Genomic DNA, 1,153,433 nt, shown 5'->3' with positions numbered 1-1,153,433 from the left:
AGGACAGGGGCCCCAGGGCTGCCATCGCACACCGCCCCAGTTAACAGACCTGCCACCTACCCACCCCCCAACCCCCTCACCACACCCTGGAGCCTGCCCCCACATCCGCCGCCCCAAGAGTTCAATGGGACCGTATGGTGGAAATGGCTAGCTCGCATGCAGAGATAACCTGCGTAGACGGTGGAATGTGCTACCGACGCAGAGCACCAGATCTCATCATGGAGCAGGTCGTCATCATCCTTCATCCCATTGACCAGACCCGCTGATCCAACCAACCCAGCGTCAGCACCATGTAGTGAGGCAGCAATGGAGCTGGGAGGGGGTGTCATAAGTGTGTGGGGTGTGTGTGCAGCGAGGGTGAAAAGGTAAAGGGGTGTTTGGGGGGTGGGGATGTTGGGGGAGTGAGATGGGGGACAGGATGGGAGGGCTGCCGGTGGCCAGGCTCCCTAGTCAGTGAACCTGGGAGCGATTAGATTGACCCTCCCCCGGCGGCCCAGGCACACACGTTGTGCGACCTCCTGTGCCTGCCTGGGCCCCATGCCTTATCCATGTTGGCCATCCTCTGCATCCTCCTCGTCGGATGAGGCCTGGCATTCATCATCCTCCTCCATCTTCTGACGCCTCTGCTGCACGATGTGGAGGACACAGCAGGCCACCACGATGTGGGAGATTCTCCTAGCGCTATACTGGAGGGCATCTCCAGAGCGGTCCATGCACCTGAATCACATCTTGAGCATGCAGATGCACCGCCCCATCATGTCCCTGGTCGGGCATCATTGTAGCGTCGGTCTGTGGCCTCTGGCTAGGCGTCATCAGCCACAACTGCAGCAGATAGACCCGGTCGCCCAGGATCCAACCCCTCACCCGGGGATTGTGCTTTGAAGGTGTCAGGAACCATTGAGTGTGCCTGGATGAAGGGGTCATGCACACTGCCCAGGTATTGGGTGCAGACATGCATGATGTGCAGCTCATGGGCACACACCAGCTGCAAGTTCATCGAGTGAAACCCCTTTCAGTTCGTGGAGGCCACCGCGTCATGCGACAGTGCTGATAGGGGGACATGCGTCCCGATGATCACTCCCTGGACCTGGGGCAACCCAGCTTTGGCAGCGAATCCATTACCTAGGCAACCTATTGGTCTCGGTCCATGCCGAAGTTCATGTATTGTGCTAACAGGGCATGCAGGGCCTCCATCACTGCCCGGATGCACTTATGTACCAAGGTCTGCGACATCCCAGACAGGTCCCTGCTCAGTGTCTGGAAGGACCCGTGGCGTAAAGGTTCAGGGAGACCGTCAGCTTGACGGCCATCGGAAGCGGGTGTCCTCCCCCATAACCCCACGGTCCCAGATATGCCATGATCTGGCAGAGATGTTGTGCAGTCCACCTGCTCAGCTGGAGTCTTCGGCCACACGCTCGGACCGGCAGATCCTTGAGTGACAGACGCTGCCGATATACACGGCGCCTCCTTCCCACCTCATTCATCCTCACTGGCTGGCCCCTGTTGTTCTGCAGCAGGCTCTGGTTCTGTAGCACCCTCCCCGAGAAGCTCCTGCTTGTACAGCCTCAGTGCATTTGCCAGTGCTGTGGCAGCTAAGAATTTTTAAAATCTAAATGATTTTATTGGGTTTTTGAACAAAGTTTATTGACCGTTATGTACACAGAATAAAATATGTATATATGAAATGAAAATCGCTTATTGTCACGAGTACGCTTCAATGAAGTTACTGTGAAAAGCCCCTAGTCGCCACATTCCGGCACCTGTTTGGGGTGGCTGGTACAGGAATTGAACCGTGCTGCTAGCCTGCCTTGGTCTGCTTTAAAAGGCAGCGATTTAGCCCAGTGTGCTAAACCAGCCCCTATATATGAAAGAGAAGAGAACACACACACAAAAAAAAACTGGTAAGGTATTATGCACTCGCTCAAGAACATCAACTCTGTACAATTGGCAATATTATTTTTAACACATAAGTAGGCATCTGTTTGTGTGGGGGGGTGGGAAACTGGGGAGGTACATATACATTTGGGTGCCGGAGAAACAATTACATTGGTTATGTCCAATACAAAGAGGGCAATACGAGAATGGATCTGATGTTGGTGTTGTCACTTGCTTCTCCCGGACGGTTTTCGCTGGGTTGTCTCGCGTTTACCTCTGCTTCAGCCGTTCGTCCATCTCGCCCGTATTTTCCTTGCTCTCTGTTCCTGTATTTGCCAAGTTTGTTATCGTTTCCCATGCCCTCCTTCCGGCTATCATTCCCTTGCCTCCCCCCCACCTCTCTGGTTCCCCTCTATAGTTCCCTGTCTCCTCACTCTTCCCTCTTCTCCCCCCCTCCGTCCCCCTCCGTCCCTTTCCCCCCTCCCCTTCTCCTGTGGTTTGCCTTTCTTTTCTCTTGGATTTAGCTGTTCACCCCCCCCCCCCCTCCCCCCTCCCCTCCCTCGGTTTATCCCTTCCTCTCACGCCTTGGCTGCTTTCCCCTGATTCTTGGCTACCTGGCTATTCCTCTGCTTGTTCGTTGGCCTCAAACAGGTCCCGGAACAATTGGGTGAATGGTTCCCACGTTCTGTGGAAGCCGTCATCTGACCCTCGGATGGCAAATTTGATTTTCTCCATTTGGAGAGATTTGCGGCAGCTCGGATGAAGGCAACATGCCTTGTTGGAGACCAGAATCCATTTTCTGCAGGGGCTAAAGCCAGCATGATGGGTATCCCCATTCCCGATCAGGCCCCATGGGCTACATGTGGCCCTAGCCTGCATTGCAGCCCCTGCCCAGCATGTCCCCCTCCCACCCTCTCCTCATGTCCGATCTCCAGACCCGACCATTCCCCTTGGCACTCTGCCCTCTGCTCAGCACCCCTGGTACGGTGAGGGGGACCTCTGGTCCCGGCACCCATCCCTGCCGGCACTGGTACCAGTGGCTGGCACGACACATACCAGCTGTACACTCTGCAGTCGCTGTGCACCGTCCCCTGTGGGAGCTACTGTCGGAGTCCTCCTTGGGTGGGCTGCGTGATGCCCCACCAGCATTGTGGCGCCTGGGTGTGTGTGTGGGGGGGGGGGTGCTGTAACGCCCATATGGTCGGTGTCAGCCAGCGCTCAGTAGGCGTTCAGTGGAGTGAGCAGCAAAATGGCTGCCTTGCAATCCTTGGCAATGGCGGACCATGCCAGGACACCCTGGTCCAGTGGGGGGGGGGTCACTCCAGCCCCACTGCCCATCGCCTGGTCATCCCTCACTACTCGCCCCGGCCCTGGCCGCCCCCCCCCCCCCCCCCCCCCCCCCCCCCCCACCCCCGCCCAACCAGCGGCTGCACGGCAGCACTAGCAGCCACAGTTGCACCTTTGGGAACATATCCTAACTTCTACCTCTCCCTTAGCAGCCTGCTTCACGATTTTATATATACCACAAATGACTCTCATCGTTGCTGGAGGCCCGGAGAATACCGGGACGGGCTTGTAAATGATATGCCAACACCGTTTACGAGATAACTTGCATGGCTACGCTGACGTAACATTGTAAGACCATAAGACAGAGGAGTAGAATAAGGCCATTCGGCCCATCAAGTCTGCTCTGCCATTCAATCATGGCTGATTCTCAACCCCATTCTACTGCCTTCACTCAGTAACCCCTGATCTCTTTATTAAGCAAGAGCCTATCTATCTCTGTCTTAAAGACACTCAGTGATTTGGGCTCCAGAGCGTTGTGCGGCAAAGAGTTCCACAGATTCACCACACCCTGACTGAAGAAATTCCTCCTCATCTCTGTTTTAAAGGATCGTCCCTTCAGTCTGAGGCTGTGATCTCTGGTTCTAATTTTTCCTACTGGTGGAAACATCCTCTCCACCTGCACTCTATCCAGGCCTCTCAGTATCCTGCAAGCTTCAATAAGATCCCCCCTCATCCTCCTAAACTCCAACAAGTACAGTCCCAGAGTCCTCAACCGCCTCTCATATGACAAGCTGTTCATTCCAGGGATCATTCTTGTGAACCTCCTCTGGACCCTTTCCAAGGCCAGCACATCATTCCTTAGATATGGGACCCAAAACTGTTCATAATAGTCCAAATGGGGTTTGACCAGAGCCTTATACAGCCTCAGAAGTACATCCCTGGTCTTGTAATCTAGCTCTCTCACCATGAATGCTAACATTGCATTTGCCTTCTGTTATGGGCGAGGCCTTTTCAGAACACCAAAATGTATCATGGAGTTCAACCGACTTCTCCCTTTAATGGATTTGTTGCTTTTCCTAGCACACAGCTTTTTCTCTAGGTGTGGTATTACAATTATGGACACGTGGGTTTTTAAACACAAAACACTGTTTATTCCATGAACTCAACTTAACATCTTAAATAAACATTGGATCTCTTAACACCCCTTACTTCAAAGATAACTCAGAAAATATTGCAACAGTAAATAACTCCTTAAAATGTTCCTTCAAACTTCCAAGAAACTTAACACCTTTAAACAGTATCACATCAGGTTAAAGGATATATATATTTTCTGTAGAATGGCAGAGATACATTAGCTTGGTTGATTTCAGCTCCAGCACCTTGCTTTCTTCTTGCAGCTCTCTGGACACACACAGACACACACCCACTGCTTTTTAAACTGAAACTAAAAACCTGCAAAACCAAACTGCAAAATGGTTGAACTGAGCTGAGCTCCACCCACTCTATGACATCACTGTTTTCTTAAAGGTACATTGCTTAAACATCCATGTCTTAAAGGCACTCTCGCATTACACTTCCTAACTGCTGACCGAACCTGCACATTAACCTTAAGAGAATGCTTTCACACCACTGTCGAGAGGCTAGAGCATGCCATTCCGTTTGGCGCCCGGTGTAGCCATGATTTTCAGCTGAAATACAATTCTCCTTCCAATCATGTTTCCCGATTCTAGCGTCGGCTGATGGTGAATCCCACCGACACTTCGAGTCCGTAAGCCTCTTATTCCGAGCTGGATACATGTTTTCAATGTATACGTTGGCATGACCTTATTGAATGGTTAAGACCTGTGGTTAAGACCTGATTAAAGACACTGACTAGTCTTGGTTCTACATTTCGGTATCCACTCCATCACCACCTCTGTAACATCGCCAGTCTATGTCACTGCCTCAGATTATCTGCTGCTAAAATCTTCAATTGTAATTTTGTGGAATAGATTATTCCTTTGTTCTCCTGTACAGCTTCACATCTTCCAATTAAGTTCACTTATAACTCTGCTGCCCAGAACGTAATTTGCAACAAATCCTATTCATCCATCACAGTGTCCTTCCTGCCTCTCAGTAACTCACCAAGGCTCCTTGGGCAGAACCTTCCAAACCCATGACCACTACCATCTAGAAGGACAAGAGCAGCAGATACTTGGGAACCCCACTACCGGGAGGTTCCCCTTGAAGTCACTCACCACCCTGACTTGGAAATGTATCGCCATTGCTTCACTGTCGCTGGGTCAAAAACCTGAAATTCCCTCCCCAACAACACTGTGTATGTACCTACAACACATGGATGACAGCAGTTCAAGAAGGCAGCTCACCACCATCTTCTCAAGGGCAACTAGGGATGGGCAACAAATGATGGCCTAGCCAGCGAAGCCCACATCCGTAAAAAAATGAATTACAGAAACATCTTTTCATCTCATTCATGTTTTACAATCCTTCCAGTCATACCCTTTCCAACCTCCATAATTCCCTCTCACCCTGCAATTCTAAGAGATATCTGCAGTGCTCTAATCCTGGTCTCATGTGCATTTTAATTGCTCTGCCATTATCTGTCCTAATATCTCATGTTAAGGTCATTACAATAAAGGGACTATTTCAATGTAAGCCATTGTTGTTTGTTGTTTACTGATTTTGTCATGACTACAACTCAAGTACAAGGAATTAATTCTAACTGTGGTATGCTAATAAGGCTCAGTGTACATCACCACAGGAAGTGATGCAAAGTGACATGTTCTTCCTCTTTTGTTGTAAAACCTCATGGCAAGTTGAAGCCACAGTAACTTGTTTCTTAATAAAGTTAAGTTTTCTTTATATCAGTATTCTCAGTCATTATTTTTATTAGTATTACAAGGCTGAAAAAAGATAGTTATGCCTCTAGGTGAAGCTACATTTCAGTGTGGAAGAGCCTGTGGTGAAGTAGCTTATTATTGTAATGGCACAGAAGTTGATGTGACATATACGTTAAGGATTGCAATTACCTTCGCTGGCACAGTAGTGGAGTGGAGATGGTCCACTGTTATTTTTGGTCTTAATTAATCAGGTGGTATATTTCAGTTTGAGACTGTTTGCCTGTTGAGCAAAAATGTCACAATATACTTCTTCCCGATGATTCGCAATTATTTCATAGAATTTACAGTGCAAAAGGAGGCCATTCGGCCCATCGAGTCTGCTTTGGCCCTTGGAAAGAGCACTCTACCTAAGTCCACACCTCCACCCTATCCCCGTAACTCTTCCCAACCTTTTTGGAGACTAAGGGCAATTTAGCGTGGCTAATCCACTTAACCTGCACATCTTTGGACTGTGGGAGGAAACTGGAGCACCCAAAGAAACCCACGCAGACACAGGGAGAACATGCAGACTCTGCACAGACAGTGACCCAAACTGGGAATCGAACCTGGAACCCTGGAGTTGTGAAGCAACAGTGCTAACCACTGTGCTACCGTGCCGCCCCTGTTCCAGTTGCAACATTTCAGCTTCCAGGTATAATTCTGTGAGATAAATATTTCCATTCTTGGCTATCATTATTCTTGCTCCTGCTACAGTAAGAAAGAAAAGTTGATCGTTTCTCTTTAATTAAATAGCTCAAACCAAAATCCTGCACGAATACCCTAGAGGAGAGGTCGAGAATTCTAACTTTCCGAACTGTTGTTTATAGACCATGAAGGATGTTTACACTTTGCAAATAGCAAAGGAACCTGAAAGAGGGACATTGCCCAACTATTGAGCCTGTGTCTATTATTCTAAGTAACAAATCATCTTTCATTCTGATGTAGTATCAGAAATATATTCAACCTAATTAATGCTGCCAGTCACCCTTATTAGCAGAAAAGTTCTGAATTCACAGGATGCTGAAAGTATATTATCTTCATTAGCGAACTTCACAATGTCATTAATTCAAAAGCACTTTATATAGCAATTTAAGCTACACTGTTTGGTGAGAATGGTCCCCTGCTGATGTAAACCCTCCCCAACAACGAGACATGTAAAATATGAAGGACTATTATGAATTACTAAAAGAAAAAAACAGCCAACGCTTTTCAGGTTTGTTTGTGTGCAGCTTATAGAAGCTGAAGCCAAATAATTTATCCTGTCCATAGAAAAAATTCCTTTAAACATATTTCAAAAGCATGGAATTTATATATACATAATATACAGGCATATATATATATGTATATATATAATATAAATATATAATATATGGACACACACCATAGATACACACACACACTATTGCTTTTGTTGACAATATGTACCAGTAAATCTTGTGCTCCAGAGGGTCTGGGGAAAGGATTTCTCATTTTTATGTAATATATTCTGAGAATTATTCACCATAGCCAATAGGATTTTTGAAGCTTTGCAAATAAATGTTTCAAAGATTTCTGTCTCCTACTATATCAATTTCTCGCCTTTAAAATTACCATACAATCTGTGGAAAGTAATAAGGTGTTAATTTCATTTATATTTTGCATCAGACTGCCACTTGGGTAGTGCTAAGTAAGAATACAGGCCAAGTCATTTATAGTATAAAGTTTTACAGTACAGCTATAGAGGACAACTAGGTCCCAATGGTGTAGTAATATCCAGAAAATATATCATGCACCTAAGCACTCCAGGTAGTAGCAAACAGCTGTATTGAAATCTAGATATCACTATAGTACATTAATATAGTGCATGATTTAGCTTTAAGTAATATGTAGAAGTTGTTCAACATTTAAATAAGGTCAATAACCACTTAGGTTGTGTGATAATCTTTGCCCAAATGTTTATTGTGTGCATGTGTTTTTGAAATCTTTTATTTTTTTACGTTAATCATTTTGGATTCCGACTCTTCTTGAAGGTGAGTTGAAGTTTCTTCTGTCCTTGAGAGTGTTTTCACGTCTCAGGTAATTAACAGTATTGGTGGTCAATAAACAGAGGGCAGAATTGTACGTATCCCATCAGCAGGTTTGCAGGCAGGGGAGCCTGTAAAATTCTCGAGATGGCCTTCCCACTGCCTACCCGCTCATTCCAAAACTGTCTGAACTTTTACAGGGGCAACAAGCGAGGCCTATGGCCACTGAAGGGCTGCTTTCTGCCCAGCTACGATTTTGAGGCGAGCAGGAAGAGATCAAGAACAGCAGGGGAAGAGTGGGATTTGGGGGGATGTCCTATAGGTTAGCCTGCTCAGGCCTCAGCTGGGAAAGAATTCTGGGCTACCTCATGGGCTCCCTTTTCTGATTGGAAACTCCAACTCAAGATCTGCCTATGTCTCCTTGTTCTGCCTTACCCCAACCTTTCCAACCTGAGCCCCACACAACTTGCACCCCCAATCCCATGTTGAGTGCCCAGGACCAGTAAATGCAAATGTCTCACAGTTAGCATGATTTCCACACTTACTAGGCCTGGGCACCCACAGTTAGAATCTGGGGACTGCTAGTGGTCCCAGCAGTGACCACCCCTCCTGGTGGCACTGCTAGGGCAGTAGAGGTACCGGCCAATCAGATTGGCTGGCAGCTCTCCGAGGGCCGGAAGTCCCATCTCCAGCCAATTAATTCTCCACAGAGTATTAAATGGCTGTGGGGCTGCGGATATTAGTGGCAAGGAAGAAAGGATGTAATATTCAAGTAATCAGTGTTTGTATGTGTCTGTTGACTCTTCTCTGTTCTCTTTGCTCTGTTAGTGAAGCCTGGGTGAGCTTAAAGAGAAAACAAAAACCTGTTCCGGATGCTGGTTGCGAGACGTGGCCTCATTAGAGGGCTGGAACTCAGGGGAGCTTGGTGGACTAGTAGGATGGGCCCAGGTTCCCACCCTCCTATTTGGTGCCCATAGAGCCCAGGGGTCCACCTCAGGATGGTGGGGCAGCTGGTTTGAGCACTAGCTGCCCCTACATCATCAGGCCCTGACAATCCTGGTGGCTCCCCAATGTCTGCACCATATGTCGATGCCCTCAGCGATGCTCCTCAGTGACTTGGAAATGCTCTGCAGTGACTTGGCCACCCGCGGCTGAGACAAGCTCCGCAGTGCCTTGGCCATTCCGATCTGGGAGCGGGACATGTCCCACAGAACCGCATCAAGGTCAGCCTGGTACGGGGTGACATCCCCCAATGAGGTAGACTTTCTGCCGAGGCCCTCACCAACTGCACTACGCCTTGGACACCTTCACTCATGCTGCCGAAGTCATACACCAGACTCTCCACTACGGTTGCCACCCTAGCAGTGTTGGCCTCAATGCCACGCATTGCCGATGACATCTCCTGCACCCGTAACCTCTGGAACTCCTCCAATTAGCTATGGATCTGCTGGAGTGTTGCTGACATCTCCCTCATGTCTTCATCAGCACCGGGTAATCCTGTACCAGAGATTAAGCACAAGCTGGGACCCTGCTTTGTCTTGTGATCCAACAGCCCTCTGATTGTTGCCTTGCCTGGATGTTCCTGCCTTCCCCTGATGTGCATCAGCAGCTGTGTGGTGCTCACTAGGTTGTGCCCCAGAAGCCTTGCCACTAAAGTTGCCCACCGAGGTGTCTGTCCCTGAGCTGGTGGAGGGTGGGGATGACAGCTGTGATTCATCGACTGTGGCATCCTCAGAGCTCTCCTCCGAGGTGGTTTCATGGGAGGCAGGCGAGCGGCCACCCTGGATGGCCTGGCGCCGTCAACTGGAGCACTTGTGGTCAAATGAACATGCAGTCAGTGGGATAGATGGGTCAGTCTTGTAGCATGAACAACTCACGTGTGATAGTTCACTTGGGTGGAGCCCGATGGATACTCAGGTCTGCGGCGTGTGCCGGCCTCCATATTGGTGACTGCTCTGTTCTCGGCCACCCCTGTGACCACCAGGGCATGCTCCTTGAAGGTCGTGAAGATTCTTATGCATGGCACCCATCCGCCCGTCTGGGCCCCCTACCGGTGATTGTGGGAGAGCTTCTCCTGCGGAGACACAGAGAGGGCATCGTTAGCCACACGCGTGGTTCACAGTGGTGCGTGGAGGGGGCGGTGAAGGGTGGATTGGGGTGATAGGTGGGTTGGGGTAATGGGAGGGGGGAGTTAAGGGTGGGTTGGGGGGGTAGATGGAGGGTTGGGGGGTTGCTGGTCGCATTGACAGCTGGGAAGGTTTTGGGGGGGCTGGGGTGGGGGGGGGGGGGGGTTGTTGTCATCCCACCTGTGCTGCCCGGTGTAGGTCATTGACCTTCTTGCGGCACTGGAGGCCGAGCTGACAGCTGCTGCCACCTCATTCCAGGCAGCATTGGCTGCCCTGTGGCTCACCCTCAAGGACCCTCGGAGAGACAGGACAACCCTCCTGGCCTCCACCACATCTAGGAGCCTCCCCCAGGTCCACGTCTCCAAACCTTTGGGCTGGTCATCTCAGTTGCTAGCGAGCACGGTCTCAGTGAATCGGCTGGCAAGGCTTCATTTGCTGCATGAAGCCCATGAGACCTCGTTAAGTGGCACAATTAACGCTCAATAGCGTTGCCGGCCTCGCTGGGCCAAGCACGGGAAACTCACAGCAGTTCCCACTTGCTACCACACATAAAAAGCCTTACGGAGAATCACGCCCTGTAAGCTTGAGTGAAGATATTTTCTAAGTACTTGAATAAAACTCCTGCTTAGACATAAAAACTTGTGTCAACTCTACATATCTTCATAGCATAAAACACAACACATTAGTCTCACTCTTCTCACCCATCCCACCATCAAAACTGGCTCCCTCCCATTAATTCATCCTACTTTTCCTGTCTCATTAACGCATGAGAGCTCACAATTCTGGCACCATGTGTCAATATCTATATCGTGTTGAAAAAGATAAAAAATGAATATATACAGGTGAGGTAAACTCAGTGAATTACTCTGCTCAGCCTGTTGACTTTGTGCCTGCTGTGTGTCTGTCTACAGCTGCCTGAGCATCTCTTACCTCTCCTACCTCTCCTACTCACCCATGTTGTTCTCCTTGTGGTGAACGTATTACTGCTACCATTCACCATTGTATTGCATTACATTGTATTGTATTATGTTGATGCCCTTGTGGGCTCCGCCTATGGCTCCGTCCCCTCAGGGGAGGTATATAGATCTGCAGCCTGTAGGCGGCACTCAGTACAGAGCAGTCGCAGACAGGCACAGTTCTAACTGATTAAAACCACTGTTCACTTCTACTCATCGTCTCGTGTGAATTGATGGTCGCATCATTCCTCACCCAATTTCACCCTATCTAACAGCACTTGAGGACCCAGCCATGAGTGTATATTCATACAATCTGATAGAACTTGCTGTGATGTCTCTGATACCAGTGACTGTCCCGGTGCATACACAGGACCTGTCCTTCCCATTGAACATCAGACCCTGTGGGAGACATAGGAAAAGATTGTGAGAACTATCCTTGGAGTCTAGAAGTCTCTGCAGTGCTAAGACTGTATAATGCAGCTGATTCTTTGCCATGCTGTCACACAGGGAGGAGTGCACTCTACCCCTTCATCTACAGATTGCAATTCCTTTTCACCTTCTCCAAGAATGCCCATCTTTTCTTCATGGTCTACCAACCTTAATATTTCCATGGCTCTCTCCTTCATAATGGTACAATGTACCGATGGGCCGCTCTTCAGGTCTGCATCCTTTCTTGGGCATTGAGCATATGCCCCTGCAATAATAAAAGAGAGAAATAATGTATCATTGATGTCATATCTTTGAGTTTGCCACAATGGGAAAAGATACGTAGGTGCTCACCCTCTGAATTCTTATAAGCACGATGAGAGGTTTTATTTAGGTTTTATTCATACAATCTAAGATGAAGGACTAAAGCCCGTGCAAACATTCTCTGCTCACGTCACTACAAATCATGTGATGCTTTACCAGCAGGGATATATTCTCTGATACATAACAGTTGACGTCTATGTTCAATTCCATGACTATATTAACATAGGAAACTGCATATATCAGTGCTGGTGGGTACTCAACAGAGGTATGACTCTAGGCCTACTGAGGGGTCATGTTCAGGAGCAGTATGCACCTTCAGGCTCCTCATCTGGTGTGTCTGCTGGAGATTCAATACCCAAAGGTCTGCTGTTCCACACACCCTGATGGAGTGAAGGAGCTCATTGAATCTTTTCAAATACTCAACTCAGTTTCTCCTCACCACACTTAGTCTGCTCACAAACTCAACAACTTCTATCCATGGCTACTTTGTTTAGGAGAGTGATAAAACCATGCCATACATTCAAAAACAGGAGTGCAGGTCAAACTCAATATCAACTGAGCAAAGCTGACTTACATCAAAAGGAGTTACATTGCTTCTTTCCAAAGGTACTGAAACACGTGGAACCCAGCGTAAAAATCTTTAAGGTACAAGAAATACTATTTCAATGATTATTTATGCATAGTCTTATAGTTTTTTTCCCATTGTGCATGTGATTTAAATCCATCAAAATAGCACAAAACAGACTCTTGAGAAGACAGTGGAGTTTTTTTGGTTTTCAGATGCAATGGCTATGGTAACTGTATATGTTGGGCAGACTGGCAATTTACGGCTAATGGAATACAAGGCTGACAGTTTTGGTCACACAGACTACAGTTTGTAGCAGTGATAAGAAAAGCAGTGGGAATAAAAGACTATAATAGTGACAGTGTCCGTTGCACGATGAGCAAAAGATGAGGGCAGGTGGAGGAAAGCAGAGAAGCAAGAATGAGAGCAACAGAACGGTAAAGGGACAGATTCTGCCTGGGAGCAGAGGATGGAGTCTGCAGAGAAATAGGGAACACTGGGGAAAAGAACATAAGCTAGAGGAACGGCAGAAAATTTCAGAGTAATAATAAACAAGCCAAGGAAACATGAAAAACACTGGGGAGAATGGAACAAGCTGGGGGAAAAAAGGCAGAAAGTGGCCATAGGGCATGAGAACAGAAGAAAAATGAAGCAGTTCGATGGATTAGAAAGAGACAGAAAGAATCGCTAATGATGAAGAAAAAACGTTTCAGTAGTTGTTCCTGAGATTCATAAACCACTGATGGTAAACTTGCATGTGCAGTGTAAAGTACAATAGAAACAAATAACTTAAATAGACAAATAAAGAATATTTAGTCCAATGCAAATACATTCCTCCCCAAACCATAGATAATGTGCTGTGCAGTTCCTGTCTTGCCTTCATATGACTCACCCCGAGGGCAGATTTAACATTTAAGCGGTCAACCAGCAGACAGAGCCATTTGAGGCTCAGACCTCATTTAAATAAAACTGTTGATCTGCAGGCACTGGATTCAGGCTGAGAAGATCAAGGAAATTTGCTTTTAAGTGCGATGCTCTTTAATTATTACTTCAATTATCCTAATATAGACAGTGGCAATGGGCAGAAACGAGGAAGAGTTTCTGAAGTGCATTCAGGAGAATTCTCTTGATTAGACTCGACAAGAAAGGAGGCATCGCTGGATCTGGTTCTGGGAATGCGATATGTAGTGGATCAAGTGGATCAAATGTCAGTATGGGGAAACATTTAGGGAACCATGATCATAGTATCATGAGGCTTAGATTAGTTATGAAAGATGACAATCCAGAATACAAGAACACATTAAATAGGAGCAAGAGTAATAATAATATAATAATCACTTATTGTCACAAGTAGGCTTTAATGAAGTTACTGTGAAAAGCCCCTAGTCGCCACATTCTGGCGCCTGTTCGGGGAGGCCGGTACGGGAATTGAACCCATGTTGCCCGAGTCTGCTCCGCCATTTAGTAAAATCATGGTTGATCTTGGGCTTCAACTCCACTACCCTGACCATTCACCATATCCCTCAATTCCTTGAGAGACCAAACAATATGTACATATCAGCCTTAAATACATTTAATGATGTAGCATTCATAACTCTGAGTTGTACAAGCATATTCAAGTCTCTTTGAACATCAACACTTGCAAGTTTTATTCCCTTTTTAAAATATTCTGCTTCCCTAACCCTCCAGCCAAAGTGAATAACTTCTCACTTCCCTGCATTATACTCCATCTGACACCTTGTTGCATGCACACTTAACCTGCTTATGCCTCCTAATTGCCTCTCTTTGTCCTCCCATAACTTACATTCTCACCTAGCTTCTATCATGAGCAAACTTTGTTACATTAACTTGCGTCTTAACCAAGTCAATAATATAGACTGCAAATAGATGAGATCCCAGCATAGATTCTTATGGTACCTCTCTATTCATTGCCCGCTAACTTGGAAACACCCCATTTATGTCCACCCTTTGTTTCCTACCATTAACTAATCATCTACCCATGTTAAAATACGACCTCCTACTTCATGAGCACCTATTTGTGTGCCACCTGATCAAATGCTTTTTGGAAATCTAGGTTTACAACAGATTCCCCTTAATCTACCCTATTAGCTACATCTTCAAAAAACTCCAATAAATCTGTTGAACAGGATTTCCCTTTCGTAAAATCATGTTACGAGGGGCTGTTTAGCACAGGGCTAAATCGCTGGCTTTGAAAGCAGACCAAGGCAGGCCAGCAGCACGGTTCAATTCCCGTAACAGCCTCCCCAAACAGGTGCTGGAATGTGGCGACTAGGGGCTTTTCACAGTAACTTCATTGAAGCCTACTTGTGACAATAAGTGATTTTCATTTCATTTTCATTAACTTGTTCTAATCATAATATGATTTTTAAAGTCTCTTCTTTTAATCCAATACTTATCTTCTTAGGTAATCCACATTTGCAGATGACACAAAGGTTGGTGGAATTGCGGAGAGCGATGAGGACTGTCGGAGGATACAGCAGGATGTAGATTGTCTGGAGACTTGGGCGGAGAGATGGCAGATGGAGTTTAATCCGGACAAATGTGAGGTAATGCATTTTGGAAGGTCTAATGCAGGTAGGGATTATACAGTGAATGGTAGAACCCTCAAGAGTATTGAAAGTCAAAGAGATCTAGGAGTACAGGTCCACAGGTCATTGAAAGGGGCAACACAGGTGGAGAAGGTAGTCAAGAAGGCATACGGCATGCTTGCCTTCATTGCCCGGGGCATTGAGTATAAGAATTGGCAAGTCATGTTGCAGCTGTATAGAACCTTAGTTAGGCCACACTTGGAGTATAGTGTTAAATTCTGGTCGCCACACTACCAGAAGGATGTGGAGGCTTTAGAGAGGGTGCAGAAGAGATTTACCAGAATGTTGCCTGGTATGGAGGGCATTAGCTATGAGGAGCGGTTGAATAAACTCGGTTTGTTCTCACTGGAACGAAGGAGGTTGAGGGGAGACCTGATAGAGGTATACAAAATTATGAGGGGCATAGACAGAGTGGATAGTCAGAGGCTTTTCCCCAGGGTAGAGGGGTCAATTACTAGGGGGCATAGGTTTAAGGTGAGAGGGGCAAGGTTTAGAGTAGATGTACGAGGCAAGTTTTTTACGCAGAGGGTAGTGGGTGCCTGGAACTCGCTACCGGAGGAGGTAGTGGAAGCAGGGACGATAGGGACATTTAAGGGGCATCTTGACAAATATATGAATAGGATGGGAATAGAAGGATACGGACCCAGGAAGTGGAGAAGATTGTAGTTTAGTCGGGCAGCATGGTCGGCACGGGCTTGGAGGGCCGAAGGGCCTGTTCCTGTGCTGTACATTTCTTTGTTCTTTGTTGTTCTTGGATGAGTATTTTTCACTGAGTTTCTGTTTTTCAATGGCATGTATTTTTGTTGAAGATTTGAAGTTGTTTCGTTAAATATATCACACTGTTCATTTACCTCCATACCTTTTAGTCTATTTACCAAATTAACTTTAGCCAGTTTGCCCCTCATACATATGTAATTGACTTTGTTTAAGATTCTTGTTTGTGATTGAAATATGTCACTTTCAAACTTAACGTGAATTACAGTGGTATTATGATCACTATTTTCTAAAGATTATTATTAGTAGTAGTAGAGGACCTTTCACCACAACACTACTAATTAACTCTGCTTTGCTACACAACAATAGGTCTAAGATAGCTTAATCCCTAGTCTGTTCCACAACATATTGCTCCAAGAAACTGACACAAAATTATTCTACAAACTCATCACCAATCTTCCATTGTGGTGTATCGTTGTTCCCATTCTGTCAGTTACCTAATAGACTGATCTCGGCTTGTCATTTTTTTGCACTTGAAATAATACTTCCCCAGGCCTGTAGAAGAATCATCCGCCAAAACTATAGTCAGTACATTACCACCCAAACTTACAAAGGTTATAAAGAAAATAAATTGTTTAATCCTTTAAAAAGCACATTGGTGATCCATGTTCCATCATCATTGGTGACCCTGTCTCAAAAGTTGTCTTAAGGGACTCATTGACCTGCCTGAAATTTGATAGGAACTTACCTACTTGGTTCACCATCTCTCAGAATCTTTGAAGCTTAATTATGTTTCTGGGTTGCAGAAATTCTCTTCTGGTTTACATTTTCTGCAGAACAAATGTGATTCCAGTCGTTTGTATTATGTGACCTAGAAACTTACTTTTACAAAACTATTCAGAACTACTAACTAGTTTCTTAGTGAGCTTGAGTAAATTTAAAAATTAAAATGTAATAGCTTTTGAAAGATACCTATTAATGCATCGAGAAAGATTAAAAAGTTTCCTAAAAGTACTGCTAAGTAATGTAATCTGCAGAAACTCACCATGTTGATCAATTCTAAAGAGACACCTTTGGACATGGTTGACCCGATCATGAGTATCGGGTAGTTCTTAGTAGTTCTGAGGTAGTTCTGAATGAAGACATTGTGGCAGCTGGCAACTGTATATAGAATCATTTGGTTAACTTCTTGCACAATCACATCAATCAGTTGTTGCAACACCTTCCTGTTGACAAATGTTTTCTTTCTTTTAGTGCCTTCAGTATCATTTGTGCCCATCTCTGCCACCCTGCACCCTGAGGATTTTAGTAATACTGTATGGCTGCCTCTCTTCACATGTCTGCTGAGAGCAGGCCAATGATCTGTTCAATGGCTGTCATGAACACAGACTGAGTGATGCTGTACAGATTCCCATGACTCTTTGAAAGTATGCAGTGCCAAATAATTCAGGCCTCTGATAACTTTCATTGTGTCAGACAAAGCTGTTCTGGCAGAAGAGTAAGACTGAAGATCATTGGCAAGAAGGTCATAGATATATGTAATGTCAGCCTTAGATAATCACAACCTTCAAACACCAAGCTCCTTTGAGAATTCTTCGAAAGATCTGTGCTGCCGTAGACATGCAATTGAGGGTCGTACCTTGTGATGTGTTAGGCAGGTTGGTTCGATGTGGACTGCACTCGATGCAGGGAAGTTAGAAACAAACGTCTAACATAGGAGAAGGTCCAACACTGTTTTATTCAACTAGATGAACTGCTGTACATATTCAGTTGAGGGTCGACACTATACTGATCTGACTAGTAACCTTGTAGTAGCCTGAACAGACTTACTAGCTACCGCATGGTGTTTGTGCTTGCTAGCTCGTGGACTCCGACTGTCTCAGTAACTGGGTCCCGAGAGAACGGGAAACCTAGCGCCCTCTCGCTTTTTGTGGGAGTGTCCTGTCTGGTGATTGGCTGTGCTGTGTTGTATGCTTACTGGTCATCCTATGTGTCAATCACTGCCTGGCTGCATCTCATTATATACATGAGTGGATATTATGACACCTCCCCTTTTTTTTTGAGTTAAATAAATACTGAGGTGTGTATATATATATATACAAATGGTGATTGAACAAACGTATATACATGGGAAGGCGTCGATAGTGCAGATACATGGCAAACTAAGCAATATTTACAAGAGTTCAGTCGATGGATTCAGTCACAAAAATTTACAAAAGTTAAGTCTACAGATTCAGTCTTTGTGGCGGGTGACAAATTCTTGTCAATCGCCGCAGAGGTGGATCAGGAGCCGCCTGCACGTGGAGAGGTGGGATTGCTGCCATTGCGGTGGTCGCATGGGCCGACAGGATCGCTGGCAGATCGGTGGCCTCGTGGCAGGGTAAGTCTGGAGGAAGCTTGATAGCCGGCGGAGCACTGTGGTCAGATGGTGGGCGGGGAACTCTTTGCAATGCCCGTCTGTTGCACCGTAGCAGGGAGCCATCAGCCATGCGAACAATGAAAGACCTCGGGGCAACTTGTTTGACAACAACAGCTGTGGCTGACCAACCGCCCTCAGGCAACTGGACACGAATATGATCGGCTGGATCCAGCTCAGATAAATCCGTGGTATGAGCATCATATGTGGCCTTCTGTTGGGCCCGGGACTGCTGCACTTTTTGTAGTACCGTGAGGTGGTCAAGGTCTGGAACATGGATGGCTGGAACTGTGGTCCTCAGAGTGCGATTCATGAGCATCTGCGCTGGAGACAACCCAGTGGACAGTGGGGTTGCCCTGTATGCCAGTATTACCAGATTGAAGTCGGAGCCTGGGTCTGCAGCTTTGCACAGCAACCGCTTGACAATATGGACCCCTTTCTCGGCCTTCCCATTTGATTGCGGGTAGGGAGACTGGAGGTAACGTGACGGAAGTTGTAGGAATGTGCGAAATCAGACCATTCTTGGCTATAAAAGCATGGACCCTTGTCGCTCATTACCATGAGCAGTATCCCGTGCCTGGCGAACGTTTCTTTGCAGGCTTTAATGACCGCCTTCGATGTGCGGTCGGACAGTTTCACCACTTCTGGGTAACTGGAGAAGTAGTCGACCAGGAGTACGTAGTCACGCCCCTTGGCGCGAAAAAGGTCTACACCTACTTTGGACCACGGAGAGGTTACGATCTCGTGCTGTTGTAGTGTTTCCTTGGGTTGAGCCGATTGAAACCTCTGACAGGTGGGGCAGTTGAGGACCGTGTTGGCAATATCCTGGTTAATGCCCGGCCAGTAAACCGCCTCCCGAGCTCTGCGTCGGCATTTCTCGACTCCAAGGTGACCCTCATGGAGTTGACCCAGCACCATCGCCTGCATGTTTTGAGGAATAACGATCCTGTCGAGTTTCAGAAGGATTCCCTCCACAACCGTCAGCTCGTCTTTAACATTAAAGAATTGGGGACATTGTCCCTTCTGCCAGCCATGGGTAAGGTGCTGCATCACACGCTGCAGTAAAGGATCCTTGGCCGTTTCCTCACGAATTTGGACCACCCATTTGTCAGAGGCTGGGAGGTTGGTGGCACACAATTGCACTTGCGCTTCTATGTGGCAGATTAAGTCACCTGGTTCACACGGTGTGGTGATGGACCGGGATAGGGCATCTGGAATGATCAGCTCTTTGCCTGACGTGTAGACAAGTTCAAAGTCATAGCGGCGGAGTCGAAGAAGAATTTGCTGTAACCGAGGTGTCATGTCATTTAAATCCTTCTGGATTATGTGGACTAGAGGCCTGTGGTCCATTTCCACCGTGAATTTTGGCAGGCCGTAAATGTAGTCATGAAACTTGACTATTCCTGTCAGGAGACACAGACACTCCTTTTCGATCTGGGCATACCGTGGCTCAGTGGGTGTCATGGCCCTGGAGGCATACGCCACTGGAGTCCAGGATGAGTAGTCATCTCGCTGGAGGAGCACTGCCCCAATGCCGTCCTGGTTTGCATCAGCTTTCTTGGTTTCCTTGGTTGGGTCGAAGAACGCTAGAACTGAGGCTGTGGTGAGCTTTGCCTTCAGCTAACGCCATTCCGCTTCATGTGTGGGCAGCCACTTGAATTCCGTTGACTTCTTGACGAGATGGCGGAGGGCTGTGGTGTCGGATGCCATATTGGGAATGATTTTCCCGAGAAAGTTGACCATCCTGAGGAAGCGGAGGACCGCCTTCTTGTCCTCTGGGGTCTTCAGGGCATTGATCGCCAAGACCTTCTCGGTGTCTGGCCGCACACCCTGCCGCGAGATGTGGTCTCCTAGAAACTTTATATCAGATTGACCAAATGAGCACTTGGCCTTGTTGAGCTGGAGACCATGTTCATGAATTCGCTGGAAGACCTGCTTGATTCGAGCGATGTGTTCCTGGGGCGTTGTGGACCAGACGATCACGTCGTCCAGGTATACTGGTACCCCCTCGATACCCTCCACCATCTGCTCCATGATGCGATGAAACATTTCGGAGGCAGATATGATACTGAAAGGCATGCGGTGGTAACAGTAGCGGCCGAACGGGGTGTTGAACGTGCACAGCTTGCGACCGGACGCGTCCAGCTGTATTTGCCAAAAACCCCGGGAGGTGTGCAGCTTAATGAAGAATTTGGCATGAGCCATCTCACTGGTTAACTCTTCACGCTTCGGGATCGGGTAGTGCTCCCGCATGATGTTGCGGTTTAGATCCTTGGGATCAATGCAAATGCGGAGCTCCCCCGATGACTTCTTTACGCAGACCATGGAGCTGACCCAGTCTGTTGGCTCCGTGACCTTCGAGATGATGCCCTGGTCTTGGTGGTCCTGTAGTTGCTTTTTCAGATGATCCTTGAGGGGCGCCGGCACCCGGCGTGGTGCATGGATTACAGGGGTGGCGTTCAGCTTGAGCAGTATTTTGTATCGGTACGGGAGCGTGCCCATTCCATCGAATACACTGTGGTACTGCGTGATAATGTCGTCTATGTCGGCTTGCAAATTTCCATCAGGCGAGCCCGTCGCCGGTGATGATGACATGGTGTGGACTCACTGAACCAGGTTCAGGAGCTTGCAGGTGCGAGCACCGAGCAGGGACCTGTCAGGTGATTTCAAATCGTAATGTTGCCTTGATTGCCTTGTTGGATACAGCTAGTTGACACAAGCCACTGGCAGCTATGGCATTGCTATTGTAGTCAAGGAGCTGGCAGGCCGGTGGAAGAATGCTTGGTCGGGCCCGTATGGTGTCGAGGTCGGATTGTGAGATGAGGTTCGCAGACGGGTCGGTGTCCAGTTTAAATCGGATGCGAGCCTTGTTAACTGTGAGGACAGCACACCATTCGTTGTCGGGATCCGCACTGAGGATCAAGAGGCGTTGCGCAGGTGTGGTGGAGGCCAGCTCATGTGTGGTTATGATGCCCACCCGATATGGAGACTTGAGGCAGTCAGCATCAGGGTCCATTGGCCTGTCGGGATCAGAATCTGGCATGCCTTGTTGTATTGAGCGGATATTTCTGCGCCGCAGCTGGGATCGCTGGCTGCTGAGCGGTGGAGCGGATCTGCAGAGGGCTGCATAGTGGCCAAGTTTGCTACACTGGAGACATCGGCATCCTCTTGCCGGACATTGCCGCTTTAAGTGGGCAGAGCCACAATTCAGACACGTCATGACGCTGACGTCAGCGCGATCCGTGCGCCATCGCGCATGCGCAGTGTGGTCGGCCGACGTACGCACCTGCGCAGTCGGGTTTTCGGTCCCGTCGTCCACTTGGGCGTGGTGCGCATGCGCAGGGATCCAAGAAAAGCGCGTGAAACGGCCACTCTCCTCGAAGCTCAGGCCCTGCATCTGTGCAATGGCCTGCACCCTTCATGCCTCGTGGGAGGCCAGCTTTGCAGTTTCTGCCGTCCTGATCTGGGAGGAATGATTCTTGGCATGCTTATGGACAACGCACGTCTCGATAGCGACAGAGAGGGTCAACTGTTTGATTTTAAGGAGCTGCTGCTGCAGGGAGTCGGAGTTCACCCCGAAAACAATCTGATCCCAGATCATGGAATCAGCCGTCGAGTCATAGTTACGTGACTGCGCTAGGATGCGGAGATGGGTCAAGAAGGACTGAAAAGGTTCATCCTTACCCTGAAGCCTCTGCTGGAAGATGTACCGTTCAAAGCTCTCATTCACCTCAATGTCGCAGTGGCTGTCGAACTTCACCAGGACTGTTTTGAATTTTGTTTTGTCTTCGCTGTCGGCGAACGTAAGCGAATTGTAGATATGGATGGCGTGGTTCCCCGCAGTGGAGAGAAATAGCGCGATCTTCCTGGCATCCGATGCTGCCTCTAGGCCGAAGGCCTCTGTGTACAAGAGGAACTTTTGCTTGAAGATTTTCCAGTTGGCGCCGAGGTTGCCGGAGATGCGGAGTTGCGGAGGAGGCAGCATGTTTTCCATTTCGCTGGATGGCCAAATGCTGGTCGTTGCTGATTCACTCGAGGTAGGTCCGTCAAGATCAATAGCACTCTGGTACCATGATGTGTTAGACAGATTGGTTCGATGTGGACTGCACTCGATGCAGGGAAGTTAGAAACAGATATCTAACACAGGAGAAGATCCAACACTGTTTTATTCAACTAGATGAACTGCTGTGCATATTCAGCTGTGGGTCGACGCTATACTGATCTGACTAGTGACCTTGTAGTAGCCTGACCAGACTTACTAGCTACCGCATGGTGTTTGTGCTTGCTAGCTCGTGGACTCTGACTGTCTCAGTAGCTGGGTCCCGAGAGAGCAGGAAACCTAGTGCCCTGTGGCTTTATAGTGGTAGTGTCCTGTCTGGTGATTGGCTGTGCTGTGTTGTATGCTTACTGGTCATCCTATGTGTCAATCACTGCCTGTCTGCATCTCATTATATACATGAGTGGATATTATGACACCTTGTGGGCTGGTGTGTTTTACCATGTTGCCTTATTGTCCTCAGCTACTTGCACTATTGTCCCCCTGGACATTGTAGTGTCTGACAATGGGCTGCAGCTCACAAATCAGCAATTTCAAAATTTCGCAAATGAATATGCCTTTGTTCATGTAAGGACTTAATCTCACTATCATCAAGCAAATGGAAAAGCCAGGAGAGGTGTATGAACCTATGAGGAGTTATTCAAGTAAAAGAAAGAGCTTAATCTCGCTCTTTTGAGTTATCGATGCTCACAACTACAAAATGGTTTCTCACCAGAGATACTAATAGGAAGGAGACTGAGAACACAGCTTCCATCTCTGACACAAAAATTCAAACACACGTCACCATGAACGACCATGATAGGATAAAACAGCTTGAGGAAGAACAAAGAAACAGCCAAGCTCGGAACTTTAATCACAGGCATAAAGCGTGTGAGTTACCAGTGCTGAAGCCTGGTGAGAGAACATGGGTCCAAGACGAACAATCATTGAAAAAATACTTCATAACCAGGATCGTACAGGTATTGTTACACTTTCACAGCCATTGTCATAGTGTTATCATAGACAGAACTGGACTATGATTGGGTATGGTTCTGTAAGTGGCTCTTAGTTGAAGGTGGGAGAAAACCTGATTGGATAAAATAGACAGGGAGTGAAGAAGGTATCTCTGCAGCCCCCCATGTTGCTTGGATAAGAATGCAGACTTTACAGTGCTGCAGTGCTGCTTCTGCAATGCCACCATTTTAGTGCTGAAGCGACACACAAAGCCTTTGCAATGCTATGATTGCACAACTAAAGCCAATTTAAATGAAAGTTAACTTTTATAGACCATGAAGGAGTTCACACCAAGTAGTTCAATAAAACAACATTTTTTACAATGAACTATTATTTACACAGCATGAAGGTTCCCTGCCAGGTCATCTCCCGTCAATACCAAATCCAGCAGACTTTATATCAGAGATAATTACAGACAGTTTAGAGTTTGCCGCCCTCTTAATGGGGAGCTCGTATTCAGCGAGGTTAATGGGAATTCTAATTGTTGCCACCGGGTACGTTTCTTGCTGGTTATGACATCCCCCCCGCTCCACCCCACCTCCCCCCCCCCTTTCACTCACTGGAGCGCCATGGCAGAATCTCTTCCTGAAGCTGCTGTGCTGTGGATTCTCCATTGGAGACTACCACCGCCTGCGCTTCCATATCCGAATCCGCGTTGACTATTTGTCTCATATCGATGTCGGAATCCACTTGGGGCTCTGCTGTGGCCCGTTCCAGCACCGTGTTTGGCTTGACAAGAACATTTTGTGGACGGGAAATTTTACATTGTTCTGGTCACCTGGACCGAATGTGATCCAGGTGTTTTCGCTTTACTCAACCTGGGCGTGCACCGGATAGGAAACCGTCTCTGCCTGGTGGATGACGCACCCACTGGGGCTCCATCTGCCAAGTTTTGGATAAACACCATGTCACGTGGTACAAAGAGCCTAGGGGGTTGGCATTGAAAGGGGCAATGCCCTTGAAGGTCTTGGTTGCAGAAAAATCTCTCGCCTACATCGGGGAAAACCATACTAAGGTGGGTGCGAAGTCTCTGGCCCATCAGCAGTTCTGCCCGGGCCACCCAAATCATGGCGTGTGGGATGGTCTGGTAGCCAAACAAGAACCAGGCCAACCTGTCCATCGACCCCGAGGACTGTTTCCACAACCCACGTTTGAACGTTTGGACTGCCTGTTCCACTAGTCCATTCGACACCGGGTGGTACGGGGCAGTACGGATAGGCCGGTAGTCTTCAGGAAATCAGAGAACTCCTTACTCATAAAAGCCGTGCTGTTATCCGTAACTAACACTTCAGGAATGCCATGTGTGCTGAAGGACAAACACAGCTTCTTGATTGTTGCTCTAGGAGGTTGTCGCCACCACCTTGTGGACCTTCAGCCATTTGGAATGGCCAGCAGGAGGAACATGAAATCCTGAGATGGGCTGGCAAAGTTGGCGTGCAACCATGCCCACGGCCACCCTGACCATTCCAAAATGTGGAGGGGTGCGGCCGGTGGGAGATATTGGTGCACCTGACAGATGCCGCATATTTTGTCATACGTTCAATGTCCGCATCCACACCTGGCCACTAAATGTAGTTGCGTGCTAACATTTTTCATTTTTGACACTCCCGGGTGTCCGTTGTGGAGATGTTTCAAAATCAAATCCTGGCCTTTTTCTGAGACATCTACGTGTGTACCCCATAGCAAGACACCGTCTTCCACACTAAACTTCAACATTTTTGATAAGAAAGCCCTCAATTCTCCCAGGAGCTGACGGTGCCCACTGCCATACAGTATGAGCTGCTAAACTTTTGAAAGAACTGGGTCTGTTTGGGCCCACTCACGGATCCTGGGTGCAGTGACCGGAAATGAATCCATAACGTTTAGAGTGGTGACAACTTCGTCCACCCTGGGCGAAATGGCAAGGGAAGCCAGGTCAATGCATCAGCGCTTGCATTCTGAGTGCCCAGCCCATGTTCAAACGAATACTTGTAGGTTGCCAACAAAGCAACTCCCCGCTGGATCTGACAGAAGCGATGGGTGGAATTGTCTTGTCCTCCTTAAAAAAGTCGAGAAGTGGTTTGTAGTCTGTGATGATGGTGACGTGGCGCCGTACAAGTATTGGTGGCCTTTCCTCACCGCAAAAACCACTGCTTTTCCTTTCTGATATGCATGTGCTTTTGTTCAGCCAGCATCTGGGAGGTGAAAGCCATCGGTCAATCCCTGACATCTGCCATCTGATGGGACAGAATGGCCCAATGCTGTATGGTGATGCGTCGTATGTGACGATAGGGAATTGGCGGGATCATTGTGTGTCAACAACCCAGAAGACGACAGTGGGTCCTTCACTTGTCTGAAGCCGCTTCCTGCAAACCACTCCACATGAACTTCTGTTTTTTCTTTAAAAGTAGATGCAGGGGGACCCAGCATCATCGCGTGGTTTGGGATGAACTTGTCGTAATAGTTTACTAAGCCTAAAAACGAGCAAAGTTCTGATGTGTTCGCAGGGATGGAGGCCTGCTGAATGCCACGCACCTTTTCTGTGACTGGGTGTAAGTCCTCACACTCCATGTGATAACGTAGTTACATCATCTCCTTTGCGTGAAAACTGAATGGTCTTGTCCGCTTCTGAGCCGTTGGTGCAGCCCAATCTGAGGATCGCAAGGGCTGGATGACCCCCTCATCCTTCAAGCTAGCTGAGATCAGCCTCCACCTTCACCAGCAATGCATAAGGAACTGGGTGTGCCCTGAAATACCTTGGCTGCACACCCGAGTTGACCTGGATTTTGGCGATGGCTCCCTTTATTTTTCCCAATCCAGGCTGAAAAACTGTAGGACACTTCTCTAGTACCTCACAAAGGCCCCTGTACTCCATCTGGAAGATGTGCTGCCAATTTAGCTGTAGGAGGATCAACCAATCGCGGCCGAACAAGTTGGGGCCATATCCCTTAAATACAATTAGTGGGAAGCACACCAAATGGTGCCCATGGTAGTTCCCGCAATTTCCAGCGATTCGCCAGTAATAATAGCCAGTCGAGCTTTAATGTCCCTTAGATCCAATTTCTGTACCCTTTTCTTTATGTGATCAAAAGTTTGCTGTCCTACAATAGAGGCTGCTGCTCCAGTATTAAGCTCCATATCCAATAGGTGCCCACTCACCTGCACCATGTTTTTTATGGGGGCCACTCGAGGTGCCGCCACACAGTTTAGCTGCATGCAGTCATCTTAAGACGGAAGATGCGGGCCCAAAGTGAACTCTTTCCTCTACTGGGGCGCCTAGATCTTTGGTTGGCCTATGGTTTGCACTACCAACGGGGTCGATAACCACATGTCCCACAACAACCTGGATCCCCCTCTGCCGATTCTGGGATATATCCCATCGGGATGACTTGGTTTTCGACCAACGGGCCTGCATGGAGCTCGGTTCAGGATGGGGTACCGGTCTTGGGTGGGTCACCTGCTGGGAGGAGGCGTGCCCTAAAGCATTAACTTCCATCCCCTGGATTTCCTGTACCTCACGCTCAGTGCTTTCGCAGGACACCAAAATCTGCACTGCTTGCTGCAAGTTTAAGGACAGTTCGGGCAGCAATTTGTTTTGGATTACCACATTATTGATACCGCAGACCAAACGGTCACGCAGCATTTCGGACAGGGAGGGACCATACTCGCAGAACTAGGTTATCCTCCGCAACTTTGAAAACAACTCGGTGACGGACCCACCCGGGGTCCTTTCCACGTATATAATTAAGCAATTATTTAAGTGATACCTCTGCAAAATTACGGATGGTGTCAGTTGAAATATTGCCCCACCAATGTTAGCAGCTGCTCAATGTATGAGTTTCAGGAGCTGCCAGATATGTGAGGACTCGTACTACACCATAGATATGCGTGCCACAGGCCGTTAGTAAAATGTCTATCTGCTGTTCATTCATCGTGACACGATTTGCCCGAAAAAAGCAGCGCCTTCTTTCCGCTTACTGAGTTTGATCTTCCAAGGTGGCATCAAACACATCTAACCTTACGAACAGAGGCATCGTTCAAAAGACAAAAACATTCCAACCTTTATCCAACAGGGTTGGGGAGGCAGCTTAACCGACAGTGTAAAGCATTGATAGCAAACTAGTTGAACATCATTGCTAATTTTTCGACCACAAAGAAGTCCACACCGAGTATTTCAATGAAACAAAGTTTTTTGCGATGAACTATTATTTACACAACACAGTCATTTCCTGCCAGGCCGACTGTGTGGCAACCTGGACATCCTTTGTGTATGTGAGTGTCCCTTTAAGAAAGGTTTAATCTCTTATCATGTGACTGTTTATAGGTCAGGTGAACTTCATAATACAACTTGGAGTTTCAAAAAGCTTGCCCATAACATTTGTCTCTACTGAAGTAAAAGCAAAACCACTTAAAACATAACAGGAGGAAATTCAGGACCCATGTCTTTCAGAAATGTGGTAAAGTGAGTAACATAGGCTGACTTAAGCTTTTGGATATCTTTGACTATTTTATAACTAGCAGAGAGAAAGTCTAGGCTTTATCAGAATAATGCACCAGTAATTGGCCAGCTGAGCTATAGTAGACTTTAAAAAGAAAAGTTTCAGTTCGAAAATTCCAACATGTATTTTACAACTATTACAGCTGTAATTTGGGAAATAAGAAAAATCCAAATGGACTTACTGTTGATATGTAATATAATTTAGAGAAGCAATCATTGAGGTTGAAAACGCATTTGATTTAATTGCTCTGCATTTGAAGATTCCATATTGTCATATAGCTTGGAATAAGATAAGATAGGGGGCGGGATTCTCCCCTACCCGGCGGGACGGGCCATACTGGCGCCGAGGAGTGGTGTGAACCACTCCGCTGTAAGGCCGCCCAGAAGGTGCGGAATCCTCTGCACCTTCAGGGGCTAGGCCGGTGCCGGCGGGGTTAGCACCGTGCCAGCCGGTGCAGAAGGGCTTGGTGCCACGCCAACTGGCGCCGAAGGGCCTCCGCATGCTGGCGAGAGTTGACGCATGCGCGGGAGCGCCAGCGTGTACTGGCGTCATCCCAGCGCATGCACAGGGGGATTCTTCTCCCTGCCAGCCATGGCGGAGGTTGACAGCAACCAGTGCGGAGGGAAAGTGCCCACACGGCACAGGCCCACGGTGGGGCCCCGGGGCCAGATCCCCCCGCACCCTCCCAAGGACTCCGCAGGCCTCCTGTAGAGCCAGGTCCCGCCGGTACGGACCTGGTTTGATTTACGCCGGCGGGACCAGCCGAAAATGGGCGGCCACTCGTCCCATCACGGGGTGGAGAATCGCCGGGAGGGGCAGCTGCCAAAACCCCGGTGCCGGAGAATTCGGCAGCCGGCGTCGGGACGGCGGGGCGGGATTCACGCCGCCCCCTGGAGATTCTCCGACCCGGCGGGGGGTCGGAGAATCCTGCCCAAAGGGGTGAATTGTCAGTTTAAGTGTTGACTCCAGGACAGAATGGGGAATGTTCCAAGGTCCCGGTTGGGGCACCAGTCCCAGAGCAATTCAGGTCTTGCAAATGGGACAGCACTTGTGCCGCTTGAAATTAGTGCCACTTGAAATTAGTGTATCCCAACTCACATCGGCATGGGATTCGCTGAGGTCAGGGTTGGTACGGGAGAATTTAACAGGCTGGAGCTGCATGTAAGCACTCCACTCCCCACACACGCTCATTCCAGCCAAGGTGATGGCTCCACAAGAGCGGCTCCAAGGTTCGCCGGTGCAGAGCTGGACACCATGCTAGATGCCTTGGAGGAAAGGCATGACACCTTGTTCCCTGGGGTGGGAAGGAGGCTGTCACTTGCCGAGGTCAATCAGTCCTGGGCAGTGGTGGCAGAGGCCGTGAGCGCCCCACCGCGAGGACTGGGCAGTAGTGCTGAAAGAAGCTGTACGGGTAGGAAGGGCTGTGTTGAGGATGGGCAAACCCCCAGGGCGAGCCACCACCTCCGTGCCCCTGGCGTCCCGTCTTGCACCCCACACATGCCACAGCCCTACAGAAGCCAGCTGCAATCTCACCATGCATCTTGTCATTTGCCTTGCATGATCACCTCCCGACGAGGCAGGGTTGTCCTAGGCCCCCCCCCCCCCCCCCCCCCCCAGCGACAATCCCACAACTCAGCTGCCGATGAGGTTAGACCATCCAGGGACCCTCACCCACAACCACAACCCCGCAACACCCTGAAGCACCAGTCCGGGGATGACACAACTTCTTGTCACTGCTGTGGCTGGCAATCTCCACTATCCCAGAGACTCTCGCCTCGGTGGGTCGTTACAGTGCAGAGGTTCCTGGCGCACTATCTGGTGCACATGCCACACATTCTGCGGTACATCAAGTGGAGGTGGATGGTCAGGGGGCAGCCCGATCCCAGAGACTAGCTGCCGCCCAGAGACATCTCAGGCTTCTGGAAAGGGCGGGCCCACCAGTGTTACAGATGCAGGCGCAGAGCCGGGGTCTACAAGAGGGGATATTGGCAAATGTCCAGCATCTGGAGGTACAGTTTAAGGAGTTCAACCGCTTGCAAGAAGCGGGGCCGACAATTCACGCTACCCAGGCCAATACCGAATGGGTTGCACCCACAGTGGAAGCCTTCAGTGTGAGGGTCACGGCATGGGTCAAGATGTACAAGGCCTGGGGCACACTGTGCAGGCAGTGGCTGATTCATAGTTCAGGGCAGCCTTGTCACAGGCAGCCATATACCAGGGCCACATGGACATTGCTGCGGCACTCCAGAGCGTACCCAGTTTCAATGGGCCATTGCTGCGGGCGTCGAGAGCATTGACTGGGTGCTGGCTGACCTGGGCCAGTCACAGGGATGGGACACAGACACAGAGGGACGTGGCATAGTACGAGAGGGGCGTGACCCAGTCTTTGTGCTCGATGGCCGTGACTCACAAGAGCGTGGCCAGGACGAAAGCTGGTCTCCAGGACTAGCAGCGCCAGGTGATGGCTGAGCGCCCTGGAGCTCCCCTGTCCCAAGGAGTAGCCTGGGGGCCATCGGACACACCAAGGGTGGTGACTGCCGCAGGGGAGGTGCTGGAACATTGCAGCGCCTCTGACACTGGCACACCTGATGGCAGAACGGTGTGGAACTTTGTCATCTGTGACCTGACAGTCGGCCAGGCACATCCAGGCCCGGTCGCTCTGGAGAATGGCCACCAGAGGGGACTCAGGTCACAGGGTGAGATACGCAGCAGCCCTCCTCCACATCTGGTTTACTGCCTGAGGATCCACTTAGATGGAGCATTAGGGCCCATAAGATTAGGAGGGTAGACATCAGTTATGTTGGCATGGGTGTAGCACATAGGATAGAATTAGGGGCCTGGCACAATAATTGTATATAGCACTGTTACAAATAAACAGCTGTTCACTGACATTCCAAACTGCCTCTATCTTGAATCTGAAGCATGTAGGGAAGGCCAGTAGTCTGGGTGAGGGTGTTGGAGGAAGGCACAAAACAGGGTCCCAAGGGCAGAGCCCCAAGGGCAGTCTGACGTTTCACCAGGGTCGCCCTTGGAGGCAATGGAGGATGGGCCAATGGTGTGTGGGTGCCATATAATAAGGTGGGTAACCCATCATCGCTCATCACTCCCATGAACACCCACCTCCCCCCCCCCCCCCCCCCCACCCCCCCACCCCCACCCCGGACCCTATCCCCACCACCCCTGAAGGTCTTGGACCTGTGAGATAGATTGGAGAGAACGCACACAGGGGTCACGCGGGTGGAAGTGGAATGTGGTACCAAAGGCAGGAGTCATTTGTTGTCAGACCATGCGGAGCACCTGTAGAGTGGGTCATCATCATCCTCCATTAGATGGACCCGATGTGCAGATACTGCCAACCCAGAGCCAGCACCCTGTAATGAAGTTGGTGGAAAGTTCAGAGGAGGATGAAGGTGCTGGGGTGGAGGGTTGATGGAATGCAGGAAGTGGGACAGGGGAGGTGAGGCAGGGAGGCTGGTCTGCTGGTGGACAGGCCCCCCAGTCGGCGAACTTGACGGTTATGAGGTTCTCCCATATGCGCGACACTGGCGCAGATGTTGCGTGGCCTCCAGTCCCTGTGCGGGCCTCATGCCCTGTCCATTCTGTCCATCCACCACATCCTCCACATCGGATGAGGCCTGGGGTTCCTCTTACTCCTCCTCCAGGATGTACCCCCTCTTCAACCCGATGTTGTGCAGGACACAGCAGGCCAGCACAATATGGGAGACCCTCCTAGAGCTACATTGGAGAGTCGCACCAGAGCGGTCCAGGCATTGGAACCGCATCTTTAGAACACCAATTTACAGCTCAATGACGCTCCTGGTTTCTGCATAGGGGGTGCCCTAATAGCAGTTCTCTGCATCAGTGTGGGGCTTCCAGACAAGCGTCATTAACCGCGCCCGCAACAAACACCCCTTGTCACCCAGGAATCAACCCCTGTGACAGTCCAGGAGTATTATACCTAAGATCTTCCCGATTAGTTAAGCTACCAGGCAAAGTCTTGTCAATGTCTAAAGTAAGACTCACTGTTTGGGATGTCTAATTATAGTATCAACAGTGTTCCTTGCGTTCACTACCTTCAGTATACGAGATAGGCTATCACTTAGGGGGCTATCTTATCCTTAACTTCGACTAAATATTTCTAATTCTTGAGAGCCAGGCATGGGTAAGTGACCCTTACGATAGCCTCAAAGGGTGAGAGTATGATGAGCCTTAGTTAAATGTCACTCTTATTTATTCAAATAGACACGGATCTGTATGGTAAAATATATACACAATTTATTTAAAGAATAAATATTTTTGGTAAATGATATAGTTTGACAAATACAGGATATATGATGAGTTAGCCTGTGAGCTTCTTAACTACATATTCGCTTAAGTTATAAACATCTCATACTTACATCGACTAGTAGCCTCGGAATTCAATACTCAATCAATGAGCAGAACTCTACGAGTCGAGACAGCAGCTTGGTCAAATAAACACCCAGCAATCTCTTAAACAGCTCTCCAAGTGAAACTCTAACTCGCAGCCTGTGCTTAAACATTTATATCGAATTTTCTTACTTAGGGAGTTCTAGAGTGTCTTTTGCAGAGCATCTGCTTCTGAAAAATAGATTGACTCCCCAGTTATTTCGAGAACAGTCTCTCTCTTGGTCGGCAAGGCCTTGGTTTCTAGGGAAGTCTAGCAGGGCACCTGTTCCTAACGATACGAGATTGATCCCTCCGGTAGCTATCTCCAGAAAAACACCAGCCGCCCTTCTTGGCAAGGCCTCTTGCCAAGCAGTAGCCTCCCATAGTGGCAAGGCCACTAGACAAGCAATATCCTCCCTTAGTTGGCAAAGCTTATTTGCAGACAAGGCCACTAGACTTAATGAGTTCACTGCACCTGGACCTTTACAAAGATAATGTCTGTAATACATGTTGAAAAACATTATTGCGATAAGTACTGGTTTACAAGAGATAAATGATTTCATCAGTCATCAGTTTTTAATATAGGGTTAAATACATGATTTAATATAATATCAGTTCTGATCAGCTTTAATATAAAGTGAATATATGATTTAATATAAAATCAGTTCTGATCAGCTTTTAATATAGGTGGATACCGCCACATCCTCCTCTTGAGCGAAATAAGTCTGGTGGCTATTATCTTCTTCGAATAGTTTTCTTGATGAATGTCCTTGAGTTTCGCTTTTTATCGTCTTGGTTCATATTGAATGAATGTCCATCTTTGTTGCATTCCTCTTTTCCTTCTAATTGTTTGGAAAAGGGTTGATTCTGCCGCCAGTCCTTCATGAGTGTTTTTCCCATGATATATGCTTCTGATTTCCGAATAGGCGGTTCAGTCCATCTTTTGAGGGTCCATAATAAGAGGAGATAACAACAGAATCCCAAAAGGAGTTTTGCTTTGTAATTTGTCCTCCTGTTAAGTGTGATTCTGGGATTAGTGTTACGGGCAGTTTTCTTTTAGCAAGATATGGACTGTGGTTGGTCTGTTTCGAAGGTACAGTAATCTAAGGTTAATGCATTCAATAATAATGTTACAGTTTCCTGTTATAAGGCAAGCTATTCCTAAGGTTTTCTAATGCTAATTAGGATTAAAATCGTAGATTATAGAATTTCGTAGAATTTACAGGGCAGTAGGAGGCCATTCGGCCCATCGGGTCTGCACCGGCTCTTGGAAAGAGCACCCTACCCAAGCCCACACCTCCAACCTATCCCCATAACCCAGGAACCCCACCCAACTCTAAGGGCAATTTTGGACACTAAGGACAATTCATCACGGCCAATCCACCTAACCTGCACATCTTTGGACTGTGGGAGGAAACCAGAGCACCCGGAGGAAACCCATGCACACACGGGGAGAATGTGCAGACTCCGCACAGACAGTGACCCAAGCTGGGAATCAAACCTGGTCCGCTGGAGCTGTGAAGCAATTGTGCTATCCACAATGCTACCGTGCTATATTATCCAAGAGTAATAAGCATGATCTTTCTCCATGGGCTGAGTAGCCTCCAAGTATATGGAGTGCCTAGGTGGGGTAAGTCCCATCTATCCTATCTCTGGTGGACATCACTGCTTGCTTATCTCATTACTGCTTTCTGCAGCCCTCTAAATCCATTCGTCCAGTTCCTGGCAGCAGGTTTTCTTTGTTTTTTACCCAATCAGCAAAAATCTGGTTTGATGACCTGCCGTCGTTCAGGTAGGTTTGGTAGGTACTCACATGGAGTGGAGAATGACCATACATGGTTAATTTGGCTATTTCCATTTGGCGTATTTTTGGGGCATCCAATTGCCATGGACCAAATTCAATTTTGTGACTTCACAGACCATTTTCAGCGTAAGGTTGGAAAATTTAGCTTCCGTGTGCTCATAGGCCGGGGGGAAAATGGGTTTGGTTGTGTCCCCATCCATGATAGAGGGAGAATTCCTTGAATCCTTTCCTAAATTGATCAATTAATCTGTTCTCATCTCGGGCGTTCTTGGCATAGAGGATATCTTCCCATTCTGAAAGGACTGAAAATATTTCTTGGAAGTTTTGGGTATCAGCTTGTATTATTACTTTATGGACGTCTTCTTGTCCTCCTAAGGGACACTATCCTTTCCAGGCAGACCATCCATCTACCATCATCTGGGTAGATCATATGGAAGGTCTGTAGGAGCTCCGCTAGTGTCATGGTATTTGGGTATTTATGCCTGGTTTGGAGGCAGTTGGCATATCCTCCTGCCCAGATTGTACATATTGGATTGAATGGGAGTTGCTGACCTGTTTCTTTTCCCATGGTCAGTATCTTGAGGGCTTGTTCAGGGCTACATCCTATTTGAGGTGCTGTTTTATAAGAAGTTAATTTCAGGATTATCTTTTCTGCCAGCCTAGAGTCGGCTTCATAGTTGCCAGGTACTTGGGAATCTCAAATTATTTGGTCGGTGGACCTTGGGTCGTAGTTAAAACAAATTTCTATTTCCATATTAAATTCCCATGCTTGGATCAAACAGTGCAGACAAATGGGAGAGGACTTCCAGTAAATATTCTGGTTGAAACTGGTCACACACTGGAATTGTGGATAAGGTGCCTTTGCTTCACGGGATGAGTGTGGGCAAAGATAGGCATTCCTGTGGTTAGATTACAATGGCTAGTCTGGGCTTTCAGGAAGTCCTTGCTCAAAAGTCCTTGCAAAAGGGTTTCTTTTTGTCGCTCTGGGATGTAAGGGTAAGTATAGGAATGAGAAGTTTCTCCTTTAGTTACTCCAACATGGAACTGCACTTTGTTGCAAGTGAAGATGCCATTGTTAGATCTGCAAAAGGTTAATGTGTCTCGATGTTGTAGCCACCTGAGTTGGCCAAGTCCCGACTTAAAATGGTGAACGGCAAAGGCTGAAGGGAAATTCAGCCAACACAGGCAGAAACCAGCAGGTGCAGGTTTGCTGTGTATTTAACTCTGCAAAAGCCCAGACAGCATCAAGTAAAGGCCTGTTAGTTGTAGAAGTAGCTTAGACGTAGAATTTGTGCATGAGTAGCGATTACGGTGTATAATAAACATGCTTTGATATAGCGATTGGTATATCAATTCTCCGCATAAGGGGACGCGATGCTCAAACAATAATTGTTGCAGCTTTCGCAAAGTATAGAGGGTCTCTTGTCTTTGTTGATTGGTTTGGATTGAGGAGTATTGATTTGCTGAGCCCCATTGTTGGAGGACGGTGCAGTAGGGGGAGCAGAAGGTTGGATTGTCAGACATAATAGTTTGTAGATTTGTTTTTGGTTGATCTTCTGCTTTGGTTCAAATTTAGGCTTTGGCAGTTGGAGCTTCAAGGTGATCTGGGCCAATCTAGTATTGATAAGGCGCAATATAGTCAGGGTAAGAGGTAAAAAGGCAAATGCCACAATATATCCTCCTTTAATAATATCAAAGTTCTTTGTTCATAAGGCAATGGAGAATATAAGATTGGGAAAGTGTTCGGTCAATACTATATATTGGGAAATTGGGAAAGTGTGACAGAAAGTGTTGCAGAAAGGTGAGGCAGACTAGGGGGACATAATCCGCAAGTCATAATTCACAAGTTGCTGGTCATATCCTCCTCTTGGCCACCTAGGCTGCTGAGCAGACCGGTGGAAATACTAGTGTCCAAGGAACCAAAAAGGGGAAGTGGAAGGGTCGTAAAAACTGTTCTTTCATCTTATAATTTTTAGTCAGAGAGAGACACATCGAAGTTACGGTCGAATATATTGACATCAACGTCTTCGAGTCCTGGAAGTACATCCAGTCTAAGCCCAATGCTAGGCTCTTCCCTCAGCGAAGAGTCACGATTATCTGTCAATAAAGCAGAAGTAGAAACCACATCGTGAGAGGCGTGTGGCGTGAAAGGCGCAGCGAGTGGAGGGGTAAGGTAATAGCCAAGGATGCTCACTTGTATTGAAGGTGAGTTCTCGAATGCGAAACGGTCAAGTGGGACTGGAAGGGTGTAGGATGTAGCCTCATAAAAAGACTTAAGGGGAATTTTATAAGGATGCCAATTCATAACCTTAGTGTTGTCCAGATGTTGGCAACGCAGGGCGTAGCACCAGGAATGTGCATGGCGTGAGTGGCAAGAGAAAGGATCAAAAGATGGGCAACAAAAGTCACAAAGCGGGCATGAGACCATAAGGGCAGAGGGAACACACAAGTGTCTCACTGCAAGCAGGTTGCTTGTAGTCTGGAGGTCTGGATGTGAGAGGCCTAGTGAGAACCACAATGACAGCCTGACCCGGAAGTAAAGAGTGCCTGGAACGGAACCATTGGAGCTCATATATCGTGAATACATATCTCCTGTGCCGGCGTTAGTATTTAGTGATAGCTTGACAAGAGCTTCTTCATATAATTCCGTTAATGACTGGGAAGAGAAGTAGGATTGGAAAGTGAATTCTTGAATTATGTCCTCGTCTCTCTTTTGGTATTGATCCTTAACTGTCAATTATCTATTGGGGCGAAGGAATCGTATCAGTACTATGCCTGCAACCCCAATCGAACCATATTTTAGGTATTTTCCCAGTCCCAACATATCGCCAAATCAGCTGAGCATTCTGGAGGCCGTGTTGACGGCGAAGTCAATGATAGAGGAGAATGCATGTGGTAGTCTCGGGAAGGCGTTTTTCATGGTCTCGCCTAATACAGTAAAGAATTCTCTCATGGCTCCTGTATAGGAAGTGCCTATTGACTCCAAGTGGGCCGGGAGGTGTTTTATCTGTTTCTCGATGTCCCAATTAGTTTATGTAAGGACTAATGGCTCCTGGATGATGACCATTGCGGCATCCAGTATTTGTGAGATAAGCAGCCTTAGGAATGGATCTACCGCTGGAGGGCAGTAGGTAGACTGCTTATGTAGTGTGACTAGAGGTAATAAATAGCCACAACACCTGGTATGGTTAACCGTTGGGGTAATCAGCCAGGTGCCGACTGGAAGTGAGCAATCCTCGCAAACGTTTGCTGTGGCTATAATGGTTGAGCGGTTGGCCATGGAGAAGTAGGAGCGGAACGCTGGTGTGATGGGCGTGGCTATCGCAGGGCAACCATGTGCGCTGGTATCGCAGAAGTTAACTGGTGTCCAGTCATCAGCGATGTAGAAGGATCCCTGAGGGCGTAATTTAGCCGTGAGCCAGGTAATGTTAGTTGAGGCGTGTAATAAGGCCGTCTGGTTTTTAAGGGGCAGCTCACTTAAACCAACATTATAGTCGGGTTTTATCTGTATCAGGGTGCAGTGCTTGGCCCTGCAGTGGGGAATGCCGATGTTGGCCAAAAAGTAGGTAAATAATGGCACTCCATTTTCATGAAACATAGGTATTGAGAATCCAAGCTGAATCTTATACCGACGTCTTTGATAATATCTAGTTACCATACCATAATATATCCCCAGCAGGATCTTCGGGATTAGAAGTAATGACGTTCTAAAGTTTTACAGTAGTTCCTCCTCTTTGTAAACTAGCCAGGTGTTTGTCTGAAGACATATATTCATCGATTGACTGTTCTAACTCTTCCCAGGGGACATGGCCCATCTGGATAGCGTTAATAATTCTAAGTAGTTGAGTATAAGTTTTAGTAATCGATAGTTTGGCCCCTAAATGTAACATAGCTGCTGCTGAGAGGGCTAGCCCCTGGGCCAAGTGTTTTCCGAGGGAAATAGTATGGTGAGCAATATTTTGCTGGTTGTTCATCAGTTCCTTATTCCAGGATAAAAACCTGGAGAAAAGGTCTACTGAGATTTGTTGTCCCTTAACTATTTTAGCGGAAATAGATCTGCGTTCACGGCTGGCCATGGGCTGAGGCGCGGTGAGATTGTATGCGATATATGCGAGGCCTGAGGGAAGTTCAAGTAGATGAACGTCGCGTTTGAAGTTAGAGATGAAAGAGGGGAGTTTATTCCTGAGGTGGCAATCAAGCTGTTGGAGCCAGGCACAGTCAATTGCTGCAGTCGAATTTCCTCCGCTGTCTGCCAGGGTGGTGTTCCAAAAAGGAATAGGAATTACCGTGTGGTGAAGCGAGTGTAGGAGGGTCTCGCTTTCTAATAGGACGACATAGAGAGATCTGAAGGTGATATTCTGGTTACTGTTATCTGTCCAGATAGAGGCTGTGAGGTTATTAGTCCAACGCCAATAGGGTTTAGTAATTGTGCTGTTTTCTAGAGGACATGTTCCCATACCTTTTCTGTTCAATCTCATGCCAATTGTATGGTTTGATAAGGATTGATTGAGGAGGGTAACCCATAGGGGGTGCCTGCAAATGTCACGAACAGTGATAGGTTGAAAGAAATCTTGGCATGAACCTGAATGGTTGGTGCCTTGGAGGATATGTAGGCACGTATTGGGAAAGTTGTTGTTGGACGATATTTGCGATAGTGACTTGAGGAAATTAATAGAATCTTTAACGGGGTCTCTGGATTCTTTACACCAGGGTCCGTAGAAGGAAGTGGAACAAATAGTATGTTCGCAGCCACGAGTTGAGGGTTGAGTGATTTATGAAATTTTGAATGTGGGCCCTGTTAGAGCCTGGAGCGGAACAGTAGGAGTTGATTCCGAAATTGCGTAAATATGCCATTTGGCACTGCACCCTCTCTGCGTGGAGAGAGAAGAAATTTATGACTGCTCGTCGTCCATTGACCGAAAATGCATATTCATCTAAGGATAGTAGCAGAGTACGTTGGTCTGCTTTTAGAGTGGCCGGTGGCCGGGCTTCGGGCAGCGTGACGATATAACAGTGTGCATACTGAAGGATGTCTTCTTCTGGCTCAGTGAATTGAGCAAGCTTCAGCTGGGGAGAGGACAATTTCAGCTGTCTGACAGCGGATGCCACTGTTTTTTGGAGGTCAAGTTTGTGTCTATATTCTTTTAGCATGAGTTGGGCTGAAATTACATCTGTTTCAAGGACTAAGGTGTGTGGAACCATGATAGTTCCTGCCGCCCTTTCCTGTGGGATGGAGGTCAGTATAGGCAATAATACCATCTTTGACCCATGATCGTTGAACCGATGTCTCTGAAGGTACGGAGACCGGGGAGTTCGGTTCTTTCAATGATAAAAGGTGTCAGTTTTGCCTGTTATTATTGTCATTATTATTCAGTTCTGTATAGTTAAGGTCCTGGCCTATATTAGAGTTGTAGGTCAAATGTTTGCGTTGCAGTGAGGGAGACCGTAATAGTGCCAAGTATGAGGCTAAAAAGGATATGTGAAAAGGTAATGCCGAGTGCGGTAAGGCAGCAGCATTGGCATTTCTGGTTTTTGGACCATCTCTTTTGTGAACGTATGATCTTTTGTACTTTGGCCTTAAACTTTAGAAGTTAATGGTGATCTTTGAGACAAGTCTTCTCAGGTGTAGTAATAACTTGAGTCAGAGGTATTTCCTCTGAAGGTTCATCTAATTCTGGCTCGTTATGGGATCTAACCTCATATCGTGCATACCAACTTGTCATTTTGTTGTTACCTGTGGTTCAAAGGCTTTGGGAACTGGTCGACAGTTATCAATGGATATTAGTTTGGTACCGTTCGTCCCGTGGTCAACTAGAAGCGTCCGACCTTGGACCTGTTTGACACAAACAGAGGGTTTCCATTTCAGTCTAAGTAAGGTATTCTTAGGATTTTTCTTTACTTGTACCCAGTCACCTTCTTGTGGTGACCACTCATTGGGTTCTGGCAATTTAGGAGGCAGCATTTGAGACAATAAGCCAATCATTTCTTGGGCTAATTCTGGGTTGTACTGAGGAATTACTCCTTCAGGTGGTATTCATTTGTACCTTAAACATTAAAAAGTAAGGTGTGATGTGTTTTTCAGGTCCGACGCGATTCAAGGGTAGATTGTTGACTGCCAGCTGTACCTCCGGCACCAATTTGGCAAAACTGAGTTCTCGTGTCATTAGCAGTTTAGTCATGCAAAGCTTCACATCTTGGTTACGCCGCTCCACTGACCCACTTGATTGCGGGTGCAAAGGAGTGCTATGTTCCAATTTAATACCTTTGTCGGTACACATTTTCTGGAATGCCTTTCCAACAAAGGCAGATCCACGATCAGTGTGGAGACATATGGGGAAACCAGCACTGGGAAAAATGATGTTTTCGAATGCATTGACAGTTGAGCTTTCCATACAGCGGGTTGTGGGTACCAACCACATGTAGGTGGTACAGGTGTCAACAACTACTAAGATGTACTGGTTTTGTCCTGTATAAGGAGGGTGCCCAGTAGAGGGTGTAAAGGGTCCCACCTAATCAGCCTGCCACACACACGGTGGGGGGCGTCTGGTTTTGCTCTTGAAATGAATTTAGATCTAGTGACTCCTCCTCCTTTCGAGGTCTGGAGGCACTGAGGACAATTTGCCACTAATTTTTTGCCGTCAGTTAATATATAAGGCCACCAATAGGTGAGCAGTAGTTTAGCCATTGTTGCCTTGGCTCCAGGATGGCCGGAACCATGGCTAACGTGGGCCTCCTGTATTAAACTTAGGTGTTTCTTTGCCAGTGGGATAACCTTAGCCTCCTTTCCTGGAAAAGTAACCAAGACTCTTCCCATTTCATCGCAATGATAGTTATAGTTGGATGGATACCCGCGTGGGGTTTTCCTGGAAATAAGTAGGCGTAACACATCATCCTGATTGTCACTGTACATTTGTCTTGTAATTACCAGGACCTTTACATGTTCTATCCCTAGTTCTTCTAGGGTCACTGCTTGTTTTGCAGCATTGTCTGCCATTTGGTTACTGATGCTGTGGGGGCCTCCTTTTGTATGGCCGGGGACATGCATAATGGTAACATGATGCTTGTTGTCTAATTGCTGGACAATTTTTTGTCACAAAGATATATGAGCTATTGGTTTTCCTTTATCTGTCTTAAAGGTATTCTTTCTCCATACTGGTAAGAAAGTATTAGCAGCCTTCTGGCAATAGTCGCTATCAGTGCAGATTAATGTTTTAGTATCATACAAAGTTGTTTCTTGTAAGGCTAATAATAATGCCTGTGCTTCTGCATATTGGGCATTATGGGGACCCAAGGTCCTTGAAATTGATTAGGTGGGATTAAAGGTTCAATTTGAATGAGAACCTAGTATTATCCCACTACCAACTATCGTGCGCATGCTGCCTTGTCTGTCAGGGATGGGCATTGCCGATCCGTCGCAGTAAATGACAAGGTCAAAGTCCTCTAGTGGAGTTATGGTAAGTTTGAGACTCGGAATATCCGGGTCCTCTTCTTTGTCCAGTTTTTCAAAACCGGGAAAATGGAGTATACCCTGCGAGTATTTTTCATTGTATTCGAAGCTCAAGGAGGTATCATATAAAAGATGGTGCCACTTAGTGCATCTGGCCTGGGTTGCCTTGCGTTCGTTCCCTGGCATTCCTTCCTTTGATCTTTGTTGGGGAAATCATAGATTCATAGAATTTAAACCCGTTTTGATTATAATGCGTGCATTGGCCTGAACCTTCCGCAAGGATCTTACGGCATGTAGGATGAGGACCATGCAGCATTCTAAGACGGTCAATCTCTGTTCACAGGGGGAGTAGTTAAGGGAGAGGTATTGGAATGGCGGCGTGGCCCCCACATCGCAGCAGCTGCACAGGCTGCTTGGAAAGCGATCCTAGAGATAAGACAGATATCTCTGGATGGGTCTCTTGAGCTAAGGTCAGTGGCATCTTTTACTGCAAGAATAGCTGTGTGAGCTTCCTTTGCATGCTCCGGGAAGCAGAAAGATTTATTTGTCGGGGTACAGTACTCATACAAGGGAGCTGAAAGTGGAGCGAATGCTGGTACAAACGTCCGTGCAAAATTAAGCAGTCCCAGTATAGATTGTAATTGTTTAAGGGAAGTAGGATTCTTAATAGCCGAGAGTTTCTCGGAATAGGAGTCGGTAAGGCTTTGGCCAGTGTCTGTGACATTGATACCGAGGTATTCAACTGATTTTTTAAGCAAATAGCATTTCTTAAGGCCGACTATGTATCCATGGATTTAAAGAGGGTAAAGATTTCGTCTAGGGCTTCTAAGTGTTGTTCACGGGTGTCGGTTGTCACGTACACGTCGTCTACATAGACGTTGATATCGTACTTATGACATACGGGCGGTAATGCTGAAATAACGCCGGCTGCGAAGAGCTGAGGCGAATTGCAGAAGCCCTGCGGGAGTCGGATCCAGACGTACTGATGGCCGTTAGGACCAGTGAACGCTTTGTAATCATACTCCTCGGGGAGGATCGGGTGTGACCAGAAGCCATTAGATAAGTCTTGTAGCCAGTTAAAATGGCTAACTCCCGATTTAGAATGGCTACCTCCCGATTTAAAATGGCAACGGTAAAGGCTGATGGGAAAGTCAGCCAACAGGACACAAACAAGCAGCTGCGGGCTGAGTGTGTATTTACCTCTGGAAAGGACAGACAAGATCAATACCAGCAACCATCAGCATAACAAAACACCAGCCATCTGCATATTAATGAGCAATCCCCGGGAACAATGAGCAACATTTAGATACATAAAGCCAACCCAGACTCGTCAGCGCCAGCAGAAGCCTACACAAAGGGAGGTGAACGACCACCTCAAGATCGCCCATCGATCAAGGAATCGCTCCAGCATTGGAGAAAATCGAACCAAGTGATTGGGACAAAGTCCAATCACTTGGAACCAGGTACAGGGTCCACCCCGAAAGGCGGGAAGCCCCTGGGGACTATAAGAATAGAGTCCAAGTTCAAATCGTTCTTCTTGACCGGGTCACTCAGCAACGCGAACCAACCCTTGACAGTGGCCGGTCCAGCCATTGCTGAAATAGAGTAAGTCTTACTTCAATGCTCGCTACGAGATAGGCGCTCCTAGCTCCCAATCTGTACCAACTTCGAATCCCGCAGGCTCAGAACCCGAACGAAAGGCCATTTGTTTCCCTGACCTGGTGGGCCAGTTCCGAGTTAAGTATTGGCCTGTTAGTCATAGAAGTAGCTTAGACGTAGAATTTATGCATGAGTAGTGATTACTGTGTATAATAAGTGTGCTTTGATTTAAATCTTACCAAGCGGTGTATTGGATTATTGATCATTACTTGGACTTGAACCATGTGGCGGTATCAGAAAGATACCTGGCGACTCGAGCAAAGGTGATAAAACAGAGCAATTAAACTAAGGCAAAAGTTAGCAACAATTATTTGGTGACATCCTGACGGGACCCGATCTACAAGTGGAAAACCACTCCGGGAGAACCCAGCATTTGAATTAGAGATCCAATTGGAAACAGAAAACCACAAGTGTTCAAGTAGTTCTGATCAATAGTCATAATTCGGAAGTGTATGTATGCATGCGTAATTAACAGGGCTATAAGGTAAAACTGATAGATTTTTGTTGCGTCAAAACTGTCGGAAGTTTGTATATCGGAAAGTAGCGAAAGCCGTACCCGTATTTACAGCACCACCTTAGCTCCCCTGTTCAAAATTTAAAAGAAGCATTCGGATAGGAAAGATGGCAATGCAGCGCCTAATGAATCCTGAGGAATTTGCGGTCGCAGCGGCCAGCAGCAATAGAGTGGGATAATGTCCGATTTGGGAGGAAGAAATCAGGAAATATCTCAAAGGGAAAGGATGGCCCCTTTGGAATGATTTCTGTGATAATGAGGAATCAGGCCCCGGGGGTATAGGACATACTTGGTGGGAGAACCTGAGCGAGATCCACAAAAAGAGCTTAGGGAAAGCTCGCAAGCCGATGGCAATCGTGTCCTGCTTGGCACAATTGCGAGGCACAGAGGAGGTCGTTAGGACGCTCCGGAAATAAGTAGAAGGCATACATCGGATGAGTAAGGTCGATGTGAGCGAGGTAGACAAGGAGAATTTAGAATTGAGAAGGAAGTTGGCAGCAAAAGATGTAGAGGTGGAGGACGCCAAAAGGGCTCACCAGTCTTGTCTGGCGCACTTAAGCAGCTTCCAGTCTCAATACGAAAAGGCCTATCAGGACACGCAACGTGCAGTCCTGGTACGTGAAGAAACAGAAAAGCAGGTAGAAGCATTACAGAGACAGTGTAGTGACCTAAAGGCAGCATTAAGAGCACTCCATGCTGCCACCACAGAACAAAGACAAAGCACATTAGACCACGCAAAGTGCCGGAAGCAGATTGCAGAGCTGCAATCACTGCTTTCTGTTCAAAAAGGTTTTCAGGAAACCTTTGGAGAAAGATTAGATCAGGAAGACGGCCCTGATTGGGAAGAACTGAATGAAACAGCGCAGAGATATGTTCAGGGAACATGTGCTCAGGGAAAGCCACAAAAGAGAAAAGCGCCCCAACCCCCCACACAGCAGATAGTTCAAGCTCCAATGAACCCAGTAACCACCCACCGCACAGCCACATCAGACGTTGTGGAATTTCTATATTCCACCCCCTTAACAGTGACCCAATTACGGGACACGTGCGATAAGATCACACCGTTCCTCCCCACCTCAGACCCACACCATTTCTTTGCCACAGTTAAACATCAGGCGACCATGTACGGCCTGGATGAGTGAGAGCATGTAAAGCTCACCATTTTAAGTTTAGACCCGTCGGTAGCAGCAGCCTTTCCCGACCCACAGAGCTTAGGAGGAGGCACCCTTGCAGAAATGCATACCGCGATCCTCGATGCGATCGGGTATAACCGGGGTGACCCCGTAGATGGCCTCAACAAATGTAGGCAAAAGAAATCCGAGCACACCACAGCTTTTGCTGGACGCCTGTGGATTCACTTTGCAGCAGTCTTTGGAGACGTAGACCGTGCCCATTTGTCCCCAGACAACATGGCCAAATGGACCCGCACCCTTATCTCCCATGCCACAGAAACAGGATAGAAAGCCTGTACGAGTTTGATCCCTCAGAGGAGGCCCATAACGAGAAGTGGGTGGTGAAAAGATTGTCCCGCGCTTGGGAGCAATCTGTTCAAAGTAAACCCACAGTTAAGAATAGCGAGGAAAAGCAGGCCGCCGCAGATATGCAGGCAGTAAAAACAACACACCACAACCCCGCATGGGTGAATGAGGGAAAGAACAGCCCCCCCCCCCCCCCCCCCCCCCACCCAAGTCACAAGAGTGTTACAACTGCGGACAGTTGGGACACTTCGCAAAAGAATGCAATGCCCCTAAAAACCCACAGAGAGCCCAGCAGACGGGCACTCTGATTAAGAAAAAGACAGAGCCCATTCATAGCGTTAGCGCCCGTTCAGATCAGACGGACTTGACCGGAACGGACTGACGGTGTACGGGCTCCCCCAGTTGGGTCTGCGACACCCTTTGGGATAGGTCCGGACGACCGGTAGTTGCAGCAAAAATTCGGGGACAGCTCATCGAATTTCTCTGGGACACAGGAGCGTCCCGCACCACGATAAATTCCTCCACCCTGTTTCAAAAAGACACGTGGCCCACTACAGCCATTGTCACCCTCAGCGGCTTTACAGGCCACTCACAGCAGGGACACATCACAGCCCCTGTACCCATTCAAATCGGAACCATCACCACCAAACACCCCGTAGTTTTAGTTGACCTGCCCCACACAGAAGAACACATTCTGGGAATCGATTTCATGAATTCCCATAATCTTTCATTCGATCCAGTCAACCAGTGTCTCTGGAAGATGGCAAAATCCGCAAAGCCCCCGCAATGCTCAACATAGGAGAGTACATGAACAAAATTAGCGTAGTAGGCGAATTTTGGTTCAACCCGACCACGCTTAGTACGGACAAGCAGGTTAGGGCAGTTCTGCAAAAGAACAGGACAGCATTCGCGACCCACAAGCACGACTGTGGACGGATGACTGGCTCCGTACAAGTAACAGGACCTGACCCTAGACCTCAAAAACAGTACGGATTTCCCCAAGAGGCAGAGGGAGAAATCTCCAAGGTAATAGAAAGCTTATTAGAGCAGGGCGTACTTCAGGGCGTATTTAGCCTCCACTAATAATGCCCCGATTTGGCCAGTGAGAAAGCCCGATGGATCATGGCAACTGACCATCGATTACCGGGAACTCAACAAAGTCACCCCTGCAGCAGCCCCCACAGTAGCAACAAGTCCCGAGACCATGCTCAAGCAGGTACTCCATTCCCGATTCTTTACGGTTTTGGACGTCAGTAATGGTTTCTGGTCCATTCCATTGGCAAGGGCGTGCCAGTACAAATTTGCCTTCACCTTTAAAGCACAGCAGTACACGTGGACATGCCTGCCACAAGGATTCCACAACTCCCCCTCCATTTTCCACCGACAGCTGGCAAATGGTTTAGCCAAATTCTCTCGCCCCGAATGTCTGGTACAGTATTTATACGACCTTCTACTGCAGACAGACACCAAGGAAGAGCACATTGAGCTTCTGTCCGAACTCCTGGAACTATTACACTCAATCGGTTGTAAAGTCAACCCCAAAAAGGCCCAGATTTTGGAAGAAAAGGTGATATATTTGGGAACAATTATCACGCACGGTAAACGCGAGATCGAGCATAAAAGGATTGACTCGATTGCTAAATTGCCCCTTCCCCAGAACGTTTCAGCCCTCCGGTCGTTTTTTGGACTGGTTGGCTACTGCCGAAACCGCATTGACGGTTTCGCCAGCAAGGCAGCACCCCTCTCAGACCCCCTAAAGAAAGGAGCCCCCTGGGAATGGCTTCCGCAGCATACGGATGCTGTGGACTCTTTCTAACAGGCACTCATAGCAGCCCCCGCACTATAAGTTCCAGACCCGCTTTCCCCTTACACCATAGAGGTAGCAACCATGGACCGCACCCTTTCAGCCATGCTCCTCCAGGAACGGCACGACCAATTAAGGCCCGTAGCTTATGCCTCCAGACTTTTAGATGCTGTGGAGCAGGGATTTTCAGCCTGTGAGAGGCACCTGCTTGCAGTATTCTGAGCAGTCCAGTATTTTTCGTACATTACCGGACTGAACCCCATCACAATTCTCACCGAACACACCCCCACCCAACGTTTACTGGATGGACGACTCAAGGACGGTACCGTCAGTCAAATAAGAGCAGCTAGATGGACCCTTCTCTTGCAGGGACGGGACATCACTGTTAAAAGGACAAAGACGCACACCTATTTAGCCGACAATTTACAGTACCCCAGAACCCCCCTCTGGTCAACCAAGCTCGGGTAGGAGAGACACGGCATTGGTAGCCGTCCTACCCGGGAACTCCACCCAACTCTTACCTGTCGCGGCCCATACGCACCTCATTTTGGCACTTTCAGTTCAAAAATTTTTGTTTTGTTTAGGTAAACTTTAGGTTGCCAACCACATGCTATTTACATCCTGAAACATTTGGATGGTAAATCAGCACTGGTTCATTATTGGGAAGTGTGCCGTGTCCTAAAATTTGTTTTTTGAAAAAAAAATGAGGGAGTCACATATCGTGACCAATTATAAAGGGAGTAATTGGCACTACAGGACAGACACACTAGCGTGCAAGATAGTAAACAAAGATAGTTACAGACACTATGCTTGTTTCCACAGAACTCCAGAAGCTCCAGGACCGGAGAAGAGAAGAAAAGAAAAGGAAAGAGAAGAGCCATGAGGACTTCCTTCACGTGGATCACCCCCATGATTTTGGACATTTGGTTGTGCGTGAATGCGAACCCAATGACTTCAAGCCCCCCAGCCGTTAATGTTTCACTTCCCCGCAGTACCCAGAGCCCAGTCACCAGTGACACTACAGCATCTTGGTGTGCCAGGTTTATAACCTGGTACTCCCTGTCCTATGTAATCGAAACATTACTAGCATTAGCGATACTCTGCTGCATTGTGCAGACTATGCGTCTACAGAAATGGAGAAGGAGAGCCTACCGCGCTCGAACCCCGGTATATAGGATCAGATCCCCTATTTTCAGTTACGACCAGACCCCCGACCCCCGCGATCTATAATAAAGTGCATTCACTTGCGTTTATTGTAAATAAAGAAATGTAAAGAACTGTTCATGAGCAGATTGTATGATCCTGAGCTTGACTGCCAAGCCAGGAAAGACAGTGTATGAAATACTATGATTTTGTTGTATGATTGAGGAAGGTAGGATAATGAAATGTTGAAGTGAGTGTAGTGTATTAAGAATAGTTATAGGTTCCCAGTTTATTGTTTTGTAATGCATGTCCCTGTTTGACATAGCGCCCTTAGAATTGTTAGTTAAAAATGTTTTGCATAGCTATGGTCAGTGCAGAGGCCATGAAGGAAATGTCCCCCCCAGGTCAGGGAATGGAAAGCAACATAGTTATGTGATCCTTCACGCTTCGCGTTAGGATCACAAGGAGGATATGTAGCCAGTTAAAATGGCTAACTCCCGATTTAGAATGGCTAACTCCTGATTTAAAATGGCGAACGGCAAAGGCTGATGGGAAAGTCAGCCAACAGGACACAAACAAGCAGCTGCGGGTTGAGTGTGTATTTACCTCTGGAAAGGCCAGACAAGATCGATACCGGCAACCATCAGCATAACAAAACACCAGCCATCTGCATATTAATGAGCAATCCCCAGGAACAATGAGCAACATTTAGATACATAAAGCCAACCCAGACTCGTCGGCGCCAGCAGAAGCCTACACAGAGGAAGGTGAACGACCACCTCAAGACCGTCCATCGATCAAGGAATCGCTCCAGCATTGGAGAAAATTGAACCAAGTGATTGGGACAAAGTCCAATCACTTGGAACCAGGTACAGGGTCCGCCCCGTTAGGGCGGCGCGATGCCGGACTGATTCGCGCCGTTTTTGGTGCCGGTCGGCGGACATCGCGCCAATTGCGGAGAATCCCGCCCCACTAGTCCCTATTATGGGTCTGTTTAAGGAATGGTAGTGGGCAAATACTTTGTCTATGAGGGGCATTTCTGCCCCAGTATCTAGGAGTAAAATTATCCCTATTGTAGCGGTTAGTAATTTTGGATTAAGATACAGGGTGGCATTTACGTATGGGAATTGAGCGGGAGCGATTTGGGAGAATTTGTGAGCGGACCTGCCTGTTAGTCAATAGTGATTCTTAGAGGCGGTGTGCACTCGGATGTTGGCCGGAACGCGGCCGCTTCTAGAATTTCTACCTAGGCCTCTGTTTTGTCCAGTACTGCCATTAGTTCTAGGCTGATCCTGGTATTGTTGCTGTTGCCTCTGTGGATTTCTATCATCCTGGTATATTCCAGGGGGGCGGATATTAGCTCGATCTCGGAACTCATACCCCCAGTACCCTCCTCAACAAGGATGGTATCGCGGACCTCTGTCCTTGAATAGGCGACGGAGTGCTGCCTGTTGTGGGTCCCTAGGAGGTCCCGGTGGTGTCTGCCTGGGAGTTTGTCTAAAAGGCTGCTGTCTGGGACCTGAGGCTGGGGCCCGTGCAGGAGTTCCTGGGGACCTTGCGGTACTCCTGCCTGGAGTACGAGGGGCAGCTGGTGGTCCTGTTCCCCCCCTGGGTTGTGTCCCAGAGGTGGAGGGGACGTCCCTATGTCCTCCTAGTTCGGTAGCCGACAGCTGGCAAAGTTCCTCAAGGTCTCCGCAAGCCTGAATAACTGCGTGGTATTTAGCAGCCTGGTTTTGTTGACCGTGTGCTGCTTCCTGTAGGCGCAGGCAGTGGGCTGAGTCAGTGACTGATTTTAGTAGCAATCGGCTGACTTGAGCAAAGTCAAATTGTAATTGTAGGGCCAGCTGGAAAGATTTTCTGATGCTCCCTACTTTAAGGGCGTTTAAAAGAATGTTTCGAAAACCTCCTTGCATTCCGTGGCCATAAATCTTCTTATGAGTAGCAGCTAAAACTTGAAACAAGGTTCCACATTCCACTTCTGAGAGGTGGAATCCTGCTGGAGCTGTAACTTGCAGCAGCTGCTGTTTATCTCTTGGAGCTAAGGGTCCGAAGAATATTTCTAACATGGACATTTTTTCAAAAAAACATTTTAAGTGCTTGTTTATCGTCGGGGGGAATTGGTCCGAAGGTATCTTTAAATACGGGCACGGTGTGTCTCCAATTACTGATCTCATCCTGACAGGGATCGCTGGTCCGCCTGCCGGTTTAGGTGCTGTCAGGAGGGTGTGATTCGTCCCTGCAATGGCTCTTCTCGCTATCTCTGTCTGAGCCGGTGTCAGAAGTGTGGGGATATTAAGGTCACTAAGAATAATTAAAGCGTCTCCCCAGGGATTCCCTGGATCGAAAGCAGGGGTTTGTGGGACCGGAATGGGATAAGCATGTACTGTTAACCCCAAGACCCTGCTCGCATTGAGCGGGTCCATATCTTCTGAATGACAGACCACAAAGGGTACTGAATCATTTGGCTGTACACTACAACCTGGTCTGATTAGACGAGTTGCTAATTCAAGCTGACAGTCTTGTCTGTGGTTTTTCCCCGGGAAAAAGTCTGTTATTGCAAGCGTAAATCACTGTCTGTCTGCGAAGAGAGGTTGCAATGCAAGTAAATGATCTACCAGTAATGGTCCTTTTGGAACATTAAATGTTTGATTTGCAAGGGGATCAGGGTTTTCTGGCGGATCGCGCCAGAGATGTGCTTGAACTGCCATAGCCAAAGTATTTAAAAAATATATATACTTGGTCTTTCCTACTAGTAAACACAGTTTAACAATAGTAGTTAAATTCGATTTAATTTTGCTGGTATTAGTGCTTCATTTTATATTGTTCTGACCTTACTTAAGGGTCATATTTGCACTGTTTTAGTTTAGCTTATAAATTAAATGTATTCTAGCAACAGAGTTATTGTGTCTATTTGTTAAGACCCAAGAATAAATCTCAGGCCCCGCGTTGCAGGTGCCAGATGTGACAGTCGAGGAGTTGAAGATCTCCCTAAGATCTTCCCAATTAGTTGAGGTAGTTAGCTACCAGGCAAGGTCTTGTCAATATCTAAAGTAAGACTCACTGTTTGGGATGTCTAATTATAGTATCAACAATGTTCCTTGCTTTCACTACCTTCGGTATACGAGATAGACTATCACTTAGTTGGCTATCTTATCCTTAACTTCAACTAAATATTTCTAATTCTTGAGAGCCAGGCATGGGTAAGTGACCTTTCTGATAGCCTCAAAGGGTGAGAATATGATGAGCCTTAGTTAAATATCACTTTTATTTATTAAAATAGACATGGATCTGTATGGTAAAATATATTCACAATTTATTTAAAGAATAAGGGTAATACAAGTATTTTTGGTAAATGATACAGTTTGACAAATACAGGATATATGATGAGTTAGCCTGTGAGCTTCTTAACTACATATTCGCTTAAGTTATAAACATCTCATACTTACATCGACTAGTAGCCTCGGAATTCAATACTTAATCAATGAGCAGAACTCTACGAGTCGAGATAGCAGCTTGGTCAAATAAACACCCAGCAATCTCTTAAACAGCTCTCCAAGCGAAACTCTAACTCGCAGCCTGTGCTTAAACATTTATATAGGGTTTTCTTACTTGGGGAGTTCTAGAGTGTCTTTTGCAGAGCACCTGCTTCTGAAAAATAGATCGACTCCCCAGTTATTTCGAGACAAAGAACATTCTCTCTCTTGGTAGTCAAGGTCTAGCAGGGCACCTATTCCTAACGATACGAGGTTGATCCCTCCGGTAGCTATCTCCAGAAAAACACCAGCCTCCCTTCTTGGGAAGGCCTCTTGCCAAGCAGTAGCCTCCCATAGTGGCAAGGCCACTAGACAAGCAATATCCTCCCTTAGTTGGCAAAGCTTATTTACAGACAAGGCCATTAGAATTAATGAGTTCACTGCACCTGGACCTTTACAAAGATAATGCCTGTAATACATGTTGAAAAACATTATTGCGATAAGTACTGGTTTACAAGAGATAAATGACTTCATCAGTCATCAGTTTTTAATATCGGGTTAAATACATGATTTAATATAACATCAGTTCTGATCAGCTTTTAATATAAAGTGAATATATGATTTAATATAAAATCAATTCTGATCAGCTTTTAATATAAAGTGAATATATGATTTAATATAAAATCAGTTCTGATCAGCTTTTAATATAGGTGGATACCTCACCGCCCTCCCCCACTCGAGGGAGCGCATCAAAGGATTCAGGCACCATCGAGTGCGTTAGGACAAATACATCACACACGCTGCTTGGGTATTGGGCGCAGACGTGCATGATGTGCAACCAGTGGTCACACACCAGCTGCCCAATCATGGAGTGGAAGCCCTTCCGACTGATGATGTGCACCCCCTCATGAATCAGTTCCCCTAGGCAGACATGTGTCCCATCTGTTACCCCGTGGACCTGCGCCTAGCCAGGGATTGCAGCGAATCCTGCTGCCCGGGCAACCTGGTGGGCTAGGTCCACAATGAAGTTTATATAGTCTGCTGCCCGGACATATAGGGCATCTGTGACAGCGCAAATGTAACTGTGTGTAGACACCTGCGATATCCCAGATAGGTGCCCAATTGGTTCCTGGAAGGACTCCGAGGAAAAGAGTTTCAGAGCGGCCGTCACCTTAACGGCCACTTGGAGCTGCATCCGGGCCCATTCAGGCAGGTCTCCCCAGAAGACAGCTGCCACAGAGGACCCAGGTCGCAGGGCAGGAATCTCAGCAGGCCGCCTCCACTCCTGATGCACCATCTACGGATTCACCTAGGCATGCACAATGTTACAACCTGCCTCGGTGCTCTTTGAGAAGGGTATGAGGGGTGGGCTGGTCTTGGCTGGCCGCAGAGGGGGAGCAGGGGGGATATGGGCGCTCAGTTTAGCCAGCACTCATCGCTCCAGTGTCTCATCTCCATCACCACCCCCCACCCCCGCACACACACACACACACACACACACCTCACATCATCATGACGTCTGTCACCCCAGTGAATTGATGGGACCGTGTGATGGAATGGCCAGCTCACATGCAAGGGATGAGCCAGGTGGACGGTGGTAAGTGCTACCGTGGGCAGGAGTCAAACATTGTCAAACGATGCGGAGCACCAGAGCTCACTGTTGTCATCATCCTCCAACCCATGGATCATACCCGCTGTTACTGTCGACCCAGGGCCCACATCCAGTAGTGCGGCAGGTATATATCACGGAGGGGTTGCAGCTCGTGTGGGGGGCGGGGTGGTTTGCAGTGTCCATGACCCTAGTCAGTTTCCCCCCCTCCCCCCACCCCCACCCCTCCCCCACCCCTCCCCCTTTTACCCTGGTTCTTTGGCCCTGGTGCACACATTTGCCTTCCGGGCCCCAGGTCTTGCCCATTAAATCGTGTCATCTGTATCAGATTTTATGGATAAATGATTGTGAAGCTCATCTCTCGCTACTGTTTACATGTAAATTAGACAGCAACTTGCAGTAACTGTACATGTTCAGTTAAATGCATGAAGTCAAGATGCTCTACAAGATGCCCTGTTCCTCCAAAAGCTGTGCAATAATAGCATCTCCTCACAAGACATTCCTGTGGATTGAACAGAATTAAGTTGCTGCACTTACCTTGCAGATACACACTAAACTCACAGAACATCTTTTGGCTTCTCCATTCTCATGAAAGTACACTTTTAACTGTGTCTTAAATACCTTTCCAAATAATTTAGCTATCATTGAAAATAAACTTTAAAATGTGTGGAGTCTCATGTCTTCATATTTTAATTATTGTTGGATTTGTAAAAAAGGGATAAAAATGTTTTAACTTGCTTTCTCTTTTTCTCTTCGCTCGCTCTTAAGTGAGTCTTTCATCTTTCTTTCCCACTTTTTGGTCAAGATTTGACATTGCATTGGGGTGTCGTCCCCCCCCCCCCCCCCCGCCTGACCAACATTTATTTTGGGGGCGGTGGGGAGTCAGCCTCCATTCCAGTGGGTTGCCCTGCAGCCATTTAACACACTAGGTGAGACACTAATTAGCTCATGCAAGACTTTCATCTCTTTCTGGAGAATAAGTCCTACGTCTGAGAGGGCAGTATTCTGGTCCCACCAGCACCAATGGTTGCAATGGTCACTACTGGCAATGCACCCAATCCCAAATAGAAATTTTCGGTGGAGTTGGATTGGGAGTAAGTGAAGAGATTTTCAGTGTGCCAGGTTAGCAGGCCTGGAGAGGAAGGTGGAGGATGTGGGGTACTGGGATGATCAAGCTAGTGAGGGAGGGGAAACCCAGGAGGGGAAGACCGTGGGTCGGTGCTTGTAAAGGAGGTAATCCATCTCTTTCCCACTCGCAGCCCGAGTTCCCGCCCGTTTGACATGTGCTCCCAGTGGTCGGGAACCCGGAGTGGCGGCTGCGGACTGTGTCCAGCACCACCACCCACAGTCCGGCGGGAACCAGGCTGCCGGTCGGGCTGGGGGATTGGCCAGGGCGTGGCTAGGGAGTGGCCAGGGGTCACTATCTGGCAGGACTGGTGCACGCACGGCCGGCGCTATGTTTTACGGCACGACCGCTGCAGGTCGTCGCCGTGCACATGCGTGGCCACGGACCCGGCCATCCTCCGCCCGTTTATATCGTGGGAGCTGGGGGTTTTACGCGGCGTGGCTGCTAGCCCCTCACCAGTTGCAGGATCGGTGAGGGGGATGACGATGATTTTTCTCATGTAAAATACCACAGATCCTTCACACTTAGCCTCAGAAACAGCAAATCCAGCCCTACATTTTCCCGCCAGAGGTGAATTGCACCTGATTTGCGAAGGGAGCAATTCACATCCTTCACTATGCAAATTTATGCACGGTGAGGGCGACGAGCGATTCCTGCAATCGGGCCACCATTCTGAGTGGGCGACCTGATGGTGAGGTCCCACAGCTGGCCAAACCCCATCCCCCACATCGCAAATCACCCCACTCCCCCGCACATTGCAAATCAACCCCCACCCTCCGATTGTCTGGGTCCACCCCCTTTCCCCAAGTGCGGGTGCGACCTGGCCCGCATGCCACCCAGAGACCCGTAAATAGAGGGACACCCCCCAGAGAACCCTAAATAGAGGTACCCGGGTTGGGGATAGTGTGGGAGGGTCACCAGCTGATCGTGGGTGTGCGGGGTGTCATGTTCAGGGCTTGGTCTGGGTTTTTAAATAGTTACCCTGGAGTTAGAAGTGAATATTTTCTTTTTAACTGTTTCAGAGTAATTATCAGGGGGAAACTGGCAGAACCATCTGACGTTAGTGATTTAAATCACTTTGTTTTATTTCTCCCAGCACAGCACAATTGCCTATGGGAATTTTACATCTCTGGACAATTGTCGAGTAAACCCTTGCCTGAGAACGTCCTCGAGGGTTTCCCCAGTGCATCAGTGGTGTAGCCCCCAAATGTAACATAGGGAACCAGGAAGTTATATAAGTCATGGAACCGCACACGTTTTCTTAATTTACAGTGAGCTGAAAATGAATTCAAATCAGGGGCGAGATTCTCCGACCCCCCGCCGGGTCGGAGAATCGCCGGGGGCTGGCGTGAATCCCGCCCCTGCCAGTTGCCGAAGTCTCCGGCACCGGATATTCAGCAGGGGCGGGAATCGCGTCGCGCCGGTTGGCGGGCCCCCCCGCGCGATTCTCCGGCCCGGATGGGCCGAAGTCCCGCTGCTAAAATGCCTGTCCCGCCGGCGTAAATTAAACCACCTACCTTACCGGCGGGACAAGGCGGCGCGGGCGGGCTCCGGGGTCCTGGGGGTGGTGCGGGGCGAACTGGCCCCGGGGGGTGCCCCCACGGTGGCCTGGCCTGCGATCGGGGCCCACCGATCCACAGGCGGGCCTGTGCCGTGGGGGCACTCTTTCCTTTCCGCCTCCGCCACAGTCTCCACCATGGCAGAGGCAGAAGAGACTCCCTCCACTGCGCATGCGCGGGAATGCCGTCAGCGGCCGCTGACGCTCCCGCGCATGCGCCGCCCGGAGATGTCATTTCCGTTCCAGCTGGCGGGGCACCAAAGGCCTTTCCCGCCAGCTGGCGTGGCGGAAATTCGTCCGGCGCCGACCTAGCCCCTTAAGGTAGGGGCTCGGCCCTCAAAGATGCGGAGCATTCCGCACCTTTGGGGCGGCGCGATGCCCGTCTGATTTGCACCATTTTGGGCGCCAGTCGGCGGACATCGCGCCGTTTCCGGAGAATTGCGCCCCGGAACCTTGTTTTGTTTTGAGTTTTTAAAACTAGAACGTAAGATGGTTGGGGAATAAGTCGGCTTTGTTAATATTTGGGAAGCGTGTAGCATGCTTCATTAAATCACCAGTTTTGAGCGACAGCAATAGTCACAATCATAACCAATATCTTGATTGGAAGCTACTCTGCCACCATTTGATGTAAGAAGTCTTACAACACCAGATTACAGTCCAACAGTTTTGTTTCGAATAACTAGCTATCGGAGCACTGCTCCTTCCTCAGGTGAATCATGGAGTATTGTGACTTTTTTCATATGCATTCATGGGGTGTGAGCATCGCTGGCTAAGCCAGCATTTATTGTCCAATTAGAAGGTGGTGGTGAGCTCCCTTCTTGAACCACTGCAGTCCATGTGGTCTGGGTACACCCATACACCCACAGTGTTGTTAGGGAGTTCCAGGATTTTGACCCAGTGACAGGGAAGGAATGGCGATATATTTCCAAGTCAGGATGGTGTGTGGCTTGGAGGGGGAACTTGCAAGCTGGTATTGTTCCCATGTAGGTGTTACCCACATCCTTCTAGATGGCAGCGGTTGTGCATTTGGAAGGTGCTGTCTGAGGAGTGTTGGTAAGTTTCTGCCCTGGATCTTGTGGGTGGCACACACTGCTGCCGCTGTACGGTGGTGGTAGAGGGAGTGAATCTTGTGGGTGGGAGCCAATGCAGCGGGCTGCTGTGATTCTCCATTAAGGGAACACCTGATTTCCAGTATGGAGACTTGCCAAGTCGAGGCCAATTATTTCCCCACAGAGAAAAATATAAGACTAACAGGTTCATAAATAGTTTTATTCTAACAGAGATCTTTTCATTTGATTCTTAATGTTTCATCAATGGCACCTGTAACAACAAATCTATTGAGGGTTGTCGGCAGTAAATGGTTCCAAGCTGTTTTAGAAATGCAGCAGAGATGCAAGTTGCGGCTTAATTTCCTCTGCTATGTATTACTTAACTATTTTGTTGGAAACTCCTTTTTGCATCATTTTAACATACAAATTAACTAATTTTAAACAACTGGGTTAATAACTACATCGAAGTCGCACCCTGAGGAATTCTGCACAAATATATTAGACAAATGTGGTCCCCGAGGAAATGAAATCCTTTATGTGCTCTTGTGCTAATTAGTGGCTCCATAAGGTGGCATGAATATTATCAATTGCACAAAGAAAGCACATCTTAGAACTTATTAATATTGCATCCATATCGGAGTTATATTAGGCTGATAAGGCGGTAAATTAAGTTAGGAGAATTCTCGGTTTTATCTCAAATAGCATAAGATATAAAAGCCAAAGGTAACAATGAGCCTATATACAATGTTAATAAGACCACACTTAAAACTACCATGTGCAAGATTGGGTTCAACATTCTAGGAAAGATATTTGAGGCATTATTAAGGTATGGCACAGAGGATAGGATCTTACTGCCTTTGTGTTTGGTAGAGGGTCAAGAATCCTCATGTAAGAAGGGGCAGCCCTTCCAGTCGCTATTTCCAGAAAATAATCAATTAAGAGCTCGCCTATGGACTCCCTGATCAATTGGGAAGGGCAGGCAGGATGATTCTGCCATTTTGCCAGAGGGAGGATTTCTGCTTAAAGGCACCAGGTCTGTTTCAGAGAAGCTCACCAGCAATCGCAACACCGACAGGAACAATGGTGAAACTTGGTAAGGCTGGTCTCAGGACCTCTCACTCTTATGTGGAGGTCTTGCCGAGGGAATTGAGGGGCTACAATGATCTGCGGTCTTTAAGAGGTGGAAGAGGTCCCTCTCGAACCAAACATGCCTGAAGGAAGTGACTGAGGAAGTGAGCAACATCAGCGCATCCCCTCCTATTCCACAATGGTAATGCAGCACTAATTTACCTGGATCTTTAAACGGCTTTCAATAAGATCCCCATAATAGACTAATAAAGAAGATCACAGAATGTGGAGTCAGGTGCCAAATAGCAGAATGGTTTGCTAGCTGGCTTCAAAACAGAAGGCAGGAATAGGAGTAAACAGTGGATATTTAGATGTTACAGAAGGTGGTGTTCCATAACATTAAGTGCTAGTCAAAAATTACATTAGTGACATGAACTTTGGAATCAGGAAATACCATCTCTAAATTTGAATTTCACATTACAACATCTCAACCAGAGATATTCTCTCAGTATATCGATGGGAAAAGGATAACCAGAGAAAGAGTAGGGCCCATTGGGAACTAAGGGGGCAATCTGGGTAGAGCCAGAGGATGGGGCAGCATGTTAGCACAGTTGCTTCACAGCTCCAGGGTCCCAGGTTCGATTCCCAGCTAGGTCACTATCTCTGTGGAGTCTGCACGTTCTTCCCGTGTCTGCGTGGGTTTCCTCCGGGTGCTCCAGTTTCCTCCCACAGTCCAAAGATGTGCAGGTTAGGTGGATTGGCCATGCTAAATTGCCCTTAGTATCCAAAAAGGTTAAGTGGGGGTTACTGGGTTACGGGGATAGGGTAGATCCGTGGGTTTGAGCAGGGTGCTCTTCGTAAAGGCCAGTGCAGCCTCGATGAGCCGAATGGCCTCCTTCTGCACTGTAAATTCTATGATTACCAATCAGAACCCCTGTTCTCATGTAGAATGAATTGTTTTTCCCTTTGGAATGTGACATTCTGGTATCTGTCCTGATGAGTGCAAGATAAAAACTTTGAAAGCATGTCAAATTAGTAAAATAAGGCAGGATCTGACCAAGGTAGACTGGGAAGAGTTACTTGTGGTGAAATCCACATAAGAGTAATGTGGGTGTTCTAAAAGGAAATGTGGGGGGTGGGGCGGGGGGGGGGGGGGGGGGGAGCGATACAGGCCCAACATGTTTCCTCTCAGGCAATAGGAAGGAGTAACAAGCCCTGAGAACCATGGATGACCAGAGATATTCAGTATTCGATGAGAAGGAAAAGAGAGAGGCCCTTAGCAAATACAGAGGGGCAAATCAGCGGAGGCATGAGTGGAGTACAGAAAAGCAGGATGGAGCTTAAGAAATAAATTAGGAGAGTAAAAAGGGGATAGGAGAAGGCTCAGGCTAGTAAAGGTAAGGTAAATCCCGAGATATTCTGTAAGTATATAAATGGGAAGAGGATAACCAGAGAAAGAGTAGGGCCCATTCGGAACTAAGGGGGCAATCTGTGGGTGGAGCCTGAGGACATGGGTCGGGTGTTGCTTGAATACTTCACATGCGTTTCACCCAAGAGAATGCGGAAGTAGCTATGGAACTTGGTGAGAAAGACTGTGAGGTTCCTGAACAAATTGACATTGGGAGTGACAAGGTATTGGATGTGTTGGCAGGCTTAAAAGTGGACAATTGTCCAGGTCCCGGTGAATTGTGTCCCAGGCTGCTGTGGGAGGCAAGGGAGGAGATTGAAGGGCCCTGATACAAATTTTCAATTCCTCTCAGATGTGCCAGAGGACTGGAGAACAGCTAATGTGGTTCCACTATTTAAAATGGACTGTAGAGATAAACCAAGTAAATACAGACCAGTGAGTCTCACATCAGTGGTTGGAATACTGTTGTAGAATATTCTGAAGGAGAGAATCCAATACGTGGAAGGCAAGGTTTTTTCAGAGATAGTCAGCATGGCTTTGTCAGGGGGAGGTCACGCCTGTCATGCGAGAGTGCCTTTAAGAACTGGGGGCGTCATTCTCCGCCGGCGGGAGTCTCCGTTCTGCCGGCACCGGGGGGTTTCCCGACGGCGTGGGGCTGCCCCACAATGGGAAACCCCATTGACCGGCCGGTGTTACGGAGACTCCCGCCGGCCGGTCGACGCAGAAATGTGGCGGGGCAGGTAGGAGAATTTCGCCCTGGATGTTTAAGCAATGTACCTTTAAGAAAACAGTGATGTCATAGAGTGGGCAGAGCTCAGCTCAGGTCAGCCATTTTGCAGTTTTGGTTTTTCAGTTTAAAAGTGCCTTTTAAAGGCACTGCTGAGAGCAGTTTAAAAGTGCCTGGCTGTTTTGCTGTGAGCTGATTAAAAGGAGAAAGCCAGTCTGAGACAGCAGCTTGAGAAGTTCTGGTTTGCTGTGAGTTGTTTTCAGGAAGAAAGCAAGCTGCTGGAGCTGAAGTCAACCAAGCTAATCTCTCTCTGCCATTCTACAGAAAATATATATATCCTTTAACCTGATGTGACACTGTTTAAAGGTGTTAAGTCTCTTGGAAGTTTGAAGGAACATTTTAACGAGTTATTTACTGTTGCAATATTTTCTGAGTTATCTTTGAAGTAAGGGGTGTTAAGAGATCCAATGTATATTTAAGATGTTAAGTTGAGTTCATGGAATAAACAGTGTTTTGTGTTTAAAAGCCCACGTGTCCATAATTGTAATCCCACACCTAGGGAAAAAGCCTTGTGCTAGGAAAAGTGACAAATCCATTAAAGGGAGCGGTTGGTTGAACTCCATTATACATTTTGGGGTTCTGAACACCCCTCGCCCCCAACAATTGGGGGCTAGAGGGGGATAAAAGTCTGTCTATTGGATTGGCTTTTGTGAACTGAAAGACAGTGAAGGATTGTTGCTTTTCCGGTGTGGTATTTTAGTAAGTAGGGAGAGTGTTGTGAACAATGGCTCTTTCAGAGGCTCAGAAGTGTTTTGGGGTGGAGAATGTTACACGTAGTACCTTACGGACAGAAACGAAAAGCAGACTGTTAGATTTGGCAAGAACATTGCAGTTAGCATTACCTGACAAAATGCGAAAAGGTGAGGTAATTATGGCGGTGGTTAAGCATTTAAAGTTGCCTGAGATAGAGTTTGACTCATTGGAAATGGGAAAAATGCAGTTGCAAATTAAACAAATGAAACATCAGAAAGAATTAAAGCGGCTGGAATACGAGAGTGAGGGAGAGGAAAAAGAAAGAGAAAGAGAGAGAGAGAGAGGAAAGAGAGAAAGAGGGAAAAGAAAAGGAGAGAGAAGAAAGAGGAAAAGAAAGAATAGCCCGAGCAGAATAAAAAAAAAGAAAGGGAGATACAGATCAGGGAAAAAGATAAAGGGAGGGAGTTTGAACTTCAGAAAATGGCCATGAAGCATGACAATCAGTTCAAATAGGCAGACGTAAAGGGACACGTACAGTTGGATAATGAGACAGAGTGTCATAGTCGAAGACGTGGTGAGGATCTATTTAAATATGTCCAAGCATTGCCAAGGTTTGACAAGAAGGAAGTGGAAGCCTTTTTCATTTCATTTGAGAAGGTAGCTTAACAAATGAAATGGCCACAGGACATGTGTGTGTTACTGATTCAAACAAAGCTGGTAGGTAGTGCTAGTGAAGTGTTTGCATCATTACTGGAGGAGGTATCTGGAACATATGAGGAGGTGAAGAAATCCATCTTAAGTGCATATGAGCTAGTGCCTGAAGCTTACAGGCAAAGGTTTAGAAATTTAAGGAAAGAATTTGGTCAAACATACATGGAGTTTGAAAGGCTCAAACAGAGTAATTTTGATAGGTGGATAAGGGCTTTGAAAATAGACCAAACGTATGAAGCTCTCAGAGAAATTATACTTCTGGAGGAGTTTAAAAATTCAATTCCTGATGTAGTGAGAACTCATGTGGAAGAACAGAGGGTTAAAACTGCGAGATTAGCAGCGGAAATGGCAGATGATTATAAATTAGTTCATAAATCAAAGATTGGTTTCTGACATCAGTTTCAGCCGGAGAGGGATAGAACTGGGGACATGAGAAATACTCAAGTGGTAAAGGTAAAGGTGATCTGATGGGAGACAAAAAAGAGAGTGTACCTCAGATTTTTTTTAAAATCCAGGAGGGTGGAAAAGAAATGAAAAGTTTCAGATGTTTTCACTGCAATAAACTAGACCATGTAAAGTCACAGCGTTGGTGGTTAAAGAAAAGCACTGGGAAGGCTGATGTGGTAAAACAGGGTAAGACAGTGGGATTTGTTAGAGTGGTAAAGGAAAACCCAAGGGAAGCGAAGGAGGTGCAAACGATTGTACAACCTGTTCAAGAAGTAATTGTTAAGAAGGTGCCAGATGTCTTTAAAGAATTTACTTGTGTGGGTAAAGTTTACTCGTGTGTCAGGAGGAGCTGGTAAAGAAGTCACAATTTTAAGAGATACAGGAGCTAGTCAATCTTTAATGGTAAGAGGTGAGGAATTATGCAGTTTGGGAATAATGTTGCCAGAAAAGGTGGTGATATGTGGAATTCAGGGTGTGAGGAATAGCGTTCCATTATATAAGGTAAGGTTGAAAAGTCCAGTGAAGAATGGTGAAGTGATAGTAGGAGTAATAGATAAACTATCTTGTCCAGAAATATAGTTTATCTTGGGTAATGATATAACTGGATCGCAGGTGGGAGTGATGCCTACTGTGGTTGATAAGCCAGTGGAAAATCAGTCAACTGAAGTGTTGAAGGACGAATATCCTGGGACTTTTCCAGATTGTGTAGTAACAAGGTCGCAAAGTCACAGGTTAAGACAAGAGGAGAAATCAAAGGGTGAAAATGAAGTTGAAGTGCAATTATCAGAAACAATTTTTGATCAGATGGTTGAAAAAGAACAAGAACAGGTGGGGGATGAGGCGGATATTTTTAGTTCAGGAAAATTGGCGGAGTTACAACAGAAAGATGTAGAAATAAAACGGATATATCAGAAAGCATATACGGAAGAGGAGCAGAGTATACCAGAGTGTTATTACCGTAAAAATGATGTCTTGATGAGAAAATGGAGACCTGTACATATGCAGGCGGATGAAAAGTGGGCAGAAGTTCATCAAGTAGTATTGCCGGTAGGGTATAGAAAGGAGGTGTTGCGAGTTGCACATGAGGTACCAGTGGGAGGTCATTTGGGAATAAGGAAAACTCAAGCTAAAATCCAGAAACATTTTTATTGGCCTGGACTACATAAAGATGTAGTTAAATTTTATCAATCATGTCACACATGTCAAGTGATAGGGAAACCTCAAGCAGTGAAAAATCCAGCGCCCTTAATACCCATTCCAGCATTTGAGGAACCTTTTACAAGTGTCCTAATTGATTGTGTAGGACCGCTTCCTGAAACAAAAAGTGGGAATCAATATCTTTTGACTGTAATGGATGTGTCTACTAGGTTTCCAGAGGCCATTCCAGTACGTAATATTACAGCTAAATGGATTGTGGAGCAGTTACTTAAATTCTTTACTAGATGTGGACTACCCACAGAAATTCAATCGGATCAAGGAACAAATTTTACTTCAAAGTTATTCAAAGAAGTTATGGAAAGCTTAGGAATAAAACAATTTAAATCAACTGCGTACCATCCAGAATCGCAGGGAGCGTTAGAAAGGTGGCATCAGACATAATGTTGAGGGTGTATTGTCAAGATTATCCAGAGGATTGGGATAAAGGAATTCCATTCGTATTGTTTGCAATTAGGGATACACCTAATTAGTCTACCAAATTTAGTCCTTTTGAACTAATTTTTGGTCATGAGGTAAGAGGATGAAGTTGATTAAGAAAAGATTGGTGGGTGAGAAATCGGAAATTACACTATTGAATTACGTGTCAAATTTTAGGGAACGATTAAATAGAGCAGCTGAATTGACTAGACAACATTTGAAAGTTGCACAAAATATGATGAAACGGGTAGCGGACAAGAAATCCAAAGTTTGTAGTTTTGCCAGTGGGGATGAAGTTTTAGTGTTGTTACCAGTGGTAGGGGAGCCTTTTAAAGCTAGGTTTTGTGGACCGTATCAGATTGAAAGGAAATTAAGTGGGATGAATTATGTGGTACAAACACCAGATAGAAGGAAGACTCACCGAGTGTGTCATGTGAATATGCTTAAAAGGTACTTTGAAAGGGAAGGAGAGAAAAAGGAGGTTTTAATGATTCTAACTCAAAGTGACGAACCAAATCCAGATGACTGAATTTGACATACTTCAAAACTAAATTGGAAAATGAGGATGTTCTTAAAAATTGGGATGAATTGTTAAGTTACCTTCCAGAGGAAAAACGAACTGACCTGAGTTATTGATATCACATGGGCAAGTTTGTAGAGATAAATTGGGAAGTACTAAAATGGCTATACATGATGTAGATGTGGGAAATGCTGTTCCTATCAAACAACATCCATATAGACTCTCAATCTCTCTGTTAACCTGTGCCAATTTTAAAGGATTGAGAGTATGCTGAAGAATGGCATAATTGAAGTAGGTTGCAGCCAATGGAGCTCACCCATAGTGATGGTACCTAAACCAGATGGTACCCAACGGTTGTGTGTGGACTCTAGAAAGGTGAATGCAGTGACAAGAACGGGCTCTTATCCTGTCCCACCATTGAAGGATTGCATGGAGAAAGTGGGACCATCTGCTTTTATTTACAACTTCCAGACATGGAAAACCTTTAAAACATCGAATGGAGTTCTTCGATCGACCTCAGGAGGCGGGTTTGGTGATGAACCTAGCCGAAAGTGAATTTGGAGAAGCCCGAATCACTTTCCTTGCGGAGATTCTGAAACACTCAGGTCAAAGGGAGGCAATGCGATCTCTTAACATGAATGAATTTGATCGAACAGTTGTGCAAATGTTTTGTGGCATGATTACTCCACTGATGGAATTGCTGAAGAAACGAAAAAAATTTCAATGAACAGCGGACTTTCAACAGGCATTTCACTGCCTGAAAACTGTGGTAACCAATGCTCCTGTGTTGGAGAATTGCAAGGGACTCTGTGGTCAGATTGAACTAAATTATCTGATTCTGAAGAGAAATGCCGAGGAGTAGAGGAATGGAAGGATCGTGCAGAGACTTTGTTCAAAGAGACTGTCAATCGAGAAGGTTTTTGGTTGGAGGAAGAAGAGCAAAGAAAAATGGACTATATTATTATGCCTGTTTGCGTGTGTTGTTTTTTTTGTGAAACGTTAAAGTAATTTTACTGTGTGCATTTCTTAATTGATGGTGCAAAGGTGAAAAATGCAACCATCCTGAAGTTGATGGGTTTTTTTTTCTTGGGGGGAGGTGTCATACGAGAGTGCCTTTAAGAACTGGATGTTTAAGCAATGTACCTTTAAGAAAACGGTGATGTCATAGAGTGGGCGGAGCTCAGCTCAGGTCAGCCATTTTGCAGTTTTGGTTTTGCAGTTTGAAAGTGCCTGGCTGGTTTTGCTGAGAGCAGTTTAAAAGTGCCTGGCTGTTTTGCTGTGAGCTGATTAAAAGGAGAAAGCCAGTTGGAGACACAGCTTGAGAAGTTCTGGTTTGCTGTGAGTTGTTTGCAGGAAGAAAGCAAGCTGCTGGAGCTGAAGTCAATCAAGCTAATCTCTCTCTGCCATTCTACAGAAAATATATATATCCTTTAATCTGATGTGATACTGTTTAAAGGTGTTAAGTCTCTTGGAAGTTTGAAGGAACATTTTAACGAGTTATTTACTGTTGCAATATTTTCTGAGTTATCTTTGAAGTAAGGGGTGTTAAGAGATCCAATGTATATTTAAGATGTTAAGTTGAGTTCATGGAATAAACAGTGTTTTGTGTTTAAAAACCCACGTGTCCATAATTGTAATCCCACACCAAGGGGAAAAGCCGTGTGCTTGGAAAAGCAACAAATCCATTAAAGGGAGAGGTTGGTTGAACTCCATGATACATTTTGGGGTTCTGAAAACGCCTCGCCAATGACACGCCTCACAAATTTAATTGAATTTTTTGAGGAGGTGAGTAGGTGTCTCGATCGGGCTAGTGGAGTTGATGAAGATTATATTCTTTTCAGCAAAGCCTTTGACAAGGTCCCACATGGAAGAATTATAAAGAAGGAAAATGCACATGGGATAAAGGGTAATCTGTTAAGATGGATTCAAAATTGGCTTGGTTGAAGGAGACAGGGTGATGACAATTGGCTGCTTTATGACTGGAAGCCGTGTCCAGTGGCGTACCACTGGGATCCGTGATGGGGCCTCTATTATTTGTAATTTATATAAATGACATTGATGACTGTGTGGGGGGTAGGATCAGTTAGTTTGCGGATGACACAAAGGTTGGCTGGTGGCTATCAGTGAAGTTGAATGTCTTGGGTTACAGGAAGATAGAGAAGGGATGGTGAAATGGCAGATGGAATTTAATCCTGAAAGGTGTGAGGTGATACACTTTGGAAGGAGAAATTTGACAAGGAAGTACTCAATGAACATGACACTGGGAAGTTCTGAGGAACAAAGGGACCTTGGTGTGTTTGTCCATAGATCTCTGAAGGCAGACAGGCAGCTTGATAGGGTTTTGAAAAAGGCAAATGGGACACTTGCCTTTATCAATCGAGGCATAGATTACAAAAGCAAGGAGGTCATGTTGGACTTGCCTAAAACTTTGGTGAGGCCACAGCTGGAGTATTGTGTGCAATTCTGGTCTGGTCGCCACGTTTTGGAAGGATGAGATTGCACTGGAGGGGATGCAGAGGCGATTCACCAGGATGTTGCCTGGATGGAACATTTAAGTTATAAAGAGAGGTTAGATGGGCTTGGGTTGTTTTCATTGGAGTAGAGAAGACTGAGGGGTGTCCTGATCAAGGTGGACAAGGTTATGAGGGGCATGGGCAGGGTGGATAGGGAGCAGCTGTTCCCCTTAGTTGAAGGGAAGTCATGAGGGGACATAAGTTTCAAGTGAGGTTTAGGGGGATATGAGGAAAATCTTTTTACCCAGAAGGTGGTGACGATCTGGAATGCAGTGCCCGGGAGATGCGTCACATCTTTTGAAAAGTACCTATGGCCACGTTATTGACAGATTAGATAGGTAGGTCAGGGTTGGAGGGTGGTAGGGGTGGGGGAGCGATTAAGAGGGTAAGATGGGGAGGGTGGGTTGTTAGTTTTGTTACCAGCTATCGAGGTTTGGCTTTTGCATTTTTGTAGATATGGAAATGTCTTCAATAAAAATATTCCCTGAATAGATAGGTAGGTCAGGTGTTTATGTGTCGTGCAGACTCGATGGGCCGAAGGGCCTCTTCTGCACTGTATATTCTGTGTGCACCTGTCTCTTTATTGAGCAAAACTTCAAAATTTGCAGTTGACACAAAATTTGGAGGAGTAGTCAATATTGAGGAAGACTGCAATAAATTGCAGGAAAACATGAATAAACTTGCATAATAATTCATCAATGAAGTTTACCATAGATACATGTGAAGTAGCACAATTTAGTAGGAAGAATAAGGAGGTCACTTATTACTTCAAAGGTCCAGGTCCTGGTGGGTAGAGGAATAAAGGGATCTCAGAGTACAAACACCAATCACGAAAAGTTGTGGCACAGGTTAGCAAAGCCATTAAAACAAAAACCATCCAAGCATGAGGCTTTTAGGAAAGTTGTGCTAAAACGCTATGCAATTTTGAGCATCAAATTGCATATAGAGACTCTGGAGAGGGTGCAGGGAAGCCTTATAACATTTATACCGGAAATGCATCTTTTTTCTCTTGAAAAAAGAAGGCTGAGGGAAAGGTTTTGATTTAAGTGTTGTGTTGTGTTAACTCTCTTCAATGAAACTGAAGTATCCTCTCCAGGGAATAAGTGTAGGAGACATTTATGGAGACTCTCAGCTGCCAAAACATCAGATGAGACTGGGGATTAAATAGTGGGGAACACAGAAATAGCAGACATGCTAAATCAATATTTTTCCGCAGGCTTCACAGTGGAGGACCATCCCAATAGTAGCAGGTAATGCAGAGGTAATAGAAAGAAAGGAACTTAGAACAATCATCGATAGGGAAAAAGTACTAAACAAACTATTGGGATTGAGGGCAGACAAGCCCCAGGGCCTGATGTCCTTCATCCTAGGATCTTAAAGTAAGTGGCAATGGAGATAGTGGATCCATTGGTTAAAATATTCCAAAATTCCCTGGTGTCGAAAGGTTCTGGTGGATTCAAAAAGATTGGGAGGCTGAAAGTAAGAAACTGTAGACCAGTTAATTTAACATCTGTCATTGGGAAATTGTTGGAATCCATTATTAAAGAAGTTATAACAGGACATTTAGAAACGCAAAGCACAATCCATCAGATTCAGCTTGGTTTGATGAAGGGTAAATTGTGTTTCACTAATTTGCTAGTGTTCTTTGAAGATGTAACAAACCAATAATGGGCATCATGTAGTGTATCTGGACTTCCAGAAGGCGTTTGATAAGGTGTCGCACAAAACATTAATACACAAGGTAAGATCACATGGGATTAGGGGTAATTTATTAGCTTGGATGAAGACTGGCTAACCAACAGAAGGCAGAGAGTAAGGATAAATGGGTCTTTTTCTGGTTGGCAAGATATAACTAGTGGGGTCCCAACTATTTACAATTTATGTTAATGACTTGGATCTAGCGATAGAAATAATAATAATATTTATTGTCACAAGTAGGATTACATGACACTGAAATAAAGTTACTGTGTAAAGCCCTTAGTCGCCACATTCCAACACCTGTTTGGGTACACCGAGGGAAAATTCAGAATGTCCAATTCACCTAACAGCAAGTCTTTCGGGACTTGTCGGAGGAAACCAGAGCACCTGGAGGAAACCCACGCAGACACAGGGAGAACGTGCAGACTCTGCACAGACAGTGACCCAAGCCAGGAATCAAACCTGGGACCCTGGCGCTATGAAGAGACAGTGATAACCACTGTGCTACCGTGCTGCCCCACACAATAGCCAAATTTGGAGATGACACTAAAATAAGTAATTTGCAAATGGATACTGATAGATTAGGTGAATGGATCAAAGTCTGGCAGATGGAGTGTGCCATGGATAAGTGTGAGGTTATCCATTTTGTTCGGAAATTGAAAGGAGGGCTGTAGTTGCATGAGAGGCAGTTTAAGTGAGGTTCACGAGATTGACTCCAGAGGGGAGGGGCTGGATTCTCTGTTTTAGGCACTCTGTCCCCACTCCGTCGTAAAAACTGTGGCCTTCATGACAGAAAAACTGGCGTGAAAGGGCCATATACCCATAGCAGGGGGCTAGCAGTGAACCGTCAGGAAGCTCGCAGCTACCACGGAGCTGGACCCTCCAAATAGTGCCCCCGATCGGCCGCGTGCCCGACACGGACCGCCCACCCAAAATGAGCCCGGTGCCATGTAAGGCTCACCCTGCCCTCCGATCGGCCCATCCCCGACCATAGCAGCCGCCACACTAGTATCCCGAATGGCAGGAGAAGTTAGATCCACGCCATTGGGACTTCAGACGGTTGGGGGCATAGAATGGTGGGGCAGGCCTCCAGCAATGGCCGTAGGTAGGGGATGCGCGACGTACTCTCTGAGTACGTCATTTTTCGGGGCCCGGAGAATCGGGGAACAAGCGCCGGTCCCGATTTCGTGCACGGAAATGGATTCTCCACCCCGACGCCGGCTGCAATTTTGGCGTCGGGGTGCAGAGAATCCAGCCTCAGGTGTTTATCTTATGAAGAGAGATTGTGCAGTATAGGCCTATACTCGTTCGAGATTGAGATATATAAGAAAGGAGGGTACCGCAGATAAGCAGTGACAAGTGGGGTACCGCAGGGATCTGTGCTTGGACCCCAACTGTTTATGTAAGATATTAATGATTTGGACGAGGGAACTAAGTGTAATATTTCCAAATTCGTAGATGATACAAACTTGGGAGGGTGAACTATGAGGAGGATACAGAAATCTTTCAGCGAGATTTGGACAGGCTGAGTGAGTGGACATATGCATGGCAGATGTAGTATAACATGGATAAATGTGTGGTTATCCACTTTGGTAGAAAAAATAGGAAGACCGATTAGTATTTGAGTGTACATTGGTGGTCTCGTGCATTAACCGCTGAAAGTAAGTGCGCAGGTACAGCAGGCAGTAAAGAAGGAAAATGGTATGTTGGCCTTAACAGTGAGAGGTTTTGAGTATGGCAATAGGGATGGTTTACTACAATTGTATAGGGCATTGGTGAAGCCACATCTGGAGTAGTGTGTGCAGTTTTGGGGTCCTTATCTGAAAAAAGGATGTTCTTGCTATGCAGGGAGTGCAGCAAAGGTTTACCAGGCTGATTCCTGGGATGGCAGGACTATCATAAGAGGAGAGACTAAATCGGTTTGCATTATATGGAGGGTACGGTAGCACAGTGGTTAGTACAGTTTCTTCACAGCTCCATGGTCCCAGGTTGAATTCCCGGCTTTGGTCACTGTCTGTGTCAAGTTTGCACTTTCTCCCCGTGTCTGCGTGGGTGCTCCGGTTTCCTCCCACAGTCCAAAGATGTGCAGGTTAGGTGGATTGGCCTTGCTAAGTTTCCCTTAGTGTCCAAAAAAGAGTGGGTTGGGTGAAGGTGTGGGCTTCGGTAGAGTGTCTTTCCAAGGGCCGGTGCAGACTTGATGGGCCGAATGGCCCCCTGCACTGTTAATTCTATAATATATTCATTGGAGTTTAGAAGAGTGAGGGGCGACGATCGAGCGAAGGTGAGTATACTTTGAGAAAGGCTTACAATCTTCAAATTAACTGAATGGAAAGCTGGCAGCTCTGAGAAAAATTCCATTTCAGTGCGCATGGATTTTGATGCACCTCACAGCCCAGGTCTGAGGTTGGCATCATTTTATGAATGGCGACGGCGTGGTAGCAAATGGAAACGAGAGATCAGCTGCTCAAGATGATTCCCCAATGGGAGCAAAAGAGAACACTCATTTCAATAATCACCTTCAGCAATTAGTTCCAAAATTCTTTGCAGTTTAGGAACGACTCACAGAGAGGGTCAGTGATTGCAATGGGTATCAGTGAAAACTCCATTGCTGCAACAGGATGTTTAAAAATCCAGTCAAATCCCCTAAGAGCTCAAACAACTGTGGATTCTAAATTTATCTTCTCAGACCGATTTCAGTAGATGGAAGGGCCAGATCCAGATCAGACACAGAATTAGGCATTGTGGACAAAGAGAATTGCATCTGGATTAAACAATAAGTCAGAGGCTGAACAAGTCAATGTACTATTGCACTCAGTTGGAACGATTGCTGATAATGTGATAGCAAGAAAAGGCATTCATGAAATATGAGAAAAATTTGAAGAACTCTTAAAAATAACTTTGATCATTATTTTAATTAGTGGATAAACAAGATTTTAGAACAAAGCAAATTTAGCAGAGTAGTCAAGTCCACTGGTGAGACAGTGCATATGGTTATCAATGACCAGTGTGGTCTGGCTGAAGGTTGTGAATATGGTGATCCAAAAAATATTCTGAGTTGATACGAGACCATACTGTAGTTGGGGTGACCGATCAAGGCAACCTTTCTGAACTACTGCAATCCAAAGAAGACTTAACTTTGGAGAAGGAGATACAGTAAATCACACAGTCTGAGGTCTGTCAGCAAAATAGCGCCATATTAAGAGGGGAAGACAGAGCATGGTTCACAAAACACCAAGAACGACACTACTTATTAAAATAAATGCCAAAGACACTTTGGGGCAAAAAAACCCTTATGCAGCAAAAGCTCAAGTGTAAATGCCCTATAGGCACAGAGTCCTACAAGCACTGCAGAATGCTTTCATTGTAAAAGGTTTGAACACTTTGATGTGCAGAACTGAAACCTTTAGATACATAAGGGATCATGAGAGAATATTCCAACACAAGACCAATGTTTTTTTGAAAGAATTTTCCAGTGTTACGGTACAGATATTGTACTGTTCTGTAAACTGTTTTTAGAGTTCCTTTGCTGCTGGTACAGTACGTACCTGAGGAACTGTGTGGAATTTTGTTTCTAAAATTTTTTTTGCTGTACAATGGTGCTGCCTTGTACTGTTCTCTACAGCACCTGTGTTTAAATGCAAATTACTGCGGATGTGGGAATCTGAAACTAAAACAGAAAATGCTGGAAAATCTCAGCAGGTCTGACAGCATCTGCAGAGAGAGAGCAGAGCAAATGGGAGCAATTCTCCGCGCTGCGGACCAAGTGCCCGCAAGGGGCCAGCACGGCGCTGGAGCGGTTCACGAGGCGCCAAAAGGGCGCCGCGCCAACCCGCGCATGTGCAGTTGGGGCAGCCCAATCCTGCGCATGCGCAGTTGGGCCACGCCATCCTGCGCATGCGCGGGAAACGTCTTACGCGCGCCGGCCCCTCACCAACATGGCGCCGGTGTTCTGGGGCCGCGCACGGAAGGAGATAGGCCCGGGGAGGAGAGGCCAGCCCGCCGATTGGTGGGCCCTGAACGCGGACCAGAGCCCATCAGAGGCCCCCCCGGTGAAGGAGCCCCCCCCCCACCCCACAGGCCGCCGCCCCAGCGTTCCCGCCGGCAGCGACCAGGGGTGGACGGCGCCGGCGGGAACCTGTCGTGTCGTAGCGGCCGCTCGGTCCATTCGGGCCGAAGAATCGGTGCTTGCCATTTGCGGTGATTCTCCGAGCGGCCCGGCGCGAATCGCGCGGCGCTGGTTTCGGGAGGGTGGGAGAATCGCGTGCGGGGGTTGAGGCGGCGTGGCACGATTCACACGGCGCCCTGGCGATTCTCCCCCCCACCCCCCCCCCCCGGCGTGGGGGGGGAGAATCGCGCCCAATGTTTTGACCTCTGATAAAGTGTCATCCAGACACAAAACATTAGCTCTGTTCTCTCTCCACAGATGCTGTCAGACCCCCTGGGATTTTCCTGCATTTTCTGTTGTAAGCTTGGTGCTTTAAATAGGTCTCTGCTCGAATGAAGCCTGCAGGCAAGGCAGCAATTTTAAAGTCACTTGCAGTATCGTATTTCAGACTGTATGGTACACTGTTTCTATTTTTACATTGATTTTCCCAGGCAAAAATGTCCTCAGGGACCTAACTCTGGCTTATCATTGATTCCTATGGGAAACCATGGGCTGGATTTTGTGGTCGCTGATGCTGAAATCGAGTGCAGTGATCGGCCGGAGAATCAGAGTCCACGACCAAACTTGGGGCGGCGCCACTTTCGTGATGCTCCGCCCCCTCCAAAGCGAGTACGCCGTGCAACGTATCGACGGCCTCAGGGCATTGACTGAGGCCCACCCCCCGATGCTCCGCCCCCGACCGGCCGAGTTCCCGACGCCGTCGGTCACGTGTGGTCTCATCCGTCGAGAACTTGGCGTGGCAGCTGCGGACTCAGTCCAGTGCCGCCACAGTCGGGGGAGGGCCAATCCGCGGGCGGGACTTTATTAGTGGCTGGGGGCACTGTGGGGGAATGGTTCGGGGTGCGAGAGCCAGCAAAAGGGGTTGGACACTATTTTGCAGGCTGAGTCCACGAGCGGCCTTCGTCATGTAGCACGACACAGCCGCTGCAAACTTTCGCCGTGCGCATGTGCGGTCATTGACCCGGCAATTCTCCGGGCCATATCGGCAGCTAGAGCCTTGTGCTTTATGCTGCCGGCATGCTAGCCCCCATCAAAATGGGGAATCGGTGGCCATTTTACACCATTTTTTCTGCCGTAAAACGCCACCGTTCCCACGCCGGGGTGGGGGACATAGCCTCAGAATCGGAGAATCCAGCCCCAAATTTCACTGAAAGGGGTTTCACTTAAAGTGGCAATTTTCTGAAAAACAACCACATTAATTGAGGACTCCCTCTCCATCCAGCAAGTGAGTAAGAAGGCAAGTAGAATGTTGTTGTTTATTGCAAAGGGAATGAGCTGCTTTGCTACAATTTTACAGGGTGTTGGTGAGATATTTAGAATACAGTGTACAGTTTGGATCTCCTTGTTTAGGCATTGGTAGCAGCTGAGGGAAGGTTCACTGGATTGATTCCTGGGATGAAGGGTTGTCTTTTGTGCAAAGGTTGGCTAGGTTGGGCTTATATCCATTGCAGTTTAAAAGAATAAGTGGTGAACTTACTGAAACATAAGATCCTGAGGGAATTTAATAGGGTGGATGCTGAAAAGATGTTTTTTCCCTTGTGGAAGAGACTAGGGGATTTTCACAGTAACTTCATTGCAGTGTTAATGTAAGCCCACTTCTGGCAATAATTCTGATTATTATTAGAACTGGGGACATAATTTAAAATAGGGGTCTCCCATTGAAGACAGAGATGAGGATAATGTTTTTCCCTCAGAGAGTCATTAGTTAGAGGAACTCTCTTTTGAGAGAGCAACGGAGGCTGGGTCATTTAATGTTTTTAAGGATGGTAGATTGACTCCATTGTTAATCAAGAATCTAAGGGTGTAGGGGTGGACAGAAAAGTAGAGGCCACAATCAGATCAGCTGTGATCTTATCAAATGATGGAATAGGCATGAGGGCTGAATGGCCAATTCATGCTCCTAAATTGTGTGTTCATATGCATGTATTTATGTTCATAACCATTCTATGATTATAACTTTCAAAAGGAAGTTGGAAATGCACTTGAAAAGGAAAAGAAACATACGGGCAATAAATGAAAGTCAGGGGAATGGGATAAATTGGATGGCTTTTCCTAAGATCCCGCAGACACAATGGTCCAACCTCCTTCTGTGCTGTATGATTCCATATATTATCCTAATTTTTGTACATCATAGATAAATAATTTGTTATTTCCTTCTGTGTGGTACAAACCTTCCTCTTAGTTATGTTTCTTGCTTCAATTTATCGCAGATGCTGAAGTTGGTGTAGAACTGGTTGAAGTACTTTTATCCATTCTGATGTACCTCCACTGACCAGCTCCTGAATAGATGTTTGCTTATTCGCCTTTTATGCTTCCATGGCTGACTGTGGCTGCGGTGTATAACATCAGCGTCAAAGGCGATTCGTAAATTTCTGGCTCCAAAATAGACATAATTCTACTACAGTGATAGATCAAAACCTTCATCTCCAAATAACAACATTAATAGTGCTAATGGCTTTTTAATCTCGTGGCATTTATTTTAATTCCCTGGTTGCTTAAATTTTCGCCTCAATTCACCAATATTTATTGAGCAAATTTTAAACAATTGCAATGCCTCAGCACCAGGGAACCACGTGCGAATCATATAATAAAGGAGAATTCTACAATGAGTGATTATAAAAGAGAAGGAATATAAAAGATCCCACAGGAGAAGCCAAACAATTTGGTGAATTGAAGCTAAAGTTTAAGCAACCAGGGTTTAAAATAAATGCCACGAAGGACAAGGGGAATTATAAATAGACCTCCCTGTGAGCTTCTTGGAGTATAGGGCTGCACGGTGGCACAGTGGTTATCACTGCTGCCTCACAGCGCCTGGGACCTGGGTGCAATTCCAGCCTTGGGTGACTGTGTAGAGTTTGCACTTTCTCCCCATGTCTGCGTGGGTTGTCTCCAGGTGTTCCAGTTTCCTCCCACTGTCCAAAGATGTGTACATTAGGTGGATTGGCAATGATAAATTGTCCTTTAGTGTCTAAAAAGGTTAGTTGAAGTTACTGGGATAGGGTTGGGGTGTGAACCTAGGTAGAGTGCTTTTTCAGAGAATCGGTGCATACTTGACGGGACAAATGGCCTCCTTCTGCACTGTAAGGATTCTATGATTCTATGAACTTCCCTATTGAGCGGCAGGAACTAGTCCAATTGGAAACGAGCAGCGGGAGTTTAAAAAAATTCAGAGGGCAGTTAAGAGCCAACCACATTGCTGTGGATCTGGAGTCACTTGTAGACTAGACCACGTAAAGATGGCAGATTTCCTTTCCTAAAGGATATTAGTGAACCAGATGGGTTTTCACGACAAATGATGATCGTTTCATGATCACCATCTACTAAGATTAACTTTCAATTTGAGATTTATTAATTAATTGAATTTAAATTCCACCAGCTGCCATGGTGGGATTTGAACTCGTGTCCTGAGAGCATTACCCTGTGACTCTGGATTACTCATCCAGTGACATTACCATTGCACTTCCATCTCCCAAAACGCCAAACTGACTTTAAATTAGCAAGTCAGTTAGCAAGACACAGGCAGGCAAGATGGTAGATGAGCATTACATTTATTCTGAGCTGAATTCTTGTATCAGAGTGCCAACATTTGTTTTACAGATCCCCAGATTCAACAGAAATAGTATTTTCTCAGAGCTGAAGAATCCTTGTCGATTCCTCCTTCACCTCTAGCCAAACTGCATAATTATTGCATTTGTTCCAGTCACTGCCAGATGACATGAGCTGCCAAATATCTCAAGATTTTAATTAACAGGGACCGGTACAGGCAGATTAAATGTCAGATCATTCTTTGTAGCTAAACATTGTTTTACTACTCACTTCGTAGTTCAAAAGATTCATTTATTGAAATGGATAAAATGCTGTGCCCTGTTATTGACCCTGAATTTCTGATGATCAGAACACTGTTGTTACATTTTAATTAAAACAATATTACCCTCTGGGCATTCAGTCATATTCACTGCAACGTGGATTAAATTCCTTTGAGAAAATTAATTTGAGGAAATCAACTGCATATGTTACTTACCTATTTTATTTTCTGCTTTTTCTTAATGTAAAGTGACACAATTCACTGCATCACTTTGAAGTTCAAGTGAATGGATATAAAAGTAAACTTTTTGTTTAATCAGTGTTGGGGTTGCTTTGGCACACATATTTGGAGGATATTACCAGCTTTCCTCTTGGATTTGTTTTGAAACATGCACATTCTAATGAGTTTTTTTAAATCGCCCAAATTGTTAGTGACATTTCTTCTGAATTGACTCAAATTTCCACTAGCGAGTACATTTTGATTGGTCACATTTCAGGGTTTCTAGATGGTACCATGGAAATGGAGCCACAAAATGACAATGAAGGCTTTTTCTTCTAAAATACATTGTCCTAACACAGCATGACACTATGGTGTAGCACCATTTTGCAGATTTGCTGGAGGCAGTGGAGGTGCAAATTGGAAACGGGACTATAAACACAATAGTTTTGATTTTCTAACCCATGCTCACGGCTAGTGGAACCTTTCAAAATTATCCCTAATGACCTGATCAAAACCAAATAAACCTTTCTGTTAATGATAGCCAGCGGATTGAAGCGTAAAGCAGTTTGGAGATCTGAATCAGCTCTCACTGGTTTTGCTATGTTTTGCTTGATGAGAATACTAATTGTTCTCCAGTCAGTTTGTTGACAATGGTAGATCATATGATGCGTACCATTGTACAGTCCAGTTGTCACAGACATGGGCCCTGGAGAAAGAGCAGGGGAGTGGAACTAATTGGATCGTTCTTTCAAAGAGGCGGCACACACATTGTGGGCTGAATGGCCTTCTGTGTTGTATGATTTTTAGGCATTGAAATAATTTATATCATTCTGACATTTCTGCAAATTAGCAGCAGTGAAAACTTGCTTTTGCTGTTTTACATCTCGATGGTTTGAGTCCATCTAACTGGTGCTTCAATGGCCGCAACACCACATCAAAAAGTCACATTTCAGAGGTGTAACTGTATTTCTATTTTGCCTTCTAGACAATAACATAGACACTATATTAATATTTTGCCAGTGGAAAACAACTTCGTTTTGTTATTCTTCTCAGATACAGACATGTATCTCAGAACTTTTCAGAGAGAAGAAATGGATACAAAGGAGAAGAGAGTCGGGAACAGGAAGATTGCGATGGTTTAAATCACAGTCAAAGGAAATGTTTTTTCTTAAAGGAGACATTGAAAAATAGGAAAGAAGGCGACAAGGTAATGAGACACAGGTGTTTCGGGAGACAATTCCAAGGAGGTGAGCATAGTGAGTCAAAAAACATTGTAAGTAATCGGAAGCATGAAAAATGGTTATCTGCTACACAGGTCTTGAATTAAAATACATCAACTATTGTCATTGTTAGAACAGCGGACAAAGAAACCAGTGCGTTAAGAGGCTGTACACTAATCTTCACACGCCATATTTTCAAGGCCTCGGAGAATAATAATATTTAATTCCTCAGCAGCTGGTGCTGGCTGGGAGAGGCCCAGCACTGGACCAATTAGTAAATTGAAAAATACAAAGTCTGCTGTCATACAAAATAATAACAGACAGTACTCTGGTCTAGGACAAAGCATGGAGCATTGTACTAATCTGAAAGCTTCCCGATGACAAAATTAAAGGGAAATTAATTAATGACTTTATGCATGATTGACCAATCTTTATCATGTTGGTGAAAGGCCTACTCTAGGTCTTCATATCTTCATCCTTTTAAAGATTTTTTTTCCATAAGCTACTAAATTTAGCTTAGAGCATGAGAAGAATGGAAACTGTCATTTATGACGAAGATTTATACCTTCTACTGATAATTTTCTGCTCTAATCCACGACTAATACTTTCCATCTATTAATAAGCTGAGCTCATATCTGCACCACCAACTGTTCTTCATTTTTCGATGCTTTAGATTCTGTGATTGTTTTATTCATGAAGTAACATTGCTCAGGAAAATAAAATTTATGACTTCCCAATTTTCCTGCCCTTGGCACAGCTGCAGTAAGAGGTATTTTAACCCCCAAAAAACACTACTATGAAACATTTTGTAAAATTTCAAATCCCAACCAAGCATGAATACATCCACTTCAGGTTTTGAACTTGAGTAGCAACTAATCCACACCCAGGAGGTGGGGTTCTCATTTAAATGTTTAATGAGGCTGTATGTCTCACATTTTGTTTCCATTTTAGATTTAATTCTGGTCAACTGGATTTTCTAGCCCTCTGGAAACCTGGCAATTAAAGGGGGACAAGGACTGCTGTGGAGTATTGCATGTGGCCAAGGAGGAGAAAATGACTTCTCCCAGCTCCCCATCTAATCTGCTTCCCCGCTTGCCTGTGAGGTGACTACGTTCTCTGAGCCATGGGCCGGAATTCTCTGGCTGTTAAGATTCTTCGTAACAGCCGGCGGCGCGGCCCGACCCACGGGTTTCCCAGCGGTATGGGGTGGCATTAATGGGAAAACCAGAGAGTAGAGAATGTCGCCGCCAGCGCACATGTGTTACCGAGAAACACATGACTGGGAGACCGGAGATTCCCACCCATGATGTTTCCCAGAGCCACAAAGTTCCACTAATCTGGCCTTTACAATCTTAGACCCCCATCTCCAAACCCAATATTTCCAAGCAATTCCTCTTCTCCATTTGTTAAGTTTGAAGTAATCACATTTGTAAACTCAGATGCATTTCTCAGATCAAAAGTGCTGTGTGATACATTGTTAGTTCGATACACAGATTGCAGCGCAGTGGTGATGAAGTGACACTCTGGATACTGATGTAAACATATGCATGAATATATAATTCCTAAACCAAATGCAAATATATGACATAACATTTGTATTGTTCGAGAAACCTCGAGGTGCAGGTCCCATGACAGCACGGTAGCATTGTGGATAGCACAATTGCTTCACAGCTCCAGGGTCCCAGGTTCGATTCCTGCTTGGGTCACTGTCTGTGTGGAGTCTGCACATCCTCCCTCTGTGTGCGTGGGTTTCCGCCGGGTGCTCCGGTTTCCTCCCACAGTCCAAAGATGTGCAGGTTAGGTGGATTGGCCATGATAAATTGCCCTTAGTGTCCAGAATTGCCCTTAGTGTTGGGTGGGGTTACTGGGTGATGGGGATAGGGTGGGGGTGTTGACCTTGGGTAGGGTGCTCTTTCCAAGAGTCGGTGCAGACTTGACAGGCCGAATGGCCTCCTTCTACACTGTAAATTCTATGATACTATGTTGGTGGGGCGGGCTCAACAGCAACTTAGTTATTCAAATATTGGGGCACCATTTCTAAAAGAGGTCCTGTCCTCTTCTCTGCATTTCTTCGCTAGTTTTCTCCTTGCTCACTGCATTGAGTCTTCTTTGTTCCAGCAGGGACTGGAAGTCCAGGTGAAAGTGTGCACAAACGTAAGCACGCAACAATTTCTGCAGTCAGCAGTGATATGTGCAAGATCTTTGCCCATTATTTATTGTATCGACTAGGCGGTAGAAAGTTCTGGATTTGGTAGTCATCGCACTCAATGATGAGTTGACATACTGTACTGACAATGTAGTGTGTATTTCTTCTGGTGTCGAGTTAAACTTGATAATGTTGAGACGGTGACTCTTACTGGTGATATTGTTGATGTTGCACTGCGTGTTGGTGATGTTGTCGGTGTTCTGTTGCACGTTGGTAATGTTGCAGATGTTGCACTGCATGTTGGTGATGTTGTAGATGTTGCACTGCATGTTGGTCATGTTGTCGATGTTGCACTGTGTTGATGATGTTGTCGATGTTGCTCTGCGTGTTAGTGATGTTAGCGATATTGCACTGCATGTTCATGATTTTGTCTATATTGCACTGCGTGTTGGTGATGATGTTGATTTTGAACTGTGTGCTGGTCATGTTGTCGATGTTGCACTACGTGTTAGTCATGTTGTCGATGTTGCTCTGCGTGTTAGTGATGTTATCGATTTTGCACTGCATGTTCATGATTTTGTCTATATTGCACTGCGTGTTGGTGATGTTAATTTTGAACTGTGTGCTGGTGATGTTGATATTGTACTGCGTGTTGGTGATAATTTTGCATTGCATGTTGGTAATGTTGTTGATGTTGCACTGCGTGTTGTTGATATTGTCGATGTTGTGATGCATGTTGCTGATGTTATAGATGTTGGACTGCGTTGTGGTGATGTTGTCGATGTTGTCCTGCATGTTTTTTTCAAAAACGCATTTTATTCAATCTTGTATCAAAGTAGGTTACAGCAAATAAATACCCCGGGAAACATTCTTACCAACAATCAACTATACAGTTCGTACATATTTTTGTCCTTTTTCACCCCCCCCCCCCCCCCACCCCCCACCCCATCAGCCCCCCCGCCCCCCTGCGACGGACAGCTCCTCAAACACGGTCACAAACATCTCCCACCTTTTCTCAAACTCCCCTGCTGAGCCCCTTAACTCATACTTTATCTTCTCTAACCACAGGGAGTCGTACCGGTCACCCAACCATGCTGCTACACCAGGTGGCGATGCTGACCGTCACTCCAGCAAAATTTGTCGCTGTGCAATCAGAGGCGCGAAGGCCAAAACATCGGCCTTCCTCCTCTTCATGAGCTCCGGCTTCTCTGAAACCCCAAATATCGCCACCAAAGGGTCCGGGTCCACCTCCTCCTCCATTGTCCTGGCTAAGACCGCGAACACTCCCGCCCAGAATCTTCCCAATTTTTCACAACCCCAAAACATGTGCGCGTGATTCGCTGGCCCCTGCCCACACCTCTCACACTCATCTGCTACCCCCTGAAAAAACCCACTCATTCTCGCCCGAGTCATATGCACCCTGTGCACCACCTTAAACTGTATCAGGCTCAACCTTGCACAAGAGGTCCCGTTTACCCTTCGCAGTGCCTCACTCCATACTCCCCAATTGATCTCCATTCCCAACTTCGCTTCCCATTTCCCCTTGATCTTCACCACCCGCTCGCCTCCCTGCTCCCCCAGCCATTTATATATATCCCCAATTCTTCCCTCCCCTTCCACATCTAGAAGCAGCAGTCGCTCCAGCAGGGTATATCCCGGCAATCTAGGGAACCCCTTCCAGACCTTTCGTGGAAAGTCCCTAACCTGTAGAGACCTGAATTCACTACCACTCGGCAGCTCTACCCACTTCCTTAGCTCCTCCAGACTGGCAAACCCTCCCTCCAAATACAAATCCCTCACATTAACCAGCCCTACTTCCCTCCAACTCCTGTATACACTATCCATCCCCCCGGCTCAAAGCCATGATTCTCGCACGGCGGCGTTAGCACCGACATCCCTGCCACCCTAAAGTGCCTCCTCAGCTGATTCCATATCATCACTGTGGACTGCACCACTGGGCTCCCTGAATACCTACTCCGAGCCATTGGCAATGCTGCCATCACCATAGCCCTCAAACTGGCCCCCTTACAAGATCCCTCCTCCATCCTAACCCACTCTATCCCTCCTCCTTCCCATCACCGTCGCGCCTTGTCCACATTCGCCACCAAATAATAATGAAGCAAGTTTGGCAATGCCAACCCTCCCTGCTGCCTCTGCCTCTGTAGCAGGGTCCTTCCCACCCTCAGCACCTTCCCCGCCCATACAAAGCCAGAGATGATTGTGTCCACTTTCCGAAAAAAGGCCTTTGGTATAAAGATCGGGAGAGCCTGAAAGATAATCAAGAACCTCGGCAGAATATTCATTTTCACCACTTGGACCCTCCCCGCCAACGTTAAGTGCAGTGTATCCCACCTCTTAAGATCCTCCCTGGCTTCCTCCAACAGCTTCGTTAAGTTCCACTTATGGAGCCCCGTCCATTCCCTCGCTACCTGAATCACCAAGTACCTAAACCTATCCCTCGTTACCGTAAACAGCATCTTCCCTAAATTAGCCCAGTGTGACAGCTCATTCACCAGGAATACCTCGCTTTTCCTTACATTCAGCTTGTATCCCGAGAACCCTCCAAACTTCCCCAACAGGCCCATAATCCTTCCCATACGCTCCAACGGATCCGAAACATACAGCAAGAGGTCATCGGCATAGAGCGACATCCGATGCTCCCTCTGTCCCCTCATTATCCCCTGGTACTCTGCCGACCCCCTGAGAGCCATCGCCAATGGCTCTATGGCCAGCGCAAACAGCAGCAGTGACAGCGGGCACCCCTGCCTCGTACCCCTGTGTAAGTCAAAGCTTTGTGAGCTCACATCATTCGTCCTCACCCTCGCACTTGGCGCCACATACAGCAACCGCACCCATGCCACAAATCTCGGCCTAAACCCAAACCTTCCCAACACTTCGAACAAGTACCGCCACTCCACCCGATCAAATGCTTTCTCCGCGTCCATGGACACCACCATTTCCGGTACCAGAGCTCTCGACGGATTCATCACCTCATTCAACAACCGTCTTATATTACTTGCGATCTGCCCGCCCTTCACAAAGCCTGTTTGATCTTCTGCAACCACCCCGGGATACAATCCTCCATCCTCCCCGCCAACAACTTAGCCAATACTTTCACACCCATATTCAATAGTGATACGGGTCTACACAACCCACATTCCACCGGATTCTTCCCTTTTTGGGGGATTAGTGTGATGACTGCCTGCTTCATCATCTCTGGCAACTCCCCCTTCTCCAGTGGTCATTAAACGCCCCCAACAGATGTGGTGCCAGGTCCGCCGCAAATTCCTCATAAAATTCTGCCGGGTACCCATCCAGCCCAGGGGCCTTCCCCGACTTCATACCCCTGATACTATCCAGCACCTTCCTCAGTCCCAGGGACTCCTCCAATGCCTGCCTCTTTGCTTCCTCCACCTGGGGAAATTCCAGCACGTCCAGAACCACCCCATGTCCCCCTCCTCTCCTCCTGGGTCTGCCTCATAAAGTCCCTGGCAATACTCTCTAAATGCCTCATTTATCTTCCCTGGCTCTGACACCACATCCCCAGCCCCAGTCCAGATCTTCAATATTTCCCTGGACGCAGCCTGCCTCTGCAGCTGGTGCGCCAGCATGCGGCTCGCCTTCTCCCCATACTCGTATTGCACCCCTCTTGCCCGACGCAGTTGCCCTACCGCCCTCCCCGTTGTCAGCCTGTCAAATTGCCCCTGCAACTTTTTCCTTCTCGCCAATCCCTCCACGGTGGGCACCCTCGAATATTCCCTGTCCACCTCCACTATGTCGCTCACTAGACTGTCATGTTCCGCCCTCCTTTCCTTATTCGCACGAGTGGTGATGTTGTCGATATTGCACTGTGTGTTGATGATGTTGTCAATGTTGCACTGCGTGTTGGTGATGTTATAGTTGTTGTGTTGCATGTTGCTGGTGTTTTAGATGTTGCACTGCATGTTGGTGATGTTCCGGTTGTTGCACTGCGTGTTGGTGATGCTGCAGTTGTTGCACTGTGTGTTGGTAATGCTGTTAACATTGGACTGCATATTGATGATGTTTTTTTTAAAAAATATTTCTTTATTCTCCTTTTTCGCATTTTCTCCCCAATTTACACCTACCAACAATAAACAATAATCAGTACCAAATATGTCAATCCCCATATCAATAACAACGATCCCATCCTCCCACCAAACCCAAAACATTCACCCACGTGTTCACATAAACAACTGACAAAAAGGAATCAGTAATTCCCCATAGCCCCCATTAACGCCCATCGCCCCCTCCTCCCAAGCCAACTAATGTTCGACATTATCCAGTTCTTGAAAGTGCATAATGAATAACGCCCATGAATTGTAGAACCCCTCCATCCTTCCCCTCAGTTCAAATTTAATCTTCTCAAGAGTCAAGAATTCCAACAGATCCCCCCGCCATGCCAGGGCACAGGGTGGAGAGGCTGCTCTCCAACCCATCAGGATCCGCCTTCGGGTGATCAACGAGGCGAAAGCTACAACACCTGCCTCCGCACCCGTTTCCAACCCTGGCTCGTCCGACACCCCGAATATGGCCTCCCAGGGGCCCGGGTCCAGTTTCAAGTGCACCACTTTAGAAATTATCCTAAAAACCTCTTCCAGTAATCCTCTAGCTTGGGACAGGACCAAAACATATGAATGTGGTTCGCGGGGCACCCCCCGCAACGTTCACACACATCTTCTCCTTCAAAGAATTGGCTCATCCTCGCCCTCCTGAGGTGTGCTCTGTATACCACCTTCAGCTGTATCAGCCCCAACCTCGCGCACGAGGTGGAGGCATTCACTCTCCGGAGCACCTCACACCAGAACCCCTCCTCCATATCCTCTCCCAACTCTTCCTCCCACTTTGCTTTGATCCCTTCCAGCGGTGCCTTCTCCTTCTCCAAAATAGCTCCGTAGACCACTGACACAACCCCCTTCTCCAGTCCCCCTGTCGTCAGCACCTCCTCCAGCAATGTGGAGGCCGGCTCCTCCGGGAAGTTCTGTATCTCCTTTCTAGCAAAATCTCGAACCTGCATATATCTAAACATTTCCCCCTGCTCCAGCCCATACTTTGCTTCCAGCTCCTTCAATCCTGCAAACCGACCCCTAAGAAACAAATCTTTTAGTGTCTTAATCCCTTTTTCCTCCCATTTCCGAAAATTTTCATCCCACCTCCCTGGCTCAAATCTGTGGTTCCCCCGAATCGACATTTCCCTTGACCCTGCCCCCAACCCGAAGTGTTGGCGGAACTGCCTCCAAATTTTCAATGAAGCTATTATTATCGGATTCCCTGGATGATGTTGTTAATGCTGAACTGCATTTGGAGATGTTGTTAATGTTGTACATCATGGAGTTGTTTTCCTTCCTCCTGGTCATAAGGAGGGAGTATCTCATTTGACAGAGGTGTCTAGTATTTCTAGTTTTGACCAGCTTTGCAGATGAATTCATGTCAGCTTTGTGAGATATACATCAGAGTGACAATAAGGCAAGGTTTGGGAATTCCTTTGCCAACGGGTCACCTGAACCCAAAACGTTAGCTCTTTTCTCTCCTTAGAGATGCTGCGAGAACAGCTGAACTTTTCCAGCATTTTCTCTTTTTGTTTGGGAAGTCCTTCATGAGTATTTCGTGAGGGTTCTCTTGATGATCTGGATGTGCCCATCTATTAAACTGTGCCCCTTGGGTATAATGTCATGCTGAGGTGTGTTGTTGAACCCATACTGTTCAGCAAATGCCTTCAATTTTTAGCAGATGAAGTAGGTTCCATTATCACATTTAATTTTTTCAGGAATCCCTTGCTCAGCAAATGGAACTTGTGTTGCTGAGATGAATGTTGTCCGTCGCAAGTATTTAACCTTTCTAATAAAAGGGAACTTAGAGTAATAGCCTATGAGCTGTCAGTCTCGATTGTGTATGAATAAATTGGCTCGCACAGTGTACTCGGGTCTGGTTGGTATTTCAGTAGCTATCATCTCCTCTTTCTGCTGTGTATTTCTATACTTCTGAGGCCAACTGCACATAGGTATATATATTTTAATGTTTTCGTTGATGCCTATTCAGTACACCATCAATATGGCTCTGACCCAGCTTACTTCTCTCGATTGCCATCTGACCTCCGTATAACCTCTGAAGAAGTTCTTTTTGCATAATTTTGGTATGATTACCTGGATCCGAAAAGCAGAACAACATCTTCTAGTTTCTTTGTTATTCTTTCTTGGGGCATGGATGTTGCTGGCCTGGCCGCTATCCGCAGCCAGGCTGCCGATTCTCCGGCACTGATGGGCCAAGCGGCCGCGCGGAAATGACAGAGTCCTGCCGGCGCCATCTCCATCTGCTCGCAGCCGGCAGGAACTCTGCGCACAGGGTTGGCGGGCGGCCTGTAGGGGGGGGGGGGGGGGGGGGGCTCCTTCACCGGGGGGGGGACTGCCTCCGATGGAGTCTGGCCCGCCATCGGGGCCGACCGATTGGCGGGCCGACCTCTCCAGCCCCGGCCCTATTTCGTTACGTGGCCGGCCCCTGAACCCCCGCGCCACGTTGCGTCGGGGCCGGCGCATTGAGGAAGTCCCCGCGCAGGTTGACGCGGCGCCCAGTTGGCGCCGGGAAGGGACGCTGGAGTGGTGTGAACTGCTCCACTGCGGTGCTGGCCCCCACCGGTAGTGCCCACACCCGTTTTGCGTTGTCGTGAAACGCGACGCCATTCACGATGGCGTGGACACTCTGCCTCCATTTCAGAGAATCCCGCTCTTCATCTTTAATGATCTCGGGCGAAATTCTCCTACCCGCCCCGCCACATTTCTGCGCCGACCGGCCGGCCGGCGGGAGTCTCCGTAACACCGGCCGGTCAATGGGGTTTCCCATTGTGGGGCAGCCCCACGCCGTCGGGAAACCCCCGGGCGCCGGCAGAACGGAGACTCCCGCCGGCGGAGAATGACGCCCCTCATATCTAACTTGACTTGGTTTCTGTAAGGTTATGTTCACGAGGTGATGGATGTTTATAGCTAGCTTTCATGTTTCCTTCATGGCAACTGTTGAGGCAGAGCATCTGCGCATACCATTTATTTTTCTGGCTTGTATATCGAGTGACTTCATAACCTTAGACAGTAATTTCTGCAGCTTCACTGGTGCTTTCCACAGATTTTTCTTTTATATCTGTTCTGCTGGACTATGATCGCTCTCTCCGAAATGAACTTTCTCCCATTGAGGTACTCACAAAAGTTCTCATATCTGTACACAACTGTCAAAATCTATCTTTCCATATTGCGATATCTGGCCTCAGCTGATGTTAGAGATTTGGATGTGAATGGCAAATATTCATAATTACCTCTTCTGTGATGACAACCCTTTGGAAATGTTAACAAATAACTCTATTGAAACTGCAGGAACAGATGGTATTTTTCTAACCTGCACCAGATGGCATGGTAATCAAAGTAGTCCGGCAGAGGGTTTAAAAAAATTTTAATTGTCTTTATTTGTTCATGCTTAAAGGGCTGGGATTTTAAAAACTTCAGCTCACATAACTTCAACAAGCCTTAACAAATGTTTATATTTACTCCATAAATTTGTGACTCCCACACTGTGGATTAAGGCTCATGGTACAGTGCAATGGGTCTGTTTGAACTCAACATTAATTTCAAATGGCCCTGGAGAGTTTGTGTTTCCTGCCTGTGTGATTCACACCCAAAACCTTTCATGGGGTATGTTACAAAGGGGGCTGGAATTCTCCATCTACTTTTAGAAGCATTATAAAGATAAAGCATTCTTGATATTGGAGAGATAAAGCATTGCTTGGAGAAGCATAATAATGCAAAAAGCTGATGTTCAATTATATAACATATCTGGAGCTGATAATCAAAGAAATGTTTGGAAGAACAGATTAGCTTACACACTGTTCATTTAATTCAGTGTAATTATACTTCAATCTACACAGCTTTGCCACTTGACAATGATTCAATGCAGGACTCATTTTCTGAATTTTTCAATGACTGGGTTATGCCTACAATTATGTTATAAAGGTATGATCAGTAGTAGTAACCGTTTAGAAAGTTACATTTTGAAGAAAGATTACATAAATTTGGATTGTATTCCTTTAATTATGGAATATTGAGAGATATGATAAGATCGATCATCTCAGTTCAGGGACAGCACTGCAGGAGTTCCTCGGGGTAGTTTCCTAGGCCCAACGATCTTCAGCTGTTTCATCAGTGACCTCCCTTCATAACGTCAGAAGTAGGGATGCTCGTTAATGCTTGTACAATATCCAGTGCATTTGCAATGCCTCAGATACTGAAGCAATCTTGGTCTAAATTCAACAAGAACTGGACAATATCCAGGCTTGGGCTGACAAGTGGCAAGTAACATTTGCGCCACACAAGTGCCAAGCACTGACCATCTCCAACAAAAGACAATCTAACAATCTGCTTGATATTCAATGGCATTACCAATGCTGAATTCTCCATTATCAACAACCTGGGAGTTACCATTGACCAGAAACTGAACTGGACTAGGCATATAAATATTGTGGCTTCTAGAGCATGACAAGAGGATAAGAATCCTGCAGCAAGTAAATCACCTACTGACTCACCCAAAGCCTGTCCACCATCTACAAGACACAAATCAGTAGTGTGATGAAATACTCTCCACTTGCCTGGATGAGTGTAGCTCCAACAACACTCAAAATGCTTGATACCATCTTGGACAAAGGCACTCTCTTAATTGGTACCCCATTCACAAACGTTCACGGTCTCCATCACTGAAGCCCAGTGGCAGCAACATGTACCATCTGCAGGATGCACTGGAGGAACTCACCAAGGCACCTCCGACTGCACCTTCCAAACCCAAACCACTGCCATCTAGAAGGACAAAGGCAACAGACACATGGGAACATCACCATCATTCTGCTCCAAGCCCACTTACCATCCGGATTTGGAAATCTGTCGCCATTGCTTCACTGTCTCTGGGTCAAAATTCTAGAACTCCCTCCCTAATAACACAGTTAATGTGCCAACACCACAAGGAATGCAGTGGTTCAAGAAGGCAGCTCACCACTGCCATTTCAAGGGCAGTTAGGGATGAGAAGTAAATGCTGGCCTAGCCAATGGCGCCCACAACCCATAAATGAATTTTTAAAAATGAATGTCTGAAATGAATTTGATGGAGTTAATACATGTAAATTATACCTCTAACGGGGAAATTAAGAATGAGGGCACATGATCTTAAAATTAGAGCCAATCCATTTAAGAAGGAAATCAGGCTGCCTATTTTCACACCTTGGCTAATAGAACTCTGGAATTCCATGCACAATCGGCCTGTGGATGCTGGCACTTTGAAGACAGAGATAGATATTTGTTGCAATATCATGCGCTATGTTGCTAAGACAGGTGAATTGAGTTGGGCTGCAGAGCTGCCATGATCTAATATAATTGGAGCATGCTCAAGTGACTGAATTAATTCAATTCTGAATGCTCTTACATTTTGGCAATTCGTTCACAGGTTAATATTTTGTTGTTGGCTTGGTCCTCTCCCTGGAAATTAAATAACCATGAAACACTGCACTCTCCACAAACAGCTTTACTAAATTATTTGGAATGTTTTCTATTGTGCCGATGCTCAACAGCTTCCCAGTTGCTCAGTTGATAACTGCATTGCCCAGAGTGCTGCTGAATTATACAGACCATCAGGTTGCTAAGTTTAATAATGAGTTAGCTAATTTGAGCATGGTGACAGTAGGGATTGTGATTTTGGCCTGTGGACTACAAAGGGGAAAAATCTGTTGGACTTTCTATTCTGATCACTCTCGAGTGACTCCTCCTGGAAAGTAACAATTTGTGGATCTAAGTTAAGCAACAGTCGTTATCAAAATTTACCATTACCATTCTGAAGCAAGCCTTTTCACACAGAAAATGGTATTTGTCATGAAAATACGTTGATCCCAAAATATTGGACTGTTAAATACAGCTGGAGCAGTTATACATGTTTGGCAATTGCTCAATCAATGGTGGGAGCTGTGCAGTTTTTTAAAAAGCTGAGTGCACATACACATATAACTGGGAAAACACCATAGCTATACAAGGGGCAGGAAAGCAGGTGAGTCTGAAATTTCATTCGACCTACCTTGTTTTGCTTCTGGTTCCTGTGAAAAATGCATAACCATATAAAAATCAGATACAAAGATAGGGTGATGTAAAATAAGGTGGAATGAACAGAAAATATCCATGGCACTATTTTAAAGGAGACCAGGTGAGTTATCCCTGCTATCCTGGCCAATATTTGCACTTCAATTAACATCACTAATATTTAATCATTATCACATTGCTGTTTGTGGAGCTTGCTGTGTGCAAATTGGCTGTTCCACCTCCTATATTACAGCAGTGACTGACTTCTAAAGTTCTTCAAATTGATTTTAAAGTGCTTTGGGATATCCTGTAGTCATTAAAATTCAAAATATATGCAATTCTTTCTTTTTATCAAGGCATGGTCACAGTCAGCACCCCTAGAACAAGGCAGGAGACCAGTAAGAAATCCCTTGAAATGAAGATGAAAACCAAGTAGACACAAGCCCTTAATCATCCAGGAGGCCACAGAAGATCAGAGTGCTGCATTGTGTGAAGAAGATCTAGTGGAATTATTCGTGCCAAAAAGTCTTCAGGGGATAGCAGAGACAGTGTATCTGCTAATAATAATAGTAGGAGTCTTCCATCACAGCCTGTTTCCCCAGCATTTTGTCAAATTAAAAAGTCATTACAGAAGTGGAGAGATGTGGGATAATTTTCCCCTTTTCCCATCTTAATGACCGGAATAAGAAGTATTTTCGAGAATTTTATCCCCTTGAGAGCTGCAAATTTCAAGAACAGACACAAGACAGACTTTCTCATAGCTTTGTTAAAATAAATAATTGTTTATTTTTCTCAACACCCAATATGTAAACACAACAGCAGCCATTCACACAAGACCCATACACACAAGAAAAGGATAATTGTAAAAACATGTAGCATGCACTTAAATTACTTAAATAATCGAAAGTCATTTCTATTATCAGTGGAGAATGGTATTTGGAAACGTTGCAGGTTTGAGGATTCTCTCTTGGTTCACTGAAGGCAGTGGAGGTCAGAGGTTTCTGGTGATGAACTCATAGTTGCTTATGCCGTGCAACAGTAGCTTTCTGGCTTTTCTATTTGAAGTTCTGATCAAGTCCCTTCAGTGAAGATATAATTCTACAACTCCAACATGACCTCCCTGCTTTTCTAATCTATGCCTTGATTGATAAAGGCAAGTGCCCCATATGTATTTTCACCACCCTATTAACCTGCCGTTCCACCTTCAGAGATCTATGGACAAAAATGCCAAGGTCCCTTTACTCCTCAGAACTTCCCAGTGTCATGCCGTTCATTGAATACTTCCTTGTCAAATTACTTCTTCTAAAGTGTATCACCCCACACTTCAGCATTCAATTCGACCTGCCACTTATTTGCCCATTTGACCATCCCATCTATATCTTCCTGTAACCCAAGATACTTATTCTCACTGCTAACCACCCAGCCAATCTTTGTGTCATCCGCAAACTTACTGATGCCACCTTCCACATAGTCATTAGTGTTGTTCATATAAATGGTGAATAATAGGGGACCCAGCACATACCCCTGTGGGGAGCTACTGGACACTGGCTTCCAGTTACTAAAGCAGCCTTCTGTCTCCTACAACTAAGCCAATTTTCAATACACCTTATCAAATTACCCTGTATCCCATGTGCATTTGCCTTCTTTATATGTCTCCCATGTCGGAGGCTTTGTTGAAATCCATATAAAGTACATCACCTACACACCTGGTCACCTCCTCAAAAAATGTAATCAAGTTTGTTAAGCATAGGAACATAGGAATTAGGAGCAGAAGGCAATTCAGCCTTTCGAGCCTGCTCTGCAATCAGATCATGGCTGATCTCATCCTGGTCTCAAATCCACCTGCCCACCTATTCCCCATATCCCTTTAACCTATTTTTTAAAATCAGAAATATATCTATCTCCTTCTTTAAACCGCCGCACTATAGAGCATCGAGTTTCACAAATTTACCATCCTCTGCAAGAAATAGTTCCTCATCTCAATTCTAAATCTACCGCCTATCAACCTATATCATTGACCTCTTCTTCTGGATTGCCCCACAAGGGGGAACATTTGGTCTACATTTACTGTATCAATCCTTTTTAGCATTTTATATACCTCGATCAGATCCTCTCTCATCCTTCTAAACTCCAGTGAGTACAAGTCCAAACTATTTAATCTATCCTAATATGTCATGCCTTCCCTCATGACAAAGCCATACTGACTATGCCTGATCAAATCTTGCCTCTCCAAGTGAAGATAGATTCTCTCCTTCAGAATTTCTCTACTACTGACGTGAGATTCATTGGTCTGCCGTTCCCTGGCTTATCTCTACAATCCTTCTTAAATCGTGGAACCACATTAGCTTTTCCCCAGTCCTCTGGCACCTTCCGCCATGGCCAGAGTGGAATTAGAAATTTGTGTCAGAGCCCTGGCGATCTCCTCCCTCACCTCCCACAGCAGCCTGGGATGCAATTCATCCGGATCTAGAGATCTGTCCACTTTTAAGCTATCCAACACCTCCAATACCTTCTCACTCCATATGTCAATTTGCGCAAGAACCTCGCAGTTTTACTCCCAAAGTTCCATACCTACCTTCTCATACTCTTGGGTGAAGACGGATATGAAGTATTCATCCAACACCCTACCAATGTCCTCTGGTTCCCTCCACAGATGGGCTTAATGGGCCGTACTGTTTCCCTAGTTATCCTCTGAGCATATCTTGTGATTTTCCCTACTTTTACCAGCCAGAACTTTCTCATAACCCCTCTTTGCACTCCTAATTGCCTTCTTAAGCTTCAATCTACCACTAACACCTCTGCTAATTTGCTCCCCTTGTACCTGCTAAAAACCTCTTTTCCTTCTCATCGTATCATGAATATCTCTGGTTGTCATGGTTCTCTGGGCTTGTTACACCTTTCTATCATCCTAGAGGGAGAATGTTGGGCCTGTCCCCTCTCTATTTCCTTTTTGAACACCCCTCCACTGCTGTAGATTTCCCCACAAGTAGCTGTAACAAAGTATAACATACAAAAATATACAGCAAATATCAAACCGCAGGAGGCTACCTCAGACTTTGACATCTGTGACATATTTGCAATTTTTGGATAGCAATTTTGCCAAAGCCAACAGTTTCAGTGGCACCTGCATTAGATACAAATACTAGTTGGCTTCCAGATTACAAACTGAAATTCATTTATGCTAAAGATTAGCTATAGAATAGCTCTAAAAGGGTTGCATCTTTGCTTTCAATAATTTCCTGGAGGCAGCACCACAAACAATGTTACAATCCACTCAGTCAGAATGTCTAATGCGTAGAGGATTGCACTTTCTGCTGGGCTGACAAAATACATCAGATAAACCAGGATCAATGCTGCTCTCATACAGAAAGGCTACGGTCATTGTATTCCCAAGACTATTCTAATGCCTATCCCACACTTACCTGCAAGAAACAGATGAAAAATGGGGAATATATCTGATAAGTACATCATTATTTTTAACATGATCATTTTGGGAATAATATATTATTGGTTCTTGAAAATGTACTCTATAGATTTAATGGCAATTCCTGCAGGCATTCTGAACTGTTGGACCATATATAACATGGCACATGGAATGACATATTTGAAGTGACATGACTGGGTGGACCTTAAGTAAGTGCGCTGTACTTCCATAGTAACAGTACAACATTATTTTGGCATGGCAATCACGATGTATCATTGCAAACAAATACTGAAACCATGATGGCATTTCTCCATTGAGTTATTGCTATTTTGACACAATTACATTCAAATAAAATTGCAAAAAGAATTCATTATTAGCTTTGTTTGCTTATGATTTCTTAAATGCTCCTAACCTAGAGATTTTTCAGCATGGTTTCCCTAGTTCCCAGATTTTACAGTGATTTTGATGTAACTTTTCAATGAATTCCGTTCAGTTCAGTGCAAAAAAAATCCTTTTAATATTTCACATTTACAGACTAGAATCAATGTTGGCAAAGGAAAACAAATGAACTGAATTACATTTGGCTAATTGTTCAAAGAAAACACAAACATGTCTGTATTTTTGGTAAGTAAAATGTAGTACCATTGCAGTAAAATATGCATGAACTAAGGGTGCTGCAAATTTGATTGCACACTCATTACTCTGGGCCAATATGGATTCTTTATTAATCATAATAAATGTGACAGTTGTTGAATTATTTTTTTTCTTTAAAAAAAGGAAAACAGATAATAGTAAAATGTAGACTGTTGTTGCAGAAGCGCTTCGTGACAAAGCAAAGTTTACTGTAGATAATCAGGATCAGATAATTCCACTCTAGTTCTTCAATAAAAACGTGGCAATAGCAGCATGTCCCATGATTAGAGAGTTGAATTTACAGTTTCCAGGAGGGGAGGACCCCTGTGCCTTCTTATGGTGCAAATTTTCAAAATGCCTTTTCTATCATTCCCTGCTGTCTTTCAGCTCTAATGCCTGAACTAATAGACCATAAAAATTAAAATCAGAAATGTTTCAGAATTGCTGCAACAGAAGGAACACATTGATCACCAGAACCTGAGCATTTGCAGTTTTGATGGTGACCTATGATGGTCTTCTTGACTAAATATTGGAACTACCCAAGTTCACAGAATCTATAGCACAGAATCAGGCCCTTCGGCCCAAACTAGTTCATGCCAACCAAACGCACATCTCAGCTAACCCCATTTGCTCACATTTGGCCCATATTCCTCTAAACCTTTCCTATACATGTATCTGTCCAAATGCATAGAATCATAAGAGGTTCAAACAACTCACCTAAAATGTAAATCTGTATGTTATTACATTACTACCAAACAATGTTTAACACAAAATCCCTGAATTACTACATGTAGCCCTGAAAGTAGGCATATTGTCCATGACAACGTGCGCTATATTTGACCAATAGCTATTTGTTTTGGGGTTCTCCTGCTCTGTTCCAGTGAGTAGGCAGAATCCTCTTTTCTATATGTAAAAAGATTTTTGCTGCCGTTGTTGGTAGAGTAGGGGTGGGGTGGACAGCTCTTGCATTGTGGGAGGGAGGATAGCCCTCGGAGGATTTTTGGGGAAATTCGGTTGAAGAGCTACCTCCTGAGCCTACTGCGAGCTCCACTACATCAGGGCCAGGTTTATCAGAACCAGTAGTCATTCTTGCCCACATGATTCCTCTCCCGGCGGACCGGAGAATCAAATGGGCACGGAGAATATGTTGCCGGTACGTTAAGTGGATGCAAATGGGTCTTAATGGCCCATTTACATCTTCCTGCTGGAACGCGGGCATGAACCACGATCCTGACACCAGCCGAGGGCTCCCGGAGCATCGGAAACAGATCAGTGCCCAGCACCAAACCTGTTTCCTCCATGACGCTGGGTTCTCCACCTCATCGGTGACTCCACTACTGTGGTGCGAGGCGAAGAATTCAGCCCATAGAGTTTGACAGAGGAGGAAGAAGATTATACACACAAGATTTGAACTTATAGAATAAGTACAGTGCAGAAGGAGGCCATTTGGCCCATCCAGTCTGCACCCACCCTACAAAGGAGCACCCTACCAAGGCCCATGCCCCCACCCCATCCCGAAACTAAGGTGCAATTTAGCATAGCCAATGCACCTAACCTGTACATCTTTGGACTGTGGGAGGAAACCGGTGCACCTGGAGGAAACCCACGCACACACGGGGAGAAAGTGCAAACTCCACACGGGCAGTCACCCAAAGCCGGAATTGAACTCGGATCCCTGGCGCTGTGAGGCAATGGTGCTAACCACTGTGCCGCCCTTAGTAAGGCTTACTTTGAAGGAATAAAATGTAAGCTGTATCCATGAAATTGTGCTGATTTCTGGTCCTGCCCGCTGTGGAAATCATAGTGGGCAGGACTTAAAGTTTGATAAAGCAGCTAAAGGTTTGGACCGGATTGGAAAGTCCCACCCAAAGACTGGCATTTATATAATACCTTTCATGACTATGTTTCTGAAGTGTAATCACTGTTGTGATACTGTATAAGAAATACAGCAGCCTGTTAGCACACAGCAAGCTCCCACAAATAGCAATGTGACGGTAATTGAGGAATAAATATTTGTCAGGACACCTGGGAGAACTCCCTGGCTCTACTGCCCTGGATTGTTAATGTACACCGGGCCCCCGTTTACTGCTATCTTCGAGGTAATGCTATCACCTCCCCCCCAATCTTGCCAGTCCAGCCCTCTCTCCCTACTCCTTACTCCGAGCCTGTGGTTTGGTTCAGAAAGTCTCATAATTAACATAAAAGCTCACACTGGAAACTTTTTATAAATCACCTGACTGTAACAGCCCGACCCAGGGATGTAAGTTACAGTCTCAATGGAACAGCAATACAAAAGGGAGGAAGGAATGCATCAGCTGTATATGTGCCAGACTTACACCCAAGTGTCTCCCCACTAACGAGGGGGAGTTGCTTTTAAATACTCCCTCATCACACTCCCAGTCAACACACAAACATGGCAGCACGCAGACCTGCTCCTCACTTTGGGGATGCTAACCTAGATAGGATTCCAGATGCCATTGATGCAAGATGGGACATCCTGTTCCCCGAAGGGATCGGAGGGTCACCAGCAACAGTCACCAATACCACCTGGGAGGTAGTGGCAACGGCTGTCAGTGCAGGCAGCATGACCAGAAGGACTAGCATCCAATGTCAGAAGAAGATCGACAACCTCCACCGATCATCAGTCCCTGGACATTTGTCCGCCTTCAATCCCATTAATTTTCCCCAAACCATTTCTTCACTAATATTAATTTCCTTCAGCTTCTCACTAAACCTTGTGTTTCTCAGAATGTCTGGTACATTATTTGTGTCTTCCTTTGTGAAAACAAAAGCAAATTACGCATTTAGTTCGTCAGCCATTTCTTTGTTCCCTGTTTCTTTGTTCCCTGTGATGAATTCTCCCTTTTCAGACTGAAAGGGGCCTACATTGGTTTTTATCAATCTTTTTATCTTTACATACCTATAGAAACTTTTACGGTCAGTTTTTGTGTTCCCTGCTGGTTAACTTTCAAATTGTATTTTGCACTTCTTAATCAATCCCTTGGTCTGTCTTTGCTGAATTTTAAACTGTTCCCAATCATCAGGTCTATAGCTTTTTCTAGCTAATTTGTATGCTTTTCTTTGAATTTAATACTATCGCTAATTTCCCTTGGAAGCCATGGTTTGACCACAGTTCCCTTTCTACTCTTGCGTCAAATAGGAATAAACAACTTTTGGAGTTCAATTATTCGTTCCTTGAATGCCTGCCATTGCCTGTCCGCTGCCTTTTCTTTCAGTAATGTTTCCCAGTCCATCATAACCAGCTCATGCCTCATACCATCATATTTACCTTTATTGAGATTCAGGACCCTGGTCTCAGAATCAACTATCTCACTATTCACCTTGATAAAAAAATTCTACCATATTATGGTCACTCATCCCCAAGGCTTCTCTCACAACTAGATTACCAACTAATCCTTTCTCAGTGCACAATGCCCAGTCCAAGATGGCTTGTTCCCTTGTTGGTTCCTCAACATAGTGCTCCAGAAAACCAACCCATATACACACTAGATATTCCTTCTCTATTGTACTGTAGCTAATTTGAGTCATTCAGTCTCAATGCATAGATTATCATAGAATTTACAGTGCAGAAGGAGGCCATTCGGCCCATCGAGTCTGCACCAGCTCTTGGAAAGAGCACCCTACCCAAGGTCAACACCGCCACCCTATCCCCATAACCCCACCCAACACTAAGGGCAATTTTGGACACTAAGGGCAATTTATCATGGCCAATCCACCTAACCTGCACATCTTTGGACTGTGGGAGGAAACCGGAGCACCCGGAGGAAACCCACGCACACACGGGGAGGATGTGCAGACTCCGCACAGACAGTGACCCAAGCCGGAATCGAACCTGGGACCCTGGAGCTGTGAAGCAATTGTGCTATCCACAAGGCTACCGTGCTGCCCCCTGCAGATCAAAGCCACCCATAATCACAGATGTTCCTTTATTACGTGCATCTCTGACTTCTTGTCTAATGCTATTTCCAACATTAGCACTGCAGTTCGGTGGTCTGTGTACCAACCCTATGACTTATTTTTGCCCCATGATGCTTCTTAACTCGATCCAGACTGATTCCACATTTTCTTTAATAATATCTTTCTTCAATATTGTATCATTATCATTTTTAATCAACAATGCAACTCCACCACCTTCTTCCTTTCTGTCTGTCATTCCTAAAAACTGAATAGCCCTCAATGTTTAGTTCCCATCCTTGGTCAACTTGGAGCCATGTCTCCGTAATCCCACCTATATCATATCCCTTTATATCTATCTGCACAACTAATTCACCCATTTTATTTTGAATGCTCCACGCATTCAGGGACAAAACCTTAACGCTAATCCTTTTAACGTATTTTGTCCCCTCCCTACTATTTTTTACAGTGTAATTATCTGATACAGGCCCTTGCATTTTCTGCCTATCACTTTTCTTATTCTCCTTTCTGACTTTCTCTTGTTCTTGATTCCCTCTGCTCTAAAACCTTACATAGGTTCCCTTCCCCCTGCCATATTAGTTTAAACCCTCCCCAACCGCTCTAGCAAGTCACCCCCCCCCCCCCCCCCTCCACCCCAAGGATATCAGTCTTGGTCATTGAATCATCGAATCCCTACAGTACAGAATCCCTACAGCGCAGAAGGAGGCCATTTGGCCGATCGAATCTACATTGAGCATTCTACCCATATCCATTCACCCAACCAATCCTCCCCACCCCTGTAACCCCAGAACCTAACCTGCACATCCCGGGTCACCAAGGGCAATTTAGCATGGCCAGTCCACCTAACCCTTACATCTTTGGACTGTAGGAGGAAACCGTAGCACTCCGGAGGAAACCCAAGCATACACGGGGAGAACGTGCAAACTCCATGTCAACAAGTGACCCAAGGCCAGAATTGAACCCAGGTCTCCCCCCCCCACCCTCCCCACCCCGCCGGTGTAACCCATCCAGTTAGTACAGGTCCCACCTAACCCAGAACTGATCCCAATGCCCCAGGATTCTTAAACCCTCCCCCTCACACAATCTCTTCAACCACATATTCATCCAATACATCAGATTATTTCTATTCTGACCAGCACGTGGCACAGGTAATAATCACTACCTTTGAGGTCCGACTTCCTAACTCTCTACATTCTGCTTTCAGGATCTCATCACTTTTCTTTATCTATGTCGTTGGTACCAATGATGTGGAGAATATATAGACAAAGTCAAAGATGCAAGACAATGATTTGAATGCGAGCATTTGCAGGTAATTAAATCTTTACAGATCCAGAGAGAGGTGTAATCCCAGGTTAAAAGAGGTGTGAATTGTCTCAAGCCAGGACACAGTTGGTAGGATTTCGCAAGCCCAGGCCAGATGGTGGGGGATGAATGTAATGTGACATGAATCCAAGGTCCTGGTCGAGACCGTACTCATGTGTGCGGAACTTGGCTATAAGTTTATGTTCGGCGATTCTGCGTTGTCGCAGCGTCATTCCTGCCTGGGATTGTCGTGGGATGCCCATTCATCCGTTGTCGCAGCATCTGCATGGTCTCACCAATGTACCACGCTTCGGGACATCCTTTCCTGCAGCCTATGAGGTAGACAACGTTGGCCGAGTCGCACTAGTATGTACCGCGTACCTGGTGGGTGGTGTTCTCACGTGCAATGGTGGTACCCATGTCGACGATCTGGCACGTCTTGCAGAGATTGCCGTGGCAGGGTTGTGTGGTGTCGTGGTCACTGTTCTGAAGGCTGGGTAGTTTGCTGCAAACAATGGTTTGTTTGAGGTTGCGTGGTTGTTTGAAGGCAAGTAGTGGGGTTGTGGGGATGACCTTGGCAAGATGTTCATCTTCATCGATGACGTGTTGAAGGCTGCGAAGAAGATATTGTAGTTTCTCTGCTCCGGGGAAATACTGGATGACGAAGGGTACTCTGTCAGTTGTGTCCCGTGTTTGTCTTCTGTGAAACTTCGGATTTCCAGAAGCTGTAGCTGGAGACACTTCCTGCACACAGGCTGGCCCTGTGCACTGGAAATGTTCCAGGCCTCCCACATGGAGCAAGGGGAGAAGTCAAGGCTTTGGGTTCTCTTGCCGTGACTTACTTTTGTGAGGGCCACAAAGAATCCAGCATGAGTTGAAGGATAAAAAGAAATAACATTTATTTACAATAACATATGTATATGTACACAAAATCAGCAGTAACTCCCCTGCTGCTCACTCCTCTCGAGCTGGTACCAAACTTGCCAGCTCTATTTATGCAGGGAATCTGCTAATGATTTCTCCACCCCCCTCATTGGGGAAGCTCATACTCCCTAAGGATTGTGGGATTGTCATTAATCCCCAGCCAGTGGTAAGCAGGCAGGTTATAACCTCCCCCACCACCCCCCCCCCTCATAGTCCAAGGAATCCACCGAAGACCCTGGCGAAGGTGGGCATCGGACTCGTTTTGCCGCAGGCCGACCACCATTTGCACGAGGCACTGGATTGCGCGGCATGTAACGAGACAGAGAACGGAGATTCTATGATGAACAGCGTAACGGTTGTATGTCCAAGGCCCGTGGGCCCGAGGACTCCCACTCTGAGGCGCCCTGTGTCTCCATCTCGGAGTCGTAGTCCGCTGCCTCCGTCATCTCTGCATCTCTATCTCCACGCGGTTCTGCAACGACCTGCGCAAACTTAGAGTGCGGCACCAGAGGAAGATTGTGAGGAATACTCTCCACTGTTTCTGGTCTCTGTGGCTGTAGAAAAGAGCACCGGGGGCAGGGAATCTTTGGAAGAAATGGTCTTCTGGACCGAACGTAGTCTATATGCTTGCGCTGGAGACGACCCTGGGCTTGCACCTGGTAAGAGATAGGGTCCGTTCAGCGAAAGATAACGCCAGGGATCTACTGGGCATCACCAGCAAAATTTCAAACGAATCACTGGGCGCAAACTGCCGAATCGGCCGATGCCGAGAAAAACCATGTCTCTGCCGTTGTTGAGTGCAGCGCACTTTGCATCAATGTCTGAGAAAACCATGCTAAGGCGGGTGCGAAGTCTCCGGTCCATTAGGAGTTCAGCGGGAGCTACCCCAGTCACCTCATGTTGAGTGGTCCTGTATGAAAACAAAAAACGAGCCAGTCTCGTGTCCATAGGCCTGGAAGACTGCTTCTTTAGGCCCCGTTTGAACGTCTGCACTGCGCGCTCCGCCAACCCATTGGAAGCCGGGTGGTATGGAGCGGTGTGGATATGGTGTATGCCGTTCATCTTCATGAAGCTCGCAAACTCCTCACTTGTGAATGGAGTGCCATTGTCCGTGACCAGCGCCTTGGGGAGGCCATGCGTTGCGAAAAACAAACGCATCTTCTGGATTGTTGCGCAGGACGTTGTGCCTACCATCTTCTGCACCTCTAACCATTTAGACTGGGCATCGATTAATAGAAGGAACATGGATCCTTGAAAAAGGCCGGCAAAATCCACATGCTAGTGTGCCCAAGGCCACCCTGGCCATTCCCAGTGAGTAGGGGCGCGGCTGGCAGAGGCTTCTGATGCTCCTGGCAAATGAGCAGATTTGGGCCGCCTTCTCAATGGCGATGTCAAGGCCTGGCCACCAGACTTGACTCCGGGCCAACATTTTCATTTTGGTCACTCTTGGATGCCGATTGTGCAAGTCCCTTAGTATCAGCTGCTGTCCTTTTTCCGGGACAACCACATGCATCCCCACAAGAGGATGCCGTCTTCCACGCTGAATTCTGACAGCTTGGCGGAAAATGCACGCAACTCGCCTCGGAGCTGTCCATGTTGCCCACCATATAGAACTATGTGCCAAATCTTTGAGAGGACTGGCTCCGTCTGGGTCCACTCACGGATCTGTGATGCCGTGACAGGTAAGGAGTCCATAAAATTTAAGGTTGCAACCACCTCACTGGTCGTGGGGGTCAACATGGAGCCGGTCGATAAAGGCAATCGGCTCAGTGCGTCGGCATTTGCTATCTGCGTTGCTGGTTTGTGCTCCAGAGAATACTCGTAGGCAGTGAGCAACAAAGCCCAGGGCTGGATCCGTGTGGAAGCAATGGGCGGTATTAGCTTATCCTCTCAGAAAAAGTCCCAGCAGAGGCTTATGATTAGTCTCTATAGTGAAGTGGTGGCCATACACATACTGATCGAAGCGTTTCACCGCAAAGACCACTGCCTTCTTCTTGATCTGCGCGTACTTCTTTTCCGCTGCAGTCAATGTGCGGGAGGCGAAAGCTATCGGCCGCTCAGCCCCGTTCTCCATCTTGTGGGACAGGACGGCCCAAATACCATACGGGGATGCATCACATGTGACGATCAAAGGCTTTCCAGGATCATAGTGGGTTAGTAACCCAGACAACGACAATTGTTGTTTTACCCGGCGGAAAGCGGTTTCTTGCGGCTGACCCCAAACCCAGGTGTGATTCTTCTTTAGCAGAAGGTGCAACAGGGCCACCGTAGTCTCCAGATTGGGGAAGAAATTCCCGTAATAGTTTACGAGGCCGAGAAAAGAACGAAGATGCAAAGTATCAGTCAGGGCGGTGGCATGTTGAATTGCGGCACCTTCTCTGAGAGGGGATGCAAACCTTTGTGGTGCACCCGATAACCCAGATAGACTACTTCCTTCGCCTGAAAGACACACTTTGTACGACGGACGGGCCTGATAATACCCAAGGAGTCCAAAACGAGTGAGCCATCCTTCTCCCTTTTCGAGCAAGGCATAAGGCACCAGGCGCGTCCGGAAATAGCACGGCATGGCTCCTGGTTCGACTTGGATGTGGGCTACCGCCCCTTTTATTTTCCCCAAACCGGGCTGGAATACATCTGGGTACTATCCTAGTACCTCCGTCAACCCTCCAGAACCTGTTTGGAGGATGTGCTGCCACTGCAGGCCGCAAATGGCGCAAACAGTCCTGACCCAGCAGGCGCGCCACGGTAAGTGGGAAACGCCCCTCCTGGCATCCATAAACAACAGGGGTCATTGTAGTTCCTGCAATGTCCAATGGTTCCCCGTGTAGGTGCCAACCTGGCCTGTGTGTCAGTTAATGCAAGGTCTGTTTCTCCTGCTTGATGTGGTTGAATGTCCTCTGGGCGATCACGGAGACTGCTGCGCCATTGACCCGTACTGTCACCTTAATGGGGGCCACACGGAGCTGCTAGACAATGCAGCTGCAGGCAGTCATCCTCCATCTCCACGTGCTCGGGAGTAGTCACCGCAGGTTCATCCAAATGGAAGGTACGGCCCCTCGGCTGGCCCAGTTTCTGTCAGAACGACGGTGCCTCTGGCGCTCCCAGGGCCGGCGTCCGCGATGGGGCCGGCGTCCACAAGTCCGACACTGACATGGCTCGTCATCCATTGGTTCTGGAGAAGGCTCCCTTCGGGGAGGAACGTTCGGCGGGCACTGCTGTCAATCCGGACACCACACCGCCCAAGGTACCACAGGGGTGCGGGGAGACGCTTTTGGATGGAAGGGGTTGCGCCCCAAGGCATGCACCTCCATTCCCTGTAGCTCCTGCACTCCTCATTCTGCGCGCTCTCGGGACAATACTATTTGAATGGCTTGTTGAAAAGTCAATGTTGGCTCAGCTAACAACTTTCTCTGGGTGGCCGCATTGTTAATATTGCAAACCAAATGGTCACGTAACATTTCTAACAAGGTCTCACCACATTCACAGCACTCTGCAATCCTGCATAGCCTGGATAGAAACTCTGTAAGGGATTCCCCTGGGGACCTCTCAGCAGTATTAAACCGGTAATGCTGGACTATCGTGGACAGGGTTGGGTTAAAATGTTGGCCCACTAAGTTCACAAGTTCATCAAATGTCTTGGTGTCTGGCGCAGCTGGGTACGTAAGGCTCCTAATCAGCCCAAACTGGTTCCAACTTTACAGCGCAGCATCAAAAACATCCAAACGTCCATACAGAGGCATGGTGTATCAGAAAACAAACCTTCCAACCTGTATCCAATAAAAATCTAAGGAGGTGGCTTCAGCAGCGTAGACAGCTATCCACTTTAACCCTCATTGGCAGTTTTGTGAGGGCCACGAAGGATCCAGCACGAGTTGAAGAATAGAAAGAAATAACATTTATTTACAACAAATCGGCCCCCAAGCAGCTAACGCAACATCGGCGTTTAAGCACTGGCTGGCGTGCTTAGAGGGATTTCTCCGAACGGCCCCCGGCAGACCAACAGAAGACCAGAAGATGCAGGTCCTGCATTCCAGTGTGAGTCCCGAAATCTACTCACTCATCGAGGACGCGGAAGAATTCCCAGCGGCGATCAACTTGCTGAAGGAGATCTACATTAGACCCGTCAACCAGGTCTACGCACGCTACCAGCTCACGACGAGACGACAAATCCCCGGGGAATCGCTAGACAAATTCTTCAATGCTCTAACGATCCTGGGAAGAAACTACAACTGCCCAGCGGTTACGGCGAACGAACATACGGACCTTCTGATCAGAGACGCTTACGTAGCAGGTTTGGCATCGTCGCAAATTCGTCAGAGACTTTTAGAGAAAGACTCTCTCGGACTCACAGAGGTACGGGCCCTTGCAGCCTCCCTCGACGTGACCTCCCAAAACGCCCGCGCCTATGCCCCCGACCGTGCTGCAGCCCCTTGGGCTCCGTGGACCCCCGTCGTGACCGACCCCCCGGCACCCCCCACCCCTCCGCAAGCGTGCGCTGCCAGAATCCCAGACCACCCGGCGGGGCCCCGCTGCTATTTTTTCAGGCAGCCAAAACACCCCCGCCAGCGCTGCCCGGCCCGCTCGGCCACCTGCAAAAGCTGCGGTAAAAAGGGGCACTACGCAGCGGTGTGCCAGTCCCGTGGGGTCGCTGCTATCTCCGGGGAAGAAACGGGACCACGGACTCAACCCCCCCCAGCGACCCACGGGCGGCCAACGAGCGCCGCCATTTTGGGCCCCAGACACCACGAGGTGGGGACGGGCGCCGCCATCTTACTACACAAGGGCCGCGTGCGATCCATGGGAGCAGCCATTTTGTCCAACCCCGGCCGCGTGCGACCCATGGGAGCGGTCATTTTGTCCACCCCCGGCAGCGTGCAATCCATGACCGCCGCCATCTTGGCTGACAGGCAAGGACCCCAGCGTGGACGGCTCCACACTGCCTGAAGACAACGATCTGATGCACCAACCACGTTTGGCATCGGTGACCCTCGACCAGTCGTGGCCCCGGACGCTCCAGACGACAACGACAAAGGTGCTGGTGAACGGGCACGAGACGCCGTGTTTGATCGACTCGGGGAGCACGGAGAGTTTTATTCATCCAGACACAGTAAGACGCTGTTCCCTTGTAATTCGGCCAAGCACCCAAAACATTTTCATGGCGGCGGGGTCCCACTCCATTGCAATCAAAGGGTTCTGCATCGCAAACTTAACGGTGCAAGGGAGAGAGTTCAAAAATTACCGGCTGTATGTCCTCCCCCACCTCTGCGATCCCACTCTCCTGGGGTTGGATTTCCAATGCAACCTCCAGAGCTTAACATTTAAATTTGGCAGCCCCATACCCCCACTGACTATCTGCGGCCTCGCGACACTCAAGTCGAACCGCCCTCCTTGATTGCGAACCCCACCCCGGATTGCAAACCCTTCGCCACTAGGAGCAGACGTTACAGCATCCTGGACCGGATGTTTATCAGGTCCGAAGTCCAGCGGCTGCTGAATGAAGGCATAATCCAGGCCAGCAATAGTCCCTGGGGAGCTCAGGTGGTAGTAGTGAAGACAGGGGAGAAGCAGAGGATGATCGTAGACTACAGTCAGACCATCAACAGGTATACACAGCTAGATGCGTACCCTCTTCCCCGCATATCCGACATGGTCAATCGGATTGCACAGTACAAGGTCTTCTCCACAGTGGACCTTAAGTCCGCCTACCACCAGCTCCCCATTCGCCCTGGTGACCTCAAGTACACTGCCTTCGAAGCAGACGGGCGGTTATACCACTTCTTAAGGGTTCCATTCGGCGTCACGAACGGAGTCTCGGTCTTCCAACGGGAGATGGACCAAATGGTTGACCAGCACGGTTTACGGGTCACGTTACCGTACCTCGACAACGTCACCATCTGCGGCCACGACCAGCAGGACCATGACGCCAACCTCCGCAAATTCCTCCAGACCGCTAACGCCCTCAACCTCACCTACAACGAGGAAAAATGCATGTTTAGCACCGACCGTCTAGCCATCCTTGGCTACGTAGCAATTACGAGATCTTGTATCGTCCCGGAAAGCTGAACGAGCCGTCCAATGCCCTATCGTGCGGCACTTGTGCCAACGCACAAGTGGACCGTCTCCAAGCCCTCCACGAGGACCTCTGCCACCTGGGGGTCACTCGTTTCTACCACTTCATAAAGGCCCGCAACCTCCCGTACTCCGTCGAGGAGGTCCGAACAGTCACCAGGAACTGCCAAATCTGCGCGGAATGCAAACCGCATTTTTTCAGGCCAGATAGAGCACACCTGATAAAGGCTTCCCGTCCCTTTGAACGCCTCAGTTTGTACTTCAAAGGCCCCCTCCCCTCCACCGATCGCAACACGTACTTTCTTAACGTCGTTGACAAATACTCCCATTTCCCCTTCGCCATCCCCTGCCCCAACATGACCGCAGCCATGGTCATTAAAGCCCTATGCACCATCTTTACCCTGTTCGGTTTCCCTGCCTACATCCATAGCGATTCTTCATGAGTGACGAGCTGCGTCAATTCCTGCTCAGTAAGGGCATAGCCTCGAGCAGGACGACTAGCTACAACCCCCGGGGGAACGGGCAGGTAGAGAGGGAGAATGGAACGGTCTGGAAGACTGTCCTACTGGCCCTATGGTCTTCCAACTTCCCGCTGGCAGGAAGTACTCCCGGATGCCCTTCATTCTATCCGGTCCCTGCTGTGTACCACCACTAACCAAACGCCTCACGAGCGCCTCCTTGTCTTCCCTAGGAAGTCCACTTCTGGAACGTCACTTCCGACCTGGCTGGCAGCCCCAGGACCCATCCTGCTCCGGAAACATGTGCGGGCGCACAAATCAGACCCACTGGTCTAGAAGGTACATCTACTCCACGCAAACCCGCAGTACGCCTACGTGGCGTACCCAGACGGCCGACAGGACACGGTCTCTCTGCGGAACCTTACTCCCGCCGGAGCTCCCCACACCCCCCCAACACCAATCACCTCCCCCTCACTCCCGCGGTGCACCCCACAGCCACCCCCGTCCCGGGGGGATCGGTTCTCCTCCCAGGCCCGCCCAGGAGTAAGGAAACAGAGGGGGATAGCGCGATGCTCCCAGAGTCGACCGGACCCGAGCCAGCACCACCACTACCACCCGGGCTGAGATGATCGGAAAGGGCGACCAGAGCACCATCTCGACTCATCGAATCGACTTAAGATGTATATAATTCAGTGGCCCAGTAAAGCGGCATTGTTGTAAATAGTTAACGCTGCTAATCGGGTAAAATGTGAATAATTCAGTGGCCCAGTAAAAGCGGCATGATTGTATATAGTTCAATGGTTAAGGCACCGACCCTGTAAACCTCGACCACCATACCACCCACCACCCCGCCGGGTTCTTTTTTAACAAGGGGAGAATGTGGTGGTATGTATTAGGAGTAATACGGTACACCATGAATGCCGAGGAGCTATTGGAGGACAGATGCTGGGTCCCGATTGGATCTGCCGCCTACTGGGCTCCACCCAGATAGGCGGGGTATAAGAACCCGGTTTGCTCCCAGCAGCTGCATTCTGTGACTGAGCTGCTGGGGAACAAGTCTGCTCAATAAAGCCTCGATTGAAGTTCTCTACGTCTCGCCTCGTGTGTGATCAATGGTGCTACACCACTCTGCTTCAAATTCCCAAGTTTAAAGCTCACTCTGTCTGTCATCTCACTCCAGATGTGGCCTCTCTCCCAATGCTCATGCGCAAAACTTGCCTGTCTGTATCTCATCCAGCCCTACAACTTTCCAAGATCTCTGCATTCTTCCAATTCTAGCCTCTTGACCATTCCCAATTTTAATCGCTCCACCATTGAAGGCTTTGCTAAGCCTTAAACTTTGAAAATCTCCACAAACCTCTCCACCTCTTTTCTTCTCTTTCCCACTTTGGCAGTGCTGAATTTCTAACTCATGTGATCGTTTCCCCCTAAGCTCCTTCTGTGGTTTGATGTCAAATTTGTTTGATAATGCTCTGGAGCAATTTACTAAGTCAAAGGCATTATATAGCTGTAGTGTTGTTGTTGTTGTCCAGCTTCCTGTTATCATGGTTTCAGCACACTCATGGGTCAACAATTAACATTGAAATTGGCTATGTCGATGTTTAAAAATAAAATCCTCCACGCAAGCAGTTTCAAAGTTGACTGTAACTATGCAGTTTCAGGCTGTGACCAAGTATCTGAAGTCACTGCTCTCATTTTGTATACACACATATATATTTATAACCATGTTCATCATCTGACTGTTGACAGCGCCATGGGCAATTTACTAATATCACTGAAAGCATTTATAACCATCTAAATTCTAATCCTATCTGAAATGATTTTCTTCTGTTGAGGCCTTTGCATCCTGTATAATAATCCAGTGGAGCTGCAGTTATATTTTCTTGCCAACATCCTGATTTGCTCATTTATTTGATGTGAGTCAATGATCATTTCAGTGCTTTGCCGACTGAGATGATACTAAATAATTCATTCACTAGGCATTGTCCCTCAGAGATTAACTTGCTTTCCTTTGGGTCATTTAAAAAAAAAAGACTTGTAGCAAAGATTGCAGAAAATGTCCTGTGCATTGCCGTTTGAAATACAAACCGCAGAAACACAAATGTAGGGGATGCAAAGCTTTTATCCAGAACTGACAAAAAAAAAGTTTACAGTGTGGGATGCAATATTTTGCATTTAAGATTTAGTTTCCACCTACATCTTGTTTAATAAAAATATGGCAAATTTTCACACTCTCAGCCAGGATCTTGATTTGATCACGAAAGACATGTCAAAGCTCCTATATGCAGAGTGTTCATAGTTTTTGAAGGCCCAGCTGTAAATTTGCACTTTCAATCTAGCTGGAATCCTGTTCCATGCCACTGAACTAGCTGTTCTCTGAGGGAAGATGTGCCCAGGTAGAATGAATTGTATAAATAGTTATTTTAAATCGTCCAAACTTTTGAGTGATTGCTTCATGTCCGAGATGTAGCTCATTAAAGACATATAACATCGACAAATCCCAGGGATCATCCTTTACCATTTGTTTAAAGATGATAAAGATCATGTTTAGTTTTCTGCAATATTGCTCGGAAATTCTGTTTCCAATTGATTGCAAAATGACACTTCAGTCTAAAACTGAAACACACTGCAACCCTGCAAGTCTGGAAATCTATTGTTCAGAAACACCAGCGGCCAGATTCTCCGTTCCGGAGCAGGATTCGTGGACTTCCACGACAGCAAAACTGGTGCCGTACCTGGACCTATTCAGCAAGCATTGAGTGGCTTGCACCGGCGCCACGTGGAACACAGTCAATTCCAATTAGAAACGGTGCAGGATTCGCTGGGTCCGTGATTGACCCTCGGGAGGCTGACAAGCTACACACTTCACTCCGCCCACACACGCATCCCCACAACAAGATGGCACTGGTTGTACGGGAGTGTGTCCATCCCGCTGATGGGTCAGCTGGAGCCAGAGGGCAGCTAGGGGTGTGCCCTAGGAGGAGTCCTATACGACCTGTGACGCTAGGTTCACAGTGGGCAGTCAGCGGCATGTACAGCTGCATGTCTGCCTTGCAGACCGCGACAATGATCTGTGCCCATCCACCCTGACCCCACAGCCCACATCCTGGCCATCCACGGTTACTCCCCCCCCCCCCCCCCCCCCCCCAACCACCCCACTCCTGCCATGCCACACGGGCAGCACGGTAGCATTGTGGATAGCACAATTGCTTCACAGCTCCAGGGCCCCAGGTTCGATTCCCCGCTTGGTCACTGTCTGTGCGGAGTCTGCACATCCTTGCCGTGTGTGCGTGGGTTTCCTCCGGTTTCCTCCCACAGTCCAAAGATGTGTAGGTTAGGTGGATTGGCCATGATAAATTGCCCTTAGTGTCCAAAATTGCCCTTAGTGTTGGGTGGGGTTACTGGGTTATGGGGATGGGGTGGAGGTGTTGACCTTGGGTAGGGTGCTCTTTCCAAGAGCCGGTGCAGACTCGATGGGCCGAATGGCCTCCTTCTGCACTGTAAATTCTATGATAATCTATGAACTGTCAGCAAACTATGGCAATTCCATACTCCCTCTCTCTCCCTCAGCAGCCACAGCGCATGTTTCATGCTTTTCAAAAGCACAAGTGAACCTCGCCTTCAGGAATTTGCTCCAAGCGAGGTGAAGCATCGTAGAGGCCCTTTGAATACCGGGTCAGGCCCGCTAATGATATGCAAATGGTGTTTACTGTATGTGCATTCTGGAATGCATTGATGCTGTCAAGGCAAAGGAGAACAGCGATTTGGCGTGAAACCGTCAGCGGATGACATTTCAGCATCAGAGCCGATTCTCCACCCAATCGTCTTTCCCTCCCCTTTAAAATTTCAGACAAATCAGGGCCAGGCAGCGGGTAGATCACCTCTATTTTAGATGCCGATGTTCTGATTTCCAAGGTTGTGTTGAGAGTTGTAGCAAGAAGTGTGAGTGTGAAGGTACAGAGCTACATCTGAGATGACCAGTTTAGATTCCTGGGAGGAAAGAATAAATCTGCATTGTAAGATTAATGAGTGAAGGCAGTTGAGATTTTCATAGATGTTATGGGTGCGATTTAAACAGAAAAAAAATCTATGTCTGGCTTTGGATGCGTTTAGCGGGGTGTTTCTTGGCGGTTGTAATGCTGAGAAACAACTCGCTATTCAACGGTACTTTGCCGTTATATTTGACCTCGGGTAGTTTCTTTCCACCGAGGCTGCACTTCGAGTCATTTCCTGCCAGCGAGCCCAGCAGGAAAGGCTCCTGGCAGATCGGGGTGCCATTTTGTCTGGCTTTCCTCCACCTCTTTTCAGTCTACCCACTGTTTTTGACCTCCTCTCCTCCCCGACCTCGGGGAGACCCTCGGAAAAACCCTCTGACCCCCCCCCCCCCCCTTCAGCCTTTGAACCAATCCCTGTAGTGCCAACCTGGCACCCGGGAACCCTGGTGCTACCACTCTAGCAGTGCACCTGCCAGCCTGGCAGTACCACCTTGGCAACTTGGCAGTGACAGGTTGGCACTACCAGGGTGTGCAGGCACCAGAGAGAGCGCCAAGGGACCACCCTGCCCTGTCCCCGACCACCCGGGGGGTCTCTAATGGCCTCGGAGACCTCCTCGGATGCCATTACAACTGGATCATGTTTGTGGAAACCAGTAATAAATAGCACCCTGGTGAGGTCTCCCAGATGTGGCCATTAGGTACTGGGCACCGGGAGAATCCCACAAATGCATATTTAAATGATCGTAAGGCTCATTTAAATATGTTGATCTGTATCTCACCCTTGTTCATTAAATCTTGCATCTCGCGAGGCGTTTTGAGCATCACAAATCACCCGAGGGGCCTCTGGCGAGATTCAACAGCCTCGTCCGAAAACCAAGTCGGGCACGATGAGGCCACTAAATTGTTCCCTTTATGTTTGTTTTGTAGATTATGAAAAAGCATTTGATTGGGTTCACTGGATTAAGTTCTTGACAGCATTGGAAGACTTTTGAGTATAGTGGAGGGCTCATAAAAATCTGAACATGCAACAAACAGCAGCAGTGAGATTAGTCAGTAGGGAGATGGAACAATGTATAATTTAAAGAGGAGATTAACATGGTGTTGCTGTTTCTTGAATGCAGAAGGAATGATCAAAGAGGACACAAAGTCTGGCATTAAATTGTAGTGTGCTTGTGTGTGGGGGGGGAGGTGGCGGTGAGTGAATGATAACATCAATTAGATTTGCAGATGGCAAAGCACTTGTAGCAAGCACGGAAGAAGGATAACAAGAACTAGTGTCGAGACTAGTAACAGCAGGCATGAACTTTGGAATGAAATTGAACATTGGCAAAACCAAACTGATGTATAGCTCAAAATCACCATGAAATATTCAGATATTCGCAGTAGGAACAGAAATTGTACCAGTTCAAAGATTCGAGTATTTGGGAAGCATACTTGCAGATGGAAGGCACAAAAGAGAAGTAAGAAGCAAGAAGAGATGGTTGTTAACTGAAAAGCGAAATAAATGACTCAAACAGCTGGAGTGTTATTTTGTATGCCTGTGAGACCTCACTTCATGAAAGGGGAAGACCAACTTGCTGAGTCACTTTGATTTGTGGGTTTGGAGGAGAATGGAAAGGATCAGCTGGACAGAAAAAATAACAAATGATGATGTGCTGAGGAAAGAGAGCAAACAAAGAAATTTGCTGAATGTAATTAGGAACAGAGAGAGAGTTCGGGTAGAGCACATCTTGAGAGAAACATATTTGTTCGAGAATTACTGGAGGGACGTTTTCAAGAAAAAAAGTGGAAGAAAGAGAATATCATGCTGGATAACGTGAAAATGGAAGGAAATTATTGGCAAATGAAAAGACTTGTACAGACGCAGACCTTCCATTCTCCAGATGGCAGTACCCTGGATGTATCCCAAAAGATGCACTAGCGGGACCCCTTGGAAATCCTAATGCAAGTGCACAGCAGGAATTGCCTAGGAAGTCACTTCCATTGGGCAATTATTTGGGGAGGGGGAGGGGCGGTTCCCGCCATTCTTGCCAGCGGGATCTCCTTGTCCCATTAAAGGCAAAACTCCACCCTGGGATTCAATGGAATATCCATTGAATTTCCCAATATTTAATGGGATATCCCAATGGGAAAGTCACTGACACAAACACCGCGGGGCTGCAAAAACTCCCCCCTTCCTCCCGCCCTGTGCCTGAAACCGTCTGAAAAACAGATCTAAGGTTAGAGATTTTGGATGTTTCCGACTTATTTAGCAGAATAGCTACCCAGGAAAAGTTAGGATTAAAAACAATTCTAACTCCTCGATAACTTTAGTCCTGCCCAGCCTGGATCCCTCAACTAACCGTGCTACCCACATCCCTGATTACTTTCCTAACCCACTGCCTATCACCCACCCCCCAAACCCCAACCGCCTGACATCCCTCATCCCCCTGGCTACACTCTTTAAACCCCCCACCTACTCTTCCCACCCCAGGCGATCCCCAACCACCCAACTCCCCCAACTATTCTCCTACCCCTTGAGAATCATCCCCACACTGTGAACACCCCCCATCACCCTCGACCACCTCTCCCTGATGCCCCGAGCCACCCTTTCCCCTCACCCACATACCTTCTGTCCCAGTTGTCAAAGTGTCTTTGGGACCATTATACCCAACATAAAAGAAGCTAATGCAATAAAAAGAGCACGGGGCTTACCTACCCCTCTCTTTGGGAAGGTCTCCTGGAGCAGGTATGCCTTCAGGCTGAGTACACATGATGACGATGAATGAAGAAATCTATTGGTCCTCCCACTTTCTGTTATGAGTTAATTATGCAATCTATAAATTCTTCATTCAGTCATAATCATAGAGTCATAGAGGTCTACAGCACAGAAAAGGCTTTTTGGCCCATCGCATCTGTCATAATATACACCATCATCGACCAGCACCGCGACGTCTTCGAAGGCATGGGCCCATATACTTACAAGATCATACTCAAACAGAACGCCACGCCTGTGGTGCATGCACCTCGCAGAGTCCCAGCACCCCTCAAGGACCACCCCAAGCAGCAGCTGCAGGACCTCCAAGACCAAGGAGTGATCTCCAAAGTTACGGAACCAACCGACTGGGTCAGTTCCATGGTGTGCGTGAAGAAGCCTTCCGGCGAGCTCAGAATCTGCATTGATCCAAAGGATCTGAATCGCAACATATTGAGGGAGCATTACCCAATCCCCAAGCGCGAAGGGATCACATGCGAGATGGCTCGGACCAAGCTCTTCACCAGACTTGATGCCTCGAAAGAATTCTGGCAAATTCAACTAGACAGATCCAACAGGAAACTGTGTACCTTTAACACCCCTTTTGGCAGATATTGTTACAACAGGATGTCGTTTGGGATCATGTCGGCGTCAGAAGTATTCCACAGGATCATGGAACAAATGATGGAAGGCATTGAAGGTGTTTGCGTCTATGTTGACGACATAATCATTTGGTCCACCACCCTGCAGGAGCATATCAGTCGCCTCCAACACGTGTTCAAACGCATACGGGAGCAGGGCCTATGCCTCAACAGAGCCAAATGCGCCTTCGGCCAGACGGAACTCAAGTTCCTAGGGGACCACATCTCCCAGTTGGGTGTGCGGCCGGATGCGGACAAGGTGGCTGCTATCACAGCCATGAAAAAGCCAGAGGACAAGAAGGCGGTCCTCCGATTTCTGGGCATGGTCAACTTCCTAGGGAAGTTCATCCCTAACCTCGCCTCTCATACCACAGCTCTCAGGAACCTGGTTAGGAAGACGACAGACTTCCAATGGCTTCCTGCCCACGAGCACGAATGGAGAGAACTTAAAACCAAACTTACCACGGCCCTGGTATTGGCCTTTTTTGATCCAGCGAAAGAGACAAAGATTTTGACCGATGCCAGCCAATCTGGCTTTGGGGCAGTGCTCCTGCAACGCGATGAGGCCTCATCATGGGCCCCCGTTGCATATGCGTCACACGTCATGACCCCCAGGGACCAGCGCTACGCGCAGATAGAAAAAGAGTGCCTGGGCCTGTTGACCGCTGTCGTCAAATTTCATGATTATGTGTACGGCCTTCCCCAATTCACCGTCAAGACCGACCATCGCCCGCTGGTCAATATAATACAAAAAGACTTGAACGACATGCGCCTCCAGCGCATTCTGCTCAAACTCCGGCGATACGACTTTCAGCTCGTATACACCCCGGGCAAAGACCTGCTCATAGGTGACCTGCTCACCCCGTGTGACCCAGCGGGATTCGTCTGCCAGGTTGACGCCCATGTGGCCTTCGTGGCCTCCAATCTACCGGCCACGGATGAACGCCTCGTCCAAATTCACCGCGAGACTGCGGCTGACCCTTTGCTACAGCGTGTCATGCGCCACATGACAGTTGGGTGGCTCAAGGGCCAATGCCCGCAGTTCTACAACATCAGAGACGATCTGGTGGTAGTCGATGGTGTCCTCCTGAAGCTGGACCGCATTGTTATCCCGCACAGCATGCGCCAGCTCGTCTTGGAACAGCTACATGAGGGCCATTTTGGCGTGGAGAAGTGCCGTCGACAGGCCCGAGAGGCAGTGTACTGGCCCGGCATCAATGGCGACATCGCCAACACAGTGCTCAACTGCCCCACCTGTTAGCAGTTCCAGCCGGCCCAACCACGTGAAACCCTACAGCCCCATGAGTTGGTCACGTCCCCTTGGTCCAAGGTCGGCATCGACCTGTTCCATGCGCTGGGCAGGGACTATGTTCTGATTGTAGACTATTTTTCAAACTACCCGGAGGTGGTACGTTTGCACGACATTACATCGTCTGCAGTCATCCGTGCCTGTAAGGACACCTTTGCTCATCACGGCATCCCACTCACTGTGAAGTCGGACAATGGCCCCTGCTTCGCAAGCCAGGAATGGTCCAACTTTGCCAGGAGGTACAACTTTGTGCATGTGACATCCAGTCCCCTGTACCCCCAATCCAACGGCAAAGCGGAGAAGGGCGTCCACATAGTCAAAACAGCTCCTCTGCAAGGCTGCCGATGCGGGATCCGACTTCTACCTCGCCTTGCTGGCCTGTCGCTCGGCCCCACTGTCCACTGGCCTGTCACCAGCCCAGCTGCTCATGGGTCGCACTCTGATCACGGTGGTGCCGTCCATTCACGTCCCAGACCTCGACCATTTTCTGGTCTTTCAACGAATGCAACTGTCTCGTGCACAGCACAAGGAGGCTCATGACTCCTGTGCAGCTAATCTCCCTGCTCTGGCTCCAGATGGCAATGTCCGCATCCATCTTCCGGATGGTTGCTGGTCTGCAATCACTGTGGTTCTTCGGCAGGTGGCTCCCCGCTCGTTCCTGGTTCGTCTACCGGATGGTTCCGTTCTGCGCCGTAATCGGCGTGCCCGCCGTCTCGTTCCACGCTCACGACATGATCCTCTGCCAGTGCCACGCCCTCCTGTTGTCCCTGACCTGGACAATGCAGAGATTCCGGTTAATCTGCATCCTCCTCACTCTGACGCAGTCCAGCCCGCTCCTCAGCTGGTGGCTCCTGACCCACTCTTGAGGCAGTCAACCAGAATTTGTCGCCCACCTCAGTGACTAAATTTGTGAACTTTGCACTAATGGACTCTCTGGTCGGTTCTGTTCTTCCGTTTAATCTTTCAAGAGGTTTGTATAAAGTGTTCATCTCGTTATTTGTGTGTGACACTGTTTTTTTCTGCACCAGGCACCTTCCCATGTAAATAGCTTAGTTTTATGTACATAGTCCTGAAAATATTTCGCACACACATAGTCAGAAACATTCACCACACACTATTTGTCACGCAGGCACATTTTTTTATATAAAAGGGGGGATGTCATAATATACACCAGTATATCATAGTGCAGACACACACTGATGGACACACAGTGGGACCAATCAACATACACAACACCGCAGCCAATCACCAGTGAGAGCACACGCACTATAAAGACGGGGGACATCAGAGTTCCCGCTCATTCGAGTAGCAGCTAGCTAGGAGCACAGTGCTCACAGCCTGCAACACAGACATTCACCATGTGCTGAGTGCATCAACTGGTTAGGACAAGGCAAAGGTCTTTAGTTAAAGCTGGTATCGTATTTACCCACAGTTCAAGTATGTTTAAATAGTTGACCTTCTAATAAAATAGTGTTGCACTACTTCAAGTGTTGGTGACCTGTATGTGATCCAGAACACCCAACACATCAGCATCTGCGTCAGACAAAAACAAGCACCTAACTATTCTAATCCCATTTTCCAGAACTTTGCCCGTAGCTTTGTGTGCCTTGGCATTGCAAGTGCACATCTTTTTTTTTTTTTTAATAATTTTTATTAAAGTTTTTACAAAATATCAACAACAAAATGTAAAAAGAACCCAATAGAATTAAATACAAAACAAAACAACCCAGTGTCCCCCTCCCCCCGTACATAAAAAGTAAATTAACACCCGCCGAAACACATAGCGAACATAACAAATATATACATCCCCCAGTATAGACAAACAAAAATAAAATAGAACCCACCCTCCTCCCCCCCCCCGGGTTGCTGCTGCTGCTGACCATTGTCTACCGTTCTGCCAGGAAGTCGTAGAACGGTTGCCACCGCCTGAAAAACCCTTGCACCAATCCCCTTAAGGCAGATTTCACCCTCTCCAAATTAATAAACCCCACCATATCGTTGACCCAGGATTCCACGCTTGGGGGGCCTTGCATCCTTCCACTGAAAAAGAATCCTTCGCCGGGCTACCAGGGACGCAAAGGCCAGAATACCGGCCTCTTTCGCCTCCTGCACTCCCGGCTCCTCTGCAACTCCAAATATTGCAAGCCCCCAGCCCGGTTTGACCCTGGATCCTACCACCCTCGACACCGTCCTCGCTACACCCTTCCAAAATTCCTCCAGCGCTGGGCATGTCCAGAACATATGGGTGTGGTTTGCTGGGCTCCTTCAGCACCTGACACATCTGTCCTCACCCCCAAAAAAACGGCTCATCCCTGTCCCGGTCATGTGTGCCCTATGCAGCACCTTAAACTGTATGAGGCTGAGCCTCGCGCACGAAGAGGAAGAGTTCACCCTCCGTAGGGCATCTGCCCACGTCCCCTCCTCGATCTCCTCCCCCAACTCCTCCTCCCACTCACCTTTCAGCTCCTCCACCGAGGCCACCTCCTCCTCCTGCATCACCTGGTACGTTGCCGAAATCCGCCCCTCTCCGACCCACACCCCCAAGAGCACCCTGTCCTGTAATGTGCGTGGCGGCAGCAGCGGGAATTCCACCGCTTGGCGCCTGGCAAACACCCTTACCTGTAAGTACCTGAAGGTGTTTCCCTGGGGGAGCCCGTACTTCTCCTCCAGCTCACCCAAGCTCGCGAACTTCCCGTCCACAAACAGGTCCCCCAACCTTCTTATCCCTGCCCTGTGCCACCCCGAAAACCCTCCATCTATTCTCCCTGGGACAAACCGGTGGTTCCCCGTATTGGGGTCCACACCGACGCCCCCACTTCCCTCCTGTGCCGCCTCCATTGCCCCCAAATTTGGAGGGTAGCCGCCACCACCGGGCTCGTGGTATACCTCATTGGAGAGAGCGGCAGCGGCGTTGTTGCCAGCGCCTCCAGACTCGTACCCTCACAAGACGCCGTCTCCAGCCTCTTCCATGCAGCCCCCTCCCCCTCCATCACCCACTTGCGCACCATCGCCACATCGGCGGCGCAGTAGTACCTGCAGAGGTTGGGCAGCACCAGCCCCCCCCATCCCTACTCCGCACCAGGAACACCCTTCTCACCCTCGGAGTCCCTCGTGCCCACGCAAACCCCGTTATTCTCCTGTTGACCCGCCTAAAGAAGGCCTTCGGGATAAGAATAGGGAGGCACTGAAACAGGAGCAAAAACCTTGGGAGCACCGTCATCTTGACTGACTGCACCCTACCCACCAGGCAACGCGTCATACCTCTTAAACTCCTCCTCCATTTGCTCTACCAGCCTTGTGAAATTAAGCCTATGCAGGGCCCCCCAGCTCCTGGCCACCTGGACCCCCAAATACCTGAAGCTCCTCTCCGCCCTTTTTAGTGGGAGCTCGCCAATCCCTCTCTCCTGGACCCCTGGGTGAACCACGAACATCTCGCTCTTCCCCATGTTGAGCTTGTACCCTGAGAAATCCCCGAACTCCCTGAGGATCCTCATTACCTCCGGCATTCCCCAACTGGTCCGCCACATATAGCAGCAAGTCGCCCACATACAGCGACACCCTATGCTCCTCCCCACCCAGCACCATCCCCCTCCAGTTCCTCGACTCCCTCAGTGCCATAGCCAGGGGTTCAATCGCCAGTGCGAAGAGCAGGGGGGACAAGGGACACCCCTGCCTGGTCCCTCGATACAACCAAAAGTACTCAGACCTCCTCTTGTTCGTGGCCTCACTCGCCATCAGGACCTCGTACAACAGCCGAACCCACCTGACGAACCCCTCCCCAAACCCGAACCTCTTCAGCACCTCCCACTATTACCCCCACTCTACCCTATCAAAGGCCTTCTCAGCGTCCATCGCAGCCACTATCTCTGCCTCCCCCTCCCTCGCCGGCATCATAATAACGTTCAGGAGCCTCCGCACATTCGCGTTCAACTGCCTCCCCTTCACGAACCCCGTCTGGTCTTCGTGGATGACCTGCGGCCCCCCATCCTCAATTCTCGTGGCTAAGACCTTGGCCAGCACCTTGGCATCTACATTTAACAACGAAATCGGCCTGTAAGACCCGCAAGTGCACATCTAAACACTTCTGAAATGTTATGATGGTCTCTGCCTCTACCATTATTTCATGCTCACTACCGTGGGCAGCACAGTAGCATTGTGGATAGCACAATTGCTTCACAGCTCCAGGGTCCCAGGTTCGATTCCGGCTTGGGTCACCGCCTGTGCGGAGTCTGCACATCCTCCCCGTGTGTGCGTGGGTTTCCTCCGGGTGCTCCGGTTTCCTCCCACAGTCCAAAGATGTGCAGGTTAGGTGGATTGGCCAGGATAAATTGCCCTTAGTGTCCAAAATTGCCCTTAGTGTTGGGTGGGGTTACTGGGTTATGGGATTATGGGGTTGTGGGGATAGGGTGGAGGTGTTGGCCTTGGGTGGGGTGCTCCTTCTAACAGCCGGTGCAGGCTCGATGGGCCGAGTTGCATCCTTCTGCACTGTGGATTCTATGATGATGTGGAGATGCTGGCATTGGACTGGGGTGGGCACAGTAAGAAGTCTTACAACACCAGGTTAAAGTCCAACAGGTTTGTTTTGAATCACTAGCTTTCGGAGCGCAGCTCCTTCATCAGGTGAATGAAGAGGTGAACTCCACAGACCGGATGGACTACACCCCCAGGGTTCTAAAAGAGATAGCTGAGGAAATTGTGGAGGCATTGGTGGTGATCTTTCAGGAATCACTGGAGGAAGAAGGGTACCAGAGCACTGGAAGGTGGCTAATGTAACACCACTGTTTAAGAAGGGAGGGAGGCAGAAGACGGGAAATTATAGGCCGGTTAGCCTGAATTTGGTCATTGGTAAGATTTTAGAGTCTGTTGTTAAAGATGAGATCGTGAAGTACTTGGAAGTGCATGGTGAAATAGGACTGAGTCAGCACGGCTTTGTCAAAGGGAGGTCATGTCTGACAAATCTGTTCGAGTTCTTTGAGGAAGTAACAAGAAAGTTAGATAAAGGAGTACCAGTGGACGTGATTTATTTAGATTTCCAGAAGGCCTTTGACAAGGTGCCACATAGGAGACTGTTAAATAAGTTAAGAGCTCATGGTGTTAAGGGTAAGATCCTGGCATGGATGGAGGATTGGCTGACTGGCAGAAGGCAGGGAGTGGGATAAAGGGGTCTTTTTCAGGATGGCAGCCGGTGACTAGTGGTGTGCCTCAGGGGTCAGTGCTGGGACCACAACTTTTCACAATATACATTAATGATCTGGAAGAAGGTACTGAAGGCACTGTTGCTAAGTTTGCAGATGATATGAAGATCTGTAGAGGGACAAGTAGTATTGAGGAAGCAAGGGGGCTGCAGAAGGACTTGGACAAGCTAGGAGAGTGGGCAATGAAGTGGCGAATGTAATACAATGTGGAAAAGTTGAGGTTATGCACTTTGGAAGGAGGAATTTAGGCATAGACTATTTTCTAAATGGGGAAATGCTTTGGATAGCAGAAGCACAAAGGGACTTGGGAATCCTTGTTCACGATCTCTTAAGGTTAATGTGCAGGTTCAGTTGGCAGTTAAGAAGGCAAATGCAATGTTAGCATTCATGTCAAGAGGGCTAGAATACAAGACCAGGGATGTACTTCTGAGGCTGTATAAGGCTCTGCTCAGACCCCATTTGGAGTATAGTGAGCAGTTTTGGGCCCCATATCTAAGGAAGGATGTGCTGGCCTTGGAAAGGGCCCAGAGGAGGTTCACAAGAATGATCCCTGGAATGAAGAATTTGTCGTATGAGGAACGTTTGAGGACTCTTGGTCTGTACTCTTTGGAGTTTGGAAGGATGAGAGGGAATCTTATTGAAACTTACAAGATACTGTGAGGCCTGCTTAAAGTGGACGTGGAGCGGATGTTTCCACTTGCAGGAAAAACTAGAACCAGAGGACACCATCTCAGATTTAAGGGACGATCCTTTAAAACAGAGATTAGGAGAAGTTTCTTCAGCCAGAGGGTGGTGAATTTGTGTAAATCTTTACCGCAGAAGGCTGTGGAAGCCAATTCACTGAGTGTCTTTAAGACAGAGATAGATAGGTTCATGATCAATAAGGAGATCAGAGGTTATGGTGAGAAGGCAGGAGAATGAGGATGAGAAAATATCAGCCATGATTGAATGGCGGTGCAGACTCGATGGACCGAGTGGCCTAATTCTGCTCCTATGTCTCATGGTCTTATGGTCTTAACACATAAATAGACAAAGTCAATGATGCAAGATGATACTTTGAGTGTGAGTCTTTGCAGGTAATTAAGTCTTTACAGGTCCAGACGGAGCAACTGGAGAGAGTGATAATCACAGGTTAGAGAGGTGTGAATTGTCTCAAGCCAGGACAGTTGGTGGGATTTCGCAAGCCCAGGCCAGATGGTGGGGGGTGAACGTAATGAGACATGAATCCAAGGTCTCGGTTGAGGCCGTTCTCAAGTGTGTAGAACTTGACTATCAGTTTCTGCTCAGCAATTCTGCATTGTTGCGTTGTTGCGTGTCCTGAAGGCCGCCTTGGAGAACACTTACCCAAAGATGAGAGGCTGAATGCCCTTGACTGCTGAAATGTTCCCCGACTGGAATGGAACATTCCTGCGACAACCACTTAAGGGGAAATTTAGCATGGCCAATCTACCTACCCGGCACATCTTTGGCTTTGTTGGGGTGAGGCCCTCGCAGACTCGGAGAGAATGTACAAACTCCACACAGGCAGTGACTTGAGGCCAGGATCGAATCTGGGTTCTCAGCACCGTGAGGCAGCAGTGCTAATGACTGCGCCACCATGCGGCCTCCTTGCTCTACTTTGTTTACTTACATTACTTTATTTTAATGACCCTGACTTACACTTATTTGTGCTGTTTCTCAATTATCACCTTCCTCCTTTTGAAAAAAAAACACTTGTTAAACTCACGGCTGCTTCACTGTGATGCTGATCTGTATTCTGGGCATCAATATACCCTCGTGCCTGGGAGACAGTTGCCACATTAGTCAGCGCCAGCAGCCTGAGCATGAGGACAGGGGTGCAATGCCAAAAGAAGATGAACAAACTACTACGTTTTGCCAGGGTAAATGCTCCCTTGTTCCTCTCTGTACTCCACCTCGCTTTCACCCCTCGGATTGTCACCTCGATCCCACATGCTGCCATCGAGCAGTGCCTCAGCATCCAAACTCATGCAAGTTTCCTCAACCACCTGGCACACGCCTCAACAGAACCACTACTTGCTTACCCGCATTGCCCACGCGCGCCAGGTATCATCGACATCTGATTTGCAGGCGTCCAGTTCTTAATATCCCAATTTGTGTTCCTGCAAGATAAACTTGCCGACAACTACCACAAGGGAGAGAAGACGGGTGCTGGGATGCCTGAGCAAATGACCCCTTTCGGGGAGGGGACCCGAGAGCTCGCAGGGGAGGAGCAGGAGTGAGCATGAGCTGAGGTCGAGGTGGGCTTGTGAGAGAAAAGTGAGGAATCACTGCATGTTCCTCCAGATGACCAATTTCAAGTGAGTTTTGTATATTCCAGACAATTGACCAGGTGATGTACTAATACCATGTTCCTTTCCCTGAGCATCCTTGCTCTTTCTGGTCTTGTTCTACAGGGTCAACCCTTAGTGCCGCCTCATGTTGCTTCTGGAGTCTGTGCCCGATCCAGTACAATCATTAGTAGAATGGCCAGCTCCACCGGCAGGAACATCACCCGATCAGCCTGGCCCATCCACCAACAGAGTCCCACCGTCCACCTCAACAGGATTTCGAAGGAGATGTCAGGAGGATATTGAAGAAGCGTCATGGCTATCACTCGCACCACCCACCAGTGCAGAGACACACACCTGGGTGGGTGATCGTAGCAGACAGGCTTCTGAGTCACTACCTGGTGAGCACCACACTGCTTCTGATGCACATCGCATGGAGGCAGGCACATCCCAGGGATCCGACAGTCAGAGGTCTGCGTGATCCCAGGACACAGCTGTGCTCCAGCTAGGTGCCTTGCCTCTGGACATGATTGTCCCTCAGCTGCTTAGGATGTAAAGGCAGGGCTCGGAATATCAAGGGGGGTTGTCAGCAACACTGCTACAACTGCTAGGCCAAATGGAAGAGTCTCAAAGCCTTCTATCACAGGAGGTTATGCTGGCAATGCGTGACATCCAGGTCAACATTATAAGATGGCGTCTGCAGTGAAAAGCCTGGGGTAAGAGACTATTCCATGGAGGGAGAACTCCAAAGCATGGCTCAGTCCCTGAGGTCCATGGCTGTGGGTTTCAACTGTATGATCCAGACAATGGCGGGCCTCAAGTACTGGCAGTGCCAGATGATGTTGAGGCTTCTGGAGCTTAATGCAGCTGCCCCACCTTCTCAGGTTTACCAAGCACGTCGAGGAAAGAGGATCTGCTGCTGCACAGCCCGGGCCTTCCACTTAAGAAACCCTGATAGTGACGAGCCAATCTGAATCCCCATTCCCTGAGCCCAGTGCAACTCTGGCATAATGGCCAGAACGGGGTGACACTACACCAGTGCCAACCGAAAGTTGACTGGGGCCGCCTAGGTCTTGGACCTCCAGAGGACGCCTAGCAAGGGCAGATCAGGCAATAGAGCTTGGAAGGCAGCAGGCCACCTCCACTTCTGATGTGCATCCTGGGAATACATCTAGATGTAGTGGGAAGGTACACAAGTCTAAAAAATTGTAGCGGCACAGTTTGGGCATGGGTGAAGATAGTCTCTTGTAGTTGGGGACATTGTCGCTTTTAATGTTTGGATATGTCATGGAATTAAATATTATTGCTCTTCACCATCTTAACGCCTCAGAATCTTTCACCCTCCTCCCAGTGGAATGTGGAGAGCACAGCAGACCACACAAAAGTGGAAGAGGCTCTCAAAGCTGTATTGTAGGGCCTCATCGGACCTATCAAGGCAGTGAAACCACATCTTCAACAGGTTCACTCAGTGACAGCTCGTGTCACACTGAGACCCTCATGTTATCTGGCCTTGGCTGTAGTCTGCGGCCTTCGCACTGGTGTCATCAGCTATGACCTGAGAGGATATCCCTTGTCCCCAAGGAGCCAATCCTGAGGCCTGGGGTGCTCCTCAAAGATTCCAGGGATCTGCGACTGGCCAAGGATATTGGTGTCATGCTCACTCTTTGGAAATCGGACACACATGTGCATGAAGCACATTTGTTGGTCACACACCAGCTGGACATTGAGGGAGTGGAACCCATTCTGATTGATGAAGGGGACTCCCTGGTGCCATGGGATGTGAAGAGCGACATGAGTCTAGTCTATTGTCCCCTGCACTTGTGGCAGACCAACTATGTACCCAAAGTTCATAGCCCTCTCATCCTGCTACGCCCATTCCAGGTCAAAATGAATGTAGTCCATATCCTGTGCGGACAATGCATCTATCATCATCTCATGGATGCACTTATGAGTGGATGCCTATGTGATCCCACAGAGCTTCTCCGTGGAACCTTGAAAGGACCTGGTGGTGTAGCAGTTGAGGGCTGCCATAAGGTTGACGGCTACAGGGAGCAGGAGTCCTTTGCAGCAACTTGGCGGCAAGTCCACAGGTGCCGCACAGTCTCACTCATGAGGCATAGTCTCAATACACATGTTGTCCGACAGCTCTATCAGGGACACACCAGTCTGGTCTCCTTCGTTGCCTTTGTGCCCCCTGTATGGCTGGTGTTGCCTCCATTCCCTGAGCATCCTTCCTCTTCCTGGTCTTGTTCTGCAGGGTAAACCCTTAGTGCCGCCTCATGTTGCTTCTGGAGTCTGTGCCCGATCCAGTACAATGATTAGTAGAATAGCCAGCTCCACCGGCTCCATGCCGATATCGATAGGAATCCTGCAAGGAGTGAGAAAGTGAGAGAGAGTCAGGGTGGTGTCGAAACTGGTGCCTATCAGTATCTCCCCAGACTCATTGACCTTCCTAACCTGGAAGCAGCCAGCCCCAGAGGCTGGATGGCAGCGATTGCACACCTACAGCTCAGGTGCCCTCCCACCTCCAGACCATGATTGGCACTGGCCTATGCCCCCACATGCTTAGACTCGCCTGTAGGCTTTTGGCTGGATTTGCCTCTCTTAAGCTCACTACCACTGGGGCTCTGACAGGAGGATCATGTGCTCCCTCATCTCGATTGTCCAAGGTCAACTGAACAGTTATGTCTGCCTTGCTGGGGCTGCTGGATCTGACAGGCTGGCACTGGGGTCCCAGCAGAGAAGCCACCTCTTTGTCTCTTGATCTCATGCCACCCAGCTTTGAGCCTGAACCCTGAGGATTCCTCCTATTCCTTGACTTTGAGACTGTGGGGAGCTGACATTGATCAGGATTAACTCTTGATGGCCAATTAGTGTGATAAGCATTATCTCGGGAATGTTAGAGAGTGCAATACTTTCTGCTTCAGGGAGAGGCAGAGCTATTGGGCATCCTTCTTCCTCAGGCTGCCTAGTTCAGAGATCTCATTGCTCTCATGCCTCAAAACTTAAACCTCCTGGACAGCGATTCCATAGGTTGAGACTCCCACATCTCAGCCCCAGGTGGGCCCTGTGTTTCTTTCTCTTTTGGGGTCTCAACCACCCAGCCCTTTAGGCCCAACTCTTTGACTCTCATCGCACACCACCCCATGTGACCCGCAGCCACCCCAGCCCCAGATTCCTATGCCAGACAGCAGACTCCAGTCCAATGACACCAACCATGACTCCCACCCCACCCCACCCCACGGGTACAGCCTTAAGCCCCCGACAGCTGCCCTCCATTTAACTTGCACCCCACCCCTCCCCGATCCCCTCCTCCCCAATATCCCTAATGCTCCTCTTCGGAGCTGGTCAGTGGCATCCCGTCCCTTGGACTCCACGGTGCTCAGTGCAGAGTGTGATGCTCACCACATTCCTCGCTCTCGGAGGTCATGGTGTCTGGTTTGTCATACTTCACACCAGCACGCTATCAAGCCTGGTTGGTGGGACTATTCAATAAGAGGTGAAGATGCAACATTAACCCTGCTAAGTAGATACTAATGGTTCAAATTCATGTCAATCACGATTGTACTGTTCCTGGGCATGAAACTATTTGCGTCATCAGGGAGGACCTGGGATGATCGCATTCCAAAATCTCACCAGCGTAAATCCCATATTTGGTCTCTCACGATAGCGCCCATTACAGGATTTGCACTTGCGGCTAACAGGCCCGCTAAATCATACCCATTACGTTATTTTTCGACTGCAGTTAGCTGAATGAATACCACTGTTATGGGAATTAATCTCTGAGTCTAACATATCAGAAAAATTCTTCATTGTCCTCACAAAAAGCAGCTAGAAAATTGACAACTTTATTCCAGGACAGGCCAATTAATTGTATGAATCCCATCTGTATCTCGTAAAAAGGACCAACTTTCTTTGTTGACCCTTATATTGTTGTCAACATTGTCTTCAACTGGAGTATAACATTAATGATGTTAATTTGAATACTTGTTTCTGTACTTGAGGGTGGATTTTATGGTCCCCGATCGATGGGTTTTGTAAAATGGTTTGCGAAATGCATCACATGGCATGCTCACCCATCCTGACCTTTTTATGAGGCAGAGTGGAGGTGCTAGTGGTCCACACACCTTGGGCCTATTGAGGTCCTTAAGCGGCTAGTTAAGGGCCACTTAAGTGCCTCATCCTGCCCCCTCCCACTGTCATTTTATTCATGGCAGGTGGAGGCCCACACTAGGTTGGTAGCCTGGTAGGATACTGAGTAAGCTAGTGTCAGGCAAGATGGGGGGGAATTCACTTGAAGGACTCACATGCTCATCGGAGGCACTCACCCACAACTCATAACCGCTTTAACGCTCCCCCATGGCCTCCCACACCCACCTCCCCCATCACCCTCCTAGCTGCAGCCCACCAGCCGGACTCCAGTTTCCATTAGCTCCTCTTCTTCAGGGGCTGCCTCTCTGTAAGTGGCACTGCTGGGATTACAGAGCTGCCAGTCAATCAGATTAGCTGGACTTCTTCCTGAATGAGAGGCGGAAGCCCCAGCGCCAGTCAATCAGAGGTTCATGGAGAGTTAATTGGCGCAGGGCAGCCGGTAGCATCTGAACTGTGGTCTCTGCCGACTCTGCGGATGGCAGGGCATTAAATCCTGATGTGCGGAAATTCCCGTTCGGAGGCCTATACTTTCGCTCCCAAGTTGAGTAACGCTATTCAGGAAACTTTGTGCTCACCACATTCATCTGGGGAGCAAGTGATGCAAACTGCTGGAATCTTCATTCCAGGGTGGGTGAGTGTGGGATGGAGTCAAGCCCACTACTCCTTGACGCAGTGCTGAGGTGTGCTGTTTAAAAAATCTGCCTCCGTTCTCTGGAATTTTGCCCCAGATGTTTTCTCAAACATTAGACCCACTCGCCCTCAACCCTCACACCCCTTACACCGATGTTGAGAATACTCACCAAGTCTGGCATCATCTGTGGAGAGAGGAGCAGAGTTCACATTCCAGGTTGTGACCTTTCAACAGTGCTTTTTCCCCTTCAGGAAGTTGTTTTGAACATGCAACTTTGGAAGAGCTCTGATTGTTTGCTGCAACGAGAAGGTTCATAGGATGGACAACTCCAGAAATCTGTCAGGGAATTTATTTAGATCAGTGAATTTGCTGTACATTCATACTCAAGGCAAAACACCAGGGCAATCCGGTTTATACGCTTCTCCTCTACACAGGAAGGTGACTGAGAGTGCAATAGAATTTTTCAGAAGGTGATTCCTAGGCTTGTGGGCTATTGATTTCTCTCATGTTGCATTGTAAATTAGCAATCATAAAGACTCCAATTTATGTAATGTGCGTTTCATAAGCACGGATTGCAAAACAAGTATTCATAAAGCTGTCTGTTACCTCAGCACTATTTCAACAGCAGGAGCATGCAAGAGGATGACTGCTGGGTGGTAAGAGGTACACCTTACTGCCATCATTCATAATGTTCATTTGCAAAGTCACTGATTCTGAAAGTGATCCAATGAAACACCAAGGCTGCAAAAGTCAGCTGCATTATACAGCTAGTGTCAGCCCTATGGCAATCTGGACATCGGAAAATGGTAGTGAAACAGCTTCTGGCTGCTCATGCTAAAACTACATGGCGTGCCATGCATGTCAGGGCATTGACACAGCTGTGCAAATTGTGACATTGTAAGAGCTGTTCCTTTTCCTTCTTGTTTGTTGCCTGTCTAGTCCCTATTTCCCCTTTCTATTATTTTTGCCATTACATTTTTGATCATAGAATTTACAGTGCAGAAGGAGGCCATTCGGCCCATCGAGACTGCATCGGCTCTTGGAAAGAGCACCCGCCCCAAGGTCAACACCGCCACCCTATCCCCATAACCCAGTAACCCCACCCAACACTAAGGGCAATTTTGGACACTAAGGGCAATTTATCATGGCCAATCCACCTAACCTGCACATCTTTGGACTGTGGGAGGAAACCGGAGCACCCGGAGGAAACCCACGCACACACGGGGAGGATGTGCAGACTCCGCACAGACAGTGACCCAAGCCGGAATCGAACCTGGGACCCTGGAGCTGTGAAGCAATTGTGCTATCCACAAGGCTACCGTGCTGCCCCTTGGATGATTTATGGATATGTGTCTTTAAGACAGCCTGCCACTTTAATTCAGGCAGAAGAAAGCAGTGGACTGTGCCTTTAATTCAAATGAAAGGATCCGGAAGGCTATGCTGATTTAAATTGAGGACTGGCACCAATGACCGAGATTGGCTGGGACTCTGTTTGATTGATTTGGCTGGTGGCCAATGAATGAGCCCAGAAGGCTGTGCTGTGCCTCGTAACAGGTGATGGTTGGATAATATCCCACTGGACTGTTTCTCAGAGCCATGAGGTTCCATTTTGGTTTCCCTTTTGATTCTGGCAGTGGAGGTAATAGATCCAGAAAAATCCTCTCCAAAAAACTGCTGCTATGCCTCCTCAAAAAAGATCCAGTTAACTCTCTCTCTCTCTCCCCAATAAACCTGTGGTTGTTGGATTCATGAGAACAGGGCCTGAAGGCAGACAATGAACTGAGAGCAAAGTCTGATGCAACAGGGACGCTATATCACCAGGAAAACTGAGTATGGGCTACACAACAACGACTCTGATTCCCAAGCTTACTCTGGAGAAAGCCTGCAAGGACCCATCATCTGAAGCAAATATTTTTGTCTCCTTCACTTTCATTTTCTCAAATTTGAAATAAAAGGCACCACAAATAAACCATTCCATAAACAACTTTATCCAGCACCCTTTCCAATAATACATGCAAAACTCAACTTGTCTCACTTGCCAGCAGAGGTGGTGGAGTCAGAGTCATTAGGGACATTTAAGTGACTCTTGGACAGGCACATGGACAGCAGTAAATTGAAGAGGTGTAGGTTAGCTTGATCTTAGATTAGGATAAATGGTCAGCAGAACATTGAGGGCCGAAGGGCCTGTACTGTGCTGTACTGTTCTATGTTCTATATTCTATTACTGCTCAGGGAAGGTCAACATTTTAATGCACAGAACCAGAACCTACAATGACTTCATCACTATAATGGCAGAGTGTCTCAGAAACAAATTCACTAATGAAGTAAAAGATGCCAAATACTGATCCATAATAGTTGATTCAACACCAGATGTGAGTCATGTGGGCCAATTAACATTGATTTTAAGATATGTGAAAGCGATGCTGAAGCTGTAGAACGATTTATTTGTTTTGCCCAGCTATAATCCTACACTTCTGAGTGTCTGGAGACAACTGTTTTGGAAACCATTGCAAATTTTCATTTGGACATCAAAAAATGTCATGGGCAAAGCTTCAACAATGCCGCAAATATGGCAGGAACATATTCAGGTCTGAAGCAAGACTGAACAAAGCAAGTCCCTGTGCTTTATCAATCCCATGTTCCAATCACTCCTTGAATTTAATCTGCAAAGCTGCAGCTGAATCCGGTGAGGGAGCTGTACACTTTTTGACTTTGTTCAAACCGTGTATGCCTTTTTTTCAGTTTCCAATCATCGGTAGAATATGTTGCAATCATGCTTGGAGCATGCAAATGGAAAACATCTTTTATTTACTTTTATTTTGTTATTTTTCTCATAATCTTTATTGTCACAAGTCGGCTTACATTTACACTGCAATGAAGTTACTGTGAAAACCCCCTAATCGCCACATTCCGGCACATGTTCGGGTACATAGAGGGAGAATTCAGAATGTCCAAATTACCTAACAGCACATCTTTCTGGACTTGTGTGAGGAAACCAGAGCACCCGGAGGAAACCCATGCAGACACAAGGAGAATGTGCAGACTCCACACAGACAGTGACCCAAGCCAGAAATCAAACCTGGGACTCTGGATCTGTGAAGCAATTGTGCTAACCACTGTGCTACCATGCTACCCACAGTCAAAAGAATTTATGACACCAGGTGGTCTGCTCATGCAGATGCTGTTTTGGCATTGAAAATGAACATTGCTGATATAAAGGAAAGCTTATTGAACATAACCGAATAAAATCCAGAAAAGAACGTGTGCAGCTGAAGCAAAATCCTTAGCAGAGAAGTTTTAAAAGTGGAAAAATGTGAGGTTATGTACTTTGGACAGAGAAATGGAGGCATAGACTATTTTCTAAATGGGAAGATGCTTAGGAGATCAGAAGCACAAAGGGACTTGGGAGTCCTTGATCACGATTCTCTTAAAGTTAACGTGCAGGTTCATTCAGCAATTAGGAAGGCAAATGCAATGTTGGCATTCATGTCGTGAGGGCTAGAATACAAGAGCAGGGATGTACTTCTGAGAATGTATAAGGCTCTGGCCAGACCCCATAAGGAAGGATGTGATGACCTTGGAAAGGGTGCAGAGGAGGCTCACAAGAATGATCCCTGGAATGAAGAGCTTGTCATATGAGGAACGGTTGAGGACTCTGGGTCTGTACTCGGAGATTAGAAAGATGAGGGGGATCTTATTGAAACGTACAGGATACTGAGTGGCCTGGATAGAATGGACATGGAGAGGATGTTTCCACTTGTACGAAAAACTAGAAGCAGCGGATACCATCTCAGACTAAAACCGAGAGCACAGCTTCAGACTGAAGGGATAATCTTTTAAAACTGAGGAGGAGGAATTTCTTCAGGCGGTGAATCTGTGGAATTCATTGCCACATAAGGCTGTGGAGGCCAAGTCACTGAGACAGAGGTAGATAGATTCTTGATCAATAAGGGGATCAGGGGTTATGGGGAGAAGGCAGGAGAATGGGGATGAGAAAAATGTCAGCCATGATTGAATGGCGGAGCAGACTCAATGGGCTGAGTGGCCTAATTCTGCTCCTATGTCTTATGGCCTTATGGTCTGATGATATTGCTCTTTTACTCTTTTGCGGATCTGTATACTTCAAAGAATTAATGCCACAAGAAATTCAATGCAAAATGTTGATCCAACTTTACTGAATGCTGCACAATTGTTAGCCTCAGATAAAATTGTGGCATGGAAGTTCTAAATGAATATAACTCGGTGAAAGCAGGGGCACTAACATTAACAAAAGGTACAGGTACCTCTAATGATGAGAAGCATACAGGATGCAGGAAATTATCATTCGATTTAACTAGAGACAATGAAATCACTTTAAAGAGGAAAGAGATCTTCATGGTGATTTGGTGATATGTAATGAGATAGACTTGACTAGGGAACTAATGGTGAAGGAACCCGTAGGGGGCAGTGACAACAGTATGATAGAATTCACCCTGCAGTTTGAAGGGAGAAGCTGCAATCAGATGTAATGGTTTTACAACTGAGTAAACGTAATTACAAAGACATGAGGGAGGAGCTGGCTGGAGTTGTTTTGAAAGGAAGCCTAGCAGGGAAGATAGATGACCAGCAATGGCAGGAGTTTTTGTGGGTTATTCACAAGGCTCAACAGAAATTCATCCCAAGAAAGAGAAAACATACTAAGGGGAGGACAAGGCAATCATGGCTGACAAGGGAAATTAGGGATAGCATGAAGGCGAAAGAAGAAGCATACAAAGTGGTGAGGATTAATGGAAATCCAGAGGATTGGGAAGCCTTTAAAAGCAAGCAGAGGACATATGAGTGTTAGCTAACTAGTAATATAAACGAAGATTGCAAGAGTTTCTTTTGATATATAAACGGTAAGTGAAAGACAAGAATGGACATTGAACCACTGGAAAATGAGGCTGGAGAAGTAGTCAGAGAATTTACAGTGCAGAAGGAGGCTATTCGGCCCATCGAGTCTGCACCAGCCCTTGGAAAGAGCACCCTGCTTAAGCACTCACCTCCACCCTATCCCCATAACCCAACAACCCCACCTAACCTTTTTGGACACCAAGGGGCAATTAAGCATAGCCAATCTACCTAATCTGCACATGTTTGGACTATGGGAAGAAACCGGAGCACGCAGAGGAAACCCACGCAGACATGGGGAAAAAGTGCAAAAACTCCACACATTGACCATCTTTACTGTCATTCTGACAAGAGGTAAGCTTGGACTTCAATTCAGCAATTATTCACACAGGTGTGTTTTTACAAATTAAAAGCAGTGATCAATTTGTGTATTTTTGTGGATTCGCCTTTGCGCTCTGTGGGATGAGAGTGGTTGGGGTCGGGAGGGGCATGTGTTTGAGGGGATGCGGGCAGCAATTAAGGTGAGTGCGGGGCCCCACGAACTGTAATTCGGTCTCTGGCTGCGTGAAAATCACCAAGGGCAGTGGCAGTAGTGGAAGGATGAATGCTATAATCCTGAGAGAGGAAAGCGTGAAGAACAAAGATGTAGCATACATCAGAGTCAGTCTACTCCTCCCCCATACCCCCACTCTCTGCCCCTTGCCACAATGCCCACCACAGTGGCAACTGAGTAGCCTTAGTAATATTTTGGAGCACACATTTTAAACTGCTGTGAGATTCCTCCTCACAGTTCAAACATCCCACCCAATTTTGTATCATCTGCAAATTTGGAGATACTACATTTAGTTCCCTTGTCCAAATCATTAATATATAATGTGAAAAGTTGGGGTCCTAGCACAGCTCCCTGTGGAACTCCACCAGTCACGGCTGTGAAAATGTGCATAAGCAATCATTTAATAGTAATACATGACCTCCAACCAGCAGGTGGCAGTAGAGAACAACCACGTAGCACTGTTATCTCAGGGAGTCTGGAGATAGTCATCAAAGTGGATAGTGTAGCAGCTCTTAGATAATTTAAAGTAGTTAGTAGTTTTTGATAATTTTCTTATGGTTATTTAACTCATCTTATTGTTCAACAATAAACATTTGACGAGTCAGGAACTAAACGTTCTTAAGTGCACTTATTCCGACTGGCCAAGCACCAGAACGTAACATTGTACCAGGACTGGTTTTGAAGATCTAACAAAGATACCAGGATTGGTTCTGAAGATCCAAAAAGACAAAGATAACAGAGAAGAAAATGAATTTTTACTAACCACGTAGAGTACTGACAGATATCACTCAATGCACTACTAGGCATCGAAGTCAATGATGGAAGGTTGGAGGGCACCATACCAACTTCGAGTCCCTGGTACTGTCGATGCAATTTGATGCGCTTTTAAACAGCAATTCACACTCTACGTAGCAACTCTAGATCTCTTCAGGGACAGCCTGATGAATGGAGAATAGCATTGCTACTTGCTGCAACAGATCCACAGGCGATAGAAATCTTTAACACCTTCACATTCGATAATGAAGCTGATAAAAATAACTTTGGTGAAGTCGTGAAACAATTTGGTCGGCACTGCACCCGTACACAGTAGGCAGGTGAATTGTTTGACAGCTTCTTAACAGACTTGAGGTTAAAGGCTCAGACATATAACTTTGCAAGCATCGATGATCGGCGTTCAAATTGTGTTCCGGATTAGCAATGACAAAGTTCAGGAGAGATTGTTAAGGGGGGATGAATTCCAGCTCGACAATGCCATTAAGATTTGCCATGCCAGCGAGCTAGTTGCGCAGCAAAGTAGCACTCTAAACCTAAAGAATTTTGCCGCGAAGGTCGGAGATGTGGCCGACGCCATTAGTGTTATAACATACCCTAAGATAAAACGTGGTTCCAGCAGTGGTGGCCATTTTAAATGAGTAACTGAAACCACCATTTTGTGCAAGCGATGCAGCAACAAGCATTTGCAAAGGCAATGTCCAGCATTTGAAAAAATCTTTGCAAAATGCAAAGGCAAGAATCACTTTGCAAAACAATGGTTCTCGAATAAAAAATCAGAGCTACCAAAATCAATCAATGTGATTGACGAGATAAATCTGGAAGACATTTTTTTAATAGATACGATATATATTGAAGATAAGCATTGTAACGGCATGCAAGCAGACAAGGCTTGAAAGCAAATTTGCAGGATTAGCAATGCAAATACAAGTGTTCAAAGAGATAACTGGACAGTTCCTCTGATTAATAAAACATTGATCAATGTTAAACTCGACACAGGATCAAGGGCAAATCTTATAAGTTTATCGGATATGCAAGAAATGAAAATTAAACCGCAGGTTTTAAATAAAATGAGACTTTTGAAGGATTGCAACAAAATAATTAATACTCTGGGAGTATGCGAATTAGAGGTCAGTGTAAAGAATACAGCTCTTAAAGTGAAGTTTTCCATTGTAGAGGCTGAGCATGAATCATTACTGGGAGTGGAAGCATGTGAAGCACTCTAATTAGTAAAAGGAGTATACAGTGCTGACTGTGCTGTAACCACGGAAGGTACATCAATGGATTCAATCATGAAAGCATTTCCAGAAATATTTCAAGGTTTGCAGTTTTGCCATTCACTCATCGAATCCAGTTAAAAGAGAATGCGCAACCAGTCATATATGCACCAAGGCGAGTACCAGCTCTATTAAAGGAACAACTAAAAAATGAACTAGAGCGAATGACAAATCTGGGGGTGATAAAACGAATTGAAGACCCAAACGATTGGGTGAACTCCATGGTCTGCATGAAGAAACAAAACAATGACCTGAGAATCTGAATGGATGCCAAAGAAATATATTTAAACATAGAGAGAGCATTATCCTATTCCGAACTGAGAAGAGATCACGAGCGACATGCTTTAGCAAACTGGGTGATTCGCAGGATTTTTGGCAACTCAGGTTGCTTCAGAAGAGCACAAAGCTATGACCTTTAACACCCCATTCGGGCGGTACTGTTTTGTCAATGCCATTTGGTATTATTTCAGTATCTAAAATTTTCCATAGGGCAATGGAGCACGTCTTCAAAGGAATTCCAGGCGTCAGAGTGTATACGTGGACAGTATTATTGTTTGGGGCTCAACAAGAGAAGAGCACGACGAAAGGCTAATCGAAATGCTAAGAAGCATCAAAAAAGCATGGTCCAAAGTTAAATAAAGCCAAATGCCAGTTGGTGACAAAAAAATTACATTCTTTGGAGACAAACTTTCTGCTCGAGATGTACAACCCGGCCAAGAGGAGATAAAGGCAATCTTTAACATGCCACGTCCAACAGACAAAAAAGGAGTCCTCAGGATGCTGATATGATAAATTTTATAGGAAGATTTATTCCTACTCTATCAGCAAAAATGACATGCTTGAGGGAGATAATCAAAAAGGATACTAATGTTACAGGAAATGTTACAGGATGCAAATGTTACAGGAAGCATTGACAACAGCTCAAGTGCTGACATTTTTTGACTCTACATAGAAGGCAAAACTACCGACAGATGCGTTGAAAGATGGGTTGGGAGGAGTGTTATTGCAGCAAGACAATGATGAAAATTGGCTTCCAATTGCCTATACTTCAAGGTTAATGACTGACACAGAGCGTAGATATGCTCAGATCGAGAAAGAATGCTTAGGTCTGATAAATGGATTAACCAAATTCCATGATTACAGACATGGCTGATCGACATTTTTGTTGAAACTGATCGTTTGTGGCAATAATAAAAAAAAGTCCAAATGAAATGTCACCAAGAACACAAGGAATGATGATGAAGTTACAGAGGTATGACTTCAATCTCATTTAAATGCAGGAAATCATTTCATAGTAGCTGATGCACTTTCTCGAGCTACGGACATGAAGGAAGAACAATGTTTGGATGAGGATGTGTAAGTACACGTGAATCTTGTAACAGAATCCCTTCCAGTGTCTGATGAGAAGTCAAAACTAATCGTAGATGAAACCAACAAAGATGAAACATTACAGAATATAATAAAATATCTCACTGAGGGATGGACAAAATATTACAACATTAGAGCGGAGCTAAGTTCAGCCAATATTCTTTTTTAGAATTTACAGTGCAGAAGGAGGCTCTTCAGCCCATCAAGTCTGCACCGGCCCTTGGAAAGAGTACCCCACTTAAGCCCACACCTCCATCCTATCCCCGTAACCCAGTAACCCCACCTAACCTTTTTGGATACCCAAGAGCAATTTAGCATGGCCAATCCACCTAACCTGCACATCTTTGGACTGTGGGAGGAAACCGGAGGACCCGGAGGAAACCCATGCAGACACAGGGAGAACGTGCAGACTCTGCACATACAGTGACCCAAGCAGGGAATCAAACCTGGGGACCCGGCAGCTGTGAAGCAACAGTGCCTATCACTGTGCTACCATGCTCAGGCAACAAAGGATTGTCATACCACAATCTTTACGGTCCATGATTCTACAGAAGATTCATGAGGGGCACTGAGGCATAAAAAATGCAAACGAAGAGCCAGAGACAACGTATACTGGCCAGACATCAATCAAGACATTCAGATCATAATAAGAAAATGTGAAATTTGTCAAAAATTTCAGTATAAACAACGAAAAGAACCAATGCAAATGGGCGAAATAATAACTATTCCATGGCAGAAAGTGGGAATGGATCTGTTCTATTTGGCAGGAAAAGAATACCTGTTCGTGATCAACTATTTCTCTAACTTTCCAAAAGTGGTACAACTAGCAAACTCATCAGCTAGGTGTATCATCAAACATACCAAACACATTTTTGCTCGCTATGGAATACTTCAAATTGTCATGAGTGACAATGGCCCATGTTTTAGCAGTATGAATGGACAGAGATCGCACAGGGCTATGATTTTTGACATATTACTTCTCGTCCTCTTTATCCGCAATCCAATGGGATGGCTGAAAAAGGTGTTCACATTGTGAAGCAGCTACTCAAAAAAGCAATGGACAGTCGGAAAGGTCCATATCTCACGTTACTTAGCTATAGAGCAGCACCATTAATTAATGGATTATCGCCGTCACAGTTGTTGATGAATCGACAACTCAGAACAACCTTACCATACATTCCACAGGAGCCAACAAATCGAAAACTTGTGAAGAAGCTCACATTTCAAAAAAGGAGGCGGAAGAGGTATTATGATGAATCCACAAGATGTCTGCAATCATTAGCAAAGAAGGACACAGTCAGGGAAGAAGATCCTGATGGAACTGGATAGTTGAAGTGTGCAAAGGTAATACAACAGTCAGGTCCTCAGTCATACATCATCATCACCGATGATGGGCAAGTTCTAAGAAGAAACAGGAGAGCCTTGCTGAAGGTTCAGCAACCCAGTGTTTTGGAAGCACCAGATGATGTTGAAAGCAGTCCAAGGACAACTGAACAAACACTACCTCAGCATACAGAAACAGAAGAAACTGACGATGTACAAAACACAGAAACACAGAAAAAACCATCTTCAACAACAATTGAAAATCAAGCAACTCACAAGTTCAACCAATGCTCAGAAGGTCGACAAGCCACAGAAGAAATCCAGCCAGTTGAATTTATGATGGACTGTAAACATGTAAAGCAGTATGCATAGCAGATATATTGTATATTATTCAAATACTGTATGTAAATATTATACATTTCCAAAGGAAAGGGGCATGATGATATGTGTAAGCAATCATGTAAATAGTGGCAGATGGAGTTTAACCCTGAAAAGTGTGAGGTTGTCCATTTTGGAAGGACAAATATGAATGCGGAATACAGGGTTAACGGTAGAGTTCTTGGCAATGTGGAGGAGCAGAGAGATCTTGGGGTCTATGTTCATACATCTTTGAAAGTTGCCACTCAAGTGGATAGAGCTGTGAAGAAGGCCTATGGTGTGCTCGCGTTCATTAACAGAGGGATTGAATTTAAGAGCCGTGAGGTGATGATGCAGCTGTACAAAACTTTGGTAAGGCCACATTTGGAGTACTGTGTACAGTTCTGGTCGCCTCATTTTAGGAAGGATGTGGAAGCTTTGGAAAAGGTGCAAAGAAGATTTACCAGGATGTTGCCTGGAATGGAGAGTAGGTCTTACGAGGAAAGGTTGAGGGTGCTAGGCCTTTTCTCATTAGAACGGAGAAGGATGAGGGGCGACTTGATAGAGGTTTATAAGATGATCAGGGGAATAGATAGAGTAGACAGTCAGAGACTTTTTCCCCGGGTGGAACAAACCATTACAAGGGGACATAAATTTAAGGTGAAAGGTGGAAGATATAGGAGGGATATCAGAGGTAGGTTCTTTACCCAGAGAGTAGTGGGGGCATGGAATGCACTGCCTGTGGAAGTAGTTGAGTCGGAAACATTAGGGACCTTCAAGCAGCTATTGGATAGGTACATGGATTACGGTTAAATGATATAGTGTAGATTTATTTGTTCTCAAGGGCAGCACGGTAGCATTGTGGATAGCACAATTGTTTCACAGCTCCAGGGTCCCAGGTTCGATTCCGGCTTGGGTCACTGACTGTGCGGAGTCTGCACGTCCTCCCCGTGTCTGCGTGGGTTTCCTCCGGGTGCTCCGGTTTCCTCCCACAATCCAAAGATGTGCAGGTTAGGTGAATTGGCCAATGATAAATTGCCCTTAATGTCCAAATTGCCCTTGGTGTTGGGTGAAGGTGTTGAGTTTGGGTAGGGTGCTCTTTCCAAGAGCCGGTGCAGACTCAAAGGGCCGAATGGCCTCCTTCTGCACTGTAAATTCAATGATAATCTATGATTAATCTAGGACAAAGGTTCGGCACAACATCGTGGGCCGAAGGGCCTGTTCTGTGCTGTATTTTCTATGTTCTATGTATATGACCTCCAACCAGCAGATGGCAGTAGAGAACAACCACATGGCACTGTTACCTTAGGAAGTCTGGAGAGAGTCCTTCCAGGCGCTGTTGCTCTATTAATAATGTTGGTGAACCACAAGCCATCCCTTATATCGATCAAATGACCACATAACAGTTAGTTAGTTCAAAAGATGGTTTATTTACACAGACAAGAGTTATCTCAACATGCAAACACAATATCTACTATGAGTTAAACTACACCTATCAGCTACAATAACGTGTACTTAACTTCAGGGCGACCGGCACTGTGCAAATGGATAAGGCCTTTATTTGGATTTCACTTGGCTGGTTCGAAGAAAGTGGCTCTGTCTCTGCTGGGCTCATCCGTCAGGGAGCGACAGAACACATGGCTGTGCTCTCTTTTATCCCTCTGGGATTTCGCGCTCTTTGGGGCGGTCCTTAACCTTGGATCCATTAGTTTGACAGGGCTCTGATCACTGTCTTCGATTTCGGACAATAAAGGGGCGGGTGGCTGGGCGGGTCCTTAGCAGTCAAAGGGGCGGGTGGCTGGGCGGGTCCTTAGCAGTCATTGACCTTGGCAGTTGGGCTTTCTGAGTAAGGGGAGTGGTGCCGATCAGTCTGTGGCTGTACCGGTTGCTTGATTGGAGTTCTATTGTCCTGGGAAAATGGACCATTAAAATGCAAACGAGCGGGGGTTTCGATCAGGTCTGGTTACCTGTGTTTCAGATACACATAGGCTCTGTATCTGTCTGAGTCCTGGGTTGGCCATAATTCCCATGGTCCTTTGCAGGTGGCCATCTTAGATGGCTACATTCCGTACTCTTGATCCTGAACGCAAAGCATGGTGGATCACACTATTGATCCCTGTTCATCCTTGGTGGCCCGGTTACCCTTGGTCAACGCAAGGTTCTACTCTACTCTATCTTATGGTTTGGGACATTTACCTAATATTCCATTAATGCACTCAAAAATTAATTCATCTCTAACAGTTGCAGCTGTATAGAACCTTAGTTAGGCCACACTTGGAGTATAGTGTTCAATTCTGGTCGCCACACTACCGGAAGGATGTGGAGGCTTTAGAGAGGGTGCAGAAGAGATTTACCAGAATGTTGCCTGGTATGGAGGGCATTAGCTATGAGGAGCGGTTGAATAAACTCGATTTGTTCTCACTGGAACGACGGAGGTTGAGGGGCGACCTGATAGAGGTCTACAAAATTATGAGGGGCATAGACAGAGTGGATAGTCAGAGGCTTTTCCCCAGGGTAGAGGGGTCAATTACTAGGGGGCATAGGTTTAAGGTGAGAGGGGCAAGGTTTAGAGTAGATGTACGAGGCAAGTTTTTTACACAGAGGGCAGTGGGTGCCTGGAACTCGCTACCGGAGGAGGTGGTGGAAGCAGGGACGATAGTGACATTTAAGGGGCATCTTGACAAATACATGAATAGGATGGGAATAGAGGGATACGGACCCAGGAAGTGTAGAAGATTGTAGTTTAGTCGGGCAGCATGGTCGGCACGGGCTTGGAGGGCCGAAGGGCCTGTTCCTGTGCTGTACATTTCTTTGTTCTTTGTTCTTTGCAGTTACTATAATTTAGGTCACTATAAAACATTTAATTTATCCGCACAGTTGATCTCTAGCTAACACTATCTAAGCTCCTCTCATGATGCTGGTGAATATCAAAAGAACTTATGCACAGTACAAAATTTAAAACAGCAGCATCATATTTCTACTTAATCCTAATAAAGTTAAAGAGGTACATGGTTTATTTTTAGCAGCGATTGGTACATGAGTTCAATTTTGTTGAATTCCAAAGAGGGGGGGATCGGACTGTTTATATTGGGGAGCGGGAGGCTTTTGCTTGGCATTTACGGAGTCGGAGTGTCTGAATGACACTGCAGATTATTGCAATTACTAGAAGGGCCGCTACTATGTATGAAAGTGGGTTCCATTTGGCAATGTTTTCGCACCAAGTGGGGGTTTCGATGTCTGTCTTTATGTGTGGTGTAGTGTCGGGGCTGGTGGTGGGCTGTTGTGTGGTAATGTTCGGGGCTGGTGTGGGGTTTGTTAGTTGCAGAAGTCCAGCGATGATCCAAATGTATGTCAGCAGTCCTTGCTCCACCCTGTGTTTTCTGTTTTCCAGGTAATCCTGGGGGTGCAAGCATAGTATCTGTTATTATCTTTGGTTAATATCTCGTTTGTATTAGTATTTCTCTCCTTACTCCAATTACCCATTATGATTGTCACCATGTGTGACTCCCTCATTTTTAAAAAAAAAACATCATTTTGGAGAGACAAGAAATGCACATTTTTAAAGTACAGAGACTCTCGCAGCTTGTGATTGATGCGGGGAGTGGGCGGACAATTTCTTCAACCAGTCTTTTCTTTACTTGCAACCAGTGGTGGTTGAGGCTTATCTTAACCAGCCGAATATCAGGGCGGCCTGTTTATAGAGTTTTGTCCCAGGGTTCAGAGGTAGTTCGCGTGTAGCAGTGTGTATAGCAGCAGTGATTAGCAATCAATTGTGTCATATGTGTAAATAGCAGGTGGGGAGTGACCAGGGGGTCGCGGGAGGTAAAGGAAAGAAGGGGTGAGCGTACGGAACGGTGAGCAGAGAAGGTGAAACTAAGGCCTACCAAAGGCAACGCAGAGTATAGTGAACCATTCCAGAGCGTATGAAGTGACGGGAACATGAGGTACGTGTGGGCCGCTGCAGGATAAGAATGGCTGGAATCCCCGGGTAGGGCGGAGGTCAGTGCCGTTACACCCTACCTGGGTGACCTGTGTTTATAGTTGTAAGACTGGGAGAACAGTGATATGTTTCTCGACAGACTTGTGCTTTTAACTGACATTGGGTATCGTACCCTTGAATTAGAAGAGTAATTTTATGTTGGGCGACATGAATTACACACTTAGTAGAAAAAAGGAGGAAAAAGGCGGGCAAGCTCCATCAGACCTTTGGACACCTTAATACTTAGGCGGTGTCTCTCATCATCTGGACACCTCAGGGTTCTGCACCAAACAGTGTTGTAAAAGCATTACCGAAACGAGAGTCAGTATCGGAATCATCACCATCCCCCAGTTGCCAGACCCATGTCTGCCGTTTCTGTGCCTTGGCCGCGTGGGCCATCGGATAATCCGAATCATCGTGCCTTACTAGTCTGCAAGAGTTGTCGCGGTGCCAAAGAGGGGCTTGTCATGAGGCTTAGGGGCAGTGGGAGTGGAGGGCAAGTTACTGTGGTCAGGCAGTGGCTGTGGGAGGGCAGATAGGGGATCAAAGGTATTTAAGTCATGGTTCCGGGGGCTGGGGTGATTGGGGGCAGAGAGATCGCGCCAGTGTTCAGGGATAATAATCAAATCCAGGAGGCTCTCGCTGTCTTCGGAGTCAAGTTCAAGGTGAAAGTCTGGACCTGTGGGCGGAGACAAGTTCGGGTCTGTGGGCGTGGACAAGGAATAAATGCCGGCATGGCTGGGGGAGGGTTGTCGTAGGGGTTGGACTAGGTTGTCGATGGACGGGGCGTAATCGTCTCCTTTTGCCAGAGAGATGTGGTGGGAGTGGCTACATTGTGATCCGTAGACTTTGAGTTGGTTGATGTGGAACCAACCAGTTTTACCGTTGGGGTACGTTATCTTGTACACGGAGGGGCTCACTTTGTCGGAAATGGAGTAGGGTCCTGCAAGTTCGGGGGAGAGGAAAGAACTGGGGTTGTAAAGTAAAACCATTACTTGTGTACTCTACGGGGTGGACGGTTTTGTCAAAGCTGGCTTTACTCTGCTTACTTCTAGCGCCTAATCGGACAGCTGCAGCGGGTTGTGCTGCTTTAATGCTATCTGTAACCTGTTGGACTGCTTTTTTGTGAGTGAGGGCGGTTACTGTCGGGCTTGCCAGATCAAGGCCTAATAAATATTCAACACCCTTCATGTGCCGTCCGATCATGAGAATGTGGGGGGTGAAACCTGTGGAACTGGAAACGGTGTTCTGAATAAACATGAGAGCAAATGGGAGGACTGTGTCCCACGTGGTATTGTTCTGTTGCACCATCTTCCTAATGGTCGCTTTTAAAGTTCGATTCATTGTCTCGACAATGCCGCTGGATTGGGGGTGATATGCTATATGAAATTACTGCCTGATTCCAAAAATTGTTAAAACATTTTGCATGATTCTACCAGTGAAGTGGGAGCCTTGGTCTGACTCAATGCTGCGGGGGGAGACCCCAGCGTGTGAATATCTGTTGGGTCAAACTCTTAGCGGTAGCCTTTGCTGTGTTTGTCCGTGAGAGAAATGCTTCTACCCATTTAGTAAAGGTGTCGATTACAACCAGCACATACTTGAAACCATTTCTGCAAGGGGGAAGGGGGCCAATGTAATCGATTTGCAAATTTGTCCAAGGGCCATTCACAGGTCGGGTGTGACGTAATTGTCCTTTCTTTGAGTAAGTTCAGGATTGTTCTGAGCAAAGATAAGGCAATTCTCGACATAATGTGTTATATCGCTTTTTAAATCGGGCTACCAACACAAAGGTCTTAAATGGGCAATGGCATTGTCTATCCCCTGATGTCCGTGTCCTTCATGCAATTGGTAAATGAGCTGGTTTCTGGCCTGTGTGGGGACCACATAAATTCCGTTTCTAAAGGTACGTCGTCCTGTACAGTCCCTTTATCATAAGGGGCTGGGAAGTTGCTGTTTAAAACCTGTTTGAGGGTGTCGTCTGCTTTTTGGGCTTGAGATAGATCCTCAATTTTGGTCTGGGAAACCTGGACTGAGTGTATGGGTTCACTTTCGGGTGGCTGCCAGAAGTGACCATGGCGTGATCCTGCTTTGGCTAAGGCATCTGCCTTTACATTACTGGGTGGGGAGGAGCGATGATGGCTTCTTGCTTTAATAATACCGTATGTGCGATCTGAGGCTGTCTTGAGAATGTGCTTTAACAACGGGGCAGAGGGGAGCGGTTTTCCGTCAGAAACAAAACCTCGAGATTGCCAGAGGGGCAGGAATTCTGTTAAACTGTTGCACACACACAGGCTGTCGGAGCGTATGTCTGCGGGAGTTGGAAAAGAGTAGGGGTGCTGAATTACATAGGCTATGGCTGCGAGTTCTGCTGCTTGTGAACCTAGGTGGCCGGGCAATTTTAAAGAGATCTCTTCTAGTGGGCGTCCCTGCGCGTCTTCCACGTAAATTCCACAACCAGTAATTCTAACTCCATTTCCAATTGTGGACGAACCGTCTACATACATTTTTAAAGCATCCCCTGTGGCTCAGTAATTCTGTGTCTTACTGCCTGCTCGTGAGTGTAGTGACTTTGGGATAAAGGGTCCTGTGTGGTGTTCGGCTGCTATGATCTGGCACTCATGTGGGGTCCTTGCATATTGGAGATTATCGGCCAAAAATGTGTGGGTTTTGGTGCGTTTTACCGTAATGTCCCTGCCTTGTAACAGTAGTGTCCAGTGAGCTGCTCTGATTTGGCTGACTGAACTGTCCTTTAATCTACCATCTAGTAATAGTTGCATGGGGGTGTGCTCGGTCAAGATCGTGACTGGGTTGAGGCCTGTAATGTACGCAACGTACTGTACTGCCCAAAAGACTGCAAGCATGTGCCATTCGCAGGCTGAGAATCCTTGCTCTACGGGGTCTAATATTCATGAAGCATAGGCTACGGGTCCTAAGTAATCGTGTCGTTCTTGCAGGAGCATTGCTGATAGGGTTCGGTCGGTGGTTGCGACTTCTATGGCATAGGGCTAGTCTGGGTCTGGAACTTGTAAAACAGGGGCTGTGCCTAGGGCGCGTTTTAAATCATCATTGGCGTCTGTGTGCTGCGGAAGCCATTCCCATGGGGTGTTCTTTTTAAGGAGCTCTGAGAGTGGGGCTGCTTTGGTGGCAAAACCATCTATATGATTTCCGCAATATCCTACCAAACCTAGGAATGACCGGAATGCAGTGACATTTTGGGCAGGGACAATTTAACGATGCACTCGATCCATTTTTGCTCAATTTCTCTCTTCCCGTGGGTGATGATGGTGCCTAAATAAAGAACCTTTTCCTTTAAAATCTGGGCCTTTTTGGGGTTTACCTTACATCCGATTGATTGCAGTAGGCCTAGTAATTCCGATAAGAGCTCTACGTGTTCCTCTTTTGTATCCGTTTGCAAGAGCAAATCGTCTACATATTGTATTAGGCATTTGGGTCGGGAAAATTTAGAAAGTCCGTTGGCCAGTTATCGGTGGAAAATGGAGGTGGAGTCATGGAATCCTTGTGGAAGGCATGTCCACGTGTACTGCTGCCCTTGAAATGTAAACCCGAATTTATATTGAGTCACCCTGTCTAACGGGATGGACCAAAAGACATTGCTGATGTCCAGCACTGTGAAATACTTTGCCTGTACTCCCTGTTGAGCATGGGTGCGGGACTCGTGGCAATAGTGGGGGCTGCTAAAGGGGTTACCTTATTAAGTTCTCGGTAGTCGATCGTTAGTCGCCATGCACCATCGGGCTTTTTTACGGACCAAATTGGGGCATTATTTGTGGAAGCTTCATCGGCCAGGGGCTGGTTTAGCACACTGGGCTAAATCCCTGGCTTTTAAAGCAGACCAAAGCAGGCCAGCAGCACGGTTCAATTCCCGTACCAGCCTCCCCGAACAGGCGCCGGAATGTGGCAACTAGGGGCTTTTCACAGTAACTCCATGACAATAAGCGGTTTTCATTTCATTTCATTTCATTTCATTTTCCTTAACCTTAGCTGCTAACTGTTCCCGGAGTTGCACAATTATCTTCTCGCTGTCATTACTGTTTCCCTCGTTCTTTGCTTCCTTCTCAATTAACTGCCTACGGAGCGTCTTCATGATCTCCTCTGTGCCTCGCAACTGTGCCAAACAGGACACTACTGTATTCGGCTTTCTGACTTTCCCTACATTTTTCTTGTGGACCTCGCTTAGGTTCTCCCACCCAGTCTGACCTATCTTTCCTGGATCTGATTCATCATTAGCCCAAAAATTCGACCAAAGGGGCCATCCTTTCCCTTTGAAGGATTTCCTTAACTCTTTCTCCCATCTGGGGCATTGCTCTGCTCTGTTTGCTTCTCTTATCTCTTTCTCTACTTTTAATTTGGGACAGGGGAATAAGGCGGCGATTTGAACAGCGGGTATGGCTTAAGCTATTTTCCGGCTCACAATCCCTCGATAGTTGTACACAATTCTAACGAGTTTACCTTACTTGGATCCAAAAGTTCGACAGGGGTTTGATCACTGTCTTCGATTTCGGCCAATAAAGGGGTGGTGCCTTGGTGGCTGGGTGGATCCTTAGCAGTTGGGCTTTCTGAGTAAGGGGAGTGGCGCCAATCAGTCTGTGGCTGTACCGGTTGCTTGATTGGAGTTCTTTTGTCCTGAGAAAATGGGCCATTAAAATGCAAATGAGCGGGGGTTTCGATCAGGTTTGGTTCCCTGTGTTTCAGATACACATAGGCTCTGTATCTGTCTGAGACCTGGGTTCATAATTCCCATGGTTCTTTGCAGATGGCCGTCTTAGATGGCTACAGCGCCAAATGGGGACCTGTCTGGGATCTCACAGAGCTCAGTGCACAGGTGCATCAACGCTGTCAAGCAGGCCCTATACGCCTAGTCGGCACAATACATCCATTTCAATGTGGACCGAGCCCACCAGGATGCCCGAAAGTGGGGTTCGTCACCAGTGCCGAGATACCCTGGGTCCAGGGGGTGATTGACGAGATGCATGTCGCCCTACAGGCACCTGCAGATGACAGGCCTCCCTTCACTAACCAAAAGGAGTTCCACTCGATGAACATGCAGCATATCTGCGCCCAATACCCAGGCAGTGTGCACGACTCCTTCATCCTGGCACATAATAATTCCCGGCCTCTTCGAGATGCATCCCCGTCTGGGGGTTGGCTCTTGGGCAACACAGGTTATCTGCTGAGGTCAGAGCTGATGTGCCTAACTGGAGGCTACAGGCTGACGCGGAGATCACCTACAACGACGCCCATGTCACAACCAGGGGCCTGACTGAGCGGTGCTTTGGCAGCCTGAAGATGCAGTTCAGGTCCCTGGACCGCTCTGGAGGGGCCCTCCAGCATGACACAGAGGGGGTGGCCCGCATCTTGCTGCATCCTCCACAAGATCACGCAGCAGTGGAGTGACGTGCTGGAGGAGGAGAATGAACGACAGGCCTCGTCTGATGAGGTTGCGGGGGAGGGCAAGTGTGGGCAGAACTTGGGGCCCAGCCAGGTGCGGGAGGCCACATAACGTGTGCACCAGGGCCAACGTGAACCGGGGCACTCCGATCGCCTCCAAGTTCACAGGCTAGGGGGGACTAGCCAGGGGGATCCCCCCCACCCTCGCCTCCAACCCCTCCATGATGCATACCTGCTGCACTGCAGGATGTAGGCCCTGGGTTGGCAATAACAGCGGGTCTGGTCAATGGGATGGAGGATGATGACAACCCGCCCAGCAATGAGCTCTGGTGCTCCACATCGTTTGACAATGTCTGACTCCTGCCCATGATAGCACTTTCCACCATCCACCTGGGTGATCCCTGCATGCGAGCTGGCCATTTGTCTCACAATCCCATCAAATCCCTGGAGTGGCGGAGTTGGGGAGGGTGTGTGTCGGACACCGGAGCTGTGATCACTGGCTGAACTGTAGTCCCTGGCTCCGCGGCTGCAAATCCACAATTGATGGGACTGACCGTTCCAGAATCCCGAAATCCGTTTGGACAGCGGCGGGTATGAGTGCTGGCATGTGGTTGGGCCGCTCTCTGGGTGGGGGGATGTAGGGTTATGAGTGTGTGGGATGGTGGTTGGTGCCAGGGGCACAGTCCTGCCCACTAACTCTGGCTGACAAGGGTGTGCAGTTCTTTCCGGCATTTCTGGCTCATTGATGGTGTAGCTCGTGGCGTTGACGGCCTCTGCGACCTGAGCCCAGGCACGGCGAACGGCGGTGTCTAGCAGCCTCCTTCCCGGGCCAGGATACAGGGTCGCCCACCTCTCTTCCACGGCATTGAGGAGGGATTCCAACTTGGCTTTCATAAAATGGGGTGCCACTTTGACAAAGGGTCATCTGGACACGAAATGTCAGCTCCTTTTTCTGCCTACAGATGCTGCTAGACCTTCTGCGATTTTCTAGCATTTTCTCTTTTGGTTTCAAATATCCAGCATTCACAGTAATTTGCTTTTAAATAGGAGAGGATCATGCCCAGGCACTACCCCATGACACTGCCCGGGCACGTTTCCTTGTCGCTTATCGCAGCACTGCCCCATCAATTTTGACTCTTTTGTATTTTGTGCCCCCATGCAAAAAAAAAAGCCATAATTGTAGCGAGCAGTGTCTGGGCAGTAAAGGACGTCCCGATCTTTAGAAGACATAAAATCTCTTCAGTGCAGGAGGCCATTCAGCCCGTTGAGTCTGCACCAACCCTCAGAAGGGGCACCCTACTTAGGCCCACTGCCCAAGTTATCCCCGTAACCCCGACTAACCATTTTGGCCATGAAGGAGCAATTTTGCATGGCCAACCAATCCAACCTGCACATCTTTGGACTCCAAGAGGAAACCGGAGCACCTGGAGGAAACCCACGCAGACACGGACATAATGTGCAAACTCCACATAGACAGTCACCCAAGGCCGGGATTGTACCCGGGTCCCTGGCATTGTGAGGCAGCAGTGTTTACTACTCTGCTGCCCGTAAATCAGAGCCTGCCCCGCCAGTGTTACGTTGTGGGAACCCGCCCCCTTAACTTTCTTCAACATTGTGCCTGTCAATACAGCAGAAAAAGCCCACCCACTGCGCTACACTGCTGAAAAATGGGAAAATTCCACCCATGGTACCCACCTTAAAGGGGCTCTTGAATTAAATACCCATGGGAACATTATCTCTGGCCTACTGCATCCCAAAGAGCGGCGTAGGCTGCTTTTAAGAAGTGCAAACTAGCTGTAATTTGTGCTATCCATGCACAGATCTGCCCCCCGCCCCCCTAACTGATTGTGAAGCCAGTCAGCAGCATGTTTTGTTCTGACCTGCTGACCTTCACAATCATGGCGTTGAGGAGGCAATACAAAGTTTGCATAGTGGCTGGTCACCTCAGCTGAGTGCAGGTATCGCAATCTCTGCAGTTGTCAATGGCTGGATTTGATCTTTTAGTTCAAAGTAATGAAATAATTTGAATTGAGCAAGCATTTGCGGTGGTTGAAGAAATGTTTTGGTGCATCAACATGTAGACACCCCAACTTGCTGGTACATCCAATGTCTGGCACCTAGACTGGCAGATGAACCAGGTGAAGGGAAAACCTCTCCACTGGACTGGTCTCAGCTCAGTTTAGGGCCTTTTGGGATGCAACTCCCTCTTTGCGGCATGGGGTCTCCAGTTCAGATGCTCCCCGGGTCATCTGCTGGGAGGCCACCTCCGTTGAGCCGGCAGCCTCTGCAAGTGTCGAGGGACTGTTCTGCAGCTGGCAAGATAGCAGAGCGACTGCAGAATGACCTTTAATCCGGGCCTCAACAATGTTAATTCACTGCCTGACTCTTTTTATTTTCTAAATTTAGAGTACCCAATTATTTTTTTTCCAATTAAGGTGCAATTTAGCGTGGCCAATCCACTGAACCTGCACATCTTTAGGTTGTGGGAGTGAAACCCGAGCAGACACAGGGAGAATGTGCAGTCTGATTCTGTGGAGTGTGCAGCCGATCTGTTTTCCAGCCAGGTCAAGAGAAAGTTCCCTAATGGTAGGAATGCATTAGTGAGCTATCCCAAAGCATTCCTTCCCCGCTCCCTGGATTTTCCCAGCCACACCCCACTCCAAAGCTGGCACCACAGGGCCAGGAAAATTCAACCCTTTTTCACTGTATCATCTGTACTTCAGACTTTGTCAGATCTGCTGAGCATTTCATTACTTTTTTGATTTTATTGTTCAAATAAAATCTTTGCTCTTTAAAACTAGCTATCATATCAATGTCACGAGCTTCAACATAGTACCCATTGCCCAGTGTCCTATGAGACATCTAATCACAAAATAGTCCTTGTATGAATAATTCCAGTGATTTATTACAACTATTTACAAATGCATTACTTAATTTCTTCACTGTGAACTCCCCTGTGGCTGCAGACCTTTTCTTTGCCCTATTTCTATGTGCAATCTGAGGGCCTGGGGTCTAAGATGTATAGGGTTGTTCTAAACTATTTTGAGCCTCTTGTCATGGAGGTAGCCTTGCTGTCAGGGTCTCTAAGTCATGGGCTGACTCTTTGTCATGGGCTTGACGGCAGCCTGGAGCTGCAAAATTGAAGACATCTGCGGGGAGCTTTTTAAAAATTATTTGCAGGATATGGGCCTTGCTAGCAAGAGCATCATTTATTACCCATCCCTAGCTGATAGCTTACTACTCTGTGCTAATGTCGTAAGGCAATCAGCCTCACCAGCTTGCGCACTGCTAGTGCTGAGAACAGAATTGTTTTTACCACCAATCAGTGAGAGAATTCAGTTCGCAGAATCAGAAAAGAGCCTTATCCCTGAGGGTCAATCAAAAATACTTTAATCCCTTTAAGATACTGCTCTGTATATTCCAGTTGAGATAGAGCTATCAAACTGGACCCCAAGATGTCCAGCCCTTCATTTATCACCTTCATTTTCAATGATTAACTGATTTATGAGACTCTCTGATGAAGGCTGGGTCTTCCGGTCCCACGTGTAGCAGGAAGCTTAGTGGGCAGGGAAACTTAATTTGATGGGAGGTCAAAACTCAATTTCCCGATGCTGGGATACACTTTTGCAGTTAAGTTCACAGGACTTTAAAGGCGGTCAAGATTCCTGCTGGACAACCATGGGGAACGAGGCTCAGCTGAATTCTGTTCCCAAAGTTCCAACGCCCAGTATATCGGCATTGCTCCATGAATAATGAATTACATTGCAGCAAGAACCCACCAAGGCATCTGCTGCTGTTCGAGGCCTGGATGAAGGGAGGGAGGTGGATGCCTCCAGGGTGTAAGGGTGGTGGACGACAGCATACTCCCAACTCCAAACCTCCATTCCCACAGGTAAATGGTCTTGCCTGAAAAGAGCTTATGTGCTAGAATCATAGAATTCCTACAGTGCCGAAGGGGGCCAATCAGTCTCCAATGACCCTCTGAAAGAGCACCCTACCTAGTCCCACTCCCCCGCCCTACCCCCGTAAACCCACCTAACCTGAGCATCTTTGTACACTAATGGGCAATTTGTCATGGCCAGTCCACCTAATCTGCATTTTGGACTGTGGGAGGAAACCAGAGCACCTGGAGGAAACTCATGCAGACACGGGGAGAAAGTGCAAACTCCACACAATCACCCAAGGCTGGAATTCAACCCGGGTCCCTGGCGCTGTGAGGCAACAGTGCTAATCACTGTGCCACCATGCCACCTTTCTGTCAGTCCCGAGAGTAATGTAGGAAAACTGAATAGTGTGTGAGGGAGGGTTCTCACGAATGGCTGTCAATACCCTGATCAATGTCTCCATGCACTGTCATATACGAACGGGAAGAGCACTCCTGTGTGTTCCTCCAGGATGCCTTTCACCTGGCAGAGGTGGGGTGGGGATGCCACATCCAGATAGAAGCCAGGCACAGGGCATTGGCTTTGAGCCTCAGAGGTGGCGGATAATCTGCAAAGAATATGCTCACTAGATTGATCACTCACATTCATTCACAGATCCCCACAGGCCGAGATGATACAGGCTCTAGGCAACCCTGGCGTTCTACTGTCACCTGTCTAGATGAAGAGGAACTGACTCAGGATGGCCCAGGGCTAGGAAGAGCAATGGCCTGAGCATCCAGAGGCAGCAGGACCTCAAGAAGGTCAGGATGCTGGCAACCAAGGGTCAGTGTGATGATGGGAAGCATTGGTCTCAGCTCAAGTATTTCGTCGGCGGTGCAGCCACTTGCAGGTGAGAAAAAGGAACTGCCGGACGCACCTCAGGATATCCTGGAATGTGGGTGCTCACACCTGCCAATTTCTCCATGAAGCCTGTGTCCACAAGGACTTGGAAGCAATCCCATACTGTTGACAGTAAAGTTCACCGCCGCTCTAAACCTCTTTGTCAGTGGCTCCTTCCAAGGGGCTTGGATGAGAACCTGCAGGGAGGTTTTGCTGAAATGTCAGGTCACAAGTTGTCTGCTCTGAGACATTCTGTTATCTGCAGTAAATCTCCTCCTTTGGTATAGCAGCCAGGGTGGAGGTGTGGGCTTGGGTAGGGCCAGTGCAGACTCGATGGGCCGAATGGCACCTTCTGCACTGTAATTTCTATGAAATGATGCTCTTGGCTTGCAATTAGTGAATGGCTGCCTGGGAGCCATAGATGGCACCAGGACCTTCAACCCCATGAGGTAACGGTGAGGATGGCGACTTCCTACCCACTCCCACTGTGAGATTCTCACACACGTATACGTAATGAGCTGAACAGTAGAAAATTGCACATGGCCAACCATTCCATCCTCCCCAAGCAGAAATCACTCTCATTTCCATTCCCACCACCAAACCTATACTCCAGCACAGAAGATACCACCTGAAGTAAGAAAAGTTTGTAGGTGTTCCTAGAGCATTCACTTTCTCCAGGATACACATTAATGATTCTGAATGTTAGCAAACATTCAATGGATTCTATTGCTGTGGGGGAAAGCGGGATTAGGCGATTGAGTTGGATGATCAGCCATGATCATAATGAATGGTGGAGCAGGTTCGAAGGACTGAACGGCCTCCTGCTCCTATCCCACCATACAACTGGGAGAGGCTTCAGAGAATTTCCACATGCTTATGTTTTGGTGACACGGGGCAGACATTACAGAAGTCTCCACTGAGCTAAATCCTAGACAATTACTTCATGAATCTGTCATCAGAAAACTAGTAGTTAGAACATAGAACATACAGTGCAGAAGGAGGCCATTCAGCCCATCAAGTCTGCACCGACCCACTTACGCCCTCACCTCCACCCTATCCCCCTTCTCCAATAATCCCTAACCCAATAACCCCTAACCTTTTTTGGACGCTAAGGGAAATTTAGCATGGCCAATCCACCTAACCTGCACGTCTTTGGACTGTGGGAGGAAACCGGAGCACCCAGAGAAAACCCCACAGACGCTGGGAGAACGTGCAGATTCCGCACAGACAGTGATCCAGCAGGGAATTGAACCTGGGACCCTGGTGCTGTGAAGCCACAGTCTAGCCAATGTTCTAACCTGCTGGCCCCTTTGAAGAAGAGATCGAAGTATACGTAGGAATCTTGTGTAAGAAAAGGTGTATGTGAGTTAATTGATGTACGTTGCCTCTCAAATCCTCACCCCCAATTGTCAGATCAGAGTTGATTCTACTACTTGGCAGTGCCTTCTATTTACTTACGATAATGTGCAGTTGTCTGTGCTTCATCCCACACTAGCCTTCCCATTTCCAGGCATTGCGGATCATTTTCAGTTTGGGCGCTGGCAGTTGTAATTTGCCTCTTTTGGGCAGCATGTAAATTGGGTAGCTGATCCATAAATGTCAGTTTTGCAACCGCACCCAGACTTAAAATGATGCTCACTAAGTGCTGTTTTCCCCATTAGAAAAATACATGTGCTAATTGGCTGTAGCTATCTATTGATTCATAAAACTTGTTTCTAGTGAGTACAATTCAAAACAAAGAATTGATCGAGTTCTCTAATCTTCGAAGTAGAAGATTTTACAATCTTCACCTTTATTCACCAAATTCTGACACTTCTTTATGTCCTCTTTTTCCTAGCTCTGTATTTGGTGCCAGGATTGGCATGGTATAGTTTCCTTAACTAATGTGTGAAGATCTTGCTGCTCAGTCGGTAGCAGCCCTGCTCCTGAGCCAGAAGCTCTGTGTTTGAGTTCCATTCCAGAACTTGTTGGCCACAGAAGGATGCCATTCAACAGGTTGATAAACAGCCTGTTAATCCTTCCAACACCTCCCCATAATTTCCCAAAGTGAAAGAAAAATATGTGAAGGTAATAATAACTAGAATCATAGAATCCCTACAGTGTAGAAGGAGGCCATTTGGCCCATCGAGTCTGCACTGACCCCTCGAAAGAGCACCCCGCCTAGGCCCATGCTCCCACCCTATCCCTGTAATCCAGTAACCCCATCTAACCTTTGGAAACAAAGGGGAAATTTAGAGTGGCCAATCCACCTAACCTGCACATTTTTGGATTGTGGGAGGAAACCGGAGCACCTGGAGGAAACCCACGCAGATACTGGGAGAAAGTGCAAACTCCACACAGCCAGTCACCTGAGGCCGGAATTGAACCCGGGTCCCTGACGCTTGAAGTAACAGTGCTACCCACTATGCCACCGATTACTTGTGAAGAATTTAAATGAAAGTTGTTACTTGATTCAGATTATTTTGTTTAACTATGTATTTAATGGAGCATATTGAAAAAGAACAGATTATTGTTAACTGGTTAAAGGGTTGTCCACGTAAACTCAACAATGCTACATCTGTTGTTCACATAACATGGCAAACCCATTGATCAACTTACATGGACAACCTAATGATCACTTTACATGGACAATTCATTGACGAGTTAACATATGAACATAAGAACTAGGAGCAGGAGTAGGCCATCTGGCCCCTCGAGCTTGCTCCATCATTCAATGAGATCATGGCTGATCTTTTGTGGACAATGAACAATCATGGTTCAATTTACATGGAACATATACTGGGCGCATTATATGGAAAATACATTGATGTTTTCACGAGGACAATCAGTTGATCACTTTATAGGGAAACTCCATAGGCACACCTACTTGAGAAACCATTGTTTATACCCAAGGTGGATAATCCAGTGCATTTTACATGGATATTTCATCTGCTCATTTGATGTCCAGAGGATCATGGCCAAATCTTCTCAGCTGATCATGACTATTAGTGCAAATATAATTCAAAAGTTCATAAGCTGAGGTTTTAAATTGCTTAACACAGTCTCAATGGAGATTTATGTACACTATGTTGTGGAAATCTCCTGTGTGTTTCAAGAAAGTTTCTTTTGAGTTGAGGGTTAAGCATAAGCAAATTGCATTGACAACACTTTTACTCAGCAGTGACTATATTAGAAGGTCTAAATTCACTGCAGTAGATGTCGAAGAAAAAACTGCATTGAAGCTATAATACTAATTAACAGCTCAGTGCTTGCTACTGTAGTTCATTATCATTTATCATATATTGTGTCTGTCAAGTTTGCAAACAATAGGGCAGTATATGAAGTCTCCTGGGGTTTTAAATATTAAAGCAGTGTTTCTTTTTGTTACTTCTGCTCACTTAATTAGATCTACATCCCATTTTGCAACTTAATTAGGGCACTCACCTTTTTTAGTATTAGGTTGATTTAAACATTATAGCAGTGTAGTATGCAGAGATGATACTTTGCACTGCTGCACCCTTTTTAGTAGGAAGAATTTTTCCACCATTATTTATTTTGTTGTCTCTCCAGATTTCTCCCATGCCATGCACCTTTCTCCATCTAAGAATGTGGATAGCTAACATGTTACTGCATCTCTACTAATTGCACACCAGAAGATGAATGAGAAATGGTGGAGACTAATTTGTACTCAAATTTTCGTTCCTACAGGAAAATATCTGGATGCCCTCTCTCAATTGCCTGGATGACTGAAAACATACAATGTGGGGATTCACTAGTCCGAACCTACTTCATACTCACTGATGCACAAACATTATGCACCACTGATCCAATGAAGAATGAAGAATCATCTTTAAACAATGCAATGTTATTTGTTTTTCCTTCTGTAATCTAAGATGTAATCATCAGCATGCCATGGATATTTTTCTAATTATCTGATGAAATCATGCAGGAATATTAAAACATTTGAACATCATTGGCATGATTTTAACAACGATTTTAAGATTCAAATGGTATTCTGGAGAAATGATGTTGCATGTCGAAAGAACATTGAAAACATCCCTTGTACCATTTTGACTGTTGTGTAAGCTGTGAACAATGTAGGATTTTTATTTTCTCTTTTATCTTCAGGATGCAAAAGGTGAAGGATCAAATAAGACACTGCAGTTGTTTTCTGACTTTAAATAATTTAATTTGATGTATGACACAACGGTTTTTACCAGAAGGGAAGTGGGAGCGTTTCATACAACCTTTTTAAATCAAACATAACACAAAAAAAAGATTGAAAGTGAAATAAAAAATCAAAGGGCGCAATTTAATGGCCGCGTTGCGGTCAAGCGAGAAGAGGCAAAAAGCGAGAACCGTGCCGGGTGTCGATTAATTTGCGGTCTAAACGGCCGGCTCCCTTTGGCGAAATCAGGAACCCACCGTAGCATGGTGCAAAAAAAATCATCACCACTTAAGGCCAATCTCCATAAAATTAACGGGAGTGATCTCCTATCTAACAGCCTCCCGTGAAGTAACTGCCTCCCCAGCAAGTGGTCACGCGGGCGCCGTTTAGTACACCTTTTTAAAAACATGAAGTGGCGAAGGGGCTGCTTGGGGATCCGAGGAGGTGAGTAGCCATCTTGGCTCCCAGGCAATGAGCCTGGGAGGTATCTGCCCCAGTGCTCTGAGAGGAAAGTGGGGGAGCCACTGGGGGGCCAGTCTCGGTCAGGGTGCCCCGCATCGGTGTTTGGAGGGCATGCGGAGCCGGGGAGGGGGAAATTGGTGTCTGAGGGCCCCGTGTCTACCATACCAACCCCGGATCATGTGGTAAGGGGGCAATCAAAGTGCAGCCAACACCTGAACACCCAGGGGTGCGCCCCTGCACCGGGGACATTCTGTCAACCAGAAGGTGGGTGTGTACACCGGGGAGGGGACCAGCACCTGGTCCAGGTAACGTTACGAACTGGTGTCTGGGGTACAGGGTGTGGGGTCCGGTGAGCAGCGGCCCCAATGCAGCCCGGGTGCGTGCGCAAGGTGTGTCAGATGGCAGTAGGGTGGGGGGACAAGGGAATGAAATGGGAGAATGGAAAGTCCCAGCGTGGAAGAGACGCCAGAGAAGGCGGTGGCAGCTGTAACAATATGTGTATTGTAAGGAATACAAAGTGTTAACAATAAGGTAATAATACATCCCACCACCAGATGGAGACAAGGAGCAGCCGTCTAAATATCATGTGACTCCTGAGATTCTGGGAGAAGGTTGTTAGGCGTGACATAAATTTGGTGCATAGCACAGAGTTGTAAGAGATATCGGATTGTTTTATTTAAATTCTAATTCCTTGTTGACTGGTTGGAAGCTTTAATTTAGTCGTGTAAATAAATCAGCTTTGTTCAATAACTCTGCTTGATGTTCTTTGTTAACACAATGTTTTCAAAGCATCCTGATAGACCCAGCAGAGAACATCACATGGTACCAGGACTTGAGTCAATAAGGTAGTTAGTTTAGTTAGTTCAGAAAGGAAAAAAAAATCTTGACGGAAAGAAAAACTTGCGAAAACAAAATCTCATTCAGATTCCGATTGCGACGAAATCGGGGAAGCCAGTCGCATCAAACAGCAAAGCCCAGTCAAAGCTCAATAGAAGGTCAACCGACTCCGAAGCCATTCAGGAGAATGGGTAAAGTAGATGTGAACAGGAGGCAATTCAAACAACAGTTTGAACTCTACCTCTCAGCCTCAGACCTCGAAGCGGCCAGTGATCAAAGAAAGATTGCACTGTTTTATCTATGGCTAGTTCGCAAGCATTAGAATTGTATATCTCATTCCACTTTGAAAATGATAGTGACAAGAAGAAATCTGATATTATCTTAGCAAAATGCGGCAGACACTGTGAATCGGAAATTAATTAAATATTTGAGCGGTATATTTTCCGAAAACGAATCCAAAAGGCAGGTGAAACGATTGACTATTTTCTAATTTATCTCAGGCTCAAATCTTTCGTTATTAACAGACTCCCTTCTGCGTGTTCAGATTATATTCGGTCTAAAAAATGAGAAGCTGCATGAAAGATTGTTCAGGCAACAGAAATTAACACTCGAAGCAGCTATCAGTATGTGTTGTACGAGTGAACTTGCTAAGAGTCAGTACTCCAAAATGTTAATTCGCGAAAGTGGCACAAAAACAAACAATGTGGCCGACGCCATTGATGCTATGGCGCACTCGAAAAACAGGACGCTACAGACAGCAGGCATCTTGCAAATGACTCAATCAGCATCATAACGAGCAAACATTGTAGTCACGCCCACCCAGTGAAAAAATGCCCAGCATTCGAGAAAGTGTGCGCGAAGTGTCGCAGACAGAATCATTTTGCTACGCAGTGCTGCACAGTAACAACATTACCTTTGTTTACCAAAAGAAGTTCAGTTAATGAAAAGAAAACTGTACAGATGTTTGTAAAAATAAGAATGCACTACAAGTGATCAAACCTAACACTGTTCCAGACATGTACGACCTGGAAGATACATTCTTTTAGTAATAGTAGAAAAGTTTGAAGCTACTTCAAATTGTTTTACACCAAAAAAAAATTTGAAACCAATCTCCACAGTCCACAATGCAGATGACTGGGAAATTCCAATGACAGTGAACGGAACGGACATTGTATTTGAATTAGACACAGGTGCTCATGTGAATCTTATTAACAAATTGGACTTAGGCAAATTAAGTCAACAACCTACCATTCATGACACTGACTGTCAATTACGTGATTATAATGGTAATGAAATCAAGACATGTGGAACATGTAATCTAACATTGCAACGCAAAGACACAAGGATGCATTTGAACTTTGAGGTCCCAAAATATCTTCAATACGAGGTGTGCAGGCATGTGAGTCATTGTGAGTAGTGACAAGAATTCACACCGCTGACCAGACTTCAGTCTGTGCACAAGATGAAATAGATGCTATCATTGAAAGATTTCCAAATGTCTTTCAAGGTATGGATACACATCCATTCCAGTATAAGATTCAGTTGAAAGAGAATCCCAAACCAGTGATTCACCCACCGCTGAGGATCCCATCTGCATTAAGAGAACGCCTAAAACAGGAATTCAACAGAATGCAGCAATTGGGAATCACCATGGAAGTGATAGAGCCCACTGACTGGGTCAGTTCAATGGTATGTGTGAAGAAACGGAATGGAGATCTTCAAATCTGTATAGATCCAAAAGATCTAAATCAGAGCATTAAAAGGGAACATTATTTCATCCCAAAGCGTGAAGAAATTGCCAATGAGATGGCAAATGCAAAAATTGTTTCCAAACTAAATGCCTCAAAAGTTTCTGGCAGTTAAAACTGGATAACTCCAGTGGTAAGTTATGCACATTCAATACTCCCTATGGTCGATATTGCTTCAATAGAATGCCCGTTGGTATTATATCTGTCTCTAAGATATTCCATTGTGCAATGGAGCAGATGACTGAAGGAATTGAAGATGTACGAGTTTACATAGATGATATAATCATTTGGTCATCAAACCGTGAAGAACATAATGCAAGACTTTTGCAGGTTCTACAATGAGTAGACAAATTTGGTTTGAAGCTCAATTGGATCAAATGCCAATTTCGGATGTCCAAGCTTACATTCTTGGGTGATCAAATCTTTGCTGAAAGCGTCAAAGTGGTGAAGAAACAATTACAGGTACAAGCAGGATGTCCAAGCCCAAGGGTAAGACAGCAGTTCTCAGATTGCTAGGTGTTGTTAATTCTGATGAACATTGGCGACTCATAACTTAAGCTTCCAGAGCAATGATGCCAACGGAACAGAGATATGCTCAGATAGAGAAGGAATGTAGAGACAACCTGAGTGAGTGAGAGAGCCCAAGTGTGGATTGAAATTTGGTAATTTGGAGAAGTATGGTAATTCAGTGCAGAGTGGGAGGAAGTGCTTCTTCCCTTTCAATTTGTTTTCTTTCTTCTGGCTTTGTAACTGTTCATCTGCAAGGAGAGATCCAGAGAGCATCCTGGGAAGGTAAGTGATATAAAGGCCTTTTCAAAAATGTTGGGGGGAAAAACTGATGTGAAATCACAGTAAAGCTGTGACCTGATTGGCTGGTAGGGAATCTGTTAAATTTGAAAAAATAACATTGAAAACACTAATTAAAACAAATGAATTAACGAGGTAGAGGAGTAACTAAACCTGAGGGCAGAGATTAGCATTGAGCATTTAATTTTACAGTGAAAATCTAGCGCCAGGGCCATATAGTTAATTGTAACTTAATCTAACAACAATTTAAGTATTTATTTTGAAATAATTAACTCGTGTTTAAATGTCACTCAGCGGTCTGCAGTGCTCTAACTGTGAGATGTGGCAGGTCCGTGATGCTTCCAGCGTTCCAGTCGACGACATCTGCAGGAAGTGTAACCAATGGCAGATCCTCACAGACCACGTGGTTCGGTTGGAGCAGCAGTTGGATGCACTTAGAAGTATGCAGGTGGCGGAATGTGTCATAGATAGAAGTTATAGAGACATGACACACGCAAGGTGTAGGCAGACAGATGGGTGACCACTCGAAAAGGCAGGCAGTCAGTGCAGGAATCCCCTGTGGCTGTCCGCCTCTCTAACAGGTATACCATTTTGGATACTATTGAGGGGGATAGCCTATCAGGGGAAAACAACAGCAGCCAGCACAGTGGCAACGCAACTGGCTCTGTTGCTCAGTAGGGAAGGGCAAAGTGCAGGAGAGCAATACTTATAGGGGACTCTGTAGTAAGGGGCACAGATAGGCACTTCTGTGGATGTAAAAGAGACTCCAGGCTCATATGTTGCCTCCCTGGTGCCAGGGTCAAGGATGACTCTGAATGAACACAGGACATCCTGAAATGGGGAGGGTGAACAGCCAGAGGGCGTAGTACACATAGGCACTAACGACATAGGCAGAGAGAGTGATGGGGTCCTGCAGAAGGAGTTCAGGGAGTTAGGCAGTAAGCTAAAAAGCAGGGCCTCTAAGGTTGTAATCTCAGGATTACTCCCTGTGCCACGTGCCAGTGAGGCTAGAAATAGGAGGATAGAGCTGCTAAACACATGGCTAAACTGGTGGTGTAGGAGGGAGGGTTTCAGATTTCTAGACCACTGTGATCTCTTCCGGGGCAGGTGTGACCTGTACAAGAAGGACGGGTTGCATGTAAACTGTGGGGAGGGCACCAATATCCTGGCTGGGAGGATTGCTAGAGTCACTCGGGAGAGTTTAAACTAGTATGGCATTGAAATTGGCCGGTACAATGTTGTGCGCATCACAGAGACGTGGCTGCAAGGCGATCAGGGCTGGGATCTAAATTTACAAGAATGTGTGTCCTATCGAAAGGACAGGCAGATGGATAAAGGGGGCGGGGTTGCATTGTTAATAAGGAATTAAGTTACATCGATAGCAAGGAGCAATATAGGATCAGGAGGCATAGAATCTCTGTGGATAGAGTTGAGGAATCGCAAAGGTAAAAAGATGTTGATGTGGGTTATGTACAGGCCCCCTAGCAGTAGTCAGGATGTGGGGCAGAAAATAAATCAGGAGCAAGAAAACGCATGTAAAAAAGGCAATATTACAATAATCATGGGTGACTTCAATATGCAGGTGGACTGGGAAAATCAGGTTGGTAGTGAATCCCAAGAAAAGGAATTTGTGGACTGTCTAAGAGATTTTGGGGGGGAGCAGCTTGTGACAGAGTCTACTAGGGAACAGGCAATTCTGGATTTGGTGATGTGTAATGAGGCAGACTTGATTAGGGAACTTAAGGTGAAGGAACCCTAAGGGAACAGTGACTACAATATGATAGAATTTACCCTGCAGTTGGAGAGTGAGAAGATGGAATCCGATGTAACGGTATTACAATTAAATAAGGGTAACTACAAAGACATGAAGGAGGAGCTGGCCAGAGCTGATTGGAAAAGGGGCTTAGCAGGGAAGACAGTGGAACAGCAATGGCAGGAGTATTTGGGGTTATTTGGGAGGCACAACAGAAATTCATCCCAAGGAGGAGGAAACATGCTAAGGGGAGGACAATGCATCCATGACTGACGAGGGAAGTCAAGGACAGCATTAAAGAAAAATCATGCAAAGTGGCGAGCATTAGTGGGAAGCCAGAGGATTGGGAAGCCTTTAAAAGCAAGCAGAGGACAACTAAAAAAGCAATAAGAGGGGGGAAGATGAAATATGAGTGCAAGCTAGCTAAAAGAAGGTAGGAAAAGTTTTTTAAGTACAAAAGAAAGGCAAAAATGGATATTGGACCACTGGAAAATTTGGCTGGAGAAGTACTAATAGGAAACAAAGAAATGGCAGAGGAACTGAACCGTTACTTTAATCAGTCTTCCCGGTGGAAGACACCAGTAGGATGCCAGAGCTCCAGGAGAATCAGGGGCAGAGGTGAGTGCAGTGGCCATCACTAAGGAGAAGATTCTGGGGAAATTGAAAGGTCTGAAGTGGATACATCTCCTGGACCGAATGGATTACACCCTGGGGTTCCATGAGAGATAGCTGAGGAGATTGAGGAGGCATTGGTGGTGATTTTTCAGGAATCAGTAGAGGATGGGAGGGTTCTAGTGTATTAGAAAGTGGCATATGTAACAACGCTGTTTAAGAAGGAAGGAAGGCAGAAGAGGGAAAATTATAGTTCGGTTAGCTTGACTTCGGTCATTGATAAGATTTTAGGGTCCATTATTCTTTTTAAAAATGAATTTAGAGTACCCAATTCATTTTTTCCAATTAAGGGACAATTTAGCGTGGCCAATCCACCAACTCTGCACATCTTTGGGTTGTGGGGGTTAAATCCACGCAAACATGGTAAGAATGTGCAAACTCCACACGGACAGTGACCCAGAGCCGGGATCGAACCTGGGACCTCGGCACCATGAGGCAGCAGTGCTAACCCACTGGGCCACTCTGCTGCCTTGATTTTTTATTAATTTTTTATTTTTTTATTAGTCCTTTATTAAAGGTGAGAGCGCGAGTGCTTCGAAGTCCATGATAAAATAGGATTAAGTCCGCAAGGCTTCGTCAAAAGGGAGATCATGACTGACAAATCTGTTCGAGTTCTTTGAGGAGGTAACAAGGAAGTTAGACAAAGGAGAACCAGTGGACCTGATTTATTTAGATTTCCAAAAGGCCTTTGACAAGGTGCCGCATAGGAGACTGTTCAATACATTAAGAGGCCATGGTGTTAAGGGTAAAATCCTGGCATGGATAGAGGATTGGCTGACTGGTAGATGGCAGAGAGTGGGGATAAAGGGATCTTTTTCAGGATGGCAGCCAGTGACTAGTGGTGTACCTCAGGGATCTGTGCTGGGACCAAAACTTTTCAAAATATGCATTAATGATTTGGAAGAAGGAACTGAAGGCACTGTTGCTAAGTTTGCAGGTGATACAAAGATCAGTAGAGGGACAGGTAGTATTGAGGAAGCAGGGGGGCTGCAGAAGGATTTGGACAGGCTAGGGGAGTTGGCAAAGAAGTGGCAGCTAGAATACAATGTGGAAAAGTGTGAGGTTGTGCACTTTGGAAGGAGGAATGCAGGCATAGACTATTTTCTAAATGGGAAAATGCTTAGGAAATTAGAAGCACAAAGGGAATTGGGAATCCTTGTTCACGATTCTCTTCAGGTTGATGGGCAGGTTCAGTCGGCAGTTAGGAAGGCAAATGCAATGTTAACATTTATGTTGAGAGGGCTAGAATACAAGACCAGGGATGTAATTCTGAGGCTCTATAAGGCTCTGGTCAGACCCTATTTGGAGTATTGTGAGCAGTTTTGGGCCCCATATCTAAGGAAGGATGTGCTGGCCATGGAAAGGGTCCAGAGGAGGTTCACAAGAAAGATCCCTGGAATGAAGAGCTTGTCGTATGAGGAACGGTTGAGGACTCTGGGTCTGTACTTGTTGGAGTTTAGAAGGATGAGGGGAGATCTTACTGAAACTTGCAGGATACTGTGAGGCATGGATAGAGTGGACGTGGAGAGGATGATTCCACTTGTAAGAAAAACTAGAAGCAAAGGACACAATCTCAGATTAAAGGGACGATCCTTCAAAACAGAGATGAGGAGGAATTTCTTCAGCCAGAGGGTGGTGAATCTGTGGAACTCTTTGCCGCAGAAGGCTGTGGAGTCCCAATCACTGAGTGTCTTTAAGACAGAGATAGATAGGTTCTTGATTAATAAGGGGATCAGGGGTTATGGGGAGAAGGCAGTAGAATGGGGATGAGAAAAATATCAGCCATGATTGAATGGCGGAGCAGACTCGATGGGCCGAGTGGCCTAATTCTGCTCCTAGGTCTTATTTTAGGAAGGGTGTGGAAGCTTTGGAAAAGGTGCAAAGAAGATTTACTAGGATGTTGCCTGGAATGGAGAGTAGGTCTTACGAGGAAAGGTTGAGGGTGCTAGGCCTTTTCTCATTAGAACGGAGAAGGATGAGGGGCGACTTGATAGAGGTTTATAAGATGATCAGGGGAATAGATAGAGTAGACAGTCAGAGACTTTTTCCCCGGGTGGAACAAACCATTACAAGGGGACATAAATTTAAGGTGAAAGGTGGAAGATATAGGAGGGATATCAGAGGTAGGTTCTTTACCCAGAGAGTAGTGGGGGCATGGAATGCACTGCCTGTGGAAGTAGTTGAGTCGGAAACATTAGGGACCTTCAAGCAGCTATTGGATAGGTACATGGATTACGGTAAAATGATATAGTGTAGATTTATTTGTTCTTAAGGGCAGCACGGTAGCATTGTGGATAGCACAATGCTTCACAGCTCCAGGGTCCCAGGTTCGATTCCGGCTTGGGTCGCTGTCTGTGCGGAGTCTGCGCGTCCTCCCCGTGTCTGCGTGGGTTTCCTCCGGGTGCTCCGGTTTCCTCCCACGGTCCAAAGATGTGCAGGTTAGGTGAATTGGCCAATGATAAATTGCCCTTAATGTCCAAAATTGCCCTTGGTGTTGGGTGGAGGTGTTGAGTTTGGGTAAGGTGCTCTTTCCAGGAGCCGGTGCAGACTCAAAGGGCCGAATGGCCTCCTTCTGCACTGTAAATTCAATGATAATCTATGATTAATCTAGGACAAAGGTTCGGCACAACATCATGGGCCGAAGGGCCTGTTCTGTGCTGTATTTTCTATGTTCTATGTTCTATGGTCTTATGGTCTTCTGACAGGTATTGAAAAATTCCATGACTATGTCTACGGATTACCATTGTTCACAGTAGAAACTGATGATCGTCCATTAGTAAATATCATAAATAAGAATCTCAATGATATGTCACCACGTTTACAGAGGATCATAATTAAACTTTGTCGTTATAATTTCCAGCTTGTATACACACCCGGGAAGGATCTCATAGTAGCAGATGCACTACCAGAGCTACTGAAGAAGATACACAGATGGATTATATCACACAGGTAGTGGAAGCTCAAGCTAGTCTCCTGGAAGAGAATTGACCTGTATCAGATGCAAACTTAAGTTGATCAAAGAGGAAACCAAAAACGCTCAAACATTGCAACGAGTAATGAAATATCTGAGAGATGGTTGGCCTAAGGGAATTTCTCTCAGTATAGGAATGTTCGTGCTGATTTAAGCGTGATCAATGGATTCCTGCTCAGACAAGATCACATTGTTATTCCAACTCCACTAAAGCAGATGATCCTAAACAAGATTCACAAGGGTCACTTAGGTATCAAAAAGTGTAAAAGGCGAGCGCGACAGACAATAGCCAGGCATTAATGCAGATACCACTATCCTCGTGTTAGAATGTGACACATGTCAAAGCAACCAATCACTCCAACAGAAAGAGAAGTTGACAATGCATGATATTGAAAAGACTCCATGGTCTAAAGTAGACATCGAAATATTCTATTTTCATGGTAAATATTACTTGTTAATCATTGATTATTACTTGCATTACCTAGAGGTGACACATTTACCGAACTCCAGTTTGTCAGTAGTGATCAAGGCCACAAAAGAAGTGTTTGCTCGACGTGGTATTCCGCTCACAGTTATGACTGACAACAGTCCATGCTTCAACAGCTGTGAGTATGATTTTGAACACACAACGTCCAGCCCTTTATATCCGCAATAAAACGGAGAAGCAGAGAAGGTGTTCACACTGTGAAGGGAATGGCCCAAAGTGTTCAGGAGTCGCTGGTCTTTTGAACAGATGACGGACAGTATGTACTGCAGGAGGCTCCACCTGAACAACGAGATGGTGCAGCACCTGTGCCATGTCTTTGCAGACTTGGCACCATGTGGAGGAGGAGGATACCCGCTCCCAGTGGCCGTCAAGGTCATCGCAGCACTGAACATCTATGCCTCAGGATCATTCCAGGGCTCGAGCAGGGACTTGTGTGGCATCTCACAAGCTACAGCCCACAGTTGTATCTGTAATGTCATGGATGCCCTGTTTGCCCAGGCTGCGAATGATATAAACTTTGACAAACAACAGCATACCCGGGTGGCATTATTCTTCACCATTGCTGGGATGGGGTAGTGGATGGCACACATGTTGTCTCACCCAGGCTATCAGGGAGTGCCCTACATCAACAGGAAGGGGTTAAACTCCCTGAACATCCAGCTCTTGTGCAACCACCATATGAGGATTATGAATGTGTATGCATGCTTCCCAGGGAGCATACATCATAGCTACATCCTGGTGCAGTCAGACATCCCGGCCGCTTGGGAGATAAGAGGTACCCTCTGAAGACCTGGCTTCAGTACAGAGTCCGATGACCGATACAATGAGGCCCATGTTGTCATCAGGGCTGTCATTGAGCGGTGCATCGGGCTCCTCAAAATATAGTTCCAATGCCTCGACCGCTCTGATGCTGCACTGCATTACACCACCTAGAGAGACACCTGCTTTGCGGTGGTCCGCTGTGCCCTACACAAACTGGCACAGCAGCGGGGCGACATGATGGAGGTGGAGGAGTAAGAACATGTGGGAAACTGGGACATGCAATCAACGCACTCAGCCATGGCCGTCAATAACTGAGCCATGCCTTGGACACCTCCCACTCATGCAGCAGATGCCGTACACCAGGCCCTCCACTGCGGTTGCCCCCTAGCAGTGTTGGCATCGGTGCCATGAATTGCCAGCGCCATCTTCCGCTTCTGTAGCCTCTGGGGCTCCTCCAATTGGCTGTGAACCGGTTCGAGTGTTGCTGACATCCCCCTCTGAATATCACAGCCGGAATCTAGTGTCTGCATCAACTCTGGGTAAATGTGGTCCAGAGGCTCAGCATCTGACTGCTGTCTCCCCTGGGCATTCCTGCCTCCACCTGATGTGCATCGGCAACTGTGTGGTGCTCACCAGAATGTGCCCCAGAAGACTGTCCACTACTGTCTCCCACCAAAGTGTGTGTCTCTGTGCTGGTTGAGGGTGGGGATGGCAGCTGTGCCACAGATATGGTGGTCTCATGGGAGGCAGGGGGGAATCCCCGATGGGCCGTACCTCAGAAGAGGACCCTGCAGGATAATGTACATGTGATCACTGGGAGAGATGAGTCATTCTGTATGGCATTAACAACTCATGTGTGACAGGTCATTTGGGTGGGGGCTGGTGGGTCCTAACCTCTGCGCCATACGCCAAACCCTACAATGGTGACAGATCTCTCCTTTGTCACCCTGCAACCTCCAGGACCTGTTCCTCTATCCTGTGGACTCTGATGTCCATACCCCGCAATCCATCTGGGCTCTCTCCCGTCTGCTGTGGGCCAACTTCTCCTGTGGGGATGCAGAGGGGGCATCAGGAGCTGTACGCATCATTCCTCTTGGAGGGGTGTGGGTAGATGGGGGGATGGGGCGTACGGGGTTTTAGAGATTATGGGGGGGAATGGGGAGTGTGGTGGGGTTGTGCAGTGTGGGGGAATGGTGAGTGTGGGGCAGGGAATGTGGAGGAGCTGACATGGGCGACACTGCTGGACATAGGTGGGCTGCGTTACGGAATGGTGCTGGGCAGTAGTGGTACCAGCTGCATGCTGAGCTGGGGGGAGTGTTCGGCTGGTGCCTACCCACCCGTGCGGCCCTGTGGATGTTATTGACCTTCTTAGGGCACTGGGTGCCATTCCTCCTGGTGACCCTCCCTGTGCTAACGGCCGCTTCCACTTCATCCCTGGAGGCACTGGCTGGCCTGCGGCTGACCCGCCGAGACCCTTGGGGGAACAGGGCATCCCGTCTGACGTTGACCACGTCTGGCCAGGTCGGCATCCCTGAACCGTAGTGCTGGTCTCCTCGGTGGCATGGCTGCCAGCTCTGTGAGGTTGAATGTGAAGGATCAAAACAGCCAGCGGGACAGGCATTTGTGGTGTGAAGCCTGTAGGGCCTCTGATGCGACCATCATTTCACTCAAAGACATGAGGCGAAGTAAACCGTGGCTTTAATCAGCTTAGAAAGTGCCTGCCTGCGACTGGTACAATACTGGGAACTGCTTGCAGGTCAGCTGCTCTTTATACTTCCTCTTAAGGGGAGGAGCCATGGGCGTAGCCTGTATATGCCCCAACATATCCCCCTGTGGTTGAAGCCACACAATGGCCCATAGGTAGAGCCCACAGGGCTAACAACATAACACAACAGCAGAACATGATACAAATGCACTGGTGAATTATTAGCACTATACATTCACCACAGCCGACTTTAAGTGATTGCATTACCATTTTATAGCAGTGACGGCCGAGCGTCGGGTAGCTCGATGCAGTTCCCGCTCGCGATCACACTTAGAAACATTTTGGTTAAATCGTGCCCAGAATTATGGGAATATTCAGCAGGTCTGGCAGCATTTGTGGAGAGAGGAACAGAGTTAACATCTCTGGGGGCGCCCTCCAGTATCGGTCAGATAGGGTCGGCCGCATCATTGTGGTGTGCTGCGTCCTGCACAACATAGCCCAGCAGAGGGGCGATGTGCCGCAGGCAGAGGAGGGCGGAGTGGAGGAGCAGCAGGAAGAGGCGCAGTTCTCCCCAGATGAGGGGGATGGGGGCAATGGTCAGGGCAGACGGGCTAGACACAGGCGGGTGGCTGTCCACCGTTACCGGCTGGCCCAGCGGGCAAGGGACATGCTGATAGCCGCCCACTTCACTGACTAGATGGACCTGGGAATCGGGTAGTATGGCCACAGACCGCACACCATGGCAACAGCCGACCACCCACACCCCCCACCCATCCACCCACCCAGCACCCTCACCCCTCTCCCCAACCCCACCCACCCCACCCGCATGCACACCACCCCCCCCATTGCCGATCCATCTGCGGCACAACGGCCGGGCTCACACAGTTGCCGGTGGAGGCGTGTCTACTGCAGGCCATGGAGGATGGTGACAACCCGCCCTGTGATGAGCTCCTGGCTCCACATCGTTGGACTATGTCTGACCCATGGCCACAGTACCACCATCCACCCGGACCATCCCTGCATGCGGCTCTGATACTGCAGCGCACGGTCCCGTCCTCTGCACGGGGGGATGTTGATGGCGGCCCAGGGCGAAGGGGCAGACTCACCTGGGGCTGAGGTAAGACCACCCCTCACACACACACACTTGCGCTCAACGTACATGACACCCCCGCACGCTTTGGACAGAGCACAAAGGCAGCTTCTGTAGGTGTAACATTGACTTTAATAACCAAAGGAGTTCATGCACGTGCCCTAGCCCCTAAAACTCATCTGTGCCCTGCACCCGTGCCAACTTACTCAGTGTCTAATTGTTTGGCCTTACGCGCCCTTTGACAACGTCTACGTGGTTCCCCAGACGGAACAGCAGAACTGGAGGTGGACTCCTGTGATTCCTGCCCTTTGACACGGGATCCCTTTGGCAGCCGTTTCCTGGGGCGTCCTGGCCAAGGTGGGCCAGGCTGCGGCCCGGGCGACTGGGATGGCGAGCTGCCAGCCTGTCCTGCCCGTTGCCCACCCGATGCACCTGGGACGGAAGGGGGGGAGTCCGAGGTGTCGCGGTGTTCCGGGACCTCCCCTACAGGGGGACCCGGGACGGACCACACCACCTCCTCCTCCATCGTGGTGCCCGATGGCCTCCAGGCCTCTACATGGGTGGGTGATGCGAACGGACTGGCCATCCAACGCACCCCCGACATCTGGCGCTGCCAGTCCTGGAGGCCCGTGTTGATATCGACAGGGGTCTGCAGGTTTGCAGCCATGGAGCCCAGGGGGTTGGCAAACCCTGTCTGTGACTGTGCGACGCCGGCTCGCACATGGCCACTGGCACCGATGCCCTCAGCGAAGACCTGCTGAGACTGGGCCATGGCCTGCAGAGACTGGGCCATGGCCTGCAGAGACTGGGCTATGGCCTGCTGAGACTGGGCTATGGCCATCTGAGACTGGACTATGGCCTGCTGAGACTGGGCCATGGCGTTGAGCGCCTCTGCCATCTGGCGCTGGCACTGGCTCATGGCCTCCTGTGAGAGGTCAGCCATGTCCTGGGCCACAGACGCCGCCTGCACGGAAAGCCCCAGGCCTCGCAAACCGTTCCCCATGTCTGACACCGTCGCACCCATTGCCCTCACCGCGGACGCCACCCGTGCGGTGTCGGCCTGGGTGGCACGCATGACCGGCACCACTCCCTGCTCCTGGGCGCGGGTGGGCGTCATCTCCCTGTTGCTCCAGGTCTCTCTGTCTCCCATGGTCTCCAAGGGACATCCTGCGGGCGTCGCATGCCGGAGGGTCCGGGTCTCTCCGTCTCCCGTGGTGTTGCGAGGGGCATCCTTCGGGCGTCGCATGCCGGAGGGTCCGGGTCTCTCCGTCTCCCGTGGCCTCCGAGGGGCATCCTGCGGGCGGTCTGCCTCTGCGGGGATGGGTGCCTCGACGTTTGCTCCTGCGATACACAATGAAGCATGCAAGGTTAGACACGCAGGCAGTGATCAGGTGGCATGGGGGATATAGGGGAGGGGGTATATGGGGACTGGCTGTCGATGGCTCACTTGCTAGTACGCCCCCGACCTCTGCATCAGCAACCTCCCGGTCCTCAGGTCCGCCAGACAGTTCCAGGGCCCTTTCCTCGTGTTCGGTCAGTGGCCTCTCATCAGCGGGGCCTCCTCCAGTCCTCACATGCTCCCTGGTGTTGTGTGCGCGTTTCTCCTGTGGCGGGGGGGGGGGGGGGTGGCAGGGGTAAAAGGCAACAGTGTTAGGCAGGTATATGAATGCACGCCATCGGTTGCGCGTGTATTGCAGAGGTTAAGGTTAGGGCTGGATTCACTTGGGGATATGGGAGATATGTGGGAGGGGGGATATGGGTGAGGGGGGACATGGGGAGGGGGGATATGGGAAGGGGAGATATGGGGAGGGGGATATGGGGGAGGGGGGATATGGGGGAAGGGGGATATGGGGGCTATGGGGAAGGGGGGATATGGGGGAGGGGATATGGGGGAGGGGAGATATGGGGGAGAGGGGGATATGGGGGAGGGGGATATGGGGGATATGGGAGAGGGGGGATATGGGGGATACGGGGAGGGGGAATATGGGGGATATGGGGAGGGGGATATGGGGAGGGGGATATGGGGGAGGGGGGATATGTGGGATATGGGGAGGGGGATATGGGGGAGGGGGGATATGTGGGATATAGGGGAGGGGGATATGGGGGAGGGGGGATATGGGGGGATATGGGGGAGGGGGGATATGGGGGTTATGTGGAGGGGGGATATGGGGAGGGGGATATGGTGGAGGGGGATATGGGGAGGGGTATATGGGGGAGGGGGGATATGGGAGCTATGGGGGAGGGGGGATATGGGGAGGGGGGATATGGGGGAGGGGGGATATGGGGGATGGGGATATGGGGGAGGGGGGATATGGGGGAGGGGGGATATGGGGGAGGGGAGATATGGGGGAGGGGGAATATGGGGGAGGGGGATATGGGGAGGGGGATATGTGGGATATGGGGGAGGGGGGATATGGGGAGGGTGATATGGTGGACATTGGGGAGGGGGATATGGGGGAGGGGGGATATGGGGAGGGGTGATATGGGGGAGGGGGGATATGGGGAGGGGGAATATGGGAGAGGGTGATATGGGGGATATGGGGGAGGGGGAATATGGGGAGGGGGATATGGGGAGGGGGGATATGCGGGATATGGGGGAGGGGGGATATGGGGGAGGGGGATATGGGGGAGGGGGATATGGGGGCTCTGGGGGAGGGGGGATATGGGGAGTGGGGATATGGGGGAGGGGGATATGGGGGATGTGGGGGAGGGGGGATATGGGGAGGGGGATTTGGGGGAGGGGGTTATGGGGCATATGGGGAGGGGGATATGGGGGAGGGGGGATATGGGGAGATGGGGAGGGGGAATATGGGGGAGGGGGATATGGGGGAGGGGGGATATGGGGGAGGGGGGATATGGGGATATGGGGGAGGGGGATATGGGGGAGGGGGGATATGGAGGAGGGGGATATGAGGGAGGGGGATATGGGGGAGGGGGATATGGGGGAGGGGGATATGGGGGCGGGGGGATATGGGGGATATGGGGAAGGAGATATGGGGGAGGGGGGATATGGGGGATAGGGATATGGGGAGGGGGGATATGGGGAGGGGGGATATGGGGAGATGGGGAGGGGGAATATGGGGGAGGGGGATATGGGGGAGGGGGGGATATGGGGAGGGGGGATATGGGGATATGGGGGAGGGGGATATGGGGGAGGGGGGATATGGAGGAGGGGGGATATGAGGGAGGGGGATATGGGGATATGGGGAGGGGGATATGGGGAGGGGGATATGGGGGCGGGGGGATATGGGGTATATGGGGAAGGAGATATGGGGGAGGGGGGATATGGGGGATAGGGATATGGGGAGGGGGATATGGGGAGGGGGGATATGGGGGTGGGCGTATATGGTGGAGGGGGATATTGGGGATATGGGGAGGGGGGATATGGGGGAGGGGGGATATGGGAGGGGGATATGGGGGATATGGGGAGAGGGATATGGGGAGGGGGATATGTGGGAGGGGGGATATGGGGGATATGGGGGAGGGGGGATATGGGGGAGGGGGATATGGGGGAGGGGGGATATGGGGAGGGGGATATTGTGGAGGGGGGATATGGGGGTTATGGGGGATATGGATATCGGGCGGGGGGAGGCTCACCCTGCCTGTTCTGACGAGGTCGTTCACCTTCTTGTGGCACTGGGTGCCTGTCCGTGGTGTCAGGGCCGCAGCAGTGACGGCCTCTGCCACCTCCCTCCACAGACGCCGGCTGTGGCATGGGGCAACTCTGCGGCCGTGCCCGGGATACAGGGCTTCCCTCCTCTGCTCCACTGCGTCCAGGAGCGCCTCCACATCCCGTGACTGGAACCTCGGGGCTGAGCGGCGGCCGGCCATCCGGTCGGGTGTTCCGGTCGAGTGTTCCGGTCGGGTGGGGGGGAGCAGCGCGTCCTTATGAGCCGTCACGCCGTGCGGCGTGTATGACGCTGCACGGCGTGAACCACGTGAGCAAGCGCGGATCCCGTCATGTCGCTGCTAGCCCATTTCGGGCCGGAGACTTCGCGACGATTTTTGCGGCGTGACGCAGGTCGGATTTGCGCCGATCGGCGGACTTTGCGCCGATAACGGAGAATTACGCCCCTGAAGTGGCAGGTCGGAGAATCCCGCCCAAAAGATTTGCTCAGAGTGTGTGTGAACGGCAAAATAATGAACAGTTGATCCTGAAAGCTAGAGGATGAACAAGATGGTTTAAAAGGGTTAACAGCCTAAAATCGTTGAAGACAGTATTGAGTCCAGAAGTCTTTAAGTGTCTAATCGAAATTTAGGATGCGCCGCCCCGACATGTCATTTCCGCGCTAGCTGGTGGGGCAACAAAGGTCGTTTCCACCAGCTGGCAGGGCGGAAATTCCTCCGGCGTCGGCCTAGCCCCTCAATGTTGGGGCTCGGCACCCAAAGATGCGGCACCTTTGGGGCGGCGCGATGCCCGTCTGATTGGAGCCGTTTTGGGCGCCAGTCGGCGGACATCGCGCCGTTTCGGGTCAATTTCGCCCAATATGTCAGTCAGAACAGTCCTGTTTGTGGATTTTGGTAAGGAGGCGGAACCTGTTCTCTCATTGAGATCAACAATTTCCAGTTCCCCCGCCCTCAATTAGCAGTGGGGTAGGAAGACCATCCACAAAACCTCCGATTCCAGACTTAATTGTGATGGAAATGGGAAAATGGCATGGTCTCTGCTAAGTGCCAACCACCCCTCCCTCCCCAACCTCCCAACACGATACACGGGAGGACACTAGATTCCTGCCCAGTGAGTTATCTGGCTGCAGCCAGGCTAGGGAGATATGCTCCTGTGCTCGCTCATACAGGGGAAGGTTGCACTTGAGTTCTTTTCCATTAGCTCGGATAAGATCTTTAATCGGGTGGCCTATCGGAGAATGTTGATGGGCATGCATACTGATCGAATTGGTGCATTGATAGATAGGCCTGCCTGACAACCTTCTGTTATATTCATGAAATATGGAGGAGTCCAGCTCTGACATAGAAGAAGACAATGCAGTGTTTAGAATCCATGCCTTCGAGTGTGGAACTGATGGCCAACTCCATGAATGCACTTGAGATCTCAGCATGATACAGCGTCTGATACATGATGCATCAAACTGAGGTCATGAGATCCATGCTTGGAATCATGCAGACTCAGATTGCTGCCATCACAGCACTAGATTTTCACAATTCTTTTTTGGGATGTGGGCATCGCTGGCAAGGCCAGCATTTGGTGCCCATCCTTAATTCACTTTTGACCTGAGTGTCTCACTTGGCCATTTCAGAAGGCATTTCAGAGTCACATGTAGGCCAGACCAGGTAAGAATGGCAGATTTCCTTCCATGAAGGACATTAATGCTCAAAGGCGTTTTTGCACTCTCACAGCTGATCCCCGTTAAGAGTATTTGTGGTGACTCTCCCGTGAAACTGAGCTCACGTTCAGCTGTGAGCTCTGATTGGCAGAAGTAAGTGGTGAATTTGTGCAGTTGGCATTTCAGCAACATGTGTTAAGTTAAGCTGGGATGGTTGATTAACCTCACTGTCTGGTCTCTCCTCATGATAGCACTGCATGCATGGAATGCACTCTCTAGCATTCTGTCCAGGGCTGTGCAGGACACAGAGGAAATGGTTTGTCAGCACACCCCATGATGTCTTTTTGGAAAAAGGGCAGCTAATCACAGTGCTTTCCTCCAAGAAGACGCCGCGATTACTGAGAAACATTTTGGAACGCTGTGCTGCTAGCTCGTGAGCCTGACAAATCCTTACACTTTGTTCCAAAGACAGCTCCAATTCCCTCAGCTTATTTTCATTCAGCCCAAATACATTTGTTCCCGAATCATGGAAGATTCCACCGCAGAAAAATTACAGGTTTCAGCTTTTAACTTTATATCAGTGATGAAATGATCTATGGAGTCTTCTGTCTTCTGTAAACGTGATCAAAACACATAGCACTATGAATTTCATTCTTTCTGGGGGTGCAATGTGTATCAAATCTTCAAATTACTTCCTAAAACTGTTCATTATCTTCATCGTTTGCAAATTTAAACGTATTAAACAGGTCACGGCCCTGCCGCTGTTAGGAGCATCGCTACCTGAAGCGAGTCTGATTGAAAATCTTCAAATCTCTGTGGACCTCGTGCAGGCTTGTTTTTTTTCTCAGGGTTTAATACCATCCAACCCTGGTACCATGTAATGTTCTTGTCGGATGTCCTAATTTACATGACAAGAACACTTGTAGCAAACGCTATTAATGATTTATTAACATTAACTGTGAGCCAAATATATACAAACAACAGATGAATAATAGTATGACCATGCACAAGCAACCACTCTCCCAGCTCTACAGTCAGTATGAGATCACCTGACTCTAACATTAACTTATATACTAATAAGATTCCTCGTGGTCTGTCGGAGAATTATAACACAATCACTATATCACTACAAGGACCACATTGTTACAGCTGCTGTGAGGCAGCAGTGAAAAAACAATGTGACCATCATATGGAACTGGTAAGTGATTCGCCAGAAAGTGCTCAGTGTGTCCTAGGCCAAAACATCTTCAGCTGCTTTATTAATTACCTTTTTTCATAAGGTTAGAAGTGAGATGTTCACTGTTAACTGCACAATGTTCAGCACCATTTGTAATTTCTAAGACAGAAGCAGTCCATGTCCAAATGCAGCAAGACTTGGACAATATCCAAGCTTGAACTGACAAGTGGCAACTAACATTTGTGCCACACAAGTGCCAGATAATGACCATTTCCAACATGAGAGAATCCAACCATTACCCCTTGACATTCAATTGCACTGCCATCACTGGATTCACCAATATCAACATCCTGGAGAATAACATTAACCCAAATCTTAACTGGACCAGCCTTATAAATACTGTGGCTACAAGAGCAAGTCAGAGACTTGGAATCCTGCGGAGAATAACTCCAAACTCCTCAAAGCCTGATCACAATCCACAAGGCAGAAGTCAGGAATGTGATGGAATACTCTCCACTTGTTTGGATAGGTGCAGTTCCAACAACACTCAAGGAGCTCGACATCATCCAGGACAGCGCAGCCCACTTGATTGACACCCCATCAAAAAACATTCACTCCCTCCACCACATTTGCACATAGCAGCCATGTGTACCATCCACAAGATGCACTGCAGGAACTCACCAAGGCTCCTTCGGCAGTACCTTCCAAACCCATGGCCATTACCATATAGAAGAACAAGGGCAGCAGATACCTGGGAACCCCACCACCTGGAAGTTCCACTCCAAGGACTGGACTCTCCATCTCCCACCACCTACAACTAGAATCGCGATCGGGCGGATAATATCAGGCAATCCAAAAAACGGAATTTGTGCTTGGCCCCCACCCTGCACACCCCCTCAACCCCCCCCCCCCCTCCCCACCTATGCTCCCTACCCCGTCTCCCCTCCCCATGTGCACTCAGTGATCCTCGATGTGCTTAGCTTTCCTAGCTCTACCATTACTTCAAGGTGTCTCCCCAGGATGCACATCAGAGGTGAAGGAGCCAGCAGCTTACTCGTCCCGTGGCCTTCAAAGCCGCTGGCGGGCGTCCTCTGGGGGCTCTGGGGCCGGAGGGCCCCGGCGCACTTGTCGGTGGCACATGTGCAGCCATGCTGCCCTGTCCCGTGTGCTGACTGTGAGACTCGGCCTCATCAGAGGGGTAGAACTCGGGGGAGTGGTGGCCACCGTCACCACTCCATCGGCTGCCCCTGCATCACCTGGCTCTGCCAGCCCTGGCGGTTCCCCATGGTCCGCACTGGGACATGCTCTGCAGCACCTTGGCAATGCCCACCTGCGACTGGAACAAACTCCTCAGCGCCTTTGCCATTCCCATCTGAGAGCGGGGCATGTCCCGCAGAACCTCATCAAGGTCAGCCTGGTACTGCGTCACATCCCCCAGCGAAGCGGACATTCTGCGAGACCCTCAATCATGGCCGTCATCGACTGCACAACGCCTTGGACGCTGACACTAATGGTGCTGACGTTGCGCACCAGGCTCTCCACTGCGGTCGCCACCCCAGCAGTGTTTGCTTCAGTGCCACGTATTGACGGCGACATCTCCTGCGCCTGTAGCCTCTGAGTCTCCTCCAAGCGGCTGTGGATCTGCTGAAGTGTTGCTGACATCTCCCTCTGAATGTCCCAGCTGCTCCTTATTGTCTCCATCAGCTCTGGGTACCTCTGTACCACAGGCTGATCATCAGGCTGGGACCCAGCTGGGTCCTAGGATCCAGCAGCCCTCCGACTGTTGGAGGTTCCTGCCTCCACCTGATGTACACCAGCAGCAGTGTGGTGCTCACCAGATTGTGCCCCAGACACCTGCTCACTAACATTTCCAACCGAGGTGTGTGTATCTGCACTGGTGGAGGGTGGAATGACAGCTGTGCCACGACTATTATGGTGGCTTCCTCGGAGCTCTCCTCCAAAGTGATCTCCTGGGAGGCTGGAGAGGGTGCCGCCCAGAATGGGCCGGCAGTGTTGACTGGAGGACCTGCGGGGGAATGGACATGTGGTCAGTGGGAGGGATGGATCAGTCAGTCAGCAAGGCAATAACAACTCATGTTTAACAGGTCCCCCGGGTGGAACCTGGTGATCCTCACCTCTGCGGCGTCCGTCAGCCTTCACGTGGGTGACCGCTCTGTCCTCGGCCATACCGTTCACCTCCAGGGAATGCTCCTCGAAGGTGGTGAGGATTCTTAAGTCTGGCACCCCTCTGCCAGCCTGGGCCCTCTCCTGGCGATTACGAGAGAGCTTTTCCTGAGGAGACACAGATGTGGATCACAGTGGTGGGGGAGGGGGGGATGTGAAGGGAGGGTTTGGCGGAAAAGGGAGGGTTAGAGGTCACATGAAGAGTTGGGGGTGGATGCTCCTATGGGGGTAGACAGGTCACTGGTCTCTATTCACTTGATCTGCCTGGTGTAGGTCATTGACCTTCTTCCTGCACTGGAGGCCAGTTGTCCTGGTCACACTCCCGGTGCTCACAGCTGCCGTCATCTCATCCCAGGGACCACTGGCTGCCCTATGGCTAACCCTTCGGGACCCTCGGAGGAACAGAATATCCCTCCTGGCCTCCATGGTGTCATGTTGCGTCCCTCGGACAGCGTCTCTGATTCTTGGTCTCCTTGGTGCCATTGTTGCGAGCTGGCTGGGTTAGGCTGAGCAAGTACTGCTTAAGTGCTGCTGACCTTGTTCGCAGCAGGGTTCGTCAGCGCGGTGCCGGCGAATCGGCTGGCGAACTTTCGTTAAGTGGACCAATTAAGGTTGAATAACGCTGCCAGCGTCGCTGGGCCAAACGCCGGGAAGGTCGTGGCAATTCCTGTTCGCTTCAACACTGTGAAATCTTGCTGGAGAATTGCACCGATCTCTCTAGGCTGGCAGAGAAATGTGATTATGGAGCCATGAATGCTGAGCTGATTCACGACAGAATCATCGTTGGGGTCCGAGATGAAGCACTACCAATTCTCATACAGAGAAGAGCGGATTTACCATTAGTAAAAGCAGTGCAGATTGTAAGCCAAGCACAAATTAGAAAACAGAGCCGAATCTTTGTTTCTGGGGAAGGAGAGGTTCCATGGATCGAGTGAGGCAATTCAGTTTGCAGGCCGAAAGAGAGAAAGTATGCCAAAGCCAAAGCCTTTCAATACGGAAAAGTGCACTGCAGCACAATCAACCACTCACGAGGCGAGATGAGGTGAAGTCAATCGATGGCTTTATTACGCAAACCTGTTCCCCAGCAGCTCGGTTACAGAATGCGGCTGCTGGGAGGACCCGGGTTCTTATACTCCGCCTTACTGGGTGGAGCCAGTAGGCGGCAGATCCAATCAGGGCCCAGTATCTGTCCACCAATAGCCTCTCGGCATCACAGGGTACCGTAATACCCCTAATACATACCATCACATGCACCAACTGCCCTTTTGAAATGTCTTCGATGTGGTGCCAACAAACCGAACTTTCAAAAAGAATGTCCAGCAAGGAGGACAGAGAGCCACAACACTGGGAAAAAAATAAACCATTTCAAATCTGTTTGTCACTTGAAAATACTGACAACCTGCAAAAAGATGGAGGAAGTTTTAAAACAGAGCCACATGAAGTACAAGAAACACAAACTTTAATGAGGACACGGGAGTCCACATCGAGTAAAATAGGAAACAAAGTTTAATGGCACAAATAATATGTACACTGCCCGATCGATCCCTACCGGGTTCTTGGTCTATTGGTACCTTACTGGCCGACCTTATATACATGGGTTAATTTAGATATCCCACCCCTGGAGGGGGAGCTCGTATTCCGCCAGGAGCACAGGGAAGATGACCGTTTTCACCACGTATGTTCTGTGCCGGATATTACATAAACAAAAAAACTAACCTTCCTGGGGGAGGTAAATGATACTGACAACAATTACTGGAGCATTAAACTCTAATTGGATGGACACCCCACTGATTATAAAACTAAACACAGGATCAGGGGTTTCTTTTCTATCAGGGCAGCACGGTAGCACAGTGGTTATCTCTGGGCTTCACAGCTCCAGGGTCCCAGGTTCAATTCCCGGCTTGGGTGACTGTCTGTGCAGAGTCTGCACGTTCTCCTCAGTTGGGGGCGGAGGACAAACCTTCTGGGACTTATGAGCAAGGGAAACCTCCAGGAAGTACTCTGCCATTTTTCTCTCGTGGGCGCCAGACTGAAGCACAGTGTGTTTTGCGTGCCAAGGAAGTGAATTACCTAGGTTACCGGGTGGGCAGAGAAGGGCTGCATGCAGTCGAGGATAAAGTTTGCGTTATTAAGGGGGCCCCAACACTGTGGAACGACACGAAGCTCTGGTCACTTTTGAGCCTCGTTAATTATTATGGCAAGTTTATCACCAACCTGGCCTCTCTATTGGCTCTGCTGCATGTGTTGTTGCGAAAGGACTAGGAGTGATGCTGGGGCATTTCTCAAAACAAGGTCTTCGTGGTCGAGGCATCTATCATCAAAACTACTCCTGATGCACTATGACCTATCACTGATGTGTGATGCTTCCCCTTATGTCATTAGAGTAGTGCTGCCGCATGAGTGGGATGATGATATGGAAGGCCCCACTGTGTTCGCCTCAAGGACCCTGGAGGATGCCGAGCGCCGTTATGTATTGATCGAGGGTGGCAGGTGGCACAGTGCTTTGTACTGTTGCTTCACAGCACCAGGGTCCCAGGTTCGATTCCCGGTTTGGGTTACTGTCTGTGCGGAGTCTGCACGTTCTCCCAGTGTCTGCGTGGGTTTCCTCCGGGTGCTCCGGTTTCCTCCCCCAAGACCCGAAAGACGTGCTTGTTAGGTGAATTGGATATACTGAATTCTTCCTCAGTGTACCCAAACAGGCGCCATTGTGTGGTGACTAGGGATTTTCACAGTAACTTCATTGCAGTGTTAATGTAAGTCTGCTTGTGACTCTAATGAAGATTATTATTAGAAGGAAGGTCTGGCTATGATCTTTGGAATTAAGAAATTCCATCAGTACGTGTATGGATGGCATTTTGTTATTGTGACGGACCACAAGCTGTTGCTAGGACTCTTCTGGGAGGACAAGAGCATCCTGCCAATTGCGTCGGCCAGGATCCAGCATTGGCCGCTCCTGCTTGCTGCTTATGGATACACTTTTCAACATCGCCCGGGTATCAAGACTGCTCATGCGGATGCCCTTGGCCATCTGCCATTGCCAAGACTCCTATGTTTATCCCAACACTCCTATGTTGGGATAAAAGGTTCTTTTTCGGAATGGCAACCGGTGACGAGTGGTGTCCCGTAGGGTTCAGTGTTGGGGCCACAGCTGTTCTCTTTATATATTAACGATCTAGATGACGGGCCTGGAGGCATTCTGGCTAAGTTTGCCGATGATACAAAGATAGGTGGAGGGGCAGGTAGTATGGAGGAGGTGGGGAGGCTGCAGAAAGATTTAGACAGTTTAGGAGAGTGGTCCAAGAAATGGCTGATGAAATTCAACGTGGGCAAGTGCGAGGTCTTGCACTTTGGAAAAAAGAATAGAGGCATGGACTATTTTCTAAACGGTGACAAAATTCATAATGCTGACGTGCAAAGGGACTTGGGAGTCCTAGTCCAGGATTCTCTAAAGGTAAACTTGCAGATTGAGTCCGTAATTGAGAAAGCAAATGCAATGTTGTCATTCATCTCAAGAGGCTTGGAATATAAAAGCAGGGATGTACTTCTGAAGCTTTATAAAGCATTAGTTAGGCCCCATTTAGAATACTGTGAGCAATTTTGGGCCCCACACCTCAGGAAGGACATACTGGCACTGGAGCGGGTCCAGCGGAGATTCACACGGATGATCCCAGGAATGATAGGCCTAACATACGATGAACGTCTGAGGATCCTGGGATTATATTCATTAGAGTTTAGGAGGTTGAGGGGAGATCTAATAGAAACTTACAAGATAATGAATGGCTTAGATAGGGTGGATGTAGGGAAGTTGTTTCCATTAACAGGGGAGACTAGGACCCGGGGGCATAGCCTTAGAATAAAAGGGAGTCACTTTAGAACAGAGATGAGGAGAAATTTCTTCAGCCAGAGTGTGGTGGGTCTGTGGAATTCATTGCCACAGAGGGCGGTGGAGGCTGGGACGTTGAGTGTCTTTAAGACAGAAGTTGATAAATTCTTGATTTCTCGAGGAATTAAGGGCTATGGAGAGAGAGCGGGTAAATGGAGTTGAAATCAGCCATGATTGAATGGTGGAGTGGACTCGATGGGCCGAATGGCCTTACTTCCATTCCTATGTCTTATGGTCTTATGGTCTTATGGCCACAAGCGCCCCATTCTCACCTGTTGTGGATAAGGTGATTGCGATGTTGAATTTTATGGACAAGTATCAGGTGTTCTGTGTGGCCACCGTCAACTGATATTAGGTTCCTTGAATAAGCTGATCTTGGGCTCACATCTGCTTAAGTATCTTTCTGCCAGCTATTTCAGTGCTCCACACAGTGTCCTTTACAGCTCTATTGCCATGAAAAATCTACTTCCCAAGTTACAAATTTTACTATCCATGTGGGCACCAACATGGAAAAGTACATTTTGTTTGCCTGTCATGTGAAATATCCCATGCATAAATAAAATCATATCCTTTTACTGGTAATCCCGCCCAGTGACTTTTTAAGAACTGTTTACTCCTCAGACTTACCCTCCCACGGGACATTATTCTTGCTGCAAAACTGGGTTGTGGGCCGAGAATCTGCAGCTGTTCCAACAGACTCGTGGGTCTTGTTTTTGAGCTTGTGTCTCTTAAAAGTCCATGAATATAAGAAGGGAGCCTGAATGCCAATTTTTGCAGCTGCCTTTGTGGGACTTTTGCTGAATATCTTGCACTCCATTTTCAGATGTGTCGCTTACCTGGAGGTCCAGGTTGATCAAGGCTCATATTCTCAATGAATTGGCCATAAATGTATTCCTAAATTTTTAAGTGGCCACCTTCATAATCAGTTGGTTGCGGCACCGGCAGGCTTTCTACTGGGAGAAGGGGACCTGGCAGCTCAGACTGACATGGTGTTGCTCTACCAGACATTTTGATTGGGATCGGGGTTTGTGGTGGATTGACTCAAATGCCCCTCCTGCCATCGAAGCCATTTAGATCATGGGGTCTCCTCTAACCACATCGGCTGGATTCTCCACCCCGCCACGCCACTTTTCTGCCTCGACCCGCCGGCGGGATTCTCCATTATGCCGGCCGGTTAATGGGCTTTCCCATTGCGGGGCAGTCCCACACCGTCGGGAAATGCCCCGGGCGCCGGCAAAATGGAGAATCACGCCGGCGGAGAATCCCGCCCCCATGTGTTTTGTAAATATACCAAGGTGCATCATCCTGTAGATGTTTGCAATTATGATGTTCTTGTTCTGTAAAGTGTATGAGTCTTCATAAAATTACTACCTGAATTTCTGCACCAATATTAACATTTGTCGCATGACATATTTCAATTTTACATTGGGTTTTGAATCACCTGTGAATGCCTTTTTTCTAATTCCCAATGAAAGATAGGACACCATCGTTTCCAAGCTCTCTTCCAAGTCACACATTATTCTGACTTGGTCAAAAATGGTAATTTCTTCATTCTTTCTGTGTCAACATCTTCAGATTCCAGCTTAACACCTTTGTGGGAGCACCATGATCACTAGTATTGTAGGATTCCAAAGACCTTCTCATGTCAACTATGGATAGGCAATACACACAGCCTTGTCTCTATGAACCATATCCCAAGTCTAAAAAAATAAAAAAGTGAAGAAACCCTTGCTTTGCAATAAAGTTCCATGTAACGACGTGCCCTCAGCAGCTTAACTACTCCACTATAATGATCAGTGGAAAAGGTCAATTCTCTGAATATTATAATATTCATAAGGCTCATACAACGATATGATTTGAAGCTGCAGACAAAAATTCACATACTGTTTTCATTCTTTAACTGCTGTTGTCAGCTTTGCCAACTAGCAGAAGGGTCTCTCACTAAATTAGCAGTACACCCATTTGCTTGAATGGGTTTTGGACAAGACTTTACATATGCAAGGTCTTATTCTACAATAATTACACGTGCTCTCTGGAGAGATAATAAATAATATTTTCAACACGATTTCCAATTTCTGGCATGACACCTCTGTCAAAAACAGACTACTCACTGTTTGGTTTGGGCCTAAATTATCGCATTTAATTGGTCACCTGGTGGTTAGCCAATAACCTCATCCTACAGGAGGTAATGCTCAGATGGTTGTTAATAGGCTGGAGATATACTGTTCCCCCAGGAGACTCAGCAGTCTGGGAATAAAGCAATTTCCTATGTTGTACTGTGTACCCAGTAGTTAATCCTCTCCACTTATGAAATGTACAGTATTTAGCTCTATGTGTTATTGTTGGCCTACTAACTGCTGGGATGATAATAGGCAGTAGTTCTGCAGTGTGTGGTCTTCTGCATAAAAATCTGCTGCAGCTTACTGATTTCTAATTAAGTTTGTGGGATGACAGGCTAAATCAGTTAGGACTTCACTAACCTTAATATTATTTGGGAACCCATGTCTTCCTTTTATTTTTCTGGGTTTTATTTAACCACAATCTACCCACACTATATTAATCAGCTGGCATGATTATAATGGCCACTATAGTAAACAGAAAAATAGTTTCCAAGCATGTTTGTAATTCTACTAATGGTGGACAGAGGAAGTCTGCGAATGAAGTGAAATATTACAGGATAAACATCAATATTAAAGCTCTTGTCATATGTTTCCATGCATATGTGCTTGCTGTCACAAAGCTAATTAATGCTATACCTCCACTTGGTGCTCAGTGATGTTGTCAGACACTCACAGGTTAAGAATAATACTTATTATGAGCTGTATTGCACTATTTTATTGACCTCTCAATGCACTTTGCCTCCAGCCTCAGAAGGATGATTTTTACAAGATTGGGTTGAATATTTTACTCAAATAATTCACTGAATTTGGGGTATTTGCATGGTGGGTGGGTATTCCTTTATTGGAACAAGATAAAATCAAATATTATTCAAACTCAAGTAACATGAATCCTAATAGATTAGTTGGCATATACTTCAATATCATAATACATTCTGAGAGGATGTTTCGCCCCAATCTAGAAATTGGGGGCACAGTTTGAAAATAAAGGGTTTCTCAGTAAAAATGGAGGCAAGAAGGATTTTGTTTTGCTCAGAGGGCCGTTAATCTTCGAAATTCTTTACCAAAGAGAGCTGCCACTGAATATATTCGAGACTGAGTTGGACAGATTTTTGATTTACAATGCAACAAGGGTTCCAGACAGGAAAGTGGAGTAAGAGCCACAATAAGATCAGCCCTGATAATATTGAATGGTGGAATACGCTCAAGCAGCCAAATGGCCTACTCCTACTCCTATGTTATTATAACCTGGGGGTTACTGAATCAGGCTCAGATGAAGATGAATGGATGGATTATATTTACTTAACATAGGGGGGTTGATACTCCAATATGGAGCCCAAGTGTTTGTGCCATCATGAACGCCGTCGCGTTTCACGATGACGCAAACCGAGTCCGGGTACGCCCGATTCTGGCCCCCATAGGGAGCCAGCACGGCGCTGGAGCGGTTCACGCCGCTCCAGCCTCCTTTCACGGCGCCGAATGAGCGCCGCGCCAACCCGCGCATGCGCAGTTGGGCCGCGCCAACCTGCGCATGTGCAGGGGACTTCTTTAGCGCGCCGGCCCCGACTCAACATGGCGCCGGTGTTCAGGGGCCGGCCGCACCAGAAAGTAGGCCTGGGGGGGGAGAGGCTGGCCCACCGATTGGTGGGCCGCGATCGCGGGCCAGACCCCATCGGAGGCCCCCCCCAGTGAAGGAGTCCCCTTCCCCACCCCACAGGCCGCCCCCCCCCCCCGACCGTTCGAGCAGTGGTCCCGCCGGCAGCGACCAGGGGTGAACGGCGGCGGCGTTGGCGCGGCGCCACAAATGGCACCAATTCTCCGCACCTCGGGGAATCGCGCGCCGGCGTCGGGGCATCGGGGTTACGCCGATTCTCCGGCCTGGTGCGGGGCTCGGAGAATCGCCCCCAGGGAGTGTGAATGAAAGAATGGAGGTAAATAGTGTCCACATAGGAACAAAATAGTTTTCAGTGCCAAATGGGAGAAAAAGATAGTTCCAAATTTTTTGAATGGCCAGGTGGACTGCAATGGTGTTTTCTGATCTTTTTCACAGCCCCATTTATTTTTAAGTTCATTGCTGGAATTGAGAGTGACAAGAAGGAAAATTATCATCTAAGCTACATTCATAGCTTGATTTACGAGCAAAATATTATTGTACTGTTCTATCCAATAAAGAGATGCTATCATTTTTTTAAAAAGCTAAAAATGTTTAGGGAGGTAAAAGAGTTATATCTCAGTTCCACCACAATATCATCAAGTAGAAGCAATGAGAATTCTGTACATTTATGTTTGTTCAAAATCCCCCCAAAATGGTTGGCAAGTACTTTCTTTCAAGACAGTATTTCTTTAGATCCCAGAGGTGATCAATTATTTCCTTGTTTTCACAAGCAGAATCTAAAAGAATAATTTCAAAAGGAATCCCCAAGTTGCATAACCATTGTTTGAATTGTGCAGGAGAAGATAATTTCGAAATCATGTCCCAAGTGTCTTATAACTTGGGAACTTACTTTCCCCATTCCTACATCACATTTGAGTATTCAGCACACCATTGCTGAACAACTCTATTTAATTATGTCTGTAATACATTACATTAACCAATACAATTATCATAAGCATTACCATTATAAGCATAACCATGGCACAAATAGCCTATTTGACAGGTACAATACCAAGAAGCTACTGTCCAATTGGCCTTAAATGTGCCATGGAGTCACAGTTGTTAGTTTATCATTGTTTTCTTGGCTCCTTCATGCTGTTCCTTCACTCTAATACTTTGAGTGTACTTTGAGTGTGGCTAGAGTACAACAGCATTTTCAATTTGCTTACTGGTGTTGCATCAATGAAAAGCCCAAGAACACCAACATCACCCAGAATCCAGTGTGCAAGTTTAATATTTATTGTTGTTATTAGAAAAAAAGAACAAAGAACAAAGAAAAGTACAGAACAAGAACAGGCCCTTCGGCCCACCAAGCCCGTGCCGACCATGCTGCCCGACTAAACTACAATCTACACTTCCTGGGTCCATATCCCTCTATTCCCATCCTATTCATGTATTTGTCAAGATGCCCCTTAAATGTCACTATCGTCCCTGCTTCCACCACCTCCTCCGGCAGCGGGTTCCAGGCACCCACTACGCTCTGTGTAAAAAACTTGCCTCGTACATCTACTCTAAACCTTGCCCCTCACACCTTAAACCTATGCCCCCTAGTAATTGACCCCTTTACCCTGGGGAAAAGCCTCTGACTATCCACTCTGTCTATGCCCCTCATAATTTTGTAGACCTCTATCAGGTCGCCCCTCAGCCTCTGTCGTTCCAGTGAGAACAAACCGAGTTTATTCAACCGCTCCTCATAGCTAATGCCCTCCATACCAGGCAACATTCTGGTAAATCTCTTCTGCACCCTCTCTAAAGCCTCCACATCCTTCTGGTAGTGTGGCGACCAGAATTGAACACTATACTCCAAGTGTGGCCTAACTAAGGTTCTATACAGCTGCAACTGTTAGAAATGAATTAATTCTTATACTCAATGCCCAATGAAGGCAAGCATGCCGTATGCCTTCTTGACTACCTTCTCCACCTGTGTTGCCCCATTCAGTGGCCTGTGGACCTGTACACCTAGTTCTCTCTGACTTTCAATACTCTTGAGGGTTCTACGATTGTTCTTGAAACCACAGCAGGATTAAGATCCCATTTTCTTCACATTATTTTCAGCCTGTACATTTGAGGTTATTGCATAGCTTCTGCATTTTTAAAACAAAAATACTTCATTTTTTTATCAGCCAATTTTTGTTTGATTGACAAATAGAAAATTCTGTGTTCGGCACTCATCTTGATCTATTAATTATAACTATTACAATGCAGGAAGTTTACACAGTTCCTACCTGTGAAAGTTTAAAAAATGTGAATATTATTTAATTATGAATGGAATGATTTGTAAGCCAAAAGGGATTGGAAATTCTTTTAGGCTCTTCTCAGGATTGAAATGGGCACCGCACGTGGAGCCATGCCCATTGGTAGACTTGGTGCCAGAAAAACACTGGGCCTAGGGCCTCATTAACATTATTTGGACCAACTGCCAAAGCCTGTCACTGCTACAGAGACAGTTTGCACCTTTTGTTTCTTATTTATTCTTTTATGGGATGGGAGCATCACTGGCAAAGCCAGCATTTGTTATCCATCTCCAATTACCTTTGAATTGAATGATTGGCTTGGATATTTCAGAGTGTAGTTAAGAGTCAATCACGTTACCGCGGATCTGGAGCCAGACTAGGTAAGGATGACAGATTTCCATCCATGAAGAACATAAAGGACATTAATGAATAATTCCACCCCACCAAAATGGTGTGAGGGTGCTGGGTCATTTGGGAATACTGTGGAATGGGAAACAATATTGCAGTTCCTGGTTCTACAGTAATGATTGAGAAACATTTTAAAAACAAGATTAATTTTTTGTTGGCATCCACTGTTACCCTACAACAACCTGTGGAGAATCTTGAGTTGAAGTGGCCTGGCTTCTCCCTCTGCCCCAATTTCACTGAAGGGGCACTTTGACTCTTCTCCATAAGGGGTCTAGCTTTTGCTTTCGGTGGCTGAATTGGTCATCCTAATATTGAATGGGACATCTTTCAAGTGTACTTTGGACCTGTGACATTGGTCCCTGAAATTAATTCATTTTGAACCTGTCTTGTACCCAGCATTTTGCTTTTTTTTTACATTAGTTTCATGAAGATTATTGCTAGGTAAGTGAAGAGAGAAAAATAAAAATGCCATATAAATGAGATCTATTTCTAAAGTAGCTACAGGGTGGAATTTTCCCATTTTTGACCAAGTGTCTTTTTTGGGTAGGAAAAATGGTGGACAGTCCGCCGGCGATACTACATATTTTTAGGTACTTTTGAAAGAAAAATGTCATGGGTTTCAAGCTGCCTCCATGGCATGCAGACTCTGATTCACTGGCCTTGTCGTGAGCTGAGTGCCTCAATCAGTAGGGCACTCCATTTGCAGGCTATTCCAACACTCCCCAGGACTTGCTCAAAATCCACCAATGAGAATGGCTGCGAAGAAGACGGCCCCAAGTTTCAGTCAGCCATCCCTTGGCAGAATGCTGGATGCTGTGGAGGAGCATTGGCATACCCTGCACCCATGAACGGGGAGCAGACCTTGAGCAAGGTCTCCAACCCCGCATGGGAGGCAGTGGCAATGTCGATAAGCGGCAGCTCCTTGCAGAGGAGGCCAGCCATCCAGTGCAGGAAGAGGATGAATGATCTCCATCATTCTGCCAGTAAATCTTCTCTGTACTCCCCACTTACACATTCACTCACCCATCATACATCCACCTCAATGGACACCACCACTTGCTCTCCCAACTGTTTCATCTCCCCTGTTCCCTCTCAACAACCACACAATCCAGGCATCCTAACACATAGCCTGCTGACACCTTTCATCCCTTTTCATGCAGGACAAGCTGGAACACTAAACTGGTCCATCCCTTCTTCCGTCTGAGATCTCCCTTACTTATAGTGTTCCAGCTTGTTCCCTCAGTTCCAGGAGCAGGTTTGCTGGGGAGGAACTCAACCACTCACGCACCAAGGGTGAGGTGAGCACCAAACCCCAAGTGAGGACCCAGAACACTATCATGTATCACCAACCTAACCTGAGCCCTGTCTCTTCTATCCTTCCGCACCCGTCATGTACCAATGACATCGCTCTTCTCTCGCAGGTACGTCAGGGGAGCAGGCCAGTACCTCCACCAACCAGGCACAAGAGACCACCCCAGGCACCAACTCCGAAGAATTCTTGGACATAGAGATTGAAGAGGGGCCATGGCTTTCACCCACAGCCCCCACCAGTGCAGAGGCGCAGAGCACGGTTTACCTGCCTATTCACACCTGAGTTGGAAAACAACAAGGCTGTTGAATCTCGTGAGAGGCTACTCGTGGGATTTGTGATGGTCAAAATGTCTCGCAAGATTCAATGGAAATGTCTTGCCAACCAACCAACCCTCTCTATCTGAATTCCTTGTCAAATGCTCCTTTCCCCCCAACATGCCACTGCCCTGCTGCCTTGTGCTTGTACGCATAACTGGTCAACCCCCCCCCCTCCAACATTTGCACCTTTAGCTGGCTGCACCTCCCTACAACCTCACTACCATGAGGCCCCCCCTGCTCACGTCTGAAGCCCCTCATTGCCCTGAGGCTCACTCCCTGCTCAAGACTGAACCACCTCATTACCCCGAAGCCCAATCTGATCGAGGCTGAACGCCCCCCCCCCCCCCACTACCCCGAGGCCCACTCTCTGCTCAAGGCTGAGCCCCTCCCTCAACTCTCAGCAAAAATGTCTACTCGAGGAAGAATCCCCCACCTCCGCACTCCCAACAGCAATGCCTTCTCAAGGCTGAAACCACGCAATGCCCCAGCAGCAATGCCTTCTTGAGCCTGAAACCACCCCCTCCACCAAACCCCCGGCAGCAATGCCTTCTCGAGGCTGAAACCACTCCTCCCCCACCAAACCCCCAGCAGCAATGCCTTCTCGAGGCTGAAACCACTCCTCCCCCACCAAACCCCCAGCAGCAATGCCTTCTCGAGGCTGCTCTTCTAGCCCTATCGCAGGCTTCCCCTGATCTTTCGAGTGCACTCTCTCCTCTGAGATTCATCATAGTCCTGTGGCAAACTACACGCTCACCACTGAACGCCCCTCGCAGATCAGCGCGCAAGTTTGTCCTTTTTGAAAAGCTGTTGGGAAAGGCGCTGTCGTAACATCATGCTCCCATGCGGCGACTTCCTAATGAGGGGGGAAGGATTGCTGTGGAGAGGCCGCTAATCATATTTAAATGAATGCAAATGAACTTCCCGACATTGTATGGCAAAAACCTCGTTACATCATTGGCGGGTCACGGGGACAAACTCTTTGGGAAATCGGCGAGATTCTCCACTCCCGCACCGGTTGGGAGAATCGCCTGCCCCGTCAAAATTTCCCGGGACACCGGTCCGACTCCCTCCCGCAGTTCTCCCAAACGGCAGGAACGGCCCCGTTGTGTTCTGCGGGCCGCAGGCCGGAGAATTGCTGGAGACACCCAAAATGGCGATTTTCCGGCACCCCCGCTATTCTCAGGCCCGGATGGGCCGAGCGGCTAGGCCAAAACGGCGGGTTCCCCCCGGCGCCGTCCACACCTGGTCGCTGCCCTCGGGAACAGCGCGGGAACGCTGCGGGGGGCGGCCTGCGGGGGGCGGGGATCCTGCACATGGGGGTACCTCAAATGTGGCATGGCCCGCGATCGGTGCCCACCGATCGTCGGGCCGTCCTCTCTGAAGGAGGACCTCATTCCTTCCGCGGCGCCGGCCAACCCGCGCATGCACGGGTGACGTCAGTTATGCGGCGCCGGCCGCGTCATTTATGCGGCGCCGCCTTTACGCGGCGACAAGGCCTGGCGCATGTAGATGACGCGGCCCCGATCCTAGCCCATTGTCGGGGCCTGAATCGGTCGGGATCAGGGCCGTTTCGCGCCGTCGTGAACCTCAACGGCGTTCACGACGGCGTGGGCACTTCGGCGCGGGAGTGGAGAATCCCGCCCCCAGCCGGTGAAAATCCTGGGCGGGAATCTCCGGTCCGCAGCCGTGTTTTCTGACGTCACGCGCCCTGGCTAGCAGCGGGATTCATCGTTCCCGCAGCCAGCCAATGGGGTTTCCCATTGTGGCCGTCCACGACATCCAGAAACCCATGAGCATTGGTGCACTGCTGGCGGACCAGAGGGTCCTACCGACAGAGAATTCCGCTGCCTGTTTTGAGATCCCCCGACATGTTACACACCCCGTTGCCATTTACACCCACAGCGAACTGTTATGCAACATCCCAGCCATGACGTTTGATAGACATTATCATCTTTTTGTTACATTTACATATAATTTTCTGATGAACTGCAACTAACAGTGTTGGCATCATATTTGCTATAAAATCAAAAGCATAAAGCGAAAGGAACAGATGAATTTACTTTTATTTCCAATACCCTGAAAGGTTTCTATTTATAGTTATATTTTTTTAATAACTGTAATTTAGTCAGCATTGTAGTCTAATGCAATGAAGCTGGTGTTATCAAGGAAATGCCTCACTGAGTCAAGAGAAATGAAGATATTTCAATTTCCTGTATCTCAATGGATGACAGTAAGACTGTAGCTTGTTGATAAAATGTATGGTTTGTCAGGTTTCCCTTCCGAGGGACTTTTTATATCATCATAATGTACAACTGCCTCCTGAATATCAATGTTTGACTTAACTGATACACCGTCTAATTGATAATTAAACCATTTAAAAGGAAGCAAACAGGCTGGGACTCATCTGCACTAGCCTGCTGAGAGTTATTTGATGATTCAATTGCTGTGACAGGAACATGGTCATCACATTATTTGCACATCTGCAGAGATCCTGCTTCCTAAATGCAGTCAGTAAGCTGGAAAATAAAATAAAAATTAACCTTTGTCAGATCAGTAAATCCAGCACAGTTAAAGAACGCTCAGGTCTAACGTTATGTCTTGTAATATCCAGTGCAGTGAATGCACAAAATGGCAAATTATGTAAGTACCATAACTTAAATAGCTTGCAAACATGTAAATATTTAGAAGGCACACGAATATTATAGATGCATGATTGTAATATGATAAAACTTTCCCTTTTTGTGAGAGGTAATATCTGGTGTGAGTTATAACAGTTAAAGTATTTATTAACAATTGCATTGTTATCTACATATTATAGTCTTATATTAAAGTTACTTGTATTTGTTCTGCAAAATGCTGGAATCCATGAATGCATAAGTAAGTGAACAAAGATGGTGCCTAGCAATCCTGCTGTCATCGGCAGTGTTTTAAATGTCACAGAATTTGCATAGTTAACAACCAAGTTATATTCAGGAATGTTCTGTATAGTATAGATGCATCCCTTTCATGATGACATTTCTTCACAAGGGAAGTAGAAACAATAAGACACATACTAAAGATTGGCTGTTTTGCATTCAAAAGCAACAGCAATTTAGCAACATGTTTACATCTACTCAAGATGCCTTATTTTGAAAGAACTATTAAATCAAAAGTTTTAGGTTTTTCTACTGCTTACATTATCTGGTCATGTGCATTCAAGTCAATTGTGAATAGAGATGCATGATTGTAATATGATAAAACTTTCACTTTTTGTGAGAGGTAATATCTGGTGTGAGTTATAACAGTATACCACATATTTAAGGTGAATGGTGGAAGATATAGGGGGGGTGTCAGAGGTAGGTTCTTTACCTAGCGAGTAGTGAGGGCATGGAATGCACTGCCTGTGGAAGTAGTGGGGAACCACGTAGACGTAGTCATAGGGTCCGTAAGGCCAAACAATTAGACACTGAGTAAGTTGGCACGGGTGCAGGGCACAGATGAGTTTTAGGGGCTAGGGCACGTGCATGAACTCCTTTCGTTATTAAAGTCAATGTTACACCTACAGAAGCTGCCTTTGTGCTCTGTCCAAAGAGCACAAGTGTGTGTGTGAGGGGTGGTCTTACCTCAGCCCCAGGTGAGTCTGCCCCTTCCCCCTGGGCCGCCATCAACATCCCCCCGGGTAGAGGACGGGACCATGCGCTGCAGTGTCACAGCCGCATGCAGGGATGGTCCGGGTGGATGGTGGTACTGTGGCCATGGGTCAGACATAGTCCAACGATGTGGAGCCAGGAGCTCATCGCAGGGCGGGTTGTCATCATCCTCCATGGCCTGCAATAGACACGCGTCCACCGGCAACTGTGTGAGCCCGGCCGTTGTGCTGCAGGTGGATCGGCAATGGGGGGGTGGTGTGCATGCGTGTGGGGTGGGTGGGGTTGGGGAGGGGGGTGAGGGTGCTGGGTGGGTGGATGGGTGGGGGGTGTGGGTGGTCGGCTGTTGCCATGGTGTGCGGTCTGTGGCCATACTACCCGATTCCCACGCCCATCTAGTCAGTGAAGCGGACGGCTATCAGCCTGTCCCGTGCCCGCTGGCCCAGCCGGTAACGGTGGACAGCCACCTGCCCGTGTCTAGCCTGTCTGTCCTGACCATTGCCCCCATCCTCCTCATCTGGGGAGGACTGCGCCTCTTCCTGCTGCTCCTCCACTCCGCCCTCCTCTGCCTGCGGCACATCGCCCCTCTGCTGGGCTATATTGTGCAGGACGCAGCACACCACAATGATGCGGCCGACCCTATCTGACCGATACTGGAGGGCGCCCCCAGAGAGGTCCAGGCTCCTGAAACGCATCTTCAGCACGCCAAAGCACCTCTCCATCACTCCCCTTGTCGCTACATGGGCATCATTGTAGCGGTTCTCCGCCTCATTGCGTGGCCTCCGTATAGGCGTAATCAACCACGATCGCAATGGGTATCCCCTGTCGCCCAGCAACCAGCCCCTCAGCCGGGGATGGCGTCCCTCGTACATGCCGGTGATGTATGACCGTCATCCAGGGAAACATGGACATTAGCGGCTTCCGCCACGGCGGCCAACATCGCTGGCTGATCGGAAAAAATGACAGCCTGGGGGGGGGGGAGGGGGGGCGGGCGGGGGACGACGACGGCATGTCATCATTGCCCATACCCCCTCCTCCCCCCAGCCAGGTGGCATGGATCGCATGGGTCCGAATGTTGGAGGCTGGCACCTGGCCAGGTGGACCAACTCACTTGCCCCCCCCCCCCCCCCCCGTCCCTCCCCGGCATGGACCCCGTCCCCCCATCCCCCTCCCCGGCACGGACCCCATCCCCCTCCCCAGCACGGACACCCCCCCATCCCCCTCCCCGGCACGGACCCCATCCTCCTCCCCGGCACGGACCCCATCCCCCTCCCCGGCATGGACCCCCCCCCATCCCCCTCCCCATCACGGACCCCATCCCCCTCCCTGGCACGGACCCTATCCTCCTCCCCGGCACGGCACCCCCCCCCATCCTCCTCCCCGGCACGTACCCCATCCTCCTCCCCGGCATGGACCCCATCCCCCTCCCCGGCACGGACCCCATCCCCTCCCCGGCACGGACCCCCCCCCCCCATCCCCCTCCCCGGCACGGACCCCATCCACCTCCCCGGCACGAACCCCCCCTCCATCCTCCTCCCCGGCACGGACCCCATGCTCTTCCCCGGCACGGACCCCATCCCCCTCCCCGGCACGGACCCCATCCCCCTCCCCGGCATGGACCCCCCCCAACCCCCTCCCCGGCACGGACCCCATCCTCCTCCCCGGCACTCACCCCCCCTCCCGGCACTCCCCCGGAGCGCAGCCCACTCTAACCCCCCCCCCGCCGCACACACACACACAAAACCCTACACACACCTCTCCCCCACACCTTCAGACTGCGGCCACGCCATCGCCTCTCCAGCGGCCAACCCCCCAGGCCGTCACCCACCTCCACGCTGGTCGGCGTAAACCTTGAGCACTGGTTGACGCCGATTGAAAGGTGGTTTGATTTACACCGACGTGACCCGTCATCACGTCGGCGGGACTTCGGCCCATCCGGACGGGAGGATATCGGCAGCCCCAAAATCCATTGCCTTGCGCCCACCCGTGCCATTCTCCAAGGTGTGCGGCGCCATTGACGCCCTGCCAACCTTTCTCCCTTCGGAGACTTCGGCAGGCGGCGGGGGCGGAATTCACGGCGGCCAACGGCCATTCTCCGACCCGCTGGGGGGTCGGAGAATCTTGCCCCTGATCTCTGAGATTTGCACTCTCCCTAACTTGGTGGCCTTCTCCAAAGGCCTGGCAGAAGTTGGGAATCAGGACTATGGAATCATAGAATCATTGAATCATAGATTTTACAGTGCAGAAGGAAGCCATTGGGCTCATTGAGTCTGCACCGGCCCTTCCAAAGAGCACCCCACTCAAGCCCACGTGTCTACCCCATCCCCGTAACCCAGTAACCCCCACTTAACCTTTTTTGGACACTAAGGGCAATTTAGCATAGCCAATCCACCTAACTCCCACATCTTTGGACTGTGGGAGGAAACCGGAGCACCCGGAGGACACGGGGAGAACGTGCAGACTCCGCACAGACAGTGGCCCAGCTGGGAATCGAACCTGGGACCCTGGAGCTGTGAAGCAACTGTGCTAACCACTATGCTACCGTACTGCCCACATCTGTGGAGAGCCACAGATGATGACACAACTCAGAGGACGGCCAGTCTAATGTGGCATTGGCATTCCCTTGTGAACCCTATCTCCTGGATGCCACATGAATCGTGCTGATATTAGTGTGCACTGACAATATACAATCAATGCTGGAATGTTACTTCATTCTGGTTGACTCACAATCAGGAATGGTGAGATGTCACGAGATTGTTCATCATCTTTCTTCATGATTAAAAAGACTGAATTGGCCAGAAACGTACTGGCAATTGGACTTTTGACGGTGAGGTAGAAGCAGCTTTTCCAATACATAAAATGTATTATTTACAGCACAACATAGTCTGGGATCTTCTACAAGGGTGCTGAGAATTGAAGGGCTGAAAATATTCACTAAACATGAATATAAGCTGAAACATTTAACCAACATAATCTTAAACCCAGGCTGTATGTTTACCACAAAACATGGCCCATATATTAAAATATACACTATATTTTAAAAAAAACAATCTATGAAAGATTATTGGTTCAATCTTTGTTTTCAATTGCTAATGCGAACATTAATAATTTCTGATGGCTATCACTTGCAATCACATTGTTAGGGTAGGAGTGATGTTATATGTGTGATTAAGCCAGAGGTGAGGCTGGAAATTACTTTATTGAACGGGACTGATACCTTCTATATGGATAATAAATTTGAATAAGTTGATTTTCTTGTTTAAGTGAATTGTGCTTATCACATCAATTTTTTTTTTTAAAGCCATGTAGTTAAATATATTAATTGTTACTTTACATAATTCAATTTTAGATCATCATCAGTAAATTTGCAGTGAGTATTGTTAATTATTAACAGAGCTGCTTTGTTATCCTAAGCTATATTTCTTTGCACAAAAATCTTGACATTCCACAAAGTCAGGAAGGTTCTATGATAAATGTTACAGAAAATTTTAGGAGATTTCTATGAAATTCACTGGAGGCTTTGACTTCAAGAAACTTGAGGGATTTTGTGCAAACACTGTTGCCCTTGAAAACATACAGAGCTATAATCAATAACGTGGAGCACATTCGCTGTCAACATCCAGGATGATACTTGCTGCTAGCAAGAAATAGTTCCAGAAGACAAGAAAGAGAACTTAACAAGATCTCAAGCACCTTTGTAAAAATAAAAGAATTCAAAATATGATCACAAGCATATCTTAGGGGTCAGGCTATAAAATGTTAAAGGTTTGTCAAACGATTTTCATTTCAAAAAACATTTTGCTGAGTGTGGCATCTGTGTATTTCAAAATGAATCACACTGTTTCTTGTACAATTAATTAGCCTTATTAAATGAAATATTAAGGTACTATTCATTTCCCTCAGTTATTATAGTCTGGTCTATGTTGTTTGCTGCCCAGCAAACTTTGATTTTTCCGATCTCATTTTCACGTGTACCTTTTTCTCTTGTCCTCGTAGAATTTAGTAACCTATCCTAACGTGGTAGGTAACGGGCTACGGTTGCAGTGTGAGATGGTGGCTCTGAGGTGGAGATGGCTCCACCTCAACCAATCATTTATTCTTTATGCATGAGGCGGGTTAGTTAATATTACAAGCTATTTGGCCATAGGACCAGATAGCTGAACCCAGCCCTGTACTTCCTTTTCCCTGCAAATGTTCACTTCCAATGGAGCTCACACAGCAGTAAATAGGACCACAAAGTTATTCCAATTGTTCCCCTTTATCATCTGAGAACATGAACACCTGTTAAGAAGCCCCTACCATCCGATCTAAGGTCAGCTGATTCAGCATAGGCTTGGCAGTAACCTTAGTGTCTTGCAACTTTGATTGGAGGAATATCATGGGATGTGTTCAAATGACTCTGCTGACCTCAGGTTTTCCCATGTGTGAGTCATGTCATGCCGCTGTTCCTCTAGTCGAAACATTACAATTTAAGCCTTCCAGTTCATTATAGATTCATGCTATTGTATTGCCCAAATACTATGAGGTCTTATTTTTTGCAGTAACTGTGTAGCACCTTATTAGATGCCTCCTGGAAATCTAAATACACTATGGGCAGAATTCTCAATTTTTTCGATTAAGTGCAGTGGCAGGCAGCTCAGCCAGTCCATTTCCTGTTGGACAGAGCAGCAAGATCCTGTGCCAGATTCTATGTTTGGAACCTCATTAATTAAGCACAGTTGAGTTCCCTTCCAAATCACCTGGCAGGCCAGCAGCTGATTCATCTGCCCGCCATCAGTTGGTGGGTTTAAAGATCCCGGCACCATATTTAAACAGCAATCCAGCACATTCATATCACTCACTCCAGCCCAACTGTCTTCACCAGACCATGCACAATGTCAGAATCTGAGAGGACAAAGGCCAGCAACCTCAAGACAAAGTCTATTCCTCAATTAAATCTCCCCACTGAGCCCATCACTTGCAAGATGCCCAAGCCCCACTTGTATCTCTACCCACTACATCTGGAGCCTTTTTGCATCTCCTTCCAGTAACCGATGAGGCACAAAATAAGGTTAATGCCTGGACTATACTGAACCAGCTGGCCTTAGGTGGCAGGGGCTTCTTAGCTGGTGTTCATGTTCTCAGATGAGAAAACAGAACAATTGAAATAATTTCTTAGTCCTATTTACTTTATCTCTTTAACCCCCTTGTTTTTGAGCTTTTCATGTAGGTTTTTTTGGGTCCATCTTTCCTACCTCGATTTTCTCTCTGCCTTCCATTGTTCATCTTTTTCATCCACCTTCTTGTTCCTCTGCCTGCCATCTTGAGCCCGCTCCCTTCTCCCTCCATCTTCCACAGCCCTCCATCCACATTGATGGCATTGTCTTTGTCAGACCACCGCCTCCATATCCCACCCCACCTTCTGCCCCCACCTCACACCCGGCATCACTTCGCACTCCATGGCTAGTTGAACTTTGGTTCGGATCTTTGTTACAAAGGCGTCATGAGTGCCACAGCATAGTGCTGTCCAGATAGACACTGCTGTGTGTCACCAGGGCAAGAAGGCCCCTGTACTCCCCAACTCAAGTCCAATACTGATCCGACTCAGTGTCACAGGAGGGGCCATGTGTCCAGCAGCACAGTGCTATCCATGAAGATCAGCTCGGCATGGAGATGGAGGGCAGGTACGAGTCTGCCCCAGCAGATGTACAGTGCATCAGAAGCAACATAGTACTATGGCAGAAAGACTTTGTTGCACTTACCACAAAGTCCCTAGCAAACTGAAGACCAATTTGTCCACTCCATTCTTTACCAATCGGATTTTAGACCAACAGGATTTCACGCTGGCGTGACGCAAGATGAGAAAGCCTGACGGGATTCCAGTGGGCAGCTTTTTTAAGGGGTATTCATAAGATGCAAATGGGATATATGCCGCCAGCCATTAACCCGCCATTCGGAGAATTGCAACAGGATTTTACACTGGTGCACTTCTGACTTTTTGGCTTCTGCTAGATTCTCACTCCTGCTCACCACCAAACCCACCATGGGCTGGATGGGAGAATTCTGCTCTACATCTACAGGATCCCCTTCATCCATCCTGCTTCCAACATAGAACATTAAACAGTACAGCACAGTACAGGCCCTTCGGCCCACGATGTTGTGCCGACCACTTATCCTAATCTAAGATCAACCTAACCTACACCCCTTCAATTTACTGCTGTCCATGTGCCTGTCCAAGAGTTGCTTAAATGACTCTAATGACTCTGCCTCCAGCACCTCCGCTGGCAGTACATTCCACGCACTCTCTGTGTAAAGAACCTGCCTCTGACATCTTCCCTATACCTTCCTCCAATCACCTTAAAATTATGTCCCCCTCGTGACAGCCATTTTCGTCCTGGGGAAAAGTCTCTGGCTATCCACTCTATCCATGCCTCTCATCACCTTGTACACCTCTATCAAGTCACCTCTCTTCCTTCTTCTCTCCAGTGAGAAAAGCTCTAGCTCCCTCAACCTTTCTTCATAAGACATGCCCTCCAGTCCAGGCAGCATCCTGGTAAATCTCCTCTGCACCCTCTCCAAAGCATCCACATCCTTCCTGTAATGAGGTGACCAGAACTGGACACAATATTCCAATTGTGGTCTAATCAGGGTTTTATAAAGCTGCAGCAAAACCTCGTGGCTCTTAAACTTAATCCCCCTGTTAATGAAAGTCAACACACCATATGCCTTCTTAACAACCCTATCAGCCTGGGTGGCAACTTTGTGGGATCTATGTACTCCATAGATGCTTGGGCATCTTGCAAGTGATGGGCTCAGTGGAGAGGTTTAATTGAGGAATAGACTCTGTATTGAGGTTGCTAGCCTTTGTCCTCTCAGATTCTGACATTGTGCATGGTCTGGTGAAGACAGTTGGGCTGGAGTGAGATCTATGTTCAACTAGCCATGGACCCCAAGATCCCTCTGTTCCTCCACACTTGAAAGAATCCTGCCTTTTACCCTGTATTCAAATTCGATTTTCCAAAATGAATCACTTCACATTTATCTAGGTTGAACTCCACCTGCCACTTCTCAGTCCAGCTCTGCATCCTGTCAATGTCTTCTTGTAACCTGCAACAGCCCTCGACACTATCTACAACTCCACCAACCTTCATGTCATTGGCAAACGTACTAACCCATCCTTCCACTTCCTCATCCAAGTCATTTATAAAAATCACAAAGAGCAGATTCCCAGAACAGATCCCTGCGGGATACCACTGATCACCGACCTCCAGGCGGAATACTTTCCATCCTCCAGCAGAGGGAAGTAGAGTGCAGCTGCTGATTGGCTGTTGCGGGGGAAATTTGCATACGTGCATTGTGGTCACCCTAACTTGAAGGTGGTTTGTGGAAGAGCTGTTGTCAAGTGAGCTGTAAGGCAGGAATTGAGGGAGCTAGGGTGGAAACCTAGATCTAGGACAAACAGAGTTATTATCTCTGGGTTGTTACCCGTGCCACGTGCTAGCGAGATGAGGAATAGGGAAGAGATGAGGAATAGGGAGAGAGAGGAGTTGAACACGTGGCTACAGGGATGGTGCAGGAGGGGGGGTTTCAGATTCCTGGATAATTGGGGCTCATTCTGGAGTAGGTGGGACCTCTACAAACGGGATGGTCTATACCTGGACCAGAGGGATACCAATATCCTGGGGGGGAAATTTGCTAATGCTCTTCGGGAGGGTTTAAACTAGTTCAGCAGGAGATTGGGAACCTGAATTGCAGCTCCAGCATACAGGCGGTTGGGAGTAGTGAGGTCATGAGTAAGGTTTCAAAGTTGCAGGAGTGTACCGGCAGGCAGGAAGGTGGTTTAAAGTGTGTCTTCTTCAATGCCAGGAGCATCTGGAATAGGATGGGTGAACTTGTGGCCTGGGTTGGTACCTGGGACTTCGATGTTGTGGCCATTTCGGAGACATGGATAGAGCAGGGACAGGAATGGTTGTTGCAGGTGCCGGAGTTTAGATATTTCAGTAAGCTCAGGGATGGTGGTAAAAGAGGGGGCAGGGTGGCATTGTTAGTCAAGGACAGTATTATGGTGGCAGAAAGGACGTTTGATGAGGACTCGTCTACTGAGGTAGTATGGGCTGAGGTTAGAAACAGGAAAGGAGAGGTCACCCTGTTAGGGGATTTCTATACGCCTCCGAAAAGTTCCAGAGATGCAGAGGAAAGGATTGCAAAGATGATTCTGGATAGGAGAGAAAGCAACAGGGTAGTTGTTAGGGGGACTTGAACTTTCCAAATATTGACTGGAGCGCTATAGTTCGAGTACTTTAGATGGGTCCGTTTTTGTCCAATGTGTGCAGGAGGGTTTCCTGACACAGTACGTAGATAGGCTAACGAGAGGCAAGGCCATATTGGATTTGGTGCTGGGTAATGAACCAGAACAGGTGTTAGATTTGGAAGTCAGTGAGAACTTTGGTGATAGTGACCACAGTTCGATTACGTTTACTTTAATGATGGAAAGGGATAGGTATATATCGCAGGGCAAGAGTTTTCTCTGGGGGAAAGGCAATTATGATGCGATGAGGCAAGACTTAGGATGCATCGGATAGAGAGGAAAACTGCAGGGGATGGGCACAATGGAAATGTGGAGCTTGTTCAAGGAACAGCTACTGCATGTCCTTGATAAGTATATACCTGTCAGGCAGGGAGGAAGTGGTCGAGCGAGGGAACCGTGGTTTACTAAAGCAGTCCAAATACTTGACAAGAGGAAGAAGGAGGCTTATGTAAAGATGAGACATGAAGGTTCAGTTGGGGCGCTCGAGAGTGACAAGTTAGCAAGGAAGGACCTAAAGATAGAGCTAAGTAGAGCCAGGAGGGGACATGAGAAGTCTTTGGCAGGTAGGATCAAGACTAAACCTAAAGCTTTCGATAGATATGTCAGGAATAAAAGAATGACTAGGGTAAGAGTAGGGCCAGTCAAGGACAGTAGTGGGAGGTTGTGCTTGGAGTCCGAGGTGATAGGAGAGTCGCGAAATGAATATTTTTCATCAGTATTCACACAGGAAAAAGACAATGTTGTCGAGGAGAATACTGAGATTCAGGCTACTAGACAAGAAGGGCTTGAGGTTCATAAGGAGGAGGTGTTAGCAATTCTGGAAAGTGTGAAAATAGATAAGTCCCCTGGGTCGGATGGGATTTATCCTAATATTCTCTGGGAAGCTAGGGAGGAGATTGCTGAGCCTTTGGCTTTGATCTTTAAGTCATCTATGTCCACAGGAATAGTGCCAGAAGACTGGAGGATATCAAATGTTGTCCCCTTGTTCAAGAAGGGGAGTAGAGACAACCCTGGTAACTATAGACCAGTGAGCCTTGCTTCTGTTGTGGGCAAAGTCTTGGAAAGGTTTATAAGAGATAGGATGTATAATCATCTGGAAAGGAATAATTTGATTAGAGATAGTCAACACGGTTTTGTGAAGGGTAGGTCGTGCCTCACAAACCTTATTGAGTTCTTTGAGAAGGTGACCAAACAGGTGGATGAGGGTAAAGCAGTTGATGTGGTGTATATGGATTTCAGTAAAGCGTTTGATAAGGTTCCCCACGGAAGGCTATTGCAGAAAATATGGAAGCATGGGATTTGGGTTATTTAGCAGTTTGGATCAGAAATTGGCTAGCTGGAAGAAGACAAAGGGTTATGATTGATGGGAAATGTTCAGACTGGAGTCCAGTTACTAGTGGTGCATCACAAGGATCTGTTTTGGGGCCACTGCTGTTTGTCATTTTTATAAATGACCTGGACGAGGGCGTAGAAGGATGGGTGAGTAAATTTGCAGATGACACTAAAGTCTGTGGAATTGTGGACAGTGCGGAAGGATGTTACAAGTTACAGAGGGACATAGCTAAGTTGCAGCGCTGGGCTGAGAGGTGGAAAATGGAGTTTAATGCAGAAAAGTCTGAGGTGATTCATTTTTGAAGGGATAACAGGAAGACAGAGTACTGGGCTAATGGTAAGATTCTTGGTAGTGTGGATGAGCAGAGAGATCTTGGTGTCCATGTACATAGATCCCTGAAAGTTTCCACCCAGGTTGAGAGGGTTATTAAGAAGGCGTACGGTGTGCTAGCTTTTATTGGTAGAGGGATTGAGTTTCGGAGCCATGAGGTCATGTTGCAGCTGTACAAAACTCTGGTGCGGCCGCATTTGGAGTATTGCGTGCAATTCTGGTCGCCGCATTATAGGAAGGATGTGGAAGCATTGGAAAAGGTGCAGAGGAGATTTACCAGAATGTTGCCTGGTATGGAGCGAAGACCTTGGGCGAAATTCTCCCCCAACGGCGGGATGCCCGCCGACTGGCGCCAAAGCCGGCGCAAATCAGACGGGCATCGCGCCGGCAAAAAGGTGCGGAAGTCTCCGCATCTTTGGCGGCCTAGCCCCAACATTGAGGGGCTAGGCCGACGCCGGAGGGATTTCCGCCCCGCCAGCTGGCGGAAATGGCGTTTGTTGCCCCGCCAGCTGGCGCGGAAATGCGGCGCATGCGCGGGAGCGTCAGCGGCCGCTGTCAGTTTCCCAGCGCATGCGCGGGAGCGTCAGCGGCCGCTGTCAGTTTCCCGCGCATGCGCAGTGGGGAGAGTCACTTCCGCCTCCGCCATGGTGGAGACCGTGGTGGAGGCGGAAGGGAAAGAGTGCCCCCACGGCACAGGCCCGCCCGCGGATCGGTGGGCCCCGATCGCGGGCCAGGCCACCGTGGGGGCACCCCCCGGGGTCAGATCGCCCCGCGCCCCCCCCCCCCCCAGGGCCCCGGAGCCCGCCCACGCCGCCTGGTCCCGCCGGTAAATACCAGGTTTGATTTACGCCGGCGGGACAGGCAATTCCTGGGCGGGACTTCGGCCCATCCGGGCCGGAGAATCCAGCGGGGGGTCCCGCCAACCGGCGCGGCCGGATTCCCGCCCCCGCCCAATCTCCGGGAGCGGAGACTTCGGCGGGGGCGGGGGCGGGATTCACGGCGGCCAACGGCCATTCTCCGACCCGGCGGGGGGTCGGAGAATGACGCCCCTTATGAGGGAAGGCTGAGGGACTTGAGGCTGTTTTCGTTGGAGAGAAGAAGGTTAAGAGGTGACTTAATTGAGACATACAAGATGATCAGAGGATTAGATAGGGTGGACAGTGAGCCTTTTTCCTCAGATGGTGATGTATAGCACGAGGGGACATAGCTTTAAATTGAGGGGAGATAGATATCGGACAGATGTCAGAGGTAGGTTCTTTACTCAGAGAGTAGTAAGGGCGTGGAACGCCCTGCCTGCAACAGTAATGGACTCGCCAACACTAAGGGCATTCAAATGGTCATTTGATAGCCATATGGACGATAAGGGAATAGTGTAGATGGACTTTAGAGTGGTTTCACAGGTCGGCGCAACATCGAGGGCCAAAGGGCCTGTACTGCGCTGTAATGTTCTATGTTCTATGTTCTATTACCACTCGCTGGCTTCTTTTGGCTAGCCAATTCTGTATCCAGAAAGCCAATGCATCCCATGCCCCCTGACTTTCTGAATGAGCCCACCATGGGAAACCTTATCAAATGCCTTACTGAAATTCATATACACCACATCCACTGCCCGACCTTCATCAGTGTGTCTCGTCACAAGGCTTGTGAGGCATGACTTGCCCCTCACAAAGCCATGCTGACTATCTTTAATCAAACTATATTTTTCTAAATAATCATAAATCCTATCTCTCAGAATCCTTGCCAGTATTTTGCTCACCACAGACATAAGACTGACTGGTCTGTAATTCCCAGGGATTCCCCTTTTCCCTTTCTTAAACAGGGGAATAACATTTGCCTCTCTCCAATCATCCGGTACTACTCCAGTGGAGAGTGAGGATGCAAAGATCATCGCCAACGGCGCCGCAATTTCCTCCCTTGCGTCCCGTTGTAACCTTGGGTATATCCCGTCTGGCCCAGGGGACTTATCTATCCTGATGCTTCTCAAAATTTCCAGCACATCCTCCTTCTCAATATCAACCTGTTCGAGCCTATTAACGTGGTTCACGCTGTTCTCACAAGCAACAAGGTCCCCTCTCTCGTGAATACTGAAGCAAAATATTAATTTAGGGCCTCCCCTAAGCACCCTCCAAGCAGTCTAATAAATTTGTCAACCACAATTTATTACCAAGATGAAGGGCCAAAGTGCATGATGCAGGGAACTGCCATGTCGATAAACAACAAAAGAGATGAGATAAGTCTGGAAGTAGTGATGAGGAAGCATTGAGGTTGGATTTCAAAGGTCTGAAGTGTATAAGATGAAAGAAAGATGGAAGAAGGCATGATGGCAAGGTATCTCCTAATTTTGGAATTGAATGAAATGCTTTGAGAGGGGAACAATGATCATACTATTCTCAATGAAATAGAGAAACAGGCAAGAAAAATTATGATGGAGAGAGAGGATGTTTGCAGGATAACGTGAGAGAGGGATCACCTATCACTGAATGGCACTGAAGTCACCTGAGAGGAAACTGGTGTATGAACGTTAAGCATGCTTCAATAGTTCTGCCTCATTGTTCCACCCTAAACTTTAGCCCCAGGCAGCACTGTTAGATAAATTAAATACAACTAATGGGTGTGGAAGGGAGAAAGTATGTGGATAGCAACGAAAAAAATACCATTACGTATATGTCCTACAAATGTATGTTTGCATCCTGAGTTTATAACAAATGCATTTTTCAAGATATAAAGAAATTAGAATTCATTATGTCCACATTCGTTAACTCATGCATGAAATCAAAGTTATTTCAAATGATATGCTGAAGTGTAATACTTTTTGATATTTTATATGTATGCAATACTTGAATAATGATTACTATCACCATCAAAAATATTACAGTAAATGCCAAGCACTGTGCTAACATCACTAAAGTTCAGTTCACTGGAGGCTGTGTATATCATGAACAGAACCACATCACCTGAAATACAGACAGCATATCATTTTCTTTTCTCCAGATTTATGTTTATTTGTTCCACAGGAAAGGGAAGTTTCCAGCTCCAAGCGTGGGAATTTTGCCATTTTTTAAAGAAGTATGACTGCTCAATAATGAGGCAAGCATTATGGCCTGGCTAGTCTGAACTGAAGACATTTTGATTAGCTTAGATTTATGATCACAGAGCAGTGCTCCTGATTCAACCTTTTTTGTGCCATTTTTAGTGTAATTGTAGGCTGCAATATTTGTTCAATGCCAAAAGGTCTGTTACAAATATATAGCTTGTTACTGTGTTAAGCAGTTCTCTTCATTGCAAATCCGCGTCTACGCATTGGCGTAACTTAATCTTTGGGTAGACAAATCACAGGTCTAAACAATATATTTATGAGATTTTGGAGGCGATCATTCAAGTTGTGCTGCACTAAACTCTTTGGATAATTTATGCGGCAACAGACCACAGATAACATTCGAGTGTTCGTGATATATTTTCTGCAAGTGTTGCCAAGCATCTCAAAGCCTCAGCAACCCCACTTTATCACCAACATAATCCAATCGTCGAAGGCTGATCTAGCACAGCTGATCCGGTGTTGGATCACCTCAGAAGGGGCTGCCAAGTTAAAGGAAGTGCTCAAGATATTCCAGAAACACTCCTTTGACAGAGGTAGAATATTTGGCTGACCTGATGTAAACATTGTGCAGTGATAAGCAAACATTTCCACTTCTGATATTATGATGGAAGGAAGGTCATTAATGAAGCGGCTGAAGATGGTTGGACTTCGGACACTAACCTGAGGAACTCCTGCAGTGATGTCCTGGAGCTGAGATGATTGACCTCCAACAACCACATTCACCTTCCTTTTTGTTAAGTGTGACTCCAACCAGTGAAGAGTTTCCATCCAATTCTCGTTAATTTCAATTTTACCAGGGCTCCTTGATGCCACATTCAGTCAATATTGCCTTGTGAGGTAAGTGCGGCCTCGGGGAATTCCCGACTGAGGAGGAAAAATAAACAAAGTCCCATTTGATAGCAGGGTCGTTCTTGACGCTGCAGGCTCTGAGAAATGCCCCAATATTCGCAACTCCGTTTTCTTTTCATTAAATCACGCCCTTCATATATTTAATAAGGCTGGTGGACTCAAATTAATCTGTTTTGCTGCAGCCAGGTGAGGACCGACTTGGAGAGGAGGCCAGTGCTTTCGCAACACTTTTTGTTGACCAGGAGGAGGAGTGCTGGATCCCTAAGCTCCACTACCATCAGAAATCTCCATTATGCAAACTTCCAGAGATTGTACCCTTCCCAACCCCAGGAGTCTGGAATTGACCCCTCCAGCAAGTCCCTGTACTACACTAGGACCCCTTTTCATGATCGGTCAATCACCCAACCCCTCTATAGGGCAGGGATCAGAACGATCTGCTCCTGCAGTCTCCTCCAGGGTGCTCCCACCCAAACGAAGTCTAAACTGTCAATCTGACTGAGTCGATGAAGAACCTGTCAAACTAAAAAGTCACATGTACTTTTAAGTTGGCGGGTGGGATGGGGGAGAGGAACTTAAACTATTTACGTTACCGCGTCCTGGGCTGAGGCACAGTCAATTCCAATCCCCTTTGACCCAGAGTTGCAACATAAGTGAATTTACCAATAATTCTTCTAAAGTCTTTGAGATTTTTGGTCGTAGACTGCTCCAATGACTTACAGGCACCAGATTTGTAAGTAAAAACCCAATAATTCCCCATGAATGGGGACCAGATGGAATGGCACTTATGGGGGTCTCCCAGGGGATCGGATGCCCCCCAGCTGCATGCTCTTTGGGCAGGGTGGTGCCTTGGCACTGCTGGTGCTACCTCGGTACCCTGGCAGTGCCAATTGAGTGCAAGCCTGGCACTGCCAAGGTACCCAAGTGGCATTGCCAGATGGCATGGACACTGCCATGGTGCCAGGTTGGCACTGCCAAGGGCTATGCTATCATTCTTTGCACGCGTGCGAGTGGGCTGGGGTTGCCTGGTGTTGTGGTGGGGCAGAGACTATCCCATATTGTGTTTGGGCTGGGGTAAGGCCGGGGATTATTTCCAGGCCTTGGATGTCGGGATGTGTAAGGGATGGGTTGATTCGGCTCGCTGTGAGGATACGTGGCACCGTTCCAGGGCCAGGATACGTACTGGAACATGAGGCACCAGATGCCCAGACTCAGGCGTTCTCATGTATCTTACTGACTTTCCCCACTGCTTATCTTATCTATTAGACTTATTTGTTGCACTGTATAAATATCAGTTTGCTTATCCGTTGAACTTCACCTCGGACCTGAGTCGTGACAGGTGCCAGGAACCGAATCTCGCAGCCATTGTCGACCCCGGGGTCCCCGATGAGCGGATGGGCACAAGATTCTTGTATTATGTTCTTGTTTTATATTCTTTTTATAATGTATTCTTATATCATATTATTCTTATCAATAAAGTAGAGCAGACGAACTTCTGTCGTTGTTCTCTTCATTACATTGTGTCAGAATCACAAAGAACCCTTGATTCAGGGTTTAAAATGACGTCCCGATCTCGCGCTACAATGGGGAGTTCCGGTGAGCGGAGCTCCCACTGTACCATTCAGACTGTTTGTTCAACGCGAGTCGTGTTGAATCGCCATATTTTTCTCGACACTGCGAGTGCTGGGAAATGCATGGCTAACTGCGGTTGCAAGGGGATTTTGTTCCCTTTTGACAGAATCGCGCCCACAAATTAAGACAACGGGCGGGATTCTCCGACCGCCGCCGGTTCGGAGAATCGCCGGGGGGGGGGCGGCGTGAATTCTCCGGCGCCGTTTTTTTGCCGGGGGTGGGGATTGCGCGGCGCCGGTTGGGGGCCGTTGGCAGTGGCCTCCCCAGCGATTCTCCGGTCCCCGATGGGCCGAGCGGCTGCCCGTTTTCCGCCAATCCCGCCGGCGTGAATAACACAAGGTCTATACCAGTGGCACCTGGCTCTGAGGGTGGCCTGCGGAGTCCTTGGGGGGGCGCGGTGGGATCCGGTTCCGGGGGGGCCCCCATGGTGGCCTGGCCCACGATCGGGGCCCACCGATCTGCAGGCAGGCCTGTGCCGTGGGGGCTCTCTTTCCCTCCGCGCCGGCCTGTGTAAAGCTCCGCCATGGCCGGCGTGGAGAAGAAACCCCCTGCGCATGTGCAGGAATCATGGCAGTGGTTCTGGGAACACACGACGCTCCTGCGCATGCGCCAACTCGTGCTGGCCGGCGGAGGCCCTTCGGTGCCGGTTGGCGCGGCGCCAATCATTCCAGTGCCGTCCTAGCCACCGAAGGTGCGGAGGATTCCAAACTTTCCGGGCGGCCCGACGCCAGAGTGGTTCACGCTACTCTTTGGCGCCGGTACGGCCCGCCCGCCGGACACCGGAGAATCCCGGCAACATTCAGCACAGTGATCATCAAAGAATGTATTGGCATAATGGTAATGACAGAAGTCTTTGTCACTGTCTGGATTACATGGCTACAGATGCAGGGCCCCCTGCTTTTTTTCTATCTCTATGGAAAACTGGATTCCGCTGCAAGTGCAAACATATTTCCACTTTGTACACTGATGTTTATGTAACTGCAGAAATGGCAAGTGATGTTCCAACCAAATACCTCCAAACGCTGCGCACAATGGCTCGGAGATCATGGGCGTCATTCTCCGACCCCCCGCCGGGTCGGAGAATGGCCGTTGGCCGCCGTGAATGCCGCCACCGCCCCCGCCGAAGTCTCCGAAGGGAGAAAAGTCGGCGGAGCGTTAATGGCGCCGCTGCCGCGGAGAATGTCACGGGTCTGCGCAAGGCAGCCGATTTTCGGCCTGCCGATATTCTCCCTTCCGGATGGGCCGAAGTCCCGTCGACGTGATGACCGTTCACGTCGACGTCAATCAAACCTCCTTTTCATCGGCGTGACCCGGTGCTCCAGGCTCACGCCGAGCAGCGAGGAGGTGAGTGACGGCCTAGGGGGTTGGCTCTGGGCAGGAAATGGCGTGGCCGCAGACTGATTGCGTGAGGAGAGGTGTGTCTCGGCTTGTGTGTGTGTGTGTGCGGCGGGGGGGGGGGGGGTGGTTAGAGTAGGCTGGGCTCCGGGGGAGTGCCGGGAGGGGGTCCGTGCCGGGGTGGAGGTTGGGGGTTGGGGGGGCCCGTGCTGGGGTGGAGGTTGGGGTTGGGGGGGGTCCGTGCTGGGGTGGAGGTTGGGGAGGGGGTCCGTGCCGGGGTGGAGGTTGGGGGGGGTCCGTGCCGGGGTGGAGGTTGGGGGGGGGTCCGTGCTGGGGTGGAGGTTGGGAGGGGGGGTCCGTGCTGGGGTGGAGGTTGGGCGTTGGGGGGGGTCCGTGCTGGGGTGGAGGTTGGGGGGGGGGTCCGTGCTGGGGTGGAGGTTGGGGGGGGGGTCCGTGCTGGGGTGGAGGTTGGGGGTTGGGGGGGGTCCGTGCTGGGGTGGAGGTTGGGGGTTGGGGGGGGTCCATGCTGGGGTGGAGGTTGGGGGGGGGTCCGTGCTGGGGTGGAGGTTGGGAGGGGGGGTCCGTGCTGGGGTGGAGGTTGGGGGTTGGGGGGGGTCCGTGCTGGTGTGGAGGTTGGGGGGGGGTCCGTGCCGGGGTGGAGGTTGGGGGGGGGTCCGTGCTGGGGTGGAGGTTGGGGGGGGTCCGTGCTGGGGTGGAGGTTGGGAGGGGGGGTCCGTGCTGGGGTGGAGGTTGGGGGTTGGGGGGGGTCCGTGCTGGGGTGGAGGTTGGGGAGGGGGTCCGTGCCGGGGTGGAGGTTGGGGGGGGGTCCGTGCTGGGGTGGAGGTTGGGGAGGGGGTCTGTGCCAGGGTGGAGGTTGGGGGGGGGTCCGTGCTGGGGTGGAGGTTGGGGGGGGGGTCCGTGCTGGGGTGGAGGTTGGGGGTTGGGGAGGGGGTCCGTGCTGGGGTGGGTGATGGGAGGGCAAATGAGTTGGTCCACCTGGCCAGGTGCCAGCCTCCAACAGTTGGACCCATGCGGTCCATGCCACCTGGCTGGGGGGAGGAGGGGATATGGGCAATGATGACATGTCGTCGTTCCCCTCCCCCCCACCAGGCCGTCATGTTTTCAGACCATCCAGCGATGTTGGCCGCCGTGGTGGCAGCCGCTCATGTCTATGTTGCCCTGGATGAGAAGGAGGAGGAGGAGGAGGAGGAGGAGCGTGCCAGAGAGGCGGCGCAGGCTGCCGCAGAGGGGCAGGCGGCAGCCGCCCAGGCTGGAGGGACACCTGACCGACAGGACGAGGAGGGGGAGGAGGACGTCGCGGCCCCACGGCAACGGAGGCACCCGAGGGCGCCCCGTGTGTACCGGCCCCGGCAGTCATACCAGGACCTCACGGACCGGGAATGCAGGAGGAGACTCCGGATGAGCCGGGAAACCGTGGCACACATCTGCCACCTGCTGGCACACCTGTCACCGCGTGGCACTGGCGGGGGACACCCTCTCCCCGTGTCCGTCAAGGTTACGGTGGCCCTGAACTTTTATGCAACGGGGTCATTCCAGGCACCGAGTGGGGACCTGTCCGGCATATCGCAGACATCGGTGCATCGGTGCATCCGGGCAGTGACAGATGCCCTTTATGCCATGGCGCACCGCTACATCCGCTTCCCCGTGGACCGGGCCAGCCAAGATGCCCGGGCCGTGGGCTTCTCTGCCGTTGCCGGGTTCCCCATGGTCCAGGGCGCGATCGATGGGATGCACGTCGCCGTGCGGCCACCTGCAGATAACAGGGCCGTGTTCACTAATAGGAAGGGGACCTATTCAATGAACGTACAGGTGGTCTGCGACCACCGCATGATGATCCTGCACGTCTGCGCCCGTCACCCAGGCAGTGTACACGACTCATTCGTGTTGTCGCGGTCATCCATCCCCGGCATGTACGAGGGACGCCATCCCCGGCTGAGGGGCTGGTTGCTGGGCGAAAGGGGCTACCCATTGCGATCGTGGCTGATGACGCCTATACGGAGGCCACGCAATGAGGCGGAGAACCGCTACAATGATGCCCATGTAGCGACAAGGGGAGTGATCGAGAGGTGCTTTGGCGTGCTGAAGATGCGTTTCAGGTGCCTGGACCTCTCTGGGGGCGCCCTCCAGTATCGGTCAGATAGGGTCGGCCGCATCATTGTGGTGTGCTGCGTCCTGCACAACATAGCCCAGCAGAGGGGCGATGTGCCGCAGGCAGAGGAGGGCGGAGTGGAGGAGCAGCAGGAAGAGGCCCAGTCCTCCCCAGATGAGGGGGATGGGGGCAATGGTCAGGGCAGACGGGGTAGACACAGGCGGGTGGCTGTCCACCGTTACCGGCTGGCCCAGCGGGCACGGGACAGACTGATAGACGCCCGCTTCACTGACTAGATGGGCGTGGGAATCGGGTAGTATGGCCACAGACCGCACACCATGACAACAGCCGACCACCCACACCCCCATCCCATCCACCCACCCAGCACCCTCACCCCCCTCCCCAACCCAACACACCCCACCCGCATGCACACCACCCCCCCCCAATTGCCGATCCACCGGCGGCACAACGGGCCGGGCTCACCCAGTTGCGGGTGGACGCGTGTCTATCGCAGGCCATGGAGGATGATGACAACCCGCCTCCGATGAGCTCCTGGCTCTACATCGTTGGACTATGTCTGACCCATGGCCACAGTACCACCATCCACCCGGACCATCCCTGCATGCGGCTGTGACACTGCAGCGCACGGTCCCGTCCTCTGCCCGGGGGATGTTGATGGCGGCCCAGGGGGAAGGGGGCAGACTCACCTGGGGCTGAGGTAAGACCACCCGTCACACACACACTTGCGCTCAACGTACATGACATGCCCGCACACTTTGGACAGAGCACAAAGGCAGCTTCGGTAGGTGTAACATTGACTTTAATAACCAAAGGAGTTCATGCACGTGCCCTAGCCCCTAAAACTCATCTGTGCCCTGCACCCGTGCCAACTTACTCAGTGTCTAATTGTTTGGCCTTACGGGCCCTTTGACGACGTCTACGTGGTTCCCCAGACGGTACAGCAGAACTGGAGGTGGACTCCTGTGATTCCTGCCCTCTGACACCGGATCCCTTTGGCGGCCGTTTCCTGGGGCGTCCTGGCCTAGATGGGCCAGGCTGCGGCCCGGGCGACTGGGATGGCGAGCTGCCAGCCTGTCCTGCCCGTTGCCCTCCCGATGCACCTGGGACGGTAGGGGGGGAGTCCGAGGTGTCGCGGTGTACCGGGACCTCCCCTACAGAGGGAGCCGGGACGGACCACACCACCTCCTCCTCCCTCGGGGTGCCCGATGGCCCCCAGGCCTCTACATGGGTGGGGGATGCGAACGGACTGGCCATCCGACGCACCCCCGACATCTGGCGCTGCCAGTCCTGGAGGCCCGTGCTGGTATCGACAGGGGTCTGCAGGTTTGCAGCCATGGAGCCCAGGGGGTTGTCGAACCCTGTCTGTGACAGTGCGACGCCGGCTCGCACATGGCCACTGGCGCCGATGCCCTCAGCGATGGCCTGCTGAGACTGGGCCATGGCCTGCAGAGACTGGGCCATGGCCTGCAGAGACTGGGCCATGGCCTGCTGAGACTGGGCTATGGCGTTGAGCGTCTCTGCCATCTGGCGCTGGCACTGGCTCATGGCCTCCTGTGAGAGGGCAGCCATTTCCTGGCCCACAGACGCCACCTGCACGGAAGGCCCCAGGCCTCGCAAACCGTTCCCCATGTCTGACACCGTCGCAACCATTGCCTCCACCGCGGACGCCACCCGTGCGGTGTCAGCCTGGGTGGCACACATGACCGGGACCACTCCCAGCTCCTGGACGCGGGTGGACTCCTCCACCTGCGACCGCAGCCGCCGCAAGCCGCCCGTCACCCTCTTCGCTCGTCTCCGGGTCGGTGGTTGCATCGGATCTATGTGTGGGTGTGGTAACTGCAGGAACCCGGGATCCATCTGGGTGACAGATGTTCGCTTGGGCTGGGCTGCCCTCCGACCGCCCGGCTCCTCTGCTGCTCCTACCTCCACCTGCTGTACCGGGACGGCTGTGTTGTGCGCACCAGTGAGTGTACCAGACGCCTCATCACTAAAGTGCCCAACCGTGGTGAGTGTTTCTGCGATGGTGGAGGGTGTTGGTGACAGCAGTGGCGTTGTGTCGTGCTCTTCATCCCACTCTGACTCCATGGCACTTTGGGGTGGGGGTTCGTCTCCACCCATCCACTCTGAGTCACTGTCCGGTATTTCGTCTTCCTGGGTAGGGGTGTCCTGGGTAGTGCTGTCCCGGGTAGTGCTGTCCCGGGTAGGGGTGTCCTGGGTAGTGCTGTCCCGGTTAGGGGTGTCCTGGATAGTGGTGTCCTGGGAAGTGGTGTCCTGGGTAGTGGTGTCCTGGGTAGTGGTGTCCTGGGTAGTGGTGTCCTGGCTCGGATGTGACGGGGGCCTGTGGCTTCCCCCCTCATCGCTGGGTGGTCGCTCCCGCACGTGATGGGGGTGTCGTCTCCCTGTTGCTCCAGGTCTCTCCGTGTCCCGTGGTGTGCGAGGGGCATCCTGCGGGCGTCGCATGCTGGAGGGTCCGGGTCTCTCCGTCTCCCGTAGTGTGCGAGGGGCATCCTGCGGGCGTCGCATGCTGGAGGGTCCGGGTCTCTCCGTCTCCCGTGGTCTCCGAGGGGCATCCTGCGGGCGTCGCATGCTGGAGGGTCCGGGTCTCTCCGTCTCCCGTGGTCTCCGAGGGGCATCCTGCGGGCGTCGCATGCTGGAGGGTCCGGGTCTCTCCGTCTCCCGTGGTCTCCGAGGGGCATCCTGCGGGCGTCGCATGCTGGAGGGTCCGGGTCTCTCCGTCTCCTGTGGTCTCCGAGGGGCATCCTGCGGGCGGTGTGCATCTTTGGTCCTGCGATACACAATGAAGCATGCATTGTTAGATATCAGGCAGTGATCAGGTGATACGGGGGAGGGGGATATAGGGGAGGGGGGATATGGGGATGGGCTGTCGGTGGCTCACTTGCTGGTGGGCCCCCGACCTCTGCATCAGCAACCTCCCGGTCCTCAGGTCCGCCAGCCAGTTCCAGGGCCCTTTCCTCGTGTACGGTCAGTGGCCTCTCATCAGCGGGCCCTCCTCCAGTCCTCACATGCTCCCTATTGTTGTGTGTGCGCTTCTCCTGTGGGGGGGGGGGGGGGGGTGGTGGTGGCAGGGGTAAAAGGCAACAGTGTTAGGCAGGTATATGAATGCACGCCATCGGTTGCGCGTGCATTGCAGAGGTTAAGGTTAGGGCTGGATTCACTTGGGGATATGGGGGATATGGGGGAGGGGGGATATGGGGATATGGGGGAGGGGGGATATGGGGGAGGGGGGATATGGGGGGGGTGGGTTATGGGGGAGGGGGGATATGGGGGATATGGGGAGGGGGGATATGGGGGAGGGGGGATATGGGGGAGGAGGGGATATGGGGGATATGGGGGAGGGGGGATATGGGGGAGGGGGATATGGGGGATATGGGGGAGGGGGGATATGGGGGAGGGGGGGATATGGGGGATATGGGGGAGGGGGATATGGGGGAGGGGGGATATGAAGGAGGGGGGATATGGGGAGGGGGGATATGGGGGATATGGGGAGGGGGATATGGGGGAGGGGGGATATGGGGGATATGGGGGAGGGGGGATATGGGGGATATGGGGGAGGGGGATATGGGGGAGGGGGGATATGGGGGATATGGGGAGGGGGGATATGGGGGATGGGGAGGGGGGATATGGGGGAGGGGGGATATGGGGGAAGGGGGGATATGGGGGAGGGGGGATATGGGGGATATGGGGGAGGGGGGATATGGGGAGGCTCACCCTGCCTGCTCTGACGAGGTCGTTCACCTTCTTGTGGCACTGGGTGCCTGTCCGTGGTGTCAGGGCCACAGCGGTGACGGCCACTGCCACTTCCCTCCACAGACGCCGGCTGTGGCGTGGGGCAACTCTGCGGCCGTGCCCGGGATACAGGGCATCCCTCCTCTGCTCCACCGCGTCCAGGAGCGCCTCCACATCGCGTGACTCGAACCTCGGGGCTGAGCGACGGCCAGCCATCCAGTCGGGTGTTGCGGTCGGGTGTTCCGGTCGGTTGGGGGGGAGCTGCGCGGCCTTATGAGCCGTCACGCCGTGCAGCGCGTATGACGCTGCACGGCGTGAACCACTGCGCATGCGCGGATCCCGTTACGTCGCTGCTAGCCCATTTCGGGCCGGAGACTATCGTCCCATTTTTATGACGTGACGCAAGTGGGATTTGCGCCGTTTTTTGCGCCGATCGGCGGACCTTCCGCCGATAACGGAGAATTTCGCCCATGGTTATTCAATCAGCAACTTTCCAGAGACTTGAGACAGAATTTACAAAATTGACCTGATCTGTGGCAGCCATCTTAGTAGTCTTGTTAGTGTCCATTTTAAAATAATAGACAATTCCAGAAAATTATATACTGAATGGCGCCGGAATTTAAGTTATGAATACAACAAGCCTTCACTGGGCATGACAAAGGGCTGGATTCTCCATTCCTTAGGCTAAGTGCCGACACCAATGGAATACCCAAGGGGCGAAATTCTCCGGAAACGCCGCAATGTCCGCCGACAGACGCCCAAAACGGCGCAAATCAGACGGGCATCGCGCCGCCCCAAAGGTGCGGAATGCTCCGCATCTTTGGGGGCCGAGCCCCAACCTTGAGGGGCTAGGTCGGCGCCGGACGAATTTCCGCCCCGCCAGCTGGCAGGAAAGGCCTTTGGTGCCCCGCCAGCTGGCGCGGAAATGACATCTCCGGGCGGCGCATGCGCGGGAGCGTCAGCGGCCGCTGACAGCTTCCCACGCATGCGCAGTGGAGGGAGTCTCTTCCGCCTCCGCCATGGTGGAGACCGTGGGGAGGCGGAAGGGAAAGAGTGCCCCCACGGCACAGGCCCGCCCGCGGATCGGTGGGCCCCGATCACAGGCCCCCGGGGCCAGATCGCCCCGCGCACCCCCCAGGACCCCGGAGCCCACCCGCGCCGCCTTTTCCTGTCGGTAAAGTAGGTGGTTTAATTTACGCCGGCGGGACAGACATTTTAGCGGCGGGACTTCGGCCCATCCGGGCCGGAGAATCGAGCGGGGGGACCCGCCAACCGGCGCGGTGCGATTCCCGCCCCCGCCGAATCTCAGGTGGCGGAGACTTCGGCAACCGGCGGGGGCGGGATTCACGTCAGCCCCCGGCGATTCTCCGACCCGGCGGGGGGTAGGAGAATCTCGCCCATGGTGTTTCAAAACCACCGATTCCACTACTGGTGAGGGGCTAGCACCAGAGCCACGTGAAACACCCGTGGAATACATAAAAAACTGTTGGAGAATCACCGGGTCCATGCTGCAGATGCGCAGGGCTTGCAAACTGCAGCTGTGCGTACGCCTACTCCCCCCACACATTCTCCGGTCACGCCGGAAAAGATAGTGCAGCCGTGCTGGATCTCATACCCATCCAACCCGACCCCGCAGCCCACCTCCTGCCATCCCCCACACTCCCCTGAGCCCTGGCAGAAGCACCCAGGCCAGAGGCACGGATCACGGCCAAATGTATCGCCGCTGGGCACTGTCCGCACGCCCTCTCTCTCTTCCCTCAGCTGGCACGCCAGGCTCCCGACTGCTGGGACAACACGTGGCTTGTACCATCGGGAACCTGGCCCACCGGAGGCGGAGCTTCATGGGTTGGGCCGGCTAATGACAAACCAATGGGGTTGCGACTGCACACGGCGTGTGTCCCGATGACACCAATTTGGAGGGGGCGGAGCATCGCGGCGCGGTGTCAAAAGGCGCCTGCCCAGATTCCGGCTTTGGGGGACATTCTCTGCCCGATTGCCGTTCCTGATTTTGGCATCAGGCTATGGAGAATCCCGCCCAATATTTTTAGCACATGCAAAACCCGTGAGAAATTAAGACCCTTCAAAATAAACTTGGTGTAAAATATTGCGTGGAATTCTCCGACCCCCGCCGGGTCGGAGAATCGCCGGCGGGTCGCGCGAATTGCGCCACGCCGCCCTGATGCCGTGATGCGATTCTCCGCAGAGCAAAGAATCAACACCACTGGGGCTGGCGTGGTCGGCGCGGCACCGGTCGGGGTATGCGCCGCCTCTCCGGCCCGGGCTGGCACGGGCCGGCGCACCGATTCTCCTGCCCGAATGGGCCGAGGGGCCGTCACCAAAAAGCCAAGTCCCGCCGGCGCCATTCTAACATCCTCTGAGCCAACGGTGTTGAAGGGTCCGGGGGCGGCCTGTGGGTGGGGAGGGGGTCCGACCCCGTGGGAGGTCTCTGTAGTGGCCTGGCCCGCGACCGGAGCCCACCAATCGGCAGGCCGGTCTCTCTGTCGAGGGGCCTCCTTTTCTCCGCGCCGGCTCCTGTAGCCTTGCGCCATTTGGCGTCGGGGCCGGCGCAGGGAAGAAGGCCACTGCGCATGCACTAGTTGGCGCCGGCCCATCTGCGCATGCGCGGACCCCACAACGCTGTGTTCAGGCCACGATCGGCAGCTCCAGCGCCGTGCTACCCCACTGTGGCCCAGAGAATCGGGTCTCGGAACGGGCGCCGACGCCGGAGTAAAACACTCCCGTTTTTACGCCGGCGTCGGCACTTAGCCACCCATTTTGCTACATTCTCTACGAGAGAGTCAATTTAAGCCAAATTAGGTTTGCAGAACCACTCACAATAAATTTAGCCCATTTTGAGAATCAGAGAATGGCAAACAACTTAAGGAATTCTTCATATATTATGATTGTGAATTAAATGTAGGTCCAGGCTGAGTTTGTCGTGTTGCAATGTGTACAATGAAACCCAAAGTATTAAATGTCTAGTAGTGAATAATTCAGAACAGATTGTATATGGTTTGAATGAGTAGAAATATGGGACCCTGGTTAAAATTGAACAAGTTCTAGGAATTACAGTGGACAACAGGAACGAATCTTCACATTTGAAACAAAAATACAACAAGAATCAAAACATTATCGATCAATTAGACTACTTCAGAAGAGGGATGATTAGTGTACTATTCAATTATTCGATGTGTCTGTGTTTATTTAATTCATTCATGGGATGTGGACATCGCTGGTTAGAACAAAGAACAAAGAAAATTACAGCACAGGAACAGGCCCTTCGGCCCTCCCAGACTGCGCCGATCCAGATCCTTTATCTAAACCTGTCGCCTATTTTCCAAGGATCTACATCCCTCTATTCCCCGCCCGTTCATATATCTGTCTAGATGCATCTTGAATGATGCTATCGTGCCCACCTCTACCACCTCCGCTGGCAAAGCGTTCCAGGCACCCACCACCCTCTGCGTAAAAAACTTTCCACGCACATCTCCCTTAAACTTTCCCCCTCTCACCTTGAAATTGTGACCCCTTGTAATTGACACCCCTACTTTTGGAAAAAGCTTGTTGCTATCCACCCTGTCCATACCTCTCATAATTTTGTGGACCTCAATCAGGTCCCCCCTCAACCTCCTTCTTGCCAACGAAAACAATCTTAATCTACTCAACATTTCTTCATAGCTAACACCCTCCATACCAGGCAACATCCTGGTGATCTCCTCTGCACCCTCTCTAAAGCATCCACATCCTTCTGGTAATGTGGCGACCAGAACTGCACGCAGTATTCCAAATGTGGCCTAACCAAAGTCCTATACAACTGTAACATGACCTGTCGACTCTTGTACTGAAGTGTCAAGGCCAGCATTTATTGCCCATTCCTAGATGCCTTTCAGAAGGTGGTGGTGATCTGCTTTCATGAAACGCTGCAGTCCATGTGGTGTAGGTACACCAAGAATGCTGTTAGGGAGGGACTTCCAGGATTTGACCCAATGATAATGAAAGAATGGTATTGATGGAATGTGGCTTGGAGGGGAATTTCCAGATGGCGGTATTTCCTTGTATCCGCTGTTCTTGTCCCTGTAGATGGTATTGGTCATGGGTTTGGAAGGTGCTGTATAAGAAACCTTGATGAGTTCCTGCAGTGCATCTTGTACACACGGCTGCTAATATGCGTCGGTGGTGGAGGGAGCAAATGTTTGTGGATGGGGTGCCAATCAAGTAGGTTGTTTTGTTCTCAATGATGCCAAGCTCTTTGTAGCCAAGTTTTGCTACATAGTCATGTGTGTATATGGAGTATAGTAGGGGGCTAAATATGCAGCCTTGTGGGGCCCCGGTATTGAGGACCATCGTGGAGGAGGATGTGGGGCAGAATAGATGGTCAGGGATAGGTCAGAGCTAGTAACAAAGATGTCAGTGACACAAGGTAGAGGGAGTGTTAGATTTAGTGGTGGCATTAAGGGCTAAAGAAGTGCTGATAGCGGCATAAAGGCAAGATGGCATACTGTGCTAATAGGAGAACAAATGTTGGTGGTCAATGAAAGCAAAACTGAAGAAAAGTGACAGATGGCCCTATGATTGGGGGGTTGTTTGCATTGGAGAAAACCAAGGAAACAAAAAGCAAAAAGAAGTAGAGATAGAGGGGAAAGTTCACAGTCTAAAGTTGTTGAACTCAGTATTGAGGCTGTAATTTGCTTAGTTGAAGACTACACATCATTGGCTGTGTATAGCATCATCCACTGTAAAATATCAGGTAATTTTCAGAATAAAGATCACAGGCATCTCACTGTCGCTTCTCCTCAATGATGTGGGGGCAAAGGGATCAATACTGAGCAATTTACACAACTTACTTGCTCTCCTGTAAGAGACAGTCTCCTAAATTACACTGACCCTATTACTCTGGTTTTGGGAACTGTTATGGGCCAGGGTTTAGAAAACTCCAAAGTATATCATGGGTTCACCTGACCACAACTTTTAATAGATTTTGGTTATGGAAAGCAGAAGGGCCCACTTTACAGGTGTGATGCAACAGAGATCTAAAGTATTTTAAAACAAAACAATGTTTATTCTATGAATTCAGTTAACACTTTATAAACACACAGTAAACATCTTATCAACTACAAACACTGACACTTTCCCAAATACAATATTCTATAGGTAGCCCTTAGTAACTTTCCTAACAACATCCATAAGCCCAAAGCACTTTTTAACAAAGACAGCAGATTTAAATTCTCTCCAGAAACAGGTATTACTTTGAAATCATCAATGAGCTGAAGACATTCTTTAGCTAGTAGAGAGAAAGATCAATACACACATCTGCTTGGTTCACATGCAGCTCTCCAACTGAAAGCGAAACTAAACACAGAGCCAAAACCAGCTTTCAGCACAAAACGAAAGTATAAAGCAGAGCAGAGCCCAGCTCCATCCACACACTGACATCACTGCAGCTATTTGATAAACACCCATTTCTTAAAGTTACATCCACCTGACAGAATGATCCCTGGTTGAGTATGTATGCTATGGAAAGGCGACTCTCATCAGGTTCACGTTCTACATAGCCCAAATGCAGAAACCTTATTGGGATAAGGCTGTTTGATAGGCTTGGCTTCAAACTTGCAGATCTCACTGGAGCATACATAACTGTTGCACGGGACACAGTAGTTAACACTGTTGCCTCACAGAGACAGAGACCTGGTTCAAATCTGGCCTTGATGACTGTCTGTGTGGAGTTTGCACTTTCTCCCAGTGTCTGTGGGTTTCCTCCAGGTGCTCCGGTTTCTTCCTACAGTCCGAAGATGTGCAAGTTAAGTGGGATTATATGAATACGGGTATAGGATGGGAGGGTGAGCCTGGATAGGGTGCTGTTTCAGAGGGTCAAGCAGACTTGATGGGCCGAATGGCCGCTTTCTGCACTGTAGAAATTTTATGGTTCTTAAAAAATTTATTTTTATACATTTAGAGTACCCAATTCTCTTTTTTTTCCAATTAGCGTGGCCAATCCAGCTACCCTGCACATTTATGGGTTGTGGGGGTGAGACCCACGCAGATATAGGAAGAATGTGCAAACTCCACATGGACAGTGACCCGGAGCTGGGATCGAACCCTGGTCCTCAGCGCCGTGAGGCAGCAGTGCTAATCACTGCGCCACCGTGCTGCCCAGCAATTCTATGGTCCTAATATGATAGATGACATAAACCACACACAATGTTGTCCTTCCTTATGATGACTAGAAGCAGACAGGATCACTAAGTGAATTGATTCATCATCCTGGATATCAAACCTGGTCATTGTGAACTTAGCCTATGCATTGACCTTAAGGTGGCCACCAAAGCAATCATTCCAGATAAATATGTATTTCCTACAATCAGCATCATTTCAGAACTCTACAGTCATCGTAAAGCTCAACAAGCATCGGAGCTATCTTCAGATACTACAAGCAGAACAAAGCTAGTTCTTACAGCTTTTGCCACTCACAAAGGTGCATCTCAGTGCCAAAGAATTCCACCACCTTCCCCAAGGACTAAGTTCAGGGCCTAGCACATTGCAGAAGATTGTTTCTTCAGTCTTGACAGATGTTGAGTCAATGCTCAAACTAGACAACCACATTATAGAAAGGATGTAATTGCACTGGAGGGGGTGCAGAGAATGTTGCCTGGGATGGAACATTTAAGTTATAAGGATAATAATAAGAATAATCTTTATTAGTGTCACAAGTAGGCTTACATTAACACTGCAATGAAGTACCTGTGAAATCACCAGTCGCCAAACTCCGGCGCCTGTTCGGGTACACGGAGGGAGAATTCTGAATGCCCAATTCACCTAACAAGCACGTCTTTTGGGACTTGTGGGAGGAAACTGGAACGCCCGGAGCAAAACCACGCAGACACAGGGAGAACGTGCAGACTCCACACACACAGTGACCCAAGCCAGGAATCGAACTGGGTCCCTGGCGCTGTGAAGCAACAGTGCTATCTGTCATGATATTCAGATAAACATCATGGTGCAAACACACATACACACTGATGGACAGATCAACGGACCAATCAACACACACGCAACATCACAGCCAATCACAAGCAAGAGCACACGCACTATAAAACGGGGAACACCACAGTTCCCGCTCATTCCAGCAGGAGACAGCTCGGGGCACAGAGCTCACAGCGTGCCACTCAGACATACACCATGTGCTGAGTGCCTCTCAAAGATAGTGTAAGGGCTGGGTCCACAGGTTAAAGGGTAAAGAACAAACCACAGTCATAAGTTTACAGATGTTGTTATTGATGGTAATAAAACAGAGTTGTACCATCTGCAACCGTGTTGGTTCGTCTGTATAACGGAACACCCAACACGACACTATCCACTGTGCTAACCGATTTTTTGGAGTAGGGTGGAGCCTCCCCTCCGGCTGGGTGGGCTGGTGGATGGAGGTTGGATAGGTTTAGAGCAGAGAAGACTGAGGGGTGACCTGCTTGAGATGTACAAGATTATGAGGGGCATGGAGAGAATGGATAGGGAGCAGCTATTCCCCTTAGTTGAAGGATAAGTTACAAGGGGACACCAGTTCAAAATGAGGGGTGGGAGGTTTAGGGAGAATTGAGGAAAAACTTTTTTACCCAGAGAATGGTGGCAGTCTGGAATGCACTGCCTGGGAGGGTGGTAGAGGTGGGATGCCTCACATCCTTTAAAAAGTTCCTGGATGAGTACTTGGCATGCCATAACACTCAAGGATATGGGCCAAATGCTGGCAAGTGGGATTCGATGGGCAGGTCAGGGCCTCTCATGTGTCCGTGCAGACTCAATGGGCCAAAGGTCATCTTCTGTACTGTAGTAATCTGTGATTCTGTGAATAACATTGTCCATGAAAGGGACAAAGCAGAATATGATCAGCAGTGCTCACCCAACTCACATAGCAAGGTTTGACACTCAACAAGGAGAAATGCACATTCAGAGATTTTGAGATTGATTTTCTAGTGAGCAGCTGGAGTGTAAAGCCTACACACAACAGCATCAAAGTCGCTCATGTTCTTCTTGTCATAATATACGACGCAACAGACGGGCGCTGCGCAGAGTTCCACGCTCGCCACCTAACCATGATGTCCCGCCTCACACAATACTTCCTCTGGACGTGCCCTACCACGAGGCCACCGATCTACCAGCAATCCTGCCGACCTCTGCGACCACCGTATTGGCGGCGGTACCGCCTATCCAAGTGCAGGCGGTCCCTGATCCACCCTTGAGGCAGTCAACCAGAATTTGTCACCTGTCGCAGAGACTAAACATATAGACTGAACTTTTGCACAACTGTGTTACCTTATCGTTTTGACCTCTGTAAATATCATTGTTACTGTTTCATCTGCCCTATATCTGCACCAGCGACACCTTCCTGTGTACATAAGGTCATAGATTATCATAGAATTTACAGTGCAGAAGGAGGTCATTTGGCCCATCGCGTCTGCACCGGCTGTTGGAAAGAGCACCCTACCCAAGGTCAACACCTCCATCCTATCCCCATAACCCAGTATCCCACCCACCACTAAGGGCAATTTTGGACACTAAGGGCAATTTATCATGGCCAATCCACCTAACCTGCACATCTTTGGACTGTGGGAGGAAACTGGAACACCCGGAGGAAACCCACGCACACACGGGGAGGATGTGCAGACTCCGCACAGAAAGTGACCTAAGCCGGAATCGAACCTGGGACCCTGGAGCTGTGAAGCAATTGTGCTCTCCACAATGCACAATGAAGGCAAAGAATGTATCTTCATCAGATCATAAACATTTCATGCCACACACAAAAACGTACAGTACAACAGCTGAGATAGGAATGCTTCTCTCACAGTAGAATGACGGAAACGAATGTGTCACATGCATTGTTACAAACAGAAGGTAAATACTGTCGAGGGGAGCAGAAACATTGGGCTGCACCTGCATTTGTGTACATTGCCACATGTATCTCTATGGTCAAAGGTTCCCTTTGCATACCAATCACCAAGTACTGATTATATTGGTAGCCACATCTGGAGCGAAATTCTCCATCCAGCCCCGCCACATTTCTGCCCCGACCCGCCGGCGGGATGCTCTGTTACACCGGCCGGTCAATGGGGTTTCCCATTGTGGGGCAGCCCCACGCCGTCGGGAAACCCCCGGGCGCCGGCAAAACGGAGACTCCCGCCGGCGGAGAATGACGCCCCAGAATCCAATCATCGACCGCTATGCACCTAAAGATGGTCAGATCATTTTCATCAGTACAACTTTGAGGTCAAATATCTTACAGGTTCACGCAACTAAGTAGCGAGCATACTATTATCGCAGACTGTGTTAGCAGTAATAAAGCAACTTGTGACAACGAAGATACATGAACATGGTGATTTCATATGCAACAGCAAATATTGTTATGTGAGAAGTGTTGAAGGCAGAACCGGCAGTAGTGCACTGCAGAAGCTCAGCCAGTACTAAAACCAAGTGGCCGCATGAAATAAGGGAATAATTTGTCCCATACAACTGGTGCACAATGAGCTCACCTTGTTTGATGACAACTATATAACTGTCAAATTGGCAGGTTTATCCCAAAAGAATACAGCAAGGGTATATTGCATCTTGCCCATGAAGGACATCTGGATGTTGTTAAGATGAAATAACAATCCCATGAAGCAGCCTGGTGAAAGCAATAGACCGCCAAATAGAAGGCTTAATTAGAAACCGCGTAGCTTGTACACTCATTGGAAAATCTGTTAAACTGTGTCCCTCACATTGCAACTGACCCCATAGCCAACAAAATCATGGCAACAATTAACTTCATGGAGACATTTTTAGAGAAGTGCAAGCAGCCCCGAGCATTCAATGTTGGCAGATTGCTGCAATTCATCTTATATATAATACACAACTGCCACTGTGCACCGATGGTGGAGGGAGTGATTAATAGTGTAATGGATGGGATGCCAATTAAGTGGGCTACTTTGTCCTGGATAGTGTCAAATATATTGAGTGTTGTTGGAGCTATACTCATCCAGGCAAGTGAAGAGTATTCCATCACACTCCTGGCTTGTGCCTTGCAGATGGTGCAAAAGGCTTTTCAAAGCATGGAGTCTCATTTTTTCAGATTAGAGTTATTGTTAGAATTATTAAAATGTTTTTGAAAAGCTTGTTTTTGCTTCTGTCTTTTCTTATCTCTCTTTTTATTCCATCTTTCTTTCCCCCTATATTTCTCTTTTGGTGTATGTTTTGACATTGGTTTATCTTGTTACATTACACTTCCTTGTTTAAACTTTGGTTTAGATTGAGAAATTTGGTCGCTTTGGGTCAATTATTTCAGCCATTTCAGTGAGAGCATTCATGCGTATGTAGAGTGACTTCTGGAAATATGTAGAGTAAGCAGATTGTGAGGGTAGTGTGCAATCATGATTTGATGCCAGCGCTGTTATTTTGTAGCCCAATGCTCTGTCTAATGCCATCTCTTGACCTTGCACAACTGAATACACGTTCAGCAGCAGGAATGACTGATCTCACCCCCACTAGCAATATATAAAAGGTCATCCACTTCTTTCAGGTCGGTTGCTGATTGGATGTTCTGTGATTATAGAAGTTTCCAGAGCGATTTAAAACTGTTGAGGTCTACAGGGAGTGGTGTGGCATGCGCTGAAGGAGTTTGTCTTGACTTCAAAGATTCTGCACAAATTATATGTTCTCAGACATGGGTGTAGTTATTTGCATCCTCCTTGGAATGCAACATGACTGGGAGAATGAACAGAAGCACCAAACAGTTGGATGAGCTGCTGAAAGAGGGTGGAGGAGGAGAGGGATGCAGGTTGTCAACATCTCTACTTAACTAAGGTGGGCCTTTCTGAAGTCTACCATCTGCGACAGCCACAATTGCAACCTTCGAGCTCCGTGAGGCCAGTATTTTCAGTGGCTCTGAAGGTGGCCATGTGTGTGAATTTTAATACTTTGAGATTCCTTCCAATTGGGACAGTTAATTTGCAGTATCTCCCAGATAGCTATCTATTACTGTATAAGGAAGTTCACTGATAATTTGTATTACAAGGAAGTTGAATGAATGTCATTTTCTCTTGCCTGACAAAGGCGGTTTGAGTCTATTCCACACCAAAGGTGCTATTTAAGTGCAACATATTGCTGTTATTTGTTGGTGAATGACACCATAATCTTCCCCAAAGTTAATACAAGTAAATTAGGGTTTACAGGTTGTGCAGCCTCCCATTCAGAATGAATACACTTAAGTTTTTTAATTTTCAATGCAACAGAGAAGCACTCAGGGGTGGAAGTTATTTGGTTGCTTCAGCCAGTCGGCCAACATCTCCCACAGACTGTGAAATACTAATTGGCCTTCAAAGCCAGTAGAACTGCTCATCTTCACTCACCAAATCTGGGGTGAACAGGTAGAGTCCTGTATAGACATTGCCTCAATATAATTCTAATTAGCTGAACCCTAAACACAACCCATACAGTGCAGAAAGAGGCCATTTGGCCCAAAAAATCTTCACCCACCCTCCGAAAGGGCACCGTACCTAGGTCCACTCCCCCGCCCATCCCTGAAACCCTGCATATTCCTACCTACCTGCGCTTCTTTGGACTGTGGAAGGAAACCAGAGCACCCAGAGGAAACCTATGCAGACATGGGAAGAATGTGAAAACTCGATACAGTCACCCAAGGCTGGTATTGAATCCGGGTCCCTGGCGCTGTGAGGCAGCAGTGCTAGCTACTGTGCCACACTGCCGACTGGTTCAGGCAATATGTATGAAAAATGTGCTATTTGCCTTATTAAGGGTGAGATTTTGGGGCTGGGTGTGAATGAAAATCTACGCGAGAACTGAATATAACAGGCATTTGGTTCAGTCTGTTAATTATTCTGTTAACTCTTTTTTGGGCCTCAGAGCATTTTTAAAATCTGATTTTAACTGGAATGTAAACGAAATCCTAAAAACACTTTTACCAGCTTCAACACCTTTATAGAAGCTAAGTACCAGCAGGAAAGTGCTGGTAGAAATGATTTACTTCGAAGGGTGGCATGTGACGCAGTGGGTAGCACTGGGACTGCGGCGCTGAGGACTCGGGTTCGAATCCCGGCCCTTGGTCACTGTCCGTGTGGAGTTTGCACATTCTTCTCATGTCTGCGTGGGTTTCACCCCCACAACCCAAAGATGTGCAGGTTAGGTGGATTGGCCACGCTAAATTGCCCCTGAATTGGAAAAAATATATATAATTGGGTACTCTAAATTTAAAAAAAAAGAAATAATTTACTTCCTATTACACTGCAATACTTGAATTTTGAATAATAAAATAGAGTTAAAATATTTAATTAGATATACAGTGCAACTTTTAACAGCCATGAGAGTGCATGATTATGATACATTTGAAAATGAGATGGTCAATCAACAAGTTCAAGCAACATAATTAGTATGCTGTGGTATTATTAAAGGATAGCCTTGCAGACCACAAAGGTACAAACAAATGTGAGCTTTATTGGAAAGGTGTTTACTCTACAGGCTGTTAGGATAGATTGGCCATTTGTCGAAGCAAACAGCCAATGATGTCATCAAAACATCATGTGATTGGACTCTTAAAAGGGACCTTGGGCGAAATTCTCCAACCCCCTGCCGTGTCGGAGAATCGCCGGGGGCTGGCGTGAATCCCGCCCCCGCCGGTTGCCGAAGTCTCCGGCACCGGATATTCGGTGGGGGCGGGAATCGCGCCGCGCCGGTTGGCGGGCCCCCCCGCTCGATTCTCCGGCCCGGATGGGCCGAAGTCCCGCCGCTAAAACGCCTGTCCCGCCGGCGTAAATTAAATCACCTACCTTACCGGCGGGACAAGGCGGAGCGGGCGGGCTCTGGGATCCTGGGGGGGTCGCGGGGCGATCTGGCCCCGGAGGGTGCCCCCACGGTGGCCTAGCCCGCGATCGGGGCCCACCGATCCGCTGGCAGGCCTGTGCCGTGGGGGCACTCTTTCCCTTACGCCTCCGCCATGGTCTCCACCGTGGCGGTGGCGGAAGAGACTCCCTCCACTGCGCATGCGCGGGGATGCTGTCAGCGGCCGCTGACGCTCCCGGGGATGCTGTCAGCGGCCGCTGACGCTCCCGCGCATGCGCCGCCCGGAGATGTAATTTCCGCGCCAGCTGGCGGGGCACCAAAGGCCTTTTCCGCCAGCTGGCGGGGCGGAAATTCGTCCGGCGGCGGCCTAGCCCCTCAATGTTGGGGCTCGGCCCCCAAAGATGCGGAGCTTCCGCACCTTTGGGGCGGCGCGATGCCCGTCTGATTTGCGCCGTTTTGGGCGCCAGTCGGCGGACATCGCGCCGTTTCCAGAGAATTTCGCACCTTGTTCCAACTATGAACAAATATGAATACACAACACTTTTTTATCCCTCTTTAAATTAAGGGTTCCTGCAGTGAAACAGAACAACAATCTAAAATTTCAAAATAAACAAATAATAGGCACAGCAGTCAATAAGTTAGACAATTTGGAGAACGTAGATTTGAGTGTGGTTGTCAGCGAACCTCAGACATCTGGCGTGGAATTCTCTGCAATCGGCACGATGTCCGCCGACCGGCGCCAAAAACGGCGCGAATCAGTCCGGCATCGCGCCGCCCCAAAGGTGCGGAATCCTCCGCATCTAGAGCGGCCGAGCCCTAGCCTTGAGGGGCTAGGCCCGCGCTGGACTGATTTCCACCCCGCCAGCTGGCGCGAAACTGACTTTGCCGGGCCCCGCATGCGCGGGAGCGTCAGCGGCCGCTCACGGCATCCCCGCGCATGCGCAGTGGAGGGGGTCTCTTCCGTCTCTGCCATGGTGGAGACCATGGCGAAGGTGGAAGGAAAAGAGTGTCCCCACGGCAGAGGCCCGCCCGTGCATTGGTGGGCCCCAATCGCGGGCCAGGCCACCGTGGGAGCACCCCCCGGGGCCAGATCGCCCCGCGCCCCCCCCAGGACCCCGGAGCCCGCCCGCGCCGCCTTGTCCCGCCGGTAAGAGAGGTGGTTTAATCCACGGCGGCGGGACAGGCAATTTATCGGCGGGACTTCGGCCCATCCGGGCCGGAGAATCGAGCGGGGGGGCCCGCCAACCGGCGCGGCACGATTCCCGCCCCCGCCGAATATCCGGTGCTGGAGACTTCGGCAACCGGTGGGGGAGGGATTCACGCCAGCCGCCGGCGATTCTCCGACCCGGACGGGGGTCGGAGAATGTCGCCCATGTTCTGCCAAATAGACCAGAGAAATTTCCACAGACAAAATGAAGAGGCAATTTTGCTGTCTGTCCATTTGCTTCCACTTTCACGATAATGCATCCTTTTAATGATACAACCTCTTCTGTGTATGTAATTAGGATCATATTTGATGGTATTAGTATTAGTGATATTGATGTGCCCATATCCACTTCCATTTTAATTTCATGATCTTCAAGTTTTGGATATGTCCAGGGCAACATGGTGGCGCAATGGTTAGCACTGCTGCCTCACGGCACTGAGGTCCCACGCTTGATCTCGGCTCTGGGTCACTGTCTGTGTAGATTTTGCACATTCTCCCCATGTTTTCGTGGGTCCCGCCCCCACAACACAGAGATGAGCAGGTTAGGTAGATTGGCCACACTAAATTGCCCCTTAATTGGAAAAAAAATAATTGGGTACTCTAAATTTATTTTTTAAAAAGAACAAAAAAGAAAAAAATAAAGTTTTGGATATGCCCAAAAACATTGTTGATCGCCCCGCATTGAGAAGACACCTGGCTTTAGCTCCGCAATATCTCAGTTATGATGTCTTTTGAATAATCTTCATCCACAAATTAATAGACAGGACTAGATTGTTTAGCTCTAATTTGTTTCTTACACCTTCTTGGTGGTGGAGGGGTTTGCTGAGCCCAACATGCCTTGGCGATAAGACCTTTCTTTCCACAGTTCTTGCATGTATTAGTTTTACTCCAGCATTCCCCCCGCTGAGTGTCCAACCTGTGTACATAGGTGACATGGTTGCATCTTTGCAGCCTTATTCCTTGTGGTTTTCATATTGTGGATATGGTACCGGCTGAGGTTATTAATGAAGGCCCGCATTCTCAACCTTGCCCCTTGCCTGAGGTGTGGTGATCCTCAGGTTAAATCACCACCAGTCAGCTCTCTGCCTCAAAGGCCTCAATGATCACCCAGGACTATGGTGACTTTACTTCACTATTGTGGACCTTCATTCCAGCCCTTATCTTTGAAGCTTCTCTTGTTTATGGCACCATAGATGGGGCAACTTACACAGGAGCTTCTAGTGGGCAGCACGGTAGTACAGTGGTTAGCACTGTGGCTTCACAGCACCAGGGTCCCAGGTTCGAATCCCGGCTGGGTCACTGTCTGTGCGGAGTCTGCATATTCTCCCGTGTCTGCGTGGGTTTCTCCGGGTGCTCCGGTTTCCTCCTGCTAGTCCCAAAAGACGTGCTGTTAGGTAATTTGGACATTCTGAATTCTCCCTCTGTGTACCCGAACAGGCGCCGGAATGTGGCGTTTAGGGGCTTTTCACAGTAACTTCATTGCAATGTAAGCTTACATATGACAATGAAGATTATTAAAAAACAATTAAAGAGATAGATCACTTACAGGAAGCAGCTTCCTCTGAATAGCTTCAGGTCACGAAGAGTATCACCAAGTGCTACACCAAATTCGCAATATTCAGCTAACCTTCTTAAAGTCGCTACGAACTGTAAAATGTAAAATGTTCCTGATTCCTGACCTTCCTGACTCAGGCAATGGAACTGAACCCTTTCTGCAATTAATAACTGCCTATGTCGGACGTATCTCCTGGTTTTGCTAGATGAACTAAATTCTATTGCAGCAAAAACGTTTTAGCCCTACTGAGGTGAGGAATGTCTGACCTTTAGGTCCTCTGATATCTGATTTACCGTGAGAAATAACTGGAATCTTTCTTCATATGAATCCCATGTATCATAATCCTCAACAAATGTATCCATGGCGCCCAATTTCCTGCCATTTTAGGATCCCGGCTCCTAGGCCCTACATTTTCTTCCGATTTTTAATGGAAATTATGGCAAAACTATTCGTCTTTACAATCAACTCAAAAAAAATTGCCATTTTGTCTGACTGTAGTTAAAATTTCCCTCGAGTAGTGGCCCATGCAGAGTCGGCAGACTTCTGAAAACTGCTCCCCTCAGCCTGCGTAGATTTACCACATGCGTGGTCTCTGCAGCCCAGACTCCAATGCAAGCAGGTCTTCCCTGACTGCTGGTCTTCTTACTCACAGTTGCAGTCAATTGTTTTTCAACCATTGTAACCTGCCCAGATCCTACTGGGTGGGGGCAATTGGTTACCACATGGATCTCGAGGAGTATGAACTCCACCGATAAGGGGGGCAATCCTTAAGCTTTTCTGTTGTGTAAATAGAGCTGGTCAGTTGGGTACCGGCTAGAGAGAAGACCAGTGGTGAACATATTTAATGTTTAAATATTATTGTAAATAAAGTTACGTTTCGTTTGAATCACAAACTCGTGTTGGACTCATCGTGGCCCTCACAAAAAAACCTTCAGCATCGCTGGTAGTGCTTCACCCGATATTTGTGCGTGTGTGAGTCCAGTCCCAAGAATCTTCTGTTGCCACCGATGCCGTCTCTACTGTTTAATCAACAAAAATGTTGTTTCATTTGGCCATTTTTCCATCTCAACCCTTATTGCCAGTTTTCTCTTCTGTTATATTTCTTTGTTGCTGCATAGAGAAAAGATGTGGATGTGCCCACACTCTGGATTCTTGTAAAACATGATGAGAGATTTGTTAAGGGTGTTGCTCACGCAATCAAAGATGGTGATCTCCCCAAAGCCTGAGCAAACACTCTGCTGACATCACTACACATCACATGATGCTAAACCAACAGGAATGTATTTTCTAATACATAACAGGTGCCAATAAAACTGCTGCTCCAGTGTCCACATTCATTTTCACTGGTTGTCTGTCCAGTAAAGTTTGTTGCACAGTCTGCACAGTAACGGTTTGTTGCACATGCAGGTGCCAGTATGGTCAACAACAGTTTTTCATCTGATGGTGACTCTGGTCCTGTTCACACCCTTGTTGTATCACATGGATCCTTTTCTCTCTATTCGGTTTCCCATTTGATAGACTTGATCCTCGCTTTTAATGCTTCTTGTTCGGAATTTGTTGTTGCTTTCCCCAACATGTGTGTTTGATGTGCCCCTTTTTACCACAGTTCCTGCATTTTGCATCTTTGCACCAGCAATCTCCTGCTGCATAACCAGTTTTTGCATATTGGTGACAATTTTGAATCTGTATCTTTGTATTGATCCCATTTTGTAAATTCTAGTGCTTGAATATTAGGCTTCCTTAGTTGCTAATTCCATAGAGATCACAATTTCTTTAGCCTTGTTTAGGTTAAAGTTGCTTTCTGCTAACAGCCTTTTTTGGATCGCTTTCCTCTTACAGACAAGTCTGTCTCTAATGGTGTCATTCAAGATATCTCCAAATTCCCTGTGTCCAGCTAATTTTTTCAAAGTAGCTGGGAACTGTGTGATTGATTCACCCTCTTGTTGGTTACGCTTATGGAACCGAAGCCTCTCAGCGATGACCAGAGGTTTAGGTGAGAAGTGGCCCTGCAACACGTCCACAATCTCATCGCAGATTTTTGAACCTGTGTTATCTGGCTTTACAGGAGGTTGAATGTTCCATCACCCCCCCCCATCTCATTGTACTCAGGAAAGTTGGGGCTAAAATATGTGCCACAATTTTATTCGAGAAAATAATCAAATCTTTCAGCATATGAGCTCCATCACTTGGTTTTTTTCATCATACAGTCCGACAGCGCCAAGACTTCTCACCATTTTTACAATGAAAAGGGCTTGCATAAACACGATGTACCACAAAATGTACAGCACTACCTCACTCCTGTTTTGAAAAAAGGTGGGCGGGATTCTCCGACCCCCCGCCGGGCCGGATTGTCCGGCGCTGGTTTTTCGGCGTGGGCGGGAATTGCATCGCGCCAGTCGGGGGCCATGGGCAGCGGCGCCCCGGCGATTCTCCGCCCCGCAATGGGCCGAGTGGCCGCCCATTTTCGGCCAGTCCCGCCGGCGTATATTACACCAGGGGCGGGATTTTCCCCTACCGGGCGGGGCGGGCCGTACCGGCGCCGAGGAGTGGCGTTGGGTCGCCCGGAAGGTGCGGAACCGCACCTTCAGAGGCTATGCCGGCGCCGTCGGAGTTGGCTTGGTGCCACGCCAACCGACGCCGTAGGGGCTCCGCCGGCCAGCGCGAGTTGGTGCAGGCGCGGGAGCACCAGCATGTGCTGCCGTCATCCCAGCGCATGCACAGGGGGGTTCTTCTCTGCGCCGGCCATGGTGGACTGTTGCACCGGCCGGCGCAGAGGGAAAGAGTGCTCCCACGGCACAGGCCCGCCCGCGGATCGGTGAGCCCCAATCGCGGGCCAGGCCACCCCGGGGTCATATCCCCCCAAGCACAACCGAGGACCCTGCAGGCTGCCCGCAGCGCCAGGTCCTGCCGGACGGGCCTGGTGTATTGTACGCCGGCGGGACCCACCAAAAACGGGTAGCCACTTGGCCCATCGCGGGCTGAAGAATCGCCGGGGAGAATCCGGCAGCCGGCGTCGGGACAGCGGGGCAGGATTCACGTCACCCCCCAGCGATTCTCCGGCCCGACGGGGGGTCGGACTGTCCCGCCCCAGGTCCGTACTGGCAGGACCTGGCTTGGTGGGTGGCCTGCGGAGTCCTCGGGGGGGGGGGGGGGGGGGGGGCCACGGTGGCCTGGTCCGCGATCGCGGCCCACCGATCCGCGGACGGGCTTCTGCCGTGGGGGCACTCTTTCCCATCCGCGCCGGTCGGTGTAACGGTCCGCCATGGCCGGGGCGGAGAAGAACCCCCCTGTGCATGCGCTGGGATTACGGCAGTACACGCTGGCGCTCCCGTGCATGCGCCACCTCGCGCCGGCCGGCGGAGGCCCTTCGGCGCCGGTTGGCGTGGCGCCAACCCCGCCGCCGCCGGCCTAGCCCCTGAAGGGCGGCCCGATGCCAGAGTGGTTTACGCCACTCCTCGGCGCCGGTACAGCCAGCCCGCCGGATAGCGGAGTATCCCGCCCGGATATCTCTGGGCTCAGCCTGTTTCCTTCCGGTTTTGGAAGGCCCCTAGCTCTAAACTGTTGTAGCAGGGTGCTTGGTGCTCCCAGTGCTCCCTGTACTGATTCTAGGGGCGGGATTCTCCGACCCCCCGCCGGGTCGGAGAATTGCGACGACCGGCGCGATGCTATGGACCCCGGGCCGGTTTGGCCGAAGTCCCGCCGACGTGACTGGAGGCCACGTAAGCATAAATTAAACCACCTATTTAACGGCATCAACCAGTTGTGATGGTTGACGCCGGCCAGCGCGGAGGTTGGTATCGGCGTGGGGTGGCCGCAGGAGAAGTGACGGTGCAGCCGCAGTTGGTGGGGACGGGTGTGTGTGTCTGTGTGGAGTGGAGTGGGGGGGTGTGGAGTGGGGGGGGGGTGTAGTTGGGGGGGGGTTGGAGTGGGGTGTGTGTGTGGAGTGGGGGGTTGTGGAGTGGGGGTGGTGGAGTGGGGGGGGTATGGAGTAGGGGGGGTGGAGTGGGGGGGTATGGAGGTGGGGGCTGGAAGGGAAGGTGGAGAGGGGAGGGCGAGTGCCAGGGAAGAGGGTGGGGCGGGAGTGTCGGGGAGGGGTGGGCGAGTGCCGGGGTGGGGGGTGGCAGTACTGGGGAGAGGGAGGGGCGAGTGCCGGGGGGTGGGGGGCGACTGCCGGGGAGGAGAGGGCGAGTGCTGGGGTGGGGGAGGGGGGGGGGGGAGTGCCGGGGAGGGGGGGGGCGAGTGCCGGGGGGGGGGGGGGGCGAGTGCCGGGGGGAGGGGGGGCGAGTGCCCGGGGGGGGGGGGCAAGTGCCGGGGGGGGGGGAGGGGTGGGGGGGGTGGAATGCCGGGGTGGGTGACGAGTGCCGAGGAGGAGAGGGCGAGTGCCGGGGAGGAGGCGACTGCCGGGGAGGGGTGGGCAAGTGCCGGGGAGGGGATGACGAGTGCCGGAGAGGACGGGGCGAGTGCCGGGGAGGGGATGGCGAGTGCCGGGGAGGAGTGGGCGTGTGCCGGGGAGGAGGGGGGTGGGCATGTGCCGGGGTGAGGGAGGGGGGGCAAGTGCCGGGGAGGGGTGGGCGAGTGCCGGGGAGGGCTGGGTTTGGGGAGGTTGTCTGCCTGGCCAGGTGCCAGCTTCCAACAGTCGCGACCATGCAGCCCATGGCACCTGGCCATGGGGGGAAGGGGGGGCGTGGGGCAGGGTACGGGCAATTATGACATGTCGTCTATCCCCCCCACTCCCACCCCCTGCAGGCTGTTATATTTGGTCATCACCCAGCGATGTTGGCCGCCGTGACGGGAACTGCACTTCTACATGTTGCCCTGGGAGCAGGAGCAGGAGCGTGCCAGGGAGGCGGTGGAGGCTGCCGCAGAGGGGCATGCCGCAGGGAGGCAGGCGGCAGCCACCCTGGCTGGAGGGCCGCCCGCAAGACAGGACGAGGAGGAGGAGCAGGTGGTGGTGCCACGGCGACGGAGACACCCGATGAGGCTCTGTGTGTACCAGCCCCGCTCGTCGTACCAGGACCTCACGGACTGGGCATGTGGGAGGAGACGCCAGATGAGCCAGGAAACCATCGCCCATATCTGCCACCTGATGGCACACCTGGCACCGCGTGGCACTGGAGGAGGACACCCTCTCCCTGTGGCCATCAAGGTTACGGTGGCCGTGAATGTTTGTGCCACGGGGTCATTCCAGGCACCAAGTGGGGACCTGTCCGGCATCTCGCAGGCATCGGTGCCCCGGTGCATCAGTGCAGTGACAGACGCCCTATATGCCATTGCGGACCGCTAAATCCAGTTCCCCGTGGACTGGGCCAGCCAGGATGCCCGGGCTGCGGGCTTCGCTGCCGTGGCCAGGATGCCCATGATCCAGGGGGCGATCGCTGGGATGCACGTCGCTGCGCGGCCACCTACGGATAACAGGGCCGTGTTCACGAATAGGAAAGGGACCTATTCCATGAACATTCAGGTGGTCTGCGACCACCGCATGATGATCCTGCACGTCTGAGCCCGGTACCTCATTCATATTGGCGCAATCTTTCATCCCCACTATGTTCGAGGGATGCCCCCCCTGGCTGAGGGGCTGGTTGCTGGGCGACAGGGGTTACCCGTTGTGGTCGTGGCTGATGACGCCTATACGGAAGCCACAGACTGAAGCGGAGATCGGCTACAATGATGCCCATGCAGCGACCAGGGGTATGATAGAGAGGTGCTTTGAACTGCTGAAGATGCGTTTCAGGTGCCTGGACCGCTTTGGAGGTCCCCGGGTGACCCAGTACCCGTCAGATAGGGCCGGCCGCATCGTTGTGGTCTGCTGCGTCCGGCACAATATAACCCAGCAGAGGGGCGATGTGCTGCAGGCAGAGGAGGGGGAAGGGGAGGAACAGCAAGACGGGCGCAGACCTCCCCAGATGAGGAGAATGGGGGCAATGGTCAGGATCGACAGGCTGCACATGGACAGGAGGCTGCCCACCTACACCGGCTGGGCCAGCGGGCACGGGACAGGCTGATAGCCGCCCGCTTCACGTACTAGGGGGGCGTGGGAATCGCCGAGTATGGGCACAGACTGCACACTGCGGCACCAGCCGACAACCCTCACCAAACCCACCCACCCACCACCAACCACCCTCACCCCACCCACACACCCACCGCCAACCACCCTCACCCCACCCGCATGCACACCACCCCTCCATTGCACATCCACCTGCGGCACAACGGGCCGGGCTCACACAGTCGCCGGTGGAAGCGTGTCTATTGCAGGCCATGGAGGATGATGACAACCCGCCCTGCGATGATCTCTGGGCTCTACATCATTGGACAATGCCTGACCCATGGCCACAGTACCACCCCCCACCCGGACCGTCCCTGCATGCGGCCGTGACACTGCAGCGCACGGTCCCATCGTATGGCGAGGGCGACCCTGGGGGGAGGGGGGCACACTCACCTGAGGCTGACGTTCTATCACCCCTCACGCACACACTGGCGCTCACCTCACACCACACCCTCGCAGGCATTGGACAGAGAACAAAGGCAGCTTCTGTAGGTGTAAAAGTGATTTTGATCACAAACAGTTCATACACATGCCCTAGCATGCCCATAACTAATCTGTGCCCTGCACCCATGCCAACTTACTCAGAGTCTAATTGTTTGGCCTTACGGGCCCTTTGACTACGTCTAGGTGGTTCCCCAGACGGTATAACAGAACTGGAGGTGGACTCCTGTGATTCCTGCCCTGTGATTCGGGACCCCTTTGGCGGCCGTTTCCTGGGGCGGCCCGGCCTAGATGGGCCAAGCTGCGGCTCGGGCGAGCTGCCGGCCTGTCCTGCCCGTTGCCCACCAGAAGCACCTGGGATGGAAGGGGGGGGGGAGTGCGAGGAGTCGCGGTGTTCCGGGAACTACCCTACAGGGGGACCCGGAACGGGCCCCAGCACCTCCTCCTCCCTCGGGGTGCCCAATGGCCCCCGGGCCTCGACATGGGTCGGGGATGTGAACGGGCCGACCATCTGACGCCCTCACGTCACCTGGCGCTGCCAGACCTGGAGGCCCGCCCTGCTAGCAACAAGGGTCTGCAAGTTTGCAACCATGGAGCTCAGGGAGTTGGCCATGGCTTTCTGTGAGAGGGCAGCCATGTCCTGGGCCACAGAAGCCGCCTGCACGGAAAGCCCTAGGCCTTGCACACTGCTCCCCATGTCTGACACCGTCACCCCCATTGCCTCCACCGCGGGCATCACCCTTGCGGTTTCGGCCTGGGTGGCACGGATGACCGGCAATACTCCCTGCTCCTGAACGCGGGTGGACTCCTCATCCGCAAGCCGGCCGTCACCCACTTCGATCGTCCCTTGGTCCGCGACTGCATCGGGTCTATGGATGGGTGTGGATACTCCAGGAACCCGGGACCCATCTGGGCAGCAGATTGTTGCTTGCGCCAGGATGCCCTCCGACCGCCCGGCCCCTCGGCTGCTCCTGCCTCCACCTCCTGTACCGGGACGGCTGTGTTGTGCGTACCAGTTAGTGTACAAGATGCCTCATCGCTAAAGTGCCCAACCGAGGTGAGTGCCTCTGCGATGGTGGAAGGTATAGGAGATAGCTGTGGCGTAGTGTCGTGATCCTCATCCGACCCAAAGTCCATGGTCCCCTGAAGTGGTGGTTCTTGTCCATCCGTCCCCTGTGTGTCAGTGTCGTGTGCGTCAGTGTCGTGTGCGTCAGTGTCGTGTGCGTCATTGTCCTGTGCGTCAGGGTCCTGGGTAGGTTTGTCCTGGGTAGGTGTGTCCTGGGTAGGTGCGTCCTGGGTCGGCTGCGACGGGGGCCTGTTCCTGTGGCTGCCCCCCTCGTCGCTGGGTCTGGCCAGCTGGCATTGCTGCACTCACACTAGATGGGGGCGTCGTCTCCCTGGTGCTCCGGGTCTATCCTTGGCTCGTGGCCGCCCTGGATCGTCCTGTGGGCATCGTATTCCTGATGGGCCGAGTCTGCCCTGGCTCGTGGCCGCCCTGGATCGTCCTGGCGGTGTCGTATGCCTGATGGACCGGGCCTGTCCCTGGCTCGTGATATGGGGGATATGGGGAAGGGGGATATGGGGATATAGGGGATATGGGGGAAGGGGGATATGGGGTAAGGGGGGGTTATGGGGAAGGGGGGTTATGGGGGAAGGGGGCTATGGGGAAGGGGGATATGGGGGAAGGGGCATATGGGAAAAGGGGGTTATGGCGGAATGGGGATATGGAGGAAGGGGGATATGGGGAGGGGGAATATGGGGGAATGGGGATATGGGGGAAGGGGGATATGGAGGATATAGGGGATATGGGGGAAGGGGATATGGGGATATATGCTGGAAGGGGTATATGGGGGATACGGGGGAAGGGGGATATGGGGAAGAGGGCTATGTGGGAAGGGGGATATGGGGGAAGGGGATATGGGGGAAGGGGGATATGGGGGAAGGGGGATATGGGGAAGGGGAATATGGGGGAATGGGGATATGGGGGAAGGGGGATTTGGGGGAGGGGGGATATGGGGGAATGGGGATATGGGGGAAGGGGATATGGGGGAATATGGGGGAAGGGGGATATGGGGATATGGGGGAAGGGGGATATGGGGACTATGGGGGAAGGGGGATATGGGATATGGGGGAAGGGGGATATGGGGGAACGGGGATATGCGGTATATGGGAGATATGGGGGAAGGGGGATATGGGGGATATGGAGGAAGGGAGATATGGGGGATATAGGGGAAGGGGATAAGGGGGATATGTGGGATATGGGGGAAGGGGATATGGGCGATATGGGGGGAGGGGGATATGGGGGAAGGGGGGTATGGGGATGGGGATATGGGGGATATGGGGGAAGGGGGATATGGGAGAAGGGGGATATGGGGGATGTGGGGGATGGGGGATATGGGGAAGGGGGAAGGCTGTGGGGGATCTCATTTGGTGCCCGCATATCCCCCTTTTTTTTTGTTTTAAAATATTTTTGATTGTTGCTTTGAAGTTGAATTAAATCTCCAGCCCTGTCCTATTTTGAACCTGTGAGCACAATTGTTCAAGTACTGAATTAATGATTTTGTAACAAAAGGAAAAAAATATTGAAGGTTAAATGTTGCTTTTGTGAAAAAAATAATTTGTTAAAGTGTTCTAACCACAGCTCCTACATCAAATGCTGCAATGTTCTCCTCTGATTTTTCAGTAATATCACAAATAGGCGGCTGGTTTCTCCATTCCTGAGACTAAATGTTGATGCCGGGGCAGGATTCATGGAGCTCCGCGACAGCAAAGCTGGTGCCACACCTGGACCGATTTAGCGACTGTTGAAGGGTTCGCACCAGCGCTACGTGGAACACAATCGATTCCAATGAGAAACGGTGCTGGATTTGCCGGATTCGTGATTGACACTCAGGAGGCTGACAAGCTGCAGCCACATATACACACTGCACTCCCCACACACACCATCCCAGCCAACAAGATAGCAGCAAGGAGAGCAGCTCCACGCCTCACGGATGCTGAGTTTGAGACCCTCCTGGACGCGGTGGAGCAGAGGTGGGCCATCCTGTACCTGGCCCAGGAAGGAGGCTGCTGGCCCCACGGTTCGCCGTCCCTGGGTGCAGGTGGCAGATGCCGTCAGTGCCACGAGCTAGACCATCCAGTCCCACCTGCAGTGCAGGAAAAATCTGCACCCCCTCCTCAGGGTGGCCAGGGTGAGTAGGCAACACTGTGCCTCTGGCATCAACCCCGTTCCACACACCCGTGACCCCCTCCCCCCCCCCACCAGGAGGGCTGCTGAACCCCACCCTGCACCACACATGCCAGCCGCAGTGGCTGGGCTACATACATCTGACTGTCCCCCCGCCCCAGCGTCATTGGTCCAGACACCTGAACCGCATCTTCAGGATACCGAAGCACCGCGTGAACATGTTCTTGGTCACTGCATGGGCGTCGTTGTAGCGGGTCTCCAAGTTGGTTTGTGGCCTTCAGTCAGGAGTCATCAGCCATGACCGCAGTGGATAACCCTGTTGCCGAGGAGCCAAACCCACAGCCGGGGTGGAGGGGTCTCGAAGAGTCCGAGATCGTCATGTGTGCCAAGGTGAAGGCTCATACACACTGCCTGGGTATCGGGCGAAAACGCGCATGATGTGCAGCTGGTGGTCACATATCAGCTGTAGATTCATCAAGTGGAATCCCTTTTGGCCAGTCATCTGGTGCTTATAGGGTGACATACATCCTGTCACTCACCCCCTGGATCTGAGGCATGTTGGCGAGGGCGGTGAACCCCGCTGCCCGGGCATCATGGTGGGCTCGGTCCACATTCAAATGGATTTATTGTGTCGACTGGGCATATACAGCCTCCGTGACGGCATAGATGCACCTGTGCACTGAACTCTGTGAAATGGCCTGAGGCACCTCCTTTGCACCTCTCCTCCTCCTCGGCCAGTTGGGCGGCCGGCTCTCCATCATCACCGGCTGCCTCCTGTTCCGCTGCTGCACGCTCCACTGCTGCATGCTCCACTGCTGCAGCTTACTCCTCCTCAAGAAGCTCCAGCTCGTACAGCCACAGGGCATCCCCCACGGCTGCAGCGACTTGGAGGAAGGCCACTATTGCTCATTGACTCTGCCCCCACATGTCCCCACCCCTCCATCCCCGTACCCCTGGCCTCACCGATGCCCGCCCATACTTGCTGCCAGGGTTACCATCAGCTGGCAGTACCCTTGCCAGTGGTATGCTCCTCATCACCCATCTGGTGCCCTCCTAGGGGCTTCAGTGGGCGTTGTCCTTGGGTGCGTCACCTGATGTCCTGCCAGCAATTAGTGGCCTGGTTTGTTGGGGGGGGGGCAGAGGGTGGGGTGGGGGATGGGGGCACCCATATGATCGGTGTCGTTCTGCAGAACCAAGGCCAAGGTGGGTGGTCAGAATGGGTGCAGCAAGATGGCTGCCTTGCAGGCCGCAGCAATGGCAGCCTGTGCCTGGGCACCACCCTAATCCTGTGGGGGGGGGGGGGGTGTCACCCCAGCCACATCACCCGTTCCCCCATCACCCTCCACCCCGGCTCTAGCAGGCTCCCCTGACAGCACCCAACTCCAGCCAGCCTGGCCAGTGTCTGGCCCGGCAGCCCACGGTCATGCCTCTTCATGTCCGACCTCTTCTCTCTCCCTCATCAGCCATGGTGCCAGTTTCACAATTTCTAAAGACAAAAGTGAACCTCACCATCGCAAAATTGGCCCAGTGGAGGCGGAGAATCGCGGAGACCCTGGAGAATATCGGGTCGGGCCCACTAATGATATGCCAATGGTGTTTACAGCACGTGCGTTCTGGAATGCATTTGTCGAGGCGACGGAGAATTGCGATTTGGCTTGAAATCGGCGCCTGCCACGATTTCGGCGTTAGAACCGATTCTCTGCCCAATTGCGTTTCCCAATTCTGGCATCAGCCGACAGAGAATCCCACATCTTTCCATAGTGTATGCAGAAATATACCATCGTCAAATAGCTTAACGCTACTAACAAAATACTGAATAGGAAATTGAATGCCTGAGCAGGAGCCATGGTAAAGGTAGTGATGGAAAAGTGAGCCACGGAATTCAATATCAATGAATTTAAAGTGTTTCTAAGATCTGTGCTGATTCTCTACAATTGTTTAAAAGGGTGATGGACATGTATTTGGAGGAGGATGACATCGCTGTGTTCAAAGGATAAACCTGATAATGGACAACATTCTTTGTGCATGTAAGGGTTGCCAACTCTAGTTGGGTCTTTCCTGGAGATTTTGCTTCATGAACTTCTGACACATTCAGTCCGGCTTTGTTTTCACCTTCAATATTACAAACAAATGGAAATACCAACGTAAATAAATAACACACCAAGGGCTGGACTCTCTGTTGGGGGAATCCTCCGATGGAGAATCCCGCCCCAATTCTTTTAATTCCACGATGATTTTTCTTCTGACCTGTTTGCCACAGTGAAGAATGTAACCTTTAATTCCTGGAGACTTCAGGTCAATCCTGGAGGTTTGGCAAGCCAAGTGCACATTTTCCTCTTGGAACTCATTTTTATCACCTTCGAGAGCCAGAGAGAAATTTCACAGAATTATTTTTCTTGTTGGTTATGGGTTATAAAGTGCTGGCTCCAGTGGACATGGTGCTAAGGCAGGAGAATAGCTTCTGCTAAAAATAAAACCTAGTTCTAATTTCTATTAAGAAAAAATGCATTGATTAAGAAAAGGATATTCCACAAAAAAAAAAAAATTATTAACTTTCTCTGCGATTGTCTCTGTGGTATAAACTACTGTTATATTTGGGTTTTTTGAGCATTCTTATCCTAGATTGTTTTGATTCTTGTAGTTTAGATCCGTGCCACATAATGAATCACAACATTCCATACATTTGTGAATACCTAGTTTTCCAATCAAACCTGGGTAAACGTTTGTGAATGCATTCACGTATGTTTAGGTGCAGGTAATAGAATATTTTAGAAAATGCACAAGAGCCAAATTGGAGCCATTGGAGTGAATTCTAACATGATAGTGCACATGCCATAACTTCCGAGCTCCAGGGTGAGCACCTTTGGAATTTCCCAGGTAAGGATTTGCAAGACAATTGCCCAGAATTGCAAATATACCCCGGGCAATTGTCCTGCTCTGGGAACCATCCCAAAAATTTAATTTATATAACAAACTTCAAATGCATCCAACTGGGTTATGCCAATAGTTACCCAGACAACGTTGGAAGAATTTAAACTTTTTCTAACTTCTGGATAACTATTGTACAGACCCACATTGTGTCCACGGGCATACCCCCACTTCTCCGAAACCCCAGGAGATTCTACTACTCTCCCTCTATCCGACTCCAGGATATGCCCTGCTACTAGACTCCCCACACCTGCTGCCCCAGAGGTGTTCCCTACTACCCAAAACTAAGGAACACACCCACATCACTGACACCCAGGGTTCTCTTTCCACACACCTGAATAGCCTCCACCCCCAAGGGACCACACCTCCCTAACAAGGATATCTCAACGCGCAGGATTCCCCTCTGCCAGGTCTGACTCTCCCCTCACCCCACCCTCTCCGAGACCGTACCTGCTCTGAGGCTCGACCAGATCCCACCTGAGGCCCAAACAGCAACCAAAAGGCCTCAGCCAACACAACCCAACACACCCTTCTCCCAGGCCTGACCTAACCCCCCTGTCTTGAAGCATGCCCTTCATATCCCTGTCCCTCCCAAAGTCCCACCTGATGCCCCCCTCTCCACCTCCCAAGGCCTGATCAGATATGACATGAACCCCTGCCACCCCCCTCCCCCCATCTCCCCCACCGCTTACCCTCTTACAGTACCCACTTAACTTACTGTCTGTCTTATACACTTACCTTCTCCTTGGTCTGTCACGGACCTTTAAATTCTCCTGGAATTTTATCTTATCTGCATTATGACAGCTAGTGGTTTGAAAAAAGTGGCGTGGTTTCCTTCTGTTCAACAGAGCTGTCCTTCGACAGTAAGGCCTGTGGACTCGCAGCGCTACTCTGATCTCACCCGCCTGAGTCAGAAGATCAGGCAAGGCAGGATTTTGGTAAGAAACCAAGAAACTGATGTTGATTGCCACTCCGAGGAAATTCAGGACCATGGGTTTTGGTGCTGGTTGGAGGGGGTCAAAACCAGAGAAATCGAAGGTCGGTCAGGAAACTGTCTCCACCCTCAGTGTTTAACCCGAGTGTGTTACCAATTGCATGCGAGTAATTCCCTCGGAAAAGACAGCTCAGCAATGAACGTACAGGAAGGAAGGTCTTCAATTGACCTGAAAGGTTAATTCTGTGTCCACAGATGTTGCCAAACCTGTGAGTGTTTCCAGTATTTTCTGTATTTTATTTTGGATTTCCAGCACCTGCAGTATTTTATTCTTGTTGAATATTTTTTAATTGCTCAATTAGAGCTATATTAACACAGGCATGTCAGGTTACCATCTGATGTACGGGTTTCCTTGGCTCCCTGAAAGTTACCATGCAGTGAAAGCTAGGTCAGTACACAGAGGGAACTGAATCAATCTCAGGGAAAGATGCCAATACATATTTAGTACTCACAGCTGCTTTTCTACCTGCCAGTAGAAAAAGATTTGCTCACAGGACTTTTGCTGAGAATTGACTCTTAACTCTTTGGAGGTTTAATCTGAGGAAGAGTATTCCATCACATTAGGATGAGTGCCATTTATGCCGATGAGTAATATGACCAGCAGGAACACCAGCACAAGCTGGCTTCTGGTTACAGACTGATGGCTACGCATCCCAGAGAGGGACAGCAGACCAGAGGACCAGGAGAGAGGCTCAGCTCACAGGACGTGATTCCCAACATGTGAGTTACAGAGGTAGCACTTTTTTTCTCCGAGACAGGCTGCCATAGATTCAAGTTTTAATTCAGTGTCTTGCACGCACGATTTAGGCTGAGGTTTTAGTGCGTACTGAAGTAGTGTTGTAGTGTTGGAGGTGCCGTCTTTCAGGTAAGGCCAGGTGTTAAACAGAGGTCATGTCTGAGCCATCAGATAGATGTACATGTTACCACTGTCCCAGAGGATCATAGGCAGCCTTCCCTTGAGAGAGCTGACTGATGGTAATTTAACTTGAGAGTCACCACACCTCAGGAGCCTTCATGAATAACCTCAGCCAGTATGGGAATTGAACCCATGCTATTGGCATCGCTCTGCATCATGAACCAACCATCCAGCCAATTGAGCTAACCAACCCCCACATAGAAGGACCATGCACCGTTCCTCTTGTTGCACTTTACTATTTCTCAAATAATTTTTGGGTCTTTTTCTTCCATCACTTTACTGGGGAGAATGTTCTAAATGTTGATCACACAGTGAGTGAAGAAGAACACCCTGATACCAAAATCAGTCCTACAATAACTCACTCTGATTGTAGTGTATTGAAAATTGCATTGTTTACACTTTTGGAAACAAACTATTAAAATACGCTATGCCTCTTACTTATTTGAGGGCAGATGTACAGTATTGAAAAATACATTGTGAAATATATCCACTTAAGGCTACCATACACTTATACCAGCAGAGGTAGACTAATTCTCCAGAAGTCGAAGAAAGGAATCCATGTTTTAACAGCATGTGAACCTGATTCTGAATGCATCGTGCTGAATCTTACTATTTTTTTCCTGAAGAACTTCACACTTGTAGAAACCCAACCACCTTGCTTGAATTTGTCACTGGTCAACAAAGTGAATTGTGACTAATACTACTTGAAGGGTGCTGCGTGATGGTACCACAGCATAGGGCATGAGAACGTAGAAGCAGATGACTCCAAATATAATTTTGTGCTCTCTTTGAAACATAGCAACTAGCCACGTATGACAGCGACCATTGGCTGCTCAGACGTAGATGCTCCCATAGGTGCAAGAGCGTCTGTCTGGGGACAGAGGTAGGATGGGGACTCTGGAGCGAAACACTGAGCATGGTGAGCTCCACCTCCTCCTGCGCAAGGCTAAACCTAATGTAGCTCAAAGTGGTGCACAGAGCGCACCTGACCAGAACCCGAATGAGCAGGTTCGTCCCGGAGGTGGAGGACAAATGTGAACGGTGCCAGAGGGGCCCGGCCAACCACACCCACATGTTTTGGGCTTGCCCCAAGCTTGCTGGGTTCTGGACAGCCTTCTCCGAGGCAATGTCCAAGGTTGTGGGGGTGAGGGTGAAGCCATGCCCAATAGTGGCAATCTTCGGGGTATCAGAGCAGCCAGAGCTTCACATGGGGAAGGGAGCCAACGCCCTTGCTTTCGCTTCCCTAATCGCATGCCGGAGAATCCTGCTCAGCTTGCAATCGGCAGCACCACCCACAGCTGCAGACTGACTCGCTGAACTTTCGGAATTTCTCCACCTGGACAATATTAAGTACTCCACCCAAGGGTCAGAGGAAGGCTTCCTGGATACTTGGGGGCTGTTCGTCGGCCTGTTCCAAAACCTGTTCGAGGCCAGCAACGAGCAGTAAGCCAGTGAAAAAAAAAGATGAAGAACCAAAGGACTGCGCAACCCGGAGGCCGGGGGGGGGGATTGGGAAAACACAAGAGAAGAGGAAGGGTGCTGAAACCAATGGGGTGGGGGTGGGGGGGGCGGGGGTGAGGAAGACGGGATATCATAGACAGATCCAGAGGGCAGCAAAATGTACGTACAGTTAGTCAAATGAAGGACAAAACAAACCTCTCTGTAAAATAAAGCAAATTAGCGCGGGCAAGAAACATGTAATGTATATAAGTAACAACTGTTTATGAATATGAGAAAAGCCAATTAAAAGATTTTTTTTTTAAAAAGAGCGTCTATCAATTTCATGGGAGACAAAATGTTCAACAAATCTATCTGCAAACCAGGGAATACAATATTTTCTCTTCCAAAGCATTGATAATTGTTGGGACTTTTGAAATGCTAGTCTTACTCAAAGATATTAAAATGAAGGCCAAATTCTGTGTCCTATCTGGAGAATGTGACACACGTAACTGTTCCCACACAGCAACAGTTCTGCATATGATTGCATATGCAATTGATGTGCATACCAAGAATATTCTCAAATTGTATGCTGACTGCTTCACTGACAAGCTGAAAGGTGTTACAAGCAAGCTGCATGATCACCCTAAATACCCCAGTCACACATCAGTGGCAATGAAACTATTTTATGCCAGAAAGCAGAGAGAGAAGTAACTTCAGTGCTGACTTGACCGAGACATTACTGAGCAAGTTGGGGGATGATATTACATCTTTGGTCTCACTCATACAAGTTCTCAAGAAAACCAAGAGTGAGAACCAGGGGCGACATTCTCCGACCCCCCACTGAGTCGGAGAATCGCCGGGGGCTGGCGTGAATCCCGCCTCCGCCGGTTGTCGAAGTCTCCGGCACCGGGTATTCGGCAGGGGCGGGAATCGCGCCGCGCCGGTTGGCGGGCCCTCCCGCTCGATTCTCCGGCCCGGATGGGCCGAAGCCCCGCCGATAAATTGCCTGTCCCGCCGGCGTAAATTAAATCACCTACCTTACCGGCGGGACAAGGCGGCGTGGGTGGGCTCCTGGGTCCTGGGGGGGGCGCGGGGCGATCTGACCCCGGGGGGTGCCCCCACGGTGGCCTGGCCCGCGATTGGGGCCCACCGATCCGCGGGCGGGCCTGTGCCGTGGGGGCACTCTTTCCCTTCCGCCTCCGCCACGGTCTCCACCATGGCGGAGGTGGAAGAGACTCCCTCCACTGCGCATGCGTGGGAAACTGTCAGCGGTCGCTGACGGTCCCGCGCATGCGCCGCTCGGAGATGTCATTTCCGCGCCAGCTGGCGGGGCAACAAAGGCCGTTTCCGCCAGCTGGCGGGGCGGAAATTCCTCCGGCGTCAGCCTAGCCCCTCAATGTTGGAGCTCGGCCCCCAAAGATGCGGAGCATTCCGCACCTTTGGGGCGGCGCGATGCCCGTCTGGTTGGCGCCGTTTTGGGCGCCAGTCAGCGGACATCGCGCCGTTTCCGGAGAATTTCGCCCCAGGTAGAATCCGCATTGATACTAAATCACTAAACCAAGTCAATCAACTAGAAAGACACAACAGTTGATGACATCACAGAGAAAATGTTTGGTACTAAACAAGTCGCTAAGTTTTACCTCATTGCAGGCTACCATCAAATCGAGCTTGCGGATGAATCAAGGTATCTTATAGTGTCCTCCACTCATATTGGACTTGAGAGTATCAGTGGTGACATTCTCATCTACAGTCGCACTGAAAATGAACTGATTTGTGGATTGTTGAAGCTATTGCAAATGCTGTGGCACTTACAGATATGCAGGAAGTCTGGAGTCTGATGGGACTCATCATGTACTGTAGTCACTTCAACCCTGACCTTACTACATTATCTGTCCCCTTGCATGATGTGACAGAAGAATTCACCAAGTGGAAGTGGACTCAGTCACAAAAGCAAGCTGTATACCAGAGCAAGGAAAGGTTGTCAGCAAGTTGCACAAATGCCTATTCCACCCCTGAAACAAAAAGCACCCAGCCATTCATGGAAGCTTGACTGGTTGGTTTAGATGCAGTTCTCATGGAGAAAGAAACAGGTAACCCATCAACCATTGTAATAGCAAGCAGATTGCTAATACCCTTAGAGCAATGTTATTTGCAAACATAGAGAGAAGCACACTAAAACACATGGGTATCTCACATTTTCATGTCTATTTGTAAGGAAGCAAGTTTGAATTAATAAATAATCATGGACCACTCGTAAGCTTGTTCAGCAATCCACATGGCAAACTACCAGCTCAAATGGAACATTGGATACTCAAATTACAAGAGTACTAATTCCATGCTGGGTATCAGCCAGGCAAATTCAACCTAGCAAATTATCTTTCATTATCTTTGTCAACAGTCAGTCCTAATGGTCATGAAAGTAAACGTTGTCAACAATATGTGACCATGTGGTGCCAAAGTCGGTAAAGCCAGGTGACATCAAAGTGGTAACAAAACAATTATGCGTGATGCACATGGAATCACAAGACTATAAGGCGAGATCAAGACAGTGTCCTCAGACAAATTACCCACACACTACAACGTCTTCATAATGTACGAAATGAACTCACCGTTACCACCTTTAAAACCACATCTGACCTTATGTTACGTGACAACTGTATTATAATTCCGCACTCACCAGGTAATGATTTATCGATATAGTTCATGAATATCACCAGGGAATTGTGAGGAGCAGCATTCAACAGCTAAGATTTCAGTAAATTTATGCATTACCTAAGCTTTACTCATTTTGGCCAAGTGCTGATGGAGAAGGCAAGAGATTTGTGCGTAACTCAAAGGAAGTTTGCACTGAGTGCTGAATTTGGTGCATTTGAGTGCTATAGTGAGAATTTGGTGACTGAGGGAGTGCTGAATTTGGTGCATTTGAGTGCTATAGTGAGAGTTTGGTGACTGAGGGAATTAGGTGAGGAGGGAGCAAGGTGCTCCTTTCATTTAATTTCCTACATGTCCTCAAAGATCGTGAAGGGAGCCGGGAGTTTACAGAGAGTGCAGCTGACTGGGAGTAGAGTTCCACTTGGTTCACAGGGCAGCGACATTCTGTAAGGTAAGAGTTGTTTGTTTGGTTTTCTTTTGTTGTTTTTGTTTTCTGGGGGCAGCAAGCTATCTTTGTATCATTTAGCTAAATCACCAATTTTAGAGGGTTCACTTGAGAGAGTGGCAGCAGTAAATATATATATATATATATATATATTTTTTTTTTTTAAGGGCCTAACGGGCGTTTAATCTTTTTTTTCCTTTTCAATCTCTTTGGGAACTCAGATCAGAGGGAATGGAGGCTAGGGCAGTTGCATGCTCCTCTTGTAGGATGTGGGTGGTGAGGGACACCACTGGTGTCCCCGCTGACTACGCGTGCGGAAAGTGCACCCAACTTCAGCTCCTCAGAGACCGCATTAGGGAACTGGAGCTGGATGAACTTCGGATCATCCGGGAGGCAGAGGGGGTGATAGAGAGGAGTAACAGGGAGGTAGCCACACCCAAGGTGCAGGACAAGGGTAGCTGGGTTACTGTCACAGGAAGGAAAACGAACGGGCAGACAGTGCAGGGATCCCCCATGGCCGTTCCCCTTCAAAACAAGTATACCGTTTTGGGTGCTGTTGGAGGGGATGACCTACCGGGGGAAGGCCCCAGCAGCCAGGTCTCTGGCACTGAGCCTGGCTCTGTCTCTCAGAAGGGAAGGGAGGAGAATAGAAAAGCAATAGTGATCGGAGACTCAATGGTTAGTGGAATGGATAGGAGATTCTATAATCGCGAACGAGACTCCCGGAAGGTATGTTGCTTCCTGGGTGCCAGGGTCAGGGATGTGGATTGCTACCGGTGCCACGTGCAAGTGAGGCAAGGAACAGAGAGTGAGTGCAGCTGAACATGTGGCTACAGGGCTGCTGTAGGAGTGAAGGCTTCAGATATGTGGATCATTCGGAATACCTTCTGGGGAAGGTGGGACTTGTACATGAAGGACGGATTGCACCTAAGGTGGAGGGGCACCAATATCCTTTGTGGGAGGTTTGCTCGAGCTCTTTGGGAGGGCTTAAACTAGTTTGGCAGGGGGATGGGAACCAGAGCTATGGATCAGAGGATAGGGTAGCTGATGGACAGACAGAAATAGTATGCAGCGAATCTGTGAGGAAGGATTCCTGTACCAGCCTCCCCGAATAGGCGCTGGAATGTGGCGACTAGGGGCTTTTCACAGTAACTTCATTTGAAGCCTACTTGCGACAATAAGCAATTTTCATTTCATTTCATAGACAGTTGATAGGGCAAAGTTGCACTCAGTGGAATGGGTTAAAGTGTGTCTGTTTCAATGCAAGGAGTGTCAGGAATAAGGGAGATGAACTTAGAGCATGGATCAGTACTTGGAACTACGATATTGTGGCCATTACGGAGACATGGATTTCACAGGGGCAGGAATGGTTGTTAGATGTTCTGGGGTTTAGATGTTTTAAGAAGAATAGGGAGGGAGGTAAAAGAAAAGGGGGAGTAGCACTGTCAATTAGGGAGTGCATTGCAGCTGCAGAAAAGGAGGTAGTCGAGGAGGGTTTGTCTACTGAGTCAATATGGGTGGAAGTCAGAAAGAAGAAAGGAGCAGTCACTTTATTGGGAGTTTTTTATAGCCCCCCCCAATAGCAGTAGAGAGATGGAGGAACAGATTGGGCGGCAGATCTTGGAAGGTGCAGAAGGAACAGAGTTATTGTCATGGGTGACTTCAACTTCCCTAATATTGACTAGAACCTCCTTAGTGTAAATGGTTTGGATGGAGCAGATTTTGTCAGGTGTGTACAGGAAGGATTCCTGACTCAATATGTAGATAGGCCGACTAGGGGGAAGGCCATATTGGATTTGGTGCTTGGCAACGAACCAGGCCAAGTGTCAGATGTCTCGATGGGAGAGCATTTCGGTGACAGAGACCACAACTCCTTGACCTTTATCATAGTCATGGAGAAGGATAGGAACAGACAGTATGGGAAGGTATTTAATTGGGGGAGGGGAAATTATACTGCTATTAGACAGGAGCTGAGGAGCATAAGGTGGGAACAATTGTTCTTGGGGAAATGCACAACAGTAATGTGGGGGTTGTTTAAGGAGCACTTTCTGCGAGTGCTGGATAGTTTTGTCCCACTGAGATGAGGAAGGAATGGTAAGGTGAAGGAACCTTGAATGACAAGAGAAGTGGAGTTTCTAGTCAAGAGGAAGAAGGAAGCTTACGTAAGGTGGAGGAAGCAAGGATCTGGCACAGCTCTAGAGGGTTACAAGGTAGCCAGGAAGGAACTCAAAAATGGACCTAGGAGAGTTAGTAGAGGGCATGAAAAAGCCCTGGCGGGAAGGATTATGGAAAACCCCAAGGCGTTCTACACTTATGTGAGAAATAAGAGGATGATCAGAGTGAGAGTAGGGCCGATCAGGGATGGTGGAGGGAACTAGGGGATGGTTTAGCACAGTGGGCTAAACAGCTTACTTGTAATGCAAAGCAAGGCCAGCAGCGCGGGCTCAATTCCTGTAACGGCCTCCCCGAACAGGCACCGGAATGTGGCGACTAGGGGCTTTTCACAGTAACTTCATTGAAGCCTACTTGTGACAGTAATCGGTTATTATTATTATTAGAGTCTGAGGAGATAGGGAAGGCCCTAAATGAATATTTTGCTTCAGTATTCGCCAGAGAGAGGGACCCCCTTGTTGCTTAGGAGAACAGAGTGCAAACAGTATGATATTAAGTAAGAGGATGTGCTGAAAATTTTGAAAAGCATCAGGATAGATAAGTCCCCAGGGCCTGACGGGATATACCCAAGGTTACTACGGAAGCTAGGGAGGAGATTGCTGCGCCGTTGGCGATGATCTTTGCGCCCTCACTCTCCACTGGAGTAGTACCGGATGATTAGAGGGAGGCGAATGTTGTTCCCTGTTCAAGAAAGAGAATAGGGAAATCCTCGGGAATTACAGACCAGTCAGTCTTACGTCTGTGGTGAGCAAAATATTGGAAAGGATTCTGAGAGATAGGATTGATGGTTATTTGGAAAAACATAGTTTGATTAAAGATAGTCAACATGGCTTTGTGAGGGACAGGTCATGCCTCACAAGCTTCATTGAATTCTTTGAGGATGTGATGAGACACATTGATGAAGGTCAGGCAGTGGATGTGATGTATATGGATTTCAGTAAGGCACTTGATAAAGTTCCCCATGGTAGGTTCATTTAGAAAGTCAGGGGGCATGGGATACAGGGAAATTTGGCTGTCTGGATACAGAATTGGCTGGCCAAAAGAAGCCAGCGTGTGGTAGTTGATGGAAAGTATTCCATCTGGAGCTCAGTAACCAGTGGTGTCCCGTAGGGATTTGTTCTGGGACCTCTGCTCTTTGTGATTTTTATAAATGACTCGGATGAGGAAGTGGAAGGGTGGCTTAGTAAGTTTGCCGATGACACGAAGGTTGGTGGAGTTGTAGATAGTGTCAAGGACTGTGTAGGTTACAACAGGACATTGACAGGATGCAGAGCTGGGCTGAGAAGTGGCAGGTGGAGTTCAACCTAGATAAATGTGAAGTGATTCATTTTAGAAGGTCGAATTTCAATGCTGAATACAGGGTTAAAGGCTGGATTCTTGGAAGTGTGGAGGAACAGAGGGATCTTGGGGTCCGTGTACATTGATCCCTCAAAGTTGCAACCCATGTTGATAGGGTTGTAAGAAGGCGTATGGTATGTTGGCTTTCATTAACAGGGGGATTGAGTTTAAGAGCCTCGAGGTTTTGCTGCAGCTTTATAAAACCCTGGTGAGACCACACTTGGAATTTGGGGCGAATCCCACCCCCGCCGGTTGCCGAAGTCTCCGGCACCGGATATTCGGCAGGGGCGGGAATCGCGCCGCGCCGGTTGGCGGGCCCCCCCGCTCGATTCTCCGGCCCGCATGGGCCGAAGTCCCGGCGCTAAAATGCCTGTCCGCCGGCGTAAATTAAATCACCTACCTTACCGGCGGGACAAGGCGGCGCGGGCGGGCTCCGGGGTCCTGGGGGGGGGCGGGGGCGATCTGGCCCCGGGGGGTGCCCCCAAGGTGGCCTGGCCCGCGATCGGGGCCCACCGATCCGCGGGCGGGCCTGTGCCGTGGGGGCACTCTTTCCCTTCCGCCCCCGCCACGGTCTCCACTATGGCGGAGGTGGAAGAGACTCCCTCCACTGCGCATGCACGGGAATGCTGTCAGCGGCCGCTGACGCTCCCGCGCATGCGCCGCCCGGAGATGTCATTTCCGCGCCAGCTGGCGGGGCACCAAAGGCCTTTTCCGCCAGCTGGCGGGGCGGAAATTCGTCCGGCGCCAGCCTAGCCCATCAATGTTGGGGCTCGGCCCCCAAAGATGCGGAGCATTCCGCACCTTTGGGGCGGCGCGATGCCCGTCTGATTTGCGCCATTTTGGGCGCCAGATGGCGGACATCGCGCCGTTTCCGGAGAATTTCGCCCATTCTGTCCAGTTCTGGTCGCCTCATTATAGGAAGGATGTGGATGCTTTGGAGAGGGTGCAGAGGAGATTTACCAGGATGCTGCCTGGACTGGAGGGAATGTCTTGTGAAGAAAGGTTGAGGGAGCTAGGGCTTTTCTCACTGGAGCGAAGAAGGAAGAGAGGTGACTTGATAGAGGTGTACAAGGTGATGAGAGGCATGGATAGAGTGGATAGCCAGAGACCCCAGGACGGAAATGGCTGTCACGAGGGGACATCTACACAGAGAGTGGTGGGTGCATGGAATGCACTGCCAGCAGAGGTGGTGGAATCAGAGTCATTAGGGACATTTGAGCGACTCTTGGACAGGCACATGGACAGCAGTAAATTGAAGGGGTGTAGGTTAGATTGATCTTAGATTAGGATAAATGGTCGGCCCAACATCATGGGCCGAAGGGCCTGCACTGTGCTGTACTGTTCTATGTTCTATGTTCGAAGTGATAAGTGCAGCTCTAGCTGAGAGGAAGTCATCAAAACATGGATTGCATTGCTTCTGTTGTATTTACAGAGCAACCCCTCATTCGACTACTGGAAATCCTCCAGCTACATTCTTATATGCGCATCCTGAATACACGTCTTCCTGAGCTATCCCGCGGAGCTAGTGATCAACTAGTATATGAAAGAGACTTGAGAACAAAAGGATCGAATGAAAGTAAATTCAGAGTGAGAAATGAATTTCAGAGCTACACCGCTAAATCCAAAAGATAAAGTGCTCGTGAAACATGACATTCATGTTGGAAAGAAAACAATCCCCTATGTAATTCCGCCATTTGCTGTGACCAACAGAAAAGGATCAATGATCACTGCTAAGTGTGGTTTCAAAAATCAGAAATGTGTTATTCTCCAACCCATCAAAACAGCATTCCCAAGCATTGAATCTAAACACAACCAACATCCCAGAGGAAGACCCTGAGTTAAATGAGACCGGACCCAATGCCAGATGATTTGCTACTCATAAGATTATGTTGCAATGTGAACCATTATCAGTTGAACAAATCTTCGTGGGCCAGCTAGCTCATTTGGCTGAACAATTAGTGTGCAGATCAGAATAACGTCAGCAGTGTCGAGTTGCATCCCGATTCCAGTTTGGGCAGACTCAACCGGTAAAAATTGGCCGTACTGTTGCAGCACCCTAGGCTAGTGCGCGGTCAATTCTGGCCCCACTTGACCCGGAGTCGCAATATGGTTGAAATTAAATTTTATTTGAAAACAACCAAAATCTTTGGCTGCCCAATAACTAGTCACCAGGTTTGTAAATTTAAACATAATTAATAATAATAATAATAATAATCTTTATTGTCACAAGTAGGCTTACATTAACACTGCAATGAAGTTAAAGTGAAAAGCCCCTAGTCGCCACATTCCGGCGCCTGTTCGGGTACACAGAGGGAGAATTCAGAATGTCCAAATTACCTAACAGCACGTCTTTCAGGACCAGTGGGAGGAAATCGGAGCATCTGGAGGAAACCCACGCAGACATAGGGGAGAACGTGCAGACTCTGCACAGACAGTGACCCAGCCGGGAATCGCACCTGGGACCCTGACCCTGGCACTGTGAAGCCACAGTGCTAACCACTGTGCTACCGTGCTGCCCTTACTTTTCATTATTAAAACTTTTTTAAAAATAAATTTAGAGTACCCAATTATTTTTTTCCAATTAAGGGGCAATTTAGCTTTGTCAATCCACCTACTCTGCACATCTTTTGGGTTGTGGGAGCGAAACCCACGCAGACACGGGGAGAATGTGCAAACTCCTCACGGACAGTGACCCAGAGCGGGATTGAACCTGGGACCTCGGCACCGTGAGGCAGCAGGGCTAACCCACTGCGCCACCGTGCTGCCCTACTTTTCATTGTTAACAGTAATTACAATTAAATAGGCAACAAATATAGCTGGATAACTATTATAGAATTTGCAACCCCCCTTTTAACTCACCTCAGCCTCTGCACACACACACAGACACAGACAAACAAACACAGAGGGGAAAGAGGGATGTTAAATAATGATGAAAGTAAAAGGATAAGAATCTTTGTTTCAGATGGACCTCTTCCAGTTAGTTTCTTCTTCAGTCTAGGTTTTTAGGTGGATGTTATCTTTTCTTTCAGCTTGTAACAGTTTTCACTGTAGACACACAGAATTATCAGGCGTTCATGAGAAATGAGAACAATTGCTTCTTTCAGGGTCTAGAAGCTTCTGCCTTCTGACAGTAGGCAGCAGAGCAGAGAGAGAGAGAACTGATTCCACCTTGAGGGTCCAGTGAATTCTCTGTGGTTCTTTTTGAAAAACCCCACATGAGCGGAACCAATCACTGCTGGTTGTCAGGCAGAATACTGTCCCTGGCTGATCCATTGGCCACTAGCCAACCAATCAAATAAACCCCTCCAATCCCTTGAATGTCATAAAGTTGGGTACTTCTGCACACAATACAAAACTTTATAGCACAGTGTACTATTTTGACACTTGAGTTCTTTATTTACTCTGCTTGACTTAAAGGTATGTCACTATTAATGATCCATAGACCAATAATAATAAAGACAAATTAAAAACATAGGAACTAAGGGAATCAACAGGAAGGGCCCTTGTAGTGCTTTGCCATGGTTTGACATATAATCATCAACGATCTGCCTTTGGAAGTGAACTCAAGAAGAAGAAAAACAAATCTTTAACCTCATTTTATTTGTCTCAGTGTATTATTAAATTAATACAAAAGTTTACATATACATTAGCGTTATGAGTGAAGTTCGATGATCAAGTTATGCTCAAGTTTTATTTTTTTACACTTTTAGAAACAAGCCATTGAACAACATTATACCTCTTATTTACTGGGAAAGGGTGTTCTATATTGAAAATTGTATTGTACATTTTGTTGACTGAAGGCGACCACACACATAAAAAAGCAGAGGGAATCTAGAAGGAGAATACAGGTCCTTTATCCACAAATCCAAAATAACATGTTCAAAACCACGTTTTTTTGAACCTCATCGACCTTTATCGCAGGAATTCCCGGGCCTGAGTCAACATGACCCGAGCCAACACAAACTCGCCAACCGCACCTGACCTTTAGCACAGGAAGTCCCGGATCCAGGTTGACATGATCTGAACCAACGCGAACCTTGCTGACCACACCTGACCTTTATTGCAGAAAGTCCATGACCTGGGCTGACATGGTTCATGCCAACACAACCCTCCCTCATCGCACTTGACCTTTAGAGCAGAACGTCCATGACCTGGGCTGACATGACCCGAGTCAACAGGAACATTGGGCGGGATTCTCCGGTCGCCGACGCCAAAATCACGTTCGCCGATCGGCAGGAGAATCCCCATTTGCACTGAAATTGGTGGCAGCGCCGCTTTTACGATGCTCCGCCCCCTCAAAAATGGCATACTAGGGGACTACCCGCACGCTGTATGGGCAACCTCAGGATGTCACCTGAAAGCCCTTCCCTGATGCTCCGCACCTGATGGGCCGACATCCTGACGGCGTGCATCACTTGTGGTCAACCTTGCGTGGCGGCTGCAGACTGTATCCAGCGTGGCCATAGTCGGGGGGGGGAGCCGTTCTGCTGGCTGGGTGGGGGGTGGTCCGGGGGTTTGAAAGGGGGGTTACAGGCGGGAATAGGAGAATCCAGCACAATGGCTTTTCTCGACCAATTGCCTGAATCTTCTATTCTCACAGTGTCATCACTACTCAGATGTGTTAAAGCTCCAGACAATCTATCATAAAACGTCTTTTGTTTTGCATTAATGTTTGGCATTTCCTGCAATATCACTGCATTCTCCTCCTTCTTTTCCAAGTATAGAAGAAGCTACACAACCTTCTATTCATGGGTAACTCTGCTGGCGATCCACCATGTGACAATGATAACTCCTTGCAACGCGATTTCGCAAGATAGGGATCAGATTAGCTGTCCACTGCTTTCTGTAATGATTATTTTGCAATATGTACACTTTTTCGTTAAGATCTTTGGGATCCATGCCTATATGAGCATCACCATTTTTTTGGTTCACACATAACATGGAATTTACCCCATTGGTAGGTTTTTCTATCTTCTTGATAATTTGTGGTTTCATATCTGATACGGGTGGTAGGGTAGAAATGAGACTGACATGCAGATCTAGACCTTTAACAATTTCACTACTAATAGTTTATATCTGTTCTGAAGGTAATGCATCTTCTTTAAATTGTATCTTGTTGGCGAATGGTAGTGCACTAAAATCAATGAACAATCGCTGAATTTGCTGATAATGTTTCAGAATCGTTGGAGTGTTCATCCAATCATTTGTGGATGCTATATATCAACTGCACTAGACATAATTCTTCACATGTTTGATCACCTAATAATGAATCCAAGCCCTCACATACAATACAGAATGGGATGGAATAAACTGTGTTCTTCACCACCACACTCAGGTCACAAGCACCATAACATTTAGTGCTTGAACGTTGTTGTGGGCGAGGCGTTTTCAGAACCCCAAAATGTATCATGGAGTTGAACCAACCTCTCCCTTTAATATAATTGTTGCTTTTCCTAGCTCACGGCTTGTTCCCTAGGTGTGGGATTACAATTATGGACACGTGGGTTTTTAAACACAAAACACTGTTTATTCCATGAACTCAACTTAACATCTTAAATAAACATTGGATCTCTTAACACCCCTTACTTCAAAGATAACTCCAAAAATATTGCAACAGTAAATAATTCCTCAAAATGTTCCTTCAAACTTCCAAGAGACTGAACACCTTTAAACAGAATCACATCAGGTTAAAGGCTTTACTATTTTGAGTTTAAATCACCCAAATGATCCAGAGATAAATCCAGCTCACTGCAAACACAGACACTCCCCAAGCTCTTTTTCTGCAAACTGCAGCTCTCTGGAAACACACAGACACACACAAGCTGATTTTTAAAACTGCAGCTCTCTGGAAACACCCAGACACACACAAGCTCTTTTTCAAATTGCAAAACTAAACTGCAAAATGGCTGATCTAAAGCCCAGCTCCACCCACTCTCTGACATCACTGTTTTCTTAAAGGTACATTGCTTAAACACCCATGTCTTAAACGTACTCTCACATGACACCTCCCCCCAAGAAAAAAAAAAAATCATAAATTTCAAGATGGTTTCATTTTTCACTTTTGCACCATCCACGAAGAAATGTACACAGTAAATATACCTTTTCGTTTAAAAAAAAAAAACACATGCAAACAGGTATAATAATATTTTTCTTTGTCCATTTTTCTTTGTTCTTCTTCCTCCAACCAAAATCCTTCTCAATTCACAGTCTCTTTGAACAAAGTCTCTGCACGATCCATCCATTCCTCTACTCCTCGGCATTTCTCTTTAGAATCAAATACTTTGGTTCAATCTGACCACAGAGTCCCTTGCAATTCTCCAATACAGGAGCATTGGTGATCACAGCTTTCAGGCAGTCAAATGCCTGTTGAAAGACTGCTGTCCATTGAAATTTTTTAGCTTTCTTTGGCAAGTCCATCAGTGGAGTAATCACACCACAAAAGTTTTGCACAAATGTTCGATCAAATCCACTCATGCTAAGAAATCGCATTATTTCCCTTTGTCTTGAGGATAACGGAAACTCCGCAAGGAAAGTGATTCGGGCTTTGCCAAATTCACTTTCGTCTAGGTTCATCACCAAACCCGCCTCCTGAAGTCGATCGAAGAACTCCATACGATGTTTTAAATGTTCTTTCCATGTCCAGATGTTGAAAATAAAAGCAGATTGTCCCAATTTCTCAATGCAATCCCTCAAACGTGGAATAGGATAAGAGTCCGTTCTTGTAACTGCATTCACCTTTCGATAGACCACACATAACCTTTGGGTACCGTCTGGTTTAGGTACCATCACTATGGGTGAGCTCCATTGGCTGCAGCCCACATCAATTATGCCATTCTTCAGCATACTCTCACTCTCTCTGTTAACCTGTGCAAATTTTAAAGGGTTAAGTCTAGAGGGATGTTGTTTGATCGGAACAGCATTTCCCACATCTACATCATGTATAGCCATTTTAGTGCTTCCCAATTTATCTCTACAAACATGTCCATGTGATATCAATAACTCTTTCAGGTCAGTTTGTTTTTCCTCTGGAAGGTAACTTAACAATTCATCCCAATTTTTAAGAACATCCTCATTTTTCAATTTAATCTGAGGTCTGTCAAATTCACAGTCATCTGGACCTGGTTCGGCACTTTGAGTTAGAATCATTAAAACCTCCTTTTTCTCTCCTTTCCTTTCAAAGTACCTTTTAAGCATATTCACATGACACACTCGGTGAGTCTTCCTTCTATCTGGTGTTTTTACCACATAATTCGCCTCACTTAATTTCCTTTCAATCTGATACGGTCCACAAAACCTAGCTTTTAAAGGCTCCCCTACCACTGGTAACAACACTAAAACGTTATCCCCACTGGCAAAACTGTGAACTTTGGATTTCTTGTCCGCTATCCGTTTCATCACATTTTGTGCAACTTTCAAATGTTGTCTAGCCAATTCATCTGCTCTATTTAATCGTTCCCAAAAATTTGACACATAATCCAATAGTGTAATTTCCGATTTCTCACCCACCAATTTTTCCTTAATCAATTTAAGTGGTCCTCTCACCTCATGACCAAAAATTAGTTCAAAAGGACTAAATTTGGTAGACTCATTAGGTGCATCCCTAATTGCAAACAATACGAATGGAATTCCTTTATCCCAATAATCTGGATAATCTTGACAATATGCCCTCAACATTGTCTTTAATGTCTGATGCCAACTTTCTAACGCTCACTGCGATTCTGGATGGTATGCAGTTAATTTAAATTGTTTTATTCCTAAACTATCCATAACTTCTTTGAATAATTTTGAGGTAAAATTTGATCCTTGATCTGATTGTATTTCTGTGGGTAGTCCAAATCTAGTAAAGAATTTAAGTAACTCCTCCACAATCTTTTTAGCTGTAATATTACGTACTGGAATGGCCTCTGGAAACCTAGTAGACACATCCATTACAGTCAAAAGATATTGATTACCACTTTTTGTTTTGGGAAGCGGTCCTACACAATTGATTAGGACCCTTGAAAAAGGTTCCTCAAATGCTGGAATGGGTATTATGGTTTTATCACTGCTTAAGGTTTCCCTATCACTTGACATGTGTGACATGATTGACAAAATTTAACTACATCTTTATGTAGTCCAGGCCAATAAAACATTTTCTGGATTTTAGCTTGAGTTTTCCTTATTCCCAAATGACCTCCCACTGGTACCTCATGTGCAACTCGCAACACCTCCTTTCTATACCCTACCGGCAATACTACTTGATGAATTTCTGCCCACTTTTCATCCGCCTGCATATGTACAGGTCTCCATTTTCTCATCAAGACATCATTTTTACGGTAATAACACTCTGGTATACTCTCAGATTCCTCTTCCGTATATGCTTTCTGATATATCCGTTTTATTTCTACATCTTTCTGTTGCAACTCCACCAATTTTCATCAACTAAAAATATCCGCCTCATCCTCCACCTGTTCTTGTTCTTTTTCAACCATCTGATCAAAAATCGTTTCTGATAATTGCACTTCAACTTCATCTTCACTCTTTGATTTCTCCTCTTGTCTTAACCTGTGACTTTGCGACTTTGTTACTCCACAATCCCGAAAAATCCCAGGATATTCGTCCTTCAACACTTCAGTTGTCTGATTTTCCACTGGTTTATCAACCACAGTAGGCATCACTCCCACTTGCAATCCAGCTACATCATTACCCAAGATAATCTGTAATCCTGGACAAGATAGTTTCTCTGTTACTCCAACAACCATTTCACCACACTTCACTGGACTTTCCAACCTTACCTTATATAATGGACGCTACTCCTCTCACCCTGAATTCCACATATCACCACCTTGTCTGGCAACATTATTCCCAAACTACATAATTCCTCATCTCTTATCATTAAAGATTGACTAGTCCCTGTATCTCTTAAAATTGTGACTTCTTTCCCTGCTCCTCCTGATACACATGAGTAAACTTTACCACACAAGTAAATTCTTTAAATACATCTGGCACCTTCTTAACAATTACTTCTTCAACAGGCTGTACAATCGTTTGCACCTCCTTCGTTTCCCTTGGGCTTTCCTTTACCACTCTAACAAATCCCACTGTTTTATCCTGTTTTACCACATCAGCCTTCCCAGTGCTTTTCTTCAACCACCAACACTGTGGGTTTACATGGCCTAGTTTATTACAGTGAAAACATTTTAAACTTTTCATCTCTTTTCCACCTTCCTGGATTTCTTTTTTAATCTGAGATACACTCTCTTTATTGTCTCCCATCGGATCACCTTTACATTTACCACTTGAGTATTTCTCATGTCCCCAGTTTCTATCCCTCACCGGCTGAAACTGATGTCGGAAACCAATCTTTGATTTATGAACTAATTCATAATCATCTGCCATTTCCGCTGCTAATCTCGTAGTTTTAACCCTCTGTTCTTCCACATGAGTTCTCACTACATCAGGAATTGAATTTTTAAACTCATCCAAAAGTATAATTTCTCTGAGAGCTTCATATGTTTGGTCTATTTTCAAAGCCCTTATCCACTTATCAAAATTACTCTGAGCCTTTCAAACTCCATGTATGTTTGACCAAATTCTTCCCTTAAATTTCTAAACCTTTGTCTGTAAGCTTCAGGCACTAGCTCATATGCACTTAAGATGGATTTCTTCACCTCCTCATACGCTCCAGATACCTCCTCCGGTAGTGATGCAAACACTTCACTAGCTCGACCTACCAGCTTTGTTTGAATCAGTAACATCCACATGTCCTGTGGCCATTTCATTTGTTTAGCTACCTTCTCAAATAAAATGAAAAAGGCTTCCACTTCCTTCTCGTCAAACCTTGGCAATGCTTGGACATATTTAAGTAGATCCCCACCAAGCCTCCGACTTTGACGGTCTTTCTCACTATCCTCATCACTATCATCCAACTGTACGTTTCCCTTTACGTCTGCCAATTTTAACTGATTGTCATGTTTCATGGCCATTTTCTGAAGTTCAAACTCCCTCTCTTTATCTTTTTTCCTGATCTGTATCTTCCTTTCTTTTTCTTTTTGTTCTGCTAAGGCTATTCTTTCTTTTCTCCTTTCTCCTCTCTCCTTTCCTTTTTCCTCTCTCTCTCTTTCTCTTTCTTTTTCCTCTTTCTGACTCTCGTATTCAAGCCTCTTTAATTATTTCTCATGTTCCATTTGTTTAATTTGGAACTGAATTTTTGCCATTTCCAATGAGTCAAACTCTATCTCAGGCAACTTTAAATGCTTAACCACCACCATAATTACCTAATCTTTTCACATTTTGTCAGGTAATGTTAACTGTAACGTTCTTGCCAAATCTAACAGTCTGCTTTTCGTTTCTGTCCGTAAGGTACTATGTGTGACATTCTCCACCCCCAAAAACTTCTGAGCCTCTGAAAGAGCCATTGTTCACAACACTCTCCCCACCTAAACTAAAATACCACACCGGAAAAGCAACAATCCTTCACTGTCTTTAAGTTCACAAAAGCCAATCCAACAGATAGACTTTTATCCCGGGCGAGCCCCCAATTGTTATGGGCGAGGCGTTTTCAGAACCCCAAAATGTATCATGGAGTTGAACCAACCTCTCCCTTTAATGTAATTGTTGCTTTTCCTAGCACACGGCTTGTTCAGTAGGAGTGGGATTACAATTATGGACACGTGGGTTTTTAAACACAAAATACTGTTTATTCCATGAACTCAACTTAACATCTTAAATAAACATTGGATCTCTTAACACCCCTTACTTCAAAGATAACTCCGAAATATTGCAACAGTAAATAATTCCTCAAAATGTTCCTTCAAACTTCCAAGAGACTTAACACCTTTAAACAGAATCACATCAGGTTAAAGGCTTTACTATTATGAGTTTAAATCACCTAAATGATCCAGAGATAGTCTTTCATGGCAGAGATCCAACTCACTGCAAACACAGACATTCCCCAAGCTCGTTTCTCCAAACTGCAACTCTCTGGAAACACACAGACACACACAAGCTGCTTTTTAAAACTGCAGCTCTCTGGAAACACCCAGACACACACAAGCTCTTTTTCAAATTGCAAAACTAAACTGCAAAATGGCTGATCTAAAGCCCAGCTCCACCCACTCTCTGACATCACTGTTTTCTTAAAGGTACATTGCTTAAACATCCATGTCTTAAAGGTACTCTCACATGACAAACCTTATAATCTCTCAGGTATTTTCTGATTTCTTTTAATCGTCTTAATTTTTAGATTTTTCAAATCAGTCATGATGATTAAATGGACTTTGCTACCAGTGTCTAAATTCAATTGGACCACTGTACCGTTCACTTCAACTCTCAGGAATATATAAAGTCAGAGATATCTGGGCATGCAGGTCCATAGATCTTTGAAGCTTGCAACACAAGTGGGCAAGGTAGTCAAGAAAGTATACAGAATGCTTGCCTTCATTGGATGGCTCATAGAGCATGAAAACTGGCAAGTCATGATACAGTTGTATAGAACATTGGTAAGGCTGTACTTGGCAGCAGCACGGTGGCGCAGTGGTTAGCATTGCTGCCTCATTGCGCTGAGGTCCCAGGTTCGATCCCAGCTCTGGTTCACTGTCCGTGTTGAGTTTGCACATTCCCCCCCTGTTTGCATGGGTTTCGCCCCAAAACCCAAAGATGTCCAGGGTAGGTGGATTGGCCACGCTAACATTGCCTATTAATTGGAAAAAATGAATTGTGTACTCTCAATTTACATTGACAAATAGGGTGAACAAGGCTGCATTGGAATATTGCGCACAATTCTGGTCACTCCACTACAAGAAGGATGTGAAGGCTTTGGGGAGGATGCAGAGGAGATTTAGCAGGATGTTGCCTGGTCTGGAGGGTGTTAGCTATGTGGGGAGGCTGAAAAGACTTGGACTGTTTTCATTAGAAAGATGGATGTTGAGGAATGACCTGATAGAGGTCTACAAGATTATGAGGGGCATGGATAGAGTGGATGGGCAGGCACTCTTTCCCAGGGTGTAGGGGTCAGTCACCAGGAGGCATAGGTTTAAGGTCCATGGTGCAAAATTTAGAGGAAATGTGCGAGGCAGTTTTTTTTACGCAGAGGGTGGTAAGTGCCTGGAACGCTTTGCCAGGGAAGGTTGTGGAAGCAGATACATTAATAGTGTTCAAAAGGCATCTTGACAAACACATGAATAGAATGGGTATAGAGTGATATGGCACAAGGAAGTACTGAGGGTTTTGGCAAAGGTTGGTATCATAGCCTGTTGCTCTGCTGTATTTTTCTTTGTTCCTGGTTCTTTGTTCTTTGTTCTTTGCTCTTTGTTCTTTGTTCTTTGCTCTTTGCTCTTTGCTCTTTATTCTTTATTCTTGATTTGTTATTTGTCATTCTTGTTCTTTGGTCGCAGCCATTTGCCCTCCTCAACTGTATTTATTTTAAATGGAGCATTAGTTTGCATTTTTTTAAGTGCTGGAAAAAATTTTGAGGTCTCCAAAAATATATTTTTCTCAATTATTACTCCAACAAACAATGCCGTTTCATCATCGGAGACCATGGGCGGGATTTTCTGTCAGCCAACGCCAAAATCGGGAAAGGCGATTGAGTGGTGAACACAAAACTCACGACAGGTGCCGCGACATCACCTCGACAGCGGCATCAATGCATTCTGGAATGCATGCACAGTAGACACCGTTTGCATATCATTAGCCGGCCCAACGCTGTATTTCCCAGGGCCTCTGCAATTCTCCGTCTTCAATGGGCCGAGTTCCTGACGGCACGGTTCTCTTGTGCTTTTAAAAATCGTGCAATCAGTGTGACGGCTGCTGAAGGAGGGAGAGGGGATACGGAAAGTGTCCAACATCGCCATAGTTTTCTCACAGTTGTGCCGCTGGCCATGGGGCTTCTGCCAGGGCCGGGAGAGTAGCGGCGGAGGGTGGCCAGGAGGTGGACTGTGGGGTCAGGTAGACAGGCACAGAACACCATTGCCGCAGCCAACAAGGCAGCCATGCAGCTGCGCAGACTGTTAACAGCCCACTTTGAACTTAGTGACATGGGTCATATAGATGTCCCCCCCAAGGCCCCAGCTGACCATCAGCTGTCGCGGTGCGCACCAGCACAACCAGTGCCATTTTTTTGGCTGGCATAAGTGTGTGTGGGGAGTGTAATGTGTATGTGCCACTGCAGCTTGTCAGCTTCCAGAGTGCCAATCACAGACCCGGCGAATCCCTCGACATTTTTCATTGGAATCGATTTTGTTCCACACTGCACCTGTGCTAGCCCCTTAATAGTAGCAGAATCGGTCCAGGTGTGGCACCATCTTTTCTGTCACGAAAGTCCTCGAATTCTGCGTTGACGTCAATACAGAAAATCCTGCCCTCTGTCTTCCACTGTGTTGACTGATCCAGCCCTGATACCATGTCATGTTCTTGTAGGTGGACTGATTTATATTACAAGAACACTTGCAGCTAAAGCTATAAGTGATTTATGAACATTAACTGTGGCTCAACTATATACAAAACAGCTGATGAATAACAGTATGATCATGCACAAGGAACCTCTCCCTCCCAGCTCTCCAGTCAGTCTGAGGTCACCTGACTCTAACATTCACTTATATACGATGGAGACTCCTAGTGGTCAGACGGTGAATTACAACACAACCATAATAGCACAAGATTGTGTGTGTGAAATAAACCAATCCTTTAATTTTACCTTAACTCTGGTTTGTTGTGTGAGTTAGTCATAGAGGATTGGAACACTCCAAATTTAAGTATTGGGAAAAAAACACCACCACTTACAAAGGAGGAAATAAAAAAAATAAAAAATGCCTTTCAGTTTATGGACGGTAGTGAGAGGACAAATCAGGGTTGTTTAAATTAAACCCCTCCTGCCCCGAACAGTGTGCAAGAAATAATGTCAACCTATAAAACAAAAAGACAAACTTAATAAACAAAAATCAATGTTGTTGAGGCAAATGAAGCTGGAAGAGCTACTGAAGAATGTCCACAAGCAGAGTACATTTAGGTGCCAGGCCTTTTTTTTTTGCGGGGGGGGGGGGGGGGGGCATCTGATATTAAAATGCCGTTGAGGGAGCTCCAACCACACACACCCTCCCCCTCATTCCCGAGGCCTCTGAGCTGGGTGCCTTTTTGGGTTTCCCTCCTTCCCTGAACACCTGCCACCCAGAAAATTGAGGCTGGGCAGAAACAACCCTTGAGTAATTATTAATTGATCACTTCAGGTCCTCAATTAGGATGTGGGCTGTTGGGGGAATGGGGTGCAGTGGGGATACAGCTTAGCCTCACCCTTCCCACAGTAAAACTGCAGAGAGGTCGGCACAGATGAGACCCAGAGGGAAGGCAACTGAAAAATGCTACTGCCACCTTCCATCTGCAAACTGCAGGCGGGGGAGCGTAAAATTCTGCCCAATGTTTTAACAGCATGTGCAGCAGCTTTCTGCTTCTCACTAAGTCATTATGTTTCTTCTCAAGAACTTCACAATGACTCTCATCTTACACTGTCTGTTTAACTTAAAGTAGGGTTTGTAATGATATGTATATAGTCAGGTCCGTGAAGGGTTAATTATTGCATCTCTGTAATTCAAACATTAGAAGGCACCACCACTTCGCTGTATATAAATCAGACCTCAGGGAATGCTGGGTAGTGTTAGTGAAGGAGAAAGCAAGAGAACAGCACTAGGAGAAGATTAGATTAGATAGAGTTAACACAAGGTTAGATTATGGTATTATTAGTGACTATTTAGATTATTGATTACTGCTAGGCAGATTCAATATTACTTTATTATTAACAATAGCTCAGTAGCGTGTGCGAACTTCATTTAATTAGTCGTTATACAATGTATTAGTTTTGTTTCAGTCTAATGATTGGTGGATTCTTTGTAATCAACACAACGGAACATTCGGGAAGAAAAGACAAAGAGCACAATATATTATCACCAAGGGTAATATAACATGGTACCAGAGTGAGCTGCTGAAGCTAGTTAGATAGTTTAACGAGGATTTAGTCAGACAAACTAATATGCAACTCGAATTTCGAAGCACCAAACTGTTACTGCAGGACATCGAAGAATCCAGGACTGATGGAGAAAGCTCACTCTCCACGACAACTCCGGATCACCGGTAAACTTGATGCTAACTGGAAAGTGTTCAAGCAGTAGTTTCAATTGTATCTGGCTGCTTCAGATTTAAATAATGCGAGTAGTGAACGGCGAGTCCCCAACCCATTGAACTATATAACTCATTTCAATTTGCTGTGGTTCAAGATAAGACCAAATTAGAAGTAGTTATAGAAAAGTTTGATCTTCATTGCGAAATTCAGATAAATGAAACTTTTGAGCGTTTTATTTTCAAAAGAAGAATGCAAAACAAAGGTGAATCAATTGATTGCTTCCTGACTGATCTCAAACTGTTAGCTCAAACATGTAGTTTCTCTGTGTTAAATGATTCAATGATCAGGGATCAAATAGTTTTCAGAATAATCGTTGACAAACTCAAGGAACATTTGCTGAGACAGAAAGATCTCAAGCTTGAAAGCATGATCGAAATGTGCCGTTTGCATCAATTATCCAGAAGTCAGTATAATGAAATTTTTCTCCGAGAAAAGGGCGCGAAAACGAACCTTGAGGTAGAATGTGTTAAGGCAGTGCCGCAGATGAAAAAGATGTGGGTTTTGGATGGCAGCCATCTTGCGCACACGCGTTCTAAACCTACACATGTGCACTTCGCAAAAAGATGCGAAAAGAACGAAGACCGATCTGCGCATGCGCAAAGATGTTTTGTGCGTGATGACGTGTACATAATGACATGTGGAAGGTGTGGAAATGCCCACCCTCAAAATAAATGTCCAGCTCGAGGGCAGATTTGCGCACAATGTAGCAAACACAACCGCTTCGCTGCTCAGTTCAGATTTAAATCTTTGAATTTAAATTCAAAACAGATGAATGTTAGAAGTGTGGATATAAAGGAAGAAGGTTTTCAAGAAAATATTTCCAATGATTTAGATGCTTATTCTTTGGAAGACTCATTCTTCGTAGGCATCGTTGAGAAGTATGATGGAACCACAGAAGTCTCATCTCCTTTCAAGATAGTTCACTCTGTCAACACAGATATGGAATGAAACACGGTACTTCAAGTTAATCATTCTCAAATCAATTTTAAGCTTGATACTGGCGCTTCTGCAAATTTGCTCAATAGGCTTGTCTTCTCAAAGTTGAAGCAAAGTCCAAAGATCAATAAATTGACTTGTCAATTACGCAACTACAATGGCAATGCCTTCACCTCAGTGGGATCTTGCTACTTGTTAGTTACCAATCATGACACAGCGATATCGCTAAGATTTGAGATTGTTGACTCAGACAAAGCTTCACGCTTAGGTGCACAAGCCTGCAAGGATCTACACCTAATTCAGAAGATTTTTGTGCAAGTTCATCTCAACCACCGATTCAAGACGACATCCAAAGGATTCTGGATCGTTTTCCGGACGTCTTCGAAGGCATGGGTACTCTTCCCCACCGATACAAAATTCAGTTACAACCGCATGCCAAACCTGTGGTATACCCGCCGAGAAGAGTTCCTGCACCCTTCGGGAGAGATTGAAGCTTGAACTTGCCAGATTACAACATCAAGGCATTATATCTAGAGTTTCAGAACTGACTGACTGGGTCAGTTCCATGGTTTGTGTAAAGAAACCTTCTGGTGATTTGAGGATATGCATCAACCCTAAGGATCTTAATAAGAACATTAAGAGAGAGCCCTATCCTATACCCATGAGAGAAGAAGTCATTAGCAAAATGGCTAACACTAAAAAAATTTCGAAACAGGATGCCTCCAGAGGATTTGGGAAAATGCAGCTAGATGAATCTAGTCGAAAATTAAGTACTTTCAACATGCCTTTTGGTAAGTTCTGTTTTAACAGGATGCCATTTGGAATTATCTCAGCATCAGAGATTTTTCACTGTATAATGGAACAGATGACTGAAGGTATTGAAGGTGTACGTGTGTATGTGGATGATATAATCGTCTGGTCATCTACAAGAGAAGAACGCAATTCAAGATTATTACAAGTATTTGAAAGAGGACATAAATTTGGTTGGAAACTGAGTAGAACTAAATGTAGTTTTGGTATTTCGACTCTGAAGTTCCTTGGAGACCAGGGGCATCATTCTCCGACCCCCCGCCGGGTTGGAGAATCGCCGGGGACTGCCGTGAATCCCGCCCCCGCCGGTTGCTGAAGTCTCCGGCACCGGATATTCGGCGGGGGCGGGAATCGGGCCACGCCGGTTGGCGGGCCCCCCCGCTGGATTCTCCGGCCCGGATGGGCCGAAGTCCCGCCGATAAATTGCCTGTCCCGCCGGCGTGGATTAAACCACCTTATGAACGGCGGGACAAGGCGGCATGGGCGGGCTCCGGGGTCCTGGGGGGGGCGCGGGGCGATCTGGCCCTGGGGGGTGCCCCCACGGTGGCCTGGCCCGCGATCGGGGCCCACCGATCTGCGGGCGGGCCTGTGCCGTGGGGCGCTCTTTCCCTTCCGCCTCCGCCACGGTCTCCACCATGGCGGAGGCAGAAGAGACTCCCTCCACTGCGCATGCGTGGGAAACTATCAGCGGCCGCTGACGCTCCCGCGCATGCGCCGCCCGGAGATGTCATTTCCGCGCCAGCTGGCGGGACAACAAAGGCCGTTTCCGCCAGCCGGTGGGGCGGAAATTCCTCCGGCGTCGGCCTAGCCCCTCAATGTTGGGGCTCGGCCCCCAAAGATGCGGAGCATTCCGCACCTTTGGGGCGGCGCGATGCCCGTCTGATTGGCGCCGTTTTGGGCGCCAGTCGGTGGACATCGCGCCGTTTTGGGAGAATTTCGGTGTGCGACCTGACAATGACAAGATTGCTGCCATACAACGAATGAGAGTCCCTGAGGACAAAAAGGCTGTTTTAAGATTTTTAGGTGTTGTGAATTTTCTAGGGAAGTTCACTCCCAACCTCTCATCCAGAACTACTGCTCTCAGAAATCTCATCAAGAAGTTTACCATGTTTGATTGGACTGACAATCATCAAAAGGAATGGCTCAATTTAAAGTCTCAACTGACGACAGCACCTCTTCTTTCATTCTTTGACCCAGACAGAAATAAAAATATCGACTGCTGCAAGTCAGAGTGGAATAGGAGCAGTTTTGTTGCAGAAAGATGACAATTCGTTATGGTTACCAGTTGCCTATGCTTCCAGAGCAATGATGCCGACTGAACAACGGTATGCACAAATTGAGAAGGAAACTCTTCCTGCTTCAGATGTGAAACTGAACCTCATCCGTGAAGAAACCAAGAAGGATTCAATGCTTCAAAGAGTCACAGACCATCTAAACAATGGTTGGCCAAAAGGGCATTGTAACAAGTTCAGGAATATACAAGCAGAATTAACAGGTGTGGATGGATTGTTACTTCGACTTGATCGGATAGTAATACCTTTGTCTCTCTGACCCATGATTCTCAACCAGATACAAGAGCAAGAGCAGAGCAAGACAAGCTGTGTATTTGCCAGGTATCAATTGAGACATCACTGATATGGGGCGTCATTCTCCGACCCCCCCGCCGGGTCGGAGAATGGCCGTTGGCCGCCGTGAATCCCGCCCCCGCCCCCGCCGAAGTCTCCGGTACCGGAGATTGGGCGGGGGCGGGAATCGGGCCGCGCCAGTTGGCGGGACCCCCCGTTCAATTCTCCGGCCTGGATGGGCCGAAGTCCCGCCCAGAAATTGCCTGTCCCGCCGGTGTAAATCAAACCTGGTATTTACTGGCGGGACCAGGCGGTGTGGGCGGGCTCCGGGGTCCTGGGGGGGCGCGGGGCGATCTGACCCCGGGGGGTGCCCCCACGGTGGCCTGGCCCACCGATCCGCGGGCGGGCCTGTGCCGTGGGGGCACTCTTTCCCTTCCGCCTCTGCCACGGCCTCCACCATGGCGGAGGCGGAAGAGACTCTCCCCACTGCGCATGCGCGGGAAACTTTCAGCCGCCGCTGACGCTCCCGTGCATGCGCCGGGAAACTGTCAGCTGCCGCTGACGCTCCCGCGCATGCGCCACATTTCCACGCCAGCTGGCGGGGCAACAAATGCCATTTCCGCCAGCTGGCGGGGCGAAAATCCCTCCGGCGTCGGCCTAGCCCCTCAATGTTGGGGCTAGGCCGCCAAAGATGCGGAGCATTCCGCACCTTTGGGCCGGCGCGATGCCTGTCTGATTGGCGCCGTTTTTGGCGCCAGTCGGTGGACATCGCGCCGTTGGGGGAGAATTTTGCCCATGATATTTGGATGCAAAATATGTCAGAAATTTCAACCTGCACAATGCCGGCTGGGGCGGTCCTCGGGGGGGGGCTTTGACAAAGAGTCATCAGACTCGAAACGTTAGCAATTTTCTCTCGCTACAGATGCTGTCAGACCTGCTGAGATTTTCCAGCATTTTCTCTTTCGTTTCTGAATTAACTTCTTCTGTCTAATCACCTTTAGGTTGCATCCGCTCCAGGCTGAGAAAGCAAAGTCCACCTGGTATTTCTTTTTAACTCCGATCCTTGACCGTCTCTTTTGTTTCTAGAGAAGCAAAAATGGAAATAGACATCAAGATGTGATTTGACCAATGTGGGTTGCATAGGACCATATCACTATTGAACACGAATGTGAAAGTATTGGCTAAGTTGTTGGGGGGAGGATGGAGGAGTGTATTACGGGGGTGGTTGCAAAAGATCAAACAGGCTTTGCGAAGGGTAGGCCACTCGCGAGTAATATAAGACGGCTGTTGAATGTGGTGATGAATCCGTCAGTGGCTCTGGTACCATAGATGGTGGTGTCCATGGGCGCGGAGAAGGCATTTGATCGGGAGGAGTGGCGGTACTTGTTCGAGGTTTTGGGAAGGTTTGGGTTTGGGCCGAGATTTGTGGCATGGGTGCGGTTGCTGTATGTGGACTTAGGGCGAGGGTGAGGACGAATGATATGAGCTCACAAAGCTTTGACTTACACAGGGGTATGAGGCAGGGGTGCCTGTTGTCGCCGCTGCTGTTTGCGCTGGCCATAGAGCCATTGGCGATGGCTCTCAGGGGTGGTCAGAGTGGCTGGGGGTCATGAGGGGACAGAGAGAGCATGGGTGTCGCTCTATGTCGTTGACCTCTTCCTGTATGTTTCAGATCCATTGGAGAGTATGGGAAGGATTATGGGCCTGCTGGGGAGGTTTGGATTATTCTCCGGAAACAAACTAAATGTAGGGAAAAGCGAGGTATTCCCGGTGAATGAGCTGGGATAGCGGGCTAATTTTGGGGGATGCCATTTACGGTAGCGAGGGATGGGTTTAGGTATTTGGGGATTCAGGTAGCGAGGGAATGGACGGGGCTCCATAAGTGGAACTTAACAAAGCTGGTGGAACAGGCCAGGGAGGATCTTAACAAGTGGGATACACTGCACTTAACGTTGGCGGGGAAGGTCAAGTGGTGAAAATGAGTATTCAGCCAAGGTTCTTGTTTATCTTTCAAGCTCTCCCGATCTTTATACCAAAGACCTTTTTTCGGAAAGTGGACATGATCATTTTTGACCTTGTATGGGTGGGGAAGGTGCCGAGGGTGGGGAGGGCCCAGCTACAAAGGCAACAGGGGGGGTTGGCGTTGCCGAACTTGCTTCATTATTATTGGGCAGCGAATGTGAACAAGGTGCGGCGGTGGTGGGAAGGAGAAGGGGTAGAGTGGGTTAGGATGGAGGAGGAATCTTGTAAGGGGTCTAGTTTGAGGGCAATGGTGACGGCAGCATTGCCAATGGTTCCGAGTAGGCATTCAGGGAGCCCGGTGGTGCAGTCCACGGTGAAGATATGGAATAAGTTAAGAAGACATTTTAGGGTTGAAGGGATGTCGGTGCTAATGCCGCTGTGTGAGAATCATGGGTTTGAGCCGGGGAAGATGGATAGTATATACAGGAGGTGGAGGGAAGTGCGGCTGGTCAAGGTGAGGGATTTGTATTTGGAGGAAAGGTTCGCCAGTCTGGAGGAGCTAAGGGGGAGGGTAGAGCTGCTGAGGGAGAGTGAGTTCAGGTATCTGCAGGTTAGGGACTTTGTGCAAAAGGTCTGGAGGGGGTTCCCTAGGTTGCCGGGATACACCCTGCTGGAGCGACTGCTGCTTCCGGATGTGGAAGGGGAGGGAAGAATTGGTGATATATATAAGTGGCTGGGGGAGCAGGGAAGCGAGCGGGTGGTGGAGATCAAGGAGAAATGGGAAGGGGAGTTGGGAGGGGAGATCAATTGGGGAGTATAGAGTGAGGCACTGAGTAGGGTAAATAGGACCTCCTCTTGTGCAAGGATGAGCCTGATACAGTTTAAGGTGGTGCACAGGGTGCATATGACTCGGGTGAGAATGAGTGAGTTCTTTCAGGGAGTAACAGATGAGTGTGAGAAGTGTGGGCGGGGGCCAGCGAATCACGCGCACATGCTTTGGGGTTGCGAAAAATTGGGAAGATTCTGGGCGGGAGTGTTCGCGGTCTTAGCCAGGATAGTGGAGGAGGAGGTGGACCCGGACCATTTGGTGGCGATATTTGGGGTTTCAGAGAAACCGGAGCTCATGGAGAGTAGGAAGGCCGATGTCATGGCCTTTGCCGCTCTGATTGCATGGTGGCGAATTTTGCTGGAGTGGCGGTCGGCATCGCCACGGGGGTAACGATTTGGTTGGGTGACCTGTATGACTTCCTGCGGTAAGATAAAATAAAATATGTGTTAAGGGACTCTGCAGGGGGGCTTGAGGAAAGGCGGGAGATGTGTCTGCGCGTGTTTGAGGGGCTGTAACTTGTTTTGATGCATGTTTGTAATAAACTACATTTAAAAAAAGATGTGAATTGACCAAAGCAACATGTAGTTTGATCCTGACTTCCACTGACTTTTGTTCCACTGTTTTGACCGCATAGTTCAATATTCCATTGCCATTATAGATTGCTGCTTTGTCCTGAAAGTGTGGATGAGGCTGGTAGTGGCAGAACGGCTAAGGTTGGAGCAGAGCAAACATATGCACCCTGTCTGGACATGTTCAGCCGGAGACTCTTAGATCTGATTTCACTTCACCCTTTTTTTTAAAAACGCCTTTTATTCATAAACACCCTGGGAAACATTCTTCCCAACAATCAACTATACAATTTGTACAGATTTTTCTCCTTTTACACCCCCCCTCCCCAGCACCCCCCCCCCTCCCCCCCCACCCCCCTGCGACGAACAGCTCCTCAAACACGGTCACAAACATCCCCCACCTTTTATCAAACTTTCCTGTTGAGCCCCTAAACTCATACTTTATCTTCTCTTAACCGCAGAAAGTCATACAGGTCCACCCAACCATGCCGCTACCCACGGTGGTGATGCCGACCACCACTCCAGCAAAATTTGTCGCCGTGCAATCAGAGAGGCGAAGGCCAAGACATCGGCCTTCCTCCTCTCCATGAGCTCCGGCTTCTCTGAAACCCCAAATATCGCCACCAAAGGGTCTGGGTCCACTCCCTCCTCCACTATCTTGGCAAAGACCGCGAACACTCCCGCCCAGAATCTTCCTAATTTTTCACAACCCCAAAACATCGCTGGCCCCCGCCACACCTTTCACACACATTTGCTACCCCCTGAAAGAACCCACTCATTCTCGCCCGAGTCATATGCACCCTGTGCACCACCTTAAACTTTATCAGGTTCATTCTTGCACAAGAGGAGGTCCCGTTTACCCTTCGCAGTGCCTCACTCCATACTCCCCAATTGATCTGCATTCCCAACTTCGCTTCCCATTTCTTCTTGGTCTTCACCACCCGCTCGCCTCCCTGCTCCCCCAGCCACTTATATATATCCCCAATTCTTCCCACCCCTTCCACATACGGAAGCAGCAGTCGCTCCAGCAGGTGTATCCCAGCAATCTAGGGAACCCCTTCCAGACCTTTCGTGGAAAGTCCCTAACCTGTAGATACCTGAACTCACTACCCCTCTGCAACTCTACCCTCTCCCTTAGCTCGGCCAGACTGGAGAACCCTTCCTCCAAATACAAATCCCTCACCTTGATCAGCCCCACTTCCCTCCACCTGCTGTATACACTATCCATCCCCCCCCGGCTCAAACCCATGATTCTCGCACAGCGGCGTTAGCACCGACATCCCTTCCACCGTAAAATGCTTCCTCAGCTGATTCCATATCTTCACTGTGGACTGCACCACTGGGCTCCCTGAATACCTACTCGGAGCTATTGGCAATGCTGCCGTCACTATAGCCCTCAAACTAGACCCCTTACAAGATTCCTCCTCCATCCTAACCTACTCTATCCCTTCTCCTTCCCACCACCGCTGCACCTTGTCCACAGTCGCCACCCAATAATAATGAAGCAGGTTTGGCAACCCCAACCCCCCCTGCTGCCTCTGCCTCTGTAGCAGGGTCCTCCCCACTCTCGGCACCTTCTCCGCCCATACAAAGTCAGAGATGATTGTATCCACTTTCCGAAAAAAGGTCTTTGGTATAAAGATCGGGAGAGCCTGAAAGACAAACAACATTAAGTCCAGTGTATCCCACCTCTTAAGATCCTCCCTGGCATCCTCCACCAGCTTCGTTAAGTTCCACTTATGGAGTCCCGTCTATTCCCTCGCGACATAAATCCCCAAGTATCTAAACCTATCCCTCACTACCGTAAATGGCATCCCCCCTAAATTAGCCCGCTATGCCGGCTCATTCACCGGGAATACCTCACTTTTCCCTACATTCAGCTTGTATCCCGAGAACCCTCCAAACCTCCCCAGCTCTCGACGGATTCATCACCTCATTCAACAACCGTCTTAGATTACTCGCGATTTGCCTGCCCTTCACGAAGCCTGTTTGATCTTCTGTAACCACCCCCGGGACACAATCCTCCATCCTCCCCGCCAACAACTTAGCCAATACTTTCACATCCGTGTTCAACAGTGATATGGGTCTATACGACCAACATTCTCTCCATAATTCCCCCAAGCTCCCTTGCCATTCGTACCCTACCCATCGACCTGGGGCTTGATCTATCCATCCTCGGCTCCAGGACACAGTTAAAATCTCCTCCCGTGATCAACTGTTGTGTGGCCAAATCCGGGATTGCTGCCAGCAACCCCCTCATAAAACCCACATCATCCGAATTTGGGGCATACACATTTACCAACACTAATTGTGCCCCTTCCAATATCCTACTCACAATCACATATCTCCCACCTGGATCCCTCACCTCCTTCGCACTCACAAATCCCATTTTTTTGCTCATTAAAATCGCCACACCCCTCGATTTCAAATCAAACCCCGAGTGAAAATCCTGCCCGACCCACCCCTTCCTTAACCTAACCTGGTCCTTCACACGGAGGTGTGTCTCCTGCAAAAGGACAACCTCCGCTTTCAAGCTCCAGAGGTGCGCGAACACCCACGACCTTTGAACCGGCCCATTCAGTCCCCGGACGTTCCACATTACCAACCTTACTGGAGGCTTGCGCCTCCAATCCCCTCTACCGCCCGTCATCTTCCCCACTTAACTCCTGCCCCTTTAATTCCACTCTGTACCTAGCCGATCCCAGGTGGCCCTTTCTTCACTCTTGACCATGTCATCTCTCACCCCCTGCCGTGTCGCAGACCCCCTCCCCCCCGCTTTTCCCCTTCTTCCCCCCCACTTCCCCTTTCCCCCCTCCCCCTGGTCACCCCTCTTGGCCTTCTCCCCCACCACCTCACTTCCGTTCACCAGCATAACCTGCTGGCGCGGCTGCCCCTGCCCAAAGGCACATCCTAATGCCCGCCCCCTCCCTCTCCCCCCCCACTCCTCAGCTCCAAGAAGAAGGCTTTACCCTCCCCCACCCAAACAAGGACTTCTCCTGAACTCCAGGTAGCCTTCTCTAAAAGCAAACAAACAGATGTTAAACACAAACAGTCCCATAAAACAGGAGGGGGGATGGGAACATCCATCCCTACATAAACTTTTCACCCCTACAACTCCTTACAATCTCAACATTGAACAGAAACCCCCTCCCCCACATAAAAAGGCGAAAATCCCCCAATCCCTACACCCACTCCAAACATGCTCCCGACCATTACATAGTGCCAGCACCCAGGTTCACAAGCATTGGCCACTCAGTTCTCCCCCAGTTTATGCTCCTTAATTAAGTCTTTGGCCGCTTCTGGGGTCTTGAAATAATACTCCCGGCCTCCGAACGTCACCCATAATTTCGGGTAGAGCACCCCAAACCTGATCTGCCGCCGGTACAGCACTGCCTTGACCTTGTTGAAACCTACCCGCTGTTTTGCCAACTCGGCGCCGATGTCCTGATGAATCTGGACATTATTTCCCTCCCAGTCGCAGCTACGCTTCTCCCTGGCCCACCGTGGAATTTTCTCTTTCTCCACAAATTTATGGAGTCTCGCGAGCTCTAGACTTTTGCCTCAGAGACCTATGCACTCGGTCCACTTCAGGTGCCTTATCTAGCACCCCTTCTGCCACCAGTCCCGCCAGCATCCTCGAGACGTACCTCGTGGCACTCACACCTTCCACTCCTTCAGGCAGGCCCACTATTCGCAGGTTCTGTCTTCTCGAGGTATTCTCCTGCTCCTCAACCTTTGCCCTCAGCGTTTTACAAAGGTCACCTAGGAGCCCCACCTCCGCCTCCAGAGCCACCAGACGATGGCTGTGGTCTGAGATCACTCCTCCAATCTCCCGAATCTGTGACCTCTGCACCTCCAAACACCCCTCCATCCGCTCCAAAGTACTCTTCAGGGGTGCCACAGCTTCTGCAATGGCCTTTGCATGATCCTCATGCATTTCTTTCCTCTGTTTATGGAATTCCTCCTTGATAAAAGTAATCAGTTCCTGTATCTGGGGCCTTACAGCTTGTCCCTCCCCCGCCTGCATGCTGGAAGAGACTGTCTGTGAAGCATAAGACTGTTTCAACTTTCCAGCCAAACCTCTCACTGTTTTCTGCCGGGTTCGGTGATCAGAAGACATACCATTCCAGGGGTAAACTACTAACATTCATCAAAATTCCACCCGGATCTGGGTAAAAAGAGCCCTTTTCTGTGACTTTCAACAGGTACAGCCCTTTATGTGACCAATCACTCTATGGTCACAAGTGGAAGTCAATTTAATTTCACCCTTGGCTATTTCAGCACCATTCATATTTTCATTCGTCTGGCACTACACTAGTCTGCATTCAATTTCATCTACCATTATTCCATCCACCCATATACTGACCTAACTCATTCTGTGGTTTCTCATCTTCCTTCTTCACTTCCCCTCCTAATTCCATATTATCTGCAAATTTTACCAATTGATATTTATTTTCAGAATTCAAGCCATTGTTGTAAATGAGAAACAATTGTGGTGCCAACAGGCAATTTCATCAATTATATGTTAATTTTGTCATTGTATTTTTTAAGCAGATGATTGATGACAATGTGAAAAATCCGCCCATCTTTCTTCTTTTCTGATGGATGATTCGAACATGAAAATCATATGGATTTTTTCATGACATTGTGAGTGTTGACAGTATGGGATCAATGTGAACTTGGTGATTTTTTGTGCTCTGAATGGAGCTTAAATGAGTGTGCTTAAGTAAGTATTGGTGGACTTCAAGTGATGCCGTTCACTAAAATTGGACAGGTTCCTCAACAGCCATTCTCAGCAATACAATGTGCCCAGGTAAACTCAAAGATCTTCTCCAGTTAAAGGCAAGGTAGTTGGACCTTGGTCTGTAGACATGGGTGATTGAGTTAAAGTGCTTCCAGCAACAACATCTTGGGTGTAAATGCACATTTCTCTCTTAAATCCTTTTCCAATTCAAAATGCAAATATTGAAAATAATTCCCAGCAAGATAACCCTCTTCAGAACTTTTGTTATAGCAAACTAACTTACAGTTGGCAACAAGTCACAGATGAAAAGTAGGAGCTGCAAATAAAATCAAAAATGCAATAAAAAGCTAGGCCTCAACTAAACAAAGAGCAAATGCAATATAAATAATGCAAATGAACCGAAAAACACCCAATAAATATAGCAACACAACAAAATCCTACAATAATAATTCTACTCCCCTTTAAGAATGCAAATGATTACCAAAAGGGCCTTAATGTAATTTATATTTTAACTAGACTAAACCGATGACAACATGCAAGTGACATAATTTGTAAATCATTCATGAGAGCTACACATGAGAAATGTGCATAGCTCTCTGTGTAGAGGCTCAGCCTGATAGCAGAATGACGCTCTTGGCACATCAGATGAGAATCAAGCCTAAGGCCTGTTCGACCAACTGCCTCTCCCAGTTCGCCTGATCAGTGCTGAGGCCACAGGTTCACTTGACTGGATAATCAGCCTTAAATGTATTCATTTTCGCATAATAGAGCATTCTCAAAAATGTTGTTACTACTCCGACCTTGAAATTAAAGAACTATTTGAGAAAGTAAATTTCACAGCACCCAGTTAATGACATATGCCACACGCATCCTCACTGCATAAAGATTTGAGCTTTAACAGAGCTTCAGCAATAAATTTGTTTAACGTTGCTTTTATGTTCAAATGTCAAATTTGAAGATTTGTTGCAAAACCCAGTTCCTGTATGTCTGGCCCCTACTCGCTTCCCCAGTTCACATTTGCTCACTGTGGATTCAAATACACTACTGAACAAAGCTTTGAAGGTTTAGTGCAAGATATATCAAGCATTAAAGCTATGCTGCCACCTAATTATAGAAGGCATCCTACCAAGGCCCCGAGGAAGTGCCAGGTTAGCATTCTACCTTCTTTATTGTTTGAAAAAAAACAAGAACCTTTTAGAAAAAGGTTTACTCTTGGAGGATTAATGGCTTCTTTTGGCAGTGGATTTGGTGGGGGGAGGGGGTGGGTGGTGGATTCTATGTTACAGCCACAAGCTCCAAAGAGCAACACTTCTTCATTTGGGGAGAATAGTATGCAAGTCAAATTATTCCTGTTGCAACTTGAGCACATTTAAAATGAAAACATAAAATGCATCAGAAAATAAGAGGCATCTCAAAAGCCTAAGTAATTATTAATATTTTTCTAAAATGAAAAGTAACTGATGACAATTAATTAGCTTGCATTGTAATTATCCATTTGTGTACTTGATGATTTTAAATTAAATATTTTGACCTTATCTCATGAAACATTGTAGAGACAATGACCTTATCAGTTCTTATCAGTGCAATTGTTACCAAAGTAATGCCAGAGGCAGCCCTGTCCTGTTGTTTTCATCTCAGCCTGTAAGGTCTAATAAAAGTCACCAGTGTAATAGCATATTTAATATTTCACTGGTGGTGTCTTCATTATTTATTCTGTTTGTTAATTAAAACTTCTTCCTTCATTAGAGTGCATGCACTCAATTTTCACAGTGGAGCCAGATATGTTTCCTATGCTTTACTAAAATTTCACACACAAGCTGAACATATTGATATTGTGTGAGGACATTTGAACTATTAGTCTTTCTAGTAGCGAAGACGAGATATTTTACAAACTAATTAAAATAACAATGTGTTGGCATGTTCTTACCTCAGGTTTGAGTACAGAGTCATGAATCAACAATGTTTCTGCTCTCCTGATGATGTATAATTATGCACAAACATATATACATACATATTAATTTTGAGGAATTTGCTCTTCAGGCAAAAATCCTTTGGTTTACTCCTTGAAGCATGGATTGGAGATAAAGCTGCAAACTTTCCTCTTGGATTGACATATTCTGATATAGAAAGTGGCCAACGACTTTAGCTTATAAGGATCAAGTCTATCATTTATTTATTGGTCCCACATTGACTTCAGTATGTGTGTAATGCTATTACCTGCAAGGTTAGTCCAGCATATACTTTTATGACTCCTTCTCCAAGTTAGATATTTGCTTCAGGCCTTTTGCTTTCCACCTCGTAGGAAATCATTGAATTAGCTGCAATGAAGCACATTAAATTAGAGGTTGTCAGTGTCCTTTCTCACTAAAAGAAATTGCTAAATAGAAAAAGTTACATCATTGTTTGAACCTCTATAATATACGATTTTAAAGTATCTATGAATAGAAGTTTCGTACAGTTTCTGCAAATTAGCTGGTAGATAAATATTTCATAGTGGTTGCAAATGAAAATAGTATAGTTTAGTTTTAGGAAATCACAAAAAGCTAACTAGACATACAACTGTAGTATAAATGAATAAAAAACAAAAATAAACCTCCTCCCAGCTCACTACTGTTAGGGCACAGTAGTTATATGGCCTAGATCTATTTGACATAATTGTTAATTAATTAAATGAGCATACATAGGCTAGTGTATCAGATTCCCAAAGGCCTGACGTCATTTTATTTCTTATATTCAACTGGTTATTAGGCTCTTCTTATTATACACCAGCTTCTAGCCAAAGGGGTGCATAGAAAACATCCTCACAACCGTGAAAATATGTAAATTAGAGTCAGAGTGACTTCCTTTTAGTTTTATTCTATCTCTGTTGGAAGTATTTCAGTTCACTGAGTGCTTACGTCTATCAGCATGAGTGATTGCGAACCCATCAGTTATAACAGTTAATCTTTCTATGTATTGGAATTCAGCAGGCAAGTGTACCTTAAGGTGTGACAAAATTCTACATAATTGTTCAAAATTTGAAGACTTTCCCTGGTATAATACAGGTTAATATATGGTTATTCTGTTAACATTTTTTGTGCTTGTTAAGAGTTTGTTGAGCAGCAATTAAGTGGATTTGCACAACATAGCTCAGGCTTGACTGCAATAATGCATCACCTTAATGATGCCATAATAAAGCCTGGTGCCCAAGCAGCAGAAGGAACCAGCATAGGTCCAGAAAAGATCAAGAGAAACTGGGAGCAGTTGTAACTATAGATAATGGTGCAAAATGGACAATATTGTACAGGATACCCCTTATTTCCCCCTAATAATTACCCCTGCTATTGCCTTCAAACGATTCTCTGATGGCTGTTCAGTCAAAGTCTAACAATAAGTTTACGGTGAATTTCTGAGGGCAGGAAGAGCATTTATGTTCCTCCTGTATTTCCTCAAAAATCCGGTTAGCTGTTGCTTGGGCTGTCGCCAAATCCATACCACAATCCACAACACCCCCTGATCAACTTTTAAGAGTGATGTGACAGCCAGTTCTACGTTGGGACTGTTGGATTTCCCACTCTCCTTCCAATTAGTGAGTTTTTTATCGGTGCTGATATTACATGTGAAGTTTGGAACTCCAGTGTTTGGACCTTCAGTTTCTACCCTCCAATGAATGGGGACACAAGAAAATCACCCTGTCAAGTTTGAAAATAATTTAGAATGGGTTGATCACACAGTAAGAAAAATCCCTTTATATTGTACATAGAAAACTTGAAATGTGGTCTTATCCCTCAGTGAAAGCATATATAATGTGTTTTTTCTAAGAAGAATCTAAGCATGATGGAACTTAATTCATCCCTGAACTCCACAAACAGAAGTGATAACATAGGAAACCTGCTGTTTTGAATACTCAAAAAATCGTTTGAAGAACAGTCACTTGCCTTTGAAGTTTGTCTCTCAGAGAAAGTTGGTTGTCTGAACAATAATATTGAAAACATAAGGATAACCACATGGAATGGTGAGGACGATATAAATACATTATATAGGCTAGGACAATGTGACACAATTTCAGCCCAAAGTGGACGGTTTTTGAAATAAAAACAAGAAATGCTGGAAAGATTCAGCAGGTCAGTCAGTATCTGTGACGCGGAAAGAGAAATAACCTTTCAGATCGATGACCTTGCTTCTGAATTGGAAAGGGCTAGAGACCTAAGAAATCTTAAACATACACAGAGGCAGAGGAAGTGGGGGATAGGCACGAAAGACTTTTATTAACCATTCATCCACAGAAAGGAATTTTCAGCGCCAGAAACGGGCAGCTCCAGGCCAGATGGAAGGCGGACATTAAAGTGTTAAAAGTCTAAGTCCTGACCCCAACCCTCCTAAAGCCATTTTTAATGGAGTCAGGATGGTTACAAGTCACTCCAAGGAGTTGAGTTAGCATTTTCAATGTTACGATACGATTACATGCCTCATTTTTATGGACTTCCTGAGCCTCTGGAAATCTGTCAGCTAAATCATGATGAAAGGTTGCTTTATCAGGAGCTGAATACTCTTCGACTTACTTACTAGGCTCAACAAGCCTAGACAACCTTCAGCCTCTGAGACCACTTCCCAAACCTCCAGATCTTCCACACATCCCTGAGGCCTCTGAATATTCCCTTTGGTCACTCAGGCCTCCATTCCCACACCCCTCCATGCCTCCAGTCCCTCAGACCTCCAATCGCTGACAGAGATTGTTTTGCAACACCTCCCAAACAAACCCCAACCAGTATTAGGCCTCCACCCAGCCCCTCAGATTGGATCCCACCACATCCCACTCAGCAGTCGAGGTGTGAACCTGGTCCTGCACCAACTACTCTCCACCTCCCTACCTATTTCTAGATGTTGACGACATGACATGCAAACTGTGGAGTTAAATCCCTTACTTCCAGGGGCGACACAGCGGTGCAGTGGTTAGCACTGCTGCCTAACGGCGCTGAGGACTCGGGTTTGATCCCGGTCCCGGGTCACTATCCGTGTGGAGTTTGCACATTCTGCCCGTGTCTGCGTTCGTCTCAACCCCACAACCAAAAGATGTGCAAGGTAGGTGAATTGGCCACAGTAAATTGTCTCATACTTGGAAAAAAAATAATTGGGTACTCTAAATTTAAAAATTTTTTTTTTTTTAATCTGACTTCCTGGAACTCTGTTCTCTACTGGCCCCTTCACCCAGCACTCCTTTCAGTTGCTCACAAATGTTAAAACTCCTCCCAAAAAGCTTCTGCTAACTTTTTTTTAATAACAAAGTATATTTAACACATTCTTAACAAAGGCAATGAAGCAATGTTAGTATAATTCATTTCAGTAGGTAGCACAGTACAAGCAGTAGCAAATTAGCAGCAGTTTGACACCCCGCACAATTTTCTTTTCCATTGATTTCAATTGTTCATTGAAAGAGCAGAATCCTGTTTTGTTGCTGAATGTTGCTGATGTTCCAGCATCTGTGTGTGACTGCCCAATTTGGAAGATGGCTAATCATCTCCTTGGATCCCTCCAGCAGTCAATTCAGAGTATTTGAAGAGCTCTCAGGCATCAATTCTGCTGAATTTTACGGATGGGCCCAGGTACAGACAGGCCATCCACAAATTCGTGTTTGAGAGAAATATAGGGCACAATCTACTGGCCTCATCACACCGGGCACAAAAATGAGCAGGCTGCTTGGATAGTGGGAGAGGTAGAAATCAGGAACCACGGCAGGTGCCAATTGGTTTCTGATCTAACCAGCCCGCTCCTGTTGGCGAGATCTGCTGCGGCATGGCGAGAAACCAATAATCACCAATTAAGTCCAATCGGCAATCCATTAACAGGAAGGACCCCCTATCTAACGGCCTCCTGTGATCTAACCGTCTCCCCGGCGAGTGATCAGGCGGGTGCCGTTCAGTACACCTAATTAAAAATGTGAAGCAAGTCAATTGTCTGCTGTAGGGATCCAAGGAGATGAGTAGCCATCTTCCAAATCGGGCCGTCAGCCTGTGGCACCATCAGTGGGGGGTCGCCTTTGCCCTGGTGGGAGGGGGGGTTGGTGGGTGCGAGGGACTCAGCACCTGCGGGTCTGGCATGCCACCCCCCGGATTGCATATAGCCATACCAGGGGGACCTTCAACTTCTGCAGGACCGTCACACCGAACACCACCAGGACAGAGCCCTATCCATTGTAATATGCTGAAAGTCACCTTAAACCCCATCGACAGTGCCGACATCTGGCCACACAGCTGAAGGCTATTGCTAATAGAGATCTGGCAATATTAGTAATGTGAGCACTCCACAGCTGTCAAGTGGATTCCTGTGGGTAGACATGCCTAGCATCCCAATCAGACTGTGAAGCCTGGAGAAATTGGAGGCTGTAAAACTGCAGGGGCAGCAGCCAACAATCAAACATCCAAGAGCTGGGCCTCAGCACTGGGGGTACCCTGCGACCAGAGGGTGGATGTGTGCTTGGGGGGGATGTACGCGAGCCCGGTCCCAGTGCTGTTCCCAGCGAGGTTCTGGGGTCCAATACCCAGGGGCCCCTGCTGTGGAAGGGGGGGGGGGGGTCCACAGCACAATTGGCTCATTGGATGTCACCCTAAAAGATGACAGGGAATCTAAGGGTGAGGGAGGCTTGAGGGATTCAAGAGTACCGGGGTGGAAGCTATAACTGGTGTCGGTCCCCCTCCTCTCAATTCCTTACAGATATCACATTATGGATGATATTGTGGACCCCGCAGCAACTGCGGTGGCGGTGACAGTCCAGGTGGGCAGACGCAGGAGAAGGCAATGGCAGCCACGTCGACAGAGGCTCAAGGCAGAACCCATATGCAGTGGCCCACCCTGAGGACCCAGCCGACCATCAGGCCACAGAGGGACCCAGGCGAGTAGGCTGGCAATGGCCCAAGGTGTACAGGCATCGCTGGTCATTCGAAGAGATGTCGGACAGCCTGTGCCACAAAAGCCTCTGCGTCAACAAGAGCATGGGGCCATCCCGGATGGGCCGACACAATCAAATGGAGACCCTGCGTGAGAATGGACATTTGGTCAGTGGGAGGGAAGGATCATTATGTCTCTCATAAACAACTCAGGTGTGACAGTTCACCTGGGTGGGGGTCGATGGATGTTCACCTCTGCGGCACAGGCCAATCTCTACGTCAGTGACTGATCTGTCCACGACGACCTCTGCAACCCTCAGGGCCCAATCCTCATAAAGGGCGAGGAATCTGATGTCCGGCACCCCGCTGACCATCTGAGCCCTTTCCCACCTATTGTGGGACAACTTCTCCAGCAGGGACAGAAAAATGGCATTGTGTGCCACACTTCACGCATCATGGAACTGGGCGGAGGGGGGGGAGTCAGACATGGGCAATGCGCTGCTGGGCATGGGTGGGTGCACAGGTGGATGGCAGGGTGTTCTGGGGCACAGGGGCAGTAGTTAGCCAGGAGGGAGTGGTGCAGTGCCAACCGCAGAGCTGCGGGAGGACTAGCAGGTGGGACAGGTACCGGGGCGTTGATGCCAACTCACCCGTGCAGCCCGGTGGAGGTCATTGACCTTCTTACGGCAGTGGGTGGCATTTCTCCTGATGATATTCCCTGCACTGATGGCGTCTACCACTGCCTCCCAGGTGGCACTGGCTGCGCTGTGGCTGACTCTCCGACACTCTTGGGGAATAGGGTATCCCATCTGGACTGTACTGTGTCCAACAGTCAGGCCAGGTCAGTACCACCTAAACGAGGGGCTGGTCTGCATGGTGGCATGGCTACATGCTGTCGTGGTTTGCTCTGCGAGATCAGTTTAAGAGCTGCTTCCCCGGGGTGGCACGTGGCACAGTGGTTAGCACTCGGACTACGGCGCTGAGGACCCGGGTTCAAATCCCGGCCCTGTGTCACTGTCCGTGTGGAATTTGCACATTCTCCCTATGTCTGCGTGGGTTTCACCTCCACAGCCCAAAGATGTGCAGGTTAGGTGGATTGGCCACGCTAAATTGCCCCTTAATTGGAAAAAAAATAATTGGGTACTCTAAATTTATTTTAAAAAAGAGCTGCTACCCCTCTCTCACGAGGAGCTGCCGAGCACGATCCATGCGAATCAGCTGCCGCTAGTCTTTTCCGGAATGAAGTCCACGAGGCATCATTAAGTGCCCTAATTGACGTGAGATTCCAGTGACAGCCTTGTTGGGTCGGCAATTGGGAAACACCCGGCTGTTCCCTCCCACTACCACACTGAGAAACGTTCCCGTTAGATCGCGCCCATTGTCTTAATTGGTAGCTGATGTAACAATGGCACTTCACAGGAGTGTCATCAAATGAGATTTGACACTGTGCCACGTAACGAGATATTTGGGCAGATCAACAAAAGCTTTTTAAAGAGACTCTTAAAGGAGGGAACATCATAGCCACTAATCTTTTGTCCTCCGAGCACAAGGTGCATTTGTACTTCTGAGCAGGATCTGATGCTTGTAAGCTGGAAAGCCACCTGACCATGCAGAGGATCCACATAGGTATGGTGGCACCGTGCTTAGCACTGCCGCCGCAGAGCTCCATGCTCCCGGGTTCAATTCAGGCCTAAGGTGACGACTGTCTGTGTGGAGTTTGCACTTTCTCCCCATGTCTGCGTGGGTTTCCTCCGGGTGCTCCGGTTTCCTCCCACAGTCCAAAGACGTGCAGGTTAGGTGGATTAGCCATGCTAAATTGCCCCTTAGTGCCCCAAAGAAAAGGTTAGGTGGGTGACCACGATCAATTGGACAAAGACGAGAGTTGAATACAACTGAGGCTTTATTATTCTAAGATGTGTGGCCTCCCACAGCAGCTGGCGAAATGGCTGCTGCACGGAGGACACACATATTTATACTCCGCCTACTGGGCAGAACCAGCAGGCAGGGACTGATGTGTTGGGTGCTCTGGACTCGTGGAACACATACAGGCCACCAACACTTAAAATAGTACAACACTATTTTATTAAGTTAGAAACTGTTGAATATACTTTCACTGTGGGTTAACACAATGTTAGATTAAACTAAAGACCTATGCCTGTCCTAACCAGTCTATGCACTCAGCACATGGTGAAGATCTGTTCTGTAAGCTGTAAGCTCTGTCCTTCTGAGAGGCTGCATCCCGAATGAGCGGGAACTCTGATGCCCTCTGTCTATATAGTGAGTGTGCTCTAACTGATGATTGTCATGATATCCATATTAACATATCATGGTGCAATCACACACACACATTGATGGACAGGTCGACAGACCAATCAACACACATGCAACATCACAGCCAATCACCAGTGAGAGCACACGCACTATAAAACAGGGAACACCACAGTTCCCGTTCATTCTACCAGGAGATAGCTCAGAGCACAGAGCTCACAGCGTGCCACTCAGACATAGACCATGTGCTGAGTGTCTCACTAAGATAGTGCTAGGGCTGGGTCCACAGGTTAGCTGGTGAAGTACGAACCACAGCCAGAAGTTAATAATTGTTATTATACAGAATAATAAAACAGAGTTGTACCATCTACAACCGTGTTGGTTCGTTTGTATATCGGAACACCCAACACGACATGGTACCAGGTTTGGAAACTCCCCAGCAACTGTGAGACCTACCTGCACATCTTCAGAGACCCGCCATCCTGCACCATGGACACCATCAGCCCGCCGCAGACGCTCCAAATTGCAGTAAATATCGGTGTCAACTGGAACCTGTTTAAACAGCCCTTCCAGCTCTTCCGAGAAGCCACAGACAGGGAGAATGCATCGGACACCAGGAAGATCGCCCTCCTCCTCTCCACGGCAGGGCAACACGCCATCCACATCTACAACTCCCTGGCATTCGCGGAAGGCGAGGACAAGACGAAGTACAAGACGGTCCTTCTAAAACTTGAGCAACACTTCAGCGTCAAAGTGAATGAGAGCTTCGAGAGGTGCCTCTTCCAGCAGCGCCTGCAGGGTAAGGATGAGCCTTTTCAATCTTTTTTGACACACCTCCGTATCCTCGCGCAGTCCTGCGGCTATGAGGCCACCTCCGATTCCATGATACGGGACCAGATAGTTTTTGGGGTCACCTCGGGCACCCTATGCCAGCAGCTCCTCAAAATAAAGAGCCTCACCCGAGCCACTGACATCGAAACCTGCGTCCTCCACGAAAACGCGACCAGCCGGTACTCCCAATTCCAGGCGGCCGAATCGGCATGGCAGGGATCCTATGAGGCCGAGCGGGTCCAGTCGATCGAGTTCCTCCCGGCCCCCGAGGGCGGTCACTTTGCGCGCTTTCCGAAGCTTCCCATGCTTGTACACGCCAAAAGAGACGTCGACGCAGAGGGACGTGATGCGCAGGCGCGTTCTACGCAGGTCTGAACTGCGCATGCGTGGTGGCGCAACGAACGCCATGATGTCACGACGTGCGGCAACTGTGCATCCGCACACTTAAAGCGGCAATGTCCAGCCAAAACTCGACAATGCCTCCACTGTGGCAAGATGGGCCACTACGCTGCCTGCTGTCAGGCAGCTCAGCCTGCCAACGCTCCGCTATTCCGCCAGCCTCGCAGGGACGTGCAGGCCATTCAGCCTCCATACACCGAGTCATACCCTGACGACGTACAGACCGGTGATACCGACGACCGGGAAGCCTTCCGTGTTGCGGTAATAGACAGAAATCGGGTGTCCCCAAGTAGGACCCACCTGCCGATGCCAGTGCACAGCGTTAAGGGCGATGAATGGTGTGCCACCCTAACGGTCAACTGATCACCCATCACATTCCGTTAAGACACTGGTGCCTCCGCCAGTCTCATTGCATGGTCAGCCTTCTACACCTTGAAGGTCAAACCACCGATTCGGCCATCCCGCTGTCAGTTGGTCGATTACAACGGCAATGTTATCCCGGCCATGGGGTCTTGCCAGCTCGACGTTGCACTCAATTCATACACAGCCACACTGTCGTTTGAGATAGTTGGACCCTCGAAGGACTACCTGCTCGGCGCACAGGCGTGCAAGATTCTCCACCTCGTTCAGCGGGTACACACTCTGTCTGCAGAAGGCACGTCCGATTTCCCAGATGCAGACTTTAGGGCACAGCTCCACTCGCTCCTCGCTCACAACCAGGAGGTTTTCGAGGGCATGGGCACACTGCCCTACACGTACAAAATACGGCTCAATCCGGACGCCACCCCGGTCATTCACGCACCTCGTAGAGTCCCAGCACCACTCAAGGACCGCCTCAAGCAGCAGCTGCAGGATCTCCAGGACCAAGGAGTGCTATGCCGGGTCACGGAGCCCACACCATGGGTCAGCTCCATGGTGTGCGTAAAAAAGCCCTCTGGCGAACTCCGGATCTGCATCGACCCGAAAGACCTGAACAATAACATCATGAGGGAACACTACCCCATACCCAAACGGGAAGAGATCACGTGTGAAATGGCCCGGGCTAAAATTTTTACCACCTTGATGCCTCAAAAGGTTTTGGCAGATTCAGCTGGATCAGTCCAGCAGGAAGCTGTGTACTTTCAACACTCCCTTTGGCAGGTACTGCTACAATAGGATGCCGTTTGGCATCATCTATGCATCCGAGGTGTTTCATCGAATCATGGAACAGGTGATGGAGGGCATCGAAGGGGTGCGCGTCTATGTTGACGACGTCATCATCTGGTCCACCACACCACAGGAGCACATCAGTCTTCTCCAGCGTGTCTTTGCGCGGATACGGGAAAACAGCCTGCGCCTCAACCGAGCCAAGTGTTCTTTTGGCCAAACTGAGCTAAAGTTTCTGGGGGACCACATATCCCGGTCAGGGGTGCATCCAGATGCAGACAAAGTGACAGCTATTGCAGCCATGCCACAGCCGGCAGACAAGAAGGGAGTGCTATGCTTTCTCGGGATGGTCAACTTCCTGGGCAAGTTCATTCCCAACCTTGCCTCCCACACAACGGCTCTTCGCCACCTGGTGAAGAAGACTACGGAGTTCCAGTGGCTGCCCGCACACCAGAAGGAATGGGAGGAGCTCAAGATCAAACTCACCACCGCCCCGGTATTGGCGTTCTTGACTGATGCCAGCCAGTCCGGCATTGGGGCGGTACTCCTGCAACGGGATGACACTGCATCATGGATCCCGGTCGCCTATGCCTCATGGGCCATGACCCCCACAGGACAGCGCTATGCGCAGATTGAGAAGGAGTGCCTGGGTTTGTTAACCGGCACAAATAAATTCCACGATTATGTGTATGGTCTCCCTCAGTTCACCGTGGAAACCGACCATCGCCCCCTGGTCGGCATCATACAAAAGGACCTCAATGAGATGACCCCTCGCCTCCAGCGCATTCTGCTCAAGCTCCGGAGGTACGACTTCCAACTGGTCTTCACCCCGGGAAAGGACCTTATCATCGCGGATGCCCTGTCCAGAGCAGTAAGCACACCGCCCGAATCGGGGGGGGTTCGTCTGTCAGGTCGACGCACATGTAGCCTTCACATCGGCCAATCTGCCAGCTACTGATGCAAGTCTGGCCCATATTCACCGTGAGACTGCTGCTGACTCCCTTCTACAACGTCTGATGCGACACATGACGAAAGGGTGGCTCACGGGGCAGTGCCCACAATTCTTCAATGTCCGGGACGACTTGGCCGTCACTGATGGTGTGCTCCTAAAGTTGGACCGGATTGTGATCCCACACAGCATGGACAGGCTTGTCTTCAAACAATTGCACAAAGGCCATCTCGGGGTTGAAAAGTGCAGGCGGAGAGCCCGAGAAGCTGTGTACTGGCCGGGCATCAGCGTCGACATTGCCACCATGGTGCTCAACTGCCCCACCTGCCAAAGGTTTCAGCCGGCTCAACCCCCTGAGACGCATCAGGCCCATGAGTTGGTAACGTCCCCCTGGGCAAAGGTGGGTGTGGACCTTTTCATGCTCTCGGCAGGGACTACATCATCATAATTGACCATTTTTCCAATTATCCAGAGGTCAACCGCCTGCACGACTTGACATCATCAGCTGTAATCAGAGCATGTAAAGAAACCTTCACTCGCCAGGCATTCTGCTTACCGTCATGTCGGACAATGGGCCTTGTTTTGCGAGCCAAGAATGGTCTTTTTTTGCCGCTTCATATGGCTTCACCCACGTGACTCCCAGCCCTCTGCATCCCCAGTCAATTGGCATGGCGGAAAAGGGCGTCCATATCGTGCAGCGGCTCCTCTGCAAGGCTGCTGATGCCGGACCTGACTTCTGTTTAGCCCTGCTGGCCTATCGCTCGGCCCCACTGTCCACGGGCCTCTCACCAGCCCAGCTGTTGATGGGTCGCGCCCTCAGGACCACTGTGCCCTCCATTCATGTTCCTAAACCCGACCATGCTCCAGTATTGCGAAGGATGCAACAACAGCGTGCTCAGCAGAAGGTGGCACATGACACTCGGGCAACTGATCTTCCTGCCCTGGCGCCTGGAGACAACGTCTGCATACACCTACCAGAGGGTGGCTGGTCAGCAACTGCCGAGGTTCTCCGCTGCGTGGCTCCCCGCTCGCTCCTGGTTCGCATGCCTGATGGCTCCATTCGCCGGCGTAATCGCCGGGCCCTTCGGCTGCTTCCGCGCTCGCTACGTGATCATGCACCGTGACAACATGCCCTCCTGTTGTCCCTGATGTCGACTTCGTGGAGCTTCCTGCCACTCTGCCTATTCTTCTATCGCCCGTGGCCAGGCCCATTCCTCAGCCGGTGGATCCTGACCCACCCTTAAGGCGGTCAACCCGAATTCGTCGCCCACCTACTAGGCTGGACTTATGAACCTGTTTGCACATTGGACTCACTGAATTGTTGTGCAACAATGTTAATGTGTTTCTCTTTTTGTCGTTCCAGGAGTTCGCTTTTGATATTTGATGATTGCACTTGTTTTGTTTGTGGTACAACCTCGTTGTTCTGTTGCACCTGACACCTTCCTTTGTATATAGTTTAGCCTCATGTACATGTTGTAAATATTGCACACACATATTCAGCCGCACTCAGTACACACCAATATTTATTACCATGTAGGCACATATTCTTGTGAAAATGGGGAATGTCATGATATCCATATTAACATATCATGGTGCAATCACACACACACACTGATGGACAGGTCGACTGACCAATCAATACACATGCAACATCACAGCCAATCACCAGTGCGAACACACGCACTATAAAACAGGGAACACCACAGTTCCTGCTCATTCCACCAGGAGATAGCTCAGAGCACAGAGCTCACAGCGTGCCACTCAGCGATACATCATGTGCTGAGTGCCTCTCAAAGATAGTGTAAGGGCTGGGTCCACAGGTTAAAGTGTAAAGAACGAACCACAGTTCTAAGTTTACAGATGTTATTATACAGAATAATAAAACAGAGTTGTACCATCTACAACCGTGTTGGTTCGTTTGTATATCGGAACACCCAACACAACAGTGATTGGCTGCGGTGTTGTTTGTGTTGATTGGTCTTGCTGTGTGTCCATCAGTGTGTGTGTCTGCACCATGATATACTGGTGTATATTATGACATCCCCCCTTTTATAAAAATGTATGTGTGTGGCAATAAATAATGTGTGGTGAGAATGTTCCTAACTACGTGTGGGGTGCAAAGACATATTTACAGGACTACGTACATGAGAACTAAGCTATTTACATGGGAAGGTGCCTGGTGCAGAGAAGCAGTATGCAACAAGAGTAACGAGATCAACACTATATACAAACCAGGGAAACAACAAAACAAAGCAACGAACCAATTCAGAGAGTCCATAAATTCGTAAAGTTCATAAATTTAGTCTCTGAGTTGGGTGACGAATTCTGGTTGACCGCCTCAAGGGTGGATCGAGAGCTGCCGGTTCAGGAGCGGGCTGGACTACGTCAAAGTCAGGGGGAGGCAGAGTGACAGAGAGCTCTGCATACTCCATGGCAGGGTCAGCTGGAGGGTGGGGCGACACTGGAGGATCACGTGGCGAGCGTGGAATGAGATGAAGGGCGCGTCGATTGCGGTGCAGAATAGAGCCATCCGGTAGACGAACCAGGAACGAGCAGGGGGCCACCAGCCGAAGGACAACAGCGGTTGCAGACCAGCCACCAGCCGGACGATGGAGGCGGACGTTGTCATCTGGAGCCAGAGCAGGGAGATCAGCTGCACGGGAGTCATGAGCCGCCTTGTGCTGTGCACGAGACAGCTGCATCCGGCGAAGGACCGGAACGTGGTCGAGGTCTGGGACATGGATGGACGGCACCGTCGTCCTCAGGGTGCGACCCATGAGTAATTGGGCTGGCGACAGGCCAGTGGAAAGTGGGGCAGAGCGATAGGCCAGCAAGGCAATGTAGAAATCAGACCCAGCATCGGCAGCCTTGCATAGGAGCCGTTTGACGATATGTACTCCCTTCTCTGCTTTGCCGTTAGATTGGGGGTACAGGGGACTGGACGTCACATGGGCAAAATTGTACTGCCTGGCAAAGTTGGACCATTCTTGGCTGGCGAAGCAGGGGCCATTTTCCGGCCTAACCGTGAGAGGGATGCTCTGTCGAGCAAAGGTTTCTTTACATGCACGAATGACTGCAGGCGAGGTGAGGTCGTGCAACCGTATCACCTCCGGACAATTTGAAAAGTAGTCCACGATCAGGACATAGTCTCTACCCAGCGCGTGGAACAGGTCGATGCCCACCTTGGTCCATGGTGACGCGACCAACTCATGGAGCTGCAGGGTCTCACGTGGTTGGGCCGGCTGGAACCGCTGAGAAGTGGGGCAGTTGAGCACTGTGTTGGTTATGTCCTCATTAATGCCGGGCCAGGGTAGCACAGTGGTGCAGTGGGTTAACCCTGTTGCCTCACGGCGCTGAGGTCCCAGGTTCGATCCCGGCTCTGGGTGACTGTCCGTGTGGAGTTTCCACATTCTCCCCGTGTTTGTGTGGGTTTCGCCCCACAACCCAAAGATGTGCAGGCTAGGTGGATTGGCCACGCTAAATTGCCCCTTAAATTGGAAAAAAGTAATTGGGTACTCAAAATTTAAAAAAATAAAAAAATAAAAATTAATGCCGGGCCAGTACACTGCCTCTCGGGCCCATCGGTGGCACTTTTCCATGCCAAGGTGGCCCTCGTGTAGTTATTCCAGGACAAGCTAGCGCATGCTATGCGGGATGACAATGCGGTCCAGTTTTTGAAGAACCCCGTCTACTACCGCCAGATCATCTCTGACATTGTAGATTTCAGGGCATTGGCTTTTGAGCCACCTGTCTGTTAGGTGGCGCATGACACGCTGTAGCAAGCGGTCAGCCGCCGTCTCGCGGTGAATTTGGACGAGGCGTTCATCTGAGGCAGGTAGATTGGAGGCTGCGAATGCCACATGGGCGTCAACCTGGCAGACAAATCCCATTGGGTCACATGGAGTGTTGACTGCCCTGGAGAGAGCGTCAGCAATGATGAGGTCCTTGCCTGGGGTGTATACCAGCTGGAAGTTGTATCGCCGGAGCTTGAGAAGAATACGCTGGAGGCAAGGCGTCATGTCGTTCAAGTCTTTCTGTATTATATTGACCAGCGGGTGATGGTCGGTCTCGATGGTGAATTGAGGAAGTCCGTAGACATAATCGTGAAAGTTAACAACACCGGTCAGAAGGCCAAGGCACTCCTTTTCTTTCTGCGCATAGCGCTGCTCCGTGGAGGTCATCGCACGTGACGCATATGCAACGGGGGCCCATGAGGCCTCATCACGTTGAAGGAGCACTGCCCCAATGCCGGATTGACTGGCATTGGTCGAAATTTTGGTTTGCTTTGCTGGATCAAAGAAAGCTAAGACCTGGGCCGTGGTCAGTTTTGCCTTGAGTTCTCTCCATTCGCGCTCGTGGGCAGGGAGCCATTGGAAGTCTGTCGCCTTCCTGACCAGGTTCCTGAGAGCCGTGATGTGAGAGGCGACGTAAAGGATGAATTTCCCTAAAAAATTGACCATGCCCAGAAATCGGAGGACCATCTTCTTGTCCTCTGGTGTTTTCATAGCTGTGATGGCAGCTACCTTGTCCGCATCCGGCTGCACACCTAATTGGGAGATGTGGTCCCCGAGGCACTTAAGTTCTATCTGACCTAAAGAGCATTTGGCCCTGTTGAGGCGGAGGCCATGCTCATGTATACGTCTGAATACGCGCTGGCGGCGACTAACATGCTCCTGCGGGGTGGTGGACCAAATCATTATGTCACCGACATAGACGCGAACACCTTCAATACCTTCCATCATTTGTTCCATAATCCTATGGAACACTTCTGATGCCGAGATGATCCCAAATGGCATCCTGTTGTAGCAATATCTTCCAAAGGGGGTGTTAAATGTGCAGAGTTTCCTGCTGGATTTATCCAGCTGGATTTGCCAGAATCCTTTTGAGGCGTCGAGTTTGGTGAAGAGCTTGGTGCGAGCCATCTCACATGTGAGCTCTTCGCGCTTGGGAATTGGATAGTGCTCTCTCATAATATTGCGATTTAGATCCCTGGGATCAATGCAAATTCACAATTCGCCGGAACGTTTTTTACACATACCATGGAGCTGATCCAGTCGGTCGGTTCTGTGACTTGGGAAAACACTCCTTGGTTCTGGAGGTCCTGCAGCTGCTGCTTGAGGCGGTCCTGGGTCCTGGGTGCTGGGACCCAGCCAGTTGCGGGCACCACAGGCGTGGCATTCGGTTTTAATAAAACCTTGTAGGTGTACGGGAGCGTGCCCATGCCCTCGAAGACGTTGTGGTACTGGTTAATAATGGCGTCGAGCTGCGCCCTGAAGTCAGTGTCCTGAAAGGCAGACGCGTCAGCAGGAGAGAGAGTGAACTCTCTGAACTAGGTTCAACAGCTTGCATGTCTGCACGCCAAGCAGGAAGGATTTCGAGGAGCCCACGATTTCAAAGGGAAGGATGGCTTTGCGTGACCTGTGCGTCACTTCAAGTTGGCATGAGCCGCTGGCAGCAATGGCATTGCCATTATAATTTAATAGCTGGCAGGCTGATGGCAGGATGGCTGGTTTGACATGAAGGCTTTGGAGGTCAGACCGCCAATGAGATTGGCGGAGGCACCAGTGTCAAGGCGGAATCGTATTTGGGACCGGTTGACCGTAAGTGTTGATGTGTTGGGTGTTCTGGATCACATACAGGTCACCAACACTTGAAGTAGTGCAACACTATTTTATTAAAAGGTTAACTATTTAAACATACTTGAACTGTGTGTAAATACAATACTAGCTTTAACTAAAGACCTTTGCCTTCTCCTAACCAGTTGAGGCACTCAGCACATGGTGAATGTCTGTGTTGCAGGCTGTGAGCTCTGTGCTCCTAGCTAGCTGCTACTCGAATGAGCGGGAATCTGATGCCCCCTGTCTTTATTGTGCCTGTGCTCTCACTGGTGATTGGCTGCGGTGTTGTGTATGTTAATTGGTCCCACTGTGTGTCCATCAGTGTGTGTCTGCACCATGATATACTGGTGTATATTATGACATCCCCCCTTTTATATAAAAAAATGTGCCTGCTTGACAATAAATAGTGTGTGGTGAATGTTCCTGACTACGTGTGTGTGCGAAATATTTACAGGACTATGTACATAAAACTAAGCTATTTACATGGGAAGGTGCCTGGTGCAGAAAAAACAGTGTGTCACACAAATAAGGAGATGAACACTTTATACAAACCACTTGAACGATTAAACGGAAGAACAGAACAGATCAGAGAGTCCATTAGTGCATAAAGTTCACAAATTAAGTCTTTGAGGTGGGCGACGACTTCTGGTTGACCGCCTCAAGAGTGGGTCAGGAGCCACCGGCTGAGGAGCGGGCTGGACTGCGTCAGAGTGAGGAGGATGCAGAGTAACTGGAATCTCCGCATAGTCCAGGTCAGGGACAACAGGAGGGCGTGGCACTGGCGGAGGATCACGTAGCGAGCGTGGAACGAGACGAAGGGCACGTCGATTACGCCGCCGAATGGAACCATCCGGTAGACGAACCAGGAACGAGCGGGGAGCCACCTGCCGAAGAACAACAGCAGTTGCAGACCAGCCACCAGCCGGAAGATGGATGCGGACGTTGTCATCTGGAGCCAGAGCAGGGAGATCAGCTGCACGGGAGTCATGAGCCGCCTTGTGCTGTGCACGAGACAGCTGCATCCGGCGAAGGACCGGAACGTGGTCGAGGTCTGGGACATGGATGGACGGCACCGTCGTCCTCAGGGTGCGACCCATGAGTAATTGGGCTGGCGACAGGCCAGTGGAAAGTGGGGCAGAGCGATAGGCCAGCAAGGCAATGTAGAAATCAGACCCAGCATCGGCAGCCTTGCATAGGAGCCGTTTGACGATATGTACTCCCTTCTCTGCTTTGCTGTTGGATTGGGGGTACAGGGGACTGGACGTCACATGGGCAAAATTGTACTGCCTGGCAAAGTTGGACCATTCTTGGCTGGCGAAGCAGGGGCCATTTTCCGGCATAACCGTGAGCGGGATGCTCTGTCGAGCAAAGGTTTCTTTACATGCACGAATGACTGCAGGCGAGGTGAGGTCGTGCAACCGTATCACCTCCGGACAATTTGAAAAGTAGTCCACGATCAGTACATAGTCTCTACCCAGCGCGTGGAACAGGTCGATGCTCACCTTGGTCCATGGTGACGCGACCAACTCATGGAGCTGCAGGGTCTCACGTGGTTGGGCCGGCTGGAACCGCTGAGAAGTGGGGCAGTTGAGCACTGTGTTGGTTATGTCCTCATTAATGCCGGGCCAGGGTAGCACAGTGGTGCAGTGGGTTAGCCCTGTTGCCTCACGGCGCTGAGGTCCCAGGTTCGATCCCTGCTCTGGGTGACTGTCCGTGTGGAGTTTCCACATTCTCCCCGTGTTTGTGTGGGTTTCGCCCCACAACCCAAAGATGTGCAGGCTAGGTGGATTGGCCACGCTAAATTGCCCCTTAAATTGGAAAAAAGTAATTGGGTACTCGAAATTTAGAAAAATAAAAAAATAAAAATTAATGCCGGGCCAGTACACTGCCTCTCGGGCCCATCGGTGGCACTTTTCCATGCCAAGGTGGCCCTCGTGTAGTTATTCCAGGACAAGCTAGCGCATGCTATGCGGGATGACAATGCGGTCCAGTTTTTGAAGAACCCCGTCTACTACCGCCAGATCATCTCTGACATTATAGATTTCAGGGCATTGGCTTTTGAGCCAACCGTCCGTTAGGTGGTGCATGACACGCTGTAGCAAGCGGTCAGCCGCCGTCGCGCGGTGAATTTGGACGAGGCGTTCATCTGAGGCAGGTAGATTGGAGGCTGCGAATGCCACATGGGCGTCAACCTGGCAGACAAATCCCGTTGGGTCACATGGAGTGTTGACTGCCCTGGAGAGAGTGTCAGCAATGATGAGGTCCTTGCCTGGGGTGTATACCAGCTGGAAGTTGTATCGCCGGAGCATGAGAAGAATACGGTGGAGGCGAGGCGTCATGTCGTTCAATTCTTTCTGTATTATATTGACCAGCGGGTGATGGTCGGTCTCGATGGTGAATTGAGGAAGTCCGTAGACATAATCGTGAAAGTTAACAACACCGGTCAGAAGGCCAAGGCACTCCTTTTCTTTCTGCGCAAAGTACTGCTCCATGGAGGTCATCGCACGTGACGCATATGCAACGGGGGCCCATGATGAGGCCTTATCACGTTGAAGGAGCACTGCCCCAATGCCGGATTGACTGGCATCAGTCGAAATTTTGGTTTGCTTTGCTGGATCAAAGAAAGCTAAGACCTGGGCCGTGGTCAGTTTTGCCTTGAGTTCTCTCCATTCGCGCTCGTGGGCAGGGAGCCTGGTCAGGGAGTCTGTCGACTTCCTGACCAGGTTCCTGAGAGCCGTGGTATGAGAGGTGAGGTTAGGGATGAATTTCCCTAAAAAATTGACCATACCCAGAAATCGGAGGACCACCTTCTTGTCCTCTGGTGTTTTCATAGCTGTGATGGCAGCTACCTTGTCCGCATCCGGCTGCACACCTAATTGGGAGATGTGGTCCCCGAGGCACTTAAGTTCTATCTGACCTAAAGAGCATTTGGCCCTGTTGAGGCGGAGGCCATGCTCATGTATACGTCTGAATACGCGCCGGCGGCGACTAACATGCTCCTGCGGGGTGGACCAAATCATTATGTCATCGACATAGACGCGAACACCTTCAATACCTTCCATCATTTGTTCCATAATCCTATGGAACACTTCTGATGCTGAGATGATCCCAAATGGCATCCTGTTGTAACAATATCTTCCAAAGTGGGTGTTAAATGTGCAGAGTTTCCTGCTGGATTTATCGAGCTGGATTTGCCAGAATCCTTTTGAGGCGTCGAGTTTGGTGAAGAGCTTGGCGCGAGCCATCTCACATGTGAGCTCTTCGCGCTTGGGAATTGGATAGTGCTCTCTCATAATATTGCGATTTAGATCCTTGGGATCAATGCAAATTCTCAATTCGCCGGAACGTTTTTTACACATACCATGGAGCTGATCCAGTCGGTCGGTTCTGTGACTTGGGAAAACACTCCTTGGTTCTGGAGGCCCTGCAGCTGCTGCTTGAGGCGGTCCTGGGTCCTGGGTGCTGGGACCCAGCCAGTTGCGGGCACCACAGGCGTGGCATTCGGTTTTAATAAAATCTTGTAGGTGTACGGGAGCGTGCCCATGCCCTCGAAGACAACGTGGTACTGGTTAATAATGGCGTCGAGCTGCGCCCTGAAGTCAGTGTCCTGAAAGGCAGATGCGTCAGCAGGAGAGAGAGTGAACTCTCTGAACTAGGTTCAACAGCTTGCATGTCTGCATGCCAAGCAGGAAGGATTTCGAGGAGCCCACGATTTCAAAGGGAAGGATGGCTTTGCGTGACCTGTGCGTCACTTCAAGTTGGCATGAGCCGCTGGCAGCAATGGCATTGCCATTATAATTTAATAGCTGGCAGGCTGATGGCAGGATGGCTGGTTTGACACGAAGGCTTTGGAGGTCAGACCGCCAATGAGATTGGCGGAGGCACCAGTGTCCAGGCGGAATCGTATTTGGGACCGGTTGACCGTAAGTGTTGATGTGTTGGGTGTTCTGGATCACATACAGGTCACCAACACTTGAAGTAGTGCAACACTATTTTATTAAAAGGTTAACTATTTAAACATACTTGAACTGTGTGTAAATACAATACTAGCTTTAACTAAAGACCTTTGGCTTCTCCTAACCAGTTGAGGCACTCAGCACATGGTGAATGTCTGTGTTGCAGGCTGTGAGCTTTGTGCTCCTAGCTAGCTGCTACTCGAATGAGCGGGAATCTGATGCCCCCTGTCTTTATTGTGCCTGTGCTCTCACTGGTGATTGGCTGCGGTGTTGTGTATGTTGATTGGTCCCACTGCATGTCCATCAGTGTGTGTGTGTGTGTGTCTGCACCATGATATACTGGTGTATATTATGACATCACCCCTTTTATATATAAAAATGTGCCTGCTTGACAATAAATAGTGTGTGGTGAATGTTCCTGACTACGTGTGTGTGCGAAATATTTACAGGACTATGTACATAAAACTAAGCTATTTACATGGGAAGGTGCCTGGTGCAGAAAAAACAGTGTGTCACACAAATAAGGAGATGAACACTTTATACAAACCACTTGAACGATTAAACGGAAGAACAGAACAGATCAGAGAGTCCATTAGTGCACAAAGTTCACAAATTAAGTCTTTGAGGTGGGCGACGACTTCTGGTTGACCGCCTCAAGAGTGGGTCAGGAGCCACCGGCTGAGGAGCGGGCTGGACTGCGTCAGAGTGAGGAGGATGCAGAGTAACTGGAATCTCCGCATAGTCCAGGTCAGGGACAACAGGAGGGCGTGGCACTGGCGGAGGATCACGTAGCGAGCGTGGAACGAGACGAAGGGCACGTCGATTACGCCGCCGAATGGAACCATCCGGTAGACGAACCAGGAACGAGCGGGGAGCCACCTGCCGAAGAACAACAGCAGTTGCAGACCAGCCACCATCCGGAAGATGGATGCGGACGTTGTCATCTGGAGCCAGAGCAGGGAGATCAGTTGCACGGGAGTCATGAGCCGCCTTGTGCTGTGCACGAGACAGTTGCATTCGTTGAAGGACCGGAACGTGGTCGAGGTCTGGGACGTGAATGGACGGCACCGTCATCCTCAGGGTGCGACCCATGAGCAGCTGGGCTGGCGACAGGCCAGTGGACAGTGGGGCCGAGCGATGGGCCAGTAGGGCGAGGTAGAAGTTGGATCCCGCATCGGCAGCCTTGCAGAGGAGACGTTTGAATATGTGGACGCCCTTCTCCGCTTTGCCATTGGATTGGGGGTACAGTAGACTGGATGTCACATGCACAAAGTTGTACCTCCTGGCAAAGTTGGACCATTCCTGGCTTGCGAAGCAGGGGCCATTGTCCGACATCACAGTGAGTGGGATGCCGTGACGAGCAAAGGTGTCGTTACAGGCACGGATGACTGCAGACGATGTGATGTCGTGCAAACGTACCACCTCCGGGTAGTTTGAAAAATAGTCTACAATCAGAACATAGTCCCTGCCCAGCGTGTGGAACAGGTCGATGCCGGCCTTGGGCCAAGGGGACGGGCTGTAGGGTCTCACGTGGTTGGGCCGGCTGGAACCGCTGACAGGTGGGGCACTTGAGCATTGTGTTGGCGAAGTCGTCATTGATGCTGGGCCAGTATACTGCTTCTTGGGCCTGTCGGCGGCACCTCTCCACGCCAAGATGGCCCTCGTGTAGCTGCTTCAAGACAAACTGGCGCATGCTGTGCAGGATAACAATGCGGTCCAGCTTCAGGAGGACACCATCGACTACCGCCAGATCGTCTCTGATGTTGTAGAACTGCGGGCATTGGTCCTTGAGCCACCCGTCTGTTAGATGGTGCATGACACGCTGTAGCAGGAGAGGGGCTGGTTTAGATCAGTGGTCTAAATCACTGTCTTTTTAAAGCAGACCAAGGCAGGCCAGCAGCACGGTTCAATTCCTGTACCAGCCTCCCCCAACAGGCGCCGGAATGTGGCGACTAGGGGCTTTTCACAGTAACTTCATTGAGGCCTACTCGTGACAATAAGCAATTTTCATTTTCATAGCAGGGGGACAGCCGCAGTCTCGCGGTGAATTTGGACGAGGCGTTCATCCGTGGCCGGTAGATTGGATGCCACGAAGGCCACATGGACGTCAACCTGGCAGACAATTCCCGCTGGGTCACACGGGGTGTTGACTGCCCTGTACAGAGCGTCGGCTATGATCAGGTCTTTGCCCGGGGTGTATACGAGCTGCAAGTCGTATCGCCGGATTTTGAGCAGAATGCGCTGGAGGCGAGGCATCATGTCGTTCAAGTCTTTTTGTATTATATTGACCAGCGGGCGATGGTTGGTCTCGACGGTGAATTGGGGTAGGCCGTATACATAATCATGAAACTTGACGACACCGATCAAAAGGCCAGGCACTGCTTTTCTATCTGCGCGTAGCGCTTTTCCGTGGGGGTCATGGCGCGTGACGCATATGCAACGGGGGCCCATGATGAGGCCCCATCGCGTTGCAGGTGCACCGCCCCAATGCCAGATTGGCTGGCATCGGTCAAAATTTTTGTCTCCTTCGCTGGATCAAAAAAGGCCAATACCGGGGCCGTGGTAAGTTTGGTTTTAAGTTCTCTCCATTCGTGCTCATGGGCAGGAAGCCATTGGAAGCCTGTCGTCTTCCTGACCAGGTTCCTGAGAGCTGTGGTATGAGAGGCGAGGTTAGGGATGAACTTCCCTAGGAAGTTGACCATGCCCAGAAATCGGAGGACGGCCTTCTTGTCCTCTGGCTTTTTCATGGCTGTGATGGCAGCCATCTTGTCCGCATCCGGCCGCACACCCAACTGGGTGATGTGGTCCCCAGGAACTTGAGTTCCGTCTGGCCGAAGGAGCATTTGGCTCTGTTGAGGCGTAGGCCCTGCTGCCGTATGCGTTTGAACATGCGCTGGAGACGACTGATATGCTCCTGCGGGGTGGTGGACCAAATGATTATGTTGTCGACATAGACACGAACACCTTCAATGCCTTCCATCATTTGTTCCATGATCCTGTGGAACACTTCTGACGCCGATACGATCCCAAACGGCATCCTGTTGTAACAATATCTGCCAAAAGGGGTGTTAAAGGTACACAGTTTCCTGCTGGATCTGTCTAGTTGAATTTGCCAGAATCCTTTCGAGGCGTCAAGTTTGGTGAAGAGCTTGGCGCGAGCCATCTCGTATGTGATCTCTTCGCACTTGGGGATTGGGTAATGCTCCCTCATTATGTTGCGATTCAGATCCTTTGGATCAATGCAGATTCTGAGCTCGCCGGAAGGCTTTTTTATGCACACCATGGAACTGACCCAGTCGGTTGGTTCCATAACTCTGGAGATCACTCCTTGGTCTTGGAGGTCCTGCAGCTGCTGCTTGAGGCGGTCCTTGCAGGGTGCTGGGACTCTGCGAGGTGCATGCACCTCAGGCGTGGCGTTCTGTTTGAGTAGGATCTTGCAAGTATATGGGAGCGTGCCCATGCCTGCAAAGAGGTCGCGGTGCTGGTCGATGATGGCGTTGAGTTGCGCCCTGAAGTCAGCATCCTGGAAGGCAGACGCGTCATCAGAAGTGAGAGAGTGAACTCTTTGAACGAGGTTTAGCAGCTTGCACGCCTGTGCGCCAAACAGAGAGTCCTTCGAGGAGCCCACGATCTCGAAAGGAAGGATGGCTTTTCGTGACTTGTGCGTCACTTCGAGTTGGCATGATCCGGTAGCAGGAATGATGTTGCCATTGTAGTCCAATAGCTGGCAGGCCGATGGAAGAATGGTTGGTTTGACACGAAGGCTTTGGAAAGCAGACAACGATATGAGATTGGCGGAGGCACCAGTGTCCAGGCGGAATCGTATTTGGGATCTGTTGACCGTCAGGGTGGCACACCACTCAGCGTCTGGATCGATGCTGTATACCGACAGCGGCTGGTGCCTTTGCTTCGGGGACAGCCTGTTTTTTCATTACGACACCGACTCGAAAAGGCGCCTTCGGGTCCTCGGTGTCACTGGTGTGCGGGAGGTCGGAATCGGACTCGGTGATTGTGGATTGAATTGCCCGAACATTCCTGCGAGGCTGGCTGAAGCGATATCAATTGGAAGGCTGAGCTGCTCGACAGCGGGCAGCATAGTGGCCAAGTCTTGCACATCGTAGGCATTGTCGAGATTTTGCGGGGCATTGCCGCTTTATGTGGGTGGGGCCACAGTTGCCGCACGTCATGACGTCAGCACGTTCGCTGCGCCACCGCACATGCGCGGTGCGGACATGCGTGGTGCACGTCGGCGCAGTACGTTCCTCCACGGCGTCGTCCCCTCGTTTGGTGCGTACAAGCGCGGGAGTCCGTGAAAAGCGCGCAAAATGGCCGCCCTTATCCAGGCTGAGGCCCTGGAGGTGCTCAATCACTTGGACCCGTTCCGCCTCATGGGGACCTTGTCGGGCCGTTTCAGCCGCTTGTATATGGGAGTACCGACTGGTGGCATTTTCATGTAGGACACAGGTCTCGATGGCGGTCACTAGGGTGAGTTGCTTTACTTTGAGGAGCTGCTGACGTAGGGGGTCCGACTGAACACCGAAAACGATCTGGTCGCGTATCATGGAGTCGGAGGTGGGCCCGTAGCTGCAAGATTGCGCAAGGATGCGGAGGTGCGTGTGAAAGGATTGGAAAGGTTCGTCCTTACCCTGCAAACGCTGATGGAACACGTAGCGCTCAAAACTTTCATTCACCTCTTCGCTGCAGTGAATGTCAAATCGGAGGAGAACCATCTTGAACTTCGTCTTGTCTTCACCATCTGCAAAGGTGAGAGAGTTGAAAATATGGATGGCATGGTCCCCGGCCGTGGAGAGAAGAGCAATCTTTCTGGTGCCTGAGGCGCCCTCCCTGTCCGTGGCATCGAGGAAGAGCTGGAAGCGCTGTTTGAAAATCTTCCAGTTGGCCCCGAGGTTGCCGGCGATGCGGAGCGGCGGCGGCGGGCTGATGTTGTCCATGTTGCAGGATGACAGAATGCTGGCAGAAGGCAGATTACTTGCAGGTGAGTTTAAGAAGTGCCAGTATGCAACCAATCCTGGTAACATGATGTGTTGGGTGTTCTGGATCACATACAGGTCACCAACACGTGAAGTAGTGCAACACTATTTTATTAAAAGGTTAACTATTTAAACATACTTGAACTGTGTGTAAATATGATACTAGCTTTAACTAAAAACATTTGCCTTGTCCTAACCAGTTGATGCCCTCCGCACATGATGAATGTCTGTGATGCAGGCTGTGAGCTCTGTGCTCCTAGCTAGCTGCTACTCAAATGAGCGGGAACTCTGATGTCCCCTGTCTTTATCGTGCGTGTGCTCTCACTGGTGATTGGCTGCGGTGTTGTGTATGTTGATTGGTCCCACTGTGTGTCCATCAGTGTGTGTCTGCACCATGATATACTGGTGCATATTATGACAAGGGTGGCACACCACTCATCGTCTGGATCGATGCTGTATACCGATAGTGGCTGGATTCTTTGCTTCGGGGACACCCTGTTTTTTGTAATGATACCGACTCGAAAAGGCGCCTTCGGGTTCTCGGTGTCAATATCGGGTAGCAGGTCCGAATCGGGCTCGGTGACCGTAGGTTGAATGGCCCGGACATTCCTGCGAGCTGGCTGGAGCGACGAGAGTTGGCAGGCTGAGCTGATCTGCATAAAGCAGCATAGTGGCCAAGCTTGCCACATCGCAGGCATCGTCGGGATTTGGCAGGACATTGCCGCTTTAAGTGGGCGGAGCCACAGTTGCTGCACGTTGTACCGTTAGTATGTTCCCTGTGCCACCGCGCATGTGTGGTGCAGTTGTACATGGTTCGCGCCTGCGCAGTACGTTCGTCGACGTCGCCGTTCGCTCGTTCGGTGCGCACAAGCGCGGGAGTCCGCGAAAAGCCCGCAAAATGGCTGCCCTCATCCAGGCTGAGGCCCTGGAGTTGCTCGATTGCTTGGACCCGTGCTGCCTCGTGGGGACATTGCATGTTCATGTAGTGGCATGTTCATGTAGTACGCAGGTCTCGATGGCAATCGCTCGGGGAGCTGCTTTACCTTGAGGAGCTGCTGGCGTAGGGGGTCCGACAGAACACCGAAAATGATCTGGTCGCGTATCATGGAGTCGGAGGTGGGCCCGTAATTACAGGACTGCACAAGAATGCGGAGATGGGTGAGGAAGGACTGGAAAGCTTCATCCTTACCCTGCAAACGCTGTTGGAATACATAGCGCTCGAAACTTTCATTCACCTCAATGTCGCAGTGACTGTCAAAGTTAAGGTGGACCGTCTTGAATTTTGATTTATCTGCACCATCAGTAAAGGTGAGAGAATTGAAAATGTGGATGGCATGTTCCCCAGCCATGGATAGGAAGAGAGCGATCTTCCTGGTGTCTGAGGCAGTTTCCCGGTCTGTGGCTTCAAGGTAGAGCTGGAAGCGTTGTTTGAACATCTTCCAGTTGGTCCCTAGGTTACCGGTGATGCGGAGCGGCGGCGGCGGGCGGACGCTGTCCATTTTGCAGGATGGCTGTATGCTGGTGGAAGGCAGATCACTTGCAGGTAGGTCTAAGAAGTTCTAACATCCCCCAACTACTGGTACCGTGATGTGTTGGGTGCTCTGGATCCGTGGAACACATATAGGCCACCAACACTTAAAATAGTACAACACTATTTTATTAAGTTAGGAACTGTTGAACATACTTTCACTGTGGGTTAACACGATGTTAGATTAAACAAAGGACCCATGCCTGTCCTAACCAGTCTATGCACTCAGCACATGGTGAAGATCTGTGCTGTAAGCTGTAAGCTCTGTCCTTCCGAGAAGCTGCATCCCGAATGAGTGGGAACTCTGATGCCCTCTGTCTATATAGTGAGTGTGCTCTAACTGGTGATTGGCTGCGGTATTGTGTGTGTTGATTGGTTTTGCTGTGTTTCCATCAGTGTGTATGTCTGCACCATGATATGCTGGTGTATATTATGACAGGGACTACCGCTGTACCTGTAGTACAGGGTCTTACCGTACATCTCCTAATATATGTACAACAGTGGTTTACCACAGTGGAGTTATGGGGTTACGGGGATAGCGTGGAAGCGTGTGCTTTAGTAGGGTGCTCTTTCCAAGGGCCGGTGCAGACTCAATGAGACGAATGGTCTCCCTCTGCACTGTAAATTATATGATTCTATGATTCTAGGTAATCTTTGCCCAACAGAATTCTGAGGAAAACTTGTTGCAGCAATGACAAACTTAATTTAGGAGTTGGTACTTACCAGGAAATCCTGGTGAAATACTGATCCTCGCCATGAAACATATGACAGGTCTCCCCCGGGCATCCCATCGGCCGTTGCACATCGCGAGATATAGCTGGGGTTAAAGAACTGTGCCGATGTTGGATCTCACCGGCTCCCGGGATCTACTTGCCTCCCCAGGGCGACCCCAGCCAGGCGCCAATTAGTTCAGGTCCACGTAAACGTGGACCAGGCAGAATGGCACCTTGGGGGGGTCTCAGAAGCCATTGGAGATCCCTGGGTGGTCAGGAACAGGGTTGGGTCAAACTTCGGCTCTCCCCCCAGCACCCAGATACCTCAATGCTGCCACCCTGGCACTGCCAGACTGGCAGGAGCACTGCCAGGGCTGCAGTGCCAGGGTGACATTGCCAAGGGTCAGGACCTGAGGGGGACATGCGCATGAAAAGAGGGATGAGAAGGGTATGAAGGGCCAGGCTGGCATTGTGAGGGTGCCCAGGTGGTACCAGCAGTGCCAGGGTACCACCCTGTCCAGAGGGCATGCACCTGAGGTCCTCCAATCCACTAGGAGACCCCTAACAGTGCCATTCCATCTGGTCCTTATTTGTGGAAACCAGCACTGAATGGCACTCTCCCAAGGCCTCCAAGGCAAACAAATTTGATCCCACGCCTTGGTTAGATCTCGGGAACACATATTAAAGTGAGACTAGCTGTCTCACTCTAATGTGCAGATTTGCCAGACAGTGATCCTGCCCATAATGGCCGTGATTCACATTACACCATCTCGAGAGATCTCACACAATCTCGCGAGGCATGGCAAGCTGGGTGGACCCTGGAAGTGGGATCTCACGGCATCTCCCAGTCGTGTCGTGTTGCACTGCTTTTTGGGTGCAATGTGACTGGTAGATCCTGTCCTAAGTGTGAGCTAGCCCGGAGAGAAACTTCCCAGGGCCCGGAAAAATGACTAAGTGGGGTTAGATAGCAGTGCGGAACTCGCCAACGGAACTAGTGATGAACTCCCATCCAAACCCACCTGAAATATTGAAATTTCCAAGAGATCTAGCCCAATATCTGTTGAGAAAAGCTTTTGTTATGTTGCCTTTAATGATTTTTATTTTCTCGCAGCAATAGATTGATCTGAAGCATTTATTTATGGACCTAAAGTAATAATGAAGCAGGCTGTGTGAACCTGGGATCTTTAAGATAAGCTGCTTGTAATCAAGCAGCCTTGAATAACCCAGACACCAGCTGAAATGGAAAAAGATCAGTTAACAGCATGTACTTCAGTGTACACTTTCTTGATGAATCAGAGTGGCTCCAGAGTTGCTGCGAGGTTATGTAACTGACATTTATACCACACAATCTGCCAATTATATTCGATCTCATTTATCCTTTGTGTACATTATTTAAACAGATAATTTACTACACTAAGGTAATCTCAAAATAGTGAGACCCAAAGGAACTGCAAATTTCTTTGAACAGAGATTGTAAGAGAGCTGGAGAAAAATACATCTTAGCAGGCCATTCTGGACATCACTGTTTACCCACGAATCCTGTGCTCCTCCATTCACATGTTGATAACACAGTTTAAAGCACACAGACCGTTCTCAAGGGATTAGGACAAAAGCAGGTTACTAGAGCGGGTTGCCAGGAGACCAGTGCACACATCACCACTGTCCTTGCAGGCAGTGAATTTGTATGGATTTTCTTGAGCTTAGCAACACACTCAAGCTCTAGTCTAAAAGAAGGCAATTAAAGTAGTGGGAGGAACCTCACTGATGTACATAAGATGCATTAAGAAGTGTTTTGACAAGGTAAATAGGGACATATTATTTTCACTGGCTTGTCAATCAGTAACCCAAGAGTGTAAATTTAAGATCACCACCTAAAAGATGTTCAAAGAATTTATGTTACATGGCTTGCTGCACAAGAAACAATGGTGCAAACGATTTCTATCATAGTCTTGAAAAGGGAAGTGGGTAAATACTTAAACAGGAGGTTATTAGCAGGGGAATTGGACAATGCAGTTGGCTCTTTCAGATAGCAGGCACGATGGACTAAATGGTCTCCTGATTCCAGTTGTGCTGTAAATTTCTGACTTAAATAGTACAGATAGGAAAACCTAAAATCTTACTTCAAATTAAGGAAACCAAACCAAAAGGCATAACAAGAAATACATAAAAAGTAATATTAAAATAGATAAAAGAATGTATTTGCTCAGAGTGGTACTCTTTGGAACAATCTGTGTTGTATGGCAGTAGATACAAAATCAGCAAGATGACTGAGAATAAAAAGACCTTCAGGTGCAGTAATAGAAACATGAGCTTCAGTGGACTGATCAGTCTTTTGCCATGCTTGACTTTTCCTTTATGTCATAACAAATCTTTCCTCCACATCCTTCATGTTGTTGCCAAAGCTTTTACCTGACAATTCTCATCCAATATTCATTGAAATTACAAAAAAGAATAAACTCTCATACCAATATTGCTCAAAGAGTGAAAATTGTATTGATCTCACCACTGTCAATTCCTCAATGAACAGACTGGTGGTATCTTAAACTGAAACAACAAATACTGGACAACCTCAGCAGGTCTGACAGCATCTGTGGAGAGAGAAGGGAGTTAACTTTTTTTGTGAGGGAGTGATCGATATAGATATAGACATAGGTATAGATTATATAGATATATATATTATATAATATATATGATATATTATATATATATATATACAGAGCAGCAGTAGTTCACCGTTGCTTTCTACTCTAGCTGGTACCACACTGGCCAGCTCTATTTATACATGTGTAACTGCTAATGATTTCCCTGCCCCCACACATCACCACTGTCATTTTGGGGAGCTCATACTCCCCAAAATACATCATGGGATAACCACTACTGCCCAGACAATAGTGTTCAGGCAGGTTATAACACCTTTAAAGTCTGAATGACTGTCAAAGCTAGAGAGAACTGGAAATGGAGCCAGATTTATATTGTAGTGGGGGGAGGGGCGTGGAGCAGTGGGGCTGGATAGGGGCCCAGCGTTAGGTGGATATTGACAAATATGTCAAGGACAAAAGACAAAAGGAGTGTAAATGGTGGTGATTACGGCTAAGAAGGGTGCTGATAGTGACACATAAAGAGATTAGAATGTGTGAATGGCAGAACAAAGGTGAGCTGTGTGTTAAAGGGCAATTATGTACAGTTGGCCCAAGTGGAGTGGGAGGAGGTGGAACAATGGTTAGGGAAAAACAGATCAATGGAAGAAATGAAAATAAATTGATAAAAATAAAAGTGGGGTGAAGGTGGAGGAGAGAGTTCACAGTCTGAAGTTGTTGAACGGTGGCACAGTGGATAGTACTGCTGCCTCACAGCGCCAGGGTCCTGGGTTCAATTCTGGCCTCGGGTGACTGTGTGTGGGGTTTACACTTTCTCCTCGTGTCTGCGTGGGTTTCCTCCAGGTGCTCCGGTTTCCTCCCACAGTCCAAAATGTGCAGGTTAAGTGGATCGGCCATGCTAAATTGCCTTCAGTGTCCAAAAGGTTAGGTGGGGTTACGGGGATTGGGTGGAGGTGTGGGCTTAAGTAGGGTGCTCTTTCCAAGGGCCGATTCAGACGTGATGGGTCAAATGACCTCCTTCTGCACTGTAAATTCTATGATTCTATAATAATGTTAAGTCCGAAAGGCTGTAACGTGTCTAATCGGAAGTTGAGGTGCTGATATCTTAAAGTTGCATTGATAACAGAACGCTGTAAAGAAGAAAACGATCTGTAACTTTTACCAAACATTCTTGCTCCTTTCTCATTTATGCAATTTTCTCAGTGGGTAATTGAAGGATTGTTGTAGGGTTAAAAAAATATTGATCATGGGCTATAGGCGCCTAATTACAGCACTTAATAATTAAACAAGAATGAGCTTGACAGTCTGAATTAATTGCTGATTACTGCATACCGCACCAGGATTAGTTGGTGCAAATGGCAAAATCAAGCGCAATAATTAGTCCTGGAGTGCATTAACTATCAATTAATGCATATCTCAAGGCTCAGTGCTCCTATTATACAATGCCTTTAAAATCAAGTTAGACTGAAGAAATATGTTTTTCAACTGTAATAATTTGCATGTAATAATTTTTAAATTATATTGTATAATTGTTAGTGTGGTACCTATTTACTTCAGATTTTAATTCTTCGTAAGTACTAGTTTAAGTAGTTTCATGCTTATTATAGAACAATCTACCTTTCTAAAATGTGACAATTAAAAAATGATTAATTTATGCATAAATAAACGTTTTTCTTTCTGTTATATAGTTGTTGCAGCAAGGAGAAAAAATGTTAGAGGTGCCATGCTTTAAGTTCGTAAAAACATAGTGCAGGATTTATTAAGAGATGTTGCTTCTACAGGATAAGATAGTGAACTCCCCAAAAACCCACAAATTGCTCCGCTGACGTCACTGCATAACACATGACATTTCACCAGCCATTTGAATATATAACACCCCTCCCCTTTTACTTCTTTAGTGCCAATTACTTTTCTTTTGAACTCTTACACAACAGGTCCAACACAATATTCATTACATTACGTCATCCTATAATTTATGCATACATATATCAGTAAGACATCTTTGGCAGATGTTTGTCTTGTTTAGTTAATATCTGACGTTCAGGAATTTGGCTCTTTGAGATCACGAAGGTGTCTTCCTGTTCATTTGTTGGTGGTACTTCTTGAGAAATTAACTCCGCATCTGTCTCTGTTGGTACTGGTGACTATGTAGTGACACATTCAGTAATCTCTGCAGTACTGGATCTCAGTTCGGGTATATCACTGCCCATACACTCAAACGTGAATATTTCTGGTGAAGAATCTGTACATTCACTTTGTGAAGCTAATAACTGGTCAGCGTGCTGATGCTAAACTCGTTCATCAGCTGTGTAAGATATCGGACCTGCCTTGGCTAAAGTGATAGCTGGAGCCCATTTTTCACTCTTGGTATTATGACTAGCTAAAAGACGTTCCTCACAGTTAAAGACTCTACTCTTCAAGATTTGCTCTCTTCTAACCATTTGTGTTTGATGCTGTCACCTGACAATTTCTGAAATTGGAGGTGTTGTCAAGGGGTTGAATTGCATTCTCAATTTCCTCTTGAATAGTAGCATCACTGGGAGGTTTGCGTGTTGAATGCACAGGACTTCTATATGACGTTAGAAAGTTGTAAACATGTCTAGGTAAAGAATCTTGATCTCTTGATGCCTTTGCTGCGTGTTTGAGTGATTGCACAAAACGTTTGCCTAACCCGTTGTTTGCTGTGTGATACAGAGCAGATTTAACATGGTGGATACCAATCCCCTTCAAGTAATTTCAAACTCGGTTGATGTAAATTGAGTGCTATTGTCACTCGTAAGTTTCTGTGACCTTTCGAACCTTGGGAATATCTCATACAGTATCTCAGTTATCTGTTTGGTTGTTGTGGATTTCATGATTATGGCTTCTGGACATTTTGAGTGTGTGTCAACCATCACTAGGAACAAATGCCCCTCAATTGAATCAGCATAGCCAATATGAATTCTGTACCGTGGCTGTGTAGGCCATTCCAACAGATGCAAAGTTTGCAGGGATCGAGTATTCATTAATGTAGCACAGGATTGGCATAGTGTCACCTTCTTCTCAATTTGGGTATCTACGCCTGGTCATCAGAAGTAGCTCTGTGTCAACTTCGTCATCCTAACCTTACCATGATGTCTTTCATGTAGCTGTTCAAGGATTCTGTTCTGTAGCCACAGTGGAATGATCATTCGAATATCTTACTCTGAACTGTCAACTCAAGATGCTTCGTGATGTAGGGCTTGAGGTCTGGATACTTTCGGTATAGATTTGCTGGTTTAAAAAAAAATTTAGAGTACCCAATATATTTTTTCCAATTAAGGGGCAATTTAGCGTGGCCAATCCACCTAGCTTGCACATCTTTGGATTGTGGGGGCGAAACCCACGCAAACACGGGGAGAATGTGCCAACGCCACACGGACAGTGACCCAGAGCCGGGAGCGAACCTGGGACCTCGGCACCGTGAGGCCACAGTGCTAACCCACTGTGCCACCGTGCTGCCGTTGGTATAGATTTGTTAAAGGGCCTTTTTGGATCATATCCATAACCTTCCCCATCACTGGATCAGTTCTTTTATACCTTTGTACTTGAGATGAAGTTACAGGTACGTATTCAACATGGGAGAGAAATAAGAGGTGGGATTCTCCGTCATCCGATGCTGGAATCATGAAATGCGATTGGGCAGAAAATCGGTTGTGACGCCAAATTCGTGGCATGCCAGAATGCCGTGTTCCAGTGCCTCAACAGCGGCTGCAATGCGTTCTACTCCGCACGTACAGTAAACACCATTCGCATACAATTGTGGGCCTGACCTGGTATTCTCTGGGGACGGCGAGGTACACTTGTGGTTTTAAAAATCGGGAAACAGGCGCAGTGGCTGTTGAGGGACAGAGAAGAGGTAGGACATGCAGAGGCGGCACCATGGGTCAGATTTTAGAGACCACTATTAAAGCTGAGATCGCAGAGTACTTGGAAGTGTATGATAAAATATGACTGAGTCAGTACGGCTTCGTCAAGGGGTAGTCGTGTCTGACAAATCTGTTAGAGTTCTTTGAGGAGGTAACAAGGACGCTAGACAAAAGAGAACCAGTGGACGTGATTTATTTAGATTTCCAGAAGGCCTTTGACAAGGTGCCACATAGGAGAGTGTTAAATAAGTTAAGAGCCCATGATGTTAAGGGTAAGATCCTGGCATGGATAGAGGATTGGCTGACTGGCAGAAGGCAGGGAGTAGGATAAAGGGGTCTTTTTCAGGATGGCAGCCAGTGACTAGTGGTGTGCCTCAGGGGTCGGTACTGGGACCACAACTTTTCACAATATACATTAATGAAGAAGGAACTGAAGGCACTGTTGCTAAGTTTGCAGATGATACAAAGATCTGTAGAGGGACAGGTAGTATTGAATAAGCAGGGGGGCTGCAGAAGGACATGGACAAGCTAGGAGAGTGGGCAATGAAGTGGCAAATGAAATACATTGTGGAAAAGTGTGAGGTTGTGCACTTTGGAAGGAGGAATGGAGACAGAGACTATTTTCTAAATGGGAAAATGCTTAGGAAATCAGAAGCTCAGAGGGACTTGGGAATCCTTGTTCACGATTCTCTTAAAGTTAACATGCAGGTTCAGTCGGCAGTTAAGAAGGCAAATGCAATGTTAGCATTTATGTCGAGAGGGCTAGAACACAAGACCAGGGATATAATTCTGAGGCTGTATAAGGCTCCGGTCAGACCCCATTTGGAGTATTGTGAGCAGTTTTGGGTCCTGTATCTAAGGAAGGATGTGCTGGCCTTGGAAAGGGTCCAGAGGAGGTTCACAAGAATGATCCCTGGAATGAACATAGCTTGTCGTATGAGGAACGGTAGAGGACTCTGGGTCTGTACTCGTTGGAGTTTAGAAGGATGAGGAGGGATCTTATTGAAACTTACAGGACACTGCGAGGCCTGGATAGAGTGGACGTGGAGAGGATGTTTCCACTTGTAGTAAAAACTAGAACCAGAGGACCCAATCTCAGACTAAAGGGATGATCCTTTAAAACAGAGATGAGGAGGAATTTCTTCAGCCTGAGGGTGGTGAGTCTGTGAGGTTGTGGAGACCAAATCACTGAGTGTCATTTGATGTGTTGGGTGCTCTGGATCCCTGGAGCACCTACAGGCCACCAACACATAAAATAGTACAACACTATTGCCGTTGGATTGGGGATACAGGGGACTGGATGTCACATGGGCAAAATTGTACCACCTGACAAAGTTGGACTATTCTTGGCTGGCGAAGCAGGGCCCATTGCCCGACATAACCGTGAGCGGGATGCCGTGTCGAGCAAAGGTTTCTTTACATGCACGAATGACTGCAGACGAGGTGAGGTCGTGCAACCATATCACCTCCGGGTAATTCGAAAAGTAGTCCACGATCAGGACATAGTCTCTACCCAACGCGTGGAACAGGTCGATGCCCACCTTGGTCCATGGTGACGTGACCAACTCATGGGGCTGCAGGGTCTCACGTGGTTGGACCGGCTGGAAGCGCTGACAAGTGGGGCAGTTGAGCACTGTGTTGGCTATATCCTCATTAATGCCGGGCCAGTACACTGCCTCTCGGGCTCGTCGGCGGCACTTTTCCACGCCAAGGTGGCCCTCGTGTAGTCGTTCCAGGAGAAGCTGGCGCATGCTATGCGGGATGACAATGCGGTCCAGTTTTAGAAGAACCTCGTCTACTACCGCCAGATCATCTCTGACATTATAGAATTGAGGGCATTGGCCCTTGAGCCACCCGTCCGTTAGGTGGTGCATGACAGGTTGTAGCAAGGGGTCAGCCGCCGTCTCGCGGCGAATTCGCACGAGGCATTCGTCCAGGGCAGGTAGATTGGAGGCCGCGAATGCCACATGGGCGACAACCTGGCAGACAAATCCTGCTGGGTCACATGAAGTTTTGACTGCCCTGGAGAGAGCGTCAGCAATGATGAAGTCCTTGCCTGGGGTGTATACCAGCTGGAAGTCGTATCGCCGGAGCTTGAGAAGAATACGCTGGAGGCGAGGCGTCATGTCGTTCACGTCTTTCAAGTATTATATTGACCAGGGGGCGATGTTCGGTCTCGACGGTGAATTGAGGAAGTCCGTAGACATAATCGTGAAACTTAACAACACCGGTCAGAAGGCCAAGGCATTCCTTTTCTATCTGCACGTAGCGCTGCTCCGTGGGGGTCATCGCACGTGACGCATATGCAACGTGGGCCCATGATGAGGCCTCATCGCGTTGAAGGAGCACTGCCCCAATGCCGGATTGGCTGGCATCGGTCGAAATTTTGGTCTCCTTTGCTGGATCAAAGAAAGCTAAGACCGAGGCCGTGATCAGTTTTGCCTTGAGTTCTCTCCATTCGCGCTCGTGGGCAGGGAGCCATTGGAAGGCTGACGTCTTCCTGACCAGGTTCCTGAGAGCCGTGGTATGAGAGGTGAGGTTAGGGATGAATTTCCCTAAAACATTGACCATGCCCAGGAATCGGAAGACCGCCTTCTTGTCCTCTGGTGTTTTCATAGCTGTGATGGCAGCTACCTTGTCCGCATCCAGCTGCACACCTAATTGGGAGATGTGGTCCCCGAGGCACTTAAGTTCTATCTGACCAAAAGAGCATTTGGCCCTGTTGAGGCGGAGGCCATGCTCATGTATACGTCTGAATATGCGCTGGAGGCGACTAACATGCTCCTGCGGGGTGGTGGATGAAATGATTATGTCATCGACATAGACGCGAATGCCTTCAATACCTTCCATAATCCTATGGAACACTTCTGATGCAGAGATGATCCCAAACGGCATCCTGTTGTAACAATTGATTTGTTATGTTGTAGGTGTAACATAAGCGGCTTCCTTGTGGTGCACTTGACAAAGAAAGGTTCAGACGTAGAGATAACTTCAACACATTTATTAAATTATTTACACTTTTATTACTCGGGTTCGACACTACTGCTAATCCTACTATAGCTACCCAGACTGATTAACCAGTTGCTGCAATCCACGTGGTGGGTGTAATATTGAATCAACCCTGTGTCTCTCCTCACTGACTGTCTCCACTGGGAAGAGGCAGATCATGTGTGTGGTGTCCTTTATATATGGGTTGGTGTAATGCCCCCCTGTGGTTGTGTCACCTCCGTGTGTATTGTGAATGTCCATTAGTCGTATCCTATCCAACTGATCTATTGGTTGAGTGTGTATGTGTGATGTCTTTGGTGCTCCCTCTTGTGTCTAGCTAGCCTACATGCATTTACATTGATGCACATCACCACATCCCCCTTTTTTATATGTTACATGTTTTCTGAACACTTTAAGAAAATTGAACAAAAAACAGGTAGATAGGTTAAGGTATATGCAAGTCATGGGAACATTGCAATAAGTCCAAATCATCCGTGTGAGTCCAAAAACCATCAATCATCATGGTCAAATGTCTCTGTTGGTTATGAATGCCATCAACGTCCCTGTGCCACAGGAACCAAGAAGTGGTCAAATCACTTCGCTGCCTATTTTGGAATCCCTTTCTTTTTTCGATGTTTATGATGGTGCTGTTGGATGGCATCTTGTAGCTGATAAGGTGTTGACGTTGAAGAGATGCCATCAACAGTATCATTCGAGGCCATGGATGTGCCATATGGTGAAGTTGGATAAGACTGCACATTCTGGTTCTGGCCACATGCTGTGCTGGAAGGGTGATCCTGCTGAGAACCGTTGAAGCTTGTCGAATTGGAAACAGAATTGCTGCTCGCATAAATACTTGGTGATGTTGTGAAACTAGAACCTTGCATCTGATAGGAATATGCCGTCTGGCCAGGCTGGGGTGCACCAAATCCTGGGCTGTAACTAAGGCATCCAGACTGTAGTGCAGATTACGCTTGCGGTAGTCCTCCTTCGGTCTTGATTCCATTTGTGGGCAATCCGTAGTGCTGGCCTGTTTGAGAATATGCTGCATAGACTGCTGGCTGCTGCATGCCTGAATACTGGGTTTGTCCAGTATGAGCTATCATTGGCTGCACTGCTGATGTGGAAAAAATGTGTGGATATAGCTGTGGTGAATATTGGTGTATTCCTCTTGGACTGTAGCCGCTGCTTGTTATTACTGATCCAGTGTAATTGTTAAGTGATCCATCTCCTGTCGTTGTGGCATCTGCTGTCACCCAGAGCGTGCCATCACTGAGGTTGGGGCACTCCCTGTCTGGAGTAAAGTCCGGCTTACGTGAATCAGAGTGGGGGTTTGGTTGCTCCCCATCTGGAGTCTGGTCTGTTTTAACTGAGTCAGTGTTGGTTTGCTGGTGCTCCCCGTCCGGAGTCTTAGCAGATTCACTGGGGTCAGCTGAGATTTCTTGAAGCTGCACGTCTGGAGTCGGAACATGCAGGAATGCATTGACTTGTGGAGAGGTTCGAGCGAATGAGGGCGGAAGTATTGTGGTGTCACCGGAGTCACCAGTGGTCTCACAGTGATCGTCAAGTGCCTCTGTACACACTAGCTGAGGTCTGTCACTTTGCACATCTTGCATGGGAAGTGGGATGCTGTCGTCACTCGTCTCACATACCGTGGGTAGATCCTCAGTAGCTGCTTGTTGTTCACTTGGGTTGGGTAAATTATCAGAGTCTTCATCTGGTGGCGCAAACAATGTGGGTGGACTGTCATTGTCTTGCTGTTGTCCTTCATTTGGGCTTGGACTGTCATCATCGCTTTGTTCTTGACTGTAGCATGATAGACCGTCATGGTCGTCCTGCTGTGCACTGGAGCGTGGTGGACTGTCATAGTCTTCTTGCTGTTTACTTGAGCATGGCAGACTTGCATCGTCTGCCGCTAGTTGATCAGAGGAGGTTGCTGGACCCTCATGGTCTTGTTCCTGCAAGGACTGCGCGCCAGAGTCTTGCGTTGCTTCTATCTTGGAGGCTGTCCATGAGCTCGCTGCGGAGGGTTGTGACACTGGAGTCACGTCTTGTGTGTGCAAGGACTGCGCTCTGGAGTCTTGTGTTTCTTCTATCGTGGAGTCTGTCCACAAGCTCGCTGTGGAGGCTTGTGACACTGGAGTCACTACTTGTTCATGCAAGGACTGCGGTGTGGAGTCTTGCGTGTCTTCTTTCGCAGAATCGCAAACACTGAGCGGTGCGTGGACCACGCTCTGTTTGGCAGCAGGCCGCTCTCTGTGGGCTTATACCGCTCTCTGTCTCTTGGTTTCAGGCTGCAGCATCATCCTGCACTCACGAGTTGGGATGTCACATCTGCTGGGCTGAAGATCCTCAAATCCGAAGAACGAATCCGTGTCTGCGTCGGATTCAATACGGGGGTCGCCAATGTGCAACACGTCTAGTTGCGGTTCGGATTTGGTACTGGGGTCGCCTCCCAAGGTGAAAGCTTCATCCGTGCCGTAGTCTTCTAGGACCGTATCATCACTGTTTGCGTTGGAGCTGGCATTGGGCTCGCGAGGTCCAGGGAAAATATAAAGGTCGGTATTGAAGTATTCAAGGTCAGAATCATCGGTTTGGGCATAGGTAACTGCTTGTTGCAGGGTTCTTCAGAGGTTAATTCCATTTCCTGGTTCAATTTGAGGCATTGTGCTGTCATTCCAGGTGAAGGAAGGTTGTTTTATGGCTTTAAAAGATTTTCTCTTTGATTTGGGACATTTCCCCTTTAAATGGGCGTGGTCTGGGGCCTCTGACGTCATGATGCATGTGACGTAGCACGTAGGAAACGATTGCGCATGCGCAGGTCGCTGTTCCTTTACCGATGGCCGTTTTTGTGACTGCGCATGCGCAGCGTCCCGCGCATGCGCAAACGGACCTTCCCGTTCTGTGCGCTTCTCGCAACTGCGCAAGTACAGTCCCTTTAGAAAGATGGTCGCCGATCACAATTGTTCTCTGCTGCGGGATCTCGTCATCGTGGTGAGTACTGGCGCTTCTCTTACCTTTTCTTGCTGGTTGGAGTGTGTTTTCCTCACCGTATTTGCTGAATTTGTCCAGGACTGCCTGGAAGTCGCTCCTGTTTTGCCCTTTGGAGAACTTGAATTTTTTAAAGAATTTATTGCTCGTTTTAGCCTTAGTTTATTTGCTCTAATTCTGTCACCTTTACTCATGAGTCGCCAGGTATCTTTCTGATACCGCCACGTGGTTCAAGTCCAAGTAATGATTAATTATCCAACACACAGCTTAGTAAGAGTTAAATCAACACTCATTTATTATATACAGCAATTAATACTTATACAATAATTCTACTTCTAAACTACTACCTACCACTAAAAGGCCAGTATTTAACTTTGGAAATGGCCCACCAGGTCAGGGAAACAAATAGCCTTTTGAATGGGTTCTGAGCCTGCAGGATTCAAAAGCTGGTACAGGTCGATAGTCAGGAGTGTCTATCTGGTAGCGATCGTTGGAGTAAAACTTACGGTCTTCTTGCAGCAAAGGTCTCGAAGTGTGCGGAGCGGAGAAGAAGGATCGAGTTGAACTTGGCCCCTATTCTTATAGTCCCCAGGGGCTTCCCGCCTCTCGGGGTGGACCTTGGACCTGGTTCCAAGTGATTGGACTTTGTCCCAATCACTTGGTTCGATATGCTCCAATACTGGAGCGATTCCTTGATCGAGGGGTGGTCGTTTACCTTTCTTTGTGTCAGCTCCTGCTGGCGCCGAAAGGTCTGGGTCGGCTTTGAGTTGCTAATTTGTAGCAATTGTTCCCGGGGATGGCTGCTTAATATGCAGATGGCTGGGTTGTTGTGATGTTGATGGCTGCAGGTATCGGTCTGGAATGACTTTCCCAGAGGCGAATACACTGTTTTACCTGCAGCTGTCTGTTTGAGTCCTGTTGGCTGATTTTCCTATCAGCCTCTTCCTTTCGCCATTTTAGATTGGGGTTTGGCCATTCTAATCGGGAGTTAGCCATTTTACATGGCTACACACCCTCCTTGTGATCCTAACGTGAAGCGTGAAGGATCACATCAATTTGTTACTTTCCATTCCCTGACGAGGGGGACACACCTCCTACATGGCCTCTCCACTGACCATAGCTATGCACAAAAAATGTTAACTAACAATTCTAAGGGCGCTATGTCAGACAGGGACATGCATTACACAATAACAAACTTGGAACCTCTAATTTATCCTTAATATACTACCCTCGCTAAAGATTCCATTATTCTATCTTCCCTAATAATACAACAAAAATCACAATATTTCATATAATCTTTCCTGGCTTGGCAGTCAAGCTCAGGATCATACACTTTTTTTTGTTCATGAAAAGTTTTGTACATCTCTTTATTTACAACAATAAATGCAAGTGAATGCACTTTATTATTTTATTATAGATCGCGGGGGTCAGCGGTCTGGTCGTAACCGAATATAGGGGATCTGATCCTATATACCGGGGTTCAAGCACGGTACGCTCTCCTTCTCCATTTACGTAGGCGCATAGTCTGCACTACACAGCAGAGTATCGCCAATGCTGACAGTGCTTCGATCACGTAGGACAGGGAGTACCAGGTTATGAACCTGGCACACCAGGAAGATTCAGTGTCGCTGGTGACTGGGCTCTGGGTACTGCGGGGCAGTGAAACATTAACAGCTGGGAGGTGTGAAGTCTTGGGGTTCGCGTTCACGCGCAACCAAATGTCCAAGATAAAAATGTTGATCACGATGAAAGAGGTCCTCATGGCTGTCCTGGCTGTCCTCTTTCCTTTTCTTTCTTTGAGTTCTCTTTATTTTCTCTGATCCTGGAGCTTCTGGAGTTCTGTAAAACAAGCATAGCATCTGTAACTATCTTTGTTTAATATCCGGTATGCTAGTGTGTCTGTCCTTTGGTGCCAATTATTCCCTTATAATTGGTCTATTGTGTGACTCTCTCATTTTTTTTCCAAAAACAAATTTTAGGACACGGCACACTTCCCAATAATGAACCAGTGCTGATTTACCATCCAAATGTTCCAGGATGTAAATAGCAGATGGCGGGCAACCTAAAGGTTCCCTAAACAAACCAAAACTTTTGAAATTAAAAATGTCAAATGAGGTGCGTATGGTAAGATTTGGATGGAGTCCCCGGGTAGGACGGCTACCAATGCCGTATCTCCCCTACCCGAGCGTGATTGACCAGCGAGGGGGTCCTCAGGCAGGGTGGGTCTCACGCCGTTTCTCTACTGCCTGAGCAAACGTCAAGAACGGGCAAAAATGTAGTCATCGTGGTGAGGCTGCCGTAGTGGTTCTCTCCTTCGAACCAGAAGGGCAGTTACGATCAGGCGTCTGATACCCGAACAAGTATCAGCTGAAAAGCTAGTTCCACTGAACAAGCGTGTGGTGTGTTGACCAGGTATCTGCAGATAAGTTAGTTCTGCTGAACAAGCGTGTGGCAACGGTGGGTCTCTGAGGGCAAGTGCTCAGAAGATTCAGGTGAATGGGCGTGTGGCAGTGAGAAAAAAAATTCTCCTGTCGGACAAACAACATTAAACAAACTTACTAACAACATAAAACATTCTGCAGGTTCCATCAGGAAGGGCAACACTTTTCCCAAGCGGTTCCTTTAAAACATCATGTGGACACCTCAGTTCTCGGTTGCGAACAGAGTTTAAAAGGGGTTGGCGGTTTGGGAGTCAGACCCGAGGTCGTCACCTTCTCCCAGGTGCCAAACTCTGGAGTGGATTAGGGCTGAAAGGGCTGCTTGGTGTGAGTTGGGGTTGCTCTCGTCGTTGCGGACGAGTCTGTAGGAGTTGTCGCGGTGCCAATAATTTGTGTCAAGTTGTGTGGGGACAAAGTCGGGGTTGTCCGTGTGGTCGGTGGTGGGATTTATTTAGAAAAGTGATCAGGAAGGGATCACTTGGATCGTAGTCGGAATCGCTGGGTGTGGGTCCGGTTGCATGGGGATAGTAGGGAGGCGTGCTGTGGCTATCGTCCGAGTCACAGTCGCTGTCTCTGCTGCTCCAGTCTGTGGGCGTTCCGGGGCGGAGTGTGTATTTCGGGGGTGGAGTCGAGGTCGAGTCCGTGGCTGGGCTGGACGTGGTGGGGGTTGGTCGGGTTACGTTGGCTGTGGGCGGGGTGTGGTCTGCTGCGTCAAGCATGACGTGGTGTGCGTGGTTCGACTGTGCTCCATAAACCTTCAACTGGTTTATATGAAACCACGCAGTCTTACCATTGGGGAACTTTATTTTGTAAACGGGTAGGCTTACTTTATCCGCAATGGAATATGGACCCGAGTATTTTGGTGACAGGAATGTGCTGGGGTTATATACAGACAGCATCACTTGCTGTCCGATATCGTACTCCGTTGCATGCACTGTCTTATCGAAACAAGCCTTGCTCTGTTTCTTTTTGGTGCCCAATTTTACTGCGGCTGCTAACTGAGCCGTTTTTACATTTGCAACTAATTGCTCCACGGCTTTCTCGTGGGTGAGGGCCGTTACTTCAGGGCTGGTCAGGTCTAAACCTAACAAGTATTCTGTCCCTTTCATGGGGCGTCCGGTCATGAGAGTGTGTGGGGTGTAACCTGTGGAGGTGGAAACAGTGTTACGCAAAAACATCAGCGCAAAAGGGAGGACTGAGTCCCAAGTGGTGTTGTTCTGCTGGACCATTTTTCTGTGGGTGGTTTTTAGGGTCCGATTCATGCGCTCCACGATACCACTCGACTGTGGGTGGAATGCATGTGGAATTTTTGGGTGATGCCAAATATCGTGAGGACGTTCTGCATGACGCGTCCCGTAAAATGAGAACCTTGGTCCGATTCAATGCTGCAGGGGAGTCCCCATCTTGTAAAGATGTGGTTGGTTAGGATCTTGGCTGTGGTTTTCGCGGTTTTGGTGCGGGCTGGAAATGCTTCCACCCATTTTGTAAAGGTGTCTATGACCACCAGTACATATTTATAGCCATTCCTGCAAGGGGCCAATGGACCTATAAAATCAATCTGGAGGTTAGTCCATGGGCCGTTAACGGGTCGGGTGTGGCTGAGTTGGGCCTTTTTGGCATATCTGTCGGGGCACAGATAAGGCAATTCTCAATGTAATGGCTTACATCTTCCTTGAGATTTGGCCACCAACAAAGCTGTTTGAGGTGGGCTGTAGTGGGATTGATTCCCTGGTGTCCATGACCATCATGGAACAAACAAATCAATTGGTTCCTGTCCTGCTCAGGAACTACATAAAGGGTGTCCTTTAACACCAGACCGTCATGTGTGGTCAGTGTATTTCTGAACCTCTCGTAGGAGGCTGGATACTTTCCTTTCACCATCTCCGCGAGATTGCTGTCCTGCTTCTGGGCCTCTACTAGATCCTCTATTCTAGTCTGTGTGACCTGAACTGCACTCACTGGCGCGCTTTCGCGGGGTTTCCAAAAATACCCATGTCTGGAATCTGCTTTAGCCAGTGCGTCGGCTTTTACATTTCCAGGGGGGGAGGAACGATGATGGCTGCGGACTTTTATGATCCCCAAAGTCCTGTTCTGGGCTTTCTCTAAAATATGGCAGAGTAATGGGGCTGAGGGGAGGGGTTTCCCATCTGCGGAAACAAATCCTCTTGCTTCCCACAGGGGCAGAAATTCTGTAAGGCTGTTACAGACATAGAGGCTGTCCGAGTATATGTCTGCTGGGCTGGAAGGAATCTGGGTGCTCTACTATATATGCGATGGCCGCAAGTTCTGCTGCCTGCGCGCCTAAGTGTCCGGGTAGTTTCAACGCTATTGTCCGTGCTAAGCGTGGTCGGGTTGAACCGAAATTCGCCTACGGCGCTAATTTTGTTCATGTATTCCCCTATGTTGAGCGTTGCGGGGGCTCTAGCAGATTTCACCATCTTCCAGACACACTGGTTGACTGGATCGAATGATAGGTGGTGGGAATTCATAAAGTCAATTCCCAGAATGTGTTCTGGTGTGTGGGGCAGGTCAACTAAAACTACGGGGTGTTTGGTGGTGATGGTTCCTATTTGAATGGGTACAGGGGCTGTGATGTGTCCCTGCTGTGAGTGGCCTGTAAAGCCGCAGAGGGTGATAGTGGCTGTAGTGGGCCACGTGTCCTTTTGAAACAGGGTGGAGGAATTTATGGTGGTGCGGGACGCTCCTGTGTCCCAAATAAAATCGATGGGCTGTCCCCGAATTTTCGCTGTGACTACGGGTCGTCTTGACCTATCCCAAAGGGTGTCGCAGACCCAACTGGGGGAGTCCGTACACCGTCAGTACGTTCCGGTCAAGTCCGTCTGATCCGAACGGGCGCTAACGCTATGGATGGGCTCTGTCTTTTTCTTAATTAGAGTGCCTGTCTGTTGGGCTCTCGGTGGCTTTTTGGGGCCATTGCACTCTTTTGCAAAATGTCCCAACTGTCCGCAGTTGTAACACTCTAGTGACTTGGGTGGGGGGTTGTTCTTTCCCTCATTTACCCAGGCGGGGTTGTGATGTGTTGCTTTTACTGCCTGCATGTCTGCGGTGGCCTGCTTTTCTTCGGTGTTTTTAGCTGTGGGTTTGCTCTGAACAGATTGCTCCCAAACGCGGGACAATCTTTTAACTACCCACTTCTCATTATGGGCCTCCTCTGAGGGATCATAACTATTACAGGCATTCTGTCCTGCATCTGTGGCATGGGAGATAAGGGTGCGGGTCCATTTGGCCATATTGTCTGGGGTCTACGTCTCCAAAAACGGCTGCGAAGTGAATCCACAGGCATCCTGCGAACGCTGTGGGGTGCTCAGACTTCTTCTGCCTACACTTATTGAGGCCATCTACAGGGTCACCCCGGTTATATCCGATCGCATCCAGGATCGCGGTATGCATTTCTGCAAGGGTGCCTCCTCTTACATTCTGTGGGTCAGGAAGGGCTGCTGCTACCGATGGATCTAAACTGAGAACCATGAGCTTTACATGCTCTCGCTCATCCAGGCCGTACATGTTCGCCTGATGTTTGACGGTGGCAAAGAAATGGTGGGGGTCTGCGGCGGGGAGGAACGGTGTGATCTTTGCACACGCATCCCGTAATTGGGTCACTGTTAAGGGGGTGGAATATAGAAATTCCGCCTCGTCCGATGTGGCTGTGCGGTGGGTGGTTGCAGGGTTCATTGGAGCCTGAACTACCTGCTGTGTGGGGGGTTGGGGTGCTTTTCTCCTTTGGGGCTTTCCCTGCACACATGTTCCCTGAACATATCTCTGCGCGGTTTCTTGTAACTCTTCCCAATCAGGGCCGTCTTCCTGGTCTAACTTTTCCCCAAAGGTTTCCTGAAATCCTTTCTGGACAAAAAGCAGTGACTGCAGCTCTGCAATCTGCTTCCGGCACTTTGCATGATCTATTGTGCTCTGTCTTTGTTCTATGGCGGCAGCGTAGAATGCTCTCAAGGCTGCCTTGAGATTACTACATTGTTTCTGTAGCGTCTCCACCTGCTTTTCTGTCTCTTTCCTTACCAGGACTGCACGTTGCGTGTCCTGATACGCCTTTTCATACTGTGATTGGAAACTGCTTAAATGCGCCAGACAAGACTGGTGACCCCGTTTGGCGTCAGCCACCTCTTCATCCTTTGCTGCTAATTTCCTCCTTAACTCTAAATTCTCTTTCTCAACCTCGCTTACATCGACTTTACTCATCCGATGTATGCCCTCAACTTCTTTGAGGTGCGACCTGACGACCTCCTCTGTGCCTCGCAATTGTGTCAAACAGGACATGATTGCCATCGGCTTGCGAGCTTTCGCTAAGCTCTTTTTATGTATCTCGCTCAGGTTCTCCCACCAAGTATGCCCTATACTTCCGGGACCTGATTCGTTATTATCGCAGAAATCATTCCACAGGGGCCATCCTTTGCCCTTGAGATATTTCCGGATTTCCTCTTCCCAAATGGGACACTGTCCCACTCTAATGCTGCTGGTCCCTGCAACCGCAAATTCGTCAGGGTTCATGAGGCGCTGCATTGCCTGCATGGCCATCTTTCCTATCCGCTTGCTTCGTTTAAATTTGGAACAGGGGGCTAAGGCGGTGTCGTAGATGCGGGTACGGCTTGCGCTAATTTCCAAAAATACAGACTTCCGACAGTTTTGACGCAACAAAAATCCATCAGTTTTACCTTATAGCCCTGTTCATTACGCATGCATACACACACTTCCGAATTATGACTATTAATCAGAACTGCTTGAACACTTGTGGTTTTCTGTTTCCAATTGGATTCTAATTCAAAATTTCTTGGGTTCTCCCGGAGTGGTTTTCCACTCCTAGATCGGGTCCCGTCAGGATGTCGCCAAAATGTTGCTCATTTTAGCCTTAGTTTATTTGCTCTAATTCTGTCACCTTTGCTCATGAGTCGCCAGGTACCTTTCTGATACCGCCACGTGGTTCAAGTCCAAGCAATGATTAATAATCCAACACACCGCTTAGTAAGAGTTAAATCAACGCTCATTTATTATATACAGCAATTAATACTTATACAATAATTCTACTTCTAAACTACTACCTACCACTAAAAGGCCAATACTTACCTTTGGAAATGGCCCACCAGGTCAGGGAAACGAATGGCCTTTCGAATGGGTTCTGAGCCTGCGGGATTCAAAAGCTGGTACAGGTCGATAGTCAGGAGTGTCTATCTAGTAGCGATCGTTGGAGTAAAACTTACGGTCTTCTTGCAGCAAGGGTCTCGAAGGGTGCGGAGCGGAGAAGAAGGGTCGAGTTGAACTTGGCCCCTATTCTTATAGTCCCCAGGGGCTTCCCACCTCTCGGGGTGGACCTTGGACCTGGTTCCAAGTGATTGGACTTGGTCCCAATCACTTGGTTCGATATGCTCCAAGACTGGAGCGATTCCTTGATCGAGGGGTGGTCGTTTACCTTTCTTTGCGTCAGCTCCTGATGGCGCCAAAAGGTCTAGGTCGGCTTTGAGTTGCTAATTTGTAGCAATTGTTCCCGGGGATGGCTGCTTAATATGCAGATGGCTGGGTTGTTGTGATGTTGATGGCTGCAGGTATCGGTCTGGACTGACTTCCCCAGAGGTAAATACACTGTTTTACCAGCAGCTGTCCGTTTGAGTCCTGTTGGTTGATTTTCCCATCAGCCTCTTCCGTTCGCCATTTTAGATCGGGGTTTGACCATTCTAATCGGGAGTCAGCCATTTTACATGGCTACAATTTCTTCTGCTCTGGCACCGGCGATGGTGAGGAGAAGCTCTTTTCAGCATCGGCCAGGTCTTCTAGGTCGGCTGCTATCAGGAAGAATTCAAACATTTGCCGGAATACCCGTCAGTTTTCTCGGAGATCGCCGTGGCACCGGAGCTGCTGCGGAACCCTGATCTCGAACATCTTGCCTGGGTATTGCTGGTTGTCACTGTACGCAGGGGTATGGCTATATGGATTGAAACAGTTCAGTCCTGGTACCATGATGTGTTACGTTGTAGGTGTAACATAAGCGGCTTCCTTGTGGTGCACTTGACAAAGGAAGATTCAGACGTGGAGATAACTTCAACACGTATATTAAACTATTTACACTTCTATTACTCGGGTTCGACACTACTGCTAATCCTCCTAGAGCTACCCAGACTGATTAACCAGTTGCTGCAATCCACGTGGTGGGTGTAATATTGAATCAACCCTGTGTCTCTACTCACTGACTGTCTCCACTGGAAAGAGGCAGATCATGTGTGTGGTGTCCTTTATATATGGATTGGTGTAATGCCCCCCTGTGTCAGTGTCACCTCCATGTGCATTGTGAATGTCCATTGGTCATATGTTATCGAACTGATCTATTGGTTGAGTGTGTGTGTGTGATGTCTTTGGTGCTCCCTCTTGTCTCTAGCTAGCCAACAGACATTTACATTGGTGCACATTACCACAACAATATCTTCCAAAGGGGGTGTTAAATGTGCAGAGTTTCCTGCTGGATTTATCGAGCTGGATTTGCCAGAATCCCTTTGAGGCGTCGAGTTTGGTAAAGAGCTTGGCGCGACCCATCTCACATGTGAGCTCTTCGCGCTTGGGAATTGGATAGTGCTCTCTCATAATATTGCGATTTAGATCCTTGGGATCAATGCAAATTCTCAATTCGCCGGAAGGCTTTTTTACACATACCATGGAGCTGATCCAGTCGGTCGGTTCCTTGACTTTGGAAATCACTCCTTGGTTCTGGAGGTCCTGCAGCTGCTGCTTGAGGCGGTCTTTAAGGGGTGCTGGGACCCTGCGAGGTGCGTGCACCACAGGCGTGGCATTCGGTTTTAATTAAATCTTGTAGGTTTACGGGAGCCTGCCCATGCCCTCGAAGACGTCGTGGTACTGGTTGATAATAGCGTCGAGCTGCGCCCTGAAGTCAGTGTCCTGAAAGGCAGACGCGTCAGCAGCAGAGAGAGTGAACTCTCTGAACTAGGTTCAACAGCTTGCATGCCTGCGTGCCAAGCAGGGAGGCTTTCGAGGAGCCCATGATTTCAAAGGGAAGGATGGCGCTGCGTGACCTGTGCGTCACTTCAAGTTGGCATGAGCTGCTGGCAGCAATGGCATTGCCATTATAATCTAATAGCTGGCAGGCTGATGGCAGGGTGGCTGGTTTGACACGAAGGCTTTGGAGGTCAATGAGATTGGCGGAGGCACCAGTGTCCAGGCGGAATCGTATTTGGGACTGGTTGACGGTAAGGCTGGCACACCACTCATCGTCTGGATCGATGCTGTATACCGATAGAGGCCGGATTCTTTGCTTCGGGGCACGCTGTTTTTTGTAATGATACCAACTCGAAAAGGCACCTTCGGGTCCTCGGTGTCAATATCGAGTAGCAGGTCCGAATCGGGCTTGGTGACCTTGGGTTGAATGGCCTGGACATTCCTGCGGGGCTGGCTGGAGCGACGAGAGTTGGCAGGCTGAGCTGATCTGCATAAAGCAGCAGAGAGGCCACGTTTGCCACATCGAAGGCATCGTCGGGATTTGGCAAGACATTGCCGCTGTAAGTGGGCGGAGCCACAGTTGCCGCACGTTGTAGCGTCAGTACGTTCGCTGCGCCACCGTGCATGTGTGGTGCGGTCGTACGTGGTGCGCATCTGCGCAGTACGTTCGTCGACGTCGACATCCCCTCTTTCGGTGCGCACAAGCGCGGGAATCCGCGAAAAGCGTGCAAAATGGCCGCCCTCATCCAGGCTGAGGCCCTGTAGTTGCTCGATTGCTTGGATCCGTTCTGCCTCATGGGGACCTTGCCGTGCCGTTTCAGCCGCTTGTATGTGGGAATACCGACTAGTGGCGTGTTCATGTAGCACGCAGGTCTCGATGGCAATCGCTAGGGTGAGCTGCTTTACCTTGAGGAGCTGCTGGCGAAGGGGGTCCGATTGAACACCGAAAACGATCTGGTCGCGAATCATGGAGTCGGAGGTGGGCCCGTAATTACAGGACTGCGCAAGGATGCGGAGGTGGGTGGGAAAGGACTGGAAAGGTTCATCCTTACCCTGCAAACGCTGTTGGAATACATAGCGCTCAAAACTTTCATTCACCTTGATGTTGCAGTGACTGTCAAACTTAAGGAGGACCGTCTTGAATTTTGATTTATCTTCACCATCAGCAAAGGTGAGAGAATTGAAAATGTGGATGGCATGTTCCCCGGCCGTGGGTAGGAAGAGAGCAATCTTCCTGGTCTCTGAGACAGCTTTCCGGTCTGTGGCTTCAAGGTAGAGCTGGAAGCGTTGTTTGAATTTCTTCCAATTGGCCCCTAGGTTACCGGTGATGCGGAGCGGCGGCGGCGGGCGGACGCTGTCCATTTTGCAGGAAGGCTGAATGCTGGTGGAAGGCAGATCACTTGCAGGTAGGTCTAAGAAGTTCTAACATCCCTCAACTACTGGTACCATGATGTGTTGGGTGTTCTGGTTCCGTGGAACACATACAGGCCACCAACACTTAAAATAGTACAACACTATTTTATTAAGTTAGAAACTGTTGAACATACTTTCACTAAAAGTATGGTAGATTAAACTAAAGACCTATGCCTGTCCTAACCAGTCTCTGCACACAGCACATGAAGATCTGTGCTGTAAGCTGTAAGCTCTGTCCTCCTGAGAGGCTGCATCCTGAATGAGCGGGAACTCTGATGCCCTCTGTCTATATAGCGAGTGTGCTCCAACTGGTGATTGGCTGCGGTATTGTGTGTGTTGATTGGTCTTCCTGTGTGTCCATCAGTGTATGTGTCTGCACCATGATATACTGGTGTATATTATGACATCTTGAAGACAGAGATAGATAGGTTTTTCATTAATAAGGGGATCAGGGGTTATGGGGAGAAAGCAGGAGAATGGGGATGAGAAAAGTATCAGCCATGATTGAATGGCGGAGCAGATGCGAAGGGCCGAGTGGCATAATTCTGCTCCTAAGTCTTATGGGCTCCCGGTCCTGCCACTGGCAGAGCTGACTGGGGAACAGGGGGATACACCCACCGGTCCCGCGATGGGGGTGGTTGGGTGCCATGGGGTGCTGACGGGGGGTGACCATGGGATGGGCTGTGAGGTCGGGGCTACCCCCAAGGAGCCGGGATGTCCAGGCATTGACCACTATTGCCGTGGCTTGCAAGGCAGCATTCTTGCTGTGCACTGCACTGACCGACCATCGCGGCCCATGGTTGTGCAGAGTGACATCGGCTGTATCGGTGCTCCATTCCACCACTCCCGCATTCTACACCTGCACCCCAGCCCCCGCAACCAGCACCCCCCTTCCAAGCCACCAACCCAATGACCCTTCCAAACCGGGTGCCACCCACTGGTGGGGTAGCACGCGGCCCACCCAGTGCCGGTCACCAATAGGGCCAGGGGTGCAAAGGGCAGGGTGCTGGGGGAATGGCCGGGGCTGGGTGTGGAGAATGGGGAGGGAGGAGAGGAGGACATGCAGGGACACAGGCTTCAGTGCAGACTAGGGTCACCGTGTAGCCCGCTGTACCTAGATGGGCTCAGGGGTACGCACCATGCCATCATGTCTGCCTTTCATATAGTGGACTTGGGAATTCAACCAGGAATGGTGGCCTTCATTCTAGTCGCCTCAGCCCTGGGAGTGCACTGAGGCTGTATGAGCTGGAGCTGCTCGGAGAGGACCACGCAGCAACGGAGCTTGCCCCAGAGGAAGAGACGTAAGCCGGTGAGGGTGGAGAGCTGGATGGAGAGCTGGCCGCCCAACAGGCTGAGGAGGAGGAGGTGGGAAGTAGGCGCCACATGAGGCCCAGAGTGTACCGGCATTCAAGGACCTGCCAAACTGGGTTTGCCATCGAAGACTCCAGCTGAACAGGGAGACAGTGCGACGTATCTGCCAAGTCACGATGCGCCTGGCACCACAAGGGTGTGGTCATGGTGACGGTTGCCCCGAGCTTTTATGCCATGAGATCCTTCCAGCTGCCGAGTGGAGACCTGTCTGGGATCTCACAGAACTCGGTGCACTGGTGCATTCGCGCCGTAACAGATTCCCTTTGTGCTGGTCAGCACAATACATCAAATTCAACAGAGACTGAGCCCAGAAGGATACTTGGGCAGCAGAGTTCACCGTCATCGGTGAGATGCCTCAGGTCATGGGAGGCCACTTTTCACAAACCAAAAGTTGTTCCACACAGTGTAGCTGGTGTGTGACCATCAGATGCATATCATGCATGTCTGCGCACGATGCCTGAGTAGTTTGCATGACGCCTTCATCCTGGCACACTCGACGGTTCCTGACCTCTTCAAGGCGCACCCCCGGCTGAGGGATTGGCTCCTGGGCGACAGGGTTTACCTGCTGCGGCCATGGCTGATGACGCCCATCCGAGGCCACAGACCGACTTGGAGACCCACTACAACAACGCCCATGCAGCGACCAGGGGCGTGATCGAGCAGTGCTTTGGCACCTGAAAATATGGTTCAGGTGCCTGGGCCATTCTGGAGAGGCCCTCCAGTTTAGAGCTAGGAGAGTCTCCCACATCGTCGCAGCCTTCTGTGTCCTCCACAACATCGCGCAGCAGAGGGGTGACGTGCTGTTGGAGGAGGATGAATGCCAAGCCTTGTCCAATGAGGAGCATGCGGGGGAGGGCAAGGATAGGTAGGACATGGGACCCGGACAGGCACAGGAAGTCGCACAACATGAGTGCCTGGGCCGATGCACACGGGACGCTCTAATCGTGTCCGAGTTCACTGACTAGGGGCCTGGCCTTGGCACAGACATCCCATCTCATCCTCCGTCTTCCCACTGTCCACCTGGGTGATCCATGCATGGAAGCTGGCCATTCCATGGCACGGTCCCATTGACTACTCGGGAGGCGGAGATGAGGGTGTGGCAGGGGGTATGGGGAGTGGTGGATATGGGGGATGGAGTGAGGAGGGATGGGTGTGGGACACCAGAACTGGCTGAACTGGGGACTCTGGATCAAGCCCACCCCCAATGTCTGCCCATTCCCCCCCACCCCCGGCACCCCTTCTGCAGCCTGCCCAGACCAGCCCATCCCTCACGCCCTTCTGACCGAGCACCAAGGATGGTTGTAACATTGTGCATATGTTTAGTGTGAACAAGCGAATATATATACAGCTTTGTGCCCTAACCCCTAATGCTATCCTATGTGCTGCACCCATGCCAACTTAACTGGTGTCTGTCTTCCTGGCCTTATGGGCCCTAACGTTACACCTAACTGGATCCCCAGGTCGTACAACAGGAGTGAACATAGAACATAGAACATACAGTGCAGAAGGAGGCCATTCGGCCCATCGAGTCTGCACCGACCCACTTAAGCCCTCACTTCCACCTTATCCCCATAACCCAATAATCCCTCCTAACCTTTTTGGACATTAAGGGCAATTTAGCATGGCCAATCCACCTAACCTGCACGTCTTTGGACTGTGGGAGGAAACCGGAGCACCCGGAGGAAACCCACGCAGACACGGGGAGAACGTGCAGACTCCACACAGACAGTGACCCAGCGAGGAATTGAACCTGGGACCCTGGCGCTGTGAAGCCACAATGCTATCCACTGTGCTACCGTGCTGCCCTGAAGGTGACCTTCTGTGGTTCTCGCCCTGTGACCGGGATCCCCTTTGGCAGACATCTTCTGGGGCGACTGGGCCTGGATGGACCAGCTGCTGCCCATCCCAGATGGCATGGTGCTGCCCTGTTCATCGCTGTTCATCAGATGCACCAGGGACAGGAAGGGGGGTGTTTGAGGCAGTGTGGTATTCCGGCAACTCTCCTGTGGGATTCAACGGCATTGGCCCCATGGCTTCCTCCTCCTGCTGGGTGCCAAATGGCTCCCGGGTTAACTCCCTGGGACGGGGCTGTGAGCGGAGAAAACCCCTGTGGCTCTTCCGCCACCTGGAGCTTCCAGTCCTGGGGGCCCACGCCCGCGCCGACCAGGGTCTCGATACTCGCGGTCATGGGGCACAGGGAATATAGAATCATAGAATTTACAGTGCAGAAGGCGGCCATTCGACCCATCGAGTCTGCACAGGCCCTTGGAAAAAGCACCCTTCCTAAGCCCACACCTCCATCCTATCCCCGTAACCCAATAACCCCACCTATGCTTTCTGGACACTAAGGGCAATTTAGCATGGGCAATCCACCTAACCTGCACATCTTTGGACTGTGGAAGGAAATTGGAGCACCCGGAGGAAACCAACGCAGACACAGGGAGAACGTGCAGACTCAGCACAGACAATGACCCAAGCGGGAATCGAACCTGGGACCCTGGATCTGTGAAGCAACTGTGCAAACCACTATGCTACCATGCTACCGTCCTGCCCTCTGGGACATGTGCCATATCATGCTGCGATTGTGCCACCACGTTCTGGGCCTGTACCACATCAGCCAGTGACTGTGCCACCTCCCTCTGGGTCTGTGCCACATCGGCCAGCGCCCAGGGAATGCCGCTGATGCCCTCAGCCATGACACACTGTGACTGGGCCTCTCCAGCAGTTGTGGGCCAACTTCTCCCTGGAGGTGAGGGAGACAGAATGCGCTAGACAGAAAGTGTTAGACAGTTGGACGCATGCAGTGCAGGGATTGGGTTGCTGGTGGCCTTCATGGCCAAGGAACCTGGCCATGTCGACAGGTATGGGGGCTGGCAGGTGGTGCAGGGTGGGGGTTTGGTTGCCCTCCGGTAGGTGGGGAATGGGTGGGATTAAGGGTGTGTGGGTCAGGGGTGTGTACGAAGAGCACAGTGCTGCCTACTCACCCTGGCTGGCCTGAGGCGGTCATGCAGTTTCTTCCTGCACTTCTCGCCCGTCCTGGCAGTGTTACCCACGGCACTCACGGCCCCTCTCACCCGCGCCCAGGTGGCAACCACCTCCCCACCCCAGGTACAAGGTGGCCTGCCTCTCCTCCACAACATCCAACAGTGCCTCCAGCTCAACGTCTGTGCTGCTGTCTTGTTGTCTGTGGGGAGTGGGGTGCTATTATGCGGCTGCAGCTTGTCAGCCTCTTGAGTGTCAATCCTGACTCAGGAGAATCAAACACCGTTTTTCATTGGAATCAGTCATGTCCCATGTGGCGCCAGTGCTAGCCCATTAACAGTTGATGAATTGTTCTGGGAACAGTACCAATCTTGCTGTCATAGAACACCAATGATTCAGTCCTTCAGTCACCACTTCGTTTCTGAAATGGAGAATTCCACCGAATATATTTATGACATTTTCATCAAAATCTTGTTTGACTTTCTGATCTTGTTTGACATGTAGTGGCAGTCAAGATAAAGCATCTGCATTGACCTGCTGTTCTAACTTACAATCTTGGATGTCACAATTGTGTGCCGACAAGATCAAAGACCATCTTAGCAATCGACTAGCTGTAGTTAAGGGTCAATAGTCAGTCGAAAGTGTAAAATGACATCCGTATTGCCATATTAGTAATGGTGGAACATTCTTATGCCAAAATCGATGCTCCAAATTTCTTTTTCTAGTTGAGCATTGTTCGACCCAGCGCTCATTAATGTTTTGGAGGTAAATCATAGAATTTACAGTGCAGAATGAGGCCACTCGGCCCATCAAGTCTGCACCCCCCTTGGAAAGAGCACCCCACTTATGCCCACACCTCTAACCTATCCTCATTACCAAGTACCCCACCTCACCTTTTTGGACACTAAGGGCAATTTATCATAGCCAATCCACCTAACCTGCACATCTTTGGACTGTGGGAGGAAACTGGAGCACCCGGAGGAAACCCACGCTAATGCTATTGGTTGTTCCTATTCTTAGGGTATTATGTGCGAGACAACTGTGCCAACCCATAGGGTGATGCATCACAAGCAAGCTGTAACCTCAGATTTGGATTGTAATGGACCAATAACTCTGACTTCTTCAAAACTTCTTTTTAATTTTGATAAGCATTTTCACATTCTTTGGTCCAGTGCCAAGCTCGTTTGACACAAAGCAAACTGTGTGATGGCTTCAAACCTGTTGCTAAGTTAGGAACAAATTTGCCATAATAATGGAGCAATCTTAAAAATGACCTCAACTGCATCACATTTTGTGGATGCGGAGCTTCTTGGACCTCAGCCATCTCCTTTGGTTCCTTATATAAACCGTCTTTGTCAATGAAATGTCCCAGATAGTTGAAAGAAGACTTAAAAAATTCACACTTTTCTTTCTTGACTTTAAGATTGTGATTTTGCAAGCATGAAATAATAACTTCCAAATTCCTTATGTGTTCTTCATCATTCGAAACTGTAATAAGAATATCATCTTGGTAATATTGCATACCAGATAGCCCACTCAGAATTTGACCCACGGATGCTCGTAAAAAAGCGGGTGCCAAAGCTAACCCAAATATAAATCTCCAATAACAAGAAAGACCTTTATGTGTCACTATGGTAAGTAACGGTTGTGACTCTGCAGCCACATTCATCTGTAGATATGCTTGAGAAAGATCTATTTTGCTAAATTTTTGGCATCCTGAGAGTTCAGAAAATAAATCTTTGATAAGAGGTAGAGGATAATCGTTAGCACACAATACTGGTTGATTATGGCTTTGAAATCCCCACATATTCTCACTGAATGATCCCTCTTTAACAGAGGAACAAATGGTGTCACCCAGTCACTGGTGGTAATAGGCTCAATGACTCCTGTCTCAATTAACCTCTCAAAATCTTCCACTTTTGGCTGGATGGCATAGAGTACAGCACATGCTTTAAGACACTTAGGCGCATTGTCTGTCTTTGTCTTCAGTTTCACTTCCACTCCAATCATGGATCTAAATGACTCTTCAAATACCTTAGCATACTTAATCAGAAGTGGTTGCAGATTGCTTGTGGAATCAATAAGTTGGCTCACAACAACCCAGTTGAGCTTTATCTTCCTTCACCATGATCAACCAAACAAGGCCTGAAAGTTTCCTAAGATAATGTGGAGAGGCAACTCTGCTTTTTGACTGTTAGCTTCCACATTTACTTTGGTACATCCCTTTAGTGGCACAACCTCTTCAGTGTATGTCCTCAGAACAACATTTGAAGGTTGTAAAGGTTGATGTTTTAGCTTCTGACTATATATTGTCTCAGATAGGAGTGAAACTGCAGTGCCTGTATCCACTTCTATCTTGATAGTGTTTCCATTAAATTTTGGATAAACCCAACAGCGTTGCTGATCTCCTTTAAATGAAAAGACACCAAGTTTGAATTCTTTAAGATGATTTGACACATTTTCCCCTTATTAGTCTTTAGTTCCATCGCTTAACTGATAAGCCCGACCAGCAGATGTAGCTGTGTTTTTCTTGGTACACTTCTTTTGTGCTGATGAAGGTTGGCTTGACCAACAGGCCTCAGCGATGTAGTGTACTTTACCAGAATATTTGCATTTATTCTCCTTATGCCAACATTCTCCTGTCGAATGTCCCATCTGAGTACAGTGGTGGCACGGTCGATGTTTCGCCGATCTGCTACTAGAAGTCTCCATCTTATGAACTTTTGCTTGGACTCCAATGAACAAATCCTCTTTTGCTGCAAGTTCCTTGGTAGTAGCGATTTCTACAGTAGTTTTCAGGGTTAATGCACTTTCAGTCAACAGTTTCCTTTGGATGGCTTCATTTCGGAGACAATAAACTAGTCTGTCTCAAAGTGTATCGTTAAGTGTTTTACTAAATACACAATACTTGGCTAATTTACGTAGTGCACATTGATGGAAGTGGAATCTTTCATCCATCAGCAGCGGACATCCTCATCAGACATATCCATGGTGCCACTTTTTCCTGCCATTTTTCAGATCCCAGTTCCCTGATTTGTAGCTTCTTCAGCCTTCGGCTTTTCTCCCTTCTGTTTATTTCCTAAAAGCAAGGAATCTCCAAACCCACAAGCAAACTAGTTATTTTCTTGCCTGAACTATCAGTTCCCGAGCAGTAGGTTGCAGAGTCGGCAGCCTTCTAGGTTCCAGTTTACTGTGCCATGTCCACGGTCTCCACAACTACTACCCATTACAAGCAGTAGTTTATTTTGTTTAAAAAATATGCTCCCATAACTTACAGTTGTGTCCCGATTAATTTTGAAAACCCATATTTTGCACTAGTGGCTGTCACAATCGATCGAGTTGCCAATGCCTCTCTACAATCTTAATTTTTTTTTATTTGCCGCAAACTCGTCAATGACTTTCAGCCTGAGTGTCAACGATGGTTTTCTTCAGGCCTCCAAATCTTCGTTGTTGGATATTTATGGCCTGAAACTCCATTCATTATTTTTTTTGGCTCCAAATCTTCATCAATGGTTGTTTATGGCCTGAATCCTCGTCAATAGTTTTCTCTGGTCCAAATCCTCATTGCCAGTTTTCTCTTCTGTTATATATTTGCTGATGCTGCAAAGTGGAAAATAAATAGCGAAGCTATGCTTTTACGTTCGTAAAAACATAGTGCAGGCTTTATTTAGAGAGGTTTGTTTCAACAGGGTAAGAGGGAGAACTCGCCAAAAGCCTGAAAATTGCTCCATTGGCGTAACTGCATATCATGTGACATTTCATCAACCAATTTGTGTTCCTTGAATACATAACACCTTCACATAATGATAGAACATTGTTATACAGATAGATTTCAAACTTACCTAGAATCTTATATCAAGTAATATAAGATTTACATTATTTGATCACTTGGACAGACATAGCCAGAATCCTATACACACACTTTACATTGCAAAATTGGATACTCTATACTAAACACACAAATAGATTTATGCTTTGGTGGTAATTAATTGTGAAGACAATCTAGGTACTAAAATAACATTCTGAGATTATTGGATATGTGACTAATATGATTTGTTCCATATTATGTGCGTGTCTCCTTAGTTGTTCAATATTATTGACCTCAATCTGAAGCCATCGTCGCTACTAATTCAACAATAAACTTAATGGTTTTTTCCTGTACAACTCTTTCTCAGTCAAGGGTCAGATCATAAGTGCTGATGGCAGTGCTATCTTGGTTACGACTGAGTCATGGGTGAACTGTCATGACTCTTTCATTTATACAATTGGGGAGTTCTGACAGTGCATCTAAAATACTATTCCTGGTGGCAAAATCAAATTTGTGGACACAAGAGTTTCTATCAGCCCTCCCTTTCCAATAAAAGGTGTAGCCCCCTGCATGTTCTTTCAGCTACTGCGACCCAGGTACGCGGGTTCACTAAGGACAGCAATGTCAATTTGGAGCCTACATAGCTCATGTGATACAATTGCAGTTCTTTTTTCTGGACAGTCACACTTGAGATTGTAAGAAGCCTTACAACACCAGGTTAAAGTCCAACGGGTTTATTTGGAATCACTCACCTGATGAAGGAGCTCCGCTCTGAAAGGTAGTGATTCCAAATAAAGCTGTTGGATTTTAACCTGGTTTTGTAAGACTTTTTGCTGTGCCCACCCCAGTCCAATGCCGGCATCTCCACATCATGACTTGAGATTATCCATGAGTGTTCCAGCATACCAAGTTCTAAAATTTTGAGTTTTCTTTCTTTGACCACAAAGTTTGTGACCTTGCAGTGTGTGGCTTCCCAGTCAGGAAAAAATGGGACTGCCTATTTTTAGGGCATCGTCTTCCCATTTGGAGGGAGCAGAGGGTATCTTAAAGAGGATGGTTCAATCACAGATGGTTCAAACCCAGATATCCAATAATCTTTATGCTTCCAGGTTCACAACCCTGTCCCCATTGCAAAATATATTTCACCACAGGGCTTGACAAATGAATCCTGGTTGAAGCCTGCTTCTGACTTTGTTTCACATGGGAACACTGGGGCATGATCATTGTCCATGTGCTAGTGACAAGTTGGTGGTCCAATTTCAGTATCATGTCAACCATGATGACTGGACCACTTTGTTGGTGCAGGCTTCTTTCATCTTACCAGGCAATGAAATGCACAGTCTTCCTTCACCTGTTCTGCCAGTGAAGATGTATTGGAACTCACTTTGTCTGGTACCTTCCCCTGACCTTGCCGCCATGGGTGGTCCTTCCCGAGGAGCAAGGAGCTCTTGGCATCATTGCTGAAGGGATCATTAGAGCGCAGAGGCCTCTCGACCACATCAAGGTAGTGATCTACCTCGGTGAACCAAAGTGACTCCTATGAAGATGATAAGGGAAAGTTCTATTCTGACTTGATGAAGTCCTCACTCCCATTTCAAAAGAAGAAAAGGTAATTCTTCTGGGAGATTTTAATGCCAGGATTGGCCATGATTCTAATATTTGGAGTGGAACCATTGGAAAAAACAGGGTGAGGAAAGCCAATGCAAATGACATCCTTCTGTTGACAAAGTGCACTTAGTATGACCTCATTAAAACAAACACTCTCTGCCACCGAAGGTCAAATACTCAACTACTTTGAGGCATCCTAGATCAAAACATTAGTTCCGTCTGCCGCTTCTGCCTTAGTTGTTTTGGCATCACAGACTAATTTCCATATTCTACTAACATTTATATGGGTGGTGCTAGCTAAGTCAGACATGACCTGAGATGGTATCCCTAATAATAAAAACTTTTAAATGGAAATAACCTAACGATGAGCCTTGAAAATGTCAAGTGATGGGGCTGTGACCATTTCCTTTGGCAGTTTATCCATTGTGCATTGTCCTCGGGAAGAAAGATTGTTGATACACTATCTTGGAAACAAATGGTCTTGTAGTTTGCATGGATGGCTACCTCATATTTTGTAATTGCCGGCGGAAACCAGGTATTTGTTTCCATCAATTTCCATCACTTTATTCCATATTTTGTAGAACATGGCCAGTTTGAATTGACTTGTCCTCTCGTCAATACTTTTCCAAATCTCTGAGAAGGATGTGACACTAGTGTATTTCTCACACTGATTCATGCAGAATTGGGTCTTTAGATCACTTCCAACAGACAATTTGCATACTCCAAGATTGATGAACAAATGTTTGGTAAGTTGGATCTCTGATATTTTACTTGCGGTAAAAAAAAGACTTCTCCAAAGGAATCCAAGAATCCTGTTCGCTTTAGGAGTTATCTGCTGAATGTGACAACCCAATGAAGATATATCATTCTTTTGTTCAATGTTCCAAGTGATGTCTGTATCACTTGATCCATGTGGAGGTTGTTGTTTCCTGGGCAGGTCATCAAATTGTTTGATCAGTGATCAACATCCCCTCGCACAGAGGCATCGCAAAGCCCAAAAGTCCAAAAGGAAGAAAAACAATGTCTCAGGCCTAAAATTCCCAACTGAAGAGAGGATTTCCAAGTGCAGCTCAGGAACAATCGGGAAAATCTTTATACATCCAACTCAATTCCAGAACAATGATCAAATAAAGTCAGTTGTACAAGTATCCTGTGCCAAAATCACTGGTTTTGTATATTGCCATCAGCCGGACTGGTTTGATGAAAATGATGCTGAAATATGTGACCTTTTAGGACAAAATGTGCAGCCTTCATTGTCTGGTCGAACATAACAAGATTACAAGTAAGCATTCCAACTGCTCAAGACTGATGCCCAAAGACAAATCTGGAAAAAAAGGACATATGTGGGAAGAGGAAGCCTGAGAGACCCAACAGTATGCAAAATGTTTTTGCTCACATCAGGCTCCATTCATTCCTCCTACCAACTTCAGTAATGTGACAATTGTAACTATCTCCAACAAAGGAGATACATCATGCTGTGGAAGCTTTCAGGGTATCTCCCTCTTGTCAATTGCAGGGAACCTCCAAACACATATTCTCCCAAATTGGATTGGATTTGTTTATTCATAGAATTTATAGTTCAGAAGGAGGCCATTCGGCCCATCGAGTCTGCACTGGCTCTTGGAAAGAGCACCCTACCCAAGGTCAACACCTGCACCCTATCCCCATAACCCAGTAACCCAACCCAACACTAAGTGCAATTTTGGACACTGAGGGTAATTTATCATGGCCAATCCACCTAACCTGCACATCTTTGGACTGTGGGAGGAAACCGGAGCACCCAAAGGAAACTCACGCACACGCGGAGAGGATGTGCAGACTCCGCACAGACAGTGACCCAAGCCGGAATCGAACCTGGGACCCTGGAGCTGTGAAGCAATTGTGCTATCCACAATGCTACCGTGCTGCCCACTTATTGCCGTGTGTACTGAGGTACATTGAAAAGTATTTTTCTACATGCAGGTCAAACAGATCATTAAGTACATGAAAAGAAAATACGTAATAGGGCAACACAAGGTCCACAAGGTAAATACATAGACACCGGCATCGGGTGAAACATACAGGAGTGTAATATTAATCAGATCTGTCCAAAAGAGGGTCGTTTAGGAGTCTGGTAACAGCGCAGAAGCTGTTTTTGAATCTGTTCGCTCGTGTTCTCAGACTTTTGTATCTCCTGCCCGATGGAAAAAGTTGGAAGAGTAAGTAAGCCAGGTGGGAGGGGTCTTTGATTATGCTGCCCGCTTTCCCAAGGCAGTGGGAGGTGTAGATAGAATCTACTTCCTGTGGCTGAGAAAATCCTCCCAGAGACACAGTGTGGCTTTAGGCCTTCCAGAGGAACCTCCAACATGCTCTTTGTTGCCAAGTAAATCAACAAAACATTTTGAGAACAACAGCAGAAAATTATCATTGCATTCATCCACCTGACCAAAGCATTTGCTTCTGTCCATCACAAGCTCTATGGATTATGCTCCAAAAATTTGGATATCCGAGAAACTTCACCGCAACCTTGCAATTTCTTGATGATGATATGACTGCAAATATCTTGAGTTTGAAATCCAGACTGGGGCCAAGCAAGACTGTGAGATAGACCCCATACTATTTACAATCTACCTGATAGCGGCTATTCACCTCATCAAAGATCAACTATGGATTCTATGCAACGGCCCTCCCACACCAGTGTTAAATACTGCCAAGATGGAAAGCTCATTAATGTCAGTCACCTCTGTACCAAAACTGAACTGACCATCATAGACATACATGATCTACACTTTGCGGATGTAGCACTGTTGTTGCTGACTCTGCAGCACATTCAAAAGCCACTGTCAATCTCTTCAATTCAGCCTACATGAAATTTAGCCTGTCCTTGAATGTTGCCAAAACAAAACTTATATGAACCATAGAATCCCTGCAGTGCAGAAGGAGGCCATTTGGCCCATTGAGCCTGCACCAACACTCTGAAGAGCACCCCACCTAGACCCACGCCCCTACTCTATCCCTGTAACCCCATCTAACCAGCAAAACCTGGACAGTGAGGGGCAATTTTACCATAGCCAATGCACCTAACCTACACATCTTTGGACTGTGGGAGGAAACTGGAGTACCTGTAGGAAACCCACGCAGACATGGGGAGAAATTGCAAATTCCACACAGACAGTCACCTGAGGCTGGAATTGAACCTGGGTCCCTGGCGTTGTGAGGCAGCAGTGCTAATCACTCTGCTACTATGCCACCCATATGTCAACTCCACCAGATCATCTAAATATGCCACCTCCCATGTACATTGAAGATGATGCTCTGGAATAGTTTGAGCACTTCCCATACCTTGGCAGTCACTTCTCTCAAAAGGGCATCATTGGCGAAGATATCCAACACTGGATCAGCTGCTCACCCTTGGACAAACTATGGCAGTGAGTGTTTGACAACAAAGGATTCTGCAAGTCTGGGGCTGGTTTAGCACCGTGGGCTAAACAGCTGGCTTGTAATGCAGAACAATGCCAGCAGCGCGGGTTCAATTCCCATACCAGCCTCCCTGAACAGGCGCCGGAATGTGACGACTAGGAGCTTTTCACAGTAACTTCATTGAAGCCTACTTGTGACAATAAGCAATTATTATTATTATTAAGTCAAAAAAAGTCCTGATGTACAGAATAGTTATTGTCACTACACTCCTGCACTGCTGTGAGACCTGGACTGTGTATCAGTGACACAAAAGGGTCCTTGAGAAATTCCATTAGCAATACCTCTGCCACATCCCTCAGATTCAATGGGAGGACCATCAAACAGAAGCTATATTTCTTTGAAGTTCGGTCCACAAGCATTCAGGCAAAACTGAAAAATCAACTTTACTGGACTGGACACTGTGTCTGGATGGGCAAAAAATACTTTCCCCACCAGGTCCTGTCTTCCCAACTCTTAAATGGCCAATGATCAAAGGGAGAATAATGCAATTGCTTTAAAGGCATTCTAATGCTCTCCTTAAAGTTTGTCTGCATTGACATTAGGGACTGGGCTAAGCTTGCTACCGATCAATCAAAATGGCAACTTCTTCTCCATCAGGCTGCATATGCTTTGTGTCACAATGTCTTAGTGATGAGGCAGAGTGACAGAAGGAAAGAAAAGGAAAAAAAAAGTGCTCCAAATCCCATGACCTTGTGGGACATCCTACTTTACATGTCCAAAGATCGGTGGGTCAAGAATTAACCTTTTCAATCGCATGAAGATCCATGGCTGAAACTAATGACACTGAGTAGACATCATCCTCAAATTGCGAGACAGCCAACGGTGACGACGGTTCTTTCTCTGATTTGGATAGAGTGAGATGACAAGTTGACATTCACTGATTTCTCTGCAATAGCAAAATATTTTAAACTTTTCTTTCACAACTTAATCTCAATATACGTTCTTTTTAAAATATTGTCTTTTGCTGTTGCTTTACAGTATTATTATTTTCCCTTCTTACCGTCCCCTTCCAGTTCTTCAATGTGGCTCAATTATATTACCATTCTTTTTGTGGACATCCCTGCTGTGCCAAAATTATTTTTCTAATTCTCCATAACATAGTCTACTGGGACCTCTGTGGCCCAGTTAGTGAGACTGCTTTTTGAGTTTTGATGCTGAGCCAAATTTGCAGTACTTTTCAGCTAATATAACAAACCTTTAGTCATTTATATTGGGTAAGTGGTTCTTTAGTTCCTTGGAAAGTAGGAAATTATCCAAAACAGAATTGTGCTCCTTTTAATTAGTGGCTTATAAAAGTTTTACATAGAAAGGGTTATTAACCCTTTCAAAAAAAAGAGAAAGTGCAATGACACATCCTTTGGCAGTCAGAGAAATACAGGTGTAAACTGTTCTGTGCATTAGACATATTACATACAGTAAGTATGTGTTAATGTGAAATAATTTTGTGTGTTTGTGTTAGTTTTGTTGCCTCTAGCTTTTATATATGCTTCTAAGATTGCTTTTGGTCATAAAGAGGTGCAAAACCTGTTAATGTGCCCAATACAGCGTTAGCAGGTTATTTGGCTCTGAAGCAATTAACTGAATTTGCATGAAATTACTCAGGCTTAATGTCAAGCACAGAGTGCATCGGTTAGGCCTGTTGAACATTCAACAATAAAGGAAAGACAGGTAGCTGCATATGACCTGAAACAGGCAGTTTCAAAATGAGAAAAAAACAGTAAGCTGAGACAAATGACAAGGGGAGTGTAGAAATAAGGCTGTTCTCATGGCAAAATGTTTCACAAAGGAGCAAACTCTCCCATGCGGCGGTTTAAGAATTGCGTTACCATTGATGTCGAGAGCATTAGTTATACTGCTGTGCTACAACAAATGTACACCTTAGGAGGCAGAGTTGAAAAATAATGGCAGCAAAATGTATTAAATTGTGAACATGTTGCATTACAAACGACGATGTGCTGAGACGCAGCAGGTTATTAAGAAATGCACCTTCATCTATCGTATTTGACATTCAACCCATTAACATAGCAGGATCAAATGTAACTTTAAATAGACTGCAGGTATTGAATTTTTTAATTCATTCATGGGGTGTGATCATCGCTGACAAGGGAAGCAATTATTGGCCATTTCTAATTGCCTTTGAGAAGATGGTGACGAGGAACCTTCTTTAACTACTGCAGTCCATGTGGTGTAGATACACTACAGTGCTGTTAGTGAGGGAGTTCCAGCATTTTTACCTAATTACAGTGAAGAAATGCCAATATAATTCAATGACTATTAGCCTTATGAGGAAGGGTTGAGAGGTTAAGTTTGTATCCACTAGAGTTTAGACGAGTAAGAGCTGATTTAATCCAAACTGTTAAGATCATGAGGGGTGATGAAAGGTTGGATGTGGAGAAGATATTTCCTCTTGTCGGAGAATCTAGAACTAGGTGTCACTGTTTAAAAATAAGGGGTCACTCATTTAAGACAGAAATCAGGGATACATTTTTTCTCTCAGAGGATTGTGAGTCTCTGAAACTCTTCCTCAAAAAGTCGTGGAAGTAGAGTCTTTGAATATTTTGGGCCAAGGCTAGACAAACATTTATGCTTGATTGGATGCAGAGTGAGCACAGGGCTGTTATATTACTTTGTTGTCATAAAGAGAAAAGGTATGGAGGTGTCCGCACACTGGACTCTTGTAAAACACAATGAGAGGTTTATTAAGAGTCAGACAATCAAGATGGTGATCTGTTCTAAGCCCACATAAACACTCAGCTGATGTCACTACACATTATGTGATGATGATGATCGCTTATTGTCACAAGTAGGCTTCAATGAAGTTACTGTGAAAAGCCCCTAGTCGCCACATTCTGGCGCCTGTTCGGGGAGGCTGTTACTCCTTGGTTTGCTTTCAAAGCCAGCGATTTAGCCCTGTGCTAAACAGCCCCTAAACAGCCCATGTGATGCAGAACCAACAAGAATGTATTCCTAGATACGTAACACCCCTCCCTCTTTATGTAATTAGTGAGAAAATTGTAGGTGATGGTGTTCCCATGTATCTGCTGCCTTTGTCCTTCTAGGTGGCAGAAGTTGTAGGTCTGGAAGGTGCTGTTGGAGGAGCTTACTGCAGTGCATCATGTCCATAGAGCACACTGCTACTGGTGTGCATTGGTGGTGGAGGAGTGAATGACAGTGCAGATGGGCTAACTTACATTACCCTTTCATTTACAGTAACTTCTGGTATAATGAAGTGAGAAAAAAAGATTATTGAGGCTGAAGTTTAACACGAATACTAATATTTTGATCGATTTTGAATATTATGGGAACATTTGCTTTCTAGAAATATATCTTTTTGCAGATTTTATTGTGTAATCTATGTTTCCATATAGTCATGCTATAGACTTTTGATCATTTTTCTAAAGAAAGTTTTTGGAAATAAGTTCAACCTAAGTTGTGTGTTTAAAATTCAAGTGAGTTCATGCACATGTAAAATTATCCTACAGCAACCAAGAGGAGAAATTTAGACATTAATGAGCAAGGCATTGAAGATGAATTGGGAAGGTGGTTAATTTGTTATCTTGTCTTGAACTTCCTCCAAACATCCATATCTATTATCATTGAGATGACCTATTCATTTGAGTCCAGCCTTGTACGCCTATTAAATATTCATTTATGGGAAGAAGGCAGCCAGTTTAATTGAAAGGCCTACTGATGAGTCACTAAATTGTGATGAAGATGGAGGAACAGTCACACAGGTCCTGTGGTCAGAAGTTAACAATAACGAGAGGAGAAACACATTCTTGGTCAATCAGTATGCTGAGAGGAGGTTGTTTATTGTAAGGCTACAGTGTCAACAAAGCCAGTGCAACCCTTTGACTGTTTCAATGTTAAATTGATCACAATAAAGCATTAGTCAGCCAATTAACCAAGGGCTGGGCAGCATGATTTATTATTTTTCTTATTCATGAAGAGGGGGTTGAGGTTAAGTGAAATAATTGAATTTTGATTCTAATTTTTGCTCCGTACAATCACATTTAGTCTGTAAATAAAACACCTTAGTAATTCATATCTGACCTCTTCTGACTGAGACTATTTTAGCCCACGTATTGAAGGTTAAAGAGGGGCACTAGTGAAAGACATGTGCATAGAATTTGGATGACATACAAATTGGGATGCAATCCCAATGCAGTTCAAGTACCTAATGAGAGGTTGAGTAGAGTCCCACAGATTTAATGCAGAGGAGGAGCACTCACGCTCCACGCAGCTTCACATTCCATATAAGTAAGAACATTAAAACCTATTTCAAGAGGCAATCTCCAGCTGTTCATTTCACGATGAATAGAGTCTGGCTGTAGTAGCAGACATAGTTCATGCTGTTGTCAGTCACTAACATATATTGGACAGGGGGCCTCAGAAAAAATGTCAGGCTAATATTTGAATATTCAAAGGGTTTAACATCTGCTTCAGGTGTCAGGACGGGAGATTTCCTGGCAAATGGCACAACCAAGCATAGAACGTATGTGGGCAAGCTGCTTACCAATTGGACAGCTAGGTGCTTGTATAACGCAGCATCAGTTAATTAATTTCAAGGGCATGGCAAGCGGCACAATTCACAAAAGAGTCCTATTTCAATCCTTCTGATCAATGGTGTTCCATGTTTAGATATTTAGCAGACAGACACAGCCCTTTAAGATCCTGAGGGGCATTGACAGGGTGGATGTGGAGAGAATGTTTCCTCTTGTCAGAGAATCTAGAACTAGGGGTTACAATTTCAAAATAAAGGGTCGCTCATTTAAGACAGAGATGAGGAGAATTTATTTCTCTCTGGGGGCCCCTGGTCTCTGGGACTCTCTTTCTCAAAAGGCAATGGAAGCAGAGTCTGAATGTTTTTAAGGCTGAGCTAGACAGATTCTTGATTAACAAGGGGGTGATAGATTATTGGCGGAAGGAAGGAATGTGGGATTGAAGTTACAATCAGATCAGCTATGATCTTGTGGAATGGCGGAGTAGGCTCGAGGGGCTTAGTGGCCTACTCCTGCTCCTAATTTCTATGTTCATATGTTGGTATGAAAGTGACGCATCCAGGCCATTTGTGGGAATGAGCAGCGCCACTCAAGCCAAATGATATCTGAGGTAGAGCTGAAAGTTTTGACAATCATTAATTGCAACTTTTTATCTAGAAGATGGCAGAGCTAATCGTTTCTTGCCAGACATATTTAAAGTGTGTAGATACCAATCTTTGATTTTTGATTAAGTGCTGCATTACATAGGATTCTCTCAGAGCTAAATAATCAGTTTGCTCAGAAACTGTGATAAATAACCAATGCACAGATAGTATATGTGTGCAATATAGCAACTTTGCATAACTGGGTCTAACTTAACAGATACATTGAAAATCTAGAGGGCCTAGGTTCTTGGCTGTTACTTAAATGATTATATAGTGCCTAAGCCTAATTGCCAATTACAAGTATAATACTCCACTAAGTAGATACCTGAACAAAATATTCAACTCAAGTATATGTCTATCAGTATGTCTGTATGCTTATCTATCATACACAACTCATTAGCACTGTCACGTTCATAATGAGTAACTTCATTACAAACTCCAGTGTGGACAAAAGCCAGCAATGTAAGGGAAACATCTTCCCCTCTATTCCTTATGTCATTGGAATATAAATATGGAAACTAAGGATTGGGATGCAAAGTTTTGATTCAGTTTTTAAGTTGATTGTGGATGATGAGTGTGGTGTTGGGTGCTCTGAGGTACAGACGAACCAACACGGTTGCAATCGGTACAACGCAGTTTTATTCCAACTAGTTATTTACACATCTGTCTTGGTACTCAGCACATGGTGACTGTGTGAGTGTCTTGTTAATGAGGTCCTGGCCTTGTCCTGTCTCCAGATGGACTGGCCAGCAGGTGTCGTGTTTCTTGTCTTATACTGTGTCTGCTCTTGTCTGTGATTGGCTGTCGTGTTATGTGTGCTAATTGGTCTGTTGGTCTGTCTATCATGATGTGTGTGTTGTGATGTGTGTTTGAATATCATGACATTCCCCCCTTTTTTACAAGATTATGTGCCTACGTGGTTATAAATATGAATGTGTCCTGAGTGCAGCTAAAGGTGTGTGTGCGTGATATTTACAGCATGTACATGTGGCGTAATTATATACAAGGGGCGATGTCAGGTGTGGCATGCTAACGAGGTTGTACCAGAACAAAAGAAGAAAAACGTTGAAATGTGGTCCGATGAAACGAGACCTGGAACGATAAAACAGTGACATGTTACAATACAGTAGTTGCTAAAACTTGATGTGTGAACAGTTTCATAAGTCCAGTCTAGTAGGTGGGCGACGAATTCGGGTTGACCGCCTCAAGGGTGGGTCGAGAACCACCAGCTGAGGTGCGAGCCTGGCCACGGGCGGCGTCAGAAGGGGCATGGTATATGGCAGCTCCACGAAGTCACTATCAGGAACCAGTGGAGGACACGGCGTCTGTGTATGGTTCCGTTGCGAGCGTGGAAGTAGGCGAAGGGCTCGCCGATTGCGCCTACGCATGGATCCATCCGGCATGCGTACCAGGAACGAGCGGGAGCCACGCGTTGGAGAACTTCGGCAGGTGCTGACCAGCCACCGTCTGGTAGATGAATGCGGACGTTGTCTCCAGGGACCAGGGAGGGAAGATCAGTTGCCCTTGTGTCGTACGATCTCTTCAGGCGATCGCGCTGCAGTTGCATCCTATGCAATACCGGAGCATGGTCTATTGTTGGTGCCAGGATGGATGGAAGGCACAGTGGTTCTGAGGGCGCGACCCATCAGCAGCTGTGCTGGCGAGAGACCCGTGGCTAGTGGGGCCGAGCGATAGGCCAGCAGGGCGAGGTGAAAGTCCGATCCGGCAGCAGCAGCCTTGCAGAGGAGCCGCTTGGCAATGTGAACGCCCTTCTCCGCCTTTCCATTGGACTGGGGATGCAGAGGGCTGGACGTTACGTGTGTGAAGCCATACGAGGCTGCAAAGGACGACCATTCATGGCTGGCAAAACAGGGCCCATTGTCCGACATGACAGTCATTGGAATGCCGTGGCGAGAAAAGGTGTCTTTGCAGGCCCTGATGACAGCAGACGACGTCAGATCGTGCAGGCGTATGACTTCTGGGAAATTGGAGAAGTAGTCCATGATGATAACATAGTCCATGCCAAGCGCGTGAAATAGGTCGACACCCACCTTCGCCCAGGGGGACGTCACCAGCTCATGGGGCAGAAGCGTCTCAGGAGGTTGCGCCAGCTGAAACCTTTGGCAGGTTGTACAGTTGATCACCATGTTGGCAATATCGTCACTGATGCCCGGCCAGTATACCGCCTCTCGGGCCCTCCGTCTGCACTTCTCGACCCCCAAGTGGCCTTCGTGTATTTGATCGAGAACCAGCTGGCGCATGCTGTGCGGAATGACAATCCTGTCCAGCTTCAGAAGGATCCCATCAATGATGGCTAGGTCGTCTCGTACATTGTAGAACTGCGGGCACTGCCCTTTGAGCCATCCTCCCGTCATGTGGCGCATCACTCGCTGCAGAAGGGGGTCGGCCGCTGTCTCTCGGCGTATGCGGGCCAGACTGGAGTCGTCAGCCGACAGATTTGCCGCTGTCAAGGCCACCTGTGCCTCAACCTGACATACGAACCCCTCCGCCTCTGGCGGCGTGCTCACTGCTCTGGATAGGGCATCCGCCATGATGAGGTCCTTCCCTGGAGTGTAGACCAGTTGGAAGTCATACCTCCTGAGTTTAAGTAGGATGCTCTGGAAGCGAGGGGTCATCTCGTTCAGGTCCTTGTTTATTATGCTGACCAGGGGGCGGTGGTCAGTTTCGACCGTGGACCGTGGAAGACCATAGACATAATCGTGGAATGTGTCTAAACCGGTTAGCAAGCCCAGGCATCTTTTTCGATTTGCGCGTAGCGCTGCTCTGTGGGGGTCATAGCCCGCGATGCATAGGCAACCGGGGCCCATGACGACGTGTCATCCCTCTGCAGGAGCACTGCTCCAATGCCGGATTGGCTGGCATCATTTGAGATTTTGGTGGGACGAGACGTGTCGAAGAACGCCAACACTGGTGCCGTGGTGAGTTTGCGTCTGAGCTCCTCCCATTCCAGCTGGTGTGTGTGTTGCCACTGGAACTCTAGATTTTTTGACGAGGTGGCGCAGAGTCGTTGTGTGGGAGGCAAGGTTGGGAATGAATTTCCCTAGGAAGTTGACCATGCCAAGGAATCGTAGGACAGCCTTCTTGTCGGCCGGCTGCGGCATGGCTGTGATGGCGCTCACCTTGTCTGCATCCGGACGGACCCCTGACCGAGAGATGTGGTCCCCCAGGAACTTCAATTTGGTCTGGCCAAAGGCACACTTGGCTCGGTTGAGGCGCAGGCCGTTTTCCCGTATGCGGGCAAAAACACGTTGGAGACGACATATGTGCTCCTGCGGTGTGGTGGACCAGATGATGACATCGTCCACATATACGCGCACCCCTTCGATGCCTTCTATCATCTGCTCCATGATTCTGTGGAACACCTCGGATGCCGAGATGATGCCAAATGTCATCCGGTTGTAGCAGAATCTGCCGAAAGGGGTGTTGAAGGTACATAGCTTTCGGCTGGACGGGTCCAGTTGGATCTGCCAAAATCCTTTAGAAGCATCCAGTTTCGTGAATATCTTCGCTTGGGCCATTTCACTGGTGATCTCCTCACATTTGGGTGTGGGATAATGTTCCCGCATAATGTTATTATTGAGGTCTTTGGGGTCTATACAGATGCGGAGCTCGCCAGAGGGCCTCTTGACACACACCATGGAGCTGACCCATGGCGTGGGCTCCGTGACCCCGAATAGGACCGCTTGGTCCTGGAGATCCTGCAGCTGCAGCTTGAGGCGGTCTTTAAGTGGCGCAGGAACCCTGCGAGGTGCGTGAACAACCGGGATGGCGTCCGGTTTGAGGTGAATTCGGTAGGTGCATGGCAGTGTTCCCATGCCTTCGAATGCCTCCTGGTTGTGGGCGAGGAGCGATTGGAGCTGTGCGTTGAACTCAACATCCGTGAAGTCAGACATGCCGTCTGGAGAGAGAGAAAGAATTCGTTGCACAAGGTGGAGAGCCTTACATGCCTGTGCGCCCAGCAGGGAGTCCTTCGATGAGCCAACTATCTCGAACGAGAGTGTGGCCGTGTGTGTTTTGTGTGTCACCTGGAGGTGGCAGGATCCCATGGCCGGGATAACGTTCCCGTTGTAGTCGACCATCTTGCACCGGGATGGCTGGATTGGTGGTCTGACCTTTATGGCATAGAATGCTGACCATGCTGTGAGGTTGGCGGATGCGCCAGTGTCCAGGCAGAAAGTGATCGGCGATCGGTTGACCGTCAGGGCGACACTCCATTCATCGACTGGATTGATGGTGTTGATCCGGTTCACATCAATGACCGCAACCTGGAAGGCGTCTTGGTCATCTGTGTCGTCGGTTTGGATGTCCTGATGTGGAGGCTGGATGGTCCGCACGTGTCTGCGAGGTTGTCGGAGATGTGGAAGATCCACAGGTTGAGCCGCTCGACAGTAGGCAGCGTAGTGGCCCATCTTGCCACAGCGTAGGCATTGTCGGGTTTTTGCAGAACATTGCCCTTTTAATTGTGCAGCTCCACAGTTGCCGCACGTCATGACGTCATGGCGTTCGTTACGCCACTGCGCATGCGCAGTTCGGTCTTGCGTCGGGCGCGCCTGCGCTGTGCATCCCTCAATGTTGCCGTTGGTTTTGGCGCGCACAAACGCGGGAGGCCTCAAAAAGCGCGTGAAACGGCCGCCCTCGTCCAGGCCGCGGGCCGGGAGAAACTCGATTGCCTGGATGCGTTCGGCCTCGTGGGCGGCCTGACTTGCCGATTCGATCGCTTGGGACCCCCTCCGTGCCGATTCGGTCGCCTGAAATTGGACATAGCGGCTTGTCGCATTTTCATGCAGGACACAGGCTTCCACTGCAGATGCTAAGGTCAGGCCTTTAATTTTTAGAAGCTGCTGGCGTAGGCCACTGGAGGCAACGCCAAAATCGATCTGGTCCCGGATCATGGACTCTGAGGTGGTGCCGTAACCGCAGGACTGCGCGAGTATGCGGAGGTGCGTCAGGAAGGACTGAAAGAGCTCATCCTTACCTTGTAGGCGCTGCTGAAAGATATACCTCTCAAAGCTTTCATTGACCTCAACGTTGAAGTGCTGGTCGAGCTTGAGGAGGACCGTGTCATATTTAGATTTGTTCTCGCCTTCCGCGAACACCAAGGAGTTGTATACATCGATGGCGTGCTGACCTGCGGTAGTGAGGAGCATGGCAATCTTTGTTTCGTCCAAGGCGCCCTGTTTTTCGTTGGCTCGCATGAACAGTTCGAATCGCTGCTTGAAGAGCTTCCAGTTGGTGCCCAGGTTCCCAGCGACTTGCAATGGCTGCGGTTTGTTGTGGGTGTCCATGGCTCAGGATGGCAGATTTGCCGGTAAGTATCGATTTACTCACTGGTACCATGTGGTGTTGGGTGCTCTGAGGTACAGACGAACCAACACGGTTGCAATCGGTACAACGCAGTTTTATTCCAACTAGTTATTTACACATCTGTCTTGGTACTCAGCACGTGGTGACTGTGTGAGTGTCTTGTTAATGAGGTCCTGGCCTTGTCCTGTCTCCAGATGGACTGGCCAGCAGGTGTCGTGTTTCTTGTCTTATACTGTGTCTGCTCTTGTCTGTGATTGGCTGTCGTGTTATGTGTGCTAATTGGCCTGTTGGTCTGTCAATCATGATGTGTGTGTTGTGATGTGTATTTGAATATCATGACAATGAGAACCACATAACTATCAGAAAAGTTGATTTTCAATCTCTTCCAAACACAGCCCCTCAAATGGTTGTGTATAAACATTGGTGCATTTAATAATAACTGTTCTGTGTACATCATTGCAACGGTCACAACACAGAACACAACACAAAGCACGCCAGATGTGGTCTCACCAATGCCCTGCATAACTGAAGCATAGCCTCCATACTTGGAATCAATACTCCTCACAGTAAACGATAACGTTCTACCAGCTTTCCTAATTACTTTATGTACTTGCAAACTATCGTTTTATAATTCATGCACTAGGTCATCCAGATCCCTTTGAATTTCAGAACTCTGAAATCTCTCATCATTTAGATAATATGTTTCTTATTTAATCTTCCTGCCAAAATGGATCATTTCACATTTTCCCACATTATACTCCATTTGCAAGATCTTTGCCACTCAATTAACCCATCAACGTCCCTTTGTAGCCTCCTTATGTCCTCTTCACAATTTACTTTCCTACCTATCTTTATGTCATCAGCAAATTTAGCAACCATACTGTTATAACCTGCCTGCTTACCATTGGCTGGGGACTAATGACAACCCCACAATCCTGTGGGAGTATGAGCTTCCCCAATGAGGGGGGCGGAGAAATCATTAGCAGACTCCCAAAGCTGACCAGTTTGGAACCAGCAGGAAGGAGTAAGCAGCAAGTGAAGTTGCTGCTATTGTGTGTACATATGTTATCATAAATAAATGTTATTTCTTTGTATCCTTGAAACTCGTGCTGGATTCTTCGTGGCCCTCACAAAACTGGCGACGAGGGTTAAAGTGAATAGCTGTCTACACTGCTGAAGCCACCTCCCTGGATTTTTGTTGGATACAGGTTGGAAGTTGTTTTCTATTATACCATGCCTCTGTACGGACGTTTGGATGTTTTTGATGCTGCGCTGGAAAGCTCGAACTAGTATGCACAATGGATGCGTTACTATTTCCGGGCAAACAATATCACCGAAAATGAGCACCAGGTGGTCATTTTGCTCACCGTCTGCGGCCCACATACGTTTGGGGTGATTAGGAGCCGTACGTACCCAGCTGCGCCAGACACCAAAACGTTTGATGACCTTGTGAATTTAATGGGACAGCATTTTAACCCAACCCCGTCCACGATAGTCCAACGTTACCGGTTTAATACCGCTGAGAGGACCCCAGGAGAATCCCTTGCCGACTTTCTATCCAGGTCACGCAGGATTGCGGAGTACTGTGACTATGGTGAGACCTTGTCAGAAATGTTACGCGACCATCTGGTTTGCGGTATTAACAACGCGGCCACCCAGGGAAAGTTGTTAGCTCAGCCAACATTGACTTTTCAACAGGGCATTCAAATAGTACTGTCCCAAGAGAGCGCAGAACGAGGAGTGAAGGAGATAAAGGGAATGGAAGTGCATGCCTTGGGGCTCAACACCTTCCGTCCAAAAACGTCCCCCCGCACTCCTGCGGTACCTTGGGCGAGACGAAGTATGGATCGACGCCAGCGGCCGTCGGACATTCCTCCCCGAAGGGAGCCTTCTCCAGAACCAATGGATGAGGAGCCATGTCCGTGTCAGACTTGTAGGCGCCGACCCCGTCGCGGACGCCGGTCCTGGGGGCGCCAGAGGCGCTGTTGTACCGACCGAAACTGGGACCAGCCCAGGGGCCGTACCTTCCATGTGGATGAACCTGCGGCGACTACTCCTGAGGACCTGGAGACAGAGGATGACTGCCTGCAGCTGCATTGTGTGGCACTCCCCGTGTGGCCCCCATTAAGGTGACAGTATGGGTCAATGGTCATCACCCGCTTGAGATGGAGTTAGACACTGTCGCAGTGGTCTCCGTGGTCGCCCAGAGGACATTGGACCACATCAAGCAGGGTATACAGACCATTACATTAACCGACACACAGGCCAGGTTGGTCACCTATATGGGGGAACCATTGGACATTGCAGGAACTACGATGACCCCTGTTGTTTATGGATGCCAGGAGGCGCGTTTCCCACTTATCGTGGTGCGCGGCCATGGGCCCAGCCTGTTGGGTCGGGACTGGTTGCACCATTTGCGCTTGCAGTGGCAGCACATCCTCCAAACAGTTTCTGGAGGGTTGACTGAGGTGCTAGGACGATACCCAGATGTATTCCAGCCCGGTTTGGGGAAAATAAAAGGGGCCGAAGCCAGTATCCAAGTCGAACCAGGAGCCATGCCGCGCTAATTCCAGGCGCGCCCAATGCCTTTCGCCTTGCTCGAGAAGGTAGAACAGGAGCTCACTCATTTGGAGAGTTTGGGTATTATCAGGCCCGTCCATTTCGCTGACTGGGCAGCACCAATTGTACCTGTAATGAAGCCAGATGCCACAGTTCGCTTGTGCGGCGACTATAAACGTACAGTGAATACGGCCTCCCGACTCGACCGATATCCAATGCCTCGCATGGAGGATCTCTACGCAAAGCATGCAGGTGGACTCTCGTTCACAAAATTAGATATGAGTCACGCCTACCTACAGTTGGAGCTGGACCCTGCCTCCCGACCATATGTAATGATTAATACACACCGGGGCCTGTATGAATATACACGGTTGCCCTTTGGAGTATCCTCTGCCTGCGCTATTTTTCAACGCATTATGGAGGGCATTTTGAGAGGTTTACCGCGTGTCGCTGTCTACTTAGATGAGGTTTTGATCACAGGGACGTCGGAGCATGAACATTTGGAAAATCTGGAGGCTGGCCTTAGACACTTTTCGGAGGCTGGAGTCCGTTTACGTCGCACAAAGTGCGTCTTTCAGGCGAAGGAAGTAGTCTACCTGGGTTATCGGATGGACTGCGAAGGTTTGCACCCCGTCGCAGAGAAGGTGCGCGCGATTCAACAGGCCCCCGCCCCGACTGACACTTTGCATCTTTGTTCTTTTCTCGGCCTCATAAACTATTAAGGGAAGTTCCTCCCCAATCTGGCAACTACGCTGGCCCCATTGCATCTTCTGCGAAAGAAAAATCACACCTGGGTTTGGGGTCAGCCGCAAGAAACCGCTTTCCGGCGGGTTAAACAACAATTGTCATCGTCTGGGTTACTAACCCACTATGATCCTGGAAAGCCTTTGCTCGTCACATGTGATGCATACCCATATGGTATTGGGGCCGTCCTGTCCCACAAGATGGAGAACGGGGCCGAGCGGCCGATAGCTTTCACCACCCGCACATTGACTGCAGCGTAAAAAAAGTACGCACAGATCGAGAAGGAGGGCCTGGCAGTGGTCTTTGCGGTGAAACGTTTCCACCATTACGTGGAAGGCTGCCACTTCACTATCGTGACTGATCATAAGCCTCTTCTGGGACTTTTGAGAGAGGATAAGCCAATACCGCCCATTGCTTCTGCACGGATACAGCGCTGGGCTTTGTTGCTCGCTGCCTACGAGTATTCTCTGGAGCACAAACCAGGAACGCAGAAAGCGAATGCCGACGCACTGAGCCGATTGCCTTTATCGACCGGCCCCATGTCGACCCCCACGACCGGTGAGGTGGTTGCAACCCTAAATTTTATGGACACCTTGCCTGTGACGGCATCACAGATCCGTGAGTGGACCCAGACGGAGCCAGTCCGTCAAAGGTTCGGCACATAGTCCTGTATGGTGGGCAGCATAGACAGCTCCCAGGCGAGTTGCGGGCATTTTCCTCCAAGCTGTCAGAATTCAGTGTGGAAGACGGCATCCTCTTGTGGGGTACGCGTGTGATTGTCCCGGAAAAAGGACAGGAGCTGATACTAAGAGACTTGCACAATGGGCATCCAGGTGTGACCAAGATGAAAATATTGGCCCGGAGTTATGTTTGGTGGCCAGGCCGCGACGCCGACATTGGGAAGGTGGCCCAAAACTGCTCCATTTGTCAGGAGCATCAGAAGCTTCGGCCGGCCGTGCCCCTGCATCACTGGGAATGGCCAGGGCGGCCTTGGGCGCGCTTGCATGTGGATTTTGCCGGGCCTTTTCAAGGATCCATGTTCCTTTTATTAATCGATGCCCAGTCTAAATGGCTAGAGGTGCATAAGATGCTAGGCACAATGTCCTGTGCAACAATTGAGAAGATGCGTTTGTCTTTTAGTACACATGGTCTCCCTGAGGTGCTGGTCATGGATAACGGCTCTCCATTCACCAGTGAGGAGTTTGCGAGGTTCATGAAGATGAACGGCATAGCCATATCCGCACTGCCCCTTACCACCCAGCTTCAAATGGGTTGGCGGAGCGCGCAGTGCAGACATTCAAACAAGGCCTAAAGAAGCAGTCTTCCGTGTCAATGGACACGAGAGTGGCTCGCTTTTTGTTTTTGTATAGGACCACTCCCCATGCGGTGACTGGGGTAGCTCCCGCAGAACACCTAATGGGCCGGAGACTTCGCACCCGCCTTAGTATGGTTTTCCCGGACATTGGCGCAAAAGTACGCTGCACACCAGAACGGCAGGGACAGGGTTTTTCTCAGCATCGGCTGATTCGGCAGTTTGCGCCCGGTGACCCAGTGTTCGTTCGCAATTTTGCTGGTGGTGCCCAGTGGGTCCCTGGCGTAATCTTTCGCCAAACGGGCCCTATAGCTTACCAGGTGCAAGCCCAGGGTCGTCTCCAGCACAAACATGTAGACCACGTTTGGTCCAGAAGACTATCCCTTCCAAAGATTTCCCGCCCCCGGAGCTCATTTCTGCAGCCGCAGAGACCAGAGACAACGGAAAGTAGTCCTCACAATCTTCCTCTGGTGCCTCACTCAAAGCCTGTGCAGGTCGTTACAGAACCGTGCGGAGATAGAGACGCCGAGATGACAGAGGCAGCAGACTCTGACTCCGAGATGGAGACACAGGCTGCATCAGAGGGGGAATCCTCGGGCCCACGGGCCGTGGATGTACAACCGTGACACCGTTCATCACGGAAGCTCTGGTCTCCGTCTCGTTACATGCCGGCCGATCCAGCGCCTCATGCAATTAGTGTCCGGCCTGTGGCAAAACGGGTCCGACGCCCTCCTTCGCCAGGGTCTTTGGTGGATTCCTTGGACTTTGCGAGGGAGGGATGTTATAACCTGCCTGCTTACCATTGGCTGGGGACTAATGACAATCCCACAATCCTGTGGGAGTATGAGCTTCCCCAATGAGGGGGGCGGAGAAATCATTAGCAGACTCCCTGTATAAATAAAGCTGGCCAGTTTGGAACCAGCAGGAAGGAGTAAGCAGCAAGTGAGGTTGCTGTTGTTGTGTATATATATGTTATTGTAAACACATGTTATTTCTTTGTATCCTTGAAACTTGTGCTGGATTCTTCGTGGCCCTCACAAAACATACTTTCTGTCCCTTCATCCAAATCATTTATCTAAATTGTAAAGTTAGGGCCCCTGCATTGATCCGTGTGGCAGACCACTCATAACACCCTGCCAACCAGAAAGAAAAATCATTTATGCTAACTTTCTGTTTCCTGTTATCAAATCCTATATCCGTGCCACTATGTTATCCCCTATGCCATGGGCTTTTATTTTCCGCAATAAACTTTGACATACCTTAGCAAATGCCTTCTGGAAATATAAGTACAGTATACCCACTGGTTCTCCTTCATCCATATGTGGCTCCTTCAGAGAATTCCAATAAATTTGTTAAACTTCACTTGCTTTTTATAAAACCATATAGGATCAACACTCACTTTGTTAAATATTTTCTTATTTAAGTATCTCTTACTATCCATCCTTATATTTCTCGGTATCTTTCTCTCATACTCTAATTTTTTTCCTCCTTATTAATCTTTTTGTCCTTTTTGCTATTCTTTATACTTTGTCCAATCTTCTGACTACCGTCTGTCTTTGCACAATTGTATGTTGTTTCTTTAGGTTTGATACTACCTTTAACTTTTTAGGAAACCACAGATGGTTGGCCCTCCCTTGGAATTTTTCTTTCTTATTAGAATGTATCAATTCTGGTCGCGATTTAACTGGAAATGTTCAAACTGTCATAGGGGCCACGACTTCCTGGGTACTTCCCCTCAGCTGGCAAGACCGCAGCCCATATTTAACGGCACTTCACGCTGAAATGATCCCCTACGAGCTACACGACGGAACTGGCTGCCTCGCCAGTTGATTTACCGGAACCGCGCCTGGCAGCTCCCCACGAACAAGGGGGAGCTGCTCATAAACACTCCTTCCTATCTAACTCCGAGGCAGCAGCCGACCATGGCACCACATTGACCTGCTCTACACTTCTGGGTGCTGACTTGGCCAGATTTCTGGATGCAGTGGAGTGAGATGGGACACCTTGTTTTCCTGAGAGGGTCGGAGAACCAGCAACAGGGCCGTCAATGCTGCCTGGGAGGCAGTGGCAGCATCTGTCAGTTTGGGCCGCGTGACCAGGAGGACTGCCGTACAATGTCGCAAATCGATCAATGACCTCCACCGGGCCGCAAGAGTAAGTTAACACCGGCTTCCAGGCAATAGTCTCACCCACCAGGCTCCTGACCTCCACCACCCGCCCTCCAAGCAAGTCAGCAGTTGGCACTTTGCATCCCTCTCCCAAAGCATATCATTGCGCTTGTGCCCCAGCAAATCCAGGCACGCATCAACTCAACCCCTCCATGCCCAGGAGCGGTGCCCATACATGCCAGCTGCCATAGAAACCCCATGATGAATCAAACATGTAGCTTACAATGCCCCCCTCTGTCCCAGCAGGAAAAGTTGGCCCATAATGGATGGGAAAGGGCCCAGATGGGTCGCAGGGTTCTGGACATCAGAGTCCTCACCCACAAGGAGCTACAGGCCCTGGAGATATTGGGATTGGACAAGGAGAGAGCCATCACCAACAGCGAGGTTGGCCTGTGCCACAGAGGTGAGGACCCACTGCCCCTTCACCCAGATGACCTGTCTCATGTGGGTTATTCTTGTCAGACAGAATTATCCATTCCTCTCACTGACCGTATGTCCATTCTCTCCACCTGACAGGGCCGGGCCATCCTGGGTCGCCCCTGCCACCTAAGAGGGAAGCTCCAAGGAGACCACTATCGAGGCATCACAGCTGTCATCCCTGCCTTCCACCAGCGTGGAGACACATGCCTCAGTGGGCGCCATTAGTGGACAGCCTCTGGGGCACAACCTGGTGAGCACCACAGTTGTTGGTACCTAAGGGAGTCAGCAGTAGGAATTCCGCTGGATCCCAGTCAGATGCCGAGCATCTGGGCAAGGTTAGTCCGGAGCTGATGCAAACCCTCGGGCATAGCTGTGAAAATCAGGAGGCGATGTCAGTGGCACTCCAGCGAGTGCGTAGTCGATTGGAGGAATCCCTAAGGCTATGGGCACAGGAGATGATGCCGGCAATGTGTGGCACTGAGGCCAACACTGCTAGGGCGGCGACCGCAGTGGAAATCCTGCAGCACGAGGTCAGTGTCATGAGTGGAGGTGTCCAAGGAATGGCTCAGTCAGCATCGACCATGACTTAGGGCCTTGACGCCATGTCCCAGTCGCTGAAGGACGTGTTTCAGGTACAGTTGGACATTGCCGAGCCACTCCAGAGCATGGCCCAGATGCAGGTAAACATTGGCGAGACTCCCCGGTGCATGTCCTAGTCACTTTATTTATACATGGATGGGAATAGAGGGATACGGACCCAGGAAGTGTAGAAGATTGTAGTTTAGTCGGGCAGCATGGTCGGCACGGACTTGGAGGGCCGAAGGGCCTGTTCCTGTGCTGTACATTTCTTTGTTCTCTGAGGAGCATCACCGAGGGAATTAACACAATGGTCCAGACAATGGGTGAGGCGCCAGGATCGGACGCCACAGAGTCCTCTGGAGCTCACTCCATCTGCCCTCTGTCCCATGGATATGCCCAGGGTCCTACAGGCAACATCTGGGAGGAGGGAGCATTGGACACGGACTCGGTGCCTGCCACCAGGGAGACAACGGCGGTCTCCACCTCACCTGAATCCTTCCCCTCCTGACACTGGTGCATCTCAAGGTTAGCAGATAGAACAGGATGGCACAGTGATGCCAGTGACACCGGTAAGTCGGCCGGGGGCCTCTGGTTCCAGGCTCCCCTGAGAACGCCCAGCAAGTGCATCAAAGGTCACAGTGCATGAGAAGCAGCAGGCTGCTTCCACCTCTGATGTACCTCCTGGGGACAGACCTAGAGGTAGCGGCAGAACACGGAAGATGAAGAAGATTGAGGATTACTGAGCGGGCACTCGGGGGCACTGTGGGAGGTTGGGGGGGGCACCATCTGTACCAAGGGACAATGGGGGTTTTGAATGTTCACTATTAAACCATGTTACACCTGATACATGTGAAGCCTCTGTCACGTTTTTCTTCTCAGCAGCCTGCCTGCACCCCCACCCCCTTCCGGAACCCGCATCCCAGCCTCCCGGGCACAGTGATTCTACAGCAAGAGGGGTCTTTTTCAGGATGGCAGCCGGTGAGTAGTGGTGTGGCTCAGGGGTCTGTGCTGGGACCACAACTTTTCACAATCTGCATTAATGATCTGGAAGAAGGAACTTAAGGCTCTGTTGCTAAGTTTGCCAATGATACAAAGATCTGTAGAGGGGCAGGTAGTATTGAGGAAGCAGGGGGGCTGCAGAAGGATTTGGACAAGCTAGGAGAGTGGGCAATGAAGTGGCAAATGAAATATAATGTGGAAAATTGTGAGGTTATGCACTTTGGAAGGAGGAATTTAGGCATAGACTATTTTCTAAACGGGGAATTGCTTCGGAAATCAGAAGCACAAAGGGACTTGGGAATCCTTTTTCACGATTCTCTTAACGTTAATGTGCAGGTTCATTCGGCAGTTAAGAAGGCAAATGCAATGTTAGCATTCATGTCAAGAGGGCTAGAATACCAGGGGTATACGTCTGAGGCTGTATAAGGCTCTGGTCAGACCCTATTTGGAGTATTGTGAGCCGTTTTGGACCCCATATCTAAGGAAGGATGTGCTGGCCTTGGAAAAGGTCCAGAGGAGGTTCACAAGAATGATCCCTGAAATGAAGACCTTGTCGTATGAGGAACGGTTGAGGACTCTGGGTCTGTACTCGTTGGAGTTTAGAAGGATGAGGGGGGATCTTATTGAAACTTGCAGGATACTGCGAGGCCTGGATAGAGTGAACTTGGAGAGAATGTTTCCACTTGTAGGAAAAACTAAAACCAGAGGACACCATCTCAGACTAAAGGGACGATCCTTCAAAACAGAGATGAGGTGGAATTTCTTCAGCCAGAGGGTGGTGAATCTGTGGAACTCGTTGGCGCAGAAGGCTGTGGAGCCCAAATCACTAAGTACCTTGAAGACAGAGATAGATAGGTTCTTGATTAATAAGGGGATCAGGGGTTATGGGGCGAAGGCAGGAGAATGGGGATGAGAGAATATCAGCCATGATTGAATGGCAGAGCAGACTCGATGGGCCGAGTGGCCTAATTCTGCTCCTATGTCTTATGGTCTAAGAGCCCCCAATGCAGATCCCGTGCAGGTGATGGGTCTGCGCGCGGTGTTAACAGAGAGACAGGAGTCAAATTTTGGCATAGACTGAGGAGCACCAGAGTGCACTTCACAGCAGGTTATCATCATTCTCCTGCCTTGTATATTAATCCACTGAGTGAAGACACAGGCCCATCACCATGGAGTGATGTTACGCAGACCCTGGGAGGGTGGAACATGGTAGTGGGGTAGGGGGGTTATGTGGGAGGGTCGGGAATGGGATGGTCAATGGGGAGAGGAAGAGGGTGAGCTGACGGACTATGTCTCATCCTATGAGAAGCAGCGAGGATGAGGGTGTCCCTGGCACTCTGGGCATACCGGACCTTTGCCGCCGCCTGTTCTCCTTCCTCCAACTCCTCCTCCCTGGGCTCATCGACAGCTTCTCCAGGTCTGGCTCCTCCTCAGGTGAGCCCTCATGTCCCTCCTACTCCTCCAGTATGTTGTCTCGCTGCTGTGCCATGTTATGGAGGGCACAGCAGACCACCACAAAGTGGGAGACCCTCTGGAGGTGCACCACCAGAGTGGTCCAGGCATCGGAACCTCATTTTCAGCAGTCCGATGCACCGCTCAATAACAGAACGGGTGACAGCATGGACTTTGTTATATCGGGTCTCTTCCTCGGTTTCCAGCACTGCATTGGCATCATCAGCCAGGACTTCAGTGGATACCTGTACACCCCAAGAGCCAACCCGTCATCCTGGGACGGTCCTCAAAGACACCGGTGATCTCCGAGTGTCCCATGCATGTTCCCTGGGACGTATGCGCAGACGTGCATGATCCGGAGGCGGTCGACACACACGAGTTGAACATTCAGGGAGCGGAACCTCTTCCTGTTCATGAAAGGCACTCCCTGATGCGGCAGTGTGCACAAGGCGACGTATGTGCCATCTATTACCTTCTGGACCTGGGGCATCCCGGTGCTGACAGAGAATCTTGCTGCCTTGGTATCTTGATGGGCTTTGTCTAGCTGAAAGTTAATATAGTTAGCTGCCCGGGCATGTAGGGCATCTGTAACTCCATGGATGCACTTGTGAGCTGTAGCTTGGGAAATGCCGCACAAGCCCCCGCTCGAGCCCTGGAATGAACCAGTTGCACAAAAAGTCAGGGCTGTGGTGACCTTCACGGCCACCGCGAACAGGTGTCCTCCTCCTTCACAGGGTGCCAATTCCACAAGACATGGCACAGGTGTCGCACCATCTCCTTGTTGAGATGGAGCTCCTGTGGCACAAGCTGTGTGTTTTCTCCTCGGAGGTGCAGTAAAACAGCCTCAGTGTCCAGCATGTTAGACTAATGGTGACATGCTAGTTGACATGCAGCACACACCAAATATTCAATAAAATCACCGGTAATTCACAAAAACATTTCTTCAACACCTTCGTCAAATTGCTCAGTCAGATCAATCTGCCTCTCTCTCTCCCTCCTGCAGCTCTGAGCAGTAGACTCCCTGGCAGAAGAGAGAAAGCAATCCATTTTCCCTTCTCCAGCCTAGGCAGCAAGTCATCTTACCATCCTCCCTTTCCTTACTCCAGGCTACAAAAGCAAAGAGGCAGCAGCAAACAAACACATATCCTCCAGGCAGCTGCAAGCAGCAACAAGCAGAAAACACCATTCATTCAGATCAATCTGCCTCTCTCTCCCCCTCTTGCAGCACCCAGCATAGACTCCTCAGCAGTGGAAAGTCACACCAACCCAGAGCATGCCAGAAGTCAGAAAGACCTTCCCTTCCTGCTCTCCAGCCCAGGCAGCAGGTCATCTTCCCATCCTCCCTTTCCTTACTTCAGGCTGCAGAAAAAGAAGCAAACAGCAGCTTCCTCCTACAGGCATTTGTAGCCCCAGCAAGCAGCAAACATACCTGCAGCATCACTTGAAAATATTTTGTTCATGAAACGGTGGACAGTTCCTTCATACAAAAACCTGAAAAAAACTACTCAACAGTCCATATATCACACTAACCATGAGCCAACAAGGAAAAGGCACTGCACCACACATTTTCACTACAAAATATCAATACAAACATAAAGCTAAAGCATTTATACAAGGAAAACTAAACAGACTTGGAACATTAAACAGTGAACAATATAGTAAAATATCCTGCCCCAGGCCACAGAAGCAAAAGAGGCGGCAACAAACAGCGACATGCCTCCAGGCATAAAAGATTAAACAGTCAACAAACAATAAAGTAACCAGAAATCCACAAAAGCACTTCTTTGAACACCTTCAAAGGTGGGAATAATCATACCAGAAAGTCACACTGACGCGGGGCCTGCCAGAAAAGAGAAAGAGCACCCCTTCCCCCTCACTAGTGCTGGTAGTAGTGCAGAAGAGAAAGAGAGCACCCCTACCCCCTCTCCAGCGCTGGTAGAAGGTCTCGCTCCAGGCCATAGAAGCAAAGATGCAGCAGCAAACGAACACACAAGTTACCAGAAAAACAGTTATTCAACATCATCACCAAGTGGCCAGTTCAGAGCAGTCCGTTCCTCCCTCCCGCCCATGCAGCCCCCAGCAGTAGATCCTCAAAGGTGGGAATAATCACACCAGGAAATCACACCAACGCATGGCACGGCAGAAGAGAGTGAGAACACCCCTTCCCTCTCTCCAGCACTGGTAGCAGGTCACCATACATCCTCCCATTCCTCGCTTCAGGCCACAGAAGCAAGAGGTGGCAGAAAACAGACAGCCTCTAGGTAATAATAATGATAAGCTTTTCTTGTCGCAAGTATGAAGTTACTGTGAAAAGCCCCTAGTCGCCACATTCCGGCGCCTGTTCGGGTGAGCTGGTACAGGAATTGAATCCGCGCTGCTGGTCTTGTTCTGCATCACAAACCAGCTGTCTATTCCACTGAGCTAAACCAGCCCTAAAACATAAAATAGTCAATGGTACAATTAAGTCACCAGCAGTCTACAAAAAACATTTTTTCATCACCATTCTTTTATTCCTGACATATCTACAGAAAGCTTTAGGGTTATCCTTGATCCTACTTGCCAAAGACTTCTCATATCCCCTCCTGGCTCGTCTTAGCTCTCTCTTTAGGTCCTTCCTAGCTAACTTGTAACTCTCGAGCGCCCCAACTGAACCTTCATGTCTCATCTTTACATAAGCCTCCTTCTTCCTCTTGACAAGTGTTTCGACTTCCTTAGTAAACCACGGTTCCCTTGCTCGACCACTTCCTCCCTGCCTGACAGGTACATACTTATCAAGGACACGCAGTAGCTGTTCCTTGAACAAGCTCCACATTTCCATTGTGCCCATCCCCTGCAGTTTTCCTCTCCATCTGATGCATCCTAAGTCTTGCCTCATTGCATCATAATTGCCTTTCCCCCAGATATAACTCTTGCCCTGCGGTATATACCTATACCTTTCCATCACTAAAGTAAATGTAATCGAATTGTGATCACTATCTCCAAAGTGCTCACCTACCTCCAAATCTAACACCTGTCCTGGTTCATTACCCAGTATCAAATCCAATACGGCCTCGCCTCTCATTGGCCTATCTACATATTGTGTCAGGAAACCCTCCTGCATACATTGGACAAAAACGGACCCATCTAAAGTACTCGAACTATAGCGTTTCCAGTCAATATTTGGAAAGTTAAAATCCCCCGTAACAACTACCCTGTTGCTTTCGCTCCTATCCAGAATCATCTTTGCAATCCTTTCCTCTACATCTCTGGAACTTTTCGGAGGCCTATAGAAAACCCCTAACAGGGTGACCTCTCCTTTCCTGTTTCTAACCTCAGCCCATACTACCTCAATCGACAAGTCCTCATCAAACGTCCTTTCTGCCACCGTAATATTGTCCTTGACTAACAATGCCACCCCTCCCCCTCTTTTACCACCTTCCCTGAGCTTACTGAAATATCTAAACCCCGGCACCTGCAACAACCATTCCTGTCCCTGCTCTATCCATGTCTCCGAAATGGCCACAACATCAAAATCCCAGGTACCAACCCATGCCGCAAGTTCACCCACCTTAATCCGGATGCTCCTGGCATTGAAGAAGACACACTTTAAACCACCTTCCTGCCTGCCGGTACACTCCTGCAACTTTAAAACCTTACTTATGACCTCACTACTCTCAACCTCCTGTATACTGGAGCTACAATTCAGCTTCCCAAGCCCCTGCTGAACTAGTTTAAACCCTCCCGAAGAGCATTAGCAAATTTCCCCCCCAGGATATTGGTACCCCTCTGGTCCAGATGTAGACCATCCCGTTTGTAGAGGTCCCACCGACCCCAGAAGGAGCCCCAATTATCCAGAAATCTGAAACGCTACCTCCTGCACCATCCCTGTAGCCACGCATTCAACTCCTCTCTTTCCCTATTCCTCGTCTCGCTATCACGTGGCACGGGTAACAACCCAGAGATAATAACTCTGTTTGTCCTAGATCTAAGTTTCCACCCTAGCTCCCTGAATTCCTGCCTTACATCCCTAGCCCTTTTCCTACCTATGTCGTTGGTACCTATTACATAGAACATACAGTGCAGAAGGAGGCCATTCGGCCCATCGAGTCTGCACCGACCCACATTAATCCCTCACTTCCAACTTATCCCCGCAACCCAATAACCCCTCCCAACCCTTATGGACACTACGGGTAATTTAGCATGGCCAATCCACCTAACCTGCACGTCTTTGGACTGTGGGAGGAAACCGGAGCACCCGGAGGAAACCCACGCGGACACGGGGAGAACGTGCAAACTCCGCACAGACAGTGACCCAGCGGGGAATCGAACCTGGGACCCTGGCGCTGTGAAGCCACAGTGCTAATCACTTGTGCTACCGTGCTGCCCTATGTGGAGCACGACTTGGGGCTGCTCCCCATCCCCCTTAAGGATCCCGAAAACACGATCCGAGACATCATGCACCCTGGCACCTGGAAGGCAACACACCAACCACGAGTCTCTCGTTCCCACAGAATCTCCTATCTATCCCCCTAACTATGGAGTCTCCAATGACTAATGCTCTACTCCTCTCCCCCCCTTCCCTTCTGAGCAACTGGGACAGACTCTGTGCCAGAGACCTGCACCCCATGGCTTACCCCTGGTAAGTCCCCCCCCCCCCCCAACAGTGTCCAAAGCGATATACTTGTTACTAAGGGGAACGACCACAGGGGATCCCTGTACTGACTGCTTCCTCCCAGCCCCTCTCACCGTCACCCATCTATCTTTATTCTTCGGAGTAACTACATCCCTGAAGCTTCTATCTATGACCAGCTCTGCCTCCCGAATGATCCGAAGTTCTTCCAACTCCAGCTCCAGTTCCCTAACGCGGTTTCTGAGGAGCTGGAGATGGGTGCACTTCCCACAGATGAAATCAGCAGGGAAACTGTCGGCGTCCCTCACCTCAAATATTGTGCAGGAGTAACATTGCACTACCTTCCATGCCATCCCCTCTAGATAAAAAAAAGAAGTAAGAGCTTACCTGTTATTCACTCCCCTTCTCAGCAAGCACTCACTCAGCAACCTCTGCGCCCTGCACGAAAACACCTGAGGGAAAAGAAAAACTACTTACCAGTCACCAGCCAATCCCTTACCTGCAGGCTGTGCATCACGGTTCAACTTCTTTCTACTTCTACCTGACCTTGAGCCTTCCTCTTGATCTTTACAGCGATTGATTTTTTTTGGTTAGAGGAGGGGGTAGGGAGGGAAACACTGAAGAAGTGTTTTGGGTTTAAGTGTCACTTGACAACAGCTCCTCCACAAACCACCTTAAAGTTAGGGTGACCACAACGGAGGTATGCAAATTTCCCTTGCAACAGCCAATCAGCAGCTCCGCTCTACTGCCCTCTGCTGGATGCTTGTCTTCACTCGAACAGCTAGGGTCTCTAGCTCAGGTATACCTTCAAGTTAGGGTGATCACGACGGAGGTATGCAAATTTCCCTTGCAACAGCCAATCAGCAGCTCTGCTCTACTGCCCTCTGCTGGATGCTTGTCTTCACTCAAACAGCTAGGGTCTCTAGCTCAGGTATACCTTCAAGTTAGGGTGACCACAACGGAGGTATGCAAATTTCCCTTGCAACAGCCAATCAGCAGCTTCGCTCTACTGCCCTCTGTTGGATTCTCAAAGATGGGAGTAATCACACTGGAAAGTAACATCGATGCAGGGCATGCTAGAAGAGATAAAGAGCACCTTTCCACCTTCTCGATTGCTGGTGTTAAATCATCTGATATCCTCCCATCCCGCACTCCAGACCACAGAAGTAAAAGAGGTGGCAGTGAACATGGGCACTGCCTCCAGGCAGCTGTAGCAATATTTGGATCAGTCCACCTCTCTCCTCCTCCCTCAGCTCCCAGCAGTAGACCCTTAAAGGTAGGAATAATCACACTGGAAAGTCACACCGATGTAAAACACGCCAGAAGAAGAAAGAGCACCCCTTCCCCTTTTTCAGCAATAAGTAGAAGGTCATCTTGCATCTTCGCATTAGTTGCTCCTGGCCACAGAAGCAGAAGAGACTGCAGCAACAAACACATAGCCTTCAGGCATTTACAGTGACCAGCAGGGACAATCAGCAAACAAACCCTGCAGCATCACTCGAGAGCTATGAAGTGCTCACATAACTAACAATTCCAATTACTTATTAGCAATGGTTTATAATAGTATAAAAATACAAACAGCCATTCAAACATCTATTGAAAAAAATTGCCCCTCTTCAAAGCTCATAAAACTGTCAATTAGACATGTAACCCATGAAACTTGTCTTGACAAAACACTCTTTCATCTCAAGTGTTCATTGATCCATCAACATAAACAAACTACCATTCAAAAACATCTTCAAAACATTTACTGCTATTAGTTACTCATGAAACTATTGATTAAACCAAGCATACAGTCTTCTCCCAACCTGTGCAAACAACTCCAGCTGAACTAAACTCCTTTGTGTGGTTTGGAACTGTGCTGTGCATATATAATTGAATTACGTTATATGGCTGTACAAACAACTTAAAGAGCTCATTACAATGGAATCTTGGAAGTTCCTTGAGCAGATCTGTTCCTTTTTTATTTTCCCAAAGGCTCAATGGAGTTTAAATCAAAGAAGCTTGACAACTGTTTATTTTCTTTCAAATTCTGAAAATATTTCTGGATTTTAAATCACTGTAAAATGCGAATGAAATGTCGAGATGACCCATTTAAATCAGGTTCCTGATACTGCTAAATACAGAAGAGGACTTTATCCAGTGGATAAAATATTCTAACACATGTAAAGGCTTATACAATGCTGGACAATTTCACGGTCACTTATCTTTTAAGGACAGAGTTCTATAATCAATCTCTACATTAAAACATACTTAAATCAACAGATACCATTACACATTGATATTTAAAGTTGGCAAAACCTTTTAAACTTACTTCTCAAAAGTTCCCGACTCCATCGCAGGCTTTCCCTCAAGGCTCATGATTTGACTTACCAGACAAGAGGCTGGATTCTCTGCCCCGCCGCGCCACATTTCTGATTCACCCCGCTGGCGGGATGCTCCATTACGCCAGCAGGTCCAATGGGTGTTCCCATTGTGGAGCAGCCTCACCCCGTCGGGAAACCCCCGGGCTGCTGGCAAAATGGAGCATCCCGCCAGCATAGAATCCAGCCCACGGTTTTCACAGCCTTCAGAAACCCACCGGCTTTGATGAAAATAATGATATCATGGAAAATTAGATTTGCAGCAGTCATTTAAATGGCATCCAGATGTCACTTTATATTTGCATTGGGTTGTGACCCACCACCTTTCCCAAACCAGGGAAAACAGTATCAATCAAGAGTAACATTAAAATTGTGATGTGGAGATGCCGGCGTTGGGCTGGGGTGAGCACAGTAAGAAGTTTTACAACACCAGGTTAAAGTCCAACAGGTTTGTTTCGATGTCACTAGCTTTCGGAGCGCTGCTCCTTCCTCAGGTGAATGAAGAGGTATGTTCAAATTGTGGCCCTACACATCTCCAGTTTGGGCTTCCCAACAACGGTTCAGGAGAGAAAAATCCATCTCCTAGGCGTTAATCCTAAGTGGTTCTTTGAAACTAATATATAAACAGCTCCCTGTGAAAGATTCAAGAAATATGTTAATTTTCTCTTGGACCTTTTTGTCTATTATAATAAAACAGTAAATGGGTGGAAATTGAATGAAATTCAGGTAGAGATAATTAAATTGCTTAAAAAAAGTTAAATTCAATTATGCATTAAAAAGATTGTTAATTCACCAAATGGAAAATGTAACTTCTATCACAATGCATGCCTAAGATGGCTAGTAAAATGAAACAAATGATGTTCTCATCAGTGCAATCAGTGGAAAAATAGGAAAGTATAATCTCCTAAATTGCTTCTATGAAGTCCTTTCCTTATTAATAAACCTTTTAATTCCATTTTGATTAACATAGATTGTCATTATTACATTGTATTCCCTATTGTTAATTAAGCAGGATCAATCCAAGACTGATGTTTTCAAGGGTATGATTTTTATGGGAAAAAGTTCAGCAAGAAATTAGTGAAATGGAATTGGATGAAGATGACTCAGCTTTGCAGTCTTGGCTGGGCTTGCAATCTTCATTGCATTAAATCTGAATTCCTTTAACGTTGCTGTATAGAACAGCGGCAGGGGCTGTTCAGCACAGGGCTAAATTGCTGGCTTTGAAAACAGACCACAGCAGGCCAGCAGCACGGTTCAATTCCCATAACAGCCTCCCCGAACAGGTGCCGGAATGTGGCGACTAGGGGCTTTTCACAGTAACTTCATTGAAGCCTACTTGTGACAATAAGCGATTTTCATCTTCATTTTTCATTTCATTTTCAATTGGGAAATCAAATACCTAATTTACAAATCACTGTTGCGCCTGAACTTGCTTCAAAATGCGATGGTTGGAATCCACTAATTTCAGTAAACAGTGGGCGGAATTCTCCACCCCCACACCGGGTGGGAGAATCGCCGGGGCATCGCGCGAGTCCCGCCACGCCGCCCCGGCACCCGCACCCGATTCTCCCACCCCCCCCAAACCGGCGCGGCGAGAATCACGGCTGGCCGCTCAGAGAATCGCCGCTCTCTGTTTTACAACGGGCAAGCGGCGATTCTCCGGCCCGGATGGGCCGAACGGTCTGCCCAACACGACAGGTTCCCACCGGCGCCGTCCACACCTGGTCGCTGCCGGCGGGAACAGCACGGGAACGCTGGGGGGGCGGCCTGTGGGGGTGGGGGGTGGGGGGCGAGGGTGGTTCCTGCAGCGGGGGGGGGACTCAAAAAGGGTCTGGCCCGCGATCGGTGCCCACCGATCGGTGGGCCGGCCTCTCTGAAGGAGGATCTCCTTTCATCCGCCGCCCCGCAAGATCCATCCGACATCTTCTTGCGAGGCAGCCGTGGGGAGGATGGCAACCGCGCATGTGAGGGTTGGTGCCGGTCAACCTGCGCATGCGCGGATGACGTCATTTACGCGGCGCCGCCTGTGTCATTTACGCGGCGCCGCTTTTACACGGCGCCAAGGCCCGGCGTGCATAAATGACGCGGCGCCGCTCCTAGCCCCCCGGGGGCGGGAGAATAGGGGGCTGGGAACGGCCTCCGACGGCGGAGTGAAACACTCCGGTTTTCACTCCGGCGTCGGCACTTAATCTCCCGATGGGAGAATTGCGCCCAATGTTTACCGCAATGGAAAGGAAGAGCAGGTGGGATGGTTGATTTGATACCACTCACCTTCAACAACCGTCGAAAGATAAAATTAATCTTCAAATTTCTAAACAAAATAATCATCTAATTTTTTTTATTCTGTAACTCTTTGAAATCTGATGGTCAACCATTCGTTAGGACAGCACGATAGCACAGTCAATGTGACACTATCATGAACAATATGTCCTCTTTCTTGCAAACAATAGAAGGGCAGAACAGGGTCAACAGGGGACAAGACCATGTCTGGATGTCTAGGACATCCAGAGGAAGAAATTCAACTGTGGCCCTAAAGGAGTATAGGAAGTACAAGAGGGAACTTCAGAAAACAATTAGAAGGAGTATGAAAAAATTGCTTGCGAATAAAATTAGGAAAAACCATAAGCTATTCTATAAGTATATTAAGGGGGAAAAGTTAACCAGGGAAAGAGAAGGACCCATTAGAGACCAAGGGGGCTGCAGGACATTGTTAGGGTGTTACATAAGTATTTTTCATTGGTATTTACACAGGTGAAGAAGGACAGAGGTACAGAATTAAGAATATGGGATTGTGAGGTCCTTGGAAGTTTGACATAGGAAGTGAGGAGGTATTGGAGACTTTGACGGGCTTAAAAATAGACAAATCATCAGGCCCAAATGAATTGTATCCCAGGCTGCTGTGGGTGGCAAGGCAATAGATTGCAGGGGCTCTGATGCAAGTTTTAATCCCTTCTGCCCATGGGAGAAGTGCCAGAGGACTGGAGAACAGCTAATGTTGTTCCACTTTCAAGAAGGGTGGTAAAGATAAACCAGGGAATTACGGTCATTCTCACGTCAGTGGTAGGGAAACTATTGGAGAAAATTCTGAAGGAAAGAATTATTCTCCACTTGGAAAGGATGGGGTAATTAGGGATAATTATCATGGCTTTGTCAGAGGGAGGTCATGTTTAACAGAGTTGATAGAATTTGTTGATAAAGTGACCAAGTATGTGGATGAAGAGAGTGCAGTTGATGTAGTTTATCTGGATTTTAGCAAAGGATTTTAGCAATCTTTTACAAGGTCCCACACGGGAGACTGATTGAGAAGGTTGAAGCACATGAAATTCAAGGAAAATTGTCAATGTGGATCCAAAACTGTCTTAGTGAGTAACTGGAGGCCGGTGTCCAGCAGAGTACCATAGGGATCAGTGATGGGTCCTTTATTGGGTCCGTTATATACATATAAATGATATAGATGAGAGCAAGGGGGAAATGATAAGTAAGTTTGCAGACAGCATCAATTTTTGCATCATGAATATGATTGGCATGGCCAATCACTCACGTTAACGGCTTTAAGGACTCCCATTCTGATCAGCCATTCTAATTCTGCCTCTTCCTTGGGTATAATTGTGTACGGCACTGACCCTGCCTTTAAGCACCTCGCCTGACTTTGTTCCTTGACCTTCAGCTTTACTGAAATATCCTTCATGCTTCCCAGCTCACTATTGAAGAAAATGGCATGTTTCTTCAAGATTTTGGGTAGATCTGATTCGGGATCTGTCATAAGATTTACCTCGGCCCAATTTAATCTGATCTTTTCCAGCCAATTTCTTCCCATTAGTGCTGGACATTTTCCTTTGACTACATGCAAGGACGAATCTTCCCTATGCCCATTTAATTGCAGTGTTATGTCAATACTTCCCGTCAACAGAGCCACTTTGCCAGTATAGATTTGCAAGAGCTTCAAAGCAATATGTCCGAGCTTTTCTTGACAAACAGTTTTTGGGACTGTTGTGGGAAAAATCAACCACTTCAAGAGTCAGACTTGCTGTGATCAGATAAATGCAGTTTTATTGTTACATGAAGCTTCGGGAGAAAGCGTATGTACCCCACAGTACAGTAGCCAGCCTTTCTCTCGGGTTGAATGACAGGCATTAATTTTATACTTTGGGTTCACAATGAGCCCAGATACAAAACAATTATTACCTTTTAATCTTTAAACAGCCACTTCAGGTTCACAATGGGCCCAGATACAGAACAATTATCACCTTGTTATCTTTAAACATTTTATATATTATACATCGCTATTAGTAAGCATTTTGCCATTTGCACATAGCCACAGTCAAAGAGGTTTATTGTCCCTTTGTTTCAGAAAATGGCCCAAGACATTCGTATTAGCATATCATTGTGTACACCTTGGCTGAAGTCAGCTTTATTCAAGTGGTGTCCCGCATTTATGTATTTCTTAATCTTCCTTTGTCCTGGACCTGTTCCTATCTGTCCCACTGGCACCCCGCTGGACTCCAGGCATCAGTTATGTCTGCTTTATTCTCTGTGTCTCCATCTTGTGTGTCAGACAGCCATCTTCTGTGCCAAGTGCCCTTTTGAACCATTTCCCACTTCAGTACCAATGAGGCAACTGCCCCAGTGTCCACCTCTATCTTCACCGGCTGACCATCCAGTAATAGAGTGACCCAGTAATGCCTTGTTTCACCACCAGTACCTTTAATGACAGTTCATTATCAGACTGTGAATCGAGTATTTTTTCACGTCCTTTTTGTACCATGTGAAAGCTTTTTCTTCATTCAATTCCCTATTTGATTTTCTCAGCTCTTGATTTTTGTAACTTTTGTCTGAAGCTTGTTTCTTTTTCCAACCAGCACATTCAATATGTCCATTTCTGCCATAATTCCTGCACATGATGGGCAAGATTCTCCGCCGGCGGGATTCTCCGTTATGCCAGCGCTCGGTGGTTTCCCGACGGTGTGGGGCTGCCCCACAATGGGAAACCCCATTGACCGGCTGGCGTAACGGAGAATCCTGCTGGCCGGTCGGGGCAGAAATGTGGCGTGGCGGGGCGGAGAATCCCACCCCATGTCTTTACATCAACAATCTGCTGCTGAGTACCTGGTTTTTCCACACCTTTGGCAAGTGCGAGTCTGTGTTCCAGTTTTGGCCGACATCTTGTGAATAATTGTGCCCAAACTCAACTGTCGAGCTTCTTTGGCTGCTAATTCCATGGGTACAGCAACTTCCAAAGCTTTCTTTAAGGTAATGTTGCTTTCAGTTAACAACTGCTTTTGAAAAGCTTTGCTCCTGAAACGACAGACTAATCTATCACTGATGGTATCATTTAACACATCCTCGAATTCACAGTGTTCAGCCAGTCTATTCAGGGTTGCTACAAACTGTGCAATTGATTAACATTCTTCTTGATTGCACTTTTGAAACCTAAACCTTTCTGCAAACGCTAAAGGTTTTGGTGAATAGTGGTCCTGCAATATTTCCACTATTTCGTTGTGGGTTTTTGCACCTGGCTTTTCCGACTGTACCACATTCCTCAGGAGGTTAAAGTCGCCCCCCAACCTCCAATTATGCTTAGAAAAGTTGGGGGCTCTTTTGTTTGCTTGAGCAAAATAGTCAAATTTCTCTGTATATGAGCTCCATCACTCTGCATCAACGGTCCCACAGCACCAAAACCCCCCGACATTTTTCACTGTGTGAGGAACTGCGGGTGCATGATCTGCCATGAATTTTTAGCACTACCTTGCTTCCTTTCTCCTCAAAACAAGGCAAACCTGAGCTCAACCTGTTTTCCTTCCGTGTTTTACAAGGCCCCTAGCTCTAAATTTGTTGTTGCAGGGTATTTGCTCCACATGGCTACCACGTTCATTTCGGGCAGGGCATGTGGCGAGCTTCTGTCCAAAGTTGTTTTCTTCAGATTCCTCGATGAAATTGTGGTTCCTCTGATGGCTGCAACAGCTGCTTGGCTCCCCGTCACCAGCTTTCGTGTCGTGCCGATTTTGATTATTTATTTTTCAGGTACCTACAAATGCTGTTTGTGGACTTTGTCGCCAGTTTTTATGTGGTGGTTTTAAAATGCAGTCTGCAAGGCCTCAGAGAGTCAAACAAATGAAGAGCTTTATTAAGAAGATGTTAACAGTACAGGTTGCTATGTTACACTGCCCGTTTGCTTGTGCGAATGCCTGATGACATCATATGATGACGTCACGTGATTGGTCTCTTAAACTGCAAGGCTGTGCATGAGGAAACAGTAGACATGCCCTGAATAGACAACAGTCTCCTCCTGTCACTGTCAAGGACCATGTAGAAATCTGGCTGCAACTTAACAGAGGACATGGCATGGAACTTGCCCTCTCTACACTTATGCTGTATCTCACTGCTGTGCTGACTGAGAGGCATTGCCATTGGTGCACCTCGTCCCATCTATTACAGCCCTTTAATCAGATCACCTGCTCCTTCCAGTTTTCTGCTTTCCCTCTTGGAATGCAGCAACACTCTCTGGCAAATCCACCAAAGCACCTCCAAAAACATTCTAGACTACTTTCACAGATGCTGCAATAGAAAACGTTGCATAAATTTTACTGTGATCAAGGTATTTGCTCTTTAAGGCATGATATTGCACAGCATACCTTTATGCCTGTGGGAAATGTAGGTATGTCTGTGTAGCACTGCTAGAAGTGACACTTTGTGAATTAGCTTCGTGCTGCTATGTTTCTACAGCAGATACAAACTAAACTCACAACATAATGTTAAGTCACATCATTACAAACATAAATTCCCTTTTGACAATAACTGTTATTACCGTCAATACACCCAAATCTCATTCCTTTTGTTTTATTGTTGGTGGAGATTTTAAAAAATAACTCAAATTGATTTTTGTTTACATTTTTCCTTTCTCTATTTTCTCTCTTAATCTAATCTGTCTTTCCCTCACTTTGTTTCACTTACTTTACATGATCTGACAGTTGATTTACTCACTCAAATTTACATTTCATTTTCAGTCCTTGTACTGTTGTTTCACAATCATCGGAGCATAGAAAATAGGAGAAAGAGTTGTGGCTGGCTTCCCAGCTGTCAGGATTCTCCATTTCTCTGGCAGCCCAGGGATTTCCCAACAGCGTGGGGCTGTCCACAATGGGAAACCCCATTGGTTGGCTGGCTGGCGAGATGGAGAATCCCGGCGGCAGGGTGCGGCGCACCAGAAATTGCGTGACGGAGAATCCAGCCCACATTATTTGGCCTTTGAAGCCTGCTCCATCACTCATTATGATCATGGCTGATCATCTGGCTCAGTAATCTGTTCCCATTTTTCCCCCATATCCTTTGATCCCTTAAGCCCAAGAGCTATATCCAACTCATTCTTGAAAACATACAGGGCGGGATTCTGTGATCCTGAGGCCAAGTGTTGACACCGTCGGAAACGCCGTCGCGTTTCTCGAAGGCGTCAACACGGCCTCAGGATCAGCAATTTTGGCCCCTACAGGGGGCCAGCACGGCACTGGAGTGGTTCACGCCGCTCCAGCTGCTGATCCCGGCGTCAACTGGGCGCCCTGGGGTCCGCGCATGCGCAGTGGCACCTGCACCAATGCACGTATGCGCAGTGGCTCCCTTCCACGCGCCGGCCCCAACGCAACATGGCGCAGGGCAACAGGGACCGGCGCGAAAGAAAGGAGGTCCACAGCCAGAAAGGCCGGCCTGCTGATCGGTGGGCCCCCAACAGCTGAAAGCAGGTGTGGACGGCGCCGGCAGAACTCAGCGGGGGAGCCGTGTAGAGCGGCCCCCGACCGACGCCGCGCCAACCATGCCGGCGCCAATGTCACTGAGTCGGGGCGGCGTGGCGCGATTCGTGCCGGTCGTGGGGATTCTCCGGCCCCGGGCTGTGAGAATTCCGCCCACAATGTTTTAGCCCCAACTGCTTTCTGTGGTACCAAAGTTCCACAGGCATACCATTCTCTGGGTAAAGACATTTCTCCTCATCTCGGTCTGAAATGCTTTAACCCATATCCTTAGCTGTGACCCCTGGTTCTGGACTCCCCCACCACCAGGAACATCTTTCCTGCAACTACCCTGTCTAGACCTGTTAGAATTTTATAAGTTTCTATGAGATCTACGCTCATTCTTCTAACCTCCAGCGAATATAATCCTAACCTGACTCAATATCTCCACATATGTCAGTCCTGCCATCCCAGCAATCCATCTGGGAAACCTTTGCTCTACTCCATCTATAGCAAGAACATCCTTCCTCAGATCAGGAGACTAAAACTGCACACAATATTCCAGGTGTGGTCTCACCAAGGCCCTATATAATTGCAACAAGATGTCCCTACTCATGTATTTGAATCCTCTCGCTATGAAGGCCAACGTACTATTTGCCTTCTTTACTGCCTGCTGCACCTGCATGCTTGAATAATAATTAAGAACAATATTTATTAGTGTCACAAGTAGGCTTACATTAACACTGCAGTGAAGTTACTGTGAAAATCCCCTACTGGTCACACTCCGGTGCCTCCGGTACACTGAGGGAGAATTCAGAATGTCCAATTCACCTAACAAGCACCTCTTTCAGGACTTGTGGGAGGAAACCGGAGCACCCGGAGGAAACCCACGCAGAAATGGTGAGAACGCGCAGACTCCGCACAGACAGTGACCCAAGCCGGGAGTTGAACCTGGGTCCTTGGCGCTGTGAAACAACAGTGCTAACCACTGTGCTACCGTGCTTACCTTCAATCTGATTGATTTAGAAGATACACATTAGCTTGCCCTGTCTAACTAATGGTTGATGTCATTCGATGCCCCAGCAAAGTCTGTGTCAGCATATCAGCACCAAATGGAAAACGTTTGAGTCCACTTGAAGAAGAAGTCCCAAGATGGCGATTGTGCTAAGTCTGCAGGACCTACTTTATATTGGCCCCAGATATCTGAAGCTGTTCACGCACTCTGACCACATGATGGAACATGACTTCCTTTGCACTATAATCAGGGCCCAAAGAGCCTTGTGTGAAATATGTGTGCAGGCTCACAGCACCACAGGTATTTCCAATTGCTTTCAAAATCGGAGAGGATACTGAAAAAAGGCTTCAGCATATAGAACATAGAACATACAGTGCAGAAGGAGGCCATTCAGCCCATCGAGTCTGTGCCGATCCACTTAAATCCTCACTTCCACCCTATCGCCGTAACCCAACAACCCCACCAACCTTTTTGGCCACTAAGGGCAATTTATCATGGCCAATCTACCTAACCTGCATGTCTTTGGACTGTGGGAGGAAATCGGAACACCCGGAGGAAACCCAAATAGACACAGGGAGAACGTGCAGACTCTGCACAGCCAGTAACCCAGCGGGGAATCGAACCTGGGACCCTAGCGCTGTGAAGTCACAGTGCTAACCACTTGTGCTACCGTGCTGCCCATATGTTTAAGATTGCTACTGGCATTGCACATTGTATTATCAGACCCAGAGTCTGCAAAACCAAAATCACAAATTGGGGATAATAAACCTAGTTTAAAGTAGAGGCTTTTTAAAATATAAATTTGGAACTGCTCCAGAAGAAAATCCTGCTTGCAAGGAGTGCAATGATAATCAACCTGTGAGTAGAGGTAAATGTAAGAGCTGACAAGCCTCCAGCAATGATGCATACTTGTTATTCCAACTAGTTATTCATAGTTGATACAGACAAGTTCACAACTAATAGCTATATTATAGAGACTGGATACATTGCTGTAAACAATTTCTTTTGGGATTTAAGTTGATAGATGGGCTGTATGACAAGGAGAACAGACTCCAGCTGCTGTATAAATAATCTTCTGTGGATTATTTTCTCACTTTTCTCTCCTCTTTCCCTTCCTTGTTGCTCACTGTTTACTAAAATACCTTCAGCTTTAGTGTTCAGGTAATTTAGCATTTGTTCTCTAGTTGAAATGCGTTAAAGAGTGAAAATTTGATTTATTTTATAAATCCTTAGACTTTGAAGGTCATTTGTGTATTTTCTTCAGTCATACTCATTGCTTTTGTTCTTGTATAGTCTGTTAAATTGCATAGTCTATTATACTCATTACTAGTTCAAAGTTACAATTTTAATTAGCACAGAACTATAGTTTCCAGGTTAACACAAGATTTATGTATTTTTGTTAAATTTAACTATTCTGTTCTTAAGCAACCAGCAGATTATTTATGTACCTAATTTAGCAATAACCTAATCAATTCTTAGTATTTATTCAATTTGTTTTAAAGTATCCAGTTCTGCTGTTGCAATGGCTGAACAAATTATCCATTCACATCTGGAATTAGATTCCAAATCCACTTTTGATTAATGGCGTAAAAGTATCTTTTCTCTGTGAGTTGTAAAGGTTTTATTCCTAAGGTTCTCCAACATAAAAGATGCCTAAAAATGAGCACTAATTTGTCACCGGATTAGCAGACTCACTCAGAGAAAGCCATCGAGATGGCTGATATGCAAAGTGAAAAGAAAAATCATGTTAACGTAACAAAGATGATGCGTTGACATCGAAAGTGAAGCACATTAAGAGTAACAATTCATCTGATTGCTTTGTGTAGTAATATGTTGGGGAAAGGTTTATAGTTTAGTAAGAAGTAGGAGCGAAAACAGTTTTCACAACTATATTTATAAAGCCACATTTGTCACTCGAATTTGTACAGTTCTGCCATCAAGCTAAGACAGCTGTTTTTATCAAAGCAAATATAGGAAACCAGTATTGGTATGTTGATCGTGTGCAGTGAACTACAGAAGGAGCAAGTATAAAAGTTCCTATAGTATTCAGGGCAATTCTTCCCCCATTTTGACAATGAAAAGACAAGCTTACTTTGTGTTTATCCTGATCTAGGTGTATTTGATGCTGTCACGGCATCCAAAAGTGTTCTATTCTTTGAAAAGGAAATATGTTAGGAATGGAAGTGTGACAAACCTACCCAAGAAATGTATTGGTTTTCTGTTTTTCAAGTATTCTTTTTAAAATATCGAAGAGATCAACTTATGTCTGTATATTTATATAGGGGGTTCTTTCCTACAGTGTTTTCCAGTTGAGAGTAGCTGGAAAGATGATCCAAAACTTCTCCCCTTTGGTGTTTGTGCATGTATTATGAACGACATGGGCAAGTTTCTTCGTTGGCCAAAGCAGAAATTGGGAAAGGCGATTGGGAAGGCACCGATTTGATGCCAAATCGTGATTCTCCGTCACCCCAGCACCAAAGTGTACTGGAAAGCACATACAGTAGACACCGTTTGCATCTCATTAGGTGGCCCGACCTGGTTTTCTCCGGGGCCTCCGCGATTCTCCATCTCTGATGGGCCGAGATCCCGACAGCATGGTTCACTTCTAAAAATTGTGGAACTGGCGCAGGGGCTGCTGATGGGGAGAGAGAGGACGTACAACCCAGAGAGGAGCGGATGCGGCCTGCCGGCCCGGAAACAGGTCGTGCTGGCTGGGTTGAGGGGGGTGGGTGTGGTCCTGCTAGGGATGGGGGAATGGGGGTCGGAGTGAGCAGGCTGAGTGGCTGGGGTGACCCCCCCTTTGGGACAGGGGTGGTGTCCAGGCATGGACTGCCATTACGGAGTCTATCGTGCAGCGCACCCACTGATCGCCCACTGTGGCCCGTGGTTGTGCAAAGTGACACCGGCCACATAGGTGCACCCATCCCACCCTACACCCCACCAACTCCCCCCCGCCAAACCGGTCACCACCCACCAGCGGGGCAGCATGTGGCCCACCCAAGGGCAGCAACCACAGTTGCGCCCGCAGGAGGGTGCCAGATGGGGGCTGCAGAGCGTTTCACTGGCATGGATAACACAAGCCACCGGTACCACTGGCAGCAGGCGCCAGAGCCAGAGCCCCCATGGTGCCAGGCACGAACAGGACCAGGGGTGAGGAGGACAGAATGCCAAGGGGAACGTGTGTGGTGCGCCCCAGATAGTGCCCCTTGTCATGATATTCAAACACACACATCATGATGGACACACTAACAGGCAAATCAGAGTACACAACACCACAACCAATCACAGACAAGAACACCAACCACATAAAAAGCACGAGCACGACACCTGGTGGTCAGTAGGTCTGGGGAGAAGGGAACAAGAAAGAGCTGTTGAAACACCACAAGCAGGGAGCCCCCCACGTGCAGAGTGCAAAGACCAAACTGTAAATAGTCAGTTTAAATAAAGAAGCGTTGTACCATATGCAACTGTGTTGGCTCATCTGTGTGTCAGAACACCCAACACCACATGGTACAGGAGTGGATCGATACCTGCCTACTAACCTGCCATTCTGGACATGGACCACACCGGCAAACCGCAGCCGATGCAAGTCACGGGGAACCTAGGCACCAACTGGAAGCTCTACAGGCAGCGATTTGACCTGTACATCCGTGCCACCGAAAAACAGAATGTCTCGGATGACTCGAAGATTGCAATGCTCCTCTTCTACGCAGGCCCGCACGCAACCGATGTCTTTAACTCACTGGTGTTCGAAGAAGGCGAAAACCAGGCCAAATATGACACGGTCATCCTCAAACTCGACCAGCACTTTCAAGTTGAAGTAAATGAAAGTTTTGAAAGATACATCTTTCAGCAACGCCTGCAAGGTAAGGAGGAGCTTTTTCAACCCTTTTTGACGCACCTCCGGATTCTAGCGCAGTCCTGCGGTTACGGCACCACTACAGAGTCCATGATCAGGGACCAGATTGTTTTTGGCATTGCCTCTAGTGGCCTACGCCAGCAGCTTCTTAAAATGAAAAGCCTCACCTTAGCGTCTGCTGTGGAAGCCTGTGTCCTCCATGAAAATGCTACCTGCCGTTTTGCCCGATTTCAGGCGTCCGAGTTGGCACGGAGGGGGTCCCCAGCCGTCGAATCGGCAAGCCAGGCCGCCCACGACGTCGAACGCATCCAGGCCGTCGATTACTTCCCGACCCACGGCCCGGACGACAGCGGCCGCTTCCCGCGCTTTTCGCGGTCTCCCGCGCAGGTGCGCGCCAAAAATAACGGCCACAACGAGGGACGCACTGCGCAGGCGCGCCCACCGCAAGATCGCACTGCGCATGCGCAGTGGCGCAACGAACGCCGTGACGTCATGACGTGCAGCAATTGTGGAGGTCTACACTTAAAAGGGCAATGTCCTGCAAAAAACCGACAGTGCCACAGATGTGCCATGATGGGCCACTACGCAGCCCGCTGTCGTGCGGCTCAACCCATGGATCCGGCGCATCCTCGACAACCTCGCACACGAGTCAGGACCGTCCAGCCCACGCATCAAGACTTCCAGTTAAGTGATGCAGATGACCAGGATGCCTTCCGAGTTGCCGTCATTGATGTCAACAAGGTCAATGCCATCAATCCAGCCGATGAGTGGTGTGCCACCCTGACGGTCAACCGATCGCGCGTCGCCTTCCGTCTGGACACCGGCGCATCCGCCAACCTGATTGCTTACTCTGCAGTCCAGGCCATGAAGGTCAAACCACCCATCACACCATCCCGGCTTAAGATGGTTGACTATAACGGGAACGTTATCCCGTCCATAGGATCTTGCCAGCTACAGGTGACTCACAAGAGGTACACGGCCACACTCCCCTTCGAAGTTGTTGGCTCATCAAAGGACTCGTTACTGGGTGCACAAGCGTGTAAGGTCCTTCACCTGGTACAGCGCATTATGTCTCTCTCTCCAGATGAGATATCCGACTTCCCGGATGCTGAGTTCCACGCGAATCTCCATTCCCTCCTCGCTCACAACCAGGAGGTTTTTGAAGGCATGGGGACATTGCCACACACGTACAAGATTCGACTCAGACCGGACGCCATCCCTGTCGTTCACGCACCTCGCAGGGTTCCTGCGCCTCTCAAAGACCGCCTCAAGGCACAACTGCAGATTCTTCAGGACCAAGGGGTCCTATCCAAGGTCACGGAGCCCACGCCATGGGTCAGCTCCATGGTCTGTGTAAAGAAGCCCTCTGGCGAGCTCCGTATATGTATAGATCCAAAAGATCTGAACAACAACATCATGCGGGAACACTATCCCATCCCGAAACGAGAAGACCTCACCAGCGAGATGGCGCGAGCCAAGATATTCACTAAATTGGATGCGTCCAAAGGATTCTGGCAGATCCAACTGGACCCGGCCAGCCGAAGACTATGCACATTCAACACCCCTTTTGGCAGATTCTGCTACAACCGGATGCCATTCGGCATCATTTCGGCATCTGAAGTATTCCACCGCATTATGGAGCAGATGATGGAAGGCATCGAAGGGGTACGTGTATATGTGGACGATATCATCATTTGGTCCACCACTCCGCAGGAACACATGCATCGTCTACGACGTGTCTTTACCCGCATACGACAAAATGGCCTGCGTCTCAACCGTGCGAAGTGTGCTTTCGGCCAGACGGAGCTGAAATTCCTCGGGGACCACATCTCAAGGTCCGGGGTCCGTCCCGATGCAGACAAGGTTAGCGCCATCACAGCCATGCCACGACCGGCTGACAAGAAGGCTGTCTTAAGATTCCTGGGCATGGTCAACTTCCTTGGGAAGTTCATTCCCAACCTGGCTTCTCATACAACAAATATGCGCCATCTCGTAAAAAAATCGACGGAATTCAACTGGCACCAATCGCATCAGCGGGAATGGGAGGAGCTCAAGCACAAACTGGTCACGGCACCAGTGCTGGCCTTCTTTGACACGACTCGCCCTACAAAGATCTCAACAGACGCCAGCCAATCTGGTATTGGAGCGGTACTCCTGCAAAAAGACAGCACGTCATCATGGGCCCCGGTTGCGTATGCCTCACGAGCCATGACCCCTACCGAACAGCGCTACGCGCAAATCGAAAAAGAATGCCTGGGCTTGTTAACTGGTCTGGACAAGTTCCACGACTATGTGTATGGCCTGCCACGATTCACGGTCGAAACTGACCACCGCCCCCTGGTCAACATCATTAACAAAGACCTGAACGACATGACTCCTCGCCTCCAGCGCATCTTACTTAAACTCAGGAGGTACGATTTTGAACTGATCTACACTCCGGGGAAGGAACTCATCGTGGCGGACACTCTTTCCCGAGCAGTGAGCACACCACCAGATGCAGAGGGGTTCGTGCGTCAAATTGAGGCACACGTGACTCTGACAGCAGCAAATCTGCCAGCTGATGATCCTAGTCTGGCCCACATACGCGCAGAGACGGCGACTGACCCCCTTCTGCAGCGAGTGATGCGCCACATGACGGAAGGGTGGCTAAAAGGGCAGTGCCCCCAGTTTTATAATGTGCGAGATGATCTCACCAATATAGACGGGGTCCTTATGAAATCGCATAGGATCGTTATTCCACACAGCGTGCGCCAGATGATTCTTCATCAACTACACGAAGGCCACTTGGGCGTCGAAAAATGCAGACGAAGGGCCCGGGAGGCGGTATATTGGCCGGGTATTAATGAAGACATAGCCAACATGGTGCTCAACTGCACAACCTGTCAGAGGTTTCAGCCGGCGCAACCTCCGGAAACACTTCTACCACACGAGATGGTGACGTCCCCCTGGGCGAAGGTGGGTGTTGACCTATTTCACGCGCTCGGCAGAGATTACATTGTTATTATAGACTACTTCTCAAACTACCCGGAAGTCATGCCTCTCCATGATCTGACGTCGTCCGCAGTCATTGGGGCCTGCAAGGAAACGTTTGCTCGCCATGGCATTCCAAGGACTGTCATGTCAGACAATGGACCTTGTTTTGCCAGCCGTGAATGGTCGTCCTTTGCCGCAGCATATGGTTTCACTCATGTGACATCCAGCCCTCTGCATCCACAATCGAACGGGAAGGCTGAAAAGGGTGTCCACATCGCAAAGCGGCTCCTGTGCAAGGCGGCTGATGCCGGATCGGACTTTAACCTTGCCTTGCTGGCCTATCGATCGGCCCCGTTATCCACGGGCCTCTCGCCAGCGCAGCTACTAATGGGTCGCTCCCTCAGGACGACGGTACCTTCCGTCCTGGCACCGACAACAGACCATGAGGCGGTTCTTCGGAACATGCAACTGCAGCGTGATCGCCAGAAAGGTCGGTACGACACACGAGCGACGGACCTGCCCCCCCTGTCCTCCGGAGACAAAGTACGCGTCCATCAACCGTATGGTGGCTGGTCAGCACCGGCCGAAGTCCTCCGACAAGTGGCTCCCCGCTCGTTCCTGGTTCGTATGCCGGATGGTTCCGTGCGTCGCCGCAATCGGCGCGCCCTTCGCCGACTTCCACGCTCACAGCCACACAGCACGCCAGATCCTCAAAAGGCTTCCGAGGATGACTTTGTGGAGCTGCCGCACATCACGCCCTTTCCATCGCCACCCATGGCCATGCCTGCACAGCAGCCGGTGGTTCTTGATCCACCCTTGAGGCGGTCAACCCGAATTCGTCGCAAACCCATTAGACTGGACTTATAATACAGTTCACATGTTTAACAAGTGGTACAATTTTACATGATAACCTGTTGTTGTTTATCGTTCCAGATGTCGTCTGACTGGACAACTGTTCAAGTTTTTTTTTCTTCTTCTCTCGTTCGCATTTCTGTTATGTTATGGTACAACTGGATTCATGTGACGCACTCGACATCGCCCCATGTACATAGTTCCGTCATAGACACATGCTGCACACGACACACACACACTCTTAGATGCACTCACGTCACGATCATATTTATTACCACGTAGGCACATATCTTTGTAAAAAGGGGGGATGTCATGATATTCAAACACACACATCATGATGGACACACTAACAGGCAAATCAGAGTACACAACACCACAACCAATCACAGACAAGAACACCAACCACATAAAAAGCACGAGCACGACACCTGGTGGTCAGTAGGTCTGGGGAGAAGGGAACAAGAAAGAGCTGTTGAAACACCACAAGCAGGGAGCCCCCCACGTGCAGAGTGCAAAGACCAAACTGTAAATAGTGAGTTTAAATAAAGAAGCGTTGTACCATATGCAACTGTGTTGGCTCATCTGTGTGTCAGAACACCCAACACCACACCCCTGGAGTCACTTCACTAACCTGCCCAACCAAGGTGAGTGTCTCTGGGATGGTGGAGGGTGTTGGAGACAGCTGTGTCGGGAAGTCAATGTTGGCCCGAACTGCTGCTCCGGGGTGTCTTGAGCTGTGGGTCGAGGGCTCCCATCACTACCCATGACCTCTTCTTCGCTGCTATCCACTTGGGGTGAGGGTTATTGTTGGGTTCAGGGACAGGGGATACCAGAGCGGGCCCGCCTCATCGCCAGAAGATCCTGCAAGACACAAGACATGACACATGATTGGATCACGGGTTGGGGTGGCAGGTGGTGGTGGAGGGGGGCGTGGGAGTGGTGGTAGTGGAGGAGGGTGTGATGGTGGTATGAGGTGGTGGTGGTGGAGGAGGGTGGGGGTGGTGTGGGGACGGTGGTGGTGGAGGGGGTGTGCAGGGGTGGTGTGCGGGTGATGGTGGAGCGGGGAGTGGAGATGGTGTGGTGATGGTGTTGTGGGTGGTGATGGTGGAGGGGTGATGTGGGAGTGGTATAGGTTGGTGGTAGGGGGGCGTGGGAGTGGTGGTGGTGGAGGGGGGTGTGAGGGTGGAATGAGGTGGTGGAGGTGGAGGGGGGTGGGTGTGGTGTGGGGACGGTGGTGGTGAAGGGGGTGTGCGGGGGTGGTGTTGGTGGCGAGGGGGTGGCGACACACGTGCTATGGGGATCCGCAACTCAGCAGGGTCTCACGTGCTCACCCGATGCCGATCTCTGCCCTGGCGAGTGCCCTACCAACTGGGTCCAGTGCCCGCTGCTCTGCTCCTCCAGTCTTTTCAATCTCCCGACGGAAGTGAGCTGTCTTCTCCTGGGGAGGAGGGGGACAGAAAGCACACAGTGTTGAACAGTCAAACACATGCAGCATAGAGGGTAGCTGGCAGGTGGCCTTCGTGGCCAGCACACCAGCCATGGCGGCGGGTATGGGTGCTGGCATGTGGTGCAGGGTGGGAGTTCGGTTTCCCTCCAGATTGCGGGGGAGAGCAGTGGGGTTACGGGTGTGTGGGATGGGGGATGGTGCCAGGGCTCCATGCTGCCTACTCACCCTGGCCACCGTGAGGAGGTTGTGCACTTTTTTCTGGCACTGCAGTCTGGTCCTGGTGGTGTGGCCCATGGCACGCACAACCTCTGCCATCTGTACCCAAGACCGATGGCGGCGTGTGGCAACCTCCTTCCCACCCCGGGGTACAGGGTCACCTGGCTCTCCTCTACGGCATCCAACAGGGACTCAAGTTCAGCATCCATAAACTGGGGAGCTGTTCTTCATGCTGCCATCTTGTTGGCTGGGGTGAGTGTGCGTGGGGAGTGGAATGCTTATATGCGGTTCAGCTCATCAGTCTCTCCACTGTCAATGCTGATCCTGGCGAATCAGACACCATTTTTCATTGGAATTAATCGTTTGATCGTCTTCCATGTGGGGCCTATGCTGGCCCATTGACGGTTGAATTGCTACGGGAGCGGCACCAATTTTAGTGGCGTAGAAGTCCACCGATCCTGTCCCGGTGTCAACACTTTAGTCTCTGAAATGGAGAATTCCACCTATGATTTTCATCGCAGCATGTTTATATTTGTCTTGTTGGCTTATAAATCAGCAACTTTATAGCTCCCTCGTTATCTTCACAGTTAATGATACATGAACGGTAAACATTAATATAAGAACTGGAAACTTAGAATCCCCTGGTTACTTTTATCCAGATAGTGAATAGCCTATTGGGCCTTATTTTATGTTGGTACAACATGAGGTTTTGCCAAGCAACTGAGATTCTGTTCATATACAAATTACCCAAGTTGCTTTATTCACCGATAAACGCCTCTGATATTAGTTTGTGCTGTAGTTCAACTTAAGGAACAATTTTCTGTGCAAGAATACTGTCATGCTTTTAATGAAGTGAAACAATGATTTATGAGGACAGGTTTGAGAGGTTCCAGCAGCTAGCCATTACATGCCTTTAAAATACTTATTCAAGAGAGGTTGACACTGATAGGATAGGATCCTAACTCACCTCAGACTTTAAAAAAAATGAATAATGCAACTGGAACCAAAGCATTGACACTATTTTGATTGGCTTTTAGGGGACGATTTTCCAGCCCCATTTCACACAGGTGCAAATCCCGTTATAGCCAGTAGCTCTCCCGAGAGCGCCAGTGTGAGAATACACATGGGTCAAATTGCCCCATTTGTATCCTATTATCGGGCTGGACACACTCTCCAAGCCTGCGTGAATCTCCGATCATCTGGGCGAGAACGGGTGCAGATATTTCTCAGCGCAGCCCTGAAACGGTGGACCTCGCAGTGTCTCAGGTGGGTCACTCTTTAAGGCAGTAGCCCCCAAAGTCCATCAGAGGGCCACCCCCTCCCGCCCCATTCTTCACTGATGAGAGGGTAGGGTGGCCCTCCGATGGACTTTGGGGGCAAATCCTGTCCACTCCAATCCACACCAGACTTCACATCAGAGAGACCCCCAACAGAAACCCTGCCCCCCCCCCCCCCCCCCCATTGCAGAGACTCCCACCAGAAACCTCCCATGACAGAGACCCCCATTAGTGATCCCCACCAGTCTCTCTTATGGGAGTCTCTGATGGGGAATCAGCGAGGGGGGGGGGGGGGAGTTGGGTCCAGCAAATCTAGAAAAATGTGACATTGAGAAAATAATCAGAGCTGTACTAAACCTTTGTTATGATGATGGATAAAAAACCCTGAATTATTCACAGAAATATTGGAGTTCAAAAAGACCTGAGTTTCAGATTTTAAAATGGACGCAAACACTGAGGATTATCGAGAATTTAGTTAGTGGCTGACAGGAATGGCTGCAGGGTGTTTCTTTAAGGGAGAATGGAACCCTTCCCTTTGTTTCCAGAAAAGCTACTTCAAAACGCATCCAAAGACTGATTACCATTTTCAGTAAAGACAAAGGAACATATTTGTCATATGAGAAGAGACTAAGTCGGTTAGGGTTATATTCATTGGAGTTTAGAAGAGTGAGAGGGGATCTCAGAAATTTACAAAATTCTAACAGGATGAGACAGGGTTGATTCAGGAAGAGTGTTCTCGATGGTGGGGGAGTCCAGAACTAGGGGTCGTAGTTTAAAGATAAAGGGTAAACCTTTTAGGACTGAGGTGCAGAGAAATGTCTTCACCCAGAGAGTGGTGAATCTGTAGAATTCACTACCGGAGGGAGTAGTTGAGGCCAAAACATTGTGTACTTTCAAGAAGGGATTAGATATACCTCTTGGGGTTAAAGGGATCAAGGGATATTGGGTGAAGGTGGGATCAGGAGATTGAACTTGATGATCAGCCATGATCATAATGATTGGCGGAGCAGGCTCAAAGGGCCGTATGGCCTCCTCCTGCTTTTATTTTCTGAGTATCTATCCATCTATAACGGCAATCTGATCTCAAAGACCCTGGGTATAATTGCCTAGCCGGACTCTAGTGTGTACTGGGTTTGCAATTGGAATATGCAAAGAGGGGTTTAAAGCTAGCTGAGAGGACTCTCCATGGCTTGCCTGCCTTGCTGGTCTGACTGTCTGAGTGTGTGTGCTGTGAGAAAAAGCAGCTGGAACTTTTTCACATTGAAGGGGTGTGATACAGTGCCAGAAGCAGTACCCCTGCAAAAAGGAAATAACCATCTTTTGCAGGAATATCTAAAAACATATCTAAAAAAAGGGGCAGCATGGTTGCACAGTGGGTAGCACCGTTGCTTCACAGCTCCAGGGTTCCCGGTTCGATTCCCAGCTTGGGTCACTATCTGTGCGGAGTCTGCATGTTCTCCCCGTGTCAGCGTGGGTTTCCCCCGGGTGCTCCGGTTTCCTCCCACAGTCCAAAGATGTACAGGTTAGGTGGATTGGTCATGCTAAATTGCCCCATTGTGTCCAAAGAAGGTTAGGTGGGGTTACTGGTTACAGGGATAGGGTGAAGGGGTGGGTGCTCTTTCCAGGGGTCAGTGCAGATTCAATGGGCCGAATGGCCTCCTTCTGCACTGTTATTCCATTGATTCAGAATCATAGAATCATAGAATTTACAGTGCAGAAGGAGGCCATTCGGCCCATCGAGTTTGCACCGGCCCTTGGAAAGGGCACCCTACCTAAACCCATTCCTCCACCCTATCCCAGTAACCCAATCTAACCTTTTTGAACACTAAGGGCAATTTAGTATGGCCAATCCACCTAACCTAACCTGCATGTCTATGTCACCTTTCTGACTGTGGAAGTCGGCCAACCAGCAAAAAATGGATTGCAGCTGGAAGAGAGAACTGAAATATCTCAACCAAACCACAGAATACCTGAATCAAAATATCAACTACTCGCCTGCAGAAGACAACTCTACTGGAATCAAGTTGTAATAGCTGCAGTGTTTCATCATCTACTCCTCACAAATCAAGGACTGTTCTGTACAACCTTTGTTTTGTATCTCGGAATATATTCTTTCTAGTTCTGAGTCACACGATATGTACTGAAGTCAGCAGAATGTTTGTGTGGGCGTTGAGCAATTCACCATCGCCTCTCATTGTGTTTTACACCCAGAGTGTGGGCGCCCCCATAACGTTTTTCTCTGAGGCAACAAAGAAGTATAACAAAGGATGATGGAGAAAAGTTAAAATTTACAAATTCCTGTACCTTTCCTCTCTTTGCGGGGACATTCAGCCATGCTGTGGGATTGATGAATTGCAGGGTTCAAGACCTACTTGCTCACTACAAGGATGGGCCATCCGGATGTAGTAGAAACCCACAAGAAGGCAATATGTGCACATTGTCTTGGCGCATAAACCAGTGAATATTGGAGCAACTGACAGAAGTTTATATTTGATACGGCAATCAGTGCACTCAAATAATATTTCAGGCCAAAGAAAATGGGCTGATCGACTGACATGCATTCTGCCAGAGATGCCAGAGAAATGGTGAGTCCATTCATCAATATATGGCAGTGTTGCAGAAGTTGACTTCTCCATGTAAATTTGGTACACGAGTCAATGAACTAATTGTGATCAACTACCTGAAATGTTTCAATTACACAAATTAGGAAATGGCTCTTCATGGAGGATGCTGATTTATCCTCGGAAAAATCCATGATCTAGGGAGTCCAAATCAAATCTGCTATGCTCGATTCAAATAGATTGCCCTGAAATGCAAAATCAGACTCAGGGTTGCAGCCACAGCGTGCCCAAACAACTTACATGCAAGGGTTATGGAAAAGGGACCTTCGGCAGTCTCATAAACATGAGCCTATTCATGGTTAGGTAACTTCAAAACTATGCCTAAATTGTGCAGTTGCTCATAGATTCAACACGCCATGGCCAGCTCAAGGGGAAAAGTGTAACATACTTAAAGTGGAACTTATTTGCAAACTTGTGCCAATTGTTAAAGAAGAAGACTTCATCGGTTCAATTTGTGCAGATCTCTTCCTGGGAGTGAGATACACCATTAGAGGAGACAGTGGCATAGTGATAAATTTGCTGTACTGGTAATACATATGCCTAGGATAATTCTCTGGGGGCACAGGTTCAAATCCCACCAAGGCAGCTGGTGGAATAAAATTCAATGAATAAAATCTGGAATTGAATACTAGTTTCAATAATGGTGACCATGAAAGTATCACTGATTGTTGCAAAAACTTATCTGGGTCACTAATGTCCTTTCGGGAAGGAAATCTACCACCCTTAACTGGTCTGGCCTACATGTGACTCCAGACCCACAGCAATGTGGCTGATTCTTAACTGCTCCCTGAAATGGCCTAGCAAGTCTCTCAGTTCAAGGGCAATTAGGGATGGGCAACAAATAGTGGCCTTTCTAGAGGGGCCAAAATTCCATGAAAGAATTAATTTTTAAAAACACAATCACAAACATAATGCACCTGACCATTTTAAGGAATATTCAGTTGAGGTCCCAGGTGTCGCAGTGATCCTTCTTATTGATATTAGCATACAAATATTTATTTTGTGCAAAAAAAACTCTGCCATTGGTGTTTTTCTCAACTTTACAGCTTTCTCTCACTCCTGCAACTGGCACTCTTCAAACTCTTACGATGACTCGATTATTCTGGTTTTGGGAACGATTGTAGTTCCAGTGTGCGACACAATCATCACTCCAGATAGGTTCCTGTACTATGTAGCCGAAGGCAAAAGGCTCATGGGAGTCAAAACTTTTAGACTTGTGCAGACCCCTGCTGAGCACACATTAATGATTAATGACACTGACTACACATGCCAGTATCCTTCATTATTACCTGGATTCGGGGAAATCAAGGGGTATGCTCATGCTCCTCGCATCCATACATCAATTCTACCAGTTTCGCAAAACCTGAGATGGTTGCCTTTTGCAGTCCATGCTGAAGCATCCCGAAGATGAAATAATATGAAGCAGATTGGGTTATTGAGCGAATTGACTATCGCCCTGGATATTGAACCTACTAATTGCACACCATAAAACTGTCCTTGCTCTTAAGGCAGTCAACAAAGCAATCATTCCAGATAAGTCTCAACTTCCTCTGATCCAAGAACTATCAGCATCATTTCATGACTGTCTCACAAAGCTTCTTATGCAATTGAGCTATCTCCAGATACCTCCAGCAGAGCAATGCCAATATCTTTGAGCTTTTGTTGATCGTGAAGGTTTGGTTTAGTCCAGCTGAATGCTCCACTGAGTCAGTTTGCCAAATAGTGCATTCCAGGAGATCATTTCTTCAGGCTTGCCAAAGGCTGAGGTAATGCTCAACCTATTTGGTGACATATTGTCCATGGAAGAGACAAAGCAAATCACTAACAATGATTATTTGCGGTGCTCACATGGCTTGCAGAACACTGCTTGACGCTCCACAAGAACAAATACAGATTCATAGTACCCAAAAGTGAATGTTTAGGGTACAGAGTGACAGCAGCTGGAGTAAAGCCTTTGAAGTAACAATGTCAAAGCTGTCAAATTCATACCCTTCTGACCCCATCCTGTGGGATAGATTCAACATTGTTTCCTAGTGTGCCCAACTTTTATCACAAATTCCTAGGTTTGCAGAGAATGTGGGGTCGCTTTGGACGTTACTGCACACAGATGCAAAAAGGGGATACAAAATCAGGCAGCATTTGACACATTAAAGGCGAAGATAGCATCTCTGCCTGTCCTTGCATATTTCAACCTACATGCTTCACAACAAATGCATCAAGAGATGCAACTGGAGCTGTACTCGCACACTACATTGAAGAAAATGAATGACAAATCACTTATGCATCACGCCTGTTGTTGGAAAATGAACACAAATACTCTACTGGAAAATGGGAAGCACTGACTTGCATCTGCACTTGTGAACATTGGCACATGTATCTCTATAGTAGAACGTTCACTCGCTGCACCAATCACCATTGTTAACCTCTCCAGGATCTGATCATCAACCTCTAAACATCTACAGATGGCCAGGTTGTCTTTCTCAGTACAACTACAACTTCAAGGGCAAGTATCTCATAGTTCACTCAGCTGTGTTCATCACACAGAACCACAAAGAAACAATGGCCTTGTTGAGCCCAGCTCAACAATCGTGCCCAAAATATCAGTCAGTTAGCTGGAGCTTGGGGTCACACTTACAGAATGGAATGGAGATGTTTCACAAATGGTCACCAAATTTGTGTTTTGTCCCCCAATGTGGCAGGGACTGTGGTATCAGCAGCAAATAATTTGCAAATTTGAAACAAGTTACTGTAATAAGTAAGTTGCTATTTTACCTGAAAGGAGTGTTTGAAGCCTTGGACAGTGAGATGGAAGAACGTAAAAAGGCAGGTATTGCACTTTACTGAGATTACCCATTTTTCAGCTGTCATTCGAGGCCACCTAAAACAAGTATTAGTTTCCTTGAATGTATTAATGATGGGCTTTATAGGATCCCAACTTGAAATTGGTTTACTTTAAACAAAGCAAGTGCCAAGCACCAGGAATGCTCAGTCTTGCTCCCAAAGACGTTTGTTTGAAAAAAAGCTGTATCATGTGAACCTAGAGAAGCAGGAGTACTTCTCCTGTCACCACAGAACTCCAGAGATCTACTGTCAACCTGCAATCACCACATCCCATTCTCTTTCCTTACCTCTGAGCATTCAGCAGAGAGTTAGGCAACCTAAAAGAGATCTGGTAGCTCAACCCAATTCTTCGGTTGAGGTGTCTTCAGATGAGGCGTGACAGCCATTGTTGATTAGGTCTCAGGCCTACCAGATTAGGGTTTGTTATAACCTGCCTGCTTACTATTAGCTGGGGACTAATGACAATCCCACAATCCTGTGGGAGTATGAGCTTCCCCAATGAGGGGGGGCGGAGAAACCATCAGCAAACTCCAAGTATAAATAAAGCTGGCCAGTTTAGGAACCAGCAGGAAGGAGTGTGCAGCAAGGGAAGTTGCTGCTGCTGTTATATATATATATATATATTATAGTAAATAAATGTTATTACTTTGTATCCTTAAACTCGTGCTGGATTCTTCGTGGCCCTTACAAAACTGGCGACGAGGGTTAAAGTGAATAGCTGTCTACACTGCTGAAGCCACCTCCCTGGATTTTTGTTGGATACAGGTTGGAAGTTGTTTTCTATTATACCATGCCTCTGTACGGACGTTTGGATGTTTTTGATGCTGCGCTGGAAAGCTGGAACCAGTACGCTCAACGGATGCGTTACTATTTCCGGGCAAACAATATCACCGAAAACGAGTGCCAGGTGGTCATATTGCTCACCGCCTACGGCCCGCATACGTTTGGGGTGATTAGGAGCCTTGCGTACCCAGCTGCGCCGGACACCAAAACGTTTGATGAACTTGTGAATATAGTGGGGCAACATTTTAACCCAACCCCGTCCACGATAGTCCAGCGTTACCGGTTTAATACCACTGAGAGGACCCCTGGAGAATCCCTTGCCGATTTTCTATCCAGGCTACGCAGGATTGCGGAGTACTGTGACTATGGTGAGACCTTGTCAGAAATGTTACGCGACCGTTTGGTTTGCGGTATTAACAATGCGGCCACCCAGAGAAAGTGGTTAGCTCAGCCAACATTGACTTTTCAACAGGCAATTCAAATAGTATTGTCCCGAGAGAGTGCAGAACGAGGAGTGCAGGAGCTACAGGGAATGGAAGTGCATGCATTGGGGCGCAACCCCTTCCGTCCGAAAACGTCCCCCCTCGCTCCTGCGGTACCTTGGGTGAGGCGACGTCCGGACCGACGCCACTGGCTGTCGGACATTCCTCCCCGAAGGGAGCCTTCTCCAGAACCAATGGATGAGGAGCCATGTCCGTGTCAAACTTGTAGGCGCCAACCCCGTCGCGGACGCCGGTCCTGGGGGCAGCCGTCGTTCCGACCGAAACTGGGACCAGCCCAGTGGCTGTAACTGGGACCAGCCCAGGGGCCATACCTTCCATGTGGATGAACCTGCGGCGACTACTCCTGAGGACGTGGAGACGGAGGACGACTGCCTGCAGCTGCATTGTGTGGCAGCTCCCCGTGTGACCCCCATTAAGGTGACAGTACGGGTCAATGGTCACCCGCTTGAGATGGAGTTGGACACTGGCGCAGCGGTCTCAGTGATCGCCCAGAGGACATTCGACCGCACCAAGCAGGGTATACAGACCCTTACATTAACCGACTCACAGGCCAGGTTGGCCAACTATACGGGGGAACCACTGGACATTGCAGGAACTACAATGACCCCTGTTGTTTATGGACGCCAGGAGGGACGTTTCCCACTTATCGTGGTGCGCGGCCATGGGCCCAGCCTGTTGGGTCGGGACTGGTTGCGCCATTTGTGGTTGCAATGGCAGCACATCCTCCAAACAGTTTCTGAAGGGTTGACTGAGGTGCTAGGACGATACCCAGATGTATTCCAGCCTGGTTTGGGGAAAATGAAAGGGGCCGGAGCCCGTATCCAAGTCGAACCAGGAGCCACGCCGCGCTATTTCCGGGCGCGCCCGATGCCTTACGCCTTGCTCGAGAAGGTAGAAGGGGAGCTCATTCGTTTGGAAACTTTGGGTATTATCAGGCCCATCCATTTCACTGACTGGGCAGCACCAATTGTACCTGTAATGAAGCCAGATGCCACAGTTCGCTTGTGTGGCGACTATAAACTTACAGTGAATACGGCTTCCCGACTTGACCGATATCCAATGCCTCGCATAGAGGATCTCTACGCGAAGCTTGCAGGTGGACTCTCGTTCACAAAATTAGATATGAGTCACGCCTACCTGCAGTTGGAGCTAGACCCTGCCTCTCGACCATATGTAACGATTGATACACACCGGGCCTGTATGAATATACACGGTTGCCCTTTGGAGTATCCTCTGCCTGTGCTATTTTTCAACGTGTTATGGAGGGCATTTTGAGAGGTTTACCACCTGTTGCTGTCTACTTGGATGACGTTTTGATTACAGGGACGTCGGAGCAGGAACGTTTGGAACATCTGGAGGCTGTCCTTAGATGCTTTTCGGAGGCTGGAGTCCGTTTACGTCGCACAAAGTGCGTATTTCAGGCAACGGAAGTAGTCTACCTGGGATATCGGGTGGACCGCGAATGTTTGCACCCCGTCGCAGAGAAGGTGCGTGCGATTCAACAGGCCCCTGCCCCGACTGACACTTCGCATCTTCGTTCTTTTCTCGGTCTCGTAAACTATTACGGGAAGTTCCTCCCCAATCTGGCAACTACGCTGGCCCCGTTGCACCTTCTGCTAAAGAAAAATTACACCTGGGTTTGGGGTCAGCTGCAAGAAACCGCTTTCTGGCGGGTAAAGCAACAATTGTCGTTGTCTGGGTTACTAACCCGCTATGATCCTGGAAAGCCTTTGCTCGTCACATGTGATGCATCCCCGTATGGTATTGGGGCCGTCCTGTCCACAAAATGGAGAACGGGGCCGACCGCACATTGACTGCAGCGGAAAAAAAGTACGCACAGATCGAGAAGGATGGCCTGGCAGTGGTCTTTGCGGTGAAACGTTTCCACCAGTACGTGTAAGGCCGCCACTTCACTATTGTGACTGATCATAAGCCTCTGTTGGGACTTTTCAGAGAGGATAAGCCAATATCGCCCATTGCTTCTGCACGGATCCAGCGCTGGGCTTTGTTGCTCGCTGCATATGAGTCTTCTCTGGAGCACAAACCAGGAACCCAGATAGCGAATGCCGACGCACTGAGCTGATTGCCTTTATCGACCGGCCCAATGTCGACCCCCAAGAACGATGAGGTGGTTGCAACCTTAAATTGTATGGACACCTTGCCTGTCACGGCATCACAGATCCGTGAGTGGACCCAGACGGAGCCAGTCCTGTCAAAGGTTCGGCACATAGTCCTGTATGGTGGGCAGCATAGACAGCTCCCAGGCGAGTTGCGGGCATTTTCCTCCAAGCTGTCAGAATTCAGCGTGGAAGACGGCATCCTCTTGTGGGGGACGCGTGTGATTGTCCCGGAAAAAGGCCAGGAGCTGATACCAAGAGACTTGCACAATGGGCACTTGGGTGTGACCAAAATGAAAATGTTGGCCCGGAGTTATGTCTGGTGGCCAGGCCTCGACACCGACATTGAGAAGGTGGCCCAAAACTGCTCCATTTGCCAGGAGCATCAGAAGCTTCCGCCGGCTGCGCCCCTACATCACTGGGAATGGCCAGGGCGGCCTTGGGCACGCTTGCATGCAGATTTTGCAGGCCCTTTTCAAGGATCCATGTTCTTTCTATTAATCGGCGCCCAGTCTAAATGGCTAGAGGTGCATAAGATGCAGAGGACAACGTCCTGCGCAACAATTGAAAAGATGCGTTTGTCCTTTAGCACGCATGGCCTCCCCGAGGTGCTGGTCATGGATAACGGCACTCCATTCACGAGTGAGGAGTTTGCAAGGTTCATGAAGATGAACGGCATACGCCATATCCGCACTGCCCCTTACCACCCGGCTTCAAATGGGTTGGCAGAGATGTGCCAGAGGAGTGCAGACATTCAAAAGAGGACTAAAGAAGCAGTCTTCCGGATCAATGGACACGAGACTGGCTTTTGTTTACGTATAGGACCACCCCCCATGCGGTGACGGGGGTAGCTCCCGCAGAACTCCTCATGGGCCGGAGACTTCGCACCCGCCTTAGTATGGTTTTCCCGGACATTGGCGCAAAAGTACACCGCACACAAGAACGGCAGGGACAGGGATTTTCTCGGCAACGGCCAACTCGGCAGTTTGCGCCCGGTGACCCAGTGTTCGTTCGGAATTTTGCTGGTGGTGCCCAGTGGGTTCCTGGCGTAATCTTTCGCCAAACGGGCCCTATATCTTACCAGGTGCAAGCCCAGGGTCGTCTCCAGCGCAAACATGTAGACCACATTCGGTACAGAAGACTATCCCCTCAAAAGATTCCCAGCCCCCGGAGCTCATTTCTACAGCCGCAGAGACAAGGGAAGGTAGTCCTCACAATCTTCCACTGGTACCTCACTCAAAGCCTGTGCAGGTCGTTACAGAACCGAATGGAGATAGAGATGCTGACATGACGGAGGCAGCAGACTCTGACTCCGAGATGGAGACACAGGACGCATCAGAGGGGGAATCCTCGGGTCCACAGGCCGTGGATGTACAACCGTTACGCCGTTCATCACGGAAGCGCCGGTCTCCGTCTCGTTACACGCCGCCTGATTCAGCGCCGCATGCAAATGGTGTCCGGCCTGCGGCAAAACGAGTCCGACGCCCTCCTTCGCCAGGGTCTTCGGTGGATTCCTTGGGCTTTGGGGGGGAGGGATGTTATAACCTGCCTGCTTACCATTGGCTGGGGACTAATGACAATCCCACAATCATGTGGGAGTATGAGCTTCCCCAATGAGGGGAAGAAACCATTAGTAAACTCCAAGTATAAATAAAGCTGGCCAGTTTAGGAACCAGCAGGAAGGAGTGTGCAGCAAGGGAAGTTGCTGCTGCTGTTATATATATATATGTTATAGTAAATAAATGTTATTACTTTGTATCCTTAAACTCGTGCTGGATTCTTCGTGGCCCTTACAAAAGGGTTGATCCCTGTACCCAGTTTCTGTCAGCTGAGTAACATGAACTAATTTCTACCACATCTCGTTGACATTAATATTCTTACTTGGGCCATGGTAAAACGAGCTAACTCATGCAGGTCTGACTGTCAAAATTGCAGGTACCTTTATCAGACCTGAGTTAAGTTCTTGCTAGCTAAAGCTGAGCCATTTTGAAATGCATGTTTCCTATTTCTGTGAAATAACTATGAACTTGCATAGATTAAGTGCTCGGGTGGCCAAATGTGATGATTGTGCCAGATTGTTTATTTTGTGTTATGCACAGAAGGCATTTTGGCAGCTGTTGACCGTTGAGGTGGATACTGCTGGAATCAGGTAAACACTACAGAAAGCAGCAAGGATAAATATCCAAAAAGGAAAATCGTAATAAGTATATTTTATTTCAATTAAGTATTCCTTCTCTATTTGGCAGTAAGTATAGTGCTAAATTTAATAATCAGGCAATTCTGTGATAAGTAACAATGTACTTTATTTTTAAATAATTGTAGTTTTCACCTGCTTCAGTGAACAATGACAGGTAGACACAAATAACCCATGGAACATGATAACCAAGAAAAATATTTGCAAATGATAATTGCGAGGTGCAACATGCAGATAAAATAAAAAATAAAAAGGTTTTAGACTCGAACTTCTGTCGTTGTTTGTGTACAAAATTAGTGCAATCTGGCTGAGGATAGAGCATGCGTGTGGAGGTGGGTAATTTGGGGTGAAGCCTAATTCTGTCAGGTTTCAAGCCTTTCTTAGCCATTCTGAGTAATGATCTGGGATAGTGCAGTGATATCACATTCGGAGGACAGGCTAGCAGAACACTCATTTGATTGATGTTAGAAAAGTGATAGAACTGTAATCCAGCAGATCAGCACTGAAATCTACCTCTTGAGAACTAATGGCCAGGCAGGCAAGGTATTCCTGTGCAATTGTCATGCCCCCACAGGCTGGTCGATCAATATTCCATGAGCACTATTAATGACAAGATGAGATTGCTCAAATTCTCTCATTTCCTTGGATTTAGAACATAAAACATACAGTGCAGAAGGAGGCCATTCAGCCCATCGAGTCTGCATCGACCCACTTAAGCCCTCACTTCCACCCCATACCCCAATAACCCTTCCTAACCTTTTTGGACACTAAAGGCAATTTAGCATGACCAATCCATATAACAAGCACGTCTTTGGACTGTGGGAGTAAACCGGAGCACCTGGAGGAAACCCATGCAGACACGAGGAGAACGTGCAGACTCCTTACAGAAGAGATGAGGGAATTAGCAGGTGCGCGTCCCACCCCACTCTCTTCTGGTGGAATTTCAAGGCTTCTTTATAGGACTATACACTGTGTAAAGCCCTAAAAAAGATTCTGATTTAACATCACTTTTCCAATCATCAGCCCATGATCCCATTGTCTGCACTGCAGCAATTTAATGCTGGGAGCAGCATTAATCAGTATGAAGGGAGATTTTATGCCCCTTCCAAGGAAATCCTGCCTTGGTGAACTGCTGACCAATGGTCTGGCCGGCAGCTCTGTCATCCCAGCAGTGTGAGCCAGGAGTGGTGGCTCCAGCTGGGATATCAGGTAGTCCCATCATGCCAAGTAGTCAGGGATGTCCAGGCTCTGGGTTCTCAGAGAGAGGAGTTGAAGAAAGGTGGTGGTGGGGGGGGCGTGGTGGGTTCAAAAGATCTTGTGGGAGGGATTAAAAGGTGGGGTGACCTGGATAGAAGGCTGACTCCAGTTGGCCCAGAGGATCTTCAACGGTGATCCCCCACCTTGACTGACACCAGCCCATGCAGCTAAAGCTGACGGACGTACCACATGGCATAGACCACCCCCCAAGCACGGGAAAGTACAAGTGGCATTGATTGACCATATAAGGGCCTCAATAGACCCAAGGATGAGTGGGAATCCTCTTGCACCCCAGCATTTTCAGATAAATCTTGGGCTGGCTGGTAGATAGTTGGAAAGCCACCCATTCCCGCCTTCAAACCCAACAGGAGAAGAGCATAAAGTCCAGCCCATGTTTCAGCAATGAATTACATTTTGGAAAATGAGAAAAAATTACTTATTCAAATAACTGATTAAAAATTGAAGCTTTGGAGTAAAGAGTGACAATAAATAAATATACAAATAAAGCGCTTCCACCTGAATCAAATACTGAAAACTCAATGTGTAACAGAAAGCAATTTTATTCAAAAGTATATACAATGAATAGTAATGATTGCATATTTAAACAAAGATTATTTAAATTAATTGCTTTCATGCATGTGTAAAGATTTTGAAACATTTGAGAAAGTACGAATGATATTCTGAGACATAAATTCTCCAGGAAACGAATAGAAAGGAATGAAATGAAAATCGCTTATTGTCACAAGGAGGCTTCAAATGAAGTTACTGTGAAAAGCCCCTAGTCGCCACATTCCGGCACCTGTTCGGGGAGGCTGGTTCAGGAATTGAACCGTGCTGCTGGCCTGCCTGGGTCTGATTTAAAAGCCAGCTCGTTAGCCCTGTGCTAAACCAGCCCCTCTGCGCATCTGCGCAATGAGTCTTCACTAATGATATATTTTTAAAAATTCATTCATAGGATGTGGGCATCGCTGATGAGGTCAGCATTTATTACCCATCTTTATTTGCCCTTGAGAAGGTGATGGTGAGCTGCCTTCTTGAACTGTTGCAGTCCATGTGATGTAGTTGATGTCAAGGGCAGTTCCCCTCACTCCACCTCACTTCATACCTACACGGTATATTAATACTGTGCAATAAAATAATAGTGTCAGAGTAAAATAATATTAGCAACATAAACTCGTCAAAAAAATGTTGAGATAAATATTGGGTGGAATTCTCCCAAGCAATTACTAGGAACACGATTCTCCGGAAAGATTTCCAAGTGTGGTAGCGAGCGGGAACTGCGTGAGATCACCGGCGCTCGGCCCTGTAAGGCCGGGACGCTCTTCAATGTTAATTGATCCACTTAATGAGGCCCCACGGGCTTCACGCTGCAAATAAAACTTCGCCAGCCGATTTGCCGGGACCCCGCTCGCCAGCCCCCACTAACAAGGTCGGGTAGCATTTAAACAGCAGTTGCACAGGCAAATCCTATGGTCGCAGATATGGCGCCAAGATGACCGGCCCCAGGATTTGGAGACGCAGATGTGGGTAGACTTCTAGATGCGGTAGAGGTCAGGAGGGATGTCCTGTTCCCCCGTGGGTCCTGGAAAGTGAGCCACAGGGCAGCCTATGCCGCTTGGGACCAAGTGGCAGCGGCTGTCAGCTCGGGAAGTGTGACAAGGAGATCTGGCCTCCAGTGTCGCAAGAAGGTCAATGACCTACACAGGGCAGCATGGGTGAGTTGACACCAACGCATCCCCCTCGAGACCTTTCTGCCCCCTTGCGAGCATCCACCCCCCCAACCCTCCATGAGGCCCCCAACCCTCCTTTCAACCCCTCTCCAACCCTCCCTTCTCATCCTCCCCACCAGTGTGAATCACTGCGTGTGGCTAATGATGCCCACTCTATGTCTCCGCAGGGGAAGCTTCCCCACAATCGCCAGACTGGCGGAAGGATGCCTGAAATAAGAATCCTCATGACCTTCAAGGAACAGGCCGTGGAGATGACAGGGGTGGCTGGGGACAGCGCCATCACCCATGAGGAGGTTGGCAGATGCCGCAGAGGTGAGGATCCACTGGGTCCCACCCAGAGCACCTGTAAAACGTGAGTTGTTATTGCCATGCTGGCTGATCTATCCCTCCCACTGACCACATGTCCATTTTCTCATAGGTCCTCCAGCTGACACCGTCAGCCCATCTGGGATGGCCCCCTCCCCTACCTCCCATGAGACCACCATGGAGGAGAGCTCCAAGGATGCCACGATCGAGGCATCACAGCTGTCATCCCCACCCTCCACCAGTGCAGATACACGCAGCTTGGTGGAAAACATTGATGGTCAGGCTTCTGCTGCACAATCTGGTGAGCACCATACAGTTGCTGATGTACATCAGGTGGAAGCAGGACCTCTAGGTGGGACACCAGTCGGACATCTGCTGGATCTGAGGACTCAGTTGGGGCCCAGCCAGATGCTGAGCCTATGGAAATGGTGTACCTGGACCGGATGGAGACATTAGGGAGCGGCTAGGATATCCAGAGGGAGATGTCAGTGCCACTTCATCAGGTCCATAGCCGATTGGGGGAGACCCAGAGGCTACGGGCGCAGGAGATATCACCGGCAATACGTGGCACTGAAGCCAACACTGCTAGGGTGGGGACCGCAGTGGAGAGTCTGGTAAATGACATCGGCAGCATTAGTGGAGGTGTCCAAGGCATTGCGCAGGCGGTGAAGGCCATGGCTGAGGCCTCGGCAGAATGTCCGATTCGATGGGGGACGTGACCTAGTGCCAGGCTGACCTTGATGAGGTTCTGTGAGACATGTCCCGCTCTCAGATGAGAATGTCCGAAGCGCTGTGGAGCTTGTCCCAGTTGCAGGTGGGCATTGGCAAGGCACTGCAGAGCATGGCCCAATCAATGAGGAGTATCACTGAGGACATCAACATGATGGTGCAGACTTCGGGGAGCCACCAGGGCTGGCAGGTCCACATCTCGCAGGGGCAACCGGGGCTCGAACCAGCTGCCCCTCAATCCCAAGGTGAACCATAGGGCCCTATGTGCACCAAACGGGACGGCGCTGATTACCAACCAAGACTCGTCCCATGCAGTGGAGATTGTGCCAACAGCTCCCCCAAGTTCCACCCATCTGATGAGGCCGGGACAAGGCGGCACAGCTGTGCATGTGCCGCCAACAAGTGCGGCATGGCCCTCCAGCCCCAGAGCCCCCCCCGAGGATGCCTGCCAGGGGCATCAAAGACCACTGGGCATGGTAAGCAGCTGCCTGCCCCCATCTCCCATGTGCATCCTGGGGACATACCTAGACGTAGCGGTAGAGCAAGGAAGGCTAGGCACATTGAGGATCACTGAAAGCATCGGGAGAGGAGAAGACAGGGCGGAAGGTAGGTAGGGGGTGAGGAGGTGGTGGGGTGAGTGGGGCAGCACCATCTGGGGGAGAGTGGGGCATTTTTGGATGCCTGTGGCACATGAAAAACCCTTGATAACAAGCCGTATGATGCCTCTGTCACTTTCTTCTGCATTGGGGGCCGACCTCCGAACTCTTGGCCCATCTCTCTAGACATCCCCCTCCCTGGGCACATCACGTGCAGGTGATGTGTGTGAGCGAGTACTCAGCAGTCAGGCAGGGGTCAGATAATGGCATAGATTTAGGAGCACCAGCACTTAGCTCTCTGCGGGTTATCATCAAGTCCTGCCTTTAACAGTGACCCACTGACGGTGCTGGAGTGATGTTGCACATACCCTGGGAGGGTAGGAAACGGTGAGGGGGTGTGGGGAAGGTAATGATGATGGACCAGGCCATGTCCTAAGTGAAACGGGTATGAGGGTCTCCCTGGCCCTCCAGGCTTGCCGGACCCTCACCGCTGCTGCCTGTTCTGCAGCATCCAGCTGGTCCTCTGGTTCCTCCCTGGGCTCGTCCTCCAGCCCCTGCTGGTCCAGTGTTTCCTCATCATTCTCGTTCTCTTGCCCTTCCTCCTCCTCCTTGACAGAGGTGGGCTCATGTTCCTTATTCCCCACCTTCAGCACATCGCCCTGCTGCTGTGCCAGGTTGTGGAGGACACAGCAGACCAACACAAATCGGGTGAACCTCTGGGCAGTGTACGTCAATGCACCACCAGAGCGGTTGAGACATCGGTACCACATCTTGAGCAGTCTGAAGCACCATTCACAGACAGCCCGCGTTGCCGCTTGGGCCTCGTTGTATCGGGTCTCCGCTTCAGTCTCCAGCCTCCATACTGATTGATCGATTGATATTTATTGTGACATGTACCGAAGGACAGTGAAAAGTATTTTTCTGCGGCCAAGAGAACATATACAGTACGTACATGGTAGACAAAAGAATAATCAACAGAGAACATTGACAAATGGTACATCGACAAACAGTGATTGGTTACATTGCGAAAAAAGGAGCCTAACAAAGCAAATACATGAGCAAGAGCAGCGTAGGGCGTCGTGAATAGTGTTCTTGCAGGGAACAGATCAGTCCAAGGGAAAGTCATCGAGAAGTCTAGTAGCTGTGGGGAAGAAGCTGTTCCTATGTCTGGATGTGCAGGTCTGTGTCATTAGCTCAGTCCTCAGTGGATACCTCTTATCCCCAAGAGCCAACCGCCCATCCTAGGATGGTCCTTGAAGAGGCCAGGGATGTCTGACTGCCCCAGGATGTAGCTGTCATGCACACATGCATGACCTTAATCACATAGATTGGGCAAAATCAAATTAGCCACAATGCCGTAGAGGACAAATTCCTGGAGTGTATACTGGATGGTTTTCTTGACTAATATGTGGAGGAACCAACTAGAGAGCAGGCCATCTTAGACTGGGTGCTGTGAAGTGAGAAGGGAATCATTGCCAATCTGACTGTGCGAGACCCCTTGGGGATGAGCGACCATAACATGACGGAATTGTTCAAAATGGAGAGTGAAGTAGTTAATTCGGAGACTAGGGTGCTGAATCTTTATAAAGGAAACTATGAAGATATGAGGTGTGAGTTGGCCTTGATAGATTGGGGAGAGTTACTTAAAGGGATGACAGCGGATAGGCAATGGCAAACATTCAAGGAAAGCATGGGGGAACTGCAGCAACTGTTCATTCCTGTCTGGCACAAAAGCAAAATAGGTAAAAGGGTCAATCCATGGCTTACAACGGAAATTAGAAATAGTATTCGATCCAAGGAAGAAGCATACAGATTGGCCAAGAAAAATAATAGATCTGAGGATTGGGAGCAGTTTAGAATTTAGCAAAGAAGGACTAAGGATTGATTAAGAAAGGGAAAATACAGTACGAAAATAAGCTTGCAGGGAACATAAAGACTGACACGAAGAATTTCTATAGATATGTGAAGAGAAAGAGGTTGGTCAAGACAAATGAAGGCCTGCTCCAGACAGAAACAGGGGAATGCATAATAAGGGACAAAGAAATGTCTGAGCAATTAAATACATAATTTGGTTCTGTCTTCACAAAAGAGGACACAAATCAGATACCAGAAATGTTGGAGAATGAAAGGTTTAGTGAGAGGGAAGAACTGAGGGAGATCAATATTAATAGATGGTGCTGGGAAAATTGATGGAATTGAAGGTGGATAAATCCCCAGGGCCCAACAATCTGCATCCCAGAGTGCTTAAGGAGTGGCTTTGGAAATAGTGGATGCATTGGTGGTCATCTTCCGGGATTCTATAGACTCTGGAACAATTCCTGCAGATTGGAGGGTAGCTAATGTCACTCCAATATTCAAAGAGGGAGGTAGAGAGAAAGCAGGGAATTAGAGACCAGTAAGCCTAACATTGGTAGTGGGGAAAATTCGTGAATCCATTTTCAAGGACTTTACAGCGGAACATTTAGAAAGCAGTGGCAGGATCAGTCAGTTAGCATGGATTTATGAAGGGGAAATCATGCTTGACAAATGTGTTGGAATTCTTTGAAGATGTAACCAGTACAGTTGACAAGGGAGAGCCAGTCTATGTGGTATACTTGGACTTTCAGAAGGCGTTTGACAAAGTCCCGCAGAAGAGATTATTGTTCAAAATTAAAGCGCATGGGAATGGGGGAAGCGTATTGAGGTGGATAGAAAACTGGTTGGCAGAGAGGAATCAAAGAGTAGGAATTAATGGGTCCTTTTCAAACTGGCAGGCAGTATCTAGTGAAGTGCCACAGGGATCGGTGCTGGGACCCCAGCTATTCACAATACATATTAATGATTTGGATGAGGGAACAAAATGTAACATCTCAAAGTTTGCAGATGATACAAAGTTGGGTGGGAGGGTGAATTGTGACGATGATGCAGGGATCCTACAGCATGATCTGGACAGGTTGGGCGAGTGGGCAAATCAATGGCAGATGCAGTATAATTTGGATAAGTGTGAGGTTATTCACTTTGGAAGCAGATTACTACCTGAATGGTCGTAAATTAGTAGAAGGGAGTGTGCAGCGGGATCTGGGTGTCCTTATGCACCAGTCGCTGAAGGTAAGCATGCAGGTGCAGCAGGCAGTAAAGAAGGCTAATGGTATGTTGGCCTTCATTGCAAGAGGTTTTGTGTACAGAAGCAGGGATGTGTTGCTGTAATTATACAGGGCCTTGGTGAGGCCACACCTAGAATATTATGTGCAGTTTTGGTCTCTTTTTCTGAGGAAGGATGTTCTTGCTCCTGTGGGAGCGCAGCAAAGGTTTACCAGGCTAATTCCAGGGATGGTGGGACTGTCATATGAGGAGAGATTGACTAGGTTTGGATTGTTCTCGCTGGAGTTCAGAAGAATGAGGGGGGGTCTCATAGAGACTTATAAAATTCTAACAGGACTAGACAGGGTAGATGTAGGGAAGATGTTCCCAATGGTGAGCGTGTCTAGAACCAGGGATCACAGTCTGAGGATTCAGGGTAAACCATTTCGGACAGAGATGAGGAGACATTTCTTCACCCAAAGAGTGGTGAACTGTGGAATTCTTTACCACAGGAAGTAGTTGATGCTAAAACATTGAATATATTCAAGAGGCGGCTGGATATAGCACTTGGGAAGAATGGGATCAAAGGCTATGGGGAGAAAGCAGGATTAGGCTATTGAGTTGGATGATCAGCCAAAAGGCGTCCTCCTGCTCCTATCTTCTATGTATCTATGTATGTATGTATCTATGGTGGTCACACTGCTCATCTCACGAGATCTCGTCAGATCCACTGAGGCATTACAAGTGTCGCAAATATCAAGAGAGGCCTCTAGCGAGATTTAACGGCCTGGTCACGTTACCAAGTCGGGACGGGATGAGGCCATTTAATCGTGCCTCAATCTCATTAATGAGATTCAAATGAATGCCAATGAGCTCTGATCAGGATCTCGCCATTTCTGGGCAAAATGCCATCTTGAGTGTGATGAGAGTATCGGAAACCATTTGGCGCCTGCGCAATTCCCATTTTGAGCCACTTCCAGAATTCTCCGAATCGCCCCCATTGGTTAATGTTTGTTTTCAAAATAATAACATCATGTAATATAACAGCATTGTTAGAATAGATTTTCCTCACATGTGCTTGGATGTAATGGGTCATTTAAGCATAGAGCATAGTCGCAAACCAAGCAGGGAAAGCCATATGCACTCTATTCCCTTATTCTGATGTGGAAATCTTTGTCAAGGCTCGCAGGTAGCTGTCTGAGAAATAATAGACCTGCTCCAACTGAATGGCTCATCCCCTTTAGATTGTTTTTAAGATCACTCATACTGGCAGGCTGTTCTCAGTTCCCTCCATGGTCTTACCCCTCGCTAATATCCTCCAGCCCTGCAACCATCAAAGGTATCTGGACTCCTCCACTTCTGACCTCTTGAGCATTGCCAATTTTAGTCACTACACCATTGGTCACTGTGCTTTCAGCTTCCAAAGTCCTGACATCTGGAAATTGTTCCTTTAACCAATCTGCCTCTCTGCCCCTCCTTCCTCCTTTAAGAATTTCTTTAACTCCACCTCGGATCAAGATTGTCCTGTTGTATTTTTATGTGGTTTGTCAGATTATGTGTTACAATGTCTCTCTGATGCACCATGGGCTGCTTTACCACATAAAAATGCTAATTAAACAAGTTTTTTTATATGTCAGTGAGCTGCTGATGCAATTCATACAGGAGGGCTTCGCCAAGCAGAAGCCATCACAAAGGAGAAAGTGCTAGAGAAACTAAGAGGTCTAAAAATTGATAAATCTCTGGGCCCAGATGGACTACATCCTAGAGTTCTAAAGGAGATAGCTGAAGAAATAGAGGAGGCGTTAGTTATGATCTTTCAAAAGTCACTGGAGTCAGGGAAAGTCCCAGAGGATTGGAAAATCGCTGTTGTAACCCCCCTGTTCAAGAAGGGGACAAGGAAAAAGATGGAAACTTATAGGCCAATTTGCCTAACCTCGGTTGTTGGCAAGATTCTAGAATCCATTGTTAAGGATGAGATTTCTAAATTCTTGGAAGTGCAGGGTCAGATTAGGACAAATCAGCATGGATTTAGTAAGGGGAGGTCGTGCCTGACAAACCTGTTAGAGTTCTTTGAAGAGATAACAAATAGGTTAGACCAAGGAGAGCCAATGGATGTTATCTATCTTGACTTCCAAAAGGCCTTTGATAAGGTGCCTCACGGGAGACTGCGGAGTAAAATAAGGGCCCATGGTATTCGAGGCAAGGTACTAACATGGATTGACGATTGGCTGTCAGGCAGAAGGCAGAGAGTTGGGATAAAAGGTTCTTTTTCGGAATGGCAACCGGTGACGAGTGGTGTCCCGCAGGGTTCAGTGTTGGGGCCATAGCTGTTCTCTTTATATATTAACGATCTAGATGACGGGACTGGGGGCATTCTGGCTAAGTTTGCCGATGATAGGTGGAGGGGCAGGTAGTATGGAGGAGGTGGGGTGGCTGCAGAAAGATTTAGACAGTTTAGGAGAGTGGTCCAAGAAATGGCTGATGAAATTCAACGTAGGCAAGTGCGAGGTCTTGCACTTTGGAAAAAAGAATAGAGGCATGGACTATTTTCTAAACGGTGACAAAATTCATAATGCTGAAGTGCAAAGGGACTTGGGAGTCCTAGTCCAGGATTCTCTAAAGGTAAACTTGCAGGTTGAGTCCGTAATTAAGAAAGCAAATGCAATGTTATCATTCATCTCAAGATGCTTGGAATATAAAAGCAGGGATGTACTTCTGAAGCTTTATAAAGCATTAGTTAGGCCCCATTTAGAATACTGTGAGCAATTTTGGGTCCCACACCTCAGGAAGGACATACTGGCACTGGAGCGGGTCCAGCGGAGATTCACACGGATGATCCCAGGAATGGTAGGCCTAACATACGATGAACGTCTGAGGATCCTGGGATTATATTCATTGGAGTTTAGGAGGTTGAGGGGAGATCTAATAGAAACTTACAAGATAATGAATGGCTTAGATAGGGTGGATGTAGGGAAGTTGTTTACATTAGCAGGGGAGACTAGGACCCGGGGGCACAGCCTTAGAATAAAAGGGAGTCACTTTAGAACAGAGATGAGGAGAAATTTCTTCAGCCAGAGAGTGGTGGGTCTGTGGAATTCATTGCCACAGAGGGCGGTGGAGGCCGGGACGCTGAGTGTCTTTAAGACAGAAGTTGATAAATTATTGATTTCTCGAGGAATTAAGAGCTATGGAGAGAGAGCGGGTAAATGGAGTTGAAATCAGCCATGATTGAATGGTGGAGTGGACTCGATGGGCCGAATGGCCTTACTTCCGCTCCTATGTCTTATGGTCTTATGGTCTAAACAGGAATGCTTGGACCCGATTAAGGAGTCGATTGTGCGGCTGGAACTCGGACTGGATGCTCAAGATCGGGCGATCCAGAAAGTGGAGAAGGCACTGACTGAGCAGCAGGAGCACCAGGCTGCAGTGGAGTTGGAGGTGGGGATGTTGAGAGACCAATAGAAAAGGCTCTAGGAGACGGTGGAGGATCTAGAGAACAGGTCCCGCCGGCGGAACTTGAGAATCTGGGTCTCCCAGAGGGATCCGAAGGAACGGACACAGGGGCATACATAGCGGGCATGTTCGAGAAGTTACTGGGGAAGGGGACTTTCACCTGACCCTTGGACGTGGACAGGGCGCACAGAGCGCTCGCGCGGAAGCCGCGTGTGGGCGACCCCCCCCCCCGAGGGCAATGGTGGTGAGATTCCACAGGTATCTAGATCTTGAGTGTATCTTATGGTGGGCCAAATAGACACGGAGCTGCAAATGGGAAAACAGCATCCTGCGTATATACCAGGATCTGAGCGCGGACGTGGCCAGGAGAAGAGCAGGGTTCAACCAAATAAAGTCGACCCTTTTCAAGAAGAAGGACAAGTTTGGGCTGCTGTATCCGGCCCATCATTGGGTCACTCATGAGGAGCAACATTTTTACTTCGAGTCGCCCGAGGAAGCGATGGACTTCGCTAGAAGGAAAGGGCTAGTATCGGACTGAGGTGTTTGAACTGAACTTTGCTGCAGCGTTCATGTTAAAAAAAAAAATTGTTTTTGGACGTTATCTGTAATGCCTTCTGTATTGATTTGGGGCCTGCGGCTGAGCTGTGTGAGTTAAAGCTTGCATTTGCAATGATGGGGGATGGAGGTGTGAAATGTAGATGTGTGGTTTTCTTTTTGATTTTCCTTGTGTTTCTTTCGGGCAATTGAGTTGGGATTGCTTTCATTTGCATATGTGTGTCTGAGCGGGGGGAGGGGGAGGAAACAATAGGTGGGAAAATGTCTGGCACCATGGGCGGGGGTCACCAAGCTAGCTGGGCGGGCTAACTCATGGAAGTGCAGTGGGGGTGAGCAGATGTTATGCTTGTTGAAGGGGGTAGTTTGCATAGTGCTGTCACTGAGGGGGGGAGGGGGTGAAATGTTCTGCTGACGGGGAGGGATTTTTGCTGTGGGACAATAGGGAGGTCGAAGACAGAGGCTGCCTGGGGATGGGCCTGCGGATGCGTGGGGTGTGAGCTGGAGACTGGCCCAAGAAAGGTGATGGCTGATCGGCGGAGGGGAGGGTGAGGGGAGGAAGCCCCCGCTACCAGGCTGATCAGGTCAGATTAAGGAAGGGATGGGTCGGACAGGTTTTCCACTTGGGGCTGGATTCTAAGACTAGAAGGGTCGCGATCCTGATCAACAAGTGACTGTCATCCGAGGCGGGAAGAACAGTTGTGGATGTGGGAGGTTGGTACATCATAGTTAGTGGGAAGCTGGAAGGGCTGCCGGTGGTGCTCATGAATCTGTACGCGCCAAATTGGGATGATGTGGAGTTCATAAGGAGGATGTTGGAGAAGATCCCGGACCTGGATTCGCATAAGTTGTTCATAGCGGGGGGACTTCAACACAGGGCTAGATCGGTCTAGCTCAAAGACAGGCAGGGCGCCAGCAATGGCAAAGGAGCTGAAGGGATTTATGGAGCAGATGGGGGGGGGGGTTGGACCCATGGAGATTTGGGCGGCCGAGGGTGAAGGAGTTTTCCTTCTATTCGCACGTGCACAAAGTGTACTCCTGGATTGACTTCTTTATCCTGAACAGGGCTTTAATGACGGGGGTAATGGACACTGAGCATTCAGCGATCACGATCTTGGATCATGCCCCGCACTGGGTTGACTGACAGGTGAGCAAGGAGGGTGGCCAACGCCCGCACTGGAGGCTGGATGTTGGACTTTTAGCGGATGAGGAGGTGTGTGGGCAGCTGAGGAAATGTATCCAGAACTATCTGGAAGTTAACGACACAGAGGAAGTCTCAGCTGCAATGGTCTGGGAGGCACTGAAGGCGGTGGTTAGAGGGGAACTGATCTCGATACGGGCCCACAGGGAGAAGGCAGACAGAGCAGAGACAGACCGACTGACAAGAGAAATACTACAGGTCGACAGGAGTTATGCGGTGGCCCCAGAGGCAGGGCTCCTAAGGGAATGACAGAGGCTACAGGCGGAGTTCAGCTTGTTAACTACAGGGAAGACAGTGGAGCAGCTGAGGAAGGCGAGGGGGGCGATGTATGAATATGGAGAGAAGGCCAGCAGAATGCTTGTTCAGCAGCTCAGAAAAAGGGAGGCAGCCAGGGAGATTGTGAAGGTAAGGGACAGGGATGGGAACCTGGTCGGAGATTCAGCTGGGGTTAATAAGACGTTTAAGGAGTTTTACAGCAGGCTGTATGAGTCGGAATCCCCAGCTGGGCCGGAGGGGATGAGGCAATTCTTAGGGGGGGCTGAGGTTCCCGAAGGTGGACGAAGGGTTGGTAGAAGGGCTGGGGGCCCCGATCGGGTTGGAAGAAATAGCAGAAGGGCTGAAGGCCATGCAGTCGGGTAAAGCCCCGGGACCGGACGGGTACCCAGTGGAGTTTTATAAAAAGTTTCTCTGGGATACTGGGGTCACTGCTGATGAGGACATTTAATGAGGCAAGGGAGAGAGGGGGGCTGCCCCTGACGATGTCATAGGCTACTATCTCATTGATCCTGAAGCGGGATAAGGACTCGGAGCTTTGTGGGTCCTGCAGACCGATCTCCCTACTAAATGTAGACGCCAAACTGTTGGCCAAAATCTTGCCCTCAACGATTGAAGTCTGCGTTCCAGACGTGATTGGGGAGGACCAGACGGGATTTGTTAAGGGTAGGCAGTTGGCGGCCAATGTAAGGAGGCTGCTGAATGTAATTATGATGGCCCCAGAGGGTAGGGACGTGGAGGTAGTGATCGCAATGGACGCAGAGAAGGTATTTGATTGGGTGGAATGGGATTATCTGTGGGAAGTACTGGGGCGGTTTGGATTTGGACGGGGCTTCATCGACTGGGTCAGGCTGCTGTATCAGGCACCCATGGCGAGTGTTCAGATGAACAGGTTGGCATCGAGCTATTTTAGGCTGCACCGGGGGACGAGGCAGGGATGCTCCCTCTCCCCACTGCCGTTCGCGCTGGCCATAGAGCCACTGGGAATTGCGTTGAGAGCTTCAAGAGGCTGGTCCGGTGGAAGGGAGGTGGAACACAGAGTCTCGATATATGCAGATGACCTGCTCTTATATGTTTCGAACCCACTAGAAGGGATGGAAGAAATTATGAGGATTCAGGGGGATTTTGGCCGGTTTTCGGGTTATAAATTGAAATTGAACATGGGGTAAAGTGAGATGTTCGCGATCCAGGCAAGGGGGCAGGAGAGGCGATTGGGGGAGCTAATGTTTAGAGTGGTAGGGGGAAGCTTTCAGTACCTAGGCATCCAGGTGGCACGGGAATGGGATCGGCTGCCGAACTTTAGTAATTATTATTGGGCGGCGAATATAGCCATGATTAGGAAATGGATGGTAGGGGGGAGGCGGGGGGCGGGGGGGGGGGGGTTTCGATGTGGGAGCGTGTAGAGGCGGCATCATGCAAGGGCATAGTTTGGGGGCATTGGCCTCTGCCATTCCCGCCGGCATGGTACTCCAGCAGCCCCATGGTGGTAGCGGCTCTGAGAGTCTGGGGGCAATGGAGGAGATATGTGGGAGCAGAGGTGAGCATCGGATTGGTCTCCAATCTGTAATAATCACCGGTTTGCCCCGGGAAGGCTTGATGGAGAGTTCCCGAGATGGCAGAGAGCAGGAATCGAGAGGATGGGAGATATGTTTATCGAGGGGAGCTTTCCCAGCCTGAGGGAGGTGGAGGAGAAATTTGAATTGACGGGAGGGAATGAGTTTAGTACCTGCAGGCTCGGGACTTCCTATGCAGACAGGTCTCAACTTTCCCGCTCCTACCACCAAGGGGGATACAGAACAGGGTAGTTCCCAGAAGGTGGGTAGGAGAAGGGAGGGTTTCGGACATTTATAAGGAACTCATGGGGTCAGAGGAAACGCAGACCGAGGAGCTGAAACACAAATGGGAAGAGGAGTTAGAAGGAGAGATAGAGGATGGTGTCTGGGCAGACGCGTTGAGCAGAGTCAACGCGTCCACATCATGTGCCAGGCTCAGCCTGATACAATTTAAGGTTGTTCACTGGGCTCACATGACAGTGGCCCGGATGAGCAGGTTCTTTGGGGTAGGAGATAGGTGCGCAAGGTGTGCGGAAGCACCAGCGAACAATGTCCATATGTTCTGGGCATGCCCGAAGCTTAGGGGATTCTAGCAGGGGTTTGGGGATGTCATGTCCAAGGTGTTGAAAACACCGAGTCCAGAGGTGGCAATTTTCGGAGTGTCAGAAGACCCGGGAATCCAGGAAGAGAAAGAGGCAGACATTCTGGCCTTTGCCTCTCTGGTAGCCCGGAGAGGGATATTATTAGCTTGAAGGGACTCAAAGGCCCCAAACTCGGAGACCTGGTTAACTGACATGGCTAGCATTCTCTGTCTGGAGAAAATCAAGTTCGCCCTGAGAGGGTCAATGTTAGGGTTCGTCCGGAGGTGGCAGCCGTTCGTCGACTTCTTTGGGGAAAATTAACCCTCAGCATAAAAGGGAGTATTGGGGTTTAGTTTAGTTTAGAGTAGGGTGTTAGAAAAGGTGTGACCTGCGAGGGAGGAAGATGGCTTTTGCACTATGTTTATATTTGTATGTACACTGTTTCTTCTGTTATTGTTATAAAACCATAAATACCTCAATAAAATGTTTATTAAAAAAAAGAAGTGTGTTGAAATATTTGCAACTAGAGCTAACAAAGAAATGGATTGCACAGTAAGGACTTTCTGTGAGGAGGAACAAATAGTTTAATTTTCATTGAACTGTGCCATGGAAAGCAATTTGGGGTGAAATGGAAAATGGTAGCTATAAAGGTAATGCAGAGCGCAGGAAGATGGTGGGAACAGTCCGCATCCTTTTCATGCTGTGGTATTTTTCTTCCCGGCCTCCTGTATATAATGGTTGTCTTGCCTCTTCCCCTTGTTCAAGAGGTTTGCCGTTCCTCTTCCCCTTGTTCTTATCCCCTGCCACTCCAGCCAGTACATTAACAACCACAGAAATATCACAACCGCTGGTTCATAACAAATATGGATAGACAGCTGGAAAAACACAGCTGATTAAATGAGAAATATAGCTGCTGAGGACAAAAGTTCACTGGTATGCAGCTGTAAACTGGAAGCAAGAAACACAAAATAAACTTAACACTACAAGCATGATGTTAAGCCAACACCAGGGATATGATACTCCAGCCAGAGGATTCCAAGGTTGACATCTATGAAGTTTCTACGAAGATGCAAGAAAGCAGACAAGGGGCGAAATTCTCCTGAAACTGCGCGATGTCCGCCGACTAGCGCCCAAAACGGCGCCAATCAGACGGGCATCGCGCCGCCCCAAAGGTGCGGAATGCTCCGCATCTTTGGGGGCCGAGCCCCAACATTGAGGGGCTAGGCCGACGCCGGAGGAATTTCCGCCCCGCCAGCTGGCGGAAACGGCCTTTGTTGCCCCGCCAGCTGGCGCGGAAATGACATGTCGGGGCGGCGCATGTGTGGGAGCGTCAGCGGCCGCTGAAAGTTTCCCGCGCATGCGCAGTGGAGGGAGTCTCTTCCGCCTCCACCATCGTGGAGACCGTAGCGGAGGCGGAAGGGAAAGAGTGCCCCCACGGCACAGGCCCGCCCGCGGATTGGTGGGCCCCGATCGCGGGCCAGGCCACCGTGGGGGCACCCCCTGGGGCCAGATAGCCCCCCACCACCCCCCCAGGACCCCGGAGCCCGCCCACGTCACCTTGTCCCGCCGTTCAAAAGGTGATTTAATCCACGCCGGCGGGACAGGCAATTTATCGGCGGGACTTCGGCCCATCCGGGCCGGAGAATCGAGCGGGGGGGCCCGCCAACTGGCGCTGCCCGATTCCCGCCCCCGCCGAAGATCCGGTGCCGGAGACTTCGGCAACCGGCAGGGGCAGGATTCACGGCAGCCCCCGGCGATTCTCCAACCCGGCGGGGGGGTCGGAGAATGACGCCCAAGATCCCGAAAGGGCTACAGATCACAAACCCACTCAAGTCGACCTACAACACAGACTACGCTGAGAGACTCTGCCGGCGCACCTCTCTCACACTCCTCAACCACCTTGTACGCCAGCTCTACAGCTGACGACGCAACCTGGAAACCAAGATAGAGGCCATATTCTCAACTTGCGTTCAGGACGCAGCAGACCAGCTGCGGAACACCGCCAAACAAATGAGACAACAATACTATGCCACCTATATGCATACCAAGAACAGGAAGCTTGAGAAACTCGGTATCACCACCAGCAGCAACCAAGCCACCCCCGGTACCACAGTGGAAAACAATACAGGGAAATCTATTGTCAACTTGTCAGACTACACCCTTCAACCAGACGAAATTGAAGTCCTCAGCAGAGGGCTCAATTTCTGCACCACCACCAAAATGGACCCCATCCGTCTCGCGGCAGACACGGAGGAATTCATCAGGCGAATGAGGCTCTGGGAATTCTTCCACAGACCCCAAGAGGCCAACAGCGAACCCAAGCAGACTACCAATGAACCGGAACAGCAGACCGAGAGATCTGCGGTGCGGCAACCGAAGAGGAAAGAGTCGAATTGGACCCCTCCGGAAGGCCGCTGCCCTAGACTCGACATGTATGCTCAAGCCGTCAGGAGTCGCGTCAATGCCAGATTCAGTCGCATTCACAAGACAGCCCCGAACGTCACCCAAGCACAACGCAATGCCATCCGCGCTCTCAAGACCAACCGCAGCATCGTCATCAAACCAGCAGACAAAGGAGGGGCCACTGTCATACTGAACAGAACGGACTACTGCAAAGAAGTATACCGACAACTGAACAACCAAGAACACTACACAGACAGTTACCCGCAGATCCGACCAAGGAACACATCCGCCAACTTAACAGACTGATCAAGACCTTGGATCCAGATCTTCAGAGCACCCTATGTGCTCTCATCCCACGTACTCCCCGCATTGGAGATCTCTACTGCCTCCCGAAAATACACAAGGCCAACACACCAGGCCGTCCTATCGTTTCAGGCAATGGGACCCTGTGTGAGAACCTCTCTGGCTACATCGAGGGCATCTTGAAACCCATCGTACAAGGCATGCCCAGCTTCTGTCGCGACATGACGGACTTCCTACAGAAACTCAGCACCCATGGACCAGTTGAACCAGGAACATTCTTCGTCACAATGGACGTCTCGGCACTCTATACCAGCATCCCCCATGACGACGGCATTGCTGCAACAGCCTCAGTACTCAACACCGACAACTGCCAATCTCCATACACAATTCTGCAACTCATCCGCTTCATTCTGGATCACAACGTCTTCACCTTCGACAACAAGTTCTTCATCCAGACACACGGAACTGCCATGGGGACCAAATTCGCACCCCAATGTGCCAATATCTTCATGCACAAGTTTGAACAAGACCTACTCACCGCACAGGACCTTCAACTGACGTTATACACCAGATACATCGCTAACATTTTTTTCCTTTGGACCCACGGCGAAGAATCACTGAAACGACTACACGATGACATCAATAAGTTCCATCCAACCATCAGACTCACCATGGACTACTCTCCAAGATCAGTTGCATTCTTGGACACACTTGTCTCCATCAAGGACCGTCACCTCAGCACTTTGCTTTACCGCAAACCCACGGATAACCTCACGATGCTCCACTTCTCCAGCTTCCACCCTAAACACATAAAGAAGCCATCCCCTATCGACAAGCTCTCCGTATACACAGGATCTGCTCAGACGAGGAGGAGCGAAACAGACATCTACAGACGTTGAAAGATGCCCTCGTACGAATGGGATATGGCGCTCGACTCATCGATCGACAGTTCCAACGCGCCACAGCAAAAAACCGCACCGACCTCCTCAGAAGACAAATATGGGACACAACCGACAGAATACCCTTCGTCGTCCAGTACTTTCCCGGAGCGGAGAAACTACGACATCTTCTTCACAGCCTTCAACACGTCATCGGTGAAGATGAACATCTTGCCAAGGTCATCCCCACATCCCCACTACTTGCCTTCAAACAACCGCGCAACCTCAAACAAGCCATTGTTTGCAGCAAACTACCCAGCCTTCAGAACAGTGACCACAACACCACACAACCCTGCCATGGCAATCTCTGCAAGACGTGCCAGATCATCGACATGGCTACCACCATTACACGTGAGAACACCACCCACCAGGTACGCGGTACATACTCGTGCGACTCGGCCAACGTTGTCTACCTCATGCGCTGCAGGAAAGGATGTCCCGAAGCGTGGTACATTGGTGAGACCATGCAGACGCTGCGACAACGAATGAACGGACATCGCGCGACAATCACCAGGCAGGAATGTTCCCTTCCAGTCGGGGAACACTTCAGCAGTCAAGGGCACTCAGCCTCAGATCTCCGGGTAAGCGTTCTCCAAGGCGGCCTTCAGGACGCGCGACAGCGCAGAATCGCCGAGCAGAAGCTTATAGCCAAGTTCCGTACACATGAGTGCGGCCTCAACCGGGACCTGGGATTCATGTCGCACTACATTCATTCCCCACCATCTGGCCTGCGAAATCCTACCAACTGTCCTGGCTTGACACAATTCACACCTCTTTACCCTGAGGTTACCCCATCTCTGGATCTGTAAAGATTTAATCACTTGCTAATGCTCGCATTCCAAGCATTGTCTGGCATCTTTGAATCTGTCTATATATATCTTTCTGGAACATACCTCTTCATTCACCTGAGGAAGGAGCAGCGCTCCGAAAGCTAGTGACATCAAAACAAACCTGTTGGACTTTAACCTGGTGTTGTAAGACTTCTTACTGTGCTCACCCCAGTCCAACGCCGGCATCTCCACACCATGACATCTATGAAGACAGCTACAAGTTTCTGGCCTGCAATTACACTCTTGTTCTTTCTCACTTGACCAATGTGAGGTTAAACCAGGTGTGAGCCTGTGCCCAGGCTGCTCCGATACCTGTTTAAATATATCTTTGGCATATACTGGCACAGCACATTTTGGAGGTGCTGCTTCTATCCAGTATTGGGATGGAGATGTCAGGAAATTGGCTCTATAATTTGGTATATCCTGCAAATAAATTGTTATTATTTTTCAGAATTAACTTCTGTTGGTATGATTAAATGGAGAGAATTTGTTCTTACTGTGTATGGACATAAAGGATTACTTGCACATAGAGGCTTGTTGGTATCTTACTGGACTTGGTACTCCAGAGGCCTGGGCTAATAATTAAGAGAGTATGAGTTCAAATCTAACCACAGAAGTTTGCAAATTTCAATCTGGAAATAGACAGCATCAGGTGATGGTTGACTTAAAAACCAAACTGGTCCATTAATATCTATTGGGAAAGGAAGCCTCAGTTCGTTCCCTGTCTGCTTATATGTGACTCCAGACACCCAACAAAAACAATGATGGGCAGAATTTTACCCAAATTTGCCAGTGTCAGGTTCTCACTGAAAACACTGAAAATCTCTCCAGATTTTCCACAGCACTCCAGTGAGAATCTTGTTGCTGTGTTCTCGTGGGATTTTGGGCACACGTCACCATTTACACTGACACCGAACATGGGCTTAAAATTGGCCACAATTATTTATATAATGCTTCTAATATAATTAAATATCTCAAATACTTGACAGGAATGTTATGAAGCAAACTTCTGCACAAAACCACATATTAGGGCAGATGGGGAAATATTTGGGCCTGAGTTTGCCAGGCTGGCAGTGCCATGGTGCCTGAGTGGAATAAGGGGTGCCAGGGTACCATGCTGCCCTGAGCCCGACGACCCAGGGCCCCCAATCGCCTGGGAGACCCTCCCCAAGTGCTAGTATGCCTGGTCCACATTGGTGGAGACCAGTGCTGAACAGTGCTGCTCAGGATCTCCGAGACACAGGGGTTAGATCCCCACATTGGGTAAGTCCGGAGAGATTTCGGCAGAATTTGGTACAAGCTGGAGAATGTGAATTGGGAGGGTAAATCCACATTTGATATGTGGGAGTCTTCTAAAGATCAATTGATTAGAATGCAGGACAGGCATGTTCCTGCAAAAATTAAGGAAAGAAATGGCAGGATGACATGGAAAATTAGGATACGAGTCAAAAAGAAAAAGGAAGCATACATAAGGTCTAAGCAACTAAAAACAGACAATGCATTTGAAGAATACAGAGAAAGTAGGAACAAACTCAAACAGGGAGTTAGGAGGGCTAAAAGGGGCCTTAAAATGTCATTGGCAAGCAGGATCAAGGAAAGTCCCAAGGCCTTTTATACATATATAAGGAGCGAGTGGGTAGCTAGGGAAAGAGTAGGCCAAGTCAAGGACAAAGTAAGGAAGTTATGCATGCAATCAGAGGAAGTGAGTGGGATCCTTAATGACCTTGCATCAATATTCACCAAGGAGAGGGACATGACAGATGTTGAGGTTAGGGATAGGTGTGTGAATACTCTAGGACATGTCAGCATAATGAAGGAGGAACTGTTGGATATCTTAAAATGCATTAAGGTGGACAAATTTCCTGGGCCAGATGGGATATATCCCAGGTTACTTGGGGAGGCAAGAGAGGAAATAGTTGGGGCCTTAACAGATATCTTTGCATCATCTTTGACCACCGGTGAGGATCCAGAGGACTGGAGAATAGTCAATGTTGCCCCTTTGTTTAAGAAGGGAAGCAGGGATAATCCAGGTAATTATAGGCCAGTTAGCCTGGCATCAGCGGTGCGGAAGCTGTTGGAGAAGATACTGAGGGACAGGATTTATTCACATTTGGAAGTGAATGGACGTGTTAGTGATAGACAACATGGTTTTTGTGTGGGGAAGGTCATGTCTTACCAACTTGCTAGAGTTTTTTGAGGAGGTGACAAAATTAATTGATGAGGGAAAGGCTGTGGATGACATCTACATGGACTTTAATAAGGCGTCTGACAAGATCCCCCATGGCAGACTGGTACAAAAGGTAAAGTCACATCCTTTGTCGGGCATGAAGAAGCCAATAGATCGCGGCCATAGTTCCAAGTCAAACTGGTATGTGGCTTGGAGGGTAATTTGGAGTTAGTGGTGTTCCAACTCATTTGCTTCCCTTGTCCTTCTCTGTGGTAGAGGTCATGGATTTGGAAGGTATTGCTGAAGGAGACTTGATGCGTTGCTGCAGTGCATCCTGTAAATGGTACAACTGCTGCCAAAGCTGGTGGTGGATGGGGTGCCAATCAAGTGGATTGCTTTGTCCTTGATGGTTTTGATGGGATGAGGGCATCACTATCAAGGCACGCCTTCATTGTCAATCCCTAATAACCAGCCCAAGTCTGAATATTGTCCTGGCCTTATTCTATATGGTCATGCAAGATTTGCAGGTGGTGCGGAACATTAAGTAATCATCAGCGAACATCCCCATTTCTGATCATATGATGGAGGAAAGGTCATTGATGAAGCAGCTGAACATAGTCAGGCTGAAGACACAAACCTGAGGAACATGTCTTAGGGGTGAGGTGATTGATCTCCAACAAGCACAACTATTTTCCTTTGTATGACTCCAACCATTGGAGAGATTTCCCTCTGATTTCCATTGACTTCAGTTTTGCTGGAGCTTCTAATGTCATACTCAGTCAAATGCTGCCATGATGTTAAGGGTAGTGGCTCTCACCTCACCTCTTGAGTTCTGTAATAAGGCCTGGGGCTGAGTGGTCCTGGTAGAACATCAATGAGCAGGTTATTGATGAGCAAGTGTCACCATATAACACTGTCAATGACCCCTTGTATTACTTTGCTGATGGCCAAGAGTTGACTGATTAGGTAGTGATTGGCCCGGTTGTACTTAGAACATAGAACATAGAACAGTACAGCACAGTACAGGTCCTTCGGCTCAAGATGTTGTGCCGACCATTTATCCTAATCTAAGGTTAACCTAACCTGCACCCCTTCAATTTACTGCTGTCCATGTGACTGTCCAAGAGTCGCCCAAATGTCCCTAATGACTCTGACTCCACCACCTCTGCTGGCAGTTCATTCCATGCACCCACCACTCTCTGTAAAGAAACTACCTGTGACGTCTCCCATCTACCTTCCTCCAATCACCTTAAAACTATGTCCCCTCATGACAGTCATTTCCACTCTGGGGAAAGTCTCTGGCTATCCACTCTATCCATGCCTCTTATCACCTTGTACACCTCTATCAAGTCACCTCTCTTTCTTTTTTGCAATTTATCTTTATTTTAATCTGTGTAAAGTCAACTTGTTCCTTTGAATGCTGCTTTTGACACTGAGACTGCAATCGAGCATGTTCAGGAAATGCTTACACTCATGTTGCGGAACAAATAGACACAGGCATTTAAAATTGAAAGCACTGCTTAACCAAAAGCCAATGTAGGCCAGTGAGCACAGTGGTCATGGGTGAATATGGCTTGGGAAGAGTTGGGACATGGGCAGCAGAGTTTTGGATGACGTCCTGTTTATGAAAGGTAGAATGTCAGAGGCCACTCAGGAGTGTGTTTTTTTATTCATTTGTTTTTTTATTCATTCATGGGACGTGGGCATTGCTGGCTGACCCAGCATTTACTGCCCATCCCTAATTGCCCTGAAGGGAGCAGTTAAGAGTCAACCACATTGCTGTTAGTCTGGAGTCACATGTAGGCCAGAACAGGTAAGGATGGCAGTGAAGCAGTTGGGTTTTTATGACAATCGGCAATTGTTTCATGGTCATCATTAGACTTCTAATTCCAAATTTCACCATCTGCAGTTGCGGGATTCGACCCGGGTCCCCAGAACAATTCTGGAAGTAAATATATTGGCTCTTGGTCAGCTAATGTTTCCATTTTTAAATATCCAGCCTTGTTTATAAACACGTACCTATCTTTTTAATGTCCTTTAATTCAACAGCCCTCCGAGAACTCAGTATACTGTGCGTCATGAATTCTGACCTCTTGTACACAGTCTGACTTCTGCACTCCACCATTAGTGGCTATGCTGCTGCGTAGGTCCTGAAGCTCCGGAATTCCCTCTCCGAATTTCTATCTCTCCACCTTAAAATTTAGATTTACCACGAAGCCTGTCCTAATACCACTTTGTTAGATTTGCCCGGCGACTGGAAATTCCCGCCCGAGGTCAATGGACATTTACATGAACTGCGTCCCGCCCATGCCGATCTTGCGGTGGGCGAGGTACAGGATTCCAGCCCTTGGTGTCAAGTCTTTTTGTGATAATTGCTCCTGTGAGGTGCCTTTGGACAGTTTGCTATGTAAAAGATCTTGGCACTCAATGCTGACTACGATTAAAAGTGGCATGGGCCTGAAGTCACATGTAGGCCAGACCAATTAACAACAGCACTTTTCCTTCCCTAAAGGGCATTAGTGAACCAGAGACGTTTTGACGACAATAGTTTCATGGTCGTCATTAGATATTTAATTCAAGATTTTTAAATTGAATTCAAATTCCAACAGGAATGGAGGAATTCAAACGCTGACATCCAGAGCATTACCCTGGCTCTCTGGATTACTAGACCAGTGACAATACCACTACGTCAATGCCTCTCCATCAACAGCAGAAAGTGTATCTCATTAAACCAGCAGGCCTGCAGTTTAATGGTGAAGTTTTTAAGGTTCTTAAGAGTTCCAGTGGCAACACAAACACCAGCTGGAATGGGAGGAGCTCAAACGCAAACTCACCACGGCACCAGTGTTGGCGTTCTTTGACACGTCTCGTCCCACCAAAATCTCAACTGATGCCAGCCAATCCGGCATTGGAGCAGAGCTCCTGCAGAGGGATGACATGTCGTCATGGGCCCCGGTTGCCTATGCGTCGCGGGCCATGACCCCCACAGAGCAGCGCTACACGCAAATCGAAAAAGAATGCCTGGGCTTGCTAACCGGTTTAGACAAGTTCCACGATTACGTCTATGGTCTTCCACGGTTCACTGTTGAAACTGACCACCGCCCCCTGGTCAGCATAATAAACAAGGACCTGAATGAGATGACCCCTCGCCTCCAACGCATCCTACTTAAACTCAGGAGGTACGACTTCCAACTGGTCTACACTCCAGGGAAGGACCTCATCGTGGCGGATGCCCTATCCAGAGCAGTGAGCACGCCGCCAGATGCGGAGGGGTTCGTATGTCAGGTCGAGGCACAGGTGGCCTTGACAGCGGCAAATCTGCCGGCTGACGACTCCAGTCTGGCCCGCATACGCCGAGAGACAGCGACCGACCCCCTTTTACAGCGAGTGATGCGCCACATGACGGGAGGATTGCTCAAAGGGCAGTGCCCGCAGTTCTATAATGTACGAGACAACCTAGCCATCATTGATGGGATCCTTCTGAAGCTGGACCGGATTGTGATTCCGCACAGTATGCGCCAGCTGGTTCTCGATCAAATACATGAAGGCCACTTGGGGGCCGAGAAGTGCAGACAGAGGGCCCGAGAGGCGGTATACTGGCCGGGCATCAGCGACGATATTGCCAACATGGTGATCAACTGTACAACCTGCCAAAGGTTTCAGCCGGCGCAAACTCCTGAGACGCTTCTGCCCCATGTGACATCCCCCTGGGCGAAGGTGGGTGTCGACCTATTTCACGCGCTTGGCATGGACTATGTTATCAAAGTGGACTACCTCACCAATTACCCAGAAGCCATACGCCTGCACGATCTGACGTCGTCTGCTGTCATCAAGGCCTGCAAAGACACCTTTGCTCGCCACGGCATTCCGATGACTGTCATGTCAGACAATGGGCCCTGTTTTGCCAGCCATGAATGGTCGTCCTTTGCGGCCTCGTATGGCTTCACACACGTGACGTCCAGCCCTCTGCATCCCCAGTCCAATGGAAAGGCGGAGAAGGGCGTTCACATTGCCAAGCGCCTCCTCTGCAAGGCTGCTGCTGCCGGATCGGACTTCTACCTCGCCCTGCTGGCCTATCGCTCGGCCCCACTAGCCACGGGTCTCTCGCCAGCACAGCTGCTGATGGGTCGCGCCCTCAGAACCACTGTGCCTTCCATCCTGGCACCAACAATAGACCATGCTCCGGTACTGCATAGGATGCAACTGCAGCGCGATCACCAGAAGAGATCGTACGACACAAGGGCAACTGATCTTCCCTCCCTGGCCCCTGGAGACAACGTCCGCATTCACCTACCAGACGGTGGCTGGTCAGCACCTGCCGAAGTTCTCCGACGCGTGGCTCCCCGCTCGTTCCTGGTACGCATGCCGAATGGATCCGTGCGTAGGCGCAATCGCCGAGCCCTTCGCCTACTTCCACGCTCGCAATGGAACCATACACAGACTCCGTGTCCTCCACTGGTTCCTGATAGCGACTTCATGGAGCTGCCATATACCATGCCCCTTCTGACGCCGCCCGTGGCCAGGCTCGCACCTCAGCCGGTGGTTCTCGACCCACCCTTGAGGCGGTCAACCCGCATTCGTCGCCCACCTACTAGACTGGACTTATGAGACTGTTCACACGTCAAATTTTAGCAACTACTGTATTGTAACATGTCACTGTTTTATCGTTCCAGGCCTCGTTTGATCGGTCCAAATTTCAACGTTCTTCTTCTTTTGTTATGGTACAACCTCGTTAGCATGTCACACCTGACATCGGCCCTTGTATATAATTACGCCACATGTACATGCTGTAAATATCATGCACACACACCTTTAGCTGCACTCAGGACACATTTATATTTATAACCACGTAGGCACATAATCTTGTAAAAAAAGGGGGATGTCATGATATTCAAACACACATCACAACACACACATCATGATAGACAGACCAACAGACCAATTAGCACACATAACACGACAGCCAATCACAGGCAAGAGCAGACACAGTATAAGACAAGAAACACGACACCTCCTGGTCAGTCCATCTGGAGACAGGACAAGGCCAGGACCTCATTAACAAGACACTCACACAGTCACCATGTGCTGAGTACCAAGTCAGATGTGTAAATAACTAGTTGGAATAAAACTGCGTTGTACCAATCGCAACCGTGTTGGTTCGTCTGTACCTCAGAGCACCCAACACCACAGAATCTATGTGTGGAGCCAGAGGAAATGGGTGAGGTACTAAATGAATACTTTGTATCAGTATTCACCAAAGAGAAGGAATTGGTGGATGTTGAGTCTGAAGAAGGGTGTGTAGATAGCCTGGGTCACATTGAGATCCAAAAAGATGAGGTGTTGGGCGTCTTGATAAATATTAAGGTGGATAAGTCCCCAGGGCCTGATGGGATCTACCCCAGAATACTGAAGGAGGCAAGAGAGGAAATTGCTGAGGCCTTGACAGAAATCTTTGGATCCTCACTGTCTTCAGGTGATGTCCCGGAGGACTGGAGAATAGCCAATGTTGTTCCTTTGTTTAAGAAGGGTAGCAAGGATCATCCAGGGAACTACAGGCCAGTCAGTGGTAGGGAAATTACTGGAGAGAATTCTTCGAGACAGGAACTACTCCCATTTGGAAGCAAGTGGTCGTATTAGTGAGAGGCAGCACGGTTTTGTGAAGGGGAGGTCGTGACTCACTAACTTGATAGAGCTTTTCGAGGAGGTCACAAAGATGGTTGATGCAGGTAGGGCAGTGGATGTTGTCTATATGGACTTCAGTAAGGCCTTTGACAAGGTCTCTCATGGCAGACTGGTACAAAAGATGAAGTCACACGGGATCAGAAGTGAGCTGGCAAGATGGCTAGGTCATAGAAGGCAGAGAGTAGCAATGGAAGGGTGCTTTTCTGATTGGAGGGCTGTGACTAGTGGTGTTCCGCAGGGATCAGTGCTGGGACCTTTGCTGTTCGTAGTATATATAAATGATTTGGAGGAAAATGTAACTGGTCTGATTAGTAAGAACGACACAAAGGTTGGTGGAATTGCGGATAGCGATGAGGACTGTCAGAGGATACAGCAGGATTTAGATTGTTTGGAGCCTTGTGCGGCGAGATGGCAGATGGAGTTTAATCCGGACAAATGCATTTTGGAAGGTCTAATGCAGGTAGGGAATATACAGTGAATGGTAGAACCCTCAAGAGTATTGAAAGTCAGAGAGATCTTGGTGTACAGGTCTACAGGTCACTGAAAGGGGAAACACAGGTGGAGAAGGTAGTCAAGAAGGCATACGGCATGCTTGCCTTCATTGGCCGGGGCATTGAGTATAAAAATTGCCAAGTCATGTTGCAGCTTTATAGAATCTTAGTTAGGCCACACTTGCAGTATAGTGTTCAATTCTGGTCACCACACTACCAGAAGGATGTGGAAGCTTTAGAGAGGGTGCAAAAGAGATTTACTAGGATATTGCCTGGTATGGAGGGCATTAACTATGAGGAGAGGTTGAATAAACTTGGTTTGTTCTCACTGGAATGAAGGAGGTTGAGGGGCGACCTGATAGAGGTCTCCAAAATTATGAGGGGCATAGACAGGGTGGATAGCCAGAGACTTTTTCCCAGTTTAGAGGGGTCAATTATTAGGGGGCATAGGTTTAAGGTGCGAGGGGCAAGGTTTAGAGGATATGTACGAGGTAAGTTTTTTACACAGAGGGTAGTTGGTGCCTGGAACCCGCTGCCGGAGGAGGTGGTGGAAGCAGGGACGATAGTGACGTTTAAGGGGCATCTTGACAAATACATGAATAGGATGGGAATAGAGGGATATGGACCCCAGAAGTGCAGAAGATTTTAGTTTAGACAGGCAGCATGGTCGGCTTGGAGGGCCGAAGGGCCTGTTCCTGTTGCTGTACTTACCAGGCAGGAATGTTCCCTTCCAGTCGGGGAACACTTCAGCAGTCAAGGGCATTCAGCCTCTGATCTCCGGGTAAGCGTTCTCCAAGGCGGCCTTCAGGACCCGCGACAACGCAGAATCGCCGAGCAGAAACTTATAGCCAAGTTCCGCACACATGAGTGCGGCCTCAACCGGGACCTGGGATTCATGTCGCATTACTTTCATCCCCCACCATCTGGCCTGCAAAATCCTACCAACTGTCCTGGCTTTGATACAATTTACACCTCTTTAACCTGGGGTTACCCCATCTCTGGATCTGTAAAGGTTTAATCACCTGCTAATGCTCGCATTCCTAGCATTGTTTGGCATCTTTGAATTTGTCTATATATGTGTTTCTGGAACAGACCTCTGCATTCACCTGAGGAAGGAGCAGCGCTCCGAAAGCTAGTGACATCGAAACAAACCTGTTGGACTTTAACCTGGTGTTGTAAGACTTCGTACTGTACTCACCCCAGTCCAACGCCGGCATCTCCACATCATGTACTTTTCTTTGTTCCTTGTTCTTTTTTCACCCACTCACCCACTCACCCACTCACTCACTCAGTAATCCACACTTCAAATTCAAATACAACAGCTATTATCTTTTTAAAAAAGTGTATTCTCTGCTTTTCCAACTCTCCTACACTGACTTGTTCAAAATGGGATTTTTGTGTGAACATATGACGCATCTCAATAACATCCTTGAAATGGCCAAAAGAGATTTTGACCAGAAAAGCAATGAGACGTCCATGCTCAAAAATACCATTCTGACTTTGCTATATCAGAATGAGGGGCGAGATTCTCCGACCCCTTGCCAGGTCAGAGAATCGCCGGGGGCTGGCGTGAATCCCGCCCCCGCCGGTTGCCGAATTCACCTGCACCGGAGATTCGGCGGGGGCAGAAATCGCGCCGCGCCGGTTGGCGGGCCCCCCAGCGATTCTCCGGCCCGGATGGGCCGAAGTCCCCCTGCTGGAATGCCTGTCCCGCCGGCGTGGATTAAACCACCTCTCTTACCGGCAGGACAAGGCAGCGCAGGCGGGCTCCGGGGTCCTGGGGGGGGGGGCGTGGGGCGATCTGGCCCCGGGGGGTGCCCCCACGGTGGCCTGGCCCGCGATCGGGGCCCACCGATCCGCGGGCTGGCCTGTGCCGTGGGGGCACTCTTTTCCTTCCGCCTTCGCCACGGTCTCCACCATGGCGGAGGCGGAAGAGACTCTCTCCACTGCGCATGCGCGGGGATGCCGTGAGCGGCCGCTGACGCTCCCGCGCATGCGCCGCCCGGCAATGTCATTTCCGCACCAGCTGGCGGGGCACCAAAGGCCTTTCCCGCCAGCTGGCGGGACGGAAATCAGTCCGGCTCGGCCCTAGCCCCTCAAGGTTAGGGCTCGGCTGGTCAAGATGCCGAGGATTCTGCACCTTTGGGGCGGCGCGATGACGGACTGATTTGGCGTTTTTGGCGCCGGTCGGCGGACATCGTGCCGATTACGGAGAATTTCGCCCGAGAATTTACCACAACGGAGGTCAGAAAAGAAGCTTAAGAATGGAATTACACCTATAGTTAACAAAAAGGACGATTGGAGTATATACTTAAATGAAACACTACTTACTGAGTTAAAGACTGGGAATGGGAGGCAAACAAAATGAAAGGGATGAGTTATGATAATGTTATGATGTACAAATTCTATTAATCTTGTTACATTAATTTTTGTTTTGCTTCCATTCTTATAATTGTACACTATGATGTGCATTTGTGAAATAAGATGAAAGATTTATTTGTATAATGTAATAAGTTATTTTGTTGGACATTCATGATGTTACGTGTGTGCATCAGATGTTAGGCCATTGTAAAGAATGCTTCACGTTTGTACAGCTTTCTTTCGGTTAGCTCAGTTGTGTGGAAGGCTGGTTCGTGATGCAGAGCGAGGCTAACAGTGCAGGTTCAATTCCTGTACTGGCTGAGGTTATTCATGAAGACCGCCCCGCGCCTCCCCCAGGACCCCGGAGCCCGCCCGCGCCGCCTTGTCCCGCCGGTAAGGTAGGTGATTTAATTTACGCCGGCGGGACAGGCAATTTATCGGCGGGACTTCGGCCCATCCGGGCCGGAGAATTGAGCGGGGGGGCCCGCCAACCGGCGCGGTGCGATTACCGCCCCCGCCGAATATCCGGTGCCGGAGACTTCGGCAACAGGCGGGGGCGGGATTCACGCCAGCCCCCGGCGATTCTCCGACCCGGCGGGGGGTCGGAGAATATCGCCCTATAAGTCTGTGAGTCTATCAGTCTAAGCTTACTTAAAGCTATATCTTGAGTTGGATTCTCTGCCTTGCGCCACTGGTAGCAGAGTTACCGATGAAGCAGAGTATCCAGCGTCGGGGGAAAAACAGGATTGACACCAGGTGCTGATCCATTTCCAATGCTCCAGCCCCCCACTGGCGTCGGGATCGTGGTCTGTGTCTTGCACCAGCAGATCTTAATGGCCGATTTGCACCGAAAGACTGGGTCAGGCACCATATTCTCCAGGCCCGCATGATTCTCCGGTCCTCTGGGCCAGAATCTCTCCGGGAATTACTTGGCTGTGAATTACTATTGGTCCTGCCAAACGTGGCCCTGATGCGATGGACCTCGCGGTGGGCCATGGGGTTACCTCTTTAAAGGTGTTGCCCCAAAGTCCATCGGAGGGCAACCCTCCCCTCGTCACAATGCACAACAGAGTTAAGTGCTGTTAGTTTCTAGCTGATCACTGCAAAATCACTCAGCCATTAAGGGAGATGATTGGACAGCTCTTTATTCTGTTTGAAGTGGTCCAGTACCTGTCAATCAAAGCTTGATGTTTATAAACATTGCAGTTACTTTCTCAGCTGACGACTTTAAAGTTACTCAATCATGAAGGGTGCTCAATGGAACAACGCTGACAGCTGGGTCTGTGTGTAGAAGCTGTCTATCACAGCCTAATAAAATCACTATCTAAGAGAAATGAATGAATGGCTTGCAGGTCAAAGATCAGAGGGGGTTTAAACCCAACTGACTGTTTTTCTTTTCCAGGAATTGATAGGTGCTGCTTCCTGTATCTGAGCCAGCAGGTGTACTGCCCAGGTGAGTGATAAAGCAGAGATTATTTTCATTTCTTCTGTCTGGACTCTTCTCCAACTTCCAGACAGGAGTCTATCTTCTGGAGGGGGTTCCTAACAGGGGTCTCTCTTCTAGGAGGCTTTCTGATAGGTGTTTCTGTTCGTAAGAATCTGTGGAGGGGGTCTCCTTATTTATGAGGTCTGTGTGGAGGGGGAATGTCAGGTCACCCCTGTACTGGGGAGGGGGTACCTAAAAATTCCAGTGGGGGAAGAGGGCTGAATTGCAATGCGCCAGGGGTGCTGAATTGCACTGCGGTGGGGAGCGGAAATTGACAAGCCACGGACCTGACTCAGGATTGGGAATCAGAGGTAATTCAGCTCCAAAGGAAGTACAGAAAGTCCCCCAAACGGAGAATCCTGGCTCTTATTTCTAATACCCACAAAGATGAAAACAAATGATTAAAGTTAAATCTATTTCCTAACATATTCCCAATGCCAGTCATGCAGTTGATGTGCCTGCCAAAGGTTGCGTCCTCACATTACAACAGTGCAGAGGAGCATTTCCTCAGGTCCCTTCCAAAGTCATTAACTCTGCTAGGTGAAGCTGTGATGCGTAAGAAATGGGAATTCCCCTGGAGCTGATCCTACTCAAGCACCGGGATATTTTAAGGAGGCTAGCAGAAGTCCCCTGAGTTATGGGTGCAGCATCCATCCCTTGTCACTTGTCAACCACCATGTCCTTGGCTCTGCTGTTGAAATAGTCTGAACTTCGACGCTGGATTGGCAAAGTATCAAAACACCAAAACTTCCAGTGTAACAGGAATTCACAGGGACAAGCTATGCCAAAGTTGCAAATAGCTATCACATTTATGAAATAGAAGTCTTTGACACTAATATAACAATGAAAGTATACATTTGGAGTATGCAATGTCACATTGGCACCATCAACAGACCCCACAAAACCAGGGAAATCTATCAATCCTGAAAAAAGAATTGTCCTCCCAGTTATCCATCTAATACTATTGACAATTTGTATAAATTGAGTCACTGGTTGGAATTTAAGACATGTGCTTTCTGGTTGAAAATCCACCAAATCCTTGGCTTGCTGCAAAATCCTGCTTGTCAATCAAATTTCCATACTCCTTCAAAGCCAGAATTTCAGAGCACTAGAATTTAACTAATGCACCAAACTTGAAAACAACTCTGATAGATCCTTCTAATCCTTTGTTAGAATTCCAATTACCAATAATTAAAATTCATGGATTTAAAGCGGGACGTGAGTCTCCACTTAAATTAACTCTCCTATAATAAGCAACATATATAATCTGTTATCCATTATGCAAGTCAGGCACTCAGTGGCACTACAAAAGCTAGTGGCCAGTGTAATAGTCTACTTCACATCTTTTCAATGAAAAGCCTATGTTACATTTCCCGTAAATTTGAACAAAAGTCTTGTTGGATTTCAGAGGTTATTAATATAAACTTATTTTTCTGACTCATATGAGATCTCAGTGTTTTAAGTGATTAAGTCTCAGCTTGGCTCAATTGGTTGCACTTGTGCCTCTAAGCTAAAAGGTTGGAGGTGGTTCAAATCCCCCTCCAGGATTTCAGCATATCATCTACTCTGATATTTCAGCATACCAATACTGCCTTTCAGATCAAATGGCTTATTTAGGTGTGTATAAAGGGTTCCCACAGCAACACTTAAAGAAAAGCAGTGAGCTGTTTTCACAGATTAGTCATTCATTTTCTTTCCTGTTGTAGCGCACAAAGACTCCATGAGACGAAAAGAGTGAAGTCGATGAGGCTTTATTAAGCGTGTCTGTTCCCCAGCAGCCCGATAGTAAACTGGCCTGCGGGGGAAGGCACCGGCTTCTTATACTTTGCCTTCAGGGCTGAGGTCAACGGCCAACCAGGACCCGGGATCTGTCAGCCAATGACATTAGGGCTTCCAGTCCCACATGACCCCCAATACATACTACCACATTCACCCCTTGTCAAAAATGAACCCGGCGGGGTGATGCTTCGTATGGTGGTAAGGGTTTACAGGGCTGGTCCTGGGAGGATAGAACAGTTACATGGTAGTACAGTATTGGACAGTATCGTCCTGTTACAACTATTTACAGAGGGTATAGGAAAAACAAAATGTTCATTGAACAGTCCATCTTTGTTTTACATCGACGCCACGAGTCGGTCGGGCGGTCTGGTCGTCCGTGTCGATCGCCTCGGCCCCCGCGGTGGTGGTGGTGCTTGTACCAGCGTTGTCGCCTCCGGGAACCGCACGGTTTCAGCTGTCGGTGCAAAGGGGAGGGGGACTGATCCTCCTGGGAAGGGGGCGGTCGCGGGGTGCGGCGGTGGCAGGAAGGGGGGCGGTTGGGTTGATGGTGTCGGGGGGGGTGTGCGTGGTGCCGGCGGGCGCCAGATCCCGCAGGGAGACCGTGTCCTGTCGGCCGTCGGGGTACTCCACGTAGGCGTACTGGGGGTTTGCGTGGAGGAGGTGAACCCTTTCGACCAACGGGTCCGCCTTATGTGCCCGCATATGCTTTCGGAGCAGGATGGGTCCTGGGGCCGCCAGCCAGGTTGGCAGCGACGTTCCAGAGGAGGACCTCCTAGGGAAGGCAAGGAGACGCTCGTGCGGCGTTTGATTAGTGCTTGTACATAATAACGACCGGATGGAATGGAGAGCGTCCGGGAGGACCTCCTGCCACCGTGAAACTGGGAGATCCCTGGACCGTAGGGCCAGTAGGACGGCCTTCCAGACCGTGCCGTTCTCCCTTTCTACTTGCCCGTTCCCCCGGGGGTTGTAGCTGGTCGTCCTGCTTGAGGCTATGCCCTTGCTGAGCAGGAACTGGCGCAGCTCGTCACTCATGAAAGAGGACCCCCTGTCGCTGTGGACGTATGCGGGGTAACCGAACAGCGTGAAGATGCTGTTCAGGGCTTTAATGACTGTGGCCGCGGTCATGTCGGAGCAGGGAATGGCAAAAGGGAAGCGGGAGTATTCGTCCACTACATTAAGGAAATATGCGTTGCGGTCGGTGGAGGGGAGGGGCCGTTTGAAATCGGGACTGAGGCGTTCAAAGGGGCGGGAAGCCTTCATCAGGTGCGCTCCATCTGGCCTGAAAAAATGCGGCTTGCATTCCGCGCAGATGTGGCAGTCCCTTGTGACTGTACGGACCTCTTCTAAAGAGTATGGGAGATTGCGGGACTTGATGAAGTGGTAAAACCGAGTGACCCCCGGGTGGCAGAGGTCCTCGTGGAGGGTTTGGAGGCGGTTAATTTGTGCGTTGGCACATGTGCCGCGGGATAGGGCATTGGACGGCTCGTTCAGCTTTCCGGGCCGGTACAAGATCTCATAGTTAAAGGTGGAGAGCTCGATCCTCCACCTTAAGATCTTGTCATTTTTAATCTTGCCCCGCTGTGCATTATCGAACATGAAGGCTACCGACCGTTGGTCAGTGAGGAGAGTGAATCTCCTGCCGGCCAGGTAATGCCTCCAATGTCGCACAGCTTCCACTATGGCTTGGGCTTCCTTTTCCACTGAGGAGTGGCGGATTTCTGAGGCGTGGAGGGTTCGGGAGAAAAAGGCCACGGGCCTGCCCGCTTGGTTAAGGGTAGCCGCTAGAGCTACGTCGGAGGCGTCGCTCTCGACCTGGAAGGGGAGGGACTCGTCGATGGCGCGCATCGTGGCCTTTGCGATATCCGCTTTGATGCGGCTGAAGGCCTGGCAAGCCTCTGTCGACAGAGGGAAAGTCGTGGTCTGTATTAGGGGGCGGGCCTTGTCTGCGTACTGGGGGACCCACTGGGCGTAGTACGAAAAGAACCCCAGGCAGCGTTTCAGGGCTTTTGGGCAGTGCGGGAGGGGAAATTCCATGAGTGCGCGCATACGTTCGGGGTCGGGGCCTATTATCCCATTGCGCACTATGTAGCCCAGAATGGCTAGCCGATCGGTGCTAAAAACGCACTTGTCCTCGTTGTACGTGAGGTTCAAGGCTTTGGCGGTCTGGAGGAATTTTTGGAGGTTGGCGTCGTGGTCCTGCTGATCGTGGCCGCAGATGGTTACATTGTCGAGGTACGGGAACGTGGCCCGCAACCCGTGTTGATCAACCATTCGGTCCATCTCTCGTTGGAAGACCGAGACCCCGTTTGTGACGCCAAATGGGACCCTTAGGAAATGGTATAATCGCCCGTCTGCCTCGAAGGCTGTGAACTTGCGGTCACTTGGGCGGATGGGGAGCTGATGGTAGGCGGACTTGAGGTCCACGGTGGAGAAGACTTTATATTGGGCAATCCGATTGACCATGTCGGATATGCGGGGGAGAGGGTACGCGTCTAGTTGTGTGTACCTGTTGATGGTCTGGCTATAGTCAATGACCATCCTTTGTTTCTCCCCTGTCTTCACTACTACCACCTGTGCTCTCCAGGGACTATTGCTGACCTGGATTATGCCCTCCTTTAGTAGCCGCTGGACTTCGGACCAAATGAAGGTCCGGTCCTGGGCGCTGTACCGTCTGCTCCTAGTGGCGACGGGTTTGCAATCCGGGGTGAGGTTCGCAAACAAGGACGGGGCTTGCACCTTGAGGGTAGCGAGGCCGCAGATAGTGAGTGGGGGTATGGGGCCGCCGAATTTAAACGTAAAGCTCTGTAGGTTACATTGGAAGTCTAATCCCAGTAATGTGGGGGCACAGAGTTGGGGAAGGACGTTAAGTTTGTAGTTTTTGAATTCCCTCCCCTGTACCGTTAGGGTGACAATGCAGAATCCCTGGATCTGTACGGAGTGGGATCCTGCAGCTAGGCAAATCTTTTGTGCGCGGGGTAGGTAGTTAAGGAACAGCGTCTTACCGTGTCGGAGTGTATAAAACTTTCCGTGCTCCCGGAGTCGACTAGGCATGGCGTCTCGTGGCCGTTAATTAGGACCGTTGTCGTCGTCGTCTGGAGAGTCCGGGGCCGAGCCTGATCGAGCGTAACCGAAGCGAGCCGTGGTTGTAGTAGTGGGGTGTGGTCCGTTGTTGCCGACCAAGATGGCGTCGGGGATGGACAAAATGGCTGCCCCCATACATCGCACGTGGCTGGGGGGTCACAAGATGGCGTCGGGGGTGGACAAAATGGCCGCCCCCATGCGTCGTACAGGTCGGGGGCGGTCCAAGATGGCGGCGCCCCTCCTCCCCTCGTGGTGGTCGGGACCCAAAATGGCGGCGTCTGCGGGTCGCACATGGTGTGCTGGGGGGTCTGGGGAGCGCTAGGACCGCGCGGAGTTCCTTCACTGCGAGCGCCAGGGCCGCGGGCGCTAGGACCGCGCGGAGCTCCCTCTCTGCGAGCGCCAGGGCTGCGGGCGCTAGGACCGCGCGGAGCTCCCTCTCTGCGAGCGCCAGGGCCGCGGGCGCTAGGACCGCGCGGAGCTCCCTCGCTGGGGACAGCGGTGGTCGGGGCCCAGGTAAGTTGCGCCGGCGGGTCAGGCATGGGGCGCGGGACAGGGGTGAGGGCCCAGGTCGGCGGCGCCGGCGGGACAGGCGTGGGGCGCGGGGTGAGGGCCCAGGTCGGCGGCGCCGGCGGGACAGGCGTGGGGCGCGGGACGAGGGTGAGGGCCCAGGTCGGAGGGTCAGGCGTGGGGCGCGGGACGGGGGTGAGGGCCCAGGTCGGCGGGTCAGGCGTGGGGCGCGGGACGGGGGTGAGGGCCCAGGTCGGCGGCGCCGGCGGGACAGGCGTGGGGCGGCGAGCGCTAGGACCGCGCGGAGCTCCCTCACCGGGGACAGCGGTGGTCGGGGCCCAAGTCGGCGGAGGCGGCGGGTCAGGCGTGGGGCGCGGGAGGGGGGTGAGGGTGGCGTTCGGGACGCGAAAGACCCATTCCTCTCCGTGGAGAGTTTTGGCCGGCACCCAAATTGGGAGCGCCGGCGGCGGGTCGTACATGGACTGCGGGGAGGGGGGTTGGGGAGCGTGGGCGGCGTGCAGGGCTCCCAGTTCTCCCGGGGCCGCGGTGGTCGGGACCCAGAGCGGCTGCGCCTGCCGGTCGCACATGGCATGCTGGGGGGGTTGGGAGGCATAGACTGCCTGTAGGGCTCCCTCTGGCCCCGGGACGGCGGCGACCTCGCGGGATCGGCACACCACCGCATAGTGGCCCTTTTTCCCGCAGCTATTGCAGATGGCTGCGCGGGCCGGACAGCGTTGTCGGGGGTGGTTCGCCTGGCCGCAGAAATAACAGCGGGCGCCCCCGGTGCGATTCGGCGTTTGGGCCGCGCAAGCCTGTGGGGTGTCCGGGGGGGGGGTTTGCCGCGACGGGTACGTACGGGGCCCAATGGCCTGCCGCGCGGTCGGGGCCGTAGGCGCGGGTAGCGCGGCGTAGAACTCGTCCATCGATTCTTCGGGAGCTTGCCGTCTCGTCGCGAGCTGGTAGCGAGCGTAGATTTGGTTAACTGGGCGGACATAGAGACTTTTCAGTGCTGCGAACGTCGTCTGGAAATCGTCAGTGTCTTCAATGAGGGTGAAAATCTCCGTGCTCACCCTCGAGTGCAGGACCTGCAGTTTTTGTTGGTCTGAGACCCGGCCAGTGGTCGTTCTGAGGTAGGCCTCGAAGCAAGTCTGCCAGTGTTTGAAGGCTGCTGCCGCATTCACTGCGTGGGGGCTGATCCTCAGGCATTCTGGAATGATCCTGAGCTCCATAGTCCTTTTTAGGCACGCTTAATAAATTGTAGCGCACAAAGACTCCATGAGACGAAAAGAGTGAAGTCGATGAGGCTTTATTAAGCGTGTCTGTTCCCCAGCAGCCCGATAGTAAACTGGCCTGCGGGGGAAGGCACCAGCTTCTTATACTTCGCCTTCAGGGCTGAGGTCAACGGCCAACCAGGACCCGGGATCTGTCAGCCAATGACATTAGGGCTTCCAGTCCCACATGACCCCCAATACATACTACCACACCTGTAAATGGGATCCTTGACACAAATGAGCTGCTGTATTTGTCTACATAATAACAACTTCACATGGAATTCATTCGTTGTGAAGTATTTTCGAAAATACTGGCCACAATGATAGCACTGTTGCCTCAGAGTCTGAAGGCCATACGTTCAAAGAGCACATTCCAGATACTTGAACACATCGGCCTGCAATTCGTCCCTTGAGTCAGCAGTACAGGGTCTGGAAGATTCCCAGCTCCACAAACGTAACAATGGAGAAAGTGCCCCACACAATTGGATTTTTTTCCAGGGTGGGTGTTAAGAGGAGTCTTGGAGGCAGCCATGGGGCTTGCCGGGTATGGAGCCGGGCTGTATGAAAGGGCCACCTTGGTGCTCCAGGACATTGTGAGAGATGTTAGTAAAATAATAAAACAAAAAGGAACCCGCTATCCCTCAAACCCCTCAATCCACACGCACTCTCCCAGCACCATCCATGTCAAGCAATGCCAGCTATTATGATAGCCATGATGTGGAGATGCCGGCGTTGGACTGGGCTGAGCACAGTAAGAAGTCTTACAACACCAGGTTAAAGTCCAACAGGTTTGTTTCAAACACTAGCTTTTGGAGCACTGCTCCTTCCTCAGGTGAATGAAGAGGTATATTCCAGAAACATATATATATACAAAGTCAAAGATGCAAGAGAATGCGAGCATTTGCAGTTAATTAAGTGTTTACAGATCCAGAGATAGGGGTAACCCCAGGTTAAAGACGTGTGAATTGTCTCAAGCCAGGACAGTTGGTAGGATTTCGCAAGCCCAGGCCAGATGGTGGGGGATGAATGTAATGCGACATGAATCCCAGGTCCCGGTTGAGGCCGCACTCATGTGTGCGCAACTTGGCTATAAGTTTCTGCTCGGCGATTCTGCGTTGTCACGCGTCCTGAAGGCCGCCTTGGAGAACGCTTACCCGGAGATCAGAGGCTGAATGCCCTTGACTGCTGAAGTGTTCCCCGACTGTAAGGGAACATTCCTGCCTGGTGATTGTCGCACGATGTCAGTTCATTCGTTGTCGCAGCGTCTGCATGGTCTCGCCAATGTACCACGCTTTGGGACATCCTTTCCTGCAGCGTATGAGGTAGACAACGTTGGCCAAGTCGCACGAGTATGTACCACGTACCTGGTGGGTGGTGTTCTCACGTGTAATAGTGGTATCCACGTCAATGATCTGGCACGTCTTGCAGAGATTGCCATGACAGGGTTGTGTGGTGTCGCGGTCACTGTTCTGAAGACTGGGTAGTTTTCTGCAAACAATGGTTTGTTTGAGGTTGCGCGGTTGTTTGAAGGCAAGTAGTGGGGGTGTGGGGATGACCTTGGCAAGATGTTCATCTTCATCGATGACGTGATGAAGACTGCGAAGAAGATGTCGCAGTTTCTCCACTCCAGGAAAGTACTGGACGACGAAGGGTAATCTGTCGGCTGTGTCCCGTGTTTGTCTTCTGAGGAGGTTGGTGCGTTTTATTGCTGTGGCGCGTTGGAACTGTCGATCGATGAGTCGAGAGCCATATCCCATTTGTACGAGGGCATCTTTCAGTGTCTGTAGATGTCTGTTATGCTTCTCCTCGTCTGGGCAGATCCTGTGTATACGGAGGGCTTGTCCATAGGGGATGGCTTCTTCGGAGCAGTGCTCCGAAAGCTAGTGCTTGAAACAAACCTGTTGGACTTTAACCTGGTGTTGTAAGGCTTCTTCCTGAGCTATTATGATCCCAGATCTGACTCCAACAGTGGTTAGGATACTGGACCAAACCCCCAATATTTTAGTTTATTTGTAAGACTGTGCGGAAAGAATGATTCACTCCAAGAGCGATTGCACGAGAAATAGGGATTTGGTATTTTTCAAACAAAACTTTATTACGAATACAATATTAAACTCGTTAACTTCACACACGAAAAAACAGCTTACAATCACCCTTTAAACACTACTACTCAATTCCACATTAGCAAGGAGGAAATAAACCTACAACTTTCAATCCACTTTAAAATCAACGTGGCATGGCAACTCGCTTTACAAAACAGATTTGGCTCCTGTTAGAACCCCTTCAGACTCTGTCTGAATATCTTCAAAAGCTGGTTCACCTGGCGTGTTTTAGTTTCTTTGTTGTCCTCAGACAAGGCTTCTCTGCTTTAAATATTATTACTCTTGTGCTAACTATGCTATTGTGAGAGAATTGTGAACTCAGTGTCAGACAGGTCCTACTTCAACTCTACTCCAAAACTTTTCCAAAATGTCTCTCCCTCCCTTAGTTCCACTCAGCAAAGGCATCATCACCCCAAGCTGTAAAACAAATGAACTCTGTAGGCTGTAAGCACATCAACTCCCCAGGGAGTTTCCGCAGTCAAATCACAGTGCATTAGCCCAGACTGAAAATCGGATTCCTCTGGTCAATTTCACCTTCTGGCTCCTAATAACTCACAGGTCCTGCAAAACAAAACTCATTTTTAAAAAACATGACCACTGCCGTCAAACACACTGGGCTGGATTCTCCGCCGTAGAGATGCGCCATTTTGCCGGCAGCCCGGGGGTCTCCCGACGGCATGGGGCTGCCCCACAATGTGAAACCCCATTGACGAGCTGACGTAACGGAGCATCCCACTGGCGGGGTGAAACAGAAATGTGGCGGAGCGGAGAATCCAGCCTATTATACGTGCCGGATTTTAACCCTTAAATTGTCCCAATATTTAGAAGCTAATATTCCTAAATTCCTCCATTCATCACACAACTCATGCCTCTTCTCATCCCAATGGTCCTTCATACACTCCATGCCAACTAATACCCTTCTACCATTCCCATGGTCCGTCATACTCTCCATGTAACCTATGCCCATATGTCTATTACCCATGATCTCTCATATCCTCTATGCCAACCCATGCCCCTATCTATATACACTGCTAATGGCCCTTTATGCCCTATGCAATCCCATTGCCCCACCCACCACTCTTTGTTTTTACACCCTCCATACCGATTCACCCAGTATCCACCATGGTCAAACTTCAGGACCCATCATGAGATGTCAGCATCAATGGGGCTGAGCTGGAGATGGTTAGCAGTTTCAAATCCTAGGGGTGCACATCTCCAAAAATCTCCAAACATCTGTCCTGGTCCACCCACGTCGACGCTACCACCAAGAAAGCACAACAGCGCCTATACTTCCTCAGGAAACTAAGGAAATTCGGCATGTCCACATTAACCCTTATCAACTTTTACAGATGCACCATAGAAAGCATCCTATCTGGCTGCATCACAGCCTGGTATGGCAACTGCTCGGCCCAAGACCGCAAGAAACTTCAGAGAGTCGTGAACACCGCCCAGTCCATCACACGAACCTGCCTCCCATCCATTAACTCCATCTACACCTCCCGCTGCCTGGGGAAAGTGGGCAGCATAATCAAAGACCCCTCCCACCCAGCTTACTCACTCTTCCAACTTCTTCCATCGGGCAGGAGATACAGAAGTCTGAGAACACGCACGAACAGACTCAAAAACAGCTTCTTCCCCACTGTTACCAGACTCCTAAATTGATCCTCTTATGGACTGACCTCATTAACACTACACCCTGTATGCTTCATCTGATGCCGGTGCTTATGTAGTTACATTGTGTACCTTGTGTTGCCCTATTATGTATTTTCTTTTATTTCCTTTTCTTCCCATGTACTTAAGCTGCTCACAGAAAAATACTTTTCACTCTACAAATCCAATCCAATCCAATCCAATCCAATGAGATGAACTAAAATAAAATTTTAAGTGTTGTTTTATATGTATATAAAGAGCAAGGGACAGCCAGGGACAGGGTTGGCCCACTCAAGAACAGCGGAGGGAACTTGCGTGGAGCCAGAAGAAATGGGCAAGGTACTAAATGAATACATTAGTATTCACCAAAGAGAAGGATGTGGTGGATGATGAGCCTGGGAAAAAAGTGTGTAGATAGTCTGGATCACAGTGAGATAAAAAGGCGGAGGTGTTGGGTGTCTTGAAAAACATTAAGGTAGATAAAGTCCCCAGGGTCTGATGGGGTCTACCCTCGAATACTGAGGGTTGCAAGGGAGAAAATTTGTGGGGCCTTGACAGGAATCTTTGTATCTTCACTGGCTACAGGTGAGGCCCCAGAGGACTGGAGAATAGCTAATGTTGTTCCTTTGTTTAAGAAGGGTAGGGAGGATAATCCAGGTAATTACAGGCCGGTGAGCCTTACTTCAGTGTAGGAAAATTATTGAAAAGGATTCCTTGAGACAGGATTTACTCCCATTTGGAAGCTCGTAGATTTAGTAGTGAGAGGCAGCCTGGTTGTGTGAAGGGAGGTTGTGTCTCACTAACTTGATTGGATTTTTAGAGGAAGTGATGAAGGTGATTGATGAAGGGAGGGCAGTGGATCTTGTCTACATGGACTTCAGTAAGGCCTTTTACAAGGTCCCTCATGGCAGACTGGTACAGAAAGTGAAGTCACATGGGATCAGAGATGAGCTGGCAAGGTGGATACAGAACTAGCTCGGTCATAGAAGACAGAGGGCAGCAATGGATGGGTGCTTTTCTGAATGGAGGGTTCATTTCTGAATAGTGGTGATCAATAGGGATCAGTGCTGGGACCTTGCTGTTTGGAGTATAAAAATGATTTGGAGGAAAATGTAACTGGTCTGATTGGTAAGTTTATGATTGACACAGAGGTTGGTGGAATTGCGGATAGCGATGAGTACTGTCAGAGGATACAGCAGGATATAGATCGGTTAGTGAATTGGGGGGAGATGACAGATGGAGTTTAATCCGGACAAATGTGATGTCATGCATTTTGGAAGGTCTAATACAGGTGGGAAATATACAGTAAATGACAGAACCCTTAGTATTGACAGGCAGAGGGATCCGGGTGTACAGGTCCACAGGTTACTGAAAGTGACAACACAGTTGGAGAAAGTAGTCAAGAAGGCATACGGCATGCTTACCTTCATTAGCTGGGGCATTGAGTATAAAAATTGGCAAAACATGCTGCAGCTTTATGGAACCTTAGTTAGGCCACACTTGGAATATAATGTTCAATTCTGGTCGTCACACTATCAGAAGGATGTGGAGGCTTTGGAAAGGGTACAGAAGAGGTTTACCAGGATTTTGCCTGATATGACGAGCATTAGCTATGAGGAGAAATTGGATAAACTTGGTTTGTTCTCACTGGAACGACGGAGGTTGAGGCGACCGATAGAAGTCTACAAGATTATGAGGGTTGTGGACAGAATGGATTGCCAGAAGCTTTTTCCCAGGGTCAGACTGGATGAGTCAATTACAAAGAGACATAGGTTTAAGGTGTGATCGGAAAAGTTAGGAGGAGATGTGCGAGGGACATTTTATACACAGAGGGTAGTAGGTGCCTGGAACTCTCTGCCAGAGTCGGTGGTGGAGGCAGGTACGACAGTGATGTTTAAGGTGTGTCTTGACAAATACATGAATGGCATGGGAATGGAGAGATACGGGCCCAGAAGTGTAAAAGATTTTAGGTTAGACCAACAGCATGGTCGACAAAGGCTTGGAGGGCCAAAGGGTCTGTTCCTGTGCTGTACTTTTCTTTGTTCTTTGTCTATTGATGACTGTCTTTCATCAAAACCCATTCATAAATTTACGTTCATTCAAGTGCTCAATCCGTTATAAAATTCCCTTGACAGCTTGAGAGCTCTCTAGAGAGCTTGGACATTGACAGCTTGACTGTCCAATCAGTTTGCCAGTTCCAATGTGTTTATCCACTTTTTATACACATTTGTGCCTAGTTTAAGTAATTTCAATGGGCATTTGACCTCTCCCAAAGGGTACCCGATCGCTATAAAAGGTTACCTTACTTCTTCATATACCTCTGGCAACTTCAGACATTCTCTTGAAAAGTGCAAAGCCCGCAAGTCATGTTTTGAACATCCCATAAGCAAAAATTGGATCTGCTTGAAGGCAGCTCTGATTTAACATGAGCAGTTGCTTCCATGAACCATGGATGTGCAAACGACAACACCCCCCATTTCCACCCCCTCACCCCTGGGCAAAAATGTTGGGGGTCCAACTTCAAGAATCCGGCTTCGGCACCATTTTGGCTCAGTTGCAGTTCATCTCTTTCTCGGTCCTAGCCCTGACTAATATTTCAGTACTGTATAGTCAGACATGCTATCTTTTAGATGAGATTTTAAATTATTTTTAACTTAGTTTCTCTTCAATGCGAATACAAATGATTCCATGATATTATCTGAAGAAGAGCAGGTATCCCTCAGCCAACATCACTGAAACAGATTATCTGGTCCACATCTCATCAATGTTTGTCAGACCTTGCTTTGGGTAAATTGGCTGCTATTTTTCTTTGTCTGACAACAGTAACTACACATCAAGATAAAATAATTGGCTAAAAAGCACTTTAAGACATCTTCCAGTGATGAAAGTTACAAAATAAATGCATGTTGTTTCAATTTGTGAAACATTAATAATAAACTTGCTTTAAACGAATCCTAAGAAATCATGGAAACTGTCTTTATTGAGACTTGGTAGTAAACTGTTCCCCAAGGGAGGTTCAAGTGTGTTGAAACATGTTGGCAATGTATTATTAAATATTGGTGCTGTGAACCCATTTTAGAGCACAACATACATTTCAATAATATGGTCAACACTATCATTTGCGTGTTTCTCCAATGTTCTTTTAAATTACCTTCCTTTTCTCAGTGGAGGGCAATAATTCATGATCAGTGGCATTTTACAACCCTCTGCCACATCACTTACGCAACTATATTTCATTTGTTAGCTGAGACCTTGGCCATTGGCAGAAAATTTGATGGAAGAGCATCGCTGTTGAGTCGAATCCTCTCTTCAGCTGACATGCACGTTGTGGCAGATATATGGGACCGAATTATCTATTTGTGTGCGAAATGATTGTGAAACTATGGTCCATGCATCCAGATTTATACTGTGAAAGGTCATGTTTTGTCCATGTCTCAATGGAGATGATTTTCATGATAGCGTGTATTGCATGTGCAAGAGAAAGGTTTTGCCAGCACTTCACAGTGTTAGTGAACAGACCCTATCGATTTTGGTAAAATGATCTCATTTAAATATATGCAATGGTTGGCAAGAAATAATCACACTGATACTCTCTATGCCATCCTAATCAACATTGTTCCTTTTTTTCAGGAGGCAATCACACCTGTCAGAGTAAGTAGTTTAAATCCTGCCAGTGGCCAGGGACAGCAGGGTGTGACTGCAAGTCAGGCAGGTAAAGGGAACCAGCAGTCAGGAACTCAGGAGCCTCAGCCCTTGACCCTGTCCAACAGGTATGAGGCACTTGCTCCCTGTGTGGATGGCGAACAGGGCTGCAGGAAGGATGAGTCAGCTGACCAAGGCACCATGGTTCAGCAGGCCATTCAAGGGGAGGGAGTAAATAGGCAAGTTGTAGTTGTAGGGGATTGTATTATCAGGGGGACAGATAGTATCCTTTGTGAGCAGGATAAAGAGTCCCGCATGGTATGTTGCCTGCCCGGTGCTAGGGTGAGGGACATCTCTGACCGGCTTGAAAGGATACTGGAGAGGGAGGGGGAGGATCCAGTTGTTGTGGTCCATGTCGGTACCAACAACATAGGCAAGTCTAGAAAAGAGGACCTGTTTAGAGATTATAAAGAGCTAGGATTCAAATTAAAAAACAGGTCCTCAAGGGTCATAATCTCCGAATTACTGCCCGAGCCACGTGCAAATTGGCATAGGGAGGCAAGAATATGGGAAGTTAACAAGTGGCTGAAAGAGTGGTGTGGGAAAGAGGGGTTCCTTTTCATGGGACACTGGCACAGTTTTGGGACAGGGGTGACCCATACCGTTGGGATGGTCTCCACCTGAACCGAGCTGGGACCAGTGTTCTGGCGAAAAGAGTAAATAGGGTGGTCAATAGGACTTTAAACTAGAGATTGTGGGGGAAGGGAAAGTCAGGGAACCAAGAGGTGAAGTATTCAGTGGGAAGGGTAGCTGCTTAGGAATACAAAAAAGCACGAAAAGACAGAACTCAGGAGAGGTTACGATAGTCCCCATCCCACAAAATATGACATAGTGTATGGAAAGGCTCAGTAAACCAAGGTCCACCTCACTAAGAAGACAAAAAGGGACGGTCAATAGAGAATTAAAGATGCTATATTTAAATGCGCGCAGTGTACGGAACAAGGTAGATGAGCTTGTGGCCCAGATTGTGACTGGCAGGTATGATGTGGTAGATATCAGAGAGACGTGGTTGCAGGGGGTTCAGGACTGGCATTTAAACATACAGGGATTCACAACCTATCGAAAAGACAGAGAGGTGGGCGGGGTTGCCTTGTTAATTAGGAATGAAATTAAATCAATAGCACTAAACGACATAGAGTCAGATGATGTGGAGTCTGTGTGGGTAGAGTTGAGGAACCACAAAGGCAAAAAAACCATAATGGGAGTTATGGACAGGCCTCCTAACAGTGGTCAGGACCAGGGGCACAAAATGCACCACGAAATAGAAAGTGCATGTCAGGAAGGCAAGGTCACAGTGATCATGGGGGACTTCAATATGCAGGTGGACTGGGTAAATAATGCTGCCAGTGGACCCAAGGAAAGGGAATTGATTGAATGTTTACAGGAGGGCTTTTTGGAACAGCTTGTGATGGAGCCCATGAGGGAACAGGCCATTCTGGACTTAGTGTTTTGTAATAAGCCAGACTTGATTAAAGATCTTAAAGTAAGGGAACACTTAGGAGGCAGTGATCATAATATGGTAGAATTCAATCTCCAATTTGAAAGAAAGAAGGTAGAATCAGATGTAAAGGTGTTACAGTTAAATAAAGGTAACTACACTTCAGGAGAGTCAGGGGGCAGAGTTGAATATGGTAGCCATCACAAAGGAGAAAGTGCCAGAGAAACTAAGAGGTCTAAAAATTGAAGAATATCCGGGCCCAGATAGGCTACATCCTAGAGTTCTAAAGGAGATAGCTGAAGAAATAGTGGAGGCGTTAGTTATGATCTTTCAAAAGTCACTGGAGTCAGGGAAAGTCCCAGAGGATTGGAAAATTGCTGTTGTAACCCCCCTGTTCAAGAAGGGGGTCAAGGAAAAAGATGGAAAATTATAGGCCAATTAGCCTAACTTCGGTTGTTGGCAAGATTCTAGAATCCATTGTTAAGGATGAGATTTCTAAATTCTTGGAAGTGCAGGGTTGGATTAGGACAAGTCAGCATGGATTTAGTAAGGGGAGGTCGTGCCTGACAAACCTGTTAGAGTCTTTGAAGATAACAAATAGGTTAGACCAAGGAGAGCCAATGGATCTTATCTATCTTGACTTCCAAAAGGCCTTTGGTGCCTCACAGGAGACTGCTGAGTAAAATAAGTGCCCATGGTATTCGAGGCAAGGTACTAACATGGATTGACGATTGGCTGTCAGGCAGAAGGCAGAGAGTTGGGATAAAAGGTTCTTTTTCGGAATGGCAACCGGTGACGAGTGGTGTCCCGCAGGGTTCAGTATTGGGGCCACAGCTGTTCTCGTTATATATTAACGATCTAGATGACGGGACTGGGGGCAGTCTGGCTAAGTTTGCCGATGATACAAAGATAGGTGGAGGGGCAGGTAGTATGGAGGAGGTGGGGAGGCTGCAGAAAGATTTAGACAGTGTAGGAGAGTGATCCAAGAAATGGCTGATGAAATTCAACGTGGGCAACTGCGAGGTCTTGCACTTTGGAAAAAATAATAGAGGCATGGACTATTTTCTAAACGGTGACAAAATTCATAATGCTGAAGTGCAAAGGGACTTGGGAATTCTAGTCCAGGATTCTCTAAAGGTAAACTTGCAGGTTGAGTCCGTAATTAAGAAAGCAAATGTTGTCATTTATCTCAAGAGGCTTGGAATATAAAAGCAGGGATGTACTTCTGAAGCTTTATAAAGCATTAGTTAGGCCCCATTTAGAATACTGTGTGCAATTTTGAGCCCCACACCTCAGGAAGGACATACTGGCACTGGAGCGGGTCCAGCGGAGATTCACACGGATAATCCCAGGAATGGTAGGCCTAACATACGATGAACGTCTGAGGATCCTGGGATTATATTCATTGGAGTTTCGGAGGTTGAGGGGAGATCTGATAGAAACTTACAAGATAATGAATGGCTTAGATAGGGTGGACGTAGGGAAGTTGTTTCCATTAGCAGGGAAGACTAGGACCCGGGGGCACAGCCTTAGAATAAAAGGGAGTCACTTTAGAACAGAGATGAGGAGAAATTTCTTCAGCCAGAGAGTGGTGGGTCTGTGGAATTCATTACCACAGAGGGCGGTGGAGGCCGGGACATTGAGTGTCTTTAAGACAGAAGTTGATAAATTCTTGATTTCTCGAGGAATTAAGGGCTATGGAGAGAGAGCGGGTAAATGGAGTTGAAATCAGCCATGATTGAATGGTGGAGTGGACTCAATGGGCCGAATGGCCTTACTTCCGCTCCTATGTCTTATGGTCTTATGGTCTTATCTTATATAACTCAATTTGATTTCCCCTCATTCTTCGAAACTCTGTGTGTATTGGCCTAAATTGCTCAACCTCTCTTCATGAGAGAAATACCTAATCTCTGGAATCAATCTAGTGAATCTCCTCGGAACTGCCTCCAATGGCACTACGTCTTTCCTCAAATAAAGGGATCAAAACTGTGCACAGTGCTCCAATTGCGGTCTCACAAATGCCTTGTACAGTTGCAACACTTCTCTCCCTTTATATTCTGTTCCTTTAGCTATAAATGCCAATATTCCATTTGCTTCCTTTATTTCGTACTAAACCTGCATGCTAGTTTTCTGCGACTCATGCACGAGGACAACCAAACCCCTCTGCACTGGAGGACCCCGAAGTCTCTACCCATTTAGATAATAAGTGTCTTTCTATTTTTCCAACCAAAATGGATGACCTCATGCTTATCCATGTTAAACTCCATCTGCCACATTTTGGCCCACCCACCTAACCTATCTATATCCATTTGTAAGGGTCTTATTTCCTCATTGCAACTTACTGTCCCACCTATTTAATGCCATCTGCAAATTTGGCTACAGAACCTTCTCTCCCAGTATCCAAGTGGCTAATATAGATTGTAAACAGTTGGGGCCCAAGTCCTGAACCCTGTGGCACACCACTAGTTACATCTTGCCAAGCAGAAAAGGACCAATTCATCCCAACTCTCTATCTTCTGTCCATCAGTCAGCTTTCTATCCAAGCTAATAAATTACCCCTAACCCCATGCGATCTAATTTTGTGTATTAAACTTCTGTGTGGCATCTTATCAAATGCCATTATACAGTGTTCCCATTATCAACCTGCCTTGTTACATCTTCGAAGAACTCTAGCAAATGAGTCAAGCAAGGTTTACCATTCATAAAACCATGCTGACTCTGGTAGATTGTGTTTTCTTTTCCCAACATCCTGATATGACTTCCCTAATAATGGAGTCTAATAATTTCCCAACAACGGGTGTTAAACTAACTGGTCTGTAATTTCCCACATATTGCCTCCCTCCCGTTTTGAATAAGGGCGCTACATTAGCATTTTTCCAATCCACTGGAACCTTTCCCGTATCCAGGGAATTTTGGAATATTATAACCAATGGATCCATGACCTCTGCTGCCACTTCCTTTAACGCCTTAGGATGTAGGCCATCACGCCCTGGGGACTAGTCTGCCTTCAATGCCAATTGTTTGTTGAGCACTGTTTCCCTAATGATGCTGATTGTTCTAAGTCCATCCTATCTAATACCTCTGAATTACCTGTTCCCATAGGAATGGTACTAGTGTCCTGCACCATGAACACTGAGGCAAAATATTGATTTAGCATCTCCGCCATTTCTGTGTTCCCCACTATTAACTCTCAGGTTTCATCTTCCAAGGGACCAACATTAGTTTTAGCGACTCTCTTCCCTTTTATATATTTATAGAAGCTTTTGCTATCCTTTTGGAATATTTGCACTAGCTTTCTTTCGTAATTTACCTGAGCTCTTTTTATTCCTTTGTTGGTAACCCTTTGTTTATATTTGAAAGTGTCCCAATCTTCCAGCCTTAAATTGTTGACCTGAGAATGGAGGTTTCCTGATGCTGCGGCATACCATTTTAAAATGCCCCGTCTTGTGGTGCGTGGCACTCAACATAAATATCTGAACAGGCTTTGTGCCAATCAATTTTTCCTGCCACAACAGAGGCATGGAATAATTTTGTTGACTGTGCCCTCATCATACTGGCTCTCTTTTCTGGCAGGCGTGCTGATAGGCCTATGATTCACGAATTAGACTGAGTCGGTGGCTTGCCCGTGGAAGACTCCAGATGAGTGGCCTATTTTTCTTGTAAAGTTCAACCTGCCTGACGAAGCACTAATTTGCTCAAAGTGAGAGTTTCTTTGGACTGCCAGAAGCCTGACAAAGCTTCATTAACCATCCAAACTATGACGAGTTCCTCTCTCAATATCTCACGTTTACAGTGATCAATAACGTCTCCAGGTTTCTGCCTTTGCCGTTTGAATTTTGCCTGATCTATTATAGGATTGTGCCATTGGCTAAATGTAGGAATCAAAAGCCTTGATGACAACTTTGTATTTGGTTTCTTCATCAACACCCTAGCTGTCTTAAAAGGTCGTTGGCCCAGTTACCGATTGCATAAGGGAGAATATTGACCTGATCAGTATGTATTGAGTAGCAATGCCAATTTCTCCAGTGCCCCAGCTTGGTTGAGGACATTGATGAGTTCCAGGGTCAAAGGTAAGGCTTTCTTCATAACTTTGTACCCTGGTAGTCAGCTGCCTTGAGATCCTGCTACAGTTTAATTGTTCCAATTGCTGCTGCAAGTGTTTCTTGAGTGTGTTCTGTGCAGCCAATGACCTGTGCTTTTCCCGCCTTTATCAGCGTTGACTGGGATTCTTAGTAAATGGTTCGCAGACCATTTCCACCACCATCATTATCATGACTGGACTCTGAGTGTCTATAATAGAAGAGAACTGGAAACTATGCAGTTGTCGACAAATGAGCATTTATTGACTATTCACACTATTTACAGAGATGGATGTTAGCAGGGCACCATTAGAACTCTCCTCCCTCAGGTTCTAGTTACATGTGACCTGGCTTAATTTCACACCAATGATGATGCACTCTGGCTATTAGCATAATAGTTATTAACCCTGCATACTATATATTCCATCACATTTCTTTCCATTGAGAAATGTTGTATGGCACGACTACCATGCTAAATAGCAAATCAAAACTGGAAACTCACAAGGCTCCGATGACCATCAGCAGCTTAAATCTTTAAGCTCATAGCCCCTCATAGCCTGGGGGTCAACCCTGTTCAAAGAAAAGTACAGGTGGGCATGGCAGGAGCAGCACCAAGCATACTTAAAGGTGAAGTGTCAATCTGGTGAAGCTGCAACACAGGACTACTTGCATACCAAATGGCTAAAGCAGCAAGTGATAGACAGAGCAAACTGATCCCACAATCAAAGGATCAGATATAAGCACTGCAATCCTGCCACATCCAATCATGAATTGTGGTAGAAAATGAAACAACTATTTGGAGAAGGAAACTTCACAAATAACCCATCCTTAATGATGGGAGAGCTCAGCACATCAGTACAAAAGATGGGGAAGAAGCCTTTGCAGCCATCTTCAACAGGCTGAAGGCTTTAGATACAGCAAAGATTGTGGTCCCTAGCAATATCCCAGCTTTAAAGACTTGTGCTCCAGAACTTGCCGCACCCCTAGCCAAGTTGTTCCAGTACAGCTGCAACACTGGCATCTACCCGGCAATATGGGAACCTGCTTAGGTATGTACTGCCCATAAAATGCAGGACAAATCCAAGCAGCAAATTACCACCCCATCAGTCTACTCTCAATCATCAGCAAAATTATGGAAAGTGTTATTGTCAGTGATATTGAGTGGCATTTACTCAGCAATAACCTACTTATTAATGCTTGAGTTTTGCCAAGTTACTCAGCTCCTGCCCTCATTACAGCCTTGGTTCAGATATGGCCAAAAGAGCGGAAGCCAAGAGATGAAGTGAGAGTGACTGCCCTTGACATCAAGGTAGAAATTGACTGAGTGTGGCATCAAAGAGCCCTAGCAAATCTGGGGTCAATGAGAATCAGGGGGAAATCTCTCCACTGGTTTAAATACATGGTGCCCTGTTTAAAGTCATCCTAACACAAAAGAAGATAGTTGTGATTGTTGGGCTCAATCATCTCAGCCCCAGGACATGACTGCAGGAGTTGGTTGTATCAATTGGATCAGTTGGATGAATTGGATTCATCAATGATCTTCCCTCCATCATCAAGTGAGAAGTGGGGATGTTCGTGAAGGATACCAAAATGTTCAGCACCATTCACAACTCCTCAGATACTGAAGCAGTCCGTGTCCACCAGCAGCAAGACCAGTGGTCACATTGTGCCCGGAAAGCAGCTCACTGTGGCACAGAATGGCTGCTGAAAGCAGGGCGACCCCACACCCGGGATCTACCTGGATCGAAATACCACACGAGATTCAACGCAATCTTGTGAGACATTGCGACGGAATCACTTTTTGGCAAATCTGCATATTAGACCGAGGCAGTAAACTTTGAGTGAGTGCCATTCAGCAGCTGTCTCCACAACAGCGACAGATGGATTGGCACTTGTGGGGGACTCCCATGGGATAGGAGGCCCCCAGCTGCATGCCATTTGAGCAGGGTGGTGGCCTGGCACTGGCAGTGCCAGGCTGGCACCGGCAGTGCCTCCTGGGTGCCAGCCTGGCACTGCCATGGTGCCCCTGTGGCACTTCTAGCTGGCATGAGCACTGTCAGGTGTCAGGTTGGTACTGCCAGAGTGGCATATTCCTTGCATGCGATCAGGCCAGGGCTACCTGACTGGGTGTTGGGGGGGGGGGGGGGTGCGGAGGCAGCCGGAATCCTCGTATAGTTCATTTAGGCTGTGGGGGAAGTTGGGATTGTTTCAGCGGTGAATTTGGCTGGGTCTAGCACGCTAATCCTCAGAGATCGGGACGCCATTTAAAAATGGTGCCCTGATCTCTCACTACAATGAGGGAATTCCGGCGGGCTGAGCTCCCCACTACAAAATGGGGCTATGTGCAGCCTTGGCTGTGTATTCCCCGTTCAGGCCCCTTATTCAACGTGAGTTACATTGATTAGCCATGTTTTTCTCGACACTGCGAGAATCAGGAAAGATGCGGCTAAACGCGCTCGCTAAGGGACTTTGTTCCGTTTTGGGAGAATTGCGTCGCTAGACAACATTCAGGCTTACGCTGAAGAAGCAAATGACATTCACGCCACACAACTGACAATCTCCAACAAGAGAGAATCTAAGCACCTCTCCTTGACATTTGGGCAAGTCCAAAGATGTGCAGGTTAGGTGTATTGCTAAATTATCCTTCGTGTCCAAAAAGGTTGGTTGGTGTTACTGGGTTGCGGGGATAGAAGGGAGATGTGGGCTTGGGTAGGGTGCTCTTTCCAAGGGCCGGTACAGACTCGATGGGCCGAATGGCCTCCTTCTGCACTGTAAATTCTATGATTCCACGATTTCTTTGCATTGACATCTGTGAACCTGAACTAGACCAATGATATGAAAACTTTGGCTACAAGAGCAGGTCCGAGGCGAGCAATTCTGCAGAGAGTAAGCCACCTTCTGACTCCCCAAAGCCTCTCCACCATCTAAATGGCACATGGCACATGTGTGATGGAATGCTCTACCCTTAATAATAATAATAATAACTTATTGTCACAAGTAGGCTTCAATGAAGTTACTGTGAAAAGCCCCTAGTCGCCACATTCCGGAGCCTGTTCGGGAGGGCGGTACGGGAATTGAACCCGCGCTGCTGGCATCGTTCTGCCCTGCAAGCCAGCTATTTAGCCCACTGTGCTAAACCTACATAACCTTCCTGGATGAGTGCAGCTCCAAAACACTAAGAAGCTTGACATCATCTGGGACAAAGCAGTCCATTTGATTGGCACCCCATCCACCACGATAAACATTCACTTCCACCACCATTGATGCACTGTGAGAACAGTGTGTACAATCTACAAGATGCACTGCAGCAAATCATCAGGGTTCCTTCAGTAGCAGCTCCCAAACTCCAAACCTCTACTACCTATAAGGACAAGGGTTGCAGAGGCATGGAAACACCACCACCTGCAAATTCTCCTCCAAGTCACACACCTTCTCTGCTTGGAATTGTAAAGCCATTTCTTCACTGTTGCTGGTTCCTAATAATCTGCCTTCCGAATAGACTGCGGTGGTTAAAGAAGGCAGCTCAATGCCACATTCTGGTGAGTAATCAGCAATGGGCAATACATGTTTTCCAAGCCAGCACGCCCACATGCCATAAATGAATATTAAAAAAGCCTCTTGAGTTGTGCCTTTTAGATGGTGGACTGGTTTTTGGAATCAGGAGGTGAGTTACTTGCTGCAGAATTCTCAGCCCCTGACTTGACACCAAACCCATGGCCACTACCATCTAGAAGGACAAGAGCAGCAGATACCTGGGAACCCCACCACCTGGAGGTTCCCCTCCATGTCACTCACCACCCTGACTTGGGAATGTATTGCTGTTCCTTCACTGTCGCTGGAGCAACATCCTGGAACTCTCTTCCTAACAGCACAGTGGGTGTACCTACACCTCAGGGACTGCAGCGGTTTAAGAAGGCAACTCACCATCACCTTCTGAAGGGCAACTAGGGATGGGCAACAAATGCTGGCCTAACCAGCAACACCCACATCCTGTAAATGAATAAAAAAGAACTTGCTCTTGTTACCACAGGGCACAATTCAGTGATCATGCTGCACCCAGCGAGGATCTGGACGCGCCAGGTCAACAGCAGGAGAGATTTGCGCCCGGCGCAAATCATTTTACGATTCACCTGACCTGCTCCCGATGGCGAGTTCCGGATCACCTCTAAAAATTGGGAGAATTTCATTCACCCTCATTTAAATGACATTAACAAGATTGAAGTCGAATGTAGCGGCCTCCCGGGAATTACCTGATTCTCCAGCGAGAAGTCACTGAAGCGTCGTTTCGTACTCCTTTTTAAAAATGTAAAGCTGGCGCAATGCTGCTGAGGGGAAGGGAGGAGGTGACTAGCCCTTTCCATTTTCTGGCATGCAGTTCATGGGCATTGGAGCTGCAGCCCCAGTGCTCAGGAGGTGGGGAGGTGGTGGAAGGGAGCCCTTGGGAGTTGGGTTTAGTCGGGACCAGAAGTGTTTTGCGTCGAGAATCACCAATGAGCTGGGGATGGGGGGGGGGCTTTGCACCTGTGAGGCCTTCAACCCATCTTTATATGTTAGACCCATAACAGGGGCAACCACAGCTGCAGCTACAGCTTCAGATTGTCTGTCCTATGAAACTCTTCTAGGACAGAGGCCTGCTGCGGCTTTTATCCTCAAATTCAATTTCACTCCCTTCGACTGTGAGCAGCCTCTGGCTTCACTGCTGAAGGTTATTTCAAATTAGGAATTAGCCTTGTTAGTTTGTGAGCACTTTATGCTCCTCAATCCTCAGATGCCTCTTTGAGGACACACTTGCCATGCCTCAGAGGATGATTAGTACATTGCATGTCTGGAAAACATTGCTGCCTGAATAGTGCGCCTGGACTCTAGGAGTGTCAGCACCATAGAGGCATCTGACGACAACTTAAGACCATAAGACCATAAGACATAGGAGCAAAATTAGGCCACTTGGCCCATCAAGTCTGCTCCGCCATTCAATCATAGCTGATATTTTCTCATCTCCATTCTCCTGCCTTCTCCCCATAACCCCTGATCTCCTTATTAATCAAGAAGCTATCTATCTCTGTCTTAAAGACACTCAGTGAATTGGCCTCCACAGCCTTCTGTGGCAAAGAGTTCCACAGATTCACCACCCTCTGGCTGAAACAATTCCTCCTCATCTCTGTTTTAAAGGATCGTCCCTTGAATCTGAGATGGTGTCCTCTGGTTCTAGTTTTTCCCACAAGTGGAAACATCCGCTCCAAGTCCACTCTATCCAAGTCTCACAGTATTTTTTACGTTTCAATAAGATCCCCTCTCAATCTTCTAAATTCCAAAGAGTACAGACCCAGAGTCCTCAAACGTTCCTCATATGACAAGTTCTTCATTCCAGGGATCATTCCTGTGAACCTCCTCTGGACCCTTTCCAAGGCCAGCACATCCTTCCTCAGATATGGGGCCCCAAACTGCTCACAATACTCCAAATAGGGTCTGACCAGAGCCTTATACAGCCTCAGAAGTACATCCCTGGTCTTGTATTCTAGCCCTCTTGACATGAATGCCAACATTGCATTTGCCTTCTTAACTGCCGACTGAACCTGCACATTAACCTTAAGAGAATCGTGATTCCCAAGTCCCTTTGTGCTTCTGCTTTCCGAAGCATTTCCCCATTTAGAAAATAGTCTATGCCTAGATTCCTTCTTCCAAAGTACATAACTTCACACTTTTCCACATTGTATTTCATTTGCCATTTTATTGCCCACTCTCCTAGCTTGTCCAAGTCCTTCTGCAGCCCCCTTGCTTCCTCAATACTACCTGTAGCTCTACAGATCTTTGTATCATCTGCAAACTTAGCAACAATCCTTCAGTACCTTCTTCCAGATCGTCAATGTATATTGTAAAAAGTTGTGGTCCCAGCACAGACCCCTGAGGCACACCACTAGTCACTGGCTGCCATCCTGAAAAAGACCCCTTTATCCCCACTCTTTGCCTCCTGCCAGTCAGCCAATACTCCATCCATGCCAGGATCTTACCCTTAACACTTTTAACTTATTTAACAGTCTTCTATGCGGCACCTTGTCAAAGGCCTTCCAAATAAATCACGTCCACTGATTCTCCTTTGTCTAACTTGCTTGTTACCTCCTCAAAGAACTCTAACAGATTTGTCAGACACGACCTCCTTTGATAAAGCCATGCTGACTCAGTCCTATTTTACCATACACTTCCAAGTGCTTCGCGATCTCATCTTTAATAACAGACTCGAAAATCTTACCAATGACCGAAGTCAGGCTCACCGGCCTATAATTTCCCGTCTTCTGCCTCCCTCCCTTTTTAAACAGTGGTGTTCCATTAGCCACCTTCCAGTCCTCTGGGACCCTTCCTGCCTCCAGTGATTCCTGAAAGATCATCACTAATGCCTCCACAATTTCCTCAGCTATCTCTTTTATGGCCCTGGGGCGTAGTCCATCCGGTCCAGGTGACTTATCCACCTTTCGACCTTTCAGTTTCCCTAGAAACTTCTCCTTAGTAATGATCACTGCACTCACCTCTGCCCCCTGGTTCTCCTGGAGCTCTGGCATCCCACTGGTGTCTTCCACCATGAACTTAAGGTCAGGGCTTCACCACTGTGGATCTTCTCGTGATCAAAGGGTAACTGTGTCGATGAGCGGCGGGTGGCTGAGCACAGTCTCCCTAATGTTACCAGCAGAGATCTGGAGTTGATCCCGCAGAGGTTGCCCTCGCATTGCTTGTGGTAGCTGAGGAGGACAGATCCAATGGGTGACAGCAGCAACGGCAACACAGACTGGAGGCGGCACCACGTGCGCAGGGGGCTGCCACACATCCCGAAGACCCAGACCACCCCAGGATGCCAGGTTAGCTCATGGGGGCAAGGGCTATCCTCTGAGGTCATGGCTGATGGCGCAGGTGCGGAGGCCAGAGACCGAGGTGGAGATCTGTTATCACAAAGCCCATGCTGCCACCCGTGCTGTTGTTGAGCGGTGCATCGGGCTGCTCAAAATGCGGTTCTGATGCCTTGACGGCTCTGGTGTGCCTTGTAACACACTGCCCAGAGGTCTTCTGCTTTGTGGTTTACACAATCTGGCACAGCAGCGCGGCAACATACTGGAGGAGGAGTAGGAGGAGGTGGAGGACATGCGGCCTCATCTGAGGAGGAGTTTCAGGTGGTCCATGAGAGGCTGGAGGACAGATGGTGACAAGGTTTCAACATGCCAGGATGACCAGAGAGGCCCACACCATCTCCGGAATTTCCTAGGATGAGGCTGTGTCCGTCATCTCAATCCCCCCTCCATTTTCCTCCCCCTATGTACCCTGCCCTCCCCTAATCCCCAACCTCCCCCCATTCCTCAACCCCTCATCACACCGTCCCATCCCCGATCACCCTGTTCCTTCCTCCAAGTATCTGTGTAACATCATTCCATTGTGATGGGCCTGTGGTGGCACTGTCAGCGGGTCACCTTAAAAGGCAGGAGAGTGATGATAACTCACTGTGAGGAAAGATCTGGTGCTCCTCACTTTCTGCTAAAGTCTGACTGACTCCTGTCTTTCAGCTGACAGCACACTTACACGCATCCACTGAATGGGGTCTGCGAGGGGGCTTTTGATCTTGGTCCACTGTGCTGGGCGGCAGGGGGTGGGGTAGTGATGGCAAACAGGCGGTGAGTCTGCTGTGAAGATTAACACGGCAAAGGCTTCACATATATGAGGTGTTACATGTTTTAATAGAGAACATTTTACGGTGACAGATTTCCATTCGCCCTAGCTACAGATCATGATCACACCAGTGCCCACCCAGTGCTCCTCACTCTTCTTGGTCTATGGTGGTCTACTGCCTGGGAGTCTCCACAGGACAGAGGGACAGCTGGAGTGAGCGCCAGAGACCCCTGACTCATCTGATTCTAGCAGTCCTGGAGTCTCCTCATTGTCTGCGCCATGGTGTTGATGTCCTCAGCGATGCACCTCAGTGACTGAGCCATGCTCTGCAGTTCCTCGTCAATGTCCATTTGCATCTGGGACACGTCGCTCAGCAACTGGGACATGTTTTGAAGCCCTCAGCCATGGTCGTCACAAACTGAGCCACGCAATAGCGTGTGGCATGTGTTAGCACCGCACCTGGGCATAAAGCGGTTGTGTAGGTGTGTGCCAGGGAGTTCTGAGGAACAAGCATAAAGATCGGCTGTGGGGAGGATGCAAGGTGTCAACCAGTGGATTTGGGGAGGGTGGGTTTGGAAATTAGAGTGGTGGCAGGCGAAACCGATGCCAGGAGAAAGGTGGTAACTTACCCTTGCAGCTCTTTGGAGGCCATTTATCTTCTTCCGACATTAGGCGGAGGCAGTGCCAATCGCTGTCATCTCCTCTCGGTGGCTTTTAGACCTTGCTGCTGGTCCTCTGACCCCTCTGGAGAACAGGGTGCCCCGCCTCTCATCCACAGCGCGAGAAGCCTTGTGAGATCGCTGTCCCGAAAGCGAGAAGCAGATTTTAGCACTGCCAAGCTTGTGTGTTGACTTGGAGCGAGTAGTGAAGGAGAGTTTAAAAACAGCCCCTCCTTGTTAGTGTCAAGCTGCTGATGCCCGAGTCAGGCGAATCAGACGGCAAGGGAGCCAGGCATGTCGAGAATCTCATGGGGCTTGATTTTTGGCACAAGGTGCCGTTGAACATGGGCCACGATCTTGTCAATGCAGCTGTTGCGAAACATCCCATGAAACACACCCAAAACTGGGTTTGAAATTTTTCAGTTGAATCATCATAGAATTTACAGTGCAGAAGGAGGCCATTCGGCCTATTGAGTCTGCACCGGCCCCTAGAAAGGGCACTCCACCTAAGCCCACCTAAAGGATGATACAATATCCAAAAGCAGCAGCTGCCAGGTGATCTTGAACTGCCCTTGCATTCCCTGGAGCTTGGGCTTCCTAACCTTCACCAGAAGGTATGTCTGTATCAGGCACCATATTGCCCTCCTCCAGCCCCTCCATTTCTGGTGGCAAGTAATCTTCCGGGTGAATGTTCAGTACACACTGACGGGTAAAGTTGTGAAATGCACCACACACTACAACAATCTTTGCGACTATCCTGGTGCAGGCTATACCGTGCCACCTGACCTGTCCAGGCATCGAAAAAGTGATTTCAAAACACTAATTGTCCTCTGATGTGTTGCTACATGTGCATGGTTGCATCGTTCCTGTGCTTCACTGTTGATCATCCTGAATGGTTTCGTCAGCCATGTTCCCAATGGGTGTCTCTTATCATCCAGCAACCATCCTATAATTCTGGGTGATGTTGTCATGGGCCGGTGTAACATTGAGTTTGCAAGGCTGAATGAGTCACGGACATTTCCTCAGTTGTTTGTATTTACACTGATGATCCTCATTTGTGCATCACACACACTATCATAGCATTTAAAGAATGGAACCCCTTCCTGTTGATGAACGAAAGAGCATCATTTTTTGGCGTCTTTAATGCAATATGTGTTCCATCAACAGCCCCAATTATGTTTGGGAAACCAGCAATCCTATAAAATGCAATGGACCTCTCCTTCATCCTCACATGGGATATGTCAAAAATAATAAGCCCTGAAGCCCTACGATAAATGATTAGTTACCTGGTGAATGCAGGTCTTAGCAGCATTCCATAAAGTGTTACACCTGTTACTAATGAAAGGATCCAGATGCAAAGAAATTCATACCGGCTATGAGTTTCATCTCCACTGTTAAGGCAGCGCGGCAGTTAGGGTTCGGCTTTAGGTTTTCCTTCAGTATTTTACAAAGGCGCCCCATTACTTCCTTACTTAAACACAGTCTTCTGGCACACATCCCCTCTGACATCGTTTCATATGATGTCCTTTGCCTATACATTCTCAGTGGTGGGTAATTGGTTTGTTTCCTCACCAGACATGTAGTCTAACTCTTCTCTCATGTTCTCTGCACCTACGTCAAAGCTCAAAAGAACTTCAGTGATTTTAAGAAGCCAAGCGAAAAGTGTAATGTACCAGCAGTGGTGGAACATGACTCCAGATATTGAATTCACATTAGATTCTTTAATACCTGTCAGAGGGATAGTTCACATCAGCTTACAGGAGGTTTGCATACATCAGCTAACCTGAGACATTAAACTTTCCTAAAGCATTTGAAGTAATCACGGAGCTTGTAAGGATCAACATTATATCAGGGAGACTCTTAAAATACATTGTAAAATCCAAATTTACGTCAACTGATATTTATTACATACACTCCAAACCCACTTTATACATTAAAGTACTATTTAATGGAATTAACAGCCTCGTGACAAACTAAAGTTTTAAAAAGTATATCTTTTTTTCACTTTACGTGCATTTCAAACATCTTAGAAACACTATTACAAAAGATTAACCCACCTAACAAATCGTCTCCAATGTCTCCGACCTCTGCTCGCTGATTCTGGAAGAAAAGAAATATGCAAATAATCAGGCATAAACACTTCCCTAACATCGGGGCAAGCAGGTGAAGTTAGCGCTGTCCCATGATTTCACATCCAGCTGTTTCAGCACAGTGCTTGCAGGAAAAAACAGGATCGGAAGATTGAACTCGACGTGCTTTCAGCGTGCATGTGTGTGCATCGGGACCTCCAGATAGTCCCGACGCACATGTGCGCCGTGCGATCTCCATATGCCAACAAATCTACTGGAAGTTAATGCCTTTAACCACCATATGATGCCCCAATGCACTTTGCAGATAATCAATTATTTTTTCATCCTGAGAAATGGGGCCTGCCCATATACCTTTCAACGCTGCAGTAGGCAAGAAAGCAATATATCCTAATCAGCTGGATCAAATATCCTGGATCAAATATTCCAGGACCAAGTGCTATATGTAAATACATGAATTGGGTTCATCTGTATAAAACAAGGTTTATTTGAAGCATGTATTTACATATGTGATGTTGCCTGGGCTTTGGATCCATTTTTTCTGCAAAATGATGTTACTTGTGAGAGTTATAATAATCATTCCTGAGGACTTTCTGCTCAACATGGTGGAGACAAAGGACGCTGGATTCATTTGGACTCATTTAAGATATTCTCATGGGAAGACAATCATTAGTATTCAGGAAGCATGAGATAAAATGGACTAAAGAACCTTCTTCATCTGAACCTGTCTCTAATCGAGATCCACTTGTATAATTGCCCCTATCCCCAGTCAAAAAATGTTCGATAACACGTAACAATGTAATATAATATGAAAATTCCATCTCCCTGCAGACGAGATGAATGATCAATGATTTTAAAAACATAACCATTACAATATTTCTTTACACTTTGGCAGCTCTGAAAAAAATATAAATATTAATAATTCGCATTTACCACATCCTAAACTTAAACAAAATTCTGTGCTTAAAAGCATGTCATATATTTGAAGAAATACAATGTATCAGTAGGCACTAATACTGCCACAGTATGGAAATCCTGTGAATACCGAATAACTTCATGTTAAAAAAATAAATATGAATGATATTATTTGAGGAGGATTTGTGGTGCAGTGATAGTGTCCTTACCTCTGGGTTCAAATCCAACTTCAGCATTGATAGCTATGGGAGATATGTTCATAATATGGCCAAACAGGATGAATACCAGCTGATCAGCCCTTCCATCATGACTGATGTATCTAGTAGAGTTGACTAAGGAGAACCAATGGATGTGGTTCATTTAGACTTTCAGAAGGCTTTCGACAAGGTCTCACATAGCAGATTAATATGTAAAGTTAAAGCGCATGGAGTTACAGATAGTGTCTTGAGATGGATAGAAAGCTGGTTATCAGACAGGAAGCAAAATTTTGGAACAAATGAATCTTTTTCTGATTGGCAGGCAGTGACATGGGGAATGAGGGATCTGTGCGAGGACCCCAATTGTTCACATTACATGTGTGGTAGTCACCACTGATGTATATATTGTATATATAGGATGTTGATATAGGTGCTTTACGGTAAGGCCCCTGTACTACTGGTACGGGGGTAGATCCCTGCCTGCTGGCTCCACCCAGTAGGTGGAGTATAAATATGTGTGCTCCCAGTACAGCAGCCATTTTGTCAGCTGCTGTAGGAGGCCACACATCTCAGTGTAATAAAGCCTCGATTACATCCTACTCTCGTCTTTGTGCAATTGATCATGTATCAATTTACTACACTGAGTTTTTCAGAAGATGGACCTCCGCATCAAGTTGGATCGGCTGCAGCTGCATCCGCAAGCAGACAAGGCCAAAAAGGACTTTGAACGTTGGCTAGCCTGTTTTGAAGCATACATCGGGTCTGCGCCAGACGAAATTCCAGAAACACAGAAGCTCCAGATCGTTTACACGCGGCTGAGCTCCAACGTTTTTCCACTTGTCCAGGATGCGCCGACCTACGCAGAGGACATGGCGCTACTGAAGGAAAACTACGCTCAGTGGACTAACACACTCTACGCCAGGCACCTCCTCTCCACGCGGCGTCAACTTCCCGGTGAATCGGTGGAAGATTTCTGGCGCGCCCTGCTCCCCGCAGTTAGAGACTGTGACTGTCAGGCCGTTTCGGCCACGGAACACTCGAATTTGCTAATGAGAGACGCATTTGTTACGGGCATAGGGTCTGACTACATCTGCCAGCGCCTCTTAGAGGGGGCCACGCTCAACCTCGCGGCGACCAAAAAACTAGCGCTATCACTTACGGTCGCATCACGCAACATTCAGGCCTATGCCCCCGACCGCGCGGCCCACCCCCCCCAGTGAATCGTGGACCCCGCAGACGGCTGCCCCATCATGGACCCCATCAGCGACCGCCCTCAGCCAATCCCACGCCTATGCCGTGCGGCAGCCAACCAACCCTGGGGGGCCCAAATTCTACCTCTGAGAGCAGTCAAAACACCCCCGACTGTGCTGCCCGGCACGGAGCGCCCTCTGCAAGGCCTGTGGCAAGAAGGGACATTTTTCTGCAGTGTGCCAGGCCCGTTCAATCGCCGCTATTGTCCCGGCACCCCCCACGTGCAGCCAGTGGGCGGCGCCATCTTTTTTCATTTCATTTTCATCTTCCCCTCCTCAGACCACGTGTGGCCCGTGGACGCTGCTATCTTGCTCGACTCACAACACGTGCAGCCCATGGGCGCCGCCCCCTTGTTCCTCCCAGGACCAATGGGCGCCTCCATCTTGCTTTCCCCACGACACGTGCGGCCCGTGGACGCCGCCATCTTATCCGAGTCAGGACCCATGCCCGTCGGGCACCTCATCCGGCCACTCATCGCCTGCAACCGCCAACGACCAGCCGCGTCTCGCCTTGGTCACGATTGACCAGTCTCGACCATGCAACCTCACGACTGCTTCAACTAAAGTGAACGTCAACGGGCACGAGATCTCCTGCCTGCTGGACTCCGGGAGCACAGAGAGCTTCATTCACCCCGATACAGTAAGGCGCTGCTCCTTCGCGGTACACCCCGCTAACCAGAGAATCTCCCTGGCCTCCAGGTCCCACTCCGTGGCAAACCGGGGGTACCGCATCGCCACTCTCACTGTCCAGGGAGTGTAGTTCGCGGCTTCCTCCTCTACGTCCTCCCCAATCTCTACGCTGCCTTGCTACTCGGCCTGGACTTCCGGTGCAACCTCCAGAGCCTAACCCTGAAATTCGGCGGGCCCCGACCACCCCTTACTGTGTGCGGCCTCGCGACCCTTAAGGTCGACCCATCTTCCCTTTTTGCAAACCGAACCCCGGATTGCAAACCCGTCGCCACCAGGAGCAGACGGTACAGCGCCCAGGACAGGACCTTCATCAGGTCTGAAGTCCAGCGGCTGCTTCGGGAAGGCATCATCAAGGCCAGCAACAGCCCCTGGAGAGCCCAAATGGTAGTGGTCAAAACTGGGGAGAAAAACAGGATGGTCGTTGACTATAGTCAGACCATCAATCGGTACATGCAGCTCGACGCGTACCCCCTCACACACATATCTGATATAGTCAATCAGATTGCACAGTACCGGGTCTTCTCAACAGTAGACCTGAAATCTGCCTACCACCAGCTCCCCATCTGCAAGGCGGACCACCCATACACTGCAATCGAGGCAGACGGCCGCCTCTACCACTTTCTTAAGGTTCCCTTCAGCGTCACCAACGGAGTCTCAGTCTTCCAACGGGAGACGGACTGAATGGTTGACCGGTACGGGCTGCGGGCCACTTTCCCATACCTGGACAATGTCCCATCTGCGGCCACGATCAGCAGGACCATGACGCCAACCTTGCCATTTTCTCCACACCGCCACTCTCCTCAACCTCACGTATAACAAGGAAAATGCGTGTTCAGCACGAACCGCTTAGCCATCCTCGGCTATGTGGTCCAGAACGGAGTTCTGGGGCCCAACCCCGATCGCATGCGCCCCCTCATGGAACCCCCCTCCACCACTGCCCCAAAGCCCTCAAACATTGCCTGGGGTTCTTTTTGTACTACGCCCAGCGGGTCCCAAACTGTGCAGACAAGGCCCGCCCACTCATTCAATCCACTGTTTTTCCTCTCAAGGCTGAGGCTCACCAGGCCTTCAACCGTATCAAGGCCGACATCGCCAAGGCCGCAATGCACGCGGTCGACGAGACGCTCCCCTTCCAAGTCGCGAGCGATGCATCAGACGTCGCTCTGGCCGCCATCCTCAATCAGGCAGGCAGGCCCATGGCATTCTTTTACCGCACCCTCCATGCCTCCAAAATTCGGCACTCCTCCATCGAAAAAAAGGCCCAAGCCATCGTTGAAGCTGTGCGGCATTGGAGGCATTACCTGGCCCGCAGGACATTCACTCTCCTCACTGACCAACAGTCGGTTGCATTCATGTTTAATAACACACAGCGGGGCAAGATCAAAAACGATAAAATCTTGAGGTGGAGGATCGAGCTCTCCACCTACAATTACGAGATTTTGTATCGCCCCGGTAAGCTCAACGAGCCCCCCGATGCCCTATCCCGAGGTACATGTGCCAGCACACAAGTGGATCGACTCCGGACCCTGCACAACAACCTCTGTCACCCAGGGGTCACACGTTTTTACCAGTTCATCAAGGCCCGCAACCTGCCCTACTCCATCGAGGAAGTCAGGGCGATCACCAGAGACTGCCAGGTCTGCGCGGAGTGTAAACCGCACTTCTATCGGCCAGACCGTGCGCGCCTGGTGAAGGCCTCCTGCCCCTTTGAACGCCTCAGCGTGGACTTCAAAGGCCCTCTCCCCTCCACTGGCCGCATCACATACTTTCTCAGTGTGGTCGATGAATATTCCCGGTTCTCCTTTGCCATCCCATGCCCCGACATGACGTCTGCCACCGTCATCAAAGCCCTCAACACAATCTTCGCTCTGTTCAGCTTCCCCGCCTACGTCCACAGCGACCGGGGATCCTCATTCATGAGTGATGATCTGCGCTAGTACCTGCTCAACAGGGGCATTGCCTTGGGCAGGACGACCAGCTACAACCCCAGGGGAAACAGGCAGGTGGAGACGGAGAATGGGATGGTCTGGAGGGCCGTCCAGCTGGCCCTACGGTGCAGAAATATCCCGGCCTCCCGCTGGCAGGAGATCCTCCCCGACGCACTTCACTCCATTCGGTCGCTCCTGTGCACCGCGACTAATGAAACCCCACTTGAACGTCTCTTTGCCTTCCCTAGGAAGTCTACCTCCGGGGTTTCGCTCCCGACATGGCTGGCAGCTCCGGGACCGATTCTCCGCCGTAGACACGTTCGACTCCACAAGGCGGACCCATTGGTTGAGGGGGTACAGCTACTTCACGCCAACCCGCAGTACGCCTACGTAGCGTACCCCAATGGCTGCCAAGACACAGTCTCCCTCAGGGACCTGGCACCAGCTGGTTCCACACACACACCCCCGCCCCGGCGCCACCGTCCCTCCCCCCCGGCGCACCCCACCGCAGCCCCCGCTCCGGGACAATCCGCCCTCCCCTTGCTCACACCCGGGGATGAAGAGGATTTCGACATGCTCCCGGAGTCACCAAAGACCAAGCCGCCGCCGGAGTCGCCACTGTTAGGAGTCTTTAAAAAAAATCCAGGATCCACATCTCGGGCGAAATTCTCCCCAAACGGCGCGATGTCTGCCGACTGGCGCCCAAAACGGCGCAAATCAGACGGGCATCGCGCCGCCTCAAAGGTGCGAAATGCTCCGCATCTTTGGGGGCCGAGCCCCAACATTGAGGGGCTAGGCCGACGCCGGAGGGATTTCCGCCCCGCCAGCTGGCGGAAACGGCCTTTGTTGCCCCGCCAGCTGGCGCGGAAATGACATGTCGGGGCGGCGCATGCGCGGGAGCGTCAGCGGCCGCTGACAGTTTCCCGCGCATGCGCAGTGGGGAGAGTCTCTTCCGCCATGGTGGAGACAGTTGCGGAGGCGGAAGGGTAAGAGTGCCCCCACGGCTCAGGCCCGCCCGCGGATCGGTGGGCCCCGATCGCGGGCCAGGCCACCGTGAGGGCACCCCCCGGGGTCAGATCGCCCCGCGCCCCCCCCAGGACCCCGGAGCCCGCCCACGCCGCCTTGCCCCGCCGGTAAATAGGTACTCTAATTTACGCCGGCGGGACAGGCAATTTATCGGTGGGACTTGGGCCCATCTGGGCCGGAGAATCCAGCGGGGGGGGGCCCGCCAACCGGCGCGGCCCGATTCCCGCCCCCGCCGAATATCCGGTACCAGAGACTTCGGCAACCGGCGGGGGCGGGATTCACGGCGGCCAACGGCCATTCTCCGACCCGCTGGGGGGTCGGAGAATGACGCCCCTGGATCTGGGTCTTCACCAAAAAGTAATCAATTCTTCCTTGGGCCACACCCTCTCAGTGTACCAAACTTTGTTGAAAACTTTACATTGTTTTTTTAAAATACTATTTACAGACAAACAGACTGACAGGAGTAAAAACATTACCTCTCCCCATATTCAGTTCTGCAGGTATTGAAAAAAACTGAGGATTTGCCATATCTTAACTCACAAGATGCTGAGGTTAAGGATTAATCATGGTACTGTTGCTAGACTTGTAATCCAGAGACCCCGGCTAATATTCTGGTGACATGCGTTCAAATTCCACCATGGTATCTGGTGGAATTTGAATTCAGTTAATAAAATCAGTAATATAAAGCTTGTCTCAGTAATTGTGACCACACATCATCAATCATCATCAAACTCAATCTGGTTCACTAATGCCCCTTAAGGAAGGAAATCTGCCATCCTTACCTGGTCTGACCTACATGAGACTCCAGACCCACAGCAATATAGTTGACTCAACCATCTTCTGAAATGACCTAAGATGTCACTCGGTTCCAGGGCAAGAAGCGATGGGTAAAAATGCTGGCCTTGCCAGTGACACCCATATCCCATGAAAGAATAAAGAAAGCCAATATTGTGTTGAACTTTTAACTCAGTGCAGTGTTCTATCCTGGTTTCTAAAGAGATTTTAAGAGTGGTAATTAGTTAGTATGACATCTGACACAAGGATCTGAACTAAAAAATATGAAATCCAGCAATCAACCACTTGAACCACAAAATACAAATTTAGAATTACACTGTTTGAAATGTCTAATTAACTATTTGCCGATAAAGAAATAGTCCTGCAATTTAATATTGGTGCTAAACTCACTGTTACATTATAATAAACTGCCATGATAATCATTTCTGTATTTCATTAAATAATAAAACTTAAATAGAAAATCAGTATGCAATGCGGCATAATAATTGATCTCTCAACACACAGAATGCATGTATTTTAGTCTTTTCGTCTAACATTTACTGCTGTTGAATGCATATACATGTACTATATATTGCATTTAAATATGTAATACAGTGTAGTTTAGGACATGGAATCTCAATTTATGAATCAACTATGCTATGCTACTGTTTTACTAAACTGTCCTCGGTATGATTTTGACATGCAGTGGAAAAGTTACTCTACAGGTCACTATATCACAATTTTATAGTCTTGATAGCTTTGTAAAACCATGGCGATTTCACACTCAATGAGGTATACATAACTCATACTGTACTATAAGAAATAGCTGGAGAGCAGCTCATTCTTATTCATTAAGAAAACAGTTAAATATTTGATCAGATGCAAATACATACCTCTAATATAACACATTTTGCTAAGTGTTCATGAAAGAAGTTCATATAACATAGAAAAGGCTTTAATTTATACAGCAGCTTTCACATGGTCCCTCAACATTCTGCAGCAAATGAATGACTATTAGGTATAGGCCTTGTTATTAACCAGCCAAAACAGTTCGGAGAAGATTGGGATGATGCTGCGTTTAAACCCTGGGAAAATGTGAATGTAACAACAAATTTATTGACAGCAAGCATCATGACATGCAAGTGACCTATCTTGGAGAGGTGGGACACTCCATTGACATACTTAAATCAGGCTCACAGAGTGCAACTGGTGGTACTCGATTTAAGTTTGAATGCTAGCAGGCACTCATGTTTCAGAAGATTTGGGAAACCTAGCAGTGAAATGGAAGCAGGAATTGCTTGCTCCAGAAGGTACGTGGATTTTACAGCACCCACTGTGAACTAGGAAGAGCAGGAGTGCACCCTGCACAACCCCTCAAGGAACCCATTAGCCTGCCTTTACCGATCATTGACTGTAGCCCCAGCGAGTTTCAATGTTCTCCAGTCTGATTTGATGCCTTGTCCCTTTCTGAAGTGAAGTCCACTCCTTGCACTCGCAAACCCCGATGGATGCCTTTCCACTTTCATCCTGCAGAAGGCTATCCTAAGGCCTTGTGGAGGCCACCTCCTGCTGCTGGTTTTCCTGTTTTCTCTATTAAGTTCAAGTGCAAGAAAATTGAGGCCTTTGAGTAAACATTTTAAGGATGGTACTCGGACACAAAAACATTTAGTTTAATTCAAACTGTGTTCTGACGTGTATTTTTTGTAAAGAATTTGTTATGTTAGAAAACTAAATATTTGATTTGTGAGGAAGAAAAAATATGAACAAAAGATTTTCGAAGAGTCTTTTGAACAAATTCCTTAGTTTGAATTCAGCATTTTTAGTGATTTGTTTGCAGTGAATTAATTTTAAACAGATCATTGTGCCAGTCATCTGGAAAAAAAATTGCACTGGGCTTGAATAAATTTGTATATATTCCCATCAATTCTAAGTGTAAAAGAGATTTGTCTTTGTAATTAAGTGTGATACTCAATGTTTGACACCACAGCGTGGCACAGCAAGTGTGATAAACAACATGGGATGAAAGTAACTGTACCATTTCTAAAATATTACGAATTCAAGTCCTTTGATTCTGCTTTTGGAAAGTCAGGCCAAGTACATGCTTCAGGTGAAGGGTATAGAAATGAGGGCAAGGTGATGGGTGACTGAAAGTCAGAAAAGATCAAATGTAGAAGGTTAATTGGAGTGAGGTAGGAAAACAGTAGTGATTTAATTGGCTGCTGTGAGAGGGATAGAGCGAATGTCGCAATATGTCAGATGAATGTTGGAGGCATTGGTGGGACAGTGAACTTGATGTCCTGCATGAAGTGTTGCACTGATGGGAAAGCGATACCGGAAGATTAGACAAACCAGGAGTTTGAGGAGCGAGTGAAGGATAGTCTGCAGGACATGGGAACATAAAAATAAATGGGGATACTGGAATGAAAATTTGTATTTTGTCCACTGAATCAGTCCGACAGAGTTATGATTCCATTAGCACTAGAATTCCCATAATCGTCACCACCACTCTTTCCACCAGCAGCCATGTAAATGTCTGGGAGAAGCAGGAAACAGATGTGTTTAAAACATTGGCTTATTTAGGGAGAATCAATGAAATTCATCTCCCACTCCCTTAGGCAATCAAAACCAGCCCTGGAGATCACATTACTTGCTAACAGACGCTTTATACTCCAGGATTTCTACCTCTGTTTTAGCTGCCTTCTGAAGAAATGCAATGAAACCCCACTCACAACATGAGCCTTTAACTTGTTCAGTGGATCTCGTCCTTTTGAGAAATAAGAACCTCCTGACATCTAACCTATTTCCGCCCTTGTGTAATTTATACGTGACCCCTGGTTCTCAACTAACTTCTCTAATTGAAATGATCTATTTGCCTGAACAATCTAGTTTCTTCATTATTTTAAACAGCTAAATTAATACTCCAGAGTCTGGGGCCGCGAGCATTGATGATACAATGGGGGAAGAGTTAAATTGGCAAAAATCAAAATTTGGCCCCGACCTCACACTAGCATATCTACTTTCATTTTAAACATGATGAGTCTGTGTACATCCACGTATCGTACCCTAGAATGATAATTCAGTGACCATAATATGTAAATTAGGGTACTTTCATGGGACCTTTGCAGTAATTTGAGATTAATGTCCCCTGCAACAGCTTCCTGGGGTTTGGGAGACTTAACATTAATATGCAGGTGAGATTGAGCAGCATTTCTTGGGGATGGTTAAAGGTCAGGTATCCTGAGATTAATAAAAACTCAGTGCTCACAGCTGCTTTTTCAGTTCCCTTTGGTGAGCATACTCACTGCGACAGGCTTATTTATGCATTTTAGAGTTGTTCACGCAGAAGATATCAGGATGGGTGGCACCATGGTGGTTTTAGATTGGACTCAGGTGAGGAAGATAGTCAGAATCAGCAGGAACAAGGTTGTGCTGTGAAGGGAGGTGCAAGTGACTGACAGGGGAAGATGCAAGAGAATAGCTGAGGTCGCAGAAGGCACTCTCCAATTCATAAAGTGCACAGAGCTGAATTTCCTTGATCTGTCACAAAGCAGTGCTTCTGGATCTGGAAGGTGCCATGTCAGATTGTCACAACATTTGCTTTCAGAAAATTAGTACTGTCCGAGCAGCTCTCTAGTCCAAGGGATAAATTCCTGACCCTAGTGACCTTTTAAAGAAAAAATGAAGTGTTTCGCAAAGTGGATGCCTCATTTGTAAGACCATAAGACATAGGAGCAGAATTAGGTCACTCGGCCCATCAAGGCTGATATTTTTCTCATCCCCATTCTCCTGCCTCCTCCCCATAACCCCTGATCCCCTTATTAATCAAGATGTCTCTGAATGAACACAAGACATCCTGAAGGGGAGGGTGAACCACCAGAGGTTGTAGTACACATAGGTACTAACGACATAGGCAGGACGAGTGATGAGGTCCTGCAGAAGGAGTTCAGGGAGTTAGGCAGTAAGCTAAAAATCGGGACCTCTAGGGTTGTAATCTCAGGATTACTTCCTGTGCCATGTGCCAGTGAGGCTAGAAATAGGAGGATAGTGCAGCTAAACACGTGGCTAAACTGGTGGTGTAGGAGGGAGGGTTTCAGATTTTTGGACCATTGGGATCTCTTCTGGAGCTGTGGGGCCTGTACAAGAAGGACGGGTTACATCTAAACTGGAGGGGCACTGAGATGCTGGCTAGGATGTTTGCTAAATTCACTCGGGAGGATTTAAACTAGTATGGCAGGGGGATGGGAACCAGAATGTGAACTTAGAAGGTGTAATAACTGCAGGGGAAATAGAGAACCAAAATAAAAGAACAACATCACCGTCAGGCAGAGCAAAAAAGGTGACACATGTGAGAAGGGAGATGGTCAATGCAGGATTGAGGGTGTTGTACCTAAATGTGTGCAGTATACGGAACAAGGTAAATGAGCTTGCTGCGCACATTGAAATTGGTCGGTACGATGTTGTAGGCATCACAGAGACTTGGCTGCAAGGGGATCATGGCTGGGATCTAAATGGCCAAGGATATGTGTCCTATCGAAAGGACAGGCAGATGGGCAAAAGGGGCGGTGTTGCATTGTTAGTAAGGAATGAAGTTAAATCGATAGCAAGGAACGATATAGGATCAGAAGGCATAGAATCTCTGTGGGTAGAGTTGAGGAATCGCAAAGATAAAAAGACCCTAATTGGAGTTATTTTCAGGCCCCCGAGCAGTAATCAGGATGTGGGGCAGAAAATAAATCAGGAGATAGAAAAGGCATGTAAAAAAGTCAATATTACAATAATCATGGGGACTTCAATGTGCGGACAGACTGGGAAAATCAGGTTGGTAGTGGATCCCAAGAAAAAGAACCTGTGAAATGTTCTTTTGGAACAGCTTGTGACAAAGCCTACTTGGGAACAGGCAATTCTGGTTTTGGTGATGTGCAATGAGGCAGACTTGATTAGGGAACTTAAGGTGAAGGAATCCTTAGGGTGCAGTGACCACAATATGATAGAATTTACCCTACAGTTTGAGAGGGAGAAGCTGCAATCAGATGTAATGGTATTATAATTAAATAAGGGTAATTACAAAGATATGAGGGAGGAGTTGGCCAGAGTTGATTGGAAAAGGAGCCCAGAAGGGAAGACAGTGGAACAGCAATTGCACTAGTTTTTTTGAAAACCTGAAGCAGAGGGCTCAATCTCAGACTAAAGGGACGATTCTTTAAAATAGAGATGAGAAGGAATTTCTTCAGACAGGTTGGTGAATCTGTGGAACTCTTTGCCGCAGAAGGCTGTGGAGGGCAAATCACTGAGTGTCTTTAAGACAAAGATAGATGGGTTTTTGACCAATAAGGGGATCAGGGGTTATGGGGAGAAAGCAGGTGAATGGGGATGAGAACAATATCAGCCATGATTTATTGGCGGAGCAGACTCGATGGGCCGAGTGGCCTAATTTTGCTATGTCTGATGGTTTTATGGTCTAACCTATCTATCTCTGTCTTAAAGACACTCAGTGATTTGGCCTCCACAGCCTTCTGCGGCAAAGAGTTCCACAGATTCACCAACCTCTGGTTGAAGAAATTCCTCCTCATCTCTGTTTTGAATGATCGTCCCTCTAGTCTGAGATTGTGTCCTCTGGTTCTAATTTTTCCTACAAGTGGAAATATCCTCTCCACGCCCACTCTATCCAGACCTCGCAGTATCCTGTAAGTTTCAATAAGATCCTCCCTTATCCTTCTAAACTCCAACAAGTACAGACTGTTATGGGCCAGGGTTTAGAGAACCCCAAAGTGTATAATGGAGTTCACCTGACCCACAACTTTTAATAGATTGTGGTATGGGGAGCACATGGCCCACTCTTCAGGTGAGGTACAGCAGAAATGGAAAAGTATTTTTTAAAGCAAAACAATGTTTATTCTATGAACTCAAGTTAACCTTTTCAAAACATACAGTGAACATCATAGCAACCATTAATTTAAATACAGCCCCCAAAGAATACAACACTAAGTAATCCTTTAAGCTTTCCTTTTAACATCCATTTGACTTAAAACACCTTTTACCAGAAGTACATCAGGTTAAAGTCACTACTGTTATTAGTTTTAAATCACCAAGATCGATTTACAGTCTTTAGATTACAAAGAGAGACTCTAATACACCTTCTGGCTGTGACTGCAGCTATCCAGCTCTGAAAACGAAACTAAAACACTCCCTGCAGCAAACAGCTTAAAACAAAAGTAAAAAGCTGACAGACAGCCCAGCTCCACCCACTCTCTTTTTAAAAAAAAATATATTTATTAAAGTTTTTTAACACAATTTTTCTCCCTTACAAACAATAACCTCCCCACCTCGTAACAAAAAACACCCCCAAAAAAACAAGAAATCGCGCAGAGCAAGATATATACATGGCAAAATGATATATTTACACAGCTTTGTACACTGGCCCTCACCCGTACGTGCCAGTTTCCCCAACCCTTCATGTTATCTCTTGCTCATCCACCCTCCCAGGCAGTCCCCCCTTTCCCTCACCTCCCCCCCCTCCCAGGACGTCCCCTCCACCGCCCCCCCCCCCAAGGTTGCTGCTGCTGCTGACCGACCTTCCTCTAACGCTCCGCGAGATAGTCTAGGAACGGTTGCCACCGCCTGTAGAACCACTGCGCAGGCCCTCTCAAGGTGAACTTAATCCTCTCCAACTTTATGAACGCAGCCATGTCATTTATCCAGGCCTCCAGGCTGGGGGGCTTCGCCTCCTTCCACATTAGCAAGATCCTTCGCCGGGCTACTAGGGACGCAAAGGCTAGAATGCCGGCCTCTTGCGCCTCCTGCACTCCCGGTTCGTCCACTACTCCAAATATTGCTAGCCCCCAGCTTGGCTTGACCCGGACTTTCACCACCTGAGATATTGCTCCCGCCACTCCTCTCTAGAACCCCTCCAGTGCCGGGCATGACCAAAACATATGGACAGCTCCACCCACTCTCTGACATCACTGCAGTAATAAACACCCATTTCTTAAAGGTACTCTCATTACAGATACTTATATACACACCCATTTATAAACATCCATTTCTTAAAGGTACTCTCACGTGACAAGACCCAGAGTCCTCAACCATTCCTCATACGACAAGCTCTTCACTCCAGGGATCAGTTTTCAGCCCTCTGGTTGAACGAGTCTAACCTTCGGTTGATTGGCATTTTCACTCACGTTTTGGGTGCTATCGTTGATGGTTCCAAATTCTCGTCTGTCTTTTGAGGCTTCTTCCTTCCCCCCTTGAAGTCCAAACTGCTGAAGACTAACGATCAAACCATTTACCTTGTCGCCAATGTTGTGAGTCGAGACAATGCACTGGAAACTTCCAGTAACAGCAAAGGGGGTTTGTTAACAATAGGCAAAGGCAACTATATACAGACACAGATGATTAGGTCTTGACTCTCCAGCTCCAGGTCCACATTGCCTGGGCTCTTACTCCCAGGGCCTTGTTTTCTCTCCATTGCTCAGGGTTTGCATACTCCCACATGATTGGACTGCAAAGCCCGCTCCCTTAAATGGACGCCACTACTACCAAGTCCATCACTCCCTGGCAACTGCCTGAGGCTGAACCACATTACTTGCAACCTTGGTGCTATATTTAACCACAAGATCAGCTTCTAACAGTATAACATCACCAAGATTGTCTATTTCTATCTCCATCGCAGAGCCGGACGTTGCTCCTGCCTCTGCTCATCTGTTGCCATGATACTTTGTTATCTCTATGCACTTCTGGCCAATCTTCCACGTTCTACCTTCCAAAAACTTGAAGTCATCCAAAACTCTGCAACCCTTGTCCTTACTGGCACAATTTCCCAATCATCTATTACCCCTGTACTCCCTGATCTACATTGGCTCCCAGTCAAACAATATCTTGCTTTAAAGTTCCTCCAGGTCTTTCCCTAACCTATCTCAGTAATGACCTCCAACCCCACAATAATCCAAAATATCTCCACTCATCTAATTCTGGCCTCTGGTGAATCCCTGATTTCGTCGATCCAGCATTGGTGGCCGTGCCTTCAGCGGCCAAAGCCTTCAAGTCTGGAATTCCCTCCCTAAACTTCTCTAATTCCTTATTCACCTTTAAGATGCTCTGTAAACTTACTTGAACTAAAATTTTGGCCATGTGTGTTAAGATTGCCTTAAGTGACTCAACAGCAAATTTTGCATTAAATGTGCTGTGCTTTCTGTGAATGACATTATATCAATTCAAGTTTTTGCTGTTGCTGTTGGAGTGCAACCACATAAGAAATGTTTTATGTTGACACACTCCAGATTCCCTTGGGTTGTGTTTTGCCTGTGGCAATCCAAATTGTTAAGCAGACAAATAGGGCAGAGAGAAGATAAAGGGTACCTCCCTCTTCAGGCTTGGTTAAGGACACCTATGATAAACCTAACCAATGAAGTCAAAGACCAACACAACACAAGCCATGTAACAACCATGGGTGGGATTCTCCATTGGCTGACGCTGGAACCGTGAAACGTGATTCGTGAGAGAATTGATTCTGACTGCGAAATCGTGGCGGGTGCCGAATTGACGCCAAATTGCAATGCTCCGTCATCTTGACATTGGAGTCAATGCGGTCCAGAATGCACGTACAGTAAACGTCATTTGCATATCATAAGCAGGCTTGACCCAATATTCTCCTGGGGTTCCGCGATTCTTCGCCTCCGATGGGCCGATTTCCTGACGGCGCGGTTCATTTGTGCTTTTAAAAATCGTGAAACTGACATCCTGGCTGATGAGGGAGAGAGAGGAGGTACGATACGGAGAGGCGGGATCGTGGGCTGCCGTGCAGGACACTGGCTGGGCTGGGGGAGGTGAGGGGCCCCTGCCAGGGCCGGTGAGGGGGAGGGTGACGGGGAAACGTCCGATGTGGCTGGGGTGAAACTCCACTGCCGCGGCCTGCAAGGCAGCCATCTTGCTGTGCACCCCACTGACCACCCACCTTGGTCCTTGTTCTGCCGAGTGACACTGGCCATATGGATGCCCCGACCACTGCACTCCACCCTCTGCCACACCCCCTTACCCAGCCGCCACCCAATGGCAGGGAATCAGGCTGCCCACTCAAGGGCAGCGCCCACTGTAGCACCTTTGGGTGCGCTGGGCTAGAGCGTACCGCTGCAATGGTAGTGCCAGCCGACAGTACCCCAGTATCAGGGATGGGCACCAGGGCCAGAGGCCCCCTTGTTGCCGGGCACCGACAGGGCCAAGGATACGAAGATGGGGGGTTGAGTGGGGACATGTGGGGGCAGTGCCCGCAGTGCCAACTGGGGCCAGGATGTAGTCCAGTGGACCTGGTTGGGCACGTAGATATGTGCTAACATGTCGGCCTTTCACCCCCTGCAGACAATGGAATTTGTAATTCAACCAGCAATGATGGCCTTCCTGCTCGTTACCGCAGTCATATTTTCTGGCCAGAGGCATGATTTCAGGATATGTTTGGTCAACATGTGGGAATTTTAATCTGGATACAAATTCACACATGTAAGAATGAGATAATTGTAATTCAATAGGATCAATTGGAGTTTGGGATATTTAAAATGATTATGGCTAATCCTGTGTTGGATTGATCTTGTGTGAAAACTTCAGGTCAGGTTGAAAAAATTATTATTCCAGACACAACTGATACAACTCGGAAAAAAGGGAACAAATTATGAGGAAAAATAAAGAATTGGGTGTAAAGTAAAGATTAATGAAGGAAAAGGGGGTCCCTCATTGTGTTTCTGGTTAAGTCAAACAAAGGAGGGTGGTGACCTAATTACGACCACATAGAACATAAAACATACAGTGCAGAAGGAGGCCATTCGGCCCATCGAGTCTGCACCGACTCACTTATGCCCTCACTTCCACCCTATCCCCGTAACCCAATGACCCTTCCTAACCTTTTTGGTCACTAAGGGCAATTTATCATGGCCAATCCAGCTAACCTCCACGTCTTTGGACTGTGGGAGAAAACCGGAGCACCCCGAGGAAACCCACGCAGACCCAGGGAGAACATTCAGACTCCGCACAGACAGTGACCCAGCGGGGAATCGAACCTGGGACCCTGGCGCTGTGAGGCCACAGTGCTATCCACTTGTGCTACCGTGCTGCCGTGCTGTCCAGTTGAAAACTTTTACCCCGCCTCTTTTCAAACAGCAGAAAATTAACCCTTGCTTGTTAACAGCTGAAGATGTTTTTTCTTACATGAATTGAGAATTTTAAGTTTGAATTGTCAGATATTTCAGACTAATTCACCCATGTTGCTTCAAGCAGAAAGTATCTTTTGTGTTTTACTTTCTAGGTAAGTGCAAGTGGAACAATATTTGCAGTAGCTTCGAGAATTTTAGAATTTATTTGGAGACTTTTAAAATGCAGCAATAGTCGGTATGATTTAAAATCTAGTGGAAGGGTAGGCAACCCTTGCGAAACCCTTACAAGATTTAGCAAAGCGGGGAAGGGCTAGTAAAGACAAGGTGAAGTGGGGGTGAAGGAGGTGCAGTTCTAAAACAAGCGATGGTGAAGGTGCCTGCCCTTTGGCTGCTGGACCACAATAAACCATTCCACATTTTCGGCCAAGAGGATAGTGAAATGTAAGCCACTATAGTAGCCCAGAGGCATGGGGATAGATTAAGACGAGTAGGATATTACTCTGCCCAAATGGATGTGGTAACCACAGGAATGCACCGATTGTGCGGGCCTCAGCATGCACCTCATGGGCAATGAATGCATCAGAACCCATCACACTGCTGGGTAAGATAATACAACATAGCCCTCATACTATTGTTCAACTCTTAGAGGCTGGAAGACTGAAGGGGGTCTTGGATAGTCGGCGCTCAAAGTGGGAAGCTAATATTTTACCAGGGGCCAGAATGTGGAAATCTGTAAAGATATGAGGGAAAATCCCACGAAAGGTTTAATGATACAGGGAATGGAGCATCACTGTGTTGTGGACGTAGAGGAGGACACTAGTGGAGGTTTGGCAAAAGAGCCACTAGTGGGAGAGGGAGTGAGCGACTTATATGTGGATGGAGCAAGGAAGTATATAAGAGGAGAGCCCCGTTCAGCAAGGGCTGTAGTGGATAGCGAAGATGTGCTTATTGCAGAAGACCAGATCCCCGGGAACCACTCAGCACAAATAGCTGAATAGCTATAATGAAGGCCCTGAAATGGGGCAAAGGAAAGCGGATCAATGTGTACACTGACGGTATGTACGCTTTTGGTGTAGTTCATGATTATATGACAGCTTGGAGTAGGCGAGGGTTTGTGACCTCCAGTGGAAGACACATACAGCATGAGAATTTAATCAAGGACTATGAGCCTGGCTGCCCGACAGCCCTTAGAAGCAGCCGTGATTAAGGTCCAAGGCCATCGGAAAATTGAGAATCACGCACAGCGAGGTAATACTTGAGCCGATCAGGCAGCGAAAGACCTATTAGAGCAGGAATGGGTGGGGATGCAGACTCCAGGAATAGCAGCCATGAAGGCCACAAACAGACCCTTCTTCCAGACCCTTCCGTCAGGCAGAAGGGACAGAAGTCTGAAAACTCGCACATCCAGACATAGGAACAGCTTCTTCCCCACAGCTACAAGACACCTCCTCGGACTGATCTGTTCCCTGTAAGAACACTATTCACGATGCCCTATACTGCTCTTGCTCATGTATTTGCTTTGTTTGGCCCCTTGTTCCGCACTGTAACCAATCACTGTTTGTCGATGTACCATTTGTCAATGTTCTCTGTTGATTATTCTTGTGTCTACTATGTACGTACTGTGTACGTTCCTCAGCCGCAGAAAAATACTTTTCACTGTACCTCAATAAATCAAATGCCGATATTGATGTAAGGCAGGTGGAAGAACAAGCGCTAGCGGATGAAAAAGAGAGGTGGAAAAATAACGGGGAACAGATAAGCCATAATGGAATATGGAGGAGCGAAGGAAAGATAATGGGCGGGATTCTCCACCCCACCACATTTCTGCCTTACCACTCCGGCGGGATGCTCCATTATGCCGGCCGGTCAATGGGGTTCCCATTGTGGGGCAGCCCCATGCCGACGGGAAACCCCTGGGCACCGGCAAAACGGAGCATCCTGCCGGCAGAGAATCCTGCCCAATAGCCGCCGAGGCCATGCAACAATCCCTGCTAAATATATACCATGGACAAGCGCACACGGGGAGAGACAATATGATCAAACTATTAAAGGAATGTTGGTGGTGGAATGGAATGGGCAGGGATGTGGCCAAATTCTCCCAGCGGTACATACAGTGCACCCTAGTGGAACCAGGCCTCCCTGCAAGATAAAAATGGGAAGTCAGCTCTGGCCCAAGGGACCCTGGGAAAATTTACAACCAGATTTTACTGGGTGGGAAAAGCCATGAAGGTGGCCTGTAAAGTTTTGGGAATCCAGCAGAGATTCCATATCCCATACAATCCTCAGAGCTCGGGAATGGTAGAGCGGATGATCTGAACCTCAAAAACAGCCTAGCCAAAGCTATATTCCAGAAAGGGAATAATTGGGTATGAGCCCTGCTTGCAATGTTGTTGCGACAAAGAGCACCCCCGCCCGGTGAATGGGTCTAACCCCTTTTTGAGTTAATGACAGGAAGAGCATTGCGCCTCGGAGGAGGTGGTAACCGGAGGGACGGAACTCAAGATAAGCAAAGGGCAGCACGGTAGCACACGTGGCTAGCACTGTGGCTTCACAGCGCCAGGGTCCCAGGTTCAATTCCCCGCTGGGTCACTGTCTGTGCGGAGTCTGCATGTTCTCCCCATGTCTGCGTGGGCTTCCCCCAGGTGCTCCGGTTTCCTCCCACAGTCCAAAGACATGCAGGTTAGGTGGATTGGCCATGCTAAATTGCTCTTAGTGACCAAAAAGGTTAGGAAGGGTTATTGGGTTATGGGGATAGGGTGGAAGTGAAGTCTTAAGTGGGTTGGTGCAGACTCAATGGGCTAAATTGCCTCCTTCTGCACTGCATGTTCTATGTATAACTACTCCAATGTGTGAAAGATCTGGTAGACTGCCTGCATATCCTTAAGAGTCAGGTAATTACACAGCAACAGCATAGAGATTGGACCTAACTAACTGGAAAGGATACCCCAAAATTACCAACACCAGGGGATAGGATAATGGTCAAACACATGACAGGTAAAAAGGGACTAGGTGGTTGATGGGAGGGACCCTATTCGGTCACCATTGCTGGACAAACATGTGCCCCAATAGATGAGAATCCCAGTTCGCGGTGGAGGCACTGGATGCGGTTGAAACCATACCCTCATGAGTCATCCCATAGTCACAAAGATTCAGAGGCCCCTCTGGTGGGTCAGTGAACTCAAGGAACAGGGGGTAGCCATAGCACTTGCAGCCACTGGACTTGTAAGAGGCATTATCTGGATTTGTAGATGGGCCACCAGGGTGGCTCAAGATATGGGACGGAGGCATGGAGAGGATGCAGACGAGGAAGGATTGAAGATGATGCGAATTATATAATACTAACTGAGCACCGGAAGGCATTTGTTTATACCCACATGATTCTATTGCTCGCACACTTTGGAGCCCTGCTTCATCTCTGGTTGCAACCATCGACATCGACTGCCTCGCCATGGACACAGAAGGAGCCGGATATCGCTGACACAAAAAACAATGATCGCATGTATACTAATGTCTTGTGGGTGCGTCGGGAGGCTGTAAATGTTATGAGAGACACAAGGGGAAGGAATGGTATAGATTTTTATTATGACGGGACTCAGGATGTATGCACAAATGGGACTTTATACGTTCCTGCGGGGCAGCTTGTACGGAATACTTGCAAATATCTAGGCCCTATATCAGTTGGGAACCCAGGATCAAGGGAATTACATGGGATAAGGAAATCTGGGATGCAGGACCTTTGCCCCCCGGCAAGATGACATTGTTTTTTAAAATGACCGATCAGAAAACGTTAAATGCCCTCGATGACCTGAATCGCCCTATTGTGAAAGATGAAGTTATATAAGAGACCGTCTGCAGATTCACTGTATCGGCCTTTCCAGGCTCCTAACTAAAGATCATGAGATGATATGTGACAGATTACTAGTTTTGTACCAGGGAAGTGAGGTAGGCAGCTAGTGAGCACAGGAGCCCGAGAATCGGGTGGGATATTGTAGGAAGCAACGACCCTACCAGGTAAGGCTACTGACCAGAAACCTACCACCACCACTGTGACACCAGCGAGTCCCGGTTTGGATACAACCACAAGCTCAAGGACGACCCCAAGACCCGAATGTGATGAGCATATTACAAGCCACACTATGGGACAAGGGTTAGCCCTGACCCCCACTGGCGAATCAGTGACAATAGTAGTGGGATATGAACATGTAACAGTTCTGCTTAATCTCAGCAACCTGCACTTACCAGCCTATTGCTATGGTCAGGGATTATTTGTAACCCTGGAGCAGGAAATTGTGGAGGGGAGTGGATTGAAAACACGTAAGCGACAACAGAGAGGCATGGTGGAACTAGCAGTTGGAGGATATGGGGCAGGAGTTTCAACTGTCAATGCCCTTGACATTGCATAAATAAGTGAAGGGAAAGGGCAAGTAAGGGCAGTTAAGGATATATACCAGGATGCCGAAACGGCTACAGACCTCAGCCAGCGAATCAATCAGCTTGTGAGGAAGGAACTTAAATAGTTGCAACCATATTAGACAGCAATTAATGAGTTAATTGATAGACAGAGTGCCATCTCACAGAAGGTGCACAGAGTGCAGGCATGTAATATGTATGCAGCACACATATTACAAAGCCTCCAGGCCAACCTACTTCAGCTGGATGTGTCATGATAGGCAAACATACAGCTAATGAACACATAGAATAGGACACGACCAATGAGCAATCAGGACACTCAGGGATGGTATCTCACTATAAAAGGGATGAGGCACTCTTTCCACAGACCAACATCTACAGAGTGAGACAGGTTGTATCCTTAGCATCACACCCTGCACATGGCTTAGAGCAAGGCTGGTTCAGTTAGACTGAGTTACTACATTTAGATTAGCAGAGAGTCAAACTCATTGAGAACTGTGCTAACAGTTCAATAAAACACATTGAACTCACTTCAAAGTCTGGAGCATCTTTTACTCAAAACTGCATCAAGTGGCAGCTTGTGTTATTCCAAATTCCATAACATGACATGATACCAGGGGTCTGTTCAATCTAGTTAGTTCAACTCAGCAAGATCCGTGACGACCAGTGAATGTATACCGGCACAGTGGAAAAGATGCCGGCTCCTCACCAGCTCAGGACCTCCGGCAGTCTCAGTGCCAACTGGCGGACATTCAAGCAGAAATTTCAGCATTACATCGAAGCATCAGACCTCAATGGTGTGTCTGATGCATGGAAGATAGCTCTTCTCCTCACCACAGCGGGTGATCACGCCTTGGAAATATTCAACTCCTTTCACTTCGCTGAAGACCAGGACAAGACAAAGTTTCAGACCATCCTGGACAAGTTTGACAGCCACTGTGAGGTGGACACCAACAAAATCTTCGAGTGCGACATATTCAAGCAGCAATTGCAAGGTAAAGACGAATCCTTCAACTCATATTTAACTAACCTTAGACTGCTAGCGCAATCCTGCAACTTCAGTGATATCACTGACTCCATGATCAGAGACCAAATCGTTTTTGGAGTTCACTCTGATCCTCTGAGAGAGCAGTTACTGAAGATAAAGCATATGACCCTGCCAGTCACAATTAAAACATGCACAGTGCATGAGCACGCTGAAAATCGCTATTCACAGTACAAAACGGCAGAAAATTAAAAACTAGCCTCCCACGAGGCGGAGAGTATGCAGACCATCTCCCGGATGCAGTCCCTCAACATTGATGAAAGCAGCCATTTTGCGCGCTCTTCCCGGGGCCCGACGCATGCGCGATGCGAACAGGATAACGAAGCGGCTGAAACCCGCACTGCGCAGGTGCAACGACGCACGGAGCGTCAGGACGCCGATGTCATGACCTGTTCGAACTGTGGCACCGCCCATTAAAAGAAACACTGCTCTGCAAGAGGCAGACGCTGTTTAAACTGCGAGAAGCCAGGCCACTCTGCAGCCCTGTGCAGATCTGCATCACCAGTCAGGAGCCAGGGCTCCCAATTCTGACGACGGCGCATCCGGAGTGTGCAACAACGCCTATAGGATTCTGACCCCGGCAGTGCAACGGATCTAGATGATGAATGCCTGGACAACGCCTACCGTGTGGCCATTATTACAACGTGTGAATATGCCACACCAGACACATCGCAAGTCCAACCAATCCTAGCTGTGGATTCCGAGGACAAATGGCGAGCAGTGATGAAGGTCAACCACTGCCCCATCCAGTTTAAGCTGGACACAGGTGCCTCTGCCAACCTCCTCACAGAGGCAGACTTCAGACGCATTAAGAAGCCCCCCACGGCCCTTCCAGCTGCCTGTAAGCTCCTGGATTACAACGGGAATGCCATCACGGCACTGGGATCCTGCCAGCTGCACGTATCCAACCGACACACACAAGCACGGTTACGCTTGAAATCGTTAAGCCGGACAGGACATCCCTACTAGGTGCGCACGCCTGCAAGCAGCTGAACCTCATTCAAAGGGTTTACACCACAAGATCCTCCCATGTGGATCTACAGGCTTGCATCGACGACATCCTCATCTAGTATCCAGATGTGTTCAATGGGATGGGCACGCTGCCGTATCGATACAAGATTCTGCTACAACCTGATGCCAAGCCAGTGGTCCACGCTCCACGACATGTCCCTGCTCCACTGAGAGAGCGCCTGAAGGCACAACTCAAGGATCTTCAGCAAAAAGGCATTATATCCAAGGTCATCGAAGCAACTGACTGGGTCAGCTCGATGGTGTGCGTAACGAAGCCTTCGGGGGACCTGCGCATCTGCATTGATCACAAGGATCTCAATAAAAATATCATGCGGGAACACTACCCCATCCCGAAGCGGGAGGACCTCATGAGTGAGATGGCACACGCGCGCTTCTTCACCAAATTGGATGCATCACAGGGATTTTGGCAAATCCAGCTGGAAGAGTCCAGCAGAAGGCTCTGCACCTTCAACACGCCTTTTGGCAGATACTGCTACAATCGCATGCCATTTGGCATCATCTCGGCATCGGAGATATTCCATCGCATCATGGAGCAGATGATGGAAGGCATTGAAGGGGTTTGTGTGTACGTGGACAACATCATCATATGGTCCACGACTCCTGAAGAACATGTGTCTCCTCTCCAGAATTTATTCCGTCGTGTACATGCCAACGGCCTAAAGTTAAACAGGTCTAAATGTTGTTTTGGCACATCAACGCTCAAGTTCCTAGGCGACCAGACAAAATCAAGGCCAGCGAGGCAATGAAGGTCCCTGAGGACAAAAAGGCGGTGCTGCGCTTCTTGGGTATGGTCAATTTTCTGGGCATGTTCATTCCAAACATGGCCACACACACCACGGCCCTACGCAACCCGGTGAAAAAGTCAACTGCCTTTGAGTGGAAGGTGGCACACCAGACAGAGTAGCCGGAGCTGAAAGCCAAGCTCACCACTGCACCAGTCCTGGCATTCTTCGACCCGGACCGGGAGACAAAGATATCCACAGATGTGAGTCAGGATGGCATTGGTGTGGCGTTGCTTCAACGAGATGACACATCATCCTGGGAACCAGTAGCCTACGCATCAAGAGCGATGACAGCCACTGAAACCAGATATGTACAGATTGAGAAGGAGTGCTTGGGTCTTCTCACCGGCATCCTCAAATTTCATGATTATGTCTACGGCTTGCCAACATTTACTGTTGAGACGGATCATAGGCCTCTGATCCACATCATCCACAAGGACCTGAACCACATGACGCCTCAGTTTCAGAGAATCCTGCTTAAACTTAGGAGGTATGACTTCAACTTGGTGTTCACACCTGGCAAGGAGCTCATCATCGCTGATGCATTGTCCCACTCCGTCACCTCGCCCAGTGAGCCTCTGGAGATCATCCAGCACATCGAATCGCAGGTGCAGTTGTGTGCTAGCACACTCCCGGCGACAGATGAGAAAGTAGTTCTCATCCATGATGAGACAGACAAAGACCCCTCTTGCAGCACGTCACCCACAACCTCACCAATGGCTGGCAGAAAGGGCAGTGCCCACAATTTTACAATGTGAAGGACGACCTGATGGTGATTGATGGTATCCTCCTCAAGCTGGACAGGATTGTTATTCCGCTCAGTCTCCAGAGCTTGGTGCTGTGCCAGATTCATGAGGGACACCTGGGCGTCGAGAAGTGCAGACGCAGAACCCGGCAAGCTGTCTACCGGCCCGGCATCAGCCAGGACATCACGAACATGGGCCTGAACTGCGCTACCTGTCAGCGGTCCCAGCCAGCGCAGAGCAAGGAGACGCTCCAACAGCATGACATAGTGACCTCTCCATGGTCCAAGTTTGGCATCGACCACTTTCATGCGAATGGTCGCAACTACGTATCGATCATCGACTATTTCTCGAATTACCCTGAGGTGCTGAAGCTCCCGGACATCACCTCTCGGACCGTCATCAAAGCCTGTAAGGAGACATTCTCAAGGCATGGCATCCCAATCACCGTCATGAGTGACAACGGCCCGTGCTTTACCAGTCGAGAATGGTCCACGTTTGCCAGGTCATATAATTTTCAGCATATCACCTCCAGTCGGCACTATCCGCAGTCCAATGGAAAAGTCGAGCAAGGGGTGCACATTGTGAAACAGCTCATCTGCAAGGCCACGGACTCTGCTTCCGACATACACCTTGCACTGCTCGCGAACAGGGCGACCCCATTGTCCACTGGCATGTCACCGGCTCAACTCCTGATGAACGATGTTTCCAGCCATACACCTGCCCAACCTGGATCACCTCCCGGTCCTGCAGAAGATGCAGCAGCTCAGAGACTGTCAAAAGCAGGGCTATGATGCCCATGCCGCCGATCTGGCCGTGCTATCCCCAGCAGACACTGTCAGGGTCAAGATACCGCATGGTGGGTGGTCTGCCCTCGCTGTCGTTGTTCGACAGGCCGCGTCCCGCTCTTATGTTGTACGTATGGCTGATGGCTCCATTGTGCGAAGGAATCGACGGGCACTGCGCAAAGTTGTCTGCTCGCAACCACTTTCTCCTCCATTTCCATATGTTGAATTGCCACCTCCTGATACCTCGCACCACGAGGCCACCAGTCAGGCTTCCATCCCGCCTGTCAAGGCGCCGTCGTCCCCTCCGCCACCTTTCCGGCGATCGACCAGGATCAGACGCAAGCCTCAGAGACTGGACTTGTGAACGTTTGTTTTGTTTGCTCTGCTCTGTTGTCCTCCGTCAGTCACGTTAGACAGACTCATTTACATGTAAATATATTCACATACGCCAACGAAACATAAAAAAGGGGAGATGTCATGATATGCAAATATGCAGCTCATGAACACATAGAATAGGACACGACCAATGAGCAGTCAGGACACTCAGGGGTGGTACCTCACTATAAAAGGGATGAGGCACTGACACCCCCATCTTTCCACAGACCAACATCTACAGAGTGAGACAGGGTGTATCCTCAGCATCACACCCCAGCATGTGGCTTAGTGTAAGGCTGGTTCAGTTAGACTGAGTTACTACATTTAGATTAGCAGAGAGTCGAACTCATTGAGAACTGTGCTAATAGTTCAATAAAACACATTGAACTCACTTCAAAGTCTGGAGCATCTTTTACTCAAAACTGCATCAAGTGGCAGCTTGTCTTATTCCAAATTACATAACACAACAGGATGCACCCCAAGTACCTAATTTGGTGAGCAATGATCAATTGAAGGCTTGGATAAAAACGACCCATCAAGCTCCTGAACGCCTATGGGAATTGATGTTGGCCAGTCGCGTTCCCTTTGCCATTGATAACAACACCTTCCCAGTGGGAATGCTCATGAACATCTCCGGGTGAACAATTTGGGGCACTATGGAATGGGGTGTTAATTAAACTGAAGGATAACCCTGAACATGCAATCCAAAACACATATAGAATATACCCCATCGACCTCTGGGTATGCGAAGGAGGGGGAACTAACTGGCTGTGCCTGGAGAAAGCCATTCGTACGGAAGACTACTGTGGGTACATTACATACATTGACAGGATGCAGAGCTGGGCTGAGAAGTGGCAGATCGAGTTCAACCTAGATAAATGTGAAGTGATTCATTTTGGAAGGTCGAATTTGAATGCTGAATACAGGGTTAAAGGCAGGATTCTTGGAAGTGTGGTGGAACAGAGGGCTCTTGGGGTCCACGTACATATATCCCACAAAATTGCCACCCAGGTTGATAGGGTTGCTAAGAAGGCCTTTCATTAACAGGGGGATTGAGTTTAAGAGCCGCGAGGTTTTGCTGCAGCTTTATAAAACCCTGGTTCGACCACACTTTGAATATTGTGTCCAGTTATGGTTGCCTCATTACAGGAAGGATGTGGATGCTTTGGAGAAAGTGCAGAGGTGATTTACCAGGATGCTGCTTGGACTGGAGGGCATGTCTTATAAGAAAGGTTAATGGAGCTAGGACTTTTCTCACTGGAGCGAAGAAGGAAGAGAGGTGACTTGATAGAGGTGTACAAGGTGATGAGAGGCATGGACAGAGTGGATAGCCAGAGACGTTTCCCCAGGGTGGAAATGGCTGTCACAAGGGGTCATAGTTATAAGGTGATTGGAGAAAGGTATAGGGGAGATGTCAGAGGTAGGTTCTTTATACAGAGAGTGGTGGGTGCGTGGAATACACTGCCAGTGGAGGTTGTGGAGTCAGAGTCATTAGGGACATTTAAGTGACTCTTGGGACAGGCACATGGACAGCAGTAAATTGAAGGGGTGTAGGTTAGATTGATCTTAGATTAGGAAAAATGGTCGGCACAACATCGTGGGCGGAAGGGCCTGTACTGCGCTGTACTGTTCTATGTTCTATGTTATACAAGAGAATTGCACATTATCGGTCAAAGGAAATATCCAGATTATGTTTAATAATGCTCAGTACTTGACCAATTACTACATTTGATGTCGTATAACGATTATACCAAGCTTAGATGCCGGTTTCACGCCGATTCTGGGTTTTCCGGAACCCCCAACCCGACGGAACCGCGGCCCACGCTGCGCGGTCCGGAGAATCGCATTAAGTGCCCCGACGACCGATTCTCCGGGGCCTGAGCAATTCTGCAGCCCGAATGGGCCGGGTTCCCGACTGATTGGATCTAACCACCTATTAAAAATTTGTGATACCAGCTTGCTGGTTGAGGTGGCTGCGGGAGGAGGTAGTACTTGACGTGGAGGAACTGTGGGCTCCCGAAATGGACACCGGCTGTTCTTTCTGCGGGGTGGGGGCGGGGACTGCAAAAGAACGGGAAGGTGAGGGGGGGGGGGGGGGGCAGGCTGAGCAGTCGGGGAGCCCCCGAAATGACAAGGCGGTGCCCACACACCGAGACCCATTATGGCGGCCATCTTTTTGGCCACCCACCCCGGCCCCTGGGTGAACGCAGGGTTAATGGCCATATGGGTGGGTGCCGCCCCCCTTCCCGGCCACCCCACTCAACTGGCCACACACACAGGGGGGAAGGCCCAGGGCCACACCAACGGCAGCCACCAATGAGGGCAGTGCCATCAAACGGTGGCCCTGGCAGCAGGGATGGGTGCCAGGAGTGGAAGCACCAACGGGTGGGTGACATGCGTGGCTGGGGCGCGCGGTGCCATCCGGGGTGATCATGTAGCCCATGGCATCTGGTTGTGCACGAGTGTTTGCGGCATGGTAAAATAGTCCTCCCTCACCCCCCTGCAGATCATAATGTTCCGGTACCTCCCCTGTCGGAGTCACCGGCATGGGCCCCAGCATCTCCTCCTCCCTCGGCGTGCCCGATGGGTTCCTGGGGGTCACCATCCCTGGCACTGGCTGGGGGAGTAGGGCGACCAACGGATCGGGCCCATCAACGGCTGGTCCTGTAAGACACAAGACAGCATGTATGGTTAGACAGCCGGATGGGGGTGAGGTGGGGTGAAGGGGGTGGGGTGAGGGGGATGGGGGTATGGGGTGAGGGAAATGGGGGGGTGGGGTGAGGGGGTTATCGGTGGGGGTGAGGGGGATGGGGTTGTGGGGTAGGGGGGTGTGGGGTGAAGTGGTGTGGGGTGAGGGGTGTGGGGTGAGGGGTATGGACACGCGTCGTGGGGACCCGCGATCAGGCAGGGGGTCTCAATTGGTGGCGCGCCTCCGACCTCTGCGTCTGTGACCTCCCTCTCCTCCAGCCCGACAACAATGTCCAGTGCCCTCTGCTAGGGCACGGTGAGGGGACGCAGGTCTGGTGGTCCCCCTCCGTTCTTCTCCTACTCCCAGCGGTTATGCACGGATTTGTCCTGGGGGGGGGCTGGCAAACACAAACAGCAACAGTGTTAGACGGTCTGACGCATGCAGCCCAGGTGTTGGGTCTCTGATGGTATTACTGCACAGGGCACATGGCCACTGCGGCTGGCATGGGTGGGTGCACCATGTGGGTTAGGGTGGGGGAGGGACTATCCCCCTGGGGGGGGTGGGGCAGACACATGTGTGTGGGGGGTAGAGTGGTTTTCTGCCAGGGGAACAGTGCTGGGTACTCCACCTGGCTGCTCTGAAGAGATCGCGCAGCTTCTTTTGCCATTGGTCTGCAGTCCGGGCCATCTCGCTGACGGCGCCGACGGCGTCGGCCACCTCTGCCCAGGCACACCGAGCTATGGTGCCTGCCAACCCCCGACCCGGCTCAGGGTACAGTCTCAGCCGCCTCCCCTCCACGGCGTCCAGGACGATCTCCAACTCGCCGTCCTAAATTGCAGAACTGGTCTTATGGCGGCCACCTTGCCTGCGACGCTGTGTGTGTGTGTGGGGGGGGGGGGTACAATGCTTATGAGGAGCTGCAGCGTCACGTCAATGATGGGCCCGGCGTATCGGCGGCCGCTCCCTCGTGCACTTTACGTTCCGCCCTTGCTAGCTCTTTGAGGGCCATTGAATAGCTAAACCTGGGGGCCCGATGACGCCGTCGTAAAACTCCACGGTTTTCACGACGGCGTCAACACTTAGTCTAATTTTCGGAGAATCCAGCCAAATGAGTCTGGAAGTGGATGTGAAACCCTGTCCCAGCCAAGATTGCGTGCTTCACATGATTTCCACCAATTAAGGCATTGCAGTTTTCTCCAGATTGTGTCTCTCTCGTGGTCCATAGATCCATAGAAACCCTACAGTACAGTAGGAGGTCATTCGGCCCATCGAGTCTGCACCGACGCTCTGAAAGAGCACCCTACCTAGGCCCACTCCCCACCCTTTCCCCGTAACCTCACCTAACCTGCACATTTTGGGACACAAAGCGGCAAGTTAGCATAGCCAATCCACCTGACCTGCACATTTGTGAATAATCTCAATTGGAGATCTCAAGAATATCCCATAATTCATAATTAAAAATTGAATTATACATTTGAAGGAAATGTTTACATCTATTTTGAAAATGGAAATAAGAACAATAAAAACAATAAAATATTCATTTCATAGGAATGCAATTATTCCATTTCAATATTTGAATGCTAGTAATTTATATATTAAATATTTAAAGGAAAATTGTACTTGTCTCATCTACCACATAAAAGGGGAGGCGGCAGTGAAATGGTAATGTGACTGGAGTACTAAGCCAGAAGGCCCAGGCTAATGCTCTGGGGACATGGGTTCAAATCCCACGATGGCAGCTGGTAGAATTTAAATTCAATTAATTAAAAATCTCTGGAATTAAAAGCTAGTCTACTTAATGCTGACCATGAAACCATTGCTATAAAACCCCACAGCTGTCCACAGACTAGTCAAGCAACAACTTGACATAATCATGCTCACAGAATCATACCTTACAGACATTGTCCCAGAAACCACCATCACCATCCCTGGGTATGTCGTGTCCCCCAGACAGGGCAGACCCACCAATGTGGCAGCACAATGGTGTATAGTTGGGAGCGAGTTGCCCTGGGAGTCCTTAACATTGACTCCTGACCCAATGAAGTCTCATGTCATCAGGTCACACATGAACAAGTAAACCTCCTGCAGATTGCCACCTACGTGCCCCACCACCTCAGCTGGTGAAAGAGTATTGATCCACTTGGAAGGAGCATGATGGATGGTAAAGGCACAGAATGTACTTTGGTTTGGGGTCTTCAATGTCCATCACGAAGACTGGCTCGGTAGAACCGCTACTGATCGAGCTGGCCGAGGCTCAAAGATCACAGCTGCTAGATTGGGCCTGTACCAGGTGGTGAGGGATCTGACCTACTTGACCTTGTGCTCACCAATCTACCTGTCACAGATGCATCTGTCCATGACAGTATCGGTAGGAGTGACCACCGCATAATTTTTGAGGAGATGAAGTCCCGAGTTCACATTGAGGATACTCCCCATTGTGTTGTGTGGCACTACCACCTCCTTAGCTAGCTATCAAACAGATCTAGCAACTCAATATTGTGCAAGCATGGGGTGTTGTGTGCCATCAGCAGCAACAGAATTGTATTCAATCACAAGCTACAACGTCATGCCTCAGCATATCCACCCACTCTGTCATTACCATCAAGTTCGATGATCAACCCTGGTTTCATGAAACGTGCAGGAGGTCATGCCAAGAGCAGCACCAGGCACGTCTAAAAATGAGGTGTTAACCTGGTGAAGCTACAACACAGGACTACTTGCATGCCAAACGATGGAAGCAGCGTGCGATAGATCAAGCTAAGCAATCCTCCAACTAATGGATCTGATCCACGTTCTGCAACATCCAGACACGAAAGGTGGCATACGATTAAACAACTAACTCGAGGAGGAGGTTCCACAAATATCCCAATCCTCAAAGACGGGTGAGCAAAGTACATAAGTAAAAGACAAGACTGAAGGCCTTGCAACCATATTCAGCCAGAAGTTCTGAGTGGATGATCCATCTCAGCCTCCCAGAAGTCCCCAGAATCAGAGATGTTCATCTTCAGCCAATTTAATTCATTCCATGTCATAACTTTAAATGTTCGAAGATATTGAGCCCTGACAACATGCTGGCAATAGCATTGAAGACTTATGCTCCTGAACTAGTCATGCCCCTAGCCAAGCTGTTCAGTACAATTGCAATATTGGAATGTACCTGGCAATGTGTAAAATTGCCCTGCTGTATGCTGTCCACTAAAAGCCAAAGGACAGAGGCAACATGGCCAATTGCCACCCCATCAGTGTACTCTTGATCATCAGTAAAGTGATGGAAGATGTCGACAATACTATTGTAGCACCGTCAATATGACGCAAGGCAGGTTGAGGTAATGTCAATTGAAGGCTTTATTAAGCAGAACTTTATCTACAGCAGCGTGGTTACAGAATGCAACTGCTGAGGGAAATGGAGGGGAAAACTGGGTTCTTATACCGGCATTTCTGGGTGGAGTCCAGTAGGTGGCTGTTATAACCTGCCTACTTACGATTGGCTGGGGACTAATGACTATCCCACAATCCCATGGGAGTATGAACTTCCCCAATGAGGGGGGCGGAGAAACTCCTAGTATAAATAAGCTGGCCAGTTCAGGAACCAGCAGGAAGGAGAAGGTAGCAAGGGAAGTTACTGCGACTGTTATATATATATATATTGTTATAGTAAATAAACGTTATTATTTTGTATCCTTAAAACTCGTGCTGGATTCTTCGTGGCCCTTACAAAACTGGCGACGAAGGTAAAAGTGAATAGCTGCCTACACTGCTGAAGCCACCTCCCTGGATTTTTGTTAGATACAGGTTGGAAGTTGTTTTCTATTATACCATGCCTCTGTACGGACGTTTGGATGTTTTTGATGCTGCGCTGGAAATCTGGAACCAGTACACACAACGGATGCGTTACTATTTCCGGGCAAACAATATCACTGAAAACGAGCGCCAGGTGGTCATATTGCTCACCGCCTGCGGGCCGCATACGTTTGGGGTGATTAGGAGCCTTACGTACCCAGCTGCGCCGGACACCAAAACGTTTGACGAACTTGTGAATATAGTGGGGCAACACTTTAACCCAACCCCGTCCACGATAGTCCAGCGTTACCGGTTTAATACCGCTGAGAGGACCCCTGGAGAATCCCTTGCCGATTTTTTATCCAGGCTACGCGGGATTGCGGAATACTGTGACTATGGTGAGACCTTGTCAGAAATGTTACGCGACCGTTTGGTTTGCTGTATTAACAATGCAGCAACCCAGAGAAAGTTGTTAGCGGAGCCAACATTGACTTTTCAACAGGCAATACAAATAGTCTTGTCCCGAGAGAGCGCAGAGCGAGGAGTACAGGAGCTACAGGGAATGGAAGTGCATGCCTTGGGGCGCAACCCTTTCCACCCAAAAACGTCCCCCCGCACTCCTGCGGTACCTTGGGCGAGGCAACGACCAGACCGACGCCAGTGGCCATCGGACATTCCTCCCCGAAGGGAGCCTTCTCCAGAGCCAATGGATGAGGAGCCATGTCCGTGTCAGTCTTGTAGGCGCCGACCCCGTCGCGGACGGCGGTCCTGGGGACGCCAGAGGTGCCGTCGTTCCGACCGAAACTGGGACCAGCCCAGGGGCCGTACCTTCCATGTGGATGAACCTGCGGCGACCACTCCTGAGGACTTGGAGACGGATGACGACTGCCTGCAGCTGCATTGTGTGGCAGCTCCCCGTGTGGGCCCCATTAAGGTGACAGTACGTGTCAATGGCCACCCGCTGGAGATGGAGTTGGATACTGGCGCAGCGGTCTCCGTGATCGCCCAGAGGACATTCGACCCCATCAAGCAGGGTATACAGACCCTTACATTAACTGACTCACAGGCCAGGTTGGCCACCTACACGGGGGAACCACTGGACATTGCAGGAACTACAATGACCCCTGTTGTCTATGGACGCCAGGAGGGGCGTTTCCCACTTATCGTAGTGCGTGGCCATGGGCCCAGCCTGTAGGGTCGGGACTGGTTGTGCCATTTGCGGTTGCAATGGCAGCACATCCTCCAAACAGTTTCTGGAGGGTTGACTGAGGTGCTAGGACGATACCCAGAGGTATTCCAGCCTGGTTTGGGGAAAATAAAAGGGGCCGTAGCCCGTATCCAAGTTGAACCAGGAGCCACGCCGCGCTATTTCCGGGCGTGCCCAGTGCCTTACGCTTTGCTCGAGAAGGTAGAAGGGGAGCTCACTCGTTTGGAGAGTTTGGGTATTATCAGGCCCGTCCGTTTTGCTGACTGGGCAGCACCAAGCCAGATGCCACAGTTCGCTTGTGTGGCGACTATAAACTTAAAGTGAATAGTTTCCCGACTCGACCGATACCCAATGCCTCGCATAGAGGATCTCTACGCGAAACTTGCAGGTGGACTCTCATTCACAAAATTAGATATGAGTCATGCCTACCTGCAGTTGGAGCTGGACCCTGCCTCCCGACCATATATAACAATTAACACACACCGGGGCCTGTATGAATATACACGGTTGCCCTTTGGAGTATCCTCTGCTTGCGCAATTTTTCAACGAGTTATGGAGGGCATTTTGAGAGGTTTACCACGTGTGGCTGTCTACCTAGATGACGTGTTGATTACAGGGACGTCGGAGCAAGAGCATTTGGAAAATCTGGAGGCTGTCCTTAGACGCCTTTCGGAGGCTGGAGTCCGTTTACGTCACACAAAGTGCGTATTTCAGGCAAAAGAAGTAGTCTACCTAGGTTATCGGGTGGACCGCGAGGGTCTGCACCCCGTCGCAGAGAAGGTGCGTGTAATTCAACATGCCCCCACCCCGACTGACACTTCGCATCTTCGTTCTTTTCTCGGTCTCGTAAACTATTACGGGAAGTTCCTCCCCAATCTGGCAACTACGCTGGCCCCCTTGCACCTGCTGCTAAAGAAAAATCACACCTGGGTTTGGGGTCAGCCGCAAGAAACTGCTTTCCGGCGGGTAAAGCAACAATTGTCGTCGTCTGGGTTACTAACCCACTATGATCCGGGAAAGCCTTTGCTCGTCACATGTGATGCATCCCCGTATGGTATTGGGGCCGTCCTGTCCCACAAGATGGAGAATGGGGCCGAGCGACCGATAGCTTTCGCCTCCCGCACATTGACTGCAGCGGAGAAAAAGTACGCGCAGATCGAGAAGGAGGGCCTGGCAGTAGTTTTTGCGGTGAAACGCTTCCACCAGTATGTGTACGGCCGCCATTTCACTATCGTGACTGATCATAAGCCCCTGCTGGGACTCTTCAGATAGGATAAGCCAATACCGCCCATTGCTTCTGCACGGATCCAGCGCTGGGCTTTGTTGCTTGCTGCATATGAGTCTTCTCTGGAGCACAAACCAGGTACGCAGATAGCAAATGCCGACCCACTGAGCCGATTGCCTTTATCGACCGGCCCCATGTCGACCCCCACGACCAGTGAGGTGGTTGCAACCCTAAATTTTATGGACACCTTGCCTGTCACGGCATCACAGATCCGTGAGTGGACCCAGACGGAGCCAGTCCTGTCAAAGGTTCGGCACATAGTCCTGTATGGTGGGCAGCATAGACAGCTCCCAGGCGAGTTGCGGGCATTTTCCTCCAAGCTGTCAGAGTTCAGCGTGGAAGACGACATCCTCTTGTGGGGGATGCATGTGCTTGTCCCGGAAAAAGGCCAGGAGCTGATATTATCAGACTTGCACAATGGGCATCCGGGCGTGACCAAGATGAAAATGTTGGCCCGGAGTTATGTCTGGTGGCCAGGCCTCGACACTGACATTGAGAAGGTGGCCCAAAACTGCTCCATTTGCCAGGAGCATCAGAAGCTTCCGCCGGCTGCGCCCCTACATCACTGGGAATGGCCAGGGCGGCCTTGGGCACGCTTACATGCAGATTTTGCAGGCCCTTTTCAAGGATCCATGTTCCTTCTACTAATTGACGCCCAGTCCAAATGGCTGGAGGTGCATAAGATGCAGGGGACAACGTCCTGCGCAACAATTGAAAAGATGCGTTTATCATTTAGTACGCATGGCCTCCCCGAGGTGCTGGTCACGGATAATGGCACTCCATTCACGAGTGAGGAGTTTGTTAGGTTTACAAAGATGAACGGCATCCGCCATATCCGCACTGCCCCTTACCACTCGGCTTCAAATGGGTTGGCAGAGCGTGCAGTGCAAACATTCAAAAGAGGCCTAAAGAAGCAGTCTTCCGGATCAATGGACACGAGACTGGCTCGCTTTTTGTTTACGTACAGGACCACCCCCCATGCAGTGACTGGGGTAGCTCCCGCAGAACTCCTAATGGGCCGGAGACTTCACACCCGCCTTAGTATGGTCTTCCCGGACACCCGGACATTGGCGCAAAAGTACGCCGCACACAAGAACGGCAGGGACAGGGATTGTCTCGGCATCGTCCGATTCGGCAGTTTGCGCCCGGTGACCCAGTATTCGTGCGGAATTTTGCTGGTGGTGCCCAATGGGTTCCTGGTGTAATCTTTCGCCAAACGGGCCCTATATCTTACCAAGTGCAAGCCCAGGGTCGGCTCCAGCGAAAACATGTAGACCACGTCCGGTCCAGAAGATCATCCCCTCAAAAGATTCCCCGCCCCCGGAGCTCATTTCAACAGCCGCAAAGACCAGAGACAAGGGAAGGTAGTCCTCAAAATCTTCCACTGGTACCTCACTCGAAGCCTGCGCAGGTCGTTACGGGACCGAATGGAGATAGAGACGCTGACATGACGGAGGCAGCAGACTCTGACTCCGAGATGGAGACACAGGATGAATCAGAGGGGGAATCCTCGGGTCCACAGGCCGTGGATGTACACCGCGCCGTTCATCACGGAAGCGCCGGTCTCCGTCTCGTTACACGCCGCCTGATCCAGCGCCGCGTGCAAATGGCGTCCGGCCTGCGGCCAAACGAGTTTGACGCCTTCCTTCGCCAGGGTCTTCGGTGGATTCCTTGGACTTTGGGGGGGAGGGATGTTATAACCTGCCTACTTACGATTGGCTGGGGACTAATGACTATCCCACAATCCTATGGGAGTATGAACTTCCCCAATGAGGGGGGCGGAGAAACTCCTAGTATAAATAAGCTGGCCAGTTCAGGAACCAGCAGGAAGGAGAAGGTAGCAAGGGAAGTTACTGCTACTGTTATATATATATTGTTATAGTAAATAAACGTTATTATTTTGTATCCTTAAAACTCGTACTGGATTCTTCGTGGCCCTTACAAAAGTGGCAGATCCTATCAGGACCTGGCATCCCTCCACCAATAGCCTGTCGACACGTGGTGTACCGTATTACCCCTAATACATACCACCACAACTATCAAAGAGCACTTACTCAGTAATAACTCAGCAAGGAGCCCTAACAAAACTGAATTCAAGGGAATCTGGGGGGAAACCTCCAATGTTTGGAGTTATACCGAGCACAAAGAAAGATGATTGTGGTTGTTGGTGGCTAATCGTATCAGTTCCAGGACGTTACTGCAACAATTCATGGCATAGTGAACCCTGCTCAATCAGGCTCTGGCAAGGGAGGACCCAGTGGAAGCTGAGGAAAGTGAGGCAGCTCCAGAAGCCGGGGAGGATGACTCCAGTGAAGGGCCTGAGGAAGGACCCTGGGTGGCACAGGGTGAGGACGTAGTGGCAGATGAGAGGAGACTGCAGGGAGGAAATACGCCAGGGATGCTTTTATTCCGTGAATCTTCAGCTCGGCATCAAAAGCATCGACGTTTCCTCATTCCAATGGCACTGTCTCCTTTGCAAACAATCATGATACGTTAAACCAATTCAAAACTCGAACACTACACTACGCAATACAGTTACCAGCCTGTGCTGCAACTGGCACCAATTGCAACCATAAAGCCAATTAAGCCCCTGAAAGCAAAATCAATGTTTATGCTATTGTAAATGAACAAAGAACATACAATGTTGGCAAACCAAACACAAATTTCAAACTGATGAATGCAAATAATGTCACCCATTACAAGCCTCTGTTATTCTCAAGGTGCCTTCAACTTACGTTTACAGGTACTGTATCTTTGAGCTCCACCCCATCACCCCACCCCAAATTTGCTTGCAGTGACATTGGAGGCAGCCTGCTGACTTTGCTGTTCTGGACGCACCCTCCCAGGTGGAGCCTGCTCAGAAACCGAAGCCAAAGGATGACCACTAAGGTCATCATGGCCACCAGGTTACACATCGTGTGAGGAGGCCTATTCTGGCACTTGAAGAAGGTGTAGAGACATCAGGCAATGAGGATGCAACTGAAGCAACAAGTACTACTCATCATGAGGTTCCTGGAGACGTGAATGACCGAGAGAGACCACAATATGGCTGACTCATCACGTAGCCTGGATTCTATTAAAAAACAAGATGTTCCTCCCACAAGAGATGATGTGCTAAGAAAATCATCTCGAGCAAATGCTGGATACCATCCAAATCCTCATCATTTGCCGAGATTAGTGATGAATGATTGAAATGATGCCACTAATTGGATTTGAATGCACTAGCTACCGTGACTCAATCTTGTTAACTATGTAATTCAACTCAAACTTGTTGATGGGAATTGGAGCACTGGAGAGTAATGCAGACTGTCTGGACAGCACAGAGCATCACCCTCACCAACTTTGAGAAGCCCTGAGGTGAGGAAGATACCCTTCGTGCTCCGTATGGCAAAGTAATCTGGCTTCTATGCTTGAGGGGAATTAGCAATCGGAGTCCACTAACCATGACTTCTGCTACATACAAGGCATTCCTTCTCTCATTGCTTGTCAACCAACTCGGCCATCTGGCTGATTCAAGACCAGGACTTGAGCTCTCAACAGTTTTCTGGTGTGAATATTGGACCATGGTCATCCTAGTTTTTGGGAGGCAAGCTTTTCCATGAAGGTAGACAAAGATTTTATGCCATTGAAATAAAGGATCCACATTCAGAACGTCCACACAGTCTGGGTGCTTAAATTGCATGCTATATTAATTCAACTAAATATTTGGTTGATTATTTAATGAAAATATCTTCATCACATCATTACATTGGGCAAGATTCTCCGACCCCCCGCCGGGTCGGAGAATCGCCGGGGGCTGGCGTAAATCCCGCCCCCGCCGGTTGCCGAATTCTCCGGCACCGGATATTCGGCGGGGGCGGGAATTGCGCCGTGCCGGTTAGCGCCCCCCCCCCCCCGCGATTCTCCGGCCCGGATGGGCCGAAGTCCCGCTGCTAAAATGCCTGTCCCGCCGGCGTAGATTAAACCACCTACCTTACCGGCAGGTCAAGGCGGCGCGGGCGGGCTCCGGGGTCCTGGGGGGGGCACGGGGCGATCTGGCCCCGGGGGTGCCCCCACGGTGGCCTGGCCCGCGATCGGGGCCCACCGATCCGCGGGCGGGCCTGTGCCGTGGGGGCACTCTTTTCCTTCCACCTTCGCCACGGTCTGCACCATGGCAGAGGCAGAAGAGACTCCCTCCACTGCGCATGCGCGGGAATGCCGTCAGCGGCCGCTAACGCTCCCGCGCATGCGCCGCCCGGAGATGTCATTTCCGCGCCAGCTGGCGGGGCACCAAAGGCTTTTTCCGCCAGCTGGCGGGGCGGAAATTAGTCCGGCGCGGGCCTAGCCCCTAAAGGTTGGGGCTCGGCTCCCCAAGATGCGGAGCATTCCGCACATTTGGGGTGGCGCGATGCCCGACTGATTTGCGCGTTTTGGGCGCCGGTCGGCGGACATCGCGCCGATATCGGAGAATCCCGCCCCTGATGTCCGAAGAGTGATACTTCCAGGTAACACACCATTAAAAGTTGACAAAACCAATGTGCACCAGATGAAAAATCTTTTGATTGGTAGATTTAAATGAGAAATGTAAGAGCAAAATCTCCAACCTGTTTGACAGTTGCTCCGACAAGCTGGTGGGAAACAAGGAAAGGATGTGAATGACAGATTGGACTTTACAATATTAGTTTTACATGTGCCAGTCTCTTCCAACCAGGAAACAAAACAAACATTTGCTCAGTTAATGGATGACATGAATAATTGCTGCTTACATCTTCAAGCCACAGTCACATTTCATTTTCAATATTTGATGATTTTCCTTTGTCTATCAGGTTAAAGAATATTCATGCTTGAATTGTAAAAGTTTACCATTTCGGACACCTGGGAAGACACTTTAATCTCCTAATATGGATGGGTTGAAGATGGGTGGTGTCATGATATGCACTCATGCACATAATGAGATACAGACAGGGAGTGACAGATACCCAATACAGCCAATCAACACACAGGACAGAACACAACCGATCACCAGGCAGAACACTAGACGGGGGTTTCCCACTATAAAACACACAAGGCATCAGCACTCTTTCTACTGGTGACAACTGTAGTGACAGTCAGGGTGTACATATCAGTTAGCCCCTTATACACGTGGCTCAGAGCTAGTCTGGTCTAGCTAGTTATAGTTAGCACACTTAGATTAATAGAGTGTCAACCCACAACAAGCTGTGTGCACTGCTCCAGAAGTTCAATAAAATGTATTGAACTAACGTCTAAGTTTGGTGTCTACTTTACAGTACAACTGCATCCAGTTGCAGTCAGTGTTACCCCAGGGTGAATAACACAACATGGTACCAGTAGTCTACTTTATCTAAGTGGTTTACCTCGAGTGATTCAGTGATGACCAGCGAGTGCCTTCCAGCAGCATGGAGAAGATCCAGATCCCTCCACAGCTACGGATCTACGGCAATCTCGGCGTCAACTGGCGGGTCTTCAAGCAGAGGTTCCTTCTTTACATTGAGGCCTCGCGCCTCAAGGATGCGTCCGATGCCAGAAAAATCGCGCTGCTCCTATCAACTGCGGGGGACCAAGCCATCCAAATTTTCAACTTGCTCACTTTTGCCGATGACGCGGACAAGACCAAATTCAAGACCGTTTTAGCTAAATTCGACAGTCACTGTGAAGTCGAAACGAACGAGAGCTTTGAGCGCCATGTCTTCCAGCAACACCTTCAGGGTGAGGATGAACCTTTCCAATCCTTTATAATTCATCTCCGTATATTAGCGCAGTCCTGCAACTATGGTGACACCGCTGATTCCATAATCAGGGATCAGATTGTGTTTGGGGTCCACTCAGACTCTTTGCGGGAGCATCTCCTCAAAATCAAAAACATGACCCTGCCAGTCGCAATCGAGACATGTGAAGTGCATGAACAGGCAAGAAATCGGTACTCCCGTTTCCAATCGTCAGAACAGGAACAACTTGCCTCCCAGGACGCAGAGAGTGTACAGGCCATCACATGGATGCGGCGTCTCAGTATCGATGAAGGCGGCCATTTTGCACGCTTTTCCCGGGGTCCCACGCATGCGCACCACAAACGGGAGAACGAAGTGGCCGAACACCAAACTGCGCAAGTGCGAACGTCGGTTGACCGCATTGTGCATGTGCGACGACGCACAGAGCGTAACGACGTCAACGTCATGATGTGCCCAAACTGTGGCACCGCCCACTTAAAGCGGCAATGCCCTGCAAAAGGCAGGCGATGTTTAAATTGTGGGAAGCCTTGACATTATGCAGCCTTGTGCAGGTCTGCACCACCGGTCAAGGGCCAGCGATCCCATTTCCAGCACAAACACGTTCGATGTGTGCAGCAAGGTCTACTGGATTCTGATCCTGGTAGCACTAGGGATCCAGAGGATGACTGCCTGGAGTTCCCATATCGTGTGGGCATCATCGCTACATATGAATATGCCTCCTCAAATTCAGCAAGACGCCTATCTATCCTCAATGTGGATTCTGCGGACGAATGGCGTGCTGTCATACACGTTAACCAATGCACATCCAGTTCAAGCTGGACACTGGTGCTTCAGCCAATCTCATCTCTCAAGCTGATTTTGACCGCATTAAAAACCAACCCAAAATTCTTTCGCCAGCCCCTTGATTATAATGGCAATGCCATAACTGCACTAGGATCTTGTCATCTGTTTGTCTCCAACAAGACCATCAATGCCACACTGCGATTCGAAATCGTCAAGCCTGACAAGGCATCCCTGCTTGGTACATGGAAGCTACTGAACCTCGTACAGTGAGTCCATGCCATGTCCTCTTCCAATGTGGATCTTCAAGCTGACATTGATGACATCCTGGCACAATACCCGGATGAGTTCAGTGGAATGGGCACTCTGCCATACTGCTACAAGATCTTACTCTGGCCTGATGCCACGCCTGTAATCCATGCACCACGCCGGGTGCCGGCTCCTCTGAAGGAACGTTTAAAGGCACAGCTACAGGAGCTCCAAGACCAGGGCATCATCTCTAAAGTGATGGAACCAACTGACTGGGTCAGCTCAATGGTCTGTGTGAAGAAGCGGATATGCATAGATCCCAAAGATCTTAACCGGAACATAATGCGGGAACACTACCCAATCCCAAAGCGGGAGGAAATGACCAGTGAGATGGCACACGCCAAATTCTTCACGAAGCTAGATGCATCGCGTGGTTTCTGGCAGATACAACTGGTCGAGTCCAGCAGGAAACTCTGCACGTTCAATACACCTTTCGGAAGGTACTGTTATAACCGGATGCCGTTCGGCATTGTTTCAGCCTCTGAAATCTTCCACAGGATCATGGAGCTGATGATGGAGGGCATTGAGGGTGTGTGTCTCTACGTAGATGATGTAATCATATGGTCCACGACCCCCGAGGAACCACATATCTCGTCTCAAACAAGTCTTTCAACGTGTCCATGCAAACGGCCTCACGTTGAACAAGGCCAAGTGCTCCTTTGGCATGTCATCCATCAAGTTCTTGGGTGACCAGGTATCCCAGCAGGGAGTGCAACCAGATTCGGACAAAGTCAAGGCCATTAATGCCATGAAGATCCCGGAATACAAAAAGGTGGTACTACGCTGCCTCGGTATGGTAAACTTCTTGGGAAAGTTCATTCCCAACCTGGCATCACACACCACGACTCTCAGGCATCTGGTGAAGAAGTGCACTTCATTCCAGTGGTTACCCGCACATCAAGCAGAGTGGATCGAGCTAAAGGCAAAGCTCACCACTGCTCCGGTACTAGCATTTTTGACCCGGACAGGGAGACAAAAATCTCCACGGACGCAAGCCAGGACAGTATTGGTGCGGTGCTCCTCCAGAAGGATGACTCCTCATCCTGGGCTCCAGTGGCTTATGCGTCAAGGGCCATGACTCCGACTGAACAGAGGTATGCCTAGATAGAAAAAGAGTGCCTGGCCCTCCTAACCGGCATTGTAAAGTTCCATGACTACGTTTACGGTCTACCGACCTTCACAGTGGAGACTGACCACAGACCCTTGGTCCATATCATTCATAAGGACTTGAATGACATGATGCCCAGGCTTCAGCGCATTCTCCTTCGACTCCGCAGGTACGATTTTGAGTTAGTATACACACCACGCAAGGAGCTAATAATTGCGGATGCCCTGTCACGCTCCATCACCTCGCCCTGTGAACAGGTTGACTTCATCCGCCAGGTTGAGGCACAGGTGCAGCTATGTGCCAGCAACCACCTGGCCTCAGATGAAAGAGTGATCAACATTCGAGAAGAGACTGCCAAGGACCCTCCTCTGCAGCGTGTACTGCACCACCTCGCAAATGGTTGGCAAAAAGGGCAATGCCCTCAGTTCTTTAATGTCAAGGACGACCTGACAGTCGTCAAGGGGATCCTCCTCAAGCTAGATCGCATTGTTATTCCTCGCAGTCTGCAGAGCTTAGTGCTCAAACAAATCCACGAGGGACACCTCAGTGTCGAAAAGTGTTGGCGCAGGGCTCGGCAGGCTGTCTATTGACCTGGAATCAGCCAGGACATATCCAATATGGTTCACAATTGTGCAACCTGCCAACGCTTCCAGCCTGCCCAGGTGAAAGAAACACTCCAGCAACACGAGATCGTGACCTCTCCATGGTCCAAGGTGGGAATCAACCTTTTTCACGCCAATGGGCATGACTATGAGCTCATCATAGATTACTTCTCAAGTTACCCGGAAGTTGTGAAGCTGTCAGACCTCACATCAAGGATAGTCATTAAGGCCTGCAAGGAGAAATTTGCCAGGCATGGTATTCCACTCACTGTCATGAGTGACAATGGTCCCTGCTTCCACAGCCAAGAGTGGTCCAATTTCACCACGTCGTACCAATTCAAACAGATTACCTCAAGCCCAAACTACCCACAGTCCAATGGGAAGGTTGATAAAGGTGTCCATGTAGTGAAGCAACTGCTCAGGCTGCAGACTCTGCTTCTGACTTCAACCTTGCGCTGTTGGCGTACAGGGCAACACCTCTGTCCACCGGTATGTCTCCGGCACAACTCCTCATGAATAGAGACCTGCGGACGACTGTTCCGGCCATTCACTTACCAGACCTGGATCACCTCCCAGTGCTGCAAATGGTGCAGCAAATCAGGAACCAGCAAAAGCTGACATACGATGCTCATGCTACTGATTTGCCTGTGCTCTCTCCGGAAGATGCTGTTCACATCAAGCTACCTGATGGAGGCTGGTCAGCCCCAGCTGTTGTTGTTCGACAGGCTGCACCTAGATCGTTTGTGGTTCGTATGGCAGATGGCTCCATTGTCAGGTGCAACAGAAGGGCACTACGAAAACTTGCCTGCCCACCACCAAATCTCACTTTTCCAGATGTTGTTATGCCTCCTCCGGTTACCTCGCACCACGAGGCCACCAATCTGGTGGCAATCTCACCTGTCAAGGCGCCGTCGTCCCCACATCCACCTCTCAAGCAGTCGACAAGTATCCAACGCCAGCCCCAAAGATTGGAATTATAGACATTTATCTTGTAAATATTGTTCTGTATCTGCATGCTCGACACCTCTTATGTATATATTCATTCACTCGCCATTTAATGCAAATAGTTATACAGTCTCATATGCTCTAAGCAACCAACACATTTTTTTTAAAAAGGGGGGGATGTCATGATATGCACTCATGCACATAATGAGAAACAGACAGGCAGTGACAGACACCCAGTACAGCCAATCAACACACGGGACAGAAGACAACCAATCACCAGGCAGAACACTAGAAGGTGGTCTCCCACTATAAAACACACGAGGCATCAGCACTCTGCCTCTTTCCACTGATGACAACTGGAGTGACAGTCAGGGTGTATATATCAGTTAGCACCTTCTACATGTGACTCAGAGCTAGTCTGGTCTAGTTAGTTATAGTTAGCACACTTAGATTAGTAGAGTATCAACCCACAGCGAACTGTGTGCACTGCTCCAGAAATTCAATAAAACATATTGAACTAACGTTTGGTGTCTACTTTACAGTACAACTGCATCTAGTTGCAGTCTGTGTTACCCCAGGGTGAATAACATGACAGGTGGGAAGGTAAGTCTCTTTAAATTCTTAAACCTGACCCCAACTTCCCCAGTTTTAACGCATACACGTAGTTGGGATGCATGACCACTCAAAAGATGGCTTGGCCTCTGAAATCTCTGAAGGGGGCTTCACGCCTCCATTTGCACAGCACTTTTATTTTTAACTCGTAGAAGCCAGAGTTCCTGGGTCTTGGGAATGTCAGCAATTATATGGAGGTTAGAAGGGCTGGATCAGTGAGGTAAGTCTTCATTGCACTCCTCGTGGGTCAGGAGGAGCAGGGGCATTCACCCCCCCCACCTCCCCTCCCCCCCTCCCACCCCCCCCGCCCGCCAAGTCCAATGACCTAATTCACCCCCACAAGGGCAGCACGGTAGAATTCTGGATAGCACAAATGCTTCACAGCTCCAGGGTCCCAGGTTCGATTCCGGCTTGGGTCACTGTCTGTGCGGAGTCTGCACATCCTCCCCGTGTGTGCGTGGGTTTCCTCCGGGTGTTCCGGTTTCCTCCCACAGTCCAAAGATGTGCGGGTTAGGTGGATTGGCCATGCTAAATTGCCCATAGTGTCCAAAATTGCCCTTAGTGTAGGGTGGGGTTACTGGGTTATGGGGCTATGGTGGAGGTGTGGACCTTGGGTAGGGTGCTCTTTCCAAGAGCCGGTGCAGACTCGATGGGCCGAATGGCCTCCTTCTGCACTGTAAATTCTATGATAATCTATGATAACCCAAAGATGTGCAGGTTCAGTGGCTTGGCCACGTTAAATTGCCCCTTAATTGGAAAAAAAAATAATAATTGGGTACTCTAAATTTGTGGGAAAAAAAATAAAATTCTGATCAACCTGCAGGAAACTCTTACTTCTCAGCTTCCCATACAATAGTCATCCAACTTTATTCCTATCCACTAATCGGGCCCTGCTCTCAGCATTAAACAGATTCCATTATAGATGTGATGGCGAATAAAGCTCACTTAACCATTCCCCAGAAATGTGGCGAGTTCCTAACTTCATAAGAACATCCACTCTTTAGTTGGGGTAATACTTTAACTTTCCAACACCAGCCCTGCCTCTCTAAGTTCCAAATCCATGTCAGTTTTGTACGGTGGCCCTGTCTCTATGAGGAACTAAAGTGAGTCAAACTTATTTCACCAAAGAGCTAGCAGAAGACACAATTTCAAATCCACGTTGTAGAAGTGAAAGGACAGCGTGCTAATCCAAATGATTTATGTCTTTAAAACATGTTCCTGTTTCAGCTTCATCTTACCTTTGGGAACAAGCTTAATTATAACGACCTAGCTTCATAATTTAGCAGCTTTGAATCCTACAATCACCCTTGTCATTTATCTGCACACCCGCACCAATGCTTTCAAAGATAAGTTAACCAGAATTTTACATAGTTGTCTAAATATAGCCTTACTAATGAGTTACAAATGGTATCAGAGGTAATTTTTTTAAATTATAATTTTTTTGGGGGTGTGGAAGCAGTGAGGAAATGAGTGATCCCTTTAAATCCAGGGATAGTCATTCTTTCCGAGTGCTGTAATGGAAGTGGTGCATTTTCCTTTCACATCATTATATACCATTATATTATATTACCATTCACAATATCCAGTAATAAAATGCTGCTACGCATAGTAGGATTAAATTACATATGGATTCAGTATGAACACTTGCAGACAATTTAGCAACAGCAGATGTCTTAATTTATTTGAATCTAAATAAAAATAAACAACAGTTTCACCCTGGAAGATGCAGACTCCCATGTACCACAAACAATATAAATATCTTAGTAGTAGGCTTACAATCCTTCAAGATCACTGCATTCTTCCAATTCTGTCCTCTTGTGCATCCACAATTTTAATAAAATAAAAGCAAAATCTGCATCTGCCGAAAAATGCTGGAATAACTCAGCAGGTCTGGCAGCATCTGTGCAGAGAGCAACAGAGCTAATGTTTCATGTCTGTTTGACTCTTCTTCAGAACTTGAGAGCTGACTTTTAATCACCGTTAGCAGATGTGCTTTCAGCTCTTTGGGTTCTAATCTCTAGAATCCCCTCTGTAAACCTCGTCACCTCTGTACCTCTTTCTCCTCTTTTTTTAGATGCTCCGAAAACCCACCTTTTTGCTCAAACTTTTTACCAATTTCCTGATTTTCCATCCATGACTCAGTGTTAAAAAATCTTATCTATTTATATTGCTTCTGTTAATAAACCTCTTGAGATGCTTTACTATGTTAAATGTTCTAAATGTAAATTATTATGGTGGCATAATGAATAATGAGGACTTGTCTCATGCTTGTGTTTGGGTGGATTGAAGTCCGAGAGATGGCCGAGGATCGAGAAGGCTAGGAGGGGAGGAGAATAGTAAGTTTTCAGCCAATGTGCTCCTGGATGAGATCCTGTTAAAGAACTCTGTGGTTGCCAGGGTAGATGTGGCTTGCACCATCTAATCATTTTTCCATATGCCTAATTTGCTTTAGCAAGGGGTACACAGTACATGGTCAATGAAAACCTCCTGAGACAATTGCCTGGCATTGCAATATCATCTACTACAGTCTGGAATGACTTGGTGGCATAAAAGGTCAGGACCCCAGACAAGGATAGAGATGGTCATGTTCTAGACTGCAGTTGGTGCTTTTGCAGATGGGAGATCTCTGACAGCCTCCCTGGGATAGCAGATCTTCCTAACAAACTGCTTCTCACTGAACTGCAGTAGATAAGAATTTCTGGGTGTGTTCGGTGACCTCCTTTCCTCTCTTGCAGCTGCAAGCTGCACCTCTCTGGATTCTAGTCTCATCTTGCTTCTGCAGCCAGGATGGCAGTACAATCACCAAATCCAATGAAGCTACGAGAAGCTTCTTGTCAAAAATCCTCTGCTGACTCAACAACAGCTGGCAAATAGGTGAGGCCATGTCAGGATATTTCACTGATATATTCCTGCCATCGAGGAAGTTTACCATGGGGGTATGCGAGCATGCATATTGGCTGCCTACACTGCAGGAATGGACAGCCAATTTGAATAACTAAAGCCCCAATCAGGGATGATTTTTGTTTTGATCTTGCTGGCATTCTGCTGATGTGGAGGAGCCCCTCACTACGTGGGGAGGCTGCCAGCTCAATGTGGCAGACTGGGAGGGGGAATCAGTCAGAGAATCCATACCCCATTGATAGGACAGCAGTCAGAAAGGGGTAGCCCATGGCCTCAGAAATTCCCTGATGTTTTCCCATCCATTCCTGCCCCCTTTCTCTCTCGAAAATATTTAATTCTTTTTACCACTCTGGAGGCACCTCATTTTCGAGGCACCCTTGTGTCCCCAGACCTGTAGCAGCAATGCTCACCTCTCCCCTTAGCACTGCTGAGGCTGAAGAGCTGCTGAACCTCAGATTGCAGCCTTGGGAGCCCGCATTCATCCTTAATAGGAGAGCGGGCACAGACTCAGCCAATGTGGAGACCATCTTCAGGGAAAGAAAGTGCTCACAAGTCTGGCTCCAGGTAAGTGTGTGTTTGGGATCTTAACTCTTAACTGCTCTCTGAAATACCCCAGCAAGCCATTCAACTATATCAAAACACTAAAGAAAATCAGATAAGAATAAAACCAGATGGACTATTGGCATCAACCTAGGCATTTGATTTGGTTACAACCAAGGCACACCATTCATTGTACGGTAATTATGTTCAATTTTATATTGGTAGTGGGCATTAACTGGGCATTTAGTTAAACCCTTATAAATATAGACACAGACTAAAACTATGGTTGTTTGGTTAAGAGGGATATGTCAGTAATGTGTAACTATGTAAAGAAATAGAAAAATGTGTAAAGATTTTCTCCAGCTGTATCCTTCACCAATTGGCTTTTTAATATAGAAAATATCTAAATGAATTGATCCTTCAAAGTCACCTAACAATAACATACAGATGCGAAAATCAGAAGAGCTGTCCGATAGCATATTCAAGCAACAGTCTGGCCTAAATATCACTATTCACTCATCTCTCTATCATCAGACTCCTTCATCACCACCCTTAAGTTTGCTCTTTGGTGGCCATGACTTCAGCTGCCAAAGCCCCAAACTCTGTCATTCTTTCCCTATCTTCCCACTTTTTTCTCCTCTAAAATGCTCCTTAAAACCTACCTTTTTAGGGCGGCATGTGGCACAGTGGTTAGCATTGCTGCCTACGGCGCTGAGGACCTGGGTTTGATTCCCGGTCCTGGGTCACTGTCCGTGTGGAGTTTGCACATTCTCTCCATGTCTGCTTGGGTTTCACCCCCACAACCCAAAGATGTGCAGGGTGGGTGGATTGGCAACGCTAAATTGCCCCTTAATTGGAAAAAAAAATAATTGAGTATTCTAAATTTTTTTAAAAACCTACCTTTTTTACCTTGTGTTTGGGTACCTGCCCGAATATCTCCTCAAAGTGGACCCAAGTCAAATTATGTTTGTTAGTTGTTCCCATTAAAGCTCCTTTCATTGTTCACTATGTTAAAAGTGGGAAATAAATGTGTATTGCTGTTGTACTGGAGCTTACTTTGTCTTTCAATGTTTAGCATCATACATTCCTCAGCTTAAATTTCCCCTAATCCATTTGAAGCCACAGACATATTTTGTATGAGTCCCAATGGAAAATAATTACATATCTCGATCAGCCTGGATACTTTATAATTCTTTTCTCTGTGTTTCAAAATGGACAATTGCTAGGCTGATAAAATGACTCCAGCTGATCACACACTAACCTCTGGAAGCTTCTGAGTATATTGAAAGCAGACAAAGGCTAGCATCTCAAACACCCTGGAATGTATCCCCGTATCATATAAATATTCCAGCCAAGCCAACGCAATGGTTTAGCAGATGAGCAGTCTAACCCAGCCAGCTATGAACAAAGGCAGCTGTTTGCAACTCCTAGACTAAACATTACGGGCGGGATTCTCCGAACCCCCCCGCCGGGTCGGAAAATCCCAGGGCGTGGCGCGAATCCCACCCCACCGCTCCAACGCCGGCTGCCGTAGTCTCCGGCGCCGGTTTTCGGGCGGGGACGGGGATCACGCCACGATGGTCGGGGGCCATTGGCAGTTATCGGGGCCCCCCGGCAATTCTCCGGGCCACAATGGGCCGAGCGGCTGTCAGTTTCTGGCCAGTTCAGCCGGCGTGGATTGGATATGGTTCCACACGGCGGGAACTGGCTGGTGCGGTCCTCGGGAGGGCACGGGGGGACCCGACGCCAGAAGGGGCTCCCACGGTTTCCTGGTTCGCGATCGGGCCCCACAGATCTGCGGGCGGGCCTGTGCCGTGGGGGCACTCCTTCCTTCCACGCCGGCCACTGTAGGGCTCCGCCATGGCCAGCGCGGAGAAGACAACCCCCTACGCATGTGCTAGAATACGCCAGCCGGTCTGCGCATGCACAAAACCATGCCGGCATTTCTGCGCATGTGCTAACTTGCGCAGGCCCTTCAGCACTGGTTGGCGCGGCGCCATCCCCTCCAGTGCCGGTCTAGCCCCCAGAAGTGCGGAGGATTCCGCAACTTCCGGTCGGCCTGACGCCGGAGTGGCTCGTGCCGTTTTTTACGCCAGCGTCGGGCCATCACCGGGATTCGGGAGAATCCCTCCCTATATGTTCCAACACAAATTGCTTTCAACTAGGGGCTGTCTTTAGTCAACCTGAAACCAATGTCTCCAAGAACAAACAAAACCCTGACTCCTAACAAAACACCTCAAGACTCTAGCCCTGGGGAAATATCCGCTTTGACAAAGTCATTCAGACTCGAAATGTTAACTCCTTTCTCTCTCCACAGACCTGCTGTGATTGTCCAGTATTTTCTTTTTTGCTGTGGAAATACATCCTTTTTCCAACATCTAGGAGAAGGCATATGTCACATGACCACCCCCAAGCTTCTGGAACTTGTAATATTGTCATATCAGCAGTTATGGTTTGACCTCCGAAGACAAACAGTAGCTTCAGGCAAGCAGTTTACACTGTCGAGCATCTTACCATCAAGCTGGTGGTAACACCAAGAATTCAGACCCCTCATCAAAACTGCAAACTACTGGAACATTGGAAATTGTGTCTTCAGGACTTACTCAACTCTCCGTGCCTCCTCCCATCATGGAACTCTCACTCCTGGAAAGTCAGATTACCCTGCAAGTCAGCCAACCTCCTCTCTGAAGGAACGTTCCATTAGAATGTTGATTCTGGACTCTGGGCACATGTAAAACCCTAACTTGTATTTATCGTCGTCAGGCCCTGAAACTTCTTCCTGTCCCTTTCCCCCTTTGTGTTGTATGAGTACAAAAAGTGGCAGACATTGCAAAACCACTCTCCACATTGTGTGTGTGCATGAACTAAACCAACCCCCCATTTTATTTTATCTTACCTTGAGTTTGCTGTGCAAGTTATTCGATTTACACAGTAACTTCATTGCAGTGTAAGCCTACTTGTGTGACACTAATAAAGATTAGTATTATTATTAGCCATGGAGGATTGGAACACTCCAAATTTAAGAGTTGTGAAAAATACGCCACCACTTATAAAGGGAGAAATCAAAAATCAAAATCACCTTTCTGTTTATGAATGGGCAGTGAGAGGAGAAATCAGAGCTTTTAAAATTAATCCCTCTCCCTTCTGCAACAAATGTCATTCATCAAAACAACTTCCTCTGCCTCGTATGCTTAAGACAGGCCCTGTTTGCACACCTTCATGCCTCATTCACAAATTGTAGAATAAAGTGCACTAAAGTTAGCCAAGTAGGTAGATCTGTAAAAGAAGATGGAGTCAATATCTAGCTGTAGTGCAAGTGGCATTCAGACTTCTTTATAACATTTGGGAAAGGATTGTCTATTCAAGTACAAAATATTATTTCATATTGTCCATTTTAACTGGCTGTTGAATTAGTGTCTTATACTGTTGTGAAAGAAAGCAAGAACATTTCTATTAATGATGCACATCTCTATGAATTACATCAATATTACTCATTGGTAATGTCCAACAGGACGATTAAGTGTAAATGTCTATCAAGACTAGCATTTGGACTTAAGCCTCCCAAGTAAAAGGACAGTGCAAAGGAATTTTAACTACTGAGCCTCTCCTTTTATATTTTTCAGGAAAGTACAAGTATTTTCCCCCGAAGATATGTCACTTCTAATGATCTTTTGATCAGCTTTGATTTTGTGAAGGTTTTGAAATTATACTCAACTATAGACATCAGAAGACTACTTTAGATTTCTCTCTGTAAAAAGGCAAAACTAGGTCATTACAGTTTTATTTAACTAAAATAAATTATCAAATAATTTCTCATTTAATTATTTTTAATATTTTTGTATTCCTTAAGGATTAATTTAAGACGAGTGATAAATTTGGATTGTCACAACTTTTCCGAAGACTGTTCTAACTTCAGCTTTTTAACGTTGAAAAATTGATTCTGCTGTAATTCCCTGCACACTGTGAAGCATAATTTTAGTTGTCAAGAATCAGAGATTCACATGAGGGAATTATGAAGAGCGTTAGAGATTTAATTTGAAGCCTGTATGCATATATATATATATTTACATCAAAATGCATACATTTCAGTGAAACACAAAATTCAAACAATATTTACTCTTTGATTGCTCATACATTGCATTGTTAAATATATGTTTTACATAATTAAGCCCATACTCCATCAGCTTGCCTTTGAAGTTGAGACTTATAAAATTACTTCCTAATTTTGATAAACTATTCTTTGTTTAGATTTAGACCATAAATGTCATGATCATTTTGAATTAATTTTTTAGAGAGGTGCTCCACTTGATTTTCACAGGCTAAATTCATCAGAGCTTTTTTTCAGGTGATTATAGTGCCCACTGAAATGGGCACAGGCTTCTTTCTTTATTGAAATTAATGTCCTATACCTAATACCAAGAAATGTATTGAAACATTTTCAAGAAAACATAGCACAAGCACGACAGTGGGTAACAAGCTGTCCTTAAAGAACCCACTGGAGGTCAATGAAGAAAATGGCTGCTCCTTTCCAGCCCCTTACATTCTACTACACAATGGGCTTGCTGGCAATCTGTCTTGGTGTCTGAGTTTGCCCAAATCAAAGGGCCTGGCAATCTCAGAACTCACCAGATTTATTCCAATGAGGCCTGAGGAAAAGTTAAGATGCTCCAGTCTTCTGGAGCATGAATTTGACAAGATATTTTAAGTCCAGTATCAAATTCAAATGGAACCCATTCAGTACCACAAAACTTTACTTATGATAGTTTAAAACATTTTGAAAATTGGCCAATGATTTACAGTAGCCAAACTTATAAGGACAAAAATTGAATATTTCTCTCAAATTTCTCTGGTGTAGTTTAGTACACATTAGAAGAAGGTGGTAAGATCCACTTTTTACTCACAATTCCTGCTGTATAATTGCAAACTTAAAATTCCTTTTGACATTTTTTACGTCTCGATAATGTACTGACTTGTAGTGTGGATTTTTAAACACATCTGAAGCAGCCTTTAGAACCTTCGACGTACCATTTTCTGAAATCAAGAATAACTAAAGTAAGTTTTCAGTTTTACACTTTCCCAGTAATTGTCACTGCCAACATCACTATCCTCTTCTCTCAGTGATGTTCACTCTTAATTCACCCACTTGGATATAAGGGGCGCAATTCAGCGACTTTGTCGTGCCCGACTTAGAACATAGAACATTACAGCGCAGTACAGGCCCTTCGGCCCTCGATGTTGCGCCGACCTGTGAAACGACTCTAAAGTCCATCTACACTATTCCCTTATCGTCCATATGTCTATCCAATGACCATTTGAATGCCCTTAGTGTTGGCGAGTCCACTACTGTTGCAGGCAGGGCATTCCACGCCCTTACTACTCTCTGAGTAAAGAACCTACCTCTGACATCTGTCTTATATCTATCTCCCCTGAATTTAAAGCTATGTCCCCTCATGCTAGACATCACCATCTGAGGAAAAGGGCTCTCACTGTCCATCCTATCCAATCCTCTGATCATCTTGTATGCCTCAATTAAGTCACCTCTTAACCTTCTTCTCTCTAACAAAAACAGCCTCAAGTCCCTCAGCCTTTCCTCATAAGATCTTCCCTCCATACCAGCCAACATTCTGGTAAATCTCCTCTGCACCCTTTCCAATGCTTCCACATCCTTCCTATAATGCGACGACCAGAATTGCACGCAATACTCCAAATGCGGCCGCACCAGAGTTTTGTACAGCTGCAACATGACCTCATGGCTCCGAAACTCAATCCCTCGACCAATAAAAGCTAACACACCGTACGCCTTCTTAATAACCCTCTCAACCTGGGTGGCAACTTACAGGGGTCTATGTACATGGACACCGAGATCTCTCTGCTCATCCACACTGCCAAGAATCTTACCATTAGCCCAGTACTCTGTCTTCCTGTTATCCCTTCCAAAATGAATCACCTCACACTTTTCTGCATTAAACTCCATTTGCCACCTCTCAGCCCAGCGCTGCAGCTTATCGATGTCCTTCTGTAACTTGTAACATCCTTCCGTACTGGCCACAACTCCACCGACTTTAGTGTCATCTGCAAATTTACTCACCCATCCTTCTACGCCCTCCTCCAGGTCATTTATAAAAATGACAAACAGCAGTGGCCCCAAAACTTGGTATCAGGATGAAGCTTTTCCATCTTGCACGAGGCGTCTTGCGAGATTCAACAGAATAATATGGCGCATCGCAGTCTGGATCTTGCTCTCGCTGGGCGAGATCCAGGTGTGCATATTTTAAATGAGACATTAGGCTCATTTAAGTATGTGCGGGCCCAATTCAACCGGGGTCCCAGATTCTCTGGCCCTGCCAGTGAGGCCTCGAATTGGTTCTGTTTGATACTGGTTCACAAGATTCTGAACCAGTTGTCATAGCACCTCGACAGGGGTCTCGCTGTGGAGTTGAGGTAGGGAAAGGGAAGGGTGGCACTCTGGCACGCCACTGGCACCTGGAAACCTTAACACTGCCAACCAGGCACCCTGATAGTGGCACTGCCAGGGTGTCAGGCTCACAATGCCTTTTAAAAGTGGTGCCCCGATCCACGAGTCGTCTTTTAAAATTACGTAAAAATGGCCGCGACAGGGAGTTCCTCACCGAAACAAAAAAAAGCTGCAAAGTGCTGTTGAATAGCGAGGACCTTCTTGGCACGTCTAGAAACACCCCGCTAAATGTGCCATTCAGTGGACTTTAACTCAAGTCTGCTGAATCGTGCCCAAGTATTCTGGATGTTGAGAATCTGAATTTCAGAATATCTTACTTTCCACCAGATCATTCTTTCCACTGCCTACCTCAACACCACAGTGGTTAGCACTATTGCTTCACAGCACAAGGGTCCTAGGTTCGATTCCTTGCTTGGGTCACTGTCTGCATGTTGTGACACTGAGAAAGATTATTATTATTAACCAAAGTAACACAGTGTTAAAATTGCTCTTTTCAACAAGCACCACCTAGCCTCCCCCCTGAATCCCAGAACTCCCTTTGATGCTTCTCTTCTTTCGAGCACCTCACCCTGTTCTATCACATCTTTCCTTTAAAGTCCCTGTTGTTTTCATAAGTACCACCCTGAGTAATTCTTGTGACTTTCCCATCTCCCTTTTGACCCAAGTGATTCTTCACCGTGCAACATCTCAATCTACATCTAAGCTCTCCCCTCAGAAGGAAAAAATTGTAAAACAGGGAAATAAGAATACTCATCTGAACTGGTCTTGTATACTTTAAAATGGAACACCAGTTAAATGGGAAAATAAGACTACTGATCCGAACTGTTCTTTTCCCTCTGGGAATTGTCTTCGCAATTCCAAAAAAATCAATGCTCTGCTCTCCTCTTTTGATTCTATCCTTCCATAAATATTCTCCCGCATTCTCGGTCCACCTTGCCACTTCCTGTTGCTTTAGCTCAGTAATTCATGCCCTACAAACTGAGCTCAACACACAAACTGATGAACCCCTCAAAACTTTGCCATTTCTTGGCTTGATTACTCAATGTTCTACCCAATCTTCTATCTTTTTGTACCAGATAAACTTCAACTCATCCAAAAATCTTGGGCGTCATTCTCCGACCCCCCAGAGGGTCGGAGAATGCCCGTTGGCCGCCGTGAATCCCGCCCCCGCCCCCGCCGAAGTCTCCGAAGGGAGAAAAGTCGGCGGGGCGTTAATGGCGCCGCTGCCACGGAGAATGTCACGGGTCTGCGCAAGGCAGCCGATTTTCGGCCTGCCGATATTCTCCCTTCCGGATGGGCCGAAGTCCCGTCGACGTGATGACCGTTCACGTCGACGTGAATCAAACCTCCTTTTCATCGGCGTGACCCGGTGCTCCAGGCTCACGCCGACCAGCGTGGAGGTGAGTGACGGCCTGGGGGGTTGGCTCTGGGCAGGAAATGGCGTGGCCGCAGACTGATTGCGTGAGGAGAGGTGTGTCTCGGCTTGTGTGTGTGTGTGTGCGGCGGGGGGGGGTGGTTAGAGTAGGCTGGGCTCCGGGGGAGTGCCGGGAGGAGGTCCGTGCCGGGGTGGAGGTTGGGGGGGGGGGGGTCCGTGCCGGGGTGGAGGTTGGGGGTTGGGGGGGGTCCGTGCTGGGGTGGAGGTTGGGGGTTGGGGGGGTACGTGCTGGGGTGGAGGTTGGGGGGGTGGTCCGTGCCGGGGTGGAGGTTGGGGGTTGGGGGGGGTCCGTGCTGGGGCGGAGGTTGGGGAGGGGGTCCATGCCGGGGTGGAGGTTGGGGGGGGGGCCCGTGCCGGGGTGGAGGTTGGGGGTTGGGGGGGTCCGTGCTGGGGTGGAGGTTGGGGAGGGTGTCCGTGCCGGGGTGGAGGTTGGGGGGGGGTCCGTGCCGGGGTGGAGGTTGGGGGTTGGGGGGGGTCCGTGCTGGGGTGGAGGTTGGGGGTTGGGGGGGGTCCGTGCTGGGGTGGAGGTTGGGGGGGGGGTCCGTGCCGGGGTGGAGGTTGGGGGTTGGGGGGGGGGTCCGTGCTGGGGTGGAGGTTGGGGAGGGGGTCCGTGCCTGGGTGGAGGTTGGGGGGGGGTCCGTGCCGGGGTGGAGGTTGGGGGTTGGGGGGGGTCCGTGCTGGGGTGGAGGTTGGGAAGGGGGTCCGTGCCGGGGTGGAGGTTGGGTGGGGGGGGTCCGTGCTGGGGTGGAGTTTGGTGGTTGGGGGGGTCCGTGCTGGGGTGGAGGTTGGGGGTTGGGGGGGTGTCCGTGCTGGGGTGGAGGTTGGGGAGGGGGTCCGTGCCGGGGTGGAGGTTGGGGGGGGGGGGTCCGTGCCGGGGTGGAGGTTGGGGGTTGGGGGGGTCCGTGCTGGGGTGGAGGTTGGGGGTTGGGGGGGTCCGTGCTGGGGTGGAGGTTGGGGGGGGGTCCGTGCCGGGGTGAAGGTTGGGGGTTGGGGGGGTCCGTGCTGGGGTGGAGGTTGGGGAGGGGGTCCGTGCCGGGGTGGAGGTTGGGGGGGGGGTCCGTGCCGGGGTGGGGGTTGGGGGGGATCCGTGCTGGGGTGGAGGTTGGGGGGGGGTCCGTGCCGAGGAGGGTGATGGGAGGGCAAGTGAGTTGGTCCACTTGGCCAGGTGCCAGCCTCCAACAGTTGGACCCATGCGGTCCATGCCACCTGGCTGGGGGGAGGAGGGGATATGGGCAATGATGACATGTCGTTGTTCCCCTCCCCCCCACCAGGCCGTCATGTTTTCAGATCATCCAGCGATGTTGGCCGCCGTGGTGGCAGCCGCTCATGTCTATGTTGCCCTGGATGAGGAGGAGGAGGAGGAGGAGGAGGAGGAGGAGTGTGCCAGAGAGGCGGCGCAGGCTGCCGCAGAGAGGCAGGCTGCAGCCGCCCAGGCTGGAGGGACACCTGACCGACAGGACGAGGAGGGGGAGGAGGACGTCGCGGCCCCACGGCAACGGAGGCACCCGAGGGCGCCCCGTGTGTACCGGCCCCGGCAGTCATACCAGGACCTCACGGACCGGGAATGCAGGAGGAGACTCCGGATGAGCCGGGAAACCGTGGCACACATCTGCCACCTGCTGGCACACCTGTCACCGCGTGGCACTGGCGGGGGACACCCTCTCCCCGTGTCCGTCAAGGTTACGGTGGCCCTGAACTTTTATGCAACGGGGTCATTCCAGGCACCGAGTGGGGACCTGTCCGGCATATCGCAGACATCGGTGCACCGGTGCATCCGGGCAGTGACAGATGGCCTTTATGCCAAGGCGCACCGCTACATCCGCTTCCCCGTGGACCGGGCCAGCCAAGATGCCCGGGCCGTGGGCTTCTCTGCCGTGGCCGGGTTCCCCATGGTCCAGGGCACGATCGATGGGATGCACGTCGCCGTGCGGCCACCTGCAGATAACAGGGCCGTGTTCACTAATAGGAAGGGGACCTATTCGATGAACGTACAGGTGGTCTGCGACCACCGCATGATGATCCTGCACGTCTGCGCCCGTCACCCAGGCAGTGTACACGACTCATTCGTGTTGTCGCGGTCATCCATCCCTGGCATGTACGAGGGACGCCATGCCCGGCTGAGGGGCTGGTTGCTGGGCGACAGGGGCTACCCATTGCGATCGTGGCTGATGACGCCTATACGGAGGCCACGCAATGAGGCGGAGAACCGCTACAATGATGCCCATGTAGCGACAAGGGGAGTGATCGAGAGGTGCTTTGGCGTGCTGAAGATGCGTTTCAGGTGCCTAAACCTCTCTGGGGGCGCCCTCCAGTATCGGTCAAATAGGGTCGGCCGCATCATTGTGGTGTGCTGCGTCCTGCACAACATAGCCCAGCAGAGGGGCGATGTGCCACAGGCAGAGGAGGGCGGAGTGGAGGAGCAGCAGGAAGAGGCACAGTCCTCCCCAGATGAGGGGGATGGGGGCAATGGTCAGGGCAGACGGGGTAGACACAGGCGGGTGGCTGTCCACCGTTACCGGCTGGCCCAGTGGGCACGGGACAGACTGATAGACGCCCGCTTCACTGACTAGATGGGCGTGGGAATCGGGTAGTATGGCCACAGACCGCACACCATGGCAACAGCCGACCACCCACACCCCCCACCCATCCACCCACCCAGCACCCTCACCCCCCTCCCCAACCCCACCCACCCCACCCGCATGCACACCAGCCCCCCCCATTGCCGATCCACCGGCGGCACAACGGGCCGGGCTCACACAGTTGCGGGTGGACGCGTGTCTATTGCAGGCCATGGAGGATGATGACAACCCGCCCTGCGATGAGCTCCTGGCTCTACATCGTTGCACTATGTCTGACCCATGGCCACAGTACCACCATCCACCCGGACCATCCCTGCATGCGGCTGTGACACTGCAGCGCACGGTCCCGTCCTCTGCCCGGGGGATGTTGATGGCGGCCCAGGGGGAAGGGGGCAGACTCACCTGGGGCTGAGGTAAGACCACCCCTCACACACACACTTGCGCTCAACGTACATGACACGCCCGCACACTTTGGACAGAGCACAAAGGCAGCTTCGGTAGGTGTAACATTGACTTTAATAACCAAAGGAGTTCATGCACGTGCCCTAGCCCCTAAAACTCATCTGTGCCCTGCACCCGTGCCAACTTACTCAGTGTCTAATTGTTTGGCCTTACAGGCCCTTTGACTACGTCTACGTGGTTCCCCAGACGGTACAGCAGAACTGGAGGTGGACTCCTGTGATTCCTGCCCTCTGACACTGGATCCCTTTGGCAGCCGTTTCCTGGGGCGTCCTGGCCTAAATGGGCCAGGCTGCGGCCCGGGCGACTGGGATGGCGAGCTGCCAACTGTCCTGCCCATTGCCCACCCGATGCACCTGGGACGGAAGGGGGGGAGTCCGAGGTGTCGCGGTGTACCGGGACCTCCCCTACAGAGGGAGCCGGGACGGACCACACCACCTCCTCCTCCCTCGGGGTGCCCGATGGCCCCCAGGCCTCTACATGGGTGGGGGATGCGAACGGACTGGCCATCCGACGCCCCCCCGACATCTGGCGCTGCCAGTCCTGGAGGCCCGTGCTGGTATCAACAGGGGTCTGCAGGTTTGCAGCCATGGAGCCCAGGGTGTTGGAAAACCCTGTCTGTGACAGTGCGACGCCGGCTCGCACATGGCCACTGGCGCCGATGCCCTCAGCGATGGCCTGCTGAGACTGGGCCATGGCCTGCAGAGACTGGGCTATGGCGTTGAGCGCCTCTGCCATCTGGCGCTGGCACTGGCTCATGGCCTCCTGTGAGAGGGCAGCCATTTCCTGGGCCACAGACGCCGCCTGCACGGAAGGCCCCAGGCCTCGCAAACCGTTCCCCATGTCTGACACCGTCGCAACCATTGCCTCCACCGCGGACACCACCTGTGCGGTGTCAGCCTGGGTGGCACGCATGACCGGGACCACTCCCAGCTCCTGGAACCGGTTGGACTCCTCCACCTGCGACCGCAGCCGCCGCAAGCTGCCCGTCACCCTCTTCGCTCGTCTCCGGGTCGGTGGTTGCATCGGATCTATGTGTGGGTCTGGTAACTGCAGGAACCCGGGATCCACCTGGGCGGCAGATGTTCGCTTGGCCTGGGCTGCCCTCCGACCGCTGCTCCTATCTCCACCTGCTGTACCGGGACGGCTGTGTTGTGCGCACCAGTGAGTGTACCAGACGCCTCATCACTAAAGTGCCCAACCGTGGTGAGTGTTTCTGCAATGGTGGAGGGTGTTGGTGACAGCAGTGGCGTTGTGTCGTGCTCTTCGTCCCACTCTGAGTCCATGGCACTTTGGGGTGGGGGTTCGTCTCCACCCATCCACTCTGAGTCACTGTCCGGTATTTCGTCTTCCTGGGTAGTGCTGTCCCGGGTAGTGCTGTCCCGGGTAGGGGTGTCCTGGGTAGTGGTGTCCTGGGTAGTGGTGTCCTGGGTAGTGGTGTCCTGGGTAGTGGTGTCCTGGCTCAGATGTGATGGGGGCCTGTGGCTGCCCCCCTCATCGCTGGGTGGTCGCTCCCGCACGTGACGGGGGTGTCGTCTCCCTGTTGCTCCAGGTCTCTCCGTCTCCCGTGGTGTGCGAGGGGCATCCTGCGGGCGTCTCATGCTGGAGGGTCCGGGTCTCTCCGTCTCCCGTGGTCTCTGAGGGGCATCCTGCGGGCGTCGCATGCTGGAGGGTCCGGGTCTCTCCGTCTCCCGTGGTCTCCGAGGGGCATCCTGCGGGCGTCGCATGCTGTAGAGTCCGGGTCTCTCCGTCTCCCGTGGTCTCCGAGGGGCATCCTGCGGGCGTCGCATGCTGGAGGGTCCGGGTCTCTCCGTCTCCCGTGGTCTCCGAGGGGCATCCTGTGGGCGTCGCATGCTGGAGGGTGCGGGTCTCTCCGTCTCCTGTGGTCTCCGAGGGGCGTCCTGCGGGCGTCGCATGCTGGAGGGTGCGGGTCTCTCCGTCTCCTGTGGTCTCCGAGGGGCATCCTGCGGGCGGTGTGCATCTGCGGGGATGGGTGCCTGGACGTTTGGTCCTGCGATACACAATGAAGCATGCATGGTTAGACATCAGGCAGTGATCAGGTGATACGGGGGAGGGGGATATAGGGGAGGGGGATATGGGGACGGGCTTTCGGTGACTCACTCGCTAGTATGCCCCCGACCTCTGCATCAGCAACCTCCCGGTCCTCAGGTCCGCCAGCCAGTTCCAGGGCCCTTTCCTCGTGTATGGTCAGTGGCCTCTCATCAGTGGGCCCTCCTCCAGTCCTCACATGCTCCCTATTGTTGTGTGCGCGCTTCTCCTGTGGCGGGGGGGGGGGTGGTGGCAGGGGTAAAAGGCAACAGTGTTAGGCAGGTATATGAATGCACGCCATTGGTTGCGCGTGCATTGCAGGGGTTAAGGTTAGGGCTGGATTCACTTGGGGATATGGGGGATATGGGGGAGGGGGGATATGGGGGGGATATGGGGGATATGGGGGAGGGGGGATATGGGGGAGGGAGGGATATGGGGGAGGGGGGATATGGGGGAGGGGGGATATGGGGAGGGGGGATATGGGGGATATGGGGGAGGGGGGATATGGGGAGGGGGGATATGGGGGAAACGGAGGATGGGGATATGGGGGAGGGGGGGATATGGGGGATATGGGGAGGGGGGGATATGGGGAGGGGGGATATGGGGGAGGGGGGATATGGGGGATATGGGGGATATGGGGGAGGGGGATATGGGGGATATCGGGGAGGAGGGATATGGGGGAGGGGGGATATGGGGGAGGGGGGATATGGGGGATATGGGGGAGGGGGGGATATGGGGGAGGGGGGATATGGGGGATATGGGGGAGGGGGGATATGGGGAGGGGGGATATGGGGAGGGGGGGGATATGGGGGAGGCTCACCCTGCCTGCTCTGACGAGGTCGTTCACCTTCTTGTGGCACTGGGTGCCTGTCCGTGGTGTCAGGGCCACAGCGGTGACGGCCTCTGCCACTTCTCTCCACAGACGCCGGCTGTGGCGTGGGGCAACTCTGCGGCCGTGCCCGGGATACAGGGCGTCCCTCCTCTGCTCCACCACGTCCAGGAGCGCCTCCACATCGCGTGACTCGAACCTCGGGGCTGAGCGACGGCCAGCCATCCAGTCGGGTGTTGCGGTCGGGTGTTCCGGTCGGGTGGGGGGGAGCAGCGCGGCCTTATGAGCCGTCACGCCGTGCAGCGCGTATGACGCTGCACGGCGTGAACCACTGCGCAAGCGCGGATCCCGTTACATCGCTGCTAGCCCATTTCGGGCCGGAGACTATCGACCCATTTTTCTGACGTGACGCAAGTGGGATTTGCGCCGTTTTTTGCGCCGATCGGCGGACTTTCCGCCGATAGCGGAGAATTTCGCCCCTTATTCCTATGTCTTGCCATACAACAAATCCTGCTTGCTGAACAATCTTATCCTTGCAGGCCTACATTGACTCCTATCAGTTCAGTGTCTCATTTAAAACTTTCATTCATGAGTTTAAATCAATCATTGAAGTCATAGAACCCCGACAGTGCAGAAGGAGGCCATTCAGCCCATTGCGTCAGCGCCGACCTCTGAAAGAGCACCCCACCCAAAACCACTTCCCTGCCCTATCCGGATAACCCCTTAACACATCGCTGGACATTAAGGGGAAATTTTGCATGGCCAATCCACCTCACCTGCACATCTTTGGACTGTGGGATGAAAGTGGAGCACCCAGAAGAAGCCCATGCAGACATAGGGAGAAATTACAAATTCCACTTGGGAGCGCAATTCTCCCAAAAGGAGACAAAGTCCCCTCGCAAGTACATTTAGCCTTATGTTTCCCGGTACTCACAGTGCCGAGAAAAACATGGCTAATCAACAAAACTTGCTTTTAATAAGGGGCCTGAACAGGGAATGCGCGGCCGAGGCCGCACGTAATCCCTTTTTGTACAGTGCGGAGCACCGCTCACCGGAACTCTCCAATGTTGCGTGAGATCAGGGCACCATTTTTAAATACCGGCTAGATCTCAGCCGCAGCCCAAACGCAATATAGGAGGGTCCCCCAGCCCCCACTCCACATCCCCCTCCCAACACCCATGCTGCGCAACCCCGGCCCAATTGCACACATGCAAAAAAATGCCAACTTGCCAGTGCCACCATGGCACCCTGACAGTGCCCATGTCAGCTGACAATGTACTGCCAAGGTGCCAGCCTAACATTGCCAGAGTGCCTAGGTGGCACCAGCAGTGCTGGGGCACCACCCTGCCCAAATGGTATGTAGCTGTGGGCCTTCTATCCCCTGGGAGACCCCCACAAGTGCCGTTCCGTCTGGTCCCTGTTGTAGGGACCAGTGCTGAACGGCATTCACCCGAGGTCTCTGAGGCAAAGGGGTTGAATCCCAAAGCCTCAGGTACCTTGCGAATCTGCACATTAGAGTGAGGCTTACTGCCTAGCTCTAATATGCAGATTTGCTAAAAAGTGATCCTGCCCATTGTGGGCGGGATTCACATTGCAAGGTCTCACGAGATCACGTTGAATCTCGCGAGGTGTTGCGAGCCGAGTCGATCCCAGGAATGGGGTGTCCCAACTTTCAATGGCCACTCTACATCGCGGTGAGCTGCTTTTCTGACACAGCATGGCCATTGGATCGTGCCCAGTCACCCAAGGCCAGAATTGAACCCGGGTCCCCGGCACTGTGAGGCAACCACTGTGCCGCCTTGTCCCCATGTCTGCGTGGGTTTCCTCAGGGTGCTTCGGTTTCCTCCCACAGTCAAAATATGTACAGGTTAGGTGGATTAGTCATGTGTCAAACAAAGGTTAGGTGGGGTTACTGGGTTACGGGGATAGAATGGGGCATGTGTCTAGGTAGGTTACTCTTGATGAATGGCCTCCTTCTCCACTGTAGGAATTCTATTATTCTATGATTCATACAAATGCCAGGAAATGACCGTGTTCCACAAGAGCTAATCTAACCATCACCCCTTGATATTCAGTGGCATTACCATCATTGGAAACCCCACTATTAATATCCTGAGGGTTACCATTGACCAGAAACTTAACTGCATCAGCCATATAAATACTGCAGCTACAAGAGCAGGTCAGAGGCTAGGTATCCTGTGACACATAACTCACCTCCTGACTCCCCAAAGCCTGTCCACTATCTACAAGGCACAAGTCAGGAGTGTGATGGAATACTCTCCACTTGCCTGGATGAGTACAGCTCCAAAACATTCACGTATCTCAACACCATTCAGGACAAAGCAGCCCGATCGATTGGAATGCTATCTACCACAATAAACATCCACACCCTCCACCACCGACACACAGTGGCAGCAGTGTGTAACATCTACAAGTGCACTGCAGGAACTCACCAAGGGTTTTCAGACAGTGGAGGCAATTCTCTGGGGCCATTAGCCCTCGCTGGGATTCCCACTGGCTTGTTGATTCGGGCATGAGGCCCATAACAAGATTCTCGCCGGACGTCAAACCCATCGCGTGTCTCCCAGACTGTTCCCCCTGGCGAGATTAGGTTCTCAACCAGGAATGGCGAGCAGCTGATCAGAACTCATGAGCATATATTTCAACCTCATCAGTGCTGCAGCCTCCTGGGATTCTCCCATCTGCCCAAGTGGAAGTCCCGTGGGCAATCAGTACTGACCCTCAAGAGCAGGTACCAGACACCGTTGACTCCAAATGGGAGCAAGGGGGTGACTACCCTCTCGACACTATCTCCACAGTAGTGAGGAGATCCATCAGGGGAGATGATGTTTGGGGGGATACTTGGGATGGGTTGGAGGGGCTCAGTTCAGGGGTTTATCCTAGGATAGGCGTCATGTGGCAAGTCTTCCCTCTGTAGCCTTGAAAACCTTGAAACACTCTCACTGCACGTCACTATCAATGATCCGTTAGATGAAGGTAAAAGTCTTTCCTGTTGCCTTCAAACCTTTGATATCTCTCCCAGCATGTAAGTATCAATGATCTGTCAGATGAAGGTAAAAGTCTTCCCTTTGGTGTGTTGGAAACATTTGAAGTTCTTTTTTCATATTCAATTTCCTTTCCCTTTAACTTTTTCAAACCTCTGGGCTTGCTGAGAAGCCTAGAAGCTGTGAGCAGCATTGTTTACAATCAATTTCACGATCCGTTACCTTTTACTAGCCTCTTGATTGACAGGTCCACGTTATTTAAAAGGAGGGTTTGGCTTTGTTTATTTGTCCACTTCTTCTTGGGCCATTAACTCTGAAGTATTTCTTCTTTTGAGCTGGTGTTGTTCCTAACCGCAAGTTTTTCATGGGAGCTTTTTCTTTGTTCTGAGTTGCTTCCTAGAAAGAGTAGATGCTCTGTCTGACTGCTGACATCACACAGGGTGCCTGGGTAATGTCAAGTTGGCACTTACAAGGGGTGGGCCTGAAGGGGAGGATTGAGGGGTGACTGAAAGAGGGGGTAGAGCTTTGGCGAACCCATAGTGAGATGTCACTCACTTGCTGGAGGGTAATTTGCCAGCGATTGAGGGGAACACATGCCAATGACTGGGGAGGGCATTCCAACGAATTGGGGGGAGGGGGGTTCTTGCCAGCGATTGGAGGGAGTCTCTGCCAGCGATTGTGGAGGGCCTTGCCAATGATTTAGGGGTGCTGTAATGTTATTCTGAGATGGGGGTACCTGTGAATCACCTCAAAATATGATAGTGCGGGTGGATTGCCATTTGGATCATCCTGATCCACCCGGCGAATATTGCACCTCATTTCCTGCCGGAGACCACACTCAGAAATTGTTTGGGAGCATTCCGCTCAGTATCTTCCAAATCCACAACCACTAATATTTAGTAGGGCAAGTGCAACAAGCACTTGGGAACATCGCCATAAAATCATAGAAAAGTTACAGCACAGAAGGAGGCCATTCAGCCCATCTTGCCAGTGCCAGCCCAAGGACATCCAGGTGCCACCTGGAAGCTCCTCCAAGCCACTCACTATGCTGACTTAAAAATATATCGCTGTTCCTTCACTGTCCCTGGGTCGAACTGCCTCCCTAATAGCACTGTGAGTTTATTTACACCACATGGACTGCAATGGTTCAAGAAGGCAGCTCACCATTACCTTCTCAAGGGAAATTAGAGATGGGTAACAAATGCTAACCTAGTCAACAAAGTCTACATGCTATGAATGAAGAAAAAACACGCAGAAAGCTGCAAGAGCAAGTTTTTCCCTGGCTGGAGAGCAGAATTTAGGGGTTGGTTAGAAGTTAACTTCTTTAAATTAACCATAATCTAATTTAAACATACAGGTAAAGTGTATATGCACAAGTAAACATGTATTGTCTGATTGTTTCGATTGATGGTCCACTGAACCTTTGATTTTTCTTTTCTTTAATGTAAGAAAACTACTGTGATTTTCGTTCTTTTTAATAGATCTTTTTTGGTTGCATTAAATCTGCTTTTCAGGTGTCACCTGGTCTCCCAGGTGCCCAAAATGGCAGACAGGCCATTTAGATTAACAGAAAATGCGCTGGCCCCATGCCTGAAGCAGGTTTTAGCCCCAGCACCTGGTATGAAAGGGGCAGCATGGCAGCACAGTGGTTAGCACAGTTGCTTCACCGCTCCAGAGTCCCAGGTTCAATTCCCAGCTTGGGTCATTGTGCAGAGTCTGCACATTCTCCCCGTGTCTGCGTGGGTTTCCTCCGGGTGCTCCGGTTTCCTCCCACAATCCAAAGATGTGCAGGTTAGGTGGATTGGCAATGCTAAAAAATTGCCCCTTAGCGTCCAAGAAAGGTTAGGTGGGGGTACTGGGTTACGGGTATAAGATGGAGGTGTGGGTTTAAGCGGGGTGCTCTTTCCAAGAGCCGGTGCAGGCTCGATGGGCCGAATGGCCTCCTTCTGCATTGTAAATTATATGATTCTAAAGAGGAAATGCTGCCTTGAGGTTCACACTGCAAGATTGGTTTGCCTATATATATAATATTATAATATGTAAACACAGCAGGAATAGCCAGTAATACTGCACAGACAAGGAACTTTCAATGGGAGTGAACTTGGTCAGGCATAGTGAATCAAACAATGGTTAATCAACAGTCCATTTCACATACTGTCCGGTTTTCTTTTCTGATGAATTTATCACTTCCCATTTTCTTAATTGCTTTTTACAAGTTAGTTATTCCAAATCTTTGTGAACGAGAAAGCCCATCCGGCCTTACCCAAAGCTTTAAGATAAGCTCTGTGCTTTGAAGTCTGTATGTTACAACGCTTGATTAACATTGCTTTTGAGCTTTGGTTGAAACCATTTTGGTATCACATTCCTGATGTTATCTTGTAAAAGGAGGTTGAAATGTTGCTATAATTTTCTTTTTTTGTGGCTAGTTCGAACCTTGAATCAATTAATTGCAACGATCCGTACACATTTAATATTGTAAATTTGCGTTCATCTTCATTTGTTGGTTCTTCATTAATTCTTCAAATGGCATGCCTAAATTAAATAATTAAATGCTTTACTCATGGCCTTACGGGAATCGGTACTGCTTATGTTGTTTGTTGTTACAGAGCATAAACCTTCAAATTTACTGCAGACAATAAGAGTACACTAGAATATAGAGTATGATGCGACTAGATAATCAATCCTGACAAAATAAATTAATTCTAATCCATTTCACTAAGATAATTCTATTCTATTGAAATCTTTTAAGGTAGTTGAAGCAATGATTGTGCTTTGTTCTCGAGGCTATAACTTTACTGATGTTTAAGCATTCAACTGACAGATACACAAAATCTATCAATGGTTTTGCATATAACATTTGTGCATTTGTACTACCGTAACATCATAACATTTGTATCTAAGTAGGCGGAAATAGAAGAACTGATTTAAAAAATAAACAGGAGCTAATAAACTGGTGCAACATAATAATACAATAATTCATCAGTTTAGTGGAACATGGGACAGCATCATCCGGGTGGCTTGAAAACGTTGGGTGGAAACGCATGCCCGCCGATGAAGGCAGCCTGCACCCATTTAATGCTCTGAGGTGTGCTAATTGGCTGGATGTGGGACTTTTACCTCTACTTTGGGAGTAAGTCCCACCTCAAAGAGCTACTAGTTAATCAGATAGGCTGGCAACTGTGTACTCCCTGCAATGCCATTGGGAGCGATACGTCTAAGTTCCTGGAGTACCAGGTGCTGGGATCTCATGGTGGAAACCGGAAGAGAGGCACCAGGGGAAAGAGGGAAAGTAGTGGGTTAGGTTGAATAGGCCAGGAGGCTAGCGAGTACCTGGGGGGCGGCGGAGAGCAGACCTTGAGGGCACCACATCTGATGTGGTGCCTGCAGCATACCCTGACTGACAAGGTGCTTACCTGCGTATGCCATTTGTGCATTGGAATCATGCAGAGTGGGTGAATCGTGACATGGATATGCTTCTAAGGCTAAAATTAAAGCAAAATACTGCAGATGCCTGAAATCTGAAATAAGAACAGAAAATGTTGGAAAAACCCAGCAGGTCTGGCAGCATCTGTGAAGAGAGAAACAGAGTTAATGTTTGAAATGCATTTTGAATTTTCATCATAACCCATTCCGAAGAAGAGTCATATGGGACTCAAAACGTTAACTCTCTACAAATGCTGCAAGTTCCAACGTTTTCTGTTTTTATTGCCTCACAGGCTGTTTGATGCATATTCCGCCAATTTAGACTGTGCAATCCCAGTCAATGCCCTCTCATAGTTATTCCTAACTGAAATAATAAGGAACATCCAACTTCCTGGTGAGGTGCTTTTGATTCATTTTGCTGATGCAGAGTTTGTGAAAGTTCTGAGTTATGTTATTGGAGGAGTTTTGCTGGCTCTTGGGATTTTCACGAGGTCCTGATAGGGAACTCAGAGGTATGCCATGCTTGGAGTGCTTCAGATGTGGGAGCTGTCCCTTTTGGGTCCCAGCATGATATTAAATTGTGCTCATGCAGCAGAGGGGCGAAACACTGCACAGTAGGAAGAGGATGAGAGCTCTCAATACCACTGCACACACTGGGGGCAGTTCTGACTCCTCTCCCTCCGTCTGTGAGAAGCTTGGCATGGGCTCAAAATCTGGAGAGAAGTGAATAAAGTAATTCTCTCCAGTGTGTTTGGGTTTTGGAATCTGACCACTCCCTCCTCACCAGTGGAGCAGTGCAAATCCTGTGATGCGAGCCTGGGAATGCTCATTTTTAATGCATTAGCATGTTATTAGTGAGCACTCTCTCCAGATCTTCCCCCTCACAGAATCTTGACCCGGTGCCAGTGTGACATCTCACCAGCGTAATTTTCACAGCCAGGCGTGAGGCACTCAAGGGAATTTCTCTGGAGTCGATGGACATGCCCGGGCAGTGTCCTGGCATCGGCCTGTGGCACAGGTCGGCACTGCAACCGCTGCCAGGTGGAAGTGTCAGGGCAGGACCTTAGTGGGAGCCCCAAGGTGGGGGTGTGTATGCATGTGGTGGGTGGGGGGAGAGCGGACATTGAGGGGTGGAATGGGAGGGGGTGACCTACCACCGAAGACTGTCGGGATGATGGGGGAGGGGATCTGCTGGTGATGACTATCTGAAGGAGAGTGCCCAAGACCTCCCAGATAAACCTCCTGGGTGCCGTTCAGCTGCAGCACTAGTCGGCCGCCCTTTAAAGATGGCACCCCGATTGTTTGAAGCCGGTTCCCGGCTTTAAGAATCCCCGCTCGCCAGAGTTAACACATTAACTACGTTCACACACTTTTTCTTTCCTAAGAGGCTCAAGATTCCCTGGGAACTCTGTTTTTCTCACTGGGACTAACACTTGCCCATTTATTTGGTAAGATCCCCCCTTAGGATCTTTAGGGGACATTTATCCTGCACCCACCACCGACCAGAAAGAACCAGGAGGAGAGAGACATGTTGACTTGCCAGATTGACATGCGGCATCACTGGGAAATCATTTAGATGATGAGGCAACATAAAGTTTGTGTGCTGCCTGCCTCAGTGAGACCAGGCACGGAGTGATTGTGTAATGTGACCCAAAGTATGGTAATGAGCTTGGATGAGATTTCCGTCATTATCTTCAACCAGCCCATCATAAGGAAGGCTGGATATGTATACGTTCGTAAGAGTAGAGAAGGAGGATGAATTCCAAAATTCATCCACATGGCTTGTTATATTATTACATTGGCATTGTCTCTTGCTGCAAGAGTCTACACCATCATAATCTTAAACTCTTTGATCACAGTTTGATATCTTCCTTATTACTTTGGATGCACTGATAGCATAAAAGTAGTGTTATATTTTTAGGGGTTTTGCTCTTTACAGTAGAAACAAGGGATGAAAAGTTTCTCACACTGTTGGTTACTTAACCAGATTGGCAGACTTTATTAGAGAGGTGTAGCTTGCTCACAGCCTAAGGTGAAAGAGGAGGGAAAAGCTCCCAAGTTCCCCTGAAGATGCCACCACGTGGTCATGTGACACACTACACAGAGACGCATAGGTTTATAATACATAACATCCCTCCCCCTTTACTTCAGTAGTATGACAACTAACATTAACTTTAACTCTTACTCACTATGAACAATAATTATTTTACCTAGTATCATTATACAGTTTTACATATATCCAATCAGCACAAGAGTTTTTAAGGTGGATGTCAGTTCCAGCATTCAGGAGTCTTTGCTTTCATGCTCTTGGTTATCTGTTCACCATTTGGTTCAGGCACATCTTCTGATAAAGTTGGTTCTTCTCCAGATGCTGTTGGTCCAACCGGTGTAGAATCTGAATTTGACTCAGTCGTGAATATAAGTTCAGGGATTTTCAAACCTTGAGTGTCAGATGTTGGCCTTTCAGATACCAACTCTGCAAATTCTCTTATTGAACTGATGATTTGATCTGTGTGTCTCCTCCAAACTCTCTCGCCATCAGTTTGCGAGTATTGTGGCAGGTACCCACTTCACACTTGAAGTTTTGTTTCTCACTCAAACTCTTTCTCCTTGATCAAAGGTTTTTGGTTTTGGTGTATGTTCACGGTGAGTAACTCGGTTTTGCTGTTGCCACTGTACAATGGTAGAAATGTCAGGTGGTAAGAGCAAATCAACTTTGGTTCTCAACTTCCTTTTGCCAGTAAGTTTTTGGTTGTTGCATGGGCAGTGTTCCTGTCGGATATGAGAAATGGTCCTTCATTCTTTGATGCTTTTACAGCATTCTTCAATGACTGTATCAACCTCTCCACTGGGGGATTTTCACAGTAACTTCATTGCAGTGTTAATGTAAGTCCACTTGTGACAATAATAAAGATTATTATCATTATTGTTATCGCTAACTACTGTTCCAGTTTGCTAAACTACTGTTCCAGTTTGCTAAACCGTGTAAATACTTTGTCCATTCTTTCAATTTACCTTTAAGTAGTTGTCAACTTCACCTTTATTATTTCAGGCCACTTGGAATGTGCGTCCACTGGTACGAGAAACATATGTCCTTCAATTGGTCCCACAAAATCAGCATGTACTCGCTGCCACGGCTATTTTGGCCAATGCAGTATTTTGTATCTTAGCACAAGATTGACACTGACCTACTCTTCCTTCAATCTGTAACTCTAGTCCCGGCTACTAAAAATAACTCCTTACGACTTATTTCATCCTTACAATTCCTAGATGTCCTTTGTGGAGTTGATCCAGTATACGATCCCACAAGCATGGAGGAATAACAACCCTGATCCCCCATAGAAGTACTCCATTTTGTATCATTAATTCAAGTTCTCTTGTTTTGTATGGCTTGAATTCTGAATTACGCCATATTGTTGGCACACAACATCGGGTTGATCGTCATTTTAAAGTCAACAGCTTTTTACTGAGCCACCTGGCATGATAACTGGGACAATTGGGTTTGCCCAATCGCTTATCATCACAGAATCAATCACGCCACCTTTGATCAACTTTTCAAGATCCGTTTCAACATTTGGTTTGAGAGCACACGGTACAGTTCTTGCCTTTAAGCATTTTGTGGTTTTATCTTAAGTCATGCTTCGACTGTGGTCATTTCCCCTAAAGTGTTTCCAAACACCTTGTTGTACTTTCCAAGAGATTCTGTAGTGTGTTCTTTCCATCAACCAATTGGTTCACAGCTTGCTACTTTAGTTTGATTTTGTTCAACCATGCTCTTACAAAAGTTGCAAGAGAATCTTCTTTCACTCCATTTAATGGTAACTTTGCAGATTGATCATTTGCTTCAACTTGCACCATGACATAGCCCTTCATTGGAACCATGTCTTCTGTGTAATTTTAAAGATTATATCAGACAGCTTTAATGGTACATTCATTAACTTTTGTTTACATGAATTTTCAGAGATGAGAGATGCAGCGGCTCCCATGTCTACTTTCATTTGAATTTAGTTCCCATTCAGCTTTGGATAGACACAAATCTTTGTCTATTGCCTTGCATCAATAATACACTGAGTTTGAATTTATTGATCTCACTTAACATTGTCTCCTTAGGAATTTTCACAGCCTTCGATCGTTCTATTTTTGTGTGGATTTGGGTGCGTTCTTGCATTTACCCATCTTTGAAGTTGGAGAATTCTGTCTGTCCCAGCACAACTTTGTTATGTGACCTTTCTTTACACAATTATGATATTTGTTTTCTCGAAACCCACATTCCTGGGGAGAATGCCCCACCTGGCACGCCAATGGCATGCTTGCATGTTGAGATAACTTCCATTTTTGGCAGTAGCTCTGATTTGGGAAGCTTGCTTAGCTGCTGACTCCATAGACACTTCTATTTCAACAACAGGTTTCTGTGTTAGAGAGCTTTCTGTAAGCAATCGTCGCTAAATTGCCTAATTTCTCAATCCGCACACAGGTCTGTCTCACAGCGTGTCCTTGAGCATCAGTGAAAATTCATAATTCTTTGTTAGTGTTGTCGAATATTTTCACCATCTCCTTGGCTATGTCGATGAAATCTGAATCTCTCTGCAACGATGCAATGATCAATGATTTGGGCAAGACGTGTTCATCAAGCTCTTAGTCAATTCATTGGATGTTTTTGTACCAGGTTTGGCAGGAAAAACACGACTTTGTAATAAGGTGAAGGTTTTCTGTCCTATTATCCTCTAAAAAGTTCCTATTCTAATTTAATTTGATATCCTGTATGCAACAAAGTAATATTGAAGTCTCTCTTCATAGGAGTTCCAACTTTCAGCATTTTCATCAAATGGCTCCACACTATTACCTTTTTCTGCCATCACAGTTACCTGTTCTTAAGTTGTAATACTTCAACTTTTCTTTCCCTCAAATTTCTTTTCTTGGTTGGACTGTGGCTTTAAGATAAAAAGTATGTATATTTTTGCAAACACCAATCTGTTTTAAAACCAGAAGGTTTCAGCTTTAATTATGTTTAATCTTGCTTATTATCCAATTATAATTTTTTTTTTCCATATGAGCAGTATTTTTTCCAAAGGCAGGTCTCTCTCTGAGATCGAGGATCTGATGCTGCAGCCTGCCATATGCGAAGACGGGCAGCTGGAAAAGACTCCCTACTCGTTAAGTAAACTCGTTATTCACTTGTTTTCCAGGATGTTTTGGGCCCACCGATTGTTTGATTTGTCCAACAATACCTTTGATGTGCTGGCTGAGAAAAAGCTTTCCTTTCCTGCCTCCGACTCTCCGAGTGATGCACTGGTTGCGGTCCAAATAAAATGAATTAAGAAACGGTCTGGAATGCTGCCCATCAATTTTTAAATTAACGTATACGCTTAGCAAAGACTAACAACCATTTCCAATTGCCAGATTTACCGTACTTCAATCGATGGTGGAGTGCTCTCTTGAAAATCGACCATTGACTCGAGGTCCAAGTCTGAATTGTTTCTTCTGATTATATTACTGGAAAACCGTCTTTGTCACCAGTTTTGGCTTTACTGTTATATTTTTAGTGTTCCTCTTTACAGTAGAAACAAAGTTTGAAAAGGTTGCAACACCGTAGGTTACTTAACCAGCTAGTCAGATTTTATTAGAGAAGTGTTGCTTGCTCACAGTCTAAGGTGAAAAAGAGGGAAAATCTCCCAAATGCCTCTGATGATGTCACCGTATAATCATGTGATACACTGCACAGTGATGCATTGGTTTACAATAGATAAGAAGTTGTTTATTAAAACATAGAAAATTAGCAGACTGTTTGTCACGTTGCGTTTAAACAGTTTGTGATTAACATAGGAATTGCAGATATATTGTATTACATGTAGTTGGTGCGGCAAGGGTTAAAAGCCTGGGTTAATATGTGACTGCTGCAGTCATGGTTTTAAAAATATTGAATTGAAAGGCAGCTGGCCTTTTTGGAGACTGGGGTGCAATTAAAGCATCATAAATGTTGGGCTAATGGCATTTTGTTCATAAAAAGAGGATTTCCTGGGGAGTAGATAATTAGAGACAGTTTTGGTAAGATGTTGTAGTTAATGGGAAGAGCCAAGGGTTGAAGCTATCAGGTGTTGAGTTTTCAGTTTTGAAGTTAATTTAAAGATTTGACTGTGGCCAGACCAGCATCTGTTCTCAAAACAGTGAGTTTTGATCTGTCTTTGGACAGAACAGGAGCAGTTTTTCAAAGGATGACAGGTTAAACAGAATTCAGAGTCAGACAAGAATCTGCAGACTGTTTCCTAACCGGATTTCTCTTTCTCCAATCAGTCTTTTAAAAGGATCTCAATTAAACAAGTATTCCTGGGTCTGCTAACTGTATTTAAAAGTGGATTTGGACCTGAGATGGATGTTGTTTGATTGGGAATAAAGATAGCAGTTAGGATTTATTGTTCCACTGTATTGTTAAGCATTGTTTAATGGGTAATTGTAAGCTTTTTTCTTGCATAAGGATAAAATTATTTTTATCCTGTGTCAATAATAAAGTTTGTTTAAATATACCAAATCCCTATTTGTGCAGGGAATCACTCCAGGAGCGAAGTATCCTTTCCTCACCGTCTTACAATTTAAGTAAAATATTGGAGTTTCTGTCCGATATCTACCAACTGTTGTGGTCTAGTCTGGGATTGTAATAAGTTGCATTATACTCTTACCATACCTCGTATACAAATGTGTGAATAATAATAACAATAATAATATATATATGCATATAAAATAATAAAATATATAATAAAATTAAAAAATATTTACATAAAATGATTTCTGCACTTTTTGTTCAATAGTGTATTGTTGCCAAGTATTCTATTACTTAGTACTTGTGAGAAATTGTAAGAGGAGAAAGAGGATGAATGTAGAATCCTAAATCAGGGAAGAGAAAAATCAACAGCATGGGTTGGATTCTCCGCAGCCCCGCGCCAAAATCGGGGCCGGCGCGGGGGCGGAGAATTAACTTTCACACCGTAATCGGGCCCGCCACCGGACCGGTGATTCTCCGGGCCCCGGAAATCAGCCTGACCACCCATTACCGCAGCTAGAGCTGCGAGATTTACTCCGGGTCCCTGCTAGCCCCCTGCAGGGCATTGAATTAGCTCAACTTGTTCATCGGAATTTCTGGAGTAAAACTCCACCATTTGTATGCCGGCGTGGGGACATGGTCCTATTTTGGGAGAATCCAGCCCCGATTTGGGATTACTTAAAATTATACCAGCCTTGAACTACCCATTGAAATCAAAATAATTAGGGGATGCAGTTATTTGGACCTTCTCTTCTGCCTCCAGTGTCTAGATTCCAGTTCAGAGATAACAGGATAAAATGCTACTCTGCTTACTGGTGATTCAAGGGTTACGTTTGTGAAGAGATTTTCGACCATGCAATTTTAGGAGGATGAGCACAGAATTTCTACCTCAAGATTATTATATAAACACACAAGAGTACAACAAATAGGAGCAGGAATCAGCCATGTGGGCCAGCGAGCCTTCTTTGTCATCCATAATGATCATGGCTGATTCTGAGTTTCAACTCCACTTTCCTGCCCACTCCCCATATCCCTTGATTCTCTGAAAGACCGAAAATAGTTGGAGCAGCTTCAGTTTAAGTACTCATACCACAAGCAACTGCAATTCAGCTCCAATCAGTAGTGAAATGTCCTACATAAAGGCTGCCTAATGTGAGAACTCCAAACAAAGTGTTTTTGAGGCTGCATGCCTTGGGTAAAGGAAGATCATTTCTGCATTTAACTACATTGATATCAGAGTACTTGATTCTGATACTGTATGCCTGAAATGGAAAGAGAACTTGTGGTAATTGGTTCAATGTATTAACCACCAGTATTAACCACAAAAAAGATTGTTCATTGCATTACTTTTTTTCACTTGAGCCCTGTCCTGTTCTAGTTGCAAACCTTTGGAGCCACCCATATTGTCAAGTGCAGAGTTTATTCCTTGACATTCTGACACAGGTGTCTATGCGTGCCCCTTTCTGAAGGTTTTGTTTAAAATATCGCGATCATTATGAAAGGATCGCTTTTCCCAACAAACTCCATATCTTATGGTATACTCCTTTAGATTATTTCTGTTTTCAGGTGAGGTGAGGATGACTGCCCTTCACATCACCCAGCATTTGACCAAGTATGGCATCAAGGAGCCCTAGCAAAACTGGAGCCAATGCGAATCGGCGTAAAGTTCCCCACTGTTTGGAGTCATACCTTGCACAAAGGAAGCTAGTTGTAGTTGTTGGAGGTCAATTGCCTCAGTTCCAGGACATCACTGCAGGCGTTCCTCAGGATAGTGTCCTAGGCCCAATCACCTTCGGCTGCTTCATCAATGACCTTCCTTCCATCATATGGTCAGAAGTGGGGATGTTAGCTGATGACTACACAATTTACAGTACCAATCGTGACTCCTCTGTCATACTGAAGCAGTCCATATCCAAATGCAATAAAACGTGGATAATATCCAGGATTGGGCTGACAAGTGGAAAGTAACATTTGTGCCACACGATAAGTGGCAACAAGGGTTTTCAACAAGGTCAGAAGTGGGGATGTTCGTTGATGACTGTACAATTTCTAGCACCACTCGCGACTCCTCAGACACAGAACAACACAGTGTTCACATGCAGCAAGATCTGTACAATATTCAGGCTTGGGCTGACAAGTGGCAAGACAGAATGTAAACCATCACCTGTTGACATTCAATGACATTACCATTGCTGAATCCCCCACTATCAACATTGACCAGAAACTGAACTCGACTAGCCATATAAATATTGTTCAAAGCTTTTAGGCTTCTGGGCATATAAACAGGCTACAAAAAGTTAAAGGGCAATGAAATTGACAGTGAAAAAACCCACTTCAAATGTTTCCACCACGTTTTACCTTCAATCACAGGTCTTTCGACTTGGCATGCTGACAGGCAATTTAAAAGGTTTAAGTCTGCGGGCAGGAAGACTTTCACTTTATTGTCAGAGAAATTTAATTTTGTGATACTGACAGACTGGCAGTTTAAAGGGTTTAAAGGCCGCAGATGGGAAGCCAAGTCAAATGACCCCATCCCAGGATAGACCCCCGACCTGAGCCCCTCCAGCACAGCACATGGCTCCCTGACACACACCTCCCATGAAGGACATCCCTCGGCACCCTGGAGGCAATTGTAGGGACGTACTCAACCCCTTGCCACCCCTCGGAGTGTAAGCCACCAGGTTCCCATTTCTTAGGACTTGTATGAATTCACACCAGCAGGACACCCGGCTGGGGTGGCTAGAGCATCCCAGGAGGCTGGTGAATCAAGTGTTCTGCCTGTAACTGACATTCAAATTAGGGTTAATGACCACATTACATGTTTCCACTGTATCTGGGAAGGAACCTCATCGGGGCCGTTAGGAACCTGTTGGGGCCGGTGGGTTGGGCTGAGAGACTCACAACGTGATTCATGACTGGCGTGAAACCCGTTTTTTGCCTGACACTCAATTCACCGGGCCATTGGGATTCCCACCACTGGCTGGCGGCCAGAGAGAATCCCAGCCTGGGTTTTAAAAAATTCGACAGTTTGTGGCAGTCACAGAAATATTATTAGACATCAATAGATCAATTCCCTGAAGAATACTTGAATAATATCTCTCTTGAACCTTCTTTTCTCAAGAGTTAAAAAAAATAAGGTCTTCAACATCTCTCTTTAGTGCAAGAATGGTGGCAAAACAAACCATATTGCTAAAGAATGCTGGTCACGGCAAACTTCACCAATACCTAATATGTATAAGTGGAAGAAAATATCTAAGCTTACTTTTCGAGTTTACAAGATAATAGACGAAGTTCAAGATCCCTCAGGAGACAACTTACCCGAACAACTTCAAGAGTTGAAACTAGGCGTCCTCTCAGTACATTACAATCAACAACATTTCTGTGTATTCCCAAAATTTGATGGTAACCAAGTCAAAATGGAAGTGGATACAGGTGCGGTTGTATCATTGATACTGGAGACAACCTATGATAACAAGGTAATACATCTGCTAGTAAAACCATCAAATGTTATCTTACAGATGTACACAGAAGAGGTCATACCACTAAAAGGATATGTAATGGTAAAAGTGGAAGTAAATGGACAAACAGCGGAATAAACTTAACTAGGGAGTAGTGAACGAACTGGTCAATACAAAGATATTGACGAAAAACGAGAAAATCTAGTCCAAACAGGAGCCATTGAACCAATTACCACAAGTGATTGGGCAACACCAGTTCCTGTACTAAAATGAGATGGCTCAGTAAGGGTATCTGGAGATTTTAAGACAAGTGTAAACCCAGTATTGTGTGCAGGTCACGATACTGATTGAAGACTTGCTTGCTGGACTTTCTGGAGGTCAGAAATTCAGTAAAATATATCTATCACAGGAGTATTTACAAATGAACGTGGCTACAAAATCACAACAGTTACTCATTATTGTGGCGCATAAAGGTTTGTTCCACAACAGGACACTTCCATTTGGGATAATCCCTGCTGCTGTTCTTTTTCAGAGGTCCATGAATCAAGTTCTGAATGGGCTAAATGGGGTGTAATGTTATCTAGGTGACATCCTCAATACCTGCTTAAGTGCACAAGAGCTTTTGAAAAATTTGGAAGCTACGCTGGAACATTTCCAAAACCATAATCTCCAAGTTGAAAAAGAAAAGTGTGAGTTTTTTCAAGACATCCATAAACTACCTGGGCCACACCATTGAAAAAGATGGCTTGCATTAGGAACCGAAAAAGATGATAGAAATTTTAGAAGCACTACTCCTCAAAATATGACACAACTGAGGTTGTTTCTGGGATTAATAAATAAATATAGAAGCCCAATTGAAGCCTTTACACATCTTGTTATGTACCAAACAACTGTGGTACTGGACAAAGAATGTGAAAGTGCATATAAAGAGGTTAAAGAAGCCTCAAAGTAGTCAGAGCTACTGGTTCATGACAATCTCAAGCTGAAGTTACAACTTGCTTGCAATTGATCACCTTATGGGGTTGATGCAGTTTTCTCGTACATAATGCCTTCAGGGGAGGAATGACCAAAGTATTTGCTTCACACACTCTTACTAGCACAGAAACAAATTATTCTCAGCTAGAAAAAGAAGCTTTGAGCATCATATTTGGAGTAAGAGGGTTTCATCACTACCTTTATAGAAATCATTTTACTCTCTTAACAGAACACCGACCCTTGACGGCAATCTTCGGCCATATAATTTATTCCTTCTTTCACAAGTAGTAGATTACAGAGATGATCTTTAATATTATCGGCAAACACTTACGGAAACCAATATCAGAAATCGGAGCAACATGCAAACGCTGATAGTTTGTCAAGATAGCTGTTACAAATAAAGCAAGAACATGAAGAAATTTTTGTCAACATCCTATATTTCTCACACATGGATAATTTACCTCTGACTTAATCTCAAATACAGGGATGCACAAAAACTGATCCAGTGAAGGGGAAGGATAGGGATATGGTCCAAAAGGAAATGATGACAGATGTCCAGCGGAAAAGCCCTACATCACAAGAAGACTTGAGTTGACAGTCCAGAGTGATGTTTCATTACAGGGAATTCGAGTGATTATTCCTCCATACGTTCATAATCAAATCCTTGACTAACCACATGAGCGACATCCTGGTGTGATGAGGAAGAGAGAACTGGCATTTATGTGCTGTATACCATTTACTTTTATAATGAGAATATGGGGCGTCGTTCTCCGACCCCCCACCGGGTCAGTGAATGGCCGTTGGCCGCCGTGAATCCCGCCCCCGCCCCCGTCGAAGTCTCCGGTGCCGGAGATTGGGCGGGGGCGGAAATCGGGCCGCGCCGGTTGGCGGGACCCCCTGCTCAATTCTCCGGCCTGGATGGGCCGAAGTCCCGCCCAGAAATTGCCTGTCCAGCCGGCATAAATCAAAGCTGGTATTTACCGGCGGGATCAGGCGGCGTGGGCGGGCTCCGGGGTCCTGGGGGGGCGCGGGGCGATCTGACCCACGGGGGGTGCCCCCACAGTGGCCTGGCCCGCGATCAGGGCCCATCGATCCGCGGGCGGGCCTGTGCCGTGGGGGCACTCTTTCCCTTCCGCCTCCGCCACGGCCTCCACCACGGCGGAGGCGGAAGTGACTCTCCCCACTGCGCATGCACGGGAAACTTTCAGCGGCCGCTGACGCTCCCGCGCATGCGCCGCATTTCCGCGCCAGCTGGCGGGGCACCATACGCCATTTCCGCCAGCTGGCGGGGCAACAACCGCCATTTCCGCCAGCTGGCGGGACGCAAATCCCTCCGGCGCCGGCCTAGCCCCTCAATGTTGGGGCTTGGCCCCCAAAGATGCGGAGCATTCCGCACCTTTGGCCCGGCGCGATGCCCGTCTGATGGGTGCCGTCTTTGGCGCCAGTCGGCGGACATCGCGCGTTGGGGGAGAATTTCGCCCATGGACTCTGTCTTGGTTTCCATGTTGCGGGATCTGTTGTAGAGCTGGTGTATGAGGTGGTTGAGGAGTGTGAGAGTTGCGACGGCAGAGTCTCTCAGTGTAGTCGGTGTTGAAAATAGACTTGAGTGAGTTTGTGATCTGTTGTCCTTTCAGGATCTTGTCTGCTTTCTTGCAATTTTGTAGAAACTTGGTGTTAGTGTCTATTAGCACACTGGGCTAAATAGCTGGCTTTTAAAGCAGACCAAGCAGGCCAGCAGCGTGGGTTCAATTCCCATACCATCCTCCCCGAATAGGCACCGGAATGTGGTTACTGGGGGCTTTTCACAGTAACTTCATGTGAAGCCTACTTGGGACAATAAGCGATTTTCATTTCATTTTCATATGCGTGATCTTCTTGGAGATCCTCTCCACTTTGAGCCGGCGATTTGCGGTGTCGAGTAGCCATGATGTGGAGATGCCGGCATTGGATTGGGGTAAAAAGTCGTACAGCACCACACAAAGGCCAACAGGTTTGTTTTGAATCACTAGCTTTTGGAGTGCAGTTCCTTCATCAGGTGAGTGAAGAGGTGGGTTTCACAAACACATATGTAGACAAAGTCACTGATGCAAGATGATACTTTGAATGCAAGTCATTGCAGGTAATTAAGTCTTTACAGGTCCAAGCCATGTCAGTTGGTATGATTTCACAAGCCCAGGCCAGATGGTGGGGGGTGAATGTAGTGCAACATGAATCCAAGGTCCCGGTTGAGGCCATACTCATGTGTGTGGAACTTGTCTATCAGTTTCTGCTTGGCAATTCTGCGTTGTCGTGCGTCCTGAAGGTCACTTTGCAGCACGCTCACCCGAAGATCAGAGGCTGAATGTCCTTGACTGTTGAAGTGTTCCCCGACTGGAAGGGAACATTCCTGTCTTATGATTGTTGCGCGATGTCCATTCAGCCTTTGTCGCAGCGTCTGCATGGTCTCGTCAATGTACCGTGCCTTGGGACATCCTTTCCTGCAGCGTATGAGGTAGACAACATTGGCCGAGTCACACGTGTATGTACAGCGTACCTGGTGGGTGGTGTTCTCACATGTAATGTTGGTATCCATGTCAATGATCTGGCATGTGTTGAAGACATTGCCATGGCAGGGTTGTGTGGTGTCGTGGTCGCTATTCTCCTGAAGGCTGGGTAATTTGCTGCAAACAATGGTCTGTTTGAGATTGCACGGTTATTTGAAGGCAAGTAGTGGGGGTGTGGAGATGGCCTTGGCAAGATGTTCCTCTTCATCAATGACGTGCTGAAGGCTGCGAAGGAGATGTCGTAGTTTCTCCGCTCTGGGGAAGTACTGGACGACGAAGGGTACTCTATCAGTTGTGTCCCATGTTTGTCTTCTGAGGAGGTCGATGCGTGATGGCAAGTCGAGCGCCAAATCCTGTTCTTACGAGGGCATTTTTCAGCCTATGTAGATGTCTGTTATGTTCCTCTTCATCTGAGCAGATCCTATGTATACGGAGGGCTTGTCCAAAGGGATGGCTTCTTAATGTGTTTTGTGCGGAAGCTGGAGAAGTGGAGCATCATAAGGTTATCCGTGGGCTTGCGTTAAATAAAGTGCTGAGGTGACCGTCCTTGATGGAGAGGCGTGCGTCCAAGAATGCAACTGATTCTGGAGAATAGTCCATGGTGAGTCTGATGGTGGGATTGAACTTATTGATGTCATTGTGTCGTGGTTTAAGTGATTCTTCACCGTGGGTCCAAAGGAAAAAGATATCATTGATATATCTGGTGTATAGCGTCTGTTGAAGGTCCTGTGCGGTGAAGAGGTCTTGTTCGAACTTGTGCATGAAGCTGTTGGTGTATTGAGGTGCGCATTTGGTCCCCATGGCTATTCCGTGTGTCTGGATGAAGAACTTATTGTCGAAGATGAAGACGTTGTGATCCAGGATGAAGCGGATAAGTTGTAGAATTGCATCTGGAGATTGGCAGTTGTCGGTGTTGAGTACTGAGGCTATTGCAGCAATGCCGTCGTCATGGGGGATGCTGGTGTAGAGTGCCGAGACGTCCATTGTGACGAGAAACGCTCCTGGTTCAACTGGTCCATGGGTGCTGAGTTTCTGTCAGAAGTCCATCGTATCGTGACAGATGCTGGGGGTCCTTGTACGATGGGTTTCAAGATGCCCTCGAAGTAGCCAGAGAGATGCTCACACAGGGTCCCATTGCCTGACACGATAGGACGGCCTGGTGTATTGGCTTTGTGTATTTCTGGGAGGCAGTATAGAAACATAAAGTCTACAGTGCAGAAGGAGGCCATTCAGCCCATCAGGTCTGCACCGGCCCTTGGAAAGAGAACCCTACCTAAGCCCACGCCTCCACCCTATTCCCATAACCCAGTAACTCCACCTAACGTTTTTTTGGACATTAAAGGCAATTTAGCATGGCCCAATCAACCTAACCTGCACTTCTTTGGACTGTGGGAGGAAACCGGGGCACCCGGAGGAAACCAACGCAGACATGGGGAGAATGTGCAGACTCCGCACAGACAGTGACCCAAGCCGGGAATTGAACCTGAGACCCTGGAGCTGTGAGGCAACTACGCAAACCACTGTGCTACCATGCTGCCCGGAAGCAGTAGAGATCGTCAAAGTGGGGAATACGTGGCGTGAGAGCATGTAGGGTGCTCTGAATGTCTGGATCCAAGGTCTTGATCAGTCTGTTGAGTTGGCGTGTGTGTTCTTTGGTCGGATCTGCGGCTAACTGCCTGTACTGTTCCTGGTTGTTGAGTTGTCGGTACACTTCTTTGCAGTAGTCCGTTCTGTTTGTCATAATATCTACTCACGTATACAATGAGATGCAGACAGACAGTGATTGACACACAGGATAACCAATGAACACACACAACACATAACAACCAATCAAGACTTGCCCTCTCGCTACAGGACACAGCTACTGAGATAGTAAGAGTGCACAAGCCAGTGAGCACTATCACCATGAGGTAGCGAGTTAGTCTGGTCAAGCCAATAGGAGGTTTACAGTTAGATTGATAGAGTGTCAATCCACAGCAGACTACGTACAACAATCAGGAAGTTCAATAAAACAGTGTTGCACCATCTCCTGTGTCAGAAGCCTGTTTCTAGTTTCACTGCATCCAGTTGTAGTCAATGTTGAACCAACTTACTTAACACATCATGGTACCAGAGTGCTATTAATCCTAACGAACCTACCTAGAGTGCATCTGCAACGACCAGCAAGCAGCCATCCAGCGGCATGGAGAAGATCCCGCCTCCTTCGCAACTCCGGATCTCCGGCAACCTCGGCGCCTACTGGAAAGTCTTCAAATAAAAGTTCCTTCTGTACATCAAAGCCTCCGACCTCAAGGCAGCATCGGATGCCAGAAAGATCGCGCTGTTCCTGTCGACTACGGGGGATCACGCCATCCACATCTATAACTCGCTTACGTTTGCCGATGGCGAAGACAAGACAAAGTTCAAGACCGTTCTGCTGAAATTCGACAGCCACTGTGACATTGAGGTGAATGAGAGCTTTGAACGGTACATCTTCCAACAGAGGCTTCAGGGTAAGGATGAACCTTTTCCATCCTTCTTGACCCATCTTCGCATCCTAGCGCAGTGATGTAATTATGACTCGACGACTGATTCCATGATCTGGGATCAGATCGTTTTCGGGTCCAGTCCGAGTCCCTGCGGGAGCAGCTCCTCAAAATCAAACAGTTGACCCTCTCCGTCACCATCGAAACGTGCGTTGTCCATTAGCATGCCAGAAATCGCTACTCCCGCATCAGGGCGGCAGAAACTGCAAAACTGGCCTCCCACGAGGCAGAAAGGGTGCAGGCCATAGCGAAAATGCAGGGCCTGAGCATTGAGGAGAGTGGTCATTTTGCGCGCTTTTCTTGGGTCCCCATGCATGCACGCCACGACCGGGTGGACGATGAGGCCGAAGACCCTGAGGCTTATGCGCAAACGTCGGCCGACCGCAATGTGCATGCGCGATGGCGCACAGAACACGCTGACGTCAGCGTCATGACGTGTCAGAACTGTGGCTCCGCCCATTTAAAGCGGCAATGTTCAGCCAAAGGCAGGCGATGTCTACAGTGTGGAAAGCTTGGCCACTACGCAGCCTTCTGCAGGTCCGCTCTACCGAACAACAGCCAGCGATCCCAGCTGCAGCACAGACGTGTCAGTTGCGTACAACAAGGCATGCAGGATTCTGATCCAGACAGCCCAATGGACCCCGATGCTGACTGCCTCGAGTCTCCATATCAGGTGGGCATCATCACCACATGCGAGTTGGTCTCTACCGTGCCTGCCAGCCGCCTTTCGATCCTCAGTGTGGATCCTGACGACGAGTGGTGGGCCGTCATCACAGTCAACCAGTCTCGCATCCGATTTAAATTGGACACTGGCGCGTCTGCGAACTTCATATCACAGTCGGACCTCGACAGCATCCGACACCAACCTAGCATTCTTTCACTACAATGGTAATGCCATAGCTGCCAGTGGGTCGTGTCAGCTAAGTGTATATCACAAGGCAATCAAGGCGACGTTGAGATTCGAGATCGTCTGGCCTGACAAGGCATCCCTGCTCGGTGCTCGCGTATGCAAACTCCTAAATCTGGTACAGCGAGTTCATGCCATGTCCTCGACACCGGCGACGGCCTCGCCCAATGCGAATCTCCAGGCTGAGATAGATGACATTCTCACACAATACCAAAGTGTGTTTGATGGGATGGGCATGCTCCCATATCGCTACAAGATATTGCTCAAGCCGAATGCCACCCCAGTCATCCATGCACCACGCCGGGTGCCGGCTCCTCTCAAGGATCGTCTGAAAACGCAGCAACGAGAGCTCCAAGACCAGGGGAACATCTCAAAGGAGACGGAACCCACAGACTGGGTCAGCTCCATGGTCTGCGTCAAGAAACCCTCTGGCGAACTCGGCATTTGCATTGATCCCAAAGACCTGAATTGCAACATCATGCAAGAGCATTACCCGATCCCGAAGCGTGAAGAATTGACCTGTGAGATGGCCCACGCCAAATTCTTTACCAAGCTGGACGCCTCCCGTGGCTTCTGGCAAATTCAGCTGGACGAGTCCAGTCGGAAGCTGTGCACTTTTAACACTCCGGTCGGCAGGTATTGCTACAACCGCATGCCTTTTGGTATATCAGCTTCCGAAGTATTTCATTGCATAATGGGGCAAATGATGGAGGGCATCGAGGGGGTGCGTGTCTATGTGGACGACGTGATCATCTGGTCCACTACGCCCGAGGATCACATTGCTCGCCTCAAATAGGTTTTCCAGAAGATTCATGAAAATGGCCTCCAGCTCAACAGGACCAAATGCTCATTTGGTCGGTCCGCTATCAAGTTTTTAGGTGACCACATTTCACAGCAAGGTGTGCAACCTGACGCCGACAAGGTGCTGGCAATCAATGCCATGAAGACACCAGAGGACAAAAAGGCGATCATCCGCTTCCTCGGGATGGTAAATTTTCTCGGAAAATTCATTCCCAACATGGCATCCCACACCACGGCCCTCCGGCATCTCGTTAAAAAGTCGACAGTGTTCCAGTGGCTTCCTGCACATCAAGCGGAGTGGCTTGAGCTGAAGGCGAAGCTCACCACAGCCCCAGTACTGGCGTTCTTTGACCCAACCAAGGATACCAAGATATCCACAGACACAAGCCAGGACGGCATTGGGATGGTGCTCCTCCAGCGAGATGATTCCTCGTCCTGGGCTCCAGTGGCATATGCCTCCAGGGCCATGACTCCGACCGAACAACGGTATGCCCAGATCGAAAAGGAGTGTCTGGGTCTCCTGACAGGAATAGTCAAGTTTCATGACTACGTATACAGTCCGCCGAAGTTCACGGTGGAAACAGACCACAGGCCTTTAGTCCACATAATCCAGAAGGATTTAAATGACATGACACCTCGGCTTCAGCGAATCCTTCTTCGTCTCCGCCGTTATGACTTCGAACTCGTCTACACACCGGGTAAGGAGCTGGTAATCGCGGATGCCCTATCCCGATCCATCACCACGACGGGTGAACTGGGAGATTTCATTCGCCACATCGAGGCACAGGTGCAGTTGTGTGCCAGCAACCTCCCAGCCACTGATGAATGAGTTTTCCAGATACGTGAAGAAACTGTCAAAGATCCTCTACTGCAGCACGTGAAGCAACACCTTGCCCATGGCTGGCAAAAGGGCCAGTGCCCCCAGTTCTTCAACGTTAAGGACGAGTTAATGGTTGTCGAGGGGATCCTTCTTAAACTAGATAGAATCGTCATTCCCCAAAGCTTGCAAGCCATGGTGCTCAGACAGATCCATGAGGGTCACCTCGGGGTCGAAAAATGTTGACGCAGAGCTTGGCAGGCAGTCTACTGGCCTGGCAACAGCCAGGACATTGCCAATACGGTCTTCAACTGCACAACATGCCAGAGGTTTCAACCAGCTCAGCCCAAGGAAACACTGCAACAACACGAGATCGTGACCTCTCCGTGGTCTAAGATGGGGATAGACCTATTTCACGCAAATGGGCATGATTACGTGCTCTTGGTCGACTACTTCTCCAGCTGCCCGGAAGTGGTGAAACTGTCAGACCTCACGTCCAAGTCAGTGATTAAAGCCTGCAAAGAGACGTTTGTCAGGCACGGCATACCACTCACAGCAATGAGTGACAACGGCCCATGTTTCTACAGCCAAGAGTGGTCCGACTTTGCACGATCCTACCACTTCAGTCACATCACATCCAGTCCCCATTACCCGCAATCAAACGGGAAGGCCGAAAAAGGGATCCATATTGTCAAGCGGTTGCTGTGCAAGGCTGCAGACTCAGCCTCGGACTTCAACCTGGCGCTGTTGGCATACAGGGCAACCCCTCTGTCGACTTGTTTGTCTCCGGCGCAGCTGCTCATGAACCGCAACCTGAGGATGACTGTTTCAGCCATCCATGTTCCAGACCTTGACCGCCTCATGGTACTGCAGAAAGTGCAGCGATCCAGGGACCAGCAGCAGATCACGTATGATGCTCATGCCAAGGATCTACCTGCGCTGGCTCCAGACGATGTTGTTCGCGTCCAGTTGCCTGAGGGAGGTTGGTCAGCCCCAGCTATTGTCATCAGGCAGGCTGCCCCCAAGTCCTTGATTGTCCAAATGGCTGATGGCTCCATTCTACGGCGCAACAGGAGGGCGCTACGAAAGGTTCCCTGCCCACCGCCTGCCGCACTTCTCCTCATGTCATCGTTCCTCCTCCGGACATCGCGCACCACGAGGCCACCGATCTGGCAGCGATCCTGCCTCTCCATGAGGCCACCGACATTGCAGCAATCCCGCCAAGTGCCGGCGTCCCCCCTCCACCTCTGAGGCGATCGACAAGAATTTGTCGCCCGCCACAAAGACTGAATCTATAAACATAAATCTTGTAAATTTTGTTCAGTTTGCTCTGTATCTGCACAATAGACACCTTCCCATGTACATATGTTCATTCACGCACCACTTGTATATAATCATGCATGTATATATATCGCCACGTTCCAAAATTTACTTCAAAAAGGGGAGATGTCATAATATTCACTCATGTATATAATGCGATGCAGACAGACAGTGATTGACACACAGGATAACCAATGAACACACACGACACATAACAACCAATCACCAGACAGGACACCACCACTATAAAGCACACGGGGCATTAAGACTCTCCCTCTCGCTACAGGACACAGCGACTGAGATAGTAAGAGTGCACAAGCCAGTGAGCACTATCACCATGAGGTAGAGAGTTAACAGTTAGGTTGATAGAGTGTCAACTCACAGCAGACTATGTACAGCAATCAGGAAGTTCAATAAAACAGTGTTGGGCCATCTCCTATGTCAGAAACCTGTTTCTAGTTTCACTGCATCCATTTGCTGTCAACGTTGAACCAACTTACTGAACACATCACTGTTCAGTATGACGATGGTGCCTCCTTTGTCTGCTGGTTTTTGATGACAATGTTGTGGTAGGCCTTGAGAGTGCAGATGGCGTTGCATTGTGCTTGGGTGACTTTCGGGGTTGTCTTGTGAATGCGGCTGATGGATCTGGCATTGATGCCACTCCTGATGGCTGGAGCATACATGTCAAGTCTAGGGCAGTCCGGAGGGTCCAATTCGACTTTTTCCTCTGAGGTTGCTGCACCACAGATCTCTCGGTCCGCTGTTCCACTTCATTGGTTGTCTCATTGGGTTTGTTGTAGGCCTCCTGAGGTCTGTGTAAGAACTCCCAGAGTCTCATTCGTCTGATGAATTCCTCCATGTCTGCCGCGACACTGATGGGGTCCATTTTGGTGGTGGTGCAGAAATTGAGCAAACTTTTGAGGACTTTGATTTTGTCTGGTTCAAGGGTATAGTCCGACCAGTTGACAGTGGAATTCCCTGTATTGTTTTCGCCTGTGGTACCGGGGGAGGCTTGGTTGTTGCTGGAGGTGATGCCGAGTTTCTCAAGCTTCCTATTCTTGGTGTGCATTTTGGTGGCGTAGTACCGTTGTCTCGATGCTTGGCGGTGTCCCACAGCTGGTCTGCTGTGTGCTGAATGCAAGTTGAGAATATGGACTCTATCTTGGTTTCCAGGTTGCGGCGTCTGTTGTAGAGCTGGTGTACGAGGTGGTTGAGGAGTGTGAGAGTTGCGACGGCAGAGTCTCTCAGCGTAGTCTGTGTTGTAGCTCGACTTGAGTGAGTTTGTGATCTGTTGTCCTTTCAGGATCTTGTCTGCTTTCTTGCTACTTGAAGCTTGATGTTAGTGTCTATATGTGTGATCTTCTTGGAGATCCTCTCCTCTTTGAGCCGGCAGTTTGCGGTCTCGAGTAGCCATGATGTGGAGATGCTGGCTTTGGATTGTGGTGGGCACAGTAGAAGTCTTACAACACCACATCAAAGGCCAACCAATTTGTTTAGAATCACTAGCTTTCGGAGCACAGCTCCTCCATCAGTTGAGTGAAGAGGTGGGTTCGACAAACACGTATATAGACAAAGTCAATGATGCAAGATGATACTTTGAATGCGAGTCTTTGCAGGTAATTAAGTCTTTACAGGTCTGGTCATGCGACTGGAGAGAGAGATAATCACAGGTCAAAGAGGTGTGAATTGTCTCAAGCCAGGACAGTTGGTAGGATTTCGCAAGCTCAGGCCAGATGGTGGGGGGTGAATGTAATGCAACATGAATCCAAGGACCCGGTTGAGGCCATACGCATGCATGCGGAACCTGGCTATCAGTTTCTGCTCAATGATTCTGCGTTGTCGCGTGTCCTGAAGGCTGCCTTGAAGAACGCTTACCCGGAGATCAGAGGCTGAATGCCTTGACTGCTGAAGTGTTCCCCGACTGGAAGGGAACATTCCTGTCTGGTGATTGTCACAAGATGTTCCTTCATCCATTGTCGTGGCGTCTGCATGTTGTTGCCAATATACTATGCCTCGGGCATCCTTTTCTGCAGCATATAAGGTAGACAACGCTGGCCAAGTCGCACAAGTATGCACCGCTTACCTGGTGAGTGATGTTCTCACATGTAATACTTTTAAGTAACCATTTTTGGTGGCCAGGATTAGATGGCCAAATCGAAGAGGAAGTGAGGCAATGTCAGTCCTGTGTAAAGCAAGAAACACTCCACCACTGGAACCCTTACATCCATGAGAATGGCTGATGCGGCCATGGCAGAAAATACATATAGACTATTTGAGGGACACATTTTCCTCGTGATTGTGGATGCACATTCTAAATGGCCAGAAGTAGTGATTATGAAATCCACAATAACAGAACAAACTATTGAGAAGTTGGATGAAACATTTGCTAGATTTGATAGTCTGGAGTAGGTCATAATTGGCAAAGGAACTCAGTTCGCTTCCAAGGAGTTTGAAGATTACTTGAAAGAAAATGGTATATGGTACTTAAAGTTGGGTCTGTATGATCATTCAACAATGGATTGCCTGAGTGATTTGTACAATCACCTGATCAATCAATCAAGGCACCAAATGAACAAGGTACATTGTCAAGACAAGTGAATGACTTCTTGATGTCAGACCAAAATACCACACACTATTAAGATACCGGACCGGACCCTAATATACATAAGGATAACAGGCAAGAATCCCAAACACTTTTTTTAAAATTTGTAAAACAGTGAGGAAAGGATATTTCACTCCAGGAGGGATTCCACTGACAAATAGGGATCTGTTATATTAAAATAAACGTTATTATTAACACAGAATTAAACTACATTACAAGTTAAATTAATAGTTAAACAATTCTTAACAATAAAGAAAACACTAACTTCTAACTGATATCTTTTTAATCTCCAATTCAGCAAAGCCCACCACAGTTCAAAATCCACTTATGAATAAAGTTAGAAAATACATACTTGCGGTCCTCTGGATTGAGATTTATTGGAAAGATTGTTTGGAGAGAAACCCTTTCAAACACCAGCTGTAAGTCCTGATGTCTTTAGCAGACTAAAAGCTAAACTGCTTGCGACAGATGTGGCTCCACCCATTAATCTCCTGACTTGCTTACCTAAATCCAAACACAATAGCCATAATTCTTTGACTGCTGGGATTCTCTGTTCCCGCCGGCAGTGCACCCCCGCCCATGGGTTTCCCAGTGGCTTGAGCTGGCTTCATTGTTAAATCTCATTGACAAGCAGCGGAAACAGAGAATCCTGCCATCAGCGAACGGCACGCAGCCAAGAAGCACGCGGCACGGGAAACTGAAGAATCCAGCTAATGTCTCAAATTATCTACTTTCCAGGGAATCTCCAGCAATCATAGCAAAATTCCATTCGGCCTTATGTAGGTCAACACATACATGGTTGGAATGACTGAAGATCTCACTTTTACAACATCTTAATTTCATCTTTTGCCTTAACAAATATCAATTTGGATACCTTAACCTAGATTATTTAATAATAACATGGATTATGGTAGAATGATGGGGTGTAGATTAATTTGTTCTTAATCTAGGACAAAAGTTCGGCACAACATCGTGGGCCAAAGGGCCTGTTCTGTGCTGTATTTTTCTATGTTCTATGTTCTACTGCTACAACAGATATATATACCTATTTCTTAGATTCATTACAACATGCAACAAGACATGAATCACCAGCAATGCTGCTTTTCAAAAGAAAACTAGGAACAATGTTTGATCTTTTGATACCACCTGATACTTCAGAGGATGTCAAACGATGAACAGCAAGCACAGAATGCTAGGAAGGAACAAAACTTCAAAAAGAGAATATTCACTCAAGGAGAGTGAATGTTAGCAAGAAGCTACACTACAAATGAGAAAAGGGTACCTGCAGTTATCCTGGCAAGTACGCAAAGTAGCCATCGTCCCAGATAACTATAGGCTGCTTTCCCCTTTGAGGAGAGAGCTGACTGGTGACGATTTAAGATGAGGATCACCACACCTCAGGTGAGGGGCAAGATTGAGAAGGTGGGGCCTTCATGAATAACCTCAGCTGATACGGAAATTGAACCTGTGCTGTTGGCCACGCTCTGCACCACGAACCAGCTGTCTAGCCACCCAAAGTAAACCGGCTCCTTGCAGGTATCCTAGCAAAAACAGATCCAACATCATTCATCGTACAGCTGAATGATGAGAGAGTTTAGCGATTTCATACTGGCCAACCAATAGTTTCACAAAGTGAAATTTCTGAAACTCCCCAAGAGGTATTTCCATTGGGAAATCCAAGCAGTGATAGACAGAGACAAATTCACATTCTGTTTCTGAGGAATCTTCAACACCAATGGAGATGGACACTGAAGTAACTTCATAGGAAGTACTATCAACAGAAGAAAAAGAAGACACTTCAAAGGTCTCGAGTAGCCAGGTATGGAACTTTGAGTACAACTCAAATAAATAGACATCCACCTTGAGAGACTGTCTTGTTAAGTTGTACATATGTAAAAGGTCAATAATGCAAATTGATGTATCTAATGTCTAATTGGGTATGTTGTTTAAATGTAAAGAAAAATTGTTGTTTGTCGTAAAGGAGTATTATGTATTTCAGTCAGTGGTTTCCAATTAGTGGGCCGCAAAACAAGATTTTAAATTAATGCAATTAAACTAAAAGTAACCTTCGTCTTCAGTTCTGTGATCTCCAAGATCTGATTAATCTTGGGCCTCCCACACATGCGCCAGCTGGGAAAGAGCCACACAAATGCGGTTTAGATTTCTTATGTTGGTCAGGCCCATGCACATGACCAATGGGACTTGGAGCTGAAGACAAAGGTCCCATGCACCATACAAACAGCAAAATCTCCAAGGGGGTGAAAAAGCCCTGGGAGAAGTGAGAGAGACAAGGAGAGGTGAAAAAAAAACAGTAGAGAGGACATGAATAAGTTAAAAACATAACATAAGTTCCCAGTAAGGCAAGATCACAGAGAAAATAGAAGGTGTGTGCAGGAGCGTTTCCAAGGCCTAAGTATTAAGCCAGCCTTTATGTGGGGATCCTCTCTCATTGTCAGACCTTAGCTTAATAAACAGAGCAGACACGCAACCTCATTAAGATGGATTTATTAACCAAAGCTTGGTTTCGTGTGCACGAGAGATGGACCTGGATAATGCTATGATCGATCTGCTGAACACTGATAAAAACACATTGTGGTATTATAGGTATTACGGTACCTGATAGGCTAAAGCACCATTGGTGGACACTGTATGCTTTCTATTGGTTAGAATGTATGATAGCTCCGCCCTGTTAGGCGGGGTATAAGAACCAGTGCCGCCCCAGCAGCCTTCATTCTGTACCTTAGCTGCTGGGGGAAATATCTAGCGTATTAAAGCCTTCAGTTGGACTACAACCTCGCTTTAGTTGTCATTGATCGTGCATCAATTTAATAAGCTAGTTTTTTTAAGAAGAAAGGATGGAGCTCTAAATCAAGCCGGAGTGTCTGCAACTTAGCCCCCATGCGGCGAACTCAGCGGCAATCTTTACGCACTGGCTGGCGTGCTTTAAAGGGTATCTCGGGACGGCTGAAAACGCACCCACGGGAGAGCAGAAACTGCACGCCCTGCACTCAAGGGTGAGCCCGGAGATTTACACCCTCATCGAGGAAGGGGAAACTTCGATGCAGCAATAGAGCTGCTAAAAGGACACTATATTCGCCCGGTAAACCAGGTCTACGCCCGGCACCTGCTTGCAACAAGGCGACAAATCCCTGGAGAATCACTGGAGGAATTCTACCGTGCACACCTGGTGTTAGGAAGAAGCTGCAGCTGCCCGCAAGTTTCGGTGAGCGAACACATGGAACTCTTAGTCCGGGACGCTTTCGTGACAGGTATGCTATCTTCACAAATCTGCCAGCGTCTGTTAGAAAAGGACACCCTGGGTCTCAGGGAGGCACGGGACCTTGAAGGCTCCCTGGATGTAGCCTCCAAGAACGCCCGCGCTTATGTTCCCGACCGCGCGGCAGCCCCCTGTGCAGCATGGAACCCCTCCACGGCCGACCCCGAGACTTCCCCCATTCCCCAACAGGCCTGCGCTGCAAGGCAGCCTGGCAACCCCGAGGGGCCCTGCTCCTACTTTTACGGGTAGGCCAAGCACCCCCGCCAGCGCTGCCCGGCCCGCGCATCCACCTGCAAGGGATGCGGCAAAAAGGGCCATTTTGTGGGGGTATACCAGGTACTTGAGGTTGCCGCGGTCTCCGGCGGCGAAAGCGGACCGCAACCACAAACCTCTCCACGGCCCCGTGCGGCAAGCGGTCGCCGCCATCTTCATATTCCAGGGCCACGTGCGGGCCCTGGGCGCTGCAATCTTGCTCCGCGGACGCCACGTTGGAGGGATGGGCGCCCCCATTTTGTGCACCCCCAGCCATGTGCAACCGATGGGAGCCGCCATCTTGGATGAACCCCCAGGTCCCCAGCTCGGCTGACCACGCACTGCCCGAAGAGAACTCTCAACTGCTGCGATTAGCCTCGGTGACTCTGGATCAGTCTCGGCCTCGAACACTCTCAACTGCTACGATGACCGTATTCATCAACGGGCACGAGACGTCCTGCCTAATTGACTCTGGGAGCACGGAGAGCTTAATACACCCTGGCACGGTGAGGTGCTGTTCTCTCCTCATCCGCCCCATTAATCAAAAAATCTCCCAGGCTTCCGGTTCACACTCAGTGGAGATAAAGGGGTTTTGTGTAGCAAACCTCACAGTCCAGGGAAGGGAGTTCAAAAATGTCCGTCTCTACGTCCTTCCCCACCTCTGCGCAGCTACACTCCTGGGTTTAGACTTCCAGTGTCACCTTCAAAGTCTGACCTTCAAATTCGGCGGCCCTATACCCCTCATTACTGTCTGCGGCCTCGTGACCCTTAAGGTCGACCCGCCTTCCCTGTTTGCGAAACTCACCCCGGATTGCAAACCCGTCGCCACCAGCAGCAGACGGTACAGTGCCCAGGACCGGATCTTTATTAGGTCAGAGGTCCAAAGGCTACTGAGGGAAGGTGTCATTGAAGCCAGTAACAGCCCCTGGAGAGCTCAAGTAGTGGTGGTAAAGACCGGGGAGAACCATAGGATGGTCATCGACTACAGTCAGACCATCAATAGGTTTAACCAGCTGGACGCGTACCCTCTCCCCCGCATATCCGACCTGGTGAACAGGATCGCGCATTATAAGGTCTTCTCCACGGTGGATCTCAAGTCCGCCTACCACCAGCTCCCCATGTGTACTAGTGACCACAAATACACTGCCTTCGCGGCAGATGGGCGGCTCTATCACTTCTGAAGGGTTCCCTTCGGTGTCACCAACGGGGTCTCAGTCTTCCAGCGCGTGATGGACCGAATGGTTGACCGGTACGGTTTATGGGCAACATTCCCGTATCTCGACAATGTCACCATCTGCGGCAATGACCAGAGGACCACGACACCAACCTCCGAAAATTTCTCCAGACCGCTAAAATCCTTAACCTTACATACAATAAGGATAAATGCGTGTTTAGCACCGACCGCCTAGCCATCCTCGGCTACGTAGTGCGAAATGGAGTTATAGGCCCCGACCCTGAACGCATGCGCCCCCTTATGGATTTCCCCCTCCCACACTGCTCCAAGGCCCCGAAATGTTTCCTAGGGGTTTTCAGCTACTACGCCCAGTGGGTCCCCAACTATGCGGACAAGGCCCGTCCCCTGATCCAATCCACAGCTTTTCCCCGGTCGATAGAGGCCCGCCAGGCCTTCAGCCGCATCAAAGCAGACATTGCAAAGGCCACGATGCACGCCATCGACGAGTCCCTCCCCTTCCAGGTTGAGAGCGATGCGTCCGATGTAGATCTGGCGGCCACCCTCAACCAAGCGGGCAGACCCATGGCCTTCTTCTCTCGTACCCTCCATGCTTCCGAAATCCGCCACTCCTCAGTCAAAAAGGAGGCCCAGGCCATAGTAGAAGCTGTGCGACATTGGAGGCATTACCTGGCCGGCAGGAGATTCACTCTCCCCACGGACCAACGGTCAGTTGCTTTAATGTTTGATAATGCACAGCGGGGCAAGATAAAAAACGACAAGATCTTGCGGTGGAGGATCGCACTCTCCACCTACAACTACGAGATCTTGTATCGTCCCGGGAAGCTAAACGAGCCTCCTGACGCCCTGTCCCGCGGCACATGTGCCACTGCACAAGCGGACAGCCTCCGAACCCTCCACGAGGACCTCTGCCACCCAGGGGTCACTCGCTTTTTCCATTTTGTCAAGACCTGCAACCTGCCCTACTCCATCGAGGAGGTCAGGACAGCCACCAGGGACTGCCAAATCTGCGCGGAGTGCAAACCACACTTCTACCAACCAGAGAAAGCGCACCTGATAAAGGTTTCCCGTCCCTTTGAACGCCTCAGCATGGACTTCAAAGGCCCCCTTCCCTCCACCGACTGCAACACGTATTTCCTGAACGTGATTGACGAGTACTCCCGGTTCCCATTTGCCATCCCCTGCCCCGACATGACCGCAACCACCGTCATCAAGGCCCTCCATAGCATCTTTGCACTGTTCAGGTTCCCCACTTACATACACAGTGATAGGGGGTCCTCCTTTATGAGCGACAAACTGCGTCAATTCCTGCTCAGCAAGGGCATTGCCTCGAGCAGGACGACCAGTTACAACCCGCGGGATAACGGACAGGTAGAGAGGGAGAACGGAACGGTCTGGAAGACCGTCCTACTGGCCCTACGGTCCAGGAACCTCCCAGTCTCCCGCTGACAAGAAGTCCTCCCGGATGCCCTCCACTCCATCCAGTCACTGCTTTGTACGACCACCAATCAGACACCTCACGAACGCCTCCTTCTGTTCCCTAGGAAGTCCTCCTCTGGGACCTCGCTCCCGACCTGGCTGGCAGCACCTGGACACATCCTGCTCCGAATGCACGTGCGGGCGCACAAGTTGGACCCGTTGGTCGAGAGGGTCCAACTGCTCCATGCTAACCCTCAGTACGCCTATGTGTCTCCCTATGGGACCTGACGCAAATCCCAGCCACCAGTCTCACCCTCCCCTCTACCGCAGCACCTTACAGGTGGATCGGTCCTTCCGCCGGCCCCGTCTAGGCCCCCCACCCACCTTCGCCCCCCCGTAGTCACTCCCTTCCCAGGTCAACCGTTTTCCCCACCAACGCCGCCTAGGGGTGCCGAAGCTGCCATGGTGATCGAAGCAACGCTCCCGGAGTCACAGACGCCCGAGCCTCCACTGGAGTCACCACCAAAGCTCCGACGATCACAGAGGACGACCAGGGCCCCCAATCGACTGATTGCTTCATTTTAATTGTAAACTGTAAATATAAACCATCAAATATACATAGCTATCAGAATTGTAAATAGTTACTAAACACTGTACGGTGGTATTACGGTACCTCCATAACTAATTATACCACGTTGCCATGTTTTGTTGTTTCAGGCCACCCCCCCCGCCAGACTCTTTTTTAACAGAGGGTGAATGTGGTATTATAGGTATTAAGGTACCTGATAGGCTAACGCACCATTGGTGGAAACTGTACGCTTTCTATAGGTTAGAATGTATGATAGCTCTGCCCTGCTAGGCAGGGTATAAGAACCAGTGCCCCCCCCAGCAGCCTTCATTCTGTACCTGAGCTGCTGGGGGAAACATCTAGCGTATAGCCTTCAGTTGGACTACTACCTCGCTTTAGCGGTCATTTATCGTGCATCACGCATCAATTATACAATTTCCAAAAATCAATAGCCCACCCCAGTTGGACTTGGTGCAATCCTTGAAGTTGTCATGTCCAAACCTTCCAATAAAATTGTGACCAACCCATGATTTAACCTCATCCTGCCACCTGTTGTTTACAAAGATTCTGTGTCCATTTTACGTTGTTTTTCCCATCCTAAAATCACAGTCAGATCCTGTCCACCCATTGTCCAGCTGGAGGCAGGATGTCAGAACTGGCATCCTCTTTACTCCATGGATTGTTTCAGAGGGACAGGATATCAGAACTGGCATCCTCTTCATCATGGATTGTTTCAGAGGATATTGGGGGCCACTGATAAAACTTGTTTACTCAGTCCACTATGTAATCTGCTGACACACATCTCGTCTGACTCAAAAACATTGGCAAGTTAGCTAGTCTAAATCCCATTTTTTATCTAGAGGGGATGGCAGGGAAGGTAGTGCAATGTTCCTCCTGCAGAATGTTTGAGGTGAGAGACGCCGTCAGTGTCCCTGCTGATTTCATCTGTGGAAAGTGCACACATCTCCAGCTCCTCAGAAACCGCGTTAGGGAACTGGAGCTGGTGCTGGATGAACTTCGGATCATTCGGGAGGCAGAGGTGGTTATAGATAGAAGCTTCAGGGATGTAGTTACTCCAAAGAATAAAGATAGATGGGTGACGGTGAGAGGGGCTGTGAGGAAGCAGTCAGTACAGGGATCCCCTGTGGTCGTTCCCCTTAGTAACAAGTATACCGCTTTGGATACTGTTGGGGGGGGACGGGACTTACCAGGGGTAAGCCATGGGGTACAGGTCTCTGGCACAGAGTCTGTCCCTGTTGCTCAGAAGGGAAGGGGAAGAGGAGTAGAGCATTAGTGATTGGAGACTCCATAGTTAGGGGGATAGATAGGAGATTCTGTGGGAACGAGAGAGACTCGCGGTTGGTGTATTGCCTCCCAGGTGCCAGGGTCCGTGATGTTTCGGATCGTGTTTTCGGGATCCTTAAGGGGGAGGGGGAGAAGCCCCAAGTCATGGTCCACATAAATACCAACAACATAGGTAGGAAAAGGGATAGGGATGTAAGGCAGGAATTCAGGGAGCTAAGGTGGAAACTTAGATCTAGGACAAACAGAGTTATTATCTCTGGGTTGTTACCCGTGCCATGTGCTAGTGAGACAAGGAATAGGGAGAGAGAGGAGTTGAACACGTGGCTACAGGGATGGTGCAGGAGGGAGGGTTTCAGTTTTCTGGAAAATTGAGGCTCATTCTGGGGTCGGTGGGACCTCTACAAACGGGATGGTCTACACCTGGATCAGAGGGATACCAATATCCTGGGGGGGAAATTTGCTAATGCTCTTCGGGAGGGTTCAAACTAGTTCAGCAGGGGCTTGGGAACCTGAATTGTAGCTCCAGTATACAGGAGGTTGAGAGTAGTGAGGTCATGAATAAGGTTTCAAAGTTGCAGGAGTGCACCGGCAGGCAGGAAGGTGGTTTAAAGTTTGTCTTCTTCAATGCCAGGAGCATCCGGAATAAGATGGGTGAACTTGCGGCATGTGCTGGTACCTGGGACTTCGATGTTGTGGCCATTTCGGAGGCATGGATAGAGCAGGGACAGGAATGGTTGTTGCAGATGCCGGGGTTTAGATATTTCAGTAAGCTCAGGGAAGGTGGTAAAAGAGGGGGCAGGGTGGCATTGTTAGTCAAGGACAGTATTACGGTGGCAGAAAGGACATTTGATGGGGACTCGTCTACTGAGGTAGTATGGGCTGAGGTTAGAAACAGGAAAGGAGAGGTCACCCTGTTAGGGGTTCTCTATAGGCCTCCGAAAAGTTCCAGAGATGTAGAGGAAAGGATTGCAAAGATGATTCTGGATAGGAGCGAAAGCAACAGGGTAGTTGTTATGGGGGACTTTAACTTTCCAAATATTGACTGGAAACGCTATAGTTCGAGTACTTTAGATGGGTCCATTTTTGACCAATATGTGCAGGAGGGTTTCCTGACACAGTATGTAGAGGAAAACTGCAGGGGATGGGCACAATGGAAATATGGAGCTTGTTCAAGGAACAGCTACTGCGTGTCCTTGATAAGTATGTACCTGTCAGGCAGGGAGGAAGTGGTCGAGCGAGGGAACCGTGGTTTACTAAAGCAGTCAAAACACTTGTCAAGAGGAAGAAGGAGGCTTATGTAAAGATGAGACTTGAAGGTTCAGTTAGGGCACTCGAGAGTTACAAGTTAGCTAGGAAGGACCTAAAGAGAGAGCTAAGAAGAGCCAGGAGGGGACATGAGAAGTCTTTGGCAGGTAGGATCAAGGATAACCCAAAAACTTTCTATAGATATGTCAGGAATAAAAGAATGACTAGGGTAAGAGTAGGGCCGGTCAAGGACAGTAGTGGGAAGTTGTGCGTGGCGTCCGATGAGATACGAGAGGTGCTAAATGAACATTTTTCATCAGTATTCACACAGGAAAAAGACAATGTTGTCGAGGAGAATACTGAAATTCAGGCTACTAAACTAGAAGGGCTTGAGGTTCATAAGGAGGCAGTGTTAGCAATTCTGGAAAGTGTGAAAATAGATAAGTCCCCTGGGCCGGATGGGATTTATCCTAGGGTTCTCTGGGAAGCTAGGGAGGAGGTTGCTGAGCCTTTGGCTTTGATCTTTAAGTCATCTTTGTCTACAGGAATAGTGCCAGAAGACTGGAGGATAACAAATAGTGCCCCCTTGTTCAAGAAGGGGAGTAGAGACAACCCTGGAACTATAGACCAGTGAGCCTTACTTCTGTTGTGGGCAAAGTCTTGGAAAGGTTTATAAGAGATAGGATGTATAATCATCTGGAAAGGAATAATTTGATAAGTGATAGTCAACACGGTTTTGTGAAGGGTAGATCGTGCCTCACAAACCTAATTGAGTTCTTTGAGAAGGTGACCAAACAGGTGGATGAGGGTAAAGCAGTTGATGTGGTGTATATGGATTTCAGTAAAGTGTTTGATAAGGTTCCCCACGGTAGGCTACTGCAGAAAATATGGAGGCATGGGATTCAGGGTGATTTAGCAGTTTGGATCAGAAATTGGCTAGCTGGAAAAAGACAAAGGGTGGTGGTTGATGGGAAATGTTCAGACTGGAGTCCACTTACTAGTGGTGTACCACAAGGATCTGTTTTGGGGCCACTGCTGGTTGTCATTTTTATAAATGACCTGGAGGAGGGCGTAGAAGGATGGGTGAGTAAATTTGCAGATGACACTAAAGTTGGTGGAGTTGTGGACAGTGCGGAAGGATGTTACAAGTTACAGAGGGACATAGATAAGCTGCAGCCCTGGGCTGAGAGGTGGCAAATGGAGTTTAATGCAGAAAAGTGTGAGGTGATTCATTTTGGAAGGAATAACAGGAAGACAGAGTACTGGGCTAATGGTAAGATTCTTGGTAGTGTGGATGAGCAGAGAGATCTCGGTGTCCATGTACATAGATCCCGAAAGTTGCCACCCAGGTTAAGAGGGTTGTTAAGAAGGCGTACGGTGTGTTAGTTTTTATTGGTAGAGGGATTGAGTTTCGGAGCCATGATGTCATGTTGCAGCTGTACAAAACTCTGGTGTGGCCGCATTTGGAGTATTGCGTGCCATTCTGGTCGCCGCATTATAGGAAGGATGTGGAAGCATTGGAAAGGGTGCGGAGGAGATTTACCAGAATGTTGCCTGGTATGGAGGGAAGATCTTATGAGGGAAGGCTGAGGGAGTTGAGGCTGTTTTTGTTAGAGAGAAGAAGGTTAAGAGGTGACTTAATTGAGGCATACAAGATGATCAGAGGATTAGATAGGGTGCACAGTGAGAGCCTTTTTCCTCGGATGGTGATGTCTAGCACGAGGGGACATGGCTTTAAATTGAGGGGAGATAGATATAGGACAGATGTCAGAGGTAGGTTCTTTACTCAGAGAGTAGTAAGGTCGTGGAATGCCCTGCCTACAACAGTAGTGGACTCGCCAACACTATGGGCATTCAAATGGTCATTGGATAGACATATGGACGATAAGGGAATAGTGTAGATGGGCTTTAGAGTGATTTCACAGGTCGGCGCAACATCGAGGACCGAAGGGCCTGTACTGCGCTGTAATGTTATATGTTCTGTGTTCATGCATCGTGGCCACTGCTTATAGCAGTGCATGATTATCACTGCTATGTCCTAAAATACAGGTTTAATGATTAATAATGATTACTGGGTATACTTGCTGCAATTAATCTCAATACTTAATAACTAACTTACGTAAAACTACTCTAGTGTCATCCTAGCTATTCAGTTTTAAGAGGTCTCAACCTGGACACCCCCTTCAGTGTGCCTATTTTATTTTCATTGTCTAGAGGTGTGCCATGACATATAAAAGTTTGGGAACCAGTGATTAACTAATACATCCCTGCTGGTGGAACGTCACGTGATCTGTCGTGAAGTGAACAGAGTGTTTGAGTGGGCTTTAGTTCTCCATCTTAGTGTTGTATGAGCAATATCTCCGAAATCAACCTTGCATCGTGTTTGGAAGAAACCCAAGTGTGTGGCACCTCTATACCTTTTCTCTTTGCGACACATTGAGAGTATAACATCCAATAGCATGGTTGGCTTCCCTTTTCGTTGTGTTCTTGGTCTCAGTGCCTCAACAACAATACACACTTCTTCTGGGTTCTGCATGAAGGTACTGCTACAAAGAAATTCACTGGAAGTGGGTGAGCAGGCATGGGGATGGTGAGGGGTGCAAATGAAGCACTTTTTGAAAAGTAGTGACTGCTGTAATGTAAGTGACTGCGGGTAATTTGTACGGAACAAAGTCCCACAAATTGGAATGAAATAAATGTTCAAATAATCGGATTTAGGGGAGCTCACATGTTCTTTTTTGAAAAAAGAGTTATTAGATCTTTTACATAAACCTGTGAAGCTAGAGGGTTTAACATCTCATAAAAAGGCAGCACCTTTGACAACACTGTAATCACTCAATGTTATGCTGAAGCCTCTGGAGCGGGGCTTGAACCCATAACTTTCTGACTCAAAGCTGTGAATGCTAACACTGAATCACAGCTAGCACCATGGATTTGCAACTGATCCACTGACTCTGGGAAGTTCATGAATTAAATCTGTCAATCCGCAAGCCACACTGTTTATATTTTCATACCTTTATCAGCCAAAGTTGAACATCTGTGAAAAACGATGGTTGTACTGTGCAATGGTGACTTTTAGGAATAAACATTAACTGGTTATTTAAGAAGACTTGACACATTATTAGGAAGTGAGATTCTTGCGGGCATTGAACCAAATGAGGTAGGAGGAGATGGTACATTACACCAGTGGTATACATCATATAATCTGCTATTTGCTGCAGATGTTCCACCAAACGGTCAGTCCATATCGTACACAAGCATTTAACAGTTCTTATCATAGGAATATAGTTCTCAAATGGAGGCGCTTCACAAATAGAATCACGCGGTCTCTAACAACCAGCAGCAGTCAGCATCATCACAATATACAATTAAACATTTACTTGGATACTAGTACCATGCAAAACTTAAGTACTGATGTTTTGAAGTAAACACTGAGGGAAATGCAAGGTACTGCCAAACATGGTTCAAACATGGACAAAAGAGTTGAATGCCAGAATTGAGGGGAGAGTGACTGCCCTTGACATCAAGGCAGCATTTGACCGAGTATGGCATCAAGGAGCCCTAGCTAAACTGGAGTCAATGGGAATCATGGGGGAAACTCTCCGCTGGTTGGAGTCATACCTGGCACAAAGGAAGATGGTTGTGGTGGTTGGAGGTCAATCACCTCAACTCCAGGACATCACTGCAGGAGTTCTTAAGGGTAGTGTCCTAGGCCCAACCATCTTCAGCAGCTTCATCAATGACCTGCCTTCCATCACAAGGTTAGAAGTGGGGATGTTTACAGATTGCTGCACAATGTTCAGCACCATTTGCAACTCCTCAGATAATGAAGCAGTCCATGTCCAAATGCAGTAAGACCTGGACAATATCGAGGCTTGAGCTGACAAGTGGCAAGTTACATTCGTGCCACACAAGTGTCAGGCAATGGCCATCTCCTACAAGAGAGGATCTAACCACCGCTCCTTGACATTCAATGGCATGACTATCACGGAATTCCCCAAAATCAACATCCTGGGAGTTACCATTGATCAAAAACTGAACTGAGCTAGCCACATTAATACTGTGGCTACCAGGGCAGGTCAAAGGCTAGGGTGTCTACGGCGAGTAACTCACCTCCTGACAACCTGTCCACCATCTATTAGGCACAAATCAGGAGTGTGATGGAATACTCTCCATTTGCCTGGATTAATACAGCTCTAACAACACTCAAGAAGCTCCACACCACCCAGGACAAAGCAGCACGTTTGATCACTCCCTCTTCCACAAACCCTCCACCGCCGATGAACAGTGGTAGCCATGTGTACCATCTACTGGGTGAATTGCAGTAACTCACTAAGGTTCCTTAGACAACATCTTCCAAACATACGACCTCTACCATTTGAAGGTCAAGAGGAGCAGATACCTGGGGACCCCACCACCTGGAGGTTCTCCTCCAAGTCACTCACCATCCTGACTTGGAAATTTATCGATGTTCTTTCACTGTCGCTGGGGCAACATCCTGGAATCCCTTCTCTAACAGCACAGTGGGTGTACCTACCCTCAAGGACTGCAGCAATTCAAGAAGGCACTCACCACCACCTTCTGTAGGGCAACTAGAGATGGGCAATAAACGCTGGCCTAACCAGTGACTCCCATATCCCGTAAATGAATTTTAAAAAAAGTAGGAGAAGACATGGACGATAAGAAGCAATGAGGAGGTGTTGGGTGACAATGAGATTGACTGAGGAAAAATTTGTAAAGGGGCCTGCTTTCACACAGCTGGAAAGAAATAGTAATATTAATCAGTAATTTGCTTCTTTACAACAAATTAAATCAGTAGTGTGCGGGCGGAGGGGGCACACGTGTGTCTGTTTGTGTGTGACAAGTGAAAATTTGCATATGAAAATTGCTCACTTCTAGAAATTCTGTGTTGCTACATGCAAATCTTATCCTTTCTTTCTCTCCAACTCTCATTCTGATGATGAGTTCAGGATATGCTTTTCATTTGTATCAACCCTTACACAGAATGCAGGACTTCTGCATTTAAGAAGTCTTCAAGGTCATTACTAAACCCTAAGTGAGCACTTTATAAATAATTCCTTTCCTTAAGACTACTTTAATCTGTGAGCAAAATCAAGGGTAATTGTAATAACAGAAGAAACATTTGTTACTGTTTTTACTCACCATTTTAGCTCCATGTACTTTTTAATTTCTATTAACACCATGAGAAAAATATACCCTCAATAACAAATATGTTAGTTAGAAAGAAAAAGAAAGTGGAAATGATGTTAAAGTTTGATAGGATACTGGCTATTAATTACCATGTAATTTAAAGTATCTTTGATGTGTCATAAAAGTTTCTTCTGAAATGTTAGCACATGAAGCTCTGATTTAAGATTCAGCCTTTTTCATCTTTTCTTCCCTCAACATTCCTCCCTAGGCACTTACTACAGAGGTTAGATGGCTTTCACTACTGATTTAATCATGATACCAAAATAGCTGCATGATAAAAGTTTTATGGAAATTTTTGTTGCAAAGCAATCAATCATTTTTCTTGCAGATGCACAGCTAGAGCCCTTGTGCCTCAAAGACTTTTGTCGAGCTTACTTGTTAAATTAGCAGTGATCAAAGTCTAAAACATTTATCATGCTTATTAGTGAATAAACCTAGCAGCAGGTATCCCAAGTGAGGAAACTAGTCCTCGCTTCCTTCAAGAGTGAATTGGAAATTATCCAAAGCTCTTACAGACATCAGTCATTGAATAAGTTAAAGGCAATTGTCACAAAACAGCTGTTGTAATATAAGGACTCTTTTGACCAATACAAAATGGACTTTGTAATTATTCGTACCTGTTCCCAATGATGTTAGTCACTAGCTGTCTGAATCATTGAAAGTAAAACTGCTCTTGTTCCTTTCTGAAAAAACAAAGATGTTCAGTAGTCTGATTGTGGCATTATTTTATTTCCTCAAATTTCAAGGGGGAAAAACCCCTTGATACTAGGCACATGAATAATTACAGAACTACTTAACTGGGCAGCAACAAAGAAAAAATAGAGTCTTACTTATAAGTAGATTTTGAGCTGGCAATTTGTAAGACAAGTTTTGTGCAGCAAAAAAAAAATCAGAGGCAAAAATTAACAAGATTTGGTACTTCCCATTCACTTTTGAATATCACAGTTTGTATTGAGCGAGCATGTTTAATTTTCACTTCAGACGTTGTGTACACAGGTGTCCTCAGATCAATTAGGTACACTTCTAGATTGGTATCTTCTTGGTATCTTCGTTTTGTTCCTTCCCACATTCTATCTATACGCTTGGCACAAGTACAGTGAATACTTCCCAATGGCCTGTGAAATACTATAATCCATCAATAGTTGCTTTAATGACAGAAGAATCAAACTCTGCTGCACAGTTGAGCAATGATTTTGTCCATAGTATGTAATCAAGCATACTAATGACTATTGGGAAAATAGACTTGGTTCACAGTTCATCAGCAAAGCCACACAGGCTTTACAGTTTGCTAAGCCAGTCTGCCTTTGGCAGATTTGTAACCTTCAAATTGTGCTGACTGGCAGGGTTTAAAGCAACTTCAAAAATTCTTTTTATATGTAAATCTCTTTTTCTGCCTTTTCTAATGATGCATCAGCAGCAGTTAAAGGAAATAGGAAATTGATTTTAAACATAAAAAACATAGTTGATTAGAATGAAATGGCTTGATCAACTATAATTTAAAGTGTAGAATGAATTTCACCAATGATAAACCCCATAATGCTAAGAAACTGTAAACTATTTTATATGACTACAGTTAGAATTATATTAGATCAAAATATCTGGAATATGCAATCTCTATTGATATGATATTTTGTGCAATTCATTTCCAGCTGACATCACAAACCCTTCTGACTCAGAAGAGCAACTTATTTTTTCTGAATATCATGTTTTTAAGATCGCTTATGTATGACCAAATTGACTATAATACCCGATGATTGAATTATAGTGTAAGGCTTTTGCTTATCAGCCCCATAAGGCCATTGAATTTCCTTTAAATTCTATAGTTGTCACTTTCCTAACAGAGTACTTGTATTGCTGCATACTAATAGAAAATGTCTCAATCTTAATAGCATTGCCTTCTTAGGAATTACGACAGAAATTCAAGCATGCGGAACATATTTTTAGAGAGTTCAAAGGAGTGGCAATAAAGGCATGAGGTTACTGTGGAAGCGTGGCCCCTTTAAAGGATGATCTTTCGTGGACCGCATGACCTGCTCAGGGTCTATCGTATGGGAGCACATGAACTCTGACAAATGGGGAAAGGGCGGTACAGTAGCACAGTGGTTAGCAGTGTTGCTTCACAACACCAGGGTCCCAGGTTCGATTCCTAGCTTGCGTCACTGTCTGTGTGGAGTCTGCACATTTCCCCCATGTCTGCGTGGGTTTCCTCCGGGTGCACCAATTTCTTCCCACAAGTCCCGAAAGAAGTGCTGTTAGGTAATTTGGACATTCTGAATTCACCCTCAGTATGCCCGAACAGGCAGCTGAGTGTGGCGACTAGGGGATTTTCACAGTAACTTCATTGCAGTGTTAATGTAAGCCTTCTTGTGGCACTAATAAAGATTATTATTAAAACGGTGTGGGCCCTGTGAGCAGGGTCCGAGGCAGTGTAGACCTGAGAGCCAAGGAGTAAAGACCTGTGTATGATACACAATGAGTTATACCTCAACCTTGTTTTAATAAACCTCTTTGTTGTACAAGAAGCCTCAATGATATCTCCCGCTATTATATTGGTTATGAGAGTAAATCGCACAATGATTGCAAGCCTCAAAATTCGAGGGGGAAGTGGTTGCATTGGAAATCTCCAAGAAATGGAAAAGGCGAATTTGGTAGAAAAACCAAGTTAGTGAGTGAGAAACAATACCTATGATAGGGAAACTCGGCAGCACGGTGTCACAGTGGTTAGCACTGCTGCCTCAGGGCGCCGAGGTTCCAGGTTCGATCCCGTCTCTGGGTCACTGTCTGTGTGGAGTTTGCACATTCTCCCCGTGCTTGCGTGGGTTTCGCCCCCACAACTCAAAGATGTGCAGTTTAGGTAGATTGGCCACACTAAATTGCCCCTTAATTGGAAAAAAATGAATTGGGTACTCTAAATTTATTTTTATAAATGATAGGGAAACTCGATCTGTTCAACCAAGGGGTTGAAGACTGGAGCCAGTCTGTGGAGAGACTCTTTTTTTTTTACCGCCAATGAGATCTCAGGGTAAAATAAGCAAAAAGGTAATTTTGTCAATGGTTTGTGGGCCCCAGACGTACAATCTCATTAGGAATTTAATGTCACCAGAAGCCCCAGACACAGAATTATTTGACCAGCTGACCATACTAGTGAAAGAGCATTTCAACCATAGCCCGTCCATTATACTGCAGTGGTATAAATTTAATTCAGTCATCAGGGGTCCAGGGGAAATTATTTCGTTTTTTTGTTGCCAGACTTCACCAAATGGCTGAACATTGCGAATTGGGCTCGCCGTTAAGCGACAGGATACGTGACCATACGTGGCATCAATAATATCAATCTACAAAGGAAGTCGTTAGCCAAGATGAAAATTACCCTGGACAAAGCAATAGAAATAGCTCAAGTCACTGAATAGGCCGAGAAGCTTGAGCGCGATTCTCCGATTGCGGGACAGAGTGTCCACGCCGTCGTGAACGCCGTCGTGTTTCACGACGGCACAAAACGGGCGCGGGCACTAGTGATTCTGGCCCCCGGCGCTGGAGCGGTTCCCGGGGGGGAAGAGGCCGACCCGCCGATTGGTGGGCCCCGATCGTGGGCCAGACCCCATCGGAGGCCCTCCCCCCCCCCAACAGGCTGCCCCAACCCTTCGCGCAGAGTTCCCGCCGGCAGCGACCAGGTGTGTACGGCGGGACTGTGCTTTGTCCGCGTGGCCGCTCAGCCCATCCGGGCCGGAGAATCGGCGGCCCGGCCTCGTCACAGCGGCCAGCGACCGGCGCCGCGCCAAACACGCCGGCGCAAATGGCGACGATTCTCCGCACCTCGGAGAATCGCGCGCCGGAGTCAGGGCGGCGTGGTGCGGTTGCAGCGATTCTCCGGCCCGGCGCGGGTGGGGAGAATCGTGCCCCTTGTTTCTGAGTTACTGTGCATGCAGGAAGTACACCAGTTTTGGAGTGGAACGCCTGTTAGGTGAGCACCCCGCGTGACAGGCACAGAGGAGGCAGAACAGAGATCCCAGGAGCAGGGCCGTGGTCAGAGGCAAAGAAGAAAAGCAGGCTGTCAGCCCAGAAATTTTGATGAGTGTTATAGAGGCGGGGGAGACCACCCCCAAGAATTGGGCCATTGCAGAGATTTTGTGCTTCAATCCCTCTAGGTAGAGTCACATTCAGGCACATTGTCGAGCCAGACAGGGCGCACCTAATTTTAAAAAGAAACATACAATGACTCCACTGCATAAAGTTGGGAAAATCCCAACGAGGAATCTGAGATATACAGGTTAAATATGATTAATGGCTCCCATAGAAATAGTCCATATGGACAATGGACGACCATTGAGCATGGAGTTTGACATGGGGCGTCAGCCGCAGTGGTGGATGAAAAAAAGCTACAAGTGCCTTCGATGAGGGGTCCAAACCCTGAGTCTAAACAGCAGGTCTGTAAAGTTGGCAAAGTGTACAGGGGAAACCTTAAACGTGGATAGCACGTTCAGTGAGTTGGTTTCACCGCAGATTAGGTTTGGTAAGGGAGACAGGGAATGGGTGACCAAAAGGCAGAGAAAGAGCAGGAAGGCAGTGCAAGTGTCCCCTGCGGTCATCTCACTCCAAAACAGGTATACCGTTTTGGATAATGTTGGGTGAGATGACTCACCAGGGGAAGGCAGTAGTAGCCAGGCTCATAGCACCATGGCTGGCTCTGCTGCACAGAAGGGCGGGAAAATGACTGGCAGGGCTATAGTCATAGGGGATTCAATCGTAAGGGGAGTAGATAGGCATTTCTGTGGTCGAAAACGAGACTCCCGAATGGTATGTTGCCTCCCGGGTGCACGGGTCAGGGATGTCTCAGATCGGCTGCAGGACATACTGAAGGGGGAGGGTGAACAGCCAGTTGTCGTGGTGCATATAGGCACCAACGTTATAGGTAAAAAACAGGATGAGGTCCTACAATCAGAATTTAAGGAGTTAGGAGATAAGTTAAAAAGTAGAACCTCAAAGGTCGTAATCTCAGGATTGCTACCAGTGCCACGAGACAGTCAGAGTAGAAATTCAAGAATAGTCAGAATGAAAACGTGGCTTGAGAGATGGTGCAGGAGGGAGGGGGTTCAGATTTTTGGGACATTGGAGCCGGTTCTGGGGGCAAATTACAAATCAGATGGTCTACACCTGGGCAGGACTGGAACCAATGTCCGAGGTGGTGCTTTTGCTAATACTGTTGGGGAGGTTTTAAACTAATGAGGCAGGGGGATGGGAACCAGATTAGAAAGTTAGAGGTCAGTAAAGAGGCAGCAACTAAAGCCAGTAAGGTACTAGATAATAAACTCAATGTGACTAAGGGGAAGAGTAGACAGGGAAGATATGATGAACGCAAAGGGACAGGTGGTCTGTGGTGCATTTGTTTCAATGCGAGAAGTGTAGCAGGTAAGGCAGATGGACTTAGGGCTTGGATTAGTACCTGGGAATATGATGTTATTGGTATTACGGAGACTTGGTTGGGGGAAGGGCAAGACTGGCAACTAAATATCCCAGGGAATAGATGCTTCAGGAGGGATAGAGACGGAGGTAAAAGGGGTGGAGGAGTTGCATTACTGGTCAGAGATGATATCACAGCTGTGATTAAGGAGGGCACGATGGAGGATTCGAGCACTGAGGCAATATGGGTAGAGCTAAGAAATAGGAAGGGGGCAGTAACTTTGTTGGGACTTTACTACAGGCCTCCCAAAAGCGAGCGTGAAGTAGAGGTACAAATATGTCGACAGATTATAGAAAAATGTAGGAGCAATAGGATGGTCATGATGGGAGATATTAACTTCCCCAGCATTGAATGGGACTCGTGTAGTGTTGGAGGCGTAGATGGAGCAGAATTTGTAAGAAGCATCCAGGAGAGTTTTTTAGAGCAGTATGTAAATAGTCCAACTCGGGAAGGGGCCATACTGGACCTGGTATTGGGGAATGATCCCGGACAGGTGGTTGAAGTTTCAGTCGGTGATTACTTGGGGAATAGCAAGCAAAATTCCGTAAGTTTTAGAATACTCATGGACAAAGACGAGAGTGGTCCTAAAGGAAGAGTGCTAAACTGGGGAAAGGCCAAGTATAACAAAATTCGGAAGGAGCTAGGGAATGTGGATTGGGAGCAGCTGTTTAAGGGTAAATCCACATTTGAAATGTGGGAGTCTTTTGAGGAAAGGTTGATTAGAGTGCAGGACAGACATGTCCCTGTAAAAATGAGGGATAGAACTGGCAAGATTAGGGAACCATGGATGACGGGTGGAATTGTGAGACTAGCTACGATGAAAAAGGAAGCATACATAAGATCTAGGCGACTTAAAACTGATGAAGCTTTGGAGGAATATCGGGAAAGTAGGACAAATCTCAAACGCGCAATAAAGAGGGCTAAAAGGGGTCATGAAATATCTTTGGCTAACAGGGTTAAGGAAAATCCCAAAGCCTTTTATTCGTATATAAGGAGCAAGAGGGTAACTAGAGAAAGGATTGGCCCACTCAAAGACAAAAGAGGGAATTTATGCATGGAGTCAGAGGAAATGGGTGAGATTCTTAATGAGTACTTTGCATCGGTATTCACCAAGGAGAGGGACATGACGGATGTTGAGACTAGAGATGGATGTTTAAATACTCTAGGTCAAGTCGGCATAAGGAAGGGGGAAGTTTTGGGAATTCTAAAAGGCATTCAGGTGGACAAGTCCCCAGGTCCGGATGGGATCTATCCCAGGTTACTGAGGGAAGCAAGGGACGAAATAACTGGGGCCTTAACAGATATCTTTGCTGCATCCTTGAGCATGGGTGAGGTCCTGGAGGACTGGAGAATTGCTAATGTTGTCCCTTTGTTTAAGAAGGGTGGCAGGGATAATCCATGGAATTATAGACCTGTGAGCTTGACGTCAGTGGTAGGCAAACTGTTGGAGAAGATACAGAGGGATAGGATCTATTCACATTTGGAAGAAAATAGACTTATCAGTGATAGGCAGCATGGTTTTGTGCAGGGAAAGTCATGTTTTACAAACCTAATAGAATTCTTTGAGGAAGTGACAAAGTTAATTGATGAGGGAAGGGCTGTAGATGTCATATACATGGACTTCAGTAAGGCGTTTGATAAAGTTTCCCATGGCAGGTTGATGGAAAAAGTGAAGTCGTATGGGGTTCAGGGTGTACTAGCTAGATGGATAAAGAACTGGCTGGGCAACAGGAGACAGAGAGTAGTGGTGGAAGGGAGTGTCTCAAAATGGAGAAAGGTGACTAGTGGTGTTCCACAGGGATCCGTGCTTGGACCACTGTTGTTTGTGATATACATAAATGATCTGGACGAAGGTATAGGTGGTCTGATTAGCAAGTTTGCAGATGATACTAAGATTGGTGGATTTGCAGATATCGAGGAGGACTGTCAGAGAATACAGCAAAATATAGATAGATTGGAGAGTTGGGCAGAGAAATGGCAGATAGAGTTCAATCCAGGCAAATGCGAGGTGATGCATTTTGGAAGATCTAATTCAAGAGCGGACTATACGGTTAATGGAAGAGTCCTGGGGAAAATTGATGTACAGAGAGATCTGGGAGTTCAGGTCCATTGTACCCTGAAGGTGGCAACGCAGGTCGATAGAGTGGTCAAGAAGGCATACAGTGTGCTTGCCTTCATCGGACGGGGTATTGAGCACAAGAGTCGACAGGTCATGTTATAGTTGTATAGGACTTTGGTTAGGCCACATTTGGAATACTGCGTGCAGTTCTGGTTGCCACATTACCAGAAGGATGTGGATGCTTTAGAGAGGGTGCAAAGGAGGTTCACCAGGATGTTGCCTGGTATGGAGGGTGCTAGCTGTGAAGAAAGGTTGAGTAGATTAGGATTGTTTTCGTTGGAAAGACGGAGGTTGAGAGGGGACCTGATTGAGGTCTACAAAATTATGAGAGGTATGAACAGGGTGGATAGCAACAAGCTTTTTCCAAGAGTGGGGGTGTCAATTACAAGGGATCACGATTTCAAGGTGAGAGGGGGAAAGTTTAAGGGAGATGTGCGTGTAAAGCTTTTTACACAGAGGGTGGTGGGTGCCTGGAACGCTTTGCCAGCGGAGGTGGTAGAGGCGGGCACGATAGCATCATTTAAGATGCATCTAGACAGATATATGAACGGGCGGGGAACAGAGGGAAGTAGATCCTTGCAAAATAGAAGACAGGTTTAGATAAAGGATCTGGATTGGCACAGGCTGGGAGGGCCGAAGGGCCTGTTCCTGTGCTGTAATTTTCTTTGTTCTTTGTTCTTCTTAAAGCTTTAGGTACCACGACGACATTGGTTTTGTATCAACAACAGTTGGCTCAAGTACCCTTGATCGTTGTGGAAGGACAAGGGCTGGTTTTGTATCAACAACAGTTGGCTCAAGTACCCTTGATAGTTGTGGAAGGACAAGGGCTAAGTGTCGGGGACAAGATTGGCTACATCAGATAATGCTAAACTGGATATAAAATGCCAGTTTTCAAGAAGTCTTGTGCAAGTACGAAGATGTGTTTCAAAACAAGCTTGGCCGAATAGGAGGGTTAAAGGCGAAAATTTCCGTGAACCACAAATCCGCACTCAGGTATCCCATAGGATCCGAAGGATTTTTGTGCAATTTGAAAATCTTAAAATAAAACAGAAAATTCCAAAAATCATCAACAGGTCAGTGGAGACAGAAACAGAGATTCAAACCATAACTAAATTATAGGCAATATTTCAAACTTTTTGTGTGGGTAACTGTTAAGTGCAAGGCATCACTGAGGAGTATTCATGTATAACAAAGCGGTTTATTGGAAACAACAATGAGGTCAATATACAGGCACATAGGTGTATCATACAGGTCTTTATTCCTTGACTCCTAGGTCCACACTGCCCAGGGCCTTGTATTTGTTCCCCATTGGTCGGGGTTCATGTGCTCCCGTGTGACAGGCCTCAAGTGGGTCACATGGCCAGCGAATGATCACCCCTTATAGGAGCGAAGCTACCATATCCCTCCCCCTCTTAAGACCCTCGACATATATACAATGAAGGTTATTTACAGTTAACTATGCACAATGAGGGCAGAAACACAAAGAGGGGTAATAAAGTAACTTTGCAATGTCAATCCGTCAGGGGACTTCTTAGGCCTAATGGAATACTTCAGTTCTCTGACAGGTTCCTCAGCCAGTGAGGCAGTTGGCTTGCAGGCAGGAAATGACTCTAAGTGCAGTCTGGCAGAGAAAAACCCCCGAGGCCAGAAAAATGGCAAATGCCGTTGAACAGCAGTCACTGAAATGTCGCTGGATGTGTCTAAAACTGGACATAGGTTTTATCCAGTTAAATTGCGCCTCTCGATGCTAATCTTGAAGAAAGATTCTCTCTTCCCGCCGTTTTGTCAGTGAGATTTCACATAGTAACCATCCCACACTGCCGAACAATCCGCAGAGAATTCCAATGGGCGGGAATTCCAACCCATGTCTTTGCCACTGTCTCATACTCGATCATCATTTTGCAGATCTATGTCAAGTCACCCTTTCACATTGGCTTAAGTTAAAAAGAAAATGGAAGAAAATTTATTTTGCATAGCCATGCTTCAAGAAAGTTAGAAGGGTCACATCAGTTCTTGAGGAAAGACAGTGCTGCAGGCAATCGATGTGGACTGTGCAGCACAACTTTGAAGTGGTGCTAGTTGAACAAATGTTTCTCCCTTTAACCTCTCAAGCGTCTCTTTTCAACCTCATTCCATATAAAATCCTAACAAATCTATTTTACACCGTTTTCAATTATTTCATTAGAGGCTGTAGAGTCACATCCTTGCTTCATACCCAGCACCAGTGTCGACACTCACACCTCGGTGGGTATGTGCACCTCGGCTGTCAGGGATATACACACCGGTGAAAGGAAATCACAATCGTAAATACAACTGGCAGAGACTGAGATGGAGCACACCACCGGCAGTCAGAGTGCTAGAAGGGATGTAAATGCTGAGCCCCAGTCTGGTCATGCACTTCTGGAGTTGCCTGGTGGGTGCTGGATGTGCAGCGTGAGGTGCGTCAAAATATGGAAGTGATACCAGAGGAATTGTACACACTGCCACTGACATTGGAAGATTGCAGCCAAGCCATGAGCAGTGTGATCACCCACTTTACAGAACTCATGACTTCCTCCATCGAGTGACTGGTAACTGTCATGGAGGTCCAAACCCAGCAACTCAACTCAGTGGCTATGCATCCTAATTTGCACTGCATCATCTTGTCTCTAAACTCTCGTGCCAAGAGCCAGGGTGAGAGGAGGCCTAGGAGCTATGTCCAGTCCATCGTGCCGCTCAGGAAAGCAGGGAGGACCAAATGGACCCAATGGCAGTGAGTGAGAATCTGATGCCATTTCGGACACCTCTCAGAGTGTTTCTGATGGGGATGGCCTCTCCTCCTTCCTGCTATTGGCACCAATACCTTTGAGTGCCACATCGACAGATGGGCATCCTGCCCCTATTCAGGAGACTCCTAAAATATTGAGACACTCGCAGCCTCAGGTGGTCAGAGAAAAGCAACCAAAGTTGGCACAGAAAAGAAGGCTTAAAGGGCCAGCAACCTGTCTCCAATGTAGCTGGCAGTGAAGGGCCGCACCTTGTTGCAGCAACCAGAAATTATTAAAACCACACATTAATCACATATGGGTGCACATGGATTACTTACTTGTGAGATTTGCACATGTTAATAACTATCTGTGTACATAAATGAATACTGTTTTGAATCTGGCTGCATTCGTTCATTAACTGTATGTGTGAATTTACGGATAAGAATTCAATTGATGCTATTAGTGGACTCTGAGATTATATGTGTCCTTCCGTTTGACATTATTTGGCTGAGTAACATTGCCCATACATGGCACTGGTGTTCACCTCATGGAGCTGCACAGAGAAGGTGCCACTGGTCGTGAAGTTGAGTGAGTTAGAGAAACCTAGGGGGCGATTCTCCAGATTGGTGACAAAGAGCTGGATTCTCCGATTTTCAGGCTATGTCCGGAGCATTCGCCTGGTCTTACAACCAAAATGTTGGCGCCGCCCAGCACCGATGCTTTGCACGATGGGGGGCCTAGCAGTGCACCACGTGAAGCACCTGGCTTTACCTGCCGATACGGACGGAGGATTGCCGGGTCTATGGCCACGCATGCACATGGTGGTGACCTGCGTCCGTCGCGCTGTAAAACATAGAGCCTGGCGCCTGCGGACCATGCCTGCCAGATCATGCCCCACTGTAACCCCCTTGCCAGCCCCAGACCACCCCCCACCAGTCCCCCCCGCCCCCGCCGAAGCCCCCCCCCCCCCAGCCAGCAGAACGGCTCCCCCTCCCCCTGTGGCGGTGCTGGACATTGTCCACAGCCGCCGCGCGAGGTTCCCGAATACAGAGCACAAGTGATCCACACCGTCGGCCCAACTGCTGTGGACAGCACGATAGCATAGTGGTTAGCACTATGGCTTCACAGCGCCAGGGTCCCAGTTTTGATTCTCGCTTGGGTGACTGCCTGTAAGGAGTCTGCACATTCTCCCCATGTCTGCGTGGGTTTCCTCTGGGTGCTCCGGTTTCCTCCCACAATCCAAAGATGTGCAGGTTAGGTGGATTGGCCATGCTAAATTGCCCTTAGGTTAGATGGGGTTGCAGGGTTACGGGGATAGGGTGGAGATGTGAGGTTAAGTAGGGTGCTGTTTCCAAGAGCCGGTGCAGACTCGATGGGCCGAATGGCCTCCTTCTGCACTGTACATTTTTTGATTCTTTGATTCCAATGGGGGCGCAATATCGGGGGATGGCCTTTAGGTGACGTCCTGAGGCCGTTCTGGCGGCATACGGCGTACTTACTGATGACACCATTTTGGAGGGGACGGAGCATACGAAAATCGCCCTGATTTCGGCGTCAAAGCGGATTCTACGGCCAATTGCCGAATGCGATTTTGGCGTTTGGCAATTGGAGAATCCGACCCAAAGTTGGAAAACTGGGGTGATTCCTGCTGGTGCTAGGAGAATCCGACATGCCATGCAATGGCACTTCGAACATTTATAATCTAGAATAGAGCTTTTCGTGCCATTCTATGGTACATATACATTTTTTAAAGAGAATCAAAGTTTTCACTGGAACTGAAATGGGTGGGGCCAATCTCTCTGACAGGTCCCGCTCCTCAGAGATCCGGGCACCCAATATCAGAATGCTGCTGCAGCCTCCCAGATTTTTGGCAAGGGACCCTAATTGCTGGCAAGGGCCCCCCAACACCACCTCAATCCCTCCCTTTAAACCCCCATCTAATTTTCCCTCACCCCCCCCAGACCCCTTCTGTACCCGCCCAATTTCCCCCTCACCTCCCAGCCCCCCCTTTCACGCCCGCCCCTTGGCAGTGCCAACCTGCCATCTTGCACTCTGAGAGGTGACAAGCGAGTGCGTATTCTCCCTACAATTGCATCCAGAGTGCTGAGGGGGGACATTCGTTGGCTCAGGTCTGGGGTTTATCCTGGGATAAGGTCGTTTGGCTGGTCTTCCAATCTGCAGCCTTTCAACACTTTAAACTATCGGTGAGTATCTGAAAATTAAAGTTCTCTAACAATAAAGTGAAAGTCTTCCCATCTGCAACCTTATACCCTTTAAACTGTCTGTCAGCTTGACTGTTCAAAGATGTGTGCAATGAAGGTAAACGTATTCCCTTTAATGTGGTGGAAACATTTGAAGTGGGTTTTTCACTGTCAATTTCATTGCCCTTTAAATGCTTTTACACTATTTATATAACTAGAAGTCTAAACACTTTGAACAGCATTGGTTACATTAAATTTCATGGACCATCGCATTTTATGTTTTTTGATTGACAGGTCCAGGCAATTTCACAGGAAGCTTTAAGGTTGTCTATTTAAAGTTGTTTATTTCATAGAATCCCTACAGTGCAAAAGGAGGCCATTTGGTCCATCAAGTCTGCACCGACCCTCAGAAGGAGCATGCTACCTGTGCCTCCCCCCTCTATCCCCCATCCTCACAACCCCACCTAACCTTTTGGATACTAAGGGGCAATTTTGCATGGCCAAAACACCTACACTGCACATTTATGGACTGTGGGAGGAAACTGGAGCACCCGGAGGAAACTCACGCAAACATGGGTAGAACGTGCAAACTCCAAAAGACAGTCAGTCACCCAAGGTCAGAATCAAGCCCGGGTCCCTGGTGCTGTGAGGCAGTAGTGCTAACCACTCTGCCACCGTGCTGCCCATTTATATTTATATACTTCTACAGGGGTCCATTAACATTTGAGGAGTTTTTCAACTGCAGTTATTTTAAAGAGGCTGTCTCTTTGTTCTGAAGAACTTCCCCGATGAATCGGACATCCAGACCAACGTCAAACCCGTTTTCTGCTCAACACCTGATTAACGGATCATCGGGATTCTTGCCACTGGCTGGCAGCCTTGGAGAATCCCGATTCTAGCTACTGGAATCTTCTGATGACCAGAGTTTCCTGTGTCTCAGGGCAACAAGATCCTCTCTGGAACTGTCTGGGACAACTGCCTGATATGGCTCAGCCTTCTCATCTGACCCCTTATCAGAGGACAGGGATGACTCCCTCACCACCTCCTTTGAAAGGGTTTCTCCCCTCTGGATGGCCAGGTTCTGCAGTGCACAACAGACTACTACCGCGAGACCGATTCTTATGGAGCATATTGAAACAACCCACTTGATCTATCCAGGCATTAGAATCTCAGCTTGAGCAGTCCTAGTCCTTTGAATTGCAGCCATTTATTCAGCCAACCATCCAATGAGTCCAGACCCATAAAGATCCCTGGCATCGGGGAGTGCCAGGATAAATGAGTCGTAGCTGCTTTCTGGGTACCTTGCACAGACCTGCATGATTCATTGATGGTGGTCACATATAATCTACACATTGATGGAATGGTATCCTTTGCCCCTCATAAAAGCCGCTGGCTGCCCTGCTGGTGCCTTTATGGCTGCATGGGTACAGTCAGTGACCCCTTGCACCCATGGCAAACGAGCCATGGCTGCAATGTCTGTGGCTCTTTCCAACTGACTGCTGTTGACTGTCGTGAACGAGATATATTGATGGGCATATTCAAACATGGCACCTGTGAATACCTTTATGCAGTGATGTGCTGAAAGCTGGGTGATTTCCTTCAGGTCTCCACAGGTGGCCTGAACTGGCTGGAGGTGAAAAAGTTCAACGTGACTGACACTTTTAATGTCACAGGCATCAGGAGGCTGCACCGACACAATTGGAGGCGTTCTCAGTCACAAGTACGTCACTTTGGGGTGCAGCAGTTTCTCATGAAAGGTGAAGTCTGCAGGGACACTGTTGATCCATCCTCTGAAAATATGACACGCTGTCAATTCAATTAGTAGGGTAAGCCCTTTGTCTACTCCCGAGTACCTGCTTCTGTCTCGCCTCTGCAGAACCGGATACCTCAACAGCTTTCTCACCTTCCTCCAAATATTGTTGCTCGTGACCATGGACAGCTGGTCTCCTCCTAGATCTCCTCTTCCTCTCTTTCTCACTGGAGGAGGTGACTTCAACAGAATGTACAATATCCACAGGGAACAGTGTTTCTCACCATAAACAGTGCAATGGTGAAAGATGACTGGATCAACAACTTTGTGGACACCCCCTGAAGGATAACCCTGATCAAGATTAGAGGTTTGCGACCAGCAAAGATTTCTGAAAGAAATATCAGCAGCCTCGCCTGCTATAGACCCAATCCAATCCAATCTTTATGTCTGCCTTTTGATTAGACTCTGAAAAATAAGTGAGCTTGGCACCGGGCTTGTTTCACGTGCACCCACCTTATTATAATGCCAGGAATGTATCATTGCGGTCAATTAAACTGCTAACGAGCTTAAACGGCCTTTAATTTGTAATTTCAAAATGGCGGATAGGCAGGCTGCTGTGGGAAGGATGCCTGCCCACCCATTGTTTTGTTGCAGACAGGTGAGATGCTGTTGAGTTTGCAATTCAAAGTCAATACACTGGATATTACCGTTCTGTGGGATTATGGCAGTCTTACTTTCTCAATCGAAAATTCAGCACATAATATCCTCCACAGATTTGTACTGGGATCTCGACTATTCACTATATTTATTAATGACTTAGATAACACTATAGAGTCATACATCCAAGTTTCCCGATGACAAGAAGATTAGTGGCATATTAGCTAGTGTGGACAGGAGCATAAAATTACAAAGGCACATTGAAAGATTAAGTGGCTGGGTGAAACTGTGACGGATGGATATCAATGCAAGTAAAGCTTGAATGCATTCATTTTAGACCAAATAGGTAAATGTAAATATAAGGGGAAAAGTTCAAAACAGTGGGTGGAATTTCGTGTGCGCGCCATTGGTCCCCTCCACTGGTGGGAACCCTGAATTGCTGATGCTTGGGCAACATCTGCCCTCCCACATGATTCTGTCTGGTGGAAAGTTGCTGGCCAATCAGAGGTCATTATGAGGTATTGTTGCTGAATCACTGGAGGATTCCCCAGGGAAGTGGGAAGGTGAGAGGGTCGCTGAAGGAATAAAACAGTTCAAAATTTTCAAATCCCAGTAAAAATCAGTCATTCTGGCACCAGTAATAATGCAGCTCAACTTTAAATTATACAAAACTAGCTTGGGTGAGTTTTGCTGGTACCCTTCATTTCCAAATTTTACTGATTTTTCCATGGGGGGCGGGTAGGTGGATCAAATGCAAGGGCTTTTAGTGACCCTCCCTACTTCCCAATGAATGGTCCCTCGATCAGGCACTGAGTACCTACCAATGAGCTACTCCTGGGTAGGCTGCTGACAAATACAATAGGGTTTAATGGGCGGCTTTTGGGGTGCATTGCAAACCCAAGTGAATCCTGTTAAATCCCTGAACCACCATCAAATCTCAGTGGGCTCAAGGATAATTGGATTTAAGTGGCTTCTTAATGCATCAGAATCACATCCTGCTGCCAATGGATGGAACCCTTAGCGCACCCTTATGGTTTCTAACTAAATATGGACAGCCAACCCGCCGCCAGAAATCAGATGGAGGTACTCTGGCTCAATTCTCCCGGCTACTCCACCATCATGTCTGCCCTCGGGGATTGGAGGAACTCCATTAACCTCTGCCCAATAAAGGCCCAATGAGATTTAGGAGTCCATGTACTAGATAACTAGAATGTAGCAATCAGGTAGAAAAATTGTCAAACAAGCCGGTGCGATGTTAATCTTTGTAACTGGAGCTCTGGAACATAAAGAGAAGGAAGCTTTTCTACAACTATACAAAGTTGGTTAGACTATATCTGGAATTCAGTGTACATACATTACCTGAGTGAATATCCTACAAAGGACATTGACCTTGGAAGGAGTAGAGTGCACCAAATGTCACCGGGGCTCCAAAGGGTAGATTATGAGGTGAGATGATATGGTGGTTAGCACAATTGCTTCACAGCTCCAGGGTCCCAGGTTTGATTCCCGGCTTGGGTCACTGTCTGTGCGGAGTCTGCATGTTCTCCCCGTCTCTGCGTGGGTTTCCTCCGGGTGCTCCGATTTCCTCCCACAGTCCAAAGATATGCAGGTTAGGTGGATTGGCCATGCTAAATTGCCCTTCGTGTCAAAAATTGCCCTGAGTGTTGGGTGGGGTTACTGGGTTATGGGGATAGGGTGGAGATGTGGACCTTGGGTAGGGTGCTCTTTCAAAGAGCCGGTGCAGACCCGATGGGCCGAATGGCCTCCTTCTGCACTGTAAATTCTATGATTCTATGATTCTATGAATTTGGCAGGTATTCTTTGGTATTTAGAAGATTAGCGGGTGATTTGGCGGAGGTTTGTGGGATTTGAAAGGAATTGGTTGGGTAGATGAAAGCACTTCCTGTTTATGAATGAGCCTAGGACAAGGATATGTAACCTTAAAATCAAAGAATTGAGGAGAGAATCAAGGAAGCACTTCTGCATAAAAACAAGCTCAATTAATAATTTAAAATCTAAGATCGAAAGATTTTTGCTTGACAAAGATATAAAAAGATATGGGGTGTCATCTAACAGCCTGACTAGGGAAACAATGCAGCCGGTAAATCTCACGAGAGGCCTCTCGCAAGATTTATCCTGCTCACCACACCTCGCAAGACCTAACGGGTTCTCATGAGATGTCGCAATCTGGATCCTGCCCACAATGTGCTGGACCTAAATTTGCATATTTAAGTGCGCAGCTGTTTGATAATCTTTCCACCTGATTGCTACATTCTAGTTTCCTCTGTACATGGACTCCGAAATCTCTTTGGACCTTTATTGGGCAGAGGTTAATGGAGTTCCTCCAATCCCTGAGGGCAGACATGATGGCGGAGTAGCTGGGAGAATTGAGCCAGGGTACCTACATCTGGCGGCGGGATGGCTGTCCATATTTAGTTAGAAGCCATAAGGGCGCGCTGAGGGATCCATGCATTAGCAGCGGGATGTGATTCTGATTCATTAAGAAGCCGCTTAAAGGGCAGCACGGTGGCGCCGTGGTAGCACTGCAGTCTCACGGCGCCGAGGTCCCAGGTTCGATCCCGGCTCTGGGTCACTGTCCGTGTGGAGTTTGCACATTCTCTCCGTGTTTGCGTGGGTTTCGCCCACACAACCCAAAGATGTGCAGGGTAGGTGAATTGAACATGCTAAATTGCCCCTCAATTGGAAAAAATGAATTGGGTACTCTAAATTTTTTTAAAAAGAAGCCGCTTAAATCCAATTATCCTTGAGCCCACTGGGATTTGACGGTGGTTCAGGGATTTAAATATGTCTCAGCCAGAGCTAACCAACCCCCGTGCTCTAACGGCCTCATCGAGGAGACACAAGCCAGGCACCTTTTAGCAGTGGTCTCCACAAACAGGGGCCAGTCGAAATGGCACTTGGGAGTGGGGGTCTCCTAGGTGATCGGAGCCCCCGATGTGATTGACCTCTGAGCAGGATTGCACCCTGGCATGGCTGATGCCACCTGGGCATCCTGGCACCACCAGCCTGACACCCTGGCAGTGCCACTCCTACACCCTGGCAGTGCTAACTGGGTGCCAGCTAGCACTGCCATGGTGCCCAAGTGGCACTGCCAGGCTGGCAGGGGCACTGCCAAGTTGCCACGCTGGCAATGCCAAGGTGACATTTTACCCGTGCGGAGTTCCTTAGTGTGGGAAATGAAGGTAAGTGTGACCCCGGCGAGGCCTTCCCCGCTGAACCTCGAAACAATAACTCGAGTCCCATGTCATGATATGCACTCATGCACATAATGAGATACAGACAGGCAGTGACAGACACCCAGTACAGCTAATCAACACACAGGACAGAACACAACCAATCACCAGGCAGAACACTAGAAGGTGGTCTCCCACTATAAAACACATGAGGCATCAACACTCTGCCTCTTTCCACTGGTGACAACTGGAGTGACAGTCAGGGTGTATATATCAGTTAGCACCTTCTACACATGGCTCAGAGCTAGTCCGGTCTAGTTAGTTATGGTAAGCACGCTCAGATTAGTAGAGTGTCAAACCCACAGCGAACTGTGTGCACTGCTTAACAAGTGCAATAAAGCGTATTGAACCAACACCAAAGTTTGGATTCTACTTTCAAGTACAACTGCATCCAGTTGCAGTCCGTGTTACCCTGGGTGATTAACATGACATGGTACCAGTACTATCTCTAAGTGGTTTACCTCGAATGATTCCGAGACGACCAGCAATTGCCTTCCAGCGGCATGGAGAAGATCCAAGCTCCTCCACAGCTACGGATCTTCGGCAGTCTCGGCGCCAACTGGCGGGTCTTCAAGCAAAGGTTCCTTCTCTACATTGAGGCCTCTGACCTCGAGGATGCGTCCGATGCCAGAAAAATCGAGCTGCTCCTATCAACTGCGGGGGACCAAACCATCCAGATTTTCAACTCGCTTAATTTTACCGATGGCCAAATTCAAGACCGTTTTGGAGAAGTTCGATATTCACTGTGAAGTCGAAACAAACGAGACCTTTGAGCGCTATATCTTCCTGCAACGCCTTCAGGGTAAGGATGAATCGTTCCAATCCTTTCTAACTCATCTCCGTATATTAGCGCAGTCCTGCAATTATGGTGCAACCGATGATTCCATGATCAGGGATCAGATCGTGTTTGGGGTGCACTCCGATTCCTTGCGGGAGCAACTCCTCAAAATTAAGCACATGACCCTGCCAGTCGCAATCGAGACTTGCGAGAAATCAGTACTCCCGTTTCAAATCGGCAGAATACGAAAAACCTTGTCTCCCACAAGGCAGAGAGTGTATAGGCCATCGCCCGGATGCAGTGCCTCAGTATGGATGAAAGCGGCCATTTTGCCCGCTTTTCCCAGGGCCCCACGCATGTGCAACACGAACGGGAGAATGAAGCGGCCGAAAAAAACCAAACTGCACAGGTGCGAACGTCGGCTGACGGCACTGCGCATGTGCGATGGCGCACGGAGCGTAACGATGTCAACGTCATGACGTGCCCGAACTGCGGCACCGCCCACTTAAAGCGGCATTGCTCTGCAGAAGCCAGGCGATGTTTTAATTGTGGGAAGCCTGGACATTATACAGCCTTGTGCAGGTCTGCACCACCAGTCAAGGGCCAGCGATCCCAATTCCAACGCAAACGCGTTCAATGTGTATAGCAAGGTTTACTGGATTCTGATCCTGGTAGCACTATGGATCCAGAGGACGACTGCCTAGAGTGCCCCTATCTTGTGGGCATCATCACTACATGTGAGTATGCCTATTCAAATTCAGCAAGACGCCTATCTATCCTCAATGTGGATTCCGCGGACGAATGGCCTGCTGTCATACAAGTTAATCAACGCAGCATCCAGTTAAAGCTGGACACTGGTGCTTCTGCCAATCTCATTTCTCAAGCTGATTTTGCATTAAAAAGCAACTCAAAATTCTTCTGTCAGCTCCTCGATCATAATGGCAATGCCATAATTGCACTAGGATTTGGTCATCTATTCGTCTCCAACAAGACCATCAATGCCACACTGCGATTCAAAATCGTCAAGCCTGATAAGGCATCCCTGCTCGGTGCCCATGCATGCAAGCTACTCAACCTCGTACAGCGAGTCCATGCCATGTCTTCTTCCAATGTGGATCTTCAGGCTGACATTGATGACATCCTTGCTCAATATCCGGATGTGTTTGATGGAATGGGCACTCTGCCATACTGCTACAAGATCCTACTCAGGCCTGATGCCACGCCTGTAATCCATGCACCACGCCGGGTGCCGGCTCCTCTGAAGGAACGTTTAAAGGCACAGTTACAGGAGCTCCAAGACCAGGGCATCATCTCCAAAGTGACGGAACCGACTGACTGGGTCAGCTCGATGGTCTGTGTGAAGAAGCCCTCAGGAGAGTTGCGGATATGCATAGATCCCAAAGATCTTAACCGAAACATTATGCAGGAACACTACCTGATCCCGAAGCGGGAGGAACTGACCAGTGAGATGGCACACGCCAAATTCTTCACGAAGCTAGATGCATCGCATGGTTTCTGGCAGATACAACTAGATGAGTCCACCAGGAAGCTCTGCATGTTCAACACACCATTTGGCAAGTACTGTTATAACTGTATGCCATTTGGCATTGTCTCAGCCTCTGAAATCTTCCACAGGATCATTGGGCAGATGATGGAGGGCATTGAGGGTGTGCGTGTCTACGTAGATGATGTAATCATATGTTCCACGACCCCCGAAGAACACATAACTCGTCTCAAATAAGTATTTTGATGTGTCCATGCAAACGGCTTCAAGCTGAACAAGGCCAAGTGCTCCTTTGGCATGTTAACTATCAAGTTCTTGGACGACCAGATATCCCAGCAGGGTGTGCGACCAGATTCGGACAAGGTCAAGGCCACTAACGCCATGAAGACCCCGGAAGACAAGAAGGCGGTACTACACTTCCTCGGAATGGTGATCCTCTTGAGAAAATTCATTCACAACTTGGCGTCACACACCACGGCTCTCAGGCATCTGGTGAAGCAGTCCACTGCATTCCAGTGGCTACCCACATATCAAGCAAAGTGGCTCGAGCTCAAAGCAAAGCTCACCACTGCTCCGGTACTAGCGTTTTTTAACCCGGACAGGGAAACAAAAATCTCCATGGACGCAAGCCAGGACGGCATTGGTGCGGTGCTCCTCCAGAGGGATGACTCCTCGTCCTGGGCTCCAGTTGCTTATGCGTCAAGGGCCATGACTCCTACTGAACAGAGGGACACCCAAGTAGAAAAAGAGTGCCTGGGCCTCCTAACCGGCATTGTAAAGTTCCATGACTATGTCTACGGTCCACCTACATTCATAGTGGAGACTGACGACAGACCCTTGGTCCATTTCATTCATAAGGACTTGAATGACATGACGCCCAGGCTTCAGCGCATTCTCCTTCGACTCCGAAGGTACGATTTTGAGTTAGTATACATACCAGGCAAGGAGCTGATAATTGCGGATGCCCTGTCCCGCTCCATCACCTCGCCCTGTGAACAGGTTGACTTCATCCGCCAGATTGAGGCACAGGTGCAGCTGTGTGCCAGCAACCTCCCGGCCTCAGATGACAGAGTGATCAGCATGCGTGAAGAGACTGCCACAGACCCTCTTCTGCAGCGTGTAATGCACCACCTTGCAAATGGCTGGCAAAAAGGGCAATGCCCTCAGTTCTTTAATGTGAAGGACGACCTGACAGTCGTCGAGAGGATCCTCCTCAAGCTAGATCTGTGGTAAACACCACTAGTAACACATTGCATGTTTTATGGTACTGCCCATGTATTACAGGTACCACAGTAAATCCCAGCCTGCTGGCTTCTCCCAGCAGGTGGCATATAAAAGTGTATGCTCTCCTGCGCTGCTCCCATTCTAGTTCCAGCTGCAGGAGGCACAACATCTTGTGCAATAAAGCCTCGATTGTTTCATCATTCTCGTCTCATGGTAATTGACCGTACATCAATTTATTGCACAGGATTTAAAAAGATGAACATCTTATTCAAGCCTGATCGCCTGGGGCTGAGCCCTCACGCAGCCAACGCCACATCCATCTTCGACCACTGGCTAGCCTGCTTCGAAGACTACCTCAGAGCAGCCACTGATGACCTCTTAGACCCACAGAAGCTCCAAGTCCTCTACCCATGGGTGAGCCCTGAAATTTTTCCCCTCATCCAGGATGCACCCACCTACACAGAAGCGCAGACGATACTAAAGTGACATTACATTAAGTCGGTGAATCAAGTGTACGCCAGGGACCTCCTGGCCACGAGGCGGCAACTCCCGGGGGAGACTCTGGATGATTTCTTTTGGGCTCTACAGATTCTCAGTAGGAATTGTGACTGCGAGGCAGTTTTGTCAGTCCAACACACCGAACTATTAATCAGAGACGCTTATGTCACGAGCATGAAGTCAACGTACTTCGTCAGCGACTATTAGAAGGGGATACGCTTGATCTTGCAGAGACTAGGCAGCTTGCTAATTCACTAGAAGTGGCCTCCCATAATCTGGAGGCCTACACCCCCGACCGCGCGGCACCCTCGTGGGCATCGTGGGCCCCACCAGCTGCCGACTCGAGCTCACCGCAAGCCTCCGCCTCGCGGCAGCCAGCCAACTCCGGGGGCCCAAGTGTTATTTTTGTGGCCAGAGCAAACATCCCAGGCAGTGCTGCCAGGCGCGGAGTGCGACCTGCAATGGTGCGGGAAGGGCCACTTTGTTTCCGTTTGCCAGGCCCGGTCGGTCGCCGCTGATTCTCGGCCCGGCATTGCTACATACCCCACGTGTGATCCGGGGCGCCACCATCTTCTCCACCACAAGCCACGTGCTGCCCGTGGGCACCGCCATCTTTGATGCTGCCCGCCATGGGCGCTGCCATCCTCGGCGCCATTTTGGACCGCGCCTCAGGACTCCTGCCCATCTGGCCGTTCGCTGCCCATTGATACCTCCGCCACCGCTGATCAGCCCGGGACCTCCCAACATCTGCCGCAGCTCGCCTCCATCACCTTGGATCAGTCTCGGCACCACAACCTCACGACCGCTATGTCGACGGTGAAAATCAACGGGCGCGAGATGACCTGTCTCTTCGACTCCGGGAGTTTCATCCACCCTGCTATGGTAAGGTGCTGCTCCCTCCCTGTACTCCCCGTCACCCAGAAAATCTCTGGCCTCCGGATCCCATTCCGTGGAAATCCGGGGGTACTGTGTCGCGACCCTCACCGTTCAGGTAGTAGAGTTCAGCAACTTCAGGCTCTACGTCTTCCCCCACATCTACGCTGCCCTGTTACTAGGCCTTGATTTTCAATGCCACCTCCAAAGCCTTACTTTGAAATTCAGTGGACCCCTGCACCCCCTCACTGTCTGCGGCCTCACAACTCTTAAGGCCGATCCACCTTCACTGTTTGCAAACCTCACTCTGGACTGCAAACCCGTCGCTACTAGGAGCAGACAGTACAGTGTGCAGGACAGGATCTTTATCAAGTTGGAGGTCCAATGGCTTCTGCGGGCGGGGATCATTGAGGCCAGTAACAGCCCCTGGAGAGCTAAAGTGGTGGTAGTGAAGATTGGGAGAAGCACAGGATGATCATTGACTACAGTCAGACCATCAACTGGTATACGCAGCTCGACGCGTACCCCCTCCCACGCATATCTGACATGGTCAATCAGATTGCGCAGTATCGAGTCATCACCACAGTAGACTTGAAGTCCGCCTACCACCAGCTCCCCATCCGCCTGGAGGACCGCCAGTACACTGCGTTCGAAGCAGATGGCCGCCTCTATCATTTCCTTAGAGTTCCCTTTGACGTCACCAATGGGGTCTCGGTCTTCCAGCGAGAGATGGACCAAATGGTTGACCAGTACGGGCTGTGGGCCACCTTCCTGTACCTAGATAATATCACTATCTGCGGCCAAGTTCAGCAGGACCACGACGCAAACCTCCAAAAATTCCTCCATACCGCCAAACTCCTTAACCTTACCTACAATAAGGAGAAATGCGTGTTCCACACCAACCTCACCATCCTTGGCTACGTAGTGGAAAATGGAGTCCTAGGACCCGACCCCGACCACATGCGCCCCCTCCTGGAACTCCCTCTCCCCCACTGCCCAAAGGCCCTGAAACGATGCCTGGAATTTTCCTCATATTACGCCCAGTGGGTCCCTAATTATATGGACAAGGCCCGCCCACTCATCAAGTCCACTGTTTTTCCCCTGATGGCTGAGGCCCGCCAGGCATTTAACCACATCAAGACGGACATCGCCAAGGCCACGATGCATGCAGTCGACGAGATCCTCCCCTTTCAGGTGGAGAGCGATGCATCAGACGTAGCTCTGGCCGCCACCCTCAACCAGGCGGGCAGACCTGTGGCTTTCTTTTCCCACACCCTTCATGCCTCCGAAATTCGGCACTCCTCTGTCGAAAAGGAGGCCCAAGCCATTGTGGAAGCTGTGCGACATTGGCTGCATTACCTGGCCGGCAGGAGACTCACTCTCCTCACTGACCAACGGTCGGTTGCCTTCATGTTCAGCAATACACAGCGGGGCAAGATCAAAAATGATAAGATCTTGAGGTGGAGGATCGAGCTCTCCACCAATAACTATGAAATCTTGTATCGCCCGGGGAAGCTCACAAGTGGACCGACTTCGGGCTCTCCACAATGACCTCTGCCACCCGGGGGTCACCCGGTTCTTCCATTTTGTCAAGGCCCGCAACCTGCCCTACTCCATTTCGTAGGTCAGAACCGTGACGAGACTACCAAGTCTGCGCAGAGTGCAAGCTGCACTTCTACAGGCCAGATAGAGTGCACCTGGTGAAGGTCTCCCGCCCCTTTGAGCACCTCAGCATGGACTTCAAAGGGCCCCTCCCCTCCACATGTACTTCCTCAATGTAATTGATGAGTACTCCCGGTTCCCTTTCGCCATCCCATGCCCCAACATGACTTCTGCCACGGTCATCAAAGCCCTGCACAGCATCTTCACTCTGTTTGGTTTCCCCACCTACATCCACAGCGATCGGGGAGCCTCCTTCATGAGTGATGAGCTGTGTCAGTTCCTGCTCAGCAAGGACAGCGCCTCGAGCAGGACGACCAGCTATAACCCCCGGGGAAACGGGCAGGTGAAGAGGGAGAATGGGACGGTCTGGAAGGCCGTCCAGCTGGCCCTTCGGTCTATAAATCTCCCGGTCTCCTGCTGGCAGGAGGTCCTTCCCAACGCGCTCCACTACATTCCGGTCGCTCCTGTGCACCGCCATTAATGAGACCCATCACAAATGTGTGTTTTCCTTCCCCAGGAAGTCCACCTCCGGGGTCTCGCTCCCCTCATTCCTCATTCACCCCTGCGCCACACACCCTCCCACCAGCGAACCTCACCGCAGCCCCTACCCCAGCAGGATCCGTCCCCTCACTGGATCCACTAAGGGGTGATGAAGACGAGGACAACACGCTCCCGGAGTCGCAGGCGACCACGTCAGCACCCACATCACCACCAGGACTGAGGCAATCGCAGCGGAGGGTCAGAGCCCCCGACAGACTCAATCTGTAATGTTTTTTCTTCACCCCCGCCGGACTTTTTTTTAAACAGGGGGTGAATGTGGTAAACACCACTAGTAACACATTGCATGTATTACGGTACTGCCCATGTATTACAGGTACCACAGTAAATCCCAGCCTGCTGGCTCCTCCAAGCAGGCGGTGTATAAAAGTATATGCTCTCCTGCGCTGCTCCCATTCTGGTTCTGCTGCAGACGGCACAACATCTTGTACAATAAAGCCTCGATTGTTTCGCCATACTTGTCTCGTGGTAATTGACGGTACATCAAGATCGTGTCGTTATTCCTCACAGTCTGCAGAGCTTAGTGCTCAAACAAATCCACGAGGGACACCTAGGTGTCGAAAAGTGCAGGCACAGGGCCCGGCAGGCTGTCTACTGGCCTAGAATCAACCAGGAAATATCCAACATGGTCCTCAATTGTGCGACCTGCCAGCGTTTCCAGCCTGCTCAGCCCAAAGAAACACTCCAGCAACACGAGATCGTGACCTCTCCGTGGTCCAAGGTGAGAATCGACCTTTTTCACGCCAATGGGCGTGACTATGTGCTCATCATAGATTACTTCTCAAATTACTCGGAAGTTGTGAAGCTGTCAGACCTCACATCGAGGGAAGTCATCAAGGCCTGCAAGGAGACATTTGCCAGGCATGGTATTCCACTCACTGTCATGAGTGACAACAGTCCCTGAAATGAAATTTTTTAATGAAAATCGCTTATTGTCACATGTAGACTTCAATTAAGTTACTGTGTAAAGCCCCTAGTCGCCACATTGCAGCGCCTGTTCAGGGAGGCTGGTACGGGAATTGAACCGTGCTGCTGGCCTGCATGGGACTGCTTTAAAAGCCAGCTATTTAGCCCAGTGTGCTAAACCAGCCCCTGCTTCCACAGCCAAAAGTGGCCCAATTTTGCCAAGTCGTACCAATTCAACCACATCACCTCAAGCCCACACTACCCGCAGTCCAACGGGAAGGTCGAGAAAGGGGTCCATATAGTGAAGCAACTGCTCTGCAAGGCTGCGGACTCTGCTTCTGACTTCAACCTGGCGCTGTTGGGTAACAGGGCAACCCCTCTGTCCACCGGTATGTCTCCGGCTCAACTCCTCATGAATAGAGACCTACGGACAACTGTTCCAGCCATACACTTACCAGACCTGGATCACCTCCCAGTGCTGCAAAAGGTGCAGCAACTCAGGAACCGGCAATAGCTGACGTACGATGCTCATGCTACCGATTTGCCTGTGCTATCTCCGGAAGGTGCTGTTCGGATCAAGCTACCTGATAGAGGCTGGTCAGCTCCAGCTGTTGTTGTTCGACAGGCTGCTCCCAGATCGTTTGTAGTTCGTATGGTGATGGCTCCATTGTCAGGCGCAACCGTGGGGCGCTGCGCAAAGTTGCCTGCCCACCACCAGATCCTACTTTTCCATATGTTGTCGTGCCTCCTCCGGACACCTCGCACCACGAGGCCACCAATCTGGCAGCAATCCCGCCTGTCAATGCGCCGTCGTCCCCACCTCCACCTCTCAGGCGGTCGACAAGGATCAGACGCAAGCCCCAAAGATTGGACTTATAGACATTTCTCTTGTAAATTTTGTTCTGTATCTGCATGCTAGACACCTCTTATGTATATATTCATCCACTCGCTTTCATCCACTCACCATTTAATGTAAATAGTTCTACATGTAAATACAGTCGCATATGCTCCAAGCACCCAACATTTTTTTTTTAAAGAAGGGGCGATGTCATGATATGCACCCATGCAAATAATGAGATACAGATAGGCAGTGACAGACACCCAGTACAGCCAATCAACACACAGTTCAGAACACAACCAATCACCAGGCTGAACACTAGAAGGTGGTCTCCAACTATAAAACACATGAGGCATCAACACTCTCTCTTTCCACTGGTGACAACTGGAGTGACAGTCAGGGTGTATATATCAGTTAGCACCTTCTACACGTGGCTCAGAGCTAGTCTGGTCGAGTTAGTTATAGTAAGCATGCTTAAATTAGTAGAGTGTCAAACCCAGAGCGAACTGTGTGCACTGCTTAACAAGTTCAATAAAGCGTATTGAACCAACACCATAGTTTGGAGTCTACTTTCAAGTACAACTGCACCCAGTTGCAGTCCGTGTCACCCCAGGGTCATTAACACAACATCCCATTTGATAGTGGAATCATTTCGCATCACACAAAACCCATCCATAACGGGATTCTTTTTCGAAAATAAATTGCACCCATGGAGTCAAAACAGGTGGATGGAGTTCAGCTACAGATTAGTCAAAAGCTCATTGAATGTTGAAAGAGGCTTGATGGTCAGAATGATCTCTGTCGATCTGTCATGAGTACTTAAATTTACTCACAATTCACAGAGTTCGGGAAGAGATATTTCCAGGTTTTCACTAAACCTTCTGTGAAAAAACGCTTCCACATTTTACACATAAATGTTCTAACTCTAATTTTAAAATTACTTTCCTTGATCAGGAAACCTCAAGCAGATTGTTTTTTTCTGTAGCTGCACTATGGCATCCCTTCCTTACACAAAATGTCTACATTTGAATAGAGTGTCTTGGTCATCTGACAATTGGGACCATATTTTGATGACCGAGGCGGCAGCATGATTTGGGAAGCCGACTTGCCTTGGTAAAAAGTGTTTTGATACATACAGGGTGAGATTCTCCATGTGGGAGACTATGAGTTTTGTGAGGACCACGAAGAATCCAGCACGAGTTTCAAGGATACAAAGAAATAACATTTACTTGCAATAACATATATATACACACAACAGCAGCAGCAGCAACTTCACTTGCTGCTTACTCCCTCCTGCTGGTTCCAAACTGGCCAGCTTTATTTATACAGGGAGTCTGCTAATGATTTCTCCGCCCCCTCATTGGGGAAGCTCATACTCCCACGGGATTGTCATTAGTCCCCAGCCAATGGTAAGCAGGCAGGTTATGACATCCCTCCCCCCCAAAGTCCAAGGAATCCACCGAAGACCCTGGCGAAGGAGGGTGTCGGACTCGTTTTGCCGCAGGCCGGACATCATTTGCACGAGGCGCTGGATCGGGTGGCGTGTAACGAGACGGAGACCGCGCTTCCGTGATGAACGGCGTAACGGTTGTACATCCACGGCCCGTGGGCCCGAGGATTCCCCCTCTGATGCGTCCTGTGTCTCCATCTCGGAGTCAGAGTCTGCTGCCTCTGTCATCTCGGCGTCTCTATCTCCGCACGGTTCTGTAACGACCTGCGCAGGCTTTGAGTGAGGCACCAGAGGAAGATTGTGAGGACTACTTTCCATTGTCTCTGGTCTCTGTGGCTGTAGAAATTAGCTCCGGGAGCGGGGAACCTTTGGAAGGGATAGTCTTCTAGACTGAACGTGGTCTACCTGTTTGCGCTGGAGACGACCCTGGGCTTGCACCTGTTGAGATATAGGGCCTGTCTGGTGAAAGATTACGCCAGGGACCCACTTGGCACCACCAGCAAAATTGCGAACGAACACTGAGTCACCGGGCACAAACTGCCGGATCGGCCGATGCCGAGATAAACCCTGTCCCTGCCGTTCTGGTGTGCGGCATACTTTTGCGCCAATGTCCAGGAAAACCATACTAAGGCGGGTGCGAAGTCTCCGGCCCATTAGGAGTTCTGCGGGAGCTACCCCAGTCACTGCATGGGGGGTGGTTCCCTACGAAAACAAAAACAAGCTAGTCTCGTGTCCATTGACCCAGAAGACTGCTTCTTTAAGCCTCATTTGAATGTCTGCACTGCGCGCTCCGCCAACCCATTTGAAGCCGGGTGGTAAGGGGCAGTGCAGATATGGCGTATGCCGTTCATATTCATGAACCTCGCAAACTCCTCACTGGTGAATGGAGTGCCGTTATCCGTGACCAGCACCTCGGGGAGGCCATACGTACTAAAAGACAAACGTATCTTCTTAATTGTTGCGCAGGACGTTGTGCCTAGCATCTTATGCACCCCTAGCCATTTAGACTGGGCGTCGATTAATAAAAGGAACATGGAACCTTGAAAAGGGCCGGTGAAATCCACATGCAATGTCCAATGGTTCTCCCATACAGGTGGCCAACCTGGCCTGTGTGTTGGGTAATGCAAGGGTCTCTATACCCTGCTTGATGCGGTCGAATGTCCTCTGGGCGATCACAGAGACCGCTGCGCCAGTGTCCAACTCCATCTCAAGCGAGTGACCATTGACCCGTACTGTCACCTTAATGGGGGCCACACAGGGAGCTGCCACACAATGCAGCTGCAGGCAGTTGTCCTCCGTCTCCACGTCCTCAGGAGTAGTCGCCGCAGGTTCATCCACATGGAAGGTACGGCCCCTGGGCTGGTCCCAGTTTCGGTCAGAACGACAGCGCCTCTGGCGCCCCCAGGACCGGCGTCTGCGACGGGGCCGGCGCCTACAAGTCTGACACGGGCATGGCTCCTCATCCATTGGTTCTGAAGAAGGCTCCCTTCAGGGAGGAATGTCTGATGGCCACTGGCGTCGATCCGGACGTCGCCTCACCCAAGGTACCGCAGGAGTGCGGGGAGACGTTTTCGGACGGAAGAGGTTGCGCCCCAAGGCATGCACCTCCATTCCCTGTAGCTCCTGCACTCCTCGTTCTGCGCTCTCTCGGGACAATACTATTTGAATGGCCTGTTGAAAAGTCAATGTTGGCTCCGCTAACAACTTTCTCTGGGTGGCCGCATTGTTAATACCGCAAACCAAACGGTCATGTAACATTTCTGACAAGGTCTCACCATAGTCACAGTACTCCGCAATAGCCTGGATAGAAAGTCGCAAGGGATTCTCCTGGGGTCCTTTCAGCAGTATTAAACCGGTAATGCCGGACTATCGTGGACGGGGTTGGGTCAAAATGTTGCCCCACTAAATTCACAAGTTCATCAAACGTTTTGGTGTCCAGCACAGCTGGGTACTTAAGGCTCCTAATCTCCCCAAGCGTATGAGGGCCGCAGGCGGTGAGCAATATGACCACCTGGCGCTCATTTTCAGTGATATTGTTTGCCCGGAAATAGTAACGCATCCGTTGTGTGTACTGGTTCCAGCTTTCCAGCGCAGCATCAAAAACATCCAACGTCCGTACAGAGGCATGGTATAATAGAAAACAACTTCCAACCTGTATCCAACAAAAATCCAGGGAGGTGGCTTCAGCAGTGTAGACAGCTATTCACTTTAACCCACGTCGCCAGTTTTGTGAGGGCCATGAAGAATCCAGCACGAGTTTCAAGGATACAAAGAAATAATATTTATTTACAATAACATATATGCTGCAGCAGCAGCAGCAGCAGCAGCAGCAGCAGCAGCAGCAGCAGCAGCAGCAGCAGCAGCAGCAGCAGCAGCAGCAGCAGCAGCAGCAGCAGCAGCAGCAGCAGCAGCAGCAGCAGCAGCAGCAGCAGCAGCAGCAGCAGCAGCAGCAGCAGCAGCAGCAGCAGCAGCAGCAGCAGCAGCAGCAGCAGCAGCAGCAGCAGCAGCAGCAGCAGCAGCAGCAGCAGCAGCAGCAGCAGCAGCAACTTCACTTGCTGCTTACTTCTTCCTGCTGGTTCCAAACTGGCCAGCTTTATTTATACAGGGAGTCTGCTAATGATTTCTCCGCCCCCCTCATTGGGGAAGCTCATACTCCCACAGGATTGTGTGATTGTCATTAGTCCCCAGCCAATGGTAAGCAGGCAGGTTATAACAATGAACTGGTTTCTCCAATTCTGAGGCTATGTCCAGAGCATGTGTCTAGTCTTCCGACCAAATTGTCGGTGCCGCCCCCGCAACGATGCTCTGCCCAGGGGGGGGCCTACCAGTCACACCACATAAAGCCCCCGGCTTTATCTGCAGATATGGATGGAGAATTTCCAGGTCCGTGGCCGCGCATGCGCACGGCGGCGACCTGTAGCGGTCACGCCGTACAACATGGCGCCGGCCGCGACACACCCGGCCAGCCAGATAGTGCGCCCCTGTAACGACCCTCGCTCTCCCGGACCACCCCACACCAGTCCCCCCAGCCCCCGTCGAAGCTCGAAGCCCCCCGGGCCAGTGGATTGCCCCCACTACCTCCCGACTGTCGTGGCGCTGGACACAGTTCACAGCCACCATGTGAGGTCCCCGAAAACTGTGAGCACACACGCCCCACGCCATCGGGAAGTTGGCCCATCAGGGGCGGAGCATCAGGGGATGGTCTCAGGTGACATCCTGAGGTCATGCCAACAGCGTGCAGCATACACAGCGATGATGCCGTTTTTGAGGGGGTGGAGCATCGGCCGGGGGAGAATTGGAACCGATTTACAAAATTCAGGGGACTGGATTCTCTGATTTTGCGCTATGTCCTGAGCATGTGTCTAGTATTAGGACCAGAAAGTCGGCGTCACACCCGCACCGATGGTCTGACCGATGAGCAGCTAGCAGCTGCGCCACGTAAAGCCCCTTTATCGCAGATATGGACGGAGACTTGCCAGTCCGTCGCCACGCATGCACATGGCGGCAGCCTGCAGCGGTTGCGCTGTACAACATGGCGCCGGCCATGCGGGGACTAGACTGCCAGATAGTTCCCCTCCTACCACCAGGCCCCCGCCCCCCTGGCCAGTAGAGCAGCTCCTCTCCACCTCGGACACAGTCTGCAGCCGTCACACAAGGTTTACAAAACCTAAGACCACAAGTGATCCACACCGTTGGGAAGTTGGCCTATCGGGTGCGGAGCATTGGGGGAGGGCCTTCAGGTGACGACCTGAAGCCGTCCCAACTGCGTGCGGTATACTCACCGATTATGACGTTTTGGAGGGTGCGGAGCATCCGAAACAGGCACCGCCCCCGATTTCGACATCAAAAGGAATTCTCCGGCCAAGTGCTGAATGCGATTTCAGCGTCGACAATCAGTGAATCCTGCCCAGGGTGCTGGGAAGGAGATGGAAATACAAGTATTGTGTTCCACTTGCCATTTTTAAATAGCTCTGATACCATTCTGACTCTGCAAAAAATTGGGCCTTATATTAGGATTTAAAAAGTGTTACAAATAAATGCATCAAAAATTATCTGGGAACGTGTTGTGTGTAGTTACTTTTTAATCTCTTGGGTATTATAACACAGTTCAGGATTTTACAGTCTTGCCATGGTGTGTCCCTGCTCCCCCCCACCCACCACCCAGCCCCCGAAGCAGATATGGGGACCATTTAAATTGGCAGCACCACGGACCTGGATTCCATTCCAGAGTTGGATCACTGTCTGTGCGGAGTCTGTACGTTCTCCCTGTGTCTGCGTGGGTTTCCTCCGGGTGCTCTGGTTTCCTCCCACAGTCCAAAGATGTGCAGGTTAGGTGGATTGGCCATGTTCAGTGCGTGTGGTTAAAATTCGTGTTTAGTTCAGCAGGGCTGGAGAGACTATAACTTCCTAGCCAGAATTAAAGAAACTCATACTCTAATAAAACCCGAGACAAAAATACTTAATACTTGGTACAATGCTATCATTCAGTTAAGGTATTAAATGAGGTTGCGAGCTCATGACATTTGTACCACCCATTCAAATATTCATTGGAACATAAATTTAAATATTGAGCAGTTAAAGTGAGGAAATTTCTGCCTAATGTGGTTTCATATGATGTGATCCAAAAGAATGGTACTAATTCTAGTTAACAGTTGGGAATAAAAGCCCCACTCCAGGAATTGCACACACAACCTCAGCTGACACTTAAGATGCAGTACTGAGGGAGTACCACATTATTGGAAGCTCTGTGTTTTGGATGTGATAATTGACGCCTGAGGTGAATACAAAATATCCATGGCACAATTAAAGGAAGAACAAGTTCAAAGGGAATTAATTGGCTGTGAAACACTTTGGGACTTCCTGAGTTTGTGAAGGGTTATATATATATATGCAAGTGGTTGCTTTGCTTTTATCTATCATTACTCAATAAATCCAAATCCCTTGAAGTAAACAATGCGTTCTGTGTGCAATTATCTTATAGATTATTCGACTCAATTGTTGGATTAAAGAAACCAAAAATTTATGTTTATCTGAGCAGACAAACGTCTCCAGTTGATTTTGTAATGAGTAAAATGGGGCGGGATTCTGCGGGAATCGGCGGGGAGGGCAACTCCAGCGCGAAGGAATGGCGTGAACCACTCCGGCGTCGGGCCGCCCCAAAGGTGCGGAACCCTCGGGCCTCCGCCAACGAGTTGGCGCATGCGTTGGGATGACGTCAGCACACGCTGGGGGGGGGTTCATCTCCACGTCGGCCATCGCGGAGGTCCACAGCAGCTGACGCAGAGGAATAGAGTGCTCCCATGGCACAGGTCCGCCCGCGGACCGGTGGACCCCGATCGCGGGCCAGGCCGCCGTGGGGGCACCTCCTGGGGCCAGATCCCCCCCCCCCCCCCCCCGAGGACCCCGGAAGCCGCCCGTGCAGCCAGAGTACCGGTAAGTACCTGCTGTAATTTATGCCAGCGGGACCGGCCTAAAACGGGCGGCCACTCGGCCCATCGCGGGCCGGAGGATCCCCGGCGCCGGAGAATTTGGCAGCCAGCGGGGGCGGGATTCACGCCACCCCCCCCCCCCCGCCCCCCCCGCCGATTCTCCGACCCGGTGGGGAGTCGGAAAATCCCGCCCATGGTATCTGCATTAACTTCATGTTTTAAATCTGAAATTACGATTAGTTTATGGTTATGTATATAATTGCATAAACACCAATATTTAGCAACAACTAGGTAGTTTTTAAAAAAATGTCAAAGGGAAAAACAATAAGTCAAAGAAATCACAAGCACATTGAATTGTTGTCAAAGGCAAATTAAATTGAGATGAGATTTCAGTGACATTTGTCGAAGTGTAACATAAGTATTCTGTGAAAAGTCCTGGACGAGTGCTGGAAAAGAAAAGGAGCAATCCCTTGTGTACGGAATTACCCAAAGCATTCTGTCTTTCATTGCAATTCCCTTCACAAAATGCTCCCTCCCACGCCCAACATATCATTGCTGAAAACGTAGGGCATCTGCCGTTGTCCTTTCTGATCAGATGTGCTTTAAGCAGAGAAACTCAGATTCTGGGTAAAATAAAACAAATTTGAAGCTCAATGATTTGGTGCTTTGACAAGTTAAACAAAAGCAGTAAATGCTTTTGCAGTAGTGTTGTTGGTAAAAAACCAAAGTTTTTTAAAAAATCATTAAGTCCTGTCATTGATGTCATTTATCTTTATCTAAAAAATGTGCTTTGGTTTGGAGCTAATTTAGACTAGTATATGGCAGTTTGAAAATTGCCCTGAACAAGTGAAAATTGTGTAAAATTCAATAATCATCTAAATTGGTAAAGTAATCATTGTCTAGTGGTTCTGACAAAATTTTGTTTCTGCACTGAATTGAAATATAGTTGCGACAAAATAGTGTAACTATTGGCTAGGTCAATAATTAGGCACGTCCCTAGCCAACGTTCCATTGGTAACTCTGCTGGTGCCACCCCTGTGGTCGCATGGGGGGGGTTGTCTGGTAACTGAAAAGGAACCGGGCCAACCGCATCTCCCAACATCTGGTGGTCAGTTTCTTCATGGTATTATGGGCCAGGGTTTACAAATCCCCAACCAAAGTGTATCATGGAGTTCACCTGACCCACAACTTTGAATAAATTGTGATTATGGGGAGCACACGGGCCCACTCTGCAGGTTTGATGCAACAGAAATCTACAGTACTTTCAAATTAAAACAGTATTTATTTATGAAACCAGTTAACACTTTATAAACCCATAGTAAACATCTTAACAACTTTCAACACCAATAAATCCCCCAAAGAATACAGTACTCTCAAAGTAACTCTTAATCTTTCCTTGCAACATCCATAAGACAAAAAAAGAACCCTTTCACAGAAGGACATCAGGTTTAACTTCTCTACTGAGACATGTACCACTTTGAAATCCCCAAATGAGATGAAGTCAGTCTGTAGCCTGCAGAGGGAGATCCTTACAGCTGCTTGCTTCGCCTGCAGCTATCCAGCTCTCAAAGCCAAACTAAAACACTGCAAGTCCAAAGCGAAAGTGAAAGCTGACAGACAGCCCAACTCCACCAACACTCTGACATCACTGCCGTGATAAACACCCATTCCTTAAAGGTACACGCACTACAGCTATTCTATAAAAACACCCAATTCTTAAAGGTACTCTCACATGACAATGGTCCTTTTAAAAGTTTTCGAATGCTCGTTCGGCAAACCCATTTGAGGCTGGGTGAGACGGGGCAGTCCGCACTCATTCATAGAATTCATAGAACATACAGTGCAGAAGGAGGCCATTCGGCCCATCGAGTCTGCACTGACCCACTTAAGCTCTCACTTCCACCCTATCCCCATAACCCAATAACCCCTCCAAATCTTTCTGGACACTGAGGGCAATTTAGCATGGCCAATCCACCTAACCTGCACGTCTTTGGACTGTGGGAGGAAACCAGAGCACCTGGAGGAAACCCATTGACACGGGGATAACGTGCAGACTCTGCACAGACAGTGACCCAGCAGGGAATTGAATCTGGGATCCTGGCACTGTGAAGCGACAGTGCTAGCCACGTGTGCTACCGTGCTGCACGTGTCGGATTCCATTCGAGGTCACGAACGACTCGAACTCCCTGCTGGTGAAAGCCGCCCCGTTATCGGACATCAACACTTCAGGTATTCCAAGGGTAATGAACGAGTGCCTCAGTCTGTCTATGGTCGCCTTTGTGGTCACGGTCTGCACCTTGTGGATCTTGGGCCACTTTGAGTGGGTATCCACCATGATAAGGAACTTCGCCCCCTGGAATGGACTGGTAAAGTCTGTGTGGACATGGGACCAAGGTTTCCCAAGCCACTCCCAAGGGTGCATCAGAGCAACAGATGGGGCCTTCTGGTTCTCCTGGCAAGGGCCGCAGTGCTGGGCCACCTTCTTGATGTTCAAGTCTATCCTGGGCTACCAAACGTAGCTGCGGGCAAGTATCTACCAGGTAAGGATGGTAGATTTCCTTCTGCTAAAGTACATTACTGACCAGATCAGGTTTATGGCAATTCACAATGGTTTCATGGTCACTATTACTGAAACTAGCTTTTTAATTCCATCTTTTTAATGAACTGAATTGAAATTCCACTGGCTGTCATGGATTGATTGGAGCCTGAGTGCCCAGAGCATTAGTCTGGGCCTCTGGATACTGGTCTGTTGATATTGCCACCGCCTCCACCCTTAAACTTATTGCAGAAAGACTTACTATCCCATTCCAACTTGATTCACACTTTGTACAGTAGTAGCCGCACACTGCTATTGAGGCATCTGAACTGCCGGCTGGAAGCAAGAGCCTCATCAATACCTGCAAAATGAGGGACTGGGCTGTCAAAAGGATCATGATGCAATTTTTACACTAAAGTCACACCTAGCATTGAATCCCTTTAATAAAGCCATGTAGGATTGTTTTCAGGTGTCCATTAAAAACAAACTTTAAAGGGGCACTCAACTGCAAGTGAGTTTGTTATTGCAATTTTGAGGTTTTCCTCCAAGATTGATGTTTCCTGCACTTCACCATCCCAGATATAAGACCATAAGACCATAAGACATAGGAGCGTAAGTAAGGCCATTTGGCCCATCGAGTCCACTCCACCATTCAATCATGGCTGATTTCAACTCCATTTACCCGCTCTCTCTCCATAGCCCTTAATTCTTCGAGAAATCAAGAATTTATCAACTTCTGTCTTAAAGACACTCAACGTCCCGGCCTCCACCGCTCTCTGTGGCAATGAATTCCACAGACCCACCACTCTCTGGCTGAAGAAATTTCTCCTCATCTCTGTTCTAAAGTGACTCCCTTTTATTCTAAGGCTGTGCCCCCGGGTCCTAGTCTCCCCTGCTAATGGAAACAACTTCCCTACGTCCACCCTATCTAAGCCATTCATTATCTTGTAAGTTTCTATTTGATCTCCCCTCAACCTCCTAAACGCCAATGAATATAATCCCAGGATCCTCAGACGTTCATCGTATGTTAGGCCTACCATTCCTGGTATCATCCGTGTGAATCTCCGCTGGACCCGCTCCAGTGCCAGCATGTCCTTCCTGAGGTGTGGGGCCCAAAATTGCTCACAGTATTCTAAATGGGGCCTAACTAATGCTTTATAAAGCTTCAGAAGTACATCCCTGCTTTTATATTCCAAGCCTCTTGAGATAAATAACAACATTGCATTTGCTTTCTTAATTACGGATTCAACCTGCAAGTTTACCTTTAGAGAATCCTGGACTAGGACTCCCAAGTCCCTTTGCACTTCAGCATTATGAATTTTGTCACCGTTTAGAAAATAGTCCATGCCTCTATTCTTTTTTCCAAAGTGCAAGACCTCGCACTTGCCCACGTTGAATTTCATCAGCCATTTCTTGGACCACTCTCCTAAACTGTCTAAATCTTTCTGCAGCCTCCCCACCTCCTCCATACTACCTGCCCCTCCACCTATCTTTGTATCATCGGCAAACTTAGCCAGAATGCGCCCAGTCCCGTCATCTAGATCGTTAATATATAAAGAGAACAGCTGTGGCCCCAACACTGAACCCTGCGGGACACCACTCATCACCGGTTGCCATTCCGAAAAAGTACCTTTTATCCCAACTCTCTGCCTTCTGCCTGACAGCCAATCGTCAATCCATGTTAGTACCTTGCCTCGAATACCATGGGCCCTTATTTTACTCAGCAGTCTCCCGTGAGGCACCTTATCAAAGGCCTTTTGGAAGTCAAGATAGATAACATCCATTGGCTCTCCTTGGTCTAACCTATTTGTTATCTCTTCAAAGAATTCTAACAGGTTTGTCAGGCACGACCTCCCCTTACTAAATCCATGCTGACTTGTCCTAATCCGACCCTGCACTTCCAAGAATTTAGAAATCTCATCCTTAACAATGGATTCTAGAATCTTGCCAACAACCGAGGTTAGGCTAATTGGCCTATAATTTTCCATCTTTTTCCTTGTTCCCTTCTTGAACAGGGTGGTTACAACAGCGATTTTCCAATCCTCTGGGACTTTCCCTGACTCTAGTGACTTTTGAAAGATCATAACTAACGCCTCCGCTATTTCTTCAGCTATCTCCTTTAGAACTCTAGGATGTAGCCCATCTGGGCCCAGAGATTTATCAATTTTTAGACCTCTTAGTTTCTCTAGCACTTTCTCCTTTGTGATGGCTACCATATTCAACTCTGCCCCCTGACTCTCCTGAATTGTTGGGATATTACTCATGTCCTCTACTGTGAAGAGTGACGCAAAGTACTTATTTAGTTCCTCAGCTATTTCCTTGTCTCCCATCACTAAATTACCAGCGTCATTTTGGAGCGGCCCAATGTCTACTTTTGCCTCCCGTTTGTTTTTAATGTATTTAAAGAAACTTTTACTATCATTCCTAATGTTACTGGCGAGCCTACCTTCGTAATTGATCCTCTCTTTCCTTATTTCTCTCTTTGTTATCCTCTGTTTGTTTTTGTAGCCTTCCCAATCTTCTAACTTCCCACTACTCTTTGCCACATTATAGGCTTTCTCTTTTGCTTTGATGCATTCCCTAACTTCCTTTGTCAGCCACGGCTGCCTAATCCCCCCTCTGATAACCTTTCTTTTCTTTGGGATGAACCTCTATTGTGTCTTCAATTATTCTCAGAAACTCCTGCCATTGCTGTTCTACTGTCTTTCCCACTAGGCTCTGCACCCAGTCGATTTTCGTCAGTTCCTCCCTCATGCCCCTGTAGTTACCTTTATTTAACTGTAACACCTTTACATCTGATTCTACCTTCTTTCTTTCAAATTGGAGATTGAATTCTACCATATTATGATCACTGCCTCCTAAGTGTTCCCTTACTTTAAGATCTTTAATCAAGTCTGGCTCATTACATAAAATGAAGTCCAGAATGGCCTGTACCCTCGTGGGCTCCATCACAAGTTGTTCCAAAAAGCCCTCCTGTAAACATTCAATGAATTCCCTTTCCTTGGGTCCACTGGCAGCATTATTTACCCAGTCCACCTGCATATTGAAGTCCCCCATGATCACTGTGACCGTGCCTTTCTGACATGCACTTTCTATTTTGTGGTGCATTTTGTGCCGCAGGTCCTGACCACTGTTAGGAGGCCTGTACATAACTCCCATTATGTTTTTTTTGCCTTTGTGTTTCCTCAACTCTACCCACACAGACCCCACATCATCTGACCCTGTGTCGTTTAGTGCTATTGATTTAATTTCATTCCTAATTAACAAGGCAACCCCGCCCCCTCTGCCCACCTCTCTGTCTTTTCGATAGGTTGTGAATCCCTGGATGTTTAAATGCCAGTCCTGAACCCCCTGCAACCATGTCTCTGTGATGCCTACCACATCATACCTGCCAGTCACAATCTGGGCCACAAGCTCATCTACCTTGTTCCGTACACTGCGCGCATTTAAATATAGCACCTTTAATTCTCTATTGACCGTCCCTTTTTGTTTTCTTAGTGTGGTGGACCTTGGTTTACTGAGCCTTTCCATACACTGTGTCATATTTTGTGGGATGGCGACTAGCGTAACCTCTCCTGAGTCCTGTCTTTTCGTGCTTTTTTGTATTCCTAAGCAGCTACGCTTCCCACTGATTACTTCACCTCTTGGTTCCCTGAATTTCCCTTCCCCATCACCAATAAGCACACAACAAATGTGTAATAATTTGGATTTGGATTTATTGTCACATGTACCGAGGTACAGTGAAAAGTATTGTTCTGCATATAGTCCAGACAGATCATTCAATACATGAAAAAGCATAGGATATACGATAAATACACCATGTAAATACATAGACACAGACATCGAGTGAAGCACACGGAGTGCAGTACTACTCAGTAGAGATGTGTGGAGTCATCAGTTCAGTCCAAAGGATGATCACTCAGGTGTCTGCTAACAGCAGGGAAGAAGCTGTTTTTGAATCTGTTAGTGCATCCTGTTAGTGCATGTTCTCAGACTTTTGTTTCTCCTGCCTGACGGAAGAGGTTGGAAGAAAGAATAACCTGGGTGGGAGGGGTCTTTGATTATGCTGCCGGCTTTCCCCAAGCAGCGGGAGGTATACACAGAGTCAATGGATGGGAAGCAGTTTTGCGTGATGGACTGGGCTGTGTTCACAACTCTCTGTAGTTTCTTATGGTCTTGGGCTGAGCAGTTGCCATACCAAGCTGTTATACAGCCAGATAGGATGCTTTCTATGGTGCAGCTGCAAACATTGGTGAGAGTCAATGTGGACATGCCAAATTTCCTTAGTTTCTTGAGGAAGTATAGGCGCTGTTGTGCTTTCTTGGTCATAGTGTCGATGTGGGTGGGCCAGAACAGATTGTTGGTGCTGTGCACACCTAGGAATTTGAAGCTGTCAACCATCTCCACCTCGGTACCATTGATGCAGACAGGGGTGTGAACAGTACTTCTCTTCCTGAAGTCAATGACCAGCTCTAGTTTTGCTGACGTTGAGGGAGAGATATCTGTCACTACACCATGCCACTAGGTCCTCTATCTTTTTCCTGTACTCTAACATTACTCTATTAATCCAGGAGAAATGAACAGGAAGGTTTGAACAGATTTATTCTGAACTGAAAAGTAAAGCCACACCTATGGCATGCAACATCCTCCCATTGATTCTGTATACACCTCCTGCTGCCTCAGAAAGGCAGACAGCATTGCCAGAGACCCCCCACACCCAGGCTTTGACCTCTTCCGGACCCTTCCATCAGGCAGAAGATACAGAAGTCTGACATCCAGACATAGGAACAGCTTCTTCCCCACAGTTACTAGACTCCTCAACGGCTCTCCCTTGGACTGATCTGTTCCCTGTAAGAACACTATTCACGAAGCCTTATGCTGCTATTGTTTGGTCTTGTTCCGCACTGTAACCAATCACTATTTGTTGATGCACCACTGTCGATGTACTCTGTTGATTATTCTTTTGTCTACTATGTACGTACTGTGTACGTTCCCTTGGCCGCAGAAAAATACTTCTCACTGTACTTCGGTACATGTGACAATAAATATCAATCAATCAAATATCAATCAATCAACACAAGTGTCCCAACCCAGAACTAATAGAACCCCGGTCCTGGTCTGGGATGGCATTTAAAGGACTTGGTATTGAGTCCCAGCTGGGCAGGCCTCGGCCTGTTACTATGCGAACTCATACTCCATGAGCTCCATGGGGAGATCGATAAGTGATTCTTCGTCATCACCGTGAGGGCTATCACAGTATGAATGCTCTTAATATTTTTTTCTGATTACATGAAGAAGGGCAGCAGAGGATCTGTGGCAGTAGGTGCCTCTCCTGCATGGAGTACCTTGCACAATCAACTTCTGGTTTAAACATAATCGATCTGATGAATGGGCAAAGATGTTGACACCAGGGTCGGGATTCTCCAACCCCCCTGCCGGGTCGGAGAATCGCCGGGGGCTGGTGTGAATCCCGCCCCCGCCGGTTACCGGATATTCGGCGGGGGCGGGAATCGCGCCGTGCCGGCTGGCGGGCCCCCCTGGCGATTCTCCGGCCCGGATAGGCCGAAGTCCCGCTGCTGGAATGCCTGTCCCGCCGGCGAGAATCAAACCACCTCTCTTACCGGCGGGACAAGGCGGTGCGGGCGGGCTCCGGGGTCCTGGGGGGGGTGCGGGGCGATCTGGCCCCAAGGGGTGCCCCCACGGTGGCCTGGCCCGCGAACGGGGCCCACCGATCCGCGGGCAGGCCTGTGCCGTGGGGGTACTCTTTTCCTTCCGCCTTGACCCCCTCCACTGCGTATGCGCGAGGATGCCGTGAGTGGCCGCTGGCGCTCCTGCGCATGCGCCGCCCGGCAAAGTCAGTTTCGCGCCAGCTGGCGGGGCACCAAAGGCCTTTCCCGCCAGCTGGTGGGGCGAAAATCAGTCCGGCGCGGGCCTAGCCCCTCAAGGTTAGGGCTCGGCCGCTCAAGATGCGGAGGATTCCGCACCTTTGGGGCGGCGCAATGCCGGACTGATTCGCACCTGTTTTGGCGCCGGTCGGCGGACATCGCGCCGATTGCGGAGAATTCCGCCCCAGATGTTCTAGTTTAGGAAAGCACTGATTGACATGCCTTGGTGAAGCTTGTATTACTATTCAGCCCCTTTACATGATGCATCTTGGTGTTGGTGGAAGTGATGACATGGGGCGCGATTTAATGGAAATGAACCAGAGTCCCATTCCGGCAGTGCCGAGAACGACCCCGTTATTAAATAGACTCTGCTACATTTCTGGGTCTCGGCGAGGAACACCTTGCCAATGTCATGCACTAACGAGCTCTGCTCACCATTGTAGGAAGAGATTGGGGTGCCATTTTTAGATGGCACCCCCTTTGAACCCAGCACCACAGCCTCTGAACCCCCAATGGCTCAACTCACAAATGAGAGTGTCCTTGAGCTCCCTGCACACTACCACCTCAGGGCAGGGTACCCCCAGGCCCCATCCCTGGCATGGGCAAGATGCCACCTGAGCACCCTGGCAATGCCAGGGTGCCAGGCTGGCAGGGTCACAGTGTACAGTTGGCATCAGGGGTGTCAGGGTACTACCCTACCAGAGTCCGACCACCCATGGACCCCCGATCACCTGGGAGACTCTCCTCTCCTCCAGTCAGGCTCCAGTGAGCCTGACTGCACACTTGAATAAGCAAATCTGGGGCGTCATTCTCCGACCCCCCAGCGGGTCATAGAATCATAGAATTTACAGTGCAGAAGGAGGCCATTCGGCCCATCGAGTCTGCACCGGCTCTTGGAAAGAGCACCCTACCCAAGGTCCACACCTCCACCCTATCCCCATAACCCAGTAACCTCACCCAACACTAAGGGCAATTTTGGACACTATGGGCAATTCAGCATTGCCAATCCACCTAACCCGCACATCTTTGGACTGTGGGAGGAAACTGGAGCACCCTGAGTAAACCTACGCACACACGGGGAGGATATGCAGATTCCGCACAGACAGTGACCCAAGCCGGAATCGAACCTGGGACCCTGGAGCTGTGAAGCATTTGTGCTATCCACAATGCTACCGTGCTGCCCACACGGGTCGGAGAATGGCCGTTGGCCGCCGTGAATCCCGCCCCCGCCGGTTGCCGAAGTCTCCGGTACCGGAGATTGGGCGGGGGTGGGAATCAGGCCGCGTCGGTTGGCGGGCCCCCTCGCTCAATTCTCCGGCCCGGATGGGCCGAAGTCCCGCTGAGAAATTGCCTGTCCCGCCGGCGTAAATTAAAGTAGGTATTTACCGGTGGGACAAGGCGACGTGGGTGGGCTCTGGGGTCCTGGGGGGGCGCGGGGCGATCTGACCCCAGGGGGTGCCCCCACAGTGGCCTGGTCCGCGATCGGGGCCCACTGATCCGCGGGCGGGCCTGTGCCATGGGGGCACTCTTTCCCTTCCGCGGAGGCCATGGCGGAGGCGGAAGAGACTCCCTCCACTGCGCATGCGGGGGAAACTTTCAGCGGCCGCTGACGCTCCCGCGCATGCACCGCCCCGATATGTCATTTCCGCGCCAGCTGGCGGGGCAACAAATGCCGTTTCCGCCAGCTGGTGGGGCGGAATTCCCTCCGGCGCCGGCCTAGCCCCCACGTTGGGGGAGAATTTCGCCCCAGGATCCTGCCCAATGTGGATCCAAATCTGGATCCAGATCACCATGCTTCACCAGGTCTCATTAGATCTCGCAAGGCGTAACAAGGCCGTTAAATCTCGCTAGAGGCCTCTCACGAGATTTAAGGGCTTTGTCGCCTCCCAAGTCGTGGCTACAATGTTTATTTCCTAATGACAATATTTCATACAGTTCTCTTTTCAAATTTCAACTGTTCTTTAGCTAGGAAAACCATTCCCTAATGGAGTGTCAGCCCCCATGCCAAAACCCTGCCCTCCAACATGCAGATGTCCAGAAATACAGGAAATTGTATGCGCATTATGCAAATTATCCTCTGATTGGGAACAAAGCCAGACTAGACAGGCCGACAGGTGGCAATCCTACCCCAATGTCCTTCTGTTCTACTGGTGCTAGGTGTCATGGGATCATTACATTTATGGGGCAAAAGTCTTTGTTTGGGAAACTAAGTGTTGATGCTGGAACTGAATTGGGTGCAGTTCTCATTCCCATTGAAGGCACTATTTGTGGAGCAATTCAATACCTGCAAATGGGCCAGTAATCTGCTGGCGCGCATTCCGAGCAATTCCCGGCCCAGCAGTCGTTTTAACTGCTGCGGCTGGAGTTAGTGCCAAAGACCCTAGCAGTTGGAGCTGTTTTTTAAGCGCTCCACTTACCACACACTCACTTCAGCTACCAAGATGGCTCAGAGAAGACTTGACCTGAAGTCGGGAGTTCAAGATAATGCACAGCTCCATGCCAGTGAGGAGCTGAGGGACACCCTTTTTCCCAACATTGGCCGCAGCCTGCCTTCCTGAACACTGCCCGTTGGTGGTGGCGGATGTGGTGATATGCCTGGAAGCAATATCACAGATGGATGGGGTGCGACCTCCAATCAGTAGGTGGCGGTGCAGACAAGACAGTGATCATGTGACCACTGACTGCGATATAAGTGAGGGCACATCCAGCCATCATGAGATGTTTGTAGGAGAGGGTAGCAAGACACACAGGTGAACAGTCGTGCCAGGTGTAGTTCCAGAGGAGTACAAAGAAACTCCATGATAACTTGCTCTGTAACAGATCGCTATCTTACCATGTGTGATTCAATAAAGATCCTGGTTGGGACAAGTCAAGGTGTTTGGTGGATTCCTTTGCAAGACATCGAAGGCCAAACACAACAGCAGAGGCAGTCAGGACTGCAAGTCTCACCAGGAGGAGACAGCTGGTGATCTGGAGGGGGTGGGGTCACTGGTAAGCCCTCTGCCCTGAGAGGAGCAGAGAACTTGCGAGGCTTCCAAAGGCCGTGGTGCAGATGTCCTCTGGTTGGGGTGAGATCTGCTGATCTAATCCTTCCTCTGCAATTGGACAGTGCCTCTGAGGTGTACCAACACGTGGTGGGCTCCTGATTGATGATACAATTGGCCCTTGATGATACAACCAGTTTATGAGAGTGTCCAGCGGGGCGACCTGGGTGGATTCCAAGATGGCCAGAGGCTCTCTGCGCGTTTAAAGGACACAGGCAGCACTCAGCAGTGTGAACAGCCAGGAGCCTGTAAGTAGCACCAAAGGGATGCGTTTAAATTACATACTGCAGCAATGGCGGTCTGAGCCAGGCCACCCCGAATAGGAGGGAGCACCCCAAGTCCGCGGACTTGGCACCAAGTTACTACTTTCTAATGCCCCCAGCCTGGGGAGCCATCCCCCCACAAGCCCGATAGTTTTCAATCTTTTCAGTGCTTTTTTAGGCTCCTGCTCCCCTGTGGCAAGCATGGCACCCAGTCCACATTTATAAATATTTGTAGTAATTCACAGCCACGAGATGTCCGCCTGAGAGGAGCGGAGCATCGCGGAAGGGTGAAGCATACTGTGTCCAACCCGTTAATCATATTTAAATACATGCAAATACTGGTTTTGCATACTCCCACCAGCGTGGGGCACACACCTCCTTTTCACCTCCAGGGAGGGACTGGAACATCACGCCCAAATTAGCGGCAGGCGCAACCCTCGATTTTGGCCAGACGTCTGATTCTCCTCCCGATCGCAGTTCACGTTTGCGGCGTTGCAAGGTGGAGAATTTAGCCCATGATCTTATTTTGTGGACCAATAGAAATTTCAATCAGTGCAAAGTATGTGTGCTCTGTATTATTCCTTCCGATATGAGGTACTTTAAGTTTGTTTGCAATACATTTCACCTATATACCTTGTGCAAGCCACACTGTAATGAGCTGTCTCTCCTGATCCCACTGTCTCATCTTATTTATTCAAAGAGCAAAATGCCTTATTCTCCAGTCAGATCTGCGAGTCTGTACCATTCGACTTGTATTAGGTTTGCCTTTACACATTAAAGATGTCCAGCCAGAGTCACACAGTTTTTGCTTTTCACTTCCCACAGGTAAAATAATGGTAGCTATAATAATAAAGGGAGTCATTGTGGCAATAGCTTTTAACAATGCATCGATCAATCTTACTGTGGTAATATAAAACGGTTTGAATTGGCCTTATAGCATGCGTGGAGTAAATGTTTTCAAACCTTAGAGAAGAAAAAGGATTGACTGTCTAAAGTTAATAAAATTGTTGAAATTGGAACTTGCAGAGTGAGAAACCATTTTGGCTGTGGGAACTGTGCAAAAAAAAAGGTAATCTTACTGTTTAAAGTGTGAAATTCAATTCAGTTCCATGTAAGACTAGTGTTAACATAATATGTTCATCCTGCATCTCTTTTATTATAACCTAGAATAATAATACTAATACTCAAGTTTTGTCTATATGCACTGTTTAAATTGGCCAGTTTAAGAATCACTTCTGTTCGTGGATTTATTTGAAATGAAATGGAAAATGAAAATGAAATGAAAATCGCTTATTGTCACAAGTAGGCTTCAAATGAAGTTACTGTGAAAAGCCCCTAGTCGCCACATTCCGGCGCCTGTTCGGGGAGGCTGTTACGGGAATTGAACCGTGCTGCTTGTGCGATTTAGCCCTGTGCTAAACAGCCTCTCACAGCCTAAACGGCTTTGTGTCATTGACAATGCAAAGGCACATGGAGTGCACGGAGGGCTGGTGTCTGATGCACGTGGGGCTGCCAACAGGTGATGGTGACAGGATAGGGGTTTGGTGGAAAAAAAATAACCAGCAGAGAGTAAGGAAGCCCAACAACAAAGTTACCTAGCTGGAGAAATGGTTTACGTGAGGAATGGGGTGAGATTGATGAGAGGGATGGTGATGACAAAGGAAGAATGACAACATGTTAGGGATTTGAGGAATAGGAAGCTGGTGTCATGGACTGGATAGAATGACATGGACTGGGGATAGCATGGGAGAGAGGAAATGGTATGGAAGGGAGTGAATGAGAGAATGGATTAGATGATGGAATTGATTAAGTTTGACAAAATGCTGGGGACTATTTTTGATGAAACATATTATTCATAATTTAAGGAATACATCAGCATTGATTCTATAGATGATAATAGGTGATACCCTTTAGAGTGTCCACAGCCTAACTCCAATGGATATGCCATTCCGCAAGCTTGGATTCAAGAAAGGGGCAGTTAAAAAGTTGCCATAAAACTGAATCCTAAACAAAGACTTTATTATGGAACAGTTTTGGTAGTTAGGAAGCTTTTTTCTTCGATGATGGATGCTGAAATTATGACAGGCAGATTTATAGAAATAAAGTGCTAATTCCCCAAGTAATGTTAAGATCATCAGACATAAACCTACCTTTTCAGCTCAGGAGAAAGCAGTTCCCAATTAGACTTTCATATTATATGACTATAAAGTAGTCACAAGCCAGACTGTTGAGAAAACTTGAATTTACATTCCTAAACCTGCTTGTACACATGCTCAGCTTTCTGCAGCTTTTTCCAGAGTGAGATGTTTTGATTCTATTACAGTCTTTGGTGAAATAATAACTGGAAATAATGTAGTTAATGAAGTACTGTTACAATAAAGATATTTATTTGACAGCCAATGTTTCACAATTCTCTACCAGTTCTAAATTAAAGCAGAATAAATATCAAACCAGGAAAGGAAAATGTTCTTCTGAACTTTGATCATTTTCCTGAAAGAAATGGGGCTGCTCGGGGGCGGAAAATCAACATTCGTGCCAAAATCAAGCCCGGCGCCGCTTGAGTGATTCTCCAGGATCTGGGAATCGGCGATTTTGCAAATTACTCTGCGCGGCTGGGGAGCCATTGCCAGGGACCAGCCCAGCGATCCTCCGCTCCCAGCCGGCCGAGTTCCCGACAGCGTGGTTCTGACCACCTATTGCTGTTCGGGAACCACGGGTGGCGGCTGCAGACTCAGCCCGTGGCCATCCTAGTGGGGGGCAGGGGGATTGGGCACGGAGGGGGGGGGCCTTATGGGCGGTAGGGGCACAGATCGGGCTGGTCCGATGCAAGGGCTTGTGGCCGATCGGGGAGGCCTACATTTCGGAGCTGCCTCCGCCGTCCGAGTCCAACATGGCGCGAGCCGCGGCCGCTGGAGGCCGTCACTGTGCGCATGCGCGGACTCGAAACCGGAAGTGCGGGGGCCTGTATCCTCAACTAAAGCTGCGAGAATTACTCCGGGTCCATGCCAGTCCCCTGAAGGTAAGTGAATCGGTTTATCTTTTTTTGAGTAAACAAAGAACAAAGAACAAAGAACAAAGAAATGTACAGCACAGGAACAGGCCCTTCGGCCCTCCAAGCCCGTGCCGACCATACTGCCCGACTAAACTACAATCTTCTACACTTCCTGGGTCCGTATCCTTCTATTCCCATCCTATTCATAAAAGAACAATAAACATGGGAGTGCAACACCAGCGTTTTTACGCTGGCATGGGGACATAGCCCCATTTTGGGACAATCCAGTCCAAGATTTTGGGATGGATTTGCTACTCAGAATATAAAATGATGTAGAAGCACTGCCATGAAATGTATCTTTTAACCTCCTAACAACTCTAGTTTTCAAGGTGGTGAGTTTCTATTCTTGGCATACTATTCCGTTTTGGGTTGCAAACACTTTAATGAGATTGCTAACATACATTATGGTGGAAATGAAATTTTCCCTGAAAGTGAATTTAATTTTTCTTTTGACATTTTTCCTCTGGTGACTGTGATGTTATAATGCAGTGTAGGGAGGGAGACGTGAAAATACTAATTTGAGATCAATGACAGTGATTTATTTTTGTTCCAGTAGAATTTAGGCAAACCTCTGCCATTTAATTCCATTGGGCGCAATCTTCCCAAAAGGGAACAAAGTTCCTGAGCGTGCACGATTAGCCACGTGTTTTCTGGCACTCGTGTGCCGAGAAACACATGGCTATTCAACTCGACTTGCTTTGATTAACAGTAAGAAGTCTTACAACACCAGGTTAAAGTCCAACAGGTTTGTTTCAAACACTACCTTTCGGAGCACTGCTCCTTCCTCAGTGCTCCGAAAGCTAGTGTTTGAAACAAATCTGTTGGACTTTAACCTGGTGTTGTAAGACTTCTTACTGTGCTCACCCCAGTCCAACGGCAGCATCTCCACATCATGCTTTGATTAAGGGCCTAAATGGGGAATGCGCATCCTAGGCCGCACATAACCCCATTTTTTTTACAATGGGGAGCTCCGCTCATTAGAACTCACTATTGTAGCAAGAGATCAGGACACTATTTAAAAATGATGTCCATGCCAGCTGGCAGTGCCAGGCTGGCTCACAGGTGGCACTGCCAGGCTGTCAAGCTGGCAGTGCCAGGGCATGCAGCTCAGGGCCTCCAATCCCCTTGGAGACCCCCATGAGTGTCTGGTCCCCATTTGTGAGGACTAGTACCAAACATCAGTCACCTGAGGTCCCCAAGGCAAAGGGATTGAATCCCAAAGCCTCAGGTACCTCGGGAATCTGCACATTAGAGTAAGGCTTACTGCCTCACTCTAATATGCAGATTTGACAAAAACTGATCCCGCCCATTGTGGCACCCATTCTTTCTTGTTGCAAAATCCCAATGGATCTGATTGTTATTATTAGATTTGTTTTTGTTATTTCAATCTACATTCATTTTCCATTGTTGTCGATGATTCTTAGGACTTCAAAACAGAACAATGCAAGATTGTTCAGCAGATTAATGCAGTATTTATTTTTCTTGGAGGAAAGGAAGTGTATGGCGGGGGACAGAGAGTGGAGATTAACAATCGTTCTCAGCCAATCAGAATCATTCCTTCTTTCATTTAATAAACTGTGCTATCTCATATTTCCTGAATCATGTAAAGGATGTTTGAGTTGTAATTTTACATTGTACTAATTGCATAAATAATTTATATATCATGAAAAGGGATTCATGTCTCTGCGGGTGTATAGTTTAGTAAGGTATTAATACAACTACAGACACTGTATATTTTAGGGTTTGCATCCTTTACTCATACAAGCACACCAAATGAGATAATTAATAAAGCTGCCCAACAAGGTGACTATGCAAAACTCACCAATTACATGGAAAACCAATGGGACAAGAGTTTGTAACTTAAGCTATAGGTAAACCCAATATTCCTTCACAATGGCAACATCAGCTGAAAAATTAATCTGTTGCCTTTTCCAATTAATATGGAATAGGCAGACTGCCAGTGCCACCTGAGCTGATTATTAACAGCTCACCTAATGGGGCGAGGAAGGTGATGGGGCAGGATTACGAGGCATTCCTGACACCATTTAAAACTAGTATGGACCTCTTAAAGGGGAGGTATACTCTGGCTGCTCTTTATTGCCAATTGCTATAAAGACTAGAAAAATTGCATAAATAGCTGACATAATGAAGGTTTTCAGATGGTGATGAAGGTGATCCAGAGAAGAATTAATACTGGGGGACACAAAGGGTCCCAAGTGCATTGATAGCCCAGCAGTGGGAAGGGGTGGCAGGAAAGGTTAATGCGGGATCATTGCACCCAGAGTATGGCTGCAATGTTAGAAGAGGATCAATGATCTCACCAGGGTAGCTAAGGTCAAGTGTCTTAATTCATATATCTTATCATTCTCTCGAGCTCTGCACAACGTATAACTCTAATACACACCAACCTTAAATCCTTCTTTCTAATCAATGCCCTTCTCTTCCTTATCATCTTCCTCTTCCTGATTATCTTCTTTCTTCCAAAATGTCTCCAAATGTTACATTTACAGGGGAAAAGTTATGGAGAATGGAAATTGTTAATGCTGTATTCCTTCGGAATCATCCAGGCAGTGGAACCTTTGTTTCAGAATGCTAATTGTTTGCTTGATCAGTGCTGTTGTGAGGGAATGACTCTGATAAAAGCAGCCCTCAGCGTCCAGTCCTCAGGTTCCAGATGGGTGTCATGAGCTACTTGCTTTGGGGACACTTTATGTCCAAGAAATCACACTAACACCCACGGTCTGTGTGGAAAGGAGGTGGTAAAGAATGATAGCACAGAATAAAAGTGTCATGGCTACTGCTCAGAAACTCAGCACGGATCTCACAAACATCATTTGTACAGTAAGAAAGAAAATTCTTTTCTGTTCGTGTACACATGAGCAATATGGGTAAAGTCAATTATTCTGTGCATTCTTTGGCAACTTGCGCTCCTCACAAAGGTCGTAGCATTTTCTCCCAACTTTGCTTGCTCTATGATCAATGAGTGAAAACTGTTTACTCTAGAGTCCAGAGATTCCATAACATTCCTGATGCAGCAGTGGAGAATGCATTGGATTCTGCTGCTGCTGTTACCTACTGCGGCTGGACGAATGTCACCCTCAGATTATCCTCACCATGATAAATGACATGAGGGATCTGTTGGTACCTGTGTTCCAGCATTTGAACTGTGGGTCAAATCACTGACAAAGGAAAGCTGTTGCCCAGCTGTTTGCTCAGGAATACAGACTCTGCCTGAGAAGTCAGGAATAAATTAAATTGTGATTCCTTTATTTACAGGTACTTCAGTCAATAAAAAAGGAAAGCACTTATAAAATGAAAGACTTGCATTAATACAGCACTTTTGCTGACCACAGGACACCACAAAGTGCTTTGCAGCCAATTAAGTAATTTTTGAACTGTACGCACGATTGCAATGTAGGAAAAGTGACTGCCAACTTGCTCACAGCAAGCTCCTACAAACAGCAATATTGCAACGACTAGATAAATTGTTTTTATGATGTTGACTGTAGGATAAATATTGGCCAGGGCATCAATGATAACTCCACTTGCTCCTCTTCAAAATAGTGTCATATATATCCTAATATCTTAAGGGCAGACAGGGTTTAACATTTCAGCTGAACAAGAGCACCTCTTGCAGTGCAACACTCCCTCGGCAATGCACTGGAGTGTCAACTTGATTTTTGTATTTAGCTCTGGGGTGGGTCTTGAGCCTGGAACCTGACTCAGAGGGGGATGCTATCAACTTTTTTGTTGTTGCAAAAATATACTTTCGTCATAAAATATCTGAAGGAGACATGACAAAATATTTCAAATTATTACAAGAAAGTGCAATGGTATTTACATTTTTTCCAGAGATCAAGACACACTCTGAGGTGCTTCAATTCACTAACGAAATCAAAGATCAAAGAGCATCTTTCATTGAGTTGATGATACTCCAGCAACAGTTGATGTTTGTCTGGGAACAGCCCATAGAGCAAAGAGCCCTGCACCACACAGCTGCTTGTGATGCACCTCAACAAATACCACTGCATCTCTCTCCAGATCGTCTTTGTAAAGGCATATTCCACAAGGACGCGTCTCTTCCGCCGCACAGCCACTTTGAGGTCAGTGTGCAGTGGTGCAGGGACTTTGGCCGTGCATGAAGGATATGACAGGGAGTACCCTTCTCACTACCCTCCAAGATAGGTCTTGGTGCTTGTTTGAAAGTTCTGACCATGAGGTATTCTGCCAAATGATTTTGACAGTCTGCTTAGGGAAACATCCGACAAATCACCTTTTCCTGTAGGGCCTCAAGGGCGTTACGTACAGATCACTGCTTGATGGACTTGTGGTCAAAGGTATTGTTCTGAACAAATTTTTCCATGACAGATTGGTGTCAACTACTTGGAGCATTCCAAAGCAACGTGGCCAGACCCATCCTTCGCAATACCTGGTACAACTGGTATAACCTCAGCACGTAGTGACTCTCGGTGTTTGAATACTGAGGATCTACGCACCGCATGATGCAGCCGTACACAAAGTGGCCATCAGGATGAGGGAAACATTGGGTGCATTGCTGTCAAATGCACCATGACTGACACAGTTAAGGCTATAAAGCAATCAGATATTCTGAAATTTCTCAAGAAATGTTACCATGTATCCATGTCAGGATCACCTCATCGTGAATGTGGCTATTCTTCTTATAAAATGTGAATACCTCTCATTCAGACATGTCCAAATTGGGGATGTTATGGGCGAGATTTACTGGCTGTGGACCGCCGGAATCAAGACGGGATGCGACCGGTGGATCCTGCAAGAAGCCTCTTCCGGGATTCTGACGATCGTTTTACCCTGCAAGATCTAACAAGGTCCACAATGGGCGGCCTCCAGATTTGCATAGTTGAGTGTGCTTAACCGTTACAAGCACCGGGAATGGCCCCGCTAATCCCAACTAGAACAGGAGGGTTCTCATGTTGTGAATCTTTGGAATCTCTACCCCAAAGGATATGATTGTTTGATGGATGAGAGAATATGCAAAATTGAGACCGATAGCTTTTTGGAAGCTAGGGGACTTGGGGGCAAAGTAGGAAAGCGAAGTTGATGGAGAAGATCAGCTGTGTCCTTCTTAAATGCTGGAGCATGGCTTGAAATGCTGCATGGCCTACTCCAATCTGTTTCTTATGTTCACAAACCAAACTCCTTTCCCATTCTTCATATAATGATATCAAGTTCATCAGTAATCACCACACAAATATAACTAAGATTTGGCTTTATTAATGATCAATGAATCATGGAATCATGAAATCATACAGCAAAGAAGAAGACAATTTGATCCACTGAATCTCTGCTTGCTCTTTGAAAAAGATATTGAATTAGATCCATTTCTCTGCTCTTCTCCCATAGCCCTCAAGATGTTACCAATGTAACAGCATCAAGAACTTATATTTTATATGGCATCGTTAACATAATGAATTCATTTGAAGGCAGTTCACAGGAGAATTATAAAACAAAGTATGACACTGAAGAACTGGGAGAATTGAAGCAAACCTACATCCCAGATACAACAGCTAGCAGAAAATGTATTCGAAGAAGTTGATGCCCTGAAAGACTGAAGGGAAAACACGAGGAGTTAAAAATATGTTGAAGACTACTTCAGCAAAAGCTGTGTTTTAACTATCAGTAATGAAAAAGCAATGTACTGAAGCACAATTTGAGCTGGCAAGAGGTCACCAAGAAAGTGAACAATTGAAAGAACAGCTAATCAACCTTCAAGAACAAAAGTAAATGGAACACATAGCTTGTCAGGGGCATGAAGAAATGAAGGTTGTTTTGAATGGCAAAATGGAAGAACAGCAGAACAAAGTCAAGGGGATTACAAGAAAGCTCAAGAAAAAGCAACTGAGCTTCTCAAAGAAATGGAAAACCTGTTAAGGATCTTCACATGCTCCAAGGATCCTTCAGGTCAAAGTTTGTTCCTCTGCAAAATTACAAAGAGAACAAAAATAATTTAACATCACTCTGAATGATCGAATGAGCCAGTTGGCAGAGAAGACTCAGAGATGTGAGCTGAATGAAAAGATTCAGCAGCTTGAAAAATAAGAGAGTAAACAAATATTTGGCTGAAAACGTGAACCAAGTAGAAAAGAAGATTCCATGTTTGAAACATCAAAGTCCAGGAAAAACTTGGATGACCCCATGGAAAAGGAAAATGCAAGTCTACTCCAGGAATGAGTGGAGTGAGCAATCCCTCTGCTAGGAATGTGACAAACACACAGTGTCCTAACAAAGCAGAATAAAGAGAAACACAAGCTTGAAGGAGTGAAAGCATGAATGAAATGGAGAAACCAAGTGCCAAAAGCACAAAATACTCAAAGTTCACTGACTGACTGACAAAGTCAACCCAAAATCACTGAGACTATCAATCCGCCAAATGTGGACTGAGGTAGGCAAGAATTGTTCAGCTTCCACACCATCTGAGTCTTTAGGAGGGGAGAAGGGGTAGAAAATAAAGAAGATATTGTTGTAAATATATTAGAATAGGGACTTTGGGGGAGATGTAGCACAAGGAAAGGTGTTTGGGAAAAGCAAAGATTAACACGGGACTGGGAAAGCAGTACCACTCACATAGTGATGTGGAGAGTCACATAATTGTGGGCTTAGTATAGTAGAGTCTAGCCGAAACCAGCAGGGTCAGCATCCATACAGGGATGCAGTTGTGGGACGTATATAGTTATGGGTTACCAATAAAAAGTTTATGTTTAACCTAAAAAGCCTCCAGATTACTTAGTGAGACACCAAACAACCTTACAATAGCCAGAACTAGAGGAAATGGTAAGAAACTGTGATGATAAAGGCTGGAAGCCAGTGACCAGTGGCGTACCACAGGGACCCGTACTGGTTCCTCTTTTCTTTGTCATTTATATAAATGACATAGATGACTATGTGGGGGGTAGGATCAGTAAATTTGCGGATGACACAAAGATTGGCCAGGTGGTTAACAGTGAGGTTGAGTGTCTTGGGTTACAGGAAGATATGGACGGGATGGTCAAATGGGCGGATAAGTGGCAGATGGAATTTAACCCTGAAAGGTGTGAGGTGATAGACTTTGGAAGGAGTAATTTAACAAGGAATTATACTATGAACGGCCTGACACTGGGAAGTTCCGAAGAGCAAAGTGACTTGGTGTGTTTGTCCATAGATCTCTGAAGGCAGAAGGGCAGGTTAATAGGGTGGTGAAAAAGGCATATGGGGCACTCTCTTTCATCAAGCAGGGCATAGATTACAAAAGCAGGATGGTCATGATGGAGCTGTATAGAACTTTGGCGAGTCCACAGCTGGAGTAGTGTGCAATTCTTGTCGACACATTATAAGAAGGATGTAATTGCACTGGAGGGGATACAGAGAAGATTCACCAGAATGTTGCCTGGGATGGAACATTTAAGTTATAAAGAGAGGTTGGATGGGCTCGGGTTGTTTTCTCTGGAGCAAAGGAGGCTGAGGGGTGACCTGATTGAGGTGTACAACATTATGAGGGGCATGGACAAGGTGGATAGGGAGCAGCTGTTCTCCATAGTTGAAGGATCAGTTACTGGGGACACAAGTTCAAAGTGAGGGGTGGGAGGTTTAGGGGGAATTTGAGGAAACACTTTTTTACCCAGAGAGTGGTGATGGTCTGGAATGCACTGCCTGGGAGGGTGGGAAAGGTGGGATGCCTCACATCCTTTAAAAAGTACCTGGATGAGTACTTGGCATGCAATAACATTCAAGGCTATGGGCCAAGTGCTGGCAAGTGGGATTAGGTGGCAGGTCCAGGTCCTTTCGGTGCAGACTCAATGGGCCGAAGGGCCTCTTGCACTGTAGTATTCAGTGATTCTGTGATAAGATGGCTATGTTTTGAAATGTCTCACTTAACTTAAAGTGAAATGGAGTCTCCTAAAGAGGGGAATGGTGATCATACTAAACTCTGGCCAGAGACAGGCTGGTGTGATCTGTAGCCAAAACCCATAGAACATCAAGTGCCAGTTCTTACACTTTGGCACTGTTATGGGTCAGGGTTTAGAGAAACCCCAAAGTGTTTCATGGAGTTCACCTGACCCACAACTTTTAATAGATTGTGGTATGGGGAGCACACCGCTTACTCTACAGGTATGGTACAGCAGAAAATGGACCAATGGTTTTTTAAAACAAAACAATGTTTATTCTATTAACTCAAATGAATCTTTTTAAAACAAACAGTGAATATCTTAGCAACCAGTAAATCAAATACACCCCCCAAAGAATACAACACTAAGTAATCTGTATGCTGTTCTTTTAACATCCAAAAACTTAACAAACCTCTAAACAGAAGCACATTAGGGTTTACATTCAATACTGAAATCATTTATAATTCTGAATTCACCAAATGATTAAGATAGTCTTTGGACGGCAGACTTCAGATGCAGTTCCCTGAAAAACACAGACACACCCAAACTCTTCTCAAACTGAAACTAAAAAAAAAGCAGAAGTAGAGCTCAGCTCCACCCACACTCTGACATCACTCCAGCAACATGAGCAGCTCCATTTCTTAAAGGTACATTTCTTAAACACCCATTTCTTAAAGGGTACTCTCACGTGACAGACACATACAGACTTCGAGAGGGCAACAGAAACAGCTGGTGCAAAAAACACAAAGGAAAAGACTGATTTTTGTGGTAGTCAACAAGCAAGATACTGGTGAGAATTGGTTTACTGAAGCGACAGGATTTGTGGAGATTTACGGACCAAGAATTGACCACATGGGCCTTGTTACATGAAGTCAATTTGGGATGACTCAGAAGAATGCGTGGAATGACTTTCAAAGGACACTGGAAGACTTGGTGAGGCAGGGAGAAAGCAGCCTGCTGAAAAGCTAGGATGAGTTCAGAATATAATCTTAAAGGATATCTATCTGCTGGGAAAATAGTGTAAAGTAAAATATTTTGACTGTGTTATTTAGTTAATAAGGATGTACATTTTTTAGTTTGGTGCACTAGTTGCCTGTTATGTAATGCTTAGTCAATGCTGCTTTTAGTTTATTTTTAAAAGTCTTAAAACGTGAAATCCTGTCCTTCGATTTGTTCCATTAGTCATTGTGACTTTTCTTCTCTCTTCTTAAAAGTTACTGGACAAGATTCTTTGCTGGCCGATGCCAAAATCGGGAAAGGCGATTGGGCGGAGAATTAATTTTGATGCCACAATAGTGACGGGTTCCGGGTTCATGCCAAATTGCAATTCTCTGGTGCCTCGACAGTGGTGCCAATGCGTTCCACTCGTACAGACAGTAAACACCGTTGGCATACTATTAGCGGGCCTGACCCGGTAGTCACCAGGGCCTCTGCGATTGTCCGCCTCCACCGGGGGTAATTCCCAATGGCGAGGTTCACTTGTGCTTTTAAAAATCAGAAACAGGCATTGTGGCTGCTGAGGGGGAGATAGGAGGTACGGAAAGTGTCCAACATCACTATAGTGTGCCAACAGTTGTGCCACTGGCCGGGGGACTTCTGCCAGGGCTGGATGGAGAAGCAGGGCAGTGGCCAAGAGGTGGGCTGTGGGGTCGGCGTGGATGGACACAGAACACTATTGCCGCAGCCTGCAATGCAACCATACAGTTGCGCACGCTGCCGACTGCCCACAGTGAACTTAGTACCACAGGTCGTGTGGGTGCCCCCCAGACCACTCCCCCAAGTGCCTGATTTGTTATGTTGTAGGTGTAACATAAGCGGCTTCCTTGTGGTGCACTTGACAAAGGAAGGTTCAGACGTGGAGATAACTTCAACACGTTTATTAAACTATTTACACTTCTACTACTTGGGTTCGACACTGCTGCTAATCCTACTATAGCTACCCAGACTTACTAACCAGCTGCTGCAATCCACGTGGTGGGTCTAATATTGAATCAACCCTGTGTCTGTACTCACTGACTGTCTCCACTGGAAAGAGGCAGATCATGTGTGTGGTGACCTTTATATATGGGTTGGTGTAATGCCCCCCGTGGTCGTGTCACCTCATTGTGTATCGTGAATGTCCATTGGTCGTCTCCTATCAACCTGATCTATTGGCTGAGTGTGTGTGTGTGATGTCACTGGTACTCCCTCTAGTGTCTAGCTAGCTTACATGCATTTACATTGATGCACATCACCACATCACCCCTTTTTTATATGTTACATATTTTCTGCACACTTTGAGAAAATTGAACAAAGAACAGGTAGATAAGGGAAGGTATATACAAGTCATGGGAACAGTGATTGAACAATAAGTCCAAATCATTCGTGTGAGTTCAAAAACCATCAATCATCATGGTCAAATGTCTCTCTTGGTTCTGAACGCCATCAACGTCCCTGTGCCACAGGAACCAAGAAGTGGTCAAATCACTTCGCTGTCTGATTTGGAGTCCCTTTCTTTTTCCGATGTTTTTGATGGTGCTGTCGGATGGCATCTTGTAGCTGATAAGGTGTTGACGTTGAAGAGGTACCATCAACAGTATCATTCGAGGTCATGAATGTGCCATATGTTGAAGTTGGATAAGACTGTGCATACTGGTTCTGGCCACATGCTGTGCTGGAAGGTTGATCCTGCTGAGAAGCGTTGAAGCTTGTCGAATTGGAAACAGAATTGCTGCTCGCATAAATACCTGCTAATGGTGTGAAACTAGAATCTTGCATCTGATAGGAATATGCCGTTTGGCCAGGCTGGGGTGCAGCAAATCCTGGGCTGAAACTAAGGCATCCAGTCTGTAGTGCAGATTGCGCTTGCAGTAGTCCTCCTTTGGTCTTGATTCCATTAATGGGCAATCCGTAGTGCTGGCCTGTTTGAGAATATGTTGCATAGACTGCTGGCTGCTGCATGTCGGAATACTGGGTTTGTCCAGCATGAGCTATCATTGGCTGTATTGCTGGTGTGGAAAAAATGTGTGGACATAGCTGTGGTGAATATTGGTGTATTCCTCTCAGACTGTAGCCGCTGCTTGATATTACTGACCCAGTGTAATTGTTCAGTGATCCATCTCCTATCGTTGTGGCATCTGCTGTGTGCCATCACTGAGGTTGCGGCACTCCCTGTCTGGAGTAAAGTCCGGCTTACGTGAATCAGAGTGGGCGTTTGGTTGCTCCCCATCTGGAATCTGGTCTGTTTTAAATGAGTCAGTGTTGGTTTGTTGATGCTCCCCGTCCGGAGTCTTAGCAGGTTCACTGGAGTCAGCTGAGATTTCTTGAAACTGCACGTCTGGAGTCGGAACATACAGGAATGCATTGACTTGTGGAGAGGTTCGAGCGAATGAGAATGGAAGTATCATGGTGTCACCGGAGTCACCAGTGGTCTCACAGTGATCGTCGAGTGCCTCTGTACACACTAGCTGAGGTCTGTCACTTTGCACATCTTGCATGGGAAGTGGGATGCTGTCGACACTCATCTCACATACAGTGGGTAGAGCCTCAGTAGCTGTTTGTTGTTCACTTGGGTTGGGTAAATTGTCAGAGTCTTCATCTGGTGGTGCAAACAATGTGGGTGGACTGTCATTGTCTTGCTGTTGTCCTTCATTTGGGCTTGGACTGTCATTGTCGCATTGTTCTTCACTGTAGCATGATAGACCGTCATGGTCGTCCTGCTGTGCACGGGAGTGTGGTAGACTGTCATAGTCTTCTTGCTGTTTACTTGAGCATGGCAGACTTGCATCGTTTGCCGCTAGTTGGTCAGAGGAGGTTGCTAGACCCTCATGGTCTTGTTCCTGCAAGGACTGCGTGTCGGAGTCTTGCGTTGCTTCTATCGTAGAGGCTGTCCACAAACTCGCTGTGGAGGATTGTGACACTGGAGTCACATCTTGTGTGTGCAAGGACTGCGCTCTGGAGTCTTGCGTTTCTTCTATCGTTGAGTCTGTCCACGAGCTCACTGTGGAGGCTTGTGACACAGGAGTCACTTCTTGTTCGTGCAAGGACTGCGGTGTGGAGTCTTGCATGTCTTCTTTCGTAGAGTCGGGAACCCTGAGCGGTGCATGGACCATGCTCTGTGTGGCAGCAGGCCGCTCTCTGTGGGCTTGTACCGCTCTCTGTCTCTTGGTTTCAGGCTGCAGTATCATCCTGCACTCACGAGTTGGGATGTCATATTTGCTGGGCTGAAGATCCTCAGATCCAAAGAACGAATCCGTGTCTGCGTCGGATTCAATACGGGGGTTGCCAATGTGCAACACGTCTAGTTGTGGTTCGGATTTGGTACTGGGGTAGCCTCCCAAGGTGAAAGGTTCGTCCGAGTCATCGTCTTCTAGGACCATATCATCACTGTTTGCGTCGGAGCTGGCATTGGGCTCGTGAGGTCCAGAGAAAATGTAAAGATCGGTATCGAAGTATTCAAGGTCGGAATCATCGGTTTGGGCGTAGGTAACTGCTTGTTGCAGGGTTCTTCGGAGGTTAATTTTATTTCCTGGTACAATTTGAGGCATTGTGCTGTCATTCCGGGTGAAGGAATGTTGTTTTACAGCTTTAAAATATTTTTTCTTTGATTTGGGACGTTTCCCCTTTAAATGGACGTGGGCCGCTGTGCGGTGCAGGCTTGCATTGCACCCGGGTAGGTTGATGACTGCACCCACGAGGGTGCTGCGCAGTCGGAGGTGTAGGCCCCCATGTTCTGGGAGGCCACCTCCAGCGAGTTAGAGAGTTGCACCATCTCTGGGAGACCGAGTGTCCCCCCTTCTAGTAATCGCTGGCGGATATAGTTGGAGTTCATGCCCGCGACATAAGTGTCCCTGATCAGCAGCTCCATGTGCTGGGTAGCCGATATCGCCCGGCAATCACAGTTCCGGCAGAGTATGTTCAAGGCACACAGGAATTCTGGAATTGGGGCAGCACGGTAGCATTGTGGATAGCACAATTGCTTCACAGCTCCAGGGTCCCAGGTTCGATTCCAGCTTGGGTCACTGTCTGTGCGGAGTCTGCACATCCTCCCCGTGTGTGTGTGGGTTTCCTCCGGGTGCTCCGGTTTCCTCCCACAGTCCAAAGAGGTGCAGGTTAGGTGGATTGGCCATGCTAAATTGCCCTTAGTGTCTAAAATTGCCCATGCTGTTGGGTGGGGTTGCTGGGTTGTGGGGATGGGGTGGGTTGCTCTTTCCAAGAGCCGGTGCAGACTCGATGGGCCGAATGGCCTCCTTCTGCACTGTAATTTTATGAAAGTGATTCCCTAGGGTGTTGCCGTCTCGTGGTGAGGAGGTGCCTAGCATACACCTCATTAACGGATTTCATGTATTGTCCTTTTAGCAGCGTTATTGCCTCCGCGTAGGAGGGGGCGTCCCTGATGAGGAGAAAGACTCTTGGTCTCACCCGTGCGTGGAGAATCTGCTTCTTCTGGAGGTCTGTGAAGTTTTCGCCGAAGGATGTGAGGTACACTTCGAAGCAGCTTAGCCAGTGTTCAAACGTTTCTATAGCGTCAGCTGCCTGTGGGTCCAGCTCCAAACGATCACGCTTGAGTGATGAGTTCATCTTTAGAAGTTTAGTGTATTAAATTGATCCACCATCAATAACACATGACGAGTGATGAACGTAACTGAGGCTTTAATACACTAAGCAGCAAACCTCCTGCCTCTGGACCCGAGGGGAGGAGCCACAAGCGGAGCCAGCCTGGACAAGCCCAGGCATGCGCAATACAACACAATGCCATACAATGCAATACCGTGGTTTACCACACCAGCGCCGCCACAGTTGGGGGAGGGCTGATCCGCGGACAGGTGGGGTTCAGGGGCTTTGGGCACTGCGTGGGGGGGCTCCGGGGCGTGCAAGCAAGCTGAATGGGGGGACTATTTCACGGGCCGGGTCTGCGAGCGGCCGACGCCATGTAGCACCCTGCAGCCAATGCAGGCTGCCAACTACATGCACATACGCGGTCACGGACCCGGCAACTCTCTGGGCATCTCGGCAGCTAGATCCGGGTGCTCTACATTGCTGGCATGCTAGCCCCCAGCAAAACAGGAAATCGGTGGCCATTTTACGGCAGTTCTTCTAGCGTAAAATGCCACCGTTCCCATGCCGGTATGGGGATATAGCCCCAGAATTGGAGAATCCAACCCCCTGTCCCGGCATCAATGCCTCGTCTCAGGAACGCAGAACAAGGGCAGCACGGTGGCACAGTGGTTAGCACTCCTGCCTCACGGCGCCGAGGGCCCAGGTTCGAACCCGGCTCTGGGTCACTGTCCGTGTGGAGTTTGCACATTCTCCACATCTTTGCATGGGTTTCGCCCCCACAGTCCAAAAATGTGCAGGCTAGGTGGATTGGCCACGCTAAATTGCCCCTTAATTGGAAAAAATGAATTGGGTACTCTAAATTTATATTTTAAAAAGGAACGCAGAATCCAGCCCACTGGCTTCTATGGTGATCGTAACAATTAGGAATGTCATAATATACACCAGTATATCATGGTGCAGACACACACTGATGGACACACAGTGGGACCAATCAACACACACAACACCAATCACCAGTTAGAGCACACGCACTATAAAGACATAAAGGCATCAGAGTTCCCGTTCATTCGAGTTGCAGCTAGCTCGGAGGACAGAGCTCACAGCCTGTAACACAGACATTCACCATGCGCTGAGTGCATCGACTGGTTAGGACAAGGCAAAGGTCTTTCGTTAAAGCTAGTATCGCATTAACCCACAGTCTGAGTATGTTTAAACAGTTAATGGTTCAATAAAATAGTGTTGCACTATTTCAAGTGTTGGTGACCTGTGTGTGATCCAGAACACCCAACACATCAAGGAATAGATTTAATAATAGTGTAAAACCAAATTGCAGTCTGCTTTACATCTCTTTGATCAAAATGAAAATCAAAAGATGGGGTGATGGAGACTGTCTATTCTCCATCACCCATTTTACACTATCACACGAAGCCACAATTGCTCCCATAGTTTATTAAAACTTAAATATTAGTACAAGATCTCAGGGCCTTTATGTAATAGTCTTCCTACCACACTTCCTGGGATGTATCATGTGATGAAGTTGAACAACAAATTGTTTTTGAAGGCAAGTTTTCTTAAGCTGTGAGTGCCAGTTCACATTTTGTCTGAATAAAACCTATCTGCACAACAAGGTATTGCAAACAAGTTTATATGGATCAAAATTAAAAGTCCTAAAAATTCTGCAAGAAATCTATCAACTTTAGGCAGGGACACAACAGGACTGGGAATTCAGTAAGAAGTTCTGTAATTTAATAATCTTTATGTTGCTATTTTAGTTCTTTAAAAAATTCAAAATTCCAGTATAATTGTATCAAATCTGACAGTTAATCCCAATAGATTGCATTTGCTTATCAAGTTGCAGTACAGAGCAACCTTTCAGGCACCAGCCCAATCTCAGTCATCTGTCATGTGACACCAGAAAGATACACATCATACAAATTAAGACATGTCGCATTTAGAATTATTAATCATCAGCATACCATTACCCATAATTAAGTAGTCAAAAGCATACCAGAGGACTGCTTCACTGAGCAAACTTGTCTTCAATATTTGTAAACTTGGTGGTAGCGAGAAAGTGGGATTACCACTTTGGTTAATTAATCAGGAACCACTATAAGGAGAAAAAATGTTTCAGAGTATTCGGTCATTCAAAGATTGGATTCATTTTTATAACTTGGTTATTAGACTTACAATACATATTACATGGATGTGTCACGTTGATCGGAGTGGACTTATGACGGACTTACCTCCCTAATGTTGGTAATACTGCACGGTAGCACGGGCAGCACGGTAGCATTGTGGATAGCACAATTGCTTCACAGCTCCAAGGGTCCCAGTTTCGATTCCGGCTTGGGTCTCTTGTCTGTGACGAGTCTGCACATCCTCCCCGTGTGTGCGTGGGTTTCCTCCGGGTGCTCCGGTTTCCTCCCACAGTCCAAAGATGTGCAGGTTAGGTGGATTGGCCACGCTAAATTGCCCTTAGTGTCCAAAATTGCCCCTAGTGTTGTGTGGGGTTACGGGGATAGGGTGGAGGTGTTGACCTTGGGTAGGGTGCGCTTTCCAAGAGCCGGTGCAGACTCGATGGGCCGAATGGCCTCCTTCTGCACTGTAAATTCTATGATAATCATTCTATGAATACTGAAGAATGATTGTGATCAGTGTTGCCTTTACGCTGTGTGGCTGTGTGGCCAAGTAGCAATTTGCAATGTACAGTGAAACAACAGGTTAAGTACAATGAAAATTTCCTTTCACAAGTGCACAAGTGCAACCGCACAATAATCTTAAGGTGGACAATGAAGAAAAATGAGAAGGAACATTGCCTGTGATCAGTTTAAGGAGTTTGACCACGGAATAAGTGTCGATGAATAGTGGGATTTTTCTGTTCCAGTAAGTGGAACATGACTTTTAAAATGACACAATGTCTATGATTGTACATAAACAAACAATATTCATCGGTCACTCTGCTAACAGCACATTGCAGAGCTTTTGTGGGCTTTAAGTAAAGACTTGGGCTGAAGGGTTGGAAGACACGGATGGCGGGCAGGATGGGGTTTGCAAAAATATCAAGGAACACAGATGGCTCTGTGTTGTAGCCCCACTGCTGGGATATTTTCTCAGCAGTGGGACCAGTCTGGAGTGGCTGCCCATGCCCAACCCAGGGGGATGGGCAGCAAACCTGCACACTAAAAAGCCCTATTCAGGACCATTTTACATAGCCGCTGGAATTTGCCAACAGTGGACCAACCCCTCACCATTTTGGGAGGCTGCCAGCTAACTATAGGCAGCCTACCTGTGGCAGCCTAAGGTACACTCAGATCTGGGGGCTCCATGACCCAAAGAAGGCATCTCACATAGAAAAAGCAGTCCTAATGGCTCTAACAAGCTCCCCGAGGGGTTTCCCTACACTCCTTGGACCCCTGACGTTTCTTTTTAGCCCACTTGTCAGAGGCTCAGGGTCTCCTAACTGCCTTGGTAGCAATCAGCACATGCAGGCTGCTTCTGACGCTTCAGATCCCTCTAAAAGGGCTGGCAGCATCAGCAGACTAACTGCCATCTTCAGTTGGACACTGCAGCAAAATAGAAGATTTCCCTGGTCCAATTGCTGAGTCCCTCGAGTATTTGTCCAGAGAGAGGCTCTGTACAGGGGCTCTGTGGAATATGTGAACAGGGCATGAAAAAATGGGCTGGATTTTACAATGTATTATCTGTTCGACCCGTCAACCAAAAAGTCAGTTATCAGCCACCCATCATAAACCTGGCCGCCCACGCAGCAATATCATGATGGAGGCAGCGTTAATCGGTTCAGCGTGGGACATCCACCGAAATTTAGGAGGACATCCCACGCTCGAGAGCTACCGGCAACTCTGATGTACTAGCAGCGCCAGATTTGATCAGTAGCCAACGATGGGACTGCAAGCAATCCCAAGGGAGAAAGCTGATGACACCTGCAGTTAAATGTACGACTGGGATTTTGAATGGAACAGGATAGCGGACCCCAGCAAGGCGGGAGGTGGGAGGGCGGGTTTGAGAAGACAGCGAGGGTGGGTTAAAGAAGGGTACGGTCTTGGTGTGCCTCTGATGGTCACAGGGGACCCCAAACATCATAGCCCCCATTCCTGCCCAACAGTAGCTCACAAGTGGAAGCTGCCGGGCTATAATAACCTAATAATAACCTTTATTAGTGTCACACGAAGTTAACACCACAATGAAGTTACTGTGAAGATCCCCTAGTTGCCACACTACAGCGCCTGTTCGGGTACACTGAGGGGCAATTCAGAATGTCCAATCCACCTCGCAAGCACGTCTTTCACGACTTGTGGGAAGAAACCGGAGCACCTGGAGGAAACCCACGCAGACACGGGGAGAACGTGCAGACTCCGCACAGGCAGTGACCCAAGCCAGGAATTGAACCCGGGACTCTGGCGCTGTGAAACAACAGTGCTAACCGTGCCGTCCCCAAAGTGCTACGTGCCCCCCATCTTGCCTTTGCCTTCCCTGCTGCATGTTAAATAATGAAGGAGGTGCAATGAGGTCCTGAATTGGACATTAAATGGCTACATAAGGACTTCAATAGAGCTAAGGTTCGACGGCTGCCTGACACCTTCCCCACCCACAGTAATATGGAAGACAGGTCAGAACGGGTGGGAAAGCAGTGTGAAGGCACCCACTATGTTTTACAAGCTTTTCCACCGTCAAACATGTCGGGGGGATAAAATCCAGCTCGGTGTGTCTCTTCAGCCAATCAAATTTTAAAATCCTCACTGAGATAAGCAGAATTTAAACCTGGGAATATTAACCAGGAATTACAAATGAGCGTTTTGGCTGTGCAAGAAGTGGAAAAGAACTGAGAAAAAAAAATAGGATTAAGAGATTGATGAAAAGAGAGAAAGTAAAAAAAGGGGCTGGATTCTCCGTTCCTCAGTGTTGACGCCGGGGCAGGGTTCGTGGACTTTCACGACAGCCAAACTGGTACCATACCTGGACCGATTCAGGGGCTAGCACTGGCGCCAGTGGAACACAATTGATTCCAATGAAAAACTGTGCAGGATTCGCCGTCTCTTCAAATTACAATCCCCACACACACTCATCCCAGCCAACAAGATGCCACTGGAGCGCGCCCATATAGCTGATGGGTCGGCTGGGGCCAGAGGAAACCTGGGAGGGTGGCCTCGGGGACACACCTATACAACCCATGGCCCTAGGTTCACAGTGTGACGTTAATGGCGTGCGCAGCTGCATGGCTGCCTTGTCGGCTGCGGCAATGGTGTTCTGTGCCCGTCCACCCCAACCTCATAGCCCACCTCCTGGCCAACCCCTGCTACTCCCCGGCCCTGGTACAACTTCCAACAAATTATGGCGATGTTGGGCACTTCCGTACCCCCTCTCTCCACCCTCAGCAGCCACGGCACCTGTTTCACGATTTTGAAAAGCACAAGTTAACCGCATATGAAGTGCATATGTTTTAATGCAAGAAGTATAACGGGTAAGGAAGATGAACTTAGAGGTTGGATTAGTACTTGGAACTATGACGTTGTTGCCATTACAGAGACCTGGTTCAGGGAAGGACAGGATTGGCAGCTAAACGTTCCAGGATTTAGATGTTTCAGGCGGGATAGAGGGGGATGTAAAAAGGGTGGTGGAGTTGCACTACTGGTTAGGGAGAATATCACAGCTGTACTACAGGAGGACACCTCAGAGGGCAGTGAGGCTATATGGGTAGAGATCATGAATAAGAAGGGTGCAGTCACAATGTTGGGGGTTTACGACAGACCTCCCAACAGCCAGCCAATGGGAGATAGAGGAGCAGATAGGTAGACAGATTTTGTAAAGGAGCAAAACAACAGGGTTGTTGTGATGGGAGACTTCAACTTCCCCAATATTGACTGGGACTCACTTAGTGCAAAGGGCTTGGACGGGGCAGAGTTTGTAAGGAGCATCCAGGAGGGCTTCTTAAAACAATATGTAGATAGTCCAACTAGGAAAGGGGCTGTACAGGACCTGGTATTGGGGAATGAGCCCGGCCAGGTGGTAGAAGTTTCAGTAAGTTTTAAAGTGCTGGTGGACAAGGATAAGAGTGGTCCTAGGGTGAATGTGCTAAATTGGGGGAAGGCCAATTATAACAATATTAGGTGGGAATGGAAGAACCTAGATTTGGGGCGGATGTTTGAGGGTAAATCAACATCTGACATGTGGAAGGCTTTCAAATGTCAGTTGAAAGGAATTCAGGACCGGCATGTTCCTGTGCGGAAGAAGGATAAATACGGCAAATTTTGAGAACATTGGATAACGAGAGATATTGTAGGCCTCGTCAAAAAGAAAAAGGAGGCATGTGTCAGGGCGAGAAGGCTGGGAACAGACAAAGCCTGTGTGGAATATAAATAAAGTAGGAAGGAACTTAAGCAAGGAGTCAGGAGGGCTAAAAGGGGTCATGAAAAGTCATTGGCAAATAGGGTTAAGGAAAATTCCAAGGCTTTTTACACGTACATAAAAAGCAACTAGGTAGCCAGGGAAAGGGTTGGCCCACTGAAGGATAGGCAAGGGAATCTATGTGTGGAGCCAGAGGAAATGGGCGAGGTACTAAATGAATACTTTGCATCAGTATTCACCAAAGAGACCAAATTGGTGGATGTTGAGTCTGGAGAAGGGTATGTAGATAGCCTGGGTCACATTGAGATCCAAAAAGACGAGGTGTTGGGCGTTTTGAAAAATATTAAGTTAGATAAGTCCCCAAGGCCTGATGGGATCTACCCCAGAATACTGAAGGAGGCTAGAGAGGAAATTGCTGAGGCCTTGACATAAATCTTTGGATCCTCACTGTCTTCAGGTGATGTCCCGGAGGACTGGAGAATAGCCAATGTTTTCCTTTGTTTAAGAAGGTAGCAAGGATAATCCAGGGCACCTGGTGAGCCTTACGACTATGGTAGGGAAATTACTGGAGAGAATTCTTCGAGACAGGATCTACTCCCATTTGGAACCAAATGGACGTATTAGCGAGAGGCAGCATGGTTTTGTGAAGGGGAGGTCGTATCTCACTAACTTTTGATAGAGTTTTCAGAAGAGGTCACAAAGATGATTGATGCAGGTAGGGCAATGGATGTTGTCTTTATGGACTTCAGTAAGGCCTTTGACAAGGTCCCTCATGGCAGACTGGTACAAAAGGTGAAGTCACATGGGATAAGGGGTGAGCTGGCAAAATGGATACAGAACTGGCTAGGTCATAGAAGGCAGAGAGTAGCAATAGAAGGGTGCTTTTCTGATTGGAGGGCTGTGACTAGTGGTGTTCCGCAGAGATCAGTGCTGGGACCTTTGCTGTTCATAGTATATATAAATGATTTGTAGGAAAATGTAACGGGTCTGATTAGTAACTTTGCAGATGACACAAAGGTTGGTGGAATTGCGGATAGTGATGAGGACTGTCAGAGGATACAGCAGGATTTAGATCATTTGGAGACTTGGGCGGAGAGATGGCAGATGGAATTTAATCCGGACAAATGTGAGGTAATGCATTTTTGAAGGTCTAATGCAGGTAGAGAATACACAGTGAATGCTAGAACCCTCAAGAGTATTGACAGTCAGAGAGATCTAGGTGTACAGGTCCACAGGTCACTGAAAGGGGCAACACAGGTGGAGAAGGTAGTCAAGAAGGCATACGGCATGCTTGCCTTCATTGGCCGGGGCATTGAGTAGAAGAATTGGCAAGTCAAATTGCAGCTGTATGGAACCTTAGTTCGGCCACTTAGTTAGTGGAGTATAGTGTTCAATTCTGGTCACCACACTACCAGAAGAATGTGGAGGCTTTAGAGAGGGTGCAGAAGAGATTTACCAGGATGTTGCCTGGTATGGAGGGCATTAGCTATGAGGAGCGGTTGAATAAACTTGGTTTGTTCTCACTGGAACGACTGAGGTTGAGGGGCGACCTCATAGAGGTCTACAAAATTATGAGGGACATAGACAGAGTGGATAATCGGAGGCTTTTTCCCAGAGTACAGGGGTCAATTACTAGGGGGCATAGGTTTAAGGTGCAAGGGGCAAGGTTTAGAGGCGATGTACGAGTCAAGTTTTTTTACATAGAGGGTAGTGGGTGCCTGGAACTCGCTGCTAGAGGAGGTGGTGGAAGCAGGGACGATAGTGACATTTAAGGGGCATCTTGACAAATACATGAATAGGATGGGAATGGAGGGATACGGACCCAGGAAGTGTAGAAGATTTTAGTTTAGACGGGCAGCACAGTCGGCACAGGCTTGGAGGGCCGAAGGGCCGGCTCCTGTGCTGTACTTTTATTTGTTCTTTGTTCTTTGCATCATCGGGGATTTGGCCCACCAGAGGTGGAGCATCGCGAAGGGCCTGGAGAATACCAGGTTAGGCCTGCTAATGACATGTAAATGGTGTTTATTGTACGTGTGTTCCGGATCGAAATGATGCCACTGTCAAGGTGTGAAATTGGCAGCTGCCGCAATCTTGGCATCGGAACCTATTCTCCGTCCAATCGCATTTTGCTGTTTTGGTGTCAGCCAATGCAGAATCCTGCCCAAGGTCTTCAATGCTAATTGAATTTTGAGGGAATTAACTCATTAAAAAAATAAATGGCCCAGCCAGCGACGCCCATGAACAAATAAAAATGTTATTTGCTGATAATTTTGCCTATCCTCCCATTAACAGTTCATTTAATTTTGAATGCAAGAATCCTAACTATTTTCTGCAATATTGAGTGGGTAACTACAACAAATTTATGCCGTGGTATTAATTTTAATGCTGAATCTATCAGTGAGGTACCTTTCTAGTGAAGGCTAGGGAGGAGCCGGGTAACTTACACATGAACCTATGTTGCCCTTAGTTGTCCAAAAAGGTTAGGTGGGGTTAATGGGTTATGGGGATAGGGTGGAGGTGTGGGCTTAAGTAGGGTGCTCTTTCCAAGGGCCGGTGCAGACTCGATGGGCCGAATGGCCTCCTTCTGCACTGTAAATTCTATGATTCTATGGTTTCCTTTTCACAAAACCATGCTGACTCTTCGTGATTACCTTGAATTTCTCCAAGTGCCCAGTTATAACCTCCTTAATGATCAATTCTAACACCTTCCTCGTGACAGATGTTAAGCTAAATGACTTATAGTTTCCTACTTTTTGCCTGCCTCCCTTCCAGAATAGAGAGGTTATATTTAATTTACAGTGATTGTCGTTTCACCAGGTTCCCCTCCCCTTCCACCTCTTGATTGACAGATATTACTGTAAGGTTTTCTGTATCCTCTATAGTGAATACAGAAGCAAATATTTGTTCATTTCATCCGCCATTTCCTTATTAAGTACTATTAACTCCCCATTGAAATACCAACAGAAACGCATGCCACCAGTTTTTACATTTCTAGCTAGTTGCCTCTCATACTCTAAATTTTTTCTCCTGATAAACCTATCAATCATTTTATGCCATTCTCTAATCATCTGACCTCCCATTCAACTTTGCGCTGCTGTATGAATTTTCTTTCAGTTTAATGTTTTACTTACCATGGATGGCAGACCCTTCTGTTTGAATTTTCTTTATAGAATGATTAGAATTAAATATAGGGAAGGCGGTGGCATAGTGGCATTGTCATTGCACTAATGATCCTGAGACCCAGGATGATGCTCTGGGGACCTGGGTTCAAATCCCATCATGGCGGATGGGATTTGAATTCAATAAAAATCTGGAATGAAAAGTCTAGTGATGACCATCATTGTCGATTGTTGTAAAAAATCATCTGGTTCACTAATGGCCTTTAGTGAAAGAAATTTGCTGTCCTCATCTGGTCTGGCCTACATGTCACCCCAGACCCACAGAAATGTGGTTGACTCTTAAAATGGCTTCTGAAATACACTCAGTTCAAGGGCAGTTAGCGATGGACAATAAATGCTGGCCCAGGCAGCAACAGTAATTTTTAAAAAAACTTCTGAATATTCTGAAATATCTCCATAAATGTTGATGTATCCCATAGTGTAGTGTCCCAGTTCAATCTAGCTAGCTCAGCTTTCATGCCCACATAATTGTCCTTATTTAGGTCTAAAATAACAGTGTTAGACCCCCTCCTTTCAAACTGGATGTAAAATTGAACCATATTGTGGTCACTGCTACCTAGGGGTGTCTTCACTCTGAGGTAATTCATTAATCCTGTCACATTACACAATGTAAACTGCTCTTGGGTTTGATAATGTACTGCTCTAAAAAAACTATCTCAAAAGCATTCTATGAACTCTTCATCCAGGTACTACTGCCAATCTGATTTTTCCAGATCACATGCAGGTTGATATTACCTATGATTATTGATGTCCCTTTGTGGTGATATGCATCACTGTAAATGCACAAAGGATTAATGTAAATACTCTACGACTAAGTAAACACTAGAGGAAGCACCCGAGACGTCATGACATGCAGACATACAGCTAATGAACACTTAGAATAGGACACAACCAATGAGCAGTCAAGACACCCAGAGGTGACAAGGGGGCATTATACAACCCATATATAAGGACAGGGCACACATGCTCTGTCTCTTTCCACAGGCGACACTTAGAGAGTAGGACAGGGGCAGATCAGAAGCATCACACCCACCATGTGGCTTAGAGCAGACTGGTTAGTTAGACTGAGTTACTATAGCAAGATTAGCAGGAGAATCAAACTCATAGAGAACTGTGCTAATGGTTCAATAAACCACATTGAACTTACTTCAAAGTCTGGAGTATCTTTTGGTCAAAGCTGCGTTGAGTTGCAGCCTGTGTTATCCCTGAGTACATAACACAACATGGTACCAGGAGTGCCTGTTTAATCTATGTAGTTCAACTCAGCAAGATCCGTGACAACCAGCAACAGCACCCAGGCAAGATGATCGAGATTCCGGTTCCTCAGCAGCTCAGGTACCACGGCAATCTCAGTGCCAACTGGTGTGCATTCAAGCAGAGATTTGAGATGTACATGGTAGCATCCGACCTAGACGGCATGGCCGATGCAGAGAAGATAGATCTTCTACTCACCATTGCGGGTGAAAGTGCAACCGACATCTTCAATTCCTTCAAGTACTCCAAATGGCAGGACAAGAAAGACTTCCAGACAGTCCTGGACAGGTTTGGAAACTACTGCAAGGTGAACACAACAGAAATCAGTAAAACTGGTGCCTATACTCACCATGAGGCAAAGGTAGGCTCGCAACAGAAGCAGACGGCAATTTTGATTGGCAGCCAGCTTGCACAAGGAGCCGCACATGCGCAGTTCCCGAGAAGATGAGAACCGGCGAAACAGTGTTTTGCACATGCACGAGAAGCTGCGCATGCGCAGTTGCGAAAAGAGCACACTGAAGGAAAAGCGATCTGCGCATGCGCAATCCATTCCTACGCTCTACGTCACAAGCATCATGACATCAGAAGCCTCGGACCATGCCCACTTAAAGGGTAATGTCCGAAAATAGTGAAAAAAAAATTTAAAGCCAGAAAACACAATTCTTTCACCTGGAACGACAGCACAATGCCTGAACTTCGACCAGTAGCTGAAAGTAACCTCCGAGAGTGGTCCGCGCACCATGAAGAGTCCCCGACTCCGCACAGAAAGTGATGACAGACTCCACAGCGAGACCACTGCACGTCTCCACACAGAGAACACAGGAAGGCTCCACAGCGAGACCACTGCATGACTCCACACAGGGAACGATGCCAGACTCCACAGAGAGAGAGATACAAGCCTCCACAGCGAGCTCGTTGACAGACTCCACGATGGAAGCAACGCAAGAGTCCAGAATGTAGTCCTTGCATGAACAAGACCATGAAGGTCTAGCAACCTTATCTGAGCAACCAGCAGCAGACGATGCAAGTCTGCCACGCTCAAGTGCACAGCAACAAAACTATGACAATCTACCCAGATTATTTGAGCCACCAGAAGAAGACTCTGACAGTCTACCCAGCTCATCTAACCGACAAAAAGACACTGAAGGTCTACCCACTGTATGTGTGACAAGTGACAAAAGCTGCACAATTCCCATACAAGATGTGCGACATCTCAGCAAGACTGACAGCTCTCAGCTAGTATATACAGAGGCACTCGACAATTAAAGTGAGGCTACTAGTGAATCCAGTGACACCACGTTAATTCAAACCTCATCTACTCGAGCCTCTCCACAAGAACCTGAAATGACTCCAAACGGGGAGCATCAAGAAACCAAAGGTGATTCAGGTGAACCAGAAAGGGCTCCAGACGGGGAGCATCAACAAGCCTAAGATGATTCAAGTGAACCGGACATGACTCCAGATGGGGAGCGCCGAGGGATCAGAGACGGCACGCTCAATGAAACAGCAGATGCCACAAAGGACACTGACATAAGTAACTTTGTGAAGGACTCGAATTCTCCACTCGGTGTGGTCATTGAGCGCAACAAACATGACAACAAAACCTACAAAAACAACAACAAAGACAACAACAAGAAGCGTACCAGAGGCCACAAACACAACAACAAGCACGTCAATAACAACAAGGACAACAACAATGGAACAACAACTGGTACGACATGGTACAACTCTGTCCATGAAGGACAATGTTACTGCTCAGCTCAGAACAATGGCGAGTGCGCAAACATACCATGGTATGTCAATGCATCTTACCAATTCACGTTTGCTACACTACGGATAAGAAACCAACTTTCAGGAAAGAAGTCATCAAGAATTGCTACCACAAGCATTAAAAAAAAGAGTCCACTTCAGACAATGAAGTGATTTGACCATTTGAACACCTCCTGATGACTTCTTGGTTCCATAAACACCAGGACACTGATGGCGTTTACAAGGGAATGACAACATCAACATCGACACTTCCATAACAGCACAAGAAAGCCATTCGACCATGTAAATTCATGAACTTTGGACTCATAACTATTATTTGGTATTGCATAATCCTCAATGTCATCATAACTATTCTTTGATCTTGTATCGTCATCACAGTCATCATAACTTGTACATGTCATCACTTATTCACATGTTTTTGTCCAAATTTTCTTTGACACTGTACAGAAAATATGTAACACGAAAAAGGGGGGATGTGGTGATATGCATCACTGTAAATATACAAGGGGTTAATGTAAATACACTACGACTATGTAAACACTAGAGGGAGCACCAGAGACGTCATGACATGCAGACATACAGCTAATGAACACTTAGATTAGGACACAACCAATGAGCAGTCAAGACACCCAGAGGTGACAAGGGGGCATTACACAACCCATATATAAGGACAGGGCATACATTCTCTGTCTCTTTCCACAGGCGACACTTAGAGAGTAGGACACGGGCAGATCAGAAGCATCACACCCACTTCGTGGCTTAGAGCAGACTGGTTAGTTAGACTGAGTTATGATAGCAAGATTAGCAGGAGAGTCGAACTCATAGAGAACTGTGCTAATGGTTCAATAAATCACATTGAACTTACTTCAATGTCTGGAGTATCTTTTGGTCAAAGCTGCATCAAGTTGCAGCCTGTGTTATCCCAGAGTACATAACACAATACCCTTTATCATAAGCACCCAATATTTCTTCCTCCCTTCTTTGTCCTACATTGTGGCTACAGTTGGAGGGTCTGTGGACCAATCCCTCTCGTGACTCCTTTCCCCGACTATTCCTCATTTCCACCCAAACCAATTCTACATCCTAATTTCCTGGACCAGGGTCATCTCTATCTATTGCATCAATGCCATCCTTGATCAACAGTGCATCCCCTCCACTTTTACCTAGCTTCCTATTCTTATCAAATGTCATATACCACTCAATATTCAGGACCCAATCCTTGTCATCCTGCAACCATGTCTCCATAATTGCCATCAGACCATATTTATTAACTCCAATGTGCACTATCTATCCATTTACTTTGCTACGAACATTCAGAAACAGAGCTTTTATTTTTGTCTTTGTTCTTTGTAACATCTAGGCTGGCATTCTCCGGTCCAGCAGCTGCATGGTGCTTGGCCGCACGCCGTTTTGGCTGGTGACGGGATTCTATCTTTACCACCCATTGTCTATGGGATTTTCCACAAGGACAATGAGGACTCAGCATGCAGATTATAGAAAGGCTCAAAAAGCATAAAGTCATTTGAGGGCACTGTGCCTAAGGTTTACAATCAGCAGTAACAACTTCCACATAAATTTTCTTCTCAAAATAATTTTTTGAGTTTCTTTTGCACTACCAATGAAGATGGTGAGGGAATTCAAGTTCTTGTTGTCTCTTCAGTTTGGTTTACCCCTCAGAAGTTGTTTTTATATATTTTTGTAATTTTTCCAGTCAGGGACAATTTAGCATGGCCAATCCACCTACACTGCACATCTTTGGGTTGTGGGGATGAGACCCACGCAGACAACGTGCAAACTCCATACGGACAATTACCTGGGGCTGGGATCAAACCTGGGTCTTCAGCATGAGGTAGCAGTGCTAACCACTGTGCCATCCATTAGAAGTTATATTTGAAAAGAATGAGAGCATTGCATTTGTGTTGTCCTGTTATAAAAATCTTTTGTGTTTCATTTCTTAATTGGCACAAAGAATATTAGCAGTTAGAATTCCTGTCATTGCAATGCATAAAGTCGTCATAGTCCCAGATTACCAATGGCTGCTTTCCCCTTTGAGAGGAAGAACTGACTGGTGGTGCTTTAACCTGAGACCTCAGACGAGAGGTCAGGTTGAGAAGGTGGGAACTGCATGAATAACCTAGCCATCTAGGAATTGAACAACTTTGTAAATGATCAGTAAGGTGATCCCGATTTGATCAGTCTATCAAAGTCATGAGTGAATTATTTTGGATCATATTTGCATATTTCACTGCAAAACGAACCACAAGAAATTTCCAAGAATGCATTTGCGATGTGACTAAATGTAGATATCAGATGAATTCTTATCACATTAGATTTTTCCTCTTCAAGTAAACTTGCACTATTACATGGTCATTTTTTATTGGTTTCTAAGCTATATTCTTTGTTGTTCTTGGTCTAGCCTTTCCATAAAGTCAATGAATATATACAGGGTTGCTTTTTCTTTTCGTCAAATTTGTTTAAGTGATGAATGTTTTGTATAGATTACGAAGTTTTAATGTTTTGATTAAAAACGACACTACACTTCCACAATTAAATGAAGCCAAATTCAAATATTTTTCTATAATTGGCTACTTTTAGATTAATTTGCGTTTGGACTTCAGGTTCAATACTCATCTCTATTGTATTGTGCTTGAAAACTTCTTCACTGATATGCAGACACTAATGGTCCTGATTTTAACTGACCCCACATGGCAGAAACCAGATAGGGTGCAGTCAAAATAACAGGAGTCATTTATCCCTCTGATTCTGGTTCCTGACCACATGTCCCAACATTAGCTGTTCTTCTCAACAGGCGAGTCGGACACTCCCAAGAAGAAATTGGGAACACATTTTAACCATGCAGATCGATACTGATGTTACCATCGGGAAACAACCTGAAATTTCAAGGTAAACTGATCAGGTTGAAGGCTGGTGCAGGTTATTTGAATGAGGCCCTGTCATTAAAATCAACAAGTCCTCTATTGTGCTCTCCTGCACCTTCCCTACCTCCCTGCTAATATTGGGACCAATGATTTGCTTCAGCAAAACTTATGCTCAGTGGGAAACTCCAGTTGGTTACTTGTTACCATACTCTGGAAGTTGGCAGCATGTTTGAAATTTCAGGAAACATCTCAATGATTTAAGAATTCTAAGGTTTTCATTTGAAATGTGGAGGATAAAATAATTGCCTGCTAATTCATTTCAGTTGTACTATAAAAGGATCAAATGGACTGCAGCTCATGGCAGACACATGGGGCGAAATTCTCCCCCAACGGCGGGATGTCCGCCGACTGGCGCCAAAGCCGGCGCCAATCAGAAGGGCATCGCGCCGGCCCAAAAGTGCGGAATGCTCCGCATCTTTGGCGGCCGAGCCCCAACATTGAGGGGCTAGGCCGACGCCGGAGGGATTTCCGCCCCGCCAGCTGGCGGAAATGGCGTTTGTTTCCCCGCCAGCTGGCGCGGAAATGTGGCGCATGCGCGGGAGCGTCAGCGGCCGCTGTCAGTTTCCCAGCGCATGCGCGGGAGCGTCAGCGGCCGCTGTCAGTTTCCCGCGCATGCGCAGTGGGGAGAGTCTCTTCCGCCTCCGCCATGGTGGAGGCCGTAGCGGAGGCGGAAGGGAAAGAGTGCCCCCACGGCACAGGCCCGCCCGCGGATTGGTGGGCCCCGATCGCAGGCCAGGCCACCGTGGGGGCACCCCCCGGGGTCAGATCGCCCCGCGCCCCCCCCCAAGACCCCGGAGCCCGCCCACGCCGCCTGGTCCCGCCGGTAAATACCAGGTTTGATTTACGTCGGCGGGACAGGCAATTCCTGGGCGGGACTTCGGCCCATCCGGGCCGGAGAATCCAGTGGGGGGTCCCGCCAACCGGCGCGGCCGGATTCCCGCCCCCGCCCAATCCCCGGGAGCGGAGACTTCGGCGGGGGCGGGGGCGGGATTCACGGCGGCCAACAGCCATTCTCCGACCCGGCGGGGGGTCGGAGAATGATGCCCCTGGTGCGGAATTCTCCGACCCCCCCGCCGTGTCAGAGAATCGGCGGGGGGTGGCGTGAATCCCGCCCACGCCGGCTGCCGAATTCACCGGAACCGGGGATTTGGCGGGGGCAGGAATCGCACCGCGCCAGTCGGCGGCCGCTAGCAGCGGCCCCCCCCCCCCCCGGCAATTCTCCGGCCCGCGATGGGCAGAGTGGCCGCCCGTTTTAGGCCGGTCCCGCCGGCGTAAATTACAACAGGTACTTACCGGCGGGACTTGGTTGTGTGGGCGGCCTCCGAGGTCCTCGGGGGGCGGGGGGCGGGGATGATCTGGCCCCGGGAGGTGCCTCCACGGTGACCTGGCCCGCGATCAGTGCCCACTGATACGCGGGTGGGCCTGTGCCGTGGGGGCACTCTATTCCTCCGCATCGGCTGCTGAGGACCTCCGCGATGGGCGCGCGGAGGTGAACCCACCCTGCGCATGCGTTGGGATGACACCAGCACACGCTGTGCTCCCGCGCATGCGCCAACTCGCCCCAGCCGGCCGAGACCCTTCAGCTCCGGTTGGTGTGGCGCCAAACCCCTTCCGCGCCGGCCGACTCGGCGCAAACCACTCCGCCGTCGGCCTAGCCCCTGAAGGCGCGGAGGATTCCGCCCATGGACTTTTACAGAATCAACGGTTATATCCATGCAGTACAAATGTTTCTGGGACAGAGACAAAAACATGTGTATCCTGGAAACTAAAACCATAACAGAGAATACTGGAATCACACAGCAACCTGGTTAGTTTCTGAAAGAGAATGAAAGGCTAGCATTTCCAGTAGACACCTTTTAATAAAGTCTGATGATGGATCCCATCTGAAATACTAACCTATCTTTCTCCTTTAGATGCTGATTGTTCTGCCATTTCTATCAAACTCTCCTATAATGGATAATTGCCAGGAGTACCACTAATGTAGAATATTTAGCATAAATTTTCAACTGAAATATTGTAATATGGATTATTTTATCTTTGCAGATCATTGTTACAGGTGAAAATAACTACATCATCCAAGAAATTAGTGAAAGCATGAAACCCCAGAGTCTCAGCTCTAATCAGGGTGTAAATATAATTTTCTGGCAAATCTCATTAAATTATGTGTAACATAAATTAGCTATACTGAGCAAAGTATTCCAATTTCTGCATATTTCAAAGCACATTTCATTCAACCACCACAGCAGTACTGGGAAAAAGGAATAGATACTGTATTATTATAGAACTCAGGTAAATTTTTACTTTAGCTTTTAAACATTTCAAAAGTTAGCAGTCACATTTTGTAGGATCTGAAATTTAAATGTGAATGCAAACTTTTAATTTTTCTTGTGACCTGTAATGACTGGAATGTGTCACCATCAAACTGCCAGATGTTGAAATGCACACAATTTAATTAGATATTGCTTATTCCATGTGGACAGGAACAAAATGCTAAATCATTCCTTAAGGCAGGAAATTAAATATATACGTATAGTGTGTAACGAAAGGGTTAATGGACTGGCTATGAATTTCAAGCAATGTCTGTTATGTGGAGAGGGATGATTGTGATATTTGTTAATTGCATCGATACTTGTTAATTGCAGTGTTACTGCTGAAATAAATAAAATAATATGAAATGAAATAGCCAGTTAGAGTTAATAGGCGCGGTCTAATGGCCACGGCGCACCTGGCTTGGGGCACAATGCAGCCAGATGGGAAGTGTCCAGTGAACCAAGCAGGAAGATCTTGGTCAAAATCACTCTTAAATGGCCAACAGTTATTTGAGATCGATCACCAGAGGGGTAATAGTATGATGTCCTGGAAAATATTTTATTTGAAATTCTCAATGCATGTTTTTATTTAGTGGGGGATTGTGTTTATTATAATTCTCAGTCCATGAATCTTAAAAAAAGTAAAATCACCCACGAATGCTCCAATTCCATTTTAGTAATTGGCTTTTCTTTGAGACCCAGCATATTGCTGACTGGGTACATTTGGGGGTCAGGCCAAACATATCAGTCAATCCACTGGCAGACCAGCGAAGACATGATGGACCAAAGGGCCTTTTCTGTGCTGTAGACCTCTATGACATTATGACTTGAGACCCAGTATTGGACCTCTGAAGATATGACCATTCTTTTTTTTTGCTGGAAGCAAACACCTGTAATAGCGCCACTGACATTTATGTTACGGAGTGTTTAAGGAAATCTAACAGCCATGGCCTGGCTTTTGTTGGACTTCCAAGTCTTTTTGATCTTGGATAGGGTCATGGTCCACCAAAGGCATATAAATTACTGATCTTTGGCTGATCTTGTGCAAGGCAAGGCATACTGCCTGTTGTGTTGGGTGCTTTGGGTCCGTGGAACACATACAGGCCACCAACACTTAAAATAGTACAACACTATTTTATTAAGTTAGAAACTGTTGAACATACTTTCACTGTGGGTTAACACAATGTTAGATTAAACTAAAGACCTATGCAGTCCGAACCAGTCTATGCACTCAGCACATGGTGAAGATCTGTGCTGTAAGCTGTAAGCTCTGTCCTTCTGAGAAGCTGCATCCTGAATGAGCGGGAACTCTGATGCCCTCTGTCTTTATAGTGAGTGTGCTCTAACTGGTGATTGGCTGCGGTGTTGTGTGTGTTGATTGGTCTTGCTGTGTGTCCATCAGTGTGTGTATCTGCACCATGATATACTGGTGTATATTCTGACGTCCCCCTTTTATAAAGAAATGTATGTGTGTGGCAATAAATAATGTGTGGTGAGAATGTACCTAACTACGTGTGGGGTGCGAAGACATATTTACAGGACTACGTACATGAGAACATAGCTATTTACATGGGAAGGTGCCTGGTGCAGAAGTAGTACGCAACAAGAGTAATGAGATCAGCACTATATACAAACCAGGGAAACGATCAAACAAAGCAACGAAACAATTCAGAGAGTCCATAAGTTCGAAAAGTTCATAAATTTAGTCTCTGAGGTGGGCGGCAAATTCTGGTTGACCGCCTCAAGGATCGGTCGAGAGCCGCCGGTTCAGGAACGGGCTGGACTGCGTCAAAGTCAGGGTGAGGCAGAGTGACAGGGAGCTCTGCATAGTCCATGGCAGGGTCAGCAGGAGGGTGAGGCGACACTGGAGGACCATGTGGTGAGCGTAAACGAGACGAAGGGCACGTCGATTGCGGCACAGAATAGAGCCATCCGGTAGACGAACCAGGACAAGCGCGGGGCCACCTGCTGAAGGACAACAGCGGTTGCAGACCAGCCACCATCCAGAAAATGGACACGGACGTTGTCATCTGGAGCCAGAGCAGGGAGATCAGCTGCACGGGAGTCATGAGCTGCCTTGTGCTATGCACGAGACAGCTGCATCTGGCGAAGGACCAGAACGTGGTCGACGTCTGGGGCATGGATGGACGGCACCGTCGTCCTCAGGGTGCGACCCATGAGTAATTGGGCTGGCGACAGGCCAGTGCACAGCGGGGCGGAGCGATAGGCCAGCAAGGCAAGGTAGAAATCGGACCCAGCATCGGCAGCCTTGCATAGGAGCCGTTTGACGATATGTACTCCCTTCTCCGCTTTGCCGTTGGATTGGGGATGCAGGGGACTGGACGTCACATGGGCAAAATTGTACCGCCTGGCAAAGTTGGACCAATTTTGGCTGGCGAAGCAGGGGCCATTGTCCGACATAACCGTGAGCGGGATGCCGTGTCGAGCAAAGGTTTCTTTACATGCACGAATGACTGCAGACGAGGTGAAGTCGTGCAACATGATCACCTCCGGGTAATTCGAAAAGTAGTCCACGATCAGGACATAGTCTCTACCCAGCGCGTGGAACAGGTCGATGCCCACCTTGGTCCATGGTGACGTGACCAACTGATGGGGCTGCAGGGTCTCACGTGGTTGGGCCGGCTGGAAGGGCTGACAAGTGGGGCAGTTGAGCACTGTGTTGGCTATGTCCTCATTAATGCCAGTACACTGCCTCTCGGGCCCGTCGGCGGCACTTTTCCATGCCAAGGTAGCTCTCGTGTAGTTGTTCCAGGACAAGCTGGCGCATGCTATGCGGGATGACAATGCGGTCCAGTTTTAGAAGAACCTCGTCTACTACCGCCAGATCATCTCTGACATTATAGAATTGAGGGCATTGGCCCTTGAGCCACCTGTCCGTTAGGTGGCGCATGACACGCTGTAGCAAGGGGTCTGCCGCCGTCATGCGGCGAATTTGGATGAGGCGTTCATCCGCGGCAGGTAGATTGGAGGCCGCGAATGTCACATGGGCGTCAACCTGGCAGACAAATCCCGCTGGGTCACATGGAGTGTTGACTGCCCTGGAGAGAGCGTCAGCAATGATGAGGTCCTTGCCTGGGGTGTATACCAGCTGGAAGTCGTATCGCCGGAGCTTGAGATATACGCTGGAGGCGAGGCGTCATGTCTTTCTGTATTATATTGACCAGCGGGCGATGGTCGGTCTCGACGGTGAATTGAGGAAGTCCATAGACATAATCGTGAAACTTAACCACACCAGTCAGAAGGCCCATGCACTCCTTTTCTATCTGCGCGTAGCGCTGCTCCGTGGGGGTCATCACACGTGACGCATATGCAACATGATGAGGCCTCATCACGTTGAAGGAGCACTGCCCCAATGCCGGATTGACTGGCATCGGTCGAAATTTTGGTCTCCTTTTCTGGATCATAGAAAGCTAAGACCGGGGCCGTGGTCAGTTTTGTCTTGAGTTCTCTCCATTCACGCTCGTGGGCAGGGAGCCATTGGAAGTCTGTCGTCTTCCTGACCAGGTTCTTGAGAGCCGTGATATGAGAGGCGAGGTTAGGGATGATTTTCATTAAAAAACTGACCATGCCCCGAAATCGGAGGACCACCTTCTTGTCCTCTGGTGTTTTCCTAGCTGTGATGGCAGCTACCTTGTCCGCATCCGGCTGCACACCCAATTGGGAGATGTGGTCCCCGAGGAACTTGAGTTCCGTCTGACCAAAAGAGCATTTGGCCCTGATGAGACGGAGGCCATGCTTCTGTATACGTCTGAATACGCGCTGGAGTCATCTCACATGTGAGCTCTTCGCGCTTGGGAATTGGATAGTGCTCTCTCATAATATTGCGATTCAGATCCTTGGGATCAATGCAAATTCTCAATTCGCTGGAAGGCTTTTTGACACATTCCATGGAACTGACCCAGTCGATCGGTTCTGTGATTTTGGAAATCACTCCTTGGTTCTGGAGGTCCTGCAGCTGCTGCTTGAGGCGGTCCTTAAGGGGTGCTGGGACCCTGCGAGGTGCGTGCACCACAGGCGTGGCATTCGGTTATAATAAAATCTTGTAGGTGTACGGGAGCGTGCCTATGCCCTCGAAGACGTCATGGTACTGGTTGAGCTGCGACCTGATGTCAGTGTCCTGAAAGGCAGACGCATCAGCAGGAGAGAGAAAGTGAACTCTCTGAACTAGGTTCAACAGCTTGCATGCCTGCGCGCCAAGCAGGGAGGCTTTCGAGGAGCCCACAATTTCAAAGGGAAGGATGGCTTTGCGTGACCTGTGCATCACTTCAAGTTGGCATGAGCCGCTGGCAGCAATGGCATTGCCATTATAATGTAATAGCTGGCAGGTTGATGGCAGGATGGCTGGTTTGACACGAAGGCTTTGGAGGTCAGACCACGCAATGAGATTGGTGGAGGCACCAGTGTCCAGGCAGAATCATATTTGGGACCGGTTGACCGTAAGGGTGGCACATCACTCATCGTCTGGATCGATGCTGTATACCGATAGAGGCTGGATTCTTTGCTTCGGGGATACCCTATTTTTTGTAACGATACCGACTCGAAAAGGCGCCTTTGGGTACTCGGTGTCAGTATCGGGTAGCAGGTCCGGATCGGGCTCGGTAACCGTGGGCTGAATGGCCCAGACATTCCTGCGAGGCTGGCTGGAGCGACGAGAGTTGGCAGGCTGAGCTGATCTGCAGAAAGCAGAATAGTGGCCAAGTTTGCCACATCTCAGGCATCGTTGGGATTTGGCAGGGCATTGCCGCCTTAAGTGGGCGGAGCCACAGTTGTCGCGTCAGTACGTTCGCTGCGCCACCGTGCATGCGCAGTGCGGTCGTACGTGGTGCGCGTCTGCGCAGTACGTTCGTCGATGTTGCCGTCCTCTCGTTCGGTGCGCACAAGCGCCGGAGTCCGCGAAAAGTGCGCGAAATGGCCGCCCTCATCCAGGCTGAGGCCCTGGAGTTGCTCGATTGCTTGGACCCATTCTGCCTCATGGGGACCTTGCCGCGCCGTTTCAGCCACTTGGATGTGGGAATACCGACTAATGGCGTGTTCGTGTAGCAAGCAGGTCTCGATGGCAATCACGAGGGTGAGCTGCTTTACCTTGAGGAGCTGCTGGCATAGGGGGTCCGACTGAACACCGAAACGATCTGGTCGCGTATCATGGAGTCGGAGGTGGGCCCGTAATTGCAGGACTGCGCAAGGATGCGGAGGTGGGTGAGAAAGGACTGGAAAGGTTCATCCTTACCCTGCAAATGCTGTTGGAATACATAGCGCTCGAAACTTTCATTCACCTCGATGTTGCAGTGACTGTCAAACTTGAAGAGGACCGTCTTGAATCTTGATTTATCTTCACCATCAGCAAAGGTGAGACCATTGAAAATGTGGATGGCATGTTCCCCGGCCGTGGATAGGAAGAGAGCGATCTTCCTGGTGTCTGAGGCAGCTTCCCGTTCTGTGGCTTCAAGGTAGAGCTGGAAGCGTTGTTTGAATATCTTCCAGTTGGCCCCTAGGTTACCGGTGATGCGGAGCGGCGGCGGCGGGCGGACGCTGTCCATTTTGCAGGATGGCTGTATGCTGGTGGAAGGCAGATCACTTGCAGGTAGGTCTAAGAAGTTCTAACATCCCTCAACTACTGGTATCATGTTGTGTTGGGTGCTCTGGATCCGTGGAACACATACAGGCCACCAACACTTAAAATAGTACAACACTATTTTATTAAGTGAGAAACTGTTGAACATACTTTCACTGTGGGTGAACATGATGTTAGATTAAACTAAAGACCTATGCCTGTCCTAACCAGTCTATGCACTCAGCACATGGTGAAGATCTGTGCTGTAAGCTGTAAGCTCTGTCCTTCTGAGAAGCTGCATCCCGAATGAGCGGGAACTCTGATGCCCTCTGTCTATATAGCGAGTGTGCTCTAACTGGCGATTGGCTGCGGTGTTGTGTGTGTTGATTGGTCTTGCTGTGTGTCCATCAGTGTGTGTGTCTGCACCATGATATACTGGTGTATATCATGACACTGCCTGACCTAGATTTTCAGCCGCAGATTTTTTCAGCACATCTGAAAGTTTCTTTATATCTTTTGCAAATCTAAAAAGTAGTTTCTTGTGTCAGACGTTGGTTCAGTGAGCCTTCTATGGCATGTAGATCTATATCAATACCCTGGGAGAAGCACCAGAAGTTGCCTACTTCATCATTTCTTATGTTTGATAGTTTCATCAATAGTTTTAACTTCATTCCGCTGACCTTCTACTGGTATTTCATATCCCTACTTTAGATAGTCTTCCGCTGCGACTCACTTTCTTCCAGATCCTTAAGACTATGCGTAAGGGCGGGATTCTCTGACCCCCCACCGGGTCGGAGAATCGCCGGGGGGGGGGGGGTCGGTGTGAATCCCGCCCCCGCTGGCCGCCGAATTCTCCAGCACCGGAAATTCAGCGGGGGCGGGAATCGCTCCACGCCAGTAGGCGGGCCCACCCCCGGCGATTCTCCGGCCCGCATTGGGCCGACGTCCCGCTGCTGTCATGCCAGTCCCGCCGACGTGAATCAAACCATCTACCTTACCGGTGGGACTGGCATCGTGGGCGGGCTCCGGGGTCCTGGGGGAGGCGCGGGGCGATCTGGCCCCGGGGGGTGCCCCCACGGTGGCCTGGCCCGCAATCGGGGCCCACCGATCCGCGGGCTGGCCTGTGCCGTGGGGGCACTCTTTTCCTTCCGCCTCGTCCACATCCTCCGCAATGGCTGATGCGGAATTGACCCCCCCACGCTTGCGCGGGGATGGCGTCAGCAGCCGTTGATGCTCCCGCGCATGCGCGAACTTCCGCCAATCGGCGGAGTCCCTTCGGCCCTGACTGGCGTGGCGCCAAAGGCATTTCCCGCCGTCTGGCGGCACGCCAACCACTCCGGCGCAGACCTAGCCCCTCAAGGTGAGGGCTTGGCCATCCCGCCAGGAACCCCCGCCCCGCCGGCTAGGGGACAACCCCGGCCAAGATAACCTTCTTCAAGTTTGGGAAGCTAGCTTTGGAAACTCATCATTACTGACTTACCTTTGCTTTATTTTGCCCTTTTCAACCTGGGTAATGTCCTATGCTTTTGCAATAAAAAAAATAAACAAATAGATTGGATAGGTGCCTTGCTGTGAGGTTATGTAGTCTATGGAATGAAGCAAGCTCGATGAGCAGAATAACACTTCCTTGTTTCAGACTGTCCCTTCAAATGGCCATCCTTCAATTTCATTAACTCAAAGGAGGTGGTGGAGTGGTGGCAATCTCACTGGACCAGCCATTCCCAGGTCCCGGCTAATTCTCTGGGGACATGGGTTCAAATCCCAATCCTGCAACTGGTGGTATTTGAATTCAATGAATAAATCTGGAATGTAACAAGCAAATCTTGTCCCAGTAATGGTAACCATTAAACCATTGTTGATTGCTGGTTTTAAAAACCCATCTAGTTCGCTAATCACTTTTGGGAAAGAAATCTACCATCCTTACCTGATCTGCCCATGTGTGACTCCAGGCCCACAGCAATGTGGTTGACTCTTAATTGCCCTTAATTGACCAGAAACTTAACTGGAGCAACCATATGATAGTGTGGCTACAAGAGCAGGCCAGAGACTGCAAATGCTGTGGCGAATATCTCACCTCCTGATTGACCCAAACTGGGTGGCATGGTAGCACAATATTTAGCGCTGTTGCTTCACAGCGCCAGGGTCCCAAGTTCGATTCCTGGCATGGGTCACTGTCTGTGCAAAGTCTGCATGTTCTCCCCGTGTCTACATAGGTTTCCTCCGGGTGCTCCGGTTTCCTCCCACAAGTCCTGAAAATGTGCTGTTAGGCAATTTGGACATTCTGGATTCTCCCTCTGTGTACCCGAACAGGTGCCGGAGTGTGGCGACGAGGGAATTTTCACAGTAACTTCATTGCAGTGTTAATGTAAATTTACTTGTGACAATCATAAAGATTATGAGTATTATTGTTATGAAATGGCCTAGCAAGGCTAGGGCAATTAGGAATAGGCAACAAATACTGGCCTTGCCAGTGACTCAGTCATCCTATGAAGGAATAAATATTCCTACTCCTCAAAATATTCTATTTTATTTGGTATAGTTTAAACCAAAAATGGCAAAAATAAAACAGTCAGCAGCTGACTTGTTTTAAACTTGTAACATAATGGAAACCATTGTACAGCATACGACTTGAAGAAGATGGTAAGAAGAAGCAAGGCATAGCTGAGAGTCTAGTCTTGAGGTTCTGGAAGAGAATAAGTTGCAGTGAAAGGTTGTCTAAAGCAGGGATATGAAATAACAGCGGGAGATCAGAGGAATTAAGTTAAGATTATTGATGAAACTATCAAAAATAAGAGATGGTGGAAGAGGCAATCTTTCACATATCACCACTTCTTTGCCCCACAGATTCATGTTGATTCTCTAAGGAGTAGGTAGCTGCACAGGTAGCAGCAATGGTGCTTCTCCTGGGGTGTTGACATAAGTCTGCATGCCATATGAAGGGAATGTAACTTTATTGCTATAAAACACATTTTAAGTTATGTTCGAGGTCTGAATAAATCGAATATGCAGCAATCTAGTTAGTTTGTTGGCACCTACAGATTATTTGGAAACAAAATTTGACCATGATCTATTTAATGGGGAAGCTTTGAGACTATGGGCATGCTGCGCCACGGCAAGCTGCTTTTTGGGCGCAGCATGACTGTTCCATCGCACCCTATGATTCACTGATATAGGACACAAAAGATTATATGGGCCTTGGGTGTTTCCTCCGTGGTCACCATGGTCACCAGGTCATTCGGGGCAGCACAGTAGCATTGTGGATAGCACAATTGCTTCACAGCTCCAGGGTCCCAAGTTCGATTCTGGCTTGGGTCACTGTCTGTGCGGAGTCTGCACATCGTCCCCGTGTGTGCGTGGGTTTCCTCCGGGTGCTCCGGTTTCCTCCCACAGTCCAAAGATGTGCGGGTTAGGTGGATTGGCCATGATAAATTGCCCTTAGTGTCCAAAATTGCCCTTAGTGTTGGGTGGGGTTACTGGGTTATGGGGATCGAGTGGAGGTGTTGACCTTGGGTAGGGTGCTCTTTCCAAGAGCCGGTGCAGTCTCGATGGGCCGAATGGCCTCCTTCTGCACTGTAAATTCTATATTAAGACTATTTTTTTTTTTTTTTTTAAAGGTATGAACATGTGAAGTCTATCCATGTGGATAATTTTAGATCTGGTTTGAAATCTCATGTGCATTGCACGCTCTTAATGAGCCAAGTTAAAATTATCTTTCTCTATGGTTTGGCTACCACGATTAACATTAGTTGCAGACAAAGCAGAGGATGTCCCAGTAGCTCACATTAATAGTTCCCGGCATCTCTTGTTAATATTCCCGACTGCTATTACTTTTATTCAGCCAAATGTACTTGAGGTCAACTCAGATGGGGTACTTTATACCTAAAAGTAGTTGTGGTTTGAAAAAGTCCCATAGTCTTTGACCATGTCAATTTCAATATGGACTTTTCCAGTAGTAAAGGGGAATTTGTTGCATAAAGTAAATCTAGCATGTTCTCATCTGAAGCCAGCTATTTGTCTAGAATAAATATATGGGGACATTGCAATTTTGACTATCGCGTGTGCAATTTTAGCACCTCTTTTGCTTACTTGTGATTTAGTCTGAAATCGGATGTCTGAATGAGAAAAGGGGTAAAATCCCTACGTTAATTCAAATGCTTTCTGAGCCAAAACCAAGTTAATTACAATTTTCAAAACACGCACAGCAATAGTACATAGAACATAGAACGATACAGCGCAGTACAGGCCCTTCGGCCCACGATGTTGCACCGAAACAAAAGCCATCTAACCTACACTATGCCATTATCATCCATATGCTTATCCAATAAACTTTTAAATGCCCTCAATGTTGGTGAGTTCACTACTGTTGCAGGTAGGGCATTCCACAGCCTCACCACTCTTTGCGTAAAGAACCTACCTCTGACCTCTGTCCTATATCTATTACCCCTCAGTTTAAAGCTATGTCCCCTCGTGCCAGCCATTTCCATCCGTGAGAGAAGGCTCTCACTGTCCACCCTATCTAACCCCCTGATCATTTTGTATGCCTCTATTAAGTCTCCTCTTAACCTTCTTCCCTCCAACGAAAACAACCTCAAGTCCATCAGCCTTTCCTCATAAGATTTTCCCTCCATACCAGGCAACATCCTGGTAAATCTCCTCTGCACCCACTCCAAAGCCTCCACGTCCTTCCTATAATGCGGTGACCAGAACTGTACGCAATACTCCAAATGCGGCCGTACCAGAGTTTTGTACAGCTGTTGCATGACCTCCTGACTCCGGAACTCAATCCCTCTACCAATAAAGGCCAACACTCCATAGGCCTTCTTCACAACCCTATCAACCTGGGTGGCAACTTTCAGGGATCTATGTACATGGACACCTAGATCCCTCTGCTCATCCACACTTCCAAGAACTTTACCGTTAGCCAAATATTCCGCATTCCTGTTATTCCTTCCAAAGTGAATCACCTCACACTTCTCTACATTAAACTCCATTTGCCACCTCTCAGCCCAGCTCTGCAGCTTATCTATGTCCCTCTGTAACCTGCTACATCCTTCCACACTGTCGACAACACCACGGACTTTAGTGTCGTCTGCAAATTTACTCACCCACCCTTCTGCGCCTTCCTCTAGGTCATTGATAAAAATGACAAACAGCAACAGCCCCAGAACAGATCCTTGTGGTACGCCACTTGTAACTGAACTCCATTCTGAACATTTCCCATCAACCACCACCCTCTGTCTTCTTTCAGCTAGCCAATTTCTAATCCACATCTCTAAATCACCCTCAATCCCCAGCCTCCGTATTTTCTGCAATAGCCTACCGTGGGGAACCTTATCAAACGCTTTACTGAAATCCATATACACCACATCAACTGCTCTACCCTCGTCTACCTGTTCAGTCACCTTCTCAAAGAACTCGATAAGGTTTGTGAGGCATGACCTAACCTTCACAAAGCCATGCTGACTATCCCTGATCATATTATTCCTATCTAGATGATTATAAATCTTGTCTCTTATAATCCCCTCCAAGACTTTACCCACTACAGACGTGAGGCTCACCGGTCTATAGTTGCCGGGGTTGTCTCTGTTCCCCTTTTTGAACAAACGGACCACATTTGCTATCCTCCAGTCCTCTGGCACTATTCCTGTAGCCAATGATGACGTAAAAATCAAAGCCAAAGATCCAGCAATCTCTTCCCTGGCCTCCCAGAGAATCCTAGGATAAATCCCATCAGGCCCCGGGGACTTATCTATTTTCAGCCTGTCCAGAATTGCCAACACCTCTTCCCTACGTACCTCACTGCCATCTATTCTAATAGCCTGGGTCTCAGCATTCTCCTCCACAACATTATCTTTTTCCTGAGTGAATAATGACGAAAAATATTCATTTAGTATCTCGCCTATCTCTTCAGACTCCACACACAACTTCCCATCCCTGTCCTTGACTGGTCCTACTCTTACCCTAGTCATTTGCTTATTCCTGACATACCTATAGAAAGCTTTTGGGTTTTCCTTGATCCTACCTGCCAAATACTTCTCATGTCCCCTCCTTGCTCGTCTTAGCTCTCTCTTTAGATCCTTCCTCGCTACCTTGTAACTATCCATCGCCCCAACTGAAACTTCACACCTCATCTTCACATAGGCCTCCTTCTTCCTCTTAACAAGAGATTCCACTTCTTTGGTAAACCACGGTTCCCTCGCTCTACGCCTTCCTCCCTGCCTGACCGGTACGGACTTATCAAGAACACGCAGTAGCTGATCCTTGAACAAGCTCCACTTACCCAGTGTGCCCAACACTTGCAGCCTACTTCTCCAACCTATCCCCCCCAAGTCACGTCTAATGGCATCATAATTGCCCTTCCCGGAGCTATAACTCTTGCCCTGCGGTGTATACTTATCCCTTTCCATCACTAACGTAAACGCCACCGTATTGTGGTCACTGTCCCCAAAGTGCTCTCCTACCTCCAAATCCAACACCTGGCCTGGTTCATTACCTAAAACCAAATCCAACGTGGCCTCGCCTCTTGTTGGCCTGTCAACATATTGTGTCAGGAAACCCTCCTGCACACACTGTACAAAAAATGACCCATCTAATGTACTCGAACTATATCTTTTCCAGTCAATATTTGGAAAGTTAAAGTCTCCCATAATAACTACCCTGTTACTTTCGCTCTTATCCAGGATCATCCTCGCCATCCTTTCCTCTACATCCCGAGAACTATTTGGAGGCCTATAGAAAACTCCCAACAGGGTGACCTCTCCTTTCCTGTTTCTAACCTCAGCCCACACTACCTCGGAAGATGAGTCCCCATCTAGCATCCTCTCCGCCACCGTAATACTGCTCTTGACTAGCAGCGCCACACCTCCCCCTCTTTTGCCTCCTTCTCTGAGCTTACTAAAACACCTAAACCCCGGAACCTGCAACATCCATTCCTGTCCCTGCTCTATCCATGTCTCCGAAATGGCCACAACATCGAAGTCCCAGGTACCAACCCATGCTGCCAGTTCCCCTACCTTATTTCGTATACTCCTGGCATTGAAGTAGACACACTTCAAACCACCTACCTGAACACTGGCCCCCTCCTGCGACATCAAATCTGTGCTCCTGACCTCTATACTCTCATTCTCCTGTACCCTAAAACTACAATCCAGGTTCCCATGCCCCTGCTGCATTAGTTTAAACCCCCCCAAAGAGCACTAACAAATCTCCCCCCCAGGATATTTGTGCCCCTCAGGTTCAGATGTAGACCATCCTGTCTGTAGAGGTCCCACCTTCCCCAGAAAGAGCCCCAGTTATCCAGAAATCTGAATCCCTCCCGCCTGCACCATCCCTGTCGCCACGTGTTTAATTGCTCTCTCTCCCTATTCCTCATCTCATTATCACGTGGCACGGGCAACAACCCAGAGATAACAACTCTGTTTGTTCTCGTTCTGAGCTTCCATCCTAGCTCCCTGAAAGCCTGCCTGACATCCTTGTCCCCTTTCCTACCTATGTCGTTAGTGCCAATGTGGACCACGACTTGGGGCTGCTCCCCCTCCCCCTTAAGGACCCGGAAAACACGATCCGAGACATCACGTACCCTTGCACCTGGGAGGCAACATACCAAACGTGAGTCTCTCACGCTCCCACAAAATCTCCTATCTGTGCCCCTGACTATCGAGTCCCCAATTACTAATGCTCTGCTCCTCTCCCCCCTTCCCTTCTGAGCAACAGGGACAGACTCTGTGCCAGAGGCCCGTACCCCATGGCTTACCCCTGGTAAGTCCCCCCCCCCACAAATATCCAAAGAGGTATACTTGTTTCTCAGGGGAACGACCACGGGGGATCCCTGCACTGACTGCTTCTTTCCAGTCCCTCTTACAGTTACCCATCTATCTCCAATCTTTGGTGTAACTAATTCCCTGAAGCTGCTATCTATGACCCCCTCTGCCTCCCAAATGATCCGAAGTTCTTCCAACTCCAGCTCCAGTTCCCTAACTCGGTCTTGGAGGAGCTGGAGATGGCAGCACTTCCTGCAGGTAAAATCAGCAGGGACACTAACGGCATCCCTCACCTCAAACATCCTGCAGGAGGAACATTGCACTCCCTTCCCTGCCATCCCTCTAACTTTCAACCAAGATCTGGCTAACAAGTAAATTTTTTTTTTTTTTAAATAATAATAATAATACAATATGGTACTTACCTCACACCAATGAGTTTTATTATTAGGTTAGAGGAGGAGGGCGGGTGGGAGACACTACACGTGTAGTGTCTCGGTTTCCTCTCCACCAGAATTTATTGGTGAGGGACTTCCCAGATGTCCGAGGGTCGAACTTTCTGTTCCCGCCTTAAAAATTTTTTTTTTTTTTAAAATACAACAGCAAAGAGGAACAGAAACGGGACCAGGTAAGTGTTTACTTAAATACTCACCCAGCAGCAGCCCCCGCACTCCACTCCCACTGAAACTCCAAGAGATGCTCCTGCAAGGTAAGTTATTTTAAACTTCAATACTCACCCACTAGCAGCCTCTGCACTCCGCTCCCGCTGAAACTCCAAGTGATTGCCCCAGCAAGGTAAGTTATTTTAAACTTCAATACTCACCTACCGGCAACCCCTGCACGCCGCTTCTCAGAAGTCCGCGGGTCGTACTTCCTGTTCCCGCCTTAAAACATTTAAAAAAAAAAAAATACAACAGCAAAGAGGAACAGAAACGGGACCAGGTAAGTGTTTACTAAAATACTCACCCAACAGCAGCCCCCGCACTCCGCTCCCGCTGAAACTCCAAGAGATGCTCCTGCAAGGTAAGTTATTTAAACTTCAATACTCACCCACCAGCAGCCTCTGCACTCCGCTCCCGCTGAAACTCCAAGTGATTGCCCAGCAAGGTAAGTTATTTTAAACTTCAATACTCACCTACCGGCAACCCCTGCACGCCGTTTCCCAGAAGTCCGCGGGTCGTACTTCCTGTTCCCGCCTTAAAAAATGTTTTTTTTAAAAAAATACAACAGCAAAGAGGAACAGAAACGGGACCAGGTAAGTGTTTACTTAAATACTCACCCAACAGCAGACCCCGCACTCCGCTCCCGCTGAAACTCCAAGAGATGCTCCTGCAAGGTAGGTTATTTTAAACTTCAATACTCACCCACCAGCAGCCTCTGCACTCCGCTCCCGCTGAAACTCCAAGTGATTGCCCCTGCAAGGTAAGTTATTTTAAACCTAAATACTCACCGACCGGCAACCCCTGCACGCCGCTTCCCAGAAGTCCACGGGTCGAACGTCCTGTTCCCGCCTTAAAATTTTTTAAAAAAAACAACAGCAAAGAGGAACAGAAACGGGACCAGGTAAGTGTTTACTTAAATACTCACCCACCAGCAGCCCCCGCACTCCACTCCCACTAAAACTCCAAGAGATGCTCCTGCAAGGTAAGTTATTTGAAACTTCAATACTCACCCACCAGCAGCCTCTGCATTCCGCTCCCGCTGAAACTCCAAGTGATTGCCCCTGCAAGTTAAGTTATTTTAAACCTAAATACTCACCTACCAGCAACCCCTGCACGCCGCTTCCCAGAAGTCCGCGGGTCGAACTTCCTGTTCCCGCCTTAAAATAATTTCTTTTTTAAAAATACAACAGCAAAGAGGAACAGAAACGGGACCAGGTAAGTGTTTACTTAAATATTCACCCAACAGCAGACCCCGCACTCCGCTCCCGCTGAAACTCCAAGAGATGCTCCTGCAAGGTAAGTTATTTTAAACTTCAATACTCACCCACCAGCAGCCTCTGTACTCCGCTCCCGCTGAAACTCCAAGTGCTGCTCCTGCAAGGTAAGTTATTTTAATCTTCAATACTCACCCACCAGCAGCCTCTGCACTCCGCTCCCGCTGAAACTCCAAGTGATTGCCCCTGCAAGTTAAGTTATTTTAAACCTAAATACCCACGTACCGGCAACCCCTGCACGCCGCTTACCAGAAGTCCGCGGGTCGAACTTCCTGTTCCCGGCTTAAAAAATAATTTAAAAAAAAAATACAACAGCAAAGAGGAACAGAAACGGGACCAGGTAAGTGTTTACTTAAATACTCACCCACCAGCAGCCCGCGCACTCCACTCCCGCTGAAACTCCAAGAGATGCTCCTGCAAGGTAAGTTATTTTAAACTTCAATACTCACCCACCAGCAGCCTCTGTACTCCGCTCCCGCTGAAACTCCAAGTGATTGCCCCTGCAAGGTAAGTTATTTTAATCTTCAATACTCACCCACCAGCAGCCTCTGCACTCCGCTCCCGCTGAAACTCCAAGTGATTGCCCCAGCAAGGTAAGTTATTTTAAACTTCAATACTCACCTACCGGCAACCCCTGCACGCTGGTTCCCAGAAGTCCACGGGTCGAACTTCCTGTTCCCGGCTTAAAACATTTTTTTTTAAAAAAAAACAACAGCAAAGAGGAACAGAAACGGGACCAGGTAAGTGTTTACTAAAATACTCACCCAACAGCAGCCCCCGCACTCCGCTCCCGCTGAAACTCCAAGTGATTGCCCAGCAAGTTAAGTTATTTTAAACTTCAATACTCACCTACCGGCAACCCTTGCACGCCGCTTCCCAGAAGTCCGCGGGTCGTACTTCCTGTTCCCGCCTTAAAAATTTTTTTTTTTTTTAAAAATACAACGGCAAAGAGGAACAGAAACGGGACCAGGTAAGTGTTTACTTAAATACTCACCCAACAGCAGCCCCCGCACTCCGCTCCCGCTGAAACTCCAAGAGATGCTCCTGCAAGGTAAGTTATTTTAAACTTCAATACTCACCCACCAGCAGCCTCTGCACTCCGCTCCCGCTGAAACTCCAAGTGATTGCCCCTGCAAGGTAAGTTATTTGAAACTTCAATACTCACCCACCAGCAGCCCCCGCACTCCGCTCCCGCTGAAACTCCAAGTGATTGCCCCTGCAAGTTAAGTTATTTTAAACCTAAATACTCACCGACCGGCAACCCCTGCACGCCGCTTCCCAGAAGTCCACGGGTCGAACTTCCTGTTCCCGCCTTAAAATTTTTTTTAAAAAACAACAGCAAAGAGGAACAGAAACGGGACCAGGTAAGTGTTTACTTAAATACTCACCCACCAGCAGCCCCCGCACTCCACTCCCACTAAAACTCCAAGAGATGCTCCTGCAAGGTAAGTTATTTGAAACTTCAATACTCACCCACCAGCAGCCTCTGCACCCCGCTCCCGCTGAAACTCCAAGTGATTGCCCCTGCAAGTTAAGTTATTTTAAACCTAAATACTCACCTACCGGCAACCCATGCACGCCGCTTCCCAGAAGTCCGCGGGTCGAACTTCCTGTTCCCGCCTTAAAAATTTTTTTTAAAAAAAAATACAACAGCAAAGAGGAACAGAAACGGGTCCAGGTAAGTGTTTACTTAAATATTCACCCAACAGCAGACCCCGCACTCCGCTCCCGCTGAAACTCCAAGAGATGCTCCTGCAAGGTAGGTTATTTTAAACTTCAATACTCACCCACCAGCAGCCTCTGTACTCCGCTCCCGCTGAAACTCCAAGAGATGCTCCTGCAAGGTAAGTTATTTTAAACTTCAATACTCACCCACCAGCAGCCTCTGTACTCCGCTCCCGCTGAAACTCCAAGTGCTGCTCCTGCAAGGTAAGTTATTTTAAACTTCAATACTCACCCACCAGCAGCATCTGCACCCCGCTCCCGCTGAAACTCCAAGTGATTGCCCCTGCAAGTTAAGTTATTTTAAACCTAAATACTCACGTACCGGCAACCCCTGCACGCCGCTTCCCAGAAGTCCGCGGGTCGAACTTCCTGTTCCCGCCTTAAAAAATAATTTTTAAAAAAAATACAACAGCAAAGAGGAACAGAAATGGGACCAGGTAAGCGTTTACTTAAATACTCACCCACCAGCAGCCCCCGCACTCCGCTCCCGCTGAAACTCCAAGAGATGCTCCTGCAATGTAAGTTATTTTAAACTTCAATACTCACCCACCAGCAGCCTCTGCACTCCGCTCCCACTGAAACTCCAAGTGATTGCCCCTGCAAGGTAAGTTATTTTAAACCTAAATACTCACCTACCGGCAACCCCTGCACGCTGCTTCCCAGAGGTCCGCGGGTCGAACTTCCTGTTCCCGCCTTAAAAAATAATTTAAAAAAAAAAAACAACAGCAAAGAGGAACAGAAACGGGACCAGGTAAGTGTTTACTTAAATACTCACCCACCAGCAGCCCCCGCACTCCACTCCCACTAAAACTCCAAGAGATGCTCCTGCAAGGTAAGTTATTTGAAACTTCAATACTCACCCACCAGCAGCCTCTGCATTCCGCTCCCGCTGAAACTCCAAGTGATTGCCCCTGCAAGTTAAGTTATTTTAAACCTAAATACTCACCTACCAGCAACCCCTGCACGCCGCTTCCCAGAAGTCCGCGGGTCGAACTTCCTGTTCCCGCCTTAAAATAATTTCTTTTTTAAAAATACAACAGCAAAGAGGAACAGAAACGGGACCAGGTAAGTGTTTACTTAAATATTCACCCAACAGCAGACCCCGCACTCCGCTCCCGCTGAAACTCCAAGAGATGCTCCTGCAAGGTAAGTTATTTTAAACTTCAATACTCACCCACCAGCAGCCTCTGTACTCCGCTCCCGCTGAAACTCCAAGTGCTGCTCCTGCAAGGTAAGTTATTTTAATCTTCAATACTCACCCACCAGCAGCCTCTGCACTCCGCTCCCGCTGAAACTCCAAGTGATTGCCCCTGCAAGTTAAGTTATTTTAAACCTAAATACCCACCTACCGGCAACCCCTGCACGCCGCTTACCAGAAGTCCGCGGGTCGAACTTCCTGTTCCCGGCTTAAAAAATAATTTAAAAAAAAAATACAACAGCAAAGAGGAACAGAAACGGGACCAGGTAAGTGTTTACTTAAATACTCACCCAACAGCAGACCCCGCACTCCGCTCCCGCTGAAACTCCAAGAGATGCTCCTGCAATGTAAGTTATTTTAAACTTCAATACTCACCCACCAGCAGCCTCTGCACTCCGCTCCCACTGAAACACCAAGTGATTGCCCCTGCAAGGTAAGTTATTTTAAACCTAAATACTCACCTACCGGCAACCCCTGCATGCTGCTTCCCAGAGGTCCGCGGGTCGAACTTCCTGTTCCCGCCTTAAAAAATAATTTAAAAAAAAAAAACAACAGCAAAGAGGAACAGAAACGGGACCAGGTAAGTGTTTACTTAAATACTCACCCACCAGCAGCCCCCGCACTCCACTCCCGCTGAAACTCCAAGAGATGCTCCTGCAAGGTAAGTTATTTTAAACTTCAATACTCACCCACCAGCAGCCTCTGTACTCCGCTCCCGCTGAAACTCCAAGTGATTGCCCCTGCAAGGTAAGTTATTTTAATCTTCAATACTCACCCACCAGCAGCCTCTGCACTCCGCTCCCGCTGAAACTCCAAGTGATTGCCCCAGCAAGGTAAGTTATTTTAAACTTCAATACTCACCTACCGGCAACCCCTGCACGCTGCTTCCCAGAAGTCCACGGGTCGAACTTCCTGTTCCCGGCTTAAAACATTTTTTTTTTAAAAAAAACAACAGCAAAGAGGAACAGAAACGGGACCAGGTAAGTGTTTACTAAAATACTCACCCAACAGCAGCCCCCGCACTCCGCTCCCGCTGAAACTCCAAGTGATTGCCCAGCAAGTTAAGTTATTTTAAACTTCAATACTCACCTACCGGCAACCCTTGCACGCCGCTTCCCAGAAGTCCGCGGGTCGTACTTCCTGTTCCCGCCTTAAAAAATGTTTTTTTTTTAAAAATACAACGGCAAAGAGGAACAGAAACGGCACCAGGTAAGTGTTTACTTAAATACTCACCCAACAGCAGCCCCCGCACTCCGCTCCCGCTGAAACTCCAAGAGATGCTCCTGCAAGGTAAGTTATTTTAAACTTCAATACTCACCCACCAGCAGCCTCTGCACTCCGCTCCCGCTGAAACTCCAAGTGATTGCCCCTGCAAGGTAAGTTATTTGAAACTTCAATACTCACCCACCAGCAGCCCCCGCACTCCGCTCCCGCTGAAACTCCAAGTGATTGCCCCTGCAAGTTAAGTTATTTTAAACCTAAATACTCACCGACCGGCAACCCCTGCACGCCGCTTCCCAGAAGTCCACGGGTCGAACTTCCTGTTCCCGCCTTAAAATTTTTTTTAAAAAACAACAGCAAAGAGGAACAGAAACGGGACCAGGTAAGTGTTTACTTAAATACTCACCCACCAGCAGCCCCCGCACTCCACTCCCACTAAAACTCCAAGAGATGCTCCTGCAAGGTAAGTTATTTGAAACTTCAATACTCACCCACCAGCAGCCTCTGCACCCCGCTCCCGCTGAAACTCCAAGTGATTGCCCCTGCAAGTTAAGTTATTTTAAACCTAAATACTCACCTACCGGCAACCCATGCACGCCGCTTCCCAGAAGTCCGCGGGTCGAACTTCCTGTTCCCGCCTTAAAAATTTTTTTAAAAAAAAAATACAACAGCAAAGAGGAACAGAAACGGGTCCAGGTAAGTGTTTACTTAAATATTCACCCAACAGCAGACCCCGCACTCCGCTCCCGCTGAAACTCCAAGAGATGCTCCTGCAAGGTAGGTTATTTTAAACTTCAATACTCACCCACCAGCAGCCTCTGTACTCCGCTCCCGCTGAAACTCCAAGAGATGCTCCTGCAAGGTAAGTTATTTTAAACTTCAATACTCACCCACCAGCAGCCTCTGTACTCCGCTCCCGCTGAAACTCCAAGTGCTGCTCCTGCAAGGTAAGTTATTTTAAACTTCAATACTCACCCACCAGCAGCATCTGCACCCCGCTCCCGCTGAAACTCCAAGTGATTGCCCCTGCAAGTTAAGTTATTTTAAACCTAAATACTCACCTACCGGCAACCCCTGCACGCCGCTTCCCAGAAGTCCGCGGGTCGAACTTCCTGTTCCCGCCTTAAAAAATAATTTTTAAAAAAAATACAACAGCAAAGAGGAACAGAAATGGGACCAGGTAAGCGTTTACTTAAATACTCACCCACCAGCAGCCCCCGCACTCCGCTCCCGCTGAAACTCCAAGAGATGCTCCTGCAATGTAAGTTATTTTAAACTTCAATACTCACCCACCAGCAGCCTCTGCACTCCGCTCCCACTGAAACTCCAAGTGATTGCCCCTGCAAGGTAAGTTATTTTAAACCTAAATACTCACCTACCGGCAACCCCTGCACGCTGCTTCCCAGAGGTCCGCGGGTCGAACTTCCTGTTCCCGCCTTAAAAAATAATTAAAAAAAAAAAAACAACAGCAAAGAGGAACAGAAACGGGACCAGGTAAGTGTTTACTTAAATACTCACCCACCAGCAGCCCCCGCACTCCGCTCCCGCTGAAACTCCAAGAGATGCTCCTGCAAGGTAAGTTATTTTAAACTTCAATACTCACCCACCAGCAGCCTCTGTACTCCGCTCCCGCTGAAACTCCAAGTGATTGCCCCTGCAAGGTAAGTTATCTTAAACTTCAATACTCACCCACCAGCAGCCTCTGTACTCCGCTCCCGCTGAAACTCCAAGTGATTGCCCCTGCAAGGTAAGTTATTTTAAACTTCAATACTCACCCACCAGCAGCCTCTGCACTCCGCTCCCGCTGAAACTCCAAATAGTAACAGAGTACTTGGTTGAAAAGTTTGTTTCTGTGGTACTGCTTCAAGTGTTGCTAGACAGACTAACATTATTTCCCCAAATCTGGTGGCAGTGCTACCTGCACCCAGATGGTTAAAATAATTTGCACAGTGCTGCTTCAACCGGCACAGTGGTTAGCACTGCTGCCTCAGTGCCAGGGACTCGGGTTCAATTCTAGCTTGGGTAACTGTCTGTGTAGAGTTTGCACTTTCTCCCCATGACTGTGTGGGTTTCCTTCGGGTGCTCCCACAATCCAAAGGTTAGGTGGATTGGCCATGGTGAATTGCCCCTTAGTGTCCAATGTTGTGCAGGTTGGATTATAGGGTTATGGGGATAGGCCTGATTGGGCGGGGAGCATGGCCTAGCTAGGGTGCTCTTTCAGAGAGTCAGTGCAGACTCAATGGGCTGAATGGCCATTGCACTGTAGGGTTCTATGATTCAATGGTAACACTGAGGGTCATCATGACAGGATTAGAGTTGCTGAACTGCTTCTCAACCTATCATTATCACAGTGTAGGACCTGTAAGTTCACAGTTTGACAATTCTAAAATGTTTAGCTGACTTTGATATGGGGTTATGAATACAATTTCACTGATAACTCTGTAACAAAGACAGCTGAACTCACCAGAATGGCTGCTGAACTGAATGAAATGATTCCTAAGCAAGTGAAATAAAGATTGTGTTGTAAATGTTTTGTAAATACAATGAGATTTTATTGAGTGCATTTTAATATAGTGAAGCCTGCAATAGGTGCTCACAGCTTTGTTTTGGAATTTGACATTCAATGATAATACCATCACTGAATCCCCCACTATTAACATCCTGGTGGTTACCATGGACCAGAAACTGAACTGGACTAGTCATATAAATACTGTGGCTACAAGAACAGGTCAGGTGTCAGGAATCCTACAGTGCAAACTCACCTCTTGACTCCCAAAAGCCTATCCAGAAGGCACAGGTCTGGTATTCAATACAATACTCTTCACTTGCCTGGATTAGTGCAGCTCGATCAACACCATCCTGGGCAAAGCAGACCACATGATTGGTATCCCTTCCACAAAAATACATTCTCTCGCCACAATGCACAATAGCAGCAGTGTGTACCAATTACAAGGTGTACTACAGGAACTCACCCAGGCTCCTTGGACAGCACCTTCAATACCCACAACCACTACCATCTAGCATGACAGTGCAGCAGATATCTGGGAACAACACTTCCTAGAAGTTGCCCTTCAAGCCACTCACCATTCTGACTTGGAAATATATCACCTTTCCTTCATTGTCGCTGGATCACAATTCTGGCATTCCCTCCCGAACAGCACTGTAGGTGTATCTATACCAGAGTGGCTGCAGTCATTCAGGGAGGCAGCTGACCACCACCTTCTTGAGGGCAATTAGGGATGGACAATACATGCTGGCCTAATCAATGATGCCCACATCTCTTAAATGAATCAAAACATTCATCTCAGTAGGGCTCCTGAGGTCTGTACATGGTGATTACTAGGTGAGTTGGCATGGAAGGTGCAAGGGCAAAGTGTGGTGGCTGTGATATCATAGGTTATCATAGGTCACACGGGAGGGTTTAAACTAGTATGGCAGGGGGGTGGGCACGGGAGCAATAGGTCAGAAGGTGAGAGCGTTGAGGGAGAACTAGGGAATATGGACAGTGTGGCTCTGAGGCAGAGCAGACGGGGAGAAGTTGCTGAACACAGCGGGTCTGGTGGCCTGAAGTGCATATGTTTTAATGCAAGGAGCATTACGGGTAAGGCAGATGAACTTAGAGCTTGGATTACTACTTGGAACTATGATGTTGTTGCCATTACAGAGACCTGGTTGAGGGAAGGGCAGGATTGGCAGCTAAACGTTCCAGGTTTTAGATGTTTCAGGCGGGATAGAGGGGGATGTAAAAGGGGAGGCGGAGTTGCGCTACTTGTTCAGGAGAGTATCACAGCTATACAGCGAGAGGACACCTCAGAGGGCAGTGAGGCTATATGGGTAGAGATCAGGAATAAGAAGGGTGCAGTCACAATGTTGGGGGTATACTACAGGCCTCCCAACAGCCAGCGGGAGATAGAGGAGCAGATAGGTAGACAGATTTTGGAAAAGAGTAAAAACAACAGGGTTGTGGTGATGGGAGACTTCAACTTCCCCAATATTGACTGGGACTCACTTAGTGCCAGGGGCTTAGACGGGGCAGAGTTTGTAAGGAGCATCCAGGAGGGCTTCTTAAAACAATATGTAAACAGTCCAACTAGGGAAGAGGCGGTACTGGACCTGGTATTGGGGAATGAGCCCGGCCAGGTGGTAGATGTTTCAGTAGGGGAGCATTTCGGTAACAGTGACCACAATTCAGTAAGTTTTAAAGTACTGGTGGACAAGGATAAGAGTGGTCCGAGGATGAATGTGCTAAATTGGGGGAAGGCTAATTATAACAATATTAGGCGGGAACTGAAGAGCATAGATTGGGGGCGGATGTTTGAGGGCAAATCAACATCTGACATGTGGGAGGCTTTCAAGTGTCAGTTGATAGGAATACAGGACAGGCATGTTCCTGTGAGGAAGAAAGACAAATACGGCAATTTTCGGGAACCTTGGATGACGAATGATATTGTAGGCCTCGTCAAAAAGAAAAAGGAGGCATTTGTCAGGGCTAAAAGGCTGGGAACAGACGAAGCCTGTGTGGCATATAAGGAAAGTAGGAAGGAACTTAAGCAGGGAGTCAGGAGGGCTAGAAGGGGTCATGAAAAGTCATTGGCAAATAGGGTTAAGGAAAATCCCAAGGCTTTTTACACTTACATAAAAAGCAAGAGGGTAGCCAGGGAAAGGGTTGGCCCACTGAAGGATAGGCAAGGGAATCTATGTGTGGAGCCAGAGGAAATGGGCGAGGTACTAAATGAATACTTTGCATCAGTATTCACCAAAGAGAAGGAATTGGTAGATGTTGAGTCTGGAGAAGGGGGTGTAGATAGCCTGGGTCACATTGTGATCCAAAAAGACGAGGTGTTGGGTGTCTTAAAAAATATTAAGGTAGATAAGTCCCCAGGGCCGGATGGGATCTACCCCAGAATACTGAAGGAGGCTGGAGAGGAAATTGCTGAGGCCTTGACAGAAATCTTTGGATCCTCGCTGTCTTCAGGGGATGTCCCGGAGGACTGGAGAATAGCCAATGTTGTTCCTCTGTTTAAGAAGGGTGGCAGGGATAATCCCGGGAACTACAGGCCGGTGAGCCTTACTTCAGTGGTAGGGAAATTACTGGAGAGAATTCTTCGAGACAGGATCTACTCCCATTTGGAAGCAAATGGACGTATTAGTGAGAGGCAGCACGGTTTTGTGAAGGGGAGGTCGTGTCTCACTAACTTGATAGAGTTTTTCGAGGAGGTCACTAAGATGATTGATGCAGGTAGGGCAGTAGATGTTGTCTATATGGACTTCAGTAAGGCCTTTGACAAGGTCCCTCATGGTAGACTAGTACAAAAGGTGAAGTCACACGGGATCAGGGGTGAACTGGCAAGGTGGATACAGAACTGGCTAGGCCATAGAAGGCAGAGGGTAGCAATGGAGGGATGCTTTTCTAATTGGAGGGCTGTGACCAGTGGTGTTCCACAGGGATCAGTGCTGGGACCTTTGCTCTTTGTAGTATATATAAATGATTTGGAGGAAAATGTAACTGGTCTGATTAGTAAGTTTGCAGACGACACAAAGGTTGGTGGAATTGCGGATAGCGATGAGGACTGTCTGAGGATACAGCAGGATTTAGATTGTCTGGAGACTTGGGCGGAGAGATGGCAGATGGAGTTTAACCTGGACAAATGTGAGGTAATGCATTTTGGAAGGGCTAATGCAGGTAGGGAATATACAGTGAATGGTAGAACCCTCAAGAGTATTGAAAGTCAAAGAGATCTAGGAGTACAGGTCCACAGATCACTGAAAGGGGCTACACAGGTGGAGAAGGTAGTCAAGAAGGCATACGGCATGCTTGCCTTCATTGGCCGGGGCATTGAGTATAAGAATTGGCAAGTCATGTTGCAGCTGTATAGAACCTTAGTTAGGCCACACTTGGAGTATAGTGTTCAATTCTGGTCGCCACACTACCAGAAGGATGTGGAGGCTTTAGAGAGGGTGCAGAAGAGATTTACCAGAATGTTGCCTGGTATGGAGGGCATAAGCTATGAGGAGCGATTGAATAAACTCGGTTTGTTCTCACTGGAACGAAGGAGGTTGAGGGGCGACCTGATAGAGGTATACAAAATTATGAGGGGCATAGACAGAGTGGATAGTCAGAGGCTTTTCCCCAGGGTAGAGGGGTCAATTACTAGGGGGCATAGGTTTAAGGTGAGAGGGGCAAAGTTTAGAGTAGATGTACGAGGCAAGTTTTTTACGCAGAGGGTAGTGGGTGCCTGGAACTCACTACCGGAGGAGGTAGTGGAGGCAGGGACGATAGGGACATTTAAGGGGCATCTTGACAAATATATGAATAGGATGGGAATAGAAGGATACGGACCCAGGAAGTGTAGAAGATTGTAGTTTAGTCGGGCAGTATGGTCGGCACGGGCTTGGAGGGCCGAAGGGCCTGTTCCTGTGCTGTACATTTCTTTGTTCTTTGTTCTTTGTTTGTGTTGGCAATAAGTTGGCAAGGGGTTATAAAGAGCTTTTTGGGATGAGTAGGGACCATGGGTTGGATTATATTGGCCTTGAAGATATGAGAAGTTATGGGCCTCAGTAGAGGAGCCTAGATTGACATGGAGGGCATAAGGTGGCATGAGTTGACATGGATGGGGCAAGGGCATTGTGCAGGGGCTGACGAGGTGTGAGGAGTAAGGGCTAGAGGGCTGTTTTTATTTATTTTTTTAAATGTAGAGTACCCAATTATTTTTTTTCCAATTAAGGGGCAATTTAGCGAGGCCAATCCACCTAACCTGCACATCTTTGGGTTGTGGGGGTGAAGCCCACACAGACATGGGGAGAATGTGCAAACTCCACACGGACAGTGACCCAGGGCCGGGATTTGGCCCGGGGTCCTCAGCGCTATAGTCCCAGTGCTAATCACGACGTCACGTGCCACCCTGAGGGTTGTTTTTATTACAACTTGGTTGAACTTCTACAGCACTGAGGCAGGCCTTTTAATATCACAATTAAAACCTGGGGGTTGGGGTCTAATTTAGGTGAATTGAACATTAACTAGTTTCACGTCAGTTTGTGAAGATAAAACAAAAACACAGCTTTTTTGCAAGCCGGAAATGTTTTTGGACTTGGTTCACAGACAATACTATTTCAAAACCCAATGAAAGTCTTGTCACTGTTGTAATATGGGAAACAGAAAGTCAACTACAAGCTCCCACAAACAGCTACGTGCCAATAATCACATAGGGCGCGATTCTCCGGAAAGATTACGATGTGTGGTAGCTCATGGTGCTCGGCCCAGAGAGGCCAGCAGCAATGCTATTCAACGTCAATTAGTCCACTTAATGAGGCCCCATGGGTTTCTTGCGGCAAATGAAGACTTGCCAGCCGATTCGCTGGCACTGTGCTCACTAGCCCCCCGCAGTGGTGAACAGGAGAGATGTTCTGTTCCCTCGAGGGTCCCGGAGGGTGAGCCACAGGGCAGCCAGTGCTGCCTGGGCTGAGATGGTGGCGACTTTAAGCTCCAGGAGTGTGAGCAGGAGGACTGGTCTCCAGTGCCAAAAGAAGTCAACGACCTACACCGGGCAGCATGAGTGAGTAGACACCAACGCACCCCCAACCCCCCCACCTGAGACCATTCCTCCCACCCCCAACTCTCCATGCGGTCCCATCCCTTCCTTCACACCCTCCCCTCCCACCACTGCGAAGCACATGTATAGCTAATGATGCCCTGTCTGGCTCTCCTCAGGATAAGCTCTTGCACAACTGTCAGGAGAGGGCCCAGACTGGTGGAGGGGTGCCAAACTTGAGAATCCTCTCCCACTTTGAGGAGCGGGTCCTGGAGGTGACTGGGGTGGCCGAGGACAGGCCGGTTACCGACGCAGTGGTTGGTGGAAGCCACAGAGGTGTGGAACCATCGGGCCCAACCAGGAGGACCTGTCAAACATGAGTTGTCATTGCCTTACTGACTGACCCTCCCTCCACTGACCACATGTCCATTCTCCTGCAGGTCCTCCAGCCGAAGGCACCATCCCATCTCGGGTGGCCCCCTCGCTAGACTCCTAGGTGATCACCTTAGAGGAGAGCTCCGAGGAAGACACCATCGAGGCATCACAGCTGTCATCCCCACCCTCCACCAGCACAGATACACACACCTCAGTGGGAAAAGCTAGTGATCAGGCTTTTGGGGGACAATCTGGTCAGCACCACACAGCTGCTGATGTACATCAGCTGGAGGCAAGAACCCAAAGGCGAAACAGCAGTCGGAAGTCTGCTGAATCCCAGGACTATGCTGGGTCCTAGCCTGATGCTGAACCTAAGGCAGAGCTATACCCAGAACTGATGGAGACGATAGGGAGTGGTCAGGATATTCAAAGGGCGATGTCAGCAACAGTCTAGCAGATCCGTAGCCGATTGGAGGAGTCCCAGAGGCCACGGGCGCAGGAGATGTCTCCGGCAATGCATGGCACCAAGGCCAATACCGCTAGGGTGGCGACTACAGTGGAAAATCTGGTGCACCACATGGGCACCATTACTGAAGGTGTCCAAGGCACCATGCAGTTGGTGATGGCCATGCCTGAGGGTCTCTGCAAAATGTCCGACTTGCTGGGGAGGTGTTACCAATTCACGGCTGACCTTGATGGGGTGCTGCGGGACATGTCCCGCTCTCAGATGAGAATTGCCGAGGCGCTGCAGAGCTCGTCCCGGTCGCAGGTGGGGCATTGGTCAGGCACTGCAGAGCATGGCCCAATCACTGAGGAGCTTTGCCGAGAGCGTCAACACGATGGTGCAGGCATCAGGGAGCTGCCAGGGCTGGCAGAGCCAGTTGTACGTATTACTGAAGTCCCATATGACTTAGGAGGCACCTGGGCTGATCGGTGGCAGCATCAGGTTATTGTGGTCGGGGAGTTGGTATCAGGCAGTAAACTGACTACCTTGATTTTGACTGCTTTATTCTCTCCAGGGGGAGGAAGTTAAAATCTGGAGTGTGGTGCATGTCGACTTTAACTGTCACATGGTGCCATGCAAAAAAAGAGTATGTATCACTTCTCCTTTGACCAATAAAAACAGGTTAAGATATTTTTAGTGTGTGTCTGTAACAACATTGTGAAGATAAATATACAAGAAGAGTTTCTAAAAGATATTGTGGTGTGTATAAGAAATGGAGCTTGATACAATTGAGGGGTCAAATATCAAGGGACATATACAACAAAAAGTAAAACTTAAAAAGGAGTAGAGGCATTTAGGCGTTAATTTTTTTAATTTCTTCATTATTATCACAAGTAGGCTTACACTGCAATGAAGTTACTGTGAAAAGCCCCTAGTCGCCATCACTGCTCGAGTATACTGAGGGAGAATTCAGAATGTCCAAATTACCTAACAATATGTCTTACGGGACTTGTGGGAGGAAACCGGAGCGCCCTGAGGAAACCCACACAGGCACGGGGAGAGAATGTGCAGACTCCGCACAGACAGTGACCCGAATCGAACATGGGCCCCTGGCGCTATGAAGCAACAGTGCGAACCACTGTGCTATTCAGGAATATAATCCTTTAAAAGTGGTAATGCAAATTAATAGACGTAAATATGAAATTACGTAGCATTCTAGGCTATGCAAATACTCATTTAGAGTACAAAAATAAAGAGAAAAGCTATTGAAACATAGAAAATAGGCGCAGGAGGAGGCCATTCGGCCCTTCGATCATGGCAGGTCATCCAATTCAATAGCCTAATCCCACTTTCCCCCCATATCCTTTCATCCCCTTCACCCCAAGTGCTATATCTAACTGCTTCTTGAAAATATAGGGTGATATTGAACCACTGTGTTACACCTGGCATGGATCTGTGCGTGACAGAAGGCAGTCTGGTTTGAAGCAAGAAGCCACTGTGGTACCTGGTGCTTGACATTGATCCAAATGAGCCACTTGATGATGCTGTTGAAGAATTGTTTTTGCAGGTTGCTGATGCTTTTGTTGCTGATGTAGTGAGCACTGCGTGTAATTGGCACGTCACTGCGGGTTAAACACCCTGGAAGTCAACTGCACCTTGAGCGCCGGTGGAATGTGTGGATGCCAGTATTTGGTTCCACTGAGATTGGGCCATGTGGGAGGGCCTGCACAGTTGCGGCTCCTGGATGGAGAATGACACTGATACGTGGAACAAGTCACACATTGATGGCCAGATCATTTCTACAACAAAGTTCTGGACATGATAACACATCCTCAGGCTTATCCTTTGTTTCTGTTGAGGAACCTGTGAGGGGTGATACGGTGCGTTTGTTTGTTTTGTGCAAATGAGCTGATATAGCTTTGTATTGGTACAAATATGGAACTGTGATGTTTCCTTATTGTTTACTAGTTAGTGTGACATGTGGATTGTTACGTAGTTGATTTTCAAATCTTTGTTACTGTTGACTGTTTAGCAAACATTCTCAACCTTCAAGTGCCTACTCCAGGGTACATGTGCCATGCTTCGGAGGATGATTAATACACAGCATCTCTAGGTAACCTATTGCCTGAACTCTACGAGCATCACCACCAGAGAGGCAGCTGACAACAATCAAATGCTAAAGAGCTGGGCTTCTGCACTGGGTATCCTCTCGTGACCAAAGGGTAAGGTGTGTGGATCAGGGGAGGGCACCGGAACACGGCTTCGGTATGTTCCTGGCATGGGATGGGGTGTATGGGGCTCCTGATTTGGCCGCGGTGAGTGTGCAGAGCAAGGTTTGCCAGTACAACTGGCTCGCTGGACAGCACTCTTCAGAGAAGGTGGGAGGTTCATGGTAAGGTTGGGGAAGGGCTTGTGCGATTTGAGGGCCTCGGGATGGAAGCACTCATGGATTGTTGGTCTCCTACTCCAACTCCTTCCAGATGATAAAATGTTTGCTGGTGTGGATCCCACAGGGGCTGCCCTCCCATTGCTGGTGGCAGCCAAGGCAGTCAGATGCCGGAGTAGGTGTTGGCAGCAGCACAATGCAGGCTGGAGGTGGCACCTTATTTCCAGGAGGCCACTGCACACCCTGAAAAACGGCCGCACATCAGGCCATGGAGGAAACCAAAGAGGGAGGCCAGCAGCGGCCCAAGGTGTACAGGTGTCGTTGGTCTTTTGCGCGATGATGGACAGCATGTGCCGTAGGAGACTCCATGTCCACAAAGACACAGTGTGATACCTGTAGCATGTCCTCGCGGACATGGCACCCCATGGATGTGGAATCTGCTCCCGACGGCCCTGAAGGTCACCGCAGTCCTGAGCCTTTATATAACCGACTCATTCCAGGGCTTGTGCGTGGACCTGTAAGGCATTTTTCAAGCTACAGCCCACCGGTGAATCTGGGATGTACAGATGCCCAGTATGCTGTGGCATCAAACTACATCGCCTTTAACCTGGAGCAAGCCCACCAAGCTGCTCGGGGTGCAGGATTCTCTGCTATCACTGAGATGCCCTAGGTCCAGGGGGCAGTAGATGGCACACATGTCACACTGCGCGCACCAGGGCATCTGGAGTGTCCTTTATTAACAGGAAGGGTTCCACTCCCTGAATGTCCAAATAGTGTGCGACCACTGCCTGAGGATCATACACTTGTGCGCACGCTACCCAGAGAGTGTACATGACAGCTACATCCTGGGGCACTTGGAGATCCCTGGCATCTTTGAGGACCACCCCGGGTTGACAGATTGGCTCTTGGGGGAAGTGTGTGACCACTGCCTGAGGATAATACACTTGTGCGCACGCGACCCAGAGAGTGGACATGACAGCTACATCCTGGGGCACTCGGAGATCCCTGCCATCTTTGAGGACCACCCCAGGTTGACGGATTGGCTCTTGGGGGACAAGGTGTACCCGCTGCGGTCCTGGTTGATAATAATATAATAATAATAATTGCTTATTGTCACAAGTAGGCTTCAATGAAGTTACTGTGAAAAGCCCCAAGTCACCACATTCCGGCGCCTGTTCGGGGAGGCCGGTACAGGAATTGAACCCGCGCTGCTGGCCTTGTTCTGCATTGTTCTGCATTACAAGCTAGCTGTTTAGCGCACTACATTAAACCAGCCCCTGCGAGACGGAGTCCTGCCCATTGTGATCCTCGGGGATCCAGGAGGAGGTCTCTCCCGTCACTTATCAGCCACATCCCAATCCGATTCCGGCGGAATGCAGTCAACCGACCGTGCCCCAAGTGAAAGGCAGAAGGTAATGGCACTATTATTTGTACAGAGATTTGTTAGGACACGAAATGGTCTAGCAGGAAAAATGGAAGCAACAGATTCAACAAAAATTAAAGTTGAAAAATATTAGAAAAAGTAAAATGTGAAAAAGGATGAGGAATGAACAGGGGATGGGGTGCAGTGGACAGCTCTTTCAAAGAGTTGATATTCTATGTAGCTTTATTCTCTTCTGTAAAATTGAATGATTGGAAATAAACACAAGCCTTATTTTATCTTTTAATCAATGATCGCCTCCTTTCCTTTAAAAGTTTCTGCATTAATAAGTGAAACTTGCAAAAGGCAACTCCAACAAGTCAGTCATTTTCCACCACTAGTTTTACATACTAGGTATCAGGGTGAGACACAACGGACCATGCTGCTGGTAAAAAGAAATGAAGATGATCTGAAACCTCTTGAGCACTTAGATCATGAACTGGTTCGGAATACTGAGAGTTCTAACTTGCTTCAGCAAATTTTGACTGAATTTAAGACTGAAATTAGCCAGAATCTGCAAAGAAACAATGAAATTCCCCAAAAGCAGAATGAGGCCCTTCTGAGCTTCTGCAAAGAAGCAACGAAAAGCGATTGGGTGGAGAACCTGTTCCGAGGCCAAATTGGCAGCGGGCGTCGATTTGATGCCACACCGCAATTCTCCTTCACATCAACAGTGGCGTCAATGCAGTCCGGAACACACTGCATGCATGTCATTAGCGGGCCTGACCGGGTATTGAAAATGAAATGAATGAAAATCGCTTATTGTCAAAGTAGGCTTCAATGAAGTTCCTGTGAAAAGCCCCTAGTCGCCACATTCCGGCGCCTGTTCAGGGAGGCTGTTACGGGAATTGAACCGTGCTGCTGGCCTGCCTTGGTCTGCTTTCAAAGCCAGCGATTTAGCCCTGTGCTAAACAGCCCCGACCCCCATTCTGCGGGGTCTCCAGGATTCTCCGCCACCGATGGGCCGAGATCCAAATGGCTCGGTTCACTTATACTTTTACAAATCGTGAAACCAGCGTCATGGCTGATCAGGGAGTAAAGGAGATAGGACATGGAGAAGAGCGACTCTGGGCTGCTGAGATGGCCACTGGCCAAGCTGGCTGGGGTGGGAAGGGGCCCTGCCAGGGCAGGGGGAACCGGGCCATCTAGCCAGGGTGACCCCCCCCCCCCCACAGGACTGGGGCGGGGTGACCCCCCCCCCCCCCCCACAGGACTGGGGCGGTGTCCAGTCATGGACCGCCATTGCCGTTACCTGCAAGACTGCCACCTTTCTGCGCTCCATACCCACCTTGGCCCCTGGTTCTGCAGAGTGGTACTGGCCGTATGGACCACCTCCGCACCCCACCCTCCGCTATAGTCCCCCACTCCGGCTGGCACCCGCCGGCAGGGCATCAGGCGGCCCAGCCAAGTGCAACGCCCACTGTAGCCACTATGGTGGCATGGGCAGGGGCTGTGGAGCGTACCCCTGGCAAGAGCAGCACCAGTCAAGGGTACCCCTGGGAGCAGGGATGGGCACCAAGGCCAGAGGCCCCATGCTGCCGAGCAGTGATGGGGGTCAGGGGTGAGGAGATAGGGGAGGAGAGGGGAGGGGGAACCGCAGTGCCAACCGGGACCACCATCGGCCTTTTACCCCCTGCAGACAATGGATATTGGAATTCAACCAGCAATGGTGGCCTTCCTGCTAGTCGCCGCAGCCCTGGGGGTGCCATGCGACTGTACGAGCTGGAGATGCTCAAGGAGGAGGAAGCTGCAGCAGCAGAGCTTGCAGCAGCGGAACGTGCCACAGATGGACAGAAGGCAGCCGCCCGGGATGGAGAGCGAGCCGCCCAACAGGCCAAGGAGGAGGAGGTGCAAAGAAGGCGGTGCATGAGGCCTCGTGCGTCCCGGCAGCAGCTGTCATTTGAGGACCTGTCGGACCGGGCATGCCATCGAAGACTCCGGCTGAGCAGAGAGACAGTGCGATATCTGTCAGATCATACCACGGGGATTTGGGGGAGAACACCCGCTCCTGGTGGCCATCAAGGTGACGGTCGCCCTGAACGTCTACGCGATGGGGTCCTTCCAGCCGTGGAGTGGGGACCTGTCTGGGATCTCACAGACCTCGGTGCACAGGTGCATCCGCGCCGTCATGGAGTCTCTATATGCCCAGGCAGCTCAATACATGCTCTTCAATGTGAGCTGAGTCCACCAGGATGCCCGGGTGGCGGAGTTCAACACCATCAATGGGATGCCCCGAATCCAGGGAGAGATCGACAGAATGCAGGTCCCCCTACAAGCACCTGCGGATGATAGGCCACTCTACCCAAAATGAAAGGGGTTCCATTCGAAGAACGTGCAGCTGAGATGTGACCATCAGCTGCACATCATACACGTCTGTGCCCAGTACCTGTGCAGTGTGCACGACGCCTGCATCCTACACACTTTCCTGACATGTTTGTTGCATCCCCCCGGCTGGGGGGTTGGTTCCTGGGTGACAAGCGTTATCCACTGCAGTCGTGGCTGATGCCACCTCTCCGGAGGCCACAGATCGACGCTGAGACCCGTTACAACGACGCCCAAGCAGCAACCAGGGGCGTGATCAAGTAGTGCTTCGGCCACCTAAAGATGTGGTTCAGGTGCCTGGACTGCTCTGGAGGGGCCCTCCAGTATAATGCTGAGCGGGTTGCCCACAATTTGGTAGCTTAAGTGCTACTCAACCTTGTTAGCGGGGGACTGGCAAGAACAGTGCTGGCGAATCAGCTGGCGAGCCTTCTTTTGCGACGTGAAGCCCATGAGGCCTCGTTAAGTGGACCAATTAACGTTGAATATCGTTGGCGGCCTCGGTGGCCGAGCGCCGGGAAGCTCGCAGCAGTTCCCATACCTAAAAATCTTTCCGGTGAATTGCTCCCAATGAGTGACATGCAAATTGCAGCTTGGGAAGAACAGAAAGAAGAAACAAGAGAAGACAAAAGGAGAGAAACAAAACTCAAGATAGCACAAGCAAAAGCTAAAGTCATTAAATGATTTTTCATTCAACATAATTCCCAGGAATAGAAGTTTATGTGCAGTGTATTGTGGGAATATTCATGTATTTTGATTGGCAAAATTAAATAACTTGAACTTTGAAATTTAACAGGGTGGTTATGTTGCTGGACCATCAACCCAGAATTCAAATCCTGCCGTGACCGTGGCAACTTGAGAATGTGAGTTCAATTTTTAAAATTTAGAAGTAAAACAAACTTGTGTAAGTAAAGGTGACAATGAATCTGTCAGCTTGTAAAATCCAAGTAATATCCTTTAGAGTAGGAAAGCAGCTCTCCTTAACCTTTTTGGCTGGATGTGATTCCACTTCCACATCAATGTGGTTGAGCATTTACCGTCCAAGGACAATTAGAGATGGGGCAATAAATGTCGACGTGGAGAGTGACGGCCATTTACCTCAAATGATTATTTTTAAAATTCCATCCTCTGGCAGGTATCGTCGCTGTTAATGAGGAAAAATAATCGATCATTATTGCACTCAAAATAATCAATGATATCATTATAAAAGTAAATGAGTTATGAGAGGTATTCATTGTCTGTTGATGTGAAATCTAGATTATTCCGAAGTTCAGCTGGTGTTTGGATGAACACAATGGCATGAGGAAAGGATGTCAGAGTGATTTAAAGGATAAGATACGATTATAAATCAAAATGTTTAATAATACTTTTTTAACTGATTAAACTGTTAATTGTAAAGTCTGCTTTCTTTTAACTAAAACACCTGCACTTTCTTATGTACAAGCTTTATATTCCTGCTCACGGTGATAATATGGATGTCAGTATACATTGGACTGCTTAGTGTGGTGAGTTGATTTAGAACTCCAATGCACTGCATTAAAATTTTAAAAACTAATTTCCACAAACATTGTTGTAAAACAGAACTTGGACAGAAATTCCTGGAAATGTGCGCAATTGGAATGGTTGTCCTGGAGGCCATATCTGCCATACAGGACCTATAGCAGGAGATGAGAGAAAAAGGAAGGCCCAGAATTCTACTAGACCTCGGTCCCTATCAATCTGCCTGCAACTGATGTATCTATCCATGATGGTATTGGAGTGACCACCACATAGTGGTTCTGGAGTCTAAGGCTCATGTTCACACTGAAGACAATCTCCATGGTTTTGAGTGGCACTACCACTGTGATAATTGGGAAAGATCTAGCAGCTGAAAACTGGGCATCTATGAGGCACTGTGAACCATCCGTAAGAGCAGAATATATTTGCCACAATCTGAACCTCACAGCCTGCCATATGCCTCACTTTACCATTACCATCAAGCCAGGGGTGAAACCTGGTTCAATGAAGGATGGAGGGGTCTATGTCAGCACTAGGCATACTTAAAAATTGGGTCAGCCTGGTGAAACTACAACACAGCACGACATGTAGGCAAAAGAGTGGGAGGAGCATACCATCGACAAAGCTCTATGATCTCACAACCAGCAGATTGATCTGAGCTCAACAGTTGGTCAGAATGGTTGTGGACAGTTAAATAACTGAAGGATAGCATAGTCCAGTATATTAGTGCAAAGGCCAAGGCTGAAGCATTTTCAATCATCTTTAGCAAAAGTGGCGAGTGGATGATCTATCTCTGCTTCCTCTAAAGTCCCCAGTATCACAGGCCAGTCTTTGGCCTCTTCAATTCACTCCATGCGATTTCAAAAAGAGGCTAAAGGCTCTGGGTATAGATAGGACAATGGACCCCGACAACATCCTTGTGGTAATAGAGAAGACGTGCTCCTGAAATAGCTGCATCCTTGGGCAAGCTGTTCCAGTACAGCTGAAACACTGGTATCTATCCAACAATGTGGAAAATTGACCAGGTATGTCCATCTACAAGAAAACAATACAAATCCAATCGGACCAATTACCATCCATCAGCCTGCTCTCAATCATTAGCACAGTGATGGAAGGTGTGATTGACAGTGCTATCACGCTGCACTTACCCCACACTAACCTACTCACTAACTCTTAGCTTTGGTTCTACTATAGTCACTCGGCTCCAGGCCTCAGTACAGTCTTGGACCAAATGAAAGAGCTAAATTCCAGAGAGGAGGTGAGTGACAATGACATCAAAGCAGTATTTTGGTGAGTGTGGCATTAAGGAGCCCTGCCAAAATTGAAGTAAATAGGAATCAGGTTGTAAACCCTCCGCAGGTTGGAGTCATACCTGGCACAAAGGAAGATGGTTTTGGTTGTTGGAGGCTAACCATTTCAACTTGGGGACGTCACTGCAGGAGTTCCTCAGGGTAGTGTCCTAGGGCCAACCATCTTCAGCTGTCTCATCAATAACCTTTCCTTCATCAGAAGATCAGAGGCAAGAACATTTGATGATTACATACGGTTCACTACCATTCAAAACCCCTTCCAGGGTGGAAGGCGTAGTGATCACAAAGCTCTTTTGAAGAACTAAACTAAATTTATTAACACTACTAAATTTCAGTTTGACACCTATTCTGTATAGCAAACATACATGTAAGAATTAAACTACACTCACTAACACTATCTCTATCTACTAACTATAAATATTATATTTTAACTAACTCTGCAATACACTATGAATTGTATCTTCTTCAGCTTCAAATCTAATCTCATCCTCAAGAGCCAGTGCAATTTATAGTACTGTCCCTTAGTTCCCTCTAGTGACTAGGCTTAACATAACATTAACTCTTCACATGCTGTACATTTATATAAGGTCACACATATTTCCACTAATCAGACATTATCAAGTATTGAATTTCTGCTGGGAAGCAAAGAGAAAGCTATCGACATTCACAGGCTTCCTGGCTGCCCTGGGGTAGAGGGAAGTATCCAGGCGATGGTATCCAGGTGATGTCTAAGACTCCAGTCAGGGAATATGTCAATTTTAACAACAGGAACAGATTTTACCACTTAATAACTAATGCAGCAAGAAAGACCAAGGAGGTACATACATACATAGAAGATAGGAGCATGAGGTGGCCTTATTGATCAAGGCCTACACTCTGAAGTTCTGCAGATTTTTAATCAATAATGGAATCAAAGGTTATGAAGATATTTAAAGGCAGAGTAGACTCGATGGGCTGAATGGTTACTTCACCTCCTACGTCAAATGCAGATAACACATTCCACAGTGTCAACAAACCGACATAGGAAATGACAACAGTGGCCCATCAATTGGTGGTGAGAACCATTAAAGTTCTGAACGCTTTGGTCAGGGGAGGGTTTCAACTGTACTTAGTTAAGTGGTCAAGGTTAATGTGGTGTGCTGCACACAACACAATTTCACCCTTTGGAAATGCTTAGAATCATAGAATACCTACAGTGCAGAAGGAGGCCATTCGGCCCATCGAGTCTGCACTGGCCCTTCCTCCAAAAGAGCACCCTACCTACGCTCAATCTCCATAACTCCACCTAACTTTTTGGGAAAAATTAGCATGGCCTTTTAAAAATTTACAGTATCCAATTATTTTTTTCCAATTAAGGGGTAATTTAGTGTGGCCAAACCACCTACCAGGCACATCTTTGGGTTGTGGGGGTGAAACCCATGCAGACACGGGGAGAATGTGCAAACTCCACACAGACAGTGACCCGGGACCGGGATCGAACCCGGGTCCTCAGCGCCATAGGCAGCAGTTCTAACCACTGCGCCACCGTGCCGCCCAACCTGCACATCTTTGGACTTAACGTGGACGTGGCAGATAAGGAGCCCATGGGACAAAAGATCCTGAGCAGCATGTCCCCCAAGCCCAAGAGGAGCCTCAATGTTCACAGCCAATAGCTCCCAGCATGTGTTCAGCTGATAACTCCTAACTCTCAGAATTCCTCAAGCATAACAAATCGAGCAGCATGAGAAACCTCAAACAAGTATTTAATGTGTGGCTCCTAACACCGCACCAGGCAAGATTACGGTCTTGCTTTTCTATTGAGGCAAACAACATTCAATGTTGTTGTGGAAAAAATCAGATGGCAATTTTCAGAATTTGCACATTTGCAGTTCAAAATAGAAATCCGGAAGTTGCGGTCCAAATTAAACCGCTCTTCTATATGTTTTGCTATCACGGTACCGTTCCAGTAGTCTCAGCACTTAAATCCATGTAAGAGCATGAAGTTACTGCATTTACCCAGTAGTTATGCAGAAGAAGTGAGTGCTGGTCTATTTGGGTGTGAGTGAATTTTTAAAGGATATGTCCATGACCCTGAAAAGTTAATTTCACTAGTATGTGCTCGTTCCTTCAGAACTTGCTGAATGTTGGAAATTTTACTTTTTCAATGGGCAAAATGTTACTTTTCTCACCGATGGGTTTGTCGGGAGTGGTTGTGGGCTGAGGGAAAATTTCTTGCGTGATCTTCTGTGGCTGCTGCATTTCGATTTAATCAAAGGGTCATTCCATTATTGAAGCTATTTATGGATACAGGGAAAAGCTAGACTTATAATTACTATTAAAATTATTGATAAGACTATCATAGGCTAACTTCTGCAAAGTTTGCAAATGACTCAATAGATGGGAAGGCAACTGGTGAGGATGGCACAAAGAGTCTGCAGAGGGATATAGGGAGGTAAAGTGAGTGGGCAAAAACTTGGCGGATGGAATATAATGTAGGAAAATGTGAAGCTCTGCACTTTGTTAGGAAGAATAAAGGAGATGAATATTAATTCATAAAATCATAGAATCCCTGCAGTGCAGAAGGAGACCATTTGGCCCATTGAGTCTGCACCGACCCTCTGAAAGAGTCCTCTACCTAGGCCCACTTACCTGCAACTCCACCTAACCTTTGAACATGAAGGGTCAATTTAGCATGGCCAATCCACATAACCTACACATCTTTGGACTGGGGGAGGAAACCAGAGCACCCAAAGGAAACCCATGAGCCAAGGGAGAATGTGCAAACTCCACCCAGACAGTCACCCAAGGACGGAAACGAACCCGGGTCCCTGGTGCTGTGAGGCAGCAGTGCTAACTACTGTGCCACCTTGCTGCCCAAATTAAATGGAGAAAGACTGCAGAAAGCTGCAGCTCATAGGGATTTGTAGATCCTCATGCATAAATCACAAAAAGCTAGCATGCAAGTTTAACAGGTAATTGGGAAGACAAATGGAATGTTGCTCTTCAATTCAAAGGGAATGGAATGTAAAAATATAGAAGTCTTGCTAAAACTATACTAGGCATTAGTTAGAGAACCTCTGGAATACTGTGAACAGTTATAGTCCCATTATCTGAGGAAAGATATACTGGTATTGGAGGGAGCCCAGAGAAAGTTCACAAGGTTGATCCCGGATCTGGAGGGATTTTCTTATGAGAAGATGTTAAGTATGTTGAGCCTGTACTCATTGGAGTTTAGAGGAAGAGAGGTAACCTGATTGAGATATATAGGATTCTAAGGGGGTTTGACAGGATAGATAAGGAGTCACCTATTTAAGACTGAGGCAAGGTAGAATTTCTTGAGGGTGGAGAATCTGTGGAATTCTTTACCGCAGAGAGGCGTGGAGGCTGGATCTTTCAGTACATTCAAGGCTGAGATTTTAATCAGTAAAGGAATTGAGGGTTATGGAGTTAAAGTGGAAAAGTGGAGTTGGGAATTATCATTTCAGATCAGTTGTGATGTAATAATAATAATAATAATCACATATTGTCACAAGTAGGCTTCAATGAAGTTACTGTGAAAAGCCCCTAGTCGCCACATTCCGGTGCCTGTTCGGGGAGGCCGGTACGTAAATTGAACCTGCGCTGCTGGCATTGTTCTGCATTACAAGCCAGCTGTTTAGCCCACTGTGCTAAACCAGCCCCTTATCATTGAATGGTGGAGCAGACTTGATGGGCCGAATGGCCCACTTTTCCCCTTACGTCTTAGTCATAGAATCCCTACAGTGCAGAATGAGCCAATTCAGCTCATCAAGTCTGCACCGGCGTTCCAAAATAGCACCCTACCTAGGTCTACTCCCCACCCTATCCCCTTAACCCCGTAACCTAACCTGCACATCCCTGGACAATAAGGGCAATTTAGCATGACCAATTCACCTGACCTGTACATCTTTGGCCCGTGGTAGGAAACAGGAGCACATGGAGGAAACCAATGCAGACACTGGAAGAACGTGCAAACTCCATACAGGCAGTCATCCAAGGCTGGAATCAAAGTGCTAACCAACCCCTTGCCACCCTATGCATATGGTAAACAGAAGGTGATTGTTCTTCACACCCATAGTGTTTTTACTGTCATGCGAGTTCCCCTTTAAGAAAGGTTTAGTCTCTTATCATGTGACTTGTAGCACGGCTATGGCTGTCAGGTGAGACGGTTTTCTTTTAGGTTTCAGTTTGATTGCTTTGGACTGCAGGAGAAAGAAGTGTTTTTCCTTGTTTTTTTGTTTTCATTTTAAAATCTGTTCCAGTAAAAAGCCCATTGGTTGTGGCTAACTGCCTTGATAACTTTAAAGAGAGAGTTGTTTTCCAGAAGCAGTTTGAATCTGCTGCTTGGAGCTGGATCAGACTTTCAGGAAAAGGACCAGTCCCATTCAAGTGAGAATACAGTGCGCTGGGACACACTCTTGAAAAGGGGTTTTGGTTTAATTGGATTTTTTTATTGAATTGGAACAGCTAAGGGGGAATTCATTAAGTGTTATGTCCATAGATTACTGTAGCTGTGTGGGGTCTTTCTGCTTGTAATTGATAAAAATTCTTGCTGTGTTTATATATATATATATATATATATATATATATATACAGACTGAGGAATCACACCTGCGGTGAAGACTTTTGTACTCATCCTAGCCAAATTCAACATAAAGGTTGTAGGTCAGGTGAACTTCACAATACAATTTAGAGTTTCTAAGCCCTGGCCAATAACATTACCCTTTGGAGAATAGTGGGATAAGTGGTGGGAGGATTCCAGGGCTACATATCAGCCCATTGAACTGCATTATAAACACTCCTTCCCTGGCCAACTATTCCTGCCATTGGACTCAAACCCAGAGCTTCTGGTCCAGCCATTGGCACAATACCATTAGGCCATAAGGCCTCCTGGTGACTGGTTAACGACCAGGCAATAATTAGTTAAAAGCCAGGCAACAATTTTTTCTTTTCTCACAATTTGTGACCTTTTCGAATACAATCATTGAGTAAAGTTGTTTGTATAAACCTCAAAGCAAAGTTAAAAAGGCTGAATTTTCTCTTTTATTCCCCCCCCCCCCCCCCCACCCCCACACAATGTCTCAAGGTGATGCAACTGAGAATTGCTGTTTGTTTAGAATATCATTAATTAAGTGGAAATGCGGCGAGTTCTAAACACGCTTGCGTAATGGTTGCTTGGTGGAACCGGGAAAAGGTGGCGGAGGTACTGAAGCAAGCAGATCTAGGAAGAAATTGGCCAAATTTGTGGTGGTGATCTTTCTGCTCTAGTGAGGGTTGCCTGGGATGACTGTTGCCATCAAATTGTGTGTCTGTGACAGAGCAGGAAGCAGAGACTTATTGAAGTTGGCATTGGTTAAGCTTGAGGCCGTCACGGCAGCTAGATTAGGCAGGGGGATAGCTTGGTCAGCTATCTGAAAAGAGAGATGAGAAGGGTGGATCAACCACTCCAACCTGTGTGTTTCTCGGGGAAACTAAGTAATTAAAGCACGGGGTGAGTAGTCACTGATGTAAATATGAATGAGCAGTCTGTAACAGAAATCAAATAATAAAGTGCAGTTGTTTGGGATGAAGTCTTGAGTTTTGGATCATTGATATCCAGGTTATAGGAATAAACTACATTCCCCTCTGGATTCACATTTCCCTCCAGATTCCCACCCTGACTTGACCTCTCTGCAATTTTACATTTAAGCATACTGTGTCCATGCCCAGTTGAGACCCTAAGTGGCCGCTGATTGACCACTTAAGGGCTGTGGGATAGTCATTATGGGGGGGGGGGGGGGGCTTTGTTTGCCACTACTCCTGGGATGGCAGGAAGGGAAACTCTGAATTTTTGGCCAATCTCTTTCAACCTCGTCTTTTTTTCTCTTAACAATCTAACTCGTACCTTCTGGTTTATACTATGCTTTGATCTCGACAGGGCAGCTTACATTAACTGTGTGGGATAGGGAGGGGGCATTTGGTGGGGTACATTGGGTGGTGTGCAGTTTAATTTCACAGCATTTCTATGACATGTTGGCTCGATTGATGGGCTTCCTTTTCAGTCAGGGGAGAATGATTGCAGCCACATGTAAAGAGAATCGAATTGGAACTGACAACCTAAAGTGGGGGTTGGAAGCTCGGAAGCTCCACAGCAGCATCAAATCCCTGACCCTGAGTGGTCATTGTAATGCAGCGGCAGGAAGGTTTGTCTGGGATGGAGGCTACTCCAAAGGAAGGAGTTAAGTTTGGAGACATAAGGGAAGTACTCCTGCTCCTCCTGGTAGACAAGCAGTGCGGTAAAGGCACTTAAAGTCCTCCCAAAACTGTACACTCCTCCTTTTGTGCTGTTGAGATTCCCACGGCTTAGGCCATGATTAACCCTGTTTTTTTAAAAATAAGGTAAACCTGAGGAACTATTTTAAATTGTCTCCATTTATCCAGCTTGGACGTGAGTTGGGGTCTGTTTGAATATTTACATTTTTTTAGCGGGGGGGGGAGGGGGGGTGCATATTAATAGTCGCCCATTAAGTCTCAGTGACTTCAAGCTGGTCAATTATTTCTTGACCTGTTCACACCTCTGTCTCTGTACAGAGCATCACGCTGGATCAGAGACCTGATGATCACAAATAACAACTGAAAAATCTCACGAAAACTGTCGGCCATTCCTTCACTGCTGGCTGCAAAACCTGGGTCATTGTTTAAAAAAAAAAATAAGAACTTTTATTCAGACAGAAAATGCTGGAAATTCTCAGAAAATCTGACAGCATTTGTAAGAAAGCAAAATAAAGTTATGGTTGATGATCTTTTCGCGCCCTGAAACAAAAAAGCGCTCTCACCACAAATGCTGTCACTACACCTGAATATTTACCAAATGTTCTGTTTTTTATTTCAAATTTCCAGCATTCACAGTATTTTGCATTTGTTTTAAAATCACTCCTCTGTGTCTGCGTAGGCTAAAAATGATCTTATAATTACTGCTCACTCTTTATTCATGCTCGAGGCAGTAAGTCAAGTTCTATGCTCACATTATGACTACTGTTAATGGGGAAAAATAAATACCTTGAATGGAATGAATAGGTTTCTAGACCACATGGCCAAAATTGCCCTCCTCTCCAAGTTGCATATTGCACAAATGTATGATATGGCCATAGTGCTTTTATAATTCTATTTGGTGGTAAAGGTCATGCTGACAGATTTCAGATGAACTGTACATTCTATTTTCTTCAGTATGTAAACTTAAGTCAGCAGGTAAAATGGCAGCACGGTAGCATAGTGGATAGCACAATTGCTTCACAGCTCCAGGGTCCCAGGTTCGATTCTGGCTTGGGTCAATGTCTGTGCGGAGTCTGCACGTCCTCCCCGTGTGTGCGTGGGTTTCCTCCGGCTACTCCGGTTTCCTCCCACAGTCCAAAGATGTGCAGGTTAGGCGGATTGGCTGTGATAAATTGCCCTTAGTGTCCAACATTGGCCTTAGTGTTGGGTGGGGTTGCTGGGTTGTGGGGGTAGGGTGGAGGTGTTGACCTTGGGTAGGGTGCTCTTTCCAGGAGCTGGTGCAGACTTGATGGGCCGGGTGGCCTCCTTCTGCACTGTAAATTCTATGACAAAATAACAATATGTAGACCTGTCACTGTAATTTAAATCCATCTGCTGGAACTAAAATAGTATTTTGGAATTTCTAAACCCCTATTTCAAAGTCCTCTAGCTGGATCGTGGATGGGGCTAAAATACATGGCACTCCAGCTCACTGCTGCAATATCGAGTACATTTTTAAAAAGGGCTGGGATTTGGTGCTTTCCCAGGTGGGAGGGTGGGGGGAGGGGGTATATTATAAGTGTCAGGTGGAAATTTGTCACCTCCCCAATTCCCTGCGATTAAGTCCCAGGCAGAAAGAGTTGAGGACAGCCAATTGAGACTCTTACTAGTGACTTAAGACCTCATCTGTCAATCGGTGGTATTCTACCAGTACCCTGGGAGTCCTCAACATCGACCCTGGATCCAATGAAGTCTCATGGTATCAGGACAAACACAGGAAAGGAAACCACTTGCTGGTTACCATGTCTGTTCCCCACCCTCCCCCTCAGCTGATGAATCAGTACTCTTCCATGTTGAACACCACTTGGAGGCAGCACTGATGTAGGATGTACCCTGGGTAGGGGACTTCAATGACCATCACCAAGACTGGCCTTGATCGCACTACTAATGAATGAACTGGTCCTAGAGGACATAGCTGGACCAAAAAGAGGGAAAAAATATACTTGTGTCAATCTCATCCAGCTGCCTGACGCAGATGCATCTGTCCAGTACTGTATAGGCTTGGAGTGACCACCGCACAATCCTTGTGGAAAGGCCCGTTTCACATTTAGGATACCCTCATATGTGTGACACTACCACTGTGCTAAACAGGATAGATTTTAAACAGATCTAACAACTCCATACTGTGTAATCATGAGGCACTGTGGACATCAGCTGCAGCAGAATTGTACTCAACCACAATCTGTAACCTCATGACCTAGCATAGTTCCCAATTTATCATTCCCACCAAGCCTGGGGAGTCCAGCACACTAGTGCAAAAGTAAAGGCTGAAATATTTGCACAATTCTTCAGCCATAAGGGCCGAATGGTTGATCTATCTCGGTCTCCTCCAGATGTCCCCACCATCACAGATGGCAGTCTCTGCCAATTCGATTTACTCCATGTAATATGGGCGGCACGGTAGCACGGCAGTTAGCACTGTTGCTTCACAGCGGCAGGGTCTCAGGTTCGATTCCTGGCTTGGGTCACTGTCTGTGCGGAGTCTGCACATTCTCCCCCAGTCTGTTGTGGTTTCCTCCGGGTGCACCTGTTTCCTCCCACAAGCCCTGAAAGATGTGCTGTTAGATAATTTGGACATTCTCAGTACACCCGAACAAGTGCCGGCGTGTGGCGACTCGGGGCTTTTCACAGTAACTTCATTGCAGTGTTAATGTAAGCCTACTTGTGGCACTCATTATTATAAGAAATGGCTGAAGGCACTGGATATTGCAAGGGCTATGGATTCTGTCAATATTCCAGCAATAGTATTGAAGACTTGTGCTCCAGAACTTGCTGTGCCTATTGCCAAGCTGTTCCAGTACAGCTATAACACTGGCATCTACCCAGCAATGTGGAAAATTACCCAGCCATGTCTTGTACACAAAACGCAGCACACATTCAACCCAGCCAATTACCACCCCATCAGCCTACTCTTAATCATCAGTAGGGTAGCAGAAGGGATCTTCAACAATGCTATCAAATAGAACTTGCACTACAATATCCTGCTCACGGATGCTCAGTTTGGGTTCTCCCAAGATCTCTCAGTTTCTGACGTTATTACAGGCTTGGTTCATTCATGAACAAAAAACTGATTGGCAGAAGTGAGATGAGAATCACTGCCCTTGACATCAAGACAGCATTTCACTGAGTGTGGAACCAAGGAGCCCAAGAAAAGCTGGAGCCAATGGGAATCAGGAAGGAAATTCTCCATTGGTTGGAATAATACTTGGCACAAAGGAAGATGGTTATTGGGGGTCAGTCATCTCAGTTCCAATAAATTACTGCATGCATCCCTCAAGGTAGCGTCAAACCATCTTCAGCTGCTTAATCAATGACTTTCCTTCCATCACCAGGTCAGGAGTAGAAATGCTCGCTGATGATTGTACAATGTTCAACACCATTCGCGACTCTTCAGATACTGTAGTAGTTCTACCATTTGCGACTCTTTAGATACTGAAGTAATTCTTGTTCAAATGCAGCAAGACCTGGCCAATATGCAGACTTGGGCTGACAAGTGTCAAGTAACATTTGTGCCACAAAGTGGCAAGAAATGACCATCGTAAACAATAGAGAATCTGACCATCACTCCTTGACATTCAATGGCATTACCATCACTGAATACCCCAGTATCAGTATCCTCGGGGTTACCATAGGCCAGAAACTGAACGAAACCAGCCATATAGATACTGCAAGAGCAGAACAGAGGCTAGGAATCCTGTGGTGAGTAACTCACTGCCTGTCGTCTCAAAGCTTGCGTCCAGGACACAAGTCAAGACTGTGATGAAATACTATCCCCTTGCCTGGATGAGTGCAGCTCCAACAGCACTCAAGAAGTTCGATGCCATCCAGGACAAAGGAGCCCTATTGAAGGACAACCAATTCACAATCATTCACTCCTTCCACCACTGACACACAGTGGCAGCAATGTGGCATGTTTTTCAAACTGAGGGCTGTGATCAATGACTAGGTTGCAGGAAAGTTGCAGAACGATCGGTCACTGTGTTCCTGATTGCGGGAGAAGCGCCCAACGGCCGCAACAGGCTCCTAAATTGAGAATTCCAGCTGCAACCAGGTTTTAAAGTGAGAATGTTGGTCGCAACTGGCTTTTAAATGGAACGATACAGCCTTCTGGCCAGAAGAGGTGGCAGAGAGCAGGTCATGCGTCCGGCGCATACACTGACATCACACGCCCTGTACATTCGTACTTTTGCCATAAAATCATGGAGGACAGATTCCTCCATTTTCTTTCTGTGAGCAAGCAAGGCCACAGATCTGAAGATAGATAATTTTAAACAAATAAAAAACTGAAATCTGGAACAAAGCAGTATAAAGATGATTTTGTTGAGGTATGGCTTTGTTAATTGTGACAATGCAAATCAGAATGCAAAGCCCATGTGTGTTATATGCAGGGAAGTACTGACAAATGAGAGTTTAAAACCCTCAAAACCTCAAAGGCAATTGAAGAGGTTGCCAAGTTCGAGGACCTCTTGATTTTTTTCAAAGGGTGCAGCGAGAACTTAAATCATCAGCTGAAGGCCTTAGCAGAAATGTAACATTGACTGACAAAGCAAGTGAGATCGTGAGGACCAAGCAGGCTCACCTGTCACATTAAAGGTAAGCGAAAATGGTGGGTCACGAAGGTTGGTCGGCATGGGTCCCGAAGGTCAGCTGGCTGGTAAAAGTGGGTCCTGGGAAAAATAATTTGAAAAACACTGATCTACCACATGCACTGCAGAAACTCACTACGTTTAGCAGCTACTAAACTTATACAATCACTACCATTGAGAAGGACATGGGAAGAAGGCACATGAGAACACTAACACCTGCAGGTTCCCTGTCAAGCCACTCACCATCATGACTTGGAAATATATTGCCATTCCTTGACTGTCACTGAGTCAAAATCCAGAAACTCCTTCCCTGAGGGTATATGTACACAAATGAGCTGTAGGGCTTCAAGGAGGCAGCTCACCACTATCTTTGCAAGGGAAATTATGGATGGGCAATAAATGTCTAGGTCCAATGAATGAATTTTTAAAAAACCCTCTCCCCAGGATCTCCCTGACTGACCCTGGAGATTATGCCCCACTCAACTTGGACTGGGGTTTCAATGATGTTACTAGGCCTCACTGCAATGTTGGCAGTAGCCGCTGGTCCCAATGGTGCTGTCCGTACTAGAGAACTGCAAGTCCTGACCCACACCACTCGGGAGTTGGACATGGTTCCTGCAACTTGAAATGTAGTGGGATGTTTCCGCTGGAGGAGCAAGAAACCCCAATGGCAACCATCAGGCTACCTCTTTGGGATTTAATTGCAATGGAGCTCCCGCAATTGACCACAGCGGGAGTGAAACTGGCTCTTCAGCCAGTGGATGATCCCACTGCAATCATTAAATTCTGCCCATGGGGAGTGACATAACCAAATATATCTGATTCAAACAATTTCTTACACCTCCGATCAAACGTTCCCGACAAATAAAGGCCGGATCATTCTGGCCATTCATGCCAGTAGGATCTTCAGATTCTGCCGACATCGCACCCCACCGTGGGTTTCACGGCAGCAAGTGATGCATTCAAAATATCATGGATGCTGGAAACTCCGTTGACAATAGTGGGACCAGAAGATCCTGCCAATGGCGGACCGCCTCCGCCGCGAAATGCATGGCAGGTTGTGCAGAAATCCCACTTATAATAATAATAATAAAATAGTCTTTATTAGTGTCACAAGTAGGCTTACATTAACGCTGCAATGAAGTTACTGTGAAAATCCCCTAGTCACCACACTCTGGCGCCTGTTCGGGTACACTGAGGGAGAATTCAGAATGTCCAATTCACCTAACAGCAGGGGCGGGTTTCTCTGCAAGCTTTCAAGCTGATGGTAAGGCAAGCATATTCCTTTCTTTTTCCCCCAAAAAACTTTTCCAGCTGGAATTAAGTCCTGTTATTAAGTGAATCACTGTGTTTAAATATCAGATTCAATTTTATCATGTTGTCTTCCATTTCCACAATTTCATGCCTCTTTTGTTGCCTGCAGCAGTTGGTGTATAAAATGATGCAACACCTTCCCTTAGCAAGTAACAACTCTGCAGCTTTTCAGTAATGTAATATTGAAAAGTCACAAATTACTGTATCCATTTATTAAGAGGAGCTCTTTACATCCAAATATTTTGACATAAATATCAGGAGCATAAAAATGCAAAAAGTATGTATTGTTACACATTCTACAATGCAAAAAAGATGATGCAAATGAATAAGTAAGAAAGCATCCATGCAAATAATCCCCCAACTGCAGGTTTTAGTTGAAAAAGTTACCATCTGAAACATGCTTTGCCAAATTGTAATCGATTGCAGCAGAGATAGAAAGCTCTGAAATTGGCTTACTGCTAATACAAACCCAATTGAGGCAGGTGGCCTCAGCCATTGACTTGTGGGTATGGAGAAGGTTGGTGCTGTGGAGTAGATGGGTAAAGCGCCTGTCTTATGAACAAGAGATCCTGAGTTCAAATTTCAGCAGTATCTTCATGCGTTTAGGTCAAATCAGCCTCCTCAAGAACGAATGCTCACAATCTATTTTTTTTTTAAATTTAGAGTACCCAAATATTTTTTTTTCCCAATTAAGGGGCAATTTAGCATGGCCAATCTACCTAATCTACCAATCTACCTAAACTGCACATCTTTGGGTTTTGGGGGTGAAACCCATGCAGACATGGGGAGAATGATGGGGAGAATGATGCAAGCTCCACGCGGACAGTGACCCAGGGCCGGGATTCGAACACTGGTCCTCAGCGCCGCAGTCCCAGTGCTAACCACTGCACCACATGCCGCCCCATTGCTTGCAATTTAATGCTGAAAGCAGAAAATGTTGGTTACAGAGAGGTGTGTACATATGGCCCATGGGCAGACATTTTATCTTACGCCATCTCATCCATTGAATAGTTTTTCTAAACAAACTCAATTCGAGGAGTACAAAAGTACTGTTATTAACATCATAATTGTACTAAAATGACACAAAAATATGCAAAAGAAAACACTGCAAGAGGCACTTTACCTCTGGAGTTACTTTGCTTCCATTCCAAATAGGCACACAAAGTTTTTAAAAAAAAAGTAGGGTCAATCCAGGCATCCAGCAGAAATTGCAAGGTTTTCATTTAAACATTTTTTGCATGCAATCTGTGGCCTTAACAAGGTTAAGAATCAAAGGGTTACATTTTCATCTTTGGTGTTTGTAGCGCAGAGCTTTCCTTGCTGGGAGCACATATCAGGAACTCACCCAGAGTTTTTCATCCATTAACTTTGATAGATTGAAAATCATGAGGGGGCGCGCACTCAATTTCCTGCCCTTCACTCTCTGCACAAGGGATTCTGGTGGGAGTGATGATTTTTTATTTGAAACCAGTGCAAGAGTCCAACTCATAAAATGCAACAGAGAGCAGAATTGCAGCGCAAAAGATAGTGGGCTGCACTCTCAATTCTGCAGCTCCGCTGTGTAATTGGTGCAGCTACAATTGTACACCCCATCAAGAACAAACCTTGTAATCTCCATTGCAGTCCGACTGAGAGAGGAGAGTTTTATCCTTTTAGTTTGAGCTGGTTATAATTCCAGGCCCCAGATGAAAGGATAATGTATAAATTATCCAAACCAATTATCTGCTTGTTAACAGTTATATCTGATGCAGCCAGCCCTATTATACTTTTCAGAATTTTCCATTGTAAAGCTAGCAGACTCTGTTTTTTTATTTATATTAAATCTTCTTATGATCAGTAAGGGATGAACTGGTTCCCCTATATTCAACATCCCTGAAGGTCACAACAAACATTTACATTTGTTTTTCACAAGGATATGTCTTTTCCAAATCAAATTATATTTAACTATTCAAGCTGTGACCAATAAGGAGTCAAGGAAAGGGCAAATTTATGAACCACTACCTGAGAAAAAGAATAAAATCGCTGTCGTGTTATTCACCCTGGGGTAACACGGACTGCAACAGGATACAGATGAACGGTAAAGCATACACCAAACTTAGGTGTTGGTTCAATACGATTTATTGAACTTCTGTAACAATGCACACAGCTGGCTATAGGTTGACACTCTACTACTCTTAGCGTACGAACTCTAACTTACTAGACCAGGCTAGCTCTGATCCACGTGCAGAAGGTGCTGACATTACAGTTGTCACCAGTGGAAAGAGGCGGAGTGCTGATGCCTTCGAGTGTTTTATAGTTGGAAGCCCCCCTCTGGTGTTCTGTCTGGTGATTGGTTGTGTTCTGTCCTGTATGTTGATTGGCTAACCTGGGTGTCTGTCACTGCCTATTTTTACCTCATGATGTGCATGGGTGCATATTATGACAATCGCGATGTCAAGATTTCAGCCCTCATGGAGTCACTTAGACACACACACAAATCAGAAATAAGGAAGTTAGTCCAATTGAAAAAGATAAAAGAATATATGGTTAAGTGTCCTTTGATTGTCGTTGAGGCATACATTTTAAATACTAGGATTAGTTGGCACCTTGGATGTGGTCAGTTCTAAAAGATAGTGCAATTGTTATGAGATGTCATTTTGCTGGTGTATGTTTTAAGGTGTTTTGCTTTTACTTCATAGCAGAGACAAAGGATAACCAGGTTGCCACTCCGTAGGTTATTTAACCAGTTGTCAGGCTTTATTTACTGAGGTGTTGCTTAAGATGGATGAGAAGAAACATTTCTCAAGTGCCTCTGATAATGCTACCATATAATCATATGACACTATAGAGGGCATTAGTTACAACACATAACACCGCTCCCCCTTTACTTCTGTAGTGCGACAGCTAAAGTTGGTTCTTCTTCAGCTTCTCCAAAGCTGGTTCAACTGGTGTAGAATCTGAATTCGACTCAGTCGTGATTTTCAGTTCAGGGATTTCCAAACCTCGAATGTCAGATGTTGGCCTTTCAGATACCAGCTCTACAAATTCTCTTTTTGAAGCGACGATTTGATTGGCATCACTCCTCCAAACTCTCCTGTCATCGGTTTGCACCTTGTTAGAAATAGACCCCATCTTTGCGGGTATCGTGACAGGTCCAACTTCTCACTTGAAGAGTAGTTTCTCACCAATACTATTTCTCCTTGATCAAAACTTCTTGGTTTCAATGTTTGTTCGTGGCGAGTTATGTGGTTTTATTGTAACTTGGTTTTATTGTTGTCGCTCGACAATGGTAGTAGTGTCAGAGGGTAAGAGCAAATCAAATTTGGTTCCCAATTTTGCTTTTAAAATCAATATTGCTGGCGAGTTTTGGATTGCCACATGGGCAGTATTTCTGTAGGATATGAGGAAATTGTTTAATCTTGTGGTTAATGGTCCATCGTCCAGTTTTGTCTTTTCAATCGTTGTCAACTCCATTATCATTATTTCGGGTCATTTGCAACATGCATGCACTCGGAAAAGAAATGTACATTCATCAATTGGTCCCAGAAAATTAATATGTACTCTTTGCCACCATTGCTTTGGTCAGTCGCAAGAGTGAAATTGTTGAAGAGCTGGAGTATTTTGCATTCTGCACAAGAGTGACATTGACCGACTCTTTCTTCAATCTGTGAGTCTAGCCCCGGCCACCAAAAATAGCTTCTTGCGACTTAATTCATCTATAAGATTCCTGGATGCCCTTCGTGGAGTTGATCCAGGATACGAGTCTCTAAGCATGGTGAAATGATGACTCTGATCCCCCATATAAGTATTCTGTTTTGTATTGTAAAATTCCCTTGTTCAGTACGGTTTGAATTCCAGATTACTCTTGTGTTGACTCATCTTCGAGGTTTGAGAATTCTGCCTAGTCCAGCATGCCTTTGTTATGTGATCTTCCTTGCCACAATTACGACATATGTTTTCTTGATGTCAAAATTCTTGTGGAGAATTCCCCATCTGAGCACATCTATTCCATGCTGGCATGTTTAGAGGTCTTCAAATCTCAGAATTTACCTTACTTATATCGGTGCCAGCTCTGATTTAGAAAGCTTTTTTTGCTGCCATTTCCATAGACACTGCTAGTTTAACAGCACATTTGAGTACTAGGCAGCTTTTCTATCAGTAATCGTCTCTGGATTGTCTCATTTCTTAATCCGCACACAAGTCAGTCTCGCAGCATGTCCACAAGAGTGGATCCAAACTGCCAATTCTTTACTAATCTCCATACTACTGCTACAAATTGTGGAATATTTTTACCCTCTTCTTGACCAGGTCGAGGAAATCTGAATCTTTCTGCGATGATTATAGTTTGGGCAAGAAGTGTTCTTCAAGGGTCTTAATCAATTCTTTGTAATTTATTGTCCCAGGCTTTGCAGGATGAACAAGACTTGGCAATAGGTTGAAGGTTTTCCGTCCTATTACACTCAAGAAAGTTGCTACTTTAATGTCATCCAGTATCCTACTTGAAACAAGGTAATATGGCAATCTCTCTTCATAGGAACTCCGATTCTGGATTCTCAATGAATGATTCCACAGCACCACCTTTTTCCACCATCACAGTTACATCTGCTTGAGTTGTAGTACTTTCTTTAATCTTTCCTCCCCTTTATTGTTTTTCAATTTAAGTTGTATTATTTATTTTGTTGTTTCTTTAAAAAATACTCATTCCTTGGTTGGACTGTGACTTCAGGAAAAAAAATAATAATTTTGCAAATATTCTGTTTTCAGAAAGCAAATTTCAGCTTTCGTCCAGCTTAATGTTCGTTACTATCACATACATTTTCTTTTTAGGCAGTAACTTCCCATGAAGTCTCATGGCTTCAGGTTAAACAGGGGCAAGGAAACCTCCTGATGATTACCGCATACCGGCCACCATCAGCTGATGAATCAGTACTCCTCCATGTTGAACACCACTTAAAGAGGCACTGAGGGTGGCAAGGACGCAGAATATGCTATGGGTGGGGGACTTCAATGTCCATCACCAAAAGTGACTTGGTAGTACCACCACAGACCGAGCTGGCTGGGTCCTAAAGGACTGCAGCGAGTGGTGAGGGAACCAACACGAGGGAAAAACATACTTGACCTCATCCTCACCAATCTGCTGGCTGCAGATTCATATGTCCGTGACAATATTTGTAGGAGTTGTGAGCTTCTGGCTGCTGTTGAATAAAGGTTCAAGAGTTCTGCTCCTTTCCCAAGACACGTTTATTTTCCTTGAACACACTCTGAACAAAACTCTATCGCCACACCACACCAAAAAGTGCCACCTGCAACCCCTTTATATATCAGTGTCAATTATTGGACACTTAACATCAATGAGACATCTAATTGAATTGTCTCTTGGCCCATTCCTAACAGGAGTGACCACCACACAGTCATTGTCGAGACAAAATCCCGTCTTCACATTGAGGATACCTTTCATCATGTTGTCTGGCACAACCACCGTGCTAAATGTGATTGACTATAAATGTGATAGGAAGGAGTCGTCAACAGTGCTATCAGGCAGCACTTACTCAGCAATAATCTGCTCACAGATGCTCAGTTTGGTTCTGTCAGGGTCACTCAGCTCCTGACCTTGTTTGGCCTTTATTCAAGCATAGACAAAAGAGCTGAATGCCAGAGGTGAGGTGAGATTGACTGCCCTTGACATCAAGGCAGCATTTGACCGAGTATGGCATCAAGGAGCCCTAGCTAAACTGGAGTCAATGGGAATCAGGGGGAGAACTCTTCCCCCTGATCAATATGATAGAATTTACCCTGCAGTTTGAGAGGGAGAAGTTGCAATCAGATGTAACAGTATTACAATTAAGGGTAACTACAAAGACATGAGGGAGGAGCTGGCCAGAGTTGACTGGAGAAGGAGCCTAGCAGGGAAGACAGTGGAACAGCAATGGCAGGAGTTTTTGGGGGTTATTAGGGAGGCACAACAGAAATTCATCCCAAGGAGGAGGAAACATGCTAAGGGGAGGACAAGGCATCCATGGCTGACGAGGGATGTCAAGGACAGCATAAAGGCTAAGGAAAAAGCATACAAAGTGGCAGATATTCGTGGGAAATCAGAGGATTGGGAAGCCTTTAAAAGCGAGCAGAGGACAACTAAGAAAGCAATAAGGGGGGAGAAGATGAAGTACGAGTGCAAGCTAGCGAGTAATATAAAAGAAGATAGGAAGAGGTTTTTTCAATATATAAAAGGTAAGAGACAGGCAAAAATAGACATTGGATCACTAGAAAATGTCGCTGGAGAAGTAATAATAGGAAACAAAGAAATGGCAGACGAACTGAATAGTTACTTTGCATCAGTCTTCACGGTGGAAGACACCAGTGGGATGCCAGAGCTCCAGGAGAACCAGGGGGTAGAGGTAAGTGCAGTGACCATTACTGAGGAGAAGGTTCTGGGGAAACTGAAAGGTCTGAAGGTGGATAAGTCACCTGGACCGGATGGACTACACCCCAGGGTCCTAAAGGAGATAGCTGAGGAAATTGTGGAGGCCTTAGTGATGATCATTCAGGAATCACTGGAAGCAGGAAGGGTCCCAGAGGACTGTAAGGTGGATAATGTAACACCATTGTTTAAGAAGGGAGGGAGGTGGAAGACGGGAAATTATACCGGTTAGCCTGAATTCGGTCATTGGTAAGATTTTAGAGTCTGTTATTGAAGATGAGATCGCGAAGCACTTGGAAGTGCATGGTAAAATAGGACTGAGTCAGCATGGCTTTGTCAAAGGGAGGTTGTGTCCAACAAATCTGTTCGAGTTCTTTGAGGAGGCAACAAGGAAGTTAGACAAAAGAGAATCAGTGGACGTGATTTATTTAGATTTCCAGAAGACCTTTGACAAGGTGCCGCATAGGAGACTGTTAAATACGTTAAAAGCCCATGGTGTTAAGGGTAAGATCCTGGCATGGATAGAGGATTGGCTGACTGGCAGAAGGCAAAGAGTGGGGATAAAGGAGTCTTTTTCAGGATGGCAGCCGGTGACTAGTAGTGTGCCTCAGGAGTCTGTGCTGGGGCCACAACTTTGTACAATATACATTAATGATCTGGAAGAAGGTACTGAAGGCACTGTTGCTAAGTTTGCAGATGATACAAAGATCTGTAGAGGGACAGGTAGTATTGCAGAAGCAAGGGGGCTGCAGAAGGACTTGGACAAGCTGGGAGAGTGGGCAATGAAGTGGTAAATGAAATACAATGTGGAAAAGTGTGAGGTTATGCACTTCTGAAGGAGGAATCTAGGCACAGACTGTTTTCTAAATGGGGAAATGTTTCGGAAAGCAGAAGCACAAAGGGACTTGGGAGTCCTTGTTCATGATTCTCTTAAGGTTAATGTGCAGGTTCAGTCGGCAGTTATGAAGGCAAATGCAATGTTAGCATTCATGTCAAGAGGGCTAGAATACAAGGCCAGGGATGTACCTCTGAAGCTGTATAAGGCTCTGGTCAGACCCCATTTGGGGTTTTGTGAGTAGTTTTAGGCCCCATATCTAAGGGAGGATGTGCTGGCCTTGGAAAGGATCCAGAGGAGGTTCACAAGAATGATCCCTGGAATGAAGAACTTGTCGTATGAGGAACGTTTGAGGACTCTGGGTCTGTACTCATTGAAGTTTAGAAGGATGAGAGGGGATCTTATTGAAATGTACAAGATACTGCGAGGTCTGGATAGAGTGGACGTGGAGAGGATGTTTCCACTTGTAGGAAAAACTAGAACCAGAGGACACCATCTCAGATTAAAGGGACGATCCTTTAAAACAGAGATGAGGAGAAATTGTTTCAGCCAGAGGGTGGTGAATCTGTGGAACTCTTTGCCGCAGAAGGCTGTGGAGGCCAATTCACTGAATGTCTTTAAGACAGAGATAGATAGGTTCTTGATTAATAAAGGGATCAGTGGTTATGGGGAGAAGGCAGGAGAATGGGGATGAGAAAATATCAGCCATGATTGAATGGCGGAGCAGACTCGATGGGCCAAGTGGCCTAATTCTGCTCCTACGTCTTATGGTCTTTTGGCCTCTGCTGGTTGGAGTCATACCTGGCACAAAGGAAGATGGTTGTGATGATTGGAGGTAAATCATCTCAACTTCAGGACATTACTGCAGGAGTTCCTCAGGGTAGTGTCCCAGACCCAACCATCTTCAGCTGCTTCATCAATGACCTCCCTTCCATCACAATGTCAGAAGTGGGGATGTTTGCAGATGACTGCACAATGTTGAGCACAATTCGTTACTCCTCAGATAATGAAGCAGTCAATGTGCAAATGCAGCAATGCCTGGACAGTATTCAGGCTTCGGCTGACAAGTGCTAAGTTACTTTTGCGTCACACAAGTGCCAGGCAATGACCATCTCCTACAAGAGAGGATCTAACCACCTCCCCTTGACATTCAATGGCATTACCATCGCTGAATCCCCCACAATCAACATCCTGGGGGTTACCAATGATCATAAACTGAAGTGGACTAGGCACCTTAATACTGTGGCTACCAGGGCAGGTCAAAGACTAGGAATCCTACCGCGAGTAACTCACCTCCTGACCCCCCAAAGCCTGTCCACCATCTACAGGGCACAAATCAGGAGTGTAATGGAATACTCTCCTCTTTCCTGGATGGGTGCAGCTCCAACAACACTCAAGAAGTTCAATACTATCAAGGACAAAGCAGCCCGCTTGATTGCTCCCTCTTCCATAAACATTCAAACCCTCCACCACCGACGAATAGTGGCAGCTTTGTGTACCATCTACAAGAAGCACTGCAGTAACTCACCAAGGTTCCTTAGACAACACCTTCCAAACCCATGACCACTACCATCTAGAAGGACAAGAGCGGCCACCCCACCACCTGGAGATGCCGCGCCAAATCACTCACCACCCTGACTTGGAAATATATTGCCGTTCCTTTACTATCACTGGGGCAACATCCTGGAACCCCCTAACAGCATAGAGGGTGTACCTGCACCTCAAAGACAGCAGCGGTTCAAGAAGGCAACTCACCACCACCTTCTGAAGGGCAACTAGGGATGGGCAACAAATGCTGGCCTAACCATAAATGAATTTTAATAGAGCAGGTCTCACTCTCTCTCGCTCTCTCCGAGATAAAGGCTCTGAAACTACATCCTGTCAGTGTGAAGGTGTGCAGTTAGAAAACTCCCCAGCTTGATGAGTAACACTTTATTTACAACCCACTCCCTTATTTTCTGGCTTTCCCCTTTCTAGGAAGTTTTTGTTTTAGCTGACCGATTGTGGAAAACTGGCACTCTCACTGAAAGAATTTTAATTTTTCCTGCCTCCGACTCTCTGAGCGTCCCCGGATCACGGTCGCATCGATAACATTTAATGAACAGACCTGAGTGCTTCCAATCACTTCCAAATGAGTATGCACTCTCAGCAAGGCTAAAATCCATGTTCCCAATGGCCAGTATTACTCAACAGTTATGGGAGGTGGAGTGGTCCCAAAATTTGATCATCGCCTCGAGGTCCAGGTCTGAGTTGTTTCTTCTGTTCTATGGGAAAAACATCCTCATCAGCTTTGTCTTTTACTCTTTTGTGTTTTAAGTGGTTTGGCTTTTACACAGCAGAGATAAAGGATGAATAGGTTGCCACAAAATAAGTTACTTACCCAGTTGTCAGACTTTATTTACAGAGGTATTGCTTGCTCGCAGTCTAAGATGGAAGAGATGGAAAGTCTCCCAAGTGCCTCTGATGACATCATTACATCAGCACGTGGCACATTACACAGAGGGCATTGGGTGCAACACACAACAGCTGGTAAGGTTTATGGCAGAGTTGGCTTCTCGAACCAGGTGACAGACTTATTCTAAAAGAAAGAGGGAGAGCGAGAGCAGCCTTCAGCCTGTCTGCTCTGCTGAAAACTTCCTTGACACATTCTGTGTCACTTTCAATCTCTTTCTTATGACTAGGCAGCCTTCCCTTTCAATTGTTCATCCATTGTTTACTTCCAAAGGGTTTTGGGTGTGTTTATTTGTGGGAACCATTGTTTGAATATCCAATACATTGCATTTTTAATATCTCTTCCATTAGACAATTATCAGTTTCGATAGGTGTCTGGATGATATGAAATGTCCCTCTCTTCACTCCCCTGAGGGTGGTTTGTGTGTTTCTCACCTTCACCTTTAGAATGTGGCTCAGTTGAAATTGCAAAATTTCTTGCAAGCTTCTGGAAGCAATTATTCGGAATAGAATTAGTAGTCACATGGAAAGTCTGGGCAGATTCGGAAGATTGTGCATGGATTTCCAAAGGGGAAACCTCTAATTTGCTAGAGATTGTTCAGGAGGTAAGAGATAGGGTTGATGAGGATAATGCTGCTGTTGTGGACTACATGGACTTTCAAAAGGCATTTGATACAGTGCCATACAGAAGCCTGGTGTGAAAAGTTATAGCTCATGGAATAAAAGGGACAGTAGCAACATGTTGCAAAATTATCTCAATAATAAGAAGCAGAAGGTAATGGTCAATTGATATATTTCATGTTGGTGGAAACCCTGTGGTTGTGATTCTCATGGGCCGGTATTGGGACCCTTGTTTTTCCTGATAGATATAAATGATCTAGATCTTGGCCTGTAGCATTCAATTTCAAGTTTGTCAATGATAAAAAAAACTTGGAAGTATTGTGAACTGTGAAGAGGACTGTATAGAATTTCAAAAGAACATAGATAAGTTGGTGGAGTGGACAGAGAGGGAGCAGATAAAGTTCAATGCAAAGAAATGTGAGGTGATGCATTTTAGTCGGAAGAACATGGAGAGACAATATAAAATAAGGGGTAAAATTCTGAAAGGGTGCTGGAGCAGAGGGACTTGAGTGTATATGTGCATAGATCATTGAATTTGTTTAGTCTCACCTGCAGAACCCCGTGTTTTCCTCACTTCCTTGGTCGTCGGCTGCTTCTGGATGGTCCCGGGATCTGATGGAAGAAGTCTAACCTTGTGGAAGGTAAGTGGTTGTGGCTGCCGGGGTCCCAGGCGCTGGTTGCATCTTTGGGGTCACCGGGCGGGCATATTCGCGATCCGGTCGGGCCTCGGTGTTCTGTGAGGACAGGTCTACCTTTCTGTGCGTTCGGGTCCTCGCGTCGGATCTTCGCCATTTTGTGGGTCTTTACTCCGGGTTTGGGTTGCTGGCAGGGACTTCCTGGGTCAGGTTGGGACCGGCCCGATGTTCGGTTCCAGCGTTGGTGGTCTGGTTGGGCGCTCCTGCAATCGGGCCTTGGATTAGGCCTGGTCGGGCTGCCCTGTTCTGCTGGTAAGTCAGGATGCTGGGCGGACCTCTCCGGCCAGGTTGCTGGGCGAGCATCTCCGGGTTGAGTCGGGCCTGGTCTCTTGGTCAGGGGACGGGTTGGGCATTCCGGGAGCCGGATCGGGTGCTCTGGGGAACGGAGCGCTTCCCAGGCCGGGTCAGACACTCCGAGAGCTGGGTCTGGTCGTATGTCCTAGTGGGCGTCATCCACTTCCAGGTTGAGGCCAGGGTCAGGTCATTAGAGGAGACCTGCCGGGTTGGGTCGTGTCATGTGGGCAAGCCCACGGACCTCAGAGGACCTTCAGACCTGTAAATAAACATAAAATAAAGCTTTGGATATTCTGGGCTTTATTAATAGGGGCAGAGAGTACAAGAGCAAGGCGGTTATGCTAAATCTATACAAGACACTAACTAGATCTCAGCTGGAGTATTCTGTGCAGTTCTGGGCACCAAACTGTAGGAAGGATGTGAATACACTGGAGAGAGTGCAGAAAAGGCTTACAAGAACGGTTCCAGGGATGAGGAACATCAGTTATGCAGATAGATTGGAGGAGTTGGGACTGTTCTCCTTGCAGAGAAGAAGACTAAGAGGAGGTTTGATAGAGATGTTCAAAATGACAAGGGTGCTGGACAGAGTAGACAGGGAGAAACTGTTCCTGTTTGTTCAAGGATCAAGAATGAGCAGACATAGACTTAAAGTGATTTGCAAAAAAAGCAAATGTAATGTGAGAAAGTTTTTTCACACTCGAGTGGCTTGGGTCTGGAATGTGCTACCTAGAAGTGTGGTAGAAGCAGGTACAATCGGGGCATTCAAGAGGGCATTAGACAATTATATGAATAGTAACATTGTGCAGGGAAAAGGCAGCAGAATGGCACTAAGTCATAATGCCCATTTGGAATGCCGGGCAGACATAGGGGGCGATTCTCCGATATGGAAGCCAAGTGTTCACGCCATCGTGAACGTCGTCGCGTTTCACGACGGTGTGAACAGGGCCCGGGCATGACCTATTCTGGCCCCCACAGGGGGCCAGCACGGCGCTGGAGTGGTTCACACCACTCCAGCATCCTTCCGCGGTGCCAAATGGACACTGCGCCAACCCACGCATGCGCAGTTGGGACAGCCTAATCCTGCGCATGCGCAGTTGGGCCACGCCATCCTGCGCATGCGCGGGGAACGTCTTACGCATGACGGCCCCTCACCAACAGGGCTCCGGTGTTCTGGGGCCGCGCGCGGAAGGAGGTAGACCCGGGGGGGTAGAGGCCGGCCCGCCGATCGGTGGGCCCGGTCGCGGGCCAGACCCCTTCGGAGGCCACCCCAGTGAAGGAGCCCCCCTCCCTCCCCCACAGGCCGCTCCCCCCCCCCAGCATTCCCGCAGAGTTCCCGCCGGCGCCGTCCACCCCTGGTTGGTTCTCCGAGCGGCCCGGTGCAAATCGCGCGCCGCTGGTTTCCGGGGGTCGGGGCGGCATGGCGCGATTCACGCACCGCCCCAGCGTTTCCCCCACCCGGCGCGGGGGGGGGGGAAGAATAGCGCCCATAATTGGCCAAATGGCCGCCTTCTGCGCCGTAACCAGTCTGTGATTCTGTGAGTTGAAAGTTTAAAAAGCATATTGTCAAAAATAGACAAAGCCTGTAATAATCCTATGTTGTGTTACAGTATATTGCTTGCAGCCCTTGTTGCATGCTACTGTTTTACAGTAAATACTATGCCAAGTTAAGAAACCATCATTAGAGAGAACACTTCACAAGGACATGCAAAATGCTTGACTCTCATTGTCCTAGGTGTACTCAGAATTAAACATTTTAATAGTGTCATGTGTAGCATTTGTTATTTAAATACAGGCAGACACAGCCCACAACAGAAATGCAACTTGTTTAATCAGTACACAATACATATAATCACTGCAAATACTGGCTCTGTCTGCTGGACCGTATCTTCTTCAGGTTGCTTAAGCCTACTAACCACTTCTTCTTGCAGTTGCATCACAAAAGGTTGCCAAACTTTCAGCAGAGCTCTTCTGTTTCTCCTTAAGACACCGCCTTCATCCATGATGATGAGATATGAATTTGGACCTGCTTGTCGCAGTACCTTCGCATACTTTGACAATCCATTCCCTTTGAAATCTTCCAGTTAGACCTTGTCATCTGGCTGCAATGGTTGGGAGTCGTTTCGTGGATCTATTGTAAAATCCCTTTTGCCTCCTTTTTTAAGAGATCAATTGCCTCTCTACATATGGTTCACTGGGTCTTGAGGAATATAGGACAAGGTCATTCTCAGATGCTTATTGATCAGCAACTGAGCTGGTGAAAGCCATTGATTAGTGGTGCAGAACGATAACTCAGGAGTGCGGGATAGGTGAGGTCTCGGCTATCAGTGGCTTTTTTCAATAATTATTCAACAATAATGTCAGCCTTTCCGTTAGACTGAGGGTAGGTACAGAGGACTTGAGATGACATGTTTGGAATCATACTGACATGCAAAATCTGTCCACTCATAACTATCGAAACATGGATCATTGTCACTAATTACTACATTTGGTATCCCATGGTGCCCAAAAATCTCTTAAACATTCTTAATGACACAACTGGCCATGGAATTCAATAGCTGTGTTATTTCCGGATAATTAAAAACGTAGTCAATGACGAGAAGGTATTCCTTTCCATTCAGGTAAAAGAGATTCATGCCAACCTTCTGCCATGGAGTTGGGACAATCTCACACATCTGCATCGGCTCCTTGCTTTGTTTGCGCTGAAACATTTGACAGATTTCGCAGTTACCCACCATCATTTCAATATCCTGGTTTATCCCTGGCCAATAAACTGCAGCCCTGGCTCTACACTTGCCCTTTTCTATTCCCAAGTGCCCTTCATGGAGTTCTTCAGGATCATTGATCTTAATGATTGAGGAATTATAATCCTTTGTTGTCGAAGCAAAAATCCATTTGCATCACTTAACTCTGCTCGTACATTGTAAAATCCTGAGCAGGATCCTTTGAACCATCCATCGTAGAGATATGTTCTCACCTTTTGCAAGACTGTGTCTTTGGTGGTTTCTTCCTTTATTAGTTTTGACTTATTGTCTGATACCGGCAGAGATTCAGTGACAAGGAGACTCAAAGGACCGAATGGCCTCCTTCTGCACTGTAAATTCAATGATAATCTATGATTAATCTAGGACAAAGGTTCGGCACAACATCGTGGGCCGAAGGGCCTGTTCTGTGCTGTATTTTCTATGTTCTATGTTCTATGTTCACATGGACTTGAACGTCCTCATCCAACTTGTGCACCTCTTCTATGCCTGTAGCTCGAGATAATCTATCAGCAGTAATGTGATGCTTGCCCATTGTGTAAATCCGCTTAAAGTCATAGGGTTTTAGCTTCATGATCATTCACTGAATCCTAAGGGACAGCTCATCAAGATTTTTCTTAATTATTGCGACCTGTGGTCTGTGGTTAGTTTCCACTCCAAACTTTGGAAGACCATATACATTAACATGGGTCCCGAAGGTTGGCTGGAAAAAAAGTTTGAAAAACACTGATATACGTAATCATGGAACTTAGTAAGACCATTAATCAAACCGAGGCATTCCTTTTCAATTTGTGCATTCCTTTTCAATTTGTGCATATCTGCGTTCCATATCAGACATTGAGCTGGATGCATATGCTACTGGAAACAAGTTTGTTTCCAGATCTTGTTGGAGTAGGACTGCTCCCAAACCATCCTTTGATACGTCCGTCAAATTTCTATCTTTTTCGCTGGGTCGAAATACGTCAGGACTGGCGCTGTTGTCAATGATACTTGCAATGCTTGCCATTCTTGTTTATGTCTAGTCGACTATTGGAACATTGCATCTTTCTTGATAGTTTCTCTGAGGTGTGCCATTTTAGCTGCAAGTTTGGGAATGAATTTGTCCACAAGATCTATCATCCTTTTTACACAGAGGGTAGTGGGTGCCTGGAACTCGCTACCGGAGGAGGTGGTGGAAGCAGGGACGATAGTGACATTTAAGGGGCATCTTGACAAATACATGAATAGGATGGGAATAGTGGGAAACGAACCCAGGAAATGTAGAAGATTGTAGCTTAGTCGGGCAGCATGGTCGGCACGGGCTTGGAGGGCCGAAGGGCCTGTTCCTGTGCTGTACATTTCTTTGTTCTTTGTTCTATGTTAACATTCTTAGTATATCTTTTTTGTCATTGGGACGTGCCGATATTTTATCTTGATTAGGCTGAACGCCTTATGCGGAGAGCTTGTCTCCCAGGAAGGTGATGCTGTCCACACCAATTTGATATTTCGACCTGTTCAACTTCAAGACATTCTTTTTAATGCTCTTCAGGACCCTGAGAAGCCTTTTGTCATGTTCTTCCTGTGTTGAACCCCAGATGATTATGTCATCAACATAAACTCTGACTCCTGGAATCCTTTCAACTATGTGCTCCATGGCATAATGAACAATTTCTGAAGCAGAAATTATGCCAAATTAAGAAGCAATATCTTCCGAAGGGTATGTTGAACGTACATAGCTTTGTGCTTTCTTTGTCTAACTTGAGTTGCCAGAAGCCTTGTGATGCATCTAACTTACTGAAACAAGTTGCTCTTGCCATCTTGCATGTTATTTCCTCCTTTTTTAGAATCGGGTAATGTTCTCTTTTAACGTTGCAGTTCAAATCGATAGGGTTCAGACAGAGTCGTAGGTCTCCATTACGTTTCTTGACACAAACTATAGAGATTACCCAGTCTGTAGGTTCTTCTATGCGCTTAATTTCACCTAAGGCTGTCATTCATTCTAACTCAGCATTCAATTTGACTCTCAATGGAGCTGGTACACGTCTGTGCATGAATCATTGGCTTCGCATTCTCCTTTAATTGGATATTCTATGTCTAAGGTCATGTGCCAAAACCTTGAAATATCTCAGGAAATTCCTTCAGTATGGAATCTACTGATGCATGTTGTCTGGGTATAGTGCTGTCTGCACTGTAAACCCGCTTAACTATCTGAAGTGCCTCACATGCTTCTACTCCTCGCAGAGATTCGCGTTCTACCGCTATAATTGAAAATTTGATAGTGTGAACTCTGTTTTTCACATTGACATCGAGCTCGCGTGCTCCTAAAGGCATAATTTCATTTCCGTTGTCGTCTCTTAACAATACTGTTTTGTTTACTACTTGCAGTTTAATTCTCAGCTCCTTTAAATCTGAAATTTCTGAGGTTGGCCCTCGCACCTGTATCGAGTTTGAATGTTATTAATCTGTCATTAATCATTAATGATGCTGTCCATTTGTCTTTTTGAGTATTTGTAATTAACGCACTATTGCTGCAAATTGTCACAAAAGCATTGTCGTTTGACATGACTTGACTATCTTTGTCTTCACTGGAAATCATGTTGACAAAAAATGTGTCCTCGAGGCACACTTCATCAACTGTGTTGATAAATTTTGTTTGTTCTGCTTTTTTGCCTGGGAGAGCATTGTGTTACAAAATGATTTCTGCCGTTACAGTTGGAGCACATCTTTCCAAGCGTTGGACATTGTCGTGGCAAATGTCGTTTGCCGTATTGCGGGCATGAAATGGAGGATCAAGTCAGTTGCTCAAAATGGCTGCCTGCGCTGTGAGCACGTTTTTTATTCGAGTGCATCACCAGACTAATGGCTTTGGCCGCCTCTTGCCAAAATGCCGAAGGTTCGATGTCCTGATCTGCTTTGCTGCAAGCTTGCTAGCATGACATATATATTTTTTCTAAATTTAGAGTACCCAATTCACTTTTTCCAATTAAGGGGTAATTTAGTATGGCCAATCCACCTACACTGAACATCTTGGTGTTGTAGGGGCGAAACCCACGCAAACATGGGGGGAATGTGCAAACTCCACACAGATGACGCAGAGCAGGGATCAAACCTGGGACCTCGGCAGCATGAGGCAGTAGTGCTAATCACTGCGCCAGCGTGATATATTTTAATAGCTTCATCAAGTTGAAGCTCACAGGGATGTGTACACTACTTTGCTTCCTGGAGTAAATGACCACGAGTGCCATTCCATCTGTAGGGACCCAGTGCTGAACAGTGCTCATCCAAGTCGAAGGGGATAGGTCCCAATGACTTGGGGATAGGTCTCAATGACTTGGGTACCTTGGGAATCTGCACATTAAAGTGAGACTAGCTGTCTCACTTTAAGATGCAGATTTGCCAAAAAGTGATCCTGCCCACAATGGGCGGGATTTACATCGCAATGTCTCGCGTTAGATTTTGTGAGGCGTTGCAAGCCAGGTAGGTCCCAGGAGCAAATGTACCAATCCTACAACTGGCTGATTAGGCACATCTGCCTTGGAGTTCTGCTACAGTATTCTGAGTATAGATTCACGAGACTACTACATCACATCCTGTCCAGGTGGTAGTGATTGATGGCAGTTTAAGAAATGCTTCCTTAAAGGTATATGTACACCATAATACAACATCTGTCAGCTTCTTGAATATTCACTGGCCTCCACAATGTACGAGTATCATTGCCTTGCAGATCGCTGCTACATCCAGGCTTTCCATCCCAGTAGTGAGCAAATAGGCCTTGAATCCTGACATTCAGGGATCCCATGGCATGGATGGATCTTATGGCAAAGAAAGGAAAGGTGAAGGAATCAGTAAGTTTAAATGTTTTTTCCATCATCCTAATTGCCCACTTCATTGTATATTTTATATCTTCGATCTATGCAGGGATTAAATTAGTTTATACATGGCAACAGGTTTTATTTACATTGCTGAAAAATATCTACTCCGTACTTCAGCTCTCATTTCCAGCTCTTACTTCAACATTACTTACTTTTCTCTGAGCCCACAACCAGCCTTAACCAATCAAGAACAGTGAGCATCAATGATAAATACTCGCATAATCAAACCCAGAACAATTGAACACTGGAAACTAGTCTCGAGATAGCACTAGTTTAGGGTCCTTCCTGCTGTTAAGCACATGTTCTGCCATGTGAGATTATAAGAGGGTGTTTGTTGAAGTGTTGAGCTCCAAAACCAGTTCTGTTGGTATCATATTAGCATTACACAATGATTGACATCAGGATCTGCCTCAGTTTCGCCAATGTGCTAATAGGTGTGATTCACTTTAAAATAAACATGCATACCCTGGACACCATTTTGGAGGCAAAATGCCACGGAAAAAACAGGCACAAACATGCCCCATTTTGTGTTGAATGCATATTAATATCGAATATATCCGTTCATGATACTGTATGACATAGCACCTGTAAACTATCTTACTGAAAATTGAGATGCATAGAAATATTCATAAGAATTGAAATGTGTAAAAATAGGCAAGTTTTAGGTCGACAGTAATTACTTGCTATAGAACGGTATCAGGATTCGTATTATGATTTGATTGCACACAACTCTTTTCATGAACTCAAAACAATATTAATGCCACAAAATGACTGAATATAGCAAACAATATAAGACAGCATTTTATTCATAATTAACGTAACAGAAGTCAAAAGGTATATTCTGACACCTCAGTTATCCTAATTATTCAAAGTAGTTCAGTTTTATATTTCCCAAGCAATATCACTGGCCCATTAGTCAGATCAGAGAGTATGGAAGTGCCATGCTTTTAAGAATTATAATGTTCAGTCTTACTGTTGGATTCATTAAAATAGTAGGTCATAGTACAGGAGAAATGACTGTTTTTCATTCCGCGCTCAAGGACATTGTGCGAGGGTTAGCTTTGGGACACTTATGCACACACATTCATATATAACTAGAATAACGTGAAATTTCCATTCTTCCTTGCAGAACATCTGTCAATGTTAAAATAATTTTACCTTTATATATTTCACTGAACCTTCACGAATACTGCAGACTCAAGGTGGAAAAAAAGACAACAGGCAGAGACTAAGAACAGGTTCTTTGCAAAGCCTGAGTGAGACACATCCAGAGTGGGAATTGGAACTTGGTAATTTGGTGCAGAGTGGGAGAAGGTGCTTTTTCCCTACTGTTTTGCTCTCTTTCATCTGGCCTGTAACTGTTAATCTGCAGGGAGAGAACCAGAGAGCATCCTGGGAAGGTAAGTGATTTTTATATTTATTTTTATTACCTTTTCAAATTGTGTGGGGGGAAAACTGAAGTGACATCACAGTAAATCTGTGACTTGATTGGCTGGTTGGGAATCTGCACTAAATTTAAAAATTAAACATTGTTAAACTAATTAAACATAATTAATTAATCATAATTTAGAGGGTATCTAAGCCAGAGATCGGAGAGTACTGTATTTAGCTTTCACATTCATACTAGAAATCTAGTGCTAGAAAACATATAGTTAACAGTAACTTTTAAAAAAAAATTAAAACATTTAATTTACTAATTAATTAACGCAATGTCCATTAGAGGGGTACAGTGCTCTGACTGTGAGATGTGACAGATCCGGGAGGCTTCCAGGGTCCCGGATGGCTTCATCTGCAGAAAGTGCACCCAACTGGAGCTCCTCACAGACCGCATGGTTCGGTTGGAGCAGCAGTTGGATGCACTTAGGAGCATGCAGGTGGCGGAAAGCATAATAGATAGCAGTTATATAAATGTGGTCACACCCAAGGTGCAGGCAGAGAAATGGGTGACCAGGAAAAGGGGCAGGCAGTCAGTGCAGGAATCCCTTGTAGTTGTCCCCATCTCGAACAGGTATACCCCTTTGGATACTTTCGGGGGGGATACCATATCAGGGGAAAACAACAGCAGCCAGAGCAGTGGCACCACGGCTGGCTCTGATGTTCAGCAGGGAGGGTCAAAGCGCAGAAGAGCAATAGTCATAGGGGACTCTATAGTCAGGGGCACAGACAGGCGCTACTCTGGACGTGAAAGAGACTCCAGGATGGTATGTTGCCTCCCTGGTGCCAGGGTCCAGGTTGTCTCAGAACGGGTAGCGGGCATTCTGAAGGGGGAGGGCAAACAGGTAGAGGTCGTTGTACATATTGGTACTAATGACATAGGCAGGAAGGGGCATGAGGTCCTGCAGCAGGAGTTCAGGGAGCTAGGCAGAAAGTTAAAAGACAGGACCTCGAAGGTTGTAATCTCGGGATTACTCCCTGTGCCACGTGCCAATGAGATTAGAAATAGGAAGATAGAGCAGCTAAACACATGGCTAAACAGAGAGGGTTTCCGTTATCTGGACCACTGGGAGCTCTTCCGGGGCAGGTGTGACCTGTATAAGAAGGACGGGGTTGCATCTAAACTGGAGAGGCATAAATTTCCTGGCCGCAAGGTTTGCTAGTGTCACACGGGAGGGTTTAAACTAGTGTGGCAGGGGGGTGGGTACCGGAGCAATAGGTCAGAAGGTGAAAGGGCCAGTATGGGAATAGGGCCAGTATGGCTCTGGGGAAGAGCAGACGGGGAGATGTTGCTGAAAACAACGGGTCTGGTGGCCTGAAGTGCATATGTTTTAATGCAAGAAGTATTACGGGTAAGGCAGATGAACTTAGAGCTTGGATTAGTACTTGGAACTATGATGTTGTTGCCATTACAGAGACCTGGTTGAGGGAAGAACAGGATTGGCAGCTAAAAATTCCAGAATTTAGATGTTTCAGGTGGGATAGAGGGGGATGTAAAAGGGGTGGCGGTGTTGCGCTACTGGTTAGGGAGAATATCACAGCTGTACTATGGGAGGACCCCTCAGAGGGCAGCGAGGCTATTTGGGTAGAGATCAGGAATAAGAAGGGTGCAGTCACAATATTGGGGGTTTACTACAGGCCTCCCAACAGCCAGCAGGAGATAGAGGAGCAGATAGGTAGACAGATTTTGGAAACGAGTAAAAACAACAGGGTTGTTGTGATGGGAGACTTCAACTTCCCCAATATTGACTGGAACTCACTTAGTGCAAGGGGCTTGGACGGGCAGAGTTTGTAAGGAGCATCCAGGAGGGCTTCTTAAAACAATATGTAGACAGTCCAACTAGGGAAGGGGCTGTACTGGACCTGGTATTGGGGAATGAGCCCGGCCAGGTGGTAGAAGTTTTAGTCGGGGAGCATTTCGGGAACAGTGACCACAATTCATTAAGTTTTAAAGTGCTGGTGGACAAGGATAAGAGTGGTCCTAGGGTGAATGTGCTAAATTGGGGGAAGGCTAATTATAACAATATTAGGCGGGAACTGAAGAACCTAGATTAGGGGCGGATGTTTGAGGGTAATTCAACATCTGACATGTGGGAGGCCTTCAAATGCCAGTTGAAATGAAAGGCAAATAGGGTTAAGGAAAATCCCAAGGCTTTTTACACGTAAATATAAAGCACGCTGGTAGCCAGGGAAATGGTTGGCCCACTGAAGGATAAGCAAGGGAATCTATGTGCGGAGCCAGAGGAAATGGGTGAGGTACTAAATGAATACTTTGCATCAGTATTCACCAAAGAGAAGGAATTGGTGGATGTTGAGTCTGGAGAAGGGTGTGTAGATAGCCTGGGTTCACATTGAGATCCAAAAAGACGAGGTATTGGGCGTCTTGAAAAATATTAAGGTAGATAAGTCCCCAGTGCCTGATGGGATCTACCCCATAATACTGAAGGAGGCTAGAGAGCAAATTGCTGAGGCCTTGACAGAAATTTTTGGATCCTCACTGTCTTCAGGTGATGTCCCGGAGGACTGGAACATAGCCACTGTTGTTCCTTTGTTTAAGAAGAGTAGCAAGGATAATCCACGGAACTACAGGCCGGTGAGCCTTACTTCAGTGGTAGGGAAATTACTGGAGAGAATTCTTCGAGACAGGATCTACTCCCATTTGGAAGCAAATGGACGTATTAGTGAGAGGCAGCATGGTTTTGTGAAGGGGAGGTCGTGTCTCACTAACTTGATAGAGTTTTTCGAGGAGGTCACTAAGATGATTGATGCAGGTAGGGCAGTGGATGTTGTCTATATGGACTTCAGTAAGGCCTTTGACAAGGTCCCTCATGGTAGACTAGTACAAAAGGTGAAGTCACACGGGATCAGGGGGGAGCTGGCAAGGTGGATACAGAACTGGCTAGGTCATAGAAGGCAGAGAGTAGCAATGGAAGGATGCTTTTCTCTATAGAGGGCTGTGACTAGTGGTGTTCCACAGGGATCAGTGCTGGGACCTTTGCTGTTTCTAGTATATATAAATGATTTGGAGGAAAATGTAACTGGTCTGATTAGTAAGTTTGCAGACGACACAAAGGTTGGTGGAATTGCGGATAGCGATGAGGACTGTCAGAGAGTACAGCAGGATTTAGATTGTTTGGAGACTTGTCAGAGAGATGACAGATGGAGTTTAATCCGGACAAATGTGAGGTAATGCATTTTGGAAGGTCTAATGCAGGTAGGGAATATACAGTGAATGGTAGAACCCTCAAGAGTATTGAAAGTCAAAGAGATCTAGGAGTACAGGTCCACAGGTCACTGAAAGGGGCAACACAGGTGGAGAAGGTAGTCAAGAAGGCATACGGCATGCTTGCCTTCATTGGCTGGGGCATTGAGTATAAGAATTGGCAAGTCATGTTTCAGCTGTATAGAACCTTAGTTAGGCCACACTTGGAGTATCGTGTTCAATTCTGGTCGCCACACTACCAGAAGGATGTGGAGGCTTTAGAGAGGGTGCAGAAGAGATTTGCCAGGATGTTGTCTGGTATGGAGGGCATTCGCTATAGAACATAGAACATAGAACATTACAGCGCCGTACAGGCCCTTCGGCCCTCGATGTTGCGTCGACCTGTGAAACCACTCTAAAGCCCATCTACACTATTCCCTTATCGTCCATATGCCTATCCAATGACCATTGGATCCCGGCATACAAGCAGAAACTCAAGCGGGAGAATCCAGCTAAGAAGGTTGTGCAGTGCTGGTCCGAGGAGACAGAAGAGCTCTTATGTGACTGCTTAGAGACAGTGGACTGGTCCATATTTAAGAACTCAGCGACCAACTTAAATGAGTATGCCACCACCGTCACAGACTTCATCAGCAAATGTGTGGACGACTGCGTGCCAAAGAAAGCAGTACGTGCGTTCCCCAACCGGAAACCATGGCTCAATCGCGAGATTGACTCCCTACTGAAGGACAGATCTGAGGCGTTCAAGGCAGACGACCCTGACCTACACAAGAAATCCAGGTACGACCTCCACAAAGCCATCCGGAATGCCAAGAGAGAATCTCAAACCAAGCTAGAGTCACAGACAGACTCTCAGCGGTTGTGGCAAGGACTAAACAACATAACGGGCTACAAAGCAAAGCCGAACAGTATCTCTGGCAGCAGCGCACCCCTCCCCGATGAACTCAATGCATTCTATGCTCGGTTCGAGCAGGTAACCAACAATCCGCTGGCGAGTGCCCCAGCAGCCCATAATTCACCCATACCCACCATCACAGCTTCCGAAGTCAGATTGGCCTTCCTGAAAGTGAACCCTCGGAAGGCGACGGGCCCAGACGGGATCCCTGGCCGTGCACTCAGAGCCTGCGCGGACCAGCTGGTAGAGGTATTCACGGACATCTTTAACCTGTCCCTACTCCACTCCGAGGTCCCCACCTGCTTCAAGAAGGCCACCATCATACCGGTACCAAAGAAGAACCAGGCAACGTGCCTCAATGACTACCAACCAGTGGCCCTGACTTCAGTCGTAATGAAGTGCTTCGAGAGGTTGATCATGAAGCGCATCACCTCCATACTCCCAGAATGCCTTGATCCACTGCAATTCGCATACCGCTGCAACCGGTCCACATCAGACACCATTTCCCTGGCCCTACACTCATCCCTAGAGCATCTCGAAAACAAGGACTCCTACATTAGACTCCTACTTATTGACTACAGCTCCGCCTTCAACACCATAATCCCAGCCAAGCTCATATCAAAGCTCCAAAACCTAGGACTTGGCTCCCCACTCTGCAACTGGATCCTCGATTTTCTGACCAACAGACCACAATCAGTAAGAATGAACAACAACACCTCCTCCACAATAGTCCTCAACACCGGCGCCCCGCAAGGCTGCGTACTTAGCCCCCTACTCTACACTCTGTACACACACGACTGCGTGGCAAAACTTGGTTCCAACTCCATCTACAAGTTTGCTGATGATACGACCATAGTGGGCCGGATCTCGAATAACGATGAGTCCGAATACAGGAGGGAGATAGAGAACCTAGTGGAGTGGTGTAGCGACAACAATCTCTCCCTCAATGCCAGCAAAACTAAAGAGCTGGTAATTGACTTCAGGAAGCAAAGTACTGTACACACCCCTGTCAGCATCAACGGGGCCGAGGTGGAGATGGTTAGCAGTTTCAAATTCCTCGGGTTGCACATCTCCAAAAATCTGTCCTGGTTCACCCACGTCGACGCTACCACCAAGAAAGCACAACAGCGCCTATACTTCCTCAGGAAACTAAGGAAATTCGGCATGTCCACATTGACTCTTACCAACTTTTACAGATGCACCATAGAAAGCATCCTATCAGGCTGCATCACAGCCTGGTATGGCAACTGCTCGGCCCAGGACCGCAAGAAACTTCAGAGAGTCGTGAACACCGCCCAGTCCATCACACGAACCTGCCTCCCATCCATTGACTCCATCTACACCTCCCGCTACCTGTGGAAAGCGGGCAGTATAATTAAAGATCCCTCCCACCCGGCTCACTCACTCTTCTAACTTCTTCCATCGGGCAGGAGATACAGAAGTCTGAGAACACGCACGAACAGACTCAAAAACAGCTTCTTCCCCACTGTCACCAGACTCCTAAATGACCCTCTTATGGACTGATTTCATTAACACTACACCCTGTATGCTTCATCCGATGCCAGTGCCTTTGTAGTTACATTGTATATGTTGTGTTGCCCTAATATGTATTTTCTTTTGTTCCCTTTTCTTCTCATGTACTTAATGATCTGTTGAGCTGCTCGCAGAAAAATACTTTTCACTGTACCTCGGTACACGTGACAATAAACAAATCCAATCCAATCCAATTTGAATGCCCTTAGTGTTGGCGAGTCCACTACTGTTGCAGGCAGGGCATTCCACGCCCTTGCTACTCTCTGAGTAAAGAACCTACCTCTGACATCTGTCCTATATCTATCTCCCCTCAATTTAAAGCTATGTCCCCTCGTGCTAGATATCACCATCCGAGGAAAAAGGCTCTCACTGTCCACCCTATCCAATCCTCTGATCATCTTGTATGCCTCAATTAAGTCACCTCTTAACCTTCTTCTCTCTAACGAAAACAGCCTCAAGTCCCTCAGTCTTCCCTCATAAGATCTTCCCTCCATACCAGGCAACATTTTGGTAAATCTCCTCTGCACCTTTTCCAATGCATCCATATCCTTCCTATAATGCGGCGATCAGAATTGCACGCAATACTCCAAATGCGGCTGCACAAGAGTTTTGTACAGCTGCAACATGGCTCTGAAACTCAATCCCTCTACCAATAAAAGCTAACACACAGTATGCCTTCTTAACAACCCTCTCAACCTGGGTGGCAGCTTTCAGGGATCTATGTACATGGATACCGAGATCTCTCTACTCATCCACACTACCAAGAATCTTACCATTAGCCCAGTACTCTGTCTTCCTGTTATTCCTTCCAAAATGAATCACCTCACATTTTTCTGCATTAAACTCCATTTGCCACCTCTCAGCCCAGCGCTGCAGCTTATCTATGTCCCTCTGTAACTTGTAACATCCTTCCACACTGTCCACAATTCCACCGACTTTAGTGTCATCTGCAAATTTACTCACCCATCCTTCTACGCCCTCCTCCAGGTCATTTATAAAAATGACAAACCGCAGAGGCCCCAAAACAAATCCTTGTGGTACACCACTAGTAACTGGACTCCAGTCTGAACATTTCCCATCAATCACCACCCTTTGTCTTCTTCCAGCAAGCCAATTTCTGATCCAAACTGCAAAATCATCCTGAATCCCATGCCTCCGTATTTTCTGCAGTAGCCTACCGTGGGGAACCTTATCAAACGCTTTACTGAAATCCATATACACCACATCAACTGCTTTACCCTCATCCACCTGTTGGTCAATGAGGGTAAAGCAGTTGATGTGGAGCGGTTGAATAAACTCAGTTTGTTCTTACTGGAACGACGGAAGTTGAGGGGCGACCTGATAGAGGTCTACAAAATTATGAGGGGCATAGACAGAGTGGATAGTCAGAGGCTTTTTCCCAGGGTAGAGGGGTCAATAACTAGGGGGCATAGGTTTAAGGTGCAAGGAGCAAGGTTTAGAGGATATGTACGAGGCAAGTTTTTTACACAGAGGGTAGTGGGTGCCTGGAACTCGCTGCCGGAGGAGGTGGTGGAAGCAGGTACGATAGTGACATTTAAGAGGCATCTTGACAAATACATGAATAGGATGGGAATATAGGGATATGGACCCAGGAAGTGTAGAAGACTTTAGTTTAGACGGGCAGCATGGTCAGCACAGGCTTGGAGGGCCAAAGGGCCTGTTCCTGTGCTGTATTTTTCTTTGTTCTTTGTTCTTTGTTAAAGACAGTATGACCATGCACCACATAATTCAGATGTGCTATAGACGTGATCAAGTAATAGATTTGTGATACATGTATGTGAGCACAAATGCTAATTAAAAATTAGAAGAATATATAAAATGGGCAAAATTATTGGTTAAGTATAAAGATGTTTAAAACCTTTGATCCACCCTTGCACTCTTTCTAAAGTAAATTATGGATGAAAGGTTAACTATTCATATGGTTAATGGAGATCTGTGAGTAAATACTGTGAATCTTAACTACTATCCTTAATCCTTCTCTATTTTCTTTCCAAAAAGTACTGAACAGGTGAGATCTATCCTTATTTGAGACAGACTCAGGGCAGGTAAATTTTTGTGGGAGAAGTATTGACCTGGTATATGTGATAATATAAATCTTGTTGCTACTTTAAGGAGACACTGGATAAAGCAAAATACTTAGATGAATAGCGCCTAGATCACCGAGATCAAAGGGAAGAATAGGAAGCCAGCTCTGACTTTCTGAAGAGAAATAACTATGGCATGACCCCAGAACTTTTTATGGTGAGGAAGAGATTTATTGACTGGCTTCCCCTGACCCTTCCTGTATGGCATGCTGTGAGGGGAGGTAGAAGGTGAACCTGAGATGGAAACAAGAGCGAGTGAATAAGCTTCAGCCCAAGATCACAGTTAAGGAGCTCCACACATATTGATAACTAGCAGATAAACAAAGCACCAGAGTGCTGGAAGGCTGAGGTATGAAAGTCAATCCTGGCAGTGGGCTGCAGCTGGAAATGACTTAGGGCGCGATTCTCCATCCTCATTGCGCTCTCGCTTGAGCGAAACAAGGTCTGTGTATAGTGGGAGAGGCAGAAAACGAGAACCGCGCCAGGCAGCTTGCGATGCAACCGGCCTGATCCCATAAGCAAAATTGGGGTCTCGGCGTAGAATGGCGAGAAACCAATTATCACCACTTAAGCTCTATTTCCATAAAATGAACAGGATCCACCATCATCCACCATCCTCCCATCATTCATCAACCTCCCCATCAAGTGCTCACACTGACGTCAATTAGTACTCCTTTTTAAAAATGTGAACCTGGCGGAAGGGCTTCTGTGGGGAGCTGAGGAGGTGAGTAGCCATCTTTGTGCACAGGCAAAGAGCCCGGGGTCGCACAGGCAAAGAGCCCGGAGTCACTGGGTTTGCCACCCCAATGCTTGGCAGGAGGTGGGGGACCCTGAGCTGGGAGGATGGGGGGGAAGGCGCTTGGGCAGGCAACTGGGGGGGCAACCACTTGCAGCAACACTATGCCAACCACTGGATCATACAAATTCCGACGGCAACCCTTGTCCCTGCTCGTCTGCCCCACCAACCACCCGTAACCCCCACCGCCTGCCGAGGCCTCTGACCATGCACCTGAGGCAATTGCTAATAGGAAATTGGCAATTGTGGTTAAGTGAGCACCTCATCCAACCCGAGTAGATTCCCATGGATGGGCAGGCCACTAGTAGGTGGGAGTCATAGCCTTGCATCCTAATGAAAATGTGATGCCTGGACACTGTGCCTAAACATTGCAGGAGACAACACCACACAAGCAGCAGCCAACACCCGAACACCCAGGAGATGGGACACAGCTCCAGGGACATGACCACAACCAGAGGGTGGATGAGTACCATGGGGAGGACCAGTGCCCGGTCCAGGTGACGGTATGAGCGGGTGTCTGGGGTACAGGGTCTGGAGTCCAGACTCCGGAGACGGCAACAGCAGCAGGGTCAGCAAGTGCTTGAGGTGGCGGACCATGTGCCGGACCCCAGCCGACGCCCTGATGACCCAGCCGCCCATCAGCCCAGGAAGGGACCTAGAGGGGGAGTCACGTGATGGCCCAGGGTGTACAGACGTCGCTGGTCGTTTGAACAGATGACGGACAGCGCAGGCTGACCTGTACCATGTCCTTGCAGACTTAGCACCACGTGGAGGAGGAGGACACTCACTCCCGGTGACCGTCAAGGTCACTGCAGCTCTGAACTTTTACGCCTCAAGATCATTCCAGGACTCGAGCAGGGACCTGTACGGCATCTCACAGGCCACAGTCCACAGGTGTATCCCACAGGTCACGGATGCCCTGTTGGCCCAGAAGGAAAACTACATCATCTTTTACATGGACCAAGCACAGGAAGATGCCCAGGCAGCAATTTCTCTGCCATTGCCGGGATGCCCCACGTCCAAGGGGTAATAGAAGCCACACATGTCCTACGCTCACCGGGCCATCTGGGAGTTCCCTGCGTTAATAGAAATGGGTCCCACTCCCTGAACTAGTGTGTGGCCACCAAATGAAGATCATGCACATGTGTGCCCGTTTCCCTGGGAATGTCCACGACAGCTACATCCTGGAGCATAAGGGGTACCGTTGAGGACCTGACTACTGACGCCAGTACAGAGTCCGGAGATCGAAATGGGGACCTGGTACAACGAGGCCCACGTAGCCACTCGGGCTGTGATTGAGCGGTGCATCGGACTCCTCAAAATGCGGTTCCAATGCCTCGACTGCTCTGGTGGTGCCCTCCAGTACACCAGCCAGAGGGTCGCCTGCTTTGTGGCTGTCTGCTGTGCCCTCCACAAACTCGCACAGCAGCGGGGTGACGAGCTTGAGGTTGGGGATGCAGAACATGTGGCCACAGAGGAGGAGGGGAACGACAATTATGAGTCGGAGCCGGACCTGCAGGGGCTGGAGGACGAGTCCAGGGATGAACCGGAGGACCAGCCGGAGGCTGCAGGACAGGCGGCAGCGGCGAGGGTCCCGCAAGCCCAGTGGGCCGGGGCCCTCATACTGGCCCGATTCACTGAGGAAGTGGCCTGGACCGTCACTCCCACACTCCCAGGGAATGTGTCACATCACTCCAAGGTGCTGGGATTGTGTTGACACCGTCAGAGGGTCACTGTTGAGGGCGGGGGGCGGGGGGGGGGGGGGTGATAACCTGCAGAGAGCTGAGCACCTGTGCTCCTCAATCTATGCCATCATCTGACCTCTGCCTGTCTGCTGAGTGCTCGCTCACACCCATCACCTGCATGTGGTGGAACCGGGGATGTGGGGGTGGTGGGATGCCTGCAGAGATGGGCCAAAGATTCAAAGGTCAACCCGTACTGTGGATAAAAGTGACAGAGGCATCGTACCAGTTGTGCACAGGGGTGTTTATTGTGTGTAACAATTCCCCACTCTCCCGATGGTGCTGCCCCATCCTTCCCCCACACCCTCACCCCCTGCCCCGGTGCCCTCAGTGATCCTCAATGTGCTTTGCCTTCCAAGCTCTACCGCCACATGTAGGTGTGTCCCAGGATGCACATCAGAGGTGGAGAAGTCAGCTGCTTACCAGGTCCCGTGGCCTTCGATGCCCCTGGCGGGGGTCCTTGAAGGTCTCTGGGGCCGGAGGGCCTCGGCTCACTTGTCAGCGGCACATGTCGCCCTGTTCCGGGTGCTGACTGTGAGATGCAGCCTCATCAGAGGGGTGAAACTCGGGGAGCTGGTGGTCACTGTCGCCACTCCACGGGACAAATCCGGATTCACACCTAGCGCCCCCTCCTCCCGCTTGGTGCCCATATGGCCCTGACTTCACCAAAGGATGGAGGAGCAGCTGGTTTAAGCCCCCGCTGCCCCTGCATCATCTGGCTGTGCCAGCCCTGGTTGTTCTCCATGCTCCTCACCATCCTGTTGACGCCCTCGGCGATGTTCCTCAATGACAGGGATATGCTCTACAGCGCCTCAGCCGTACCCATCTGGGAGTGGGACATGTCCCGCGGAACTCATCAAGGTCAGCCTGGTACTGGGTGACATACCCCAGCGAGGTGAACATTCTGTCGAGACCCTGAGCCCTTGCTGTCACCGATTGCGCAATGCCTTGGACACCTTCACTACTGGTGCTGACGTTGTGCACCAGGCTCTCCACTGCAGTCGCCACTCTAGCAGTGTTGGCCTTGGTGCCTCACATTGCCGGCGACACCACCTGCGCCCCTAGTCTCGGAACTTCTCCAAATGGCCAGGGATCTGCTGGAGTGTCGCTGACATCTCCCTCTGAATGTCTTGACTGCTCCCTACGTCTCCATCAGCTCCAGGAATACCTCTTCCACAGGCTCAGCATCAGGCTAGGACCCGGCTGGGTCCTGGGAACCAGCAAACCTCCAACTGCCACCTCGTCTGGGGGTTCCTGCCTCCACCTGATGTAACTGTGTCCCAGAAGCCTGACCACTAACATTTCCCACCGAGGTTCGTGTATCTGCGCTGGCGGAGGGCGGGGATGACAGCTGTGATGCCTCGATCGTGTCTTCCTCGGTGCTCCCCTCTGAGGTGTTCTCCGGGGAGACTGGATAAGGGACCGCACAGGATGGGCCGTCGCCGTCGGCTGGAGGACATGCGGGAGAATGGACATGAGGTCAGTGGGAGGGATGGGTCAGTCAGTAAGGCAATAATGACTCATGTTCAATAGGACCTCCGGTGGAACCCAGTGTTTCCTCACCTTTGCAGCATCCGGCAACCTCCGTGATTGTGACGGCTCAGTCCTCGGCCATCCCAGTCATCTCCAGGGCCCATTCCTTGAAGGAGGTGAGGATTCTTGGGCGGGATTCTCCGACCCCCCGCCGGGTCGGAGAATCACCGGGGGCTGGCGTGAATCCTGCCCCCGCCGGTTGCCGAATTCTCCGGTACCGGATATTCGGCGGGGGCGGGAATCGCGCCGCGCCGGTCGGCGAGCCCCTCCCCTGCCGATTCTCCGACCTGTAATGGGCCGAAGTCCCGCTGCTGGAATGCCTGTCCTGCCGGCGAGAATCAAACCACCTCTCTTCCCGGCGGAACTAGGCGGCGCGGGCGGGCTCCGGGGTCCTGGGGAGGGCACGGAGCGATCTGGCCCCGGGGGGTGCCCCCACGGTGGCCTGGCCCGCGATCGGGGCCCACCGATCCGCAGGCGGGCCAGTGCCGTGGGGGCACTCTTTTCCCTCCGCCTCGGCCACAGTCTTCACCATGGTCGATGCGGAAGAGACACCCCCCCCTGCGCATGTGCGGGGGTGACGTCAGCAGCCGCTGATGCTCCCGTGCATGTGTGGACTTCCGCCGCCCCAAAGTCCTTTCGGCCCCGGCTGGCGTGGCGCCAAAGGCCTTTCCCGCCGGTCGGCAGCGCACCAACCACTCTGGCGCGGGCCTAGCCCCTCACGGTGAGGGCTTGGCCCCTAAAGGTGCGAAGAAACTGCACCCTTGGGGCGGCCCGACGCCGGAGTGGTTCACGCCACTCAATCCCGCCAGGATCCCCCGCCCCACCGGGTAGGGGAGAATCCCAGCCCTTATCTCCGGCACTCCACCCGCCAGTCTGGGCCCTCTTCCGACAGTTGTGGGAGAGCTTTTCCTGAGGAGACACAGAGAGGGCATCGTTAGTCACTCACATGGTTCACAGTGGTGGGAGGGGGGTTTGAAGGAAGGGTTGAGGGGGGGTTTGAAGGAAGGGGGTGTAGGGGGAGGGTTTGGGGGGTTTAAGGGCGAAGGGATGTGGAGGGAGGGTTGGGGGTCGCATGATGAGTTAGGGGGGTAGATGCTCACGTCGGGGGTGGGGGGAAAGTCTCTGGGTGGGGGGACATTCGTGTCGACTTAGTTGTGCTGTCCATGACCTTTTACCTGCACTGGAGGCCAGTCCTTCTGGTCACACTTCCTGCACTCATAGCTGCCACCACCTCGTCCCAGACAGCACTGAATGCCCTGTGACTGATCCTCTGGGATCCTTGGCAGTATAGGACATCCGCCCTGGCCTCTACTGCATCTAGGAGCCTGACCAGATCTGCAACCCCATATCTTGGGGCCAGTCTCTTGGGCACCATTGTTGCGAGCTGGCTGGGGTTGGCTGTGCAAGAGCTTTTTAAGTGCCTTGACCTTGTTCGAGGGGGTTGACGAACGCAATGCCGGTGAATCAGCTGGCGAGACTTCATTTGCAGCGTGAAACCCATGGGGCCTCGTTAAGTGGACCAATTAACATTGAATAGCTTTGCCGGCCTCGCAGGGCCGAGCGCCGGGAAGCTTGTGGCAGTTTGCGTTCGCTACAACACATTGAAATCTTTCCGGAGAATCTCCCCCTTAGTAGCAGAAAGATTCACTGGTGAGAAATCAATTCAATTGAGCCTGAAATGGATGCTTCAAATGGCGCACACACCTCAACAAGGATGTCTTATGCCAGGGTAAGGTTGAACCTTTGGGTTCATTAGCTTTTATTGGGGTGAACTGTGAATAACTTGCACTCCTCCATTACTCGCTCACTGCCAATGGATCCACTTTGAACCAACAAAATTGCAAAGTTTGCAAGTAACTGCCAGGAGGAATGGGGGTGGGAGAAACAATGGATATGATCTTGGAGGCGGGGAACGAGCATTCTGGAAGTCAACTTTACAAGTGCCATGGGACAGGGATTAGGATTTCCCTCTAGATCAGGCCTAAATGAAAATATATGCGGCTGTTTTTTTGTGGATGCTGGCCATTCACCAGGCTGCATCCTTGTAAGGATGTCAGGAAATCCCAATTTCACAGTGGGGTTCTGGTTCCACAGTATCATATGCAAGGAGGCTGACCAGTTTTAGGTGGCGACCCAGAAATCTGGAAAATGGTAAAATCCAAAATTGAGTTTGATAATTTTTCAGGCAGGGCAGTGAGCTCCCACAATGATCTGGGCTGCACCACATCATAGTAAAGGGGAGAGAAGGCGGTCACAGTTATTTTTGCTTCCTCTGGGCCAGTAATAAATCTTTAAAATGAATACTGACTTATCTGGTTGGCTCTCACTTGAGCCTGCTGTTCTATGATACTCGGCATTTCAGGTGACGCTGGCACCAAACATGCACCTTAAAATGATTTAATGTACTAGATTCCAGTAACAGACTCTGACCTTTGCATAGGAATGATCCCATCGCCTGCCTTTTCCAAGAATCTCACACATCTCTCAAAGCCTGGGAGTAAATATACTGGTCAACATGCGTGCAGAATAAAGCCAGAGGGCAGGATGTTACTTCTGTTTAATCTCCCTCACGCGTCCAGTTTTCATCAGGCTTGAAGGGTTAAAATTGACTCTATACCTTTGGATTTGACCTGTCTGGATTTACCCAGTGCTGGAAATCTGTTGATACATACTCTAATGGAGGCTGCAAAAACCTGATTGCAGCCTCATAGTCTTTTCTCGTGTGGATCACTAGATACTCTTGAGAGATTGCCCAGCGGTTGAGATATGACAGTCACTAGCACAGATGAACAAGGCGCCCCTCAAAGCCATTCAAAATCCATGTTACCCAGTCACTTTCCATTCTGAGCCTGGAGGATGGGTGTCTCAGGAAGCCACAAAGGCATCAGACAGAATATTCTCCATCCTGTTGCGCCACATTTCTGGTTCAGCATGCCGGCGGGATTCTCCGTTTTGCCAGCTGGTCAATGGGGTTTCCCATTGTGGGGCAGCCCCATGCCTTCGGGAAACCCCTGGGCTGCCGGCAAAATGGAGCATCCCGATGGCGGAGAATGCAGCCCAGTGTCTGCAATTGTCGAAGCATCTTATAACACAACAGGAGAAGATTAAAAAGCCATCTCCATCCTGGAAGCAACCATGGTCCAGCCATCTCACTTCCTTCTGTTACTGGTATAAACAGCTAGGATTATTAGATTAGATGGCAGGGAGACACTCACCATATATAGTGAAGAAATGCAAAACACCTAGTGAAAATTGCTTTGTTACAGAATACTTACTACTATGGCAATAGGTTGTTTGATCTTTATTTTCACTTTGAACTGAGACTACATTTGTACTGGGGCAGATTTCAGCAGATGCTAAATGGATAGAAATGCATGATGGATACTGGTGACCATGATGCTTTAATGGGCAAAACATTGGATGCATGTTTTCAGCAATATTTGTGTTGGAGTGATTTTGACATTTAGTTGACATTGCTCTTCACTATACACTGCCAGATCTGTCGTCTTCTCTGCAGCTGTGGTACAATAAACACATCTTCAGCCTTGGGCTCATTGTTATCATCCTCCTCAGGGATAGTCTGACCCTCCTACTTCATTTGCTGAATGATAACTCCTCTTCTGACAGAAAATGTGTGCAGCATGCGGCACATCAGTGTCATTGTGTTAATTTTTGCTGAATTGTACAATACAACATCTGTTCAAGCAGTGGTATGCCTAGTTTATGCTCTATTAGTATTCTTGTGAAGACATATGACTCATTATGTTTGATCTCAGCTGTGGTCTGAGTTTCAGAAATCCACTGAAAACTCACAGCGTTGGTACCCTTGCATGGTCACATGGAACAAAACCTGTGAACTTCAGAGTTTTTACAGCGAATGTTTCTTTACTCAGGATGATTGGCCACTGACCAAATAGAAAGGTTGTCATTTATTTTGATCGACTCTGTAGAATCATTAAAAGCGATCCTAAAAACAAGAACTCTAGTTCTCTCTCAAATTCACACACCCAGAGGGAAAATCCTATCAGGCCAGTTGATCTCCATGCTCAAAATCCTGATGTGAACTCCTTATGCGCGGTGCAAATTTCTGTCACATCCAAAAAAACCTCTCTCCCGTTTACTGGTGCATACCAGTCCAATAAGAATTCTTGCTGTTTTAGATTTCCAGCTCAGTCACTGTCAAATATTAACCCCACTGGGTACACTGCACTAATTTCAAAATTCACAGAGAGACTATAAAGACGGGTAGGATGCAAGACTGTTGGAAAATCTGGCCTGATTGCACTTGCATTCCTATAGTCTGGTGCCCTAATTTCACAAATACTGTAAATTCAGGGATCAAGTCTTAGACAACCTCTAACTGACAAGATCTTATTAGCAGCCATGTCAGCTTGTGTACTGTGAAATAGTCCATTATGCTGTGTTCAGCCTACTTTCTACCCATGTCAATTATCATGGATTCCAATCCCGAATGTTGGTCATTCCACATCCTTTCTGAACTCTGAGGACATAAAAGGCATATATTTCATTTTCCATAATGCTGTCAAGTATGCATGCTATTTTTGTATCATGCTACAATATTCTTCTTGTGAAAGTGTATGTTACAAGTCTTCTATCTTCTCACCATCTAAGCGATTCCCGAGTAGTAGAACAACAAAGTGGTTACTCAGCATCAGCAATGAGTCCAGTACTACCTTGTGCTGGGTCACGAGGCGACCTGTGGCTTCTGATGATATCCCAATCCTGCAGTAGCTGTGAGCAGCTGTATCTATCTGGAACAGGGAGTGTTATTAGACCGACCTGGCTGAATGGGTTGGATGTGGGATCTTTCGGAAAGACAGCTGTGTTATGTCTTTCCATTTTTTGCTTGACAATCCTTCACCATGTTGAAAAATATATATTTTGGAATAGGCTGTTGAGCAGCAAAAGGAAAATTAAAGCCCTGCATTGCGGCTCAAACAATCCAATCCTCCAGTATGTTGAACAGAGACAAAGGAGACTGATGGTTAATGGAGTCGTTATAGTCCTTATCGTGCCAGTCTGAATTTTCATTGCAAAAACTCTACCTGTGCTTAACACCTCAGACACTTGGAATTCTAAAGATGTCTCCGTCTTCTGATTCTCAAGCGGCGGAAGTGATTTTCTCGTGGCGGGGGCACTGGGAGAGAAATAGACTTGAGGGGGGTGGGATGTTATGGTGGCTATGAAGGACACTGGGGATCATCAATAGATTTCCCCGTGGGCTTCAAAGAATATGAATTCCTCTATTAAGCAGATGGGAGCTTATCCAATTGGGAATGTGCAACAGCTTCAACCTGGGTTATCATTCTGTAGGATATCAGGCTTGGATTTGGATGCTGTAAGCCACAGTAGCGCCTTTTTTAAAGCTTTAATAAAAGGTTATGGTGCTGGAAGGCTGGCCTGAGCGAGGTTATGACAGTTACTTTCTCTCTTGTTGGAGATGGTCATTGCCTTGCACTTGGGTGGATCAAATGTTACTTACTACTTATTAGCCCAAGCTTCAATGCTGTTCAGGTCTTGCTGCATTTGAATCCAATGACTCCAGTTTTGCTAGGGCTCCTTGATGCTGTGCTTGGTTAAATGCTGCCTTCAAACCAAGGGTAGCCACTGACATCTCACGTCTGCAGTTCAACTCTTTGGTCCATGTTTGGACGAAGGCTGTAATTAGGTCAGGAGCTGAATGGACCTGGCGGAACCCAAACTGAGTGTTAAGAAGCAGGTTATTGCTGAGTAATAGATGCTAGATAGCATTGTCAACAACATCTTCCATCACTCTATTGATTTCTATTGCTCAGTTTCCTATTTAAGCATTGGAACAGGTTAATCAAGGTGACTGTCAGAGCAAAATGTGTTTTAATTGCTACTTGGCTTTTTATTTGGTACAAATGCCTGCAGCAAGTTAAATCATCAAACGCTGGTCTTAATCTAGAATATATGGGGAGGCCAATACTAAAGCACAGTACATTGGCAAAGAATAAGCTTTGTCAATGTGGTCACGGTTTCAAAAGGTTTTTTAAAAGTCCGGCGATGAAGAGGTGATGGACAGAATTTTCCCAGCCCTGTGGATGGAAGGCATGTTGAGTCATCCCCAACCTCCTACCGACATGTTCCTTCTTCCTGGAGATTTTCCCAGAGGCAGGCTCCCCATGGCAGCAGCTGCCTACCCTTCTGCAGCAGGTAGCCAATCAAGGGTAATTAGCCTTTCATTATGCACAACTGTGAACTTTTACAGCACATGCATGGGCCCCAGGCTGTGTAATCGAAGGAGGTTTCATGAAGGAAAGTCGGAGCCACACCATATAAATCTTCAAGTCCATGCACACTGGGGCAGAAAGGTTGACTACAGTTTATCCACAGCTAGATGTATTCAGCTGGAAGTGCTTCCCTTGCATACTGATGCCACTGACAGTTCTGTCTCTTAGTATTTGCAAGCTCTTTGGATCATTTGTTTCTTTTTTATTTGTTTATGGGCTATGAGAGTTGCTGGCAATCCCTAATTGCCTTTGAGAAGGTGATAAAGGTGCCTTGTTTCACATTGGGGAGGTGATGGCGTAGTGGTATTGTCACTGGACTAGTAAACCACAGACCCAGATTAATGCTCTGGGGACCCAGGTTCAAATCCCACCATTGCAGATGGTGAAATTTGAATTCAATAAAAATCTGGAATTAATAGTCTAATGATGACCATGAAACCATTGTCGATTGTCGTAAAAATCCATCTGGTTCACTAATGTCTTTTAGGGAAGGAAATCTGCTGTCCTTACCTGGTCTGGCCGACATTTGACTCCAGATCCAAAGCAATGGGCAATAAATGCTGGCACAGCCCGCAACGCCCACATCCAATGAATAAAAAAAAGTTCTTGAATCGCTGCATTCCATCTGGCGTGCATACACACATGCAGTATTTTGACCCAGCGACATTGAAGGAACAGCGATGTATTTCCAAATTGGGATAGTCTATTGCTTTGAGTGGAACTTTCAGGTGGTTCCCATGCACTTGATATCCTTGTCTTTGTAAAGGTTGCAGATTTGGAAGGTACTGTCAAAGGCAAGTTAGTGAGCGACTGCAGTACATCTTGTAGATGGGGCACACTGCTGCCACTGTGTAACAGGATGGAGGGTGTGAATGCTGAAGAGGGTGGATGTGGTGTGAATCAAGTGGGCTGTAGGGTATTTTTAAATTATAGGTTTGCAGACCACGAAGGTACAAATAAACAAGAGCTTTATTGGAAAGGTGTTTACACTACAGGCTGTTAGGATAGACTGACTGTTTGCCCGCACAAGTAGTTGATGACAGCATCAATACATCTCAAGATTAGACTCTTACAGTGACTTTGTGCCAATTCGGAACAAACATGAATACACAACTTTCCTCTTCCTTTGCATTGGAAGTTCCTGCAATGAAACACAATGGCCCGTAACTTCCTGCAGGATTTGTGACTTAAGTTGCTGGTGCTCTGCATTTGCGCGGCATGACAACTCAGAAGTGTGGGTGGTATTCAGATATTGGTGCTGAAAGCGACAGCTTTTAAACTGCCAGCTTGAAACTCTGCGCTGCTGAATGAAAAATCCAGCTGCAGCATTAACTTGAGTCACTTATCCGGATTTTTGATGAGTTTTTACATCTTTTTATTTACACGGAAACTTTTCAGTCTAACAGAGGCAGGGCACATCGGGAGTTTTTTTGGTAGGTTTATGTTTCATATTATTAGTGCTTGGCGTTTATAAATATGTTTAAAATGCAAATAAAATGAAAGGAATATATATATTTTTTCAAACTTTGGTTTGTCATGAGGCTGACAATTCCATTAAAAGGGTACTTTACTGTATAAAGTGAGTTTGAAGTCACAGAAGGTGAAAGTATTATTTTTTTAAAACTTTAGTTTGTCACGAGGATGTCAATTCCATTAAATAAACTATAATGGATAGCATGTGGTGATCACTCGCTAATGGATATTTTTGTCCACCTAAGATACACTGTGTTATTGGCCATAGGTTCTGTGGGTCCTTGCTTGACTGATGAGCCTGATCCTAGAGCCACATCTTCAATCACTCACTTGGCAGGAGTTTCCAAAATGTCCTTGGATGCGAAGGGTATTCCTTTCTCAGGGCCCTCTTCCGGGCCTCCTCTTGCCATCGGTGTTCTCGAAGAATTCTGACCCTTCAATTAGTAAGTTCCTCCAAGTAGCTCTCTTCTGAGAAAAGGTCTCCCAGGCTTGACGTTTATGTTCCATTTCTTGAGGTAAGCCTACAAGGTGTCTTCGAAGAGCTTCCTTTGCCCTACTCTTGTTTGGGATCCTTCCTTGAGCTGGGTGAAGAAGATTTGCTGTGGCAGTCAGGACTCTGACAATTTTAAGCATGTGGACAGCCCAGTGGAGTTGGTTTCTGATGATCATGACCGCGATACTGGTACTATTGACTGTTTCAAGGACATTAATGTTAGCATGCCTATCCTCCCAGCTGATTCAGAACTAAAGTACATTTGGATTTTCCAATGTATTTTAAGCTGAGTTGTTTACGAGTCCCCCTGATATAATGTTCATCCTTAGAAGCCTCAGTGATTACTTGAAATGCTTTAACAAAGTTTAATGCCTTGTTGATATATGCAAGCCTCCTGTAAGCTAATAGGAACTATCTGTCTGGCAGGTATTGCAGCAAACCAATCACCCACCCGTAAGGTATTGCCAAAGGACATCCCAAAATGATGTCAGAGGAGGTGTGTGCCAGGACACTGAGCTCCAGCATTATCTGCTTTCTGACATTGAGCTTGTCAATTGACATTTTCAAAAGCTTGCCTTCTACCCCTTCCTTATTTTCTCTCCCTCCCCTTACCCCCCTCTTCCTTCCCCTCCCCCTTCCCTCACTCCCCTTTAAAAATAGATGGGGCTATGTGTTTTAGTGAGAAAATATATTTTATTGCAAGAAATTTGCAAAGGTTGAGGCAGTTTTATGTCATTGTTCAGCTGATAAAGTTGAACATTAAGTTAAATGTTAACTGGTTTCAAAGTTTTGTATTTATAAAATAATTTTTGTTAATAAATGTTTGACATTAAACTTTCCAAGCTTCTACAAATGTTTTACTGAAACATCAGAACACAACATTTATTTGAGATAATTATAAATGAATAAGATAATTGACGAAAACAACGCAGAAGCATATTTAACATGGTGGCAAGCTAGTTTGCACTGCTTCAATTCGGACCTTGGGTGACTGTGTGGTGTTTGTACATTCTCCCCATGTCTGCTTGGGATTCCTAGAACCATGGAATAGAACCATAGAATTCCTACAACGCATCAAGTCTGCACCGACCCTCTGAAAGAGCACACTACCTAGGCCCATGCTATCCCCTCAACCTAACCTGTACATCACAGGACACTAAGGGCAACTTAGCATGGCCAACTCATCTAACCTGCACATCTTTGGATTGTGGGAGGAAACCCACGCAGACATGGGGAGAACATACAAAGTCCACACAGACAGTCACCCACTGTGCCATTTTGCCGTTGCCGTTTCCTCCTGGTGCTTCGGTTTCCAACCACGGTCCAAAGATGTGCAGGTTAGGTGGATTAGCCTTTGCTAAATTGTCCCTTAATGTCCAAAGGTTAGGGGGGTTATAGGGATAGGGTGAGGGCCTGGGTAGGGTGCTCTTTCAAAATGTTAGTGCAGACTTTATGCACCGAATGGCTTTCTTCTGCACTGCAGTGATTCTTTAAAACCTAGTAAAAAAGAAAATAAGATGTTGCAAGGACATTGACAGCAAAAGGTCCTGGGATGCTTTTAGAATCTTATGATAATTATCTAAATTAAAACATACAGACATTTTTAAGCTTACCACATGTAAAATTATATAAAAATATTGTGAACATTTAAATAATTTCACAGATTTAACACACCAAACCTGTGTTCACTTATAAATAATGATCTTTAATCAAAAAAATTAAATTAAAAAATTACTTTAAAAGAATCGACAACGAGAGTAATGCCTGTTCATAAGAAAGAGCAAAAACAAACTGTTTAAAAAAAATTTACATACCTTCAAAACATTTGTTGAAATAATTGTCTGTTGTTGTTTTCTATATGTTTAAATGACTGGTCTCAATGGGCGTTCCCAAGCTGGCCGCCTCATAAGGGGGCGGGGTTGCACTTGTGCGCACGCTGGAGCCTGCACTGGAGGCCCGAGCTGCCGAATAGGGAGAAAGGGTCCTCGTAAAATTGGAGCGCAGGTAAGTACGCACATTTCTCTTTCAAAATCAGCGATCCCTGACTTCTTGCTGCAAGCAGAAGTTACGGGCAAATATAACATTAAAATCAAAATGTACAATATGAACAATTAATAAATGCAAGTCAATAAGTTAGATGTTTCTGAGGATGTCGATTTCTGTATGGTTTTTGCTGAACCTCAAATGTTTGCTTTTTCGTGTTGACTGTAACCTCCGGTGTTTTTGGCTTAGCTTGGACATCATCCGTTGCCTCATCTGAGTCAATGTAGTGTTTGGAGCTTGACTCAGGATTCAAAAGTCCTCAACTGGGGTATTGTCTTCCACAGGGTTTCTGGTAGTGTCAGGTTCTCAGGAATGTCCAGATCTTCACTTGGCACAGTTTTTTGTGGACATGTGGTTGACTCTCTCTCTGGCAAACTAGTTATAGTTGATAAAAGTTGATCAGCGTCTCTCCTCCACACTGCATTTTCTTGAGTTTGAACTGTGTAGGAGATGTATCCTGTCTTTGTTTAGATGATGGCAGGTATCCGCTTCTCACTGGTGGTATAGTTCCTTAATGCTTCTTGACCTTTCTGAAAAACACGGCATTTAGCCCTGTTCTCACGTCGCAAAACCTGACCTTGTTGTTTCCTCTCAACAATCTCTCTTGTCTTAGGCAGCTTCAGCAAATCAACTGCTGCATGTAACTGACATTTTATCATGAGTAATTCCGGCGGACTTTGGGTTATCGAATGTGTTGCATTCCTGTATGTCATCAGGAATTGATTGGTCATTTAGACAATGATCCTTGCTCATGAATTAACTTCAATGAATGCTTCATTGTCTGAACAAATCTTTCAGCCAGCCCTTTTGTGGCAGGATGATAAGGAGTGGATCGGATGTGTTGGATTCCGTTCTCCTTTAGATAATTTGTGAATTCTTGCAAACTAAACTGTGGCTCATTTTCACTAACAAGCTGTTCAGAGAAAGCAAATCTTGCAGAAATCTCACCCAGCCTTTACAATGTTCTCTCCGCGATTGTAGCCTTTATAATACATAGATACATAGAAGATGGGAGAAGGCGGAGGCCTTTTGGCCCTTCGAGCCTGCTCTGCCATTCATCACGATCATGGCTGATCATCCAACTCAATAGTCTAATCCTGCTTTCTCCCCTTAGCCTTTGATCCCATTCTCCCCAAGTGCTATATCCAGCCGCCTCTTGAATATTCAAAGTTTTAGCATCAACTACTTCCTGTGGCAATGAATTCCACAGGCTCACCACTCTTTGTGTGAAGAAATGTCTCCTCATCTCTGTCTGAAATGGTTTACCCTGAATCCTCAGACTGTGACCCCTGGTTCTGGACACAACCATCATTAGTAACATCTTCCCTGCATCTATCCTGTCTAGTCCTGTTAGAATTTTATAAGTCTCTATGAGATCCCCCCTCATTCTTCTGACCTCCAGCGAGAACAATCCCAACCTAGTCAATCTCTCCTCATATGACAGTCCCGCCATCCCGTGTCTGTGGGAGGGGTGTCCAGTGTCTGTGGGAGGGGGTCACACTGGGGGATCCCATTACCATGGTAACATGGCATTCCAAGGGGTGTTTGTGTTTTAATTTTTATTTTTTTCAGTTTGGAGCACCCTTTAGGATATCTGTTAGGATATGAGGTTGCTGGTAGAGTGAGGTCTGAACGAGTCCGTCCTGACAGCATGAGTTTGTGAGACCTTCCCCTTGCATTTTCTGTTTCATAAATATTATATCATATCATAGAATTTACAGTGCAGAAAATTTCAAAGTGTGAGGTTATGCACTTTGGAAGGAGGAATGGGGGCATAGACTATTTTCTAAATGGGGAAATGCTTAGGAAATCAGAAGCACAAACGGACTTGGGAGTCCTTGTTCAAGATTCTCTTAAGGTTAACGTGCAGGTTCAGTCAGCAGTTAGAAAGGCAAATGCAATGTTAGCATTCATGTCGAGGGGCTAGAATACAAGACCAGGGATGTATTTCTGAGGCTGTATAAGGCTCTGGTCAGACCACATTTTGAGTATTGTGAGCAGTTTTAGGCACCGTATCTAAGGAAGGATGGAAAGGCCTTGGAAAGGGTCCAGAAGAGGTTCACAAGAATGATCCCTGAAATGAAGAGCTTGTTGTATGAGGAACTGTTGAGGACTCTGGGTCTGTACTCATTGGAGTTTAGAAGGATGATGGGGGGATCTTATTGAAACTTTTAGGATATTGTGAGGCCTGGAAAGAGTGGACGTGAAGAGGATGTTTCCACTTGTAGGGAAACCAAGAACCAGAGGGCACAATCTCAGACTAAAAGGAAGATCCTTCAAAACAGAGATGAGGAGGAATTTATTCAGCCAGAGGGTGGTGAATCTGTGGAACTCTTTGCCGCAGAAGGCTGTGGAGGCCATATCACCGAGTGTCTTCAAGACAGAGATAGGTAGGTTCTTGATTAATAAAGGGATCAGGGGTTATGGGAGGAGACAATAGAATGGGGTTGAGAAAGTACCAGCCATGATTAAATGGCGGAGAAGACTCAATAGGCCGAGTGGCCTAATTCTGCTCCTATGTCTTATGGCCTTATGGTCTTATGGTAATACTCCAATCCCCACTACCTGAGAAACTCAGGGGCTGGTTTAGCACAGCGGGCTAACCAGCTGACCTGTGAAGCAGAACAAGGCCAGTAGAGCGGGTTCAATTCCCGTACCAGCCTCCCCGAACAGGCGCCGGAATGTGGCGACTAGGGGCTTTTCACAGTAACTTCATTTGAAGCCTACTTGTGACAAACAATTTTCATTTCATTTTCAACTCCTGCAGTGTTGTCCGATGCTGAGATGCTTGACCTCCAGCAACCATAACCATCTTCCTATTTTTCCCTATGTTTATATGTTTCTTTGTGTTAGCTATGACTTGGATTGGATTGTCACTTGTACCGAGGTACAGTGAAAAGTATTGTTATGCGGACAGTCCAGACAGATCGTTCCATACATGACTTCAACTTATGGAGAGTTTTCTCCCTGATTTCTACTGATTTCAATTTGATGTCCTGGCTTAATGGTAGAGTAGGGTACATGCAGAGCTATGGGGTTACAGATTGTGGCTGAATACAATTCTGCTGCTGCTAATGGCCTGCAGGGCCTCATGGATGCCCAGTTTTGAGCTATTAGATCTGTTTTGAATCTCTACAATTTAGGTATGTGGTAGAGTGACATAACATGGTGTGAAACCAGGACATAGTGACCACAAGGACTGTATGGAAGTCCCTGGTTTAGCTAATCCACATGATCTGTGGTTCTCGCTTTTGGGTATGTGTTACCTATCTTCTCTTAGCCTAGGGTTGTAATGTGATAATTGCTTTGAACTATTTTAACACAACATCCAAATGGATTACAGAGTAGGTACGTTTCTCCTGTACACAATGTATTCTAACGTCTCTCTTGAGCATATAGCACATGACTAACTGATGTCAGTAACACATCATCGTCTACATCACTCATTAGCATATCCATTCTGTAACGCTTTACATTACATCTTCCCCTAAGTATTCCATCCTTTAAGAACCATATGAAACTATGGGCAGGATTTTCCGGTCCCATTCGACACTGAGATCGTCTGGTCCTGCTGAAAGTTAATGGACTTTAGGTTGGGCCGTGGAGCGTCTGCCACTTTAGGCTTGGAAAATCCCAGCCAAGTCCTTAACTGTTCACATCACTTTTCAGTACCTCCTTTTTAACTGCTACAGATTCTACCCAACTCCTATTCCTTCCCCTTCCCAAGCCACTAGAACAAAGAACAAAGAACAAAGAAATGTACAGCACAGGAACAGGCCCTTCGGCCCTCCAAGCCCGTGCCGACCATGCTGCCCGACTAAACTAAAGTCTTCTACACTTCCTGGGTCCGTATCCCTCTATTCACATCCTATTCATGTATTTGTCAAGATGCCCCTTAAATGTCACTATCGTCCCTGCTTCCACCACCTCCTCCGGTAGCGAGTTCCAGGCACCCACTACCCTCTGCGTAAAAAACTCGCCTCGTACATCTACTCTAAACCTTGCCCCTCTCACCTTAAACATATGCCCCCTAGTAATTGACCCCTCTACCCCGGGGAAAAGCCTCTGACTATCCACTCTGTCTATGCCCCTCATAATTTTGTAGACCTCTATCAGGTCGCCCCTCAACCTCCTTTGTTCCAGTGAGAACAAACCGAGTTTATTCAACCGCTCCTCATAGCTAATGCCCTCCATACCAAGCAACATTCTGGTAAATCTCTTCTGCACCCTCTCTAAAGCCTCCACATTCTTCTGGTAGTGTGGCGACCAGAATTGAACACTATACTCCAAGTGTGGCCTAACTAAGGTTCTATACAGCTGCAACATGACTTGCCAATTCTTATGCTCAATGCCCTGGCCAATCAAGGCAAGCATACCGTATGCCTTTTTGACTACCTTCTCCACCTGTGTTGCCCCTTTCAGTGACCTGTGGACCTGTACTCCTAGATCTCTTTGACTTTCAATACTCTTGAGGGTTCTACCATTCACTGTATATTCCCTACCTGCATTAGACCTTCCAAAATGCATTACCTCACATTTGTCCGAATTAAACTCCATCTGCCATCTCTCCGCCCAAGGCTCCAAACAATCTAAATCCTGCTGTATCCTCTGACAGTCCTCATCGCTATCCGCAATTCCACCAACCTTTGTGTCGTCTGCAAACTTACTAATCAGACCAGTTACATTTTCCTCCAAATCATTTATATATACTACAAACAGCAAAGGTCCCAGCACTGATCCCTGTGGAACACCACTGGTCACAGCCCTCCAATTAGAAAAGCATCCTACCATTGCTACTCTCTGCCTTCTATGACCTAGCCAGTTCTGTATCCACCTTGCCAGCTCACCCCTGATCCCGTGTGACTTCTCCTTTTGTACTAGTCTACCATGAGGGACCTTGTCAAAGGCCTTACTGAAGTCCATATAGACAACATCCATTGCCCTACCTGCATCAATCATCTTAGTGACCTTCTCGAAAAACTCTATCAAGTTAGTGAGACACGACCTCCCCTTCACAAAACCATGCTGCCTCTCACTAATACGTCCATTTGCTTCCAAATGGGAGTAGATCCTGTCTCGAAGAATTCTCTCCAGTAATTTCTCTACCACTGAAGTAAGGCTCACCGGCTTGTAGTTCCCTGGATTATCCTTGCTACCCTTCTTAAACAGAGGAACAACATTGGCTATTCTCCAGTCCTCCGGGACATCCCCTGAAGACAGTGAGGATCCAAAGATTTCTTTCAAGGCCTCAGCAATTTCCTCCCCAGCCTCCTTCAGTATTCTGGGGTAGATCCCATCAGGCCCTGGGGACTTATCTACCTTAATATTTTTTAAGACACCCAACACCTCGTCTTTTTGGATCTCAATGTGACCCAGGCTATCTACACACCCTTCTCCAGACTCAACATCTACCAATTTCTTCTCTTTGGCAAATACTGATGCAAAGTATTCATTTAGTACCTCGCCCATTTCCTCTGGCTCCACACATAGATTCCTTTGCCTATCCTTCAGTGGGCCAACCCTTTCCCTGGCTACCCTCTTGCTTTTTATGTACGTGTAAAAAGCCTTGGGATTTTCCTTAACCCTATTTGCCAATGACTTTTCGTGACCCCTTCTAGCCCTCCTGACTCCATGCTTAAGTTCCTTCCTACTTTCCTTATATTCCATGCAGGCTTCGTCTGTTCCCAGCCTTTTAGCCCTGACAAATGCCTCCTTTTTCTTTTTGACGAGGCCTATAATATCTCTCGTTATCCAAGGTTCCCGAAAATTGCTGTATTTATCCTTCTTCCTCACAGGAACATGCTGATCCTGAATTCCTTTCAACTGACACTTGAAAGCCTCCCACATGTCAGATGTTGATTTGCCCTCAAACATCCGCCCCCAATCTATGTTCTTCAGTTCTCGCCTAATATTGTTATAATTAGCCTTCCCCCAATTTAGCACATTCATCCTAGGACCACTCTTATCCTTGTCCACCAGTACTTTAAAACTTACTGAATTGTGGTCACTGTTACCGAAATGCTCCCCTACTGAAACATCTACCACCTGGCCGGGCTCATTCCCCAATACCAGGTCCAGTACCGCCCCTTCCCTAGTTGGACTGTCTACATATTGTTTTTAGAAGCCCTCCTGGATGCTCCTTACAAACTCCGCCCCATCTAAGCCCCTGGCACTAAGTGAGTCCCAGTCAATATTGGGGAAGTTGAAGTCTCCCATCCCCACAACCCTGTTGTTTTTACTCTTTTCCAAAATCTGTCTACCTATCTGCACCTCTATCTCCCGCTGGCTGTTGGGAGGCCTGTAGTAAACCCCCAATATTGTGACTGCACCCTTCTTATTCCTGATCTCTACCCATATAGCCTCGCTGCCCTCTGAGGGGTCCTCCCATAGTACAGCTGTGATATTCTCCCTAACCAGTAGCGCAACACCGCCACCCCTTTTACATCCCCCTCTATCCCGCCTGAAACATCTAAATCCTGGAACGTTTAGCTGCCAATCCTGTTCTTCCCTCAACCAGGTCTCTGTAATGGCAACAACATCATAGTACCAAGTACTAATCCAAGCTCTAAATTTATCTGCCTCACCCATAATACTTCTTGCATTAAAACATATGCACTTCAGGCCACCAGACCCGCTGTGTTCAGCAACTTCTCCCCGTCTGCTCTGCCTCAGCCCCCACTGTCCCTATTCCCTAGTTCTCCCTCAATGCTCTCACCTTCTGACCTATTGCTCCCGTGCCCACCCCCCTGCCATACTAATTTAAACCCTCCCGTGTGACACTAGCAAACCTCGCGGCCAGGATATTTATGCCTCTCCGGTTTAGATGCAACCCGTCCTTCTTTCTAGGTCACACCTGCCCCGGAAGAGCTCCCAGTGGTCCAGATAATGGAAACCCTCTCTGTTTAGCCATGTGTTTAGCTGCTCTATCTTCCTATTTCTAGCCTCACTGGCACGTGGCACAGGGAGTAATCCCGAGATTACAACCCTAGATGTCCTGTCTTTTAACTTTCTGCCTAGCTCCCTGAACTCCTGCTGCAGGACCTCATGCCCCTTCCTGCCTATGTCATTAGTACCAATATGTACAACGACCTCTGCCTGTTTGCCCTCCCCCTTCAGGATGCCCTCTACCCATTCGGAGACATCCTGAACCCTGGCACCAGGGAGGCAACATACCATCCTGGAGTCTCTTTCACGTCCATAGAAGCGCCTATCTGTGCCCCTGAATATAGAGTCCCCTATTACTATTGCTCTTCTGCGCTTTGACCCTCCCTTCTGAACATCAGAGCCAGCCATGGTGCCTCTGCTCTGGCTGCTGCTGTTTTCCCCTGATAGGCTATCCCCCCCGACAGTATCCAAAGGGGTATACCTGTTTGAGAGGGGGACAACCACAGGGGATTCCTGCACTGACTGCCTGCCCTTTCTGGTGGTCACCCATTTCTCTGCCTGCACCTTGGGTGTGACCACATTTATATAACTGCGATCTATGACGCTTTCCGCCACCTGCATGCTCCTAAGTGCATCCAATTGCTGCTCCAACCGAACCATGCGGTCTGTGAGGAGCTCCAGTTGGGTGCACTTTCTGCAGATGAAGCCATCTGGGATGCTGGAAGCCTCCCGGACCTGCCACATCTCACAGTCAGAGCACTGCACCCCTCTAACTGACATTGCGTCAATCAATTAAAATTAAACGTTTTTTTTTAATGTTTTATATTTTATTTTTATTTTTTTCAAAGTTACTGTTAACTATCTGTTTCCTAGCACTAGATTTCTAATATAAATGCGAAAGCTAAATATAGTACTCTCAGATCTCTGGCTTAGGTACCCCTCTAAATTATAATTAAGTAATTGTGTTTAATTAGTTACCAATGCTTAATTTTTTTAATTTAGTGTAATCCTCCTCCGAACTGTTATGAGATATTCAACCTCCCAAACATCGTGTTATTGACCCTTGGGGGAAACATCTTGGAGGCATGTGGACTTTCTTCCTTACTGTGGAGGACATCATCAGCAAAATAGGACAACAAGTTTGCAGTTTTGCTGGCAATCAACCTGTAGACCGCAGAACTACTGAACTGCAAGGACAATAGCCATTTGTCAATTAAAGACTGATCCAAGAAAAACGACTGAAGAACTTCAACTTTTGGATTCTCCTGAATTAGATGAGAAGAAATTAAGACTCTGAGAAATCTTCTGTTCCCTCAAAGCAGACTGGGGAAAGATCTGAGGAGACAAATTGTCTTCAATTCCAATGAAGATTCTCAGACCTGTGTCATTCACTGCTGCATTGAGGACAAAAAGGTATTGAAGATCTGAAATTTGATTGAATCTGGACCATGAGAAGAAAATTTGCCTTTGAGGAATTCTCAGAAAGAATGTCTTTCTGTAAGCAGTGGTAAAATTGCTACATTCTGCTCTGTGTGAGGCTACTCCACTGCAGGCAATGGGAAGAACATCTGAAAATGTGAAGATGAGACAACAATAGGATGAATTTCAGAGACGATATGAAGATTAATTTCCTATTTAGCACAGGGCTAAATCGCTGGCTTTGAAAGCAGACCAAGGCAGGCCAGCAGCGTGGTTCAATTCCCGTACCAACCTCCCCGAACAGGCGCCGGAATGTGGCGACTAGGGGCTTTTCACAGTAACTTCATTTGAAGCCTACTTGTGACAATAAGCAATTTTCGTTTTCATTTCATTTATAGGCGAATAACTCGTCGACAAGATTCTTGCACAGGGTTCTGCAGCTTTAGAAGCTCTGGAGACACTGACATGGCTTCTGTGCAGAAGTACAGCTCGAGAAGAAAGAATATTTTCAGCTGGGATTGAGATATGGGCATGAATTGATTTTCATCCCTGGAAATAGGCACTATTATCTCTTTGGCAGTGTGATTCTCTGGGGACTCTGGCATGGAACCAAGCAAGTTATTCTCCCCAAAGACTCTTGATGTTCAGCTAGCAACAGACAAGTTATTGCATTGGTGGGCTCAGTGAATAAGGATCGAATGTTACTCAGATACAGCTGATTTCTCAAAAATAAATGAGTTTAATATAGTGTGTCTGCCGATTGAAATAATGGATTAACCTCTATGACCTCATCCTCCAATAGATCACTCAGTGCATCAATGGCAACTTCCTTATGACTTTATTCAGGAAAGGACCAATTTGACTCAGATAGGTCTTCATGCAAATACCCACTGTCTGCCACAATGCCTTTTGTATTTTCCTAAAGAACTGAAAGATCCATAACCTCAATACCCGCCCGGGGTTTAGTGGATCTTGCCTCTGTGATAGAAAGAAACTCACTGCTGATTGAATAATCCTTCTCAGCTACTGAGGCTGAAGTTCCATTAATTCTACGCAGTACTTGGAAGATTGTTTCATGAAAAGCATTTAGTTGTTCACATGCTGGCCATTATCTGAATTTTCCAGAATTCCTAGAAGTACTCCAATATCTCTGCTTAACAAGGATGTGTGCAGTTTGTGGATGGCATGAAATCAATCATCTGTCGGCCCTTGTAATGAAGTGCAGTAATTATCCAGCCTTTTATTGGATGGAGTGTCTTCTACCTTGATTAAAGTTGTAGGAGTCACATAAATGCTTGAAATGTTCAGTCTTCCCACATGGAAGCATTCTGTTTCCTCTGCCAGACAGTACTAGAGTCTATGTTGTTCCTTTGTGCCACAACATAAGCATCTGAAAACAGCTGCCTCCATGTAGTTTCCAGCCCGTTTGCCAAATTTGGCGGGCTTTTGTGTGGGTGGGGCCTCTGCCCATGAGCCTACCCAGCCAACAGAATCATGTGAAGCCTTGGAGTTGTGCCAAATTATCAGGCAGTTCATATCTCAAGCTCTGCCTGCCTATATTATTGGACCACTTGATTTAAAGTAATGTTGTCGTTGATCTACAGAAATTCAGAGAGTTTTTCATCACTGACACCCACAACTATGCGATCACGGATTAGCACATCCTTCAGTGCCCTGTACCTACAAGAACGGGTTAGATGATATAGGTCTGTGAGAAATAATTAAACTGATTCCCCAGGTTGTTGGGACCTTAAGTTAAAATGTCCTTGCTCTGTTGCTAAGTTTCACTTCGGATTAAAATGCTTGACAAAGGCCTTGAGAACAATATCAAAGTCCGCAGTGGACTCCTCCCAACTGCTGTGTTAGGAAAATGTCATCTGCTACTGGGCCCACAGCATGAAGAAACAAACTGACTTTGTGCTTCCGCTCCTTTATGTGAAGGCTGAATGCTGTTTGATATTTGAGGTAGTTATGCTCCCACAACTCCCACTTTTAGCCTCTGCAGACCGTTGAGACATTCAAATGGGTGTGGAAGGGGCAGGGATTTCTCACTGGACGGGTCATCATTTCATCCCTCCAGTTTGCCTTGTCCTTCTGTAGAGTTCTAAGTGTGAGCTACTATCAGGTTTTTCTTTGTACTCTTGCTGTCATTCCATTGATAATAATAATTGGTACCAATTATATTTTTTTACATTAATGTCACCACTGCTGCCACCATGTTTGGGATAGTCCACACGATCTGCAAACTCTCGGAGTGAATGTAGTCATGCTTGGGAACATAGAACATACAGTGCAGAAGGAGACCATTCGGCCCAACTAATCTGCACCGGCCCACTTAAGCCCTCACTTCCACCCTATCCCCGTAACCCAATAACCCCTCCAACCTTTTTTGGGGGGACACTAAGGGTAATTTAGCACGGCCAATCCACCTAGCCTGCATGTCTTTGGACTGTGGGAGGAAACCCATGCAGACACATAGAGAACGTGCAGACTCCGCACAGACAGTGACCCAGTAGGGCATCAAACCTGGGACCCTGGCGCTGTGACGCCACAGTGCTCCCCACTTGTGCTACCGTGCTGCCCTATGCTTTGAACTAATCTGTTAATAATACATTTAAACAGATTGCAAAGTAGCTATGTTGCTCCTGAGCACAGTGTTGCAACCTCTCTCTCTTCAGAGTCTAGCGCATGATTAATTGACGTCAGTGATATATCATCATCTACATCAATGCTATTCAAAGTAGGGGTCACGGATAGGCTCACCTGTCATATTAAATAGTAAGTGAATGTGGCGTGGGTCATGAGGGATGGCCATTTGGTAAAAATGGGTCGCTGGATAAAAGTCTGTAAAACACTGATCTACATCACTTATTAGCATATTCAATCTATTAGCCCTTTAAAGTATGGTCACTCCTGCCAGTACTGTCAGAGATGGATGCATCTGTGAACGATAGATTGTTGAGGGTACGGTTAAGTAATGTTTTTCGCTCTTGTTGGTTCCCTCACCATCTGCAACTCGTCCAGTCTGGCAGCAATGTCCTTCAGGATTTGGAAAATTATGTCAGGAGTGGGGCTGCTGAATCATTTTTGGTGCTGAACATTGAAGTCACCCTAACAGAGTACATTCCGTGTTTTTGCCACCCTCAGTGCTTCTTCCAAGTGGTGTTCAATATGTACTGATTCATCAGTTGAAGGAAGATGTTGATGTCATGATGTCATGATACTTCATGGGGCCTGGAGTCAATGTTGAGGTCCCAAGGCACGTCCCTCCTGATTGTATACCACTGAGCCAGAACCCCTGATGGGTCTGACCTGCTGGGATAGGACATATCCAGGGATGGTGATGGAGGAGTCTGGGACATTGACTGTAAGTTATAATTCAGTGAGTATGTCTATGTCAGGCTGTTGTTTGATTGGTCCGTGGGACAGCTCTCCCAATTCTGATATAAGTCCCCAGATATTCGTGAGGACAACTTTTTACATTTGACTGGGCAGGGTGTGCCTTTGTTGTTTCTCGTTCATAGGTTGATGCTGGGTGATCTGTCTGGTTTTATTTGTTTTTTACTTTTATGTCACTCTTCGGTACAAATGAATGGTTTGTTAGGCCTTTACAGAGTGCATTTAAGAATTTACCACATAGCTGTGGGCCTGGAGTCACATCGATGAGAACAGTTGTTATTAAATCCTATTTTTCCTGCATTCCCATGTGCTAAGTCAGCAGACTGTGGAGATTGTAATATTTGAGGTACAAAATGTTCCACTGATTGTTACATTTTTCCTGCCTAATAAGAACCTCATGGATTATTTTGATATTTAACCAGATCAGTTCAATTGTCAGTAAAAGTCAGTTTGAATCAGTCAGCCATCAAGTGTCCCAGGTGAGGGGTAAAGACAAAAGGGACAGAAACATTTCCCAGTTAAGTTAAAAGAAAAGAGCGGAGCAACAGGTTCCAAGTTTAAGAAAGGGCTGCGGGGAGCAGACTTTAAGTGAAGTGGATTTGAGAAAGCACTGAAGATGCAGCAAGATAGTTAAAGGTTGATGACTCCATGCTGTAGGCCATTTGGGCAAAGATACACCTTTTGGAGCAGTGGTGTTCTACTTGGTATGGTTGGAGATCTGAAATTATGCTTGTCCATTAATGCTTGAGTGTATGTGGAAATCCAATGGAACATAATCTTGGAAGATAAGATTGTGACCCTGGAAGGTGGGTTGTCTTTAAAGCCGTCTATGAGTTAGAGCGACTTTTGGGGGCACTCTTTCCCTTCCGCCTCCGCCACGGCCTCCACCATGGCGGAGGCGGAAGAGACTCTCCCCACTGCGCATGCGCGGGAAACTGTCGGCGGGCGCTAACGCTCCCGCGCATGCGCCGCATTTCCGCGCCAGTTGGCGGGGCAACAAACGCCATTTCCGCCAGCTGGCGGGGCGGAAATCCCTCCGGCGCCGGCCTAGCCCCTCAATGTTGGGGCTCGGCCCCCAAAGATGCGGAACATTCCGCACCTTTGGGCCGGCGCGATGCCCGTCTGATTGGCGCCGTTTTTGGCGCCAGTCGGCGGACATCGCGCCGTTGGGGGAGAATTTCGCCCAATATCTTTTAGGCTTGAATTGAGTGAGAGTGGTGTCATGCCAAATTAGCTGCATTACCTTGCATATATGGATTTTCACTGGCACTAGAAGGAAACTGAAACTGGTTTCTAATGTTTTTGTTTAGATTAGACATGGCCATAGCAAAAATAACACGCAATCTTAATGTGTCAGATATCAATGCCATGAGAGGTTATTTGTTAATCTTATTCTGAACTCCAACTCAAGTCATTACTGACAAAAATGACATTTTTACTTCCTCAATTATGATGGAACTGAAATTTCTGGAGTCCCACAGTGCTGCTGGGGGTGAGGTAAACTGAGATTTATACCACTGGTGTTCCCTGGCCCATCCGAGGAAACATGTTTTATAATCCATACCTGTAGAGGTACACACAGTGCCTGCCCCAATTAAATGGTGGAAGTGGCCATCTGGGATCAATTATCTTTCTTATTGGCAATCTTGGGGGTCTACTGAAGATCTAGATAGTCTACTCAAGCTGTTCAGTTGTTAGAAGTCCCACTTGTCAGATCAGTTGATATACTTGACACTGATGCCCACATCTTATGAACAATTTAAAAAAAAAACTGAGAATAGTCTAGGATATGCCTGAGACACATTACATGTTCAGGATTTTAGTCAGAAGATGTCCAGCTCGCAGAAGGGAAAAACAGTAAAACAAGGGAATAAGAATACTGGCTGACCTGGTTTTATGCACTTTAAAATGGAACACCAGTAAAACAAGAAAATAGGAATACTGGTCTCAACTGTTTTTTCCTCGTTCCAATAAAATTAGGTGAAATCCTTTCAGATTTCATCTTCTACCCCAAATTCAAAATCCCTTGCCCAATATGAGCTCCCTCACAACCCTTTTGCTAAATTGTACAGTAGCTGATGCACGATCAATTACACAAAGACAAGAGTTGAATACATCTGAGGCTTTATTGCTCCAAGATGTGTGGCCTCCCACAGCAGCTGGCGAAATGGCTGCAGCATGGAGGACACACACATTTATACTCCGCCTACTGGGCGGAGCCAGCAGGCAGGGACTACCAACGTACCTGTAGTACAGGTCCTACCATACATCACCTAATAGAGGTGCAACAGTGGTTTATCACAGGAGCCAAGCTCTTCTTTGAAACATTTTAAATGTTATGAGAATTCAGACCTCAGCCTGATACTTAATTCATGTTTTAAATGTAGTGGGCTGGATTCTCCGATCGCCGTTGCCAAAATCACATTCGGCCGGAGAATCCCCATTTACGCGGGAATCGTGGGCGGCGCTGTTTTTGCGATGCTCTGCCCCTCAAAACGGCATACTTGGGGAGTACGCTGCACGCCATATACACGGCCTCAGGACATCACCTGAGGTCCTCCCCCGATGTTCCGCCCTCGATGGGCCAAGTCCCCGAAGGCATGGGAGACGTGTGTTCACACCGTTCGTGGACCTCGCATGGCGGCTACGGACTGAGGGGGAGGGGGGCCATTCCGCTGGCAGGGGAGGCTTTGTTAGGGGGTAGTTCGGGAGTGGCAAGGCTGGTTACAGGGGAGGGGGGCAATTTTTGGCGGGCTGGATCCACGCACAGTCGGCGCCCTGTTGCACGGCGCGGCAGCTGCAGACCGCAGCCGTGCGCATGAGCGGCCACGTACCCGGCCATTCTCCAGCCGTATCCGCAGGTAAAGCGGTGGCTTTACACTGCGTGGCTGCTAGCCCACCACCGGATGGAGGATCGGTGCGGGGGCGGCACCGACATTATGGTTGTAAGACCAGATGGATTCTGCAGACATAGCCGCAGGATCGGAGAATCCAGCCCAGTGTTTTTGTTCTTTTTTGAGCCATACAAAAAACAGATAATTGTTTGTGTTGAGTCGGATCCTTTCTGCAATTGTGTTATGCAAATTCCTCTTGTTGGTGGTTATCTCAAAATATTGGTTTGGATTTTGCTGTCAGCGGGCGAAGCGGCAATGTTCACTACTGAACTCAGACTAAGCTACAAACTTACCCAGTGTGCCTGAGAAATTCAGCTGCAGAGAAGAAACATTTCCTAGAGGCATGGGCCCCAAGTGTGGCCTTGCATCATCCTGCAGCATAGGCAGAATGTCAAGTGAATGGAATCCAATCCCCACAGAATGTGTCAAAAATAATTTTCTTCAAAATCTGTTACATTAAAAAGTCAATGGGCCAAAGACTTGAGTCAGGTTAATTTGATGTGACTCAAAATCAATTCTATACACATTTTTAAAAAGTGAGATTGGAATAATTTTGATAAATTAATTATTTTGTAAACATTGGATAAATCATTTAAAAGTGACATGTTCAAAAATTTGAAAACTGATAAATTATTTTAAAAAGTGATAGACATCGGAACATTTATAAAAACCTGATAAATCATACTAAAATGTAATATACATGGAAACATTAAAAATATAAAACTGAATTTAATTTAAACATTTATAAAGTCTGATAAATTTAGTTTGCGGAGAGTTGAAAAATTTCCTGTGTCCAATAGCAGTTATGAAAGTCCCCTTCTGAAACTGGTCCTCATTAACTATTCACAAAATGAGCTATCAGCTTATGGTTTACTGTGTGCATATTTAATAAGGATCTTAAGGTTAACCCTGAAATAGTCTTATATTGGAGAAAATGTCCCATTCAGTTTGTGATTGGTAGGAATAGCCTCACTGTCTTCAGTTCATTGTTTAATTTGCTACTATGAAATGCCAAAGGTGTTTTGTGAGGAATTATTGTTAAATAATTGAACATAAGTATCTCTATTTTCAGAAATTTGTTGAGACTGTCAAAAATAAATTCTGTAAAAGTCTACGGGTGTAATTTTGCAATGTTTTTGTTTTTTTGTTCAGTGTTGTCTCCATCGGGAGCCTGTCAGCTGCCTTGTCAGATTCACCCGTCGTATTTAAGACCATAAGACCATACGACATAGGAGCGGAATTAGGCCACTCGGCCCATTGAGTCTGCGCCGCCATTCAATCATGGCTGATATTTTTTTCATCCCCATTCTCCTGCCTTCTCCCCATAACCCCAATCCCCTTATGAATCAAGAACCTATTTTTCTCTGTCTTAAAGCCACTCAGTGATTTGGCCGCCACAGCCTTCTGTGACGTACCACAGATTCACCATCCTCTGGCTGAAGAAATTCCTCCTCATCTCTGGTTTAAAGGATCGTCCCTTTATTCTGAGATTGTGACCACTGGTTCTAGTTTTCCCTATAAGTGGAAACATCCTCTCCATGTCCACTCTATCCAGGCCTTGCAGTATCCTGTAAGTTTCAATAAGATCCCCCGTCATCCTTCTAAACTCCAATTAAGACAGACCCAGAGTCCTCAACCGTTCCTCATACAACAAGCTCTTCATTCCAGGGATCATTCTTGTGAACCTCTTCTGGACCCTTTCCAAGGCCAACACATCCTTCCTTCGATACTGGGCCCAGAACTGCTCACAATACTCCAAATGTGGTCTGACCAGAGCCTTATACAGCCTCAGAAGTACATCCCTGGTCTTGTATTCTAGCCCTCTTGACATGAATGCTAACATTGCATTCGCATTCTTAACTGCCGACCGAACCTGCATGTTAACCTTAAGAGAATCTTGAAAAAGGACTCCCAAGTCCCTTTGTGCTTCTGATTTCCGAAACATTTCCCCATATAGAAAATAGTCTATGCCTCCATTCCTCCTTCCAAAGGGCATAACCTCACACTTTGAAACCGTCTGCACTGTAAAGTCTATGATATTTATGATATGATATCTATGATATCATGAAACCAAAAAATGGAAGGGGAAGGTCCCACAACCTCATGCTGTCAGGATGGACTCATTCAGACCTCATTCTACCAGCAACCTCATATCCTAACAGATGAGGGTGCCGTTTTTAAAGGGTGGTCCTAACTGAAAAAAAATATATTAAAGCACAAACACCCCATGGAATACCACGCTAGCAAGGTCATGGGGTCCCCCAATGAGGGCCCCTCCGACAGACACTGGACACCACTCCCACAGACACAGGATACCCCCAGGAAACCCATTCCCCCCCTCCTCCAATTTGAACCTACCCAACGGAAGACCCCCGGCAGTGCCCCAGCTACATGGACACTGCCAGGATACTGACCGGGCATGACCTTCTTCCTCGGGGATGTACTTAACTGTGCACCTCGATGGGTTTTATTTACCAGCTCACCAATTGGTAAAACCTGTTTTTTCAAATTAAGAGGAAATTTAGCATGGCCAATCCACCTACCCTTCACATCATTGGACATGGGGAGAGTGTGCAAACTCCACATGGACAGTGAGTGGGGCCGGGATTGAACCCGGGTCTTTGGCAGCGCTTGGCAACAGTGCTAACCACGGCGCCACTGTGTCGCCATTTTTTTCCAGGACCTATTATAAACCCCGCCAATATGTTGGCACATCGGTGGGTCGGGAAATTCCGTATGTGGGGAGATGGTACAGTGGGGAAGCCCATAAGTATATGTTAATGAGCCACCAACCTTTCATGGCGGGAACCCCATTATGTCTTTGGCAGGGGGCAGGAACAATCTCAATGGCAAATCTCCCCTGTGTATATGCCGTCAGCACTCCCGCTGGTACATGAATTGCTGGCCTCTGTTTTCTCTGGACCCTCCCCTTGGCCAGCTGACCTGCTTGTTTCTGCCCAAGTCTTCCAAACAGTCAGGCTCCAGATGCCACAGACATCAGCAACTGTCTTCCAATTGTCAGTGTCAATGTCTGCTTTATATGTAGGTGTCATTTTCAGGTGACTTTCTAGCTGGGATATGGATGCTCAGAAGTTGTGACCGAGTGGCCCGTTCAGCATGCAAATGATCTTTGGTTAGACAGCTGTCATCCATCTGATGAACATGGCCAAGCAAGCGTTGACATTGTTAGCTTCACAATGAGTGTATGCTGATGAAATTAGCAGGTTACAGGATCTCTGACTTGGTGGCCTCAAGAGGTGTCCTGTCACAAGGTGCCGAGGATACACATGAGACCGTGAATGTGGAAAGAATTCAGCCTTTTCTCCTGCCTAGCATATACTTTCCAGGTCTCACCACTGTAGAGGAGTGTCCTGAGGAAGCCGGCTTTGTAGATTTGCAGTTTGGTGTTCTCGGGTTCCTCTTGTTCCACTCTCTCACTCAGCTTGGACGTAACAGCTTCAGCTTTTGCAAAGCCTGAGTTGGAATTTCAGTATCAAGTGATAGATTGGCTGGTGATTGTGGAGCCGAGATATGTGAAGATATCAACAACCTCCTACGTCACATTGATGGATGGTGGTATGACAACCTGCTGAACCATAACATTTATCACCATTGCCGTGACCTACAAGGCAGCCATCTTGCTGTGTACCCTACTGACCACCCACCTTGGCGCATGGTTCGGAAGAGTGCCACTGGCCATAGAGGTGCCCCCATCCCCGCATCCCACCTCCCACCTGCGCACCCAACCCTCCGCCACACCTCCTGCCACCCAACCGCCGCCACCCACCAGCAGGGCATCACGTGGCCCATTCAAGGGGAACGCCCACAATAGCCCCAACTGGGCCCACGGAGCAAACCATTAGCAAGGGCAGCGGCAGCACATGGTACCCCTGGCATGAGGAATGGGCCAGAGGCCCCCATAGTGTCAGGCACCGACAGGGTCAGGGGTGCGGAAATGGGGGGGTGGGGACATGCAGGAGCAGGGTCCTCAGTGCCAACCGGGGGCACAGTGTAGCCCGTTGGACCTGGTTGGGCACAGGGGTACACACCATGCTAACATGTCAGCCTTTCACTTCCTGAAGATAATGGATATTGGAATTCAACCAGCAAAAGTGGCCTACCTCCTAGTCGCTGCAGCCCTGGGGGATGCCCTGGGAATGTACGAGCTGGCTTTCTCGAGGAATAGGAAGCTGTAGCAGTAGAGCCTGCCTCAGAGGAACAGGAGACAGCTGCCCAGGATGGAGAGCCAGCTGCCCAACAGGCTGAGGAGGAAGATGTGCCAAGGAGGCGCAGCTTGCGGCCTCGCGTGTACCAGCAGCTGCTGTCATTTGAGGACCTGCTGAACCAGGCATTGTAGCTATACAAGGGGACATTGTGACATATCTGCCAGATTTTGGCGACCTGGCACTGCGGGGGGAATGGGGGAAGGACACCTGCTCCCGTGGCCATCAAGGTGACAGTCGCCCTGAACTTATATGCCATGGTGTCCTTCCAAGCAGCAAGTGAGTACCGGTCCGGAATGTGTCAGAGTTCGGTGCACTGATGCAAACGCGCCGTCCCGGAGGCCATGTTTTCCCAGTCGGCACAATACATCCATTTCAATGTGGACCGGGTCCACCAAGATGCTCAGGCAGCGGGGTTCGCCGCCATTGCCGAGATGCCCCAGCCCAGGCGGTGATCTACGGGATGCATGTCCCCCTACGTGCACCTGCAGATGACAGGCCTTCACAAACTGAAAGGGGTTCCACTCGATGAACGTGCAGCTGATATGTGACCAACAGATGCGCATCTTGCAAGTCTACACCTGATAACCGGGCAGTCTACACGACACCTTAATCCTGGCACACACAATGATTCCTGACATGTTCGAGACCCCTCTGAGGCTGGGCGTAGGCTCCTGGGTAACAGGGGTTATCCTCAAGCAAGCCAGCTCATACATCCACAGGGCATCCACGAGGGCTGCAGCGACTAGGAGGGAGGCCACTATTGCTGGTTGAATTCCAATATCCATCGATGATGATGCCTATCCGGAGGCCATAGACTGACGCATAGAACCGCTGCAATGATGCCCATGCAGCGACCAGGGGTTTGATCAAGTGGTGCTTTGGCATCCTGAAGAAGAATGCTGCGTCCACTACAACATCGTGCAGCAGAGGGGCGACGTGCTGGAGGAGGAGGATGAACGCCAGGCCCTGTCTGATGAGGATGCAGGGGAGGGGAGGATGGGCAGAACATGGGGCCTAGGCAGGCAAGGAGCACTCTGATCACCTCCAGGTTGACCGACTGGAAGGACCTGCAGGACCCGGTGTACATCCAAAGTCTAACACCTGCCTGTCTGCTGAGTGCACACTCATCACCTGCACATGTTGTGCCGGAGTGGGTGTTCGCTGTGAGAGGGGATGGGGGGGGGGCTGCAGAGCAGTGAGGTAAGAGGCATCCAGGACCGCCATGTCCAGGGATCTGGGGCATGGGATTAGTGCTGGGCCTGCATTGTGGAAGAATGTGCCAGAGGATTCGTATTGATCAAGGTCACCTTTTTTTAATGTTGTATACATGTGTCCCCAGCTGCCCAAATCCTCAGATGGTGCAACCCCACTGTCACATCATACCCCACCCCCCACTCAAAGACCCTCACCCCCTTACCCACTGTAATGATACGCAGACACACACATAATGATGTACAGGTAGGCATAGATAAGCAGCTAATGGACACAGAGAACAGGACATGACCAATAAGCAGGCAGGACACTCAGGGGTGGGATCTGACTATAAAAAACACGAGGTACTCACACTCCACCTCTTTCCACTGATGAACATCTTGAGAGTCAGTCAAGGGTGTTGTTACAATCTCACCCCCCCACCACGTGGCTATGAGCTAGACTGGTTCAGTCAGACAGAGAAACCACACTTAAGTTAGCAGAGAGTCGAACTCACAGAGAACTGTGTTAACTGTGCTATTCGTTCAATAAACCTGATTGAACTAACTTCAAGGTCTGGAGTATCTTTTCGATCCAAGCTGCATCCAGTTGCAGCCAGTGTTATACCAGTGTACCTAACACGACATGATACCAGGTGACTACTAATTGAAGGTGGCTTACCTGAATCCGTTCCGTGACAACCTGCAAATGTATCCCAGCACCATGGAGAAGATTCAGGCTCCTCACCAGCTCAAGACCTCCGGCAAACTCAGTGCCAACTGGCGGACATTCAAGCAAAGGTTTCTGCTGTACATTGCAGCCTCAGACCTCGAGAGTGCGTCTGATGCAATAAAGATCACGCTTCTCCTCTCAACAGCGGGCGATCAAGCCATCCAACTCTTCAACTCATTTAACTTCACCGAAGGCCAGGACAAGACATAGTTTCAGACCATCCTGGACAAGTTCGATAGTCACTGTGAAGTGGACACCAATGAAATCTTTGAGTGCTACATATTGAAACAACGTCTTCAAGGAAAGGATGAATCTTTCAATGCCTTCTTAACTAACCTCCGCCTGCTAGTGCTGTCCTGCAACTTTGGTGATATTGCTGACCCAATGATCCGAGACCAAATCTTGTTTGGAGTTCACTCTGATCCTCTGAGAGAGCAGCTCTTAAAAATCAAGCATATGATCCTGCCAGTCGCGATTGAAACATGTACAGTGCATGAGCACGCAAAAAATCGGTATTTCCAATACAAATCGGCTGAAAATTAGTAAGTTACCTCCCACGATGCAGAGAGTATGCAGACCATCTCCCGGATGCAGCGCCTCAGCATTGAAGACAGCGGCCATCTCGCGCGCTTTTCCCGGCACCCCTCGCATGCACGATGCGAACAGGATAACGAAGCGGCCGACACCCACAGTGCGCAGGTGTAGACGTCTGCCGACCGCACAGCACATGTGCGATGAGGTACACCGCGTCACGACGCCGACGTCATGACATGCCCGAACTGCGGCAGCGCCCACTTAAAGGGACACTACCCTGCAAGAGGCAGGCGATGTTTAAATGCCGGAAGCCTGGACACTATGCAGCCTTGTGCAGGTCTGCACCACCAGTCAGAGGCCAGTGCTCCCAATTCCGACGACGCGTTCAGACTGTGCAACGACGATTACAGGATTCTGATCCTGGCAGTACAACGGATCCAGAGGACGAGTTCCTGGAGTCTGCCTACCGAGTGGGCATCATTACTGTCGTGTTGTATGCTCTGCTACACAGACGAACCAACACGGTTGCGGATGGTACAACACAGTTTTATTACTAACAATATTTACAATGGTAAACTGGTTACTGTGGTTCGTTCATTACCCTTGAATCTGTGGACCTATCCCTAACACTATCTTGGAGTGGCACTGAGCACATGGTGGATGTCTGAGTGGCTTGCTGTGAGCTCTGTGCCCTGAGCTGTCTCCTGCTGGATTGAGCGGGAAGTGTCGTGTTCCCCGTTTTATAGTGTGTATGCTCTTCCCTGTTATTGACTGTGGTGTTGTGTGTGTATTGATTGGTCCGTTGATCTGTCCATCAGTACGTATGTATGTTTGCACCATGACATTTACCTGAATATCATGACACCCCCTTTTTTTTACAAGAACATGTGCTTATGTGGTTATAAATAGAGATGTGTACTGAGTGCAGCTGAATGTGTGTGTGTGCAATATCTACAGCATGTACATGAGGCTAAACTATATACATGGGGCGATGTCAGGTGCGACATAGCAACGAGGTTGTACCATAAACAAAACACGTGGAAATGTTAAACGTCAAAACGAACTCCTGTAACGACAAGGAAAAAGAGAAACATATTAACACAGTGGTATGATTCATCAGTGAGTTCAATGTTCAAACAGGCTCATAAGTCCAGCCTAGTAGGTGGGCGACGAGTTTGGGTTGACCGCCTCAAGGGTGGGTCAGGATTCACCGGCTGAGGAATGGGCCTGGCCACGGGCGATGACGGAATGGGCATGGTGGCAGGAAGCTCCACAAAGTCGATATCAGGAACAACAGGAGGACGTGGCACTGGTGTAAGTTCCCATAGCGAGCATGGAAGCAGGCGAAGAGCCCGGCGATTGCGCCTGCGAATGGAGCCATCAGGCATGCGAACCAGAAACGAGCGGGGAGCCACGCGTCGGAGAACTTTGGCACGTGCTGACCAGCCACCTTCTGGTAGGTGGATGCGGACGTGTCCCCAGGCGCCAGGGCGGGAAGATCAGTTGTCCGTGTGTCATGTGCCACCTTCTGGCGAACGCGCTGCTGTCGCATCCTGCGCAGTACTGGAGCATGGTTGGTTGTGGGTACCAGAATGGATGGCACAGTGGTCCTGAGGGCGTGACCCATCAACAGCTGGGCTGAGGAGAGGCCAGTGGCTAGCGGGGCCGAGCGATAGGCTAGCAGGGCTAAGAGGAAATCCGATCCGGCAGCAGCAGCCTTGCAGAGGAGTCGCTTAACGATGTGAATGCCCTTCTCCGCCTTTCCATTGGACTGGGGATGCAGAGGGCTGGACGTCACGTGTGTGAAGCCATACGAAGCAGCAAAGGAAGACATTGCTGGCTGGCAAAACAGGGCGCATTGTCCGACATGACAGCAATCGGAATGCCGTGGCGAGCGAAGGTGTCTTTGCAGGCCCTTATGACAGCGGACGATGTCAAATCGTGCAGGCGTATGACCTCTGGATAGTTTGAAAAGTAATCTATGACGATTACATAGTCCCTGCCGAGCGCGTGAAAAAGGTCCACACCCACCTTCGCCCAGGGGGACGTCACCAGCTCATGGGGCTGAAGCGTCTCAGGAGGTTGCGCCGGCTGAAACCTTTGGCAGGTGGGGCAGTTGAGCACCATATTGGCAATCTCATCACTGATGCCCAGCCAGTATACCGCCTCTCGGGCCCTCCGTCTGCACTTCTCGACCCCCAGATGGCCTTCGTGTAGTTGGTCGAGGACCAGCTTGTGCATGCTGTGTGGAATCACAATCCGGTCCAGCTTTAGGAGGACACCATCAATGACGGCTAAGTCATCCCGGACATTGTAGAATTGTGGGCACTGCCCTTTGAGCCACCCTCCCGTCATGTGGCGCATCACACGTTGTAGAAGGGGGTCAGCCGCAGTCTCCCGGCGAATACGGGCCAGACTGGAGTCATCGGCTGGCAGATTTGCCGATGTGAAGGCAACCTGCGCTTCGACCTGACAGACGAACCCCTCCGAGTCGGGCGGTGTGCTCACTGCTCTAGATAGGGCATCAGCAATGATAAGGTCCTTTCCCAGGGTGTAGACCAGTTGGACGTCGTACCTCCTGAGTTTGAGTAGGATGCGCTGGAGGCAAGGAGTCATCTCGTTCGGGTCCTTATGTATGATGCTGACCAGGGGGCGATGGTCCGTCTCAACGGTAAACTGGGGGAGACCATACACGTAGTCGTGGAACTTGTCTATTCCGGTTAGCAAACCCAGGCACTCCTTTTCGATCTGCGCGTAGCGCTGTTCTGTGGGGGTCATGGCCCGTGAGGCATAGGCGACCAGAGCCCATGACGCAGTGTCATCCCGCTGTAGGAGTACTGCCCCAATGCCGGACTGGCTGGCATCAGTCGAAATTTTAGTGTCACGAGATGTGTCGAAAAACGCCAATACCGGGACTGTGGCGAGCTTAATTTTGAGCTCCTCCCATTCCTTCTGGTGTGCGGGCAGCCACTGGAACTTCTTGACTAGGTGGCGAAGAGCCGTCGTGTGGGAGGCAAGGTTGGGAATGAAGTTTCCCAGGAAGTTGACCATGCCTAGGAAGCGTAGCACTGCTTTCTTGTCTGCCGGCTGCGGCATGGCAGTGATGGCGCTCACCTTGTCTGCATCCGGACGGACCCCTGAACGGAATATATGGTCCCCCAGAAACTTCAGCTCGGTTTGGCCGAAAGAACACTTGGCTCGGTTGAGGCGCAGGCCGTTTTCCCATATCCGCGCAAAGACGCGCTGGGGACGATTGATGTGCTCCTGTGGTGTGGTGGACCAGATGATGACGTCGTCAACGTAGACGCGCACCCCTTCGATGCCCTCCATCATCTGTTCCATGATCCTGTGAAAGACCTTGGATGCCGAGATGATGCCAAACGGCATTCTATTATAGCAGAACCAGCCGAAAGGAGTGTTGAAGGTGCACAGCTTCCTGCTGGACTGGTCCAGTTGGATCTGCCAAAATCCCTTCGAGGCATCCAGCTTTGTAAAGATTTTAGCCCGGGCCATTCCTCTCGTGATCTCTTCCCGCTTGGGTATGGGGTAGTGTTCCCTCATTATGTTGTTGTTCAGGTCATTCGGGTCAATGCAGATCCGGAGTTCGCCAGAGGGCTTCTTAACACACACCATGGAGCTGACCCATGGCGTGGGCTCCGTGACCCGGGAAAGCACCCCTTGGTCCTGGAGATCCTGCAGTTGTTGCTTGAGGCGGTCTTTGAGTGGCGCTGGGACCCTGCGAGGTGCATGAATGACCGGGGTGGCGTCCGGTTTGAGTCGTATTCTGTAGGTATAGGGCAGTGTGCCCATGCCCTCGAACGCCTCCTGGTTGTGGGCGAGGAGCGATTGAAGCTGTGCCCTAAATTCTGCATCCGGAACGTCTGATGTGCCTTCTGGAGACAGAGCGTGGACCCGCTGCACGATGTGGAGAACCTTGCATGCCTGTGCGCCTAGCAGGGAGTCCGTTGACTATTTTGAAGGACAGTGTGGCCGTGTTTGTGTTGTGTGTTACCTGGAGCTGGCAGGATCCCATGGCCGGGATAGCGTTTCCATTGTAGTCGACCATCTTGCAATGGGATGGCCGAATTGGTGGTCTGACCTTCAAGGCGTAGAAGGCTGACCATGCTATTAGGTTGGTGGAGGCACCAGTGTCCAGACGGAATGTTATCGGTGATCGGTTGACCATTAGGGTGGCACACCATTCATCACCCGGATTGACGCTGTTCACTGGCATTGGCTGGTGGGTCCTGCCTGGCGACATCCGGTTCCTATCAATGACCGCAACACGGAAGGCTGTGTCACTGGTTTGGATGTCGTCTGGGTATGACTCGTAGTACGGAGGCTGAATGGTCCGCACGTCCCTGCGAGGTTGTCGGAATTGGGGAGCATTGGCAGGTTGAGCTGCTCGACAGCAGGCAGCGTAGTGGCCCATCTTGCCCCAGCGGAGGCATTGTCGGTTTTTTCCCGGACATTGCCGCTTTAAAAGTACGGCTCCGCAGTTGCCGCACGTCGTGACGTCATGGCGTTCGTTGCGCCACCGCGCATGCACAGTGCGGTCTTGCGTCGAGCGCGCCTGCGCATCACGTCCCTGTGCGTCGACGTCTTTTTTGGCGCGCACAAACGCAGGAGGCCGCGGAAAGCGCGCAAAATGGCCGCCCTCGTCCGGGCCACGGGCCGTGAGGAACTCGATCGCCTGGACCCGTTCGGCATCGTAGGACACCTGCCTTGCCGATTCGGGCGCGTAGTGCCAGGTATTTCAAATACAACTAGTATAGGTAAAAGATAGCTATTTTAGTACTCATTTTTAAAAATGAGAATTTCAGCACACATAAATTGAGGACTTCAATATGATACATGAAACAGCATAAAATTCCATTATAAGATTATAGCAGCACAGTTGCAAGACAATTTGACACTGCTCGTGCTAATTGTCAAGGCCAAGGACCGAGTTCCATGGCAACTAGGTGCCAAGAGTCCAATGCAGTTTGTAAGAGCATTGAATCATATATATATTCTCGATATGAAGTCTCAATTGTTACATTAGCCAAGCCAGCTAAAAGACTAGCAAAATATCACATTCCATAACATGTAGACATGAAACAATTAAAAAGCTAATGTTGCACATTGAAGATGGACGGCTTGCCATCAAATCAAATGTGTTTGAATCTAACCCAAACCAATTAGGATTATATTGGGGTGTAATTAGACGATTTAAGACAGATATGAAAGTGTATAACTGAAAAGTTTCGCCCCTCCATTTTAGTGTTATTGTCTTTGGGGGTTATGTCAGTCTACCAGTCTGTGTCAGTGATGTTAGTCCACTTTTGACTTTGAGTTTGAGTTTAGCTGAAGATTAGCTTTCTCTCTCTCTTCATGTTTCATTGCCAGACTTTGACCTTTTAAAAGTTACTTTCGAGCTGTCTGCCTAAGCAAAGAAAGATAATGTCTGTAATTCTCTGAAAGCTTCGAATTGTCTACGAATTGCCTTTTAAATGACTTTCAAATTGTAATCAAGCGACTACAAATAAAACAATTCTTTTTTGGCACCTGAGAAGTTTATACTGCAAATTTCTGCTGAGTTCCAGTATTCGCAAAGTGCTACTGATAACCGAATAGCAGAGATGATATAAATTCCTTCAACTATGCACAGTCGAATAATACAAGGAATCGAACAACTTAACACAGTCTACAAATCGTACAAATCTTACAACTTGTCGTATTGCGCCAGGACTTCATTCATCAACTAAGCTTCCCCCAAACTTGGCGTAGTTCGACAGGTTAAGATTCCCATAAATTAAAGATTCCTTTAGTACCCCTGCCGCGCCAATTCGGCCGTTTGAATTTGGGAGTAGCGGCTGGTGGCGTTTTCATGAAGGACACAGTCTTCGATTGCGGAGGCTAGGGTGAGGCCTTTAATTTTGAGGAGCTGCTGGCGTAGGGCCCCCAAGGTGACCCCAAAAACAATCTGGTCCCGAATCATTGAATCGGAGGTGGTGTCGTAACCGCAGGACTGCGCGAGGATACGGAGGTGTGTAGGGAAAGATTGAAAGGGCTCATCCTTACCCTGCAGGCACTGCTGGAAGAGATACCTCTTGAAACTCTCATTTACCTCGATGCTGAAGTGTTGCTCGAGTTTTAGAAGGACCGTCTTGTACTTGGTCTTGCCCTCACCATCCGCGAACACCAGGGAGTTGTAGACATGGATGGGGTGTTGCCCTGCCGTGGAGAGGAGGAGGGTGTCCGAAGCGCTCTCCCTTTCGGTGGCTTCGAGGAAGAACTGGAAGCACTGTTTGAACAGCTTCTAATTGACGCCGACGTTTCCAGCAATTTGTAACGTCTGCGGCGTGCTGACGGTGTCCATGGAGCAGGATGGCGGATTCCTGAGGATTCGTAGGTAGGTCTCAGTTACCGGATTCCAATCCTGGTACCGATTGAGCTGAGCAGTGTGTTGTGTCATGTTGGGTGCTGTGCTACACAGACGAACCAACATGGTTGCGGATGGTACAACTCAGTTTTATTACTAACAATATTTACAATGGTAAACTGGTTACTGTGGTTCGTTCATTACCCTTGAATCTGTGGACCTATCCCTAACACTATCTTGGGGTGGCACTCAGCACATGGTGGATGTTTGAGTGGCTTGCTGTGAGCTCTGTGCCCTGAGCTGTCTCCTGCTGGAATGAACGGGAAGTGTCGTGTTCCCCGTTTTGTAGTGTGTATGCTCTTGCCTGTGATTGACTGTGGTATTGTGTGTGTATTGATTGGTCCGTTGATCTGTCCATCAGTATGTATGTATGTTTGCACCATGATGTTTACCTGAATATCATGACAATTACCACACGTGAACATGCCACACCTAACTCATCTCGCATTCAGTCCATCCTCGCTGTGGATTCGGAGGACGAATGTCGTGCGGTGATTCAGGTCAACCGCTGCTCCAATCAGTTCAAGCTGGACACAGGTGCTTCTGCCCACCTCCTCTCACAGGCAGACTTCAAACACATCAAGAAGCCCCCCAAGGTCCTTCCAGCAGCCTGCCAGCTCCCGGACTATAACGGTAATGCCATCACGGCTCTGGGGTCCTGCCATCTACTCATCTCCAACTGGAGCACCCATGCACGGCTAACGTTCAAAATTGTCAAGCCGGACAGGGCACGCATGCCTGCAAACAGCTAAACCTGGTGCAGCGGGTTTATTCAACGACATTCTCCAACGTGGATCTTCAAGCTGGCATTGACGACATCCTCGCTCAGTATCCAGATGTGTTTGACGGGATGGGCACTTTGCCATATCGGTACAAGATCCTACTGCGACCTGATGCCAAGCCAGTGGTCCATGCACCACGCCGGGTCCCGGCTCTGCTGAAGGAGCGCCTGAAGGAAAAGCTCAAGGAGCTGCAGCAGCTGGGGATCATTTCCAGGGTAACCGAACCGACTGACTTGGTCAGCTCGATGGTGTGTGTGTTAAAAAACCCTCTGGAGACCTGCGCATCTGCATTGATCCCAAGGATCTCAACTAGAATATAATGTGTGAACACTACCCCATCCCAAAGCGGGAGGAACTCACCAGTGAGATGGCACATCCAAGGTTTTTCAGGAAGTTAGATGCGTCACATGGATTCTGGCAAATCCAGCTGGATTTCATCGCATCATGGAGCAGATGATGGAGGGCATCGAAGGGGTTCGTGTGTACGTGGACGACGTCATCATTTGGTCCACAACCTCTGAGGAGCATGTTTCCCGTCTACAGCAGGTATTCCGCCGTGTCCCCGCCAATGGCCTGAAGCTGTACAGGACCAAATATTGCTTTGGCATGTCGACCTTCAAGTTCCTAGGAGACCAGATCTCTCAGCAGGGCGTGTACCCCGACACAGACAAGGCCAAGGCCATCGCCGCCATGAAGGTCCCGAAGACAAGAAGGCGGTATTACGCTTCCTGGCATGGTCAATTTTCTGGGCAAGTTCATCCCAAACATGGCCTCACACACCACGGCCCTACGAAACCTAGTGAAGATGTTCACTGCCTTCGAGTGGAAGGTGGCCCATCAGGCAGAGTGGTTGGAGCTGAAAGCCAAGCTCACCACTGCACCCGTATTGGCGTTTTTTGACCCAGACAGGGAAACGAAAATCTCGACAGATGCGAGCCAGGATGGCATCGGTGGGGTTCTGCTGCAACGCGATGACACCTCATCCTGGGCACCGGTTGCCTACGCATCAAGGGCAATGACGCCCACCGAACAAAGATATGCACAAATAGAAAAGGAATGCCTCGGCCTCCTCACTGGCATTCTCAAGTTTCACGACTATGTCTACGGCCTGCCGACATTGACAGTCGAGACGGATCGCAGGCCCCTGGTCCATATTATCCACAAGGACCTTCATGACATGACGCCTCGGTTGCAGCGCATCCTTCTCAAACTCAGAAGGTATGACTTTGACCTGGTCTACACACCTGGCAAGGAGCTCATCATTGCCGATACACTGTCCATCACCGTGCCTAGTGAATCACTGAACGTCATCCGGCAAATTGAGTCACAAATTGAGTCACAGGTGCAGCTGTGTGCTAGCACCCTCCCGGCATCTGATGAGAAGGTGATTCGTATCCATGAGGAGACAGCCAAAGACCCCCTTCTTGCAGCGTGTTATGCAACACCTAGTCAATGGCTGGCAAAAAGGGCAGTGCCCTCAATTTTTCAATGTAAAGGACGACCTGACGGTGGTTGATGGTATCCTCCTCAAACTGAACCGGATTATAATTCCACACAGTCTCCAGAACTTGGTGCTCCGTCAAATCCATGAGAGCCCCCTGGGTGTGGAAAAGTGCAGACGCAGAGCCAGGCAGGCTGTCTACTGGCCCGGGATCAGCCAGGACATTGCGAACATGGTCCTTAACTGTGCGACCTGTCAACGCTTCCAGCCAGCGCAGAGTAAGGAGACACTTCAGCAGCATGAAATCTCTCCATGGTCCAAGGTTGGCATCGACCTCTTTCATGTAAATGGTCCTGATTACGTGTTAATCATTGATTACTTTTCCAATTACCCTGAAGTCGTGAAGCTCTCAGACCTCACATCTTGGACCGTCATCAAGGCCTGTAAGGAGACGTTCTCCAGGCATGGTATCCCACTCACTGTCATGAATGACAATGGCCCGTGCTTCAGCAGCCATGAATGGTCTCTGTTTCCCAGTCGTATCAGTTCAAACACGTCACTTCCAGCCCACACTATCTGCAGTCGAACGGAAAAATTGAGAAAGGGGTGCACATAGTGAAGCAGCTCATCTGCAAGGCTGCGGATTCTGCGCCTGACATTCACCTTGTGCTGCTTGCGTACAGGGCGACCCCACTGTCCACTGGCATGTCGCCGGCTGAACTCCTGATGAACAGGGACCTGCGAATGACACTTCCAGCCATACACTTGCCCAACCTGGATCACCTCCCGGTGCTGCAGAAGGCGCAGCAACTCCGAGATCGGCAAAAACAGGGCTATGGTGCTCATGCCATCAATTTGCCCGTATTATCCCCGTCAGACACTGTTCAGGTCCAGATCCCTGATGGAGGCTGGTCAGCTCCAGCTGTCGTTGTTTGACAGGCTGCCCCCCGCTCGTATGTTGTGCGTCTGGCTGATGTTTCTGTTGTGCGATGAAACAGACGGGCAGTGCGCAACCACATTCTTCTCCGTTTCCTTCTGTTGTTTTGCCACCTCCTGATACCTCGACTCACGAGGCCACCAGTCAGGCTTCAATCCCACCCATCAAGGCACTGTCGTCCCCACCCCCACGGTCGACCAGGATCAGATGCAAGCTACAGAGACTGGACTTATGAATATTTGTTCTGCTTGCTATGTTTTCTGTTCTCACATTAGACAGCTGTTTTCACATGTACATATGTTCACATCCATTGCATGTATATATGTTAATATTGGCCTATTCTTGTAAATATGTTCACATATGTCATCCAAACATTAAAAAAAGGGGAGATGTCATGATATGCAGACACACACATAATGATGTACAGGTAGGCATAGACAAGCAGCTAATGGACACAGAGAACAGGACATGACCAATAAGCAGGCAGGACACTCAGGGATGGGATCTGAATATAAAAGACACAAGGCACTCACACTCCACCTCCTTCCACTGATGAACATCTAGAGAGTCAGTCAAGGGTGTTGTTACAATCTCACACCTCCACCACGTGGCTAAGAGCTAGTCTGCTTCAGTCAGACAGAGTAACCGCACTTAAGTTAGCAGAGTCGAACTCACAGAGAACTGTGCTAACTGTGCTAATAGTTCAATAGACCTGATTGAACTAACTTCAAGGTCTGGAGTATCTTTTCGATCAAAGCTGCATCCAGTTGCAGCCAGTGTTATACCAGTGTACCTAACATGACATCCACTACCCCTCTCAGCTCTGGTACCCTCTCAGTGATCCTCGACCTGCTTAGCCTTCCATGCTCTACGCAGGATGCACATCAGAGTTGGAGGCTGTCTACCACATCCCTTGGGCTTCGATGCCCCCGGCAGGCCTCCTCTGGGGACCATGGAGCCAAAGTGCCCTGGCTCACTTCCTGGCGGCACATAACCCGCCATGCCACTCTGTTCCAGGTGCTGACTCCGAGACACACTGTTGTCAGGGAGGTGGGTCTCAGGAGAGCTGGTGGGCACCATTGCCACTCCATAGGGTGGCTCTGGGTTGGCACCCAGTGCTCTCTCCTCCTGGTCAGAGCTCATAAGGTCCTGGGGTTCACCTTTGGGTAGAGGGGCAGCTGGATCAAGACCCGGCTGCCCCTGCGTCATCTGGCTCTGCCAGTCCTGGCAGCTCCCCATTGTCTGCAACAGTGTCAACACTCTCGGCGATGCTCCCCACCTGGGACATGCTCCGCAGCACCTCGGCTATGCCCAGCTGGGACTGGTGCGTGCCCCGCAGCGCCTCGGCTATGCCCGCATAAGACTGGGAGACCTTGCCCAGCGACCCGGATGTGCTTTGGAAGGCCTCGGCAATGCCCACCTGAGACTGGAACATGCCCTTCACTGCCTCGTCAAAGTCCATCTAGTACTGGGTCATGTTCCCCAGCAATTGGGACATGCTGTCGAGGCGCTCAGCCATGGCCGGCACTGACTGAGCTATGCCTTGGACAGTCCCACTCATGCTTCCGACATCATGCACCAGGCTCTCCACCAGAGTGGTCACCACCCATGCAGGGTTGGCCTTGGTGCCACGTGTTGCCGGCCACACCTCCTGCCCCCATAGCCTCTGGGACTTCTCCAAGCAGTTATGGACCTCCTGACATCTCTCTCTGAATCTTTCGGCCGCATCCTAGTGTCTGCATCAGCTCTGGGTAAATCTAGTCTAGAGGCTCAGCATTTGACTGGGACCCAACTGGGTCCCGGGATCCCAAAGACCCCAGCAAAATTCTGAGTCTTTGACATCAGCATCCACAGCTTGTGGTTTAATGAAGTGATTTTCCGAGACCAATTTCAATCAAACCCCAGGGTGACATCTGCAGGCACTCAATATCATTGTGCCTCCTATTTCGCACCATGACTCAAAAACGTTCTCTAATTATTTCAAATTTCAGCTAACTCTATAATTTTGGTGTCAAGGATACTTGCCGAGAGCATGCAGGATCCATTCTGAGACCCAACTAAAAGACTTGGGAAAGCTGGTGCATCTTTCCTGCCGGGCCAAGAAGAGGAGAAGAGAATCTGTGGCCATCCTACACACATCTCGCCCTATAATCGCATTGTCAATTTTATGAACTTGGTTTCTGGGAATAAGAGAGGTGATTCTAAATACGACTGTAAGAAAACATGTTTTTTTTTCTGTCCGAATTCCGCTCGATCCCATCACGTTATTTACCAAACTCATTCAGCTGGATTTTTATTTGTTGACTCACTGACAGCTGCATAGTCCTGCAGCAATGGGGGAAACCCAAAGATTTCAGCAACTTCAAGAAATAGCCTTTTTAACAAAGCTGCTGCATTTGTATTTGACTTCCAGGATTCCAACCCAATTAAAGATGAGTGGGTGTACAGAAATCCCACATGATTTGATTTCATCTGATATATTTCATAGAATCATAGAATTTACATTCGGCCCATCAAGTCTGCACTGGTCCCTTGAAAGAGCACCCCACCCAAGCCCACACCTCCACCCTATCCCTGCAACCCAGTAACCCCACCTAACCTTTTTGGACCGTAAGGGCAATTTAGCACTGCCAATCCACCTAACCTGCACATCTTTGGACTGTGGGAGGAAACCGGAGCACCCGGAAGAAACCCACGCAGACACGGGGAGAATGTGCAGACTCCACACAGACAGTGACCCAAGTCAGGAATCGAACCTGGGACCACAGAACTGTGAAGCAACAGTGCTACCACTGTGCTACCGTGCTGCCCAAATTTAAAGGGACTCTGCTCGGATGAAACGTAAAGGATTGGAGCAAGCGAACAAGAAACCAGCAGCAATGGTCTCCGTTTGCAAAGCTACGCCTTAGTTCATGGATGCCTATGTAGCGGGTTGCAAGAACCTGCAGTGACATTCTGTTCTGCGCTGAATGGAGGAGAAAATCTGCCACAGAAAACAAGAAGACATGCCTGTATTCCTGTACTCACAGATGCACTTGTAGCTTGCAGTGTGCCATACAAGTCGCCGCTCGAGCCCTGGAATGAACCAGTTGCATTAAAGCTCAGGGCCGTGGTGATCTTCACGGCCACCAGGAGCGGGTGTCCTCCTCCTCCACGGGGTGCCAAGACTGTGAGGTTACTGTCTTTTTGTTGAGACGGAGTCACCTGCGGCACACGCTGTCTATCATCTCCTTGAAAGACCAACAATGACTGAACACATTGGGTCGTTGCTGACGTCCCCCTCTAAGTTCCCTCTCAGCCTGATAGGCAGCCAGGTCTTCAGGATGTGCAGCGGCCTACTTTACATAGGATGCTGCCTCCAGCCTGTGTCAACGATGCTGCCATCTTCTTCGCCATCTAGTCACCTGGGCTTCCACCTGCAAGGGTAGCCTATGCGGGGCCAACATAATTAGCCATACTGTTATATCTGTGAGGAATTGGAGAAGGAAAAAGACCGACAATTCGTTAGGGCTTCCACCCAGGACCCTCAAATCCCCCAAGCCTCCTCCACCCTTACGTGTCCCACCTTCTCTCAGAGTGCCATTCAATGAGCCAGGATCCTCTAGACCTCAGACTTCTGCCTGGAACAATAGGGAGACAGTGCTTAGATGCCCTCTGCTGATCCATATACTTACCCTATGGTTGTGAGGATATCCCCAGTGCTGAAGCCCAGCTCTTGAGTGTTTGATTGTTTGCTTCTGCCTCTATGGTGATGATGTTTTTAGAGTTCAGGCAAAGTGTTCTGGCTTCCAAATTTGATTGAATGCGATGCAATATCATTGTCTGAGACATAGCACTTGTACCCACGAGAAACCACTTAAGAATATTATTAAACGTTCAACAGTAACAAAGAGTTGAAAATCAACTCCTTGACCATTCCACATAGCACACCAACCATTAAACAAGGACACATCACCGTTCCATATTGGTACCAATACAAAGCCTAGCAACTCATTTTCACAAAAAAACCCACACACGGTATAACCCATTGCAGGTTCCTCAACAGAAATAGAAGAGAAATCTGAGAATGTGTTATCACATCCACAACTTTGTCATAGAAATGTTCCGTCCATCAATGTTGGACTTGTTCCACGTATCAGTGCCATTATCCATCCAGGAGCCGCAGCAGCGTCAGCCCTCCCACACAGCCCAATCTCACCAGAACCAAATCCTGGCATCCACATATTCCGTTGGCGTTCAAGGTGAAGATGAACATCCTTGGCTTCCAGCGTGTTTAATCCATGGTGACGTGCCAGTTACAAGCAACATTCACCACACCAGCAAAAAAAGCACCAACAATCTGCGAAAGCATTTCTTCAATCGTGTCATCAGGTGGCCCATTTGGATCAATGTCAGCACCAGGTCCTGCAGTGCCATCTTGCTTCAAACCGGATTGCCTTCTGGGCCCATACATCCCCCTGAGCCTGGTGTTCCAGGACTCAGGTACCTTAGAAAATATTGTCCTTCTTTCAGGCTACAGGTAAGGAAACAGCAATGGCAGCCTCCAGGCATCTGCAGCCTCCATGAGGAGCAAGCAGCAAACACAACCTGCAGCTGTGAAGTGCTCTCACAACTTACAAGGCCAATTCCTCAGTGGCAATAGCCTTCAGCTGTGAAGATTGAAGTTGCTCACAGTCAAAGGTTTTTAAAGTGACCTTCAGCATAGAACCCAAAACAGGTCTCTATCCTGGAAGTGTTTGGTAGGACAGACAGGCAGCAGCTATAGTTGCTCTTTTATGGGGATCTATAATATTTATAGATGGCTTTTAAAAAGCATTCAAATACAGGTTCCGGACGTCACTGGTTAGGCCAGCATTTATTGCCCATTCCTAGCTGCTCTTCCGAACGTGGTGGCGAATTGCCTTCTTGAACCACTGCAGTCCCTGAGTGGTAAATACACCCACAGTTCTGTTAGGGAGGGACTTCCAGAATTTTGACCCAGCGACAGTGAAGGAATGGCAATGTATTTCCAAGTCAGGGTGGTGAGTGATTTGGAGGGGAGCCTCCAGGTGGTGGGGTTCCCAGTTATCTGATGCTTTTGTCCTTCTTGATGGTAATGGTCACTTCCCGCCCTCCCCCTTCCAGGGTGACCCCCCATCCTGGAAAACTTCAGCTCCTCGACTAGGGGACCCCCCCCCACCGAACACTGGAGCAGCAACTTCAGTGCCCTTAAGCTGCATGCAGGAAAATGGAAATGACTACTCACCTCCTCCCTTCCCATCTGCAGCATAGCAAAAAATGCCAATTCCTTATTAGCAATAGCTTTCAGCTGTGCAGCTAGAGGCTGCTCACAGTTAAAGGGAGTTAATGTCACCGTCAACATATAACCAAGAACAGGGCTCTGTCCTGCAGATGTTTGGTAGGACCCCGCAAATGCTGCATCTCTCACCCCTCAGCCCAGCAGAACCACTGACCTATGACACCCAGCCCCCCGACCAGGCCCGTCCCACCTGGGAAGTCCTCCAATTCCACCCCCCTAATCACTGGTGCAGCAGCTCCAGTGCCCCTGGGCTCCATGGCAAGAAATGGAAGTGGTGACTCAACTTCTCAGCTCCCATTTTTAAATGAGTGGGACACGACCAGCGGTTGGGGCATGGGCTTGTGCCACAAGGGTCATGGATCAATTGGTCGTGGCATTCCCACGGTGGTCCCAATCACGGGAGAAGCGTCCAACGGCGGCAAGCAGCTTTGAAATTGAGAATGGTGGCCGCCACCGGCTTTTAAATGAGAACAAAATGAGGCTGTGTGCAGTCTTCCAACCATAAGCAGTAGCAGTGAGTAGGTCATGAGCCCTACAGGTGCACTTGGCATCAAGTGCGCAGATGCCCTTGGGACCAAATCATGGACGAGAGCTTCTTCCATTTTCTAGCTGCTAGCAAGCGAGCCAAGAGGACTTTGAAGATGGGTTATTTTGGTACAATGAAAAGATGGCCAGCGACACAACTAAGAAGTGTATCTACTGGCCAGGATCTCACAACTGAATCTGTTGGAGAGTGCTGCTCAGATAAATCCACGGCAGGACAGAGCAGTTCTAGTGTTAGCTCTGTACAGAGCTGCAGCTCTGGTGAACAACCTACAAAGAAGAAACTTAACTCGGGAACAAAACAGTATAAAGAGGATTTCTTGAGGTATGGCTTTGTCAATTGTGCCAATGCAAATAAGAATGCAAAGTCCAAGTGTGTTATATGCAGAGAAGTACTGGAAAATGAGAGGAGAAGTTTCAGATTTTGAAAGTGAAGTGGTGGGTGAAAATCCGCATTGAGGTTGAGATCCCTGAGTCAGTTATTAATTGACAGCTGACTATAAATGAAGGAATACACTGCTGTACCCGACCAGTGATAGCACGTTAAAAACCTGCCAAAAGTCCATGAGGCTGTCGGCATTTGGGAGAAGCATCTCCCAGGAGTCTCCAGTGCTGAGTAAAAGCAGCATTTTCTTGCTGTTGCCCTTCACAATGACCGACATGTATGAGGTTGGATTTTCCGTTCTCACAAAGATGAAGACAGCACAAAGAAACTGGCTGAACTCTGCACCTGAGATCCGCATTGCCCTCTCCTCCTGTGAATCTGACTAGAGTGAGATCATGAGGACCAAGCAGGCTTCCCTTTGGCATTAAAAGTAAGCGAATGTGGCGTGTGTTGTGGAGATCGGCCGACATGGGTTCCAAAGGTCAGCGGGATTGCAAAAGTCGGTCGCGGGAAACAAAGTTTGAAAAACACTGGCCTCCATGATGTATTTAAGATTAGGACAACTGCTGAAATGGCTAATGCTTATGAATTATCTCACAAACCTGGGAGTAGCAGCAGCCAATTGTTTGCAGCCCCACCCAAAAACTGGAGAGTTGAGATAGGACAAGTGGAACACTGCTTACCACAAGTAAGATAGCAGAAGTGAAAAGACAGATACACTCCATACTGAAGTGTAAGTGCGATTCAACGGGACCAATATCTTAATTGTGATGTAAACGTAACAAATGAAGCCAGATTGTTGGAAATTAAAAGCTAAGATTGTGGTACTTGTGGGAGTGCATATTGTGTCTTCAAAAAAATGCTGTACCAGGAGGGATTCAAAAGTGTTGACTGTTGGAATAGATCAAAGCATGGACAGTTACAGAAGTATTTTTCCAAGGGTGATATATTCCCATTTTTGTCAGGTGAAGAAAGTAAGAAGATGAATATTCTTAGAGATATGGGATCATCTCATTTGGGGATGTGGTAGGTGAAGGGAATTCCCCTTCAGAAATGTCACCATATAAAAATGTAATGATAACAGAGTATTAACGCAGGTTGTTTGTTCACTCTGTGGAAGGTTAATTCACAATGTGGTTTAATTTCCCATATTGTATTTGTGCTTTTGGGGCTTAATTATCAATTAAATATGTTTATTTTATATTGGAAAATTACTAATCGGGAGATAAGATTATGCCATCTTCAGTGATTTCCATAAACACTGGTGAAATTGTTAAAAATGTACAAGGAAAATTGACGGGTGTATAAAAATGCATGGTTTTCTGTAAAAACTATTGTCTTTTGCTGATGTGCTATGTCATGCAAGACGTATCAGACCATTATCATTCTGAATACCTGAGCTGGTGAATACTGAAGAGCACCCCCGGATCTGCCCATACGCCTAAAGTACATCTTCAGTATCCCGATTGCTTGTTCGCTGAAAGCTCTCATGGTCAGGGAGCTTAATCATATCTTTCATGAGCATCATTATCTGGACTCGAAATGGGTGTCATCAGTTACATCTTCTGTGGAGAGCCCTTGTCTCCAAAAATCATCTGCTTTGAGCTGTGATAATTTCAGGAAGGTTTGATTGCCGCAGGATAAAAATGTCATTGCAGTTTCATGGGAATCTTGTACAAATACGCATGGTGATCTTTTTTGTGGTTGCAAATGAGCTGGACGTTATTGCAGTGAAAGCACTTGCAGTTAAAAAAGACTCCCAAGATGAGCTGGGAATGCCTTGATTACCGCCTCACCGCAGTTGATTATTTCCTGGAGCTGCGGGGAGGTGGGCCAAAGCTGCAAAACCAAGCACATCCTCATTCTGACTGGCCGCATCAGTTGCAAAGCATACATAATTGACCGCCCTCTCAAACATTGCCTTGGTCCTGTGTGTTTTTGAAAACTCACCACTATTCTTAGAATTCCCCCTATACCAAAAAGGGCCGACATTCTAAATGGTGATCAGGGATTCTCACTCCCCGACTCCGATGCAAGCTTCAGTGGGTGCTATTCAGGTCAAACTATATTTTCAAGTTATCCCCCGGTATAACCCATACCTTCACCGTAGATTTCATCTACTTACCACTTAGTAGCATCGATCCTGGGTCCCGCATTGCTAAGTAAGTAAAGTAGACTAATAACCACTGTTTCAGGTTAAAACTTTTAAGTTATTTTATTATTATATATTTTTTCTCTTTTTAAAAGATGCAATCACTGTCTTTACAGGAAGGTAAAAAGATCTTGCTTCTGGATCCTTCTGGTTGGTTGAAGGGACCTTCAGGCCCAACATGACAATCAATCTTCTTTAAAGTCTGATCTTCTTTAGATGTATTCGCTGGTTAACTCGGTTGCTGTGTCCTATCTTTCCCATGTGCAGAGCTATAAGAGCTATCGCTGATCTGAATTTGCCTATTCTTTAAATTCTAGTCTTCCTTAGATGTACTTAGCTATTTTAGCTCGGCTGCTCTGCCCTGTCTCTTTCCCATGACCGAGCTGACTGTAATCTGTCTCTGCTGCTTCTCCCCTCTCTCTGAGTTCTGGTTGTCGTTATTGTAGTTCCTGCTCTTGTCTCTCGGTTTATATTCACTTTCTAACAATTAAGTTTTTATGATGTTATTGTAAAGTAACTCTTATTTTCTTTGATTGTAAAAAGTATCTTTTGATCTAAAACAGTCTAATCCAACAAAGTATTCATTTTGACATGACTTCATCTCATAGATCTGATTACATTGTTTCCTTTGTGATGTTCAAAATGCTTTGACTTCAAGAGGTGTTACTTTTAATTCCTGTCATTTCTATAGTTTTATTTTCCAATTGTGTCCTCAGCTCAATTTTGACTTTGATTTTGGCTTTGAATTATGTTTCTCGTAGACTGATAGCCTCCAGTTTTCTTTAATTTACCTGGTATTAGCAAATTTTCACACCTAGAATTCTCACAAAATTCAACTGAACCTCATCCACTCTTTTCCAGATCCTTACTAAATTAGTTACTTTCAGTGAAGGTGTGAGCCATTGTCTTTGGCTTCATTCAAAATCCTGTTTGTCTTGTTTGCTAAGCCTGCTTGACCAAGGCTATCTGCATTTTACAATCCTTCCCTGGCAGCTGCTGTTAACCCTTTGTGGGATCTTTCCCGAAATCCTCTCGTGTCTCTCAGACCAGATATTGCCAGACTTCCATGTTTCAAATGACACATCTTTCCATATTATCAATTACATGTGTAATGCACTTATGGGCAGCAGATTGTGAGATCCTGCAACCATCTCTTGCTAATTGCTGGAAAAGTCATGCGGCAAATAAATTAAGAGCAACGATGACTCTGGCAGCCACCTGTTCCACTTGTGAGGAGATCTTCTTCCAGGAAGTTGAAAATGCCAGTGACCACCTGGAATAATATTCTGAGCCTCCTGATGTCCTGGTGCTAAGTCATGTCCAGGAAGCTGATCCTCTCCCTGCCTCTGCACCCGGTCTTGCTGATTTTGCCTTCTGCATGCTGAATCTGTGTGCTTATTCCCCCTCTCCCATCGAGCGGCAGTTGGATCAGGAGAAGGCTGCTGCTGCTCAACTTGTTCCTCATTTGAGCTCCAGGGTAAAGCTGTGTGGGCAATACTCATTGACAGAAAGTGTAGATCAGATTCCAAAGTAGCAGAATCAACCTCCAAAGCAGTGAAAGCACAATCACAGAACAAATCTTGTGGGGAAAGATTTGTTCTTGAGGACCCTGAGGAAGTGGAATAGAGAGTTATTTCACCCCTTTAGCCAGTTACCCACTTCCAAACCCACTCACTTTTCCAGTTTAAAATTTCCTCGATTGAATCACCTCAGGAAAAGTATTGTAAATATATTCCTTGATTTCCAAAGGTAATCATGTGGAATTTGCTGATGTTGAATATTGGTCATCTTTCTTTGTATGCAGCCCTTGTAGCATACAAAGCAGGGCCTATAGAATAATTAATCATCTGTCTTGCTTCATGTAGCATCATCAAGTTTTGAGGATCAAGATTCAATTATGCTATTGTATCACTATGGGGCAAAGAGAAAAGGCAGGCCCCAGGAACTCACCAGGGCACCTTAAGCAGCTCCTCCTAACCCGCGACTGCTACTATCTAGAAGAACAAGCGCAGCAGATACCTGAGAACACCACCACATGGAGCTTCCTTCCAAGTCACTTACAGTCCTGGTTTTGAAATGTGTTCATGTTCCTTCCCTGTTGTTGGGTCAAAATCCTGGAATTCCCTCCCTCACAGAACTGTAAGTGTAGCTACATCTCAAGGACTGCAGCAGTTCAAGAAGGCAGCTCACTACCAGCTTCTCAAGGGCAATGAGGGATGGACAAGAAATGTTGGCTTCGCCAGCAAAGCCCACGTCCCATAAATTATTATTATTTTTTAAATGTCTCATCCGGTACAGGGACTGAACCCAGAAAACCATTCAGGACCATACTCTTAACCATCTGAACTAACTAGCCCTACTTAATCACAATTTATGTAAAGATTGTTATTTTCTTATACTGATTTTGCTGTGTGGTTCGTTAATACCATGTGCGTAAAAAAAGCCTCATCTCTGAAGTGTTGGGTACTCTGCTACACAGACGAACCAACACGGTTGCGAATGGTACAACGCAGTTTTATTTCAAACATCTTAGGGCAGCACGGCAGCATTGTGGATAGCACAATTGCTTCACAGCTCCAGGTCCCAGGTTCGATTCCGGCTTGGGTCACTGTCTGTGCGAGTCTGCACATCCTCCCCATGTGTGCGTGGGTTTCCTCCGGGTGCTCCTGTTTCCTCCCTCAGTCCAAAGATATGCAGGTTAGGTGGATTGGCCATGATAGATTGCCTTTGGTGTCCAAAATTGCCCTTAGTGTTGGATGGGGCTACTGGGTTATGGGGATAGGGTGGAGGTGTTGACCTTGGGTAAGGGTGCTCTTTCCAAGAGCCGGTGCAGACTTGATTGGTCGAATGGCCTCCTTCTGCACTGTAAATTCTATGATAATCTATTTACACTGGTAAACTGTTTACTGAGGTTCGATCATGACCCTTGATTCTGTGGACCTATTCCTAATTCTATCTTGTAGTGGCACTCAGCACATGGTGGATGTCTGAGTGGCTTGTAATGAGCTCTGTGCCTTGAGCCGTCTCCTGCTCGAGTGCCCAGGAAGTGTTGTGTTCCCTGTTTTGAAATGTGTATGCTCTTGCCTGTGATTGGCTGTCGTGTTGTGTGTGTTGATTGGTCCGTTGATCTGTCCATCAGTATGTATGTATGTATGTGCTATGATGTTTACCTGGATATCATGACATCCCCCCTTTTTGTACAAGAACATGTGCCTACGTGGTCATAAATAGAGATGTGTACTGAGTGTAGTTAAATGTGTGTGTGTGTGCAATATTTACAGCATGTACATGGGGCTAAACTATATACAAGGGGTGATGTTTGGTGCGACATAACAACGAGGTTGTACCATAAACAAAGAACGGGGAAATGTTGAACGACAAAACAAATTCCTGTAACGATAAGAACAGAAACATATTAACACAGTGGTAGTATGAGTTCAATGTACAAGCAGTCTCATAAGTCCAGTCTAGTAGGTGGGTGACGAATTCGGGTTGACCGCCTCAAGGGTGGGTCTGGAACCACCGGCTGAGGAATGGGCCTGGCCACGGGAGACGACGGAAGGGGCATGGTGGCAGGCAGTTCCACAAAGTCGATATCAGGAACAACAAGAAGGCGCGGTGTCGGTGTAAGTTCCCGTAGCGAGCGTGGATGTAGGCGAAGAGCCCGGCGATTGCGCCTACGAATGGAGCCATCAGGCATGCGAACCAGGAACGAGCGGGGAGCCACGCGTCGGAGAACTTTGGTAGGTGCTGACCAGCCACCTTCTGGTTGGTGGATGCGGACTTTGTCTCCAGGGGCCAGGGCGGGAAGATCAGTTGCCCGTGTGTCATATGCCCTCTTCTGGCGACCGCGCTGCTGTTGCATTCTGTGTAGTACCGGAGCATGGTTGGTTGTGGGTGCCAGAATGGAAGGCACAGTGGTCCTGAGGGCGCTGGTCTGGTGAGTGGCCAGTGGCTAGTGGGGCCGAGCAATAGGCCAGTAGGGCTAGGCAGAAATCCGATCCAGCAGCAGCAGCCTTGCAGAGGAGCCGCTTGACGATGTGAACGCCCTTCTCTGCCTTTCCATTGGGCTGGGGATGCAAAGGGCTGGACGTCACGCGGCAGCAAAGGATGACCATTCCTGGCTGGCGAAACATGGCCCATTGTCTGACATGACAGTCATCGGAATGCCGTGGCGAGCGAAGGTGTCTTTTCAGGCCCTTAAGCCAGCGGACGATGTCAAATCGTGCAGGTGTACGACCTCTGGATAGTTGGAAAAGTAGTCAACAACGATGACATAGTCCCTGCCGAGCGCGTGAAAGAGGTCCACACCCACCTTCGCCCAGGGGGACGTCACCAGCTCATGGGGCAGAAACGTCTCAGGAGGTTGCGCCGGTTGAAACCTTTGGCAGGTGGGGCAGTTGAGCACCATATTGGCAATGTCATCACTGATGCCCGGCCTGTATACCGCCTCTCGGGCCCTCCGTCTGCACTTCTCGACCCCCAGGTGGCCTTCGTGTAGTTGGTCGAGGACCAGCTTGTGCATGCTGTGCGGAACCACAATCCGGTCCAGCTTCAGAAGGACACCATCAATGACGGCCAAGTCGTCTCGGACATTGTAGAATTGCGGGCACTGCCCTTTGAGCCACCCTCCCGTCATGTGGCGCATCACATGTTGTAGAAGGGGGTCAGCCGCAGTCTCGGCGAATACGGGCCAGACTGGAGTCGTCAGCTGGCAGATTTGCCGATGTGAAAGCCACCTGTGCCTCGACCTGACAGACGAACCCCTCTGAATCTGGCGGTGTGCTCACTGCTCTAGATAGGGCATCCGCAATGATAAGGTCCTTACCCGGGGTGTAGACCAGTTGGAAGTCATACCTCCTAAGTTTAAGTAGGATGCGCTAGAGGCGAGGGGTCATCTCGTTCAGGTCCTTATTTATGATGCTGACCAGGGGGCGGTGGTCAGTCTCAACGGTAAACCGGGGGAGACCATACACATAGTCATGGAACTTGTCTATCCCGGTTAGCAAGCCCAGGCACTCCTTTTCGATCTGCGCGTAGCGCTGTTCTTTGGAGGTCATGGGCGACCGGGGCCCATGACGCAGTGTCATCCCGCTGTAAGAGCACCGCCCCAATGCCGGACTGGCTGGCATCAGTCGAGATTTTAGTGTCATGAGATGTGTCGAAAAACGCCAATACCGGTGCTGTGGTGAGCTTAAGTTTGAGCTCCTCCCATTCCGTCCGGTTTGAGCCGAATTCTGTAGGTGTCGGGCAGTGTTCCCATGCCCTCGAATGCCTCCTGGTTGTGGGCGAGGAGCGATTGGAGCTGTACACTGAACTCTGCATCCGGAAATTCAGATGTGCCGTCTGGAGACAGAGCGTGGACTCATTGCACGAGGTGGAGAGCCTTGTATGCCTGTGCGCCTAGCAGGGAGTCCTTCGATGATCCGACTATCTTGAATGAGAGTGTGGCCGTGTGTGTGTGTTGTGTGTCACCTGGAGCTGGCAGGATCCCATAGCCGGGATAACGTTCCCGTTGTAGTCGACCATCCTGCAACGGGACGGCCGAATTGGTGGTCTGACCTTCATGGCGTAGAAGGCTGACCATGCTATGAGGTTGGCGGAGGAGCCCGTGTCCAGACGGAATGTTATCGGTGATTGGTTGACCGTTAGGATGGCACACCATTCATCACCCGGATTGATCGTGCTAACTTGCACCGGCTGGTGGGTCCTGGCTGGAGACATTCGGTTCCCATCAATGACCGCAACACGGAAGGCGTCCCGGTCGTCTGTGTCACTGGTCTGGATATCGTCTGGGCATAACTCGTAATAAGGAGGCTGAATGGTCCGCACGTCCCTGCGAGGTTGTCGGAGTTGGGGAACATTGGCAGGTTGAGCTGCTCGACAGCAAGCAACGTAGTGGCCCACCTTGCCACAGCGGAGGCATTGTCGGGTTCTTGTGGGACATTGTCGCTTTAAATGTGCGGCTCCACAGTTGCCGCACGTTGTGACGTCATGGCGTTTGTTGCGCCACTGCGCATGCGCAGTTTGGTCTTGCGTTGAGTGTGCCTGCGCATCACGTCCCTCAGTGTCCGCCCTCGTCTGGGCCGCGGGCCGGGAGGAACTCGATCGCCTGGACCCGTTCGGCCTCGTAGGGCGCCTGCCTCGCCGATCCGGCCGCGTAGGACCCCTGCCGCGCCGATTCGGTCGCCTGAAATTGGGCATAGCGGCTTGTCGCATTTTCGTGCAGGACACAGGCTTCGATTGCGGAGGCTAAGGTGAGGCTTTTTATTTTTAAGAGCTGCTGGCGTAGGGTGCACGAGGTGACCCCAAAAATGATCTGGTCCTGAATCATGGAATCGGAGGTGGTGTCGTAACCGCAGGACTGCGCGAGGATACGGAGATGCGTAAGGAATGACTGAAAGGGCTCATGCTTACCTTGCAAGCGTTGCTGGAAGAGATACCTCTTGAAGCGCTCATTGACCTTGACGTTGAAGTGTTGGTCAAGCATGAGAAGGACCGTCTTGTGTTTGGTCTTGTCCTCGCCTTCCGCGAACACCAGGGAGTTGTAGACATGGATGGTGTGTTGACCTGCCGTGGTGAGGAGGATGGCGATCCTTCTGGTGTCCGAGGCACTTTCCTTTTCGTTGGCTTCCAGAAAGAGCTGGAAGCGCTGTTTGAACAGCTTCCCATTAACGCCGAGGTTTCCAGCGACTTGCAGCGGCTGCGGTGTGTTGACGTGTCCATGGGGCAGGATGGCAGATTCCGGAGGATTTGTAGGTAGGTACCAAAGTCACTCCTGATACTATGAAGTGTTGGGCACTCTGCTACACAGACGAACCAACACGGTTGCGAATGGTACAACGCAGTTTTATTTCAAACATCTATTTACACTGGTAAACTGTTTACTGAGGTTCGATCATGACCCTTGATTCTGTGGATCTATTCCTAATTCTGTCTTGTAGTGGCACTCAGCACATGGTGGATGTCTGAGTGGCTTGTAATGAGCTCTGTGCCCTGAGCCGTCTCCTGCTCGAGTGCCCAGGAAGTGTCGTGTTCCCTGTTTTGTACTGTGTATGCTCTTGCCTGTGATTGGCTATCGTGTTGTGTGTGTTGATTGATCCGTTGATCTGTCCATCAGTATGTTTGTATGCATGTTCTATGATGTTTACCTGAATATCATGACAATCTCCTAACTCACTTGAGGCACATTAATTTTCATGTGACCACTCCATTGCATCTTGTGTGCAACCCCAGAGCGCTGCATCACCACACCGTCAAACCTGAACATTCGCTGCGATCCTTATAGCAGTGTTCAGTTAATCAGGTTTCCTCCTGGCCATCTAATAATTGAATACAGTTTTTAAAAAGCAGCTTGATTGTATCATTAGATGTGTTATCCAGCATGATAAAGATTTTGAAAGGCTAATATTGGAAAAAAATAGCCTTTCAAACCCAGGCTAGGCCTGTCAAGATTCAAAGCTGCTGCATATTAACACCACAATGATATTCTCACTGATAATTTTCTAATTACAGATTATTGTCTGAGTGAATGCTTTCTAATGGATTAATAGCAATAGTTAACAGGTGCGTCCATCTGGTATGAGAGATAAAGAACTGAGGTTTTAAGAAATTATAAATTGTTTCTAAAGCAAATTATGAGATTCACATATTGTTAGCAATACGAGTATCTTAGGTTAAATGATTACTCCTTCACACTTAAGACAATTTTATGTTTTCACACCTTCTAGTAAATGTGTTAATTATTCCCACACATTTATCAAAATGCATTTTTCTGGTAGATATCCAAAACGTATTTGGGCTTTTTGGATTGTGAATTTCACCCTTTAAAATCAAACCTTGACTGTCACCTTTGAATTTATCTCTGCCAATCTCGCATGGTCGTTGGTGGGAGAAAAAAAGGTTAGTTTAAATAATTTATTGGAAGTTGCACACTTTTTAACCTATTATAGTCTTCCACAATACTGAATGCAAATGTTGCTACTCACTTATTTGAGGTAGGGACTCCAATGGAGTTATTTTGATCCTGTTACAATTGTGAGCTTACCTTATTTCACACATTGGCCCAGAATTTGCTACAGGGATCATCGCATGTTGTGCCATGTGCATTTGACTGTATCTCTCAACCTTCAGATTGTAAAATTATTGTGCCCCAAATTGTTGGAAGTGTGAGCTGATCGCAGCAAGATGAGGGCAACGAAGCAGCTGGGAGCTTGGTGAGAAAGAACCAGGAATGATGGTGACAACAATAGGGTTAATGAAAATCGAATGAGCCACAGAATGAGAAATAAAAGGAAAGGAAAAGATTGGGTCGAAGGAGAAAAAAAGAAACTGAGAGGAAAGTAAGGACCGCGATTCTCCGGAAAAATTTCTCAGTGTGACAGCAAGCGGGAATTGTCACGGGTTTCCCGGCGCGAGGCCGGCAACACTATTCAACGTTAATTGGTCCACTTCACGAGGCTTCACGAACTTCTCGCCCCGAATGCCGGCTCGCCAGCTGATCCGCCGGGACCGCGCTCGTCAGCTGCCCCCCGGTAACAAGGTCAAGCAGCACTTAAGCTGCATTTGCTCAGCTAACCCCACAGCCAGCCTTCAACACTGGTGCCGAGGAGACCAGCCCCAGGATCGGGAATGTTGACCTGGGGAGGCTCCTGAACATGGGTGAAGCCAGAAGGGATGCCCTGTTTCCCGGAGGATGATCCACAAGGTAACCAGTGCTGCCTGGGATGAAATGGCGGCCGCAGTCAGCTCGGGCAGTGTGACCAGAAGGACTGGCCTCCATTGTCGGCTGGCGAACACAGCAGAGGTGAGGAACCACTGGGCTCCAACAGGAGGACCTGTCAAATGTTTTTTTTAAATATAAATTTAGTGTACCCAATTTGTTTTTTCCAATTAAGGGGCAATTTAGCGTGGCCAATCCACCTACCCTGCACACCTTTGGGTTGAGAGGGCGAAACCCACACAAACACAGGGAGAATGTGCAAACTCCACACGGACAGTCACCCAGAGCCGGGATCGAACCTGAGACCTTGGCGCCGTGAGACTGCAGGGCTAACCCACTGTGCCACCGTGCTGCACGGGACCTGTCAAATGTGAGTAGTGATTGCCTTACTGACCAACCCATTCCTCCCTCTGACCACATGTCCATTCTCCCGCAGATCCAGCAGCTGATGGCGTCGACCCATCCCGGGTGGCCCCCTCTCCAGACCCCGAGGAGAATACCTTGGTGGAGAGCTCCGAGGATGCAATTGTTATAGTTGCGTCATAGCTGTCGTCCCCACCCACCACCAAAGCAGATACACACACCTCAGTGGGAAATGTTAGTGGCCAGGCTTCTGGTGTGCACCACACTGCTGCTGATTCCTGGACCCAGCTAGCTCCCAGCTTTGGGCTGAGCATATGGAACAGAGTTACCTGGATGTGATGGAGGTGATAGTGAGCAGCCGGGACATTCAGTGGGAGATGTCAGCGTCACTCCAGTAGATCCATAGCGGACTGGAGGAGTCCCAGAGGCTATGGGGGCAGAAGATAGGGTCGGCAATGAGTGGCACTGTGGCCAACACTGCCAGGGTGGCGAGCGCAGTAGAGAGCCTGGTCCACGATGTCAGAACCATGAGTGAAGGTGTCCAAGGCGTTGCACCATCATGATGGCCATAGATGAGGGGCTCGGTAGCATGTCTGTCTCGCTGGGGGATGTCACCAAGTACCAGGCCGCCTTTGATGCTGTTCTGCAGGGCATGTCCCGCTCTTAGATGGGAATGGCCAAGGCTCTGCGGAGGTTGTCCCAGTCGCAGGTGGGCATTGCCGAGACGCTGCAGAGCATGGCACAGTCACTGAGGAGCATCGTCTAGGGCATCAACACGATGGTGCGGACCATGGGGAACTGCCAGTCTGGTAAAGCCAGATGATACAGGGGCAGCCTGGGCTCGAACCAGCTGCCCCACATCCCAAGGCGAACCCCAGGGCCCTATTGGCACTGACCCGGAGGAGGGGCCACTGAGTGCCAACCCGGGCCCGATTCCCCGAGTTTCACCCCTCTGATCAGGCCGCGCTTCGGGGTCAGCACACGGGATAGGGCGGCATGGCTGTGCATGTACCGTCGACAAGGGAGCCGGGGCCCTCCAGGCCCAGAGCCCCCATAGGACGCCCACCAGGAGCAGCGAATGCCATGGGACGAGGTAAGCAGCAAGCTGCGTCCACCTCAGATGTGCATCTGGGGAGACACCAAACGTAGTGGTAGAGCTAGGAGGGCAAAGCACACCGAGGATCACTGAGGGCACCGGGGGATGGGGGGGGATGAGTGGGTTGGGGGATGGGGGGGCTGCACCATCAAGAGATTTGGGACCTTTAGTGACCAATAAACACCCTTGTGCACAACCAGTACGAAGCCTCTGTCACTTTCTTCCACAATGCATCCCCACGTGCAGGTGATGGGTGAGAGTGAGCACTCAGCAGACAGGCAGGGGTCAGACTATGGCATAAATTGAGGAGCACCAGCGCCCAGCTCTCTGGGGGTTATCATCACCCCCCTGCCCTCGACAGTGACCCGCTGGTGGTGCCGACACAGTCCCAGCACCCTGGAATGATGTGACACATACCCTGAGAGGGTGGGAAATGCGGGTGGTGGGTGGATAAGGATGCGACGATGGACCAGGCCATGTGCTACATAAAGCAGGCGAGTATGAGGGCCTTCCTCACCCTCCGGGCTTGCCGGACCCTCATCGCTGCCGCCTGTCCTGCAGCCTACAGCTGGGCCTTCAGTTCCTCCCCAGGCTTGTCCTCCAGCCGCTGCTGGTCCAGCATCTCCACATCATCCTCGTCCCTGTCCCCATCCCCCTCCTCCTCCTCTCCCTCCGAACTGCCCACATGTTCCTCATCACCAACCTCCAACTCATCGGCCCACTGCTGTGCCAAGTTGTGCAGGACTCAGCAGACCAAACCAAAGCGGGCGACCCTCCGGGCGGTGTACTGGAGTGCGCTACTGGAGTGGTGGAGGCATCAGACCCGCATCTTGAGGTGGTTGTTGCACTGCTCAATCACAGCCCAGGTGGCTACATGGTCCTCGTTTTACCGGTCTCCGGCCTCTGTACTGGCGTCATTAGGCAGGTCCTCAGTGGATACCCCTTATCCCAAGAGCCAGCCGCCCATCCTGGGGCGCTCCTTGAAGAAGGCAGGGATGACAGACTGCCCCAGGATGTAGCTGCCGTGCAAGCTCCCCGGGAAGGGGGCACACACGTGCATTATCTTCATCTGGTGGTCGCACACGAGCTGTATGTTGAGGGTTAACATAGGGCAGCTCCAGATGGCCTGGTGAGCACAGGGCAACATGCATGGCATCTATGACTCCCTGGATCTGGGCATCCCAGCAATGGCGGAGAAACCTGCTGCCCGGGCATCCTATTAGGCTTGGTCTATGTCAAAGTGGATGTAGTCTTCTGCCCGGAAAATTAGGACATTCGTGACCTGCCGGATGTACCTGTTGGCTGTGGGCTGAGAGATACTGCATAGGTCCCCACTCGAGCCTGGAATGATCCCGTGGCATAAACATTCAGGGCTGCAGTGACGATGACAGCCACCAGGAGTGGGTGTCCCCCTCCTCCATGTGGAGCCAAGTCTGCGAGGATATGGCACAGGTGCTGCACCGTCTCCTTGTTGAGGTGGAGCCACCTGCAGCAGGCGCTGTCCGTCATCTGTTCAAATGACCAGCGATGACTGTACACCCTGGGCCGTCGCGGGTCTCCCGCTCTGGATCCCTCCCCACCCTGATGGGCAGCCAGGACCTCAGGGTATGGGGCGGGTTCCGGCACATGGGCCGCTGCCTCAAGCATTTGCAGACGCTGCTGCTGCTGCCTTTTCCGGAGTTTGGCCGCACCGTGTAGCACCAGCACCACTAGGGCAACCTCTGCGTCCAACATCCCTGCCATAACGTTCAATATCTGTAAGACATTGGGAGAGGGTGTTAGACGGACAAACAGCGGTGGATCCCATCCCGGGACTCTCCATTCCCCCATTGATCCTTCCCACCCCCTATCCGGAACGCCCTGCCCACGTACTCCAGGCCAAAGCGGGCTCACCTTCACCAGAATCCAGAACCTGTACCCCGGACACCCGCTCACAACATCAAACAGACTGGGCGCTGGCCCCCTCCCCGTGGCACTCACCCACCCTCCGGCCCTGAACATGCCCCTGGAGCTGGGATCCAGCGGTTCGCATGGTGGTGCAGTGAGCGGTTGCCCCCCAGTTGACCCCCCCAGCGCCCCCCCCACAATCCTCCCATGGCGGCCCACCCCTGTGGAGGGTCCCGCACCCCGAGCCGAGGGTCCCCCATAGCCCACTCAGCACAGGGCCAGCAAACCCAGCATCCCTGGGCTCTTTGCCTGTGAACAAAGATGGCCACTCACCTCCTCGGCTCCCCACAGAAGCCCTTCTGTCAGGTTCACATTTTTATAAAGAAGTACTAATTGGCACCAGTGTGGCCACTTAATGAGAAGGCCGCTGAATGATGGAAGGCCATTGGATATGGGGTGTCTCTCGTCAATTGTATGGAAATGGGGCTAAAGTGGTGATAATTGGTTTCCCACCATCCTACGGCGAGATTCCGATTTCGCCTGGGGGCGCTGTTTGGCGCCTGGCGCGGTTCCTGTTTTTGGCCTGTTCACCGGCCTCGTTTCGCTTGAGCGGAAGTGTAACGAGGCCAGAAGATCGCGTCTGAGGTTTCTTAAATTTAAAAATATCTAAGGATAATTTAATGCTTGCAGGAACAAGACTCTACTAGCTAGATATTCTTGGAGCTGAGAAGACAATGCGGACCCCGATATAGAAGTCCCACTCCTATTTCTGACATCCCATTTTTTGCTAATCAGGGATTCACACAAGAGGGAAATCTAAACTCAGCAACACAGTTCTCCTGCATCATTGTTTACGATAATGCCTCTTCCAGACTCTTAATTGCATTAGACAAAGCTTGCAATATTCTTTGTGATAATAGGTGGGGTTTACCAAGCCCACTCTGCCAGGATCAGCCAGTTCCATTGAAAGTCAATGGACGTTTGGCTGGGCCATCGAATCCCCCTGCAACGGGTTCTGCTACAATGGAGCCGGAACATCCCGGCTAATGTCTTCTTCCATTCTTTTAATTGCATAAGGCAATGGCCGTTACCTTCCACCATTTTTTGTGCTAATGTCTTCTTCCAGTCTCTCAGTGAGGCAGGGTGATCCTTCTGCAATGTTGCAATTAACCTCCTCCTACATAATTAGCTCACTCTGTATGCTGTATTGGGGTTTTGCTATTTATAATTTGCTGTTCGACGTCACGTCTGCAGTATTTGGGCTTCATAATCTTATGATTTTACAGTATGGGGAGGTCATATCCTTCACAACTACAAAGTATCTTTAACATCAGTTCAGTTTGATTGATCTTTTCTCATTTTAAACAGGGTGTGCTGATGTAGAGAAGTGGGGGAGGCATGAAAGTGTTATTAAATCCAATGCTTGAGAAGTGAATTAATATCAGCAGCGACATGGCCATTAACCTAAAATGCTCCACAATTATATCAGTTGGTTCCCCCGCACCCCTCTTCACTGAATGTAGGTGTTCCAATTTCAATTACAACGTTCATATTTTACTTCCAAGAACTGGCAAGTTCCAAATTCCAGCATGCATTTGATTCCAAGGTTGCTGGGTTTGAGGTAATCTACTTGTTTTACATTTTTTTTTCTTTATTCATAAGTATATCATCTTTATTTGATGAGGCTAGCTTAATTAGAGAACTAAATGTACATGCTTCATGGTTGGCACACATTGATGATTATTGGGGAGTTGTGGAAGCATTAACAACATTGTGTTTTTTTGTTCTCTCTTTACTGAATGTTGATGTCCAGTGTTGTACCCGTCACTTTGTGCGACATGATTGACTGTGCAGGCACAGCTACTCCCCCCCCCCCCGCCCCGGCGGCTAGATATTGCGAGAGGCCAAAAACGGAGTTTGCACTGGCGAGACTTTGGAACCCGATCTTCTTGGGGCCACCCTGATGACTCAATCAGGTTCACACCCAGGAAGGGCACAAACCTCATTAAAAAGAATTTGAATGTATCAGCATCTACTTAACGGGGTTAATGTTGCATCTTCAGCCCTTATCAAATTTTCCCACCAACAGGTGTGATGTGACGCCGACGCAAATTACTACTGCTTTTTAAAAATGGGAATCAGGTGCCATGACCTCCAAGAGGGAGGGAGGAGGTGAACACCACCCTCTCTGCTGAGCGCCAGGGAATCCACAGGGACAGAGGCCGCAGGCCAGTTTCGGAAGGGATGGGGTTGTTGTGGAGGTTTACAACATGAAATCAGGCCCTTCGGCCCAACTTGTCCATGCCGCCCAGTTTTTACCACTAAGCTGGTCCCAATTGCCCACATTTGGCACATAATCTATAAAGGCAAGGAGGGGAGAAGGGAGTGTCATGGGAGAGAATGGTTAAGGGCTGTGAGAGAAAGAGGAGGGCAGCAGGCGGAGGCATAAGGCTGTACTCAGTAGGTGGGATGGGGTTTGTGGTTGGTGTCGGTGGCCCTGGAGTCTGCTTTTAGTGCAGTGTAAGTCTACTGTCTCTGGAATGGCAGGAAGCTTTTATTGTTGCATCAGTCTGCTGTCTGTGCTGTGTGAGTAAGCATTTACTGCTGTGTATGTCTGCTGTCTGCGGCATGCGAATCTGGGGCAATGGCAAGTGCGGGGCACACCAGTGGGATGTGATGAATGTCAAGGAGCCGGGCCTAATGGGCTGGGTGGATAAGACCCCGAGAGAGAAAGCAACATACCCGGGGGTGAGGGAGAGGGGGTCTCAACCTATGGAGTAGCTGTCCAGGAGGCTTAAGTTTTGAGGCATGAGAGCAATGAGATCTCTGAACTAGGCAGCCGGAGGAAGAAGGATGCCTAATAGCTCTGCCTCTCCCTGAAGCAGAAAGCAATTGCGCTCTCTAACATTCCTGAGACTAATGCTTGTCAAATTACTTGGCTATCAAAAGTTAACCCTCAGTAATGTCAGCTCCCCACAGACTCAAAGTCAGAGAACACTTGGGACTAGATTCTACGCTCCCCGACGCCGAAATCATGTTTGGTGATGGGGCGGAGAATTCGTTTTCGCACCAAAATCGGGGGCGGCGGCGTATTTTGAATTTTCCGCCCCCTGAAAAGCGGCGTAAGCTAGGAGTATGCCACGCCAATGATCCACCACCTCAGGCCATTGCCTGAAGCCCACCCTGCGATGCTCTGTCCCCAACCGGCCGAGTTCTCAATGGCGCGGCCGCCACAGTCGGTGGAGGGCCGATCGGCGGGCAGGGGCGGGACTTGATTCGGGGCTGGGGGCACTGTGGGCGGGCGGTCAGGGGCGTGTGAACGGCCGATGGGGGACACAATTTTGCTGGTCCAGGTCCGCAGGCTGAGTCCGCCATGGAGCATGGCGCATCGGCTGCAGGCCAACGCCAAGCACATGCGCGGCCTCTGTACTGGAAGTGCTGGGGGCCATATCGACAGCTAGAGCAGCAAGCCCTATGCTGCCTTCCTGCTAGCACCCAGCAAAATGGGTAATCTGTGTTGTGTTATGGTGCTTCGGATAACACAGGCTGCTACTTGATGCAGTCTTAACTAAAGGATGCTCCAGACTCTGAAATGAGTTCAACGTGTTTATGGAACTATTAACACAGTTCTCAAATGAGTTCGACTCTCTGCTAATCTAACTGTAGTAACTCAGTCTAACTGTACCAGCTTGCTCTAAGCCACGTGCTGGGGTGTGATGCTGCTGATCAACCCTGTCTAACTCTCTAGATGTCTGCCTGTGGAAAGAGGCAGGGTGTGAGTGCCTCATCCCTTTTTTAATGTTTATGTCATGCCCCCTTGTGGTGATGCCACCTCTGAGTGTCCTGACTGCCCATTGGTTGTATCCTATTCTGAGTGTTCATTGAGAGGCTAGATTCACAGTATAAAAGTGATCCCCTACAGTGCAGACTTTGTTTGCACTGAGTGCTGAATTTGGTGCATTTGAGTGCTATAGTGAGAGTTTGGTGACTGAGGGAGTTAGCTGTGGAGGGAGTAAGGTACTCCTTTCATTTTGTTTCCTACATTTCCGCAAAGAGCGAGAAGGGAGCCAGGAGTTTACAGAGAGTGCAGCTGACTGGGAGCAGAGTCGGAGGGTGGAGGTCCAGTTGGTCCACAGGGCAGTTATATTCTGTAAGGTAAGAGGGGATGGAGGCTAGGCCAGTTGCATGCTCCTCCTGTAGGATGTGGGTGGTGAGGGATACCACTGGTGTCCCCATTGACTATACCTGCGGGAAGTGCACCCCAACTCCAGCTCCTGGGAACTGGCGCTGGAGCTGGATGAACTTCGGATCATCCGGGAGGCAGAGGGGGTGATAGAGAGGAGTTACAGGGAGGTAACCACACCCAAGGTACAGGACAAGAGTAGCTGGGTTACAGTCAGGGGAAAGAAAACAAACAGGCAGACAGTGCAGGGATCCCTCATTGCCATTCCCCTTCAAAACAAGTATACCGTTTTGGACGCTGTTGGGGGATGACCTACCGGGGGAAGGCCCTAGCGGCCAGGTCTCTGGCACTGAGTCTGGCTCTGGGGCTCAGAAGGGAAGGGGGGAGAATAGAAAAGCAATAGTAGTAGGAGATTCAATGGTTAGGGGAATAGTTGGGAGATTCCGTGGTCGCGAGCGAGACTCCCAGAAGGTATGTTGCCTCCAACGTGCCACGGACAGGGATGTCTCGGATCGTGTCTTCAGGATCCTTAGGTGGGAGGGGGAGCAGCCAGAAGTCATGGTGCACATTGGTACCAACGAAGTAGGTAGGAAAAGGGGCGTGGAGGTAATAAACATCGGGCGTTAGGCTGGAAGTTAAAAGCCAGGACAGACAGAGTTGTCATCTCTGGTTTGTTGCCGGTGCCACGTGATAGCGAGGTTAGGAATAAGGAGAGAGTGCAGTTGAACACGTGGCTGCAGGAATGGTGTAGGAGGGAGGGCTTCAGGTATTTGGATAATTGGAGCACATTCTGGGGAAGGTGGGACCTGTACAAGCAGGACGGGTTGCATCTGAACCAGAGGGGCACCAATATCCTGGGAGGGAGGTTTTCTAGTACTCTTCGGGAGGGTTTAAACTAATTTGGCTGGGGAATGGGAACCGGATTTGTAGTCCAGCAACTAAGGTAGCCGATATTCAGGATGCCAAAGCGTGTAGTGAGGCAGTGGGGAAGGGAACACTGACAAAGGAGAGTACTTGCAGGCACGGAGATGGGTTGAAGTGTGTATACTTCAACGCAAGAAGCATCAGGAATAAGGTGCATGAACTTAAGGCATGGATCGGTACTAGGGACTATGATGTGGTGGCCATCACAGAAACTTGGATAGAAGAGGGGCAGAAATGGTTGTTGGTGGTCCCTGGTTATAGATGTTTCAATAAGATTAGGGAGGGTGGTAAAAGAGGTGGGGGGGGGGGTGGCATTGTTAATTAGAGATAGTATAACAGCTGCAGAAAGCCAGTTCGAGGAGTATCTGCCTACTGAGGTAGTATGGGTTGAAGTCAGAAGTAGGAACGGAGCAGTCACCTTGTTAGGAGTTTTCTATAGGCTCCCAAATAGTAGCAGAGATGTGGAGGAACAGATTGGGAAACAGATTTTGGAAAGTTGCGGAAGTCACAGGGTAGTAGTCATGGGTGACTTCAACTTCCCAAACATTGAGTGGAAACTCTTTAGATCAAATAGTTTGGATGGGGTGGTGTTTGTGCAGTGTGTCCAGGAAGCTTTTCTAACACAGTATGTAGATTGTCCGACCAGAGGAGAGGCAATATTGGATTTGGTACTTGGTAATGAACCAGGGCAAGTGATAGATTTGTTAGTGGGGGAGCATTTTGGAGATAGTGACCACAATTCTGTGACTTTCACTTTAGTAATGGAGAGGGATAGGTGCGAGCAACAGGGCAAGGTTTACAATTGGGGGAAGGGTAAATACGATGTTGTCAGACAAGAATTGAAGTGCATAAGGTGGGAACATAGGCTGTTAGGGAAGGACACAAGTGAAATGTGGAACTTGGTCAAGGAACAGGTACTACGTGTCCTTGATATGTATGTCCCTGTCAGGCAGGGAAGAGATGGTCGAGTGAGGGAACCATGGTTGACAAAGAGGTTGAATGTCTTGTTAAGAGGAAAAAGGAGACTTATGTAAGGCTGAGGAAACAAGGTTCAAACAGGGCACTGGAGGGATACAAGATAGCCAGGAGGGAACTGAAGAAAGGGATTAGGAGAACTAAGAGAGGGCATGAACAATCTTTGGCGGGTAGGATCAAGGAAAACCCCAAGGCCTTTTACACATATGTGAGAAATATGAGAATGACTAGAGCGAGGGTAGGTCCGATCAAGGACAGTAGCGGGAGATTGTGTATTGAGTCTGAAGAGAAAGGAGAGGTCTTGAACGAGTACTTTTCTTCAGTATTTACAAATGTGAGGGGCCATATTATTGGAGAGGACCGTGTGAAACAGACTGGTAAGCTCGAGGAAATACTTGTTAGGAAGGAAGATTTGTTGGGCATTTTGAAAAACTTGAGGATAGACAAGTCCCCCGGGCCTGACGGGATATATCCAAGTATTCTATGGGAAGCAAGAGATGATATTGCAGAGCCGTTGGCAATGATCTTTTCATCCTCACTGTCAACAGGGGTGGTACCAGGGGATTGGAGAGTGGCGGATGTCGTGCCCCTGTTCAATAAAGGGACTAGGGATAACCCTGGGAATTACAGGCCAGTTAGTCTTACTTCGGTGGTAGGCAAAGTAATGGAAAGGGGACTGAAGGATAGGATTTCTGAGCATCTGGAAAGACACTGCTTGATTAGGGATAGTCAGCACAGATTTGTGAGGGGTAGGTCTTGCCTTACAAGTCTTATTGAATTATTTGATGAGGTGACCAAGCATGTGGATGAAGGTAAAGCAGTGGATGTAGTGTACATGGATTTTAGTAAGGCATTTGACAAGGTTTCACATGGTGGGCTTATGCAGAAAGTAAGGAGGCATGGGATAGTGGGAAATTTGGCCAGTTGGATAACAAACTGGCTAACCGATAGAAGTCAGAGAGTGGTGGTGGATGGCAAATATTCAGCCTGGAGCCCAGTCAGCAGTGGCGTACCGTAAGGATCAGTTCTGGGTCCTCTGCTGTTTGTGATTTTCATTAATGATTTGGATGAGGGACTTGAAGGGTGGGTCAGTAAATTAGCAGACGATACGAAGATTGGTGGAGTTGTGGATAGTGAGGAGGGCTGTTGTCAGCTGCAAAGAGACATAGATAGGATGCAGAGCTGGGCTGAGAAGTGGCAGATGGAGTTTAACCCAGAAAAGTGTGAGGTTGTCCATTTTGGAAGGACAAATATGAATGCGGAACACAGGGTTAACGGTAGGGTTCTTGGCAATGTGGAGGAGCAGAGAGATCTTGGGGTCTATGTTCATAGATCTTTGAAAGTTGCCACTCAAGTGGATAGAGCTGTGAAGAAGGCCTATGGTGTGCTAGTGTTCATTAAAAGAGGGATTGAATTTAAGAGCCGTGAGGTGATGATGCAGCTGTATAAAACTTTGGTAAGGCCACATTTGGAGTATTGTGTACAGTTCTGGTCGCCTCATTTTAGGAAGGATGTGGAAGCATTGGAAAAGGTGCAAAGGAGATTTAGCAGGATGTTGCCTGGAATGGAGAGTAGGTCTTACGAGGAAAGGTTGAGGGTGCTAGGCCTTTTCTCATTAGAACGGAGAAGGATGTGGGCAACTTGATAGAGGTTTATAAGATTATCAGGGGAATAGATAGAGTAGACAGTCAGAGACTTTTTCCCCGGGTGGAACAAACCATTACAAGGGGACATAGATTTGTGCTGGATGATCTCCAGTGGTTCACTGGGTGAGTTGACGGAGCGGGACAATGCATCGGCGATGATGAGCTCCTTGCCAGGTGTGTACACCAAATTGAAATCATACCTCCGAATTGTCTGCAAATGAGGCGTCATGTCATTCAGGTTCTTTTGGATAATGTGGACCAGAGGCCTATGATCCGTCTCAACAGTAAACGTTGGCAAGTCGCAGACATAATCATGAAATTTGAGGATGCCGGTGAGAAGACCTAAATACTCCTTCTCAATCTGCGCATATCTGGTCTCAGTGGTGTCATTGCCCGTGACGCCTATGCCACTGGTACCCAGGATGACATGTTGTCTCTTTGAAGCAACATCGCCCCAATGCCATCCTGACTTGCATCTGTGGATATCTTGGTCTCTCGGTCTGGGTCAAAGAATGCAAGGACGGGTGCAGTGGTGAGCTTGGCTTTCAGCGCCAGCCACTCTGTTCGGTGCTCCGCCTTCCACTCAAAGGCGGTTGATTTTTTTCACCAGGTTGCGTAGGGCCGTGGTGCGTGTGGACAAATTCAGAATGAACTTGCCAAGGAAATTGACCATTCCCAGGAAGTGCAGTACTGCCTTCTTGTCCTCGGGGACTTTCATTGCCTCGATGGCTTTAATTTTGTCTGTGCCTGGACGCACACTGTGTCGCTAAATCTGATCGCCCAGGAACTTCAGCATTGATGTCCCAAAACAGCACTTGGACCTGTTTAGCTTGAGGCCATGTTCATGTATACGTTGGAATACTTTCTTGAGACGCGACACATGTTACTCTGGGGTTGTGGACCAGATTATGATATCGTCAATGTAGATACAAACCCCTTCTATTCCCTCCATCATCTGTTCCATGATGCGATGCAAAATCTCTGACGCCGAGATAATGCCAAATGGCATTTGGTTGTGTAGCAGAATCTGCCAAAAGGCGTGTTGAAGGTTTATCATAGAATTTACAGTGTAGAAGGAGGCCATTCGGCCCATCGAGTCTGCACTGGCTCTTGGAAAGAGCACCCTACCCAAGATCCACACCTCCACCCTATCCCCATAACCCAGTAACCCCACCCTACACAAAGGGCAATTTTGGACACTATGGGCAATTTAGCATGGCCAATCCACCTAACCCGCACATCTTTGGACTGTGGGAGGAAACCGGAGCACCCGGAGGAAACCCACGCACACACGGGGAGGATGTGCAGACTCCGCACAGACAGTGACCCAAGCCGGAATCGAACCTGGGACCCTGGAGCTGTGAAGCATTTGTGCTATCCACAATGCTACCGTGCTGCTAAGGTGCAGAGCCTTCTGCTGGATTCTTCAAGTTGGATTCGCCCAAATCCTTGGGATGCGTCCAATTTTGTGAAGAAGCGCGCGTGTACCATCTCACTCGTGATTTCTTCCCTCTTCGGGATGGGAAATGTTCCCGCATAATGTTTTTGTTTAGATCCTTGGGGTCAATGCAGATGCGTAGGTCCCCTGAAGGCTTCTTTACGCACACCATCGAGCTGACCCAGTCGGTTGGTTCAGTGACCTTGGAGATGATGCCTTTTTGTTGTAGACTCGTGAGCTCTGCCTTCAGGCGCTCTCTCAGTGGAGCAGGAACACGTCGGGGTGCGTGGACCACTGGCTTGGCATCATGCTTCAGTAGAATCTTGCACTCGTACGGCAGCATGCTCATCCCGCTAAATACATCTGGGTACTGGGTTAGGATGTCGTAGATGCTGGCCTGAAGATCCGAATGGGACGGCGTCGTGGTGTAGACCCTTTGAATGAGGTTCAGTTGCTTGCAGGCGTGTGCACCTAGCAGGGACGCCCTGTCTGGTTTAACAATCTTGAAGCGTAAGCTTGCTTGTGTGTGTCGGCTGGACACCTGCAGATGGCAGGGCCCCAGTGCCTTGATTGCGTTTCCATTGTAGTCCAGGAGTTTACAGGCAGCTGGAAGGATTGTGGGGGGTTTCTTGATTCTCTTGAAGTCCACCTGCGAAATCAGGTTGGTGGAGGCACCTGTGGCCAGTTTGAACTGGATGGGGCAGTGGTTGACCTTCATCACTGCACGCCATTCGTCCTTGGAATCCACGGCCAGGATTGATTGGACTCGCGATGTGTCCAGTGTGGCGTATACGCACTTCGTAATAATGCCCACTCGGTAAGTGTTGGCCAGGTATTCATCATCTGGATCCGTCGCACTGCCTGGATCAGAGTCATGCATTCAGTGTTGCACACTTCTGATGCGCCGCTGTCGGAATTGGGAGCGCTGACTCCTGACTGGTGGTGCAGATCTGCACAGGGCTTCATAGTGGTTTGGTTTCCCACAGTTTAAACAGCATTTGCCTCTTGCAGGGCAGTTTTTTTTAAAATGGGCAGTGCCGCATTTCGCACACGTCATGACGCTCAGTGCGTCGTTGCACATGCGCGGTGCGGTTCTCGGATGGCTGCACCTGCGCAATGCGGTTTTCGGCCGCTTTGTGTTCCCGATCGCATTGCGCAAGCGTCAGGCCCCGGGAAGAGCGCGCAAAATGGCCGCTTTCGTCAATGTGGAGGCGCTGCATCCGGGAGATAGCCTGAACACTCTCCACCTCGTGAGAGGCTTGTTTTTCATTTTCTGCCGTTTTGTACTGTGAATAGCGATTTTTAGAGTGCTCACGCACAGTACACATTTCAATCGCGACTGGCAGGGTCATGTGCTTGATTTTCAACAATTGCTCTCACAGAGGATCAGAGTGGACTCTAAAAACGATTTGGTCTCTGATCATGGAGTCAGTGATATCACCAAAGTTGCAGGATTGCGCTAGAAGTCTAAGGTTAGTTAGATAGGAGTTGAAGGATTTGTCTTTACCTGGAATCCTCTGCTTGAAGATGTAGCGCTCTATGATTTTGTTGGTGTACACCTCGCAGTGGCTGTCGAATTTGTCCAGGATGGTTTGGTACTTTGTTTTGTCCTGCCCTTCAGAAAAGTGAAAGGAGTTGAAGATCTCTATCGCATGGTCACCCGCAGTGGTGAGTGGAAGAGCTATCTTCTGAGCATCGGTCGCGCCATTGAGGTTGGATGCTTCCACGTATCGTTGAAATTTCTGCTTGAATGATCGGCAGTTGGCACTAAGATTGCCAGTGGTCCTGAGCTGATGAGGAGCCTGAACTTTGTCCATTGTGCCTGTATGCAGTTGGCTGGTTGTCACGGATCTTGCTGAGTTGAACTAAATAGATTGAACAGCCACTCCTGCTTTCATGTTGTGTTATGCTGCTTCGGATAACACAGGCTGCTACTTGATGCAGTCTTAACTAAAGGATGCTCCAGACTCTGAAATGAGTTCAACGTGTTTATTGAACTATTAACACAGTTCTCAAATGAGTTCGACTCTCTGCTAATCTAACTGTAGTAACTCAGTCTAACTGTACCAGCTTGCTCTAAGCCACGTGCTGGGGTGTGATGCTGCTGATCAACCCTGTCTAACTCTCTAGATGTCTGTCTGTGGAAAGAGGCAGGGTGTGAGTGCCTCATCCCTTTTATAGTGTTAATGTCATGCCCCCTTGTGGTGACGCCACCTCTGAGTGTCCTGACTGCCCATTGGTTGTGTTCTATTCTGAGTGTTCATTTTTCCTGGCGTAAAACACCACCGTTTTCACGCCGGCGTGGAGACTTAAGTCTCCCGAACAGAAAGTCCGGCTCCTGTTGTGGAGAGGGGCGGGGAAGGAGGAGGACCTCCTCGTGAACCTGCTCCTGAACCTGGCAAAGTTTGGCATTAACAGATCCTGGCAGTGGGCGATCGAGGGGGTCGTCCAACCTGACTGTTTGCCCCTCTTCAGCAGCTTCATTTGTGGCCGGGTGTCCCTGGAGAGGGAGCATGCAGTGTCCACGGGCACCTTCCAGGATATCCTTGCCTGGCAGGCACTGCAGGGACTGAAGTGTTTAATCAACTCCTTTAATCACATTTTCGTTCGATGTTCCTAAGTTTCAGTTGATCTTTATGTTTGTTTGGGCAGTGTCCCTATCAGGACCGGCCCTTTTAAATTTATCCCTTAATTTTTTTAATTTAGTTTAATTGGTTGAACTACTCAAAATAGTTAAAAGTCAAGGAATGGGATGAATCCTCGGGGTTCAGAGCACAAAGCTTAGTGGCACAACATCAAGCGACACTGGGCAAGCCTCTGCTGGGACCCCAATGCCCCAACATAACCGTAAAGTTGAGCCTGGCCATCCGGGATGACCGAACAGATAATTCTCCTATCAGAAACTCTAGTGGCCAGAACCTAATGGAGGGAGGGCACACCTTCTAGGAGGGTGCTCGATGTGGAGGTGTCGCTGCAGGGTCTGAAGGTGGATGGTCGCCACCTGGGCGCAAAGGCACAGCAGCGCCTGACTGCCCTCCCCTAAGCGGGAGTCTCCGAACCTCAGCACTATCCCAACGCAGCCTTTTGTCGCAGAAGAGCTGTCGGAGAATTCTCTGGATTTTTGTGACCAAATCAGGGGGAGTGGTCAATTTGACCAGCTGGCATCACAACATGGAAGCAATCAGCTAGTCTATGACCAGAACTCGACCCCTGTAAGACCGAAATCAGAGCAGTCCTGTCTAGCATCTCAGGCAAGCGATGACCTTGGCCTCCAACTCCTGCCAATTCGCCAGCCAGGATTCCTCAGCCAGGCAAAGATGGACTCCCAAGTAGAAGTAGAAGAGGTTGGTCCTGCTCCAGGTGAAAGACCTGAGCTCCTCCGGCAGGGGGTCCATCTGAAATGGACCGATCAGGAGTCCAGAACACTTGACCCAGTTGATCTTACCAGAGGACGCAGCAGAGTACACAGCCCGGCACTCAGGCCTCCTCCGCAGGTCAGCAGAGTCCGTGAACATGAGGAATATGTCATCAATCTTGGCCGAAAGGACCACCCCGATGACTGGCTTGTGCAGAACCATTCCTGACATCCTCCTCTGCAAGAGGGACAGAAAAGTCTCCACAAGGATAGAATACAATTGGCCAGACAAGGGGCAGCCCTGATGTATTCCTCTCCCAAAATGGGGGGCTGCTGTCAGGGACCCGTTGACCTTAACGAGGCACTCTGCAGCAGCGCACAAGAGCCTGATCCAGGCGACATAATGTGTCCCAAACCCAAATTCCCGCAGAGTTCTGAATAAGTATTCATGATCGACCTTGTCAAATGCCTTCTCCTGGTCAAGAGACAGGAAGGTGTTCTCAACAGATCTGCGCTCTGGGAATAGTGGGTCAGGTCCTTGACTAGCTGGATGTTATTGTAAATGGTCCAGCCTGGGACTGTATAGGACTGGTTAGGGTAGATCAGGGGTTCAGTATGGTGCCAAGACAGGGAGACATTGCCTTGGCGAAAATTTTGTAGTACAGGGAGGAAGACAGGGCACCAGTTTTTTAGCCGGTGGAGACCGTCTTTCTTGGGCAGCAAGGCAATAATAGCCCTGCGACACAAAAGGAGTGTAGTGATCTGCATATCTGTATGTATAAAAGGGGTTAAATGTTGAGAAGTAACAGCTAAGTAATCACTGGATGGCAGCACTAGAGATGGGTATAAAAGACAGACTCAAGCCGAGTTCCCGCCTCTTCGTGGATTTAGTGACTAATAACCAGAAGTATAGTGAGATAGCTCAGAGTGCAGGTGTTGTTAATCATAGTTAATATATATTTAATCTTGTTTATTTATCACTAGTTTAGTTGTTGAAGAGAATGTATTCACAGTTTATTTGTTGATGTTACTCAATAAATAATTTGCTTTAAGAAGCAAATGAGTAACATATATTACACAAGGTGATATAACAAGGAGTATCTCCCTGGTTGTGATACTCTCTCCCAGGACCTCCATGTAGTCATTCCCCAGGGCATCCCATAACATCCTGAAGAACCCCTGATGCCCTCCGGATCCAAGATGAGAGATCTGTCATCAGGTAAGGAGCTGCTGATGAAACCCATGTCTTTTTTCCAGCGAGTAGAAGAAGGGGAAGCCGTGGTCCAGATACTTGAGGAACCAGGCCTATGATTTCACGTATGCGCTATGGGATGCAATGGGTTTCTGGTCCCTCAGCTGTCCTTCTCTTCTTATGCCAGCCGCAGGGCCGGGTCCTCAATGGGCATACTGATACATGACTCCAGGTCGAGCACCTCCTTCTCTAATTCCTTTACCCTGGATTTCTGCCTCTTTGTAGACCCCTCGGTTTCCAGTAAACCTCTTTGTTATACAAGAAGCCTCCTTAGTGATATATAATGCTGTTACAGCATAGAAGATGGCATTAGTACATGGCCAGGTCAAAGTTTTGGACCACACAGAACTTACTTGAGATTGGCCGTCTGGATGAAGATTCAGTGGCTCCTCACTTTTCTCTCGTAGGCCCACCTCACTGACAGCACAAAACTGCTCCTAATCCTCCTCTGCGAGCTCGAGGTCTCTCTCATCGAGAGGATACAGGATCTTCAGCTCTGGCATCCCACCACCTGTCTTCTCTCGCTCGCTGCGATGGTAGGCTAACGTTTTCTGCAGGAATACAAATGGTGACAGCATGAGCTGGCCACCTGGTGGACACATGTCAGTTATACCTGGGATGTGTGGACACTGCGCGTAAGCTGGGAGGGCCTTTGATGAGGGTGTCAGGGAGTGGGAGGAAGCCAGGGAGGTCAGATGGTGGGTCCCTGCTAGGTGGCAGCATGTGGGGCTGAGGTGACATTCGGAGGGGTGACGGCAAGGTGGGGTGCAGAGGGGAGACAGTGAGCACTTACCCTGGCAGATCAGAGTAGGTCATTCATCTTCTTTCGGTATTGCACCACTGTCCTCTTCTACTGACCAGTACTATGACCATCTCCCAGGCAGGATTCATTATCTTGCTGGAGAGCTTCCTGCCAGCCCAAAGGTATATTGATGCCCATCCCCTCTACAACAACATAAAGCAGACGGGTAAGGGCCCCCCCTGTGAATTGTGGAGCAGGCTTCCTTGCTACTAGCTTCCTGGCTTGAGTGAGAGCAAGTGCTGTGGAGCCATTTAGATGCTGCGTCCCCTTGATTAAAGTGCACAGTTGACCCCCAGCGAGAGTGAATCAGATGCATTGCACTCCAGGCACGGTGTTTTTCATGTGGGGGAATTATTTTTCCTATGTGCCTAAAATCTGCAGTCTGGATTCTGCCGTCGAGGTCAGCGGGAATCACACCGATTTTCGCGCCGAGATTGACACTTGCTATTTTTTGGAAAGTTCCCCCCATTATTCGAGATCATTCTCAATGGGGATAATTGAAATGTTGCAAGTGACCTCATAGTTCTGATAGGACTATGTGTGCCTGTATCCTGAGATGAACACACATTTGGAAAGTATTGTCACTGTCCTGGAGGCCTTCATTTTCTCACCTTGACTGTCCATTCTCACTCACACAAGATACCAGGCTATTCCCACACCACGCCTTCATGCCTCTGATCCCACTCCACACCCTCCCTGCAACACCACACCCGTTCCCTCCGACTCACCTTTGCCGGTCCTGAGGCTCTACTCAACCTGCCATTGTCCTGCTCCCTTCCCTTGTGCTGCAGAATTGAGAAAGAAAAGCCGCTGACTTTCGACACAACTGCACAAAGCAGACTCATGCACACAACCTTTAAACAATCATTATCCGGGTGCAACAAAATTATTGTGTGCTACTGGCTTGATCTTGATGGTAGGACATGCAAATGTCATATTGGTATGAGCCCACCACAGGCCAGCATGAGGCTCGTCACATCATAGACGTGCCGCTAACTATTTCTGCATAATAATAATCTTTATTGTCACAAATAAGCTTACATTAACACTGCAATGAAGTTACTGTGAAAAAACCCTGGTCGCCACATTCCGGCGCTTGTTCAGTTACACAGAGGGAGAATTCAGAACGTCCAAATTACCTAACAGCAAGTCTTTCGGGACTTGTGGGAGGAAACCGGAGAACCTGGAGGAAACCCACTCAGACATGGGGAGAACGTGCAGACTCCACACAGACAGTGACCCAAGTCAGGAGTCAAACCTGGGACCCTAGCGCTGTGAAGCCATAGTGCTAACCACTATGTTAACGTGCTGCCCTCAACTTGCTGATGGGAAATCGAGGTTTTGCATTCCGCCTAATTAAACCACACCTCACGTCATGTTTTCTGTTTGGTCAAGCTCCATAAAACACCCTCTCGCCCCCATCAAATTTGTCTGTTAGCCTTTTTCTGTGCACTGTTCTGTCACTAACAAATACTATACATATCAAAAAATTCTTACTCAACTGATGATTGAATGTGACAATTAGTTTTCTGTCTCGTTCCTATCTGCCGGAATATGTCAGTTTAATGTTTCAAGCGTTTCTTCTGTCTGATTTTACTCAGAAACACTTGAGAACCCAAAATGAAGCTTCTGTGCTGCATCCAGGACAGCAAGAAAGCAAAAACGTAATACACCACATGAATCAAATAGGTTATGATATACAAATTTAGCTTTGCCTTAGGTTCTGACAAAGCTAAATGTGTGCTGGATATGGGAATATAATTTTGGAAATGAAATTACTGTCCCTAATGCTACAATAATAATGGAATTATTGCACGATCGTATCAAAAATTAGAAATATTTTAATGTGCTTTCCCCTAAAGCCAGTTCTCCCCATGGGTAAGAATACAAAATAATGTAAAAATCTTTACTGATTAATTTGTGACATGTAGCGCTATCACTTTCTCTATCAGTTGCTTGATTAAATTCCCTTTGCTGTACCTTGTAAATATTTTTAAAATTATTTGACACAAAACATAGAGAAATATGTGAAAGAAGGAATTAGAAATCTTAGAATCTCTGAGATGGAGAAAAGGGGAAATGTTTATTTTATTTTTAATCGGACATGGGGTGGGGTGTGGACTTTAGGGACTGTGCTGGCACTTATTGCCCATCCCTAATTGCCCTCGAGGGGGCAGTTAAGAACAACCACATTGGTCTGAAGTCACATCTCGACCAGATCAGGTTTTTTTCCTTAAAGAATATTAGTGAACCAGCTGGGTTTTTACTACAATAGTTCCATGGTCATCATTAGACTTTTAATTCCAGATTCTTGAGCCTTCCCCGATGACATGATCAGGTTCACACCCGGGAAGGGGCGTGGAGCGGTGCGGTGCTCCTCCTGGAATGAAAATGACCAGGATGCTAGACCATTGCAGCAAACTGACTTGCCAGCTGGTGGCAGAATATTGTGGGACCGTCCACATCTGGTCCAGCCTCCATGATCATTTAAAATGTTGTCCTGTTTTGCCACCAATCATCAGTAAGACTATATTTGTCTTAGCAGAGATTGTCATTAATACCAATGAAGTGCAAAATTACTCATAAAGTCCTTTTGAAACTCTGATTTGATATAAACAAGAAATTCACTGGAGTTAATTTTTGCCAGATTAATCGTTATTTCAACACGATATTTGAACATGCCTGAGAGCTTTTACCAGTGTTCCATTAAAAGCACTGTTTTGGTCAAAAATGCTTCAGCTTCTATTTATTGTTTAAACAAATTCTATGCTTGGATCAATTTGCATGTTTTAAATGGAATGTTAGGAATGACTAATGGTTGGGTTTTTTTGGGAAAATTTCAGAGTTAGTGATCTTTCTTGAACTTGATGGACTTCTTGGAGCACATCAAGGTCATTTCTCAGCTGTTAATACTCAATCTTCATCCTCTGGCTACTGTCAGAATGTGCAGCTTTTACAAAGCCCCAGATTCTATCAGTCATCGGATCTTGGGGCACGATCTAATGGCTGTTTTGCACTCAAAAGGTAGCGTGGCCAATAAATGCCTCTTCCGGGATACCTGGCTTGCCACGTTTTGCGAGATCTACCACTATCTCGTGAGATGTCACGACTGAATCCTGTTCACTGTAGGTGAGATCACTATTTTGTAGATCTGCATATTAGAGTGAGATAGCTAGTCTCACTCCAATATGCTCTCCCCTGATCTACCCAAGGCGTTGGGATCTAACCGCTTCGACTCGGAGAGTTCGGGCGAGTGCTATTCACAGCTGGTTTCCACAAATGGGGACGAGACAGAACGCCACTCATAGAACTTACAGTGCAGATGGAGGCCATTCGGCCCATTGAGTCTATACCGGCCCTTGGAAAGAGCACCCCATTTAAGCCCACACCTCCACCCCATCCCTTTGGTCCCATAACCTAGTAGCCCCACCCAACCTTTTTAGACACTAAGGGCAATTTATCATGGCCAATCCACCTAACCTGCACATCTTTGGACTGTGGGAGGAACCCAAAAGAAACCCACGCAGACACTGGGAGAATGTGCAGACTCTGCACAGACAGTGACCCAAGCCGGGAATCAAACCTGGGACCCTGGAGATCTGTAGCAACTGTGCTAACCACTGTGCAACCGTGCTGCCCTTGGAGACACATGGGGTCTCCAAGGGAATCGGAAGCCCCCAGACCATTGCCCTGTGGACAGAGTGGCACCCTGGCACTGCTGGTGCCAGCTGGACACCCTGGCACTGCCAGCTTGGCACACTGGCAATGCCAACATGCCCAGGTGGCACTTCCAGTTGGTAGGCGCTCGGCCAAGGTGCCAGGCTGCCATTTATCCCACACCGGGAATGGGGTTCAAGGATGCTTTGCACATGTTCGGTGAGGTGCGGAGAGGACTGCGGACCCCCTTATAGGTGAGTTAACGGTTGTGGGGTCACACTGGGGGGGGGGGGGGTCGAGAGATTGGGACGCCATTTAAAAATGGTGGGTGGGATTCTCCATCGATGGGATACGCCATTTTGCTGGCAGCGCACTCAGACCTGCGGGTTTCCCAACGGTGTGCGGTGTGAGGGAACCCACAATGGGAAACCCCATTTTCCAGCTGCCAGGACGGAGGATCTGGCTGCCGGCGGGGGCGAATCGCACCAGAAAATGGGTCTGGCGGGACGGAGAATCCCACTCGGTGTCCCAATCTCCTCCTGCACTGAGGATTTCCAACAAGCAGAGGTCCTCAGTGCAGGAAATGGGACTAAGCACAGCCTCGTCGGGAGTTCCTCACAGAGGCCCTGAATTGAATCAGGGTCCCGTGTTTCTTGCCGCTGCGAGTGCCGGGAAACACACGGCTAAATGCGCTTGTCAGAGGACTCTGTTCCTATTCGGTTAGATCACAATCTTGGTCATTGGGTGTGTGTTGTCCTAATTGGACTCAGGCTAATTTCTATATTGTTTTACCTGACTTTTGCTAGCTTTGGCATATGAATGTGTCTTATTATTTGCTGAAATGAATATGTTCGAAGATATATATGTTTGAAATGTATTTATTATCATGCGTAAGATATCCATATATTAGTTAATGATATGCTTCCTTTCATAGTGAAATAAATAAATTGAAGCAAAAGAGGTAAAGGGATATTTTAATCACTTGTCACCCTTATAGAAATGCAGAGAAGGAGGCCCAGAAGAGATTAAGATTATAATTAGAATTAATTGTAGAAGTGCGATCTCTCAAAATTTACATGACTATCATTAGTCAAGAAAATGTAAAGTAGACTAACAGAAACATTCAGTGAGAACTTAAGAACATAAGAACTAGGAGCAGGAGTAAGCCATCTGGCCCCTCAAGCCTGCTCCGCCATTCAATGAGATCATGGCTGATCTTTTTGTGGACTCAGTTCCACTTACTGCCCCCACCCCCACCTCCCCATGACCCTTAATTCATTTACTGTTCAAAAATCTAGCTGTCTTTGGCATAAAAACATCCAACAAGGTAGCCTCCACTGCTTCACTGGGCCGGGAATTCCACAGATTTACAACCCTTTGGGTGAAGAAGTTCCTCCTCAACTCAGTCCTAAATCTGCTGCCCCTTATTTTGAGGTTATGTCGCCTAGTTCTAGTTTCACCCGCCAGTGGAAACAAACTCCCTGCTTCTATCTTAAATATTCCCTTCATAATTTTCTATGTTTCTATCAGATCCCTCCTCATTCTTCTAAATTACAATGAGTATAGTCCCAGTCTTGTCTCTACTCAGAAGCAAATCCTCTCAATTCCGGATCATCCTAGTGAATCTCCTCAGCACCCCCTCCAGTGCCAGTACATCCTTTCTCAAGAAAGGAGACCAAAACTGTACACAGTACTCCAGGTGTGGCCTCACCAGCACCCTATAGAGCTGCAACATAACCTCCCTGCTTTTAACCTCCATCCCTCTAGCAATAAAGGACTAAATTCCATTTGCCTTTTTAATTACCTACTGCACCTGCAAACCAACTTTGTGATTCATGCACGAGGTCCCTCTGCACAGCAGCATGCTTCTTTTTTAAAACTATTTAAATAATAGTCCATTTTGCTGTTATTCGCACCAAAATGGATGAACTCACATTTACCAACATTGTACTCCATCTGCCAGATGCTAGCCACTCACTTAAACTATCTATATCCCTCTGCAGACTTTCAGGGTCCTCTACACACTTTACTCTACCACTCATCTTAGTGTCACCTGTGAACTTTGACACATTATATTTGGTCCCCAACTCCAAATCATGTATGTAAATTGGAAACAATTGTGGTCTCAAAACTAATCCTTGAGGCATACCACTAGCTACTGATCGCCAACCTGAAAACCACCCATTTATCCCCACCCTTTGCTTTCTGTTAGTTACCCAATCCTCTATCCATGCTACTACATTACCCGTAACGCTGTGAACCCTTGTCTTAAGGAACAGCCTTTTATGCGGCACCTTATTGAATGCCTTCTGGAAATCCAGATACACCACAGAACAATGGGCCTATGATGATTAAAGCGAGCCAAAATGTAAAGAGACATAAAATCCAATAGTAAAGAGAGGTTGTTTCCAGGGACAATGGGAACAGAAGAACATAAACGGATGTCTACTTGAAAGCTTGAAGATTATTGCTCCCCAATGCTACCAAATGAACAAAAAATAAATAAATATTTGCATCCATATTGTGCCTTTTAACACTGTCCAAATGTCTAAAATTGCTTTGCATATTTAGTTACTGTGAGAGGGTTTTGACTTCCCAGCTGCAGAGCTGGATATCATAGTGCAGGATGTGGAAAGGAGAGAATTTCTCAACACATCGGGGCAGAAGGCTCTCCAAACATAGTGGTCCATTTGGGCTACAGCGTTGACAGGCACGGACTACACCTGGTGGACTATAAAGTTTGGGCCATCCGACAGGTGCCCGAAACAAGAGATCCCACGGAGCTCCGTTTATTTTTGAGCCTGGTCAACGATTACGGGAAGTTCATCCCAAGGGTTTTGACCCCGCTGCATCTGTTGTTGAAGAAGGGCCAGCAGTGGATTTGGGACCTGCTGCAGCAGGGGGCCGAGGTTCCGCGGCAGCTGTCGTCTACCCTTGCTGACTCACTTTGACCCGGCGAAGGCCTTGTTGCTCACGTGTGATTATGAAAGGCACTATATAAATAGAAATCTTTCTTTATTTTTCATTGCAGTACAGAGAAAAGCCATCCAATATCTAAATGCCACAGTGAAAGTTCAGACTCATAGAATCATAGACTTTACAGTGCTGAAGGAGGCCATTCAGCCCATCGAGTCTGCACTGGCTCTTGGAAAGAGCACCCTACTTAAGTCCACACCTCCACGCTATCCACCGTAACCCAGTAATCCCACCAAACCTTTTTGGACACTAAGGGCAATTTAGCATGGACAATCCACCTAACCTGCAAATCATTGGACTGTGGGAGGAAACCGGAGCTCCTGGAGGAAACCCACGCAGACACGGGGAGAACATGCAGACTCCGCACAGACAGTGACCCAAGCCGGGATTCGAACCTGGGACCCTGGAGCTGCAAAGCAACTGTGTCAACCACTGTGCTACTGTGCTGCCCAATCATGCCATCATGGATGTGGATTTCAGTGTTCAAAGGGATCGAGGCTATTTTGGCACACAGGGTAGATGATGGGTCCTAGCAGCCCATTGCTTCACGCATGTTGGCGGCAGCAGAGAGAAATTATGCCAAAATCGAAAAGGAAGGATTAGCATTGGTGTTTGACGTTCGACGATTCCATCAATATGTCTACAGCTGTGCATTGACGGGTTATACCGACAATAAACCGCTTTTGGTGTTATTCAAAGCAGACGAGGCAATTCCCCCGGTGGTGCAGCCCACAGTTAGCGTTGGGCTCTCCTTCTGGCGGCGTACGAGTATATTTTAGCGCATCACGCAGAAACGAAGATACCTCATGCGGATGCTCTCAGCCGCCTCCCGCTGCCCACCAGTGTGCCAACGCCAGCGACATCGGATGAGGTAGTCGCAACTTTGCATTTTATGGACTTTCTGCCAATACCGGCGGCCCAAGTAATGGCTTGGTCATAGACAGACTCTGCTGGCCAGGGACCGCCACATCATGCTGTACGGAGCCCAGCACCGTGCCCTAATGGAGGACCTGAGGGCTTTTACCACAGTGTATTGGACGGCATCCTCCTGTGGGGTTTCCGGGTGGTCATCCTCGAACACGGCCAGGGGGACATTTTGCAGACCTCCATAGTGGCCAGCCAGGCGTTTCCAAAATTAAGAAGTTGATCCAGAGCTACGTGTGGTGGCCTGGCATCGACATGGCAATCGAGACTTGGCAAAACAGTGTACCCATTGCCAGGAGCACCAGAAGCTCCCCCAGTCAGCTCCACTTCACCCATGGGAATGGCAGAGCCGGCCATGGTCCTGCCTCCACATGGATTTCGCAGGCCCCTTCCAGGAGGTAACATACCTACTGATAGTAGATCCACACTGTAAATGGTTGGATGTCTTACCAACTTTTACAGATGCACCATAGAAAGCATCCTATCGGGCTGCATCACAGCCTGGTATGGCAACTGCTCGGCCCAGGACCGCAAGAAACTGAATACTGCCCAGTCCATCACACGAACCTGCCTCCCATCCATTGACTCCATCTACACCTCCCACTGCCTGGGGAAAGCGGGCAGTATAATCAAAGACCCCTCCCACCCGGCTTACTCACTCTTCCAACTTCTTCCATCGGGCAGGAGATACAGAAGTCTGAGAACACGCACAAACAGACTCAAAAACAGCTTCTTCCCCACTGTTACCAGACTCCTAAATGACCCTCTTATGGACTGACTTCATTAACACTACACCCTGTATGATTCATCCGATGCCAGTGCTTATGTAGTTACATTGTATATGTTGTGTTGCCCTATTATGTATTTTCTTTTATTCCCTTTTCTGCTCATGTACTTAATGATCTGTTGAGCTGCTCGCAGAAAAATACTTTTCACTGTACCTCGGTACACATGACAATAAACAAATCCAATCCAATGTGCACAGAATGATGACTACAGCATGTGCCGCCATCGAAAGACTCCGGCAGACATTTAGCGTTCACGGATGTCCTCGTGTCAGATAATGGCACTTCACTAGTTTAGAGCTTGCAGATTTTATGAAGCAAAATGGAGTCCATCATGTCTGCACTGCGCCCTATCACCATCCTTGAATGGGTTGGCAAAATGTGCCATACAGACTTTTAAACTGGGGATGAGAAAACAGACCGCAGGCTCACTGGAAACCCACCTCACCCACTTTCTATTCCACTATAGGACCACGCCACAAGCTGTCATGATATGCAGACATGAACATAATAAGATACAGACAGTAGCTAATGAACACAGAGAAGAGGACATAACCAATCAGCAGGCAGAACACTTGGGGTGGTTTCCCACTATAAAAGTCACGAGGCACTCACACTCTGCCTCTTTCCACTGGGGACATCTACAGAGTGAGTCAGGTGTATATACTACATAACACCTACAGCACGTGGCTGAGAGCTAGTCTGGTTCAGTCAGACAGAGTAATCACACTTAGGTTAGCAGAGAGTCGAACTCACAGAGAACTGAGCTAACTGTGTGACAGGTTCAATAAATCAAATTGAACTAACTTCAACGTCTGGAGTATATTTCAGTTATAGCTGCATCCCGTTGCAACCTGTATTATCTCAATGTGCTTAACACAACATGGTACAAGGAGACTGCTATCCCTAGGTGGTTTACCTCAATCTGTTCCGTGACGACCAGCAAATGTATCCCGGCACCATGGAGAAGATCCAGGCTCCTCAACAGCTGCGGACCTCGTGCAATCTCAGTGCCAACTGGCGGACCTTCAAGCAAAGGTTTCTGCTGTACATCGAAGCCTCAGACCTTGAGGGTGCGTCTGATACAAGAAAGATCGCGCTTCTCCTCTCAACTGCGGGGTATCAAGCCATCCAACTCTAACTCGTTTAACTTCACCGAAGGCCAGGACAAGACAAAGTTTCAGGCCATCCTGGACAAGTTTGATAGTCATATTTAAGTGGACACCAATGAAATCTTCAAGCGCTATATATTCAAACAAGGCCTACAAGGTAAAGATGAATCTTTCAACTCCTTCTTAACTAATCTCCATCTACGAGCGCTGTCCTGCAACTTTGGTGATATTGCTGACTCCATGATCAGAGACCAAATTGTTTTTGGAGTTCACTCTGATCCTCTGAGAGAGCAGCTTTTAAAAATCAAGCATATGACCCTGTCAGTCGCGATTGAAACATGTACAGTGCATGAGCACGCCAAAAATCGGTATTCCCAATACAAATCGGCTGAAAATCAGAAACTTGCCTCCCACGAGGCAGAGAGTGTGCAGGCCATCGCCCGGATGCAGCGCCTCAGCATTGATGAAAGCGGCCATTTTGCCCGCTCTTCCCGGAGCACCACGCATGCGCGATGCGAATGGGATAACGAAGCGGCCGATCACCACACTGCGCAGGTGTGAACGTCTGCCGACCTCACTGCGCATGTGCGATGACGCACGGACTGTCACAAGGTCATGACAGGGCAGCACGGTAGCATGGTGGTTAGCACAATTGCTTCACAGCTCCAGGGTCCCAGGTTCGATTCCCGGCGTGGGTCACTGTCTGTGCGGAGTCTGCACGTTCTCCCCGTGTGTGCATGGGTTTCCTCCGGGTGCTCCGGTTTCCTCCCACAATCCAAAGATGTGCAGGTTAGGTGGATTGGCAATGCTAAATTGCCCTTAGTGTCTAAAATTGCCCTGAGTGTTGGGTGGGGTTACTGGGTTATGGGGATAGGGTGGAGGTGTGGGCTTGGGTAGAGTGCTCTTTCCAAGAGCCGTTGCAGACTCGATGGGCCAAATGGCCTCCTTCTGCACTGTAAATTCTATGAAATGACGTGCCCGAACTGCGGCACCGCCCACTTAAAGAACACTGCCCTGCAAGAGACAAGCGCTGTTTAAATTGCGGAAAGCCTGGACACTATGCAGCCTTATGCAGGTCTGCACCGCCAGTCAAGGGCCAGCGATCCCAATTCCAACGCAGGCGCGTTCGGAGTGTCCAACAAGGTTTACAGGATTCTGATCCTGGCAGTACAACGGATCCAGAGGATGATTGCCTGGAGTCCCCTTACCATGTGGACATCATTACCACACGTGAACAACCCTCACCGACATCATCACGGAACCTGTCCATCCTCACTGTGGATTCTGCGGACGAACGGCGTGCGGTGATGCAAGTAACTCAATGCTCTATCCAGTTCAAGCTGGACACAGGTGCTTCTGTCAATCTCCTTTCACAGGCAGATTTCAACCGCATCAAGAAGCCAACCAAGCTCCTTCCAGCAGCCTACCAGCTCCTGGACTATAACGGCAATGCCATCACAGCACTGGAATCCTGCCATCTGCTCGTCTCCAACAGGAGCATTCACACAAGACTAAGGTTTGAAATCGCCAAGCCAGACAGGGCCTCCCTGCTCGACGCACATGCATGCAAACATGCATAAACCTTGTGCAGCGGGTCTACACAATGACCTCCCCCAACATGGTTCTTCAAGCTGGCATTGACGACATCCTCGCTCAGTGTCCTGATGTGTTTGACGGGATGGGCACTCTGCCTTATCGGTACAAGATCCTGCTGCGGCCTGATGCCACGCCGGGTTCCGGCTCCACTGAAGGAGCGCCTGAAGGCGCAGCTACAGGATCTTCAGGACCAGGGCATCATCTTCAAAGTTACAGAACTGACTGACTGGGTCAGCTCGATGGTATGTGTAAAAAAGACTTCGGGGGAGCTGCACATCTGCATTGATCCCCAGGATCTCAACCAGAATATAATGCGGGAACACTACCCCATCCCGAAGCGGGAGGAACTCACAAGTGAGATGGCACATGCCTGGTTTTTCACAAAGTTAGATGCGTCACGTGGATTCTGGCAAATCCAGCTGGATGAGTCCAGCAGTAGGCTCTGCACCTTCAACACACTGTTTGGCAGGTACTGCTATAATCATATGCCGTTCGGCATTGTCTCGGTCTCGGAGATCTTCCATAGAATCATGGAGCAGATGATGGAGGGCATTGAAGGGGTTCGTGTGTATGTGGACGACGTTATCATATGGTCCACAACCCCCGAAGAGCACATCTGTCGTCTCCAGCAGGTATTCCGCCGTGTCCATGCCAATGGCCTCAAGCTGAACAGATCCGAGTGTTGCATTGGCACGTCGACACTTAAGTTCTTAGGTGACGAAATATCTCAGCAGGGTGTGCGCCCAGACACAGACAAGGTCAAGGCCATCGAAGCCAAGAAGACCCCGGAAGACAAGAAGGCGGTGCTGTGCTTCCTTGGCTTGGTAAACTTTTTGGGCAAGTTTATCCCAAACCTGGCCTCACACACCACGGCCTTCAGACACCTGGTGTAAAAGTCTACTGTCTTTGAGTGGCAGGCAGCTCATCAAGCAGAGTGGTTGGAGCTGAAAGCCAAGCTCACCACTGCACCTGTATTGGCAATTTTTGACCCTGACAGGGAAACGAAAATCTCGACAGACGCGAGCCAGGACGGCATCAGCGCGGTGTTGCTCCAGCGTGATGACACCTCATCCTGGGCACCGGTTGCCTACGTATCACGGGCTATGACACCCACTGAGCAGCGGTACCCCCAAATTGAAAAGGAATGCCTGGGCCTTCTCACTGAAATTCTCAAGTTTCCCGATTATGCCTACAGCCTGCCGATGTTCACCGTCGAGACGGACCACAGGCCTCTGGTCCACATTATCCACAAGGACCTAAACGACATGATGTCCCGGCTGCAGCGCATCCTCCTCAGACTCAGACGGTATGACTTTGAGCTTGTGTACACGCCTGGCAAGGAGCTCATTATTGCGGATGCCTTGTCCCGCTCCATAACCTTGCCTGCTGACCCGCTGGCAGTCATCCAACAGATTGAATCACAGGTGCAGCTGTGGGACAGCAACCTCCCGGCATCGGATGAAAAGGTGATCCACATTCGCGACGAGACAGCCAAAGACCCTCTTCTGCAGCGTGTCAAGCGCCACCTCACCAATTGCTGGCAAAAAGGGCAGTGCCCCCAATTCTTCAATGTGAAGGACGACCTGACGGTGGTTGATGGTATCCTCCTCAAGCTGGACCGCATTGTCATTCCACTCAGTCTCCAGAGCTTGGTGCTCCGGCAAATCCACGAGGGACATCTGGGTGTCGAGAAGTGCACGCGTAGAGCCAGGCAAGCTGTCTACTGGCCTGCGATTAGTCAGGACATCTCAACTATGGTCCTCAACTGTCCGACCTGTCAACACTTCCAGCCAGCACAGAGCAAGGAGACGCTTCAGCAGCACAAAATCGTGACCTCCCCTTGGTCCAAAGTGGGCATCGACCTCTTTCACGCCAATGGTCGTGATTATATGTTAATAGGGGCAGCACGGTAGCATTGTGGATAGCACAATTGCTTCACAGCTCCAGGATCCCAGGTTCGATTCCGGCTTGGGTCACTGTCTGTGCGGAGTCTGCACGTCCTCCCCGTGTGTGCGTGGGTTTCCTCAGGGTGCTCCGGTTTCCTCCCACAGTCCAAAGATGTGCAGGTTAGGTGGATTGGCCGTGATAAATTGCCCTTAGTGTCCAAAATTGCCCTTAGTGTTGGGTGGGGTTGTTGGGTTGTGGGGATAGGGTGGAGGTGTTGACCTTGGGTAGGGTGCTCTTTCCAAGAGCCGGTGCAGACTCGATGGGCTGAATGGCCTCCTTCTGCACTGTAAATTCTATGATAATCTATGATAATCTATGATAATCTATTGATTATTTTTCCAACTACCCAGACTTCGTGAAGCTCTCGGACCTCACATCCAAGACCGTCATCAAGGCCTGTAAGGAGACGTTCTCCAGGCATGGTATTCCATTCACTGTCATGAGTGACAACGGTCCTTGCTTCAGCAGCCAAGAGTGGTCAAGATTTGTCCAGTTATATCAGTTTCATCACATCACTTCCAGCCCACATTACCCGCAGTCCAATGGGAAGGTTGAGAAAGGGGTGCACATAGTGAAGCAGCTCATCTGCAAGGCCACGGATTCTGCTTCTGACGTCAACCTTGCGCTGCTTGCGTACAGGGCAACCCCTCTGTCTACCGGCATTTCACCGGCCCAACTCCTGATGAACAGGGACTTGCGGACGACACTTCCAGCCATACACTTGCCTGACCTGGATCACCTCCCGGTGATGCAGAATGTGCAGAAAATCAGGGACCGGTAAAAGCAGGGCTATGATGCTCATGCCACCGATTTGCCTGTGCTATCCCCGGCGAATGCTGTTCAGATCAAGCTACCTGATGGAGGCTGGTCAGCTCCAGCTGTTGTCCGACAGGCTGCTCCTCGATCGTATGTTGTGCGTGAGGCTGATGGCTCTGTTATGCAGCGAAACAGACGGGCACTGCGCACAGTTGTCCGCCCGCAACCACATTCTTTGTTGTTTCCATCTGTTCTTGTGCCAGCTCCTGATACCTCGAATCATGAGGCCACCAGTCCAGCTTCAATCCCGCCTATCAAGGCGCCGTTGTCCCCACCACCACCTCTCCGGCGGTCGACCAGGATCAGATGCAAGCCCCAGAGACTGGACTTATGAACATTTGTTTTGTTTGCTATGTTCTGTTTTCGCACATGAGACACCTGTTTTTACATGTACATATGTTCCCATCTGCCATTATATGCAAATAAGTTAGTTTTTCGGCCTACACATGTAAATACTTTCACATATGCTACAGAAAAACATTTCAAAAGGGGAGATGTCATGATATGCAGACATGCACATAATGAGATACAAACAGGCAGTTAATGAACAGAGAGAACAGGACATAACCAACCAGCAGGCAGAACACTTGGGGGTGGTTTCCCACGATAAAAGGCACGAGGCACTCACACTCCACCTCTTTCCCCTGGGGACGAGGCACTCACACTCTGCCTCTTTCCACGGGGACATCTACAGTGTGAGTCAGGTGTGTATATCACATAACACCTACAGCACGTGGCTAAGAGCTAGTCTGGTTCAGTCAGACAGAGTAATCACACTTAGGTTAGCAGAGAGTTGAACTCACAGAGAACTGAGCTAACTGTGTGACAGGTTCAATAAATCAAATTGAACTAACTTCAAGGTCTGGAGCATATTTCAGTTATAGTTGCAGCCCGTGTTATCGCAGTGTGCTTAACACGACACAAGCTACCACCGTAGTGATGCCAGTGAAGCTCTTAATGGTAGTCACATGGTTGAACCTTGTTTTTCCAGACATCAGGGATAAGGTCCATGACAAGCAGGACAGACCGGAGCACAGCGAGGCAGGCCCGTGAGAGAATTCGCCACTGGTGACTTGCGTGTGTGTTGCAGGATGAGACTGCAGCTGAAATCTGCTGTCGAGAATTCAGGTGATGTCTGTGATAGGATGATTTGTTGGAAAATCCTGATGGGCATGAACAAAGAAATGTCAGATCCATTAGAAGATCTGCTAGAGGGAATGTTATCACTGTCCAGGAACATGAAGAGGTCTGGCTCCAAATTGGCAATGGCTTTGCATAGAGCTTGGAGCCCATCCTTTCCAATATGGAAGCGGCTGGCAAGTTCATAACAGCACACCATTTGCTGGCCGATATCAACTTTCTCAGTGTACTGGCCAATACTTATCTCTCAATGAACACTGAAAAACAGATTATTCAGTTCTAATCACATTACTGTTTGTCGGAACATGTTGTCCACAAATTAGCTGCCGAGTTTTCATTATCACAACAGTGACTACAGTTTGAAACTCCTTCATTGGCTCTGCAGTGCTTTGGCATGTCCTGAGATCATGAAAGGCACTATTTAAACAGAAATCGTTTTTTCTTTTTCATTGCAGTACAGAGAGAAACCACCCAATGTCTAAATGCCACTGTGAAAGCTCAGACTCCTCTCATCGTGGATGTGGATCTAGTGTTCAAAGGGATTTGCAGCCCCTCACAGCAATCCAGCAATCTGTGCTCCTCCAGATTGCTGGGATCACTGAGCTACCACCTTAGGAAATTGGCAGTGGTTCTGTGGGGCAAGAACCTGCTGTCATCTCTCAAAAAGATGGCATTCATGTTCCCATCACTGCCTTTCCATCAATGTCCCTACTGTTGCCCTCCAGCCAGCCCAGGCTGCTGCCATCTCAGTGCAGATGGTGCAGTTCAAAGCTTGGCTCTCAAGTCCCAAATTTTCTCGAGGGCAGCCTAAAAGGGCATTTACCACATTGAAATACAGCAGCCTGCCAAGACCTATGCTGCAGCTGCTGAGAGAGAACTGTATACGAGCACCAAGGCAGGAAAAGGAACCTGCTAGACGCTGGAAATGTAGCACAGTTGTTACCTTACTGGACTAGCAATCCATAAACCTGAATTAATGCTCTGGTGACATGAATTGAATTTCTAATAACTAGGTAGGGAATTAAAGTTCAGATAATGAAATAAACCTGGAATTTAAAAAAAAACTGGGATCAGTAATGATGACCAGGAAACTAATGGATTATTGTAAAAGAAAATGTGGTTCATAAATGTTCTTTAGGGAAAGAAATCTGTCCTCTTTACTTGATCTGGTCTATATCTTAGTCCAGATCAACAGTAATATGTTTTTTTTATTAACTATCCTCTGAAATGGCTGAACAAGTCACTTAATTTTATCAAACTGCTACAAAAAGTAAAATAAAAATAAAGCTGGACAGACAACCTGGTATCAACCTAGGCATCAGAAACAATAACTGCAAATCTTCCTCCCTAACATCTGGGAACTTGTGCCATGCAACAACCAATTATACTTACAGAGTCATACCGGTTGTGCTATGTCTGAGACTGCTCCATAATCATCCCAAAGACAGGGCAGAACCAGAGGTGGGGGCAGTACAGTGGTGTGTAGTCAGGAGGGAGTGGCCATGGAAATCCTTAACATTGACTCCATGACGGTATTGGTCGGAGGGCCCCCTAGAAGTCTTCTCACTAAAGAAGTACGCCGTCATGCTGTCTGGCACCACCGCCATGCTAAATGGAATAGATTCAGAACAGATCTAGCACTCAAAACTGGGCATCCATGAGGTGCTGCATCTGGGCCATTAACAGCATGATTATATTAACTACAACCTGTAATCTCGTGGCCCAATACAGCTCTCATTCTACCATCACATTGACCCAGTAATCAGTCATTGTTCAATGAAGAATGCAGAAAAGCATGTTAGGAACAGCACCAGGCCTACCTAAAATGAGGTGTCAACCTGGTGAGACTGCAACAAAGGATGTTCAACCAAAGAAGCAATCGTCATAGATAGAGTTAAAGGATCCCATAGGCAAAAGATAAAATCCATCCTCTGCAGTCCTGCTCCATCCAGTCGTGAATAGTGGTGGACAATTAAACAACTAACCAATGGCAGTGTTATAACTTGCCCGGATCCTATTTGCTGGGGATAATTAATTACACCTTGAGGTATTTTGGGGTCCAATCAACTCAATATAAGAAAGAAAAAAAACTCAGGGTGAAATTAAAATGTGCCGATCCTGGTAGGAGCACTGCCCAAAAATAACAAGGCACAACAGAAACTTAGCAATATCAAATCATAAATTGAAAAGGAGTGTCAATAAAGCAATCCAACTCCTGCGGTGCCTACCAGGCACGGAACGGGTTACCCCTTGATTTAATTTAGGACCCAATCAACTGAATAGAATAACAGAAATTAACTCAGTGACAAATTAAAAGGTGCCGCTCCTGGTAGGGGCACTGCCCAAAAATAACAAAGCACAACAGAACCTTACCAACATCAAATCATAATGTAAAAAGAGGATCAATAAAGCAATCCACCCCTGTGGTGCCCACCGGGCATGGAAGGAGTCACCCCTTGATGTATTATAGGGCCAATCAACTAATTAGACGAAGTGAAACTAAATTAGAAGAAGTGAAACTAAATTAGAAGAAGTGAAACTAATTCGGGATAAATTAAAATGGGCCGCTCCTACAAAGAACAAATTGAGCACAGCCCAAAAAGAACAAAGAGGAATGGAAACTTAAAAACATCAAATCAAAATGTGAAAACTGAGGTCAATAAAGTAGTCCAACCCCTTTGATGCCCACCAGGCATGGGAAGGGTCACCCCTTGATCCTTTAAGAATATGAGCTCCTCCAATGAGGGGGGCAATCATTAGCAGTGCAGCTGTATAAATAGAGCTGGCCAGTTGGTACTGGCTAGAGATGGAACCAGTAGTGAACTGATGGTACTTTGTACATATTGTTGTAAACAAAGTTATTTTCTGTTTGACTCTACAAACCCATGCTGGATTCTTCGTGGCCCTCACAAAAGGCAGCTACCGGCATTGCATTCACCAAAGGGATGAGGGATACAAGTTGGAGGCGAGGGATGGGAATCATAGAGTTGGGGGGGGGTCAAGGAAGTGCAGGGAAAACCCTTCTGATGCCATTTCCCTCAAGAGTTCCAGGTGTACATGACAATAAGGGACCCCCAACCAAGAGGGTTAGTTTGGTGGCCTTTAGGTGTGCAGGAAAGCTGTGCCGTTCACATTTAACTACCTCCACTGAATTGCAGTGGGCTCAGGGTTAATGGAGGTCAATTGGTTCATTAATAACAACCCATTGCTGGTGGCTGAAAATCCCATGTCAATCAAAATAGCTAGCAATCCTGGGCTGGATTCTCCGATTTTAGGACTATGTCCCCACGCCGTCATGAAAATTGTGGTCTTTTACACAGGAAAACTGGCGTCAAAAGGCCACAGATTCACTATCTTGCAGGGGGCTAGCAGGCAGCTGTCATGGAGCTTGCAGCTCCAGCTGCCGATATGGCCCCCCGCACTTCCAGGTCAGAGGCTGCGCATGCGCAGGCCGCGCCGTACTCCATGGTGGTTGTAGTGATCTGTACATCTGTACATACATCTGCACATATACCAGGGACTGCAGACAGATGTAACAGCCACAGCATTACTGGAGGGCATCAGAAACGGGTATGAAGGGTCCAGCCCAAGGTGGGATCCGCCTCTTTCTAGAAGCACAGGGCTAGGGAGCAGCAGCACACAGAGACAGCTCAGCATAGGCAGTTTACCTTAGCTTCACAGGTCATACCTCTTGACTGTATTATATCTAGTTAAGCTCTGGAAACAGAACAAACCCATTGAATAAAGTATTTGTGTTAACTGGAAGTCTACAATCTTTATTCAGACTTAGAGAATAACATATGGTACCACGAGTGATTTCAGAAAGCTAGCTAGACACCAGCAAGAGAAGAAAAATTTAAACCGGATATTCGACTGCAGAAAACTTCGCAGCAAATGGATCCTCGACAACTAACTGATTTGATGGAACTTGTTGGAACTCCATGGCAGCTGGAAACAACCGGTAATTTAAGTTATAACTGGAAAATGATTGAACAACTGTTCCAAATATTTATCACAGCGAATGATTTAAGCACTGCCTCTGACGCAATGAAAACAGCCCTACTACTCTCTAGCATGAACTAGAGAAATGTATAATTGCTTTAATTACCTAGAAGGTGAAGACAACACCAAAATAGACAGTATACTCAAAAGAATTTCTAAACGCTGTAACAGTCAGTCTAGTGCGATGCTGGAAAGATTTAACTCTTGTCAGTGAAACGGAGGGCCCATCACTGATTTATTACAAATCTCAAGTTAATACCACAGGCTGTGATTATGCTGATTTCAGAGACAGTGTGATAATGCATCAATTAATTTCTGGACTATCTGATAAAAATTTGAGGGAAGAACTATCACAAAATAAGCATCTAACTCTAGAAACTGCTATAAAAAAATACCTTGCTTAAGAAAAAAACAAAATCAATCCTGTCAGTCTTTACAAACACAGAATCAGTGTCTAGAAAAGAAAATCGGAAAAAGCGGCACCAAAACTTACCACGAGGCAGAGGCAGGATTGATGGAAGTTCTGAGCGGCAGCCATCTTGAGAAAGAAGCCGCACATGCACAGTTGCGAAAAGAGCACACAGTACAGGGAACTCAGAGTGCGCATGGGCAATCGAGTCCTACACATGGCATCACGAGTGTCATGACATCAGAGGACCAGGACCACGCCCACTTAAAAGGGAAATGCACGAAAATTAACAAAAAGAAATTCAAAGCTGCAAAACCCAATTTTCTTGCCTCAAAAGACAGAACAATGCCCGAACTCACACCAGCAGTTGAAAATAACTGTCACAACACCCTGGAACAAGCAGTTAGCACCGCCCACGAAGATGATATAGTCCTTGATGACTACGGCTCAGATGAAGATTTCATCTTGGGAGGTGGCTACCCCAGTACCAAATCCGAACCGCAACTAGAGGTGTTGTACCGTGAAGACCCTGACGATGAGTTCTTCAGATCGGGGAATCTTCAGCCCAGCATATATGACATCCCGACTCATGAGTGCAGGATTATGCTGCGGCCTGACGCCAAGAAACAGAGGTGGTCCACGCACCACGAAGGGTCCCAGCCTTCACACAAGATGATTTGTTCATTGAACATGAAGAGAATGATCACAACTCCGAAACAGAAAGCGATGATTTGTCCGACGAACAATACACACAATACTGCTCAGACATGGCTGAGTTATTCCGAGATCCTGATCACAGCATCAGCAACATGGTTAAAAGCTCAATACGACTCTTCCATGGTAAATGAATCCAATACCATGGTGCCATGGCAGATCGTCGGTACATTGGATGACAGCAATACCCAAGACGAAGATGACGCCACACAGAGAGCACAGAATGACTCCGTAGAGAGAGCACAGATCGACTCTACAGCGAGAACACTGTACAAAGAGAGTGATGACAGCCTCCACAGAGAGAGTGATGACAGACTCCACAGAGAGAGCGATAACAGACTCCACAGAGAGAGCGATGACAGACTCCACAGAGAGAGCGATGACAGACTCCACAGAGAGAGCGATGACAGACTACACAGAGAGAGCGATGACAAACTCCACAGAGAGAGCGATGACAAACTCCACAGAGAGAGCGATGAAGGACTCCACAGAGAGAGCGATGAAGGACCCACGAAGAGAGCGACGCAAGCCTCCACAAAGAGAGTGACGCAAGCCTCCACAGAAAGCTCGGTGACAGACTCAAAAATGGAAGCAAGCAAACACTCCATAGCAAACACCATGCATGTACAAGACCATGAAGATCTATCAAGCATATTTGAGCCACCAGAAGAAGACACTGAATGCCTACCCACTGTATGTGAGACAAGTGATGAAGAAATCACAATTCCCATACAGGATGTGCAGGATCATAGCGAGACTAGCATATCTCAGCTTGTCTGCACAGAAGCACTCAATAATCAGAGGACGGCCATGAGTCCAGAGAGACCACGTCAATTGAAATCTTGAAGATTTTGACTCTAGAAGAGGAGCACCAAGAGTCCAGAGAGACCACGTCAATAGAAATCTTGAAGATTTTGACTCCAGAAAAGGAGAACCACGACCCACAACAAAATGAAATCGTGAAGATTTTGACTCCAGAAAAGGAGCACAAAGAGAGCACAGATGATTCAAATGAACCTGAAATGACTCCAAAAGAGGAGCACCAAGAAATCAATGATAATTCAAATGACCCTGAAATGATTCCAAAAGTGGAGCACCAAGAACTCAATGATAATTCAAGTAAACCTGAAATGACTCCAAAAGAGGAGCACCTAGAAATCAATGATGATTCAAGTGAACCAGAAATGACTCTAGAAGAGGAATACCAAGTAAGCAAAGAAGAGGAATTGAATCCACCACATATGACTGATGTCACCAACATCAGATCATTCTCACAATTCTCAAGAAAAAATGCTCAATGTAGCAGATACCACAAAGGACACTGACACCAATAACTGTGACAATGACTCAAATCATCCACATGGCACACTCATTGAGCACAACAAGAACAACAAAAACCGCAAGAAGCACAGCAGAAACAAGAACAACAACAGCAGCAACAAAAGCAACATGCAGCGCAACAAGAACAACAAAAGCAACAAGAAGCATCCCAGAAACAACAAGCACGACAAGAAAAAGGACAAGAATAAAAGCGAAAACAACGAAAACAGAATCAACAAGCGCGACAAAAAGAACAACAAGAACGACAACAACAAGAACGCCAACGAAAACAACCAAGACAGAAACAACAAAAACAACAAGAACAACAACGAAAACAACCAAGACAGAAACAACAAAAACAACAAGAACAACAACGAAAACAACAAACACAGAAATGACAGAAACAACAACAATGAAACAACGACCTGTCCAACATGGTACAACTCTGCACGTGAAGGACAATGCCACAGCACACTGCGAAACAATGATAAGACTACAAACAAGCCATGGATGATAAAGAATCTCACAAATTCACATCTGCTCCAGAACGAACAAGCAAAACACCTTTCATGAACGATGAACAGAATCAATACCACAAACACAGGAAAAAGTCGAGATCAGACAATGGTACGACACAAAATCGCTACCCGCAATCAAATGGAACAGGGGAAACAGGTGTCCACATCATTAAACAACTCATCAGCAAAGCAGCTGAGTCACGTTCCGACATCAACCTAGCTCTGTTATCGTACCAAGCAGCCCCATTGAGCTCAGGACTGTTGCCAGCGCAAATGCTCTTCGGCAGAGACGTCCGGACAACCATACCGGCAAAGTAATTCCGAGACCCCGGCAACGCGCCGGTTCTCGATGACATGCGGGCACTATGCTCCAAACAAAAACGATCAACATGCGATCCCACTCAAGCCACTGACAATAGGCGACACAATCAGAATCAGGGACCCAGAAGGCGGACGGTCTGAGTCAGCCACGGTGATCAGGCAGGAGGCACCGCGGTCCTACATTGTCAAATCGTCTGCGGGAGTACTTTTTCGCCGTAACCTCCGGGATCTATTAGTGATTCGACCTACAATGCCAGTATTTCCCACACTGGACTTGACTGAGTCCATTTGTCCACAGGACGTTCCTCGCCACACAACGCCAGATCGTACTCTTGATGACATCAAACCATCATCCCTACTACCACCGTTAAGACGCTCCAGCAGAAGCCGTAAGGCACCCGACCGGCTAGATTTGTGACAACACTTCAACACACGCACAAGACGAATATGGACATTTCTCACGATGGACTCACTTGTTACTTGTTTTTGTATTACTTTTATAATTTTCAAAGTGTGCAGATTTGCATATTCTCACCACTTGTTATGTACAGTTTTCTTGAGGCTAGTCTAGCAAACATGTCCAACAAAAGGGGGGAGGTGTCGTGATCTGTACATCTGTACATGCATCTGCACATACATCAGGGGCTGCAGACAGATGTAACAGCCACATCATCACTAGAGGGCATCAGAGACGGGTATAAAGGGTCCAGCCCAAGGTGGGAATCCGCCTCTTTCAGAAGCACAGGGCTAGGGAGCAGCAGCACATAGAGACAGCTCAGTTTCGGCAGTTTACCTTAGCTTCACTGGTCATACCTCTTGACTGTATTCTTTCTAGTTAAGCTCTGGAAACAGAACAAACGCATTGAATAAAGTATTTGCGTTAACTGGAAGTCTACAATCTTTATTCAGACTTAGAGCATAACATAGTGGACTCAGCCCGCGGACTTGGACCGCCGAAATAGTGCCCCGCATCGGCCGCTCACCCGAGCCGGACACCCACACACATAGCCCCCAGTCCCGAATGAAGCCCCCCCTGCCCCTCCGATCTGCTGTCCCCCGACTGTGGCGGCCCCAGACTGAGTCCGCAGCTGCCACGCAAATATCAATGACGGTGGGACCATGAGTGGCCCGCGACATCGGGAATTTGGCCGGTCGGTGATAGAGAATACTCGGCCGGGCCTCAGGCAATGGCCTGAGGTGGTTGGTTCGTCTTGAGGGACGAGGTAGACTGATGGGTCTGAATCTCCTGGATAGGCACAGTCAGTGACGTGTATCACAGTTTATGATGTTTTGTGCATCAATCTTCCAATTGCAACTTATTTGGAAATTTCCTGGAGAGGTAAGGTAAAAGCACTGCAGTGAGCATTGCCGCAAATCAGAGACCGCAGAAGTGGCAGAGTGATGGTCTTCAAAATCCTTAATGTGATGGTATAAACATGGAGGATAAAAGTTTCTAATTTTGGCAATGGCCTGAGGCGGTGGATACTCAGCGTAGCGTACTCCAGCCCGCTGTTTTTGAACTCCAACTTAATCAGGGGAGACATTGCCAATGTCAGGAGACTGCGATCAACTGTGCCTGGCCATCTGATTCCTGCCTTGATGAGTTGAGTTAAATTCTACCCAATATTTCAGCTCGATGATCAGAACTGGGAAAAGATAGGAATGTGATAGGTTTTAAGCAGGTAAAAAGGAGGAGGGCAGAAAAAGAACAGATGGGAAGGTTTTTCAATTATGGGATGTGGGCATTGCAGGCTAGGCCATCATTGCCCATCCCTAGTTGCCCTTCAGAAGGTGGTGATGAGCTGCCTTGAACTGCTGCAGTCTATGTGGTGTAGGTACACCCATAGTGCTATTAGGGAGGGAGTTCCAGGATTTTGACCCAGTCTATGATAGGGTGGAAGGCAGGAGAGATACACGGTAATCGTGCTGTTGAATTCTAACTGCAATTTGAGTGAAGAAATAGGTGAAGGTGTAACATGCTAGTCTGTGTTGTAGCAGGATGCCGCTCAGAAGAAGATATGCATAGTTATTTCCGATTTTATGGGGCCGGGGGAGCTTTCATGCCACAGCAAATCACCTGTCTGGAGATCACATCTGAATCTGAAAATGGTTCAAGGCTCACACGAATGGCCTTGGGCAGGGGGTCATGTTACAGCACCAACCTCATTTTGGAATGTCGTTGAAAGTCACTCCTAATGTGCATTCTGCACAATTCCCAAGATCCTTGATTCCCAAGAACCCAAGAATTGACAAGTTCAGAGGTTACGCTTTGTGATTGGTTCGTCTTGAGGGACGAGGTAGACTGATAGGTCTGAATCTCCTGGAAAGGCACAGTCAGTCACATGTATCAGTTTATGATGTTTTGTGCATCAATCTTCCAATTGCAACTTATTTGGAAATTTCCTGGAGAGGTAAGGTAAAAGCACTGCAGTGAGCATTGCCGCAAATCAGAGACCGCAGAAGTGGCAGAGTGATGGTCTTCAAAATCCTTAATGTGATGGTATAAACACATGTGGGATAAAAGTTTCGAATAAATGCTTATCAGATATTGTTTGAGGGATAAAATCAAATCAAACAAATCTTTAGGAGAGTAACATTGAGCTTTTACCATGAACCATGAAATTCAGGCCAAACTGCCTGCAGCTATATGAGATGAAAGAATTCACGTGCACAGACTCCACAATTTAAATAATAACCTCACAGATTACAGGTCTTGAAAAATCCTGCCTTGAATGGGAACCAGATATTCATTGTTCTGTGTTGCTGCAAAGTAGATGGTGGGAACAGATCTCTTAATACAAATAGATAGGAGCTGTGTGACAGGCCCTGCAGTATTATCAGGTTGTTGTCTCAATGATGTATTAGGATAAACTATAAGAAACATCAGAAATTCTAGGAATTACGCTTCATTGAGGCCTGATTCTGGCTTCAAGTCATTTTAATTTGGCCCAAACCACAGCAAGCTTCTGAATAAAAATAAAAGCATTCTGTGTAATGTTGATGTGGTGCCTCACTAAAACAACCTATTGCTGTGAAAGGATGCCAGGTGTGTCAAAGGAGATCAGCATTATTCAGCTGTACTCAATTGAGAAAGTACATGGAAAACATTCCCACAGTCAGCTGGTCCATACTGTGTTAACTCTATTTCCTTTTGAAGTTGTGTATTTAGTTACCTTCCTGACAATAATCTTTCTGCTGTATGTGCTCCAAGCTGTCGTGACCATTTTGGAACACTGTAAACCTTGGAGGAAAAGCTGATAGCTATTTTTTCCATTAAAAGGTTCAGTGTTTCCCTATTAACACTGCCTTTTGGTTGTGTGGCTAAGCATTTAATTTAAATACAATAAAAATGTCATATTACATAAAAGGTTTGTTAAAATCTTAACAGTTTAGTAAACAGACTGAATCAGTTTTTGTGACAGTTTTTATTACAAACATATCAAAGAGCCAGTTATCAGGTTCTTATTATATGCTGAGTTCGTAACTCACTTCAGTAGAATGAAATTTGTCTTAATTTTTAAAGACAGCCAGTAAAGCTTTGGCCTGCAGAATGTAATGATATTTAAGGTCATCAAAGTGCACAATGTGTGAGCATGACATCCATTCCTTTAATGGATGAAATGAGTATAAAATCTATAAATTATAGATGACAATCTATGTTTGAAAGGCCGTTATAAATTTTGTAGTATTGGTGCTGTTGAATTGTTGGCTAGACCATACCAGAAGAAGGCACTACATTTTATACTACACTTACGCATCGAATATTCTACTCGATATTACCCTTCATTTTGTTTCAACATATAGAGTATAGAATAAGCATTCTTTCATTTAATTACAATGCATTGCTTTAGATGATTGTTGATGCTGATTGCTTGGGCAACCAGATAGGACAGAAAAATCACTAAATTACTGAAGGGTGTTTTTTTTTAAACATCTCATCCTCCTCGTTTAACAGGGTATATGGAGGAGCTAGCAAGTTTAAGGGGTGATCATCTGAAGGGTCATGTGACCCACTCGTCCAATCAGTAACTAGCGCACAGGATCACCCGAGCAGAGCGCAGGCTTTTAAAAAAAATTGTTTTATTGGCATTTCCCATATTTATAAGCAGTTGTATGTATACACTTCACATTTTTCTCACCCGTGTTAACTTCCTTTATTATACAGAGAGGTTTAGTTTGTCCTTCATTTAACTGACCCTATGTGCATTTTGTTGCCCTCTAGATCGGTCTATGGTTCCTCTTCCTTCCCCGTTGCCCCCGCCCCCCTCTCCTCGAACAGGTTTTGGAACAGACCGACAAACTGCCCCCAAGTATCCAGGAAGCCTTCCTCTGACCCTCGGGTCTTCTCCAGGTGGAGAAATTCCGAAAGTTCAGCGAGACAGTCTGCAGCTGTGGGTGGTGCTGCCGATCGCCAGCTGAACAGGATTCTCCGACGTGCGATTAGGGAAGCGAAAGCGAGGGTGTTGGCCCCCTTCCCCATGTGTAGCTCTGGCTGCTCCGATACCTCGAAGATTGCCACTATTGGGCATGGCTTCACCCTCACCCCCACAACCCTGGACATTGCCTCAGAGAAGACTGCCCAGAACCCAGCAAGCTTGGGGCAATCCCAAAACATGTGGGTGTGGTTGGCCGGGCCCCTCTGGCATTGCTCACATTTGTCCTCCACCTCCGGGAAGAATCTGCTTATTTGGGTTCTGGACAGGTGCGCTCTGTGCACCACTTTGAGCTGCATTAGGCTGAGCCTTGTGCAGGAGGAGGTGGAGTTCACCCTGTTCAGTGCTTCGCTCCAGAGTCCCCATCATACCTCTGTCCCCAGTTCATCCTCCCATGTTTGTCTGGTCTCGTCCAGTGGAGTCCGGGCTCTGTCCAGTAGCTGTCCATATATTTTACCACATAGCCCCCCCTTCTCGTTGCTTGTGCCTATCAGGTCCTCTAGTAGTGTGGTTTCTGGGGCCCCGGGGTACCCTACTGTCTCTTTGCGGAGGAAGTGTTTTATTTGAAGGTGTATCATTTCCTGTCCTTTTGCTAGCCTCCACTTCCTTGTCAGTTCATCTAGGGTCGCCAGTCTGTGCCCTAGATAGAAGTCCCTGATCGTCAATGTGCCCCCGTCCCGCCTCCATCTTTTGAAGGTGGTATCCAGCATGTCTGGGGGGAATCTGTGATTGCCGCACATGGCAGCCATGGGGGACATTTTGGCTATCCCGAAGTGTTGTCTCAGCTGGGTCCACGTTCTCAGCATGGCCTCTACCACTGGTCCCGTTGTGTATCTTGTTGAGGAGGATGGGTGTGCTGCTGTGGCCAGGGCCTGGAGGGTTGGTCCTTTACAGGATGCCTCCTCCATTTATAGCCAATCTGTGTCAGGTTCTTGTACCCATCCCCTCACTCTTTCTGCCGTTGCTGCCCAGTGATAGTATTGTAGGTTTGGTAACGCCAAACCCCCTTTGATTTTCCTTCTTTGCAGTGTCGGTTTGGGAATTCTCGGGTTCTTACCCCCCCCTCACAAATGCCATTTTTGTCTACTTTTCTGTCTACGTTTTGGAAAAAGGCCTTAGGGATGAAGATCTGAATGGATCTAAACAGGAAGAGGAACCTTGGCAGTACGTTCATCTTGATCATCTACACTCTCCTCACCAGGGAGAGTGGAAGTGAGCCCCACCTTTGAAGGTCTCTTCTTCCTCCACCAGGCTGGTCAGGTCCCACTTTTGGATCTGTGTCCAGTCTCTGGCTATCTGGATCCCCAGGTAGCGGAATCTGTTCTGGGCTGTTTTGAATGGGAGCCCCTTCAGCTGTGTCCCTTCCTCGTTTGGGTTCACTGGGAATGCCTCGCTTTTGCCCAGGTTAAGTTTGTAGCCTGAGAAGGTTCCTAACTCTTTCAGTATTTGCAGTATTGCCTTCAGTCCCTCCTGTGGCTTCGAGACATAGAGGAGCAGGTCATCTGCATAGAGTGAGACTCTGTGCTCTCTGTCTCCACTCCGGATTCCCTTCCAGCTTTTCGCGTCCCGCACGGCTATCGCCAGAGGTTCGATCGCTAGTGCGAACAAGAGTGGGGACAGGGGGCAGCCCTCTCTTGTTCCTCTCTGCAGCTGGAAGTATTCAGAGCTGGTGGTGTTAGTTTGTACGCTCGCTTTGGGAGCGTTGTACAGGAGCCTCACCCAGGCGGTGAACCCCGCTCCTAGCCCAAACCGTTCCAATACCTCGAGGAGGTATTTCCATTCGACTCTGTCGAAGGCCTTTTCTGCGTCCAGGGATACGATCACCTCTGGTGTTCTATGTCCGGGAGGGGGTCATTATTACATTCAGCAGCCGCCTGATGTTCGCTGTGAGCTGCCTACCCTTGACAAAGCCCGTTTGGTCCTCTGCGACCACCTCTGGTTCGCAGCCCTCCAGCCTATTGGTCAGGACCTTTGCGAGTATTTTTGCATCCACGTTCAACAGTGAAATGAGTCTGTATGATCCACATTCCGTCAGGTCTTTATCTTTTTTGGGTATCAGTGAAATTGTGGCCTGCGCTAGCATGGGGGGCAGGGTGCCCCTTGCCAGTGAGTCTGCGACCATGTCCCTTAAGTGTGGGGCCAGGACTGTGCAAATTTTTTGTAGAAGTCCGGTGGAAACCTTGTAGAAGTCCGCCAGGAACCCTGAGCGGGGGCTTTTGCTCAGTTAGATCCTGGAGATATGGCTGGAAGCAATGAATCTGCATCACCCTGTAAATAATTGTGTATTAGTAAATGTTATAGCTCGTTCAGAACTGGTGGAGCCAAGTTATTACATTTGGTGAAAAGGTTAAAAAAAAAGCAACAAGTGCGTTTGCATGATCATCAGCTCAAAATCTGTTCAAGTCAAGCTTGCAAAGTAGAAAAAAGCTACAGAGACGCCTACATTTGGTTGAGTGGATCCCTTTGATGCCTCTACTGAAGTTTGGTTCCAGTATGGTGAGTGATTAGAATTTTTCTTCAAAGCAAGTAGGTGATATTATTAAGCGCGTGTGGGACCCAGACCTATAATTTAATTAATAGACTTATGTTCCCAAACACACCTGATGCAAGCTCGTTTATAAAGATTGTGGATTTGGTAAAAGGGCACTACCACCCAAAGCCCTCAATTCCACAGGTAGAGCCCCAGGGGAGACTATTGCAACCTACTTAGCAAGACTTGGGAAAACTGAGGGATACTGTGACTTTGGGACAACAGTAAATTATATGCTAAGAGATCGCTTGGTTTGCGAAGTCAATGATGAGGCAATAAAGAGTAAGTTGCTGGCAGAAATTGAGATGAATTTTAAAAAGGGCTGTAAATAGCATTAGTGTTGGAGAGTGCTGAGAAAGGTGTTCAAGAGCTTCAGAGAGAACATAATGGTGCGATTCACCCATTAGGGCAGAAAGCTGCAGGCAGCAGGGGTACCAAAAGCAGAGGCACCAGTCTAAACCAAGAAAATACAGAAGCTGATAGAGATAATAGGTTCAGGAGAATGAAGCAAAGCCTAGGACTGGTGTAGAGTTTTACAGGTGTGAGGGAAATCACTCCCCAGAGTTTTGCAAATATAAGGAAGCGCAATGCTTTGTATGCCACCGGAAGGACCATTTGAGGCATAGATACATGAGTAAGCAGAGCCTTCCTGGTAGCAATAGAGTGAACAGTGCAGCATCAGTACACAGTGTTGAAGATTTTTCTGTGAGTGATCGGAACATTCTTCAGTTGAATAATGTGAAAACAGGCAAGGTAGCCCGCATTACTGCGGTGTTATTGGTTAATGGTAGACCATTAAGAATGGAAGTAGATACGGGAGGGTCATCTATAGCAGTGTGGGAGAAGGCCTACAGACATCTTCAAGAAGAGGTTCAGCCTATGGATTTGTAGAACACAGCTAGATTGGCTAGCTACATGGGGGAGGCCATTAGGATAGTGAGGATAGTGAGATATGGGCAACAATTTGCCTAATGTCCATAAACCATGGCATCTGGCAATGTAGTCTGTGACTGGCTCCAAGGGTTTAAACTCAGCTGGTTGGAAATTTTCAGAATTAAGGAAGGAGGCTTACATGAAGTAATCTTGAAGTATCAGGATATTTTTCAAAATGAAAGGCTTAAAGACAAAAATTTATGTCGACCCAGAAACCACCCTAAAATCTTTGAGGGCTTGACATGTGCCCCATGCTCTGTTGGAGAAAGTAGAATCTGAGCTAAGAAAGCTGGGGGGAGCTGGGTTTCATCTGGCCAGACCAGTTTGCAGAATGGGCAGCCCCATTGTGCCTGTGGAAAATCAGATAAAACAGTTCACATCTGCAGAGACTATAATTTTCTCGAACAATATGTAATGGAACCTATGAGGGAGTAAGCTATCCTAGATCTGGTCCTGTGTAATGAAACAGGAATAATAAATTATCTCATAGTTAGGGATCCTCTCGGAAGGAGCGATCAGAGTATAGTTGAATTCAAAAAACAGATGGAGTGTGAGAAGGTAAAATCCAATACCAGTTTCTTGTGCTGATACAAAGGAGACTACAATGGGATGAGGAATGAGTTGGCTCAGGTAAATTGGGAGCAAAGACTTTGTGGTGGGACAATTGAGGAACAGTGGAGGACTTTAAAAGAGATTTTTCACTGTGCTCAGAAAAGGTACCAGTGAAAAGGATGGACTGTAGGAAAAAGAATAATCAGCCATGGATATCTACGGGAAATAAAGGAGGGTATCAAATTGGAAGAAAATGCATACAAAGTGGCAAAGATTAGTGGGAAACTGGAGGATTGGGAAATCTTTAAAGGTCAACAGGAAGTCACGAAAAAAGCTCTAAAGAAAAGTAAAATAGATTATGAGAGTTAACTAGCTCAGAATATAAAAACAGATAGCAAACGTTTGTACAAATTTATAAAATGAAAAAGAGTAGCAAAGATAAACATTGGTCCTTTCGCGGATGAGAAGGGGGATTTAATAATGGGAAATGAGGAAACGGCCGAGGCATTGAACAGATATTTTGTGTTAGTCTTCACAGTGGAAGACACAATTAACATGCCAATAATTGTTGGCAGGAAGTCTATGGCAGGTTTCTGAATGATCATTATAACTAAGGAGGTAGTGTTGGTCAAGCTAATAGGGCTCAAGGTAGACAAATCTCCTGGCCCTGATGGAATGCATCCCAGAGTACTAAAAGAGGTGACGGGAGAAATAGCAAATGCGCTCATGGTGATTTACCAAAATTCGCTGGACTCTGGGGTGGTTGCAGCAGACTGGAAAACAGCAAATGTGATGCCACTGTTTCAAAACGGAGTGGGATAAAAGGTGGGTTACCATAGGCTGGTTAGCTTAACTTTTGTAGTGGGAAAAATGCTTGAATCTGTCATTAAGGAAGAAATAGGGAGACATCTGGATAGAAATTGTCTCATTAGGCAGACGCAGCATGGATTCATGAAAGACAGCTCATCTTTGACTAATTTAGTGAAATTCATTGAGGACATTACGAGCGCAGTGGACAATAGGGAACCGGTGGATGTGGTGTATCTTGATTTCCAGAAGGCATTTGGCAAGGTGCCGCACAAAAGGCTGCAGCATAAGATAAAGGCGCATGGTATTAAAGGTAATGTATTAACATGGATAGAGGATTGGTTAACTGACAGAAAGCAAAGAGTGGGGATAAATGGATGTTTTTCTGGTTGGCGATCAGTGGCTAGTGGTGTGCCTCAGGGATCAGTGTTGGATCTGCAATTGTTCACAATTTACATAGATGATCTGGAGATGGGGACCAATTGTAATATGTCAAAGTTCGCAGAAGACACTAAGACGAGTGGTACAGCCAAGTGTGCAGAGGACACTGAAAGTCTGCAGAGGGATGCAGAAAGTTTAAATGAGTGGGAAAGGGTCTGGCAGATGGAGTTCAATGTTGATAAATGTGAGGTCATCCATTTTGGTAGGAATAACAGCAAAATGGACTATCATTTAAATGGTAACAAATTGCAGCATGCTGCTGTGCAGAGGGACCTGGGTGTCCTTGTGCATGAATCACAAAAAGTTTGTTTGCAGGTGCAGCAAGTAATAAAGAAGGCAAATGGAATTCTTGTCCTTCATTGCTACGCAGGACAGTGCAGCTGATGGACCGGAGAATCCCGCCCAGTGAGTTTAAGGAACACAGGTGTTTTCTTTCAGGTGTTGTATTTGGTTAGTTTAAGTAGGGAGTGACTGATGAAATGGCTTTTCAGTGGCTAAGAGTTTCCTGGGTGTGGAAGAGGTCACTCTGGTTGGTTTAGAAATGGGGGTTAAATCATAGCTTTGGGATTTGCTGGACATATAGGTGGAGATAATTCAAGCAATAGCTCAACATTTAAATTTGCCAGAGACACAATCTGAATCATTGGAATTGTCTAGGATCCAGTTACACATGAAACAGTTGCAAAATGATAAAGAAATGAGATAACTTGAATTGAAATTAAAAGAAAAGGAAATATAGAGGGCAGAAAAGGAAAAAAGAGAGCGGCACTAGCAGAAGCTAAAAAAAGAGCAAGTCAATGTTTAATCGTGAGAGATAAGGAGATATGTAGTTCAGATATTGCCAGAAAAGATGATAATCTGTGGAATTAGTGGTGAAGGAGTAGTGTGCCATGATGTAAGGTAAGGTTAGAGAGTCTAGTGAAAAGTGGCAAAGTGGTGGTTGAAGTAATTGAGAAATTATCTTTTTCAGGGGGTACAGTTTATCCTGGGTAATGACCTCGCTGGATCGCAGGTGGGAGTGATGTCTACTATTGTTGAAAAGGCAGTGAAAAGTAAAAAAACTGAGGGTGGCAGAAAGCATATCCTTGGGTTTTTCCAGATTGTGTGGTAACAAGATCACAAAGCTACAGGTAGAGACAGGAGGAGGAGAAATCAAGGATTAAAGGTACGGAGGCTGAGGTTCAGTAATCATAAACAATCATTGACCAGGTGGTTGGTAAAGAACAAGAGCAGGAAGAGGATGAAGTGAATATCTTTAATTTAGGAACGTTGATCGAATTACAACAGAATCATTCCGAGTTAAAGTAGCTGTGTCAGAAAGCATGCACAGAAGTAAAATCTGAGTGTATACCAGAGTGTTATTAATTAGAAATTATATATTGCTGAACAAGTGGAGACCTTTACATATTCAGGCAGATGAGAAATGGGCAGAAGTTCATCAAGTGGTATTACCGATAAAGTATAGAAAAAAGGTTTTGCGGGTAGCGCATGAGGTTACAGTAGGGAAAATACAAAAACATTTTAATTGGTCTGGACTGCATAAGGATGTAGTTGAATTTTGACGTACATTTCAGGTAATAGGAAAACCTCAAGCGGTAATCAAACCCGCACTCTTAATACCCATTCCAGCATTTGAGGAACCTTTTACTAGGACCCTAATTGATTGTGTGTGGACCCCTCCAAGACGAAAAGTGGGAATCAGTATTTGTTAACCATAATGGATGAGTCTAGATTTCCGGGGGTCATTGCTTTACAAAACATTACAGCTAAGAGTGTGCAGAGGAGCTAGCTAAATTTTTTTTACCAGATGTAGACTACTAAAAGAAATCCAGTCAGACCAAGGATCCAATTTTACGTTGAAGTTATTCAGGGAAGTTATGGATACTTTCAGAGTAAAGCAATTTAAATCCACTACGTGCCTTCCAGAGTCACAGGAAGAATTAGGAAGTTGGCATCAAACTTTAAAGGCCATGTTCAGGGCCTAAAGTCAGGATTATCCAGAAGATTGGGATAGAGGCATTCCATTTGTACTATTTGCAATTAGGGATGCACCTAATGAATCCATTCAGTCCATTCGAATTGAATTTTGGTCATAAGTAAAGAGGACCACTTAAATTCATCAAGCATGAATTGGTCAGTCAGCTTTCTGACACTACATCATTGGACTATGTGCCAAATTTTTGGGAGAGATTAACTAGAGCTGATGAGTTGCCTAGAAAAAATTTAAAATTGGCACAGTATGTAATGTAAAAAGAGGCAAATTAGAAATCAGAATTTTTTTTTATTGTGAGACGAAAGTATCACCAGTGGTAGGTGAACCATTAAAATCAATATTTAGTGGGCCTTATCAAGGAAATTGAGTGAGGTGAATTATTTGACACCAATGGCAGATAGAAGGAAAACGCAGAGTGTGTAATTTTAACATGTCCAAAAGGTATTTTGACAGGGAAGAAAAACACAAGGAGAAGGTGTTAATCATTGTAACTCAGGGAGATGAGATAAATCCAGATGATTCTGAATTTGACATTCCTCAAATTAGATTTCAATGAGGAAGTGATAAGAAATTTGGGTATGTTGCTGTGTTAGCTTCCGGAGGAAAATCATAGTGACCTGAGAGAGATATACGGGAACGGGAACAAACTAGGAAGTATAAAAGTGAGGGGAAGGTGTGATGAATGTCGGACTTTTTATATATATCTTGTAGTCTGTGTTGTTGCAGTAATTTTATTGAAGTACTTAGGTTAAATTATACAGATCATGGGTGCGATTCTCTGGAAAGCGGGAGGCTGGCAGCGTGGTGCCTGAGAATCGTCTGGCGAGAAACTCATGGGGCCTCGTTAAGTGGACCAATTAACATTGAATAGCATTGCTGAGAATCGCCTGGAACTCGCAGCAATTCCCGCTCACTAACACAATTAGAAATCTTTCCGGAGAATCAATCCCACAGTGTCACTTGATAGCGGTGGGGAACTCGCCGGCAGAGCCGACGGGAATCGCCCTACAAAACCAGCCACAAATGAACTTAGAAATTTTTCCATTAAATGCTGCCCTGAGTTTTTTATGGACTGAATAAAAAAGTTCATTGTTGTCAATTATGGTGATCAGTAGAAGTTAAGTATCATTCTGCACAGTAAGGAACTTAGAGGGGGAGGTTTGTCATAGCTAGCCCCTTTAAGGGGTGATCATCTGAAGGGTAATGTGCGCCACTCGTCCAATCGGTATCTAGCACACAGGATAACCCGAGTAGAGCTTTTGCTCAATTAGATCCCAGAGACATGGCTGGAAGCACTGAATCTGCATCATCCTGAAAATAGTTGTTGTCTTAATAAACATTATAGTTTGTTCATGACTGGTGGAGCTAAGTTATTACAGTACAGAATGAGAAATTGCCAAGTTGATGTCTTGGGGCCAGCAGGACTTCCTATCTACTGTGCAGAGAAAACCCTGCAAGGTTAACTGACCCCTGTGTCCAAATCCTTCACATAAATGCCTGGAGAGTGAAGCTGCATGCCAGAAGTTCCACTTTGTAAAATCTGCCCTTTCAATAGTGCATGTTTTTGCTTTGTCAAGATAGAAATTTCAGTTTTTCCATGCTCACCAATTACGTTGTTTTGTGTGCCATAGGTGTGCTGCAACAGGGAGGATGAGTAGGAGAGAGCCAATGGGGACTACAGGATAATCCCACTAAGTCAAGAGGGCTTGTGACGCCTGAACCTTTCAACTTTTTTCCGCATATAAGTAAATAAAATAATTACAAAAGTAATACCCACAGACTATAATAAACTTTTCCAGTTGATTTTACACTGGATATCAAGTGTCCCTAGATAAGGCTGCTGTAAGTGGCTTATGGTAGAAAAGTTATTGAAGGGATTGAGCTATCCAATAAGTGACCGAGGAGTATTTATCCTCAAAATGTGTGCACCCAATTATATATTTATGGATACCTTTTCAATCATTATCCTTACAACTTTTAAAATGGTCACCATGGGGACATCTAATCTCATGGATCATAGAATTTACAGGTTAGGAGAAGCCAATTAACCACTCATATTGGTGATGATGCTAGATGTTTAACTGCAGTTCACCCAGTTAACTGTAAAATAAATTGGAAGAATTCTGACGAATAAGTAGCTGCAGGCCAAAACAGCAGGAAGTCTAGGGGACTGAGTGAGCCACATCCAGAGTGGGAATTGTAACTTGGTAATTTGGTGCAGTGAAGTAATTCGGTGGGGAGTGGGAGAAGGTGCTTTGTCCCTACTGTTTTGTTCTCTCTCTTTCTTCTGGCCTGTAACTTTTAATCTGCAGGGAGAGAACCAGAGAGGATCTGAGAACCTGGGAAGGTGAGTGATTTTTATTTATTTTTATTTTTATTACCTTTTCAAATTGTGTGTGGGGGGGTGGAACTGAAGTGACATCACAGTAAAGCTGTAACCTGATTGGCTGGTTGGGAATCTACACTAAATTAAAAAATTAAACATTGTTAAACTAATTAAACATAATTACTTAATTATAATTTAGAGGGGTATCTAAGCCAGAGATCGGAGAGTACTGTATTTAGCTTTCACATTTATAGTAGAAATCTAGTGCGAGGAAACATATAGTTAACAGTAACTTGTTTTTAAATAAAAATTTTAAATTTAATTTACTAATTAATTGACGCAATGTCAATTAGAGGGGTGCAGTGCACTTCTGGTGGCGGCTATGAGGGAGTAGGTCGCACATTTGGTGGCTCCCGCTTTGGTTGGACTTTTGGACCTCTTCCCCCGACGTTTTTGCGCTTTTCAGCGCGGAAATGGGAAAGCAATAGTACTCAGGCACTGAACCCATACAGAGTTGTATGGACTTATGAAGCCAGAGAGACCGTAAACAGCAGAAGAAGTGGTCAAACAAGGGCACGGTGGAGGCTGTGAGAGAGACCAATATGGCAGGTGTCCAGAGCAAGGCATCGACAGCCCAGCCTACAATGAAGCAGCTGTTACAGGCCATGCAGGATCGCTTTTTAGCTCTGAAGCGCGATAATTTGGAGCCGCTCCAGAAGTTGATGGACCGATTGGAAAAAAGGCTGGATGATCAGGCTGAGAAGCTCCAGAAGCTGGAGAAGAGGAGCAGGCAGACTTTCAGATGGTGATGGATGTGGAGATTCGGAGTCTGAGGGATCAGCAAAAAATGCTCCTGGAAAGGCTGGAGGACCTGGACAACAGATCCCACCAGCAGAATGTAAGAATTGTTGGCCTCCCAGAGGGGGCTGAGGGGCTGGATGCCGCCGCGTATGTGGAGGGTATGTTTCAGAAGCAGCTGGGGATTGCGGTGTTTCCTCGCCCGCCGGTGGTGGACAGGGCACACAGAGGACAGGTGAGGCAGCCGCGACGAGGGGGTCCCGCACGAGCGATGTTGGTCCGGTTCAACAGGTACCTGGTCAAGGAGCGGGTTCTGCAATGGACCAAGAGCACACAAAGCTGCGTGTTTACCAAGACCTGAGCACTAAGGTGGCCAGGAGGAGGGGAGGCTACAGGCAGGTGAAGGAGATTTTGCACAAGAACAAGGTGAAATTCGGGCTGCTTTTTCCGACGCGACTGTGGGTTACGTATGAGAGCCAGCACCACTATTTTGAGGAACCCGAGGAGGCGATGGACTTTGTTAAGAAGCAAGGGCTGGCTCTGAGCTGAGGACTCTTGGACTCATGGTGAACTTTTAAGTCTATTTTGTTTCTCTCGCACTTTGAGAGATGCCTGCATGCTTGGATCTGTTCTTTTCGTTTTTTCGACCTTTTAAGGTTGATGTATTTTGGTTGCGATGTGTTTTTCTTGTTCTTTTTCGTGGTTTCCCTAAATGTTTCCTTTTTGGGGTCTCTTGTTGGGTTGGAGATTTGGTAGGGGGAAAATAAAAAATAAAATAGCTAAAAAGGTGTGGTGATGATGAGGGTTAAGGGAGAATTTTTTTGCAATCTTTTTCTGTGTGTGGAGGGGACAGGGCTGAGAGTGCCTGGTTCTTCTTATCTCTATCTGTTTGATCTAAATTGCACTATTTTAGGGGATGTCTTTGACTTGTATAGAGTATGTGTTTAAGCAGGGCTGGTTTGGGAAAGTGGTATGGATGGGCCGGGGGGAGGGAAGCCAGGGAACAATGGGTGAGAGACGCACTGGCGCCAAAGTGGGGAGCCACCAGGCTATCTGGGTGTGCTAGTCAACGGAAACCAGGTGGGGTGGATTCATACAGTTAGACTAGTGCAGGGGTTGGGTGGTAGGATGGTGTTAGGGGGAGGGGGGGAAGTTGATCTGCTGACGAAGATGGAAACTGGACATGGCAACAGTGAGGAGGTCATGGGTGGAGCCGGCCAGGAGGCGGGCCAGAGGAAGCACGACACATGGCTGGGGGGCTGGCCAAGGAAAGGGGATGGCTGATCAGCAAAGGGGGGGGCGAAGTGCCCCCCAACCAGGCTGATCACCTGGAATGTTAGAGGGCTAAATGGGCCAGTGAAGAGGGCGCATATGTTCGCGCATTTGCGGGGTTTGAAGGCCGACGTAGTCATGCTGCAGGACACGCACCAGAAAGTGGCAGACCAGGTTAGGTTGTGGAAGGGCTGGGTTAGCCAGGTCTTCCATTCGGGGCTCGACACTAAGATTAGGGGGGTCGCGATCCTGATTAATAAAAGGGTTCAATTTGAGGCGGAGGGTACAGTTGTGGACGGGATCGGCAGATTCGTTATGGTTAGGGGTAAGCTCGGAGGGGTGAGAGTAGTCTTGGTCAGTGTGTATGCCCCTAATTGGGACGATGTGGATTTTATCAGGAGGTTGCTAGTGAAGATCCCCGACTTGGACTCACGCAAACTGATCATGGGTGGGACTTTAACACAGTCCTGGACCCGAGCCTGGATTGGTCGTCTTCAAAAACGGGCAGGTTGCCAGCGATGGCAAAGGAACGGAGAGGGTTCATGGAGCAAATGGGGGGAGCTGATCCGTGGAGATTTAGCCGGCCGTCGGCGAGGGAGTTTTCGTACCACTCCCACGTCCCTAAGGTGTATTCCCGAATTGATTTCTTTGTCATGAGTAGGGACTTGCTGTCCGGGATGTGGGGGCAGAATATTCGGCAATTACCATATTGGACTATGCTCCGCACTGGGTAGACCTACGGATTTGTAAGGATAGCTTCCAGCGCCCACAATGGAGGCTGGAAGTTGGATTGCTAGCGGACGAGGCGGTGTGTGAGAGACTCAGGAGATGCATGCACAATTACCTGCAGGCAAATGATACCGGAGAAGTCTCAGCAGCAGTGCTTTGGGAGGCACTGAAGGCAGTGGTGAGAGGGGAGCTGATCTCAATCCGGGCCCATAGGGACAGGACAGACAGGGAAGAAACGGACCGACTGGTTCAGGAAATTATACGGACGGACAGGAGCCAAGTGGAGTCCCCGAGGCCAGAATTACTCAGGAAACGACAGAGGCTGCAGGCCGAGTTTGGGATGCTGACTACAGGCTATGCTGTAGAGTAACTTAGAAAGGCAAAAGGCGCGATATATGAGCATGGAGAGAAGGCCAGCAGAATGCTTGTGCAGGATAGCGGATGGGGAGGGAAATCTGGTGGGGGGCCTGGCAGGGCTGAACAAGGTGTTTAGGGACTTTTATAGTAAGCTATACACTTCGGAACCCCCCAGGGGACCGGAGGGGATGAGACGATTCCTGGACGGACTGACCTTCCCAAGAGTGGGTAGGGGGTTGGTAGACGGACTGGGGGCCCTGGTTGGGATCGAAGAGGTACTGGGGGCCTGAAGGTCATGCAGTCAGATAAAGCCCCGGGGCCGGATGGGTATCCTGTGGAGTTTTACAAAACGTTTGGCGAGATAGTGGGGCCGGTGCTGGTCAGGGTTTAAAAAAAATATATTTTATTAAATTTTTCAAACAAACATTTTTCCGTTTTTACAACTCAACAAGGGACTATACATTAACTGGTAAATAACATTATTTAAATAATATAGTGAACTAACAACAAAAACTAAAAAGAAAAACAAATAGCAAGAAACACAGAATAGTGCTCCCCCCCCTCCCCCTGGGTTGCTGCTGCTGTCATTTCTATCTTTTCCTTATCGTTCCGCGATATAGTCAAGGAACGGTTGCCACCGCCTGGAGAACCCCTGAGCCGATCCTCTCAACGCAAATTTTATTCGTTCCAATCTTATGAACCCTGCCATGTCGTTTATCCAGGCCTCCACGCCTGGGGGTTTCGCTTCCTTCCACATAAGTAGAATCCTACGCCGGGATACTAGGGACGCAAAGGCCAAAATGTTGGCCTCTTTTTCCTCCTGCACTCCCGGCTCTTCTGCAACCCCAAATATAGCCAACCCCCAGCCTGGCTTGACCCGGACCTTCACCACCTTTGAGATTACCCTTGCCACGCCCCCCCAGAACTCACGCAGTGCCGGACACGACCAGAACATGTGTGTGTGGTTCGCCGAGCTTCCCGAGCACCTCCCACAGCTCTTCTTCCCATTTTCCCTTCAGCACCATATCCCACCTCTTAAAGTCCTCCTCCATCTGCTCCACCAGTCGCATCAGGTTAAGTCTATGCAGGGTTCCCTAGTTCCTGGCCACCTGGATCCCCAGGTATCGGAAGTTCCTTTCCACTCTCCTCAGCGGCAGAGCATCTATCCCCCTTCCCTGTTCCCCGGGGTGCATTACAAAAAGCTCGCTCTTCCCCATATTTAGTTTGTATCCCGAGAACTCTCCAAACTCCCTAAGTATCTGCATTACTTCTGGCATCCCCTCTACCGGGTCCGCAACATATAGCAGTAGATCATCTACGTAGAGCAACACTCGGTGCTCCTCACCCCCTCTAAGCACCCCCCTCCATTTCTTTGAATCCCTCAGCGCTATGGCCAGTGGTTCAATTGCCAACGCGAACAGTAACGGGGACAGTGGACACCCTTGTCTTGTACCCCTATGTAGCCGAAAATACCCCGATCTTTGCCGGTTTGTGACTACGCTAGTCACCGGGGCCCCATATAAGAGTCTGACCCATCTAATAAACCCCTCACCGAACCCAAACCACTTCAACACCTCCCACAGGTAGTCCCACTCCACCCTATCGAATGCCTTCTCTGCATCCATCGCCGCCACTATCTCTGCCTCCCCCTCCGGTGGGGGCGTCATCATTACCCCCAGCAACCTTCGTACATTAGCATTCAGTTGTCTCCCCTTTATAAACCCTGTCTGGTCGTCATGCACCACCCCTGGGACGCAATCCTCTATCCTTGTCGCCATCACTTTTGCCAGCAGTTTGGCATCTACATTTAGGAGTGAGATAGGCCTGTATGACCCGCATTGCAGCGGGTCTTTATCTCGTTTCAGGATTAGCGATATCGTCGCCTCCGACATTGTCGGGGGTAGCATCCCCCTTTCCTTAGCCTCATTAAAGGTTCTCGCCAAGAGCGGGGCCAACAGATCCATATACTTCCATTAGAATTCCACCGGAAACCCGTCTGGTCCCGGGGCCTTCCCTGCCTGCATGTTCCCCGGTCCTTTGATCACCTCATCCACCTCGATTGGCGCCCCCAGACCTGCCACCTCCTGCCCCTTCACCTTCGGGAACCTTAGCTGGTCCAGAAAGTGTAACATTCCTTCTTTTCCCCCCGGGGGTTGGGACTTATATAGCCTCTCATAAAAGGCCTTGAACACCTCGTTCACTTTCCCTGCCCTCTACTCCATATCTCCCGTTTCGTCCCTAACTCCCCCGATCTCTCTCGCCACCATTCTCTTCCGAAGTTGGTGGGCCAACTGCCGGCTCGCCTTTTCCCCATACTCATTTTGCATCCCCTGTGCCTTCCTCCACTGTGCCTCTGCCTTTCCCGTGGTCAACAGGTCAAACTCCGACTGTAGTCTTCGTCTTTCTCTGTATAGCCCTTCGTCTGGGGCCTCCACATATTTTTTATCCACCCTCAAAATTTCCCCCACTAATCTCTCTCTTTCTTTGCCCTCTTGTTTCCCCTTGTGGGCTCTGATGGAGATCAGCTCTCCTCTAACCACCGCCTTCAACGCTTCCCATACTACCCCCACCTGAACCTCCCCATCGTCGTTAACCTCCAGGTATCGCTCAATACACCCCCTCACCCTTCCGCAGACCCCCTCGTCCGCCAGTAGTCCCATATCTAGTCGCCAGAGTGGGCGCTGCTCCCTTTCCTCTCCTAGTTTCAGATCCACCCAATGCGGGGCGTGGTCTGAAACGGCTATGGCCGAGTACTCCGTTCCTGCCACTTTCGGGATCAGTGCCCTTCCCAAAACGAAAAAGTGTATCCGGGAGTATACCTTATGGACGTGGGAGAAGAAAGAGAACTCTTTAGCCATCAGCCTGGCGAATCTCCACGGATCCACCCCCCCCCATTTGTTCCATAAATCCCTTAAGCACCTTGGCCGCTGCCGGCCTTCTCCCGGTCCTGGATCTGGACCGGTCTAGCCCTGGATCCAGCACTGTGTTAAAATCCCCCCCCCATTACCAAATTTCCCACCTCCAGGTCCGGGATACGTCCCAGCATTCGCTTCATGAATCCCGCTTCATCCCAGTTCGGGGCATATACATTCACCAGCACAACCGCCTCTCCCTGCAGTCTGCCACTCGCCATCACATATCTGCCCCCACTGTCCACCACTATATTCTTAGCCTCGAATGATACACGGTTTCCCCACCAATATTGCCACCCCTCTGTTTTTCGCGTCCAACCCTGAGTGGAATACCTGTCCCACCCATCCTTTTCTTAATATAACCTGATCCGCCACCCTCAGGTGCGTCTCCTGGAGCATGACTACGTCAGCCTTCAATCTCTTTAAGTGCGCAAACACCCGTGCCCTCTTAATCGGCTCGTTTAAGCCTCTCACATTCCACGTGATCAGCCGGATTGGGGGGGCCATTCACCCCCCCGCCTCGTCGACTAGCCATCCCCTTTTTTAGGGCATCTCCTCATCCAGATCCCGCGCACCCGTCTGTCCCCCAGGCAGCGCCTTCCCGCCCCGATCACCTCATCTCTTACCAGCTCCCCCTTGCGCTCAGCAGCAGCAACCCAGTTAATCCCCCCCCTCCCCCGCTAGATCCCCCTCTAGCTTGGTTACTCCCCCCATATTGCTTCCGGAGGTCAGCTAACTCTGGCTGACCTCGGCTTCCCCCGTTCACTCTTTGACCTCCCTGCGTGTGGGGCTCCCTTCCATCCTGCGCCCGTTTTCCCGCTATAATTTCCATAGCGCGGGAAAATACCCGCGCTTTCCTCTCGGCCCCGCCCCCTATGGCGCAGTTCCCTCATTCCCCTTCCCTGTCCCTTTTTCCACTGGAGCCCACATTTCTTCGTGTCCCCCCCATCGGGGGGAGAGAAATTCCCCGTCCAACATTGCTGTACAATAGCCCTCCCCTTTCCCCACTTTACATTCCTGTACCACCACCTCGCTGCTTCTCTCCAAACATCAAACTCTCAAATCTAGTCCAGTTTCTCTTCTTGAATGAATGTCCATGCCTCATCCGCCGTCTCGAAGTAGTGGTGCTTGCCCTGATGCGTGACCCACAATCGCGCCGGCTGCAGCATCCCAAATTTTATTTTCTTCCTATGGAGCACCGCCTTGGCCCGGTTAAAGCTCGCCCTCCTTCTCGCCACCTCCGCACTCCAGTCCTGATACACACGTATCACCGCATTCTCCCATTTACTACTCCGTGCCTTCTTGGCCCAGCTCAGGACCATCTCTCTGTCCGTGTAGCGATGGAACTTCACCACTATTGCTCTTGGTGTTTCACCTGCCTTTGGTCTTCTCACGAGGACCCGGTACGCTCCCTCCACTTCCAGGGGGCCCGTTGGGGCCTCAACTCCCATTAGCATGTGGAGCATCGTGCTCACATAAGCCCCAACATCAGCTCCCTCTGCTCCTTCGGGGAGACCTAGAATCCGTAGGTTTTTCCTCCTCGAGCTGTTCTCCAGGGCTTCCAGCCTTTCTATGCACCTCTTATGTAGTGCCTCTTGTGTCTCCGTTTTTACCACCAGGCCCTGTATCTCATCTTCATTCTCGGGAACCTTTGCCTTCACTCCACGGAGCTCCATCGTCTGGACTTTTGTGTTTCCTTCAGTCCCTCGATTGCCAGTAGCATCAGCGCCAGCACCTCTTTCTTGAGCTCCTCCACACATCGTCGGAGAAACTCCTGCTGGTCCTGGCCCCATACCATCTGGGCTCCATCCGCCGCCATCTTGCTTCTCCCTTCTCTTCTCTGCCGCTGCTCCAGAGGATCCTTCGCAATCTGGCCACTACCGCCGCTCCTTTCCATACACACCCGGGGGGTCTCCTTCCTTCGTCACCCCACACTGGGTTACACCAAAATAAATTTCCGTTAGAGCTCCCGATAAGAGCCCAAAAGTCCGTTAGAACGGGAGCTGCCGAAACGTGCGGCTTAGCAGTGCATCACCGCAACCGGAAGTCCCCATGTCAGGGTTTTTAACGAGGCAAGAGACAGAGGGGTCTCTGTTGACGATGTCGCAGACCACTATTTAGCTTATTCTGAAATGGGACAAAGACCCGGAGGCCTGTGGGTCTTATAGGCTGAACTCTTTGATCAACGCAGATACTAAGTTACTGGCCAAGATCTTGGTGACTAGAATTGAGGACTGTGTACTGGACGTAATTGCGGAGGACCAAACTGGGTTTGTAAAGGGTAGGCAACTGGCTGCCAATCTAAGAAGGCTGCTTAATGTGATCATGATGCCCCTGGAGAGCAGGGAGGCAGAGGTATCTACGGATGCGGAAAAGGCTTTCGACCGGGTCGAGTGGGACTATCTGTGGGAGGTGCTGGAAGATTTGGGTTCGGGGAGGGGTTCATTGACAGGGTTAGGCTGTTATACCAGGCCCCAGAGGCTAGTGTATGGATGGACAGGACGACATCAGATTACTTCAGACTACACCGCGGGACAAGACAGGGTTGCCCTCTCTCCCCACTGCTGTTCGCGCTGGCCTTAGAGCTGCTGACAATTGCTCTGAGAGCTTCAAAGGACTGGAAAGGGCTGGTCCGGGGGAAGGGGGGGGGGGGGAGGAGTGGAGCATAAAGTCTCGTTATTCACGGATGACCTGTTGTTATACGTAGCGGACCCAATGGCGGGAATGGACGGCATCATGGAAATCCTGAAGGAATTTGGCTGGTTTTCAGGATATAAATTGAACATGGCTAAGAGCGAGTTGTTCGTAATTCAGGCGAGGGGGCAGGAGAGTAGGCTGAAGGGGTTGCCGTTCAGGCTGGTAGGGGAAAGCTTTAGATACTTGGGAATACAGGTGGCACGGGACTGGGGCAGGTTGCACAAGGTCAACCTGTCCCGATTGGTGGAACGAGTGAGGGAGGAGGTTCGGAGTTGGGATGCGCCCCCGCTGTCACTAGCAGGGAGGGTGCAGACTGTCAAGATGACGATTCTCTCGCGATTCTTGTTCATATTTCAGTGTCTCCCCATTTTCATCCCAAGGTCCTTCTTCAAGAGACTGAATAAAATTATCCTGGGATTTGTCTGGGCGGGGAAGTCCCCGCGGGTGAAGAGGGTGATGCTCGAAAGGAACAGAGAGGAGGGGGGGCTGGCGTTGCTGAACTTTAGCAACTACTACTGGGCGGCCAACATAGCGATGATAAGGAAATGGATGGTGGGCACGGGGTCGGTCTGGGAGCGGATGGAGGCTGCTTCGTGCGGGGGCACCAGTTTGGCGGCCCTGGTTACCGTGCCTCTGCCGCTCCCGCCGGTGCGGTATTCCACCAGCCCGATAGTGGTGGCAGCTTCGCAGATCTGGGTCCAGTGTAGGAGGCATATTGGGGAAGTGAGAGCATTGGTGTGGACCCCAATCTATGGCAATCACCAATTTGCCCCCGGGAACATGGATGGTGGTTATTGACTGTGGCGGAGGGCGGGGATTGTGAGGATGGGGGATCTGTTCCTGGAAGGGACCTTTCCGAGCATGAGGGTTTGGAGGAGAAGTTCGGGCTGGCGGGAGGGAATGACTTTAGATACTTACAGGTGCGGGATTTTGTGCGCAGACTGGTGCCGTCCTTCCCATGCCTCCCGCCAAAGGGGAGGCAGGACAGGGTAGTTTCTAGCGGAGAGATAGGTGAGGGTAGAGTCTCAGATATTTACAAAGAACTAATGGGAGCAGAGGATACACAGACTGATGACCTGAAGCTTAAGTGGGAGGAGGAGCTTGGGGGGGGAGATGGAGGACGGTAGTTGGGCAGAAGCTCTGGGCAGAGTAAACATGACCGCAACGTGTGCCAGTCTCAGTCTGATCCAGTTTAAGGTTGTGCACCGGGCCCACATGACGGTGGCCCGGATGAGTAAATTTTTTGGGCTGGAATACAAGTGTGCCAGATGCTCCGGAGGGCTGGCTAACCATGTACACATGTTCTGGTCGTGCCCTAGACTCAGGGGGTACTGGCAGAGATTCGCGGACACCATGTCCCGGGTTTTGAAAACTCGGGTGGTAATGAGTCCTGAGGTGGCATTCTTTGGGGTATTGGAGGACCCGAGAGTCCAGGAGGAGAATGGGGCCGATGTCTTGGCCTTCGCTTCCCTGGTAGCCCGGCAACGAATACTGTTGGCATGGAGGGACTCAAAGCCCCCAAAGACCGAAGCATGGCTGTCGGACAAGGCAAGCTTTCTCGGTCTAGAGAAAGTTAAGTTCACCTTGAGAGGTTCAGTATCGGGGGGTTCGCCCGAAGGTGACAGCCATTCATTGACTTCTTTGCGGAGAATTGTCAGTGGGGGGGGGGGGGGGGGATGGGGGGGGGGGCTAGGGTAGTGTAGAGTAGGGGGTGGTTTAGGCAGGTCCTTGCGCGAATGGAGTCGTGGTTTGCACTATGTGTTACTTGCTTTTCCTTTTGTACGGTACTATACAATGTCATTGTTTTATATGCCAAAAGTACCTCAATAAAATTGTTTATTTAAAAAAAAAAAGAGGGGTGCAGTGCTCTGACTGTGAGATGTGGCAGGTCCGGGAAGCTTCCAGCGTCCCGGATGGCCTCATCTGCAGAAAGTGCACCAACTAGAGCTCCTCACAGACCGCATGGTTCGGTTGGAGCAGCAGTTGGATGCACTTAGGAGCATACAGATGGTGGATAGCGTCATAGATAGCAGTTATATAAATGTGGTCACACCCAAGGTGCAGGCAGAGAAATGGGTGACCAGCAGAAGGGGCAGGTAGTGAGTGCAGGAATCCCCTGTGGTTGTCCCCCTCTCAAACAGGTATACCCCTTTGGATACTATCGGGGGGGGAGATAGCCAATCAGGGGAAAACAGCAGCAGCCAGGACAGTGGCACTACGGCTGGGTCTGATGTTCAGCAGGGAGGGTCAAAGCGCAGAAGAGCAATAGTCATAGGGGATTCTATAATCAGGGGCACAGATAGGTGCTTCTGTGGACGTGAAAGAGACTCCAGGATGGTATGTTACCTCCCTGGTGCCAGGGTCCAGGATGTCTCCGAACAGGTAGCGGGCATTCTGAAGGGGGAGGGCAAACAGGCAGAGGTCGTTGTACATATTGGTACTAATGACATAAGCAGGAAGGGGCATGAGGTCCTGCAGCAGGAGTTCAGGGAGCTAGGCAGAAAGTTAAAAGACAGGACCTCTCGGGTTGTAATCTCGGGATTACTCCCTGTGCCACATGCCAGTGAGGCTAGAAATAGGAAGATAGAGCAGCTAAACACGTGGCTAAACAGCTGGTATAGGAGGGAGGGTTTCCGTTACCTGGACCACTGGGAGCTCTTCCGGGGCAGGTGTGACCTGTATAAGAAGGACGGGTGGCATCTAAACTGGAGAGGCATAAATATCCTGGCCATGAGGTTTGCTAGTGTCACACGGAAGGGTTTAAACTAGTATGGTAGGGGGGTGGGTACCGGAGCAATAGGTCGGAAGGTGAAAGCATTGAGAGAGAACTAGGGAATAGGGCCAATATGACTCTGAGGAAGAGCAGACAGGGAGATGTTGCTGAAAACAGTGGGTCTGGTGACCTGAAGTGCATATGTTTTAATGCAAGAAGTATTACGGGTAAGGCAGATGAACTTAGAGCTTGGATTAGTATTTGGAACTATGATGTTGTTGCCATTACAGAGACATGATTGACAGGACTGGCAGCTAAACGTTCCAGGATTTAGATGTTTCAGGCGGGATAGAGGGGGAAGGAAAAGCGGTGGCGGAGTTGCGCTACTGGGTAGGGAGAATATCACAGCTGTACTACGGGAGGACGCCTCAGAGGGCAGTGAGGCGATATGGGTAGAGATCAGGAATAAGAAGGGTGCAGTCACAATGTTGGGAGTTTACTACAGGCCTCCCAACAGCCAGCGGGAGATAGAGGAGTAGATAGGTAGACAGATTTTGGAAAGGAGCAAAAACAACAGGGTTGCTGTGATGGGAGACTTCAACTTCCCCAATATTGACTGGGACTCACTTAGTGCTAGGGGCTGAGACGGGGCAGAGTTTGTAAGGAGCATCCAGGAGGGCTTCTTAAAACAATATGTAGACAGTCCAACTAGGGAAGGGGCTGTACTGGACCTGGTATTGGTGAATGAGCCCGGCCAGGTGGTAGAAGTTTCAGTAGGGGAGCATTTCGGAAACAGTGACCACAATGCTTCTGCAGTAGAAAGATTCAACAACGCTCGTTGAGACAAAATAACAAGGCTTTATTTATGAAGAGACTGCATGCAGTAATGGCTGAAACATGAGGTCAGAGAGCAGTTAGTGAAACTGCTGATTCCTTCTCAAGTCCGCGCTTTTACAGAAAATCAGTTCAGTATTTATACATTATCATTATCAAGATTGCGTGACTACAGCTTAGTCAGGAATTCGATCGGAAGTAGAAACGGAAGCAATGCCTGCTGACCTTATTGGGCTCTTTATCGCATCACTCATACCAGTATCTTGTCCTTGGAGGGAACATTGAGAGGTCGGAGGAGACTTATTTCTTCTCTACCTTATCTTGTCTTATTTCTACGGCCGTGGGTTATGACGAGTTAGTCTTATCAGGAGTTGCCGAGGTCCGGTATTTTGGAATGGCTTGACCTTCTGAAATGAATGAAATGAAATGAAAATTGCTTATTGTCACGAGTAGGCTTCAATGAAGTTACTGTGAAAAGCCACTAGTCGCCACATTCCGGCGCCTGTTCGGGGAGGCTTCTCTGATCTTATTCATACTTCAAGTTATGCAGAGTCGGCCTTATTAGTCTTACAGGGATCTGAAATGGTTAGGGCAGTATTTCTTACATTGTATCAAATATTTTGACCAGTTTTCCCATTGACCAGTTTTCCCATCATGCATCATGCATTACTTTATTCGTACCATATCACAGGTGGACAAGGATAAGAGTGGTCCACGGGTGAATGTGCTAAATTGGGGGAAGGCGAATTATAACAATATTAGGTGGGAACTGAAGAACATAGATTGGGGGTGGATGTTTGAGGGTAAATCAACATCTGACATGTGGGAGGCTTTCAAATGTCAGTTGAAAGGAATTCAGGACTGGCATGTTCCTGTGCGGAAGAAGGATAAATAGGACAAATTTCGGGAACCTTGGATAACGAAAGATATTGTAGGCCTCGTCAAAAAGAAAAAGGAGGCATTTGTCAGAGCTAGAAGGCTGGGAACAGACGAAGCCAGTGTGGAATATAAGGAAAGTGGGAAGGAACTTAAGCAAGGAGTCAGGAGGGCTAGACGGGGTCATGAAAAGTCATTGGCAAAGAGGGTTAAGGAAAATCCCAAGGCTTTTTACACGTACATAAAAAGCAAGAGGGTAGCCAGCAAAAGGGTTGGCCCACTGAAGGATAAGCAAGGGAATCTATGTGTGGAGCCAGAGGAAATGGGCGAGGTACTAAATTAATACTTTACATCAGTATTCACCAAAGAGAAGGAATTGGTGGATGTCGAGTCTGGAGAAGGGTGTGTAGATAGCCTGGGTCACATTGAGATCCAAAAAGACGAGGTGTTGGGCGTCTTGAAAAATATTACGGTAGATAAGTCCCCAGGGCCTGATGGGATCTACCCCAGAATACTGAAGGAGGCTAGAGAGGAAATTGCTGAGGCCTTGACGGAAATCTTTGGATCCTCACTGTCTTCAGGTGATGTCCTGGAGGACTGGAAAATAGCCACTGTTGTTCCTTTGTTTAAGAAGGGTAGCAAGGATAATCCAGGGAACTACAGGCCGGTGAGCCTTATGTCAGTGGTTGGGAAATTACTGGAGAGAATTCTTCGAGACAGGATCTACTCCCATTTCGAAGCAAATGAATGTATTAGTGAGAGGCAGCATGGTTTTGTGAAGGGGAGGTCGTGTCTCACTAACTTGATAGAGTTTTTCGAAGAGGTCACAAAGATGATTGATGCAGGTAGGGCAGTGGATGTTGTCTTTATGGACTTCAGTAAGACCTTTGACAAGGTCCCTCATGGCAGACTGGTGCAAAAGGTGAAGTCACACGGTATCAGGGGTGAGCTGGCAAGGTGGATACAGAACTGGCTAGGTCATAGAAGGCAGAGAGTAGCAATGGAAGGGTGCTTTTCTGATTGGAGGGCTGTGACTAGTGGTGTTCCACAGGGATCAGTGCTGGGACCTTTGCTGTTCATAGTATATATAAATGATTTGGAGGAAAATGTAACTGGTCTGATTAGTAAGTTTGCAGACAACACAAAGGTTGGTGGAATTGCGGATAGCTATGAGGTCTGTCGGAGGATACAACAGGATTTAGATCGTTTGGAGACTTGGGCAGAGAGATGGTAGATGGAGTTTAATCCGGGCAAATGTGAGGTAAAGCATTTTGGAAGGTCTAATGCAGGGAGGGAATACACAGTGAATGGTAGAACCCTCAAGAGTATTGAAAGTCAGAGAGATCTAGGTGTACAGGTCCACAGGTCACTGAAAGGGGCAACACAGGTGGAGAAGGTAGTCAAGAAGGCATACGGCATGCTTGCCTTCATTGGCCGGGGTATTGAGTATAAGAATTGGCAAGTCATGTTGCAGCTATATAGAACCTTAGGTAGGCCACACTTGGAGTATAGTGTTCAATTCTGGTCGCCACATGACCAGAAGGATGTGGAGACTTTAGAGAGGATGCAGAAGAGATTTACCAGGATGTTGCCTAGTATGGAGGGCATTAGCTATGAGGAGCGGTTGAATAAACTTGTTTTGTTCTCACTCGAAAGACGGAGGTTGAAGGGCGACCTGATAGAGGTCTACAAAATTATGAGGGGCATAGACAGAGTGGATTGTCAGAGGCTTTTCCCCAGGGTAGAGCGGTCAATTACTAGGGGGCATAGGTTTGAGGTGTGAGGGTCAAGGTTCAGAGGAGATGTACGAGGCAAGTTTTTTACGCAGAGGGTAGTGGGTGCCTGGAACTCGCTGCCGGAGGAGGTGGTGGAAGCAGGGATGATAGTGACATTTAAGGGGCATCTTGACAAATACATAAATAGGATAGGAATAGAGGGATACTGACCCAGGAAGTGTAGAAGATTTTAGTTTAGTCGGGCAGCATGGTCGGCACGGGTTTGGAGGGCCGAAGGGCCTGTTCCTGTTCTGTACTTTTCTTTGTTCTTTGTTTGTTCTTTGGGTGAGGTATAGGTTAGTGTTTCTGGATCATTCAAAACCCCTTGGGGGCGATCCTCCAATATTGGGCGCAAGTGTTCGCGCCGTCGTGAACGCCGTCGCGTTCCACGATGGCGCGAACTGGGCCCGGGTATGACAGATTCTATGGCCCTGCAGCGGTTCACGTCGCTCCAGCCTCTTTGGTGCCGCGCCAACCCGCACATGCGCAGTTGGGCCACGCCAACCTGTGCATGCGTGGGGGACTTCTTTTGCGCACCGGCACCGACCAACATGGGGTCGGTGTTCAGGGGCCGGCCGCACCAGGAGGTAGGTCCGGGGAGGGAGAGGCTAGTCCGCCGATCGGTGGGCCCCGATCGCGGGCCAGACCCCATCAGATGCCCCCCCCCCCCCCCCCCGGTCAAGGAGCAACCCCCCCCATAGGCCGCTCCCCGACCGTTCCCGCAGAGTTCCCGCCGGCAGCGACCAGTGGTGAACAGCGCCGGCGGGACTCTGTTATATCGGCGCAGCCACTCGGCCCACCCGGGATTCCAGTGGCCCATGGCCGGCGCCGCACCAAATGCACCGGCGTAAATGGCGGCGATTCTCCGCACCATGGAGAATTGCGCGCCGGCGTCGGGGCGCGTTTGCGGCGATTCTCCGGCCCGACGCGGGGCTCGGAGAATCGCCCCCCATATACCTACTTTATAGAGCCCTGTGACATGCTGAGCAAGGGCTGCCATTCAATACATTTTACCATAACAAAATCCTTAACACTGCTTGGACGGAGGTGGCAGAGGAGGTGAGCAACTGTGTGGCAACGCATCGAACCTGGGGTCCAGTGCAGGAAACAAGGCAACAACCTGCTCCAATCCAGCTGGCAATTGAGTGTCACATCTTCAACAGGAGTCTCTTGTGTGGTCATCAATAATGTATAAATACCATTGGGCAGCAATGCTGGTAGAGTGTACATGTGATTGAGTATATATAAGTCACTAAATGTTGCAATACGGCCATAATAAAAGCAAAGCAAGCACTGGGTTTTATTTATGGAGAGATAGAATTGAAAAGTAAAGAATCTATGCCAAACCTCTTTTGAAACCTGGTTAGATCACATTTGCCATATGTGTGCATGATTTTTTAAATAGGCTGAAGATGCACTGGAGAGGGTGAGAAAACAATTTACAAGGAGGCTACCTTGTTATGCGAAGTTATGCTGATCCGAAAAAGATGGGTCACTTTTCACTTGTGGGGCAATCAAATATAGGTCTGTAACATTATGAGAAGTCTTTGCAAAGTAGATACAGAGAGTGTGTTCCCTCATAGGGGAAAAGCATATTTAGAGGTCAGAAATATAAGGTCGTCAGCAAGAAATCAAATGGGGAATTCAGCAGAAGTTTCTTTACCCAGAGAGTGATGAGAATGTGCGAATCCTTACCACAGAGATAGTTGTGGCAAATAACAGGGATGCATTTTTCGGGAAGCTAGATAAGCATATGAGGGGCAGCACAGTGGTGCAGTGGATAGCACTGCTTCCTCACGGCGCCAAGGTCCCAGGTTCGGTCCCGGCTCTGGGTCACTGTCCGTGTGGAGTTTGCACATTCTCCCCGTGTTTGCGTGGGTTTCGCCCCCACAACCCAAGATGTGCAGGGTAGGTGGATTGGCCATGCTAAATTGCCCCTTAATTGGAAAAAAAAATGAATTGGACACTCTAAATTTACATTTTTTAAAAACAATTCTCTGTGACAATGCGAAACCCTGAACGATACTCTTCTGGACTGATGGACTTATGTACTGACCTGATCTCTTCACACATCTTCTCTTCTGAGTAGTACTGCACTCCTGTATGCTTCACCCGATGCCTGTGTCTATGTATTTACATTGTTTATTTTATGTTTGCCCTATTATGTATTTTCTTTTCATATACAGAATGATCTGTCTGAGCTGCATGCAGAACAATACTTTTCACTGTACCTCGGTACACGTGTCAATAAACCAATCCATTCCAATCCAAATCTGTAGAACTATATAGTTTTCCATTTTGTTTCACTGGTTCCAGTACGAAGGCTGATTTGTACAGCCTCGGTGAAGAGAATGTGTGCGTCGCCATCTTGGTGCAGCAGTGGAATTGTTATTTGGTTATTTTGGTGCAGATCTCCTGACCTTGCCTGGAAGGTTCCAGGTGCAAAGGAGTTTAAGGCAGTGGTGACCTGGACTGGCATTGACAATTCTGTTCGCCCGGTGGAAAAGGGCGGCAAATCTTAAACCAGATGATGATGTATTTCTCCTATAGCCTCCAGGGGGAGACGCAATCTACTGAGGCAAAAATGTTCAATGGTCAAAATAGGATCTTCTTGGCCTGTTGTGACTGACTTGCCAGTTAGTGAATGGACAGGCTTTCCATGATAGCTGACTAATGATTTAATCTGCATTTCCTCAACTTGCTCTGCTCTTTTTACCATTCCAAATCAGCCTTAATTCTGAATATAAACCCACCCTCATACCAAACTGTTGCTATATTTACTGTTGCATAATAGCTCCTTTCCTTCTTGTCGCTCTGTGAGCTGTGGAAGTTATCTCAAAAATCTATCTGTTAACCTTTCCTGATAACCAAGGCCTATTAGAAATTCATCAATGCCGGCATTATTTAAAACATAACAGATTGACATTCATATCTAAATAAATCACTAAGTTTATATATACTTGAAACGTTTACATTAAATTTTCTCAAGAATGATAAGAAAGGCTAGAACAGCAAATGTGTAACATCTACAAGCAAGTTATAGGAGGCTGCTTAAAATCTCATACAACTTAAAATGATAAAAAAACTATTAATAGTTATTTCCTTGTTGCATTGGTTAAATGTATGTGGTTATAACTCCCATGAATGGGTAATGTTATGGGAACCCAAAGTGTATCATGGAGTTCACATGACCCACATCTTTTAATAGATTGTGGTATGGGGAGCACACGGCCCACTCTACAGGTGTGGTACAGCAGAAATGGAAAAGTATTTTTTAAAGCAAAACAATATTTTATTCTATGAACTCAAGTTAACCTTTTTAAAACATACAGTGAATATCTCAGCAACCATCAATTCAAATACAACCCCCGAAGAATACAACAGTAAGTAATCCTTAATAACCTCCCAAACAACATCCAGAAGACAGAAGAAACACCTTTTAACAGAAGCACATTGGGTTTACATTCACTACTGAAAACATTTATAATTCTGAATTCACCAAATGATCAAGAGATAGTCTTTTCATGGCAGAGAGAACAAAAGTACACCTGCTTTGTCTGGCTTCAGCTCCAACACTGAAAACGAAACTAAAACACATCCCGCAGCAAACAGCCTAAAATGAAAGTTTAAAGCTGACAGACAGCCCAGCTCCACCCACACTCTGACATCACTGATAAACACCCATTTCTTAAAGGTGCATTTCTTAAACACCTATTTCTTAAAGGTACTCTCACATGACAGTAAAGCAATGTAAACCATCACAAATCAGCATTCAATGGTTAGCACTGCTGTCTCACAGCGGCAGGGACCCGGGTTCGATTCCGACCTTGGATGACTCTCTGTGTGGAGTTTGCACTTTCTCCCCGTGTCTGCATGGGTTTCCTCCGGGTGCTTTGGTTTCCTCCCACAGTCCAAAGATGTGCAGGTTAGTTGGATTGGACATCAAAATTGCCCTTTAGTGTCCAAAGGTTAGTTAGCGTTATGGGGTTACCGGAATAGGGTGGGGAATTGGATCTAGATAGGATGCTCTTTCGGAGGATTGGTGCAGACTCGATGGGCTGAATGGCCTCCTTCTGCACTCTCGGAATTCTATGAATTAGAATATTAGTTATTGCAAAATGTTTGATTAAATTAAAAGTGCTATAATAAAAAATTACTTCGGAAACAAATCCTATTAAAATTAAATATTGTTACAGTTGCCTTTATATTCTGCTAATGTAAATTACAATAACAGGATTTCAATACGAAGAACACACTGGAGAACTTAAAAGTAGAAAAACTTTCCAAAATGTAAATATGCTCTTACCTAATACTAATATTTTTCCTTTATTGATAATTAAACCAAAATTTGTAGAATATGATAAATTACCCTTAGGTTGTGTGTTTTCAACATCCAGACAAATTGCACAGAAGTAATTTTAAAAATGTAAGTAAACTTCATTTGAAAGCTGACAGAGATCTGATATGGAAAAAGTAACAATTTAAGCCTATTATTAAAGTGAGATAATGCCTCATCCATTTTTAGTCTGCAAGATCAGCCTGTTTACACATTTGGAAGCTTTTGTTCAGTGGTTGTGACTTGTTAATGCGTAATTAATGAACAGATACCAGATTAAAGATGCAAGGCTATGTTAGGTTACTGAAGTGCACAACAGCTGAGAAACCATTATTTACAATGCAAACACATAAGGCGGAATTTTCCAATCGACAAGAATCGTGGCAAGCAGGGCACTTAATTTGGCAGGAGGCAAAATTCCTGACGGCGGGATAAACTGTCCAAATTTTGTTCTCCTGACTTACAAGGCAGTTGAGGTTCCTGATGAACAATGTCAGGAAACCTCCTTATTTGCATTCATTGGAATCTCATGCATTCTAATTAAAAGACTCACCGGAATTAAGTTTGACCTTTGAATTAAGTTCCCTGCCATCGAGATTTAAGAATGTTCAGTTTCACGATTGCATATAAGGGACATTTGCCTGGTGAGTTTTATTTCTTCCATAACTTTGAGGTCTTAGATGTTGTTTTTGCCTTCTTGGGGTCCTTGCGTAACTTCACTCGAGTGCTGGTAATAAAAGCTGCGCCGGTGCCTAACTAGGGAGGCAGGAGAAGGCTGAAATGGCAGGGAATGGGAGCATGGAGGGCAGAGTGGAGGCTGGACAGGAGAGAGGTGGAGAGGTGAGTCCAGGGAAGGGGTGGGATCATTTCTTAGCTGGAGTGGACGGTGAGTTCAACGGTGGGGTCTTGGAGGGTGAATTCAGTGTACTGGTGATACGAGGAACAATCAAGGTCAGGGGAGGCAGTGGGGTGTGTTTGGATGAGGGAGAATATGCATCAGAGCAAAGGCAAATGAGTGCATTGCCAGCGGTGAACTTATCTAGACATGAGTGAGAGACAACACGGGAGCACTGCCGTATGCCCTGGGATGTGGTTCCTCACACCTTCCAGCTTTCTGGTGCACACTGCGGCTGCATTGTGTAGATGCCTGTCTGTGTGCCTTTTAAAATGGCTCCGGACCTTCTGTCCCATGACATAACAGGGGAGCGGGCGACTTCCTGCCCAACCCACCACGAGATTTGCCGAGCTCTTCCCAGATGAATAATTAATGAGCTGATCAACAAAAAAATCACACGTGTTCAGCTGTTCCGCCGCCCAGCAGGAATCTCCTGCATCCCACCAGAACGGAAAATTCTACCCATAGTTTGAACAGGTATTCAACATCATAAAATGTGATTATGTAAAATAATAAAAAACTAATCTTCAGTAGAATGTACTCCTAAGTATTAGGGTAGGTGGTGATGTAGTGGCCTTGCCACTGGACTAGTAATCCTGAGGCCCAGGATAATGATTTGGGGACCAGGGTTCGAATCCCATCACGGCCGATGGTGAAAATTGAATCCAATAAATATCTGGAATTAAAAGTCTAATGATGACCATGAATCCATTGTCACTAACGTTCTTTAGGGAAGGAAATCTGCAGTCCTCACCTTGTCTGCCCTGACCTACATGTGACGCCAGATCCACAGCAATGTGGTTGACTCTTATATGCCCTCTGAAATGACTTAACAATCCAGGCAGTTGTAACAAATAGCTACAAAGTCAATAAAAAGGAAAGATACTGGTCGGACCATCTGGCATCGACCTGGACACGACAATGGCAAGCCCAGCCCTGTCGACTCTCAACGTCTTCCTCACCAAGATCTGTCAAAATTGAGGTAGTCATACTCACGGATACTCACAAATAATGTTTCGGACACCACTATTACCGTCCCTGGGTGTGCCCTGTCTCAGTTCCTCTGAGAGTCTTCAACATCGATTCCGGACCCCACGACGCCCCATGGCTTCAAGTCAAACATGGGCAAGGAAACCTCCTGTTGATTACCACATGCCGCAAACCATCTCCTGATGGATTAGCACTCCTCCGTATTGAACACTACTTGGAAGAAGCACTAAGGGTGACAAGGGCACAGAATGTACTCTGGGTGAGGGATTCAATGTCCATCACCAAAAGTGACTCAATAGCACTACTACTGACTGAGCCCGAAAGGACATAGTTGCTAGATTGCACTGTGATAGGTGGCGAGGGAACCAACAAAAGGGATAAATATACTAGGCCTCATCCTCACTAACCTGCCTGCCACAGATGCATCTGTTCATGACAGTGTTGGTAGAAATGACCACCACAAAGTCCTGTCTTCACATTGAGGATACCCTCCATCGTGTTGTGGGGCACTGCTATTGTGCTAAATGGAATAGATTCAGAATAGTTCTAGCAACTCAAGACTGGGCATCCATGAGATGCTGTGGACCATCAATAGCAACAGAATTGTACCCTCAATCTGTAACCTCATGGCCGGGAATATCCTCCGCTCTACCATTACCACTAAGCCAGGGGATCAACCCTGTCTCAGTGATAAGTGCAGGAGAGCATGGAGCAACACCAGGCATAATATCGCCATCCTCAATGATGGAGAAGGCCAGCACATCAGTGCAAAAGACAAGATGAAGCATTCGCAATAATCTCCAGCCAGAAGTGCTGAGTGGTGCAGTGGTTAGCACTGCTGCCTGATGGCGCTGCAGACCCGGGTTCGATCCCAGCCCCGGGTCACTGACAGTTATCTAATATCAATTAGGGCCAGAAATGATCCCTTACGGGCTTCACGGTGGAAATGGCTGTCCTGCCAGCTGATTCGCCTGGACCACACCCAGCAGCTCCCCGCTAACAAGGGGAGCAGCACATAAACCGCTAACCTCTGAACACACTTCAGACAGCAAGCCGCCATGTCACCGCATAGACCTGCTCCACGTTTTGGAAATGTTGGCCTGGCCAGACTGTTGGACACGGTGGAGTCTAGACAGGACACCCTGTTCACCTGAGGGGGTTGGAGGATCAGCTACAGGTCCGCCAGTACCGCCTGGGTGGCAGTGGCAGCAGCCGTCTGTTCGGGCAGCGTGACCAGGAAGACTGCCGGCAACTGCTGCAAGAAGCTCAACGGCCTCCAAGGGCCACACAGGTGAGTTGACATCAGCACCCTGACACAGGTCCCGCCTGCCATCACCTAAAGGCTATGGGTGCACAGGAGATGGCACTGGCAATTCTTGGCACTGAGGCCAATACTACTAGGGTGTCGACTGCAGTGGAAAGCTTGCAGAACGATGTCAGCATCACGAATGCGGGCTTTGAGAGCATGTCCCTGTTGCTGGGGGACGTATCCCAGAGGCTGGTGGACCTTGACAACACACTGCCGAACATGTCCCAGTCGCAGGTGGACATTGGCTAGGCACTCCATAGCGGGTCCCAGTCATTGACAAACGTGTCTCAGGCGCAGATAAACTTTGCTGAGGCACTCCAATGCGTAGCCCAGTCACAGAGGAGCATCACCGAGGGCGTTGATACCATGGAGCAGACAATGGATAGCTGCCATGGCTGGCAGAGCCAGATGATGCAGAGTCCTCTGGAGCTCACTCCATCTGCCCCTCCATCCCAAGGTGGCCCTCAGGGCCCCTCAGGCACCGTTCTGGAGGAGGGAGCACCGGAGGCCAACCAGACAGGAGCTTTCCAACAGGGATCTCCAGTTCATTCGAGCCCGCCCCCTCCTGACAATGGCACATCTCGAGGTCAACAGATGGAACATGGTGGGCCGGCGAGGCAAGTGCCACCAGAAAGGCTGCCGGGGCCCAACATCCCCAGAACATCCAGAGGACGTATGCTCAGGACAAGGAGTGGACAGCAGCGGGCTGCCTCTACCTCTGATGAGCATCCTTGGACATAACTAGCTCTAGCGGCAGAGCACGGAGGACTAAAAAGATTGAGGATCACTGAGTGGACACTGGGGGAGGAGGGGAGAGGTGGCCCATTGGTAGCTAAGGTCAGTTACGGTTTTGATTGTTCACAATGATCACAATTAAAACATGTTACACCTGAGACATGTGAAGCCTCTGTCACGTTATTCTGCATAGCGGGCCAGCCTGCACCCTTAGCCCCCCGGACTCAGTAGTCCCAGATCCGGGGCACCCGAGGCATACCATGTGCAGGTGATGGGTGTGAGCACGCTGTCAGCAGAACGATAGGCACAGATTGAGGAGCAACAGAGCTTATCTCACAGCGAGTTATCATCATTCTCCTGCCTTGTATAATCATCCACTAACAGTGCCAACACAGGCCCATCTCTCTCTCGAGTGAAGTTACACACATCGGGAGGGTGGTCGGGGCGGGTGGTGGGGGGAATGGGTGGGAGGGGAGGGAATTGATGGGGAGGGGTGAAATTGGTGGTGGGTGTGAGATGACGGACAAAACTCCGTCCTATGAGAAGCGGGCGTGGATCAGGACCTTGCTGGCCCTATGGGCATGCTGTGATGGATATCACGTTCGCTGCAGAATTTGGTTTGAAATAAGGCAACAGAAATTAACATGACCAGTATTTTAATTCAAAGTGGAATAAAACCACTTCAGCTAAAGGCTGTCCAGATGTCACCATTTGCTGGGAGAAACTCCTTGCTGACTTCAGGGATCATTAATACATTCCAAACAAATACAGGATAAGGAAATCCTTGCATTGACACACCGTAAATTCTGTAAATCACTCCCCTACACCTATAATTATTCAAACCATGAGGAAAGGAACATTCTTCAGATAAACAATACGACAAATCTTTCCTTAACTATATAACTCTTGACACTTAGAATAACACCCTCAAAGAAGTGTCTGTTTGACAATCTATTATTTTAAGAAACATGGCAACACTGAAAAGAGACAGATCTCTATACGAGTCCCTCTTTGCCAATATATCTTAAGACACCTGACATTCATGCAGACACTAAGATCATTAAAACATATATTGATGATAATACATCAAATTTGCCATTTGGCTATAGGCAATTAACCAACAATAGGTGATAAGATAACAGAAACAGTCCTTGACCGATTAAAAGGTTTTATGTATATAAGGAGGAGGCACTTTAGCGAAAGTTACCCATCTCTTCTTCAGTGCTACTGAAGGGAGAAAAGCTCTGTTCAAATCAGCTTACCTCGTCAGACAAAGACCTCGTGGTTTTTGTAAGTATGTTTCTGTTAAACTTCTTTAAAATGTATTAGAAATTGATAGGAGATACTTTAGGATTTTACATGTTTTAGATATCTCATTCTCTTAAGAGAAGTTAGTGTGTTAGCAGATAACAAAGGACTGTTAACGGGTTTTTCTATTATTAACAGATAACAAAAGACTGTTAATCAATTTATATTTTTTAATTCTGCAATTCTGTATGTATCAATTGAGAGTATTTTACAATAAAAATACTTTTATTAAAATTATACTGTGTAGACTTACTCTCAAAGGTTAAAATCCTAGACACTCATTTAGGAAGTCTTAAATGACTAGGACCCATGACGACAGAGGTAAGGATTTATTTATGAGCGACGCATCTGAACTTTTCCCATAAAAAGTAACTGAGATCCTGTTTAACTGTCTGAGACCCAGAAAAGCATTCTGCCTTCGTGAGATCTATTTTGAGTCTTAGCAGAGAAACGGATTTCCCTCTTTTGGTGGGTTAATCTAAATCATAGATTAATAATAAAGTATTATCAGGTCCGGAATAACCTAAATCCGTCACAATGCCGGACCCTCGCCACCACCGCTGCCCTCCATCTTCCGGCTGCTTTCATGGGGCCTCATTGAGCTCGTACTCCAGCCCCTCCAGGTCCAGCCCTTCCTCGCCCTTCTGCTCGGAACAGGCTGCATGACTCTCCACCTCCATCTCCAGCATGTGGCCTCGCTACTGTGCTAGGTTGTGGAGGGCACAGCAGACCACCAGAAAACAGGCAAATTTCTGAGGGGTGCACTGCAGTGCACCACCAGAGCAGTCGAGGCATCGGAACCGCATTTTCAGCAGTCTGAGGCACTGTTCAATGACAGCCCGGGTGGCAACATGGACCTCGTTATAGCCGGCCTCCACATCGGTCCATGGCCTCGGTATTGGGTGCCCCTGGGACATGCTGGCGATTGAGAATAGAGAATACTGCTGCCCGATCATCTTGGTGGGCTTGGTCCAGCTTGAGATTTATATAGTCTGATGCCTGGACATATAGGGCATCCGTGACTTCATGGAGTCACTTGTGGGTTCAAGGTTGTGAATTTCCGCACATATCCCTGCTCGAGCACTGGAATGAATCCGAAGGATAAAGGTGCAGAGCTGTTGTGACGTTGATGACCACCGGGAGCGGGTATCCTCCTCCTCCACAGGAGGCCCCAATCCACGCACTGGCCATGGGGATATTCCCAATGCTGAAGCCCAGCTCTAGAGTGTTTGAGTGTTGGCTTCTGCCGATGTGGTGCTGATGCCTCTAGGGTTCAGGCAAAGTGCCCAGGCCTCACAGCTTGATTGGAATACTAGACAATAACACTCGTCTGAGACATGGCACATGTACCCATGTGTAATCGAAAACATTTTGTTTGTTAAACAGTTAACGATACCTAATATACACCAAACAAACTATTTAACAGTCCATACATCACATTAACCATTAATCTACATGGAAACGGTACCATGCCATATACACAGGTACCTTTTTTCTACAGAATATCGGTACAAACGCAAAGCTACAACAGTGCATTTATACAAAGAAAACCAAAAGCATGTTAAACATTAAACAGTCAACAGTACAATGAAGTCACCGGCATCCAAATCAACCCGCCACTCTCTCCCCTTCCCTCAGCTCCCAGCAGTAGGCTCGCATCAGTGGAAAGTCATTCTGGGGTAGTGTTACCAGAAAGTCACACGAACGCAGAGCATAGTGAAAGAGCGAGAGACCACCCTTCCCCTTCTCCAGTCCACAGGCAGAAGGTTTCAGACTCTTAGGCCACAGGGGCAAAAAGGGCTGCATCAGATAAACACATGGCCTCCAGACATTAAACAGTAAACACTCAACAGTACAATAACTCTTTCTCACCCCCCCCCCCCCCACCCCCAACCTGGAGCTCCAGCAGTAGACTCACATCAGTGGAAAGTTGTTAAATGGTAGAGTAACACAACACTGGATAAGTCACACCGACACAGAGCACTGCAGAAGAGCGAAAGAGCACCCCTGCCCCTTTGCCAGTTCTGGTAGTAGGTCATCTTATTGTCCCCCTTTCCCTTGCTCCAAGCTACAGAAGCAAGATGGGAGTCATCAGACAGGTACACGGCCTCCATTGGGGGGGGGGGGGGGCACGAAGACAGGAGAGCCCCGATTACTGTGAGGGGTGTCCCGAAGCTGGCATTGTGGTGGTTGTGGTGGTAGTGGGAGGGTGTTGTCCCAATTCTTGTTTGTGTGTCCCGATCTCCAGAAGAGGAAGGTGGGTGGGGCCCCATTTCCATGGGACTGAGAGTCTTATTTGTGACTTTGAGATTGGGGCGCCCTTTAAAAAAGGATGTCTTCTTGGGTCAGGGAATAGGGGCAAGCGGGGGGGGGGGTGGGTGGGAATAAGACTTCATATGGCACATATTTCTGTCTAAAATAGAACTTTGTAATCAAGCAAGCGATTTAGTGTGATACACAGGCTGTACCTCCGGAGGCAAACCGGGATACAATCTGTTGAGGCATCGAGGCATTAGGCTGTTCCATTATTTGGGTAGACCCAAGAGGACAGCCGCACCCACTCAGAAGCCCCACCAAATAGGCAAAAGGGCAGGAAACCCTGCAGCAGTCACTTTGAGGTGCTTACACTCTGGTGCAATAAAGCAACACAGACAGCACGATTGCCCAGCAGGGGGCACAGAAATTTCCCAAACTGGCTGACAGGGGGCAGGATTCTCCCTTAGCCAATGCTGAAAACGCGAAACGCGAATGGGCAGAGAATCGGTTCCGATGCCAAAATCACAACGGGCGCCAATTTGACACCAAATCGCAATTCTCCATCACCTCGACAGCGGCGCCAATGCATAGCGGAACGCATGTGCGGTAAACACTGTTTGCATATCATTAGTGGGCCCTACCCGGCATTCCCCGGGGCCTCCACGATTCTCCTCCTCCGATGGGGCGAGTTCCCGACGGTGTTGTGCATTTGTGCTTTTAAAAATTGTGAAACCGGGACATCGTGGTGGCTGATGAAGGGGAGAGAGGAGGTAGGACACAGAGGAGCGATTGTGGGCTGGCGAGCTAGACACTGGCCGGGCTGGCTGGGCCCTGCCAGTGCCGGGGCTGGGTGATGGGGAGAACAGGCCGTGTGGCCAGTGTGACCCACCATGGGACTGGACCGCCATTACCGCAGACTACAAGGCAGCCATCTGGTTGCCGACCCCAGTAATCACCCATACTGGCCCCTGGTTCTGCAGATTCACACCAGTCATATGAGTGCTCACACACCCCCATCCCCGCACTCCACCCCCACCACCCCCCTCGCCATCCCCCCACCCCACCCCATCCGGCTGCCACCCACCAGTAGTCCACCCGGGGCAACATCCACAGTGGCCCCGATGGGGGCTGTGGTGCCAACCCCTGGCAGGGGCAGTGCCAGCCAATGGAACCCCCTGGCATCAGGGATGGGCGCCAAGGTAAGAGGCCCCACTGGTGCTGGCTACCGACATGGCCAGGGGTGCAGGGATTGGGACATGCGGGTCGGATGCTGCAGTGCCAACCGGGACCACATTGAAGCCCGGTGGATCTCGTTGGACACAGGGGTATGCACCATGCTAACATGTCGGCCTTTCACCCCCTGCAGCCGATGGATATTTGAATTCAACCAGCAATGGTGGCCTTCCTGCCAGTTGCTACAGCCCAGGGGATGCCCTGCGGCTGCACAAGCTGGAGCAGGGCGAGGAGGAGTAGGAAGGTGCAGCAGCGGAGCGGGCGGCAACAAGACGGGCAGCAGAGGGGCAGGTGGCAGCCGCCCAGGTTGGAGAGCTGGCTTCTCAACAGGCCGAAAAGGAGGAGGTGTCAAGGAGGCTCCACATGAGGCCTCTTGTGTACCGGCACCGCTTGTTATTCGAAGATCTGCCGGACTGGGCATGCCTGAAAGACTCCCGCTGAGCAGGGCAACAGTGCGACATATCTGTCCGATGATGGCACATCTAGCACCATGGGGTATAGGGGAGGACACGCACTGCTAGTGGCTGTCAAGATGACGGTCGCCTGACGTTTTTCACGACGGGGTCCTTCCAGGCATCGAGTGGGGGCCTTCCAGGATCTTACAGACCTGTTTTAGCCTGCTGAAGATGCGGTTCAGGTGTCTGGGCCACTCTGGAGGGGCCCTCCAGCATGATGCTGAGAGGGTCGCCTGCATTGTGGTGGCCTGATGCATCCTCCACAACATTGCACAGCAGAGGAGCGATGTGCTGGAAGAGGAGGAAGAATGCCAGGCCTCCTATGACGAGGAAGTTACGGGAGAGGGTGAAGGTGGGCAGGACATGGAGCCCAGGCAGGCACAGGAGGTGTGGGGGTCCTGGATTGACAGTAACACCAAGTCTGGTCCATGAGATGGAGGATGATGACAACCCGCTTTGTGATGTGCTCTGGTGCTCCGGATAATTTGACAATGTCTGACTCCTTCCCATGGTGACGGAGGGTGTCCTGAGATAAGACCCCCTAAAACTGAATAGCTAGGATAACACTAGAATAGTTCTAGATAAGTTAGTTTATTGAGGATTGACACTAATCATAGAAAGTATACCCAGTAATCGTTAAACATGTATTCTTAGAACATTGCAGTAACAAGCATTCAAACTCTTGCTAAAAACAGTGGCGACAATGCACAATGGGATTTAAGCTAGCTAACGTGCCCATGTTCTTAAGACAAACAGAATAAGACAGAAATAATGTGGTCAGCATTAATATAGCCAGCTCAATAAGCAGTTCTTATTAATCACCCCAATATCCTGTCTCAGACAATCCATCGTAGAGAGAGGAACCAGCTTCAACAGCCTGCACCCAGACAAACAATGAAATAGGCAGGTACTGGCTGAGATAAGAAACATGGGAATAGGGGAGAACAAGACATAGCAAATACAAAAATCCTGGAAAACAACAGATGGTAGGATGGGGTTAAATCATGAGCTGATCATACAGTCATCATGCTGCCTAAAGTAAACTTCATTGTGTTCCAATTTGTTATGGGTCAGGGTTTAGAGAGCCCCAAATTGTATTATGGTGTTCATCTGACCCACAACTTTGAATCGATTGTGGTTATGGGGAACACACGGGCCCACCTTACAGGTGTGATGTAACAGAACTCTACAGTGCTTTTAAATTAAGACAAGGTTTATTTATGAAACCAGTTACCACTTTATAAACCCACAGTAAACATCTTAACAACTATCAACACCAATAAATCCCCCAAAGAATACAATACTCCCTAAGTCACCCTTAATCTTTCCTTGCAACATCCATAAGACAAAAAAGAACCCTCTTTACAGAAACACATCAGGTTTAAATTCTCTACTGAGAGCCGTTATCACTCTGAATTCACCAAATGATCTAGAGATAGTCTTTAGATGGCAGAGAGATCAAAATTACACCTTCTTTGACTGGCTACAGCTCCAACACTAAAACGAAACCAAAAAACACAGACACACCCAAGCTTTTCCTCAAAGCAAAACTAAAAAGCAGAGCCAGAGCTCAGCTCCACCCACACTCTGGCATCATTGCAGCCACTTGAGCAGACAAACATTTCTTAAAGTGACATTCCCATGACAATTGGTCAAGATAAAACTAACAGATGCAGGGATTGGATAGAGTCTGGGCCACCCCCCGGGGTCCACTCCCCCCCTCCCCCCATGTCTACCCATTTTATCCCCCCAGCCCCCGGCCATCCCTGACCAGCCAACCCCTCACACCTATCAGACAGAGCACTGAGGCAGATTTTAACGTTGGCTACAGTGTTTAATGTGAACGAACATATACAGATTTGTATCCTAGCCCCGATAACTAAACTGTGCTCTGTACCCGTGCCAACTTAGCAATATCTAACTTTCTGGTCTTACGGGTCCTAACACTACATCTATGTGGTTCCCCAGATGGTACAGCAGGAGTGGAGATGGCCTGCTGCAATTCACCCCCTGCGACTGGCCGTTGGCGGGCATCTTCTGGAGCGACCGGGCCTGGATGTGCCCGGCAGCTGCTCCGGTGTCCCATGTGGCGTGGTGCCATCCCGTTCAGCGTACTGCCCACCAGATGTGCCAGGGCCAGGAGGGGGGGGTCCGAGGTGCTGTGGTGTTCCGGTGGGAGTCACAGGCATGGGCCCCATCGCCTCTTCCTCCTTCGGTGTGCCTGATAGCCCCTGGGCTACTCCATGGGATGGGGGTGCCAAGGGGAACTATTCCCTGAGGCTCCCCCACCACCTGGCACTGCCAGTCCTGGAGCCCCATTCTCGTCACGGCTAGGGTCCACCCTCTCGCGGCCATGGAGGACAGGGAGTGGACCATCTCCATCTGGGACTGCACACATCACGCTGCGACTGTAAAACCACCTTCTGGGTTTGTGTCACATCAGCCAATAACTGCGCCATCTCCCTCTGGGACTGGGCAGTCATGCATGGCGCTCTCCTGAGGAGTAGGGTGGGAACAGAAAAAGACAGTGTTAGACAGGTCAACCCGTGCAGCCGAAGGGGTGGGCTGCTGGTGGCGTCAGTGGCCAGGGCACCCGGCCATGGCGGCCGGTATGGGTACCAGCATGTGGGACAGGGTGGACGTTCGGCCATCGTCCTGGTGGCGGGGGTAGGGTTAGTGCCAGGGACACAGTGCGGCCTACCCATCGTGACCGCCCTGAGGAGATGGTGCAGTTTTTTCTGGCGCGGCTGGCCGGTCCGGGGTGGTGTTTCCCACAGCGCTCATGGCCTCAGTCACCTGCGCCCAGGCACGGCGGACAGCGGCAGCAGGTCCTCCTTCCCGGGCTGGAGAACAGGGTCATCCTCCACTCCTCCACCGAGTCCAATAGGGTCTCCAGCTCGGCATCTGTAAAATTTGAGGTTGCTCCCCTCGCTGCCATCTTGTTGGTTGGGACGGTGTGTGTGTGGGGAGTGAAGTGGTCATATGCAGCTGCAGCTTGTCAGCCCCATGAGTGTGAATCGCAAAGCTGGCGAATCCGGCACCGTTACTCATTAAAATCGATTGTGTTCCACACGGCACCTTAGCAGCAGCGGAATCGGTCCAGGTGCGGCACCAGTCTTTCTGTCGTGAAAGACCACAAATTCTGCGTTGGCATCAACACTTAGGGCTGGATGCTAGATTTTGAGACTAAGTGCTGACGCCGGCGTGGGAACCGTAGAGTTTTACGACAGGAAAAACGGAGCAACAGCTGCACCGATACAGCTACTTTAAATTGGCTTGCACCATCGCCACGTGAAACGCTATCAATTCCATGGAAAACGGTCCCGGATTTGCCGTGTCTGTGATTGGCGCACATGAGGCTCACACATAAATAATCCATCCCCCCACACACACCGTCCCAGTCAACAAGATGGCTGGAAGGAGAGCAGCGCCACGGGTCAGGGACACTGAGCTGGACACCCTCCTAGACGCCGTGGAGGTCAGAAGGATGACCCTGTACCCCGGCCCGAGAGTTCGCCGTGCCTGGGAGCAGGTGGCAGAGGCAGTCAGTGCTGTGGGCAACGTCATCCGGACTGGCATGCAGGGCAGCCAGGGTGAGGTGGCCGCTCCGTGCCCCTGGCACTAACCCCACCCCACACATCCGTAACCCGGCTACTCCCCATCCCCGGGGGAAGGCCGAACTCCCACCCTGCCCCACATGCCAGCATTCATGCCAATCACCATGGCCAGGTGCCCTGGCTACTGAGGCCACCATCTACCCAACCTCTGGGCTGCATGCGTTGGACCATCTAACGGTTTCGCTGTTTATGTTTGCCCCCCTCTCCCAGGAGAAGGCCGTGCACAACCGCCGGGAGTGGGAGAAGACCTGAGCGGGACCACCAGAACTGCAACCCCTCACCAGGCCTGGGCAGAGGGCACTGGACACGGTCGGTGGCCCGGAGGAAAGGGAGGTTACCGAGGTGGAGTTTCGGCAGCGGGCAAGAAAGTGAGAACCTGCTTAATTGCGTATCCCCATGGCACAAGTGTGGACAACCCTCCGTCACCCTTCTCACACCCCTCAACCCGCATCCCCCTCACCCCTCTCACCCCCCCTCAACCCGGCCCCCCATGCTCCCCCCGGCCCGCTGTCTGATCATACATGTCGTCTTGTTTCTTACAGGACCTTCCGGAGATGGGGCCGGTCCATCCGGAGTCCTCCTGCCTCCAGCCAGTGCCAGAGCTGGTGCCCCCCAGACGGCCGAGCAGCCCGAACACCAGCCCTCTGCCCGAGACTCAGGACACCCCAGAGCTGGGGTCGGAGGAGGACATGGATGTTCCGTCACAGCTGTCTACTACACCCTCCACCATCTCAGAGACCATCACCTCGGTTGGGCACATTAGTGAAGAGGCTCCTGGGACACTATCTGGTGCGCACCACACAATTGGTCCGGTACAACAGATGGAGATAGGAGAAGCCCAAGGGCCGGGCAGTCAGAGGGCGGGCCAGCCCCAGAAACCAGCTGCCGTCCAGACGGGTCCCGGCCTCCTGGAACATCCAGTCCAGCCACAGTGCAGATGCAGTCAGAGACCCAGAAACCACAAGAGGTGATGAAGGCAGGCATCCAGCACATGCAGTCATAGGTGGAGGAGTCCATCCGCATGCAGGAGCAGGGGGTGACGCCGGTCATACATGCCACCGAGATCGACACAGCTTGGGTGGCATCCATGGTGGAGGCATTGGGGTTGACGGTTTCGGCTATGGATCAGCATGTCCAAGGCCTGGGACATTCTGTGCAGATGGGGGCTGAAGCCCAGGACAGGGCTGCCCTCTCAAGGTAGCCATGTGCCAGAGCTACCTGGACATTGCAGCGGCGCTCCTCAGCATGGCCCAGTCACAGCAGGCCATGGTTTTGAACGTCGCCAGCATTGCCCAGGCGTTGGCCAGCATTGCGCAGACACTGGGCCAGGTGGCCCAGTCCCAGAGGGAGGTGGCCTACGTGTCCCAATCACTGGCTGATGTGGCACAGACACACAGGGTGGTGGCACAGTCGCAGCGTGATGTGGTGTAGTCCCAGATGGAGATGGTCCACTCCCAGTGCTCCATGGGCGTGAGTGTGCAGACCCTTGTTGAGACAAGAGCGGGCTCCAGGACTGGCAGCACCAGATGACTGGGGGCCTCAGGGGATGGCTCCGCTCGCACCCCTGCCCAATGGAACAGCCATAGGGCCATCGGATACCACGAGGCAGAAGAAGGTTCTGGGGCCCGTGCTGGTGACTCCCGCAGGGGAGGTGCCGGAACACCGCAGCACCTCGGACTCACCCCCTCCTGTCCCTTATGCATCTGGTGGGTAGCAGGCAGAACAGGGCAGCGCTACGCCACCCGGGACACCCGAGCAGCGGCTAGGCCCTCCAGGCCGGGACGCCCCAGGAGACGCGTGCCAATTTTTGTCGCAGGGCAGGAGTCACAGCAGGCCATCACCACCCCTGCTGCATCATTTGGGGAACCATCTAGGCGTAGTGTTAGAGCCTGTAAGGCCAAAATATTAGCCACCAGGTACGTTAGCATAGGTGTAGGGCACAGTTCAGTTATAGGGGTTAGGGCACAGATTGTGTATATATTTCCGCACAATCAACATCTGTTAACACTGTTAAAACCTGCCACGGTGCTCTGTCTGATGGGTGTGGGGGTGGGCTGGTTCGGGCTGGCCAGAGGGAGGGGGGTTGCTGGGGGACCAGTGCAGGTTCCGTGGGAGGACTGTGCTCCCCCTCCCAGCCCCCATCCCCTGTGCCCCGACCCGTCCCCAGCACCCCCACCCCAGGGATCCGTCAGGACCGTGTGATGGATTGGCCAGCTCGAATGCAGGGATCACCCAGGTGGAAGGTGCTACTGTGGGCATGAGTCAGACATGTCATACGATATGGAGCACGGAGCTCATCGCAGAGCAGGCTGTCGTCATCCTCCATCCCATGGACCAGACCCGCTGTCACTGCCAACCCGATGTTTGGCGGTGTGAGAAGTGAAGGGTTGCGGGTCCAGGGTGTGGTGTCCGTGCTCCTGGCCAGCCCCCCCCACCCACCTTCCACGCCCTCCCTCCTAGTCGGTGAACCTAGGGGTGATCAGAGCGTCCCGTGTATGTTGACCCTGGCGATGACATCTTGCCTGCCTGGGCCCCATGTCCTGCTCATCGTCCCCCTTCCCCGCATCCTCCTCATCGGACTGGGCCTGCCCTTCCTCCTCATCCTCCTCCTCCAGCATATAGCCCCTCTGCTGCGTGATGTTGTGGAGGATGCAGCAGGCTGCCACGATGTGGATGATCCTCTCAGCCTCCTACTGGAGTGCCCCTCCAGAGTGGTCAGGCACCTGAAGCGCATCTTCAGGATACCGAAGCACCGCTCGATCAAATTCCTGGTCGCTGCATGAGCGTCATTGTAGTGGGTCTTCGCGTCGGTCTGTGGCCTCCGCCGAGGTGTCGTCAGCCACGGCTGCAGCGAGTAAGCCCTGTGAGCCAGGAGCCAACCCCTCAGCCAGGGAGAGTGCCACTTGAACATGTCAGGAATCACCGAGTGTGCCAGGATGAAGGAGTCGTGCATACTGCCCAGGTATCGGGCGCAGGGGTGCACGATACGCAGCTGATGGTCACAGTCCAGCTGGATGTTCATCGAGTGGTTCCCCCTTTGGTTAGTGTAGAACAGCCTGTTATCCATAGGTGCCTCCCGGCGATGGCAGCGTATCCTGCTGACTGGGTATCCCGGTGGGCTTGGTCCATATGGAAATGGATGTATTGAGGCACCTGGGCATATAGGGCCTCCATAACGGCGTGGATGCACCTGTGCGCCAACGTCTATGAGATCCCGGACAGGTCCCAACTCGGCGACTGGAAGGACCCCGCTGCATAGACATTGAGGTCGACTGCCATCTTGATGGTCACCGGGAGCGGGTGTCATCCCCCATATCCCTACGGTGCCAGGTGTGCCATCTTGATGTGTCGCACTGTCTTTCTGTTCAGCTGGAGTCTCCGACGGTATCCCCAGTCCGGCAGGTCCTCGAATGACAGGTGGTGCCGGTACAATGAGGCCTCATGCAGAGCCTCCTTGGCACGTCCTCCTCCTCGGCCTGTTAGCGGCCGGCATTCCAGCCTGTGCAGCCGCCACCTGCCCCTCTGTAGCCCAATCCTATGCTGGCCGTTCCACTGCTGCCCACTCTGCTTCTGCCCGCTCCGCTGCTGCAGCTTCCCCCTCCTTTCCGAGCGGCCCCCGCCCACGCGGCCGCCGGGGTAGTCGCGGCCGAGACCAGCCCACTCCACACACCCATCTGGCAGAGCACCGAGACAGATTGTAACCTTGTGCACAGGTGTTTAATGTGAAAACATATATACAGATATGTGCCCTAGTCCCTATCACTAAACTGTGCCCTGCACACGTTCCAACTTAACTGGTGTCTACTTTTCTGACTTTGTGGGCTGTAACGCTGCATATCGGTGGTTCCCCAGATGGTACACCAGGAGTTGCGGCGGCCTGCTGTGATTCCTACCCTGCGACCTGGGTCCCCGTTGTCGGGCGTCTTCTGGCGCGACCGGGCCTGGATGTGTCCAACTGCTGCTCGGGTGTCTCAGGTTGTGTGATGCTGCCCTGTTCTGCCTGCTGCCCACCAGATGCATCAGGGACAGGAGGGGGATGAGTCCGAGGTGCTGCAGTGTTCTGGCCCCCACCTCTGCGGGAGTCACCGGCACGGGCCCCATCACCTCCTCCTCCCTCGGGGTGTCCAATGGCCTCCTGGCTACTTAATGGGACAGGGTGCGAGAGGAACTATCCCCTGAGGCTCCCCCTGGTCCATCCAGTCCTGGAGGCCCACTGCTGTCTCGACCAGGGTCTGCATGCTCGTGGGCATGGAGTACAGAGAGTGTGCTCCGTCTGGGACTGCGCCACATCACGCTGTGGCTGTGCAACCAACTTCTGGCTCTGTGCCACATCAGCTAGTTACTGTGCCATCTGCATCAGGGACTGGGCCACCTCCCTCTGTGTCGGCACCATGTCTGCCAATGCCTGGGCAATACCACCGACACTCAGCTATGGCCTGCTCTGACAGGGCCATGCTTAGGAGCCCTGCTGCAATGTCCAGGTGGTTCTGGCACAAGGCTGCCTGTGAGAGGGCAGCCCTGTCCTGCACAGATTGCCCAGGCCTTGGACATGCTGATGTATACCCGAAACCCTCGCCCCCAAGGCCTCCACCACGGACGCCACCAGTGTGGTGTTGGCCTGGGTGGTGCGCATGACTGGCACCACCTCCTGGATACGGGTAGACTCCTCCTCCTTCGTCTGCAGGTGCTGGATGCTCACCGACAACCCCTCTCTGTGACTGCATCTCCATAATTGATGTCCCATCAAGCCTGAAACCCATCTGGGCGGTAGCTAATCCCTAGTGTTGGCTCGTCCGCCGAAAGTCCACCCCTCGGGTGTTCCTACCTCCACCTGAGAGCACGCGTGTGGTGCGTACCAGATAGTGTCCCAGGAGTCTCTTCACTGAAGTGTCCAACCGAGATGAGTGTCTCTGGGATGGCGGAGGGTGTTGGAGGCGGCTGAAAGAAATCTGTGTCATCCTCGTACACTAGCTTGGTGGTGTCCTGGGTCTCGGGTCTATGGCTCGCGTCTTTGTCCTTGGCGCCTGGGGGTCTAGCTGTGGCTGGTGGCAGTGGTCGGGGGACACCAGATGGGCCCGCCCCATCGCCAGCAGCTAGACCGCATGCCGGGGGGAGTGAGGGTGGTGGGGGCGGAGCAGCAGGGGATGTGAGGGTGGTTTGAGGATGGTATGGGAGTGAGGATGGTGTGAGAGTGGTGTAGAGGTGAGGGTGGTGTGAGGATGGTGTGGGGCTGAGGGTGATGTGAGGGTGGTATGGATGTGAGGATGGTGTGGGAGTGAGGGTTGTGTAGGTGTGAGGGTGGTGTGGGAGTGAGGATGGTGTGAGACTGGTGTGGGGCTGAGGGTGATGTGAGGGTGGTATGGATGTGAGGATGGTGTGGGAGTGAGTGTGGTGTAGGGTGGTGTGGGGCTGAGGGTGGTGTGAGGGTGGTGTGGGGCTGAGGGTGGTGTGAGAGTGGTGTAGAGGTGAGGGTGGTGTGAGGGTGGTGTAGGGGTGAGGGTCGTGTGAGGGTGGTGTGGGGCTGAGGGTGATGTGAGGGTGGTATGGATGTGAGGATGGTGTGGGTGTGAGGGTGGTGTGGGGTGGTGTGGGGCTGAGGGTGGTGTGGGGCTGAGGGTGGTGTGAGAGTGGTGTAGAGGTGAGGGTGGTGTGAGGGTGGTGTGGGTGTGAGGGTGGTGTGGGGTGGTGTCAAGGGGAATGCAACTCAGCGGAGCCTCACTTCCTCACCGCACAGGACCTTCAACTGACGTTATACACCAGATACATCGATGATATTTTCTTCCTTTGGATCCACGGCGAAGAATCACTGAAACGACTACACACTGCCATCAATAAGTTCCATCCCACCATCAAACTCCCATGGACTACTCTCCAAAATCGGTTGCATTCTTGGACACACTCATCTCCATCAAGGACGGTCACCTCAGCACTTCGCTTTACCGCAAGCCCACGGATAACCTCATGATGCTCCCCTTCTCCAGCTTCCACCCTAAACACATTAAAGAAGCCATCCCCTATGGACAAGCTCTCCGTATACACAGGATCTGCTCAGACGAGGAGGAGCGTAACAGACATCTACAGACGTTGAAAGATGCCCTTGTACGAACGGGATATGGCGCTCGTCTCATCGATCGACAATTCCAACGCGCCACAGCAAAAAACCGCACCGACCTCCTCAGAAGACAAAGAAGGGACACAACCGACAGAGTACCCTTCGTCGTACAGTACTTTCCCGGAGCGGAGAAACTACAACATCTTCTTCGCAGCCTTCAACACGTCATCGATGAAGACAAACATCTTGCCAAGGTCATCCCCATACCCCCACTACTTGCCTTCAAACAACCATTCAACCTCAAACAAACCATTGTTTGCAGCAAACTACCCAGCCTTCAGAACAGCTGCCACGACACCTCACAACCCTACCTTGGCAATCTCTGCAAGACGTGCCAGGTCATCAACATGGGTACCACCATTACACATGAGAACACCACCCACCAGGTACGCGGTACATACTCGTGCGACTCGGCCAACGTTGTCTACCTCATACGCTGCAGGATGTCCCGAAACGTGGTACATTGACAAGACCATGCAGACGTTGCGACAATGGATGAACGGACATCGCATGACTATCGGCAGGTAGGAATGTTCCCTTCCAGTCGGGGAACAATTCAGCAGTCAAGGGCATTCAGCCTCTGATCTCCAGGTAAGCGTTCTCCAAGGTGGCCTTCAGGATGCGCGACAACGCAGAATCGGCGAGCAGAAACTTATAGCCAAGTTCCGCACACATGAGTACGGCCTCAACCGTGACCTTGGATTCATGTCGCATTACATTCATCCCCCACCATCAGGCCTGGGCTTGCGAAATCCTACCAACTGTATCCTGGCTTGAGACAATTCACACCTCTTTAACCTTGGGTTACCCCTCTCTCTGGATCTATAAAGACTTAATTACCTGCAAATGCTCGCATTCAAAGCATTGTCTGGCATCTTTGACTTTGTCTATATATATGTTTCTGGAACATACCTCTTCATTCACCTGAGGAAGGATCAGTGCTCCGGAAGCTAGTGATTTGAAACAAACCTGTTGGACTTTAACCTGGTGTTGTAAGACTTCTTATTGAATTGTTTTACACAACAGATAGAAGCTGAGAATCAACCAAACTGGTGTGAGACCAGGGGATGTAAAGGCCAGACCAGGTGAGATCAGTAGATTTATTTCACTAAACATAGACATAGAAAATAGAAGCAGGAGGAGGCCATTCGCCTTCGAGCCTGCTCCACCATTCATTATGATCATGGCTGATCATCAAGTTCAATATCCTATAGAAACATTTAATGACGAGTGGGATTTTTATGATGTTATCTTTTTCAAATTTCCTGATTTGAAAGTGGGATTTAAAGTACTGTTCTCTGGAATATTAGGTCAAAACACAGGATTACACAGAATAATTTAATCATTAGATTGCCGTACTTTTGAGCATTAGCGCCACTGGCACCCCTGAAACTGATATTAGCTCTCACCGTTTAAGCCTTATGCTTGTTCTCGGGACATTGCACTGTTATTGTTTGTTTATTTACTAAATTTACGAAATTTAATCAATAGCTCCAACGAGGATCAGCATGAACATTGCTCCTACCTCTCTAATCCGTGGTCATTTACAACTGTATTATAGTTCAGAGTTGCCTGCTCGAAGTGGCAATGCAGCTGCAACCTCCAACATTGTTGCGGGTGCCAGGCAGACAGCTCCCAATTGCTTGAGGGAATTGATGCCTCTAATTGGGTGTTGAGCTCATCTCTTAGCCATTTAGGCCATTTGCATCTGAAAATTGCTTTGTGTGTATGATGCAGTTTCGGTGCAGTGTCGGGATCACAAATTTGACGAGAGGTTGTGTTCCCAGCCCTACATCAAACATCTAGCCCCGGGGACAAGAAACATTAATTATGAGAAGATATTTGGAATACTGAGGCTATTTCAATTGCAGAAGAAAAGAGTGAGGCTTAATTGTGTTCTCCATTAAATGATGAAGGATTTTCAAATCTGCTAATCCAAATGGACTGCAGGTCCATTACCTTGAGAATATTACCATCAATTAACCATTCTTCCACGCACCCAACATGAAGCAAATGTGTTTAAATAAGAGTCATGGGTAACCCAGATAGTAACAGTATACAACTTTGGCTCTGGTTTTGGTGATGCTCATCATATCATTACCACCTGTGACTATACTAGAGCAGCCTCATGTTATATACCACAAAGAATTGATAAGCATTCTTACAGCTATAAAATGAATGGTTCCACTATGGAATCCAAACAATAGCCTTGAAAGTAGATTGGTGTGTTGTAATATATTGTCTTTGCCCTCAGATTTGGGCACATGAGTTATGAATCAATATTTCAGACAATAACTGTTGTCATCCACATGGGAGAATGAAACATTGCTATACAAAACAATAACAATTTCAAAGGGGTTGTGTTTACCCAGCAATGAGTCATCGCACAGTTCACCATTCTCAAAGTTTCTGCCATGGTTGTTTGGGCATAAATAAAACACAGTAGCTGAAACAGCACAGTAGCTGTTGATAAGTATGTCCATACCAACAGTGGCCTAGAACTCCAATCATGCATTGTGTCATGTGGGAGTACCTTTAAGAAATTGATGTTTAAGCAATGTACCTTTAAGAAATTGAGCTGATCATATTACTGAAGTGATGTCAGAGGGTGGGGGGAGCTGAGCTCACTTCTGCTTTTTGAGTTTCAGTTTGAGAACGCAGCTGGGAGTGTCTTATTTGTTTGCTGTGAGCTGCATGAAGAAACACAGAGCTGCTCTGTTGATTTCTGCAATCCAAAGACTATAAATATATTGAATGTAACCTAATGTGCTCCTATTTTTGAAGGTTTGATTTCTTTTCGATGTTTAAAGGAACAGTTTGAAGGATTATTTAGTGTTGTAGTCTTTTAGGGTTATCTTTGAAGTAATGGGTGTTGAGATATTCAATGTTTGTTTTTAAAGGGTTAACTTGAGTTCATAGAATAAACATTGTTTTGTTTTAAAAACCACTTGTCCATTTTTGCTGTATCACACCTGGAGAGTACGCCGTGTGCTTCCCACACCACAATCTATTAAAAGTTGTGGGTCGGTTGAACTCCATGAAACAATTTGGGGTTCTGTAAACCCGAACCCATAACAATTGAAACTTGCGCTGGACAGGGTGGGGGTTTGGGGTGGAGTGGAGGGTGTGGAGTGGTTGGGGTAGTATAGAGCTCTGTCAGTCTACACACTATGGGCGCCAGCCTCATTGCAGTGAATAGCGGGAGAGAACAAAAACGAGAACCGCGCCAGGCGCCAAACAGTTTCCGATGCAACCGACCCGCTCTCCTTGGCGAAATTGGGATCTTGCCATAGCAGGGTGAGAAACCAATTATCATTACTTAAGCCCCATTTCCATACAATCAACGAGAGCATCCCCATATCCAACGGCCTCCCATCATTCAGCGACCTCCCCAGCAAGTGCTCACGCTGGCGCCGATTAGTGCTCCTTTCGAAAAACGTGAACCTGGGCTTCTGTGGGGAGCCGAGGAGGTGAGTAGCCATCTTTGCTCACAGGCAAAGAGCCTGGGGGTGCTGGGATTGCCACCCCAGTGCTCGGCGGGGTGTGGGGGACCCTCCGCAGGGGTGGACCGCCATGGGGGATGGGGGAAGGAAGCGCTGGGGGGGGGGGGCAATCGGGGGGCAATCACAAACCACCATGCCAATCCCTGGATTGTGTGTACCCATTCCAGGGGCAACCCTTGTCCCTGCTCGTCTGCCCATCGATCACCATTAACCCCCACTGACTTCTGAGGCCTCTAGCCGCGCGGCTGAAGGATATTGCCAATAGGGAATTGGGAATCGTGGTTAAGTGAGCACTTGACACATGCCAAGTGGATTCCCGTGGGTGGGTGGGACATGCAGCAAATGGAAGTCATTGTCTAGCACCCCAATCACACCTTGATGCCTGGACACTGTGCTTGAACACTGCGGGAGGTAACACCCGAACACCCAGGGGAAGGGACATAGCTCCGGGGACATGTCCAAGGCCGGAGGTTGGGTGGGCACCACGGGGAGGGGGGAGGAGTTGCCTGGAGAGATGGGCAAAGGGTCCGGAGATCAACCCACATTGCGGAAGAAAGTGACAGAGGCATTATAATGGTTGTGCAAACAGGTGTTTAAAGTGCTGTACAATAACCCACTCCTTGTGGTGTAGCCCCCTCACCCCCCACCCCTCAGAGGCAGAGGGACAGCTGGTTTGAGCCGCAGCTACCTATGCATCATCTGGCTTTGCCAGCCCTGGCGGTTACCCATGGTCTGCACCATCGCGTCGACACCCTCGGCGATGCTCCTCAGTAACTGGGATATGCTCTGAAACGCCTCCGCAATGCCCATCTGAGAGCGTGACATGTCCCACAGAACCTCATCAAGATCGGCTTGGTGCTGGGTGACATCCCCCAACGAGGAGGTCATTCTGCCGAGACCCTCAGCTTTGGCCATCACCAACCGCGTGATGCCTTGAAACACCTTCACTCATGGTGCAGATTTTGTGCACCAGGGCCTCCACTGCAGTCGCCCCCCCTAGCAGTGTTGGACTCGGTGCCACTCATTGCCGGTGCCATCTCCTGCACCCGTACTCTGCACTCTGGGACTCGTCCAATTGTCTATGGATTTGCTGGAGCGACTCTGACCTCTCGCTCTGAATGTTCTGGTTGCTCCCTATTGGCTCAGCATCGGGCTGGGACCCAGCTGGGTCCTGGGGTCCAGCAGCCCTCAGACTGTTGTCTTGCCTGAGGGTTCTTGCCTCCACCTGATGTACACCAGCAGCACTGTGGTGCTGACCAGATTGTGCCCCTGAAGCCTGTCAACTAACATAACCCACCGAGTTCCATGTATCCACCCTGGTAAAAGGTGGGGAAGACATCTGTGCCACGACCACGGTTGCACCCGCAGAGCTCTCCTCCGAGGTGTTCTTCTCGGAGTCAGGAAAGGGGGCCACCCAGGATGGGCCGGCGCTGTCGGCTGTAGGACCTGCAGGAGGATGGACGTGTGGTCACTGGGAGGGGTGTGTCAGTCAGTAAGTCAATCACTACTCACATTTGACAGGTCGCCTGGGTGGAGCCCGGTTATTTCTCACCTCTGCAGCGTCCGCCAGCCTCTATGTGGGTGACCAATCTGTCCTCAGCCACACCGGTCACCTCCAGGGCACTCCTCAAAGGAGGTGCGGATTCGTATGTCTGGCTCCTCTCTGCCGTTCTGGGCCCCCACCCTGCGATTGTGAGAGAGCTTTTCCTGTGGAGACAGAGAGCATTGTTGGCCACAGGTGTGGTGGGAGAGGGGGTGGTGAAAGCGGGGTTGAGGGGGGAAGGGAGAGAGAGGGCTGGGGGTCACTTGGAGAGTTGGGGGATGGATGCTCCCTGGGCGGGGAGGTGAGGGGGGTCTACCCACTTGTGCTGCCCGGTGTAGGTCTTTAACCTTCTTCCTGCACTGCTGGCCAATCCTCTTGCTCATATTGCTGGAACTAATGGCCGCCACCACCTTATTCCAGACAGTACTGGCTGCCTTGTGGCTCAACCTCCGGGACCTCCAGGGGAACAGGACATCGCTCCTGGTCTCCACCGTGTGCAGGAGCCTCCCCAAGTCAGCATCCCCAAACCCTGGGGCTGGTCTCCTCGGCGCCATTATTGTAAGCTGGCTGGGCAAGTGCAGTTGAAGTGCTGTTTGACCTTGTTAGCGGGGGGCTGACGAGCGTGGTTCCGGCGAATCAGCTGGCGAGCCATTATTTGCAGCGAGAAGCCTCTGAGGCCTCGTTAAGAGGACCGAAAGCAATCATCCATTCATGCCCGATTCTCTGTGATGCCAGCAGGAAAACATACTGGTCTAGAACTCGCCTGTGAGAACGGAGTGCCTGTCAGGTGGATCTCCCAGCTTCAGTGACTTCAAGGAGGTCCATCTTCTTTCTTCAATGGTGGGACAGTGATGTCGAGCACCTTTTCGATATGGCACTCGGTTATGACGACGGGACGTGCAGCATCAGGTCCACTCCACCACAGAGGGTGCTACAAAGCCCCCAGATGCCGAAAGGAATGTATGATATGGCATGATTTCCCGTCAGCATCCGCAGCGGAAAACACTCCCTGTCCTCGCCTCTGACACAGGACTCGAACTCCACCCAGGCAGTCAAAAGAGAAACTGAATATCAAGCCAACTCTTTTGAAGAACAAACTTTCTCAGAAGTAAAGGAATTAGAATGTTGCTCCTTTTTCATAGTGTCTATTTAAGATGTTGGTCCATGGCACCTGCCCAATTCTTAAAAATAACATATACTGGAATTTTGTCCATTGTGAAACTCCTTTGCTGCTTCAAATTGAGTTTCATGCTTTTGGGAACTACCCAACTTAAATGAATATTCACCCATTTTTATTTTTAGTGTTAGGTTTTTAATATGTTGTCGGCAAGTGTCAGACAGCCCTCGTGCTTAGGATTAGGCACTTGCTCATGAGGAAAAGGAAAATAATTTTCTATCGTGGCTGTAAAGGTCTACACCAGTTTATAGATGTTCCAACCATCTATTGCTGACCTTGGTGGAACAGCGAATTACCTAGCTGGCAACAATCTGTGGACTAGCAAGATGGCAGGCTTTAATGCGGAGACCATCTAACAAGGTGTAGCTCAGGAGAGACCCCCTTTCTTTCCCAAAATGGCGATCCACTGAGAAAAACTAGTCAAGCCACAAAATCAGGGATTCCATCAATGCAACTATCATTGAGGACATGGTCAAAGTTTTCAATGATAGTAAATTATATTACCAGCAAGGGAGAGGTAAGGGACTGCAACATCGTCTTACATGCGTGCATCATACTAACTATCATGAACCCGAGCTCTCTTCATCATGTTTCATCTTGTCTCTGATACCTCCGATGCACACTTTCTAATAGCTCCTTTCTCAGCAGCCCCTGAATTAATGGAAGGCTGCAACAGAAATATCTGTGGCCAACTGCCATATTGTGTGTTTCTGTTTTCACAATGTCTGTGGAGAGCATTTCAGAAGATTCATGCCAGCAACATCAGAGAATTCTACTTTCGCACTGCAGGTAACAAGAGGGAGAAGATGTAAGTCCATCAGGACCTGTGACACCTTGCTCACTGGGTAAGCAGACTGCTAGGTGACAGTGGATTTGAAGCCTTTAAATAAGGTAACTTAAAACGGTTTGAAGGAAATATCTGGAGATTCCTTCATTGCAGAATAACGATTGAAAGTGCATTTTCAAACAGAGATCAGTCACTCAAATCTCAGTCGAACACAATCAGCAGCAATGCTTTTAAGAAGCAGTTTGAGTTGTACTCTTCATTATTTTTTGTCCTGATACTTCTTATGAGATCCCCACTGTCAGTCCAGACTTCCTCTACAAAACATTTCCTGGATTTTCAAATTCAATTCACACTTCCAATTAAAGGTTTGACCAATCCCAATTTAACTCCTACTGGATATTAATGAGCAACATGAAACTTGTCAAGCAAATGGCAGCATAATGAAGCATTATCCTATTTGCACTATGTATTCTTTAAAGGCTTTGTGCTGTACGATGTTATGCATTTTGATAAATATTGTAATGTAACAGTGTTGCTGTGCAAACCTGAACTGTGGCTTTGCCATTAATTCATGCTGGGTGAGGTGAACTGTGCAACATTAAATAATGTCAAAAATGAAGACAGCAATACTTCTATTTGTAAGGCTTCACTGAAATTACTCCTGAAACCTGGAAACATTGTGACAAGAGACTACATGTTGCATAACATTGCCTCTGAAAGAAACCTCATACTGGATTTGCATATTAAGCTGCAGAAAGATGGGAATAAGTACTGAAGAGCATCCAACAAAAGCAACTTGTATTTAAATAGTACCTCAGACAATGTAAAACATGTCAAGGTATTTGAGAGCGTATGTTATTGAATAAAATGTTGGCACTGAGCACATAAGTAGATGTTAGGGCCGATGACCAATCGCTTGGTCGCAGGGGTAGATTTAAAGGCGTGTCTAAAAGAAGGAAAGATAGAGAGGTGAAGAGACTTTGGGAGGGAATATTCCAGAATCTAAAGCCGAGGTAGCTGAAGGCATGGCTACTAATGGCCACACAAATGGCCATTTGTTGTGATTGCTTTCTTAATGCAGTGGTTTGCAAAAACACAAATATGATACAAAAGCAAAATGTTGTGAATGCTGGAAATCTGAAATAAAAAAAGAAAATACTGAAAACACTCATCATTCATGAAGAGAGACACATAACTAAAGAGCTGGACTTTCCTGGGACCTGTGGTGGGGGTCTTGAAGGTAGACAGTGTGCAAAATAGAGAAGCCAGGTTGGGATGTTCTCTGACAAGGAGGTCTTCCCTGGCAAAACCAGGGAACTGAATTGACTACCCACTGAATGGATACTTTCTTAAGGCTCAATTTGGAAAGAATTTGCAGCACTGCTGGTATTTACAGGTGGCAGAGTGGTCCACAGTTATACTTGGTGGCCACAAGGTCCATGGACTTGGCCTCACTGCAAAGGCTGCAGGGGGCATCTCAGCCAGAGGCTCCATGCCCATCAAGAAAGGCCATACCCATGGTCCGAAGCATTCACCCGGATTGTTTCCCCTCCTCCCCTAGGGGCATATCGACTTGACCCCTCTGAAATTTAAATTTAAATTTACACCTCTGAGGGTTTCTCCATGTCAGGGCACACTTGTGGTCCCGGACATGCCCCAGTAGCATCCACCTCTCCCGATGGACATGCTAAGACTCTGGCCAAAATCCTCTGTCCTTGTTTGCAGCTGGGATTTTTCCGGTTTCGCTGGAATTTGTTTTGGCTCCTCTGATGGTGCTGACAGCACTAGGAGCCTAGACGCCTTCCTTAATACAATGTTGAGCACGAGATGGCCGTATATGAGACTGTCTCTGGGAAGACTGCTTCGTAATTCTTAGCAGATGCAGTGTGCAGTTCCCTATTTGGTAAGGGGAAAGATGGTGATATAACGGTGTCATCAGCGGACCAATAATCTAGAGGCCCAGGCTAAGCGAGGGAGGAGATTGCTGCGCCATTGGCGATGATCTTTGCATCCTCGCTCTCCACTGGAGTAGTACCGGATGATTGGAGGGAGGCGAATGTTGTCCCCCTATTCAAGAAAGGGAATAGGGAAATCCCTGGGAATTACAGACCCATCAATCTTATGTCTGTGGTGAGCAAAATATTGGAAAGTATTCTGAGAGATAGGATTTATGATTATTTAGAAAAACATAGTTTGATTAAGGATAGTCAGGATGGCTTTGTGAGGGGCAGGTCGTGCCTCACAACCCTCATTGAATTCTTTGAGGATGTGACGAGGCACATTGATGAAGGTCGGGCAGTTGGTGTGGTGTATATGGATTTCAGTATGGCATTTGATAAAGTTCCCCATGGTAGGCTCATTCAGAAAGTTAGGGGCATGGGATACAGGGAAATTTGGCTGTCTGGATACAGAATTGGCTGGCCGAAAGAAGACAGCGAGTGGTAGTGGGTGGAAAGTATTCTGCCTGGAGGTCGGTGACCAGTGGTGTCCTGCAAGAATCTGTTCTGGGACCTCTGCTCTTTGTAGTTTTTATAAATGACTTGGATGAAGAAGTGGAAGGGTGGGTTAGTAAGTTTGCTGATGACACGAAGGTTGGTGGAGTTGTAGATAGTGTTGAGGGTTGTTGCAGGTTACAACAGGGCATTGACAGGATGCAGAGCTGGGCTGAGAAGTGGCAGATGGAGTTCAACCTTGATAAATGTGAAGTGATTCATTTTGGATGGTCGAATTTGAATGCTGAATACAGGGTTAAAGGCAGAATTCTTGGAAGTGTGGAGGAACAGAGGGATCTTGGGGTCCACGTACATAGATCCCTCAAAGTTGCCACCCAGGTTGATAGGGTTGTTAAGAAGGCGTATGGTGTGTTGGCTTTCATTAGCAGGGGAATTGGGTTTAAGAGCCGCCAGGTTTTGCTGCAGCTTTATAAAACTCTAGTTAGACCACACTTGGAATATGAGTTCTGGTCGCCTCATTATAGGAAGGATGTGGATGCTTTGGAGAGCGTACAGAGGAGATTTACCAGGATGCTGCCTGGACTGGAGGGCATGTCTTATGAAGAAAGTTTGAGGGAGCTAGGGCTTTTCTCACTGGAGCGAAGAGAGATGACTTGATAGAGGTGTACAAGGTGATGAGAGGCATGGATAGAGTGGATAGCCAGAGACTTTTCCCCAGGGTGGAAATGGCTGTCACGAGGGGACCAAGGTGATGGGAGGAAGGTATAGGGGAGATGTCAGAAGTAGGTTCTTTACACAGAGAGTGGTGAGTGTGTGGAATGCGCTGCCAGCGGAGGTGGTGGAGTCAGTCATTAGGGACATTTAAGCAACTCTTGGACAGGCACATGGACTGCAGTAAATTGAAGGGGTGTTGGTTAGGTTGATCTTAGATTAGGATAAATGGTCGGCACAACATCGTGGGCTGAAGGGCCTGTACTGTGCTGTACTGTTCTATGTTCTATGTAATCTTAGTGACACAGGTTCAAATCTTGATACAACAGCTGATGGAATTTGGAATTGAAAGCTAGTATCAGTAATGGTGATGATCAAACTATTACCAATTGTCATAAAAACCCATTTGGTTTACTAATATGCTTTAGGGATGGAAATCTTCTGACCTACATGTGACCCCAGACACACAGCAATGTGGTTGATTCTAAACTGCCCTCTGAAATGGCCTAGCAAGCTACCCAACTGAGGGCGGTTAGGGGGAGATAAAAATCACTGGCCTTACCAGTGACACCTACATCCAATGAAAGAATAGATATATTTTTTAATTGATCCTGATGTCAGGGTTCCAAAGCTCCGGTGAAAATCCAGCCCAAAACTACAGGCCAATGGCCATCGCTCATAATTGTGATGAAAATCCACGAACCTGAATAGATATCAGCATAAATTTGATACTTTAGCACTTATTTAAGGGTAACCTTACCTTCTTTACGGCATGTTTGCTCAGTTACCTAAAGCTTTTTGATTCATATGTTTTGAATGCCTTAAGTTGTCACATTCACATATGTGGTTGCAGTGCAGATTTAAATTCACAACCCTTGCAGTTCAATTTTCACATTAAGTTAATAGCTGTCATCAAGTCGTGCAACATTTTTCTAATTTCCGAGTTTCTGAAATTCATGTCCAGATGGCCTGGCACAAACTGTCTGGACATGAAAAAATTGCCCAGTTTTCCATGGAGCTAATGGTCAGATTATAGTCAAAAAACCCAAAGGTTGCAAAGAGTGTGTCATGATATTCAAACACACACATCATGATAGACACACCAACAGACAAATCAGAACACACAACACCACAACCAATCACAGAAAGATATAAAAGCACAAACACGACACCCGGTGGTCAGTATTAGCTGGAGACGAGGACCAGGACAGACCTGCTACACGACACACTCAGGGAGACAGCACGTGCAGAGTATCCAGAACGAACTGTATTATAAGAGTTAAAATAAAATAGAGTTGTACCACATACAACTGTGTTGGCTCATCTGTGCACCAGAGAACCCAACACCACATGGTACAGGAGTGGATCGATACCTGCCGGCATACCTCAGTGTCCAGAGACAACCAGCAGTGCCCAGGCAAAATGATAGAGCTCCCGGTTCCGCAGCCGCTCCAGTGCCACGGCGATCTCCACGAAAACTGGCGGAGATTCCGGCAAGTGTTCGAATTGTTCCTGGTGGCAGCTGAACTCCAAGACCTGGATGATAGCGAAAAAATTGAATTTCCCTCACCATCGCCGGTGCAAGAGTAAGAGAAATATTCACAAGGTTCAAGTTCTTCAGGAGGCAGCAAAGGTACGATTATCAGGCAGTCCTGGACAAATTCTCCAAGTACTGTGAAGAAAACGCAATCCAATCGGCAAGTAAAGGTAAGAAAAGCGGCAGGACTCACCTCAAAGAACAACAAAGAACAAAGAAATGTACAGCACAGGAACAGGCCCTTCGGCCCTCCAAGCCCGTGCCGACCATACTGCCCGACTAAACTACAATCTTCTACACTTCCTGGGTCCGTATCCTTCTATTCCCATCCTATTCATATATTTGTCAAGATGCCCCTTAAATGTCCCTATCGTCCCTGCTTCCACTACCTCCTCCGGTAGTGAGTTCCAGGCACCCACTACCCTCTGCGTAAAAAACTTGCCTCGTACATCTACTCTAAACTTTGCCCCTCTCACCTTAAACCTATGCCCCCTAGTAATTGACCCCTCTACCCTGGGGAAAAGCCTCTGACTATCCACTCTGTCTATGCCCCTCATAATTTTGTATACCTCTATCAGGTCGCCCCTCAACCTCCTTCGTTCCAGTGAGAACAAACCGAGTTTATTCAATCGCTCCTCATCGCTTATGCCCTCCATACCAGGCAACATTCTGGTAAATCTCTTCTGCACCCTCTCTAAAGCCTCCACATCCTTCTGGTAGTGTGGCGACCAGAATTGAACACTATACTCCAAGTGTGGCCTAACTAAGGTTCTATACAGCTGCAACATGACTTGCCAATTCTTATACTCAATGCCCCGGCCAATGAAGGCAAGCATGCCGTATGCCTTCTTGACTACCTTCTCCACCTGTGTAGCCCCTTTCAGTGATCTGTGGACCTGTACTCCTAGATCTCTTTGACTTTCAATACTCTTGAGGGTTCTACCATTCACTGTATATTCCCTACCTGCATTAGCCCTTCCAAAATGCATTACCTCACATTTGTCCAGGTTAAACTCCATCTGCCATCTCTCCGCCCAAGTCTCCAGACAATCTAAATCCTGCTGTATCCTCAGACAGTCCTCATCGCTATCCGCAATTCCACCAACCTTTGTGTCGTCTGCAAACTTACTAATCAGACCAGTTACATTTTCCTCCAAATCATTTATATATACTACAAAGAGCAAAGGTCCCAGCACTGATCCCTGTGGAACACCACTGGTCACAGCCCTCCAATTAGAAAAGCATCCCTCCATTGCTACCCTCTGCCTTCTATGGCCGAGCCAGTTCTGTATCCACCTTGCCAGTTCACCCCTGATCCCGTGTGAATTCACCTTTTGTACTAGTCTACCATGAGGGACCTTGTCAAAGGCCTTACTGAAGTCCATATAGACAACATCTACTGCCCTACCTGCATCAATCATCTTAGTGACCTCCTCGAAAAACTCTATCAAGTTAGTGAGACACGACCTCCCCTTCACAAAACCGTGCTGCCTCTCACTAATACGTCCATTTGCTTCCAAATGGGAGTAGATCCTGTCTCGAAGAATTCTCTCCAGTAATTTCCCTACCACTGAAGTAAGGCTCACTGGCCTGTAGTTCCCGGGATTATCCCTGCCACCCTTCTTAAACAGAGGAACAACATTGGCTATTCTCCAGTCCTCCGGGACATCCCCTGAAGACAGCGAGGATCCAAAGATTTCTGTCAAGGCCTCAGCAATTTCCTCTCCAGCCTCCTTCAGTATTCTGGGGTAGATCCCATCCGGCCCTGGGGACTTATCTACCTTAATATTTTTTAAGACACCCAACACCTCGTCTTTTTGGATCACAATGTGACCCAGGCTATCTACACCCCCTTCTCCCGACTCAACAACTACCAATTCCTTCTCTTTGGTGAATACTGATGCAAAGTATTCATTTAGTACCTCGCCCATTTCCTCTGGCTCCACACATAGATTCCCTTGCCTATCCTTCAGTGGGCCAACCCTTTCCCTGGCTACCCTCTTGCTTTTTATGTAAGTGTAAAAAGCCTTGGGATTTTCCTTAACCCTATTTGCCAATGACTTTTCATGACCCCTTCTAGCCCTCCTGACTCCTTGCTTAAGTTCCTTCCTACTTTCCTTATATGCCACACAGGCTTCGTCTGTTCCCAGCCTTTTAGCCCTGACAAATGCCTCCTTTTTCTTTTTGACGAGGCCTACAATATCACTCGTCATCCAAGGTTCCCGAAAATTGCCGTATTTATCTTTCTTCCTCACAGGAACATGCCTGTCCTGTATTCCTTTCAACTGACACTTGAAAGCCTCCCACATGTCAGATGTTGATTTGCCCTCAAACATCCGCCCCCAATCTATGTTCTTCAGTTCCCGCCTAATATTGTTATAATTAGCCTTCCCCCAATTTAGCACACTCATCCTAGGACCACTCTTATCCTTGTCCACCAGTACTTTAAAACTTACTGAATTGTGGTCACTGTTACCGAAATGCTCCCCTACTGAAACATCTACCACCTGGCCGGGCTCATTCCCCAATACCAGGTCCAGTACCGCCCCTTCCCTAGTTGGACTGTTTACATATTGTTTTAAGAAGCCCTCCTGGATGCTCCTTACAAACTCTGCCCCGTCTAAGCCCCTGGCACTAAGTGAGTCCCAGTCAATATTGGGGAAGTTGAAGTCTCCCATCACCACAACCCTGTTGTTTTTACTCTTTTCCAAAATCTGTCTACCTATCTGCTCCTCTATCTCCCGCTGGCTGTTGGGAGGCCTGTAGTATACCCCCAACATTGTGACTGCACCCTTCTTATTCCTGATCTCTACCCATATAGCCTCACTGCCCTCTGAGGTGTCCTCTCGCTGTATAGCTGTGATACTCTCCTGAACAAGTAGCGCAACTCCGCCTCCCCTTTTACATCCGTCTCTATCCCGCCTGAAACATCTAAATCCTGGAACGTTTAGCTGCCAATCCTGCCCTTCCCTCAACCAGGTCTCTGTAATGGCAACAACATCATAGTTCCAAGTAGTAATCCAAGCTCTAAGTTCATCTGCCTTACCCGTAATGCTCCTTGCATTAAAACATATGCACTTCAGGCCACCAGACCCGCTGTGTTCAGCAACTTCTCCCCGTCTGCTCTGCCTCAGAGCCACACTGTCCCTATTCCCTAGTTCTCCCTCAATGCTCTCACCTTCTGACCTATTGCTCCCGTGCCCACCCCCCTGCCATACTAGTTTAAACCCTCCCGTGTGACACTAGCAAATCTCGCGGCCAGGATATTTATGCCTCTCCGGTTTAGATGCAACCCGTCCATCTTATACAGGTCACACCTGCCCCGGAAGAGCTCCCAGTGGTCCAGATAACAGAAACCCTCCCTCCTACACCAGCTGTTTAGCCACGTGTTTGTCTGCTCTATCTTCCTATTTCTAGCCTCACTGGCACGTGGCACAGGGAGTAATCCCGAGATTACAACCCTCGAGGTCCTGTCTTTTAACTTTCTGCCTAGCTCCCTGAACTCCTGCTGCAGGACCTCATGCCCCTTCCTGCCTATGTCGTTAGTACCAATATGTACAACGACCTCTGCCTGTTTGCCCTCCCCCTTCAGGATTCCCTCTACCCGTTCGGAGACATCCTGGACCCTGGCACCAGGGAGGCAACATACCATCCTGGAGTCTCTTTCACGTCCACAGAAGCGCCTATCTGTGCCCCTGACTATAGAGTCCCCTATAACTATTACTCTTCTGCACTTTGACCCTCCCTTCTGAACATCAGAGCCAGCCGTGGTGCCACTGCTCTGGCTGCTGCTGTTTTCCCCGTGGCCGGGATCCCGGAGCCCGAATTCCCAGAGGCCGAAATCCCGGGCCTGAGAGAGGGCTGGGTCGAGGTCGGCGGCCATCTTGCTAACGGTATCATGCTAGCACAGTTGCGCGAGCAGTGCGCAGAACCGGAAGTTTCGTTTGCGCATGCGCGAGATGCTGCGCATGCGCAGTCAAGAAAACGGCCATCGGTAAAGGAACAGCGATCTGAGCATGCGCAGTCGCTTCCTACGTGCTACATACCGAGCGTCAGGATGTCAGAGGCCCCAGACTGCACCAATTTAAAGGGGAAACGTCCCAAATCCAATTTAAAAGGGAAACGTCCCAAATCAAAAAATCAAAAATCTGTTAAAGCTGTAAAACAACCTTCCCTCACCTGGAATGACAGCACATTGCCGCAAATTGACCCAGGAGATGAATTTGACCTCCGAAGAACCCTCCAACAAGCAGTTACCTACGCACAAGCCGATGATTCCGACCTCGAATACTTCGATGACGATCTTTACAGTGTTTCCGGACCTCACGAGCCCATTGATAGCTCCGTGGTCCTATACGACTATGACTCGGACGAACCTTTCGTGTTGCACATTGGCGGCCCCCACATTGAATCCGACGCAGATGCGGATTCATTTTTCGGATTTGAGGATCTGCAATCCAGCAGATATGACGTCCCAACTTATCAGTACCGGATGATGCTGCAGCCTGACATTAACAGACAGGGAGCGGTGCAAGCACACGGAGAGCGCCCTGCTGCCACACAGAGCATGGTCCATGTCCCGCTCAACGTTCCCGACTCTATGAAAGAAGACATGCAAGACTCCAGAGCGCAGTCCTCGCATGAACCAGAAGTGACTCCAGAGTCACAAGCCTCCACAGCAAGCTCGTGGACAGACTCCACAATTGCAGAAACGCAAGACTCCAGAGCGCAGTCCTTGCACGAACAAGAAGTGACTCCAGTGTCACAAGCCTCCACAGAGAGCTCGTGGACAGCCTCCACGATAGAAGCAACGCAAGACTCCAGAGCGCAGTCCTTGCATGAACAAGAAGTGACTCCAGAGTCACAAGCCTCCACAGAGAGCTCGTGGACAGCCTCCACGATAGAAGCAACGCAAGACTCCAGAGCGCAGTCCTTGCACGAACAAGAAGTGACTCCAGTGTCACAAGCCTCCACAGAGAGCTCGTGGACAGCCTCCACGATAGAAGCAACGCAAGACTCCAATGTGCGGTCCTTGCAGGAACAAGACCATGAGGGTCTAGCAACCTCTCCTGACCAACCAGCGGCAGACGATGCAAGTCTGCCATGCTCACGTGAACAGCAAGAAGGCTATAACAGCCTACCATGCTCCACTACACAGCAGCATGACCATGACGGTCTCTCATGCTACAATGAAGGGCACAGCGCTGAAGACTGTTCCAGCCCAACTGAAGACAAGCCAAAGGAATCGCCTCTTCCAAGCCCGAAGAAAAAATGTTTATGCGCTGACCTTCAAGATCATTATAGCCGAACAGAGATTAATAATGCTGCACGGTCACAGAAGGATGCTGAGGATTTACTAAAGAAATTAATTGAATGTTTAACTTGCAAGGAGCAGACTGAGAATTGCCAGTGTTTTAGTACGGATCGAAAAAATGGACAAGACATTGATCCTCAGGTAATGGAAATAACACAACCTGAATCATATCTACAGCAGGGACAAATGTCTCCCTTCAACACAACGCCGCAAAGTCCCAACTTCGGAGACCAGCAGTTAGTCAGTAATGACTCTTCAAACCTTGAGGGGAACATTAATTGCATTGAACCTATACACACTCCACTGATAAATGAGCAGAACATTGGAGCAAGAATCCTGAGGACACCGACATCGAGTAGCCAGATAACAAATTTAAAACCCACAGCAGTTTCAAGTGAACCAAGTGTGCTTTCCACTAATGGTGAAGATGCAGATAAGGTCGACCCGATTATCCATTGTACCACACTAACCCCAGTGATTAAGCAGTTATGTATGGGGAGTATAATGTGCGCAATTGAGAACAGTGAAAGAGAGACTGTGACCATGCCAGTCCCAGCACAATCAGACCCAGAGACCATGAAGGCATGTACATTAGACAAAGATACATATGAGGTACCTGAGAAGAAAAGTGAAACGGAATGTTCTTTGGAAAATAGTACAATGTCGATAGAAACATTGGATCCTATATTCGAGACCATACATATGGGAGAATTTGGGGGTAATAAACAAGGTTCTGCAATGTCTGGGGGAAGATTTAAAATTCCAAAGAAGAAAAGCCCAAATGAAGGACAACGGCAAGACAATGACAGTCCACCGACATGGTGTGCACCACCAGATGAAAACTCTGACAATTTACCCAACCCTAGTGAACAGCAAGCTGCTAATGAGGATCTATCCACGGGATGTGAGACGAGTGACGACAGCATCCCACTTCCCATGCAAAAGGTGCAAGGTGACAGACCTCGCCTAGTGCGTACCGAGGCACTCGACAATCACGGTGGGACCACTGACGACTGCGGTGGCGGCGCACCGCTTCCACCCTCGATGGCTCGAGCCTCTCCACTGGTTGGTGCATTCCTGCATGTTCCGCCTCCAGAAGTGCAGCTTCAGGGAATCTCGGCTGCGTCCAGTGAACCTGTTGGGACTCCGGACGGGGAGCATCGACGGAAGGCAGACCGGACTCCAGATGGGGAGCAGCCAAGCGCTGACTCTGATTTGCGCACGCCAGACCTTGCTCCGGACGGGCGGTGTCGCGGCCTCGGTGATGGCACGCTCAGGGTGACGGCGGATGCCACGGCGACAGGGAATGGATCGCGTGGCAGTCCCACTGGGTCGGCAGTGGCGACCAGCACCAGCGGTCCAAGACGGACACACCAATTCGCGCCATCGCCAGACGTTGATGCGAGCAACAATTCTCTCTCCAAGGCGACATGCTTCGACGTTTCTCTGCGGAGTCGCCCTTCCGGCACAGCAGGTGGCCGGAACCAGCGTGCACGGTCTCGGCCAACTTCCACATCTGGCACAGTCATCGCCTTGCATGATATTAGTGATGGTGCTACTTCGATGGCAACGACCCATCGGCTACAAGATGCCGTCCACCACAAACATAAAAAGAAAAAAAGACTCCACCTTGTTCCTGGCATGCAGGGCGGATGGATTGGTGCGTAGGCGCAATCAGCGAGCTTTGCGCCGCCTTCCACGCTCGCAACTGAACCGTACGCACACGCCGGATCCTCCACTGGTTCCCAAGGATGACTTCGTGGAGATGCCACGGATCATGCCCCTTCCATCGCCACCAGAACCAAACCACAGCCAAGGCAACAATAACAAAGATGTTGAATGTTATATTTGCACGAATGAAAAACCAAGCACTGCACGAAGTACAACAAATGGAAAAGTAGAGACTTCGGCAACAGCATCACCTCCAACAGTCCAAGGTGAACCAGTGTGACCCCAAATCTCCACAGCTGAACCGGCTTAAGGACCAGCCTATTCTTGAGGCGGTCACCCATTAGACTGGACTTATAACGCTGTTCATACGTTCAAAAAGTCAAACACTTCTGTATTATAACCTGTTGTTGTTTATCGTTCCAGATATCGTCTGACCGGACCACTGTTCAAGTTGTTTTTTTTTCTCGCATTCATGTTTTGTTATGGTACAACCTTGTTAGTGTGACGCATCCGACATCGCCCCATGTAAATAGTTACGTCATATACACACGCTGTACACAACACACGCACACACTCTTAGATGCACTCACGACACGATTATATTTATAACCACGTAGGCACATATCTTTGTAAAAAGGGGGGATGTCATGATATTCAAACACACACATCATGATAGACACACCAACAGACAAATCAGAACACACAACACCACAACCAATCACAGAAAGATATAAAAGCACAAACACGACACCCGGTGGTCAGTATTAGCTGGAGACGAGGACCAGGACAGATCTGCTACACGACACGCTCAGGGAGACAGCACGTGCAGAGTATCCAGAATGAACTGTATTATAAGAGTTAAAATAAAATAGAGTTGTACCACATACAACTGTGTTGGCTCATCAGTGCACCAGAGAACCCAACACCACAGAGTGCAAATTTGTGAACTTTCTGAGTTTTGCCTAAACATGGTACAGTTACCTTCACTTACACCAGCCAAGGTTATTGCAATCAGTGATGGGCAAATAGGGGCGGGATTCTCCAAAACCCCGCTGGACCGGAGAATCGGCGGGGGGGGGCGGCGTGAATCCCGCCCCGACGCCGGCTGCCGGATTCTCCGGCACTGGTTTATCGGCTGGGGCGGGAATTGCGTCGTGCCGGTCGGGGGGCCGTAGGCAGTGGCCCCCCCGGCGATTGTCCGCTCTGCGATGGGCCGAGTGGCCGCCCGTTTTCGGCCAGTCCCGCCGGCCTAAATCAAACAAGGTCCTTACCGGCGGGACCTGGCTCTGCTAGCGGCCTGCGGAGTCCTCGGGGGGGCACAGGAGGATCTGGCCCCGGGGGGGCCCCTACGGTGACCTGGCCCGCGATCGAGGCCCACCGATCTGTGGACGGGCATGTACCATGGGGGCACTCTTGCCCTTTGCGCTGGCCACTAACGGTCCGCCATGGCTGGCACGGAGAAGCACTCCCCTGCGCATGCGCTGGGATCACGTCAGAACACGCTGGCGCTCCCGCGCATGCGCCAACTCACGCCGGCTGGCGGAGGCCTTTCGCCGCCAGTTGGCGCGGCGCCAACCCCGCCGTCGCTGGCCTAGCCCCTGAAGGTGCGGAGGATTCCGCACCTTCTGGGCGGCCCAGACGCCGGAGTGGTTCATGCCACTCCTCAGCGCCGGGACAGCCCGCCCTGCCGGATAGCGGAGAATCCCGGCCTTAGTCCTTTTCCATTCTCATAAATGTTAATACCAAAGTAGCTGCTTGTACTGTATTGGAATCAGTGAACTCAGCCCTTTGTACTTTGTTAAAGTGATTTCCATGGCTGCTTCATCCACTGTTATTTTACAGTTTGCACCAACAATAATGGCGACAGCGGCAAATGTGATGAGGAAGAGGGCAGAATCTGCATGAAAATTCTCAATGCTTATTCCATAGTTTTAAAATTGTGGTGTGCCACAAAGCAGCATCCAATATAAGCCAAATTCAAACGTCTTATGAAAAGTGACAAATACCTGATGCTGAGCCAGGTAGCAAAAAGACAATGCAGGTGCAGATCTTCGCAGAGAAAAGTGAGAAAGCAATGTTGCACACTGAATTGCAATACAATGAGGTGTTGTATAATGAAGTGAGAAGTACCTTATCCATGTGGATTAAATCCACCAGGGTGCCCGGGCAGCGGGGTTCGCTGCCATCGCTGGGATGCCCCGGGTCGAGGGAGCAATAGACGGGGTGCATGTTGCCATATGGACACCTGTGGCTAACAGGCCGCTCTACACTAACTGAAGGGGGTACCACTCGATGAATATCCAGCTGGTCTGTGACCATCAGCTGCGTATTGTGCACGTCTGCACCTGAAACCCGGGCAGTGTATACGACTTCTTCACCTGGCACAGTCAGTAATTCCTGACATGTTTGAGGAGCACCCCCCTTGGCTGAGGGGTTGGCTCCTGGGTGACAGAGGTTGCCTGTTGCGACCATTGCTGATGACACCTATCTGGAGGCCACAGACCGACGCGGATACCCGCTACAACGACGCCCATACAGCAACCAGGAGTGTGATTGAGCGGTGCATTGGCATCCTGAAAGCACTTCAAATGCCTGGACCTCTCTGTAGGGGCCCTCCAGAACAACGCTGAGAGGGTCGCCCGCATCGTGGTGGGCTGCTGCATCCTCCACAACATCGCGCAGCAGAGGGGAAATATGCTGGAGGAGGAGGAAAGACAGGCCTCGTCCAACGAGGAGGATGTGGGGGAGGGGAACGATGAGCAGGACACGGGGCCTGGCTAGGCACGTGAGGCCTCACAATGTCATCGCCAGGGCCAGCATGCACGGGATGCTCTGATCGCCTCCAGGTTCACCAACTAGGAGGGAGGGGGGTTTCTGGCCAGGGGCACGGACACCGTATCCTAGACATACACCCCTCACCTTCCACACCGCCAAACCACCCACTTGCACACCCCTCCTTTATACATACCTGCGGCGCTACGAGCTGTGTTGGCGGTGACAGCAGGTCTGGTCCATGGGATGGAGGATTATAACAATCCGCTCTGCGATGAGCTCTGGTGCTCCACATCATATGACAATGTCTGACTCACGGCCAAAGTAGCACCTTCCACCTGGATGATCCCTGCATGCGAGCTGCATCATACGGTCCCGTCAAATCCCTGGGGTGGGAATGCTGGGGACGGGTTGGGGCATGGGGGCATGAAAGGGAGGGTGTGGTGCATGGTACCCCCACAGGGCATGCACACTTCCCCCGCCGGTCCGTCCCCCCACCCCTCCCGGCCATTCCAAATCTGCCCACACCCACACCCATCAGACAGAGCACCGAGGCAGGATTTAACAGTGTTAACAGGTGTTTATTGTGGAGAATTATACATACAATCTGTGCCCTAACTTCTATAACTGAACTGTGCCCTGCACCCATGCCAACCTAACTGGTGTCCAACTTTCTGGCCTTACAGGCCCAAATACTATGCCTAGGTGGTTTCGCTTACAGTGCAGCAGGAGCGGAGGCAGCCTGCTGCAGGATTTACTCCCATTTGGAAGCAAGTGGAAGTACTAGCGAGAGACAGCATGGTTTTGTGAAGGGGAGTTTGTGTCTCACTAACTTGATTGTGATTTTTGAGGAAGTGACAAAGATGAAATTAGGGCAGTGGATGTTGTCTGCATGGACTTCAGTAAGGCCTTAGACAAGGTCCCTAATGGCAGATTGGTACAGAAGGTGAAGTCACACAGGATTACAAGTGAGCTGACAAGATGGATACAGAACTGGCTCGGTCATAGAAGTCAGAGGGTGGCAGTGGAAGGATGCTTTTCTGAATGGAGGACTGTGAGTAGTGGTGTTCTGCAGGTTTTCTTTCTTCTTTGTTTTCAGCATCTGTGGAGAGAGAAGGGAGCAAATGTTTCGAGTCAGGATGACTCTTTGGAGAGATGGAGATAGGGTCAGATTGTTGTGTGGGGGGCATAGAGCATTGGTGCTGAATAGATAGGCGTAGTTTGAAAAAGATGTTGTGGACAGGAAGGCAAAGAAAATGGAAATGAGGGTGATTAAGGCTGGGAAGGGTGCTGATAGTGGCACATAAAGAGATTAGAATGTGTGAATGGCAGAACAAAGGTAAGCAGCATGTCAAAGGGCAACTAAGAACAGGGAGCAGATGGCCCAAGTGGGGTGGGGTGGGGGGAGGCGGGACAATGGTGAGGGAAAAACAGGTAGATGGTCCACCCTGCTGGGGCACATAAGAACTTACTATAAAGGCCAGCTCGGACAGGGATATAATGATTTGTATATCGGCAAGCTAGTGAAGGGTTAATTATTACTTCTCAGTGTAATTGAAACACGAGAGGACACCATCATTTCTCAGTATATATCAGACCTCAGGGAATACTGGGTAGTTAGCAAAGGAGAAAGCCTTAGAACAGCACAAGGAGAAGATTAGATTAGAGAGAGTTAACACGAGAATATGATTTGTGACTGCTTTATTATTGGTTACTGCTGGACAGATTCAATATTACTTTATTATTAATTATAACTCAGTAGTGTGTGTGAACTTCATTTAATTAATCATGATCCAATAAATTAGTTTTGTTTAATGATTGGTGGTTTCTTTGTCATCAACTCAGCGGACCATTCTGGATCAACAGACAAACAACAACGACATATTACCACCAAATATAATATAACAAGGCATGTTGGTTGTCCCAACTGGACTGCACTCTGTAAATATATTCGCTGCCGTGGGCAGATTTTAATGACAGTAAATAAATGAACATTCACCTTACTGCTTGGCTTCCTGGGTCTTAATACTGGTATCAAAGTAAAATAAACTTTAACTTGCCCCTGGGTCCTTCCCTGGCCCCCTCCCCTGCTTCCCATGAGACTACCTCGGAGGAGAGCTCAGAGGATGCCACAGTCGATGCATCACAGCTGTCATCCCCATGCTACACCACCACAGAGACACGTACCTTGGTGGGAAATGTTAGTGGTCAGGCTTCTGCAATGCAAGCTGGTGAGAACCACACAGTTTCTGATGTGCAGCAGGTGAAGGCAGGAATCCCAGGCAAGATAGCAGTTGAAGGGATGCTGGATCCCAGGACTCAGCTGGGTCCCAGTCAGATTCTGAGCCTCTGGAACAGGGTTACCTGGAGCTGATGGAGATGTTAGGGAATGGCCGGGACACTGAGAGGGAGATGTCTGCGACATCTCCAGCAGGTCCATAGCCGATTGGAAGAGTCCCAGAGGCTATGGGCACACATGTCGCCGGCTATGCGTGGCACCGAGTCAACACTGCTAGGGCGGTGACAGCAGTGGAGAGCTTGGTCCACGACGTCAGCAGCATACGTGTAAAATGTCCACGGCATTGCGCAGTCGGTGACAGCCATGGCTGCGGGTCTTGGCAGACTGCACGATTCAATGGGGGATGTGGCCAAATGCCAGGCTGACCCTGATGAGGTCTCGCTCAACATGTCCCGCTCTCAGATGGGAATGGCCAAAGCGTTGCAGAGATTGTCCCAGTTACAGGTTGGCATTGGCGAGTCACTGCAGAGCACGGCCCGTCACTGAGGAGCATCGCTGAGGACGTCAACACCGTGGTGCAGACATTGGGGAGCCACGAGGGCTGAAAGAGTCAGATGATGCAGAGGCAGCTGGGGTTTGAACCAGTTACCCCACCATCTCGAGGTGATTGCCAGAGCCATATGAGCATTAACCAGGGGGAGGGGGAGCTGGGTGGCAACCCGGACCACTGGCGACAGTGGTCACCAGATCCCCCCGAATTCCACCCCTATGATGAGGCCGCATTTCTCAGCCAGTACCTGGACCAGGAAGGCATAGGTGTGCATGTGCCACCGACAAGCATGCTGGGGATCTCCTGCCCTAATGAGCCCAGCGGATGCGTGCCAGGGGTGAAAGGCCATGGGACAATGTAAGCAGCAGGCTGCCTCCACCTCTGATGTGTATTCTGGGGCACAACTAGATGTAGTGGTTGAGCAAGGAACGCCAACCAATCTGAAGATCATTGAGGGAACTGGGGGCGTGAGGGTGGGTGGGGGATAAGGAGTGGAGTGTGCATTGGGGGGGAAGGGGAGGAGGCTTTGTGTGGGTTTGGGATCGAGGAAGGGTAGGGATAGTGGTGCGGCACTATCAGGATAGTGTCATGTGAGAGTACCCTTTACGAAATGGGTGCTTAAGAAATGTACCTTTAAGAAATGGAGCTGTTCATGTTACTGGAGTGATGTCAGAGTGTGGGTGGAGCTGAGCTCCACTTCTGCTTTTTAGTTTTCAGTTTGAGAAGAGCTTGGGTGCGTCTGTGTTTTTCAGGGAGCTACATCTGAAGTCTGCCATCCAAAGACTATCTTAATAATTTGGTGAATTCAGAATTATAAATGATTTCAGTATTGAATGTAAACCCTGATGTGCTTCCGTTTAGAGAATTGTTAAGTTTTTGGACGTTAAAAGAACAGCATACAGATTACTTAGTGTTGTATTCTTTGGGGGGTGTATTCGATTTACTAGTTGCTAAAATATTCACTGTTTGTTTTAAAAAGGTTAACTTGAGTTCATAGAATAAACATTGTTTTGTTTTAAAAAACCACTGGTCTATTTTCTGCTGTACCATACCTGTAGAGTAGGCCGTGTGCTCCCCTACCATAATCTATTAAAAGTTGTGGGTCAGGTGAACTCCATGATACACTTTGGGGTTCTCTAAACCCTGGCCCATAACAATTGGAGGCTCGAGGGGATAAAAGTCTATCGATTGGATTGGCTAAATGAACTTAAAGACAGTGAGGGGTGAGCACATTGTGGTTGCTTTTCAGGTGTGGTATTTTAGTTTAAGTGGGGAGTGTGCTGTGGACAATGGCTCTTTCAGAGGCTCAGAAGTTTTGGGGGGCGGAGACTGTCAAACGCAGTACCTTACGGACAGAGATTAAAAGCAGACTGTTAGATTTGGCAAAAACATTGCAGTTAACATTACCTGACAAAATGTGAAAAGGTGAGGTAATTATGGCGGCGGCTAAGCATTTAAAGTTGCCTCAGATACAGTTTGACTCATTAGAAATGGCAAAGGTCCAGTTGCAGATTAAGCAACTTGAACATGAGAAAGAATTAAAGCAGGTTGAATATGAAAGAGAGCGAGAGGAAAGAGAAAGAGTGAGAGAGGAAAAAGAAAAGGAGAGCGAAGAAAGGAGAAAAGAAAGAATAGCCCTAGCAGAACAAAAAGAAAGAGAAAGGGAGATACAGATCAGGGAAAAAGTTAAAGAGAGAGAGTTTGAAATTCAGAAAATGGCCATGAAACATGGCAGTCAGTTAAAATTGGCAGACGTAAAGGGAAACGTACAGTTGGATGATAGTGATAAGGATAGTGAGAAAGAGCATCAAAGTCGAAGGCTTGGTGGGAATCTATTTAAATATGTCCAAGCATTGCCAAGGTTTGACGAGAAGGCGGTAGAAGCCTTTTTGATTTCATTTGAGAAGGTAGCTAAACAAATCAATTGGCCACAGGACACGTGGGTATTACTGATTCAAACAAAGCTGGTAGGTAGGGCTAGTGAAGTGTTTGCATCACTACCAGAGGAGATATCTGGGACGTATGAGGAGGTGAATAAATCCATCTTGGGTGCATATGAACTAGTGCCTGACGCCTACAGACAAAGGTTTAGAAATTAAAGGAAAGAATTTGGTCAAACATACGTGAATTTTGAAAGGCTCAAACAGAGTAATTTTGATAGGTGGATGGGGGCTTTGAAAATAGATCAAACGTATGAAGCTCTCAGAGAATTTATAATTTTGGATGAGTTTAAAAATTCAATTTCTGATGTAGTCAGAACTCATATGGAAGAACAGAGGGTTAAAACTGTGAGATTAGCAGCAGAAATGGCAGATGATTATGAATTAGTTCACAAATCAAAGCTTGCTTTCCGACATCAGTTTCAGCCTGTGAGGGATAAAAACTGGGGTTATGAGAAATACTCAAGTAGTAAAGGTAAAGGTGATCTAATGGGAGATAATGAGAGTGTACCTCAGATTTAAAAAGAAATCCAGGAGAGTGGAAAAGAAATGAAAAGTTTCAAATGTTTTCACTGTAATAAACGAGGCCATGTAAAGTCACAGTGTTGGTGGTTGAAGAAAAGCACTGGGAAGGCTGTAGTGGTAAAACAGGATAAGACAGTATAAGACAGGATAAGACAGTATCCCTGTTAAAATGGGAAAGGAAAGCCGAAGTGAAGTGAAGGAAGTACAAAACATTGTACAGCCTGATGAAGAGGTAATTGATAAGAAGGTGCCAGATGTCTTTGAAGAATTTACTTGCGTGGGTAAAGTTTACTTATGTGTATCAGGAGGAGTAGGTAAAGAAGTCACAATTGTAAGAGATACGGGAGCTAGTCAATCTTTAATGGTAAGAGATGAGGAGTTATGTAGGTTGGAAAGAATGTTGCCAGAAAAGGCAGTAATATGTGGAATTCAGGGTGAGAGGAGTAGTGTTCAATTATATAAGGTAAGATTGGAAAGCCCAGTGAAGAGTGGTGAAGTGGTAGTAGGAGTAATAGAGAAACTATCTTGTCCAGGAATACAGTTTATCTTGGGTAATGATATAGCTGGATCGCAAGTGGGAGTGATGCCTACTGTGGTTGATAAGCCAGTGGAAAATCAGACAACTGAAGTGTTGAAGGACAAATATCCTGGGATTTTTCCGGATTGTGTAGTAACAAGGTCGCAAAGTCACAGGTTAAGACAAGAGGAGAAATCAAAGAGTGAAGATAAAGTTGAAGTGCAATTATCAGAAACGATTTTTGATCAGATGGTTGAAAAAGAACAAGAACAGGTGGGGGATGAGGTGGATATTTTTAGTTCAGGAAAATTGGCAGAGTTACAACAAAAAGATATAGAAATAAAACGGATGTATCAGAAAGCGTATACAGAAGAGGAATATGAGTGTATACCAGAGTGTTATTACCGTAAAAGTACTGTCTTGATGAGAAAATGGAGACCTTTACATATGCAGGCGGATGAAAAGTGGGCAGAAGTTCATCAAGTCATATTGCCGGTTGGGTATAGAAAGGAGGTGTTGCGAGTTGCACATGAGGTACCAGTAGGTGGTCATTTGGGAATAAGGAAAACTCAAGCTAAAATCCAAAAACATTTTTATTGACCTGGACTACATAAAGATGTAGTTAAATGTTGTCAATCATGTCACACATGTCAAGTGATAGGGAAACCTCAAGCAGTGATAAAACCAGCACCCTAATACCCATTCCAGCATTTGAGGAACCTTTTACAAGGGTCCTAATTGATTGCGTAGGACCGCTTCCTAAAACAAAAGGTGGGAATCAATATCTTTTGACTATAATGGATGTGTCTACTAGGTTTCCAGAGGCCATTCCAGTACGTAATATTACAGCTAAAAAGATTGTGGAGGAGTTACTTAAATTCTTTACTAGATATGGACTACCCACAGAAATACAATCGGATCAAGGATCAAATTTTACCTCAAAATTATTCAAAGAAGTTATGGATAGCTTAGGAATAAAACAATTTAAATCAACTGCGTACCATCCAGAATTGCAGGGAGCGTTAGAAAGGTGGCATCAGACATTAAAGACAATGTTGAGGGCTTATTGTCAAGATTATCCAGAGGATTGGGAAAAAGGAATTCCATTCGTACTGTTTGCAATTAGGGATGCTCCGAATGAGTCAACCAAATTTAGTCCTTTTGAACTAATTTTTGGTCATGAGGTAAGAGGACCACTTAAATTGATTAAGGAAAAATCGGTGGGTGAGAAATCGGAAATTACATGATTGGATTACGTGTCAAATTTTAGGAGACAGCATTTAAAAGTTGCACAAAATGTGATGAAACGGGTCGCGGACAAGATATCCAAAGTTCGTAGTTTTGTCAGTGGAGATAAAGTTTTAGTGCTGTTACCAATGGTAGGTGAACCTTTAAAAGCAAGGTTTTGTGGACCTTATCAGATTGAAAGGAAATTAAGTGAGGTGAATTATGTGGTAAAAACATCAGATAGAAGGAAGTCTCACCGAGTGTGTCATGTGAATATACTTAAAAGGTACTTTAAAGGGAAGGAGAGAAAAAGGAGGTTTTAATGATTCTAACTCAAAGTGACGAACCAAATCCAGATGACTGTGAATTTGACATACCTCAAATTAAATTGGAAAATAAGGATGTTCTTAAAAATTGGGATAAACTGTTGGGTTATCTTCCAGAGGAAAAACAAACTGACTTGAAAGAGTTATTGATATCACATGCGCAAGTTTGTGGAGATAAATTGGGAAATACTAAAATGGCTATACATGATGTAGATGCGGAAAATGCTGTTCCAATCAAACAACATCCATATAGACTTAACCCTTTAAAATTGGCACAGGTTAACAAAGAGATTGAGAGTATGCTTAAAAATGGCATAATTGAAGTGGGTTGCAGCCAATGGAGCTCACCCATAGTGATGGTACCTAAACCAGACGGTACCCAACGGTTGTGTGTGGACTATAGAAAGATTAATGCAGTTACAAGAACGGACACTTATCCTATCCCACGTTTGGAGGATTGCATTGAGGAAGTCTGCTTTTATTGCCAAATTGGATTTACTTAAAGGTGACTGGCAGGTACCTTTATCCGAAAGGGCAAAGGAGATTTCAGCTTTTGTGACTCCAGATAGTATATACCAATTCACATTTATGCCATTTGGCATGAAAAACGCCCCAGCCACATTTCAACGGTTAACTAACGAAGTTGTTTCAGGATTACCCAATTGTGCTGTAAACATCGACGATCTGGTAATTTTCAGCCAGACATGCAAAGACCATTTAAAACATCTGATGGCGTTATTAGATCGACTTCAGGAGGCTGGTTTGGTGATAAACCTAGCCAAAAGTGAATTTGGAAAAGCCAGAATCACTTTCCTTGAGGAGTTTTCGATACCCTCGAGACAAATGGAAATAATGCGATTTCTTGGCATGAGTGGATTTGATCGATCATTTGTGCAAACGTTTTGTGGCGTGATTGCTCCACTGATGGACTTACTGAAGAACCGTCGCAAAGTTCAATGGACAGCAGACTTTCAACAAGCATTTGACTGCCTGAAAACTGTGATAACCAATGCTCCTGTGTTGGAGAATTGCAAGGGACTCTATGATCAGATTGAACTAAATTATCTGACTTTAAACAGAAATGCCGTGCGTAGAGAAATGGATGGATCATGCAGAGACCTTCTTGTTCAAAGCGACTGTCAATCGAGACGAATTTCAGTTGAAGGAAGAAGGAAAAAAATGGACTATATTATTGCACCTGTTTGCATGTGTTGTTTTTTTTTAAACGAAAAGTATATTTACTGTGTGCATTTCTTAAAGGATGGTGAAAAGGTGAAAAATGAAACCATCTTGAAGTTGATGGGTTTTTTTTTCTTGGGGGGAAGGTGTCATGTGAGAGTACCCTTTAAGAAATGGGTGTTTAAGAAATGTACCTTTAAGAAATGGAGCTGCTCATGTTACTGGAGTAATGTCAGAGTGTGGGTGGAGCTGAGCTCCACTTCAGCTTTTTAGTTTTCAGTTTGAGAAGAGCTTGGGTGTGTCTGTGTTTGTCAGGGAGCTACATCTGAAGTCTGCCATCCAAAGACTATCTTAATAATTTGGTGAATTCAGAATTATAAATGATTTCAGTATTGGATGTAAACACTGATGTGCTTCTGTTTAGAGGTTTGTTAAGTTTTTGGATGTTAAAAGAACAGCATACAGATGACTTAGTGTTGTATTTTTTGGGGGTGTATTTGATTTACTGGTTGCTAAGAAATTCACTGTTTGTTTTAAAAAGATTTACTTGAGTTCATAGAATAAACATTGTTTTGTTTTAAAAAACCACTGGTCCATTTTCTGCTGTACCATACCTGTAGAGTAAGTCATGTGCTCTCCATACCACAATCTATTAAAAGTTGTGGGTCAGGTGAACTCCATGATACACTTTGGGATTCTCTAAACCCTGGCCCATAACCATAGTGGGACACTAGTGTACACTTGGATGAGGAATATTAATATACCCTCAATGCAACCTGTATGAAGCCTCTGGCTCTTTGTTCCATGATGCGGGCCGACCACCAGTCCCATCCCACCAGACATCCCCCCACCCCCCCCCACACCGATATGCCCTGCCATGCATACATGGCTGCGGACATGTGCCTGGGGCTAGGGCCCACTTCCTGAGTGATCGAAGGTTGGCTGATGCATCTGTGGGGTTGCCTCTCACAGTGTTCAAGCACAGTGTCCATGGATCAAGGTGTGATTGGGATGCCAGGCAATGAGCCCCACATGCCACATGGCCTGCCCACCTATGGGTATCCACTTGGGATGTGTGAAGTGCTCACTTAACCACAATTGCCAATTCCTTATTAGCAATAGCCGTCAGCCACAAGGCCAGAGGCCTCTGCGGTCAGTATGAGTTATGGGTGGTTGGTGGGGCAGACAGGCAGGGGCTAGGGTTGTCCCTGGTACGGAACCACATGGCACAGGGGTTGGCATGGTGGACCCGTGCAGTCTGCCCCCCACACCGCACTGTCCCGCAAGGACACCCCCAGCCCCGTTACCCCAAGCCCCCCATGGGGGCACATCCCCAAACACAGGGGCAGCACGCCCAGTACCCGCTGGCTCATTGCCTGTGAGCGAATATGGCTGCTCACTGCCTTGGCTCCCTGCAGCAGCCCATCCGTCAGGTTCACGTTTTTCAAAAGTAGTGCTAATCGATCGCAGCATGACCACTTGCTGGGGTGACCACTGAATCATGGGAGGCCATTATATATGGAGTGGCTCCCATTAATTGTATGGAAATAGGGCTTAAGTGGTGATTATTGGTTTCTCGCCACGTTACTGCGAGGTCCTGATTTTTCCTATGGGAGAGGGCCGATTGCATCGCAAATGGTTTGGCGCTCGGTGCGGTTCTCGTTTTCCACCTCTTCCACTATTCATCAGCCTCGTCTCGCTTGAGCGAGAGAGCTATGAGGGCAGAGAATCACGCCCATAATTTGTTATTTAATTTTGACCATTCAAAAGTCTGGTGCTGGACATTACAGATAAGAATCATATACTTAAAGCTTAAATTTCTTATCTGTGGTCTACTTACTATTTCTCTACTCTGCTACTTTTTTAATTCATTCATGAGATGTGGGCATCGCTGGCTAGGCCTGCATTTATTGCCCATCCTTAATTAACCTTGAGAAGATGGCGGTGAGCCACCTTCTTGAACTGCTGCAGTCCATGTGTTGTAGGAACATCCACAGCGCTGTTCGGAAGAGAGTGCCAGGATTTTGACCCAGTGACAGTTAAGGAACAACAATATAGTTCCAATTCAGGATGATGTGTGGCTTGGAGTGGAACTTGTAGGTCTGGTGTTCTCCCATATATCTGCTGGCTGAGCTTGTGCGTTTGGAAGGTGCTGTCATTAGTCTGCCAGAAATCTGGAGGCTGATGAAATTATACAAATCTTTTTGGGTATATGATTTCCATCTTTGAGTAAGTCTCAACAATCTCTATTTTCTCAGTCTATGCTGACTGCTGCTGGTGTGCATTCTGTTTTGATGTGCTGTTCTGTAAAATTAAAAAAATTAATTTATTTTTTCAAGACTATCTTTACTGTAATGCCAATGCAAAATTTGTGTAAACTTCAGACTGTCCAAATTCACTTTCATTTTTCAGCACAGCTGGTCATCCACCATTTTATTTATTAAGTCAAATCTAGAATAACAGTATCAGACAAGTGAAAAAAAAGAGCATTTAGTTTCCTGCGATTCTCCGACCCGGCGGGGGGTCGGAGAATCTCGCCCTCTACCTTGATCTCTTTCATTGGTGAAGTGAGTGGGAAAAATCATTTAGATATGTTGAAAAATTGAATAGGAATGTAGAGCTGAAGGAGTTCTATTTACATCGGTGCTAAACACCACCATGGGAAGTATAGTTTTACAAAGAATTAAACTGAGTCATTACATTATAATTGCCCATAAAGCAGAAATTATGGTGCAAAGCATTGTGCAAGAGGTGAGTATGAAACACACACAAAAATATTAAATAAAACGCAAAGCACTAGAATTAAATATGGTATTGTGCACAATGTTGTTGTTGATAATGACATTCTACTTCCCATGTTGGCACAGAAAGAAGTAGAATGTTTTAATTGAAATTTTCCTTCAAAACTTTCCTCCCTGTGGTCAGATTCAGTCCAGTGACTGCTTACGGTATAGATTTCTCATTCTCTGTTCTGTAGCTTTTGAGAGTTATGCACGTTAACATTTTTTTGGGACTGAAGGCTAAATTTGAATACCAGCATGATTTGGATGCTAATTGGTTTTTATGTGTGTTTCAGTCAAACAGTTCACATGTTGCCGTGTTACATAATTTAGCTGTGCTTAATAAATATGTAAATATTTGACTAAATCAAATTCAGGTTAATTTACTTAATTCATCATAATTTCTTGTTTGGGATAAATGGTCAGGCCTGACAAATGCAGAGGGCAACCCTCCATTGTTTATACAGTATTTATGAAATGTGTGTAATAATATTGAAACTGCTACAAATCCAGCTCCATATCCCAGACGATAGTTACATTTTATATTTGACATCTTTAATGATGGAAATGGTGGTATAATTATAAATTTCTGTTGGACTCATAGAATTGTGCCCAGGATCTAAAATTACACGTTATTAATTCCTAAATATAATAATATTAAAAATGCATCTTCATGCCATTCATTCCAGTTCACAGGAGAAATGACTGGAATTGAAATATTCAATTTGATATCATTACATATACATTAGCTTTTGTTTTGGCAAATGAAATTCTATTTTATTTTGTCAATTTGTCATGAAACACAGCAACATTTTGAAAACAAATGCTGAATAAACTTTATATCTAAACTTAATAAATGAATTACTTCTTCGTATAATTTACAGTGCAGAAGGAGGCCATTTGGCCCATCGAGTCTGCACTGACACTTGGAAAGAGCACCCCACTTAAGCCTACACCTCCACCCTATTCCCGTAGCCCAGTCACCCCACCTAACCTTTTTGGACACTAATGGGTAATTTTATCACGGCCAATCCACCTAACCTGCACATTTTTGGACTGTGGGAGGAAACCGAGCAGACACGGGGAGAAAGTGCAGACATCGACAGGCACCCGAGGCTGGAATTGTTTTTAACCTGTTTCTTTAAAACAGTGTGGAGGAAATTTATTGGGCAAGAATAGGTCAAAAGGGGAGTTCAATTCAAAGAAAAAAGAATCATGACTGCAACTCAACCTGAATGGAGTGACATTCAGGTTTGAATGAGATGTGTCTGGTTGCATGTGAGTAACCTGAATGCTGGAATGAGCACCATCACTATTGGAGGTGGGTAGGCACTGCACTCATAATTTAAGCTGATAATTGGGTGCAAAGGGGTTTGTTTCACAGGATTGTAACATTCCTTCAGATTTACGCCTCCAAGAGCCCTTTCTGGGACGTGGGAAACTGACCAGTAAAAAGGTGGGTTTCGAGTGGCCTTCTTGGAGTGGGGGGGGGGTCCAATAAATTCAGATATCCCAAATTCAAGGGATGGAATTTTGTCAGCGTGGGCAGCATGCTAACATAATAGTTAGCACTATGGCATCACAGCGTCAGGCTCCCAGGTTTGATTTCCGCTTGGGTTATTGTCTGCGGAGTCTGCACGTTCTCCCCGTGTCTGCGTGGGTTTCCACCGGGTGCTCCGGTTTCCTCCCACAGTCCAAAAATGTGCAGGTTAGGTGGATTGACCTTGCTAAATTGCCCTTCGGTTAGATGGTGTTGCATGGTTACAGGGATAGGGTGGAGGTGTGGGCTTAAGTAGGGTGCTCTTTCCAAGAGCCGGTGCAGACTCGATGGGCCGAATGGCCTCCTTCTGCACTGTAAATTCTATGATTCTATGAATTCTATGATTGTCAGTGACATGCCATTCACGGCGACGTATCCTGAAGTATGCGCCATTCCTGCTCTCTTGCTTTTTGCCTGTTTCCCATACAATTACAATTAAAATTGAAGGTGCCAACAGCATGCACGGGAAACGTGTGGATCCATGGCAGGGAATGAATTTCAGTGGTGAAACACACCTTCATCTGACGATGCTTTGGGTGCACTATTAGAGAGCTCCTGGCCAAATAGGAAGGTTCAAAATCACAGCCTCAACTTTCCTGCACAATTCCATTGCCATTAACGTAAGTCTTATTGAGAACACAAAGGTGTTTTTCTCAAGTTTAAGTTGCACTGGTAAATAATTTCAGGTACATTGGTTTCACTCTACCCTGTGTGCATCATTGTTATTGGTTGAGACTCATTTAGTCAGGGAGCTAAATGTACTGGCATGCCTCATAGTTAGCACTCAGTAAAGGTTACAGGAGCGTTACGGAAATTGTTTTCTTGTGGAAGAAAAAGTATTGTCCATTTTTATTCACTTCATATTAGTGTTCAGTGTTGTACTCAGCAATCTGTGGGACATGGTTGAACTTGCAGGCTCAGCTGATAATCCATTCTATGCATTGTAAAGGAAATTGAGATCACTCTCAGTCGGGATAATTGAAATGTTCCAGGTGAATCCATGCCCAGGAAGGACCTGTCAGGCAACACCCTGAAATGGTTCCACATTTAAACTATATTGATACCGCCCTTTAGGTCCCTTATTTTCTTACCTTAACTGCCCCCGCCACCACCTCAACCATACCCAGGATGCCATGTCCTTCCCATTTCACTCCTTCATGGCTTTGAGCAGATCTTCTGTCCTCTTTTGGATCACTCCTCCATTCTTCCATTCACCCAATCCCACTGTACAAAAAACCCCTATGACCACCTGGTGCCGAGCCGCAATGGAAACTGCCATTCTTCTGCTCCCTGTCCTTGTGCTGTCGACACAACTTCACAAAACCAACTGTTGCATGCCGCCTTGAAACAAACATGAACCATTGGACAGAACATTGAATACAGGTGTTGGGTCGTCTTGCTGACATTAGTAAGGCCACACTTGGAATACTAAAGGACATTATTAAACTAGAAAGTTCTGGTCACCCAATTATAGAAAGGATATTATTAAGCTAGAAAGAGTGCAGTAAAGATTTACTAGGATGTGACCGGACATGATGGTTTGAGTTACAAGGAGAAGCTGGATAGACTGGGACTTTTTTCCCTGGAGCGTAAGAGGCTTAGGGGTGATCTTATAGAGATCTATAAAATAATGAGGGGCATAGATAAGGTAGATAGATAATCAACTTTTTTTACCAAAGTTAAGGGAGTCTAAAACTAGAGGGCATAGGTTTAAGGTGAGGGGGGAGAGATACAAAAGGGAGGGCAGCACGGTGGCGCAGTGGGTTAGCCCTGCTGCCTCACGGCGCCGAGGTCCCAGATTCGATCCGGCTCTGGGTCACTATTCGTGTGGAGTTTGCACATTCTCCCCGTGTTTCCGTGGATTTCGCCTCCACAACCCAAAAGATGTGCAGGCTAGGTGGATTGACCATGCTAAATTGCTCCTTAATTGGAAAAAATGAATTGGGACCTCTAAATTGATAGTAAAAAAAAGAGATATAAAATGGTCCTGAAGGACAATTGTTTCACACAGAGGGTGGTGAGTGTCTGAAACGAGCTGCCAGGGGCAGTAGTAGAGGTGGGTACAATTTTGTCTTTTAAAAGGCATTTGGACAGTTATATGGGAAAGATGGGTACAGAGGAACAGGGGCCAAATGTGGGCAATTGGGACTAGCTTAGTGGTAAAAGCTGGCAGCATGGACAGGTTGGGCTGAAGGCCCTGTTTTAATGCGAAAAACCTCTATGACTCTGTGACATGACTCTCGTCTGCTGCTGACTTTATCTTAAAGGTAAGACTTAATTGAGAAAAAGGTTTATGCTAATGAGTATTCATGATATGCCGATCTGTGTGCGGGCCTGTGCCGTGGGGGCAGTCTATTGTTCTGCGTCGGCCGCTGTGGTCCTCCGCGATGGCCGACTCGGAGATGAACCCCCCCTGTGCAGGCGCTGGGATGACGCTAGCACACGCTGGCGCTCCCGCGCATGCGCCAACTCACGCCGGCGGAGGTCTTTTGGTGCCGGTTGGCATGGCGCCAAGCCCCTTCCCCGCCGGCCGGCGCGGCGCAAACCACTCCGGGGCCGGCCTAGCCCCTGAAGGTGCGGAGGATTCCGCACCTTTGGGGCGGCCCGACGCCGGTTTGGTTCACGCCACTCCTCGGCGCCGGGACCCCCCGCCCCGCCGGGTAGGGGAGAATGCTGCCCTATGTTTAAATTCTTCCTTCCAAAGTGCATAACCTCACACTTTTCCACATTGTATTTCATTTGCCACTTCTTTGCCCACTCTCCTAGCCTGTCCAAATTCTTCTGCAGCCCCCTTGCTTCCTCAATACTACCTGGCCCTCTACAGATCTTTGTATCATCGCCAAACTTAGCAACAGTGCCTTCAATTCCTTCTTCCAGATCATTAATATATATTGTGCAAAGTTGTGGTTCTATTTGCTGCTGCTTTTATCTCCGCAACTCAACCTGATGTTGGAAGATCAAAGTTTGCATCCCACCTAATTCAATATCCCACACGTCACCTTTCCCACTCTTATGGATGGCATACAATCCCCCTTATCCACCTGCACTGCGCTGATCTGACACGATGACTAGTTCTGGGCTTTCCACCCACAACCCCATCCCTTGCTTGGAAACTGCCTATACATTAATATCAGGGTCAATGTAATATCCATGTAGTGCTCAGGCAGAACATATTGTTCATATACATATAAACATAACTCAATTCAGATTTTCCTGCACAATCGGAGAAGAAGTATTATGTTATCAGAGGATAAAGAGATTGGAAAAAAAAATAACATTTATAGTTGTAAATTATTTTCCGGAAATCAGTAGTTGAGGGGCCTCATATTAAACGTCAGTACTCCAGGTTTTTTTTTAAGTAGACTTGCGCTGCGGTGCAGGCTGCTGACAGAACGCTTAGCAGAGCCCCAATACTGGCTTGCACGCTTTAGCACTAAAAACTTAATGTATCTATTAATTTTTCACGTTTGATCTTAAAAGAGGCTCAAAGCACATTTTAAAACAGGATTGTGTCTGTTTTAGTGCAGAGTAAGAATGATTGTGGGGCTGCTGACGGCCTCTTGAGGCTTGTTGGCTGCCTGGCAGCATTCACGCTTATGGATTTGACTATAATCTGGGATGATCTAATTTAACTCATCTCAGCAGTTGGGCAGGCTCAGACATAAAACTGAAATGTCAGAAGGTGGTCGCTTGAGCAATAAATCTTTAAAACCTTAAAAGACAGACTTGCCAGTGAACTACACAGACAATGGCAATCATTTAAGAACATTTGAGGTATAATCAGCGACAACAGTAGATGATGTGTTGATGTATTGTTTATATTTTATTTTGTTCATCCAGAAATTTTAGTTGTGTAAAGTTCTGAAAATTTGCCAAAAGTAAGGTCATGCTGCAATTGCTTGTCAAGTGAAGGGTAAGTATTGATTTTGCAAGCTGAAGTTAGACTGGAAGCATGTTTTCAAGTTGAGATGATCAAGAAACTTGATCAGCAATTGAACAGCTATGGCAATATCTTTGAAGACAGTTATAATAATCTTTATTGTCACAAGTAGGCTTACATGAACACTGCAATGAAGTTACTGTGAAATCCCCTAGTTGCCACATTCCAGCGCCTGTTTGGGTACACAGAGAGAGAATTCAGCATGTCAAAATTACCTAAAAGTACGTTCTTTCGGGACTTGTGGGAGGAAAGAGGAGCACCCGGAGGAAACACAAGCAGAGACGGGGAGAATGTGCAGACTCCGCACAGACAGTGACCCAAGCAGGAATTGAACCTGGGACCCTGGCAACAGTGCTAAACACTGTGCTACCGTGCCACAAGGGTTAATACAACTTGCGATTTCTGTGGGAGCTTTCAATGGTGTTGGAGAAGGATGCAAAATGGGAATGGTGTAAAACACAACCAGGGGCGAAATTCTCCCCCAACGACGGGATGTCCGCCGACTGGCGCCAAAGCCGGCGCCAATCAGACGGGCATCGCGCCGGCCCAAAGGTGCGGAAGGCTCCGCATCTTTGGCGGCCTAGCCCCAACATTGAGGGGCTAGGCCGACGCCGGAGGGATTTCCGCCCCGCCAGCTGGCGGAAGTGGCGTTTGTTTCCCCGCCAGCTGGCGCGGAAATGCGGTGCATGCGCGGGAGCGTCAGCGGCCGCTGTCAGTTTCCCAGCGCATGCGCGGGAGCGTCAGCGGCCGCTGTCAGTTTCCCGCGCATGCGCAGTGGGGAGAGTCTCTTCCGCCTCCGCCATGGTGGAGGCCGTAGCGGAGGCGGAAGGGAAAGAGTGCCCCCACGGCACAAGCCCGCCCGCGGATCGGTGGGCCCCGATCGCAGGCCAGGCCACCGTGGGGGCACCCCCCGGGGTCAGATCGCCCCGCGCCCCCCCCAGGACCCCGGAGCCCGCCCACGCCGCCTGGTCCCGCCGGTAAATACCAGGCTTGATTTACGTCGGCGGGACAGGCAATTCCTGGGCGGGACTTCGGCCCATCCGGGCCGGAGAATCCAGCGGGGGGGTCCCGCCAACCGGCGCGGCCGGATACCCGCCCCCGCCCAATCTCCGGGAGCGGAGACTTCGGCGGGGGCGGGATTCACGGCAGCCAATGGCCATTCTCCGACCCGGCGGGGATCGGAGAATGACGCCCCAGATGTTCATGATGCATGTAACAGAAGCTTAACCAGTAACGCTGGACTCATTGATTGCAACAAAAAACATGACCTGAAATTAACGAGTGATACTTCAAACTATGGAGTTGGAGCAGTGTTCAATCATGTCATGGATGATGGCCAAGAGATGATGGTCACAGCATTCACGTTGTGTACATTAACCAAAAGGTGAATGTTACTATGTGCACTTAGAAAAATCAGTGCTTGGAATCATCTTCAGAACCAAAAACTTCAATGAGTTTTTGTTGGTTTGACACAGGGGTGTACACCATACTAGCATGTCAGATTTTCAACCCCTGCAGACAATGGATATTGGAATACAACCAGCAATGGTGGCCTTCCTCCGAGTTGCCGCAGCCCTGGGGTATGCACTGCGGCTGTACAAACTGGAGTTGCTCAAGGAGGAAGAAGCTGCAGCCGCGGAGCCTGCCCCAGAGGAACTGGCATCAATCCCCTGGGAAACACCCACGACTTCCGTTCCGTCTGGTCCCCATTTGTAGAAACCAGTACTGACCAATGCTCGCCCGAGGTCTTCAAGGCGAAAGGATAGAGCATGAAAGATTAAGAAGGTTGAGGATATCTGAGTGGACACTAGCGGGGTGGCAAGAACTATCTGTAGCTAGGGACAAAAGAAATATCAAATGTTCAGAAATAAATTATATAACATCTGATACATGCGATGCCTTGGTCACATTATTCTCCATAGTAGGCCTATTAGGCCTAAATCCCATCCCGTGTTGTCCTCCGCTCCCCCCATCCCCGGGCACAGTGACCCAAGATGAAATGACCCAGGACAGGGTACTTGGGGAAGGGGAGGGGGGGGAGGGGGGGTGGGGAATTGGTGGGAGGGATGGGAGTGGGGATAGTCAATTGGGGAAGTTGGGTGAGGTGGTGATGAACTGACAGACAAAGCCTTGTCCTATGAGAAGTGAGTGAGGATGAGGGTTGCCATGGCCCTCCGGGCATTCCGGACCCTCGCTGCCATAGCTGTTCTCCATCCTCCAGCACCTGAGGGTCATCCCCAGACTTGTTCCCCATACCCTCCTGGTCCGGCTCCTCCTCTTCCAGGTTGCGGAGGGCACAACAGACCACCACAAAGTAGGCGACCTTCTGGGGGGTGTACCACCAAAGCGTTCTAAGCATTGGAACTGCATTTTGAGCAGTCTGATGTACCGATTAATAACAGCACGGGTGGCCTCGTTATATCGGGTGTCCGCCTCAGTCTCCGGCCTCCATAATGGCGTCATCAGTCAGAACCGCAGTGGGTACCCCTTACCCACCAAGCGCCAAACCATCATTCTGGGATGGTCCTTGAGGATGCCGGGAATCTCCAAGTAGCTGTCATAAATACTTCCTGGTAAGTGGGCACACATATACATGATCCTGAGGTGGTGGTCACACATGAGTTGAAAGTTCAGGGAGTGGAACCCCTTCCTGTTAATGAAGGGCACTCCCTGATGTCCTGGTGCAAGCAAGATGGCATGTGTGCTTTCGATTAACTCCTGGATCTGGGGCGTCCCGGCAATGGTGGAGAATCCTGCTGTCTGGGCATCTTGATGGGCTTGGTCCAGCTCAAAGTTGATACAGTCAGCTGCCTGGGCATATAGGACATCTGTGACTTCATGGATGCACTTGTGGGCTGTAGATTGAGAGATGCCACACAAGTCCTTGCTTGAACCCTGGAATGATCTGGATAAACGTTCAGGGCTGCGGTGACCTAAAGGCCAGTGGGGGAGGGTGTTCTCCTCTTCCACGGGGTGCTAGTGCTCTTTTTTGATGCTGAGTTTCCTGTGGCATGTGCTCTCCGTTATCACCTCGAATGACTAACAATGCCTGTGCACCTTGGGCAGTTTGTGGCTGGAATGCCAGCTGAGAAGTTCCTGGAGAAATACAGCCAGAGATTCTGCATTGTTCCAACAGGGTTCAGGGGTTATCTTTTCAAACAATCTCAAAATCCATCTCTGTACAACAAGTATTCCTGAGTGTGAACTATAATTAAAAGTGGATTGGGATCTGAGATGGTTCTGTTGTTTGAGTAGAAGTAAATATAGCAGTTGAGGGTTATTGTGTCATTGTATTAATTAGCATTGTTTAAGGGCTAATTATAAACTATTTTATTGTGCGATGTTAAAGATATTTTAATAGTGTGTGTGATAAAGTTTGTTTGAATATACAATATCCCTATTTTGTATGAAATCACTCCTGGAGTGAAGTATCCTTTCTTTGCACTCTTACAAAACTAAAATAAAATATTGGGGTCTCTGTCCAGTATCCTCGTCACTTTTAAGGTCTGGTCCTGGATTATAATACTTAAAATAGTACTATACAGGCAGCGCTGGTGGTACTTTTCCAGGGTTTTGAGGTGCCTGCTGTACATAGTACATGCCTCTAAGCCATGTTGGAGGGTAGCTATCACAACTACTCTGCAGACCATGAACCTGTTTGCATGTGTGATATCCTGATCTTCAAACATTCTCTTCCTCAGGCTGCACCAAAGTCGGTGTTTAACTTCATCATCAATGACTGCTGTTGTTGACAGTAGGCTCTTAAGGTATCAAAAGTGGTCCACATTGTCCAAGGCCTTGTCATAGATTTTGATAACAGGGGGTTCCAAGGCCTTGTCATAGATTTTGATAACTGGAGGGCGGGGGGGTGGGGGGCAGTGCTGTGTGGTGGGACAGGTTGGTAGAGGACCTATGTCTCACATAGTGTAAGGCCCATGCTCTCATATGCCTCAGTGAAGGTGTTGGCGATGGGTTGGACTTTGGCCTCCAAATATGTACAGCCGCAAACATGGACTACATACTGTAGTTCAAAGACAGAGGATTGGACAAACTTGGATCTGGCCTTGCTTGACCCCAGTCTGAATGGGAATTGGGTGTCTGATGGACACATTGATCAGGATCTGCCAACAGAAACCATGTTCAAACATACTCTCCAAGGAGCTGGCATTGGTAGGGCCAGGGCGCCCTGATGTGATTACCACCATGCATGATAACCAGTAAAGTATACACTATGCCAGCATCTGAACTGCTCGCTGTGAGACAACTGTATTTCTCTATCATCAGTCCAACTCCTCTTTCATCTTCTATGCCCACAACACTGCCTGGTCAAATGGAAATTCTTGAGTAATTGAAAGGAGAAAGGCACAAGGTCAGAGTTTTGGTAAGGATGTAAGTGGTGTACTCTGACACCATCTGCAGTTGGCATACCGGAAGAGATTGTTGGAGTGGGGGAGGGTGGTGTTGTGGGAGAGGGGGGGGGGGGGGGGGCGGTAGTTGAATGTGAGCAGGTGAACCCGGTGAGAACATTTGGACATCTTCAACATTCTTGTTCTCACTCCTGGCCACAACCACGTTAATTATGGTAACAACTCCATTGCAGTGAGGTCATGCAGAACCACCTGTTTTCTGTCTAGTAGCTGCTGCTGCCTCCTTAGTGTGACACCTTGTTCTGTAAGACAGATTGTTGTGTGCCATTGAGTGGAATGCAGAGTGTATGGGTGATATGTTGGTCATGATTATATAGCGCAGTGTTTTTCAAACTTCTTTTCCTGGGACCCACTTGGTCCTCACAATCTCACTTGAATCAGGTTCAAAGGTGGAGAGGACAATGCACATATCAGGTGCAGATGTCAGCCAGTTTCTTTTTGTGCCATCTTCATCTCTGTGAAGATGGAAAATCCAACCTCCCACATGTAGGTCGCTGTGAAGGGCAATAGCAACACAATGCTTGTTTTACTCAGCACTGGATAGATGCTACTCCAGAATGCTGACAGTCTCATGGGCCATTGGTGTGTTTTTAATGTGGTATCACAGATCAGGTACATCAGCATTGTCCTTTAATTTGGAGTCAGCTGTAAGTTAATAATTGACTCTGAGGTCTCAACCCCAAAAATAATTTTTCACCCAACACTTCTCTTTCAAAATGTGAAACGTCTGCCCTCAATTGCCAGTACTTGCTCACATATAACACACATGGGCTTTGCATCCTTATTTGCATTGGCACAATTGACAAAACCATACCTCAAAAATTCACCTTTATACTGTTTTGTTCCTGTGTTAAGATTCTTCTTCGTAGGCTGTTAACCAAAGGCTCTGAAGCTCTGTACAGAGCGAACTCTAGAGTTTTGCTGTTTTGCCCTGGACTCTTCTGTGCAGCTCTCTCAGCAGATTCTGTTGTGAGATCCTACCCAGTAGGTTCACTGCCTATTTGCGTCCTCTTGATTTGCTTGCCAGCAGCTCAAAAATGGAAGCAACTCTCCTCCCTGATTTGGTGCCAAAAGAACATACAGGGCATTTGCGTCAAGTGTACATGCAGGGCAGTGACCTGCTCATTGCTGCTACTTCTGGCCGGTAGACCACACACAGCTTCATTTCTTTCCATCGAAAAGGTGGCAGCGACTGCCATTTTCAATTTAAAAACTGGCAGCAGCCATTGAGCACTTCTCCTGTGATTGGCACAGCCTTGGGAACGGTGTGACCCTCCTGACACCTGGCCGCTGCCCACCCATGGCCCGTGACCCACACTTTGAAAACCCCTAAACCGTGTTTGCAAGCTGGGTGTGAGGTATTGCAGTAGTGCTAACTGTATGAAGGTGAGGTGCATATATGAGTGTGAGGTATTAATCATGCTTAATAGGAAATGATGGTAGACGAGTGATGGTAATGCAATGAATTAAGCAGCATGTAAGGCTAGTGGATTAACTAAAGAACTAGGAGTTGAAAATCAATTTACTGACCACATTGCATCGAAGTCCTGACTGACACTCCCTGGCTGTCTGTTCCTATTCCATTCGGAGCATCTGGAGTGCTTCCTCTGCCCCAAAAGAGAAATGGATCCCTCTACTCCTTTGCACATTCTAAACCAGGGCCTCAAATTGTATCAAAAATCTTGGAGACCACTGCACTGTTATGCCACCTCGATCCTTTCTGTAGACCAGACACTCCTTCAATGACTTCCAGATCTGCAGCAGCCAAAATGCACTTCCCATTTCAGGGTGGCTTTCAATGGTGCCAGCCTCACACGAACATGGGTTGCCCTCTGAGGGTCAGGAATTTGTGATCAGCGACAAAGTGGCAGACTTTGCTGATGATCATTCTGAAAAAGCTTGCACCCGTTTATTTTGCTGGTTGAAGGTTCATTTTGAAGTTCTCGCTGCAGCATGGTCTGCCAACATGAGGGACAGTGAAGCCCTACAGTGAAGTACATTATGGAAAAAAGGCACAATCCAATGATGTCATGCGCCAAAGACACAGCCATTAAGGTCAATCTTTGCAAAAGTGTTTTCGAAGGATTTTTTACACTTTTAGAAACTTTTGAAACTTAAAAAAACTTACTTGCCAAACCATTGTAAACTTTAAAATAAATGTTATCATGCATTTGGACTAAGTAAATCAGTTAAAAAAAACAATTATTACATATTTATTTACTTACAAAAAAAGAAGATTGATAGAGGTATTCAAGATCCTTTTTATATATAAATTTAAAGTATGTAATTCATTTTTTCAATGGAGGGGCAATTTAGCGTGGCCAATCCACATACACTGTACATCTTTGGTTTGTGGGGGTGAGACCCATACAGACACAGGGAGAATGTGCAAACTCCGCACAGTGACCCGGGGCCGGGATCGAACCCAGGTCCGTGGTGCTGTGAGACAGAAGTACTAACCACTGTGCCACCGTGCCGCCTGAGGTATTCAAGATCCTGAGGGCTATGTACAGGATAAATAATGAGAAATGGTTCGCTCTCAAGAGTACATCAAGAATTAGAGGGCACAGATTCAAAATTATGGGCAAAAGGAGTAAAAGTGATGTGAGGAAAATAACTTTCCCCCAGAATCTGGGACAAATTTCCTGAGAGGGTGGTGGAGGCAGGTTTGATCAAGGTATTCAAAAGGTAATTGTATTGCTATCTGAAAAGAAAGACCATGAAAGGTTATGGGAATAAGGTAGGGGAGCAGGCTAGGTAGAATGTTCTTTCAGAGAGCCAGTTCAGACTCGATGGACTGAATGGCCTTTTTCTGCACTGTAAAGATATGATTGTGTGATGTTACTGAAGTTACCTGTTTGAGTCTTGACAAGAAGAAATTCAGGACAACAATCACTTTCAAAACCACTGGCAGCACCATCCTCACCCTGTTCTAAGGCTGCAGTTCTGCTTCAAAGAAGTGACAGAATTCTGATTGAAGCAGTTCATGTCTAAATGCAGCAGGCGTGACAAGTAACATTGTAACATTAGCGCCACATAATTGCCACACAATTGCCTGGCAATAATCATCTCCAACAAGTGAGGTCGGTCCCCCCCCCCCCTCCCCCCACCCCACCACCCCACTAATGGTTATCCCCACTATTAACATCTTGGGGATAACCATTCACCAGAAACTGAACTGGACCAGCCATACAAGGCACACCTAAAAATGAAGGCTCAATCTGGTGAAGCTACAACACAGGACTACTTGTGTGTCAAACAGCGTACGCAGCATGCAAGAGATAGAGCCAAACAATTCCACAACCAATGATCCATCTTGGCCTCCTTCGGAGGTTCTCAGCATCATCAATGTCAGTCTTCAGCCAATTCACAGAATCACAGAATACTACAGTGCAGAAGAGGCCCTTCGGCCCATCGTGTCTGCAACAAAGCATGAAAGGCCCTGACCTGGCCACCTAATCGCACTTGCTAGCACTTGTCCCATAGCCTTGAACGTTATGGCGTGCAAGTACTCATCCAGGTACTTTTTAAAGAATGTGAGGCATCCCACCTCTACCACCGTCCCAGGCAGTGCATTCCGGACCGTCTATATCTTCCTGTAACCCAAGACACTCAATCGCACTGTTAACCACACGGCCAATCTTTGTGTCATCCGCAAACTTACTGATCCTATCCCCCACATAGTCATCTATGTCATTTATAAAAATGACCAACAATAGGGGGCTCAGTATAGATCCCTGTGGTACTCCACTGGTCACTGGCTTCCAGACACTAAAGACCCTCTATCATCACACTCTGTCTCCTACCGTTAAGCCAATTATGAATCCACTTTCTCAAATCACCGAGTATTCCATGTGCATTTGCCTTCTTAATAAGTCTCCCATGTGGGACCTTATCAAAGGCTTTGCTGAAATCCATGTAAACTATATCAACTGCACTACCCTCATCGATACACTTGGTTACATGCTTAAAAAATGCAATCAAATTTGTTAGGCATGATCTCCCACTGACAAAGCCATGCTGACTATCCCTAATCAAACCTTGCCTTGCCAAGTGGAGATAGATTCTCTCCTTCAGAATCTTCTCCAGTAGTTTCCCAACCACGGTTGTGAGACTCATAGATCTGTAGTTCCCTGATTTGCCTCTACAACCTTTCTTAAATAGTAGGACCACATTAGCTGTTTTTCAGTCCTCTGGCACCTCTGTCCTCCTCTGGAGGAACTTAAAATTTGGGTCAGGGCCCCTGCAATCTCCTCCCTCGCCTCCCACAGCAGCCTGGAACACAATTCATCTGGACCTAGAGATTTGTCCACTTTCAAGCCCGCCAATACTTTGTCATTCCTTACGACAATTTGTTTAAGAACCTCACAATCTCTCTCCCAGAGTTCCATAACTACCTCCTCATTCTCTTGGGTAAAGACTGAGGTGAAATATTCATTCAACACCCTACCAATGTCCTCTGGCTTCGCCCAAAGATTTCCCCCTTGGTCCTTAATGGGCCCTACTCGTTCCCTGATTATCCTCTTCCCATTGCTATACTTAACGAATATCTTGGGAATTTTCCTACTTTTACCAGCCAGAGCTTTCTCATATCCGTTGTTTGCTCTCCTAATTGATTTCTTAAGCTCCATCCTCCACTTTCTGTGCTCCACTGATGCCTCTGCAGACTTGCTCCCCTTATACTTGTTAAAAGCCTTTCTTTTCCTTCTCATCGTATCCTGAATGTCTTTGGTCATCCAGGTTCTCTGGGTTTGTTAGACCTTCCTATTACCCTAGAGGGAACATATTGGACCTGTACCCTCCCCATTTCATCTTTGATTGGCCCACCACTGCTCTTCTGAAGGTTTCCCCACAAGTAACTCTTTCCAATCTACCTTGGCCAGATCCTGCCTTATTTTGTTAAAATCTACTCTCCCTCAATCCAAAACCTTTTTGTGCAACTTGTCTATTTCTTTGTCCATAACAAATTTAAATTGAACCTTGTTGAGGTTGCTATCACTAAAATGCTCCCCCACCAACACATCAACTACCTGTTCAGCTTCATTCCCCAGAATTAGATCCAGCACTGCACCATCCCTTGTTGGATCCTCTACATATTGAGCAAGAAAGTTCTCCTGTATACATTTTAAGAACTCTACTCCATCTAAGCCTTTAACATGATGGCTATCCCAATTAATTTGGGGAAAATTGAAATCACCTAACACAATTACCCTCTTATTATTTTTACACCCATCCGTGAATTGCGCACATATTTGCTCCTCAATTTCCCACTGACTATCTGGGGGTCTGTAATAAACAGCTAGAAATGTAGCTACCCCTTTTTTATTCCTCAGCTCTACCCACAAAGCTTCATTTGATGCCCTTTCCAGGATATCATCTCTCCTTACCACAGTAACTACCTCCTTAACTAATAATACAATGCTTCCTCCTCTTCTACCCCCTCCTCTGTCTTGCCTGAAGACTCTACAACCCAGGATGTTCAGCTGCCAATCTTGACCCTCATGCAGCCATATCTCTGTGATAGCTATTATGTCATAATTACACATGTCAATCATCGCACTTAATTCATCCGTTTTACCTTTAATACTCCTGGCATTAAAGTAAAGGCCATCCAGCCTTGTCTTACTCCCTTGAAACTTATGACCGTTGTATTACCTGACCTGATTCCTTTTCTGTGTAATACTGTGTCCCTATCCTTCTATCAGTATGCGTCTCCTCCCCCTATCAAACTAGTTTAAATTCTTCCCAACAGCACTAGCAAACTCGTCAACAAAGATGTTAGTCTCGTTCTGGTTTAAATGTAGACCGTCTTGCTTGTACAGGTCCCACCTTCCCCCAAAACAGTCCCAATGGTCCAGGAATCTAAAATCCTCCCTCCTGCACCAATGCTTAAGCTACGTATTAATTTGTGCTATTCTCTTATTCCTGTACTCACTAACACGTGGCACTGGGAGTAATCCAGAGATTACATCCCGAAAGGTCCTGTTTTTTAGTCTATTGCCTAACTCCCTGACTCTTGATGCAAGACCTCAAACCTCTTTCTTACCTATGTCATTGGTACCAACATATACCCGCACCGATGCACAGTGACAGCAGTGTACAACCTCTAGAGTATGCACTGCAGGAACTCAACAATATCCCTGAGTCAGCACCTTCCAAGCCCTTAAGCACTACCATCTAGAAGGACAAGGGCAGCAGATACCAGGGAACATGATCATTTGGAGGTACTCCTCCAAGTCACTCACCACCCTGACTTGGAAAAATATTGCCGTTTCTTCATTGTTGCTGGGTCAACATCCTGGAATTTCCTCCCTCACAGCATTATGGGTTTACCTACACCTCAGGGACTACAGCAGTTCAAGAAGTCAGCTCATTACCACCTTCTCAAGGGCAACTAGTGACGGGCAATAATGCTGGTGTGGCCAGTGACACCCACATTCCATAAGTGAATTAAAGCTGTATATATAAATAATGTGGCTCCAAGAACAGGTCAGAATCTAGGAATTCTCTGGAGACTAACTCAACTCATGACACCGCAAAGCTTGTCCACCATATACAAGGCACAAGTCAGCAGTGTGATGGAATACTCTTCACCTATCTGAATGAGTGTAATTGGATAGAATCACAAGTAAATATGTCCAACCTGAATATTTTTATTTCTAATAACATATTTCTACATTTATTGAAGGATCCTGAAGCTTTGTGAGAAATACAGGAATTCATAATGTTAGTAAGGCTGTGTTCTGATTTGTCATTCTCAAATAAAAGGTGATTTAAAAAAAAATGTATAATAGTTCATATCTTATAAAATCCATAATTCTATCAAGTAAAAATGGCTGCCTGCCAGCTTCTCGCTTATCACTGAGGCTGACCGTGGTCCTTGATCCCTTTATCCTAAGTTCAGCGGGCGCCCCCCTATCACGAGACTGACTTCATCTGCTCTATCTCTATCCGTGTTGCCGCACTTGTTTCATTCTTTCCCTATTGCTGCTGCCCCTGTGATTTTCTTATGATGGTCTTTGCATTTTGAATTTACACTGCAGGGTGGATTTTTAAAGGTTTCTGATTGGCAGCAAAAGGCTGCTCCTCTCGGTATGAACAAGTATTCCAACAGAAAGCAGCTATCCTTGGGTTTTGAGGGTGCATAATTGGAGATTGCTGGCGCATTGTGGCCCATAAACTGGAGCTTGCACATCCTGACAAAGGCTAGATAATAAAACTGGGAGATTGACAGGCTATGACTAAGAGAGGCCTTGTAAAAGATGGTTGGCTAATATAAAGAACTTGCTGGAAGTGCCAATAACATTGGAACGTAACAGCATTGTACAGTATGATCTTTCTCACCTCAGGTACAAGGTATTCACTAAGAAAAAGAAGAATTACTGAGATAAGTTTGTAATCTGGCATGCAGATTTCAATTTACCACTAGAAATATTAAAAAATCCCTAGACTTTTGGAAGTGCAGAAGTAATGATTGCAATTCTAATTTTAGATTCTAATTTCCAATCTAATTAGAATGAAAAAGTCTATGTAAACAGGGTGAAAGCCCTGGTGTTCGGTGTATAAACAAATTAAGGAGCTACTTACCAGTTATACAAAATGTTAAATACCTAAGGAAATCTGTTCAAAGCTTGATTTTGTTTTTAAGTAGACAGCATCACTTCGAACATCAAAAACATAAATGTAATTGATTAATGGACAAGGAAACCTCAGGCACACAAAGCAAGCAATGTAAAAGACAAATACAAGAATGTAGATCAAGCCCACATTGCAAGCCCTTTTCATGTTAAATTCCTTTGTTCTTTTCTATTACTCTTTGTTTTTCTGTTACATCAAGCACAAATGGCTACAGGTGGATTAAAACTGAGTCAAAGATCAGAATATAAATGAACTTAGTCAGAAAGTATGTGAGGATGAGGTGGAGCATCTGAATGTTGGGGATGAACCCTGATTATTGAGTGATGGAGGTGCGGTTCATTGAATGATGAGTGAGGCTGGTACTGTAGTGATTAGGAAATGTTATTTGAGGGTCCATTCACAGACCTTTGCCATCCGTATGAGGTCATTGAATTTTATTCTGGCCCTGCTCGAGGCCAGATTCCTGGGCCGGGATTCTCCCCTACACGGCGGGGCGGGGGTCCCGGTGGGATGGAGTGGCGTGAACCACTCCGGCGTCAGGCCGCACCTTTAGGGGCTAAGCCCTCACCTTGAGGGGCTAGGCACGCGCCGGAGTGGTTGGCGCGCCGCCGACCGGCATGGAAGGCCTTTGGCGCCACACCAGCCGGGGCCGAAAGAACTGCGCCGGGCGGCGGAAGCCGCGCATGCGCAGGACCGTCAGCGGCTTTTATCTGAAATGTCAATTGATGCATTTCATCAATGAATGTTGCCTGGTCTGTTGAGTGTCTCCAATGTTTTCTGTTTTTGTTTCAGATTTCTAACATCTGCAGCATTTTGGCCTTTAATTCCTCAGCTGGAAGGATTATGAATAACTGTCCATAGAAGTAAGCAAACAATTTTCAGTCATGCAAACTGTTTTAAAGTGTGTTTTCTTGTGTCACTAATCTGTATTTGAATTAGGTGCTGGACATTTTACATATATTATATACGTATATATATATATAAATGGTAATACAAGTTAGATGTAACCATTGCCCAACATACAATCTGTGTACATTTAAAGAACCCGAACACGATCTAACGACCACGCCCGACTTGGGACACAATGCGGTCAGTAAATTTTCGAGAGGCCTCTCACAAGTTTTACCCAGCTCATTACGCCTTTTGAGATCTAACGGGATCATGCGAGTCATCGCGATCTGCATATTTAAGTGAATATGCCTGTCATAATATACACCAGTATATCATGGTGCAGACACACACTGATGGACACACAGTGGGACCAATCAACACACACAACACCGCAGCCAATCACCAGTGAGAGCACACGGAATTTAAAGACAGGGGGCATCAGAGCTCCCGCTCATTCGAGTTGCAGCTAGGTAGGAGGACGGAGCTCACAGCCTGTAACACAGACATTCACCATGTGCTGAGTGCACCGACTGGTTAGGACAAGGCAAAGATCTTTAGTTAAAGCTAGTATCGTATTCACTCACAGTCTGAGTATGTTTAAACAGTTAATGATTCAATAAAATAATCAACACACACAACACCGCAGCCAATCACCAGTGAGAGCACACGCACTATAAAGATAGGGGGCATCAGAGTTCCCGCTCATTCGAGTTGCAGCTAGCTAGGAGGACAGAGCTCACAGCCTGTAACACAGACATTCACCATGTGCTGAGTGCATCGACTGGTTAGGACAAGGCAAAGGTCTTTAGTTAAAGCTAGTATCGTATTCACCCACTGTCTGAGTACGTTTAAACAGTTAATGATTCAATAAAATAGTGTTGCATTATTTCAAGTGTTGGTGACCTGTATGTGATCCAGAACACCCAACACATCAATGCCTATGCTGGATCTACCCTGCGTCCAGGATCAAATCTCCTTGCCTCGGAGACCTCACCAGAGTACCATTAATGCTGGCCTCGACAAATATGGACCAGGTTGAACGGCACTTGGGGGATCTCCCAGGTGATTGGAGGACCCTGGGCGGTCGGCCTCTGGGCAGGGTGGTACCTCGGCACTGCTGATGCCAGTGGGAACCTTGGCACCCTGGTAGTACCATCTGGGTGATACTGACAAGGTGACTTGCCCAACAGTGACCACGGCCACATTGGGTGGGATTACATCGCAACGTCTCACGAGATCGCGTTGAATCTCACGAGGTGTTGCGAGCCGTGTAGATCCCGGGAACAGGTCTCCCGGCTTTTATCGGCCACGCTACACCGTGGCATGCTGCTTTTCCTGCGCAGCGTGGCCATTGGATCGTGCCCATGGTCAGGGAAAGCATACATTTTGCTGTCCCTGTTCAATATATGAACATATGAGGAGGGAGGTAAAATGAGGTCAATAAAACGCAGGACTATTGCTTCACTTCCAGACTGGTTCTAGATGCAGGATGTTAATTTGAGAAATTCACAGCCTAAGCAAGTGCATCTTTGGCCCACAACCAGTTTTCCAGTAAATTTGGTTTCAGTATTCTACCACCACAAGCCTTCTGATTGCTTATAAGTGGAGAGAGGCCGCACAATGACTCACTAGAGAGACACCGATGTGTCCTTGTAAGCGAATCACAAAAAAATCAGCATGCAGATACTTCCAAGAATTAGGAAGCAAAATAGATTGCTGACCTTTGTTGCAAGAGGAGCAAAGTATAAAAGTCAGGAAGTCTTGCAACAGCTCCACAGGACATTGATGAGACCACACCTCGAGTTCAGAGTACAACTTTGGTCAACTTACAACTTCCTGATAGGCGACATGTGGCGCAGTGGTTAACACTGGGACTGCGGCGCTGAGAACCCGAGTACGAATCCCCGCCCTGGGTCACTGTCCGATGTGGAGTTTGCACATTCTCCTCATATCTGTGTGGGTTTCACCCCCAAAACCCAAAGATGTACAGGTTAGGTGGATTGGCCATGCTAAATTTCCCTAAAATTGGAAAAAGAAAATAATTGGGTACTCTAAATTTATTTTAAAAAACAGAATTTTTTTTTTACAACTTCCTTAAGAAGGAACATACTTGCATTGTAAGAAGGTCCAAGAAGATTTAGTATGCTAATTCCTAAGATGAGGGATTTGTCTTATGAGGAAAGGTTGATCAGGTTGGACTTACAGTCATTGGAGTTTAGAGGAATGAAAGATGATCTTATTGAAACATGCAAGATTCTGAGGGAGCTTGACAGGATAGAAGCAGAGGGAGTGTTTCCCTCACGGGGGAATCCAGAATTGGCTGTACAGTTTCAAAATACGGCATCTCGCATTTGAGATGGAGATGACGAGGAGCATCCGAAGTATTAATAGGAAACAAAGAAATGGCAGCCGAACTGAATACTTACTTTGCATCAGTGTTCACGGTAGAAGACACCAGTGGGATGCCAGAGCTCCAGGAGAACCAGGGGGCAGAGGTGAGTGCAGTGACCATTACTACTAATAATAATCTTTTTATTGTCACAAGAATGAAGTTACTTTGAAAATCCCTTAGTCGCCACATTAAGGCACCTGTTCGGGTAAGCTGGTACAGGAATTGAACCCGCGCTGCTGGCCTTGTTCAGCATTACAAACCAGCTGTCTAGCCCACTGAGCTAAACCAGCTTTGGTCGAGGAGAAGGTTCTGGTGAAACTGAACGGTCTGAAGGTGGATAAGTCTCTGGACCGGATGGATTAACCCCAGGGTCCTAAAAGAGATAGCTGAGGAAATTGTGGAGGCATTAGTGATGATCTTTCAGGAATCACTGGAGGCAGGAAGGGTCCCAGAGGATTTTAAGGTGGCTAATGTAACACCACTATTTCAGAAGGGAGGCAGAAGATGGGAAATTATAGGCCGGTTAGCTTGACTTCGGTCATTGGTAAGATTTTAGAGTCTGTTAATAAAGATGGGATCGCAAAGCACTTGGAAGTGCATGGTAAAATAGGACTGAGTCAGCACGACTTTGTCAGAGAGAGGTCATGTCTGAAAAATTTGTTAGAGTTCTTTGAGGAGGTTACAAGGAAGTTACAGTACGAAGTCTTACGACACCAGGTTAAAGTCCAACAGGTTTGTTTCGATGTCACTAGCTTTCGGAGCGCTGCTCCTTCCTCAGGTGAATGAATTCCTCATTCACCTGAGGAAGGAGCAGCGCTCCGAAAGCTAGTGACATCGAAACAAACCTGTTGGACTTTAACCTGGTGTTGTAAGACTTCGTACTGTGCTCACCCGAGTCCAACGCCGGCATCTCCACAACAAGGAAGTTAGACAAAGGAGAACCAGTGGACGTGATTTATTTAGATTTGCAGAAGGCCTTTGACAAGGTGCCGCATAGGAGACTGTTAAATAAGTTAAGAGCTCATGGTGTTCAGGGTAAGATCCTGGCATGGATAGAGGATTGGCTGACTGGCAGAAGGCAGAGAGTGGGGAAAAGGGGTCTTTTTCAGAATGGCAGCTAGTGACTAGTGGTGTGCCTCAGGGGTCTGTGCTGGGACCACGACATTTTACAATATATATTAATGATCCGGAAGAAGATACTGAAGGCACTGTTGCAAAGTTTGCAGATGATACAAAGATCTGTAGAGGGGCAGGTAGTATTGAGGAAGAAGGGGGCTGCAGAAGGACTTGGACAAGCTAGGAGAGTGGGCAATAAAGTGGCAAATGAAATACAATGTGGAAAAGTGTGATGTTATGCACTTTGGAAGGACGAATTTAGGCATAGACTATTTTCTAAATGGGGAAATGCTTCGGAAAGCAGAAGCACAAAGGGACTTTGTTCACGATTCTCTTAAGGTTAATGTGCAGGCTCAGTCGGCAGTTAAGAAGGCAAATGCAATGTTAGATTTCATGTCAAGAGGGCTAGAATACAAGACTAGGGATGTACTTCTGAGGCTGTATAAGGCTCTGGTCAGACCCCATCTGGAGTATTGTGAGCAGTTTTGGGCCCCATATCTAAGGAAGGATGTGCTGGCCTTGGAAATGGTCCAGAGGAGGTTCACAAGAATGATCCCTGAAGTGTAGAACTTGTCGTATGAGGAACAGTTGAGGACCCTGGGTCTGTAGTCTTTGGAGTTTAGAAGGATGAGAGGGGATCTTATTGAAACTTACAAGATACTTTGAGGTCTGGATAGAGTGGACGTGGAGAGGATGTGTCCACTTGTAGGAAAAACTCGAACCAGAGGACACCATCTCAGACTAAAGCATGATCCTTTAAAACAGAGATGAGGAGGAATTTCTTCAGCCAGAGGGTGGTGAATCTGTGGAACTTTTTGCCGCAGAAGGCTATGGAGGCCAAATCACTGAGTGTCTTCAAGACAGAAATATGTAGGTTCTTGATTAATAAGGGGATCAGGGGTTATGGGGAGAAGGCAGGAGAATGGGGATGAGAAAATATCAGCCATGATTGAATGACGGAGCAGACTCGATGGGCCAAGTGCCTAATTCTGCTCCTAGGTCTTATGGTCTTATAGCACATGGGGGTTATTGTCTAGCACCTCAATCAAACTGTGGTGCCTGGACACTGCGGGAGGCAACACCACGGATGCAGCACCCAACATCCAAATACCCTGGGGATGGGCCCCAGCCCCCGGGGACATGCCCATGGCCGGAGGGTGGGTTAGTGCAACGGGAAGGGGACCTGCGCTCGGTCCAGGTAATGTTATGTGTGGGTTTCTGGGGCGCAGGGTGTGAGGGCTGGTGAGCACGGGCAGCCGCTGCGTCCAGGTATGCGTAGGTATGGTGGGGGTGGGGGGGGAGGGGTGGGGGATTGGAGGGTTCCGGCGTGGATGACATCGCTGTTTGTCAGTCTCACACCCTCGCCCAATTCCGTACAAATATCAAACGGTATGAATGATATTCTAGACCCCACGGAACTTGCTCCAGTGGTGCTGCTGGCAGGCCAAGCAGCCAGACACCAGAGAAGCCGGCTGCAGCAGCAGCATTGACAGAGGCTTGAGTCGGTGGCCCATATGCTGAGCCCGGCCCCCCACCTTGAGGACTGTGTCACCCATCAGAGGGGGAGGTCCGTGATGATCCAAGATGTACAAGTGTCGCTGGTCTTTTGAACAGGTGACAGACAGCGTGGCCACAGGAGGCTCTACCTCAACAAGTAGACAGTGCGCACATGTGCCATGTCCTTGCGGACTTGGCGCCACGTGGAGAAGAAGGACACTCTCTCCCGGTGGCCGTCAAGGTCACTGAAGCCCTAAACGTCTATGCCTCAGGATCATTCCAGGGATCGAGCAGGAATTTGTGCGGCATCACACTAGCTACAGCCCACAGGTGCATCAGACAGGTCATGGTTTGCCCAGGCAGGAAACAATATCAACTTTGACATGGACCAAGCCCAACAAGATGCCCGGGCAGCAGATTTCTCCACCATCGTCAGCATGCCCCAGGTCCAGGGGCTCATAGATGGCATGCATGTGACCTTGCACTCACCAGGCTGTGAGGGACTGTCCTACATCAACCGGAAGGGGTTCCACTCCCTGAGCATCCAGCTTGTGTGCAACCACCACCTTAAGATCATGCACGTGTGTGCACGCTTCACAGGGAGTGTGCAAGACTGCTACACCCTGGGGCAATTGGACATCCCCAGCCTCTTCGAGGGCCACCCCAAGATGGCCAATTGGCTCTTGGGGGATATGGGGTACCCACTGAGGACCTGGCTAATGATGCCAGTACGGAGGCCATTGACCAATGGGGTGTGGAGACCATTTACAACGAGACCCAGACAGCCACCCGGGTTGTCATTGAGCGGTGCATCGGACTGCTGAAAATGTGGTTCCAATGCCTCGATCGCTAGGTGGTGCCCTGCAGTAAACCCCCAGGGGATTGTCAGCTTTGTGATGGTCTGCTGTATCCTCCACAACAGCAGCAAGGCGACGTGCTGGAGATGGAGGAGGAGGAACATGTGGGCACCTCCGAAGAGGAGGAGGATGAGGAGGAAGCCCCGCACCAGGAGGACGATCCCGGAGAGCAATCGGAGGACAGGCTGCAGTGGCAAGGGTCCGGCAAGCCATAAGACTAGGGAGGCCCTCAAACTTGACCGCTTCACAAAGGACATAGCCTAGTCAGTCATTGCGCCGCTCCACCCTCCCTCGCCTCCCTGTTCTCACTCTCCCAGGGTCTGTGTTACATCACTCCAGGGTGCTGGGGCTGTGTCGGCACCGTCAGAGGGTCACTGTTGAGGGCAGAGGGGTGATGATAACCCGCAGAGAGCTGAGGGTTAGAGCTCCTCAATCTAGGCCATAGTTTGACCCCTGTCTGTCTGTACGTGCTCGCGCACACCCATCACCTGCACACAGTGTGCCCAGGGGCAGGGAGAGGGGGGGCACGAGTGGTCCAGGACCCCCATGTCGTGGGAGCTGAGGCATGGGATTGGTGGTCAGCCCGCATTGCAGAAGAAAGTGTCAGAGGCTTCCTGCAGGTTGTGGTGAATTTTTTTTCATGTGTCTCACATAAGTGTCCATCACTGCCCAACTCTCCCGATGGTGCCGTCCCACTCACCCGACCACTCCTTCACCTCCTCCCCTTCCCCCTTTGCACTCTTCCTCCTTACGCCCTACCTACCCCCTTCCCCCGACTTCCCCAGTCCCCTCTCAGTGATCCTCTACGTGCTCTACCGCTACATCTAGGTGTTTCCCCAGGATGGACATCAGAAGTGGAGGCAGCCAGCTACTTACCACGTCCCATGGTTTTCGATGCCCTTGGCAGGCATCCTCTGGGGTTCTGGGGCTTGAGTGGCCACCGTCGCCACTCCATAGAATGGGTACGGGTTGGTAAGCAGTGCCCCCTCCTCCTGGTCAGTGCCTATATGACCCTGGGGTGCACCTCAGAATGGAGGTGCAGCTGGATTGATTTCCGGCTGCCCCTGTGTCATCTGGCTCTGCCAAACCTGGCGGCTCCCCAATGTCTGCACCATAGTGTTGACGCCCTCGTCGATGCTCCTCAGTGACAGGGGCATGCTCAGCAGCAAGTCAGCAATGTCCACCTGCGAATGGAACAAGCTCCACATCATCTCGGCTGTTCCCATCTGGGACTGGGATATGCTCCACAGTCTGACATTCTGCTGAAGCCCTCAGCCATGTCTGTCACTTACTGAGCCATGCCTTGGACACCTCCACTGATGCTGCTGACATTATGCACCAGGTTCTCCACTGCGGTCGCCACCCTAGCAGTGCTCGCCTTGGTGCCACACATTGCTGGCATGATCTCCTGCGCCTGTAGCCTCTGGGACTCCTCCAGTCGACTATCGACCTGCTAAAGGGTCGCTGACATCCCCCTCTGAATATCACGGCTGCACACTATCATCTCCTTCAACTCCGGGTAAACATGTTCCAGAGGCTCAGCATCTGAGTGGGGTCCAGCTGGATCCTGGAATCCAGCAGGCCTCTGACTGCCGCCTCGCCTGGCATTCCTGCCTCCTCCTGATGTACACTGGCAACTGTGTGGTGCTGACCAGAATGTGCCCCAGTAGCCATCTATTGCCCATTGACATGCGTCTATCTGTGCTAGTGGAGATTGGGGATGACAGCTGTGATGCATGAATGGTGGCATCCTCGGAGCTCTCCTCAGAGGTGTTCTCATGGGAGGCGGGGTGGGGGCGCCACCCCAGATGGGCCAGCGCCGTCGGCTGCAGGTTCTGCGGGAGAATGGACATGTGGTCAGTGGAAGGGGCGGGTCAGTCCGTATGGCATTAATCACTCACGTTCGACAGTCCATCTGGGTGGAGCCAGGTTGATCCTAAGTTCTGTGCCATATGACGATCTCCACATTGGTGACCACTCTGTCCTTGGCCAACCCCGTAACCTCCAGGGCCCATTCCTCGAACGTGGTGAGGATTCTTATGTCCAGCATCCCATCACCCATCCGGGCCATCTCCCGATGGTTGTGGGGCAACTTCTCCTGTGGGGACATAGAGGGGGCATCGTAAGCCATACATGTGGTTCACCACTGTGAGGGGGAGGGGGCCAGAGGGTGGGGGGCTGGGCGGGTTGGTTGGGGGAGAGGGCTTGGAGTGCTTCATTTCCTAGTTTTATAGTCCCTCAGTGGAAATAAAAAGGAAAAGAATCACTGCCATGAACCTGGAACAAAAACATAGAAATTCTGAAAAACAATCCAGGCTCACTACCATTTGAAAGAAAAAGACAAGGGGTGTCATTCTCCGACACCCCGCCGGGTCGGAGAATGGCCGTTGGCCGCCGTGAATCCCGCCCCCGCCCCCGCCGAAGTCTCCGGTACCGGAGATTGGGTGGGGGCGGGAATCCGGCCGCGCCGGTTGGCGGGACCCCCCGTTCAATTCTCCGGCCCGGATGGGCCGAAGTCCCGCCCAGAAATTGCCTGTCCCGCCGACGTAAATCAAACCTGGTATTTACCCGCGGGACCAGGCGGTGTGGGCGGGCTCCGGGGTCCTGGGGGGGGGGGCACGGGGCGATCTGACCCCGGAGGGTGCCCCCACGGTGGCCTGGCCCACGATCGGGGCCCACCGATCCGCGGGCGGGCCTGTGCCGTGGGGGCACTCTTTCCCTTCCGCCTCCGCTACGGTCTCCACCATGGCGGAGGCGGAAGAGACTCTCCCCACTGCGCATGCGCGGGAAACTTTCAGCGGCCACTGACGCTCCCGCGCATGCGCCGGGAAACTGTCAGCGGCCGCTGACGCTCCCGCGCATGCGCCGCATTACCGCGCCAGCTGGCGGGGAAACAAACGCCATTTCCGCCAGCTGGCGGCCTAGCCCCAACATTGAGGGGCTAGGCCGCCAAAGATGCGGAGCATTCCGCACCTTTGGGCCGGCGCGATGCCCGTCTGATTGGTGCCGGTCGGCGGACATCGCGCCGTTGTGGGAGAATTTCGCCCAAGAAGTTCACTTTCAATTGGCTCACTTGATCATTACCCAAAACCTTTAAAATATTAACTGATGTGCTTTAAATTGCCAGCAATTTCTGTTTCCATTGCAATCCATCATTTGAATCAACACATTTTGCTTGTATACCAAAATTAATAAAAAATAATTTTGCCTGATGTTGATGTGGCTGCATTTAAAAAACAGAGCATGATCTCTCTATTTCTCTGTCTGTGGATTCAATTGCCTTTAAATGAAATGGTAGCATATGAATAACCTTGATCCCCTTTTACTTGTTTTGCAAAATCTCTGCAGCAGTCAATGCATTTTCAAATTCACAAGGATATTTCTGAGCAGGTGTCTATTCATTATTGATGCAGTTTGCTGGGTAACCATCCAGTGCTACTTTCTTATTATATGCTTTCCCCAAAGTTCTGATAAACTTTATACTTCAACATGTTGCTTATGTCCTAAGTGAAGGTGAGAAGAGAATAGAACGCCCACAGCAAGTTCTAAAATAGAAACAGGTCTATTACATTTTGAAAATGTTCCTTTGAGTCTGGCTATGAAACTAATTTGAGGCTAGTGCAGATGTCATCTACAATAAATGCATTAGTTCATTCAAGCTCAGAAACTGATGAAAACTTGTCATACATGCTGATTTTCCACTCCCCAATGACCAGGGCTATCGACACTCCCTTGATGCCAGAATGATTCAACTGAATTTTTGACTCAGGCTAAACTATTCCTGTTGGAGGCCTACCTAGATTGTATTTCAAAAGTCTATTTTACAGGAACTAGCATCTCTCTCTCTCTCTTTTAATCTAATGAAGGAAGACAAGTCATTTCAAATAATAGTGCGGACTCCAATTATCTTTGTCTACCCCAGCTTGTTAATAAAGGTGCTCATAAACTCAGATAAGAACCATACAAAAAACCTGATGTGAAACAAAAGAAAACATGGCAGAAATATGAGAAGAGGAACTAATATAGGACAAGCGGAAAAAAGGAACTTATAAAGAGAACATTGAAGCAATGTTGCAAAACAAGTGAAAAGGATTAAAGGATTAAGGTTCTTCATATGCTTGTGTATCATATAAGGTTATCTAATGTAATGACAGTATTATTCGCACCTAAACCGGTATGAAAAGGTTTTGGTCTTCTTAGTTTATTACACTGAGGCCAGCTGAGCCTGAAGACATTTTTAACCCCTTTTCATCCAGAATGTGTTGAAATGTAAATGCACCTAAAACAATCCAAAGTGCTCAACAGGAACATTGTCAAATAAAATTAGATGGCAAGCCACATGAGATATTAGAGCAGATGGCCAAAAGCTTCACCATATAAATAAGTTTTAAGGAGCGGCTTAAAGGAAGAAAAAAAGATCGAGACGTAGGGAGGATTAGGAAGGTAATTCAAATGCTTAGGGCATAGCCAATTGAAGGCACGGCTGACAGCTGTGGAGTGCTTAAAATCAAGGATTGGAGGAGGACAGAGATCTTAAATGGTTGTCGGGCTGGAAAAAGTTACAGCCATAGATGTAGTGAGGGGCAAAACCATGGAGGGATTTGAAAATAAAGATGGGAATGTTAAAAACAAAGGTTTTCTAGACATGGAGCCCATGTAGGTCAGTGAGGACAGGGTTGATGAATGAACAGTGTTTGGTTTGAGTTAGGATACAGCTGGAGGGATTTGGATGAGCTCAGATTTACAGAGTGTGAAAGGCCAGCCAGGAAAGTGTTTAACCCTGCTGACTGCTAGCCAGTTAAAGGGTGGGGATTGTTTCTTGCTGTGCTTCTGGGGCAAATTTGCACATGCACACTCCCTTCATACCCTGTCCAATATACCCTCTACCCCTCCTCTCCAGGGTTCTCAGCCTAGCCCCAATCAAACCGCAGGTACATCTGAATGTCTTGGTTCTTTGCTAAATGCCAACTCTTTGGCTTACCTGCAGTGCCAAAAGAGGCCACCGCTCCTGCTTGGCACAGTCGGTGTGCAAAGCTGCCAGCCTCCAGTTAGCCAGCAGCACAATGCGCTGGGACGTTCCCCTGGAGGTAGATGGAAGTCCTGCCTCATATTAATTAAAGGGCCATCACCCAGACTATTAAAGCGGGTTGAACCTGCGAAGTGGAAGCAGGCTCACCAAGGACATATATTCTGGTATGCAGGAAGTCTGCCAACAGCATTTAATCCAGGCCTGGGGGAAACATATATGAAGTGATAAAGGGATTTGTTTTAACAGCGCAAATTTTAAACAGCTTTCCTACTATTGAATTCAACTTTCCAGGGCAAGGTGACAAAATGTAAGATTAAAAAAATTATGAGGACTTCAAAAGTTGAGTCAACTCAGCATCGTTGGGATGAGTTGTAATTCCATTGTTTTTACCTTGGATGCTGTCTCACCAAATTATAATTGTGTCATCTCACCTCTGGGATCTGGTTTGAATCTTTATCATAAAAATGGGATTAATGCTGAACAGCTCCTCACCTTTTGATTGGAGCGAAAACTGAGTTTGATAATGGATCATAACCACTGCCCCCTTTTATTAGACGTAGAATTTACAGTGCAGAAGTAGGCCATTCAGCCCATCAAGTCTGCACCGGCCCTTGGAAAGAGCACCCTATATAAGCCCACACCTCCGCTCCATAACCCTAACCCAGTAACACCACCTCTTTGGACACTAAAGACAATTTAGCATGGACAATCCACCTAACTTGCACGTCTTTGGACTGTGGGAGGAAACAGAAGCACCCGGAGGAAACCCACGCAGACACGGGGAGAACGTACAGTCTCCGCACAGACAGTGACCCAAGCTGGCAATTGAACCTGGGACCCTGTAGCTGTGCAGCGACAGTGCTAACCACTTGCTACCATGCCACTCGTGGACAACAGCTGTTGGTAATGTTTCTTATATCCCTTTTATGCATGCTCCAGACTCATCTTTTGCTTCTTTACACCTTATCAAATGCATCCTGGAAATCTAACTACAGTACATCCATCAGTTCCCCTTTATGTTACTTCTTCAAAGAACTCCAATAAATTGGTTAAACGTGATTTCTCTTTTAGAAAACTATGTTGACTCTGCCTGATGGTGAACTCCACAAAAGCTGTGATGACATAATTGCGTAATACATGACATTACACCAGCTAATGGTGTTACTCTGATACATAACACCCCTCACTCTTGTCTCCTTTAGTGTCCCCGGCATTTTTACTTAATCAAACACTTGAATACAGATCCAACACATGATACCATAATTAACTTTGTTGTGTTACGAGTACATACGTACATTAGAAAGACAATGGGCTGGATTCTCTGCACCCCGATGCGGAGAATCGGGACCGCCGCTGGTTCCTCGATTCTCCGGCCCCCAAAAAGCGACGTACCCGGGAAGTACGCCGCGCCGCCTATCACCCACCTGCGGCCATTGTCAGAGGCCCGGCCCGCTATTGTTCGCCCCCAATCAGCCGAAGTCCCGACTGCGTGGATCTAATCTGGTACTGCCTTTCGGGATACTCATGTGGCAGCTGCAAACTCAGTCCGCGCCCGCCATAGTCGGGGGTGGGCCGATTGGAGGGCAGGGGGTGCCTCATGTGGGACCGGGGTTTTTTGGGGCGGGCGGTCCGGGTCGGCCGCGCGGCCGATCAGAGGCACTATTTACGCGGTCCAGCTCCGCGGTCTGAGTCCGCCATGGAGCACGCGTGGCCGCTGGAGGCCGCTGCCATGCGCATGCGCAACCTCTGAGCCGGACGTGTGGGGGTCTTTATCTGCAGCTGGAGCTGCGAGCTCCACGACAGCTGCTTGCTAACCCACTGCAACGCTGTGAATCTGTGACCTTTTGGCGCCTGTTTTTCTGGCGTGAAAGGCCTCAGTTTTCACGATTTCATAGGGACATAGTCACTGAGACGGAGAATCCAGCCCAATCTCTTTGATGGATGTCTGTCTCATTTTGGCAGAACACAGCGCTCAGGAATTGGCTCTTCGGAGTACCAGGCCTGTCTTCTAGTACACTGTCAGTGTTACATCCAGTGAAACCAACTTAGGAACTGCCTCTGGTTGTGTGGATGATTCTGTTGCAACAGATTTTGTAATTTCAGCAGTTGTAGTCCTCAAGTTAGGAATGTCACTGTCCATACTCTCTGTGGTGAAAACATCTGGGGCGGGATTCTGCTCAAATTGTCGGGGCGGGATATAACGGCACAAACCCTGGTGGAAACCACTCCGGCGTCGAGCCGCCCCAAAGGTGCGTAATCCTCCGTACCTTCGGGGACTAGGACGGCGCCAGAGTGGTTTGCGCTGCGCCGGTCGGCGCCAAGGGGCTTAGCGCCACGTCTACTGGCGCAAAGGGCCTCCGCCGACCGGAGCGAGTTGGCGCATGCGCGGGAGCGCCAGCGTGTGCTGTCGTCATCCCCGCGCATGCGCAGGGGGAGTTCATCTCCACGTCGGCCATCGCGGATCAGTACAAGGCTGACACGGAGGAATAGAGTTCCCCCACGGCACAGGCCCGCCCACGGATCAGTGGGCCCCGATCGCGGGCCAGGCCACCGTGGGGGCACTCCCTGGGGCCAGATCACCCAGCACCCCCTTGAGGACCCCGGAGCCACCCACGGAGCTGGGTCACGCCGATAGGGACCAACCTTGATTTACGCCGGCAGGACCCTCGTTAAATGGGCGGGACTTCGGCCCATCGCAGCCCGGAGAATTCAGGCGGCACCGGGGCCCATTGAGTCGTGCCGGTCCCCGCCATTCTCCGAGGCCGGCGGCGCGATTCACGCTGGGGTGACTTTTGGGGGGCCGGAGAATTCGGAGGACAGCGGGGCGGGATTCACGCCGATCCCCGGCAAATCTCCGACCCGGTGGTGGGTCGGGGAATCACGCCCCAGGTATAGATTCTGTACTCTCACCATGTACAGATAATAATTGGTCAGCGTTCCGACGCCAAATTCATTCATCGTCAGATTGTACAGTATATGAAATCGGGCCCATTTTGGCTAATACAATTGCTGGAGTCCGTTTATCGCCAAAGGTGTAATTTCTCACAAGAACACATTCCCCACCGTCAAAGACACTGCTTTTGGAATATTGTTCCCCTCTAGCCACTTGTGTCTGATCTTGTTGCCTGACTATCTCTGATGTTGAAGGGGGATTCAAAAAGCCGAACTGTGTGTGTAGTTTCTGTTTTGTTATGATCGTGTCGTAGCATAAGCTGCTTCCTTGATGTGCACTCTGACAAAGGAAGGTTCAGAACTGGAGATAGCTTTAACACGTTTATTACTGTTAACAATTCTCCTACTTGGATTCAACGCTACTATTAATCTTTCTATAGCGACTCAGACTGACGAACCAGTCTGCTACAATCCACGTGGTGGGAGTGATGCTCAATCAACCCTGTGTCTGTACTCACTGAGAGTCTCCACTGGAAAGAGGAAGATCATGGGCGGGATTCTCCACTCCCGCGCCGGTTGGGAGAGTCGCCTGGGCCGCCAAATTTTCCCGCGACGCCGGTCCGACGCCCTCCCGCGATTCTCCCAAGCGGCGGGAACAGCCCCGTCGAGTTCCGCGCGGCGCAGGCCAGAGAATCGCCCGAGACACCCAAAATGGCGATTCTCCGGCACCCCTGCTATTCTCAGGCCCAGATGGGCCGAGCGGCCAGCCCAAAACGGCGGGTTCCCCCCGGCGGCGTCCACACCTGGTCACTGCCATCGGGAACAGTGCGGGAATGCTGGGGGGGGGGGCGGCCTGCGGGGGAGGGAGGGGGGATCCTGCACCGGGGGTACCTCAAATGTGGGGTGGCCCGCGATCAGTGCCCACCGATCGTCGAGCCATCCTCTCTGAAGGAGGACCTCCTTTCTTCCACAGCCCCGCAAGATCCGTCTGCCATCTTCTTGCGTGGCGGACTCAGAGAGGGCGGCAACCACACATGCGCGGGTGACGCCAGTTATGCGGCGCAGGCCGCGTCATGTATGCGGCGCCGCCTTTACGCGGCGACAAGGCCTGGCACGTGTAAATGACGCGGCCCCGCTCCTAGCCCATTATCAGGCCCTGAATCGGTCGGGATAGGGGCCGTTTCGCGCCGTCGTAAACATCAACGGCGTTCACAACGGCGTCGGCACTTCAGCGCGGGAGTGGAGAATCCCGCCCCATGTGTGCAGTGTCCTTATATATGGGTTGGTGTAATGCCTCCCTGTGGTAGTGTCACCTCTGTGTGTATCGTGAAGGCCCATTGGTCGTGTCCTACCTTACTGACCTATTGGTTGACTGCCTGTGTGTCATGTCTCTGGTGTTCCCTCTGGTGTTCCAGCGAGGTGTAGTGTATGTGCAGTATCCCTTTGTGTACTTACGGTGATGTATATCACCACATCCCCCTTTTTTTGTGTTACATATTTTCTGTACAGTGTTAAGGAAAATTGAACCAGGTAGATGAGTGATATTCTGTACAAGTTATGATAACAGTGATCATTAAACAATAAGTCCAAATCATATGAGTCCAAAGTTCATTAATTATTATGGTCGAGTGGCTTTCTTGTTTGGTTGGTGAGTTGGTGATGTTGATGGTGGCATTGCATTGTAAACGCCATCAGTGTCCCTGTGCTGAAGGAACCAAGAAGTGGTCAAATCACTTTGTTGTCTGATTTGGACTCTTTTTTTCTTTCGATGCTTGTGGTGGTAATTCTTGATGGCAACTGTCCTGAAAGCCAAGTTGCCTGTTGGTAAACGTGAATTGGTAAGATGCATCGTCCTGCCATGGCATGTCATTGTACTGAGCTGAGCAGTAACAGTGTCCCTCATGGGCAGAGTTGTACCATGTCGTACCAGTCGTAGTTCCATTGGTGTTGTTTTTGTCGTGCTTGTTATCGACGTTGTTGCCTTTGGTACGCTTCTTGCTATTGTCTTTGATGTTGTTGTTGTGGTTGGTTTTGTTGCCGTGTTTGCTGTGCTCAAGGACCACACTCTGTGGATAATACGAGTCCTTCACACAGTTACTCGTGTTAGCGTCTTGTGCGACATCTGCTGTTTCCTTGAGCGTGCCGTCACTGAGTTTGCGGCGCTCCCCATCTCGAGTCATGTTCGGCTTACTTGAATCAGCTTTGGCTTGTCGATGCTCCCCGTCTGGAGTCTGGGCTGTTTCACCTGAGTCAGTTTTGGCTTGTCGATGCTTCCCATTTGGAGCCCTTTCAGGTTCACCTGAATCAGCTGTGGTTTCTTGATGCTCCCAGTCCGGAGTCATTGCAGGTTCACTTGAGTCAGCTGAGGTTTCTTGATGCTCCACATCCGGAGTCAAAACATTCAGGAATGCATTTGCTTGTGGAGAGGCTCAAGTGAATGAGGTTTGAAGTAACGTGGTGTCACCGGAGTCACCAGTAGTCTCACTGTGATTGTCGAGTGCCTCTGTACATTCTAGCTGAGGTCTGTCACGTTGCACATCTGGTATGGGAAGTGGGATGCCTTCGTCACTTGTCTCACATACAGTGGGTAGAGCCTCAGTGACATCTTGTCGTTCACTTGAGCTGGGTAGACCATCAGAGTCTTCTTCTGGTGGCTCAAATAATCTAGGTGGACTGTCATAGTCTGCTTGCTGTTCACTTGAGCATGGCAGACTTCCATTGTCTGCTGCTGGTTGCTCAGAGGGGGTTGCTAGACCCTCATGGTCTTGTTCATGCAAGGACTGCGCTTTGGAGTCTTGCATTGCTTCTGTCATGGAGGCTGTCCACAAGTTCACTGTGGAGGCTTGTGTCACTCCCTCTGTGGAATCTTGCAGCGTTCCTGGTGTGGAATCGTGCATTAGTCTCTCAGTGGAAACTGTCATCACTTCTTGTTCATACAAGGTCTGCGCTCTGGAGTCTTGCGTTGCTTCTATCGTGGAGTTTGTCCATGAAGCTCGCTGTGGAGGCTTGTGTCACTGGAGTCACTTTCTGTGTGGTGACGTGCAGTTGTCTCACTGTGGAGTCGTTCATCGCTTTCTGGGTGGCAGCTGGGACCCTTTGTGGTGCGTGGACCACTCTCTGTGTGGAGTCGGGGACCCTTCGCAGTGCATGGACCACTCTCGATGTGTCAGCAGGCCGCTCTCTGTGGGCTTGTACCGCTCTCTGTCTCTTGGTGTCAGGCCACAGCATCATCCTGCACTCACGAGTCGGGATGTCATATTTGCTCGGCTGAAGATCCTCAAATCCGAAGAACTCGTCGTCCGGGTCGTCAATGTACAATATGCCTAGTTGCGGATCTGATTTGGTACTGGGTAGCCTCCCAAGGTGAAAGCTTCGTCTGAGTCGTTGTCTTCCATGACCATATTATCACGTTTTGTGTCGGAGCTGGCATTGGGCTTGCGATGTCCAAAGAAGAATTCAAGGTCTGAGCCATAGTCTTCAAGGACTGTATCATCTCTGTGGGTGGTGCTAACTGCTTGTTGCAGGGTTCTGCGGAGGTTACTTTCAGCTGCTGATCGAATTTCAGGCATTGTGCTGTCGTTCCAGGTGAAAGAATCGGGTTTTACGGCTTTAAATATTTTTTCCATGTTTTGCAACATTTCCCCTTTAAGTGGGCGTGGTCCGGGGCCTCTGATGTCACGACGCGTGTGACGCAGTGCGTAGGAAGCAATTGCGCATGGGCAGGTCGCTGTTCCTTTACTTGGGGCCTTTTTCGCAATTGCGCATGCGCGGCTTCTCGCGCATGCGCAAATGGACCTTCCCGTTCTGTGCGCTCTTCGCACAACTGCGCATGTGCAGCACCTTTTCCAAGATGGGTGCAATTCAAAACTGCCGTTCGTTGCTGCAAGCCTACCTTGCGGTGAGTTTTGGTGCCTCTTTTACTTTTTCTTCTTGTATGTTCCTCGCAGAATTCTTGGAATTTGTCCAGGACTGCCTGGAAATCGCTCTTGTTTTGCCCCTTTGAGTATTTGAAGGTCTGGAAGATTTCAGCTGCTTCTGGACCCGCAATGGTAAGTAGAAGCTTTATTTTTTCTCCATCCGCCATGCCATCTAAGTCGGATGCTACCAGGTAGATCTCAAATCTCTGCCTGACTCAACACCAGTTTTCACTGAGATTGCCTTGGTACCTGAGCTGCTGTGGAACTGGAATCCCGAACATCTTGCCTGGGTGTTGTTGCTGGTTGTCACTGTGCTGTTGAGTTTTAACTATATGGATTGAAACAGTTCACTCTTGGAACCATGTTTTGTTATGTTCTTGTCGTAGCATAAGCTGCTTCCTTGATGTGCACTCTGACAAAGGAAGGTTCAGACTTGGAGATAGCTTTAACACATTTATTACTGTTAACAATTCTCCTACTTGGATTCAATGCTACTGTTAATCCTTCTATAGCTACTCAAGCTGACTAACCAGTCTGCTACAATCCACGTGGTGGGAGTGATGCTCAATTAACCCTGTGTCTGTACCCACTGAGAGTCTCCACTGGAAAGAGGAAGATCATGTGTGCAGTGTCCTTATATATGGGTTGGTGTAATGCCCCCCTGTGGTAGTGTCACCTCTTGTGTATCGTGACTGCCCATTGGCCGTGTCCTATCTTACTGACATATTTGCTGACTGCCTGTGTGTCATGTCTCTGGTGCTCCCTCTAGTGTCTAGCCAGGTGTAGTGTATGTACATTAACCCTTTGTGTACTTACAGTGATGTACATCACCAGTTTCCTTTTGAATATCTAGGCAGCTGGTGAGCTTTGTGTTGTAGAATGCGCAGGGCTTGTGTTTGTCATTATAAAGCTATTGACACAATCAGGAAGAGAGCCTTTATCCCTCAAACCTTCACTGCACACTTGAGTGATTGTATGAAATGCTCATCTCAGCTGTTGTTAGCAGGATGGTAGGGAAGCAGATTTGATATGGCAAATGTCGCACCCCTTCAGGTAGTCCTCAAATTCAGCTGATGTGAACTGAGTACCATGATCATTCACCAGTTGTTCAAGTTGCCCAAATCTCGCAAATATCTGATCAAGCCTTTCTATGGTCTGTTCCGTAGTTGGTGATTTCATGATGGCTAACCTCCGGCCACTTTGAATGCCCATCAACCATGACCAAAAACATGTGTCCTTCGTCTGGTCCCGCAAAATCGACATGGATTCTTTGACATTACCTGGTGGGCCACTCCCATGGATGCAAAAGCTGTAATGGACGTACATTTCTCAATGCAGCTTCCCCTCTATTTGGGCATCGAACCCAGGCCACCAAAAGTAGCTGCTCACCAACTCCTTCATTCTAACTACAAAGAGATGGCTCTCGTGCAACTGTTACAGAATTCTACTTCATAGAGAAGGCGGAATGATTACTCTAAAACCCCACAACAATACTCCATTGCGTACTGTCGACTCAAGATGCCTGGTAAGATAGGGGGCGGGATTCTCTGAGCCTGAGGCCGTCGTAAACGCCATTGCTTTTCCTAATGGCATCAACATGGCCTCAGGATCGGCAATTCTGGCCCACGCCGTTCCAGCTGCCAATCCCGGCATCAGATGGGCGCATGCGAGGTGGGACCGCGCAATTTCCATCCATGCATGGTATCTCTCTTCTCCGCGCCAACCCCGACACAACATGGCGTAGGGCTACAGGGGCCGGCGCGGAACAAAGGAGGCTCCCATCCCGAGAGGCCGGCCTGCCGATTGGTGGGCCCCGATTGCGGGGATTTACGGATCCCCGCTCCCCCTCCAATAGGCCACCCCCGGACCCTTCCACGCCGAGGTCCTGCCAGGTTAGAATGGCGCCGGTGGGACTCGGGTTTTTCGTTATGGCCGCTCGGCCCATCCCAGGCGGAGAATCGTCGGGGGGGGGGGACCCCATAGAGCGACCCCCGGCTGGCGCCGCCCTGACCGTGCCGGAGCCAAACCGCCGCTCCCTCGCGTCAGGGCGGTGTGGCACGATTCGCGCCAGTTCGAGTCTCCAGTCCGGCCATGGGCTAAGAGAATCCCGCCCAGGGTTTGAAGTCTAGATTCTGTGATAGTCACCACTGTTATATATATCACATACAAGATGTAATACGGTAAGGCTCCTGTACTACAGTTACGGGGGTAGATCCCTACCTGCTGGGTCCGCCCAATAGGCGGAGTATTAATGTGTGTGCTCACCGAGCTGCAGCCATTTCGGCTTAATAAAGCCTCAATTACACTCTACTCTCGTCTCGTCGTAATTGATAGTGCATCAATTTATTAAGCAGAGATTTTGCAACGATTGACCTCCGCATCAAGCCGGATCACCTGCAGCTGCCCGGCGCAGAGTGCACTCTGCAAGGCCTGCGGGAAGAAAGGACATTTTGCTGCTGTGTGTCAGGCCCGCTCGATCACTGCTGTAACCAGGCCCATTGTTCCCCATGTGCGACCCGTGGGCGCCGCCATTTTCGCCCTCGCATCCCACGTGCGGTCCGTGGGCGCCACCATCTTGCTTGCCTCAGGACACGTGCGGCCCGTGGGTGCCACCATCTTCCTCCCATCAGGCCTAGTGCGGCCCGTGGACACCGCAATCTATAATGCCGCCCACCACGTGCGTCCCGTGGATGCTGCCATCTTCCCCACCTCAGGACCCCTGTTCACCGGGCACCTCATCGGGCCGCTCATCGCCTGCCGACCAGCCAGGGGTCTTCCAACACTAGCCTCCATCACGATCGACTAGTCCCGGCCGCACAACCTCGCAACCGCGTCGACGACGGTAAAGGCCGATGGGCACAAGACATCATGCCTTCTTGATTCTGCGAGCACAGAGAGCTTCATCCACCCCGATACGGTAAGGCGCTGCTCCCTCGCGGTACACCCCATTAACCAGAGAATCTCTCTGGTCTCCGGCTCCCATTCCGTGGAGATCCAGGGGTACTGCATCGCCGCCCTCACCATCCAGGGTGTAGGGTTCAGCGACTTCCGGCTCTACGTCCTCCCCAACCTCTGCGCTGCCTTGCTACTCGGCCTGGACTTCCAGTGCCTCAAACGTCTAACCCTGAAATTTGGTGGGCCTCTACCACCCCTTACTTTATGCGGTCTCACGACCCTTAAGGTCGACCCGCCTTCTCTGTTTGCAAACCTCACCCTGGATTGCAAACCCGTCGCCACCAGGAGCAGATAGTAGAGTGCCCAGGACAGGACGTTCATTACGTCCAAGGTCCAGCGGCTGCTGCGGAAAGGCATTATCAAGGCCTGCAACAGCCCCTGGAGAACCCAAGTGGCAGTTGTGAAAACTGGGGAGAAAAACAAGATGGTCGTTGACTACAGTCAGACCATCAATCGGTACACGGAGCTCAACGCGTACCCCCTCCCAAGCATATCTGATATGGTCAATCAGATTGCACAGAAACGGGTTTTCGCGACAGTGGACCTGAAATCTGCCTACCACCAACTCCCCATTCGCAAGGCGGACCACCCGTACACCGCGTTTGAAGCAGACGGCCGCCTTTACCACTTCCTTCGGGTTCCCTTCGGCGTCACTAATGGGGTCTCGGTCTTCCAACGGGAGATGGACTGAATGGTTGACCGGTACGGACTGCGGGCCACCTTCCCATACCTGGATAACATCACCATCTGCGGCCATGACCAGCAGGACCACGACGTTATCCTTTCCAAATTCCTCCACACCGCCAACTCCTCAACCTAACGTACAACAAAGAGAAGTGCATGTTCAGCACCAGCCGCTTAGCCATACTCGGTTATGTGGTGCAAAATGGAGTTCTAGGGCCCGACCCCAATCGCATGCGCCCCCTCATGGAACTCCCCCTCCCCCACTGCCCCAAGGCCCTCAAACGATGCCTGGGGTTCTTCTCATACTACGCCCAGTAGGTCCCTAACTATGCGGACAAGGCCCGCCCACTCATTCACTCCACCGTTATCCCCCTGACGGCCGAGGCTGACCAGGCCTTCAACCATATCAAAGCCGACATCGACAAGGCCGCAATGCACACGGTCAACGAGACGCCCCCCCTTCCAAGTCGAGAGCGATGCATCAGACGTCGCTCTGGCCGCCACCCTAAACCAGGCAGGCAAGCCCGTGGCATTCTTTTCACGCACCCGCCATGCCTCCGAAATTCAGCACTCCTCCGTCGAAAAGGAGGCCCAAGCCATCGTAGAAGCTGTGCAGGATTGGAGGCATTACCTGGCCGGCAGGAGATTCACTCTCCTCACTGACCAATGGTCGGTTGCGTTCATGTTCAATAACACAGCAGGGCAAGATCAAAAATGATAAAATCTTGAGGTGGAGGATCGAGCTCTCCACCTACAATTACGAGATTTTGTATCACCCCGGTAAGCTCAACGGGCCCCCCGATGCCTATCCCGAGGTACATGTGCCAGCTCACAAGTGGACCGACTCCGGGCCCTACACGATGTTCTGTCACCCAGGGGTCACCCGGTTCCTTCACTTCATAAAGGCCCACAATCTGCCCTACTACATTAAGGAGGTCAGGGTTACCACCAGAGACTGCCAGGTCTGCGGAGAGTGCAAACCGCATTTCTACCGGCCAGACCCCGCGCATCTAGTGAAGGCCTCCCGCCCCTTTGAACACCTCAGCGTGGATTTCAAAGGACCCCTCCCCTCCACTGACCGAAACACATACTTCATTAATGTGGTCGACGAATACTCCAGATTCCCCTTCACCGTCTCATTCCCCGATATTTTTATTTTTTATTTTTTTCTCATTCCCCGATATGACGTCTGCCACCTTCGCCCGTTTGGTTTCCCCGCCTACATCCACAGCAGCCGGGGATCCTCCTTTATGAGTGATGAGCTGGGTCAGTACCTGCTCAGCAAGGGCATTGCCTCGAGCAGGATGACCAGCCACAACCCCCGGGGAAATGGGCAGGTTGAGCGGGAGAATGGGGCGGTCTGGAAGGCCGTCCAGCTGGCCCTACGGTCCAAACTTCTCCCGGTCTCCCGCTGGCAGGAGGTCCTCCCTGATGCACTTCACTCCATCCGATCGCTACTTTGCACGGCGACGAATGCAACCCTCCATGAACGTCTCCTTGCCTTCCCCAGGAAGTCCACCTACGGGATTTCGCTCCCAACATAGCTGGCAGCTCCAGGACCGGTTCTCCTCCGCAAGCACATGGGGCTCCATAAGGCGGACCCGTTGGTCGAGAGGGTACAGCTACTCTATGCAAACCTGCCGTACGCCTATGTGGCATACCCCGACAGCCGCCAAGTCACAGTCTCCCTCAGGAACCTGGCACCAGCTGGGTCCCCCCCCCCCCCCCCCCCCCCTGCCCCGGCACCACCCTTCCTCCCCCCAGCACACTTCACCACAAACCCCGCCTCAGGACAATCCGTCCTCCCCTTGGTCCCACCCGGGGATGAAGATGAGGTCTACACACTCCCGGAGTCACCGGCGACCGAGCCGACACCTGCATCGCCACTGGGACTGCGGTGCTCACAATGGAGGATCAAGGCACCCAACCGGCTGAATTTGTGAACTTTCCCCAAAATGTTAACCTTAAAATGCATGTAAATAGTTTTCCACTACCCCCGCTGGATTCTTTTTAACAGAAGGTGAATGTGGTAGTCACCACTGTTGTACATATCACATACAAGATGTAATACGGTAAGGCTCCTGTACTACAGGTACGGGGGTAGATCCCTGCCTGCTGGCTCCGCCCAGAAGGCGGAGTATAAATGTGTGTGCTCACCGAGCTGCAGCCATTTCGACAGCAGCTGCAGGAGGCTACACATCTCTGCTTAATAAAGCCTCGACTACACTCTACTCTCGTCTCGTCGTAATTGATAGTGCATCAGATTCTTACTGTGCTCTTGTGTTAAAATGCCTTTTATAATAATAATCTTTATTGTCACAAGTAGGCTTACATTAACACGGCAATGAATTTACCATGAAAAGCTCCTAGTTTCCACATTGCGGCGCCTGTTTAGGCACATGGAGGGAGAATTTAGAATGTATTACCTTCCCCATCACGGATCTGTTTGGATAAAGATGCTACCGGAATATTTTCCACATGAGACAGATAGAATATGTCGTTGAAGTGTTCATCAGATTCGTGCTTATCTTTTCGATCTTGTTTGACCTTGCAGAGGCAGTCTAGACAAGGCTTCCACGTTCTTTTGCTGTTCAGACCTTCCTATTCAATTACATAATCGTGTGCTGACAGGATTAATCCTCAATATTAATCACTTAGCAGCAAGTGTAGGGATCCCCCTATACAGCCCAAAAACTGTTGTTGAGGGATGATGGTCGGTCAATAGAATAAATTGAGGGGCAAATAAATCATGGTGGAACCTTCGAATACCAGAAATACTGCTGAGAGATTCTTTCTCAAGTTGAGCACAGTTGGACTCAGCGCTAGTCAACGTCCTGGAAACAACTGCTATTGGACACTCTTCATCTAAAGGCATTATATGCGAAACAACTGCTCCAACACCATAGGGTGATGTGTTGCAAGCAAGTTGCAGCTTCAGTTTTGGTTTATAATGGACCAATAACTCTAATTCATGTCATCTGTTTTGATAGTGTACTGAGCATCCACACAATCATTCGTCCAGAGCTAAGTTTGTTCATTACAAAGTACCTTGTGTAAAGGCTTTAGCCTTGTTGCTAAATGTGGCATAAACTATCCATAGTAATTTAAAATCCTAGAAATAAGCTTAACTGAGTCACGCACTGTGGTCGTGCAGCGTCTAGAATCTCCGACATCCTCTTAGGTTCTTTGTGAAGACCGTGTTGGTCGATGATGTGTTGATGATCGTGAATAGAAGAATTAAAAAATTTGCACTTCTCGTTCTTGACCTTGAGATTATGTAGTTGCAGCCATGCAAGAGTAACGTCTAGGCTCTTTACATTTTCTACATCGTTCGAACCTGGAATCAAAATGTCATCCAGGGAGCACTGCACAGCCGACAGCCCACTCAACGTCTGATCCATAGATCGTTGGAAGAGAGCTGGTGTTGACGTTACCCTGAACAGAAGTCCCCAATATCAAAACAGATCCTTGTGTGTTACTATGGTCAGTAACTGCAGCACCTGTATCCACTTCCATTTTAATAGTGTTCCCATTTAATTTTAGATAGACCCAAAATCATTGCTGGTCTCCTTGTACTGCTAGAACACTGGGCTTAAACTGCTTAAGCTGACTTGACACTTTGGTACTCGATGAGTCTTCAGTTGGATCACTTAACCGGTAAATTCACCCTGTAGACTTTGCAGTATTTTTCTTGGTGCACTTTTTTGTGAAGATTCACGTGACCAACATGCCTTGGCAAGGTGAATAATAACTTTCCCACAATTTTTGCATTTGTTCTCTTTGCACCAACAATCTCCAGCCAGATGTCCCACTTGGTTGCAAAGATGACATGGTAGGTTCTTGGTGGATCTGCTTCTTGCAGATTCCATCTCATGGACTTTAGCTCAAACTCCAATCAGCGAAGCTTCTCTCACAGCAAATTCCAGAGATGTTGAGATTTCTATCGCAGATTCTCTGGTTAATGAACCTTCAGTCAACAATTTCCTTTGGATGGCTTCATCCGTGAGGCCACAAACTAATTGGTTGCAAAGAGTATCATCCAAAGTCTGGCCAAATTCTCAGTATTTTGCTAGCTTTCACAATGATTCAACATATTGTGAAATGTTTTCCCCTTCCTCCTGTGCACGACGGTGAAACTAGAATCTTTCAGCTATTGATACTGGACGAGGAGAGAAAGGTTCTTGCGAGACAGCATTAACTCATCACAGGTTTCCAGGTTTAGCTGCTTGTACTATTCTGTAGCAACATGAACGTTTTCCTCCCAACTGAGCTAAGGTGGCAGTATGCAAATCTGCGGTGTCTGATTGGCTTTAAGGAATGACTGGAAACTTTCCTCATAAGTGTGGTGATATGCATCACCGTATATACACAAAGAGTTAATGGAAATACACTACGACTAAGTAAACACGAGAGGGAGCACCGGAGATGTCATGACATGCAGACATATAGCTAATGAACACATAGAATAGGACTCGACCAATGGGCAGTCAAGGCACCCAGAGGTGATACTAACACAAGGGGGCAACCCACATATAAGGACAGGGCACACATGCTCTGTCTCTTTTACAGACAAACACTTAGAGAGTAGGACGGGGCAGATCAGAAGCATCACACCCACTACGTGGCTTAGAGCAGACTGGTTAGTTAGACTGAGTTACTATAGCAAGATTAGCAGGAGAATCGAACTCATAGAGAACTGTGCTAATGGTTCAATAAATCACATTGAACTTACTTCAAAGTCTGGAGTATCTTTTGGCCAAAGCTGCATCGAGTTGCAGCCTGTGTTATCCTAGAGTCCATAACACATCATGGTACCAGTAGTGCCTGTTGAATCTATATAGTTCAACTCAGCAAGTTCCGTGACTACCAGCAACAGCACCCAGGCAAGATGATCGAGATTCCGGTTCCTCAGCACCTCAGATACCACGGCAATCTCAGTGCCAACTGGCGTGCATTCAAGCACAGATTTGAGATTTACATGGTAGCACCCGACCTAGATGGCGTGGCCGATGCTGAGAAGATAGATCTTCTACTCACCATTGTGGGTGAAAGTGCAACAGAAATCTTAAACTCCTTCAAGTATTCCAAAGGGCAGGACAAGGGAGACTTCCAGCCAGTCCTGGACATGTTTGAAAACTACTGCAAAGTAAACACAAAAGAAATTGGTAAAACTGGTGCTTATACTCACCACGAGGCAAAGGTAGGCTTGCAGCAGAGGCAAACGGCAGTTTTGATTGGCAGCCATCTTGCGCAAGGAGCCTCACATGCGCAGTTCCCCAGAAGACGCGAACCGGCAAAACAGTGTTTTGCGCATGCACGAGAAGCCGCGCATGCGCAGTCGCGCAAAGAGCACACAGTAAAGGAAAAGCAATCTGTGCATGCGCAATCCATTCCTATGCTCTACGTCACAAGCGTCATGACTTCAGAGGCCCCGGACCACTCCCACTTAAAGGGTAATGTCCGAAAATAGTGAAAAAAAATTTTCAAGCCACAAAACACAATTCTTTCACCTGGAACGACAGCACAATGCCTGAACCTCGACCAGTAGCTGAAAGTAACCTCCACAGAACCCTGCAACAAGCAGTTAGCACCGCCCGAAAAGATGATTTAGCCCTTGAAGACTACGACTCAGACGATGATTTCATCATTGGACGTGGCGACCTCAGTATCAAATCCGACACATTCATGGCCGAGTTATTCAGATTTGAGGATCCTCAGCCCAGCATAGATGACATCCCGACCCATGAGTACAGGATTCTGCTGCGGCCTGATGCCAAGAGACAGAGAGCAGTACAAACCCACAGAGAGAGGCCTGACGCCACACCAGTGGTCCACGCACCACGAAGAGTGGTCCACGCACCACGAAGAGTCCCCGACTCCACACAGAGGGTGGTCCATGCACCACAAAGAGTCCGCGACTCCACACAGAGAGTGGTCCACGCACCACGAAGAATCCACGACTCCGCACAGAAAGCGATGACAAACTGCACAGCGTGACTACTGCATGTCTCCACACAGAGAACACAGAAAGACTCCACAGCGAGACCACTGCACAACTCCGTTGAGAGCGCACAGATCGACTCCACAGCAAGAGCACTGCATGACACCACACAGGGAACAATGCCAGACTCCACAGCGAGACCACTGCACGACTCCGTTGAGGGCGCACAAATGGACTCCACAGCGAGACCACTGCATGACACCACACAGGGAACAATGCCAGACTCCACAGAGAGAGCGATACAAGCCTCCACAACGAGCTCGTTGACCGACTCCACGATGGAAGTAACGCAAGACCCCAGAGCGCAGTCCTTGCATGAACAAGCCCATGAAGGTCTAGCAACCTTATCTGAGCGACCAACAGCAGACGATGCAAGTCTGCCACACTCAAGTGCACAGCAAGACGACTATGACAGTCTACCATGCTCACGTGAACAACAAAAAGACTGTGACAATCTACCCAGATTATTTGAGCCACCAGAAGAAGACTCTGACAGTCTACCCAGCTCATCTAACCGACAAGAAGACACTGAAGGTCTACCCACTGTATGTGCGACAAGTGACAAATACTTCACAATTCCCATACAAAATGTGCGACATCTCAGCGAGACTGACAGATCTCAGCTAGTGTGTACAGAGGCACTCGACGATCAAAGTGAGGCTACTAGTGACTCCAGTGACACCATGTTAATTCAACCCTTATCGACTCGAACCTTTCCACAAGAACCTGAAATGACTCCAGACAGGGAGCATCAAGAAACCAAAGGTGATTCAGGTGAACCAGAAAGGGCTCCAGACGGGGAGCATTGCCAAGCCATAGATGATTCAAGTGAACCGGACATGACTCCAGACAGGGAGCGCTGAGGAATCAGAGACGGCACGCTCAATGAAACAGCAGATGCCACAAAGAACAATGACACAAGTAACTTTGTGAAGGACTCGCATTATCCACTCGGTGTGGTCATTGAGCGCAACAAGCACAACAACAAAACCTACAAAAACGACAACAAAGACAACAACAAGAAGCATACCAACGGCACCAATGTCAACAACAAGCATGACAAAAACAACAACAATGGAACAACAACTGGTACGACATTGTACAACTATGCCCATGAAGGACAATGTTACTGCTCAGCTCAGAAAAATGGTGAGAGTGCAGACATACCATGGCATGATAACGCATCTTACAAATTCACGTTTGCTGCACTACAATCAAGCAGACCAGCTTTCAAGGCAGCTGACATACGGCATCAATACCGCAAACACAGACACCAGTCCAGGTCAGACAGGAAAGATGACATCAAGAATCGCTCCCACAAGCATCGGGAAAAAAAGAGTCCAAATCAGACAGCAAAGTGATTTGACCATTTGAACACCTCCTGATGACTTCTTGATTCCTTAAGCACAGGGACACTGACAGCATTCACAAGGAAATGACGACATCAACATCGACACTTCAATAACTAAACAAGAAAGCCACTCGACCATATAAATGCATGAACTTTGGACTCATAAATATTATTTGGTAGTGAATAATCATCACTGTCATCATGACTTGTACATGTTATCACTTATCTACCTATTTTGTTCAATTTTCTTTGATCAAGTACAGAAAATATTTGACACGAAAAAAGGGGGGATGTGGTGATATGCATCACCGTATATACACAAAGGGTTAATGTAAATACACTACAACTATGTAATGACATGCAGACATACAGCTAATGAGCACATAGAAGAGGACACGACCAATGGGCAGTCAAGACACCCAGAGGTGACACTACCACAAGGGGGCAACCCATATATGACAGGGTACACAAGCTCTGTCTCTTTCCACAGACAGACACTTAGAGAGAAGGATAGGGGCAGATCAGAAGCATCACACCCACCACGTGGCTCAGAGCAGACTGGTTAGTTAGACTGAGTTACTATAGCAAGATTAGCAGGAGAGTCGAACTCAGAGAACTGTGCTAATGGTTCAATAAATCACATTGAACTTACTTCAAAGCCTGGAGTATCTTTTGGTCAAAGCTGCATCGAGTTGCAGCCTGTGTTATCCCAGAGTACATAACACATCAATAAGAGTTCTATGTCTCCTCACCTTCGTCAAACGTGTCCAGGTCGCCTGTTCTACCTGAATTTTTGGTTTGCAGCTCCCTGATCTTTGCTCCTCAGCCTTTAGTATGTTTTCTCTGCTGTTTATTTTGGAATGGATTCTCCGATTTGAAGACTAAGTGCTGTGCCCGCATGGGAAGAGTGGCGTTTTACACCAGAAAAATGCCGCTCAAGCTGCACCAATCCTCCGTCTGGTGGGAGGCTAGCAGGCATGCAGCCTAAAGCCCCCACTCTACCTGCAGATACGGCTGGAGAATTGCCAGGTCCTTGGACGCGTATGCGCACGGCGGCGGCCTGCAGCTGCCGCACCGTGCAGCATTGCGCCGGCCACGTGCGGACCCGGCCTGCCACATACTATCCCCCAGTAACCCCCCTTACAACCACCGGACCAACGCCCCACCAGTTCCCCTAGTCCATGCCAAAGACCCCATTGCCTACGGAACAGCTCCCCTCCGACTGTCGCAGCGCTGGTCTCAGTCCACAGCCGCCACACCGAGTTCACAAAAAAAATAGCATGAGATCCACCCCGTCAGGAATTTGGCCCATCGGGGGCGGAGAATCGGGGGAGGGACTCGTATGAGTACGCCCTTTTTGAGGGGGCGGAACATCGCAAAATGGCGCCGCCCTAGATTTTGGCATAAACAGGGATTCTCCGGCCGATCGCCGAACCCGATTTCACCGTCGGCGACCAGAGAATCGCACCCTTTTTCTTTGATTAAGGCAGACAAATTCGCAACGCACAAGCAGACTAGCTGTTTCTGTCCCTCCCTATCGATTTCCGGCCAGTAGGTTGCAGTCGGCAGCCCCGTAGGTTTGCTTTCCCACCGCCCATTTCAGTGCCTCATGCGTGGTCTTCACAGTCCCATCCAGTACAACGGTGAGTTTGCTGAAAACTTTGATCCTCCATTTGATGTAAGACCCCAGTAATTCACAGCTTTAAAAAAAAAAACCTTTTACTTGCACTAGCGGCTGTCGCGATCGACTGGATGATTCGCCAATGCCCCTCTACAAACTGTACAGTGTAAAAATATGTACTTGAGAGCTATTTTTAGTTGCCACGACAACGATTTTGCCATGAAATTCAACAATATTTCTCCTGACCACACTCCCGATGGTGTATGGACCTGCATCTTCTTTGATGATTCCTTCTTCTGACTCACAATATCGTCTTCAAAAGTTATTTTTCTCCAATTTTCTGGTTAATGGCCCAGACCTCGTCACCAGTTGCTCTTTTGTCATATTCTTTGTTGTAGCCGCAAAGTGAGAGTATCAGAGGTGGTACAGATCAAGTTATATAAATTAGTGCAAGGGGTTTATTTACAAGATGCCACTCAAGCAGGGCACAACGGTGAACTCCACAAAAGCCCGTGAAACGCTCCAATGATGTAATTGCCTCACAAGCAGCATTACGGCAGCCAACAGTGATACATAACATCCTAATCTTGGGCGAAATTCTCCGTTATCGGCGTAAAGTCCGCCGATCGGCGCAGAAAACGGCGCAAATCCGACTTGCGTCACGTCGGAAAAATGGGTCGAAAGTCTCCGGCCCGAAATGGGCTAGCAGCGACGTAACGGGATCCGCGCTTGCGCAGTGGTTCACGCCGTGCAGCGTCATACGCGCTGCACGGCGTGTCGGCTCATAAGGCCGCGCTGCTTCCCGCCCCACCCGACCGGAACACCCGACCGGAACACCCGACTGGATGGCTGGCCGCCGCTCAGCCCCGAGGTTTGAGTCACGGGATGTGGAGGCGCTCCTGGACGCGGTGGAGCAGAGGAGGGACGCCCTGTATCCCGGGCACGGCCGCAGAGTTGCCCCACGCCACAGCCGGCGTCTGTGGAGGGAAGTGGCAGAGGCCGTCACGGCTGCGGCCCTGACACCACGGACAGGCACCCAGTGCCACAAGAAGGTGAACGACCTCGTCAGAGCAGGCAGGGCGAGCCTCCCCCATATCCCCCCTCCCCCAGATCCCCCCTCCCCATATCCCCCCATCCCCATATCCCCCCTCCCCCATATCCCCCCTCCCCCATATCCCCCCTCCCCCATTTCCCCCCTCCCCCATATCCCCCATATCCCCCCTCCCCCATATCCCCCCCTCCCCCATATCCCCCCTCCCCCATATCCCCCCTCCCCCATATCCCCCATATCCCCAAGTGAATCCAGCCCTAACCTTAACCTCTGCAATGCACGCGCAACCGATGGCGTGCATTCATATACCTGCCTAACAGTGTTGCCTTTTACCCCTGCCACCTCCCCCCCCACAGGAGAAGCACGCACACAACAATAGGGAGCATGTGAGGACTGGAGGAGGCCCCGCTGATGAGAGGCCACTGACCGAACACGAGGAAAGGGCCCTGGAACTGGCTGGCGGACCTGAGGACCGGGAAGTTGCTAATGCAGCGGTCGGGGCATACTAGCAAGTGAGCCACCGACAGCCTGTCCCCATATCCCCCCTCCCCTATATCCCCCTCCCCCATATCACCTGATCACTGCCTGATGTCTAACCATGCATGCTTCATTGTGTATCGCAGGACGAAACGTCCAGGCACCCATCCCCGCAGATGCAGACCGCCCGCAGGATGCCCCTCGGAGGCCACGGGAGACGGAGAGACCCGGACCCTCCAGCATGCGACGCCCGCAGGATGCCCCTCGCACACCATGGGAGACGGAGAGACCCGGACCCTCCAGCATGCGACACCCGCAGGATGCCCCTCGGAGGCCACGGGAGACGGAGAGACCCGGACCCTCCAGCATGCGACGCCTGCAGGATGGCCCTCGGACACCACGGGAGACGGAGAGACCTGGAGCAACAGGGAGGCGACACCCCCATCACGTGCGGGAGCGACCACCCAGTGACGAGGGGGGCAGCCACAGGCCCCCGTCACATCCGAGCCAGGACACCACTACCCAGGACACCACTACCCAGGACACCACTACCCAGGACACCACTACCCGGGACAGCACTGCCCAGGACACCACTACCCAGGACACCACTACCCAGGACACCACTACCCGGGACAGCACTGCCCAGGACACCCCTACCCGGGACAGCACTACCCAGGAAGACGAAATACCGGACAGTGACTCAGAGTGGATGGGTGGAGACGAACCCCCACCCCAAAGTGCCATGGACTCAGAGTGGGACGAAGAGCATGACACAACGCCACTGCTGTCACCAACACCCTCCACCATCGCAGAAACACTCACCTCGGTTGGGCACTTTAGTGATGAGGCGTCTGCTACACTCACTGGTGCGCACAACACAGCCGTCCGGGTACAGCAGGTGGAGGTAGGAGCAGCAGAGGGGCCGGGCGGTCGGAGTGCAGCCCAGCCCAAGCGAACATCTGCCGCCCAGATGGATCCCGGGTTCCTGGAGTTACCACACCCACACATAGATCTGATGCAACCACCGACCCGGAGGCAAGCGAAGAGGGTGACGGCCAGCTTGCAGCGGCTGCAGTCGCAGGTGGAGGAGTCCACCCACGTCCAGGAGCTGGGAGTGGTGCCGGTCATGCGTGCCACCCAAGCTGACACCGCACGGGTGGCGTCCGCGGTGGAGGCAATGGGTGCGACGGTGTCAGACATGGGGAACGGTTTGCGAGGCCTGGGGTTTTCCGTGCAGGCAGCGTCTGTGGCCCAGGACATGGCTGCCCTCTCACAGGAGGCCATGAGCCAGTGCCAGCGCCAGATGGCAGAGGCGCTCAACGCCATAGCCCAGTCTCTGCAGGCCATGGCCCAGCCTCAGCAGGCCATGGCCCAGTCTCTGCAGGCCATCGCTGAGGGCATCGGCGCCAGTGGCCATGTGCGAGCCGGCGTCGCACTGTCAAAGACAGGGTTTGACAACCCCCTGGGCTCCATGCCTGCAAACCTGCAGACCCCTGTCGATACCAGCACGGGCCTCCAGGACTGGCAGCGCCAGATGTCGGGGGCGCGTCGGATGGCCAGTCCGTTCGCATCCCCCACCCATGTAGAGGCCTGGGGGCCATCGGGCACCCCGAGGGAGGAGGAGGTGGTGTGGTCCGTCCCGGCTCCCCCTGTAGGGAAGGTCCCGGTACACCGCGACACCTCGGACTCCCCCCCTTCCGTACCAGGTGCATCGGGTGGGCAACGGGCAGGACAGGCTGGCAGCTCGCCATCCCAGTCGCCCGGGCCGCAGCCTGGCCCATCTAGGCCAGGACGCCCCAGGAAACGGCCGCCAAAGTGATCCAGTGTCAGAGGGCAGGAATCACAGGAGTCCACCTCCAGTTCTGCTGTACCGCTTGGGGAACCACGTAGACGTAGTCAAAGGGCCCGTAAGGCCAAACAATTAGACACTGAGTAAGTTGGCACGGGTGCAGGGCACAGATGAGTTTTAGGGGCTAGGGCACGTGCATGAACTCGTTTGGTTATTAAAGTCAATGTTACACCTACAGAAGCTGCCTTTGTGCTCTGTCCAAAGCGTGCGGGGGTGTCATGTACGTTGAGCGCAAGTGTGTGTGTAAGGGGTGGTCTTACCTCAGCCCCAGGTGGGTCTGCCCCCTTCCCCCTGGGCCGCCATCAACATCCCCTGGGCAGAGGACGGGACCGTGTGCTGCAGTGTCACAGCCGCATGCAGGGATGGTCCGGGTGGATGGTGGTACTGTGGCCATGGGTCAGACATAGTCCAACGATGTGGAGCCAGGAGCTCACCGCAGGACAAGTTGTCATCATCCTCCATGGCCTGCAATAGACACGCGTCCACCCGCAACTGTGTGAGCCCGGCCCGTTGTGCCGCAGGTGGATCGGCAATGGGGGGGGGGGTGTGCATGCGGGTTGGGTGGGTGGAGTTGAGGAGGGGGGTGAGGGTGCTGGGTGGGTGGATGGGTGGGGGGTGTGGGTGGTCGGCTGTTGCCATGGTGTGCGGTCTGTGGCCATACTACCCGATTCCCACGCCCATCTAGTCAGTGAAGCGGGCGTCTATCAGTCTGTCCCGTGCCCGCTGGGCCAGCCGGTAATGGTGGACAGCCACCCGCCTGTGTCTACCCCGTCTGCCCTGACCATTACCCCCATCCCCCTCATCTGGGGAGGACTGCGCCTCTTCCTGCTGCTCCTCCACTCCGCCCTCCTCTGCCTGCGGCACATCGCCCCTCTGCTGGGCTATGTTGTGCAGGACGCAGTACACCACAATGATGCGGCCGACCCTATCTGACCGATACTGGAGGGCGCCCCCAGAGAGGTCCAGGCACCTGAAACGCATCTTCAGCACGCCAAAGCACCTCTCTATCACTCCCCTTGTAGCTACATGGGCATCATTGTAGCGGTTCTCCGCCTCATTGCGTGGCCTCCGTATAGGCGTCATCAGCCACGATCGCAAAGGGTAGCCCCTGTCGCCCAGCAACCAGCCCCTCAGCCGGGGATGGCGTCCCTCGTACATGCCGGGGATGGATGACCGCGACAACACGTATGAGTCGTGTACACTGCCTGGGTAACGGGCGCAGACGTGCAGGATCATCATGCGGTGGTCGCAGACCACCTGTATGTTCATCGAATAGGTCCCCTTCCTATTGGTGAACACGGCCCTGTCATCTGCAGGTGGCCGCACGGCGACGTGCATCCCATCAATCGCGCACTGGACCATGGGGAACACGGCCACGGCAGAGAAGCCCACGGCCCGGGCATCTTGGCTGGCCCGGTCCACAGGGAAGCGGATGTAGCGGTGCGCCATGGCATATAGGGCATCTGTCACTGCCCAGATGCACCGATGCACCGATGTCTGCGATATGCCGGACAGGTCCCCACTCGGTGCCTGGAATGACCCCGTTGCATAAAAGTTCAGGGCCACCGTAACCTTGACGGACACGGGGAGAGGGTGTCCCCCGCCAGTGCCACGCGGTGACACGTGTGCCAGCAGGTGGCAGATGTGTGCCACGGTTTCCCGCCTCATCCGGAGTCTCCTACTGCCTTCCCGGTCCGTGAGGTCCTGGTATGACTGCCGGGGCCGGTACACACGGGGCGCCCTCGGGTGCCTCCGTTGCCGTGGGGCCGCGACGTCCTCTTCCCCCTCCTCGCCCTGTTGGTCAGGTGTCCCTCCAGCCTGGGCGGCTGCCGCCTGTCCCTCTGCGGCAGCCTGCGCCGCCTCTCTGGCACGCACCTCCTCCTCATCCAGGGCAACATAGACATTAGCGGCTGCCGCAACGGCGGCCAACATCGCTGGATGATCGAAAAACATGACGGCCTGGTGGGGGGGAGGGGAACGACGACATGTCATCATTGCCCATATCCCCTCCTCCCCCCAGCCAGGTGGCATGGACCGCATGGGTCCAACTGTTGGAGGCTGGCACCTGGCCAGGTGGACCAACTCACTTGCCCTCGCAGCCCCCTCCCCGGCACGGACCCCCCCCCATCCTCCTCCCCGGCACGGACCCCCATCCCCCTCCCCGGCACGGACCGCCCCCAAGCTCCTCCCCGTCACAGACCCCCCAACCCCTCCCCGGCACGGACCCCCCCCCCAACCTCATCCCCGGCACGGACCCCCCATCCCCCTCCCCGGCACGGACCCCCCCTCAACCTCCTTCCCGGCACGGACCCCCCATCCCCCTCCCCGGCACGGACACCCCCCCAACCCCCTCCCCGGCACGGACCCCCCCATCCCCCTCCCCGGCATGGACCCCCCCCCAACCTCCTCCCCGGCACGGACCCCCCACCCCCTCCCCGGCACGGACCCCCCCAACCTCCTCCCCGGCACGGACCCCCCATCCCCCTCCCCGGCACGGACCCCCATCCCCCTCCCCGGCACGGACCCCCCTCACCACCTCCCTGGCACAAATCCCCCATCCATCTCCCCGGCACGGACCCCCCCCCCCCCCCAACCTCCTCCCCGGCACGGACCCCAACCTCCTCCCCGGCACGGACCCCCCATCATCCTCCCCGGCATGGACCCCCCATCACCCTCCCTGGCACGGACCCCCCCCCCAACCTCCTCCCCGGCACGGACCCCAACCTCCTCCCCGGCACGGACCCCCCATCCCCCTCCCCTGGACGGACCCCCCCCCAACCTCCTCCCCGGCAGGGACCCCCATCCCCCTCCCCGGCACGGACCCCCCCAACCTCCTCCCCTGCACGGACCCCCCATCCCCCTCCCCGGCACGGACACCCCATCCCCCTCCCCGGCACGGACCCCCCCCCCAACCTCCTCCCCGGCACGGACCCCAACCTCCTCCCCGGCACGGACACCCCCCAACCTCCTCCCCGGCACGGACCCCCCATCCCCCTCCCCGGCACGGACCCCCCATCCCCCTCCCCGGCACGGACCCCCCCCCAACCTCCTCCCCGGCACGGACCCCAACCTCCTCCCCGGGACGGACCCCCCATCCCCCTCCCCGGCACGGACCCCCCTCCCGGCACTCCCCCGGAGCCCAGCCCACTCTAACCACCCCCCCCCCCCCGCCGCACACACACACACACAACCTGAGACACACCTCTCCTCACACATTCAGACTGCGGCCACGACATCGCCTGCCCAGAGCCAACCTTCCAGATCGTCACTCACCTCCACGCTGGTCGGCGTGAACCTGGAGCACAGGTCACGCCGATGAAAAGGAGGTTTTATTCACGTCGACGCGAACGGTCATCACGTCGACGGGACTTCGGCCCATCCGGAAGGGAGAATATCGGCAGGCCGAAAATCGGCTGCCTTGCGCAGACCCGTGCCGTTCTCCGACGGCAGCGGCGACATTAACGCCCCGCCGACTTTTCTCCCTTCGGAGACTTCGGCAACTGGCGGGGGCGGGATTCACGGCGGCCAACGGCCGTTCTCCGACCCGCTGGGGGGTCGGAGAATGACGCCCCCTCTTTTCCTCAGTTGGCTAAAATATAGCACATTGTTCCGCATACAAGGACACAACATTCATGTTCCACATCAGGTCCTTAAGTTATTAACCGGTGGCTAAACATTTCCCACATTCCAACATTAATACCTCCCTTCAGGTTTTACTATGCTAGAAAGTATAAAATATGATTTGTAGCCAGAGAATTCTCATCTCCACATTGGCTCAATGCATACCTTGCGAGTTCAACATCCAAAATAATACATGCTGTTATGTTAACCTCTAATAATTCACAAGGTATATTAAAATGTTTATACCAATTAATTATGATATATTAAGAAAGATGGCAATGTATAAAATGCAGGTGTTGAAGTGTGAAATAGTGACCTAAAAACTGGAGCAGGCACAGAAAGGAGTTGCAATTATGTATTGTTTGAGCAAATATAACTATAACTATAAAACTCAATTTCAAATGTAACTGCGTTATCCCAAAATATATTAACGATTCATGATAACTATTTTGCTTCCTTAACTGCATGTGCAATAAATTCTAAATACAAATGCAATAGCCATAAATGTTACAAAAAAATCAGATTGAGTAGTAATAACACTTACAAACCACAACGTGATAAAATTGTGAAGATAAATTACCCTTGATTCAGGGAAAATAAAAGTTCATCGCAAATATAATACAGTGGATTACATCAAAGATCATTTTAGCAAGCACGTCGCGTCCTGTTTAATTGTCACTTTTCTCAGTATCCTAAGTCATGTCCATAAAGCTTCACAGAAAAGGTGATAATGGAAATCATGTGGATAAGATTGTTTTTTTAACCCCTGGGGTACTCCATTGTATTTGTAGCTTTCACAAATACACTTGTCTTTTCCCTTCATAGGAAAACTGCTTCCAGTGATATAATGTGGGATCTTAACATAGAATTGGAGAAATCCGCAAATGTGTTCAATGATTCTTAACTAATTTTTAAAAAGGATATTGGATGCTGAATGGTGAAGGATCACAATCTATAAGCATGCCTTAATCACAAGCCGAATAAGCTTTCAAGTCACGAAAATGTGAAATAAGTGTGAGATCATGGGGAGGGTTCTCCGGTCCCCCAGCCACGTGTTTCTTATGCCGTTTGCAGACGGAGGGATTCTCTATTCACATCGCTTGTCAATGGGATTTCCCATTGAAGCCACCCCACACTGCCAGGAAACCTGAGGGTGGGAAAAAAGAATTCCAAGGGCTGGAGAATGCCAGCACATATCTACTGCAGTGTGGGAATGTGCTCATACAATAAGTACTTAGCATATTGTTTAATTTATCATTTAAATTTTGCAGTGAAGTACATTCAGTTCAATCATTATAGTAGTTTAGGTTTGTTGCCGACTTCATCAATCGGCTGGATTCTCTGCCCCTGTTGGCCAAGAAATGGGATTGGCGTGGATCAAATTCACCCATTTGCATTCAATTAATCACCGGATTCTCCAAGCCCACGTGATTTTCCGGTCCACTGGGCCGGGATTCATGTGGACGTAAATTGGTGGAGGTATTTCCCAGCATGGCCCTTACCAGTGGAACTCGTGCTGGGCCAAAGGGGTAAATCTTTAAGCGAGTGGCCCCCAAAGTCCATCAGAGGGCCACATCCCACAATGCAAATTCTGCCCACGCTACCAGTACTAGAACGCCCCCCCCCCCACCACCGGCCCTTCCACCAGAGACCCCCATTACAGAGATCCCCACAAGAGAGACCCCCCAGAAACCCTCTATTACAGTGACCCCCACCAGAAACCCCCTTAAGAGAGACCGGCACATCAGCAACCCCCTAAGAGACCCCTGCAAGAAACCCCCATTACAGACTTCCACCAGAGACCCCCCATAAGAGAAATACCCACCAAAGACCACCATGACAGAGATCCCCATGAGAAACCCCCCATAAGAGAGCCCCCTACCAGAGCCCCCCATAAGAGAGACCCTCACCAGAAACCCCCATAAAAGAGACCCCCACCAGAGAGTCCCCATAAGAGAGACCCCTGCCTGTAGGCCCCACATTAAAGAGAACCCTGTCTGGAATCCCCCATTACAGAGACCCCTGTCTGGAATCCTCCCCATTACTGAGACCGCTGCCTGGAATCCCCCCATTACAGAGACACCCGCATGGAATCCCCCCATTACAGAGACCCCTGCCAGGAAACCCCACCATTACAGAGACCGTTGCCTAGAAGGCCCCATTGAGACCCCTGCCTACAAGCCCCCCATTACAGAGATCCTGCCTACAAGCCCCCATTACAGAGACCCCGGCCTGGAATCTCCCCATTACAGAGACCCTTGCCTGGAAGCCACCCATTACAGAGACCCCTGCCTAGAAGCCCCCCATTGCAGAGACCCCTGCCTGGAATTCCCCAATTACAGAGACCCCTGCCTGGAATTCCCCAATTACAGAGACCCCAACTTGGAATCCCCCCATTACAGAGTCCCTGGCCTGGAATCCCCCCATTACAGAGACCCCTGTCTTGAAGCTCCCCATTACAGATACCCCTGCCTAGAAGCCCCCCATTACAGAGACCCCTGCCTGGAACCCCCCAATTACAGAGACCCCAACTTGGAATCACCCCATTACATGGTCCCCTGCCTTGAAGCCCCCCATTACAGACCCCTGCCTAGGAGCCCCCCATTACAGAGATCCCTGCCTGGAAGCCCCCATTACAGAGACCCCAAGCCTGGAATCTCCCATTACAGAGACCCCTGCCTAGAAGCTAGACAGCAGTACAGACAGGAGTTGGAATTCTCTGGTCATTACGATTCACTTTACCTGCCAGAAGTGCACACACGCCTTCGGGTTTCACAGCAGCGTGGGTTGGTTACTGTAGCCATCTGGGATGGCCACTTCCAGAATACAAAATGGATGTTTGCAAAGATTGCAGAAAACTATAGACAATGCTAAGAAAACAAGCAGGCACAGAGCCTGTACGTGTATTGGGACCGCAGCTCCCAGACGAGACTGAAACTGTAGGTCTATTAGCATATTGATGGCCCATCTCCGGGAACAAAGGGGAGATACTCAAGTAACCGATCTGGCTCCAGATGTTGCGGCACCAGTTCCCCAAACCGAAAGCATAAACAAAGCAAGGCCAACGGCCACCTAGGACACGCCCTGCCATCAGGGCACCCACCCATTTATTGGTCAAGATCAATACGAGTGATCAAGATACGGCCCAATTAATTGGGGCCAAGTTCAAGGACCACCCAAAAGTGCGCGAAGCCCTTTCAGTTATAAGAAGAAGGACCCAGGATAGAATCTCTCTCTTGGAATTGGCTCTGAAAGCGGAGAGACCCTTCCACCAGCTACACCAGAAGCAAGTAAGTCCAAGGTCAACGCTCGCTACCGGATGGACAACCTTAGTTGTTCTCTTGTACCACTTCGACCCCAGCAGCCTCAGATCCGAACAACGGCCATTGTTGCTCTGACTGAGTGGGCGCCCGAAGCTAAGTATAGGCTTTAGCATTAGAGATAGTTTAGTCTGTAGTATTTCGTGCATGAGTAGATATTGCTGTGTCTGTAAATAAATAGTATTGACTTTGAACTAACTAACTGGTGTATCGGCTCTTTGATCAGTATTCGTGTTTGAACCTTGCGGCGGTATTGAAAGATACCTGGCGACTCTAAAGCAAACGTAATTAGGATTAAGGAAGGCGGCCATATTGACCGCCATATTTAGAACCAAATAAGCAAGGTTACAATGGGAAATTCCATTGACAAGGGGCAGAAAGATAGAATCCCGCCGGCAGCGAAGCTCGGGCGGTCGAGAAAGTCTCAGCTGGGGGAACCGGAGAATCTCGCCCAGAGACAGTGAACAAAATCACTGCTTTAAAACTCACCAGTGCAACACACCTGCCAGCTCAGGCAGAGGAAGCAGCACCTATCAATTCCTAGATGGGTTTAAACTACCTCAAATCTTTGATCAGCAATGCATTCATTTCTATGAATGTGAAATTGATATGAATGTAAGCTCCCAGCTTGATTGCAAATCAGTGGCGATTCATCTCCGGCAGGAGAACACCGTGTTTCGCTCGGCATGGATCCAGGAGCACCAGGGGAATAACGGGAGATGGCAAAATCGAGATTCGAGCTTGACACAAACCATTTTGTGATTCACCAGGCTCGCTCCCAATGGCGAATTCTGGATCTCGCCCATAAATGGCAAGAATATTACTGACCCTAATTTGCAATCATTCCAATCTCATTAACGAAACTGAAGTCGAATACAGTGGCCTCCTGGGAATTACCAGGTTCTGCACTGGGAAGTCACGCGAGTGCTGTTTAGTATTCATTTTCAAAAACATGAAGCTGGCACAAGGCTACTGAGGGGAAGTGAGTAGCGCTTTCTATTTACCTGCATGCAGCTCAAGGGCACTGGAGCTGCTGTGCCAATCCACCACTGAGGACCTTCTTGCAGCCAAGGGGTAAGTGTGTGGATGAGCGGCGGGAAGCTGAGCACGGCCTGTTGCATGCAGAGGTCTGGCATCTAGGGGGTTCCTGATCTGGCGGGACCAGAAGTAGTCACTGCGAGCCAACAGTGGGCTGCCTTCCACCACCGAGAAACACGCAGTGGGGAAAACAGAGAATCTTGGCCATTGTTCCATATTTGATTTTTAGTTCAAAGTTAACTATTCAAGTATTCTCAAAAAGTATTTCACAGCAGAAAGTGCATTTAATATTGTGTGCAAATAATACTCAGAAAAGGACGTGTCTTTGTAATGTTAACTTTCATGGCCCTTTGATATTCCAAAGCATTCTACAGCCAATTAAATGCTACTTGAAGCCTGGTCACTATTTTAATGCAAGGAGATGTCGTATTCAAATCCACCCAGCTTTGGGATACATGGCCAGATCATCAATTTTCTCTTTAGTCTCTTTGGTTGAAGGATAAAATTTGCCGAACTCCAGAAATACTTCCTTGCTCTTCTTTGAATAGTGCCATGGATTTCTTACTGGGAGGGCAGACAGAGTCTCAGTTTAACATCGCATCTGAGGACGGCACCTCCAAATGTAATGTATTCCCTTGTTACTGCATTGGAGCTTTAGTAGGAAGAAGAATAAACCTTTCAGACAATTGAACCTATTCCATCAATTGATTTAGATCATGGCTGATTTGTACCCCAGCTCCATTTATTCATTAGCTTCATATCCCTTAATTGTATTGGATTGGATTTGATTTGTTTATTGTCACTTGTACTGTGGTACAGTGAAAAGTATTTTTCTGTGAGCAGTACATGGGAAGAAAAGGGAATAAAAGAAAATACATAATAGGGCAACACAAGGTATACAATGTAACTACATAAGCACCGGCATCGGATGAAGAATACAGGGTGTAGTGAAAATTAGGTCAGTCCATAAGAGGGTCATTTAGAAGTCTGGTAACAGCGGGGAAGAAGCTGTTTTTGAGTCTGTTTGTGCGTGTTCGCAGACTTTTGTATCTCCTGCCCGATGGAAGAAGTTGGAAGAGTGAGTAAGCGGGTGGGAGGGTTCCTTGATTATGCTGCCCACTCCAGAGGGAGGTGTAGATGGACACAATGGATGGGAGGCAGGTTTGTGTGATGGACTGGGTGGTGTTCACGACTCTCTGAAGCTTTTTGCGGTCCTGGGCTGAGCAGTTGTCATACCAGGCTGTGATGCAGCCAGATAGGATGCTTTCTATGGTGCATCTGTAAATGTTGGTGAGGGTTAATGTGGACGTGCCGAATTTCCTTAGTTTCCTGAGGAAGTATAGGCGCTGTTGTACTTTCTTGGTGGTAGCGTCGACGTGGGTGGACCAGGACAGATTTTTGGAGATGTGCATCCCTAGGAATTTGAAACTGCTAACCATCTCCACCTTGGTCCGCTGATGCTGACAGGGTTGTGTACATTACTTTGCTTCTACAAGCTCCCTTAAGCTTTGGAGTGAGATTTAATGGACAACCTTCAGAAGCAAGATTATTTCTATTAAGTCAAAGATGAAGCTTCAAAACTGAAAATAAAGCGAAGTATATCTATTGAACAAGAGATCATCAACTGTTATATTTTATTTTGGCTCTGCAATTGTCTGTTAAACGTACAAGACCCTGATCAACAAGTTCCATTAAGGTTACAAGGGCCAATGGAGGGAGTTGGAGTGGTGTCAGCAAGAACAGCTCTCTAAGGGCCAAGACATGGGGCTGGTTTAGCACAGTGGACTAAACAGCTGGCTTGTAATGCAGAACAAAGCAGCAGCGCGGGTTCAATTCCTGTGCCGGCCTTCCCGAACAGGCGCCAGAATGTGGCGTCTAGGGGCGTTTCACAGTAACTTCATTGAAGCCTACGTTTGACAATAAGCGATTATTATTATTATGAGTGGGAAGGTTAGATTTTCGGACAAGATAGAGAAGCTGCTGAATTTTTCCCCCAAAAAAATATTCTCTAGATTATAAGGAAATGTTTTATCACTTTGCGGTGACAATTAGAGAGTAGGCAAACAGAGATGTCTATGATAAGGAAAAGTAAAGTCAATTCGTTTTTAGTTTAAAGGTGAGAGGCTAATAGAGCCAGGCTGGCACTGCCAGGGTGCCAAGGGAGTGCCAGGGCACTGCTCTGCCCTGTCCCAACCACCCAGGGAGCTCTAATGGCCTCAATCACGCCTGGTCCAGTACTAATCGGTGCCCGGGTGAGGTCTCATCAGTGTGGCTGGTAAGTCCAAGGCGTCGGGAGAATACAGCCTCAACTAGGCTGTGCATATTTAAATGAGTCTAATTGCTCATTTAACTATGATTAACTGGATCACGCTCAGTTGGGGCATCATCCAGATCATGCCAGGTGCCACGGGTCAGCTGACTTGGGTAAAGTTTTGCATCTGGATATGTGCCCGATTTGGGCTTCTCCCACAAAACTCCTGATGCACCTGGATTGACGCAACACAGCGGGAAAATCACAATCTTAGATTCTCTGTTCTGAAAATGTTTTCCTCTTTTTCACAGCAGAAAGCACTTAGCTGCTTTTGATGTGGCGAGGACCTGCCATTCATAACAAGCAGGGCATTCAAGCATGAAGAAAATGATAGTCAACAGTCCACCAAGCAGCTGTCTCTGCATTAAGAAAATCACTAGCTAATGCAACATATTGCTCTGTGGAATTTAATGGAAGATTTGAATTTCAAAGGCTATCAAGGAATTTCAAGCCCTTTGAAGTGTACTGGGCTTTCAAGGAAGCCTCTAACACTTGTAATAGCTATTGCTTTGAACATTTCTGTCTGAGGCAGGAGCTGTTCGGAATGGATAAATGAAAATGCAGTGATTTTTCAACCTACTGCCTGGGCTGCTCTTCAGCTTTCAGGCAGTGGTCTCTGGTCGGAGGATGTGATGGGGGGTTTCTACTGGTATTCTCTGTTGGGGACCTCTGATGGGGGGTCAGATGGGGGAACTGGGGGAGTCTGATGGAGGAGAGGGGACGGCCTGGTGGGGTGACAGAATTTGCATAGTGCGGGGGAGGGGGCTTTCTGATGCACTTCAGGGGGCACCACCATTACATATTGACCACCCCCCCCCCCCTTTGACCCACCAAACAGTTCACCATGTCAGGGCCATGCTTGAAAATACCTGCACCAATCCACACTTGCATGAATCCGGCTGACAGGCCGGGAGAATCATGGAAGCCTGGAGAATCGGGTTTCTAGCCCGTTAATCAGGTGCAAATAGGTACAAATGACCCATTTGTGTCCTCCTGCCTGCACAGGGCATGTAACTTGCTGCCGCCGATGGGGGACTGGAGCATTGCAACTGGCTGAACCCGTTTTTAGGTAGATGCTTGATTCTCCGCTGGATCAGGAAACCCACTACCAGCGGCGGGCAGCATGGAATCCACCCCATAAAATGTTCAAAAAAATGGTGAGGAAAAGGCTAACAGTAATGCTTGAAAATAAAGAGAAAACAATACAACAGCTGAAGCCTATGTATTGTGCAGAGAAACCCAAGAGCTTCGTACAGTCGGCATAGGACCAGCCATTGGGAAGATTGTGTCATTAGCCTGTGACAGGTTTACATAAGCAAAATTCATAAACGTAGACATTGGAAATTACCTTGGGAAAACATTGACACACAAAATATGGGGAAAATGTAATAATGGAAGTCACAAGATGTAAACAGGAAGTGCATGCAGAATATACAGCACAGAAACAGGCCACTCAGACAAGCTGATCTACGTCACTGCTTGTACGCCACACAAACCTCTCTCATTACATTTTTCCACCCAGTTACTCTATCCTTCCATTCCATTCCTCCTTCATGGATGCATTAAAACCCCTCTTAAATATGCCAACAGCTTCAGCCATTCCAAGTGACAGCAAGTTCCACATTATATGAACAATTAACTCTGCTAATTGGTGAAGAATATTAGAATAATATGATGAATTATAAACATTCTCCACAATTACACTCCTGCGGACGCAAACGAGAATCCAGGTTGGTATGTTGCCTCCCTGGTGCAAGGGTCAAGGATGTCTCGGAGCGGCTGCAGGGCATTCTGGAGGGGGAGGGTGAACAGCCAGCTGTCGTGGTGCATATAGGCACCAACGATATAGGTAAAAAACGGGATGAGGTCCTACAAGCTGAATTTAGGGAGTTAGGAGTTAAACTAAAAAGTAGGACCTCAAAGGTAGTAATCTCAGGATTGCTACCAGTGCCACGTGATAGTCAGAGTAGGGATGACAGGATAGCTAGGATGAATACGTGGCTTGAGAGATGGTGCAAGAGGGAGGGTTTCAAATTCCTGGGACATTGGGACCGGTTCTGGGGGAGGTGGGACCTCTACAAATCGGATGGTCTGCATCTGGGTGAGACCGGAACCAATGTTCTCGGGGGTGTGTTTGCTCGTGCAGTTGGGGAGGGTTTAAACTAATGTGGCAGGGGGATGGGAACCGATGTAGGAAGTCAGTGGGGACAGAAACAAAAGGCAGGAAGGGAGAGTGTGTAAAGCATGACCAGAGAAAGCAGGGCAGAGAGCAAGGAAAGTCTACATTAAACTGTATTTATTTCAATGCAAGGGGCCTGACGGGCAAAGCGGATGAACTCAGGGCATGGACGGGCACATGGGACTGGGATATTATAGCTATGACTGAAACATGGCAAAGGGAGGGGCAGGACTGGCAGCTCAATGTTCCTGGGTACAGATGCTATAGAAAGGATAGAACAGGAGGTAAGAGAGGAGGGGGAGTGGCGTTTTTGATTAGGGAGAACATCACGGCAGTACTTAGAGGGGATATATCCGAGGGTTCGCCCACTGAGTCTATATGGGTGGAACTGAAAAATAAGAAGGGAGAGATCACCTTGGTAGGACTGTACTACAGGCCCCCAAATAGTCAGTGGGAAATTGAGGAGCAAATATGTAAGGAGATTACAGATAGCTGCAAGAATAATAGGGTGGTAGTAGTAGGGGACTTTAACTTTCCCAACATTGACTGGGACAGCCATAGCATTAGGGGCTTGGATGGAGGGAAATTTGTTGAGTGTATTCAGGAGGAATTTCTCATTCAGTATGTGGATGGACCGACTAGAGAGGGGGCAAAACTTGACCTCGTCTTGGGAAATAAGGAAGGGCAAGTGACAGAAGTGCTAGTGAGGGATCACTTTGGGACAAGTGACCATAACTCCATTAGTTTTAAGATAGCTATGGAGAATGATAGGTCTGGCCCAAGAGTTAAAATTCTTAATTGGGGCAAGGCCAATTTTAATGGTACCAGACAGGAACTTGCAGAGGTAGATTGGGGGAGACTGTTGGCAGGCAAAGGGACGGCTGGTAAATGGGAGGTAAATGTGTTAACCAGGGTGCAGGGTAAGCACATTCCCTTTAGAGTGAAGGGCAAGGCTGGTAGAAGTAGGGAACCCTGGATGACTCGAGATATTGAGACTCTGGTCAAAAAGAAGGAGGCATATGACGTACATAAGCAACTGGGATCAAGTGGATCCCTTGAAGAGTATAGAGATTGTCGAAATAGAGTAAAGAGGGAAATCAGGAGGGCAAAAAGGGGACATAAAATTGCTTTGGCAAATAATGCAAGGGAGAATCCAAAGAGATTCTACAGATACATAAAGGGGAAAAGAGTAACTAGGGACAGAGTAGGGCCTCTTAAGGATCAACAAGGACATCTATGTGCAGAGCCACAAGAGTTGGGTGAGATCCTGAATGAATATTTCTCATCGGTATTCACGGTGGAGAAAGGCATGGATGTTAGGAAACTAAGGGAAATAAATAGTGATGTCTTGAGAAGTGTGCATATTACAGAGGAGGAGGTGCTGGAAGTCTTAAAGCGCATCAAGGTAGATAAATCCCCGGGACCTGATGAAATGTATCCCAGGATGTTGTGGGAGGCTAGGGAGGAAATTACGGGTCCCCTAACAGAGATATTTGAATCATCGGCAGCCACAGGTGAGGTGCCTGAAGATTGGAGAGTGGCGAATGTTGTGCCCTTGTTTAAGAAGGGCAGCAGGGAAAAGCCTGGGAACTACTGACCGGTGAGCCTAACGTCTGTAGTAGGTAAGTTGCTAGAAGGTATTCTGAGAGACAGGATCTACAAGCATTTAGAGAGGCAAGGACTGATTCGGGGCAGTCAGCATGGCTTTGTGCGTGGAAAATCATGTCTCACAAATTTGATTGAGTTTTTTGAGGGGGTGACCAAGAAGGTAGATGAGGGCAGTGCAGTAGACGTTGTCTACATGGACTTTAGCAAAGCCTTTGACAAGGTACCGCATGGTAGGTTGTTGCAGAAGGTTAAAGCTCACGGGATCCAGGGTGAGGTTGCCAATTGGATTCAAAATTGGCTGGACGACAGAAGGCAGAGGGTGGTTGTAGAGGGTTGTTTTTCAAACTGGAGGCCTGTGACCAGTGGTGTGTCTCAGGGATCGGTGCTGGGGCCACTGTTATTTGTGATTTATATTAATGATTTGGATGAGAATTTAGGAGGCATGGTTAGTAAGTTTGCAGATGACACCAAGATTGGTGGCACAGTGGATAGTGAAGAAGGTTATCTAGGATTGCAACGGGATCTTGATCAATTAGGCCAGTGGGCCGACGAATGGCAGATGGAGTTTAATTTAGATAAATGTGAGGTGATGCATTTTGGCAGATCGAATCAGGCCAGGACCTACTCAGTTAATGGTATGGCGTTGGGGAGAGTTATAGAACAAAGAGATCTAGGAGTACAAGTTAATAGCTCCTTGAAGGTGGAGTCGCAGGTGGACAGGGTGGTGAAGAAGGCATTCGGCATGCTTGGTTTCATTGGTCAGAACATTGAATACAGGAGTTGGGACGTCTTGTTGAAGTTGTACAAGACATTGGTACGGCCACACTTGGAATACTGTGTGCAGTTCTGGTCACCCTATTATAGAAAGGATATTATTAAACTAGAAAGAGTGCAGAAAAGATTTACTAGGATATTGCCGGGACTTGATGGTTTGAGTTATAAGGAGAGGCTGGATAGACTGGGACTTTTTTCCCTGGAGCGTAGGAGGCTTAGGGGTGATCTTATAGAGGTCTATAAAATAATGAGGGGCATAGATAAGGTAGATAGTCAACATCTTTTCCCAAAGGTAGGGGAGTCTAAAACTAGAGGGCATAGGTTTAAGGTGAGAGGGGAGAGATTCAGAAGGGCCCAGAGGGGCAATTTCTTCACTCAGAGGGTAGTGAGTGTCTGGAATGGGCTGCCAGAGGTAGTAGTAGAGGCGGGTACAATTGTGTCTTTTAAAAAGCATTTAGATAGTTACATGGGTAAGGTGGGTGTAGAGGGTTATGGGCCAAGTGCGGGCAACTGGGACTAGCTTAATGGTAAAAACTGGGCGGCATGGACTGGTTGGGCCGAAGGGCCTGTTTCCATGCTGTAAACTTCTATGATTCTATGATTCTATGAAATAGAAATATGTGCTAGCTTTAAATGCTCCCTCCTCTGTTGACCAACAGAACACCTCTCCGAGTCTTTGCAGAGAAACTCGGAAAACAGCAGTATAGGGTTTGCTTAATGCAGTGCATTAGAATAATATGCTTTCACCTCTGTTAATGGATTTGAATCTATCCCAGGGTAACAGGATCGGAGCTTCCTCTTTCCAATGGTCTTATGTGAAATGAGATTGATAGCTTCAATCTAATTCTAATTGTGAATAATCTGTCTATAATTCTGTTATGATCCCTTTGAGGGCCAAACACTGTGCTCTATATGATTCCCCCCTCACACAGCTGAGTATGAACTCCCGCCACAATTGGGGGCGGAGTTTCCCCTTAACAAGGGGGAACTGCTCATTGTAAAACCCCTGACTTGGATGCATGTCAGGAAGGGTGGCTCATCGGGGAGAGGGGTTGTAGTTTTGTAAATTGTGTAGATCGTAATAAACCTTTTGTTCTTTTCTTCCCTACCATACATGCCTGTTGTCTCTCCCGTCGGATTCTACAAATTCAATACTATTTGTAAGTTGGCATTTAACGAAGGTCATAAATGTCAACTGGGGTGCCAATTAAGTGGGCTGCTTTGTCCTCGATGGTATTGAGCTTCTTGAGAGTTGTTAGAGCTCCACTCATGAACTCTTCAAGCATGAACCAGGTCAAATACAAAAGATTGAGAGAGGAAGTAAAGGACAAAATAAGGTTGGCAAAGAAAGAATATAAGAATAGAATGACAGCCAACATAAAAGTTTCAACACAAAATTTTCTACCGGCATGTAAATAGCAAGTGGTGGAGTCAGTCCTGTACTGGACAAAAAGGGGTGATAATTGCTTAGAAGTGCAGGGTAAGGCTATAAAACGTATTGAGTACATCGTACCGGTGTTAACTAGCGAGAAGAATCTGACAAATTATTAGTAGAAGCAGAAATGGTGGAGGTAATAAATGGAGTGAAAAGTGAGTGGCAAGAGCTTTTGGAAGGGTTGACAATTCCTAGAGTGGATAAGTCACCTGGTCCTGTGACTTACAGGTTGCAAAATGATTTGGGGGTGGAAATAGTGGTCGGAGAGTGGAGTAGGCCATAATATTCCAATTTTCCCTAGATATGGGGGAGGTGTCAGAGAATTAGAGAGTTGAAAATATAAGAAAGGATAGAAGGCCAGTTTGAGCAATTACAGGCTAGTCAGTTTAAAAAAATTTTTTAGAGTACCAATTGATTTTTTTCCAATTAAGGGGCAATTTAGCGCGGCCAATTCACCTACCCTGCACATCTTTGGGTTGTGGGGGAGAAATCCACGCAAACACGGGGAGAATGTGCAAATTCCAAACGGACAGTGACCCTGAGCCAGGATCGAACCTGGGACCTCGGCGCCGTGAGGCGGCAGTGCTAACCACTGAGCCACCGTGCTGCCAAACCCAGGCTGGTCAGTTTATCATCTGTTAATATGAAAGGTTTTAGAAACAATAATCAGGGATTAATCTATCTGATGGACAACTTAAAATATTAATTAGCATCAGTAAGGCAAATAATTAAAGAATAAACACGGCCACAGAATTTGAATCATAGCCAGAAAGCCAGTCACCATAAATATCCAGTCCTTGGGTTACGTTGCTGTTGGAGGCAGGCATGCAGCTGATTTTTTAGGCATCCAAGCAGATAGTGCACAAGGCCCCTAAATTTGATTAAAACTTATTTCGCTAACTTGTTTTTCTGAGACACAACACAAAATGATAGATTTTCATGGTCCCTGCTGAGATTTTTATTAAAACAGACATATGGATAGGTGACACTTTAGTCAGCCATCTTTGGACATGGGTTGAGTTCTGACCTTTACCTGAATTCCCAATTTGGGACAAAGACACTAAAAATCCATATGACATTCTACTGGATTGTAAGTATAATTATATTTCATTAATATTTGTTTGCATGTCCAAACTGTTTATTGTGTTGAGTTTGAACATTGTATTGTTACCTTGAGCATTTTTGAACATATTAAGCATGGTGCGAATAGCTCTAGTTACAATATATGCTATCAAAGAATCCTCATTTGTAAGCTGTAATCTATAATTAGTTTTAGGAATAAACATTTATCAAATAAGTTTTTAAAACGTGTTGTGGTCTAATATCTATATGCTCATAAGCCCGCATATATAATAATTATATCCAAATTCTAAGTTATGATTTTAAGAGCTGGGAGGGCAGATCACAAGACAATTCAGTATCCCTTTTGCAAGACGAAGATTACGAGGAATCCTGTTATCGGGCTGCCATTTGTGTGGGAAGCCGATAGCGAGATTCAGCAGCCAGCCCCCTCCCCCCGCCCCACTAGCATCACAGAGCAACCCCTTCCACATCGTGGACCAGCCACCCCATTGCAAATCAGAGTTAAGTGCTATAATTTTCCAACTTAGCACTTCAAAATCACTCAAGCGTGAAGGTGCATGATTGGAATGCACTTAACTCTCTTTCATGTGATTAATGTTTGTAAACATTGTGGGTACAGCACTTAGAGTTACTCATCCATGAAGAAGATGAATGGAGCAAGGTTCACAGCTCTTTTGTGGCAGCTGTCAATCACAGCCATTACCAGAAATGAATGAATGGCTTGCAGCTAAAGGATCTTAGGGGTTTAAACACAGGTCACAGCTGTTCCCTTTCCAGGAATGGGCACATGTTGTTTCCAGTTGAGTGTTACAATTAATTTTTTTCCACTGTCCCTGTATGGACTGTTCTCTAGCTTCCAGACAGGGGTCTCTTTTCTGGTTGGGGTCTGTGGGGGCGCCTCTTTAGTTTGGGGGTCCCTCTGTGGAGTCTCCCTATTTAGGAGGTTTATGTGGGTGGTTCCTTTAGTTAGAAGGTCCCTGGGGGTGTCCCTATACAAGAGGGCTCAACTGGGGGTTCCTTTAGCTAGGGGGCCTCTGTGGGTGGCATCCGTATTTAGGGCGCCCCTGGCAGGTTTCCCTATTTTGGGGTTCTGGTAGGGGAGAGCTGGGGGCGGAGCGTCACCCTCGGATTGACATTTGGGGTAACTCCCTTTCCCCCTTGGCCCATCGCGAGGGCCACCATGTCAGGTTCACATTTGGTGATACCTGTAGTAATCCCTTCCCCTGTGATTCCTGGTCCAGAGGACTGGAGAATGATAGGAGCCCGCAGAATCTGGTGCAGGGCCCGCTAAGCATCCTCCCACTGGAACGTGGGCACAGACCCCGATCCTACCGCCAGCGGGGGGCTGGAGCATAGTGATCACTTCAGCGCCTGGCGCCAGCTTCGATTTCAGCTTGACGCCCAATTCTCTGCCCGATCGTAATCCACGATGCTGGCGTCGTGGGACGGAGAATCTAGCCAGAGGTTTAGGAAGTGGAATTATCATAGAATTTACAGTGCAGGAGAAGGCCATTCGGCCCATCGAATTGTTACTTTGGAGCAATGGAAATTGAGGGGGATTTGATAAATGTGCACATTATGACAGGCTGATATAAGGCAGACAAGGAAACCTATTCCCATTAATTGATGGTACAAGGACTCGGAGACAGATTTAAGTAAACAGTACAGAGGAAATGTTATGAAGAACATTTCCAAGCATCCACTGATAATGACCTGGAGACTACTGCCCACGTGGGTGGTGGGAGTGGAGACAATTAATTATTTCCAAAGCAAATTCGATAGGCACTTGAAGAAAACAATCTTGCAGGGCTATGAGGATATACCAGGGGAATGTGATAACTGGGTTGCCCTGGAATAAGGTGGCTTGGAATTTATGGGTTGAATAATCACATCCTGTGCCATAAATGATTCTATGCACTATAACTGGTTTAGTTATAGATTCCAAACCAGCCTTATTCTCTGCCACTGATGTAAATGGTCTGATTGACCAGGAAGTGTGCTCAGAGCCCATTTGGTAGTACTGAAAGTTGCCCAAAGGTGGGACTCATTTACTCTTCTTCTTCTTGGGCAGCCCCTCGGGATCGAGGGTCGGAAAAATATTTAGGACTCTTTCACACCAGCACTAAAGAATTTGCACAGGGATGGTGGGAAAGGCCTGACACCGGGACCATGATTGAATGTACCAGCAGATTCTGCTGGGGTAATTGTATGTTTTTTGACATCAGTATGTTTTTTGATGAATTTTTTTTTTTAACTGGGCCTTTAATACAAAATCAGGACTGATTCTGAGAGCATAGGGCCTTTACAAACCTAGCTGTGACCTCTTATTAATGGCATCATATGCCTCTGCCGCATGATATCCCACCTACAGGGGTTGGTTTAGCACAGTGGGCTAAACAGCTGGCTTGTAATGCAGAACAAGGCCAGCAGCGTGGTTCAATTCCCGTACCGGCCTCCCCAAACAGGCGCCGGAATGGAGCGACTAGGGGCTTTTCACAATAACTTAATTGAAGCCTACTTGTGACAATAAGTGATTATTATTATTATTATTATTATTACAGTCCCAAATTGGGCATGGAGCTTACCCTTTTCCTCCTATAATTGGCATTGAATGCTTGATTGAACAAGCAGAGGTGGTAAGGCTGGGACCGCGGACCACTCAGTTTCTGTTCTACCATGCTCCCTTCACCGAGTAAGTAACGTCCCGCCATTAATTGCCCACTTAAAGGCCTGAATTGGTGTTGGGGTGGGAAGGCCATCCATGAGCCTTCCGGCCTCAGACCTAAACAGGACAGAGGCTAGAAGGCAGCAGAATCCATAGCCTGCACCCTCTTGCTTAATTAAAGGCACCCCAACCTCCAAACTTTACTGCCACAAATATAAAATATAATATACCACAATTTCTACATTCATCACAATTGGAACAAATAAATGCAAGCTACAGAAAGTGCATTCTTTAGTGATGCAGACTCACGGTTCGAATGGCCTCCTTCTGTACTGTAGGGATTCTGTGATTCAATGATCATTAAGTGTGTGGAAGGTATGAATGGTAATGGGAAAAATGTAGAGGAATGAAATAGATTACAAAATAAATAACATAGATTGGTATAGGGAGAGAATTTTTAAAATGAACTTCAAATGAATAGGCTATGTAAATCAGTAAAGAGTTGGAGGGAAGGGGGCAGTGGAGTATAAATTTGAGCAAAAACACTCAAACAATTTGCAGGCTGGGCTAGAAAATTGGACCATAATGGAAAGATAAGGGGCGGGATTCTCCGACCCCCCGCCGGGTCGGAGAATCGCCGGGGGGCGGCGTGAATTCCGCCCCCGCCGGCTGCTGAATTCTCCGGCTCCGGAGATTTGGCGGGGGCGGGAATTGCGCCGCGCCTGTCAGCAGCTGCTGGCAGCGGGCCCCCCCAGCGATTCTCCGGACCGCGATGGGCCGAGTGGCTGCCCGTTTTTTTGCCGGTCCCGCCGGCGTAAATTAGAGTTGGTCCTTACCGGCGAGACCTGGCGGCGGGGGCGGCCTCCGGGGTCCTCGGGGGGGGTGCAGGGAGGATCTGGCCCCGGGAGTTGTCCCCGCGGTGGCCTGGCCCGCGATCGTGGCCCACCAATCCGTGGGCGGGCCTGTGCCGTGGGGGCACTCTATTCTTCTGCACCGGCAGCTGGACCGGTCCGCCATGGCCGGTGCGGAGACGATGCCCTCTGCGCATGCGCTGGGATGACGTCAGTACATGCTGGCGCTCCCGCGCATGCACCAACTCGCGCCGGCCGGCGGAGGCCCTTCGGCGCCGGTTGGCGTGGCGCCAAGCCCCTTCCCCGCCGGCCAGCACGGTGTAAACCACTCCGGGGCTGGCCTAGTCCCTGAAGGTGCGGAGGATTCCGCACCTTTGGGGCGACCCGACGCCGGAGTGGTTCATGCCACACCTCAGCGCCGGGACCACCCGCACCGCCGGGTAGGGGAGAATCCCGCCAAATTTCTTTTATTTTTGAAATTGGACAACAAATAAATATAAAAATTATGGTACACAGTTAAAACAAACCATCAATTTTCAAAAGAGAACCTTGGCAAACATCTTTAAAACCTGGCCTAAAGGAGAAACAGAATTTATTTTTATATTGGAGCTGCAGCTACTGGGTAGTAATGGGAAGGAGAAAATAGGCAGCTTGGTAGTGATTACAGCTGATGGCTAATTTGATGATGCCGACATTTTCAAAACACCACAAGCAAAAGCGTGGGACAGGTTTGCTAGAGAGAAGAGAATTCTTATTCATTGCAGTTTGGAAAATTAAACAGAAATCATTGGAGATAAGTAAAATAATTTAAAGTGCAGCTAATCTTTCAACAGCTGCTCTATTAAAAGAACAAACAACCTAAGAGAAAACCTAAAATTTCAACAACGGTGGAGGCAGGAGGAAGGTGCTCAAATTGCCACCATTTCAAAATGTATACAGTTGCATTAGCGGTATCACATTTAAAAACAAGGAAAAAACGTAACATTTCGCATCAAATTTATAAAAGAAACAATGGAACTCTTGGAGTGAAATTAATTGCAGCAAGAGGTAGTTTGGGAAAAGCAAAATACTGCAGATGTTGGAAATACTCAGCGGGTTAGGCAATGTCTGCAGGAGAAAGACAGCGGGCGGGATTTTCCGTCCCTGCAGCGTGTTTTGTAATGGAGAAGGTGGCTTGTCATTGGCCGTCAGTGGGTTCTTCCAGTCCCACGGTTGGCAACGGAGTTTCCAGTTGTTAACACCCTCCGCCGCTGTGGAACCCACGACAGCGGGTTGCTGTCGGCGCTACCAGAATATCCCGCCAGCGGGAACAGCCGGAAAATCTTGCCCAATGTTAATATTTCAGGTCAATGACCCAGGTTAGTCCTAATCTGATGACTGATCTGCTGAGTATTTTCAGCATTTTTCCTTTTTGTTTCAGAGATAGTTTGGTGTTGCTTTGCAAATAATGAGAGAAAAAGAACAGTACAGTGCCTATTTTGTATACTTGTGTGGGGTGGATGGGAATGTGGAACACATAACACAAACAGAGCAACCGTGATCTTATTGAATGTCGAAGCAGGCTTGAGGGGCTGAATGGTCCACTTCTGCTCCTATTCCATATAGTTGTAGGTTCCTATGACACCGAATAGCAGGAATAGTGGGCGTCATTCTCCGCCGGCGGGAGTCTCCGTTTTGCCGGCGCCCGGGGGTTTCCCGACAGCGTGGGGCTGCCCCACAATGGGAAACCCCATTGACCGGCCGGTGTTACGGAGACTCCCGCCGGCCGGTCGGGGCAGAAATGTGGCGGGCGGGTAGGAGAATTTCGCCCTGCAAGTACACCATCACACAAAGTATTTATTTGTGCAAATTCAATTTGAAGTGATGTCGTGGACATTTTCAATGTTAAAAGTGACTGAAGCTGATGATTTTCGGAAGTGTACTCTTGTGGACAGGAGACTGACTTACACAAATTGTTTATGATAGTAGAATTTATTCTATGGTGATTTAACATGAGTTGAAACACTTACCAGAAAGAAACTCATTGAAGGCAATTTCTGACTTGCACAAAAATATGTTGAATGAAAGGAATTATGTATTTTTCATACTGGAATCTATTAATCAGATGCTGATTAATTACTGAAGAAAAACAGCTAAAGATGAAAGAAAAATTGCATTTCATTAAGTTCAGAGCCTATGCAACATAGGGGAAAAAGGAGGTAGAGAAAAACCCATTTATGCAAATACAGTTTTTAACAAAAATAAAAATCCTATTGTCAGTACATGTTTTTAAAGACTAAAGGTATATTTGCAATGGAAATTATCCCTCCACTATCATATAATTTACATACCACTCAACAGCTATATTGAAATCTCCAAGGTTCGTTAAAGCACCAGGGGAAGAATATCAACAATAAGACCATTGATATTTGAAAAGGAGAGAATATATTTTTAGAACAAATTCCTTCTGGGTCTAATCCCAGGGTAAACACCACTAATTCTGATGTCCTTGGGCATGCCTAACTAACAAAATATTGTGTTCAATGCACAACATATCAAGTGCTTTGTTCAGAATGAGGTGACATTTTCTTTGAGCTTTTTAAGATGGACAATCATCTGCTATGTCATAGATGGGACAAGATTGAACACATTTGTGCATTTCTTTCTCTTATATTCCAGGGTTTTATTTGAAGTTATCCAAGACTATAAAGAATTAATGGCTGATATAAAACTTGGAAGTATTGTGAACTATGTGGAAGATAGTGTAGAACTTCAAAGGGACATAGTAAGGTTGGTGGATTGGGCGGACAGGTGGCAGATGAAGTTCAATGCGGAGACATGTGAAGTGATCTATTTTAGTCAGAAGAACATGGAGAGGTAATATAAAATAAAGGGCACAATTCTAAAGTGGGTGCAGTGGTACCTGGATGTATATGTGCATAACTCATTAAATTTGGCAAGGTGAGTTGAGAAAGGGATTTATACAGCATACAGTATCCTAGACTGCATTAATAGGAGCATAGAGTAGAAGAGCAAGGAGGTTATGATGAACTTGTACAGGACACACGTTCAACCTCAGCTACAGTAGTGCATTCACTTCTGGACACTGCAGTTCAGGGTGGATGTGAAGGCATTGGAGTGAATGCAAAACAGATTCATGAAAATGGTTCCAGGGATGAGGAACTTTAGTTGTGAAGGTAGATTGATAAGCTAAGAGTGTCTCTCTTGGAGAAAAGAAGGATGAGATGGGATACGGCAGAGGTGTTCAGGATCATGTGCAGTCTAGATAGGATACATAAGAAGATAAGAACTAGGAGCAGGAGTAGACCATCTGTCCCCTCAAGCCTGCTCCGCCATTCAATAAGATCATGGTTGATCCTTTTGTGGAGTCAGCTCCACTTACCCGTCCGCTAACCATAACCCTTAATTCATTTACTGTTCAAAAATCTATCTGTCTTTGCCTTAAAAACAAGGTAGCTGTCAACTGCTTCACTGGGCAGGGAATTCCACAGATTTACAACCCTTTGACTGAAGAAGTTCCTCCTCAACTCAGTCCTAAATCTGCTCCCTCTTATTTTGAGGCTATGCCCCGTAGTTGTAGTTTCACCCACGAGTGGAAGCAACCTCTTTGCTTCTATCTTAACTATTCCCTTCATAATTTTATATGTTTCTATAAGATCCCCCTCATTCTTCTAAATTCCAATGAGAATGGTCTCAGTCTACTCAGTCTCTCCTCATAAGCCAATCCTCTCAACTCCAGAATCAACCTAGTGAACCTCCTCTGCACCCCCGCCAAAGCCAGCACATCCTCTCTCAAGTAAGGAGACCAAAACTGTACACGGCACTCCAGGTGTCGTCTCACCAGCACCCTATACAGCTGCAACATAACCGCCCTGTTTTTAAATTCCATCCCTCTAGCAAGGAAGGACAAAATTCCATTTGCCTTCTTAATTACCCGCTGCACCCGCAAACCAACTTTTTGCGATTCATGCACAAGGACACCCAAAACTGTTCCCATTTATGAAAGGAATGAGAACAAAAAGGCACAGATTTAAAATAATTGGCACAAAAAGCAAAAGTGATATGTATGGTGATATGCAGGTGCACGTCAATGTATATAGTTATCTATCAATGTATATAGTTATCGGTATGACCTCCAACCAGCAGGGGGTGATAGAGATAAACCATGTGACTGGAAAGATTCGGCAGTCAGTAGCAGGTTGTACTAGAGGACAGGTGCACAAGAAGTAGCTCCAGGAGAATTAATTGAATATAAACATTAGCCATCGTCTGTATTATAGTTTGTTGGTTATCTTTCTACGTGTTTATTAATAAATCATCTTGCTAGTTAAAGAACTAGATGTTCTGTGTACTTCATTATCACAGGAATAATACAGCACACAACAATATGAATAAAATGTTTTTCACATACCACATATTTTAAGGTCTGGAATGCACTGCTTGAGATCGTCTTGGAGGCAGCTTTAATTGAAGCATTGAAAAGGGAAGTAGATTGTTAGCTGAAATGGAAGAATGCATAGGGTTAGGAAGTAGGTGGAGAATAGCACTAAAGGGATTGCCCATTCAGAGAGCCAGTGCCGACACAATTGGCTGAATATCCTCCTTCTGCACTGTCATCTTTCTATGATTCTGTAAAGTGGGAACTAACTATCAACATTTCTACAAAAGCTATGACCAGTACTACCACCAGCAACCACGTAGGGAAATGTCCACAGTCAAATGCCTCTCCTCCCAGCATTCACCAGCATCTGAGGATGTCACTAACTCAAGCACTCAGGCACATTTTCAGTATCTCAGTAAAAACACCACATGCACAAGAAGAAGGAAAGCATGATAGAATATAAGAATATATCTAAGCTAAGCCCATGGCTAAGAAAGGTGATTTGTCTCAAAATAAGAGCCTCAGAATTGTTGCCAAAGATGTGTTCTTGTTTTTGACATTACATACAATCATGAAATGCATGTCAATGGAAGCTATATCTGCATCAATTATGACAAAACCACATCAGGTACAAAGGCATTTCATGAGAAAATTTGATTACGTAACTATCTGCCCCAAATACCCACATATCCAAAAATGGCCTGAGGTATAGTTTGGGTAAAGTGCATTGGTTTAATTCAAGGTGAAAATTATGGACTAGTGATAATTAAGTAAAAACTTTCATTACCATTAAAACAACAATGACCTCATGTGATGAATGTAGGAAATGTTTAAATATATTGGGCTGGATTCTCCATTCCTGCCGCACCAGATTTCTGGCTCAGCACGCCGGCAGGACGCTCTGTTACGTCAGCCGGTCAATGGGGTTTCCCATTGTGAGGCAGCCCCACGCCATCGGGAAATCCACGGGCTGCCGGCAAAACGGAGCATCCTGCCGGCGCAGAATCCAGCCCCTTTTGCCGATTGCGGTAATGTTATTAATATAACTTAGGCTAAGGTGTCCCGATGCTGCTAAAGCTGTGATTAAGGGGTTAACAGCTAGGCAGACTGTGCTGTCTGGGTCTGGGTCTGTTTTTGCTTTTGTTTTTCAGCTCTGCCTTGAGCTTGTTTTAAGTTTAATTTTTAGGTTTCAGATCTAGATTATCATAGAATTTACAGTGCAGAAGGAGGCCATTCGGCCCATCGAGTCTGCTCCAGCTCTTGGAAAGAGCACCCTACCCAAGGTCAACACCTCCATCCTATCCCCATAACCAAGAAACCCCACCCAACACTAAGGGCAATTTTGGACACTAAGGGCAATTTATCATGGCCAGTCCACCTAACCAGCACATCTTTGGACTGTGGGAGGAAACCGGAGCACCCGGAGGAAACGCACGCACACACGGGGAGGATATGCAGACTCCGCACAGACAGTGATCCAAGCCGGAATCGAACCTGGGACCCTGGAGCTGTGAAGCAATTGTGCTGTCCACAATGCTACTGAGAAAAGGAGTTGTGTTTCTCAGACTGACTTCTGGAAGCTTCTCGCCAAGGATTTTGTGAATAAGTGTTAACTTTAATAAGTGGCATTTGACCTGCATGTTGATTTGGTTTAATTGAAAATGAAATGAAAATCGCTTATTGTCACAAGTAGGCTTCAAATTAAGTTACTGTGAAAAGCCCCTAGTCACCACATTCCGGCGCCTGTTCGGGGAGGCTGGTACAGGAATTGAATCCATGCTGCTGGCCTTGGTCTGCTTTACAAGCCAGCTATTTAGCTCGCTGTGCTAAACTAGCCCCTTAAAATTGACATTTTGGAGCTCAAAAGACCTTTCTTTCATTTTTTAAGAACTGTTCATTGAAAATTTGTTTTTATTTACCTTGGATGTTAATGGGGTTAATCCTGTGTTAATAATAAAGATTGTTTTAACATAAAAAATTGCTATTTGTCAGTGGAATCACTCCTGGGGTTGAAATATCCTTTCCTCACAGTTTACAAACTGAAAAATTGTTTGAGTTTCTCATCCGGTTTCCTAATATAAATTGGGGGTCTGATCATTTATCATAACATTTATCAATAATGAACTCAATCATGTTATGATTCTAACCTTGATGGTGAAACTTGCTTTGATTTTAACAGCCTGCAAACATGGGTACAATAATTATCCGGTGGAAATTTTAACAGTGTCCTCAATAGGGCATGCCATCAGACATTGGCATTTTCATAAGGATAGAGCTGATTATGTGCAGATGTTTTCTTGCATTTGATTCTTTTTTTTTCTTTTAAAAAAAAATTTGTGTACCCAATTCATTTTCCAATTAAGGGGCAATTTAGCGTGGGCAATCCACCTATCCTGCACATCTTTGGGTTGTGGGGGCGAAACCCACGGAAACACAGGAAGAATGTGCAAACTCCACACGGACAGTGACCCAGAGCCAGGGTCGAACATGGGACCTAGACGCCACTTGCATTGTGATTCTTTGAAGTTCATCATTGACAGAAGGTCCTTGTTTCCGACACCCACTGATGCAATTGCTTTTCCAGATACATGCTCAAGCTCAATCTGCTGGCTTCTACTATCTTCTGCACTCAGTTCCCAACATCACATTCAGGCTATCACTGCAATGAGAGCATCACAGGCCTTTATTTCGACCCCAACTAACTTTGACTGCAACACTCATTCTTTGATCCTGACCTTTTTGCCATGCTCTTGCTGGCATTCTGAGATCAACTTTGTATAAGTTTCAACTCATTTAGAATTCCACCTGCATCTAGCAAAGGCTGGCAAAATGTTATTTCAATCCTTTTTATTTTTTCTCATCCTCCAGAACTCTTCACCTTCCTCAACTTCAAAAGTTCCTTTGTAGCCATCTTCTTCAAACATATTTTAGGACAACTCCACTTACCCATCATACTCCCCTTCATCTGATGTCCAATAGCAAATCTTCCTGGGCTGCTTTGCATTATTCAGAGCACTACAGAAATGCAAACTGATTATGCATCATATATAACAATGACGTTCTGCTGTATATTTAAGTCAAAACTTTATCCAGTATCTTGCCCCACAGAAGCGTGTTGCTGCTACTGACTTTCAGAAAATTATCTTTGGTAGCTAATCTGTAAGAGTCACCCATTTAATCGACTAGAGATGAAAAAAGGTCATGCCCATGTTTCATTTTCGTCTTTCAATGCATGCATGAACAAGAAATAATTGAGATAGTAGTTTGAGATGTCTAACAAGTGATTACAGTTAACAATTAAGTTTTGCATTCATCACTGAATGCACACCATTATGGTTTGATTATTTCTGTTTTGTATTTTAGCATTTTTGATAGATCTTTTTCAAAACAGTTTCTTTTCATTGTCTTCCATATTGGTTTTGATGAGTCATGTACATTGTGGCATCTAAGTAAAGATGTGTTTGGTTTGCTATCCCAATTTGATTTTATAAACTGTAGCTCTTTGCCTTCTGCTAATCAACGCACCAGCCTGATTCTTTTTCTGTACATGTCGTTGAAAGTTATTCTCAATCTATTTATCACTGGCTCTCACATATATTACTCTGCTAAGCTACTTGCCTACTTTTTGTAACAGCCTACAATCTGTCTAGACCACTGTCTGCTCATGTAACGTTTTACAATATACTTCTCTTGTCTTACTGCCTATAACCATATTCTTCTTTCTATTCTACTTCTAAATTGCCTACCAATTGCCCTATTCCCTAAGTTTTGGAAGTTTATTCCTAACTAAGTGAAATGTTCAATTTAATGCTAATTTGGAAGGGCCTTTGCTTGAAGCAAAGAATCATGTAGTCCTTGCCTATTGAACATATTAAAATCTAACACTTATTGCGATTAATATGATAACAATATTGTCATTTTCTCGTGTCAATTTTTAAAATCCCATAATTGATAATAGACAGTTAAACAACATTGAGGTTCCAGTTGTAAACTGGAAGGAAAGCATGAATAGTTATTAGTATCATTTGCACCCTTAAATTATATTACAGCCTTGATGTCTTTCTTTGGTGTCTGTTATTTTTGTAACTGTTTTAAAAGATGAAATGTTAACTTCATGTGCACAGGTACATCTGCAACAGGTAGAGGGGGTGGGGGGGGGGGGGGGGGGGGCTGAAGGAGTTTGGGAAATTATCCTTTTGCGGATAAGGAACTGTGACAACAATATATCAAGGTTATTGAGAAATAATCTGCAGATAATTACTGGGGAAACTCAACATTCATTTTACATTGTAATTAATCAACTCAGTTCTCAATAAAATTAAATTATTAATTTATTGCCATCATTTATATGTAAAGATAAAGTAATTTTGAGTACATAGGTTATTGTGTTGGTAAGCATAGATCTATAAATTTGACTTGTACTCCAGGGGAACAACAAAAAACAGAGACTGATATGCTTGAGTAAGCTTGACATTGATTTTATACTAATCTGTGCCTTAGGAAATGTTATTAATGAATAAGAAATAGAAACAAAGAAGTAAATTTTCAAATAGGGTATGATGCTTGTTGGTAACAACTATGTCATATTTATGTAAGATGTTGTACATACATTTTTGTTAGATTATTTGTTTTTTAAAAAGCTAATAAAATAAAAAAATGTCTCAGTTACCACCTCATCAAAAGATTGAATATATCAAAATTCTGGACACATCTGAAGAAAGAAAATGTTGTATACATTCTTGTCATGGTGTCTGTGGTGCTCAGATAGTTGCATTACAGCCTTTGTGGCAGGAGATTATAGGTTAAAGTCACACTTCACAAACTTGAACATACAAATCACACCAGTGCAGCACTGAGAGGGTGTTGCATTGCCAGAGGTCCCACTCTGCAGTTGAGATATTGAAGTGAGGCCCTATCTGCTCTCTCAGGTGAACATATAGGGCAGATTTATCTGTTTCTTCACGCCAATGGGATTCTCCAGTCCTGCTGCAGTGAATGGAGGTTTGGCTGAGCGGCAAAATCTCCGTTCTCATTAGCAGCGGGAGTGAGGTGGATTCACAACGAAGAATCCCGGCCATAGTTTCCAATGATAATATTTTGAAGAAGATGGGAGGTGTGATTCCTCAGTCTCCTGGCCAATATTTATCTGTCTACCAACATCACTAAAATCAGATTATCTGGTCATGATGATATTGTTATTTCTATGCAAATTTGCTGCTACAATTCTTACATTACAACAGCGACTACACTTCAAAAAAGGTACTTGAAATCATGTCAAACTATCCTAATGTTATGAAAGTTGCTATAAAAATGCAAGTCTTTTATTTCTTAAACGATTTCAGACTAAATTCTCCTCACTCCCACTCTCATCCTACTCTCACCCATTCCCTCACCCAAATGGACCCATGAGGTAGCTTGCCGGCTCATTTAAATAGCTGGACACCAAATTCACCCGGCGCGCGGGACTCACCGGCTGTGCCTGCGAGACTTTGCCAATCATGGATCAAGCGTAACTGCACTTGAGGGGAGCTCTCAGGCTATTGCACACCCCCAGATGGTCAGGGACAGGGCAGGATGGCACTCTGGCACCTGGGAACCTTGGCACTGCCAAACTGGCACCCTGGAAATGCCACCCGGGCACCAGGTGACTCGATGGAAGCTCCAGGATCATAGGGGAACTCTCAGGGTGCCAGGGTGGCAGTGCTAGGATGCCCAGGGTACTAGGGCCATGATGGTAGAGACCATCCGAGCCCAGCTGCTGGGCTCAGATGGTTGCACTTCAGCTTTTGTGGTAGTTTAATTGTTCAGTTATGTGCTGGGGATGTGATGGCATAGTGGTATTGTCACTAGCCTCATAACCCATTGACCCTGGAAATGCTTTGGAGACCTGGGTTCATATACCACCACTGCAGACGGTGACATTTTAATTCAATAAAAATCTGGAACTAAAAGTCCAATGATCATCAACAATGATGACCATCGTTGGTTGTTGTAAAAAACCCACCTGGTTCACTAACATCCATTGAGGAAGGAAATCTGCCATCCTTACCTGGTCTGGCTTACATGTGACTCCAGACCCATAGCAATGTGATTGTCCCCTCAAGGGCAATTAGAGATGAACAATAAATGCCAGCCCAGCCTATATCACCCATGAACAATTTTTTTTAACTTAATTTTCTTGTGTTGTAAATATTTAGTTCACAATTCAGATGTTTTGAATTTTACTTTTAATTATAGGAATCAAAGTTTTAGTTGTATAAACTTGGGGGCATCTGATTGAGAAACTGGATTGGCCATGTTAAATTGCTCCTTCGTGTCCAGAGGTGTGCAGATTAGGTGGGGCTATGGGGTTACAGGGATAGGCCAGGAGGATGGGCCTAGGTGGGGTGTTGTTTCAGAGGATTGGTGCAGACCCACCGGGCCCAGTGGCTTCCTTCTGCACTGTAGCAATTCTATGGTTCTATGGAGTTGCCAACCTGATGAAGCTACAAATTGTACGCATTGTAAACTCTGCAAGCAACATGTTACAACAGGGTTAAGCAATCTCACAGCAAATGGATTAGATCAAAGGTTTGCAGATCTGTTGTGTCCAGTCAAGAATGGTGGTAGACAATTAGACAACGAAGTGGAGGGGGAAATTCCATGGGCTGAGTTGCCCGGTCACCGACGCCGAAATCGTGTTCGGCGAACGGCCAGAGAATCCAGGTTTTCGACCAAATTGTCTGGTTTAGCTCAGTGGGCTAAACAACTGGTTTGTGATGCAGAACAAGGCCAGCAGTGCAGGTTCAATTCCGTATCAGCTTACCCGAACAGGTGCCGGAATGTGGCGACTAGGGGCTTTTCACAGTAACTTCATACTTGTGACATTAAAGGTTATTATTAAATCGGGGGCAACACCGCTTTCGCGATGCTCCACCCCTCCAAAGCGGCGTACTCGTGTCGGTCATGTGTGGTCTCACCCCTCGGGAACTCGGCGTGGCAGCTGCGGACTAGTCCAGCGCCGCCACACTCGGGGGAGGGCAGATCAGCAGGCAGGGGGAGGGCATTATTCGGGGCTGGGGGCACTGTGGGGGGGCTGGTCCGTGGCGTGCAAGTCGACTGAAGAGGGGGACTATTTCGTGGGCCGGGTCCCTGGGTTGTGTCTGCTATGAAGCAGGGTGAGGCCGCTGCCAGCTGCCGCTGTACGCATGTGCGGCAGTTCTACGGGACATATGGGCAGCTAGAGCCGGATGCTCTACGCTGCTGTCCCGCTAGCCCCCAACGGGGAATCGGTGGCCGTTTTGCATCAGTTTTCCTCCCCTTCCCACGCCGGCGTGGGGACATAGCCCCAGACATAGCCCCAGAATCGGAGAATCCAGCCCCATGAATATCCCATTTCGCAATGATGGCAGAGCCCAGCATGTCAGTGCAAAACACAAGGCAGGCATTTGTAATCACTTCCAGCCCAAAGAGCAGAGCGGTTGATCTCTCTTGGTCTCCTCTTAAGGGGCGGGATTCTCCGACCCCCCGCCGGGTCAGAGAATCACTGGGCGGCGGCGTAAATCCTGCCCCCGCCGCCCGCCGAATTCTCCGAAGGGTGAAAAGTCGGCGGGACGTCAATCGCGCCGCACGCCTCGGAGAATGGCAGGGGCGGGCGCGAGATAATGGACTCCGGGGCTGCCCATATTCTCCCGGCTAGATGGGCCGAAGTCCCGTCAACGTGACCACGGCTCACGTCGGCATAAATCAAAACACCTTTTTAACAGCGTCAACCAGTGTTGATGGTTGACGCCGTGCAGCGTGGAGGTAGGTCACGGCCTGGGGGGTGGCCGCAGGAGAGGTGATGGAGTGGCCGCAGTCTGTGTGTGTGGGGGAGAGGTGTGTGTGTGTGTGTGTGTGTGCGGCGGGGGGGGATGAGGTGGGGTGGGCTTCGGGGGAGTGCCGGGGAAGGGGGGTGTGAGTGCCGGCGAGGGGGACGGGGGAGATGAGTGCCGGGGAAGGGGGGATGAATGCCGGGTACGGGGGGATGAGTGCCGGGTACGGGGGGGTGAGTGCCAGGTACGGGGGGATGGGTGTCGGGTACGGGGGGATGAGTGCCGGGTACGGGGGGATGAGTGCCGGGTACGGGGGGGATGAGAGCCGGGGACGGGAGGATGAGTGCCGGGTACGGGGGGATGGGTGCCGGGTACGGGGGGATGAGTGCCGGGAACGGGGGGATGAGTGCCGGGTACGGGGGGATGGGTGCCAGGTACGGGGGGGATGAGAGCCGGGGATGGGAGGATGAGTGCCGGGTAAGGGGTGCCGGGTAAGGGGGGATGAGTGCCGGGTACGGGGGGATGAGTGCCGGGTACAGGGGGGATGAGAGCCGGGGACGGGACGATGAGTACCGGGTAAGGGGTGCCGGGTAAGGGGGGATGAGTGCCGGGTACGGGGGGATGAGTGCTGGGGACGGGGGGTGCGAGGGCAAGGGAGCTTGTCTGCCTGGCCAGGTGCCATCCTCCAACAGTTGCGCCCAGGCAGCCCATGCCACCTGGCTGGGGGGAGGGGGGGTATGGGCAATGATGACATATCGTCGTTCACCCCACCCCCTCCCCCACCCCCCGAAGGCCATCATGTTTTCTGATCAGCCAGCGATGTTGGCCGCCATGGCGGCTGCCGCTATTCTCCATGTTGCCCTGGAGGAGGAGGAGGAGCGTACCAGAGAGGCGGCGCAGGCTGCCGCAGAGGCGCATGCCGCAGAGGGGCAGGCGGCAGCCACCCAGGCTGAAGGGACACCCGCCCAACAGGACGAGGAGGAGCAGGGAGAGCACGTAGTGGAGGAGGAACACGAGGAGGGGGAGGAGGACGTTGCGGCGCCACGTCAACGGAGGCACCCGAGGAAGCCCCGTGTGTACCGGCCCCGGCTGTCGTACCAGGACCTCACAGACTAGGAATGCAGGAGGAGACTCCGAGATGAGCCGGGAAACCGTGGCACACATCTGCCACCTGCTGGCTTACCTGGCACCGCATAGCACTGAGGGGGGACACCCTCTCCCCGTGTCCGTCAAGGTTACGGTGGCCCTGAACCTTTATGCCACGGGGTCATTCCAGACGCCAGGTGGGGACCTGTCCGGCATCTCGCAGACATCGGTGCACCGGTGCATCCGGGCAGTGACAGACGCCCTATATGCCATTGCACACCGCTACATCCGCTTCCCTGTGGACCGGGCCAGCCAGGATGCCCGGGGCGTTGGGCTTCTCTGCCATGGCCCGGGTTTCCCCTGGTCCAGGGCGCGATCGATGGGATGCACGTCGCCATGCGGCCAGCTGCAGATAACAGGGCCGTGTTCACCAATAGGAAGGGGACCTATTCCATGAACATCCAGGTGGTCTGCGATCACCGCATGATTATCCTGCATGTCTACAGTGCATACACGTGCCCTAGCCCCTAAAACCCATCTGTGCCCTGCACCCGTGCCAACTTACTCAGTGTCTAATTGTTTGCCTTCCGGGCCCTTTGACTACGCCTCGGTGGTTCCCCAGACGGTACAGCAGAACTAGAGGTGGACTCCTGCGATTCCTGCCCTCTGACTCGCGATCCCTTTGGCGGCCGTTTCCTGGGGCGTCCTGGCCTAGATGGGCCAGGCTGCGGCCCGGGCGACTGGGATGGCGAGCTGCCAGCCTGTCCTGCCCGTTGCCCACCCGATGCACCTGGGATGGAAGAGGGGGAGTCCGAGGTGCTGCAGTGTTCCTGGACCTCCCCTACAGGGGGACCAGGGATGGGCGTTAGCAACTCCTCCTCCCTCAGGGTGCCCAATGGCCCCCCAGGCCTCAACATGGGTCGGGGGTGCGAACGGACCGGCCATCCGATGCCCCCCCCCCCGACGCCTGGCGCTGCCAGTCCTGCAGGCCCATGCTGGTATCGACAAGGGTCTGCAGGTTTGCAGCCATGGAGCTCAGGGAGTTGGCCATCCCTGCCTGTGACTGTGCGATGCTGGCTAGCACATGGGCAATGGCGCCGATGCCCTCAGCGATGGCCTGCTGAGACTGGGCCATGGCCTGCAGGGTTTGGGCCATTGACTGCTGAGACTGGGCCATGGCCTGCTGAGACAGGGCCACGGCATTGAGTGCCTCTGCCATCTGCCGCTGGCTCATGGCCTCCTGTGAGAGGATAGCCATGTCCTGGGCCACAGACGCCGCCTGCACGGAAAGCCCCAGGCCTCGCATACTGCTCCCCATGTCTGACACCGTCGCACCCATTGCCTCCACCGCGGACGCTACCCGTGCGGTGTCGGCCTGGGTGGCACGCATGACCGGCACCACTCCAGCTCCTGGACGTGGGTGCACTCCTCCACCTGCGACTGCAGCCGCTGCAAGCCGGCCGTCACCTTCTTCGCTCGCCCCAGGTTCGGTGGTTGCATCGGGGCTATGGGTGGGTGTGGTAACTCCAGGAACCCGGGATCCATCTGGGCGGCAGATGTTCGCTTGCGCCAGGATGCCCTCCGACCTCCCGGACCCTCTGCTGCGCCTACCTCCACCTGCTGTACCTGTACGGCTGTGTTGTGCGCACCAGTGAGTGTCCCAGACGCCTCATCACTAAAGTGCCCAACCAAGGTGTGTGTCTCTGCGATGGTGGAGGGTGTTGGAGACAGCAGTGGCGTTGTGTCGTGCGCACCGTCCAACTCTGAGACCATGGTACTTTGGGGTGGCTGTTCGTCTCCACCCATCCACTCTGTGTCACTGTCCTGTGTTTCGGTTTCCTGGGTAGGGGTCTCCTGGGTAGGGGTCTCCTGGGTAGGGGTGTCCTGGGTAGGGGTGTCCTGGGTAGGGGTCTCCTGGGTAGGGGTGTCCTGGGCAGGGGTGTCCTGGGTAGGGCTGTCCTGGGTAGGGCTGTCCTGGTCACCCTGGGGCATCCTGCGGGCGTCGCGAGCCAGAGGGTCCGGGTCTCTCTGTATCCCGTGGTCGCCCTGGGGCATCCTGTGGGCGGTCGGCATCTGCGGGGATGGGTGCCTCGACGTTTGCTTCTGCGATACACAATAAAGCATGCATGGTTAGACACGCAGGTGGTGCTCAGGTGATATGGGGGAGGGGGGATATGGGGGAGGGGGGATATAGTGGATATGGGGGAGGGGGGATATGCGGGATATGGGGGAGGGGGGATATGGGGGGGGGGGCGATATGGGGGAGGGGCGATATGGGGGAGGGGCTATGGGGACGTGATGTCGGTGGCTCACTTGCTGCTGAGCCCCCTGCACCGGCAACCTCCCGGTCCTCAGGTCCGCCAGCCAGTTCCAGGGCCCTTTCCTCATGTACGGTGAGTGGCCTCTCATCAGCTAGGCCCCCTCCAGTCCTCTCATGCTCTATTTTTGTGTGGGTGCTTCTCCTGTGGGGGGCGGGTGGGTGGCAGGGGTAAAAGGCAACAGCGTGAGACAGGTATATGAATGCACGCCATCGTTTGCGCATATAGTGCAGAGGTTAGGGTTAGGGTTGGTTTCACCTGGGGGTGTGCCGCACATCGGGCAGGGAGGGGGGGGGGGTCTCACCCTGGCTGCCCTGACGAGGTCGTTCACCTTCTAGTGGCACTGGGTGCCTGTCCGTGGTGTCAGAGCCACAGCGCTGACGGCCTCTGCTACCTCCCTCCACAGACACCGACTGAGGCGTGGGGCGACCCTGCGGCCATGTCCGGGGTACAGGGACACCCTCTTCTCCTCCACTGCATCCAGGAGCGCCTCGATGTCGCAGTCCTGGAGCCTCGGGGCTGCGCGGCGGGCGGCCATCTTGTCGGGTCTTCCGGGGTGGGAGGTTGGGGGGGGGGGGCGCATCTTTTGAGCCGTTACGCCATGCGGCGTCAATCGGCGTCACCGTCCACGTCGGGTGACGCCATCACGAATGGCGTCACGCCGCTCCTAGCCCATTCGGGGCCGGAGAATTTGCGTTGTTTGGGGCGGCCCAATGCTGGAGTGATCCGCGCCATTTTTGGCGCCGGGTCCCGGACATCGCGCCAGTTTTCGGAGAATCTCACCCAAGGTCTCCACTATTCACAGACGCCAGTCTTGAGTGAATTCGATTCATTCCGTACGATGCCAAGAAACAGCTGAGCGTATTTGGTATAACAAAGACTTTGGGCCCTCAACAATAACCTGGCTGTAGTGTTGAAAATGCGGTGCAGAATTTGCTGTATCATTAGCCAAGCTGTTCCAGTGAAGCTACGACTTTGCTTTCTCTTCAACGATATGGAAAATTGCCCACGTATACCTTATCCACACAAAGAGAAACAAAAGCAGGACAAATACAATTTAACAAATTACCACCCAATCAGCCTTCTCTCAATTATCAGTAAAGTGATGGAAGGTGTCTTTTTGAACATCCGGGCTTCAATTAACCATTTTAAATCTTTGCAGCAAATCTGCATGCACTACAAAAACTGGCAACTTGTCCTGTAGCCTCGATGATGGCTTGCAAATACCTCTGGCTCTATATATATCTAATTTATACACGTAATGTGTATAAATGTGTTCTTCCTGTTTATTCCTTTTTTTCCCCTTTCTTTTATTTTGCCGTTAACATTTTTGATCCATGGGTGACTAATGGACATGCATCTTTAAGTCAAGCAACAGAGGGATTCAGAAGTTGCAAGAGAACCATAGATAGCAATGTTGGGCAGGATTGTCTGTCCTGGGACACCCAGATCGCAATCCCTGATGGGACGGAGAATCGGGGGTCAGCACAAAAGCGGGATCAACGCCAGGCGCTGACCCAATCGTGATGCTCCAACCGCCCCCACCCCCCCCCACCCTTCCCCCCATCCGCCCCCCCCCCCCCCCCCCCCCCCCCCCCCACCTCCGGCGGTACGATTGAGGTCCACATCGCAAGCCAGCGGGACCATGTAAATGAATGCAAGTGGATCTTAATAACCCATTTGCATCTATTTCTTGGGCCCGGACCCCAGGCTCCAACCCTCCATGATTCTCCAGTCCCCGCGGATGGGAATCACGTGGGCACGGATTACTTATGGTCTCTACCAGCATGGCCCTGGCATGATGGGCCTCATGTTGGGCCAAGGGAGTACCTCTCAAGGAGTTAACCTCTTGGCCGACCACGAAGACCACCACGCTAGGTCCACGCTTATAGTGACCATCTGAACCCAACCGTGGGCCACCCGCCACAATGCATTGCCTTCCCATCCCTCCTCTATCAGACACCCCCTCCCACGCCCCCCCCCCCCCCCCAGAATCAGATCCCCCTGCCACCCTCCCCCAACCAGGACATCAACCGCGGCTGTGGTCCAGGCTCCCGCCAGTGGTACCTGATTGGAACCATGCCGGCGGGACTCGGTGGAACTTGGCGGGCGTTTGGCTTGTCGACTGCGGAGAATCATCTCGGGGGCCTCTTTCAGCGGCCCCCGACCGGCACCGCGCAAGCGCGATTGGTGACGATTCTCCAGTCACCGGAGAATCGCATCCCGGAGTCAGAGCGGCGTGGCGGGAATTTCCCCGACAATTCTCCGACCTGGCACGGGCTTGGAGAATCCCGCCCATGGAGTTTCAAGGTAAGTGTTACAACTGCAATTCTTCTCCCTGCCCCTCTGTTTTCGGGGGGGAGCAGGTCTGTGGGGGGATCCATGGGGGTGAGCCTTTTCGGCAGAGGGTCCCTGTGAGGTTCCCTCCCTGTAGGGGGGTTTCCCCAATACAGGAGCTCCTGGGGAGAGGGGGGGACGAGTCCCCCAATACAGGGGTCCCTGTTTGTGATTTCCCTATTACAAGGGTCCCGGGGTTCTCCCTATTGCAAGGGTCCCTCGGGTGCATGTTGTGTGACTTCAGTACTTGGGGGTAGGGTGGCATCCAGGCAATCTAACAGAGGGGTGCTGCTATGCGGTGCAGGGTAGGGGGGGGTGGACCTCCGGTGCTGATTTGAGCTGTAGGGCATTCGGGGTGTGTAGCCGCGAGACATCGCTATCAGACAGCCCGCTCGAAATGGCGGCCCAATAGCGAAATTCCCTCGTATTCCTCATGATGCATACATTTGCAAGGTAAGGAACACTGAATTGCTTGCCGGTTTTCCCTCTCAGGGGGATCGTTAACCGGTTGCAATTCACCTCCGCCGGGAAAAAATAGTCTCCCAAATGGAGAGTGCAGCGCGTTATGTCTCTTCTAACAACCCTAAATAGTTGTGCCTGATTCATATGATTCCTGGACCATAATGTGGGTGGACATCAGATAGCTGTCATGTCGACATATCTACCTTTCCTCCCTCCTCTGGAATTTCTCTTCGACCCTTGGAATAAACACTTTATACTCCAAATTCAACACACCTCAATTATTTGCAGAAAGTATGTTTGTGGGCAGATTCAGAACAAAAGGAGAGTGAAGATCCGGAATAGGAGGGGACTGAGGTGATGAGAGAGATATTTGAGAGGTGAGGCTGGAGATTGTACATGTTAGATAATGGAGGTTGGGTTCAACAGGAAACTTCCATAAAATGCTGAGCTATTGATTTCAGAGGAACATTGAGTATTGTATCTTATGAATTACTTCCTTTCTGAGGCAGAGATATTGCTTAGTATGGGAGACCTAAAATAGGGGACGAATTTCTGCATAATATTCAGTGGTGCGCAATATGATAAAGGATAATCTAATCCGCATTGCAAGAACACCAAGCACTATCTGCTAATGAATTATTTAAGCTTATTTAGAAAAAACATATAGAGTGCAGAGCTGAGGAATGAGTACATCATTGGTCAGCCTCCAGCAACTGCTGGAATTAGAATTTACCATAAAGCAGCTGATATGTGGATTAGTTTCCAAGATCAGTTAACACTGTCAACTCATCAAAAGAAAAAGAGTTGGATTAATCTTCATAAATGAATGGATCTGAATGTTAGAAGGCTAAATATAAATAGAAGTGATTATATACACGGAGCAAGATGTTTCTTGATCTCCCGAAATACGAATCTGTTGTAGTATAGAAGGTACCGGACAAAGATGATGAATGGAACTTTTAAGCTGAGGTTCCATTCTTGAATTTTACTTCATTATCTTTGAAGGCCAGTAGGCCAAATAAGTTGAGTAATTTCTGGTAAGGTAAATTGTATCTGGCCTTTAGCAGGAATGGGCTTGATGCAATGCATGTCTTTCTTTTTCACAGTGTTTCCTTTTATGAGCCCTGGGAAAGCTGTTCTGCAGCTATTAGGAAGATAAGAAAAGGAAAAAACAATTCAGCCCATTGAACCTGTTCCACCATTCAATGAGATAATTTTGGTGATATCATGCTTGTGTTGTAATTCACCAACTGAGTCTCACTAATATATAAGTGACTGTTAAAATCAGCTGACTTCCGACTGGCTGGAGGAAGCTGAAGAGGGAGGTTGCTTGTGCATGATTTTACTGGTGCCTTGTATATAGTTTACTCACAGTTATTGTTAATAAATCGTTTGTAGCTTGAGCTACAAGTGTTCTTGTAATAAATCAGTCCATCCAACAAGAACATTACAATCATGGCTGATCTGTGACCTAACTCCATATACCTGCCTTTGGCTCATATCCCTTAAAATCTTGGCTTTTCAAAAATCTGTCTATCTCAGGATTTAAAATTAACAACTTATCTAGCTTCAACTGCTGTTTGTGGGAGAAAGTTCCAGCCCTCTGACCACCCTTTGAGTGAAGAAGTTCTTCCTAACATCTCTTCTAAATGGTTTAGCCCTAAATGTTAGAATATGCCCCCTAGTTTTAGAATCTCCAATAGTGCAAATAGTTTATTTTTATCTGCCCTGTCTTTCCCTGTTAATATCTTGAATACTTCAATCAGATCACCCCTTAACCTTCTAAAATCCAGTGAAAACAGGTTGAATCTGAGTAATCTCTCCTTGTAACTAAACCCGCTGTAATCCAGGTAGAATTTTTGTGAACCTACGTTGCACTCCCTCCAAGGCCAAAATATCCTTCCGGAGGTGTGGTGCCCAGAACTGCTCTCAATACTCCAAGTGGGGTCCAACCAGGAATTTGTATAGCTGCAGCATAACCCCTGTGTTTTTATATTCCAGTCCTCTTATATAAAAGCTAGCTTCCCAATAGCCATTTTGAGTATTTTTTGCACTTGTTCTTTAACTTTTATGTTTAAATGGTTCACAAAATCTGTGGTATGGAGACCCATTTAAATATTATAATCACTGACCAGCCTCTCTAGATAAACTTAATCAGCTGGCATAGCCCAAACTCACTGTGGTTAAACTGGAAATAAGTATGTTTTTGGAATGTTAGGATCAGGTTTTACATTTCTACAATTGAATCAATCGCCTAAACCTCTCCTGTCCATCACAGAGGACACTTCCCTCGTCTATAACGCTGCCATTAACATTCCTTTTGACTTGTGTTCATGGCATCTTTTTCAATTTCTCCTGATTTCACACTTAACCTGACCTTCTATCCTGCTCCACCTTCTCCACCCTCCTCTCGAACTCTATGATCCATCACATTTCTACCCCTCTTCAGCTCTGATGAAGCCATACGCACTTGAAAGGTTAGGTGCGATTTAATGGGAAAAAAGTCCCATTTTGGGCATGAATAGTGGGGTGTTTCTCAGTCCTGCAGCACCAAAAATGACCTGCTTTCTAACAGGATTCTGGCTTCTTTTTTAGCCTCTGTGGGGAACACCCCGCCGAGGCCGCACTTACCTAATTTGCTGCACTGACGAGCTGATCTCGTCCGTGCAGGAAGCGATCGGGGCGGCATTTTAAAATCTTTTCACCCCCGCTGGAATCCCCACCACAGCTTCCGGAACCCGCACTGCTCCAGCTTACCCATTAGAGGGCCCTCGAGCCCCCTCACCCTACCTCTTAAGGGCAGGGCACCCCCTGCCCAATCCCTGGCACAGGAAACATAGCATCCTGGCAGCGCCACTGGGTATCCTGGCAGTTCCAAGGTACCAGGCTGCCAGTGCTAAGGTGTCCAGGTGTCAGCGGGAGTGCCAGGGTACCACCCGGGTTCTCCAGGTGCCATTTCGCTTGGTGCACATTTGTGTGGACCAGTGCTAAACAGCGTCATAGCAAGGTCTCCCAGGCAAGGCCGTTAGTTCCTGGGCCTTTGGAGAAACTGGTGTAGACATGTTTAAATGAGCCTAATTAGCATTGAAATATGTTAATATGGATCTCCCCAGCAAGATCTAACGAGATCTCGCACGGTGTTCTGAGCATCGCAAATCTCACAAGAGGCCTCTTGTGAGATTAAACGGCTTTGCCAGGTCACCAAGTCACGCACAGCAAGGCTATTAAATTGCGTCCATTAGCTCTGTTGCTCTCTCCAGAGTTGCTGCCTAACCCATTGAGTCTTTCAAGCATTTTCTGTTTTTATTTCAGATTTCCAGCAGTATTTTACTTTTAATCAAAGGTTCATGCTGTTCATCAGCAAAAACAAGCAAAGCCAGTCAGGCCAGGGAGTTTAAGAACTCAGACCATTTTAAGACCAATGCCTACTTAAATTTGGATGGAGTTGCTAGAGTTAAGGGAAATATGGAGGCTTAGATTTACATTAAAGTTTGATACCCATGGGCCCTAGGCCCATGATTTAAAATGATTTTATTTTATTTTGGATCTTCTCTGTCATCCACATTGAAAATGGAAAGATACACATTACAGTCGATTTTTGTTGTGGTGGCCTAACTCTTATTCTCAGCCTTGGTATTTTGGCTCTTTTATTTTGATATGAAAAAATGTCAGTATATCACTATTATACAAAAAAATAAGCATTTACATCTTCTAGTCTGACAGCTAATAAAACACTTCAAACCTAAAGTAGTCGATCAGCTAATGGTACTTAAACCCACTAGAGATAAATTGGAGCCAACTACTCGCTGAGGGTTAAAAACACAAGTTTTGTGAAATTATGTTGCTGAGGGAGTGAGGAGATGAAAGGATTACTACATTACAGTGATCTACAATAATAGGAATTGTAGGAATAATGGTGCTATTCATTTTTACATCAGAATTACATCTTTGAAAACATCTCATCGGTCTAGTCAAAAATGCTTGGTCTAAGCATGCATGCACACATTGAAAACAACTTGAACAATAACCACCTAGCACTGCTTTGAAATTGAGCCCTAGTAAATGTATCAATCACAATTTTAAAAATTGTGATCAGTAAGATCTTCTGCTTGATACTGTGGGTGGAATCTTCCCAAGATCAGGGAGGTGGGGCCGAGAACTAGTTTCGAAGGCTACAAATTTGCTCAGCAACATTGTTTGGATCCATGACTACAAATTTGATAACAAAATGGCATCCATCTCATTTCCACACTTGCAGTGCAATCTATGCTGAGTGCCATTCGGGCGAGAGTATTAGCAGATGCATTGAGAGTGCACACCAGAAGTATGCAGAGTAGGCAGATTGTGACAACACTGATAGGACACCATCAGGGTCCAAGAGAGGTGATACACATGGTGCCTTTGGAAACACCCGCACAGTGGGCATTCCACTTGGGACAAAGTTCCAGCACACGAGGTTCCATTGTCCTGGAGCAAGAGCCTGATTCTGTATGGCCATTATTTTGGACGGCCAGAGTGCATTCTTGGTGATGAAGTCCATGTCCTTTTCCATCCTTGTCCATGATCTCACCCTCCTGTGTGGTGTCAGCTTTCTAAAGGACTCCATGGGCAGGATTCCCCAAGCCCGCACTGGTTCCCCATCCGGAAGTCGGACCGACCATACACGGCCTTTGAGGTGGACGGTCGCCTCTACGACTTCCTTCGGGTCCCTTTCGGTGTCACAAATGGGGCCTCGGTCTTCCAAAGAGATGGACCGAATGGTCGACCAGTACGGTTTGCGGGCCACCTTTCCGTACTTAGATAATGTGACCATCTGCGGCCATGACCAGCAGGACCACGACGCCAACCTCGATAAATTCCTCCGCACTGCCACTCTTCTCAACCTGACCTATAACAGAGAGGCGTGTGTTCAGCACGACCCAGTTAGCCATTCTCGGCTATATAGTCCAAAACGGACTTCTCGGGCCCGACCCCGACCGCATGCGCCCCCTCATGGAACTTCCCCTCTCCCACTGCCCCAAGGCCCTCAAATGCTGCCTGGGGTTCTTTTCCTACTACGCTCAGTGGGTCCCAAACTATGCGAACAAGGCTCGCCCGCTCATTCAGTCCACCCAATTCCCACTCGCGGCCGAGGCACAACACGCTTTTGCCCGCATCAGAGCAGACATCGCCAAGGCTGGGATGCGCGCAGTGGACGCGTCACTGCCTTTTCAAGTAGAAAGCGACGCTTCAGACGTCGCCCTTGCCGCCACTCTAAACCAGACAGGCAGACCCGTGGCATTCTTTTCCCGCACCCTTCATGCCTCTGAAATTCGACACTCATCCGTCGAAAAGGAGGCCCAAGCTATCGTTGAAGTTGTGCGGCAGTGGAGGCATTACCTGGCCGATAAGAGATTCACTCTCCTTACGGACCAATGGATGGTAGCCTTCATGTTCAATAACACACAGCGGGGCAAGATCAAAAATGATAAAATCTTGCGGTGGGGAATCGAGCTCTCCACCTATAATTACAAGATCTTGTATCGCCCCGGCAAACTCAACGAGACCCCAGACGCCCTCTCCCAAGTTACATGTCCCAACGCACAAGTGGACCAACTCCGGGCCCTACACGACAACATTTGTCACCCGATTGTACCATCTGGTCAAAGCTCGCAATCTGCCCTACTCCGTCGAGGAAGTAAGGACAGTCACCAGAGGCTGCCAGGTCTGTGCGGAGTGCAAGCCGCACTTCTACCGGCCAGACCGTGCGTACCTGGTGAAGGCTTCCCGCCACTTTGAACGTCTCAGCGTGGATTTCAATGAGGCCCTCCCCTCCACCGACCGTAACACGTACATTCTCAGTGTGGTCGATGAGTACTCCAGATTCCCCTTCGCCATCCCATGCCCCGATATGACGTCTGCCACCGTCATCAAGGCCCTCAGCACCATCTTCGCTCTGTTCGGATTCCCCGCCTACATCCACAGTGACAGGGGGATCCTCATTTATGAGCGATGAGCTGCGTCAGTTCCTGCTCAGCAGGGGTATCAGCTCCAGCAGGACGACCAGCTACAACCCCCGGGGAAACGGGCAAATAGAACGGGAGAATGGGATGGTTTGGAGGGCCGTCCAGCTGGCCCTACGGTTCAGGAACCTCCCAGCCTCTTGCTGGCAGGAGGTCCTCCCTGACGCTCTGCACTCCATCCGGTCACTATTGTGCACCGCCACTAATAACACACCACATGAATGTGTTTTTACCTTCCCCAGGAAGTCCACATCCAGAGTGTCGCTCCCGGCTTGGCTCGCAGCTCCAGGACCGGTCCTTCTCCATAGGCACGTCCGATTCCACAAGGCAGACCCCTTGGTGGACAGACTTCACCTGCTCCACGCCAAACCTCAATATGCCTACGTTGAGTTCCCCAATGGCCGCCAAGATACTGTCTCACTCAGGGACATGGCACAGACAGGTTCCACCCCAACACACACCCCCACCCATGCGCCCCCCCCACCCCCACCGCGCCGCCAATATCGCCCCACCAGACCACCCCCTCCCCTTTTCCGCACAACAGGATGAAGAGGACTTCGGCATGCTCCCGGAGTTCCCCGATGACTGGCCAGCATCACCACCGCCATCGGTGCCACCTCCACCACCGGCAGCACCGACTTCGCCACCACCGTTACGCCGCTCCCAACAAAGCACCAGAGCACCGGACCGGCTGTACCTTTGACGGACTCCGGACCGTCAACATGGACTTTTCTTTCCCTACCACTGTACATAATTGCACTAATTGCATATAGTTTCGGGGTGCCCAATGGCCCCCAGGCTTCTCCATGGGATGGGGGTGCAAGCGGAGACAACCCCCGAGGCACCCCCGGCACCTGGCGCTGCCAGCCCTGGAGGCCCCCTCTAGTATCGACCAGGGTCTGCAAGTTAGCAGCCATAGAGCTCAAGGGGTGGACCATCCCTGTCTGGGTCTGTGCGACGCCGGCCAGCACCTGAGCAATGGCGCCGATGCTCTCAGCAATGGCCTACTGAGACTGGGCCATGGTGAGGAGTGCCACTGCGACGTGCAGCTGGCTCTGGCTCATGGCTGTCTATGAGTGGGCAGCCCTGTCCTGGGCCATGGACGCCGCATGCACAGATAGCCCCATGCCTTGCATACTCCGGCCCTTGTCCGACACCGTCGCCCCCATTGCCTCCACCACGAATGCCACCCGTGCAGTTTCGGCCTCGGTGGCAATCATGGCCGGCACCATTCCCTGCTCCTCCATGCGGGTGCCACTCCTCCACCTTCGTCTGCAGGTACTGGAAGCCTGCCGTCATCCCCTTCACTCGTCCCTGGGTCTCTGACTGCATCGGGTCACTGGGTGGGTGTGGGAATTCCAGGAACCCAGGATCCGTCTGGGTGGCAGCTGGATGCTGGGGCCGATCTGTCCTCCGACCGTCCGGCCCCTCGGCTGCTCCTACCTCCACCTGCTGTACCTGAGAGGCTGTGTGGTGTTCACCAGTGAGTGTCCCAGAAGCCTCACCACAAAAGAGACCAACCAAGTTGAGAGTCTCTGCGATGGTGGAGGGAGTAGGAGATAGCAGTGACGCACAGTCCAGTATGTCCTCGTCAGAGGCAAAGTCCAGAATCTCTTGTGACGATCCATGGTACGATTATCCCTGTGTGTCCATCCTCTGTGTGTCCGTCCTCTGTGTATCTGTGTCCTGTGTGTGGTAGTATGCATTAGGGGTCATGTGGGACTGTGAAGCCGTGATGTCATTGGCTGACAGATCCCGGGTCCTGGTTGGCTGTTGACCTCTAGCTCCGCCCAGAAGGCGGAGTATAAGAACCAGGAGTTCTCCCCCGCAGGCCAGTTAGCTACTGAACTGCGGGGAACAAGTCACGCTTAATAAAGCCTCATCGACTTCATCTCTATTCGTCTCTCGTGAGTCTTTGTGCGCTACAATTTATTAAGCGTGCTTAAAGGACTATGGAGCTCAGGATCATCCCGGAATGCCTGAGGATCAGCTCCAACGCAGTGAACTCAGCAGCAGTTTTCAAACACTGGCAGACTTGTTTTGAGGCCTACCTCCGAACGGCCCCCGGCCGGGTCACCGAAGACCAGAAACTACAGGTCCTGCACTCGAGGGTAAGCCCGGAAATTTTCCCTCTCATCGAAGACGCAGAGGATTTCCAGACAGCGTTCGCAGCACTAAAGAGCATCTATGTTCGCCCAGTGAACCAGGTCTACGCACGCTACCAACTCGCAATGAGACGGCAAAGTCCCGGAGAATCGATAGATGAATTCTACGCCGCACTACTAATTTTGGGACGGGCCTGCAGCTGCCCGCCGGTAAACGCGATGGAACACACGGACATGTTAATGCGTAATGCTTTTGTGGCTGGTATGAACTCTTCCCAAATCCGCCAAAGACTTTTAGAAAAAGAGTCGCTAGGACTCTCAGAGGCACGGGCCCTTGCAGCCTCCCTGGATGTGGCCGCGCGAAACGCCCACGCCTACGGCCCCGACCGCGCGGCAGCCCCTTGGGCTCCGTGGACCCCCGTCGCGACAAACCCCCCCCCCTCCCCCCCACCCCACAGGCTTGCGCGGTTCAGACGCCAAGTCGTCCCGGGGGAGCCCGCTGCTATTTCTGCGGCGAGGCGAAACACCCCCGCCAGCGCTGCCCGGCCCGCGCAGCGATTTGTAAGAGCTGCGGGAAAAAGGGCCATTTCGCGGCTGTGTGCCGGTCCCGGGAGGTCGCCGCTGTCCCCGGAGAACAAAGAGTCCTGCGCGCTTCTAACGCTCCCCAAACCCCCCCACCGCCCCATGTACGACCCGCAGGCGCAACCAGTTTGGGTCCCGGCCACCGCTGTCCAGCGCCCCATGTACGACCCGCAGGCGCAACCAGTTTGGGTCCCGGCCACCGCTGTCCCCGGAGAACAAGGTGACCTGCGCGTTTCTGACGCTCCCCAACCCCCCCAGCGCCCCATGTGCGACCCGCAGGCGCTGCCATTTTGGGTCCCGGCCACCACGAGGGGAGGAGGGGCGCCGCCATCTTGGGACCCCCCAGACCTGTGCGACGCATGGGGACGGCCATTTTGTCCACCCCGCCGCCATCTTGTGACCCCCCAGCCATGTGCGATGCATGGGGGTGGCCATTTTGTTCACCCCCGCCGCCATCTTGGACGGCAACAACGGACCCCAGTGTCGACGGCTCCACGGGGTTCGAGGAAGACGCTCAAGCACTACGATCACATCTGGCCTCAATGACGCTGGACCAAGAACGGCCCCGGACGCTCCAGACGACGACAACAACGGTGCTGATAAACGGGCACGAGACACCATGCCTGGTCGACTCCGGGAGCACGGAAAGCTTCATCCACCCCGACACGGTAAGCTGTTTTTTGACCATCCGTCCCAGTTCGCAAAAGATTTCCCTAGCTGCAGGATCCCACTCCGTACAGATTAAAGGCTTCTGCATAGTGACCCTAACGGTGCAAGGGAGGGAGTTTAAAAACTACAGGCTCTACGTCCTTCCCCAACTCTGCGCGCCCACATTACTGGGATTAGATTACCAGTGCAACCTGCAGAGCCTAACGTTTCAATTCGGCGGCCCAATACCCCCACTCACTATCTGCGGCCTCGCAACCCTCAAGGTTGAGCCCCCATCCTTGTTTGCAAACCTCACCCCGGATTGCAAACCCGTCGCCACTAGGAGCAGACGGTACAGCGCCCAGGACCGGACATTCATTCGGTCCGAAGTCCAGCGGCTACTGAAGGAAGGCATAATCCAGGCCAGCAACAGTCCCTGGAGAGCACAGGTGGTAGTAGTAAAGACAGGGGAGAAGCAAAGGATGGTCATAGACTATCGCCAGACCATCAACAGGTACACACAACTAGATGCGTACCCTCTCCCCCGCATATCCGACATGGTCAATCGGATTGCCCAATATAAGGTCTTCTCCACCGTGGACCTCAAGTCCACCTACCATCAGCTCCCCATCCGCCCAAGTGACCGCAAGTACACAGACTTCGAGGCAGACGGGCGATTATACCACTTCCTAAGGGTCCCATTTGGCGTCACAAACGGGGTCTCGGTCTCCCAACGAGAGATGGACCGAATGGTTGATCAACACGGGTTGCAGGCCACGTTCCCGTACCTCGACAACGTAACCATCTGCGGCCACGATCAGCAGGACCACGACGCCAACCTCCAAAAATTCCTCCAGACCGCTAAAGCTTTGAACCTCACATACAACGAGGACAAGTGCGTTTTTAGCACAAACCGGCTAGCCATCTTGGGATATGTAGTGCGCAATGGGATAATAGGCCCCGACCCCGAACGCATGCGCCCCCTCATGGAATTTCCCCTCCCGCACTGCTCAAAAGCCCTAAAACGCTCCCTGGGGTTCTTTTCATATTACGCCCAGTGGGTCCCCCAGTACGCAGACAAGGCCCGCCCCCTAATACAGACCACGACCTTCCCTCTGTCGACAGAGGCTTGCCAGGCCTTCAGCCGCATCAAAGCGGATATCGCAAAGGCCACGATGCGCGCCATCGACGAGTCCCTCCCCTTCCAGGTCGAGAGCGACGCCTCCGATGTAGCTCTAGCGGCCACCCTTAACCAAGCGGGCAGGCCCGTGGCCTTTTTCTCCCGAACCCTCCACGCTTCAGAAATCCGCCATTCCTCAGTGGAAAAGGAAGCCCAAGCCATAGTGGAAGCTGTGCGACATTGGAAGCATTACCTGGCCGGCAGGAGATTCACTCTCCTCACGGACCAACGGTCGGTAGCCTTCATGTTCGATAATGCACAGCGGGGCAAAATTAAAAACGACAAGATCTTAAGGTGGAGGATCAAGCTCTCCACCTTCAACTATGAGATCCTGTACCGTCCCGGAAAGCTGAACGAGCCGTCCGATGCCCTATCCCGCGGCACATGTGCCAACGCACAAATTAACCGCCTCCAAACCCTCCACGAGGACCTCTGCCACCCGGGGGTCACTCGGTTCTACCACTTTATAAAGTACCGCAACCTCCCCTACTCTGTGGAGGAGGTCCGTACAGTCACAAGGAACTGTCACATCTGCGCAGAGTGCAAACCGCACTTTTTCAGGCCGGATGGTGCGCACCTGATCAAGGCTTCCCGTCCCTTTGAACGCCTTAGTCTGGATTTCAAAGGGCCCCTCCCCTCCACCGACCGCAACACATACTTCCTGAATGTGGTGGACGAGTACTCCCGTTTCCCCTTCGCCATCCCCTGCCCTGACATGACAGCGGCCACAGTCATTAAAGCCCTTAACACCATATTCACACTGTTCGGTTGCCCCGCATACGTCCACAGCGACAGTGGGTCCTCCTTCATGAGTGACGAGCTGCGCCACTTCCTGCTCAGCAACGGTATAGCCTAGAGCAGGACGACCAGCTACAACCCCCGGGGCAACGGGCAAGTAGAGAGGGAGAACGGCACGGTCTGGAAGACCGTCCTACTGGCCCTACGGTCCAGGGACCTCCCAGTTTCACGGTGGCAGGAGGTCCTCCCGGACGCTCTCCACTCCATCCGGTCGCTACTGTGTACTAGCACTAACCAAACGCCTCCTTGTCTTCTCCAGGAAGTCCTCCTCTGGAACGTCGCCGCCGACCTGGCTGGCGGTCCCAGGACCCATCTTGCTCCGAAAACATGTGCGGGCGCACAAGTCGGACCCGTTGGTCGAGAGGGTTCGCCTCCTCCACGTGAACCCGCAGTACGCTTACGTGGAGTACCCCGACGGCCGACAGGACACGGTCTCCCTGCGAGATCTGGCGCCCGCCGGCAACACCCCCCCCCCCCCCGACACCAATCACCCCCTCCCTGCCACCGGCGCACCCCGCGAGCGCCCCCTTCCCGGGAGGATCGGTCCTCCTCCCAGGTCCGACCAGAAGTGAAGCTGATGCAGAAACCGTAAGGCTCCCGGAGACGACAACACTGGAACAAGCACCACCACCGGGGCCGAGGCGATCGACGAGGACGACCAGACCGCCCGACTGACTCGTGGCATCAATGTAACACTACAATGTTGTGGACTTTAACGAGAACTCTTTCTTTTTCCCCCTTTTTCTGTAAATAGTTCAAAACAAAAAAAACCTCTGGACATACTGTGATGACATGCAAAAGTTTTCCTCCCAGGACCAGCCTTGTAAACCCTTACCACCATACGAAGCACCACCCCGCCGGGTTCATTTTTAACAAGGGGTGAATGTGGTAGTATGCATTAGGGGTCATGTGGGACTGTGAAGCCGTGATGTCATTGGTTGACAGATCCCGGGTCCTGGTTGGCTGTTGACCTCTAGCTCCGCCCTGAAGGTGGAGTATAAGAACCAGGAGTTCTCGCCCGCAGGCCAGTCTGCTACTGAACTGCGGGGAACAAGTCACGCTTAATAAAGCCTCATCGACCTCATCTCTATTCGTCTCTCGTGAGTCTTTGTGCGCTACAATGTGTCTCTATGTCCTGGGTGTCAGTCAACTGCGTTCCTGTATCCTGGGACTCCATGTGAGGCGCAGGCCTGCTGTGACGGCTGTCCACCCCGTCGTTGCCTGCGTCCCTGGGGGCTGCCGGCCTGGGCACTGGCTGGGGGCGGGGTACACCGGAATGGTCAGCAACACCGCTGGGTGGTCCTGTAAGACACAAGACAGCATGTGTGGTTAGACAGGCGGACGGGGGTGAGGGGGTGGATGGAGGGCTCGAGTGAGGGGTGGGGTGAGGGGCTGGGGTGAGGGGCTGGAGTGAGGGGGTGGGGTGAGGGGCAGGGGTGAGGAGTGGATTGAGGGGTGGAGTGAGGGGGTGGGGTGAGCTGGTGGGGTGAGGGGCTGGGGTGAGGAGGTGGATTGAAGGGTCAGTTAGGGGAGGTGTGAGGGACTGTGGTGAGGGGGTGGAGTGAGGAGCAGGGGTGAGGGGCTGGATTGAGGGGTGGAGTGAGGGGGTGGAGTGAGGGGTGGGGTGAGGGGCTGGGGTGAGAGGATGGATTGAGGAGTGGAGTGAGGGGGTGGGGTGAGGGAGTTGATTGAGGAGTGGAGTGAGGGGGTGGGGTGAGGGGGTGGGGTGAGGTGTTGGGGTGAGGGGCTGGGGTGAGGGGCTGGGGTGAGGGGCTGGGGTGAGGAGGTGGATTGAGAGGTGGAGTGAAGGAGTGGAGTGAGGGGGTGGGGTGATGGGGTGGATTGAGGGGCTGGGGTGAAGGGTGGATTGAGGGGCTGGGGTGAGGGGTGGATTGAGGGGCTGGGGTGAGGGGTTTGTGTGAGGGGATGGGTGAAGGGGTTGGGGTGAGGGGGTGGAGTGAAGGAGTGGGGTGAGGGTCTGGGGCCATGGAGAGGGGGTCTCACATGGTGGCGCACCCCCAATCTCGGCATTGGCAACCTCTCGGTACTCAGCTCCGCCAGTGAGGTCCAGTGCCCTCTGCTCATGCACGGTGAGGCGGTGCAATACAGGTGCAGCCCTTGCAGTTTTCTCCCGCTCCCTGCCGTTATGGGCGTTCTTATCCTGGAGGGAGCACACAAACATCAGCAGTGTTAGGGGGTCCGACGCATGCAGCCCAGCGGTTGGGTCTATGATGGTGTAGGTGCACGGGGCTCCCGGTCAATGCGGCTGGCATGGATGGGTGCAGCCATGTGGGCCAGGGCGGGGTTTGTACCGTCCCCCTGGGTGGGGGTGGGGGGGGTGGGGGTGGGGGCGTGTCGCATATGTGGTGGATAGGGGGTTGGTGCCAGGGGCACAGTGCTGGTACTCACCCTGGCTGCCCGGAATAGATCGTGTACCTTCTTGCGACACTGCTCGCCTGTCCTGGGTGTCGTCCCAACGGCGCTGGCGGGCTCACCCATCTCCCTTCACATATGCAGGACGGTGTTGCGTGGAGTTTTGCGGCCGGGTCTGGTGTACAGAGACCCCTCCTCTGCTCCACGGCGTCCAGGAGCGTGTCGAGGTCGCCATCCTAGGACTTTGGCGCTGCGCGGGGGCCAGCCATCTTCCCAGTGTCGGCTGTGTTTGGGGGGAGGATCGAGTTATTTCAGTGTGCCGTGGCGCCGTATCAATGACGCGGCGCGCGTATCGGACGCCGGTCTGGGGCCGCTCCCCCGCGCTTCTCGTGGCTCCCATGCTGGTGCCTTGTAGGCCTCAGAATCACTGGGCTATGGACCTGTTGACGCTGGCATAAATTGCTCCGGTGTGTACGCCGGCGTCAATACTTAGCCACATTATCGGTGAATCCCGCTCACATGTTTTTTGAAGGGACTGCTCTCCCCTCAGGGTGAAGGTGCAGAGAAACCATGAGTTTTAAGTTTCTTATTTACCTCCTGTAAAACTTATCTGGTTTATTACAATGGTTTTAGGATTGTTCTAGTTGTTTTATTCATACATGGCAGGTTTGTTATGGGTCAGGGTTTAGAGAACCCCAAAGTATATCCTGGAGTTCACCTGACCCACAACTTTTAATAGATTGTGGAATGGGGAGCACACGGCCCACTCTACAGGTGTGGTAAAGCAGAAATGGAAAAGTATTTTTTAAGGCAGAACAATGTTTATTCTGTGAACTCAAGTTAACCTTTTTAAAACATACAGTGAACATCATAGCAACTATTAATTCAAATACATCCCCCAAAGATTACACTAAGTAGTCCTTTAAGCTTTCCTTTTAACATCCATACAACTTAAAAACAAAACCTTTAACAGAAGCACACAAGGTTAAAGTCACTACTGAGAACATTTATAGTTCTGAATTCACCAAATGATCAAGAGATAGTCTTTTCATGGCAGAGAGATCAACTGTACACCTGCTTGGTCTGGCTTCAGCTCCAACACTGAAAACAAAACTAAAACACACCCTGCAGCAAACAGCCTAAAACAAAAGTAAAAAGCTGACAGACAGCCCAGCTCCACCCACACTCTGACATCACTGATAAACACCCATTTCTTAAAGGTACATTTCTTAAGCACCCATTTCTTAAAGGTACTCCCACATGACACCTCCCCCCAAGAAAAAAATAAAACATCAACTTCAAGATGGTTTCATTTGACACCTTTTCACTATCCTTTAAGAAATGCACACAGTAAATATACTTTTTCGTTTCAAAAAATAACACACGCAAACAGGTATAATAATATAATCCATTTTTTTCCCGTACTTCTTCCAATTGAAATCCTTCTCGATTGACAGTCTCTTTGAACAAGAAGGTCTCTGCACGATCCGTCCATTTCTCTGGGCCTTGGCATGTCTCTTTAAAGTCAGATACTGTAGTTCAATCTGATCACAGAGTCCCTTGTAATTCTCCAAATGCCTGTTGAAAGTCCACCGTCCACTGAAATTTTTTATGCTTCTTCAGCAAGTCCATCAGTGGAGCAATCACACTACAAAACATTTTCACAAATGTTCAATCAAATCCACTCATGACAAGAAATCTCATTATTTCCCTTCATCTTGAGGGTATCAGAAACTCCTCAATAACTGTTGGTTCCACATCCCGTGTGACCATTCGATCCTGTCCGATTGTATGGCCAAGGAAAGTGACTTGGGCTTTTCCAAATTCACTTTTGGCTAGGTTTATCACCAAACCCGCCTCCTGAAGTCGATTGAATAACTCCAGCAGGTGTATTAAATTTTCTTTCCATGTCTGGCTGAAAATTACCAGATCGTCGATGTATACCGCATAATTGGGTAATCCTGAAACGACTTTGTTAGTTAACCGTTGAAATGTGGCTGTGGCGTTTTCATGCCAAACGGCATAACTTTGAATTGGTATATACCATCTGAAATCACAAAAGCTGAAATCTCCTTCCCCCTTTCGGAAAACGGTACCTGCCAGTAACCTTTAAGTAAATCCAGTTTGGAAATAAAAGCAGATTGTCCCACGTTCTCAATGCAATCCTCCAAACGGGGATAGGATAAGCGTCCATTCTTGTAACTGCATTAACCTTTCTATAGTCCACAAACAACCGTTGGGTACCGTCTGGTTTAGGTACCATCACTATGGGTGAGTTCCATTGGCTGCAACTCACTTCAATTATGCCATTTTTAAGCAGACTCTCAATCTCTTTGTTAACCTGTGGCAATTTTAAAGTCTGTATGGATGTTGTTTGATTGGAACAGGATTTCCCACATCTATATCATGTATAGCCATTTTAGTACTTCCCAATTTATCTCCACAAATATGCCCATGAAATATCAATATCTCTTTCAGGTCAGTCCGTATTTCCTCTGGAAGGTAACTCAACAATTTATCCCAATTTTTAAGAACATCCTCGTTTTCCAATTTAATTTGAGGTATGTCAAATTCACAGTCACCTGTATTTGGTTAGAATCATTAAAACCTCCTCGTTTTTCTCTCCTTACCTTTCAAAGTACCCTTTAAGCATATTCACATGACCCACTCGGTGAGTTTTCCTTCTATCCGGCGTTTTTATCATATAATTCAGCTCACTTAATTTCCTTTCAATCAGATAAGGTCCACAAAACCTTGCTTTTAAAGGTTCACCTACCACTGGTAACAACACTAAAACTTTATCTCCACTGGCAAAACTACGAACTTTGGAATTCTTGTCCACTACCCGTTTCATCACATTTTGTGCAACTTTTACATGTTGTCTAGCCAATTCACCTGCTCTATTTAATTGTTCCCTAAAATTTGACACGTAATCCAATAATGTAATTTCCGATTTCTCACTCACCAATTTTTCCTTAATCAATTTAAGTGGTCCTCTTACCTCATGACCAAAAATTAGTTCAAAAGGACTAAATTTGGTTGACTCATTAGGTGCATCCCTAATTGCAAACAGTATGAATGGAATTCCTTTATCCCAATCCTCTGGATAATCTTGACAATAAGCCCCCAACATTGTCTTTAATGTCTGATGCCACCGTTCTAACGCTCCCTGCGATTCTGGATTATTCGCAGTTGATATAAATTGTTTTATTCCTAAGCTATCCATAACTTCTTTGAATAGCCTGGAGGTGAAATTTGATCCTTGATCCGATTGTATTTCTGTGGGTAGTCCATATCTAGTAAAGAATTTAAGTAATCCCTCCACAATTTTTTTAGCTGTAATATTACGTACTGGAATGGCCTCTGGAAACCTAGTAGACACATCCATTATCGTCAAAAGATATTGATTCCCACTTTTTGTTTTAGGAAGCGGTCCGACACAATCAATTAGGATCCTTGTAAAAGGGTCCTCAAATGCTGGAATGGGTATGAAGGGCACTGGTTTTATCACTGCTTGAGGTTTCCCTATCACTTGACATGTGTGACATGTGTGACAAAATTTAACTACATCTTTATGTAGTCCAGGCCAATAAAAATGTTTTTGGATTTTAGCTTGAGTTTTCCTTATTCCCAAATGACCTCCCACCGGTACCTCATGTGCAACTCGTAACACATCCTTTCTATACCCTACCGGCAATACTACTTGATGAACTTCTGCCCACTTTTCATCCGCCTGCATATGTACAGGTCTCCATTTTCTCATCAAGACAGTACTTTTACGGTAATAGCACTCTGGTATACACTCAGATTCCTCTTCCGTGTATGCTTTCTGATACATCCGTTTTATTTCTACATCTTTCTGTTGTAACTCCGCCAATTTTCCTGAACTAAAAATATCCACCTCATCCTTCACCTGTTCTTGTTCTTTTTCAACCATCTGATCAAAAATCGTTTCTGATAATTGCACTTCCACTTCATTTTCACTCTTTGAGTTCTACTCTTGTCTTAACCTGTGACTTTGCGACCTTGTTACCACACAATCCGGAAAAATCCCAGGATATTCGTCCTTCAACACTTCAGTTGACTGATTTTCCACTGGCTTATCAACCACAGTAGGCATCACTTCCACCTGCAATCCAGCTATATCATTACCCAAGATAAACTGTATTCCTGGACAAGATAGTTTCTCTATTACTCCTACTACAACTTCACTACTCTTCACTGGACTTCCCAACCTTACCTTCTGTAATGGAACACTACTCCTCTCACCCTGAATTCCACATATTACCACCTTTTCTGGCAACATTCTTCCCAAACTACATAACTCCTCATCTCTTACCATTAAAGATTGACTATCTCCCAAATCTCTTAAAATTGTGACTTCTTTACCTACTCCTCCTGATATACATGAGTAAACTTTGTTAAGTAATGGGTTAAGAGATATTGCAATTAAGTTGTCTCATTTATGTTAAGTATCCATTAATTGACACTGATATGTAAAGGGGCTTCAGGTGGCCTCTGGCAGGTGGTGTGTTATTAAGAGTTTTGTGCAGAGGCTGTGGAAGTGAAATAAATGGTGTTTGGTGAAAAGGAACAAGAACTTTAGACTCTTCATTTCACAGCAACTAAAACGTCTAACAATTGGTAGCAGAGGATGGTTGCTGTGCAAATGTGAAGGTTTGAAAGATACAACTTTTCCTGATCAAACCAAGGAGTGAGTGAGAAGGAAAAAAAAAGATACATGGCTGAACCCAGGATAAAGATGGCTGGATTATGACTATCCTCCCTTATTTTCTGAAAGTGAATCGTACGACCAATGGAGAAGTGCAGTAGTTATGTGGACTAAAGTAACTGCTTTGGGAAAGAGAAAACAAGGTATGGCATTGGCTCTTTCTCTACCATATGGCAGTAAAATCCGAAACAAAGTGCTTTCTGAGCTGGGATTGGAAGAGTTAGACTCAGAAGAAGGTCTGGAGACTTTATTACATTATATGGATAAGATTTATAAGAAAGATGACTTGTTCAATGCGGATGAATCATGGTCGGATTTTGATAAGTTCCGGAAAATGGAGGATATCTCCATGGAAGACTATATAATGGAATTTGGCAGATTATATAAAAGGCTGCAGAAACACAATCTGGAATTTCCACAGTCTGTGTTGGCCTTTAAATTACTTGACTGTGCTAAAGTGAGCAACATGGTTTTGACTCCTGGTTTTGACAGGAGTTCAGTTTACTGATAAGGATACCTTATTCGAACAGATGACAAAAGCTTTACAAAAGTTTCTGGGGAAACATTCCATTCCGATGGCTCTGATGACCCAACTAGGTCAGCCTGCAATAAGGCAGAATATGGAAGATACACTAGTAACAGGATGGCAAAATCGTATGGCTACGAACAGGGCTCAAGACTATAGACAGAGACTGAGACAAGGAAATTATGAAGACAGAAACCCAGTTAGAATCTACAATAGGAAGATGAACCCCAGAAATGCACGGGGCATGATAAATCGATGTTTTCGATGTGACTCTCAATATCATTATGCTTTCAACTGTCCAACTCGTTATGATAGAGTGTTTGAAGCGACACATGACACGGAAGAGTCAGAAGAGGAAAAAGATAGTGACCAGAAAGAAGGCATTGTCCTATTGACAAGCAGTTTTACGCTGGTCATGAGGGTGTTGGTTGCAGAATCCTTCAACTGTGCTGTATTGGACAGTGGCTGCACATTTACTGTGTGTGGAATTGACTGGTTAAAATGTTACCTGGACTCTTTGAATGCTGAAAATCATAACAACGTTGCAGGAATTTGAAAGTTCCACAAGTTTCAGGTTTGGGGATGATAATACTCTGAAGTCGCTGAAAAGAGTGGTGATCCCTTGCAATATTGCCGGAGTGAATCATTTCATTAGCACGGATGTTGTATCAAGTGAGATACCTTTGCTTCTGAGCAGACCATCGATGAAGAAAGCACACATGAAACTGGATATGGAACAGGATAAGGCAACAGTTTTTGGAAAGACGGTGGACTTACAATTTACACAGTTGGGACACTATTGTATTCCATTACTGACAAATAATTTTTCAAGCAGAGTGGTTAAGGATGTGTTAATGGCAGTTGAAAATGGGACTTTAACTGATAAAAAGATTGTGGTATTAAAACTGCATAGGCAATTTGCACATCCGTCTCCTCGGAGGCTGAAAAATATATTAAAGGATGCAGGGGTAAGGGATGACGACTATACTAAACTGATAGAACAGGTTAGTGACCACTGTGAAGTTTGTAGGAAGTACAGAAGGGCACCAGCACGACCGATAGTAACCCTTCCTTTGGCCAGGGATTTTAACAACATTGTGGCCATGGACCTTAAGATCTGGGATAAAGCAAATAATATATTTATTTTGCATTTTGTAGATTTAGCAACCAGATTTAGTCAATCAACGATTGTACGAAGTAAAGAAAAGAGAGTAATTCTGGATCAGATCGTGGAAAAATGGATCGGGACAGGAATGGGTCCACCGGCAAAATTCCTTACGGACAATGGGGGAGAATTTGCTAATGATGAGTTTAGGGATATGTGTGAAAACATGAATATCAGAGTTATGAATACGGCTGCAGAAAGCCCATTTAGTAATGGTGTCTGTGAAAGAAATCATGCTGTCATCGATGACATGCTTCGGAAAATTTTGGCAGATTAACCAAATTGCAGGCTAAATTCAGCTTTAGCATGGGCAGTACATGCAAATAATTCATTGCAGATGGTTGGGGGCTATAGTCCTTATCAATTAGTGTTTGGTTGAAATCGTAAAATTCCGTCCATTTTGGATGACCAGCCTCCAGCTTGGGAGGGGACTACAATTAGCTCTGGTTTTGCTGAACATTTAAATGCATTACATAGCAGTAGAAAAGCTTTTTTGGAAGCAGAAGTCTCTGAAAGAATTCACAGAGCTTTAAGACATAACATACGGCCATCAGATGCCGTTTTTCAGCAAGGAGGCATGGTATACTATAAGAGAGACAATTCTAATGAATGGAAAGGCCCAGGGAAGATCATAGGCATAGATGGCAAAACAATTATTTTGCAACATGGTAATCAAACTATTAGGGTCCATTCATCAAGGATAATGGGCACAGATTACAAATTTTCAAATTTAGACAGAGCAGACAGACATGACGAGGAACCAGAGTCATCTGGTTACAGAACTATGAGGACCAATTAACTGATATAGACAGGGTTTCTGTGGAGGAACACAACACTTCTGGTGAATTAAAACAGGCCATTTTTCCGAAAGGGCAACTGCCAAAAGTTGGTACAAAAGTGACATACTTGCCTGAAGGGTCTAGTCAATGGAAGGATGCAACTGTTATTAGTAGAGCAGGGGAGGCCACTGGAAAGTATAAACATTGGTTGAATGTACAGCATTCAGGGGAAGGAGTCAAGACAATGGATTGGGAAAACAAAGTTCAAAAATGGATGGCACAGAAACGCAGTGCCAGTTCAGATAGTACATCGGATTAAGTGAACAGGTCCGCAGGAAAAGGTCGAGAACTATTGAAAGGACATCCCACAGCAGAAGGGAAAGATCAAGCAGTAGCAGTACAGAACGAGATACCAGGCGGGAGAGGGGACGTAGTTTGTCAAGATCTCGGAACATGAGTAAGACTACGAATACTAATAGGAGTAGAAGCCCACATGCACGTGAGATTTTGGTGACTTCAAATAAATTCGATGAAAAAGTTATTAAAGAAGCTAAACAGCAAGAATAGTTGGAGTGAATTTGGGGTATACACGGAAGTACCGGAAAGGGGACAAAGAGCTCTATCCCACAGATGGATTTGCACAGAAAAGGTTCTTCCGGATGGAACTTATAAGACAAAGGCCAGGCTCGTGGCAAGGGGATTTGAAGAAAACTTAGAAGATCAGGATTTAAGGGTAGATTCACCTACAGCAGGAAAGGTTATTTTAAAGATCTTCTTGGCTCTATTAGCCACGAAGGCATGGGAATGCAAATCTATAGATATAAAAGCTGCCTTTTTGCAGGGGCATCAGCTCCAGAGAGACATTTTTCTCCGTCCTCCTAAAGAAGCAGCTAACACAGAAGGGGTACTCTGGAAGTTGACCAAATGTGTATATGGATTAAATGATACATCTAGAGTCTGATATTTTTCGGTAAGGTCAGTTTTGTTGCCAGTTGAAAGTAGATCCTGCAATGTTTTACTGGCACTATAAAGAAAATCTTTCTGGCATTTTTGTGATGCATGTCAATGATTCTTTGTGGGGTGGGACTAGTGATTTTGAAGCTATTGTAATCTCTGGTTTGAGGAAAGAATTCAGGGTTGGAAGTCAGGCTTCCGGTGCATTTAAATATATTGGACTGGAAATTGGACGGACTAAATTAGGGGCAACTTTACGTCAGCAATCTTATTTGGAATGCATCACCCCAATAGCAATTAGCCGTGGCCGAGTTTCACAAAAAGACGCAATGGTTTCAAAGATAGAAAAAGAGCAACTACGAAGTTTAATTGGGCAACTGAACTGGTTAGGTAGACAGACTAGACCGGACGTGAGTTTTGATGTCTTAGAGTTGAGTACAAAAATGATTGATCACAAAGTGGAAGACATAATAAGAGTAAATAAAGCGTTGGCCAAACTAAAAATGCAGGAGTGAGTTTTGAAGTTCCCGGTTTTAGGTGACCTTAAGGACTTGAAACTCATAGTTTATAGTGATGCGTCCTACGCAAATTTATGTGATGGGGTTTCAAGCGCAGGAGGTTTTATAATTTTCCTTTTGGGGAACAATGGTAAATGTTGCCCACTTGTGTGGGAAACAAAGAAAATAAGGAGAGTGGTAAAAAGCACTTTGGCTGCTGAGACGTTAAGCCATGTAGACCATAAGACCATAAGACATAGGAGTGGAAGTAAGGCCATTCGGCCCATCGAGTCCACTCCACCATTCAATCATGGCTGATTTCAACACCATTTACCCACTCTCTCTCCATAGCCCTTAATTCCTCGAGAAATCAAGAATTTATCAACTTCTGTCTGAAAGACACTCAACGTCCCGGCCTCCACCACCCTCTGTGGCAATGAATTCCACAGACCCACCACTCTCTGGCTGAAGAAATTTCTCCTCATCTCTGTTCTAAAGTGACTCCCTTTTATTCTAAGGCTGTGCCCCTGGGTCCTAGTCTCTCCTGCTAATGGAAACAACTTCCCTACATCCACCCTATCTAAGCCATTCATTATCTTGTACGTTTCTATTAGATCTCCCCTCAACTCCTAAACTCCAATGAATATAATCCCAGGATCCTCAGACGTTCATCGTATGTTAGGCCTACCATTCCTGGGATCATCCGTGTGAATCTCTGCTGGACCCGCTCCAGTGCCAGTATGTCCTTCCTGAGGTGTGGGGCACAAAATTGCTCACAGTATTCTAAATGGGGCCTAACTAGTGCTTTATAAAGCTTCAGAAGTACATCCCTGCTTTTATATTCCAAGCCTCTTGAGATAAATGACAACATTGCATTTGCTTTCTTAATTACGGACTCAACCTGCAAGTTTACCTTTAGAGAATCCTGGACTAGGATTCCCAAGTCCCTTTGCACTTCAGCATTGTCAATTTTGTCACCGTTTAGAAAATAGTCCATGCCTCTATTCTGTTTTCCAAAGTGCAAGACCTCGCACTTTCCCACGTTGAATTTCATCGGCCATTTCTTGGACCACTCTCCTGAATTGTCTAAATCTTTCTGCAGCCTCCCCACCTCCTCAATACTACCTGCCCCTCCACCTATCTTTGTATCATCGGCAAACTTAGCCAGAATGCCCCCAGCCCCGTCATCTAGATCGTTAATATATAAAGAGAACAGCTGTGGCCCCAACAATGAACACTGTGGGACACCACGCGTCACCGGTTGCCATTCCGAAAAATAACCTTTTATCCCAACTCTCTGCCTTCTGCCTGACAGCCAATTGTCGATCCATGTTAGTACCTTGCCTCGAATACCATGGGCCCTTATTTTACTCAGCAGTCTCCCGTGAGGCACCTTATCAAAGGTCTTTTGGAAGTCAAGATAGATAACATCCATTGGCTCTCCTTGGTCTCACCTATTTGTTATCTCTTCAAAGAACTCTAACAGGTTTGTCAGGCACGACCTCCCCTTACTAAATCCATGCTGACTTGTCCTAATCCGACCCTGCACTTCCAAGAATTTAGAAATCTCATCCTTAACAATGGATTCTAGAATCTTGCCAACAACCGAGGTTAGGCTAATTGGCCTATAATTTTCCATCTTTTTTCTTGTTCCCTTCTTGAACAGGGGGGTTACAACAGCGATTTTCCAATCCTCTGGGACTTTCCCTGACTCCAGTGACTTTTGAAAGACCGTAACTAACGCCTCCACTATTTCTTCAGCAATCTCCTTTAGAACTCTAGGATGTAGCCCATCTGGGCCCGGAGATTTATCAATTTTTAGATCTCTTAGTTTCTCTAGCACTTTCTCCTTTGTGATGGCTACCATATTCAACTCTGCCCCCTGGACTTCCTGAATTGTTGGGATATTACTCATGTCTTCTACTGTGAAGACTGATGCAAAGTACTTATTTAGTTCCTCAGCTATTTCCTTGTCTCCCATCACTAGATTACCAGCGTCATTTTGGAGTGGCCCAATGTCTACTTTTACCTCCCGTTTGTTTTTAATGTATTTAAAGAAATTTTTACTATCATTCCTAATGTTACTGGCTAGCCTACCTTCATATTTGATCCTCTCTTTCCTTATTTCTCTCTTTGTTATCCTCTGTTTGTTTTTGTAGCCTTCCCAATCTTCTGACTTCCCACTACTCTTTGCCACATTATAGGCTTTCTCTTTTGCTTTGATGCATTCCCTGACTTCCTTTGACAGCCATGGCTGCCTAATCGGCCCTCTGATAACCTTTCTTTTCTTTGGGATGAACCTCTGTACTGTGTCCTCAATTACTCCCAGAAACTCCTGCCATTGCTGTTCTACTGTCTTTCCCACTAGGCTCTGCTCCCAGTCGATTTTCGTCAGTTCCTCCCTCATGCCCCTGTAGTTACCTTTATTTAACTGTAACACCTTTACAAGGCGGTGGATATGGCTTTTTATATAAGTATGATATTGACAGAAATTTTGGATTAGGGGATTTGGGTAATATACCTATTGACTGTTACATTGACAATAAATCCATGTGGGAAAGTGTGCACTCTACAAAAAGTGTCAATGATAAGAGGTTACGGATAGACATCGTAAGTTTGAAGCAGATATTGGACAGAGGGGAAATAACAAAAATTAAATGGGTCGACAGGACTATCAACTGTCAGACTGTTTTACGAAAAGAGGGGCGAGTTCACAGAAACGTTTGGATATTGTTAATGAAGGGCGCTTATTTCTGTGACTTTTTTTTTCTTTCTCGTCCAAACAAAAAAAAAGAAAAGGGGGGGACATCATGGGCGAGATTCTCCGACCCCCCCGCCGGGTCGGAGAATCGCCGGGGGCTGGCGTGAATCCCGCCCCCGCCGGTTGCCGAAGTCTCCGGCACCTGAGATTCGGCGGGGGCGGGAATCGCGCCGCGCCGGTTGGTGGGCCCCCCCGCGCGATACTCCGGCCCGGATGGGCCGAAGTCCCGCCGCTAAAATGCCTGTCCCACCGGCGTAAATTAAACCACCTACGTTACCGGCGGGACATGGCGGCGCGGGCGGGCTCTGGGGTCCTGGGGGGGCGCGGGGCGATCTGGCCCCGGGGGGTGCCCCCACGGTGGCCTGGCCCGCGATCGGGGCCCACCGATCCGCGGGCGGGCCTGTGCCGTGGGGGCACTCTTTCCCTTCCACCTCCGCCATGGTCTCCACCATGGCGGAGGCAGAAGAGACTCCCTACACTGCGCATGCGCGGGAATGCCGTCAGCGGCCGCTGACGCTCCCGCGCATGCGCCGCCAGCTGGAGGGGCGGAAATCCATCCGGCGCCGACCTAGCCCCTTAAGGTTGGGGCTCGGCCTCCACCATGGCGGGAAACTGACAGCGGCCGCTGACGCTCCCGCGCATGCGCCGCATTTCCACGCCAGCTGGCGGGGAAACAAACGCCATTTCCGCCAGCTGGCGGGGCGGAAATCCCTCCGGCGTCGGCCTAGCCCCTCAATGTTGGGGCTAGGCCGCCAAAGATGCGGAGCCTTCCGCACCTTTGGGCCGGGGTGATGCCCGTCTGATTGGCGCCGGCTTTGGCGCCAGTCGGCGGACATCCCGCCGTTGGGGGAGAATTTCGCTCCATGTGTCTGTTTTTGAGTTTCTTGAAATTTTGTTTTCACCTAATTATTTTTTTTTCCAAGGAAGGGGAGACTATTAAGTAATGGGTTAAGAGACATTGCAATTAGTTGTCTCATTTATGTTAAGTATCCATTAATTGACACTGATATGTAAAGGGGCTTCAGGAGGCCTCTGGCAGGTGGTGTGTTGTTCAGAGTTTTGTGCAGAGGCTGTGGAAGTGAAATAAATGGTGTTTGGTGAAAAGGAACAAGAACTTTAGACTCTTCATTTCACAGCAACTAAAACGTCTAACGAACTTTATCTACACAAGTAAATTCTTTAAAGAGATCTGGCACCTTCTTATCAATCACCTCTTGATCAGGCTGTACAATCTTTTGCACCTCCTTCGCTTCACTTGGGCTTTCCTTTACCACTTTCACAAACATCACTGCCTATCCTGCTTTACCACATCAGCCTTCCCAGTGTTTTCTTCACCAACACTGTGACTTTACATGACCTAGTTTATTACAGTGAAAACATTTGAAACTTTTCATTTCTTTTCCACCCTCTTGGATTTGTTTTTTAATTTGAGGTACACTCTCCTTATTATCTCCCATCAGATCACCTTTACCTTTCCCACTTGAGTATTTCTCATGTCCCCAGTTTCTATCCCTCACTGGCTGAAACTGATGTCGGAAACCAAGCTTTGATTTATGAACTAATTAATAATCATCTGCCATTTCTGCTGCTAACCTCACAGTTTTAACCCTTCCACATGAGTTCTCACTACATCAGGAACTGAATTTTTAAACTCCTCCAAAAGTATAATTTCTCTGAGAGCTTCATACATTTGGTCTATTTTCAAAGCCCTTATCCACCTATCAAAATTACTCTGTTTGAGCCTTTCAATCTCCCATGTATGTTTGACCAAATTCTTTCCTTAAATTTCTAAACCTTTGTCTGTAGGCTTCAGGCACTAGTTCATATGCACCTAAGATGGATTTTTTCACCTCCTCATACGTCCCAGATACCTCCTCCGGTAGTGATGCAAACACTTCACTAGCCCTACCTACTAGCTTTGTTTGAATCAGTAATACCCACATGTCCTGTGGCCATTTCATTTGTTTAGCTACCTTCTCAAATGAAAGGAAAAGGGCTTCTACCTCCTTCTCATAACACCTTGGCAATGCTGGGACATATTTAAATTGATTCCTACCAAGCCTTCGACCATGATGCTCTTTCTCACTATCCTCATCACTATCAACCAACTGTACGTTTCCCTTTACGTCTGCCAATGTTAACTGACTATCATGTTTTATGGCCATTTTCTGAAGTTCAAACGCTCTCTCTTTATCTTTTTCCCTGATCTGTATCTCCCTTTCTCTTTCCTTTTGTTCTGCTAGGGCTATTCTTTCTGTTTTCCTTTCTTCTCTTTTTCCTCTCTCTCTCTTTCTCTTTCTTATTACTCTCTCGCTCTTTCATATTCAAGTTGCTTTAATTCTTTCTCATGTTCCATTTGTTTAATTTGTAACAGAATTTTTGCCATTTCCAATGAGTCAAACTGTATCTCCGGCAACTTTAAATGCTTAGCCACCGCCATAATGAACTAATCTGTTCGCATTTTGTCAGGTAATGTTAACTGCAATATGTTTGCCAAATCTAACAGTCTGCTTTTAGTCTCTTTCCGTAAGGTACTGCGTGTGACCGTCTCCACCCGCAAAAACGTCAGAGCCTCTGAAAGAACCATTGTCCACAACACACTCCCCACTTAAACTAAAATACCACACCTGAAAAGCAACCACAATATGCTCACCCCTCACTGTCTTTAAGTTCACTAAGCCACTCCAATAGATCGACTTTTATCCCCCTCGAGCCCACAATTTGTTATAGGCCAGGGTTTAGAGAACCCCAAAGTGTATCATGGAGTTCACCTGACCCACAACTTTTAATAGATTATGGTATGGGGAGCACGCGGCCCACTCTACAGGTGTGGTACAGCAGAAATTGATTTTTTTTTAAAGCAAAACAATGTTTATTCTATGAACTCAAGTTAACCTTTTTAAAGCATACAGTGAACATCTTAGCAACCATTAATTAAAATACAACCCCCAAAGACTACAACACTAAGTAATCCTTTAAGCTTCCCTTTTAACATCCATACAAAAAAAAACCTTTAACAGAAGCAAATCTGGTTAAAGTTACTACTGAAAACATTTATAATTCTTAATTCATCAAATGATCAAGAGATAGTCTTTTCATGGCAGAGAGTTCAACAGTACACCTGCTCTGACTGGCTTCAGCTCCAACACTGAAAACAAAACTAAAACACACCCTGCAGCAAAAAGCCTAAAATGAAAGTAAAAAGCTGACAGACAGCCCAGCTCCACCCACACTCTGACATCACTGATAAACACCCATTTCTTAAAGGTACATTTCTTAAGCACCCATTTCTTGAAGGTACTCTCACATGACAGGTTACTCATAGCTGGTTGGCCATTATTGTTTGACCATTCCTCTTTAATTTCACTCCAGCTCTCACTTTATTTCTTTGATTAATTGCTGTTGGCTAAAACCTTAATTATTACCATAAGTCACGTTAATAATTCATGTGCAATAAATTTCCTCATTAGGTCTTTATATTTCTTAATTAGTAGTTTTTTGTCTAATTTATAAAATAATTTTATCTGTTTTGACTACTGAAGTGAAATACCATTGCTACATATGTGTGATGCATGGAATGCTCTCAGCAACTATATTTCCATTTAATTGAATAACTCATTTTTAAGTTATTCTTTCATTTGGACTGGACATATGCACACTGTTTCATAACAAAATAAAACCAAAATCAAAAATAAATTGTCTTTCGATGGTGTGTGGGGCAGGGCTGGACCCATCCCCCCTGACCTGCTGCCTCTCGATGGTGTGGCATACGTATATGAGAGAGCGTGAGAGAACTTTGAGACTTAAGTCAGCTGGAGAGACACGCACACACACACTCACCAAAAACCCACATTAACATCGGGCCTGGGGAGGAAAAAAATCCCAGGCTGAACTGCAACCCATTTTTGACCTCCCCTTTCATAAGCACTCCACCAAAGACAGCTCACAGTATGTGCCACCAGACGCAAACGCAAGATCGGTGTTAATTAAGCCTAACTCCTTAACTTGGGTCCAGTCCTCTCTCCCTTTCTTCATGACCAGGACTTGGGGCCTAGTCTGTCTCTTTCTGTATCTGCTTCTTAAGTGCAAAGGCAAAAAGGATTTTCTTACTTAGCTCAGTAGTGTAACGGATTAACAGATAGGATATGCTAAAAAAGACAGAGATAATGATGTGCCACTGAAATCAGTCATGTGTTAGGCACGAGAGAAAGAGAGGACGGGATTCTCCGCCGGCGGGATGCCCCGGGTTTCCCGACGACGTGGGGCTGCCTCACAATGGGAAACCCCATTGACCGGCCGGCATAACGGAGAATCCCGCCGGTGGGTCAAGACAGAAATGTGGCGCAGCGGGGCGGAGAATCCAGCCCAGAGAGAGAGCGAGCAAGGTTGGAACATTATGCCCGGGAGCAGCATGCCTATTTGGTAACCTCTTTAGAAGTAATGTTTAGTCAATGCCAGATTATGTCGATAGCTGTCGACTAACCAAGTCACACACCTAGAGCCCAAGGTAGAAGGACCATCTCAGAATATGGTGGCAGAAGTGGAAACATTGATGTAAACAACACATCAGTATTGTCAGATAAACCACAGTGTGAGGAGCACCTTTTTAGCAGCTCGTAACAATTTGACGGGAAGGAGGAGGCACACTGGGCAGAGGTAGCTGCCCTAAACCACCCATTTGACTGTCTCAAGGGCTCACAGAGAATGGTGAGTGAGACCAGGGGTTGATGAGAATTCAACCCTCACGGAGATGATGGTGTGCATGGGAGCACTGAATGAGATCCCTGTCGGTGTGTGATGTGTTTGTGAGTTGAGTGATGAGAAGAGTGACTTACCCTGTCTGAATGGAAGAAGTCATTCATTCTTTTGCGACACTGGATGATTGCCCGCTTCTGCAGGGCATTAGAACTTACCATTGTTGCCACTCCCTTCCATGCTGGATTGGTCACCTTGGATGACTGTCTTTGCCCAGAGTGTGGGAATAGAACAATGCAGCTGTCCTCCACTGCGTCCAACAAACACGGGAGATGGCAGTGTGGTATTCTTCCTACGTTCAACAGCCATTACTTCCCAACAGCTTCCAAAGTGTGCAATCTGTGTATAAGGCCGGCCTATAAATATGGTGCCTGGATCATTGAAGCATTGAGGTGCTGGCAGTGCAGGCGAATCTGAAGCTGCCCGCCAGCAATACATTGTGGAACCCATACCTGTTAATTTCTCATTCATTTCTGTCAGCTGGTTAAACACCGATTTCCTCACCCGAAATTGGGCACTGCCAATCTCTTAGATGATTCCACTCATAGAGAACAAAAACCAAGAGGATTTTCTAAACCTTACACCGGCACAGTAGCACAGTGGTTAGCACTATTGCTTCACAGCACTAGGGTCCCAGGTTCTATTCCCGCTTGAGTCACTGTATGTGCGGAGTCTGCACGTTCTCCCCATGTCTGCGTCGGTTTCCTCCGGTTTCTTCCCACAAGTCCAGAGAGTCGTCCTTGTTAGGTGAATTGGACATTCTGAATTCTTCCTCAATGTACCCAAACAGGAGCTATAGTGTGGCGACTCGATGATTTTCACAGTAACTTAATTGCAGTGTTAATGTAAACCTACTTGTGACACTAATAAAGATTATCACTAAAACTATTTGACTCCACTGTGACTATACTCCCCAGTTGTGGGCACCTAATTCTGGGGAAGGTTTAAAGTGGATGGGGGGGTCAAGGGTCAGGAACAGGAGAAGCGCCAAGGTCCACGATTTCTCTTCCTGGCCCTTGTCACTCTAGTTGATGCCTTCTCTTAAATACACATAGCAAGCCATAGGTTCACCAGCTTGAAAGGCACCCACCCCACTCCCATCCTCCCTGCATTGTCCCTCTTACCCCATCCAGCACCAGCCCAACAGAGCTATTAAAAGGAATAATCAACAACTTACAGATTTGTTGCTTATTTCTTTCCATTGCCTCGACTTGGGTTTGAGGAAATGCTGGGTTTCTGGAGAAGTTTCTTTCAATCAATGAAGATGGCAGGGATCGCTGTGTTGGTTGTCACTGAAATGGTTCATGCCATTGAATAAATTCCCATAGGGGCTGGTTTAGCACACTGGGCTACATCGCTGGCTTTTAAAGCAGACCAAGGCAGGCCAGCAGCACGGTTCAATTCCCGTAGCGCACAAAGACCCCGAGAGACGAATAGAGTGAAGTCGATGAGGCTTTATTAAGCGTGACTGTTTCCCCCGCAGTTCGGTGGTAGACTGCCTGCGGGGGAGGACTCCAGGTACTTATACTCCGCCTTCAGGGCGGAGCTAGAGGTCAACGTCCAACCAGGACCCGGGATCTGTCAGCCAATGACATCATGGCTTCACAGTCCCACATGACCCCTAATGCATACTATCACATTCACCCCTTGTTAAAAATGAACCCGGCGGGGTGATGCTTCGCATGGTGGTAAGGGTTTACAAGGCTGGTCCTGGGAGGAAAACTTTCACATGTTATAACAGTATGTACAAGGTTTTTTTTTGTTTCAAACTATTTACAGTAATTGTCAGGAAAAGACAAAATGTTCTCGTTAAAAGTCCACAAAGTCCACATTGTACTGTTAGATCGACACCACAAGTTGGCCGGGCGGTCTGGTCGTCCGTGTCGATCGCCTCGGCCACGGTGGTGGTGGTGGTGCATGTTTCGGTGTTGTCTTCTCCGGGAGCCTTACGGTTTCAGCTTGGGCTTCATTCCTGGTCGGGCCTGGGAGGAGGACTGATCCTCCTGGGAAGGGGGCGGTCGCGGGATGCGGCGGTGGCAGGAAGGGGGGGGGTTGGGTGATTGGTGTCGGGGGGGTGTGTGTGTTGCCGGCGGGCGCCAGATCTCGCAGAGAGACCGTGTCCTGTCGGCTGTCGGGGTACTCCACGTAAGCGTACTGCGGGTTCGCATGAAGGAGGTGAACCCTTTCGACCAACGGGTCCGACTTGTGCGCCCGCACGTGCTTTCGGAGCAAGATGGGTCCTGGGGCCGCCAGCCAGATCGGCAGCGACGTTCCAGAGGACGACTTCCTGGGGAAACAAGGAGGCGCTCATGAGGCGTTTGGTTAGTGCTAGTACACAGTAGTGACCGGATGGAGTGCAGGGCGTCCGGAAGGACCTCCTGCCACCGTGAAACTGGGAGGTCCCTGGACCGTAGGGCCAGTAGGACGGTCTTCCAGACCGTGCCGTTCTCCCTCTCTACTTGCCCGTTCCCCCGGGGGTTGTAGCTGGTCGTCCTGCTCGAGGCTATCCCGTTGCTGAGCAGGAACTGGCGCAGCTCGTCACTCATGAAGGAGGACCCACTATCGCTGTGGACGTATGCGGGGCAACCGAACAGTGTGAATATGGTGTTCAGGGCTTTAATGACTGTGGCCGCGGTCATGTCAGAACAGGGGATGGCGAATGGGAAGCGGGAGTACTCGTCCACCACATTAAGGAAGTATATGTTGCGGTCGGTGGAGGGGAGGGGTCCTTTGAAATCCAGACTAAGGCGTTCAAAGGGGCGGGAAGCCTTAATCAGGTGCGCACCATCCGGCCTGAAAAAATGCGGTTTGCACTCTGCGCAGATGTGGCAGTTCCTTGTGACTGTACGGACCTCCTCTAAGGAGTATGGGAGGTTGCGGGACTTGATAAAGTGGTAAAACCGAGTGACCCCCGGGTGGCAGAGGTCCTCGTGGAGGGTTTGGAGGCGGTTAATTTGTGCGTTGGCACATGTGCCGCGGGATAGGGCATCGGACGTCTCGTTCAGCTTTCCGGGGCGATACAAGATCTCGTAGTTGAAGGTGGAGAGCTCGATCCTCCACCTTAAGATCTTGTCGTTTTTGATTTTGCCCCTCTGTGCATTATCGAACATGAAGGCTACCGACCGTTGGTCCGTGAGGAGAGTGAATCCCCTGCCGGCCAGGTAATGCCTCCAATGTCGCACAGCTTCCACTATGGCTTGGGCTTCCTTTCCCACTGAGGAGTGGCGGATTTCTGAAGCGTGGAGGGTTCGGGAGAAAAAGGCCACGGGTCTGCCCGCTTGGTTAAGGGTGGCCGCTAGAGCTACGTCGGAGGCGTCGCTCTCGACCTGGAAGGGGAGGGACTCGTCGATGGCGCGCATCGTGGCCTTTGCGATATCCGCTTTGATGCGGCTGAAGGCCTGGCAAGCCTCTGTCGACAGAGGGAAGGTCGTGGTCAGTATTAGGGGGCGGGCCTTGTCTGCGTGCTGGGGGACCCACTGGGCGTAGTATGAAAAAAACCCCAGGCAGCGTTTCAGGGCTTTTGAGCAGTGCGGGAGGGGAAATTCCATGAGGGCGCGCATACGTTCGGGGTCGGGGCCTATTATCCCATTGCGCACTACGTAGCCCAGGATGGCTAGCCGGTTGGTGCTAAACACGCACTTGTCCTCGTTGTACGTGAGGTTCAAGGCTTTAGCGGTCTGGAAGAATTTTTGGAGGTTGGCGTCGTGGTCCTGCTGATCGTGGCCGCAGATGGTTACATTGTCGAGATACGGGAACGTGGCCCGCAACCCGTGTTGATCAACCATTCGGTCCATCTCTTGTTGGAAGACCAAGACCCCGTTTGTGACGCCAAATGGGACCCTTCGGAAATGGTATAATCGCCCGTCTGCCTCGAAGGCTGTGAACTTGCGGTCACTTGGGCGCATGGGGAGCTGATGGTAGGCGGACTTGAGGTCCACGGTGGAGAAGACTTTATGTTGGGCAATCCGATTGACCATGTCGGATATGCGGGGGAGAGGGTACGCGTCTAGTTGTGTGTACCTGTTGATGGTCTGGCTATAGTCTATGACCATCCTTTGCTTCTCCCCTGTCTTTACTACGACCACCTGTGCTCTCCAGGGACTATTGCTGGCCTGGATTATGCCTTCCTTTAGTAGCCGCTGGACTTCGGACCAAATGAAGGTCCGGTCCTGGGCGCTGTACCGTCTGCTCCTAGTGGCGACGGGTTTGCAATCTGGGGTGAGGTTTGCAAACAAGGACGGGGGTTGCACCTTGAGGGTTGCGAGGCCGCAGATAGTGAGTGGGGGTATTGGGCCGCCGAATTTGAAGGTAAGGCTCTGTAGATTGCACTGGAAGTCTAATCCCAGTAATGTGGGGGCGCAGAGTTGGGGAAGGACGTAGAGCCTGTAGTTTTTGAACTCCCTCCCCTGCACCGTTAGGGTAACTATGCAGAAGCCTTTGATCTGTACTGAGTGGGATCCTGCAGCTAGGGAAATCTTTTGTGCGCTGGGATGGGTGGTCAAAGAACAGCGTCTTACCGTGTCGGGGTGGATAAAGCTCTCCGTGCTCCCGGAGTCGACTAGGCATGATGTCTCGTGCCCGTTTATCAGCACCGTTGTCGTTGTCGTCTGGAGTGTCCGGGGCCGAGCTTGGTCCAGCGTTATTGAAGCGAGACGTGGTTGTAGTAGTTGAGCGTCTTCTTCAAACCCCGTGGAGCCGTCGACACTGGGGTCCGTTGTTGCCGTCCAAGATGGCGTCGGGGTTGAACAAAATGGCAGCCCCCATGCATCGCAAATGTCTGGGGGGTCACAAGATGGTGGCGGGGGTTGACAAAATGGCTGCCCCCTTGCGTCGTACAGGTCTGGGGTGGTCCAAGATGGCGGCGCCCTTCCTCCCCTCGTGGTGGCCGGGACCCAAAATGGCTGCGCCTGCGGGTCATACGTGGGGCGCGGGGGGGGGGGGGGGGTTTGGGGGGCGTTAGAGCCACACAGAACTCCCTCTTCTCCGGGGAGAGCGGTGGTCGGGACCCAAAGTGGCTGCGCCGGCGGGTCATACATGGGGCGCGGGGGGGTGGGTTGGGGAGCGTAAGCGGCGTGCAGGGCTCCCTGTTCTCCCGGGACCGCGGTGGTCGGGACCCAGAGTGGCAGCGTCTGCGGGTCGTACATGGGGCGCAGGGGGGGTTGGGGTGCGTAAGCGGCGTGCAGGGCTCCCTGTTCTCCCGGGACAGCGGCGACCTCGTGGGACCGGCACACAACCGCGAAATGGCCCTTTTTCCCGCAGCTCTTGCAGATCGCTGCGCGGGCCGGGCAGCGCTGCCGGGGGTGTTTCGCCTGGCCGCAGAAATAGCAGCGGGCGCCCCCGGTGCGACTTGGTGTTTGGACCGCGCAAGCCTGTGGGGTGTCCGGGGGGGGGGTGGGTTTGTCGCGACGGGTACGTACGGAGCCCAATGGGCTGCCGCGCGGTCGGGGCCGTAGGCGCGGGTATTTTGCGCGGCCACGTCTAGGGAGGCTGCTAGGGCCCGTGCCTCTGAGAGTCCTAGCGACTCTTTTTCTAGAAGTCTTTGGCGGATTTGGGAGGAGTTCATACCTGCCGCAAAAGCATCGCGCATTAACATGTCCGTGTGTTCATTTGCGTTCACCGACAGGCAGCTGCAGGCTCGTCCCAAAATTAGTAGCGCGGCGTAGAATTCATCTATCGATTCTCCGGGACTTTACCGTCTCGTTGCGAGTTGATAGCGAGCGTAGATCTGGTTTACTGGGCGGACATAGAGACTTTTTAGTGCTGCGAACGCCGTCTGGAAATCCTCTGCGTCTTCGATGAAAGAGAAAATCTCCGTGCTTAACCTCGAGTGCAGGACCTGTAGTTTTTGGTCTTCTGTGACCCGGCCGGTGGCCGTTCTGAGGTAGGCCTCAAAACAAGTCTGCCAGTGCTTGAAAGCTGCTGCCGCGTTCACTGCGTGGGGGCTGATCCTCAGGCATTCCGGGATGATCCTGAGCTCCATAGTCCTTTAGTCACGCTTATTAAATTGTAGCGCACAAAGACTCCGAGAGACGAATAGAGTGAAGTTGATGAGGCTTTATTAAGCGTGACTGTTTCCCCCGCAGTTCGGTAGTAGGCTGCTTGCGGGGGAGGACTCCAGGTATTTATACTCCGCCTTCAGGGCGGAGCTAGAGGTCAACGTCCAACCAGGACCCGGGATCTGTCAGCCAATGACATCATGGCTTCACAGTCCCACATGACCCCTAATGCATACTACCACAGTCAGCAATAACCTGCATGAGGTAATGGAAAACCTGCAGTACCTTGCCAAACATAACAAAGACCAACACGTGGAAGACTGATTGCTAATGCTATCTTAGAACATGATGATTCCTGAAGGGAGATTGAGATAGAGTAATTCCCCTCAGGTTGCAGCATGAGAGAGCGATAGTGCAAGTAAAAAGACAAGCTGCTTGCAGCTGGAGGTGGGAACAGGGCTTTCAGTAGGAGGCCTAATCCATCCAACATCTTTTAGCAGATACCTTTTTCACTTCCACCTCAGTCAAAAACAGTGTGTTCATCATCTACAATTCATGAAGGAGGTGCTCACAGAACTCTGCCACATCTTGGAATTAGGCGGCATGAAGGCACAGTGGTGAGCACAGCTGCCTCACAACTTCAGGTCCCGGGCTAAATTTGGGCATTGGGTGACTGTCTGTGTGGAGTTTGCACTTTCTCCCCGTGTCTGCGTGGGTTTCCTCCTTGTACTCCGGTTTCCTCCTACAGTCCAAAGATGTGCAGGTTAGGTGGATTGGCCATGCTAAATTGCCCCTTAGTGCCCAAAAGGTTAGGTAGGGATACGGGGATAGGGTGAAGGCATGGGCTTAAGTAGGGTGTTCTTTCCAAGGGCCGGCGCAGACTCGATGGGCTGAATGGCCTCCTTCTGCACTGAAAATTCTATGATCTAGGCCAGAATAATGGGACCCCATGGCGCTGTGTGCCATTGTTAGCGATTACATGTGGATTTGAGGATGCCACATCTCATTGTTGATTTATACCACAACCACAAAAGTTACCACTCACTCTGTATGCAGTTGGTGTCCAGCCAAGCTCAGCATTTCCGATGCTGAATACTTGTCATCCTGGCCTCAGTCTTGCATTCTGTGTCATTCTGCTGTTCCAACTGTCTTTCAACCGCTGTGACAAACCAGGCGACGGCTGCTGTACAACAAAGGCTATCATTTTGCACCTGGCTGATCAACTCTTCTCTGCAACCCAATCAGATGTTGCCAGCACAAATATAATGATAACCATGAGGAATATTGTCGTGATTTCAGTATCTCTCTGCTCTGGCGAAGCCATGTAGTACAGTGTTTTTCAGGCATTTTTGGCCAGGACCCATTTCAGACAACCGGCCATCCTTCAGGACCAACACCGTCCAAACTTTGTGACCCTCGCTGGCTGACCTTTACGACCCATCATTTTCACTTACCTCTAATGTGACGGAAGAGCCTGCTTCATCCTCATGTCTCTCGCTTTGTTATTAACGAACTGGCTAACCGATAGAAGTCAGAGAGTGGTGGTGGATGGCAAATATTCAGCCTGGATCCCAGTTACCAGTGGTGTACCGCAGGGATCAGTTCTGGGTCCTCTGCTGTTTGTGATTTTCATTAATGACTTGGATGAGGGAGTTGAAGGGTGGGTCAGTAAATTTGCAGACGATACGAAGATTGGTGGAGTTGTGGATAGTAAGGAGGGCTGTTGTCGGCTGCAAAGAGACATAGATAGGATGCAGAGCTGGGCTGAGAAGTGGCAGATGGAGTTTAACCCTGAAAAGTGTGAGGTTGTCCATTTTGGAAGGACAAATATGAATGCGGAATACAGGGTTAACGGTAGAGTTCTTGGCATTGTGGAGGAGCAGAGAGACCTTGGGGTCTATGTTCATACATCTTTGAAAGTTGCCACTCAAGTGGATAGAGCTGTGAAGAAGGCCTATGGTGTGCTCGCGTTCATTAACAGAGGGATTGAATTTAAGAGCCGTGAGGTGATGATGCAGCTGTACAAAATTTTGGTAAGGCCACATTTGGAGTACTGTGTACAGTTCTGGTCGCCTCATTTTAGGAAGGATGTGGAAGCTCTGGAAAAGGTGCAAAGAAGATTTACCAGGATGTTGCCTGGAATGGAGAGTAGGTCTTACGAGGAAAGGTTGAGGGTGCTAGGCCTTTTCTCATTAGAGCGGAGAAGGATGAGGGGCGACTTGATAGAGGTTTATAAGATGATCAGGGGAATAGATAGAGTAGACAGTCAGAGACTTTTTCCCCAGGTGGAACACACCATTACAAGGGGACATAAATTTAAGGTGAAAGGTGGAAGATATAGGAGGGATATCAGAGGTAGGTTCTTTACCCAGAGAGTAGTGGGGGCATGGAATGCACTGCCTGTGGAAGTAGTTGAGTCGGAAACATTAGTGACCTTCAAGCAGCTGTTGGATAGGTACATGGATTACGGGAAAATTATATAGTGTAGATTTATTTGTTCTTAAGGGCAGCACGGTAGCATTGTGGATAGCACAATTGCTTCACAGATCCATGGTCCCAGGTTTGATTTCGGCTTGGGTCATTGTCTGTGCGGAGTCTGCACGTCCTCCCCGTGTCTGCGTGGGTTTCCTCCGGGTGCTCCGGTTTCCTCCCACAGTCCAAAGATGCGCGGGTTAGGTGAATTGGCCAATGATAAATTGCCCTTAATGTCCAAATTGCCCTTGGTGTTGGGTGGAGGTGTTGAGTTTGGGTAGGGTGCTCTTTCCAAGAGCTGGTGCAGACTCAGGGGGCCGAATGGCCTCCTTCTGCACTGTAGATTCAATGATAATCTATGATTAATCTAGGACAAAGGTTCGGCACAACATCGTGGGCCGAAGGGCCTGTTCTGTGCTGTATTTTCTATGTTCTATGTTCTATGTTATTCAATGTTACATTTCTGATAATGACTTCAGCTGATCATATAAGATCTCTCTGCATCCGTTGAAAAAATAAAAAGATTTACCCTCGAACTCGCCATGTTTAGTCTTCAAATGTCTTTGAAGTTCTGAGGGTTTTAAACTTTCATTTGCCAGTACTTCCCTGCATCTAACACACGTAAACTTTGAATCCTGATTTGCAGGGGAACAATTAATAACCCTTTCCTCATGTAATCATCTTTATGCTGCTTTGTTCCTATTTTCAGCTTTTCTTTATGGTTTGTTCACCAGGCACAGGAGCTCACACCAGCACTGCTGGCAGCTGCAAAATGGAAGAGTCTCTCTCATGTGCATAACACGTGACTTCAGCGTACGGGCGCGTGGCCTGCACCCTGCTGCCGCTTCCGATGGGAGGACTCTGTTGCTTGATGACAAGATTGGCCTTGGACAGCGCGCTGATGACTGCAGGAGGTGGCACATCGCACTGGGCTTTGGATCTGCGTACTGCTTGATCCAGCATGCATGTGCGAGATGGCCGGCAATCTCAAACATCTGTCGCTGCTGGCATTTTTAAAAGCCGGTTGCGGCCGTTGGGCGCTCCTCCTGCGACCAGGAACGCCATGACCAAGCGCTGTGACCTTCCCAAAACCTGCTATTTTCCTTTTCTTACCACTGATCATAAATACACCAACCACGTAGATGGGATATGTGTGTTCTTATTCATGAAGGTTAAGTAACAGATATGCAATCTTGGAGAGTTCTTGACAACATGTTTTATTTGAATGGCTACAAACGTCAGACAACTTTTGCGGTAGCCTCCATTGTTTCTTATCTGGTGATGCACATAGATTATAGCCACACACATTTAAAGGTATTCCATGCATCCACCTTTTCAAACTTAAAGTTACCCCCATTAATAAACAACCAATAACTATTTGCAAAGAGCAAATACAGTACAAATTTACAACTTTACAAAGTTGTTAGCTTGTGAGAATATGAAGTGTATTGGTGGTTTGCTGATACATCCCAATCTGGTCATTATTAAGATGGTCTGAGGTTGCTGCTTACTCTTATAACAATCTTTATCTGGAGGATTGTTGTGCTTAGATCTTGGGCAGAATTCTTCAGCCTGTGATGCCCGGAACGCCTTCCCCGATGGGACGGAGAATCGAGTGTCGGGGGTAGATCGTGCCGGTGCCGATCTGAATGCAATGCTCCGACTCCTCACTGGCGGCTTGAACGAGGTCCATGATGTGTGCCGGCAGGGGGATGTAAATAAATGCAAATGGCTCTTTTTAAAATATATTTAGAGTACCCAATTCTTTTTTCCCCAATTAAGTGGCAATTTAGCATGGCCATTCCACCTAACCTGCACATCTTTTTGGGTTGTGGAGGTGCGACCCATGCAGACACAGTGAGAATGTGCCTACTCCACACGGACAGTGACCCGGGGCCAGGATTGAACCCAGGTCCTCAGTGCCATGAGGCAGCAGTGCTAACCACTGTGCCACCGTGCAGCCCTGTAAATGGTTCTTAATGACCCATTTGCATCACTTTATCAGATCCAATGCCCTATGCTCCCTTCGCCCACCATAAGGTCCACCACACCATGGTCCATCACACCATGGCCACGCTAGTAGAGACCATTTGAGCCCAACCAAGGGCAACCCCCCCCCCCCCCCCGCCCCCCCCAAAAAGAAAATTGCACTGTTTGCCAACACCACCTCTACCAGACCTGTAAGTGTATTCCAATCACTCAAGCGTGTGATTTCACCACACTTACCTCTCTTTGATGTGGTCAATGTTGACAAACATTGGGGTTTTCACCACTTAGGCCACTGAACCGTGAAGGGAGATGAATGAATCAAAGCTGCAAATGGTTTGTACAAGCTGTCAATCATAGACCACTACTCGAAAACTATCAATGGCTTGCAGCGAATGGATCTGTGGGAACCAGATGCAGTAACAGCTACTCTTCTTCCTGGAATAGACACGGGGACCTGCAAGGTAGGCATTACAGCTAGAATGCCTCCCACTATCCTTCTGGAATGCTCTCTGGCTTCCAGACAGGGGGGCACTTTTCTAGGGGCAGGGGGGCTGTCTGTGTGGGGGGAATCTGAAAAATGAGAATCGCTTATTGTCACAAGTAGGCTTCAAATGAAGTTACTGTGAAAAGCCCCTAGTCGCCACATTCCGGCGCCTGTTCAGGGAGGCTGTTACGGGAATTGAACTGTGCTGCTGGCCTGCCTTGGTCTGCTTTCAAAGCCAGCGATTTAACCCTGTGCTAAACCAGCTGTGTGTGTGTGGGGGGGGGGGGGGGTCTGTGGAGAGAGTTCTTTTAGGCACAGGGTCCTTGTGGGGGGGGGGTCCCCCTATTACAGGAGTCCTTGTGGGATTCTCCCGATTACAGGGGTTCTTGTGGGGGTTCCCCCTATTACAAGGGTCCCTGTGGGATTCCCCCTATTACAGGGGTCCATTGGGATGTCCCCCTAGTACAGGGGTCCCCATGGGGTTCCTCTTATTACAGTGTTCCATGGGGGGGTCCCCTATTAAATGGGTCCCTGTGGAGGCCACCCTATTACAGGTGTCCCTGAGGGGGGTTCCCCTGTTTACAGGGGTTCATGTGGGATGGTCCCCTATTACAGGGGTCCGTGTGGGGAGGGTTACTCTATTACAGAGTCCCTTGAGGTGTCACCATATTACAGAGGTCCCTGTGGGGGGTCACAGTATTTCAGGGGCCATGAAGGCGGCGGGTCGGGTCACCCCTGTACTTCAGGGTAGGGGGCACCCAGGCAATCCAGGGGTGGGGGGCTGCTATGTGGTGTGGGGGCGATTGGGGCCGATTTGTGGTGCGGCATTGGTGGTCGGCCACAGGACCTCACTATCAGGCTCCTGCTGAAGGTGACGGTCTGATAGCGGGATTCCCAGGGAATCCCTGCATCCCGCTTAATGGCCTCAAGGGGATCATAAATTGAGCTCCGGTGGGAGGACATCATTTCCCAAAAGGAGAATCCAGCCCTTTGTCTTTGTCCCTATTCTGATCATAATAAAATTGCTTGTTTAAGAATGATTTAAGAATTTCTCCAGTTTGATATGGTGGTGATTTTCCAGCCGGATTGTGTCCTTCGCACCTCCCGCTATTCCCTTTGTGCTTGATGCATCTCAAGTATCCTACTGTGAAGCTAACCACAATCATAGAATCTCTGCAGTGCAGAAGGAGGCCATTCAGCCCATCAAGTCTGCACTGACTCTCTGAAAGAGCACTCCACCCAAGCCCACTTCCCCACCCTGTCCCAATAACCCCTTAACCTCACCTACACATCCCTGGACGTGAAGGGGCAATTTTAGCATGGCCAATCCACATAACCTGCGCATCTTTGGACTATGGGAGGAAACCTGAGAACCTGGCGGAAACCCACACAGACATGGGGAGAATGTGCAAACTCCACACAGAGAGTCACCCAAGGCCAGAATTGAACCAGGGCTCCTGGCACTGAGGCAGCAGTGCGAACCATTGTGGCACCGTACCTCCCCTAACCACAATGCTTATAAACATCTAGCAGATAAGTGCTTTCACTTCCTCTTTTCCTCAGCAGAAAGCACTTAAATGTTTTCATGTGGTGATGACCTGTGAATCATAGGTAGATGTTTATAGAAATTGTCGTTTTGTTCACAGCTGGGTACTTGAGATGCATTCACTCATGAAGGAAAATTAAAACAAACAATCCAGACACCAGGGGCTGGATTCTCCACCCCGCTGTGCCACATTTCTGCTTCAACGTTACGCCAGCTGGTCAATGGGGTTTCCCATTGTGAGGCAGCCCCATGCCGTTGGCAAACCACCCCGGGCTGCTGGCAAAATGGAGCATCCCGCCGGCGGAGAATCCAGCCCCTTATCTGGAAGTTATTACCCTGTCAATTACAGTCTACTAAAAGCTATTTTTCTTTGAAAGTGAATAGAAGCCTCACAGATCAAAGGATCTGAAGGGGTTTAGAGCCTTGTAATGTGGTTTCGTCTTTCTATGAATTAACAGCTGCTGCTTTCTAGACATAAGTCTGAGGCAGCAGGTGTAAGGGATAGGTGGGTGAAAAAGCAGTGATTTTTTTTCCCACTGTTTCTGCTTGGGCTGCTCTTCAACTTCCAGGCTGGTGTGATTGATTGGGCGGGGGGGGGCGGTTCTGACATAGGGAGTCTCTGATGGTGGGGTCTTGGGTCTGGGAGGGGTCAGTGATATTGGGGGTCAGTGATATTGGGTGTCTCTAATGGGAGGTCCCTGATATGGGGGTCACTGATATAGGGGTCAGATATGGGAGTAACTGATATGGAGGTCTCTGTTATGGGGCTTGCTGATGTGAGGGATTCTCTGATGGGGTCTTTGATATGGGGGTCTTATATCGGGGATCTCAGATATGTGAGGTCTCTGATATGGAGGGGAGTGCTTCTGTGGAGTACAAACCTACTACTGGCTTCTGGCAGGATGGCAGCATTCATCCTTCTGCTACTGCCTCTCTGCCTGTGTTCTTGCTAAATGTCAACTAGCAGGCCCAGGCTGCTGTTGTCTATGTCAAGGTATTGCAGTCTGAAAGAGGGCCTTCAAGGTCAAGAGCTGCTTAAGGTCAATCTGCAAAGCCATCCGCAGTCTCTCCCTTGAAAGTCTATAGCCTTCCAGTCGCCATGCTGCAACCACTGGGATAGCACCGGTTCGGAGCCCTAGAATAGGCAAAGGCACCCACAAGACAGGTACAAGGGTGATTAATTGAGCATCATAGGAAGCATTAGATGTGTTGCCGGTTAAACGTTATACAGAATGGTTGCTCTGTGCTACCTTTTATTTCAACATTGTGGTTGAGAACTCACTGTGATCACCAGTGATAGAGGGAAGGTGAAGTGGGGAAACGCTAAGCGAGAAGGATCTGGGGCCTCAAAGAAGAGAACAGTGGTATAATGATACACTCACCAACAGCCCGTCCGAATGTAAATGTTCTGGCTTCTTTTTCCCTTCCTCCTCTATCACCTCCTGCTTAGATGATGCCCAGTAGTAAGGGTTTCACCCTTATAATAATCAGGTAGTGAAGGCTGCGGCATTCCACCACAAATGGGAGCATCCTTTCTGTACATTTACTGGAGGGTTGTCCCCTGGGTATCCAGGACATTAGACTAGCACTGTAGTTTCACAGCACCAGGGTTCCAGATTCAATTCCCGGCTTGGCTGTGGGGAATCTGCACGTTCTCCCCATGTCTGCATGGGGTTCCTCCAGGTGTTCCTGTTTCCTCAGACAAGTCTCGAAAGACAAGTGGTTAGGTGAATTGGACATTCTGAATTTTCTCTCAGTTTAGCCGAACAGGCACCGGAGTATGGCGACTCGGGGATTTTCACAGTAACTTCATTGCATAATATAAAGGTATTATATATTTCCAAGTCAGAGTGGTGAGTGACTTGGAGGGGAACCTCCAGGTGGTGGGCATCCCAGGTATCTGCTGCTCTTGACCTTCTCGATGGTAGTGGTCATGGGTTTGGAAGGTGCTGTCTAAGGAACCTTGGCGAGTTACTGCAGTGCAACTTGTAGATGGTACACACAGCTGCCACTGTTCGTCGGTGGTGGATAGATTGAATGTTTGTGGAAGGCATAACAATCAAGCCGGCTGCTTTGTCCTGGATGGTGTTGAGCTTATTGTGTGTTGCTGGAGCTGCACTCATCCAGGCAAGTGGAGAGTATTCCATTACACTCCTGACTTGTGCCTTGTAGATAGTGGACAGGCTTTGCGGGGGCCAGGTACGTTACTTGCCATAGGAGTCCTAGCCTTTGACCTGCCCCGGTAGCCACAGTATTAATATGGCTAGTTCAGTTCAGTTTCTGATCAATGGTGAGCCCCAGCATGTTGATTGTGGGGGTTCAGTGACGATAATGCCATTGAATGTCAAGGAGCGATGGTTAGATCCTCTCTTGTAGGAGATGGTCATTGCCTGGCACTTGTGGCGCAAATGTAACTTGTCAGCCCAAGCCTGGATATTGTCCAGGTCTTGCTGTTTTTGGATATGGACTGCTTTGTCTAAAGCCCTTGCCCCTTAAATCTATGCCACCCTCGCCATTGATTCCTCCACCAACGGGAAATGTTTATTCCTGTCTACTCTGTCCTTGACTGTCATAATTTTATACATCTCAATCATGTCTCCCCTCTGCTCCAAGGAAATCATCCCAGTCAATCGAATCTCTCTCCAAAGCTAAAACTCTCCAGCCCAGGCAACATCTTGGTAAATCTCCTCTGCACCCTTTCCAGTGCTATCGTATCCTTCCTATAATGTGGATTCCAGAACTGTACACAATACTCTCACTTAGGGCTAAGCAACAATTGATACAGTTCCAGCATAACCTCCCTGCGCTTAAACTCTATGCCTTGGCTTATAAAGGCAAGTCTACAATATGCCTTCTTAGCCACTTTATCTATCTGCCCTGCTACCTTAAGGGACAGGTGCACTTGCATACCCACGTCTCTCTGATCCTCAATGCTTCCCAGGGTCCTGCCGTTCATCATGTATTCCCTTGCCTTGTTTGTCTTGCCCAAATGCACCACCTCACACTTATCCAGATTGAATTCCATTTAATAACAATAATAATCGCTTAATGTCACAAGTAGGCCTCAATGAAGTTATTGTGAAAAGCCCCTAGTCACCTCATTCCTGCGCCTGTTCGGGGAGGCCGGTATGGGAATTGAACCCGCACTTCTGGCCTTGTTTTGCATTACAAGCCAGCTGTTTAGGTTTGCCACTGATCAGCCCATTTGACCAGCCCGTCTATGTCCGACTGTAATCTAAGGATATCCTTGTCACTATTTACCCACCAATTTTCGTATCATCCGCGACCTTACTGACCCTCCCACAATTATGTCTAAATCATTTACATAAACCACAAACAGCAAGGGCCCCAACACTGATCGCTGTGTGACCCCACTGGATACAGGCTTCCAGTCAGAAAAACACCCCTCGACTATCACCCTTTGCTTCCTGCACACAGTCAATTCTGAATCCAATTTGCCAAATTTCCTTGGATCACATGGCTCTTAACTTTGCTATCAGTCTCCCATGTGGGACCTTCTCAAATGCCTCTCCAAGCAGATGACACCAAAGGCATTGCCCTCATCTCCACACGTGATGACCTCTTCAAAAAATTCAATCAAGTTGGTCTGACATGTCCTCCTCTTAATAAAACCATGCTGACTGTTCTTAATGAATCCCTGCCTCTCCAAATGCAGATTAAATCTATTTCTCAGAATTGTTTCCAATAGTTTCCCCACCACTGAGGTTAAACGGACTGACTTGTAGTTTCCTGGTATATCCCCTCCTCCCTTCTTGAATAATGGTTCCACATTGGCTAGCCTCCAGTTCTCTGTCACCTCTCGTGGCCAGAGAGGAATTCAAAATTTGCCACAGCCCCTCCAATTCCTCCCTTGTCTCACTCTACAGCTTGAAATAAATTTGATTGATTGATTGATTTATTGTCACATGTACCGAAGTACCCACAGGAAATTCTCCGGGTGGGATTTGGTGCGAGTTTGCCCAGATGTGGCCCTAATGCGGTGGGTGCTGCAATGGGTCAAGGGGTCAGTGCACAACTGAGGTGCCTGAAGTCCATTGGTAAGCCCTCCTACCCACAAAATGCAAATCTTGGCCCCATAACTGCCCCAGCCCTCCCCATCAAACACACCCAACAGACACACCCATCAAGCACCCCATGAGAGACACCAACAGAAACCCTCAACAGCAACCCTCATCAGAGATCCCCATTAGTCAACTATGCCTGACTGATTGATTTATTGTCACATGCACCGAAGTACAGTGAAAAGTATTTTCTGCAGCCAAGGGAATGTATACAGTCCTTACATAGAGACAAAAAGAATAATCGACAGAGTACATTGACAAATAATCCATTGACAAATAGTGATTGGTACAGTACGGAACAAGGGCCAAACAAAGCAAATACATGAGCAAGAGCAGCATAGGGTGACGTGAATAGTGTTCCTACAGGGAACAGATCAGTCCAAGGGAGAGTTGTTGAGTAGTCTAGTAGCTGTGGGGAAGAAGCTGTTCCTATATCTGGATGTGCGGGTCTTCAGACTTCTGTATCTTCTGCCTGAAGGAAGGGTCTGGAAGAGGGGTCTCTGACAATGCTGTCTGCCTTCCTGAGGCAGCGGGAGGTGTGGAAAGAATCAATGGGAGGGTGGCAAGCTTGTGTGATGCATTGGGCTGAGTTCACCACATTTTCTTACAAAATTGGGCCAAGCATTTGCCGTACCAAGCTGTAATGCAGCTGGATAGGATGCTCTCTATGGCACATCTGTAGAAGTTTGTGAGAGTCGATGCAGACGTGGCAAATTTCTTTACCTTCCGTATGAAGGAGCAACGTTGTTGGGCTTTCTTAACTATTGCATCAATGTGAGTGGACCAGTACAGACTGTTGGTGATGGTGCCCCCTAGGAACTTAAAGCTATCGATCATCTCCACTTGGGAGCCATTGATGCAGATGAGAGTGTGTCGTGCTACGCTTCCTGAAGTTGATGATCAGTTCCTTGGTCTTGCCAACATTTAGAGACAGGTTGTTTTAGGTACACCATTCATAGAATTTACAATGCAGAAGGAGGCCATTCGGCCCATCGAGTCTGCACCGGCTCCTGGAAAGAGGACCCCACCCAAGGTCAACACCTCCACCCCATCCCCATAACCCAGTAATCCCACCCAATGCATCCCATTCAACCAAGTGATCCTTCTGCAATCTGATTGTTTGAGATACGACCCACCACAGTCATATCATCTGCAAACTTATAGATCGAATTGGAGTTAAATCTTGCCAAAAGTTGTGACTGTATAGGGAGTACAGTAGAGGACTGAGCACATATCCTTGCATCTGCTGTGGACCGTTTGAGGTGATAAGCAAACTGCAGTGGATCGAGACCATCTGGGAGGCTTGCAGTGATCCGTCTCATGACTAGCCACTCAAAGCATTTCATGATACATAGCTACATAGAACATACAGTGCAGAAGGAGCCATTCGGCCCATCGAGTCTGCGCTGACCCACTTAAGCCCTCACTTCCACCCTATCCCCATAACCCCGCCTAACCTTTTTGCATTCTAAGGGCAATTTAGCATGGCCAATCCACCTAACCTGCATGTCTCTGGACTGTGGGAGGAAACCGGAGTACCCGGAGGAAGCCCACGCAGACATGGGGAGAATGTACAGACTCCGCACAGACAATGACCCAGCGGGGAATCGAACCTGGGGCCCTGGCACTGTGAATCCACAGTGCTAGCCACGTGTGCTGCCGTGCTGCCCTTCAGACGTGAAGGTCGCCGGTCGGTAGTCGTTAAGGCATGCTACCTTGTTCTTCTTTGGTACTGGTATTATGGTGGTCTTCTTGAAGGAGTTGGGGACCTCGGAGCGGAGAAGTGAGATGCTGAAGCTGTCTGTGAATACACCCATCAGCTGGTCTGCGCAGGCTCTGAGTGATCGCCCAGGGACTCCGTCAGGACCTGTCACTTTCCGCGGGTTCACTTTCACTATTACCTCTGAGGCTGTAATAGTAGGCATGGGTGTGTCCAGGGCTGTTGGGGAGGGTGGCACTGATGTATTTGCTGACTGTTCAAAGCGGGCATAGAACTTGTTCAATTCATTGGGGAAGGATGCTCCAGCCCCAGAGATTCTGCCTGGCATTGCTTTGTAGCCTGTGATCTCGTGTAAGCCCTGCCATAGTCATCATGAGTTTGTGTCTTTGGCCTGGGACTTTCATCAGAAATAATCAGATTTCATCTGGCCCTGGAAATTTATCTGCTTTTAAATCTGCAAGACTACACAGAAGCTCCTTTCTGTCTATGTTAATTTATTTAATTTTATCACAGTCTTCCCTGATTTATATAACTACATACCTCTCACTAGTGAAGATCAACACAAAGTATTCATTTAGAACCCTACATACGTCATCTAGCTCCACACACAAATTACCACTGAGATCTTTAATGGGCCCTACTCTTTCCCTAGTTCTCCTTTACCCTTAATGTACTTGTAAAACAACTTAGGACTTTCTTTTATTTTACCCACCAATTTCTTTTCATGTGCCCTTTTTGCTCTCCTAATTTCCATTTTAAGTTCCTTCTTGCATATTCTATATTCCTCTAGTGCTTCTGCTGCTTGAGCTCTCGATATTTGCCTTTTTCTCTTCGTTCAATGCTGTCTATTCCTCGTTATCCAGGGTTCACTTTATTTGTTGGTCCCACCCTTTTTCTTTGTAGGAACATGTTGGCCCCGTACTTTCCCTATTTCCTTCTTGAATGCATCCTACTGTTTTGTGACAAATTTACTCAAAGTATCTGATCCCAGTCCACTCGGACCAAATCATATCGGATCCTATTAAAATTCGCATTATCCCAGTTTAGAACTTTGATTTCAGGCCCACCCTTGTCCATAACTATCTTGAAGCTAACAGAGTTATGATAGCTGTCTGTAAAATAGTTCCCCACTGACATCTTTGGATTGGTGCAGAATCAAATCTTCATGACTGCTGTTGGGATAACGGGCATTCACCAGCACGATATTCTGGCATGGCCGGATGTCAACTGCACAAACTCTAATAATAATCACTTATTGTCACAAGTAGGCTTCAATGAAGTTACTGTGAAAAGACCCTAGTCGCCACATTCCGGCGCCTGTTCGGGGATTGGGACGGGACGGGACTGGAACGGGAATTGAACTCGTGCTGCTGGTCTTGTTCTGCATTACAAGCCAGCTCACTGTGCTAAACCAGCCCCACCCACCACTAAGGGCAATTTTGGACACTAAGGGCAATTTATCATGGCCAATCCACCTAACCTGCACATCTTTGGACTGTGGGAGGAAACCGGAGCACCCGGAGGAAACCCACGCACACACAGGGAGGACGTGCAGACTCCACACAGACAGTGACCCAAGGAATCGAACCTGGGACCCTGGAGCTATGAAGCAATTGTACTAACCACAATGCTACTGTGCACTTTGCACTGCCAGCACAGAAAGGAAACTTTACTGGAATTCCACATTGTCTCTTCATTTAGTAGAGCATCTTGTTTTAATCTAGTCACCCCAAGGAAATAGACAGGGAAAACCATAAGGCATCGCAGCAGAATTAGGCCGCTCGATCCATCGTGTCTGCTCCGCAATTCAATCATGGCTCTCATCCCGATTCTCCTGCCTTCTCCCCATAACCCCTGATCCCTTTCTTAATCAAGAGCCAATCTATCTCTGTCTTAAAGACACTCAGTTATTTGACCTCCACAGCCTTCTGTGACAAAGAGTTCCATAGATTCACCACCCTTTGGCTGAAGAAATTCCTCCTCATCTCTGTTTTGAAGGATCATCCCTTTAGTCTGAGATTCTGTCCTCTGGTTTAGTTTTTCCCGACAAATGGAAACATCCTCTCCACGTCACTCTGTCTAGGCCTCGCAGTATTCTGTAAGTTTCAATCAGATCCCCCCCATCCTTCTAAACTCCAATGAGTACAGACCCAGAGTCCTCAACCGTTCCTCATACGACAAGCTCTTCATTCCAGGGAACATTCTTGTGAACCTCCTCTGGACCCTTTCCAAAGCCAGAACATCCTTCCTTCGACACGGGCCCAAAACTGCTCACAATACTCCAAATGGGGTCTGAGCAGAGCCTTATACAGCCTCAGAAGTACATCCCTACTCTTGTATTCTAGCCCTCTCTACATGAATGCTAACATGAATGCCTTCTGAACTGCCGACTGAACCTGCACGTTAACCTTAAGAGAATCGTGAACAAGGACCCCCAAGTCCCTTTGCATTTCTGATTTCCTAAGCAATTCCCCATTTAGAAAATAGTCTATGCCTCCATTCCTCCTTTCCAAGTGCATAACTTCACATTTTCCCACATTGCATTCCATCTGCCACTTCTTTACCCACTCTCCTAGCTTGTCAAAATCCTTTTGCAGTTCCCCTGCTTCCTCAATTCTACCTGTCCCTCTACAGATCTTTGTATCTCTGCAAACTTAGCAACAGTGCCTTCAGTGCCTTCTTCCAGATCATTAATGTATATTGTGAAAAGTTGTGGTCCCAGCACAGACCCCTGAGGCACATCACAAGTCACCGGCTGCCATACTGAAAAAGACACCTTTACCCCTTCTGCCAGTCAGCCAATCTACTATCCATATCAGGATATTACCCTTAACAACATGGGATCTTAACTTATTTAACAGTCTCCTTTGCGGAACCTAGTCAAAGGCCTTCTGGAAATCTAAATAAATCAGTTAAAATCACCCAAGTTACTTCAGAGCTGACAGCAGCTGAAAGGATCTAGATCAACACGACCACCTGGGTACAGCCCCGGGTCAATTCCAGCCCCGCTTGACCCGGAATCACAATGCAAGTGAAATTAGATGTTTGTTTTCAATACCCGACGACCTTGGCTGAGCCCAATAAACTGCAATAAACTGCAATCACCAGATGTGTAAAACTTAAAACAAATAACCTTTGTTAAGAGAGAAAGAAGGAGAGAAGGGAGAGAGAGAAAGAGAGAGAGAGAGAGAGAGAGTCTTCTCCTTTCACAGTCAAATCACTTCTGCCCAGCTCTCTCAAAAACATCAAGCAGGAAACAGTCACTGACTATTGTCAGGTAGAACATTGTCCCTGGCCAATCCATAGGTTGCCAGCCAGCCAATTGAAATGAAATGAAATGAAAATCGCTTATTGTCACAAGTGGGCTTCAATGAAGTTACTGTGAAAAGCCCCTAGTCGCCACATTCTGGCACCTGTTCGGGGAGGCTGGTATGGGAATTGAACCGTGCTGCTGGCCTGCTTGGTCTGCTTTAAAAGCCAGCGATTTAGCCCATTGTGCTAAACCAGCCCCTTGAACCAACTTCCTCCAAAGCTAGTTCTTAAGATTCAATTAGTGTCCGTGAGACAGTTATCTCATCTCCAGAATACAAAACCTGGGACACACAGTTCTGACTAGCAAGCTGCTTCAGCTAGAGTCCTTTGCTTAAAGGAACATTCTGATTATGGGTGCACAGACCAAAAATAACAAAATAAAATAAATGGAAGCAAAGGAATTAAAGAAAGGACTCTTACCATGTTTTGATGTGCTCTCCTGAGCAACTGGCAAGGACACCTAATCAAAGCTAACAGGGGTTGTCAACATGTGCAATTCAGGTCACAATGATGTAATTGGAATTGACTGCAATTTTTACTAATCAGCTAGGTTTACCTAGCAAAGATTAGATTGGGGCCAGAAGAGGCAAGTTTTTTTTTGTGGAGCCAAGATAAGTAGGTAAGTGCATCTGGGACCCACAAGTAAATGATAGGCCTCCCCTGCCATCATATTGCCCCCTCTCTCTGCCCCCTATTAACACAATGGCCCCCAGTAGAACTTCCAATCCACCAATTCTACTTATTTACCTGCTCTGTGGGACTGTGGGTGGCTTTTTGGCTCATTTACACTGCTTTCCACAACCTCCCAAGTGGAGTCAATGGGAAGTCAGCCTGCAGCATTAAAATGACGCCTGGCTGTCACAATAATCCGGCCTTCCATATTTCTGGAACAGATGAGTTTTGAATTGACAAAAAACCCACAGTCCGATAGCTGGCCCCCAGTGATTGGGGTCACATTTGATGCCCTCCCAACATGATTTGCCTCGTGAGTTTGGAGCACAGAGGTTAGACGTGTGGGATTTCTGGGCAGGATCAGAAATGCTTCTTGAAGCAGTACCTATTTCCTGTTGGTGTCAAAGATGAAATTAGACATTTTTTTGCTGTGTGTTGTGCTGAGATAAGGCATTAACCAACTATTGATCATAGGGCAGGAAGGACAGTTTAACGTCAGGCACAGGTTCTTGAAGGGTCTCGGTATGGCAGTCATTTTAAAGCAAAAAAGACCAAATTAATCAAATCAAAAGAATGAAACAAAAGTGCAATGCTACAAAATCTGAAACAATCCAGAAGTGGGGAACAATCTCACCAAAAGATACACAGTTTTACAACTTTTTTGTGATTGAGGATTTGCAGGAGTGTGCACTGTGCTGTTGCACAATGGGTGGAATGAACATAAATCCTGTGGCAGTAAGGACATGCCCAAACAGGACATCAAACTGAAACTGGAATGAAGTTTGAATGAGTGTCCAGTAAAATCGATTGCCCCAATGAAAGCCCATCAGAAAAACCTGAGGCAAACTCTAATTAGGCGGACTGATTCTGAACCATTTTTGCAGCTCCTTCTGTGCCAGGTGAAATTTCATTCTTTATATGTGCAGAGCACTGAAGATTTTAAATTATACACACTCAAATGTTTCATTTGGGACAGAATCTTAACTACAAAAGGAGTTTAAGGAGCTGAAAACTGGCATTTAGCTAGGAGCCCAGCATGATTTCATCCGCTCTTGTACTGGTTTGGAGGCGAATAGGGACCCCCTGCAGCTGTTGGGTGAGTCTTTGAAATGTTTAAAGAGGCAATTAACTCAGAGTTTAACTCCACATTCTGGCTTAAACAGCCAACACATTGGTTGCCTGAGCTGTGTTGAGCTGCCAGATCACAGTGAGGAGTGCTACTTCAATGACACTGGCATGTTGGAAAGCCTTGAAAGAGGGATTCCTTGACTTCCTGACCCATAGACCACAATCAATAAGGATAAACAACAAACCTCCTCCATGATAGTCTTCAATACTGGTCGTACTTAGCCCCCAACTATACTCCCTGTACACACACGGCTGTGTGGCAAATTTTGGATCCAACCCCATCTACAGGTTTGCTGACGATACGACCATAGTGGGTCGGATCTCGAACAACAATGAGTCAGAATACAGGAGGGAGATAGAGAACCTGGTGGAGTGGTGTAACAACAAAAATCTCTCCCTCAATGCCAGCAAAACTAAAGAGCTGGTCATTGACTTCAGAAAACAAAGTATCGCACACACCCCTGTCTGCATCAACAGGGCCGAGGTGGAGGTGGTTGGCAGCTTCAAATTCCTAGGTGTGTACATCACCAACAATCTGTCCTGATCCACCCACGTCGACACTACGACCAAGAAAGCACAACAGCACCTATACTGTCCCAGAAAACTGAGGAATTTCGGCATGTCCACATTGCCTCTTACCAACTTTTACAGATGCACCATAGAAAGCATCCTATCTGGCTGCACCACAGCCTGGTATGGCAACTGCTCAGCCCAAGACCGTAAGAAAATTCAGAGAGTTGTTAACACCACCCAGTCCATCACGCGAACCTGCCTCCCATCATTGACTATGTCTACACCTCCCGCTACCTTGGGAAAGCAGGCTGCATAATCAAAGACCCCTCCCACCCGGTCAATTCACTCTTCCAACTTCTTCTTCAGGCAGGAGGTCCAAACGTCTGAGAACGCGCACTAACAGATTCAAAAACAGCTTCTTCCCTGCTGTTACCAGGCTCCTGAATGACCCTCGTATAGACTGATCTGATCTCTTCAAACGTTTTTGCTACTGAGAAGTACTGCACTCCGTGTGCTTTACCCGGTGCCTGTGTCTATGTATTTACATTGTGTATTTATGTATGCCCTATGTTTTTTCATGTATGGAATGATCTGTTTGGACTGTATGCAGAACAATACTTTTCACTGTACCTGGGTACATGTGACAATAAAACAAATCCAACAAATCCAATCCATTTCTCGGCTGCTGCTCACTGTATTTCTTCTGAGACTATGATTTCACTACTTGACAGATGATTGTCAACTTCTTGGAAATCTGTTCACCTGTTTTGAACTTCAGTCACCTTGACTGGCCCTTCCATGTTGTCACGGTAGCACGGTGGTTAGCACTGTTGCTTACAGCGGCAAGGATCCGAGTTTGATTTCCGGCTTGGGTCACTGTCTGTACAGAGTTCTCTCCATGTCTGCGTGGATTTCCTCTGGGTGCTCCGGTTTCCTCCCACAAAGTCCCGAAAGACGTGCTTGTTAGGCAAATAGGACATTCTGAATTCTCCCTCAGTGTACGCGAACAGGCACCATAGTGTGGCGACTGGGGGATTTTCACAGTAACTTCATTGCAATGTTAATGTAAGCCTACTTGTGGCACTAATAAAGTTTATTATTATTAGAATGGCAGCAAGATCTCCTTCTCAGTAGATTAGGTGGGCTTAGGTTCCCATTGGTCATGAAGGTGGCTGTCACAGAACCACACCGTCACCCCGTCTTTATCACCACGCCTCATGGTTCTCTATCTTCCTCTGGAGTCCTGTGCTCTCGACTGCACAGAGAGAAATCAAGAGTGAGAGTGGTGAGTGTTTGAGAAATGGATTGTGGGGAGAGGAGGGGAGGACAATATTTGTGGATTGTGACTGTGAGACATAGAGGTATGCGTTGGCACAAAGGTGGAGTGTTATTGTTAGCTGTTTTGATGGAAAGATGAGAAATTGCTTGGAGAGGTTCAGGGTGGCATGGTGGCACAGTGTTTAGCACTGCTGCCTCACAGGGACCTGGGTTCAATTCCAGCCTCTGGTGACAGTCTGTGTGGAGTTTGCACTTTCTCCCTGTACCTGCATGGGATCCTCTGGGTGCTACGGTTTCCTCCCACAGTCCAAAGATGTGCAGGTTAGGTGGATTCGCCATGCAAAACTGCCTGTTAGTGTCCAAAATGTTAGGTGGGCGTACTGGGTTACGGGGATAGGGTAGAAGTGTGGGCCTAAGTAGGGTGCACTTTCTGAGAGCTGCTGCAGACTTGATGGGCCAAATGGCCTCCTTCTGCACTGTAGGGATTCTATGAGAGAAGGATGAGGAGAGCTGTGTTGTCCTGAGGAGTGCTGGACAGGATAACACTGGGAAATTTAGAGCGTGAGACTTGGCACCTGACAATGTTAGTCCACTCACCTTTTCCTTTTGAGGTCCTGAATCTCTTGAGACAGTGTCTTCAGATTCGAGGAGCTGCCCATTTCCTCTTGCTTGGAGGAACTGGCCTCATACCCCCCATCCTTGGGGGACAGTAGCAGTAATGTTATTGAATTGGTAATCCAGAGGCCCAGGCTAATGCTCTGGAGGACAGTGTTCAAATCTCACCATGGCAACTGGTGGAATTTAATTTCAATTAATTAATAAAGCTGGGGGGCAGCACGGTGGCGCAGTGGTAGCACTGCAGTCTCACGGCGCCGAGGTCCCAGGTTCGATCCCGGCTCTGGGTCACTGTCCGTGTGGAGTTTGCACATTCTCCCCGTGTTTGCGTGGGTTTCGCCCCCACAACCCAAAAGATGTGCAGGGTAGGTGGATTGAACACGCTAAATTGCCCCTTAATTGGAAAAATGAATTGGGTACTCTAAATTTATGTTTTTTTAATTAAAAAATTAATAAAGCTGGAATTAAAAGCTATCACAGTTATCTGAAGAGGCTTGACAAGGTATATGTCAATATTTTTCTCCCTGGCTGGGAAATCTACAACATGTGTTGTGTGGCACTATCGCCGTGCTAAATAGGGTTGATCAAAATAGTTCTAGCAGTTCAAAACTGGACATCCATGAAGAACCATGGGCCATTAGCAGCTGTAGTCGAATTGTATTCAACCACAATCTATAACCCCACAGCTGGTCATATCCCTCATTCTTCCTTCACCACCAAGTCATGGTTCAGTGAGGAGTAGAGGGCAGTTTATCAAGAGGAGCAGTGGCAGGCATAGCTAAAAATGAGGTGCCAACCTAGTGATGCTAACACATAGGATTACATACATGCTAAACAGCGGAAGCAGTGTATGATAGGCAGAGTTAAGCAATCTCACAATTAAGGGATTAGATCAAAGCCCTGCAATCCTGCCACATCTAATCATGGAGGACAATTAAACAACTAACCAGAGGAGGAGACGCCACAAAAATCCTAATCCTCAATGATGGTGCAGTCCAACATGTCAGTGCAAAAGACAAGGCTGAAGCGTTGCTGCAATCTTCAGACAGAAGTGCCAAGTGGATGGTTAATCTTGGCCTTCTCATATGGTCCCAACATCACAGATGCCAGTCTTTCACCAAATTGTTTCATTCCCCATGAGATGAAGAAACAACTGAAGTCCCTGGATACTGAAAATACTATGAGATCTGACAAATTCTGGCAGTAGTGCTGAAGACTTCTGCTCTGGTGCTGGCCATGTCCAAAGAACAAAGAACGAAGAAAAGTACAGCACAGGAACAGGCCCTTCGGCCCTCCAAGCCCGTGCCGACCATGCTGCCCGTCTAAACTAGAATCTTCTACACTTCCTGGGTCCGTATCCCTCTACTCCCATCCTATTCATATATATGTCAAGATGCCCCTTAAATGTCACTATCGTCCCTGCTTCCATCACCTCCTCCGGCAGCGAGTTCCAGGCACCCACTACCCTCTGTGTAAAAAACTTGCCTCGGACATCTCCTCTAAACCTTGCCCCTCACACCTTAAACCTATGCCCCCTAGTAATCGACCCCTCTACCCTGGGGAAAAGCCTCTGACTATCCAAAAGTCCCTGCCAAGCTTTTCCACTACAGCTACAACAATGGTATCTACCTGACCAAGCAGAACATCTCCCAGTGCACATAAAGCAGGAAAAATCTAATCTGATCAACTGTCGGCCCATCTGTCTAGTCTTGATCAACAATGACATGGGAGGTGTCATCAACAGTACTATCAAATGCCACTTACACAGTAAAAAGCTGTTTTCCAATGTTCAGTTTGGGTTCCACTTACACCACTCATGTCCAGCTTTCCTTACAGCCTTGGTCAAAAAATAGACAAGATAATTGAATTTAAGAGGAGAGAATGACTGCCCTGGACATCAGAGCAATGTTTGACCAAGGGTGGCATCAAGGAGCCCGAGAAAAATTTAAGTCAAATGGAATCAGCCGGAAAGGTCTCCTGTGGTTGGAGTCTTGCCTTGTACAAATGAAGATGGTTGTGCTTGTAGGACGCCAGTCATCTCAGACCCAGGACATCACTGCAGGAGTTTCTCAGAGTAGTGTCCTAGGCCTAACCATCTTCGCCTGTTCCATCAATGACTTTCCCTCCACCACTAGGTCAGAAGTGAGGATATTCTCTGATGATCACACAGTGTTCAATAACATTTGCAACTCCTCAGATACCAGTGCAATTCTTGTCCACCTGCAGCAAGATGAGGCTTGGGCTGATAAGCAGTAGGTAAAATTCATGCCACACAAATGCCAGGCAATAACATCTCTAACAAGATAGATTCTTTTCATCTTCCCTTAATATTCAACAGCATTACCATCTCTGAATTCCCACCATCAATATCCTGGAAGTTACCATTGACCAGAAACTGAACTAGACTAGCCATACAAATACCACAAGAGCTTGCCAGAGGTTAGGAATTGTGAGGTGAGTAACTCACCTCCTGACTCCCCAAAACCTGTCCACTGTTTACAATGCACAATTCAGGAGTGTGATGGAATTCACTAGCCTGGATGAGGGAAGCTCCAACAGTTTGAAGAAGCTTAACACCATCCAGTGCAAAGCAGTCCGCTTGATTGGTACCCTATCCACCAACTTAAACATTCATTCCCTTCAGCACAAGTGTTCAGTGGCAATAGTATGTACCATCTACAAGATACATGGCAGTTATCTGATAATCCTTCCACGGTTCCCAAAGCCACACTCTGTAGCACCTTGAAGAGCAAGGGAACACCAGCACCTGTAAGTCTGCTTTCAAGCCAGACACCATCTTGACATTGTTGTTGTTGTTTCTCTTCCCACACGTAGTGATGCACAAGGCAGACTTTCAAATGATTCCATGTGAGTTTTTCCTGAAACAGGTCACAAGTCTGTAACCTAGTGACATCGAAACAAACCTGTTGGACTTTAACCTGGTGTTGTAAGACTTCGTACTGTAACCAGAGGCAGTAGTTTGTGGGGTGCTGCTCCGCACTGCGCCAGATGGACTGCAACTTTTCAAAAGGCTCACCACAACCTTTTTGAGGACAATTAGGAATGGCACCAAATGCTGACTCTGTCAACAATGCTTACAGCCCATGAAAGAAAAAAGAAAAATCAAGTTACTTTAGTCGCTGACAACCCACTGGCGAATCTCATATGAGAACGAAAGACCCAGGGACAGCCTTGATAGGTCTTGTTCCCATTGCTGTGGTTGTAGTAGCTAAATGAATCAATGTACAGTTCAGCCATTCTGACCCTGGCTGGCTCCCCTTTCACTTGACAGGTTTGGTGTGTCATCCCTTCACCCCCTCTGAATGGTGAGAACTGGGATGCTAATCCTTTCTCTAGGTTAAAGAACAGTAATGGCGACATTAATAACAAACTGGTTCCCAATCCATTACCACTCTCCACTGAGCATGTAGGTTTGTTAAGGTAAAATGTGGCCCCTGGATAAATAAAGCATTAATGATCAGAAATAATCTTATCCCATACCTAAATAGCAGTAAACATCGAGGACGCGATTCAGTGATGCTTTACGCCCGGCGTGGATCTGGGCACAAAGGGTGAATTGCGCGAGAGCGCCAAATCAGGCTCCACGCCAGGTACGGAGTTGATTGCGAGTCACCCGACTCGCTCTGCCTGGCGCAATCTGCATATTTAAATAACCATTGTGCTGATTTAAATACCTGGACGCCGCTTTAACCAGCACCCGGGAGTCAACGGCGGCACCTGGGAGACATCATCAGGACGACATTTAGCACTGGTTTCCACAAATGTGGTCCAGGCGTAACCTCACTTCAGGGGGTCTGGAGGCCATTAGACACCCGGGTGGTTGGCGACAGGGCAGGGTGATACCCTGGCACTTCCTTGGCACCCGAGCACCTTGGCACTGCCACCCTGGCAGTGCCAGCCTGGATGGCACCATTAAGTTGCTAGTCTGGCAGTGTGAGGGTCCCAAATTAGCAGTGTCGGGGATCGGACCCAGGGAGGGGCCTTGCCCATAAGAGCGGGGGTGAGGGCTCCAGAAAAGATTGGAGGGTCCTGAAAGCCAGGAATGGGGTGAAAGAGGGGGTCTAGAGATTGGGGCAGTCTTCCAAAATGGCGCCCCGATTTGTGAGGAGCCAGTTCTGTTGGAAAGATCAGTTTGCCAGTTTCGGATGGCTGCCTAAATGTGGTATCAGTAAGGAGAAACTCCCCACAGTCCAAAATACCGGCAAAGTGCCGGTGAATAGCAGGCTGAATCACGGTGTTGGAGCCGCCACAAAATACTCCACCAAACATGCTCAAAAGCTTTAATTTCTGTCCGTTGATTCCACCCCTAATACTTTATGAAACAAATTATGAATACATACATTTATTCTGACCAATTAAAAGCTTGTTCAGACAAGTTTTTGATTAATGGCTAATTGCAGGACAAGTATAAGTGGATAAGCTTTACTTTGGAGTGGTGAAGGAAAAGCATTACGCTGAAACTCTGATCTGGCAAAACAAAGGTTAATTTTATTTTACATCAAAGTGAATTCCACTAATGTTATACATGGAAGCTATTTTTCCATTAATGTGAAATCTAAGAATTTTTCATGGTTTTTTCCAGCTCTGGATCATTCCTGTATCAAAACACAAGATTGCGGTGCTGCTGGCTTTCTTACTAAACATTAATAAATTTGCTTCAGGTCTGGCTGGAAGTGGCTGTCGAAAACAGTTGCCTATACTAAAATGAGATTTGGCCCTTAAAGGTACTCAGGTGAGAACAGAGGGTGATAACACATTAAAAACATATCAAGAGTTGAAACTTTTCATCTGTTATAGGTCAATTGTACAGCCACAGAGGTGTGAGTCAGTAAGTGATGCATAACTGTTCAATTATTATACTCATCAACTACGAGAAACATATGTTCTTCATGAAAAGTCATTAACCTTTCTCAGTTTGCATATCAAGCTCTCTGGAAGATGCCTCATATTTCTGGGAGCCAGTCTGATTGAAAGCTGTAGCACTGAGTCATATTGAAGGACACTGAAAAAGGACCATAAAACATCAGCAGGGTTATAGGGTCTATAGATTTTAATTGCTGTGTGCCGCTGGGCCTCTACAAAGCAATCAACCAGGCAATCTCCGCAGACGGCTCTGCCATAATACATTTAACAATGGAGTTCCACCCCATCAGCAATAAGGGGCTTATCAAAATCCCTATCACAATTAACGACCTTGTAAGGAGAAATAAAAAGAAAAATCATTTAAGAGAATTTGCCCTATTTCTGCAAGACACATTATGCATTTTCAAACATAATCTCCGATTTAACATTCTTAAGTTTTCTAACTACTTTGATTGACAGAATATTATATCATATACTATACCATAGAATGCCATAAAAAAGGCATTGATGTAAGCTTTCTATACCATTCAACCTGGGTGTGTTTTCACATAATACCTATTTTCCAAAAAAAAGCTAACTAGAGCACAATGATATAATTAAATATAAGAGTGTATACGTTTATTCTGTAAATTGGCAAAACATATTCACCTCATAACTTCATCTTACCATTTTATAATCTGTGCCAGCATCGACTTAAAGAAATCATTCTGCACTGGCAAGTCCCTCTAAATAAATGAAGCCAAGCTCATCTTGAGAATCCTAACTTCAATCTTGCCCCTGGATTGATGTAATAAACCAACCTAATAGGAAATTTTGGTGGTTGATGAATGCCTCTGGTTATTTTATGCACATTCTCAGAGCCACTGCTATTGTAGGGTACCAAGAGCTCATTGATGTTCTATCTTCAACTTTGAGTCCAATTAAAGATTTGGAGTTTGCCTCAAGTTAGAAGATTATCTCCCAAATGAAACAGTGCTACTAGGTCTTGGACACACTGGCAACTTGGGTCTGCATCCAAACTTTTCCAATCTAAAGAATAATCTCATTGTTTCCAGTAAAGAATTGAGTATATTCACTCCGTTGTCATGTATCTGGGGTTTTTCATAAGATTTAAATTTTGGGAATGATGTGAATGTATATATTTTTCAGGATAAAAATACAATTAAAGTAAGTGTGAAAGTTGTGGAAAAGATCTATGCGAGGTGGGCAATGATTAATTTCTTAGCTCTGGAGTAGTGTTCAGAACGCTGCATTCCTATTTGAAAGGGTTGCTACCTATGCCCATTTCATTTATTGTGGGACATGTAGGGTGGAATTTAATGTCCCCCACCAAGGGGATGACATCTAATTTGGTGGAGGGGTGGGTAGCAGGTAGAAATCCCGCCATTTTCCACCCCAGCCAGATTTAGTCTGTGACAGGAAGGCCTGCGGACATTCTTCTTACCCTGCCACCAATTGAGGCAACTAATGCTCATTTAATGGCCGCATTCTGCTGCCTCCATTATTAATCCAATGGTGGGACAGGGGCTTGCGATGCAAGGAACATGAAAATCAAAACCAAGCAGGGTTGCCTGCCGGCTCACAGGTGATGAAAGGTAAATGGGGAGGGGAGGGTCCCTCTTTTAAAGGCATTCTGCCGGATTGAAAGACCCAGCATTAGGAAGGGTGTGGCCTGCTGGGAGTCATCCTCCTGTTAAGTGCCTGAGTGACACTTAATGTGGTCAGCTTTCCAGAAAGAGGCAACACCAGGCCCTCACTGGCTCTCCAGTTGGTGGACAAGAACCCTGTAATCTCCATTAGATATCACTTGTTGGGCAGAATCTTATGTCCTCCCCTCAAGTGAGTTTGTGTTGAGGGGGCACATATAATTGGACAGGAAGGTGTCAGATCGGATCCTGCCAACCTCTACCTCTAACATGGGCAGGGACGCTCATGAATTGTCTTCTCACTCCATGCATTGACGCCCTTAACTGGACAATTAATGCCCACTTAATGACATCAATCCACTACCACTGGTATTAACCCAGCTGCAGGTGGGGGGTGCAGGTGGGGGGGTGGCTGTGGGCGAGGGGCGGGGGGGGGAGGATGGAATCACCATGCGGAGAACCACAAAAGCAAGACATTGCAAGGTTACTTGTGGGATTCATGGGGGGGGTGGGGGGGGTGGGGGGGGGGGAGCGGCGGGAATCCCTCATTCAGAACAGTCAGTGCCGGATCAAGGGACCCAGCAGGGGGAAGCAGAGAGCTATCCCCCTGCACTTGCTGCCAACCCGAATCCTCAAGACCCTCTTCCTGTGAATCACCACTCAACTGTGCCTCTTTGATCCAAGGTCTTGGGTGGTGTGGACCTGGCAACTGCAACTACTTACCTGCTGCTGAGTACATGAAGCGAGGCCTCAGATTGGCCATCAATGGGACATCTGCCTCCGGAACCCTTGACCCCAGGGAATGGCCCACAGGTGGCCTGTTAAGTGACTAAGTGGCACATGATGCAACAAGCCTTTTCTAAAAGTGGTGATGTGGGGGTCTCGATTACTCTCCAGCCAACAATCAAGACCCCACCTTCCCCACAATATTCAGCCCACAATTCAAGCACATTAGACTACATTCCACCAAAATAGTTATTCAAAGAATGATCATAATCTGCTTCATAATTATGTCAATTCCTGTTTTGAAAAACTTTACAAATTCTCCAAAGCTTAATAAAGACAATGGACATGATTCAGCAGCTTCATCGCGCCCAACTTGGTGTCGGGACGAGATTGTTAATCTTGGGAGAAGTGTCTTGCAAGATTTGCGACGCTCAACGTCTCACAAGATTCAATGGAATCTTGCGTGGCGTTGCGATCTGTATTCCGCTATCGCTGGGCGAGATCCAGGCGCGCATATTTAATGGATAATTTACAAAGAACAAAGAGAACAAGAAAAGTGCAGCACAGAAACAGGCCCTTCGGCCCTCCATGCAATATGTTGATCATGATGCCCTAACTATAAAAAAACAACCTTCTGCCCTTACTCGGTCCGTATCCCCCTATTTCCTCTATTCATGTACCCATCCAAGATGCATCTTAAATGTTGATAATGTTCCTGCTTCCACCACATCCTCTGGCAGCCTGTTCCCGGCACCGCTCTGTGTGAAAAACCTGCCCTGCACATCTCCCTTAAACTTTCGGCCTCTCATCTTGGACCTGTGCCCACTTGTAATTGACACTTCCACCCTTGGAAAAAGATCCTGACTATCCCCCATGTCTATGCCTCTCATAATTTTGTAGACCTCTATCAGGTCTCCCCTCAGCCTCCGTCTTTCCATTGAAAACAATCCTGGTTTGTTCAACCTCTCCTCATAGCCGACACCCTCGAGACCAGGCAACAGCCTGGTGAACCTGTTGAACCGTCTTTGCACTTTCTCCAAAGCTTCCACATCCTTCTGATAATGCGATGACCAGAACTGCACACATTATTCCAAATGCGGCCCAACCAAGGTTTTATACAGCTGCAACATTATTTCCCAACTCCTCTACTCAATGTCCTGGCTGATGAAGGCAAGCATGCCAAATGCCTTCTTAATCACCTTGGCCACCTGTGTTGCCACATTTGGAGAACTGTGAACTTGCATGCCCATATCCTTCTGTATGGTAATGTTCCTAATGTTCTGCCATTTACAGTATAATTCATGCCTAGATTTGATCCTCCAAAATGCATCACCTTGCATTTGTCCAGGTTAATCTCCATCTGCCATTTCTCTGCCCAAGTCTCCAATCTATCTATATCCTGTTATATCCTCTGACAATCATCGGCACTATCAGCAACTCCGCCAATCTTCATGTCATCTGCAAACTTACTAATCAGATCACCCACATTTTCCTCCAGATCATTTTTATAAACTACGAACAACAGAGGTCCCAGCACTTATCCCTGCGAAACACCACTAGCTACAGATCTCCACTCTGAAAAACACCCTTCCACCGCTACTCTCTGTCTTCTATAACCAAGCCAGTTCTGTATCCATCCAGTCAGCCCACCCCGAATCCCATGTGATTATAGTTTTTGTACCAGTCTGCCATGTGGGACCTTGTCAAACGCCTTACTAAAGTCCATATAAACTACATCCACATGTTGCTCTCTTTTGTGGCTATAAATATGGCGGTTAATAAGGTCGCCTTTCTTAATTTTAATTATGAATAAGCTTTCAGAGTCGCCAGGTATCTCTTGATACCGCCACAAGGTTCAACCGAATACCGATCAAAGAGCCAATACACCAGTTAGTTAGTTCAAAGTCAATGATACCTTATTTACACACAGTATGATTCACTCATGCACAATAACACTACAGGCTAAACTATGTCTATCACTAACACCTATACTTAACTTTGGGTGCCCACTTAGGTCAGAGGAACAGTGGCCGTTGTTCGGATCTGAGGCTGTTGGGTTCGAAGAAGTAGCAGGAGTATAGCAATGGTCGTCCGTCTGGTAGCAAGCGTTGAACTTGAACTTACTTGCTTCTGGTGGTGCAGGTGGAAGGATCTCTCCAGTTGAGAACTGATTCCAAGAGAGGGAACACATGGCGGGGTTCCTTCTTATACTCGGGGGATTCACACGCTTTTAGGCAGGCCTTAAACTTGGTCCCAGTCAATTGGGCAGCTTCTCGATCACTGCCATCGATCTGAGCCAATAAAGGGGCGGGTGCCTTGATGGCGGGGCGTGTCCTAAGTGGCCGTTGGCCTTGCTTTGTTTGTTTCTTCTTGCTGAGGTATTGGCGCCAGAATGCCTGGGACAGTATGGGCTACCTGAGCACTAGTCCTTTGTTTATCGGAGATGGGCCATCAATGTGCAAATCAGCCGAGAGTTTTGGTTCTGTCTGCAGTCTGTCTTCTAAATACACATTCAGGCTCTGTGCCTGCTTGTTGCTTTGCATTGTCCATTTTTCCCTGTATGTTCTGCGAGTGTCCATTTTATATGCTGAAAGTGGCCATCCCAGATGGCTACACACAGCCCTTCACTCTCCAATTTCCTTTGTCACCTCTTCAATAAACTCAATAAAGTTGGTGAAACATGACCTTCCCCATACAAAACCACGCTGCATGTCACTATATGGTCCATTTTCCTTCAAATGTGCTTATATCCTGTCCCTCAGTATCTCTTCCAAAAGCTTCCCCACCACTGATGTCAGGCTCACCGACGTATAATTTGCTGGATTATCCCTGCTTCCGTTCTTTTAAAAAAAAATTTAGAGTACCCAATTAATTTTTTCCAATTAAGGGGCAATTTAGCATGTTCAATCCACCTACCTTTCACATCTTTGGGTTGTGGGGGCGAAACCCACGCAAACACGGGGAGAATGTGCAAACTCCACATGGACAGTGACCCAGAGCCGGGATCGGACCTGGGACCTCGGCGCCGTGAGACTGCAGTGCTACCACTGCGCCACCGTGCTGCCCGCTCTGCTTCCGTTCTTAAACAAGGGAACAACATTGGCTATTCTCCAGTCCTCTGGAACCTCGGGCGAAATTCTCCTACCTGCCCCGCCACATTTCTGCGCCGACCGGCCGGCGGGAGTCTCCGTAACGCCGGCCGGTCAATGGGGTTTCCCATTGTGGGGCACCCCCACGTCGTCGGGAAACCCCCGAGCGCCGGCAGAACGGAGACTCCCGCCGGCGGAGAATGACGCCCCTCACCTGTGGTCAAAAAGGATGTGAAGATATCTGTGAAGGCCCCAACTATTTCTCCCCTTCCCTCCCACAGTAACCTGGGATAAATCCCATCCGGCCCTGGGGTCTTGTCTACCTTAATGCAATTTAGGATACTCAACACTTCCTCCTTTGATATATTGATGTTCTCACGGGCATTCACACACCTATCCCTGAACTCAACATCCATCATGTCCTTCTCCCTGGTGAATACCGATACAAAGTACTCATTAAGGATTTCATCCACTTCCTGTGGTTCCACGGGTAACTTCTCTCCGTTGTCCTTGAGTGGGCCTACTCTTTCTTTTGCTACCCTCTTGTTCCTAATATAAGCATAAAAAGCTCATATCATTAAAGCGTTCACTGGACTCACACGGGGCTCAGGATTTATTAGCCTTGCCAGAGCAGCCACAACTGGGCGCCGTTTGGTACTGATTCACACAGTCATGAACCAGTCATGATGGCACCTGAGAAAGGAGTCGCTGGAGAGTTCAGGTTGCCTGGTGGTCGGCACTGGGCATGGTGGTACTCAGGCATTCCCCTGGCACCCAAACACCTCTACACTAACAGCCTAGCACCTTGACACTGCCACCTGGGCACCCTGGAATTGCAACCATGGTGCTTCCAGAGTGGCCACAGCACAGCCAGCCTGGCAGGATCACTGTTAGTGTGCCAGTCTGGCAGTGCCAAGGTGCCCAGGTGCCAGATTTCCCATGCCAGGGGTCAGTCAAAGGGGGGGACTTGCCCATAAGAGGTGGGATGAAGGGGAGCTTGAGGACCCCAGAAGAGGTAAGTTAGGTGTTGTAGGGGGCCCTGAGGCCGTGGTGGTTTGAAGGGGCTGAGGAGGGTGGAAAGATTGGGGCTTTAAAAATGATGCCCCGATCCATGAATAGTCTTCCCTGCCAGTGCAGGAAATAACTTAAAGAGTGGTCTCGACGGGAGTTCCATGCCGAGCCCAAAAAAGAAACTGCAACTTTGGGGGGGTTTAAACTAATGCAGCAGGGGCATGGGAACCTGGATTGTAGTTTTAGGGTAAGGGAGAATGAGAGTATAGAGGTCAGGAGCACAGATTTGAAGTCGCAGGAGGGGGCCAGCGTTCAGGTAGGTGGTTTGAAGTGTGTCTACTTCAATGCCAGGAGTATACGAAACAAGGCAGGGGAACTGGCAGCGTGGGTTGGTACCTGGGACTTCGATGTTGTGGCCATTTCGGAGACATGGATAGAGCAGGGACAGGAATGGATGTTGCAGGTTCCGGGGTTTAGGTGTTTTAGTAAGCTCAGAGAAGGAGGCAAAAGAGGGGGAGGTGTGGCGCTGCTAGTCAAGAGCAGTATTACGGTGGCGGAGAGGATGCTAGATGGGGACTCTTCTTCCGAGGTAGTATTGGCTGAAGTTAGAAACAGGAAAGGAGAGGTCACCCTGTTGGGAGTTTTTTATAGGCCTCCTAATAGTTCTAGGGATGTAGAGGAAAGGATGGCGAAGATGATTCTGGATATGAGCGAAAGTAACAGGGTAGTTATTATGGGAGACTTTAACTTTCCAAATATTGACTGGAAAAGATATAGTTCGAGTACAATAGATGGGTCGTTTTTTGTACAGTGTGTGCAGGAGGGTTTCCTGAAACAATATGTTGACAGGCCAACAAGAGGCGAGGCCACGTTGGATTTGGTTTTGGGTAATGAACCAGGCCAGGTGTTGGATTTGGAGGTAGGAGAGCACTTTGGGGACAGTGACCACAATTCGGTGACGTTTACGTTAATGATGGAAAGGGATAAGTATACACCGCAGGGCAAGAGTTATAGCTGGGGGAAGGGCAATTATGATGCCATTAGACGTGACTTGGGGGGGATAAGGTGGAGAAGTAGGCTGCAAGTGTTGGGCACACTGGATAAGTGGGGCTTGTTCAAGGATCAGCTACTGCGTGTTCTTGATAAGTATGTACCGGTCAGACAGGGAGGAAGGCATCGAGCGAGGGAACCGTGGTTTACCAAGGAAGTGGAATCTCTTGTTAAGAGGAAGAAGGAGGCCTATGTGAAGATGAAGTGTGAAGTTTCGGTTGGGGCGATGGATAGTTACAAGGTAGCGAGGAAGGATCTAAAGAGAGAGCTAAGACGAGCAAGGAGGGGACATGAGAAGTATTTGGCAGGAAGGATCAAGGAAAACCCAAAAGCTTTCTATAGGTATGTCAGGAATAAGCGAATGACTAGGGAAAGAGTAGGACCAGTCAAGGACAGGGATGGGAAATTGTGTGTGGAGTCTGAAGAGATAGGCGAGATACTAAATGAATATTTTTCGTCAGTATTCACTCAGGAAAAAGATAATGTTGTGGAGGAGAATGCTGAGCCCCAGGCTAATAGAATAGATGGCATTGAGGTACGTAGGGAAGAGGTGTTGGCAATTCTGGACAGGCTGAAAATAGATAAGTCCCCGGGACCTGATGGGATTTATCCTAGGATTCTATGGGAGGCCAGGGAAGAGATTGCTGGACCTTTGGCTTTGATTTTTATGTCATCATTGGCTACAGGAATAGTGCCAGAGGACTGGAGGACAGCAAATGTGGTCCCTTTGTTCAAAAAGGGGAGCAGAGACAACCCCGGCAACTATAGACCGGTGAGCCTCACGTCTGTAGTGGGTAAAGTCTTGGAGGGGATTATAAGGGACAAGATTTATAATCATCTAGATAGGAATAATATGATCAGGGATAGTCAGCATGGCTTTGTGAAGGGTAGGTCATGCCTCACAAACCTTATTGAGTTCTTTGAGAAGGTGACTGAACAGGTAGACGAGGGTAGAGCAGTTGATGTGGTGTATATGGATTTCAGCAAAGCGTTTGATAAGGTTCCCCACGGTAGGCTATTGCAAAAAATACAGAGGCTGGGGATTGAGGGTGATTTAGAGATGTGGATCAGAAATTGGCTAGCTGAAAGAAGACAGAGGGTGGTGGTTGATGGGAAATGTTCAGAATGGAGTACAGTCACAAGTGGAGTACCACAAGGATCTGTTCTGGGGCCGTTGCTGTTTGTCATTTTTATCAATGACCTAGAGGAAGGCGCAGAAGGGTGGGTGAGTAAATTTGCAGACGATACTAAAGTCGGTGGTGTTGTCGATAGTGTGGAAGGATGTAGCAGGTTACAGAGGGATATAGATAAGCTGCAGAGCTGGGCTGAGAGGTGGCAAATGGAGTTTAATGTAGAGAAGTGTGAGGTGATTCACTTTGGAAGGAATAACAGGAATGCGGAATATTTGGCTAATGGTAAAGTTCTTGAAAGTGTGGATGAGCAGAGGGATCTAGGTGTCCATGTACATAGATCCCTGAAAGTTGCCACCCAGGTTGATAGGGTTGTGAAGAAGGCCTATGGAGTGTTGGCCTTTATTGGTAGAGGGATTGAGTTCCGGAGTCGGGAGGTCATGTTGCAGCTGTACAGAACTCTGGTCCGGCCGCATTTGGAGTATTGCGTACAGTTCTGGTCACCGCATTATAGGAAGGACGTGGAGGCTTTGGAGCGGGTGCAGAGGAGATTTACCAGGATGGTGCCTGGTATGGAGGGAAAATCTTATGAGGAAAGGCTGATGGACTTGAGGTTGTTTTCGTTGGAGAGAAGAAGGTTAAGAGGAGACTTAATAGAGGCATACAAAATGATCAGGGGGTTGGATAGGGTGGACAGTGAGAGCCTTCTCCCGCGGATGGATATGGCTGGCACGAGGGGACATAACTTTAAACTGAGGGGTAATAGATATAGGACAGAGGTCAGAGGTAGGTTCTTTACGCAAAGAGTAGTGAGGCCGTGGAATGCCCTACCTGCTACAGTAGTGAACTCGCCAACATTGAGGGCATTTAAAAGTTTATTGGATAAACATATGGATGATAATGGCATAGTGAAGGTTAGATGGCTTTTGTTTCGGTGCAACATCGTGGGCCGAAGGGCCTGTACTGCGCTGTATTGTTCTATGTTCTATGTTCTAACTGCCGTTGAATAGCGAGGTCTTTCTCAGCCCTGCAGGCTCCAAGAAACATCCGGTTAAATGCGCCGTTCAGTGAACTTTAACTCAAGTCCATTCAGTCGTGCCCAATATTTTTATTTTGTATGAACATTAATATATTTTAGAGTTGCAGTTATTTGGAGTTTAATATCACTTGTTGACGTCAGAAGAATTATAAGAATTGAGAAGGTGGAATTGTGAAGGTGATGTGCAGCTGGTGTTAAAATTCACCCCACATGTGAATGAAATAGTCTGTTATGCTTGATTGGCGGAATTTGCTTGAGTTGAATCTACTTGGCCATAGATGAAAAGAAATAATTTGATAAGTAGTTTAGGGAAATATGGCTGGTTGGGTAATATATACTGTACTTGGTGATCTACAAATTAAGCGTTAATTGTATTCATCAATTGCAACTTTTAAAGAAATCTGCAAAAGAGTTTTATTTTTTAATATGTATCACAGTACTAATTTAATCTGAATAACATTAGCAGTAGACCTGATGCTTTTTTTTTACAATCATGAATATTCAGGCTTTGCCAGTTTCTTTTGCAAATGGAATAAACTATGTTGGCTGTAGCACATCACTGTGTTAATTCACACAGAATTAGAGATGGAAATGAACATCATATTTTAATCAATGCAGGTTGTAGCACTGCCCAATTAGATTATATAGTTCCAGTGCTGGAATTGTGCAAAATTATTGTCCAGCTCCCTGCAAGTTTCTTAGGCCCCAACCTAACCTGAGGCAGGAACTAGACCTGAAGCAGGAGGGAGATTTCAATATCAGTGTCAGATTGAAGCCCAGGCAAGTTTCAACTTGAGCCTTGAAGCTGGAGCGGATGACATAGAGGCTGGCCGGCAGAATTTTGGCTAGCAGCAGGCCGCTGCCAGGGGCCTGCGAGAACAGTTGCTGGGAGCTGATAGTCAAACAGTGATGTCAGGTGGACGTGCATCACTGTTGAGCTGAGACACTCAAGAAAGAGGAGGCTTAAGGCTTTCTTGAAGGGCTGCCTGAACTATTCACACTTTGTGAACTAGGTTAAAATTGGGGCTGCTGCATTGTTTCCAATCTCCCTTCACTTTCTCCATCTGCTTCATTTACTCACAGGACTTTGACCAGTGGTGTTCTCGACAATGGGCTGGAAATACAGGGGCAGCCCAATCTCAGCCGTTTCGGACAGGACTGGCCAGAGTCTGTAGCCATCTAGCAGCAAATGAGTTGCCATTGGGACTCCGGTTTCTTTAAGGGATATTTATAAATTGAGGAAACCAATGGTAAGAGAACAGAGATCTATTTAACTACATACAATATTCTGCTCAAGGCAGCAACTCACCCAGTGTGGTCTGATGCATGATCAATTACACAAAGACGAGAATTGAATGCAACTGAGGCTTTATTACACTAAGATGTGTGGCCTCCTACAGCAGCTGGCGAAATGACTGCTGTATGGGGAGCACACATATTTATACACCGCCTACTGGGCGGAGCCAGCAGGAAGGGAACTACCACCGTACCTATAGTACAGGGCCTTACCATAAATCGCCTAATATATACATCAGTGGTGACTACCACATTCACCCCCTGTTAAAGTTGAGTCCAGCGGGGGGGGGGGGGGGGGGGGGGGGGGGGTGGAGAACTATATACAAGTACATCTTTTAACTACAGAGAAAAAATGGAGTCCCGATCAAGTTACAGGTTCAGTCGGTCCGGAGCCTTGATCTGCCGTTGGGAATGCCGCAGTGGTGGCGGCGATTCCGGCGTCAGTCTGGTCCTCGGTGACTCTGGGAGCATGCTGAAATCCTCGTCATCTTCGGGCTTGGGCAGGGGGAGGCCTGGATGTTGCGTGAGGCGACCGTCAGCAAGAGCGCAAGCTTTTTGATTGCCATGAGGTTGAGCGTGGCCCCTTCTAAAAGGCGTTGGCAGATGTAATGTCCATCCCTGTAACAAAAGAGTCCCTCATAAGCAAGTTCGAGTGTTCCATGGCGGTGGCGGCCTGACAGTCACAGTCTCTGACTAGGGGAATTAGAGCACGCCAGAAGTCTTCTACTGACTCACCAGGGAGTTGAACGTGCGTGGAGATCTGAATCTTCTGAGCTTCCGGAATTGGGTCTGGTGCAGACCTGATGTAAGCTTCGAAACTGGCTAGCCAATGTTCAAAGTCCTTTTTGGCGTTGCCTGATTGCGGATCCAGCTGCAGGCGATCTGGCTTGATGCAGAGGTCCATCTTCTGAAAACTTGAGTGCAATAAATTGATGCACGATCAATTACAAAAAGACGAGATTTGGATGCAACTGAGGCTTTATTACACTGAGATGCGTGGTCTCCTACAGCAGCTGGCGAAATGGCTGCTGTATGGGGAGCACACATATTTATACTCTGCCTACTGGGCGGAGCCAGCAGGCAGGGAACTACCCGCGTACCTGTAGTACAGGGCCTTACCATAAATCACCTAATATATACATCAGTGGTGACTACCACATGGTCCTTCCTAGGAGAACTAACCACACCAGGCCCTGCTTTGGGCTGGCATTTCTGTTAGTTTGCAATTAGCTACAACTGCTCCCTATCTGGGAAGCTCGTGTTCCATGAGTCCTATGGGGAGATCAACAATAGTTTCCCGTGGAACTCGTGGAGGTTATAACAAGAGGAAAGCCCACCCTCAAGAATTGCTGGCCAATTGGAGTGCTGACTGGGAGTTGTTTTTTTTTCTTGCCCCATCACCATTCCATTTGGCCATGGAAGACTTCTATCATTAAGTCTCTCCCGTCCTAATTCTACTCTATCACATACCTTCCTTTTGTCGTTATCTCATTCACCTCTTGCTCAAAACCTATTACATTTTTAACTTTTCTCAGTTGTAATGTAAGGTCACAGACCTGAAATACTGGCCGGGATTCTCTGAAAATGGGGCTATGTCCCCACGCCGGTGGGAAAACCGGCGATAACGACTCTGACGTCAACAGCACCCCAAGGTGAAGAATTCTCACTTTTCTAGGTGGCTAGGTTGCTGCCGGAGTCGTCCCCGCTGCTCCAGCCGGCGCCGAAGGGCAGGCGCGAGTTCGCCAATGCGCTGACCGGCCGGCATAATCTCGCGCATGCGCGGGGCTTCTCTTCTCCGCACCGGCCCCCGGGCAATACGGCGGAGCCCTACAGGGGCCTGGCGTGGAGGAAAGAAGTCCCCCCACAGAACAAGCTCGCCCGCAGATCGGTAGGCCCCGGTCGCGAGCCAGGCCACCGTGGGGGCCCCCCCGGGGTCTGATCCCCCCCCGATCCCCTCCGAGGACTGCCCCCGCACACTCACCCGCCAGGTCCCGCCGTGCGTGAGGTGAGTAATTCACGCCAGTGGGACTGGCCAAAACTGGACGGCCGCTCTGCCCATTGGGGCCCGGAGAATCGGCGCGGGGAGCCGCTGTCAACGGCCCCCAACCGGCATGGCGGGAATCCCTCCGCCACCTGAAAAATGGCGTCGGAGAATAGGGCAACCGGCGTTGGGGCAGCAGGGCAGGATTCGCGCCTCCCCGCCAGGGATTCTCCAACTCGGCGGGGGACGGAGAATCCCGGCCGTCATGTCTGATTTTCACCACTGCTTGACCTCCTGAATATTTCCAGAATGTTCTGTTTTTATTTGTGAATTCTTGCACGTTGGTTAGGCAGTTGAACTTTTGTTTGCACCTGTACCATATGAATTGTGCTATGGAGGTGATATTCAAACTGTGGGTAGCCTACCTATCATTCCCTGTGTGCTGATGTACTTCGGGAACCGTGTGATATTCGGTGGTAAATAAAAATACTTCCTCTACCTCACCCTTGTCTAAAAATTCCACACTGCCCCATCAAAGCAGTTAGTTCCTCAACTCTTCCCAATGTATTTTCACCAAAAGCTTTCTTGTCTGTTCTGTTTGGAATTTTTGAAGGCCTGCATCTATATACTACATCAGGCCTTGAAGTGTTGCAGTAGTTCACAGTTTCCCACCCATTCCCAATGAGAAACTGACTCAAGAGTGGTGTGAATGTAGAACTCGCTGCTAAAAGAGTGGGTGAGGAAAATTACATTGATGGATCTAAAGGGAAGCTAGATATGTACACGATTAGTGAGAAAGGAATAGATGGGTACTTTGATAGGATGAGAGCAAAGAAGGTGGGAAAAGGATTGGGTGGAGCAGAAACAATAGCGCAAACACGTAGGCTGAATTTCATGTTTCCGTGCTGTAAGATTCTATGTAATTTCTGAAGGTCAGTAATCATATTATAATTCAGCTCACTCTATAAATTCATATAAATTTAGTGCACTGCAGTTCAGGCAAACACAATTTGTACACTGCCCATCTTCAAAGCAGGCTTCTGTTCCATTCAAGAATCTAGGCCAAGGTTTAGTTATATATTTGTTTCCATTTCAAAGACTGACCCTAAAAGTCATAACTTTCCATTTGTACCTTTTCACATTGAACAGAAATTTCTGCCTGAACTGTGCTTTCGATTTCTGTTCACTGTAGTATTGATCAATGATTCTACATTTATTTTTCCGGCAGATATATGGAAGCTCATCAAGGAAAAGGCTGTGCAATTAATCTGAATGCTCTCAGAAGTTGAAATAAGTATCACTTTATGCAGACTTTGAGACATATATTTATAACCCCTGTTATATGCTTCATAAAATTATTCTTTTTTAAAAGATAGTAAGTGACAGATCATGGCTAAGGTGTGAGAAATACAAGAATTATAAGGACCCAAGTCCTTTAATTAGGCCTTTTCAACAATTCTGTATTGCCTGCTGAGTACTCTGTACAATGGGGCCAAGATTCTTTCCATCATTTGGGAGACAGTTAATTTGTCAGTATTGAAGGATGAAATCACCTGCCATCCAAGCCATGTCCTTACCTTTTTGTGAAGTTGTGTTGTCTGCAGATACTTTAATGATGAATGCATATGGCACAAGTCTTTTGGAGAATTTGTAAGTTAATCATTTTTGAAAGTAGATCTTGTGAGCGCATACATTTTCTCATTTCATTAGTTTTAGAGGGAGGGGTGGCGGCACTAATTAAGGAGAGCATTGAGGTGCAGGAGAAAGAGGATGACCCACAGAGGTCAAGGACAGAATTGATTTGGCCGAAGCGGAGGAATAAAAGAGGTGAAATTACATATCTCAGTGTATCTACAGGCCACTAGCCAGTGGGAAAGAGGTAAAGGAACAAATCTGCAAGGGAATTCCAGATAGGTGCAAAAATCATACACCAGTTCTAATGGAGGACTTGAAATATCCAAATTTTGACTGGAGTAGAAGTTGTGCAAAGGGCGAGGGGGTAAGAATTCCAAAAGTGTGTTCAGGAGAATTTTCTACAGCAGTATGTGTCCAGTTGAATCAGAAAGGATACACTGCCAGACCTGGGGCGGGATTCTCCGACCCACCGCCAGGTCGGAGAATCGGCCGGGGGGGGGGGGGGAGGTGAATCCCGCCCTCCCCGGCTGCCGAATTCTCCGGTGCCGAAGATTTGGCAGGGGCGGGAATCGTGCCGCGCCGGTCGGCCGCCCCCCCCCCGCCCCCCGGCGATTCTCCGGCCCGCGATGGGCCGAAGTCCCGCCCATTCTGTGCAGGTCCCGCCGGCGTATATTGGAGTTGGTCCCTTACCAGCGGGACATGGCGGCGCAGGCGGGCTCCGGGGTCCTCGGGGGGAGGGGAGCGCAGGGTGAACTGGCCCCGGGGGGGTGCCCCCACGGTGGTCTGACCCACAATCGGGGCCCACCGATCCGCGGGCGGACCTGTGCCGTGGGGGGCACACTATTCCTACGCACCGGCCGTGTAAGCCTCCGCGATGGCCGACGTGTAGGTGAACCCCCCCTGCGCATGCGCGGGGATGACTTCAGCAGCCGCTGATGCTCCCGCGCATGCGGGACCCGCGCCAGCCCTTTGGGGCGGCCCGACGCCAGAGTGGTTCACGCCACTCCATCCCGCCGGGACCCCCTGCCCCGCCGGGTACGGGAGAATCCCGTCCCTGGTCCTTGGGAATGAGATGGGCCAAGTAGATCAAATGTCAATAGGAGAATATTTAGGGGATAGTGATCATTGTATCATAAGGTTTAGGATTAAAATGGAAAAATTCAGGGAGTGGGGTTGTTTCTGGGTTCATTTGTCACGGGGTGAAAATCCAGTTATGCTTGCTAACTCTTGCCATCACGGGATTGGCACTTGGGAGATCTCAAAATGAGACCTTTCTGTCCCCCCGCTGGCGACGTAACCAGATTCACGTCCAATGAGAATGCGAATCTCATTCTCATCAATTTGCATGAATTTAAATGTAACTAAACAGAATAAAGCTGTAGCTTCCAGGGGCACCATACATTCATCTTGCCGGCAAACAACAAGCTTGCAGGAATCACGACTGCTCTCTAGCAGTCAAGATGACCACACTGAGAGTGTGGAGGCCAGTGTAGTTCCCGGGTGGTGAGGGATATGCAGGCAGTAGCACCCTGTCCTCATCTGAAGAGTCCTGGCCAGGGCTCTTCAGAAGAGGACAGGGCAGCAGTACAGGAAGAAGATGAATGATCTTTTTTGCATGGCCAGGGTAGGCCTGCCACCTGGTTTAGCATAGTGGGCTAAACAGCTGGCTTGTAATGCAGAACAAGGCCAGCAGCATGGTTCAATTCCCATACCGGCCTTCCCGAAAAGGTGCCGGAATGTGGCGACTAAGGGCTTTTCACAGTAACTTAATTGAAGTCTACTTGTGACAATAAACGATTATTATTATTCTTACCTCCAGTCTCTCACCCACATCTTGCACCTCTCAGGTAATTTCTCAGCCAGCAACCTCATGGGCTGTCCACAGATGAGATCATCTTCACAACCTTACCCTCCATGTTGCACCCCTCAGTCTTAACTCTGCTCCTCACATCCTTGCTCCCACTCCAGTTCCACGCATGCTACTCAAAGAACAAAGAACAAAGAAATGTACAGCACAGGAACAGGCCCTTCGGCCCTCCAAGCCCGTGCCGACCATACTGCCCGACTAAACTACAATCTTCTACACTTCCTGGGTCCGTATCCTTCTATTCCCATCCTATTCATATATTTGTCAAGATGCCCCTTAAATGTCCCTATCGTCCCTGCTTCCACTACCTCCTCCGGTAGCGAGTTCCAGGTACCCACTACCCTCTGCGTAAAAAACTTGCCTCGTACATCTACTCTAAACCTTGCCCCTCTCACCTTAAACCTATGCCCCCTAGTAATTGACCCCTCTACCCTGGGGAAAAGCCTCTGACTATCCACTCTGTCTATGCCCCTCATAATTTTGTATACCTCTATCAGGTCGCCCCTCAACCTCCTTCGTTCCAGTGAGAACAAACCGAGTTTATTCAACCGCTCCTCATAGCTTATGCCCTCCATACCAGGCAACATTCTGGTAAATCTCTTCTGCACCCTCTCTAAAGCCTCCACATCCTTCTGGTAGTGTGGCGACCAGAATTGAACACTATACTCCAAGTGTGGCCTAACTAAGGTTCTATACAGCTGCAACATGACTTGCCAATTCTTATACTCAATGCCCCGGCCAATGAAGGCCAGCATGCCGTATGCCTTCTTGACTACCTTCTCCACCTGTGTTGCCCCTTTCAATGGCCTGTGGACCTGTACTCCTAGATCTCTTTGACTTTCAATACTCTTGAGGGTTCTACCATTCACTGTATATTCCCTACCTGCATTAGACCTTCCAAAATGCATTACCTCACATTTGTCCGGATTAAACTCCATCTGCCATCTCTCCGCCCAAGTCTCCAGACAATCTAAATCCTGCTGTATCCTCCGACAGTCCTCATCGCTATCCGCAATTCCACCAACCTTTGTGTCGTCTGCAAACTTACTAATCAGACCAGTTACATTTTCCTCCAAATCATTTATATATACTACGAACAACAAAGGTCCCAGCACTGATCCCTGCGGAACACCACTAGTCACAGCCCTCCAATCAGAAAAGCACCCTTCCATTGCTACTCTCTGCCTTCGATGACCTAGCCAGTTCTGTATCCACCTTGCCAGTTCACCCCTGATCCCGTGTGACTTCACCTTTTGTACTAGTCTACCATGAGGGACCTTGTCAAAGGCCTTACTGAAGTCCATATAGACATCATCTACTGCCCTACCTGCATCAATCATCTTAGTGACCTCCTCGAAAAACTCTATCAAGTTAGTGAGACACGACCTCCCCTTCACAAAACCGTGCTGCCTCTCACTAATACGTCCATTGACGTCCTCAACCATCTGAACTGGCAGGACTCCCGCCTACAATCTCCCCATCTGTGTCTCTGCAGGAAAAACCCAGACACGACAGGTGTGAGTGGACATGGCCACACGGTATCATGGGGGAGCTCCAGAACTTCACCCCACTCGAGCTCGCCGGGAAGGATCCTGATCAACTCTGTGCTGATGGCGAAGTGGGGGCAATGAGGCAAAGTGAGAATCCTAAGGACAAACAGTCATTCCTCAAGCCTCACCTGAATAAACATGTCGCACCATTTATCTTCCGTAATGTCTGAGTGTCGGTTTCATCAGAAAGTGTGTAGGTTCCCTACTCCAGAACATGAGTGATCCCGTCACAAATGGCTTACACTCCAGAGCAATACTGAGGGAGTGCTGACTGTCAAAGGTGCCATCTTTTGAATGATACTTTAAACCAAATCCCCATCTGACTGCTTGGTTGGATATAAAAGATTCCTCAGCACTGCTTTGAAGGGAGATATCCCTGGTGCCCTGGCCAATATTGTTCAATCAATACCATAAAAACAGATTATCTGATCATTGTCAGATTGTGGGCGTCACTGGCTGGACCAGAGCCAGGGCCACAACGTATTGTCCATCTCTGAGGGCATTTAAGAGTCAACCACATTGCTGTGGATCTGGAGTCACATGTAGGCCAGACTGTATAATGGCGACAGATTTCTTTCCCTAAAAGACATTAGTGAACCAGATGGATTTTTACGACAAAGGTTTCAGGGTCACCTTTAGACTTTTAATTGCCATTGCGTAACTGCTACATTTCCTACGTTGCAAAAGTGACTACACTGAAAACGTGCATCATTTACTGTAAAGTGTTTTGGTCATGGAATATCCCATCTATATCATCCATCTGGATTTTCTGATCAGTGTTACTTTAATGTTAACAGAACCCTTTGCTCACCATAGTCTGCATGTCTGAAAGTTTCTTTGCAAAGCTCTACACTTTGCTATTATGTCCCACACATGCAAATCTTTATTTTGATCCCTGCCATGCTATATTAGAAATGCTATTTAAGTGAAAGTGTTGCCATGTAAATAATTTATACAATTGTGCACAACAAGAACTCTCCATGGGCTTAAGTTCAATATTTAACATTTCTGCTTGTAAGATAATTCTTACCATTTTGATGTCCATGTATTAACAAAGGATATTGTACTTATGTTTTTCCTTTAATCTAGGTGACTTTTCAGAATGCTTCATGATCAAAGAATTACTCTTCAATTGTTCTTGTTTCATGTGTTAATGACACCTTGAGAAAGTGTGCCGTCAATTCCAGCCCCGCGTGCCCCGGAGTCACAGCACAAGTTAATTAACCAATAATTCTTATACAAATTCCCCAAATTTTTGACCCTTGGCTGTCCAATAATTGCAGTCACCAGATTTGAAAATCCAAACACAATTGCTGCCTATTTCCAACAAGAATAATGGTGAAATGTGCAGTGAGTGCAACTGAATAATGACAAGATAACCAACTACCCCTCCTCCACTTAACTGTTGCACCTTCGACCTCCACACACAAGACAGACAAAGAAGAGGGGGGGAGGAGAGGGTAAAAATAATAAGGATGAAGGTCAAAAGTCTTTGCTTTGAATGATGGTACTGTAGCAGGCTTTCCTCACAGCACACTGGTTTATCAAAGCCTCTGGCCTACAGCCTGTAACATTCTTTGCTGTAGTTTAGGAATGTATTACTCACAACTTTTCCTGGTGTGGTACCTTGGCTTCACATCAGACTCTGCTTTTAGTTTGTGGTTTATTTCCAGGCCTCTTTCTTTCTTGAGAGATTTATCTCATATCAGCTCGTGGTTTGACCTCAAGCATTCATTACAAAGAGAAATAGAATTGGAGAAATTAGAGGTACAGGAACAAGAGCGAGTTTTCCAAAGGGAATGAGAAGAACATAAGAAAGAGATAGCTTTGTATATGCAACAGTTAACAATAGCAGAAAAAGAAAGGGATAAAGTGAGGGAACATCAAATTAAAATGCAATGAATTGCAGCATGCACACAGAACTGTATGAGGAAGACAGTAGTTCTAGACATGAACCCCAAGTGGAGAAATGATTAGATTTGTACAGGCACTTACAAAATTCAAGGAGAAGGATATAGAAGCATTCTTTATATCTTTTAGAAAGGGAACTGAACAATTAAAATGACCACAAGCGATTTGGACAATGCTATTACATAATACATTTGTAAGTAAGGCTGCTAAAGTATATGTATCTTTGGACGAGGAGGGGTTGAAGGACTATGACAGTGAAAAGACCTATCCTTCATCCATATGACATAGTTCCTGAGACATACAGACAGAAGTTTCAAAGCACAAATAAACAGCATGTACAAACTTACCTTGAATTAGAAAGACTATAAGGAAAACTATCTTGACTGTTGACTAGGGGCTTTAAAAATCCCCAAGAAGTTTGAAGTCCTTAAAGAGGTGATGATTTTAGAAGATTTTTAAAAATCAGTCGCTTTGATTGTCAGGACGTATGTGGGGAACAAAGAATTCAGACAGCTAGACAGGCAGCAGAGATAGCTGTTGATTATGAACTGGGGCGAAATTCTCCGTTATCGGCGCGATGTCCGCCGACCGGCGCCAAAAACGGCGCAAATCCCACCTGCATCGCGCCGCCCCAAACGTCGCTAAGTCTCCAGCCTGGAATGGGCTAACAGCGACGTGACGCTATCCATGCTGGCTCACGTGGTTCACGCCCTGCGGCATCATGCACGGCGCATGGCGTAACGGCGCATAAGACGCGCTGCTCCCCCCACCCGACCAGAAGACCCGACCGGATGGCCGCCCGCCGCTCAGCCCCGAGGTTCCAGTCCCGCGACATTGAGGCGCTCCTGGACGCAGTGGAGCAGAGGAGGGAGGCCCTGTATCCCGGACACGGTCGCAGAGTCGCCCCACGCCACAGCCGGCGTCTGTGGAGGGAAGTGGCAGAGGCCGTCAGCGCTGTGGCCCTGACACCACGGACAGGCACACAGTGCCACAAGAAGGTGAATGACCTCGTCAGGGCAGCCAGGGTGAGCCCCCCCACCGCCCGATATCCATATCCCCCATATCCCCCTCCCCCATATCCCCCCTCCCCCATATCCCCCTCCCCATATCCCCCATATCCCCCTCCCCCATATCCCCCTCCCCATATACCCCCTCCCCAAAACCCCCCTCCCCCATATCCCCCATATCCCCCTCCCCCATATCCCCCCTTCCCATATCCCCCCTCCCCCATATCCCCCTCCCCATATCCCTCCTCCCCATATCCCCCATATCCCCCTCCCCATATCCCCCCTCCCCCATATCCCCTTCCCCCATATCCCCCCTCCCCCATATCCCCCATATCCCCTCTCCCCATATCCCCCCGCCCCATATCCTCCCTCCCCCATATCCCCCTCCCCATATCCCCCCTCCCTATATCCCCCATATCCCCCTCCCCCATATCCCCCCTCCCCATATTCCCCCTCCCCCATATCCCCCCCATATCCCCCTCCCCCATATCCCCCATATCCCCCCTTCCCCATATCCCCCCTCCCCCATATCCCCCTTCCCCCGTATTCCCCATATCACCCCTCCCCCATATCCCCCTTATCCGCCCTCCCCATATCCCCAAGTGAATCCATACCTAACCTTAACCTCTGGAACACACGCGCAACCGATGGCGTGCATTCATATACCTGTCTAACACTGTTGCCTTTTACCCCTGCCACCACCCCCCACAGGAGAAGCGCGCACACAACACCAGGGAGCATGTGAGGACTGGAGGAGGCCCAGCTGATGAGAGGCCACTGACCGAACATGAGGAAAGGGCCCTGGAACTGGCTGGCGGACCTGAGGACCGGGAGGTTGCTGCTGCAGAGGTCGGGGGCCCACCAGCAAGTGAGCCACTGACAGCCCGTCCCCATATCCCCCCTCCCCCATATCCCCCCTCCCCCATATCCCCCCTCCCCCATATCACCTGATCACTGCCTGCGTGTCTAACCATGCATGCTTCATTGTGTATCGCAGGAGCAAACGTCGAGGCACCCATCCCCGCAGATGCAGACCGCCCGCATGATGCCCCTCGGAGACCATGGGAGACGGAGAGACCCGGACCCTCTGGCATGCGACGCCCGCAGGATGCCCCTCGGAGACCACTGGAGACGGAGAGACCCGGACCCGGACCCTCTGGCATGCAACGCCCGCACGATGCCCCTCGGAGACCATGGGAGACGGAGAGACCCGGACCCTCTGGCATGCGACGCCCGCACGATGCCCCTCGGAGACCACGGGAGACGGAGAGACCTGGAGCAACATGGAGACGGCGCCCCCGTCTCATGCGGGTGCGGCGATGCAGGCGTGTGCCGCCAAGCAACGAGAGGGGCAGCCACATTCCCACGTCAAAGCCGAGCCACGAAACCGCAACCAAGGACACCCCTACCCAGGACACCACTGCCCAGGACACCCCTACCCAAGACACCACTACCCAGGAAACTGAAATACAGGACAGTGACACAGATTGGATGGGTGGAGACGAACCGCCACCCCAAAGTGCCATGGACTCAGAGTCGGACGATGCGCACGACACAACGCCACTGCTGTCACCAACACCCTCCACCATCGCAGAAACACTCACCTCGGTTGGGCACTTTAGTGATGAGGCGTCTGGTACACTCACTGGTGCGCACAACACAGCCGTCCCGGTACAGCAGGTGGAGGTAGGAGCAGCAGAGGGACCGGGCGGTCACAGGGCAGCGCGGCGCATGCGAACATCAGCCGCCCAGGTGGATCCCGGGTTCCTGGAGTTACCACACCCGCCTATAGGTCCGATGCAACCACCGAACCGGAGACGAGCGAAGAGGGTGACGGCCAGCTTGCGGCGGCTGCAGTCGCAGGTGGAGGAGTCCACCCGCGTCCAGGAGCTGGCAGTGGTGCCGGTCATGCGTGCCACCCAGGCCGACACCGCACGGACAGTGTCAGACATGGGGAGCGGTTTGCGAGACCTGGGGCTTTCCGTGCAGGTGGCGTCTGTGGCCCAGGACATGGCTGCCCTCTCACAGGAGGCCATGAGTCAGCGCCAGCGGCAGATGGCAGAGGGGCTCAACTCCGTGGCACAGTCTCTGAAGGCCATGGCCCAGTCTCAGCAGTCCATAGCCCAATCTCTGCAGGCCATGGCCCAGTCTCAGCAGGCCATCGCTGAGGGCATCGGCGCCATTGCCCATGTGCGAGCCGGCGTCGCACAGTCACAGACAGGGATTGCCAACCCCCTGAGCTCCATGGCTGCAAACCTGCAGACCCCTGTCGATACCAGCACAGGCCTCCAGGACTGGCAGCGCCAGATGTCGGGTGCGCATCGGATGGCCAGTCCGTTCGCATCCCCTACCCATGTAGAGGCCTGGGGGCCATCGGGCACCCCGAGGGAGGAGGAGGTGCTGGGGCCCGTTCCGGGTCCCATTGTAGGGGAGGTCCCAGAACACCTCAACACCTCGGGCTCCCCCCCTTCCGTCCCAGGTGCATCGGGTGGGCAACGGGCAGGACAGGCTGACAGCTCGCCATCCCAGTCGCCCGGGCCGCAGCCTGGCCCATCTAGGCCAGGACGCCCCAGGAAACGGCCGCCAAAGGGATCCCGTGTCAGAGGGCAGGAGTCACAGGAGTCCACCTCCAGTTCTGCTGTACCGTCTGGGGAACCACGTAGACGTAGTCAAAGGGCCCATAAGGCCAAACAATTAGACACTGAGTAAGTTGGCACGGGTGCAGGGCACACATGAGTTTTAGGGGCTAGGGCACGTGCATGAACTCCTTTTGTTATTAAAGTCAATGTTACACCTACAGAAGCTGCCTTTGTGCTCTGTCCATGCGTGCGGGGGTGTCATGTACGTTGAGCACAAGTGTGTGTGTGAGGGGTGGTCTTACCTCAGCCCCAGGTGAGTCTGCCCCCTTCCCCCTGGGCCGCCATCAACATCCCCCCGGGCAGAGGACGGGACCGTGCGCTGCAGTGTCACAGCCGCATGCAGGGATGGTCCGGGTGGATGGTGGTACTGTGGCCATGGGTCAGACATAGTCCAACGATGTGGAGCCAGGAGCTCATCGCAGGGCGGGTTGTCATCATCCTCCATGGCCTGCAATAGACACGCGTCCACCGGCAACTGTGTGAGCCCGGCCGTTGTGCCACAGGTGGATCGGCAATGGGGGGTGGTGTGCATGCGGCTGGAGTGGGTGGGGTTTGGGAGGGGGGTGAGAGTGCTGGGTGGGTGGATGGGTGGGGGGTGTGGGTGGTCGGGTGTTACCATGGTGTTCGGTTTGTGGCCATACTATCCGATTCCCACGCCCATCTAGTCAGTGAAGCGGGCGTCTATCAGCCTGTCCTGTGCCCGCTGGCCCAGCCAGTAACGGTGGACAGCCACCCGGCCATGTCTAACCCGTCTGCCCTGACCATTGCCCCCATCCCCCTCATCTGGGGAGGACTGCGCCTCTTTCTGCTGCTCCTCCACTCCGCCCTCCTCTGCCTGCGGCACATCGCCCCTCTGCTGGGCTATGTTGTGCAGGACGCAGCACACCACAATAATGCGGTCGACCCTGTCTGACCGATACTGGAGGGCGCCCCCAGAGAGGTCCAGGCACCTGAAACGCATCTTCAGCATGCCAAAGCACCTCTCTATCACTCCCCTTGTCGCTACATGGGCATCATTGTAGCGGTTCTCCACCTCATTGCGTGGCCTCCGTACAGGCGCCATCAACAACGATCGCAATGGGTAGCCCCTGTCGCCCAGCAACCATCCCCTCAGCCGGGGATGCCTTCCCTCGTACATGCCGGGGATGTATGACCGCGACAACACGTATGAGTCATGTACACTGCCCGGGTAACGGGCGCAGACGTGCAGGATCATCATGTGGTGGTCGCAGACCACCTGTATGTTCATCGAATAGGTCCCCTTCCTATTGGTGAACACGGCCCTGTTATCTGCAGGTGGCCGCACGGCGACGTGCATCCCATCAATCGCGCCCTGGACATGAGGAAACCGGCCACGGCAGAGAAGCCCACGGCCCAGGCATCTTGGCTGGCCCGGTCCACAGGGAAGCGGATGTAGCGGTGCGCAATGGCATATAAGGCGTCTGTCACTGCCCGGATGCACCGGTGCACTGATGTCTGCGATATGCCGGACAGATCCCCACTCGGTGCCTGGATTGACCCCGTTGCATAAAAGTTCAGGGCCATCCTAACCTTGATGGACACGGGGAGAGGGTGTCCCCCGCTAGTGCAACGGTTTCCCGGCTCATCCGGAGTCTCCTCCTGCATTCCCGGTCCGTGAGGTCCTGGTATGACAGCCGGGGCCGGTACACACGGGGCATCCTCGATTGCCTCCGTTGCCGTGGCGCCGCAACGTCCTCCTCCCCCTCCTCGTCCTGTCGGTCAGGTGCCCCTCCAGCCTGGTCGGCTGCCGCCTGCCCCTCTGCGGCAGCCTGCGCCGCCTCTCTGGCACGCTCCTCCTCCACCTCCTCATCCAGGGCAACATGGACATTAGCGGCTGGGGGGTCCGACTGTTGGAGGCTGGCACCTGCCCAGGTGGACCAACTTACTTTCCCTTGCACCCCCTCCCCAGCACGGACCCTCCCCCCGCGTCCCTCCCCAGCACGGAACCCCCCCCTCCCCGGCACGGACCACGTTCCCCCCTCCCGTTCCCCTCCCCGGCACGGACGACCCCGTCCCCCTCCCCGGCACGGACCCATCCCCGTCCCCCTCCCTGGCACGGACCCCCCCGTCCCCCTCCCCGGCACGGACCCCCCCCGGCACGGGCCCCCCCCGTCCCCCTCCCTGGCACGGACCCCGTCCCCCGTCCCCGCCCCGGCACGCATCTCCCTGCCCCCCTCCCCGGCACAGACCCCCCCCCCCCCCCGCGTCCCTCCCCGGCACGGACCCCCCCCCGTCCCCCTCCCCGGCACGGACGACCTCGTCCCCCTCCCCGGCACGGACCCATTCCCCCCCCCCCCCTCCCTGGCACGGACCCCCCCCCCCTCCCCGGTACGGACCCCCCCCCCCCCCCCCGGCACGGGCCCCCCCCGTCCCCCTCCCCGGCACGGACCTCCCCCGTCCCCCTCCCCGACACGCACCCCTGTCCCCCCGTCCCCCTCCCCGGCACGGACCTCCCCGTCCCCCTCCCCGGCACGGTCCCCCTCCCCAGCACGCACCACCACGCCCCCCTCCCTGGCACGCACCTCCCTGCCCCCATCCCCAGCATGCACCTCCACGCCATCCTCCACAGCACGCACCTTCACGCCCCCCTCCCCGGCACGGAACCCCCCTGTCCCCCTCCCTGGCACGGACCCCCCTGTCCCCGTCCCCCACCCCAGCACGCACCTCCCTGCCCCCCTCCCCGGCACGGACCCCCCCCCCCCGCGTCCCTCCCTGGCACGGACCCCCCCCCCCCGCTCCCCGGCACGGACCCCCCACCGTCCCCCTTCCCGGCACGGACCCCCCCCGTCCCCCTCCCCGGCACGGACTCCCCCGTCCCCCTCCTTGGCACGGACCCCCCCGTCCCCCTCCCCAGCACGCACCTCCACGCCCCCCTCCCCAGCACGGACCCCCGTCCCCTATTCCCCTCCACGGGATCCTCCCGTCCCCGGCACTCACCCCCCCTCCCGGCACTCTCCCAGAACCCAGCCCACTCTAATCACCCCACCCCCCACTGCACACACACACACACAACCCTACACACACCTCTCCCCCACACATACAGACTGCGGCCATGCCATCGCCTCTCCAGCGGCCAACCCCCCAGGCCGTCACCCACCTCCACGCTGGTCGGCGTCAACCATGAGCACTGGTTGACGCCAATTAATAGGTGGTTTGATCACGGGTCACGTCGGCGGGACTTTGGCCCATCCGGACGGGAGAATATCGGCAGCCCCGAAATCCATTGCCTTGCGCCCACCCGTGCCATTCTCCGAGGTGTGCGGCGCGTTTGACGCCCCGCCGACTTTTCTCCCTTCCGAGAATTCGGCAGGCGGCGGGGGCGGGATTCACGACGGCCCACGGCGATTTTCCGACCCGGTGGGGGGTCGGAGAATCTCACCCCAGGTCCATAGAACCATACTGTTTTTTCTGTAATTCTTTTAAATCAGAAAAAGATGCAAAATGGGAAAATGTGAAAAAAGACAGTCAAGAGAAAAGACTGTGCCAAAAAGGTTTTACCCCTTCTGAAAAAAGTCAAGAGTGTTAGATGTTATCATTGCAATAAACTTGCTCACATGAAATCAGAATTCTGATAGATAAAGGGAATGCCGGTTGTGTTTGTCTTGAAAAGGGACAAATGAAAACAGAGATTGGAAAGCAAGAAAAGCAAGTAAATGTATGCAAAGAGCGAGTGAGCACCCAGTGGAGATGACCATGCGTGCACAAATTGTGAAGGGGCAAAGTGACCAGAAGGTGGCAGATATTTTCAAGGATGTTGTGTGTATAGGAAAGGTTTTTCCAGGTGGACAGTATAAAATGGGGAAGGACATTAAAGTTTTGAGATACAGGGCAAGTCAATCTCTAATGTTGTGGGATAAAGATATTTGTTATCCCAAAGGGGCGCTAAAGGAAGAAGTTCTGATCACAAGCATTCATGGGGAAGAAAGGAAAATTCCTCTAGTAAAGAGCAACTTAAGGAGCAGTTTCAAGATGGGAGAAGTAACTGTAGGTTTGGTCGAGAAATTACCGATTGCAAGGGTTCAATTTATTTTGTGGAATGATTTGACAGGATCACAGATAGTGGTGGCATCCACAGTAGTTTCACAGCCTGCCCACAATATAGCTACAGAGTCCTGAAAAAAGGATTTCCTGGAATGTTCCCAAATTGTGCAGTGACAAGATCACAGATACATAAACATGAAGAACAATCAGAATTGAAGGAGCCGGATAAGACAAATGAGATATGTTTATTGGCGACAAATTGACTACAGAGGGAGCGTGACAAGATAAAGAGGCAGATACGTTTACTTCAAACACAGTGACTGAGCTACAGCAAAAAGATTCCAAATTACAACAAATTTATCAAACAGCCTAATCAACACTGGAAGCACAGTGCATTCCTGAATGTTATTATGTCAAGGATATGGTCCTGATGAGAAAGTGGAGTCCACCACATGTGAGCGCAAGTGACACATGGGCAGAAGAACGTCAGAGTGTACTACCTCCTGAATATAGAAAAGAAATTCTAAGCATAGCACATGGAATACCATTGGTGGAATATTTCTGGATAAAGGAAAACCAAAGCCAAGATATTAAAACATTTCTACTAATCTGAATTACACAGAAATGTGGATAATTTCTGAAAAAGCCTTCATACTTGCCAACTCATGGGGAAACCACAAGCTCTAATTAAACAAGTGCCTTTGATCCCTATCCCAGCTTTTGAAGAACCCTTTTCAAGCATTCTCATTGATTGTGCGGGTCCCTTACCAAAAACACTTAGCAGAAATCAATATCATGGATATCGCAACTAGATTTCCTGAAGCCATCCCATTCAAAAGTATTTCAGCTCAGAGAGTGGAAGAGGAATTAACCAGATTTTTTAACCTGATATGGCTTACTAAAAGAAATCCAATCTGATCAGGGGTCGAATTTATTTAGCGAGGTTATGGACAATTTTGAGATAAAATACCATTCGTCAGCTCATTATCCAGAGTCACAGGGAATGTTAGAGAGGTCTGAAAACCATGAAGAAAGCGAATGGTCAATGTTATCCTCATGTTTGGGACAAAGGAACTCTATTTTTACTGTTTGCAATCCGTGAAGCACCAAATGAATCTTCTAAATTTAGTCCTTTTGAACTAGTCTATGGACATACAGTTAGAGGATCACTCAAATTAATTCAGGAAAAACTGTTGAATAAAAAGTCAAAAGCTACATAGAACATAGAACATTACAGCACAGTACAGGCCCTTCGGCCCTCGATGTTGCGCCGACCTGTGAAACCACTTTAAAGCCCATCTACACTATTCCTTTATCGTCCACTTCTTGACTGTCTCAACTTTCCGAGGAAGACAAAACTGAGCATATAAGTTGGCAAAGAAACACTGACAGAGAGCACAGCAAGGAATGAAAAATAGTCATTTGATAGAAAAGCGCAGGTTAGATGTTTTGCAGCAGGAAAGAAAGTACTTGTCTTATTACCAGGATCAGGAGAACCCCTGAAAGTCAGGTTTCGTGGACCGTATCAAATGTAAAAGAAGCTGAGCGATGTGAATTAGATGGTATGCACACCAGAAAGACGTAAATTGCAAAGGATATGTCACATCAACATGATTAAAAAATATTGGGAGAGCGAAGATGCGGACCAAAGTGAAGTCTTAGTAGTCATGAAGCCGGAAGAAAAAAATGAGGGTTAAATTCTAACAGGCACAAACCTAAATTTCAATTGGTTACTAAGGAAGTCCTGGACAATGTAGACAACTGGTTAAGTTACCTTTCAGACAAGAAGCAGTTGGAGTTGAAATAGTTACTGCGGTCACACAAAGTTACTTGTGAAGACAAATTAGGTGGTACAAAAGTAACCATACGTGATGTAGGTGTGGGCGGTGCTGTTCCGAGCAGTTGGTTGAATCCAAGTAAACTAGCACAAGTACAGAAGAAGACTGAGTTTATGCTGAAAAATTATATTCATAGAATCATGCAGTACAGAAGAGGCCCTTCCAGGTTCTTGAGCAGTTTGACATAGGGAGTAAGGAGGCTGATGTGTTGGGTGTTCTGGATCACAAACAGGTCACCAACACTGGAAGTGGTGCAACTCTATTTTATTATAAGGTTAACTATATTAACATACTTGAACTGTGGGTAAATGCAATACCAGCTTTAACTGTTGACCCTTGCCTAGTCCTAACCAGGTGATGCACTCAGCATATGGTGAATGTCTGTGTTGCAGGCTGTGAGCTCTGTGCTCCGAGCTGGCTGCTACTAGGATGAGCGGGAACTCTCCTGTCCCCTGTCTTTATAGTGCTTGTGCTCTCACTGGTGATTGGCTGCGGTGTTGTGTATGCTCATTGGTCCCACTGCATGTCCATCAGTGTGTGTGTGTGTGTGTCTGCATCATAATATACTGGTGTATATTATGACATCCCCCCTTTTATATAAAGAACATGTGCCTGCGTGACAATAAATATTGTGGAGCGAATGTACATGACTATGCGTGTGCGTGTTATTTATATGACTATGTACATGAGGCTAATCTATTTACACGGGAAGGTGCCTGGTGCAGGGAAATAGGGTGTCACACCAACAACGAAATAAACATTATATACAAATTACTGGAACGATGAAACAGGATAACAGAACAGATCAAAGAGTCCAACATTGTAAATCTCAGAAGTCAAGTCTCTGAGGTGGGCGACAAATTCTGATTTACCGCCTCAAGGGTGGGTCAGGAGCCACCGGCTGAGGAACGGGCTGGGCCACGGCAGCGTGAGGAGGATGCAGAGTATTCAGAATCTCCACATAGTCCAGGTTGGGGACAACAGGAGGGCGTGGCACCGGTGGAGGATCACGTAGCGAGCGTGGAACGAGACGAAGGACACGCCGATTGCGGCGGCGAATGGAACCATCTGGCAGACGAACCAGGAACGAGCGGGGAGACACCTGCCGAAGAACCACAGCAGTTGCAGATCAGTCACCCTCCAGAAGATGGATGCGGACGTTGTCATCCGGCGCCAGAGCAGGGAGATCAGTCGCCCGAGCGTCATGCGCCGCCTTGTGTTGTGCACGAGACTGTTGCATCCGCTGAAGGACCGGAACTTGGTCGAGGTCTGGGACGTGAGTGGACGGCACCGTGGTCCTGAGGGTGCGACCCAAGGGCAGCTGGGCTGGCGTCAGGCCCGTGGAGAGTGGGGCCGAACGATAGGCCAGCAAGGCGAGGTAGAAGTCGGATCCATCATCGGCAGCCTTGCAGAGGAGCCGTTTGACAATGTGGACGCCCTTTTCCGCTTTGCCATTGGATTGAGGGTGCAGGGGACTGGATGTCACATGCACAAAGTTGTACCTGCTGGCAAAGTTGGACCATTCCTGGCTCACGAAGCAGGGGCCATTGTCCGACATCACAGTGAGTGGGATGCCGTGACGAGAAAAGGTCTTCTTGCAGGCATGGATGACCGCCGATGATGTGATGTCGTGCAGGCGTACGACCTCCGGGTAGTTCGTAAATAGTCTACAATCAGAACATAGTCCCTGCCGAGCACATGGAACAGGTCAACGCCTATCTTAGACCAAGGGGACATGACCAACTCATGGGGTTGTAGAGTCTCACGTGGTTGGGCCGGCTGGAACCGCTGACAGGTGGGGCAGTTGAGCACCGTGTTGGCGATGTCCTCTTTGATGCTGAGCCAGTACACAGCCTCTCGGGCCCTCCGTCGGCACTTCTCCACGCCAAGATGGCCCTCATGTAGCTGTTCCAAAATGAGCTGGCGCATGCTGTGCGGGATCACGATGCGGTCCAGCTTCAGGAGGACACCATGGACTACTGCCAGATCATCTCTGATATTGTAGAACTGCGGGCATTGGCCCTTGAGCCACCCGTCCATCATGTGGCGCATGACACGCTGTAGTAGGGGGTCAGCCGCAGTCTCACGGCGAATGTGGATAAGGCGTTCATCCGTGGCCGGCAGATTGGAGGCCGTGAAGGCCACATGGGCGTCAACCTGGCAGACGAACCCCTCTGGGTAACACGGGGCGTTGACTGCCCTGGACAGAGTATCGGCTATGATCAGGTCCTTGCCCGGGGTGTATAGGACCTGGAAATCGTACAGCCGGAGGTTAAGCAGAATGCGCTGGAGGCGAAGGGTCATACAATTCAGGTCCTTTTGTATAATGTTGACCAGCGGGCGATGGTCGGTCTCGACAGTGAATTGGGGGAGGCCGTACACGTAATCTTGAAATTTGTCGACCCCAGTCAACAGGCCCAGGCACTCCTTTTCAATCTGCGTGTAGCGCTGTTCCGTGGGGTCATGGCACATGACGCATATGCAACGGGGGCCCATGAAGAGGCCTCATCGTGTTGCAGGAGCACCGCCCCAATGTCGGATTGGCTGGCATCCGTTGAAATTTTTGTTTCCTTCGCGGGATCAAAAAATGCCAATGCCGGGGCTGTGTAAGCTTGGTCGTAAGCTCCTCCCATTCATGCTCATGGGCGGGAAGCCATTGGAAGTCTGTCATCTTCCTGACCAGGTTCCGGAGATCTGTGGTACGGGAGGCGAGGTTGGGGATGAACTTTCCCAGGAAGTTGACCATGCCCAAAAATCGGAGGACCACCTTCTTATCCGCTGGCTTCTGCATGGCCGTGAAGGCTGCCACCTTGTCCGCATCCGGCCGCACACGCAACTGGGAGATGTGGTCCCCTAGGAACTTGAGTTCCGTCTGGCCGAAGGAACATTTGGCTTTGTTGAGGCGAAGGCCTTGGTCCCGTATTCGTTTGAAAACGCGCTGGAGGCGACTGATATGCTCCTGCGGGGTGGTGGACCAAATGATGATGTCGTCAACATAGACGCGCACACCCTCAATGCCCTCCATCATTTGCTCCATGATCCGGTGGAATACTTCTGATGCCGATATAATCCCAAACGGCATCCTGTTGTAGCAGTGTCTGCCAAACGGGGTATTAAAGATACACAGCTTTCTGCTGGACCTGTCCAGTTGAATTTGCCAGAATCCTTTCAAGGCGTCAAGTTTGGTGAAGATGTTGGCCCGAGCCATCTCGCAAGTGATCTCCTCGCGCTTGGGGATAGGGTAATGCTCCCTCATTATGTTCCGATTCAGATCCTTTGGGTCAATGCAGATCCGGAGCTCGCCGGAAGGCTTCTTTACGCACACCATGGAACTGACCCAGTCAGTTGGTTCCGTCACTCTGAGAGCATTCCTTAGTCCTGGAGGTCCTGCAGCTGCTGCTTGAGGCAGTCCTTGAGGGGTGCTGGGACTCTGCGAGGTGCATGAACCACAGGCGTGGCGTCTTGTTTGAGCAGGACTTTGTAAGTGTATGGAAGCGTGTCCATGCTTTCAAAAACGTCGTGGTGCTGGTCGATGATGGCATTGAGTTGAGCCCTGATGTCCGCATCTTGGAAGGCAGACGTGTCCTCTGGAGAGAGAGAGAGTGTACTTGTTGAACGAGTTTTAGGAGTTTGCATGCCTGCGCGCCTAGCAGAGAGTCCTTCGAGGAGCCCACGATCTCGAAGGGAAGGATGGCTTTTCGCGAGTTGGCATGAACCGGTAGCAGGAATGACGTTGCCATTGTAGTCCACTAGTTGGCAGGTCGACGGAAGAATTGTTGGTTTAACCCCAAGTGTCTGAAAGTCTGACCACGCTAGGAGATTAGCGGAAGCACCAGTGTCCAGGCGGAATCGAATCTGGGATCGGTTGACCGTCAGGGTGGCACACCACTCGTCGTCTGGATCAATGCTGTGCACCGACAGTGGCTGGTGGTTTTGATTCGGGGACAGCCTGTTCTTTGTTATAACAGCAACTCGAAAAGGCTCCCTGGGGTCCTCGGTGTCACTGATCTGCGGGAAGTCGGAATCGGACTCGGTGAACGTGGGTTGAAATGCCCGAACGTTCCTGTGAGGCTGGCTGAAGTGATGCAAATTGGCAGGCTAAGCTGCTCGACAGCAGGCAGCATAGTGGCCAAGTCTGCCACATCGTAGGCCTTGTCGCGATTTTGAAGGACATTGCCGCTTTAAACTGTGGCGGAGCCACAGTTGCCGCACGTCGTGACGTCAGTACGCTCATTGCGCCACCGCGCATGCGCGGTGCGGTCCTGCATGGTGCACGCCTGCGCATCACGATCCTCCACATCACCGTCCCCTCATTTGGCGCATACAAGCGCGGGAGGCCGTGAAAAGCGCATGAAATGGCCGCCCTCATCCAGGCTGCAGCCTTGGAGGTGTTCAATTGTTTGGACCCATTCTGCCTCGTGGGGACCTTGCCGCGCCGTTTCAGCCGCCTGTTTGTGGGAGTACCGGCTGGTGGCATTTTCATGCAGGACACAAGTCTCAATGGCAGTCGCTGGGGTGAGTTGCTTAATTTTGAGGAGCTGCTGACGCAGGGGGTCCGACAGAACACCAAATACAATCTGGTCGCGTATCATGGAGTCGAAGGTGGGCCCGTAGCCGCAGGACTGCGCAAGGATGCGGAGGTGTGTTAAAAAGGATTGGAAAGGCTCGTCCTTACCCTGCAAGCGCTGCTGGAACAGGTATCTTTTGAAGCTTTCATTGACCTCTATGCTGAAGTGGGTATCGAATTTGTGGAGAACCGTCTTGTACTTTGTCTTGTCCTCGTCATCTGCGAATGTGAGGGAGTTGAAGATGTGGGTGGCGTGTTGCCCGGCCGTGAAGAGGAGCAGAGCAATCTTCCTGGTGTCCGAGGTGTTCTCTCTGTCTGTGGCTCCGAGGAAGAGCTGGAAGCGCTGTTTAAAAATCTTCCAATTGACCCCGAGATTGCCAGCGATGCGGAGCGGCGGCAGCGGGTTGATGTTCTCCATACTTCAGGATGCCGGAATGCTGATTAGTTGCAGGTGGGTCTCAGAAGTGCTAGTATGCAACCACTCCTTGTACCATGATGTGTTGGGTGTTCTGGATCACAAACAGGTCACCATCACTGGAAGTGGTGCCACTCTATTTCATTATAAGGTCAACTATATTAACATACTTGAACTGTGGGTAAATGCAATACCAGCTTTAACTGTTGACCCTTGCCTAGTCCTAACCAGGTGATGCACTCAGCACATGGTGAATGTCTGTGATGCAGGCTGTGAGCTCTGTGCTCCGAGCTGGCTGCTAATGGAATGAGCGGGAACTCTCCTGTCCCCTGTCTTTATAGTGTGTGATTGGCTGCGGTGTTGTTTATGCTGATTGGTCCCACTGCATGTCCATCAGTGTGTGTGTGTGTCTGCACCATAATATACTGGTGTATATTATGACAGAGGCACTGGAGGTTTTGGTGAGTTTAAAAGTGGACAAATCCTCAGTTTTGGGTGAGTTGTGTCCCTGGCTGCTGTGGGAGGCAAGGGAGGAACCAGAGGACCGGAAGGCAGCTAATGTGGTTTCACTTTTAAAGAAGGGTGGTAGAGATAAGCCAGAGAATTACAGACCAGTGAGTCTGCATCAAGCCTGCCCCGACAAAAAAAAATTCTAATCTTTACTAATTCCACTTCCCAACACTCGGCCCATAACCTTGAAGGTTATGACAATTAAAGTGCTCATCCAAGTACTTTTTAAAGATTGTGAGGTTTCCTGCCTCAACTACCCTCCAAGAAAGTGCATCCAGATTCCCACCACCGTCTGGGTGAAAAAATCATTCCTCAAAAGCCCTCTAAACATTCTGACTTTCACTTTAAAATTCTGCCCCTTCAACGAAGGGGAAAAGCTGCTTTCTATCCACCCTGTCCATGCCCCTCATAATCTTATACACCTTAGTCAGGTCCCCTCTCATTTTTTTGTGCTCCAAAGGAAACAACCCGAGCTTATCCAGCCTCTTTTCATAGCTGAAATGCTCCATCCCAGGCAACACGCTGGTGAATCTTCTCTGCACCCACTCTATTGCAATCACATCCTATAGTGACTAGAACCCAAAGTCCTGTACAGCTCCAACATAACCTCTCTGGCCTTAGAACCTAGGCCACGACTGATAAAGGCAAGTGTCCCGTATGCCTTCTTAACTAACCTATTAAACTTCCTGCCACCTTCAATGATCTGCCGAAAAACACCCCAAGGTCCCTCTGTTCCTCTGAGCCTCCTAGTGTCCTGCCATTCATTGAGTACTCCCTTGTCTTGTTACTCTTTCCAAAGTGCATCACCTCACACTTTTCAGGGTTAAATGCCATCTGCCACTGATCTGTCCATCTGACCAATCCCTCTATACCCTCCTGTAATTTGAGACCTTCTTCTTCACTCTCAACCACCCTGCCAATCTTCGTGTCACCTGCAAACCTACTTATCATTCCCCCTCCCCCACCCCCCACCCTCATAAACACCTCCTCAAAAAAATCAATCAAATTTGTTAGGCATGACCTTTCTCTGACAAAGCCATGCTGACTATCCTTCATCAAACCGTGCCTCTCCAAGTGGAGATTGATTCTGTCCTTCAGAATTTTCTCCAGTAGTTTAAGTACTCGTTTAACATCCTACCAATGTCACCTGGCTCAATGTATAGATTACCCCCTTGGTCCCCAATGAGTCCTACTCTTTTCCTGGTTATCCTCTTAATTTGATATACAAATGGAATATCTTAGAATTTTCCCTAATTCTACCCGCCAGTGCTTTTTCATGCCCCCTCTTTGCTGCCCTAATTGCTTTTTTGAGTTATCTCCTGCACTTTCTATACTCTACAAGGGCCTCTGTAAATTTGCTCCCATTGCACCTCTAAAAAGGCAATCTTTGCCTACCTAACATGTTCTGAATATTCCGGGACATCCAGGGTTCCTTGAACTTGTTGCTCCTACATTTCATCCTAAAGGGAACACGTTGGACCTGCACTCTCACCATTTCCATTCTGAATGCCCTCCACTCCATCACGCACTGTTCTTCTGTGGATTTACCCAGAAGTACCTGTTCCCAATCTACGTTGGTCAGATCTTGTCTTATTTTTATAAAACCGGCCTTCCCCAATCCATGGTCTTTTTTGCAGACCGTCGTTTTCCTTTTCCATGACAAATTTAAAACGTACTGTGTTGTGGTTGCTATCACTAAAATGCTCCCCCATTGCTTCCTCGAACACCTGTCCGGCTTCATTCCCCAGAACTAGATCCAGAATTGCAACATCTCTTGTTCGACCTTCGACATTTTGATATGAAAAGCTCTCTTGAATACATTTCAAGAAATCTGCACACTCTAAACCCTTTACAATGTGACTATCCGAATTGACTTTGGGAATGTTTAAATTCCCTGATATAATTACTTTATTATTGTTATTACACACCTCAGAGAATTGTCTACATATATGCTCCTCTATTGCTTCCTGACGTATTGGTGGTCTATAATATGCTCTCAACAATTTGCCTTCCCTTCTTATTCCTAAACTCTTTCTACATTCCACAAAGCCTTATTAGAAGACCCTTCCCAAGATATTGTCCCTCCTTACTGCAGTAACAGACTCCAGAATTAAAAATGTAACATCACCTCCTCTTTACACTATCCCCTGTTCTACATGAAGATCCTATACTCATGTACGTTGAGCTGCCAGTCCTCCCCCTCCAACTACCATGTCTCTGTGATGGCAACAACATCACAACTCCATGAGACATGCTCTTAACTCATATCTTAACATTAAAGTAGAGACCATCCAGCCTCACCTTATTCCCTTGTTGTGTGCCTATTGCCTTAACACTGTGTCCCCTCCCACTGGTGAACTAATTTAAATTCCTCTCAACAGCACTAGCAAATCCACCCACAAGGATATTCTTCCCATTCGTGTTCAGGTGCAGACGGTCCCAATTTTACAGGCCCCACCTTCCCCAGAATCAATCCCAGTGAACTAGGAATCTAAACCCCTCACTTCTGCACCAACACTTGAGCAACGCACGCATCTTCCCTATTCTCCTATTTTTGTACTCGCACTGTATGTGGCACTGGGAGTAATCCAGAGATTACAACATTTGAGGTCCTTTTCTTTAGTCTACTTCCTAGCTCCCTAAATTCTTGATGCAGGGCCTCAGCCCTCATTCTACCTATATCGTCGGTATCAATCTGTACCACAACCTCTGTCTTATCACCCTTCCCTTTTAGATGCTCTGCAGCAGCTCAGTGACATCCTTGACCCTGGCACCAGGGAGTCAACACACCATCCTATAGTTATGACTGCGGCTGCATAAATTCCTGCCTGCAACCTGAGGTTATGAAACCCCTACCACTATCGCTCCTTCTTTCTTCTTCCACCCCTCCTGCACAGTCCGACCACGTGTGGTGGCAGAAGCTTGGCTTTGTCTGCATTCCCTAATTTCAACCAGTTTGCAAAATTTAAAACAGATTTGTGAGCAGAACCCAGAGAACTCATGAACTACCTGCCTGTTTCTTTTTGACTGCCTGGTGGTCACGCATTCCTCAAGTCCCCCTTGAGTTGTGGTGTAACCATTCTCTCTAAACCTACTATCCATGTAACATTCAGCCTTGCAGATGTACCAAAGTGTCGCCAGTCATCGCTCAAGCTCTGAAACCCAAGTTTCTGCATTTGGGAGCCCTTCCTGAAGCACATTTAGGATGCTGGTAGGTTCCTTGACTTCCCACATATCACAGGTCACACATTCCCCTTGGCAGACCTCACCTGCCATGACTTAAACTTGGGCTTACTGAAATCTATGTGCTAACTTTGCTTATTTCTTAATCTTAAAGATGCTCCTTCGCCTTTAATTTAAGCCTCCTATTGTGGAACTTTGACAAATGGCAGCACGGGATGCAAAGGTGCAGACCATTTGGAATTCCTTGAATCCACATTAGGGAAGGAGATTCTGAGGGTTTTAGAAATCAGTGGATTTATCATAATTTGTGCCAAATATTATACATGCACACACCGAGCTGCCAAAAAATAAAAACTGTAAAGCAGCCTTTAGACACATAAAACCTGTCGTAACTCTGACAACTGGCTCAGTAATTTATGGCGTGGCAACCTGGTTAACCTTTGACTTTACTGGGAGTCAAAGCAAAGCCCCACAAAAACATAACACACATAGGCTTGAATTTTCAGGGTGGCAGGAGCTCAGCCCCCGCCATCCAAAGAGTAAACGGAGAACACATCCCCACCAACTCCAGCAGCTTCGATGCCATATTACACTCTAATGAGCATTGGTCAGCATAAGATGTGACTTCTGCCCTTCACTAAGGAGGATCCAGTCCCTCCTGGCACAGCACTGCAGTGGCTGGAAGAGGCATAGCAGGAAGCTGCCCAGCAAAATGTCACGGGAACTGGAGAACAAGGTAGGTGGTAGTGGTCTTGGGTGGGAGGCTAGGCAATACTTGGGGAGTTGCAAAGGGGGTGATCTGGTTCCTGTGGGATAGGTCTAGCACAGACAAGGCAATCCTTGAATGGAAAAACACACCGACTGAAGGCATGAAAACTAGTCCTGTCTGAATACTAATGTCATGCCGCAGAAAAACTACTGTTCCAGTGGCAGAAAAACTGCAGAAACCATAAGTAGTAACAAGTGTGAGTGAGAGGTGCAAGGTGAAGCGACAGGAATCCAAATTTCAGTTTGACAAGGCTGTCAAACCTTCAACAGAGTAGAGCACTGGAGAGCCTGCCAGGGAGCATGCCTTCCATGCTCTCAACAGGAGTCAGCCAACATGAAACTTATTACATGTATAGAAAAATTGTCATTGCGACCACATGGAGTACAAGTGAATGACCAGACAGATTGGCGCAACCACAGGCATATTCATACAACGATCAAAGCTAATCCTTTGCAGCACTTGGGTGGTCAAGGAGAATGGACCTCATGAAATGTACTCTACTGAGGAAAGAACTACCAGCAATCCCACAGATCCATGATGTGGTGTTCTTTGTGTTGCTTATTTCAGGATGGTTGGTGTAGCGCTCACAAACATCACGCAATAGTTTAAATTAAACAAAGCCATGATTTTATTTACACTACTAACTTGGATTCAGCGCATACTCGTTAAGAATACACAGTTGATAATAACATCTAACTACACTCATCTATTGCTAATCTCACTACTGGTTTAAACTATGATCTGACTTTACTGGCACTATCTGCTCCTCCCACCTTCACCGGCTAACCCCTGCATACACTCCTCCCCTAAGGTCCAGCATTACTGCCTTATATAGTTGTAACTGTAGCTCCCTCTAGTGACTATGGTCAACAATCCATTAACCCTTGCAATGCTGATAGCTTTGATAATATCACATCCCCCTTCCTTTGTAAAAGGAAATTATCACAACCTTGGTTGTGATATTTTCTTTAACCCTGACCTTTCAGGTGTAATTCAGCCTATTAGCTAGTAACTATGACTAACTCACTATAAACCTTACATTAATTCGTAACAACTGTTACATCACTTGGAGCAAAAGTTTCATTACACAGTCACCACAAATTAAGTCTCTCTGGCGGTCTTCTTCTTGTAGATCGTCTCAATGGAATGTTTAAGGTGTTGGATTGCTCTGCCACATCTTCTTGCTGTGTCTGCGCTAATTAAGGATCTGGAAAGGCAATGTGCTTGAATATGTTATCACGTGGTCCAACATTCGGAAGCTGAGATTGAACTTTATGCTTGACACGCAGCAATGCTCGTCTGTTTCTCCTGAACAGCGATCCCTGTTCTGTTTGTACTGAGTATGACCTTGGTGCTACTTGTTTCAGAACTTTTGCAATGTTTGCCAGCCTCCTTCTGGATTCTGAATTCTCACGAAGCACAGACAGAGGTTTGGTTTGTCTATTGTAGATTTCTTATTGCTTCTTTTTTGTTGCCGTGATGCATTCACATATCTCTTTATTATCAATTTCATGACTGGTAATCTCTGGTAAAGTGGTTCTTAGTCATCTACCCATTAACATTTGAGCAGGGAGGGCAGCAGGGTGGCGCAGTAGTAGCACTGCAGTCTCACAGAGCCGAGGTCCCAGGTTCGATCCCGGCTCTGGTCACTGTCCATGTGGAGTTTGCACATTCTACCCATGTTTGCGTGGGTTTCGCCCCCACAATCCAAAGATGTGCAAGGTAGGTGGATTGAACGCACTAAAATTGCCCCTTTAATTGGAAAAATGAATTGGGTACTCTAAATTTATATTTAAAAAAACATTTGAGCAGGTGATAGACCAATTAATAACGATGTCACTCGGTAAGCTAACAACGGCAACGATATTTCTTAACCATCTTCACTCACTTTGTGGAATAACTTCTTTATTATCCCTATTCCTTTGTCTGCTTTTCCATTAGACTGAGGATAACATGGTCTTGAAGTAACATGATGGAAATGATATTGCTCTGCAAACTGTGTCCACTACCAACTCGAGAAACACAGACCATTGTCAGAGATAATGTTAAGAGGTATCCATTTGCGTGCAAAAATTGATTTTGTTGCCTTCATCACCGATCTGGCAGTCGAATCTTTCAGCATCATTACATCTGGAAAGTTGGAGTAACAGTCTATGACTGAGATAGTCATTACCCTGGAAATAGAATAAATCCATGCCCATTTTGTTCCATGGACTGGTAATGATTTCCATCGGTTGCATGATTTCTTTGCTCTGTGCAGACTGATGCATCTGACAAATTGTACATGCTTGAAAATATTGGTCGATATCTCTGTTTATTCCCAGCCAATACACCGACTGTCTGGCTCTCCTACGACATTTTTCGATGCCTTGATGACTCTTGTGAATCTACTACAGAATTCCAAAATGTAAACTGGCAGGAATCACTATCCTATCTCCCTTGAGCAGGAAACCATCTACTGTAGAAAGATCATCTCGTATATCGCGAAAGGCAGATCGACATCCAGTAGTTTGTTTCGCCTTCTGGGACGTCAAATCCTTTTCAGTTTCGGCTTTATGGCTGTAGTTTGCGGTCAGACACTGATAGTATATCAGGAAAGAAATGAGCTCGAAATTCCACTATTTGGACTATCTCGGGTTCTGATGTTTCAGCATCAGTGGTTGCCCTGGATTTTGATGTGTCAGAATCAGTGATAGCTCTCGAGAAGTTGTCCACAACACCTAAGCCTTCCCTTGTCTCTTCATCTTGGTCAGCTGAAGTACTGGCTGAGTGAATCCTTTCAACAAGCTGTAACTTTTCACAAGCATCCACTCCAATTAATAATGATTTTGCACCCTCTACCACCTCGAAGTCGATGGGTATCTCAATGTTCCCATTCTTTACAACATGACAGCAGGATCCTCTTGTGACTATCTTGTTACCATTGAAATCTTCTAGCCTACAAATGGATTGCTTTATTAGTGGTTTGTCAAAGGCTTGCTTTAAAGATTGGTGGGTGATAATATTTGCTTGCGTTCCGGTGTCAATTTTCAATGGTATTAATTTTCCATGTATTTCTAATGAGACAGTCCACTCCTTAATTATCTTCGACAGCTCTTTTACTGGTCTTTCATTTCGCTTCAGTAAATAAATCCTAGTGACTGCTTCTATCATGAAAGTATCGGAAAGTGAATATGGTGAGCAGACTCGATGGGCCAAATGGCCTCCTTCTGCACTGTAAATTCTATGATAATCTATGATAATCCTCCCTATCTGTTATGATGTGATGTTGGATTTTTTTCTCTCCACTCTGCACACTTTGAATCCATCTGAAGTCACTGGAGGACTTTTAAAATTTGGTTACTGGAAACAGTTGCTGATCAACGACATTGTGCTGCAAAGTGGTTAAGTTTGCAACAATTGGAACATTGTTTGCCTTTTGCCAGACAATTTATTTTACTGTGGGCGTGTCCACAGTGTGTGCACATCATCAAGCTTGTGACGTCACTTTCAAAATGGTCATCAGCCGTTGTACGCAGGTTTCTTTGCTGCGACACATCATTAATGGCATCAGCCACGTTTCCCGATTTTGCGCTCTTTTCTTTTGCCACAAACTCTGCATATTCACTCGATGCCTGTTCACTGGCCTTGCACATATTAATCGTGTCTTCAATTGGTAAAACTTGTTGTCTTAGCATTTTCTCATGCAAGCGTTCACCATTTATTCAGAAAACAACTTATTCATGCAGCATAAAATCGGAGGCTGAGTAAAAATTACAGGACTGCACTCGCAACTTTAGAGCTGTGATGGAGGAATCTACTGACTCTCCTCTGAACTGCAGTCTTTTCCGAAACATGTAGCGCTCATAGGTCTCATTCACCTGTTTCTTACAGTGTGTATCGAACTTTTGAAGCACAATGCTGTATTTATTTTTATCCTCATCTGCACTGAGGTCAAACGGATTATAGAACATACAGTGCAGAAGGAGGCCATTCGGCCCATCGAATCTGCACTGACCCACTTAAGCCCTACCTCCATAACCCAATAACCCCTCCTAACCTTTTTGGTCACTAAGGGCAATTTATCATGGCCAATCCACCTAATCTGCAATTCTTTGGACTGTGGGAGGAAACCAGAGCACCCGTAGGAAACCCTTGCAGACACGGGGAGAATGTGCAGACTTTGCACAGACAGTGACCCAGTGCGGAATCGAACCTGGGACCCTGGCACTGTGAAGCCAAAGTGCTATCCACTTGTGCTGCTGTGCTGCCCTTATATGGTTCTTATAAGGTTCTAATGTTTGCGGTCCAGCCAATTTTAATCGGAGTGCAATTTTCCTTTCGTCTGGGGCATTTTCAAGCGCGGACGCAGAAATGAACACTTTAAACTGCTGTCTAAAGAAAGCCCACTTCTAGCATAGTTTGCCATGTGTATTGAAGTGGTTAGACTTCTTGAGACCTTCCATCTTTTGATTAGTCTCCGTCATAGATTTTCTCTGAGTTGTCACTTCTGGATTGCTTCTTCAATCTCCTAATGCTATTCTTCCCTAATCTAACTGTTGTTTCTTACAAGAAATAGACACCTGGTACCATGTGGTGTTCTTTGTGTTGCTTATTTCAGGATGGTTGATGTAGAGACCACAAAATAGCTTTAACTTAAACAAAGCTATAAATGTATTAACCCTATTAACCTGGATTCGACACATATACCTTAAGAATACACAGTTGATTAATAACATCTAAACCACACTCATCTACAGCTAACCTCACTACTGGTTTAAACTATGATCTGCACTCATAAACACTATCTGCTCTTCTGACCTTCACTAGCTAACACCTGCATACACTCCTCCTCTAAGGTCTAGCATCACTGCCTTATATAGTTGTAACTGCAGCTCCCTCTGGTGGCTACTCTCGACACTACATTAATCCTTGCAATGCTGATAGTTATGATAATACCACACAAGAGGCAAGTTAAAGGAATTAAGTTTTACTGGAGGGTTAACTTTCATTTTGCAACACATTAGTCCATTTATTCTGAAGGAGTAGTTATAGAGTGTACATTTAAACATATGTAAGATTTCATTTAAATAAATCCATCTTTTACCCATTATCTGAGAATGTAAGATGGTTATTGCTCCTTTCATTTGATTTCCCACAGCTTTTATTGCTAGGAATAAAAACAGAACTGTCTGTATTTGGAAAATAAACTGTGTATTTCCCAAAGACATAAGTTAGAATGTCAAATTGTACTGCTTTATGGAATTTGTAATCTGCAATTGTGTATCCCTGAGAAGTTCATTGCCAGCATTGACAAAGAGTCAACCAGACTCGAAACATTAGCTCCCTTCTCTCTCCACAGATGCTATCAGACCTGCTGAGATTGTCCAATATTTTCTGTTTTTGTTTCAGATTCCAGTATTCACAGCAATTTGCTTTTACCTGAGAAGTTTATTATCGTTACAAAATCAATATTAGGCCAAGAACATCGTGGACAATTTTCTAGGAATTGTGTAAACATTGGAAGAGAATTTCTGTGGGATTCTGCCAATAACTTGCCATCCAATATCCAGCCAGGATGTTGGCAGAAGATTGGTGGAAATACTGGAGAAATGATGTAAGCTAATTCTAAGGGGATTCTGCTGATTTTCTAAACTTTATGGCTGAAAATCCCCATGAAATGTCAAGTGATTGAGTGCTCTGGCAGTTCAGGTTGTTGGTGCTTCAATAGGATAGGGCATAGATTCAACAGAGATATCTTTGATCTTCTATTCCCACAGGCAGAAGCAAAACTTTAGACTGAGTTGTCCCGACCTGTTGTAACAGGCAATTTGCATACTTTAAGGGTCCCTGCCTTTGATGCAGACCACAAAGAGCTAAGCTGATCAGTCTTCAGTATGGCATTGTATGCCTAGGAATGTTGAACAATGAAAGAGCGCTATTTGTGCACTAGGATGTTGCTACACTAGGAAAAAAACCTGCTGCTGAAGGATTTAAAAACAGAAAGTTCTGGAAAAACTCAGCAGGTCTGACAGTTCCTGTGGAGAGAGAAGCATATGTGGAATCCTCCCATTTGGGAACAAAGGGTCGTGTCAGGGATGGGAGCATAGATTGTTTCCTGCTGTGGAGGCTAGTGGAAAAATACGCCAAGTCTTCTGGCCCCAACTTCATTAATTATACAACTGTGTGTTTCTTGTTGTATTCAGTGTTGGGGTGGGCCTGATGGCGTGTCGCCTATCCAAGCACCATATTGGAAAGACACCCAACATCACTGACTCATTATTGAAAATAGAAGATGGACCTCCTGAAAATTGGGATGGATCTCCGGGAGCACTTTGATGCCAGAACATGGACTGCCTAAGAAAGAAGATGGATCTCTTGGAACAATCTGAGACTGAAAGCTGGACCTCCTCCAAGATAACAAATCTGGAAGGTCCACCTGTAGATATTCCTCCCACCCACTGTTGTGCTGTTCCAGGGTTCAGGGTTGCTGTCGACCCCGATCCGGAACTATAGAGGCAGCCCCAGGCATTGCTCAGATGAGCACACCACATTTTTCCAAATGTGTTTCACGCTGGCCTGTTTTCCTGCTGGCGCTGTGGAGAATCGGGCGTGGGTTGCTGGACCTACATCTGCTTTCCATCAGCAGGGTACAAATGAATTTCACACCTATCTCTCGTAGGCTTCCCGATCCACCATGGTGGGCACTAGCGGAAGTTCCCGTTGTAAATTCACCCCCGGGTGAACCAATTTCTGGAACGTCTGCCATATTCTCCCTCCACCCCTGCACCTGAACCCACTGGCAGGGACTTGGGACAATTCCACTCATAGTTATCAGTTTGAGTCAAACATCCATCTTCTTTAGAACTCTCCCTCGAAGGATTTGTCCAAGGCGAAGTTGACTTTTAGCAGGTTCCGCAGATATCAACGTGAGACACATTCCTATGCAAAGACACGGTGCACTTGGTACTAAACAAACAGATACTTTTTTTTGGTTCATGGAATGTGGGTGTTGCTGGCTGGGCTTTACTGCCCATCCCTGAGGGCATTTAAAAGTTAATCACATTGCTGTGGGTCTGGGATCAGTTAGAAAAAAATGTTCATGGGTGATGTCGGCTGGGCTGGAATTCATTGTTCATCTCTAATTGTCCTTGAGGAGACAATCACATTGCTATGGGACTGCAGTCACATGTAAGCCAGACCAGGTAAGGACGACAGATTCCCTTCCCTATAGGACATTCGTGAACCAGATGGGTTTTTATGACAACCAACAATGGTTTCATGGTTATCATTAGACTTTTACTTCCAGATATTTTATTGAATTCAAATTTCACCATCTGCCATGGCAGGATTCAAATTTGTGTCCCCAGAGCATGCCTCTGGATTACTAGACCAGCGACAATATCACTACGCCATTGCCTCCTACCTGAATGATGTTCTCAGTGGCCTAGTTTGGAAAAATGGGGAGTTACTGCACATGGAGGTTATTCAGTTAATAAATAATTAAATAATCTAGAATTAACAGGAAGAAATTGTGTGTAATTTTCCAAGAACCACAAAGAAATCGCAAAAGAGTAACGGGATAGGAAAAGCATATCTGTCATAAGTGGCAAGCAGGAAAACAGATGAATAATTAATAAGTTAAAATCAGTGAGAAAAACAAGAGCTTTTAAATTGAGTATTACATTTTTAAAATAGGTGTATACTGTGTATTTGTTGGATATATGGCTCTCACTCTGTCTGAATACACTTAGGCCACAGGATGACTAATGTTAGAATTGCTAAATTAATCTAAAATTTAATCGAAACTGTCAGAAAAGGGATTTTACAATTATAATGAATTCATATTTCTGTATGTAGGAATGTCCCTCAATGTTCCTTCATATGCATTCCACCCTCATTAGAACAAAGTCCTTGGAGATGAACATTTAGCTTGTGATAATGAGGCACTGCTGCAGGGAATGACCCACAGCACAGGAAAAGAAATGTAAGTCCGATAGATTGATAACAGTGACGCATTCTGACTGAGATGCATATAATGAGGGTGTGGCATATTTAAAGCATGATAAATGAGTAAAATGAAGATTAGTTACAACCAAAATGAAATTTCAGTTTCATTTGGAAGAGGATGATTTGGACGAACAAGTCAATTTTATTGAACATCAAAGTAAATGCTTTCAATTCAGCATGATGCATTATGTTGACATAATAAGTGTGGACGTTAATTAAACAGCATCAGCATCCAGCAGGGATATTTGCCCTCTGGGTGGGTGACCTGAGGTAATAATAGAGGCCTATTAACTTGAACTGACAGTGTTTCATCCTGTGTCTAGAATATACATGGCGTATTTCCACTGCTATCAATCTGTGAATTCATACCAGAATGTTGAAACAATGTTAGTAATGCTACAAAAATGGTGCATATCGCTTCTGAACATGAGGAGTTTAACAGTTATTTAGGATAAATGCTGAAACCAAAAATTCACGTGCATTTACAAAAAATATTTTTATTGACAATATTTTCTCTATCTTTGAAACATTGACTCCTTAATAGAGAACAGTTCCAATGCACTTGACATCATCTGGTACCTTGCCCAAAATGTTATTTTTTGTGTGTGAAAACTGATGATAAATATCATGTCTATTTGACTCTGGGGAAAATATGACCCCGATGTATCTTGTTCTCATTCACCATCTAAACATACATATTTCCAGGCCGATTCTCCCAATTGTAACCCAGAACTACTAAGGCAAACTGAATTGTTCCAACATTGAAATAAAACAATATTACAGAAAAACTCAAAATTTGGGTGCTGGATTCTCCCAAAATGGGGTTATGTCCCCACGCAGGCGTTGCGCTCCCGAGTTTCCTGAAAAAAATACAAGCCCGATTCGCTTACCTTCAGGGGGCTAGCAGGAATGCTTCATGCAGCTTTGGCTGTGGATACGGGCCCCTGCACTTCTGGTTCCGAGTCCGCGCATGCACATGGCGGTGGCCTCCAGCGGCCGCGCCAAGCGCCATGGCTGCTCCGTAATGTAGGCCCCCCCTGATCGACCGCGCGCCCATACATCAGATTGGTCCGATCTGTGCCCCGGCCGCCCATAGCACGTTAGTTCCACTCCATCAGGAACTCGGCCGGTCGGGAGTTGAGAATCGCTGGGCGGGCCTCGGGCAATGGCCCCCCAGCCGCATTGCGTAATTCACCAACATGCGGATTTTTGGGGTCCGTAGAATCGCCGGACCGGCGCCGGGTCCGATTTCGCCGGGAAAGTTGATTCTCCGCCCCCACGCCAAACGCGATTTTGACGCGGGGCTGCAGAGAATCCAGCCCAGGATCTTCTCCATCTATAAAGCTAAGTATGTCATTGGATAATTTCAATGAGCAGTTAGTTGAATTACTGTTCTCCCAAATTCCAAATATTATTGGCATTACATATGTAGAACAATTCTATGCTTAGTTCTTATTTGAGGTGCGAAGTTGAAAGATACCCTCATTTCCTGAAATATGTGAGAAATTGCTTCGATTCTAATCAGCTGAAATGAACATCAAAAATCCCTCATGATCTGGAGGAAGGGTACTTTCTTCTTGTCAACCCCAGCGTGGCTTCACACTGTCAGTTAATTTTGGATCTGAAACATGAACACTGAAGGTTTGAGTTCTTTAAGTGGGTGATTTTATTTTATTCAATTTTGGATAATACATTTTCAATAACTGAATGAATCATAAATAATAATAAATTCTTTGAAAAATAACTGATACATTGTCACAAAATATAACATTTATGCCATTTCTCCTTAGGTTATAAAGTCCTGGTACGTCTGTCCCTTTTGTATGCTACAATCTAATTCCGTGATGTTTATGGTCAGATTAGGTTACATTGTTGAATAAATGGATTTACATCCAAAATGTTACCTGTTTCATCTTCTGCTTTCATTTTCTGCTTTATTTGGCATCGAGGGTGGTGAAACTCGGAATGTTGTCCTTCGAGCAGAGGGGTTGAAGGGAGATTTAATTGAATGGTTCAAAATTATGATCCATTTTGATAGAGTAACTAAGATAAACTGTTTCTCCTCGTGGGAGGGTCATAATTAAAGGACACCATTTTAGGATAATTGGCAAAAGAACCAGAGGGGACATGATGGAACATTTTTTACAAAGCGAGACGTTATGATTTGGAATGCATGACAACTAGTTATCACAGAAATGTGTAAGAGAGAAGAAGTCATGTGGGGTTACTCTGTACTCCCTATCTTTCTGTTTTACAGCTATTGACGGTGTCTGTCCAAAAGGCACCAAGCTAATATTTCGATAGATCATCTTTGTACAATTTAACAATCAAAAATGCGAATCATTGATGATGCCCTCATTTCCTGTCTGGCTGCAGATGGTGATAAATTCAAGTTCAGACAGCAATAAACCTAAGCGAGATGGCCCAGCAGGTGGTTGTGCTAATGGAAAATCCAAGACTCAGCATAATGGGAATTATTACAGACAGCTCTTCCACACTACAAAAGAGATGATGTATTCTTATTGACAGTGTTGGTTTGCAACTAAGGAGATGATTTGGCAGTTCAGGCTTGGTGTGAGGGAAATGTAGGCCCCATGGGTATTTGTCTGGTCCACCACAAATAGTCACTGTCATCTAAACTGTCTATTACGCTGCATTGTACAAGTGTCACATTCTTTGCTAAAATCTTTTCTTCAGGCCTGCAGCAATATATTTGTTCTTTTATTCCTGATGCAAAGGACAAATAAAGGTTGACAGGCAGCAGAATCTGCAGCCACTTACATTTTTCTAAAGCTGACATGCTGGGCTCAAGAGCTTTTTAGTGTCTGCTAGTATTTCTGCGAGGTAGGTTACAGTGATTGTGCCTTAGGTGCAAAGTATGATGGATAGTAACTAGAAGCTTAAACTGTATGAATCATTTTAGTGGCAAAAATGGCACTGATGGACTGGATAGTTGGATGTTAAACTACAATATAACAGATGACATGTCTGTCGACGAGTATGGAATACAATGTTTAACTTGCAGGGTGACAGGAAATGTATTTTGATTAGGATTCCCATCTTCAATTTTTGTTTAAATAAAAGAATTTTGTAGCACTGTGTAGATGAACTAGACAAGTAAGATTCAATAGTGATTAGTTGTCCAACGCTGGGTCACTGTTACAATTTCCTAAATCCACCAGCTGTGAGCTGTTGTGACCTGGAAAGCACTGCCTGAAGAAATGGTGGAAGCAGATTCATTAACAACTTTCAGAAGGAAGTTGAATATGTCCTTGAATAGGGAAAACAGATGCACAGCACAGGGGAAAGAGCAGAGAAGAAGGAGAATTGGACAGCTCTTTCAAAGAGGTGACACAATTCACAATGGCTGAAAGGCCTCATTGAATGCTATAAGCACATCAGTTTCACTAACTATACCAGCCCTACCTCAATACATATTCTTTGAACTTCTTCTCCACACCCATTCATTTTCATGCTGTCACAACTGCATGATAGGCATTTCCTCAAAGTGGTCCATGATCTTAAGTATTTGTATGTGTGTGAATATGTGGGCCCCTTTTAAGTTATGAATGGTTCAATTAAAAAATAACCCAACAGACAAGCTTTAGTCTTAAGGAAAAGGTTAATTTATTACAAAACCACTGCCAGAAGCAGATTTACACTTTGTGGGGCCCCACACTCACCTTCATTTCTGCCCCCCCCCCCTCGCCGCTCTGCCCATGACAGCTGCTGACCTCGACTTGCTGGCTCACCTCGTGACTTTCGCCAGGCCCCAGTACCTCACTGTTGCAGGCTGGCCTGCCCTCCTCAGCCTTGGCTGGGTCGCGTTACCCCTCGCCTGCTTCCCTTGCTGCTCGATGGCTGCCGACCCCGATTGGATGGCTCGTCATTTTGTTGCTGTCACGCCGCACCTGGCACCCTGCTCTGAGTCCTAGGCCAAGATACCTGCTAGCTGCACCTTTTTTCGGCAAATGTAAAGCTCTGCCTCTCTCCTTGCTCGCCTCGTCACCTCTCGTTCCTCACACGTGCCAGCTGGCTGGCATGCACCCTGGCTCCCCCCCTCCCCCCCCCCGTCCCACCACCATTGGTCGCGGCCTTGTGCTTAGGTACGGTGTGCTTTATTGTAAATATGCCTCTACTACTGCTGAAAGTTACTCAGGTAAAAGTGATCAGATTATTTACTAAAATGCAGATACCAGGATTAAAATGCAGATAAAGAAAAAATTATGCTTAAAGATGGGATTTAAAACCAGTCTCTGATTGCTTGAACTCTTTCCAAAGTTAAAGAGTTGAAACTTAAAGTTTGTTTTAGCAGCTACAATGGGCTTGTGAAGTGTGGTAAACTACGTTATTGCATTATATGTATTGTATTGTGCATGCTTGACATGCCTGGGCTTGTCCAGGCTGGCTCCGCCTGTGGCTCCTCCCCTCGGGCTTATGTATAAAGGTGGCAAGTCTCCGCCTGTGACCCAGTTCGGGTCCAGAGACAGGAGGCTTGCTGTTTAGTGTATTAAAGCCTCAGTTACATTCATCACTCGTCATCTGTTACTGATGGTGGATCAATTTAATACACTAAACTCCTAAAGATGAACTCATCACTCAAGCCCGATCGCTTGGAGCTGGACCCACAGGCAGCCGACACTACAGAAACGTTTGAACACTGGCTAATCTGCTTCGAGGCGTACCTCGCATCCTTCAACGAAGACCTCACAGACCTCCAGAAGAAGCAGATCCTCCATGCACGGGTGAGCCCAAGAGTCTTTCCCCTCATCAGGGATGCCCCCTCATACGCGGAGGCAATAACGCTGCTAAAAGGACAATACGTGAAATCCGTTAACCAGGTATATGCTCGGCACCTACTCGCCACAAGACGGCAACGCCCTGGGGAATCACTCGCAGAATTCCTGCGTACCTTGCGTAACCTCACCCGGAACTGTGACTGCCAGGCGATAACGGCTACCCAGCACGCAGAGCTGCTGATCAGGGACGCTTATGTCACGGGCATGAACTCTAACTATATCTGCCAGCGGTTACTAGAAGGGGGGACACTCGGTCTCCCAGAGACAGTACAACTCTCCAACTCGCTGGAGGTGGCCTCCCAAAACATTGGGGCCTACACCTCCGACCGCGCGGCACCCTCGTGGGCCTCGTGGGCGCAGCCATCAACCGACCTGGGTGCGACACAAGCCTGCGCCGTGCAGCAGCCCGCCAACGCCGGAGGCCCGAGGTGCTACTTCTGCGGGCAGGGTAATCACCCCAGACAACGCTGTCCGGCATGGAACGCAACTTGTAACGGCTGTGGGAAGAAGGGCCACTTCGCAAAAGCCTGCCAGGCCCGATCCCCCCTAAATCCTCTAGGCCCAGCAGCGCTGCCTGTTGCCTGACGGGGCTGCCCCCAGCTGCCGTGCCACCTGCCATGTGCGACCCGTGGGCACTGCCATCTTTAATTTTGGCCAACACGTGCGACCCACAGGGCTGCCATCTTGGACGCCATCGCCGCTGACACCCACCATGCGCGACCCATGGGGGCCGCCATCTTGGATGCCATCGGAGATGCCACCCACCACGCGCGACTCATGGGGGCCGCCATCTTGGGACCACTCCGCAGCCTCCCGGGAGCCCAGCTCACCCGACCATACGATGGCCGCTGCTACCTCCAACCGGCCTATGGACTGCCTTCTGCCACTCGCCTCCGTCACACTCGACCAGTCCCAGCCGTACCACCTCGCGAAGTCCACGATGACCGTCCGGATCAATGGGCACGAGACGACCTGCCTTTTCGACTCTGTGAGCACAGTCAGCTTCATACACCCAGATACGGTAAGGTGCTGCTCCCTCCCCATCCTACCCGCGACCCAGAAAATCTCCCTGGCTTCCGGATCCCACGCTGTAGAAATCCGGGAGCCGGGGGTACTGTGTCGCGACCCTTATTGTACAAGGCATAGAGTACACTAACTTTAGGCTCTATATCTTCCACCATCTCTGCGCTGCCCTATTACTGGGGCTCGACTTCCAGTGCCATCTCCAGAGCCTTACCTTAAAGTTTGACAGACCCCTGCCCCCCTCACCATCAGTAGCCTCGCGGCCCTTAAGGTCGCCCCACCCTTGCTCTTCGCGAATCTCACCCCGGAATGTAAGCCCGTCGCTATCAGAAGCAGACGTTACAGTGCCCAGGACGGGGCCTTCATCAGGTCGGAGGTCCAGCGACTCCTGCGAGAGGGGATCATTGAGGCTAGTAACAGCCCCTGGAGAGCTCAAGTAGTGGTCATCAAGGCTGGGGAGAAGCACCGGTGGTCATCGATTACAGCCAGACAATTAACCGGTACACGCAGCTCGATGCGTACCCCCTCCCCCGCATATCTGACATGGTCAATCAGATTGCACAGTATCGAGTCTTCTCTACAGTCGACTTGAAGTCCGCATACCACCAGCTCCCTATCCGCCCGGAGGACCGCCAATACACTGCCTTCGAGGCAGATGGCCGCCTCTACCACTTCCTCAGGGTTCCCTTCGGCGTCACCAACGGGGTCTCGGTCTTCCAAAGGGAAATGGACCGAATGGTTGACCAGTACGGGCTGCGGGCCATGTTCCCGTACCTAGATAATGTCACCATCTGCGGCCATGACCAGCAGGACCATGACGAGAACCTCTGGTGCTTCCTCCACACCGCTAAACTCCTGAACCAAACCCCAAATTAGAGAGAAATGCATCTTCTGCTCAACCCGCCTAGCCATCCTTGGTTATGTAGTGGAACACGGAGTCCTAGGGCCCGACCCCGACCGTATGCGTCCCCTCCTGGAACTCCCCATTCCCCACTGCCCCAAGGCCCTGAAGAGATGCCTGGGGTGCTTCTCGTACTATGCCCTGTGGGTCCCCAACTGTGCGGACAAGGCCCGTCCACTGATCAAATCCACCATTTTTGCCCTGGCGGCTGAGGCCCGACTAGCCTTCAATCGCATCAAGGCAGATATTGCCAAAGCTCCGATGCACGCTGTGAACGAGTCCATCCCATTCCAGGTGGAGAGCGATGCGTCGGACTTTGCTCTGGCCGCTACACTCAACCAGGCAGGCAGGCCCGTGGCTTTCTTCTCCCGCACCTTCCATGCCTCCGAAATTCGACACTCCTCCGTCGAAAAGGAAGTCCAAGCTATCGTAGAAGCTGTGTGACATTGGAGGCATTTCCTGGCCGGCAGGCGATTCACTCTCCTCACTGACCAACGGTCGGTTGCTTTCATGTTCAATAACACACAGCGGGGCAAAATCAAGAATGTCAAAATTCTGAGGTGGAGGATCGAGCACTCCACCTACAGCCATGATATCTTGTATTGACCCGGGAAACTCAATGAGCCCTCAGATGCCTTCTCCCGCGGTACATGTGCCAGCGCACAGGTAGACCGACTCCGGCTCCTCCGCAACGACCGCTGTCACCCGGGGTTCACCCATTTTTTCCACTTCATCAAGGCTTGCAATCTGCCTTACTCCATTGAGGAGGTCAGAACCGTGACCAGGGACTGCCAGGTCTGCGCGGAGTGCAAACCGCACTTCTATCGGCCAGACAGAGCACATCTGGTTAAGGCCTCCCGCCCTTTTGAGCGCCTCAGCATGGACTTCAAAGGACCCCTCCCCTCCACTAACCGTAACGTGTACTTCATCAACATCGTTGACGAGTACTCAAGATTCCCCTTCGCCATCCCCTGCTCTGACATGAACTCTGCCTCTGTTATCAAGGCCCTGCACTGTCTTTTCACCCTGTTCGGGTTCCCCACCTACATCCACAGTGATCGGGTCTCCTCCTTTATGAGCGACGAGTTGCATCAGTTCCTGCTCAGCACAGGCATCGCCTCCAGCAGGACGACCAGCTATAACCCCCAGGGAAACAGACAGGTAGAGAGGGAGAATGCGACGGTCTGGAAGGCAGTCCTTCTGGCCCTACGGTCGAAAAGTCTCCCAGTCTCCCGCTGGCAGGAGGTCCTCCCCAAAGCGCTCCACTCCATCCGGTCACTCCTATGTACAGCCACTAATGAGACTCCTCATGAACGTATGTTTGCCTTGCCCTCCGGGGTCTCGCTCCATCCAGGCTGACAGTCCCGGGGCCCGTCCTTCTCCGGAAGCATGCGAGGAGCCATGAAACCGACCCCCTCATCGAGAAGGTCCTGCTGCTCCATGCAAACCCTCAATATACCTACATGACACACCAGGACGGGCGGCAGGACACAGTGTCCCTTCAGGACTTGGCACCGGCAGGTACCCCGGCGACCATCACCACCATCCCCCACCCTACACCATCTTCCACCACCCCTGCCCACCTCCCTCACGAGCTGACACCCACAGGCCCACCGGCGACAAGCACCACCACCTCCGCCCATACACCACCCCCCCTTCGCCAAATCAGCATCTGGGTGAAGAAGAAGACAGCACGCTCCTGGATGCGCAGGTCTAGACGCCGGCGCCCACACCACAGCCAGGACTGAGGCGATCACGGCGGAAGGTCGAGGCCCCTGACTGACTTGAACTTTAAGACCACTTCACCCCCGCCGGACTCTTTTTTTAAACAGGCAGTGAATGTGGTAAAAAATTTTATTGCATGAAATGTATTCTATTGTATTGTGCATGCTTGTGCATGCATGGGCTTGTCCAGGCTGGCTCAGCCTGTGGCTCCACCCCTTGGGCTTATGTATAAAGGTGGCAAGTCTCCGCCTCCGACCTAGTTCGGGTCCAGAGGCAGGATGCTTGCTGTTTAGTGTATTAAAGCCTCAGTTATGTTCATCATTTGTCGTGTGTTATTGATGGTGTATCATGAAGTTGAATAATAATAACATAAGAACTAGGAGCAGGAGTAGGCTATCTGGCCCTTTGAGCCTGCTCCGCCATTCAATGAGATCATGGCTGATCTTTTGTGGACTCAGCTCCACTTTCCCTCCCAAACACCATAACCCTTTATTCCTTTATTCTCCTAAAAACTATCTATCTTTATCTTGAAGGATGGTCAGAGCTTTCCATTGTAGGTATACATGACAGGTGGAGCAGATGTTGGAAAAGAGCATAGGTTCCTTTCCCTGCTGGAATCCGCAGGCATCAACACTTGAAGATTGTTTGGTTTCCTCTCGGCAGACCAGGGATGATTTTCGGATGCCTTACTCTGTAACGCCTGAGACTGAGGAATGTCAGCTCCCACATGTTGCCCATGGCTGGTTCATTGGGAACGGTTTGGCGGTATTGACTCTCACACTACTGTTCAACATGGCTTCTTGCAGCCTCTTTTATACACTGCAAAAACACAAAATTGGCTGCTAAGTCAAACTGTTGAATCATGATTACAATTGCAGTAACCCAGGTTTAGGGGCAAAGTCTCATCCATTGAGTGAGATTTTCCATGCCACCCATGGCATGTTTCATGGCGGCCTAGGTGGACCATCACTGGCCGGAGGCGAGACCTGTCAACGGGGCTTTCCATTGTATGTGCCCCCCACCACCAGGAAATCCACAATGGGTTTTGCCGTCAGTGGGATGAGCAAAAAAACGTTTTCGCCAGTGGGATCGGATTCGTCAGTGGGATTCAGACTGCAGGAGGAAGATAAATCACTTGGCTGCATGGTGTACTAAAAACAACCTCTCTCTAAATGTTGGAAAGACCAAGGAACTGATCATCGACTTCAGGAAGCGTAGCACGACACACACTCCCGTCTGCATCAATGGCTCCAAAGTGGAAAAGGTCGATAGCTATAGGTTCCTCGGGGTCGCCAACAGTCTGTCCTGGTCCACTCACGTTGATGCAACAGTCAAGCAAGCCCAACAACTTCTCTACTTCCTACGGAAGCTAAAGTAATTTGGCATTTCTGCATCGACTCTCACAAACTTCAACAGACATGCGATTGAGAGCATCCTATCCGGCTGCATCACAGCCTGGTATGGCTCGGTCCAAGATCGCAAGAAGCTGCAGAGTGTGGTGAACTCAGCCCAACGCATCAAACAAACTTGCCACCCCCACATTGATTCTGTATACACCTCCCGCTACCTCAGGAAGGCAGACAGCATTATCAGAGACCTCTCCCACCCAGGCATTGCCTTCTTCCAGACCCTTCCATCAGACAGAAGGTACAGAAGTCTGAAGACCCGCACATCCAGACATAGGAACAGCTTCTTCCCCACAGCTACAAGTCTCCTCAATGACTCCCCCTCGGACTGATCTGTTCTCTGTAAGAACACTATTCACGATGCCCTATGCTGCTCTTACTCATGTATTTGCTTTGTTTGGCCCCTTGTTTCGCACTGTAACCAATCACTGTTTGTCGATGTACCATTTGTCAATTTTCTCTATTGAATATTCTTTTGTTTACTATGTCGGTACTGTGTACGTTCCCTCGGCCGCAGAAAAATACTTTTCACTGTATGTCTGTACATGTGACAATAAATCAAATCAAATCAAATCAAGATCCCAGCTTTTTAAATGTCTCACCCATTAATTTGACTGGCTCCCATTCTTTCAGGTTTGATGAGATAGGAAAGAGCTCCAGCAAAGCCATTGTCAATTAATTTCTGTTTACCCTTGTAGAAATGTGCACTGAATTTCAAATATTTCCACAAGTCCCTATGTCTGCTTGCAATCCACTTGGAGCGCTTTGGAAGCTTGACAAACGCTGCAGTCAGAAAAGGTCAGATGAAGTTTGGTAGCCATATTTTAGTCTCCATAGGTGTCCTTTAACGGCAATGCTCAAAACGTTTCACGAGACTTAACGGAATCTCAGGAGACATCGCAATCTGGATCTCGCCCTCACTGGGAGAGTTCAAGATTGGCATATTTAAGTGAGCCATTAAGTTCATTTAAATATGTGTGCACCGTGTTCTCCCGGGGTCCGGGAACTAACGGCCGTACCTTAGAGTCCATGTCGTGACACCGTTTAGCACTGGCTTCCACAAACATGGGCCAAGCATAACAATTCCCATTAGAGACCCCTGGGTGGTTGGGCTCTCTGAAGGGTGGCACCCTAGCTCTCCCGCTGACACCCAGGCACCTAGACACTACCAGACTGATGCCTTGGCAGTGCCACCTGGGCACCCTGGCAGTGCCACCCTGACACTGCCTAGCTGCCCATGTGACACTGACAGGCTGGCAGCGTGCCAGTCTGGCAGTGCCAAGGATGCCTGGGTGTCAGGCTGCCCATGTCAGGGATTGGGCCCTCGGTGCCTTGCCCTCAAGAGGTGTGGTGAAGGGGGCTCGAGGACCCTGTAAGAGGTAGGTTAGCTGCAGTGGGGGTGGTCTGAAGGCTGCAGTGGGGATGCTGAAGGGGGTTGAAAGGCCAAGGGGAATTTAAAAATGGGCCCCAATCCACGAATATTCTTCCTGCACTGACGAGCTGAGCTCATCAGAGCAGGAAATTATGTAATTGCGGCCTCGACAGGGCATTCCCCACTGAGGCCAAAAAACGGCGAAGTGCCTTAAACTGTGGAGTGTTTCTCGATATTGCAGGCACCAAGAAAACCCATCTTTTTGTCCAAGCTATTTGTGATCAGTCCTAATATCTCCTGATGTATCTCGATATGACATTTTGTTTGATAATCACTTGTGAAGCGTCTCAGGAATATTTTACTGAAAGAAAAAGAAAAGAAATTGTGGATTTATATAGCGTCTTCCATGACCACAGTGCATCTTGCAGGTGGCACTGTAGCGATGGCCACGTCCCGATTACAAAATGGCCACTTGCAAATACCGAAAAAGCAAGCAGGTGCAAGGTCTGTCTGTTGATTAGAGCTGTAGCCCTCAGACAGGACCGGTACTGCAGAACCATCTACACACTAATGAGCCATCCCCGGGAACAAAAGGCAACATTTAGGTAAATAATGCTAAGGCAGACACCCCGGTGCAGAGGAGACTAAAACAAAGCAAACCAACGGCCACCTAGGACACGCCCAGCAACCAGGGAACCTACCACTCTATTGGAGGAAAATCGATAAGGACAATTGAGAAATGGCCCAATTAATTGGGGCCAAGTTCAAGGCCCGCCCAAAAGCGCACAAAGCCCTTTTGTGGTATAAAAAGGATTCCCCAAGAGAGAATCTCTCTCTTGGCCTTGGCTCTCAGCGAGGAGAGACCCGCCAAAGCTGCTCCAGACCAAATGAGTTCCAAGTCAATGCACGCTACGAGATAGACGCTCCTAGTTGCTATCCTGTAAACAGCTCGACCCAGCAGCCTCAGAACCGAGCAACGACCATTGTTCCTCTGACTGAGTGGGCACCTGAAGCTAAGTATAGGCTTTTAGTAATAGTGATAGTTTAGGTTGTAGAGTTTTACGCATGAGTAGATTTGACTGTGTGTAAATAAATGAGCATTGCTTTTGAACTTACTAACTGTTGTATCGAGTCTTTGATCAGTATTTGGTTTTGAACCTTGTGGCGGTGTCGAAAGATACCTGGCGACTCTTGAGCAAACGTAATTAAACAGAGCCAAATTAAGAGACAACAGCAAGTTAGCAACAGTACATAGCCTCTTTCCTGCTCTTGTAGCTACAGTATTTACATGGCTGATCCAGTTAAGATTCTGATCAATGATAACCTCCAAGGATGTTGATGGTGGGGTTTCAGCAATCTTAATGCAGTTGAAAGTCAAGAGGAGACGATTTGATTCTCTCATGTTGGAGATGGTCATTGCTTGACACTTGTGTGGTGGAAATATTACCTACTACTTATTATCCTAAGCTTGAGTGTTGTCCACATCTTGCTGCATATGAATGTGACTGCTTCATTATCTGAGACATTATGCATGGTACTGAACACTGTGCAATAGCCAGGGAACATCCCCATATTTGACCTTCTGAGGAAGGAACTGTCATTGATAAAGTAGTTGGAAGTTGGTTGGGCCGAGACCATTACCCTGGGGATCTCCAGCAGCAATGTCCTGTAACTGAGATGATTCACCTTCAACAAACACGTCATCTTCTTTTGTGTTAGATATGACTCCAGCTAGTGCAGAGTTCCCCCCCTTATTCCCACTTTCTTCAATTTTACTAAGGCTCCTTGACGCCACATTCAGTAAAATATTGCCTTGCTCTCAAGGGCCGTCACTCTCCCTTCACCTCTTAATTAAAGAGGTCACTTAGGAGGCCAGGTTATGTGTCCATAACAGTAGTTACAGCGTAGATCAGAGTATGCCAGAAAAAAGAAATGGGGTATGTCAGAAAGGTATTGCAATAATTATGAGCGACTTTAATCTACATACAAATTGGATGAATCAGATTGACCAAGGTAGCCTGGCAAATGAATTCATAGAGTGTATTCAAGACAATTTTTCAGAGTAGTACATTCTAGAGCCAACCAGGGAGCAGGCTACTCTAGACCTGGTAATAAGCAATGAGACAGAGTCCACAGGATCCTCCATTCTGGAGCTGAAGTACTCCCAGCAGGAGAGAATTGCTACTGGTCTCCACTGGTGGTTGGAGCTGAGCCCGATATGGGAGACATAGCCCTTTACCATGCTAATTTTTGCATGGGATAGATCTTGCCAGATTCCATTGGAATCCCGGTATCGGGCTACCATTTAGAGCGGGCAACCTAATCCCAACGGCTGGCGGCAGGCCCCCTGCCCCCCATAATGCAGATCCTGCCGCCCACCCGCTGACAAGTAGGGGCATCCTTCCCCACCCACCATGGGAATAAGCGGTTACCAGCCCACAGCAAGCATGCTTGAGGGTGACCTGACATCCCCCTCCCCCACTTACTGCATCAAACCCCTCCCCATCAGACTCCCCCATCAGAAACTCCAACAGAGACCTATCAGCTGCTGCCTCAGGCAAAAGTGTTTAAAGCAGCAGCTGTTAAAAGTGCTTCCTCCAAAGTCAGGTAGCTTGCGATTGACTCGGTGCCCGGCACGAAGCCCGGTTTGAGCCTCTCCCACAATTCACCTGTCCGCGCCTGGCTCCGCACCAGTGTCGGCCTTCACTGCAGAAGACTTTGAAAAATTCCCACAGATGCTTGGAAAATTAGAAGGTGAGAGGGAGGAACTAAAATAATCATCACCATGAATGAAAAGGTGTTGGGAAAACTATTAGACCTTAAGGCTGACTTGCCCCCTGCAACAGATAGCCTGCATTCTTAATCTAAGATAGCCTGCAGATAGTAAAGGCTATTGGTTATAATCTTCTCAAATTCCTTAGATTCCGTGAGTCCCAGTGGATTGAAAAATAGAACTTTTGCACCTTTATACGAGAAAGGAAGGCGACATAAAGCAGGAACATATCCACCAGTTAGCCTGTTAGCTAACACCTGTCATTGGAAAATTGTTAGAACCCATTTTTAGAGAACTTAGAATAGGTTATTTAGAAAGTATTAGTGGAATTAGGTAGAGATTTTGGAAAGGGAAAAGGGAAAATGGCCGGGATTCTCCTGGATTCGGCGGGGCGGCCCGTACAGGCGCCAAAGAGCAGCGTGAACCAGTCCGGCGCCGGGCCGCCCGGAAGTTGCAGAATCCTCCGCACTTCCGGGGTATAGGCCGGCGCTGGAGGGGTTGGCGCCGCACCAACCGGCGGCAAAGGGCCTCCGCCGGCCGGTGCGAGTTGGTGCATGCGCAGGAAGGCCAGCGTGTTCTGGTGCATGTGCAGAACCGCTGGCGTGTTTCCTGCGCATGGGCAGGGGGTTTCTTCTCCGCGCTGGCCATGACGGAGCCTTACAGAGGCCGGCGCGGAGGGAAAGAGTGCCCCAAAAACACAGGCCCGCCCGCAGATTGGTGGGCCCCAATCGCGGACCAGACCAACGTGGGAGCCCCCCCCCCGGGGTCGGATCCCCCCGCGCCCCCCCCTCCCCCCCCCCCCCCCCGAGGACTCCGCTAGCCGCCCTCCAAGCCAGGTCCCGCCGGTATGGACCATGTCTAATTCACGCCGGCGGAAAATGGGCCGCCGCTTGGCCCATCGGGATCCACCCGGAGGACCTGTCAAACGTGAGATGTTATTGACTTACTGACTGACCCATCCCCTCCACTGTCCACATATCCATTCTCCCGCACGTCCTCTAACTGACGGTGGCGGCCCATCCCAGGTCCACTCCAGTCTTCCAGACGACCACCTCAGAGGAGAGCTCCGAGGATGCCACCATAATAGTCGCGGCACAGCTGTCACCCCCACCCTCCATCAGTGCAGATACACACATCTCGGTGGGACATGTTATTGGACAGGCTCCTGGGGCACAATCTGGTGAGCACCACACTGTGCTGATGTACATCAGTTGGAGGCAGAAAGCCCAGGCAAGACAGCAGTCGGAGGTCTGCTGGATCCCAGGACCCAGCTGTGTCCCAGCCTGATGCAGAGCCCCTGGAACTGGGTTACCCGGAGCTGATGGAGACGACAGGCAGAGACGCCAGGACATTCAGAGGGAGATGTCAGCGTCATTCCAACAGATCCATAGCCACTTAGAGGATTCCCAGAGGCTACGGGCGCAGAAGGTGGCGCCGGCAATGAGTGGCACCGAGACCAACATTGCTAAGGTGGTGACCTCAGTGGAGAGCCTGGTGCACAACATTGGCACCATGAGTGCAGTTGGTGACGAACATGGCTGAGGGTCTCGGCAGAATATCTGACTCACTGGGGGATGTCAACCAGTACCAGGCCGACCTTGATGAGGTTCTGCGGGACATGTCCCGCTCTAAGATGCGGATAGCCGAGGCGCTGCAGAGCATGGCCCAGGCATTGAGGAGCATTGCTAAGGGCATGGACACCATGGTGCAGACAATGGGGAGCCGCCAGGACTGGCAGAACCAGATGATGTAGGGGCTCAAACCAGCTGCCCCTCCATCCCAAGGTGAACCCCGAGCCCTATGGGCACCGATTGAGACGAGTGGCTGCTGGGTGCCAACCCGGACCTGTCCCATGGAGTGGCAACAGTGGCCACCAGCTCCCACAGGTTCCATCCCTCTGATGAGGCCGTGTCTCGCAGGCAGCACCGGGGACAGGGCAGTCAATCTGTGCATGTGCCGCCGACAAGTGATCCGGGGCCCACCGGCCCCAGAGCCCCCAGAGGACGCCCGTCAGGGGCATCGAGGGCCATAGGATGAGGTAAGCAGCTGGCAGCCTCCACCTCATGTGCATCTTGGGGTAACACCAAGACGTAGTGCCAGAGCTATAAGGGCCAGGCACGTTGAGGATCACTGAGGACACCGTGGTTTGGGGGAGGGGGTGGGGTTGGGGGCTGGGGATGTTGGGGGCGGCACTATCAGGAATGGGGTATTGGATTGGATTGGATTGGATTTGTTTATTGTCATGTGTACTGAGGTACAGTGAAAAGTACTTTTCTGCGAGCAGCTCAACAGATCATTAAGTACATGAGAAGAAAAGGGAATAAAAGAAAATACATAATAGGGTGCCACAAGGCATTCAATGTAACTACATAAGCACAGGCATCGGATGAAGCATACAGAGTGTAGTGTTAATGAGGTCAGTCCATAAGAGGGTCATTTAGGAGTCTGGTGACAGTGGGGAAGAAGCTGTTTTTGAGTCTGTTCGTGCATGTTCTCAGACTTCTGTATCTCCTGCCCGATGGAAGAAGTTGGAAGAGTGAGTAAGCTGGGTGGGAGGGGTCTTTGATTATACTGCCCGCTTTCCCCAGGCAGCGGGAGGTGTAGATGGAGTCAATGGATGGGAGGCAGGTTTGTGTGATGAACTGGGCTGTGTTCACGATTCTGAAGTTTCTTGCAGTCCTGGGCCGAGCAGTTGCCATATCAGGCTGTGATGCAGCCCGATAGGATGCTTTCTATGATGCACCTGTATATGTGGACATGCTGAATTTCCATAGTTTCCTGAGGAAGTATAGGTGCTGTTGTGCTTTCTTGGTGGTAGCGTCGACGTGGGTGGGAGGACAGATTTTTGGAGATTCCCCTAGGAATTTGAAACTGCTAACCATCTCCACCTAGGCCCCATTGATGCTGACATGGGTGTGTACAGTACTTTGCTTCATGAAGTCAATGACCAGCTCTTTAGTTTTGCTGACATTGAGGGTGAGATTGTTGTTGCTACACCACTCCACTAGGTTCTCTATCTCACCCATGTATTCTGACTCCTCGTTATTCGAGATCTGGCCCACTATGGTCGTATCGTCAGCAAACTTGTAGATGGAGTTGGAACCAAATTTTGCCACGCAGTCGTGTGTGTTCAGGGAGTAGTGTAGGGGGCTAAGTATGCAGCTTTGCGGGGCCCCGGTATTGAGGACTATTGTGGAGGCGGTGTTGTTGTTCATTCTTACTGATTGTGGTCTGTGGGTCAGAAAATCGAGGATCCAGTTATCATAGAATTATCATAGAATTTACAGTGCAGAAGGAGGCCATTCGGCCCATCGAGTATGCACCGGCTCTTGGAAAGAGCACCCTACCCAAGGTCAACACCTCCACCCTATCCCCATAACCCAGTAACCCCACCCAACACTAAGGGCAATTTTGGACACACTAAGGGCAATTTATCATGGCCATTCCACCTAACCTGCACATCTTTGGACTGTGGGAGGAAACCGGAGCACCGGAGGAAACCCACGCAGACACGGGGAGGATGTGCAGACTCCGCACAGACAGTGACCCAAGCCGGAATCGAACCTGGGACCCTGGAGCTGTGAAGCAATTGTGCTATCCACAATGCTACCGTGCTGCCCAACAGTTGCAGAGTGGGGAGCCAAGTCCTAGGGTTTAAAGCTTTGATATGAGCTTGGCTGGGGGATTATGGTGTTGAAGGCAGAGCTGTAGTCAATAAATAGGAGTCTGATGTAGGAGTCCTTGTTGTCGAGATGCTCTAGGGATGAGTGTAGAGCCAGGGAAATGGTGTCTGATGTGGACCGGTTGCAGCGGTATGCAAATTGCAGTGGAGCAAGGCGTTCTGGTGTGTATGGAGGTGATGCGCTTCATGATCAACCTCTCGAAGCACTTCATTACGACTGAAGTCAGGGCCACCGGACGGTAGTCATTGAGGCACGTTGCCTGGTTCTTCTTTGGCACCGGTATGATGGTGGTCTTCTTGAAGCAGGTGGGGACCTCGGAGTGGAGTAGGGACAGGTTAAAGATGTCTGCAAACACCTCTGCCAGCTGGTCCCCGTAGGCTCTGAATGCACGACCAGGGATCCCGTCCTGGCCCATTGCCTTCCAAGGGTTCACTTTCAGGAAGGCCGATCTGACTTCGGAAGCTGTGATGGGTATGGGTGAATTATGGGCTGCTGGGGCACTCGCCAGCGGATTGTTGGTTACCTGCTCGAACCGAGCATAGAATGCATTGAGTTCATCGGGGAGGGGTGCGCTGCCGCCGGAGATACAGCTCGGCTTCGCTTTGGAGCCCGTTATGTTGTTTAGTCCTTGCCACAATCGCCGAGAGTCTGTCTGCGACTCTAGTTTGGTTTGATATTCTCTCTTGGCATCTCGGATGGCTTTGCGGAGGTCGTACCTGGATTTCTTGTCTAGGTCAGGGCCGTCTGACTTGAACACCTCAGACCTGTCCTTCAGTAGGGAGTCAATCTCGCGATTGAGCCATGGTTTCCGGTTGGGGAATGTACATTCTGCTTTCTTGTATTGTACAGTATTGTACAGCATGCTAAAGAACTCTTGCACAACCACTATGATGCCTCTGTCACTTTATTCCACAATGCGGGCTGTTCCCCCAGACCCTTTGCCCATCTCTCCAGGCAGAACCTCCCCCCGGCGCTCTCTCAGCCTCTGGTACTGGACTTGTCCCCGGAGCTGTGTCCAATCCCGTGGGTGTTCAGATGTTGGCTGCAGCATCTGTGGTGTTACCTCCCGCAGTTTTCAAGCACAGTATCCAGGAATCAAGGTGCGATTGGAATGCTAGGCAATGACTCCCACATGCTACATGGCCCATCCACCCATGGGAATCCACTTGGCTTGCGTCAAGTGCTCATTTAACCATGATTGCTAATTCCCTATGAATGAAAGCCTCCAGCTGCATAGCCAGCTGTCTCGGCAGTTGGTGGGGGTTATAGCTAATCGGTCGGGCAGATGGGTAGGGACAAAGGTTGCCCCTGGAATGGGGTTGGGATTGCTATGAGTGATTGCCCGCCCCCCCCCCGTATGCCCCCCCAGAACCTCCCCGCCCCCCCCCTCCCCCCCAGGGTGGCCCACTCCTGCGGAGGGTCCCCCACCCCCGCCGAGCACTGCGGGGGTTCCCACATCACCCCTCCCAACCTTTCAGGCAGCTCCTGCTTTTCTGACACCAGATCATCACCTTTCCCAACCTGGAGAGAGGCCTGCGGGAAGCCCTCCTCTACCTGGCAAGCCCCTCCCCCCTGGGCCTGGGCCCTGGCATTGTCAGCCTGGCACCTGGGTTCCCTGGAACATACCAGACTAGCACCATGACAGTTCCCCTGGCACCCTATGATGCACGATCAATTAAACTCGAAGACGAGGTTGTATCATAACTGAAGGCTTTAAGAGACTAGATCTGTTCCCCAGCAGCTTCGGTACAGAATGAGGGCTACTGGGACGGCATCTGTTCTTATACCCCGCCTGTGAGGGCGGAGTCACATACCAAACATCCAATGGCAAGCTGCTAGGCTTACCCAATGGTCTACAGCCTCTCGGGTACCGAAATACCTGATACTACCACATTCACCCCCTGTTAAAAAAGAATCCGGCGGGGGTGGTAGCCAGTGGTTGTAATTGCATTTAACATGGTATGATCAGATATGGAGGTACCATGAGTATTTACAAGTGTGGCAGATATATACAGTTAGTGTTCATGTACAGTTACAGTGTAGCAATCAGTCGGTCGGGTGGTCTGGTCGTCCTCCTGGATCGTCTGAGCCTCTGTGGTGGTTCTGGTGGGGGTCCGGGCGTCTGCGACTCCGGGAGCGTGGCTTTGTCGTCCATGGCAGCTTCGTCACCCCTAGGCGACGCTGGTGGGGCAAATGGTTGACCCGAGAGGGGGGCGCCTGTAGGGGGCGTCGGTGGGTGGGATGGTCTAGGTAGGAGTGGCGGGAGGACCGACCCCCCCAGTGAGGTGCAGTGGGGGGGGAGGGGGTGGGGGTAATGGTTCGGGTGCGCGTGGGGTTCTGGCGGGTGCCAGGTCCCGGAGGGAGACTGTATCTTGCCGGCCGTCAGGGAACGCCACGTAGGCCCACTGGGGTTAGCATGCAGCAGGTGGACCCTCTCGTCCAACGGGTCCGACTTGTGCGCCCGCACGTGCTTCCAAAGCAGGATGGGTCCAGGTGTCGCTAGCCAGGTTGGGAGCGAGGTCCCGGAGGAGGACTTCCTGGGGAAGACAAGGAGACGTTCATGAGGTGTCTGATTGGTAGTTGTACAGAGCAGCGACCGAATAGCGTGGAGGGCATCCGGGAGGACTTCCTGCCAGCGGGAGACTGGGAGCTTCCTGGACCGCAGGGCCAGTAGAACGGTCTTCCAAACTGTTTTGTTCTCCGTCTCTACCTGGCCGTTTCCTTGGGGGTTGTAACTGGTCGTCCTGCTTGAGGCGATGCCCTTGCTGAGCAGGAATTGACGCAGTTCGTCGCTCATAAAGGAGGACCCCCTATCACTGTGTATGTACGCGGGGAACCCGAACAGTGTAAAGATACCCTGGAGGGCCTTGATGACAGTGGTAGTGGTCATGTCGGGGCAGGGGATAGCAAACGGGAACCGGGAGTACTCGTAAATCACGTTCAGGAAATACGTGTTGCGGTCGGTGGAGGGGAGGGGGCCTTTGAAGTCCATGCTAAGGCGTTCAAAGGGACGGAAAGCCTTTGTCAGGTGCACCCTCTCTGGCCGGTAGAAGTGCGGTTTGCACTCCACGCAGATCTGGCAGTCCCTGGTGACTGTCCTGACCTCCTCGATGGAGTAGGGCAGGTTGTGGGCCTTAATAAAGTGGAAAACGCGAGTGACCCCCGGGTGGCAGAGGTCCTCGTGGAGGGCTCGGAGGCGGTCCACTTGTGCGGTGGCACACGTGCCGCAGGACAGGGCATCGGGAGGCTCGTTTAGCTTCTCAAGATGGTACAAGATCTCGTAGTTGTAGGTGGAGAGTTCTATCCTCCACCGCAAGATCTTGCCGTTCTTTATCTTGCCCCGCTGTGCATTATCAAACATGAACGCTACCGACCGTTGGTCAGTGAGGAGAGTGAATCTCCTGCCGGCCAGGTAATGCCTCCAGTGTCGCACAGCTTCAACTATGGCTTGTGTCTCCTTTTCGACTGAGGAATGGCGAATTTCTGAAGCATGGAGGGTACAGGAGAAGAAGGCCACGGGTCTGCCTGCTTGGTTGAGGGTGCAGCCAGAGCTACGTCGGACGCATCACTCTTGACCTGGAAGGGGAGGGACCCGTCGATGGCATGCATCATGGCCTTTTCAATGTCTGCTTTGATGCGGCAGAAGGCCTGGCAGGCCTCCATCGACAGGGGGAAGGTTGTGGACTGGATCAGGGGTCTGGCTTTGTCTGCGTAGTTGGGGACCCACTGGGCGTAATAACTGAAGAACCCGAGGCAGCGCTTCAGGGCCTTGGGGCAGTGAGGGAGGGGGAACTCCATAAGGGGGCGCATCCGTTCAGGGTCGGGGCCCATAACTCCATTTTGCACTACGTAGCCGAAAATGGCTAGGCAGTCAGTGTGAAAGACGCATTTATCCTTATTGTACGTTAAATTAAGGATTTTCGCGGTCTGGAGAAATTTTCGGAGGTTGGTGTCATAGTCCTGCTGGTCATGGCCGCAGATGGTGACGTTATCCAGATACGGGAACGTTGTGCGTAAGCCGTACCGGTCAACCATTCGGTCCATCTCGCGTTGGAAGACTGAGACCCCATTAGTGACATCAAAAGGAACCCTTAAAATTTGGTAGAGCCGCCCATCTGCTTCGAAGGCAGTGTACTTGCGGTCACTAGTGTGGAGGGGTAGCTGATGGTAGGTGGACTTGAGATCCACCGTGGAGAACACCTTGTATTTCGCGATCCGGTTCACCAGGTCGGATATGTGGGAGAGAGGGTACGCATCCAGTTGCGTAAACCTGTTGATGGTCTGGCTGTAGTCAATAACCATCCTATGCTTCTCCCCGGTCTTTACCACCACTACTTGAGCTCTCCAGGGACTGTTGCTAGCATCAATGACCCCTTCCCTCAGTAGCCTTTGGACCTCTGATCTGATGAAGGTCCGGTCCTGGGCACTGTACCGTCTGCTCCTGGTGGCGACGGGTTTGCAATCCGGGGTGAGGTTCGCAAACAGGAAAGGGGGGTCGACCTGAAGGGTTGCGAGGCCACAGACAGTAAGGTGAGCTATAGGGCCGCCGAATTTAAAAGTGCGGCTTTTCAAGTTACATTGGAAATCCAACCCCAGGAGTGTAGCCGCACAAAGGTGCGGCAGGGCATAAAGGTGGAAATTGTTGAATTTCCTGCCTTGGACAGTGAGGTTTGCTAGGCAAAACCCCTTTACCTCCACCGAGTGACACCCGGAGGCCAGGGAGATTCTTTGGTTTACAGGGTGGGTAACAAGTGAACACCGCCTTACCATGTCGGGGTGTATAAAGCTCTCCATGCTCCCAGAGTCAATCAGGCAAGACGTCTCGTGGCCGTTGATGAAGATCGTCGTCGTTGCTCTTGCGAGTGGCCGAGGTCGATTTTGGTCCAGCGTCACCGAGGCCAGATGGAGCAGTTGTGGGTTGTGATCGGGCAGCATGTAATCGGCTGTGCTGGGGGGCTGGGGCCCCATCCAAGATGGCGTCTCCCATGGATCGCACATGGTGGTCGGTGATGTACAAAATGGCGGCGGGGATGGACAAAATGGCGGCGCCCATCCGTCCAGCGTGGTGTCCGAGGGGCAAGATGGCCGCGGCCGTGGGTCGGGCGTGGACCTTGGATAGGGGGGTGGTGGTGAGTGCTGGCCGCCTGGGGCCCGAAGGGAAGGTTGCCGCGGCGGTCCGGAGTCGTTGGAGACCGCGGCCACGGCTCGTGCTTGGCAGACCACAAAATGGCCCTTCTTGCCGCACCCTTTACAGGTGGAGGTGCGGGCTGGGCAGCGCTGGCGGGGGTGTTTCGCCTGCCCGCAGAAGAAGCAATGGGGCCCAACGGAGCTAGCGGGCCGTCTTACAGCACAGGCCTGCGGGGACACGGGGAAGGTCAGTGGGGCTGCCGTTGCAGAATGCCACGCAGCCCAGGGGGCCACCGCACGTTCGGGCGCATAGGACTGCGTGTTTTGAGAGGCAACATCCATGGACCCTGCCAGGGCCCCTGCCTCTCTCAGTCCCAGGGTGTCCTTTTCTAAAAGTCTTTGTCGGATCTCTGAAGAGCTCATACCTGCTACGAAGGCATTCCGGATTAGAAGTTCCATGTGCTCGCTGCCCGAAACTTGCGGGCAGCCACAGTTTCTGCCTAGTACTAGTAGCGCATGGTAGAAGTCCTCCAGCGATTCCGCTGGGCTTTGCCTTCTAGTTGCAAGCAGGTGACATGCGTAGACCTGGTTCGCAGGGCGTATATAATGTCCCTTTAACAGTTCGATCGCATCATCATAGTCCTCCGCCTCCTCGATGAGGGAGAAGATTCCAGGGCTTACTCTCGAGTGCAGAAGATGCAGTTTCTGTTCTCCTGAGGGGGTGCCTCTGGCCGTCTCGAGGTAGCCGTTAAATCACGCCAGCCAGTGCTTAAATATCGCAGCCGAGTTCTCCGCATGGGGGCTGAGTTGTAGACACTCCGGCTTGATTCGGAGATCCATTCTTTCAGCTCAAGAGTAGTCTATTAATTTGATGCACGATCAATTAAACTCGAAGACGAGGTTGTATCCTAACTGAAGGCTTTAATAGACTAGATCTGTTCCCCAGCAGCTTCGGTACAGAATGAGGGCTGCTGGGACGGCATCTGTTCTTATACCCTGCCTGTCAGGGCGGAGCCACATACCAAACATCCAATGGCAAGCTGCTAGGCTTACCCAATGATCTACAACCTCTCGGGTACCGCAATACCTGATACTACCACACCCTGGCACTCTGACAGTGCAATCCCAACAACCTGGCAGTCCTACTGCCTGAGTGGCACTGCCAGTGTGCCAGGCAGGCAATGCCAAGGTGCCCGGATGCTGCAAAGTTCCAGGGTGCCACCCTGCTCTGTCCCTGACCACCCGGGGTTCTCCAATGGCCTGGAGGAACCCCCAGCTGCCATTACGACTGGTCCACGTTTGTGTGGACCGGTGCTAAACGGCACCCTGGCGAAGCCTCCCAGGTGCGGCCGGTGAGTCCCGGGCATCTGGTGAATCCGGCATCCGGGTATTTATGAGCCATTCAGCTCATTTAAATATGCAGATTTGGATCCAGATTGCGGCGGGTGGAGCAAGTTTGGTGACTTGCGATCAGCCTGGCGCCTGGCATGGCACCCGATCTGCGCCGAGCGCAACACGGTCGCTGAATCACGTTCTTTATATAAATTATTCTTTTTTTTTTAATTTAGAGTACCCAATTGATTTTTTCCAATTAAGGGGCAATTTATCGTGGCCAATCTACCTACCCTGCACATCTTTGGGTTGTGGGGGTGAAACCCACGCAAACACGAGGAGAATGTGCAAACACCACACGGACAGTGACCCAGAGCCGGGATCGAATCTGGGACCTCGGCGCCGTGAGGCAGCAGTGCTACCCCTTTATATGAATTATTCTAGGGAACTGGTTAGCATAAAGGAAAAAAGGGAAGTTCCGTCAAAAACTCAGAATTTATTTCATTGAGGAATATAATGGGCTGGATTCTCCGTTTTAGCGCCTATGGCCGACGCCATCGTGAAAACTGTGGGGTCGTCTTTTATGCCAGAACAACTGGCGTGAAAAGGCCACAGATTCACAGCCTTGCAGGGGGCTAGCAGGCAGCTGTCGTGGAGCTCGCAGCTCCAGCTGCCGATACGACACCCCGCACTTCTGGATCAGAGGCCGCGCATGCGCACGGCAGTTGCCTCCAGCGTTCGCGTTATGCTCCATGGCGGACCCAGACCACGGACCTGAACCGCGGAAATAGTGCCCCTGATCGACCGCTCGCCCGACCCGGACTGCCCACATGAAGAAACTCCCGTCCCGAATGAGGCCCCTCCCTGCCCTCTGATCATCCCTCCTCCGACTGTGGCGGCCCCGGACTGAGTGGTCCACGCCGTCTCTGTCAAGAATTCTGACGGTCGGGGGCAGAGAACAGCGGGGCGGGGCGGGCCTTGGGCAATGGCCTCAGGTGGTGGATAATCGGCGCAGCGTACTTCCCGAATATGCCACTTTTCGGGGGTGGAGAATCGTTGAGCCGGCGCCAGTCCCGATTTCATGCGGGAAATTGGATTCTCTGCCCTGTCGCCGAACGTGATTTTGGCTTCGGGTGCAGAGAATCCAGCCCCCCAGCTCCGTGACCATTTAATGATATGAATCTACTGTTCCCTTATCCAAAACTACTTTTTATTATTGTCCACATTTCAGACCAACAGATCTATTCAGGATTACAAACATCAAATCAACATTTCTGTTTTGAACAGTGCGCTGCTGTGGAACCAACTGTGTAAGGTTGGACTTTTGTCAATAATAGGTCATTTAATTTCTGTGCCTGACAGACATGATTTACCTCAAACCAGACTTCCAATGTCCAATCAACATCTCCATGTAAATTGAAAATGAATGTATAATAAATACGCATAAATGATGTGCCGTCCTCATCTGAATTTATTTAATGTGTTTTTTTTCCAAACACAGCAAAAATAAATAATTGCATTAGAATGGGAGTACTAACTGAAAGGCAACCGAAAACGGTTTGACATCAAAATCTGCATGCGCGGCCTCTGATGCATGTATGACATCTGCGACATACATGACATGCCTTCGCTGGCATTTTTACAATCAGAGTGAGCCGCCTAGCCCACTCCAAAAGTGGCAGCAGATATCCCAGCTGAAACATTTTGAAGTTTCCAGCTTTAGGAGTGCCAGCACCAATGGTGCTACAGAGCTGAATCTTGAGGCCTCGATTCCATCACCCTAGTCATTAATAAAATGCTAAGAAGTTTTATGTGGGCTTCATGAGCGGATGGGGATGGGGACAGAGGGCTGGGTGGGAAGGGGCAAAACATCAGAGTTGATGTGCTCACCTGCAACACCGACATCATGACGTTCCACATTTGATGAGCGGTCGAAAAGATAGAGGGCAGCGTTTCAATTACAACATGGTGGGTTTTCCCGTACCAGCCTCCCCGAACAGGCGCCGGAATGTGGCGACTAGGGGCTTTTCACAGTAACTTCATTTGAAGCCTACTTATGACAATAAGCAATTTTCATTTTTCATTTCAAGTAAGCTCAATGACAAGCTAATTAAAATGAATTTGCATGGATATGTGATTTTACACAGAGATTTGTCTTTAATAAACAGTGCAAGGGAATCACCCGCCTTCAGATTCCTGACAGGTTAAAGCCGGCAACAATATCCAGCCGTGAATGGTGGTGGGCAATTAAACTCACTGGAGGAGGGGGCTAGACAAATAACCCCATCCTTAATGATGGAGGAGCCCAGAACAAAATACAAGTCTGAGTCATTCACAACAATCTTCAGCCAGAAGTGCCGAGTGGATAATCCATCTCTGTCTCCTCCAGAGGTCCCCAGCATCAGTGTTCAGGTAATTCGATTCACTCCACGTGGTATCAAGAAACGGCTGAAGGCACTGGATACTGCAAAGGCTATGGGCCCTGACAGTATTCCGGAATAGTACTGAAGACTTGTGCTCCAGAACCTGCCGCACCCCTAGCCAATCTGTTCCAGTACAGCTACAACACTGACATCTACCCGGTAATGTGGAAATTTGCCCAGGTGTGTCCTGCACACAAGAAACAGGACAAATCCAACCTAGCCAATTACCGCCCGATCCGTCTACTCTCCATCATCAGCATAGTGAAGGAAGGAGTCATCAACTGTGCTATCAAGCAGTACTTACTCAGCAATAATCTGCTCACGGACGTCCAGTTTGGGTTCCGCCAGGGTCCCTCAGCTCCTGCCCTCATTACAGCCTTGGTTCAAACATGGACAAAAGAGCCGAATGCTAAAGGTGAGGTGAGACTGACTGAGAAAGGCAGCATTTGACCGAGTATGGCATCAATGAGCCCTAGCTAAACTGGAGTCAATGGGAATCGGGGCGGGGGGGGGACTCTCTGCTGGTTGGAGTTATACCTGGCACAAAGGAAGATGGTTTTGGTGGTTTGAGGTCAATCATCTCAACTCCAGGACATCACTGCAGGAGTTCCTCAGGGTAGTGTCCCAGACCCAACCATCTTCAGCTGCTTCATCAATGACCTCCCTTCCATCATAAGGTCAGCAGTGGGGATGTTTGCGAATGACTGCACAATATTCAGCATAATTCGTGACTCCTCAGATAATGAATCAGTCCATGTCTAAATGCAGCAAGACCTGGACAAATATCCAGGCTTGGGATGACAAGTGGCAAGTTACATTTGTGCCACACAAGTGCCAGGCAATGACCATCTCCTACAAGAGAGGATCTAACCACCGCCCCTTGACATTCAATGGCATTACCATTGCTGAATCCCCCACAATCAACATTGATCAGAAACTGAACTGGACTAGCCACATTAATACTGTGCCTACCAGGGCAGGTCAAAGGCTAGGAATCCTACGGCAAGTAACTCACTTCCTGACCCCAAAGCCTGTCAACCATCTACAAGGCACAAGTCAGGAGTGTAATGGGATACTCTCCACTTGCCTGGATGAGTGCAGCTCCAACAACACTCAAGAAGCCGGACACCATCCAGGACAAAGCAGTCCGCTTGATTGCTCTCCCTTCCACAAACATTCAAACCCTCCACCACTGACTAACAGTGGCAGCCATGTGGACATCTCCAAGATGCACTGCAGGAACTCACCAATGTTCCTTAGACAACACCTTCCAACCCCACGACCACTACCATCTAGAAGCGCAAGAGCACCAGATAACTGGGAACCCCACCAACTGGAGTTTCCCATACAGGTCACTCACCATCCTGACTTGGAAATATATCACCGTTCCTTCACTGTCGCTGGGGCAACATCCTGGAACTCCCTCCCTAACAGCACAGAGGGTGTACCTACACCTCAAGGACAGCAGCGGTTCAAGAAGGCAACTCACCATTACCTTCTGAAAGGTGACTAGGGATGGGCAATAAATGCTGGCCTAACCAGTGATGCCCACATCCCGGAAATGAATAAAAAAAGTCAAGGGGAGGCTTCGGTGCTGCCTCTGGAATTCAGCCATGGTGAGAGTGACTGTTGGTGAGAAAGGGAGGGATGCGGAACGGAGGCCATTGCCAGCCAGTGGCAGGAGGCCTCTAAGGACTGGCTCTGCATCCGGTGGTGGTCCAGTAAAGGTCGAAGCTGGTTATGTGGTGTTAGGCTCCCTGCAAGGGACACAGAAGTGCATTGGCACATGATGAGAGGGGAGTAGCAAAGTGAATGTTCCAGGCACGTCAGCTAAAGGATCAGGCTCTGGCAGCTTCATTGCAGCAATGGCAGGAGCAGCAAGAGGGCCAACTTCTGGTGGACTCACCTGTAAATCATGCAACGGTAAGCGACAACAAGGAGGCCGGTCCACAGCCGAGAGTGTACCGGACGAAGGTAAGCACTGCTAGGTCTAATTGGTTCTGTTTCGTCTTTAATTTCATACTTTCCTATGTGGACAGGGGGATCTGCTAATAGGGAAGATCAACCACCAGGATCTTTAAGGGGCCAAGTCCAATTGCTATCTAATGAAATAGTAGGCAGGCTCCTGACAATGGTGGGTGTATCGGGTGCTATCCCAATCACCTATCTAACCTACAATCCCTGGACACTAAAGAGCAATTTAGCATGGCCAATCCACCTAACCTGCACATTTTTGGAGTGTGGGAGGAAACCGGAGCACCCAGTAGAAACCCACACAGACACAGGGAAAACTTGCAGATTCCACTCAGTCAGGCACCCAAAGCCGGAATTGAACCTGGGACACTGGTGCTGAGGCTGTAGTGTTAACCACTGTTCTGCCCTAGAAGAGAGAGAAAGGGCGCCTCAACCTGGAGGTAGCTTCTAAAGATGAAATCAGTGTTTTATATCATTTATAATGGCCACGGTTGCTTGGCCATGATATTGAAGGGATGACACGTCCATCAGGAGAGCAAGTGGCTGCAGCTGTATGTGGTCCAACAGCAGATAAGAATGGGGAGGAGGGAGTCCATTGCCTCACCCCCTCACTTCACGACTAAGTCCATGAATTTGTCCTGGACGTGGTCTTCCATGGGCTTCCTGCATTGCTGACTGAAAATCAAAATCGGTTGCACATATGGGCTTAATAGGCTCTATAATTAATGTTAATTGGCCTGAGTTAACTGCTAAGAGGTGGGAGGCAACTGATCCAAAAATGAGCTGTTCTTATTAAAAATGAGTTGGGATTGTGGCAGGGAACGATATAACCTTGGCCCGGATCCATTGAAAAATTGACCTTTAGGGTTCAAGGGATTTGGGAAGCAGGAGGGAAAGTGGATTGGAGGCAGACAATCACCCCTGATTATTACTGAATGCTGGAGCAGGGGCTGTGTGGATTTGTTCTGTTTCATATTGCTGTTTGTAGGACTTTACTATGAGCAAATTGGCAGCTGTGTTTCGTTGCATTACAACAGTGACTACAATTTAATGGTGATGACAAATTCTTGGCTGTAAAGCACTTTGGGATGTCCTCAAGTTGAGAAAGATGAGATATAAATGCAAATTCTTTCTTTCTTACAGCAGACGTTTTGGCACTCTGAAGGGAAGCTGGGCAGAGTTCTATTAGAAGAAAATACATGAAGAGTCCAGGAGTAAGTTATCATTTTTTGCTATTTGGTACAAGTTAAAGTTTTTGATTAAGACCCTTTAATCTAAATTGAAATCAAAATATTAAACTAGCTTTCTGCTTCAGATGCTGAGTAACCCGGTGAACATCTCCAACACATTTTGTCTTTCTGAACTATAGCATTTGTGGTTTTCACATGTTATCACACTTGTTTTCATATTTCGTTTTGTTTTCTGTTGGATTATTTTAAGTTCTTTCATTTTCACCTCACAAATTGTTGTCAGATATATTTAATTAAACACATGTCAGAATAACAGATGAAACTGGCAAAAACTGAAAGGTTTCTGCTGCCTATTATGAAATTGTGATTGACTGCATTGTGAAATGAATCAGAAGAGTGGCTGTTTGCCAAATCATCTCACAGGGCGCTAAGTGGAATCCATGATGCTTTGAGGCAGGGACATGACTTCCAACCTCGACTTGGAAGATGGAAAGGGGCCAAGTCCTACGGGGCTACAGTAAATGTATAAGCCGGAGTCTTTGCAAACAAATCAGATGTGCCTCCAGTCTCATTTGACTGCCACAATGTAATCAGTAAAATGTGCAAACATCACAAGAAATCTTATAAATCAATTATTCAAACATAGTATTGGAAAAGGAATCAATTATTTATATACTGACTGTAATGTCTGCATGTAAGTCTTTTACGCTGATATGTTACCACACAGAATAAGAGTATGTGGACGTTGCTTCTTTACTTCATGCTCACTTTACACATGGTTTAATAATAGGCAAAGCAAAATAATTATATATGTATTACCCATGCATGATGCAATGATCTTAGAATACTCTTAAAGCCACAATGTCACGAGATTGGATAATCCAGCAAATTAGAAGACTGGAAATCTTCTCTTCAATATTATAACAGGATGAATCTATTTATTTTAATTATGGATTAAGATAGGCAGTGCGAAATCTGATATAAATCTATTAAATTGCCACACAATAACACTGTTCACAGTTATTTGCAAGTTACAGCATTTACAGTTACCTTACCATTTCTCATTACTGTTTCCTATAGCTTGGTACCTAACATAACCTGAATCACCCAGTTGCAGAAATAGTTGGGCTGAAATTCCACAGGGTTCCACTCCACCAGGACAAAAGCTGAACTCTTGATCATTCATGTTTTAGCCACAGGCGCCACCTCAAATCATGATGTCAGAGCCATTGTGTGGTTGGAATGGAACAATGGCATTTGCCCTGAGCCTTCTTTCATGGGCTATGAGTATCACTGGCAAGGCTAGAATTTGTTGTGCATCCATAACTGCCCTTGAGAACAGTAAGAAGTCTTACAACACCAGGTTAAAGTCCAACAGGTTTGTTTGGAATCACTAGCTTTCAGAGCGCACCTCCTACATCAGGTGAGTGAAGAGGTGGGTTCCACAAACTTATACATAGACAAAGTCAATGGTGCAAGATGATACTTTGAATGTGAGTCTTTGCAGTTAATTAAGTTTTACAGGTCCAGACTGTGCGACTGGAGATAGGGATAATCACAAGTTAAAGAGGTGTGAATTATCTCAGTTGGTAGAATTTTGCAAGCCCAGGCCAGGTGGTGGTGGGTGAATGTAATGTGACATGAATCCAAGGTCCCAGTTGAGGCCGTACTCATGCGTGCGGAACTTGGCTTTCAGTTTCTGCTTGGCGATTCTGCGTTGTCGCACATCCTGAAGGCCGCCTTGGAGAACGCTTATCCGAAGATCAGAGGCTGAATGCCCTTGACTGCTGAAGTGTTCCCCGACTGGAAGGGAACATTCTTGCCTGGTGATTGTGCCACATCATGCCCTTGAGAAGGTAGTGATGGGCCTTGAACTGATGCAGTCCATCTTGTGTAGGTACAATCTTGTGTTAGGGAGCTTTGACCAGAAACAGTGAAGGAATGGGGATTTAACTCAAAGTCAGGATGGTGCGTGACTTGGAGGGGAACTTGGAGGTGGTGGTATTCCCATGTGTCTGCTGCCTTGTCCCTCTTTATGCTAGAGGCTGCAGGTTTAGAAGGTGCTGTCAAAGGAGCCTTGCGGAGCTGCTATAATGCATTTAATATTTGGTACGCATGACTGTACATTGGTAATGTTTAAGGTAGCAGATGGTGTCCCAATCAAATGTGCAGCTTTGTCCTAGATGGTGTTGATCTCTTCAATTTTGGAGCTGCTCTCGTCAACGTGAGTGTGGAGTATTCCATCACAATCCAGGCTTGTGCCTTGTAGGCGGGCTCTCAGGTATCAGGAAGAGGTGAATTACTCACCCATTCTTGTAGCCATAGCATTAACCTGACTGGTCAAGTTAAGGATCAGGTCAATGGTATTTGCTAGCATGTTGATGGTGGGGGATTTAGTGATGGTAACGTCATTGAATATTTAGACTCTCTCTTGTTGGAATCTGTCTGGCAGAAATGTGGTGCGGATATTACTTGTTCACTAATCAACCCAAGCTTGAATGTTGTCCAGATCTTGCTGCATAAGTGCTGCAGTATCTGCAGAGTCGCGAGTGGTGCTGAGAATTGTGCACATCCCCAATTCTGACCTTATGATGGAAGAAGTGCATTGTTGAAGCAGCTGAAAAAGTTGGGCCGAGGACACCACCCTTATCATGTGCACCATGCTGCCTGAAGTCCTTTGAAGCCCTCCTTAGGTGAAAAATAATGGTTAGTTTTGTTGTCAATCTCCTAAAGGAGCCAATTGATGGCATAATGAAGATCATGGGCTGGATTCTCCATTTCAGCGGCTAAGTGCCAGCTGAAACGGAGAAATTGCGGACATTTTACGATGCCAAAATCAGTGAGGGGCTAGCAGCGGCGCCGGGTGACACTCCCGGTTCCCGCTCCAAAAACAGCCAGAGAATGGCCGCGTCCCTGGCCGCGTGCGCACGGCGATGACCTGCAGTGGTAACAACGTGCAACATGGCGCCGGCCATGCATGGACCCGACCCGCCATCCACAACCCTTCAGGCCATCTCCTGCCACCCCCCACCAATCCCCCCAGCCCTTGCGGAAGCCCCCCTGTCCAGCGGCAAGGGTCCCAGCCAAGTGTGGCGGCGCTGGACACAGTCCCGAAATACATACTGTTAGGTAATTTGGACATTCTGAATTCTCCCTCAGTGTACCCGAACAGGTGCGGAATGTGGCGACTACGGGATTTTCACAATAACTTAATTGCAGTGTTAATGTAAGCCTACTTGTGACAATAAAGATTATTATTATTCCATCACACTGTCCCATTGAATCCCCTGGGGTGGCAGTGATGGGGCAGTCGGGGACGGGGGAGGGGTGTGTGTGGAGCCCAGGCCACCACAGAGAAGGCACATTTCCCCCCCCCCCCCCATGTCCACCATTTCCCCCCCCTCCACCCCGGCCAGGCCAGACCAGCACACCTATCAGACGGAGCACTGAGGCATGTTGTAACGGTGGTAACAGGTGTTTAATGTCAACAAATATTTACAGGTGTTTGTTGTGCAAACATATATACACAGTCTGTGCCCTAGCCCCTGTAACTAAACTGTGCCGTGCACCCGTGCCAACTTAGCTGGTGTCTAATTTTCTGTCCTTACGAGCCCGAAAGCTACGTCCAGGAGGTTCCGCAGATGGTACAGCAGGAGTGCAGGCGGCCTGCTGTGATTCCTGCCCTGCGACCTGGGTCCCCGTTGGCGGACGTCTCCTGGGGTGACCGGGCCTGGATGGGCTTGGCTGCTGCTTGGGTGTCCTGGGTGGCATGGTACCACCCCATACTGCCCACCAGTTGCGCCTAGGACAGGAGGGGGGGGGGGGGGGGGAGTCCGAGGTGCTGTGGTGTCCCGGCACCTCCCTGCAGGAGTCACTGTCATGGGCCCCATCACCTCCTCCTCCCTCAGGGTGCCTTGTAGAGCTCGGGCTACTCCACAGGATGGGGATGCTATCCCTTGAGGCTCCCCCTCCACTTGGCGCTGACAGTCCTGGAGGCCGGCTCTGGTCTCAACCAAGGTCTGCATGCTCGCAGCCATGGAGCACAGGGAATGGACCATCTCCGTCTGGGATTCAGCCACATCACCCATTGACTGTGGCACCAGCTTCTGGGTTTGTATCACATCAGCCAGTGACTGCACCATCTCCCTCTGTGACTGGGCCACCTACCTCTCTGTCTGCACCATGTCAGCCAGCACCTGGGCAGTGCCACTGACGTTCCCAGCCATGGCCTGCTGTGATTGGGCCACGCTCAGTAACACCGCTGCGATTTCCAGGTGGCTCTGGCACATGGTCGGCTGTGAGGTGGCAACCCTGTCCTGGGCCTCGGCCAGCACCTGAACAGAATGCCCAGGCCTTGGACATGCTGATCCATAGCCAAAACCGTCGCCCGCAATGCCTCCACCTCGGACGCCACCCACGGTGTTGGCCTGAGTGGCACGAATTGTCGGCACCACCACCTGCTGCTGCACCTGGTTGGACTCTTCCAAATGCATATGCAGGTGCTAGATGCTCGCCGACAACCCTTCATGTATTCCCTGGCTTTGCGGCTGCATCACCACTATAGATGGGGCTGTCCGTTCCAAAAGCTCAAGACGCGTGTGTGCAACAGCTAGTTCCTCGGGTCGGCCTGCCCTCGGAGCATCCGCCGCCTCGGGGGTTCCTACCTCTACCTCCTGTACCAGAGCAGCAGTGTGGTGCGCACCAGATGGTGTCCCAGGAGCTTCTTCACTAATGTGCCCAACTGAGGTGAGTGTCTATGGGATGGTGGAGGTAGGTGTGACGGAAAATCACTGTCATCCTCCGACCTGAGCTCCAAGGCCTCCTGAGTCTCGGTAGGTTTGTGTCTGAGCTTCCCTGAGCGTCACTGCTTAGCTCAAGGTGGACCCACCCCATCTCCAGAAGGTCCTGTATGACACAAGGCAAGATGCATGATTAGGCCACGGGCCGGCTGGGAATGGGTGTGGTTGGAGTGAGGGTGGAAGGTGGTGGTGCAGGGTGTGGGTGGTGTGGGGTAAGGGTAGGGGTATGGTTTGTGTAGGGTGAGGATGAGGGTCGGGGTGTGGGTGGTGTAGGGTGAGGATGGTGTGGGGGTGAGGGTAGGGGTGTTGTGGGGGTTTGACACACATATCATGGGGAACGATAATTAAGCGGGGTCTTATCGTTCCCCAACTTCTTTGCCCACGGCCAAGCTCCACCCTGGCAACCTCCTATTCCATCGGGCTGCCGACCATGTCCAGGGCCCTCTGCGCGGCCACAGTGAGGGGCAGCAAGTCCGGCGGTCCACTTCCTGTCTTCTCACAGCAGTTCTGCGCAGCCTTCTCCTGAGAAGGGAGGTGAAACAGAAGACAACAGTATTAGACAGCCCGACGCATGCAGCCCAGGGGATGGACATCTGGTGGCCTCAGCGGCCAGGACACCCGGCCATGGCGGCCAGTATGGGTGCCGGCATGTGGTGCAGGGTGGGGGTTCGGCTGCCCTCCGTGTTTGGGGGTGGTGGCGAGCTATGGGTGTGTGGGACAGGGGTTGGTGCCAGTGTCAGTGTTACCTACTCACCCGAGCCGCCCTGAGGAAGTTGTTCAGTTTCTTCTGGCACTGCTGTCTGGTGCGGACGGTGTTGCTGGTGGTGCTGACCGCCTCTGTCACCTGCTCCCAGGCACGTGGACGGCGGCAGTGGGCAGCCTCCTTGCCGGCCAGGGATACTGTCCCACTCCTCTCCTCTCCACCGTGTCCAGGAGGGTCTCCAGCTCAGCATCGGTGAAGCTTGGAGCTGCTCTCCTTGCTGCCATCCTGTTGGCTGAGATGATGTGTGTGGGGAGTGAAGTGTGTATATACGGCTGCAGCTTGTCAGCCTCCTCTGAGTGTCAATCATGGAACTAGAGAATCCAGCACCGTTTCTCATTAGAATCAATTGTTTTCCACATGGTGCTGGTACTAGCCCCTTAACAGTAGCGGAATCGGTCCAGGTGCGGCACCAGTTTTGCTGTCGTGAAAGTCCAATTCTGCGTTGGCATCAACGCTTAGGTCGGGTTTCTCCGTTTCCTAACGCCGATTTTATAATCGGGGATTGAATCCCTTTTGTCTCCAAAATCGGGGGCCTGTTTTGACGCAGGTTTCGTATGCTCTGCCCCCTCCGAAACGGCATCATCGCAGCGCGCGCTGCACGCCATTGGGATGGCCTCAGCATGCGTCACCTGAGAACCTCCCCTAATGCTCCGCCCCCAATGGGCCGAGTTCACGACGGCGCGATTCATTCATCGTCTCAGCCGTGCGTGGCGGCTCCGGCTGTGTCCAGCACTGCGACAATCAGGTGCTGCTGGACAGGGCGGCTTCCCAAGGGCTGGGGGGAACTGCTGGGGGATGGGCAAGGGAAGGCCAGGAGGCGGCCAAGGGGGCACTATCTGGCAGGTAGGGTCCGTGCACCGCTGGCGCCATGTTTTACGGTGCGACCGCTGCAGGATAATCTGACCCTTAGTCTCAGAAGCGGAGAATCCCGCACCAGGATTTTTATAGGTCTATTCTCCTGGTCCACAGATGTATCACAGCTCTTAGCAAATTCCTTTTATCTGACTTTTCTGGGCCGACATCCACTAAACTAGGTGCTTTCCGCTCCAGCACCAAAGACCTTTTGGAAAAATCCCATAGACAATTTCTCAGAATTTCGAATAAGGCTCCATCAGAATCATTCATCTGCATGTTCGGAGGTGGGTTTAAATGTCTAATACATATTTAGATTAATTCATTTTCAGCTCCAAAACCAAACCTTTGATCCTGAGATCCTTTTTCTGGTCTCTCAAGCAGAAATCTCCCAATCACGCCTTGAAACAGCATTTCCGGACCAATATTTTAGGGGGGAATATAACCTAAGACTTAACGATTTGGATTCACGTCTCTGGCCACTTCAAAGTCAATTTTTTATCTTCTACCTCCGTGAATTGTTTAATGCAAAGCAATAAAAATAATTAACTTTGATTACCAGGCTAATACTCATCACCAAGCTATCAATCACTTTTATATTTCTGTCTACAACATTTGCAATTATCCCATTAGATGGTCTTATTAGCAAGACTCTTGCAGTTTGCTTGCATCCTGTGGGGTGTGAATTGCTTTCCTAGTTTCCAAGAGGTTGCTCTGATAGCAGTGATCTCAAATTTGATTGATAAATATGTCACCGTGAGATATTTTTAAAACATTGATTAATTATGACCGTTATCTATTTTAATTTTGTATCACACTGGTCAAAGGAAAGGGCGTCTTATAATCTGGACTGTTACCTAAAGTTTTTCAGTTCCCTCTCACAGGGCTGGACTTTACATTCCCCACCAGTGGGTTTGAAAATGGTAGAGCACAAGACATCCAATGGGTCGACTTCCCACTGCCTACTTCTCCGCCCCTGACCTGTCTGAAACTTGAAGGGGGAAGGCATCAGGAGTTGCCGTTTGCCCTTGAGCCTACTGAGGCCCTTGAATGGACAGTTAATGGCTACTGAAGAGCCTCATCGCAATCCTGTTGGTATTTTACCCATGACATGGGAGAGGGAAACGCCACTATGCAGGAGGACCAGCAGCTTTAGCAATGCAGGCTGGTGGCAGGACAAGCTCTCCCATTGCATGTTCCCTTAGCCCATTTAAGGCATTGGTCAGTCGATCATCACTCCCCCCTCCCCCCTATCATCCTCCACCCAACCTCTTGAATCCTGTCCCCCACGCTTCCTTCCCTATCCCCCACCCCCACCCCATCCACTCCGAGACCTCCAAATTAAAACTTACCTGGTCTCCCATCTGATTGGCTGGCATCTCTTTGGGACTGGACGTCCCCCAGACAAAAGGGTGGTTGTCTCGGCTTAAAGCAATTAAAACTGCCCTCTTACAGTCCAGCTAAAATTTTCTATTTAGCTTCATTTTGTTGCTGTCATCTCTTCAACCTGATCTGTGATGTTCAGTTTAAGATTTAAATGCTGTTTTAAGCATTAGTTGAAAAAACAGATCCCAGATTTTTTCCTTGTTCGACTTTACTCCTGCTGGTCCAGAACACTTTGTGCATCAGATTACTTTTCTGTTTCCAGGAGTGAGAGCTTGCCCAGGGAAGTTAACTTTTGTACTTGGTAAAAATATCAGACCAAGGCCGGACCTGGATATTCAAGGTTACTTTACATTTCAGAAGGGTAGGAAGCTGGGAAAAGATGGTGGGGTAGCTCTGAGGGCAGCACAGCAGCATTGTGGATAGCACAATTGCTTCACAGCTCCAGGGTCCCAGGTTCGATTCCGGCTTGGGTCACTGTCTGTGCGGAGTCTGCACATCCTCCCCATGTCTGCGTGGGTTTCCTCCAGGTGCTCCGGTTTCCTCCCACAGTCCAAAGATGTGCAGGTTAGGTGGATTGGCCATGATAAATTGCCCTTAGTGTCCAAAATTGCCCTTAGTGTTGGGTGGGGTTACTGGGTTATGGGGATAGGGTGGAGGTGTTGACCTTGGGTAGGGTGCTCTTTCCAAGAGCCGGTGCAGACCCGATGGGCTGAATGGCCTCCTTCTGCACTGTGAATTCTATGATTCTCTATTAATTATGGATGACATCAGTATAATAGAGGGAGAGATGTCCCTAGT

The sequence above is a fragment of the Scyliorhinus torazame genome, chromosome 9 (assembly GCF_047496885.1).
Source record: "Scyliorhinus torazame isolate Kashiwa2021f chromosome 9, sScyTor2.1, whole genome shotgun sequence".
NCBI classification, from domain to species: domain Eukaryota; kingdom Metazoa; phylum Chordata; class Chondrichthyes; order Carcharhiniformes; family Scyliorhinidae; genus Scyliorhinus; species Scyliorhinus torazame.
Note: the sequence above shows the minus strand (reverse complement) of the source record.